Below are 1,153,433 nucleotides of genomic sequence, written 5' to 3' on the forward strand. Positions count from 1 at the left end.
AGGACTGCTACGTCAGTCAGCTTCGGTGTCAGGGGTGCTTGCACCTTCTGTACCGTCTGCTGCAGCGGTGTCTAGCCCTTCTCCTGTGGTGAGGTCCCCAACAGCGGTGCCGCCTGCCCAGGCTCAGCCCCAGCGCACTTGTTATCGTCAACAGCGTGCGACTAAGGCCCATGCTGCTCCCCAGCAAAAGCAGGGGACGGGCTTTTGACTGGCTCCAGTTAAGCATAGCCTCAGTAAAAGTGTTCGTACCGGACAACTTACCAGTTGGAGGGAGGTTAATATTTTTTCACCAAAGTTGGCCTCTTATAACCTCTGACTGATGGGTTCTTCAAATAGTCCAGTTAGGATACACCCTCAATCTGGAATCCAAACCTCCAAATTGCCCACTGGGAGCTCATTCGTACAGTTCACAGCACAAACAGGTACTTGCAGATGAACTCTCCACCCTTCTAAAGGCCCAAGCGGTTGAACCCGTTCCACCAGGGGAAGAAGGGCTGGGATTCTATTCCAGGTACTTCCTTGTACAGAAAAAGTCAGGGGGGATGCATCCCATCCTAGACCTAAGGGCCCTGAACAAATTCCTTGTCCAAGAAAAGTTCAGGATGGTTTCCCTGGGCACCCTTCTTTCCATGATTCAAGAGAATGATTGGCTATGCTCTCTGGACTTAAAGGATGCTTGCACACACATCTCGATACTTCCTGCTCACAGGAAGTATCTTCAGTTTCGGCTGGGAGCTCAGCACTTTCAGTACTGTGTATTGCTTTTTGTTCTGGTGTCTGCGCCGAGTGTTTACAAAGTGTCCACCGGTAGTCGCAGCGTCACTACGCAGAGTGTATGTGTTCTCTTCTCTCGACGATTGGCTGGTGAAGAGCACCTTGGAGGCAGGCACTCTACAGTCCATGCGAATGACTATTCAGTTTCTAGAGCTATTGGGCTTCGTGATCAATTACTCCAAGTCCCATCTCACCCCAGTACAAAAGTTGGAATTCATTGGAGCTCTGTTGAACACAAGGACAGCTTGAGCTTATCTTCCCGAGGCAATGGCAGACAACCTCCTGTCCCTGGTGTCCATGGTTTGAGCGTCTCAACAGATCACGGCTCGGCAGATGTTGAGACTTCTGGGGCACATGCCCTTCACAGTTCATGTAACTCCCATGGCACATCTACACATGTGATCAGCTCAGTGGACCCTAGCTTCCCAGTGGTTTCAAGCTACGGGGGATCTAGAGGATGTAATCCAACTGCCCACTGACTTTCGGAATTCCCTTCAGTGGTGGACGATTCGATCCAATTTGACCTTGGGACGTCCATTCCAAATTCCTCAGCCACAAAAAGTGCTGACGACTGATGCATCCCTCGGGTGGGGAGCTCATGTAGATGGGCTTCACACTCAAGGAGCCTGGTCCGTTCAGGGAAAAGGTCTTCAGATCTCCTGGAATTGTGAGCGATCTGGAACGCTCTAAAGGCTTTCAGAGATCGGCTGTCCAACCAAATCATTTTGATGCAAAAAATCAGGTTGCCATGTATTATACCAACAAGCAGGGGGGCACCGGATCTCGCCCTCTTTGTCAGGAAGCCGTCCAGATGTGGCTTTGGGCTCGCCGTCACGGCATGTTTCTCCAAGCCACTTATCTAGCAGGCGTAAACAACAGTCTGGCCGACAGGCCGAGCAGGATAATGCAACCTCATGAGTGATCACTGAACATGGGTGTCGCCCGCAAGATCTTCCGAGCGTGGGGCACCCCCTCGGTGGATCTTTTTGCCACTCAGATCAATCATAAGGTCCTTCAGTTTTGTTCCAGGCTTCAGGCCCACGACAGACTAGCGTCAGATGCCTTTCTCCTGCATTGGGGAACAGGCCTTCTGTATGCCTATCCTCCCATACCTCTAGTAGAAAAGACTTTGCTGAAACTCAAGCAAGACCGGGGAATAATGATTCTCATTGCTCCCTTCTGGCCATGCCAGATTTGGTTCCCTCTTCTTCTGGAGTTGTCCTCCGAGGAACCGTGGAGATTGGAGTGTTTTCCGACCCACATCACCCAGAATGAGGGGTCGCTTCTACATCCCAACCTCCAGTGTCTGGCTCTCACGGCCTGGATGTTGAGAGCTTAGAATTCGCCTCCTTAGGTCTTTCAGAGGGTGTTTCCTGAGTCTTGCTTGCTTCCAGGAAAGATTCCACTAAAAAGTGTTACTCTTTCAAATGAGGAGGTTTGCCGTCTGGTGTGACAGCAAGGCCGTAGATCCTCTATTCTTGTCCTACACAGACCCTGCTTGAATACCTTCTACGCTTATCAGAGTCTGGTCTCAAGACCAACTCCGTAAGGGTTCACTTTAGTGCGATTAGTGCTTATCATCGCCTTGTAGAGGGTAAGCCTATCTCTGGACAGCCTTTAATTGTTTGCTTCATTTTTGTCAAAGCCCCTGGTCAAACTTCCACCAGTGTCATGGGATCTCAACGTCATTCTCACCCAGCTGATGAAAGCTCCTTTTTGAGCCACTGAATTCCTGCCATCTGAAGTACTTGACCTGGAAGGTCATTTTCTTGATGGCTGTTACTTCAGCTCGTAGGGTCAGTGAGCTTCAGGCCTTAGTAGTGCATGCACCTTATATGAAGTTTCATCACAACAGAGTAGTTCTCCGCACACCCTACGTTCCTGCCAAAGGTAGTGTCGGAGTTCCCATCTGAACCAGTCAATTGTCTTGCCAACATTCTTTCCCTGTCCTCATACCCACCCGGGTGAAAGCAGTTTGCATACCTTGGACTGCAAGAGAGCATTGGCCTTTTACGTGGAGCAGATGAAGCCCTTCAGACAGTCTGCCCAGTTTGTTTCTTTCGACCCCAACAGGAGGGGAGTCGCCATCGGAAAACGCACAATCTCCAATTGGCTAGCAGATTGCATTTCCTTCTCTTATGCCCAAGCTGAGCTGACTCTAGAGGGCCATGTCACGGCTCATAATGTTAGAGCCATGGCTGCGTCAGTGGCTCACTTAAAGTCAGCCTCCATTGAAGAGATTTGCAAGGCTGCAACATGGTCTTCGGTCCACACATTCACATCTCAATACTGCCTTCAGCAGGAAAACCAACGCGACAGTCAGTTTGGGCAGTCAGTGCTGCAGAATCTGTTCGGGGTTTAGAATCCAACTCCACCCCCCTAGACCCATTTTTGTTCTGTTCCAGGCTGCACTCTCAGTTAGTTGTTTATGGTTTCAGGTCAACCTATGTTATGTCCTCGCCGTTGCGAGGCCCAATTGACCAGTGTTCATTGTTTTGAGTGAGCCTGGTTGCTAGGGATACCCCACATATGAGAACAAGCAGCCTGCTTGTCCTCGGAGAAAATGAAGATACTTACCTGTAGCAGGTATTCTCCGAGGACAGCAGGCTGATTGTTTTCACAAACTCGCCCACCTCCCCTTTGGAGTTGCTGTTACTTTGTTTCTATGCTTTTTGATTTAACTGAAGAGGCACACTCACGCGATGGGTGGGAAGTCGTCTGCGCATGTGCGGTGCGCGCTGATCGCGCGCCAGAAGACTCTGGCAAAACTTTTCCTTTTTGCGTGCAAAAATATTTGCTGCTTCCTGGGCCGACGTGTACGTCAACCCCCATGTGAGAACAATCAGCCTGCTGTCCTCGGAGAATACCTGCTACAGGTAAGTATCTTCGCTTTTCCTGCAGGCCATTTTTCTACCTAGATCAGTGATAGCAAATTTCAGTCCTCCAAGTGTCACATACAGGTCTGCAAAGAAACAGAGATTTGACCAAAAACCTGCTTTATTTGTATTGTCTGTCCTGAAAACCAGACCTTGTTCGCTGTTGGCCATCAATGAACTAGATGGGAGACTGAAGCAGGCTTTACTATTCGGCTGTGATCCCATTTCTATATATGCAAGGTGAAGCAGCTGAGCATGTGTAACTTGCAACAGTGGGACGTGCTCAGTTTCAGTGGTATTTTAGAAAGGATCTGCTAATGTAGAGCTCTTTCTAAAATATATGCAGGAGTGCACGCACATTTGCCAGTATGTGCAATAGGAGCAGCCATTTTACAAATACATATGTTGAAAAAAATGAATGGCATGGACCCAGCTCTCATGTGGAGGTATTGGCACTTACACATGAAGTGGTGAGTTTGCAACTTCCATGTGTAGTTGCCTTATTTTACAAACCTAAATGTGCAAGTGCCGCCAATTAAGTAGTAAAGCTGAAATTTTTATGTGGTTTCATTTCAAAGATGAACAAAAACTTACTGTCCAGGACCTATATGAGTATTTGGCTAGATCCTGGCCACCCCACCCCCCTCCCAAGATTCTGATCTCCCTCCCATCTCTCTGAACATCACAAGAGCCTCTTCTGATTCCCCCTCCCACCCCGAAATATCAGAAAAACCCGTTCCAATCTCCCCTCCCTTCTTCACTCTACACATCATAAAAGCCCCTTTTGAGTTCCATTCCTCCCCCAGGAACTTTTGTGGTCTACCTGCCCACTCCCTGGTGCTCGTGGGGGAGGGCAGGTGCGATGCCCTCTTGCTCCTGCTCATCACAGCTGCATCTTCAAAATAGCTGCCATGGCCTCTAGCGGCAACCTCGCAGTACTTCTGTAGTTCATAACTAAACTTACTGAGGTCTGGGACTCTTATTTTGCAGGCTGAAATTTCTACTACACTACCTATCTATTCGTACTTCTTAAATAACAAGCAGATCTTGGTACCGTTCTGGATTGGGTCTCTTGAAGCACCAGGTCCAATGCATTGAGAGAACCTGGAGAAAGCAACGGACCCCTGAATCTCTTTTAAGATATAAAACTTCATATAGACAAGATCACCAGGAAATCATGCATTCCCAAAAATCCTATTATACTGTTATGATGAACAATTCTATTAATAGACCTAAAAGACTCTCTTCGTTCCTCTCAGATTAGACCCTGAGCTCAGGACCTTGCCAGAGTCTTCACAACTAAGATAGTAACTTTTCAACAGGCATTACCATCCATACAGGCTGCCCCACTAGCCATCACTTCAATAAGTCTCTCCTTACAGGATCTCACTTTCAGAATTACTGACTTATCTCACTCTCAGTCTCTCATCGTTGGTCCTCTTTCAATCTAGCTACTACTATTCCTTTTACAGGGCTAGTAGCATCCACTCGGACTACTACTTGCCCACTAGAACCAATTCTCTCATCCTGGTTTAAAATTGTTCAACATGGACTATCTCGCTGGCAAACTTATTATCAACACTAGCCTTTCACATGGAGAGGTTCTTACATGATGGAAGCATGGATTAGTACCCTGATGGCGAACCTATGACACGTGTGTCAGTACTGACATGCGTAGCCATTTTCGGTGACACGCGGCCGCATACAGAGAAGCAGCGGCGTTCCCCGGGGCGGATCGCCGATGCGCCCCCCCCCCCCAGGTGCAGCGCGACCTCCCCCCCTGGCGAAATCCCCCCCCCCCCCCGGTGCATGTTTACCTGCTGGGGGGGTGCCGTGTGCGCTCCTATTGGCTCCCTCTGAGTCCTCTGCTTGTTCCCTCCCTGCTGCTCCCTCTGCCCCGGCTCCTGCACGGCCGTTAGGGGATCTTTGACCTCACTTCCGGCCGGCGGAGCAGAGAGCAGCGGAATGCCGTGGGGGACGCATCTCTGGGGGCCCTGTGATCGCCATTACCACATAACCACAGCAACCATCATCCAATCTACTGTTCTGGGGTGTCGTGGATTTCTAATTGACCATCATTACTGAGATAGGTGAGGGGGAGGCTGGGAGAAGCGAGGGCATGTGCTATGGGTGCCGTTTCCCGCCATTAGAAATAGCGGCAACCATCTTAATTTACATAAGGTGGTCAGTTAGGCTAGTTAACCCCTAATTGCCTGCAGGGCTAACAGGCTATCTATAATTCTATCTTCTGTCACTGCCCCCCTGATGGAGAACCCAAAAAATAAAAAAACAAGGTTAAGTAAAGGAAGTGGTAGTAGCAGTAGCCAACCCTTTCAAGAGACATGGACCGAGATGTATGGCATTATAGAAAAAAATGGCAGATCATTTTGCGTTCTATGTACTGAAACGGTAGTAAGCAGAACGTGGAATATAAATAGACATTTTGAAACTAATCATTCCCAGCTCTTGAAAAAAAGTGAGAATGAAAGGAAGGAATACATTTCCAGGCAGCTACACTTTTATAAGAGCCAATCTAAGTCCATCCTTAAATTTGTAAAAGGTTCTACAAATTTAACATCTGCAAGTTTGAGCATTGCTCACTCCATAGCTCAGCATGGAAAAGCACTCAGTGAGGGAGAATTTATTAAAGAAACTCTCCTAAGATGTGCACCAGTTCTATTTCACGATATGCAGAATAAAGATGCAATTATTAAGAGAATATCTGAGTTACCAGGAAATTTGGAGTGCCACTTTTAGCACCCTGAAAAATATAGCAGTGTCTTTACTCACAATTTTTCCCTCTACGTACTTTTGTGAAACCTTATTCTCAGCGTTAAATAATATCAAAACCAACAAAAGAAACAGATTGACAGATGAAGTTAGTAGCGCTTGCTTGGGCTTGAAGTGTACAAAATACCAACCTTCAATTGAAGATTTAGCCAATGAAATTCAGCAACAAAAAAGTCACTAATAGGCAGGTTAGTTAAAGAATTCTCCCTCCCCCTCACTTATCTTAGTTCACGGCACCCCACACAAGTTAAATAATATCAAGACCAACAAAAGAAACCAACTGACAGATGAACAAAGAAGTCACTAAGCAGGTAAGTTAAATAATTAGTTTTTGGTTTATTAAATACAGTTATATATTACAATTATACATTTTTGTTATTTAAACTATAAATATCGTGAAATTATGTTTTTTTTTTCTCGAAGTGACACACCACCCGAGTTATGCTCGGTGTTTTGGCGAATTTTGACACACCAAGCTCAAAAGGTTGCCCATCACTGCATTAGTACATCCTATACTTAAGAAAAATAATACTGATCCCTTAGAAGTCACTAACTAATTGCCACCCTATATCCAACCTTTGCTATATTTTTAAACTACTAGTTAAAAAAAAGTAGTGTTCCAACAATGCCTACAATATGTAGAGACAACCCATGTTTTAAAACAAATAGGAGGAAATATTTTTTCACTCAAAGAATAGCTAAGCTCTTCTGGAATTCGCTGCCGGAGGATGTGGTAACAGTGGTCATTGTATCTGGGTTTAAAAAAAGGTTTGGGCAAGTTCCTGGAGGAAAAGTCCACAGTCTGTCATTGAGATGGACATGGGGGGAAGTCACTGCTTGCCCCGGGATTAGTAGCATGGAATGTTGCTACTACTTGGGTTTCTGCCAACTACTTGTGACCTGGATTGGCCACTGTTGGAAGCAAGATACTGGGCTAAATGGTCTGACCCATTATGGCTATTCTTATGTCTGTTGTCAATTTGGGTTTTGCCCGGGTCATAGCACAGAAACTCTAATAGCAACTTTCTTGAGTGATTTACACTCAGCACATGACAATGAGAAAATAGCACTAGTAATATCTTTCAGTCTAACAGCTACATTTGATTTGGTGGACCTCTAAAAACTACTGTCACACCTTAGTGACATTGCCATCACAGGTATAGTATATCAGTAGCTCTCATTTCCACAGGAAGAGTTTTTTGTTTCTTTTAAATTTGTTTAGGACCTTGATAGACAACCATTCATTTGCAAGGGTAACTAACAAAGTATAAATGTAACACCCACCTGTAATACTTCAGGCTTACAGTGAGTAGCCAAATTGAATGTCTCTTTTTCTGAATATTGTGAGCCACACCAAAAGTGAATCTTAAAGTTAGAAACATCTCTGTTGCTCTGTTTTATCTAATGCTAACTGTACTATCAAAGTTGAAGATATTACTGTATCCTCCCTGCTAATTTTTATGTAGGGGCCAATTTAGGTCTAAAAGGGCTGAAGGAAGACTGACAAATCTTCTCATGTAGGGCCATGACACTGACAATACGTGTCAACATCCATCCCCACCAGAACACCTGGCCTCGGGCACACATGCAGAACACAGATAGCAGATATCCTGCATTTGAAGAGAGGCTAAGTGACCATAACCTAAAAGTAGGCAAAAATTAAACTGAAATCCTAAAATTCCAAATTCTGCATACAGTGCAACACCAGAGAAACAGGAAGAGATGCATTTTCTCCTTATAGAGCAAAATATAAAGACAGCAGGTATTCTGAAAACGGACATATTTCAATTCCTAAACTGAAAATAAAATCATTTTTCCTATCTTTGGTGATTTTATTTTTCTAATCATCTTGTTCCCAGTCTCTGGTTCTTCTTCCCACTCTGACTGTGCTCCAAATGCTTCCAAAACTTCTTATTTATTTATTGCATTTGTATCCCACATTTTCCCACCTCTTTGCTGGCTCAATGTGGCTTACAATATATCATGAATAGTGGAATAGATTAGAAAATAGTCATTTAGTGTTACAGAAGGGATCTTGGTAGCATTATAGTGATAAAACATGATAGTTATATAACAAGCAGATATTATAAGACAATTCTGAATGTATGTGGAGGAGCTGTGTGTATTTACATAGTAACATAGTAACATAGTAGATGACGGCAGAAAAAGACCTGCACGGTCCATCTAGTCTGCCCACGATAAACTCATGTGTATACCTTACCTTGATTTGTACCTGTCTTTTTCAGGGCACAGACCATATAAGTCTGTGCAGCAGTATTTCCCGCCTCCCAACCACCAGTCCCGCCTCCCATCACCGGCTCCGGCACAGACCCCCTATAAGTCTGCCCTCCCCCATCCTAGCCTCTCAACCGCCAACCCCTCTTCCCCCCGCCACCCAATTTCAGCTAAGCTTCTGTGATCCATTCCTTCTGCACAGGATTTCCTTTATGCCTGTCCCACGCATGCTTGAATTCCGTTACCGTTTTCATCTCCACCACTCCCGCGGGAGGGCATTCCAAGCGTTCACCACCCTCTCCGTGAAGAAATACTTCCTGACATCTTTCCTGAGTCTGCCCCCCTTCAATCTCATTTCATGTCCTCTCGTACTACCGCCTTCCCCTCTCCGGAAAAGATTCGTTTGCGAATTAATACCTTTCAAATATTTGAACGTCTGTATCATATCACCCCTGTTCCTCCTTTCCTCCAGAGTATACATGTTCAGGTCAGCAAGTCTCTCTTCATACGTCTTGGAATGCAACTCCCATACCATCCTCGTAGCTTTTCTTTGTACCGCTTCCATTTTTTTAACATCCTTCGCAAGGTATGGCCTCCAAAACTGAACACAATACTCCAGGTGGGGCCTCACCAACGTCTTATACAGGGGCATTAAAACCTCCTTTTTTCTGCTGGTCACACCTCTCTCTATACAGCCTAGCAACCTTCTCGCTACGGCCACCGCCTTGTTGCACTGTTTCATAGGCTTTAGGTCCTCAGATACTATCACCCCAAGATCCCTCTCCCCGTCCGTGACTATCAGGCTCTCCCCACCTAACACATACGCCTCCCTTGGATTTCTACTCCCTAAGTGCATCACTTTGCATTTCTTCGCATTGAATTTTAATTGCCAAACGTTAGACCATTGTTCCAGCTTCTTCAGATCTTTTTTCATGTTTTCCACTCCCTCCGGGGTGTCCACTCTGTTGCAAATCTTGGTGTCATCCGCAAAAAGGCAAACTTTACCTTGTAACCCTTCGGCAATGTCACTCACAAATATATTGAACAGAATGGGCCCCAGCACCGATCCCTGAGGCACTCCACTACTCACCTTTCCCTCCTCCGAGCGAACTCCATTCACTACCACCCTCTGGCGTCTGCCCGTCAACCAGTTCCTAATCCAGTTCACCACTTCGGGTCCTATCTTCAGCCCTTCTAGTTTATTCAAGAGCCTCCTGTGGGGAACCGTGTCAAAAGCCTTGCTGAAATCTAAGTAGATGACGTCCATAGCACGTCCTTGATTTAATTCTCCCGTCACCCAGTCAAAGAATTCAATGAGATTCGTTTGGCACGACTTCCCTTTGGTGAAACCATGTTGTCTCGGATCTTGCAACTTATTGGCTTCCAGGAAATTCACTATCCTTTCCTTCAGCATGGCTTCCATTACTTTTCCAATAACCGAAGTGAGGCTTACTGGCCTGTAGTTTCCAGCTTCTTCCCTATCCCCACTTTTGTGAAGAGGGACCACCTCCGCCATTCTCCAATCCTTCGGAACCTCTCCCGTCTCCAAGGATTTATTAAACAAATCTTTAAGAGGACCCGCCAGAACCTCTCTGAGCTCCCTCAGTATTCTGGGGTGGATCCCGTCCGGCCCCATGGCTTTGTCCACCTTTAGCTTTCCAAGTTGTTCATATACACTCTCTTCCGTGAACGGTGCTCTATCCACTTCGTTTTCAGGTGTACTTTTGCCAGTCCCTCTCGGTCCTTCCCCAGGATTTTCTTCAGTAAAAACAGAACAAAAGTATCTATTTAGCAAATTGGCTTTTTCTTCATCATTTTCTACATAGCGTTTTGCTGTATCTTTTAGTCTCACAATCCCCTTTTTAGTCTTTCTCCTTTCACTAATATACCTGAAGAAGTTTTTGTCTCCCCTCCGTACATTTCTAGCCATTTGTTCTTCCGCTTGCGCCTTCGCCAGACGTACCTCTCTCTTGGCTTCTTTCAGTTTCATCCGGTATTCCTCCCCGTGTTCCTCTACTTGAGATTTTTTGTATTTCTGGAACGCTAACTCTTTAGCCTTTATTTTCTCAGCCACTTGCTTTGAGAACCATATCGGTTTCCTTTTTCTCTTGCTTTTATTTACCCTCCTTACATAAAGGTCTGTGGCCCTGTTTATTACTTCTTTTAGCCTGGACCACTGTCCTTCCACTTCTCTTATGTCCTCCCAGCCCATCAGCTCCTTCCTCAGGTATTCTTCCATTTTGTTAAAGTCAGCTCGCTTGAAATCCAGGACTTTGAGTTTGGAGTGGCCGCCATCCACATGAGCTGTTACATCAAAACAAACCGTTTGATGGTCACTGTTTCCCAGGTGTGCAGCCACTCGGACATTTGACACACTATCCCCATTCGTGAGCACCAGATCCAACGTGGCTCCCTCCCTCGTGGGTTCATTCACCATTTGTCTGAGCAGAGCACTTTGGAAAGCATCCACAATCTCTCTACTTCTTTCCGATTTTGCAGACGGAACCTTCCAATCTACATCCGGCAGATTAAAATCTCCCAACAGCAGCACCTCTCTTTTCTTCCCCAACTTTTGAATATCAGCGATCAGATCTTTATCTAGTTCTTCCAATTGTGTCGGGGGTCTATAGACAACACCCACGTGGACCAGGTTCTATCCTCTCTTTTTAAGGTGATCCATATTGCTTCTTCCTTTCCCCACTTCCCTGTCATTTCAGTTGCTGCGATATCATCTCTCACATACAGAGCTACTCCTCCACCTTTACGTCCCTCTCTATCCTTCCTAAAAAGATTATAGCCTGGTATGTTTACATCCCATTCATGGGAACAATGGAGCCATGTCTCTGTGACTGCAACTATGTCCAAGTCAGTCTCCAACATCAGGGCTTGAAGGTCATGAATTTTTATTGCTTAGACTGTGAGCATTTGTGGTCATTGCTTTCCAACTACATTTCCTAGTATGTGTTTTGGGTTTAGTGATTTGTGAGTGTCTTTTGTCTTTGGGTACCTTCTCCTCTTTTTGTTCCCTCTTCTTTGCTTTTTCTTTTTTTTCTGCTCAATTTTAGTTTCAGGAACATCACAGTGCTGTAGTGGAGCAAAAGAATTTTGTAGTGGCAACACTTGTGCGGGTGGATGCTTCTGTGTCACATGACGAATTCTGCCTGAGCCTACTGTGAGCCTCTGTTCCTTTGTGGTTTTATTCTCTGAGGCAGTGGTGAGAAGTTATGATTCTGCACAGTCCTATAAGTTGCTTTAATTGCATCTAATTCTTGCATTACTTTATATAGCTCTTGTTTTAAAGTAGATAGCTGAAGGCAGATAGGACAAGCTTTAAGTTTCCAGATGATTGGCCTTGAAACCAAAGCAGCACAATTATTGCAGAGAATAAAAGTCATCCTGATTGGTTGAAATGGGTATGAACAGGTGTACTATGTTGGAGTATCTGCCTGCAAGACTGCCTGTGTATGACTGTGGAGTAAAGTTAATAAGGTTTGGTTGTCTATAAATGAGTGGACAACCCTGGGGTGGGTGGGATTATAAGTCCCAATGGGTCAGCTTAAGTGCTGCTATCAAGGGAATTCTCTAGTTGAATGGACCAAAATGGTAGTGTCTGATCCAGCACTTTACAATTTATTATACTTTTTAAAACTGCCCTAAGATATTAATAACTTTCCTTTTAAATAAATCTAGATATTGCCAATAATTATAGCAGTGTCAGCTATGTAAAAATGCCCCTCCCCTCTATCAGAGTTTGGCAGGAACAGAAAGAAAGAAAATAAGACAAAGAGAGGTTTCCCAGTGCTAATTAAATTGATTAAGCAACAAGCCTTAAAAATTTTAGACAATATCAGGTAGGTTTCTCACCTAATGCCAGTCAATTTGAGAAGAGTATGGGATTTAGGAAGTCAGAATAAACCTGTCCTTTTTGTAGGAGCTTGGTTCAGTCCCAAGCACCTAATGCCAGTCAATTTGAGAAGAGTATGGGATTTAGGAGTCAGAATAAACCTGTCCTTTTTGTAGGAGCTTGGTTCAGTCCCAGCACCTAATGCCAGTCAATTTGAGAAGAGTATGGGATTTAGGAGTCAGAATAAACCTGTCCTTTTTGTAGGAGCTTGGTTCAGTCCCAGCACCTAATGCCAGTCAATTTGAGAAGAGTATGGGATTTAGGAGTCAGAATAAACCTGTCCTTTTTGTAGGAGCTTGGTTCAGTCCCAGCACCTAATGCCAGTCAATTTGAGAAGAGTATGGGATTTCTCCTTTTTCACTTCTTGACCTACATCCAACTTTGCCGCTGATTTCATTCAGCTTTTTTTCCTTTTTACTACCGCCTCAAATCTATTGAGTTTGCCATCTCTTTTCTTCCCCTCCACCTGTGTGTAGCATCTTTTCCTTTCTTCTCTTTCCCTCTTCTCCATCCAAGCGTATCTTCTTCCTCTCTCTTCCTTCCCCTCTCCTCTATTCATATGTATTTTCTCCCTTTTCCCTTCCCCTCCATCCACATACAGCATTTCTTCTCTCCCTTTCTCTTCCCTTCTCATCCACTCTATCCATGTACAGCATTTCCTCCCTCCCTGTTTTCTTCTCCTCCCTTACATTTATGTGCAGTCCCTCCTCCCTCTTTAGCTCAATCCATGTGCAGTCCCTCCTCCTCTTCACCTCTATGTGCAGCATTTCCTCCCTCTTTTTTTCCTCTATGTGCAGTATCTCCCTTCTTTCTTCCCTTCCCCTCCTCTCCATCCATGCGCAGTACCTCCTCCTCTTCACCTAAATCTATGTGCAGTATCTCTTCCCTTCTACTTCATCCAGTGCAGGATTTCCCCCTTTCTTCCCTTCCCTCCATTCATGTTCAGCATCTTACCACTATCTTTCTTCCATCCCCTATTTCTATGTCTCCCCTCTCCCCCCCAGTCCAGAATTGCTCACTTTCTCGCTTCCTCTGCAGGTCTGGAATCTCCTCTCCCTTCCTCTGTTGACATCCAACCTCTTGTGTGACTTCACTGGCAGCGATTAAGCCAGGCTAGCTGTCCATCCTTGGGGACCATCCTTCTGCTGCATCCTACCTACACAGCAACAGGAAGTTCTGGCAGAAGAAAGGCCCCTGAGGTTGGCTGGACAGCCTGGTTTAATTGCTCTTGGTAAAGATACATAAGTGGTTGGATGCCTGTCTGAGGGGGCGGGTGAAGGGAGGTTGGGAGAGATGCTGGATCCAGAGGAGAGAAGAAAAGGAAGGGAAGCGAGAGAGAGGCTTAGCATAAATAATAAGAATTGCCAGCGTCAAAATAGCCAAACAAACCCAAAACAGAAAGCCCGACCGAACCCATAATTTTTGGTTTCTGCTGAAATGGAATCTGTGACCAAAATGGCTACTCATTTTTGGTAGAAACCAAAATCATAAATGAAAATTCCCCCATCACACTCCACCAGAAAAGCCCATCCCCCGGCAGTGGTGGTCTCCCTGTCTGTGCTGGTTCCAACCACAAAATGGTTGCCGGGACCTTCTGCGACAGTCTCTGCACCCATTTCCATTGGAGCAGTGGCATGGGGAAGGAACAAATTAGGGTTTGTTCCTACCCCTGAAGAGACCACTCAATCACCAGGGCTTCCTAAAGTAGGCCCAGGGAGGGCCTACTGGTATCAGTGTCTTATTACTAGGGCTGCATTTTAATTGCAGAGTTAACTGCGATTAAAATGCAGCTCTGGTAATAAGACTTTCTCTCACAATACTGATAAACACTGAACGTATTGGGAGAGAGTGTTGGACATTAATAGATAAAAAAAAAAAAAGCATTTATGTAGTTGACACCCATTGGCTTTTGAATATCAGGCCCTTGGTTTTTAGTATCTGGATATTAAGGTCATTTATCTTATACTGATTCAGTTTTTCTTAATTTAGATGTTTGTTCATAGATATTTTATATTTGTTTATTGATTATGTTATATGCTGTATTAATCAAGTTTCTTGAAAAGGTGGATTATACAAAAGAAATAAAATGCATTATTTTATGCTTCTTTATTAGTAGCAGTCACAGTAGCTTAATCAGTGATAAGTCAAGGACTCATAAGTACATAAGTACATAAGTAGTGCCATACTGGGAAAGACCAAAGGTCCATCTAGCCCAGCATCCTGTCACCGACAGTGGCCAATCCAGGTCAAGGGCACCTGGCACGCTCCCCAAACGTAAAAACATTCCAGACAAGTTATACCTAAAAATGCGGAATTTTTCCAAGTCCATTTAATAGCGGTCTATGGACTTGTCCTTTAGGAATCTATCTAACCCCTTTTTAAACTCCGTCAAGCTAACCGCCCGTACCACGTTCTCCGGCAACGAATTCCAGAGTCTAATTACACGTTGGGTGAAGAAAAATTTTCTCCGATTCGTTTTAAATTTACCACACTGTAGCTTCAACTCATGCCCTCTAGTCCTAGTATTTTTGGATAGCGTGAACAGTCGCTTCACATCCACCCGATCCATTCCACTCATTATTTTATACACTTCTATCATATCTCCCCTCAGCCGTCTCTTCTCCAAGCTAAAAAGCCCTAGCCTTCTCAGCCTCTCTTCATAGGAAAGTCGTCCCATCCCCACTATCATTTTCGTCGCCCTTCGCTGTACCTTTTCCAATTCTACTATATCTTTTTGAGATACGGAGACCAGTACTGAACACAATACTCCAGGTGCGGTCGCACCATGGAGCGATACAACGGCATTATAACATCCGCACACCTGGACTCCATACCCTTCCTAATAACACCCAACATTCTATTCGCTTTCCTAGCCGCAGCAGCACACTGAGCAGAAGGTTTCAGCGTATCATCGACGACGACACCCAGATCCCTTTCTTGATCCGTAACTCCTAACGCGGAACCTTGCAAGACGTAGCTATAATTCGGGTTCCTCTTACGCATCACTTTGCACTTGTCAACATTGAACTTCATCTGCCACTTGCACGCCCAATCTCCCAGTCTTGCAAGGTCCTCCTGTAATCGTTCACATTCCTCCTGCGACTTGACGACCCTGAATAATTTTGTGTCATCGGCGAATTTAATTACCTCACTAGTTATTCCCATCTCTAGGTCATTTATAAATACATTAAAAAGCAACGGACCCAGCACAGACCCCTGCGGGACCCCACTAACTACCCTCCTCCACTGAGAATACTGGCCACGCAATCCTACTCTCTGCTTCCTATCTTTCAAGGAAAGAGAAAGGGGATGGGATGATATATTGCCTTTCTGTGGTTACAATTAATGCTGTTTACATATTATATAAAAGAACTTATTTTGTACCTGGGGCAATGGAGGGTTAAGTGATGGATGCAAAACTCTTCTACATTACTATACAAAATTATGGGCCTCTATTATCAAGCCTTGCGGCAATGCTAAGGGAGCCCATTCAAAGTGAATGGGCTTTGTTGGCATGACCACACCGGAAGTTGCTAGCGTGGCTTGATAAGAGACCCTTAGTTTGATAACTGACTCATGAAACATATTTCATGGAGGTGTTATGTACAGCTGACTGCATGCTCATTCTTTAAAGGCTTGTACTAAGATACAGGTAGGCAACAGAGGGATGTATGAATGTCAATATATCCCTGGTGGGCTGCAACATTACATAATGTCAGAATCAGAAATGCACAGAGCTCTATAGAACTTCTGTGATAACAATTTTACTTATTTATTTATTTAACTAAACGTGATGAAACAAACTGCTCAGTGGTTATTCTGAAAATAAAGTAGTTACAATTGCCAAAACTCTGGTTAATGATGTTTTCTGTTTATACTTCCCAAGGTCTCACAAGATGCATAAAATTCAATATTAGGTCATATGTTGCCCATCCCTGTAGGCTTTTTCCAGCACTGGCTAAGGCAGTAGGATCTTGTTAGGTGTACACGCTCTTTTTTCAAAACTGGAAACAGACGATGAGGATTTGCTGGAAGTGTAGGTTTTGGCAGTTTCTTTTCCTAGTGTTTGAGCAGTGGGGCTGGTGTTCCTTCCTCAGCTGACATATTATTAAGTTTGATGGCATCAATTAGCTAGGCAACCTATAATATGTATTCAAGCAGTACAGCACTGAAGACATGTTCCTCATATATGCTCTACTAATAATTTTTGTGATCACTGTCACATGTTTCCCTTTGGCAAATAAGAACGTGAAAATATAAGCATTGCCATATTGGGACAGACGGAAGGTCCATCAAGCCCAAATGATGGCTTAAAGGCTTTTCTTTTAGAAAATTATCCAAACTTTTTTTTTCCAAATTTTATTTGTAAATTTTCAAAAACTTACAACACCACATGAAAATGAAAAGCGTTAAGCAACCATGATATAGAGTGTGGTTGAGGGAACATAATAAACAAACATATGAGCTAACAAAACAGAATAAATAGTTCAGCAATCTAAGTGCTGTAGATCGATTATACAATTCAGTTGTTGAAGTGGTAAACAATTGTTGAGGTATGTGAAAATTAGGGAACAGTGGATATAATGTTAGAGAAAAAAAAACATTATATCCAGGCAGCCTCACATTTTCAGTGCTGAGGAGAGATGGTTATTATTATTAGGATTTATTTACTGCCTTTTTGAATGGTTGTCCAGAAGAGACCATGATGTGCAGAAAGGCTAAGAAGCCCCTCTAAAAAGTTTCTTTTGGGAAACTATTCAAACCTATTTTAAACTCTGTTAAGCTGCTTTTACCACATTCTCTGGCAATGAATTCCAGAGTTTAATTACATGTTGAGTGAAGAAATATTTTCCTAGTTTGTTTAAAATTTACTACTTAGTAGCTTCGTTGCGTGCCCCCTAATCCTAGTATTTTTGGAAACAGTAAACAAGAGGTTCACCTCTATCCATTCACTCCACTTAGTATTTTACAGACCTCTATCATATCTCCCCTCAGCTGTCTCTTCTCTGAGGAGCCCTAGTCGCTTTAGCCTTTCCTCATAAGGAGGTCATTCCATCCCCTTTATCTTTTTTGAGATGCGGGAACAAGAACTGCACACAGTATTTGAGCTGCAGTTGCACCACTGAGTGATACAAAGACATTATAACATTCTCATTTTTGTTTTCCATTCCTTTCCTAATAATTCCTAAATAGTGGCTGATTCCACCCACTTAGGGCTATGGATTATGGAATCTGAGGCCTGTCTAAACATTTTAATAAATGAAGCTAGCTTGTAAATGTCAGACAGGACAGGCACTGGTGTGGTGCTACACTCACTCCTTCATGCCACTGTGTGTGGCATACTACTGAATACACTTATTCTTTTACACTACATAGCATAAAGCATCAGGATAGATTGTCAAAAGACACAGCCACTGAACAACAGAACACATCTGCATCTTAATGACTATGTAGTAGGAGCAACTTTATTTAATGTACATATTCAGCCAAATATACACTTTTAAAAATAAACTTTCATAAAGAAACGAGAGCAAATGGACTATACTAGCTTCAGACACTGAGTGTTAAAGCTATCACCTTCTTTGACAGCAACTGCCTCTAGCAGAGCCTGTTTCTTCTGCATACTGCGAGAGGATTCCAGCTCATACATGGTGGTCAGATTGAAAAGGACACTTTCATGGAGGTAGTGCTTGGGGTCCTGCTGAACTAGTCCTTCTAACTGTCGCAGGGAATCCTTGAGTTTGCCCAGGTAAAGCAGGCAAACAGCAGCATTGTTATTAGCCTAGAAGAAAGCAAGCAATTGTGTATTAAAGCAAAGCACCTACCAACACAATGCTGAAATATAACAGTTCATTCTCTGATCTACAGAATTCTTTAAAACTTAAAAACAATTTGAACACTGTTCCCTCTAAGTTGAGCAGGAGTCTTCCACTTACAGAACTGCCAGTGGGTGGTGCTGTTTCACTATCACCTTTTCAATAGTGAGGGCCAGGCAAGCTCTGCTGGACTCCAGGAAACCTGCCCGTCTCTAGTCACTGAAAACATAATATTGAAACACCACCACCCACTGGTAACAATGCAGTTTGAGGACTCCTGCTCAGCTAATAGGAAACAGTGCGTTTGAAATGTTGAAACTTAAATGAAGTAACTAAGAATTCAGGGGTCCTTTTACTAAGGTGCGCTGAAATATGGCCTGTGCTAGTGTAGGCGCGTGTTTTGGATGTTCACAAATCCATTTTCAGCGCGGCTGTAAAAAGGCCTTTTGGGGGGGGGGGGGGCAAAAATGGACGTGCAAGAAATTGAAAATTGGCACGCGTTCATTTTGGGCCTGAGACCTTACCGCCATCCATTCACTTAGTGGTAAGGTCTCATGTGTTAACTGGGCGATGATCGTCAGTATTTGTACAATGTCGATTACAACCCGGTTAGTGCCGCATGCTGCAAAAAATAAAATCTATTTTGTAAAAAATGAAATTACCCCCCAGGCCATGTGGTAGCCAGGCAGTAGTTCCAAACTGGCGCGCATTGGGCATGCGGAGGTGCCTATGCGGTTTAGTAATAGGGCCCCTCATTGTCCACAGCACAGCACTCCCTTGCTATGTTTTCTGTCTAATAAGTCTTTTTGGAGAAACCTTCAAACTTAAGTTTTGAGCCTCATCTCTTTTCTCTTCCATCCTCTCTTGTACAGGCCATGCACCGCAGCACACCTGGCAGGTATTAAAGGCACCTCAAGTGTTGCTCTTTCAAAGGAATAAATATAGAGTAAGGCACAGTGGGTCATAGTTACTGGGTTTTCTATGCACTAATACAGTCATAAGTACATAAGTAATGCCATACTGGGAAAAGACCAAGGGTCCATCGAGCCCAGCATCCTGTCCACGACAGCGGCCAATCCAGGCCAAGGGCACCTGGCAAGCTTCCCAACCCTGTGTTATTAATAGCTAGCTAGGTCCCACCGTTTAAAATGGGACTTGCAGTAAAATAATGCATGTTAATCAGTAATGTACCTTAGTAACTATGACACAGTACCTTGCAATTTGACCCGGACTACATTTTCCTGTCAAAGCACATCTTCACAATGTTTTCGATACAGTGTACCAGAAAGGTAAAGAGAGCAGAGTGCTCACATAATACAATGAAGAACATTCTAACACTTGGGTATGGAGATTTCTCAGTGAACAGATTTGACAGTTCAGTTTGGAACTAAATATTAAGATTTCATGGTGTGTTTCGGGAAGAGCACCTATTTCTGAGGGTGCATCCAGCACAGTGGAAGTTGGAAAGCACTGAATGGATGTTGCTGAAATTTGCCACAGGAAACTGGAAGGAGAAGTTGTCACTGAATTGTAATCAGTGCAAAATTATAATAACCTGAAAACTTTTACTGTCGATACCCGTTGCTGGCCTTCACGTGGGCTGTGGAAAGGAAACGAACCTTTATGCTTGTAGCGTGCACTTTCTAATTTGTTTGTTTTAATCCGATGGTTCCCAAACTGTGTGTTGGGACCCCAAATGGTATCATATCATCGATAGAGTTACAGGGCTGCACCCCTTCTCTCTGGACTTGCCCTGGCAGTCAGCATGTGAACTGTGAGTCAGTGACTGTTCACAGACTCTGCCCTCTTCTCCCATGTGGGCTTCCTGTTAGACTGGATAATTCCTGCAGAGTACTGGGATCTGTGAACACACTCTGCTGATTGCTCTATTGCTGCCATCCTGCGTTGGATAAACGGGAAAGAAGAGGTGGTCAAGAGAAGGAAGAAGAGTGAAATTCGGCTACTGGTCTCATCATCATGTAGAGTTACATGAATTTTGAAGTATTAAAATGGATAAAGATTTTGGGCAGCACTGTTTTAATCTATCCTTCCTAGGGGAATGTCTTGCACCCATGGGAGCCAACTCTTCAAAATTATTGGGGGTGCTAAGACCAGTGGAAATAACCCCTCCCTGGACATATACAAGGAATTTTCTCAATATTGGGGGTGCTGAAGCACCCACAGCACCGGCTCCTATGCTTGCACCGGTACGATTTGTAAGTACATCAAGGTACTGCTGTGCTGTTCCTTATGACTATCGCATGCATGCAGGCATCGTGAGACACAGTCCAAATATCAGAAAAAGCATACTCAGGAAAGACTAAAAAGAAGATAAATAGGAAAGTGGCAAGCAACCCACACATTTTAAAACAGAATTTACTATGGAGTCAATCAGCATTCTTTTAAAACACATACTATGTAGAACAGGAGTCTTACCACAGCATTAGTTGGGTCCAGCATAAGAATTTCTGTGTAGAATTTGTGAGCCTCTGCAAAGTTGTTCTGTCCAAGACAGAGAAATGCCCTGGAACATAAATGCATTATTCACTATATTGTTACACATGTATTTATAAATGGTGCATTTAAACTCCTGATTCTAAATCACTTCAAGCAGATTACAAATACAATTCATAGATATAAATAAATAAATATGGAGTCTTGGAACAACATATCCAAGCAACTGTACTCAGCTGAGGGATCCTGGACTCATAATAGAAGTTTTTATTCTATGGCAACCTGCAATAAGATGACTATGGCATACATGGACTTTTATGGTCAATATGGAAGGGTGTAAAGTATTATCAAGCTTTTGAAAAGGAGTTAATACCACTTTTGCATAGAGTGCACTAGAGATTCTTTCAGAAACATACCAAGCCCCTAAGGATTCTTCACGTATGGGTAATTACAGGCCAATCTCCTTAATAAATGTGGATAGTAAGATTTATGCTAAAGTACTGGTCATTAGATTGTCAAGAGTAATGAATGTGTTGATTCATCAGGATCAGAATGGTTTCATGAAGGGAAGGTCGACTTCAGATAACTGAACTCTTAGATATTGTGTCATCTCATTTCTATGTCAGGTCATACTGCTCAACCTTTAGTCGCGGTGTCCTTGAATGCTGAGAAGGCGTTTGACAGGGTTGAATGGAACTATTTGTTTAAGGTTAAGGAATGCTTTGGTTTTGGGTTACTGTTTGTATCAAGAGTTGGCTTGTTATGTTCGCAGCTGAAGGCAAGTGTATATGTCAATGGGTTGCTGTCAGAGGCCTTCTCTGTATCTGTGGGTATGCTGCAAGGCTGCCCCCTTTCACCTCTTTTATTTATTTTGTTTATGGAACCTTTAGTGTTAGTCAACAGACAATCAGCGGGTGTAGAAGGATACTGTTTGTTAGGGCTGGAATTTAAATTATCGTTATATGCTGATGATTTGTTGGTATATCTTATGGTTGCATTTATCCCCTCCTTGTTAACAATTATAGATCAGTTTGGCAAATTTTGGGGTTATAGGCTGAATTGGGATAAAACAGTGTTTCCCTTTATTAATCTTGGTTTCTAAAAATTGATATTGTGCAGTATCCATTCTGATGGAAACCATTTTATCTTAAATATCTAGGAATCTGGCATGGAAACACCTTGGAGGATACTGTTGACAAAAATATTAGTTTTGATGACATCACTGAAAAGATTGGTGGAAGCATGGTCACTATTGTATCTGTCCTTGTGAGGTAGAATGGAGACTATCAAGATGGTGTTAATGCCAAAAATTAATTATATTTTAAGTATGTTACCGTTACTTTTTCCGGCAACTTTCTGTATGACTTTGGAAAGTATTATTTCTAAATTTCTCTGGCTAAATCATCTTCAAAGGGATTGCATTGTGGAAATTGCAGTAAGTTAGGGAATTGGGGGGGGGGGGGGTTCTGTTTACCAAATTTTGAACATTATCATTATGCCTACAAGCTGCAGCAGGGTAGCTACTGGTTTCTAGTGCACTGCTTGCAGAATAAACCAATTTGGCTAGTTGTAGAGGAGTCTACGGTATCACCCACTCACTTATCCTATCTGGCGGGGATGAACACCTGTTCCAAAGGAAAGCGATTCCCTGTTATGATGGCTACTATGGCTGCTTTCCAGAGGCTTGAGGAGCTGTGGCGGGAAAATACTGATGGGAATAATATGTTATTTGGAATAATCCAAGGACACAAATAGCAGGTAAGCCAGTTCATTGGCCAGTTTGGCAGAGACAGCAGATATGGCTCTTGGGGCAGCTGTTAAATGATGGGAATTTAAAAACATTTCAAATGCTGCAGGAGGAGTTTGGTATCCCTTTTCAGGAACCTGCTCATTTACATGGCTCCCTTGCGGAACAGCGCTCCCGTACACCATTTTGACAACCATTCAAGAGTGCTGTTCTACAAGGAAGCCACGTAAATGAGCAGGTTACTAAAGGACGAGATTTTTCTTTGAAACAGGGCTCTGTCAGACCAGTTGGCATCTCTTGTAAAGGAAACTTGGGAAGACACTTCAAGATAAGTGCACCCTAGCTGATTACGTTCTGGCTCCCATAATTAATAAACTGTGAATTGGAGGGTTGCTTGCATTTTGTAGGAGGACTGAGCTATGTTTATAGCTTTCAGTAATTGTGTTATTGTGTGTGTTTGAAAAAAAAAAAAAAAACTATAATTTTTCCATATAATTTAATTGAGTGTCCCCTTTTCGAAAGATTGAAAAATCGATTCACTTTTACCTGTTCTACACCATTCAGGATTTTATAGACCCCAATCATATCCTCCTTCAGCCGTCTCTTTTCCAAGCTGAAAAGCCCTAACCTCTATAGCCTTTCTTCATATGGGAGGAGTTCCATCCCCTTTATCATTTTGGTCAGTCTTCTTTGAACCTTTTCTAATTCCGTTATATCTTTTTTGAGATATGGGACCAGAATTGAACGCAATACTCTTGAAGTGATACGGAGGCATTATAATATTCTTGGTCTTATTTTGCATCCCTTTCCTAATAATTTCTAGCATCATTTGCTTTTTCGGTTGCCGCTGCACACTGGGCAGAAGATTTCAGTGTATTGTCTATAGCCCTTGGAGAGAGAGTTTGAGTACATTTGCTCCATGCAGCGATAGAAGGGGGAAGGCGGGAGAGAATGCGAGATGTGAGGGGACTGAGCAATGAGCATGAGCATGAGCATGAAAAATGAAAGAGGAGCTCTTGTGTGGACATTAGGGAGCATTCAAAGTTTTCAACTGTCTGCTTTTCATTCACCTTCTTCCCAGCATTAATACTGGGACACAGGGATCATGTCTGGGAGATGCAGAGAGCAGCCATCTGACTGATTTTGGGTGGGCCTATAGTAAAAATGGGTGAGCATGAAATGTCCTCTCTGCTGTCTTCTTTCTACCCCTCCCCTGTCTCTCCCAGTGCTCCCCACTCAAATTAAAAAAATATATAAATACCTCGGGGATTCTCAAGCCTCGCCAGCTGAAGAGCTCCCCTGAAGGCAACCACAACAATGCTGCCCAGTTTTTAGGCACATGTGCAGGTGCTATTATTGCTACTGCCTGCTGAGCTGGACAGTATTGTTCTGAGCACCTTCTGATAGGTCTTCAGCTGGCAGAGCTTGGGAATCTCCAATAGCTACTATACAGGTGAATTACTGCTGGGTGGCCCTGAGCCCAAAGTTGGTGGGCCCCTGCCCACCCATGGCATGTAACTGGCAGAGAGTGCATGACCAGAATGCCACCGCCATCCTGCTGCAATAGCTCCTCCTTCCCTTTTTTCTTCTTCCATCCTATGCTACCACTGTCCCTCCCCCCAGAGGGACAGAACTGGCCCCATTTCCCTTCATGAATCTCTCTGCTGCTGCCCACTAGAAATCCTATCCTCTGGCATGAAAAACTAGACCACATTTTCATGGACTCTGGGACTCACAACCATATTACTCCTAACTGATTATAGCCCTGTCAGATCAAAAGAGTTACTGTATCTGCCTCCCATGTCAAGAAATGAAATGTGCACTGGGGTTGATGTTAAAACAGAGGAAAATATATTGATTGGTGGTTCAAAATTATTAAGAATTTTCATGAACTGGTGGGTTGCTCTGGGTACTGGTCATATCTCAAAAACTCAGATTTGATGGTTATACAGAGAGCTAGGCCTGAACACATGGAAATGCTTTTATGAAGGACTAGGCTACATTGAAGTAAGTTGCTTGCTTTTTTACTTCTTGTCTTTAGAATAATAGGGTGAATTTATATACACTTTCCATTTTATATTTCAGTTTCCTCAAGGTAAACATTTCAAGCCACTGAAAGGCTTTATTTACCACATTACCTGTATTGTTGCTGTGACAATATTCTTTCTAGTTAGCCTGGGTTTGAACTCACTTCTGCTACTGTAAATGGCTGTTTAAGTACTTCTGAGACCTTACTCTATGAATGTGACACATGCTTATAAGCATGTGGTAACAAAATATATAGCATTTGCTTCTATAATGATGAAAACTGTAATAAGGGAGCTTTTGAAATATTATGAGACACACACAACCGGTAATCTGTGATCCTTTTTGTCCCTGGGCCTAATGGATCAGTTTCCAAATCTTCTGATTATTCATTCAAGGATAAAATTTCTCAAATAACTATGGGCTCCTTCTACAATGCGGGCGCTACCGATTAGCGTGCGCTGAATGGGAAGCCCATGGGAACTGAATGGGCTTCTTCACATTCAGAATGCTGCTAATTGATAGAGCCATTTGGTAAAAGGAGCCATATGTCTCTTTGTGTATTTCCTGAATGACAAGCAATCACTTTACAGATGATATGCTCCTGTTCATATGCTGCTCTCATGGTTAGTTTCCTCGTCCTTTGTATCTTTTAGTTGGTATGATTGCTTTTATTTTAATGGCATTCCTTTCCTTATTTCTTATGATATTGTAGATGTAAACTGCATTGACCTGCCAGCCAGATGTGGTATATCAAATGTCCATAATAAACATGTACCTCAACATGGAAGGCATTCCACAATGTTGGAGCAACTTAAAAGCTTGTTGAAAGTGATGAAATTAAGTTGTGTTTTTTTTTTTTTTTAAGAAAATGTTGATAACAACAGGATAAAATTTAAGGTGAAAGTTCTTAAACCAAACCTCAGAAAAAGTTTCACTGAGATCCAAAGTGACATACCTGTTCATTAAAACTGTAATTTTATGCTGGTGCCCATCAAGATTCTGTGTTACCTTCTCCACATCTTGAAAATATTTCTCAGCAGTTTTTATGTCTCCAATCTAGATGACAAATTCAAAAGCAGATAAATATGGCTTTGTTCTAAACGAATGCTGGATTTGTTCAACAAACACACATTGGATATCAAATACTCTTCTAAGATACCCGTGAAATCCAGCTGAACAACAGAAGTCAACGTGTTGGTTAATGAACCTCAGTAGTAAGGTTCTGTGCCGTTGTACACTTTTGCACAGTGTCTTACACACTCAGATCGTCACTGGTTCAGTAGCTGCCTCCTTCCTATATAGTTTTTTAATTGTTCAATAAACGTTTTTAGAAATAAATTTAGTAGACTGCCTTATACTGTTCTATGTTACTTAATACTCACCTTCAGGATTTAACACTTAATCTAGTTGGCTTAGGGGCACTCTTCTCCAACACAGCACGTGTTTCGCTGGAATGCTTTTTTAAGGATCGACCACATTTGGCAAATGTCGTCAGGATGAGTGGCAGCTGATATTAGGGGCCATCCTTGAAAAAGCATTCCAGCGAAACACGTGCCATGTCGGAGAAGTGTGCCCCTAAGCTGACTAGATCAAGTGTTATATCCATTAGTTTGAAAGGCCAAAATCTTTGGAGGTCATTCAGGCACGTTGGGAGGGGGAATTGGGATTGACAATGATTGGCTGGGATTTAATGTTAAATATATGGAGTATCCCCTCTCTTATTGCCTATGCCTGGTTTTGGGAATGCTCTTCTAGAGTCTTGCTTAGGTATATGGTACACAAACGCAAATGTACAAAGCAGGTCAACTCACCACATCCACCTGCCTGAAATGCTTCAGAGAACGGAATACTTTTGCGCTTTCCCTGTGGCACTGTATTAAGGTGCAATTCTGGTCGCAACTGAAGCAATATATTGAGCTCTCATTAGGTATTTCTGGTATAGGCTCTGTGGATCAACTCTTATTAGACAAGTGAGGGGCCTTTCGTGGCCAGAGGAAATACTATTATTGAGGAAAATGGCCTTAGTGACAAGGAACTGTATTATGCAACACTGGTTGTCATAGGAAGCTCCAACCTACTGGCACTGGAGGAAAGGCTTTTCATCTTTTGGCTCAATGGGAGGAATGGGATGCCCATGGGTCCCCCAAAAAGAAGCAATTGTATTTACAGGTTTGAGAAATTTTTTTGCTAACCTTGCATCCAAATATTCTGATAATAAATACCCTGTAAATCTTAATATTGGGAGGGGTAGATTCTAGGGGGTGGTTTGGGTTTAGGGGCAGGTTAGGCAGTTGACTGTAGATTGTGAGGACGCACATGTCCTCTGCAAAGTTACATTTATTTGTCTCAGGCATCTCATATTCCTTTTTTGTTAGAGCCATTTTTTTAGGGGGGGGGGGGGGGGAACTAAGAAACCAAGCTCCTCCTCCTCAAACGCACTGTGTCTGTAACTGTGGGTTGGGGGAAGTAAGGGGCTGCAGGGTGTTTAGGGGGGGAATGTGGGTGGAATCATTGTTACATATGGCATGTTTATATTGAAGTCCCTGAGTCTGTTTATTGCTACTTATCATAGCTATAATACTTTACTATAGCTTGATTGAAGGGTTGGGGGGGGGGGGAAGGGAAAGGGCTAGAAATTTATAGTTTAAACTCATGGAACTACACATGTTTCTGCTTGAACTGCTGTATTTTTTATTCATTTGCTCAATAAAAAATTGTCTAAACTAAAAAATATCTACATCTGATTTTATAAAAGCAGAATTTGAAGGGTCATTTTCATATGCCATATGGGACAGTTTGCCATGGTCTCTTATCAATATGATCATTTTAAACTGAAAAAGGAATCTGGCAATACTCAAATGTTCAGTCCATTAGCCTTTGCCACCACAGTGAAAAACATCAATCCCTAGGCAGTTTAGTCTGATGTGTTTTGCCCTTTCAGGCATAAAAGCCACAGTTTAATTTCTTTGTTTTTCATGTTCACTCTTGTGAATGACACATTCAAAATATTCATTTAATTTGCAGGAGGAATGTGTTTTGGATAAATCGATGAAACCTGAAATCTAATAACACTAAAAATCCAGTGAGTCTGAAGAGACAAACAAATGCGAAGCGACCACCTCTGCAGTTACTTTTACGGGAACAATGCAGGCTTGGTTGGATACTTCATCAAACATTCTACAACATCTGATTTTTAATTTTGGACCATGTTCACGCATCTGAAAAACTGTCTGCATATAAATAACAGTTTGTTGTTTATATGGCTGCTGTTTTAAATGTCTATCTGCAAAAGCTTGCAGTGTTTTCAGTGTGTGAATCTTTTCTTGATCTCTGCTGCTGCTTTGGTCTGATTTTTGATGACTCAAGCATGATCTGACTACATGAGATGCTCTGTTGGAAGAGGTCCTATGGCGAACACCTGCGTCCTATGGTTAGCAGAGAAACAAAGGCATCCCTGCAGAAAGTTAAAAAATTCTGTTGCAAACTTGTGTATTAGATTATGTTGATTTGTTTTGGATAATATAAATACAGAGGGTAAGTTTCAGCAGCTGTGGTCACCATATTAATTTAAATGCCCGCAGTGGCATTTAAATTAGTACATATATTCAGCAGCACTGATGATTACCACTGCCAAATATTTACAGGGCAATTCTATAACTGGATGTGTGCAGTTATGCATGCCTTGCATGCGTAAGTGGCACCTTAACTGGCATGCGTGTACTACATGCTATAAGGTAGTGCATAAGTGGTATAGCACATAACTGAAAGGAGGGCGTATACATGCGTGTGTCAAGTGCTGCATGCACCTTATAGTATATTATCAGTTACATAGTAACATAGTAAATGACGGCAGATAAAGACCTGTACGGTCCATCCAGTCTGCCCAACAAGATAAACTCATTTTACATGGTATGTGATACTTTATATGTATACCCGAGTTTGATTTGTCCTTGCCTTTCTCAGGGCACAGACCGTAGAAGTCTGTCCAGAACTGTTCTTGTACTAAGTTCTGAAGCTAACATCGAAGCCCCTTAAAATTTACATTCCAGCCCATCCCTATCTATTCAGTCATGATCAAGGTGTAGACCGTAGAAGTCTGCCCAGCTCCCGTTTTGTTTCCAATTATTGGCGTCGCCACCCAATCTCCGCTAAGATTCCTTTGTGTTTATCCCACGCATGTTGAATTCCATTACCGTTTTCATCTCCACCACCTCCTGTGGGAGGGCATGCCACATATCCACCACCCTCTCCGTGAAAAAATACTTCCTGACATTAGTCCTGAGTCTTCCCCCCTTCAACCTCAATTCATGTCCTCTAGTTCTACCGCCTTCCCGTCTCCGGAAAAGGTTTGTTTGCGGATTAACATTTTTCAAATATTTGAACGTCTGTATCATATCAACCCTGTTTCTCCTTTCCTCCAAGGTATACATGTTCAGGTCAGCAAGTCTCTCCTCGTACGGTTTGCAACTTTATAGTCTAATCAATTCACATGCATCTTTGCTTACACAGATGACCTAGCATTGGTAGCACATGCAGAGACTCCACCCAGACAGCTGCCCTTGCTACACTGTCAATTAACTTTGATTAAATCTGAAAAGGACTAGTCAGCCTCTTCCAACTGTGAAACGAAGTGAACAACTGGAATGGTGCACTGCTGAGTCACTGAAAAATCCAGTACACCTCATAGTGCCGTCAGACATCCTACTTTCTTTCAAGATCTACAAAGAAAATAGGTAGCAAGGTAAGCACTCAAATCACCCTTTGTAAGCTTGCTAACTTAGGCCCCAGTGCTCAGAAGCAAATGCAGGCGCTAGAAGCCATCAGCATTGGACTAGTGCCCACATTTGCTCCCAAAAACATGCTTAGGAGGCCCCTACCGCAGCGATCAACAAGCACGGCAAACGATACTGCCACTAGCATTAAAAATATTTAAATTAGGTCATCAGGCATTTCCCGCGATGCTCGGAGAACAGTGCCCTTAAGAAGGGTGCCCCTAACGCAGAAAACCTAATGCCAGTTCAGACCACCAGGCCCTCGCGTCTTTGGAATCTGGGGTCCACTGGGCCACCAAGTTTGACAAGTCAGGGCTTTTCTCTGAATAGCACGCTCTTGAGCGCATGCCCAGGTACAACTCTCCCACATAACTCGAAACAGCTCCCTAATGCTCAGTGCTGACATTGTGCCTAAATTTGTGGCAGTGCTGTTTGGTTGTATTTTTCCAGCGCTGCACTGAACAATGCCTGAGTTTTGAGCATCTGCCTATTAAAATGGGAAATGTACTCTACTATGATCAGGTTATGTTTGCGCTTTATTAACCTAGTGTTAATTATGCTTGCCTCATGCAAACACACTAGTCATATGACAAGAGAGACTGGGAGCTGAATGTTGTGAGTTGTCTTGATCTAACTAGTTTCAACAGCTTGCAATAGTAAAACACACTCTAAATCAGATGACAACGGGGTCACATGCTGCCAAGCTAAGCAGCAGATGTTGATAGAGTGTGCGCCCGTGCCCTTTGGGTTTAAACTCCCCTCCGAGACCACAAAATAGCTCTAACGGGGAACTATTTCTGCCCTAAGTTTGTATCTTTGCTGCCTTTTCTCGGGTCCTCATGCCATATAAACCCCCTCGGAAAGTGGGAGATAGAAGCCGTCAAGTGGGACCCAAGATGGCAAAGGAGGCCTCGACAGGCCTACCCCTCAGTCAGTTCAGCGTGGGCAACAGAGATGGCTATGGAAGTAAGAGCCCTGCTATAAAGCTCTTTTGACCAGAAATTACAAAAGATAGTGGACAAGCTGCAATCTGTTGATACAAGGCTGGAATCATTACAGAAGAACTTTATCAGCAATGTCTGTCTAACACTGAAGTATGCCCATTGCATGGCAAACTTTGGCGTGCCAACATATACCAGACATTAAGTGGTCACACCTAACCTTTGGTGCACCTTAGTGGCTTTATAAGGCACACCCACATGACGTTATAGAATTAGCACTCAGTGTGCACCATTGTAGGTCCAATATTCAAAAAACACTGAGCTCCTAAAATTATGCTCATAAGTTAGGCAACTAAATTTGTGCTCTATTTTCAGCTGAAAATTATACATTTAGGCCTGCCATTCATTTGCCTAGATTTATGAGCCTTGTGTTGAAAATCAATGATAAACTCTTAACTTTTTCTCCTGCTCTAAATTTCTCCCTGTTGTTGCTCACTTTTTATGCTCCTAAATTTAGGAGGTCAGTGAACATTTTCAGTGTAAATCTGAGCACTCGGACCTAGTAAATTTTCAAAGTGGCTAATTTGAGAGTTAAGCTCATAAAGTTAGGATCATAGTTTAGGATTGTTATTCAGCACGTCTAAAGTGGCTGGATAGCTTATCTGTAGAGTGGCTGAACATCATTGCTACATGGATGATTTTGTTGCTTCACCCCTCTTCCAACCATGCTCTGTTTATGTTTACACCTATGTGATACTGTGGGTGGTGGACGACTGCATGGCCTCATAGAATACTGGCACATACATATTTGCAAGTAAAACAAAAATGTTTTATTTGTGCAATCAAATATATATAAAAGTCTGTTGCTTCACAGGCTCAAAGTTCTGGCAAACAAAAGGCCTTGTGCAGTCACTAGAAAAAGTCTTAACAGCGCTGGCTTCTGTCCAGGCTCAAACACCGTGGCAGCAGTTCAGATCAGTCATGTACTGACATAGCCTAGGGTCTCTTCTGGACACACACAGAATCAGTTTCTCCAAAATATAAGTCAAAGGTACTTCTTACATTGGCAATCCTCCTCAATTCTAGAGGCTCAGGTAATAAGGGTTCTTACTTGGGGCCGTTCTTCCTTCTCTGGGACTCCCCTCAGGTACTGCTGTCCCATATCCCTTGGAGGCAGTGGTGTACCAAGGGTATAGTGGTGGGGCGGTCCACCCTGGGTGCATGCTGCAAGGGGGTGCAGGGAGCAGCTGTCGGCTCCGCTGGTTCCCTGCTCCCTTTGACATTACTTCCTGTTCCGTGGCAGGGAACCGGTGGAGCTGACAGTTGTGCGACTGCTCTCGGCACCTCCTGGAGGTAAGAACGATGCGCTTAGGGGGTGGGGCGAGGTGATGCTGGGAGGATGTTATAATTCATGGGGAGCTGTGATTCATTGGGGGTGATGCACCGGGGGGGGGGGGGGGGGGGGGGTCGCAGCAGCGATCTGCCCCAGGTGGCAGCTGTCCTAGGACACCACTGCTTGGAGGATTCCTTACTCAGGGTCTCCCTGTTCTTTTCTGCTTTAGGACTTTAACCACCTCCTTGCCTGGGCCCTGCCCTCCCGACTCTGCTGGCTAACTCCACTTTATATTAAGGTGCTTCCATTTTAGTGAGCGAGTGTTGTTAAGGAACCCTGGCCTTATATCACCCACTCCCTCACTGCCTACCTATAAAATGTGTTATATAAGATATATGCTTATTTACAAAATAGCACAGGCATTTATGCAGTTATGTACATTTAAGCACGTGTGTGCTAGTATTCTAAGTATTTATGTGCTTAATTAGCATGTAAATGTTAGCACCCACTTTACAGAATTACCCCTTAGATGTCCCTGTTTGTGCAGGTGAGCTGCTAAAACCACCAAATATTTTATGACAATTCTGGGGCTGGCAGAGAGAGAGGCTGAAGGGATGTATCTTTTATTAGTAATGGTTGGTTTGTAGAATGAAGGCCAGATACATCCTGCATTTGGGATAAATTGATATCTAAGTGTAGGCATCTTTGAGTCCCAGTGAATATAACCAGCCCCCTTTGGTGAGACAGGGGAGGATGCAGGAGGAAGTGTTCATCTTTAACTTCTCTTTGGAAAGAAATAAGTTGAGGTCTCTGATGTTCAAAATAGGTTGTAATCCTTAGGTTTTCTTGGGAATGCCTAGAATGCAACCTCTGACTCATTTCCTATAGTGAAATAGACGCTATTGCATTTATTTGTAGGAGAAATAATACGTCATGAAGCAGGTGTGGGTTTGGAGAAACTGACAGAAATCTTAGATGGTAGTCAGATTTTACAATGCTGAGTACCCAAGAATTTCATACCTTTTGCCACTCCTGATGAAAGAATTGCATCTGTACCTCTATAGGAAGGGCAAGATGTGAATTGAGGAAAGGAAATGAGTATTTTTGGACAAGGGCTGTGCGGGCTGAACAGTGGCAGCTTGCTTTTCCATCCCTCTCTCTCTGAGGGGGTTAAAGCGAATGCTACATACCTGTAGAAGGTATTCTCCGAGGACAGCAGGCTGATTGTTCTCACTGATGGGTGACGTCCCCGGCAGCCCCCTCCAATCGGAATCTTCACTAGCAAAGTCCTTTGCTAGCCCTCGCGCGCATGCGCGGCCGTCTTCCCGCCCGAGCCGGCCAGTCCAGTATGTAGCAAGACAATACACTACAAGGGAAGACAGAACTCCAAAGGGGAGGCGGGCGGGTTTGTGAGAACAATCAGCCTGCTGTCCTCGGAGAATACCTTCTACAGGTATGTAGCATTCACTTTCTCCGAGGACAAGCAGGCTGCTTGTTCTCACTGATGGGGTATCCCTAGCCCCCAGGCTCACTCAAAACAACAACCATGGTCAATTGGGCCTCGCAACGGCGAGGACATAACTGAGATTGACCTAAAAAATTTACCAACTAACTGAGAGTGCAGCCTGGAACAGAACAAACAGGGCCCTCGGGGGGTGGAGTTGGATCCTAAAGCCCAAACAGGTTCTGAAGAACTGACTGCCCGAACCGACTGTCGCGTCGGGTATCCTGCTGCAGGCAGTAATGAGATGTGAATGTGTGGACAGATGACCACGTCGCAGCTTTGCAAATTTCTTCAATAGTGGCTGACTTCAAGTGGGCTACCGACGCAGCCATGGCTCTAACATTATGAGCCGTGACATGACCCTCAAGAGCCAGCGCCGCCTGGGCGTAAGTGAAGGAAATGCAATCTGCTAGCCAATTGGATATGGTGCGTTTCCCTACAGCCACTCCCCTCCTATTGGGATCAAAAGAAACAAACAATTGGGCGGACTGTCTGTGGGGCTGTGTCCGCTCCAGATAGAAGGCCAATGCTCTCTTGCAGTCCAATGTGTGCAGCTGACGTTCAGCAGGGCAGAAATGAGGACGGGGAAAGAATGTTGGCAAGACAATTGACTGGTTCAGATGGAACTCCGACACAACCTTTGGCAGAAACTTAGGGTGAGTGCGGAGGACTACTCTGTTATGATGAAATTTAGTGTAAGGGGCCTGGGCTACCAGGGCCTGAAGCTCACTGACTCTACGAGCTGAAGTAACTGCCACCAAGAAAATGACCTTCCAGGTCAAGTACTTCAGATGGCAGGAGTTCAGTGGCTCAAAAGGAGGTTTCATCAGCTGGGTGAGAACGACACTGAGATCCCATGACACTGTAGGAGGCTTGACAGGGGGCTTTGACAAAAGCAAACCTCTCATGAAGCGAACAACTAAAGGCTGTCCTGAGATCGGCTTACCTTCCACACGGTAATGGTATGCACTGATCGCACTAAGGTGAACCCTTACCGAGTTGGTCTTGAGACCAGACTCAGACAAGTGCAGAAGGTATTCAAGCAGGGTCTGTGTAGGACAAGAGCGAGGATCTAGGGCCTTGCTGTCACACCAGACGGCAAACCTCCTCCATTGAAAGAAGTAACTCCTCTTAGTGGAATCTTTCCTGGAAGCAAGCAAGATACGGGAGACACCCTCTGACAGACCCAAAGAGGCAAAGTCTACGCCCTCAACATCCAGGCCGTGAGAGCCAGAGACTGGAGGTTGGGATGCAGAAGCGCCCCTTCGTCCTGTGTGATGAGGGTCGGAAAACACTCCAATCTCCACGGTTCTTCGGAGGACAACTCCAGAAGAAGAGGGAACCAGATCTGACGTGGCCAAAAGGGAGCAATCAGAATCATGGTGCCTCGGTCTTGCTTGAGTTTCAACAAAGTCTTCCCCACCAGAGGTATGGGAGGATAAGCATACAGCAGACCCTCCCCCCAGTCCAGGAGGAAGGCCTCCGATGCTAGTCTGCCGTGGGCCTGAAGCCTGGAACAGAACTGAGGGACTTTGTGGTTCACTCGAGATGCGAAGAGATCTACCAAGGGGGTGCCCCACACCTGGAAGACGTTGGAAGCAAAAATACATAGTAAAAACTTTTTTAGATACATTAAAAGCAGGAAACCGGCCAAAGAGTCGGTTGGGCCGCTGGACGAAAATGGTGTTAAAGGGGCGATCAAGGAGGACAAAGCCGTAGCGGAGAAATTAAACGAATTCTTTGCTTCGGTCTTCACCGAGGAGGATTTGGGGGGGACACCGGTGCCGGAAAGAATATTTGAAGCGGGGGAGTCGGAGAAACTAAACAAATTCTCTGTAACCTTGGAGGATGTAATGGGTCAGTTCAGCAAGCTGAAGAGTAGTAAATCACCGGGACCTGATGGTATTCATCCCAGAGTATTAATAGAACTAAAAAATGAACTTGCGGAGCTACTGTTAGAAATATGCAATCTGTCCCTAAAATCGAGTGTAATACCGGAAGACTGGAGGGTAGCCAATGTTACTCCGATTTTTAAGAAGGGTTCCAGAGGAGATCCGGGAAATTATAGACCGGTGAGTCTGACGTCGGTGCCGGGCAAGATGGTGGAGGCTATTATTAAGAATAAAATTGCAGAGCATATACAAAAACATGGACTGATGAGACAAAGTCAGCACGGATTTAGTGAAGGGAAGTCTTGCCTCACCAATCTAATGCATTTTTTTGAGGGGGTAAGCAAACATGTGGACAATGGGGAGCCGGTTGATATTGTACATCTGGATTTTCAGAAGGCGTTTGACAAAGTGCCGCACGAAAGACTCCTGAAGAAATTGCAGAGTCATGGAATCGGAGGTAGGGTATTATTATGGATTAAGAACTGGTTGAAAGATAGGAAGCAGAGAGTAGGATTGCGTGGCCAGTATTCTCAGTGGAGGAGGGTAGTTAGTGGGGTCCCGCAGGGGTCTGTGCTGGGTCCGTTGCTTTTTAATGTATTTATAAATGACCTAGAGATGGGAATAACTAGTGAGGTAATTAAATTCGCCGATGACACAAAATTATTCAGGGTCGTCAAGTCGCAGGAGGAATGTGAACGATTACAGGAGGACCTTGCGAGACTGGGAGAATGGGCGTGCAAGTGGCAGATGAAGTTCAATGTTGACAAGTGCAAAGTGATGCATGTGGGTAAGAGGAACCCGAATTATAGCTACGTCTTGCAAGGTTCCGCGTTAGGAGTTACGGATCAAGAAAGGGATCTGGGTGTCGTCGTCGATGATACGCTGAAACCTTCTGCTCAGTGTGCTGCTGCGGCTAGGAAAGCGAATAGAATGTTGGGTGTTATTAAGAAGGGTATGGAGTCCAGGTGTGCGGATGTTATAATGCCGTTGTATCGCTCCATGGTGCGACCGCACCTGGAGTATTGTGTTCAGTACTGGTCTCCGTATCTCAAAAAAGATATAGTAGAATTGGAAAAGGTACAGCGAAGGGCGACGAAAATGATAGTGGGGATGGGACGACTTTCCTATGAAGAGAGGCTGAGAAGGCTAGGGCTTTTCAGCTTGGAGAAGAGACGGCTGAGGGGAGATATGATAGAAGTGTATAAAATAATGAGTGGAATGGATCGGGTGGATGTGAAGCGACTGTTCACGCTATCCAAAAATACTAGGACTAGAGGGCATGAGTTGAAGCTACAGTGTGGTAAATTTAAAACGAATCGGAGAAAATTTTTCTTCACCCAACGTGTAATTAGACTCTGGAATTCATTGCCGGAGAACGTGGTACGGGCGGTTAGCTTGACGGAGTTTAAAAAGGGATTAGATAGATTCCTAAAGGACAAGTCCATAGACCGCTATTAAATGGACTGGAAAAATTCCTCATTTTTAGGTACAACTTGTCTGGAATGTTTTTACGTTTGGGGAGCGTGCCAGGTGCCCTTGACCTGGATTGGCCACTGTCGGTGACAGGATGCTGGGCTAGATGGACCTTTGGTCTTTCCCAGTATGGCACTACTTATGTACTTATGTACTTATGATCTGTCGCACTACACGGGAATTGAGCGACCACTCGTGAGGTTGCATAATCCTGCTCAACCTGTCGGCCAGACTGTTGTTTACGCCTGCCAGATATGTGGCTTGGAGCACCATGCCGTGACGGCGAGCCCAGAGCCACATGCTGACGGCTTCCTGACACAGGGGGCGAGATCCGGTGCCCCCCTGCTTGTTGACGTAATACATGGCAACCTGGTTGTCTGTCTGAATTTGGATAATTTGGTGGGACAGCCGATCTCTGAAAGCCTTCAGACCGTTCCAGATCGCTCGCAACTCCAGAAGATTGATCTGCAGATCGCGTTCCTGGAGGGACCAGATTCCTTGGGTGTGAAGCCCATCGACATGAGCTCCCCACCCCAGGAGAGACGCATCCGTGGTCAGCACTTTTTGTGGCTGAGGAATTTGGAAAGGACGTCCCAGAGTCAAATTGGACCAGATTGTCCACCAATACAGGGATTTGAGAAAACTCATGGACAGGTGGATCACGTCTTCTAGACCCCCAGCGGCCTGGTACCACTGGGAGGCTAGGGTCCATTGAGCAGATCTCATGTGAAGGCGGGCCATGGGAGTCACATGAACTGTGGAGGCCATGTGGCCCAGCAATCTCAACATCTGCCGAGCTGTGATCTGCTGGGACACTCGCACCCGCGAGACGAGGGACAACAAGTTGTTGGCTCTCGTCTCTGGGAGGTAGGCGCAAGCCGTCCGAGAATCCAGCAGAGCTCCTATGAATTCGAGTTTCTGCATTGGGAGAAGATGGGACTTTGGATAATTTATCACAAACCCCAGTAGCTCCAGGAGGCGAATAGTCATCTGCATGGACTGCAGGGCTCCTGCCTCGGATGTGTTCTTCACCAGCCAATCGTCGAGATATGGGAACACGTGCACCCCCAGCCTGCGAAGTGCCGCTGCTACCACAGCTAGGCACTTTGTGAACACCCTGGGCGCAGAGGCGAGCCCAAAGGGTAGCACACAGTACTGGAAGTGGCGTGTGCCCAGCTGAAATCGCAGATACTGTCTGTGAGCTGGCAGTATCGGGATGTGTGTGTAGGCATCCTTCAAGTCCAGAGAGCATAGCCAATCGTTTTGCTGAATCATGGGGAGAAGGGTGCCCAGGGAAAGCATCCTGAACTTTTCTTTTACGAGATATTTGTTCAGGGCCCTTAGGTCTAGGATGGGACGCATCCCCCCTGTTTTCTTTTCCACAAGGAAGTACCTGGAATAGAATCCCAGCCCTTCTTGCCCGGATGGCACGGGCTCGACCGCATTGGCGCTGAGAAGGGCGGAGAGTTCCTCTGCAAGTACCTGCTTGTGCTGGAAGCTGTAAGACTGAGCTCCCGGTGGACAATTTGGAGGTTTTGAGGCCAAATTGAGGGTGTATCCTTGCCGGACTATTTGAAGAACCCACTGGTCGGAGGTTATGAGAGGCCACCTTTGGTGAAAAGCTTTCAACCTCCCCCCGACTGGTAGGTCGCCCGGCACTGACACTTGGATGTCGGCTATGCTCTGCTGGAGCCAGTCAAAAGCTCGCCCCTTGCTTTTGCTGGGGAGCCGAGGGGCCTTGCTGAGGCGCACGCTGCTGACGAGAGCGAGCGCGCTGGGGCTTAGCCTGGGCCGCAGGCTGTCGAGAAGGAGGATTGTACCTACGCTTACCAGAAGCATAGGGAACAGTCTTCCTTCCCCCGAAAAATTTTCTACCTGTAGAGGTAGGTGCTGAAGGCTGCCGGCAGGAGAACTTGTCGAATGCGGTGTCCCGCTGGTGGAGATGCTCTACCACCTGTTCGACCTTCTCTCCAAAAATGTTATCCGCACGGCAAGGCGAGTCCGCAATCCGCTGCTGGAGTCTATTCTCCAGGTCGGCGGCACGCAGCCAGCACGCCTTCAGCTGCCTGACCACCTCCTGAAAAGGCTTGGCCTGCTCAGGGGGAAGAGCATCAACCAAGCCCGCCAACTGCCGCACATTGTTCCGCATGTGTATGCTCGTGTAGAGCTGGTAAGACTGGATTTTGGCCACGAGCATAGAAGAATGGTAGGCCTTCCTCCCAAAGGAGTCTAAGGTTCTAGGGTCTTTGCCCGGGGGCGCCGAAGCATGCTCCCTAGAACTCTTAGCCTTCTTTAGGGCCAAATCCACAACTCCAGAGTCGTGAGGCAACTGAGTGCGCATCAGCTCTGGGTCCCCATGGATTCGGTACTGGGACTCAATTTTCTTGGGGATGTGGGGATTACTTAATGGCTTGGTCCAGTTCGCCAGCAATGTCTTTTTGAGGACATGATGCATGGGTACTGTGGACGCTTCCTTAGGTGGAGAAGGATAGTCCAGGAGCTCAAACATTTCAGCCCTGGGCTCGTCCTCCACAACCACCGGGAAGGGGATGGCCGTAGACATCTCCCGGACAAAGGAAGCGAAAGACAGACTCTCAGGAGGAGAAAGCTGCCTTTCAGGAGAGGGAGTGGGATCAGAAGGAAGACCCTCAGACTCCTCGTCAGAGAAATATCTTGGGTCTTCCTCTTCCTCCCACGAGGCCTCACCATCGGTGTCAGACACAAGTTCACGAACCTGTGTCTGCAACCTCGCCTGGCTCGACTCCGTGGAGCCCCGTCCACGATGGGTGCGTCGAGAGGTAGACTCCCTCGCCCGCATCGGCGAAGCTCCCTCCGCCGACGTAGTCGGGGAGCCTTCCTGGGAGGTGGCCGCAGTCGGCACCGCACGCGGTACCGACGTCGGGGACCTCACCCCGGGCGATGGGCCAGCCAGCGCCACGCTCGACGGTACCGGAGGCGCAAGCACCGCCGGTACCCTAGGGGTAGGGCGCAACAGCTCTCCCAGAATCTCTGGGAGAACGGCCCGGAGGCTCTCGTTCAGAGCGGCTGCAGAGAAAGGCAAAGAGGTCGATGCAGGCGTCGACGTCAGAACCTGTTCCGGGCGTGGAGGCTGTTCCTGGCTGTCCAGAGTGGAGCGCATCGACACCTCCTGAACAGAGGGTGAGCGGTCCTCTCGGTGCCGATGCCTGCTGGGTGCCGACTCCCTCGGCGACCCAGAGCTCTGGGAGGAGACCGGTGTCGATGCTTCTTCGACTTCTTCCGAAGCATGTCACCGGAGCTCCCCGGCACCGACGAGGAGGACGTAGAATCCAACCGTCGCTTCCTCGGGGCCGAGGCCGAAGGAGGTCGGTCTCGGGGGGGGCTGTACCGCAGGAGCCCTCAGGGTAGGAGGAGACCCACCCAAAGGCTCACCGCCACCAGCAGGGGAATGGACAGCCCTCACCTGCACTCCTGACGATGCACCACCGTCCGACGACATCAGCAGACGAGGTCCCGGTACCACCGACGTCGATGCAGTCGCCCGATGCCTCAGCGCCGATGCAGAGGCTCGATGCCTCGATGCACTCGATGTAGTGGCGGCCGAGGAAGATGGTCTGGACGCTGACGACGTCGATGCACGCGATGGCCCCGGTGCCGATGCCGACAAAGAGCCCGAGAACAAAATGTTCCACTGGGCTAATCTCGCTACCTGAGTCCGCCTTTGTAACAGGGAACACAGACTACAGTTCTGAGGACGGTGCTCGGCCCCCAGACACTGAAGACACGAAGAGTGCCTATCAGTGAGCGAGATTACCCGGGCGCACTGGGTGCACTTCTTGAAGCCGCTGGAAGGCTTCGATGTCATGGGCGGAAAAATCACGCTGGCGAAATCAAAAGCCGAAATGGCGAAAATGAGCACCAAAACTTTGAAGGGAGAAAAATCTCGACCGAGGCCAAAATGAGGCCTACCCCGACAACGAAAGAAAATTTACGGGGCAAAAACTTGAAAACTACGGGGAAGGGCAGAAAACCCGACAGGGTCGTCCGGAGCACTTCCGAAGCACTTTCACGAAGAAAGAAGAGAAAAAACACGTCGAAACGGACAGCGCGAGGTCGACTCTCCGGGGCACGAACGGCGCAACACGACCGTACCGAGCGCGGACGAAAGAAGACTGGCCGGCTCGAGCCGGTTTTCGGGCGGGAAGACGGCCGCGCATGCGCGGTGCGCGCGAGGGCTAGCAAAGGACTTTGCTAGTGAAGATTCCGATTGGAGGGGGCTGCCGGGGACGTCACCCATCAGTGAGAACAAGCAGCCTGCTTGTCCTCGGAGAACATAAGATATGGTGGGCCTCTTATGGTAGTCTGGAGAAGGGTACAAAAAGTCATTTTCTAAGTTGGAAACTTTTCCTATACTGAGTTGTGCTCACTCATCTACAGAAAGATGTAGATTTGAATTAATAAAGAGAGATGTTACAAAGTTATACAATGATCCTTGATCTACAGTCTCTTTAATCTTGTCACCCAAAAGCACATCTCCAGTCACCTTGCAGCAAAGACAGAAGCTTAAAATCTAGAAGAGATTTTATAATCTAGGAGAACATTATATAATGAACGAATAAGATGGGTTCCACACTCATCTTCTTTTGAAAGAATAACAGTTATCTTACATTGTCATCAAGGAGAAAGACTAAAACAAAAATTCCTATACTCTTTCAATTCTATGCATATATTGCACTATGTACAAGTGATGAAAGTCACAATTCTTGCAGATAACATGCTATCCTGGAACACTTTCTTTTCAAGACAGTTTAACAATCTGGGATCTTTTCCAGAAGATATATTGGAAACTTCTCTGCATTTTTTCCCTTTTTTTCATAGCTGACTCAGCTACCATGGAAGGATGTGAAAGCTGACAGGCTGAATGGTAACTGGAGTTCACCACATGTGAAGCTGTTGCTCATGCAATAGGCCACTTACAGAAACTGGCATTGTGGCCTCTGAAGCTTCTATGAGCTTAAGAGGGCAATTTTAGTACTGGTCATCTACATAGGAAGGTTAAGTAGGCACCTACTTTGAGGCTGTTTTATAAACACACTAGAGGCATTTATTCGTCTTTATAAAATACCAGAACAAAACCTGCTGAAATCACTGCTACAATGCAGCTGAGCACATTTACACCAGCTCAGGAACAGGTGTAAATGCACATGGCTGGACTACACACACAGGACAGAATTTAACCTATGCACATGCTCTATGATCCCAAACACACCTACATCTGGGCTGTGTTCAAGTATGTGCCAGTTTGTTATTGCACATACTTGTACTCATGGTAATTTTATAGGATGCCTTTCTACTCATGTACAATGGTGTTTTGGCACAAAAAAAAAGCCTTTACAGATTTATCTCCGAATATAGAGATTTTACCTCTTGTTGTAGAAGAAAGTGAACCTTCTGAGACATGAGCTGAACAAACTTCAGGTAAAAAATCTCCTCATAAGAAAACTTATTTTGAGGTGGAGTTAGATGAGAGTCAGAAGGAATCCCTATAGAGAAATATAGTAGCATACTAACATAGTAGATGATGGCAAATGAAGACCTGTACGGTCCATCCAGTCTGCCCAACAAGATAAACTCATAGCATAAGGTATGATGTGATATTACATATGCACACTTGATCTTGATTTGTCCTTGCCATTTTCAGGCCACAGACTTAAGAAGTCTGCCCGGCAGTGGCCTTGTCCCTAACTACTGAAGCTGTTATCAAAGCCCCACTCCAACCCATCCAAATCTATCTAGCCATGATCAGGGAACAGACCATAGAAATCTGCAGGGCACTGGATTTGCTTCCCAATAGTTGGAGTTGGCCATCTAATCACTGCTAAGTTTGTTTGGTTCCATTCTTTCCATATAGGATTCCTTTGTGTTTATCCCATGCATTTTTAAATTCCGTTACCATTTTCATCTCCATCACCTCCCGTGGGAGGGCATTCCAAGCATCTACCACCCTCTCTATGAAAAAAAGTACTTCCTGACATTATTTCTGATTTGGCTCCCCACACCCCCCCCCCCCCCAACCCAAATTCATGTCCTCTGGTTCTACCGCCTTTCCATCTCTGGAAAGGATTCATTTGTAGATTAATACCTTTCAAATATTTGAATGTCTATCATATCACCCCTGTCTCTCCTTTCCTCCAGAGCATACATCTTCAGGTCATCAAGTCTCTCCTCATACTCCTTGTGGTGCAAACCTCATACCATTTTGTCACTTTTCTCTGAACCACTCTTTAGAAAGATATAGCCTCCAAAACTAAACAAGTGGAGCCTCACCAACTACTTGTACAGGGGCATCAACATCTCCTTTCTTCTGCTGGTTGTGCCCTTCTCTATGCAGCCTAGTATCCTTCTGGCTGTGGCCACCACCTTGTCACACTGTTTTGTCACCTTGAGATCCTCAGACACCAATACCCCAAGATACTTCTCCTGAGCTGTGCTCATCAATCTTTTGTAGATCTCTTCTCATGGTTTCTACTTCCTCCGAAACCTTACTGCCAGCCATTGACCTAGCGGTAAAGACTCACGCGGTAACCGGGTGGTAATGACCTACGCGCATCAAGTGCCATTTTTATTTTTCAGACACACAAATCGTATGCATGCCAAAACTTAAATTACTGCAAGAGCCACGGGATAGTCATGCGGTAACTCCATTTTGGCGCACGTAGGGTATGCTTAGACACTTATGTAGCTTAGTAAAAGGGCCTCTTTGGCTCCTAGCTCTAACCTACATCAAATATATTAGCATGTGTTAAACATTAAAAAAACATTTTTAATTGTAGAAAATTTCAAATTTATACATATACAATAATATATTCCATATCAGGTAATCTTCAAATTGTATTGAAATAAATAGGGATGAAAAAAAAATCACAAAATCAAACAAACAAACTACACAGGAATTTTAAGTTCATTGTAAAACAGGAAAGGAGAAGGAACAACATTAAACTACAAAACATTCATGAAAAGTAATTGGAAGCCCATTACAAATGTTTATGTTTATTAGACAATATATCACCCTTTCGAAATATAGCAAGGTGGTGTAAAATCAAATCCAAAACAGCAGTCCCAATCAACCTCCCTAACTTACAGGACAGAAAACTACCCTGGTTTATTCCTCTTCTCCTCAATAAACTTCTTAATTTGGGAAGGATCAAATAAAAATATACTGAACTCTCTGAAACAGCGTATGGTGAAAATTAAACTTGTATTAGAAATTGTATATTAAAACAAATATGTACAAAAACTGAAAAACATTCAAAAGTAAGGAGAAACATTTAAATAAACTGAGAACAAACTGAAAATTTCTGCACTGTGTACATATCTACAATGCAGTGGCAGAAACACAGAGCAAAAAGTGCCCATGTTGCAAAGAAATCACAGTAACAGAGTAGATGATGGCAGATAAAGACCTGCAGGGTCCATTCAATCTGCCCAAACATATTCATACTTATTCTTGAGCTGTTCTTGCCATTTCCAAGGCACAAACTGTAGAAGTCTGCCCGGCACTGGCTTAATTTTCAACTACTGGAGTTGCAGTTGAAGCTTACTCCAGCCCAATCAGCTCTTTCTATCCAGAATCAGGACACAGACCGTAGAATTCTGTCCGGCACTAGCCTTACTTCCCAACTATTTGATTTGTCACTTAAGCACAGCTAAGTTGTTTTAATTTCATTCTCTTTCCATTTAGGAATCCTTTGTTTTTATCCCAATGCATTCTTGAATTCTGTTATCATTTTCGTCTCCACCACTACCCACGAGAGGGCATTCACCACACTCTCTGTGAAAAAGTTCTTCCTAACATTACTCCTTAGTCGATCCCTCTGTAACCTCAATTCATGTCCTCTAGTTCTACCACTTACCCGTCTCTGGAAAAGGTTTGTTTGTATAAACGTCTACCATATCACCTCTATCCATCCTTTCCTCTAGTGAATATATATTCAGGCCCTCTTCTTGTAGATCTTTTGGCGCAAACCTCATATCATTTTTTGTTGCTACCGGATGACAGGCAAAAAGCACAGCATGATGGAGTGCAGCAGGCAGGAGGTAAGTTTAGGCATCTGTGCCTTGGCCAAGGCCTCTGCCAATGTTGAAGGGTGGAGCAGGTTTTTCTTGCACTCTCATGCTTTGGTGCCCTGAGATGGTGCTTCAGTGACTCACCTGTTAAGCCTGCACTGGGTGCATTGCCCTCTAGAAGTTGTGAACAACAAGTTACTAAAACTGCTCCCTGTTTTAATCCCTCCATCTCTGTACTGTCAAAAAGGGAAAAATCAGAATCACCAAATCAGCTTCAGAACTCCTCTTATTAATCCAAGCAAGCAAGTTTGCTTCCAACAAAGACATTTGTTATAGCATGGTTTCATACTGTGAAAACTATTTTGGAGAGGATTTTGGTTTGTTTGTGAACGGACTTATACTAAAAAGGGTTTGAATAGCACATTTCATCTCATGACGACTTAATTCTTCAGTTATAAGGATTACAACCAAAGAGATATGTCCTCAATATTTTTGGATATGTTTTGACTATAACCTCTTAATTGTTTTGAATCCAAAACTTTAGGATAAAAAAAAATTAAGAATTTTGTTTCCTAGATGTAAGTGTGAAACCAATATGCCTAAATAAGCAGCAAAACACAGACTTAAACATTGTACCTTATTCCCCTGGACCTGCACTGCTTATCATTCAAAACTGGACCCATCTTTGGTTCCCCTTCTATCTTACTGTAGGACTAGTTAGCTTTATATTCGCTTCCTTATGCAACTCTATACGTACCTGAAGGAAGATCCTTCCAATGCCACTCAGCAGCTGAGGCTCCTGGTCTGGACAATATTTGATGACTATGTGATATGCATCCACAGCAAGTACAAAGTCCTACAGTGGAAGGGAGGTGAGAAATCAAACAACTGCATTATTTAAATGTATTTATCCGCACATTGTTGCTTGCTTTACTCAGAAAAATACATTTGAAAGTAAGCATAAATCAATAAATACTAAATAGAACAAGATTACATTTAAAATATACTTCACTGAAACATTTTTTTAAAATCTTCTTATTACTGCAGAGAGACAAACTCCCGAGTGTTGAGCTCAGTGGATGATCACACGTACAGTGCAAGCAGTGGTTAGTAGGATAACACATATCTCATCAGCACAGTTATACACCTAATGAGGGTTCTAGTCAGAAAAATTGGTCATGTGCTTGATTTGTAGCCATGTGGATCATTATCCCTAGGCAAATTATAATGAAAAGAGATCTCAGAGCCCTAAAACGTCAATGTTTTATGCTATAAGTACAGACAACTTCTATATGGATAAGAAGAATAATTAAAATGGTGCCCTGATGCTTACAATTTCAATTATTTCCTCTCGCTGATGTTAGCCTAACATTAAAATACACTAACAGCGAAATGAGGGGATGGGGACAAATTCATCCTTTGGCTACACGGTTTTGTATTAACTATAAGGAACCTAATAAGAACGTAAGATTCCCACCTCACAACTGGATGGACTTCTACAGAAGTGGCATCAGTGCCAAGAGTGGATTATGTTAGCAGTATACACTAGCAACGTACCCAGGATTTTTTCAAAGGGGTGTATGTCTTCTGTCCCCTGCACCCCTCCCCTGTCCATACCTTCAAATCACCTCCACTTCAGTCTTGCACGGGCAGTGGCAACAGCACTCATAGGCTTCCTGCACCTGGACTTTCTCTCACTCTGAACTGTCCCACCCTTCACAAAACAGGAAATCGCATCAGAAGAGGTGGGACGGTTCAGAATGAGAGAAAATCCCAGTACAGGTAGTCTATGAGTGGGGGTGGGGGGAGGGCAGCACACATTTGGGGGAGGGAGGAATTGTAAAGCTTTGCGGGACAAGGAAGGGAGCTGAGAGATGTGAGACAGTTTATCTGCATTCTCCCTCTTGCCCTCCACCACAGAAGGCAGGAGGGAGAATGCAGATAAACTGTCTGACAGGGGGTGCCTATGCAACACATGCACCTTGAATGGATACGCCACTGGAATACACAGCAGCAGGGGCAAAAGTTAAGAACATAAGAATAGCCATACTGGGTCAGACCAATGGTCCATCTAGCCTAGTATCCTGTTTCCAACAGAGGCCAATCCAGGTCACAAGTACCTGGTAGAAACCCACATAGTAGCAATATTCCATGATACTGATCCCAGGGCAAGCAGTGGCTTCCCTATGTCTGTCTCAATAGCAGACTATGGACTTTCTTCCAGGAACTTGTCCAAACATTTTTTAAACCCATATACATTAACTGCTGATATTACAATCTCAGGCAAAGAGTTCCAGAGCTTAACTATTCGTTGAGTGAAAAAATATTTCCTCCTATTTGTTTTGAAAGTATTCCCACGTAAGTTCATAGTAGTAGTGTCTCCTAGTCTTTGTACTTTTGGAAAGAGTAAAAAAAATCTACTCGTTCTACACCACTCAAGATTTTGTAGACCTCAATCATATCTCTCCTTAGCTGTCTCTTTTCCAAACTGAAGAGCCCTAACCTCTTTAGCCTTTCCTCATATGGGTGGAGTTCCATCACCTTTATGATTTTGGTCACTCTTCTTTGAACCTTTTCTAATTCCGCTATATATTTTTTTGAGATATGGCAACCAGAACTGAATGCAATACTCAACATGAGGTCGCACCATGGAGCAATACAGAGGCATTATATTACAAACAAAACAATATGCCATTAACTGTCAGACAATATCAAGGAAGTGCTGTTTATGCAGACTGATACTGTGTGCAACAACCTAACTATATAAGCAAATAAAAAACTGTTTTCAGGTTTCAGGATTTCATGCATCAAGAACACACAATTCAGCACTGCTGTCATCATTCAGAATGAGGTGTTGGATAACACTTAAAATTAAGGCAGTGTCCTGGTGGTGACAAACAGTTTTCGTTATACGATGATTGACCAGATAGTTCCCCAAGAGATACTCATAAATGTTAACGTTTTCTAATAGACTTCCTTCAACCTACACCTAAACTATTCCAGTTTAGGTGTAGGTTGGCAGCAACATGTCCAGTATGTTTAGACTTTCACTTCAGATTCACTTCATACCACATGAACAAACTGATTCCCCATCTAGGACTATTCAAATCACCTTAATATTGTAAATGGACAAAGGTGAGCTCCATTTAACTTATTATGGCCTTGCTAAAGGCCCTATTACTATATCTTAGTGTGTGCTAACAGACATTAGTGTACGCTAAATGCAGTGTGTCCTATTTTATGCCTATGGGCCACATGGAACTTAGCGCACACTCTGCATATCCATCCTTCTTAATTTCTGATCTGGGCATGATGCAGCATGCTTCTATTCCAACTCATTTTGCAGGCCATACTCTGATCTTGATTATCACTCCTCAGTACTCTCCTCTCAGCTTTTCTACACTCCAGTCTACACCAGTGTTGTTTTCTCTCTTTTTTCTACATTGGAAAGAAGACCTGGTACCAAAGGTCTTTGGTCTAGGCATCTTGGCAGAATAGCCCCTTTTACTTTTCCTTCTCTATGAGATTATCTTCCTTCTGATTTCCAGGATCTGTGGTTGGATGAGCAGGTGGATACCTGGAAGTCTTCATTACAGAAGGCACTTGATCATATCGCCCCACTTAACTTTTGATCAGCACTGGGCATCTGCTCATCAACCAGGAGAGCCAAGCGTCATTGGCAGAAAACTAGAGCAGAGGCCTCTAAGAGGACAACCAGATGGGCACAACAGTATTATGTGGTGCAGCTTTGCAATGCTAAAAAATAATTCTGTTCTAATCAGATTCAACAAGTATCTAATTCTGTGAAATAACTCTTTAGAGTTTTTAATAAACTTGCCACCTCTTCCTCCCAAGTTAATCCCAATGTTCATCTACCATTAGATGCCTTAGCCAACTATTTTTCTACTAACCTTGTATCACTTCAAGCATGTTTTCCGCCACTCATTTTGCCACCTTTTCCTTCATCATCTCCCCAAATTCTGTCAGTCACCTGGGCTTCCTTTAATGTCTCTTCCTTAGAATCTTTCTCTAAAATAATGGTGCACTTGCATAACACATACTGTTCTTTGGACCTAATCTCTTCAAAATGTCTCAAACTACCATCTTGAGGCTTCATGTCTATACTCTTTTCTTACTAGCAGTTTTGCCTCAGGCATGTTGCAGGCATCACTGAAAACAGATCTTAAGCCAATTTTGAAGAAGCCAGATCTAGACCCCTCACAAGCCAAGAATTATCGACCAGTCTCAAATCTACCTTTCCTTTTGAAAAATTATGGAGTCAGTAATCCTTGATCAACTCCTAACCTAGAGCAAATCCATCAAATGCACTGCACCCATGTAAGTCAGGATTTAGGGCTGGTTTCAGTACAGAAACAGTGATAACCGCCTTACAAAGTGAACTTCATAGCAATCTGGAGTGATGTAAAATTGCCCTGTTAGTTTCACTAGATCTATCTGTGGCTTTTGATCTACTCAATCACGAACTTCTATTACACAGTCTATCCACTTGGTATTTCTGGGACTGTTTTGGAATGGTTCACTTTTTTTCTTGGTCAAAGTTCTTTTCAGATAGTTTAAACATCGTCTTCCTCAACTCTTCTTCCACTAACTTGTGTTATTCCTCAGGGATTGGTGCTCTTCAATTTATTTGTCAGTCCTTTGGCTTTACTTAGTCAGTCTCTGGGGATCAGCTCTTACTCACATGCCAATGATTTTCTTCTAGTTTATTATACTGATCTGAATTCCATAGATTTACAACCTCTTCAAAACGGTCTGCATTTAGTAGTACGTTGGCTGAAAGACCATCGGTGAGTTTTGAATCCTGAAAAGACAGTGGTCTGCTAGCTCTCCAGTTCACTATCACTCCTTTCTTATTTGATAGATATATTGCTCCTGTCCCCTCTTTTAGGTATCTTTGTGCCATTTTAGATTCATCACTGTCCTTTGCCCCTCACATCTCTCAAATTGTCAAAACAGGATTTTTCTTCTTATGCAGATTAAGGTCAATCCAAAATCTATAGGATTTTGATGCACTTTGTTCCCTGTTCTTTGCCTTTCTTCATTCCAGGCATGACTATTGTAATATTATATATGCAAGGATTGCCAAATACAATCTTAAAAGGCCGCAGACATTGTAGAACACTGCAGCCCGCATACTGTGTCGGGCTAATTGCTATGATCGTGCTTCACCGGCTACCTATCAGTTCTAGGATCAAATCCAAAATTCTTACTTTAACCCACAAGGTTCTCTATAGAGGTTCTCCTGCCTACTTTGCTTCACTAGTGATCCCATGCACCCCTTCTTGTATGCTTCATTCATTGAAAAATAATAGATTAGTTCTTCCACGCCCCTCTAAAGCTCGATGAAAAACTATAAGGTCTAGTGCCTTCTTCTGCAACTCACCTCACCTCACTATGGAACTCACTACCACAGAACCTTCGGCTTGAAACTTCCTATGAATCTTTCCGCGCTCTACTGAAGACTCATCTATTTCAGCAAGCATTTTATACAAAGTTCTGGAATGATCCTGTAGAGGGAAGTAAGGGTTTAGGTTTAGTTAGGAAGGTTGCTGCTTATGTTTGGGTTGTCTTTGTCTCTATGTCTGATTTTATTTGTTCTCTATTTTCGTTGACTCTGTATGCTTGCTTATCTGATGTAGTTGTTCTTATGACTAAGTTTTAGTGTCTGAGTGATAATGGTAGCATTTGCTGTCCTATCTTCAAATTGCGTTCCTTTCTGTCTTTTTAATTTTTATGTTTTATTGCTTTTATTCTAAACTGCTTTGCTTTGTTCGCAACAAAAGCAGTATAGCAAATTTAATAAATGATAAACAATAGTTCTTTGAACCAGAGGTAATCTGGATTTGTAATAACAAAGGGTGTGAAAACTTATGCAGTCAAGACTCTGGTTTCTTATTCTTATTTTTTAAATATTTCCAAAATTGTTCTTTCACATACAAAATGAAACACCTTTAACAAACTAAGGGGGTTGTTTATTAAAGCTTACCTCGAGTTATCTGAAGCAGGGCCCATTTTATTCCTATGGGCCCTGTTGCAGATAACTCGAGCTAAGCTTTAGTAAACAACCCCCTAAATTGTAATTTTTAGACAGTGGAATGTGAAAAATTATGATGATTTTTTATAAGGCACTATATGTGCATGCAGGTCTACAAGATCTGTGTTTCATGAAACAAGAGTCGAAAAAAGACAAGCCTGGACATTTATGCATATATCTACTCTATGCATTATCATTATCTGATGTATTATGTATAAGCATACTGTAGTACTTATATATAAGGATAATTTATCCTATGCTACATCTCAAAGCTTCTGACTACCTAGACATTTCTGCTGTTTTGGTTTATGTACATTGTTGTGCCCCTCATTGGGTGAATTCTCTTTCAAAAAGGTCAGCAATAAATCAAAATAAATACATAAATATTAATGATACAGAGGGCAAAGTTTCCTGCCAGGGGTCAAAATTAGAAACATATATGTACATATTCCTTAGCTTAGGCCTAGATCTGCTTTCCACAAATACCTGCTAAGCAACTGAGTTACAGTTGTATAAAATATGTGTTGAGTTAATTAAGTTTTGTTTAATACAATAAATGTGTAGACTGTGCACAGGGTAAAGGGAAGAGCCTGTAAAAGTAAATGTGGGGAGAATACTGACGGGAGAGAAATGAAGACAGGAAACAGAAAAGAGTGGTGAGGAAAATCAAAGCCTTGGGTGTTCAGTTGCAGACATCAGACAACTCTCATTTCTATATGGTACGAGTTTAATGAAAGAATGCACTACTTATCTAGCACATTAATCAAATATACTGTTCTCAATTTAACTCTACTGGACAATACCTCAGAGAAGAAGCAAATCTAGCATCCAAAAAGGCATCTCTCATTTTGTAGCAGGAAAATATTTGGTAATGCAAATATTTTTGGATGACTAGAAAGTAACATTAAGCACAAAAAGTCAGAAACAGGTAATATACTCTGCTAGGTGGTCCTGGCTCCACTTTATACTACTGCATGCCATAATCAGTTACGCTGCCTCCATACACACGTAAAAAAATGTCTTTGTAAAAAAGTAAAATCCCCTCCCAAAATTCTGGTTACATGTTACAAAATAAAAAAAAATGAGGTGCCCTTTTACTAAGCAGCACTTAAAAGTGGCCTGCGCTATTTTTATCGTGTGGGTTTCCCATGTGCTGAGGCCCCTTTTAGCGTGGCAGTACAATGGCCGCAATCTGTATCTGCCTCTTAATGGTGAATAGTGCGTTGCCATCAGTGTGTGAACCTTTACTGCCACCTATTTACTAAATGGTAAGGGCTCCTGAACTAACCCCATCCTAATTGGGCAGTGTGCAATGATTTACCTGCACTACCCGATTAGCACAGGGCATGATACTCTCCACCTCTAAACATGCCCCTGCACTAAAAAATATTTTTATTTTTTAGTGCGGGACTGACATGCTCTGATCTCAGAGCTACCTTGAGACGCTTGAGTACATCTCACGGTAGTGCTTTTCTAGCGTGCGGTAAGCACACTTTAGTGCTTACAACCTCTTTGTAAAAAGACCCCTGAATTTGCAGTTCATAAGAAGAAAACCTTTCTTTTTTTAAGTACTGACACTGCACAAATTTCAGACAGAACACACTAGGAAACCAGTTTTTAAAATCATCTTTATTGAGAAACCACTCATAAAAAAGAGCAGAAGAAACATCTATATAAATAAAATCCCCCCTCAGACGTTCTGAAGCTCACTCCATCTGTCCTGAACTCCTGTCCTCCTGGTAGGCTAGGCTATTCGGACTACTCACCCTCAATCTCAGCCACGCACATCTGGGCCATAGGCCATGCCCCATCTGCACATAAAAAGCACCCTCAACGTTCTAAAGCACACTCTGAGGCTTCAACAGTTCGTATGTTCGAAGCTCTGTAACCATTTTTAAGCACACTACATCTCTGCCCCGCCCTGACCTATCAGAGAAGGGAGGAGTGTCACAGCTGCACCGCTCTGACCTATCAAAGGGAACTGAAACAGGAAAAGGGAGGAGCGTCACACCGAATGACGGACCTATCAGAGGGAAGTCAAATAGAAGAAGGGAGGAGCGTCAGAGACCAAGGGGACAGCCGTATCTACGTCTCATAGGTTTCCTTGCTTTCTTTTCAGTGTATTGCAGCTGCAGCCACTTAGGTAAGTCTAGCAAGCCTGTCAGCTACTGAATACAGAAAGCAAAAGATAGCATGTGGGAACTTGCTCCATTTTGTTCTCTGGAATGCAGTGATTATTATACAAATGGTCTTGCTTTCATTATTTTGGTAGAGGCTGCCTTCATGACTGTCCACAGTCCCCCCAGTCCTGACACCTGACAGGGGGGACAGGGAACGACACTCACTGTCTCACATATGCACTCGCAAACACTCATTCTCACAGACACACTCACACCCACTCTCTGTCACACACACACACACTTGCACATTCTCACTCTCACACAGTCACTCTCACAGACACTCACTCAAACATACACACTCCGTGCAAAACCTTGCTAGCACCCGTTTCATTTCAGCCAGAAACGGGCCTTTTTTACTAGTTTTACAATAAAGAACCCTAAACCCCCTAGGAAACCAGTTAAAATGAGACTTGTTGTAATATACTTGATGTTCACTAGATGGCAGCAGACTGCTCTGATTCTGTTCAGCAGAAACCTACCGCATGTATCTGAACAGGAGTGTGATAATTTGGAATTATAAGAGAAATTAAACCAAAAAATGTTAGATGAACTACATTTAGAAAATATTTTAATGTTTGGATTAAGTTATCAATTGACTAGCCATTTACAGTATTTTCTAATAAATGTTCTTGTATAAACATTAATAAAAGGACTAAGGCAGAAATATATGCCAACTCCTTATTTTTCTTGTAATTAAAGAAAATTATTCATCAAAGACTCACACAGAACCGCATATTTAGACAAACAATCAATGTTATATATTAACTTGCATAAGGAAGAAGTTATTACAAATTCACAGGGCTGAAGATTCTCTAGACAGTCAAGAGTTTTCATATCAAGGTACAATGTGTGCTCTTTTTTTCAAACAGATACAATTGCAGTGAGGATCCAAAGTCTTCTTGAAACACTTATTCATTATAATTTGGATTTGGTAAGCTAATATATTAGGTCTACCAGTTAAGACATAGCTGCTGTAAGAAAACTGAGCCATGTAATTTGCCTTACCAGACAGACAAACTATATAATGAATCTAGGCAGATCACAAAGGAGAAAATAAAATTGAAGGGGGGGGGGGGGGGGGGTGGATAGAAAAAAAAGAGAAAAGTCATAGAATAAAAACTCACTCACACCAGTGGCGTAGCCAGACCTGAGATTTTGGGTGGGCAAAGAGCTAATATGGGTGGGCACGCACTGTCTATAAAAGTATGAGTAGTGGCTCTTGGGATCCTACAAAATAATGCCTTAGAATTCACTTGATGATGGATTTCTAAGTAGTCTGCCCAACAGCTGCCCTGCATCAGTATAACCACATACATACTTAATGGAAAAATTTATATTTTTAAATATAATTACATTATCCCACAATCTCTCCATGTTAAGGTCCTCACCTGGTTCCAGGCCTGCGCGGCTGATTCACCGGCGAGGTGCGGTCCGGCTGAGATAGCCGGCTATGTTGGATGTGGTTTCTCCAGGATGGGTCTGTTTCTGTTTCTGGCAGCCGTCATCTTGGGTGGATCAAAGACAGCAGCCATCTTGGCTAGCTCAGGAAGGGGCTGCCAACTTGGAGTACGAGGTCAGGATGTAGGCACCTCTGCTGATGGGGGCAGCCATCTTGAATCAGCTGCACATGCTTGAGCCTAATTCCTCCACTACTTAAGGCCCTGCCTTCAGTCCTTCGTTGCTTCGGCCTCAATTGTGTTTGAGGCCCACGCCGGTGCTCCTTGCTTTCAGTTCCAGTGTTCCAGACCTCAGCTTGTTTCCCGGACCTCGCTTGTTTTGCTGCCTGCCTTGACCTTGGACTGTTTTTGACTACTCTTTGCCCTACGGATTTACCTGGCTTTTGGACTGTGTCTGTTTGCCTGCCTGTCTGGTCAGTGGTTGTGCAACCCCGCCTGTTCCAGAAGTCCTGGTGGCTGCCCGAACCTGGGGGCTCAACTCCCAGAGAATTGGCGGTCGCTCCCCAGGTGAAGCTAGGGGTTGTCTGGCTGCCTGACCGAGTGCGGTGTTACTCCTTCCTAGCCGTGCTCAGTCGGGGCACAAGGGCTCACATTTCTCCAGTCATAACACTCCATTGCAAAATACTGTACACAAACTTGTGTAAAAACACACTCATATCCTTCCTAAACCATAACAGCACTAATTCCAAGGACAGGATAAGCTACAACCTTATGCTTGATAGGCAGAACTGTAATTACACTAGGCTCTAAAACACCAATACACTACCTTGTGAAAAAAAAAAGCAAAACAAAAAGGGCTGCAAATACTACACGCTAGCAGAATACTGCACCTTGATCACACATGAAAAACACATGACACAACAGACATGACACAAGGAACTAGAAATAAAAAAATATGAAGGCAAAATACTGAACTAGGGCATGGCATGAGAGTAGGACAAGGGAGGAGCATGGGCAGGGCAGGTGTCAGGTTTTTCTTTGGCAACTCTACCCAAGGAGAGGGCACACCAACTGCATTAACCTTATTAGGGAAAGAGCTACCTCTCATTCAGCCATGCATGCATCAAAGTGTCTCTTGGAAGAGTAACATTACAAAACATTTGCAATGCGGTACCTTTGCTGCTCTGTCTGCTGTGCTTATATAATGTGAAACGTCGAGGGGTACTGCTTGCTTTCAACATCACAGACAGGAATTTTTTCAACCTTGTCTTCAGCTCTGGGGTCCAAGAATCCTGAAAGAGCTCTTTAAAAGAGGGATGCACTGTAGGGTTGGGAACAAATGGCAAAGCAAAAAAGGGAAGAAATTCTGTGGTCTGGCTCAGAGCTGCTCCACTGGTCTCCAGATAGGTTTTAAAAGTGAGAGATTCGGTCATCAAAATCTGCTTTGTCCAGCTTTCCTACCGAGTGCTTCCAAGGGAAAACTGCAAAATGGATGTTGAGATAAAACGCCAACTTTTGGGCAACTGACTCATTATCTCGGACCCCCAGAGAAGCGTGTTCTTCCCATAGCTCAAAGAACACTTTCCGGTCTCCGGTTTCTAAAGCCATGAGCAGATCCTTCTGGACCATCAATGTTTTGGAGTCTCTTAGGGAAGTTCCAGTTGTTTTGGGTAATGGTTTGCCTTTTAGTTTGCATTCCTTTGCAAAACATTTTAGTGTTTTTTTCAAATTCTGCAAAGCTCAAATACTCTGTCAGCAAACCGAGCAGCTCCGCCTCGCAGGCCAGGAGGTCACCCATGATGTGGGGACCGAGGGGGAGGAGGGACCCAGCACCAGCCCCGCCTCCAACGTACAGCTTGTTACTCTTTCTGGTTGCTTAGCAACCGCTTGTAACGAACACAACAGAAAGGCTCCGCTTCGACACCTCCCGCTCTGGCTCGTTTTGACACGCGCACAGTGTTACCGGGCCACAGCTCAGCCACCGCCTCAGCCGCTCGGCGAGACACGGACATGAGAAGAGGAATGGAGCACCGGTGCAAGGCAGGCGGACAGCAAAGAAAGATGGATACCGTGCCCCACACGGGAAACTGAAGCAGTTGTAGCGGCGGGCGGGCGTAAAGGCAGCAAGCAGCCAGACTCGACTCCATCGTTCGCTTCCTGCCCTCTCTCTGCGCCCCGCCTTCCTCTGATGTCATTTCCTTTTGGGCGGGTGGGATGCTGAGAGGGCAGGAAGTGAACGACGGAGTCGAGCCTGGCTGCTTGCTGCTTTTACGTCCGCCCGCTCACTGCTGCGGGCAAGAAGATTAAGTCGTCAGGTCGCAAAAGAGTGGGTGGGCCTGGGCCGAGAGGCCCACCCGTAGCTACGCCCCTGACTCACACTCAAACGTTTGAGAAAGGTGAGGAGTACTAGTTAACTTTTGGAATGTCCAGAGACGACTGTTATCTGGAGGAATGCAACAGACCAATGAGCAGCAGAAGAATATAGTGAAAGAAGTATGGTATATTATCATTCAGCTGATCTCACCCTTGTGAGTTCTATCTTAGGGAGTCTTTTACAAAAGCGTAGCTTGAGTTACCTGTAGCAGGGCTCATTTTATTCCTATGGGCCCTGGTGCAGATAACTCGAGCTATGCTTTAGTAAAAGACCCCTTTAGTCATTTTGGGTTGAAATTATTCTTTTTAGCCAAGCAGTTTCCTCCTCCTCCTTTGGGCTTCCATCTTAATAGGAGCCCATACTGGACTATGCCTCTATGAGCCTTCATTGGTAACTAACTGATGTTTTCCTCCATTTCTGAAAACTTCAAGGAGTATTTTCAAAGCACTTAGGCTTACAAAGTTACATGGAGGGGCATTTTAGAAAGGGAAGGCCAAGTTGCGATTTGGACTTCCTTTCAAAATGGCCTGATCCAGGGGCATGGAAACCCGTATTTTCGAAACAAGATGGACGTCCATCTTTCGTTTCGAAAATACTATCAGAGACGTCCAAATCCTTACATTTGGTCATCCCTAGATTTGGATGTCTAGACATGGACGTTTCTGACTTTCGGAGATTTTCGAAACCAAAGACATCCATGTCAGAAACGTCCAAATGCAAGCCCTTTGGTCATGGGAGAAGCTAGCATTTGTAATGCACTGGTCCCCCTGACATGCCAGGACACCAACTGGGCACTGCAGTGGACTTCATAAATTGCTCCCAGGTACACAGCTCCCTTACCTTGTGCTGAGCCCCGCAAACCCCCCCCCCCCCCCCCAGAACCCACTACTGTACACCACTACCATAGCCCTTACGGGTGAAGGGGGGCACCTAGGTTTGTGGTGGGTTTTGGAGGGCTCGCTGTTTCCTCCACAAACATAACAGGTAGGGGGGTATGGGCCTGGGTCTGCCTGTCTGAAGTGCACTGCAGTACCCACTAAAACTGCTCCAGGAACCTACATACTGCTGTCATGGACCTGAGTATGACATCTGAGGCTGGCATGACATATTTTTAAAGATGTTTTTGAGGGTGGGAGGGGGTTAGTGACCACTGGGGGAGTAACGGGAGGTCCTCCCCGATTCCCTCTGGTTGTCATCTGGTCATTTTGGGCACTTTTTTGTGCCTTAGTCGTAAGAAAAACACGACCAGGTAAAAACGTCCAAGTGTTTGTCAAGGACTTCCTTGTCTTTTTCGATTATGGGTGAAGGACGTCCAAGTGTTAGGCACACCCAAGTCCCGCCTTCGCTACGCCTCCGATACGCCCCCTTGAACTTTGGACGTCTTTGCGACGGACTGCAGTTGAAGATGTTCTAAATCGAGTTTCGATTATACCGATTTGGACGTTTCTGTGAAAAGGACATCTATCTTCTGATTTATGTCGGAAGATGGACGTGCTTCTCTTTCGAAAATAAGCTCCATAGTAACCTATGGAACTTATCTAACGCTCCAATGCCCAGAAGCAAACATGGGTGCTAGAGGCCATTAGCATTGAACTAGTGCCCGCGTTTGCTGGTCCACAATGCTCAGAGCCGGCAAGCGCATGAAGCAACAAGCTCGTTGGTTCTGAATGCAAACAGCATGCAAATGCATACTAAACAGCTAATTTCTTATTCCACTGCTGTGGGCAACATACCAAATAAGTGTGCTCATCCCGTGCTCCGAGCTGGCATTAGGGTTGTGCAGAGCAGGGGAGGAAGAGGGAAGACCTCTGTCAGAGCCTTGGTGGTCCAGTGGACTCCCAGACCCCCCAAACATGTAAGGGCCTGGAGGTCCTCCTCTCCCATGGCCCAGTCATTACAGTAACAGTCTTTGGAAAGAGCTAAAGACACTGCAGCTCCCCACTATATGTGGGGCTGGTGTGCGATGGCTGAGACTCCCTTTCTCGAGGGATTATAAATGCTTCCAGTGTTGCCTTCTCTGCTCTATACAGCCTGAACAACAGAAGCCAAAACCTTCCGCATGCAGCACACAGCACTGTTGCTGAGCCAGCTCCCCATACAATTCTCTAAGGAATTTTCCCTCAGCATGAACTAGTTGATTAAGGGTGCTTTTTTCATATTGCATGCATAAATGGAAAGTCTATGGACACTTGTCACCCACAAACTCTAGACCGACTTTGAAAACTGCTGAATGAACAAATACCTGGAGAAACTAGCATCTCCATTTTCTTTAGGTACTGCTTCTGAATAAAATAATATGTGCACTTTTGAAAATACACAAGTATGCATGTGGTTTAAATCCCTTCCATCCCTGGGAACATCTCTGCTAAAAGTGGATAGAAAAAAGCACATTGTGTAACTAAGGGCACACTCTACCTGTATAAAGCAGGTCTGACAAGTCTCCCGTATTCAGCAGGAGATTCCAGCTTTTGCAAGCCATCTCCAGAACTCTCTCTAGGGAGCAAAGAAATTCTGCTGAATAGCCTCCCCCTTCCATAGGCAGCAGGAGATCTTTACTAAGACATCATCTCCTGCCACTGTGTACCAGTCTTGTGATAAGAACTGCAAATCTCACAGCTCTTATTGTAGAACTGGTTCTGTGGCAGTAGTAGGATATGACCTTTTATTATGGCATTGCCTGCTAACGAAGGGGGAGGTAGCTAGTTGGTAATGTGGCTGAGGTCTGTCAGGGGGCGGAGCCAGGTAGAGGGGGTAGGTCTGGGGCATGGCTGGGCAGAGAAGGGTGGAGCTTTGGAGCTTGACTTGAATCTCTCTCTTAAAGATTGGGCACCCTTGGCAGCTCTGATAAGGAGGGGAGGGAATTTCAAATAGCCCATATCCATGGGTAAAATACTTATGCTGTCAAGAACAGTTTTGAAAATAGCTTTTCCTTTGAGACTTCTATCTCTAGGTGACATGGTTTATATAAATGCAGTTCAGTAACAATAATAAAGCTGGTATCATTGCTTTTTCTCTGCTTTGGAAGCTGTCAAGCAAATTAATAGCCACATCCCCCCACCCCCCAAAGAAGACTGTATGCATAATTTTGAAATAATATAATTGTAAAGCACTAGAGTCCTGTAAAAAAAAAAAAGCCATGCAACCATTCAGAATACTGCTAATAGAACAGTCTACACTTGCAAAGTCCTATGAATGCATTCTACTCATTTGGAGTTTCCTGTAGAAAACACAGAGGTTATGGGAACTGTATTCCAACTTTGGACTGGTAGAAGTGATGATGCAACTTTCTGTCCACATAATTGCTTTGCTCTGTTGATGTATAAATAATAAAATGCCACAACTGATATTTGTTCTTTTAATCACATCACTATCATCAGCTAATGCTTCAATAAATGGGCCTCAGAAAGCAATGATGCTGGAAGAACCCTAGATACATGCTTTAAGGGGGCTGGATATCAGCACAGACACAAGCCAAAACCTAGCTAAGCAGACAAGGTTTAATTCTTTTGGTTGTTTATGTGCATGTTTATTCATAAGTTTGCTATACCGCTCTTTGCTTAGCCATCAGAGCGGTTTACAATGACGTTACAAACAATATAAAAGAGAGGACAGAAAGGGAAGGAGCAAAACTGAGACAAACATTATGAGCAGAGTCAGCAAAGCCAAAAGGCCAATGAAAAGTAATATGACTTTAGGCCAGCCTAAAATCTATAGTGAAAGCTTTCTAGGTGGGGATAATGGCATATGAATTCCAGTATAGTGAGGCAGGATCACAAGTAGTTGTGATAAGTGAGGTGGGATCACAAGTAGTTGTGATAAGTAGTTTATCCTTTTAAGATTGCAACATATATGAAGACAAGAGAATTCATTATACATGTTGGTTTCAGCGTCTTTTTAATGGTTAGAGTATCACGGCTACATTTTCATCCAGCGACCTGGTTTGCCACTACCCCCAAAGAAGGCTCCACGGAACTGAAACACCCTGCTCCTCTTACAGTGGGCGTCGGGAGCTTTTACTTTTTCAGCACTACGCTGGTTCGATGCCAGATCGATGTCAGCTAAGTACAAGGGTTGATGTTTGTTGTCTGCTGTTCTTCTTTCATTGTTGAACACATTTTGAAAATGGTGCAAAAATTAAAAATGTAATATATATAAAATAAAGGTTTTGACAGCTTAAGAGGCAAATGATTAATCTACACTTAGTGCTGCAGATCTGAAATAGCTGGAGGTTATAGGAGATCACATAGCCGGTTTACTTTGGTGTATGATGCCTCAATGCTGCACTCATTTTACTGACTTGACACACTATACATAATTGTTGCCTATTATTTGTTTTTTTCACCATTGATGCTCATTAATAACACTCCCTTTTGCTGTTCTAATTACTGTCACACTGACAGATCCTCACCAAATACAGAACATGAGATCACAAATGAAAAATAAAACTATTTGGACAAAAATTGAACTGGGAACCCCAAAGAGTTAAACTTAGCATGTACTGCAACACTAGAGAGATGCATTTCCTTTCTACTGAACACAATACAAACACATTTGCTATGCAGATTTCCCAAAGCCAATTTTGATTTTTTTTCTACCTTTGTGGTCTGGACATTGCATTTTTTCATCATTTTATTTATTTAGATTTTGCTCACACCTTTTTCAGTAGTAGCTCAAGGTGAGTTATATTCAGGTACTATGGATATTTCTCTGTCCCAGGAGGGCTCATAATCAAAGTTTGTATCTCAGACAATGGAGGGTTAAGTGACTTGCCCAAGATCACAACGAGCAGCAGTGGGATTTGAACCGGCCACCACCGGATTACAAGACCAGTGCTCTAACCACTAGGCCACTCCTCATGTTGGTTGCAGTTTCTCTTCTGCTTTCCTGTCTGTCGTCTTCTAATTCTCTTTCAAGAGGCTGCTGTCCATCTGTCTTTTTTACCTTCACTACACCTGCTTCTAACATAGCATCTATAGACCCCCGACACAGGTGGCATTAGCCAAAACACGGACTATGTCGGGTCTAATCAATAAAGTCAACCTGAGATTCCATTTACTTGAAGGTTCCTTGTGCTTTTTTGCTAATTGCTTCTGCCTTTACGCTTTCGATTCCCTGTGCTTCTTCATTTTTAAACAATGACCATGCCTGATTTAAAGTCCTAACCTTTGAAGCTGATCCTTTTCGCTTCTTTTTAACCATTTTCCTCATTTTATCATAGTTGCCCTTACAAAATGCTGCTACAGTAGATTTCCTTTGTGGCTTCACTCCAGATATTAGCTCACACTTCATCATATTATGATCACTGTTTCCCAGCGAATCCAATACTGTTACCTTTCATACTACGCCCTGCATTCCACTAAGGACTAGATCTAAAATGGCTCCCCCTCTACACGGTTCCTAGACCAGTTGCTCCAAGAAGCAGTCATTTATTAAGTCTAGGAATTTTACCTCCCTAGCATTCCCCAATGTAACAATTATGCAATCAATATTGGGGTAACTGAAATCACTCATTATTATATTGTTGCCCAATTTGCCAGCTTTCCTAATTTCTGTAAACATTTCTTTATCCTCCTACCCTTCACACAAGGAATTTCTATCCAAAATGATTCCACACTGTTATCTGTTTCATGTAGAATGTTTATTTTGTTTGACTTAATTCCCTCTTTAACATATAGCGCAACCCCCACTGCAATTTAATCCACTCTATCACTGCAATATGATTTGTACCCTGTTAACACTTCTGCACCCTGTCTATCCTTGCTTGACTACTCCCTACCTTTCCAGCTGTATGTTGCTGATGTATAAGGTGTTGCTTCCTGTCTCTTACCACAATTGCTTCCTTTGGGATTGAAACCTTCAGGCTATTCTTCCCACGCCTGGACCCTGTGGCCAGAGGTGTTCCTCTCTGCCTTCAGTCTTTAGTGTCTGTTGCCTTTGCTATCAAAATTACTGACTTTATTGTACTTTGCCATTCCTTGTTTATCCACATTTCTCATTCTGTTCTACAACTTCTCCATCTTACTCTCACTCAACCTTTGACATCAACCCGCCTTCATTCACTTGAAGCAACCATTTGTCAGCCCCATGTTACCCTATACCATTCCAATGCTATTACTTCGGCTCAGATTCTTCCTGCTTTACTTTCTGCCTTGTACCCGATGGCTGAATATGATGGGACACAAGACTGCTCTACACATGTACAGACTGAGACCAAAGCTGAATCTGATTTGTCACCTGTATCTTTGAGCAATCCTGACTGGTTACTTTTTGTGGATGGGTCCTCTTATCGGACAACTGAGGGAACTTTGGTTTGTGGGTATGCTGTTTGTACTTCTGATTCTATGATTGAAGCTGGTTCGCTACCCTTTGCCAGTGCTCAGCTGGATGAAGTGTTTGCTCTTACATGTGCTTTGGAACTCTCCCAATATTTAACAGTGAACATTTATACAGATAGTGCATATGCTTTGGGATTTTGGCAAAATCTGGTTCTAGTGGGAATTTCTCACCTCTGCAAATAAACCTACTGAACATTCTGCCTACATTCACCGCCTGCTTCAGGCTGTCTTACTGCCTGCTGCTGTTGCTCTATTGAAAGTCAAAAGACATACCGTATCACATTCTATTGAGGCCCTTGGAAATGCCTATGCAGATGCCACAGCTAAGGATACTGCTTTAGGCCCTCATGTCGCCCCGATTTTGCAATTATTATTCGCTGTACCTGCTCTGTCTCCACAATATCTCAGTTTGCAAAATTTAGTTGACTTTTACTCTCAAGCTTCTCTGCAGAACCAGCTTACCTGGGGTGCACGGGGGGAGGGGGGGGGCAATCCAAACCTCTGATGGACTGTGGAAATCTGGTGATCATTTCATCTGCCTTTCACCTTTGCTCTACTCTATAGTTCTTTATTTGCATCAATTGACTCATGCATCTGTACCTATTATGTATACTATTTTCAACTCATCCAAATTTTGACTCCACTGCAGAAGCTGCAGACCTGGCATGCCACCACTGTTGGACTGCGGGTTGCGGAGGTCGCACTTTGAAACCAGCTCCCAGATGTTTGCCACAACCAAGGAGTTCATTCCTCCATCTTCAATTGGACTATACAGAACTCCCAACTGCCAAAGGGGGGGATGCAGTATCTCTTGGGTGTCACTTGTCCATTCTCTGGATGGGTGGAGGCATACCCATCCACTTCAATGACTGCTGTTGCAACCATTAAAATTTTGGTGTCCAAATTCATTCCGATTTGAGGCATGCCCTTGGTTCTATCCTCTGACCAGGGTTCAGTTTTTGTCCCATATGTTTGGGAAGGCCTGGCATTGACTTTTGAGTTCAAAAGGCAGCTGCACGCTCCTTATAATCCTCAACGCTCTGGTCAAGTTGAGAGGGTGAACCACACGCTTAAGAGCACTTCGAGAGCCTTAACTTCTGATTGGGCCTCTGATTGCTAACTGCACTGCCCTCTGACTTTATGCCAATTTGCATTTCACCTCAAAAAAGTAAGGAAGACCTTACTCCATATGAAATTATTACTGGATATTCAATGACTGAGCCTTTATATATGGTGCCACCAGATCCCTAATTACTGTGCAGCAATATCTTAACCTATTGTAAACATTTACATTCAGTATTGTCTTCTGTTCATTAATTTCAGGCTCCAGAAAGCACTGTACAGACAGTGAATGGTACATCATACCCACAACTGCAACCAGGAGATTGGGTCTACATTAAGAACCATCAGCCTGCTAAGGCACTCTCCCTGACGTTCACGAGAACCTATCAAGTGCTGCTCATTGGATACTCTGTGTGTAAGCTTCAAGAACCATCATTCTGGCTTAACCTTACCCATAACTATTCTGCATCCCCAGGGGGTCACACAGTTGCATTTGACCGCAATCATGGGGTCACAAGCACAAAAAGACTGGGAAGAACTGTACTGAATGAGAGTGGCCAGTGGGCCAAGAAATACATTAAACAAGGTGGGCAAGAAGACAGATCCTTGAGGATACCATAGCTCAGGGTCTTCATCCCTAAATGCTCTGATTTGCTGTATACAGTGAATGACCTAGAGAGAGATTAAAGAATTAACTATTTAAGAACTGTGCTTCATAAGAACATTAAGACTAGCCATACTGGGTAAGACCAGTGGTCCATCTAGCCCAGTATCCTGTTTTCTAAACAGTAGCCAAGCCAGGTCACAAGTACCTGGCAAAAATCCAAATTGTGGCAACACTCCATACTACAAATCCCAGGGAAAGCAGTTGCTTCCCATGTCTGTCTCAATTGCAGACTATGGACTTTTCCTCCAGGAATTTGTCCAAACTTTTTTTAAACCCAGATATGCAAACCGCTGTTACCACCTCCTCCGGCAAAGAGTTCTAGAGCTTAATTATTCGTTGAGTGAAAAAATATTTCCTCCTATTTGTTTTAAAAGCATTTCCATGTAACTTCCTTGAGTGTCCCCTAGTCTTTGTACTTTTGGAACGAGTAAAAAATCGATTTACTTCTACACGTTCTACACCACTCAGGATTTTGTAGACCTCAATCATATCTCCTTTCATCCGTGAAGCCTAATGTCCCTTTTTAAAAGGGCCTCTAACTGAACAAGGGCTTGAGGGCAACAACCATTAATTATTTTGAAAACCCAACATACCACCTTAAATTCAATGCAAGCATCTACTGGCAGCCAATGCAAGTCCCTTAATAGCGGGGTCACATGGTCAAATTTTACAGCCAAAAATCATTCTCGCAGCTGTATTCTGCCAGAGTTTAATCCTATTTCTTAGCTTGTGAGCTGTACCTGCATACAAAACATTAGAATTTTCCACCTGGGACAATAATATAGCTTGACCTAACAGTGGAAAGCACTCTGTTAGGTGTGCAGAGCTTTTGTTGTATACAGATAATAAAAAAATTGAATTTGAACCTCCTTTTCTAACATTTTAGATGTAATGGACATCCTCTTGAAGGTTAGGGCTGACAGTGTATCCAAGGGTGGGTGCAAAACAATTTGATGGTGTATGTGGCAAAAAACTGTTCAAGCTTCTTAAAATCTTTCCCTGCGCATACAGATCAGTAAAAGGTCCCCTGATGGCTAGCTATAAAATTGGAGTAAACTCTCTAGGCAGGCACACCAAAATCACTCTGAGAAAATGAATAAGGGAGTCTGGTATGTAGTATAATTTTAGAAAACTTCAATTCATTGGGTCCTCTCTCTAAGTGCACAAATATATACAGTAACAGGGCAATGAAAATAATGAGAGTCAGTCCATGAAAACAAAATAAGGTAACTGAAAACAAAGTATCAGAACTGTTCAAAGTATTTATAGTCCTCAATCTCCTGTGAGTGAACTCTCCTCTAATTTCCTGTGAGGTGGACTCTCCTCTAGTCTCCTGCATCGCCTATGATCCTTTGCAGCAGATGGGTGCTGTACCTTCTCTGATTTTTTTTTTTTATAAGTGCCTCAGTACTTCTAGCAGCCTGATCTCCTCTTTCTATTTATACCTTTATGTAATAGTCTTTAGGGCATCAAATGTACCCTGGTATCCTCTCTCATGCTCCTGTCAGTGCAGTGTTTCAAGGCTCCATATTTATTTATTAGGATTTATTTGCCATGTTTTTGAAGGAATTCACTCAAGGCAGTATACAGTAAGAATAAATCAAACATGAGTAACAGACAATTACAGCAGTAAAAATATTCAAATAATACAAAGTACAGCATAGTATACTACTTACAATATCAACACAATATGTAATAGAACATTTTAATTGACAGTGTGGGGTATAAGCAAATCTAGTGATTCTCGCGCAGCAAATGAAAGGAAGCCCACAGGAACTGAATGGGCTTCCTCTCATTTGCCACACTGACAATCAGTAGCGCGGCTTTGTAAAAGAGGCCCCATAGATAGGTAAGAGAGTAAGAGGAGATAGAAAATAAGGTGACTAATTTAAAGAAAGTTGCACATATATTCCCTTTCTTTCCTCTCTATGATTTATGGCTCTTTGTTTCAAGTGTTTTCTCCTTATGACTACGCACGTCAGGATTTTACCCAGGGCTTGGGTTCTACCTCTCTATCCTGTAAGTGTCCATCACTCACCAAATCCATCACTCTTCGGCTTCAATCCTTTCCTTGCCAGGATTGTAGGCTAGCAGTAGCTTCAATCTATTTTGATTCTTGGAGGACAGGATCAGATCTCCCTGTTGATTTATTCTTCCTTTTCTGTATGGCACACTGTGAGCCCCATGGGGACAGCAGTGGACCAGACTGCAAACTCCTGATTCTTTCTTGTCTTACATAGGAACCAAGCCTTTCTTTCTCTAAGAAGTACATAAGTGTTGCCATACTGGGACAGACCGAAGGTCCATCAAGCCCAGAATCCTGTTTCCAACAGTAGCCAATTCATACCAAAAGTACTTGGCAAGATCCCAAAACAGTACCATACATTTTATGCTGCTAATCCTAGAAATAAGCAGTGGATTTTCCCCAAGTCCATCTTAATAATAGCTTATGGACTTTTCTTTTAGGAAGCTATCCAAACCTTTTTTAAATCCCCCTAAGCTAACTGCTTTTACCACATTCTCTGACAAAAAATTCCAGAGTTTAATTACACGTTGAGTGAAGAAATATTTTCTCCAATTTGTTTTAAATTTACTACTTTGTAGCTTCATTGCATGCCCCTAGTCCTAGTATTTTTGGAAAGAGTAAACAAGCAATTCATGTCTACCTGTTCCACTCCATTCATTATTTTATAGATCTCTATCATATCTCCTCTCCATACAGAAGAGCCCTAGCTGCTTCAGGTTTTTCTCATAGGGAAGTTGTCCTATCCCTTTATCATTTTCATTGCCCTTCATTGCCCTTCTCTGTACCTTTTCTAATTCCACTATATCTTTTTTGAGATGCGGTGACCAGAATTGCACACTATATTTGAGGTGTGGTCACACCATGGAGTGATACAAAGACATTATAACGTCCTCATTATTGCTTTCCAATCCTTTCTTAATAATACCTAACATTCTATTTGCTTTGTTAGCCACTGCCACACATTGAGCAGGGGGTTTCAATGTATCAACGATGACACCTAGATCCCTTTTCCTAGTTGGTGACTCCTAATGTGGAATCTTGTGTTATGTAACAATAGTTTGGGTTCCTCTTTCCCACATGCATCTCTTTGCACTTGCAATTTAACAACTTTGAATAATTGTGTCGTCAGCAAATCTAATTATCTGACTAGTTACTTCCATCTCTAGATCATTTATAAATGTAAAAAGCAGCGGTCCCAGCACAGACTCCTGGGGAACCCCACTATTGAAAATACTGACCATTTAACCCTACTCTCTGTTTTCTATCTTTTAACTAGTTTTAAATCCACAATAGAACACTACCTCCTATCCCATGACTCTTCAATTTCTTTCACGAGGTACTTTGTCAAATTCCTTTTGAAAATCTAGATACACAATATCAACCGGCTCACCTATGTTTGTTCAAGCCTCAGAGGACAGCTGTGGACCAGGCTGGCAACCTCTGGGCTCCTTCCTTCTACTCCTTAGCCTCTTGAGTAAGAAGCCAAGAATCATATGGGTCTCTGTGAGGGGGAACCCACCTGGTTTGCAGTTCTACATTTCTTCTCTACTGGACTCCCTCCAGGAATGATAGACCCCTTCTGAGGAAAAAGGACAAGGCTCCTCCCTAAACTCTGGGTTTTATACTTACCTCCAAAATGCTAAGAATCTAATGTCATTGGACTATTTCCCCAGAATAGAGCACCCTCTTTTTAGTTTTGTCAGGTGCAACTCTGGAGCAGGGACCCAAAATGTTCCTCCTGTCACTGCACAGGAAGGCATATTGTGGAGTTCTGTTACATTGATATAGACTGGGAATTGACTGAGTCTAAGGGGTCAAAAGAGCTGCTTATCAAACAGGATGTATGACTGCATTTTGCCAAGATAACCAGTTGTTAAACTCCAATTAATAAGAGTAAGGATTGAAGACCCTAGCAACAGAGTTGGGTTTTGATGAGAAAAGAAGGCATATGGTCAAGGGAAGAGGTAGAAGAAGACATGCCCCTTGATATTCAGCTAGTGTTGAACCTGGATATTCAATGTTGGGCCATATCCAGTCACCAGAATTAAACATCTACTTTTTTAAAGCCTGCTAGTGCATGCCTAGTCATACCTAGTTACTTCGATATTCAGAGCTAACCTGCAATTTGTTAGCGCATAAAGATAGGACAGCATTTCATGTGCTAACACTGGCGGGATAGCTCTGAATATCAAGAGCTAACCAGACTCCACCCCTGAAATGCCCCAGACATAGCCAGCTTGTACTTTGGCGCTAACTAGTCATTCTCAGCAAAGATAACCAATTAACTGCTGCTGAAAATCACCGGATAGCTGCCGATAAACAAGTTAACCGGTTGGCAGCCATTCTTGGATGGTTAACTTACTTTGAATATCGGCCGTATAGACATTAAGATCTTAGGGGCTAATGCAGAAAAACATATGTAGAGCTGGCTCAGTGCACCACTGTTAAAGCAAAATTACTGACCCCAAAATACTGTGGCTTGTTGTAAGCAACAAGAATGCAAACTAGTGGTGCAAATCTGCAGCTCATTGCAAAATATCACCCTTCCTGTCAGTTCCTGAGCAGTGATTGATTCAGACACTAACAGGAAGAATGACACTTAAGAAAACAAGTCATTAGTGGTCTGCATTGGCCCTTATCTCTCATTCCTCCTGGCCCAACTTCCCTTTCCTCCTACTTAAACAAACGCTTCCCTGATGTACCTGGTATTTAGTGGTACATCTCCCACACTCCCCTGACCTGACATAAAATTATTCCCTGGTGTCTAATGGCCCCCTTCCCCTCGACCCCTCCAGACCCCCTACCTGAAAAAGGTAGGAGTGATGCCTAGTCACTCCTGCTTTGGCATCGCCATTTTTGAAAAAGGCAGTGCCCGGTCCCACATGGTGCATCCTGGAATGTACCAGGTGGGTCAGTCTGACACATCAGGGATTTTTTTCCCTTATTTGGTAGTTACATGGAGATTACCAAATAAGGAAAATATTGCTTTAAATGACAGACTGATCCCACCCAGTGCATCCCAGGAGGCATTCAGTGGGGACTGGGTGCCGCCATTTTCAAAGATGGTGGCACAGAACAGGAGCGAGTGGGCATCACTTCTGTCTCTTTCTGGTGGGAGGTCTGGGAGAGCTTAGGGAAGGAGTCGAGGGGTAGGAGGTGCCGCTAGACATTAGGCAGTTTAATTTCTGGTAGGGCAGGGGATCATTTTGGAGAGAAGTGAGATAGGGCTGATTCAGACTGTGAGGGCTCTGTACACCACCTCAAACCTGGCAGTAGGTTTCTGGCATTGTGCCCCCATGGCAGACATCATCACATAGCCCTGCATTGCTGTGGGCTAACGAATAGGCTCTTTATCAAACATTTTAATATGTTGTGCGCTGTCTACAACTGGAATAAACTTCAGTACTGGAACCCTTTGTACATACAGTGGCCATTAACGAGTAGGTTAACTGCTTGTTAATCGTGTGTTCCAGCTCACAGTAGCTTTCCGCATTGGCCCCCCTTAGTAACATAGTAACTGACGGCAGAAAAAGACCTGCACAGTCCATCCAGTCTGCCCAACAAGATAAACTCATATGTGCTACTTTTTGTGTATACCTTGATTTGTACCTTAGTAAGAGAGAAGGAAGATATCTCCTTAAAATAACACCAGTGGAGTGGAGAGAGGCGAGGTTATAAGCCTAAGAACACGATTACTTGGCCACACAAAATTATATCATCATTAGAACGCACAACTATAAGCTAAAACAATATGAAGGATAAAAATAGGGCTTCTGCTTTTGTGTATATAACTTATAAATATTGATTTTATCAATATGTTAGATATTTTTAAATTTTATGTAGCCAAACTAATTCACTGTCTTTGGGTTTATCTCCCTCCCAGAATCTCAGTCATCTCTCATTCATCCTGTTCTCTTATGTCCAGCTCTGATTCTGGTGGAGAATAGCTAGCAGCTGGAAGGGGAAGCAGGAGGAGGTCAGTCAGCTGGAGATAAGAATTTGTGGGACTGAGAAGCCTTCAGAGCAGAAAATGACTAAAGACAGAGGCAGGCAGTGATTTTCTAATGTTCATCTGATAAACATGGCTTTTAATTTTCCCCCCCAATTGGGGTATTTTAATCAATGTTTATAAGATAAAATCTGAAAGCAGAAATCCCAGATACACACTGCACAGGTGTAAAAAATACCTGAAATAATTTTAATATAGGTAAGTTTCATTATACATCTGAAAGATATTATTGTACATTAAGACCACAACAAAGTCATTGTTAATGTAAATAATGACCAAGGAAGCAAAAGCTTCTATAGAGCTGGTAAGATTTCCAGCGTTGCTTTTGCCCCGCTAGTCGAGTATATACGGTAACTCTGCAGCTTGCTGCCACCCACGTACCTTCATCATTAGCAGACAGTTTGCCATGGAGTACATCACCCGGCCCAGACGTGACCTCCACAGCTGAACAGAGGCTGCAAAAATAAGAGCAGCTTGTAAATGTGCACAGATAAATTAGAGGTTCTTTCTAGCCATCAATTACTGGTCCTATGAATTCTGATTTAAAAGATCCCCCTTGTTAACACCACTGGGTTTCAGCCTAGAATTTTTAATATTCTGCTGTGCTATAAGACAAACACGACACGGCTTCTCTGAAAGGGGCCAGGAATAGAACGGATGCAGCCGTGCAAAACCAACTGCCACTGCTCGATTTTTCTGTTCAGAGACGCTGCTAAATATATATAAAAAAATCCCCAAACATCTATTTTTCTAAAATAAGAACACTTAAAGCAAGTCAACCGTATGAAGGTAATGTTGGAGTTGTGACTTCAGTGGCAGAACACTGCGTGTCAGAGCTGTCTGGTCTGGATGTGAGCTTGCCTCTGGCTCGGTGAGACTCACTGCAGAGAAATCTGTCAAGCCTGCACACTGCGCTCCCCCCACCACAAATTTATTGTTCTAGGGCTTGCAAGCTTTAAAGGCACTTTCATTAGATTTCTTCCAGCTATGGCTTGTAAATGGACTTCTAGTATTCCAAGGGAAAGGTTCAGGAAAGATTAATTTTCTCAATAGTGTTAACGGCAACATGCTAATAAAAATTTATGGAGGAAATGTATTTTTTCGGTGCAATCGAAGGTGAGGGAAGGAATATGGCAAGGCCAAGATATTAAAAAAAAAACCCCATCTTCTATTTAGTTAATTTCTTTGACCTGGATACAATGTTTTGATAATTCTGTAAAGAGAAAACATTGGGGGAATCGCAAGTCTTGGTGCTTTAGGCTTTAAAGACAGGGTGTCAATGATCAAAAAAGTAGAAGATTTTTTTTTTAAATTTTATTTTAGTTACATTTGTACCCTGCGCTTTCCCACTCATGGCAGGCTCAATGCGGCTTACATATACAGGTACTTATTTGTACCTGGGGCAATGGAGGGTTAAGTGACTTGCCCAGAGTCACAAGGAGCTGTGCCTGAAGTGGGAATGGAACTCAGTTCCTCAGGACCAGAGTCCACCACCCTAACCACTAGGCCACTCCTCCACTCTGATAGCTCTGGAAGAGAGGGCTAACTGCATAGCTGTGACAGACTTGACTACCCTGTATGGGAGTGAATGTGTGTGAGTGTCTGAACGGAGCCCATTGCCTTTCTAGCTGCTATAGGAGGCTGTTGCATATAATAAAAGGGGGTTAAGGTACTATTATTATTATTATTATTTGTGACATTTATATCCCACATTATCCCAAACAAGTTTGAGTTCAATGTTGCTTACAATAAACAGTATAGGATACATAACATTTTGCTGCACTTTGTTGAAGAGGAATCTTTTCTGGTGAGAAGTTGGGAATTTAGTATGACACTGGTGAATCTGCAAGGAATCTGTTGCCATTTATGTACCCCACCAATTAAAAAGCTAATGATATTTAGTCAGTATAGTAGGAGAAAGTAGTACCACTCAATGTAGTGTAGATGGAACAAAGACTGTGAACTTACAGACTCCAATTTGACTCCCCTAGTCACCAATTACTATATAACCTTTTTTGTAAGCCACTTAACCATTCTGTACTTAAACTTGTTTAGTAAACTGTAACCATATGATGTGAATTATCCTGTACTGTACTGTGTACACTGATGGAAATGCATGTGCAAAGGTTCTGATGAACCCTTCACCAAGGAACTGTGTTCCTCCACCAGAAGATATATTGAGATTGGAAAGAGTAATGAGTGGATTAAGCTATTTGCTACGGTTTCCCCATAAAAGTGTCATCAGTGGTACAATCCTGTATTTAATATCTTGACCCAAAAAAGATTCTAGAAGGAGTAGAAGTCAGAATGGAATATGGAGAGGAAAGCAGTCAGTGCCTTGTCTCTGAATTCACAGCTTATGTGTGGTGCCACACAGTCCACCTCTGTAGTGACACAGTTAGCTACATGCTGTGCTGTCTGTTCCTAAATTACAGCTGGTGTGAAGTACATAAGTACATAAGTAGTGCCATACTGGGAAAGACCAAAGGTCCATCTAGCCCAGCATCCTGTCACCGACAGTGGCCAATCCAGGTCAAGGGCACCTGGCACGCTCCCCAAACGTAAAAACATTCCAGACAAGTTATACCTAAAAATGCGGAATTTTTCCAAGTCCATTTAATAGCGGTCTATGGACTTGTCCTTTAGGAATCTATCTAACCCCTTTTTAAACTCCGTCAAGTTAACCGCCCGTACCACGTTCTCCGGCAACGAATTCCAGAGTCTAATTACCGTTGGGTGAAGAAAAATTTTCTCCGATTCGTTTTAAATTTACCACACTGTAGCTTCAACTCATGCCCTCTAGTCCTAGTATTTTTGGATAGCGTGAACAGTCGCTTCACATCCACCCGATCCATTCCACTCATTATTTTATACACTTCTATCATATCTCCCCTCAGCCGTCTCTTCTCCAAGCTGAAAAGCCCTAGCCTTCTCAGCCTCTCTTCATAGGAAAGTCGTCCCATCCCCACTATCATTTTCGTCGCCCTTCGCTGTACCTTTTCCAATTCTACTATATCTTTTTTGAGATACGGAGACCAGTACTGAACACAATACTCCAGGTGCGGTCGCACCATGGAGCGATACAACGGCATTATAACATCTGCACACCTGGACTCCATACCCTTCCTAATAACACCCAACATTCTATTCGCTTTCCTAGCCGCAGCAGCACACTGAGCAGAAGGTTTCAGCGTATCATCGACGACGACACCCAGATCCCTTTCTTGATCCGTAACTCCTAACGCGGAACCTTGCAAGACGTAGCTATAATTCGGGTTCCTCTTACCCACATGCATCACTTTGCACTTGTCAACATTGAACTTCATCTGCCACTTGCACGCCCATTCTCCCAGTCTCGCAAGGTCCTCCTGTAATCGTTCACATTCCTCCTGCGACTTGACGACCCTGAATAATTTTGTGTCATCAGCGAATTTAATTACCTCACTAGTTATTCCCATCTCTAGGTCATTTATAAATACATTAAAAAGCAACGGACCCAGCACAGACCCCTGCGGGACCCCACTAACTACCCTCCTCCACTGAGAATACTGGCCACGCAATCCTACTCTCTGCTTCCTATCTTTCAACCAGTTCTTAATCCATAATAATACCCTACCTCCGATTCCATGACTCTGCAATTTCTTCAGGAGTCTTTCGTGCGGCACTTTGTCAAACGCCTTCTGAAAATCCAGATATACAATATCAACCGGCTCCCCATTGTCCACATGTTTGCTTACCCCCTCAAAAAAATGCATTAGATTGGTGAGGCAAGACTTCCCTTCACTAAATCCGTGCTGACTTTGTCTCATCAGTCCATGTTTTTGTATATGCTCTGCAATTTTATTCTTAATAATAGCCTCCACCATCTTGCCCGGCACCGACGTCAGACTCTCCATGCTGCGAAAATACATTTCTGGGATGTTTCTCCATGCTGGGAAAGTAAAGACATCTGGGACTGTCTTCAAAGGAAGAGAATCCTGGTTTAAAGTTCCAGTGTGAACAGTGTGTGGTTGAAGTACTGTCTGATATGGAGTAGGGGGAAAGGTGACCAGTAAGCTTAGCTGATATATCAACATCTCATCTGGCTATCATGCTGAAGGAAAGAAAAAGGAGAGAGTTGTCCCCATCTGGTGTCTTGTCTGAAGAATTTCAGGGAGGTGAGAGAGAAGGAAAAATTATGTTTCTTACCTGATAATTTTCTTTCCTTTAGTCCCAACAGATCAATCCAGAGATGAGTGGGGTTATGTCCACATACCAGCAGGTGGAGATAGAGAGATCGCCAGAGCTCTGCCATAAAGGATACTGTGCAGTAGCCTCACTTACAGTATGTTCGATACCAAAGCAGTACGGAGCCCATGAGCCCATAGAGAAAACTCCTGCCTCTAACACCAAGAAGGGAAGAACCAGTGGCAATTGTGGTCAGTCAACCATGGTCTTTCCCCGGCATCATCCGTCCACTGAAAACAACTCCTGCAATCAAACTCAAACTCCAGACTTCAAGAAGATGACACACAGATCCAACACCATGCCGCAAAGTAATCCAAGGGTGGGCCTCTGGACTGATATGTTGGGACTAAAGGAAAGAAAATTTTCAGGTAAGAAACATAATATTTTTCCTTCCATTATGTCCCACAGATCAATCTAGTGGGACATACCAAAGCAGTCCACAATTAGGGTGGGACGTGGTAATCTCTGAATATAGGTATGCTGCCCCAAAGGCCTCGACTTCCTGACCAACAGTAGGCAAACATGGATGTTGCAGCAAAGGAAGAGCCACCAGTCAACTCAGAGCAGTCCATGGAGACCGCAGAAGCAAATAGCAGCCCAGGGAGGGAAGGAGCAACAAAACATCCCTGACATCTTTTGTTATCTATTTGATTCAATGTCTGTGTGATAAATTATATGTTGGACAAACATCACACTCTTTCAAAATAAGGATAATAGAACATAAAAGTACTATTGTTACACATAAGGACACTCCTTTGGAAAATCATTGTAGAGAATTGAATCTTGATTTTTTTCTCATTAAAATGTATGGTTATAGATTGAGTAGCTCCACATAAGTGTGGAGGAGACAGAAGAAAACATCATCTTATGAAGTTGGAACAACGGTGGATATTTAGATTGAAATCATTGGAACCTACAGGGTTAAATGGGAAAACAGAGTGGTTCCATTTCTTTTGACACAAGAGGAATCCGTATGTATTGGTCCATCTTCCTTTGCTATGATTGGATAGTTCCGTGATGGTGTTAAGCAGCGAATAATGTGTTGCTGAATATTGCAGTAAGTGTTGATATCTACTTTAATATATGTTTTTGCTGCATCATATTTTGTCTGTTAAAGGTGCCTGCAGCTGGAATGACTCTGCTGTTCCCGCAGTTTGTCGAACCACTGGCAATCATCAGAGGCAGAGGGATAATCAGAAAATGGTGCTACAGGCATGTGGAAATAAGTTAAGTGGTTTTGGATAAGAAATAATTAAAAAAAAGTTTAAAATATTAGTTACACTACAAAAGGACACAAGGGAGGTTTTTTAAGCCTATGATTGCAACAAAACCAATATATTTGAAAATAATTCCTGGCTTTCTGAGGCTTTTTCCTCCCTGTGATTTTAAAAGCACAGTAGATATCTTTCAGCCATTAAATGTATGTGAGGATTGTTACAGGAGATATAAAGTGAATAGGATCTTACTTCCTTCTATTTTTTGGTAGTGTAAGCTAAGACAAGGAGAAAGCCATGCAAAGAATGAAGAAACCCTATAAACAGGGGAAGTAGCTCAATCCCACAGAGAACAGGGTCACAAAAGAGCGGAGCTCAAGGACAGAAGACCACCAGAAAGCAGAGCCTGACTGGAGGAACCATCAGTAGCTGGCTGAACCCTACAGTGTCCCAAACAGGAAAGCAGACACGAGAAGCTGCCTCATGCTTGGGCACCCATGCAGGACCTTGGCCTACCCCAGAGAGGCAGGCAGGGCCAAGATCCAGAGAATAGCTATATTGCAAGGCAAGGGGATGTGTCCAGCTGTAGCCGTGGAAAACAAGAAAGTGGCCCACAAAGGAATCCAGGAACAAGAGAGAAACAGAGAGAAGTCCCATGGTGATCTCCCGCCTGGTCCAATAGAGAGTGATCGGAATAACAACCACTGATGGAGCAGAGCTACCCAGGTGGAACAGTAATCCGATCAACGAACCAAGATGTAACCAAGAGGAATTGTAATGAGCATAGGATGAATCCCAGGCCTTGACCCGCTACTAGGATTAGAGAAAGAGTCCCATGATGGACAAGATCCCCGCTGCCCAGACCACATAAGAGGAATTGAAGATCCTCCATAGGATCAGAGCAAGGCTCGATGAGTAAAAATCAGAGTCTGGATGCCAAGGACTAAGTCAGAACCAGGCTAGGTGCAACAGCCAAGGCCTGCACTAAGCGAACCAGAAGGGCCAGGACCAATGACCTGCACGGTCGGCCCAGGGTAGCAAACATCAGATAGAGCCGGAGGCAGCGGAGCCAGGCAAGGCTCAATGGCTGACCACAGAACTAGGCCAAGCCTGATGGCTGGAACTGGAACTACGCCAGGCTGGATGTCTGGAGCCGTGGCTAGACAAGTCCCAATGGCCAAAGCCGGAGCTAGGCAAGGCTCCACGGTCAGCGGCTGGAACTAGACAAGGCTCTCCTGCCGGAGCCACAACTAGGCAAGGCTCCACGGCTGAAACGAGCTAGGCAAGGCTGGATGGGCGAATTCAGAGCTAGACAAGGCTCAACAGCCGGGGCCAGAGCTAGGCCAGACTCGACAGATGGAGTCTGAGCCAGGCAAGGCTCGACAGCTGGAGCTGAGGGAAAGCAAGGCTTGACAACCAGAGCCGGAGGTGGAGTGAGGCCAGGCTCGATGGTAGGAGCCAGGGCTAGGCAAGGCAACACAGCCAGAGTCTGAGTCTGGTAAGGCTCACTGGTCAGAGCCGGCAGCAGGTGAGGCTTGACAGCTGGAGCTGGGCAAGGCTCGTTGGCCTGAGCTGGAGCCAGAGCGAGATCAGGCACGACAGCCCAAGCCGGTGCTAGGCAAGGGCCGATGGCCAGAGCTGGAGCTAGGCAGAGCCAGACAACTGAAGTCAGAGCAAAGCTCGATGTTCAGGGGTCGACAGCCAAAGCCTGACTCAGGTGAGGGTTGACAGCCATAGCCTGACTCAGGTGAGGCCCAACAGCCAGAGCTGGAGCGAGGCTAGGCTGGATGACCAACCTCGGAGCTGGGGTGAGTTGTGACAGCTGGAACTGAAGTTAAATAAGGGTCAACAGTAGCGCTGCATCTAAACTAGCCGCTACGGAACAAGCCAGAACAAAGTTAAGTCTGACGGCTAGGGCTAGAGCCAGACCAGTTCAACTGAAATTAAACAAGGGTCAACAGTAGTGCCGCATCTAGGCTAGGTGCTACAGAAGAAGCCAGAGCAAAGTTAAGTCTAATGGCTAGGGCTAGAGCCAGGCTGGTTCAATGACCAGAGCTGGAACCAGGCTCGATGGCCAGCCAGAGGAAGGCCTGGCTTGCTGAGCCAAAGGGAGGCCACACTGGATGGTTGAAGCCAGACCAGATGTGACAGCCAGAGCTGGAGCAAGAGTAAGCCCGACTGGCAGAATGGGGGCCAGGCACTATGACCAGAGGCTGAGCAAAATCAGGCAGAATGGTCAGAAATGAAGCTAGGAATGAAGACCAAAACAGGAGGCAGGCCAGGGGAAATGGTCAGAGGTGGGGCTCTGCTCGGTGCGATGGCTAGACAGCTAAGACTCCCCGATTGCCAGAGCCAAGGCTGACGGCCGAAGGCACACACTGTCTGCTTTAAAATCCCCTAGTAGCCCCATGTGAGAAGGACTTCAGAAAACGGGTGAAGTTGAAAACCACTATATGGACTGACGCCGCAGACAACCCCCACCGTGAGGGATCTTGGGTAGAACCTCTACGGCTGTCCAAGTGGAGATAAGGCTAAGAGTTGCAGAAGCCACCAGAACAGCAGAGAGACAAGGGCCAGGCAACCAAGGCATGAATAGCAGAAGAAAAAGGAACCTCCAAAGGTGACAGGAAACTGGGAACCCCATAGGAGCCAAAGAGGACTGCCTAATTGACAGAGCAAATTGTCAAGCTCTGTAGCAGACAGGTCCAGTCGAGAACTGATATAGTTGCAAAGGAGAAGGATACAGCAGAGAAGTTCCCTACGGGACAGAGGAATTGAAGATCATCCATAGGCAAGAAGGGACCAAAACCTCTGTAGGAGGAGGAGTGAACCGACATGTAACCGAGAACCCTATAGGTTACAGATACCTATAGATGACAGAGAGAATGAAGAGCTGCACCAAGAACACCAGTTAAGAGCCACAAAAATCAAGGTCCACAAAGGTGACAGACTGATCTGGGACTCTGCACACCAACCCCTCAGACAGGCAAAAAAAAAAAAAAAAAACAGAGCGGCAAACTCCCAGCACAGAGACGACAGGCCTGAACCCCACTGGCAGAGAAGATAGGCACAGAGTTAAATACAGCCAAAAAGGACAGAGATGCTCCATATGACAAGGAACATCTGACAAAGCTTGCAACCTAATCAAGGAGGTCATGCCTCTGCAGGGAGCTGTGCGCTATCCACATCCAAAATTGCGGCAGTGCGACTATTTATGCGCCAAGTGGCTGACCCAAAACCACCCCAGAATGTGATAACACCTCCACAGTAGGACCGCAAGGAAGAAAGCTTACAAAGAGCTATCAAAAAATGCCCAATGCGCAAAGCGAGAAGTCTAGCCAAATGAAGAAGCCATAACCCTGAAATATAGGCCAGACCGGAAGTGTCCAAAATATTAGATTTTTTTTTTTTAAACAAGTGCAGACAGAAAGGATACCCTCCAAAAAGGTGCTGAAAATAGGGAATCGCCGATAGCCCAACTGTTTAACACATCAATCCAAAAAGCATATCACGAAGCTGCATGCGAAGAAGGCTGAAAGGCAGAGCAGGCAGAAAGACACCCACATCATTCCCTTGTGAGTTACCAAGGGCAGCATGCTGAATAGGTCTGGCAGCAACACCCCTGCAATGCAGAGGAGACTCACGCTCCGAGACGGATGCCATACCCAGATGGCAGACATGCACACACGACTGGCGCAAAGCCCACCACAAACCAACCTCCTTCGAAGTTCCTGCTGACTAACGTGGGAAGGCCCTCCGGGCAGAAGAAAACCCAAGGATGCCAGAAACCAGGCAGGGAGAGGCCAGACAGCGCGGGTACAAGCACATAACAGCATGAAGTCATAGACGCAGCCCAAACTGGCCAGCACTAACCGGCACCAAGGTGCTTGCAGAGAGAGGAAGAGCTAGTAGAAATACACGCCAGCTAGACCAGCATACAAACCTCCACTGTACAGCAACAGCCAAAATGACTGAAATACAGGCAAGTACTGATCGAGTCAGAAGCATAGCAGAGGCAGATTCACTGAAGAAATGGTGCAAATGTTATTTTATCAATCAATCAATTAATTAATTTCAAAGAGGCAGGAGGTACAATTGCCATGTGTCAGCCGAAGATCACAGGCCCACAAGAAGACCACAGAAGTGGGTAAGGGGAGGGGAGGGACCTGGCCCCACCAGGAGCAATAGTATGCTGGAGCTGGCTTGAACTGGCTCATAAGAGCCAGTTGTTAAATTTTGCTGAATTTTGTGAACTGGTTGTTGATGGAGCCAGGCAGCCAGCACACAAACATCTGGGCTTATTTTCTCCTCCCCCGGCCCCCATCTGCCCCTGAGTCCAGCATACCTCAGCTTCCTACCTCATCATATCTTCCCTCAGATCTATCCCCCCTCATCGCTGTCTGTCAAATTTTACTCTTCCAGCACCGCTAGTGGTAACATGCTGCCTGGCCAACCCGGAGCCTTTTCTCTGCCAGATCCCGCCCACACGTAAGCAGGAAGTTGCATCAGCAGGGCAGGAAACAGCAGAGAAAAGGCTCCGGGTTGGCCAGGCAGCATGTTACCGCTAGAGCTGCTGGAAGAGTAAGATTTGAAGGATGACCGGTGAGGGAATGGATATCTGAGAAGCTGAGAGAGGTACAGACTCTCGGGGGAGTGGGAGGTAATGCTGTGTTTGGTTGAGAACAGGAGATAGCATGAAGTAAAAAAAAAAAAAAAAGTCAAAGCTAATTAGGTTAGTCTGTTTCCCCTTCTCGCATAGCTGTCTTCGCCATAAACTCAAAACAAAAGCAAGCAAACCAATGAGCTGCTGCATCCGCCTTGTCGTTTTTTATTGTTGGTAGCATTTTAATTTAGTCTCACTTATATTTTCAAACATGCCAGCTTGTGCAGCATACAGATGTACACAGATGTCAGAGGAAGTAAAATAACGGAATAACTTTTCATAGATAGAGTAGTAATCTAATATAATAAAACGCACCGTGAACGTTCTAATGAGGACAACGTTCTGTGAAGCCATCTGACGTCACTGAAGCTGTAGGGTTCGTGGATTCGTGGTGTGAAGCCTCCCTTCAAGCCAGCCAGCCAGCCGTCTCTGCCCCGCCCTCGCGACAAAACAAACAAATCCGGAAGCGAAACGTCAGGGAAGGAGGCGGCGCTCCCGACGTCTAGCCTTCCCTTCGCTGTGTTCCGCCTTCAAAATAAGGCGGAACACAGCGAAGGGAAAGCTACACGTCGGGAGCGCCGCCTCCTTCCCTGACGCTTCGCTGCCGGAAACGCCACGGAGGTAAATTGAAAAAGAAGAAAAAAAAAAACCAAAACGATGCATGGATGCGAAGGGGGGGAGGAGAAGAGGGCGGGCCAGGCTGGGACATGGGATAGAGAGGAGCATGGATGCGAGGGGGGGGGGGTCATGGAAGGGAGAGAGGGGACTTGCTGGAAAAGGATGAATGGAGGCGGCAGGGGACAGAGGAGCATGGATGGGCATGGATTGGGAGGGCAGGGCTCAGGGAGAGAGGGGAATTGCTGGAAAGGGATGAATGGAGGGGGCAGGGGACAGAGGAGCATGGATGGGCATGGATTGGAAGGGCAGGACTCAGGGAGAGGGGAATTGCTGGATAGGGATGAATGGAGGGGACAGATGGGCATGGATGGATATGGATTGCAGGGCAGGCCTCAGGGAGAGAGGGGAATTGCTGGATAGGGATGAATGGAGGGGCCAGGTGACAAAGGAGCATGGATGGGCATGGATTGGAAGGGCAGGACTCAGGGAGAGGGGAATTGCTGGATAGGGATGAATGGAGGGGACAGATGGGCATGGATGGATATGGATTGCAGGGCAGGCCTCAGGCAGAGAGGGGAATTACTGGAAAGGGATGAATGGAGGGGGCAGGGGACAGAGGAGCATGGATGGGCATGGATTGGAAGGGCAGGACTCAGGGAGAGGGGAATTGCTGGATAGGGATGAATAGAGGAGACAGATGGGCATGGATGGATATGGATTGCAGGGCAGGCCTCAGGGAGAGAGGGCAATTGCTGGATAGGGATGAATGGAGGGGCCAGGTGACAAAGGAGCATGGATGGGCATGGATTGGAAGGGCAGGACTCAGGGAGAGGGGAAATGCTGGATAGGGATGAATGGAGGGAACAGATGGGCATGGATGGATATGGATTGCAGGGCAGGCCTCAGGCAGAGAGGGAAAATGCTGGTTAGGGATGAATGGAGGGGGCAGGTGACAGAGAAACATGGATGGCCATGGATTGGGAGGGCAGGGCTCAGGGAGAGAGGGGAATTGCTGGAAAGGGATGAATGGAGGGGGCAGGGGACAGAGGAGCATGGATGGGCATTGATTGGGAGGGCAGGGCTCAGGGAGAGAGGGGAATTGCTGGAAAAGGATGAATGGAGGGGCCAGGGGACAGATGGCCATGGATTGGGAGGGCAGGCTCACACTCTCTCTCTGATATACAATGTCTTTCTGACTCTCACTCTCACACACTCTGTCTCACACTGTATCACATTCACTCTCTATGTGCCACACAGTCACTCACACACTCGCTTGGTCTCATACACTCACTCAAACAGAGAATCTGTGTCTCACACACACTCTCTCTCTCTCCCACACACACACACTCTCTCTCACACTGTGTCTCACATACACACTTGCACACACTCTCATTCTCACACACACACTCTCTCACAAACACACTCACACCCAGACTCACTCACTCTCTCTCACACACACTCACACTTTCACTCTGACTCTCAAACAGTCACTCTCACATACACTCTCCCAAACATACACACTCCGAGGAAAACCTTGCTAGCGCCCGTTTCATTTGTGTCAGAAACGGGCCTTTTTTACTAGTTTGTTATAAATCGTACTTAGTGTGTCATTTGAGGGGAGCTGGTTATAGGCCCACCCTAGCATGTGTTGCATTTGTGCAGATATTTTTTTCTCCTGGTAAAGGGCCACTAAAACAGATATCATGTTATAAGAATCAGGTGCTCAACATTCAGAGTTTCTATTTATTTATTTACCCGCTTGTTTACTAAAGGTTAATGGGCCCTGCTGCAGATAACTCGAGCTAAGCTTTAGTAAACAACCCCCTTAGTTACTTATTTATGACATTTATATCCCACATTAAATATGAATTAGGTTGAAACCTGGCAGCATTAAAAAAAAAAATTTCCTGCGCCTATATCAAAAGAGAAAGATGGTTTGTGGGAACTTGCTTCTTTTGTTTTGTTGGAATACAGTGGCATATTATTATAGAAAAGCACTTAATATTGTTTATTGCTACTATTTAAAAGAGAAACAATGAATAATGAGGACAGAGCTACCTTCATGCAGAAGTCCAGAGAAAGTTTAAATGTGTTGTTTATGGCTTTACTTGTTTTGTACTTGTTTTGTACTGCTTTTGGTCCTACTGTTCTGTACATCTGTTGTGTTATTTTATTGAGTGAAAATAGTTGGGTGGGCTTATAGGAAGGAAGGGGAGTACGGGAGGGGAAGGGTTCTTGGGGTTGCATGGCCACATGGAATTTACAGTAAAGAATATTGTATATTTTAATATTTTTTGTAAATTGGTTACTACACTGTACCTTTGTACCAATAAAATGTATAATAGTTATGTACATATATATCACTTTTTTTTAGGGGGGATGAGCCTGTTATTAAACATTTACCAGCACACCACTGATCAGGTGTACCCCAACAGACAGGAAGTGGCTGTATGTGTGTGTGAGAGACAGAAACTGTGGTTGGATGTGTGTATAGGAAAAGAGAGATAATTCAGTAGACAATCTTAAGAAATAAGGTTGTGTACCTATTTTGTGTGGATATGGGAAACCATGTATGTTTGGCGTGGGTGCACCAAGGTTATTTTAAAGTAAGGCTTTAGTTGTGTGTTTGAGGTAGGCTGAATAATTTAATATCTGTAAAACTAAGCATTAAAATAAATAAATTTAGGGCGAGATTAAAACAATACACATAAAGGGACAAATAGAATTAAAACAAGGAGGAAAGTTTCTGCAGCAGAATGGAAAGGAGCATGAATATAATGATTTGAAAAGCTATATAATTTTAGTTTTTAAATGACAATGCCATTCATGTATACTGGAGAATAAGTTTTTGTAGTGTGTCAGATATATCACTGACTGTCCAGCTTCTTTTCGAAAGAGAAAAACGCCTATAGTGTGACCTAAATCAGGGAGATAGACGTTTGTCTCGCAAAGGCGCCCAAATCGGTATAATCGAAAGCCGATTTTGGGCATTTCCAACTGCACTCCATCGCGGAAACGAATAAAGTTGACGGGGCGTGTCGGAGGCGTGGTGGAGGCGGAACTGGGGCGTGGTTATCAGCCGAGGAGAGATGGGCATCTTTAGCTGATAATCGAAAAAAAAAAGGCGTTTTTACCGCTATTTTGGGTCACTTTTTTTGGGACCCTTCTTTTTCACGAACAAGTCCCAAAAAAGTGCTCCAACTGCCCAGATGACCACTGGAGGGAATCGGGGATGACCTCCCCGGACTCCCCCAGTGGTTACTAACCCCCTCCCACCAAAAAACCCCCACTTTAAAAACTTTTTTTCCAGCCTCTATGCCAGCCTCAAATGCCGTACCACCTCCATGACAGCAGAATGTGTTTGATCCTCTCACAGCCTTTCCCTGGATCAGATGTGTCTCTCGGGTGCACTACAGGGTCACATCAGCACTGCATTGTGGTGGGTGTAGGGTATTGGGCTCTGTGATTTCATTAGCTTGTGTTACAGTCTCACGATGTTGGTAGTTGGTAGGCTCTTCTCCCATGGTGCTTTTCCCCCTGCCTACTGGGTCAGAGTGTGCCCTGTTGTGTTTCCTGCTGTAGTCCATGCGGTAGTGGCCATTTTTGTAAGCCAGTTTTAGTTCCCTTTCCTGTGTTAGCCAAGTTACAGAACTTAGTTCTTCCCTTGAATGTGGCTGAAAGAGGGCATTGTACAGCATTCTGCCAGCTCTGACCTACTGCTCATCTCAGTACCAGGGAGACTCGTTGCCAGTGGGGCACAACCTCTGATCTGCAGTTAACTGTGAGTAAACGCAGTTATTCCAATAAAGGACGTTTTCGGAGAGATTAGTCTTCAGGTGTCAACTGGCGTACCAATGTTATATAGCAGCAACCAGTCCTAGAGGCCTGCATGTATGCAGGTCCCTGGAGCACTTTTAGTGGGTACCGCAGTGCACTTCAGCCAGGTGGCCCCAGGCCCACCCCCCCACCTGTAACACTTGTGCTGGTAAATGGGGGGCCTCCAAAACCCACTGTACCCACATGTAGGTGCCCCCTTCACCCCTAAGAACTATGGTAGTGTTGTACATTTGTGGGTTTTGGGGGAGGGGGGCTGGGTGCTCAGCACCCGTGGTAAGGGAGCTATGCATGTGGGAGCTTTTTCTGAAGTCCACCGCACTGACCTAGGGTGCCCAGTTGGTGTCCTGGCATATCAGGGGGGCCAGTGTACTACGAATCGTGGCCCCTCCTATGACCAAATGGCTCGGATTAGGACGTTTTTGAGCTGGGCGTTTTTAGTTTCCATTATCGCTAAAAAAAACAAACGCCCAGCTCAAAAACGTCCATTTTTTCGAAAATACGGTTCGGCCCCCCCCTTCACGGACCTGTTCTCGGAGATAAACGCCCATGGAGATAGGCGTTTCCGTTCGATTATGCCCCTCTTTGTGGCCCAGGACTTAGCTGGGGCTCTTGAAAATTTGCCCTGGGGCAGGTAAAAGCTGGCTATTACAGCTTGTAAACACAAAAGCAACACTTCCCATGACTATCTGTATCAAGAAAATATGAATTGTCACGACTACCAACACTCACAACGCAATTTTCTCAAGCTAGTTTTCTAAATATATTCCCTGCTCTTGCAAAACACTGAAGCCACAAATTCAATGATAAAAGAATCTAGGGATTCCAAATAGGATGGTATGACTTTCATCTAAAGACATAACATTTCCATTTTTTGTAATTATTTAAAATCATTTGTCTCAGGGGCACTTTTTCCAGATGGGTTAGTTTTGTGCATACAATGACAGGAATGAACCTCCCTCCTAAACCAGGGCAGGTGGTGTATGATCTCAGTCTCTCAATTTTGCTAATCGCTCACTGTAAAACTTGTACCAAAGACAGCTTCCCTCTGGAGTCTATAATATGTAACATATATAGGCAAGTTGTTTGCTATAAGAATGTTGTTGCATTGTTGCTGTTCTGTAAATGACGGTCTCCTACAGCAGAATGGACTCTGATCAGGGATTCCCTATTGTTTATAGCTGAGATGTTATATGCTGTAAAACCTTGAGGTTGCACATTTTAATAAAAGAGAGAAAGAAAGAAGGAAGGGTCCTGTGTCGACCACTTGCACAACTCAGAAGGCAAAAATGGAACAGCATGATATAAAAAGCATGAAATCTTCCCTGAAAAAATTAATTTAAAATAACCTCTTTTTTTATTTTTTTTTGTGTGTGATGCTTGTTTGTTGTCAGCTGGTAAAATCACCCCTGTCAACTGTAACTTGCTTTATTCCTGAACATAAAAAACCCCCCATAAAAACAGATATTTGCTACTGTTAGTGTGGTTCACTGATAGCATCGCCTAGTTCTCTGTTTTTAGAGCCAGATCATATTTTATGTTCTTGCAACAGAAAAATAGAGCAGAGGCTTTACTTTTGACTCTAAAGTGCAAGCCACTTTACCATAGAAAAGGAATTCAGAAAATCAAATATCCTGCCTTACCAATTCAAAGCACTGCCTAAAGCAGTTTAAAATGTACAGCTCATAAATACAGTTCATAAATATAATTCATAATACAATATAAATCAAAAACTGCTAATACACTATAAAACTATATAACTTTGGCATCCCACTCACCTCCATTTCTTTCATCACAGCAAAAATGTTACCTTGCAAAAATATTTATAGCCTTACACATTTTTCACATTCTGTTGTCTAAAAAACATAATGCATTAAAATAACTGTTTTACCTATCTACACTATACACTACACTTTTAATGTGAAAATAGATTTAGATAATGCAATTATATAACACTAGTAAAAGAGGCCCATTTCAGAGCAAATGAAACGGGCGCTAGCAAGGTGTTCGTCGCCAACACCCCTCCCTCCCTGGCCAACCCCTTCGTTATTCTTCCATTGCTCCGCCCCCAACGTCATGACGTTTGACGCGAGGGTGGGGTCCGGAGCGATTTCCCCCCCCCCCCCGCCTCCCTGCCTCCCTCCCTGCCAACCCCTTCGTTGTTCTGCCATTGCTCCGCCCTCGAGGGCGGGGCCCGGAGCGATTTTGGTGGCTTCACCACCACGAACCTTCGAACCTTTTTGAAGGAAGTCAGGGCTTGGCTTCACTGACGTCAGTGTCCTCAGAACGTTGAGGGTGAGTTTTATTATAGTAGATAATAGATTATGAGCCTACTAGGGACAAAGAAAGTACCTGTATATAATAAATGTAAACTGCTTTGGTTGTACTACAGAAAGGCAGTTTATCAAATCCATGACCCCATATACGTAAATAAGAATAAGACACTAAAAAGTCTTGATTGCATAAGTTTTCCCAACTTTTGTAATAACAAGCACAGATTACTCACTTTCCAAAAAACTGCCTTAACAAGCCCATCACTAGTTAAATAGAGCTCACTTGTACCCAATCATGGTACAAGAGCTGATTCAAATACTACTGGATGAAGAGCTGTTTCTACATATGGAGTGAATCTGAAGTAAAAATCTAAACATGCTGAACATGGAGATACTATAAAAACTCGGGGATAAAAATGCTTAAAGGTACAGACTGGAGGATGGTTGTAAGAACATTTCAATGTGGTTGAATATCCCTCAGGATCACTGTAAAGTGGAAACAATTCATTACCACCAAGACATCGCCTCCAAGGTCAGTAGCTTTGGGTTAAGAAAACCGATAAGGAAAGTCACAGTGAGGCCTAAGATACATGTTTCAACTATTTTTATTATAAAATAAATGCATAACAAAGACAAATTTGTAGGTACAATTGCAACCTGTGCAACCCAGGAGAAGTTCAACAAGTCATGTATCTCCAGAATATATGCCCATAACAATCCACTCTCCCATAAACGTAACTAGAGCGCCCTCTCCTGAGTGGAGCCCTACTTGATTTTAACAACCCAAGATAAACCCCCATCCTAAGAGTTCCCCCCCCCCCCCCCCCGAAAAAAAGCAGCAACCCAATGCCTACCCCTGTCTAAATCCCTGCCCCCTAAAACACTAAACCCGCTACATACAGATTCTACTACTGTCCCCAACCGGACCATTACCATTAAGTTCTTAAGGCTCTCCTATATTAATGGGAGCTAAACTAAAACGCAAATAAAATATCATCATCCAATCCCAACCCCCCCTCACCCACCTAACCCCCTCCCTACTCAAGGGGTGTACCCTCTTTATAATCAAACTGTCCAGAATGCTCACAGTCCATTGAGAACTAGACTCCTGCCCCGTTGAGATAGTGTGTCCAAATAGGTACCCCAAATTTTCAAAAAACAGGATTTGCATTTGTAGGAACCCCTGGACTCTTTTGCCTCCCAGGACATCAGCTGGTGCACAAGGTTACGCCAATGCCAATATTCAAGTGTGTTCTCTGAGGCCCAAGACCGCAATACACATTTCCTTGCCAGCAGACACAATTTGCGAAACAATAGGGTGCCCTCTGTCGATGACTCCCTAAAAGACCCTGGGTCATCAAGCACCATTTGAATTGGGGTCCCTACAATTCTCCGTGAGAACAAGAAGAATAGGTGTCCACCACTTGTCACCAGAAACGTCGAAATACCCCGCAGGACCAAAAAGCATGAAAAAAAAGTATTATCTAACAATTTGCACTTTGGACAAAGAGGAGAACCGGTGCCCCCGGCCTTAAACAATTGAACCTAAGCAAAATAAGCTCTGTGTATTACTTGAAAAGCACACTCTCGATAGCCAGCACCGGGATGCCCTTGATGTGCGCCAATATATCCCAAGAAGCCAAATTCACCCCAAATCTCGTTCCCACCTAGCTCTGATCTGTTCTAAACCCTCAAACCTCCAATAGTGCCACAACGTTTTGTGGATGCCTGATACAGTGGGAGAGCTATCTGAAAGATCCTCAAAAAACGATCTAATTTTTGCTCCTAATTTGAGACGCAAGGCTTCCCCATCTAATGATCTAAGGTAATGTTGTAGCTGGCAGGAGTGGCCTAGTGGTTAGGGTGGTGGACTTTGGTCCTGGGGAACTGAGGAACTGAGTTCGATTCCCACTTCAGGCACAGGCAGCTCCTTGTGACTCTGGGCAAGTCACTGAACCCTCCATTGCCCCATGTAAGCTGCATTGAGCCTGCCATGAGTGGGAAAGCGCGAGATACAAATGTAACAAAAAAAAAAACAGGTCTCCCCATTGTGTAGCTTCTGGGTTCCTCAACTGGTCCAATGGGCGTAGCCCTCCATCTGCCCCCAACACCGCTTCTAAGAAGTCCACCCCCAGTTCCTCCCACTGTACAAAAGCTGGATTATCTAAACCTGGCAAAAAGACCGGATTGCCCCAAATAGTCAAAAGCTCTGTAACCTTTGGGTTTCCACCCAGACAAATTCCCAGTAACTGCCAGGCCTCTCTCAAAGGACCCAAGAGAGCACTACATTTCAAGTGACTGGGAATTAGGGATCTGTCTACCTGCAATAGAGAAATTAGCTTGAATGGTGCAAAAACTACCTCCAAAGCCAGGGGCGTGTAATGGCTTGAGGAAAATAACCAGTCTCGGACATGTCTTAGAAGGCAAGTGAGATTATAAAGTTTCAAATTGGGTAGACCCAGCCCCCCTTGAGCCCATCCCCCCAGTAAAAATTGACGTCTCACCTTTGCTTTTTTCTTCGCCCAACAGAAACTGGTGACCAATTGATAAAATCGTCTAATGTCTTTTCTCAACAGCAGCAAAGGCAGGGTCTGCATCAGGTATAACCATCTAGGGAGTATCACCATTCTGATCAGACATATACTCCCAATCAATGGTACTGGCAGTGCCTGCCATTTCTCCAGTTGCTGTTCAGTCTGGGCCAACATTTGTTTAATATTAAGATGATACAAATCTCCCACCTTTGGTGGGATTGTAAGCTCTTTGAGCAGGGACTGTCTTTTTGTGTATGGTTTACAGCGCTGCGTATGCCTTGTAGCACTATAGAAATGATAAGTACTAGTAGTAGTAGAAGAACTGCCAAGTACCTAAATGAGTGTTCCGCCCATTGGAGGGGAAACCTCCCCTGCCAAGAGAGACCAATCTCCAGTGGGGAGGCCAAAGCTTCAGATTTATCTAGGTTCAAACGAAAACCAGCAAAATCACCAAACTCCGCAAAAAAATCTAACAAAGCTTGCAATGAATCTCTAGGGTCCGTAAGCATTACCAGGAGATCATCAGCAAATGCAGATCATTTAAAACTGTCCCTCCCTATCCTAACTCCATGTATTGCAGGATTCGAGCAAATATCCCTTATCAAAGGGTCAAGATACAGGACAAATAGTAATGGCGATAAAGGGCATCCCTGACGAGTCCCATGGCTGATCTCAAATTCATCTGATGCCTGACCGTTTACCATAACCCTAGCTTGTGGAGAAGTATACAGAGTCCTGACTGCCACTATAAACCAACCCTCAAAGCCATAGGCCTTCAGGGCAGCAAACAAGAAATCCCACTGAACGCGATCAAAAGCTTTCTCGGCATCAAAACTAACAATTAAAGAAGGCTCCCAAGATTTACCCACACGTTCCAAAGAAGACAGCATATGCCTAAGATTTTTTGCTATGGTACAACCTTGAACAAATCCCAACTGTGCGTCATGAGTGAGTTTTGGCAACATCCGGCCCATTCTATTAGCCAGGATTTTTGCAAAACGTTTTACTTCAGTATTCAAAAGGGGAATGGGTCTATATGACTCTGGTAAAGTTGAATCACGGTTTGGTTTTGGGAGCATAATAATCTGGGCTAGGTTCAGCTGGCCTGGAAGCGCACACGCCTCAACCCAAGCATTGAACACCTGCGTTAGAGATGGAACAATAGCCTCTCCCAAGATCTTGTAGAATTCGGCTCGGAAGCCATCCGGCCCCGGGGCCTTGCCTAGTTGACTGCGACCTATCGCCCAACTAATTTCGTCAGGGCTGATAGGAGCATTCAAAACATCCCGTTCTGCTTGAATCAGCCTTGGAATCTCCAGTCCATCCAGGTATAGATTACCCGGAAGACCGTCTGACTCCCCAGCTCTATATAAATTTTGATAAAAGGTCTTAAAAGTATCCCGGATTCCCACATCAGTAAGAAGCATTTTCCCAGAGCGATCTCTTATGGAGACAATAATTCTAGATGCCTGCTTCTGCGCTATCAGCCTAGCTAACAACTTGCCCCCTTTGTTGCCGTATTTATATAATTGATATTTATAATAGGTCTGTGATTTAACTGCTCTCTCATGTAGTAAGGAATTAAGGGCAGCCTGTACCGATAGTAGCTCCTGTTTCGTGTGGGCACTCGGTTGTTCACCGAACCGCCTTCTAAGAAGACCCACTTGTTTCTCCAGTTTCAGTATTTCCCTGTCCCTAGCTTTCTGAAAGTGGCTGGAGTAGCTTATAATCTCTCCTCTCAACACCGCTTTCGCTGCCTCCCAAAAGAGAATGGCGTCTGGCGTTGTCCCCTCATTAAAATGCTTAATTTCTGTCCAACGTGCTATTAAACTTTCCCAAAATTTCTCATCACGGTAAAGAAAGCCAAGAAAGGACCACGACCTAGATGTCTCCCTCGAACCCCCCGGGTGCCAAAGCAAGCAAACCACGGCATAATCTGAGATTACATAGGGGCCAATCTGAGCGTCCCCTATTTCCGCAAAAAGTGAACGAGAAACCAGCAGATAGTCTATTCGGGATTGAGTGCCGGTCGCCCTCGACAGATGTATGTAATCTCTGTTTCCCGGGTGTAAAACACGCCACACATCTAGAAGGTCCAAAAAGGAGCAAAACTTCGGTAGGCCTCTTGCTGACCAGGGCTTTGTCGTGGGAGGCAGGTGAGATTTATCGAGCTGCGGGTCCCTATTAAAGCCCCCCCCCCCCAATTAGGAGTACAGAAGTCTCCCCCACCAAAGTTTCTACTCGTCGCTTATAAAAATTGTTGTCCAGTTGATTGGGTGCGTAGATACTACCCAATAGAGCTCCTTCCTAGCTATTATGGCCTTACAAAAAATATAACTGCCCTCGGGATCTTTGACAATGTTGCTTAATTGAGTTGCCAAACCCTTCCTGATAAGGATGGCCACACCCCCTTTCTTACTCACTGCAGGAGCGGCCACATACTCCCTCACCCAGCATTTCACTAATTTGTCATGTTCTACGTCAGAAAGATGTGTTTCTTGCAGAAAAGCTATGTCCGCATGAATGCGCTGTAAGTATTGCAAAATCTTTGATCGCTTTATGGGAGAATGAATACCTCCCACATTCCAAGTAACTATCTTGACCATATTAAGGGACATGATGGCGCCTAATCTGCCAAATGAAACATCTATCAAAGGAAAGAGGCCCTCCCAGCCCGCAGCCTCCCCAACATGCACCCAGCTCCCCCAAATAGAACACACAAAGGCATCGTCAGCGTTTCATGGGGCCTCTTAATAGTACTGTGATTCGCACCCCCTTGAGTACCACCCCCTACTAACATTTCCTCTCGGATCCCTTCCCTCCCTCCCCTAACTGTGCCCTCTTACCCCCCCCTAATTCTAGACGACAGTTCCCCAAGGAACAGGTCACACTCAATGCTCTCCTCACATCCCTTTAACAACAAACAGTTACAGATCCAAAATTATGAACCCTTGAAATTGCCTACCCTTACAAACCCACTCAGTCTCCTCCGGCATATTCGCAAAACCCCCTAAACCAGACACACCAGCCATATGTTCATTCATGTCTCTCAGGTAAATAAATAATTATATATAAGGGGAACCCCCCCCCTCTTATAGCCGCATTCTCTCCCCTATCACCCTCCTTTCCATTGCCACAAGCACAATCCAACAAGACAGGCACAAAGTACCCCCTTTCATTAATGAAGTTGCCCCTTAGTCATACACACCCAGCTCCTGTAACCCTACCAACCCTACAATCCTCCAGCCCTGCTCCCTCCAAATGACTTAACAGAGTTTGATTGTCAGAGGGCATACCACTCCCACTCATTAAAGTGACAGTCCGTGGTGCAGTAGTGTGGCAGTCTCTATTTACCTACCAAACAAAAAGCACGTCCAAATCTGTATGCAGGCCACTTGAATAGATTGTTTTGCCACTGACCCAAATGGGGTGGGAAATCCCAGACTCTAGTTTGTTCATGCTCTCAAAGCCACTCCTGACCTCGTTTATGGCACATTCATTCATAACCCAATGCACTCACACCATATAGCAAAAAAAAACAAAAAAAAAACCCCCACAACCTTTTCCTTTCACACCTGCCTGGGTTGAGTTACATTACAACCCTCAAACTCTGCTCTGTAAAGCAGCATATCCAACACTGTTTGTATATCCATAGGTAAAATTAATCCACAGCTCCTCTCAAATCATTCGGCCTCGTGCTCTCCATGGGGACTCGTAGAGCTCAGCTGATTCATAAACGCCTGTGCTTCTTCTACTGATGTATAGGTACTTGTAGTAGCCTGGTAAGTAATTCTCAGTTTAGCCGGATAAAAGAGCGCAAACTTGATCTTGCGGGACACCAGTTGTGAACAAATGGGTGAGAAGCTCCGTCGCTGTGCCGCCACCACCGCCGAGTAATCCTGAAAGCAAAGGATTTTTTGGTTTGCATATCTCAGTTCCTTTCCTGCCTTGACGGCCTGAAGAATTGCTGTCTTGTGATTAAAGTTTAGCAGGCGGCAAATCACCACTCATGGTCTGACGGAGCCGGGCTGTGTAAGTCCCACTCGGTGCACCCTTTCTATCTGCAGTGAACCCAGCGAGGCTGGGAGCGCCAGTTCTTTCTTAAGCCAGGGCTCCAAAAAAGTTCTCAGGTCTCTGTCTCCCAACTCCTCCGGTAAGCCCACAAATCACAAGTTGTTGCGCCTGGATCTATTCTCCAGGTCCTCGAGTTTCTCAGTGTATGAGTCCAGCAGTTTTTGTAATTTAGCTTGCCCCTACTCCACAGTAGTAACTCGGTCTTCCAAGTCCCCTGTGCGCTGCTGAAAACCCGCCAAGTGTTGACTTAATTGTTCTACATTGTTTTGGAGTCGCTCCAACTTGGAATCCAAGGACTTAATTTTTTGCCCAAGATCACCTCCATTGCACTAGTCACACGGTTACAATCTCCGCTGTCCATGCTGATCCCACCGAAGAATTCGCGGGGCTAGCTGGAGCCGCCATCTGGTCTTCGAGCAGCCAACTCTTTTATTTTCTCACAGATTTTGCTGCCATTCTTCTCTGTTGGCCTCTCAATTACAGGTCTCAAGCTGTGCCATTAGTTCGCCGGTATTGAACCAGGGTAAATTGTCAATTTTGGAAGGGTTTTCACACGGAATTTGTAAAGAGGTGGCGGAAGCAGAGCAGTTAGCGACCACTCCCGTTCACAGCGTCATGTGACCCACAAGCCTAAGAATTACAGATATCCTTGGCTGAGACTAGGGAAAATGTTCATCATTTAACAATTTCAAGGTCACTCTACAAATTAGTCTGTATGAGACAGGAAAGGAAGGGATGATATATGCCACACATTGTTACAAATACATTTAAGGGACACTGCACACATGTGAGAGAAGATTTTGTAGTCTGATGAAATCAAAGTGGATTTTTTTGGTCTCAATGCTATGTGATATGTGTGCCATAAAACAAACACAGTGCATAACCCTGCTAACACCATCTCTATAGTGGTGGCAGTATTATGTTGGGGGGATACTGCAGCAGGGCAGGGAGACTTGTGAAGATTAAGGGAAAGATGGATGGGGCAAAGAACAGACAGATCCTGGAGGAAAACCTATTTCAGTCTGCCACTGGTCTGGGACTGGAAAGAAGGTTCATCTTTCAGCAGGACAATGATCCTAAGCACAAAATAAAAGTAACAATGGAATGGCTATGCAAGAAGAAAGTGAATGATTCAAATGGCCCAGTTAAAGCCCAGACTAATAAAATAGAAAATCTGTGGCAAGCCTTGAAGACGACAGTCCACAAATGATCCCTAGTCAACTTGAAAGAGCTTGAGTTATTCTGTCTAGGTAAAATCTGTACCAACTAGCTGTGCAAATCTGGTAGATATTTCTCCTAAATGGGTTATAGCAACAGGACAGGAAACGTTAGGGCTCTTCAGCTTGGAGAAAAGGCGGCTGAGGGGTGATATGATAGAAGTCTACAAAATAATGAGTGGAGTAGAGTGGACAGGTGTGAAGCGTTTGTTTACACTTTCAAACAATAATAGAACCAGGGGACACAAGATGAAGCTAGAATATGGTAGATTTAAAACAAATAGGAGAAAGTTTTTCTTTACTCAGCGTGTAGTTGGACTCTGAAGTCGTTGCCTGAGAATGTGGTGGCAGCGGCTGGCCTTACGGAGTTTAAGGGGGGTTTGGACAGATTCCCGAAGGAAAAGTCCATTGAACATTATTCATTTTTTTTTTTTTTGGGGGGGGGGGGGGTTGCCAGGTTCTTGAAGCCTGGATTGGCCGCTGTCAGAGACAGGATGCTGGGCTTGATGGACCCTTGGTCTTTTCCCAGTATGGCGGTGCTTATGTGCTAACCACTACCCTTGGTAAAATTAAAGGAGAAGTTCTCATGGCGTTGTCAGATTCAGTCCTTGCTGTCCCTGCCATTAATGCAGCCACAGTCGAGTTCCCATCCAGAAATTCCATCAGAGGTGGGGTGTAGAGTGTTCATGCAGTCTGAAGGAAACCTTGCCCTCAGACAGCTCTGGCTCTCCACTGCCAAGAGGTAGCGGGAGTACTACCTGTGCTTTTCCCGGGAAGCTTCTGTGCATATTAGGTTGACTGTGGCCTGAGATCCAACTGTTGAAGTAACAGTTGAGGGGTAGGTGCACACCTTACTACTTTGCTTTGGAGCTAAAGGAAATAATATTAGGTATACATTTTTGATTGAGGATACAAAAATGCAAGCAGCTCAGAGATCAGCTGTCATCTTGACTCCCCTCCCCCCCCCCCCCCCCCCCCCCCCCCCCCAGGGGCTCACCTTCTGTTCTATTTTCTAAAAGAAGTTCTTTTGGTTCCAAAAGCTATGTTTAATGCTCGGTCCAGTCAAAAAAGAATTCTGCCTCTAGAGCAACTGTATTAATTATCTCCTCCTGAAGTTGAACATGAAGCTGAGGAGAAGAAGGGTTGTTCAAAATGGTTGCTGATCTCTCAGTGTCTGTGAGAGAAGTGCAGTTCTGAGGAGAAGCAGAGCTTCACACAGATTCCAAATTAAATACAGTCTGTAGACAAAAGGTGGCTCCTTGCCAAACCAGTATTACAAACAGAATTATTTCCTGAGCTGCCATGTTATTAAGCACATTGACTGGACATGCGTCAACGGCCCTCACACCTTGAGCATCGTTTCACTTGCTCTGATGCCATCTGTATGGTGTGAGTAAAACCGCCTTGGTGAACCTGAACTTTCCATGCCCAATGCCCTTGTTTGGAGACACTTACAAGCAGCACGCCAGTGAAATATAGAATGTATGTTTGCTGCCTACCCCAAAGCTCTCTGAAGTGCAATACTGAAGTAAGGAAACTGTACTCTAAATCTCCCCTTTGAGACTGCCACAATAGAACTTCTTCTTCTTCTTTTTAATGGCAGAGAGAACAAAAGAGGGAAGAGGGAAGGGGGAAGGAAAAAGAAGAAAGGCAAAGTCTGAATCCAAAGACTCAGAATGAGGAAAGAAATCCAGACTCATCTGGGTATTCCTCTTCCTCAATTTCTTCTTTCATCCCCTTCTGCACTGGAACCAGTTCTTCAACTAGTCTAGCCCCAGAACAGGCTTGAAGCACTGCACTGAGTGTCTGTCAAAAATACTGATGAACTGTGCCTGTCTCCCATCTGTTTCTGGACTTGTCTGATAGAGATATGGAAAAGGGGCTTCCAACAAACATTAAGTAAAGAGATATGAAGACTCATACAATCAAGAAGAATTGGCAAAAACTGCACCATCTATTGTGCAAAGTTGGTAAACATGCATCCTAAATGACCTATGACTGTTATTGCTGAAAATGGGCTTCCATCAAGTAGTGTGTCAAGGGGTGTGAAGACATATGCAATCAAGATGTCTTGGTTTCTTTTTCTTAATTACCTTGGGAATATTTCTATAATTGTTCTTTCATGCTGAAAGCGTTGAGTGTGTTTTGTAGACCAGTAAAACCAAATCCTATTTTACTGCATTATGAACTGTAGTTTTTATACAACAGAAAATTAAAAATATACAAGTGGGTGAAGACTTTTACAAGGCACTGTATATAAAACAAGCCAATAATATACAAAGATAAAGCAAAGATACTTACCAGTAGCCAGTATTCTCTGAGGACAGCAGGATTTATATTCTCACAATTGGGTAATGCGATCCCATGTTGCTTGGTCCGGACCTTCTAACAAGCTTTAATAGACCTTTTGTGGAGTGTGAAGCAAGCTCCACCATGTATGCGCGAGTGCCTTCCCACCCGCCGCAACAGCATGGTTACCACAGTTAAATACTACAGCATAAAAAGTAAGAATAGGAGACAACTCCAAGGGGAAGTGGGAAGGTTTGTGAGAACATAAGTTCTGCTATCCTCGGAGAATACCTGCTATAGGTAAGTATCTTCGCTTTCTCTAAGGACAAGCAGACCATAATTCTCACAACTGGGGTATCTCTAGCATCCAAGCTCACTGAAAACAACAAACACTGGTCAACTGAGCCTCGCAACGGTGAGGACAGAACTCAGATTAACCTGAAACTATATACAAACTGAGTGAGAGTGCAGACAGGAACTCAATAAAATGGACCTAAGGGGGTGCAGTTGGATTTTAGACCAACAGATTATGCAACACTGTCTACCTGAACTGACTGTCGCATCGGGTATCCTGCTCAAGGTAGTAATGAGATGTGAATGTGTGGACTGAAGGTCACATCGCAGCCTTGCAAATTTCTTCAAAGGAAGCTGACCGTAAGTGGGCTACAGACGCAGCCATGGCTCTGACACTGTGAGCCTTGACATGACCCGTTAGGGTCAGCTCAGCCAGGGCATAGGTGAAGGAAATGCAATCTGCCAACTAATTAGAGATTGTGCATTTCCCGATGGCAACCCCCATCCTGTTGGGATCAAAAGAAACAACAAGTTGGGCGGACTGTCTGGGGGGGGGGGGGGCTACTGCACTCCATGTAATAGGCCAATGCTCACTTGCAGTCCAAAGTGTGCAAGACGCTCTCACCAGGATGGGCATGAGGTCAGGGAAAGAATGTTGGCAAGACAATCGACTGGTTCAGATGGAACTCCGACACGATCTTTGGCAGGAACTTAGGGTATGTGCGGAGGACTACTCTGTTGTGATGAACCTTAGCATAAGGTGCATCCACTACTAAGGCCGGAAGCTACGTAAGTACATAAGTACATAAGCACTGCCACACTGGGAACAGACCAAAGGTTCATCAAGCCCAGCACTCTGTCTCCGACAGCGGCCAATCCAGGCCCCAAGAACCTGGCAAAACCCCAAAATTTAATAACGATCAATGGACTTTTCCTTCAGGAATCTGTCCAGACCCCCTTTAAACTCAGCAAGGCCAGCTGCCGTCACTACTTTCTCCGGCAATGAGTTCCAGAGTTTAACCACGCGCTGAGTAAAGAAAAACTTTCTCCAATTTGTTTTAAACCTACCACATTCTAATTTCATCTTGTGTCCCCTGGTTCTATTATTGTTAGAAAGTGTAAACAAATGCTTCACATCTGTCCACTCTACCCCACTCATTATTTTGTACACCTCTATCATATCACCCCTCAGCCGGCTTTTCTCCAGGCTAAATGGTCCTAGCCTTCTTAACCTCTCCTCATAAGGTAGTCGTCCCATCCCTTTTATCATTTTCGTTGCCCTTCTCTGCACCTTCTCCAATTCCTTTATATCTTTTTTGAGATGAGGCGACCAGAACTGAACACAATACTCCAGGTGCGGTCGCACCATGGAGCGATATAACGGCATTATAACATCCTCATGCTTGTTTTCCATCCCTTTTCTAATAATACTCAACATTCTGTTCGCCTTCTTAGCCACCGCAGCACATTGAGCAGAAGACTTCAACGTCCTATCCACGATGACTCCCAGATCCCTTTCTCGGTCCGTAACTCCTAAAGCGGAACCTTGCATGACATAGCCGTAATTCGGGTTCCTCCTTCCCACGTGCATCACTTTGCACTTGTCAACGTTGAAATTCATCTGCCATTTGGACACCCAATCCCCCAGTCTCACGAGGTCCTCTTGTAATCTTTCACATTCCTCCCGCGACGAGACGACCCTGGATAACTTTGTGTCATCTGCGAATTTAATTACCTCACTAGTTACTCCCATCCCACCGTCGTCCAGCTCACTGACTGTACAGGCTGAAGTAACAGCCACCAAGAAAATGACCTTCCAGGTCAAGTATTTCAGATGGCAGGAATCCAGTGGCTCAAAAGGAGCTTTCATCAGCTTGGAGAGAACAACATTGAGTTCCCATGACACAGGTGGAGGTTGGACAGGGGGCTTTGACAAAAGCAACCCTCTCATGAAGCAAACCAGAGGATGCCAAGAGATGAGCTTACCCTCTACACGGTGATGATAAGCATTAATTGCACTAAGGTGAACCCTTAAGGAGTTGGTTTTAAGACCAGACACGGATAGGTGTAGAAGGTAGTCAAGCAGGGTCTGTGTAGGACAAGAAATAGGATCTAGAGCCTTGCCCTCACACCAGATGGCAAACCTCCTCCATTTAAAAGAGTAACACCTCTTAGTGGAATCTTTCCTGGAAGCCAACAAGACCCGAGAGACACCCTCCCAAAGACCCAAGGAAGCAAATTCTAGGCTCTCAACATGCAAGTTGTGAAGGCCAGAGACTGAAGGTTGGGATTCAGAAGAGATCCCTCGTTCTGCGTGACGAGGGTCGGAAAACACTCCAATCTCCATGGTTCTTTAGAGGATAACTCTAGAAAAGAGGGAACCAGATCTGCCAAGGCCAGTAAGGCATGATCAGGATCATGGTCCTGTGGGCTTGCTTTAGTTTCAGCAAAGTCTTTTCCACGAGGGGAATGGGAGGATATGCATGCAGAAGTACTGTCCCCCAATGAAGGAGAAAGGCAACCAACACTAGCCTGTCATGGGCCTGAAGCCTGGAACAGAACTGAGGGACTTTAAGATTCATGTGAGTGGCAAAGAGATCTACTGAGGTGGTGCCCCACACTCGGAAGATCTCTCAGGCAACGCCTATGTAGAGAGACCACTCGTACGGTTGCATAACCCTGCTCAGTCTGTTGGCCAGGCAGTTGTTTTTGCCAAACTCTCTACTCAACCGGAAGAAAAAACATATAGACTACCCAAGTCCTCAAATATAAATATTCCACCAAAAAATACTTGGGAAAAATTAAACTAAATAACCATTCATACATATAATCGTTAATATAATTATTTAAATTTTAGATTATGCTCAGTCCATATCCATTACACCCATAGCGTTCCCAGGGAAAGCATGTAGTAGTGTTTAGATGGAACCATCATAGCACATCCTATGTTCCACCTCCTCAAAATGTATGCGCACACACCTACTGTTACTTGTAATGCAACTTGCAGTTAATGATGTTTCAAATTTTTAAGACAGATCTCATTAAATCAACTATATATTCAAACCATATAACAGTTAGTTCTTATTATACCCCACAACAAGTAACTGCAGTTATAATATGAATCATAATTTTAAGTAACACTCACTTATAAATCACATACAGCTTATAGTTACCACTAAATTCTACACATACCACAGATGCATACTCAAAAAACCTGAATATGTAAAAACGAAAAACAAAAAAATAACTTCCCTGAGGAACCCAGTGTGCTCGTGCAGGTGATTTAAAATTTCATCAAAGGTTCATTCGTGCTCTTCAACACCATCTCACTTCTCCCTTTAACTCAAGCTGAGTTTCGAGTATCTTCCTCAGAAAGGGAACTACAAACATAAATTTACATTAATAATCTAAACATTATTTTCACCCTATACTAGAATATAATTAAATATTTATACAACTTCAGTTTCAAAACTTAAATTCAATTACTCACATAAATCCAATTCATTGTTACCATCAATGTCAGGTACTATCCCTGAGCAGGTAGTGTCTGGAACCCTCCTTACTCTCCAAACCAAACAGCTGCCCAACACCTTACTCTGTTCAAATACCTAAGGGGAACCTCCCCATTGGTTCCCATGCAGCCAATAAGATTGAGAGAGGGAAAGGGACTCACAATAGCTGGAAACACCCAAAATTATTTAAAGGGGCCATTACTCTCAGGGAATTCTGGCCCCACATTTCATAACCATTCAACCTCTCTATTTAAACCCCGGGGGTAAACAGTGTCCCACATATAAATAAACCGTTGTTCCTTCCTAATCAAAATGTCACTCAGATTTCCTCCCCTCTGTAATTTAATTTGAAGGATCACTGTATATTTCAAATCTTCAATCTGATGATGAAACTCACTCCAATGCTCACTCAGAGGAGCTTCCCTTTTACAGGTACGGATGTTACTAATGTGTTCCCCAATGCGTATTTGAATCTTCCTCTTCGTGTGCCCTATATAACAAAGTCCACATGGACACCATATACAATACACAACTCCAGCCGAATTACAATCAGTCCTGCTATGCATGTAAAAATTTCGATGATTATTATTGGGTACACTAATTTTGTTACCCTCATAAACATGCTGACAGTAAATGCAGGATCCACATTTAAAATGTCCCGGTTGTTTATGCCATTCCGGACACCGACCAGATAACATCTCTCCCAAATTACGCCCTCTCTTATACGCAAAACAGGGGCGATCTACCAAGGGTGCATGTACTTGAAGAACATGCCAATGTTTACATATTAACTGTCGGATCAGGCTGGACATATTTGAAAAAGGAAGTACACAAACCAGAGGATATGGATTGTCTTGATCCTTAGATTGCAATAGCCACTGACGTTCCGCATTGGAAGCCCTTTTATAAGCCTTCTGGATAACCTTGTCGGGATATCCACGCTGATAAAAGCGCTGGCACATAGCTGCTGCTTGTATTTTGTAATCTTTCTTATCCGTGCAGATGCGTTTTAATCGCAAAAGCTGACCGGAAGGAATATTATCCCGTAAGTGTCTGGGATGAAAACTTGAGTAGTGGAGCACCATATTGCTATCAGTCTCTTTCCTGTAAATTGAAGTACATAATTTTCCTTCCTGTAACATAATACTCACGTCAAGAAAACTGATAACAGAAGAATGCCAAGTAGCTGTAAATCTCATATGTGCATTCGCACTATTGAGAAACGACACAAATCGCTGGAAATCTTCCTCAGTTCCATCCCAGATGATGAGGATGTCGTCAATATAACGCTTCCATACCAAAACCTTACCTATCATAGGGGCAGTATATACATATTCATTTTCAAAGTTAGTCATATAAAGGCAAGCAATAGACGGAGCGACTGTAGCGCCCATAGCCACTCCCTTGATCTGATGGTAATATGTATCTTCAAAACAAAAATAGTTATTTTTGACGACAAGCTCACTCATATGGTTCAGTAACCGAATTTTCTCATATGAAAGATGCAATGGTGATAAATATTTACCTATAATCCCCAACGCGTCAGACTGAGGAATGTTCGTATACAGAGCCACTACATCTAAGGTGGCTAAAAGTACTGATTTGGTAGTAGGGATGCTGATCTGATCAAGAATTTCCAGCAAATGAGCCGTATCCCTTACATAAGATCGTGCTTCTTCTACATATGGTTTAATATAGTGATCCACATACTCAGAAAGTGGCTCCAACACTGAGCCACAACCGGACACAATCGGTCGACCAGGCGGGGCAATCAGCGACTTATGAATCTTCGGGAGGAAATAAATATGAGGGGCACGGAGGTACTCCCGATATAGAAATTTAAATTCCCTGTGGGTGATAGTACCAGCTGCACTGGCCTCCGTAAGCATTGACAAAACTTCCTTTTTAATCTGAAGGGTAGAATCAGCAGGCAACACTTGATAATGAGCTATATTTGACAACTGAGCTAGTGCTTCCTGGAGATACTGAGATTTATCCTGAGGAAGATACTCTAAACTCAGCTTGAGTTAAAGGGAGAAGTGAGATGGTGTTGAAGAGCACGAATGAACCTTTGATGAAATTTTAAATCACCTGCACGAGCACACTGGGTTCCTCAGGGAAGTTATTTTTTTGTTTTTCGTTTTTACATATTCAGGTTTTTTGAGTATGCATCTGTGGTATGTGTAGAATTTAGTGGTAACTATAAGCTGTATGTGATTTACTTAAAATTATGATTCATATTATAACTGCAGTTACTTGTTTTGGGGTATAATAAGAACTAACTGTTATATGGTTTGAATGTATAGTTGATTTAATGAGATCTGTCTTAAAAATTTGAAACATCATTAACTGCAAGTTGCATTACAAGTAACAGTAGGTGTGTGCGCATACATTTTGAGGAGGTGGAACATAGGATGTGCTATGATGGTTCCATCTAAACACTACTACATGCTTTCCCTGGGAACGCTATGGGTGTAATGGATATGGACTGAGCATAATCTAAAATTTAAATAATTATATTAACGATTATATGTATGAATGGTTATTTAGTTTAATTTTTCCCAAGTATTTTTTGGTGGAATAGTTGTTTTTGCCAGCCAGATAAGTGGCTTGAAGTATATGCCATGCCGGAGAGCCCAATGCCACATCCGGATGGCCTCCTGACACATAAGGCATAATCTGGTGCCAACCTTTCTGAATGAGCACAATTTGACAAGATAGCCAATCTCTGAAAGCTTTTAGAGTGTTTCAGATCACCCAAAGCTCCAGGAAATTGATCTGAAGATCCGTTTCCTGGGCGGACCAAGCACCTTGAGTGTGAAGCCCATCTACATAAGTTCCCCAAACCAGAAGAGATATATCCGAAATTTGGAATTGGAGTCCAAGAGTCAAACTGGATTGAATGGTCCACAACAACAGAGAGTGTGAGAGCTCCGGGGACACTCTGGTGACATCTTCCAGACCTCCTGTGGCTTGGCACCACTGAGAGTCCAGGGTCCATTGGGCTGATCTCAAGTGAAGGCATGTCATGGGTGTCACATAAACTGTGGATGCCATGTGGCCCAACAACCTCAACATCCGCCAAGCCACGACCTGCCGAGAGGATTGAACCTGAGAAGCCAATGTGACTTGAGTGTCTGCTCTCAGCCCCAGGAGAAAGGCTTGAACCTTCTGCATATTGAACAGGGCTCCAATGAATTCCAATTGCTGGACAGGGTGAAGATGGAACGGGGTAGTTTAAAAAGAACCCTATTAGTCCTCTGCATGGACTCTTGAGCACCATCCTCCGACCTGCTCTTCACCAGCCAATCGTTAAGATAAGTGTACACATGAACTCGCAGTCCACATAGTGATGCTGTAACTACCTCTAGACATTTGGTAAAATACCCTGGGAACTGAAGCAAGGCCAAAGGGCAACATGCAGTACTGGAAGAGATGTGTTCCCAGACGAAATCGCAAAAACTTCCGGTGGGCTGAAGTATCGGAATGTGTGTATATACATCCTTTAAGTCCAGAGAGCATAGCCAATTGTTTTCCTGAATCATGGGAAGAAGGGTGCCCAGGGAAACCATTCTGAACCTTTCTTTGAGCAGTAATTTGTTCAGGGTCCTTAGGTCTAGGATGGGACGCATCTCACCCGTCTTCTTCTGCACAAGAAGTAGCTGGAATAGAATCTCTGCTCTTCTTCCCCTGGTGGAACAGGCTCGACCGCATAGGCCTTCAGAAGGGCTGAGAGTTCTTCTGCAAGTACCTGCTTGTGCTGAGAGCTGAAGTAATGAGCTCTCTGTGGGCAATTTGGATGTTTCTGATGCCAATTTAGGGTGTATCCGAGACGGACTATTTGGAGAACCCACCGGTTGGAGGTGATAAGGGACCATCTCTCGTGAAAAAACTTCAGCCTCCCCCTGACTGGCAAGTCGTCCGGAATGGACACTATGATAGCAGCTATGCTTTGCTGGAGCCAGTCAAAAACTCATCCCCTGCTTTGGCTGGGAAGCAGCAGGAAACTTAGGTGCACGCTGTTGACAGAAACAAGCACGCTAGGGCTGAGCCTAAGCAGGCTGGTGAGAGGAGGTGGCATACCTATGTCTCTAAGAGTAGTAGGCACCCCTTCTCAACTTGCCAAAAGACCTACTAGATGAGGAGGCAGATGCAGAAGGAGCCCGGTAGGAGAGAGAAGAGGAGATGGTATCAGTATGCTTTTTGATTTGGTCAGTGACCTCCTCAACTTTCTCTCTAAAAAGGTTATCCCCATGGCACGGAGTATCCACACACCTCTGCTGAACTGATGGCTCCAAGTCAGAAACACGCAGCCATGAGAGTCTGTACATTGCTATACTCTGGGCAGAGATCCTGTCACATCAAAAGTGTTGTATGCACCCCTGGCCAAGAACTTACGACATGCCTCTACTGCTTGGCCAACTAGTGCAGTGACTTGGCCTGCTCTGATGAGAGAGGGTCAGCCAAGTCCAGCATCTTGCACACTGAGACCCTCAAGTAGATGCTTATGAAGAGCTGGTATGACTGAATGTGTGACACAAGCATAGAGGCCTGGACATCTTCCTCCCAAAAGAGTCCAAGGTCCTAGTTTCTTTGACTGGGGGTGCCAAAGCTTATTCTTTAGAACTCCTGGCTCTTTTGAGGGCAGATTCCACCACCATGGAATGATGAGGCAACTGGGGCTTATCAAATCCAGGTGTGCAATGGATCCGGTACTAGTGTCGATCTTCTTAGGAAGTACCAGGACCAACCGAGGGGACTCCCAATTCTGAACAAGAACTTCCTGGAGTACCTCGTGGAAAGGGAGACTCACAGCGTCTCTAGGAGGAGACTCATAGTCCAGGACCTTAAACATCTTGGCCCTGGGCTTGTTCTCCACCCCTAAAGGAAATGGAATGTCAGCTGCCATTTACTTCACAAAAGAGGGAAAAGAAAAACTCTCTGGAGGGGATTTTCTTCTTTCAAATGGAGGGGAAGGTTCAGAGGGGATGCCATAGGACTAATCCTCTGAAAAGTACAATGGATCCTCCTCCAACTCCCATAAGAACTCCTCGTCAGTGTCAGTCAAAACCGCCTCATGGAAGGGCTGAGACTGAGGTTGCCTCAACTTAAGAGGAAGCATGTCCTCAAGAATGGCATCAAGGAGTCTGTTTCCACCTCGACTCCAGTGAAGCTTCCTCCACCGACGTCAAGGGAGTGCAAATTGGGTAGCAGTCAACACCGGGGCTGTAAGTGACACAGGCATTGGAGGACGCAACACAGGCTGAGGGCCAAGCGGGGTATCAACGGGAGGCAGGGTAGGCACAAGCACCCCTGATGCCAATACACACTGTTGCAAGAGGCCATCTAGCAGACTGGGGAGCAAGATCTGAATGCACTCACCAAGGGCTGATACCAGGAAAAGCTGGGGTACCGGCTCAGAGAGAGGCTGCGGAACTGGCGGGGTCGAGACGGGAGCTGGGTCCCAGTTACTCGGAGACCAATGCATCGGTACTTTCTGAATGGAGAGGGAGCATTTGTCCTGGAACCAATGCTTCTCGGGTGCCAAATCCCTCGATGTCCTGGAGCTCCCAGCACCGTGTGTCCAGGACATGCTGATGCTTCCTGGTCTTCACCTGAAGCTTGTCATTGAGGCTCTTTGGTGCCAACAACGTCAATGCTGTTCTGTCCCGAGGGCTCTGCACAGCAGTCAGACCCATTCGATGCACCACTGCTCCCAGTGTCTACAGGTCTAGGAGCAGCCATGCGTACCAACGCTCCTGATGTCGGTGCAGTACTTGACGTCAATGCTGAGGAACTGGATCTGGCTCCAAAAATCCTCTCACATCGAGCCTCTCTGGTGATCTGGGTCTGCTTCTTCATACAAAGACAGAGGACACAGCAGGGCTATGGTCAGGCCCTAAACACTCAAGACACTAAGAATGGCAATCATTGACAGAGATGGTCCGATTGCACTGGGTACAGTGCTTGAATTCATTGGGAATTTGAGTGTACATAGACTGAAAAATCTCCACAGCCAAATCAAACGAAGCAATGGTGTTAGAAAAAAGGGGCAAGGTACCAGAGAAAAAAGAACAGGAAAACCCGGCCGAAGTCAAGGCCTAGAAGCAGCCTAATGATGCAGAAAATAAAGGAAACTTAAAATTGTGAAAAAAGGAAACTTAAAATTGGGAAAAATTAAAACTAAAACAATAAGGGATGAAGGAAAAAGGAAACCAAACACGGGTGCACAAAACTCACTTCGAAAAAACGCAGAAAGGCACAAAAAAGCTCTTTTCGGACCATGCCATGAAGAGCAGCCACAAAATGCAGCTACTCCCCACCATGGTAAAAAAAGAACTGCAGTTTTTATGTGAACCAACCAGAGGAGGCTTTAGTGCATATCTGCAGGGAGATTAGAATATTTGGTGGGGTGTCCGGCTTTAAAGTCAACTATGACAAGTTCGAGTTTCTGGGAATAACGGCGCCCACAGCGGATTTCGAGGGAGTGCTACAAAATTTCTCTTTTAAAAGAACGAGGGTCAGTTTCAGATATCTGGGTATACAACTTCCCTGGGTCCTGGATCAGCTCTATGGGTTAAATTATGAACCACTGTTTAGAGAACTTAGGAAAGATATGAGCAGATGGAAACATGGTCTGTTATCCTGGTGGGGCAGAATCGCAGTGGTAAAGATGAATCTGGTCCCTCGGCTGTTGTTTCTCTTTCAAACACTGCCGGTGGGTGTTCCAGTGGGGGCGCTGAAGAAAATACAAACAGACATATCACAATTTGCCTGGGGGGGAAGAAGGGCTAGGTTGTCGAAACGAATCATGTGGGACGGAGTAGAAGAAGGAGGGAGGGGGCTGCCGAATATCACTTGGTACTACCAAGCAGCACAATTAAAGCAGGTGGCAGAATGGAGGAAGGGACAGTGGTCACAGGTGGCAGTCCTAGAACAAAATCTTGAACCACAATGTAATTTAGAGAGGGGCTATGGGGGTCTAGTTTAATGTCTACCCCTAAATGAGGGAATGCCAGTCCTTTCATAGTTCACTTAGAGAAATTATGGGATACACTGAAACGTAAATTTAAGAGGGGGGTGAAAACTTCTACTCTAGCACATATAATACACGAAGTTGAATTCCCTGCGGGACAAGAGGGAAGAACCTTCCGGGAGTGGCATAGAAAAGGTTTGCAGAAATTCAGAGATTTTCTGTCTGATGGGAAACTGAGAGAATTTGGGAAGCTGCAGAGGAAGTATGACCTCCCTGAGACGGATTATTATGCATACATACAAATTAAGCACTACATGGGCAGACAGGGGTGGATACAGACAGATCCAAGAGAATGTGAAAAGCTGGAAAATATTTGGGAAACTTTAGAGGGCGGGAGAAGGGGCATCTCCAAACTCTACCGGTATCTTAGAGGAGAAACACTGACTAAGTTGCCATACATGAAAGCATGGGAATGGGACTTACAGATTGAAATGAGTGTGGGAGAATGGGAACGGATGTGTTTGGAAGTGAAAAAAGCCTCTGTGTGTGTATTAATAAAGGAAAATGCTTATAAAGTTTTAAGTAGGTGGTACTACATGCCAGACAGAGTGAAGCGTATGTACCCAAGCGCACCTGACCGGTGCTGGAGATGTGAAGAAGAAATAGGAACTTTTATGCATGTGTGGTGGGCTTGTTCTACCATCCAATCTTTTTGGGTGGAAGTTGCTGCACAATTGACATTGATTTTAGACACTCAGTTTCTGCCGGAACCAAAGTGGTGTCTGCTGGGATGGGGAAATAAAAGAGGCCAGAAATGGCAGAGGCGGCTCAAGAGACTATGTCTGGCAGCAGCTTAGTTGGAAATAGCAGCCCACTGGAAGCAACGAGTAGGGCCCACTATCTTGGATTGGAAACTGAGACTTAGGGTCATACTGGACTTGGAGAAATTGACAGATCGGAGAACTGGCAGATATAGACCTGATGCGAAAGAATGGACAAATTTAGAGTGGATATGGAATATAGCTAATGATACACCGAGAGAACAGCCATGAATGGGAAAGAAGAGGGAGGGAAGGGGGCGGGGAGGGAGGAGGGGAGATAAAGGAGTTGGGAAAACAATAATACAATGTTGGATAAGTGTTATAGAGGAGTTTGAGATGTTTATGAGAGCTTGCGGTCTTGAAGCTGCTACTAACTGTATTGTACAAATTTTGTTTTTTTGATGTGTTGAATAAAAATCTTAAAATTGAAAAAAAAAAAGAACTGCAGTAACAGTGCTCTCGTGGTGGGTGGGAAGGCATGCATGCATGCGAAGTGGAGCGTGCCTCACATGCCACAAAAGCTCTGTTAAAGTTTGTTAGATGCTCCGGACAGGGCAACGCGGGATCGCGCTACCCAATTGTGAGAATTATGGCCAGCTTGTCATCAGAGAACATGAATCACATCTCTACTGATCCTCCCAAATAACAGTGGGCCCCTATCACACAAGAAAACAATCCCCAAAACAGATAGCAATATTGTTTTTGAAAATTAACTTGATAATCAAACATTCCAAACTATACAAACAGATATTGTTTATTCCAGTAGTTCCCAACTCTGTCCTGGAGGCACATCTTAAGGATTGTCTCAATGAATATGCATGAGCTAGATTTGGATACACTGGGTCTTCAATGCATGCACACCTATATCATGCATATTCATTACAGATTAAACGCTAACTGATTAATTAAATATGTCTCCAGGACCACTAGTTTATTCAAACAGCTCAAGTGAAATAACATGCATCACCATTCACTGGCTATATCTCTTGAGAAATTTATTAAAGCTATGCTGAACGTATTTTGTTATTTACGGATGTATAATCTGAACAACTCTGCAGCCTTTTAATCAATGAGTTTTGCTCAGAACTCATCAATTCTACAAGAATCAATAACTTCTCTGGATGATGTCAAGGTTGGGTGAGTGTTTTGATTGATATGAATGTCTTGCTTAAGTTTTTGCATGAAATGTAGTTTGCAGTACCAGAATAATTGTAAGGGAATGTCAGCTCAATGGATTTTGTTATTAAACTAGCAAAAAATTCAAACAGTTCAATGAATACAGTAGTCTCTTAACCAGATATGTAACCCACATCAAAAAAGAAAAGTGACAGATATTAAAAAACAAAAAAACAGTTGGAGTATCTGCACATTGTGATAAATTCTATTGAGTGATGTATGAATTATCTTAAGCAATATTTCTAAACCGTATTCTGGCATACTTCAGTGCTTTAACCCAACCACTCTTAGCTTCTCTAATTATTGCAGAGCTAGTCAATGAAATGAATGTCAATTTGGCTCTCTTATTCATTTAAGGGTTTATGTTAATGCACTGAACTAATCTTCATGGCTTAATAAGTTTTACAAAGAGAGCAGCTAAAGCCTAATGCCACATAACACAAAGTTACTGGGATATCTGGAGCTAGATGTATTAAAAAGAAATCCATCTTAAAGGACAGTCCTCTGTGCTGCTCTGCAAGAAAATCTAGATTTGATTCCCAGACCAAATATATGTTCCTTGGACCATCATCAGCTGTGGAGACAATGGAAGCAGCATACACAGCCATCAGTTTAGAGCCCCAGTCATTGCTAAAGGCTGACAACTACTGCCTGGCACAAGAGGAATTAGCCTAGGTTCCAGATAGAATGGTAGTCCATGATTCTCAGTCACAGGACTGCTCTTGCAATTACTAAGCTATAAAAAATAGGAAGAATAAAACAAGGTTCAAGTAAACAGCCTCATGTCATTATAGCCCCAGCTGGGATAGGCTTTGCATGAGCTTGAAGTCTGAATGGCACAATCTCTGGGCAAAAAACCCATCCCAAAACTCAAACTCACTGCATGTATCCAAACATTCAAACAGGGTAACACTTTTACGACCTTGAGAGACTATGTGTTGATTCTACAACAGTTGCCTGTCTGTAATCATGGGCCTACAAATGCAGATAGAAATTATGCTTGAACATATACCTATGGGGAAATGTAGCAGAACCCACATTCCTAATATCTGAATTAAATACAAAGCCTATATATAGAGAAGTGTTTTTTATATTTATGTTATCTTGGTTTTTATGTTTTAAGGACATTTGAAAAATAAATCCAAAAAGTAAATACTTAGGACTTTAAGGGCCCTGTTTACTAACCCGTGCTGTAGGCGTGCTAGCGTTTTTAGAATGAGCTAACACTAGAGACACTCATATATTCCTGTGGGTGTCTAGCGTTAGCGTGCGTTAAAAACGCTAGCACACTTTAGTAATCAGGGCCCTAAGACATATGAACATATGACTACAAATCTGGGCATTTGGTATTTACTATGGGGTTTGCACTACAAGACGTACGAGGAGAGACTTGATGACCTGAAGATGTATACTCTGGAGGAAAAGAGAGACAGGGGTGATATGATATAGGCATGCAAATATTTGAAAGGTATTAATCTACAAATTGTACAAATCGTTTCCAGAGATGGGAAGGCGGTAGAACTAGAGGACATGAATTTAGGTTGCAGGGGGCCAACTCAGAAATAATGTCAGGAAGTACTTTTTCACAGAGAGGGTGGTAGGTGCCTGGAATGCTCTCCCACAGGTGGTAGTGAAAATGGTAATGGAATTTTAAAATGAATGGGGTAAACACAAAGGCATCCTTTATGGGAAAGAATGGAACCAAACAAAATTAGCATGGATTAGATGGCAACTACAGTAATTGGGAAGCAAAGTCAGTGCTGGGCAGACTTCTATGGTCTGTGCCCTGATCATGGCTGGACAGATTTAGACGGGCTGGAGTGAGGATTCGATGACAGCTTCAGTGGTTGAGGAACAAGGCCAGTGCCAGGCAGACTTCTATGTCTGTGGCCTGAAAATGGCAAGGACAAATCAAGATCAAGTTTGCATATGTCGTATTCCATCATACCTTATGCTACGAGTTTATCTTGTTGGGAAGACTGGATGGAGTGTACAGGTCTTTATCTGCCATCATCTACTATGTTACTATGTTGCCTGTACTGTAGAAATATAAAGATTTTACCTTATATTTAACACAGATTATTTGCAATGTAGATAGTACTACCATTCTGGGTCTTTTTTGGCTTAAACATGTTTTGAGTGAAAGTGTGGACTATGGCAATATAAAAGTCAAACCTTTACTTCAGAGTACTGCCTGCCCATATGATACGAGGTCTGCTTTAACAGTTTGGGACAATCCAGGAAAACCTTTGTCATACTTGTGCAGATGGTAAAAATATGCAACCTGTAATGATTAAGAACACTAAAAGGGAAGAAGGAGAAGGAACATAAAAACACTTACCCTGCCGGTTACTCTGTGTAATATTAATCATGCTCCCATCTTCTGCTAAACCTTTCTCCAAATGATCCAGTATCTGTGTTAATTTTTAATTTTAAACATGAAGTTTAGCTTTGTATTAAAATTAGAAAACCATTTTTATTCAGTGTAAACCTTTCATATATATCAAAGTCAATATAAAACAAATGATTCAGACAGGATCGTTTCGCACGGATACATTCCAAAATCACCAATTACTATCCAGGCTGAGATCAATCATCATATAAATGCAGGGCTCCTTAGCAGCCGACTGCAGAGCTCAGGTTTATTGTACCCATAAAGCAGACAGACAGCACACAGTGGGGACATATACATTTTCTTCCAGTGAAATATCAAACATGAGCCACAGGAGAATAATTATTAGTTCTAGCAAAAATGTCATGATGATTCCAGAAGAGAACTAGAAGGGTCAGACTCCTTTTTTCATGCACGAGCCAAATTTACTGCAACTGTGACTCAAGCTATACCTTTTTTTCATCCTGGAAAGAAAACTAATTTTGCAGTTTCTGATTTTCTAAAATGTGCCATTTTGTTGCTTCTCTTAAGTTAGTAACTGAACTTATCGATTTTAATTAGCAGAAAGTGTTGACTTAGTTAAACATAAGAATGTATGGTATACTTGGAAATTATGCACAAAGTCTCCTTTCCATCTTAAAGCCATTTCTCTGTGCTCCAAAAATGAAGTGAAGATACTTACTAGTAGCAGGTATTCTCTGAGGAGAGCAGGCTTCTTATTCTCACAAGTGGGTAGATGCCGATCCGTGTCACCCAGTCCGGCATTTATGCCATAGAAAAAACTAGAGCTTTGAAGAGCACAAACCACGCTGCACCATGCATGCACGAGTGCCTTCCCACCCGCCAACGAGAATGCAACTCCCTCAGTTTAATACTAAAGCAAAAAAACAAAAAAAAAAAAACCAAATAAAAATATGCATGGAGACAACTCCAAGGGGAGGTGGGCGGGATTGTAAGAATAAGAAGCCTGCTGTCCTCAGAGAATACCTGCAACAGATAAATATCTTCGCTTTCTCCGAAGACAAGCAGGCTTGCATATGCTCACAAATGGGGAATCCCTAGCATCTAGGCTCACCCAAAACAACAAACATTGGTCAACTGGGCCTCGCAACGGCGAGGTCATAACACAGATTAACCTGAAACTATATACAATCTGAGTGAGAGTGCAGCCTGGAACAGAAGAAAACAGGCCTAGTAGGGTAGAGTTGGATTCTAGACCCCATAAAGATTCTGCAACACTGACTGCCCAAACCAACTGTCACATTGGGTATCCTGCTCAATGCAGTAGTGAGATGTGAATGTGTGGACTGAACACCATGTCGTAGCCTTGCAAATCTCTTCAATGGAGGTTGACTTCAAGTGGGCTACCGACGCAGCCATGGATCTAACATTATGAGCCGTGACGTGATCCTCCAAGGTCAGCCCATCCTGGTCATAAGTAAAGGAAATGCAATCTGCCAGCCAAGTGGATATGGTGCATTTTCTGATAGCGACCCCTATCCTCATCCTGTTGGGATCAAAAGAAACAAAAAGCTGGGCGGACTGTCTGTAGGGCTTTGTCCGCTCCATGTAAAAGGCCAATGTTCTCTTGCAGTCCAAGGTTGCAAACTGCTTTCGCCAGGATGGGCATCAGGTTGGGGAAAGAATGTTGGCAAGACAATCGACTGGTTCAGATGGAACTCCAACACCACCTTTGGCAGGAACTTAGGATACGTGCGGAGGACCACTCTGTTGTGAGGAAACTTTGTATAAGGTGCATCCACTACTAAAGCCTGAAGCTCACTGACCCTACGAGCTGAAGTAACAGCCACCAAGAAAATGACCTTCCAGGTCAAGTACTTCAGATGGCAGGAATTCAGTGGCTCAAAAGGAGCTTTAATCAGCTGGGTGAGAACGACGTTGAGAACCCATGACATCGGTGGAGGTTTGGCGGGGGTCTTTGACAAAAGAAAACCTCTCATAAAGTGAACAACTAAAGGCTGTCCAGAGATAGGCTTACCTTCTACACGTTGATAAGCGCTAATTGCACTAAGGTGAACTCTTAATGAGTTGGTCTTCAGACCAGACTCTGATTAGTATAGAAGGTATTCAAGCAGGGTCTGTGTAGGGCAAGTAAGGGGATCTATGGCCTTGTTCTCACACCAGACGGCGAACCTCCTCCATTTAAAAGAGTAGCATCTCTTAGTGGAATCTTTCCTGGAAGCAAGCAAGACCCGGGAGACACCCTCTGAAAGATCCAAGGAAGCAAATTCTAGGCTCTCAACATCCAAGCTGTGAAAGCCAGAGACTGGAGGTTGGGATGAAGAAGTGACCCCTTGTTCTGCCTGATGAAGGCTGGAAAACACTCCCAATCTCCATGGTTCTTTGGAGGACAATTCCAGAAGAAGAGGGAACCAAATCTGACATAGCCAAAATGACACAATCTCTATCATGGTTCCACGGTCTTGCTTGAGTTTCAACAAAGTCTTTCCTACTAGAGGTATTGGAGGATACACATACAGAAGGCCTGTCCTCCAATCAAGAAGGAAGGCATCTGATGCTAGCCTGCTGTGGGCCTGAAGCCTGGAACAGAACTGAAGAACCTTGTGGTTGATCTGATTAGCAAAAAGATCCACTGAGGGGGTGCCCCACGCTCAGAAGATCTTGCGGGCTATGCCCATATGAAGAGACCAACTCATGTGGTTGCATTATGCTTCTCAGCCTGTCAGCCAGGTCATTGTTTATGCCTGCCGGATAAGTGGCTTGGAGAAACATGCCATACTGGCAAGCCCAATGCCACATCTGGATGGCTGAAAGCCTTTAGAGCGTTCCAGATCACTCGAAGCTCCAGGAGATTGATCTGAAGATTCATTTCCTTGAAGGACCAAGCAGCCTGAATGTGAAGCCCATTTACATGAGCTCCCCATCCCAGGAGAGATGCATCTGTTGTGATGAGATTAATACACAGGTCCCCATTAGGAGGAACCCCCCCCCCCCAAGACTACAGAACCCAGAAGCCCTGTTGAGACAAAGTGAACCCAAAGACCAGGAGTGGCATCCTAGCAAAGGGAATGGGAAAAGGAGCTCAGAAAAAGCAGTATGTGATTCCTCCTGGGTGTGGTAAGCAGAGGGAGGAATTCCTAAGGGCTCTCGAGGAACAGCAAGTTCAGAAAGAAGGTTCTGGATGTGCAGAACCTATGGAGTATTTGGAGAAGGAGGAGGCCCTACCTATGGAATTCGCAGAGGATCCAGCTGTAATGGATTGGGAAATGACAGAACAAGAGAACTCCAGCTAGTAAAGGCAGCATGGAGAGGACACAGGTGAATATATACTGTGTAAGAGGGAGGTGAGCTGTCAGCCCTTGTTATAGAAGGGCTACAGATATATATATCTATGTGAACTGGAGAAGTGAAAGAAATTGATTGTTATTATTACTGCTGAATTGATGAGCTTAAAAAGATAAACTGATTGAACTATGGAAGGAACTTACCAAAATAATCTCTTTGCCTTGATCATAAAGATGAAAGGGTGAAAAACTGGGCAAGGGCCCAAAAGATTATTACTACGGATTGCTGGCCCGTGGGCACATAAACTGTGGTGAAGAAGTGCTCCCTAAAATTATTAGTTGTGAACTTTCCTCTTGGGGAAAGCCTAGAAGCCAGACCCCAGGAAGGGAGATTAACTCCTGGGGAAGCTGCTACTGGACCTTTTGGGATTTTTGAACTGAACTGAGTGTTTGGCGAGGATATAGGTATTCAGAGGAGGACCAGCTGCCGCTCCTGGCAATAACAGCAGAGGCCTCAAGGGATTACACCGTCATCAGCACTTTTTGCGGTTGAGGAATTTGGAATGGAAGTCCCAGCGTCAAACTGGACCGAATCGTCCACCACTGAAGAGAGCGTACAAGCTCCGGGGACACTTGGATGACATCTTCTAGACCCCTCCCCCCCACCCGTGGCTTGATACCATTGAGAAGCCAGGGTTCATTGAGCTGATCTCATGTGCAGGTGTGCCATGGGTGTAATGTACACTGTGGAAGCCATATGGCCCAACAATCTCAACATCTGCCGAGCTGTGACCTGCTGCAATACCTAAACCTTGAATGCTAGAGACTCAATGAAGTGTTTTGCATGTTTATTCTGCTTTCTCAATAAAAATATTTAAAGTGAAAAAAAAAGATTGTCCACCCGCATCTCCAGGAGGTAGGCTTGAACAGTCCTGTAAGCTCTGTCGAGCAGGGACTGTCTCTTCATGTTCACGTGTACAGCGCTGGGTACGTCTAGTAGCACTATAGAAATGATGAGTACTAGTAGTAGTATCAAGCAGGGCTCCCATGAACTCCAACTGTTGAACAGGGTGGAGATGGGATTTGGGGTACTTTATAATGAACCCTAGTAGTTCCAGCACTCGAATTGTCATCCACATGGACACCGTCCTCTGATTTGCTCTTCACCATCCAATTATCGAGATACGAGAACACATGGACTCCCAGTCTGCATAGCAACACTGCAACTACCGCTAGACACTTGGTAAAGACTCTGGGAGCTGACACAAGGCCAAAAGGCAACATGTGGTACTGATAGTGATGTGTTCCCAGCCGAAATTGAGGATATTTCCAGTACGCTGGAAATATCAGGATTCAATATATGCATCCTTCAAGTCCAGAGAGCATAGCCAATTGTTTTCCTGAATTATGGGGAGAAGGGTGCCCAGGAAAATCATCCTGAACTTTTCTCGGACTAGGAATTTGTTCAGGGTCCTTAGGTCTAGGATGGGATGCACCCCCCTGTCTTTTTCTGCACAAGGAAGTACCTAGAATAGAATCCCTGCCATTCTTCCCTTGGTGGAATGGATTCGACCGCATGGGCCTTAAGAAGGGTGAATTCCTCTGCAAGCACCTGCTTGTCCTGAGAGCTTAAAGAACGAGCTCTCGGTGGGCAATTTGGAGGTCTGGAAATCAAATTGAGGGCATATCCAAGCAGGATTATTTGAAGAAACCACCAGTCGGAGGTTATGAGAGGCCACCTTTGGTGAAAAAACTTTAACCTCCCTCCAACCGGTAAATCTTCTGGGACAGACACTTTGACTGCAGTTATGCTCTGCTGGAGCCAGTCAAAAGCTCATCCCTTGCTTTTGTTGGGGAGCAGCAGGGGCCTTAGGCGCACGCTGTTGATGTGAACAAGCATCCTGGTGCTGAGACTGAGCAGGCTGGCAGGCCGCAGGAGTGTACCTACGCCTACAGTAGTAGTAGGGAGCACTCCCTGACTTACTAAAAAACTTCCTAGATGAGAATGCAGTTGCAGAAGATGCCCGGCGGGAGAGAAGAGATATGGTATCCATATGCTTCTTGATTTGGTCAGTGACCTTCCCAACCTTCTCTCCAAAAAGGTTATCCCCCGGAAAGGGGAATCCGCCAACCTCTGCTGAACATAATGTTCCAGGTCAGAAAAACACAGCCATGAGAGTCTATGCATTGCTATATCTTGGGCAGAGATCCTGGATGCCACGTCAAAAGTGTCGTAAGTGCCCCTGGCCAAGAACTTGCGACACGCTTTCTGCTGCTTGACCAACTGGTGAAAAGGCTTGGCACACTGGCCAAGTCCGACAGCTGCCTCACCGAGTTCCGCAAGTGCATGCTTGTGAAGACCTGGTATGACTGGATACTGGAGATAAGCATAGAGGTCTGATACATCTTCCTCCCAAAAGAATCCAGGGTTCTTTCTCTGCCTGGGGGAGCCAAGGCATAGTCCCTAATACTTCTGGCTCTTTTGAAAGCAGAGTCCACCACCATGGAATCATGAGATAAACTGAGACCTTACAAATCCAGGTTCACCGTGAATCCGATAGTGGGTGTCAATCTTCTTGGGGACCACAGGGACAGACAGAGGGGATGCCCAGTTCTGTACAAGGACTGCCTTGAGTATCTCATGAAGAGGAGCCATCACAGCCTCCTTAGGACGGGAGGTATTGTCGAGGACCTCAAGCATTTTGGCCCTGGGCTCATCCTCCACTCCTACAGGGAATGGAATGGCATCAACCATTTCCCTCACAAAGGATGTAAAAGAGAAGCTCTCGGGTGGAGACAGTCTCCTCTCAGGTAGAGGGGAGGGCTCAGAAGGGATCCCATAAGACTCATCAGAAAAAAAAGTACCTGGGATCCTGTTCGGATTCCCATGAGCACTCCTCCTTGGTGTCAGATAAAACCTCCCTAAAGGATGTCCGAGACTGAGCCTGCCTCGATGCCGAGGACCCATGTCCTTGAGAGTGGCGTCGAGAGACCAGTTCCCTTCTTGACTCTGGCAAAGCTTCCTCCACCTACGTTGAGGGGGTGCTAGCCTGGGTGGCAGTCGACACTAGGGCCGCAAGTGGCGCCGGCGTCAGAGGCCGCACCACAGGCTGAGGACCAGGCAGGGCCACAGTGGCAGGTATGGCAGGTGCAAGAACCCCTGATACTGATGCACATTGCTGCATGAGGCCATCCAAAAGCTCAGGGAGTAAGGCCCAGAAGCGTTCATCGAGGGCCGACATTTGGAAAGACTGTGGAGTCGGCTGAGGCACAGGTTGCAGAATCACTGGGGCCGATGCGGGAGCAGGATTTCAGCTGCTTGGAGACACGTGCATCGGAACCTCCTGGATGGAGGGAGAGTGGTCTTCCCGGCACTGACACTTCTCGGGTGCCAAATCCCTCGGCACCCCGGAGCTCCTGGCATCATGGATTGAGGGAGACCGGTGACGGTGCTTCGTGGCCTTCGCTAAATGCACATCACCCATGCTCCTCAGTGCTGACGAGGACGATGTCGAATTCTCCCGTCTCCTCGGGGTCGGGTCAGACGATGGACGGTCCCATAGGGCCTGCATAGCAGGAGGCCTCGAGACAGGTGGAGACCCACTCAACGCCTCACTGCTCCCAATGTCACTGCTCGACATTGATGCCGAAGCCTCCGACCTCAAAGCTGATGCCGAGAAATCAGACCTGGCTCCAAAAATCTTCTTCATTCGAAGGCAGAGGACGCAGTTGGCAGGGCTATGGCACTGGAGACACCAAGAATCGGTGCCCTTCCCTGAGATGGTCCGGTTGCACCAGTTAAAACGCTTGAAGCCACTGGTAGTCTTCGTGGACATAGAAGGAAAAACGTCACCTGCCAAATCAAATAACGTGATGCTGCCTGAAAAAAAGGGCAAAGGCACAAAAGGAAGAAACCCGACCGGGGCAGACCTAACAATGGCCTGAGCCAAAAAAGAAAGTCAGAGACTTAAAGTGAGGTGAAAAACCAAGAAAAGGCCAAAGGCACTCAAAAATAAGAAGAAATCACTCTAAACTGGGCGTGTAAGGAGACACCACTAAAAGCAGCTGCTCCTCATGCAGAAAAAGCGAAACTGAGGGAGTTGCATTTGTGCAGTGGGCAGGAAGGCACTCGTGCATGCGCGGTGGAGCGCGGTTCACGCTCTTCAATGCTCTAGCTTTTTCTATGGCATGAATGACGGACTGAGCGACGCGGATCTGCGTCTACCCACTTGCGAGAATAAGTAAGCCTGCTTGTCCTCGGAGAAAATGTTTCTGCACATGTACCAAACTATTTTAATATTTGGGTTGTATGTGCAATACAGTAATTTCTGGCTATGAAGTTTTTGTGATGCTGTGCTATTAGACTGGCTTAAAAGAGAAATTTTTAAGTATTATTCTCAAAATATGTTTATGATTTTTGCATAGTCTCTATTTCAAGATCTATTGTAAAAAGTAATACAAACTACCAGTTAAGTCACAGTGGTAGAGCCAAAGTCCAGTTTTCTGCATCTTTTATTTTGTTAACTACATTAACAGAATCAGCAAAAGGCATCTATTTTCCTAGAATAATTGTTCTCTAAGGATAGGATAATTACACAGTGACAGTGATAGGTCACAATCTTTCATAGGCTGAGTTAGTTACAGGAGCACAGCTCAAGACTTGTAATGTTATGCTCTCATGCCACCAGGTGGCATTACAACCATCACAGAACAATGGGCTCAGCTCTTCCTTTAAATTTAATTAGAGGTAGAATAGGGCTGTGACTCCACAACCAGTCAGGTTTGCAGGAAATCCACAATGAATATACAGTGGGGGAAATAAGTATTTGATCCCTTGCTGATTTTGTAAGTTTGCCCACTGACAAAGACATGAGCAGCCCATAATTGAAGGGTAGGTTATTGGTAACAGTGAGAGATAGCACATCACAAATTAAATCCGGAAAATCACATTGTGGAAAGTATATGAATTTATTTGCATTCTGCAGAGGGAAATAAGTATTTAATCCCTCTGGCAAACAAGACCTAATACTTGGTGGCAAAACCCTTGTTGGCAAGCACAGCGGTCAGACGTCTTCTGTAGTTGATGATGAGGTTTGCACACATGTCAGGAGGAATTTTGGTCCACTCCTCTTTGCAGATCATCTCTAAATCATTAAGAGTTCTGGGCTGTCGCTTGGCAACTCGCAGCTTCAGCTCCCTCCATAAGTTTTCAATGGGATTAAGGTCTGGTGACTGGCTAGGCCACTCCATGACCCTAATGTGCTTCTTCCTGAGCCACTCCTTTGTTGCCTTGGCTGTATGTTTTGGGTCATTGTCGTGCTGGAAGACCCAGCCACGACCCATTTTTAAGGCCCTGGCAGAGGGAAGGAGGTTGTCACTCAGAATTGTACGGTACATGGCCCCATCCATTCTCCCATTGATGCGGTGAAGTAGTCCTGTGCCCTTAGCAGAGAAACACCCCCAAAACATAACATTTCCACCTCCATGCTTGACAGTGGGGACGGTGTTCTTTGGGTCATAGGCAGCATTTCTCTTCCTCCAAACACGGCGAGTTGAGTTCATGCCAAAGAGCTCAATTTTTGTCTCATCTGACCACAGCACCTTCTCCCAATCACTCTCGGCATCATCCAGGTGTTCACTGGCAAACTTCAGACGGGCCGTCACATGTGCCTTCCGGAGCAGGGGGACCTTGCGGGCACTGCAGGATTGCAATCCGTTATGTCGTAATGTGTTACCAATGGTTTTCGTGGTGACAGTGGTCCCAGCTGCCTTGAGATCATTGACAAGTTCCCCCTTGTAGTTGTAGGCTGATTTCTAACCTTCCTCATGATCAAGGATACCCCACGAGGTGAGATTTTGCGTGGAGCCCCAGATCTTTGTCGATTGACAGTCATTTTGTACTTCTTCCATTTTCTTACTATGGCACCAACAGTTGTCTCCTTCTCGCCCAGCGTCTTACTGATGGTTTTGTAGCCCATTCCAGCCTTGTGCAGGTGTATGATCTTGTCCCTGACATCCTTAGACAGCTCCTTGCTCTTGGCCATTTTGTAGAGGTTAGAGTCTGACTGATTCACTGAGTCTGTGGACAGGTGTCTTTCATACAGGTGACCATTGCCGACAGCTGTCTGTCATGCAGGTAACGAGTTGATTTGGAGCATCTACCTGGTCTGTAGGGGCCAGATCTCTTACTGGTTGGTGGGGGATCAAATACTTATTTCCCTCTGCAGAATGCAAATAAATTCATATACTTTCCACAATGTGATTTTCCGGATTTAATTTGTGATGTGCTATCTCTCACTGTTACCAATAACCTACCCTTCAATTATGGGCTGCTCATGTCTTTGTCAGTGGGCAAACTTACAAAATCAGCAAGGGATCAAATACTTATTTCCCCCACTGTACATAAAACAAATTTGCATATGTGTGTTTAGTTCATGCAAATTCATGGTGAATATCTTGCAAACCTAGCTGGGTGTGGAGTCCCCAAAACAGGGCTTGGAAATCCTAAGGTAAAAAGCAGAAAAAGGAAAACTTCCAAAAAAAGAAGGGTGCATTATGTGCTTCTAATGAGAGATAGATAGAAAGCGATGGCAGATAAAGGCCATATGGCTCATCCAGTCTGTCCATCCATATCATCCACTATCTCTTCCTCCTCCAGTTAAACATGTAATTACCATTTTTCTAATGATAAAAATCCTCAAGAGCCACATTGATAGGATTAAGGTGCAAAAGTAGACTGTGGTTGAAGCAGCAGGATAAGAACCAGGGAAACCAGGGTTTAAATTAATCTTCTCCTACTGAAGACCTTGGGCAAGTTACTTCACTCTCCATGGGAGAGAAAAGGGTATCATGTGCTTGAGTCACCTCTGTCAAAGTGGGATGCAGTGTACCACAGCTGCCATTGCTGATAGGAGTGTGCCAGTGGTACTTGCTAGTTTGGGGTTATGTGTATGTGTGTGGGGTGGGGGGGGGGGGGGGGGAAGGGGCGGTCTGTGCAAAGCTGAAGATTTTCCTAGGATGCCCAGTTCTCTTGAACCCATCCTGCTCATTTGTGACCTGGCTATTGTCCTCAGTGGCCTGGGACAACTATGAACCTAGGGGTCTATTTAATAAGCTGTGTTATAGCAATAATATGTTACTTAACAAATGAAGCAGCTTAACATAGGAAATATTAATACAATGCACATTAAATAATGATGACCTGCAAAGCACACAAATGCATGCAAATCAACTCACTATTATGCAAAATGAATAATAACAGTTGCATTAAATGAAACAAGCTACCATCGGTGGTATCCACCAGCTGACATGTGAGCTAATGCCCCCAAGGAGTGAAGTTAAAGGGACTGGTCATAAAAGAACTTGCTTCCCCATCCCCCTGCTCCTTTAGAAATGATGCCTTATTCCTAATCCTTCACAAATTTATTTATTTATTTGGATTTATTTATCACCTTTTTGAAGGAATTCATTCAAGACGGTGATTAGCTGGTGAGCAAATAATCCCCTTATTACTACAACTCATTTCTATAGTGCTACCAAATGTACAAAGTATTGCACACAAACCATAAGAGACAATCCCTGCTCGACAGAGTTTACATTCTATCCAACACAGACAAACAGGACAAATAAGAGATTAGGGAATTTCATTTATTATGGGAATGATTGAAACAACCCACGGATTCTATATATGGTGCCTAAATTTGGGTGTAGATCAAAGATGCACATGCAAATAAATTGTTTGAAGAGCCATTAATTAGTAATTCATTGATGTCAATCGATTATTTCAGTTAATTGGCAATAATTGGGATTTGCGTGTGCCTCGTCTGCCCCTAAATCCCCTAGCGTGCAACTCAAAAGGAGGCATAGCCAGGGGAGGGGCATGGGTATTCCAAAAAGTTGTGTGTGGTTTTATACAACAGCGCCATTTCTGCCCAAATGTCATGAGTTGGGCGCTGGCATTTACATCAAATTTCAGCTGGCTTAAATGCCAGAGCCCTATTCTAGAAAGGGCGTTCAACCCAGAGCATCTTTTATATAACAGCTCTTAATGCTGATTTTTTCCAGCACCGGTTTTTGTGTGCCATTTAGAGAATTCCCCCACAATATTGGTAATAAGCTTTCTTAGCTTCCATCTTGCATGAAAACATACCATAGGAAATATATGCAGTGTTGCTGCCATCAGGCGAAGAAGAATTCTCAACATGACTAATACTTGCTGAGTCTGACCTTCTACTACTTTTAATCACTTCTACAGCACTGTACACAAAAACAAGACAGTCCCTGCTTCATGGCACTTACAATTTGTTCAAGACAAACAGGACAAATAAGAGATTTAGAAGGTATCATTTATTATTGGAATGGCTAAAAACATTGGTATAAATAGAACAACTAGATGTCAAAGCTTTAAAAGCAGCATCGAAAAGCTAGGCTTTACACTGGATTTGAATAAGGTCAAAGAGGGTGTCTGAAACACCTATTCAGGAGGGTTACTGCAGGCATACAGTGCAACAATGCAGAAAGAATGAAGTCTCTGGAGTTGGCAGTGGGAAGGGAGGACAAGGACAAGCATGACTCACCTGCAATTTTTCCTCTAAGGGAGCGGCCTGGTGTTGGCAAAATTTTTTTCATGTAACAAGTTTTAAAAATCAACAATTTTTGAGCACTAGTATTAGTAATGTATTTCTGTATATAGCACAAAATTTTTTTTTTGTGAGGAGCCATGCAAAATCTGTGAGTGATGCTCCTAAAATGCATGAGCAATTGCTCATGCGCTCTGCTTAGAGGGAACATTGCTCACCGGATGAGTGGAGTCAGGAGTGTAGGGAAAGATAAGAGAAAAGAGATACAGTGGATCTGCGGAATGAATGCAATTGTACTTGAGTTAAGAGAAGTCTGAACTGGACGCAGAAGGGAATAAGGAGTGAATGAAGTGACTTAAGACGAGGGGTTATGTGAGTATAGCAGCACTTGTGGAAGATAAGTCATGCAGCAGAATTTTGAACAGATTGAAGGGGGGAGAGATGAGTTCAGTGGGAGACCCGTGAGAAGCAGGTTCCAACAGTCTAAGTGGGAAGTGATAAGAGTGTGGATATGTGTTCAAAAAGGAAATTATGAATTTTGGTAATTTTCAAAGAGAATAAAATGTTTTACCAATATATGTGAAGAAACAAAGAGAAGAGTCAAAGCAAAGCAGCCTCAGAGGACGAATCATGTGTATGCGAGTAAGATACTGTGTGCATGCACGTGAGTAGATGAGCTTCCATTTCCACGTTCACTTATTTGTACATGAAAATGTGTGCATGGATATGCCTGCCCGCATATCATATGCATTGTGTTGTATACACTCATTCTGCTGCTGAACTAGCTTGCTACACACTCTGTAACTTAAATCAGTTCCTTATCTCTTGCAACTTGTCTTGAGTTTAGCTAACCATCTTATTATCCCAACTGACTCTGTACCACGCACCTTGTTCCCATCATATATCAGCTATATGGTAATTTGTATTGTAGAAAATATTTGCATCATATCTATGTTAGTTGAATGTTGTAATGCATGCTTATTAGGTGTACCTTTAGTATTATGCTAACATTGTATTTTATCTCTGGTATTTGAATTCCAGTGCTGTTAAATGTGTATACTCTTGATACAATTTTTCAGTAGTTCTATTATTAGATTTCAATGCACTGTTTTCAAGTTTGCCTCATTTATTTATGTTTTACACTTTGGTTATTTTACTGTTGTTATGCTGTTAACAAAACTGTAAGTTTTATGTTGAACTGTACCTACTGTACATCGCCATGGGTGAATCTCTTCATAAATATGACTAATAAATTCTAATAAATAAATCCATGGAAACACAAAAACTGGGAAAGGGGAGGTGGATTTAGGGATAAATATAAGAAGCTTGACTTAGCTATGTTAAGTTTCTGATGGCAATGGGACATCCAGCCAACAATGCCTGAAAAGCAAGTTGAGATTTGGGACTGGATTCCTGGTGAAATTTCTGGAGTACAAGGGTTGATCTGGGAGTTTTTAGCATAAAGAAGGCACTCAAATGGTTACCCCTCTCCTTATGTTTCTTAGTCCTTCCCTCAGCTGCTTTTTATAATTGTAAACCACGTGGGGGGGCATAATCGAACGGGGTGCCCAAGTTTTCCTGAGGGCGTCCTCGCAAGATGTCCCCACAAAAGGGCGGGGAAACCCCTATTATCGAAACAAGATGGGCGTCCATCTTTCGTTTCGATAATACAGTCGGGGATGCCCAAATCTCAACATTTAGGTTGACCTTAGAGATGGTCGACATAAATGTTGAGATGGTCGACCCCGGTTTTCGGCGATAATGGAAACCGAGGACGTCCATCTCAAAAACAACCAAATCCAAGGCATTTGGTTGTGGGAGGAGCCAGCATTCGTAGTGCACTGGTCCCCCTGACATGCCAGGACACCAACTGGGCACCCTAGGGGGCACTGCAGTGGACTAACTGATGCACTAACTGAACGGAAAAAGCCCTACCCTTACCGATCCCTTAGCGATTCGGAAAGGAATGGGTATGCATGAAGGAAATCACATGCAAATGAGCTGCTCACTGTTAGCTCATTTGCACACGATTTCCTTCCTAAAGAGGGGAAGCCAGTGCAGAGCAGCCAAGCATTATGCGTGGCTGCTCTGCGCATGCCAAAGACTGCTTCATACATGCAAACAAGCTGCATGTATAATAGCCGTCTACAACCTTAAATAAATTGCCATCTACAACCTTAGAAAAATACAAGTCCAGGTGAAAACGTCCAAGTGCTCGTCAGGGACGTCTTTTTTTTTTTTTTAGAGTATGGGTGAAGGACGTCCTTCGCTATGCCTCCGTCCCTGCGATGGCAGTTGAGGATGTCCAAAATGTGGATGTTTCTGTGAGAAGGACATCCATGCCTGGATGTTTCTGTGAGAAGGACGTCCATGCCTGCTATGCCTCTGACACCCACCCTTATTTATTTGGATTACAAGTAGCAGCAGTGGGATTTGAACTGGCCATCTCTGGATTGCAAGACCAGTGCTCTAACCACTAGACCACTCCTCCACTCCACTCCCTTGAAATTTGTCCGTCCCTGTGGGGGGGGGGCAGTTCAGGACGTCCAAAATGTTTGAAAGAAGGACGTCCATGCCTTCGCTATGCCTCCGCTGACACACACATACCTCCCCTCCCAGGGACCTGCATACTGCTGCGATGCACCTGAGTATGACATTTCAAGCTGGCAAAAAAAGTTTTTAAAGTTATTTTTTTCAGGGTGGGAGGGGGTTAGTCACCACTGGGGGAGTCAGGGGAGGTCATCCCCGATTCCCTCCTGTGGTCATCTGGTCAGTTTGTGCACCTTTTTGAGGCTTGGTCATAAGAAAAAATGGACCAAGTAAAGTCGCCCAAGTGCTCGTCAGGGACGCCCTTCTTTTTTCCATTATCGCTCGAGGATGCCCATCTGTTAGGCATGCCCTAGTCCCGCCTTTGCTACGCCTCCGACACGCCCCCAGGAACTTTGGTCATCCCCGCGACGCGAAGCAGTTGGGGACGTCCAAAATCGGCTTTCCATTATGCTGATTTGGGCAACCCTGAGAGAAGGACGTCCATCTCCCGATTTGTGTCGAAAGATGGGCGCCCTTCTCTTTCAAAAATAAGCCTGATAGCCGTCTCCATGGACAACTTGCAGTATAGCAAGCAATGAGAATAATAATAAAATATCTTGCGTATAAAGCACGTATCTGAAGTGCTATGTGCCTGGAATACAGCTTTTTGCTTGAGTCCTGTCTGGCAGAGTCTGTATGAATTCTAGTTGAGGTGATGGACAGAGACAGGACTTGGCATAATTAATCATGAATCCTATTGATTTCAGCATCTGTGTAGTGCTCTGCATTGATCTGTCAGCTCTTGCTTGAGAGGTGTCTTTGACCAACCTAACATTTAGACAGGAAAACATGCACCCGCTGTCTTTGTAGATCTGCTGCAATAACCACTGAGCGAAAAGTAAAGACTTGCTGTGCTGACACTAAGCCTAAAAGCAAAACAAGATACCAGTAGTTCATGTATCTATAATAAATATCAGATAAATCAAAGTTACGGCAGAATATCTCCATAGGGGTGTAGGCCTAGGGACCACAGCCAATTCCCTTGATTTAGGTAGGGAAGAATTAATTTGCTTAAAAAATAAAGAAGCCTACAGACATTTGAGCCCAGCAAAGAGAGTGAGACAACGTGCACTGAGTACTTATTAAGAAATCTATTTCTTGCATTAGTAAAATTTAAAAATCAGGTTCCCTCAATCATATCCCTTTTCTTACAATCCACTTTTAATAAATTCCTTACCCCTTTCATGTACTCAATCACACTAGGTATATAGACACAATCATACTCATACAAATGTATATAATACATCAGTGCCTATGATAGGTAGACATATCCATGCACACATTTGATGCACAAATAAGTGAACATGGAGATGGAAGCTAGCTAATCTACTGATGTGCATGCACACAGAATCTTACAAACATACACATAAGCATAGCCTCAATTTTTACTCTGGACAGGAGGAGTGCTTAGAACCAAACCAATACAATTCTGAGACTGGATCTTGACATTGGTAACTGCAGAATGAAAGGAGAAATGTTTGGTCATTTCTAAACAGTAATAATTTAGCAGAGCTTGCAGGTTCTTTACACACAGCTCCTAAAACGACACCACATGGTAAGTAAGAGGTTTTTGAATAAAATCCCTGTTCAGGATTTGCCAAGGCAGTGGAACAGCAGAAACCTTCTCTTTCCTTTTCTCCCCCTTTTAAAACAAATATTTTTTACCTCATAGCCTTTCACTGTTCTTGTACTAAGTTCAGTTGCTTCTTCCCATCCACTTTTGAAACTCCTTATAGAGAATTTCTACCTATCCCTGTCCCAATAAACAAGCCATGTGTCTTTCTTACCCTTTTCCCACAGTGCTATCTATACACATCACAAACAGTTTAGACCTGATCATGGGATGGATGGCTCCTGAATGCAGGTCAAGAAATGCTTTAGGCTGATTCAATAAAATGTAGGGATGTGTGCATGGGAAAAATTGTTGGTTTATTCTGGTCTTTCCCCCCAATTTTTGGAATTTGTTTTTTTTTTCCAGTTAATTTTACACATTCATTTTCATAAACAATGTTTAACATCTGTCAAAATTTTTTAACATGCTCTAACATAGGGCCTTGTTTGATAAGCCGCGTTATAGGCACGTTAATGTTTTTAACGCACGTTAACCATGTGCATGCCTACACTATCCCTAACGCTAATTGCAGGCGTGTTAAAAACACTAATACGCCTTAATAAACAGGGCCCTTAGAGGCCCTTTTACAAAGCTGCAGTACGAACCGCAGCAAAAAATGGTACACTGCAGGGTGCACTGAGGCTTCCTGCAGTAATTTAGTCATATATGCACGCTATCCATGTGCTAAAAAATAAAATTTATTTTTTTTGCTGCAGGGGGTATGTCTGGGGCGAAGAGTGGATGTGTTCTGCGCTAATTGGTTACTGCAGCTACACTGCCATGTGCTAACCAGTTAGTGTGTGCTTAGCACTGAGCCCTTACTGCCTACATAATGGCCATGCACAAAATTAGCACGACTATTAATACAAAAAATAGGAAATTCAGCCATTTTACTCCAGCAGTAAAAACGCCCTTAGCGTGTGGGAAAGACCCGCAAAGGCCACTTTTTACCACTGTTTGATAAATGGCCCCTTAATGCATTTTAATTCATAGGATAATTTGCTTTAAATCGATTTTGAGTGAACTACATTTGTTATGGTTCGCTACTGAACTGAGACCGCACTAATGAATGGTTTATGGTTTACTGAACTTAATATACCACACTACAAACAACACAACAGAGCAGTTCACAATCCAAATACATCATCACAAACACATGTGGCAGTCTCTTGTACAGCCTTCCTTTCTAAACATTAGGGCTACTTTCCCTTCTCTTCTCTTACACACAGGGAAAACCATTCCCTCTCCTCTTCTCACACATTAGGGTGATGGGTCCCCATATAGACCAAATAGGTTCCAATCCAAGTCACCTATTCCAGCTGTTTAAAGTCACTTCTACTCATTTCTCCCTATCAGATTGACTATCATGTTTAACCTATTTTGCTTAGTCTGATTTTTGAAAGGAAGATGATATACTACTACTACTACTTAGCATTACTTGGTAATACCCTAATAAATTATATCCTAGTAAAACTCAGGTAGAGAAACTAAGTAGAAGATACAACACTATTTACTTCTCCATTTCAACATTAAATTAGCTCTTATCCTCATCAGTGCCACACCATTTTTGCTACTGCTAGCTTCAATGAACAGTAAGGAAACTCTGGCTATGCTGAAGGTGCTTTAGCAAATACAGCTAGTGCTATATATATATATATACAAGCCGTTGAGCCCGTAAAAACGGGCTGATATTGGGGTTTTCCTTCCCCCTCCCCGCGAGGTCGCCACCGCTACCGTACCCCCCCCCCCCCCGAGTTGCCGCCATCCCTCCACCCGGCCCGGGCCCTCTCTTCGTTATTCAACTTACAGCAGCGGCAAAACAGCAGCAAGCAGCAGCTCCCGTTGGCCTTCCTTCCCTGCCTGTGCCTCGCCCTCGTGTGACGTCACGTCGGCGAGGGCGGGGCACAGTCACGGAAGGAAGGCCGACGGGAGCTGAAGCTGAGCTGCTTGCTGCTGTTTCGGCGCTGCTGTAAGTTGAATAACGAAGAGAGAGCCCGGGCCGGGTGAAGGGGGGGTGGTGGCGACTCCGGGGGTGGGGGGGAGCGGTAGCGACGTCAGCGGTTCCCTCCCTCCCCTTCAGCGCAGTTTCCCTCTCTGTCCCGCCCCCTTCCCCCGTCATCACGTCTTGACGCGGGGGCGGGACAGAGAGGGAAGTCTCTACTGCGCATTTGCAGGTGAGTCGGTCACTTGCCATTTATAGGTTTGATATATATATATATATATCCCCGGTGCAAGAAGAACTCTTAAATCAGGGTGAGCATGTACAGTGTTCAAATTAAAGACAAGAGGTTTGCAGGGGGTGAGCAAGTGAGACTGAGGAATGATAAAAATAATAGTACTGATCGTTTAAAATCTAGAAATGTTCTGGCTGGTTGAAAGTTTGTGCTGAGCATGTACAATGAGAGGAGCGCATGCCTGCAGGGAAGGAGGCATGACAATTAGCTGGAGACAGCTAAAAGCCATTTCATTGGCTGATGGCTCAAGTAGTAGGTTCAAAGAGAAAGTTTAGCTGAGAAGGTGTGGAAAGAGTGTTATGATTGGGGTCAGAACCCCTCTCAAACTTACCTCTTTCCTGGGGATCAGCTTCTTAGCTGGCTTCTGTTTCTTTTCTCTGTCCTTTCTGAGCTGGCTCTTTCTCTCTGTGCTGGCAGCTTCCAGCAGCATGGCTCTAATTGTTTCACTATACTGTACCTGTGTGTGTGTTGCTTGAGTTGCTCTACCTCTCTTTGGGTGTACTGGCTTCAAGTGCTTCACAGTGTTGCATTGGTGTGGGTTGAGCCTCTCTGGGTCAGTGTGCTTTTGCCTAGGTCTAGGGAGTGTGACATCATCAGGGAGGGCCTTGATAAGGAAGTGGTGTTGTTTCCTTCAGGGCCTTTGCAACAGTGGTGTTTGCTTTAGGTAGGGTGGGGCAGTGTGCACTTCTGACTTTGTGTCTAGTATCCCTGCTTGCTTTTGCTAAGGGCCAGGTTAGTGTTAGTGCAGTGTGCACTGGTAACTGTGTGTTTAGCTTTCCTGCTTTTCCCTTATGGTTCCCCTGCTTTTCCCTCTTGGTTTTGGAAGCATTGCTATGTGTAGGGCTTTGGAAGCTCTGTTGCTGATAGAAGTACTTCAGGGTTTGGTGTTGTAAGGAACACTGCAGAGTTTGCTGTTAGAAGTACTTCTGGTGTTTGTGCTATTAGGAGCATTGCAATCTTTGCTGTTGGTGTTTGGTGATTTAGAATCACTTTTGACTTATGTGTTAGCTTCCCTGCTTTTTCCTTGTGGCTCCCCTGTCTTCCCTTTTAGTGCTAGGAGCTCTTCTGGTTGCTTGCCAGAGTAGTGCTTAGGAAGCACCTTGTTAGTTTTGTATCTAGCTTGTATCTAGTGCTTAGGTAGCTAGTGTATCTAGCTTGTATCTAGTGCTTAGGTAGCTTGTTAGTTTTCTGTTTAGCTTGTTAGTGTAGAGCTCTGCTTGTAGCTTGGTGCTTAGTAGCACCTGTGTTAGCTTTGTGTTTAGTTCCCTGCTCTGTTAGTTTAGGGCTTAGGAAGTCCCTTTCTTGAGCAGGGCTTAGGAGCTCCTGTTTAGTATAGGGCTTAGGAAGTCCTTTTGTCAATTTACTGTTAGGAACACTCCTGCTGGTTTAGGGCTTGGGGGCACGTAAATCAGTTTAGGTTTAGGAGCACTTCTGTTTCCAGTCCTGGTCCCTGTGTCATCCGGTATCCAGTAAGTCCTGCTGGCTACTCGAACTCAGGAGCTCAACTCTTGGGGGACTTAGTAGCTAAGTGCAGGTGAAGCTGTGTGGACCAGTCCGGTGTGCTCAAGTCCAGTGTTCCAGTCCTGTGTCCTCCAGTCCGGGGGATTCCAGTCCATGTGTTCCGGCTCGCTGGGCAGTGCCTGCAGTCCCTGCCGGTGCCGGTGTGCTTGCCCAGCGTTGGTTGGTGGGTTTTGCCTGCTGCTGTCGCTCCTCATCAGCAGCCCAAGGGCTCACGTTTGCTCCAGAGCCCGGCCCCGCGGGCTCTGAACCTGAGAACCTGACAAAGAGTTAGTGTGTGAAATTCTGATTTTCTTTTATTAAAAAAAAAAAAAGCAAACTGGAGTGTGTGTATGTGCACTGAGAAATACTGATTCCTGAATAAAACATTCTCTTTGGAAAAGCAGGGTGAGTGATTTGTAAAAATACATTTTGCTTTAGTGATCTTACCAAAGCTCAGAGTGAGAGACGTTATGTGGAGGTCAGAAAATTCTATTACTATACTTTGACATGTGAAGCGCCTTTAATGTAGTAGACCACGCAACCCTAAAGACTTTACTTGGCAACATGGGAATCAGTGGTGCAGTGGCACATTGGTTTAATGGATTCTTAAGCACTAGATCATACCTAGTAAAAATGTCCAACCAATTCTCAACCTCCTGGATTTCTGATTGTGGGGGTCTACAAGGCTCCCCAATATCACCGAGATACTATTTAATATTATAATGGCACCACTTGGCAGGAAAATGGAAAAAAAAGGGGGATTTAATCCATACATATATATGCCGATGATGTTACCATATATATATACCTTTCAAAAACAATATCACAGATATATCGGACAAGGTTAAAATAGGACTGGACCTCAGGGAAAACTGGGCCAGAACTTTCAAATTCAAACTAAACAGAGACAAAACCAAATTCCTAGTTCTATCTAGTGAAAATAATCCCATTCATGACCAAACCTTCACAATCGGCCAAAAAACATACCCAATTGAATCACAATTAAAAATACTAGGAATCATCCTTGACAAATACTTATCTCTTGAAGCTCAAGTCTCAGCAGTCATAGCAAAGAGCTTCAAAACACTATAGAAACTGAGAAGGATCAGAGACTACTTTCCTAGACATTCTTTCCATCTAATAGTAGAATCGATGATACTATCCCAACTAGATTATTGCAATGCAGCATATATAGGATGTACAGAAAACATAGTAAAATCATTAGAGACCATACAAAACACGGCAGCAAGACTGATATTCAAAAATTCAAAATACAAAAGAGCTACCCCGCTGATTGTAGTGCTATACTGGCTCCCAGTCAAGTACATAAGCATCGCCATGCTGGGATAGACCAAGAGTCCATCGAGCCCAGCACCCTGTCACCGATAGCGGCCAAAAGAACAAGCAATTTGTCCCGCCCATCCTAGAAATACTGCATTATTCCCTCATCCATTCAATAACATTCTATGGCTTTTTCCTCCAGGAAGCCGTCCAACCCTTTTTTGAAGTCCGCTAAGTTTTAACCGCCTTAACCACTTTTTCCGGCAGCGAATTCCAGAGTTTAACTACGCATTGAGTGAAGAAAAATTTCCTCCGATTCATTTTAAATTTACCACACTGCAGCTTCATCACATGCCCCCTTGTCCTAGTATTTTTGGAAAGTGTAAACAGACGCTCCACATCGACCCGTTCCATTCCACTCATTGTCTTATAGACCTCTATCATATCTCCCCTCAGCCGTCTTTTCTCCAAGCTGAAGAGCCCCATTTGTTTTCAAAGGGAAAGTATGTGTATACTTTCCCATTGGAAATTATCCCATGAAAAGTATGTACATACATATTTACACCTGCTCTTTGGCACATACACTTTTTCTGTTTTATTTCACACACATACTTGTGCATTTTCTAAGGTACCTGACCTGCATAAGTCTAGACCTTGCCCCCAGAATCCTCCACTCAGGTTCAGTAAACTTCTGCATACACTACAGAGCTGCATGGGAATAGGGATTGCAGGAATCCCCACGGAACCCACAGGATTCCCCCAGGTATGGAAGAAGTTGCCACGGGATTCCTGCAGGGATGAAAGAAGTTGTCATGGGTTACCCATAGGAGTGTAGTCAAAATCTCTGGTGACTCCAGAATGAGTCCCAGCCTCTTCAGCCTATCCTGATAGGGAAGTCGTCCCATCCCCTGTATCATCTTTGTCGCCCTTCTCTGCACCTTTTCCAATTCCGCTATGTCTTTTTTGAGGTGCGGCGACCAGAATTAAACACAATACTCAAGGTGCAGTCGCACCATGGAGAGATACAATGGCAGAATAATATCCTTATTTTTGTTTTCAATCCCTTTCCTAATGATACCCAACATTCTATTTGCTTTCCTAGCCACAGCAGCACATTGAGCAGAAGTTTTCAATGTATCATCAATGATGACATCCGTGACTCCCAACGCTGAACCTTGCATGACGTAGTTATAGTTTGGGTTCCTCTTTCTCACATGCATCACTTTGCACTTGTTCACATTAAACGTAATCTGCCATTTAGACGCCCAGTCTCCCAGTCTCGTAAGGTCCTCTTGTAGTTTTTCACAATCTTCCCGCGATTTGACTACTTTGAATAACTTTGTGTCATCAGCAAATTTGATTACCTCACTAGTTACCCCCATCTCTAGGTCATTTATGAATATGTTAGAAAGCAGCGGTCCCAGCACTGATCCCTGAGGGACCCCGCTAACTACCCTTCTCCATTGTGAATATTGACCTTTTAATCCTACTCTCTGTTTCCTATCTTTCAACCAGTTTTTAATCCACAGTAAGACACTACCTCCGATCCCATGTCCCTCTAATTTCCTCTGTAGTTTTTCATGAGGGACCTTATCAAACACCTTCTGAAAATCTAGATATACAATATCAACTGGCTCACCTTTGTCCACATGTTTGCTTACCCCTTCAAAGAAATGCAGCAGATTAGTGAGGCAAGACTTCCCTTCACTAAATCCATAAGCACATAAGTAATGCCATACTGGGAAAAGACCAAGGGTCCATCGAGCCCAGCATCCTGTCCACGACAGCGGCCAATCCAGGCCAAGGGCACCTGGCAAGCTTCCCAAACGTACAAACATTCTATACATGTTATTCCTGGAATTTTGGAGTTTTCCAAGTCCGTTTAGTAGCGGTTTATGGACTTGTCCTTTAGGAAACCGTCTAACCCCTTTTTAAACTCTGCTAAGCTAACCGCCTTCACCACTTTCTCCGGCAACGAATTCCAGAGTTTAATTACACGTTGGGTGAAGAAAACTTTTCTCCGATTTGTTTTAAATTTACTACACTGTAGTTTCATCGCATGCCCCCTAGTCCTAGTATTTTTGGAAAGCGTGAACAGACGCTTCACATCCACCTGTTCCACTCCACTCATTATTTTATATACCTCTATCATGTCTCCCCTCAGCCGTCTCTTCTCCAAGCTGTATAGCCCTAGCCTCCTTAGTCTTTCTTCATAGGGAAGTCGTCCCATCCCCACTATCATTTTAGTCGCCCTTCGCTGCACCTTTTCCAATTCTACTATATCTTTCTTGAGATGCGGCGACCAGAATTGAACACAATACTCAAGGTTCGGTCGCACCATGGAGCGATACAACGGCATTATAACATCCTCACACCTGTTTTCCATACCTTTCCTGATAATACCCAACATTCTATTCGCTTTCTTAGCCGCAGCAGCACACTGAGCAGAAGGTTTCAGTGTGTTATCGACGACGACACCCAGATCCCTTTCTTGGTCCGTAACTCCTAACGTGGAACCTTGCATGACGTAGCTATAATTCGGGTTCTTTTTTCCCACATGCATCACCTTGCACTTGCTCACATTAAACATCATCTGCCATTTAGCCGCCCAGTCTCCCAGTCTCGTAAGGTCCTCTTGTAATTTTTCACAATCCTGTCGCGAGTTCACGACTTTGAATAACTTTGTGTCATCAGCAAATTTAATTACCTCGCTAGTTACTCCCATCTCTAAATCATTTAAAAATATATTAAAAAGCAGCGGTCCTAGCACGGACCCCTGAGGAACCCCACTAACTACCCTTCTCCATTGTGAATACTGCCCATTTAACCCCACTCTCTGTTTCTTATCCTTCAACCAGTTTTTAATCCACAATAGGACATTTCCTCCTATCCCATGACCCTCCAATTTCCTCTGTAGCCTTTCATGAGGTACCTTGTCAAACGCCTTTTGAAAATCCAGATACACAATATCAACCGACTCCCCTTTGTCCACATGTTTGTTCACTCCTTCAAAGAATTGAAGTAAATTGGTCAGGCAAGATTTCCCCACACAAAAGCCATGCTGACTTGGTCTCAGTAATCCATGTCCTCGGATGTGCTCTGTAATTTTGTTTTTGATAATAGCCTCTACCATTTTCCCCGGCACCGACGTCAGACTCACCGGTCTATAATTTCCCGGATCTCCCCTGGAGCCTTTTTTAAAAATGGGCGTTACATTGGCCACCCTCCAATCTTCCGGTACCATGCTCGATTTTAAGGATAAGTTGCATATCACTAGCAGTAGCTCCGCAAGCTCGTTTTTCAGTTCTATCAGTACTCTAGGATGAATACCATCCGGTCCAGGAGATTTGCTACTCTTCAGTTTGCCGAACTGCCCCATTATGTCCTCCAGGTTTACCGTGAAGTCAGTAAGTTTCTCCGACTCGTCCGCTTGAAATACCATTTCCGACACCGGTATCCCACCCAAATCTTCCTCGGTGAAGACCGAAGCAAAGAATTCATTCAGTCTCTCCGCTACGTCTTTGTCTTCCTTGATCGCCCCTTTTACCCCTCGGTCATCCAGCGGCCCAACCGATTCTTTTGCCGGCTTCCTGCTTTTAATATACCGAAAAACTTTTTTACTATGTTTTTTTGCCTCTAATGCTATCTTTTTTTCATACTCCCTCTTGACCTTCTTAATCTGCACCTTGCATTTGCTTTGACACTCCTTATGCTGTTTCTTGTTATTTTCAGACGGTTCCTTCTTCCATTTTCTGAAGGCGTTTCTTTTAGCCCTAATAGCTTCCTTCACCTCACTTTTCAACCAGGCCGGGTGTCTTTTGGACTTCCGTCTTTCTTTTCTAATTCGCGGAATATGTATGGCCTGGGCCTCCAGGATGGTATTTTTGAACAGCATCCACGCCTGTTGTACAGTTTTTACTCTCTCAGTTGCCCCCCTAAGTTTTTTTTTTACCGTTCGTCTCATTTTATCATAGTCTCCTTTTTTAAAGTTAAACGCTAACGTATTTGACTTTCTGTGTACAGTTACTTCAAGGTTGATGTCAAAACTGATCATATTATGGTCACTGTTATCAAGCGGCCCCAGTACCATAACGTCCCTCACCAGATCATGCGCTTCACTAAGGACCAAGTCTAGAAATTTTCCTTCTCTCGTCGGCTCCTGCACCAGTTGCTCCATAAAGCTGTCCTTGATTTCATCAAGGAATTGTATCTCTGTAGCGTGTCCCGATGTTGACTTTGTCCCATTAGTCCATTCTTTTGAATGTGCTCTGTAATTTTGTTCTTGATAATAATCTCTACCATTTTGCCCGGCACCGATGTCAGACTCACTGGTCTATAATTTCCCGGGTCTCCTCTGGAACCTTTTTAAAATATCGGCGTTACATTGGCAACCCTCCAATCTTCCGGTATCACGCTCGATTTTAAGGATAAATTACAAATCAATAACAGTAGCTCTACCAGCTCATTTTTTAGTTCTATCAGTACCCTAGGGTGAATACCATCCGGTCCAGGAGATTTGCTACTCTTCAGTTTGCAGAACTGCTCCATTACGTCTTCCAGATTTACAGATATTTCAATAAGTTTTTCCGACTCTTCAACTTCAAATACCCTGTCCGGCACCGGTATCCCACCCAAATCTTCCTCGGTGAAGACCGAAGCAAAGAACTCATTTAGTTTTTCTGCTATTTCTTTGTCTTCTTTGATCGCCCCTTTTACACCCTGGTCATCCAGCGGGCCAAACGATTCTTTTGCTGGTTTCCTGCTTTTAATGTATCTAAAAAAACTTTTACTATCATTTTTCGCCTCTAACGCTATCTTTCTTTCAAAATCCCTCTTTGCCTTTCTTATCAGCGCTTTGCATCTGACTTGACATTCCTTATGCCGCTTCTTATTTTCCTCATTCGGTTCCTTCTTCTATTTTCTGAAGGATTCCTTTTTAGTTCCAATAGCCTCCTTTACCTCATTCTTTAACCACGCCGGCTATCGTTTGGTTTTCCGTCCTCCTTTTCTGATACGTGGAATATGTTTGGCCTGGGCCTCCAGGATGGTGTTTTTGAACAGCATCCACGCCTGTTGCAGGTTTCTTACCCTCTCAGTCGCTCCTCTAAGGACAGACTGTTTTTCAAAACTAGTACTACTATGTTGAAAATACTATTCGAAATGTCCCCTGACTACATGCTAGACTTGATCGAACTATTATCTAGAAATGCAAGTCCAGAAACTAAAAGTTACTTATTACGCCATCTACCAAACTGTAGAAACATAACATACAAATACATTTATACTGCAGGATTCAGTTATCTGGGCTCTAAATGGTGGAACTCAATCCCCAATGCCATAAGAAGCGTTACCAAATATCTTCAGGTCAGAAAAGTTCTAAAAATCTACTTTTCAAGAATTTTTGTGGCTAACCAACTATGATACAAACGCTACATACTTATAATTGTAAATGTAAAGAAATACTATAACTTCTCCTAATTCATAACTGTAAGCCACATTGTACCAAAACGTGTTTTTGGATAATTGTGGGATACAAGAATGAATAAATAAACTAACATAAATAAATGATAGAAGAATCCTACTGTTTAATGATTGTTCTGTGCGAGTGGCCTCCTAGTGGAAAATGTTGGCGCCTTATTGCTCAGAGTTGCACCAAAAAGGGATTCAGTTTGCCCTAGTGTTTCCCACTTGACTCTCGGTGTGACATGCTGATAAATCTCTGACTTTACAAACTGCAGAGAAGGCTAAAGTATATGTTGACAAGCTGAATGTCCCGGGCTAGCACAGTTGCACAGGGCATGTTCCCCAGGGAACGGAGTGTGAGAATGTTATCAGGTGCCTGGATGGGGAGCTTACCAAGTCTGGTTTGGATGTTGTGCGTCTGGTATTGAGAGACCACGAGTTTGGCTGCATCAAGGCACTGAATGGAACTAGCCTGGGTAGTTTCACTATTTCCTTTCGGATGTTACTGCGGCATGGACCAGTTGGAGAGGATCTGAATATCTGCCTGGATAGATGCTAAGACCTTCTTGGAACTACTTGGAGGAGATCTGGAGCTCTACTATGGCAAAATTCTAGTGTGGTCCTCAGTAATTTAGGGCACCTGTTATAAAATTATCCTCCAAGTTTGGGGAAATAAGAGGGGCTTTCAGGAACTTTGGACATCCTAAGGAATAAACCCAAAATCAGAACATACAAAGGAATTCTTAACTGCTTTCCTTGGTTAAACTAGGCAAAGAGGGGTCAATTTGGCAATAGTATTAATTTAAAGCAATGGCATTTTGAAAACAGGGATCATCCAAGTTTTTACGGCATTCTTGAGTACCACCTGTCAATAATAGTACATTTGTTTTGGGGTATTTGGAAAAATGTTGGGGGTCCTGTTTTTTTTCTCCAAACATTTTATATAGTCGGTAATGCTGAATGGTAAAATTATGTATAATCATACCTGATAATTTTCTTTCCATTAATCATAGCTGATCAATCCATAGACTGGTGGGTTGTGTCCATCTACCAGCAGGTGGAGATAGAGAGCAAACTTTTGCCTCCCTATATGTGGTCATGTGCTGCCGGAAACTCCTCAGTATGTCGATATCAAAGCTCCATCCGCAGGACTCAGCACTTAGAGAATTACACCCACGAAGGGACACTCTGCCCAGCTCACCACCGCCGAAACGGGGGAGGGGAATTAACCCAGCTCATCCCCACACAAGTGGGGGAGGGGAATCCGTCCAGCTCATCCCCGCGGAGCGGGGGAGGGACACCACACCCGCCGATGCGGGGGGATCTGGCTTATCCTGCAACCGCAACCGCGGGAGGAGCTGACTGACCCTAACACCGCCGAAGCGGGAGGGGTACAAAACTGCCCTACAGCCGCACGAAGCGGGAGGGAGTGCCGGCAGAATTTTAAGTCTCAATCCAGTCCCGTAAAACGGAGGGGAGAGGAATGCAGCAGCTCACTGTAACACAAACTCGTCTTAACTCTTGAAGAATCCAAGTGAAAAAACTTGAACACGAAGTCTTTCTGAAGTAACTGAAGACTGAACTTGAACCTGAAATGCAACCAGAATAAAAACAGTACAGATATCTGGGAGGGGCTATGGATTGATCAGCTATGATTAATGGAAAGAAAATTATCAGGTATGATTATACATAATTTTACCTTCCATATCATCAAGCTGATCAATCCATAGACTGGTGGGATGTACCGAAGCAGTACTCACCCAGGGCGGGACATAGAAATCCCTGACCGCAACACTGAAGCTCCAACCGGGCCTCCGCCCGAGCAGCCACAGTCAAGCGGTAATGCTTGGAGAATGTATGGGCCGAAGCCCAAGTTGCCGCCTTGCATATCTCTTCCAAGGAGACGGAACCGGCCTCTGCCATCGAGGCCGCCTGAGCTCTTGTGGAGTGAGCCTTCAACTGGATAGGCGGCACCTTCCCCGCGGCCACATAAGCCGCTGCAATGGCTTCCTTGACCCATCTTGCCACTGTAGGCTTAGCAGCCTGCAGACCCCTACGAGGACCTGCATACAGGACAAACAGATGATCCGATTTCCGGAAATCATTGGTCACTTCCAAGTATCTGATGATGACTCGTCTCACATCCAGATATTTAAGAGCAGAGTACTCCTCTGGGTAGTCCTCCCTACGAAAGGAAGGGAGACAGAGCTGCTGATTCACATGGAAGCGAGAAACAATCTTGGGCAGAAAGGAAGGCACTGTGCGAATAGTCACTCCTGCCTCAGTGAACTGCAGAAAAGGCTCTCGACATGAGAGCGCCTGGAGCTCGGAAACTCTTCTGGCTGAAGTGATAGCCACCAAAAAGACTGCTTTCAACGTCAGGTCTTTCGGAGATGCCCTTGACAAGGGTTCAAACGGCGGCTTCTGCAATGCTCTTAGCACCAGGTTGAGATTCCACGCAGGCACCACTGAGTGCAGAGGAGGGCGCAGGTGATTAACTCCCTTGAGAAAGCGCACCACATCTGGCTGCGAAGCCAGGGAAGCACCCTTCAGGCGGCCCCTGAAGCAAGCCAGAGCCGCTACCTGGACTTTAAGGGAACTGAGCGACAGGCCTTTGTCCAGACCTTCTTGCAGGAACGCCAACACTGAAGAAATTGGAGCAGTGAAAGGAGAAAGTGAGCCTGCTTCACACCACGCTGCAAAGATACGCCAAACCCTGGCGTAAGCAGTAGAAGTAGAGCGCTTCCTCGCTCTCAGCATAGTGGCGATGACCTTGTCTGAGAAGCCCTTCTTCCTCAGACGCTGCCGCTCAATAGCCAGGCCGTAAGACCAAAGGGGGAGGGATCCTCCATCACCACGGGACCCTGATGTAACAGGCCCTGCTCCACTGGCAGCCGCAGAGGATCGTCGACTGAGAGCCTGATCAAGTCCGCATACCAGGGACGTCTGGGCCAATCCGGACCCATTAGGATTACCCTGCCGGGATGCTTTGCCACCCGGTCTAGCACCCTGCCCAACATGGGCCAGGGCGGGAACACATAGAGAAGCTCTTGTGTCGGCCACTGTTGGAGAAGAGCATCTACTCCCAGGGATCGAGGGTCCCGTCCTCTGCTGAAAAAGCGCGGCACTTGGCAATTGGCCGATGACGCCATCAGATCTAGGCTCGGCTGGCCCCAGCGCTTCGTGATGTCCAAGAACGCCTGAGCAGATAGCTGCCACTCTCCGGGCTCCAAGGTATGGCGACTGAGAAAGTCCGCCTTGACATTCATGACTCCGGCAATGTGGGCCGCTGACAGCTGTTCCAGGTTCGCTTCTGCCCACTGGCATAGACTCATAGCCTCCTTGGCTAGAGGGGCGCTCTTGGTACCTCCCTGGCGGTTGACATAGGCCACAGCCGTGGCATTGTCCGACAGGACCCGTACAGGCTTCAACACCAGTACCGGGATGAACTCCAAAAGCGCCAACCGAATGGCTCTGAGTTCCAGGAGGTTGATAGACCACTTTGCCTCTGCAGGAGACCAGAGCCCCTGCGCTGTCCTTCCCAAACAGTGGGCTCCCCAGCCCGACAAAGAGGCGTCCGTCGTGACGACAATCCACTCTGGGGTCACCAGAGGCATTCCCGCAGACAACTTGTCTGTCTGCATCCACCAGCTCAGCGCCTTGCGCACTGCTGGATCCAAGGGAAGGCGCACAGCATAATCCTCCGACATCGGAGTCCAGCGCTGCAGCAGAGAGTGTTGAAGTGGTCTCATATGAGCCCTGGCCCAGGGCACTACTTCCATCGTGGCCGCCATAGAGCCCAACAGCTGCACATAGTCCCAAGCCCGAAGAGGAGAGGCTACTAGGAACTGGTCCACCTGAGCCTGAAGTTTGACAATCCGATTGTCTGGCAGGAACACTCTGCCCACTTGGGTGTCGAATCGAACTCCCAGATACTCCAGGGACTGAGTCGGGCACAGCTGGCTCTTCTCCCAGTTGATGATCCATCCCAGGGAGCTCAAAAGAGCAACTACCCGGTCCACAGCTTTGCCGCACTCTGCATAAGAGGGGGCTCGGATCAACCAGTCGTCCAGATAAGGATGGACTTGTACTCCTTCCTTTCGCAGGAAGGCCGCTATGACCACCATTACTTTGGAAAAGGTCCGCGGAGCAGTAGCCAACCCGAAAGGGAGGGCTCTGAACTGGAAGTGTCGGCCCAGGACTGCAAAACGCAGAAAGCGTTGATGAGGAGGCCAGATGGGAATATGCAAGTATGCTTCCTTGATGTCCAAGGATGCCAGGTACTCCCCTGCCTTCACTGCCGCTATAACAGAGCGGAGAGTCTCCATGCGAAAGTGCCGCACTTTCAAGGCCCGATTGACCCCTTTGAGGTCGAGGATAGGCCGGACAGAACCTCCTTTCTTTGGTACCACAAAGTAAATGGAGTAACGCCCCTTGCCAAGCTGACTTTCTGGCACCGGAACGACCGCACCCAGGCGGATCAGATTGTCCAAAGTCTGCTGCACTGCCACAGCTTTGACCGGAGACTTGCAGGGAGAGAGTACAAACCCGTCTCTTAAGGGTCGGCAGAACTCTAGCTTGTAGCCGTCTCTGATGACTTCCAGCACCCAAGCGTCTGAAGTTATTGTGGTCCACTCGCTCAGAAACGAGGACAGCCGTCCTCCAATCTGCACTGGGGCGTGGACCAAGACCCCGTCATTGGGTACGAGACCCTGGGGGAGGACCGGAGGGAGCACCTCCGGGACGGCGGTCTCTGCGAAAGGAATGCTGCTTGGGGGAGAAATTCCTCTTAAAGGAAGAGGGGGCAGAAGAACCCGACCTGCCCGGGCGGTACCGACGGGCTTCCTGAAACCGTCCTCTGGAGGTACCGGGACGAGCACTAGCCCGAGCCCTGACCTCTGGTAACTTCTTGCCCTTAGACGTGCCGAGATCGGTCACGATTTTGTCCAGCTCGACCCCAAAGAGCAGCTTGCCATTAAAAGGCAATCTAGCCAGGCGGGATTTAGAGGCGTGGTCAGCAGACCAATGTTTCAGCCAAAGCCACCGCCGCGCAGAGACTGTCTGAGCCATGCCTTTAGCTGAGGCTCTCAAGACATCATACAGCAAGTCTGCCAAATAGGCTAAGCCCGATTCCAGGGCCGGCCAATCAGCCCTCAAGGAATGATCCGAGGGGGAAGCCCGCTGCACCATAGTCAGGCACGCCCTGGCCACATAGGAGCCGCAAACTGAGGCCTGCAAACTTAAAGCAGCCGCCTCAAAGGACGACCTTAAGGCCGCCTCCAATCTTCTGTCTTGGGCGTCCTTTAGGGCCGTGCCACCTTCCACCGGCAACGCCGTTTTCTTAGTCACCGCAGTGATTAAAGAATCCACGGTAGGCCACAGATAGGCCTCACGCTCACTCACAGCCAAAGGATAGAGGCGGGACATAGCCCTAGCCACTTTAAGGCTCGCTTCTGGGGCATCCCATTGAGCCGAAATTAAGGTGTGCATGGCATCATGCACGTGGAAGGTTCTAGGCGGGCGCTTCGTCCCCAGCATAATGGCAGAGCCAACAGGGGCTGAGGGAGAGACGTCCTCCGGAGAGGAAATCTTCAAAGTGTCCATGGCCTGTAACAACAGGTTGGGCAAATCCTCTGGGCTAAAAAGCCGCGCTGCAGAGGGGTCATCCGCTCCAACCGAGCGGGGATCCGTCTCCTCCAAGGAATCCGCAAAGGACCGTTGGGAGACCTCAGACACGCTGCCCTCATCTACATCGGAGGAGACAAATTCCTCCAAGGCCTGGGAATCAACCCGAGGGCGTTTGCCTCTGGGAACCTCAACCTCTTTACCAGAAGAGGGAGCAGGGGCAGCGTTGTGCATGAGGAAGGCCTGATGCAGCAGCAAAACAAACTCGGGGGAGAAACCCCCCAGACTGTGCACTTCCGCAGCCTGGGCAACAGCCCTAGACGCACTCTCAACCGGCGCTCGAAATAGCGGGGGAGAGACATGCTGCGCATCCAAAATGGCGTCCGGCGCGAAACTCCGCGAAGGAGCCGCGCGGAAAGAACGGCTCTTAACATTAGCCGGTTTTGTGCCGTCGCCCAAATTAAGGGCGTTCATGGCATTAATGTCTCCAACCTCAAGGGCGGCCCCCGAAGAAGCCGTCCGAGCCGCGTGGCCGGCCAAGATGGCGGAGGCGAGGAGCGGGGGATGGGCGTTTATGGCGGGAAAAAACGCCACGCCGGAGGAAGAACCGGGACATTCATCGGTCACTAAATTGTCACCCATCAAGGGCGAATCAGGCTGTAAAACCCCCGCATCCCCTCTAGAAGCGCTCCAGCGATCCGGGGAGCGACCCTTTGCGCCCTCGCCCTCCGACGCCATATGCCACGAGGAGAAGAATCGGGGAACCCCCTGCCCGCTATAAAAAGGTAAAATTACCTGCTTGCCGCTCCGAGCTGTAACGAACTGGTGTCCCAGTGAGTAGCTGCAATGAACGTTTAAATAAACGTCAAAATAAACGCCTTTAAAGACGTTAAAAATTTTTTTTTTTTTTTTTTTTTTTAAACGGAGCCAGCGGGAGGGGGGAGAAAAGGAGGGACCTGGCACCACCAGGTTTGCACTTGCTCAAAAGAGCCCTCAACCCCAGGCCTCAACAAAACCTAAGGATTAGGCTTGGAGGCCTAGCCAGAGCTGCTGCTGTGTGTGACCACCACCTGCTGAGATAGAGAACATACTGGGGAGTTTCCGGCAGCACATGACCACATATAGGGAGGCAAAAGTTTGCTCTCTATCTCCACCTGCTGGTAGATGGACACAACCCACCAGTCTATGGATTGATCAGCTTGATGATATGGAAATATGTATTATCCCCCAGATTTTATATAGGTCACACAAATTTGGGCATGCTAAGAAACTGTTTGTTTGCTGAATTGATGTTTGTTTGGTTTTTTTTTACAGACTGTTGTAAGCCACATTGAGCCTGCCTGTGGGTGGGAAATTGTGGGATATAAATGCTATAAATAAATAAATTCATTAATGAGCCATTAATAATCAACAATTAGTGTGAATTGGCACTTATTTGGAGTTACACGTGGATCTGCCCTGTGCCCTATTCTATAACATGCACACCTAAAGTTTATGGTACTCAACAAAAAAGGGAGTGTCCAGGGGAGGGGCATGGGCATGTTAGGGGTGTTCCTGGAATTTAGGTGTGATATTATAGAATAATGTCATTTATGCACCCAACCACCAATAGTTGCAAGCCAGCATTTACACCAGGTAAAGCCCGGAGTGCTATTTACAGAATACTAGTTTAGCACGGATCTTCCCAGTGCTTAAGTTTGGGCTCCATTTACTGAATTCCCTCCTACATGTTCACTGTCCCAGCACTGTATCTGCGCAGCTCCATTTTAGTCAGGTCGTGGAAGCAGGATTTAAGACGTGCAGGTCAACGCGTCTCAAGTTTCACCAATTTTTTAGATTAGAATTTGGTGACACAGAACCTCTTCTAAAACACAGGAGAAATGGATGATTATGCACCAGATGTGTGCAGCATAAATATCAATTTCAGAAAAATAAATGTATAAAAAAATGATGAGTTGAAAGCCGATACATAACCAGTTATGCTATGCAATAACAACATAACTGGTTATGTGCAGCAAATAACCTGTTATCTTTGAAACTATGGAAACATAACTGGTTATTATCCTGATGCTGTCACAGTGATTGTTTACTTTTGGCAGTGGGGGTGGGGGGGGGGGCTATTCTCTAAATCCCTTCAGTACAGTACAGCTCAATAGCAAGTGTAACTCCCAAAGTCCATCATTTAGGACAGATGTTTAGTCCCCTTCTGAAATGGGGAATACATGTCTATGAACTTCCCATGCCCCTGTCCAAGACACACCCAGGCCACACACCCTCACCATTTGCACTCCCTTGGAATTGTTATGTGCATAGCCTGGCTTTGTAAAATGAAAAACATAGAAGTTTATGCAAGATATGCCAGTATACGCAGGAAATCCAATAGTTTAACTTTCAAAAAGGAGACAATGATTAAATGAGAAGAACGGTGAAAAACAAAACCTTAGAGGAGAAGCTGCGAGGGTGAAAACTTTACATCAGGAGTGGATGCTGTTCAAAAATACCATCCTGAAAGCCCAGGCAAAATATATTCCATGTATTAAAAAAGGAGAACAGAAGACTAAATGACAGCCAGCATGGTTAAAAAGTGAGGTGAAGGAAGCTATTAGAGCAAAAAGAAAATCTTTCAGAAAATGGAAGAAGGAACTGACTGAAAATAATAAGAAACAGCATAAGGAATGTCAAGTCAAATGCAAAGCGCTGATAAGGAAGGCAAAGAGGAACTTTGAAAAAAAGATTGTGTTGGAGGCAAAAACACATAGAAAATTATTTTTTAGGTATATTAAAAGCAGGAAGCCGGCAAAAGAATCGGTTGAAACGCTAGATGACCGAGGGGTAAAAGGGGCAATCAGGGAAAACAAAGCCATAGCGGAGAGATTAAATGAATTCTTTCCTTCAGTCTTCACCGAGGAAGATTTAGGCGAGATACCGGTGCCAGAAATGGTATTCAAAGCTGACAAATTGGAGAAACTGAATGAAATCTCTATAAACCTGGAGGATTTAATGGGGCAATTTGACAAATTAAAGAGTGTCAAATCTCCTGGACTGGATGGTATTCATCACAGAGTACTGATAGAATTGAAAAATCAACTTGATGAACTATTGTTAGTAATACGCTGATCTTTAAAAAAGGTTCCAGAGGAGATCCGGGAAATTATAGACTGGTGAGACTATTATAAAGAACAAAATTGCAGAGCATATTCAAAAGCATGGATTAATAAAAGAAAGCCAACATAGATTTAGTGAAGGGATATCTTACCTCACCAATCTATTATATTTCTTTGAAGGGGTGAACAAACATGTGGATAATGGTCAGCCGGTTGATATTGGGTATCTGGATTTTCAAAAGGTGTTTGACAAAGTACTTCATAAAAGACTCCAGAGGAAATTGGAGAGTCATGGGATAGAAGGCAATGTCCTGTTGTGGATTAAAAACTGATTATAAGAAAACAGAGAGTAGGGTTAAATGGTCAGTATTCTCAATGGAGAAGGGTAGTTAGTGGGGTTCCCCAGGGCTCTGTACTGGGACCGCTGCTTTATAACATATTTATAAATGGCCTAGAGATGGGAGAAACTAGTGAGGTAATTAAATTTGCTGATGATACAAAGTTATTCAACGTTATTAAATTGTAAGAGGATTGTGAAAAATTACAAGAGGACCTTAAGAGACTGGGTGTCTAAATGGCAGATGACGTTTAATGTGATCAAGTACGAAGTGATGCATGTGGGAAAAAGGAACCCGAATTATAGCTATGTAATGCAAGGTTCCACGTTAGGAGTCACCGACCAAGAAAGGGATCTAGGTGTCGTCATTGATGATACGTTGAAATCTTCTGCTTAGTGTGCTGCGGCGGCTAAGAAAGGAAATAGAATGTTAGGTATTATTAGGAAAGGAATGGAAAACAAAAGTGAGGACGTTATAATGCCTTTGTATCACTCCATGGTGCGACCACACCTCGAATACTGTGTTCAATTCTGGTCACCGCATCTCAAAAAAAAAGGTACAGAGAAGGGTGGCAAAAATGATAAAGGGGATAGAACGACTTTCCTATGAGGAAAGGCTAAAGCGGCTAGGGCTCTTCAGCTTTGAGAAAAGATGGCTGATGGGAGATATGATAGAGGTCTATAAAGTAATAAATGTAATAGAATGGGTAGATGTGACGCATCTGTTTACTTTTTCGAAAAATACTAGGGGTCATGCAATGAAGCAACAAAGTAGTAAATTTAAAAGGAATTGGAGAAACATTTTCATCACTCAACGAGTCATAAACTCTGGAATTTGTTGTCAGAGAGTGTGGTAAAGGCGGTTAGCTTAGCGGGTAAAGGTTTAGATGGCTTCCTAAAGGAAAAGTCCAAAGACCATTATTAAAATGGACTCGGGGAAAATCCACTGCTTATTTCTGGGATAAGCAGCATAAAATATTCTGTATTTCTTGGGGATCTTGCCAGGTATTTGTGACCTGGATTGGCCACTGTTGGAAAAAGGATGCTGGGCTTGATGGACCTTTGGTCTGTCCTAGTATGTCAATAATTATGTACTTATAATAATTTATGTGCCAGTTTATGCATGAATTAAATGAAAGGGGCTTGTGAAATGAGGGCCTTAGTTTGGGCCTGCTAATTAGGAGGCCTAAACTAACAGTATAATTTATCCAGACAGAAGCTGAACATAGCTGCTATGGAAAGAAAAATCAGAAAGCCTACTCCTGCTTTACCCTAAACTTGGCCCCTTAATGTAAGAAATGTATTGGGTCATTCAGATGGGTCTTTGGCCTGATACTATCGATATAAAGGGCAATTCTATACCTGGATGTCTGCATTTATGCGCTGTGTAAGTGTATTTTTATGTGTGCTAATTAGCTGGAAAACAAATAAGGATGTGTAAGTGGCATAGCAAGTAAAGGTAAGGGGTGTTAACGTGCATGGAGCACAGGAGGGTAAATGTGCAGTGCTGCCACTTACATGCACATCTTACAGAATACTGTAAGTTATGCATGCTCTTTGACATTTAGGTGCCCACAGTTAGGCCAAATCTATGGATGGTGTAAGTGCAGACGCCTAGATTTTAGGCAGATATGCCAGTATTCTAAAATGGAATCTGGCTGCCCAAATGCTGTTATAGAACAGCCTCACATTGCAGTGGCCATAATCTATGGATAAGCAATTTAGACCCTCGAATTACCTAAACTATTTGTTTTTGCTAGTGCTGCTGCTTTAAAAGCCTTTAAACTTATAAAATGATACAGTAGATAATAAAAACAAAAATGAAGTATCCAGATTGTCCAACAGGCGCTTAGGCTTGTAACTGTTGCTTTCTGCAGGTAATCCAATGTTTTGTTCCCATTCTGTTATCGTTAAGGTAACATATACCCTATGCTATGAAAATGTTTTATTATATATTATGTTAACACTGTAAATAGCATACTATGCCATACTTTATATTGTTATTTGAATATTTTGTACTGCTGTAATTGTCTATTGCTTATGTTTAACTTATTCTTGCTATACACCACCTTGAGTGAATTCCTTCAAAAAGGCAGTAAATAAATCCTAATAAATAAATAAGTAAATAAAGGATCTTTTGTGTTTATCCCACATCTCGTTTAATTTCATCACCAGTTTCTGTTTCCACCATCTCCTCCAGGCATCTACCACCCTTTCTGTGGAAAAAAAAATTCTAATATTTCATTGAAATCTACATCTTTATGGTTTCATATTATGTCCCCTTTGGAAATAGTTTGTTTCTTGAGCAATAATACCCTTCCAGTTTTTAAAACATCTGCATCTTATCTCTCCTGACCCTCTTTTCCTGTAGAGCAGTGTTTCCCAAGTCCAGTGCTGGAGTACACCTTACCAGTCAGGTTTTCAGGATATCCACAATAAATACGCATGAACTTGATTTGCATACACTGCCTCCGTTATATGCAAATCTCTTTCATGCACATTCATTGTGGATATCCTGAAAACCTGACTGGCAAGGGGGTACTCCAGGACCGGACTTGGGAAACATCGCTCTAGGGTATACATATATATGTAGGCCTTAGAGTCTCATCTCATACTTATTTTGGTGCAGAACCAGTACCATTTTGGTTTCTTGTCTCTGGACCACCTTTAACCTCTTTATATTCATGATGAACTATTACTCCAAGGCCTCACTAATGAATGGTAAAGGGGTATTAACATATCCTTTTTCCTGTTTGTCATGATTTTCTCTCTTGCCATCAACCTTATCATACATTTTTGCCACCTTGAGATCTTCAGACACAATAACCTCTGGCTCTCACTTCCGATCTGACATATAAGCCACTTCTCACATCTAGCTTACAGCTCCTTTGGATTTCTTTTTTTTTTTTTAATTAACTTCAATTGTACAACTAAAGAAGAAATAAGCAAAGTTCACATTATTGGGGAGACAGAGAACTATTAAGAACTCCAAAAACTTGTATCTGACCTGTATTTCTATCTAGGCTCATTAATCCCACCCTTTTCTCTTTAACAAACAACTTTCCAATTGAGAAAGATCAAAAAACAGATGTGAAGGAGTATTTTCAAAGCACTTAGGGGTCCTTTTACTAAGGTGCACTGAAAAATGGCCTGCAGTAGTTTAGATGCGTGTTTTGGGTGCGAGCAGATTTTTTAGCGCACCTACAAAAAATGCAGAAAACGGACGTGCAGCAAAATGAAAATTACCGCACGTGCACTTTGGGTCTGAGACCTTACCACAAGCCATTGACGGTAACTGGACAGTAATGGTCTACGCACAAAGCTGCCACGTATCAGAAAATAAAAAATATTTTTCAGATTTGCGTAGCGGACACGCACCAAAATTGAAATTACCACAAGGGCCACGCGGTAACCGGATAGTGACTCCAATTTGGTGTGTGTTGGGTGCATGTAGGCTTAGTAAAAGGGCCCCTAAGACTTACAAAATTCTATAGTAACCTATGGAACTTTATAAGTCTAAGTGCTTTGAAAATGAGCCCTATTGAGAGTTATTATAAGTAATTAAACATCTACATAGTAATATAAGTAATTAAACATCTACATAATTAAACATGGTTACATAGCACCTAGTGACTCATACCTTGAGGGGCAATTTGTGTACAACTGTGTTGTTAGAGAAAAAAAAAACAGAACTTCACTTTACCTTAGGAGCTGTGAGCTACGCTGGGCATTTTCAGAATTGGTTTGATTTGTAACTGAGGTTACCTATGTTCTAAATCTTTCTGATAAAACTGTTGACTCTATTATATTTCATTTAATAAAGAAAAAAAACCTGTCCTTTCACTTGTTGTCCTCTCTAAACCTTTCTATCCTATTGCCTGTAACTTACAATTGTTGCTGCATTGTGATTTCATAATTTTATGCTGGTAGTTTCTTATTTGAACTGTGTTGAACTTCTGTGCCAGTGATGTCACATTTTCATGCTGCAATTGTCTTAAAGGTGCTCTCTAGAACTGTGTTTTGTACCTGTGCCAAGTAACTTAATCCAATTAACTTGGCTACACCAAATTTGGTGCTCTGGTTCTGGTGTCTGTCTTAAAGTTGTGTTTATTAGAATTGGGTTTTGAATCTCCAGTGCCAGAGACCTAATTTAAATCAAGTTGGTTACACTAGCACCTAGTGACTCATACCTTGGGAGGCGGGGCAATTTGTGTACAACTGTGTAGTTAGAGAAAAAAAAACCCCAGAACTTCACTTTACCTTGGGAGCTGTGAGCTACGCTGGGCATTTTCAGAATTGGTTTACTGCTCGGAGACTCCATTATCAGAGGCATTAACTTAGGAACACAGTTCAAGGGTTCCAACCTAGTGAAATGCCTTCCAGGATCTCCAGCTACCAGATGTACCGACCAAATTCTGAAAGTGATCCGAGAAGAGATTGAGGCTTCGAATATTGATGCTGTAATTCACCTGGGGACAAATGACCTGGCCAACAATAGCAAACTTACAGAACAGAGAGCATTCCAGAAGCTTGAGGAGGGACTGAAATCTTTGGTTTGGACTGTGGCTTTTTCTGAAGTAATTCCCACATGGTGGAAGGGAGAAGAAAGACTACGCAAAACAGTGGCGTTCAATAAGTGGCTTGAGTCTTGGTGTAAAGAAGAAGGTTTTAGTCACATAGGGGCATGGGGTAATACGTGGAAAAATAACAGGCTGTACTGTAATGTGACAGGAAAAAGGATCCTTGGGGAGAAATTGAGACAGTATGTTTCTAGACATTTAAACTAGAAGGTGGGGGTGACAAAAGGAAACAATGGAATTCGGAAAGTCACCCCCAGAATAAACTTGATGGCAGAGGGGAAAAGTCATCTAAATACAGAAAACCACCTAAACTCTCCATGCAGATGGAAAGCAATGAGCACAAATGCTCGTAGTCTAGGTAAAAAGGTTCAAGACTTGCAAGCCCTGATGTTTGAAGAAAACTTGGATATTGTTGCTATTACAGAGATGTGGTTCAATGATTCCCATGAATGGGATGTGACTATACTGGGCTATAATCTTTTCAAAAAGGATAGAGAGGGCCAAAGCAGTGGAGGAGTGGAGCTGTATGTGAGAGACAATATCAGAGTGGCTGAAATGCGGAACACCTGGGGAAAGGAAGAAGCTTTATGGATCATCCTGGACAGAGAAGATGGAACCTGTATCCACACGTGGGTTATCTACAGACCTCTAGCACAAATAGAGAAGCTAGACAAGGATCTGATAGAGCATAGCATATTCAAAAGATTGGTATGAAAGGGGAGGTGCTACTATTGGGAGATTTCAACTTGTCTGATGTGGATTGGAACGTCCTGTCTGCGGAATAGGAAAGAAGTAGGGAGATTGTGGATGCCTGTCAAAGTGACTTGCTCAGACAAATGGTGACGGAACCCACGAGGGAAGGGTCGATGCTGGATCAGGTGCTCACGAATGGAGGAAGTGTTTCTAATATCTGGGTGGGTGCCCACCTATGTAATAGTGATCATCACACAATATGGTTTGATATAAGATGTAATTTTTAATGTAAATCGTTCTGTTTTGTAATTGCAATAAGAAACGGTATATAAAAGGAATAAATGATAAATGATGATAAGGGCGAAGGCGGAGTGTGGACGCACAAAACTAAAAATACTGGATTTCAGACATACTGATTTTGATAAAATGGGGGAATACCTGATAAAGGAGCTGTTGAAGTAGGAAGGCTTAGGAGAAGTGGAACATCAGTGGTCAAAGCTGAAGGCTGCTATAAATATGGCGACTGATCTTTATGCGAGGAAAGTAAACAAAACCAAGAGAAAACAGGAAGCCTATATGGTTCTCCAACCAAGTAGCTGAAAAAATAAGAGCAAAAGAAGCTTTGTTCAAGAAATACAAAAGAACGCAATGAGAGGATCACGGAAAAGATTATCGGATTAAACTCAAACAAGCGAAGAGGGAAATACGGCTAGCGAAAGAGCGAGCGGAAGAAAAAATGGTTAAAGATGTAAAGAGAGGTGACGAGACCTTTTTCAGATATATTGGAGAAAGGAGAAAAGATAGGAATGGAATTGCGAGACTGAAAGATAATGACAATGGTTATGTGGAAAGTGAGGAGGATAAAGCGTGTGTGCTAAACAATTACTTCTCTTTGGTGTTCACGGAGGAAAATCCTGGTTAAGGACTGTGGTTGGGAATGGAGTGGATACTGCGCTGTTTATGGAAGAAAGAATTTATAAACAGCTGGAGAATCTGAAAGTGGAAAAAGCTATGGGTCCGGATGGGATACATCCCACGATACTGAGGAAGCTCAGGGAGGTCCTGGCGGGACCTCTTAAAGATTTATTTAATAGATCTTTAGAGATGGAAGAGGTTCTGCGAGATTGGAGATGAGCGGATGTGGTCCCTCTTCACAAAAGTGGAGACAGGGAAGAAGTGGGAAACTACAGACCGGTAAGTCTCACATCGGTGGTAGAAAAAATAATGGAGTCGCTGCTGAAAGAAAGGATAGTTAACTTTCTAGAAGACAACGGGTTACAGGACCTGAGGCAACATGGCTTTACCAAAGGAAAATCCTGTCAAATGAATTTCATTGACTTCTTTGACTGGGTGACAAAAAAAATGGATGCAGGTCGTGAGCTAGATGTAATCTACTTGAATTTCAGCAAAGCCTTTGATACGGTCCCCCACAGAAGACTCGTGAATAAGCTGAAAGAGGTGAACTTAGGACCAGAAGTGGTGAACTGGATAGAAAACTGGTTGACCGACAGGTGGCAGAGGGTGGTGGTAAATGGAATCCGCTCGGAGCAAAGGATGGTGAGCGGTGGGGTTCCTCAGGGGTCAGTGCTGGGGCCCATTTTGTTTAATATATCTGTGAGAGATATTGTTGAAGGGTTGGAAGGAAAGGTTGCCTTTTTGCGGATGACACGAAGATAGTCAATAGAGTGGATACCCTGGAGGGAATAGAAACGAGGAGAAGGGATCTCTGAAAGTTAGAAGTGCAGAGTGATGCATTTGGGGTGTAGAAACCCAAAGGAGAGATACCGAATAGGAGGGGAGAGATTAGTAAGCTCAACTCAGGACAGAGACCTTGGGGTGTTGGTGTCTGAGGATCTAAAGGTGAAGAAACAATGCGACAAGGCGACGGCCGTGGCTAGAAGGATGCTAGGCTGCATAGAGAGGGGTATAACCAGCAGAAGAAAGGAGGTGTTGACGCCCCTCTACAAGTTGTTGGTGAGGCCCCACTTGGAGTATTGTGTTCAGTTTTGGAGGCCTTATCTGGCTAAAGATGTAAAAAGACTGGAAGCGGTGCAAAGAAAAGCTACGAAAATGGTATGGGATTTGCGTTGCAAACCGCACGGGGAGACACTTGCCGACCTGAACATGTGTACCTTGGAGGAAAGGAGAAACAGGGGTGACATGATATAGACGTTCAAATATTTGAAAGGTATTAATCCGCATATGAACCTTTTCCGGAGACGGGAAGGTGGTAGAACTACAGGATATGAATTGAGGTTGAAGGGGGGGCAGACTCAGGAGTAATGTCAGGAAGTATTTTTTCAAGGAGAAGGTGGTGGATACCTGGAATGCCCTCCTGCAGGAGGCGGTGGAGATGAAAACGGAAATGGAATTCAAACATGCATGGGATAAACACAAAGGAATCCTGTTTAGAAGAAATGGATCTATGGAATCTTAGCGAACATTGGGTGGTGACGTTGGTATTTGGAGAATAAAACCGGTGCAGGGCGGACTTCTACGGTCTGTGCCCTGAGAAAGGCAGGGACAAATCAAACTCGGATATACATATAAAGTATTACATACCATGTAAAATCAGTTTATCTTGTTGGGCAGACTGGATGGACCGTTCAGGTCTTTATCTGCCGATCTGCCGTCATTTATTATGTTACTATGTTTCAAGGAAAATTAAGAAAGAACAACGTTCCTAATGCTTAAGTATGAGACTCTGAATCAAGAAACTGTTTTCTCATCAACTGAGTGGCTCCAGCCACGTCGGGGAAAATTTGGATATTCTGTCCATACAGAGTAATTAGCTGAAGGATGATATCAGATATAATGTTAAGTTTACTGAATGGCTGATACTGACCGTGGGTGTTTATTTGTACATAGAAGGTCTTAGGACTTTTCTTGTATTTTCTTTTATAAGGGCTGTGATGTGGTGATGGGCTTGCCTCCTCCTATTGCCACCCTGAATACTTTGTCCAGAGATACCAAAAACCTGTTGGCCTTCTTATCCCCACCTCAAATGACAGATCATCCATCCCTATCAGGTCATGAGGAGAACCAGCACCACAGCTCCTTGCAACCCTCCCATACCCTCACAATGAATACAAGCTCAATAAATAAAATAAAATACAGTACAGTCTCAATTATCCAACGTAAATGGGATCGAGCCATTGTTGGATAAGTGAAAATTTGGATAATACAGCAAACAATAGTAACCCCTTCAAAAATCCACGAAAAACATACTTTATGCATAACAAACAAGCGTTGGGTATCTGTATTTAAAGTACAATATTGTTTATTAACACGAACCAGCAGCGTGTGAAGCCGGAAAACAGAAAGAGAAGCACACTTCTTAACAGCAATACAATTAAGTCAATAGGGGGGGGGGGGGGGGTGTCTGTTGCATATGCCGGATGGTTGGATTAGTGAAGATTGGACAATTGAGACTATACTGTAAATAAATGTCTAAACAAAGCAGGAAGGGTGCTGTAATTCTGAATATCTGCCCTAGGAACAGAAAATCTGGTCCTAGCTTCGAAAACCCATATTTTAGAAGATGCTTGTAAATCTTAACCTCAGCTTCTCCTGATTACAGCCTTGTTGGTTTAAACCATTTTTTTTTAGCAGATGACATTCCCAAAGTCTTTTTCTCCTGTATGTTGTATTGAATAGACTGTAAGGGCCTGTCTTTGATATATAATGACACAGTCCAATAGAGAAATCCGACTAGCAATAAGATCAAAGAGGAAGATAGCAAGGAAAAAATATAAAATAGGAAAGACTGAAGGATTTAGCTAGTTCTACTGCTTTAAATCCATCTCCTTTGCATTTTGCTGCAGTCTGTTTATGGCAAATACTTTACTGCTTTATTTAATGCTTGAAGTTTGAGCCCAGATGTAATAATCATCCCTGTATATGAAGGTTACAGAATTCCATCAGTGATGGCAACAAGATAAGCTCTGAAATGAAAATAATGCAGACAGGAAGCGTGCTGGCATTCTTTATTATAGCACCACTACACACAAGACTAAATCCACCAAACTGTCATGTCTTTTCATGGAAGTATGACATCATATCATTAAAAGCATGCCCTGCTGAAGAATTCCAATGGACTTGTTGCACTAAAAAAATAAACACACAAGCCAGTCCCCACCCCCACCTCTGTTAATAGCAATAACTGCCTTCATTTTCAAGCACCACAGGCAGATAATTACCTCAACTTGTGTTCTGTGCTTTCATCTTGGGCTCAGCACAGAGCAATTATCTGCCAGTATAGCATTCAAACTAGAAATCTATTGTCAAAAGCCCCCAGTGTCAGGAGTAGCTTAAGGCTGTATTCTAGTATTTCAGAGCCTATAAAATTCCGCAGCACAATTTTTAGTGCTCTGTGGCACAGTTGTCAATGTGTGCGCTGGTAGTAACTCTATGACTGTTCACTTCAGCACAAGATCAGTTTTTTATTAGCAACACATGGCCCAGTAAATAGGCACACAGTGCTGGTTCTGTCTAGTACTGGTAAAGACTGCTGCCTCCACATAAACTGATAGTAGTCTGCTTAACAAGTACAGGGTGAAAAAGCAGAGTACCTGAGCACGAATGGTGCCATCTGGAACCAACTGTCATGGTCTCAGGCTCTAACCAAACAGTCACGGACCCTGGAACAACGTGAGCCCTTGGCCTACTGTCGTTGAGTGGCAGCAGGAGGCAAACCCCCCCCAACCAGGACTGGACTAACAAGAATGGAGCTGAAGCTGTAGGCAGGCAGTGCTGGAACAGACAGGACTGGAACCACAGGACTGGAGCTGAAGCTTTAGGCAGGCAATGCTGGAACAGACAAGACTGGAACAACAGGACTGGAGCAACAGGACTGGAGCTGAAGCTGTAGGCAGGCAATGCTGGAACAGACAGGACTGGAGCTGAAGCTGTAAATAGGCAATGCTGGAACAGAAAAGCCTGGAACAACAGGACTGGAGCTGAAGCTGAAGGCAGAGGGGACTAGAGCAAGCAAGGCAGACTAGGCAGAACACAAAGCTGACCCACACAGACAAACAACAGAACTAAAGCTTAAGGCTGACCCTAGCACACAAACAAACAGAGAAGAACAGAAGCAGAAGTGCACACAGGCACCCTAAACAAGAAATCAAGACAGAAGTGCCCATGGGCACACAGACTATGAACAAGGCAGAAGTGCTTCACTGCACACGGACTAACCACTTCCTTATAAAGGCCCTCACTAATGATGTCACAACTAAAGGACAGAGGCAGGAAACACACTGAACATCAAAGTAAGGCCTGAAACACACAGGAAGTGGAAACACTACAGGACAGAGGCAGGAAACACACAGGAAGTGGAAACACTACAGGAAAGAAACAACAAGGTGAAAGAACAGACAGGAGCCAGCTCAGAAGCTGACCTTTGGGAAATAAGGTGAGTCAAAGAGGGGTCACGACCACAGTTGTGACATCAATATCACAAGGACAGAGCAGCAGAGGGGCAGAAGTAGCTATAGCAGCGGGATATATAATATTGGTTGCAATGACAAAGCATTGTATAGAAAAAAGGCCTCAGCCTGACAGGATGTGAGACAAGACCAAAGGAAAAGACCAAAGGTCCATCGAGCCCAGCATCCTGTCCACGACAGCGGCCAATCCAGGCCAAGGGCACCTGGCGAGCTTCCCAAACGTACAAACATTCTATACATGTTATTCCTGGAATTGTGGATTTTTCCCAAGTCCATTTAGTAGTGGTTTATGGACTTGTCCTTTAGGAAACCGTCTAGCCCCTTTTTAAACTCTGCTAAGCTAACTGCCTTCACCACGTTCTCCGGCAACGAATTCCAGAGTTTAATTATGCGTTGGGTGAAGAAAAAGTTTCTCCGAATTGTTTTAAATTTACTACACTGTAGTTTCATCACATGCCCCCTAGTCCTAGTATTTTTGGAAAGCGTGAACAGATGCTTCACATCCACCTGTTCCACTCCACCCAATATTTTATATACCTCTATCATGTCTCCCCTCAGCCGTCTCTTCTCCAAGCTGAAAATTCCTAGCCTCCTTAGTCTTTCTTCATAGGGAAGTCGTCCCAACCCCGTTATCATTTTAGTCGCCCTTCGCTGCACCTTTTCCAATTCTACTATATCTTTCTTGAGATGTGGCGACCAGAATTGAACACAATACTCAAGGTGCGGTCGCACCATGGAGCGATACAACGACATTATAACATCCTCACACCTGTTTTCCATACCTTTCCTAATGATACCCAACATTCTATTCGCTTTCCTAGCTGCAGCAGCACACTGAGCAGAAGGTTTCAGTGTGTTATCGACGACGACACCCAGATCCCTTCTTGGTCCGTAACTCCTAACGTGGAACCTTGCATGACGTAGCTATAATTCAGGTTCTTTTTTCCCACATGCATCACCTTGCACTTGCTCACATTAAACGTCATCTGCCATTTAGCCGCCCAGTCTCCCAGTCTCGTAAGGTCCTCTTGTAATTTTTCACAATCCTGTCGCGAGTTCACGACTTTGAATAACTTTGTGTCATCAGCAAATTTAATTACCTCGCTAGTTACTCCCATCTCTAAATCATTTATAAATATATTAAAAAGCAGCGGTCCTAGCACAGACCCCTGAGGAACCCCAGTAACTACCCTTCTCCATTGTGAATACTGCCCATTTAACCCCACTCTCTGTTTCCTATCCTTCAACCAGTTTTTAATCCACAATAGGACATTCCCTCCTATCCCATGACCCTCCAATTTCCTCTGTAGCCTTTCAGGAGGTACCTTGTCAAACGCCTTTTGAAAATCCAGATACACAATATCTGTTGTCCTGTCTGTCCTAATTAGATTGTAAGCTCTGTCGAGCAGGGACTGTCTCTTCATGTTCAAGTGTACAGCGCAGCGTACGTCTAGTAGCACTATAGAAATGATAAGTAGTAGTAGTAGTAGTCGTAGTAACAGTGCACATAAATTATGGGAAAGCCCATGATCCTCCCATGGCCGTGCCCCCTTTTTGGACCTGCGTGTAACTGTGCCTAAATTTACATGCATACATTTAAATTAAATCCAATCTAGCACCAATAATTAATTTTTAAGCCATTTATCAGCGCTACTTGACTTTCAATTAAATTGCATTAGGCACATGTGCAATTTGTAGCAACTTTTATAAAATTTGGGAGATAATGTTTTATTTCATTTTTATATTATGTACTCCATTGTCATGCTGCTTCCTTGACCACTGTGGCGATCAATAGATTTTCATGTTCCAACTCTCTTTACTGAGTATTGGGGGATAATGTTTTATTTCATTTTTATATTATGTACTCCATTGTCATGCTGCTTTCTTGACAACTGTGGCGATCAATAGATTTTCATGTTCCAACTATCTTTACTGAGTATTTCAATATCATATACAACACTGTCCTGTTCAGCTAAATCACTGCACCATTCAAATCCTTGCCTCTGTACCCTTATACCAGATAATATCATTAATATTAAAAGCTGTTGAGACAGGATTTACTTTAAAAAAATGGTAAAAGTTCCTTACACACTATAAGAACACACATGTGAAAAGACTAACTGGTGTCTGCCTCAGGGCTTTTCCTCTAGGGATGGGTTCTTTATAACATTTCCAATAAAATGTTCTATGAAATTTAAAGCACACTGGTATGCCTTCTGAGATCCATTTCACCTAGTAGACTTTATTCACAGTCAAACAGTAACAAACAAGACCTAAATAGGTGCTTGGCAGGGGGCTCATCAGTGCTTCAGACAACTGTGACTGATTAAATGGAGGCTTATAGTTGAAGGCCTTCCTTTTTTGATATAGCCTTTTCTGTTTTCTTTATTGGCTAAATTCATATCCCTTATGGTAGACTTTAGGATGAATTTCAGATTATGTTTTTATTCAAGTCAATATTGATATGGCGGTGCTCTGAATTTCCTTAAAAGCTGGCCTCGGCCAATGAAATTAGATCCAAATGTTCAATGCTGGGCTTAATCCGGGCATGGTACTGAACATCCGGGTAATGACTGGCCACTGGAACTTATCTGGGTACTGGTGACATTTCATAAGAACCAACTTTTCAAAATGATTGGGGGTGCTAAACCCAATAGAAATTGCCCTTCCTTGGACACGCTCAAAGAGTTTTCTCAATATTGGGGGTGCTCAAGCACCCACAGAGCTGGCTCCTATGTATTTAGACCAGTACCTGGATGAATGCCCAGATAAAATTAGGGCAGTCTTTTTTGCTATCCTAACTTTGTTCGGGCACTTCTCTGATTAGCAGGCTGAGTATCTTGCTAACTGGGTAAATCTTAGCATCACCCTAAGTCTACCCCTGGACTTCCCTCTCCACTAACCAGATAGTACTGCAGTGGTCACACCGGATTTTCAGTGGGGCTATACAGTTATGTGCCATTGAAAATCTTGAGATTTATTTATTTTATTGTATTTGTATCCCACATTTTCCCACCTATTTGCAGGCTTAATGTGGCTTACAGAGTTTGTTATGACATTGTCATTCCATGGTTAGTTCACTGCAACTTAACCTGGCAGCAGCCTCTTCTGGCCGATTAAATCATTCTGAATATCTACTCCATTTTTTTCCCTTATGTCTGATATATGATCATTTTCATTTTAAATTTAGATGGATTTTGTGTTGATATATGAATTGACAAAACTTAATATCCAATTGAAAAAAAAAAAGAATAACTGATGAAAGAAGATAAACATCTGTAATAAGAAGCAGGTTAGAATCTTTAAGAAAATCCTGTTTTCCAGTGAGCCATTTACGTCATTCAAAAGTACAAGAAAAAAACTCAAGAAGCCTTGACTGGAAAAATAACAGTAAAGGGAAACTATTTCAAGATATTTGTTGAAGATAGTAAGGGCAAGGAGGAGTATGAAAGGGTGCATTCCTGGACTATTTAATCAGTAGAATCTCTCCCTTATTGACATTCACGTTGTTAGATTGAATACCGTTTCTGCTATAGAGGTATTTTACCTTTGTGCAGATTGTCTTCATGTTGTGTAGCCTGTCAAGGGACTCCTGAGGATTTCCAACATACTGTGGAAGTTCAGCATGCAAAACCCGCATGGAAAATGGAACCATGGAACCTAGAATCAAAATAAATCTTCATTAAATATATTTATACCAGGTTTGTCCATACAATTGCCTGTAACGTAAGAGACAAAAATGCAAGATTGTAGTTAATGAAAGTCTAAAAAACATGAACCAATTTAGGGCCCTGTTTACTAAGCCGTGCTATAGACGTGCTAGCGTTTTTAATGCACACTAATGCTAGAGACACCCATAGGAATATATGGGTGTCTCTAGCGTTTAGCGTGTGCTAATTTTAGCACGGGTTAAAAACACTAGCACACCTTAGTAAACAGGGCCCTTAGTCTTTTAAAGGACTAGTTATATTAAAATATCCTATTTTTGCCTAATCTCAAATATTTCATCTTATGTTTGTTCCTGAGATGTGGACTAAATGATTTGCTTTTTCTATGTGTGGTGAATTTTCATGAGGCATTATCTTTTCTTAATCATTTTTTGGTATGCTAATTCTGTTAATAAGTTTAAAAAATAAATAACGAGGTGGAGAAAAATAGGGGTCCTTTTACTAAGGTGTGCTGAAAAATGGCCTGCAATAGTGTAGGCATGTGTTTTGGGAGCGCGCAGATCCATTTTTCAGTGTACCTGCAAAAAATGCCTTTTTTAAATTTTTGGCGTCGGTGGTTCAGGCTTTAGATTCGTATCTTCAACAGCTGTCTGAGCAAATAGCAGGAATATTGCAACTTACCTGGGAGTTAGCTCGGAGAACGGGTGAGCTGGAATGCAGAGTATTTGATTTAGAGGACGGAGCACAGACTCATGGCGCAGAGCTCACACGGCTGATGGAGCTGATCAATGCCCAAAATTAGGACCTGGAGAACCGCGCATGCAGAGAAAATTTGCAGTTTGTGGGAGTGCCGGAGTTGGTTTCGGAGAAGGCTCTGCGCCAGGTTACTAATTTCTTTCAATTTGGCATTTTCTCTTGCCAATTGAAAGAAACTTTCTCTTCTGTACACTAGTCCAATCAAAACTAAACTTAAAACTTTAGCTAAAGTGTAAACAAACAGAGTACTGCACATATGCTGGGACATATAAAACAACTGACACTTTATATTTGAACCACTAAGAAACTGTCTTCAAAGAAAAACTGCAGAAAATTAGTCATGCAAGCAGTGCATTCTAATGATAATGAGCTGCTGTAAAATATCCAGTAGTTTCTAATGATTACTCCTTACAATTTAGAGGCTTGTAGATTGGACAGCAAATCTTCCTAGTCCTGGGGGGGAGGGGGGAGGGGGGAACATAATGCATATTGTGATAGAATATATCAAAGCCTGTGCAAGGGTATTAGGCGCCTTAGGCAAACCATCAGCCTTGTGCTCCCCTTCCTCTCAATTAACTTTAGGACCCCTCCCCCCCAAGAATAATGATCACCCCATACCACCCTTCCCAAAATAATCTGGGTAAATGGGCTATTTGAAAACTGCCTATCCTCCTTGCTTATAAAAATACCTCCTGTTTCTTTCATTTTGTGTGACTGTCAAGTATTATTTTATTTCTATTGCTGCCCCCCCCCCCCCACAAAAAAAAATCTGCTGCTCTAGGTGACTGTCTACTTTTACTTAATGCTTACTCTGGTCCTGAAATATATGTTCCGTCAACAACTGGAGATATGAAGAAGCAGTTAAACCCCAGAGTAAGGTCCAGGAAGGATCAGTTACACCCCAGAAAGATGCCTAAGCTGAAAAATAAGGCTAAAACTATGTTTCCCAGAGGTCCCAGGGAAGACTGGGAATCTCTTAGGACAAGGTAGGCAGGAAATGAAGCATTAAGAGGAGACAAAGAAAATAGAAGATGGTGACAGAAAAATGAGAGGAATTGGGAGCAAGCCCAACAGATTACTTTATGGAGACAGAATTAGCATTTATATAGGTCTGGTAAAGTCACAGAAGCAGCCAGGTCTTAGCCACCAGATTCTAGGATATATAGTCCATGCTGGACTAGACTAAAGAGAGCAGAATGCTGGATGTTTTCCTATTAAATCCTGCAATAGTCAGGGCCACCTTGGGGGCGGGGGGAGGGCAAAATCACCCAGGCCTCCAAGGGGGGGCCCTGCGCCGGGGTCTCTCTTTCTTTCCTGCTCCTGACGGGATCCGGGTGACCGTGTCCTGACAGGAGCAGGAGAGAGAAAACTCCGGTGCTGGGCCCCACTTGGAGGTTGGTCTTTGGGCCAAGGCCTCTGGTTGGCTGGTGCATGCGCAATGTGAGAGAAAAAGCAGCTGCAGGGGCAGGCCATGTGGCAGAGTGAAGAGGAGCAACGCTGGAGGAAGACATCTTCTGTTGGCAAGGTCTTGGGATCCCCACCAGCCAAGGTAGTTGAAGTTGTGGCGGGCAGCAGCGATCCTGGGGGAAGGTCAACAGCAGCGATCCTGGGGGGCCTCGGCCCGGCTCAGTCTCTCAGCGGCCCTGGCAATAGCCTTTTGGTTATAACAGTAAGCCAAGACCTAGGGTTCAAATCATATTGGTGGTATTTGTGTACCTTGAATAAGATAGTAATTGGCAGATAAAGATCAAAATGGCCCATCTAGTTTGCCTAGGAAGGTGCTAAATGAGCAAATGATGTTTGGTGCAGGTATGTCTTTGTTTGGCGTTGCAAATGCAGTTCTGTGCTGGTTATTTACCCCCCCCCCCCCCCCCCCAATCCCTTTATTTAGAGTTCTTACTGCAACTCTATGCAGGTTACCCTTCATGCCTTCTCAGAAGCACAAAAAGTCCTTTCATTGCTGTTTTTGAGCTGATATGTCCAATGCTCAGTTTCCATCTTCTAGACCTTCTTGAATTCCATTACCATTTTTGTCTCAAAAATCACCATCTCAGGACAGCATTCCACACATCTGTCAACCTTTCCATGAAAAAATATTTCTTGCTGTTACTTATGAGCCTACTTATCTGGAACTTCATATCATGTCCTCTAGTCCTAAAACATACTCCCTTTCAAAAGGGTTTATTTCTTGCAATTTAAATAACTTTCATATATCTAAATACCTGTATCATATTTCCCCCATCTCATCTCTCCTCTAGGGTGTACATGTTTAGGCCCTAAGCTCCTGGATCTCGGGGGTAGAACAGCTGAATTGTGAGAAAAAAATATATATACATGAATAAAAACACCAAAATCTTTATACAGATACCAAATTTCTTATACGACAGGCTTGTCTGGAGTTCTAGACAAAAAAGAAGACAAACAGGCTCATTTTCGAAAGAGAAGGACGCCCATCTTTCGACACAAATCGGAAGATGGGAGTCCTTCTCACAGGGTCACCGAAATTGGTATAATCGAAACCCGATTTTGGGCGTCCCCAACTGCTTTCCGTCGCAGGGATGACCAAAGTTCACGGGGGCGTGTCGGAGGCGTAGCAAAGGCGGGACTTGGGCGTGCCTAACACATGGACATTCTCGACCCATAATGGAAAAAAAAGGGCATCCCTGATGAGCACTTGGACGACTTTACCTGGAACAGTTTATGAGCATAAGAGGACCAGATCTATGGAGACATTCTTCAATGGGATTTCATGGACACATTGTTCAACCTGAAGCTCAAGGAAGTAAATTTTCTGTAGTATTGCCACAACGACCAGTTTATCTTCAAAGGGGATGATGACATTTTTGTGCACAGAATGTTTTAGATTTTCTGGACTTTAGAAAAGATGATCCTTCTTTGAGAAATCCTCTCCTCAAATAACCCAACGCTAGCTCTGAGCTGGCAATAGGTTTCCAGTGTTAGGGCAGTGTTTTTTTGTGTGCTGTTTCTCTGAGCATGGGAGGGAATAGCTAATGACCTCATCTGCATTTATCTGACTACATTTTAATACTATTTGCAGCCATTTTTGGCACGTACATTGGTGCCCTCTGAACATCTTGCACACCCTAATGCTGGCACTAATCGGCTCTAGTGCTGGCGTTGGGTTTTTAGCATCGGTCAATCAGATAGTAAACAAATACTCCAAGTCCCAATTAATCAAAACTTAACAGCAAATAACCCACACAGGTAAAACTAATAGTAGCAGCTTCCATGGAACTCCTGTGGAAGCCTTTATGCACAGTATCTCAAAGCATGCTCTCTGTTCACAATGATCACTGGAAATGTAGAAATCTGTTGATCTAGAATCACGAGAATAAAACAGCACATTTTAATTTTATACTCTGTATAATGCTAAAGCTTTCTGGGTACAGATGCTCAAAGAAACTACAGACTAATCAATTGTTTTTGTGTCCAAGAGTACACGCTAATAAAAAAACAGAAATAAAAGAGAATCCAACATATAGAGATTCTGTTCTACAATGCCCTATCGCATCCTATAATATTTTCTAAGTCAGAACTATGTCTTTCAATACCACATAATTTACACGTGGTAAGGTGATAATTTCCTCATGAAACTAATAAATGTGTAAAAAAGTATGTTTTTTTAAATAAGGAAGAACGACGAAAGTACAAAAGAGATGACAGCAAGTGTGAGCTGGGAAAGAAGGAGAATGAGGAGAAGGGAAGAAAAAAAGGAAAGTGGCTGAGGAGCATCAGAGTTGTTTCAAGAAAGGAAGAAAGCAGAGCAGCTTACCTGTAACAGGGTTCTGTGCAGACAATAGGAAAGATTAGCCACACTTGTGAGGTGACATAATCTGATCTTGCCAACACAGTCCTTGCTCTTTCAGAGCTCATTTAGACCAAAATAATGTATTCTAAACTTGTGGAAATTCCCAAAGGTCCCCAGTCTCATTCAAAACTCAAGAATCAACTCCCCAGGGTAGAGGAAAAGATTGGGTGAACTGATTTATCCTGTCTGCAGAGAACCTTTGCTATAGGTAAGTAACTATATTTTCTCCATCAATAAGCAGGATAAAATCAGCCACAGTCATGGGAACTTCCATAGCTGAAGACTGCACTTTTCTAGTCTGAAGATTCTAAGCATAGGATGATCCCGGAGGAAGCAGTGGTGAGTCACTGTCCTTGTGGGACATGGTGTCTAGGTTAACATGTGCAATGACAACCAGGTGATTGCTTTGCAGATCTCCTCCATTAAAAATTACTAGAGGGTTGACCAACCAGGTGGAAAGGGTGCATTTAGACACTGTTAAGCCAGTCTGTTTGGCTCAAAGAATAAAAACTGTTGTGTAGCCTTCCAGTATGGGCGAGTCCTTTCCAAGAAGTCAGGGTCTGTTTACAACAAAGAGTCTGGGTTCAAAACTGTAGCCTACTGTTGGTTGATGAGTGAAAGGAACTCTTTCAGTCACCAAAGTAATACTGCAGTCAGCTCAGAGGCCATACAGTCTGATCTTACCCCATTTTAATTTCAGAAAAGTATGTTATATCAGCAGGGCCTGTGGTACTATGTACAGATTTGAAATCCAATTAAGGTTGAAAACATCCTACTCTAGATTCCATAATGTCAATCTCTTAAAATAGAAAAGAGGCACTCAATGATGTCCTCTGTCATATAAATTTAGAGTGCCACAATGAGTGAAGATGCTCTCTGTCACCTTCTTGTTTAGAAACCAATCATGATGTTCCAAACACATGGCTGAACTAGTTTGCAATTCCATTTTGAATGCCTGGAAGATTCATGACTTTTAGGATGTATGTGATGGCCCACTCCCAGCTCCTCAGCATCTCTTTACACAGATGTAAGACTCAGTCCCCACCCTATTTATTCAAACAGAACATGGCTAGTTGATTGTCTGTCTATGCCCAAGAAGGCATACCACACTGCCCTCAAGTCCAAAAGATTTATTTGGTATGGACTCACTCTCCTGGGCCACTTCTCTTGTGTGCACAAAGAAAGAACATGTGCTATCTTTATAACAAAGAATCTGTAGCAAGGACCAGTTGGTGGTGTAGCTGATGCATGCCGAAACCACAAGAGCTGAGTGGGACCTCCACCACTGGGGCCAGGATCTGTGTTATTTTGCAGGATCTGGCCCGTTTGAAAATTAAAAAAGATCAGGACTAGTGGTCTCCACATAAACAAAAACTCATCTGCTTTAAACACTGGAGGGCCAGGATCTGTAACTGCAATTTATAGTGATATAAATTTTATTAACTGATGCCATTGTAATTTTGGTCTCCAAGGATACATGCACAAATGCAAGCAGGCAAAGAGGCGAAAATGGATAGTCACCCCAGAATGTATGGATTCTATCAAAGGGAATATTAGAGCCTTCATTTTAAATACCCAGAACTTACTTGACTTTGGTCAAATCTTCACACAGTGCATGAAATTTGGCAAGTTGTGATCTGTTCCCAGGCAGCAGTAGGCACTAGAGAATGACTGTCCCTATCCCAGCGAGCTTTGTCTCCATCCTGACCCTGCAAGATAGGTCCCCATCCCTGCCCCGTCACCGCGAGCTCTGTCCCTGTCCCCATCCCCGCCCCATTCCCACGAGCTCTGACCCCCATCTGCACAAGCCTCAAACAGTTAGTTAGCAGAATGCCAGAGATATAGAAAGCGATGCATTTACTCATGTACTGTGCAAAATATAAAGATGGCACATGCCAGGGATAGTGTTAGGGAAGTGCGACTAGAGCAACTGCCCTTAACCCCTGACCAGAGAGAGCCCAAGCCTGATGAAAGGTGAAGAAAGTGTAGCCTGTTAGTGGGTTTTGGGGTCCCCTCCCAAATTTCTGCCCTGGGCCCCAGCCATATCTAACACTAGCTCTAGCAAGATGTACTTTTCAAATCCGACATACTCTAATCACAAAATCAAAAATAAATTTTGTTGTCTGGTCATTGTATTTTTAAAATCATGTTGGTCTCAGTCTCTGGTTTTTGCGTCTGTCTTCTCTTAATTCACTCACAGTTTCTCCTGTCCATTTGACTTTTTTTCTCTCTCCATGTTCACCATCTATCTTCCATTTCTGTGTCCCTATCATCTTCCTTTTCTGTCCCCATACTTCCCTTTCCATTATCTCCCCTATGCTCATATCCCCATATCCATCATCACCTATCTCCCTATCCTCTCCCCCTGTGTTGAACATCATCTCCCTTCTGTGTCTGTCGGGCATTGCCCCTCTGTGTTCATAAACCATCCCTCCATCCCTACACTGCATCTCCACTTTGTGTCCCCTCCCATGCACATCATTTCACTTCTGTTTCTGTTATCTCCCTGTATCCTGCTTCTCCCCTCTCTTCCTCTTCCACACCAATGTGTCTCTCTTTTCCCACACCCATTCCATCATCTGGTTCACTTGCCTGCCCCTCTTTCCCTTTCTCCTTCCTGCTGTGGATTCAGCATTTGACTCCCTCTTCCTTGTTCCTCTTGGTCTGGCATCTCTTTCCCTTCCCTGTAGCTCCTCTTCTCTCAGGGTTCAGCCAGCACCTTTCCCTCCAGCCCCCCTCCTCTGAACTATAACACAACCGACATTCCTAGACCTTCCCACTCTGGGCACTTTCAATAGTCCAATTGTGCCATGTCCTTTTCTAAAACATATTCCCACTGGCAGGAAAACTATAGAAAAAAAAACACATTTTCACAATTACTTAAGCTATGCTTTATATACTCTATATAGTTAAGAGTTATTTTAAGATAGTATTAAACTAAAGCTTTAATGTCATGCATGCAAGAATATATTCAAAATCAAGAATAAAAAATGTTTCTCTTTATATGACCTATCAGATACAATCAACATAGTGAACATTTCTGACTTTTTAATGTAATTTGGTAGTACAATCAGTACATGCAGATGGTCTCTGTCCTGAATGAAATATTAGTTGTGTGCAAAACATAAAAAGGTGTCTCTTCTGAATTCCCTATCAAAGCATACTAAACACATGAGAATTGTCTCACTGTCAACTTTTTAGTACATTAAATATATGAATATTGTAACTTTTTCAACACTCTCTCTTTATTTTTTCATCAACACCCATCAGAGTCAGATGTCACTGCTGCCCTCTTGTCGCTACCAGCCTGGAGACCTGGTCTACGTAAAGAATTTTACCCATAAGAACTGGAAGTCTCCTGGGTATACTGGAGCACACACTATAAAAGTGGTTATTCTCACTGCTGTTCAAGTAGAAGATTTTCAGACCTTCTTGCATCAGGCAGACATTTGGACAGCTCCTTATCTCTTCTGTTATCTGCTGAACAGTCAGACTGTGTACCCTCACTATTCTGTTCTTGGGACTTTTTATGATTATTGCAGTTTTGTTGATTGGACTTGGATGTTAGTTTTGATACTTGTTATCTCATTTTTTAAAAATAACAAACCCCCTTTTATTTTCTGTGGCCTACTGTCATAGACATGTTCCTGATGTTTTGTATCTTATTTCAACTGATAGATTTTGGATGTCTATTGGCTCTTGATCTTCTTGCTTTGATTTTGGGTTAACAAAATGTTTTGGGTTTTTTTTTTAGGTTTTAGTACTTTTACTGATTTTCAATGCAAATGCAGTCAGGAAGCAACAACAATGTAACAGTAAACAATTCTACAAAAAGGGTGAAAAATCAAAAGGAGAGAGAGAAAAAAAAAAGGAAGGTACATAGCAAAGGTGCACTTCGTTAATGGTACATTTCGTTAATGGTATTTAGCACAACATGTCACATTAGGAATCTTTAAAGTAAGATAGAAGTGGAAACCATTTCTCCTCATGCAGAGCAAACTTAAGTGATTCTTTTGCAAGATATGTTTCATATTTATAGGATTGAAACAATAAGTTCCACCATTCTTGATAAGTGACCTGGTCCAAAGATTTCCAATGCAAATAAATTACCTTCAAACCAATGAGAGCATAGTATTAACAATTGCACATTCACCAGATTTTAGGTTATTCTGAAAGCATTGGTCTTTGAGTAACACATATTTATAAGTTATTGAACCTGGGAGGTGGAAAACATCTACCCATAATGACCAGATATCTTTCCAGTATTTTTGAATACATGCACAATCAAATATGAGGTGCCTAATATTGTCTTGTTGAGATTGGCATGACCAGCAAAGGTTGGAGTTGGAGGGGTCAATCATATGCAATTTAAGAGGCGTTCACAAAGCCCTATGCATGAAGAAGAACATGGATTGCAATGTTGACGAAGATTTGGAACATTTAAATAAGGAACTCCAGGTCCACACCCATATATTATCTGGAATAGACTCTTGAATATCTTCTTCCCAACATTTACGCAGACCTGTGCACTTAGTGAGAGGCTTTCTCAAAATGAATTTGTAAATGTGAGAGGCAACATGACCCATCAGGGATTTGTGGCATTTGCTGAATTTGAAAATTACTTTTTTTTTAGCATGGAACTAAGCTGCAACCACTGATAAAACTGAGAATCTAATAATGAGAATTCCACTTTCATATCTGAGAAGGGTTTCCACGTTTGGCTTTTGAAATCAATAAAATCTTTAAGGGCCCATATTCCTATGCGCTGTCATTGAGCCCAAGAAACCTGCTTTTTATCAATTTTAAACCTGGGGTTGTTCCAAATGGGCGCGAGCGACGTTGCAGACCAAGAAATACCTAAAGACTTGTCAAAGGAAGTCAACAGCCTATGGGTAACACTAATAATCGGGTTGGAGGCAAAGTTATTAGGAAGACGCATGTCAATTAGATATGAGTGCGATAAAGGGCCAAGAATGGAATGTTCAAAAACTAGCCATCTGGGCAAAGAGATTGCGTTGGAAGGAGCAATCCATTCGATGCCTTGACGCAGGATGAAAGCTTTATGATATAGCAGAAGATCAGGGAATTTGACACTACCCTGCAATTTAGGCAGTTTTAATTTACATAAAGAGATTCTGGGTACCTTGAAGTTCCATAGGAAATTGGACAGCAATTTTTCAAGCCGCCTATAGAAGGAGCTTGGAAAGAGAAGAGGGATCATACTCAGAACATATGTGATCTTAGGCTCTAACATCATTTTAATAGTATCCAGCCTTTCCCACTATAGGATTCCCCGAGCTTTGTCCTTTTTGGCAGCTGATACTAGATGTGCAGATCCATACCATAACTATACCTCTAACAACACCTCTAGCTACTGGTACCATATGCGTAAGAGATAAGATTTAAAATGTAAAAAGAGTGAATCCAGGGGTAAGCACCCCTGAAGATTTAGCCTGTACAGCCTTCCACTGATTATCCTTCACAGGGATTTGGGAAGAGGGGCTAAACAATAGAAAACTTGCTAGGGGTCAGATTATTTTAAGGTTTCTTAAAGTGGGTACAGTAAAATCTTCTAGACAACTGGCGTCATCTTTATCCTATATAGCTACCTCTATTTGGAATTCTCTTCCTTTTTCAATTTGTGTATTGAGAGATAATTTAAGTTTTCGGAAACAGTTAAAAACATATTTCTTTGGTAACTGTAATTCCTGAATCATGTTTTCAGTCTCTTTATTCTCTGTAATCCAAATGGAACTACACAGGCTCTTGCAGACTATTAGACTGATGTGTATGTATATGTATATATCCAATCATTCCAATCTCAGCAGTTTATAAAGCTCATTCTTCCACTGAGTAAACTACGGTGAATCCTCTGTACTTCAATTTAACAAGATCATCTTCCTCCTTCTCAGAAAAAAGGCCGTTTTCAGCAAAAGGCATCACTCTTTTCTTAAATCCAGTATATGTCCAGTTTAACCAAACAGCGTTATAAGGAATGTGGCTAACTAGAATATCACCTAAATAATCTATTATTGTTCTCCAGAAGCCTTGAACCAGCCTGTATCCACAAAAGGTATGCCCCATGTTGGCTGTATCTTCCTTATACTTCAAACAGGCATCATGCTCCGCCACATGCACCATATAAGCTTGTTTGGGAGAGATAAACATTCTTAACAGAAATTTATACTGTTGTTCCTATACCACAGCTGATCTATTTCAGGTCTTTCATTAGTTTTAAAATTGTCACCACCCCCGCCCCCAACTCTGCTCCCACATTGCAAATCCCATCCATTTTCCTGCTATAGGATCACTATTCCAGGCTGGGACGGTACTTTGAACTATCTTTTGATAAAAGGACATCTTCTTTCACTTAACAGAAGGAGGCCCTCCTGCAAAGCGTCCCACTTCTCAGTTACATTACCTTGCCCCAATGAATTTACATAATGGCAGACTTGCATATATGTATACCACTCTTTTTTGTCCAATCTCCTTTCTATGCACAGAACTGCAAAAGGTTTCATTTATCAGATTTACCCCCCCCTCCCAATAAAGTATATGCTCTTCTCTGATACTGTTCACATATATGCATTATTTGTGCATGGGCACACTATCGGGAAAGAGTGTGCACTATTAACAACATTAACCCCCCCCCCCCCCACACACACACACACACACACAATTTTCCTGAATTTCAGAAGATGAATTTGATCTACTTTTTAAATCTTTTTAGCCCCATGATGTGAGCTCCTTAGAATCAACATAGCTTTCTATTAGATGGCTCGTATAGTTTGTGTTTCAGAGGCTGCCTAGAAGGTGGAAGCATCAATTATTGTAATCAAGCTCAAATCCCCCTGAAGCAGAGTGTTGCTCAAAACATAGACAGTATTGGGGCATGGAGTGGATCATGGAACACAATAATTTCATCAAGTATACTTGGAAATCACTATGGAATCAAGGGTAGCACTTGTGCAAAGATTAAGACGAGGACTTTTTAAAAATTATTATTCATTGCATTAGAGATATGATATTACAAAATGAAAAAGTGAAAGTTAGTAGAACATTATAATTGTGCAGAGTCTTTTGGAGATTATTTGTATTACTTGAATTATTGGGACCAAGTGAGGTTTTATAATAACTGTAGGAAAGATTGCTTGGCAGCTGAAGTTTGCTACTGGATTAAAGTTGTTCTATAGCTTAGCAGCACAGATACCTTGCTAGACACAATTAGAACACAGAGAAGAGTCTGCTAGACAGTGAAAATAGTACTAAAGGCTAATGGGAATACCTGCCAACTCTTGAGTACTATAATGTTCCTGCTGTATACAACATCTTACACAAAAGAATACAGGGATCTTAAATGAGAAATACAAAACACAGGCAAGCAAATTCAAATGCAAATCTCAGTAAGAATCAAATTAAAATGCACGTAGACACAAAATGATTTCCAAAGAGATATTAATTTAAAATAAGTGGACAGGCGTCCATCACATACTGCTAGCTTAGCTGCTTCTGAAGGATCACAGGAATATATAATCATTGGTCCCATAAACTACTTCATTTTTTTTTAAATATCGAAGCTTCATATAAATACAGATTGTTTTCTTCTCAGGGGAATGTTTTCTTAAAATCATTCTGTGATTAAAGGAGTGACATAAAGCAGGCTTTCATACAGAAACACTCTCACTTTGAAAAAAAATTTTTTTAATTATTTGAAGAGAGAACACCTCTTCGTCTTTTATTCTTATTAATACTAACACACAGCAAAGCAAGAAGGAGAGCTTAAGTGCGCTTAAACACTTCAGACACTGAGAATATTCATCTACTCTACATGAAGGCTGTGGAATACATTTCAATGCCTTTCTTATTTCTTTTAATGCATATTTTGTCTTACTTTTCATTTGCATCTATGAAATAAATACTGTATTATGGAGGCCCCGTAACTTTCAAAACAAGAGCTGTCAACGTTGTCATATTGGGCAAGAAAGAGGGCAGTTTAATACTCAGTATTCATGTATAAAATCTGATCTTTATGGCTAAGCTTGCTAGTCACTCAAAAAAATGGAAGATGTGTTAAAATACAGTAACAAAACTGCAGATGGGTTCTGTTTGTGTAGATTTGGCAGCCAAAGTGCAATCAAGTCTGCCTACCGTCTCATAATTTGGCAAACAACAAATTCTTTAATAGCCCATAGCAACTCTGGGTAGATCATAATGCTGTTTAGTGCCAACACAAATATTTAGAGCAATTACATTAATGTTTTTAAGGTTCACAGTGCTGCTTAAACCATGTATAAAGCCCTGATCAAACTTTTGAAGATGGATCCCTTTTTTTATGTTTTCCACATTAACCCCCACCCCCACATAGGTAAAAGAGAACTTTTATACTATATTACTGTTATAAGATTTATTTTAACACACTGCCTGTTACATAGCTGAATGATCAGTGATTACTGTCAACGAACACAATCTTTCTAGTCTTTTGCTTTTCTTTGTCTCCTCCTTACACTCAAATCACACATGCTACTTCTGTCCCACTGTCCCCTCTCCTAGACACATATATTTTCTTCCTCTTCTCTTTCTTTCCCCTTACCAATACTCAACACTCTTAGATACATAAGTACATAAAGTATTGCCACACTGGGACAGACCAAAGGTCCATCAAGCCCAGCATCCTGCTTCCAACAGTGGCCAATCCAGGTCACAAATACTTGGCAAGATCCCAGAAAACTCAATACATTTTATGCTGCTTATCCCACAAATAATCAAAAAATATAGCAAAAAATGGCAACCCTCCACTACTTGTAATTTGAACCATACACAACAAATTGTCAGTGGAGCAGCTCACACTTATTTATGCTTTAATGAGGGGATGCCTCATACTGTCACACAGGCACTTCTTTTTTGTGCTTCCTTAAAGCCTCAGCTTTAGTGACTCAGTTATAATCATCGACTGCCACCAACCACCGATAGTGCTATCGGTGGTTGGGTGCAGTCGATGATTATAACTGAGTCACTAAAGCTGAGGCTTTAAGGAAGCACAAAAAAGAAGTGCCTGTGTGACAGTATGAGACATCCCCTCATTAAAGCATCAATAAGTGTGAGCTGCTCCACTGATAGTTTGTTGTGTATATCCCACAAATAAGCAGTGGATTTTCCCCAAGTCAATTTAATAATGGTCTGTGGACTTTTCCTTTAGGAAGCTGGCCAGACCCTTTTTAAACCTCGCTAAGCTAACCGGCTCTACCACATTCTCTGGCAATTAATTCCAGAGTTTAATTACACGTCGAGTGAAGAAAACTTTTCTCTGATTCATTTTAAATTTACTACTTTGTAGCTTCATCACATGACCCCTAGTCCTAGTATTTTTGGAAAGAGTAAACAAACGATTCACGTCTACCCATTCCACTTCACTCATTATTTTATAGACCTCTATCATATCTCCCCTCAGTCGTCTCTTCTCCAAGGTGAAGAGCCCTATACGCTTCAGCCTTTCCTCATAGGGAAGTCGTCCCATCCCCTTTATCATTTTCGTCACCCTTCACTGTACCTTTTCTAATGCCACTATATCTTTTTTGAGATGTGGCGACCAGAATTGAACACAATATTTGAGGTGCGGTGGCACCATGGACCGATATAAAGGCATTATAACATCCTCATTTTTGTTTTCCATTCCTTTCCTAATAATACCTAACATTCTATTTGCTTTTTTAGCCGTTGCAGCATACTGAGCAGAGGATTTCAACGTATCATCAACAAGGATGCCGAGATCTCTTTCTTGGTCGGTGATTCCTAACGTGGAACCTTGCATTACGTAGCTATAGTTCGGGTTCCTCTTTCCCACATGCATCATTTTGCACTTGCTGACAATAAACGTCATCTGCCATTTAGACTCCCAGTCTCGTAAGGCCCTCGTAATTTTTCCACAATCCTCTCGCAATTTAACCACTTTGAATAACTTTGTGTCGTCAGCAAATGTAATTACCTCACTAGTTACTCCCATCTCTAGATCATTTATAAATATGTTAAAAAGCAGCGGTCCCAGGTCAGCGAACCCCTCTATCTACCCTTCTCCATTGAGAACACTAACCATTTAACCCTACCCTCTGTTTTCTATCTTTTAACCAGTTTTTTTTTATTTATTTGAATAAACTTTATTAATTTTCAAAATTTACAAGATATACTTATAAATTGGCAACATAGCAGCAAAAATGTTTCCCTGGTTTACTACTCACAACAAAATAAAATTATTTGAAAACAAGAATAGTATTAAGCAATCCCAGGAAAAAAGAAGAGAAAAAAATGTGAATCTTAATTTGCTTTCTTAGACCACTATACTTATGGGGGAGGAGAATACAATTATAGGAGATATAACTAAGAAATTCTAAAAAGATATTTAAATTAGTAAGTGGCCTGACTCATAAACCCCCTACATAATTCACTTTCTGATTCTTTCTATACTCTACTTGGGTAGTTTTTTACTATTTATAAACAATTTCAACTGGTCTGGTTCAAAAAAAACATACTTATTCCCTAAATATTTAATAAAGCATTTGCAAGGGTAAGTTAACAAAAAAGTAGCCCCCATTGCTTTAACCTCTTCTCTATATACAAGGAAAGCTCTCCTACGATCCTGGGTAGTTCTAATAACATCCGGAAAAATCCATTTTGACCGTGAAAGAGCTTCTGTGTATTCTTGAAATAAAGTCTTTGCAATGCTTTCAAATCTTGCTCAAAGACAAAAGATACCAATAATGTCTTTCGAGTTATAATTTCTGAGATGGATTCTTCTAGAAAAGCAGATAAATCCTGAAGATTTATTTCTGAAGCTTGGTCTTTTTCAGCTGAATTCACTTTAGAGGATTTATCAGGTAAATAGTAGATTTTATTAATAGGTGGAATTGCTGAAGGAGGATAAGCCAATACTTCTACTAAATATTTCTTCAGGAAATCCATTGGAGTTATTCCAATTGAGAAAGGGAAATTCAAAAGCCTCAGATTTAATCTTCTATTGTAATTTTCCAGAAGTTCCAATTTTAAGGAAACATTCATTTTATCTTTTATCAAAGTATCTGTCACAGTTTTTAACGATAGTATTTCAGACTTTTGATTAGATAATTCAGTCTTAGCAGTTTCAAGGGCTAATGTTAAGGAATCAAACTTATTTACCAGCAAAGTTGTGTCCTGTGAGGTTTTTGTGACCGCCGATGTTAATTGCTGAATAGCTGCCCAAATAGTGTGTAGAGTCACTGCTTGGGGAACCGTTGGTTCTATGGTCACACCATCTGTGTCCTGGGGTAGAGCGCCTCCGTCTGAGGCTCTTTGGTTACCTACTTCCGGTCCCATCGATACCTCTTCGCTCATTCGGAGGACTGCAGGGCAAAGCGGTGGATTCAGATCTGGCGGGGACAGTGATGTTTCTATCCCAATTGGAGACGCCGCTCCTCCGGTGAATTCAACAGCGGGATCCCTCTCACCAGTACTTGCGGGGGTGCTCGTAGCAAACCGCAGAAGCGTTTGCTGGCCCGGAGGGAGTGTTTGGGCCGACGGTGGTATGCCCTTCACTGCCCCTTCCTCTTTGGGTGCGGCATATTGAAGCAAAGGTAAGTAAAAGCTGGGTCTCAGCTTATGCTTCCGCGGAGCCACCGGCACGAGCCATCATCTTGACACCTCCTCCCTGTTTTAACCAGTTTTTAATCCACAATAGGACACTACCTCCTATCCCATGACTCTCCAAGTCTTTCATGAGGTACTTTGTCAAACGCCTTTTGAAAATCCAGATACACAATCAGGCTTATTTTCGAAAGAGAAGGACACCCATCTTTTGACACAAATCGGGAGATGGGCGTCCTTCTCTGAGGGTCGCCCAAATTGGCATAATTGAAAGCCAATTTTGGGCGTCCCTGCTTCCCATCAGGGGACGACCAAAGTTCCCGGGGGCTTGTCGGAGGTGTAGCGAAGGCGGGACTGGGGCGTGCCTAACAGATGGGCATCCTCAAGCAATAATGGAAAAAAGAAGGGCGTCCCTGACGAACACTTGGCTGACTTTACTTGGTCCTTTTTTTTTTTACAACCAAGCCACCAAAATGTGCCCTAAATGACCAGATGACCTCCCCTGACTCCCCCAGTGGTCACTAACCACCTCCCACCCCGAAAAAAAAGAACTTAAAAAAAATCTTTTGTCTTTTTTTTTTTTTTTTAAGAGTATGGGTGAAGGAGGTCCTTCGCTATGCCTCCATCCCTGCGATGGCAGTTGAGGACGTCCAAAATGTGGATGTTTCTGTGAGAAGGACATCCATGCCTTTGCTATGCCTCTAATACCCCCTTTAGTTATTTATTTGGATTTTGGATCATAAGTAGCAGCAGTGGGATTTGAACCGGCCACCTCTGGATTGCAAGACCAGTGCTCTAACCACTAGGCCACTCCTCTGCACTCCCTTGAAATTTGGCCATCCCTGTGGGGGGGGGGGGGGAAAGTATGTGTGTGTCAGCAGAGGCATAACCAAGGCGTGGACGTTCTTCTTTCAAACATTTTGGACGTCCTCAACTGCCCCCCCCCCACCACAGGGATGGCCACATTTCAAGGGAGTGGAGTGGAGGAGTGGCCTAGTGGTTAGAGCACTGGTCTTGCAATCCAGAGGTGGCCAGAGCACTGGTCTTGCAATCCAGAGGTGGCCAGTTCAAATCCCACTGCTGCTACCTGTGATCCAAAATCCAAATAAATAAAGGGGGTATCAGAGTCATAGCAGGCATGGACGTCCCTCTCACAAACATCCACATTTTGGACGTCCCTCAACTACCATCGCAGGGACAGAGGCATAGCGAAGGACGTCTTCAATTGCCATCGCAGGGATGGAGGCATATCGAAGGACGTCCTCAACTGCCGTTGCAGGGATTGAGGCACAGAAATATCCAGTGTACCTGAATGTAATTCAACTTGAGCTACTACTGAAAAAAGTGTGAGCAAAATCTAAATAAATAAATAGCGAAGGACGTCCTTCACCCATACTCTAAAAAAAAAAAAAAGACAAAAGTTTTTAAAGTTGTTTTTTTCGGGGTGGGAGGTGGTTAGTGACCACTGCATGCCTTTTTCTGTTCAGTTAGTGCATCAGTTAGTCCACTGCAGTGCCCCCTAGGGTGCCCGGTTGGTGTCCTGGCATGTCAGCAGGATCAGTGCACTACGAATGCTGGCTCCTCCCACGACCAAATGACTTGGATTTGGTCGTTTTTGAGATGGGCATCCTCGGTTTCCATTATCGCCGAAAACTGGGGACGACCATCTCTAAGGTCAACCTAAATGTTGAGATTTGGGCGTCCCCGACCGTATTATCGAAACGAAAGATGGACACCCATCTTGTTTTGATAATAGGGGTTTCTCCGCCCCTTTGTGGGGATGTCCTTCAAGGACGCCCTCAGGAAAACGTGGGCGCCCAGTTCGATTATGCCCCTCCACATCAGCCGGCTCACCATTTTCTACCCTTCTCCACTGAGAATACTGACAATTTAACCCTACTCTCTCTTTTCTATCCTTTAACCAGTTTTTAATCCACAATAGGACACTACATCCTATCCCATGATTCCAAATTCTTCTGGAGCCTTTCATGAGGTACTTTGTCAAACGCCTTTTGAAAACCCAGATACACAATATCAACCGGCTCACCTTTATCCACATGTTTGTTCACCCCTTCAAAGAAATGTAATAGATTGGTGAGGCAAGATTTCCCTTCACTAAATCCATGCTGGATTTGACTCATTAATCCATGCTTTTGAATATGCTATGTAATTTTGTTCTCTATAACAGTCTCTACCATTTTGCCCGGCACCAACATCAGGCTCACTAGTCTATAATTTCCTGGATCCCTTCTGGAACCTTTTTTAAATATTGGCGTTACATGGGCTACCCTCCAAATCTTCCAGTACAACGCTCTCTTAATTCTTGACCTCCACTGCCTCATACTATCTTGCTCTCTCATCTGTGTGATTCTACCCTCACTCATGGGCAGATGATCAAAAGCCCTGCGCTGTTCCAAACAGCACTCTAAAAATAGCGCTGGAAGGGAGGTAAAATTCCTAGATATAATAAATGACTGCTTCTTGGAGCAACTGGTCCAGGAACCAACAAGAGAGGGAACTATTTTAGATCTAGTCCTTAGTGGAATGCAGGGCATGATATGTAACAGTGTTGGATCCTCTGGGAAACAGTGATCATAACATGATTAAATCTGAACTGATAACCTGGAGTGAAGTCACTAATGAAATCTTCTATAGCAGCATTTAATTTTCGAAAGGGCGGACTATGACAAAATAAGGAAAATGGTTATAAAGAAGCTAAAGGGGTCCACTGCAAAGGTTAGGACTTTCAATCAGGCAAGGATGTTGTTTAAAAATACCATTGTGGAAGCCCAGACCAGATGTATTGCATGTTTGATTCCTTCGCATCAAAAGTAAAATTATTGTTAAGCCAGAAAATACTAAGACTATTATTACAATTTGACATACCTGGGGCTCTTAATACAATCATTCTTTGTTAGATAGGCTATTAGAACTGGGTATTTCTGGAAAAGTATGAGTGGATTAAGGGGTTTCTTCAATGCAGGGAAAACTGTGTAAAAAAGAACAATGCTTTTTCTGGCTGTTGGAGCTCAGTTTACGGAGTTCCACAGGGTTCACCACTGTTGTCAATTTTGTTTAAATATTTTTATGAGCACACTGGGATCATTCTCTGTTGGAATCTTCTAAATATTACTTATTTTCTTATGCAGATGATATTTTTATTTTAGTTCCATTATATTTGAACACTGAGGTCTCCAAAACTTTGATTTTGGAATGTATTGAGGAAGTTCAGGCTTGGGCAACTAGTAAATTATTGAAACTAAATACTGAAAAAAACTAGTTTATTATATTTCAGTAATTCCCTGTTAGAGGTTCCCAAATACTTAAGTTTAAAATCTGGTGAACAAATTGATTATGTGACATCAGCTAAAGTATTAGAGGTCATTTTGGACAAGCAATTAACAATAGAAAATCAGATTAATAACCTTAGTAAAAAAAAGGGTTTTTTTACATTCCGCCAATTAAGATCTGTAAGATCTTTTTTTTCACACAGAGCATTTCTGACGGTTAGTTCAAGCTATATTATTGTCCCAGGTGGACTACTGTAATGCTTTTAATGTGGGTACTTTTCACAAGATTAGAATAGGATCCAGCTCTGGCAAAACATAGCTGTGAGAATAATTTTTGGTTGTAAAAAATTTGACCATGTGACCCCGCTATTAAGGGACTTGCATTGGCTGCCAAAAGATGCTTGCAAGGAATTTAAGATGGCACATTGGGTTTTCAAAATAATTAATGGTTGCTGCCCTCAGGCCCCTGTCCAGTTAATTGCTTTTCCTACTGTTCTTTCTGCCTCTCGCTTTGGATCATTAATAAGATTGGGTAGTCCATCTGTAAGCCATTTTTGATATAAACACATTCATTAAAGTTCTTTTAACTTACAGTCTAGCAAGATCTGGAATTCTATTCCAGTTCAGAAACAGACACAATTCCTAATTATACGATGTTTACGAAAGAATTGAAAACCTACTTACTTAGCAAAAATATGGAAAGTTTGTGGTACCTGCTTGATGCCATATCGGCTGTTGTTTTATCTGGATGCAACCCTCTTTGACACCAGGTTGATTTAGGTGGGATATAAAAACAGGAATAGAACAGAGTATTAACAAAGGTGGAAGGAAGAGCAAATGACAGCCAGCATGGTTAAAATGTGAAGTGAAAGAGGTCATTATAACCAAAAGAGCATCCTTCAAAGAATGGAAAAAGATTCCGAAAATGTCCAAAATATGAATAGAAAAGAAAGTCATTAAAAAAAAGTCTATCTTTTATAGAAATGCTAAGTAGTAGTAGTAGTATTTCAAAAATGCTGTTTTGAACAAGGTTTTGTGATCTGGATGTTTTGTTTTTTTGGTCCATTTTCGAAAACAAAACAACAAAAAACGTCCAGGTGCAAAATGCACAAAATCAAGCCACTGGAATGTAGGAGGAGCCAACATTTTTGGTCCCCCAGATATCCCAGGAAAGTAATAGGGCACCCTAGGGTGTACTGCAGTGGACTTCATAACATGCTCCCAGGTGCACATCTCACCATTGCTCCCTTATCTTGTCTGCTGAGCCCCCCAAACACACTACTACTACAAATAATTTCTATAGCGCTACCAGTCATACACAGCGCTTCACAATTGAACATGAAGAAAAGACAGTCCCTGCTCAAAAGAGTTTACAATCTAAATCAGGACAGACAGACCCCAACTTACTGGTGAAGGGGGCACCTATATGTGGGTACAGTGGGTTTCTGGTGAGTTTTAGAGGGCTCACAGTTTCCTCCACAAGTGTAACAGGTAGGGGGAGGTAAGGGCCTGGGTCCACCTGTCCACAGTGCACTGCACCCACTAGACTACTCCAGGGACCTGCATACTGTTCTAATGGACCTGAGTATAACATCTGAGGCTGGCAAGTAATATTCTAAATCATATTTGGGGGGGGGGGGGTGGAGGGGATTAGTGACCACTGGGGGAGTAAGGAGAGGTCATCCCTGATTCTCTCCGGGGTCATCTGGTTATTTAGGGCACCTTTTTGTGCCTTATTCGTTATAAAAACAGGTCTAGTTCAAAACATTTGTTTTAGTCCTGGACAGTTTTGTTTTGTTCCATTATGGCTGAAAAATGTCCAAGTGTTAGGAATGCCTATATCCTGCCCTTAACATGCCCCTGACACCCCCTTATGACTTGAATGCACTTCTGATGTCTCACACACCCTGAAAATTCTCGGAGTTACCATTGATCGAAATCTCACACTTGAAAAACATGTGAAGAATACAACCAAGAAGATGTTCCATTCGATGTGGAAACTTAAAAGAGTAAGACCTTTCTTCCCAAGGACCATCTTTTGCAATCTGGTACAGTCTATGGTGCTAAGTCACCTAGATTATTGCAATGCACTCTACGCTGGTTGTAAAGAACAAATTATTAAGAAACTTCAAACAGCTCAGAACACTGCAGCCAGACTTATATTTGGAAAAACAAAATACGAAAGTGCAAAACCCTTAAGAGAAAAACTACACTGGCTTCCAATTAAAGAACATATCGCATTCAAGATATGCACTCCTGTTCACAAAATCATTCACGGAGAAGCCCCAACCTAAATGCTCGACCTGGTCGACTTGCCACCCAGGAACACCAAAAGATCATCCCGCACATTCCTTAATATTCACTTCCCTAGCTGTAAAGGTCTAAAATACAAACTGACACATGCGTCCAGCTTTCCCTACATATATACACAGCTGTGGAACGCATTACCGTTTAACCTAAAAACAACTTACGAACTAATTAATTTTCGTAAATCTCTGAAGACCTATTTCTTCAACAAGGCATACCACAACGGTCAAGAAATGTAAAAGCAACACATCATCACTTTACCTTAAATGCTGAAATGTTTCTTCTATATCTGTTTAATTAATTCTATTATGTCATCCATGATCTTTATGAAATACCAATTGTCATCTTCTACTCTGGAATGGTGAAAGCCATAACAGAGAATTGTAAGCCACATTGAGCCTGCAAATAGGTGGAAAAATGTGGGATACAAATGCAATAAATAAATAAATAAATAGAAAAATGTAAAAAAAATTGGTCTTCAAAATACCAATTTGGAGGTTTTTGTGAGAAAAAACATCCAAATGCAGATTTATGCCACTTTTTGGGCATTCTTCTCTTTTGAAAATGAGCTCCATAGTGGAATTAGAAAAGGTTCAAAGAAAAGCAAACAAAATGATAAAAGGGATGGAACTCCTCTCATAGGAGTAAAGGCTAAAGAGGTGAGGGTTCTTCAGCTTGGAAAAGAGACAGCTGAGGGGGGATATGATTGAGGCTAATAAAATCCTGAGTGGTGTAGAACGGGTAAAAGTTCATCGATTTTTCACTGTTTCAAACAGTATAGAGACTGGGGCACACTCAATTAAATTACATGGAAATACTTTAAAAAGTAATAGGAGGAAACAGTTTTTCATTCAAAGAATAGTTAAGCTCTGGAACTCACTGCCAGAGGATGTGGTAACAGCAGTTATTGTATCTAGGTTTAAAAAAATTCTGGACAAGTTCCTGGAGGAAAAGTTCATAGTCTGTTATTGAGATGGGCATGGGGGAAGCCACTGTGGTAGCATGGGATGTTGCTACTAATTGGATTTCTGCCAGGTAGTTTTGACTTGGACTGGCCACTGTTGGAAGCAGATTACTGGGCTAGATGGACCATTGGTCTGACCTAGTATGGCTATTCTTATGTTCTAATGACAGCAGCCGCTTGAAGGAGAATTAGCAGAAGACAGACAAGAAAGTGAAAAAGAGAAACTAGAACCAACATGACAGAAAAGTAAAATGTACAGACATCAAAGGTAAAAAAGGTTGAGAAGAGCAGTTTGGAGGATTGTGGACAGAGCTGGGGAGAGATGGGTGTGATTTTTGAATTGCTGTTATGTGTATACAAAAATTCACAAGTTTTTACAGTGCAAGATAAAAAACAATTGGTGTCTCACTTTTTGCCATGTGATATCAGGAAATTTGCACTCTGTGCACATGAACAGGTTTAGCTGGAGACTGAAAATACTTCAAATAACATTCAATACCGAAAAATCCAGAGACTCATAGTAGCTTTGATAGTGATCAGTGCAGCAGCAAGAGTATGTTTAGGAGGAAAAAGAGAACTGAAACATGCAATTTACATAGGAGAAAGTCTAATTTAATGGTAAATGATACTAGAGAAACAGGTGTTTTTTGTTGGGTCATCTGGGGTTACAAGAAATGTTGCAGGAGTAATCAAAAGATTCACTTTTACTTCTACCCACAAGCAGCTTTTACAAGGACTCAAGAAAATTTCTTAGGATGTAGGAACCTGACTTGTAACGACTGAAATTTTTATTCATTTATAAATTGCAGATTCATAAAGTGCTCAAGATGATGCAGTTAACAGAAAAGCAAGATATCAGAGTTGCACATTTTCCAAAGCTGACGTGGTCCAATTGATAAATTTAAAAATATATTTTTTCTACCTTTGTAGTCTGAGCATTTTATTTTTCCATTTGATTTGGTCTATTTTTCTTTGTTTTTCCTGCCTTTCCAGGGTCTCCTGTCTATCTGACATTTCCTCTCTCTCCATGTCTGCCATCCATCTTCTCTTTGTGTCACCTATCTGTCCTGTCCAGCATCTCTCCTCTTTGTCCCTGTTTCCCACCATGTTCAACATCTGCCCTCTTAGTGTTCCTATCCTTCTCCCTGTGATCAACAATGCCCCTCTGTGTTCCTATCCCAACCCTTTTCCAGCATTGCCCTGTGTCCCTGTCTCTATTCGTACTCCATGCCCAGCACATCTTGTCTGTGACCTGTCCCTTCCCTCTCTTCCATTCCTCCCAACCCTTGGTCCAGCATTCTCCCTCTCTCTGCCCTGCCCCCCTCATGCTCTGGCATAACCCTCTCACTTTGTCTGTGGGTCCAGTGTCTCTCCTCCTCTGTTCTACCTCCCAACCCCTGATTCAGTCTCAGTCTCTTCCCTCCACCATTCTGGTCTCTCTCTCTTCCCTCTTGGGCTCCCCTTCCTGGCAGGTCCAAACCATCTCTGTGTCTCTCTAGCTCACCCCCTCCACAGTCCAGCACATCTCCCTCCAGCATCCTCATGCCAGGGTCCAGCCCCTTCTCCATCTCAACCCAGCCCTCCCCACTCCATGGTCCAGTACCTCTCCATCTCCCTCCAGCACCCCCACCCGAGGTCCAGCACCTCTCCATATCCTTCCAGCACCCCCATCTCAAGGTCCAGCACTTCTACCTCCAGCTCCCCATCCCAGGGTCCAGCACATCTCCATCTTCCTCTAATCCCCACAATCACCTCAGGGTCCCACACTTCTCCCTCCAGCACCCTCCACCTGAGGGTCCAGCACATCTCCATATCCCTCTAACTCCCCCACCCCAGGGGTCAGCACATCTCCATAACCCTCCAACCCCCCACCTCAGGGTCCAGCACATATCCATATCCCTCCAGGCCCTCCCAGTCTCGCGCATCTCCCTCTCTCTCCAGTCTCCCCTGATGGGTCCAGCATAGCTTTCTCACTTTGCTTACCTCCAGCATCTCTCTCACCCCTCCTCTCCCCTCAAAGCTTACCTCTATCCTCAGCATCAGCAGTGGTGGCCATCAAGACACGCTGCTTTGGCCAGCGTCAGAGCCTTCCCTCTGCTGGGTCCCACCCGTGAGGAAGCAGAGAAGATAGGCTCTGACGTCAGCCAGAGCAGCATGTCTTGATGGCTGCTGTTGCTGGGAATCAAGGCAAGTTTTTTTTTTTGGGGGGGGAGCAGGGGGGGTCAGAGAGAGCTGCTGGATTCAGGAAGCTGAAGGTAGGGAGATGGACAGCTGGACCCGGTGGGGTGGGGAGAGAAGAAATGCAGGCTGGGATAAAAACCTAGGCACCAGCCAGGTCTGAGTTTTTTAGGCACCATGGCGACCTGGCACCTGGGGTTTTTTTAGCCCTGCTTTCATGCTCGATGATGTGCAATGAATATTTATGAAATGTATTATCTGACAAGACATCATTATGACATTTAGGGCTCCTTTTACAAAGCCGCACTAGCTATTCTGGTGCAGTAAATATGATGAAGTCCATGCAATTCCTATGGGCTTTGTTGCATTTGCCGTGTGGCTCTGTAAAAGGAGCCCTTAATACATGATACTTTTTAATTAAAAATAACTTTTGGTCTTTTGGTAATTATGTCTGCTGTGTGACAGGAGAAAGTATCTGCAATATTATAAGTCTACAGCTAATTATTTAGCATTATTAAAAATCATGCTAGTTCTAAATCATTTTCCTTTTTTCTTGTTTGGCATGCTGTACCATGGGACTCTGTAGATGGGGGCTTCTTTCTAAATACTAAATGAATAAAAAAAACAAACAAAATTTGATTTAAACATTGCAGTTGCTGGCAAATACATTTTATTTATGAAAATGTATATACTGCAATATCTGAAAAATTCAAAGTGAGTTATGTAAAAAAAAAAACAAACATAAGGTCAATAAAATCAATACACAAAAATATTAAAAACACAAAAAATACCAACACAGACACAAGCAAGATTGCAATACTTTACAAATCATAAGACATCTGCTGTCTGTAAGTAAAAACCCACCAACCAGATAAAAGCTTACCTGAAAAGAAAAATAATAGAAAGTTTTCAGTTTCTTTCTAAAAAGTTAAATCCAAAGGTAATTTGTTCCATAAGGTAGGAGAAAGAACTAAAAAATGTCTACCAGGCTATCGGTATTCATTTAGACATTAAATTGTGCTCATTTATAATGCACCTGATGCTGAAAGGTGATACAACAAATATAGGGCCCTTTAATTTAAGGGCATTAAGCCCTTAAAGCACAGTTAGCACGTGCAAGCAGGTTACCACAGAAACACATTAAAGCATTTTGCAGTATTTTTCCTGTTTTGTGTACTAACTCACATGTTACTGATTTTAAAAAAATATTTTGGGGAGGGGACGCATCATGGCAGACGAGTGGGCATGGAAGCATTAAACAACTAAAGTGTTAGAATTAGCTAATGCTAACTGGTTAACAGGGTTAACAAGGGAGCACTTAATGCCTCCTAAGTAGGAGGTGGCAAGTACTCCCGTTTTAACTTTCTGCAGGAAACATTAGCATACAACCTGCATACAACAAAAATGAAAAATCCCTAAAAAGATGCAGCGTTAAATCTGGGCTTAGCACGCAGTAAAATCCTATGTTACCATGTGTTAAGCCCAGATTTTACCACACTTTAGTAAAAGCACCCCGTAATAAACTAAACTAACTAGCACAAAACCCATCCATGAAAAAACTGTATCTACTTTCATAGCTCTGTATTTCATATAGGCTTCCTGAAATACAGAGTTATTAGTTTTTAAGAGCTGGCATTCTGATTCTCCTTGAAGCACACATACTACACTATTCACAAACAAAATACACATGAAAAAAAAATTCAAAATAAAGTAATAGACAACAGAAGATAAGGAACAAATGGGACCATCTATTCCTCAAGATGTCTTCCACTATTGATACTCAGCACTTTGAGTAGGGAAGCATATCAATTTTCATACTTAAACCAACATAAGCTCCCACTCCTAACAACAGCCTCTATATCTGCCCCCACGTTATTTAAATTCTATTAGAATACTGGCCTTTATCAACTTCTCAGATGGGATATCTTGTCATCTCTTTTTTTGTGTTTTACAAGTCTCATATTTAATCCACCACCCAAGCCCCCTCTCCCATGTCTTACCACCAAGCATTGTAATATCATAAACTACCATACATGCTGGTTACAAAAACAGCCCTGAAGAAGAGGAGCAATAGCCATGCTGGTTAATTAAACAGTGCTGGAACAGGAGGAGCAGGGGTCAGCATACACCATGAGTTAGCAAGAGAGAATGTAAGCATTGCCATACTGAGACAGACTGAAGGTCCATCATGCCCAATACCCTGTTTCCAACAGTGATCAATCCAGGTCACAAGTACCTGGCAAGATCCCAGAACAGTAAAGAACAGCAGCAACAGCAAGATCGGAGGTGGGAAGGGGGGGGGGGAGAAAAACATGTGGATGAATGGGAGGAGAGAGGGGTCAAGAAATGTATTTAACATATAGGAAGCATAATCTCCTAATTGTACCATTTACTGGATGGTTGGTGTAGTATAAAATCTCAGAGCCCCCCCCCCCCCCCCACACACACAAATACAGGTGAATCGTTTAGCCAGTCCACATTAGCAAGATAGCCAACCAGTCCCTGGCATCAAAAAAGTACAGAAACACTAATCCAGCTGCCACTTTTGCATGTTTCTTGCTTCTGAAGTACTTAGAAAGGGTTTGTTTCTAAAAATTATTTTTTGCCTCTATTACAAGCTTTTCCTCAAATTCTCTTGATGACCCAATTAGTATTTCACATCTACTTTGCCAGTGCTAATGGACTTTTCTATTCTTCTCATTTGAAACTGATTTCCATTTCTTTAAAAAATGCCTTTTTGGCATCAATAGCCCTTTTTTTTAACTAGTCCATCTATCCATGTTGGCTGTTTAGTCTTCTTTCAACCTTTCTTGATGTGTGGAATATATTTTATATAGCTTTCCAAGATGGTATTTTTAAACAATCTCCATGCCTATTAACAAACTGTTAATATGGAAACCATACTACTTTATTCAATATGGAATTAAGTTGTTTTCACATTCTGAGTGGCATGAATCTATGGTTTTCAGAAACTGTGCTAGTGCCATTCTTGATACACCCTAAGTATATGTATGAGTGCTGTCATACAGGATCTCTGCATTCCCTGGTATAAAAGATAAACAGCTTTGGCTCACCCAACATACATGTTCTCCTTGTTTTTACTAAATGTTTAGTTTTTATGCTTGTTAATAAACAATACTAGTATGGCTTCTATTTTCACTTAGACGAGGTGTGAGGGAGTGAGTATTACAGTGGAAGGTGTCCCTAGGAACACTCCCTCTTCTCCCTCATAGCAGGCAGCACTAAGTGGGTGCAGTTTAGCTGCCTGAAAGCAGGTGGCGCTAAACTGCCAAAGGAGGTTCTGAGTCAGAAGGGTGGGGATCAGAGGGAAGGAAGGTTAAATGCACTGAGTCAGTGAGAGAGAGAGAGAGAGAGAGAGAGAGAGAGAGGGAGGGAGGGAGGGAGGCCCTGAGGCAAGAGATCTTCTGGAGGAAGGCTGTGAGAGAAGGAATCCTTCCAAGGAGTTGGCTGGGCTAGAGTAGGGTTACCATTTTTTTGTCCTTAAAAAAAGAGGACACTTGCCCCGCCCATGCCCCACCCCATTTCACACCCTCTCCCCACCCCTTTCCACACCTCGCCCCGCGTCACATTTTCCCCTCCCCCTGGTCACCCCCTCACCTCCCTCCGGCCCTGTCACCACCTCTCCCCTTACTCACGATCTTCCCTGGTGGTCTAGTGACTTGGGGGCAGGAAAGAGCCCCCTCTTTCCTGCCCGGTGCGCTGCTCTGCATCCTGTATGCTGCCTGTGACGGTCTCTGCGAGATTCAAAATGGCTGCCGAGAATTGAAGCGGCCTCGCAAGACTTCAATTCTCGGCAGCCATTTTGAATCTCGCCGAGACCATCACAGGCAGCATACAGGATGCAGAGCAGCGCGCCGGGCAGGAAAGAGGGGGCTCTTTCCTGCCCCCAAGTCACTAGACCATCAGGGAAGATCGTAAGGGAAGGGGAGGGGAGGTCCGCTGCCCGCACGTCAGCCCGCCCATTTGTCCAGAAATCCGGACAAATGGGCAGGCTGGCCAAAACCCGTCCGGACATGTCCTCAAAAAGAGGACATGTCCGGGTAAATCCGGACGTATGGTAACCCTAGGCTAGAGTACCTGGGGGAGGCTCAGGGAAGCAGAGTGGCTCTTAAGCTAATATCTCCAGAGTATATAAGGGAAAGACAATCAAGGCAGTAAGTTCTGCAATTACCTTGAAGACTCAGATGTTGTGTGTTCAAGCTGAAGGCAAGCCTGTGTTGGACTGTGTTTGGAATAGTAACATTGTATTTTGGGTTTGACAAGAACACTGATAGCACTGCATTAAGTTGTGATGCAACAGGCTTTTTATGTTACAATGTAGTAATAAAGAATTCTTCTGTTTACTCTTACCCCTTTGTTTGTCAGTGTCTGTGAAATCTTGTAGCCAACTGTCAGTCACACTTACATATGTTAGCAGTGGTGGAACTTTTTGTGTCTCTGCAAGAAAAGACAACCAATGGATCTCCAGGCTGGGGGCCTCAGTATAGTTGGGGTGGGTGGAAGGTTTTGTACAAAAGGCTAAAAAGAGTAGCTCTGCCTGAGAGAGCCAGGGGAAATATGAGTTAATAAGTGCTGGATAAGCAGGATTTATTTTCTCTGTGGATTTCTGGAAAAGTGTTGCAGTGGTGTAGTGCAGCAAGTGAACTCTGGCCTGGAATACACAGGAACACTGGACAGGAGCAGCCAGGAAATACAGCAGAGTGTGTTTGGGGCCGTTGTACAAGCCACACCTAGCCAGGAGAGTTGGCAAGGTGGAAGAAAAGAGGAAAAAGGGGGTTTAAAAGTGTGAAAGCAAGTACCTTGGAAGCTGTTCCCTGTTAAAAACACAGAGTGAGAGAAAGTGTGTTGTGGCTTCAGACTGAGCTGCAGTCTGTACCTGAGTAATCAGCAGAAGCTGGTCAGAAGCAGAGAAAGCTTCTGTACAAAAGTTAAAATGGAGTTGCTGCTGACACTAGAACAGCCAGGGAAGCTGGTTCAGACTCCAGGAGTGGAGCTGGAACTGAAGCTGCTACTGAGAAGCTTGCTCTAGGAAACTACAGAGCAAAGAATTATAAAGTTAAAAGCTGTGCACAGTGAAAAGTATTAAAGGCTGAACTGCTGCGGCAATTCAGGAACTTGGTTTGGAGTGGAAGTTACAGCCAGAGCTGGAGCTAGGTGTCTTGAATACATAACAGACCTAAGGAAGTAAAAGATTCCAAGCTGTGGGCTGAAGAGAGATGCTGCTGCATTGTAAGCTGCAACTGGAGCAGTTGGAAATCCTGGAGTGGAGTAGTTGTTGTAACCCACTGGTGGGGGACCAGTGACTGTGTTTTGAGGATTGAAGAAGTAAAACTCCAGGATGGGCAATTGGGACCAGGAGTGGCAGGAAACCTGGTTAGCCCTGCAGTAGTGCCCTGTAAACTCAAAATTACCGGCCCTGGGAGTGGGGTACAGTTGAGAAATAGGAAAAGACCAAAAGAGGGCCATGGAGCAGTCACAAGGGGTGACTGGCAGAGAGCCTAAAGGGGTAGCTAAAAAAAGCCCCAGGAGGAAGGAAGATAATGGAGTCTCCAAGAGGGAGCAAGTTAAGTGACCTGCCAGAAGTCAAAGAGATTCAGGAAGTGAAAGCGATGCCTGGGCAAAGGAGAGAGTTACAACCTCAACACTTGAGAAGCGGCTGAGAGAGGCCAGGAGAGAGGAAGGAAAGGCGACTGAAAGAGGTACAGATTGCCAGCCCTGCCTTAACAGTGCTGTGAGTTAGATTGATAGAGAGTGCTAGATGTGATGTATTTAGATTTTATCAAAGCTTTTGACATGGTTCCACATAGATGACTAATAAATTGAGTGCCCTCAGTATGGGCCCATAAGTGATAACTGGGTTGGGAACTAGTTGAGTGGAAGGCAACAGACAGTAGTGGTAAATGGAGGGCATTCTGAGGAAAAGAACGTTACCAGTAATGTCCTACAAGGTTTGGTTCTTTTTAACATTTTTGTTATGAACGTCTTAAAAGTGACTTCATGGCTCTGGGAGAGAAAGTGAAGCAGACAGGTGGTATTCACTTCAATCCTCCCTGTTAAGGCTAAAGGCCAAGCCAGAGAAGCTTGCATCCTGGAGATGAATACATGGCTGCGCAGATGGTATTGTTGAGAGTGTTTTGGCTTTCTGGACCTTGAAATGTTTTTCCAAGGGCTGCTGAGAAGAGATGGAGTCTATCTGTAAAAGAAGTGAAGAAGTGTTTTCAGCAACAGACTGGCTAACCTATTGAAGAGGGCTTTAAACTAGAATCGTTGGGGCTGGGTGATCAAAGCCCCCAGATAAGTATAGGGGACAGTCTGATAGGTACGGACGGGGAGAGGGATCTTGGGGTGATAGTATCTGAGGATTTGAAGGCGACGAAACAGTGTGACAAGGTGGTGGCCGTAGCGAGAAGGTTGTTAGGCTGTATAGACAGAGGTGTCACCAGCAGAAGAAAGGGGGTGCTGATGCCCCTGTATAAGACGTTGGTGAGGCCCCACCTAGAGTATTGTGTTCAGTTTTGGAGGCCGTATCTTGCTAAGGATGTAAAAAGAATTGAAGCGTATATGAGGAGAGACTTGCTGAACTAAACATGTATACTCTGGAGGAAAGGAGAAACAGGGGTGAGATGATACAGATGTTCAAATATTTGAAAGGTATTAATCTGCAAACAAACCTTTTCTGGAGATGCGAAGGCGGTAGAATGAGAGGACATGAAATAATATTGAAGGGGGGCAGACTCAAGAAAAATGTCAGGAAGTATTTTTTCACAGAGAGAGTGGTGGATGCTTGGAATGCCCTCCCGCGGGAGGTGGTGGAAATGAAAATGGTAACGGAATTCAAACATGCGTGGGATAAACATAAAGGAATCCTGTGCAGAAGGAATGGATCCTCAGGAGTTTAGTCGAGATCGGGTGGCAGAGCCGGAGGTGGGAGGCGGGGATAGTGCTGGGCAGACTTATACGGTCTGTGCCAGAACCGGTGGTGGGAGGCGGGGTTGGTGGTTGGGAGGCGGGGATAGTGCTGGGCAGACTTATACGGTCTGTGCCAGAGCCAGTGTTGGGAGGTGGGGATAGTGCTGGGCAGACTTATACGGTCTGTGCCAGAGCCGGTGGTGGGAGGCGAGGCTGGTGGTTGGGAGGCGGGGATAGTGCTGGGCAGACTTATACGGTCTGTGCCCTGAAGAGGACAGGTACAAATCAAAGTAGAATATACACAAAAAGTAGCACATATGAGTTTATCTTGTTGGGCAGACTGGATGGACCGTGCAGGTCTTTTTCTGCCGTCATCTACTATGTTACTATGTATATAATCCCTCAAGTAAGTGAAGTATTAAACACCACTACACAAATGGGAAATAGGGGGCAACATTTGGAAAGCAGTATATACTAATGCTCATAATATAGGAAATAAGGTTTTGGATCTAGAGGGTGTGATGGATTTAGTGGTAGTCATGGAGACATGGTTCACAGAGAACCATGACTGGAATATAGTTATACTGGGGTACCTAGCAATATCATTTGTGCCAACATGGATGAGCAGCATCAGAAAATAGTCATTAGGCTTGATGAGTCTCGGAAAGCTTTCTGTAACTTTTTGATGTGAACCATGATTATGGATGTTTAGTTTTATTTATGTTTAGTTTTTTATGTTTTGTTGTTTGAATATTTGACAATTTTTTTTGCATATTCTCAGGTACTTTAAAACTTAAAAATTCATTGGAAGTTGGTGAATGTCTTAAGTCATGAGTCCCCTTGACACAGGCCTTGCAAATACTGAAACACTGGCATTGAGGTTAGACTTTGATTTTCTTCTGAGGATATTTGCATTCAAATAAGTGCACTAAATTATGTATTAAATGATTGAGGTAAATGATTATACTTTCCACTGGCTTGACATCTTTGATGCATACAAGTGGTGTTTTAGTATGATACACTTTTTCACATCATACAATACAGTTTAATATTGAAAAGTATCATACAATACAGTTTAATATTGAAAAGTTTGAATTGTTTGTGCCTTTCTCCACATTAATTTTGAGACATATTTATAGCTCTTGGCTCTGCAATCACATTTTTCAATCACAAACCAGCTGTTGACATAGAAGATTTGCAAAAGCCTGCAAGACAAATTTAGAACAAAGCAGGTTCACACAATTTATTGTGTAAATACAGAGTAAGCTAGATAAGCCTGTACTCTACCTTACAGACTTCTGCATTTATTGTTCAGAGAATAAATTTTTCTACATCTGTATTTACAGCTCTTCCATCAAAATAGCTGACAGTCTTGAAGGGAATTAAGACAACTACCTGCTTTTGCCATTCCTATGAACATCTCTTATTTTATTAGTTTTAAAAACTGTTTTTGTAGCTTCCTAATTTCCTTATCATTCCTTTTTAACTTCTATCTGATCAGCTCTAGACAAAGGAATTTTGGTTCACAGATCTTTGAGTCCCTTATACCCTGATGCGTCTTTCCTAGTATATTATGCAGCTTGGATTACACCATTAATGAAATTCAAATTGGGGCCCTTTTACTAAAGTGCATTAAGCTGATAATGAGTGAATTAACATACAATAACTGTTACCGCACATATATGTCATTCTCAGGTGGTTTTGCAGTTAGCACCTGTTAATTCTTGCATTAAGTGCATTTGGTGTTAGGGGGCATGAATTAGATGGGGCATGGGCAGTGATGGCATACTACAATTAATGTTTAATAGAAGGCTTGATATACCGCCTTTCTTAAAAGAAAATCAAAGTGGTTTATAATTCACAGCATATCATAGAAGGAATGGAACTACAATTCATGGATAGAAAACAGAAATCCAGACACACAGAGCAGGAGAGAGAAGCAACCATTCTGCAAAGAGGTCAGAACCCAGCCAGACAGGCTATGGACAAACAAGGAAGGCAAGAGGAAACAGATGGGTCTTCAGGGCTGATCTAAACTTAAGGCAGGGTTGCAGATCGCGAACATGTGAAGGTTAATTGATTCCAGAGGGAGGGAGCGGCAGAAAAAAGATGACTGTCACGTGGACTCAAGACGGGAACAGTAAAGAGGTGGGATAGAAAGCTGATTAGAAAAGGGTTATCTAAGGGGTTGTGAAGGGGTAATAGGAGAAATGACTAAAGCAAGGTTGGCCGGGGAACCTTGGTAGAGAACTTTATAGGCCATAGTCAAAATCTTATGTTGCACTTGAAATTTAATAGGTAGCCAATGAAAACTGGTGAGTAAAGGGGTAACCCTGTCAAAATGATGAGAATGGGCGAGTAGTATGACAGCTGTATTTAGAACTGTTTGCAGGTGTTTAAGGGATAAGAGGGGGAGACCTGAGAAGAAAATGTTGCAGTAATCGAGAAGAGAGGCTACGAACACATAAAGCAGAGTGGGGCCGGAGGAGTCATCAAGGTAATATTTTAGTGAGCAGATCAATCAGAGGGAGTAGAAACAGGACTTATCAATCAAGGAGATATGGAAGGTGAACGATAATTGTGAATCCAGAGTGATGCCAAGATATCTCATGTAATCAGCCAAAGGTATCGGTGAGTTCCTCAGTACAGGGAGGACTGTTGGGGGAGTACTGTGACAAGAAACCCAGATGGAAGTAGTCTTAGATGGGTTAAGAATTAATTTGTGAGAAGAGAGCAGGAATTAATTCCACTGAGGCAATGTAAGGGGGAGAGATCAAGGGAAGCAGGATTCTGAGGAACAATACGAGGAATGTCATCAGCATACATGTAAAATCTGATCGCATAGGACTGGATGAGGGCGGCAATTAGACTAAGATAAAGGTTGAACAGGAGTGAGGAAAGTATCGATCCCTCAGGGACCCCAGAAGAGAGAGGCTGATGAAGGCAGGGCTACCTGAAAAGTACAGCCAGAATAAAGGAAGTGAGCACTGTTCCAGAAAGATCAAGAGTGGAGAGTCAGTGAAGCAGAAGAGAATGATTGGCAAGATAAAAGGTGGCTGTAAGATCAAGAAATATAAGCAGGGCAGTATCATCTAACAGAATGAAGGACATTAAGAAGAGAGGCCATAATGGTTTCTGTAGAGTGATCAGAATGAAATCCTGACTGAAACGTGTGCAGAAGATAGGAGGATTCAAAATATTGTGTTAGTTGAGAGACCAATTTTCCTGCCATTTTAGCAACAAACGGTAGGTTGGAAACAAGAGTGGCGGGGTCCAGAGAGGGTTTTTTCAGAATAAGTCTAATAGCCATTTTCCAGGGAGCAGGAACCTCGCTGGAGTGGGGTACTCTCTGTGAGCTGACACTTGCACCATTAGCACTGGTTCATTTAGAGGCCAATTCTCAAAACTGTGTGCTTAAGTTCACAATGCAACACCACCACCAAAAAACAGCTCAGGGATGCTCGAAGGAATTTATTTGTTACATTTGTATCCCACATTTTCTCACCTATTTGCAGGCTCAATGTGGCTTACATAGTGCCGGAGATGCGTTTGCAGACTCCGGTGTTAACAAATATAGAGTGATGTTGAGCTACAAAAAAGTTCATGTGGTACAGCCACATAAGGTCATCGTGCAGCGGAATGTTTTGTCCATTCCGTATTTTAGTTTTGTTTTGTTGCAGGGATCATGCATTTATGTTGGGTTTATGAGTCTTTCAAAACCTGTTTGCAGTTAAAATTTTGAAAGGCTCATATTTAGTGCAGAACAGGCACTGATGTGTACTTTCAATTTTGGTCAGACACATGCTTGTTTCTCACTTTCAGCACTTAAAACCTGCACAGGCTTCTTTTCGCTTGTAAAAGAGGCCAAAACTCCCAGTTTAATGTCACAAATTGACACAAAATCTTCTGAAAACCTTTAATGCTATTCCTGAGCTGGCAGTAAGTTTCCGGCATTAAAGGCCATCATTTGTTCCTGTGCATTGGGAAGGAGTACTAACTGACCTCATTTGCACCTATTTAAATGCACTTCAATACAATCAGCCTGCTGTCCTCAGAGAACACCTGCTACAGGTATGTATCATTCGCTTTCTCAGAGGACAAGCAGGCTGCTTGTTCTCACGACTGGGGTATCCCTAGCTCTCAGGCTCACTCAAAACAAGAACCCAGGTCAATTGAACCTCGCAATGGCGAGGGCATAACAGAAATTGACCTACGAAGAACAACTAACTGAGAGTGCAGCCTGAACAGAATAAAATCGGGTCCTGGAGGGTGGAGTTGGATTCAAACCCCAAACAGATTCTGCAGCACCGACTGCCCGAACCGACTGTCGCGTCGGGTATCCTGCTGGAGGCAGTAATGTGATGTGAATGAGTGGACCGAAGACCACGTCGCAGCCTTGCAAATCTCTTCAATAGTGGCTGACTTCAAGTGGGCCACCGACGCCGCCATGGCTCTAACACTATGAGCCAGTCCAGCCTGGGTGTAAGTGAAGGAAATGCAATCTGCTAGCCAATTGGAGATGGTGCGTTTCCCAACAGCGACCCCCTTCCTATTGGGGTCGAAAGAAATAAACAATTGGGCGGACTGTCTGTGGGGCTGTATCCACTCCAGATAGAAGGCCAACGCTCGCTTGCAGTCCAATGTGTGCAACTGATGTTCAGCAGGGCGGGTATGCGGTCTGGGAAAGAATGTTGGCAAGACGATTGACTGGTTAAGATGGAACTCCGACACCACCTTTGGCAGGAACTTAGGGTGAGTGCGGAGGACTACTCTGTTATGATAAAATTTAGTATACGGAGCAAAGGCTACCAGGGCTTGAAGCTCACTGACTCTACGAGCTGAAGTAACTGCCACCAAGAAAATGACCATCCAGGTCAAGTACTTCAGATGGCATGAATTCAGTGGCTCAAAAGGAAGTTTCATCAGCTGGGTGAGGACGACGTTGAGATCCCATGACACCGCAGGAGGCTTGACGGGGCTTTGACAAAAGCAAACCTCTCATGAATCGAACGACTAAAGGCTCTCCAGAGATGGCTTTACCCTCTACACGATAATGGTAAGCACTAATTGCACTAAGGTGATTCCTTACTGAGTTGGTCTTGAGACCTGACTCTGATAAGTGCAGAAGGTATTCAAGCAGGTTTTGTGCAGGACAAGAACGAGGTTCTAGGGCCTTGCTCTCACACCAAATGACAAACCTCCTCCACTTGAAAAAGTAACTCTTTTTAGTGGAATCCTTTCTAGAGGCAAGACACGGGACACTCCCTCAGACAGACCCAACGAAGCAAAATCTACGTCCTCAACATCCAGGCCGTGAGAGCCAGAGACTGAAGGTTGGGGTGCAGAAGCGCTCCGTCGTTCTGCGAAATGAGAGTTGGAAAACACTCCAATCTCCACGGTTCTTCGGAGGACAACTCCAGAAGAAGAGGGAACCAGATCTGACAGGGCCAAAAAGGCGCTATCAGAATCATGGTGCCGCGGTCTTGTTTGAGCTTTAGTAAGGTCTTCCCCACCAAAGGTATGGGAGGATATGCATACAGGAGGCCGTTCCCCCAATGGAAGAGAAAAGCATCCGACGCCAGTCTGCCGTGTGCCTGAAGTCTGGAACAGAACTAAGGCAGCTTGTGATTGGTCTGGGAAGCGAAAAGGTCCACCGAGGGGGTGCCCCACTCTTGGAAGATCTTGCGTACCACTCTGGAATGGAGCAACCACTCGTGCGGTTGCATGAATCTGCTCAGCCTGTCGGCTAGACTGTTGTTTACGCCTGCCAGGTATGTGGCTTGGAGAAGCATGCCAAACTGGCTTGCCCAACGCCACATCCTGATGACTTCCTGACACAAAGGGCGAGATCCGGTGTCCCCCTGCTTGTTGATGTAATACATTGCAACCTGATTGTCTGTCCGAATTTGGATAATTTGGTAGGACAGCCGATCCCTGAAGGCCTTCAGTGCGTTCCAGACCGCTCGGAACTCCAGGAGGTTGATCTGAAGATCTTGTTCTTGGGGGGACCACACCCCCTGGGTGTGGAACCCATCGACATGAGCTCCCCACCCCAGGCGAAATGCATCCGTCGTCAGCACTTTTGTGGGCTGGGGAATTTGGAATGGGCGTCCCAGGATCAAATTGGTCCGAATTGTCCACCAGCGCAGCGAATTGCGGCAACTGATGGACAGGCGGATGACATCTTCTAGATTCCCGGTGGCTTGGCACCACTGGGAAGCTAGGGTCCATTGAGCCGATCTCATGTGAAGACGAGCCATGGGAGTCGCATGGACTGTAGAGGCCATATGGCCCAGGAGTCTCAACATCTGCTGAGCTGTGATCTGCTGAGATGCTCTGGTCTGGGAAGCAAGGGACAGAAGATTCTGAGCTCTTGCCTCGGGAAGATAGGCCTGAGCCGTCTGTGAATTCAGCAGAGCTCCTATGAATTCCAGAGATTGGACTGGCTGGAGATGGGACTTCGGGTAATTTATCACAAACCCCAGCAGCTCAGGAAGTTGAATAGTGCACTGCATGGACCGAAGAGCTCCTGCCTCTGAGGTGCTCTTCACCAGCCAATCGTCGATACGGGAACACGTGCACCCCCAGCTTGCGTAGGTACGCCGCAACCACCACGAGACACTTCGTGAACACCCGTGGTGCAGAGGCGAGCCCAAAGGGCAGCACACAATACTGAAAGTGACGTGTCCCCAAACGGAATCGGAGATAATGTCTGTGGGCTGGCAGTATCGGGATGTGAGTATAAGCATCCTTTAAATCCAGGGAACATAGCCAATCGTCTTTCTGAATCATGGGTAGAAGGGTGCCTAAGGAAAGCATCCTGAACTTTTCCCGCATCAGATACTTGTTCAGGCCTCTCAGGTCTAGGATGGGGCACATCCCCCCTGTTTTCTTCTCCACAGGGAAGTACCTGGAATAGAATCCCTGCCCTTCCTGCCCGGGTGGCACGGGCTCGACCGCATTGGCGCTGAGAAGGGCGGAGAGTTCCTCTGCAAGTACCTGCTTGTGATGGGAGCTGAAGGATTGAGCTCCCGGTGGACAATTTGGTGGGGTGGAGACCAAATTCAGGGTGTATCCCTGGTTGGAGGTTATGAGAGGCCACCTTTGGTGAAAAACTTTCAACCTCCCCCCGACCGGCAGGCCGTCCGGCACGGCTACTTTGATGGTGGCTATGTTCCCATGGATCCAGTCAAAAGCTCGTCCCCTGCTTTTGCTGTGGAGGTGCAGGGGGCTGCTTAGGCGCACGCTGTTGACGGGAACGAGCGCGCTGGGACTGTCCCTGTGCCTGAGGAGGCCTTTGGGCCGGCTGGGTGTACCTACGCTTGCTGTAGGCGTAGGGTGCAGCCTGCCGGGCCCGGGAAAAATGTCCACCTGCGGAGGTGGATGCTGAAGGCGCCCGGTGGGAGAGCTTGTCAAGAGCGGTTTCCCGCTGGTGTAGTTGGTCCACCAACTGCTCGACCTTCTCACCAAAAATGTTATCCCCCCGGCAAGGGACATCTGCCAGCCGCTGCTAGGTGTGGTAGTCCAGGTCAGAGGCACGCAGCCAGGAGAGTCTGCACATCACTATACCTTGGGCCGCAGCTCTGGATGCCACATCACAGGTGTCATAGATACCCCTGGACAGGAATTTTCTGCACGCCTTCAGCTGCCTGACCACCTCCTGAAATGGCCTGGACTGCTCCTGGGGGAGCTTGTCAACCATGTCCGCCAGTTGCCGCACATTGTTCCGCACGTGGATGCTCGTGTAGAGCTGGTATGATTGTATTCTGGTCACGAGCATGGAAGATTTGTAGGCCTTCTTCCCAAACGAGTCCAGAGTGCGAGACTCCCGCCCAGGGGGCGCCGAGGCGATATCCCTCGAACTCCGTGCTCTCTTGAGAGCAGAGTCCACGACCGCCAAGTCAGGAGGCAATTGAGGCCGCATCAACTCTGGGTCTGAGTGGATTCTGTATTGGGACTCCGCTTTCTTGGGAATGGTGGGATTAAATAATGGCCTCAACCAGTTCCGAAGCAGTGTCTCTTTAAGGACATTGTGCAACGGTACCGTGGAAGACTCTCTAGGTGGTGATGGATAGTCGAGGACTTCGAGCATCTCCGCCCTCGGCTCATCCACAGTAACCAGTGGGAAGGGAATGCTGATAGACATATCCCGGACAAAAGAGGCAAAGGAGAGGCTCTCAGGAGGCGAGAGCTTCCTCTCCGGTGAAGGAGTGGGGTCGGAGGGAAGGCTCACAGACTCCTCTGAGGAGAAATATCTGGGGCCCTCCTCCTTCCCCCACGAGGCCTCCTCCTCGGTGTGGGACATGAGCTCTCTCAGCTCAGACCGCAACCGGGCCCGTCTCGACTGCGAGGAACAACGTCCTCAATGATGGCGTCAAGAGGTGTACTCCCACGCCGGCGGGAACGAAGCTCCCTCCATCGACGGGGATTCCACCTGAGTGGCCGTCGACACCGGTGCCGCAAGCGGCGTCGGCGTCGGAGGCCGCATCACCGGGCCAGAGCCCACCAGCGCCTCCATCAATGACACCGAGGGCGCAAGCAACCCCGGTGCCGGCAGGGCCTGGCGCATCAGCCCTTCCAGAATCCCCGGAAGTATGGCTCGGAGGCACTCGTCTAGGCCCGCTGTCGGGAAAGGCAGAGGGCCCGGTGTGGGCGTCGGTGCTGGAAGCTGCCCGGGTCCAGGAGACGGTACCGAGGTACCCGACGACCTGCGCATTGACATCTCTTCGACCGAGGGGGAGCGCTCCTCCCGGCACTGCCGCTTCCTGGGGGTCGAGTCTTCTCTCGATGTCACGGAGCTGCCAGTCCCACGTGCCGTGGGCGACCGATGACGATGCTTTTTGGCAGCTTTCTTCAGATGACTGTCATCGGCGCTCCGCGGAAGAGACGAGGAGGAGGTGGAGTCCCCACGGCCTCGAAGTATCGGATCCGACAGGGTTCGGTCCCGATGGCCCTGGGCAGCGAGAGTGGCCGGGGCAGACTGCCCACGCGGTCGCTCACCACCACCGTCGCTGGCAGGTCGTTGGGCCAAGGGAACCTGTGCTCCTGGGGTCGATGCCATAGTCGGCGCTGACGCCGTCGACATCGGTACCGAAGACCCAGCCGTCAACACCGATGCCGTCGAGGTCGACGTCGAAGGGTCGGCGCAAGTTCCAAAAAGACAGTCCCGAAGAACTTGCCTCGCCACCTGTGTCCGCTTCCATAAGCCGAGGCACAAGGTGCACGTCTTGGAATTATGCTCCGGCCCTAGGCACTGGAGACACCGAGCGTGAGTATCGGTCTGCGAGATCTGCCGGCCGCACCGACCACACTTTTTGAATCCGCTCGGAACCTTCGAGGACATCGACGGAAAAATCGCGTCAGCGAAATCAAAATCGTCGATGGTGGCGGTGAAAAGCACACCAGAAGAAAAAGAAACGACCGCGCGACCACAAAGCCGCGACGAGGCGACCCCGCGACTAAAGAACGGCGAGGGAACTTCTTTTTTTTTAAATGAAAAAAGCGCAAACGCGCACAACAAAAGAACACGCGGACTAGCCCGCAAATCGGTTTTCCGGGGCTGACTAGAACAGGACCGAAAGCGCGTCTCTCTAAAGCGTGGAAAGGAAAAAAACTGAGCGGGAACGGTCACGCACGGGTGGGAAGATGGCCGCGCATGCGCGGTGGGCGTGCCCTGCGTGTGGGACCTCCCGCGAGATTTTTACTCCGGTTTGAGGGGCTGCCGTGGACGTCAACCCAGTCATGAGAACAAGCAGCCTGCTTGTCCTCGGAGAATACAGAGCATATACATAAGCATGAATTACTGAGACAAAGCTAACATGGATTTAGTCAAGGGAAATCTTGTCTCACCAATCTACTACATTTCTTTGAAGGGGAGAATAAACATGTGGATAAAGGTGAGAAGGTCAATATTGTGTATCTGGATTTTCAAAAGCTATTTGACAAACCACCTCATGAATCACTCCTGAGGAAAGTCATGAGATAGGAGGTAGTGTCCTATTGTGGATTAAGAACTGGTTAAAAGATAGAAAACAGAGAGTAGGGTTAAATGGTCAGTATTCTCAATGGAGAAGAGTAGATAGGGGTCTGTGCTGGGATCGTTGCTTTGTAACATATTTATAAATGATCTAGAGATGGGAATAACTAGTGAGGTAATTAAATTTGCTGATAACACAACGTTATGCAAAGTTGTTAAATTGCAAGAGGATTGTGAAAAATTATGAGGACCTTATGAGACTGGGCAACCTAATGGCAGATGATGTTTAATTTGAGCATGTGCAAAGTGATGCATGTGGGAAAGAGGGATGCAAACCATAGCTATGTAATGCAAGGTTCCACATTAGGAGTCACCAACCAGGAAAAGGATCAAGGTGTCATCATTGATATGTTAAAATCCTCTTCTGAGTGTGCATTGGTGGCTAAGAAAGCAAAAGGAATGTTAAGGAACTTTTAGGAAAGGAATGAAAAACAAAAATGAGAATGTTATAATGCCTTTGTACTGCTCCACGATGCGACCACACCTTGAAGACTGTGTGCAATTCTGGTTTCATCATCTCAAAAAAGATATAGTGGGATTAGAAAAGGTACAGAGAAGGGCAATGAAAATGATAAAGGGGATGGGACAACTTCCCTATGAGGAAAGGCTTAAACAGCTAGGGCTCTTCAGCTTGGAGAAGAGACGGCCGAGGGAAGATATGATAAAGGTCTATAAAATGCTGGTCCTTGAAAATTTGGGGCGCCTTATAAATGCGCAATCCACGAGGGATCTGCTCAAGCTTACAATACTCGACTAACGCAGAGCTGTGCACAGATAAGTGACCACTTTAAGCCTGTCATAGAGTGATGTTAAGTTGGTGTAATGTGTGTGTGAGAGTGATTAAACAATAAGCACAAAGAAACACAGCAGAAAAATGTAAAAAAAGATAAAAATATAAAATTAAATTGCAACACGAGTAGGAAGGAAGGGGGTTTTGTCTATGATTAAAATCGTCATGTAAAGGGTTTCACCTCTTTGGTGAGTGTAATAACACAAGAGATCCCGGTGACTATATAAGACTTTCCCCTTAAAACATCTATACTTCTTCCCTTGGTACTCTGATCTCATCTCATGGTTTTCAGTATCATCTTTATGCTGATGACTCCCAGATCTACCTCTCCACACCAGAAATCTCAGCCGAAATCCAGGCCAAAGTATCAGCCTGCCTGTCTGACATTGCTGCCTGGATGTCTCAGCGCCATCTGAAACTAAACATGACCAAGGCTGAGCTTCTCATCTTTTCCCCTAAATCAACCTCTCCTCCTCCCCCATTCTCTATTTCTGTGGATAACACTCTCATCCTTCCTGTCTCATCAGCTCGTAACCTTGGGGTCATCTTCTACTCCTCCCTCTCCTTCTCTGCACATATTCAGCAGACTGCTAAAACCTGTCGTTTCTTTCTCTATAATATCAGCAAAATTCGCCCTTTCCTTTCTGAGCACACTACCAGAAACCTCATCCACACTCTTATCACCTCTCGCTTAGACTATTGCAACTTGCTTCTCACAGGCCTCCCACTTAGCCATCTCTCTCCTCTTCAATCAGTTCAAAATTCTGCTGCACGACTAATATTCCGCCAGTGTCGTTATGCTCATATTAGCCTCTCCTCAAGTCACTTCACTGGCTTCCTATCCGTTTCCGCATACAGTTCAAACTCCTCTTATTTACCTATAAGTGCATTCACTCTGCAGTTCCTTAGTACCTCTCCACTCTCATCTCTCCCTACATTCCTCCCCGGGAACTCCGTTCACTGGGTAAATCTCTCTTATCTGCTCCCTTCTCCTCCACTGCTAACTCCAGACTCCGTTCCTTTTATCTTGCTGCACCATATGCTTGGAATAGACTTCCTGAGCCAGTACGTCAAGCTCCATCTCTGGCCGTCTTCAAATCTAAGCTAAAAGCCCACCTTTTTGATGCTGCTTTTAACTCCTAACCTTTATTCACTTGTTCAGAACCTTATTTTATCATCCTCACTTTAATTAATTTATTTATTATCTCATTTGTACCCCACAGTTTCCCAACAGTGTCAGGCTCAATATGGCTTACTATGCACCACAGATCCAGACGCCAATGCAGTAAAATGAAGCTAATACAGCAGAAAACCTACAAAGAGATACTGGGGAAGAGTAGGAATGGATAGAAGGAGAAGGGAAACTGTGAGGGAAGCGGGAAGGGGGATGTGTCCAAATGTCTCTAGATCGATGCGCTTCCAGCAGTGGAGACACATGAAGAGGCCCATGGGATAAGCACTTCCAAATAACATGGTCTTCGGAGATTTCCTGAAAGTTAGATGATCTGTGATGGTTTTATGGTCCTCGGCAAAGAATTCCAAAGCTGAGTGCTAATGAAAGAGAAGGAGGTAGCATACGTGGACTTGTACTTGATGCCGTTGCAGTTGGGAAAATGAAGGGTAAGATATGAACGGGAGAGTCTGAATGTATTCTGAAGCGGCAGGATGATGAGATCTCTCATATAGCCAGGTACTTCACCATATAGGATTTTGTGAACTAGAGAGCAGAGTTTAAAGGTGATACGCTCTTTGACAGGAAGCCAGTGTAGTTTCTTTCGGAGGGGCGTGGCACTCTCAAACTTGGTCTCTCTTGTTTGTCCTGTTTGTCTGTCCTAATTAGATTGTAAACTCTGTCAAGCAGGGACTGTCTCTTCATGTTCAAGTGTACAGCGCTGCGTACGTCTAGTAGCATTTTAGAAATGATAAGTAATAGTAGTAGTTTACTCCAGAAATAATCATCTACTACTCTGTATTGTATAGGTTTCAGTCTGAAGTAGATTAGTGTTGCAATTGTTAGTTTACAGGATGGCACTTACCATATTGATGTTCTTCACTGCATTGGTCCCAAAAAGGACTACATTTTATGATTAATGATATTGCTATGTTTTGTCACAATCAGTCATGATCTCAGTCAATCATTATCATGGAAATCTGAGCTGAATTTCTATGAGATGTCAACATATAAAGGTATTGATAGGGAAAAGATCAATCCAGTTTATTACACGGAGGCTCCAAGAACAGCGTTAAAGAAGCAGACTTTTTTGTGTACCTCTATATATTACTAAAGAACAAATGTATTTAGAAACTTTTGTGCTATAATTAATGGTCTACTGCCAATACCACTCAGACTACATAGAAAACAGCACTATGGTCATGACATTTGAGGTTATGTCCTTGCCTGCTCAATTTATAATTTCTATTATTTGTCATACTGTCTAATGTTTTACACTGCATCGTTGGTTATGTTTCATTACAATTTTAAGTAATTTGTTTTAAATCACTGGCATTTACTCCATGACAAGGATAAAACCACAGTGTAATATATTTTTATGATGAATAAATCCATAAATAAAACTGACATCAACCAAAATTCTGTCTCTTGACTTGGTGTATGTTTGTGTGTGGGAAAAGAGGAACAGTCTAGGATGCTATAAGAGGGAGACAGTGAATTTGGGGCTATGCTACAGTATTAACATCACCATTATTATCATATTCATATTCTAATCAGCCAAATGGCCACCTCTTTGACAAGCTTCAATGAGATGAAAGGAATGGTAGATTTCATAGGAGTACATAAAATCTCCCAAGGTGTTTGTTAGACTGAGGTCAAATTTCCAAAATGTATTTTGCTCAGAATGCATTTCAGTGTATCTGTCACATACTTACTCCGCAGGACACCTTCCTTGCACAGGAAGTGAGCTTTGGCTTCATCCTGCCTTTTATGCTGTTCTTAGCCATGCCCTGATGATGCACTTTGGCCCAATTGGTCCTCTGAGAATGCAACTTATCTAACTGGTTCCCTGTACTTATTTTAACATGGGAACTCCCACTCTATTTTGCTCATGCACAAGTCTCTTGTGCGAGTTCCTATGTGCCTTACTTCCTTGGCTGTTCTGTTGCTGACCTTGTCTTGTCTTTCAACTCTGATCTTATTCCACCTGCTCTGATCTGTGCCTGTTTTCTGACCATTTTCCTGCCTGCCAATTTGGGATTGGTTTTTTTTCTGTCGATACTGTCCTGGCAAGTTTGACCATGTTCTGGAGCAATTCTTTTGTATGTCTCCAAAAAGCAAATGAACAGCTGGGATGTGATATATGACCAGAAAGTTGTGGGAGGACTTGTGAATGTGGGGACACATTTTAAACTTGCAGCAGGTACAAAAGTGTGTTGTAATGGCCCTGTATTCATGCCACTGAGAAAGCTAACCCTTCAATAAAGTATTTTTTTATTAAATTTGCACCCTGTTTTTCAGTTGCAAAAAAACTCTTCAGTATCTGTGCACTCAAAATACCTTTTCTGGACTTTAAAATCTTTAAAGCACAAAAAGCACAATGCAGTTACAGTATTTATTTATTTATTGCATTTGAATCCCACAATTTTCTCACCTCTTTGCAGGCTCAATGTGGCTTACAATGTATCATGAAAAATGGAAATACATGAAAAATAAATATTTAGTATTACAGACAGATTTTGGGTGACATGATTATGATAGGACAAGATATTAGTCTAACAAGCAGATTAACTAGTCTTTCTGGATATATGTGGAGAGGTTCACTTTTGTTGGTCTTTGTGGTATGCCTTGTTAAAGAGATAGGTCTTTAGTAGTTTGCGGAAGTTAGTGAGATCATAGTTCGTTTTTAAATTGCGCAGCAACGCATTCCAGAATTGTGTGCTCAGGTAGGAGAAGGTTGACGCATGCATTAGTTTGTATTTTAGACCTTTGCAGTTGGGGAAGTGAAGGTTGAGGAATGTGCGGGATAATTTTTTGGCATTCCTTGGTGGTAGGTCTATCAGGTCTGACATGTAGGCTGGTGCATCTCCATGAATTATTTTGTGAACTAGGGAGCATATCTTGAACGTGATGCGTTCTTTGATTGGGAGCCAGTGTAGCTTTTCTCGTAGAGGTTGAGCACTTTCATATTTTGTTTTACCGAATATAAGTCTAGCTGCCGTGTTCTGGGCTGTTTGGAGTTTCTTGATTATTTGTTCTTTGCAGGCAGCGTATAGTGCGTTGCAATAGTCTAGATGGCTGAGTACCATTGATTGCACCAGGTTTCGGAAGACGGACCTTGGGAAGAAAGGTCTTACTCTTTTCAATTTCCACATTCAGTGGAACATTTTCTTGGTTGTGTTTTTCGTATGGTTCTCAAGTGTTAGGTGTCGGTCAATGGTGACTCCAAGGATTTTCAAGGTGTCTGAGATTGGAAGATTCAGTTTAGGTATGTTTATGGTGGTAAATTTGTTCGTGTTGTGCTGAGAAGTGACTATTAGGCATTGGGTTTTTTCTGCATTGAGTTTCAGCTGAAATGCATCCGCCCATGAGTGCATGATTTGTAGACTTTGGTTGATTTCATTGGAGATTTCCTTTAGATCTTGGATGAATGGGATGTAGATCGTTACGTCATCTGCGTATATGTATGGGTTGAGATTTTGGTTTGCTAATACTTTGGCCAAGGGTGTCATCATTAAGTTGAATAGAGTCGGTGAGAGGGGGGATCCCTGTGGGACTCCGCATTCAGGTATCCATGTGGCTGATGTGGTCGATTTGGATGTCACTTGGTATGATCTTGTGGTTAGGAACCCCTTGAACCATTTGAGAACGTTGCCTCCGATTCCGAAGTACTCAAGGATATGTAATAATATTCCATGGTCAACCATGTCGAATGCGCTAGACATGTCGAATTGTAGAAGTAGTACGTTCTTGCCATTTGCGATCATTTGTTTGAATTTGGTCATGAGAGTGACTAGTACTGTTTCTGTGCTGTGGTTTGAATGAAATCCTGACTGGGAGTCGTGTAATATTGAGAATTTGTGTAAGTATTGTGTGAGTTGTTTAGTCACCATTCCTTCTGTTGTTTTGATTATTAAGGGAATGGATGCTACTGGTCTGTAGTTGGTTATTTCACTAACACTTTTCTTCGCATCTTTGGGTATGGGGGTAAGTAGAATGTTTCCTTTCTCTTTCGGGAAGAGTCTGTTTTGTAGCATATAGTTCAAGTGATTTGTTAGGTCCGTTATAAATTGTTGAGGGGCATATGTCATAAGGTTATTTGGGCATGTGTCTAGTTTGCAGTGGGATTTGGCAAATCTTTTGAGCATTTGGAAGATGTTTTCCTCCGATATTATCTCGAAGTTGGTCCAGGTTCTATCTGCTGGGTATATGCTAGGGTCTGGGTCTAGGTGGTCAAGGAGTTCGGCGTAGTCAATGGTACTGACAGGTATTTTTTTTCGCAATTGAACAATTTTCTCGTTGAAGTATTTCGCGAGGTTGTCTGCTTCTGGTTTGTCTTCATTATTGGTAGTGACTGGTGTGGTATTTAGTAGTTTGTTCACGAGTTGAAGAGTTTGTGCGTGTCTTTGAAGTTTGTTCCAATTTCAGTTTTGTAGTATAGTCTTTTAGTTTGTCTTATGGTATATTTGTATTTTCTTTGAAGTTGTTTCCAGGCGTTGAGTGTGGGTTCGTCCCTCTTTTTATACCATGCACGTTCTAATCTTCTAACTTGTGTTTTGAGTTTTTTTAGGGTGGGATTCAGACTCCTGTTACAAAGCAAATTCCTAGCGTACCTCCCACCATGCAAAACCATAGGTTTAAGTGGTGCACATGCTGCACAATAAGGCAAAAGGTGCACATAAGGCGAAAGCAAACCTGACACCTCTCTAAAGTCTTCTTTTACAAAGCCGCGCTAGCAATTCCTGTGTGGCAAATGAGAGGAAACCCATTGAATTCCTATGGGCTTCCTCTCATCTGCCATGCGGGAACTGCTAGTGTGGTTTTGTATAGGAGGCCCTAAACAAATGCCTTCATATTTTCTAACACTACATGTTAGGATGTTACATGTATTAGGATGTACACAGGGCAAATATTTTTGGTTCATTTTTGGTCTGGGCTTTTCCCTTGGTTTTCAGACTTTTTTCTGTTTGATTCATTATATTCATTTTAATAATAAAAAATATATAACGTGTGTTTGAAAATTTTAATGTGCACTAATCAACAACATATGATAATTTACAGGTTAATGCATACTAAATAGATTTAGCATGCAGTAAAGTTTGTAATGAATGATAACAAGCTGGATACACACCACCAAAAGCAACCTAACATGCCATGCTATTAGCAAATTAGATGTACTAGAAATAATTGTCCCATTCCAGCAGAAGCCTCTCCTTTTGTTTTACTGTTAATAACGTTATTTATTCACTTCCAAAACAGCTTTTTAATAAAGACATTTATAATACCAGGGCAGACCCAAGAAGGCAGTGGTTTAGAGGTGCCCATTTTGGCTCTCAACTCTGTATTCTGTTAAAACGTTACCTCTCTGTAATGGTTATGGTTCAACAATTTTATTGATGACTCAATACAAGTTATCTTAACGAACATTACCCGTTTAAGTCACATAACTCAGTACAAGTGGTAACTTTACAACATTATTGAAAAGGATCCGTCATCTGTTACCTGTATTCTACCTCATATCCCCACCCTAAAAGCCTCCCCAAAAAAAGCCCCCCCCCCAAAAAAAACCACAACAAAGGGGGGAGAAACCAAATAAAATATCCAAATCTAAATCCTAGGACAAGGTGAGTGCGGTCGATACCTGCATCCACGCCAAAAGCTATCGATACATAATGACAGTGGGGTAGTCCAGCAGTTCACCAAGTCGACTAATAACAGGAATTTCCTCTTAAGGGGAATTCAATATCAAACCCATAGCCCTATGTGAAAGGGACCTAACGTACACCTCCCATACTGCTAAAAAGGCCTTCCAGCGCTTAGGAGAACCTCTAGCATGCCTCTTTTCTAGCAGCATCATATCATGTAATCGATTTCTCCAAGCCCAAAAGGAAGGAGCTATCTCCCCCACCCAAACACTCATAATGACCTGTTTACCCACAGCTTCCGTCTTATGCAACAATAATACCTGTGCGCAATTATGTATCCTAAAAATTTCATATTTGTCAAGCAGCCACCCCTTCGTGGAAAATGGCAACACCCTATCTAATAATTTTTCCATATACCTTGAAATTTCTCTCCAGAAATGTTCAGCTTTCGGACAGTCCCAAAAAGCATGAAAAAAAGAGTTAGTATCCTGTCTACACTTTTGACATTCAGGGGATTCTATGCCCCCCCCCCCCCTAAACTTCTGTTCCTGCGTAAAATAAGCCCTATGTAAAGTGTGAAACTGACACTCCCAGATCTCCACACTCACCGAGATTTCCGGAATTCACTTAATCAACTTATGAAAATCGAGAGAGATCGCAGAAGACCCTAAGAGGGGCATAATCGAAAGGGACGCCTACGTTTTGCTGAGGACGTCCTCGCAAATCGTCCATCTTTCATTTTGATAATACGGTCGGGGAAGCCCAAATCCTGAAATTTAGGTCATCCTTAGAGATGGTCATCCCTAGACTTGGTTGTTTCTGATTTTCGGCGATAATGGAAACCAAGGACGCCCATCTCAGAAACGACCAAATGCAAACCTTTTGGTCATGGGAGGAGCCAGCATTCGTAGTGCACTGGTCCCCCTCACATGCCAGGACACCAACCGGGCACCCTAGGGGGCACTGAAGTGGACTTCATAAACTGCTCCCAGGAACATAGCTCCCTTACCTTGTGTGCTGAGCCCCCCAAAACCCACTACCCACCACTGTACAACACCACCATAGCCCTTACGGGTGAAGGGGGGCACCTAGATATGGGTACAGTGGATTTGTGGTGGGTTTTGGAGGGCTCACATTTACCACCACAAGTGTAACAGGTAGGGGGAGGGATGGGGGCCTGGGTCCGCCTGCCTGAAGCGCACTGCACTCACTAAAACTGCTCTAGGGACCTGCATACTGCTGCAATGGACCTGAGTATGACATTTGAGGCTGGCACAAAAGATTTTTAAAGATGTTTTTTGAGGGTGGGAACAGATTAGTGACCACTGGGGGAGTAAGGGGAGGTCATCCCCAATTCCCTCCGGTGGTCATCTGGTCAGTTTGAGGACCTTTTCGTGGCTTGGTCGCAAGAAAAAATGGACTAAGTAAAGTCGCCCAAGTGCTCGTCAGGGACTTCCTCCACGACCATCTGATGGGGTGCAGCCTGTGTAACACAAAAAAAGAATCCAAGTGCAGACTGCCTGTTTCCCTGGTCCTACACTTACACAACTTCTTGGAACTCGTACCAGAAATTCCACAAGAACAAGCCTTTCTACCACTTTACTGGAACTGCGGCTTCTTAGTTTACTGGATCCTCCCTCGCCTCCTCCCTAGGTACCCTTTACCTGGGTAGGCGAGCAATATGCCTTTGTCAGCGTTGGCCTCCTTGACGGGCTTCAGGAATCTCCAGGACACCACCACCTCACTCCAGCTGCTCGTCTGGCCTGGTCTGGAACTCCTCCAACATGCCTCTTGGACTCAACAGATCCCACTTCCTCACACACTGGAGATTCTCTCTGGATTCCGACGACTTTTCCACTCTGTTGAGGCTTTGCTATAAGTTCTTTGGTTCTCCCTGAACCGGACTGTAGCCAGTTGGCATTTCAGCACACTTCCCTGGGAATACTATTGCCACCTGGGTCCAAAAGGACCTGTCTCTGCCCCTCCCTTGGTTTCAGCTTTCAGATGGCAGTATTCAACTGGCCAAGGGAAGCAGGGATCCTCTGATATCCTTGCCTTCAGGTGGTTATTCAACAATACAGGGTGCCACTTGTAATCCCCAGGGGGTACTCATGTGCTGAGGGCCCTCTTGTGGCTCCTATCCAGCCTCACATGCCCTCAGCCAGGGCTCACTAGTGCTTGGCTTCTGAGAAGAGCTCAAAGACAAGGCTCCTCTATGGCACCCTGTAAATTCGGGTTCAATATTTGGACATCCCCTTTAACTCAGGGTGACTCCCTCATTTACCACCAGTTCGTGGACATGCCACTCTGCTGTATCCTCTAGTAACAGGTCACTTTTCCGGTACCCCTGATGGGCCCCCTGTCACCTTTCTTGGGAATATAACCCCGGTTTCTCAGCTTTCATCAATATGCAAATTCACTCTATACCAGATGCAAATCCACTTTATCAGCATCCTGCTCCAGTCTTTCCAGCATATCATTCAACTTCCAGTAATACACAGTTCCATTACTACCAAAAGGCATACCAGGTAAGTACCTTCTTGGTTTTTAGAGGGATTCTTCTCTCTCCACTTCCAGGGGATCTCCTCCAGCAGGATTCAGGCTTTCCAGGTCCCCATCTCCTCTCTCTCTCTCTCCCTTCTCTTCTTGGAGGGTGCTCTTTATAGGGTGGCTAATTATCCTCCCCACCTCTTTAGGCCCCTCCCCCTAGTTCCAGAAAGGTCCAGGCCCAGAACTTTCTCCAACTTTCCCTCACCTACTCTGACAGCTCCCCCTGGTGGCCTCTTCAGGGAAGGGCAGGTCATATACCATGAGCACCCCCTAGCTGTCCCTTCAGGTCATTACTTGGAACTACCCCTTTGGCTCCCTCTAGGGACCAGATCATGGCATTTTCCAGACTTTTCTAGGACAGCACCCTCTGGCGGCCTCCCCAGGGTAGGGCAGTCCTGTGTTTTTTGGGTCTTCCTCCCGGTGAGTATAGAGAGATCAATTGTATACTGCATGATCTGAACAAAACATCTTATATAACTTAAAGCAAAAGAGCATGCACAAGATACTAGGGTCAATTACAGGACAGCATATGGTCTAAGAGTCACCTGATCAGTTTACATAGTGTAAGCCAGAGGGCAATGGTTAGTAGTCTAGACTACTACCACTACAACTGGTTAAACTCAAAATTTATGATGCCAACTGTGCAATTCATAACTTTTGAATACCTAGGCCTTTGCAACTCCCAGGGGTCCTTTTATGAAGCTCTGGCAAAAGGGGACCTGTGCTGGCATGTGTTTTTGACGCGCGTCGAGGCCTCCTTTTACAGCAGTGGGTAAAACGCAGGTTTTCTTTTTTTTTTTTTAACAGAAATGGAGGTACGACAAGTGAAGCACTTGCCGCGTGCCCATTTTGGGTGGGAGCCCATTGAGGTGGTGGTAAGGGCTCCTGCGCTATTCTAGTGGTAACAGGCCAGTAATTGGGTATACACTGGCGCTAGAAAAATAAAAATATTTTTGTAGCAACGGAAATGGCACGCTCTGGGGGTGGGAACTACCACTGGGCTGCTGCTGTAGCCCAGTGGTACTTCCATTTTAGCAAGCGGTAAGCCCGTTTTGGGCTTACCGCTGCTTTATAAAACGTCTCTCCAGAGTTTCAAAGATAACAAGCAGAAATTAACACATTCTAAACAGCTTATGTTCTGTGTCTTTCCATTGCTTCACATTCAGTTTCCTGCACAAGCATTTCTTACCCATTTACCATTCTCAGGTCCTCATATAATAAGTTGCGCTCTCCTTTAACACAGCGGTTACTTTTAATTTTCTTATGCTAACCTTATTCCAGATGCAATAAGAGTTTAAGGTGCGTAAAGGCCTACGCTCATCCAGCATGTGCCAAATTGGCATTATCGCCCGGCTACTGAGTGCCCTGGGTGGTAGTTCTGAATTTGGCACATGCTGAAAACATGCATTAGAAAATATTTTTAAAAATATTTTCTACCACGTGGTGCTTACCTGGCGATAAACAGCAGTGGGTGCATGCTGTATGCCTACCGCCCGAGTAGCGCATGAGACCATACCGTTAAGTCAATGGGTGGCAGTAAGGTCTCAGGTCGAAAATGGTTTTTATTTTGCCAGACATCCATTATCCGGCCTCTTAAAAAAGGGCCCTTTTCCAGGATGCAGTAAAAACTGGCCCAGCTCACATCTAACACACACGTTTGCACTGCCATAGGCCACTTTTTGCCACGGCTTACTAAAAGGGCCCCTTGATGTGGAAAAATCTACAGTAAAAGCATTGCACTAAAAGGGTAGTGATGCTGGTGTAATCTTGCTGAATCATGAATTGCTCCTAGAGTAAAAAGAATTGTGCCAAATTTCGATGCAGTGTTTTTTTAGTTGCCCTTATTGAGGAGCGATGTCTTATTTGGCAGACTGACCCTCACCAGTGTAACAGGATGCTTCGCTATGGCTCAGGTACTGCCATTTTCAAGATGGCAGCAGGATGAAGGTGAAACTGTTGGTTGCCTCCCCAGGACCTGGTAAGTTTTACAGGTTCGGAGGAAAGTATGTATGGATGAGACCTCTAGCTGCAGTGTAAAGGGGTGGCTATATATATATATATACACACACACACACACATCAGCATGATGCCATAAACATCTCTTCAAATAGAACCAAAATATATAAGAGCTCTGTTTACATACACAGTATGAAAAACTGGTAGACTCCATGAAAAGAAGCAAAGTAAGCAGCTCACCTTTCCGACCTGGGTACACATGGAGGTAATACTCATAGTAGAGATCAGGTTGATCTAGGTTCCTAAATGGTTCAAATTCCATTTCAGCATTTTGGAAAAGATCCAGTTTTACCAGCAGTGCTAGCCTCACAAACCAGAGCTGAAACAAAACAGGAAAACAACAGATTCAGTATTAATCTTTTCCGTTAAACTGAGATTAAAATAGTAAATGAGAGAAAATAAAGCCCAATTGTCCTATCGATGATCATTTAAATTCCCATATTTAAGTCAATATCAGCTCCTCTCTCGTTGTATTTTGCCCACCCTCTTACCCCTATTTCCACCACTGCCTTCTATACTTGTCCCAAGGAATGCTCAAAGATAACTACGGTCGCTTCATGCAGGTTACACAGCCTTCTTAGAAGCTTGACGCCTGCACTGCAGGCCAGCATCAGTTATTCTACATGTGATCTTCTTTCTGTTTGTTTTTATGGTAGAATGCATTTTGTTTTTGTTCTAGGGTTTACATTTTAGCTTTGTTTCGAGTATGTTTTTGATGAGGTTTTATGGCTACCTAGGAGCAAGTTGAGTATAGTGATTGAGACCCCCTCAATGGAAATCTACGATATAGCTGACTAAATCCTCTCACAGAAACTCTCCTCCCCAACAAGCTGAGGATCCCCCCCCCCCTTTCCCCACTCAGCACCAAACCATGCAAATTCCCCATACAATTCTGACATACTAACAGTTGTCTTACCCATTCTCTCACCATATAATAAATGTATTGAATCATACTGCCATTCTTTGGAATACGTAACAAAGAAACCGAAGTTTAATTTTATGGTTGAATTTTATAAAAATAAATTTCCCAGATTTTGTAACCCCACATCTCGGGTCAAGACTTCTTTCGTGTAAGCATGAAGTCTTGCTCTCCACCACTGCAAAGGAAGCATGGTGAAACCAAAGACTTTCGGAGAAAGAAGGTAGATCTAAGAGTCAGATTTATCAAGCCTTATTGCCAAGGAAACAGGAATGAGTCTAAAAAAACACAGATAAATTAGGCCCTGTGCATTTGAACAGCATTTTCATATTGACAGTTTTTACCTTTCCATATCATTTCAACAACTGTTTAGGTTATATGAAAAATTTGCATACTGAAGTGCATACTTTTGTACAACTGGCGAGTTACACAAAACACCATTAAAATGATTTTAACTCTCCCTTTTTCTTAAGATTTCATCACAGCATTTATAATACACTGAGACCTCATGTACACCTACTTGCAAAGAATCAGTTGTGTGACTGGTAGGTTGCCCGCTCTTGCCACAGCCTTGACCATGGGAAGTCAGAAGACGTCCGCTCAGATCAACTGCCGCCCTCCAGTTTTTGCTGCTCTGTGGAGGAAAAAAGTGGACAAGGTAATAAACCAAGCCCAATTGCTTATTCTGCTTGAAGCAGCTACTTCTAGTCATTAGTAATAATGACAAGGTCAGTAAAGCTGGCCAGTGAAAACAGGAATGTCATTTGTCAAAGCTGCGTGTGCAATTAGGCAGTCAGTGAAGTCACGCATGAGATACAGTTCAGAATTACAAAATCAGTTCTAACAAAAATACACAACTTCAACAGAAATTCCAAGGGTTTTCTTGTTTAAATATGCATCACATTTTTTTCTATTCTATGAAATATTCATTAACGTTTACTTAGTTTTAGGAAAAAGCTGTGTTTATAATATTGTTCCCCTATTACATGAACATTTATGTAATGCCAGCCCCTTCCATGGGCCATAACATAGAGAGTTTCTTATGAGCTGGCGCACACTGCGCACCTTCTGCTGGCTAGAGACTGAGTTAAGTGAGTAGTTAACAGTGAACAGTCTCTGAGATGAACTGCAGCATTCCACATTGTGAGAAGACTGAAGGAGATAGAAAGATATAAAAGTGAAAGCGCATTAATGAACTGCTTATTAAAGAAACCTTCATCATGTGAACAATACAATCAATAAAGTCAGGATTCATAGTGATAATAAGTAAATTAGAAAGAGAGCTGGAAGGGTCAACATGTTCACCCCCGTCATCATTAAGCAGAATTCTTTGTAGCTAAAATATCCCAAATTATACATCTAATCTGCTCTGTGAAACTTCCAATAATAGAGATACCATCACACCATCACCTCCATATATAGCTTGTTCTAGTACTTAAGTAAAAAAGGTCTCAACAACTAATAATAATATCAACAGCAACTTGGATTTAGTGCAATCTTTCATACAAAGAGGTTCACAACACATTTAATACTTTCATAACAAACACACCAGATCAGCATTCTGATTGCTTAACAGCTCTCTCTATGTGTGATCCACTATCTGGCATATGTCTGAATCAAGGGGATAGCCACCAGTGGGCCTGGGTGAGTCCTGCCCCTCCATTTTGGAATCAGCAGCAGCAAAGACAAATGAAAGAAAAACTGGAGGCGAAGTCAGTATCCACAGTGCTTTGGGCACACCCACTTAGGGCTCATGCCCGTTTCGAACAGAAAGGAAACGGGCGCTAGCAAGGTTCCAGGGCCCCCTCCCCCCTCCTGTTCCCCCCCTCCCCATCACCCCACCTTCCTCCCCCTTCCTCCCTCCCCACCCCTCCTCCCTCCTCCTCCCCCCTCCCGACCTTCCTCCTCTGACCCCCCTCCTCCTTTCCTTCTCCTCCCCTTCCCCTACTCCCTCTGCCTCATCTCAGGACCCACCACCCCCTCCCTCTCGTCTCTGGACCCCCCTCCCCCCCTCTCTCATCTCAGGACCCCCACCCCCTCCCCGCTCTCTCTCTCTCTCGTCTCAGGACCCCCCCTCTCCTCCGATTTAACATTTTTGTGAATTAAAAAAAAAAAACTAACAAAAGTGACCAAAAAATCTTTTCCATTTCTGGTCAGTACCATGATCTAGGCAATTTTTGTGACAGATGGAATAAAAATAACAAATCAACTCAAAGTTAACTGCACTTTTCAAATGGATTTCAAATATTTGTTTACACTTTAAGAACAAATTGTGCTTTTCATTTTTTTCCTGTTAGAATATCTTGTAACAAAAAGAAGGCACTGTGAAAATCATTAATAGTGAAAATATTATAAATTCCAGAGGCCTAGAAACTTCATCCCTCTCGAAGAGAAGGCAATTTCTACATTAACATATATCTTGGGATAAGATGTTCATTAAGGTTCAACTGGAAATATATTCAATAAGAAAAGCATAGAAAAATGCAGTACCCTAAAATCTTAACTTCTGGCTCAGTACCACTAGACACACATTTACATTATAACAGTACACAATGGCATGTCTAGGTACTCAACATTCATAAGACATAGCTAATAGTAAGCGCATGATTTTTTTTTCCAAACAAAGACTCAAAGGGAGTCATTAACTGTACATGTGACACCATTAAAGTGATTAAAATGTCCTCCTCCACTAGCTATGACATTCTTTTCCATCATAAATTACAATGGTAGAATAATTTTGACACTGCTTAAGAAAATGTATTTAGTAACCCTTTGTTGGGTGCACACAGTGAATACAAATATTAATATACAATTAAAGAATTAAAGCATAGAGCAAACAGATAACAGAATTAAATACTTTTTATGTACTTTTAAATTATGTTTTAATTCAGGGGTGCAGAACTTGGGGCTTTGATAGCTGTAGGCAGGTCTGGTTTTCTGCATGAACGTTCATGAGCTATATCTGCACAATTGCAGCCCCATTTTAGATAGAACACAGAAAATGGAACTGAAGCTTTACCAAATAGATAGGCTTTCAAATAGTTCCTAAATTGAAGTAGTGTATTTCATAAAAGAAGACCAGCAATACACAAAATTGATGATCAATCATCATTCCGCCTAATTTGATGAAATATGTGTATATCTAACAACAATTTCTCGCAGATATCAATGAGCGTGATGGTTGGTAAATATGCAATGAGGTAGTACTAACAAAGGAACCTTATTATTCAGAGCCTTGAAAATAAGCGCCAAGATCTTAAACTGAATTCTCCATTTAACAAGAAACCAGTATAAACTCTGTAACACTGGAGAGATGTGTTTGGATTAGGACAGTCCTGATAAAATTCATGCTGTTGCATTCTAAGCTACCTGCAATGCTTGGAGTACATGAGGAGGAACACCTAGATACAAAGCAGTATAGTAGTCAAAATTATGTAAAATAAGAGACTGGATTACTATTCTAAAATTGTCAAGAGTAAGTAAATCTCAAAGTGTTATATATAAGATCTTTTCAGTAGTACTCTATAATTGTGTTTGGAATGAAAGTGAAGAATCAATCATGACCCTTAAATATTATACCTCCTTTCGTGACCCCAAATACTATACCTCTTTAATAGTGGAAAGATCTATAAATGTTTCAAATCTATCAGAGAGAGAAAAGAGGGATTATCACATCCTGACAAAACAAAATTAGCAATTTTTCTACATTCAGTCTAAGGGCCCTATTTACTAAGCTGCGCTAGAGGTGCATTAATGTTTTTAGTGCTCGCTAACTGTGTAGATGCTGATAATATTCCTATGGACAGTTAGCGCGCACTACTTTGTAAAACGTGCTAAAAACGCTAGAGCACCTTAGTAAGCAGGGCCCTACGTTTTTATTATTTATTAATTTATTGCATTTGTATCCCACCTTTTCCCACCTATTTGTAGGCTCAAAGTCGCTTTCAGAGTGTGGTTATGACATAATCATTTCGTGTTAACAGGTACATTTCTTATAGTTTGAATGTTGGTAAGAGAAGATAAGCATAGTCGTTTCATTATGACAATTACAATTCTTGCTGTTTAAAGATTGGGTAAGGGAGGATAGCCAGGGAAGTGTTAGGTAAGTTAGAGGTGAGCTGTGGTAATTGTGTGATTTGTTGAAGTAGTTTGTAGGCTATGTATTTTCCTTGTAGGCCTTTTGGAAGAGATGAGTTTTCAGAGATTTGCAGAAGTTAGTTTATTGGTTGTCACCCACGATTTAATGGCCTATAAACAGACCTGCAAAATATCCAAAGCCTCTGCTGGCTTTCCATTAATAGGAACAAAAATTGCAAATCATCAGCCTACAATCTATATTGACCCCTGAACCAGAAAGAAGCTTGCAGACTGGTATCACACATATGTTAAACAGCACAAGGGAAAGTGCAGAACCTTGTGGAACCCCTGAATTAAGCTCCTTCCAATTTGAGAACTTATTTCTCTTTTGAGCTTGAAACATTTGATGAGATAAAAATGATGAAAACAAGTCAAAGGTCTTCCCTGCAATACTTACTGCTTTCAACCAATCTAGTAATAATGAATGATGGACAAAAACTGCAATGTCGTCTCACAAGACCATTAGAAACCCTGTACCGTGATCAAATCTGGTTCTTATGCAGTATCACAAACTGAGATTGATAATGTTTCAAGTTGAAAGTTTCAGCTGAAAGCCAAATGGATGATCATTCAAAATCATGTGTTCTTCCAGAAAGTCTTGTAATTAGTGCAAAACCAATTTCTCAAATATTTTAGTCATGAATAGAAGAGATGATATTGGATGATAATTTTCTTGAACAGTCAATTTAGATTTCCCATTCTTGAGAAGCAGTTTAACTACTGCATATTTGAATTTATCAGGCTACATTCCCTCAGTAAAAGATCTATTTACCAAATTGGCCACCACAGATGCAAGGCCCTCTCATAAAAACTTAATTGTCACAGGTGAACATACATCTAGTGCATCAGAAGATGATTTTAAATCTTTGATAACCTCTGAAACCTGCTGTATTGATACAGGAAGAAAATCTATCCAACTGGCCTATTTGAGATAAAGAGAGACCCATTACTTCAAAGGAGCCTACAATTAAAGAAACCTTATTGTAAAAGGCATCAATAAACTGTTGACAAGATAATAATACATTCTGAGAAGTAGATCTAGGAGCAAAAACATCGTTAGAAAGTATTTTCACAACTGAAAATAATCCCCTAGAATTAGAACCATTCTTTTGAATCACATTATTAAAATATTCATTTTCAGCTATCCTAGTCGCTTCCTGATAAGGAGACAACTGATAAGCTTCCAAGGAATTAAAATCAGGATAATTGCACCAAACGCATTTCTTCCTCTGTAACAGGTTTCAAATTTATTAACAACTTTCTATCCCAACTAAAGGAGCAAGCTATCTAGGCAGTGTACAGTTTAAAAATATAGGAGAGAGGAGAATAAAAAGAAGAAACAACATATGTAACTTACATGAAACAAAAGGAATCTGGGTAGAACTACAATATTAATAGAAAAGGAGGTGAAGGAGGAAAAAACAAGAGGCTGTTTTCCTATTCCCTGTCTAAGGGGGGAAAAAAGCTCAGTAAATTGGGCCACTAGTAGAAATATACAGCCAGCTTCCAGCCCCTCCCCCCTCCCCAATCTATTGCCACCTGGTCTCACTCTCTCTTCTTTACCCTGTTGTCACCCAGTCTCATGCTTGTGCTATCCTGCTCAAATGCTGTCATCATCCTGTCTCAGTCTCACTCTCTCTCCCTCATCCTGTTGTCATCTAGTTTGTGTCCTCTTTTAAAATCAGCCACTCCCAGTGAGCGCCTCCCCAGCTAGCCTTCTCCACCCAAGAAACCAGTCAGCCACAATACATAACCCAGCAAGCTAGTCAGACCCTCTGCCTGTCCTTCATCCTCTACAAACAACTTAGCCACCCCCATCTAACCCAGCCTCAGCCTCTCCATCATTTAAGCCTGCCAACCTCCCCTGCTTCCCAGCCTCACCCCTTGCCCCTATAAGTCACTCAGCCCCCTGAAACCTTACACCTGCAGACCACTGCCATCCCCAGCTAGCAAGTCAGTCCCCCTGCTACTCAGACTCTCCCCTCACCCCCGCAAGCCAGTCAGCTCCCCAGCCCCTACACCCTGCAAACAAGGTCAACAACCCCTTCCCCTCAGCCCCTACTCCCCCCAAGCTAGTTAGCTTTCCCTTTCCCCACCTGAACATCTGTGGGCACTGCAGAAGCATGGACCTTTTCCTCCATTTTGCAGCTACTGCTGGAATCATTGCTGGGCAGGAGCATCTAACTCCCTACACATTTTGTATGAGTCTGAGCTGCAGGGTGCACAAACTCTCAAGCTCGTCTCATGAGATTTAACAACCTAAGACCAACACCATTTGGAGTACTGTGTACAGTTCTGGAGACCGCACCATCACAAAGACATAAACATGATAGAGTTGGTCCTGAAGGTGACTGCTAAAATAGTCAGTGGTCTTAGGAAGAAAGGCAGGAGAGGGGAGATATGATGAAGACTTTTAAATATTTGTGGCAAAAATGCACAGGGGGCCTCTTTCAATCAGAGCTGCATTAAGGCACAGGCAAACTAAGTACGTGCTTAGGGCCTAAAAGTTTAAGTGGGCCCTTTCAGATGGGCTCAGAATTCAGGTTAGGATTGACAAGTCACTGGATTTTTTCAGGCTTCCACAGATTTATATAGTGTCTCAAAGCCAGAAGGATTGCTAAAGGGTCTGGTTAGTTTTCAGATTTTAGCCCTCTATAGCTCTCCAATTCTGCCCCCTTCTAGTTTAATAGTTTAAAATATCTTGACATACCACTTTTCTTAACCAAAGTGGTTTACAATAAAAAATTATAATTATATACAGTAAAGAATGTCATTTAAAATAGGAAAGAGCACATTCAACAAGACCAATCACAACCATACACCCTTCTCCTCCCCCCAAAGCCTCAATTATCAGACGTAAACGGAACCAACCCGTTGTCAGATAAGTGAAAAGTTGGATAATACGTAAAACAATGGTAACTCCTCAAACAATACATAAACGAAGGCCATAAAAGTAGGGTCCGGGGTCACAATGGTTCTGTTTTGCTGTAAAAGCAGTGTCCAGGGTCTGAAATAAATTGTCTCAGATGCAAAACAGAAAGAGAAACAATGGCATCATCGGGGATGGGGGGGGGGGGGGGGGTGTCTGTTGGACATGCCGGATGATCGGATTAGTGAAGGTCAGGTAATCGAGTCTGTACTCCACTTTACATGATAGTTGGTACAGCTGGTTGGGGGTGGGGAGGGAAGCAGTTTCTGACTGAGTACATGTAACACAAGCAGCTGAGCACCAGGACAGAGAGAATGTGCATATGCATGTCTAGAGAGTGACACAGTACGTGCATGTGTGTGTGAAGAGCAAGAGAATGCATGTGTGTTATAAGTGAAAGTGCATGGTTATTAATGATTTCCCAAGAAAAAAAATGTGCTGGCTCCAATGGGTTCTGTGTTGATCTTTATATCAAAAAAACAATCCCACTGAGTTTATACTTTTTTCATTGTGTAACTATTTCTTGTCACCTGCAGCACACACGGGCAACCCTGCTTATATTGATGTTATGTTATAATAATACATAAAAAAGACAAAAACAGTACTCAACCTCTTTAATTATCAGAGACATTAACATTCTACTCAAAGTGCATCAGTTAAGGCTTGATAAGATTATTCCTTATTTAGTGAAATCTAGATGAGTTGGGTTTGTTAAAGGCAGATCATCTGTCAACAACATTAGAAGACATTTAATCTGGTGATTTGGCAGAGAAAGAAAAGGTGTCTAGGCTAGTTATATCTGTAGATGTAGGTTGTAAGCCACTGACAGGCTTGACTGGTACTTTCAAACACTTAAAAGGCTTGTCCTTTCTGAGGGCCCGATGCACTAAACTTAATGAGCCAGCAACGTGGTTTTTAAACTGGTAGCCAGTTTAGCGTGCAAGTAGTAAACCGGGACATGCACAAAAGGGTTCTCCGAGCCATTTTCCTGTCACGGTAGCAGCTAACGAAAACGGAATGCAAATGAGCTAATCTAATATAATAATTTGCTCCTCCAACATTCCAATGTGTCTCACTGGGATCGTAACCACCTGCTAACATCACTCCTCCAACGTTCCAATGTGTGTCACTGGGATTGTAACCACCTGCTGACGTCACTCCTCCAACGTTCTCCGTCCCCCCTCCCTCCCAGTTCCATGGGACCATGGAACTGGGAGGGAGGGATGGAGGGACAGAGGGAGGGGGGACCCTGGAAATAAGAGGGAGGGGGACACAGGAACTCGGAGGGGGGAGGGGGGCCTGGAACTCGGAGGGAGGTGGAGGGGGGCAGGGGAGAGATGCTGCACATGGATGGATGGAGGGGGCAGGGAATAGAGGACGTTGCCTGCATATGGATGAATGCAGGGGACTGAGGGGACCCTGAAACTCGGAGGGAGGCAGGGAGGGGGTCAACCCTGGAACTCGGAGGCAGGGAGGGAGGGAGGGGTCAACCCTGGAACTTGGACGGAGGGAGGAGGGAGGGGACGATGACCCTGGAACTCGGAGGGAAGGAGGGGCGACCCTGGAACTCAGAGGGCGGGAGGGAGGGGGGACCCTGGAACTGGGAGGAAGGGAGGGGCCTGGCACACACTCTCATGCTCACACACACACTCTCTCTCTCTCAGACACACTCGCACCCAGTCTCACTCTCTCTCTGTCACAAACACACACTCGCACATTCACTCTCCCTCTCTCACACATTCACTCTCACACACACTCTCTCAAACATACACACTCCAAGGAAAACCTTGCTAGCACCCCTTTCATTTGTGCCAGAAACGGGCCTTTTTTACTAGTTACTATTATAATGTGATGCACTATCGTTTCCGACCCCATGCACCATAGAAAACCTAACAGGAGGTCTGCACCTCTCATTGGGACTGCTGTGAGTGGGACCCATGCAGAGGAGGATGCCCATCGCATAAATCGGAAGAAAAAAAAACGTCCAAGTGCTAGTCAGGGACATCCTTTCAAGTGCTAACACTTGGACGTCCTTCACGCAAAAAAAAAAAGGACGTCCCTGACAAACACTTGGGCGTTTTTTTTCTTCAGATTCTCCCCGGCGGTGGTCATTTCGGGCACGTAAGAAAAACACGTCCAAAAAGAACGCCCATCACAAAATCTGAAGAAAAAAATGTCCACGCGCTCGTCAGGGACGCCTTTTTTTTTTTTTTGAGTGACGGGTATGAAGCCATCTTTGGCATGCGCACAGCAGCCAGCATAACGATTGGCTGCTCCGCACATGCTCGGCTGGCCGACTGGCTCCTCCTTAGGAAGGAAATCGTGTGCAAATGAGCTAACAGCAAGCAGCTCATTTGCATGCAATTTGTTTCATGCATGCCCGTTTTTTACCGATTCGCTAAGGGATCGGTAAGGGAAGAGCTGTTTCTGTGGAGTTAGTGCATCTGGCTGTAAATGTTTTAAAGATTGGATAAACTCTCTACATGGCAATCTAAGAGCCCATGTCTTTATTAATGGATCCTTATCTCTCCCTCTCCTTTTTTAAATACCAAGAGGCAGACGAAAATGTTCTTCACTCCCTTGTAAGTTACTCACACTCTGGGGGCTGATGCAGAAAGCATGTGTTAGAGACCTGAGCTGACAGCTGAGTGTATTGCTTCAAATGCAAATTTAACGCCCAATTTTTGCTTACCAATGCAGTAAGCTATCATATGCAAATTTGATGTACACAGAATCCTGTGGTAATCAGCGAGAGAACACCAGTGGGCCGATGCACAAAACCAAATGCTGGTGCTAGAGGTGATTGGCGCCAGTGTTATGTGCGCAGAATGCTCAACGGCTGTAAAACAGTAAACAATGAGCATGCCAAAGATTAGCGCAAATTGCATTCAAATGTAATCAAATGGATGTTAATGAGGTCTTTTTTGTGTTCCTTCCTAATGCTCAGAAAACAGCGCTGCAATATGCAGAGGGCTTTGACAACTTCTGACGCCAAAAATTAATACCAAACGCAATTCTGGGTAACCAACAAAAATCGGTTTCAAATTTCAAAATTAGCAAACTATAACAGAAACCCTTATTAGAACTTTAAAGTATTAGAAATATTCTCATTTACTCATGTTGTATAAATAATTGCTTTTTGTAAAAAGCTCAATAAAATTATATAAATATTTATTTGTTGTGCTCAGTTTTTTGGGTGTATTGCTGTGGACTAAAAGTCCAAGCTTTGTAGGGACACCACATTTACATCATAGCACATCCTACCTCCATCCTGATCACAGTATTTAATTAATAGACAATATCCAAAAACTGATGTTAAAAAACTAATGTTCAAAAAAAAGGAATATTGTAAAACAGCTACTTAGCTTAGGTAGAGATTGTGCAGAACCAAAGATACGCTGTTCTCTAGACTTAATGTTATTAACAATTGATAAATTGCAAAAAGAGCTGCTGAAACAACAACAAGATGTACATGATAAGCTTGAAGCTATGAAGGCTATTGGTAGCCCTAATTATGATTCACAGCTCCAGGTACATCAGAATAACATGGAAAAATATAAGCTTGAGATACGGGGGCAAAAAATTGCGAAATTCAAACGTGATGAAAGTGATTACACTAAAGGTTATGTATATCCATGGATGGATGTCAATAAAAGGTCTAAAAGATTTCGCAAAATGAAGCGTGTTGGTTTTGTAAACACTTCAAGTGATTCTTCAGGTGAAGAATCTATTAGTGGAAATATGAGGTCTATGACTCATGCACCAACAACAACTGCGATAACTGTACCACCATCTACAGAACCTTTTTTTACCTCAGGAATCTGCCAGCCAGCTCGATGTGCAACAAGTTCTCAGCAAGCCAGGCAGGGGTCGGCGACAACTGCGGGGGACAAGACAGTAGTTTTCAATATATCGAATAAGACTTTAACAGCATCTCAGATGAGTGTCCTGGAGCTTGGTTTATCTTTTGTTCCTACTTCATGGTATGATAGCTTCAACAATCGAAAACAACTTTATAGATTTTTCCGTAAACTGAAACTAAAAGCATATTTTGGTCAACAAGAAAAGACTGATGCCCAGGAAGAATTTCAAACTTTTATGTCAACTCATCGTTTACCTTCCTCCTGGTTGCCTCCAGGGCCACCTGATGTACTGCTGGAAGCTTTCCAACGGTTAGTTTTATGGGATCTTGATAGTATGGAGAGTAAATTGAACTATGTACCCCCTAATTTAACGACATCACAAAGAGAAGCAATTAAAAGTCTGAAATCAGACACTAGCATTATGATAATGCGGGCCGATAAAGGAGGAGGGGTAGTTGTTCAAAATACCACTGACTATCATGCTGAAGCACTCCGACAGTTGTCGGATACAAAGTTTTACCAGCGATTAGATCATGATCCAGGACCGGCATTTCAACAGCTAGTAAATGATATGCTATTGCAGTCTGCTCGAGCTGGAACTTTAACAAATAAAGAACATCGATATTTATTTAAACAGCATCCTCGTGAGGATCACGTGATGTGCTGAGGAGAGCGGAGGCAGGAAAGCTCACCTCTTAGGCCGAATCCCCCATCCCGCCGACAAAATAGCAGCCCAGCACTCCTTCGAGCCAACATTCGCTGAGGTAGGGGTCGCGCAAGTGAATGGACCCTTTTATTACGCGATTGGAATCAAAAATGCCTCCGAAATCGACAAAAAAAGAAGCGGAGAGGCCCCGCGCCGCAGACTCCAAAATGGCGATGAGCCCGCAGCCTGAGGCGCCAACCTCGATGTTCTCTCCGCCACAGCTGCAACAAATTACCGACGCAGTTAAGCAAGCCCTGGAACCGCAATTACAACAGCTCTCTGGGCAAATGAAAGCGGTGGAAAGCTTGCTGGCTGACACGACCCGACGAACCGGAGAATTAGAACAGAGAGTATCATCTGCTGAGGATGAACAGGCGGGCATGACAACGGAGCTTGAAGATCTAAGACAAACGGTGAAAAAACAATCGCAACAACTTGATGATCTAGAAAATAGATCGAGAAGGGGAAACCTTCGAATTATAGGAATACCAGAAACAGTTTCAGATCGTTCCCTGCCCTCTGTATTAGAAAAATGGCTCCAAACGGAATTTGCCCTGTCTGATAGTATTGGCGCGCTTTGCCTTGAACGAGCGCACCGCGTGGGCCGCAAGATAGACAGTAACCAGAGACCTAGAATGGTAATGATAAAAATACATAACTTTATCCACAAAGCAGAAATCCTTAGAGGAGCACGAGAGAAACGCAATACACTGGCTTTTGAGGGGTCGCCAATTAAAATCTTTCAAGATTACTCTCCTGCGTTGCAAGAGCGACGGCGAGCTTATGGACCTGTTTGCCAAACACTGGTGGATGCTAATCAAAAATTTATGTTAATATACCCTGCCACACTGCGAATCAATTTCCAAGGTACATGGCGAACATTCTTAACCCCGAAAGATGCGCAGGACTGGCTGGCAGCGAATCTTAATGTCAAAGAAAGTAAGATTTCCTTTACATGAAACATGGCGCCAGGCAGATCTGGAGAATGCAACTGTAAAACAAGAAAGCGATCCTGAAAATAAGGAGGTACTGGGCAAGACTGGAACATTCAAAGTAAGGGGGGGGGGAGGGAAAGCCTCACATTATTGATCCCCATATTTTTCACATTAGATAGGAGGAAGGGTAAATAGTGATGCAAGGGAAAGGGAATGGGAAGAGACAAGGGGGGTGGGTAAGGGAGGGTATAAAGGCAAGAGATAGATACTGGAGAACCAAGCAAATCAACCAGGAGGGTAGACCACAAACAAAGTCCAAATTGAGTAAGCTTTATAGGAAGTCATACATTACAGAACAAGGTGTATTTGCAACCCTGGGTGGGGCTGGGCACCCGGGGACGGTTATAGGTAGACAGAAACAGCAAATGAACACATATAGAATAACCCCACATTAAGACCACAAGATTTGCCTCATGGAACGTGGGGGGGATCTCTACACCAGTAAAGCGGGCAAAAATACTTATGTGCTTAAAGAGACACAAAGTAGATATAGGATGCCTGCAGGAGACAAAACTCACCATGGAGGAACACAATAAATTAAAGAGACAATGGGTGGGCGAGGTCCATGCAGCATCCTCGGGGGATCGTAAAGGGGGGGTAGCAGTAGTGATCCGTAAAGGGATTGCCTCAAGATCAGAACTAATAAGAGCAGACCCAAACGGACGCTATGTCTTGGTTCGTCTTTGGATCCATCAGAGGGAGCTCCTGATTCTAGGGGTGTATGGCCCCAATGTATATGATGCAAAGTTCTATACCAGCCTTGTGCAACTTTGTCTCCCATATAAATCCACACAGCTGCTGGTGATGGGAGATTTCAACTTAGTGGTGGATCCTAAAGCAGATTGTTCGAACCCCAGGGCGGCTTCCAGGGGGGGACCTAGGGCCCATGCGCTCTCATTTTTTCAACGGTCTCTAGGCCTAATAGACACATGGCGCTGCTTACACCCTGAGGAGCATGATTACACCCACTTATCAAGAGCACACGGGACTTATTCCAGACTAGACTACATATTTATCTCCCAACCGGCGTTTTCCTGGGTGCTAGCATCGGAGATAGGCCCAGAAGAGGTCTCGGACCACTCCCTAGTGTGGGTTGACATTGAAGTGCCATTATTTTACCAGCAGACACGTAACTGGCGTTTCCCAAATTACCTAGCAAAGAACAGTGAATTCCAAGACTTTCTTAAAAAAAAATGGTCAGATTACCTTTATAACAATAGTGGCCACATAGATCAACCAGAACTACTCTGGAGTGCAGCTAAGGCTGTCCTTCGAGGCGAGATCATTGCCTTTGTTCATGCCAAAAATAAGAAGCAATCCATAGCAATAACACGATTAGAGCAGAGTCTACGGAAAGCTAAGTCCCAATTTATTAAACGCCCGACCGAAGAGACTAAAGAACAATTGCGAGCAATTCAAGTAACACTGAATGCTTTATTACAGGAGAGGGGACAGAGATTTTTAGCGACTCAGCGATGTAAATTTCAAAGATTTGGGAATAGGCCAGGAACACTACTATCACACCTAGTCAATGCATGGGGACCCCGCAAGCCAATAGTGACACTCAGAGATTCGACAGGGAAGGTATATAATAAAAGTGACAAAATAGCTGAGCTTCTCTCAAAATTTTTTGCCAACCTGTACAGCTCACCTGTCGAACCAGAAGTAGGGCAGATAAACCAGTTTTTAGATAAGGCTGGGCTACCTAAATTATCAGAAAAAGAAAAACTCGAAATGGAGGCACCCCTGGAGGCAAAAGAGATTCAGGAAGTCATCAAGTCAATGCCTACAGGGTCGGCTCCAGGTCCAGATGGATATTCTGGGGAGTTTTACAGGCTATTGCCCAGCTCCTTCTACCCAGTGATACATGCATTTTATGAGCAAGTAATAGAAGCAGGCCACTTCCCACAACACGCAAACTTAGCTTTAATATCTTTAATTTTGAAACCCGGGAAGTCAGATGACCTGGCCGACTCCTATAGACCCATATCACTTATCAATGTGGACTTAAAAATCCTAGCCAAGATTCTTGCCAACCGGTTATCAGGGATACTACCCAGGGTGGTGGGAGAGGAGCAGGTGGGATTCGTCAAAACCAGACAGGCAACTAAGAATGTACGTAGGCTCTTACTGGCAATGGCAGCGGGACAGCTGACAGAGACACCAACTGCTTTATACTCACTAGATGCCGAAAAAGCATTTGATAAAGTGAACTGGACATATCTGTTCGCCGTCCTGCGGTACATGGGCATTGGGGGATGGTTCTACAATGCAATCGTAGCACTATATACAGACCCGTCAGCTGCAGTAATAGTAAATGGGATTAGAGACAAGCCTTTCGAGATAGCGAGGGGTACAAGACAGGGCTGCCCACTGTCCCCAGCATTGTTTATCCTGTCATTAGAGCCCCTGCTGAGAGCTTTGAAGAAATCAGAAGAAGTCTCAGGAGTGCAGGTGGGGAATAAAATTATCAAAACCTTAGCGTTTGCAGATGACTTGATGATTGTGACAACTCATCCTTCAGCCTCGCTAGACCAGATTATACAGAAAACTGAGGAATATGGCCGAATCTCAGGGTTTACTTTGAACAAAAAAAAATCACTGGCCATGGAGGCATATCCAGACAAAGGAGGCCCGGACCGGGAGGACTGCCCTCTGACCAAAGTAAAAGGGAAAATTAGATATCTGGGCACCAACATAACACAAGATCTGGGCAGACTATACCAAGAGAATGTTGAGCCCCTGCTGGAGACCACACGTCTAAAACTAAGAATGTGGGAATCATATCCTCTGTCGCTGTTGGGGCGCATCACTGTCTATAATATGATGATCGCGCCCAAGTGGATATATGTTTTCCAGACTCTCCCTCTGTTTCTGAAAACAGAAGATGAAAAACAGTTAAATAAGCTCATTCAGAGATTTCTATGGAGAGGACGAAAAGCAAGACTGCCGATACAATTATTGCACACCCCGCGAGAATATGGAGGCTTGGGCCTATTGAATATGCGTTATCTCACCATTGCCAGTGGCATGCGACATATCACAGATTGGTATAGGAATACCACAGAATTTTCAGACACACCCTTAGAAACTTCACTAACTCAAGGAGTCCATTTTAGCTGCTGGCTACATATGGGAATGGGCCAACAGCCTAGGCTCCTCCAACAATCATACCTACTTCCAACAGCCAGATCAGTATGGAGATGGGTATGTAAAAAGCACAACTTCTCGTGGAGAGTGACCCCATATCTATCTATTTGTGAAAACCCGCAGTTCCAGCCCGGAATCATGCATGATGGGTTCCGTATATGGAGGCGAAGCGGTCTGGCATATATTCATCAAGTGGTAACAGAAGAGGGGCAAATGAGAACTTTTGAAGAACTACAGACACAATTTACCCTCAAACCAAGGGATCGTTTTCACTACTGGCAGTTGACTCATTATGTAAAAAGTTTGCCCTGGGAGTGCCTCACAGAGGATGTGCAGGAGGAACTTTCATCGGCATACTCCCTGCAGTCCCAGGGCAGAGTGTCATTGTCCATGAATCATCGTCATCTAAAAGACAGGACAGAAGAACCGGACTACCAGTTGCTGACTGAACAGTGGAACACGGACCTAGGCACGATCTTGCCACCAAATATAATACAGGAGTATATCAACAAGGTCCAAAAAGCTTCCAAAATGGTTCAATACAGCGAAATGGAATACAAATTTGTAATGAGGGCATATATCCCTCCAAGGAGAGCCTTCCACATGGGAATATCCCCGGATGGTGCATGCCCTAAGTGTGGGGCGCACGGGGCGACACTTGGACACATGTTTTGGTCATGCCCCAGCATCCAAAAATTTTGGACAATACTTACCCAGTCGATCTCACAGATGTGGGGTGCTACCTGTAAGAAGGGACCACAGATGTTATTTGGAAAACCCATGATGGTGCACCCGATTCCGACAGGGTTTAAGGGATTTACTCATAGAGCCATAATGATTGCAAAAAAAGTTATACTTACTGAATGGATTACAAATAAAACTCCAACCTTGCAGCAGTGGCGTGGTTTGATGATAGACTACATGAAGTTTGAAAAGAAATTGGCAGACTATAAAAGTGAAAGAAGATTTACAGAAAAGGACTTCCATCGGATTTGGACTGCCTTCTGGCAAACTATCCCCTTAGGGGGAAGAGGCCGGATCCTGAATTTGTAGCAGAACTGCTTGGACAATCCAGTACAAACTGACCGGCTAAGGACATAAGAGCATAAGGGAGGGTGGACGTGGGAGGGAAGGGGGGGAGGGGGGGAGATAGGAAACAAGGTGCCTACGGGAAATATTACAGGAATATCAATAAGGACATTTGGAAAAGGTTTTAGGTCATGATAGATTAGAAGTTGATGTTAGTAAAATTGAGAGATAGTTGAAGTTATAAATAACCTGTTTATGTTAGACATGAAAATTGTTTAGAGCCTTTTCTGAATATGATATGGAATTTTCCGTGCAAATCAATAAACAAATTTAAACATAAACAGCATCCTCGTACACCTGTTATATACTTCTTGCTGAAAATTCATAAGGCACTACGACAACCTCCGGGCCGCCCTATAGTTTCTGGGTGTGGGTCCCTTAATGAGCCTCTCTCCCAGTATCTGGACTATTATTTACAACCTAGGGTACTTCAAACCCCGTCTTATCTTAAAGATTCAGCTCATTTGTTACAAATTTTGCAAAATATTGAACCGATTGAAACTCCTGCTATACTGGTATCATTAGATGTTGTATCACTTTACACTAGCATTCCACACACTGATGCTTGTAACCTTGTGAGTTTTCACCTTGAGCAACTTGAAATATCTTTGGAGAAAATGACTCTTTTAAATCAAATGACGGAGATCATCATCAAGAAGAACTATTTTCAATTTGGAGACCAATTTTTTCTTCAAACACATGGCATTGCGATGGGTGCTACTGTTGCACCTACTATCGCATGCCTTTACATGTCAGATTTTGAGCAGAAATTTCTATATCCATCAAGATTTATCTCCAACATCATATTATGGAAGCGTTTTATTGATGATGTGATTCTCATTTGGACTGGTGATCAGGGTGAGCTCCACTGTTTTTTGTCCTAATTAAATTCAGTAGATACCCTAGAACGCATATTGGGGGCCTTTTAGGCCCCCATGCTTACATTTTTGCTATTATCTGCAAAATTACTTTAGTTAGAATTTTGAAACTCAAGGTATTCCTCAAGTATGTCATTGTTGATAATATCCAGTTGTTCATATAATTTTTTTTCATAGGCATTATGGTGTAACAATGCTTGTTTGGTGAAAACTACATCTGTACGAATTGGGGGCCTTTTAGGCCCCCGCTGTTTTTATCATGTTCTCAGAAGTGTTTGTGTCTCAAGTTACTTTATTTGTACTCAGTAATGCTGGTGGAGGGGCCAGGGTGTGGATAATAACATGTGAGGATGTCATGTGATTTTTGGAGGGAGTGATAAGGCCATGACATCACCTCAGGTCCTCTGAACACTGAGGACAGTATACACTGTGAGCTAATTGCTGAAGGACCTGTGATAAGATAAGCTGTTGAGAGGAAATCTGTTTCATTTTCTAACATCTAGTCAGCAATGGCACAGTCTTCCTCCAAGTGTCTGACTGACCAAGAGATTGAAGCGATTATGTTTCAAAGCGATGATGAAAGTGAACTATCTTTGTCTGATGAAGAATATCTGCCACCAGCTAATCAAACATCCTCATCCAGTGATTCTTCTGATGATGAAGAAGTGAATCTAGTGGATCCTCAAGAAGTGATAAGTAGAACATCCAAAACGAATGTTTTTTGGGACAGTAATCCTACATTAGTCGGACGTACTCCAATACACAATATTGTGAGACAGGCTCAAGGAGCTGTGGGAAGTCCCAGTTACTTTACCCCTAAAGATGTATTCTGTACTTATTTTTCTGACAATATTGCAGAAGAGGTCCTATTATGTTCAAACCTAGAAGGAAGATGTATCGCTTCAGCAAAAAATAAGTCCTGGAAAAATATCTCAAAAGAGGAACTTTATGCATATATTGGACTTTTCCTGCTGGCAGGGAGTCAAAAATCGTATGATGTCCCAATACGAGAATTATTTCTGGACCCACTTTCTGATCCACACTATAAGGCGACAATGTCAGTGGGCAGATATGAGGAAATTAGAAGGATCATTCGCTTTGATGATAAGCGAACTCGTGCAGCGAGGTTTGAAACAGACAAATTAGCCCCTATCAGTTATATCTGGAACATATTTATCAAAAATTGCACAAAACTTTACAATCCTAGTACTAATGTTACTGTAGATGAGCAACTTGTACCGTTCAGAGGACGCTGCAAATTCATACAATACATGCCCAGCAAGCCAGCCAAGTACGGTATAAAAATCTTCTGGATGTGTGATTCTGCAAATTATTATGGCATAAATGGCGTAATCTACTGTGGCAAAGAGGTTGGTGCACCAGTACAGAAGGATCTGGGGTCTGAAATAGTCAAAACTCTTGCTGTTCCAATATTCAATTCAGGTAGAAACATCACCATGGACAATTATTTCACCAATGTTGAACTAGGCAATTTTCTGCTTGCAAAAGCTATTACACTTGTTGGTACTATAAAGCAAAACAGACGAGAAATTCCAGCAGCACTCAAACACAATCATCAGCGAGCACTTTATGAGAGTGTCTTTGGATTCAATAACAAAGCGACTTTGGTATCTTACAAGGCAAAGAAGGAGAAATCTGTAATTTTACTCAGTACCATGCATCACGATTGCAGTGTTGACAGCAATAACCAAAAATTGAAACCAGAAATCATCCTGCATTACAATGCAACAAAAGGAGGTGTAGATAAAATGTATGAGATGGTGGGAGAATATTCGTGTAAGAGGCAAACAAAACGATGGCCTGTAGTACTATTTTCAAATATGCTTGATGTAGCAGCCCTAAATTCATTCATTATTTATACAGAAACTCATCCTGAATTTCATGCACAGAGGAAGGACAGGAGACGCTTATTCTTGAAGGACCTTTGTCATGAACTTGTAATACCTCACATGATAGAGCGAAGCGACTTGAAATGCTTGCCAAAGAAAACTAAAGAAGCAATGAAACGGTGTGGCGTACAGTTTCAGATTACTCCAGAGCCAGGAGAAAGAAAACGAAAGCGTTGTTTCATGTGTCCAAGAAACATAGAGAGGAAAACTGAGCGATATTGTTCCACTTGTAAGGAAACTGTTTGCAAAGAACACTCTTCTGAAAAAATAACATGTCAGAATTGTTTGGAAGACTAATATAATAGAAAAGAAAGTTAGAATAAAAATGTAGCTGCAGCTAATTTGCTATAGATTTCTATGCATTTTTGTGTGTTTTCATGTCTTTGCGTGAAATTTGGGAAAAAAAAAGATTTTTTGGTGTTTTCTGTGAAAAATTATAATTAAAATGTTGTCCACTATTCATATTTTATTGAGCAATTTTGAAATAAACTTGTGAAAGTTATTTAAGTGTGTTTTTCTACATTATGTGCATGGGGGCCTAAAAGGCCCCCATGACGTTAATATGTATATTTTTAACGTCATGCGTTCTAGGGTTAAATTTGAGTCATCTATTGGAGAGCAATCGATCAATTTTCTTGATATGACCATCCAGCTACAGGAAGGGAGATTCATTACAGAAATATATTGAAAAATAATTGATTCCAATACGCTACTACATTATCGAAGCTTTCATCCAGTAGCCTCTAAAAATGGAATCCCAGTGGGCCAATTTCTACGTGTAAAGAAATTATCAACATCGAAGGAGTGCTTTAGGAGTTCGCCTGTGGACTTCTATAAGAGGTTTAGAGCTCGAGCATACCCCAATAAGGTCATTAAAAGAGCTTTTAAGAGAGCAATGAGTGCTGACCGTCACTGGTTAGTAAATCCGCCACCTAAACCACGGTGTACAGATGAAAGATTGGTATGCGTGCTGCCTTAATCTCACCAAACGAATGTAATTAAGAACATTATTAATAAACATTGGTCTATGTTGACCACTCTTGGATTTGATCAAGCACCAACATTTGCCTATATGCGTGATCACAATTTAGGTGAGATACTGGCATCTGTTAATCCAGGACTGTGGACTGCTACTGCATCTGAAATAAAAGGTCATAAAAGCTGTGGCAGATGTGTTTACTGCCAGCATGCTTGGCAAACTATGAGAGTTACTAATCCCTGGATGAATAAACCTTTTTTCTTGAATAAGTCTACGGATTGCAATTCTTCACAAATAGTTTATGGTATAGTGTGCCCATGCACTAAATGGTACATAGGGCACACCAGCAGACAGATTAAACAGAGGATTGGTGAACATCTGAGTAATCTAAGAAATAGCAAACATGAAGCTCCGCTTGTGGATCACTGGATACAAGCACATCATGACATCAAAGATTTAAAATTTGTTGTGCTTTTACAGATTGTTTTACCTTTAGGTGGAGACGTCTCTCGTTTGCTTCTCCAGAAAGAACAGGAGTTCATTTTTCGATGGCGAACAGTGGCCCCTAGTGGCCTGAACAGGGAAATTGAATGGCAAGCTCTCATCTAATCTTTTCCCGCAGTTTGAAAGCAGCTGATGCCTGACTTATATTCTGCGCATGTGTGGGCGTTCTGAAGTAGGTTTGTGAACCGGACAGGGTGTTGTTCCTCCCTGGTTTTGTGAGTGAAGAATTGGATTTATGTTGAATATGAGTATATTTTGTAATTTGAATTTTTTATGGCTGTTTTACTTTCACTTTTAGATACGAGGTGAAGTGCTGTTTTTTATACAATCTCTAACCTGTGTTTCAGATCAGTTCCCCTGAAGACGCCACTAGTCTGGCGAAACATGGCCCATGTAGGGAACTAAAACTTATGAACAGTGATTCTTTTGATCTTATGTCTTGCACGGAGTGATTTTTGAAAAAAGTATTGCAGTGGACAAGAATTTACAGGAAGAAGATCTTTGGTTCTGCACAATCTCTACCTAAGCTAAGTAGCTGTTTTACAATATTCCTTTTTTTTTTGAACATTAGTTTTTTAACATCAGTTTTTGGATATTGTCTATTAATTAAATACTGTGATCAGGATGGAGGTAGGATGTGCTATGATGTAAATGTGGTGTCCCTGCAAAGCTTGGACTTTTAGTCCACAGCAATACACCAAAAAAACTGAGCACAACAAATACATATTTATATAATTTTATTGAGCTTTTTACAAAAAGCAATTATTTATACAACATGAGTAAATGAGAATATTTCTAATACTTTAAAGTTCTAATAAGGGTTTCTGTTATAGTTTGCCAAAAATTAATGCCAGGTCCAGGCCAGCGTTAGGGTTCAGGAGAGGAAGTTGTCAAACTTTTACCATTAACAGCTGCAGATCTGTCTTGTTTTACAAATTGAAAAATAAAAGGTTTGAGCGCGAAGCCGGAAATAAAAGAATATTCAATCCTTTCGCTTGGCATGTATGTCAGCACACGATTTTGAAAAGCACATTTGATGAGTGTTGCTTGTATTGCTTTAAATAATAATGATTTAAAAAGCTGAATAAAGCATTTTTCTGTGAAAAGGCAAGCGGACAAATAAGCCTCCTTCGGCCCCCCCCCTCCCCCGTGCTTAATAGTCATGTCCATATTCTCTACCATACCAGAAGGAATACGCCGGATGGAAAAATCCCAGTAGAAAAGTGTCTCTTTCTTTGTTCAGGGCATCTTCTTGGCATGTTTTCAAAAGTTTGTTGAGCGCGTTTTCTCAGCGAAATGCCTGCAGACTGAGGTTTCCCATTGATGCTTGCATATTTGTCTGCCATTGGTGCAGCAACACAGCCCATAGGATAGGGCTGAACAGAGGGAGAACAGAGGAACCCTAGGTTTTGAGGCCCCTTAACAGACCTCGACAGTGTGTATATCACACAAGGGTGTCTTTGGAGGGGATTCACGATGAGGTGGTAGAAAACTACCTTTTGAACAGGACTGCTATTTTGGCCCTGTATGAAAATATCTGATGTGATATTGATTCTCCCACAGTGTGATCACATGCCGTCCCAAGACTTGCTGGATTGACCCTGTAGCTAGGAACTGCAGGATGCACAGTAATTATACAAGATTTGTAAAATTACTGTGCATCCTGCAGTTCCTAGCTACAGGGTCAATCCAGCAAGTTGTATGAGGCTGCTGTGCTATGGTGCAATCCACATTTTCAAGACACTTGATGCAGGTTTTGCATGCCCTGACAAAGCATTTACAGGAATATATCCATTTCTTGGAGCTGAAGCTGAATGGCAGGAGTTAAAGGTGCAAATTTTCAGGGTTGCAGGTTTTCCAAATATGTTGGTGCAACAGATTGCACCCAAGTACCATTCACCCCACCAATGGATAGAGAAGCAGCATACTGCAACAGGATGCTGTCATACTCTATGAACGTTCCAGTTGTGTGCAAAGCAAACACGAGGCTCCTGGATGTTATTGCAAAGTTCCTGGGGAGCTGCTATGACTCCTACATATTTTCCCACTCTGTGATAGGTCACAATTTTGCCACTGGTAAGCTGGCTCTTGGGTGAGTAATACTTATAACATAAAGAAATGGAACAAAAAAACCAAACTTTTTTTTTTGAAAAATATTATGCCAACCTTTTACTCTTTGCAGCTATGTGTTCCTTCATCTGGTCTTATAGGGCCAATGTTCAATGATCTGCACTCGAAGGAAAGTCCAAGACTTAAAAAGAAAACCCTGGAGGTCCACTGCCCTGGCCGGCGCCCTTCCCTCCCTCCAGCTGGCTAGGGTTTTTTTTTTTGTTTTGTGTGTGTGTGTGTGTGTGGGGGGGGGGGGTGTTGAGGGGGTCAGGGACCAGTGACCAGGACCATTGGGGTATCAGGGCTTTTTTTTTTTGGGGGGGGGGGGGGAAGGGAGAGGCTGCAGAACCTGCATGGGTCAGAATGGTTTGGGCTACTGGGTGTGCTTGGAAGTTGATATTCCATATTGATGTTGTTATGGAAGTTACATGTTTTTCTCTTTAGAAGGCTGTGTGGCGGGGTATGGCTACACAAGTCGTTGACTGTTCACTGGGGGGGTGGGGGGTGCTTTTACAGTACCAAACATTCATATTCATGTTTTATTCTGTTTGGTGGGAGAAGCTTGAGGAACACTATAATGTTTTGCGCATCAAATCTAGGATGCAATAAAGCATACCTTGGTGTACTGAAGAGCAGATTCTGCTGTCTACATACTTCAGGAGCGGTGTTGCAGTATTGCCCACAGAAAGTGTGCAAATGGTTGTGGCATGTTGCATAACATAGCCCTGACACATGGGCTGGAGATCCCCATTAACCCTGATGAGCAAGCAGAGATGGATTTTCACCCAGTAGCTGCCAATGGGACAAATGCTATCAGGGGAAATGGGATCAAGTTATAGAACAATACTTCTCATGTAAGACAGAGCCATGTTGAGGTTTATACAGCCATTGTACATGTATTTGTTTTGGGGTTGTTAGGTACTAGATCTGTTTGGGAGAAGGGAGAAGCAGAAGCCAATCAAAAAAGGTCCAGCAGTTGAACTCCCATCCAGGAGTAGTTGTCAAATTTTTCCTGAGGTATTTTTGTGCCTGACCTAGGTATATCCCAGATTTGCGAATCTTTTGCAGGTCCATGGGAAGAGTATTTTAGACCTGAGAGAAGACATAATTTTGAGATCTCATGTGTACTTTTCTTCACTGGCTTCCGATCAGATACCGCATACAGTTCAAGCTTCTCCTACTAACCTACAAATGCACTTGATCTGCAGCCCCTCCTTACCTCTCTACCCTCATCTCCCCTTACGTCCCTACCCGTAACCTCTGCTCTCAAGACAAATCCCTCCTTTCAGTACTCTTCTCCACCACCGCCAACTCTAGGCTCCGCCCTTTCTGCCTCGCCTCACCCCATGCTTGGAACAAACTCCCTGAGCCCATACGCCAGACCCCCTCCCTACCCATCTTCAAATCATTGCTCAAAGCCCACCTCTTCAATGTCGCCTTCGGCACCTAATCACAACACCTCTACTCAGGAAATCTATACTACCCCAACTTGACATTTCGTCCTTTAGATTGTAAGTTCTTCTGAGCAGGGACCGTCCTTATTTGTTAATTTGTACAGCGCTGCGTAACCCTAGTAGCGCTCTAGAAATGTTAAGTAGTAGTAAGTAGTAGTAGTACTTTTCTGTTACTGTAAGGTTCTGTAAAGGGTTGGTTGGGCAGGGGTTGGGTGGATTATTTCATTACTGCCTGTGTTACCTACACAGTTTTTAAGTCTTCATGCAGAATACATTCACGTGTTATTACATTCAGTTGCAGTTTTGATGCTCATCATTGTCCCTGTTTTCAACTAACAATTGAAATAAAATATTTCTTTTTGTTTGAAGAAATCTCTTTTATGGATTATAGCCTGGGGGACCAAAAAAGTAGTTTCATAACCATTCTTTTAATTTTTTTGTAATGCTATACCAACCATATAAAACCAAACGCACACAAAACAAATCACACAGCAAAAAACTATGCACCACTCCCCTCTCTCCGCTCCGTCCTGCCTTTCAGTCTCGCAAAGCATCACAGCAAGTCCAGGAGGGGTGGGGTGGGGTGATTTAGGGTGGGAGAAGAGGGGGAGGAAGAGGTTTGTTGGCCCCAAACATTAGAGAGCTGGCATAGCTGGAGTGCTGTGCTGGGCAATACGCTCTACTGCCCTTTGAGGCGCTCCAGAGTGCCACAGATACAGGTGAGCATATTGCCCACCAACTCCCTAATCTCCATTATCTCCCTCAGGATGCCAGTTTTAATGCTGCTGTTCTTGCCCTGAGGTGCAGTTGTGGATGGAACTGCAGCAACAAGGGTGCTCCTCGGAGGTACATGCGTTGCCATCCTGAGGAAGTGTTTTGGAGATGAAGACCACCCCATCCTGTTCCTCCTCCTCTTCTGTGATGAGTGCCTCATCATATATTTTTTTCCCTACGGTGCAGGTGGATGAGAGGGTTTGGAGGAATGGAAAGCTGGGGCGGGAGGGATGCAGACAAGAAGTCTGGGATGTATGAAAAGGGGAGGGTGGAACAGCTCTGAGGAGGCCTGCACAGGATGCCAGTTGGTGGAGCAGAGGTCCGGGGGTGTTGTGGCTCCCTAAGGCTGTTCAGGGGGTGCAGTGGGTGCATCTCTGATGATGATGGTTCTGAAAAAAGGGATTTGTGTTACAGTGACAAGCTTGCAGCACATGGGTGATGCAAAGGTTGCCCACCAAAGAAAAGAGGCCCTTGTATTCCAGCCAGAAATATAACACTCACCTGTTGATATCTCGAGGTCCCTTTTCACTGCCTCTAGAAACCAAGCTTCATGCTTCATCGGGTTCCTCGCTTTTTTCATCAAGTCCTTGTTCTGGAAGAGAACAGTTCTGCTGCTGGTTGGGGCATGTGCCTCATGGATGAGGAGATGCCTCCTCTCTTAAGAAACCTTGACAAACCCTAGTAAAATGCAGAGCTCCCAAATGTCTGCTTCCACATTTTCTTCTTAAATACAGGTGTACCCCATTTACTGAAATTTTTTTTTTTTTTTTGCACACAGGTATCCCAACTTTTCCGCCACTCCTCGATCCAACACTGGGTCTCTCCCTAAGCATTCTAGCTTGTTCCCTTCAGTTGCCCTCCCCCACCAGCCCCCCCCCCCCCCCCAACTGAGCTAATGTGCTATGATTTTCTTTTTTTCTTGTTTGAAGAGAACATGGACACTTCCTCCACAGAGGGAGAGGAGGGTCCTTCACCTGCCGAAGCTGTTCCTCCTGTGTGCCATCACACTGTCCCTGCAAATATCCCTGGTGAGTACTGTGAGGCTCAAGTCTACATCGGGCCGAGGGCAGTTGGGGATATGGGGCGTTCCACGGAAGGAGATGTGTGTGTATATATACAGATTGGGGTTTTTTGGGAGTATGACAGCTATAGTTCCATTTGCCAACTGTTTTTATAATGAGGCATTTTCTTCTTTCCTTCTTTGAAGAGAGCATGGACACATCCTCCTCCAAGAGCGAGCATTCACCCGGTGTCCATGCTAGCCCTATTTATATCCCTGATGAGTATTGTGAAAGACAAGTCCTTATTTGGCTAAGGGACAGGAAGGTACGTGGGATGCTGGAGATATATGTACAGGTTGTGGTTTCTGGTTTGGTTTTACAGTTCTCCATTTTTATTGTGCTATTTCAGATACACCTTCGGAAGACGAGGAGGGATTTCTCCCCCCCCCCCCCCAACCCCCGTTCCTGACTCTCTGAAGCCCAGCAGACATTTCTTGAGAGGGTGAGGGTCATCATTATGCCACGGCTTGGCCTAACCCCTCGTGAGTATTGCATTGCGCTAAGCATGGGTTACCATATGTGGCTGTTTTGGAAAGGGCAGGTAACAAGTCCCTAATATCTGCTCCGATTCTTTTCAGGCACACAGGAAGAGGATGACGCTACTGCTGCTGGGCCCCCGCCCCCTTGTCCTCCAGCCCCTGGGGCCACTTCATCCCCTCCCCCCCAAAACCATCATACCCTCCTCCTCCTCATCCCCACGTTCACCTTTCCTTTGGCCCCACCGAAGGTCCATCAAGTCCAGCATCCTGTTTCCAACAGTGGCCAATCCAGGTCACAAGTACCTGGCAAGATTCCAAAGAATTACAATACATTTTATGCTGCTTATTCTAGAAATGAGCCGTGGATTTTCCCCAAGTCCTATTCAATAATGGTCTATGGACTTCTTCAGGAAGCCATCCAAACTTTTTTTAAACCCTGCTAAGCTAACGGCTTTTAATACATTCTCTGGCAACAAATTCCAGAGTTTAATTACACATTGAGTGAAGAAATATTTTCTCCAATTCATTTTAAATTTACTGCTTTGTAGCTTCATTGAGTGCCCCCTAGTCCTAGCACTTTTGGAAAGAGTAAACAAGCGATTCACCTCTACCTGTTCAATGCAGATCACTCTATAATGAAACTGGCCATTTTCAGGAAATACACCATTTAGTCGCATACACCTATACATTTTCTATCTTAAACTAACAGATATATAAACCACCATCTTAATCAGAAGAATTCAAGACATATTTCCTGAATAATTAGGTTTTAACTTGTTTTTGAAAAGATAAATAACTTGTAGCAGAAAGTAGAGAAGATTGAACCACATTATTAAGACGAGCAGCTTGAAATGAAAAAATATCTAATAACTTTAGTCTTTTTAAAGTCTTAAAAAAGGGTAGCTAAATAAAGTCATGGTTCTAGTATTCCTAGATTTTTGTGAAAAATAAATTGATCAATAAAATATTGTGTGTGTGTGTGTGTGTGGGGGGGGGGGGGGGGGTGCTGTTGAGCCACTGATGAGAGCAGACGCTAAGAGACTCCCTTTCCTGTATTTCTTACAAGATAATCGTTTTAATATACTTAAATTGTATTTTTTTGTTCTTAATTGCCTTCATTTAACTCATAAACACAATACCTCTCTCTAAATCAACAAAATCAGACTCTTCCTTGAATGTCTTGCAATCGGGATCAAAAAGAACCAAGACTGACCCGTTGATGCCAGAAAAGGCTACTCAGTCGAAACTTCCGAACTCAGCTACCGAAATCTTGATGGAAGAAATTTGGGCTTTGAAAGATCTCACTACCAAATATTATCAAACCATGTTTGATCTAAAATCGGAATTACAGGTTCTCACTGCTTCTTTATCAGCGTTTCAGGACAGAATCGAAAAACTGGAGACACGTGCTGATGAATCTGCACTCAACATGGTGCAGTTGCAAGAAAAAAAGGACAAAAAAGCAACACTGGGCCTTCAAAAAGAGATAAGTGCCGTCCTTTATTTGAGAAAGACCCGACATGGGCTGTGTTTCGGCGCACAAACGCCTGCCTCAGGGGTCAGAGTGTATCTTCACAATCTGTATGAATATAGCTAGTCAGACAGTCTAGAAAAGTAGACTGTGAAGATACACTCTGACCCCTGAGGCAGGTGTTTGTGCGCCGAAACACGGCCCGTGTCGGGTCTTTCTCACAATAAAGGACGGCACTTATCTCTTTCTTGAAGGCCCAGTGTTGCTTTTTTGTCTTTGTTGTATGCTGTATTACCCTCTCTTTTGTGACTGCAGTTAAGGGAAAGACAGACCTTCGCATTCGAAAGCTAGAACTTGAACTTGAAGACCTGTCTAATAGAAATCAGAGAAATAATATCAGAATTATTGGGCTGAAAGAGGGTACAGAAGGATCAGACATGATTCAATTTCTGGCAACTTGGCTTCCTAATGTTCTTCAACTATATCTAGACTCGCTTCTACAATTTGAAAGGGCACACAGATCCCCATCGCACCTCAGGCCAGGATCACAGCAGCCCCATCCGATCAGAGCAAAACTACTCCGTTTCCCTAAAGCTCTGCAGGTCTTAACCGCAGCCAGAAATTCTAATAATCTCAAATTTGACGACAAAAGATTTCTCATTGTTCCGGACTTGGCAAAAACAACAGCCAGAAAAAGAAAAGCCTTCCTGGAAATGAGGGCCCGTCTCAAATCTCTTGGAGCCAGGTATGGCCTTCAATACCTGGTCAGAATGGCAGTGACTATACATAATTCAACAAAGTTCTATGATTCCCCGGACCAACTTCAGCTTTTTCTAGACCATCTCCAATCTACAGGAATGGACACGTAATTTGTCTCTTTTTCTTTCCTTTTTTTAACAGTCACATGCACTCTGTAGTATGTCTGATAGTATTTCTATTACACCGAGTCACACTTTTATCATACTAACTTGGTAAGGTTTACGATTACATTTAAATTACCTTAATATGTATACCTAAAGTGCATTTTCTCCTGTAATATGCTCGTGTTTTTCATAGTTTCTTAAATCGAGTTTTTCTCTTTTGCTGATGTTCAGTAACGTGTTTTATTGAAGAGTTTCTTTACATGCTGTATAATAACTAATCTCTCCAATTTCTTCTATTAAAGTCTCATATTTCTATTATGCAGATTTACCTGCTTTATCAGATATTTCATCGATTCCTCCTGTTTCAATTTTATTTCCTGACTTTCTCATCTTATGTTGTTGCCTATTATGCTTTAGGTGTTTTAAATATATATTTTTCATGCTTACATGTGGCAAACTGTATAATTTGAGACTATCGCTATTTTTCCATTGGCAAATAATTCTATACTTTTTTTCTACGTATAATACAGGGAATTCTTTAAGTGTCAACTCATCCCTACTCTCAGTCTCATTCACTCACTTTTCATTCTACTGGTGGAACTATTCCCATTATTATGGCTGGAGACTAATATACCCTTGGATTATCTCCTTGATAGACACTCAGAAAACAAGTTGTCTCCCTCCAAATCCTCCATCACTTTACACTCATATATGGAACAATTGCACCTTATAGACCCATGGAGAATATGTAATCCTACTTCTAAAGAATTTACTTTCTACTCAGCCCCGAATAATAGTTTTTCCAGGCTAGACTACTTTTTGATCTCCAACTCATTAGTGGAATCTATCAAATCTTCCTCCATTTCTCCTATAGTAGTTTCAGATCATGCCCCAGTCTCTTTAATATTAAATTGGACAGCAATGGCTCCTAGAAAATCACCAATTTGGAGGCTACCTACGAGTCTATTGGGAGATGAGGAAGTTCTTGTGAAAATTAGATCTTTTATTGAGCAATTCTTTCAGATTAACACCCCCTCTTCTACTAATCCTATTTTGGTGTGGGAAGCATTTAAAGCCGTATTAACAGGTGAAATAATCTCCTCGGCATCTTACAAGGCTAAGCAAGAAAAAATTCAGATTTCTGAACTTGAATCACAAATTAAAGATACAGAATCTGAGTACATAAGATTAGGTCATGCCTCCTTACTCAATTCTCTGTATAACTTAAAATACAAATTGAATAAATTACTTAGTCTTAAAGCTGGACAACAAATTTTTGATATCCATTCTAAATATTATGCTGAAAAAGATAAGAGTAGTACCTTATTGGCAAACTATCTCAAAAGAAAAAGACTCAAAGTTCAAATCTCTGCTATCAAATTACCCAATCAAGCTATTGCTACGTCTAACTCTGAGGTTTCCAAAGCCTTTCATAACTTCTACTCTAATCTTTATCAATATTAATCAATGAACACTCAAAGCAAGGCATTTGAATTCCTATCTACCCTTAAAGGTCCCAAATGGTCTCATACTCATAGGCGGTCGGTGGCCCAACTGTTTGGGGAGGCTAAAGGGGGCGGGGTTAGGGGGTGGGGCAGGGGTGGAGCTTAAATCCATAATTGTCTGATCACACACAGAAAAAAAATAAATAAAAATAAATGTCACAATGAATACCTTTTATTAAATTTAGATATTAGTTATGTATCATATGTCAAAGAATAAAGTGGTTGCTCAAAGCATATACTAACCACAATCGCTCAACTCCAAAACACTATGCACAACTTTGTGCAAAAACACACTCTGAACCTTACTGTACCATAAATATTACACTGGGCAGAACCTAATACACCAATATACCACCCATATGGAAAATGCAGACTGTCAACAATATTGAAACAAGGGATCATAATATCACAATTCTCATGTAGAGCCACAAAACATCCTAATTCATGTTTAATGTGGGATAAAATGTCATAAATAAGTAAATAAACTTTTAATGTTGAACACCTAATTCTCAAAGTGGACATATTCCAAACAGTATAATGAAAATAAAATGATCTTTTCTACCTTTGTTGTCTGGTGACTTTGTTTTTCTGATTGTGCTGGCCCAGTATCCGATTCTACTGCTATCTGTCCTCTTAACTCCGTTTCCAGGGCTTCCTTTCCATTTATTTGTTTACTTTCCGCCTTTCTTCTTCATTTCTTGTCCTACATCCGTAAGTAAAAGCTGGGTCCTCCGCAAACTTGACTGTCCAGTGGATCCAGATTTTGCCTATTTTTTTCATCCATGTGCAGTTTTTCTACTATCTTCCTTTTCCGTCATCTCATCTCCTTCCTCACTCCTCCCTCCCCCTCCATGTCCAGCAGCCCTCTTCTCCCCTCCCCTCCATCCACCCATGTCCAGCAACTCTCCTCTCCCCTGCCCTCTCCTCTCCCCTTCAACCACCATGTGCAGCAACCCTCCTCTCCTCTCCCCTCCATCCACCCATGTCCAGCAACCCTCCTCTCCCTTGCCCTCTCCTCTCCCCTTCATCCACCATGTGCAGCAACCCTCCTCTCCCCTGCCCTCTCCTCTCCCCTTCATCCACCATGTGCAGCAACCCTCCTCTCCCCTTCCCTCCATCCACCTATGTCCAGCAACCCTCCTCTCCCCTGCCCTCTCCTCTCCCCTTCTTCCACCATGTGTAGCAACCCTCCTCTCCCCTTCCTTCCATCCACCCATGTCCAGCAACCCTCCTCTCCCCTTCCTTCCCTCCATCCACCCATGTGCAGCAACCCTCCTCTCCCCTTCCCTCCATCACCCATGTCCAGCAACCCTCCTCTCCCCTTCCTTCCCTCCATCCACCCATGTGCAGCAACCCTCCTCTCCCCTTCCCTCCATCCACCCATGTCCAGCAACCCTCCTCCCCTGCCCTCTCCTCTCCCCTTCTTCCACCATGTCCAGCAACCCTCCTTTCCCCTTCCCTCCATCCACCCATGTCCAGCAACCCTCCTCTCCCCTTCCTTCCCTCCATCCACCCATGTGCAGCAACCCTCCTCTCCCCTTCCCTCCATCACCCATGTCCAGCAACCCTCCTCTCCCCTTCCTTCCCTCCATCCACCCATGTGCAGCAACCCTCCTCTCCCCTTCCCTCCATCCACCCATGTCCAGCAACCCTCCTCCCCTGCCCTCTCCTCTCCCCTTCTTCCACCATGTGCAGCAACCCTCCTCTCCTCTCCCGTCTGCCCTCGTTTCCTTCCTGCCCCCCCCCGCCATACCTTTAAATATTATATTTTTGCTGGAGTCGCGGGCAGCGCCGGTATTGAAGGCATCAGCAGGCTCATCGCGGTTCCAGCAGCCTTCTCTCGCAAGGCGGATGATGGCTCCGCCCTCTTCTGACGTATTTCCTGTTTCTACGAGGGCGGAGCCATCATCCGCCTTGCGAGGGAAGGCTGCTGGAACCGCGATGAGCCTGCTGATGCCTTCAATGCCGGCGCTGCCCGCGACTCCAGCAAAAGTATAATATTTAAAGGTACGGAGGGGGGGGGCGGGGCAGTGGCGGGCTGGGGAGGCTTAGCCTCCCCAAGCCTCTTATACGGGGCGCCTATGCTCATACTGATATAGAATCACTTAAGAAACAAATTTCAGAACAAGAATTTTATACAATTAAAGAATCCCCCCAAAAAACACACACCCTGATGGTATTCCAATAGAATTCTATACAATTTTCAAATTGGAACTCTCACATATAATTCTCACATTATTTAATGCTCTAACTCCAGATAATGCCTCTGGTTGTCTTTTCTCTGAAGCAATTATTACTGTTATACCAAAACCAAATAAAGATACCATGCTAGTTTCTAATTATCGTCCTATCTCCCTACTAAATGTTGATTACAAAATATTTGCTAAAATTCTTGCCAATAGAATTAAACAAATTATCTCAAAAGTTATAAGTCTCAATCAAGTTGAATTTGTGCCAGGTAGACTTATTAGTGATAACACATGCCTCTTTCTTCATATTTCTCATTTGGCAAATTACTACTACTACTACTATTTAGCATTTCTATAGCGTTACAAGGCGTACGCAGCGCTGCACAAACATAGAAGAAAGACAGTCCGTGCTCAAAGAGCTTACAATCTAATAGACAAAAAATAAATAAAGTAAGCAAATCAAATCAATTAATGTGAACGGGAAGGAAGAGAGGAGGGTAGGTGGAGGCAAGTGGTTACAAGTGGTTACGAGTCAAAAGCAATGTTAAAGAGGTGGGCTTTCGGTCTAGATTTAAAGGTGGCCAAGGATGGGGCAAGACGTAGGGGCTCAGGAAGTTTATTCCAGGCGTAGGGTGCAGCGAGACAGAAGGCGCGAAGTCTGGAGTTGGCAGTACTGGAGAAGGGAACAGATAAGAAGGATTTATCCATGGAGCGGAGTGCACGGGAAAGGGTGCAGGGAAGGACAAGTGATGAACCCTTAGTTGCTCTAGCTCTCGATGCAGAAAAAGCTTTTGACTGGGTAGAATCCTGTTCCTTGCTTTAGAATGGTTTGGTTGTCCCTCGGAATTTATAACTAAAATCAAAATTTTATACACTAATCCCATAGCTAGAAATACGTACAAATACGTACAAATAATTCATTAGCAAAAAACATCTCTCTTAAACAAGGAACTAGACAAAGCTGTCCACTCTCTCCATATCTTTTTAATATAGCGTTCGAGCCTCTCTTGCTGGTACTAAAGGATTGCTGTAATATAAAAGGTGTTACTTATAAGGGTCTTGAAATTAAGTACTCAGCTTATGCTGATGATGTTCTTCTATATCTTTCTAATCCTTATGACTCAATCCCTGCACTCTTCAAAACTATCAATACATTCTCTCATTTATCAGGATACAAAGTTAATCAACAAAAGACTGAGCTTCTCCCATTAAACTCATATGCTCTCTCACACATTGCAAGCTCATTTGGATTAGTTTGGGCTAAACCTAAGCTCAGATATCTAGGAATAGATTTATATACCTCTTTGGCAGACACCATTCATTATAATACAGAAGCAATATTAAAGTTCCTCAAACAGCTTTTACACTCTTGGCACCCTCTCTCTCTATCTTGGTGGTCTAGAAACAATTAAGATGATGGTATCTCCTAAGATTAACTACATTCTTAGTATGCTTCCCCTGACCTTTCCTTCTTCTTTTTTTCACAGCTAGATAAGTTGTTAAATGTTTTTTATGGAAAAATAAAACTCCCAAAATTGCTATTAGAAAATTAAAAGGTACAAAGGACACTGGGGGTGTTTTATTCCCAGACTTCACTAGTTATCACAAATCCTTTATATCTCAGCAGGGTTGTAATTGGATCTTTCAAAAAGATGATTATAAACCAATTTGGTTACTATTTGAAGAAGCTATGGTGCATCCATTCACACTTCCAATGTTATTATCATCTTCTTCTTTTCCTTCTCAGAATATAGATCCTATACTCTCAGTCACTGTGAAATCACTTCTTGAGCTAGATACATTTCTTACTGTGCCTGTTTCGAAATCTTTATATATGTCATTGTGGTACAATCCATATGTACGAACTAACAAACTTCCCTTTTTTTTGGAAAGAATGGATTGACAAGGGAATAAGGACTTTTTTTATGTACTTCATGCTAAGTCCTTTTGACCATTGTCCTTCTCTGTTAAACTGTACAGCGCTGCGTAACCCTAGTAGCGCACTAGAAATGTTAAGTAGTAGTAGTAGTAGTATTTACTGATTTTAAGGAAAATTTTTCCTTACCTTCTTCTGCATATTTCAAGTGGTTACAGATAACTCAAAGTATTGCTGCTTCTCCATCATTTTCTCTGCTGTCTACACTACAGCCTTCATTATTTGACACTGCACAATCTTTAATCGCTGAAGGTCATACTGCATCACGGATCTACAAGATATTGATAAAATATTCCTTCAATTTCAATACAGTTCTTCAAGCCAACTGGCAAACGGATATAGATCAATCTCTTACTGATGTTCAATGGTCCTTTTTCTGGTCAAAAGTTTTGAGGCCGTTGTCTGTGGCATAAATTCTTCAGTCTATGTACTTTCTATATCATAGGGTCAACTGGACTCCTCGTAAATTAGCAAGAGCTTGTCTAATCTCTTCAGACAAATGCTGGCACTGACATCAAAAGACAGGAACTCTTCTTCATATGTTATATGAATGCGATTTTATACTCAAATTCTGGCAATCAATTTGGCCCACAATTCAGAAAATTCTCCAAATGGACTATACTTTATCACCAACAAATGTAATTTTCAAATCGTGTGTGCAGCAAGTAAATTTGTCGACCTCTCAAGCAAAGCTGATGAATATTTTACTCACTATTGCTCAAAAGCATATTCTGCTCAACTGGAAATCTGTTCATTTGCTCAACCTTCACTTCTGGTGGAATTCAGTTCTACAATATCCAAAGAATGGAATTTACATTAGCAGAAATGCAGTGTACAGTTTTCTCCAAAAAGAAGATATGGGAACCACTTGAACATTATCTACAATCTCTTTAATCGACTTATTGTCCACTTGTTTTTTGATTGAAAATTATTGCATCCAATGCTATCGATTTGATTTTGCATACTAACAGTATTACTCTTTTTCCCTTTCCTTTCTTCTTGTTCCACTGTTCTATTGTTATTACTGAAAATTATTCAATAAAATATTTGGAAAAAAATAGTGTGGCTAATCCGTAAAGAACCTTATAGATGAGGCAAAACAAAACAAAAACGTAAACATAACTCTGGCATACACTGAAAGCCATTTTTCTAAAATATAATAAAATACTATTGTATCTCTTCAATGAGTATATCAGACAGAGCGCAGTATTCTGGATGGGTGCAACTTTTTCAATATTGCTTAGAAGACCCCAAATAAATAACGTTACACTAGTCTAACAAAATTAATAATGAACTATAAGATGAAAGTACTCTTGCTCCCCCTCCAAAGGGACACCACCTTGTAAGTGGTGGAGGGGCTTCCGTGTTTCAATGACTCAGAGGGCTATGCTGTAGGGTTACCCATATCAGACAGGCCTCTGAGGAGAAACCAGACAAAGAGTGTCCCAACCTGGAGGATCCAAGATGGCGTTGAGTTTTACACCAGAATGCCTGAAGAAGAGGGCGCGCTCCCCAGAGAATGGGGAAGAGAAAAGGCAAAGCCGTGGTGCTGTCCTCCTCGAACACGGCTGGGGTTCCCACCACTTCTCAGTCTATTTTGGAGAGGTTCTGGGTCATAACGTCGGGGATATTGGTTCTTGCTTCGGGGAACAGCAAGGCTTTATTGCCGAATCTCAGTGGAGGGAGTGACTTTGAGTCCCCCTGTTGGCACGACCCCTCCAAGATTCAGAAATAGTATTGCTTCGCTATGGAGGTCAATAATGGAAACGCCCGAAGTGGGTTAGGATTTTCATGTGACCCGAGGAGGTCCTGGCGCAGCATCGACTCGGATAATAAACCAACTGGGGGATTGGAGAGTGAGTTCTTCCCCCCCCCCCCCCCCCCCCCCGAAGATATCTGGAGCGGTTTCTGTGGAGAAATTGGACTTGGTGAAGCCAATAATGTCATAATGGACGTACTATAGGAACTCCAGAAGAATGTGAATAAATCTCGTCTTCAGATGTTTAAAATTTTTCACTATGTGAGTTAAAGAATTTATATTAATACTTATCTAACAAAGTGGAAGTCCAAGATATAAAAATAGAGACTTTGATTACGGAAATTGCTTCTCTATGAAATCAGATAATTTGGTAATGAAGAATAGTTATCTTTCTTGTAAAAATTGGAATTTCTGGAGAACCAATTAAGGGAAAATAACTTGAGAAGGATACATTTACCTATAATATCCTATATATCAGCTACTGAATTCTTGAAGAAATATTCCTCTGATACTTTGCTAATTCCTTCTGATAGCCACCTTTTGGTGACTAAAATTATATTTCCTTTAAAATCTTCTTTATCAGAGAAAAGAGATGTAAGTTTAACTGACATTTTGGAAAATTCAGAAGTTATATATAGAGTTATATTATTAGTGACTTTCGTCTTTGATTTAGATAGGAACAATGTTTTGAAATTGTATTTCCAAAACATGGTTGATAGTCTTTTTGTTTCAAAGATGCATATATTTCCTTACCCATCAAGGGAATTGCAGACTGGGAGGTGTGAAGTCTTGGCTTTTAAGCCAGGAATCATTGCCCTAGGTGGGACCTTCCTAGCGCGATTCCCTTGTAAGTGTTTTATTTCCTTATTACTTATTTGTTTGAACCTAAGAAATTATAAGAGTTTGTGGAAACAGATGAAGAATCCTCTGCAGCAACTTCCTTCAGTTACCACTGTACCGGCTGCAATAACCGATTAACCTTCCTCCCTCAGAAAATGTGAAGTGTAAGATTAACCATTTTGAGTTTTTCTTATTTTCGTTAAGATTGTTTTCCTGATCTTGGATCTTCCAATTGTGGACAATTATGTAAATATATATTGTTTTTTTTTAAACTGTTTATTGGCATGACATTAGATATATAATAGTACAGAGACCATAAACTTATTACAGAACTTGAGCAGACACATTTCTGTTATGAAAGAACTGCCAATCTTACATTTTAAATTCCCCCCCCCCCCGTATCCCCTTTACTCCCAAACCGCCCTTCCCCCCTCCCTCAACAATTCAAGATTCTACTTTTTGCGGTAGGAGTGAGTGTATCCCAGAATGGCGACCAAATTTTACAAAACTGGTCTCCCCTGGAGGAAGCCAAGTCAACGATCCCCTTCTTTTCTAATGAACAACATTGCATCATCACCCAACGCCAGTGTAGGGCACAAGGGGCCTCCCGGTTGAGCCATCTCTGCAGGATGGTTCTTTTCCCCATTAGCACTGCTCTCTTCAGAAAGGCTTGTAGGCCCGCCGGTTTGTGCCCCTGCACCAAGAAAACATCAAATAATTGCCCAGGGGTTGGTTTCCAATGCACCTTCCACATAACCGATACTTGCCGGCCCAGTGCCAACCAAAAAGCCGACACTTCTTGGCAATGCCAAAACATATGGCCCAGGGAGGCCCCCTCACCCGCACACTTTGGACAATCATCTGTCTCTCTCAGGGATGCTCTAAAGGCCCTGTGGGGCGAAATGTGTAGTCGGAGGATGAATTTATAGTTCATCTTCCACCAGGCTGAATTCTCAGTCACTTTGTGGATGGACTTTAAACAGTTCATAACTTGTTGTGGTTCCACTCGCCATTTCAACTCCTGGCTCCATAGGGCGCAAATTGAAGTAGTATCCAACGATTCTAAAGAGATGTAAATATATATTGTTGAGAGAAAATGTTTTCCTTTTTATATTAATTTCTGTATTTCCTTACATTTATGTGATAAATGTGAATGTAATTAAGTAAAATGATAAATAAATATAAATAAATAAAAAGAAAGTACTCTTGCTCAAAGTATTTGCGTACCCTCCAGAGATTGTACATAATAAAAAATATCTTTTGAATGAGGGTATTTATTTGAGGTCCAAAAGATAACCTAGTATCCAATAACACCCCCAACACTCTAATAGTGGATGAAAATTGATTGATCCTTACACTGTTTTCCTCTTCACCTGCAGAGTGGCTAATCAAAAGAAATTTTGCTTTATCTGAATTCAATTTAAGTTTATGCTTTTTCATCCATGAAAAAGTACTAAGAATGCTATGAAATAAAATTGAATGAGATGAAACTTAAGTAATTGGAACTAACACTGTTATGTCATCTTGAAGCATAACAGTTAAGGATGGATTAGTTTCAGAAGAACTTAGTCCCCTGAAGAAGCCTTATATAGAGTGAAATGGAGAGCCCTGTTGGGCAATTTGCAAGCTAAGTGTCTTCATTTATACTCTAGTACAAACATGTTGTGAAAATTAAAAAGAAATGAAAAAATTATTAAGTTTACTTAAAAAAAGTGGAGGTTTTTTAACCCATGATAATATCGGAGTCTATGATGTGCCGGCACAAAGAAATTACTCTTGCTGCTGTGCAAAGACTTTTGGGGTCTTTTTCATCCATTAATAACAAAAAAACTCTAAAAAGTTCTAAAATTTGGACAGTGTGAATGAATGAAAAATTATGAAATTTTGTTTTCAGTTTTAAAGGTTGTCTATTCTAAGAAAAAGTTTTTGCTGAATTAGTGTCGACTTTTGTTTGAACACTGCATAACAGTACATGCACCATCTTACAGAATGAGGGGATTAGTGACTTCTTAGGACTGCAATTACTTAGGTGAAAACAATTTCACAGTTAAACAAATACACTTGCATGTCTAACCTCTCAGCTTGTCTTTCATGTTAGGTCTACTTTCAACAACCATGGGCTCCTCTAAGCAGATGTCTGACCATTTGAAAAAAAAAAGAAAGATAATTTACTCCTACAGAGTGGGGGAAAGCTATGAAAAATCTCTAAATGCTTCCAACTAGCACTTTCAATTTCAGAAACATTGTTAAGAAATGGAAGTTACAAGGAGTTGTCAACATCAAAGGTGAAGATCTAGAAGACCAAGAAAAATTTCAGACAAAACTGACTGAACATTTAACAGATCTGTAAAACCAAACCCACAGATCACTGCTAACAACTTGATGAATTTTTTAGCTGACAATGGAGCAGATGTCCATGATGCAGTACTGCTTATACAACAATGATGCGCACCACAAAACTGTAAGAAAGAAACCTTTTCTACCAACCAATCACAAAAAAAACATTTTTCTAAAGCAAAAGAAAACCCTTACAGGTTTGAAACTTTTGTTTCCTTTTTGAATCAAACTGCTTTGGACCCAGGAAGCAAAAATTGTACTGCTTGGCTTCAATCACTCAGGATACATTTTAAGAAAAAATTCTGAATCATTTGAAGCAAAGAACATCATGCCAACCGTTAAGCATGGGGGAGAATCTATTATGCTCAGGGGCTGTATGTCAACCAGTGGCACAGGAAGTTTTGTGCAGGTGAAAGAAAGAATGATTTAGTTAGTTACTGTAATGTCCTACAGTCAAGGAAGAAAACTGTTTAACTTTGTACCATATCAATGCTGTGTCAGCTTCTGCTCCCTTAGAGGGTCATTTACTGATAGCATGTGGTATTGTAGTTAATGTGCATGATTTGTACCAGTCCATATTATGCAGTGGGCACTGCAGCAAATAATGTGCATTAACATGTTAGCCCTCACTAACTGACCCGTCTAGGGATTAATTGGAACATAGAATTCAATCAGGGGTGCCTAAGCATTTGCACACAATTGTACATGGCCAAATTAATGAGTACCTTGGGCAGAAAAAAATTTTATTAAAATCTGAATATTCTCCCCCACCTACTTCATCTATTTCAAATCATTCTTTATCACATTTCAGACTAGTTGTTCTTTGGACATTCGTAGCAGCATAGCTACCTTTACATAGAGACAGAGAAAATGACAGCAGATAAAGACCATAAGGCCTATCCAACCTACACATCCACACCAACTACTGTACTAAGTTGTACACTCCCTCTCACCAAGATATCCTTTCTCTCTGCCGGAGTGGACTGAGAGTGGTCTGGGTCCCCGGGCACTGAGGATGGTATGGGCCCCATGCCCGGCCACTGCCCAACACCCCCCTACCGCCGTGCTGCTGCTGCCCCCCCTACCGCCCCCACTACCATGTTATTTCCTGCCTGTTACGCTGCAGCTATTCCCCCACCTGTTGATGCCGCCATGTTTTCAAAATGGCAGCCAAGACGTCCCACGGTAGTTTCACAGGTCTTGACAGTCTCGTGAGACTTACGCAGGGAGTCTCGGCCGTCATTTTTAAAATACGGCAGTGCTGGGAAGGGGGAATAGCAGCAGCACAACGAGCAGGAAAGAACATGCCCCCCCCCCCCCCCCCCCCGCAGAGGCCACTAGATCACCAGCGGCGTGCTTTTAAAGGTAGGCCAAGAGAGGGCTGTAGTGTGCGGTGGGCATCTGGGAAGAGCCTCTGGGCCCTCGGGCACTGCCCAATTGCCTGAATGGTCAGTCCACCCCTGTTCTGTGCTTATCTCATGCTTTCTTAATTCAGATACAGTCCTCGTCTGCATCACCTCCACCCCCTTTCCGCAAAACAAAGTTATTTAACTGTAGTAGGTTTTCTTTGAGGACAGAAGGATATAAATCCTCATAACATAGGTGACATTATCTGATGGAGCCCACTGCAGAAGCTTTACCCCAGTATGGATAGACAAAACTTTTGATCTGGTTCAACCAAGCATGCAAGCCATTTCTCACCTGCTGCAGTTGTATGAGACCTTGACAGACCATTTACTAGCTTATGAAGACAATTCCTTGGAAAGGTGGGAGAGGATGTGTAAGGATTCATATCCTCCTGAACATGGAAAACACCTTTTATAGGTAACTTTGTTTTCTCTGGGACAAGCACAATACTGAAATCCTCACATGGGACTCCCTAGCTACAGGGTACCTTTAACAATAAAGGGAAACATACAAGCAACAATGCTGCAACAGAAAGATATCCATATTGTTTTTTGTGGCAAAAGGCCCTTTGATATTTTTTTTAAGACTGCTTGGAAATGAAAATTAATGAGCACTAAGGAAGATGAGGACAAATCCTTCCTCTTCTTCGGATGACTGATCCCGATGGCCTCTACCAGCACTCAGTGTTAGGGGTGATCGAGACATTCTTAATATCAAAGAAGATTCAGCCTCCGGTGCAGCACCAGGACCCAAGCTGACGAATGTTTCTGATGTTAATATCAATGGACCGGATTTGTCTGCACTGAAAATTCTTTTGAGCTGCTTCTCTCAGCCATGAATCCCTCTCTTTGAAATCTCTGAACACACTATACAATGAAAGGGATCATGATCAGGCACAGGCACTGCAGGCACCAAATATGTGTATCTGTGATGACACAATGCTAATCCAGTTCCACTAGGAGCACCTTTTGAAGCTGCAGGTGGCCTTCTTTTGGGACATGTCATCTGGAAAAACAGCTGCAGTGAAATCAAACAACTCGATGATGGAAAAAGTAAGCAGAATGGGAGCTTGAGATCTAAACAGCCAACATCAAGCCAATGTAAAAAAAAATAAAGGAAATTTGAAACAGACTACAAAACCTGATTTGGAGAGCTATTGGAAAGCGTACCAAACAGTGAGAGAAACGTACACAACGTTTATCCAAAAATCAATAAAGTTCAGGAAAAACAGAAAGCGTAGGGCTGGCATGCCTGCATGGTTGAACTGGCTCAAAAGATCTATCAGTACTGGAGTAAAGTTCCTGTGCTGGGCTCCACTGGATGACATTGTCTATGTTGTGAGGATTTAAGTATCTTGCTTGTCCTTAGAGAAAGAAATCTTTCCTTGTATTACGCCTATCTTTTTCCCCTTCATCTCCAATTTGTTTTAAATACTCTACTTAGAAACTTCATGGCAGGTCCTAAGTCTTTGTACTTTTTGAAATAATACAACAACAGATTTACGTTTACCTATTTAACACTACTTAATATATTAATAAACTTGAAAAAATCATATCTCCCCTCAGCTGACTCTTCTCCAATCTAAAATGCCCTCCCTATTTCCTCATATGGAAGTTGTTCTATCCTCTTTAAAAGTTTGGTCACCCTTCTCGATACCTTTCCTAATTTGAGATGTATCAATTAAAATTGCACACAATACTCAAGGTGTGATCACACCATGGAGTGATATAGAGATATTTTAATATTGCTTTATTCTATACTTCTTTACTAATGGTCCCCAATATTCTGTTTGCTTTTACAGTTGCCAATTAAGTAGAAGATTTCAACATATTGCCCCCGATGACACCTAGATCCTTCTCCTGAGTGGTGATACGTAATGTAGATAGTTTGGATTATTATTCCCTATGTGCATCCTTTTGCACTTGTCCACATGAAGGGAGGGTACTTATTAAGGTATATTACGGCCATCACCTGTATATGCCCCTTAACACATGTTAAAAGGCAATAATGTGCATTATATTACCATAATATACGCTAATTTAAGGTACTGCAGGAGACACAGCAAAGATGCAAAGCATACAAAGGCACACACAACTTTATTATTATATATATCGAATAGCAAAACTTGTGGTGAATAGCACAAACTGATTTATTCCAGGAAAAAAAAAGCTGTTTTTATTTTTCCTCGCCGAGAGAATCAGGTTGCTTCTTAAAATGGTTGATGCAGGAAAACAGAAGCTGCCCTCTCCTCCTTCCAAAGCCTCTACAACATATAACTCCCTTCTGATGCCTCCTCTTTGGCCAAAAGTCACCCATCCTCCTATAGGCCCCCATGGCCTACCATGTGAAATTCCTTGGGGTCTAGTGAAGTTGGGGCAGAAGTAATTCATCCACTTGCTTCTGCTGGTGCTGAGTTCAAAATGGTATTGGTGTCCCCTAGGGGTAGCCTCACTATGGCAGCTTGACCCATAGTGGTAGTGTCATCAGACTACCACTAGGAGTCATTGACACCATTTTGAACCTGGCCCCGACCAGGAAAAGGAACAACTTAGGATCACTCCTGCTCCAAACCAACTGGATTCCAGGGAATTTCATAAAGTTTTTTTTGGAGGGGGGTCTACAGGAGAGTGGGAGGGGGCTATTGGCCAAGGAAGGACATCAGAGATTGGGGGGGAGGGGGTAAACTAATGCCCAACTGCTTTAAGATGTGGCCAGGGAGTATCAGGCAATGGCTGAGTGCTCCTCTGAAGAGCACAGCTTGCAAGGTTGATTACAAGCTGCGATATTCATATACTGTGAGACTGACTAACCTGTGGTACTGAGATACCACAGGTTAGTCATTCCTACAGGAAGTTAAGTTGCAGTAAAAGCTCAAACTTTAATGCACCTTAATAACATTCATAAGTACGTAAGTACATAAGTATTGCCATACTGGGATAGACCGAAGGTCTATCAAGCCCAGCATCCTGTTTCCAACAGTGGCCAATCCAGGTCACAAGTACCTGCAAGATCCCAAAACAGTACAATACATTTTATGCTGTTTATCCTAGAATAAGTAGTGGATTTTCCCCAAGTCCATCTTAATAATGGTCTATGGACTTTTACTTTAGGAAGTCGTCCAAACCTTTTTTAAACCCCGCTAAGCTGCTTTTACTACATTCTCTGGAAACAAATTCCACAGTTTAATTACACATTGAGTGAAGAAATATTTTCTCCAATTTGTTTTAAATTTACTACTTTGCAGCTTCATTGCATGCCTCCTAGTCCTAGCATTTTTGGAATGAGTAAATAAGCAATTCACGTCTACCCATTCCACTCCACTCATTATTTTATAGACCTCTATCATATCTCCCATCAGCCATCTTTTCTCCAAGCTGAAGAACCCTAGCCACTTTAGCCTTTCCTCATAGGGAAATCCCATCCCCTTCATCATTTCCGTCGCCCTTCTCTGTACCTTTTCTAATTACACTATATCTTGTTTGAGATGTGGTGACCAGAATTGAACACAATATTAGAGGTGCAGTTGCACCATGGAGTGATACAAAGGCATTATAACGTCCTTATTTTTGTTTTCCATTCCTTTCCTAATAATACCTAACATTCTATTTGCTTTCTTAGCCGCCGCCACACACTGAGCAAAAGATCCCTTTCTTGATCGGTGACTCCGAATGTGGAACCTTGCATTACGCAGCTATAATTTGAGTTCCTCTTTCCCACATACATCACTTTGCACTTGCTCACATTAAATGTCATCTGCCATTTAGATGCCCAGTCTCCCAGTCTTGTAAGGTCCTCTTGTAATTTTTCACAATCCTCTTGCGATTTAATTTTTTCAAACAATTTTTATTATACTTTACAAGTTATACAAGGTTCACTTGCAAGTTGTAACATAGAGAAATAAAGTAAAATAGGAAAATTTAAGTACATCAAAAAGTATATATCTCTTATTTAGAACCAATATAATAAGAAAATATATAAGGGGGGGTGTGTACAAAAGGTAAGGAGAACCTAAGAAGCAAAATAGGATATATATCCAGTAACTGGCCTGACCGAGTTCTCTCTATTTTTCATAGTCCAAATTCTCTCAAACCTTGGGTCCACTGGGTGCTCTTTTTAATTCTAAGAATGATTTAAAGTTGTTCTAGTTCCCAAAAAACATATTTATAATCCAGATATCTTATTATACATTTACAAGGAAATGATAGTGAAAATTTAGCTCCTATCGAATTCGTTTCTTCTCTAAGAGCTAGAAACTTCCGCCTTCTATCCTGTGTAGGTTTTGTAACGTCTGGATAAATCCAAATTCTGTGTCCACAGAAAGTTTTTGTAGAATTCTTAAAGTACAACTTTAGCACAGAATTTAAGTCCTGTTCGAATACGAAGGAGACCATTAATGTACGTCTTAAAGTTACTTCACTTAACAATTCTTCTAACAAAGCAGAAATGTCATTTAGATCTTGTTCAGTTTGTTGGTTTTGTATCTCATTCCCGAGGACCCCTTGCTCTTCTCGATTTTGATTAGATAAAGGTAGATAGTAAATTTTGTTTAAAGGGGGAATAGCTTCTTGAGGAAAATGTAAAATCTCCAACAAATATTTTTTAAAGAGATCCGTCGAGTTAATGCCCATGGCCATCGTGAAATTTAAAATCCTTAAATTTAAACGATTGTAATTCTCAATTTGTTCCAATTTGTGACGCATCATAGTCACATCAGTTATAATAGTATTAGTAGAGGAATTTAAAGTTTTTACCTCTAATTGTAGTTGTGTAACTTGATGTGTTGTTTCTTTTTCTATTTCTTCAATTGATGTCATCAAGGTATCAACTTTATTGACCAGATGAGTCATTTCTTGAGCAGTAGTAGTGACTACTGTAGTTAGACGTTGCAGGGCTCCCTAAATGGACTACAAGGTAATCACCACGGGAGTATTCATTGCTTCCATTTTCTTCCCCTCCGCGTCTAGGTTAGAGGCACTGCCAGCAAAAGCTTGGACAACATCGACTTCCGACGCTGCTGTGCTTCCTGCCTCACCTTTAGGAAATGCGGGGCGTAGTGGAGGATTAGGATCTGGAGGTGACAATGATATTTTGTTCCTCAAGAGGGCCGATTCTCCTTTCTCGGCTCCATCAGTGGGGGTCTCCACTCCGATAAGAGAACAAGCTGTTGCATAGCGGTCTAGCGTCTGCTGGACCGGGGACGAAGTCCTGTCCGATGGCAGTCGGGCTTTCACCGTCCCTTTTCTTTTTGTGTGTGGCATTATTGAAGAAACAAGTAAAGGAAACGCTAGCAGACAATCTCTGATTGTTAGCAAACATGCACAGCCGCCATCTTGACATGCCCTCCCTGAACATTGTGAGTCTTAAACCAAAATTAAAATAAACTATGATGATAAAGAGATAAGATTCAGAAAATGGATTCCCAGAGATAAATGCCATCAGTGCAGAAATCTCAGAGGACGGGAGCCAGCATGCCTTGAGCTTGAGCAGATGTTCAAGGCCCTGCACTGGAATTTGTTGCCAGAGAATATGGTAACAGTTAGCTTAGCAGGGTTTTAAAAAGGTTTGGATAATATCCTAAAAGAAAAGTCCAAAACCCATTATTAAGATGGACTTGGGAAAAATCCACTTCTTATTTGTAGGATAAGCAGCTTAAGATCTGTTTTATTCTAATGAGATCTTGATTAGACCTTGATTGATCACTGTTGGAAACAGGATACTGGGCTTGATGGACCTTTGGTGTGTCCCAATATAACAACTCTTATGTTCTTATTAACATATTAACACTTATGTTCTTATATTCTTATTAATGAGAACTGCAAGCAAAATCCCAGTAACCACTAACGGTATAGGGTGGAGGAAAAAATGCTAGTTACCATGGGGAGCGGGGATGTGGAGTAAGAAATGCTGGTAACTGCAAGGAGGGATGTGTTTGGAGGAAGAAATACCCTTCATCGGGGGAAGAGGGAAGTTAACCTACACATATTCACGTTAACAGTTTTCCCCCTGGCTTGGTCTAAATGGGGGGGGGGGGGCGAGCAGTGAAATGCTAACATAAATTGGGCAATTCAGTAATGGGTGATTTCAGATGTTATAATTTGGAATTTGTTATAAGAGTTTCATAAACATTAAATTATTGTAATCTGGGGAGCTGAAACACACCACACAACCCTACTAGTTTATACAAACAAGTAGCCTTATCAAGACTGGACTGATATTTCTATACATGATAAAACAAGCATCTGTTCCAACAATTTATATGGTGGAAATTTTGACCAATGATTAGAACTGTAAATGCAACATTGTTAAAAATGAGAGCCTTATTGTGAAGATTGGATGAAGTTATTTTTTTCCACCTGTATTTTGATGTATGTACTGTACATGTATAATTTGGGAGGCTGGAAACTTGTTAGGTAAGCGCATTTCAGCAGATTGGTTTTTTCTTTGCAGTGATTTCAATTACCCCACTGTTGCCTGGGTAAATGTCACATCTGGACATGCTAGGGATGTAAAATTTCTAGTTAAAATAAATGAATACTCCTAGGACATGCTCAGTATCTGTGGTATTTCTAAAAAGAATCTGTCAAAGAATATCCTTTTCTAAAATACCTGCAGAAGTGCGTGTGTATTTTGCCAGCATGTGCAGTGGGAGCCGCCATTTTACAAACATACATGCTGAACAAATAAACGGCATGGACACAGCAGCTTCCACATGTGTCACCACTCCCCATGTAGCTGCCCCGTTTTATAAGCCTACATACAGTGGTGTGCTGGAGCAGGCTCTCACAGGCTCGCAAGAGCCGGTTGTTAAGTTTTTAAGAATTTTGGGAGCCGGTCGTTAAAGTAGGGCCCTCCATGGCTATTTTAACAACTGGCTCCCAAAATGTGGGCTTGGGCCCCCTGTTGAATTCTCTTTTACTTTGCTGGTGGGGATGCTGAGCCCTGCCAGCCAAGTAAATAGACTGCTGCTGCTCCCCACTCCTTGTTTCCAGCTCTGAGCAGCAGGCTGGGACTTCTCCAGCATGTGTGAGAAGTTTCAGCATGCTGCTCAGAGCAAGACGTTGGGAGTGGTGGCAGTCCATTTACTGGCTGCCAGCAAAGGTATGCCCAGTGTGCCCCCACGAAGGGAGGGAGGAGAGAGAGGCAAGTGTTGCTCCCCCCACCCCCACACCTGGCCCTTCCAACTGCAGAGCTGGCTACGTCCAGAGAAAGAGCCTATTGTTAAAAATTTACCAGCACACCCCATATATAAGTGCCACCAATTAAGTAATGAGGCCTTATTTTGGGGGAGAAGATAAACTACATGGGGTTAAGGAGAATGATTAAAAACAAAGCACTCTTTAAAAATCTATGTGTGCCTTTGAGCTGGTGGAAATTCTAACATGGATATTCTTCCCCCATATATGTGTATTTCCTTTGTCAAATGGAAAATACACATGTGAATTTTAGCCACACCCAAAGTGTTTTGAAATCTATGTGGTCTGCATCTCATTGTGTAAATAGCAGCTAGTATACATATATATGTGTATGTGATATATGTGTAAATGATACTCTATCCACTTCCACATGCATATGTTTCTAAAATAATGGCCAAAATGATTCAGAGTTGTTAAATCACAAGCAGATTGTGAGAAATTGTGGGATGATCTTGTGAGTGGCAGATGGAGAAGCCAAATTGTAGAGAAAAATTAGGGAGTCTTGTAAGGTCCTCTTGTAATTTTTCACAATCCTCTTTCAATTTAACAACTTTGAAAAACTTTGTGTTGTCAGCAAATTTAATTACTTCACTACTTACTCCCATCTCTAGATCATTTATAAATATGTTAAAAAGCAGCGATCCCAGTACAGATCCCTGGGGAACCACACTATCTACTATTCTCAATGGAGAAGGGTGTATAGTGGGGTTCCCCAGGGGTCTGTACTGGGGCCGCTGCTTTTTAATATATTTATAAATAACCTAGAGATGGGAGTAACTAGTGAGATAATTAAATTTGCTGACGACCCAAAGTTACAAAAGACTCACAATGTTCATACTTTTGCATTTTGCCCCCCTACCTGTGGAACTATTTGCTCATATATTTGTGTGCTGAATATTTGTTCTCTCGATCAAGCCTAGAGTCAAGTCCTGGCTGTTTGAGCAAATCCTTTCCAGAGTAGGGTCAGTTAAGCCTGTCCTGTCTCCTGCCTCCCTTACTTCACCCTGGGTTCAGTTTTGCACATTATTGAGCTCATTTTCGAAAGAGATCGCCGGCCATCTTCCGACACAAATCTCCTGATCCCGTCCAAATCGGTATAATCGAAAGCCGATTTTGGCCGGCCCCAACTGCTTTTCGTCACGGAGCCAGCCAACTTTCAAGGCATGGTACAGAAGGTGGGACGGGGGCGGGGCGTGGTTACGAGATAGCCGGCTTCACCCCATAATGGAAAAAAGATGGCCGGCTCAGACGAGCATTTCGCCGGCGGCACTTGGTCCATTTATTTTTAGGTCCAAGTCACAAAAAAGTGCCCCAATTGACCAGATGACCACTGGACGGAATCAGGGATCACCTCCCCTTACTCCCCCAGTGGTCACCAACCCCCTCCCACCCAAAAAAAATTTAAAAAAAAATTTGCCAGCCTGAAATGTCATACCCAGCTCCCTGACAGCAGTATGCAGGTCCCTGGAGCAGTATTTAGTGGGTGCAGTGCACTTCAGGCAGGTGGACCCAGGCCCATCCCTCCCTACCTGTTACACTTGTGGTGGTTAATGTTGAGCCCTCCAAAAAACCCCAAAACCCACTGTATCCACATGAAGGTGCCCCCCTTCACCCCTTAGGGCTATGGTAATGGTGTAGAGTTGTGGTGAGTGGGTATTGGGGGGATTTGGGGGGCTCAGTACCCAAGGTAAGGGAGCTATGCACCTGGGAGCTATTTAAAATTTTTTTTAATTTTTAGAAGTGCCCCCTAGGGTGCCCAGTTGGTGTCCTGGTATGTGAGGGGGGCCAGTGCACTACAAATGCTGGCTCCTCCCACTACCAAAATGCCTTGCATTTCGCCGGGTTTGAGATGGCCGGGCCCGGTTTCCATTATGGCTGACAACCGAAGCTGGCCATCTCTAAACCCGGCGATCTCAACATTTGACCTAAATGTTGAGATTTAGCCGGCCCCAACCATATTTTGAAAATACGGTTGGCTCCGCCCCTTTGCGGAGCCGGCCCCGAAGATGGCCAGCCATCTATTTGGCCAGAGCCATTCGATTATGCCCCTCCACGTCTCAGGTAATTTGATGTTGTGCCTCCCCCTTTTTGATGGTTGTTGGCCATCTTTCTCCAGTTTTCAGATGATGCTGCTGTTATTTTTTACATATTGAGTTTGATCTCTGTTGACCCCGGCTTTACTAGAACTATGTAAACCATTTTGATGAGATTTTTATTGGAAATGGCGGTATCTCAAATGCTGTTATATATTATGTCCTGCTGTTTTTCCTTATTTGATATTAGTTTGTGCTATTGTTTCTAGAAATCTTAAGTTTTTCTATAAGGCTTTCTGAACATTTGGCACAAAACAAACCCTGAAACATTTTTCTTTAAAATTACTGATGATTTTGTTACTTCTCTCTGATCACAAAAGGTCACACATAACAGAAGACTTGACCAATTACTGATTATACATGCTAAGAACCCATCCATATTTTCTGATGGGCCCTGCTTTCATTTCTATCCTACATACAAAATACCATCTTATAAATATAATTACAGTTATTATAGATTTGTCTGCTCGATGCCTTCTTACAGCATGTACTGTTGGAGGGAAAAACAATGCCCCCCTCTTTCCTTCTTGTCTTCATTATTATATCAAGTCCTCAGATTACAACAAATCTGACAATCTAGCATCAAGGAATGATTTGTAATCATCATCAAGGCTGGTGAAAATATGATTCAGACAATTAGAGATCCATATGAAACCTTTGCTATGTAAAACAATGCCACATCTGCCATAGCACTTGCAAAACTAGCTCTATAAAGAACAAATCTATGCCATTCTAAATAACACATGCCATGTACTGAGAAAACATGCATTCTGCTACAATCAACATCCTCTCTTTTCCAAAAATAAAAATTCTACTTGACTGGATACCAAACAGAAAGAAAGAAAAAAAAATGTCAACATAGTTCTAGCAATGTCCTACAAGAACAAATTAGGGGTGCTGATACATCTGACAGTCTATTATATTGGATAAATATTTAACATAAATGTGTACGGTTATCAAAGTGTTACATACCTTAAGAGTCAATTCACCTAAATTCTTTTTGACTTTCTATGAGTAGAGGAGGGGAAGGAAAAGGTAGTAGACAATATGAAGAAATATACAAAGTGCAACTGTTGTTAAGGCAGACATCTGGATATATAAATATACTATAAAACAGCCTGAAAAACGAAGATATTCAGAATGTACAGGAGCAGGAGTCACAGATGTACCCATTAACAACACATACACTCCTATTTATTTACAGCAGCATTTACTGAGTGTTTTGGAATTTTGTGGTTTAGCAGTTTTCACCTGTTGAGTTTCCTGCTTAGTCAACCTGTATCCAGTCACCTCAAGTAATGCCTCAAAGGATCATTTGTAGCGTAACAGTGAAGCTAGGCCCAAGCTGAATCCCTTTGGATGCAGAACTAAAGTAATCAAAAATCTTTGTTAATGATGCTTCTAAAAAGAGAAGTCCTGTATAAAGGTACATTTTGTTGTATTCCAGAACAATATCCTCGAACCCAACGCTAACTCTATCTCCAAAATACTATAGTCACCTAAATTGAGTTTGGCTAGTTCCATTTTAAATCAATAACAAAAGAGATGCAATCTGCAGTTTTCTCCAAAACAGTCGCAGCAGCTCCCATACATACATACAGACAGACAGTGGTTAGTCTTCTCCACAACTAAGTCCTACCACTTCTAAATCATCCTTGCTCCAACATGGTTCCTGCTGTTTTTATAGCAAAGTTCCTTTAACACTCAGAACATAATATAGTCCCAACAGTACTGCATGTTTACACTTTTGCAGCACTTACAACAGCACCACAGATAGATATTTGCTACCAACCTCTGTGAAGAAACAGTAGGGCCCTTTTACTAAGACTCGTAGGCGTACATGCGTACAACGCAAGTCAAATTAGAACTACCGCCTGGCTACCGTGTGCCCTGGGTGGTAATTCTAATTTTGATGCGTGTCCAAAACGTACAGCAGGAAATAATAAACACCTAAATACTTAAATGCATCAGCACAGGCAATTGGAACACCAGAAATAGGAGAGCTGGAGGGGTGAGAAAGACAATGATTTTACCTGGGTTTAAATTAAGATGATGCGTTGTGAGCCAATCAGCAACTGCATCAAGGCATAACAGGAAAGTAACAGAATATCATCTGCATAATAATATGTGAAAACATGGTCTTCGATGAGGTTCACTAGGGGGCTAAAGTAAATATTAAAAAGGAGGGGGAACACCACAGGGCAGATTACAGGACTGAGAGATGGAAAATGGTAGTAAAATGGAAAGCAACTGGAATACCACATAAGGAACCAACAAACCACTCATCCTCTAATGGGACAAGACTTCTCCAACAAAATATAAGCCATCTACCACAAGCATTTCACTACTCTAAAGAAGAAAGATGGAAAACTATTCAGCCTCCTAAGAGCCACATTAGGCCAAACTGCAAATACCCTGAACTGCACCAACATTATTCATTTATCCAACCACAAACTCAATCAAGCAAAGGCAGCTGTTCTTGCATGAGGACTCTCCTTCTGTCCCATCAAGTCTACACAAACAATTCAATTCTGCGATGACCAAGAAGCCAACTTCCACCGCCTCTGATTCAAGGAATACCTCTATATGAACCATCACACCAACACACAACCAACACCCTCTTAGCCATGCATGGAAGAAGATGCTGACAAACCACTGCCATTTATCCAAAACTCCCAAAACAGAAAATTTCCATGGATACCCCTAGTTGGTTGGAATGCTGGACTTGATTTTGTATATAGAATGCTTTTGATGCCATGTCCAATCTGAGATAATTAACCAACAGCATCACTTGCCCCATAACCTCCGTGCGCTTGGAACAGGAAGCCATCCACAGACTCAGAAGCAATCCTGATGTCATTATCAAATAAGATGACAAAGGAGGAGCCATGGTAATCAAGAACAAATTGAAATACATAAGAGACAACTCTCCAACACAATATTGTACAAGCCCCTGCTTTCAGACCCCACTGAAAAGAGAAGGAACTAAGGGGAAAGGAGGCGGGCTAGAAATGGAATTGTGAGACTGAAAGCTAATGAGGACCAATATGTGGAGCCTGAGGAAAAGGAGGACATACTAAACAAATACTTCTGTGTCTATCGAGCAGGGACTGTCTGTCTGTGTCAGGTGTTCAGCGCTGCGTGCGTCTGGTAGCGCTATACAAATGTTAATAATAATAATGGAAGAAAATCCTAGAGAAGGACTTCTGTCAGCTGACAAAGACATATATGAGAGTGCAGTAGATATGACACAGTTGTGTTTACGAACTGGAAAAACTGAAAGTAGAAATGTCATAGGCTAGATGAGACACACAAAAGGATACTGAAGGAGATCAAGGAGGGTTTGGTGGGTCCTCTTAAAGATTTGTATAATAGATCCTTGAAGACATGGGATTGGGGATATGCAGATATTGTTCTTCTCCATAAAAATGGATACAGAGAAGTGTGAAACTACAGGCTGGTAAGCCTCACTTTGGTGGTTGGAAATATAATGGAGGCTCCGCTGAAGGAAAGGACAGTAAACTTCCTGGAATCCAATGAGTTAAAAGATCTGAGACAATATGGCTTTACCAAAGGAAAATCCTGTAAAATGCCGCGATGCCAATGCAGGTGCAGGTTGTTCATCGAGTATTTAAGCCACTGCTATGCTCAATGCAGAACCAAAATGTTTTTCTTCCTGTACTCTGTGGGCTTTAAGGGTCCTTGCATGCATGCATGCATAGGCAGAGATTATACTGTATGTCCCGGTGCTCTGGACCTAAGCATTGAAAACAGCAATTATGGTGGTATGTGCCTGAAATAGTCCTATTGCATTGAGTACACTTCTTAAAGCCATTTGGCACATTCATTGACATGAAGGGGAAAATGGCCAATGTTAGGTCAAAAGGCTCTGTGGCCCAGGAGCTCAAGTAGTCATGTACCTGAAAATAGTCGATGCTTCCTGGGTAGGGCTCAGAGGCGCCACAAGGCCGAAAACTGAAACTGAAAATAATTTTGGGAAAAAAAATATATATATATATAAATTGAATACTGAAAACAAAAGAATATGATAGAATAATGTCCCAAAAAAAGGGAAGACACCAAAAAGGCAAAGTTTTCAATGCTGAGGAGACATCAAAAAGTCAGCCTCTCTGCTCTGTTGAAAATGATAGACTGCTGGTCTCACGCTCAAGCGTCGGGTAGGAAGGCATCTGTGCGTGCATAGTAGGGGCACTGCCTCAAAGATTTAAAGTGACCGTGCACTTGGCAGTATCAGCACCAGGCTCCATGGATAACAATACCCACATGTGAGAATAGTGCCTGCTTGTCCTCGGAGGAAATCTGGGAACCATAGGTGAGCTGAGCAGGGTGAATAATAGGGGTGAGGGGAAGGAATATGGAAACTGGGGGAAGTGGGCTCCAGTAGAAGATGAGGGGAATGCCAGTAGGGGGGAATCTTAACTGTTTGAATGTTGAAAAGAGTTATTATTTTACAGAGGCAAAAATATTTGAAATAAAGAATAATTAAAAAAAAATAGAATTTAATAAAGGAACTGACTGAATGCTACTGTCAACAGCCTTTTTGTGAACAGACAAACTTTCAAGTCCCAGCCAATACTAATGCACCTTCATAACCTTCCGATGGAAAATTCTTCATTCCTAAACTACTAGCTTTCTTACTCTAATTATTCTCACAGTTATAGAAAACATTTTGATATCAATACTTTATTAGGCTGCATATAAAATAACTTGTAAATCATATCACAAGTACAGAAGCAGTGTCTATCTGACAACAAACAGATTAGCTAGCAAAGAGTCCTGGTCAGATTGACTGAGGACATGACTGGGGTGGGGCTTGAAGAATCTCAACATGCCCTTTCCAAGATAACTGAACATTGCAGCAAATATAATGGGAATATGATTTTAAGTGTTCCTCTAGTGATTAAAGTACCCATAAAAATGAGAATTTTAAGGTATGGCTACTCAGTGATTTCAGACTTAAACTCTATTACTTAAAGTTCATTTTTATGCATTTACCTCAGAGAGAACAAAGAATTTCTTTGCTATCTCAAATATAATTAAACAACACGACAACCATTTCCTGGTGAGGTCAAATGATTGATAACATTGGCTACAGATACGGCTAGGGCTCCGAGCTGCATTTTTATGATCCAGTAAGTGAGGGGGTAATATTCAGCCTGCGGCATTATGCACTTTGTAAGCTGCTCACAGCTGTGGGCTGAACTAACCTCAAATATTCAATGACAAAGCACATGCGGTTTCTGGCACTGAATATCCAGGTACACGCGCTGACCTGGTAGTTAACCGGGCACGGAAAGCCTTTTTGCTGTCCTAATTTTATGCGCTTACTCAGATGTCAGCAGACTGTATATTGCCGTCAAGGTCCTTATTCTATAAAGGTTATGCTCCTAAAATTTATGCCCCTAAATTTATGTTTCTAAAATTTATGCTCCTAATTTATGAGCATAATTTATACTACTAAATTTATGCTCCTAAATTAGGAGCATACATTTTAGAAGCATAATCTTAATAAGGACCCCAACTGGCTAAGTTGTGGCTTTGTCCAAACTCCACCTCTGGACTGCCTCCAACCTAACTAGTTAGGGAATAGCCAATTAGAAGTGCCACTCAGCGGTACTACCGGGCAGTCAGTTGGCTCAGTAGGGGGCAGACCAAAGGTCCATTAAGTCTAGCATCCTGTTCCCTACACTGGCCAATCCATGTCACAAGTACCTGGCATGATCCCTAGAACCAGATGAATATGGTGGAATCATGGACCTGAACTAGCGAATCAAGCAGTTGGCCATCTACTTGCAATCATAATTTATCAGGTCTACCCAGCTCACGAGTTCTATCAGTTCAGGTACTGTTCTATAATTATTTTTCATTCTTTAACCTTAAGTTTTCTCTGCTTCTACAGTCTGACTAAGCAAAATACTGTAACAAGTGTTTAAGTACTATATTAGGAGACTGAAAACAAGAAAGAAGCCAAATCTCAAAGCTAAGACTGTCATTCATGTCATGGTGCTCTCTTTCCACCTACTCGATATAGCTTCCTAATCAAAATTTTTAATTATCTCAGGGTAAAAGGTTCTGATCTCAAAATACAAATCTTGCCTAATATATTTCCTAGCACAATAAGGTATTCAAAAAAAGTACAACTAAATCTGTGAAAAGAATAAAATTATGCAGAATTATTGTATGCACATTCCAGAGATAGTACCATATACTACTGTTAGGTGGGCAGCCTAATCACTTTAATTCAAGGAAGGAGAATCTCGTGTTTGCTCTGTGTTACTTATGGACAATTTTGACAACTCTGTAATGAATAAATTTCAGTCAAGATCGATAAACAACTGTTACCTTTATAGGCTTGCAGAATTGGTCCTACAGACTATAGAAATTACAGATTTTTACACCCTTTAAAATTTCTGGATGTTGAAGGCAGCTGCCATAAAACAAACTATTGAGCCTCCATGCTTGAATATTCACCATTAAACAGTTCTAATATCATAATATTGTAATCTTGGTTCGGTCAGGTATTAAATGTTATGTTTCAGTGCACAGACCATCTGGATCTCCAGTCAACAAAGCAGGCAATTGTATTCTATTAGTGGTTCTGCTTTGGCTGATAGGATAGTGATCTCAGAACTGCTGACTGGCAGGATTTAGAGCAAAGTGGATGTTTCCCCTAAATATCACAGAGGATGTGTTGATAATGTCTGCCTGCATATGCACTGTAGAGAATGGAAGAAGGGCACAGTGCAGTCAGAAATAACATTGCTGCTGGAAGAGTCTGTCTTATATTAGGCTAATGAGCAGCTTATCTAGACAAGCTTTGCGACTTATTATATCCAGTTTTTCACAAAGGAGGCTGAAAATGGAGAAGTGTTTCCACTAAGTAGCTGACATTCAGAAATAGCCATTCAAGGTTTTCTACTGAAGTAAAGAGGTAATTTGGCCAACGTACACACCAGAAACACCTTATATCCCAATTGTGTTGATTACACAGCAACATCTTCAGGAATAGCTTGCTGTCCATCTTGGATTGGATTGGATTTATTCGTGTTATATACTGCCTTATACCTTAGTGCAGTGTTTCCCAAACTGTGTGCCGCGGCACCCTGGTGCACCGCAGCGACCTCTCTGGGGTGCCGTGGCAAATCGGGGCCGGCGCAACCCAGTAAGCATGGTAGAGGGGCACCACAAGCCATGCTTACTGCCGTCACAGTTCCAGCCCCAGCTGCTCGCCCTCAGCTCCCCCACAGCCCTCTTTTCGTTCCTGCCACCCTGCATTTTTAAAATCTATTATTTTACTTCAAAATCAAAGCGGCGGCAACAGCAAAAGAAACAGGCTCGTCTCGGGCCTTCCTTCCCTCTCAGTGTCCTGCTTTCCTCTGACGTACTTTTCTGTTTCCGCGAGGGCGGGACACTGAGGGAAGGGAAGGATCGAGGTGAGCCTGTTTCTTTTGCTGCTGCTGCTGTCGCTTTGATTTTGAAGTAAAATAAAAGATTTAAAAAATGCAAGGTGGCAGGAATAAAAGGGGGATGTTGCGGGAGAAGAGGGCGGGCAGGTGGGGCTTGGGTTTGAACTGGAACTCAGGGGCTGAAAAGGCTGGAGCGAGTCACTGGACATGGATGGGATGGGAGGATGGGGTAAAGGAGAATCGCTGGACATGGATGGGAAAGGAGGGCAGGGGAGAGAGGAGAAATCACTGGACATGGATGAGAGGGGAGGATAGGGGTAAAGGAGAATCGCTGGACACGGGAGGGGAGGGGAGAAATTGCTAGACATGAAGGGGAGCGCACGGGAGAGAGGAGAATTGCTGGACGTAGATGGATGGACTATAGCATGCCTACAGTGCAGCTTAGTAAACAGGGCCCTATGATTCAAACAACAAGAACCCTAAGTATGAATAGCCAGCATTGCACTATGCCCTAGAACACCAATACACTTACTACTGGTCAAACAGAACAAGTGGAAGTGTTACAGATCTCTATACAAACTATGTAAACAGAATACCGCACCTTGGTCACAGCCAAAACATTGCTACATAGGAGCCAGCTCTGTAGATCCAGTGGATGCTAAGTATCCCCAGTTTTGAGGATGCTTCTTCATTTTGTCCAGGGAGAGGCTATTTGTATTGTGTCTGGCACCTCCAATCTTTTTGAAATGCTGGCTGTTCTGCACAGATAGACCCTCACCAAATCCAGAGTACAAATCAGAAATAGAAATATGAAAACAAAAATTGCTAGTAACTCCAAGAAGTCGAACTTGGCATGTACCACAACACTGGAGAAAGAAAAACAAATCCATTCACTCTCGTTTTTAATACAATACAAAGACATCCACAATGCACATTTCCCATAACCAGTGGCGTACCAAGGGGGGGCGGTGGGGGCGGTCCGCCCCGGGTGCATGCCGTTGGGGGGGTGCCGCGCGCCGTCAGCTTCGTTTGTTTCCATGCTCCCTCTGCCCCGGAACAGGAAGTAACCTGTTCAGGGGCAGAGGGAGCATGGAAATGAACGAAGCTGCCCGGCGTGCACCCGGGGGAGGGGGGTTCTTTCGCCAGGGTGGGGGGGTCACGCTGCACCGGGGGGGGCGCTGCACCCGGGGGGCAGGGCGCATCGGCGATCCGCCCTGGGTGTCAGCCCCCACTAGGAACGCCACTGCCCAAAACTAACATATTCCAGTTCATAAATTCAGAATAAAAACAGTTATTTCTACCTTTGTTGTCTGGGCATTTTATTTTTCTAATCATGTTGGTCCCAATGAGTTTCTCTCTTCCACTTTCCTGTCTTTTATTCCCTCACATCTGTCTCTAACATATTGATCTTTTCCTGTTTTCTCTTTCTTCCTGTTCTTTTCTGACTTTGTGCACTCAAATTTCAACCTCTTTCTCACCCTCTAGTTCTCCACCTCCTTCTTTTTACTTTCACCTACTTATCAACTTTCCACCTCCATTTCTCAGTCTCTAGCTCTCCCATCCTAATCTTCTTGACAGCCCCCGTGGCATCTCCCACACAGTTCCATTATGGTCGGCATCGCCCCTTCCTCCACTTTTGTAGCTCAGCATCTCTTCTCTCTTTATCCTTCTCTCCACTGCCCAGTATCTGGTCTCCCTCTCTCCACCCCACACCCGCCCTTATAGCCTAACATCTTCACTTTCTCTCCACTCCCTACGCTTCTAGCAAATACCTTCCTTCTCTCCCCCCCCCCCCCCATTTGTAGTCTAGCATTTCCCTTTCCCTCCCTTTCCAATAGTTCAGCTTCTCCCCTTTCACCCCTATAATTGGCATCCTCCTCTCTATCCCTTTCTACTCCCCCCCCCAGTCAGAATATCCCCCTCCCATTCTTCTCTTTCCCACCAAGTTCTGCAACTCCTCACTCTTTCTCACTTCATATCTAAAATCCTACTGTCTCTTCCCTTCCCTTGTCTCCCATTTCCCCTCTACTTTCTGTTCACCATTTGTTCTTCTCTTCCCTACATGGCTCAACATTTCTCCTTCTCCCTCCCCAATGGTCCAGCATTTCTCCTTCTTTCTCTCCCCCCTTTCCACGGATCCAGTATTTCTCCTTCCCTCTCCTTCTCCCACCCTTAAATGGACCAGCATTTCTCTTTCCCCCTTCCCCAAATGGTCCAGCATTTCTATTTCTCTCCCCCCCTCCCCCCCCCCCACCGGTAGATCAACATTTCTCCTTTACCCCCCTCCATGGACCAGTGTTTATTTTTTTCACCCCTTCTCCCCCCATGGACCAGCATTTTTTTTTCTTCCCCCCCCTTCTCCTCCTCCACGGACCAGCATTTTTCTTCATTCCATGAGCTAGCATTTTTTTCTCCTCCCCCCTCCCTCTGTGGAACAGAATTTTTTCTCCTCTCTATGGTCTAGCATTTCCCCTCCCCTCTCCTCCATGGACCAGTATTTTTTCTTCCTCCCCCCCCCCCCCCCCCCAGCCAGCAATCTGTCATCTCTTGTTGCCTCTCGGTCCTACCCTGTTACCTTTTAAAAAAGATCTTTGCTGCTGGAGGCAGCTGGCAGAGAGCAGCGATTCAGACGCACTGTTCACGCTCACCACAGAGCTTTTTCTCTGATACTTCCCGCCTCTGCAGAAACAGGAAGTGAGTCAGAGAGAAGACCTTGAGATTGGTGCAAACAGCTTGTCTGAATTTCTGTTCACTGCCAGCTGCCTCCAGCAACGAAGATCACTTTTTAAAAGGTATAACTGGGGTTTAAGAGGCAAGGAAAGATGCCACGTTGCCGGCTGGGGAGGGGACAGGAAGGAGAAAAGTTGGACAGGGAGAATGGGGTGGTGACGCCACTTCCAGCTACAAAAAGTGCCGGAACATCGTTTCACCACATTCTGGCACAAATTAAGCTCTGCTTCTAACTAAAAATATTGGGCCCTATATTAAAAGTGATTTAAGTAATCAGGAGAGGGTCCTGACCACTTAATGTGCTCCTAGCTGCCCAGTCACCCATATTCAGAAGCATTTAACTGGGCTGTGCCGCCGAATATCGGCCATTAAAAAAATGAGCAGGTCGGGCAGTACAGGGGACAGCATTAGGGAGGAGCCAGCAATTATTCAGGTGCAGGCATTATTTAATTATTAATGATATTTATAGCCCACATTTTCCCAAACAAGCTTGAGTTCTATGTGGCTTACAATGTACAGTAAATCCAATTACATAGCATACCTGGATTGCTGAAACATTTCTTATGATATTTACAAGACAATTTCCCTCTATTTTCTTATTACAGAGGAAAAGGCTTCAGACACTCAGCATCGTGGTAGGCTAAGTATGCGGAGAAATTGCAGCCGCTAAACGAGTCAGTGAGCCTATAAATTTAAAGAATTGGCTCACTGAGTGTCTGAAGCCTTTTCCTCTGTAATAAGAAAATAGAGGGAAATTGTCTTGCTTCTTGATGATATTTTGGTAAAGAAAGGGTGAGCAAGCTCCATATCAAGCATTAATTGTGATATTTATAGCAATCCAGGTATGTTATGTAATTGGAAAAGTAAGAGAGGAAAAGATGCTCTGTGATATTTGAAATAGTAGAAGAGAGTACCTGGTTAGGAATTCAAAAATACAATGTGGTAAATGTATATAAAAACTATATAGAATTAACATTTGAGTCAGAAGCGCAGCCAGACTCGGTATTTTGGATGGGCCCAGAGGTAAACTGAATAGGCTCTTCCACACGCACATGCCTCCCTCACACCACACCAAACCACACCACAAACATCTTCCCGGAGATATGTTTTAAGAACACAGATTTTTTTTCTTTACCTACCACACATCTCCTCCCTCTCCTCTGCGGTGTCCCAGTATCTGCTCTCCTGTCTCTGAATTCCGTCCCTCCCTGGTGTACTATACAGGTGTCCTTGGCGCCTGCAGCAATTTATTCTTGCTGCTTGCACCGGCCCCCACAGGCTTCTGCTGCGTCCCACCCTCGCTGACATCATTGCCTGTATCCTGTCTGATGGAACACAGCAGATGGAAACCTGTAGGTCCGGCGCAAGCAGAGAGAATAAATCGCTGTAGGCGCCGAGGACGCCAGTACCAGCACCGGAGAGGGAAGGGGTTCAGAGACAGGAGCACAGATTCCGGGACACCACAGAGGAGAGTGGGAAAGAGAGCAGTGTGGCGCTGTTGCTGGGCAGGCTTGAGACAAGAATGGGTGGGCCTGTGCCCACCCAGGCCCATCCGTAGTTACGCCACTGATTTGAGTACATATCAAAAGGAGGTTATACATGTATCAGGAAGGTCAGGATTGTTTAAACACCACTGAGACAATCAAACATTGGGTGGATTATTCTTTGTGAGGAAATGCTTGAAAAGGAATGATGCTAGGATCTTTCGGATTCTGGTGTACTCTTGTGTGCTTCTTATTTTGGAAAGTAGAGTTCTACCATTTGGTCCCTAAGTATGCGAAGTCAGCAGAATAAACTGATTTGATCCCACTGCAGGCACAGGCAGCTCCTTGTGACTCTGGGCAAGTCACTTAACCTTCCATTGCCCCTGGCGCGAAGTCTGGAGTTGGCAGTAGTGGAGAAGGGAACAGATAAGAAGGATTTATCCATGGAGCGGAGTGCACAGGAAGGGGTGTAGGGAAGGACGAGTGTGGAGAGATACTGGGGAGCAGCAGAGTGAGTACATTTATAGGTTAGTAGAAGAAGTTTGAATAGGATGCGAAAACGGATAGGGAGCCAGTGAAGCGACTTGAGGAGAGGGGTAGTATGAGTAAAGCGACCCTGGTGGAAGATAAGACGGGCAGCAGAGTTTTGAACCGATTGGAGAGGGAAGAGGTGACTAAGTGGGAGGCCAGCAAGAAGCAGATTGCAGTAGTCTAAACGAGAGGTGACAAGGGTGTGGATGAGGGTTTTGGTAGAGTGCTCGGAAAGAAAGGGGCGGATTTTACGGATGTTGTAAAGAAAGAAACGACAGGTCTTGGCGATCTGCTGGATATGAGCAGAGAAGGAGAGAGAAGAGTCAAAGATAACCCCAAGGGTATAATATGTTGTGCTTTATGTATCCTTATCTCCTTAGAAGATATTGTTTGTTGGAGATTGACAGTTTGCATGTTTATTCCACAGAGTGCTGTAACGCCTTTATACTCCTGTTGCTCTTGTGGAAAGATTGTCAGTGTGGAGTGTCTGACCCTTATTTGTTGTTATTCTGTCAATAAAGACCTTCTTTAAATTAAAAAAAAAGAAAATCACTGTTACCTGTTTCTTATTTATGGAGTGGAGGAGTAGCCTAGTGGTTAGTGCAGTGGACTTTGATCCCACTGCAGACACAGGCAGCTCCTTGTGACTCTGGGCAAGTCACTTAACCCTCCATTGCCCCTGGTACAAAATAAGTACCTGACTATATGTAAACCGCTTTATTTTTTATTTTTTTCGTACATTTCTACCCCTTGCTTTCCCACTCATAGCAGATTCAATGCGGCTTACATATTATATACAGGTACTTATTTGTACCTGGGGCAATGGAGGGTTAAGTGACTTGCCCAGAGTCACAAGGAGCTGCCTGTGCCTGCTGTGGGAATCGAACCCAGTTCCCCAGGACCAAAGTCCACCACTCTAACCACTAGGCCACTAGTTGCAAAAAAAACCTCAGAAAAGCGGTATATCAAGTCCCATTTGCCTTTCCCTTCCCCTTATTTAGTCCAAAATTCTCACCTTGGCACATAAAGCTTTTTATTCTGGTGTACCATTCCGTGTTTCCACGCTTCTTACTCCTTATACCCATACTTGCTCTCTTCGCTCCCAGAGAACTTTCTTATGATTCTGCCAATGGACAGTGCTCACCTCGACTCAACTAGGTGCTCAGTCTATTTTCTTGCACCTCACCTTTAGAATTCTCTTCTGGTATTTATCCACAAAGAATCACCATATAGTCCAAATCTCATCTTAAAACTTATTTTTTCAGGCTGGTCTTTGATCTTGACCATGTTGCAGTCGCCATTGGTTGTGACTGGTGGAGGAATACGTTTCAAGTGTCATCTTTATTTGATATACTGCCCCAGTGTAACCTTCATAGAGGTTTACAAGTTTAACATAAACAAGGAAAGTCAGAGAAAAAAAACATATGTTTGATTTACAATCTTTCAGACAGAAGTAAATGTAGTGTATATGATATATGCTTCCTGCTTCAGACCTGCACTAACAACCATCCTCTCAGCCTTTAACAGGTTGTATTAATCTCCAAACGTGTTTGAAAACAGGAAAGTCTTAAACTTCTTTTAAAAGGTCTGGAAACTGGGTTCTAGTCTTAAATGGGAGGGCAATGAGTTCCAAAGGGATGCATTTCAAGCTTATTGATATGTTGTTGTTGTTGTCTTCTTTTTTACTGGCTCTATCTTTCCATGTACTTTCCTGTTTAGGTTTTTCTTTTCTTTTTTTTTTTTTACTGATGTTGCAAACAGCCTAGTTGCATCTGCAGAAATGTGGTATATCACATATAAGCTAAGCTTCAGCAATGCTTGCCAATCTGTCCTTCTTGACTAACTCCTCTATCATTTGACTGTGTGGGCTGTTCCAGAGGTTAAAGACAATTCAATGCTGAGCAGCCCTAAGCTTTGGAATCACCCACGTGTGTCTAACTCAATCCTGTTTTCAAAGAGAAAAAATGTTGCTGCTTATTGTAACAGATGTTTTCCATAGACACCAGGATTAGAAGACACAAAACCCTTCCCACCTCCCTGAGAGTTGTTTCATGGTTTTGAGGTTTGAACTAACTGAGGAGCGGAGGAGACCGCTGTATGTGAAAAAGACAGCGCATGCTCAGATCTTTACTCTAGAGACCTGAGCTTTGGGAGAGTAGTCTGCAATATGGGAACATTTACGTCAGAGTTTCCCAAACCTGTTTGAATATGCACGAGAAATTTGAGCACATTGGAAACTCAGTCTATGCAAATGCATTTATTGTGGATATCCTGCAAATCTGTTTAGCTGTGGGGTCCCCAGGATAGGTTTGGAAAGACTGAACTATATTACCAAGCAAACAAAACTACAAATTGAAATCTGCTATGCTGCACAGTGGTGAAGGATGACTAGGCCCAGAAGATACAGCATGTTTTCCTCACCATGAACCTTAATACTCACTCACAAGATCTGTTCAAAGTGCAGAAACATTTAAATTAACTAATTAAAATGTTATATTCCCATTTCCCACAGTTGAAGATACCCTCTCTATTGTTTTCCTGCTTTCAGGTGCTCAAGCATGGAAGTTAACAGGTATAGCCCATTGATTTTATAATATGGAACTTTTAAAAGTGTACAAAATAACCTACTTCCATGGAGTTTCTTCTAGAATTTAGACAAGCACATTTAGGAATAATTAAACATATAGACTGTATAAAAAATCTGTTGCTTCTTACTATTAATTGTTTTAATCCCACCAAAGACTGCTCTACGGAGTTGGTAGTTAGCACTTGTCTTTTCAGGGCAGCCTGCTCACCCAGGAAACGAAGCATCAGGTCTCTCACCGGATCTCCCTTTCAAAACAAAGAAAAAAAAAACTCCATCTGTGACACTGTAAGTAAGCAAGATATGTACACAATAAAAACTCTTCTTTCCACTTAAAAACTATGTACCGACCTACATTCTAAATGTGCAGTAGTTCTAAAAGATATATATGCTTTCTTCATTTATCACTATCTAACTACACTGTGCATTTAGCATTCTGGCACATGAAATGGTATAGCTTTTAATAGTATTACAAACACTATTCATTCTTAGACATCCATACTATAAAGGGGAAGGGTCACACTATAGTGGAATCCCACTATATTACTCAGATTTCAAACAAAACAATTCATGGTTATTGCAGGGCAAAAAACCATAACTTGTTTCTGCCACAGCGTATTCAAATGCAGGAGTCTGCTCCCAATGTTAAAGGGGTCCACATGAAAAACATAACCGAAAGCTGCATTATTGGTATGAATTAATGGTGAATGATGAGGGCAAAAGGTTTTAATACACATAACCATATATTTATTCATGTAAAAACATGCTTAAAAATTACCCACTTCTTAACTATGGGTAAAATTACACATGTAAATTTACTCACATGAAAAAAAGGGTAGAGTTAGGTCTGAACAATGAAAGGTCAGAGAGATTTTGTTTTCAATCTATGTATGCACTTTCAAGGGAGCACTTTGTGCCTGTTTCCATGCAGGTGGAACTAGGTGGGTACAAACATATCTGCCCTATATATGTCAGCTGCATTTTCAAAGGGAAATCATAAGGGACTGCAAGATCTGTGGGGGTATGCACAGTAACCTCAATAAGTGCACCGTGAACAGGAATGAAAATACATTTAGATATCTATATACAAATTCCGTTAAGTTGAAAGTAATAAAATTATAGAGTTAGAATGCATGACACTTAAGGAATTTACACACACACATTGTTCAACATGTAGACACATTTGGAGTTCAGATGGTCCCTAAAATGGACTAATTTGAATAAAAATCAGGATTTCTCCCAACTTATAGGGAAGAAGCCTTATATCGATGTTCATTCAAATCAGGTGAGACATTTTATGGCTGAAAAATCTGTACAATAAGACACAGAGACAAACCCGCAGCCCCACAAACTCAAAGCGCCAGGTCACCATCAGGCTCATTTTCGAAAGAGAAGGATGCCCATCTTTTGACACAAATCGGAAGATGGGCGTCCTTCTCACAGGGTCGCCCAAATCGGCATAATCGAAAGCCGATTTTGAACATCCCCAACTGCTTTCCATCGCGGGGACAACCAAGTTCACAGGGGCATATCGGAGGCGTAGCGAAGGCGGGACTTGGGCATGCCTAATACATGGGCGTCCTCGACCCATAATGGAAAAAAAAGGACGTCCCTGACGAGCACTTGGATGACTTTACCTGGTCCTGTTTTTCTTACGACTAAGCCACAAAAAGGTGCCCGAACTGACCAGATGACCACCGGAATCAAGGATCAGCTCCCCTTACTCCCCCAGTGGTCACTAACCTCCTCCCACCCCCAAAAAATATCTTTAAAAATATTTTGTGCCAGCCTCTATGCCAGCCTCAGCTCCATCACAGCAGTATGCAAGTCCCTGGAGCAGTTTTAGTAGGTGCAGTGCACTTCAGGCAGGTGGACCCAGTCCCATACCCCCCCCCCCCCACCTGTTACACTTGTGGTAGTAAATGTGAGCCCTCCAAAACCCACCACAAACCCACTGTACCCATATCTAGTGCCCCCCATTCACCCATAAGGGCTATGGTAGTGGTGGTGGTGGGGGGGGGGGGGGGGTTGGGTGGCTCAGCACACAAGGTAAGAGAGCTATATACCTGGGAGCATTTATGAAGTCCACTGCAGTGCCCCCTAGGGTGCCCGGTTGGTGTCCTGGCATGTCAGGGGGACCAGTGCACTACAAATGATGGCTCCTCCCACGACCAAAGGGCTTGCATTTGGTCGTTTCTGAGATGGGTGTCCTTGGTTTCCATTATTGCTGAAAATCAGAAATTACCATCTCTAAGGATGACCTAAATGTCAAGATTTGGGCGTCCCTGACCGTATTATCGAAAAGAAAGATGGACATCCATCTTGTTTCGATAATACGGTTATCCCCGCATCTCCATCGGGACGTTTTGCGACCTGGTGCTGAAGGCTCAGGTAGTTCAGGATCCTTTGGAGCCCTGTTAAGTCCTGCACCCTTCTTACCTTTCTTTATGGGTCTTTGAAATATTGACGCAAAAAGTTATGCATAGTGAAAATAGAACAGTAACAACTTAAACACCATGGCTCTCGAAGGAGGGTGCAGCATGCAGAAAGTAAATAAACTGACACAGGCACAAGACACTGAGTCCTAATAAAAACAACATCCATAGTAGAGAAATCTGAACAATGAAATATAACTCTGCTGGGTCGCACACTATATAGGACAATCAAGGAAGTGTAAATACAATCTGGTACAACCCATAATACTGCACTTTTCCCCCAGTAAAACATCAAAGAACATTTGTCAATGTATATTATAGGACCCCATTCTTCTCCCCTCCACTTCCCACCACCCCATGCTGCAAAGGAAAACTAATTCCAAAGTCTGTTGCGAGCTGCTGGCTGTAGAGTGGACCAGAAATGCTCCCATATCCTTTGAAAATGTTCACTTTATCCAAGCGCTCTACTGAGAGAAGAGAAATCATACGAGTTCTCCAGATCACCCAAGTAGGTGTCACCGGTTCACACCAATGCAACAAGATTACTTTTTTCCCTATTAGCACCATACTGTGAAGGCAGCTGAGCATGCCATGGGGTATGTGCCGGGACAGCTGCGGAGCAAAAAAAATTAAAGTAGCCTCTAAGGGGACTCTCTGCTTATACTGGTCCAATATTTGCTGCAGTATCTGCCCCATGAACAACTGAATCCTGGGGCATGTCCAAAACATGTGCCTAAGGGTCACTGGTCCATGCTGGCACTTAAGGGAAATATCCATGACTGTTAAAGATGCACTATATGCTCTATGTAGAGAAATGTGTAGATGTAAGACAAACTTGTATTGAAGTTCCCATATCATCACATTGCATATGCCTCTTTAGACACTGTGTAAGCAGTCTTTCACTTGTGTAGCTGTAATGACAACCCCCAAATCATCCGACCACCGGGTTGTCACGTGGGCAAAATCAATTTCCTCCATACTGTATTGCAAATATTTATGGTGATAAGCCAGTGGAAGCTTACTTTGAGAGTTCAGAGTTAACACTTCATTAAGTGTGTCCTGAACATCCTCACATGAATGTTTACAAGGCAATCCACAGACATAGTGATTTAAGAGGGTATAAGCAAGGCGGTCCATCTCTGACAGCTGTAACCTGCCCTGCAACTCGGCAAAAGGTTTCAATTTCCCATCTACAGTCAGAAGCTCTTTATGGGTCTAATTAATGCTAGTTTTATGTTTTATATTTATTGTTATTACTTTTTATATATTTGAATGCTAGATGTAAACTCAGCCTCCCTATCTTGGCCTCCCACAGTTATGTGTGCCTTAAACCTGTGTTTGTAATTTATTTTAACTTAGTTTTTATTTTTCATATTTTAACTCTTACATAATGTAAAGTTTTTGTATAGGCGATATATCAGAGAAGATGAACCATGAACTATGAAATCCACCTGCAAGTTCTGCTGTATGGGTTGCAGACAGCACCACTAGGAGGTTCTCTGACCAGCTGCATAACAAGGTTATCTCCAGTACCACCTGTATACTCTTGGTTCCCCCTCTGCTTGTTGACATAAGCCACCTTTGTGGCATTGTCTAATATGATATGTGATATCGTCTCTTCCACTATCAAAAGAAACCTCTGCAGTGCAAAGTGAACCATTGTGGCCTCCAGTCTGCTGAATGACAAGGATGTCTACTACAGCATCCAACATCTGTCTGCATTATCTGTCCATGACAATGCAACTTTCAACCAGACAGGCTGCCATTCATTGGGACCACTACCTAGTATGTGTGTGTGTGGTGGAGGGGGGGGGGGGGGGGGGAGGTGAGAAAGGCTCAATTCCTCTCTGGCATCCACCACCATTCCAGTTCCCTTCCAACAGAGGGCTGCAGCAGAAAGCAAAGATGACAGCAGTGAGTTCTGAAGAGGCCTTATATTCACTATCACTCAGGAAACTTGCTCCAAGATCACTGCCATGGCATCTAAAAACTCTAGGTACTCCTAAGCTCTTTGTGCCCCCTGGGACCAGAACCTTTGAAGTTACTCCTGTGATCTGTCTACTGAATGGTGGCAAGAAGTGAAGCTGTTTTAGTGATGGTAACAATGGTCTTTAGCCCTTGAAACAGTTTTTTTTTTTAAACAAAACTTGCAGCAAAGTCAGGCACAAGCAATCTCTAAACTACATCAGTCACAAGCTAAGTGATGTGGAGGCGTATTTTCAAAGCACTCAGACTTACAAAGTTACATAGAGGCTCATTTTCAAAGTACTTTGACTTACAAAGTTATGTAGTAACCTATGGAACTTTGTAAGCCTGAGTGCTTTGAAAATAAGTCCCATTGTGATTTACACTGCACTAACTTGTTGATATTTTTCTGGTTTTGAAGAAAATTTGGGACACTTAACGTTGATATATTTTTTGCAATACACATTGGACATACTACATGGTGTCAGGTTCTCAGGTTCAGAGCCCGCGGGGCCGGGCTCTGGAGCAAACATGAGCCCTTGGGCTGCTGACGCGGAGCGACAGCAGCAGGCAAAACCCACCAACCAACGCTGGGAAAGCACACCGGCACCGGCAGGGACTGCAGGCACTGCCCAGCGAGCCAGAAAACATAGATTGGAATCCCCCGGACTGGAGGATACAAGACTGGAACACTGGACTGGAATCCCCTGGACTGGAGGACACAGGACTGGAACACACTGGACTGGTCCGTACAGCTTCACCTGCACTTAGCCACTGCCCCCCAAGGGTTGAGCCCCTGGGTTCGAGTGGCCGGCAGGACTTACTGGATGACACAGGGACCAGGACTAGAACAAGCTGGAAACAGCAGTACTCCTAAATCCTAAACTGACATAAGTGCTCCCAAGCCCTAACCAACAGAAGAACTCCAAACAGAAACCAACAAAAGTGTTCCTAACAATAAACCAACAAAAGGACTTCCTAATCCCTATACTAACAGAAGTGCTACCAATAGCACCACTAGGAAAAGCAGGGGAGCCACAGGGAAAGAGCAGGGAACCTAAACACATAAACTAGCACAGGTGCTCCTAAGCACCAAGCACAACAACCCTAAACTAACTACGGTGCTCCTAAGCACCAAACTACCAGCAGAGCTCCTAGCACTAAAAGGGAAGACAGGGGAGTCAAAAGGGAAAAAAACAGGGAAGCTAAACACAGAAGACAGCAGTGCTTCCAAAGCACTAAACACAACAGAGCTTCCAAAGCCCCAAACACAGAAGTGCTTCTAAAGCACCAAACACAGAAGTGCTACTAAAGCACCAATCACATAAGTGCTTCCAAAGCACCAAAAGGAAAAGCAGGGGAGCCACAAGGGAAAAGCAGGGAAGTTAACACAGATCAAAAGTGCACACTGCACTACGGACTTGTCCACTCCTTTTTAAACACAGAATCACTAACCGCTTTTATCACATCCTCCAGCTGTGTCCCCCATCTCAGTCAAAGCAGGCCCAGGGTCTGGGGTCAGTGACAGCAGCGATGGAAGTGCTGCCATGGGTATGGGCTCATATGTATCCGTCATAGGAATCTCTTCTCAACCGCTGTTCTCCATTGTTACAAGTACCACCTTCATCTTTCTTGGAAGCTGGTTGCCAGATGAAGTATTCAGAGGTGGTTGTCGCCCAGGAATTTGACCGTCGGAGCTCCTTTTCCGATAACACAATGGGAGGTGGTGGCAATAGACACCAGCAAATCAGGTTGAGGAGCTCATTACAAGGGGTGATATGATACAGACGTTCAAATATTTGAAAGGTATTAATCCGCAAACGAATCTTTTCCGGAGATGGGAAGGCGGTAGAACGAGAGGACATGGAAATGAGATTGAAGGGGGGCAGACTCAGGAAAGATGTCAGGAAGTATTTTTTTACAGAGAGGGTGGTGGACGCTTGGAATGCCCTCCCGCGGGAGGTGGTGGGGATGAAAACGGTAACGGAATTCAAACATGCGTGGGATATGCATAAAGGAATCCTGTGCAGAAGGAATGGATCCTCAGAAGCTTAGCTGAAATTGGGTGGCGGAGCAGGTGGGGGGAAGAGGGGTTGGTGGTTGGGAGGCTAGGATAGTTGGGGGCAGACTTATACGGTCTGTACCAGAGCCGGTGATGGGAGGCGGGACTGGTGGTTGGGAGGCAGGAAATACTGCTGGGCAGACTTATACGGTCTGGGCCATGAAAAAGACAGGTACAAATTCAAGGTAAGGTATACACATATGAGTTTATCTTGGGCAGACTGGATGGACCATGCAGGTCTTTTTCTGCCGTCATCTACTATGTTACTAACCTGGACCTAAAGCAAACGACTAAGCAAACGTTGCAAAGGCCCTGAAGGGAAGAACACCACTTCCTTATCAAGGCCCTGACTGATGATGTCACCACTACCAGACACAGGCAGGCAGCATACTGAAACAGAGCTAGAGCTAACTCAGGCTTAACCCCCACAGCTGCAGTATAGCAGAGCAATTAGAGCCATGCTGGAAGCAACCAGAACACAGAGGCAGCTAGCTCAGGTAACACACACAGCTGCAGTATAGTAAAGCAATTAGACTCATGCTGGGAGCAGCCAGCCCATAGACAGAGAGCCAGCTCTAGCAACACAGAAAGAAGAAACAGAAGCCAGCACAGAAGCTGACCTCCAGAATGAGGTAAGTCTGGGAGAGGCCGCAGCCACAATTGTAACACATGGGAGGTATACTGTCTATGACTGAATATGCAGCTTTAATTGCCTAAGCAAACCAGTACTGCACCCACGTGGCATTATGTGAATTGACTGCCATTAACTGTGACTTTGCCTCCCCACTTTAATTATATACTTATTTTTTCAGGCATTATTTAGTAGGACATTTTGTTAATTATATTGTATCTGAGGGTCCCAATTTTGGGGTTTGTTTTATTTAAATTGAAAAAAAACAAACAAACATAAATAAAATAAGGAATTAAAAAAAAATCCTATCCAGCAGATCCAAGAATTATAGCAGAAGCAATTCAATAAAGAGTCTTTGTCAGATTTTCCACTAAAAACAAAACAATAAGCAGAGTCTGCCTCTCTGTTTCTCCTGAAGTCTTTCTTCTTTTCAGACAACAAGGTGTTACCTCTTCACATGTTAGCTACAACTGACTCAAAAAGAAATGCTATCAACAGAATTCAGAGAGTTTCCTTATTTTCCCCCCATTCCCCTTATAACTTTTCTCAATGAGGAAGTACTGAGAGCAGATAAAGCCCCTGTGTGTAAGTGAACAGTGCTTTACTAGGAACTTTGTTGACTTAAAGTTTGGAAATGAAGAGAGATTGTGGATTTATTGATATATTCTATGCTTTAATTTAATTACAAAACAAAATTATTTATTAGCTTGTTCAATGGGTAGGGTTAAATGGCCATTTTTCTCAGTACAGGAGGGTAAATAGTAGAGTGCCACAGGGATCAGTACATTCACCCATTTGAGATCCAAGGTGGGCCGAAGAAAGCCTCCCTTCTTTGGGATGACAAAATAAATTGAATAACGCCGCAGGCCCTGTTCCTCCACCGGAACAGGCTCTACCTCCTCTAGCTCAAGGAGATGCTGTAGAATAAGGGTGACAGCCTATCAGACTAGCTCTACGCCTCAGGAGGACACCAATAAGGCATCAGGGATGATGTGGGCAACCAGACTCCAGAGATCTAAGGTGATGCAGGCCCACTCATGTAGGACAACCTACCTCTTACTGGAACCACTGAGGGATCTGGTACGCCCTCATTGGGCAGACCTGGCAGCTCTGGCCCTGCCAGAGAAATCTGAGTTACCGGATCTTTTGGGGACATGAAATGAACCCTCAAAAGTCTGTCCCATATCCTTGGACCAGCCCCTAGGCACTGTGAACTGCTGAGACCTTTTCACCTTAGCTCTAGAAGCCAGAAAGGCCAAATCTCCTCCATATCCTTCTCTAACGTTTCCAGGTCCTGCTGCTCCACATGCTTCTCATGGAGCTCCCTGAAGGATGAGTCCCCTTGCATGGGGACAATAGTCTTCTTTGTGACTAATATGTCAGCTTTGTGGTACAACCAGTACCTTTCCAACTCCTCAGAGTCAAATGTATACAAGGCAGTCCAGGGCTCTAGCCCTCCTGAGAACCCCATCCAGGGACTCCCACTCTGCCAACATCATGAAGGGAGAGGGCCTAGTGGAGAAGGAAATGCTTCAGGGCCCTGCCAATCTCTCCAATAGAGGAATTTCTTTAGAGGGTTGAAACACAAGAGCCCTGGGGAGCCCAAGTGCCTCCATAACCACATCAATAAAACAAGAGAATTCTTCCCGCTCCTCTTCGTCCTCTCTCAGATTATATTCAGACTATCTCTCTGTGCTTGTGGTTACATTCAAGCACAATGTTTACAGTCCTGAGTGTGATCAGGACATAAGAGGCACTTTGGGGAGGTCCTTTTTCTAAGCTGTGGTTACAAGTGGCCTTAGTACACCCTTACACAAGTTATTCCTGCACGCTGAGGCCATTTTTATTGTGGCCGTAAAACACCCCAACCTCCTATTTATTTCATTAATGGCCCTACACTATATAGAAAGCTACAAATCACCCATTATTTTCAAGATATAACATATTCTACAGACTCAACCATAATGAAGCGTAAGACAAGATGGACTCCACCTTGACCACTGGATCCCATCATTTCCACATTTCACAAATGCATTCTCAAAGAGATCTAAAAAATAGAAACAAGTTCTAAACAAAAAGATTTTCACAATCTCACCCAAGAAGAATTCAATGAGCTTCAAATACTTTCCAGAAATACAAACTTGGTGATCAAACCTGCAGATAAGGGAGGTGGCAATGTAGTTATGGACAGATTTGAATACATCGCAAAAGTTAAAAGACAAATTACAGATGAGAACTATTACATATGTTTAAGAGAAGATTCCACAGCCAAATTACAAGAAGAAATAAAAGAAATTACATAGTAACATGGTAGATGACAGCAGAGAAAGACCTGTACGGTCCATCCAGTCTGTCCAACAAGATAAACTCATATGTGCTACTTTATGTGTATACCTGACTTTGATTTGTATCTGCCATTTTCAGGGCACAGACCATAGAAGTCTGCCCAGCACTAGCCCCGCCTCCCAGCACTGTGCTGTTAGCTCCTCACACATTATTACCATGATAGAAGATTTTGATGAGGATCTAGAAAATATCATATTAGTGACACTCAATATAGATGACCTATACACTAATATACCCCAATTAGAAAGTCTAGCCATAATAGAGGACACACTAAAAGACAGAAAGATCTTGCGTCGGATTCCCAATTTTCAGATCATCGCATTTGCCACTTATGCTTTAACACAAAACTTCTTTGAGTTTCAAAAAACGTTCTACCAACAAATACGTGGTACTGCAATGGGATCATCTATAGCCCCAGATGTGGCGAATCTATATGTTGCACATTTTGAGGAGAAATTCCTAAAAGACCATCCATACAAATCTGAAATAGTATTTTACAAGAGGTACATTGACGACATTTTTATTTTATGGAAATGGGATGAGAATAGACTCCTAGAATTTTTTGAACGGTTCATCAGATTAGACCCAAATTTACACTTCAAAATACAATATGACAAGCTTCAAATTTCATATCTAGATATACTTATTATTAAAACAGAGATGGCAGGAAAGAGCCAGGTATGTAATCTGCCCTGGTGGGGGTCTCAAGCAAACACTCCCATTAGAATCTGCTGGGTACTTTCAAATTACTTTCATCAGTCACTTTTGGAAACAGGATGCTGGTTTAATTCAGCATGGCACTGCTCATGTTCTAGGACAGTAGAAGGTATGCAGTGGTATGCCCAAGTCTATTGATATTAATGAAGGCAAAAGTTAGAAGGCTGGGTTTAAGTTTTATTTAAAAGTAAGGCAAAATGGGGAGGTAGTGGAGCAAGATGGCCACTGCTGACTTCGAGCTGTGAAAGCTAAGTTGACTGTTTACCTGCTGAACTTATTTTCTCTGGTTCTCTATATGAGGAAGAAAAGGCAGGCAGTAGTTGGACCATCATGTCGGTCACAACTACAGTCCTAAAGTTGGATCCAATGGATCTTTATGTTCAGTGACCACCACCATCTGAGAGCGTCTCTGTGGCCACGCTGCTGGGAGTCAAGGCCTGCTGAACAGGCATCTTCCTTGTCGTCTGAGATATCTTTGAGTCCAGGTGAAGGGCAAGATCCTCCTCCTAACCCAGCTGCCAGGAGAACTAGCCTCATTGGGGGCTTGACGCTACCGATGGCCTGGAATAGAAGCCGTGACAGTAGGAGTGTAGGAAGGTGAGGGTCCCTCTGTTGAGCAGTGCACCTCGAATGCTTCTGGATCAATGGGAGAACGAGCTGACTTGAGTGTAGAACTCAGAACTTTTACCTTCTCTCTCCTGTGACCATGGTGATATCTCCAGAATCCATCTAGTCAGCAACAGAAGAACTGAGTAAGACGTGGAGGAGCATAATCGAACGGAAACGCCTATCTCCATGGGCATTTAACTCCGAGAACGGGTCCGTGAAGGGGCGGGCCAAACCGAATTTTTGAAAAAATGGAAGTTTTTGAGCTGGGCGTTTGTTTTTTTTTAGCGATAATGGAAACTAAATACGCCCAGCTCAAAAACGTCCTAATCTGAGCCATTTGGTCGTGGGAGGGGCCAGAATTCGTAGTACACTCGCCCCCCTGATATGCCAGGACACCAACTGGGCACCCTAGGTCAGTGCGGTGGACTTCAGAAAAAGCTCCCACATGCATAGCTCCCTTACCACGGGTGCTGAGCTCCCAACCCCCCTCCCCCAAAACCCACTACCCACAAATGTACAACACTACCATAGCTCTTAGGGGTGAATGGGGGCACCTATATGTGGGTACAGTGGGTTGTGGAGGCCTCCCATTTACCAGCACAAGTGTTACAGGTGGGGGGGGGGATGGGCCTGGGGCCACCTGGCTGAAGTGCACTGCGGTACCCACTAAAAGTGCTCCAGGGACCTGCATACACGCAGGCCTCTAGGACTGGTTGCTGCTATATGACATTGGCACACCAGTTGACACCTGAAGACTAATCTCTCCGAAAACGTCCTTTATTGTAATAACCGCCTTTACTCACAGTTAACTGCAGATCAGAGGTTGTGCCCCACTGGCAACGAGTCTCCCTGGTAGTAAGATTAGCAGTAGGTCCGAGCTAGCAGAATGCTGTACAATGCCCTCTTTCAGCCACATTCAAGGGAAGAACTAAGTTGTCTAACGTGGCTAACACAGGAAAGGGAACTAAAACTGGCTTACAAAAATGGCCACTATCGCATGGACTACAACAGGAAACACAACAGGGCACACTCTGACCCAGTGGGCAGGGGGAAAAGCACCATGGGAGAAGAGCCTACCAACTACCAACATCGTGAGACTGTAACACAAGCTAATGAAATCACGGAGCCCAATACCCTACGCCCACCACAATGCAATGCTGATGTGACCCTGTACTGCACCCGAGAGCCACATCTGACCCAGGGAAAGGCTGTGAGAGGATCGAACACATTCTGCTGTCATGGAGGTGGGTACGGCATTTGAGGCTGGCATACAGGCTGGAAAAAAAGTTTTTAAAGTGGGGGGTTTTTGGTGGGAGGGGGTTAGTGACCACTGGGGGAGTCCGGGGAGGTCATCCCCGATTCCCTCCAGTGGTCATCTGGGCAGTTGGAGCACTTTTTTGGGACTTGTTCGTGAAAAAAATGTCCAAAAAAAGTGACCCAAAATCGCGGTAAAAACGCCTTTTTTTTTTTTTCGATTATCAGCTAAAGACGCCCATCTCTCCTCGGCTGATAATCACGCCCCAGTTCCGCCTCCACCACGCCTCCGACACGCCCCTGTCAACTTTATTCGTTTCCGTGACGGAGTGCAGTTGGAAACGCCCAAAATCGGCTTTTGATTATACCGATTTGGGCGCCTTTGCGAGACAAACGTCTATCTCCCGATTTAGGTCACACTATAGGTGTTTTTCTCTTTCGAAAATAAGCTGGATTATCTGGTTAGCTTTCCTTTTTCACGAACAGACTGCTGTTCTAACAAAGAGACTAGATTCTCAAGAATCAGAGCTCAAAGCTCTTAAAAACTTGTATTGATACATTGGAATCTTCAGTTGAATCTGCTTCTCAACATAGACCTGCCTTAATGAAAGATACTAATTTGTTACATAACAAAATAGAGTCTGTAAAATAATTCTAAGAAAAGATATCTTCATTTCATTAATTTTCCCAAGGTCAAAACAGATCAGCTAAAGAAATGTACAGAAAATTTATGTTGGAGATACTAAAACTCCCAGAAGCATCTACTGCACCTGTGTTGAAGGTTTACTATCTTCCTATCAAATCTAAATTGCCTCTATAAACTGAAGCAATGGATTCTCTGGAACCAATTTCTCTAGATCAAGCCACTGGTCTCACTCAGTGGCGTAGGAAGGGGGGAGGGGCAGTCCGCCCCGGGTGCACGTGCTCGAGGGGTGCCGGCCCCGCTGGTTCCCTGCTCCCTCTGCCCCGGAACAGGTTACTTCCTGTTCCGGTGAAGAGAGAGAAGGGAATCAGCGGGGCCAACGCAGCTCCGAGTGACGTGCACTCGGGGCGGATCGGCCCTCCCACAGGTAAGAATGCGGTCCGGGGGGGGGGGGGGGTTCGCTCCAGAGGGGGGGTGCGCAGCTGCGGCCCGCCCCGGGTGTCATTAGCCCTCGCTACGGCACTGGTCTCACTACATTTGTTGAAACATTTATTGAGAAACAAGCAGATCCAGCATCTATGATTGTGTCTTTGGTCTCTGATCTTAACAGGGATAAAATAATGAGACTGTGTTTTTCAACATAGAGACTTTCTTTTTTGTGGATTGAAAATCCAGATATTTCCAGATGTTGCTTGTTTAACACAAAAAAAGAGGCAACAGTTTATTCTACTGTGATAGAGAGTAATCCAGATAGAAGCAATGTTTTTGTTGAAATACCCTTGGAAATGCATGATAAAGGGGGAAATGGGACTTGATATACCACCTTTCTGTGGTTTTTGCAACTACATTCGAAGTGGTTTACATAGAGGGGCATAACTGAACGAAAACGCCTATCTCCATGGGCGTTTATCTCCGAGAACGGGTCCGTGAAGGGGTGGACCGAACCGTATTTTGGGAAAAAATAGACGCCCATGTTTTATTCAACAATGTGTGAGCTGGGCGTTTTTGTTTTTCAGCGATAATGGAAAATGAAAGCGCCCAGCTCAAAAACGAATAAATCCAAGACATTTATTCGTGGGAGGGGCCAGGATTCGTAGTGCACTGGTCCCCCTCACATGCCAGGACATCAACCGGGCACCATAGGGGGCACTTTTACAAAACCAAAAAAAAAGGGTAAAAGAGCTCTCAGGTGCATAGCACCCTTCCCTTGTGTGTTGAGCCCCCCAAATCCCCCTCAAAACCCACTGCCCACAAGTCTACACCATTACTATAGCCCTAAGGGGTGAAGGGGGGCACCTACATGTGGGTACAGTGGGTTTGGGGGGGTTGGACGACTAATAAGCATTAAGCAGCACAATTGTAACAGGTAGGGGGGATGGGCCTGGGTCCACCTGCCTGAAGTCCACTGCACCCCCTAACAACTCCTCCAGTGACCTGCATACTGCTGCCAGGGAGCTGGGTATGACATTTGAGGGTGAAAATAAAAAGTTGTGAAACATCATTTTTTTGTGGTGGGAGGGGGTTAGTGACCACTGGGGGAGTCAGGGGAGGTCATCCCCGATTCCCTCCAGTGGTCATCTGGTCATTTATGGCACTTTTTGGGGCCTTATTCGTGAAAAAACAGGGTCCAGGAAAAGTGTCCTAAATTCTAGCTAAAAACGCATACTTTTTTCCCATTATCGGTGAAATGCGCCCATCTTTGTTCGGCAGATAACCACGCCCCAGTTCCGCCTTCGCCACACCTCTGACACGCCCCCATCAACTTTGTCCGCATCCGCGACGGAGTGCAGTTGAAAACGTCCAAAAATCGGCTTTCGATTATACCGCTTTATTCGTTTTTGTGAGATAAACGTCCATCTCCCGATTTAGGTCGGAACTTGGGCGTTTTTCTCGTTCGATTATAAGCAGGATAGTATCTTCAGGTACTTATTTGTAGCAGGGGCAATGGAGGGTTAAGTGACTTGCCCAGAGTCAAAAGGAGCTACAGTGGGAATTGAACTCAGTTCCCCAGGAGGATCAAAGTCCACTGCACAAACTACTAGGCTGCTACTCCTCCGAGTCCTCTCAGCCTTCTTTCTGTTTGATGTTTCCACTGGAAGCCTCTATTCCATGTTAACGTAATGTTATAGCTCTGTATCCATGAGTGTCCCTGCCCTGTGTACAACAGCAGACAGGTTATAGTTAATATTTTTTTCCTTATTAACCTATAGCTTATTGGCTTAATGTAAAAGCTCTACCCCCCTCATTCTGATTTGTGAACTTTAAGAAGTCTGGTGAATTTAACTCGGTTCCCTTTTTTAGGCTAATCTTGCCTTCTTTTTTTTTTTTTTTTTTTAATTGTAGGTACTCATTCTCATTTTTTCTATGTGAAATTTCATAAATAATGTTTAAAAACAATAGAACAAAACAAATGACAAGCTTGTAAATCATTTTCCCTTGTTTTCTAAGCCACGCAGCAATGCCAACACAGCCTATTCAAAATGAATGGGCTGTGTCAACATTAGTGCGCAGCATAGTAAACCAGAGGGGGGGGAGGGGGGGTTCAGCTTGTAAACATTTGAAATAAGTCATCTTTTGCCCAAGGATTTCATCTCCTGCAAATTCTGAATGAGAAAAATAACACACAGGAAAAATTGTCAAACACTTGTACATATCTAATGTGCAACTGTTGCTCGGTTCTTAAGTTTAGCTCTTTTAAACAGCACTGTATATGGGGCCTACTGCTAAGCCCTAAATGTGATGATTGACAACTGGGCGGAGTATCTTTATTGCCACGGCTTGTTTGTCAAATTGTCCTCCCTGAAGTTATTCTGACTGTGTGCGCTGCATCCATATTCTGTATGCATCAGGAGGATGCCCACATGTTGCTTCTGGTAAAACACCTCAAGTGCCCAATTTACTGAGACTGATAGACGTATGAAAAGAAATAACATCAAAGAACTTCAAATCCAGAAAAAAATATGGTTTTATGGGTGCACTGGTCACTGGACAATTTGCCATCAAAAATTCCAAGGTTGAGAGATATTAATATCCCACTAATGTCATTAAAAGTTTTAGGTGTTGTGTTATATTGATACCACATTTCTAGGGTTGTTGAAAAGGTACTTCTCAAATTGCATCATTTGCGGTAGATTAGATCAAGATTATCTAAGGAACATTTTAAAGTGCAAGTAAAGCATTTGTTCAATCATAGACGCATTATTATAATGTTTTATATTTGGGATCTCTTCTTAGGCAACCCATGCAACTGCAATTCCTGCAAAATAAGGCTGTGAAATTGATTTTCAGGTGTTCAGTAAGATATAGAGCGAACCCTCTATTATTTCAGCTACATTGGTTACCAGGTCAAACAAGAATGATTTTTAAGTTGCTTTGTTTTGGTTTCAAGACTTTGCATGGTGCAGATGATTGATTTTTATCATTGTAGTACAAGCCTGCAATCTAATGATGGTATTTGATTGGCTTTCCCCTCTGTTACTAATTAGAGATATAAACGAACGTTGGAAAGGCTATTTAATTTTAATGCAGCAAGGGAATGGAATGCTTTACCTATGAGAAATGAATCTAATTACTTGAGGTTTAGAGGTCTTTTGAAAAACACATCTTAAATTCTTTCCTAGTGAACAGGATAGGGCTGGGATTGGGGGTACGTGAGTTGAGACTGTATGTTCTAATTGTGCTTTAAGAGGAGTTATCTGGCTTATGTGATCTTATAAATTCTTCTATTCTATTATGCTATTGAAATTGATTAATGTTTTATATCACTGTGATCTGTTCTAACCCTATCAGTAACAGTGGCATATAAACGCTGGCATTAAATTACAGCAAACACTTTTCTACAGATCATACTAAAATCACCACTCATGATTTCTATACCACTTCATTGCTAACAAGTTACTTACATATTTTGAGGCTGATGTTCAGACTGTGGGAATTAGCCCAGCTAACTTCCACAGTCATCGCTAAACCTGGATATTAAATGCCAGGCCGTTCCGGTGACCGGCACTGAATATCTGGTTTATTTTGTCCGGTTAGAAGATAACCGGTTATGTTGCTATTCAGACTTAGACGATTATCTTCTAACTGGCCAAAGATATCCCACATATTAATACAGACAATAAAGTGGGGCTGAAAGCAGCGGATAGCTGGTTATGTCGGCCAATATAACCGGCTATCTGCTAGCTGCTAACCGGTGATATTCAGTGGGAGATAGCCAGATATCCCCATTGAATATTGCTGGATAGTGGTTATGGGGCATTTAAAGAAATGGCCAGGAGCCGATCTTGGCTAATTAAATGTTTTTGAACATCAGGGGGTTTATATTTATGCTTACAACACATAAATATAAAATAAAATCCAAATAAAATAACAAGCTAAAAACAAAATCCCAAAAAATAACTGAGCCATCCCCTCCTCCTTAATGACACACCACAGTTACCATGCAATCTTTCCTCCCAAGCCTACCCACTACCACAAATTTCAGAAAGTTCACCAGCTCACCCAGCTTTTGCTGTAACCTCAGTCATAATTAGAATAACCAAGTCCTCAAAATTTTAATCAAAGCTAGGGATTTCAACCCCCCAAAAAAACATTGGTGTAGATATTTAAAAGGATTTAGCTGATTAAATCTCACTGGTTGCCTCTACTGTTCATATTCAGTGGTATGTAACTATATTGTGCCACCAAATATCAGCACAGACCGCCGTTGCACTATCCTGTTAATGCTGGGCCAGGGTTCAGGGGAGGTGTTGAGGCAGGGCCAGGACTTACCCGGTTAGTGGTAATTTTCAGTCTGCTATCTGGGTAAGAGCCCAGGATAAAATTAGGACAGAGAAACGGCTACCATAACGTTATCTGGCCAGTTATCTGGGCACTGGTCTGAATATCAGCAAAGTCCCTGATAACATCTGGTGGCTGGCCAGACCCGGATATTCACTGCCAGTGCCTGGAATAGGCCCAAAACTGAATAATTAGGCAATTCAGCCTGTGGTAGTCAGCATCTTTAAATTTAGTGAAAGTTCACAACTTAACACTTGTTTTACAAATGTGAGCAATAATTTAGTAGTTTTTCCTTCAAATACCTGGATCTTAAAGGTCCTTAAATGCCATTAAGACTTTATAAATGTTTCTAGTGGTAACCAATGGAGTTCACACAACGCTGTTTAAATTTCGTAAGTAATCTGTCTGTATCGTTTGAAGTCTCCTAATTTTTGTCTTGGATAAGCTCAGCAGTATGGCAGTAATAATTGTAATAATCTAACCCGGAAGTAACAATGGTGTTTATAATCATTGCAATATTATTCTGGTGATTAAATACGATCACCTTTGGCAAAGTTGGTATAAGTGCCAAAAACATTTTTAAAAGATCTCTGAAATACAGAACTCAAAAGATAAACCAGAATCAAAGATGATATATAAATTCCACTCCTGCTTTCAAACAGAAGTTTCCATATTCTGTTGGTCAACAAACACACTCTATTCCAGTTTATCTGCGTTGCCTTTTAGGCTGCATTCCCTAATACTCTCCAGAGAATAGGTTTCAGCTGAAGATCTGTTTGTCTGAACTTGCAGTGCCCAATTTATATGTTATCTGAAAATGGCACCTCAATGCAGTAAACAACATGGTTTACTCTAATAAACTTCTTAGGATAAGTGCATAGAGCTTTTATGTATTTTTAATTTAAAAGTTTATTTACTGGAAAACAAAGCTCTGGTTGTACTCAGTCATGAGCCAAAATATATGTCAAGGTGTTGCGGTTACAATAAGCTCTCTATTTGCTCATTCCTCAACACTTCATTCAGTTCAAGCTTGGGGTGCTCTCTGACCACTGACACATTCAGGGCACAACATGGGAAAGAAAATATTGAAAACCAAATGCTTTAAGGCAGAATGCTCTTCAGGAACCTTTCTTTCCCAACTAATACAAACAATTTTCATGAGCTAAGCACAAGGTTGCATCAAGAAGCTGCAAAACCTCTCTCATGCCATTGATTTTGGGGACTTGAAAGGATGGGCATGATTAGTTCCAAAGAGACTGACTGTTCAATAAGGGTGCTTTATTTAAAGTTCTGTGCTTGACTCTTCTTACATACTGCTGAATTGACTGAGGTTTAATTTATTTTGGCTCCTATTGTGACTGGTGCCCAGTAAAGACTGTGGGCCCCTTTCACCAAGCTGCGGCTAAAGGGGGCCTGAACTGGCATTGGCATGTGTTTTTGACGCATGCCGAGGCCCCCTTTTACCACAGCTGGTAAACTGGTAGCCTTTCTTGTCTGCAAAAAATGGCCGTGCAGCAAGTAAAGCACTTGCCATGTGGCTATTTCAGGAGGGAGGGAGCCCTTAGTACCACCCACTGAGGTAGTGGTAAGGGCTCCTGTGCTAATCTGGCAGTAACTGAGTAGTGCACAGCACTTCCCGATTATCACCGGGTACATCCCGGAGCTACAAAAATATATTTTTGTAGCGCCGGATATGACAGCATGCTGGGAGTGGGAAGTACCACCAGGCTGCTGTGGTAGCCATGCGATACTTTTTGTTTAGCGAGCTGTAAGCCCGCATTGGGCTTACTGCCGTTTGTAAAAGGGTCCCTGTGTCTTTAAGGGAGGGGCTGCTTCATGAAGAGTTGAAACTTTCTGAGAAGTACACACTTTATGATTTGAAGTACTGCAAGCCTGAAAGTTAAGCTTTTCTGAATTTATATATTTTCAGATTTTTTGGTTTGCTTTGAGTCATAGATTCTAAGGAAAAATCAGTTCTTACCTGATAATTTTATTTCCTTTAGTCCCAAGAGATTAATCCAGAGACTTACAGGTTATACCCATCTATCAGCAGGTGGAGATAAGGGAACAAAGTGCTCTGCCATAAGAATCCAGTGCTTTCTCTTCAGTATTCATGATAACAAATAAGTAAGGCAAACAGGATGAGAGAGAAAATCTCCTGCCTCGAACCAGAACCACTCTAATACAACAAACTTTGGAGCTGAAAGAAGCAACAAATAACACAGAGTGTGTGGGCTCATCCTGGCACGCAACTGACCTACAGTGCAAAAGCAATATATCCAATGCTAGCAAAAACATGTCACCTACTCTTCTGAACATCTTTTTTTATCAGCATCTGTGAATAATCAAAATTCGAGTCTACAGATAGACAAACATAGGGAGGGCCTCTGGATTGATCTCTTGGAACTAAAGGAAAAAAATGATCAGGTAAGAACTATTTTTTTCCTTCCACTATATCTCAGAGATCAATACAGAGACTTGCAAGATGTAAGAAAACAGTCCTCAAGTAGCGATCCCTGCTGCTGGGACTGAGGCACACCGAAGGCCACATCACCCCTAGCCAAGACATCCAAATGGTAATGTTTCAGAAATATGTGCGCTGAAGACCAAATTGCAGACCTGTAAATCTCATCAATAGTAATGGCCTGCAGCTCTGCAAAGGAAGTAGACCTGGTGGAATGCACCTTGATGCCCAAAGGCAGGGACTTTCCTGTCAAAAGGTATGATGAGGAAATGGCCTCCTTAAGCCACCTAGCAATGGTCACTTTTGAAGTTTGCTCACTGTTTTTGCGACTGGAAAAAAGGAAAAAAAAGATGGTCTGAATGCCTGAAGTCATTGGTGACCTCCAGGTATTTTATCAAAATCCTACAGGCATCCAAATAGCGAAAAGAGCAATCCTCTATTGGTGTTGAGCTTGTGAGCTCTTGTGCCCAGCGAAGCACAGATGCGACACACTTGGACCCGAGCTCCGCAAGGCGGCTGGACAATTCTGAACCTTCACCTGGAACGACCCCTTCCCCCGGGGGTTAAGCCCCCAGGACCCAGGGCCGACAGGACTTCCAAACACCAGCCGGAAGTAGTGGCACGCCCAGTGCCCGGTCAGAAGTAAGGCAGAGGTCGAGGCTACAGCAAACAAAGCGATGGTCAGGATTCAGGCAAAGGTCAAGGCAGGCAGCAAGCAAAGAGAAGGTCAGGATTCAGGCAATGGTCAAGGCAGGCAGCAAGCAAAGAGAAGGTCAGGATTCAGGCAATGGTCAAATTCGCTAAGACACCAGAAAACAGGAAACACCACGAACTCCACCGAAGTTGGAGCCGAAGCAAAATGATGGCACTGTTCTGCTCTTAAGTAGGCCTCCCATCAGAGGATCACTGCCCCAGCTGCTAGGTGAAGAATCTCATTGGGCACGCCCATAAGGAAGCTTCTCAAGATGGCTGCCTCCCAGGAACAGATACAGATGCACCTCCCAAGATGGCTGCTTCTCAGATGAGCCACTCAAGATGGCTGCCTCTCAGATGAACCTCCCAAGATGGCTGCCCCTCAGGAACTGATACAGCTGAACCTCTCAAGATGGCCACCGCCAGGAGTAACAAGGTAGGAGTGTAACAATTGGATAGTCCTCCCTGCTGAAAGCAGGAAGCGTAATCGGCTGATTCAAATGGAAGGCAGGCAGTGGCCTGATTAAGACACCCACCTCAGAAAGACAAGACACTTACACACACAAGGCTCTCAGGATGCCGTTGTCAGCGGAGGAAGTGCTGCAGGAGTATTGGTGCGAGAAGCAGCCACCTAAACAGCCTTTTTTTGGGGGGTGGGGTGGGGGCTTCTTAAAGAGGCAGGAGCTTTTTTTTGAATGAATGGCTGCTAAACCCTTTAAGCAAAAGACAGCAATGGGGGGTGGGGGGGATAGGGAGAGATCTAGCACCATCAGGTGTATCCTAGCCACACAGGCAGAAAGCAGGCTATACCCCCAACTCAACTGAGCCTGAGGGACAGGCCAGGAGAAAGCACCAGACAGAGAGCTGCATAGGTTACTGCCCATCCATCTGCTGAGATAGAGAGAATACTAAAGGGGAAGGCAACTACACAGGATTCTTATGGAAGAGCACTTTGTTCTCCCTATCTCCACATGCTGGTAGATGGGTATAACTCGCAAGTCTCTGGATTGATCTCTGGGATGTAATGGAAACTGTTCTCTTACCTGTGTGTCCCTCTCATTCTTCCTTCCTAGAATGTTTGATAATCCTGCCTCCATCTATCCTACATAGGAGAAAAAAAAAGCAGCTTTGTTTCCTCTCATAGTAGCAAGCTACTATGCTAGTAATCTGCTATATTTCTGTCATGCTGACTTTAATTTCAACTTGCAGGATGCAGATTGGAGAGCTCCATCTGCAGAATCAGAAAGAAGTAGAAAGAGAGTGGATGCCTTTCAAAGAGCTCTCCTCAGGCAAATGTTGACGGAACCCACCAGAGAAAAGGCATACTCACAAATGGGGAAAATGTGTTTAATGTCTGGGTGTCCCTCCTCCAAGTAGCAGTGATCATTACACCATATGGTTTGATATAGGAGCTAAAGGGGAATGTAGACACACAAAATTCAAATGTCTGGATTTCAAACATGTCGATTTTAATAAAATGAAGGAATACCTGAGGAAAGAGCTAGCAGAATGGGAGGATAGTGGAGATATGGAAAGTCAGTGGTGTAAGCTGAAAGGAGCAATACAAATGGCAACAGAGCTTAATGTAAGGAAAGTAAACAAAAGCAAAAGGTAAAGGAAATCCATATGGTTCACCAAACAAGTGTCTGAAGGTATAAAAAGGCAAGAAAAAGGTGGCATTTATGAAGTACAGAAGAACACGGAAAGAAGAACATAGAGATGAATACTGCACAAAACACAAAGAAGTGAAGAGAGAAATACAGCTGACAAAAGTGCAGGCAGAAGAAAAAAATGGCTAGAGACATTGAGTTGACAAGAATTTTTTCAGGTGTACTAGGGAAAGCTAGAAAAAGAATTGCGAGTCTGAAAGCTGCTAAGAACCGATATGTGGAGAGCAATGAGGAAAAGGTGGACAAACCAAACAAATACTTCTAATCTGTGTTCACGGAAGGATCTCTGTTGGCTGACAAAGATATATATGGGAAGAAAGTGTTTATGAACAACTAGAAAAATTAAAAGTGGCCAAAGCTATGGGGCTGGATGAGATGCATCTGAGGATACTGAAGGGGCACAAAGAGGATCTGGTGAGCCCTTTTAAAGATTTATATAAGAGATCCTTGGAGATAGGGGAGGTTCCATGTGATTGGAGAAGGGCAGATGTGGTCCACCTCCACAAAATTAGCGACAGAGAAGAAGCAGGAAACTACAGGTTGGTAAGTCGTACTTCAGTTGAGGGAAAACTTATGGAGGAATGATAGTACAATTTCTGGAATGCAATGGCTTAAAAGACCTGAGGCAACATGATTTTACAAAAGGAAAATAGTTTCAAACAAATCTGATTTCTTTGACTGGGTGACCAGAGAACTAGATCAAAGACACACGCTAGATGTAGTTTATTTGAACTTCAGCAAAGTGTTTGACACTGTTCCTCATAGGAGGCTTGTGAACAAATAGAACGGGCTGAAGTTAGGACCCAAAGTGGTGAACTGTATTAGAAACTGGTTGACTGACAGATGTCAGAGGGTGGTGGTGAATGGAATTCACTCAGAGGAAAGAAAGGTGAGTAGCTGAGTGCCCCAAGTGTCGGTATTAGGGTTGATTCTATTCAACATATTTTTGAGTGACATTGCCAAAGGGTTAGAAGGAAAATTTGTCATTTTTAGATGACATAAAGATTTGCAAACAGAGTGGACAACATTATAAGTGATCTAAAAATATTAGAAGAACTGTCTAATGTTTGGCAGTTAAAATTGAACGCAAAAAAGTGTACAGTGATGCATATGGGGTGTAGAAACCCAGAAGAATCATATTTGCTAGAGGATGAGAGGCTGATAAGCACAAACTGAAAAAGGGACCTTGGAGTGAAAGTGTTGGAGGATCTTAAGGCAACAAAACAATATGACAAGGCAGCTGTAGCCAAGAAGGATGCTAGGCTGAATAGAGAGAGGCATATCCAGTGAAGAAAGGAGGTGTTAATGCCTTTGTACAAGTCACTGGTGAGGTCCAATTTGGAGTATTGCGTTCAATTTTGGAGGCCGTACCTCGCTAAGGGTATCAAAAAACTTCAGGCAGTTCAAAGGAAGGTGACAAAAGTGAAATGGGGCTTGTGCCAAAAGATATATGAGAAGAAGACCTCAAAATGTATAAAGAAAAGGAAGGTGAGGGGATATGATACAGATGCTTAAATATATGCAACCTAATCTTTTTCAGAGACAGGGAATTCAGGTTGAAATGCCAGGAAATACTTTTCACAGAAAGAGTGATGGAATAAAAGAAAGCATGGGATAAACACATAGCGGAACACTATATAGAAAAATGATGGAATTCAATTAAAGCAAAACTTAATGACCTCGTAACTGGAGTGAGCTTTAATGGTAGCTTCAGAGGTTGGGAACTAAGACCAATGCCTGGCAGTCTTCTAAGGTCTGGGTCTCCATAAATGGAAAAACAGATCATGATCAATACTGTAGTTTGGAAGTAGGACTGGTGCCGGGCAGACTTCTATGGTCTGTGCCCCAAAACTGGCAGGGAGAGACAGAGATTAAGTATACCAGTGTCTAATCATGTGCTGAGTGCCAGGTTAAACTCTGGCCACCTTATTGGGCAGACTGGATGGACTGTGCAGGTCTTTATCTGCTGACATTTTCTATGTTAGGGGCCCTTTTACTATGCCGCATAAGCATCTATGCGTACCCAACGTGCTCTAAAATGGAGACACTGCACGGCTACTGTGTGTCTCTTGCAGTAAAGCGAATGCTACATACCTGTAGAAGGTATTCTCCGAGGACAGCAGGCTGATTGTTCTCACTGATGGGTGACGTCCCCGGCAGCCCCTCCAATCGGAATCTTCACTAGCAAAGGCCTTTGCTAGTCCTCGCGCGCCGATGCGCACCGCGCGCCCGTCTTCCCGCCCAAAAACGGCTTGTGCCGGCCAGTCTCATATGTAGCAAAAACCAAGACAAGGGAAAACACAACTCCAAAGGGGAGGCGGGCGGGTTTGTGAGAACAATCAGCCTGCTGTCCTCGGAGAATACCTTCTACAGGTATGTAGCATTCGCTTTCTCCGAGGACAAGCAGGCTGCTTGTTCTCACTGATGGGGTATCCCTAGCCCCCAGGTTCACTCAAAACAACAACCATGGTCAATTGGGCCTCGCAACGGCGAGGACATAACTGAGATTGACCTAAAAAATTTACCAACTAACTGAGAGTGTAGCCTGGAACAGAACAAACAGGGCCCTCGGGGGGTGGAGTTGGATCCTAAAGCCCAAACAGGTTCTGAAGAACTGACTGCCCGAACCGACTGTCGCGTCGGGTATCCTGCTGCAGGCAGTAATGAGATGTGAATGTGTGGACAGATGACCACGTCGCAGCTTTGCAAATTTCTTCAATAGAGGCTGACTTCAAGTGGGCTACCGACGCTGCCATGGCTCTAACATTATGAGCCGTGACATGACCCTCAAGAGTCAGCCCAGCCTGGGCGTAAGTGAAGGAAATGCAATCTGCTAGCCAATTGGATATGGTGCGTTTCCCCACAGCCACTCCCCTCCTATTGGGATCAAAAGAAACAAACAATTGGGCGGACTGTCTGTTGGGCTGTGTCCGCTCCAGGTAGAAGGCCAATGCTCTCTTGCAGTCCAATGTGTGCAGCTGACGTTCAGCAGGGCAGGAATGAGGACGGGGAAAGAATGTTGGCAAGACAATTGACTGGTTCAGATGGAACTCCGACACGACCTTTGGCAAGAACTTAGGGTGAGTGCGGAGGACTACTCTGTTATGATGAAATTTGGTGTAAGGGGCCTGGGCTACCAGGGCCTGAAGCTCACTGACTCTATGAGCTGAAGTAACTGCCACCAAGAAAATGACCTTCCAGGTCAAGTACTTCAGATGGCAGGAATCCAGTGGCTCAAAAGGAGGTTTCATCAGCTGGGAGAGAACGACATTGAGATCCCATGACACTGTAGGAGGCTTGACAGGGGGCTTTGACAAAAGCAAACCTCTCATGAAGCGAACAACTAAAGGCTGTCCTGAGATCGGCTTACCTTCCACACGGTAATGGTATGCACTGATTGCACTAAGGTGAACCCTTACAGAGTTGGTCTTGAGACCAGACTCAGACAAGTGCAGAAGGTATTCAAGCAGGGTCTGTGTAGGACAAAAGCGAGGATCTAGGGCCTTGCTGTCACACCAGAAGGCAAACCTCCTCCACAGAAAGAAGTAACTCCTCTTGGTGGAATCTTTCCTGGAAGCAAGCAAGATACGGGAGACACCCTCTGACAGACCCAAAGAAGCAAAATCTACGCTCTCAACATCCAGGCCGTGAGAGCCAGGGACCGGAGGTTGGGATGCAGAAGCGCCCCTTCGTCCTGCGTGATGAGGGTCGGAAAACACTCCAATCTCCACGGTTCTTCGGAGGACAACTCCAGAAGAAGAGGGAACCAGATCTGACGCGGCCAAAAAGGAGCAATCAGAATCATGGTGCCTCGGTCTTGCTTGAGTTTCAACAAAGTCTTCCCCACCAGAGGTATGGGAGGATAAGCATACAGCAGACCCTCCCCCCAGTCCAGGAGGAAGGCATCCGATGCCAGTCTGCCGTGGGCCTGAAGCCTGGAACAGAACTGAGGGACTTTGTGGTTGGCTCGAGATGCGAAGAGGTCTACCAAGGGGGTGCCCCACACCTGGAAGATCTGTCGCACTACACGGGAATTGAGCGACCACTCGTGAGGTTGCATAATCCTGCTCAACCTGTCGGCCAGACTGTTGTTTACGCCTGCCAGATATGTGGCTTGGAGCACCATGCCGTGACGGCGAGCCCAGAGCCACATGCTGACGGCTTCCTGACACAGGGGGCGAGATCCGGTGCCCCCCTGCTTGTTGACGTAATACATGGCAACCTGGTTGTCTGTCTGAATTTGGATAATTTGGTGGGACAGCCAATCTCTGAAAGCCTTCAGAGCGTTCCAGATCGCTCGTAACTCCAGAAAATTGATCTGTAGATCGCGTTCCTGGAGGGACCAGCTTCCTTGGGTGTGAAGCCCATCGACATGAGCTCCCCACCCCAGGAGAGACGCATCCGTGGTCAGCACTTTTTGTGGCTGAGGAATTTGGAAAGGACGTCCCAGAGTCAGATTGGACCAAATCGTCCACCAATACAGGGATTCGAGAAAACTCGTGGACAGGTGGATCACGTCTTCTAGATCCCCAGCAGCCTGAAACCACTGGGAAGCTAGGGTCCATTGAGCAGATCTCATGTGAAGGCGGGCCACGGGAGTCACATGAACTGTGGAGGCCATGTGGCCCAGCAATCTCAACATCTGCCGAGCTGTGATCTGCTGGGACGCTCGCACCCGCGAGACGAGGGACAACAAGTTGTTGGCTCTCGCCTCTGGGAGATAAGCGCGAGCCGTCCGAGAATCCAGCAGAGCTCCTATGAATTCGAGTCTCTGCGCCGGGAGAAGATGGGACTTTGGGTAATTTATCACAAACTCCAGTAGCTCCAGGAGGCGAATAGTCATCTGCATGGACTGCAGGGCTCCTGCCTCGGATGTGTTCTTCACCAGCCAATCGTCGAGGTATGGGAACACGTGCACCCCCAGCCTGCGAAGTGCCGCTGCTACTACAGCCAAGCACTTTGTGAACACCCTGGGCGCAGAGGCGAGCCCAAAGGGTAGCACACAGTACTGGAAGTGACGTGTGCCCAGTTGAAATCGCAGATACTGTCTGTGAGCTGGCAGTATCGGGATGTGTGTGTAGGCATCCTTCAAGTCCAGAGAGCATAGCCAATCGTTTTCCTGAATCATGGGAAGGAGGGTGCCCAGGGAAAGCATCCTGAACTTTTCTTTGACCAGATATTTGTTCAGGGCCCTTAGGTCTAGGATGGGATGCATCCCCCCTGTTTTCTTTTCCACAAGGAAGTACCTGGAATAGAATCCCAGCCCTTCTTGCCCGGATGGCACGGGCTCGACTGCATTGGCGCTGAGAAGGGCGGAGAGTTCCTCTGCAAGTACCCGCTTGTGCTGGAAGCTGTAAGACTGAACTCCCGGTGGACAATTTGGAGGTTTGGAGGCCAAATTGAGGGTGTATCCTTGCCGGACTATTTGGAGAACCCACTGATCGGAGGTCATGAGAGGCCACCTTTGGTGAAAAGCTTTCAACCTCCCTCCGACTGGCAGGTCGCCCGGCACTGACACTTGGATGTCGGCTATGCTCTGCTGGAGCCAGTCAAAAGCTCGTCCCTTGCTTTTGCTGGGGAGCCGAGGGGCCTTGCTGAGGCGCACGCTGCTGACGAGAGCGAGCGCGCTGGGGCTTAGCCTGGGCCGCAGGCTGTCGAGAAGGAGGATTGTACCTACGCTTGCCAGAAGAGTAGGGAACAGTCTTCCTTCCCCCGAAAAATCTTCTACCTGTAGAGGTAGAGGCTGAAGGCTGCCGGCGGGAGAACTTGTCGAATGCGGTGTCCCGCTGGTGGAGCTGCTCTACCACCTGTTCGACTTTCTCTCCAAAAATGTTATCCGCACGGCAAGGCGAGTCCGCAATCCGCTGCTGGATTCTATTCTCCAGGTCGGAGGCATGCAGCCATGAGAGCCTGCGCATCACCACACCTTGAGCAGCGGCCCTGGACACAACATCAAAGGTGTCATACACCCCTCTGGCCAGGAATTTTCTGCACGCCTTCAGCTGCCTGACCACCTCCTGAAATGGCTTGGCTTGCTCAGGGGGGAGCGCATCAACCAAGCCCGCCAACTGCCGCACATTGTTCCGCATGTGTATGCTCGTGTAGAGCTGGTAAGACTGAATTTTGGCCACGAGCATAGAAGAATGGTAGGCCTTCCTCCCAAAGGAGTCTAAGGTTCTAGAGTCCTTGCCCGGGGGCGCCGAAGCATGCTCCCTAGAACTCTTAGCCTTCTTTAGGGCCAGATCCACAACTCCAGAATCATGAGGCAACTGAGTGCGCATCAGATCTGGGTCCCCATGGATCCGGTACTGGGACTCGATCTTCTTGGGGATGTGGGGATTAGTTAAAGGCTTGGTCCAGTTCGCAAGCTATGTCTTCTTAAGGACATGGTGCAAGGGAACAGTGGACGCTTCCTTAGGTGGAGAAGGATAGTCCAGGAGCTCAAACATTTCAGCCCTGGGCTCGTCCTCCACAACCACCGGGAAGGGGATGGCCGTAGACATCTCCCGGACAAAGGAAGCAAAAGACAGACTCTCAGGAGGGGAAAGCTGTCTTTCAGGAGAGGGAGTGGGATCGGAAGGAAGACCCTCAGACTCCTCGTCAGAGAAATATCTGGGGCCTTCTTCCTCTTCCCACGAGGCCTCACCCTCGGTGTCAGACACAAGTTCACGGACCTGTGTCTGCAACCGTGCCCGACTCAACTCCGTGGAGCCACGTCCACGATGGGGGCGTCGAGAGGTAGACTCCCTCGCCCGCATCGGCGAAGCTCCCTCCGCCGACATAGTCGGGGAGCCTTCCTGGGAGGCGACGGCAGCCGGTACCGCACGCGGCACCGACGCCGGGGACCTCACCTCGGGCGATGGGCCAGCCGGCGCCACGCTCGACGGTACCGGTGGCGCAAGCACCGCCGGTACCGGAGGGGTAGGGCGCAGCAGCTCTCCCAGAATCTCTGGGAGAACGGCCCGGAGGCTCTCGTTCAGAGCGGCTGCAGAGAAAGGCATGGAGGTCGATGCAGGCGTCGACGTCAGAACCTGTTCCGGGCGTGGAGGCTGTTCCGGGCTGTCCAGAGTGGAACGCATCGACACCTCCTGAACAGAGGGTGAGCGGTCCTCTCGGCGCCGATGCCTACGGGGTGCCGACTCCTTCGGCGACCCAGAGCTCTCGGTACCGACATGGGAAGGGGACCGGTGACGATGCTTCTTCGACTTCTTGGGACGAAGCATGTCACCGGAGCTTCCCGGTACCGACGAGGAGGACGTAGAATCCAGCCGTCGCTTCCTCGGGGCCGAGACCGAAGAAGGTCGGTCTCGGGGGGGCTGTACCGCAGGAGCCCTCAGGGTAGGGGGAGACCCACCCGAAGGCTCACCGCCACCAGCAGGGGAATGGACAGCCCTCACCTGCACTCCAGACGAAGCACCACCGTCCGACGACATCAGCAGACGAGGTCCCGGTACCACCGACGTCGATGCAGCTGTCCGATGTCTCGGCGCCGATGCAGAGGGCCGATGCCTTGATGCACTCGATGTACTGGCCGCCGAGGTTGAAGGTCTGGACGCTGAAGACGTCGATGCACTCGATACCCCCGGTGCCGATGCCGACGAAGAGCCCGAGAACAAAATGTTCCACTGGGCTAACCTCGCTACCTGAGTCCGCCTTTGCAAAAGGGAACACAGACTACAGGCCTGAGGGCGGTGCCCAGCCCCCAGACACTGAAGACACGACGCGTGCCTGTCACTGAGCGAGATTACCCAGGTGCACTGGGTGCACTTCTTGAAGCCGCTGGAAGGCTTCGATGTCATGGGCGGAAAAATCACGCCGGCGAAATCGAAAGACGAAATGGCGAAATTTGGCACAGAAAAAAGGGAAAATTTCGACCGGGGCCTAAGTAAGGCCTATCCCGACGACGAAAGAAAACTTAACGGGGCGAAAAACTCGAAGTAGAGGAAAGGAAAAACCAAAAATGGTTAATCCAAATAATTTCTGGAATTTCTCACAGAAAGTTGTCAAAAACGACGCGCGAGGCCGACTTTTCGGGGCACGAACGGTAAAACACAACCGTACCGAGCGCGGAGAAAAGAAGACTGGCCGGCACAAGCCGGTTTCGGGCGGGAAGACGGCCGCGCATGCGCGGTGCGCATCGGCGCGCGAGGACTAGCAAAGGCCTTTGCTAGTGAAGATTCCGATTGGAGGGGCTGCCGGGGACATCACCCATCAGTGAGAACAAGCAGCCTGCTTGTCCTCGGAGAATTTCATTTTTGACACACATCCGATACATGCGACTGAAAAATCATTTTTATTTTCTGTCGTGTTTATCGGTTGCACGCCAAGTGGCATTTGGTGCGCGTAGGTCATTACTTCCCGGTTACCGCGCGAGACTTTACCACTAGGTCAATGGCTGGTGGTAAGGATGAGACCCAAAAATGGATGCACAGCAATTTTCATTTTGCCACACGTCCATATTCGGCAAAATTGTTTTAAAAAGGCTTTTACAGGTGCGATGAAAAATGTTTTTGCACGCGCCCAAAACACGCGCCTATACTACTGCAGGCCATTTTTCAGCGCACCATAGTAAAAGGAACTCTTAGCTAAGACATCAGATTAGTCTGACCCACACTCACCATTCCATCATACTTTTGTTGCTTTTACCATTAGGGATGATTCATAGCAAATTCAAGCAATTCTAACATGCAAAGAGAAACAAGTAGTCAAATTCAGCCCTAACACTTGATAGCCACCTATGCTGTTGTCTGGCAAGTTGCTCTGCACAGCTATCATATTACTTGCATTTTACTTTGAGTTCATTCCTCCTTTGTGAATACAATGATTCTTTGCATTTCCTTTGGCTAGAAAAGGAGTCTCTCCTGGATGCATCAAGTCAGTGGGAGAGGAGGGGCATTTTCAAAACAACGTCCAAGTCAGAACTGAGATGTCCTGCTCATAACGTTCCAAAAAAAACGTCCATCTCACAGCCATTTTCGAACAGGAAAAACATCAGGGTTTCCTGGCTGAAAATACGTGAGAACGTCCAAAAAGAACAGCGATTTTCCAAAACAAAATGTCCAAATTTTGAATGCAAAAAAACAGGGACAATGACGTCTGGCAGCATTTGTACAAAAATGGTCGCATAGACATCCCTGCAGTGCAGAGGGGTAGCCTAGTGGTCAGTGCAGTGGACGTTAATCCAGGGCACACAGGTTCATATTCCACTGCAACTTTTATTTGAAATAGTGAGCCCTCCAGAGACAGGGAACTACCTACTGTACCTGAATGTGAACTACCTCAAAAGCCCAAAGGGCTTAAAAACCTTTTGGTCTGGATGTATTCCTACAACTGGAACATTCTATAAACCATCTCCTAAATTATCACAAATCGTTCCTTAAAGAACGTACAGTGGAAGTTTTCATCTTAAAGACTCTTCACTGCTCTCATTGCGCTTCGATCTACAACAAGACATTTCAATTAAATAAAAGAAACTATAGCCTAGCCACTCAACAAGTATGGGAAAAGGATTTGAACACCCACATACCAGAGGAATTATGGAACTCATTTTGTATCCATGGCCCTAGAGTCTCTATGTTCACATCAATCAAACAATCCATATATTTCATTTATCATCGTTCACTTTGGACTCCCAGGAAAGCAAGGGCCAGTGGTCAATCTCTGTCGGATCAATGTTGGTCATGTGCCAAAGCAATTGATACACTTTTACATATGTTGTTTGAATGTAGCAATCTCCAAATTTTTTGGTCCATGGTTTGGAGTAAAATATCTGATATCCTTCATTTGTCAACTACTATCTCCTTGAAACTTATTATATGGAAATCAATTATCCTACCTGAAATATCTGATGAATTGGACACATTTCTATCTGATTTTCTAATATCTGTCGCCCTTAAACTCATTGCTAATCATTGGAAGGATAATTTACCTCCTTATTTCCACATGTGGTGGAATTGGGTTATATTAAGGGCCATATTCGAACGGGGCCGGCCATCTCTAAGGGCGGCCACCACTAATGACGGCCCCGTAAACCGGAGTACCCGACCATATTATCAAAACAAGATGGCCGGCCATCTTTCGTTTCGATAATACGGTCGGGGCCGGCCAAATCTCAACATTTGGGCCGCCCTTAGAGATCGCCGGTGTTAGAGATGGCCGCCATTGGTTTTTGCCGATAATGGAAACTAATGGCAGCCATCTCAAACCTGGCCAAATGCAAGCCCTTTGGTCGTGGGAGGAGCCAGCATTTGTAGTGCACTGGTCCCCCTCACATGCCAGGACACCAACCGGGCAACCTAGGGGGCACTGCAGTGGACTTCAGAAATTGCTCCCAGGTGCATAGCTCCCTTACCTTGGGTGCTGAGCCCCCCAAAACGCCCCCAAAACCCACTACCCACAACTGTACACCACCACCTTAGCCCTTAGGGATGAAGGGGGGCCCCTACATGTGGGTACAGTGGGTTTGGGGGGGGGGGGTTGGAGGGCTCACATTTACCACCACAAGTGTAACAGGTAGGGGGAGGTGGGCCTGGGTCCGCCTACCTGAAGTGGACTGCACCCACTAAAAACTGCTCCAGGGACCTGCATAGTGCTGTGATGCTGGGTATGACATTTGAGGCTAGTATAGAGCCTGGCAAAAAAATGTTTTTTATTTTTATTTTTTTGGGTGAGAGGGGGTTAGTGACCACTGGGGGAGTAAGGGGAGGTCATCCCCCATTCCCTCCGGTGGTCATCTGGTCAGTTGGGGCACCTTTTTGAGGCTTGGTCATGAACAAAAAGGGACCAAGTAAAGTCGGCCAAATGCTCGTCAGGGCCGGCTTTCTTTTTTCCATTATCGGCCGAAGCCGGCTATCTCTTAACCATGCCCAGTCCCGCCTTCGGTACACTGCCGACACACCCCCTTGAACTTTCGCCAGCTCCGCGACGGAAAGCAATTGAAGCCGGCCAAAATCGGCTTTCGATTATACCGATTTGGCCGGCTTTAGAAGTCCGGCCATCTCCCGATTTGTGTCAGAAGATGGCTGGCCTTCTCGTTCGAAAATAAGCAGGATTGTATAAGAAATATTAAACTAATTTAAGTTGTACTTTCCAGAAATCTCGTAAACTGTTAAAATGGAAAACTTTATATTAATCATTTATCTAGTATATAAATCACAAAGGTCTGTCACTTTGTCATCTGAGAATATTTATACTTTGATCCTGGATATTCACTCATTGCACACATGATCTTTCTGTAGCACTTGTAGCACTTGTTGTACTGTTCTTGTTAATAATATACATTTGTGACTTGTTTATACCTGAATGTAACTATATATTTCTGTATTTTCAATTATACTCAATAAAATATTTTTTTTTAAAAAGGGCTTGCAGGTGTCTAATACTTAGGTAGAGTAGGTATACCTCTGTTTCTGGAGTGCTCACAATTTAAAGGAAAAAAAGAAAAAGAGAGCTGAAGTGGGAATTGAACCTAGGTCTTCATAATTATAAAGGTACGTGGAAATTACCCTTGTTTTACAGTCATAGCACATAGCACATAAGCACTGCCATACTGGGAAAAGACCAAGGGTCCCTCAAGCCCAGCCTCCTGTCTCCGACAGCGGCCAATCCAGGCTTCAAGAACCCGGCAACTCCCTCCCCCCCCCAAAAAAAAAAATCATAATGTTCAATGGACTTTTCCCTCAGGAATCTGTCCAAACCCCCTTTAAATTCCGTAAGGCCAGCTGCTGTCACTACATTCTCCGGCAATGAGTTCCAGAGTCTAACTACACGCTGAGTATAGAAAAACTTTCTCCTATTTGCTTTAAATCTACCATATTCTAGCTTTATCTTGTGTCCCCTGGTTTTGTTGTTGTTTGAAAGTGTAAACAAACGCTTCACATCTGTCCACTCTACTCCGCTCATTATCTTGTAGACTTCTATCATATCACCCCTCAGCCGCCTTTTCTCCAAGCTGAAGAGCCCTAATCTTCTCAGCCTTTCCTCATAGGGAAGTTGTTCCATTCCCTTTATCATTTTCGTCGCCCTTCTCTGCACCTTTTCTAATTCCTTTATATCTTTTTTGAGATGCAGCGACCAGAATTGGACATAATACTCGAGGTGTGGTCGCACCATGGAGCGATACAATGGCATTATAACATCTTCGTGTTTGTTTTCCATCCCTTTCCTAATAATACTCAACATACTGTGCGCTTTCTTAGCCACAGCAGCACTGCACTGACTCTGAGCTACTGTTCAGACCAGCTTCCTGATTTGTTCAGATTGACGTAATACCTGATGCTGTCATAGGTCCCGGTTTTCCTTTCCAGTTTCACTTTCAGGAGCCAGGGTGGGGAACGGCAACCACTGCAAGATTCATAAGGGGTCATGCCTCAATCCCTTAAAGGGTCAGCTGCTCAATCAGAGCACTTTTTATACCCTAGATATGACTGTAACAAGTGTAATTTAGGACACCTTTTTTTTTTTTTTTATTTGGATGTTTTTTCCCATTCGATTATCGCTGTTGGACGTTTAATTTTGGATCCTCCCTATTCCCATCCAAAAGACGCCCACAACATGCCCCCTTGCTATTTGGATGAACTGCAGTTTAGGAAACCTATGGAACTTTGGAAGGCTAAGTGCTTTGAAAATATGCCTCATAATGTGCTAATCTGCAATCCTTTATACAGATAATGGTACATAAGTATTGCCATACTGGGACAGACCAAAGGTCCATCAAGCCCAGCATCCTTTTTCCAACAGTGGCCAATCCAGGTCACAAATACTTGGCAAGATCCCAAAAAAGTAAAAAACATTTTATGCTGCTTATTCCAGAAATAAGCAGTGGTGTTTCCTCAAGTTCATTTTAATAATGGTCTATGGACTTTTCCTTTAGGAAGCCGTCCAAACCTTTTTTTAAACCCCGCTAAGCTAGCCAGGTCATGCATGACCCATAATGAAGATGTACCTTCAATAATTCCGTAAGAAACCTACTGGCTACTGTTTAACTTGACTTGCACATCACAGCAGTCCCATATAATATGCTGGAACTCTACTCTTTCCCCAACTACATGTGGAGTTGATCTGTGTTCTGGTAAACATTTGATGAAGCTCTCCTGAGCACTGCAGCTGAAGAGGAGCCGTAAGAAACAAAATACTCAGGAGTTTACCATATATCCTTGATCTTTATCAAAACTTTATATACCATCATACAAACAATACTGCTCAAAGAAGTATACAAAAGCATATTCATAAAAAGAAACAAAAACATAAAACATACTCCTCTCATAACACAATCTACGATACTGTTACCATAAGAATGATTGCACAGGAAATAACCAAATTTTCAACAATCTTCTAAATGTCTTAAACAATTCACAGCACAAGAAATTTAAAAATGGCTAAAAACCTAGTTAACATCAGTCTTCAATCTCAATTCCTTGAGTACATTGTTCCACCAGATTGATGCTACGACAGAAAACATTCTTGTTCAATACCTCTCCCCTTTTACTGCAACAAAAGGGACTTTGAGTAAATGCTCTTGGTTTGATCCAAACTGATATCTTAGGGAGTATCTACACAATCTATATCTTAAATAATTTGGAGCGTCATTCTTAAAACGTTAAATGTTAGATACAAGATTTTAAACTTCACTCTAGACAATACTGGAAGCCAATGGAGTTCAATTAGTAATAGTGCTGCACTGTCTTTTCCTGATGTACCCGATAAAAAAAAAACAGGCAACTGAATTCTGAAATAACTAAAGTTCCTAATCCACTTTTTGGGCAAACACAACAGCAGTGCATTACAGTAGTCCAGAGCAGACAACACAAAAGACACCACCACCGTTTTCAAAGCTTGAAAGGACAAGTAATGTCTCAATCCCCACATCTATTTAAGCTTTCCATATGCTGCTGCTACATCTTGCTCTTGTGATTGAAAAATCAAAGAAGGGGGCTATCATAACTCCCAAATCTCCAACACTCTTTTGTTTTGAAGTGATCACAGTATTATCCACCTTCAAAATTCATGGTTATATCTGATGTTCCCTTCCTACTAATTCTTAAGAGTTTTGTTTTATTCCCCTAGCAACATTCAGCAGGTTATCAGATACATGTGTATATCATCCGCAGAAATATACCTCTCGCAACCCAATTTCCTGATGACACTTCCCAATAGCTAAAAAAAGATATTAAACAACAAAAGAGGAGAGGGCTGAACTTTGAGGAATCCCTATGCCACAAACTTTTGGTGCTGATAGGTTTCCATCATTTCCACCCTCACTGTATGTCCTTCCAAAAAAAAAAAAAAGAATGCAATCCAGCCTGACACAAACCTTCCCCTCTTCCTTGTGATACAACCTTGAATGGTCAACTAAATCAAAGGCTGTGAAAAGGTCTAACAATAACAGTAGAACCTAAGCATCTCTTGACAAATGACCAAAGATGGAATCCTCAACAGCTACCAGTACGTTTTCTGTATGGGATCCCCTTCTAAAACCCAACTGTGCAAGATCCAAAAAAGTTATAATTTGACTCTCAACAATTTTATCCATAAGTTTAGATATCCAAGGCTGTTTGGCCACGGGCCTATAATTTGCAAGGTCTCTCAGGTCTTTCTCCTTTTCTTTCAATAATGGCCTAATAATTACCATTTCCACTCAACAGGTAGCACCCCTCCCAATAAAGAGGAATTGACCATAGAAGTCAATAAATCCAGGCCACCTTCACCCAGTCCCCTAACCACAGCTAAGGGATAGTCATATATAAAAAATGGATCTGGCTTAATTTTACACAGTATCAAATGTATTTGAGATGAGAAGACTGTAATAAAATTGAAAAACAAATATGTAGTTGATCTAAAAGATCCAGCATGGAAAAAAGAAGTAGATCTCAAAAAAAAAAGGTCGAAGATGTGCAAAATATTCAATTTATTCACCACAAAAAAAATAAATACATAGATAATTATAAGCCCAACACGGCCATGTTTTGCCCTCTCAAAGAACTGCGTCAGGGGCTTCAAACAGAACCCAGTGGTGCTGACAGAATGCTTCACCTACTGGTTTTAAACTACTCTCTCCTCAGAAGCAGCAGCAGCAATGGTGTTGGGCTTTTAATTATCTATGTATTTATTTTTTTTAGAGGTGAATAAATTGAACATTTTGTACATTTTGCACATCTTGGAGTTATTTTGAGATCTACTGCTTCTTTTTTCTGTAATAAAATTAAGCAACTGTTCCTGCTCAGGCCTCAAAAACTCCTCTACCACATTTGATGGCAATAATTGAATGTTCTTTCTCAAACTCTCTATTTTCTGAAGAAAATAACCTCAAAACTAAATCACTTGAATGTTTAATCCCAGGTACTGAAGATCTTTTATTTGCTCCATACAACTTATTCATTACACTAAACAGTTCTTTTGTAGGATTTTTAACTGATAAAATCGTTTCCAAAACGTAAGCACTTTTTTCTCTTCCATAATACTCTTTAATTACCTTCATTTAAACACCATACCATTCTCTCCGAATACCCACCTCCTCTCCTTTTCTCCAACATATCTCCAATTTCCTTTTCCTTTTTTTAAGTTTCAGTGCCTCTTTGGAAGGTCTATATCCTTGTCTACTATCATTGATCCTACATGCCTTCATTCATACAACCCATAAACATATCCGTCCAAAAGTCTATCCTAGTCCTTTGATTTCCTATTATAATAGCCCATGATAAACTAGGAGACCACCATATCCCCCGGGAACAAGAGTGACAGTAGAGAGACACAAATTTCTTAGTCCATTAGGTACTATCTTACTAGTATATGATTTGATCTTCTTAATATAAAGAACCAAAAGAATTTTTAACAGGTGTGCAATAGGGGAAGGTTCAACATTCACAAGCAACACTTCCATTTTGTGAACATTTAAGATTCCAGAGGGTTGCACTAATGTATGAAACATCATCTATTCTCTAATGTAATTTTTAATCTACACAACAATTTATTTTAGCAACATAATGAGGATAACCAGATCTATGAAATATCCAGCACCTAAAAAGTTTGCAAGGGATTCTATTAAAGCCACTTAATGAGAAATTTGGATTTACTTACCATCATGTAAGCTGCTTCCTGATTATTAATAGAATGTTATTAGCAGTTTCTTAGTATTAATCAAAACTCTCCTATGAGGACTACTAGTATTAACAACAAAAGATGTGCCATAATGGGTCAAAGTTCATCAAGCCCAGCATCCTGTCTCCTTCTAAACTGTCACTGTATACTTCAATTTCTTTTCTTATCTCTCCCTACATTCTTCCTTGTGAACTCTGTTCATCTGGAAAATTGCTCTTGGTAAGCCGCCTAGGCTTATAGATGGGTGGAATATAAGAAATTTATAAATAAATAATTACTACCTTTCCTAATTTGCCACCTCTTTTCTCCACTCTTAACTTGTTACACTGTTTGCCTGGAACAGACTTAGTATGTCATGTTCTCTCTCTAGCCATCCTTTACATTTTAACCACTTCTCTATAATAACATTCTCCTACAACCTCTTGCTTGCCATGTATATTTGTCTTGACTAGACTGTAACCTTTCAGGATCAGGAACTATGTCATACGTGTCTGTATGGTGCAGTTTAGAAATAAACAGATGTAAAAGTAGTACACTTGGTTCCCCCCCCCCCCCCCACACCCAAAAAATAAGAGTGCTAATTTCCAGATTCTGCATTTGAAACATACATTTAATTATAGATCAAAAGTCCTACCTGTATGTTGTCAAATTTTAATCCTGGCATGGTGAGATTATCCTTGTCTATAAAGATAGTATTGTATTGCTGTGTGGCCACAGAAATTAAAATAGCTTGAGTTTCCTCAGAAGGAAGCCATGCATCCTGTCTTCGGTCTAGTTCACTCATGTTCAGAGCTGTGGCAAAGGGATCATCATTTCCAGCAAAAACAGTCTGTATCTCAGAAAATGGCTTTGGAGACTGAGGTATCTCGAGAGTTGCTGCAGAATTTCTGACAATACATGACTCTCTATTCCCCACAAAAAACTTGGGGCTTGTGCAATCCTGAGAGCTATCTATTGCCTGATTAGAAACGGTGACATTTTTTTCCAGAACAGTAGCTCCAGCATTTGGATTACTCACAGAAATAAAGTTGGATGAGGTTGTAAATGAATCAAAAAAATCAGACGCTGGGGAATGTGTGCTTCCATTATCAGCAAAAAATTTGCTTAGGCTGGGACTTGGTTGAACAACTTGTGGAGGAGGTTTTCCTGGAGTCTGAATTCCACTTCCAAAACTGGGAGACTTAACCATTTGGGGTTCAAATCCACCGTGAAGCAACAGTGGTGATTGAGAACTAACCTGGTTAAAGATGGTACATACTGGGATGGGCTCATCCTTTGGGGATGGCTTGCTATCAAAAGGTTCTGATGCTTGTTCAGCTTTACTTTTGGTTATATCTTCTGCTGGTTTATCAGCAGCTGCTTCATTTTCCACTTTTTGCTCATCAATAGATGGTTCTGATTTCTCCTCTTCCTTCAAAGGCAGCTTTTCGGAAGCTGAGTGGGGATCATCTTCTGGTGTATTTTCCAGGTCACTTCTATTGTTATTTAGAATATTACTCTCCTTTTCATCAGTCACTTGTTCACACCTGTAATCCTCTCTGGCGTCCATTTCCTCTACAATATCTTGCAGGCACCCTAGCTCACCTACATCGTCTTCACTGTTATTGGGAGAATCTGAAATTAAGACACTTTCCATCATCTGTTCATTAAGCTTATATAGAAAGTTATTTGAATCTTCTGAGATGGTCACATTTTCTTCTGACTCCAATGCATCTCCATCAAGGTCTATGGTTTCCTCTTGAAAAATAAATTCTTCTTTTTCTACCTTAGCTTCATCTTGGAATGTGCACACTGTCATCAAGGTCATTATTTCACCTGTATCTTCTGCTGAAGCCTTCCTTTCATCCTGCTCAGTGATGACTTCAGTGGTCTCCATTATTCCTTAAAAACAGACACAAAGATTGTCAGTTTCATGTTGGATCACAGCATTAATTCTAAACAAATGGACATTTACTGTTTTTGGGTTTTTTTTATAAAATTAAAACTGGGTATCATGGCCATTAGACAGGGCAGGCAAGACAAATGGCCCATCTAGAATTCCAAACTGGAGTGGAGGAGTACCATGCTGTTGTGTTCCTAGTTGTCACTGTTACTAAAGTGGTGGCAGAGCAGAGGTAAGCTCCTGTGTGATTCAGATGTAGATTTAATTATCTTTTCTTTTAATAAAGCTTATTACCATGAAACTTAGTGACTGACCTGTATATCTTACTTAATGGTTGCTGCTGTGTGAACTATGTAATTTGCTACTGGTTGCTATGTGTCTGGCCTACTGGTTGTGAAGCACAGCAATATCCATTGGCCTGGGACAATTAAAGTAAAGTGTAAAACCTGAGGAGGTTTGATGAACAGGAGACAGCGTGGCATCACAAAGCTGAAGCCGGTCCACCTAAGGTGGTTTTCATTCTCCCCAATGCAGCTGCCACCATCTTGGTACACCAAAAACAAGGTAATTGATAGAGCAACAAGCTCCAACTACTGGCTTCAGCCAGTATGCTCTTGTCTCCTCCTGTTCATCAAACCTCCTTGGTAAAAACATCTAATATTCCCCACCCAGTCACTTAGGGTGCAATTACGTGTGTTAATGTTTAGAATACTAGCATATACAGTGGTGGAAATAAGTATTTGATCCCTTGCTGATTTTGTAAGTTTGCCCACTGACAAAGACATGAGCAGCCCATAATTGAAGGGTAGGTTATTGGTAACAGTGAGAGATAGCACATCACAAATTAAATCCGGAAAATCACATTGTGGAAAGTATATGAATTTATTTGCATTCTGCAGAGGGAAATAAGTATTTAATCCCTCTGGCAAACAAGACCTAATACTTGGTGGCAAAACCCTTGTTGGCAAGCACAGCGGTCAGACGTCTTCTGTAGTTGATGATGAGGTTTGCACACATGTCAGGAGGAATTTTGGTCCACTCCTCTTTGCAGATCATCTCTAAATCATTAAGAGTTCTGGGCTGTCGCTTGGCAACTCGCAGTTTCAGCTCCCTCCATAAGTTTCAATGGGATTAAGGTCTGGTGACTGGCTAGGCCACTCCATGACCCTAATGTGCTTCTTCCTGAGCCACTCCTTTGTTGCCTTGGCTGTATGTTTTGGGTCATTGTCGTGCTGGAAGACCCAGCCACGACCCATTTTTAAGGCCCTGGCGGAGGGAAGGAGGTTGTCACTCAGAATTGTACGGTACATGGCCCCATCCATTCTCCCATTGATGCGGTGAAGTAGTCCTGTGCCCTTAGCAGAGAAACACCCCCAAAACATAACATTTCCACCTCCATGCTTGACAGTGGGGACGGTGTTCTTTGGGTCATAGGCAGCATTTCTCTTCCTCCAAACACGGCGAGTTGAGTTCATGCCAAAGAGCTCAATTTTTGTCTCATCTGACCACAGCACCTTCTCCCAATCACTCTCGGCATCATCCAGGTGTTCACTGGCAAACTTCAGACGGGCCGTCACATGTGCCTTCCGGAGCAGGGGGACCTTGCGGGCACTGCAGGATTGCAATCCGTTATGTCGTAATGTGTTACCAATGGTTTTCGTGGTGACAGTGGTCCCAGCTGCCTTGAGATCATTGACAAGTTCCCCCCTTGTAGTTGTAGGCTGATTTCTAACCTTCCTCATGATCAAGGATACCCCACGAGGTGAGATTTTGCGTGGAGCCCCAGATCTTTGTCGATTGACAGTCATTTTATACTTCTTCCATTTTCTTACTATGGCACCAACAGTTGTCTCCTTCTCGCCCAGCGTCTTACTGATGGTTTTGTAGCCCATTCCAGCCTTGTGCAGGTGTATGATCTTGTCCCTGACATCCTTAGACAGCTCCTTGCTCTTGGCCATTTTGTAGAGGTTAGAGTCTGACTGATTCACTGAGTCTGTGGACAGGTGTCTTTCATACAGGTGACCATTGCCGACAGCTGTCTGTCATGCAGGTAACGAGTTGATTTGGAGCATCTACCTGGTCTGTAGGGGCCAGATCTCTTACTGGTTGGTGGGGGATCAAATACTTATTTCCCTCTGCAGAATGCAAATAAATTCATATACTTTCCACAATGTGATTTTCCGGATTTAATTTGTGATGTGCTATCTCTCACTGTTACCAATAACCTACCCTTCAATTATGGGCTGCTCATGTCTTTGTCAGTGGGCAAACTTACAAAATCAGCAAGGGATCAAATACTTATTTCCACCACTGTATGTATGTATGCCAGCATGCTACTTAAGTGCTCTTTTGCAAATACCACTTAATTTACACAGCAAGAATTTTTAAGGGGGACATACACTGGAGTGGAGTATAAGTGGGGCTCCCACTTATGTGTGTAACTTACAGAACACTGTTAGTAAAGTAGGTACCTGCTGAACTTAGGTACTTGCACTTACACCTGCTCTATGGCTGGCATTAACTGCTCACAATTAAATGTTAGGCATGTTAATACCTGGTTATGTTGATAATATAAACAGTAAAAGTAGGTACCTACATTCCTTTATACAATAGGCTCCTATTGCACACCCTCTGAAAGCCTAATTCTAAGTGCCCTGTTACAGAATTGCTCCCTTAGTCCCCAATGTCTTCAATCCCAAATTCCCCACTCTCCTACTCTGCCCAATTGACACCAAAGCCCTGATTCTCTAACCACTTCCCAATACCCAGTCAATCTCAGAATCTGTGTTGTTCTGCTCTCCCACTCAAACAGGGCTGGTATTAGACGTTCAGAGGCCCAGGGCAGAAACCAGTGAGGGGGCCCAAAAGCTGGCCTTCAGCCTATGCCTCCTTTAGCTTGAGGGAGGTTTGGGGTCCAGGGCAATTGCCCTGTTTGCCACCCCATAATGCCGGCCCTGAACTCAATCTGAGTCCTCACCTAATGGTGAGTCCCTGCTCCCCACATCCCTGTGTACCTAGTATTCACCTTCCTGTCTTCTCCAGTATTCTACTACTACTTATCATTTCTATAGCACTACTAGATGTACATAGCACTGTACACTGGACATGAAGAGACAGTCCATGCTCGACAGAGCTTACAATCTAATTAGGACAGGCAAACAGGACAAATAAGGGATAAGTGAATTAATAAGATGGGAATGATAAAACATGTGTACTGAAAACATGTGTATTGAACAAGTGAGTAAGTGTTAGGAATTAAAAGCAGCATCAAAAAGATGGGCATTTAACCTAGATTTGAAGACGGCCAGAGATGGAGATCGACGTACTGGCTCAGGAAGTCTATTCCAGGCATATGGTGCAGCAAGATAAAAGGAAAGGAGTCTGGAGTTAGCAGTGGAGGAGAAGGGTGCAGATAAGAAAGATTTACCCAGTGAATGGAGGTCCTGGGGAGGAGTATAGGAAGAGAAAAGAGTGGAGAGGTACTGAGGAGCTGCAGAGTGAATGCACTTGTAATTCAACAAAAGGCGTTTGAACTGTATGCGGAAACGGATAGAAAGCCAATGAAGTGACTTGAGGAGAGAACTAATGAGCATAGTGACACTGGAGGAATATAAATCATGCAGCAGAATTTTGAACAGATTGAAGGGAAGAGAGATGGTTTAGTGGGAGACCTGTGAGAAGCAAGTTGCAGTAGTCTAAGTGAGAGGTGAAAAGAGCGTGGATGAGGGTTCTGATAGTGTGCTCTGAAAGGAAAGGATGAATTTTGGTGATACTATAGAGAAAGAAACGACAGGTTTTAGCAGTCTGTTGGATATGTGCAGAGATGGGGAGAGAGAGAGGAGTCAAGATGATCCAAAGGTTACGAGCTGATGAGACAGGGAGGATGAGAGTGTTATCCACATAGATAGAGAATGGGGGAAGGGAAGAGGTTAGTTTAGGGGGAAAGATAAGAAGCTCAGTCTTGGTCATGTTTAGTTTCAAATGGCAGTGAGACATTCAGGCAGCAATGTCAGACAGGCTGGCTGATACTTTGGCCTGGATTCCTGCTGAAATTTTTGGTGTGGAGAGGTAGACTTGGGACACAGCAGACAAAAGTAGAGGCTGACCAAAGATGAATCCACCACTGGAGATATTATCCAACAGTCTTTTATTGATGCAAATAAAAAAAGATCTGGGAGTCATCAGTGTAAAGGTGATATTGAAAACCATGGGATGAGATCAGAGTACCAAGGGAAGAAGTATAGATGGAGAAAAGAAGAGGTCCCAGGATAGATCTCTGAGGTATACCAACTGATAGTGGGATAGAAGTGGAGGAGGATCCACCAAAGTATACACTAAAAGTATGAATGGAGAGATAAGAAGAAAACCAGGAAAGAACAGAGCCCTGAAATCCAAATGAGGACAGTGTATCAAGGAGTAGGCGGTGAAACAATCTCAAAAGCAGCAGATAGATCGAGAAGGATGAGGATAGAATAGAGAGACCTATGGATCTGGCCAGGAACAGATCATTGGAAACTTCAGAAAATGCTGTTTCAGTTGAAAGAAAAGGGCAAAAGCCAGATTGAAGTGGATCAAGAATAGCTTGAGATGAAAGAAAGTCAAGACAATGGCGGTGAACAACCGTTCAAGTATCTTGGATAGGAAAGGGAGGAGGGAGATGTGGCGATAGTTGGAAGGACAGGTAGGGTCCAATTAAGGTTTTTGAGGAGTGGTGTGACTATGCCATGTTGAAGGCATCTGGAACAGCCGCAGTGGAAAGTAAAAGATTGAGGATATGACATACAAGGGATAACAGTAGGAGAGATAGTACTAAATAGATGGGTGGGAATAGGATCAGAGGAACAGATAGTTAGTTTTGAGGAGGAAAGAAAATGATTTCAGAAAAGGAAGAAAAGAAGGCATGGGTTGAAGAAGGGTTGAGAGAATGGACTAAAGGAAGGAGAGGTGGAGGTGACTTAGTTGAGAATTCAAGTTTAATCTTGTGGACCTTATCATGAAAGTACTCAGCTAGAGTCTGGGGAGAAAGTGAAGGGGGAGTTGGAGGTAAAGGCACTTTGAGGAGAGAGTTCAGTGTGGCAAAGAGACGTTGAGGGTTTGAGCCAAGAGAATTTGTCAACTGGATGTAGTAGTTCTGTTTGGCAAGTGAAAGAGCAGACTGGAAGGAGGTCAGAAAGAATTTGAAATATATGAAGTCAGTATGGGAACGGGATTTCAGCCAAAGGCATTCGGCAGAGTGGGCACAGGAACATAGGTAGCAGATTCTAGAGGTCAGCCTCAGTGAGCTGTGTGTGTGTCCAATTATGGCCCTGGCACCGAGACCCTGAAGAAGCAGCGAAATGCTGGCCACCGTCGGCTCAGGGCTGGATGTGAAAGACTACACAGCTTAACACTTGAACGGGCAACAAGGTCCATTGAACGGGCAACAAGGTCCATTGTGTGCACCACCTCTAAAGATAAGTGCGAATGTTTATATCAAGTGCTTTTGAATAGTGTTCTACCTATACTAAGACTAAGAAAGAAAAAACATAGAGGTTGCGGTATAATCTTCACCCATACCTTATCACTATAAGAAGTGGAGGTTTATGGTACTACATAAGGTTTTTTGGCCGATGATGAAGAGAAGATCATATAGATCTGTTTCAGCTCTGTCAGATTATTAAATATCTCGGAGCTCTTTGAGGCCTTTTTCCTTTCTGCACTGTAGTGCACGCTTTTTGTGCACTCTTTGTTAGCCAGTGCAGCATTTATATACTTTTGTCATTTTTTGAGTACGTGGATTTTTTTTAGTTATTTGCTAGGTTGCTAGTATCTCCACACCACATTTGATTTTTAGTTGGTTGAGATTGAACAGGACTGGGGTGGGGGAGGATGTTTAAGTATGAAAGTTATCAGATGATGGTCAGAGAGGGGAAGAGCTGAGGCACAGAAACTGGAGAGTAAGCAGTTTGAGAAGGTAAGATTAAGGCAGTGGCCATTCTGGTGTGCGGGGGCAGTGAAGCACAGTTGAAGATTGAAAGAGGATGTTAAAGTGACAAACTAAGAAGCATAAGAGTCAGAGGAATCATTAGCATAAATATTAAAATCCCCAAGAGGGAAGGAGATGAAAGTTCAACAAAGAAGGAGAGCCAGGCATCAAAGTCAGTGAGAAAGGAAGAAAGGAACATCAGAGGGTCGATAAACGACTGCTGCTCGGAGAGGCAGAGGAGCAAATAGGCGGATGGAGTGGACTTTGAAAGAAGAAAAGCAGTGAGACTGAGGTGGAAGAGGTTGAAATCTACAGGAGGGTGAGAGTAATAGCCCAACACCACCTCCACGGCCAACCAGGCAAGCAGTATGGGAGAAAAGGTAACCTCCATGACACAGGGCCGCAGTTGAAGCAGAGTCTTCAGGGCAAAGCCAAGTCTCAGTTAAGGTAAGCAGATAGAGAGTATGAGAGATAAAAAAGGCGTGGAAAGTTTGTTGCAGACAGAGCACATGAGAAAGGCAGGGAAGAAGAGGGGAGGAGAGAAACAGAAATTAGATTGGAGACATCACGGTGTGACCTGCACAAATAGGATGAAAGCTGATGTGGAAGACTAGGATTGGGAAAAATATCCCCAGTGGAGAGCAGGAGAAGGAGCAAGAGAATAGGAGAGGCATGATGACAGCGACAAAGGCAAGATGGACTTAGATAGAATGGAGATGGTTGAATGGAAAGAAGGAAATGCTGAAGGTTGAGAGTTGGGAAGAAGGGAGAAGACAAAAGAGATGATGAGATGATGAAAGCAGAAGGTGGGCAGTTTGCTCCTGCAGTATACAGTGGCTTCAGATAACAAGATTAGGTAGGGACAGTACCAAGAAGAGAAAGTGTACTGCAGTCATAAGAAGTAACTGGGAGAAAATATAAAGTGTATAGAGAAAATGATCCGGCACCTGGAGTGAAGGAGCAGATCGGAGTGTACCTGGGACTGTGAGGATATGCAGATGGGCTGCAAGTCCTCCACAGCACCTGAAAGGCAGGTGGTAGGAGCGCTGGGCACCTGGAGCAAAGGCTCTGAGTGAAGTGGATCGGAGTGGACCGTGGAGTCACCTCGGAGAAGGCTGTGAGGATATGCAGATGGGCTGCAAGTCCTCCACAGTACCTGGAAGGCAGATGGGAGCACTGGGCACCTCCCAGTCAAGAAAAGGCTTACCAGGGGTTAGGTCGAAACCAGCATTCCTCCCCATGAGGGTCACCAATATTCTCCCCTCTTCCCCAGCTGTAAAAGACTAAAGTACAAGCAGATACACGATACTACATTCTCATACTTGGACACGAAATTGTGGAATGCACTGCCTACAGACCTGAGAACAATCAACGAAACAACTATTTTTCGCAGATCTCTAAAGACATATCTCTTCAACAAGGCATAGAATGAGAACTAACGGCCACACAAATCCGCCTGACAACCCACTCAGCCAAGATAACTCACCTACTATAATTACCACTCAGCCAAGATAACTCACCTACTATAACTACCTAATCACTATAACTACGTAATCACCCCTTTCTTCTTCCTCCTACCCTTACCTAACCTCGACACAATATTAAATGTATCTGTCACCCTGCAATGACTTTGCTAACAAAATATGTAAGCCACATTGAACCCGCAATGACTATGTTAACAAAACTATGTAAGCCACATTGAGCCTGCAAATAGGTGGGATAATGTGGGATACAAATGCAATAAATAATAATAATAATAATAATTATCTTCCCTCCCTGATGTTCCTCTCCCTCTCCCAATATGTCTCTGCTTCTTTCCTGATCATCTCTTTCTCTTGTCTCTGCCCTTTCTGCAGTATCCTCCTCTCCTCTCCTGCTTCTCCTTCTGCCCTCTTCCGTTAAAGAAGTTTTAAGCTGAGACCTTGTTTTAACAGTATGGCATCAATTTTTCAGTAACTCAGGCAAGTTGCCTCTCCTTCCTGCCTACCTGAAGGTGCCTCCCTCGGGCTTAACTTACAATCCCTGGTGGTCTAGGGGTGTAGTCATGGCAGGAGTGATCCCCAGTCGCTCCTGCCCATGCTGGCTCTGCTCTCAGATTGGCTGTCATTTTGAAAGTACAGCTGACATGGGAAAGAGAAACTGGGGAACACCTGCCCTAAATATACCACTAGACCAGCAGGGATTGTAAGGTAGTCTTGGGGGGGGGCACTACTCTTTGCATTCTTTTTGTGGCGTAATACAATTGCAAGTAATGCAGTTATGATTGTGCATATAGTTTATATGGTAAGTTACCATATGTCCGGTTTTACCCGGACATGTCCTCTTTTTGAGGACACTGAGGGGCATCTGGGCAACTTTTGCCAGCCTGCTCATTTGTCCAGGTTTGCAGGCTGGTGGGTGGACGGGCAGGCGAGCCTCAGGGTGTCCTATCCTCCCCTCCTTTACCTTATTACCGTGCCCCTGGTGGTCTAGTGGCCTCTTTGGGAAAGGAAAGAGCCCCCTCTTTCCTGCCAGGTGCGGTTGCAGACCTGTCTTGCTCCTGGTACTGCTTCAAAATGGTTACCAAGAGTTTAAGCAGTGGTCTCGCAAGACCTTCGCAGAATTCTTGCAAGGTCACTGCTTGAACTCTTGGCAGCCATTTTGAAGTGGCACCAGGAGCAAGACAGGTCTGCAGACACACCGAATAGGCCACTAGACCACCAGGGCACCATAATAAAGTACAGGAGGGGAGGGGATGTGAATGGAGTCATGTGGGTGGAGGGAGGCTGGAAAAAAGATTGGGGAGGCTGGAGGGGATATACATGGGGGCAGAGTGAGGAAATCTGGCTTTCTTGGGGAGGGATCAAGGTGACGGGACAGGGCGGGAGTGTGTCAAGTGGCAGCGTGTGGTATTTTGTGTCCTCTTTTTTCTGACAACAAATAAGGTAACCCTAGGTAAACAGAGTGTTCTAAATACATTTATTTATTTATGCATTCTTGTATCCCACTATTATCCAAAAACAAGTTTCGATTCAAAGTGGCTTACAATTTACATTTTGGGCTACTCCAGCTGTAAAGACCTAAGCCCGGTGCCAGGCAGCCTTAGATCTATGTCTATACAGGGTAATCTGGTTTAGGATAAGCTGAAAAGGGCTTCAAAGGCAACTTCAGCAGCTGGAACCAAGGACAGTGTTGGGCAGACTTTTATGGTCTGGGTCCCGCAAATGAAAAGATGGATTTGGATAGGCTGAAGTGGGCTTTGATGGCAACTCCAGTAGGTGGAACATAAGAATAGAGCTGGGCGGACTTCTACGGTCTATGAGCCAGATGCACTAAAGTCGTCGTTAGAGCCGTTCCCTACCAAATTCCATAACAAATCGGTAGGGACCGGCTATGCATCAAGGAAAGGGAATGCAAATGAGCTACTCGTTGTAGCTCACTTGCATTCTCTATTCCATCGTAAAACAGAGCAGCAAAGCATTACACTGGCTGGTCTGCGCATGCCAAATACGCAAAGACGCCGCGCCACTCACCCCCTGCTGCAATAATAAAAACAAAAGTGCAGTTGAGGCCGGCCATCGAAAAAAAGCCATCCGTTTTCGCCATCATTCCACACCCCACCCGCCACAATAATAAAAACAAAAGTGCAGTTGAGGCCGGCCATCAAAAAAAGCCATCCGTTTTTGCCGTCATTCACCTCCACAATAATAAAAAACGTCTTTTTTGGTCGTGCTTCCACTCAGCTGAGAGACCTGGAAGTCTCTGAGCCAATGACTTTTTATAGCGGTTTTTCATCAGTTTTCAATCCCGCGCAGCCCCAACGAGAGGTACAGACTTCTTGTTAGAGTTTCCAGCGTTAAGGCAATTGAAAAAGCTTAGTGCATCTCATTACAATAGGGTTTCTACACAATTTGCTCATCTGCATTCTGTTTTCGTTAGCTGCTACTGTTGTCGTAAAATGGCTTTTAGTGCATGCCAGGGTTTACAACTTGATCGTTAATGGCTCGTTATTGGCTCATTAGGTTTAGTGCATCTGGCCCTCAGTCCCAGAAAGGTCAAAGAAAAACTTGTGATAAAGTGTATAATATCACACTCATTGTTGATTGGATCATTAATTGATAATGAGTGTGACTGCTGGGCAGACTGGATGGACCGTTCAGGTCTTTATCTGCCATCACTTACTATGTTACTATGTTATGTTACTCAATGCAATGCCGCATCTAAGGAACCTGAAACTCCCTTTGTGAAAACAGAAAAGTTTTCAGATTTGTCCTAAACGATACATAATGCCGGCAGCATCGCAGAAGTAGAGGTAAATAATTCCATATAGTAACCATTTGATTCTGAAGTGATAAACAGAAATGTTTAACTGATTTTAACTTGTTAAATGGAAACCACAAAAAAAATTGATTCTGAGCGCTAGCTCTATGTAATAGTGCCACTAGGTCTGTCATATCAGAAGCAGCATCATCAGATAAAACCGTAATTTTTCAGAGCATAAAGTCCTCTCATTCAGTAACATCAATGGACTTTATTCTCGCTTGTGCATTAGGCTGGTATAATGTCCTGTGACAAGGCAGTAGCTCAGGCTTGTCACAAGAGTGGGAAAAAGCCCTACTACAGGTCCCAGAAGGCACTGGGGCACCAGATCAAAACCTGGAGTGGAGCTACCTTAATGGAACAGAGTTGTTAGGGCAACATGAATCCCTCGGAATCTGTTAAGGAAGTCTCAGCACTAAGCAGGAGGGGAGCCATAAGGAAACAGCAAACAAGCTCTTACCTGGAAAGAATAACAAAGAGTGGGAAGTTCTGGGGTTGTGTATCTGTTGCCCAGGGCAGACACAAGCCATCCTATTCTCTCCACAGGAAGGGAGAGAAGCTAATCTCCAGGCCTATCAGAGGATCCTCAGAGAAATCCTTTGTGAAGGATTCCTTCTTGGGACAGTAGCAAGGAAGTACTCAGGTAATAGGAGAAAGCTGTATGTCTGTGATCAGTGGGGGAGGGGCGGATAGGTTTCCTGAACTCCACACAGTAGCTAGAGCCCAGGGAATGGGGCTAGGTCTTCTGGGAATTGTAGTCCGGCCCTATATCCTATAGAAAGAGGGCTGTCATCTCCTGGGGGAGGAAACGGGCGGAGTTCTAGAAGCTATAGAAATGATTTGCAGTAGTAGAAGCACCTGGCAGTCCTCAGCTCTAAAAAAGGGTTTTCATACCAACAGCAAAGAGAGAAGGAAGGGAGGAGGGAACTCTCTAAGAGCTAGCCAGCTGGGAGAAAGTGAGCGGGCTACCTAACCCAGGGCAGTGAGGACCCCAAAGTACAAGCTGGACCAGAATCAAATATTTCCTAAAGGCAGGTGGGAAGCGAGGAATGTGGCTAAGCCCAGCGTGATAGTAAATGTAAGGAAAGACCCAGCCTGAAACAGAGAGGCCTGAATGGGACCACCATGAATATATCGTTCAAGGGGGTTTTCCCTGAAATATGTTGAAGCCATGGGGGGGGCTGTTAACCTTTTGTTTATTGGACTGTGCTTTGTGGTTTTGATTTGTGTTGTTGCTGGAAAGTATGGAAATATTTTGGGGTCAAATAAAAGAGAAAACCTGTACTGGATCCGTTTGAGGCTTTGACTTGGAGTTATAGAAATTACTAAATTCGGAGTATGGACAGCCATCCGGTGGTCTGAGAAGCACTGAGCCCAGGGTCTTGTCACAGTCCACAGTTTAGACCAGTGTCTGGTCTTTGTTACCCTATTTTAGTAAGAATCTATATCATGCTTGTCCTTAATCAGTTTTATAAGTAAATACAAAATGAGATACATCTCAATGCTACTTGCTCTTGTTACTTGTGCACAGTTTGGGTAAGCATAAAAAGCTGATATGATTTTTTTTTAACATGTTCTCACAAAGTTCCTGTCTCAGAGGATATTTAACTACATCTGCATTGACTTGGGAACCTAAATGTGCCAGACTTACAGAGAAGTCTTCTTAAATTCTTTGTTAAAATGGATCTCTCTTGGGACTTGAGGGTAATAATCTCCTGTGGGTTTAGCAGAGGGCTGATGATTGTAAGCTCTGACAACCCCCAGTGGACCTCACTGGTTCACAATTCACATTCGCACAACCAATCTTTAGTTTTCAGTTTCTGAAAGGTTGTCAGTCCATGAGCGCGCGACATTTACCAAAATGCCATTTTTGGGGTCTAATAAAATCCAAACACATTTATAAGAATGACTAAAAAATTCAAATACTGTATAGTTTTTTATGCTAATTCTGATGAAATACATTTTAACATTATGGATGCAAAATCCAGTCAAACAAGTTGACTCAAAGTGTGCATCAAAATTGGTCACGACTCATCGGAACATATTTGGACCAATATTCAGACCGCAACAACTTCCATGCAAAGATATGGACTTGAAATTTTGAACAAGCATTATGCTTGTGCTGGACATAATACTGCCAGATTTGCAACTAACCAGCATCTATAACCACCCTGCAGGATCTCTTCAAAGTTGGCACTGTCAGTGCAAATGGTAAAATGTACCAAAGTTCAAAGCCAATTATTTAAAAAAAGTCTGCCTGAATCAGCTTGTGAACAGTATCATCTGAAAGAGAAAATTGTGCTCTACAACACTGCTATGTTTTTGTTTTGCAATGCCACCATTAAGTAGCCATTTACTCAGGTCAAAGTATGTTATATTTAGTACGCTTGATTGCACTAATTTTTCATTTCTAGGAAATTGAGTCTTTATAGTCGCTTAAAAGTATTGATATAATTATTTATTCATTCGTATTGTCCAATGGCTCAGCCGGACCTATTTGTCACCCTTTTGCCTTAAAATACTTTAACAGCATCACCTTTACTCATACGAACATTACCATCTGCAGAAGATAAGAAGAGAGTGTAAGAAAGCTAGAACAGCTTTAGATGCTTCTTAAATAGGTACAATAGAAGATGTTTCTGTCCCGAGAAACATCATTCTGCAGGCAGAGATTAAGAGCTGACCTAACTGTAATCCTACAGCACTGAAAACAGATACAGAACAGAATCTCACCTTCGCTCTGCCACTGCCAAGCACACGCTCTTTACCACCGATGCTGCCGGGAGGAGTCCGCAATGCGCCTGCGCAAACTCTGTCAGTGAAACCCGGAAGTGTGATGTACGGAAGCCTGGAAGTGTCGCAGAAGCTCCATTGGACGGCTGTGTGTGGTGCGCGAAGATTTAGGTAGCAGGGCAGCAGTGAGTGGGCTAAGAATGGAGGATGAGGCTCCAGTTATTTACGGGCTAGAGTTCCAGGTTCGTGTTTTTAGGATCTAAACCCTTATGTAGACCACGTTTACTTTTCTGTAACTAGGGAAGGGGGTGCTGGGTTGTTGTGGCAGCTGCTGCGACTTCTGGAAATAATCACTTATTGTTTAGTTGAGCGTTTTGTGTTGCTACTAAGCATCACGTATTCTGTCATATTTAATAGTCTAAAAACAACAAAGAGTCCAATTCTGTTGTTTTTCTGATATTTAATAGTCTGAAATGTTTGCATTGCAGCTCTTTTAAGGGTAATAGGCATACATTAGATATTTCCTTAGAAGATTATTCCTCCTTTTTTTTTTAATCTGAAGAGTACACCTTTTTGCAGACATTAGTATTTATTAGGGTTTATTTACTGCCTTCTTGAAGGAATTCACTCAAGGCGTGTACAGTAATGATTTGCATGAAGATAAACTTTTCCACCAACTCCTCTGTAACATGAAACTGATGAACCAAATTGGACCAAGGATTGATACTCAAGGCATTCTGTTGATAGTTTTTCCATTTTTATTCACTGTTTATGTTGAAGTCTTCACTGACTCTTTCGTGCTTTAGTGTGAACAGAGACAGAGGAACATCTTTGGTTTGTTTGGTCCCTTCAGTCAATATCTCCTGCTCCACCCCAAACTCTTAGTTGTTGAACCTGGGTTGGTGGAGTCATGGCCCTTCTGCCATTGAGTGTGAATTCCATTTATCATTACATTTTGATACCAAACAGACTTACCAAGTCTCCCGCTTTCACAGGTCATATCCAAGAATTTCTGCTTAGCAGTCTCATTCTCCATGGCAATAGGCAATGTGTTAATAAGATCATCTCTTGCTGCCATGGTGCCAGTCTCATAAGAGCTTCAAAATCTCTCAGCTGTTAACTGCAAACCTGGTCTGCTGTAGCAAGAAATGACATTTTATTATGGCATCTCCTGGTTCTGGATGGCCATGGAACTGAGGTGTGCCACCAGGACCCTGGACAGAATGGGAGGGGCTGGGATGTGTCTTAAAATCTTCCTCTCAAAAATCAGGCTCCCTTGGCAACTCTGAGTTAGTGAGGCTAATCTGTTAAAGTACATTCTTCTTCACACCCAAATTATGATTACAGGTTATTCAAATTTCAGCTGCTGAAGTTGTTTGCCTTACAGCAAAAGAGTCTGTGTTGCAAAAATTCCACTGGTTATCAGTGGAATTTCATATGAGACTTAAGATTTTGACTGTACATCTAATACCCTGTGTGGTTTAGGGCCAGAAAAGTTGGTGAAGAGTCGGCCCATTGTGTTTTAGGAAGGATGTTGCAGCCCTGTTATCTTGTAATGACAATGTTAACAAAATTTATGTAAGCCACGTTGAGCCTGCAAATAGGTGGGAAAATGTGGGATACAAATGCAATAAATAAATAAATAGTAATATAGTAAATAATAGCAGATAAAGACCAGCATGACTCATTTAGTTTGGCCAGTAAGGTGGTTAGGATTATATCTGCTGCTTTGTACAGGTTACTCTATTCTGTTGGGGGGGGGTGTTTTGTGTGTGTGTTTGTGAAAGTCTTTGCATTGCGTTGATTGGAAATGCTCACTCCTTGCTCAATAGGGATCCTCTTTGTTTAACCCATGCCTTTTTGTCTGACCTAGAATGTAAACTGCACTGAACCATGGAAAGGGGATATTATAGGTATAAAAGAATCGATTTGATTTAAATTTCATCACTTTCATTGTTCTTACCAACTTGTTAGGAAGGCATTCTAAGCATTCACCAACCTTTATGTGAAACACAAAATTCTTGGTGTTGCTTTTAAACTTTCCTTCTTTCAACTTTATTTCATTTCCTCTGGTTCTACAGTTTTTTCCTGTTTTTGGAAAAGGTTTGATTGTTCATTAATACCTTTCAAGTATTCATATCTCCCAGATGCCCCCCCTCCTCTAGGGCATACATACTCATATTTCTGCGCAGGCCTCGTACCATACTAGATTGTATTATTAGCTGCATTTCACTTGCTGTCACTTGCTTCTGTTTCAGCTTAACAGTAATACTGAGCTCTACCCTTCTATTCTGTTCTTGGTATTCGCTAAGATTTGCCTTTAGTAGTAGTTGTTCATAGGTTTTTAAATGTCTGTGGTTGGTGCCTACACCCTTTAAAGTATAAGCTATTAGACCATCAGTTTCTGTACCCTTTTTGCTTCTCTCTTTCTATGGGGTGGTAACCCTTTCTTTTCACCAAAGGTTGTTCTTACTTTTTAATTCATTCTCTATTGGCTATAGCCTTGGACTGCAGGTATGTGAATTGCTTTGCTACATCCCACAAGTTCTGGACTGATCTGTGGAATATTGAGGAAGGAAAATTTATGTCTTACCTGATTAACCTTTTTCCTTTAGTCAGTCCAGAAACTCGCCCTTGAACTTTCTTATGGTTTGTTGCTGGTAAATTCCCTGTACCCAGTTAAGAATATAAGACTAGCCATATGAGTCACACCAATGGTCCATCTAGCCCAGTATCCTGTTTCCAACAGTGGCCAATCCAGGTCACAAGTACCTGGCAGAAACCCAAATAGTAGCAATCCTAGGAAAACCAGTGGCTTCCCCATGTCTGTCTGAATAGCAGACTATGGACTTTTCTTCCAGGAACTTATCCAAACCTCTTTTTTTTAAACCCAGATACGCTAGCCACTGTTACTGCATCTTCTGGCAAAGAGTTCCAGAGCTTAACGATTAGTTTAGTGAAAAAATATTCCCTCCTATTTGTTTTAAAAGTATTTCCATGTAACTTCATCGAGTGTCCCCTTTGTACTTTTTGAAAGAGTAAAAATCAATTCACTTTATTTATTTATTGCATTTGTATCCCACATTATCCCACCTATTTGCGGGCTCAGTGTGGCTTACAATACATTGTGAATGATGGAAATACAGTTTGTTACAGTGCGATTATAGGTTACATTGTGAAGAGTTATGGAAGACAAAGTCAAGTCAAAACATCTTTGGGGCATAGAAACTCTGGAATGTGACATTGGGGAAATGATAGGATGATCGAATAATAGCAAGAGAGCGTTAGGGTATGACAACTTTATCTGTGGGTAGATTTTAAGTGTGGAGAGAATACAGGGGAAGAGAATTCAGAAGAGAGTGTATTGATGCATTCCTATTAATGTGTATGGAGTTCATGTGTTTTGATCCTTGCAGTAAGTTTTTTTTCAAAGAGATAAGTCTTCAATCGTGTGCGGAAGTCGGTTAATTCGTAGATCGTTTTCAGGTTGCGTGGTAGTATATTCCAGAATTGTGTGCTCATATAGGAGAAGGTTGATGCATGTAGTACTTTGTACTTTATGCCTTTGCACTTAGGGAAGTGGAGATTGAGGAAAGTTCGGGATGATCTTGTGGCAGGTCTATTAAGTCTGACATGTATGCAGGGGATTCACCTTGAATGATTTTGTGAACTAACGTGCATACTTTAAAGGTGATATGTTCCTTGAGTGGGAGCCAGTGTAATTTCTCACGTAAGGGTGTTGCACATTCGTATTTTGGTTTTCCGAAGATGAGTCTGGCTGCTGTATTCTGGGCTGTTTGAAGTTTTCTTATTATTTGTTCTTTGCAGCCTGCGTATAGTGAGTTGCAGTAGTCCAGATGACTGAGTACGAGTGATTGCACTAGGTTGCGGAAGACAGATCTTGGAAAGAATGGTTTTATTCTTTTCAGTTTCCACATGGAGTAGAACATCTTTTTTTGTTATACTGTTCGCGTGAGTCTCAAGTGTTAGGTGGTGGTCGATGGTGACTCCAAGGATTTTTAAATTTTCTGATATTGGCAGATTTAGTTTAGGTGTGTTGATAGCGGTAAATTTATTCGTGTTGTATTGGGAGGTAAGTATGAGGCATTGAGTTTTTTCTGCGTTCAGTTTCAGTCGGAATTCATCTGCCCAGGTGTTCATGATGTGTAGACTTTGGTTGATTTTGTTGGAGATTTCATTATTGTCTTGTTTAAACGGAATATATATCGTGACATCATCGGCATATATGTAAGGGTTAAGGTTATGAATTGATAGAAGTTTTGCCAAGGGAGTCATCAGTAGGTTGAAAATTGTTGGCGAGAGGGGGGATCCCTGCGGTACTCCGCACGCAGGTGTCCATGCGGCTGACGTAATTGAATTTGATGTGACTTGATATGAGCGTAAGGTTAGGAACCCCTTGAACCAGTTTAGGACATTGCCTCCGATGCCAAAATATTCAAGTATATGTAATAGGATTCCGTGGTCAACCATATCAAAGGCACTTGACATGTCGAATTGTAAGAGGAGTGTATTGGTGCCGGTTGCGATCATTTGCTTAAATTTGGTCATTAGGGTAGTTAATACTCTTTCTGTGCTGTGATTAGACCAGAATCCTGATTGGGCATCATGCAGTATTGAGAACTTGTCGAGATAGTTTGTGAGTTGTTTGGTTACCATTCCTTCTGTTATTTTGGTTATTAGTGGTATAGATGCAACTGGTCTGTAGTTAATTATTTCGTTTGCGTTTTTCTTTGTGTCTTTGGGTATTGAGGTGAGTAAAAGTTTTCCTTTTTCCTTTGGGAAAAGTCCGTTTTGTAGCATGAAATTCAGGTGGTTCGTTAGGTCTACTATGAATTGTTGAGGAGCTGATTTCATGAGGTTGTTTGGGCAGACGTCTAGTTTGCATTGGGATTTGGCGAATCTTTTGAGCGTTTTAGAGATGAGGTCTTCTGACAGTAATTCGAATTCGGTCCAGATCCTGTCTGCTGGGTATATTCCGTCTTCTGGGTCTAGACAATTTAGGAGTGTGGCGTATTCAATAGGGCTGGTGGGTATTTTAAGTCGTAATTGTATAATTTTCTCCTTGAAGTATTTCGCGAGGTCGTCGACCCCTGGTGTATCTTTGTTGTTGTTTGTAACTGGTGTGGTGTCTAGCAGTTTATTTACAAAGTAGAAGACTTTGTGTGTGTCTTTTTAGTTTGGTCTTGTTTTGTAGTGTAGTCTTTTAGTCTGTTTTATGGTGTATTTGTATTTCCTCCGGAGTGATTTCCAGGCATTCAATGTGTGTTCATCTTTCTTTTTGTTCCATGCGCGTTCTAGCTTTCTGACTTGCGTTTTGAGTTCTTTCAGCTCTTCGGTGAACCATGGATTTGATTTTTTCCTATGTGATGTTCTGGTTTGGATTGGGGCAATTGTGTCTAATGTTGTCTTACATATGTCATCCCATTCTTGGAGGAATTGTATGGTGTCTGTATTTGTTGGCCATTCATTTTGGTAGACCTGTTGCCAGAATGTTGTGGGGTCTATTTTTCCTCTCGTGGTGTATGTTGTTCGTTCATGTTTGTTGACTGCGTTTCTGTGTATTTTTCGCCAGAGGAGGGAGACATATGCTTTTATGTAATTAGGAGAGTAGAGTCTGAGTCGAATTTGTGTGTAATGATGTCTAGTGTGTGTTCCTTTACGTGTGTTGGTTGAGTATTAGGTGTGTGAAAACCCCAGAGTTTTAAGAATTCTTTGCATTCTTGTGTGCCTGTTGAGGTGTCGTCTTCGAGGTGTAGATTGATATCTCTTATTATGAGAATGTTTGATGCAGAGACACATGTGTTCGAGATGAAGTCCATGAGTTGCGTTTGGGAGTCTTTCCATTTTCCTGATGGTCTGTAGAATAAGATTGCGCTGAGGTGTCCTTGTAGGTTCGGATGAGTGATTCTTGTCGAGGCGATTTCGAGTTGTGGTGAGGTGGATTCGCCAGTGGTTGTGATGGTGAACTCGGATTTGTAAATTATGGCTATTCCGCCGCCTCTTTTTCCCTTTCTTGTCCAATGGGAAATTTTGTATTCTGGTGGGCATATCTCTATGATGGCAGGGTCAGTTGGGCTGTGGAACCATGTTTCCGTGATGAATAGAAGGTCTAGTTTCTCTGTTGTGATCCAGTCTAGTATGTCTACAGAGTTGCTTAGTGCTGATCTTGCGTTGATATATCCTATGCGGAATGAGCGGTATGGTTCTGTTCGGAGATTAGATGTGTTTATTTTTATTAGTTGTCTGCCTCCTCGGCGGTTGAGTTTGTCATTGTTGTTTTTTTTCCTCTTTCTGTTGGTGGTGTTCGAATGTGGGGGGGGGGGGGGGTTCCTTTTGGTTGGTTATTGTGTTTTTGGTCTGGTGAATTGTTAATAGGTTTACATAGAGCTGGTGAATTGTGGTTGGGTTGGTGTTGATGTTGGGGTGGTCCATGCGTGGTAGATTATGGGAATGAGGTAGATTATTATCAATAGCTTGTTGGTGTTCATGTTTATAATGTAATGCACTTGGAAACAGTTATCAGGCATTAAAAGCAATACATTTAGAAACAATTGTAAGCAGGTGCTGAAAGCAATGCAGTTGAGACATATAGGTTAGACAAATTCTTGGGTTACTTAATACAGTGATTGTAGCAAACATAGTAGTCATACAGTCAGAGTGTAACAATCATTTCTAGGGCATAGCGTTCAGCAGCAATTAAAAGCAGTGTATCTAATAGGCTGTTAGAATGCATTTGGGACCTCTATGTTTAGCAGATCATTAAAGGCAGGCAATGGAAGGCATTAGGAGGTAGAACATCTGCAAGGCTTTTAACTGTGTTTAGGATTAGCAGATGTGTGCCGTTATATAAAGAGAGCAGTTCAAACGGACGCAGGTATCATATTGTCCTGTTAAGCATGAGCATAGCAAATAGTTTGTTTTCAAGGATATGCATGAATGTAAGCATTTACAGTGTTGTGTTTGGAAGCATATCAGAAGGAAGTAAACGGCTCATAGCATGAGCATATCAGGATTAGGTAGTAACTTAAAGTTGTAATTAAGTATGAGTAGAGCCTAGATAAGCAGATAGCTTACTGTTTCAGAAAGCACGAGTGGTGTAGAGTCTTTTATTCCGGTCGTGGTAGTCTTTCAAGCGAGTTCCCGCTCTGTAGTTCTTTGTCTTTCCTCCTTTCAATGAGGCTGGGTTAATGAGGCGCGCGGCTGCTGTAGGGTTTTCAGGGGGAGAGTTCTCTCTCACCATCGTTAGTCCAGGTGGCTGAGCGGCGAGGAGTCACTGCAGGAGAGAGAGAGAAGCTTACTGCCAGTTTGTACTCCAAGGAAGAGAGCACGATTAGTCTAGAGACAATTTGGGAAGCTATCTCGGTGCTCCTGGTTAGCCTGGGAATCCTGTAGTCCGGTGACCCGGTGTTTATTCGGATGCGCAGCGTCTCACTCCTCCTCTTGGATCACGCAGTCAGTGTTTCCCTTATTTCAGGCTTCCTGGGTGCAGCGAGGCCTTGGCAGTCCCTCCGGTGTGCTGAGTTCGAACTGTGGGAGCACGACCTCGTGGCGGTCCCTGCCAGGCCCTTCGTCAGCGTAGTCAATCGGCCTCGGTCTCGGCGCGGCTGATCATCCGCTTGGTCGGGTAGTCCAACAGCTGCGATCAGCTTCGGGATCGTTTCAGGATTGCGCAGTCGGTCAGCCGTGACACGACTGGATTTCCATCCGGTCGTGAATGGGTCCAGGCCACGGGTGGGTAGATATCCGCGATCGGCTTCAGGTCATTCACCCGTGTGCGAATTCTGCGAGGCAGTCGTGGTCCAGTATTCCACTGGACAGTTGTGGGCCAGATGCTTAAGACAAGATTCAATTTACATAGACATCACATGAACAATACTGGTGCCAGTAGGGCTCCCACGCCTGTTGGTCAGCATTTTACAGGACCAGGACATTGTACCAGTGACTTCACAGTGAGAATCCTGAAAGGTAACTTTAAAACCATACAAGAACGTAAGACCTTTGAAGTCAGAATGATTGAATATTTTAACACCCAACAGAAAGGACTTAACAAGGATCTGGGGTTCCTAGCCCATTATAAACCATAAAGCTGTATGTCTCTGTTGATCACTCCACCCCTCACCTATCCACACCCATCCTGTTAGAATATCAATGATATGCTTTGATGTCCCCATGCATACCTCCCACCCTGTCAGACTGTCATAGTAATGCTTGAATGTTTTCACTTATATACACTGTCAGCTAGCACATTTGCTTATTTCCGATCTGACGAAGAAGGGCAACCTTCGAAAGCTAATCAAGAAACGTATTAAGTTATGTCCAATAAAAAAGGTATCCTCTTATTTTCTTTTCCATGTTTTATTTTGTTTGATTTCTATTGATAGCCACAGCTTCAGAAGTCCAATGAGCTCTTTATCTGCAATTGATTTTTGTAATCCTTCTAAATGGAGGTTGTTTCTCCGGGGTCTGTTCTCAAGATCCTCCACTTTATCTTCCAGCGTCGCTTCCCACTTAAGCAACTGAGTCTGCGAGTCTTCCACCGTAGATACCTGGTCTTTCACAGCTCCCATCCGGGCCTGAAAGCCCACACAGTCCTTTGATAATTCCTCCAGTTGTGTTTGTATCCATTCTGACTCGGAGACTATTGGGCTTAATCGCCTCTCCAGCATCTCTTCTGACGCTGAGGTCATCTCCGCTATTACCTCCACAACCCAAGCTGAGGACACAGTCTGTCCTGCTAGACTAGCGGGTGCTGCCACAGTGCCATATCAAAGCTCGGGGTCAAATCAAGAGTTGTTCAGGTCTACCACTCTTCAGAATCCTAGGCAGGAAGTGAGAGACGCATGCTGCTCCAAAATTGGGGTTTTTAAAACGGGGTGGGCGGAGGAGCGCTTCTTAGCAGCCTCCCTTGGTCATGGCATTACGTGATCCCCTTCTCTATCTGCTTTTTTAAAAGTTAGTGCCAGCATCCTGGTACCATCCTGATTAAGGTGGCGTCCATCCTTTCAGAACAGGCTCCCCCTTCCCCAGAATGTTGTCCAGTTCCTAACAAATCTAAATCCCTCATCCTCGCACCATCGTCTCAACCATGCATTGAGACTTTGGAGCTCTGCCTGCCTCTTAGGTCCTGCTTGTGGAATAGGGAGTATTTCTAAAAATGTTACCCTGGAGGATCTGGATTTCAGCTTTCTACCTATGCCTAAATTTGGCTTCCAGAACCTCCCTCCCACATTTTCCTGTGTCATTGGTACCCACATGTACCAAGACAGCTGGCTCTTCCCCAGCACTATCTAAAATCCTATCTAGGTGATGTGTGAAGTCCGCCACCATCACAGCAGGCAGGTAGTTGACCAGGAGATCCTCATGTCCACCAGCCACCCAGCTTATCTATATGCCTAATGATTGAATCGACAACTATATCAGCTGTCCTAACCCTTCCCTCTTAGTCAGAGGTTCTTGGAAACATATCCTCGATGCAAGATGATATTGCATCCCATGGTGGTCAGGAACTGACTACAGGAGTAATTCGTACTTCATCAGGGTGAAGATCTCCTTTTAGGAGACCTCCCTCCTCCAAGGTAGCACAGGGGCTGCAAGACTGGAGGTGGGACTTCTCTATAAGGTCCCTCTAGGTCTCTTCTTAGTAGTTTTCTGTCTCCATCAGCTCCTCCAAGTTTGCTACTCTAGCCTCAAGAGAATAGAGTCTTTCAGTGAGAGCTAGGAGCTCTTTGCATCGGGTGTGCAATATAACCTCTCGCCAACTGGAAGATAATCATACATGTGATGCTCAGTGCAAAAGACTGCATAGCACCCTTCTCACTGCTGGATGCTGTCTGCATCTTAGTATTATTGAGTTGTTTAATAATTTAAAACTTGTTAAGGTACTAGGGATGTTAGACTAATATAAAAGAGCCTTTAGGTTATATTGTATTGTTTGATTTATTTAGTAATTCCTTCTCAGAAAGTAATGAAATTTTAATTAAAACTTTGTAAGAGGACTCCTCTCTTGTTATCCTAATTAGAGTAACTAAGCTGTGTAAGGTTCTACGTGCACCAAAATGGAGTTACCACCCAGCTACTGCGTGGCTCTTGCAGTAATTTCATTTTTGCCACGCGGCCAAAAAATAATTTTTTTTTTATGTGCGCCAACTGGCATTTGGCACACATAGGTCATTACCACCTGGTTGCCGTGTGAGTCAGTGGCTGGCGGTAAGGTGGCAGACCCAAAATGGATGCATGGCAATTTTGATTGTGCGGCACGTCCATTTTTGGCAAAAAATTTTAAAACGGGCTTTTTTTTACAGGCGCACCCAAAACCCACACCTACACTACTGCAAGCCATTTTTCAGCACACCTTAGTAAAAGGACCCCTAAATGAAGAATTGTGCTAGGGGTGGGCAGTCGTTGGGAATGAAGACTAAACTAGGCCCTGCTGTGCCTTCCAGAGGTTATTTGTTGATGCTGTAGGCCAGTGATGGCGAACCTATGGCCCGTGTGCCAGAGAGGGCATGCAGAGCCCTCTCTGGCACGCGCGCCGTCGCCAGGGCCGCCAAGAGGGGGGTGCAGGGGGAACAAAATTCCCCGGGCCTCCAAGGGGGGGCCTGGCACCGCAGTCCCCTCCACCCAGTGGTGTGCTGGAGCCGGCTCACACTGGCTCACAAGAGCCGGTTGTTCTTGAGGGCGAGCCGGCTCTCCTCCCTCCCTCCCCCGAGCTACAGGGTCCCTCCGAGTACCTGAAGGCATTCTTCGGGGCAGGCAGAAAAGATCCCCAGTCTTGCCTGCCCGCTGCCTGCGCTGACCCTCCCCCGCTGCCAGATTGCTCTTTAAAAATGGCCGTCAAGGCTTCCAGCGGCGGCCTCACGAGACTTCTGCTGAAGTATTGGAGCCCGCCCTTGTAAGTCTCGGCGGCCATTTTGAAGAGTGATGAAGTAGCGCCGCGGGAGAGTCAGCGCTGGCAGCGGGTAGGCAAGACTGGGGATCTTTCCTGCCTGCCCTGAAGAATCCACTGGACAACCTGGGTGGCTGTAGGGGGGCAGGGGAGCGAGGAGAATCGCTGGGTATGGGTGGCTGGAGGGGGGGCAGGGGACAGGAGAATCGCTGGGTATGGGTGGCTGGAGGGGGGCAGGGGAGAGGGGAATCACTGGACATGGTGGATGGAGGGGAGGGCAGGGGGGAGAGGAGGGTTGCTGGACATGGGTGGATGAGTAGTAGTAGTAGTAGTAGTAGTAGTAGTAAATGCTGGACATGGATGGAGGTGGAGGTAAGAGTGAGGAAGGGGATGAGATGAGGGAAAAGGAAGAGAGGAGAAAAACTGCACATGGATGAAGAAAATAGGCAGAAGCTGGATCCACTGGACAGTCAAGTCTGCGGAGGACCCATCTTTTACTTATGGATGTAGGGAAAGAAATGAAGAAGAAAGGAGGAAAGTAAAGAAATAAATGGAAAGGAAGCCCTGGAAACAGAGTTAAGAGGACAGATAGCAGCAGAATCAGATACTGAGCCAGCATGATCAGAAAAACAAACCAGACAACAAAGGTAGAAAAATCATTTTATTTTCATTATAGTGTTTGGAATATGTCCACTTTGAGAAGCAGGTGCTCACCATTAAAAGTTTATATTTACTTATTTATGGCATTTTATCCCACATTAAACATGAATTAGATTGGAACCTGGGATCATTTAATTTGCAACAGCAAAAATCACATTAATTATTCAAAAGCATGCCAAACGCTTTTAAAGTTCTGTTATACATGTTAAATTGCCCTATTGGCACTTTGCGATAAATAATTAGATTTTGGGTTGCTGTTTGGGCACTCGGTCTCTGAAAGGTTCGCCATCACTGCTGTAGGCTGTGGCAGAATGGGGAAAAGGGTGCTGCAAACTAAAATTAAAACTGAGGTTTCCTGTGACTATCAGCTCTGTTCTGTTCTATACTAATGCTATGGTAAACTCTACTGCCTTTGCTAAATAAGTAGAGTAACTTAAAAATAAAGACACAGATAACCTCTCTAACTCTTAAGTCTGCCTTTCCCAAGTTTAAAAGCAATTTCTCAGCAAATAACTTACCAATGAAGTTCTGTTCTGCTGTGGAAGTCCTCATAGCACCTGTTCTGGACCAGTTCATTCTGTTTCTTCTATTAACTCAACCTTCACTTGAGAAACTGAGTTTCACAGCTGTACGTTGGCTCCTTTTTTCATGGAACTCTTTCTCTAGAATTCAGTACCCGCCGATTCAGTTGTTGAGTTGCATATTGTTTGGATACATTAGTTCTGGCTTTACTTACAGAATATCTACATGGTATGATAATCTTTCTTATCTTGAGTGATTGACTCTTTGTCTTCTATAGTCTGTCCTGTCTTGGTTGGGCACTGAGAGCAGTTGAGGTCAATAGTACCTTCTTGTTTGAGTCATGCATACTTATAGAAAATGCGCTAACCTATGTTTGATCTCTATTGCTTTATCAGTTGAAATACTGAGTGTTTTATGACTGCACAATACTCTTAAGGAGCAAATCTACTTCTTTCTCTGTTTCTAACAAGTTCTGGACTGATCCTTTGGGTCTAAAGGAAAGAAAATTATCAGGGAAGACAAAAATTTTCCTTTTGATGTAACTTTGGATAAAACTTACCATACTGTATGGAAACCAGTTTGAGGGAGTAGATCACAAAAAATAGCATCACTATTTAATGTTTTAACCAGCTGCTTGGTTTGAACCTCCCCCTTTACAAAAACAAAAAAAACTCATTTTAAAAGCTCTACTTTGCATCTTTTTAAGGTCGATGTATGCAATGCTGAATGTAGTACATGAATTAATTATTTTTGAGTTTGTGAAAGGTGTGGGTATAAGTGTTTGGAAGTATTAATTGCACTCTAGAACTCGGTGTGTCTCCTGCTTTTCAGTGAATGGTTCCTTTGGTTTTTTTTCCTTTGGCTTCTTGTTTTGGCTTAAAGAAAAGTATATTCTCCATAAATGTTTACCTAGGACAGGAAAATTAAAAACAGAAACTACAGAAAGGACATATGTTAATAAGCAAGTCTCTCTGAAAATTGTCCTCTCTGCTCCTCTCTACCCTTGTTATCCAAATTACTATTGTGTTATTTATAGACTTGGCTATTTGAGTTTCAGGTCTGAAATTGATAAAATTACACCCTAGGCATTACTGTGGCAATCTCATAGATAAGACTGCAGCCACTAACTAAATTACTGTGATAGTCTGTTTTTCTAATCCTCCAAATATAACAGCTAGCAAGAAACAGAATGCTCTCTAGGCTCAGTTAACTAATAGTGTATCTGTACATCATGTAATTTCTGGCAGCCGCCTTGGAAATCAACAATATTATTTCTTAATATATCAACTTGTGTGTTCCTTGGCTCTTCTTACTTTTTCATATCTTATTCCTAGTTCTCTTTTCTTTTATTTTTTCTTGAATGTGTGTGTGGGGTTGTGGGGAGGTATGCAACATATTGTTTTCACTACTCCTGTTGTGTCCCTACAGTGTGTAGATGTGTATTGCATCTTTCTTAAAAGTTCCAAGAGAAGAGGACATTTCTCTGGCAGTTATTTCCTGTTCCTTGGCTGCTGGAGAGGTAGCACATCCAGCGACCTCAATTAAGTGTTAATTAAGGTGTGGGGAAGTAGAATACTTAGATTGCTGAGTCAGCTTCAAAAAGCCTGTTTAAAAAAGGCCCCTTAGATTCAAAATTATATAAAGAGGAAATTTCGGTCCCACTGAACTTTCTTTCTGAGAAGTTCCGAGAGAAGAGGACATTTCTCTGGTAAGTGAACACTATTTTGCTTTGTGCTTTGGGAACTTAAAGATTGGGGTTGAAAAGAGGAATTGTAGGTTAGTGATAGGCTAAATATAAAAAGCAAATTTTATCAACTAATCTCCATAGTCTTTTCCACTTAGTTTTAAGTTTCAACAATTTTTTATTGATGATATAACAGACTGAACATTTCGCAATCTTAAACATGTAGATTATATATTCCAACTAGATACAAGTTAATGCTTTATCATCAATTATTTTGTATTATACCCTCCTCTCTCCCACTGGTCCTTGATTAATAAATATTCTTGCATGTTGAGGGCTGTGTCTTGAATTGTTTAATCAGCAAAGTCCACATTTTCAGTCCATGCTTGTAAATCCTCGCATTCAAGAGCTAGGAGATAGAGCCTGTTTTCTTATAGCTCTCCCCCTTTACTCCCCTCGGCAATGGATATTACTATTGTCCTTTACAATATCCGATCGTTGAATATATTTTCCCCAATTCACAGCCCAACAACAGTTCCCATACACCAACCCGTAACATAGCTTAGTAAACGAATTCTGTACCATTAACAGTTGGAATCATCCTCGTAAATAAGCATCTAAAAGGGCTAATACTAATCGAACCCCTTCCCATCCCCCCACCCCCCCCCACCTATCCACGATACTGACCCATTATCCAATTATCCTCTCATACCCTTCTACCCGAGAACCATCCAATTTTATAGTTGGGAGCCTCAAATTCTTCTAGTTGGAGCCAGCTATTGAAGGAGAACTAGTCAAAGCAGTGAGTTTGTTAAGAACATAGCTTCTTGCTTTAGGAGATATCACCTGAAGGTATCTCCTCCAGGTCAGGTAAAAATTATTTTGGGTTTTAAAGTTAAGCAAGGAGTCTTGGAGTTCCATCAAAAGCAAAGCATGAAAACGATTTCGCCATTGCCAATAAGAGGGACCGTGATCTAAGATCCAGTTCACTAAGATACATTTCATACCCACCAAGAAAGCCTTATGGACGAGTGCACTCTGGTGATTCGTGTTTCCCTCAATCGGGGGAAGACAACCCAGCAAAATACATTGAGGTAACATTCGGACCCGATGTCCCCCGATACTACCCATAAACCTAGTTATCCTGACCCAAAACGCTCTAATAGCCCCGCACTTCCAAAAGGCGTGGAAAAAGTCATTTTGGGACCCTCCACATCGCCTGCAAGCTGCCGACTCTAAATATCCCATGTGATATAGTCTAGATTGGGAGGTGTAAGCACGGTAAGTAACTCTGATCTGACATTCCCGCAGCTCTACACTTCGTGTCCATTTCAAAACTCCCCTCAACCCCTTCAGTAGGTCCCGAGACGAAATTGGTGCTTGTATATCTCCCGCCCATCTGGTTGCCAACAAGCCCAGGTCTCTTTGCGGTCTGGTCATAATCAGTCTCTTATATAACATGGAGATGGAAACAGGATCTCCCGACGGCATCTCTAACAGGGCATCCAATTTGGTGGTCAAATCAACACCCAATGCCCTGCGCGTAAGAGAAGTCACATAGTGTCGTATCTGTTCATATGCGAAACGGTTACCCCAGTCTAATGAATTTAACCCAAGGTCTTCCATGGACTTCATCTCGCCATTTGGTCCCAACACATGGTGCAGGAACAGTATCCCCCCCTCACCCCAGGACCTCACCACTTGGTTATCCATGCCCGGATGAAATGCCTCATTGCCCTGCAGGGGGAGCAAGCTACTACATCTGCAGTCGAAAGACCAGATCTTCGCCAAATCTTTCCATACTCTTCTTAAGGGCTCTATCAAGACACTAGACCGTATGTATGTGGACAGATCTTTCCGCAGTGCCTGCAGTACATAAAAAATATGTAGGGGACCACACAGCTCCACTTCCATAGCCAGGGGAGTGAAACTCTCCGTCTGCTGATACCAGTCCCCCAAGTGACGCAAGAGACAAGCCATATTATAAAGTTTAATATCTGGGACTCCAAATCCTCCCTCCCCGCTTTTCCCTTTGAGAAATTCAAACTTGACCTGAGGCCTTTTCCTAGCCCAAAAGAATCTGGAAAGCATATTTTGAAGTGCTCTTAAGTCCCGTTGTTTGAGGTAAAGTGGGATCGTCTGCATGCAATAAAGCCACTTGGGAAACAACACCATATTAAACAGAGCAATCCGCCCCATCAACGACAACGGCAATCCATCCCATCTCTCCAATATTTCCCTGGTACTCTTCAGCAGCTGCGCTATATTATATTCGCCTAGTTGTCTAGGATCCTTAGTAAGTAATATTCCCAAATATTTAAACGCCTCAGCCTGCCTCCTAAAGGGGCAATGTAAGCTCTCCCATTGGTGATCCCTCATAAATAGAGACATTACCTCTGTTTTATCTAGATTAAGACTAAACCCAGAAAAATCTCTGAACTCGGCAAATATTTCCATGAGAGCTGGCAAGGACACCTGTGGATTTTCGATTATCACCAATAGGTCATCCGCAAACGCAGAAATCTTAAAGGATTCCTCCCCTATCTGTACCCCCTTCACCTCCTCCATTCCTTTAATATCCCTAATCAGGGGGTCTATCACCATTACAAAAAGGAGGGGTGAAAGAGGACAGCCCTGTCTAGTTCCCCGAGATATTTCAAATGGTTCTGACATCTGGTCATTAACTAGAACTTCAGCAGTATTATCTTGGTATAGGGCTTTTATTGCTGCATGGAAAAATCCCATCACCCCATAGGCCCTCAATATAGCGAACATAAAATCCCAGTTGACATGGTCAAAAGCCTTTTCGGCGTCAAAACTTATTATTAAAGCTGGGGTTGAATATCGGTGCAATGTCTCCAAAGCCCCCAAGATTTTTCTCATATTTCGTATCACTGTTCTCCCCCGCACAAAACCCACTTGTGATTCCTCTACTATGCTTGGGAGAATTCTTCCTAATCTGTTTGCCAAGATCTTGGCAAACAGTTTGGTCTCAAACGGCAGAAGGGAAATAGGTCTGTACGAACCAGCTTGTAGAGGATCTTTACCTGCTTTTAACAGCACCACGATTTGTGCCTTTCGCAAGGACTCGGGCAGAATTCCTGTCTGTACGTATCGGTTAAACACTTCCGTTAGGCAAGGCACAACCTCTTGGCTGAGAAGTTTGTAAAATTCAGCCGTAAGTCCGTCCCCTCCCGGTGATTTATGCAATGGGCTGTTTCGTATACCCCAGCTTACCTCCTCTTCCGAAATGTCTGCATTAAGACTTTCTTGCTGCTGGTCAGTAATTTGGGGCAACTGTTGACCCTCTATATACCCTTCCGCCTGCAAACCCTGTTCCTCAGGGACTGAGTACAGTTGTTCATAAAATTGTTTAAAGACTTCATTCACCTCTGCAGAAGTGTGATGAAGCCCTCCCTCTGTATCTTTTATTTGAGATATAAATCGCGAGCCCCCTATTTGTTTCACTAAGCGGCCCAACATTTTCCCCTGCTTATTGGCATATTTATATAACTGGAAGCGATAGAATTGATTTGATTTTTGTGCCTTGGCATGTATTAATTGGTTCAGGGAAGCCCGAGCCTCCAACAGTTGTGTCTTGTGTAAGCTGGAAGGCATGGCCCCAAACCTCTGTCTAGCATGTCTTACTGTTTTCTCCATACGGAGGATCTCTGCGTCCCTAGACCTTCTCTTATGTACATGATATGATATAATGGAGCCTCTCAGTACCGCCTTGGCTGCTTCCCAAAACAGCACCGGGTCGCTCAGATATGTGTCCTCATTAAATTCAGTATATTCCTTCCATTGGGCCTGTATGTAGGGCAAAAATTGTCTATCATAGTAAAGTTCCCTGGGGAAGCGCCATCCAGGTCTCCGACTCCCCCCTCCCCCAAGGGACAGGAGCACCCACACCATGGCATGATCTGACACCTGGGTCGCTCCTATCTCCGCCTGAAGCAATGAGCTAACTTCACTAGCTGATATCAGAATATAATCAATACGCGATAGTGTACCATGCGCCCTAGAAAGGTGAGTGTAATCCCTCTCCCCCGGGTGGAACAAACGCCACGTGTCCACCAAATCCATTGAAGAACACAGCCTCGGGATCCCCCTTGAAAGGTCTATAGGCCCCACCCTCGAGGTACCTGTGCTATCAATCAGAGGATCAACAACTGAGTTGAAGTCACCACACATAATAATGGGCATGTGATCAAAAGAGTGCACCCGCCTCATCAACTCTCGGTAAAATCGCTTGTCATATTGATTCGGTGCATATACATTTACCAAAAGTACATTCCGATTGTGCACCCGTACTTCTGCCATAACAAATCTACCCTTAGGGTCCACAACCACCTTTTTCTTTACTAATGTAAGCCCTTTACGGAACAAAATAATCACCCCCGCTTTCCTGTTTGGGGAGGGGCTGTCCACATAATCTCCCACCCACCACCTACATAGTTTTTTGTGTTCCTTGGCAGTTAGATGCGTTTCCTGCAGCATGGCTATATGGACCCGTTTCCTATTTAAGGTCTGTAATATCTTACTGCGTTTTACCGGAGATGTCACTCCCCCAACATTCCAAGAAACCACTTTAACCATGGTCATTGAGCATTACTCCAATTAGGCTGATACCACTTATATCAAGGGAAAGGTGACCCAGCCTCCACCTCTCCCTTCTTTCCTCCTCATCTTCCCGTGTTCTCCCATTCCTACTTCTGAGTTCTAGGTCTAAAGCACTTTGGTATATCATCCCCCCTCCCCCCACCCTCGCCCACCCTCTCTTTCCCTTCCCCTCCAATCCCCTTCTTCTCCAAAGCTCTTTCTCTACCCTCCCTCCCCCCCTCCCAACCCCCTCCCCCATCCCTGAGTTCACCTTTGAACTCGTCACGTAAAGGTGCTTGATCCCCTTTGCATGATCCTTTAACCCCTTTCCGGGGATCCCCTATCCTGCCACTCTCGCCGAGTAATCTTGGAAGCACAGGACACGTTGACCATCATGCTTAAGTTCCGCTCCTGTACGCAGGGCCTGTAAAATAGCTTGTTTATGCCCATAATTAAGAAGCTTCATAATCACCGCCCTTGGTCGGTTCTGGCCTTGATTTTTCGGTCCCAATCGGTGTGCGCGTTCAATTCGCATAGGTCCTGACTGATTATTCATTTTCAACACCGTTGGGATCCAGGACTCAAGGAAGCTGCCCAGCTCCGATTCTTTAATCTGTTCTGATAGCCCAATCAATCGCAAATTGTTGCGTCTAGATCTGTTCTCCAAGTCGTCAATTTTATTTTCCAGGTCTGTTATTTTTTTTTGTAAGGCTTCAGTAGGTTGTGCGGTGTTCACCATGCGGTCTTCGATATCGCTGACCCTTTGTTGAACATGATCTAAGTCCAGGTGAAATCCATCTAGGCGTTCATGAGCCGAGTCTGCTCTGTCAAAGATCGCCTGTAGTTTTTTATCCAATGCCGCCTCCACAGCCGCCGTTACTTCTGCTGTAATTTCGGCAGTCCACACTGAGCAGACGCTCGTGTTCGGCGACTGCGGAGCGGGCGCCATCTTGGGCTCCGCTACTTTGTTTTTGTCCTTTTTTTGGAGTTTCGCCGCCATCTCCCAGTTGCGATTCGTTTCCACTCGACAACTCTTTTCGCTCCAACCAGCACTTCAATCCAGGTACTCCCTAAGAGTTTAGGATCCCGGGGAGGTCAGATAATTGACAAAGTTAAGGGGAAAACGCAGGAGCTCCGCTCAGACGCGACTTCCCTCCTGCATAGCACCACGTGACCTCTTTTCCACTTAGTTTTAAAAACTTTGTACCACAGCATTAAAAGATAGAATCTAGCAGGCACTGCAGGATCTAGGTTAGTCTTCCTGCCCACCCCTAGGACAACTCTTCATTTATAGTCAGTTATTGTAATTACAGTAACAAGCAAGGAGTGCTCTTACAGAGTTTTAAATACATTTCATTACCATCTAAGAAGGAAACACTAAATAAATCATACAATATACCATATAAACTGAAAGACACTTTTATATTAGGCTAATATCCTTAATACTATAGCAGGTTTTAAGTTATTGAAAAAACTCAAAAACACTAAGGTGGAGTCAGCAGTCCAGCAGCGAAAGGGGTGCTATCCAGTCTTTTGCATTGAGTGTCACATATATCATTATCTCCCAGTTGGTGAGATGTCATATGTGTGTGCCCGATGCAAAGAGCTCCTAGCTCTCAGAGAACATGTCCGTTCTCTTGAGGCTAGATTAGCAGACTTGATGGAGCTGAGGGAGACAGAGAAGTACATAGAGGAGATGTACAGGGATGTTGTAGAGAAGTCCCACCTCCAGTCTGGTAGCCCCTGTGCTACCTTGGAGGAGGGAGGTCTCCTAGAAGGAGAGCATCACTCTAGTGAAGTAGGAAGTACTCCTGTAGCCAGGACCTGCCCACCAGAGGATATACTATCCTCTTGCACCGAGGATATGTCTCCAAGTGCTGCCCAGGAGGGAAAGGTTAGGACACCTGTTGTAGTTGGTGATTCCGATCATTAGGCATATAGATAGCTAGGTGGCTGGTGGACGTGAGGATCGCCTGCTGACTTGCCTGCTTGGTGCGAAGGTGGCGGACCTCACGCGTCACCTAGATAGGATTTTAGATAGTGCTGGGGAGGATCCAGCTGTCTTGGTACATGTGGGTACTCATGACATAGGAAAATGTGGGAGAGAGGTTCTGGAAGCCAAATTTAGGCTCTTAGGTAGAAAGCTCAAATCCAGATCCTCTAGGGTAGCATTTTCTGAATTGCTACCGGTTCCACGCGCAGGGACCAAGAGACAGGCAGAGCTCCGGAGTCTCAATGCGTGGAAGACACAATGGTGCAGGGAGGAGGGTTTTAGATTTGTTAGGAACTGGGCAACATTCTGGGAAAGGGGGAGCCTATTCCAAAAGGATGGACTCCGCCTTAACCAGGGTGGGACCAGGCTGCTGGCATCGGCATTTAAAAAGGAGATGCAGCAGCTTTTAAACTAGAAACTGGGGGAAGGCCAACAGTTGCTCAAAAGCGCATGGTTCGGGATAAGGTATCTTTCAAAGATATCACCAAAACAGGGAAGATAGGGTATCCTGATAGTGAGGTTGCAAAAGAGACCGTAGTAGATCAGGTGTCCTTAAATAAAAATAAAAATCAGACAAAAGATTGCAAATTAATACTGTAACGTACTAAGCATGATATAAATAGGAACAACAAACATACTTTGAAATGTCTATATGTGAATGCCAGGAGCCTAAGAAATAAGATGGGAGAATATATTGCACTAAATAAAAAATTAGATATAATAGGCATCTCTGAGACCTGGTGGAAGGAGGATAACCAGTGGGACACTGTCATACTAGGGTACAAATTATATCGTAGTGATAGAGTGGATCAAATTGGTAGAGGGGTAGCTTTGTGTATTAACGAGAGCCTTGAATCAAATAGATTGAAAATTCTGCAGGAAACAGAACACTTCTTGGAATCACTGTGGATTGAAATTCCACGTGTAAAGGGGAAAAGGATAGTGATAGAAGTGTACTACCGTCTGCCTCGCCAGGATAAACAGACGGATGCAGAAATGTTAAAGGAAATTAGGGACGCAAACAAACTGGGAAACACAATAATAATGGGTGATTTCAATTACCCCGATATTGACTGGGTAAATGTAACATCGGGATACGCTAGGGAGGTAAAATTCCTTGATGAAATCAAAGACAGCTTTATGGAGCAGCTGGTACAGGAGCCGACGAGAGAAGGAACAATTCTAGACCTAGTCCTTAGTGGAGCGCATGATCTGATGTGGGAGGTAATGGTGCTGGGGCTGCTTGATAACAGTTATCATAATATGATGGATTTGATATTAGCTTTGAAGTAAGTATACATAGGAAATCAAATACGTTAGTGTTTAATTTTAAAAAAGGTGACTATGATAAAATGAGAAGAACAGTGAAAAAAAAACTTAAGAGGCGTGGCTGCGAGGTTCAAAAATTTACATCAGGCGTGGATGCTGTTCAAGAATACCATCCTGAAAGCCCAGGCCAAATATATTCCGCATATTAAAAAAGGAGGATGGAAGACCAAATGACAGCGGGCATGGTTAAAAAGTGAGGTGAAGGAAGCTATTAGAGTTAAAAGAAAATCCTTCAGAAAATGGAAGAAGGAACCGACTGAAAATAATAAGAAACAGCATATGGAATGTCAAGTCAAATGCAATGCGCTGATAAGGAAGGCTAAGAGGGACTTCGAATAAAAGATTGCATTGGAGGCAGAAACACACAGTAAAAATTTTTTTAGGTATATTAAAGGCAGGAACCTAGCAAAAGAATCGGTTGGACCGCTAGATGACCGAGGAGTAAAAGGGGCTTCAGAGAAGACAAATCCGTAGCGGAGAGATTAAATGAATTATTTGCTTCGGTCTTCACCGAGGAAGATTTGGGTGGGATACTGGTGCCAGATATGGTATTCGAAGCTGACGAGTCGGAGAAACTTAATGAATTCTCTATAAACCTGGAGGATGTAATGGGACAGTTCTACAAACTGAAGAGTAGCAAATCTCCTGGACCGGATGGTATTCATCCCAGAGTACTGATAAAACTGAAAAATGAGCTTGCGGAACTATTGTTAGTAATATGTAATTTATCCTTAAAATCGAGTGTGGTACCGGAAGATTGGAGGGTGGCCAATGTAACGCCGATTTTTTTAGAAAGGTTCCAGAGGAGATCCAGGAAATTACAGACCGGTGAGTCTGACATCAGTGCCGGGCAAAATGGTAGAGACTATTATTAAGAACAAAATTACAGAGCATATTCATGTAGAAGGGGGGATTAATAAAATAAATAAAATGCTGGGTGTCCCCTGTAAAAGAGCCATCCTGGGTCTGCGAGGGCTGCCCAGGGGTCTGCTGGCACTTTGGGGGGGGGGGGGGGGGGGTTTACATGCAAATGATGTGAAATGGTGCCTGTTTATGGTTTAAAAAATGTAAAACATGGATTGGATTCAGGAAAATGTGGCCTGGATGATGGTATAATTCTTATTAAAGAGTAATGTAATTTATAGTGTATTTTGTATGGAAATCCATTTTCTCCATACACTTTAATGGGAAAATCTGATTTTAAAATGGAGTTTGTGAAAAGTTTACAATCTGTAATAGTTGTTTCACCTGCCACCAGCTAGCGTCTGATTGGTGCTGCTAGGTCAGATGGCCTAGCTGCAGTCCTGTTGCTAGGGGGAGGCAGATCTGGATACTATCAGAGGAACTGAAGACACAGGAGAAGATAGACCTGTGTGTGTGTAAGAGTTGATTTATACAGGAGAGAGAGCTTAAATAAAGAGTTGTCTGATACAAGGTGAGAGGAACTGTTGACACAGAAGAGACAGGACCGGTATGAGAGGTGCTCTGTCTGTGTGCTTGGAAAATTGAGTGTGGATGAGGAGGAAAACCTCAATAGAATATAATTTGACTGAATCAGAACACCTGGTGATACAGAGAGAGTGGAATTCAGTAAAGCTGAGAGACTGTAGGTAAAGGGAAGATATACCTGCATGAATAGTGCCCTGCCCGTATATGTATCAGAAATTTGTGTGATTAGACAAGCTGATAACCACAGCACAAGCTGAGGGAGTGCATATGTGTTAATTTGCTAAGTGGTTATACAGAAAGGCTTGCCTAGGTTGAAATAGGCTATAAGCTGTATAATAGCCTGCTGGTAACAAGTGAAGGTGGCTAGTGACAGCGAGTGTGCAGGAAAACTGTTGTGTTTCTGCTGATCTGTCTCACAGCAGAGTTGTGGCCACAGTGCATTTGACTGACACTTTGAGTGTAATGCATATGTGTTTATGGGTGGTTGTACTGAGGGGTCTGCCTGAGTTTGGAGGGGCTACAAATTGTGTAGAAGCCTGTTGGTGAAAGATGAGTGTGCAAATCTGGTGTGTTCCCACTGACCTGCCACGAAGCAGGGTTGTGATCACCTTGCACCGGTCTGCAGTGAGAATTGGTGCTGATTAAAAAATTGAAACAGGACTGTTGTCCTTAGCTGAACTGCTGTGTATGAGGGCAGTGAGGTATGAAATGTGTGACTGGTTACAAGGTGTGTCAATATAAGCAGAAGAGCGTTCCTCATTAGGCAGGGAAAAGTAATAAGGCAGGTCCTGCAATAGGGAACATTAATTATCTATTGATTTACTCTAGATAGGTTGGCCATAGTTTTGATAACAAAAATCTCTATAAAAATTCCCACAGGATAGGGAGATAGGGTTTCAATTTCTTTTGGTTAACCAGAGTACAGGTACAGAGGCTGTTGGGCAACGCAGGAGGACCATCGCAGGAGCGACACATGCACCAACTACCACTAAAGACAAAAGTTACCATCATACAAGAAAGTTCAACTGAAGCAGCTAAGTACAAAATTAACACCTCCACCGTTTCAGAGACTTTACACTTACACGTAAATACTTACCTGGAGGTTTATGCTGAGATTCAGTTATATTGCAAAGTGAAGGAAGTGGACATCTGTAAGAAAGCAATTGACACAGAGAATCAATTTTCTTGTTAAAATTTCATAGTTAAAGTAAATTCTGAGTAACAGAGAAAGTAATTATTTGTACTACTTATCTGATTTGTGGTGTTGAGAATTTCAGAGGAAAGTTTATTGAATGAAAGTTGATACATTTTCTGAAAAGTTGAAAAGAAACATCTTGTGCAATAAATTATTATAATTTAAAAGTTAGTGTGCAATATTGTCATCATTAAAATTTTGTAACATCTAGGGAAATTCGCTTAACATCTTGAATTGCACACTGTATAATATAAAAAATACAGAATTTCCCCACCTTTCTTTGTACCTTCCCTAAGTGGTGAGAGTTTAGCGTGGGACCCTACACCATGATTTTACCATCGTACCACCCTCTTTAAAAACCTCACCCATAGGGGATCTACATTCAAAAGCATGGATTAATGAGCCAAAGTCAACGTGGATTTAGTGAAGGGAAATCTTGCCTCACCAATCTACTACATTTCTTTGAAGGGGTGAACAAACATGTGGATAAAGGTGAACCAGTTGATATTGTGTATCTGGATTTTCAGAAGGCGATTGACAAAGTACCTTATGAAAGACTCCAGAGGCAATTGGATAGTCATGGGATAAATGGTCAGTATTCTCAATGGAGAAGGGTAGATAGTGGGGTTCCCCTGGGGGTCTGTGCTGGGACTGCTGCTTTTTAACATACTACTACTACTACTTAACATTTCTAGAGTGCTACTAGGGTTACGCAGCGCTGTACAAATTAACAAAGAAGGACAGTCCCTGCTCGAAGGAGCTTACAATCTAAAGGACGAAATGTCAAGTTGGGGCAGTCAAGATTTCCTGAATAGAGGTGTAGTGGTTAGGTGCCGAAGGCGACATTGAAGAGGTGGGCTTTGAGCAAGGATTTGAAGAGGGGCAGGGAGGGGGCCTGGCATATGGGCTCAGGGAGTTTATTCCAAGCATGGGGTGAGGCGAGGCATAAAGGGCGGAGCCTGGAGTTGGCGGTAGTGGAGAAGGGTACTGAGGAGGGATTTGTCTTGAGAGCGGAGGTAGGAGGAGGGTAGGAACGTAAGGGGAGATGAGGGTAGAGAGGTAAGGAGGGGCTGCAGATCGTTTGCATTTGTAGGTTAGTAGGAGAAGCTTGAACTGTATGCGGTATCTGATCAGAAGCCAGTGAAGTGACTTGAGGAGAGGGGTGATATGAGTATATCAGTCCAGGCGGAAGATAAGACATACAGCCAAGTTCTGAACGGACTGAAGGGGGGATAGATGGCTAAGTGGGAGGCCAGTGAGGAGTAGGTTGCAGTAGTCAAGGCGAGAGGTAATGAGATGGGAATAACTAGTGAGGTAATTAAATTTGCTGATGACACAAAGTTATTCAAAATCTTTAAATCGCAATAGGATTGTGAAAAATTACAAGAGGACCTTGGGAGATTGGGTGTCTAAATGGCAGATGACGTTAAATGTGAGCAAGTGCAAAGTGATGCATGTGGGAAGAGGAACCCGAATTATAGCTACGTCATGCAAGGTTCCACGTTAGGAGTCACGGACTAAGAAAGGGATTTAGGTGTCGTCGTTGATGATACATTGGAACCTTCTGCTCAGTGTGCTGCTGCGGCTAAGAAAGCAAATAGAACGTTAGGTATTATTAGGAAAGGAATGGAAAACAAAAATGAGGCTGTTATAATGCCTTTGTATCGCTCCATGGTCTGACCGCACCTCGAATATTGTGTTCAATTCTGGTCGCCGCATCTCAAAGAAGATATAGTGGAATTAGAAAACGTACAGAGAAGGGTGAGGAAAATGATAAAGGGGGATGGGCCGCCTTCCTTATGAGGAAAGGCTAAAGCGACTAGGGCTCTTCAGCTTGAAAAAAAGGCGGCTGAGGAGAGACTTAATAGAGGTCTATAAAATAATGAGAGGAGTTGAACGAGTAGATGTGAAGCGTCTGTTTACGCTTTCCAAAAATACTAGGACTAGGGGGCATGTGATGAAGCTACAATGTAGTAAATTTTTAAATGAGTCGGAGAAAATGTTTCTTCACTCAACATGTAATTAAACTCTGGAATTTGTTGCCAGAGAATGTGGTAAAGGCGGTTAGCTTAGCGGAGTTTTAAAAAGATTTGGACGGCTTCCTAAAGGAAAAGTCCATAGACCATTATTAAATGGACTTGGGGGAAAATCCACTATTTCTGGTATAAGCAGTATAAAATATTTTGTACTTCTTTGGGATCTTGCCAGGTATTTGTGACCTGGATCAGCCTCTGTTGGAAACAGGATGCTGGGCTTGATGGACCTTTGGTCTTTCCCAGTATGGCAATACTTATGTACTTATGTATATTTGTAGTTCTAGTGTGTAAACCGCAGTTAATTCCTGATAGTTACAATTCTGAATTTCATAGGTCACTCTCTCTTGCATATTTATTTACTAGCTCTACCCGGCCACGCGTTGCTGTGGCTCAGTCTGGTTAAATGGAAAAGAAAGAAAAGGGGAAGCGCATGTTTCTAATATGTTTAATTTCACAATGCTTGTGGGTATACAATATTTTTTTGTTGTTCCATTGTGTGTGCAGAGATAGAGATTGTCTGGTTTGCCGACTGTAGAACATGCAACATATAATTGTCCATGTGAGAAGCAATCCGTGTGTAGATGTAAACGGGTGAATTGTAAAGATTGGCCCTGAGCTTTGTTGATGGTGATTGCAAACGCCAATCGAATTAGGAATTGTAATCTGTTAAATTGAAATGGCATATCTGTTGGAATCATAGGAATGCGAGGAATGAGGACATCTTGACCTTTGAAAGGTCCTGTCAAGATTGTTGCTTGTACGATATTGCTCATTAATTTTTTTTTACTGCAAGCCGCGTGCGGTTGCAAAGCTTTGGCTGGTTGATATTTCTCAACATGATAATCGGCACGCCGATTTTTAATTGCAGTACGTGCGGTGGCAACCCTGGTAGATTGAGTGAATTGAAAAGTTCTGTTGGATAATTACATAAGTACATAAGTACATAAGTAGTGCCATACTGGGAAAGACCAAAGGTCCATCTAGCCCAGCATCCTGTCACCGACAGTGGCCAATCCAGGTCAAGGGCACCTGGCACGCTCCCCAAACGTAAAAACATTCCAGACAAGTTATACCTAAAAATGAGGAATTTTTCCAGTCCATTTAATAGCGGTCTATGGACTTGTCCTTTAGGAATCTATCTAACCCCTTTTTAAACTCCGTCAAGCTAACCGCCCGTACCACGTTCTCCGGCAATGAATTCCAGAGTCTAATTACACGTTGGGTGAAGAAAAATTTTCTCCGATTCGTTTTAAATTTACCACACTGTAGCTTCAACTCATGCCCTCTAGTCCTAGTATTTTTGGATAGCGTGAACAGTCGCTTCACATCCACCCGATCCATTCCACTCATTATTTTATACACTTCTATCATATCTCCCCTCAGCCGTCTCTTCTCCAAGCTGAAAAGCCCTAGCCTTCTCAGCCTCTCTTCATAGGAAAGTCGTCCCATCCCCACTATCATTTTCGTCGCCCTTCGCTGTACCTTTTCCAATTCTACTATATCTTTTTTGTAGATTAACCGCTTCATCTGCTTCCAGAACAGTGTCGACGGACTTGTATGTGAGTGGCTCGCTTTGAATGTTAGACTGAATAATATTGTTCAGTTCGTAGAAGTCTTTGTTCTTGGCCGCAAGAATAGCTCGTTCACTCAGCGAATCGTGATTCTTATAATTGGTTTGAATATTGGGGAAATAATTTTTCAACCAATTGTTCTTTTGAGGTCACTAAATTGCTGAAGTTATGAGGCAATGAAATTCGTCCTTAGGTCAGATCAACCGGCACCTTTCCGTTCCCAATTTTCAGCAATTGATGTGAGAATATCCGAGCGGATTGATCGTTTTGCAGCTGGACACACATATTTGTAGTTAAGTTTAACGTCTTTACGTGTTCCCACAAAGTAGAGTATTTTAGGCAAGCATTTATTTTGTCCGCTGGTGTCGATCGAGGAACTACAGGTAATGTTTGCAAGCAATATTAATGTGTTCCCAAATGGTCTGATGTTTCCATGCAAATCTTGCAATGATCGGTCAAGAGCCTCGAGCGATTTTTTTTTTTCGCTGTGCTGTTTCCTCAGCACGTATTTGATCCATTCTTTGTCTGTTTCGCTCGTTCGCTGATGCCCATTCTTCCTCAGTTTGATTTGCAATTGTAGGTATATAAAAACACGCGCGTATTGCAATGCCACTTTGTGTCAAAATTTGAAAGCAATCACGAGTATGACAGCTGTGACATCTATATAATAGTAGGTATATAAAAACATGCGTGTAATTTCAAAGCAATCAGTGAAGAACTTTCAGAGATTTAAGCCACTCTCAGCCTGTCGCGTTGATTCTGTTGAGAACGCTGCAGAACGCGATCGCCATGCTCGCAACCGTGCATCGTCAAGTGTGGCTGCACGTCGCTCTGCTGCTTCCTCGGCACGTATTTGAGCCATTCTTTTTCTGTTTCGCTCGTTCGCTGATGGCCGTTCTTCCTCAGTTTGATTTGCAATTACTCATTGCACTGCTTCCGCTCCGCGAGTATGACAGCTGTGACATCTATATAATAGTAGGTATATAAAACATGCGCGTATTCGAATGCAATGTTGTGTCCAAATTTGAAAGCAATCAGTGAAGAACTTTCGGAGATTTAAGATTTTGAACAAACGAACATTTACATTTTTATTTATATAGATTTGTAACATTTGTATCCCACATTTCCCCACCCATTAGCAGGCTCAATGTGGCTTACATAATACCGTCAAGGCGAATGCCAAGTCCAGTAGATATTAAATACAGTTTAAAATAAGGGTCCGGTAAGGTTATGGTATATAAGTACAACAAGGGTCAAGGAACTAAGGAATATACAATGTCCGTTATGATGTGAAGTTTTGATGCATTACGAAGTTAAGGCATTTAAGCTGGATCAGTAGAGTAGGCCTTGCAAAACAGGTTTTTAATGATCGCCTGAAGTTTAGATGGTCATGGATCATTTTCACGCTTTTTGATAGTGCATTCCACATTTGTGTACCTAAGTAGGAGAAATTGGATGCATAGGTTGATTTGTATCTGAGTCCAATGCAGCTTGGATAGTGGAGGTTCAGATAGGAACCTGCTTCTGGTCGGAAGATCTATCAAGTCAACCATGTATCCCGGGGTTTCACCATAGATAATCCTGTGTACCAAAGAGCAAATTTTGAAGGTAATACGTTCCTTGATTGGGAGCCAGTGCAGTTTTGATCGGAGAGGTTTAGCGCTATCGAAACGTATTTTACCGAATATCAGCCTGGCTGCTGGGTTTTGGGCTGTCTGGAGCTTCTTCAAAAGCTGTAATTTACATCCCGTAAATAATCCATTGCAGTAATCTGCGTGGCTCAGAACCATTGATTTTATCAAGTTACAGAATATTTCCCTTGGGAAGTAAGGTCTTAGACGTTTTAGTTTCCACATAGAATGAAACATCTTCTTTATAATGGAATTAACTTTGATCTCAATAGTTACACCTAAGATTTTGAGGCTATCAGAAATAGGAAGAGAATAAACAGGAGTGTTCAGGGTTGAGGGTTTATAATTATTTTATGGGGATGAGAGGATTAAGACAATGTGTTTTTTTGGTGTTTAATTTCAATTGGAATGAATTTGCCCATGAATCCATGATGTTTAGACAGCGCATGATTTCATTGGAGATTTCAGAAAGGTCATATCTGAAAGGGATATATAACATCATCTGCGTAAATGAACGGATGACGGCTTTGAAGTGTATTGGTGATATGATACCTTCCTTTCTTCCTCTCTGGAAGAGACCTTCTTGGGTCTCCCTCAGTCTCTTTTCACATGGCCTTTTTCTCATTGGCCTTTTTCTCCTTTTCCTGTACCCTTTTTGTCTTTTGGGTATACCTGGTTACCCCCCCCCCCCCCCCCCCCCCAGTTCCTTTCATGTGGAATGAAAAAGCCTCATGTGTACTTGTCTCAGTCCTGCAAACAAGGTTTGCTTCTTGTTCCTCTCCTCCCACCCCCTACCATTGCATTGTCTTTTCTGTGCTTATTTAACATTTACCACTGTTCAGTAGTTAACTCAACAGCCCTTTTGGTATGAGTATGTTGAACTGGAGCAATTCAGACAGGTTTATCCTGCCTGGGCAAAACTCCTCTGGTTCAACTACAATTTTATACAGAAGTACCTGTTCATTTTTTGTATTAAGGAACAGAATAATGAAGTGGTTTAAATTTACTGATGAATACTGTATTGGAGGATGGTGAGAACAGTATAACCCCATTTTCAACATTGTTTCCCTTAAGATCAGGCTCTACAATCTTTTACACAGCCTTGAGGTGGGTAAGACAACACATTTTTAGATAATGAGAACATTTTATACCATCCATCACCTTCTGGAGCAAGTATCCACTTTGTCAACAGTTCATTCCTCAATAAATTGGTTAATCTACAAAGCACCACTATTCTGGAGTTGCAAAGACAGCAAAATGGCTAACATAGTTATTCCTCTGTGTGTTTTATTAAGAGTTAATTTCCTTCTTTTATTTTTAGTTATTTGGGAATTTAAGTAACCATTTATTAGATATGGACTGTTTGTTATATTTCAGGACCACTGTCACATTTAGTAGTCCATAAAAAAAATATAAGGATAATTTATAACTGTTCTTTTTAAAGAGAGGCTATGCAAGCATCCTATTTATTGATTGATATTTGTATCCCATATTATCCAAATTCTAATATTTTGGTTCAATGTGACTTACAGTAATAATAATTCATACAATTCAGAGAGAAGCATCAAAAATTGTGAAACATTGTTGGTAGGCATAATTTCAATGACCCATTTTCTCCTTACTTAAGGAGAAAATGGGTCATTGAAATTATGACAATTGCTTTAAACAGTTAATATAGGAACTTATTGAAAAGGACAGTCTTCAGAAATATATCTGGAAAAACTCCTATTACCCCAAATTTCTTTTAATCAGAAAAATCTGGACTTGGTTTCAGCAGTGCTCTACCTACACAATTTATATTTTCTATAAAGTATATGTAAAAATGCCAATCTACCAGCAGGTGCAGATAGAGAGCACTGAACTTTGTCTTATAGGACAGTATACTGCTTGGTTAGTCAGTATGGAGCCCTTCTACAAAGCAGTGGTAAGCTGGAACTACCACCAGCAGTAGTTCCATCCTGCAGCACGTGGCATTTCCGCAGGGTGTTACCGGCTCCCTCCCATATGGCCACGTGGTACGTGCAATCATACCTCATGGCCATTTCTCTTTTCAGCCTTTTTACCCGCTCTGGTAAAAAGGGTCTCGGCATGTACCCAAAAACAGATGTCACCGTTAGCGCAGGGCCCCTTTTACTACCTTAGTAAAAGGGCCCCCATTTCTCTATCTCTAGCAGGCTGTGGACAGTCTGTCGCAAGCTTCTGATTTCATCAGTGTTGTGACTCTTGTTCTTGGTTTCTTGGGACAGTTGAATCTGGGGGTGCTTAGGCTAAGTGTTGCCGGCTTTATGGGGTACACCCAGTGGTGCCAAGTCCTGCCCCCCACCTCTATCCAACCTCTTTCTCCTTTCTCCTACCTCCTTCCTCACAGAGTTTTAAAAAATGAAGAAAAAGGAGTACAGCAGCTTTGCCTGCTTATGTGGCTACTTGGATGTTGAATGGGGTTGACTCTGCTGCTACTTGTATACCCTGGGCCAGAGTGGTGAGTTAGAACTTGTTCCTGGAGATTTGGTGAGTGTTCCTTTACATTTTTTGCCCTATGATCTTGGGCAAGTCACTTAACCCTGCATTGCCTCAGGTACAAACTTAGATTGTGAGCCCTCCTGGGACAGAGAAATATCCAGTGTACCTGAATGAAACTCACCTTGAGCTACAACTGAAAAAGGTGTGAGCAAAATCTAAATAATAATATTCAGGCTCACTTGCAGTTTCACTTTTTCCTTTTAATGGCTGCAGAGCCTTGTCAGCGCTGCTCTCGCATTGCCCCTCTTTATTTCTTTTATCTCAATACTCAAATGAATTGTAAGCTCTTTGAGGAAGGGACTTACTTTAAATGAATTTGAATAATGATGTAAGAGTCCTTAACTATCTATCATTTGGAAAACTAAGAAAAAATCCAAAGATTATTGGTATTTTATCCAGTTTCTAAGTCTAATTCACTTTGGATGCTCTAGATGGATTTCTAGGGTTGTTTTATTTAACGTTGAGTAATGTAGGTAATTGTAGCAACCAATCAAGTATGATAACAAGGTTCCCATTTCCACATTAGCTTCCAGGACTGCCCTTAGCTTTTGGGAGCCTGTAACTTCAAAGGTTAAAAATGACAATAAAATAAAGCAGAATTCAGTCAAAAAATCATTCAGACACAGGTTCAAGGCATGTAAAAATATTTTCCTTGTCATCAAGCAGATGAAGCCATTACGTATGGGTTGTGTCCATCAACCAGCAGGGGGAGATAGAGAATACTGAAGAGGCAGTGGAGCTGGCTGGCCATGGGGCACTGTGAAAAGTTGAGTGCTCTCTATCTCCCCAAGCAGGGTGGCTACACCTTCTTCGAGCTCCATCAAAAATCTGCCTGGGGGTGGCTCCTGGCTTGCCAGTTGTTAGCCGGGGTGTTAGAGGCTATAGCAGCTTCACTTTCAAGGCACATAGGTTAGCCCTTTCCCTGCCTTACCCATGCCCCCGTGGATGTGGACATATTAGCTTGCTTTTCCCTGTCCTTTCCCCTCAGTGGATGCAGGCACATTGGTTCGCCTTTCCCACTCATCTGAGCCTCCGGAATTCTTATTACCTCTGCTTTCCTCACAGCGTTAAAAAAAGAAAAAAAAATGGAACAGAGGTTTTCCTTTGATTCTTCTATGGGACCGGAGCTGTGATACTCGGTCCGGTGAGGTAAGAGTGTTTTCTAACTCCTCCGGGTGGGCCCGCGATCGGGGCGTTTTTGGCGCGAAACTGGCATTTTGAATTTTCCCGCCATTTTCGGTGATGGCTGCAGAGGCCTTCCTCCAAGGGCCAGGCGGTCCCCTCCTTTTATAGACCTCGCTTCCGTGAAGCTCGAAGGTACCGCCCGGGGCGTTCTGCTGGGTTCACTTCTCATGCCCGTTTTTCAGCAGAGGAACTGCTTTCACTCGGACAAGTGTTCCGCAGCCACCGGCTCTAGGCCTGGAGTTCAGGGGCGATCCTCTCAATGATGGTGCGCCGGCCCCCTCCTCGCTTCCTGTCATCGGAGGACATCTTTCCCTCTTTGCGGAGGGGTGGGCCAATATTTCCTCAGATCAGTGGGTTCTGGACCTGATCAGAGATGGCTACAGAATAGAATTCAACGCCCCAGTAAGAGACGTGTTTGTGGAGTCCCGATGCGGTTCTGCCGCCAAACGGGCGGCTGTAGAGGAGACTTTGCAAGGTCTGATTCAGTTAGGGGCTGTGCCCCCGGTACCTCCCGCCGAACACGGCTATGGCCGATACTCCATCTACTTTGTGGTGCCGTGAAAAGGTGGGTCTTTTCGCCCTATTCTGGACTTAAAAGAATTAAACAAGTCCCTGAGAGCGCGGCATTTCCACATGGAAACCCTGCGCTCCGTCATTGCTGCGGTACAGCCAGGAGAGTTTCTCACGTCTCTAGACCTGAAAGAAGCTTACTTGCACATACCAATTTGGCCCCCGCACCAGAAGTTTCTGAAGTTTGCGGTGTTGGGAAAACATTTCCAGTTCTGGGCCTCGCCACAGCTCCCCAAAGCTTTTTGAAGGTAATGGTGGTAGTAGCTGCTTTTTCTCAGGCGAGGGGGTATCAGGGTTCACCCGTACCTAGACGACTGGCTCATCAGAGCAGACACTGTAACAGAGAGCTATCAAGCTACAGCCAGAGTGGTCTCAGTACTTCAATCTCTAGGCTGGGTCGTCAATATGGCCAAAAGTCACCTGACCACCTCGCAATCTCTAGAATATTTGGGGGCCAGGTTCGACACAGACTCGGGCTATGTATACCTACCCGAGCTAAGGCGGTGCAAGCTTCAGAATCAGGTCCGTCTGCTCCTGAGGATGCCCTGCCTGCGAGCTTGGGACATTGTCCAGCTGCTGGGATCGATGACAGCCACATTGGAAGTGGTGCCCTGGGCGAGAGCGCACCTGAGACCTCTACAGTATTCCCTACCTAAAGATGGTCTCCGGTTTCTCAGGATTATCAATGCAGACTTTCTTGGCTCCCTGCGGCCCGACTCAGCATGGAGTGGTGGCTCTCAGACAGCATGCTGCGGCGAGGAATGCCGCTGGCGCTCCCCGATTGGTGTCTAGTAGTGACAGATGCCAGCCTGAAGGGCTGGGGCGCACATTGCAAGGGGAAGCATGCCCAGGGTCTATGGACACCCGAGGAGTCTGAATGGTCCATCAACCGCCTGGAGTTGAAAGCGGTGTTTCAGGCGCTTCTGGCCTTTCAAGTAACCCTGGAAGGATTGGCTGTCAGAGGGATGTTGGACAACACGACAGCAGTGGCCTACATAAGTCGACAAGGCGGCACTCAGTGCAGAGCACTGGCTGTGCAGGCCGAACAGATTTGCCACTGGGCCGAGCTGCATCTTCAGTTTCTGTCGGCAGCTCACTTTGCAGGGCAGAGCAACGTGCAAGCCGATTATCTAAGCAGGCATCAGATCGATCCAGCAGAATGGGAACTAGCAGACGAAGTATTCCTGCAGATATGTGCCAAATGGGGCAAGCCCGTGATGGATCTTATGGCGACAAGTTCAAATGCCAAAGTCCCGTGCTTCTTCAGCAGACTGAGAGATCCTCGCTCGGCAGGGTTGGATGCCTTGACTCAGCCCTGGCCTCCGGGCCTACTATATGTGTTCCCTCCATGGCCCTTGATAGGGCGCGTGCTCCTGCGGATTCGGCTGCACCCAGGAGAAGTGGTCCTCATCGCCACGAATTGGCCCAGGAGGCCTTGGTATGCGGATCTCCGACAGATGCTAGTGGAGGCTCCCCTTCCTTTACCTCTGGTACCGAACCTGTTGTCACAGGGCCCGGTAGCTATGGAGGACGCCTGCCGCTTTGGTCTTATGGCATGGCGATTGAGAGGGCGCAATTGAGGGACAAAGGCTATTCAAACACAGTCATTTCCACTCTCCTGCAGGCCCGCAAGCGTTCCACTTCCGTGGCTTATGCCAGGATTTGGCACCAGTTTGAGTCCTGGTGTGCTTCAAAAGCGATCACACCCATGCGGGCTCCTGTCTCGCCGATTTTGGACTTTTTGCAGGATGGTGTACAAATAGGCTTGGCCTATAATTCCCTGCGGGTGCAAGTAGCAGCGTTGGCCTCCCTTCGTGGTAAGGTTGAAGGCGTATCTTTAGCTGCTCATCCAGATGTGGCACGGTTTCTTAGTGGGGTGCTTCGGCTCCGGCCTTCCGTGCGAGCACCCTGTCCAGCTTGGAACCTGGGCCTAATTTTGAAGGCCCTGCAGGCTTCTCCTTTTGAGCCGCTTTGGCGAGCATCGGAGAAAGATTTGACACTAAAGGCCGGTTTTCTTGTGGCCATTACTTCGGCGAGACGGGTGTCAGAGCTCCAGGCGCTGTCCTGTAGAGACCCATTTCTGCAATTCTCAGAGTCCGGGGTCACGGTTCGGACCGTGCCTTCCTTCATGCCTAAGGTGGTTTCAGCGTTTCACCTAAACCAGCCTATTTTCTTGCCCTCCTTTGATAAGGAGGAGTTTCCAGAATCTTTTGGGCAGTTGCACCTGTTGGATGTGCGCAGGACTGTGCTGCAGTATCTGCGAGTTACTATCTCTTTCAGGATCTATGATCATCTGTTTGTTTTGCTATCATGTCCTCGCAGAGGGTCTCCAGCGTCTAAAGCCACTATTGCCCGCTGGCTCAAAGAAACTATCTTTTCAGCTTATCTGCTTGCCGGCCGGTCTCCGCCTGTAGCCTTTATGGCGTATTCTACCAGAGCGATTTCTTCCTCTTGGGCTGAAACTGGAGCACTCTCACGTCAAGAGATATGCAGTGCAGCAACATGTGCCGGGGCTGGTGGTTGGGTGGCGGGGATAGTGCTGGGCAGACTTATACGGTCTGTGCCAGAGCCGGTGGTGGGAGGAAGGGATAGTGCTGGGCAGACTTATACGGTCTGTGCCAGAGCTGGTGGTGGGAGGCGGGATTGGTGGTTGGGAGGCTGGGATAGGGCTGGACGGACTTATACGGTCTGTGCCCTGAAGAGGACAGTACAAATAAAAAAAGTAGCACATATGAATTTATCTTCTTGGGCAGACTGGATGGACCGTGCAGATCTTTTTCTGCCGTCATCTACTATGTCACTTTCGGGCTCATTTTCAAAGCACTTAGCCTCCCAAAGTTCCATAGGTTTCTATGGAACTTTGGAAGGCTAAGTGCTTTGAAAATATGCCTGTATGAGAGTTTTTGCCAGCAACCAGAATTGGTAAGCTTTAGGATCAGATACCTGTTCTTTTTTTCCAGGAGATGACGACAGCTACGATGGAAGTAGTGCCCTGGGCCAGAGAGCACATGAGACTTGCAGCACTTCTTTCACACTGGTCTCAGCAGAAGCAGGACTTTGGAGGCGAGACTTCCTCTTCGGGGAAGGGGGGAGGCGAGGCGCAATCTGCAGTGTTAACTCTACAGTACCAATTTGGAGAAAGGAATGACTTTGGACCTGCCGGATTGGGTAGTGGTCACGGGGGATGTCAGTCTGGGGGGGGGGGGGCCCACTCTCTCGTTCCGATGGCGTAGGGACACTAGTCAATGGTGGAGGCTCAATGGTCAATCGGCTGGAAACTCAGGTGATTCATCTGGCTCTGGAGCACTTGAGGCCACTTTCCAACAATTCAACAGCGGTGGCTTATGTCAGTTGGCAGGGCAGCACGAAAAGTCAACCCATGGTGGAAGAAGCAGCGTTGCTGGTACGGTGGGCGGAGACTCATCTTTCAGATATCTTGGTGGCGCGTGCAGTAGGAGTGGACAACCTGCAAGTGGATTTTCTGAGTAGATGCACTTTGGATCCTGGAGAATGATCCCTAGTCATGTCGGTCTTCGAACTCATAGTTCGTATGTGGGGCAGACCGGACATGATTCTGATGGCAGCATCCAGCAGTGTGCAGCTGCCTCAGTTCTTCAGTCGTCGGAAGGATCCTTGGTCTGAGAGAACTGATATGCTTATCTTTCTGTGGCCAGTCCAGGTTCAGAAGCAGTGTTGCTGGTACAGTGGACAGAGACCTATCTTCGAGATCTCTCAGCAGCACATGTGGTAGACATTGACAGCCTGCGAGTGGATTTTCTGAGCAGACACACTTTGGATCCTGGAGAATGATCCCTAGTCATGTTGGCCTTCAAACTCATAGTTCGGGTGTGGGGCAGACTGGACGTGGATCTGATGGCAACATCAGCAATGCACAGGTGCCTCAGTTCTTCAGTCGTCGGAAGAATCCTTGGTTTGAGGGATTTGCGTTTTTTCTTTCTGTGACCAGTCCAGGTTCTTCTTTATGAGTATCTGCCGTGGCCACTGGTCAGTTGGGTCATTCAGTGCAAAGAGCAGCATTCTGGGCCGGGCCAGGTGACTCCAGATTGGCAGCAGAAGCTGTGGTACTGAGAATTGATGCATCTAGCGCTCTGAGGTCATGTGTGTTTCCAGGAGATGACCGACTTGATCTGTCAGGGTCCAATTGCAATGCCAGACCCAGCCCTGTTCTCGCTTACAGCCTGGCTCTTGAGAGGACAAGGCTAAGGAAGAGAGGCTGTTCCGCCAAGGTTATTTCCACCATGTTGCATTTGAAGAAGATGTTGACCTCCTTAGCTTATGTCAGGATATGACATATTTTTGATGACTGGTGCCAGGACAGGGCTTATTAACCTCTGCATGCTTCAATTGCGAAGACTTTGGAATTCTTGCAGGATGGTTTGGACAGGGGTTTGGCGTTGTCCTCCTTGAAAGTGCAGGTTGCGGCCTTGGCCTGTTGCCATGATAGTATTCAGGGTAACTCCTTGGCTGTTTCTTTGGATGTGGTTTGCTTCCTTCATGAAGTTAAGCTTATTCGTCCGTCTTGTCATCCCTTTGTGCATTCTTGGGACTTGAACCTCTTATTGGAGTCCTTGGTTGGAAGGAGTAGCCTACTGGTTAGTGCAGTGGACTGAAATCCTGAGGAGCTGGGTTCAATTCCCGCTGCAGCTCCTTATGACCCTGGGCAAGTCACTTAACCCTCCATTGCCCCAGGTACAAAATCTTAGATTGTGAGCCCACTAGGGACATAGAAAGTGCCTGCATATAATATGTACAGTGTTGCGTACGTCTAGTAGCGATTTCGGAGTTGCTGGCCTTTTGTAAGGAACTCTTCTTGTTTTTTCCTGGGAAAAGGTTACCTTGAAGGCAGTTCCCCCCTTTTTGCCCAAGGTGGTTTTGGATTTTCATGTAAATAAGGTCTTCCTTAATGTTTCTAGGGGATAAGGCAGAAGATGAGGATCAATGTTGCTCGCTTTGGCTGGTTGCGAGGAGAGTGTTGCGGCATTACTTGAGGACTGAGGAGTTTCTTCTCACGGGTCAGTGGTTCATCCTCCACAGTGGTCCCAAGAAGGGGGCGGCAGCTTCCAAGGTGACTATAGCCAGGTGGCTGAAGATGGCCATTGTGTCTGCTTATCTTCTGAAGGGTTGTCCCGTTCTGTTTGGTGCTCAAGGCGCATTGCACTCGGTGGCTACCTCCTGGGCTGAGAGCATTTGGATTCCACCACAGGATATTTGCAGAGCAGTGGTGTGTTTTTTGCTGTATTGCTTCATGAAGCATTACAGGATTGATGTGTAGGTGAGAAAGGATTCTGGTTTTGGAGCAGCAGTCTTTGACTTCCAATCTCTGGAGGTCCCACCCATAGATGATACTGCTTTGGTACTTTCCAAGCATCTTGACCGGTCTGAAGGGTTGCTGAGGAAGGAGACATTAGACCTTATTTGCTAATTTTCCTTCTTTTAATCCCTCCAGATCAGTCAGGGGCCCTCCCTTTGTTCTTGCATGAAGATGGATGTTTTCTTGCAATGGTACGGGGTGGGAGGAGGGGAGCAGAGTTGGTTGGTGGTTATCCTTGGCCTAGGTCTCTGTTTATGTTTTGGAGTTCTGAGTTTCTGTGGTTATTTTCATATATAAAGAATAGTAACAGAGTAATGCAAGATATAAGTAAGAAGACAGATGTGTGCCTGTCTGTTGAAACACGACGTTAATTTCTTGTATGCCGGTGTACAGCTATGGAGTGGGGTTTCCTTTTCCTCTGCTTTGTTATCGCGATACAGACTGGCTGGGTTCTGCACAAGGTTGATATTCAGTGCTCAAAGTCAGGTGTTCTCAGTCTCCCTGTGCTGGCAGGAGTGCATAACCCAAGCGTCTTGACTGGTCTGGAGAGTTTAAAGGAAAACAAAATGAGCAGGTAAGGTCTAATGTCTAATTTCTCCTTCTCCTTTCTACCCAGATCCTCTAAACACTCTGCAGAGGGCCGGGAGCTTGTATTTCTGCTGCTGTCACCCTGCCTATTCTTGGTTGGTTCTGGCCACCAGCACCATGTGAGTTACATCAGAGAGCAACTACTTCCTGTTTTGCAAGAAAAAAAAGACAAACTCCTGTTGCTGTACAGATAAAAGAAGGGGTCAGCTGGACCTGTGTGCCCCCCCCCCCTGCCCCTATTCCAATGTTTGAGTGGTAGTATGGGGTAGAGGGCACAAGCTTGGTGATGAGCTAAATTTATGTCCAGGCAGGATAAACACTATCTTGGACCTTAGGCAAACACTTTGAGCCCTGATCATAATACACACATTTTAAAACACCCACAAATGGGGTCCCATATTGTTCTGATTACATAGTAAAAACAGCAGTGGAGAAATGCAGCAGGTAAGATGTACTGCTTGCTGTCTCCCAGGGCTGCCAAGAGGGGGGGCAGGGGGGACAAAATTCCCCGGGCCCGGCACCGGGGTCAGGCTGCCGGCGCTGCAGTCCCCGGTCTCACCTGCCTGCCTCCTCGGCTCCGGGCCCCCTGCATTCAAAGTGGCAGTCGCAGATCGCCTCTCTTCTGGCCTTCCCTCCCTCTGTCCCGCCCTCGCGGAAACCAGAAGTTACATCAGATAAGGGTGGGACACAGGGAGGGAAGGCCAGAAGAGAGGCGATCTGCGACTGCATGCAGGGGGCCCAGAGCCTTGGAGGCAGGCAGGTGAGAGCGGCGGGGGGAGCGGCAGGGGGTGGCAGCGGCGAGAGAGGCGGGGTGGCCTTGCCCCGGGCCCGGCCTAGTCTCTTGGGGGCCCTGCTGTTTCCATCTGACCAGTGAAGGACAATGCACAGTGATCTAGTGAGCTCCAGCACCACCACCCCCAACACACACACACACACACTGCAATACACACACCTTCTTTTCTTCCTTCCAGCTTCTGATTTACTACGGCAAAAATGTACTTGGGAGCTAGTGAATTCTATGGATGGGCTCCTTCTAAACATTTAGGCCCTAGGCACATACCTTGTTTACCTATGTTTTAATCCTTACCTGATTATGTTCAGTAATGAGTTAGTCTCTGAAAAGTCCTTTTATGTTTTGAAGTGATTTATTTTAATTTTGATTGTCTTTTATGTTCTTGTTTAGTTTGAATGTTCTTTTTGTGGCATCGACCAGTATTGAAGTGATCTGATCTTGAAAAATATTCCTTTACCAGAGATCTAGCCTTGCTGTACTTTCTGATGCATTTTCTTGTGTCTGTGTAGGTTTATCTTTTTCATTATGGCCTTTTTCACCAATGAAGCATCCCTCTTCATGAAGGGACCTACAAAAGTCTTCAGAAAATTTAATTGCTTCTGTAGAGAAACCAGCTTTTAAGAGTCATTGGACAGAATAAATACGCTCAGATTTAGAGTATAAGGCTTCTCCGGTATTCAGTCACTTTGTTCAGATATGCATTGCTTGGATGTTGATGCTATCTATATATGCTGGTAAAGGATCTGATTGGTTAATTAGATCTTTCCTTGTATGTTGAATTACACCTCAGTGGCATCACAGGAAAACACACCCAAATATAAATTTAAATTGAGCCTGAAGAATCTGATTGAGGAGCAAGGACCCCTTAACCAAACACTGCATTACAATCAACTGAACTGGAGGGAGGTGGGGGGAATAGACGCATTCTCTTGTCTTTCTCCTTTTTCATCCCAAATGTGAACATGAATAATTGAAAAGTAATATTCATAGGCTCACACTGAATGCATTCCAATAGCTCAATATCTATTGCTAATTCCATTAGATCCTTCTGAATATTTAAAAAGTTTGAAATGTGGTATGAAATACAGCTTGTTTGTTTTAAATCTTATTTATAGTGTATTTATTGGTTTGTTTCTCTCCATTCCCCCCCTCCCCATAAATTATGACTGGTGGTTCACCTGTAGTCAGATTTACATGTCACTTTTTATTTTTATTCACTGTGCACAGTCTGCCTAATACTATGAACATATTTGTCCTCCTGCCTTTTCCCTGTACCTAAAGTTAGATGGAAACCAAAATGAGTAGATTCAATGGAAAAATGCCAAAATGAGTAGATTCAATGGAAAAATACCAAAAATATATCAGTGCATATCACAAATAGATAGCTTGGTAATCTTTATGTGTGCAACAAACACACTGGTTACAGATTCATAGCTTCTTAACAATCTACCCAGTATTTTATGGCCAATAGAAGTTTACTTTATGGAAATTATTAATGTACAGTAAAGACCAATTGTTTCAACATAAAAACAAGCCTTAACATCAGGAAACTGAAAAATATTCTGCCTCCTACCTACTCCTACAGGTGGTTGTGCTTTGAGCATAAGCTGTCTAATTTGCACTACTTAGTGAAAATAAATTAAGCACATTCTGGAGATCTTGGAAGAATCCCTCTCCCCATCTCATCTCATCTAACTCCAACCCTGTTGTAGCAACAGATATGACAGCTGTGGAGGAGTAGCCTAATGGTTAGTGTAGTGGTCTGAGAATCAGGGGAACTGGGTTTAGTTTCCACTGCAGCTCCTTGTGACCCTGGACAAGTCACTTAACCCTCCATTGCTCCAGGTAGAAAACTTTGATTGTGAGCCCATTAGGGACAGATAAAGTACCTGCCTATATTATATGTAAACTGCTTTGGTTGTACCACAGGAAGGCAGTGTATCAAATCCATGAACCTTTACCTTTTTTTTACTCTTGAATATTTTTTCTTTATAGAGGCATTTCCTTTTTGTAACGGAGTTTTCTTGTAGATTTTTTGGCACATATTTACAATGTTTCCATAGCGTCCCGCACATCAATCCAGATACTTGTGGGTTGTGTCCCTCTACCAGTAGGTGGAGATAGAGAAAACTACAGAAGCTTGGTATATGTGATCACATGCAGCTGCCAGAACCTCAGTGTTCTCTCTATCTAGCAGGTGGAAGGTCACAACAGTGCAGCTCTGAAATGACTGGCTCCTTTCCTGTCCTCCTGGAGTAGATGCAGCCTGGTTGGGGTTGAGGCGTTGATTTGGGTACACCTGTTGGTGCCGGGCCTCTCCCCTTCTTCTCCCCGTCATTTCCACTCTTGCCTGGAGGCTTCTGAGGGGTGCTTGCCTTTCATTTCTAATGCTAATTCCTCTCCTGTCTTTAAAAAAAAGGACCTATTTTTTTTTTTCTTTTACTCTGTTTACTTCTTTGGTTCGTGTTTCCAAGTCTAATCCCTCCAACTCAGTGGGACGCTGCTCCCGGTATGGGAACCTGCAAGTGGCATCAGGGGTATGTGATTTTTTTTGTGCATAGGGCTCCGCGCAGGCTGCACCGATCGAAACAGATGAGCGGTCTGGTCTTGAAGCGGCGGCAGCGCCAGAGCTTTTTTTGGTCGGAAAGTCCGGCTCCTCAGGGACACGCGCCTCAGCGGCTGCTGTTTTTTTTTCTCTCAGCCCCCCCATGTTTCTCAGCCAGTGGCCTCCGATTCGCAGAATCCTGTTAACCTGCTGGATTCGGTACCCTCTGACACTGGGGGAGATTTGCAGGTACCTCGGTGATGCCGTCTATTATGTCTGGTACAAAGAGGCCACCTAAGACTTTTCTCATTCATGAGGCTATGAAAATCCTCATTTCAGCGTAATGGGATTCTCCAGATTCCAGCCTTAAGGTAGCTCATGCTATGGCACGGCTATATCAGCTTCCATCAGATGACCTAGCGAATTTGCGTCTACCTACGGTAAATTCCTTGATAACAGCAGTTACTAAAAAGCCCACACTTCCGATGGAAGGGGGTTCAGCACTTAAGGACCCTCAAGATAGAAAATTGGAATCTTCACTTAAAATGACTTTTGAGGTTGCTGCTTTGTGTCTTCAAGCATTGGTCTGTGGCTCTTATGCTGCCCGCTCTTATCTTTCTTGGGTTCAAAAGGCGTCTTTTCCTGAGGATCATCTCAGTTCTTTGCCGGTGTTAGAGTCTGACCTAGCCTTTTTAGCAGATCTCCTCTATGACCTTCTTAGAGCCTCGGCCAAACAGCTTTCTTTGGATAACAGTGGGATACAAGAATGTAAAAATAAAAGAAAGAGAGAGAAATCTACTGTAGTAGCATTTCATTTTTGAAAGGATGATGATGACAAAATAAGGAAAATGGTTAAAAAGTAACTTAAAAGGTTGGCCACAAAGTTTAAGACTTTAAATCAGCTGTGGATGTTGTTTAAAAATACCATCGTGGAAGCCTAGACCAGAGTATTCCATGTATTAACAAAGGTGGAAAGAAGAGCAAACAGCAGCCAGCATGGTTAAAAGGTAAAGTAAAAGATGCTATTAGAGCCAAAAGAGCAGTCTTCAAAGAATGGAAAAAGGATCAGATTGAAGAAAATAAGAAGCAACATAAGCAGTGTCAAGCTAAAAGAGGACATGAAGAAAAACTTGCAGTGGAGACAAACTCATAGTAACACCTTTTTTTCAGGTACATCAGAAGCAGAAAGCCTTTAAGGGAATCCATGGGACTGTTAGATCATAAAGTATCAAAAGGGGCACTCAGGGAGGACAAGGCCATAGCAGAGGTTGAATGAATTCTTTGCTTCAGTCTTTACATAAGAAGATGTAAGAGGTCTACCTGTACCGGAAACGGTTTTCAAGGATGACGATGCAAAGGAACTGAAAGAAATCTCTGTAAACCTGGAAGAAGTACTCAGCCAAACTGACACGTTAAAGAGTGATAAATCACTGGAACCAGATGGCATACACCCCAGGTGTACTGAAAGAACTCAAACATGAAATTGGGGATATGTTGTTAGTGATCTATAAGCTGTCATTAAAACCATCCGTAATACTTGAAGATTGGAGGGTGACCAATGTAACACTGATTTTTTTTAAAGGGTTCCAGGGATGATCCTGTAAATTACAGACCAGTAAACCTGACTTCAGTGCCGGGGAAAATAATGGAAACTGTAAAGAATAAAATTACGGAACACATAGACAAACATGGATTAATGGGACAGAGTCAGCGTGGGTTCAGCAAAGGGATGTCTTGCCTCACCAATTTACTTCATTTCTTTGAAAGTGTAAATAAACGTGGCTAACAGTGAACTGGTTGATGTATCACTAAATTTTCAGAAAGCTTTTGACAAAATTTCTCATGAGAGACTCCTGAGAAAATTAAAAAGTCATTGGATAGGAGGCAATGTCCTATTGTGGATTAGGAATTGGTTACTGAATAGAAAACACAGGATAGGGTTAAATGGCTATATTTCTCAATGGAGGAGGGTGAATAGTGGAGTGCCGCAGGGATCTGTACTGTGTTCATTTCTAGTGGCCGTATCTCAAAAAAAGATATAGCAGAATTAGAAAAGAAGTGCAAACAAAATGATAAAGGGGATGGAACTCCTCCCCATGAGGAAAGGCTAAAGAGGTTAAGGCTCAAGAGATTAAGGCTCTTCAGCTTGGAAAGAGACGGCTGATGGGGGATGTGATTGAGGTCTATAAAATCCTGAACGATGTAGAACAGGTAGAACTGAATCGATTTTTTTCAAGTACAAAGTCGAGAGGCCACTCCATGAAATTACACGGAAATACTCTTAAAACAAATAGATGGAAAGTTTTTCACCTAAAGAATAGTTAAGCTCGGGAACTCACTAGCAGAGTATGTAGTAACAGCGATTAGCATATCTGGGTTTAAAAAAAAGGTTTGGACAAGTTCCTGGAGGAAATGCCCATATTCTGTTATTGAGATGGAGATGGGAAGCCAGTTCTTGCCCCAGGATTGATAGCATGGAATGTTGCTACTAATTGGGCTTCTGCCAGGTACTTGTAACCTGGATTGGCCACTGTTGGAAGCAGGATACTGGGCTAGATGGACTATTGGTCTGACCCAGTATAGCTGTTCTCGTGTTCTTCTTTAATGGGCCAACAGCTCTTTGTGGGTCATATAAATGATTTCTTCCTATCTGGGAGAGAAATTTAAAAGCATTTTTCTTTCATAAGATAGAATTTTATGTATGGAAATGCTTTTTATAAATTTCTTGGCAGTTAGACTATTGCAACTTGCTTCTCACAGGTCTCCCACTAAGCCATCTCTCTCCCCTTCAGTCTGTTCAAACTTCTGCTGCACGATTTATATTCTGCCAGTGTTGCTATGCTTATATAACCCTCTCCTCAAGTCACTTCATTGGCTTCTTATTCATTTCCGCATACAGTTCAAATTCCTCTTATTGTCTTATAAGTACATTCACTGTTCAGCAAATCAGTACCTCTTCACTCTTATCTCTCCCTACACTCCTCCCCGGGAGCTCTGTTCATTAGGCAAATCTCTCTTAATCTGTACCCTTCTCCTCCACTGCTAACGCCAGACTCTGTTCCTTTTACCTTGCTGCACCATATGCCTGGAATAGGCTTCCTGAACCAGTATGTTGAGCTCCATCTCTTGCCGTCTTCTAATCTAGGCTAGAAACCCACCTTTTTGATGCTGCTTTAAACTCCCCTATTCACTTGTTCAATACCCATATCTGCTTTATCGTTCCCACCTTAGTAATTCCCTTATCCCTTATTTGTCCTGTTTGCCCTGATTCGATTGTAAGCTGTGTTGAGCAGGGACTGTCTCTTCATGTTCAAGTGTACAGCGCTGTTTATGTCTAGTAGCACTATAGAAATAATAAGTAGTAGTATTAGTTATGTTTATTATAGTTTGATAAATTGCTTTTTTTAAACTTAAAGCGATGTACAAAAAGTATAAAAACTAGAAATGAAAAGGAACTCCAGGAATAATAGTAAAGAGACCATTCATACCGGAAGGTAATTAGCCAATGCTACTGCATATCCATCAGGCACAACACATTATGGAATGAGTTTGTTTTCAATATATTTATTTCTTGGGATTTATTAACCGCCTTTTGAAAAAGGCGGTATACGGCAGACACAGTTTAACATAAAACATACAATTTTGTTAACAGCATAACAATAGTAAAATGAACAAGTATAAACATAAATACAATAGATGAGGTGAACTTGAAAACAGCAAATTGAAACCTAATAACAGGACTACCATGAAACAGGGGCAAAATATATACACATTTCACAGCCCTGAAATTCAAACAACAGAGAGATAATTGTGAACTGAAGGCCAATATATTAAAATCCAAACAAGCAAATATAAACATTCCATCAACTAAGGACCAAGACTGTAATCCTGAGTCAGGAGCAGAATGTGCAATCAGAAGCGTAGCCAGGTTTTGATGTCAGGGAGAGCAGGCTTTTTATAAAATAGGCATCAGTGTGAAGCTGAAGGGCTGAACTGCATAGATGCCATTTTATTCAAAATACGTTTGGGAGAGCAGCGGCTACCCTTGCACCCTACTTAGCTGCGCCTCTCTGTGCAACGACTCAGCTAACATCTATCGAATGATGCAAGACAACCTTGAGAAAGGGGAATTGCACCATATTGCAGGGTATCTGGGGCTGACATTTCAGGTTTCTACATGATTGTCAAGTTTTGACAACAATTATCCCCAGCCGGTGCCCATGCACAGTGTTATCATGACTTGAAGGACATAATTGAAACCATATGTGAGGCTGTGCAGGGACTCTGCCAGGGGAGTTTCATCTCCTGCGACTAGGCCTATACTCTTCATATCATCATCAAGAGAGGAGAAGAATGCACCACCATCTGCAGGTTGTATATTTTAAGTTCTGTGATCACATTTGCATCTTGTCACTTCATAGCATGTCCTTAGTCTTTGTAATCTTTCAGATACATAGAAGGATCAGACAGGGACTCCCTTTATATTGTTTTACTTGTCCTCAGCATAGAATCACTGGCACAACTGATGAGATATTTGCCCTGTTTACTACTGATTTCTATTTCCATGGTGTTTCTCTCTAAATTTCATTCTAAGCAAGTGCTGTAACCCTAAACAATCTGCCCACACGCCCTCCTACTTAATTTATTTTCAAATTTGTTTATTGGTTTGCACAAAACTAATCACATCGTATACATTAACCCAGGATCCACTCAATATGGAACCTCTGTAATTGGAATGAGTTTGTTTAAAAAAAAAAAAAAAGGTTTTCAAAGCCACCTTATATATGGATAAAAGCATGCATGTAAAACTTTTGTGGGAACTAAATAGTGTGCATGTATTTCCCTTTGAAAATTGGTCTAAACTTCTGTACATACTTGCACAGTTTAAACCTGCTAAAATACATTTATCTTTTTTTTTTTGTCTATGGGAAGATGCTTTTCTGTGTATATGTGAGTAAACTTGTTTTTACCTGCTAATTTTCTTTCCGTCAGTCCCTCCAGACCTGTCCAGATGTTTGGTTTTGTGCTGTGCTGGCAACGGGTGTAAACTAGGAGCACTGATCTGTGATCTCATCCCTTAAGAGTCCTTTGGAATCTCCTATCTTGTCAGTATTTTTTCATAATAAAGCAGAAGAACAAAGGCAATTAAAAGAAAAAACACCATTAGAAACTAATGAACCACTCAACAACGAACCACTACTGAAAGATAAAGCCCTCCAGAATAATGATCCAATGGGAATAACGAACTAGCCAAAGTCAAAATCTTTTTGCTAACTGGTGCTGAGAGCCATGCATGGGTTCTGGGCTGGTCTTCAGGGGCTTGAGTAAAGAAAGTTAGCAGATAAGAACTATTTTACCCCCCTTATCATCCCACCAGACTGTTCCAGATGCTTGGGATATAGCAAAACAGTACTTAGTAAAGGCGGGACAGAGAAATCCATGCCCCACGGGTTGCATCTAGAGAATGACATGGGGGACAAAGTTTGTCCACATCCTGTCCCCTCGAGCACTACAGATACCAAACTCATAAGCCTCGAATAGTTAGGATTTTATATTTAAGTAATTGTATTAAAGTAAAAAAAAATATATATTCTGTACAACTGTTATTTTATGAGATCTCAAAAAAGAACAAGGAACAACAAAATCCCTGTTTTCTCCCCCCCCCCCCCCCCCCCCTTCACAAGTATACCGTACACTATCAGGAAAACTGAGCAAGCCAAATTACTTCAGAATGCTACATAAAAAACTTAATGCTAACAGAATATCTTGGTCACACACATAGAACACAAATTCCAAATACACAAAGCTGTCCAAAAATAATAAACGTAAATTAAACCATTAAGTGACCTCTCTAGAAAAATAGAATGTCAAGAAGATCAGAAACCATATAAGGTTGAGATATTGTCCCAGCCTCCAACATCCCAACCAAAGCAATTCCACCCCGCCCTATCATTCTGAACCACCTTCCCTGCCCCAACCCATAAGTACTATAAGACACAACAAGAAAACAGCAATATAATACCAATTACCCATACCCTCCCCCACTAAAGCACCTTTCTGCGATCCCCAATCCCCTAAATTCCTCCCACCCCACCAGCTAGAGTCCTTAGAAGGACAGCTCCTATAGATGCCATGCTGCACTCCCGCCTGACACCATCATGGAGATAACACTTAGAAAAGATTTGTAGGGCAGCAATGAGGAGTATACCTATTGAGCAGCAATAGACTGATATTACATTGTCCTGCCAGAACACCTGCTGTTAAGGGACGTAGTGAAACCAAAAAGCATCATCAAAAGGAAAGCGACTCACCCTCCAATCTGACATCGAACAGCATGCTCTGTATAGCGGGAATTGCACGCTGTCTTGGAGTGCTAAAACGCCCCAGCAGAGATTAGTACACCTGGCAAACTGGTAGGATCCAAGGCACTGGAGTAGGTAGTAACAGCACAATCTGTATAGTCCAAAGATGTTTAAAGGAACCAAAAATAATAAATATGACTAAATATACTGCTCAGAGTACAGAGAATTGCAGTCCCCAGTAAACCCCACACAAGACAGTGAGATACCACGGGTGAATTCCAACCAGAACCGATGTTCCCAGTTAGTAGAATAATGTTTTCCAATTTAGGAGTGTAAGCAGCTTAGGTCCTTGGATCCCTAGTGTCAAACTGTACCTCTTTTGCTATAAAAGCTTGTTCAGTATTGCAGCCATACTTACCTCCGTTGATACAATATTCTGTTCATTAGTCTTACAGTAAAGAAACTTTCTTTGAAGGTGGTAAGTAACGTGGTGCAGTAGGCATTCAAAAGACTGTCTTTACTGCAGATGCTCTTTATTTTATTAACATGTGATCTTGAGTCCCAGTATCATAGATTTTAAGAGTATTTTGTTTTTTCATTTTGTGTTCTCTTTTTTTTTTTTCTTCTAGGCACGTGCTCTAACACCCCAGACAGCAGAAACAGATGCAATCAGATTTTTGGTTGGGACACAGTCTCTAAAATATGATAATCAGGTGAATAATAAAAATGATAATATGTTCCATAATTGTTCATCAGTATTATCTATTGCCAGATTAAAGAATGAAACAGATAATAAAATATTTAGATGCAGTTTTGGTTAAGAGAACGTTTAGCTTTTATTAAGAGTGCAGAATTGCTGTCAAGCGTAATTATTGCTGATCATTAAGGGTTCTTTTACTAAGCTGTATTAAGCATTAATATGCGCCTAACACAGCTGAATTGGAGTATTAAATGTCCTGTGGTAACTGAAATGTGGACACGTTAACCACATGCTAAAAAAATATTTCTATTTTTGTTTTGAGGGGGCTTGTCATGGTGGAGAGTGGGCGTTCCTGTGCTAACTAGCTAGCACATCTACATTGCCATGTGCTAACTGGTTAACTTGGGGATATCACGCAAGTCCTTACCACCTATAAAACCGGGTGGTGGTAAGGGCTTACTCGGTAATTTCTAAAAATAGTTGCCCACTAATGGCAACATTTTCAAATGGCCATTAATACAAAAAATAGAAAATTGGCCATACAGCTGTAGTAGAGATGGCCTTAACGCGTGGGAAAGATTTGCGCAAGGCACACGAAGGCCACGTTTTTGCTACAGCTTAGTAATAAGACCTCTTAGTGCTCTCTTCCAACATTTATATTCAGTTTTGACCCCAGAGTACCTATAAGTTATGTGGTTCTGGTTTTCCATTCAGCCTCAAAGCCTAATGTCAGTGCTGCTATGCTTGAACCACTACTTTAAAGAGAGAGAACCATGCAGCCCCAGTTTTTGTTTAAAAAAAAAAAAGCAGACCAGTACCAAAGATGAGATAAAAAGGTCGAACTTTGGAGTCCTGTTACTAAGCTGTGGCAAGAATTGGCCTTAGCACACCCTTAAGCAGGTTTTTCCTGCAAACTAAGGGCCCCTGTTATAAAGGTGTGCTAAGACACCCATTATATTCCTATTGGCATCTTAGCGTTTAGTGTATATGAATTTTTTGCACGCGCTAGCGCACCTTTGTAAAAACAAAACCCCTAAGTCTATTTTTACAGTGGCCGTAAAAATGTCTTTTTTTTTTTTTCTTTCTATTGGCACATATAATTATTATAGGCAATTCCATGTGTGACAAGGCGGTGGCCGTAGCTAGAAGATTGTTAGGCTGTATAGAGAGAGGTGTGACCAGCAGAAGAAAAGAGGTTTTAATAGCCCTGTATAAGACGGTGGGGCCCTACCTGGAGTATTGTGTTCAGTTTTGGAGGCTGTATCTTGTGAAGGATGTTAAAAAAAATGGAAGCGGTGCAAAGAAAAGCTACGAGAATGGTATGGGATTTGCGTTACAAGACGTATGAGGAGAGACTTGTTGACCTGAACATGTATACCCTGGAGGAAAGGAGAAACAGGGGTGATATGATACAGACGTTCAAATATTTGAAAGGTATTAATCTGCAAATGAACCTTTTCCGGAGCGAGAAGGCGGTAGAACTAGAGGACATGAAATGAGATTGAAGGGGGGCAGACTCAAGAAAAATGTCAGGAAGTATTTTTTCATGGAGAGAGTGGTGGATGCTTGGAATGCCCTCCTGCGGGAGGTGGTGGAGAGGAAAATGGTAACGGAATTCAAACGTGTGGGATAAACATAAAGGAATCCTCCTCAGAAGGAAGGGATCCCCAGAAGCTTAGCCGGTGGTGGGAGGCAGGGCTGGTGGTTGGGAGGTGGGGATAGTGCTGGGCAGACTTATACTGTCTGTGCCAGAGCCGGTGGTGGGAGGCGGGGCGGGTGATTGGGAGGCGGGGATAGTGCTGGGCAGACTTATACGGTCTGTGCCCTGAAAAAGACAGGTATAAATCAAGGTAAGGTATACACAAAAAATGGCACATGTGAGTTTATCTTGTTGGGCAGACTGGGTGGACCGTGCAGGTCTTTTTCTGCTGTCATCTACTATGTTACTATGTATGTCAGGATTCTCATATACTATTAAATCTAGGGGCTTCAAAGCCAAGGTAAATAATATGAATGAAAGAGAACACCCTTGCTTGGTACCATGTTGAATCTGAAACGATTTGGACAAACAGCTATTTGCCATTATGATTGCAGAAGGGAAAGCATAAAGGAGATTTTATATTAATACATTAAATGAGTCTATAGTTTTCAACTCTAGGATGATCCCTTCCATGTATGGGTAATATTACCATTCTAGGAAGGTCCATAACTCTGTGTTGCATAGCTTTATGCAAAAGTAACAATTTAGGGACCAGTATTTCTGTGAATGCCATATAAACTTCTATAGCAAAACCATCATTACCTGGGGCCTTACCTTTTGGAAGAGCTCAGTCTGTTCAACTTCTACCAGTGACAAATCACGTTCCAGATGTTTTGCTCTTGAGACCCTACAGTATGTTGTCACATGCTCAACAAATGCCTTAAAAGATTCCCAGAGAAGTTTATTTCAGAACTGTACAATTTACTATATAGTTAATTGTTAAATTGGTCAACTATATCAGAATCACCTGTGAGAACTTGCCCCTGCACAGTCATAATGTAAGAAATCCAAAATCTGTTCTTTTTGGATCTTAAATACTTAGACAGTATATGGACTGAACAATTATTCTCTGCATAATATAGCCACTTCTCCATGTGAAAGGAAACTGAAGATTCCTGAATCAGTATAGTGTTATAATTGTTTTTTAAAGATTTGTAACTTATGAAGGGTGTCTGGTAATTTTAATTTCATGTTCCATTGCTGCCAATTTGTTTTTGCGTTCTGTAATAATAATCCATTTTCGTATTGCTTTATAAACATCTCTATAAAAACCAAAACACAGATCAACTTCACTGAAATGAATTGTAGATACTCATCAAAACCCAACTAGTGAAGAGTGACTTTACAAGGAGGAAAAAAGATCTCATACAACTGTGACAATTAATTGAACAAAATGCTCTGTTTAGCGATTCTTCTGCACACAGTTTAACATAGTGCTGTCCCAGCCAGCTGGGGTGTAACCACGCTTCACATGAACTGCACAGCACCACAAAGATAAGTTATTTTTTCTTAAGGTTAAGTGCGTTTTGATTAGCACCATTCATAAATGACTGTGGGGAAGTGCATATGATGTGCCTTAATGATGCAAGATAGGAAGATTTTATAATGCAAGATAAACAACAACAACAAAAATTTTTAGAGGTTTTTTTGATCCATGATTACTTTTTGTACTGTGTGCAGAAGAATTGCTAAACAGAGCGTTTTGTTCAATTAATTGCCACAGTTATATGAGATCTTTTTTCCTCCTTGTAAAGTCACTCTTCACTGGTTGGGATTTGATGAGTATTTATAAACATCTCACCAGATATGCACAGTGTATTCTTGTATGGGGTTGGTCCAAAAGTATGCAGCAGAAGTCTGTATGTGATAAGTGTACAAAAGGAATCATCCTTTACTTTATTTCTTATTAGTTGCCAATATTCCCATATAAAGTTCATTGCCACTTGCATCAAGAAATGAGGTACATTTTTTGAGGGGAGGAGGAGGAGGTGACAGAGTGAAGTTTACAACAGATTACGATAGATCATAAGAATCATGTGACAGTTTGCGTGTTGGTCCATATTAGTTGTTATGTTGTTTGTGAGACATGTCTTTCAAATAGCTAGGTTTTCAGCATTTTGCAGAAGGTTCTGTAGTGGGGCAAAGTCCTTATCTGAATTGGTAGGTCGTTCCAGCGTTTTGCGGGTAGGTAAGGTAGAGTTGAACTGTGTAGTGATTTGAATCTGATGCTCATGTACATTTCCCTGAAGTAAACATGCATTCAGCCTCCACTGAGAAGGGGAATTGTGGGATTGGGTATTGGGTAATATTACAGAATATGCCCAGTGTTCAAATTGCCAACCCATGAATTTCAGTAGATTGTAATTGGGGCAGTAGTATGTTGGATATTAAGAAGGGCATTTTCAACATGACATGTAAATCCAATTTTGAACATTCTGCTGAAAAAGTCCAAAAATCAAATGGTGAACATAGCGATTTTCGAACCAGAAAAATGTGTCTCTTTTTGTTTCGAAAATGGCCATTTCCTAGACGTTTGTGCTTAGTGTGTTTTTCTTTTGTGAGCATTAGTGAAAAAAAAAAGCCCAAGGGATGGTATATTTTATGGTGGGCCCTCCAAAACCCACCAGAAACCTGTTGTACCCAACTGTACAACACTACAATAGCCCTTATATCTGCAGGTTTGGATTTTATTGGAAGGCTAATTGTTTATCCCTCCTTTTATTTGCTGTTCCATTCTATTGGGGGCCACAATTAAAAAGAATTTTCGTGCACATCTGGATAAGTTGCCTGTACGTGTTACAACTTAACTCCAGAAGGAAGCTTTCTTTGACATGATGCAACTACTATAGTGAGTGTTTAGCAGTAAATTTGAGAGACTGAGATCATACTGTTCATATACCTTGACTTAGGAATGAGGTTCATTACTGCCATGGTATGTGCAAAGCTAACATATTTGGAGACATTGCCCCTGTGTACACATTACATACAAATGTACACATGTACTTTATAATTTATAGTTTATTAGAGACTTGATATACCGCCAGTGCAACAGAGTTGGTCGAGGCGGTTTACAAAATATAGTTCAAAAATAAAGGGAAAGGATCGCCAAATTAATAAGAAAGGATCATTCACTTGAATGAAGGAAGAGGAGACAAAAAAAAGGGAAACAGAGTTCTTGGTCCAGCCGTCATAGGTCCTGGCCCTTTAGGACTGTGTGTGTGTGTGTGTGTGTGTGTGTGTGTGTGTGTGTGTGGAGGGGGGGGGGGGGGGGGAAGAGGACTGATAGCCCAAAGGCTAATTGGAAAAAATTAGTTTTCAAGAGCTGCTTAAATTTAGGGAAGTAAGCCTCAGTTTGGATTGAAAATGGAAGTAGAGAATGACATGGGGACAAACTCTGTCCCTATCCCCACCCTGTGTAACTGAGCTTTTTCCCTGCCCTGTCACCGTAAGATTTGGCCCTATCCCTCCCTGCAAGCTCTGACCCCCATCTGCACAAGCCTCAAACAGTTATATAGTACAACACTAGAGATACAGAAAAAGATGCATTTACTCCAATACTATACTGTGCAAAATATAAAGATGGCACATGCCAGGGATGATGTTAGGGGAATGTGACTAGGGCAACTGCCCTCGGCCCCTGACCAGAGAGATCCCCAAGCTTGACGAATGCTGAAGAAAGTGCAGCCTGGTAGTGGGCTTTGGAGTCCCCTCTGCTCTGGGCCCTTGTCATGTCTAACATTAGCTCTGGGAAGATGTACATTTCAAATCTGACATACTCTAATCACTCCCGGAGGGAGTGAAAAAAGTGAAAAAAGATCTGCAGAAGCTAGAAGAATGGTCTAATGTTTGGCAATTAAAATTCAATGCAAAGTGATGCACTTAGGGAGTAGAAATCCACGGGAGACGTATGTGTTAGACGGTGAGAGTCTCATATGTACAGACAGGGAGAGGGATCTTGGGGTGATAGTATCTGAGGATCTGAAGGTGACGAAACAGTGTGACAAGGTGGTGGCTGTAGCCAGAAGGTTGCTAGGCTGTATAGGCAGAGGTGTGACCAGCAGAAGAAAGGAGGTGTTGATGCCCCTGTACAAGTCGTTGGTGAGGCCCCACCTGGAGAATTGTGTTCAGTTTTGGAGGCCGTATCTTGCTAAGGATGTAAAAGAAATTGAAGCGGTGCAAAGAAAAGCTACAAAAATGGTATGGGATTTGTGTTACAAAACGTATGAGGAGAGACTTGCTGATCTGAACATGTATACCCTGGAGAAAAGGAGAAACGGGGATGACATGATACAGACGTTCAAATATTTGAAAGGTAGTAATCTACAAACGAACCCGTTCCGGAGACGGGAAGGCAGTAGAACTAGAGGACATGAAATGAGGTTGAAGGGGGGCAGACTCAAGAAAAATCTCAGGATGTATTTTTTTTTTCACGGAGAGAGTCGTGGTTACTTGGCATGCCCTCCCGCGGGAGGTGGTGGAGATGAAAACGGTAACGGAATTCAAAAATGCGTGGGATAAACGTAAAGGAATCCTGTTCAGAAGGAATGGATCCTCAGAAGCTTAGCGGAGATTGGGTGGCAGCAGCGGTGGTTGGGAGGTGGGGCTAGTGGTGGGCAGACTTCTACGGTCTGTGCCCTGAAAATGGTAGATACAAATCAAGGTCAGGTATACATATAAAGTAGCGCATATGAGTTTATCTTGTTGGGTAGACTGGATGGACCGTACAGGTCTTTTTCTTCTGTCACCTACTATGTTACTATGTTTTTCTACCTTTTGTTTTCTGGTCATTTGTGTTTTTAAAATCATGCTGATCTCAGGCTCTGGTTTCTGCTTCCCTATGTCTTCTCTTAACTCACTCACTAGATTCTCCTGTCCATTTGGCATCTCTTCTTTCTCCATGTCCACCATCCATCTTCTTTTTCTGTCTCCTTATATTCCCCCATGTTCAGCATCTCCCTTCCGTGTCCCTGTATTTCCCTGTCCAATATCTCCCCTGTGCTCATATCCTTGCATCCATCATCACCTCTCTATCTCCCTATCCTCTCCTCCTGTGTTGAACAACATCTTTCTGTGTCTGGTATTGCCCCTCTGAGTCCATATATCATCCCCACACAGTGTGTTCCTGTCCCTGTGTCCTCCTCCCATGCACATCATTTCTCCTCTGTTTCTCTTACTTTCCTGTGTCCAGGTTCTCCCATCTCTTCCTCACCAGTGTGTCTCTCTCCTTTCCAACCCAACCCTGCTTCTTTCCCTCTCTTTCCCCACCCATTCCAGCATCTGACTCACCTGTCCGACCTCTTTCACTTTCTCCTTCTCGCTGTGGGTTCAGTATTTGACTCCCTCTTCCTTCGTCCCCTTGGTCCAGCATCTTTCCCTTCCCTTCAGCACCCCTTACTCCTTCTATGGGTCCAGCAGCACCTCTCTCTCCTTTCCTTCCAGCACTCCCTCCTCCTCCAATGGGTCCATCCAGCACCTCTCTCCTTTCCCTGTAGCCCCCACCTCTTCCCATGGGTCCAGGAAGCCTCTCTCTTCTTCCCTCTCATGGGTCAAGCCAGCACTTTTCTCTCTGCCTGTCCTCCCCCTGCCTCCCCCCTGGTGTCACTCAAGGAGGATTTGGTTACACTTACACCTTCCTGCAGCGATTCACACAGGCCGGCTTCATGGCCTTCTGATAAGTCCCACCCTCTCCACTGCAACTTTTGTAGCTAACAAGGAAGTTGCAGTAGAGAGGGTGGGACTTGGCAGGAGGAAGGCCACGGAGCTGACCTGTGTGAATCGCTGCCTGCTACAGGAAAGTGTGACACCAAAACCTCCTTGAGTGACACCTGCAGGGAAGAGAGGATTTTTGTTTTAATCGCAGGAACATGACTTTTTACCATTCCCACTGAGTCTTCTATGTTTGTGCAGCGCTGCGTATGCCTTGTAGCGCTATAGAAATGCTAAGTAGTAGTAGTAGTGGTAAAAAGTTTTGTTCCCACATCTGTAGTAACTTTTTTTTGTTTTTTTTGAGTGTTGCCATTACCATGAATTTACCAGTGGAAGTTCCAGAATTTTGATGCCATGAAGATAAAGGCTGTGGAACATGTGGATTCAGTGGGCCACATGGGGAGATGTGAGAGACAGATGGTTTGCATCTATATATCGAAGATAACCATTGGAAGTATAGGGAATGATTAAGGAGGAAAGATAGGAAGGTGGTGAGCTTTATGAGCAAGCCAGAGTTTTAAATATGAGTCTGTAGTGGACGGGAAGCCAATGAAGCCTTATGAACAAAGGGGAATCGTGATTAAATTGGTGAGCTTTGTATAAAAGTTTGTCTGCTGAATTCTGGAGGGTCTGTAGTCTGCATGCTAGGAACTTGGGAGTGCCACAATAGATAGCATTACAATTATCTAAACGTGATGTTAAGAAGGCGTGAATCAACGTATGAAGGGAGGTAGAATCAATGTAGCTCCAAATGGATCCAAGTTGTCGGAGAGTTAGAAATGTATTTTAGGGGGGGACAGAGAGAGGATCCTGCTACACATTTAATAAAATACCATTGCATTTCTTGATGACCGGAAGCATATCTGCCTGACATATATAAAATTACTCTCATATTGCTGTTTTCTCGTTGTGTCATATGCAACTTTTAATTTGCAAAACAAGAATGTGTTCTATAAAGAGAATATAATCTGTGAACAGTATAAACAAAATATTTTTTCTCCTTTTTTTTTTTTTTTTTGTAGATTCACATAATAGATTTTGACGATGAGAATAATATTATAAATAAAAACGTTCTCCTTCACCATGTGGGTGAAATTTGGCAGATAAATGCAAGCCCAGCAGACAAGGGAGTATTTGCCACTTGCTACAGTCAGAGTAAGTAGATAATTACTTCTTACAATCTAATGCTGCTTTGACATAGCCTCAGTAAATTGAAGTTTGTGCTACTGCAGCCTATTTATTTATTAGGATTTATTTACCATCTTTTTGAAGGAATTCACTCAAGGCAGTGTACAGTAAGAACAGATCAAACTTGAACAATAAGCAATTAACAGCTGTAAAAATATTCAACTAACAATACGAAGTATGCCATGGTATACTACTTGCATTGTCAACACAATATGTAATAGGACATTATAATTGGTAGTGGATGGTATGGCAAAGTTGTAACATATAGGTGGGTAAGAAAGTAGGAAGAGTTAGAAAGTAAGGTGACTGATTTGAAGAAAGTTGCACATGAGGTCAGAGAGATTGTTAAATATTATCTCAACTAGGGTAGGCGTGGATAAACATGTCCCGCTGCAGTATGTGCAGCCCGAGTCAATCCTTGTGTGTGTGAGTGAGACTAGCATGTTAGTTACTTCTTCCATTAAAGTCCTGGTTGAACAGCCAAGCTTCTGCTTTCTGAAGTAGAGATAGTCTTGTGTTAAGTGGAGCCTTTCAGGCAATGCATTCCAGAGGGTGGGGGCTACTCCGGAGAAAGCTCGCTTTCGGGTATCACATCATGTAATGTCTTTTGGAGAGAGTGTGGTTAGTGAAAGTCCTTGGGAGGACCTTAGTGTCCTTGGCGGTGTGTGGAGGATCATCCTGTTCTTCAGATACTTAGGGCCATTTCCTTTTAGGGCCTTGAAGATCAGACATAAGAGTTTTAAATTTAGCCCTGTATTGTACTGGTAGCCAATGAAGTTTTTCCAAAAATGGTGTGATGTCGCTTGCAACCTTCTATGAGTCTTGCTGCTGGATTCTGAATCAGCTGGAGCTGGTGCAGGCCCTTTGTAGTCAGACCATTGTATAGTGCATTGCAGTAATCCAGTCTTGATGTTACCGTGGTATACTCAACTGGGATAAGATTTACCTTCTCGATGTAAGGAGAGAGGCAGCTTAGCTGTCACAAATAGTAGAAGCAGCTCTTGAAGGTTGCTTGGATTTAGGGAATCAGAGTAAGTGTTGAATCTAACTGTGTTTCAAGGTTCCTGACCTGTAATTTAAGGGGGAGTTCATACTTCTCAAAAGGGATTTTGATGTCAGGTAGGTATCCACTTGTTATCCACTTGTGTTAGGGACCCAGAGAAGCTTGGTTTTACTTGGGTTCAGGCAACGTTTTACTACTACTACTACTACTACTTATCATTTCTATAGCACTACTAGATGTACACAGTGCTGTACACTTGAGCATGAAGAGACAGTCCCTGCTCGACAGAGCTTACAATCTAATTAGGACAGACAGGACAAATAAGAGATAAGGGAATTACTAAGGTGGGGATGATAAAATAAGGGTACTGAACAATTGAGTAAGGGTTAGGAGTTAAAAGCAGCATCAAAAGTTTTGTTGTGTTTAGCCCATTCTTGAGTTGATGTTAGACAGATAATCAGTAGTTGTAGAACTGAGTGTCCATTGATCAAATCAGCTCAGCTAATGGCTTGAGGTAGATATTGAACAGATAGATGACTGTATCGATCCTTGTGGTACCCCGCAGGTCAGTGTCCATGATGGTGGTGAGTTGCTGCCAGACATTGTGGATTATTGCCTGTGTGATAGGATCTGAACCAGGCAAGTACAGTTCCATTGATACCTGTTTCTGTCAGTTGTGCTAGCAAGATATCATGATCCACAGTGTCAAAAGCTGCTGAGAAATCTAGCAATAGTAATATCGAGGCGAATCCCTTGTCTGTTTCTTTGAAGATCATCTAGCAGGGATACGAGGACTATTTCTGTTCCATAACCGAGTCTGAATCCAGAATGACATGGATCTAGCCAGTTACTCTTTTCTAGCCATTCATTAAGTTAAACACAGACTCTTTTTGTTCTAAGAGTTTCCCTAGAAACGGGATGTTGGATACTGGCCTGTAACTTTCAAGTTTGTCCTGATCAAGATAGTTTTTCTTTGGCAGAGGGCGAACCACTGCCCTTTTTAATGCTGTTGGTAGTTGCCCATTAGAAAGAGAGGTGTTCACAATTTTTGTGGCGCCTTCTATAAGGTCCATACTTGCCTGCTGCACTGTCTTTGATGGGCAGGGATCGAGGGAGCAGGTAGTTGGTCTAAGGTCTCTTAGGATTTTGTCAAGGCTCCCCTCTGTCATTAGGTTAAAAGTGTTCTATCTGTCTCTGTTAGGAGGGGGCAAGTTTGTGCACCCCTGGTTGACTGGGTGGGATTGCCTGTAAATCCTGGTGGAGACTTTTAATTTTGTTGGCAAAGTATGCAGCAAAATCATTGCAGTTTAGACTAGGCAGGCAGGTTCTGTTGTAGGGGTTGCAGTAGGCTGTTTACTATACTGAACAGTTGCTTGGTTGAATTGGCAGCCTGTACAATGCATTGAGAGAAATACCGTTTTTTTGATTGCTGTTAAGGCTTGGTGGTACTATGCCATGTGCTTCCTGCAGTTTAGCTTGTCTTCATCCAGGTGAGATTTGTGCCATCTCCTTTCCAGTTTTCGTTCTTCGCATTTAAGGATCCGAAGTTCTGGAGAAAACCAAGGTGAGCGTTTGTGAGTGGGGCATAAGACCTCTTTTAGTGGTGCTGTTTTCTCTAAGGTCTTGGCTAAGTGTGTATTCCAGATGTCAACTTGTTCTGACACTGTTGTGTTTTCATCTGCATGTGGATAGTCCAAGGCCTCTAGGAAATTCTCAGCGTTCAGCTTTTTTTTTGTCTCTGATCTCCTTCCAGACTGTGGGAGGTGCATTTGTTTCAGATGGTCACTTAGGGAGAATTTAATTAGAAAATGGTCTGACCATGATAGGGGTGTTATTTCAATACTGTTATCCCGGAATTCTTGTAGAATACCAGATCTAGTATGTGACCCTTTTCGTGTGTTTTTAGAATTGATCACCTGTGTAAATCCTAGTGCTGTCATTGTGTCTAAGAAGGCAGCTGTGGTGGTATCTGGGGTTTTGATGTGTAGATTGAAGTCTCCCATGATCACCAGCCTAGGGTTAATTCAGGGTCATTTGAGCAATCAGGTCTAGGAGTTCTTGCACAAATAATGTGTTGTTACGAGGTGCTCTGTATATACCATGAGCAGCCAGATTGGTTTCTCCTCTTCAAGTTGGATTAAAAGAAATTCAGATCCATGTAGCTGATGGATGAATATTCTGCGCAGTTTGATTGTATCCCGAAACAAGACTGCTACCCCTCCACCCTGTCTTCCTAGTCTTGGTTGATGTTGGATGTTGAAACCTGTTGGGCATAGTTCAACCAGTGGTAAACCCCCACTTTCATCTAGCCAGGTTTCACTTATTCCTAGGTTGTCAAGATGCTGATCTAGCATTCACCAGTCCTATAGTTCCCAAGGGTGGTCTGGGGGTGCTGTGGGTAGCTTTGGTGTGGCAATGAGGTGAACTTTTAAGTACTGTTATGTAGGTGTTTGACCTCTTGCACTTTAGCCTTCTCTTTGGTTGGTGGGGATTATGGTTTCCTCTCCCACACACCACTGGGATGATTGCATGATACATTTTTTTGTGTCAGATGCTAGTTAGGCAAAATTTCACTAGGTGGTGCTGCAATCCACTTTTTGGAGTGCACCCTGTAGATCAGCAATCTTCCTAGCTGGCAAATGCAGGGTTAAGGCTTTAATAGCTAAAAGAACAGACCTTTTTAAAGTTGTAAATTCAGACCAGGCCTGTGAGATCAGACTTCCATCAAATAGAGAAACAAATGGCTGCACTTAGCACTTCTATGTGAAATTCTTGGAGACGGTGCATAAGTTTCCTTTAGTTTTAAGGAATCTAAAAGATTCAGAATTATAGAAGTAGATTATATAGTTAAAATAAGTTTTTAACTCACAGATTGCAGGTAGGAACTTTAGAGTTTCTGGTTCTGTTATCCTTGGATGGTCCAATTGATGCAGGTTGCTGTCAACTTTTTCTTTTTTGTCCCAGAGGAAGGATAGATGTAAGAAAGGATCCAGCTCCAATCACAGAGCATGAGGAGGGTTATTTAGGGGCGATAAAATTTACTTTCTCCAGCCAAAAATAAATGGAAGAAGTTCAGAGTAAAATTGAGGACTGGTGCCTCAACACAAACTGAGCAGAAGTCAGTAAAAGTTTGGGTTGTAAATAAGCAGAAAATGTAGTTATTTAATCTAAATTGCAGAGAACATCATGTATTCCTGGCTGCAGCAATGCTGTCCCGTTTGTGGCCGTGCCACCCTTCAGACTTACCCTGTTTCTGGGAGTCAGTGTCTGTGCTGGCTTCTGCTTGTCTCTGTGTCTGTGTTTGTCTTAGGTTCTCTCTGGCTCTGTGTGCTGATTGCCCTACTGAACCTCACCTGTGTGGGCTTTGCCTCTTCCAAGATGGCTGCCGCCTCTTCGTCTCTGCCAGTATCCAAGATGGCTCCCGCTGTTACTTTCTATGGGATGCCTGCTCTGAGTGTCAAGCCTCTGTTTGGTTGCAAGGTGATTGCTGCACCTGTGGCTCTGGTGTTGATGGGCTTTATTAGTCACCTGAAGACTAGAGCCTTTGCCTTTGTATCTAATTCCATCTCATCTAAAGGTCCTGGTGTATAGAGTGCTCTGTACCCGGTGTCAGTGTTTGCTCTGTGTGAGTTTCTATGTTTGTTTGACTAGCTAGCTTAGGCACTGTGTAGCTTAGCCTGTGCATAACTTTGCTAGTGTTTTATGTTTGTTCAGACTAGTTAGCTTAGGCACCGTGTGGCTTGTTGCCTGTGCATAGCTTTACTAGTTCTATGTGTTTTCCAAGGTATGACTAGTTAGCTAAGGCACCGTCTGGCTTGTTGCCTGTGCATAGCTTTACTAGTGCTCTATGTTTGTTTCCAAGGTATGACTAGTTAGCTTAGGCACCGCCTGGCTTGTTGCCTGTGCATAGCTTTACTAGTTCTATGTGTTTGTTTCCAAGGTATGACTAGTTAGCTAGGCTCCGTCTGGCTTGTTGCCTGTGCATAGCTGTACTAGTGTTCCATGTTTGTTCCTTGTGTCAGCTAGCCGTCCTGCTAAGCTATTTCCAAGACCATGTTTGTTCCTCGTGTCAGCTAGCCGTCCTGCTAAGCTGTTTCCAAGACCATGTTTGTTCCTCGTGTCAGCTAGCCGTCCTGCTAGCCATTTCCATGTCTGTGTTTGTTTCTAGTGTTAGACTAGCCGCCCTTGCTAGCCACTATTCCAAGATTGTGTTTGTTCCTAGAGTGAGCCTAGCCGCCCTTGCTAGCCACTATTCCAAGACTGTGTTTGTTCTTAGTGTAGACTAGCCAGCTTAGGCCCCGCTGGCGTGTAGCCTGTGTCAAGCCGTGCTAGTCTTCTGTGTTTGGGTCCAGGGCATGACTTGTTAGCTGGGGCACAGCTTAGTTGTTAGCTGGTGTATAGCCTTCCAAGCCTCTTGAGTCTGCTCTGTGTATGTTCTTGTGTATGACTGGGTTGCCCGGGTACAGCGTCTCTATGCGCCTGGGTCCAGCTTACTTATCATTGTGTTGATTCCTGCTGACTACCAGAACCCGGATAGTTCCTGATTGTCTGCCTTGCCTTCGCCTAGGTGCCAGGGGGCACTCCTGGATCTTCATTCCTGCTGTTCCTGTAAGTCCTACCGGCTGCAAGAACCTGAGGGCTCAACCCGAGGGGGAAGGCAGTCAAGTGTAGGTGAAGCCTAGGTCCAGGGTGTTCCAGTTCCGTGGGTTCCGCTCCAGTGTGTTCCAGTCCAGCGGGTTTCACTCCTGTATGTTCCAGTCCAGTGGGGCCACTCCAGTGTGTCCAGTCCAGTGGGCCCCACTCCAGTGCGCACCAGTCCGGTGCGTTCCAGTTCCGAGTGTTCCGGTGTACAACTCCAGTCCGGAGTTCCGGTTCAGTCTTTCCTGCCTTCTACCTGGAAGGTGATTTTGCCTTAAGGACTCACAAACCCCGCGCTCCCGGGGAAGAAGCCTGAAGGTATGCCAAGGTCCTCGAGAGCGCGGCGAGCGCGTGAGGCGCGACAGAATACAAAGGCCATGAGTTCGGCGAGATCATCAGTCCAGGTGGGGTTCATGCCCATAAGTTCGTGCCCTACGGACCATCCCAGGGGAACTGCCAAAAAATCTTTTTTTTCTGATTCCGAGGACAGTCTAGTTTCTATTTTGGATCCCAAGACAAGCCTGGAGAAATACCGAGAGATACTTCTGACGAATCCAGCCTTTATGGCTACTCCTGAAGCAGCAGCGGAGAAGGAGCGGATTTACCGAAGTCTGTGCCATTATGACCCAGTTTTTGGCCTCTATGACCCAGTTTCTGATATGAATTCGGCCATCACGCTCAGTGAGTACCGCCGCCAACTTCGGGAGGACCCTGATCTATGGGATACTCTGGAGTCTGAGCTTGAAAGAAGCCGGGACTGTTCTCCGCCCGAGTTTTTTCGCCCACCTCAGCCGAGTAGCCGGCCATACTATGGTGGGGCAAGTCGTCATCGGGATCATAGTCCACAGATGCTGAGTCCAGTTCGAAGAGGGGCTCCAGTGAAGCCTCTAGTCAAGCCACTGCGGTCGGGCCGAGGGAAGCGTCAGACCAAGCCCCAGACCTCAGTTCAAGGAGCGCGGCCTCCTAGGCGCTTGAGTCCAGTCCAGGGGAGGCTTCATACTGAACCCCCTATTCCAGTCCAAGTAACGAGGGGGCTTAAGTCTCCGAGACCAGTTCGAGGAAGGCCTTCAATGGAGCCCCAGATTCTTATGCAAGTAGCGCTCCAGGTCGAGCCTCCAGTCCTCATGCAAGTGGCACGCCCTTTGAAGTTTCCGAGTCCAGTCCGAGGGAAGCTGTCGATGGAGCCGCAGATTCCTGTGCAAGTGGCACTTCGGGTCGAGCCTCCAGTCCTCCTTCAAATGGCACGCCCTTTGAAGTCTCCGAGTCCAGTCCGAGGGAAGCCTTCGATGGAGCCTCAGATTCCTGTGCAAGTGGCGCTTCGGGTCAAGTCTCCGGTTCTTGTTCAAGTGACCCGTCCAGTCAAGCCACTGAGTCCAGTTCGAGGAGCGCTCCAGATCGAGCCGCCGATCCCTGTCCTAAGGGTGTGTTCGGCCAAGCCTCAGTTAAAGTTCCGTCCCTGCCAGGAGGCAGAGGGCGTCTCGAGTTGCAAGTCCAGTCAAGATGCTGAGTCTGGATCGAGTTGCCAGTCCAGTCAAGATGCTGAGCCTGGATCGAGTTGCAAGTCCAGTCAAGATGCTGAGCCTGGATCGAGTTGCAAGTCCAGTCAAGATGCTGAGTCTGGATCGAGTTGCAAGTCCAGTCAAGATGCTGAGCCTGGACCGAGTTGCAAGTCCAGTCAAGATGCGGAGTCTGGACCGAGTTGCAAGTCCAGTCAAGATGCTGAGCCTGGACCGAGTTGCAAGTCCAGTCAAGATGCTGAGCCTGGATCGAGTTGCAAGTCCAGTCAAGATGCTGAGTCTGGATCGAGTTGCCAGTCCAGTCAAGATGCTGAGCCTGGACCGAGTTGCAAGTCCAGTCAAGATGCTGAGCCTGGATCGAGTTGCAAGTCCAGTCAAGATGCTGAGCCTGGATCGAGTTGCAAGTCCAGTCAAGATGCTGAGTCTGGATCGAGTTGCAAGTCCAGTCAAGATGCTGAGCCTGGATTGAGTTGCAAGTCCAGTCAAGATGCTGAATCTGCACCGAGTGCAGAGGTCAGCCACGATATTGAGTCTGCTATTGAGGAAGAGATGATGTTCCCAGAGGACTGTGATAGACCTTGTGTTGATTCAGCCTGGGAGAAGATCTCCGAAGCTATAGCTGAGAGAGGGTGTGTTCAACGGCTTGGAGCCCGGAGAAACCCATTTTCTGCATTTCAGCCTGCTAGCATGCTCTGGGGATACCAGGGCCGTCTCCTCTTGAACCCTGCTCGGCAGAGGCCGCCCGAAGCTAAGGTTAGAGAGACGTCCCGGTCCGGCCAGAGAGGGGCGTCCAGCCCTGCAGCTGAATCTCTTCCAAGTTCCAGTTCTAACCATGATGCTAAGCCTGTTCCGAGTTCTAGTTCCAGCCAGGAGGCTGAGTCCATGTCTAGTTCCAAGTCCGACCAAGATGTTGAGGTCGTCCTAAGTTCCAGTGTCCGTCAGGAGGCTGACTTTCTGTTGAGTTCCCGTTCCAGTCAAGCCCCTGAATCCAGTTCCAGTCAAGGGGTTGAGGCCAACCCGGGTGCTAGTTCCAGATCCATTTCTGTTCAGACTTCTAGCTCCTGCCAAGATGGGAATGCCACCTGGAGCCTCAGCCCAGCTTCTAATGTCAGCTGGAGTAGTGACTCCAGCCCTGTTCCTGTCATTTCATGGACTTGCCAAGAGGTTCAGGACATTGGGGGTTCCCTCAGGAGAGGGTTACTTTTGAATTGTGTTCCTCTTGATGTCTCCATGTTCCTGAGGTTGCCCCATGGTGACTCAAAGGAGCTTCCTGGTCACAAGTGCTACTTTTGTCTGCCAGTTTTGATCATCCTTGTGACTTCCAGCCCAGTGATCTATGTCTGGCTTTTGAGACCTATCAGGAAGTTTCATCATAGTTACCCCTGGATACCCGACCGTCTCCGGGAGACCGAGAGGGGGGTCTTGAGGAAGGGATACTGTCCCGTTTGTGGCCGTGCCACCCTTCAGACTTACCCTGTTTCTGGGAGTCAGTGTCTGTGCTGGCTTCTGCTTGTCTCTGTGTCTGTGTTTGTCTTAGGTTCTCTCTGGCTCTGTGTGCTGATTGCCCTACTGAACCTCACCTGTGTGGGCTTTGCCTCTTCCAAGATGGCTGCCGCCTCTTCGTCTCTGCCAGTATCCAAGATGGCTCCCGCTGTTACTTTCTATGGGATGCCTGCTCTGAGTGTCAAGCCTCTGTTTGGTTGCAAGGTGATTGCTGCACCTGTGGCTCTGGTGTTGATGGGCTTTATTAGTCACCTGAAGACTAGAGCCTTTGCCTTTGTATCTAATTCCATCTCATCTAAAGGTCCTGGTGTATAGAGTGCTCTGTACCCGGTGTCAGTGTTTGCTCTGTGTGAGTTTCTATGTTTGTTTGACTAGCTAGCTTAGGCACTGTGTAGCTTAGCCTGTGCATAACTTTGCTAGTGTTTTATGTTTGTTCAGACTAGTTAGCTTAGGCACCGTGTGGCTTGTTGCCTGTGCATAGCTTTACTAGTTCTATGTGTTTTCCAAGGTATGACTAGTTAGCTAAGGCACCGTCTGGCTTGTTGCCTGTGCATAGCTTTACTAGTGCTCTATGTTTGTTTCCAAGGTATGACTAGTTAGCTTAGGCACCGCCTGGCTTGTTGCCTGTGCATAGCTTTACTAGTTCTATGTGTTTGTTTCCAAGGTATGACTAGTTAGCTAGGCTCCGTCTGGCTTGTTGCCTGTGCATAGCTGTACTAGTGTTCCATGTTTGTTCCTTGTGTCAGCTAGCCGTCCTGCTAAGCTATTTCCAAGACCATGTTTGTTCCTCGTGTCAGCTAGCCGTCCTGCTAAGCTGTTTCCAAGACCATGTTTGTTCCTCGTGTCAGCTAGCCGTCCTGCTAGCCATTTCCATGTCTGTGTTTGTTTCTAGTGTTAGACTAGCCGCCCTTGCTAGCCACTATTCCAAGATTGTGTTTGTTCCTAGAGTGAGCCTAGCCGCCCTTGCTAGCCACTATTCCAAGACTGTGTTTGTTCTTAGTGTAGACTAGCCAGCTTAGGCCCCGCTGGCGTGTAGCCTGTGTCAAGCCGTGCTAGTCTTCTGTGTTTGGGTCCAGGGCATGACTTGTTAGCTGGGGCACAGCTTAGTTGTTAGCTGGTGTATAGCCTTCCAAGCCTCTTGAGTCTGCTCTGTGTATGTTCTTGTGTATGACTGGGTTGCCCGGGTACAGCGTCTCTATGCGCCTGGGTCCAGCTTACTTATCATTGTGTTGATTCCTGCTGACTACCAGAACCCGGATAGTTCCTGATTGTCTGCCTTGCCTTCGCCTAGGTGCCAGGGGGCACTCCTGGATCTTCATTCCTGCTGTTCCTGTAAGTCCTACCGGCTGCAAGAACCTGAGGGCTCAACCCGAGGGGGAAGGCAGTCAAGTGTAGGTGAAGCCTAGGTCCAGGGTGTTCCAGTTCCGTGGGTTCCGCTCCAGTGTGTTCCAGTCCAGCGGGTTTCACTCCTGTATGTTCCAGTCCAGTGGGGCCACTCCAGTGTGTCCAGTCCAGTGGGCCCCACTCCAGTGCGCACCAGTCCGGTGCGTTCCAGTTCCGAGTGTTCCGGTGTACAACTCCAGTCCGGAGTTCCGGTTCAGTCTTTCCTGCCTTCTACCTGGAAGGTGATTTTGCCTTAAGGACTCACAAACCCCGCGCTCCCGGGGAAGAAGCCTGAAGGTATGCCAAGGTCCTCGAGAGCGCGGCGAGCGCGTGAGGCGCGACAAATGCAAAGATATTGAGCTGAAAATCAAGTCTGCTATGTTTTAATTGGTACGGTGGTATAGGAAACAACACTTCCACTCTTCTAAAATCCCTTGAACTGGGAGGGAGGGGGCCTGGAACTCAAAGGGAGGTGGAGGAGGGGGTCAGGGAAGGGGGAGGGGGAAAGGGAGGGGGGACTGTACCACCTGTAAAAAAAAAAAAAAAAATTTCAGCACCCCCAATCATACAGCACGTATAATTTGTAGGGCCCGGAGGGATGACAGAGTAACACCTTTACTACATCAACTGCATTGGCTTCCGGTTGAAGCAAGAGTTAAGTTTAAAGCCTTAGTTTTGACCCATAAGGCTTTTTATACACTAAATCCTGACTATCTGTCAAATCTAACTATTCCTTACACTGCCACACGAACCCTTAGATCCCTGACAGACAACACGCTAGGACTAGATGGGAATCTACACGGAATTCGGCTTTTTTCTATTTGTCTCCCTCTCTTTGGAATGGCCTTCCAAAAGAGATCAGACTTGAGAAATCTTACTTTCATTTTCGGAAACTTTTGAAAACCTTCTACTTTATCAATTATGTAGAACAGAATTTAGAATAATGGAAGAAAGGTTATAAATGGGCATCTGTAATATATATTAAATCAAAACTGTATTGTTTGTCTGTGTAGATTATATTATGTATTTAATTTTGTATTTGCGGTGTTCTCCTGTATACTAAATCATGAGTTATACTGTTTTTCATCTTATGTAGCTAGTTTGTGGGTTTGCTGTGCTTTCCTGTAATGACTGGAGTTCTAATGTTTGTCCAACCTGTACATATTGTATTGCTTCTTTTTTATAAATTGTAAACCGTTCTGTCTTGCAGTAGCAATAAGATACGGTATATAAATTGACGTAAATAAATAAAATAAATAAATATGGCCCTGAACATGCAATTTAAACCAGCCAGGAGCCATATTTGACTGGTTAGATCGTTTTGAAAATGAACAAGCACATCTCTAATTTACATTGGTAAATATCATAGTACATAAGAACATAAGATTAGCTTTAATATCCAGTCAGGCATCAGTTGGTCACATGTCCAGAATCCCAATGGGACCTATTTTGCCCCCAAAAACAGGTTTCATTGGTGGTTTACTGTTGACATGATCAGACTACAGTATTGCTTAATTCATCCAAGTCTGGCTTTACTGTGCTGGTCAATCTATTACTTTTTTTCTCTGAGCAGTCTCTGTATTGTATTATTGAATCTAATGCAAAGAGACTGCTGTTCAGAGAACAAATGTAATAAATCCTTAGAATTAGCACAGTAAAGCTAGTCTTGGCTGATCATATCAATGGCAAACCCCTAATGAAGCCTGTTTTTTTTTTTTTTTTTTTTTGGGGGGGGGCAAAATGGGTCCCATTGGGATTATATTTGGACATGTGACCAGTTGATCTCTGAATGGATATTAAGAGTGTACAGAAGTTTTATACTGGAAAATAATGAATACTTTTTTTTTAAGTTTGTACTTATTTAATTTTATGAAACATTACACAAACCACAATACAAGCTTACAAATCCAGCAATCCAACTAGGATTTGGTAATTAAACATTGCAATCTGTAGTACATCAGGAAAAAAAAAACTCCCAGAAACCTCCCCCTACCCCTTCCTCGTCCCCCACCCCCGATCATATTCATCATGAAATGAAACACTTTATTCCCAATAAAGCCCCAAGTAAGAGGAATTAAAAGAAAAGAAGGTATAGGATATCAAGCCCTCATTTCAACCACATTAAGCCTACATGCTACCCATTTCAAGGAGACGGAGTCTGGTGCCAATCAAGAAAAGGTTCCAATAACGCTGGAAAGTTGTCACATATCCTGTCTTCTGTGCAGTAAGTTTACTTAGGTAATAAGCATCTCACATTGCCTGCCTAATCTGTAACCCCATCAGAAATAATGCAGCTTTCCAACATTTTGCAACCTTTATTGCCAAACATGGAATAATATCTGGGATCAAAGTCGGAGGTGGAATCTGCAGTAGGAAGAGTGCAGGATCTGCTACAATAAGGGTAGAGAACATAACTGAGAACACTCCAGCCCACATAGGCCAGAGGGATTTGATAGAAGGACACTTCCACCATCTATGAAAAAAATGGCTTCTCTCCCCCTCATCCCCTCCAGCACCCCTTCGCCGTGTTTGGACAGAAATGGACTATCATTGCAGGTGCTCTGTACCAGTGGTATAGCAACTTAGCTCCATTCTCCTGAAGGTTACCAGAGACAGTGTTGCAAGATAAGTTGACATACGCCCTCACCCACTCCTGTGGAGTCATTGCTCTTCCAATATCTTTCTCCCACTGACTAATGTATCCGCTGATGCTGTGGGAGTTGTAGGAGATCATACAAGGACAAGATCATTTTTGGCTGACGAAGGTCTTTGGCTATGAACTCCTCAAAAGGGGTCACCTGGCTTGTAATCCCTCCCGATAACGTTCGCTACCCAACAAGTGTCTAAGTTGTAAATACACAAAAAAAAATCATGCCCATCTACTTGGAAAGTATGTTGCAACTCTGAGAACGCTTTCAAGAGCCCCCCCCCCCCCCCCCCCCCCAAGGATATGATTCAGAGATATCACACCCCTCTGCTCCCACCGATATAGCACTCAGCCCAGCCCTCAAGAAGAGGAGCTAAAACAGCAAGAAGGGCACATCATGGAATACATCCCCCCCCCCCCCCCCCCCGAAGGAGGATGCAAAACCAACGAACCCAGAGAGCCAAAGAGCTGTGGATAATAGGGTTCATGATACACCATCTATTGGGTACTTCCAGGGGTCCGAAAGTGTTGCTGGCACAAATTCACTCCCAACATGGCCTTCTCAATGTGCACCAAAGGCATAGGTGCTTGCATTCCCCAGGCCATTAAGGAATGAAGTTGAGTCACCTAATAGTAGTGCCTCAGATCTGTAACTCCCAAGCCTCCATCCTTCCGTCTTCTCATTAATACACATTTGGAAACCCGCAGCAGTCTCTTCCTCCAAATATATTGAAACTAGCCGTTAAGCCCGTTAAAACGGGCGAGATTTGTGTTTTGCAAAATGTAATAATTCTCACCTCCATCCATCCATGTCCAGCAAACCTCCTCTCTCCCCTGCCCTCCCCCCATGTCCAGTAGCTCTCCTCTATCCCCTGGCCTCCCCCCGTCCACCAACCCTGCTCTCTCCCCTGCCCTCCCCCCGTGTCCAGCAACCCTCCTCTCTCCCCTCCCCTCCATCGATCCATGTCCAGCAACTCTGCTCTCTCCCCTCCCTCGATCCATGTCCAGCAACTCTGCTCTCTCCCCTGCCCTACCCCCCATGTCCACCGACCCTCCTCTCTCCCCTGCCCTCCCCCCATATCCAGCAACCCTCCTCTTTCCTTTGGCCTCCCCCCTGCCCTCCCCCCATGTCCAGCTACCCTCCTTGCCGCCGGACCCCCTGCGCTGACATGAGAGCGCCTCTCACCGCTGTCATGTCAGTGCAGGGGGCCCGATATGGAGGGGGCGGGAGCGGCGGCGATGTCGGGGATGGGGGGGTGGAAGTTGGTGCGCCGGTGATGTTGCTTCGTCTCCAGGCTCCAGCGGCAGCGTCCATTTCCCTCTCTGTTCCGCCCTCTGACGTCATCACGTCTTGACGCGAGGGCGGGACAGAGAGGGAAGTCTCTACTGCGCATTTGCGGGTGAGTCGGTCACTTGTCATTTATATGTTTGATAGTTTACGTTGCAAATTACCCAACACCTGCTGTGGTACAGGCACCGGGAGAGTCTGACACAAGTACAGAAAGTGGGGCAACAACATCATTTTACAAATAGCCACACATCCCATCCAAGTATGGGTTAGAGCATGCCACCTATCTAAAGCTAAAGAAAGCTCCAGAAGGACCCCCTTGTAGCTGTATCTATATAGATCATTATAATCTGGACAGATATTAACTCCTAGGTACCTAATAAACTGCTTTGCCCAACCAAAAGGCAGAGAGGAACCTGCGAGCCTCCAGGTTAATATTTAAAATCTCAGATTTATTGGCATTCATCTTGAAGCCAGAAAACATACCATAATTGTGCAGAGTCTATTATAAGAGGCAAGGATATCTCAGGCTCTGTAACTGAGAGTAGACTGTCATCCATGAAGAGAGAGAGATCTTATATTCATCTAACCCTATCCTCAGCCCATGAATAGTTGGTGTTTGACGTATGTGTGCAGCTAGGGGTTCCACCCTCAGGAAAAACAAAAGAGGAGATAGTGGGCATCCCTGCAGTGCTCCACATCCCATGTTAAAAGCCTCAGAATATCCCCCATTAGCCCGAACAAAGGCCATAGTCAATGCGTATAGAGCCGAGATCCAAGACTGAAAATGCTGGCCAAACCCCATGGTCCCTAACACAGCATGTATAAAGGGCCATTCCACCCTATCAAACACTTTTTCAGCATCGATAGCCAATATGACCATAGGGATCCCTTCACTTTTTGCAAACCAGTTGAGCTGAATATTATTTATTTTATTTATTTATTTATTTTATTTTATTTTTTTATTTATTTAGATTTTGCTCACACCTTTTTTCAGTGCCACTAGTTCCCAAAAGTTTTTGTAAAATTTGGCTTTGAGGCCATCCAAACACAGAGACTTGCCTGGCTTCAGAGCTCCAGTGGCAAGTTCTAACTCCTCAACCCTAATTTCCTGATCTAAATTCTCCCACTAGTCATCTGTTGAACACAGTAAGGCCACCTCAGCCAAATAATTTTGTATACTAGAAACCGTAGCCTTATTTTCAGAAGTGTATAGATCAGAGTAAAAACTCACAAAACAGCCCTCAAATCTTCAGGCGTGGATTATTCTCTCCCATTTGCCTCATGGAGAGATACAACCTGTGCGTGAGCCTACTGCCTCTTCAATTGGGACACCAACAAACTTCTCCCTCAGTTCCCCTCCTTGAAATAGACTTGCCTTGCCCTATGCATATTAAATACAACTTCATCCGCCCATAGAGCTCGCAAGGACTTCCGAAGCTCAGTAATCTGGCACTTCAAATTAGGTGTCGGGGCATGGGTACATTTGTATTCCAGCCGGGGCAGGTGTTGCCTGAGATCTCTGGCTTGACTCTCCCTCTCTCTCCTCAATTTACTAGCCTACATTATAAGGCGGCCTTGTACATAAGCTTTCAAACTATCCCAAATGGTGCCCAAAGTAATCTCCGGATCAGAATTGTCTTTATGAAACAGAGATATTTTCTTGTGAAGGTCCTGCACTACACATTCCTCATCCGATCTGCCCAAGGGCCCTTATTTTGTACCCAGATCGGCACATGATCCGACCACACCACTGTGTCTATCTCCACCCTTTCCACACATGACATACAACTCTTGTCTAGAAAAAAATAATCTATAAGGGAAAATGACACATGTGAGGCAGAGTGATAGGTAAACCATGAACTTGGCGCCATGCATCTACTAGCCCAATAAATGAAACAAGGCTTTCCTGTCATTCTGCTTATAAACCAGTTGTGCAGTAGAATCCAGCCAGGGAAGAAGTGTCACATTAAAATCACCACCCTTAACCCACCACTCTGCAGACCATTGTAGTAGGAACCTCTCAAGCTCCATCCTCATTCTTCTTGATCTTTCCGCTGCTTTTGACACTGTCGATCACAGCATACTTCTCAATACCCTGTCCTCACTTGGATTCCAGGGCTCTGTCCTTTCCTGGTTCTCTTCCTACCTCTCCTTCCGCACCTTTAGTGTTCACTCTGGTGGATCCTCTTCTACTTCTATCCCTCTGCCTGTCTGCGTACATCAGGGTTCTGTTCTTGGTCCGCTCCTCTTTTCTATCTACACTTCTTCCCTTGGTTCATTAATCTCATCCCATGGCTTTTCCTACCATCTCTATGCTGATGACTCCCAAATCTACCTTTCTACCCCTGATATCTCACCTTGCATCCAAACCAAAGCTTCAGCGTGCTTGTCTGACATTGCTGTCTGGATGTCTCAACGCCACCTGAAATTAAATATGACCAAAACCGAGCTTCTCATTTCCCACCCCCCCCCCAACCCACCTCCCCACTCCCTCAGTTTTCTATTTCTGTTGATGGCTCTCTCATTCTCCCTGTCTCCTCAGCTCGAAACCTTGGGGTTAACTTTGACTCTTCTCTCTCCTTCTCTGCTCATATCCAGCAGATCGCCAAGACCTGTCATTTCTTTCTTTACAACATCCGTAAAATCCGCCCCTTTCTTTCTGAGCACTCTACCAAAATCCTCATCCACACCCTTGTCACCTCTCGTTTAGACTACTGCAATCTGCTTCTTGCTGGCCTCCCACTTAGTCACCTCTCCCCTCTCCAGTCGGTTCAAAACTCTGCTGCCCGTCTCGTCTTCCGCCAGGGTCGCTTTACTCATACTACCCCTCTCCTCAAGTTGCTTCACTGGCTCCCTATCCGTTTTCGCATCCTGTTGAAACTTCTTCTACTAACCTATAAATGTACTCACTCTGCTGCTCCCCAGTATCTCTCCACACTCGTCCATCCCTACACCCCTTCCCATGCACTCCGTTCCCTGGATAAATCCTTCTTATCTGTTCCCTTCTCTGCTACTGCCAACTCCAGACTTCGCTCCTTCTGTCTTACTGCGCCCTACACCTGGAATAGACTTCCTGAGCCCCTACGTCTTGCCCCATCCTTGACCATCTTTAAATCTAGATTGAAAGCCCACCTCTTTAACATTGCTTTTGACTCGTAACCACTTGTATCCACTCGCCTCCACCTACCCTCCTCTCCTCTTTCCTCTACACATTAATTGATTTGTTTGCTTGATTTTTTGTCTACTAGATTGTAAGCTGTTTGAGCAGGGACTGTCTTTCTTCTATGTTTGTGCAGCGCTGCGTACACTTTGTAGCGCTATAGAAATGCTAAATAGTAGTAGTAGTACTCTAAATAAAAGGGCCTTTGATTTTCATTAGGAGCATATATAAGTACATAAGCACTGCCACGCTGGGAAAAGACCAAGGGTTCATCAAGCCCAGCACTTCGTCTCCGACAGAGGCCAATCCAGGCCCCAAGAACCTGGCAAAATCCCATAATTTAATAACGATCAATGGACTTTTCCTTCAGGAATCTGTCCAGACCCCCTTTAAACTCAGCAAGGCCAGCTGCCGTCACTACCTTCTCCGGCAATGAGTTCCAGAGTCTAACCACACGCTGAGTAAAGAAAAACTTTCTCCAATTTGTTTTAAACCTACCACATTCTAATTTCATCTTGTGTCCCCTAGTTCTATTATTGTTAGAAAGTGTAAACAAATGCTTCACATCTGTCCGCTCTACCCCACTCAAACTTTTGTAGACCTCTATCATATCACCCCTCAGCCGCCTTTTCTCCAGGCTAAAGAGTCCTAGCCTTCTTAGCCTCTCCTCATAAGGTAGTCGTCCCATCCCTTTTGGCATTTTCATGCCCCTGGAGTTCAATTTGAACAGCCAGATAATGACCTTGGGGGGGGGGGGGAGGGGTCATTTACAACATGTTTTACTTTCGAGTGCAGGGAGCTAGAAATCAGAATGCCCACTCCTTGCTTTTTTTGCTGAAGGATTAGATGGAATAAATTGCAGCGGATACCCCCTATGTTGCATAAGTGGTTGGTAATGCTTCAGTAAATGTGTCTCTTGCAAAGAACAAATCTAGGCTGATAATCTAGATAGCTCCTTAAACAGACATTGTCTCTTTTATACGGTGAATTAAGCCCCTTGATATTTAGGGAAACTACCTTAAAATCACCCATAGTCCCTTTGGACTTTCATAAAGAAGAGCTGTTTCTATCTGATACAGACCCCACCTCCCCCCTTTCCCCTACACCATCCTCCTCCCACATTTAGTAAACCTCTAAAAGAAGAATAGTCACAGTATCTATGGGAACTTATAAAACCATCCCCCTCCCACCCCTCCTTAGCTGAAACCCAGCCCACCTGTCCACCCCATTAACCTCTTCCCCCTCTACCCAATCCCACTCGCCACCCCTGTTACCCCTCCCTCCAGGTATTCCACAAATTTTTATTGAGAAGAGGAAGCGAGGACACCCCGCTCCCCCTCCACCAAAACAATTTTAGTGATAAAAAAAGAAACAGCCCTCCTATGACATACTCACATACCCCCTTCACAGCCAGCATATCCATCTTGCTTCCACTCACTCATTCACATCAATTGCGCATGTATTCGAGAGTTCAATCATATCAGTTAACAAGCAGTTTACATATCTAGCATATCCAGCATATCCCACTCCCTTACAAAGCTATGAACCCACCTCTTAACTATCATAATTAGGTAAATATCAATATAATAACTGTTAAGCTGAAAGTCTTTAGCACAAAAAGGTCCAAACTGCTTATTAAGTATAAACCACCTCATACACATGCAATACTGAGTTGAGCGTGAGGGAGTTCCTGGAAGACTAGTTGCTGAAATCTTGCACTGCAATCGCCGTGCTGAAATCTTGCACTGCAATCGCCGGATGTTGCTACTGGATACCCGCTGCTACTTGTGTCTAGCTGGTATCTTTTTAACATCTCGCACCGCCAGAGCCTCCCCCAGAGCCGGTTCATCATGAGGGTAGAGTTTCAGTGTAGAGAGCTGCACGGGAACGGGTTTCACGGGAATCCCGCGGAACCCGCGGGATTCCAGCAGGGACGGAGGCGGTTCCTGCGGGATTCCCATGGGGATGGAAGCAGCTCTGCGGGGTTCCCGCGGGGATGGAGGCAGTTCTTGCGGGGTTCCCGCGGTGATGGAAGCAGTTCAGCGGTCTTCTCGTAGACGTGTAAGCTGCACCTGCACCAGCCTCTCATCTACCGAATACCAATTTCTTTGAGTGCTGTCTTCTCCTCCTCTTCTTCCTTGCTTTAACAGCACAAATGTGGAAAGTCTTCCATTAAGGAGGTGGTAGAGTCACAAATGATGACGGAATTCAAAAAGGCATGGGATGAACACAGGGGATCTCTAATTAGAAAATGGAAGTTATATAAAACCTAACCTTAAATGGCTGCATGTGTGTGGATGTGTCAAGTGACGCTTAGATGGCGACTCTGGCTGTGATGAACTAGGGCTGATACCTGGCAGACTTGTATGGTCTGTGTCTTATGCATGGCAATCTGGTTTAGGATGGGCTGGAAAGGGCTTAGACAGCAACTTCAGTGGTTGGAACATGAGGACAGTGCTGGACAGACTTTTACGGTCTGTGTCCCACAAATGAGAAGACGAATAGACTGGAGTGGGCTTCAACGGCAACTCCAATAGTTGGAACATAAGGATAGGGCCAGATAGTCTTCTGTGGTCTTTGTTCCAGAAACACGAAAGAAAGACCATAATCAAGTATATAATATCACACTCGTTGATTTAATGATGGATTGATCATGAGTGTGATTATTGGCAGAGTGGATGGACCATTCAGGTCTATTTGCTGTCACTTACTATGTTACTATTAATCCTCTTTGCTACCAGGCTGGTACACAGGCATGAGACTCAGATGTCACCTGACCTACTGGCGCGTGCATGTGGCGACCTCTCAGCACACAGTGCAAGTGAATCGGAGACAAGTCTTACATGTGCGCACCAGAGTGTTCCAACTTCCGTTCCTTCCTTGCCTACAGTGCTGTGGCTCAAATCCAGAGAGAGACTGAGGGAGCTGACTGGAATTTTCTTTTATGTACCGTTAAATTCTTACGGGGATGGGTGGGGATGGGTTAAATTCTTGCGAGGACGGTTTGGGATGGGTTAAAATTTTGCGAGGCTGGGTGGGGACGGGTAAGATTCCAGCGGGGACGGGTAAGATTCCAGCAGGGACAGGCGGGGGTGGGTAAGATTTCTGTCCCCGTGCAACTCTCTATTTCAGTGCCTCTTCCTTGGAGCAGATTCGATGTAACTGGCTCTCCCAAGTAAATATCAAGGCAAAAGGAAACTGCCACTGACACCTCACTCCCTCCGCTCGCAGTTTTTCTGTAAGGAAGAGGAATTCCCCTATCCGACGCAATGTGTTAGCTGCCACATCCTGATAAAGGCTCAATGTAAATGTATCGCACACAAATGATTCTTTCAAGCAGCTCTCATCACCATTTCCTTCAGCTTAAAAGTTTGAAAGCAAGCCACAATGTCTCTGGCCGTATTCTCTCTAGCCATTTCTAGGGCTCAATTTGCGTGCACTAGTTCAATCTGTGATGGCGGGACCTTATCACCTTCCTCAGAGAGCAGGGAGCTTGCTATATGTTGCACTATCGCCTCGCAGTCAAGGTACTTCGGGGGTTCTGGCAGGCCTCTGATTCTTATATTGCAACACCTTAACCTGTTTTCCAGGTCTTCATTCTTAAGTGTCAGTTCATTGTTTGCTGCTACTAAGTCCTGAACTCACTTATCCAGGTTCGTAAGGCCTCTGTATGTTCCTCCAAACACTGTTCAGATTCACCCAGCTGTCTGCCCAGGTCGCCAATATCTCTCTGCAGGTCCGACCCCAACACGGCCAGATCGGTGTTCACTGCTTTGATATCTGCTTTGACTGCCTGCATCCACTCTGATATCTCCCATTGAGTCATGCTCCTCCTGGACCAGACCCATTTCTTTCCACTGGAGGAAGGATGGGACAATGCTGCCCATTATCTGGGCCTCCACCATCTTAGTTGTCTCAGCACGCAGGGACTGCACAGCTGCTGAGTAAGAAAAACGAGTTAAGTTAAAGCCCTGCGCCTTCAAATCCATTGAAAAAATATTCTCTCTTGAAGCTTATAAACCTTCCGCTGCTCGGGGATGTGGTAGGTCATAGAATGGCTGCGATGCATTAATGACTAATGGTAGGGAAAGAGGAGCCGCAAACTTAAGCCACCATCTTGGGTAGTGACATCACTTCCTCCAATGAATACTTTTTATATACAAGAAGAACATTTTTGGAATAAATAAAAAATGTTAAATATATGTGCAGTCTGTTGTTTGAACTCATCAGTAAGATTTTTTTTAAGCCCTGAAGGTTTTGTAGATTGAATTTTTGGGCTTTTGTGCTATTAGCATTTATTGGGTTTGATTAACATAAGAATAGCCATACTGGGTCAGACCAATGGTCCATCTGTCCCAGTTTCCTGTTTCCAACAGTGGCCAATCCAGGTCACATGTACCTGGCAGAAACCCAAATAGTAATCCATGCTACCAATCCCAAGTCAAGCAGCAACTTCCCTATGTCTGTCTCAATAGCAGACTATGGACTTTTCCTCCCGGAACTTGTCCAAATCTTTTTTAAACGCAGATATTCTAACTGCTGGTACTAGTACCCAGATTAATCCTGGATATTTTTTTTTTATTATTTATTATTTATTAAGTTTTTAACTTTATAACAAGAATTCACTTGTTACTGAAATACAGCATGATTCAAAAAGATATTAGAAATTTAAACTGAAAACAAAAATAAAGAAATACAATTGCATCAATTACATCAGCTTAATCCAACAAATGACATTAATGCTTTCTTAGACCACATTAAGTGGGGAGGCGGTAAGAAGTAGAGAAGTTAAACTTAAATAATAGAAATAATAAATGACAAAGGGCGTATTATTTCCACAAATATCTTATATTCATTTCAGCTGCTTCAACTCAAGAAATGATTTTAAATGTTCTGGTGAATAAAAAGTATATTTAACCTGGCCCAATTTAACAATACATTTACATGGAAATGCTAAGAAGAAAGTCCCTCCTATATCTAATGTTTGTGATTTCAATGCCAGGAAGGCTTTCCTTCTATGTTGGGTTGATTTCGTTACATCAGGGAAAATCTGAACCTTAACTCCACCGAAACAAGCTTTTAAATTTTTAAAGTATAATCTCATTATATTGTTTAGGTCTTGTTCAAATATGAATGATACAACCAAAGTAGATCTTTCAGAGTTTTCATCTAATGTTTGTTCCAGAATTGCTGAGATATTTTTTAAATCCAAATTGACATCTCGGGGGCCTTGTCTTTCCCCCCCCCCCTCACCTTTGGGATTAGGAATATAAAATATCTTATTTATAGGCGGAATTGCGTCAAGTGGTATCTTCAGAACTTCATGTAAGTAGCGTTTAAACATGTCGTAGGAATTAATCCCTGGAAGGTTAGGGAAATTTAGCAATCGTAAATTTAATCTTCGATTGAAGTTTTCTATCTGCTCAACCCTCTTCCGGATGTCAAGATTGTCTTTAACAACAGATGTTTTAAATTCTTGAAAAGAGTCAACATTCATTTGAATCTTTTCAGCAATTTCTTCGTTAATTACGTCCACTTTAGCATTTAATTCTTGAAATTTAATATTAAAGGCTCTGACCTCTCCCGATGTCTGCTGTAGAGTATTATCCATTTCATTCAGTTTCTTCCAAATCATCTCAAGGTTAATTCCCGGTTCTTTCTTAGAGACCTCTGTCTCTACTCCAGGCGTCTTCCGCGGCGCTACCTGACCCTCACTGGGAGCAACAGTCAAAACACTTCCGGTAGACTGGTGCAATCCACCCAGGCACGACGCCGGGCACGGGGGGTTCAGCGTTGATGGAGGTGAAAGAGAAACTTCCTCTCCCAGCAGGGTCTCCGCTTCTCTCGGCTGCCCCGCAATGGGATCCGCTTCTCCTGTAGTGTGAGAAATTGGCGCGAAGAAGCGCTCAAGGCCCGAATGAAGCGGCGAGGATGTCGAGGTAGGTGGGGGAACTAACCTCGCAGTCCCCTTTCGTTTAGTATGCGGCATCTGAGTTAGGTAATAAAAAATCTCCAAACGGACCTCCGAGCTGCCTATCAGCGCTACCAGCTACGCCGCCATCTTGGTTCCGCCAATCCTGGATATTTAAAGAATGTTTTTGCCACACTACAGTGGGAAGAAAATAACCACCTTAAGGATATCTGTTACTTATTCTCTAAAGCAAGCTATTGTGTATTGGATTCAACAAACTTATGGAAAGAAGTAGGGGTTTGATTCTGTATAGATTATTCTCGAGGAAACAATAAAGTTAATGATTAGATCACCAAGCCTGTGATCTCTCAAATCAAATAGAATGTAATTTTATAACAGGGCACCCACCATAAGTAGGCACTTACAGAGATGCTATTTTATAAAGTCAAGTTTAAGCGCCTACTTTATAATATATTAGCATATGTGGCAGAGAACATACCCTGAATGTAGGCACAGTCACTTACACCTGCTTGGTAATTGTCATAAATGAAGGTACATTTTTATTCATACACATGTGTAGGTTAAGGTATTTTATAATCTGTGCAAGTATATGTTAACTTCACCTGCATTTCACTCATGCTCCACCCTTCTGCATGCCCGTCAGCAGAGTTTGTGCCATCATACCATGATATGTACTTTTTGACAACTGTTATTTTATAAGAGGCAGTTTATATGGGACCAGATACGCATGATTATGACTTTTTAAAAATTTTACTCCAGCCTGTCTTACCAAGTTTGTGATCTCTGGAGGCACAATTATACAGTTTACAGACTGAAAATAAAACCATTAGAGAGGTCTTAGTGGGAGCGCTGTGTCTCAGTATGTAGAGTGGCTTTTAGTCTTCATTAATCTATAAGACGGAGCCTTAAATATAGCCCCTGACCTATTGTGACCTATTTATAAAGGCTTTCTGAAAAAGGTTACATGAACTTCAGAAATGGTATATCGATTGTTAATTTGTATAGCATTTTTCTCTCCAACTTGGAGCAGCCTAAAATACATAAAATAATTGTTAATTTATCTTGATATACTGTGGTTCTCATTTTCCGAAAGAGAAAAATGTCTAAAAAGTGGCATTAAGCAGCATTTGGACTTTTTCTTATAAAAAGGTCTAAATCGGTATTTTCAAAACTTATTTTTCAGACTTTTTTCTATGCTGCTCATCCTCAGTACGCCCACATCTCAAGGGGGCATGTTAAGGGCGGGATTTGGGTGTTCCTAAGACTTGGACATTTTTCAGCCATAATAGAACAAAACAAACTGTCCAGGACTAAAACTAAGACATTCTGAGCTAGACCTGTTTTTATAACGAATAAGGCACAAAAAGGAGCCCTAAATGACCACTAGAGGGAATTAGGTACGACCTCCCCTTACTCCCCCAGTGCTCACTAACCCCCTCCCACCCCTCAAATATATGATTAAAAACATTACTTACCGCATCAGATATTATACTCTGGTCCATTAGAGCAGCATGCAGGTCCCTGGAGTAGTCTAGTGGAGGGTCCAGTGCACTGCAAACAGGTGGACCCAGGCCCATATCTCCCCCTACCTGTTACACTTGTGGTGGAAGCTGTGAACCCTCCAAAACTCACCAGAAACCCTCAGTACCCACATATAGGTTCCCCTTCACCCATAAGAGCTATTGTAGTGGTGTACAGTTGGGGGTAGTGGGTTTTGGGTGGCTCAGCAGACAAGATAAGCGAACAACGGTGAGATGTGTACCTGGGAGCATTTTTTTGAAGTCCACTGCAGTGCATCCTAGGGTGCTCCATTGTTATGTTATGTCTGGGGGACCAATCTACTAAAAATGTTGGCCCCCTCCTACATCTCAATGGCTTTATTTTCTACGTTTTTCACTTGGATGTTTTGTTTTGTTTTTTCAAAAATGACTTAAAAAAAAAAAGTACAAAACAAAAAACCTTGTTCGAAATGGTATTTTTTCCTTTTTTTCGAAAATGACCTTCTTTCCTGTTCAGATTTTGGACGTTTTGTGCAAAACTTCCAAAGTCAGACTTAGATTTCATATCAAAAATACCCCTCCGTATGTCAGTTGACATCTATGTGGTTTATAGAGTTGGAAAAGTAAAATAGAAACCAAAGCAAAGTTACAATAAAAACAGCATATTTTATCTTAGAAAATAAAAGCCAAGGAGGAGAGAGATAATATAATGGTTAAATCCATTTTATAAATACAACTAGTAAAAAAGGCCCGTTTCTGAAACGGGCGCTAGCAAGGTTTTCCTCTGAGTGTGTATGTTTGAGAGAATGTATGTGAGAGTGACTGTGTATGAGAGAGAGAGAGAGAGTGAATGTTCGAGAGTGTGTGTGTGTCTGGGTGCGAGTGTGTCTGTGAGAGAGAGAGAGAGTGTGTTTCACACAGATACAGTGTGTGCGAGAGAGAGAGAGTGTGTGTGTGAGACACAGACTTTCTGTGAGACTGAGTGTATGAGACCAAGAGAGTGTGTGAGTGACTGTGTGACACATAGAGAGTGAATGTGATACAGTGTGAGAGACAGTGTGTGAGAGAGAGAAAGACCTTGTGAGAGAGTGTGTGTGTGACAGAGATACCTCCCCCCCCCCCCCCCCCCCCCCTCTGGTGTCAGGCCCCCCCCTCCCTCCCTCTCTGGTGTCTGAGCGTTACTGTGCAGGACGTTGAGCTCTGGCTGTGCTTCAAGGAACTGACCAATCCTATTTAATGGAGTGCACCTCCAACATTCTGAAGCCGAGAAACCTCGTGTGGTTGGTCACTTCTGCTTGTGACAAACCCGGAAGTACGTGATGTCAATTCAGGAGATGGATACAGAGAGCAGGAATGCCTCAACCATGCAGTCAGCTTCAGAATGTTGGAGGTGCGTTTTATTATATAGGATATTTCCCCTATTACAAAATAGCCCTAATAAAATCCACCCCAGTTTCCCTTCCTTTCCTATCCCAACTCCCATCACTCGCAGAGAGATTGAGAACATGGCTAATCTGCCCCTCCCCATTACCCTTTTTCATAAAATGGTAGGGGAACAGTGGTAATGTTCATGGCTGCAGGAGAGGGAGCAAAGCTACATTTCCAGCCTTGTAGCAACAGCAGTGGCAATGGTATACTATAGTCTCCTCAGCAGACATATATGGCTGTTCAGGAAACCAGAGGCTTGCTGTTCATATTAGCTGGCTATATGTAGTGCTTTCTGTGCCTGTGTTTTCTAAATTATGGTAACTGATGTTTTGGTGAGCCCTGGGGGTGGGGTGGGGTCTACAATCCACAGTACTAAAGCATTTTTTCCTCTGGAAAAAAACATTTGCAATCTTGCATATTATTTATGTATTTGAGGTATTTGGATGTATCTTAACATATTCTCCTGCCTTCTGAGGTATACTTATGGTATGTTTTAAAATCTCCTAGCATTTAGTGAAGACTGTGCACCTTTTTAAAAGCCTTTATCTGAATCATTTGTGCTCTATTTTCTTACCAAAGTAAAACCTCCAAAATGGCACACCATATTCTAAGTGAAATTGTACCAACAACTAATACAGAACCATCATCTTTTTTTTTTTTTTTTTTGTTATGCCTTTGTTCATCTCACTATCCCTCTTGCTCTGGCCATTGCATTAGACAGTGCCTTGTTTCCTTAAGTTGTTGAACATGATCACCCCTAAGATCTCTTCCTAGGTAATGCTCATCTGTAATGTATTGCATACTGTTTCCTTGGATTTCTGTGCTCTAAATGCATGATTCTGCACTATTTTGCATTGCATTTTAATTACCAAAGACTTAAATGCTCTTTAAGCATTCCTAGATTCCATCTCATTCTATTTTTGCTTCAAAGGTGCTTAGTCTGTTGCAGATGTTAGTGTCATATGGAAAAGACAAACTTTTCCTTTTGGCTGAACAGAATCATTTCAGACAAATATTGAACAGAACCAGCCTAAGGACAGATCTTTGAGGCATGCTACTAATGGCTCCTTTGTTCAGATAGAATGCCATTTATTGCTTTCTTATATTGTAGATTGCTCAACCAGTATATAATCCAGTCCACCAATTTGTAAGGCAGCAAGGTTATTGAAGTGTAGGCAAGTATTGTGCTTCTTACTGTAGGGCTAATACAATTATCTTACCTCAGGTAGAGGGCAGGCAATTAGGGGACGTACACTCTACAGGAAAGGAAAAATATGAAAAGGTAGCACTCTGGTATTTAGATAAGGTGTAACAAAACTTCCCTCTAACTATAGACCCAAATCCTACAGCCTATAAATATATTGATAAAGACTGACACAAGGCTCAGATATTATTTTTTAAAAATGGAAGGCAATTTATTATTGGCAGTAAGAAAAATAATGTAAATCAGAGACAATGTATAAATACTAGAACACTTAGACTGATGGTTAGAGCAATGAGGACATATGTACCTATCAGGACAAGGTAAAGAGAACGCACACTATATACCCTAAGTCCTACAGTAAGGACTACAAACTTTTCCCAGCACTATGACAAAAGACAGTTTACAACCTGACCGATGATGAAGGGTTCTCTCTCTCTCTCTCTCTCGCGGACACCAGAGGTAGACACCAAAGGTAGAGGTCAGGCAGGGAGCTGTTGAGTGCTACCTCTCTCTGGATGGAGATAACAGGATGTGCAGACAGGAATCAGCAGGCAAGGTTGTTTAGTGCTTTTCTTTCTCTCTCTGGATGGTGATGACAGGAGATGGAGATTGGTGCATGCAGACAGGTAGGCCGTGTTTAACAAGCTCAGGATGTCTTCATGGTATGGCAGGCTCGGATCTGGCTGTCCTCTGTTCCCCTATCAGCAGTCCTTTGGAAACTGGTCCAGATAATAGCCAGATAACCTTTTGTCTGTACAGAGGCTTCTTTTACTAACAAACCAGGGAAGTGATGACATCCCAGTTGAGGAGCAGCAGTAATGGCAAATGTAGTCCAGGTGTCTTTAAGTAAAGAGCAGACAAAGTTGAAAGATTACAAATATTTCCTGTCATCTGCTAAGCAGGTTTTTTTTTTTTAATTACATTTGTACCCCACGCTTTCCCACTCATGGCAGGCTCAATGCGGCTTACATGGGGCAATGGAGGGTTAAGTGACTTGCCCAGAGTCACAAGGAGCTGCCTGTGCCTGAAGTGGGAATCGAACTCAGTTCCCCAGGACCAAAGTCCACCACCCTAACCACTAGGCCACTCCTACAAACAAAAAACATACTTTGAAATGTTTATGTACCAATCCTAAAAGTATAAGAAATAATAAGATGGGAGATAAGTGTAGCATTGGGAGAAATTGAACAGATTAGCTGAATGAATTTAGCCCTACCATCCCCATATTAGTTTTGTGTCTGTTTTTTTGACTGGCACCCTTTTTCTGTTTTGAGTTGAGCAAGCTGCCTACAAATTTCTGCAGCATTTTATTCTAGCGTTCTACAGTCCTAGAAATCCTAGGCAGCCCTTTTGCTCTGCAGCTTAGACCTTCTGACACCAGATCTTTCCAGAGATTTGAGGAAGTCTCTAGAAGCGGCATGGATGCAAGGGAGAAGTTGGATCTCTAACGGGTAGTCACTAGTGGCAGAAGTGAATTCCTCCCAAAGTAATTTAAACTCCTTGATTGCTGCCATAATTGTCTTTGGTTCTCTCCTGCTTTGGACCATACATCTCAAGAGGGAGAACCCCATGATTTTTCCTGCCATGTCTGAAGCAGCAACTAGCCTATCATACCTCAACTGTTGTCAACTAAGGAGGTCTTTTACTAAAGCTTAGCTCGAGTTATCTGCAGCATGGCCCATTTTATTCCTATGGGCCCTGCTGCCGATAACTAGAGCTAAGCTTTAGTACAAGAACCCCTAAGGCACTTGTCATGGCAAGGGTTCACAATGAGATTTAGGGACCTGTTTACTAAGGCGCGTTAGCGTTTTTAACGTGCCTACTATTAGCATGCGTGCTAACCATGTAGACGCCTATAGGGACATTGTAGGCGCATGCATGTTTAACAAGTGTACATGATTAACACGCGGTAAAAACGCTAATGCACCTATAACCTGGCTTAGTAAACAGGGCCCTTAGAGACAAGTATCAGAACATGTGTTGATGACTTGTTTTTAAGTACTGGTTGTCTAAACTTGGTTGTTGAGAACCTTGACAAATTCTAGTTTTCAAGATAGCTGCAACATTGCCTCAGGTACAAACTTAGATTGTGAGCCCTCCTGGGACAGAGAAATATCCAGTGTACCTGAATGTAACTCAGCTAGAGCTACTACTGAAAAAGGTGTGAGCAAAATCTAAATAAATAAAATAAATAAATAAGCAGATTAACCTAATTTTTTAATGAAGTGCATGCAGATATAGTACTTGATTAGTGATTGTAATTATTCTAAAATTCAAACCCGGTTCTGTGTCCCAAAAGCCAGCTTTGAGCAAACTCATCTATGCGGGATTTTATGTGTTAAATAATATTTTAGAGATGTGTATAACTAGTATGCTTTAAACAATTTGAATGCATTAAATCATGCACTAAATCAAATTAATGCATGCTAACATATTTTTATTAAAATGTGCAAACAAAAAAAATCCAAAAATCTGGAAACAAAAAGATGAAACTGAAAATGAACCAATAATTTTTGCCATGTGCACATCCCTATTATATTTGATTATCACTAGTCCAATCCAAAGTAAATCATAAGAAATCATAAAAATACATTAAAACACAATTCAAACAGAAAATTAAAAATATAAATTCTAAAATACAAGTAGTACTATATCATATTTAAAATGTACATCTGTGTAAATTCAAGCCTGTTTTTAAGTATCGGGTATTATTAATTTATTAGGATTTTGAAGGAAGTCACTCAAGGCAAGAATAAATCAAACATGAGCAATAGAAAATTACAGCAGTAAAAATATTCAAATAATACAAATATGGCATAGAATGTCATCACAATACATAATAGAACATTTTAATTGACAATGTAGGGCATAAGCAAAGATGGAACATATAGATAGTTAAGAGAGTAACAGGAGTTAGAAAATAAGTGACTAATTTAAAGAAAGTTGCACATGAGGTCAGAGAGATGGTTAACATATAGATAGGTAATATATATATAGGCTCATTTTCATTTCCCCTCCCCCTTTTACAAGAGTGTGCTAGTGGCTGCTGGTGCGATAATGCTCACACAGGCCACTCAAAGTGAATGGGCTGTGTCGGCATTAATGCGTGGCTTTGTAAAAGGAGGGGGTTAGACTTACGTGGAGGGGCATAATCGAACGCGAACGCCCATCTCCATGGGTGTCTATGTCCGAGAACGGGTACGTGAAGAGGCGGGACAGACCGTATTTTCGGAAAAAATGGGCGTCCATCTTTTTTTCGATAATACGGTTTGTGCCGGGCAAATGCATCGGATTTGTGCGGATTTGAGCTGGGCAGTTTCGTTTTCCAGCGATAATGGAACCTGAAGGCGCCCAGCTCAAAAACGAACAAATCCAAGGCATTGGGTCATGGGAGGGGCCAGGATTCATAGTGCATGGGTCCCCCTCACACCAACCAGGCACCCTAGGGGGCACTTGTAAAAAGTTAAAAAAAATTTAAATACCTCCCAAGTCCATAGCTCCCTTCCTTTGGGTGCTGAGCCCCTCAAATCCCCCCAAAACCCACTGCCCACAACTCTACGCCATTACCATAGCCCTTATGGCTGAAAGGGGGCACCTACATGTGGGTACAGTGGGTTTTGGGGGCGGTTGGGAGGGCTTCCATTTACCACCACAAGTGTAATAGGTAGGGGGGGATGGGCCTGGGTCCGCCTGCCTGAAGTCCACTGCACCCACTAACAACTGCTCCAGGGACCTGCATACTGCTGTGATGGAGCTGGGTTTGGCATTTGAGGCTGGCATACAGGCTGGAAAACAAAGTTGTTAAAGTTGGGGGTTTTTTGGTGGGAGGGGGTTAGTGACCACTGAGGGAGTCAGGGGTGGTCATCCCCGATTCCGTCCGGTGGTCATCTGGTCATTTAGGGCACTTTTTTGGGACTTGTTCATGAAAAAAAAGGGTCCAAAAAAGTGACCTAACTTCGCGCTAAAAATGCCTTTCTTTTTTCGATTATCGGCTGAAGGCGCCCATCTCTCCTCGGCCGATAAACGCACCCCAGTCCCACCTTCACCACGCCTCCGACACGCCCCCGTCAACTTTGTTTGTTGTCGTGACGGAGTGCAGTTGAAGGCGCCCAAAATCAGCTTTCGATTATACCGATTTGGGCGCCTTTGCAAGATGGGCACCTATCTCCCAATTTGGGTCGAAATCTGGGCGCCCATCACTTTTGAAAATAAGGCGGATAGTAACCTATGGAACTAGTGCTTTGAAAATACACCTCATAGGTTTTGTAGTTCATAATAGGGATCAGTACACTAGATCTTGTTGAGCTGAACCAAATAAATGTTGGTGATTATCATTAAAATTTACACATATACATTTAATTTCTGTAAACATTTTTTTCTTTAAAATACCTGAATCAGTGATTGCTTGTCCATATAGACTCCTGTCTTTTTTGGTCTCTTTAAAAAAAATTAATTTAATTTTTTATAAATAAAGTAATTTGACGATAGACTAGAATTTGGAAAAAAAAACCAATTTAACGAACATTCATCCAATTCATTATATCAAGGATTGACAGGCAGTATGGAAAAGGTTGCAACTCATTCAAAATAGCAGCTTGACTGATAACTGGTGAGAAGGATTTTGATTGTGTTACACCCATACTTGTGGAGGAATAGCTTAATGGTAAGTGCGATGGGCTAAGAACCAGGGGAATAGGGTTCAAATCCCACTGCATTTCCTTGTGACCCTGGGCAAATCACTTAACTCTGCATTGCCCCAGGTGCAAAACTGAGATTCTGAGCCCACAAGGGACAGAGAAATTACCTGCAGAATTTCAAATGCATTAACCTGACCCTTACTTGCTGAATTGCATTGGCTACCAGTTGTTACAAATATTTACTCCGGGGAGAATTTTGCACAAAATTTTGGAAGAGTCTGCAAAAATCTGCACTGTTTATTTGTAGTGTTTTTATACAGAATTTCCCCATCCTAAGGCCCAAAATGTCCTCCAAATTTCCCTCTTCAAGCTCCAGCCTCTCCCACCCTCCCCAATGGCATATCACATTTCTCAGCCTACCCTTCATTGTACTCCTGGAGCTGGCTGTTCCCCTCACATACAGAGATTGTGTGGCAGGAGGAGGAAGTGAATCACTGCATATCTGGTCACTTCCTCCTTCTCTGCCAGCATACACTCAACTTCTTATGTGAACCGCAGAACCCCCTTGTTAACATAAACAGTCTGGTCTAAGCTGGCAGAGGAGTAGGAAGTCACCCGATGTGCAGCGGTTCATTTTCTCCTCTTCCTGCTGTACAATCTCTGCAGGGGAGGGGGGAGAGAGACCTGATGCCGGCACTGAGCAGTAATTCTGCAGGATGGGGGAATTCTGTGCTGCACAGTTGTGCAGAATTCCCCCAGGAGTACACATTTCATTTTCAATACTGTCTGGTTCATTAGGCATTATCCCCTGGATTCTATATATGGCGCCTAGATTCCGCGTGGAGATATGCACGTACCTTAATTGGCAGAACAAGGTAATCAGCTTTTTTAATGGCACTTAACAAGCAATAACGATAATTGGCAATAATTACAATTTATGTGCAGAAATTAAGCATGTTCTATAAAGAACTTGCACCTAAACTGCAAAGCATGCAGTTCAAAATAAACGTGCAGAGCTGAAAGGGATGTGTTTATTGCATTTCGTGGTCATTCCAAAATTTCTGCACGTAATTACAGAATATGGGTCAGTGTGCCTAAATCTATGTTCAGGAATTTACTGGTGTAAATGAACACACATAGATTTAAGTGCTGTGGATCAACTAAGTGTATTCTAAATACTGTGCCTACATTGTATAGAATACGCTTAGTTCTACACGGATTTGTATAGGTGCAATATATAGAATCTAGCCCTGTGTGTGGATGTTCCTTTTTGTCAAGCAAATTGACAGAGTATATTCCCTTTTGTTCACTGCATTCTTCTCAGCAATCTTTGCTTCAGTTGCCTCCTATAAGCAAGCTCCAACTGTCATCAGCCAGAAGCAGGGCATTGTTATACTGGCCCATTTTTATGGAATATCCTCCCTCCTGACCAGTACTGCTTAAGTATTTTTTTTTTTTAGGAAAACATTAAAAACTTGGCTTTTCATGCAGAATTTTAATTGAGATTATTCAAGAAAATGTGCTGTTTTGAAGCTTTTATTAAACATAATTTTATTTAATATTCATTATTGTTTTATTATATTACTTTGTGAACTGCTATAATGCATTAGTTGTGCAAAGCAGTATATAATTCAGTTTTATGGTTAGTATAATTAAAACCATATTAAGAATTTCTGTTAAATTTTCTTTTGTGATTTCAAGTATTTAAAATAATTTACACTCTCCTACTTAAGATATTAAGGCTAAAAGTGTTGTGGCCAGCCTCAAACTGGGTTTGTATTCCACAGTCCCACCCCTAAGGAACACGATTAGTTTTCAGGGCTTTAGGAAGGCTCTCTGGGAACATCTTGCCTGATTAGGGAGCTGAATGTTCTGTGCTCTTTTTTTCTCCAGTGTGTCTGACTATTAGATAATCCTTCATATATTTATATTTGTGTTTTGGGGCAGTTTTCTGTTGGAGTTTCAGTTGTCATTGCTTCCTACTCCCTTTTTTTTTGGTTAGTGTAACATCTTAGTGTTCCCAGAAATTCCAATGTTCAGAGGCCAGACAGTTGGATGAACCTGGCAAAGATCTTGAGTTCCAGAAACTTATTCTGTGATGTTGACATGTCAAAGCATTAACAGGTGTTGGATTTTTAAAATAGTGTTCAAATATGTGCTTTGTCTGTTACGAAAAAGTAAAGATTATGTTTCTAGACTTTGGATTGGATTTGTGGAATAGTTAAAGCCTGACCTGAAACACTGAATAATATAACTGAAGCCTAATTTGTACTGATGAATAGTGAGATTCTGCCTGTGTCTAGTTTATTGGTAAATAACCCCTTGCTTGAAAAGCTACTTCCGAGTGTGGTGTATTACAGGAGGGCCCCCAGCCTGACAGATGAAAACCTAGACCTTCTTATTTATGGTTTAAATGCAGATCACGTTCTTCTTTGGAATGACATATGGCAACCCCTGGGGTCCTGAAAGCAGATTTCAGTGGTAGTTTTACCTGCATTGTGGTCTGGGTACACAAAGCATTTAGTTTCTCCTAATCTATTTTTATGGGAAAGTGAATCAGACCCCTAAGAGATTACATGATTTTTTATTTTTATAACAATGGTTTTTATGTAAATACTAGTAAAAAAAAAAAAAAAAAGCCCATTTCTGATAGAAATGAAACGGGCGCTAGCAAGGTTTTCCTCACAGTTGCAGCTTGGCCTCCTGCCTCACTCCCTGTCATGTGAATTCCAGGCCCCCCTCCCTGTCCTCGGAGTTCCATGCTCCCCTGTCCTCGGAGTTCCAGCTCTCCCTCCCTCGATCTCTGTCTTTGGAGTTCCACACCCCCACGTGTCTGTCCCTCTCTGTCCTTGGAGTTCCAGGCCCCTTCCCCTCCAAGTTCCATGGCCCCTACCTCCCTCCCTCCCTCCCTGTCTTCCGCGTTCCAGGACCCCCTCCCGTTCCAGTGCCAGGACCCCCTCTCTCCCTCTCCCTCCTCCCCTGCCCTCTGTTCTATGCACCCCCTGTCATCTGAGTTCCACACCCCTGCGCCTCCCTCCCTCTCTGTGCCCTCCGAGTGGAAGCAGAGCCGAACAGGCAGGATAATGTAGGCTGTCGCCGAAAAGGGGAGGGGAGGCTCTCAGCCGAGCATAGCACAGCTCTGGCGCTTAACTGCGGCGCCCCTGGGGTTGTCCCCTCCATTGGATCTTAGTGCTACAATAAAACTACAATTCCCTACATGCAGTATTTCAGTGTCGAGCGTGCCACGTCCCTGTGTCTCCTGGCGAGGTGTTAAGGTTAGGGGGGTTAGATGGTTTCCCAGGCAACACGGTGACGTCACTGGAAGGCTTCAGACATTACGAACCGGGCTTCAACTTCCTGGCAGTCAGCTTCAGAACGTTGGATTGCAAATTATTATAGTAGATTTTGTTTAGGACAATTGCATGTGTGTGTAACAGAAGCTCTGGAAGGTGTATGTCTTTATAGTTGCTCTGTGTGGATTGAGGAATGGGAATAAGTAAAGACAGGTTCTGTATGTGGCTTTCTTTGGAAAGAGGTATATGTATTTGGTGGGGTGTGGCTGGGTGGTGGTATGTGTGGGGGGTGAATGTGCAGTGGGGGGTGCACAGGTGAGATATTTATAGTGTGTATGGCAGGGAGAGGGAGATGGGTTGGGGGATGTGGCTGAGCAGGATAGCGATAGGTGTGGCATGTGTAAGGGGTACAGTTGTATGGGCGGCACACTCTGTTAAGGCTAAATTGGAGAGAGGTATTTTTAATTGGAATATAGATTTTTTTTAATTGAACAATTTTTTTTCTAATATTGAGACACAGTCCTAGATTTTTTTTTTTTTTTTTTACTTTCAACAGTTTTTTATTGATGTTTCAACAATTTCAATACAACCTTTAACTCCAACATGCAGCACATTACAAAATACACCAGAAATACAGTGGTATAACATTTATCGTCATCAATATTTTAATGTTATTATCCCCCCCCCCTTCCCAAACCCACTCCTCTGTACTCCCCAGCCTAACCTCCTTTTGCCTAAGGTAGCCCACAGAAATGTAAACATAATACCCGCGCTACCTCTCATTGTATTCAATTCTAGAAATCAGTCCTAGAATTTTATTTGGCATCTCTCGTCTAGTGGAAAAATACCAGAGGCATGTTTGTATACATTTTTGGAACAGAGAGAAGCACATAATTTCTGAGAATTGATAAAATTGTTATGCAGACCCCTTTTGTACATTAACTACACCCAGAAATGAGAAATAGATAGGACTCGCACATGATCAAGAACCATATGTGCGGTGAAAAGAAAAACGTTTTAGGCGCCAGTGGTTGCCAGTGTTTCTTAGAATGGATTCTATGGTGCTTGTGATTTGATATTTAAAGTGCCAAACATCTTGGAGCATTTCCTGTGTACTCTAGCCTTAGTACGTTCCTTCTTGGTGTTGTGGTGTCAAATTGGCGTCTACTACAAAATAAGTTGTGGGTTTTTTTTGTTTTTTTACTTATGCCTTTTCAGTAGTAGCTCATGGTGAGTTGCATTCAGGTTCAGTAGGCATTTCTCTGTCCTCAGAGTGCTTAAAATCTAACAGCTAAAGTTACTAACATGCAGTAACAGTTTATTGTTGAAGCTCTGGACTGCTGTCCTTTTCTTGTTGTTAACCCTCTTAGAAGTGGGCTACAAGAGTCCATCATTATCATCATCATCATAATGTGTTTAATAGCAACAGTGTATGCCACTACAATAGTGCACGTTAGTAATTGTTACAGTGCTTAAGGTAGTGGAGGGTGACTTGCCTGAGGTCACAAAATGTGTGAGGCAGGATTTCAACTCTGGCTTCCATGATTCTTAATCCAATACTCAAACCACTAGGTTACTCCACCACTAATTTCCTGATATATCGCTCTAGGACATTTTCCCCTATGAAATCAAAAGGGAGTCATGCATATTGTATTTCTGGAGACTTTATAAGGCCTGGCTCTTTATACATGTTTTTGGGTGAAAAGGGTATGGTTGATGCTATATAATTGGATTTTTAATTTTATCTGTGATATAACTGCACTGCTAGATGTTTGTCTATTGGCCTAGATTTTGTAAGGCACTTTGTTAGTTTGATGAAACAGATTATTTATAAAACAAATTGGTGGTGACTGGGTATTGTCGAGTGTATCTACATGGACTTAAGAGGTTGGATGTTAGGTCAACTGCTTTTTTTTGTTTTTAGTTTTGGAAGCTGTTTAAAACTATAACAGAGCTCGGTGGTAAGACATGTTGAGACTGAGTGTGAATTTAAGTATGGGAACTTGTATGCACACTTTACCACAATGTTTTGTTATTGTTCTGGTTATCTGCAAAGAGTGACCGTTAGCAGCCCTGGTCAGCAGTGGTGTGATTGCTTCTAGCTTCCAAAAAAGCATTAGGGTTGCCTGCATGAAGGGACTGCTATAAACAAATGGAACTGCTAGCCAATTTAAGTGACCATGGTTAAACTGCAAGGATAAATAAGTATGGAGAGGCTGGATATTTTGGACAACAGCCTCTAAATTTCAATGGCTGTGTGAATTATTGCGGATTATTGCTATATGGAAGGGGGCTTGGGTATTGACTTTAGTATGGCTCACAAAACTCATAGGGCTCCTTTTACTATGTATGGTATGTTATCGATTAGTGCTTGCTAAATTCTAAGAAACCCATAGTGATGAAGTGGGCTGCATGGCACTTAGCGTACACTAATTTGTTAGCCTGTGCTAAATCTGTTAGCACATCTTAGTAAAAGGAGCCTATAGAAAGCTAACACTTGAGGTAGTATTCAGGTAGAGGTGGTGGAAGGAGGCCAACAATGTGGCAGATTTTAGACTGCTTGGGTAAAATGTGGAGAGCAATGGTGGGAGAAGGACCGAGGGAACAGGTGAAAGGCATAGGGGTGAGCTACCCGCTGTTGATTTGCCTATGAGAATATGTATGCCCATCTCCCTGGCCTGGTATGAAACTGGATGAAGATTCTTAACTGGGTAGACTGGATGGAGCAATCAGTCTTTATCTGCTGGCATTTGCTACATTACATAATTAAAACAAAGTACAGAAGATGTAGCAAAACCTGCCCAGTGTTGTGCAGTGCATATCTGCTTTCTCTATGGATCAAATGAAATTGCTTTTTGGATTGTTGGTCTCTTTTAATTCCATGTTTCTGAAAATGCAATCCTTTTTCACAATGTTTTTATATTACCTTATTAAAATCATTAGATTTAGCCATGGGACCAATGTTTTGACTTTCTTATATGAGGTATACTACCTCAAATCACTTTAATTCTCTAGATAGGCTGAATGATTTGTATTTGGCCATGTGGATTTCAAAAAGTAAGATAAAAATCAGAGAGAGAAATTCATAAGTGCATTTGATTGTAAATATAATGAATCGTAAATGTAAAAACATTTGGATCTGGAGGTACTGGAAATTTTGTAGAGGCAATGTGTTTGCATGTTCATGCAGGGAGGAAAAGTAAGAGACAAGTACCACTCAAACAGCGGCTCTGTGGATTCCAGCATTTAAAAAAAGAGCCATATTTAATTTTCCAGACTTTTTGCCTTTGTGAATTATGTGCCTGGGAATCTATTTATTAGGATTTATTTACCACCTTTTTGAAGAAATGCACCCAAAGCAAGTGTATAAATAGAATAACCTGGACATAGGCAATAAGCAATTTACAGCAGTAATAAAATAAAAATTCAAATAACAGTATTACACTATAAAATGACATGTTACTTGCAATGTTTAACTCAATAGATATTAAAACACAGGGAGTAAGTGGAGGTGAAACATATAGACAAAATAGAGTAGCAGGAGTTTAGATGGAGTCATAAAAAGTGCATGTACAATAAACAAGTCCTGCTGTAGTTAAATGCTGCTAATGTTAGTCTTGGTATGTGTGTCTGTTTAGTTAGTTGCTTTGTTCATCAAAAGCTTTGGAGAAGATCAGGCTTTCACTTGATTCCTGAAGTAGAGATAAGTCTTGCTTTAGTCACAGCCTTTGTGGGAGTGTGTTTCAAAGTGTGGGGACTACTCTGGATTAGGATTGTTGGTGGATGTTATTTTCTTTGGAGAGAGTGTAGGTAGGGATACTCTTTGGGAGGACCTTAGTGACCTTGGAGGTGCATAGAGGGTAGATCCTGTTCTTCAAGTACTCTGCCTATTACCTGCCTTGAAGATCAAACACAGAATTTTAAATTTAGCCCTCTATGGTACTGGTAGCCAGTGAAGTTTTGTGGCATTCTTAATCAACTGGAGCTGGTGCAAGACTTCTATAGTCAAACAAAATGTAATGTAGTGTGCATTACAGTAATCCAGCCTTGATTATGTTATAGCATGAACCACAGTGACAAGACTTGCCTTCTCAATGTATGGTAAGAGACAGCATAGTTGTCGCTGATGATAGCGGCAGCCCCTGAAGGTTGCTTAGATGTGGGGTTCAACATAAGTGTTGAGTCCAGCTGTACACCAAGATTCCTAACCTGTGTGTTCAAGGGGATTTAGATGTCAGGTATGTGACCACTTGCGTTAGAAAGCCACAGGAGCTCAAGTCTTACCTCACTTTTACTTGGTCTGAGGGAGTATACAGAATACTGCCCCTCACTTTTAAGGATAGTCCCTCAGCCTGAGTCACCTTAAACCCATTAGTCCCGCCCATGGAAGGAAGTGAGACTGGAGAGGTGGAGTCGAAGGTACAGGAAAGAGGAAGTATAAAAGGTAGGGCCAGACTGGAGTTAAGGAGGCCCAGAGAAGGAAGAGTTGAAGCCCCACCATATGCCTCTACAACTGATGTCTAGCAGCAGTGACTTGGCTGAGGTAAGCCACTTTTGATTTGAGACTTGTAAGCCTTGCCCTGAGGTCTGGCTAGACCCAGACCTGGAACTCAGAGAGAGAGAGAAAGAGAAGAGCTAACAGGCTGTGTTTGGGCCCTGTCAGCCACAGGTCCTGGTTAAGACTGTATTCGTTAAACCAAAGAGACTTTTCACCATGTGTTCTTGGTTCTGTGACATAAAAGGCCTCGGTCTTTCTGTTAATAAAGCACTTTTCAGTTTTACGCATATATCCAGCTGTGTTATTATGCAGGCCCACCCTCAATCGTCGCTTGCAGTATCACATGTGTTGGCAGTTGTGGGATCTGGAGTTTATCCTGCCCGAGGAAGCTGGATCCTTGACCTCTGGGGCTCTGGGCTTATCAATGATACTACACTGAGTCATTGGGCAAAAGGAATTAGCCCTGTCCTAGTTAGGGGGGGAGGGAAGGAACGTATAGTTAGCACTGGACAGGCAGGTTTTATTTCTGTTTTCCTCACGCCTTGTGTGTTTCTGGATGAGGTTACTCTAGGCCTATGAAACAGTGGATGAGGCAGCACCCTAAATTGACCCCAGACAGTGCTTTAGAAGCAGCTGAAGATGTCTGCCAAGTCCAACCAGAGGGATTAGAAACCACCCTCCAGCCCAGGGTCTCCAAGGAAGGGGTTGGAGTGATGGGAGTCCTCATTCCCACAAACATACCGTGCACCTTTATCCCGATCGTGGGATCTATACTCCACCTGTTTCAGATGTGGGGAAAGAGGCCATATAGCTAGGGACTGTCAAGATCTAGCTGAAGATGTCATGGATGTGACTTTGGTAGCCGCACACAACTGTAATTTTGTGGAAGCTTCCATCCAGGAAGCGGGAATTGCATTCTGCAAGTTGAGCTGGATGGACATTTCTAGCAAGCACTAGTGGGCTTTGGTAGCATCAAGCCCATTGTTTGGAGAGAGATACTCAACCATCTGCAGTTGGATTATGAGTGGACTGTGACCCTGGCATGCGTACATGGCGACCAGAGGCAGTACCCAACAGCTCAAGTATCCATTAAATACAGGACATGCTCAGGTAGAAGTAGCAGTCTTGCCTTGGCTCCTTACCCAGTAAATTTGGGCCGAGATTTCCCAAATTTCTGTTCCATCCAGGCCCAGCTGATTGCTGGCCCAAAGAAAGAGAGATATCTTTTCCTAAGATCTTCCCGCTGAAGGGCCCTGGCTTATATACCAAAAACTCAAAGTTGCCTAAACCTGAATACCAGTGACGGTTAGAGAAACTGCATTGCTTTCTGAATCTAGGAGCTGCAGTGGATGGATATTTGGTGCTGGGGGAAGAAGGAGGTCTGGACACCCCAGACCCTTGAGACAGCCTACCCAAATAGAGTAGCGAGGGAGCTACAGGGAATTTTAAAAGGGCACAGTCAGAAGATGAGTCCCTTAGAGCAGCACAAGCTAGGGTTGTTAGGATAGATGGGAATCCCATGGGCAACCAGGACCCCTAACATTAACAATGTAACTTGTATTCTGCTAATACCTCACGGTTCAAAGCAGATCCCAGTATACAAGAAGCTGGACATTTCCAGGAACTACAAGCAATAATCAACAAGATTTACATACACTTTTCAGAAGTCTTAGCTAAACTAATCCATATTAGTTATTAAATTGCAAAACAGATTTCTGGAATAAATGAGTTTTTATATATTTCCGAAATTGAAAATAACTTGAAGTAGTGAGTAAAAAAAAGTCTGAATATCTTTACTAAGATGAGCTGCTTGTAAAGAAGCAAGACTAATAATCTGAGTCTTTTCATAATTTTTAGAGAAGGGAAAGTAAATAGGGCTGTTGATCTGGTAGCCCTAGATTTTTGAGAGAGAACAAAATGACTTAAAAAAATAATACAATGGGGCTAACCTATAAATCACTTGATAAATAAGACAGTAGCATTTAAATTGGACTCTAGAATAGAATGGTAACCAATGACTCTTTATAAAATATTGAGACACTGTCAAACTTTTTGAAGGCATATGTAGTGTGGAGGGCAGTACTCTAGATGGTCTATAACTGCTTTAATAATTGTTTTGAGGATCCCAGGTAGATAACATTACAATAATCTACAATACTCAAGATCAGGGATTGCACTATCAAACAAAGTGATTATACATAGTGAAGAAAGCTCCCTGTGTCAGTGTATTTACATGGGATTAAACGGATAGTTTAGAATCTAGCAGAATACCTAACACTTGTATAGATGGAGAGAACTGATGCAGAGTACCCTATAAGGCAGCACGCCTGTATTTTCTAATAAAGAATGACTTGTTGTATAGGGTGGCCAAGGGAGCCCTGGAGGGGGAAGAGGTAAAGTATTTGTAGGTTCCTCAACCCTATTGTAGGCAGGTCATACAGTTAGCCCACAGTCACCTGTTAGGTCACCTGGGGGAGGAGAAGACCCGGGAGTGGATTTTGGCCCGTTTTTTCTGGCCAGGTGTATTCAAGCAAGCTGAGCTCTTTTGTCAGTCCTGCACAACCTGCCCCTCTCACTACCCAGAGTTCATTGCCCTGCATAATATGTAAATTACCACAGTGGCGATTGCTGTGTGGAAAGTTTTCTTCCAAATGGGGATCCCTGCTAAAGTATTGACTGACCAAGGCACCACCTTTATATCCAGAGTTATGAAACAAGTGTGTGCCCTGTTAAAAGTGAAGACCTTTCGGACATCTGTTTATCATCTGCAGACAGATAATCTAGTGGAATGTTTCAACAAGACACTCAAATGCTGAAGACGTTTGTGGCTGAACATGGGAAAAACTGGGATTCTCTACTCCTGTATGTAACATAACATAGTAAATGACGGCAGATAAAGACCTGAACACCCAGTATGCCCAACAAGATAAACTAATTTTACATGGTATTTGTTACTTTATATGTATACCCGAGTTTGATTTGTCCCTGCCTTTCTCAGGGCACAGACCATAAAAGTGTGCCCAGCACTGTTCCTGTACTAAATGTTCTGAAGCTAACGTCGAAGCCCCTTAAAATTTATACTCCAGCCCAGCCATATCCATTCAGCCACAATCAGGGCGCAGACTGTAGAGGTCCGCCCAGCATTAGTTTTACTCTTCAATTACTGGCGTCGCCACCCAATCTCCACTAAGATTCCATAGATCCATTCCTTCTAAACGGGATTCCTTTGTGTTTATCCCACCTATGTTTGAATTCCATTACCGTTTTCATCTCCACTACCTCCCGCGGGAGGGCATTCTACATATCTACTACCCTTTCTGTGAAAAAATACTTCCTGACATTACTCCTGATTCTGCCCCCCTTCAACCTCATGTCCTCTAGTTCTACCGCCTTTCCATCTCCGGAAAAGGTTTGTTTGCGGATCAATACCTTTCAGATATTTGAACATCAATATCATGTCACCCCTGTTTCTCCTTTCCTCCAAGGTATACATGGTCAGGTCGGCAAGTCTCTCCTTGTACGGTTTGCAAAGCAAATCCCATACCATTTTTGTAGCTTTTATTTGCATTGCTTCCAGTCTTTTTACATCTTTAGCAAGATACGGCCTCCAAAACTGAACACAATACTCCAAGTGGGCCTCACCAACGACTTGTAGAGGGGTATCAACACCTCCTTTCTTCTGCTGGTTATACCCCCCTGTTTGCAATTCAGGAGGTCCCCAGAGTTTGACAGGATTCTCTCCATTTGAACTGTTTATATTGGTGGAGATCTAGAGGAATCCTGGGTGTGGTTCAGGAAGCTTGGGAAGAGGAATCCAGCCCTGGAAGGAACTTGGCCAAATATGTGCTCATCATGCAGGAGAGGCTGAAGAAAGCCAGTCAGGCAGCCATGCTCTGCTTGGAAAAGGCTCAAGCAGGTCAAGCCTGAACTTACAATCAGAAAGCAGTATAGAGAACCTTCCAGCTAGGAGATAGTCTTAGTTACCTTACCCTCCTCAGAGAGTAAACTTATGCAAGTGGCAAGGTTCGTATGAAGTTGTAGAAAAGACGGGATCTGTTAATTATAAGGTGGCCCAACTGGACAAGAGGGACAAAGCAAAGTGGGTCCCCATGACTGCAGCACTGGTCCAAAGAGACGACTTTGGGCCAGAGGTCCCAACACAATCCGGATCCTCACAGGTTCCATTTGAAGACCAGCTGTCTCTCTTACAGAAGGCCGACCTAGTGCAGTTGGCACGTCAGGACCTCATGGATCGCTTACTGAAACAGCATGGAGACTATGCAGCTGCATACCTAGAAGATATTGTCATCTACAGCAGTATTTCCCAAGTCCAGTCCATAGTCTATCCAGTGCTGCTTCTACCTGGATGAGATGGGTCCTCCAATCCTTACTGTAGATCAGTTTTTCCCAAAGTTCAGTCCTGGAGTACCCCTTGCCAGTCAGGTTTTCAGGATATGCACAATGAATATGCATGAACTTGATTTTCATACTCTGCCTCCATTATATGCAAATCTTTTTCTTATAGTAGTACTATAGTATAGATATGCTATAGTAGTACTAGATAATGAATTTCTATGGAAACAGTCTGTCCTACATCAACATAAACCCCCGCACATACTTATGAAATATTGGAAACACTGACATTTTTAAATATAGTCACATTATCCCATAACTTAAACTTTGTCATTATAGTAGACTTGAGTTTGGTCAGCCTCTCAATATATCACAGTATCCTGCAAAATAATTACTGCTGTAGCACATATCCCTCTACTTTGCTATATAACAAATATAAAATGCCTTACAAAACTGTATTAATAAAATAAGGAAATATCTTTGAAATTGTCTTTTCTCTTCCTCTGGTTCTACTGCTTACTCTCCTTTTTGAGGCTGACATTCACCAGTTCATGTCCCTGGAGTTCCTGTGTTCTTTCTATCCCCTTTTGTTTCTATCTTCATTCTTGCCAAGATCTTTTAGATGTGTTTTTTTGAAGTAGGTTAGCAAAGAACTTTTATTTGCCATGAGGGGTAGATTAAGGAACACCGTCAGGAAATTCTGCCTTTTTGGGAACACTGTCAGGAAATTCTGCCTTTTGGGAACACTGTCAGGAACTTTGTGTCCTTTAGAAGCTAAAATCATAATGAACTTCCATAAGATTTGTGATAAACACAAAATATCCTTACCTCCTTAAAAATGGGTAGTGGAAGCATAATATAATGACACAATGGGAAGGAGTGGCATGCACAAAGCAGAAGTTTTGAACCTGTCAGCGCTTCCTCTGCCCAGTGCTCACCAAAGATAATGGCAGCACCTCAATAATAGCAACACAAAAACTATTCAATGTCACATACTTCATGAAGTAACAGTAAATCCTGTAAAGATGCTTCACAGAGCCCATATAGCAAACTTAACAGCACCAATTATGAACACACAAATATCAATAACTGTACCTTTATAAAGGCAGTAGTAAAAATACAGAGCAATATGCTTTCTATTGGAAAAGCCATACAAGTCAGACTGTTATGGATCCCCACACAGACTCTATAGTAGCAGAATCTCTCACCTTGGACACAGGCAGAACACAGATCAACCTTCTCCAAGTACAGAATAAGGAACCAAAAATTAGAACAGGAAACACTGAGAAATCATATTCTCTATAAGCAGAACAACACCAGAGAAATAAAAATAAAAAGGCATTATTTACTGTAGGGAGCAAAATGCAAGATTACTTTCTACCCCAAAATAAAACCCATGAATAAATTAATTATCTGGATACCCATGAAATGTTAAAACTTTGTGAGACACTGTCTCCAACCAAAGTGTTTAAATATATTCCGCAAAGATGTGCCATGTGAGTTAAGCGGGTTTTTGCTGAATAGTGGACACAGCATACTGAGTGTATACTGTAAGCCCACAGGGGTGCTCTCAGGTGTGCAGTGGCCCTCTAGTGGCTCCTGCCTGTACCTGGCCAGTCCTTTGCTTCAGGGAACAACCTCGAAACACGACTTCTCTGGGACTCTGGTGACTCGGGCCTCTATGTTTGGGCCTTCCGTTTCCCTCAGGGTGACCTCTTCATTAACCTTCAGCCCTGGCCCGGCCTCCCCGCTGTATCTCCTGGTAACCGACCCACCTTACCAGTTCTTCCGGTGGGCCCCCTGGTCCCTCTCTTCTGGAAGATAGCGCGGATCCCTTTTGCTCACAGAAATATGCAAATTAAGCTGATCATATGTAAATTCAGTTTATTGGAACTAGGCTACAGTCTTGAGGGAACCTGGCTTTCCCACTATTAATCTGTTACTGCGATTCACCCCCTGAGACCATTTACTGGGGACATCTGGGTCTCAGGGTATAACAGCCTCCTCCCCTGGATAGGACCTTCTTTATTCACCTTAACCTTACGGTCCTATCCTCCACCCCACGGCTGTTTGTTCTTTTAAACCCTTCACAGTTCCAACATCGGTACTGGAGACCCACAGTCCTGGACACACAGTCATGCCCCTTGAACACCCAGTTCTTTCCCAGTACTGAGGACACACAGTCCCACCCCAATACTTCAGGGACTTCTTACCCCAGGATTTTCAGCCTGCTTTCCTTCTCGGACACACAGTCCTTCCTCCTCAGCCCCGGGATACACAGTTCAGGCTTCCGGTCTCCAGGCTCCCATCTCCTCTCCCTCGGGCAAAACTCCCTCCTTTGCTGAGAGTAAGCTATTTATGAGGTGTCCAATAAACCTCCCCACCTCTTGATACCTCGCCCCTCTGGTTCCAGAAAGATCCGGCCTAGAAGTCTCTTCTCACTCCCCCAGCTATCTCTCTGGAGCTCCCTCTACTGGCCCATACATGCCAATACTCATCTAGATCCCCGGAGCTCCCTCTAGTGACCAGAATGGGCATTTTCAGGTTTTCAATGGGAGAGCACCCTCTGGCGGCCTCCTCATGTAAGGGCAGACACTGTGGTTTATCACAATACGCATCTATAAACTAATATTCCAAATATTTACACCAATAACAAAAATAAAACACCTCTTGCCCAACCAGGTCCATCAGTATGAATCCTAGTAAGGGGAAGGGTGGGGGAACAGAATGGTGCCAATCAATGTTACCCCCTCCTTTTCCTTAGCACCAGCACCAGTGAAACATGAATGTAGGGACATAGATAAAATCCAGATACCCCAGATCCATTACAACCAGTCTATCAGGCTAATTTTCAAAAGAGATGGACGTCCATCTTCCAACCTAAATTGGAACATGGACGTCCATCTCCCAGAGACGTTCAAATCGGTATAATCGAAACCCGGTTTTGGACATCTCCAACTGAAGTCCGTCGCAAGGATGTCCAAATTTCAAGGGGGCGTGTTGGAGGCGTGGTGAATGCGGGACTTGGGTGTGCCTAACACTTGGACGTCTTTGAGCCATAATTGAAAAAAGCAGGGACGTCCTAAAGTAAAACTTGGACGTTTTCTCCCGGACATGGTTTTTTTTACGAATAAGGCACAAAAATATTCTTGGGTATCAATTGTGATAACAGAAGACTCATTTATAGGTTAATAGGGGGGGAGGGGGGTCTTTTGATCAAGATGTGATATTGGTTATATTATACAGCTGAGACCAAAGGGTAACAAATGAAAACACACAAGACAATGGTGGCTGATGATATTATACTTTATTATGTGAAGGATGTTATTCTTTTTCTTTTGTCAACAATTTTACAATAGTATGTCAGCTTATTGGAGGGGAAAAAGGGGGGGGGGGAAATTATTACAAAAATATTGTTGATGTTATACTTAGTTGACTGTGATGTATATGTACTAATTTTGGTGTTTGTATAACGGTCTGCCATTATGATAATACAATAAAAAAGTTGAAACATAAGGCACAAAAAGGTGCCCCGAAAAGCAGGGTCATCCTAAAGTAAAACTTGGATGTTTTCACCCGGACATGTTTTTTTTACACAAATAAGGCACAAAAAGGTGCCCGAAATGACCAGATTACCCCCGGAGGGAATCAGGGATGATCTCCCGGTACTCCCCCAGTGGTCACTAACCCCCTCCCACCCTCATACTTAGGTCCATAACAGCGCATGCAGGTCCCTGGAGCAGTTTTAGTGGGTGAAGCCCATACCCCCCTACCTGCTACGTTTGTGGAGGAATCAACGAGCCCTTCAAAACCCACCAGGAACCCTCTGTACCCACATATAGGTGCCCCCCTTCACCCGTAAGGGCTATGGTAGTGGTGTACATTTGGGGGTAGTGGGGTTTTTTTTTGGGGGGGGAGGGGGTTGGTGGCTCAGCACACACGGTAAGGGAGCTATGTACCTGGGAGCAATTTATGAAGTTCACTGCAGTGCCCCCTAGGGTGCCCAGTTGGTGTCCTGGCATGTCAGGGGGACCAGTCCACTACAAATGTTGGCTTCTCCCACGTCCAAGTGGTTTGTATTTGGATGTTTTAGACATGGACGTCTTTGGTTTCGAAAATCGCCGAAAGTCAAAGATTTCCATGTCTAAGAACGTCCAAATCCAAGGATGTACTTGGTATTTTCGAAATGAAAGATAGACGGCCATCTTTTTTCGAAAATGCAGTTTTCCCCGCCCCTGGATTTGGACTTTTTACAAAGACGTCCAAATCCCAACTTGGTCGTTACTTTTGAAAATGCCCCTCCAAATCACCTTAAATCAGGCTTCAATAAAAAAAATCAGGCTTTTACCCAGTCAAACCACAACCCTGGATCCTCTACTGCCTCAGCAAGGCCTGTTATGTCTTGGCTTATCCTGCCCAAGAATCTTGGCATTTTTTTTTCTTCACATTTAAAGGTGGATCTGAAAGTCTGCTAAGAATCAACCTACCTGGGGATGCTCAGAGGCAGGCTGAAGCAGGATCTGGAGACCTCCAGATCCAACTTTTATGTGAGGAAAGCAAAATGCTTACGTTCCTAAGAAGGAAAAGCTAGCGCAAAGTAGGCATGGCAGCAGAGGTTACAGAGACACGGCTGAGCGGAGAACTGGGAAAAAAGCCAGATCCTCTGGATTTAAGGTGTTATACTGGATCAGGCGGATCCAGATCATCTGGCTTTTACCCAGTACCTAAATATAGCACCCCAGAGCAGGCACACACATTCAGTAAAAACACAAAAAAGGTAAACAGGAAGATACAGAAATTATCCCATAGCCCAGCATATCACCTATCCTTCCATACCCCCAATCCCCTCATATAAAGCCCAGCTCCTCCTCTGCCCTTGCATAACCCCTCCTTACCCCTCACGGTAAGGAGGAGTAGCCTAATGGTTGGTGCACTGGGCTGAGAACCTGGAGAACCAGGTTCAATTTCCACTACAGCGCCTTGCGACTCTGGGCAAGTCACTTAACCCTCCATTGCCTCAGGTACACAATAAATACCTGTAAATGTAAACTGCTTTGATTGTAACCACAGAAAGGCAGTATATCCCATCCCCTTGTCCTTTCATATAAAGCCCACCATAACACCTGCCCTTTCATACCCCACAACCCCCTCATATAAAGCCTAGAATCTCTTTCTTTTCATATCCACCCACCTTACCTTCATAGCCCAGCATCTCTCTTGCCCTTCTCTGTACCCCACCTTCTCATAGTCTAGCATCTCCCCTGCCCTTCTTTTCTCCCCCACCCCCAAAAACCATGCATAAGATCTTAAAATTTTATTTTGTCACCTGGGCAGTAGGCACTGGGCACTGGCAGTAGTGAAGATGAGGGGCGAGTTGAATGCTACAGCAGCAGCTCTTCCCTTCAGCAGCTCTGCTCTCTCTCCCGCAGCAGCATCACAGGCTTTGTCTCGAACAGCAGTTCACTCTCCCTCAGTCAGCAGCAGCTTTGCGGGCTTTTCAGCAGGCAGTACTGACTTCTGATGTTCCCGATGACGCTGAGCCTACCCCTGTGGCCCAGATGTGCTGGCTTTTCTCTTAAGCAGCTCAGCTCACTCTCCTGCAGCGGCAACACAGGCTCTGCTCTCTCTCCTACAGGCTTTTCAGCAGGCAGCACCAACTTCTAATGATGCTGAGCCTGCCCCTGCAGCCCAGATGTGCTGCCTGCTGGCACCACGTGACTCAACGTGGTGACGGTAAAGCAGGAGCCTTTGTGTCTGGGCTGTAGGGGCAGGTGCCAGCATCATTGGGAGCAATCAGAGGCACATGGCGATTCGGCAGACAGAACGCAGGCACAGAAAACAGCTGCTGCATCGGTCAATCAGAGGCTCACCCGAAGATTTCAGCTCCTTCAGCAAACTGCTGTAGACAAAGGTTGGTGTCTAAAAATCAGGCATCTCTTTGGCTACCAGCGTAGCAGGGGCCTGTGAGAGGGATGGGGTTCCTGGGCCCCCGAGGATCCCCGTAGCTAAGCCACTGGGTGACAGTCAGCAAAACGCTGCTCGCCGTCAGCAGAATATTGGGCCCACAGTATTCAGCAATCATGTAGACCCAAGAAGCCTACCTTCCACCATAAAATAGACAGATTTTCCATCCTGCATTACTGCCTGACTAACAAATAAGGAAAAATTTTCCTTATGTGGCAAAATGGTCCCTCCCAGGATGCGTTGTGTGAGGCTAGGCACCATCATTTTCAAAGATAGTGCCACCGAGACAGAAGCAAATAGGCATCTGTCCGACCTCTTTCAGGTGTAGGGCTTTAGCACCAGAACTTTTTAAAGTTGGTAGGAGGTAGGGAGGGAAGTTGATCATGCCAGATACCTGCCAGATGTGCTGCTAGATACCACGGGTACTTTTTTTTTTTGTGGGAGGGAGGAGAGTGTCAGATCTGGTCGGGTCTAGAGAGGTCAACTAGGATGGGGGAATCGGGGTACTGATTTTGGAAAGCCAGGCTGGGGGCGGACTATTGATCTTTCTACCCCAATGCTCACTTTAAAATCCTCTCTGAAATTATGGCTGAATAGCTAATAGCTTCTTTAGCATTTATTTACATTAGCTATGTACTGGTGTTTTAACATGAGGTTTTGCTTCAGCACAAAACCTTTCTTTGTGTTGGGTGACTCTTAAATTGATTGTTAGCGCACAGTTAGCGAGAGATTATCACCTGCCATATCTTTTTGCATCTGCCCCTGCTATTCTAAATATCAACTTGCTCTGACACTGTAATTGCCTTTTCATCCACATAGGGATATTCTAAGGCCTCTATGAAATTCACTGTAGTCAGATGTTTCTTGTCTTTGATTTCCTTCCAAACTGTGAAGGAACCAATTGTTTCATATGGTCACTTAGAGAAATTTGATTATAAAGTGGTCTGTCCATGATAGAGATTGACACTGCAATCCCAGTGTTCAGTGTCAACCCCTTTTCAAATCACCTAATGTTGTATATGACCCTTTTCTTGGGTTTCTAGGCATTTGGAAGTAGAAGAACTACTAGTGACTAATGGAATGGAGAGCACCACTAGTAGTACTGTAATAGCTGAGATTAATTGGCAAACCAACAACTAGATCAAATTACATCAAATATTTACATGTGTTTAAATCTGGAAGGATAAAAGGTCCAGTATCAAGAGTATATTGTCAACATTTATATCAAATAAAATGTATTTTAATTATAGTAAATAAACTTTTTGAAAACCAGTCATATATGTCATTTTTGATTTTCACTTTTCAAAGATGAGCTGAAAAGATTCCCATCATCCAAGAAAGATTCCAAGGTGATGGGTTGTCAAATGTCTGACTGGTTCCTCAGAGAGAAATGATGTGTGCTTAGTGAAGCACAGACGGGTAAGGAAGATGTTCCTCAGCTCAGTGTATACTGATGGGAATAGAAGAGACATGGAGCAAAAGTTTTTTTTGCAGATTTGAAGGTTCAGTGGAAGTCCATTCTTTTATTCCTTTCCGCAAACTCATAAAATATTGTCTAATGGTCCTGAGTTTAAGTAAAGGAATACTAGTTGAATGTTGTGAAAGGTGTTCCTAATGTATGTAAAAGAAATACAGCAAAAATGTATTTTTCCTAATAACTTCTTGTTCATTTTAGGTGCATTTTGTATTAGGCAGTTCCACGTCTTATTGCCCATACTTAAAATTATTATACAAATGAAAATAGCGCTATGAGGTATATGCAGCACTTTACAGACATACTGTAGATGATCCCTGCTTCTTGGAGCTTAAAATTAATAAAACGGAGAAGCAACACCGACAAACATATATGGAGTTGAAGGTAGAGTTAGAACACTGGGCCTTGCTGCAAAGAGGGAGGTCTTCTGAGATTTGATTATTTGGTAGGAACCAAATACTCTGTGAAGTTAACTGAAGGGAACAACTACCCTACCCAGTTAGCTGAATCAACAGGCAAGTCTTTAAAAAAAAAAAAATCTAACTATGCATATATGCCCACTGTTAAAGCTATAAACACTTAAATAAGTCTATAAGCCTAGATCTTTTATATAATTCTAGATATAAACATCCCTAAAGACCTGTCATACAGAAAAAAGAGAGGAAAGGCTGTAGCAGAATAACGTAAAATTATGCCCTATTCTTTGTTGTAACTCCAATTTGAGTTTCAAAGAATGTAGTAACAAATTGCTGACGATAAAAATAAAGAGGCCTGATTTTCAGCTAGTATGGCCACATATTCAGTAGCACTTACCATTTAAGGAGCCACATTGAATATACATATCGGCGGTGACTGCACATGTGACCATCCATTTAATTTAGGCCTGTTGTTTGGCAGTTGAAAATGAAATGCATAACGTATCTGTTTAGTGGCTGAATATCCTCAGTAATTGGATGTTTTCTTGCTCTGACCCCTCCTCTCCCCAAATCGGCCTCTTATTATCCATATAAACATCCCTCTTTTATCTGGAGAAGGGCTGAAAGCACCTGAATAAACAAGTTAAGCATTTATTGCTTGCTAATAAATGTATAACTCACTTGGAATACTGGGCACTAAATAGCCTGGGGTATGACAACTTTTCTCTCATTTTGGTTTGGTTGGTCTCTTAGATCAAATAGTTTTTGCTGCTATGTTGCTTCTTATTTTGTTTTCCTTGTCTAAATATGGTTTGGTGTTTGTTGCATGCCTCACTGAAGGTTTTCCTTTCAGCTCCTGGCAACACAATTGAAGTGTTCCTGTGAGGGTTGATTTGATTTGCTCTGGTTGATGGAAGGAGTAGCATTGTTAGTAGTTTTCTGCTCTCCCAGTTTTGTGACAGAGCACTGAATTTACACTTGTGAGTTGCAGTGGGCTGAGGAAGAATATGCCTTTCTTATTTTAATGTATACTACTAACAATTAAAGTCAAGACAAGGTAGATTTAAAAAAACTGCAACACAGATATGCAAAAAAAGACTTAGACCATAGTCAGGTTTCTTTTAGCCCCAAACAATAGTCAGTATCTGAGTTAATTTTTCCTAAGGTGTCATACCACCTCTTGATGTACTATCCAGATCCTGTAGTTCAGGGATGATAAAGAGTTAGACCTTGAGCTGGAGTAGAGAAAAGAGTGAGAAATCAAAACTGAGTAAAAAGGGTAATAAACAAACATAGACAGATCGTAGGTATATAGAATGCAACCAGACAAGCAGTCAGTGGCCTGCTGAAGGACAAAGGATGTTTGTGACAGACAAGGTCAATATTGCCAGGGGCCCAAATGAATCTTTGCTGCAATATTCATAAGAGGAGCTGAATGTCATATCCCGCAGACTGGGATAAATTATTTAGCTGGGATAGTGGAAATGCCAAAAGGACTGTAGATCATGCCAGAGCAGGTTAGTTTAGGAATTATTACATTGTAAAGCAGACCAAGCTCCAAATCCGCATGAAATATAACCTAGAATACCTATTGATATAGTAGGGGGCATAGAAAATCATAGAAAATGACTAGGAGATTTTTGTTTATTTATCTTTACCTTAACAAAGTTCTCTCTCCCCCCTCCCACCCCCCACCCCTTATCAACTTGAACCAAGAAGCCAATATGTACAACCTTCAGGCTTTTTACAGATTTTTTTTTTCAGAACACACAGTATTGCTGAGGCAAAGTACTGCTTTTTGCCTTTTTGGCTGTGACTAGAACATAGCTTACTTCATGATCCCTTCTCTTGACTGATCAGTTCATAGGCAGCTATGCTTTTTGTTACTTCTAATAGAAAGGATGTAGGTGAAGCTTAAGCAGCCGTCAGAGTCCATAATACCCATCAGACAACAGCAGATGTTTTGTACTAGGGTGCAGATAGGGAAATGAAAGCAAACTAAAGACATGTTAATGTAGTTTTTGATATTTATGGATCTGAGGGACTCCAGTAAATATATTGTAACATAGGAACAGTGACGGCAGATAAAGACCTGAACAGTCCATCCAGTCTACCTGTCATGCTCATTATTAATTCGTGATTAAATCAACAATGAATGTAATGCAAAATACTTGTTCATGGTCTTTTCTTGGCATCTCTGGGACATAGACCATAGACGTTCGCCCGTCCCTGTCCTTACGTTCCAACTACTGCAGTTGCTGTTGAAGTGCTCCAGCCTATCCGTCTTGTCATTTGTGGGACACAGACCGTAAAGGTCTGCCCGGCACTGTCATCAGGTTCCATCCACTGAAGTTGCTGTCAATACTCTTTCCAGCCCATCCGAAACCGGATTGCCATATACTTTTTTATTTTACTTTATTTCTTATTAGTCCCAAGCATTCCCATTCTGAGTTTGTGTGACTTACATCAAGAAATCAAGTATATTGTTACGTTTTAGGCTCGAGACATTTTAAGAGAAAAAGGCATTTTAAGCTGGAAGTATTTCAAGAAAAAAATGACATTGGGTGCTGTACTCATTGTTCCTCGTTCCCTAACACGTGCTTTTTGAATAGATAAGTCTTCAACTGTTTACGGAAGATTCCGTACTCTGATATTGATCTTATGGTCGCTGGTATGTAGTTCCAGCATTTTGCCGATAGGTAGGATAAATTTGTGTTCTGTCTTAAATCTGACACCTTTTATTGATGGAAATTCCAGGTCCTGAAGATTTCCTTTCAGTCTTCTTCTCTTTTCAGGTAGTATTATCTAATGGTTTAAGCATTCTGGTATTTTGCCATGTAAAAATGAGTGTATCATGGTGCAGAGTTTAAAAATCCCTCTTTCTTCAAATGGTAGCTGGTGTAGTGTGATGTACAAAGGAGTTACTCTCTTGTATTTTGATTTAGAGAATATTAGTCTAGCTGCAACATTATGTACTATCTGCATCTTTTTTCAAATTGATGTTGCACAGTCTACATATAATACATTGCAATAATCGAGCTGTGCAAGAATGAGATTGCACTGTCTAAAATTGTCGCAGTTGAAACAATGACGTATTCTCCTAAGTTTTTTTGAGTACGCTTAAGGCTTTTTTTAACCACTTTGCTGACATTGTCAAAGGTTAGGTATCTGTCGATCATTATCCCTAGTATTTTCAGTTGTTTTTCTGTTTTCAGTGTAGTTGTACGTTTGACACATCCTGTGATTACTACAATCTTTGTTTTGTCGCAATTCAGATTCAGACATGAACAAACATGTGGGTAAAGGTGAGCCGGTCGATATTGTGTATCTGGATTTTCAAAAGGCGTTTGACAAAGTACCTCATGAAAGGCTCCAGAGGAAATTGGAGAGTCATGGGATAGAAGGTAGTGTCCTATTATGGATTAAAAACTGGTTGAAAGAAAACAGAGTAGGGTTAGATGTTCAGTATTCTCAATGGAGAAGGGTAGATAGTGGGTAGTCATCGTAATTTCACAGAATTCTCCTTTTGCTTCTTTCCATTTCCCTGGAGGACAGTAGCATACAGTACATTGTAAGTTACCTAGTAATGAAGCATCTCTGATCTTGCATGATAATAATTCTAAGTAGGGTGACTGATAACTCTCCTCTATCAGAATGTTAAAAATAACCTTTTATACGTGCCAAACAGGACACAGACCGCAGAAGTCTGTCCTTGTTCATCACAGCCAGAGTCGCCATCAAAGCATCACTTGACACATCAACACACTTGCAGCCATTTATGTTTAGGGTTTTTTTTTGTACCATTCATTTTCTAATTGGAGATCCTCTGTGTTTATCCCATGCCATTTTGAATTCCATCACCATTTTTGTCTCTATTACCTCCCTCAGGAGGGCATTCCAGGTTTCGACCACCCTCTCTGTGAAAAAGAATTTCCTGACATTACGCCTAAGTCTACCACCCTGCAACCTCAATTCATATCCTTTAGTTTTACTGTTTCCCCTTCTCTGGAAAAGATTTGTTTCTATATTAATACCTTTCAAGTATTTAAACGTCTGTATCATATCTCCCTGTCCCTTCTTTCCTCTAGGGTTTACATATTCAGGTCTTCCCGTCTCTTCTTATACATCTTTTTGTGCAAATCCCATACCATTTTTGTCACCTTCCTCTGGACTGTTTCTAGTTTTTTTACATCCTCAGCAAGGTACTGCCTCCAAAACTGAACACAATATTCCAGATGGGGCCTCACCATCAACTTATACAGGGGCGTCAACACGTCCTTTCTTTTTCTTGTTACGACTCTCTTGATGCAACCTACCATCCTTCTGACAACAGCTAAAGAATGATAAACTGTAGTAATGGGAGCACTGTGGCTCTTCACTGCTCCCTTCCAAAACATGGAACTCCCTCTCCCTTAAACCCTCCCACCCCCTGCCTCAGTGATGGTATCCACATGAATCCATTCCTCCTTTGGTCAGATCATACTGATCATGCGATCGGTCTGTAAAGCGCTCCAGTTCTTTCAAAGCAGCAAGGCAAAAAATCCAGTTATTCAAAGTTGGCCCACATACTTGTTTTCACTTAATCACAATCTCACATTTAGCTACAGCCAGACATAAATGTTTAAGATGCACTTTCTATCAGAGGCCCCTCTTATTACTGAGTTCCAAAAGACAAGCCTTGAGTTCATAGGCAACGTGATAAGCCATACAGACTACTACAATGGAATCTATGCGGGATGTAAAGAACAATTCGCAAAGAAACTTCAGATAGCCCAGAACACAGCAGCCAGGCTGATATTCGGTAAAACACGATTCGAAAGTGCCAAATCCCTCTGAGAAAAACTGCACTGGCTCCCAATCAAAGAAGGTATCACCTTCGAAATCTGCACCCTAGTTCACAAGATTATCTACGGTGTAGTCCCAGGATACATGACGGACCTCATAGACCTACCAACCAGGAACAAAACTGGATCATCATGAACATATTTAAACCTTCATTACCCAAACTGCAAAGAACTCAAGTACAAAGCTACCTATGCATCCAACTTCTCCTATATTAGCACACAACTATGGAACGCACTGTCAAAAGATGTGAAAACAATCTAAACTTCAGGAAATCACTAAAAACCTACCTGTTCAATAAGGCGTACCATACCAACCCAACATAAATGCCTCAATTCTGCAACACAGCAAAACCATAGATTGTATTGGACACTATGAGGCATATTTTCAAAGCACTTTGGGAGGCTAAGTTCCATAGGTTTCTATGGAACTTTGGGAGGCTCAGTGCTTTGAAAATGAGCCCGTATATAACCTCCCCTATCTTTGATCCCTAATGTGCCTGTATCATACCTACCCTATCTGACCTTAACATCACATTGTATTTGTTCCCCTACCGGACTTGGCGATCGCCTTTACGGTACTATGTAAGCCACATTGAGCCTGCAAATAGGTGGGGAAATGTGGGGTACAAATGTAATAAATAAAAATACCTATCCCTTTTTTAATACAACAAACCACCAAAGACCAATACTGCTGTATTTTCCCACACAAACTGGGCAGGCGGCACCTTGGCACTCTTTTCACCCCATACATCACGTTCCACAATATCAACACATGACAAATCACCCAAAAAGAGGAGTGGATTTATTATGGCCGCAGCATTGTACTACTTACAAATGTTAAACGCATTTTACAGTATTGTGCTGAAAAATGATAAAAGGATTTCTCCGAGAACAAGCAGGCTGCTTGTTCTCCCTGATGGGTGACGTCCACAGCAGCCCCAGGATCGGAAGATCTTCCTAGCAACAGAAGTTTGCTAGCTCTCGCGAGATCCGCATGCATTCCGCATGCGTGACCGTCTTCCCGCCCGCTACAGCGTGCTCCTCAGTCTCTCTTTTTCTGCGGTCAGAACGGACGTGTATCGCTCGTTCGCGGCCCCAGAGAGGCCCCCGTCACATTCTTCGCTGCAGTTTAGCGCCTTTTCGGCTTGTTCTTCGTTACTCCTCTCGTGTGTTTAAAAAAAAAAAAAAAAGAGCTTGTTGTGTTCCGGTACTTCTCGAAGTGTTTTCCAGGTAAGTTTCCTTTCTTTTCTGTGTGCGGCCTGTTCCGCCGCCCGTCTGGGTCTTTTTCCCTCTTTTTTTGGTGCCTTTTTTCGGCATCATCGCGTTTGACCTCGCCGTCACGATTTTTCCGCCCATGTCCTCGAAGCCTGCCAGCGGCTTCAAGAAGTGCACACGGTGCCACCAGACAATCTCGCTAACTGATAGACATGTATCGTGTCTTCAGTGTCTCGGGGCTGGTCATCGCCCGGACGCCTGTACGTTGTGCCTCCAGCTTAAAAAGAGGACCCAGGCGGCAAGATTGGCTCAGTGGAACGTTCTGTTCGGAGCCTCGTCCGGTCTTTCGATGACATCGGAGCCAGCGGTACCGAGGTCATCGCCGGCCCCGAGGAGACGTCTGGATTCGACGTCGTCCTCTTCGGTACTGATGCTGTGCTTCGCGCGAAGGTGAAGAAGCACCGTCATCGGTCACCTTCCCACCACGGTACCGATAGCTCCGGGACACCGAGGGATTCAGTACCCGTGAAGCGTCGACGCCGGGAGGACCGCTCACCCTCCGTACAAGAGGTGTCGATGCGCTCTGCTCCGGACAGCCCGGTACTGCCTCCATGCCCCAGACAGGTCCTCAGCTTGTCGCCTGTACCGGCCCCACTGTCTTCCTCGACAGCCACTCTGGACGAGCGCCTCGAGGCCATCCTTCCAGGTATTCTGGAAATGCTGCTGCGTTCTTCTGCTCCGTTACCACCGGTGCCTGCGCTGGTGGTACCGTCGAGTCATGCAGCAGTTAGCTCTCTACCCATGGTGCGGACTGCGACACCGGTACCGCTTGTGGTATCGGCGCCTGCTGTCACCCAAGAGGACTCCCCGCCGACGTCGCTGGAGGAAGCTTCGTCGCCGCCGGCGCAGGAGTCTTCTTCTCGACACCGTCGTAGGGGACTGGGTTCCTCGGCATCGAGATGGGCTTGGCTTCGGACTAAAGTTCATGAACTTGTGTCCGATACCGATGGTGAGGGCTCATGGGAGGCGGAGGAGGACACCAGGTATTTCTCTGACGAGGAGTCCTGTGGTCTCCCTTCCGATCCCACCCCTTTGCCAGAGAGAAAGCTTTCTCCCCTTGAGAGTCTGTCTATCTCTTCCTTTGTCTGGGAAATGTCTACGGCCATTCCCTTTCCAGTGGTTACTGAGGATGAGCCCAGGGCTGAGATGTTCGAGGTCCTGGACTATCCTTCACCACCTAAGGAGTCGTCCACCGTTCCCATTCATAATGTCCTGAAGCAGACATTGATGGCAAACTGGGCGAAACCGATGAGTAACCCCCACATTCTCAAAAAGATTGAGTCCCAGTATCGAGTCCATGGGGACCTGGAGTTGATGAGGATCCAGTTGCCTCATGACTCTGGAGTTGTGGACTCGGCTCTCAAGAAAGCCAAGAGTAGTAGAGATTACGTCTCGGCGCCCCTGGGTTGTGAATCTAAGACTCTTGACTCTTTTGGGAGGAAGGCCTACCATTCTGCTATGCTCGTGACCAAGATTCAATCCTACCAGCTCTACACGAGCATACACATGCGGAACAATGTGCGGCAACTGGCGGACTTGGTCGATAAACTCCCATCAGAACAGGCCAAGCCTTTTCAGGGGGTGATCAGGCAGCTGAAGGCGTGTAGGAAATTCCTGTCCAGGGGTGCCTACGACACTTTTGATGTAGCGTCCAGGGCCGATGCGTAGACTCTCATGGCTGCATGCCTCTGACCTGGAGCATAGAGTCCAGCAGCGGATTGAGGATTCTCCTTGCCGGGGGGATAACATTTTTGGCAAGCGCATCAAACAGGTGCTAGGACAGCTCCACCAGCGGGACACCGCATTCGACAAGCTCTCCCACCGGACGCCTTCAGCATCTACCTCTTCAGGTAGACGTTTTTATGGGGGGAGGAGGAATGTTCCCTATGCTTCTAATAGGCATAGGTACAATCCACCTTCCCGCCGGCCTGCTCAGGCTAAGCCCCAGCACGCTCATTCACGTCAACAGCGTGCGCCGCAACAGGCCCCTGCAGCTCCCCAGCAAAAGCAAGGGACGGGCTTTTGACTGGCTCCAGGCGAGCATAGCCAAGATAAAAGTGTCTGAGCCAGACGACTTGCCAATCGGAGGGAGGTTAAAGTTTTTTCACCAAAGGTGGCCTCTCATAACCTCCGACCTGTGGGTTCTCCAAATAGTCCGGCTAGGATACGCCCTCAATTTGATATCAAAACCTCCAAATTGTCCTCCGGGAGCTCAGCTTCCAGCACAAGCAGGTACTTGCAGAGGAACTCTCCACCCTTCTCAGCGCCAGTGCGGTCAAGCCCGTGCCACCGGGGCAAGAAGGGCTGGGATTCTATTCCAGGTACTTCCTTGTGGAAAAGAAAACAGGGGGGATGTGTCCCATCCTAGATCTAATGGCCCTGAACAAATATCTGGTTCGAGAAAAGTTCAGGATGCTTTCCCTGGGCACCCTTCTTCCCATGATTCAGAAAAACGATTGGCTATGCTCTCTGGACTTAAAGGATGCTTATACTCACATCCTGATACTGCCAGCTTACAGACAGTATCTTCGATTCTGTCTGAGAACACAGCATTTTCAGTACTGTGTGCTACCCTTTGGTCTCGCCTCTGCACCCAGGGTGTTCACGAAATGCCTGGCTGTAGTGGCAGCGTCTCTACGCAGACTGGGAGTACATGTGTTCCCTTATCTCTACGATTGGCTGGTAAAGAACACCTCGGAGTCAGGAGCTCTACAGTCCATGCAGGTGACTATTCAACTCCTGGAGCTACTGGGGTTTGTGATAAATTATCCAAAGTCCCAACTTCTTCCAGTTCAAAGACTAGAATTCATAGGAGCTCTGCTGGACTCCCAGACGGCTCATGCCTACCTCTCCGAGGCCAGGATGGATAATCTTTTGTCCCTGGTCTCCTGGGTACGAGCGTCTCAGCGGATCACAGCTCAGCAGATGTTGAGATTGCTCAGCCACATGGCCTCCACAGTCCACGTGACTCCCATGGCCCATCTTCACATGAGATCTGCTCAATGGACTCTAGCTTCCCAGTGGTATCAAGCTGCAGGGGAACTAGAAGACGTGATCCAGCTGTCCACAGTTTTTCTCAGATCCCTACATTGGTGGACGATTCGCTCCAATTTGGCCTTGGGACGTCCCTTTCAAATTCCTCAGCCGCAAAAAGTGCTGACTACGGATGCGTCTCTCCTGGGGTGGGGAGCTCATGTCAATGGGCTTCACACCCAAGGGAGTTGGTCCCTCCAGGAGACAGGTTTTCAGATCAATCTCCTGCAGTTACGAGCGATCTGGAACACACTAAAGGCTTTCAGAGATCGGCTATCCAACCAAATTATCCAAATTCAGACAGACAATCAGGTTGCCATGTATTACATCAACAAGCAGGGGGGCACCGGTTCTCGCCCCCTGTGTCAGGAAGCCATCGGGATGTGGCTTTGGGCTCACCGTCATGGCATGTTTCTCCAAGCCACGTACCTGGCAGGCGTAAACAACAGTCTGGCCGACAGGTTGAGCAGGATAATGCAACCTCACGAGTTGTCTCTCAATTCGAGAGTAGTTCGCAAGATCTTTCAAGCGTGGGGCACCCCCTTGGTAGATCTTTTTGCCACTCAGACCAATCACAAGGTCCCTCAGTTCTGTTCCAGACTTCAGGCCCATGGCAGACTAGCGTTGGATGCTTTTCTCCTGCATTGGAGGAAGGGCCTCCTGTACGTGTATCCTCCCATACCCTTGGTAGGGAAGACTTTGCTGAAACTGAAGCAGGACCGTGGAGCCATGATTCTGATTGCTGCATTCTGGCCGCGACAGATCTGGTTCCCTAATCTTCTGGAGTTGTCCTTCGAAGAACCGTGGAGATTGGAGTGTTTTCCAACCCTCATAACTCAGAACGAGGGGGCACTTCTGCATCCCAACCTCCAGTCCCTGGCTCTCACGGCCTGGATGTTTAGAGCATAGACTTTGCCTCCTTGGGTCTTTCTGAGGGTGTCTCCAGAGTCTTGCTTGCTTCCAGGAAAGATTCCACGAAGAGGCGTTATGCTTCCAAGTGGAAGAGGTTTGCCGTGTGACAGCCAGGCCCTAGATCCTCGTTCTTGTCTTGTACAGACCCTGCTTGAATACTTTCTGCACTTGTCTGAGGCTGGTCTTAAGACCAACTCTGTAAGAGTTCATCTTAGAGCAATTAGTGCTTTTCATTACCGTGTAGAGGGTAAGCCTATCTCGGGACAGCCTTTAGTTGTTCTATTCATGAGAGTTTTGCTTTTGTCAAAGCCTCCTGTCAAACCTCCCACTGTGTCATGGGATCTCAATGTCGTTCTCACCCAGCTGATGAAACCTCCTTTTGAGCTGCTGAATTCTTGCCATCTGAAGTACTTGACCTGGAAGGTCATTTTCTTGGTGGCAGTCACTTCAGCTCGTAGAGTCAGTGAGCTTCAAGCCTTAGTAGCTCATGCTCCTTAAACCAAATTTCATCATAACAGAGTAATCCTCCGCATTCACCCAAAGTTCTTGCCAAAGGTGGTGTCGGAGTTCCATCTTAACCAGTCAGTTGTCTTGCCAACATTCTTTCCCAGGCCTCATACCCGCCCTGCTGAACGTCAGTTGCACACATTGGACTGCAAGCGAGCATTGACCTTCTATCTGGAGCGGACACAGCCCCACAGACAGTCCGCCCAGTTGGTTGTTTCTTTCGACCCTAATAGAAGGGGAGTGGCTGTCGGGAAACGCACCATCTCAAATTGGCTAGCAGATTGCATCTCCTTCACTTACGCCCAAGCTGGGCTGACTCTTGAGGGCCATGTCACGGCTCATAGTGTTCGAGCCATGGCAGCGTCAGTGACCCACTTGAAGTCAGCCACTATTGAAGAGATTTGTAAGGCTGCGACGTGGTCATCTGTCCACACATTCACATCTCATTACTGCCTACAGCAGAATACCCGACGCGACAGTCGGTTCGGGCAGTCGGTGCTGCAGAATCTGTTCAGGGTTTAGAATCCAACTCCACCCCTCTAGGCCCATTTTTATTCTGTTCCAGGCTGCACTCTCAGTTGGTTCTGGTTATAGGTCAATCTCAGTTATGTCCTGGCCGTTGCGAGGCCCAATTGACCATGTTTGTTGTTTTGAGTGAGCCTGGGGGCTAGGGATACCCCATCAGTGAGAACAAGCAGCCTGCTTGTCCTCGGAGAAAGTGAGGTTACTAACGTGTAGCAGGTATTCTCCGAGGACAGCAGGCTGATTGTTCTCACAATCCTGCCCTCCTCCCCTTTGGAGTTGTGTCTTCCCTTGTCTTTGTTTTGTACTGGACTGAAGAGCACGCTGTAGCGGGCGGGAAGACGGTCACGCATGCGTGATGCATGCGGATCTCGCGAGAGCTAGCAAACTTCTGTTGCTAGGAAGATCTTCCGATCCTGGGGCTGCCATGGACGTCACCCATCAGTGAGAATAATCAGCCTGCTGTCCTCGGAGAATACCTGCTACAGGTTAGTAACCTCGCTTTATTTCTGTTTGTGGAAATTACATTAACCTGTACAATATAATATTTAAAGACGTGCTCAGAACATAAGGACTACAAAGAAAGTTTATTTGAAATACAGGTAATGCAATGATTTATAAGGCAGGTTTTAGGGATTTTACACAAGGAAAATGTGCCACAAAATAAATATTGTTGGAAAGTCTGAATTATTAATTAGGCTGGATTAATAGTAACTCACTTTGATTGAGGCTCAGATGAATCTTTCTGCTGCTGGCTGGAGTGGTGAAGGAGCTCTTTTCTCTGTAGTTGGATGGTCTTTGATTGAGGTTCAGGTGAATTCTTTCTGTTGCTGGTTGGAGTGGTGAAGGAGGCCCTTGCTGGAAAAGAAGTCCTTTTTGGCAGATTTGTTGAGAATGGAACCTGGCTTGTCCCAGAGAGATTCAGTGAAGGTCTAGAGAGATGTAGATCATCCAGCAGGCAGGGTCCAGGGAATATAGATGAGAGGGGGGCAGACTGAGTTCCTGGTTTTATAATTTCTTGTTGGACCAATAGGCTGAAGTCAGGTGGGGTGTATTGATCTGATGAAAACTCAGGGATAGCTGAAACTAGTTCTTTCTGGTTTTGCAGATGGAGCAGGGTAGCTGGTCACATGTTTAAACTATACACACCCAGTGATACTTGACAAGATTAGGTGGGTCATTTTCTGGGAGTTTCAGGTAGACGGGCTGTCTTTGTTAACTCCAGCCTCTGTGATGCTGTCAATATACAGATCTGTTCTTTGGAGAATGGTGGTGATTACTTTCATTATCTTCCTAGTTGTCTGAATAGTCCTTTTGTTTCAGGCTATATTGGTTTTCAGGGGGAGGGTAGAGCCTGGTTTGTCTTCTGAGCAAGTAACATTCAAACATCTCTGCCAAACATTTTTATATATATACTAGTAAAAGAAGCCCATTTCAGAGCAAATGAAACGGGCCCTAGCAAGGTTTTCGTCGCCAACACCCTCCTCCTCCCTCACTGGCCAACCCCTTGGTGGTTCTGCCATAGCTCCGCCCCCAACGTCATGACATTCGACGCGAGGGCGGGGCCCAGAGCGATTTGTCACCCCCCCCTGCCTCCATCCCTGCCAACCCCTTCGTTGTTCTGCCATTGCTCCGCCCTTGAGGGCGGGGCCTGGAGCGATTTCCCCCCCCCCGCCTCCCTGCCTGCCAACCCCTTCGTTGTTCTGCCATTGCTCCGCCCTCGAGGGCGGGGCCCAGAGCGATTTCCCACCCACCCCGCCTCCCTGCCTGCCAACCCCTTTGTTATTCTGCCATTGCTCCGCCCTCAAGGGCGGGGCCTGGAGCGATTTTGGTGGCTTCACCACCACGAACCTTCGAACCTTTTTGAAGGAAGTCAGGGCTTGGCTTCACTGACGTCAGTGTCCTCAGAACGTTGAGGGTGAGTTTTATTATAGTAGATGATTTCAGCAAAATCAATATAACTCTGAAATTCATCTTATCATGCTACAGTACAATTATATACATGAATTTGCAGTTTGCATATGAGGACATAAGGGTTGAAAGTATGACAGCATTGTTGAAAGTACGAATACAGCTGGTACATGTAACAAATGCAGGTTCTACCCTGTGAAGATGACTTTGCAGTTGAAGCTGTGGAGACCAGATGCTTTGATTACTTGATGAAGAACAATGAAGTTTGTCAAACTGTTTATCATCAAACTCTGTAGAATACAGTGACGATCCTAGGTCAGCTGCCACCCGGGGCGAATCGCCGCTGCGTCCCCCCCCCCCCACTGGGTGCATTCTTAGCTGCTGGGAGCAGCCGCATGGCTGTCGGCTCCGCTGGCTCCCTGCTCCCTCTGCCCCAGAACAGGAAGTAACCTGTTCCAGGGCAGAGGGAGCAGCGAACCAGCGGAGCCGCACGGCTGCTCTTTGTACTCCTCCAGCAGCGTGCACCCGAGGCGGACCCCCCACCGGGTGCATTCTTAGCTGCTGGGAGCAGCCACACGGCTGTCGGCTCCGTTGGCTCCCTGCTCCTTCTGCCCCAGAACAGAAAGTAACCTGTTCCGGGGCAGAGGGAGCAGGGAACCAGCGGAGCCGACAGCCGCACGGCTGCTCTCTGTACCCCTCCAGCAGCGTGCACCCGGGGCGGACCGCCCCCACCTCCCCACCCTCGGTACGCCACTGGTAGAATATTTAGGAACAGCACTCGCAAACATGCTGAGAGCAACGCTCACATCAAATGGAAGCGGTTGGCAGAAGAACCTAGTTAACAGACCAATGGTAAATTAGAATTTAGTGGGATCTGCATGCAATTGCACAGACAATAGGTTAGTATCTAGCATACTCTTTATGACACAACCATTTTATAGGTTAATATCTAGCATACTCTTCATGACACAGCTGTTTTTCTATGACGAAATCAGCCCCAGCATGGCATGCACACACATGAATAGATGTGCAGGAATTGTATTTTATGCATAATATTTTGAGATATCAGTAGTTGTGTGCGGGATGTATGTATGTTTTCCCAGCTGTTCCGGCTTACAATCTTAACAGTTGGTGCTTTTACCTACGAGGAGTAAGGCATTAAATTTACCATGTGTGTATTTCTTTTGATGGTCACAGAACTGAAAGCATATTTTGCAAATACCCTGACTGATAACCTGCTGTTCTGAGGTGAATGAAGTGACAGCTTCAATGTGCATTCCTTTAATGCATACACTGAACTGAAATGAAAACCGTTTATGCAAATGAAAACTGATGTGCTGATTTCTTCAATGAATATACAGAACTGAAAACAGGTTTGTGTAAGTACCGTGGTGGTGAACACCATCCTGATATAAATGTATCAACTCCTCAAACAATTAGGTTCCTCAAGCCCTTTTGGTTCATAGCCTGATATCCTGAGGTAAAATGCAATAGTCAACTTCAACGTGCATTCCTTCAATGAGTAAGAAGAACTGAAAGTAGTTTGGGCAAATGAAACTTGATTGTCATATCTGGAGGGTGAGCCCTTGGACCATAGGGAAAGTCCGGCTGTGGTAGATGAGTCACTGCCTAGCACGGCAAACGGAAGAGATGTGCCGGACTGGAAGCTGGATGTCTCAGGAACAGGACCTCTCAGGAACAGTGTCTCGTGAACCGAGCCTCTCTGGAACAGCATCTCAAGAGCCGAGCCTCTCCGGAACAGCGTCTTGCGAACCGAGCCTCTCCAGAACAGCATCTTGTGAACCAAGCCTCTCCAGAACAGGATTTCTCAGAAATAGTATCTCAGGAACATCTAGGTCAGGGGCTGCAGCATTTCCAAGCTTGCCTTAGGTTCAGGAGCCGTTGCATCTCAGGGATCAAGAGACTAGACTGACGATGCAAATGCCTGGAGACGTCAGGCTGTTGCCTCCTTAGTAGTTCCCGCTAGCATCCCAGTAGGTGGACACATGAGCGCACGTGCATGCACTCTGAGAGTGGTGCCATCCATGTGGGGGTGCCTGGATGCCACAGAAGAGAAGTCACGGTAAGACCGTAACACTGATGGTCCTGATTTAAATGCAATAAATGACATCCGTGTGTAGTTCTACATTGAATACACAAAACTGACAACTGGTTTGCGGAAATACCCTGACAGAGAAATCCATACTGATGTGACTCTAATAAATAACTTCTGCAAAATTAGGCTTCTCAAGCCCTCTTGCTTCTTAGCCTGATGTCCTGAGGTAAATGCAGTAAAGTCTTCCATGTGTGTTCCTTCAATGAAAATACTTAACTGAAAGCAGTTTTTGTGCAGAACTGAAAGCCATTTTGTGCAAATGAAACCTGATGTAAATGCAAGAAACCAAATTGCAATGTGCTGTTCTTCAGTGAGCACACAGAATTGAAAACTGGTTTATGGAAATACTGTGATGGAAAAATTTGTCCTGATGAGAATGTAATAAACCACTTCTGCCAACAATTAGGTTTCTCAAGCCCTTTGCTTCCAAGCCTGCTATAACCTTATGTAGTTACCTGTCCGTTGGAGGGCCTCTACTGGAGGACTGTTTTCTTCTTGTGTGTGACTCATGAAGAGTCTGAATAGTAGGAAATATGCTAGTCACGCAGATATGATTGGGATTTCATAAGTCTTGTCCACCTGCCATAAGGCATTAATAGCTCCAGTACTGACCTATGCTAGTAACGCAAACATAATCAGGATTGCATAGGCCTTGACTGTCAGCCCAAAGGCATTAGGGAGAGGGGTTAGGATTAGATATAGCACCTTTATGTAATTACAGTCAAAGAGGTTTACCTATTAGATGGACTCGGATGTACCATGCAGGTCTGCCGATATGTACTATGTTAATAATGTCACTATGGTGCCCAGGGCAATGGAGGGTAAGTGACTTGCCCACTTTAATTGCTCCATTACTGAATGGGAGGCTCATTAAAGGGCAGTGGTTAGTGTGCTCCATCATGTCTAAGTGGCAAGCAGAACATTCATGCACAGCTGGTTGTGTAAGTTGCTAGATATAACTTTGCATTCCCTACGTGAAATCTCACTTTTAAGTGGCTTTCTGCATCCTGCTGTTTGTCATACCAATACTTCTGTTAGATCGGCTGACTGTGCAGTAATATGTGCATATACCTTTCTTGCCACGTGCTGTTGCTGAAGCTGTGTAAACACCCTACTTAAACATTGCAGGCTGGATAATAACCTCCTGAAGCATTCTGTAAAATTCTTGCATCTAACACCCTGTTGTCTATCCAAAGCTAGGAATGGGTGAAAATTCAGACTGTGCCATACTTCATGCTGTTAGAAGCTGATACCATACTTTGCGGCTCTCCATAGCTGTAAATCTTATCTTGGATAAGAGAAGGCTGAAGGGGGGAGGGGATATGAGAGAGCTCTACAGAATCTGGATGGATAGGTTAATGAACTAGAAGTCATGAACCCCATAAACAGTTCATCCAGGAAAAAGAGGAGAAAAACAATTCTATACTCAAAACATATTTAAGCGCTGACCTGTTGCTGTAGGATGTGATACCAACTGTCACTAAATTCAGGTCCAAAAGGTTTGGACTAATTCCTTGGTGTAAAAACCACAAACTGTGTTGTAGAAGGCCACCACCTACCACTGAGAGCAAGCATCCTAGCATCTAGGTACTTGTTTGGGACTGTGCCTGACTGGGTCTGTCCAGGCTCCTGTCTTTGTATTGCCCAACTTCATTTTATTGCTCGCTGTACATTTTGTAGTTGCTGCACTTCGTGTAGCTGCGCAGGCTTTTCATCCACTGGCAGACTTCGGCCGGAGACATTCCTGCAATACAGCTGCTCGAGACAAAAACGTGAAAAGCCGCACATTCGGTATTTATTATCTTAGCCCGCATGTTCGAACAAAGCCCCTTCAAGGAACCTGCTTCGTTAACTCAGTATCTATAGGATATTTCTTTTTCATTATAATCCCACAATGATCTGTGCCTACCAGTTTTCCATAGCTGCCTCCTTTAATATAAGCCATGCATTTTATTCTTAGTATTCATTGTTTATGCTTTCTTTTTAATATAATATCATTATATCACTGCTGTTGTTACCATAAAACAAAACTGTACAGTGCCATTTCTTCTCTCTTTTATCGTTGCCATTCATGTCCCTCCTCACTGAATGTTTAACCAGACTGACTGCCAACTTCAAGATGGCCGCTGATAAGAAAACAGGCCTATTGAAAGTGATAGCACAAACTCACCCCTACTAAAGATGGCCCCTAATGCAGCCCACAATGAAATGTATAACGTCAGTCATCATCTTCCCAATTCAAAAATGGCCACTGAGCAGTAACCATCCTACTGGAAGTGATGTCACAAACTTGCCCATAGTAAAGATGGCCACCAGTGCAGCCCACACAATGAAAGCTGGAAAGGAGGTGGCCATTTGCCCTGTTCAAAGATAGCTGCAACAACTCTTATGTAACAACAAGCCCTGCTAGGAAACTTTCCAACTTAAACCCGGAGAGAATTCCCTCAGCCACCCCGAGCTGCTAACATCAATCAAAAAGGGCTTCATTGTCAGGTGGAGTTCAGACCTGCAGCTCATGTGTAACTTTAATGCCTGTGTGCATGCCATGTGGCAGAAGGGGCAGCATTAAATTTTTTTAAAAACATGTTTATAGCATAACAACATGTAAAGTTGCCAGCCCTCACTTGATGACTGAATCACAATCCTGCTAGTGAAAAGAAAAAACTCTCAGAATTCAAATTCTGAGCACTCGATCCTGCTGGGGAAGCTCTCTCTTCCCCCTACACCCCTCCTCACAGTGAAAAACCTTTGAGGGCCCAATGCACAAAGCCTACCGGGCCACCAACCTGCTTTTTAGACCGGTTCCAGCTGGTTTAGCTAGCACGTTATTCAGCGGGAGATGCACAAAGGGGCTCTTTCGGCTTTTAACCGTGTGGGACACAGACAATGGGAATCCTATGCTAATCTATTTAAATGAGGTGTTAAACATTCAAATGTGCATTCCAAGCGATACACAGAAACAGCCCCTACCTTTTACTGTGAAATTGTTAAAGGAGGGCAGGAGCAGTCGTTACGTGACTGGCAGAGCAGTCAGCTTTGTATTTTCAGATGAGGAAAACGTGATTGGTTAGTTATAATGGAAGTGTCGATGTCTTGCAGGTCCCCGTTCAGATTTTCCCATCTCACCACAGTGAAAAAATCAATAATTTAAAAAGTCCGAGGGTGCAGTCTGCCTTAGAACCCTGTCCCTTCTCCCAAAAGAGCCATTCCTCTTCCCCAGAGAGGCACAATTTGGGACTGGTAGAGCCTAGGATATTCCCCCTTCACCTCCCCACTGGGCCTATTGCAAGCGGCTTGTCGCATGGGTGCTGCTATGCAAGGGAGGCAGCAGTGGACAATAGGGGAGACAGCTGTGGTGGCAAACGGCAATCAAAAAAAAAAGTTTCAAAACAAAAAATGCTACACTCAGCTTTCATATACGCAGCTTGTATGAGTGCATGAAAGCCATGTGTAGCACATGCTGAATGAGCATGCAAAGAGCAGCCACAGGATTGACTGCCTTGTGCATGCACAGCTTAGCAACTGCCTTGCCCCCTACCAAGTTGCTCGCTGTTTTTGTGAGCAGCTCATTTGTATCCTAGTTTTGTTTTGGTTTTCTTTTTTTTTTAGCATCGCCTGCTATTTCCACCTCAGTTTTTACTGAGGTGAAAATAGTGTGCAGTGCTTTATGGGGACTTCTGTGCATCTGCTTCTGAGTTCCAAACTCTGAGCAACCCGATCCTGCTAGGGAAACTCTCTTCTCCCTCCTCCCCTCCCCACACCCATGCCTTTATGCACAGTGCTGTAGAAGGGCTTTTTCTCTTGAATCCTGCAACTTCAAGGAGCTTGCAGATGTACTCCAATCCCAGATAATGAAATTCCTCTATCCTGGACCCTGCAAAAACGCACATGGAGTAAAACACAACTGAGGAGGCTCAGGGCCGGTGCTAGGATCAGTTTGCTGGGGGGAGCAGGGTTGCCAGGTGGAAAATTTTTTTCCCACCCAAACCAGCCTAAATCCAGCCCAAAACCCGCCCAAACTCAAACCCCGCCCCTGACACCCCCACCCCCGCGTCATCGGCCCCGCCCCCACCGTCATCGGCCCCGCCTCCCCGTCATCGGCCCCGCCCAGAACGTCACTAACCCCGCCCAAAACGTCACTAACCCCGCCCCCCGCGGCCGAAAAAAACGTCTAAAAAACCGCACAAAAGACAAAAAAGAAGCCCAAAAAACCGCAACCCGCCGCGGACAAAAATTTCCTGCGGCGGGTCGCGGAAAACCGCCCAATTGGGCGGTAAAACCGCCCACCTGGCAACACTGAGGGGGAGCTACAATCAGTTTGCACCCCCCCCCCCCACGATCCAGCATCTCCTTTCTCTTTTCTTACTCGCCCCTTCTCCCACCCCTCCCCCTTTTTCAGCCCAGTGCCTTAAAAGGTGAAGAACAATTTATTTTTTTTTTACTCAGCAGCCTTTTAATTTATTTGAAAGCATCCCATATGTAGATATAAATATCATGAAATAAAATTGAATATCACTAAAACTGCTTAAAAAATTATTGTAGCTGGTGGAAACAGCACTAATAAAGGCTATATTTTGTGCTCCTTTTTCTACACTCTTCTATACAATACAGTATGGCTAAATTTCAGTGAGGATATTCTGTTTATTGATGGGTTCATCTTAACTGTTGCTGTAATCTGCCTTGGGAAGCTTGGTGTTATGAAGATTGGAAGTAAAATTACATTCTCCTTTCATTGTGGCACATGGAATCACATCATCACATCATCTCTTTGGACAAATGGATTGTTCTGTTTTGATCATGTTTCAGGGACAAGTGGTTTTCATAGGTCAAAATAAATAAAAATATTTTATTTCATGCAGATCTCTGATTTCCTTAAACATAACTAAATGGGCTATAAGCGGTTTGTCTTATACTGTGCAAAAACCTGCCGCCCTCCCCGCCACAGTTGCCGCCGCCATCCCCCTCCCGTGGACCACAACCCCCACATATTGCACAGTCCTACCTTGAAGGGCCCATCTGCCCTGGTGGTGTAGTGGTCTCTGCGGGGGCAGGATAGAATCCCACTCTTTCCTGCCTGCTGCTGCTATTCCGTCTCGTTTGCTGTTCTGCGCCGTGAGACGTCCAGTGTCAGCCTTGCAAGACTGCCGCCGGAAGCCTCACAGCCGTTTTAAAAACATGGCGCTGCCCGCGGTGTAGAAGAACAAACAAGAAATGGATTAGCGGCAGCGGGCAGGAAAGAGTGGGTTTCTTTCCTTCAGCCGCAGAGGCCACTACACCACCAGGGCAGGCCCTGGCCTTCAAGGTAGGTCTTGGGAGGGTTGTAGTATGCCGCGGCAGTGGCCACTGGAGCGCAGCACAACGGGTTTGCATGGCAGTTTCTGGCGCCCACCTGCCATGCATACCGTGCTTACCGCGTTCTGCCAGCCCTGAGGAGGCTGCTTCTGCAGGTAAGAAAAAGGGAAGGGGTAGGAGCAAAAATATAGAGCAGAGAAAAGGCATCCTGGAGAATGTGAGCCATTGAAGCAGTTGTCAAAAATGGTGATTGCACCTTTACAAACACCTCTCTTCATGCTCCTAGTCTCCATCCACCTTAACACTGCCTCTTAGCCTTCCCCCCATTCCTAACTATAGCTACCCCTCCCCCTTTATCCGTAACTACCTCCCATTTTCTTTATCCGTGCTCTAACCTGCTTATATCTTCTTCTCTTAAAGCTCTTGTCAGGATTTCCTACCCTTTTGTCATTTTTCTTTATCTTCCTTTTCCTTTTAGCTTTCTAAAATGTATTTTTCTCTGTCCAGATTTAATTCTTACTATCCAGTGTTCAGTTTCCCTCGTTTTCTGTCTCTGCCTACAGCTTTCCATCTCTTTCCCTCACCCTAGTTCACCTGTTCCACATTCTCTCATTCCCCAGCATCTGATTAATACTATCCTCTTTGTCCCTCCCTCAGTCCAGCATCTGCCTTCTTTATTTCCCCCTTCCATCAAGCGTCTGCCCCCTTCCATCCAGAGTCTGTTTTCCTGCCCCCTCTTTCTCTCCCCCTCTATCCAGTGTATGTCTTCTCTTTCCTCCTTTCATTGGTATCTCTCTCCTCTCTTTGTCTCCTTCGACACCCCTGCCATTGCTGCTTCTTCACCAGACCAGTAGCGGCAATGGCAAAACAAGATAAAACCATCACGGGGCTGCACTCTGCATAAATGTGGTTGCTGGTTCTGCCCTGGAACTAAAATTAGCATTGGAGAGCGTGGCCCTAGCAGCTATGTGTATACAGAGTGCGAGCCCACAATGGCTTTGCATTGTTTTGCTGCTAGTGTGGACCATTGGAAAGTGCTAGAGTGTATTTCTTCATCAGTCATCTTTTTTTTTTTTTTTTTAATGAGTCGTGATGATCCTAGTTACCCTTGTCATGGTCCATATATACCTCAAAGGCTCTCTTATCTCTTCCAGCACGGGACCACTACTGGGCTGCTTTTAGTGGGCTTTCAGTGAGGCTCATTTCCAACCCCCTCCCACTGTGGGCACAGCTGATTTCCCCCGCTTACTTCCTTAAACACAGTTTAATGCACTTGTTCACATATCACAGTTCCTTATTGCAAAATACAGATTATTTCTCACTATCTTTCTTCTGACATGGTGTCAGACCTGTGAGTTCATGTACCAAGTAGAGCGCTGCCGAGCCTGGACTCTGACCAGGTTCTGCTTGGCGGCCGGACAACCCCGGGTTTCACCTGCGCTGACCGTCATTCCCCAGAGATTGAGCCCCTAGGTGTGGGCGGGCTGCAGGGTTTACGAGATGGAGCAGGAAGCGGGGTGATGAACGTGATGGCCAGACAGGCAGCAGGCAAGAGAGAGTGATCCAGGTACAGGCAAGGTCAGGAGGCAGGCAGCAGACACGAGAGTAATCCAGGTACAGGCAAGGTCAGGAGGCAGGCAGCAGACACGAGAGTAATCCAGGTACAGGCAGAGTCAGTAGGCAGGCAGCAGACACGAGAGTAATCCAGGTACAGGCAGAGTCAGTAGGCAGGCAGCAGACACAAGAGTAATCCAGGTACAGGCAGAATCAGTAACGAAGAACAAAGTAGTGGAGAAGCACACTACTGAGCAAATAACACCTACCAAAGTAGAAGCCGAAGCAAGGAGTCTAGGGAGAGCTCAGCTGATAAAGTGCTGGAGTCTGACATCAGCAGGGAGAAGGGGCATAGCCATAGGACAAGAGCAGGGGAAGGAGGAACTGGAAGCAAATAAGAGAGAAGCAAAGGAAGCCAGGCAGAGGAAGAGCAGACCCAGGTGGGTGGAAGCAAAGCAATCAAGGAGCCTGCAGCCAGAGAAGAACCACACACACATGGCTCAGGGCTGTGCCAATCAAGTGTGCGTGTCGACGGGACCCTGCGCAGCCCGGCAAAGTCTAGGTCTGGGGAAATTGTTTCATCTCGAGCTTCTGTCTCTTTTTGCTAGGGTTCCTTCCTTTCTTCTGGGAGGCTTGAGTGAGCACTGACTGGGCCATGTGGAGTGCCTGGCTCCTCCTCTCTCCAGGTGCTTGCCTCCTGCCTATCTGGATTCCTCCTCCCCTAGAGGTTACCAATCCCTGCTTAACTTTTAAAACTCCCAGTGCTTTCTCTTTTAATCTTCCGTGCCCTTCTCTATAGAGAGAAACCTCTTCCCTTTGCTTTCTTTCACATCCCCATCTGCTTTCCTGGTAGGAGGTCATTGGGCTCTGCAGTACTCCAGCGAACCTGCCTGTCCCTAGTGATTGAAAATACAATATTGAAGCACCACCCCTTACTGGCAGCAATGCAGCTGGAGGATTTCTATCAGGTTAGAGGGAACAGTGCTCTCAGCATGCTCTGAAGCCCCCATGTACTGCTGCAGACTAAGGAAAAACCCCCACCCAATCCAGGGGATTCCGCTGCAGGTTTCTCTTCCCACCCTGAGCTCTAATCCCTCCTGAAGCTCCGTATGTTAATCTGGTGGGAAGAGGGCAGTGGTGATGCCAGGACAATACCTTAATCACCACACTTATTACATTAAAATAGAAAAATATATAGTCACGTCAGGGAATAAAGTGACATAGAATATACTCTTTAAAATCGTCTAATGTTCCAATAGAAATTACTATTCAGTACGTTATCTCATTTTTATCTTCAAGTCCACCTAACAGTTTTTAATCCTCTTATTTTTCATCAGTTGATTTGGTTTATCTTCTACTGCAGTGGGTCCATGAACAAGTTCACCATGGCCTATGGCTGCATCAGGGATGTTTTTTTCTCCAAGTTTTACATTATCGCTGCCACCATCATTAGCCCCTAGTGCGTAAGCCAGAGGTGAGCACCTTTTTGTTATGGGTGGTGTGGCCAGTATGTATTCTTCTTTATCTTTTCTACTATACTTACATAGCAGTGTCACTTTACTGCGATTTAATATAGGTCTTATACAACAAGGTCACCACGTGAAGGTACTTGGCAAGACTTGGGGAGAAAGCATGTTCCCTCCCCACAGAGAAACACAGCAACCCGCCAGTTCATCTACTGAATTACTTTGTTTTCATCCCCTTTGACCCAGACTACACCTTTGTGGTAAGTTATGTATTAGCCCTCTAATTTTATAAACTTCAGCTCACAATTTTATGCTTAGTGTATAAAGTTGCATACGCAAATTATAGAATACTTGATTTAATAATTAGCTATCCATAGGCGTTAACTAATTACTAGCTGTAATAGGTGTTATTTGGTGCTAATTAGCAGTCACTTACACACAATATGTAGTGCATAATTGCAGTGGGGTGTGGACCTGGGAGCTTCATGGGCAGGTCAGGGGCATGTCTAGCATTTACACACGCATTGCAGAATACTAGCATTTACACCAGCCATTGAGCTAGCATAAGTTCTCATGCTTAAAGTTAAGACAGGAAAATGCAGACTTGCGTTAGTATTCTATAATGGCAGTTGCGTGCACAATTACCGATACAGAGTTTGCACTTAGTATATTCCAGTGCCTAGGTTTAGGTGGTCTATAGAGAATTACCCCCTATGAGGGCTTCTATCTTATAAAAGCAGTATAGGCACTTATGGGCTTTCATAAAATAAGGACCCAGCACCAGCCCCAGTAGCTCCAAAGATGGGGTCAATATGTGTATATAGTCTAATTTATAAAATGTGTATATATCACAATGCTGCTTACACACTATACGTTTATATATATCTGAACAATCTTGTCAGTGTGAGTACTTGTACATGCTTATTCAGCTGCACAATATTTGTACACAGAAAGCCAATGACAAATGTAAATACCTTCACAGCTCTTATTTCCATCCTTTGCATACAAAAAGTCATCTTATGCTTCCAACTGCACAGTATGACCATATTTTTTTCTAAATCAAAAGACCAGGATAAATATTTCAGAGTTCTACTTGAATCTTTCAACCAAAAGGGCTATGGCCACAAAATAATACCCTCCCGCCCCTCAAAAAAAAGCTGCATCTTCACACAGAACATCATGAGAAAATCTACTACAGTACAAAAAGATGAGAAACACGGAGCAGGTATTACCATGCTAACACAGGGCCCAGAGCCAGATAGCCTAAGAAAAATAAAAGATCTACAGCCACTACTACTAAAGTGTCAGTTCCTGAGAGAAATATTCTTTGCTCCCCCAGTTCTAGCCTGGAAATCTGAAACCATAAGATGGGTCAGAACAAAGGTCCATCATCCCAGCATCCTGTGTCCTGGTCAATTGAGGTCACAAGTATTTGTATTAACCTGTTTTTTTTTTTAAGTATTTATCAAGATATTTTACATAAGCCAAGGTCCCACCAATATTACGGTGATCAATCATTGATCATCGCTCACCAGTACTCTACCATATGTATTTCTTATCAAACGGTGTCAAATTCCAACCTATAATTTTTACAGTTTGTCCCCCAAAACTCGATCCTCCTTAGTGCGGTTATAAATTCCAAATCCCTCCCCCCCCCCCCCCCCAAGTGGTCAGGATAAACCTACTGGTTAATTAAATCAAATGCTGTAGACAAATCTAATTGCACCAAAAAACCTTTATCCTTTTATCCAGATATCCCCGGAGAGGAGATGCCAGTGCCAAAAGTACCGTCTCTGTGCTGAATAATGAATGAAAACCCGACTGAAAAGGATCTAACAACTCAAAATGATCTAAATATTCCTGCAGTTGTGAAGTCACTATACCTTCCATCAGCTTCGGCAACGTAGGAATATTTGTTAGTGGTCAGTAATTACTACAAGCCATAGGATCTAGTTTATCCCCCTTAAGTAATGGTCTAAGGGTAATGACTCCCATGTCCTCTGAATAATCACCATTTTGCAAAATAAAATTCACCATACCTACAAGCCAGAGGTACAGCTCATTTGGCAAAGCTAGGGGTTACAGAGGATGGGCAGACTGGATGGGTCATATGGCCTTTATCTGCCATCATGCTTCTATGTTTCTGTCTTAAAAGATTTGCCGCACAAGGATCTAACACACAATACCCTTTGGCAAAATGCTTCACTGTACTATGTATGCACTCTATATCCACCAGTCTAAAAGATAACCACAGGCAATCCACTGGGATATCGTTCAAGACTCCTTCAGCTTTCAAATGATCCACAGGAGGCATAGTTTCACCTGTGGTATCATATCTCCTTCCCTGTTTCAAATTAAACAGAAAAATCCCCAGGTCCCAGTGCAAGTCCACCCTCACTACATGCTTGATCCTAAAGGGATCATTTTCCAAAATGTCTCTATCTAATAGCAATTCAATCTATTAAGATCCTTGTCCCCTCTCTCACTATACATTATACAGGACTTACCTATTACCCCGGAAACACATGTTTCAACTCTGCTGACATCAGATACCAATAGTATAACACCTTGTAATTATTTTCCTTTGTATGAACAGCTAACAAGGATTCCAAGAGAGCCTCTCCGTCTGTTGCCACTGCGAATCCTCATAAACTACCCTGAGTTATTTCTCATTCCCTTCTATGTTGGCTAGCCTCCTCAGAGGAGCCCATTAGTTACTTACATGCTACTGATACCGGGTGCTTGGTAGACTCAGTATATTTACATAACTCCACCCAGTGAGAATCTTCTTCCTAAACTTTATATCTAATATGCTTTTGCAAAGCAACTATGTTATCTGCATTTAAGCAAGACGACACATCCCAGGGAGATCAATTTGCTCATCAAAACCAACGACACCATTCTTCATTATGAACTGCCTTCAGAATCTCATGCCCCTCTCCCCCCATGCTTGGAACACTCCCCGCTGCATTTATCTATGAAGAATCAAGTTGTCTAGTATAGGTATCAGCCCTGAAATATGTCCCAATAAGCCCCAGCGATATCTAGCTTAGATGTCCATCATATAGTTCACATAGAGTTATGCTCGTCTCCCTTAAACCCTATATGTTCTTGGTATCCACATTAGCAACACCACCAAACCTCACCTACCAGAGAGGGGAAAGCAGTAGATCTAGAGGACATGAATTAAGGTTACAGAGTGGTCTACTTAGAAGTAACCCCTGTAAGTACTTTTTCACAAAAGGTGGTAGATGCCCGGATTGCCTACCCAGAGGAGGTGGTGGAGTGAAAAACAGTGATGGAATTCAAAAATTTGTGGGATAAATACAAAGGACCCCTTTATGGAAAGAAGATGCTTAGATGGTAACTCCAGTAGTTGAGAAGTAAGGCCAGTGTTGAGCAGAGTTTTACGATCTGTGTTCGAAATATGACAGAACAGCTGGTTCCTGCAACCTTTTCTTTCTGTCAGACACCTGTTGCAACTGTTATTCATTGCAACCCAGCTGGTTTCAGCATTTTCTAAGCCTCTGCTGCGTTTCTCACCAGTATCTGCTTGCTCAACAGGGGAAAGCTAAACTTATATAGAAATAGCCATCTATATTGGATGTGCTGTTTGTTGAGAATTTCAATAATGGGCTTAAACTCCTGCAGTTTGGCCAGAGTGAATGCCAAAACATCCTTGAAAATCTGTATGTGGTGACCTTGAGATTGAATATCCCTATCTTGTATTGCTTTCTGGAGTACCCTATCTCTGTCAGCAATGCTGAGGAATCATATTGCTATGTTTCTAGGCCTACTTCCAGGAGGTTTTCCCAGAATCCTCGTTAGCATACTTCATTAGGACTGCAGCACTGCTGTATTTTCTTGTTGTAGAATCATCTGAAACACCACCTGCACTGTGATGTCTACTGATTCTGCCTTACTGTTCTCCATATTATCCACTTTGTAGATCAAGTCATCCTTCTCCTATTCCAGCTTGCTTAGTTTAGTTTGGATCCCTGTCAATAGCTCATCATGTTCTTCTGTCTTAACTTCTGCTTCTTCTGTGCAATTTCCAAGGTCCTGAATTTCACTGTGCACATCTTCAGTTTTACTAGTAATATCCTCCTTTTATTCTTATGACACCATTCTTTAACTCTGCCAGGCATTTAAAAATACATACATGTCCCATTGCATTCATTAGCCTCTGTACAAAACAGAATCTGTTTTTCTGAGTTTCCCACATGCTCAAGAGTGTGTGTGGTTCTGCACCGATCTTGGTTCCCCTTTAACTTTCATTTGTCATACCTTACTCACCATACTGCCAATTATCTGCACTACTTCTAGGACTCACTGGTGATTTGTTCCTGCTGCTGGATAGGTGTTTGTCGAGCATCATAGTTAACATGCTGGAGGATCTTACAGATTTAGCTGGCATCAAAGCTGCTGACGTCACTTCCTCTCCCTCCCTTTTCTAAACCCTTTTAAAACTCAGCTGTACCAAGTGCTTTGACTAGATCTTGCAACAAATTTAATTTCAAATGTGCTACCTATTGCTTTCATATTATCCCCTCCTTTTTACTACTATCTGAAAGGGTGACTGTTCCAGGGGCGTAGCCAGACACCCAATTTTGGGTGGGCCTAGGCCCAAGATGGGTGGGCAGAAGAACTCCACCTTGTCACACAAGTGATTTAGTCTCTCCCTCTCTCGCCTGTATACCATATGCTCTCTGAAACATCCCCCCCCCCCCCCCACACATATCTTTTAAACAGCAGATTTTCACCGGCAGCGAGCAGCATCTAATACACACTGCTCATGTTGGCCCCACAGCATATATATCAGTTGCTGCTCGCTGCAGGCAAAGATCTGCTATTTACAAGGTATGCAGGAGGGACAGTTTTGGGGAGTTTTCAGCTGGTGGGGCTTGGGAATCCCTGCCAGCCACATCATAGATGTGCTGCTACTGGGTGGGCCTGGGCCCACCCTTGGCTACACCACTGGAATGTTCCCTATTTTATCCATTCCAATCCATCATGATAGAGACATATCACCTCTGTCATCTTTTTCTCCAAGATTGTTTCCAATTATTCCTATTTGTCTAGAAATATTCTCCAAGATAATACGCAAGAGGGGGAGAGCCTTATATATTGACTTCATCTGATTTTTTTTTTTCCAATTTGACAAATTTTTTGGAAGCATCACACAATATATATCAGTTTAAGCTACCCTTCTGGTGCCATTCACCTATGGATATGATGGGAGTGGAGGAGTAGCCTAATGGTTAGTGCAATGGGCTGAGAACCTGGGGAACTGGTTCAATTCCCACTGCAGCTCCTTATATGACCCTGGGCAAGTCATTTAACCCTTTATTGCCCCAGGTACCAACTTAGATTGTGAGCCCTCTAGGGACAGAAAAAGTATCTGCACATGATATATGTAAACATCTTTGGGTGAACTCACAATAAGGTGGTAAATCAAATCCATGACCCCCTTTCGTTAAAAAAAAAATGATAAAATGGCTGTGCTGAAAGTTTATTTCAAAAAGAAAGATTTCTTGTTTTATGGCAATAAGGTTCAGATTTATCCCAATGTGGGATGCACCGCACAATTAAAGTTGTATGCACTTGTAGATGGGGCTACCTTCTTTTTGAAGTTCCCCTGTAAGTGCCCAATTAAGTTTTCACATTCTAATTATGGTTTTTATACACACACACACAGTGCACTCCATTTAAGTGCACGTCGGATAAGAGCATGCTCTGTTTAACTGCATGCCGTACTTCGGTCCCATTTTTGGCACCATCAATTTCTATGGAGACAAACTTCGTTTTTGCGCACCACTGATAAGTAAGTGCAAGATTCACTGATACGCATGGTTCAAGACCGCTCCTCTGCAGGAAAGACTTCGCATAAGCGCGCGCATGGAATATGGAAGCCGATTGGTGTGTGACAACCAATGAGATTTCAAATTTACTGCCTCTTTAACTGCCACAGGCAGAATAAGCGAAAGAATGTTGTTAGGGTGTACACCGGGGTTGTCGTTGCAGCGGAACTGTAAGACTTTAACACTGGCTGAACGAATAGAAGTTCTTAAAAAATTAGAAAACAAAGAAAGTCAAGCATCTATTGCTAAAGAATATGGAGTGAATCCCAGTCAAATTTCACGTGTCTTGAAGCAGAAAGACCAGCTTCTGGAAGACTGGCAAAACAATACAAATCCACAACGGAAACGAAAACGGGCAGGAAAAGCTGAGGAGGTCGAAGATGCTCTTCGGTGGTTTTCTCGAGTCAGGAGCAGTTTCCTGTCAGTGATCCACTGCTTATGGAGAAAGCTAACCAGGTAGCAGAAAGTCTTGGACTGACTGAATTCAAAGACACTGTTGGATGGTTGGAAAGATGGAAGGAGAGGAACAGCATAATATTCAAGAAACAGCATGATGAAAAACAAGACGCTGATGACTTTGGTGCTGAAAATTGGGTTGTTTCAGTTCTTCCTACCATCTTGAACGAGTTTGCACCTTGTGACATTTTAATGCTGACGAAAATGGTCTCTACTGGCGAGCAATTCCTGATGGAACACTTGCATTCAAACATGCTGAAACTACTGGAGGTAAAACATCGAAGGACCGACTGACAATCCTCCTTTGCTGCAATATGGATGGGAGTGACAAGTTGGAACCACTCGTCATTGGAAAGAGCAAACAGCCCCATTGCTTCAAGAAAGTTAAGCGACTTCCTGTGTCATACGAGGCTAACGCAAATTCATGGATGACTGGGGAAATTTAGAAGCAGTGGCTAAAGAAGTTAGACACTAGAATGCGGGCACAAAATCGTCAGATTTTGCTGCTTTGTGATAATTGTGCTGCACACAGGGACGATGTCAGGCTGTCTAACGCCAAGGTGGTCTTCCTGCCACCAAACACTACCTCTCTGATCCAACCTATGGATCAGGTCATAATAGCCAATTTCAAACAACAGGGCACAGACCGTATAAGTCTGTCCAGCACTATCCACGCCTCCCAACCACCAGCCCCGCCTCCCACCACTGGCTCTGGCACAGACCGTATAAGTCTGCCCAGCACTATTCTCGCCTCCCACCACCAGCTGGCTCTGCCACCCAATCTCGGCTAAGCTCCTTAGGATCCATTCCTTCTGAATAGGATTCCTTTATGTTTATCCCACGCGTGTTTGAATTCTGTTACCATTTTCATTTCCACCACCTCCCGCGGGAGGGCATTCCAAGTATCCACTACTCTCTCCGTGAAAAAATATGTGTACTGTACGTATAATAATAAACATTACTGTACAAGCTTCTTTGGGTCACAGCGGTTAAGTGCACGCTCTGGTTAACTGCATGCATTTCTTTGGTCCCAGACCCTTGCACTTAAGTGGATTGCACTGTGTGTGTGTGTATATATATGTGTATAATAATTTTTTTTTGTTACTGTTTTTCTGACCTCATTTTATAGTCCTATGTAAACACACTTTGGTGAAGGGAAAAAGTGGAGTGAATAGTTGTATTCCATTGGAGATGTTTGTCCAGGGCAACATAGACAAAACTTCACAAGTCACATGCCTTGGAATCGCTTTACTTCCTATAGAGACTCAAAGCCAGATCACCCCCCCCCCTCCCTGTTTCCCCTTCTTTCCTTCTTTGTCCCCAGATCACCCCCTCCCTGTTTCCCCTTCTTTCCTTTTTTTGTCCTTTACAATTTCTGTATTGTACTGTCCTTTCCCATATATTCTAGCCATGTATATATAAAGAGAGAGAGAGATTGAGATTTTAGTATTTTCTTCCTCAATGGCCCATATTATGTTCTTCTTACTTTCCTTCATTCACCATTGCCTTTTCCTCTGCACACTGCAGAATTTTCAGATCATGCATAAACTACTTGATTGTCACATGTTCCAGATGGGAGCTAGAGGGTGTAGGACAAGATGGCATAGTTAGTCCTTGTCCCTGAGCCCAATTTGATGTGGTCTGCTTCTGCTGTCTGGCTCACTTTATAGTGAATTCTCTCCCTGCCACTATGTCAGAACAGGTTTAGAGCTGTGGGTACAGAAGGAAGCTGTGCTCAACCAGCAGCATTCCATTGATCACATCACTGGTAGTGTGCCACAGAAGGCAGACCTGCTCAACACAGAGGACTAGCCATGCCTGCCAGCTGTTTTCAGATGGAAAGAGTAGGGGGTCCTTGGTACAGGAACAGGGCTGCAGGCCCTCAGCACCTGAGACAGAGCAGTCTGACACATGCCAGATAAGCTCTGCCGCGTGGGCTGCTCATCATGCAGCTGCCAGCTGTCCCAGGCTGGTCGCCAAGGTCGCAAGAGGGAAACCTTTTTTCATTGCGACTTGGCATCTTGCACTCAGCAGCCCTTACATATCTATATGTAATATAATATCATTCCCTAACACTTTACTAGTGGGTTTTTAGTTGTCCAGTTTCAGATAATTCCCACAGCAGAGTGACAACCATCGCCAAAATCCCATCATCTTTGATCTGTAGAGAGAGCTTCCATAGTAGGTATGCAGAGTAGGTCAGATTGTAATCATGGATGCATTTCTGTCTCTTCAACTGTTCATGTTTAGCTTTTGTCCGTTCCTCATTAATATCCAGAAACTTAAACCTAAAGCAGTGGGAGAGCAGGATGTAGTCTGTGAGTTGTACTCTCAAAGGACATTTCCATGGAAAGTGAGCATATAACATTTATCATTCTTGCCTGGAATAGGTATAAAATGCAAATTGTCTAATTTGTGCCAGGTGGAACAGTGAATTTTAATATTTGATTTTAAATTTTAAAAGTTTATATAGTTTGGGGAGAAGGTTAGTCCATTAGTCCATTTTATAGTCTCTCTAGCAATTTGGTATCTGAATGATATCTAGCATAGCCTTGGTTATGCATATGATATTTTTTTGAATCGTAATAGGGTAGGTTAACTTGAGGATTCAAGATATCCTTTCCGTGAGGACACGTCAGGAATTCAGCATGGTGCATTTTAAATGAATGCCTGCTGCCCTAAAATTGAGCAGTGGCATATTCATTTCGCTTTCTTCATTTCATTCAGGCAGAAGGATGTTCTGTTCATTAGTTAGTTAAAATGATAAGCCCTTCTATTTATCAAGCTGAAGAGAAGGATGTTTTTAAAGCTAGCTGCTTGTTCCTGTCATACAGAGAGCATTAATGGGCACCAGCTGTGCTGTAGCTATAGCAGCTATGCTGTTTCAGCTCTGCACAGCGAGAGGCACCATGGCAATGGTGCAGAAGAGCCTCCTGCGCCAATTCAGGAAATACACACTTCGCTTGGTGTTCCCTGGGCAACCGAAGAACTGCAGCCGGCTGGCTCTGCACCACCTGAGCTGATCAAAGAGCAGCGCCTGTCAGACGCTGAAGCTCACGACTCCACAAGCTCCTGCCTGTAGATCTGCGGGCAATGATGTAGGAAGCATTTTCAGTGGGGCTTCAAGGTTAAACATAGAGGGGAATGCATAACTGAAAACAAAAAGACAAGCTGCTTGTAATGGTTCATACAGAGATGTATAGATCATGTGGTCTGTAAATCATGCAGAAAAGATAGAAGACTTTGCTGCAGTAACAAAGCCTATAGACTTCTTGTTTGTTAGTATTTGTTTTTATTTCAAACATTTAGAAGCTCTGGGGATCCATACAGTTCCTTTTTAAAAAAAACAAAAAGGAAAATTACTGGTACCAGTTTTAAGGTATGTTGTAGGAATGATAATTTCCCTATAACATCTAAATGCTCATTCATAAAGAAAAGTATGTTTAGGGAATGCTCTGACCATTGTGTCGTAAGATCCTGACTGTGTTGGAATATATACACTAGACCAGGCTGCTGAGGCAATCTGAGGTTTATTCAGCAAGTGGCGCTCCATGAACAAAAAGCGGATGATTGAACAGCTGCAAATTATAATGCTGGCTGACAAGTCCCCATATAGCTATAATCTAAATCCAGTCTAGTCGTTCTGCATTGCTTATTACAATATCCACTGGCAAATTCTTTCATTATTCATGTTTTGTCCCCCTTGAATTATCAGATATCCTTGTACTGACCTGCCAATTCCTAGCAAACTTGCCCTTTATTTCTCTGCTTCGGGCTTGATTGATGTTCATTGTAAACAGAATCTACCTGTAAACTGTCACATCAGCATCTTTACAAGCAACTTAAGGATGCAAAATGTTTAGAGCCAAATATTATCTGTGTGCCAAGTTCTGCTTAAATTCACAGCTTTTTTGACTGTTTTTCTTCATTATTTAAGAAGATGACCTTTATGGATTGTGTTCCATTCTACAGTGTTCTGTGTTTTTGTGCACTGAATAGGAAAGCCCCTTTTAGACAGCTCTGGACATTTAGAACTAATTACCTTTGTAGATGGTTTTAGTATGAAATACTTGCTTTCAGACTTTAGTCTCTTCACATGTACAATGATATCTAAATAAACAATATTTGTGTAAAATGTATTATCCATTGGTTAGTGTGTGTGTCTTGGGGAAAAGTATGAAAAGATTTCATTTTCTTAATTAGAGTAATTTTTAGGGTAACTTAGGGTTACATATACAAATGAGATTGGCAAGCAGTACTGCAGCAAGTAAATGAAAAGTATTGCAATGTATCCATGGAAGTTTCATACTAGAAAAGGAATGAAGTAAAAGACCTTAAGGAAAATACAATTTTCATAAGAATTAAATAGTTTTCTAGCAGCGAACATTGTTTTACAAAATGGGAAATTGGGTTAAATGTATGCTAATTAGAAATCCTACACAGTGCTGATGGCTGCCTAGAGATTTGCACCTTTATCGGTGTTCTGCACCCTGGTGAGCACGGCTTATTGAACAGCTTAAATATTTTACACAGCAGATGTAAATTGCTTATAGGTTTGTGTGATTGTTGGTGCACTGTATATAGAATGTGTCCTACATCCAGTGATCTGTTGACATTATTCTCTGTTGATTAGCTTCAGACAGTAAAGTCATGACATGTGCGGCAGTATGGAAGATGCCGAAGGAATTGGAATCAGGCAGTCATGAATCCCCTGATGATTCATCGAGCAACCCTCAAACCCTGGAGCTACTCTGTCACCTTGACAACGCAGCCCATGGCAATATGGCCTGGTAGGACTCTGCATATATTATATTCTGAGCACAAGCTGGAAAGGTAGACTTGTGCTCCTCATTTGTGCAGATTTATTTTCTATGAACTAAATTTCATATATAGAAACTATTGAAAAACAAAAGTTTAAAAAATGGTTTTGGACCTAGATGTTTTATAGATTTAAAAATATATATTTAAGTCTGCCACATGCATGGTATAATAGTCTTCCTTTCTGTTGTGCACTGGTTTTATTCTTTTATGTAACTTCTTTGTTGCCTACATATAGGTACTACACTTAAGAGAATATACTACTCTATATAAAGAATTTAAGTTAAATATTGTGCTTTAAACTTTCCTTTCCCCCATCATTCAGAACTGTAATATATAAATCTAAGAAGTTTGAATCTACGTTTTGCTTGTGTAATTTATTTATTTTTGCTATTAACCAAGAGGAAATTTATAACTAGGGATGACACACTGCTATGTGGTATCAGCAATGATTTCTTCTCCTTTCTTTTTTAATTTAATTATGCATGTGGAGAAATGCAGAGAAAATTCATCTGTTTTTATATTTACATGACTGCAAAATTATCATGAAGGTATCCTCCCACATTCTTATACTTATCTGCATTCCCTCTAGCTTTCCTGAGAATTGCACTCATTCCTAATGCTCTTCATTTACTCTTTGATAAATAGATCCAGATGTTTGTGTCTCCCTAGCTGAATAACAGCTACCATATTATAGGTTATGGTCACAAGTACACTGATTCCTCAGGGACATCACTACATTGACATTTGAAAAGAGATGCTTGTCCAGTAAAAGTTATCATAAATTACAAAGAATGTAGCCTGCCCCCCCCCCCCCCCCAAAAAAAAAAAAAAAAAAATTTGGTTTGAATAATGTATTAATTTGTATGCAACATACTTCAGCAGTATAGTCTGAAGTATCAAAAGAGCATATATATTTCAGAGAGTTAGAATGGAGAATACAAAAATAAAACTGATTCCAGGATACAGGCAATATGACAGAATTGCAGTAACAGAAAGGCCCTAAGAAATAACCAGTAATAGGTTGATAAGGACACCTGGAAGTAATTTTATAACAGGGCATATAGGTTAATGGGTCAGGAAGGTGCCTATTTTGGCCTCTTTTATGAAGACATACGGGCATCTATTTGTCTTTATAAAATACTAGTACAAGTCCTGCAGAAATCATGCCTAGATTGAAGGAATGGACATTTACACATGCTGGGGATCAGATGTAAATGTTAGTGATTATTTGTGAAATATGCATGTAAATCATGACTGTCCCTGAGCATGCCTACTGTACAAGTACTTGACCTAATTTTATAAGAGCCCATTTATACACTAATATGATTTCTAAAATAACCTCTTTAAGTCTATAGGAAGAACAAGGACTGTCAGTCCTGGATCTTGGGAGAGGAGTAGCCTAATGGTTAGTTCACTGGACTTAGATCCTAGGGAATTGGGTTTAAGTTCACACTGCAGCTCCTTGTGACCCTGGACGAGTCACTTAACCCTCCATTGCCCCAGATACAAAAACTTAGATTGCGAGCTCACTAGGGACAGAGAAAGTACCTGTATATAGGACTAGATTCTATATATGGCGTACTTTATAGAATAAGCCCAAGTTTCCACATGGATTATAGAATACGCCGAGTGCCCATTCACGTGACTAAATTTAGTCCCAGGTAGTTGCGCCAAGTAAAACTTGGTATAAATCCCAGCGCCTTAATTAGGCGCAGGCTGGGTGTATTCTAAAATAATGCGCATAGATTTGAGAAACACCCATGACCTGCCCATTCCCTGCCCATGTCCTCGCCCTCTTTTCAATGATGCAACTTAGAATTTACACACTTCACGTTACAGAATATGCTTAGTTGTGCGTGTAAATTCTTATCAGCCTATATCTTTAATATATTTTGAGGCCAAGTTATTTGCTAAACTGCTGGCTAATCGCCTAGCGAGGATTCTTCCATATTTAGTGGAGGAGTCCCAAGTGGGCTTTGTATGGGGTAGGTCGGCATCTAAAAACTTGCGAAAGATCCTGGTCTCATTGGAACTAGCCCAACAACGTAACACTCCCTCTCTTCTCGTTAGTTTTGATGCAGAGAAAGCTTTCGACTGGGTCTATTGGTCCTTTTTGTTTAAGGTGTTACAGGCTTATATTTCTGTTTTTTTTCTAGATGTGGTGCGGGCCCTCTATTCAAATCCTTTAGCGACCATATGGGTTAATGGGGTCTCTTCCATGTCATTTGGGATTTATCGGAGTATACATCAGGGCTGCCCTTTTTCCCCTTTTCTTTTTGTGTAAGCACTCGATCCATTTATTTGAGAATTAGTTGCTCATCTTGAAATCTGAGGTGTGTCCTTTGGGAAACAGACCTTCAAAATTTCTGCTTTTGCAGATGATTTATTAGTCCATCTTACTGATCCTCAGCCTTCATTAGAGGCGTTACTTGCTCTTTTTCAGGAATAAGGAGATTTTTCTGGCTTTCGCCTTAACCATCAAAAATCGTTGGCTTTCATGTCTTCAGACAATATAATCAGGGCATGGGTGGGCGAGTTCCCCTTGTGTTGGGTGACACATTCGTTTCAATACCTTGGGATTTGTCTTTCTATGCGTTCAACACAGTTTTATGGTCTCAGGTCTCAGTGTTGCCAGACCCTACACTCTGGCTCATTTGTCCAACTGGAAAACATTGCCTTTAGGGCTTCATGGAGAACTCATTTATATAAGATGGTTAAATTTCCCTAATGGTTATATGTGCTTCAGATGCTCCCCCTTAGGCTGCGTAGGAAGGACCTCTAGACTTTGCAAAGAGGGTTATCCCCATTTTGTTGGGGGGGGGGGCTTGGTCTTGCTTGATGGCCTTGGGCTTCTGGATTTATATTGATAATCAGGCTTGTTTGGCAAGACATCTGGGAGACTGGTTGCTGAATACGGAAGATTTTATCCCTCATAGGTTGGAAAGGGCATATTTTTCCCCATGGCACCTTCTTTTTTTTTTTATTGCAAGTACCTTCTAAGGATTTACCTCACAAGTCAAGAGACAGTATTTGATTGCACATTGAACTTTACAAGCTAAGTACTTTTTATTTTGCTGTGGATTAGAGAATTTAAGTTAATTTCCATTACTTGGCACTTTGGCACAGATTTTTTGGTCCAATACAAATACAGATTTAAAATAGTGCCATATCTTAATTGCAAAAAAAAAAAAGGAAAAGAAAAAAAGATAATTAAAATTCACGGAATGAGTAGCCCCATGATAGAAATCAAACACCAACAAAATTTGCAATAATTGTTTTATCTTGGTGTTTAGACCAAAGAAACACTTTGGTTTCTGAAGGCTCTCTTCCATTTAGTAGAAATTCATATCTTTAAAAGCACAACTGGTTTGAGTAATATTGGGCTATTGCCAATTCACATTTTGTATTAGATTACCAGAAACCGGTCAATAGCCTCTACTGTAGCAAATCACTTTTGTAAAATCTAGGTATCAGAAGGTTAGATTATGTGTTACATCCTGACGGATCAATGATGTTATTGAAGGAATTATGGGATGGACAGCTTACTCATCTAGTTGACTGTTTTGCTCATCAGCAGCTTTGCCACTATGTCTCTACTCTAGATAGGGCTGCCTGGCGGCGGGCCACTGGGATTGGGTATATTCATTTTTCACACTGGATCATAGGGATCGAGTTTGTCTCCTCCCTACACCAGACATCACTTGCCGTCACCCCTTCTATTCAATATCAACCATCAATATCAACCAGTTGTGGCCCACTAGACAGAGGGGGTACATAGATCACCAGATTCTCTAGATCTGGCAGTTCTGGTGGCTCGCATCCCACGTCTCTTATGGGTGACTGATTTACAGGAGTGTCAGTTCAAAATACTATATCAAGCTTATATTTCTCAAACTCAACTGTTTCACATGGGTGACATCGATACTCCACTTTGCTAAAAAAGTTTGTCCCATCACAACTCTTTTTTTCATGCCTTTTGGGACTGTTCAGTGATTTGCCACTTTTGGTTACAGTTGGTCCATTATTTAGAAGGAGTGCTGAACTTGGCCATTCCACTCTCTGTTCTGGTTTCTTACTAGATAAATATGAGGCATTTCCCTTTCAGAGGGAAGGGGGTCGCAGTTTTCTTCACAAGGCAGCTCTCTTGGGTAAGCAGTCTATTCTCAGGGTGTGGACTACACCAGATTCCCCATCTTATTGGGGTTGGTGGAGTTTGTTACATCAACATTTGTTATCGGAGCGTAGAGGGGTTGGGACATCTTTCTGGAGTAAAAAGAGCTTCTTGAATATCTGGGAACCATATATTTTTTCGTTCTCCCCTAAAGTTCATAGTTTTATCCTGAATACTTTATAGGGATCACAGTTGGGTCTGTCTGCGGGAGTTGAGAGGTTTTATTTTTTTGGTCCCTCCATAGTTAAGGGGTACATGGTTTGGTTTTTCATAGGTTTTGTACGAGTTATCTTGAACTTGCTGTTGCCCTGGGTGGTTATCAGAGTCCAGCCCCCCACAGGGTTGTAATGGGGATTCTAAGAAGGGTTTGGGAGGGGAGAAGGGATTTGTATATTTTGACAAGTTGTGCTCTTGAATCGGTGGAGGGTTTTGAGGGTTTATATTTGTGGTTATTTACCAGGAATTTCCTGAGCTAAGAGGGTATGTGGGGTTGAGAGGGAGAGGTGGAGATTAATGTGGTTCATATATGGTTTACGGTGGGCGGTGAGATATGTTCTCTTATAGACAAACTCACAGACTCAGCTTTATGGTTTCACTGTGATTTTTATTCTAGATTGTCATGGGACAGCAGTAATGTTTGTTAGGCATGTATTGTGTTAGCCTAACTCATAATTATATTTTGAAAGATAAGGGTTAGGGAGTAGAGGGGGAATTCCAATTGCTTAAACAAATTGGTTCAACAATCGCACACAAATGGGAAACTCTGTAAACATCATATACTACTATATTTATAATTATCAAGTCGCTCATCTTCATGGGCCTTTGTTAGTATTCTATTATACCATGATTTCAACCTATACATAGATAGGGTTTGGGATGGGACTGTGTGTGGACCAGATTAGGGGTTGAACTTGTTTGAAAATTGAAGTGAGACGTATTATTTGACTGTCTATTGAATTCTTCAATAAAAAAAGATTTAACATAAATTGATGATTCTGCCTTCCCTTTTTCATTAATTGATGGGATGTGGTAAATTTGCACAAGTGTGCTAAACTTCATGTTTAACAGCGAGTAAAGAGAATTGCTTAAAAATAGATTTTCCTCTCCTTATTCTTGCTGTTAGTGACAATTACTGAAATTGTCATTGCTGGGAGGGAAGTACTGCATGTTTGACAAGGAGCACTTTTGAGCCTCTTAACAGCTAATATTAGATTATATACATCTCTAAGCCAGTTAATCCCTCTCTGATGTCTGTATGGAGGAATTTTAAAGAATTTTCAAGTCCAATAATAATTTGTTGAGTACTAAGTGCCAAAAATCTAGCTAAGACTTTTTAATGCCTTTCATCCTTCACATGTTCTTTCCTGTTGGTCAGCTTCATGACTTAAATGCTATTGTCAAGACAGCTGTTTAATATAAAATTTCTGATATTAACTTTTAAATTAAAATAATTAGCACAAATTTGAGATCGGAATACTTAAAATAAGCAGATATTTCATCATGAGGTCATTTTATAAACCTTTTTCCCATGAATAAAGCATGAAAGAAATGGGTCTTATAAATTTGAGCAGCTGAATATGTGCATACAAGCATGCTGACAAGATGGTGTGTATGTATCCAGGGGAGTGGGATGGAGCGTAGGAAAAGCTGGGGTGGAGTTGAGATATATGCATGTGTGGGGGATACTGGTGACACCCTAAGTTGTACAGACAGGAATATGCAAATAACAGCACTACGTCTAGAGAACAAGCACACCTACAGAAGGATAGAAACAGAATGGCGGTTCAGAGGGCAGATACAAAATTGGTAAACATTCTCGGTCATAAAACATATAGGGACAGGCTTAGCAACCTCAACATGTATACGTTGGAAAAGAAGTGGGAGAGAGGCGATATGATTGAGACATTTAAATGCCTCAGTGACATTAATATACAGGAGGTGAGCCTTTTTCAAATGAAGGAAATCTCTGGAATGAAGGGACATACGATGAAGTTAAGAGGAAATAGGCTTAGGAGGAATCTATGAAAATGCTCTTTCATGGAAAGGGTGGTGGATGCGTGAAATGGCCTTCTGGTGGAGGTCATGGAGACGAGGACAGTGTTGGAATTTAAGAAAGCGTGGGACAGGCATGTGGGATCCCTTAGGAAAGGAAGAGCTAGTGGTTACTGAGGATGGGCAGACTGGATGGGCCTTTTGGCCCTTGTCTGCTGACATGTTTCTATGTTTCTACCTGATCATTGGTCCCAAGCACTCAAACCCCCTTATCCTATATAATAAAACTCACCCTCAACGTTCTGAGGACACTGACGTTAGTGTCACTTCCTGCGGGCACTTCCTTCGGGTTCGAAGGGTTCGTGGTGATGAAGCCACCGAAATCACTGTGTCTGGGCCCCGCCCTCGCGTCAAACGTGATGATGTCGAGGGCGGAGCAATGGCGTCAAAGATCGAGGGCGGAGCAATGGCGTCAGTGGATGAAGGTGGCGTGCGTTGACGAGGTGCGGAGCAATGGCGGTAAGTGGCTTCACAATGCCGAAGGGGTGGGTAGGGAGGGGGGGTTCGGTAGGAAAACCTTGCTAGCACCCGTTTCATTTGCTCCAGAAACGGGCATGTTTTACTAGTATATTGATTAAAGATATGGTCCCTCAGAATCACAGGGGTAACTGATTTCTCCGAGGACAAGCAAACTGAGTTGTTCTCACAACTGGGTCAATGACATTTGCAATAGCAAAAAGAAAAACTTTGTTAGAGCCTTATGGCACGCGTGCAGCATGCACTGCTCATGCACGGACTGGCTTCCCGCCGAGCAAGCGCATACCTAAATTTCTTTTTTTCCGCAATGAGGAGCAGCAGGTTAATTCTGTGCTCTTTGTTCAGTGCCCGGGAAAAGAGCCTACTCTTTTATTTGACTTTTAGTCATTTGTTTTCTCTCATTTATTTTCTTCATTTAAAAAAAAAAAGTTTCCTTTATTTTCCAAGTTAATTTTTTCTTTTGTATAAGTTTCCTTTCTTTTTCAACGGTGGTCGGTTTCTACCCTTTTTGTGTCCTTTTTACTTTGGCACAATCGAGTCCTTTGATTTTGCCAGTGCGGTTTTTCCTTCCATGTCATCGAAGACATCCAGCGGCTTCAAACGGTGTAACCAGACCATCTGAGGTACAGATACCCATTCTTGGTGTATCCAGTGCCTTGGGCCCGACCATAGCCCAGCTCATTGTGCCCTTTGTCTTTGTATGAAGAAAAGGACCCAACTTGCTCGAGAAGCCCAAAGAGAGAAATTTTTACTCGGTCCGGTCCTTCGACATCGGCATTGCAACCAAAGTCTTCGGAATCAGCGTCAACATCAAGGGAAGCATCGATGTCGAGAGCAAGAGGTACGCATGGCTGCTGAGAGGACTCCACATGCTGGGAGCAGTGAGGCATCGAGTGTGTCTCCATCTAACTCGAGGCCTCCTCCTGTACAGGACCCGACCCCGAGGAGACGTGAGGATTTGACATCATCCTCGTCGGCACCAAGGAGCCTCAGTGACGGGCATCGAGCGAAGGGTAAGAAGCACCTTCACTGTTCTCCATCGACACACGGTGCCGGTAGTTCTGGGGCGTTGAATTATTCGGAACCCGAGAAGCGTTTGTGCTGGATGGGAAAGCTCCCTCTCCATACATGAGGTGCCGATGCATTGGTCTCTTAGCAGTCCGGTTCCTGCTCCTGAGCCTCAACCAATTCTGCCACTGACAACCGGCCCCCCCAGCCTTCTCCGATGGGGGCTCTCGATGAGCGCATCTGGGCCTTCCAGAGCTTCAGGAAGGACTGCTGCGCCAGTCTGCTTTGGCGTCGGGGGGTGCTTGCGCCTGCCGTGCCGTCTTCTGCAGTTGCGTCTGGCCCATCACCTGTAGTGAGGTCCACGGCCTCAGTGATGCTTGTGGCTCCGGTGTCGGCTGCCACCCAGGTCGACTCCCCATCAACGTCAGTGGAGGAAGCTTCACTGCAGTCCATGCTGGCGTCAGCACCTTGACGTCGCCATCGAGGACGTAGGTCCTCGGCGTCAAGGCAGGCTCAGTCTCGGAGCTCCCTTAGGGGGAAGTGCTTTCTGATACTGAGGAGGAGCGCTCGTGGGAGTTAGAGGAAGAGCCCAGGTACTTTTCCTCCGATGAGTCTTTTGGGATTCCCTCTGAACCTTCCCCTCCACCTGAAAAGAGACTGTCTCCTCCCGAGAGCCTCTCCTTCTCATCGGTTGTACGGGAAATGTCTGAGGCCGTTCCATTCCCTATGGAAGTGGAGGATGAGCCCATGGCTGAGATGCTCGAGGTCCTGGACTACACCTCTCCACCTAAGGGAGGCAGTAACTGCTCCTTTGCATAAGGTACTGAAGGAAGTCCTTATGTGAAACTGGTCATTCCCTCTGTCTGGTCCCGTGATCCCTAAGAAGATTGATTCCCAGTATCGGATCCATGGTGAACCTAGGTTGATGAGGTCTCAGTTACCCCACTACTCCACGGTGGTGGTGGACTCCACCCTCAAGAGAGCCAAGAGTACTAGAGACTATGCCTCAGCACCCCCAGGCACAGAAGCTAGGACCTTGGATTCTACTACTACTACTATTTAGCATTTCTATAGCGCTACAAGGCATACGCAGCGCTTTGGGGAGGAAGACGTTTCAGACCGCTATGCTCGCTGCCGGTATCCAATCTTACCAGCTCTTCATGAGCATTCACTTGTGGAACTCGGTGAGGCAGCTGTCTACCTTGATTGATATTCTCCCTCCAGAACAGGCTGAGCCTTTTCGCCAGGTGGTCAGGCAGCAGAAGGCATTAAATTCCTGGCCAGGGATGCTTACGACACTTTTGATGTGGCTTCCAGAATCTCTGCTCAAGGTGTAGTGATGCACAGACTCTCATGGCTGCGTGTCTCTCACCTAGACCATTCGGTCCAGCAGAGGATGGCGGATGTACCTTGCTGGGGGGATAATCTTTTCGGAGAGAAGGTGGAAGACCTGGTAGACCAGATCAAGAAGCACAATGATGCTATGGCTTCTCTCACCCGCCAGGCGCCTTCTGCTACAGCCTCCTTAACTAGGAGGTTTTTTTTTGGGGGGGGGGGGGGGCGTGGAGAGCTCCCTATTCCTATGCTAGGCTTAGGTACACTCCAGTGTCCCGACAGCCTATTCAGGTTCAGCCCCAGCGTGCTTGTTCTTATCAACAGTGTGCGCCTAAGGCCCCTGCTGCTCCCCAGCACAAGCAAGGGATGGGCTTTTGATTGGCTCTGTACCGGACAACTTGCCGGTTGGAGGGAGGTTAATGTTTTTTCACCAAAGGTGGCCTCTCGTAATCTCCGTCAGGTGGGTTCTTCAAATAGTCTGGTTAGGATACACACACAGTCTAGAATCCAGATCTCCAGAATGCTCATTCATACAACTCCCAGCACAGGCAGAGGAACTCTCCGTCCTTCTGCAGGCTCATGCGGTCGAACCCGTTCCACCAGGGGAGGAAGGGCTGGGATTCTATTCCAGGTACTTCCTTGTACAAAAGAAGACGGGGATGAGTCCCATCCTAGACCTAAGGACCCTGAACAAATTCTTGATACGGGAAAAGTTCAGGATGGTTTCCATGGGCACCCTTCTTCCCATGATTCAGAAGAACGATTGGCTATACTCTCTGGACTTAAAGGATGCTTACACACACATTCCAATACTCCCAGCTCACAGGAAGTATCTTTGATTTCGGCTGGGAATGCAGCACTTTCAGTACTGCGTACAGCCATGTGGCCTGGCGTCTGCTCCCAGAGTATTCACAAAATGCCTAGCAGTAGTCGCAGCGTCGCTATGCAGACTGGGAGTGCATGTGTTCCCTTATCTCGACGACTGGCTGGTGAAGAGTACCTCGGAGGACGGTGCTCAGGAATCCATGCGGATGACTATTCAGGTGTTGGAACTACTAGGGTTCATAATAAATTACACCAAGTCCCACCTCTCTCCTGTTGAGAAATTGGATTTCATTGGAGCATTGCTAGACATGAAGACAGCTCGAGCTTATCTCCCTGAGGCACAAGTAGACAACTTTCTGCCCTTGGTGTCCGCTGTTTGAGCATCTCAGCAAATCACAGCTCATCAGATGTTGAGACTCTTGGGGCACATGGCCTCCACGGTTCATGTAATACCCATGGCACGTCTACATATGAGATCCACTCAGTGGACCTTAGCTTCCCAGTGGTATCAAGCTGTGGAGAATCTAGAAGATGTCATCCAATTGTCCACCAACTTCCAGTACTCTCTTTGGTGGTGGACCATTTAAACCAATTTTATCATGGGACGTCCATTCCAAACTCCTCAGCCGCAGAAATTGCTAATGACAGATGCATCTCTCCTGGGGTGGGGAGCTCATGTAGATGGGCTTCTCACTCAAGGAGCTTGGTCCATCCAGGAAACTGGTCTTCAGATCAACCTTCTGGAGCTTCGAGCGATCTGGAACATTCTAAAGGCTTTCAGAGATCGGCCGTCCAAACAAATTATCTTGATTCAAACAATCAGGTTGCAATGTACTAGGTCAACAAAGAAGGGAGGCACCGGATCTCGCCCACTGTGTCAGGAAGACATCCAGATGTGGCTTTGGGCACGCCGTCAAGGCATGTTTCTCCAAGCCACTTATCTGGCGGGCGTAAACATTCTGGTCAACAGGCTGAGCAGGGTAATGCAACCTCACGAGTGGTCTCTAAACATGCGCATATCCCCGCAAGATCTACCGAGCGTGGGGCACCCCCTCAGTGGATCTTTTTGCTACTCAAATCAACCACAAAATACCTCAGTTCTGTTCTAGGCTTTGGGCCCATGACAGACTAGCATTGGAAGCCTTTATCCTATATTGGGGAAGAGGCTTTCTGCATGCATATCCTCCCATACCTCTAGTAGGGAAGACTTTGCTGAAACTCAAGCAAAACCGCTGAACTATGATCTTGATTGTGCCTTTTTGGCCATGTCAGATTTGGTTCCCTCTTCTTCTAAAGTTGTCCTCCGAGAAACTGTGGCGATTGGAGTATTTTCCAACCCTCATCACTCAGAACGAGGGGTCGCTTCTACATCCCAACCTCCAGTCTCTGGCTCTCACGTCCTGGATGTTGGGAACTTAGAATTCGCCTCCTTGGGTCTTTTAGAGGGTGTCTCCTGGGCAGGGGCGTAGCTAGGTGGGACCACGGGAGCCTGGGCCCCTGCAAATTTCATACAGGCCCCTAGTTTTGCTGGTGGGGGGTCGCCAACCCCCACCAGCCGAAGCCTTCTTCAGTGCCGGTCTCCGGTGTGCCGCATTCCGTGCCCTGTGCTCTTTCTTCCTCCTGACGTCCTGCAAGTTTCTTTAAGTGAAACTGAGTGGCGAGGAGGTGAAAGGGAGTGACGAGGAGGTGAGGGGAAGCGACAAGACGGTGGGGCGGCAGACTAAAATGTGCCCCCCCACCTCGGGCTGTGGCCTCCTCCCACCGCGAGGTCTGGCCATGCCCCTGCTCCTAGGTCTTGATTGCTTCTAGGAAAGATTCCACGAAGAGGTGTTACTCTTTTAAATTGAGGAGGTTTGCCGTCTGGTGTGACAGCAAGGCCTTAGATCCTTTTTCTTGTCCTACTCAGACCCTGCTTGAATACCTTGTACACTTGCAGAGTCTGGTCTCAAGACAAACTCCGTAAGGGTTCATCTCAGTGCAATTAGTGCTTATCATCGACATGTAGAGAGTAAGCCTATCTCTGGACAGCCTTTAGTTCTCTTCATGAGAGGTTTGCTTTTGTCAAAGCCCCCTGTCAAACCTCCTCCAGTGTCATGGGATCTCAACATCGTTCTCACCCAGCTGATGAAAGCTCCTTTTGAACCACTGAATTCCTGCCATCTGAAGTACTTGACCTGGAAGGTCATTTTCTTGGTGGCTTTTACTTCAGCTCGTAGGGTCAGTGAGCTTCAGGCCCTAGTAGTGGATGCACCTTATACTAAGTTTCATCACATCAGAGTAGTTCTCCGCACGCACCCTAAGTTCCTTCCGAAGGTGATGTCGGAGTTCCATCCGCACCAGTCAATTGTCTGGCCAACATTTTTCCTTGTCCCTCTTGCCCACCCTGGCGAAAGCAGCTTGCACACCTTGGACTGCAAGAGAGCATTGGCCTTTTACGTGGAGTCGACGAATCCCTTCTGACTGTCCGCCCAGTTTGTGGCTTTTGATCCCAACAGGAGGGGAGTTGCCATCGGAAAACGCACAATGTCCAATTGGCTAAGAGATTGCATATCTTTCACTTATGCCCAAGCTGGGCTGAATCTGGAGGGCCATGTCACGGCTCATAATGTCAGTCATGGCTGCGTTGGTGGTTCACTTAGCCTCCATTGAAGAGATTTGCAAAGCTGCAACGTGGTCTTCAGTCCACACATTCTCTTCACATCACTGCCTTGAGCAGGATACCTGACGTGACAATCGGTTTGGGCAATCGGTGCTGCAGAATCTGTTTGGGGTTTAGATTCCAACTCCACCCACCTAGGCCCGTTTTGTTCTGTTCCAGGCTGCACTCTCTGCTAGTTGTATATAGTTTGAGGTTAATCTATGTTATGTCCTCGCCGTTGCAAGGCCCAATTAACCTCTGTTTATTGTTTTGCGTGAGCCTGGATGCTAGGGATACCCCAGTTGTGAGTACAACTAGCCTGCTTGTCCTCGGAGAAAGCAAAGTTACTTACCTGTAACAGGTATTCTCCAAGGACAGCAGGCTGATTATTGTCACAATCCCGCCCACCTCCCCTTGGAGTTGTTTATTTGTTTATGCTTCTGGACTTAACTGAAGTGCGTGCTCTGGCAAAGTTTTTCTATTGCAAATGCCAGTTTCCGGGCTAACACAGATGACGACCCAGTTGTGAGAATAATCAGCCTGCTGTCCTCGGAGTATACCTGCTACAGGTAAGTAACTTCACTTTATTTTGTAGAGAAATAAAAACAAGCAGTACTGAAATATAGAAACAGTTCAAGTTCTACTGAACACTAAAGTCTAATACAGGTAAGCACAGACAAACTCAGTATTGGTACAACACACACACTTCATTTCCCAGACTGGTACCAAATAATTCATTCTGATGTGAATATAATGACAGTATGACCTGTAGATGGCAGTGCAGTCTTCTCCTTTAGTAGCAGGTGGAGGAATAGCAGGCCTGTTCACCTGAGATGGAACTTCAAGCTGGTACTTTGAGGTGATCCCTCTTCTCTGGCTGACTGGCTGATCCCTGTATGACCTTATATGCTGGGTTTTTTCAGTCATAGTGGAGATTGGGTGGCGATGCCAGTAATTGGGAAGCAAAACGGGAGCTGGGCAGACTTCTACGGTCTATGCCTTGATCGTGACTGAATAGATAGGGATGGGCTGGAGTGTAAATTTTAAGGGGCTTCGATGTTAGCTTCAGAACTTAGTAGAAGAACAGTGCTGGGCAGACTTCTACGGTCTGTGCCCTGAGAAAGGCAAGGACAAATCAAACTTGGGTATATATATAAAGTATCTTGTTGGGCAGACTAGATGGACCGTACAGGTCTTTATCTGTCGTCATTTACTATGTTATTATGTATTCTTCATATCATAACATGATATATGATAATTGGCTTCTTACTGTCAACTATTTCCCATAACCAACCACATAGATGTTGTCCACATCATCTTAAGATATACCAAAAATAGGGTACAAGACTCCAATTGATCTGGAACAGCATAAACAATAGCCTTCTCCAAGATCTCCTTCACTTTTCCAGTTTGGTTCATAGACGAGTCAGAGAACATACTGTTCTACCAGGGTCACAGTCACTACCTTGATCTGATGCAAGGCAGGGTATCCGTTTCTATCACAGAGAATTCATGTGACATCACAGGCCTGTACCACAAGCTTGGTCAGTTCAAGATTTGTGATACACATGTTGAATTAGTCTATACCCCTTATACCTATATTTTAATAAAATACACAAGTGCATTCATAGAATAATACATGTATACGTTTACACCTTTGGAGCAGCTATACATTTGTGTGAAATCATTTACTTACTATTAGGGATTGTTTTGGGTGCCTATTCTATAAAGTTGAAGTTTATTTATTTTATTTATTTGTTGCATTTGTATCCCACATTTTCCCACCTATTTGCAGGCTCAATGTGGTTTACATATATCGTTATTGGTAGATAATAGAGTGGAGGATAACAATTAGTGTTACATAGAGTACATGGATGACATAATAGAAATTTATCAATTGGATAAACAAGAAATTAATTAAGCAGATATAAGAGAGAAACAGTTCTGATTATAGGCAAAGTGGAGGTGTGTTACATTTGCACTTGCTGATCATTGTGGTATGCCTTGTTGAAGAGGTGGGTCTTCAGCGCTTTATGAAAATTAGTTACTTCATAGATAGTCTTTAAGTTGAGCGGCAATGCGTTCCATAACTGTTCCATAGTTCTTTTTAAAACTTATTTATTTAATTTAATTTTATATACCACTTATCAAATTTGTTAGAAAGGTATCTATGTTGCCTTTATAAAATAGCAATCAAATGTTTCCAAGAACAACACAAGTAATGCTAGCAGACCTTCATTTTTAAAAAAAGAAATAGGAGGAGGGGGGAGTAACAGTCAATAAAATTTGTTGAATGTAGCTTCACCATAAACTTAAATCATCTGTCCCAAAATATTTCAGATTTTATTTTAGTCTCTATTCATCTGTGTGTATGTATATGTCTATTGATAAAATGGAGAACTTATCTTTTAATCATTTCAGCCTCTTCCCTGTTCTAACTATGTCATTAATAACTAAAACATTCCTGCTCTCTGTATCCATCTCCTGAATTGACATGTACTTCCGGGTTCGTCACAAGCAGAAGTGACCAACCACACGAGATTTCTTGGCTTCAGAATGTTGGAGGTGCATTCTATTAAATAGGATTGGTCAGTTCCTTGAAGCACAGCCAGAGCTCAGCATCCTGCACAATAACGCTCAGACACCAGAGAGAGAGAGTGGGCGCCTGACACCAGAGAGAGGGGGAGGGGGGGCTGACACCAGAGAGGGGGTTAGGGAGGTGTCTCTGTCGCACACACACTCTCTCTCTCACAATGTCTTTCTCTCTCTCACTCTCACACACTGTCTCTCACACACTCTATGTCTCATACTGTATCACATTCACTCTCTATGTGTCACACAGTCACTCACACACTCTTGGTCTCATACACTCAAGTCTCACAGAGAGTCTGTGTCTCACACACACTCTCTCTCGCACACACTGTATCTGTGTGAAACACACTCTCACACTGTGTCTCACATACGCACTTGCACACACTCTCATTCTCACACACACACTCTCTCTCTCTCTCTCTCACAGACACCCTCGCACCCAGACTCACTCTCTCTCTCTCTCTCTCACACACACACTCACACATTCACTGTCTCTCTCACACACAGTCACTCTCACATACACTCTCTCAAACATACACACTCCGAGGAAAACCTTGCTAGCGCTCATTTCATTTCAGGGGCGTATCTGCGTGGGGCCTCAGGGGCCTGGGCCCCCGCAGATTTCGCCCTGGACCCCCCTACCGCTGCCAACCCTCCCCCTCCGTTGCTCGCCTACCTTCGCTGGCGGGGGACCCCAACCCCCGCCAGCCGAGGTCCGCGTCCTCCTGCCGCTGCCGGCTGCCTTTGGTGCTTTCATTTGTCCATTGAAGCTGGCGCCGATGAAAGTTTCTTTTGAGTCTGACGTCGCTGCACGTTGTACGTGCAGGACGTCAGACTCAGAAACATTTTCTGTCTGAGTCTGACGTCCTGCACGTACAACGTGCAGCGACGTCAGAGTCAAAAGAAACTTTAGTTGGCGCCAGCTTCAATGGACAAATGAAAGCACCAAAGGCAGCCGGCAGCGGCAGGAGGACGCGGACCTCGGCTGGCGGGGGTTGGGGTCCCCCGCCAGCGAAGGTAAGCGAGCAACGGAGGGGGAGGGTTGGCAATGGTAGCGGCTGGGGGGAGGGGGATCGGCAATGGCGGCGGCGGCGGCGGCGGCGGGGGGGGGGGCTATAATGTGCCCCCTCACTCTGGCCCTGGCCCCCCCTACCGCCGCAGTTCAGATACGCCCCTGTTTCATTTGTGTCAGAAACGGGCCTTTTTTAAAAGTTTCATATAAATGTCCTTTTATCAAATCCCCCCCCCCCCCCCCACATACACACATGTATGTAATTGTAAGAGCACAACTGACACAGCTAAAATCCACAATCATATAAGAAACACTGTAAGGATAATTTGTACTTGATATGATTGCATTTAGTTTTGCTAAGAAAAGATGAACTCCTGCTTTTACACTTTGGATAGGAAAGGAACAAGATTTCATCTGATGTTGTTTCTTCCCATCCTATCCTGTCTGTATCTGTCTCTTCTCCCCTACTGATATTAATCTCACATTCTAGGGGAATACACTACTGTTCTTTCTCTCTCTCTCTCTCTCTCTCTCTCTCTCTCTCTCTCTCTCTCTCTCTCTCTCTCTCTCTCTCTCCCCCCTACTTAAAATTCCATTGCTGCTGTCTTTTTCTTGCTGTGCTTATTCTCTGTAACACTAGCTTCAACTCTCTTCTGCTAGCAACATCATGCTGTTTTTGCTGTACTGCAGTGACTACTGTATTTCAGGCATTGCAAAGGCAAATACTTTTGTACCACTAGATCTAAAGCATTTTGCAGGCCACTAGACCATCATATTTTTTCCAAATCTGGAGAAACTTTAGTATGCTGTTTAATTTAGGACCTTACAATTTTGCTTCCAGTTCCTATAACATCATAATAAGAGTCAACACGAATATTCTTATTGAAAACATTAGTTTTACTTTTATAAGGAATGGCAACCTATGGGGCAAATGTAATACAAAGAAGTTTAAGATAGCTTTTTGGGTTTTTTTGCATTCATTGACAAAATGTAGGAGAGCTCGGAGGTGATTGACAATGAGAGAAATATCCTTCTTTCTTTCAGTGCCAGAGCTTTGGGCTAAACAGCAAAGACAAAAAGAGACTTTGACCAGATCTTGAAATCATAGATTAAAGAAATTTTGGATGTGCTAGCCTGTCCTGAGGATGCCAAATGATCTATAGAGAAGCATATCAGCAAGCCAATAAAAACAGATGTACCCTTGCTATAAAGCTGGCAGGAAACAAGCCATCTCACTGCTATATGATTACTTAGAATGAATTTTAAAAGTATAAACCTGTGAAGGTGGACAGAAATTTCTAGAAAAGTAATTTATACATTGTATTTATATATTCCTGAATCTGGTTTGCTTGTACAGTGTTTTTTAAAGGTGTAATAGTATTTATTCAGGATCAAAGCACCCAACATCTAGCAATGGAAAAACAAGCCTAAACAAAGACTTCAAGCAGTTACATAATAATAAGCTACGAAAATCAGTTAATTTGGTAATGGACAGCCATGCTTCTTGTAAAAATTGGAATTTCTGGAGAACCAATTAAGGAAAAATAACTTGAGAATGATAAATTTTCCTATAATATCCTATATATCAGCTACTGAACTGTTGAAGAAATATTTCTGTGATATTTTGCAAATACCTTCTGATATCCACCCTCTGGTGTCTAAAGTGATTTATATTTCCCTTAAAATTTTCTTTATCAGAGAAAAGAGATGTGAACTTAATTGACATTTTGGAAAAATCAGAAATTACAGATAGAGTTATATTATTAATGACTTTCGCCTTTGATTTAGATAGGAACAATGTTTTGAAATTGTATTTCCGACACATGGCTGATAGTTTTTTGGGTTCAAAGATGAACATATTTCCTGACATATCAAGGGAATTGCAGACTAGGAGGTGTGAATTCTTGACTTTTAAGCCAGAAATCATTGCCCTAAGTGGGACCCTCCTAGTGCGATTCCCTTGTAAGTGTTTTATTTCCTTATTACTTATTTGTTGAACCTAAGAAATTACAAGAGTTTGTGGAGTTGAAAGAACAGATGAAGAACCCTCTGCAGCAACTTCCTTTAGTTACCACTCTACCGGCTGCAATTACCGATTAATCTTCCTCCCTCAGAAAATGTGAATTGTAAGATTAACCATTTTGAGTTCTTCTTATTTTCTTTGAGATTGTTTTCCTGATCTTGGATCTCCCAATTGTGGACAATTATATACTATATATTGATGAGAGAAAATGTTTTCTTTTTCCTTTATATTAATTTCTGTTTTTCCTTACATTTATGTGTTAAATGTGAATGTAATTAAGTAAAATGATAAATAAAATAAAAAAAATAAGCTAGCAAAAGAGAATAACATATGATCCCATTTTATGAAAAACCTCCCATTACCGCCTTTCCCCACAATAACCGATAACCTCAATAATCCACCTCACAACCCACTCAGTTATGAAAGCCCACCTTCTAAAACTACCCTAACCACTCCCTCCTTCTTCTCTCTTCCCTACTTAATCTCTGCACAATACTAACTGTATCCGATATCCTGGAATGACAATGTTAACAAAACTATGTAAGCCACATTGAGCCTGCAAATAGGTGGGAAAATGTGGGATACAAATGCAATAAATAAAAAAAACCCTACTTTCCAGTTCGAATTTTACCAGTTTAATTCGAGATCACCCCCTTTACCCCAACCCTACCCTAACCCATCAATTAAAAAATACAACTGAGATGACCCGGTGTCTGCATTCTTATGACACCAGGCCATCTTTGAAAGGATATCAAGTATTATTCCTGATCCTCCCTCCCCTACCTAAGTAGGGAACCCTAGTGTAACAGTACCAATTTAGGAAACACTCTGAAACCCATTCAATACAGCACTTCTTGCTTTATGGGAGATAGTTTGCAAGTAACAATTCCAGATAGACATGAAAGCCCTTCTTCCTTTTGGGGAATTCCTAGCAGCCCGTGCTTCCCATACCATTAAGGCATGACATCTGTTTTTCCAGTACTAGAAAGATGGAAGCTCCTCTTGCATCCAGTGCTTAAGTATGCACTTCTTCACCAATCCATAATCTTTACTGAGTAGTAAGCGTGAATTTTTATCCGCGTTCCCATATGCCTCCTATTTATTCAATAAAACTCCCTTCCGAGAAAAGACTAGATCATGACTGAAAAGAGTACCCAAATAGCGATGAAGTGACCTCCAAAATACTTGAATGCCACCACATCGCCAAAAAGCATGAAAAAAGGTATTGTCTCCCGCTGACATTTGGGACATTGACAAACCGGCACCCGTCCCACTCTGGCAGCCTGATATTGTGATATATATGCCTTGTGGAATACTCGATATTGACTCTCCTGAAGGTTCAGCATTACCAACCTGCTTTGGAATAGCTTTAATCAATTTTTTAAAAATCTACCCCTTTCAGTTCATACCCAAATTCTGTACTCCAAGCCTCCTTAAGAGGACCATACTCCTGAGGAGGGAGAAGAGAAACCAAAGCTCTGTGTAAACCTGAAATAGAAACCTGGCCAAACACATCCCCCTGTAAAAAATCTTGAACTTTCTGACCCATCCTCATATGCACAGCTGATCTAATCTAGAGTAATAGTGATGTAGCTGCCTATAAGCAAAATAATCTGTGTGAGTTAGGGACAGTCACTGCTATAATTCCAAAAAAGAGTAGAAAGGACCTTCCTTGTTCAGAAAATGCTCAATCAAAACAATACCTATATTCGACTATTTCTTAAACAGTCCGGGCTCCATTCCTGGTTGAAACTCAGCATTACCCCTACATGATAATAAATCATTCAGATTCTGATTCCAGCAGTTCAAAAGAACCCGCCAAATGCCTCTCAGTGGCTGCAGCAATATACTCCTGCTGCAAGAGCAAGGCAAATTTTTTGTCTGGGCATGCAAAGATAATTCAAGTGCCAAGGTGTAAACAATTTCCTTTCCCATTGTGTAGGAGTAAACTACTCAGTATCAAACAGCCAATCCCTAAGGTGCCACAGAAGACAAGCCTGGTTATACCGCCTAAGGCAAGGGAAGCCTAAACCTCCCTTGGCCAGGAATCATAAAGGTAGTCTACACGCATTTTCGATTTACTTCCCCCCCCCCCCCCCCCCCCAAAAAAAAAAAAAAAATATTCTACATTGCCTGTTTAACAGCTATAAATCCTTCCACAAAAGACACAATGGTAGAACTTGTAAAAACATAAAGGCAGCAAGGAAAAATAATCATTTTGATCTTCTCCATTAAAGAAGGTAAATGACTCCATTTTTCAAAATGAAGCTTAGTGTCTTTTAACAACCTATTGGCATTCAATCGATATAATCTCGAGGTCTCCGTAGACAATAACACCCCCCAAATAACAAAAAGACTCACCGGCCCATTTCAATGGAAAGTGACCCTGCCAACCCACACCTTAAGTCCCTCCTCTCTGCAACGCTTCTGATTTTTCGAGATTTAACTTAAAGCATGAAAAAGCCCTCAATTCAGTCATTCATTCTAACAGAGCTCCTATTGAGACGTGGGGATTAATCACATGAGCTAACAAATCATCAGCAAATGTGCCATTTTAAAGGTATCTGTGCCTAATTGAATACCTTGTATGTCTGGATTCCTCTGAATGTCACGGAGGAGGGGATCCAAAGTAATGACAAATAAAAGAGGTGATAATGGGCAACCCTGTCTGGTACCATGATATATGGAAAAGGGAGAGGAAAGCAGTCTGCTCACCCACACTTGAGCTGGAGGAAGAAAATACAGAGCACTAATCACTTCCTGAAAAAACCCCACATATTCCATTAGCATCCAATACCCCAAATAAAAAGTCCCACACCACCCTGTCAAAGGCCTTCTCAGCATCAAAACTGGTCAGCATTGAGGGAATACCCTGACCAACTGCCAACTCTAGAGTAGCAAGAATCTTTCTCACATTCTTGGTAATGTTGCGGCCTTGCACGAAACCCACTTGAGAATCCTCAATCTTATCGGGAACTATACGAGATAGTCGGTTCGCAAAAACTTTTGCAAATAGTTTGGCTTTATAATTGAGCTATGAGATCGCTTTATACGACTCCAGTTTCTGTGGCTCTCGACCTGGTTTTGGCAAAACGACTGTCTGAGTAGCCGTAAGGATTCATGCAGCTGTCCCTCTCCTACTATAGAATTAAAAATAGCAGTCAGCGGGTGTACAACCTCCTCCCACAACATCTTATAGAATTCTCCTCTATAACCATCAGCTCCAGGAGTCTTACTGAGGGGTCCCCTCTGTATAGCCCAAGATACCTCCTCCACCACAATAGGAGCATTTAGTATAGCCAAACTGGCTGGATCTAATCGCAGTAGATCCAAACCAGATAGATACCTAGAGCTTTCCAACAGAGGAGGATCGGGGACAAGTACAGTTGGGCATAGTAATCTCTTACACGATTAATTTGAGTATCCTTATTTTCCAAAACCCCGTTGGAAGAATACAGAGCATCAATCTTAAACGGACCCTGATGGGGATGAGCCAAACAGGCTAGCAATCTACCACTCTTATTTGCATGTTTGTATAGTTGATATTTATAATAAATGTGCACATTTTGAGCATTGTGATGAATTGATTCATTTAGGGTATGTAGCAACTCAAAAAGCTGAGTTGTAACCTGTACATTATGGTGATTCCTATCAGTACCGTAGCGAGGGCTAATGGCACCCGGGGCAGGTCGCCACTGCGCACCCCCCCCCCCCCCGGGGTGCAGCACGGTGCAAACCCCCCCCCCCCGTACTGCATTCTTACCTGCAGGAGGGCCGATCCGCCCCGAGTGCACGTCACTCGGAGCTGCGTCGGCCCCGCTGGTTCCCTGCTCTCTTTGCCCCGGAACAGGAAGTAACCTGTTCCAGGGCAGAGAGAGCAGGGAACCAGCGGGGCCGGCACCCCCCGAGTGCTTGCACCCGGGGCGGACCGCCCCCCCCCCCCCCTTCCTACGCCACTGATTCCCATAAAGACGTCTCAGACATGTAACCTCGCATTCCAACTGGAGCAGCTCCCTATCTCTGCCCTTCTTTTGATGACTAACATAGGCCATAATCTCTCCCCTGAGCACTGCTTTGGCAGTATCCCAATATAAGATAGGTGTATCCACATGAGCAACATTCGCTTCTTTAAATAGCTGGTATTGCTGTGAGATAAAAGTCTAGAAATCTCCCATCCCCATATAGACGAACAGGGAACTTGCACTGATAAAGTCGTGGGGATACCCCAGGGAACTCCAAACTTGTGGATACCATAGCATGATCCGATATTTTAATGGGTCCAGTCTCCGCTGCCTGTATTATTGTAAACAGACAGCGAGAAATGAAAATGTAATCAATCTTGGACATGGTGGCATGTGCCCGAGATAAGTGAGTATAGTCCCTTTCTATTGGGTGCAAGGTGTACCAGACATCTTCCAAATCCAGGATCTCACTCAGCATCGGAAGACCCTGGGACTCCTGATAAGATCCACTCACTGTCCCGTGCGATCTAGCTAACCTCGGATATTCCACCTCATTAAAATCCCCTACTACCAAAATAGGTACCCCGTCAAAGCTCTGAAGATGGTGAAGAATCTGCTTGTAGAAGCCCTTCCTGTAATTATTTGGTTTGTACACGTTACAAAGGAGCAGTGGTTGGAGTTCAATAGTTAAATGAACCATCAAAAATTGTCCAGCAGCATCATGAATAATTTTATGAGTAGTGAGCGAGATCCCTTTCCAAATTAATACAATGACACCCGCCTTTTTGGACCGCGCTGGAGATTCAAAATAAGAACCAACCCACCAGCGACAAAGCTTTTGATGCTCCTTAGCATCTAGATGCATTTCCTGGAGGACGACAATGGACACCTTCTGTTGGTTTAATGCTTTAAGTATTTTCTGTTGCTTAAATGGTGATGAAATATTGCTCACATTCCAGGTCACTATTTTGAAGGGCATTACATGATAGCATTAAACAAATAATATAAAAAGTTGATAGCCACTCTAACAGAGCAGTAAGGGTATCCCAGCCAGTACTCCACCACCCCAACCATGCTTCCGTCCATTGCAAATACTCGCATGTAACAGAGCAGGATTCCCTGCCTACTTCCATCCTCCCCACCCATCCCTCCCCTTCCTCCCTCCCCTTCCCTACCCCCTCCCTCATCCCCTCCCTTCTCCTAAAGGGCACCATAAGGTGCATGACTTCCGAACCCCCAACTGCAGACTGTGCCTTGTAAATCGAAAATGAAGAAGTATATAGGCTCCCAACCTCCCCCCAAGTAAAACATCTCAGACAGCAGAAACTCAGTTCATGAAATGAAAAAAAAAAGTGCCCCTTTACCTAGCAAAATGTAGTTTTACCCACATAAACAGATACAGAATTCTTCAAAACTAAAAAAAAATACAAGCATGGAAGTAACACAGAGTATACTCCCCCTATCCTCAGAACCACAACCAAAGCAGTCTCAGGCACAGTACTGAAAGTCTCAAGAGTCATTTGGATGAGCTTAGCCTATCTCGTTCCAGCTGATCCACAATGGCTTGGGCCTCTGCATCTGTATCATAATAGTGGAAAGTTCCATTACGGTGGATCCGCAGTTTGTTTATTTATTTATTTATTTGTTGCATTTGTACCTCACATTTTCCCACCTCTTTGCAGGCTCAATGTGGCTTACGTAGTACCGTGAGGTGTTAGCCACCTCCGGTAATGAAACAAATACAGAGTGATGTTGTTACAGAACGTTAGAGAATCAAGAGAAGAGTGATATATTGTTCATTGCAGGTTATGGCTTCGTTGTGTTGCTAAGTTCAGTTACTTAAGTTGGATCAGTAGTGAATGCCTTTTCGAACAGATCGGTCTTTAGTGATGTCCGGAAATTGAGGTGATCCTGCATTGTCTTTATGGCTTTCAGTAATGCGTTCCATAGTTGTGTGCTTATATAGGAGAAGCTGGATCCGTAAATTGATTTGTACTTGAGTCCCTTGCAGCTAGGGTAGTGAAGATTTAGGTATGTTCTTGATGTTCTAATTGTGTTTCTGGTTGGTAGGTCTATGAGATCAGCCATGTAACTCGGGGTATAGCCATAGTTTAGCTGGATATAACAAACTAAAGCATACTTGCAATTAACGTAAGCGGCCACAAAGCGTAGAAAATTGTTTATACTGGAGAGAGACTTTAGTAGAATAGTCCTGAAAACACAAGATCTTACGGCCTTCATAATCCAAGGTTTTACCATTTGGAGAGCAGTTAATATCTCCATCTTATGATGATAATGAAGCAGTCTAAAAATGACTACCCTGGGACACTCCATGAATGATCTTTTGAAATTATCTTCACCATAAACGTTAGTGGGAATTATTATACCATGTTGAAAAGAAATGTCAGAAAATCTACAAAAAAGAATAGTTGATACTCATCTCTGTGAATAGGGTTACAAGATCATTTTGTAAACCCACTGTCAGGTAGTCTAGAAATGGAAGAAGTTGAAGACTAAGGGCTTCTTTTATAAAGCTACGCTAGAGATTCCTGCACAGTAAATGAGAGGAAGCCCATTCAGTTCCTATGGGCTTCTTCTCATTTGCCGCACGGGAATCACTAGCGCCGCTTTGTAAAAGAAGCCCTTAGTGACAGTACCCAGGAGTGGCCATCCTTCTATGATCATCCCAAGAGGAAACCGGAAAATCATCCATGAAATTATGAAAAACCCCAGCCTAAGATCTAAAGCTATGTAGGCCTCACTATGGCTGATGTTAAGGTTCATGCATTAAACATCTGGAAAAAACTGAATGGGAATAGTATTTATGGGAGCAAGTACATTGTTATCCTCCTCAGGTTCACTAAAGAGGAACTGGATGATCCAAATGACTTCTGGAATAATATTCTCTGAATATTTGAGGAAATTTTTAACTTTTAAATCACAATAACAAATGTTTATTTTAAGTCACAATAACCATTTTTTTTCTACTGGGCAAAAAGTTAAGAACTTCTTTCCTACTGTCAAGCATAATGGTGGAGTTGTCATGGAGGGGGCTGCTTTACTTCATCAGGACCTGGATAGCTTGTTATCACTGATGAATCCATGAATTCTACTTTGTTTCAGAAAAATCTAAAGGAGAATATCAGGCCATCTGTCAGTGAGCTAAATCTAAGCTTAAAGTGGGTAATTCAGCAAGACAAGCTCTAAATACAGAATGGCTGAAGAAGAAAAGATTCTATGTGGCTTACTGCCACAAAAAAAACGTTTTGGTGTTTGCTTGTTTCAGCATCTCTGGTTCTGTTTTTTCCTTTGTCTGTTGGAGGCAGCCTGTAGCTAGGGCATCTCATGTGTGAGGATTCAACTATCCTGCTTGTCCTCAGAGAAAACAGTTACTTGCAAGACAGCAGGATAGGAATCTTCACATACCCTCCTTCCTCCCCAAGGAGTATTGGATTGAGGAGATACTATGCAGAATCATCAGATGGGAAGTGACATGCAGGCATGATGAGACATTCTCAAAAGTTCTGGAAAAGAGCTAGAGAAAAGTTTCTGTGTGAGCTTCATTGGATTACATCTATGGTGTGAGGATTCCTATCCTGCTGTCTGCGGAGAACACTTGCTTACAGGTAAGTAACAGTGTAATTCATTCCATGCTATCTTCTCAAATACCTTTCTTTTTATTCATTAACACTATTCCTCTCCAAATCATGTTCTACAATACATAAATACTTTGAAAAAGAAAATATTTATATGGCAACATCTGTCCTTTGATTCTCACAATCATTTTTTTCATGCTATCTGTATTACCAGGCTTGATTTCACTGTGTTTATTGAAAGGCATGAATTTTTATGTGTCTGGGTTCAGATCTCCATTTTGGAATTTATCAAGAAACAGAAGTGGAAATGATATACATCAGCAGAAAGATCTCCTTTTGCTGTTTAAACTTGCACACCCTGTTTTTTCAAATACATAAATGATAGTGAAACAGGCTAGTAAATCAGAAGACAAAAGGCCAAATTTGGTTCCAAACAAGGCAACTTTATTGCTAGCAAGTGAACAGTACCGAGTAGTCTCAGGACACTGTGTGTCGCAAATCACCTGACACTCACATTTATACTTCCCTACTGGGCCTGCGCACTAGGCCCCTTACACGTCACATTTGGCATGCGCAGTAAACAGTTGTAGTTCATACAGTGCATAATTGTAGTTCTCAGTACGTACACACGTCATAATACTGAAAAGATACTGGCAAGAGAAACGAAACTTAGCAGCTTATTCTACATACACACAATGCTCCTTTCTAGCACAGGAGATAAGACTCGTCGGCTCAGAGATGCAGGGCGGGGGTGTTAGCACCCTCCAAGGCCACCTATTCATGGGGCATCTACGTGCAAGCTGATCTCGTATACGCCTTGCTACTACAGTTACAGTTACAAGCTATATGTCTAATAGCCCTGCATTCTGTCTTACATTAGTAAACAATAAAACTGAGTAAGGCACAATGGTCCAGTGCAGTGATAAAGTATGGCTAAAAGCCAAAAGCAGAGGTAGAATACATAAGTATAAGTCCATCAATAGGCACAAAACATGAGGTTGTTCTGGTAGGCAATAGTATTCGGGTAGTATCCGGTGTTCCACTCCTACAATTCCCCCCTTTTGATACTAGACAGTCATTCTGATGGAGAGTATCATTTCCAGAACCCTAAAACAGAAAGGAGAGACAAGAAGTATTAGCAAGGAGGTCACAAGGAGCCCTAAGCCTTTGTGCAGCCGCTGGTTACTTCGCCGGGGTTGAGACGGAGGGCCCCTAGTGGAATCCCCCCCCCTTTGTAGCCGGTCTTATGCTGGCACAAGGGTATTGGCTCATAAACTGATTCGGGAGGACAGAAGTCCGCGTCAGCCACAAGGTTCTTCTTCGTCAGCCTGGGGAATGGGGGAATACACCTGGAGAGCCATAAGTTGGGCAGCAGCCCGGCGGTCAGCGATACTTTCCATGGTGGAGCGGAGACACCTGAAAACTAAGGGAAGAGACAAAGGAATTAGTAAGCAGGACAGCAGAAATAGGCCACCCATGACCAGGAGGCCTTGCAGGCTCCCGGAAGTTGGCAACCAGCTGGTAAGGGAGGAAGTCCAATCCCAAGCGCTGTTCCAGGTTTGGACGGGGACGTGGGCTAATTTGACCATACGGTCAGTTATCTCGCTGATGACTTGGCTTTGGTCATCAATCTGTAAGCAGCAATTACTGAGGTTAAACTTGCCACACACCCCGCCTTCCTGGGCTAAGAGGTAGTCGAGAGCCAAGCGATTTTGGTAAACTGCGGTAATGAGCTTAGTGTTCTGTCGGGCTAAAATGTTGAGGGCAAGTGCCGAATCGTTGGTAAGGATCTCGAGCACTGCCTGCAAGCGGATAATGCGATTCAGCATGTAGATAGGAGTACGGTACCCGTATGTGCCATCATCAGCCCAGGTGGCCGGTCCATAGTAATGAATGATACGTTCTGGCGGCCACTCGTTGTCTTTCCAGTCTCCAATTTGGACTTTAGGTTTGGTGCTTAGAAGAGACCGTTTGCGTCTGGCAATGCTATCAGGCCCCTTTTCCACGTACAGGGGGATGCCTAACGTCTCGCCGACTCGCAGGGGCAGAAGGAAGAAACTAGGTCGGACGGTGCCTAAGAGACAGGTACCGTACCAGCGGGCCGGGAGCTGTTCATAGGCCCTGCGCCCGCAATTATAGTAGTAGCCCTCCGGGGCTACCCATTTAAGGGAGGCATTCCCTCCGTGTGTCCACGTTGCGTTCAAGGTGGGTTCAGTCCAGATGGGCTCCGGGGCGGGCAGGCGGTCCGTCTGCCACCAGGTATGTCGACTGCCGTTAAACTGAAGGACCCCCGTGCAAGCGGAATCTCCCACGGGTACAGAATAACGCTTTGATGGCGCTCGACTAGCGCAGAGGGTACCGATGATATTGGTTCTCAGGGCCCATTCGTACGGCTTCGGGCGCTGGGGAAAGGTAATGTTAGTAGTGTTGAGCGCATCCCATGTTTGCTGTCGGACCTCCTTCGCTTCCCAAGGCCATTGCTCACCCATGTCCGTGCCTCCACAGACGAAACAGTTGGTAATTCCCAGGGAGAAGGTGATGTTTTCGGCCAGGTTGAGGAACATATTCCGCGCTTCTGTGGAGATGGGGAACTTAGTCGCTGCCTCTTCAGCGCGAGCGATTTCATCGAATACCTCTTGGTACCCAACGACAGTAGTCTGGTAGTGCGTGGGAGGCTTTGTTTCAAGGCTTTGGTATATGGTAATATACGTCAACGGATCCATCCCTCCGCCGTCAATGCCAAGGCCCCACGTTCCTCTCCAGGGCATGTCGTGGCCTCGGATGGGCCAGTCCAGGGACACATAGTTACCGGAACCTCGACGAAATTCGCCCAGGCCGGTGCATCCGGCATATCCTCCTCCCGTATAAGCGCATACTCGTTCCCAGCCCGAGGCTCGAGTGTCGCCGGCACAGGGGAGCCAAACCCAAGGGGAGCAGCATCTCATATCTGGACTGAAGGGGCAGACATACTTGTGGTCGTTCACATATGCCTGACGCCAACTTTGGCTTCCACACTTACGGGACCAAGGGTGTTTGTCCATGGCGGCGCAAACGTCGAAGGTGAGTGTAGCCACAGTTGGGATACCGCCAGCAAGGATGCGAGTGGAATTTACGTAATACAGAATGCCATCACCTTCAACTCCCGGGGGCCCGGCCACATACGCAGGGAGTCCTACACTGAGGGTGACATTGTAGTATCTTGGCTTGGTGGGACTATGGCAGACAGTGAGGTTGCCTTGGAGACATCTGTGGAACTGTTGGAGGCCATCCGGGGTGACGATGGCGCACGCCGGAAGGAGCTTGCAATTACCTTCCGGGGGCTGCGTCTGGTGGATGAGGGTGGTAACTAGGTGATATCCTCCCTCTATACGATGGCGCACCAGGCGCAAGCATTCAGTGCAATTCTGGCTCAGGGTGGTAGGATAGCTCGGGACTGAGCAAAGGAGGAGGAGTAGGCTCAGCATTATATATATGGTGGGAGGTATCCGAGCCTTTGCAGCAAGAAGACAATGAGGCCCACGATGAAGGCTGCAATGAACACAGAGCCAAAGACGCAGTGGGTCCAAAAGCTGAGCTCCTGTTGCGAGGCAGGCATGAATCTGTCGGTTCACGTCTTTCTTAGGGTCAGCCGTAGTGGAGCGTCAGGATGTTGATGCGCAGTCCAACGCTTCGGGGCGCTGCTAGTAGGAGCAGCAGGCTTCAATCGGGTCCAATGTATCCACACTGGGTTTCCTGCAATTTTAACAGCGGTTGGGGTCGTTAGGAGAACAAGGGAGGGCCCTTTCCATTTGGGTTTCAGACAGAGTCATCCCACTCTTTCACCCACACCTCCTCTCCTACCCTGAACCGGTGTATAGGACTGGTAAAAACCAGGGGAGCTACTCTCTCAGTGTATTGCTGGATGTTCTGCACTACCTCGTGTAAGGCTTTCATCTGTCTCACTAAGGAATTCTCGCCCTGTATCTGCAGGGAGTCGGGGAAAGAGGGTAGTGGTGGTGGCCTAGCGTACATCATCTCGTAAGGGGTAAGGCCGGTAGCCTTGGGGGTACACCTGAGATGTAGCAAGGCCAGTGGAAGCAGGTCGGGCCATTTGGCTTTGGCTTCTTGACATAGCTTGGCTAGCTGGTTCTTCAAGGATCGGTTAGCTCTCTCCACTATTCCACTGCTCTGGGGTCTCCAGGCACAATGCAACTTCCAATCGAGGCCCAGTCTTGTACTGAGCTGTTGAGTTACTTCACTGGCAAAGGCTGGCCCGTTGTCGGAGTTTATCTGCTTGGGGAGACCGTATCTGGGTAGGATATGATGAATCAGTAGGGAGGTGACTTCTTTAGCCATTTCCGTTCTAGTGGGCTGGGCTTCAATCCATCCGGTGTACGTACACACTGCGACTAGGATGGCTTTGTAGCCCCGGGCCGGGGGCATATGCGTGAAGTCAATCTGGCAAACGTGAAAAGGGCTAGTGCCCCGGAGCACGTGTCCTGGCGCAGGACTGGGTCCTGTTCGGGGGTTATTCCGGGCACAAGTTACACATTGACTGGAAGCGTTTTTGGTCCACAGAGACAGTTTGTTGATGTAGTAGGTCTTCTCAAGTAGGCGCCCCAGAGCGTCCCTGCCCAGGTGGGTGCGATCATGAGCCTCTTTGGTCACTGCCCAGGCCAGGGCTTCGGGTATCCATATGCGCCCGTCCTGTAGTATCCACCATCCATTGCGTGACTCCAGGCCCTCTTGTCGGGCCCACTCCGTTTCTTGGGGGGTGTAGATAGGGGTCTCTGCGGGGAGCTGGACGACGAGTACGGGGTCAGAAGGATGAGATGAGTAAGGGAGCTGACTTGCCCTTTTTGCGGCATCATCCGCCCGTTGGTTACCACGGGCGATAGGGTCCGTCCGGCCGGTGTGGGCCCTACAATGCATCACAGCTACTTTCTTTGGCTTCCAGACTGACTCGAGTAGTTGGCAAATCTCGGTGGCATTTGCGAGTCCTTTTCCCTCAGCTGTCAGAAATCCCCTCTCCTTGTACAGGGCTCCATGCACCTGGAGGGTGAGGAAGGCGTATTTGGAGTCGGTGTAGATATTAACAACTTTTCCTTCAGCCCACAGGAGGGCTTTGGTGAGGGCGATCAGCTCCGCCTTCTGGGCTGACGTTCCGGGCGGCAGGGCCATAGCCTCGATCACGTGATCCTCAGATACAACAGCATAGCCAGCTCTTCGACTTCCCTCTATTACTTGGCTGCTTCCATTGGTGAACAGGGTAATGCCCCCTTGCCAGGGTTGGTCCTTGAGGTCAGGTCTGCTAGAATGCACAGTGGCCATTACCTCCTCACAGTCGTGGAATGGTGGTTCAGGGGCCGGAAGGAGAGTGGCGGGATTGAGGTTAGTTGTGTCCAGGATCCGCACCTCCGGATTTTCGCACAGGAGGGCTTGGTATTTAACCAATCGGGAGTTGGTCATCCATCTGGGTCCGTGACTCTCGAGTAGGCCGCGGATGGCGTGGGGTGTGGTCACAAAGAGTGTCTGGCCAAACGTGAGTTTATTGGCCTCGTGTATCAACAGGCCGCCGCAATGCTTCGGAGGCAGCCCGGCCATCCTCGTGCCACGTTGTCCATGCCCTTGGAGAGGTATGCTACAGGGCGTTGCCAGGTGCCGACCAGTTGGGTGAGGACTCCAAGTGCCAATCCCTTCTTTTCGTCGATGAACAAGTGGAACGGCTTAGTCACATCTGGCAGTCCGAGCGCTGGTGGGGCCACAAGGGCCTCCTTGAGGTCCTGAAGGGCTTTCAGTTCGTGTTTCTCCCACTGGAGATTTTGGCCCTCGAGTTCAGGTCCTTTCAGTTTGGCGTACAGGTCTTGGGTCAGGACAGCGAAGTTGATGACCCAGAGCCGGCAGTATCCAGCGGCTCCGAGGAGTGCCCGCAATTCCTTCTTATTCGCAGGGGTGGGTTGGTTGCGGATGGCCTGGGTTCGGGGGGTACCGAGCCTTCGGGTTCCTTCTCGGAGGCGAAACCCCAGATACTCGACTTCGATCTCGCATATCTGGGCCTTTTTGCGACTGGCCCGGTACCCCTGGGCTTCCAGGGTTTTCAAGAGGTAAAGGGTAGCTTCTGCACAGTCCGTGTACGTTTCACGGGCCACTAATAAGTCATCCACGTATTGGACGACCGGCCCGTATTCGTCCTGGTACGTTTTCAGGTCCTGGGCAAGTTGGTCACCAAAGAGGGTGGGTGAATTCTTGAACCCCTGGGGGAGCCGGGTCCATGTGAGTTGCTGTTTATTTCCCGTCTGTAAGTCTTCCCACGTGAAGGCAAACAACTTCTGGCTGTCGGCAGCAAGGGGGATGGAGAAGAAGGCGTCCTTCAGATCAATGACACTATACCACTTGCTGTGGGCTGGCACTTGGGCTAGAATGGAGTAAGGGTTCGGTACGAGGGCAACTATGTCGGCTACCTGGTTGTTGACTTTCCTCAGGTCCTGGACGGGTCTGTATTCTGATGTGCCTGGCTTCTTAACGGGCAGTAATGGGGTGTTCCACGCGGATCTGATCGGTTTAAGGACCCCCTGTTGAAGAAGTTCGTGTAAGTGAATTTGCATACTATGCCGGGCCGCATAAGGGATATGGTATTGTCCTTGGTTGACGACTTGGGCATTTGGTTTGAGTTCAATCCATATGGGGATAGCATTTACGGCCAGTCCGCCTGAGTTCACTTCTGCCCATACATTAGGCACTTCATCCATTAGGGCCCGCCTCTGCTGGGCAAAAGGGGTGTTCTGGTCATACCGACAGTTGCCGGCCCCTACAGTTGGGAGGGCGTGTAGCCTCCATTCTTCTCTCACTGGGCAGACAAGTGTTACTGGCCGATCTTCAAAGCTAGCTTCCACCTCCCCCGTGGTCTTGAACTTCAAGGTGGCCTGGAGCTTACAGAGTAGGTCTCGACCAATCAAGGGGACTGGGCATCCGGGGATGTGTATGAACTGATGAGACACCATCGTCCCTCCGATCTGAACTTGGCGTTCCTTGAGGAGGGGCGCCGCAAGGGACTTCCCGGAGGCCCCCACAATTGGTATGGTTTCTTTTGTGGCCGGGGCTATGGCAGTGGTGATTACAGATCGTTGGGCCCCCGTGTCTAGTAAAGCTCTCATTAACTGCGTCCCCACCCGAATTTCCACCAGAGGGTCAGTGGGGACTCTGCCCTCCCGGTCTCTTCATGCGGTACTGTCCCGGGTAGCGTCAACAGCCATCTGCCATTCCCTTTGGTCATCCCATCCTCGACCTCCTCGGCCTCGGCCCCGGCCTCGTCTGGGGCCCCCTGTGCGGTCGTTAGTCCCCTCCTCTCTCGGGCGGTCCCATGGTTCCTCCTCTCTCGGGCGGTCCCGTATCTCCTCTGGGCAGTCAGCCCACCAGTGCCCTTCTTGCCGACAATTTGCACACTGGTTACGTCCTATGGGGGACCGTGTTCCTCTTGTCCTTTTGCCCCTCCCCTTTGGTCTAGACCTCAGGCGCTCTTCCAGTACCGTGGCCAACACATCCGCCTTCTCCCGCATCCGTCTGGTCGATTCCTTCCGGGCCTCTGTCTTCTCTTCTTGGTCGCGATATCCGAATACGCGATCAGCTATAGCTTTTAGTTGGCTGATGCTCATCCCTTCAAACCCCTCCGTTCTCTGCAGCTTTCTTCGTATATCTGGTGCTGACTGACTAACAAAACTCATAACCACGGTTGGGAGGTTCTTGGGATCTTCAGGGTTTATTGGACTGTGCCTTCTGAATGCCTCCATAAGTCGTTCAAGGAAGTCCCCCGGGCTCTCGTCCTTCAGTTGGACTACACTATGGATTTTCCCCATATTGGTAACCTTCTGCTTCCCCTTCTTCAAGGCTGCCAGGTACGCCTGCTGATACCGGCGGATAAAGGCCTGGCCTTCAACGGTCCGGTAATCCCACGCAGGGGCAGCGAGGGGCGCCTCCGTTTCTATTAGATTCTGTAAGTTAGCATGAGTCGGGTTTGCATCCCGAACAGCTTGCTCCATATTCTGTTGTAAGAGACGGCGTTCTTCCGTGGTCAGAATATGGGCGCTTAATTGTCTAAGGTCTCCCCACGTAGGATTATAGCTGTATATAATGCCTTCCACTAATTCTACCAACTGCTCGGGCTTCTGGTCGTAAGATGGCCCATGCAATTTCCAATTGTACAAGTCGGCACTGGAGAAGGGAACGTGGCTATAAACTGTTGATTCAATGGGCTGACCCCCTTCTTCTGTCGGGTTTGGGGTAAAAGTGGTAGATAGTCGGACTGGGTATATATTGATGGGCCCCCCTTTACGGCCGGGAGGGATGGCCTTCTGTGGACTTAATTGGGGAAACCGGGTAATGTTCTTCACCCCCCGTGTACTCTTCCGGGTAGTCGCGTGGCCCGTTGGTTCAGGTGAGGCTGGTCGAGGAATCTCTTCGGCCTCCGACTCTGACCCGGAGGCTCCGGCGTTATCCGGGCCCTCTGCTAGGCCCGCGAAGCCGGGGTACATAGGGGCATATGGCGGTGGCGCAATATCGTCTTCGTATGCTTCCGTCGTAGCAAGTATCGGGGCCTTTGGGGGCTTCTTTTCGGGCAAACCCTGAACTTTCCCTCGGGTTTCCTTCGGGGTTTTCATTCTAGAAAGTGTGTTGGTAGTACTGGGCGTGGTTTCTGCCTTAACAATGGTAGCAGGGGGCGTGGTCTCAGTGGCCTCTACGCTAGGGGCGGTCGGCCGTATAGGGGCGGTCCCTGCGGCCTTCTGAACGGCAGCGGTTGCCGGGCTTTGGAGAGCGAAGGCATAGGTCGGCAGGGCTTTAAGTTTAGTTTTCCGGCCCTTCCTCTGCTTCACCACCATAAGGGCGGCTTTCTCTACCTTCCGTTGGGCCCAAGCCGGCGGATCCCGGACCACATCCAACCAAGCTTGGATGTATGGAATGTCCTCGGGGCAGCCTGGGTTCCCTTCAACTATGACAATATTCATGACCGCCGCCACCTTTTCATACTCAAATGACCCTCCCGGGGGCCATTCAGCAATCCCTAGCCCTGGCCACATAAATTGACATCGCTGTATCATCCCGGCCCTGATACATTTATCTTGATCGAACACTTCGCTAAAGTGTTTCGTCATTAAATCTAACGGTGTGGACCCACCCCCGCCCATCCTAACCTGAGTGCCAAAGGACAGGTGACGGACAAAGGGGGAAAGGGGTGGTGGAGGAGTAAGGGGTCTCGTTCCACCAGACACAAAAGGTTCAACACTCGGCCTGACCAGATCGCGGTCGCCCGGCCTGGAACTGCAAGCCCATTCACACACTTTCATACGCCACAAGAAACCCTCCCGTTCGCCGCTCGGTTTCGTCGTCGGAGCCTAGTGAGTTTCGGGACCTAGTCTTATACCAATAGTCCGTATTAGTCACTGGCTAAAAGAGGGTGATCACGCCTCTTCTTCGGTCCTTACTGGGCCGGTCACTACGTAGAGTATACTCGCCTGTCCGCCGGGGTCGCAGGCCGTGCCGTCGTACGCTTCTCTCTGAAATAGAAAAAGGTGCCTTGCCGGAACCACACAGCCCCCTCTACAGTCGGGCGGAGTTGATCGGCCCTCCTCCGGGAGATGGACGCTGAAATCAGCGGTGGCCACTCACCACCTTCTCGGAAGGGGATCGATGACCCGATCCGACCGCAGTGGGGGAGGGGAAGAATATAATCCGATTTCCCTTTTGATAACACTCCTGGCTGGCTCGCCAATGAAACAGGCTAGTAAATCAGAAGACAAAAGGCCAAATTTGGTTCCAAACAAGGCAACTTTATTGCTAGCAAGTGAACAGTACCGAGTAGTCTCAGGACACTGTGTGTCGCAAATCACCTGACACTCACATTTATACTTCCCTACTGGGCCTGCGCACTAGGCCCCTTACACGTCACATTTGGCATGCGCAGTAAACAGTTGTAGTTCATACAGTGCATAATTGTAGTTCTCAGTACGTACACACGTCATAATACTGAAAAGATACTGGCAAGAGAAACGAAACTTAGCAGCTTATTCTACATACACACAATGCTCCTTTCTAGCACAGGAGATAAGACTCGTCGGCTCAGAGATGCAGGGCGGGGGTGTTAGCACCCTCCAAGGCCACCTATTCATGGGGCATCTACGTGCAAGCTGATCTCGTATACGCCTTGCTACTACAGTTACAGTTACAAGCTATATGTCTAATAGCCCTGCATTCTGTCTTACATTAGTAAACAATAAAACTGAGTAAGGCACAATGGTCCAGTGCAGTGATAAAGTATGGCTAAAAGCCAAAAGCAGAGGTAGAATACATAAGTATAAGTCCATCAATAGGCACAAAACATGAGGTTGTTCTGGTAGGCAATAGTATTCGGGTAGTATCCGGTGTTCCACTCCTACAATAGCACTGCTGATGAAGGCTGTTCTGGATATTTCTGTAATGTTTTACATGTCTATATGTTGTAACACTTGGGGCACAGGGAGGAATATAACTTTTTTTATATTTTGGAGTTCACCGGGGGCACTTTTCTTGTTGCATTTGGTTTGTTTTCTATGAATTTTATTTGACAAGAGCAAACTGAAAAAATGTATATGGAGATGTATATATGTGTGTTTACAAAATTGAATAGTGTTGCATTTTATATTTTCCATTTTGAAGAAATTTTTGGGATGTCTACCTCATGTTTTTTTTCCACAGGTTTGGCTCAATTGGAATTCTATTGTATCATTGACCTTTTTGTTGTGGCACTTACGTTTCCGGTTTAATGCTTGTTTTGAACTCTTTTAAGAACATAAGCATATCCGTACTAGGTCAGACCAACGGTCCATCTAGCCTAGTATCCTGTTTACAACAGTGGCCAGTCCAGGTCACGAGTACCTGGCAGAAAGTTAGTCATATTGATTGACAATAGTGGAGTTTTTTTTGGCAAAATGATGGTGTGCCATGCCTGAGCCTTATAGACAGTGAAATTCCGGCTGGCTGGGTGGCGATACTGAAGCCTTTTTTTCTCCACTTTAAAACGAATAGAAGTTAATAAGAACTAACTGCTATTACAGGATAGAGTGTGTCCTGGATCCATTGAACACACAGCAGGTGTGAAGCTGTGTGATTTGAGTTTCAGTTTGACAAGAACATAGCAGCTTGAGTGGGTTAATTGTAACTAGTATACCATGCCATGCTTTGTATTGTTTTTGAATATTTTTACTACTGTAATTGTCTATTGCTCATGTTTGATCTATTCTTACTGTACACCGCCTTCAGTGAATTCCTTCAAAAAAGGCGGTAAATAAATCCTAATAAATAAATAAATTTTGGATGCCCAGTCTTCCTATTTCCTAAGGTCTTCCTGCAATATTTCACAGCCCACGTGTGTTTTAACAACCTTGAATAGTTTTGTGTCATTTGCAAATTTGATCACCTCACTCATCGTTCTGATTTCCATATTTATATATAAATAGCACCAGTCCCAGTACAGATCCCTGTGGCACTCCACTGTACACCCTCCTCTGTTGAGAGGAAATCACCATTTAGCCCTACCTTCTGTTTTCTGTCCTATAACCAATTCCTAATCCACACCAGAACTTTGCCTCCTATCCCTTGACTGTTTAATTTTCTCAGGAGTCTCTCATGAGGAACTTTATCAAAAGCTTTCTGAAAATCTAGATACACTACATCAATCGCATCACCTTTATCTACATGTTTATTCACGCCTTCAAAGAAATGAAGCAAATTGGTGAGGCAAGACTTCCCTTGGCTGAACCCATTCTTACTCTTTCCCATTAAACCATGTTTGTATACGTGTTCTGTAATTTTATTCTTTATAATTCCACTATTTTGCCCGGCACCGATGTCAGGCTTACCGGTCTATAATTTCCCGGATCACCTCTAGAACCCTTTTTAAAAATCGGCATCACATTGGCCACCCTCCAGACTTCAGGTGCTAAGGACAATTTTAACAACAGATTACATATTACTAATAAGATCAGCAATGTCACTTGGTCCATCTAGCCCAGTATTCTGCTTCCAACAGTGTCCAATCCAGGTCACAAGTACCTGCAGAATCCAAAAGAGAAGCAAAATTCCATGCTACCAATCCCAGGCATAACTAGTGGTCTTCATCATGTCTAACATAAAGAACATATGTTTCAGCATTAAAAATTAAGCTGAAAGTCATGAGACTGAATTGCAGAAAATTACTACTACTTTGAATTTCAAGTTGGAATCTTCTGTTTGGGGAAACTCAGGTGGATGGCGATAAAAATGTTTTGATGGACTTGACTGCAATTGGTGGTAATGTTGAAATTATAGAAAATGCTATTAGGAACTTGAATATAAGGATGCTGAATTTTCCAAAGTCTGCTAAAATTTCAGCTAAGGAGATGTTGGAAATACTGCCAACTACACAAGATAATATTCCCCCTATTGTACGATCATATTATTTTGCAGAAAAGAAGTGGGCTCCTCAACAAGTAGGAGCTTTTATGGTGGACTTTTTGGCGTCATCTGATTTCTTGGAAGCATCAGATTTGGAGAGGACTACTCCAGCAATGATGCTAGTTTTGCTTTTTCCTCAGAGTGGCTGCTCCATTGGTTTTTCAAGAATAAGGTTAAGCTTTTTCTGAATTATGAATTGCTTATATTTCCATATGTCAAAAATGATGTAAACATTTTTTGTTTGGGTTTTTTTTTTTTGCGTCGTCCTGGAGTGCTACAGGTGGTGGGATCTTTTTTTCTAAAATCTCAATGTAAATATTTGGTAAATTTTCAGTCTACGAAATGTTTTCTTTGAGCCCTCTTATAACAGCGTTCTTGGCTTCAAAGTGATCATAGTTCCTTTAGTTTGTGACTCTCTTATAGGGATTCTATACAGGTAGGCTTACCGGTGGTCATCTTTTCTTTTTCTTTTGAGTTCCTTTTTATTCCCATTTCATAGTTGGATTCAGCATTTCTGGAGAGCTTGTACTGTCTCACGGTATGTTGTCTTATTTCTACTTTATTCATTTCTTTAGTTGTTTTACCTATCTGGAGACAGTTTTTTTGTACAAGTGTTTTGCTTGATTGTAATTGTGAAATCTAATAAATGAAATAAAAATACCCTTGAGTGGTATGGAAAAACAAGAATAGCACTCAGTAGAGAAGCTGGATGCAGAAGTTGATTCAAAATGTTATATGGCTGCAGTTTTATTAGAAATAACAAAAACAGCTATGTACCAGAGGTTCTTAATGTGAATAAACTATTCAAGCCCACGTGCTCTTTAATAGGAGATATGAAAGTTTGTAATATCGACAATAAAGGAGAAATTTTTCTCAAGATATCCATCCTGCCCTTTTTCATTGGCCAGTTGGCCTGCCATGAGGGGGGGGGGGGGGGGGGGGGATGAAAATGACTGCCTCTACAAGCATGACCATAACACTGGTTATAAATCTGCTAGATTATAGGAGCACAACTGCAGACCCAGCCCTGGCTATTTTCTGGTAATTCACAATCCAGGTAGTTTTATCCTTTCCTCTCAAGTAGATTCCAACCCCCCCCCCCCCCCCCCCCCCCCCACACACACACACTATTAAGGCTTGGGTAACCTTCACAGTCTGTAACAAATAATACATAAAATTAGCATAGCCAGTTCCATGGTTTGATGATACAGCAAAAAGAAAATAACTTTAAAAAAATAAGATTTACTAGACTACATATTGGTAGACCGCACGATTTTCTCCCAGGTGGTAAAAGCAGACATGGGCCCAGAAGAAATATCGGACCATGCCTTTGTGTGGGTGGATATAGACTCATATACAGACAAGGCTGGGGGTAGAGGATGGAGGTTCCCAACTTATCTATACGCAGATCCACAGTTTGCAAAGTACTTTGCAGGCAGATGGGAAGAGTACACACGGCATAACATCTTACATGCACAAACGCAACCTATTTTATTTTGGGCGGCCTCAAAGGCAGCCCTTAGAGGGGATATTATTGCCTACAGTAGCACGTACAATAAACGCAGACTAACGGGAATCTTGACGCTGGAAAGCAAACTGAAAAAAGCACAGAAAGCACACGCACAAAAGCCGTCAAAAGACACCCTGGATGCATTGAAGTCAGCACAAATAGCACTCAATTTATTACTACATGAGAAGGAAAATAGGTCCGCGCTGTTCTATAAGTATAGATTGCACAAATTCGGCAATAGAACAGGACGTTTACTGGCAAATATAATCAAAAACCAGGGAGGCCCTAGAACAGTGACTACCTTAAGAGATCATGCAGGCAAACTGACCAATGATCACAAGCAGATTGCCCAAATTTTCACAGAATACTTTGCCACACTATATAAAGACCAAGGAAATGCTCAAAGGGAGGGCCTCACTGATTACCTTCAGAGAGCTGGACTTCCGAAACTACAAAACCAACAGATAGCAGATTTAAATGCACCCTTGACTCTAAAAGAACTGCAAACAGCAATTAAGACACAAAAACTTCGATCGGCCCCAGGTCCCAATGGACTCTCTGGGGAATACTATAAATTGTTGCCCCCTGGAGCCCTCACGCACCTGTTAAGCTATTTCGAAGAGGTTATTTAAGAAAGTTGCTTCCCGGCATTTGCCAACTCAGCTTTAATAACATTAATCCCAAAAGCAGGGAAGTCACCAGAAAGACCTGGGTCTTACCGACCAATATCGCTATTAAATGTTGAAACAAAATTGTTGGCAAAAATCATGGCAAACCGCCTGGCTGGTGTGCATGCCTGACCTGGTCGGTCCTGAACAGGTTGGATTTATTAGAAACCGGAGAGCGGCCCACAATTTGAGGAAACTATTACTAGCGATGGCGACATGCAAAGTTAGAGATATCCCAGCTTGGATAATAAGTCTAGATGCCGAAAAGGCGTTTGATCATGTAAACTGGGGTTACCTGTTCCAGGTTCTAATGACGGTGGGCATAACGGGGTGGTTTACCAAAGCACTAAAAACATTATACACAGATCCCTATACAGAAGGGCACCAGACAAGGGTGCCCACTTTCCCCATTGTTGTTCGTGTTGGCGGTGGAACCACTATTACGACATTTAATGCAAGATAAAGAAATACAGGGAATTGAGGTAGTGGGCCATCGGCAGAAAGTGTTTGCATATGCAGATGACCTTTTATTATTTCTGACCTTCCCCAGGGACTCTCTGAAAGTGGTGTTGGATAGGATAGAGGGGTTTGGGAGATACTCAGGGTTCAGACTAAACTACACCAAATCGTACGTTCTCCCAGTCCATGCAGAGGCAGTGGGAACCTGGGAGGGCCCACAACGCTTAATGTGGACCCAGAGGCCGGTCACATACTTGGGAATAAAGCTACCAGCGGATCTGGGAATTCTTTATAAAGAGAACGTTAAGAGGTTATTAAAAGATACAGAAGAGAGGTTGGTCATGTGGAGATCACTGCCTATTTCACTTTTAGGACGGATTGCCCTCTATAACATGAGCATTATACCCAAATAGCTATACGTGTTCCAAACCATTCCACTTTACCTAAAGAGAAAAGATGAACAGACTTTAAACAAAATGCTACAGAAATTCCTTTGGCAGGGGAAAAGGGCACGTCTACCCATGTCTACCTTAACAACTCCAGTGGAATACGGAGGACTAGGATTACTGAGCGTACAACACATGACTGTCGCTTGTGGAATGCGCCACATTAACGATTGGTTCCGTGGAACAGAAGAGTTTTCTAACACGAGTTTGAAATTACAAACAGTACCAGAGACTCACTTCACAGCCTCTCTGCATGTAGGGGACGGCCCTATACCAGAAATCTTAAAATATTCATGGATAATGCCGTCAGCCAAGGCCACATGGAACTGGATATGTCGGTTAAATAGATTCTTATCTAGAGTGACACCATTCAGGTCCTTTTGTGGAAATAGCAGTTTTACACCCGGGAACATGTATGCGGTCTTCCACAGATGGAAAAATAAAGGAGTGACATACTTTCTGCAGGTGCTCAATCGTGAGGGCAAGATGAAATCGTTTTCCGAGCTACAGAAGGAGTTTGGATTGACCACAAACGACGAATTTCATTATAGACAGCTCAAGCATTATGTGGATGCCTTACCGTGGGAATGGTTGGCAGAGGACGTCCAGGAAGAACTGGCGTCAGCATTCTCCATGGAGGCGCAACAAAAAGTCCCACTTACTTATCACCACCGTCATATTCGAGATATCGCAGCAGAGTTGGATTATATAGGACTGGCTGAACAATGGAATAAAGAACTGCCGATTAGGATACAGGCCTCACAATTGCAAGCGCATATTCTTTCTATCAGACAGTTAACCAAAGCAGCGAGTCACTGGGAATTACAATATAAATTTGCGCTCTGGCTTTATATAGCCCCTCGAAGTGCTTTTCATATGGGAGTATCCCCGTGGGGCTCATGCCCGAAATGTGGAGCAGAAGGAGTGATGCTTGGACACATGGTTCTGGAGCTGTCGGAATGTGGAGAAATTTTGGAGAGATATCACAACTTATGTTTCGCAGATATGGAATACAACTTGGACATGTGAAGTGGGTTTATTATTTGGCCAGCCGAGGCTGAGTGCACCTAGCCCCAGAGGGCTCAAAGAGTTCGTACTCAAAGCTGCCATCATAGCCAAACACGTTATCCTGACTGAATGGATTACAGCCAAACCGCCCGCGGGACGGCAATGGAGAATCAAGATGTTGCACTTGATGAGACTAGAGCGCCAAGGGAATCGCAATCTAGAATCGGACACAGGGAAGAAATTCCAACAATGCTGGGTTCCCTTTTGGTCGACACTCACCCCAGCAGCCCGGAGTTATCTTTTGAACTTGTAAAGACAGTTTGTGAGATAAGATTCAACAAGATGATTAGTTAAGACTATAACTGTTGCTGATGTGAAAGACTAGAAGGAAGGTAGTTCAACCCAAAAGGGGGGTGGAGGGGGGGGGGGAAGGGGGGAAAAAGGGAGGAGGGAGGGAGGGAGGGTGGGAGGTAGGAAGGAAAAGAAAAAGCAATATTGTTGGATTATTGTTAACACGATAGAAACAGGAACAGTGACTGAGAAATGTTTGTGCACAATGTTGTTCTGGCTTATAGCTACGAAATGGAGTGCCTGAATGTAGTTGTTTTGAGTTGTTTGCCTTTCAATAAAAAAGATTGAAATATAAAAAATAAGATTTATTAAAAGATTTACTAAACAATCTTTACTAAGTAGAAACCCACTAGAGATAGAGGGTGAGTGGGGCACCGCAGCAAAACTAATATTTGTAGTCCAAAGGCACTTCCTGCCTTTCTTAAAGGCACTAGCAATGTAACCTGTTACAGGCAATGCAATCTGATATAGCAATATTCAACATATAGATATAAAAAATAAACAACCTGCCTCCATGAATATGGGGGCAGAACAATTTTTGATATGAAAAATTCCAAAAATATAGGATAGACAAACATTGAATTATTTTTGTATTTGTTACATAAAGATAATTTTTTTTTTGTTTTGACAACTCTGTTTTTTTGTGAATGCATCACAATATCCCAAGTCTTTTAAAAACTTGAGGAAAAAAAGTTTTCCTAAAATCAAGTAACTAACTGAAAGTGGAGGAGTTACCTAGTGGTTAGTGCAGCGGACTTTGATCCTGGGGAACTGGGTTCGATTCCCACTACAGCCCCTTGTGACTCTGGGCAAGTCACTTAATCCTCCATTGCCCCAGGTACAAATAAGTACCTGTATATACTATGTAAACCGCTTTGAATGTAGTTGCAAAAACCACAGAAAGGCGGTATATCAAGTCCCATTTCCCTTCCCTGTCATCAAGGATAATAGTATAGCAGGATTTAAAAACATTTGGGCAAGGTTTTGAAGAACAGGTCTGTTAATAGTAGTCTGGTGGTCATGGTGATCTCCATTTTTTACTTCTGGGACAGGTTAAACAGGGAATGAATTGCCCCATTAGGATCTGCTGCATTCTTACAAGTGACACAGACTGGCCACAGTTGTAGATAGAATGCCAGTGATCCAGTATGACACTTTTTATCTTCTTGTGAGAATGCTGAGTGGATTTTTAAAAATAGTAATAAACAGGTGATGAAGTGTTTTTTAATTTCCAAAGGCAGTTAGTTAAGAGATTTATGTGTATGTTTAACTTTGCTTTTTCTTTCCATTTTGTCCTATGAAATTGAATCACGTAATATCTTAGAACTTATTTAAATGGCAGGGTGGTAATAAAATTGTGGGTAAGCTTTTAGTTTCTTGGCCTTATGTTACACTGAGTATGCTCCCATGTACTTCCTCCACTTCTTTCCGGATATTGTTTGTACCAGAATATCATGATTTTGCATGTCCCTAAAGGGATAATGAGGCTACTAATGCATTATGCAGTGCAGACAAGGGGGCCGACCTAAAAAGTTTATAAAGGTTTACTTACCTTCTCCGACTAGCAAAGAGCTTTCTGGCAGCCTCTTCGAAGTATAGGTTACACATTTTTATTCACCTGACACCTTTTAGATGGATAATTTAAGTTCTGAGCAGAGGCAAATGGAGTTCAACCTATTTTCCAACCTATTTATCATCACAGATCACCTTTTGCAGTTTGTCATTGGTGTGGCACATAAATTATTCTAAAATTATTCTAAAATTCTTCCTATGTTTTGATATAACCACAGCACTCTGTGTTTTTGCTATTTTCAGAGCACTTTTTTTTTCAGTTTTTCTTTTTTCACTTGATGTTCTCCACAGGTGATATTACAGTGCTGATGCACAGCTCTTTTCCTCCCTGTACACCAACTCATTCAGATTTGTCCTTTCTCTTCTTTTTATTGTTCTTGCCTGGGAGAAGATGTAAAAGGAGCTGAGACAGTTGGTGCACAGTGGCAGCAGCATGTCCCCTGGGGTGTGAGACATGTTGAAATGTATTCTGATTTCTAAAGGTAGAAACTATCCCCAGCAGGCATAAGCAAGCAGATGACCCATTATTTTGACTTCACTGCAGTTCTGCTTTTTGAGAACAGATATTACAGACAAGCCATTTTTCATCCTTCGCATTCCCAAGGAATTGCTCTGATATTCATGGTATCCATCTGGCCTAACGAAAAGGCATTCAGGCTTGTTAGCATTTTTGCTGCATGGATGTTTAATGTATCTTCTGCAGCAGTATAACTACAGAGGACTGTGGATTCAAGAGGCAGAATAATTACTTCAGAATCTAGTAGTGTCACAATAACTTTTTAAATATTTATAGAAAAATGTACCACAAAGCTGTTTTCTTCCCAGTCATTTTACTTCAGATTGCCTGCTTATTACTCTGAAATACGGGTTTACATCCTCTTAAAGAGGAATATGAACAGTATAAAAAAAAAAGTGAATGAATATCATGTGACAGCATGGAAAGTCTTGAAGCACTACTGTAGTGTGTAGGGGATGCATAGTGGAGTGGTGATGAGATATGGGTACTGATAAGGAGTGGAGAGTGGATAAGAGTACATGGAGATGGTGGTGTGAGTGCATATATGTGTGTTAGTAGAGATGTAGAGAGTTTATGGGGAAGGGAGAGGGGGTCCTAAGAAATTTTCGATTGCAATTCCTCCCTCCCTCCCCCCTCTCCAAAATGAGATTGCTAAACATGAGAAAAGTCTGGACATTTCTATTAAATAGTTTCAAATGTGGCTTTTCTTCTTGAAATGTATTACAGGCACATTTTTGTTTATAATGTATTTGGGCTACTAATTAGTCACCTGAAAAATGTTCTGTACTTTTTACATTTCTCAGAGATGGGTTTGAATTATTCCTTGTATAATAAATATTAGAATTTCATATGAGGTATCAATGCATATTTTAACAAAAAATGTAAGTAGCATAAGGGACTGCTACAAACGGAAGCAAATGTATTAAAAATGTCGAATAGATCATTCTGCTAGAAGTTAAACAAAATCAAGATTCTCATTTTCATATATTTGTGAGTAGATACTAGTTTTTTTTTAAAGCTTTGATGTATGAATTGCCAACACTACGAATGGGAAAAAAAAACTTGACATAGTCTCATGGCTCAGCAGTAGTACTGAACACCACACTACAGGAGATTCTAGTTCAAGTCATCTGTCCAGTGAGTTGAGCTCTTGGAGCACTGCAGAGGTGATGTCCTTGATCTCCAGGGAGGGGAGAAGGTGAGTGCCATTGATCCAGTAATTTTGTTGGAGCAAGGACAGCACTGAAAGTGATTTTTGGATGTATTTATTCTCTTGGCTAGTTAAGGATCCTGTGTTACCTAGGCAAGTTAATGTAGACCTGCATGGTCCATCCAGTGTGCCCAACAAGGTGGCCAGAGTTAAATCGGGCACTCTGCACAGGTTCCACTTCTTCATGATTAAACGCTGGTATATTTAATCTTTGTCTCTCCCTGCCAATTTTGGGGCACAGACCGTAGAAGTCTGCCTCATACCAATCCTACTTCCCAACTACTGGAGTTGCGGTTGAAGCCTACTCCATCCTTGATCTTCATCTGCTTTTGCCTTTTATGGAACCTAGACTGTAGAAGTTTGTCTGGCATTGGTCTTACTTCCCAACCTCTAAAGCTGCCGTTAAAGCTCACTCCAGTTATGAGGTACATAAGTGTTGCTGTACTGGGACAGACCAAAGGTCCATCAAGCCCAGAATCCTGTTTCCAACAGTGGCCAATCCAGATTACAAGTACCTGGCAAGATCCTAAAACAGTACAATACATTTTATGCTGCTTATCCTAGAAATAAGCAGTGGATTTTCCGCAAGTCCATCTTAATAATGGCTTATGGACTTTTCTTTTAGGGGTCCTTTTACTAAGGGGCACTGAAAAATGGCCTGCAGTAGTGTAGACATGTGTTTTGGGTGCACACAGAATTATTGTTCAGCGCACCTACAAAAAATTACTTTTTTTTTTTTGCCGAACACGGACGTGCAGCAAATGAAAATTTCCACGTGTCCATTTTGAGTCTGAGACCTTACCACAAGCCATTGACCAAGCAGTAAAGTCTCACGCGGCAACCGGGCAGTAATGGTCTACACACGTCAAATTACACTTGACGTCCGTAGCTGCCGCATGTCAGAAAATAAAAAATATTTTTCAGATGCACATAGCGGACGCGCGCCAAAATTGAAATTACCACAAGGGCCTCACGGTAACCGAGCAGTAACTCCAATTTGGCGTGTGTTTGGCGCGCATAGGCGCCTATGCAGCTTAGTAAAAGGGCCCCTTAGGAAGCAATCCGAACCTTTTTAAAACTCTGCTGTGCTAACTACTTTTACCACATTCTCTGGCAATGAATTCCAGAGTTTAATTACATATTGATTGAAGAAATATTTTCTCCAATTTGTTTTAAATTTACTACTTTGTAGCTTCATTATGTGCCCCCTAGTCCTAGTATTTTTGGAAAGAGTAAACAGACGCTTCACATCTACCCATTCCACTCCACTCATTATTTTATAGACCTCTGTCATATCTCCCCTCAGTTATCTCTTCTCCAAGCTGAAGAGCCCTAGCCACTTTAGCCTTTCCTGATAGGGAAGTCATCCCATTCCTTTTTCATTTTCATCACCCTTCTCTGTACCTCTTCTAATTCCACTATATCTTTTTTTGGATGTGGTGACCAGAATTGCATACAGTATTCGAGGTGCAGTCGCACCATGGAGTGATACAAAGGCATTATAATGTCCTCATTCTTGTTTTCCATTACTTTCTTAATAATACCTAACATTCTATTTGCTTTCTTAGGCACCACCACACACTTAGCAGAGGGTTTCAACGTATCATCAACGATGACACCTAGAGCCTTTTCCTGGTCGGTGACTCCTAATGTGGAATCTTGCATCACGTAACTATAGTTCGGGTTCCTCTTTCCCACATGCATCACTTTGCACTTGCTCACATTAAACGTCATCTGCTATTTGGATGCCCAGTCTCTTATGGTCTTCTTGTAATTTTTCACAATCCTCTTGCGATTTAACAACTTCGAATAAGTTTGTGTCATCAACAAATTTACCTCACTAGTTACTCCCATCTCTAGATCATTTATAAATATGTTAAAAAGCAGTGGCCCCAGCACAGACCCCTGGGGATTGCCACTATCTACCCTTCTCCATGGAGAGTACTGACCGTTTAAGATTTGCTTTAATTGGATTCTATCTTTTTTTCTATATAGTATTCCTCTGTGTTTATCCCACGCATTCTTGAATTCCATCTTCACAGCCTCCCATGGGAGGGCATTCCAGGCATCCACCTCCCTTACTGTGAAACAATGTTTCCTGACGTTGCTCCTAAGTCTGTCATCCTCCAACCTCAACTCATGACCTCTAGTTCTACCACTTCCTCATCTCTGAAAAAGATTAGTTTGCATTTTAATACCTTTTAAGTATTAATATGCAAGTAATGCATGACAGCTGTGAAAGAATTGGATGTGTTTGAATAGATTAGTGTTAAATTTAGTAAAACTGAATTGATGTTTGTTGGGAAGGATGACAATTAACTTCACTGCCAGACAGTGAGGTCGGGTGAGTCTGTGTTGCCAGTAAAAGACTTTGCGTGTGTTGGGGGTAATTTATTGCCTATGCAGAATCAAGTGTTGCATATAGTTAAGTCTTCATTTTTTTCAGCTTCATTTAATAGGCAATTTGAAACCGATGTTGTTGACGTGTGATTTTTTAGGTCAGTTGTACAGACCTTCTTATCTTGCATCAAACACAACACAGTCACTATATTTCGCTCTAGGTGTCTTCAGGGATTTAACTGCCACATACAAAATAATATTAAAGGAGAATTGTATAAAGGAGGTTGCATAAATGGAAGCGCCATTGGTAGAGCATTGGGTTACAGTTAAACATGATATAAATGATTTTAGATTTGCGGTATTAATCCAGTTTGATGTTCACAATAGGGACAACATTATGCAGAAAATGTTCTATAAAGAACATAGATTAATTTTTGAATGGGGTATAGTGAGTCCTTCAAGTTTAAATCAGGAAGTTGAGTGGCTGGAGATTCGCACATGACGTACTCAACCTATTTAAATAGATTCATTGTGGATTTAGTGCACATGCTCCGGCGTGGTTGTGAGCAGAGCATCATTGTTCCCAGAACTGGTTTGTGGTCTGCTTCGTTTATGGAGTCGATAAAGAGTTTTGAATTATAAAAGGTACGTTAATATTTGATAAATGTGTAAGGGACTGGATATAGAAAAAGTTTAGCAGTTCTCCTTTAATATTATTTTTATGTGGTAGTTAAACCCCTGAAGATGCCTAGAGTGAAACATGGTGACTGTACTGGGTTTGACGCAAGTTAAGAAGGACACGAAAGAAATAATAAAGGAGATAGGAATGGGGAGAAGAACAGCGTGCATGAAGGCATTGTGATATTAAGAAAGAGACTTTTTTTTCTCTACAAGTGAAGGACATGGTAGTTACTGAATGTGAAATATGTTGAAAAGACTGATGTTGAAAATGTTAGTTCAATATCCCAAGGTCCAAGACGGTTGAAAGCTATTTAAAGATATAGGATTTGGATTGGGATGTTTGTGAAAGCATATTAACAGTAGAGTATGTGCTAGATTTTGTATGTGAAGTCATTCTGATGCTTAATGTTATAGGAAGGAAATACAGCAGGTTTTCTATGTAGGTAATGTTACTTCCGGCAGAGAAGACTAGAATAATATATTTTTAATTGAATGAATGGGTGAGAGAGAGAAGAGAGTGCATGTTGAGTGTATTATCATGTGATAAGGTGAACTGGAGTTACATTTTGATATATTTTAGCCTATGTTTTCTAATAAGGGTAATAAAGAATATTTAAATTTACATAGTAGTTACTTTGTATTGGGAAAATAAATATACACAAGAGATTTTTATGCCCTGCATTAATTGTTTGCAAATATCTCATGTCTATTCATTGGCGCTATCCTGAGAACCAGGAAGGTTTGTAATTGTGAAGGATTGCAGATTGACAACCGTGTTATGGCAATATCTATAAAAATGTAGAGGAGCAAAATTTTACTTATAAATATTTTTACTACAGTGTATTATTGCACAGTCAGGAAGATGGTATTTTAGTTTCTCCGAGGACAAGTGGGCTGCTTATTCTCACACGTGTGTCGACGTCCACGTTGGCCCAGGAACCGGCATTTTGCCTTTGCAAAACCAAAAAATTTTGCTAGTCTTCTGGCACACGCGCACCTCAGTTTTCGTTTTTCTGCGACGAGGTGTGGCAGGTTCCTCCTGTGCTCCTCGTTAAGGCCCGGGAAAGAGTCTCTTATTTTTTAGTATTTTGGCATCTGTATGGTTACATTTGTTTAAAAAAAAGTTTCAATACCTTTTAGTTTACACTTAGTCCTTTAATTTCGCAGAGATTTTTCCTTCCATGTCATCAAGGACACCCAGCGGCTTCAAACGTTGCACTTGGTGCAACCGGACCATCTCAGATACCGATACCCATTCCTGGTGTATTTATTTATTACATTTGTACCCCGCACTTTCCCACACAATGCAGGCTCAATGCGGCTTACATAGTAAGTATCCAGTGTCTTGGGCCCAACCACAGCCCAGCTGCTTGTAATCTGTATCATCGTATAAAGAAACTGACCCAAGTAGCTCGAGAAGCCCAACGAGAGAAACTTTTTGGGGACTCGGTCCGGTCCTTCGACGTCAGCATCGACTTTGTTACCAAGGTTGGAGGTATCGACGTCAGGAGCAGAGGTAATGACTGCTGAGAGACCAAGTCGCACTGGGAGCAGTGAGGCATCGAGTGGGTCTCCACCTGCCTCGAGGCCCCCTGGGACCGACCATCATTGGACCCAACCCCGAGGAGACGTGAGGATTCCACATCGTCCTCGTCAGTACCGAGGAGTCTCGGTGATGGGCATCGAGCGAAGGCGAAGAAGCACCGTCATCGATCTCCAACACACGGTGTCGGGAGCTCAGGGGTGTCAAGTGGTTTGGCACCGAAGAAGCGTTGGCGCCGAGAGGATCACTCCCCCTCCATACAGGAGGTGCCGATGCGCCGGTCTCTTAGCAGCTCGGTACCTGTACCTGAGCCTCAGCAGATTTTGCCACCTGCTAAACCACCAACCCTGCAGCCTTCTCCGATGGGGGCTCTCGACGAGCGTATCCGGGCCCTGCTTCCAGAGCTTCTGGAACGACTGCTGCACCAGTCTGCTTGCGCCTTCTGTGCCGTCTGCTGCAGTGGCGTCTGGCCCTTCACCTGTGGTGCGGTCCCCATCCTCGGTGCCACTTGCAACCCAGGTCAACTCCCCTTCGATGTCAGTGGAGGAAGCTTTGCCGCAGTCCATGTGGGCGTCGGCCTCTCAACATCGCCATCGAGGATGTCGATCCTCGGCGTCGAGGCAGGCTCAGTCTCGGAGTTCCCTTTAGAGAGGTATTATCCGATACTGAAGAGGAGCATTCATGGGAGTCAGAGGGAGATCCCAGATACTTTCCTTCCGATTGAGTCGTATGGGATTCCCTCTGAACCTTCCCCTCCACCTGAAAGGAGACTGTCTCCTCCTGAGAGTCTTTCCTTTACATCTTTTGTCCGGGAAATGGCTGAGGCTATTCCACTCCCTATGGAGGTGGAGGATGAGCCTAGTGCTGAGATGTTCGAGGTCCTGGACTATTCTTCTCCACCTAAGGAGGCTGTGACGGCTCCTCTACTTAAGGTACTGAAGGAAGTCCTTAAGCAGAACTGGCCTTTCCCTCTGTCTGGTCCCGTGATTCCGAAGAAAGCTGATTCCCAGTATCGGATCCACAGTGAACCTGGGTTGATGAAGTCTCAGTTACCCCACAATTCCATGGTGGTGGGCGCCGCCCTCAAAAGAGCCAAGAGTACTAGAGACTATGCCTCAGCGCCCCCAGGCAGAAAAGCTAGGACCTGGGATTCTTTTGGGAGGAAGACGTATTGCCAGGGGACAACCTTTTTGGTGAAAACGTAGAGGACCTGGTTGACCAGATCAAGAAGCATACTGATGCTATGGATTCTCTCCCATCGGGCGCCTTCAGCTACAGCCTCCTCATCTAGGAGGTTTTTGGGGGGGAAGAGGAGTGCTCCCTATGCTAGGCGTAGGTACACTTCGGCTTCTCGACAACCTACTCAGGCTCAGCCCCAGCGCACTCGTTCTTGTCAACAGCATGTGCCTAAGGCCCCTGCTGCTCCCCAGCAAAAGCAAGGGACGAGCTTTTGACTGGCTCCAGTTAAGCATAGCCACAGTAAAAGTGTCCGTACCAGATGACTTTTCGGGTGGAGGGAGGTTAATGTTTTTTCACCAAAGGTGGCCTCTAGTAACCTCCGACCGGTGGGTTCTTCAAAGAATCCAGTTAGGATACACCCTAAATCTGAAATCCAAACCTCAAAATTGCCCACCAGGAGCTCATTCTTACAGCTCCCAGCACAAGCAGGTACTTGCAGAGAAACTCTCTGCCCTTCTAAAGGTCCATGCGGTCGAACCCGTTCCACCAGGAGAAGAAGGGCTGGGATTCTATTCCAGGTACTTCCTTGTGCAAAAGAAAACAGATGGGATGCGTCCTATCCTAGCCCTAAGGGTCCTCAACAAATTCCTAGTCCGAGAAAAGTTCAGGATGGTTTCCCTGGGCACCCTTCTTCCCATGATTCAGGAGAATGATTAGCTATGCTCACTTGACTTAAAGGATGCTTACACACACATCTCGATACTCCCAGCTCACAGGAAGTATCTTCGGTTTTGGCTGGGAACACAGCACTTTCAGTACCGTGCACTGCCTTTTGGCCTGGCGTCTGCGCCTTAAGTGTTTATAAAGTGTCTAGCAGTAGTCGCAGCGTCGCTACACAGACTGGGAGTGCATGTGTTTCCTTATCTCGACGATTGGCTAGTGAAGAGCACTTCGGAGGAGTGCGCTCTGGAGTGCATGCAAATGACTATTCAGGTGCTAGAACTACTAAGGTTCTTAATAAACTACTCCAAGTACCATCTCACTCCTGTCCAAAAATTGGAGTTGGAGCACTGCTGGACATGAAGACGGCTTGAGCTTATCTTGACGATACAATGGCAGACAACCTCTTGTCCCTGGTGTCCACAGTTTGAGTGTCTCAACAGATTACAGCTCGGCAGATGTTGAGACTTTTGGGGCACATGGCCTCTACATGTAATACCCATGGCACGTCTTCATATGAGATCTTTTTTACAGATTAACTGGCTGTGCTGCAGCTCTGTCTGTACATTTTAGACTTAGCAGCTCTGTCTCTGAATCTCCCCCACAAATTCAAACTTAGTGGGTGTGACCTGATTCTCTGTTAGAGGGGCAGCCTTCTATACCAGTTTTTCTTGAGAAATCCACCTTTTTTACAGATTAACTGGCTGTGCTGCAGCTCTGTCTGTACATTTTAGACTTAGCAGCTCTGTCTCTGAATCTCCCCCACAAATTCAAACTTAGTGGGTGTGACCTGATTCTCTGTTAGAGGGGCAGCCTTCTATACCAGTTTTTCTTGAGAAATCCACCTTTTTTACAGATTAACTGGCTGTGCTGCAGCTCTGTCTGTACATTTTAGACTTAGCAGCTCTGTCTCTGAATCTCCCCCACAAATTCAAACTTAGTGGGTGTGACCTGATTCTCTGTTAGAGGGGCAGCCTTCTATACCAGTTTTTCTTGAGAAATCCACCTTTTTTACAGATTAACTGGCTGTGCTGCAGCTCTGTCTGTACATTTTAGACTTAGCAGCTCTGTCTCTGAATCTCCCCCACAAATTCAAACTTAGTGGGTGTGACCTGATTCTCTGTTAGAGGGGCAGCCTTCTATACCAGTTTTTCTTGAGAAATCCACCTTTTTTACAGATTAACTGGCTGTGCTGCAGCTCTGTCTGTACATTTTAGACTTAGCAGCTCTGTCTCTGAATCTCCCCCACAAATTCAAACTTAGTGGGTGTGACCTGATTCTCTGTTAGAGGGGCAGCCTTCTATACCAGTTTTTCTTGAGAAATCCACCTTTTTTACAGATTAACTGGCTGTGCTGCAGCTCTGTCTGTACATTTTAGACTTAGCAGCTCTGTCTCTGAATCTCCCCCACAAATTCAAACTTAGTGGGTGTGACCTGATTCTCTGTTAGAGGGGCAGCCTTCTATACCAGTTTTTCTTGAGAAATCCACCTTTTTTACAGATTAACTGGCTGTGCTGCAGCTCTGTCTGTACATTTAGACTTAGCAGCTCTGTCTCTGAATCTCCCCCACAAATTCAAACTTAGTGGGTGTGACCTGATTCTCTGTTAGAGGGGCAGCCTTCTATACCAGTTTTTCTTGAGAAATCCACCTTTTTTACAGATTAACTGGCTGTGCTGCAGCTCTGTCTGTACATTTTAGACTTAGCAGCTCTGTCTCTGAATCTCCCCCACAAATTCAAACTTAGTGGGTGTGACCTGATTCTCTGTTAGAGGGGCAGCCTTCTATACCAGTTTTTCTTGAGAAATCCACCTTTTTACAGATTAACTGGCTGTGCTGCAGCTCTGTCTGTACATTTTAGACTTAGCAGCTCTGTCTCTGAATCTCCCCCACAAATTCAAACTTAGTGGGTGTGACCTGATTCTCTGTTAGAGGGGCAGCCTTCTATACCAGTTTTTCTTGAGAAATCCACCTTTTTTACAGATTAACTGGCTGTGCTGCAGCTCTGTCTGTACATTTTAGACTTAGCAGCTCTGTCTCTGAATCTCCCCCACAAATTCAAACTTAGTGGGTGTGACCTGATTCTCTGTTAGAGGGGCAGCCTTCTATACCAGTTTTTCTTGAGAAATCCACCTTTTTTACAGATTAACTGGCTGTGCTGCAGCTCTGTCTGTACATTTTAGACTTAGATCCCTCCCACCCACCCCTCTACCCACCCACCCCTAGGGTGATAGTTCTTATATACCCTCCCAAGCAACCTAATCTGCCTGCAGATAACTGCTCTGTCTCTGTGTTCAGGCTCTTCACCTCCTTTCCTCCCACATTTTTCAAACATAGTGGGTGTGACTTGTTCTTACTGGGCAGTGCCTACCTGCCTGCTGCCTACCATTCCAGTTTTAAGCCTCTAATCCAGCTCTGCCGTTCTATCTATCGCTTAACACCTCAGTCACTACATATATACCCGTAACACCTCAGTTACTACTTATGGCCCCTTTACACATTCTCTTCCTTGCCCTGTCCCTTCCTAATCTTTTTCCCCTCCCCCTACCACTGTCTACCACTGGAACTCACTGCCCACCCATGTCCTCTCCCATCTTGCTCACTACTGCAATACCCTACTCACCCCCGTCCCTCACCATCTCTCCTGTCCCCCTCCTCCTTCCTAGCTCTCAACCTTCAACACTTCCTTCCTGCCATTAACCCATCCCCATTCCTCCTAAGCGCATCCCGTCTTCGTCGCCTTCGTCGCCCTACCTCCCCCACCCTCCTCCGCACTCTCTTGCTCCTCCTCCTGCTATCCGCAGGAGACATCAATCCCAATCCAGGTCCCCCACACCTGTCCTCGTCCTATCCATGCAAACGTTTCCGGGATGTCTCCAGTCTCATATCTATTCCCCTCCTCCCCCCCTCTTCCCTCCCCTTCTCATGTGCACTGTGGAATGCCCACTCGGTCTGCAACAAACTTCCCTTCACCCACGATCTCTTCATCTCTCATTCCCTTCACCTGCTTGCCCTAACTGAAACCTGGCTCTCCCCTGACGACTCTGCCTCAGTTGCGGCTCTATGCCATGGAGGCTATCTCTTCTCCCATACTCCCCGCCTAGTTGGCCGTGGAGGAGGCGTCGGGTTACTACTCTCGCCCTCCTGTAGCTTCCAACCCCTCCTCCTACCACAGTCTCACTGCTTCTCATCCTTTGAAGTCCACTCCATCCGTCTATTCTACCCGTTGCCACTCAGAGTGGCAGTCATTTACCGCCCCCCTGATAAATCCCTCCCTTCCTTCCTCACCGACTTTGATGCCTGGCTTTCTGTTTTATTGAACCCTCATCTCCATCCCTCATTCTCGGAGACTTCAACATACACGTTGATGACCTGTCCAACTCTCACGCTTCTCAGTTCCTCACTCTAACATCCTCCTTCAACCTCCAGCTATGTTCCACCACCCCTACTCACCGTGATGGCCATTGCCTTGACCTCGTCCTCTCCTCTTCCGGCTCACCCTCCAATTTCCACACCTCAGCTCTTCCTGTCTCTGATCATCACCTGATCACCTTCACACTTCTTCACCCTCCCCCTCAGCCCCGCCCAACATTAACCACTACTTCCAGGAATCTCCAGATTATTGACCCTCCCACCTTATCATCTAGTATTTCTAATCTCCTCCCCTCCATCATGTCCTCCAAGTCTGTTGACGAGGCTGTCTCCGCTTACAATGCCACTCTCTCCTCTGCTCTGGACACCCTTGCACCATCCACCTCCCGTCCCACAAGGCGTACTAATCCCCAGCCCTGGCTGACCCCTTGCATCCGTTACCTTCGCTCCTGCGCCCGATCTGCTGAACGCCTCTGGAGGAAATCTCGCACCCATTCAGATTTCCTTCACTACAAATTCATGCTATCCTCCTTCCAGTCCTCACTATTCCTTGCCAAACAGGACTATTACACCCAATTGACTAATTCTCTCAGCTCTAACCCTCGTCGTCTCTTCGCCACCCTTAACTCCCTCCTCAAAGTGCCCTCCGCTCCCACCCCCCCGTCACTCTCTCCTCAATCACTGGCTGACTACTTCCGCGACAAGGTGCAAAAGATCAACCTTGAGTTCACTACCAAGCCACCTCCTCCTCTTCACCCTTCAACCCTCTCCCTCAACCAACCAACCCAGACCTCCTTCTCCTCCTTTCCTGATATCTCCAAGGAGGAAACCGCCCGCCTTCTTTCCTCCTCAAAATGCACCACTTGTTCCTCTGATCCCATCCCCACCAACTTACTTAACACCATCTCTCCTACTATCACCCCCTCCATCTGTCATATCCTCAACCTCTCTCTCTCCACTGCAACTGTCCCCAACACCTTCAAGCATGCTGTAGTCACGCCACTCCTCAAAAAACCATCACTAGACCCTACCTGTCCCTCCAACTACCGCCCCATCTCCCTCCTACCCTTCCTCTCCAATACACTTGAGCGCGCAGTCCACAGCCGCTGCCTTGATTTTCACTCCTCTCATGCCATCCTTGATCCGCTTCAATCCGGTTTTCGCCCTCTTCACTCAACAGAAACAGCACTTTCTAAAGTCTGTAATGACCTGTTCCTTGCCAAATCCAGAGGCCACTACTCCATCCTCATCCTCCTGGATCTATCCGCCGCTTTTGACACTGTCAATCATGACTTACTTCTTGCCACACTGTCCTCATTTGGGTTCCAGGGCTCTGTCCTCTCCTGGTTCTCCTCCTATCTCTCCCACCGCACCTTCAAAGTTCACTCTCATGGATCTTCCTCCACCCCCATCCCCTTATCTGTTGGTGTTCCCCAGGGATCGGTCCTTGGACCCCTTCTCTTCTCAATCTACACCTCTTCCCTGGGCTCCCTGATCTCATCTCATTGTTTCCAGTATCATCTCTATGCTGATGACACCCAACTGTATCTCTCCACACCAGACATCACCGCGGAGACCCAGGCAAAGGTATCGGCCTGCTTATCCGACATTGCTGCCTGGATGTCCAACCGCCACCTGAAACTGAACATGTCCAAGACCGAGCTTATCGTCTTTCCACCAAAACCCACTTCTCCTCTTCCTCCACTTTCTATCTCAGTTGATAACACCCTCATCCTCCCCGTCTCATCTGCCCGCAACCTCGGAGTCATCTTTGACTCCTCTCTCTCCTTCTCTGCGCATATCCAGCAGATAGCCAAGACCTGTCGCTTCTTCCTCTTTAACATCAGCAAAATTCGCCCTTTCCTCTCTGAACACACCACCCGAACTCTCGTCCACGCTCTCATTACCTCTCGCCTGGACTACTGCAACTTACTCCTCACCGGCCTCCCACTTAGCCATCTATCCCCCCTTCAGTCTGTTCAGAACTCTGCTGCACGTCTCATATTCCGCCAGAACCGATATACTCATATCACCCCTCTCCTCAGGTCACTTCACTGGCTTCCGATCAGGTACCGCATTCAATTCAAGCTTCTCCTTCTTACCTACAAATGCACTCAGTCTGCTGCCCCTCACTACCTCTCTACCCTCATCTCCCCTTACGTTCCCGCCCGTAACCTCCGTTCACAGGATAAATCCCTCCTCTCAGTACCCTTCTCCACCATCGCCAACTCCAGGCTCCGCTCATTCTGCCTCGCCTCACCCTATGCTTGGAACAACCTTCCTGAACCCTTACGCCAAGCCCCCTCCCTGCCCGTCTTCAAGTCTTTGCTTAAAGCCCACCTCTTCAATGCTGCGTTCGGCACCTAACCCTTACCGTTCAGTGAATCCAGAATGCCCCAATTTGACTGCCCCTATCGGACCGACCGTTCACTTGTCTATTAGATTGTAAGCTCTTTGAGCAGGGACTGTCTATCTTTGTTAAATTGTACAGCGCTGCGTAACCCTAGTAGCGCTCTAGAAATGTTAAGTAGTAGTAGTAGTAGATCAGCTCAATGGACCCTAGCTTCCCAGTGGTATCAAGCTGCAGGGAATCTGGAGGATGTGATCCAACTGCCCACCAATTTTCAAAATTCTCTTCAGTGGTGGCGATCTGATCCAATTTGACCATGGGACATCCATTCCAAATTCCTCAGCCACAAAAAGTGCTGACGACGGATGCATCCCTCCTGGGGTGGGAAGCTCATGTAGATGGGCTTCACACTCAGGGAGCCTGGTCATTTCAGGGAAATTATCTTCAGATCAACCTCCTGGAATTGAGTGATCTGGAATGCTCTGAAGGCTTTCAGAGATCGGCTGTACAACCAAATTATCTTGATTCAAACAGGCAATCAGGTTGCGATGTACTACACCAACAAGCAGGGGGGCACCGGGTCTCGCCCACTGTATCAGGAAGCCGTCCAGATGTGGCTTTGGGCACACCGTCACGGCATGTTTCTCCAAGCCACTTATCTGGCAGGCGTATAACAGTCTGGCCAACAGGCTGAGCAGGGTAATGCAACCTCATGAGTGGTCGCTAAATATGGGCGTCGCCCGCAAGATCTTATGAGCATGGGGCACCTCCACTGTGGATCTTTTTGCCACTCAGATCAATCACAAGGTCCCTCAGTTCTGTTCCAGACTTCAGGCCCATGTCAGACTTGCATCAGATGCCTTTCTCCTACATTTGGGAACAGGCTTTCTGTATGTGTATCCTCCCATACCTCTAGTAACTCAAGCAAGACCGCAGTACCATGATCCTCATTGCACCCTACTGGCCATGTCAGATTTGGTTCCCTCTTCTTTTGGAGTTGTCCTCCGAAGAACCTTGGAGATTGGAGTATTTTCCAACACTCAGAATGAGGGGTCACTTCTACATCCCAACTTCCAGTCTCTGGCTCTCATGGCCTGGATGTTGAGACCTTAGAATTCACTTCCTTGGGTCTTTAAGAGGGTGTCTCCTAGAGAGTTGCACGGGGACAGAAATCCAACCCGTCCCCACTGGAATCCAACCCGTCCCCATTCATCCCCGCAGGGAATCTAACCCATCCCTGCCCGTCCCCACGGGGAATCTTACCCATCCCCGCCCGTCCCCGCAAGAATTTAACCTGTCCTCACCCACAAGAATTTAATGGTACAGTCTCTGGGTTTGAGCCACAGCACTGCAGGCAAGGAAGGAACAGACGTTGGAACACTCTGGTGCGCACATATAAGACTTCTCTGATTCACTGGCACTGTGTGCTAAGAGATCACTACATGCATGCGCCAGTAGGTCAGGTGACATCTGATGCTCATGCTTATGTCAGAGCTGAGGTCTGCGCATCAGCCTGGAAGCAGAGAGGATTAATAGTAATAGTAAATGACAGCAGAGTTATGATTCTGCCGGTTTGGCTGAGGGGGAGGGGGGACGTCTCTTCTGATTGGCTGCCAGGGGTTGTGCTGACGTCAGGGGATAGTACTTTAGCCTGCAGCTGAAGAGTTTCTCTGCTTTTGCGTTACTTATCTGGTGGTAACAGGAAAGCCTGATAGGTTTCTCTCAGAACGTGCTCTAGGTTCTGACAGGGATCTGTGTTGATTTAGAGTATTCTTTTCCTTCCCTCTGGGTTAGCTGCTGCTGTGTGTGTGTGTGTGCGTAGCTCTGTAATCAGGGTCAGCTGCTCGTTGGTTTAGTGGGGGCTGGGCATTGCTCAGCCTCCGGGGCTCTGGGCTGAGTGAGAGCGTTCTCCTTTGTTTGTTTGTTTTAAGGATTTCGCTTCCCAGTGTCCTGGCCTGCTGGCTCAGTGAGTTTAACCCTTTGTGTACTGTGTGTATTGTATTCCTGCCTCTGCCAGTGTGTTTGTTTGGATGGGCCCCACTCCCTCTCAGGAGGGGAAGCGCTCTCTCTGATTGTTTGTTGATTTATGGCACTCTCTCTCTGCTGGCTCTACAAGCTTAACCCTTTATGTTCTGTGTGCCTCTGTCTACAGTGGGTTTGAGGCAAAGGCTTTCTGCCTTCTTTTGTGTTTGGTTCCTCTGGCTTCTGCCTGGGGCTCCTACCCTGGTGGGGGGGGGGGGTTGCTGTGTGAGTTCCCCTGTCCTGCGCTAGTCCCCTGCGTGGGCGTGGCCCGCTCTGGTCCTTTGTTTCCCCCTCTGCCCTATTGCTGGTGTTCAGCGCGTGTCTGGCATCTTGGGGCCCTCTGGGTTCTTTCACCCCTCCCTGTGTGTGATTGGGTTCCAGTTCAGCCGTGAGGCTCGCACGAGTGGCTCTGTCTGCGTGGGTTCCGGTTCAGCCGCGAGGCCCGCCTGTATGCCTATTTCCCTTCTTCCTGAGGGACTGGGGGGAGGGGTAGCTTAGGGGGTATTGTGTAGCTGGGGTGTGCGGTGGTGGGTCGGTCTCCCCTTGGCCTGGGTCGGCGCCCTGCTGGCCTCGGCCAGGGCCCAAGGGCTCACGACCAACCCAATGGATTACAGAACGCAAAAGCCATGAGCTCGACCGATCCATCCCCCATGCAGCTGCTCCAGCAATTGCATGCTCAGCTACAACAGGTATCGGGAGTCGTGAACGCACTGTCTCAACGGGTAGACACGCTGACTGTCACGGGGGCTGCGGAGGTCCCGCCAGCAGCTACTCCGCCTAGTTCCCACGCATGTGGCCGAGGGATTCGGGTGGCTACGCCCCCGAGGTACGAGGGCGACAGTAAGACCTGCCGGGGGTTCCTCAATCAATGCCAAATTGTCTTCGAGTTGCAGGCCCGGGATTTTCCTTCGGATCGGGCGAGGGTGGCTTATATTATCTCTCCACTGGCAGGCCCCGCTCTGGCCTGGGCCTCGCCCTTATGGGAGAGGAAGGATCCCCTCCTGGATAATTTGGCAGAGTTTTTGAAACAATTTCGGCTCATCTTTGAGGAACCCGGGAAGCCCTCCTCGGCGGCGACTCAGCTGTTGAACCTACATCAGGGGCGACTCTCTCTGGGTGAGTACGCCATCCAGTTTCGGACTTTGGCCGCAGAGCTAGGTTGGGATAACCCAAGCCTGACTGCGGTATTTTGGCATGGTGTCTCGGCCAACATTAAGGACGAACTCACAGGCCGGGAGCTGCCCTCAGATCTGAATGACCTCATCCGTCTCTGTACCCAGGTGGACATCCGGTTCAGGGAGCGGGCCTGTGAACGTTGCGCTGGTCAGCAGGTTGCAGGGGCTAACTCGAGGAGCTCGCACAAGAGCCCTGCTTCCCCGTCGCTGGGTGTGCCCGATGGGTCTGAACCTATGCAGGTTGACCGGGCGGCCCAGGGGAGACAGCGGAGACGCTCTAAGGGGCTGTGCCTGCATTGTGGAGTGAAGGGGCACTTTGTCCGTGAGTGCCCGAAGAGAAAGAAGTCGGGAAACCAGCAGCCCTGATACCGGCTAGGGAGACCGGGTCAGGGCCAAAGTCCTTCTCCCCTTGGATGCAGGTTTTGGTGCCAGTTCTACTGGCGATTAAGGATACCCCTTGTTTTGAGGCGCTAGTTGACTCGGGGGCGGGAGGCAACTTTATCAGCGCGGACCTGGTGCGGGTTCATCAAATTCCTACGATGGAGTTACCTCAGCCCATCACCGTCTCAGCGGCTTGGGGACTGGTTCGGGGAGTTCTCCGCTACAGAACCGTGCCTATGACCATACGGGTAGGAGTCTTACACAAAGAAGTTATCTCCTTCTACGTCCTTCCGTCGGCCACTGAGGCCATAATCCTGGGATTACCCTGGCTTCGCCTGCATAACCCTTGCATTGATTGAACCCGGGGTGAATTGACGGCGTGGGGCCCGGGCTGCCAGAAGGTCTGTTTGGATAAGGTCTCGCCAGCTCCAGTGACGCTTCCTTTGGATCGAGCCAATGTTATGTTACCGGGGCCCTACAGATCCTTTGGAGATGTTTTTTCCAAACAGCAAGCAGAGATTCTGCCTCCTCATCGCTCCTATGACTGTGCCATAGAGCTACTACCTGGCACTGAACCTCCCCGTGGCCGCGTATACCCCCTATCCCGGCCAGAGACGGAAGCCATGTCCCAGTATATTCGAGAGAACCTAGCTCGAGGCTTCATCCGGCCCTCTAAATCACCCGCGGGGGCTGGATTCTTCTTCGTGGAGAAGAAGGATAGGGGGTTGCGCCCCTGTATTGACTACAGGGGACTCAATGCCATCACGCGGAAGGACAAATACCCCCTTCCCTTGATTTCTGAGATGTTTGACCGCCTCCAGGGGGCCCAGATCTTCTCCAAGCTCGATCTTAGGGGGGCCTACAACCTTGTGCGGATCAAGGAGGGGGATGAGTGGAAGACGGCGTTTAACACCCGCGACGGGCATTACGAATATCTGGTAATGCCCTTTGGACTTGCTAATGCTCCAGCCGTCTTCCAAGCCTTCATGAATGACATCTTCAGGGATCTCCTGTATAAGTTTGTGATGGTCTACTTGGACGATATTTTGATTTTTTCAAGGGCTGAGGAAGAGCACCAGGAGCACCTGAAGACCATATTGCAGCGGTTGAGGGAGAACCACCTCTATGTGAAATTGGAAAAATGTGAATTCCATCGCTCCGAACTGCTCTTCCTGGGGTACATCATTTCTAACCACGGGCTGCGTATGGACCCCAGTAAGCTGACAGCCATCCTGCACTGGCAGCAACCTACGGGGCGTAAGGCTCTACAGCGCTTCTTAGGTTTTGCCAACTACTATAGGCAGTTTATTTGGAATTACTCGTCCCTGACTGCCCCTCTTACTGCCTTGACTAAGAAGAACGCTGACGCTCGCAACTGGTCGCCTGAGGCGTGTCCTGAGTGCGCCCAGCATAAGGCTGACCGTCGGAGACCCCAGGGGTTGCTGATGCCTTTACCGGTACCTGAGAGACCGTGGACCCACATTGCCATGGACTTTGTTACGGATCTGCCTAACTCTGAAGGGCACACAGTTGTCTTGGTAGTGGTGGACCGGTTTTCTAAAATGGCCCACTTCATACCCATGCCTACCCTTCCTTCGGCGGTGAAGCTGGCACAGTATTTCATCAGCTCTATTTTTCGTCTCCATGGTCTGCCAGAATCTATTACCTCTGATCGAGGAGTACAGTTTGTCTCAAAGTTCTGGAGAGCCCTGAATCGGGCCCTTGAAGTAAAGCTGAACTTTTCGTCGGGATATCACCCACAATCCAATGGCCAAACAGAACGAGTGAACCAATGCTTGAAGCAGTTCCTACGGATGTATGTCAATGAGCACCACAACAACTGGAGTCAGCTGCTGCCTTGGGCAGAATTCGCTCATAACAACCGAGTGAGCTCGGCCACGGGCGCGTCGCCCTTTTACATCGTATATGGACAACACCCGCGGATACCAGCCCCCTTGAAAACCAACTTGGATGTCCCGGCAGCGGTTGATGCGGTGACCTCGCTCCAAGCAATTTGGTCATCAGTTCAGAAAGCGCTGCGAGTGACCTCCACTCGTATGAAACGCCAAGCGGATCGGTCTCGCAGAGTGGAACCGCACTTCCAGCCTGGCGACTTGGTGTGGTTGTCCACGTGTAATCTTCGTCTGAAGATTCCCTCCTCCCGCTTTGCACCTCGATTTGTGGGCCCGTATCCCATTGTGAGGCAAGTGAATCGGGTCTGTTATCAGCTAAAGTTACCACCTACATTACGGGTACATAACACCTTTCATGTGTCCTTGCTGAAGCCTGTGATTCTGAGAAAAGGGGCTTTGCCCGCGTTGCCTGCTAGTCCAGCCATCTCAGCCTCCCAGGGGGAATACGAAGTCCGGGATGTCTTGGATGCAAGGCGCTTCCGGGGACATCTCCAGTATCTCATTGCGTGGAAGGGATATGGACCGGCAGACAATTCCTGGGAGGACGCTACTCATGTCCACGCGCCAATCCTAGTCAGACGGTTCCATCGCCTTTTCCCTCACAAACCTAAACCTCGTGGATGGGGTAGGGGGGGCCCTTGAAGGGGGGGTGATGTTATGATTCTGCCGGTTTGGCTGAGGGGGAGGGGGGACGTCTCTTCTGATTGGCTGCCAGGGGTTGTGCTGACGTCAGGGGATAGTACTTTAGCCTGCAGCTGAAGAGTTTCTCTGCTTTTGCGTTACTTATCTGGTGGTAACAGGAAAGCCTGATAGGTTTCTCTCAGAACGTGCTCTAGGTTCTGACAGGGATCTGTGTTGATTTAGAGTATTCTTTTTCTTCCCTCTGGGTTAGCTGCTGCTGTGTGTGTGTGTGTGCGTAGCTCTGTAATCAGGGTCAGCTGCTCGTTGGTTTAGTGGGGGCTGGGCATTGCTCAGCCTCCGGGGCTCTGGGCTGAGTGAGAGCGTTCTCCTTTGTTTGTTTGTTTTAAGGATTTGGCTTCCCAGTGTCCTGGCCTGCTGGCTCAGTGAGTTTAACCCTTTGTGTACTGTGTGTATTGTATTCCTGCCTCTGCCAGTGTGTTTGTTTGGATGGGCCCCACTCCCTCTCGGGAGGGGAAGCGTTCTCTCTGATTGTTTGTTGATTTATGGCACTCTCTCTCTGCTGGCTCTACAAGCTTAACCCTTTATGTTCTGTGTGCCTCTGTCTACAGTGGGTTTGAGGCAAAGGCTTTCTGCCTTCTTTTGTGTTTGGTTCCTCTGGCTTCTGCCTGGGGCTCCTACCCTGGTGGGGGGGGGGGGGGTTGCTGTGTGAGTTCCCCTGTCCTGCGCTAGTCCCCTGCATGGGCGTGGCCCGCTCTGGTCCTTTGTTTCCCCCTCTGCCCTATTGCTGGTGTTCAGCGCGTGTCTGGCATCTTGGGGCCCTCTGGGTTCTTTCACCCCTCCCTGTGTGTGATTGGGTTCCAGTTCAGCCGTGAGGCTCGCACGAGTGGCTCTGTCTGCGTGGGTTCCGGTTCGGCCGCGAGGCCCGCCTGTATGCCTATTTCCCTTCTTCCTGAGGGACTGGGGGGAGGGGTAGCTTAGGGGGTATTGTGTAGCTGGGGTGTGCGGTGGTGGGTCGGTCTCCCCTTGGCCTGGGTCGGCGCCCTGCTGGCCTCGGCCAGGGCCCAAGGGCTCACGACCAACCCAACGGATTACAAGCAGATAAATACCGGATTGGTCCATCCAGTCTGCCCAATAGTCACAATCATTATCAATTCATGATTAAATCAACAATGACTGTGATATTATATATGTGATTATGGTTTTTCTGTGGCGTTTCTGGGACATAGACCATAGAAGTCTGCCTGGCCCTATCCTTATGTTCCAACTGCTGGAGTTGCCCTCAAAGCCCACTCCAGCCTATTCATCTTCTCATTTGCGGGACACAGACCGTAAAAGTCTGTCCAGAACTGTCCTCATGTTCCAGCCACTAAAGTTGCTGTCTAAACCCTTTCCAGCCCATCCAAAACCAGATTGCCATATATGAGACACAGACCGTACAGGTCTCCCGGTATCGGCCCTAGTTCATCACAGCCAGAGTCACCATGTAAGTGTCACACAACACATCCACAAACATGCAGCCATTTAAGTTTAGGTTTTTTATAACTTCCATTTTCTAAATAGAGATCCTCTGTGTTCATCCCATGCCTTTTTGAATTTCGTCACCATTTGTATCTCTACCACCTCCTTAATGGAGGCTTTCCACATCTGTGCTGTTAAAGCAAGGAGGAGGAGGAGGAGACAGCACTCAAAGAACTTGGTACTCGGTAGGTGAAAGGCTGGCGCAAGTGCAGCATACACTTCCACGGGAACCCCACAGGAACTGCTTCCGTCCCCATGGGAACCCCACAGGAACTGCTTCCGTCCCCACGGGATCCCCGCAGAACTGCTTCCGTCCCCGCGGGAATCCCGCGGGTTCCGCGGGATTCCCGCAAACCCCGTTCCCGTGCAAGTCTCGTCTCCCGAGTCTTACTTGCTTCCAGAAAAGATTCCACAAAATGGTGTTATTGTTTCAAATGGAGGAGGTTTGCCATCTAGTGTCACAGCAAGGCCCTAGATCCTCTTTCTTCTCCTACACAGACCCTGTTTGAATACCTTCTACACTTGTCAGAGTCCGGTCTCAAGACCAACTCTGTAAGGGTTCATCTCTGTGCAATTAGTGCTTATCATTGGCATGTAGACAGTAAGCCTATCTCTGGACAGCCTTTAGTTCGCTTCATGAGAGGTTTGCTTTTGTCAAAGCCCTCTGTCAAACCTCCACCAGTCTCATGAGATCTCAACGTCGTTCTCACCCAGCTGATGAAAGCTCCTTTTGAACCACTGAATTCCTGCAATCTGAAGTACTTGACCAGGAAGGTCATTTTCTTGGTGGCTGTTACTTCAGCTCATAGGGTTAGTGAGCTTCAGGTGTTAGTAGTGGATCCAATTTATACTAAGTTTAATCACAACAGAGTAGTCCTCCGCACGCACCCTAAGTTCCTGCTGAAGGTGGCGTCGGAATTCCATCTGAACCAGTCAATTGTCTTGCCAACATTTTTCCCCGTCCTCATGCCCACCCTGGCGAAAGCGGCTCGCACACATTGGCCTTTTACATGTAGTGAACCAAGCCCTTCAGACAGTCCACCCAGTTGTTTGTTTCTTTCGATCCCAAAAGGAGGGGAGTCGCCATCGGAAAACACACGAATTCCAATTGGCTAGCAGATTGCTTTTTCTTCACTTATGCCCAAGCTGGGCTAACTCTGGAGGGCCATGTCACGGCTCAAAATGTTAGAACCATGGCTGCGTCGGTGGCTCACTTAAAGTCAGCCTCCGTTGAAGAGATTGGCAAAGCTGCAACGTGGTCTTCAGTCCACACATTCACAGCTCACTACTGCCTTCAGCAGGATACCCAACTCGACAGTCGTTTTTTGCAGTCAGCAGTGGCGTTCCTAGGGGGGCTGACACCCGGGGCGGATTGCCGATGCGCCCCACCCCCCGAGTGCAGCGCGCCCCCCCCCTCTGGTGAAAGGACACCCCCCCCCCCCCGCGAAAGAACCCCCCCCCCCCGGGTGCACACCGCTGGGGGGTGCCGCGCGCTGCCTGTCCGTCGTTCGTTCCATGCTCCCTCTGCCCAGGTTACTTCCTGTTCCGGGGCAGAGCGGGAGCATGGAACAAATGAAGGACAGGCACGCCCCCCCCCCCCCGGCGTGCACCCAGGGGGGGTTCTTTCGCGGGGGGTGTCCTTTCACCGGGGGGGGTCGCGCTGCACCCGGGGGGTGGGGCGCATCGGCGATCCGCCCCGGGTGTCAGCCCCCCTAGGAACACCACTGCTGACTGCAAAAACCGACTGTCGAGTCGGGTATCCTGCTGAAGGCAGTAGTGAGCTTTGAATGTGTGGACTGAAGACCACGTTGCAGCTTTGCCAATCTCTTCAATGGAACAGGAAGTAACCTGGGCAGAGGGAGCATGGAACGAACGACGGACAGGCGCACGCGGCACCCCCAGCGGTGTGCACCCGGGGTGAACCGCATCCCCCCCCCCCCCCCCCCCCCCCCCCCAGGAACGCCACTGGCAATCAGTGCTGCAGAATCTGTTTGGGATTTAGAATCCAAATCCATCCCCTAGGCCTGTTTATTCTGTTTTAGGCTGTACTCTCAGCTAGCTGTATATTGTTTCAGGTTAACCTATGTTATGTCCTTGCCATTGTGAGGCCCAATTGACCAATGTTCATTGTTTTAAGTGAGCCTGGATGCTAGGGATACCCCATGTGTGAGAAAGCGAAGATACTTACTTGTAGCAGGTATTCTCCGAGGACAGCAGGCTGATTATTCTCACAATCCCTCCCACCTCTCCTTTGGAGTTATTTGTTATGCTTCGGAGTCTCAATTTGTGGATGAGACGATGGTGCAGGGAGCAGGGTTTTTAGATTTGTTAGGAAGTGGGCAACATTTTGGGGAAGGGGAAGCCTATTCCGAAAGGATGGGCTCCACCTTAACCAGGGTGGGACCAGGCTGCTGGCATCGGCATTTAAAAAGGAGATAGAGCAGCTTTTAAACTAGAAATGGGGGGAAAAGGGCGATAGTCACTCAAAAGCGCATGGTTCGGGATAAGGTATCTTTCAAAGATATCACCAAAACAGGGAAGATAGTGTATCTTGATAGTGAGGTTGCAAAAGAGACCATAGTAGATCAGGTGTCCTTAAATAAAAATCAGACAAAAGCTTGCAAATTAATACTGTAAAGTACTGAGCATGATGTAAATAGGAACAACAAACATAGTTTGAAATGTCTATATGCAAATGCCAGAAGCCTAAGAAATAAGATATTACACTAAATGAAAAATTAGATATAATAGGCATCGCTGAGGCCTGGTGGAAGGAGGATAACCATACCAGGGTACAAATTATATCATAGTGATAAGGTGGATCAAATTGGTAGAGGGATAGCATTGTATATTAAGGACAGCCTTGAATCAAATAGATTGAAATTTCTGCAGGAAACAAAACACTTCTTGGAATCACTATGGATTGAAATTCCATGTGTAAAGGGGAAGAGGATAGTGATAGGAGTGTACTACCATCCACTGGCCAGGATGAACAGACGATGCAGAAATGTTAAAGGAAATTAGGGACACAAACAACTGGGCAACACAATAATAATGGGTGATTTCAATTACCCCGATATTGACTGGGTAAATGTAACATCGGGGTACGCTAGGGAGGTAAAATTCCTTGATGAAATCAAGGACTGCTTTATGGAGCAGCTGGTACAGGAACCGACGAGAGAAGGAACAATTCTAGACCTAGTCCTTAGTGGAGTGCATTATCTGGTGCGGGAGGTAATGGTGCTGGGGCCGCTTGACAACAATGATCCTAATATGATCGGATTTGATATTAGCTTTGAAGTAAGTATACATAGGAAATCAAATACATTAGCGTTTAACTTTAAAAAAGGAGAATATGATAAAATGAGAAGAACGGTGAAAAAGAAACTTAGAGGAGCGGCTGCGAGGGTCAAAAATTTACACCAGGTGTGGATGCTGTTCAAAAACACCATCCTGGAACCCCCGGGCAAATATATTCCGCATATTAAAAAAGGAGGACGGAAGACCAAACGATAGCAGGCATGGTTAAAAGGTGAGGTGAAGGAAGCTATTAGAGCTAAAAGAAAATCTTTCAGAAAATGGAAGAAGGAACCAACTGAAAATAATAAGAAACAGCATAAGGAATGTCAAGTCAAGTGTAAAGCACTGATAAGGAAGGCTAAGAGGGACTTCGAAAAAAAGATTGCGTTGGAGGCCAAAACGCATAGTAAAATTTTGTTTAGGTATATTAAAAGCAGGAAGCTGGCAAAAGAATTCCTTGGACCGCTAGATGACTGAGGAGTAAAAGGGGCGATCAGGGAAGACAAAGCCATAGCAGAGAGATTAAATTAATTCTTTGCTTCGGTCTTCACCGAGAAAGATTTGGGTGGGATACTGGTGCAAGAAATGGTATTCGAAGCTGACGAGTTGGAGAAACTTAATAAATTCTCTGTAAATCTGGAGGATGTAATGGGGCAATTCTACAAACTGAAGGGTAGCAAATCTCCTGGACCGAAAAATGAACTTGCGAAGCTATTGTTAGTAATATGTAATTTATCTTTAAATTGGAGCATGGTACCGGAAGATTGGAGGGTGGCCAATGTAACGTCGATTTTTTTAAAAAGGTTCCAGAGGAGATCCGGGAAATTATAGACCGGTGAGTCTGACTTCGGTGCCAGGCAAAATGGTAGATACTATTATAAATAACAAAATTACAGAGCATATTCAAAAGCATGGATTAATAAGACAAAGTCAACATGGATTTAGTGAAGGGAAATCTTGCCTCACCAATCTACTACATTTCTTTGAAGGGGTGAACAAACGTGGATAAAGGTGAGCCGGTTGATATTGTGTATCTAGATTTTCAGAAGGCATTTGACAAAGTACCTCATGAAAGATTCCAGTGGAAATTGGAGAGTCATGGGATAGGAGGTAGTGTTCTATTGTGGATGAAAAACTGGTTAAAGGATAGAAAACAGAGAGTAGTTTAAATGGGTCAATATTCTCAATGGAGAAAGGTAGTTAGTGGGGTTCCCCAGGGGTCTGTGCTGGGACCGCTGCTTTTAACATATTTATAAATGACCTAGAGATGGGAGTAACTAGTGAGGTAATTACATTTGCTGATGAAACAAAGTTATTCAAAGTCGTTAAATCGCGGGAGGATTGTGAAAAATTACAAGAGGATGTTAACGATACTGGGAGACCGGGCTTCTAAATGGCAGATGACGTTTAATGTGAGCAAGTGCAAAGTGATGCATGTGGGAAAGTGGAACCCAAATTATAGCTACGTCATGCAAGATTCCACATTAGGAGTCACGGACTAAGAAAGGGATCTAGGTGTCGTCGTTGATGATACGTTGGAATCTTCTGCTCAGTGTGCTGCTGCGGCTAAGCAAGCAAATAGAATGTTAGGTATTATTAGGAAAGGAATGGATGTTATAATGCCTTTGTGTCGCTCCATGGTGCAACCGCACCTCAAATATTGTGTTCAATTCTGGTCGCTGCATCTCAAAAAGATACAGTGGAATTAGAAAAGGTTCAGAGAAGGGCAAACGAAAATGATAAAGGGGATGTGACGACTTCCCTATGAGGAAAGCTTAAACCGGCTAGTGCTCGTCAGCTTGAGAAAAGGCGGCTGAGGGGAGATATGATAGAGGTCTATAAAATAGTGAGTGTAGTTGAACGGGTAGATGTGAAGCGTCTGTTTACGCTTTTCAAAAATACTAGACTAGGGGGCATGCGATGAAGCTACAATGTAGTAAATTTAAAACGAATTGGAGAAAGTTTTTCTTCACAACGTGTAATTAAACTCTGGATTTCATTTGCCAGAAAATGTGGTAAAGGCGGTTAGCTTAGCAGAGTTTAAAAAAGGTTTGGACAGCTTCCTAAAGGAAAAGTCCATAGACCATTTTTATGTTTAATTTCTTTATTAATTTTTCATAATTACAAAGACATAAATCTTTGACGGATATACCAATATTACATAAGCCTACTATGTTTCAAAACACAAAGAAATCATATTTATACAAGAAAAAAATATTGGGTCTTTATAGTCCACAAAAATGGGGGATCCAAGGGTTTCAACACTGGAAGTTGAATTTTAAACAACAAAATTATAACAAGGAAATATGAGTAGGTGGTTATCCTATATCTTTAGTCCAACTAATTCTATCGGTCAGTCTTCTTGGTATCTTGCATATCCAAAAAGGCACACAACTGTTCTGGCTCATAGAATATATATCTATTTTCTTTAAAAGTAATCAAACACTTGCAGGGAAATCTCAGCTGAAAGGAAGCACTAATCAACAGAGTTCTTTGTCTCATTTCCAAAAATTTCTTCCTTCTATATTGTGTCCAGCGGGAGATATCGGGAAAGATTAGTACTTTACTTTCCAGAAATTCAGGTTTAATATTTTTGAAGTATAAACGGGAGCATCGCTTCTTTATCTTGCACAAAACACAAATGTAACAATTACAGTTGCTCGTGTTTTAATTTCTTCTGTAGTTGCTCTAAAAAACCTGACAAATCCAAGGTCTCAGAAGAAACTTCTCGTTGGTCCAATACTCCTTGTGGAGAGGTCAACTGTGACTTCTTTTAACTCCTAGGTAATATATTTTTTGTAATGGAGGAAGAGATTGTTCTGGATATTTGAATATTTCTTTCAGGAATTTATTAAACATTTCTCTAGCAGACATATAATTTGTCTGAGGAAAATTTAACATCCGGATATTTAAATTCCTCACTGAGTTCTCCAAGTTTTCAATTTTTCTATTATATAACATTCGATCTCCTACCATCTGTGATTGTTGCTCCTTTATTTTGGCCAAATCTCCTTCCAAAGTTACATGTTTAGAGGAAATAATTTCAAATTTATCTTTTATTTCTTTACTTGCGTTGTAAAGTTCAAAGAGGCAGAAATAAACACAGTACAAACCTTATGCATTGCCTCAAGCGCTGACCATATAGATTCCAGAGTTACCTCTTGGGGTTTTACCAAGGTTGTATTTTCATGGCTTGCAATGAAGTTTCCTCACCGGAGTCAGCATTCTGGCTCCCCTCCATTGATGTTTCTCTTCCCCGCCACGCTTGGTGATCTTTCCCCCACCTCTTCGATAGCAGCTGACGCCATTTCCCTCGACGGGGTCTGCCGCCCCTTCGAGTTATCGCTTTCCGCACTCGGAACTCTGACACCGTCGGGTTGTGGCGGTGGGGGAGTAGTTGGGCCTAATGGGCTGAGCGAAGTCTCGCCCTCCAAGCCAGGACTCTTCCCGGTCGCGGCTAAGGATTCGCCCGTCGGTGTGGACACCATATATGCTGCGATGGAAAGTTGACCAGCAGAGACAGGTTGTTGCCTTGGGAGGGGAAGTCCCTTTGGTTTACCTTTTCTCTTAGGCATTTCAGCAGGTAATAAGTAATTTAGTTAGTATAGAAGAGAGCATTCCATCCATGCGTCCTACCCAATCGCCATCTTGGATCCCATAGACCATTATTAAATGGACTTGGGGAAAATCCACTATTTCTGGGATAAGCAGTGTAGAATGGTTTGTACTTTTTGGGATCTTGCCAGGTATTTGTGACCAGATATTTGTGACCTGGATTGGCCACTGTTGGAAACAGGTTGCTGGACTTGATTGACCTTTGGTCTTTCTCAGTATGGCAATACTTATGTACTTGATTTAAGTGACATACGTGCTCGCGCTGCAGGCGGGAAGTCAGTCTGTGCATGCGCGCCAGAAGTCTCTAGCAAAAATTGTTTTTGCTATGGTATAATGCAGGTTCCCGGGCCGACGCAGACGTCAACCCACATGTGAGAATTATCAGCCTCCTGTTCTTGGAGAATACCTGCTACAGGTAAGTATCTTCGCTATACCTTTCTGTCTAATGTTGATACTCCTTCATAGTCTAGAGTTCAAAAAATAGACAATATTCTGATTCCTATCAAGATACTTTTACAAGGTATAAGAGTAGCAGTGCCCTTTAAGCAATAAAACAAATTCAGTTACTAGAGCTACTCAGTTGTATGGTACTAGATATTGATGTATCATTTTCATGCTTGCTGCTTACTCTAAATCTTAGTTCCTGGTAAGAGTCTGGAATGAGCATTAGATCTCTGAGGTTTGAATCAACACATATTAAGAAACTGCCAGCCGCTGCTGTGCTGTTAGCTTCCATCAACAAATCTGTTTCTCATTTTCCCTCCTCAGGTGTTGTATGTTTGGTCTCTACATAATATGAAGAAAAGAGTTCAGGGGTTTCTTATAACCAAGTGGATTTAATTCTGGTTGCTAAAACTTAGATCTCTTGCTTTGTTTGCCCTTGATTAAAAAAGGGACTTTGGTCCTGGGATAAAGGATAATTATAGACCAGTGTTGAAATTACCAGAGTTGATATTCAGCAGCAGTTATCCAGGAAAGAGTGGCTCACCAGATAAGTACTGCTCACTAGGGTCAGCCACTGATTTTCAGCAGTGTTGTCCAGATAATGCCACTGAAAATCTTTACTCACCATCCCAGTTTTACTAAGCTATTACTGGGACGGTACAAGGGTGAAGCTGGAAGTTAACTGGAGCCACATTGAGCCTGCAAATTGGTGGGAAAATATGGAATACAAATGTAACAAATAATAATAATAATACTACCACCAATATTCATCACTAGTTTCCCAGATAACTATCAGGATAAGTTAGAAAAGCTAACTAGTCAAGGTAGTTATCTGGGTACTGGTGCTGAATAATGATGGTAACTGGGTGACTTCTGATGGATGCTTTATATCTGGATATTGAGTGCCAATATCCGGGTACAGCCTGGTGCTGAATATCTGGGTATAAATTTAAAAGTTGCAGTCAGCTTTTGAATTCAATGCTGAGCACATGTTTAAATATTAGCCCGATCATTTTTAGGGAAGTTGGAGAAAGCGGACGCCGAGACAAGCATTTTATGGATTCTAGGTTTTAGATAGGTCCCACTTAGGGTTTAATACCTTAATGTCTCTGCTGAATAAATAGTGTATGTGCAGCATAGGAGAGATGAGTCTGTATTAGTTCTTTTAGATCTTACTTTGACATTTGATACAGAGTAGCAAGTTTTAAGTTAATTATAATTTGAATATACCGCCCTGGAGCCATGATAGCAGGGCTGTGAAACGTGCTCCATGACACTCTACTTTCTTTTTTCTGTGGGTAAACAGAAGGGGAAAGCTCAGGTGTTTCCATAGGAGACTTCTGTACCTGTTTCCCTTGCTACGATAGATATCTGTCTTCATGTGGGGAAGCTCAAGGATCAAGCACTGGAGTGTTGCCAGTGGAAATGGAACTGGAATCTGGTGGACCGGCAACCTCCGTTGGCTGTGATACCACCTTGAGTCCTGAGCTACGAACCCCACCCAGGCATCTGTGAGCATCATCCCCTCTGACACAAAAGGTTAAACAGGTGCTTACTGAAGCTGTTAGTGCCATGGATTGAAATCAGATCGGATTCTCTCAGTAGTGGAGCTCAGCAGCCATTAGTGAGAGGAGATGCTGCTGGAGAGGCAATCATTAACGTCCAAAAACCTTATGCTGAAAGCAGCTGGCCAGGTATGGAGAACATCCCTCTGGTTAACATTTCAGTTTTGTCTGTTGTGACCAGAACATTCACTAAACTGGGGCAAGCTATGGTTTCCTAAGTCAACATGTCAGCATAGAAAGTGCATGGCTAGTTTGGCCAAATAGGGTGCCCTTAAATTTCTCTAGATTTAATTTCAGCTTACAAGAGTGGAGCCAGTCTGCAATCTGGTCTAGTGTATGGTTAAGTGTGCTTTTTTTTTTTTATAACCATTTAAATTTTACAAGCGATAAAACAACTTGCTGGAAATACAGAGAAAGTAATTTGTAGGAATTATTTCAGTCAAGTAATTCTATTCTCTTCCTTAGACCACTAAATAGGGAGAGTACAACAAGATAAGGAGACCAATTAAACAGTAAACAGAAAAAAAAAGTGGTATTACCTGATTATCCCCAGATATTACTCTTCTAATTCATTATTCCACATTGGTCATCTGGTTGGCTTCTTCAAGGCCAATATAGTGTATAGTCAAATCATTTCATTGAAAAACATACTTATTGTCCAGTATTAGTTAGAAATAATACATAGTAACATACCAGTAGATGACAGCATAAAAAGACCTGCACGGTCCATCCAGTCTGCCCAACAAGATAAACTCGTATGTGCTAGTTTTTGGTGTATACCTTACCTTGATTTGTACCTTGTCTTTTTCAGGGTACAGACCGTATAAGTCCGCCCACTACTATCCCCGCCTCCCAACCACCAGCCCCGCCTCCCACCACCGGCTCTGGCACAGACCGTATAACGTCTCCCAGCCTAGCCCCGCCTCCCAACCACCGGCTCTGCCACCCATTCTAGGCTAAGCTCCTGAGGATCCCTTCCTTCTGAAACAGGATTCCTTTATGTTATCCCACCATGTTTGAATTCCGTTACCGTTTTCATCTCCACCACCTCCCGCGGGAGGGCATTCCAAGCATCTGATTACATTCTTTCTCTTTTAAAAACCAGAAGTTATTTAACAATACATATACTTAAGTCTCTAATCAAATTCCACTGATTAAGTAATCCCAGTTTTCACAGGCTTCACTTCTTTTAAAGTAATAATTTGAGGAAATATTTCTAAAGGAAAACTTTAGGAGTCATACCCGAACTCTGGAAAAACAATAATCTCGATATTAATAATCTATAATAATAATCATTTTATTATTCAAAAATTTCTGGTCTATTATCATAACCACTTCTTGCTCATGTAGAATCATTTGTTATATCAATTTTTTACTCTCAAAGGGTTCAGTTGAATTGTCCATGTAACTCTCTAATAAAATTATATCTGAAACAAAGTTATTTACTGCCCCCGTAGGTCCCGAAGCGCCTTCATTGCAGAGAGGAAATATACTTAAAGAAGACGAAACTTCAGAGGGCAGCTGGGCTGTTGGGCATATGAACTTCAGGGTCACCATCTTACCACTCTCCCAGTTTGAGACACTCTTTGTCTGTCTGGTTTCTCCTCAGAGGCCTGTCTGATATGGGTAACCCTTCAGCATAGCCCTCTAAGTCATTGAACACACCAAGCCCCTCCACCTCTACATGTGGGTCCCTTCGGAGGAAAAGTGTGCTAATGTCTGGGCATCATTGAAGTAGACGTGAGCGAGAATTTAAATATTGTCTGTGTACGCAAAAGGGGTTAAACTAAGAGGGTATATAACGATAAGTGGAGGGGGGGAGGAAACATTGAGGAAGAGGGGGTCAGAATTGGAGTCCTGGAAGACTCCCAAATCAAAATGTATGGTGGTAGATTGTAAATTGTGCCAGTGGACCAATTAGGATCTTTTGGTCAGGTAAGATCTAAACCAGGCCAGGGCCCTATCCTGGATGCCCATGGCACATAGTCAAGCAAGAAGGGCATGATCAATTGAGTCAAAGGCAACAGTGAGATCTAAAGGTATTAGAATAGTGGATTTGTTCTGGTCGTGACCGTTGAAGAATGAAAGAGGTAATGACCAAATGTGTGGTTTCTGTCCTGTCACTATCATGTGGTATTTAGCATTCACCCAATAGTACAAGAGTCATATTTTTTGCTGGTTTATATTTTTTCATTTCTTTTTCTGCCTTTGTTCACTTTAGGCCAGTTTAATTTTGCTGCGGCTATTTTTTGTATTTGTCCCAAACAAATATCCTCAGCAGCTTCAAAATGTGGTTCCTGGTGCAACAGGACCATATTCATTATGAATGCCCACTCATGGTGCCCGTAATACCTGGGACCCAATCATCCCTTTCATTGTATTCAGTGTTCTAAAGATGTCAAAGAGAGGGATTTGTAGTAGAAAAAGCATGGGAAAAAGCTTTTCAGCAACAGATTGATCCATTGACATCAGCATTGGCATTGGAAACATCATGTCTCCATAGGTCCAGCAGTTCCATTGGGATATTCTCCACACTCTGAAGAATATCCAGCAAATCGGTCTTGGTCAAACTTCACCCATGCTATAGACAAAATAGTTGCACAGGTAACCAGAAAACTCTCATCTGCTCATTGTCAACATCGACACGTCCCAACTATTTAATGAAATCACCACCTGACCAATTCATTGCAGATCTTACATCCCATCTAAACTACATGTTCCAACAAGGCTTATTCCCCAAGGGCAAAAGCAATATTTTACTTCACACCATTACCAAAAGACACCAAGAAGAAATCAATGATATCACCACTATCGTCCTGTGCATCCATCCCACTGACAACCAAATTGATGGAAAGTATCGTAGCCAAACAACTCACGGAGTATATCGACAAATTCTCAATACTTCATGAATCACAATCCAGTTCAGACCCCTCCATAGTACAGAAACTGTACTGGTATCTCTTGCCAAATTCAACAAGAATTGCACTAGGTAAAAACATTCTCCTACTTCATTCGACGTGTCTAGCGCATGTCGATATGGTAGACCACAATATACTACTAAGTATACTCGACAGGATAGGAATCGTAGGGAATATACTCAATGGATCAAGGGGTTCCTAACCAGAAGGGTCATATCAAGGTTGTATCTACCTGTGATTTAATAAATATCTTTATTAAATCACAGGCAATACCATAGGCAATATCACCACAAAGTTAGAAACATCAAAGTACAAATATGATGCACCTCCCCCTGAACAATTCCTTATGAAACTCCTCCCCTCAACAGAACGCACACACACCCTCCCAGGTCTCCACTCCCAAGCAAGGTAATGGCTCATACTCTGATGCTTCCCGGGTCTTGAGTAGGTTCCACAGGGTACAGCATGACATACTGTGCCATAAGTCTTGATTCAAGTGGTGTCCCGACAATACTGTCAAGGAAAACTGGAGAGACTACCACTCCACCATTTCCCTCATTAGACTATCAGGCTTATTATCGAAAGAGAAGGGGCGTCCATCTTCTGACACAAATTGGGAGATGGATGTCCTTATGCCAGGGTCGCCCAAATCGGCATAATTGAAAGCCGATTTTGGATGTCCTCAACTGCTTACTGTCGCGAGGATGACCAAATTTTATGGGGGCATGTCGGCACCATAGTGAAGGCGAGACTGGGGCGGGATTAAGAGATGGGCGTTCTCAGCCGATAATGGAAAAAAAGAAGGGTGTACCTGACGAGCACTTGGCCAACTTTACTTGGTCCATTTTTTCTTGCGACCAAGCCTCAAAAGGTACCCAAACTGACCAGATAACCACCGGAGGGAATCAGGGATGACCCTCCCTTTACTCCCCCAGCGTCACCAACCCCCTCCCACCCCTCAAAAAAAACTTTAACATTTTTTTTGCCAGCCTCTATGCCAGATTCAAATGTCTCACCCAGCTCCTGACAGCAGTATGCAGGTCCCTGGAGCAGTTTTAGTGGGTACTGCAGTGCACTTCAGGCAGCGGACCAAGCCCATCCCCCCCTACCTGGTACACCTTGTGGTGATAAATGTCAGCCCTCCAAAAACCCACCCGAAACCCACTGTACCCACATTTAGGTGCCCCCCTTCACCCCTTAGGGCTGTGGTAGTGGTGTACAGTTGTGGGGAGTGGGTTTTTTGGGGGGGAGGTTGGGGGGCTCAGCACACAAGGTAAGGGAGCTATGCACCTGGAGCAATTTGTGAAGTCCACTGCAGTGCCCTCTAGGGTGCCCGGTTGGTGTCCTGACATGTCGGGGGACCAGTGCACTACGAATTCTGGCTCCTTCCATGACCAACGGGCTTGGATTTGGTCGTTTTTGAGATGAGCGTCCTCGGTTTTCCGTTATGGCCGAAAACTGGGGACGACCATCTCTAAGGTCGACCATCTCAACATTTTGGTCGACCATCTCTAAGGTCGACCATCTCAACATTTTGGTCGACCATCTCTAAGGTCGACCTAAATGTTGAGATTTGGGCGTCCCTGACCATATTATCGAAATGAAAGATGGATGCCCATCTTCTTTCAATAATACGGGTTTCCCCACCCCTGCGCGGGGCTGTCCTGCGAGGACGCCCTCATGAAAACTTGGGCGCCCCGTTCGATTATGCCCCTCCACGCCCCACCTCAAAGCCTCATCATTGTTCCATATAAGGAGCTGGCCTATATCCCTAGCTAGTTAATACCATAAAGACAGTTTATTTAAAGAAGTAGGGAAGGTGTAAAAACATTGATCCAATTTGGTAAAACTGAAGGGAGAACCTGCATTGCGCACACAGTAGGAATAATAATCTGTCACCTGTAAAAAATGAAAAAGGTTGGTGAATTAGGAAGATTCAAGTGCGCTTGTCCTTGGCCAAAAGAGGGAAAGCGGGGGGGGCCCCCAACTCGGTTGCCCAAAATATCGGCATCCCCTCTCCCCGGAGCCACCCCCGAAAAGCACCCTGCCCCATACCAGGTGGAAAATCAGGGTTGTCCACCAGAGGCAGAAAAGGGCTCTGTCTCCTTGCCCCTCCCCCCCAAGAGTAGCCCTCCACCACCTCCACCTTGCCCAATGCTGATAAAAAACTGATTTTTACCCAAGTAGGCCCAACTTACAAATCGGGCAGGAATCCAAGACCCGAAAAAACGTTGAATGGAGCACACCAACTCTGCAAAAAGCAGTGGGGGCATAATGAGCAGATGCAGTATGCAATTAATTAATCCATTGCATTAATGAGGCAACATTGTAAAGCCTAAGATTGGGCAACTGGACTCCTCCCTGGGCTCTGGCATATGTCAATTTAGAGAAACCAATATGAGGTCAGGTAGAATGTCAAAGGAAAGAGCTGATAACACAATGATACAGCCCCTCCTATCTTCTAGCTACCCACAGGGGCAACATCTGCAACAGGTACAGCAGCTTAGGAAGGAGGACCATCTTAGTAAAACTACCCTTCCCAGGAGTTTCATGGGCCAGTCATTCAGTGCATGCACAGCAGACGTAACATCTCCAACTTGTCTAGTACATTCTTCCTATACAGCCACTCAAAATCAGTACTCAAATAAACTCCCAAATATTTACTCCCTGTGCACACCACGCAAGGGAGAAATCTCTCTTGGACGTACAAGTGCATGGGATTGTATGGGATGGGCCTCAGACTTCCTGAAATTAATTCACAGGCCCGCAAAATCATCAAACTCGTGGATGATCGGCATAAATTGTCAAGAGCTTGGCAGTTGCATTGTTGATGAGTAGTAAACCTATCATCAGCAAAGAGATTTATGTGTATTCATGATCCCCCACATGGATCCCCTCCAACCCTATCTCCTGCTGAATCCAAGCAGACAGAGGCTCCAGAGAAAGCACAAACAGAGGAGGAAAGAAGGCAACTGTTCCTCATGCCCTTTCCCAAAGAAATAGTATCCGTAAGGACATCATTAATAAGAAGTTGGGCTGTGGGGTAAGGACATCATTAATAAGAAGTTGGGCTGTGGGGTTACTATAGAGTACCGTCACCCAGTCCAAGAAGGCCCAAGAAATGTCAAACCGTTGGAGAACCCAAAACACACCACTTTGTCGAATTCTTTCTCTGCATCCATACTGGCTAAGATCACATTTCCCGGTTGCCCTGCACTCCCCCCCCCCCCCCAAAGTATTTGGCAATCTTTTAAAATGTTTGGTGACATGTATCTACCAGTAACAGAGTCCATTGGGAGTGGGAGCAACTTACCCAGTCAGGCTGCCAGGACCGCTGCCAGAATCTTAAGATCTTGGTTCAAGAGGGAAATAGGCCTAAAGGATCCTACCAGTTCCAGATCCTTTCCGAGCTTCAGTAGTACAGTGACGTAAACATGGTTCAAGGTGGAGCTCATTACCTGAGTATCCTGAATTTCGTCGCACATATGAATAAAGGGCGGAATAAGAAGATGCTGTGTTCAAACCATCTGGGCCTGTTTTAGGTGTTTAATAACCCCCTGCATCTCCTTCCCAGTAAATGGCGCATTAAGAATGTTCGATTGTTCCGCTGTAAGGCTAGGTAACTGCAAGTATTGAAGAAACTCCTCACAATCCTGACTGGAGAAGGAGCCCGAGTCATACAAAGTGGTATAAAAGTGAGTGAATTCCCTCTGAATGTCAGACAGTGTAGTGCAGTGTTTCACAAGCCCAGTCCTGGAGTACCCCTTGCCAGTCACATTTTTGGGATATCCACAATGAATATGCATGAACCTCATTTGCATACACTGCCTCCATTATATGCAAATCTCTTTCATGCATATTCATTTTGGATATCTTGAAAACCTAAATCGGTGCCTACACTGCACTACCCCTGATCCTGGTAATGTAACTTTTAGTAGACTGGGACTTCAGTAAGGAGGCCAACAATTTACCTGTCTTATTGCCCCACCTTTGTAGTCTATATTTATACAGCTTGATGTTATACAGGGCCCTCACATCCAGCAGACTCTGCAATTCCCTCTTCGTTTCAAAATATAGGACTCAATTCTGCTCCATAGGCTGAACCATAAAAAGCCTACATGAATCACTGAACCTAAATGCTATTGCTAGTATATCAAGCTCCATTTTCTTATAAAACCCCAAAGTAAAAGCAATGATTTTTCCCCGGATAACCACCTTAGCCGCCTCCCAAGAGATCCAAGGCCCCACATCTTCCACCTGGTTGTCTGCCAAGTACTCTAACCAAGCCTGTCTAAGATACACTTTGAAATCATTGTTCTGATAAAGAGCAGGGTTCATTCGCTACCATGAGGATTGGAAGAGCTCACCCCAAGTGAGGTCTACCCATACCCCGGAGCGTGATCAGAAACCTCCGCATCGCCTATCGCTGTCTGCATCACAGACCGAAACAAATCCCAAGACCAAGATGTAGTCCAAGCGTGCATAGACCTTGTGAGGGTGAGAGAAAAAGTAAAATCATGTTCCTCCATATGAAGCAGACCGCCAGACATCCAACACAGCCAAGTCCGTGATCAAGTAGTTGACTCCCTTGTGCTCATGATCTGCCATCGCCATCGAGGTGGCCTACAGTCTATCAGGGGTCACTGGTGTATGTTAAAATCTCCCCCTAAATAAGCGGCTATCAGTCACAGATGAAATCTGTCAGAAGTACATACCGCCTCACAAATGCAACACTCAACAGAACAATAAAAATTGGACAGAAAAATGCTGGGTTTCAGTTCAATCTGCATCACAGCGACTTGGAACAGTAGGAGTCCAAAAGATCAGTAAAGAACCAAAGTCTTATTACTGTGGGTCACCCGGTATAGCAGTGCAAAATGCATCCCCTTATCAAAGAGCAGCCTGCATTGCTGATCCATCTGTCTCCGCTGCTCTGACATGCTGACAGAGTGATCCTGGAACAAAAGTGATAGGCTTGCATTTGCCACTTCTTCTCCATGTATTTAAGCACATGGACCAGCACAGGTCTTGGGCGCTTCTCCCTCTCCTGGATGGCACTGACACGATGTATGCACGCCAACCGCATGGCAGGTTCTGATAATAAGAGATCCAAGTGGGAAAGGAGCCACTTTTCACTAAAGTCCTATAACTCCATTATCCTGTACCATTTCAGGGCAGGGCCAACATCCAAATATTATTACGCCTGCTCTTGTTTTCCAAGTCATCCATCAGCTTATCATTGTCGACTCTGGGACTCTACTGCAGCAATGCGAGCCTCCGTTTGATTAATTGCTGTCCTCCTGTCGGAATGCGCTCCTCCACTTGCCGAATCCTCAGTCTCTGGCGCCCAGATTCTCTTTGATGTCATCGACAGAACCTGCAATTTGGACAGCTTGGTCATCCAGGACTTTGGTAAGAGCTGTTTTGTTAACTCTCGAACTGCTTCCTCCTGTAAGTTTGACCTTAGAAATGTTGCTGCTTTGCGACGCTATCTTGGAAATTGTGGTCTGCGCTCATCTTACTGGGCTGCGGAGTTTTTCCGCCGGCATGCCGCACCAAATGGGCAGTCACACCAATAATGCCAGAGCTTGTGATCAAGGCGGCCAAAATGATCATCAAGCCCAGGGGTTTGGGAAGTCAGAAGAAAATGCAGATAACAGTGCAGGTAGATCGGAGCAGAGCCAACGGACGTCTGCTCAGGCCAGGCAGCATCACGTGATCCCCGCTATTTAACACATTTATAAATCATCTGGAAATCAGAACATCAAGTGAAGTGGTTACATTTTCAGATGATATAAAACTATTCAAGGTTATAAAAACACATGCGGACTGTGAAAAACTGCAGGAAGACCCTTAGGGCCCCTTTTACAAAGTGCCAGTAAGCCCAACGCGGGTTTACTGCTTGCTAAAAAGGAAGTACTGCTGAGCTACTGCAGCAGCCTGGCAGTATTTCCCACCCCCAGCTCACCGTCATATCCGGTGTGCATCCGGCGGTAATCAGGCAGTGCCACATGCTTCCCGATTATCACAGCATTAGTGCTGGAGCCCTACCGCCACCTCAATGGGTGGCAGTAAGGGCAGCTCCCTGAAATGGCCACGCAGCAAGTGTTTCACTTGTCACACAACCATTTCTTTAACAAAGGCCTACCTTTTACTAGCTGTGGTAAAAGGGGGCTTTGGTGCATATCAAAAGCACAAGCCGAAGCTACTGCAGGCCTCCTTTTGCCGCAGCTTGGTAAAAAGGGCCCTTAGGAAATTGGAAGACTGGACATCCAAATGGCAGATGAAATTTAATGTGGATAAGTGCAAAGTGAAGCACATTGGGAAGAACGATCCAAATCATAGTTACCTGTTGCTAGGGTCCATCTTGGGGGTCAGCAGCACCCGAGAAAAAGATCTAAGTGGTGGTGTAGACAGTACTCTGAAATCTTCTGCCCAGTGTGCAGTGTCGGCCAAAAAAGGAAACAAGATGCTAGAAATATTAGTAAAGGGATGGAAAATAAGACCGAGAATACTATAATGCCTCTGTATCACTTCATGGTTCAACCTCACCTTGAGTTTTCAGTTCTCTTAATATCTTTATGCTTTCTTTTGTTTCTGTTACTCTTGGGAAGGGAGAACATATAATTATTGTTTATTTTATTTATTTTTATTTACTATAACCGTTTCAAATTGCATTCACAAAACAGAACGGTTTACATCTTAATTTAAAAATATCATATTAAAAAACATATAAGAAAGCCATCGATTTGATAGAAAAGCACAGCAAACTAAAACAACCATTCTAAAAGATAAAACAACCACACACATGGACATTACTTAAGCGGATGATATTTTCTTGTTATTAGCATCATCCACTGAACTTGATATGATCCACTACAGATTGGGTGATATTACAGATAAAATTAGAGCACAGGCTTCTGTCAACAAGTTAAAAAGAAATACTGCTAAAACCAAAATTCTCTATCTGGGTCTCTGTATAGAGTCCTGTTCAAAAAAAAGTTTGTTTAAATCATGATGATGCCTTACCAACTGAGAATTCGCTAAAATGCATACTCCTTCATGCATACTGAAACCCTGACTGGCTAGATGCTTCTTGAGAACTGGATTAGAAACCCATATACCAGAAGAATAGATACTAATAATGACTTCCATCTCTCCATCATAATCTGAAGCTCTTTCTGCTTGGGACCAGTGGTTTTATTGGGTGTGGGTATCTTCTTGTGGGTTGGGTTTCCTTTGCTGGTTGCATCTAGTGAGTTATATTTACCAGCAATGGATTCACATAGTGAACATATAGGACAACTCCTTCCTTCCCGTGAGTGAGTCTACTCTGCCTGGGTTGGCTATGAACTTCAGGTCTCCCCTTAAAGAGAGGTCATGACCCTTTCCTTTCTTTGAGGGTCTTAAAGTCTATATTGGGTATCTCTGTCAGAGTTCATTAATTACACTTCTTCCTTCACTTTCTTTTAGATTATAGCTTGTTGGTTTCCTTAGAAACTGATTTTCATCATAAGCAGGAATAGGCGAACAATAATATATTTTCTGCTAGCACTATTTTAGTAATAATTCTTTATTAATTTCCAGTTTGTGCATATTTACTAGAGATTTAGTTGAGGCAGGATGTGGATTGTAGCTTAAAGTATAGTTCATTGTGCCACTTTCCAATGAGAGACTGTGCCATCGTCATCTACATTGATGCTTGTTAAAGAGGCAGAGTGTAAAAGCTGTATTTTTATTCAGTTGTAACCATGAAAGATTAGATGTTTTTGGTTTAATTTATTTTATCTTTAGGAGCTCTGACATGGTTTGAAGCTCATGTTTAATGTAATCACTTCTATTAGGGCGGCTTTTAAGAAATCATGCTTTCAGTAGATCACAGTAAAAAAAACATATAAAATTCAGTCCTATAAGAAGTGAATTAACTTGTACGAGAAAATAGGAAAACCATAACAATAAAATTATCATCTCTATTTCTCTGCTATGTATGTATTAGTCTTACCACCTGGCTCACTTGGGGCCCTTTTACTAAGCTGTGGTAAAAAGTGGCCTTAGCGTGTGCGTATGTATGTCATTCGTGGCATGCAAAGGCAATTTTACCATGTGGGTAAAATGGCTGATTTTTATATTTTTCAGCATTAATGTCCACATGCTAATTTTGCTATTAATATGTGACCATTAGTGCATGACCTTTACACCGCTTACAAAATAGGTGTTAAGCGCTAACCAATTAGCGTAGAACACCCTCCTCCACCCTGAACCCGCTCCCAACATATGCACATTCAAAAATGACCACAGTAACATTTGAGCAAGCCCCATGGTAAGCACTTTTTTTAATGAGGTAAGCACATGTTAGTGCTTACGGTAGCTTAATAAAAGGGCCCCTTAGCCAGTGAAAGGAAAATTCCTTCAAAGTGCTAAAATGCTGAGATTGTACTTTTAATAATTTCACTAACTCCTGTTCAATGAAAATTCAGAGATGTCCAAAATATCATTCTCAAATCAGTAGAATGTGGGCTAGTTCGATGAGCAATACTGTTTCCAAACTATCAGGCCAATATTCAGGGATCATGGTCAGTGGTTTTTTTTTAAAATAAATTGTTACCATAGCAGCCAAAAAAACAATTGTGTAGTTGGCAGTGACTAGTGCTGCTATTACTACTACTACTACTACTTGACATTTCTAAAGTGCTACGCGGGTTACGCAGCGCTGTACAATTTCAACATAGAAGGACAGTCCCTGCTCAAGGAGTTTACAATCTAAAAGACAAATGTACAGTCAGTCAAATAGGGGCGTCTAGATTTCCTGAAAGGTATAAAGGAAAGCACATTGAAGAGGTGGGCTTTGAGCAAGGATTTGAAGATGGGTAGGGAGGGGGCTTGGCGTAAGGGCTCAGGAAGTTTATTCCAAGCTATCTGGATAGCAGTGATAGTATTCAGTCCACTATCCAGATAGCTAACCAGGTAAAGTTAGGACAGCATTCAAAATTTTCAGGTGATACTGCAGCTGAAAATCATAACCCGCTGCTGATACTATAGCTGCCAGGGCAGTTAGTATTGGTTTTCAGCTGCTGTGTCAGAATAGTGCTGCTGAAAATAAGGCAGATTGCTGTGGTCAGTGGTATTTATCCAGATAGTAGGTACTGCTATCCAGATTAGTGCATTTAAATATTGGGACCCATAGTTTTACTATGTGCTGTTTGTACTTATTGGAATGCTATTCATGGCAATTTCTTGTTAACCAATGATACATTTAAGTAAAGAGTTGAAAAAAATGTACGTGGAGTTGGTCTGCATATCTGTCTTGAAGCATGGAAAAAAATTACTTCAACCTGAATATCCTATATAATAAACACACCTCCAACGTTCTGAAGCCGAAAAAGTGAAGCCTTCAAGCCTTGAAGCATTCCTGCAACATTCCTGAACTACGTGTCGTCACTTGAGGACATGGAGCCTTACAGAGCGTACGGATGCTTCAAGGCTTGAAGGCTTCACTTTCTCGGCTTCAAAACATTGGAGGTGCGTTGTATTATATAGGATGTGCACGGTGCTTTTCTGTAGCACATGGGTGGAATTTATATATGCTGATTAAAGTGGAGGAGTGGCTGAAGGGGGGCAGGGGACACAGGAGAATCACTGGGTGGCTGGAGGGTGGGGGGCAGAGGAGATAGGAGAATCACTGGTGGCTGAAGGGAGGCAGGGAACAGAGGAGACTCGCTGGGTGGCTGGAGGGGGGCAGGGGACAGAAGAGCATCAGTGGGTGGCTGGAGGGGGCAGGGAAAAAGTAGAATCGCTGGAGGGGGAGCAGGGGAGAGAGGAGAATCACTGGGTGCTGAGGGGGGACAGAGAACACCACTCGCACCCAGCAGTCTCACTCTCTTCTGTCACACACACACACTTGCACATTCACTCTCTCTCTCTCTCTCTCTCTCACACACACACAGTCAATCTCACACATACTCTCTCAAACATACACACTCCAAGGAAACCTTGCTAGCGCCCCGTTTCATTTGTGTCAGAAACGGGCCTGTTTTACTAGTCTCCAAATATTTAGCCATTTATGCAGCTTGGAAATTTCGTAACTGAAAACCAGGATGCGTATTTAAATGAGGGAAAGGCCTCTATACGCACTGTTTTCATGGGCTTTAATGTGCCAGTCTCTGTAATATATATGTCCCCTGAATGCTTACTGCTATATGTATTTTAATTTTGAAGTTATATTGAAGTTAGTTTAAAAAATCTTTTAGCACCTCCTTAGGTTTTGTTCATTTTGCCCTCTGATATTCTATTCCCTTTTCTTTAATATCACTTTTTGTTTCCTCCAACTCTTCAGCCAGTGCTTGCTTATCTATTCCTTACCATCTGGCAGTCCTGAGAGAACAGGGACCCTAAAACTCAACAAAAAATGCATGCATTTAGAACAGAAGATGATGATAGAACCTGGCAGGAAAAAATTCCATGCTGTGTTATAATACATTGCTGGAATACTTAGTCCTAACAAAAAACATTACAAGTCACGCTTGCAAAAAGGCACAGATAACATAAAGAGTAGACTTTAATGGCATCGCAAATCTGCCAGACAACTGTAACCTAGTGAAGCATACATTTGGAGCTAATGTGATTTGTCATCCAGTTAACGTTTTTAAAATTAACTGTTTTTTTTTTTTTGGTTAGTATCTTTCGGTAAGTGTGCCTTCAGATATTTTGCATATGTGTTTCATATTCTAGCAATATATGCTTTTATTATTGAAGCTATAAAATTTATTTTGTGAACTCTGTGGGCTTGATTCTCCTAAAAACTTTTGACTGTTGGAGAATGATAGTGAAAGAACCCCAAATACCAATGGTTAAAACAAACGAAATTCAGACATATTAAGCAAAAAATAGATATTTGTCTCAGGCCAAAAACTGATATTTGGCACTTAGAATAGGGGGAGCCACTGTAGATGTGGAATGGCATTTTAAAAGGACATCCAACTCAGAATATGAATGTCTACGTCGGTATGTCAAAGAAACATCGAAAAGGTCAGACAGCGGAGCCATCAGAACTTCCCTAAGAGGGTCTTTTACTAAGGCACGCTCACGTTTTGGCACGCGCTATGATTGTGGGAGCGCTAAACTTTGGCGATGCCAATGCATTCCTATGGGTTGTCTCTAACGTTTAGCGCGCCCACAATTTTAGCGCATGCTGAAAACGTGAACGTGCCTTACTAAAAGGAGGTCCTAAGTTCCTTCAGTACACTCAGATGTATGCCATCGTTTGGTCCACTTTAGTTAGCTTCTCAAAAACACCATCTGATGAAAATTGGTCAAGATCTACTACACATCCATTCCTAATAGTGTTTGTCTTCTGTGCTCCCATTCCCGGCCAATTATCTGTCGGGGGAAGGATCAGGGCATGTGTGGGGGGGGGGGGGGGGGGGAGAGGACAGGGGCTGCAAGCAATTTATTGGATGCCAGAATATAGTTTGGCTTGTATGGCAGTTCTGTGCACAAAGGTTTAGCTTTTAAACTAGGAATTGGGGGAAGGCCGACAGTTGCTGAAAAGTGCATGGTTTGGAACAAGGTATCTTCAAAAGGTATCACTAAAACAGGGAAGATAAGGCATCCCGATATCTTTATTTTATTTATTTATTGCATTTGTACCCCACATATTCCCACCTCTTTGCAGGCTCAATGTGGCTTACATTACATTATGAATAGTGGAAATCTATAAGAAAATATACATTTAGTATTGCTTAAGGATCTTGGGTAACATGATAATAGTTAAGCAGGATAGTAGAGTAACGAACTAATTTCGTGAGTCAAATTTCTTTAAGCAGTTCTGGATATTTGTGTAATAGTTCACATTTGTTGATCTTTGTGGTATGCCTTGTCAAAGAGATGGGTCTTCAGTAGTTTGTGGAAGTTGGTTAGTTCATGGATCATCTTCAAGTTGCGCAGCAGCGCTTCCAGAATTGTGAGCTCAAGTAGGAAAAGGTTGACGCATGCGTTAGTTTGTATTTTAGACCTCTGCAGTTGGGGAAGTGAAGATTGAGGAATGTGTGGGATGAATTTTTAGCATTCCTGGGTGGTAAGTCTATCAGGTCTGACATGTAGGCTGGAGCGTCTCCGTGAATGATTTTGTGAACTAGGGTACATATTTTGAACGTGATGCGTTCTTTAAGTGGGAGCCAGTGTAGTTTTTCTCGTAGGGGTTTAGCACTTTCATATTTTGTTTTTCCGAATATGAGTCTGGCAGCAGTGTTTTGGGCTGTTCGTAATTTCTTGATTATTTGCTCTTTGCAGCCAGCATAGAGAGCGTTGCAATAGTCTAGATGGCTGAGTACCATTGATTGTATCAGGTTGAGGAAGACGGTCCTTGGGAAGAAAGGTCTTACTCTTTTTAACTTCCACATTGAGTGGAACATCTTCTTGGTTGTGTTCTTCACGTGATTCTCAAGTGTTAGGTGTCGATCAATAGTAACTCCAAGAATTTTTAGGGTATCCGAAATTGGGAGATTCAGTTTTGGTGTATTGATGGTGGTGAATTTGTTCATGTTATGTTGAGAGGTGAGTATTAGGCATTGGGTTTTTTTCTGCATTGAGTTTCAGCTTAAATGCATCCGCCCATGAGTGCATGATATGTAAACTCTGGTTGATGTCATTGGAAATTTCCTTTAGATCTTGTTTAAATGGGATGTAGATCATTACGTTGTCTGCGTATATGTATGGGTTGAGGTTTTGGTTTGGTTTGATATAGTTTGGCCAATGGTATCATCATTAAGTTGAATAAGGTTGGTGAGAGGAGGGATCCCTGTGAAACTCCGCATTCAGGTATCCATGTGGCTGATGTAGTCGAGTTAGATGTAACTTGGTATGATCGTGTGGTTAGGAACCCCTTGAACCATTTGAGAACGTTGTCTCCAATTCCGAAGTACTCTAGGATATGTAGTAGTATTCCGTGATCGACCATGTCGAAGGCACTGGACATGTCAAATTGTAGGAGCAATACGTTCTTGCCAGTTGCAATCAGTTGTTTGAATTTAGTCATAAGAGTGATTAGTACTGTTTCAGTGCTGTGGTTGGACCGAAATCCTGACTGGGAGTCGTGTAGTATTGAGAATTTGTCTAAATAGTTTGTGAGTTGTTTGTCACCATGCCTTCCTTTAGTTTGGTTATTAAAGGAATGGATGCTACTGGCCCTGTAGTTGGTTAGTTCACTGGCATTTTTCTTTGGGTATTGGGGTGAGTAGAATGTTTCCTTTCTCCTTTGAGAAGAGTCCATTTTGTAGCATATAGTTCACATGATTCGTTAGGTCTGTTATAAATTGTTGAGGGGCGGATGTCATAAGGTTATTTGGGCATATGTCTAATTTGCAGTGAGATTTGGCGAATCTTTTGAGCGTTTGGGATGAGATCCTCCAATAGTACCTCGAAGTTGTTCCAGGTTCTGTCTGTTGGGTATACATCAGGGTCTGGATCTGGACAGTCAAGGAGATAAATGAAGTCAATGGCTGACAGGGATTTTAAGTCACAGATTTACGATTTTCTCATTGAAGTATCTTGCAAGATTGTCTGCTCCTGGTGTATCTTGTTGTTGGTTGTGACTGGTGTGGTATCTAGTAGTTGATTCACGAGTTGGAAGAGTTTGTGTGTCCTTGTAGTTTGGTCCAATTTTAGTTTGAATATAATCTTTTAGTTTGCCTTATGGTATATTTATATTTTCTTTGAAGTTGTTTCCAGGCGTTAAGTGTAGGGTCGTCTTTTTTTTATTCCACGCACGTTCTAATCTTCTAACTTGTGTTTTAAGTTTTTTCAATTCTTCATTGAACCATGGTATTGAGTTCTTTCTGTGTGAGGTTCTGGTTTGAATTGGGGCAATATTGTCTAATATTAATCTGCATCTATCGTCCCATTCTAGGAGAAATTGGTTTGTCTCTGCCTTTATTGTCCATCCGTTTTAGTAAATCTGTTGCCATAATGTTACCAGGCTTCTATTTTTCCTCTCGTGGTGTAGGTTTTACGTTCTATTTATTAATTGCGTCTTTCGTTCGCCATTGGAGGGAAATGTGTGCTTTATAATGGTCTGACCACGGTGTGGATGTCCTATTTTGTGCCTGTTAGTGTAAGGTTTAGATCAGGTTCGAATTTGGTGTATGATATCTAGTGTGTGTCCTTTAAGTGTGGAGTTGGTTGCGTGTTTGGTCCGTGTAGATGCCATAGTTGTAAGAATTCTTTGCATTCTTGGGGTGCTTTTTGAGGTGGTATCTTCAAAAGTGCAGGTTGATGTCTCCTATTATGATAAGGTTTGGAGGTAGAGACACAGATGTTCGAAATAAAAGTCCATAAGTGGGTTTGGGGAGTCTTGCCAGTTGCCTGGCGGTCTGTAGAGTATGACTGCGGTAAGGTGTTCCTGTACATTTGAGTGATTGATTCTTACCGATTGCGAGTTGTGGCAGAATGGTTTCAGCTGTGGTGTGACTGTGAACTCGGATTTGTATATTATGGCTATTCCGCCTCCTCTGTTTCCGTTTCTTGTCCAGGTGGGTGATTTTGTATTCTGGTGGGCATAAATCTAAGATTATGGGGTCTTTAAGATCGTGGATCCAGGTTTCAGTGATAAATAGGAGGTCAAGATTGTCTGTAGTGATCCAGTCTGTTATAATCTCTGTTTTATTTACTACTGATCTTGCGTTTACGTATCACTAAAATAGGGAAGATAAGGCATCCCGATATCAAGGTTGCAGTAAAGGCTAGAGTAGACAAGGTGCCTTTAAAGGCACAGCAAACAGATTTTAGATATTGCAAATTATCAGTGTTAGCTGCTAAGCAAGTTGTAAATAGGAATAACAAACATTCCTCCCCCGTTTACTATTTTGAATGGGCTGTGTCAGTATTGCCGTGCAGCTTAGTAAGCAGGGGGGATTGTTTGAAACGTCTGTGTGCAAATGCCAGAAGCCTAAGAAATAAGATGGAAAAGTTAGACTATATTGCACTAAATGAAAAGATAGATAAAATAGGCATTTCTGAGACCTGGTGGAAGGAAGATAACCAATGGCTTGCTGTCATACCAGGTTACAAATTATATCTCGGTGAAGGGATAGCATTATATGCTAAAGAGGACCTTGAATTGAATAGACTAAAAATTCTTGCAGGACATAAAACACATCTTGGAATCCCTATGGATTGAATTTCTATGTGTGAAGGGGAAATAGATAGTGATAGCAGTGTACTAATTCCTACCTAATCAGGATGACCACACAGATATAGAAATGTTATCAGAAATTAGGGAGGCTGACAAACTGGATAACACAATAATAATGGGCGATTTCAATTACCCCAATATTGACTGGTAAATGTAACATCAGGACATGCTAGGGAGGTAAAATTCCTTGATGAAGGAGCTGGTTCAGGAACCAACAAGAGGGGAACAATTCAAGACCTAATCCATATTGAAGTGCATGATCTGGTACAAGAGGTAATGGTGCTGGGGCCACTTGATAACAGTGATCATAACTTGATCTGAATTGATATAATCTCTGGAGTAAGTACACACAGAAAATCCAATACATTAGCATTTAATTTTCAAAAGGAGACTAAGATAAAATTAGGAGAATGGAAAAAAAAAAGAAATTTAAAGGAGCAGCTGCAAAGATCAAAATTTTACATCAGGCATGGAAGCCCAGAACAGATATATTCCATGTATTAAAAAAGGAGGAAGGAAGGCCAACCACAGCCGGCATGGTTAAAAATTGAGGTGAAGGAAGCTATTAGAGCTAAAAGAAAATCCTTCAGAATGTGGAAGAAGGATCCAACTGAAATAATAGGAATAACAAAGAGAGACTTTGAAAAGAAGGTTACATTGGAGGCAAAAATATATAGTAAAAACATTTTTAGGAGTATTAGAAGCAACAAGCTGGTAAAAGAATCGGTAAAATACCTCATGAATCACTCCTGTAGAAATTAGAAAATCATGGGATAGGAGGTAATGTCCTGTTATGGATTAAGAACTAATAAAAAGATTTTAAAAAACAGACAAGAAGACCTTACAAGACTGGGAGACTGGACATCCAAATGGCACATGGCATTTAATGTGAGCAAGTGCAGTGTGATACATGTGGGAAAGCGGTATCCAAACTCTAGGTACATGATGCAAGGTTCCACATTTGGAGTCACCGCCCAGGAAAAGGATCTAGATGCCATCGTTGATGATATGTTGAAACCCTCTACTCGTGTAGCGGCAGCTAAGAAAGCAAATAGAATATTAGGCATTCATGGTGCGACTGCACCTGGAATACTGTGTGAAATTCTGGTCACCGTATCTAAAAAAAAGATATAGCAAAATTAGAAAAAGTGCAGAAAAGGCGACGAAAATGATAAAGGGAATGGGATGACTTCCCTATGAGGAAAGACTAGGGCTCTTCAGCTTGGCGAAAAGATGGCTGAGGGGCAATATGATAGAGGTCTATAAAATACTAAGTGGAGTGGAATGGGTAGACATGAATCGCATGTTTACTTTTTGCAAAAATACTAGGACTGGGGGCATGCAATGAATTTACTAAGTAGTACATTTAAAACAAACCAGTGAATATATTTCTTCACTCAACATATAGTTAAACTCTGGAATTTGTTGCTAGAGAATGTAGTAAAAGCAGTTAGATTTTCAAGGCTTAAAAAAAGGTTAGGATAGTTTCCTAAAAGAAAAGTCCATAAGCCATAGATGGACTTGGAAAAATCCATTCTTAGTTCAAGGAGAAGCAGCATAAAATCTGTTTTGACTCTTTTGGGATCTTGCCAGGTATTTGTGACCTAGATTGGCCACTGTTGGAAACAGGATACTGGGCTTGATGGACTTTGTCTGTTCCACTGTGATAAAGTTTATGTTCTTAGTTTTAGGAGGATTTCAAACTGAACATATGTAACTGGGTAAAATTAGGTATTTTTTTTAAATGACTTTAGAGAGTGTCCATGCATTGAAATATTTCCTCTTCTCTGCTCATAGCATGGACACTCTCTAAAGTCCATTACTACAAAAAGATACTTAACTTTTACCCATTACATATATCCAATTTGAATCTCCTCTCAAAGTGACAGCTAAAACTGCCATATTCTGGTCAAAAGGGGGCTGGGTTGCATTGGAGGCGTGTTGGGGACAGAGTCAGACATGATGGGCCGATGATCAGAAGCAAATGCAGGCGCTAGAGGCTGTTAGTGCCATTTTAGCGCCTGTGTTTCCTACCGCCCCATGATCAGAGCCCCCGAGTGTGAGAAAACAATGTGCTCACTGGCTGTGAACACAACTAGCATGCAATGCATGCAAAAAGGGCTCTTAGCAGAAGTAGCATGCAAATGCATGCTAAACGTATTCCTCCCCAATGATCGGTGAGCAGTGCGCCAAACATTGGCAAGCCCACAGCATGGAGCTGGCGTTAGGTTTTGTAGACCATTGGGGAGAATGGTGTGCCTTCCAGCATGCATTTGCATGCTAGCAGGCCCCCCATTCTCCCCCAATGCAGCAGCCCGTGCCCCCCCAGCAGAGCAGGAACCCTGACCCGACCCCCATCCCCAGCGACACTGGGGCTGGAGGTCCGGTGGACCTTCAGTCCCTCCATCCCCCCCCTGACACAGGTTCAGGAGGTTGGAGATCTGGTGGGTCTCCAGCCTCCCAACCGCAAGTCAATCCCCCCCCCCCCCCCCCCCCAACCTGGTGGTCTAGCAGCCCTTATCCACCCCTACCTTCGTTGGAGGAGTGAGGTGGCCTCCCTCTTCCATCGGTGCCGCCTCAAAAATTGCAGCGCCCAGCCCTGCTCAGTGCATCCTGGGATGCGCTGGGCGGGGCTTCACTTCACACCATATAAGAGAGAAACTCCGCACTTTTACCCTATGATCAGAGATTAGTGTGCTTAAATTTGCATGCTATTGTCTCTGATCATAGGGGCAGTAAAGCCCAGTGCTATTCCAGCGCTATTTTTAGAGCGCTGTTTGGAACAGCGTGGGGCTTTCAATCATCTGCCCACCAGCCAGTTAGTATGTGGTCAATTGATACAAAAACATTGTTTTTGAAGGCAGAAGGATAAGTCTGTTTTTGAAGCCACTTTCTGTACTGCTTGCCTAATCAGGGTATAACCTATAAGAACATTACTTTTTATTTTTGCCCATTGATCTGTAGTATTTCTGGTGTCTCTTTAGTATCATCCATAAATTACAAAATAAATATGCAATAAGGTGTGTAGTGATAACGAATGGTTCTAATCATGAAGGTGTTCCTCCCATTTTAAATCATGGGTATTTGAATATGGAACTGCAAATCACTTTAGAGCTTATTACAGATGTAAGATATTAGTGAAATATCTGTTTAATATTGTACTAACATAATTATATCGTGTACATTGCCATCGTTCATCATGGGTACATCTTAAAATTAAGTGATCTTCTGAGGAGGTGAAAACCTGGGCACCAGGTTACCCTGGTGCTTTGAAATGATCCTGTGGCCTCCAGGATTTCCTGCTGCTCACTGTTCCAGTGCAGTTACCCATCAACCTGTTTCTGCTCTCCTGGACCCCAAATTATTTGTTAATGTTCTCATGTATGCTTTTCCTTCCCTGCAATTTGGCACCAGAGCACCATACACCTCCCTTTTCCATCGACCAATTCGGCTGCTGCTCTGCTCCTGAAGATCTAAAGGGCATGCACTGTCCAAATTGCAAAGTTGTAAAGAGCAGCAGAAGTGACAGATGTGTACTAGTCTAAAAAAAGGTGTTTTGTTCCATTATCCTCCTGCCAGCAATAAGGAAGGAGAACTGGGAAAAGGGAGGTGGGAGAATGAGTGCATCCAGGAGGGCAAGTGCATTAGGGGAAATGGTACTTATTTTCATCCATTATCTTTTTGGAGGTGGCTCCCAAGTCTGTATAGGTCTGCATACGATTGGATAATTAATTTTTGAAATCCAAATGTATATAACAGGTAATCAGTGACTGTATATTGAGTACCTAGATCTCTTTGGTGGTGTAAAAAAAAGATGATCGGCTTATTGTATTTAGTTGTGTTTTATTTCTTTTAAATACAGTGTTGTGTGGGAGCCAATGGGTGATGGCAAAAAACTGATTTCATTGGCTGATAATAATGTTTTACTTTGGGATCTACAAGAAAGTTCAACTAAAGCTGTGGTAAGCAAAACATTTAATTTTAATTATTATTTAGCATTTGATTACCAATTCTGTGTAGGTGCTGGATCATTTCTGCTCTTACTGAGTTGTGGCAAAATGTCTTAACAAGCATTGTTTCACATTTAAGAGGATGTGAGCTGAGTGAACATTCTGTAGGAAGAGAACATTTTGACCAATATGACAGTGTGAGAATTTTAGGGGTGCTCAATAAGTGGTACTCAGTGAGTAGATCTATTTTGAATCATGTGAGACCTGATGAGAAAATAATGGAAGGGGTTGATAACAGTTATGAAGGAAGTAAAAGATCTGGTCTGGAAGGAGGTGAAGGACTGTTGGTTGGTCAGTCTAATAATTTAAAACCAATCAGAGAAAATTTTTCTTCACTCAACATGTAATTCAGCTCTGCAATTCATTGCCAGAAAATGTGGTAAAGGCAGTTAGCTTAGCAGAGCTTAAAAAAAAGGTTTGGACGGCTTCCTAAAGGAAAAGTCCATAGACCATTATTAAATTGGACTTGGGGAAAATATTTCTGGGATAAACAGCATAAAATGTTTTGTACTTTTTTTGGGATCTTGCCAGGTATTTGTGACCTGGATTGGCCACTGTTGGAAACAGGATGCTGGGCTTGATGGACCTTTGGTCTGTCCCAGTATAATGTATTTTTTTCACAATCCTCCTGCGATTTAACAACTTTGAATAACTTTGTGTCATCAGCAAATTTAATTACCTCACTAGTTACTCCCATCTCTAGGTCATTTAGAAATATGTTAAAAAACAGCGATCCCAGCTGGGGAACCCAATTAACTACCTTTCTCCATAGAGAATACTGACCATTTAAACCTACTCTCTGTTTTCTATCTTTTAACCAGTTTTTAATCCACAATAGAACACTACCTCCTATCCCATGACTCTCCAATTTCCTCTGGAGTCTTTCATGAGGTACTTTGTCAAACACCTTCTGAAAATCCAGGTATACAATATCAACCGGCTCACCTTTATCCACATGTTTGTTCACCCCTTCAAAGAAATGTAGTAGATTGGTGAGGCAAGATTTCCCTTCACTAAATCCATGTTGACTTTGTCTCATTAATCCATGCTTTTAAATATGCTCTGTAATTTTGTTCTTAATAATAGTCTCTACCATTTTGCCCAGCACTGACGTCAGACTCATCAGTCTATAATTTCCCGGATCTCCTATGGAACCTTTTTAAAAAATCGGCGTTATATTGGCCACCCTCCAAAACGGAGGGAAAAAAGGAGGAAATATTAAAAAAAAAAACATAAAGAGAAAGGAAACCTTAAACCCCAGAGCTCTAAAAATCACATATAAAAAAAAAAACCAAACCAAGTCTCACTTGCCCACAAATCTCAAATTACACACATCCCCAAATCTTTTCCCAAGTTCTGAAAGCTTTCCGCCTAATAGCAGTTAGTTTTTCCAAATTATATACAGTATAAAGTCGAGCTTTCCACCTAAACAAAGGTGAGACTCCTGGTGTCTTCCAAGCAGCTGTTAAATGAGTTTAGCCACATGTAACAAGTGGTGTACCAACAAAGTCTGATGATTCCGAAATCCCAGGATCGCTCTATTCAACAAGAAAATTCCAGGGTCCCAGGGAACTCTCAAACTGGTTATCCACAAAATTTGCAAGTGGATGGATTTCCAAAAAGCAGCTGCTTTCGGGCAGGACCACTAAATGTGACCCATAGTGCCCTGGCTCCACATCCTCTCCAACATAATGCGGAAGTCTGAGGAAACCACCGATAGAGACAATCCAGGTAAGATATCAGCGGTAAACAATCTTGACCTTATGCTCACGAATGTTTGAGGTGATAGCTATCTTTGCCAGAGACTTTTCAATATCATCCCAATCCTCCGGTATATATGTAACACCCAATTCACATTACTGTTGAAGTCTATGTCTCTTTTCAGGGACCCAAAGATCCCTTAAATAACCATGCAGAGTAGTCACCAAAAATTTTGTAGATTTAAAATCCTGACAGGTGTCCTCCAGAAAGGTATAGGCCCCCATCAACCTAGACTTAAAACGTTTAGAGGACAATAGATGAGTCAATTGAACATAAACATAATAATGGGATTGGAGTAAATCAAAATCCCGAGGCAGAGTCTGGAAAGAGATCCAAGGCATCATCATTATAGAGTTGACCCCGTCTGGTTAATCTGTGTCTATGTGGAAGCCATAACAGATATTTCAAAAGCACCAGCCCCACCTGATCTTGTTTGATTTGTACCCACAATTTAGAAGGATTATTTTGGAACCATTCAATCACCAGACGCCCTTGAGCTGCTCGGTAATAATTCCACAGGTCTGGAACCCCCAGTCCCCCACTGGCAACATCCTGAAAAAGAACTCGAAAGGAAGGTATGGGTTTCTTATCCCCCCCAAATAAAACCATTCAAGGCACCCTGAAAAAAGAAAGAACCTGATGAGGAACCTTAACTGGTAACACTTGAAACAATTACAGCAGTCTGGTGTGAAGGGGGAGGATAAGGGTTTTGAACAGATGGAAGTGGAGGGGGGAGAAGGAAGAAGGCTCAAGAGCCGAGGGAGACAGAGCAGAGCCTTACCTTTAATCATTCCTCAGAGAGAGAGGGAGAGAAGGGAAAAGGTAGTGCCCCCTAGAAAATGGAGGTGGGAGAAGGACTACATTTCCCAGCATCCCCGGGGAAAACCCTGGTATAAGGATTATTGGCCCCAGCATTCCCCAGGAGAAGGCTCTGACAAGGCAAGGGAGGGGCACCTGGAACCTAATGAAGTAAGAGAGGAACAGCCGCCCAGAGGGGAGGAGAATGAGTCCATGGACTGGCAAGCTGCTGGAGAGCAGGAGCAGGAGGAGGAGGCAGGCTCTGAGGAACCCATGGACCTTTCTGCCTGGGCTCATGCCTTGAAAACTAAACTGAAAAACCAGGTGAACTCTTGGCGTCAGAGCTGGGCTGAAAGGGGAAAGGTCATGCGGGAGGAGGGTCAGTGAAGTAATAGAGTGACCCTGAATGGGTGGGATCTTTTCCTCTTTCCCAGTGGAGTTCAGGCTGTGTTCCTTGAAGAGACTGTATGCCTGAACTGAGTGCTAAGCAGGGTTGCCAGGTAGAAATTTTTTTTCCAGCCCAATCCAGGCCAGAAACCAGCCCAAAACCCGCCCAAACACAAACCCCGCCCCTGACACCCCCACCCCCGCGTCACCGGCCCCGCCCCCGCCGTCACCGGCCCTGCCTCCCACGTCATCGGGCCCGCCTCCCCGTCATCAGCCCCGCCTCCCCATCATCGGCCCCGCCTCCCACGTCATCGGCCCCGCCTCCCACGTCATCGGCCCCGCCCAAAACGTCACTAACCCCGCCCAAAAACGTCACTAACTCCGCCCCCCGCGGCCGAAAAAAATCAAAAAGCCGCCCAAAAAGCCGCCCGGAAGCCCTAAAAACCGCCCAAAAACCGCAACCCGCCGCGGGCAAAAATTTCCCGCGGCGGGTCGCGGAAAAACCGCCCAATTGGGCGGTAAAACCGCCCACCTGGCAACACTGGTGCTAAGGCACTAAGCACTGTGGGTTTTGAACTGTTGGGAAAACAAACCTTTTGTGTGGGGGAGGGGAAAGTAAGTTACATTGTTTTTTTTTCTTTTTGTGGCTGAGGCCCACAGACTTGTGTGTTTTGGACTGTTTGCAGAAACCCCGTGGGGTGGACCAGATACAGGGGTTCTTTTTGGGATGTGAAGTTGGACTACTGAGCAACCTATCTGTGGGAACTGTTAATTAGGCTCCAACTGATTTGTGCAGCAGCTGAGAGGGGATGTGTATTTTTTTGGTTCTGCTGTATCTGGGCCCTGAGAGCAAAACAGGAGCAAACTGTTTTGAAGGGCTGCAGGATTCCTTTTGAAAGTTACTGGACTGTGAATCCCTGGCAATAAAGGAGCTTGGTGACTTTTACCTTTTTGAGTTTATTTTCTTTGAGCCCTGCCCTGTGGACTGCAGTGGGCCGGGAGGCTGAGTGACCAGGGTGGAGGCAAGGTCCCGAAGACCCTCCGGCGGAGGGAAGGATCTTCACACTGGGGAGCACATTCATCTTAATGGTGGAATTATGATCAAACCAAGACAGGTTCTGATGTTTCCAGCGATCTAAGTCGGCTTTAATAGCCAAAAATAGCTTTGAGTAGTTAGCAGCATATAATTGAGAGTAATCAGATTTGAAACATACACCAAGATATTGCAGCCCCTCCCCAGCCCACTGAAATAGGAAAGATTGCTATAATTGTAGTAAAGTGGGGCCTTCTATAGTCAGGTTAAGGGCCTCAGTTTTACTCATGTTTACCTTAAATCCTGAGACCCGAGAATAGGCTTGCACCACAGAAATCAAATTGGGTAAAGTGGTAATGGGGGCTGTTAAGGACAACAAAACATCATCAGCAAACAAACTAATTTTATTTTCAGTATCGCCCACTAAAACCACTCGGATGTCAGGATTGGCTCGTATGGCTGATGCAAGTGGTTCCATCACCAGGGCAAATAGCAAAGAAGATAACAGACAACCCTTCCTTGTACCTCTGATGAGGGAAAACGTAGCTGAGTTTCCACCATTAATGTGAACATAAGCAACTGGTTTAGAATAAAACTCTAGGAAAAACTTGCATAAGGGTGCACTAAGGCCATTTTGTACCACAGCTTAGAAAAGCACCCTTGAATGAATAAAACACCGTTATTTATTCTAGTTTTGTACAGACAGCTTGCGATCAACTTTATGAGCTCGGGCTGGCTGAATGTCTGCATCTACCTTTATGATATCAGACTACCACTGAAGCAGTGACTTGTACAACTGAGACAGATAGTCTGAGGGATACTAGAAACAACTGAATGCTAGAGTGCAGTGAAACCATTTGTGTAATTCAAGAGAAATTCCCTTCTCTAGCTTAGAGACTTTATAAGAATAGGGTAAAGAGCACAGAGAATGAAAATTATCTTTTGTTTTTATAGAATAGGGCACAGTGTTAGTGAATTAGAATGCTGCTGCACATAGGTCCCAATGATCAGTTTCCCTGCGCTGTTCCGAACAACGCTGTAAAATTAGTGCTGGAACAGCGTGTGTAAACATCCCAATGATCCAAACTAATAACATGCAAATTTATATATGCTATTAGTTTTGATCATCAGGCTACTGCTGTGGGAGGATTGTGCCTGGGCATGCGCCTAAGGCACATTCCTCCTGCAGAAGTTGTTTGACAGGTCCAACCCCAACAGAAGTCTAGCAGCCCCCCCTATTGGTCTAACAAACCCCGAACTACCCCCCGGTACCTTGAGTTGATCGAGGAGGGAGTAGCTCTCCCTTCTCCTTCCAGCGCCGCCTCCAAAATGGCAGCACCCTGCCCAGTGCATTTCAGGTACATCTGAAGGTACAGGGGTGTTCAGGGCCACTGGACCATTGGGTGACCCCTGTTGGGGGCAGCAGGTCACATCGGGTTGGGGTTGAGGGGCACTAGACCATCAGAGCCTCTGTCCGGTGGGGGGGGGGGGGGGCTGGAGGTCCACTGCACCTCCATTCCCCCTATGTTGGTGTTCTGGAGGGGCACTAGGCCACCAGGGCAGGCCTTAGCCATTGGAGGGTGGGGGGCTGGCATAGGGTTAATGGGCTATTCCGCCCATACGGTGAGAGCGCAGTGCTCTGATCATATGGATGGAATACTGAGTGCTCTGCGGTATTCCCTGGTGCGCTCGTGTCAGACCCCTCTGATTATCCCGCGCTAGTAAATGCAGGCACTAGGCATTAGTGGCTTCTAGCACCCATATTTACCTTTGATTATCTTAGTTCCAGTGGTGTAAGAGAAGAAACAGAATAGAGTAGGGTTTTCCTTTTGTTGATTTATTAAAGGTAAAAAGTAGGAACTCAGAAGAGAATCAAAAGAAGAATAAAGCAGAAGGATCAAGGGCCTCACTTCAAACAAGGAGGAGAAACTCCTATACAAGAAAGGAGAAAAACAGATAAATGACTGCTTCATTCATTCAGAGACCACGTAAGATAAAGAGGAAAGGAAAAAGAGAGAGAGAGTGCTAGAAAAGAGAGAGACAGAGAAAAACTGGTCCTGGGGAACTGAGGAACTGAGTTCAATTCCCACTTCAGGCACAGGCAGCTCCTTGTGACTCTGGGCAAGTCACTTAACCTTCCATTGCCCCAGGTACAAATAAGTACCTGTATACAATATGTAAGCCGCATTGAGCCTGCCGTGAGTGGGAAAACGCGGGGTACAAATAGAACAAAGGAAAGGAAGGAAGAAACACCTGAACCAAGGTATCCAGGTTCTGGTATCTGTAGAACATCTACAATAATAAAAATCACCCTCAACGTTCTGAGGACACTAACGTCAGTGAAGTCAAGCTCTGACTTCCTTCACAAAGGTTCGAAGGTTCGTGGTGGTGAAGCCACCAAAATTGCTCCAGGCCCCGCCCTCGAGGGCGGAGCAATGGCATAACAACGAAGGGGTTGGCAGGGAGGGAGGCGGGGGTGGGTGGGAAATCGCTCTGGGCCCCGCCCTCGAGAACAACGAAGGGGTTGGCCAGGGAGGGAGGGGGGGTGTTGGCGAAGAAAACCTTGCTAGCGCCCATTTCATTTGCTCTGAAACGGGCTTCTTTTACTAGTGAAGAAATAAGTCTTATTTAATGCATAGTAAACTGGCAAAGTGTATAGTTAGAAATTACATATTTTTTAAAAGTAACTTTTTATATTTATCTGACAGCATGTTGAAGTTCTAAAAAGGATGAATCTCTGCATCATCTGTTTGGAACAAGTTGCTGTAGCCTGGAAAAAGAAAATTTTATTTGTGAGAACTCATCTGAGTTCATTTTTAAAAGTATATTTGTATGACATTATTTTCAATTGATTTTTATGTATTTATTTATTTACATTGGACAACCATCTAAGCACTTTTATATTAAATTTTAGTTTCCATGCATGCTTACATTTTTAACAGCTGATTTTAGTCATAAATAAACAGAGAGCAGAAAGTGTTGAGCATCTGAAGTCTTTTCCTCCTTGATAAAAATCTTTGAGAGAATTATTTGCTGCTTTATATATTTAATCATAAATAAAAGCAATTTGTAAACAGAAAAATGAGTAATAAAGTTACAAAAGCACAATTTACAGATTCTGTGCTGCCATCTTTAAAGCCTGTAGGAGATAATTGTAACAACAGGTTGCCTATATGTAAAGGCCAAGTAGGCACTATTGTTAGTCTGTTTTATAAAGCCACATAGCCATCTATGTGTCTGTATAAATTATCAAGTCTAAACCAGCAGAAATCACACCTAGATGGAAGCTGTGGACATTTGCTGCTGTTATAGAGCAGGCATAAATGATAATGCCTAAAGTGCATGCATAAATTGAGACTTTGCCCGTGGTCTACCCTTGCACATACCTACATGCAGTACAAACCTTCTGGTCATTGTGTGTTAAGTCCTTATGGGCCAGATTCTATATGGCGTCTAGAAAATCTGCATGGAAAACATTTCCACCTAAGTATATTCTATAAGCGGCACCTGTATTTAGGCACGGTAAATAGAATATGCTTAGTTGATATTCTAGAGCCTAAACCTATGTGCCTCATAAGTACATAAGTATTTCCATACTGGGACAGACCAAAGGTCCATCAAGCCCAGCATCCTGTTTCCAACAGTGGCCAATCCAGGTCACAAACACCTGGCAAGATCCCCAAAAAAGTACAAAACATTTTATACTACTTATCCCAGAAATAGTGGATTTCCCCAAGTCCAGTTTAATAATGGTCTGTGGACTTTTAGGAAGCCGTCCAAACCTTTTTAAAACTCTGCTAAGCTAACTGCCTTTACCACATTCTCTGGCAACAAATTCCAGAGTTTAATTACACGTTGAGTGAAGAAACATTTTCTCCTATTTGTTTTAAATTTACTACTTTGTAGCTTCATCACATACCCCCTAGTCCTAGTATTTTTGGAAGAGTAAACAGACGCTTCACGTCTACCCATTCCACTCCACTCATTATTTTATAGACCTCTATCATATCTCCCCTCAGCCGTCTTTTCTCCAAGCTGAAGAGCCCTAGTCACTTTAGCCTTTCCTCATAGGGAAGTCGTCCCATCACTTTATCATTGCCCTTCTCTGCACCTTTTATAATTCCACTATATCTTTTTTTGAGATGTGACAACCAGAATTGAACACAATATTCGAGGTGCAGTCGTACCATGGAGCGATACAAAGGCATTATAACGTCCTCATTTTTGTTTTTCATTCCTGTTCTCGGTACGGGTTAATGATACAACAGCACACGATGTGAGCTGTTTATACATCGTGTGCTGTTGTATACTATGTGCTGTTGTATCATTAACCCGTACCGAGAGCAGGTGCGAGGTGTATCTATATGAAAAGAAGGCTAGGAATTAGGAGTGCTGGAGTGATTGGTGAATGAGTGAGGATTAGTGGTATGTATGTATGTAAGGCACTGCAAGCTATTTAAATAAATAATATAAATGAAATATCATCACATTGGTGTAAAGTGAGTACTTGACAACTGCGAGTATTAAATTTTAACTGCCAGACCCTCGACCATTCTTCTAACGTTCGGAGATCCCTTCTCATCATTTCTACTCCCTCCAGGGTATCCACTCTATTAGCTATTTTCGTGTCATCCGCAAAAAGGCACACCTTTCCTTCCAACCCTTCAGCAGTATCTCCCACAAATATATTAAACAGAATAGGCCCCAGCACCGACCCCTGAGGAACTCCACTGCTCACCTACCTTTCCTCCGAGCGGATTCCATTTACCACCACCCTCTGCCACCTGTCGGTCAACCAGTTTCTTATCCAGTTCACCACTTTCGGTCCTAAGTTCAACCCTTTCAGCTTATTCACGAGTCTTCTGTGGGGGACCGTATCAATGGCTTTGCTGAAGTCCAAGTAGATTACATCTAGCGCACGTCCCTCATCCAGTTCTTTGGTCACCCAGTCAAAAAAGTCAATAAGATTCGTTTGGCAGGATTTTCCTTTGGTAAAGCCATGTTGCCTCGGGTCCTGTAACCTGTCGGTTTCTAGAAAGTTAACTATCCTTTCTTTCAGCAGCGTGCATTATACAGAATCCGGGGGTAGGTGTGTTAACTCCTGAGATAATTTTATAAATGCCCTGCAACGAATGATTATGATTGGTGAGCTAGAAATATTTTAAATAAATGACATGATTTTTAGGCATGAAAAATCCTTTATAAAACTACCTCTTCAGAATCTAAACTATGGCTAGTTTCCCTTGTTAATTGGTAGTTTTGTCATCTTAATACAGGTTTTTTTTTTTATCAACAATTCCTATATAGTTATCACTGGCATATGCTGTATCAGATGTTTTTTTTTTTCAGTGGTGTGTGTTGATGGCTATCATAGGCAGTGAATATTGGGGGGGGAGGGGATGGCGACGGCACTGCCCAAATATTGTGGATGCTAAGGATGAATCAGGCTCCCTCCCCCAGCAATATGATTTATTTTGCCTTTGCCCTCCAAAATAAGTAGGCAAGTATAATATATGCTTTAGTAAAGCTATTTTAACACCATCTCTCCTACTGTCACCCCCACCCCCATCTGTCATATCCTCAATCTCTCTCCCTCTCCACTGCAACTGTCCCTGACACCTTCAAGCATGCGGTAGTCACACCACTCTTCAAAAAACCATCACTTGACCCTACCTGTCCCTCCAACTACCGCCCCATTTCCCTCCTACCCTTCCTCTCCAAGATACTTGAACGCGCCGTTCACAGCCGTTGCCTTGATTTTCTCTCCTCTCATGCCATCCTCGATCCGCTTCAATCCGGCTTTCGCCCCCTACACTCGACAGAAACGGCACTATCTAAGGTCTGCAATGACCTGTTCCTTGCCAAATCCAAAGGTCACTACTCCATCCTCATCCTCCTCGACCTATCCGCCGATTTTGACACTGTCAATCACAATTTACTTCTTGCCACACTGTCCTCATTTGGGTTCCAGAGCTCTGTCCTCTCCTGGTTCTCCTCTTATCTCTCCCATCGTACCTTCAGAGTACATTCTCATGGCTCTTCCTTCACCCCCATCCTGCTCTCTGTTGGAGTTCTTCAGGGATCTGTCCTTAGACCCCTTCTTTTTTCAATCTACACCTCTTCCCTGGGCTACCTGATCTCATCTCATGGTTTCCAATATCATCTTTATGCTGATGACACACAGCTTTATCTCTCCATCCAAGACATCACTGCGGAAACCCAGGCCAAAGTATCAACCAGCTTATCCGACATTGCTGCCTGGATGTCCAACCGCCACCTGAAACTGAACATGGCCAAGACCGAGGTTATTATCTTCCCACCCAAACCCACTTCTCCTCTCCCTTCACTCTCTATCTCAGTTGATAACACCCTCATCGTCCCCGTCTCATCCACCTGCAACCTCGGAGTCATCTTCGACTCCTCCCTCTCCTTCTCTGCGCATATCCAGCAGATAACCAAGACCTGTCGCTTCTTCCTCTATAACATTAGCAAAATTTGCCCTTTCCTCTCTGAGCACACCACCCGAACTCTCATCCACTCTCTCATTACCTCTCACCTTGACTACTGCAACCTACTCCTCACTGGCTTCCCACTTTGCCATCTATCCCCCCTACAGTCCGTTCAGAACTCTGCTGCACGTCTTATCTTCCACCTGGACCGATATACTCATATCACCCCTCTCCTCAAATCACTTCACTGGCTTCTGGTCAGGTACCGCATACATTTCAAGCTTCTCCTACTAACCTACAAATGCACTTGATCTGCAGCCCCTCCTTACCTCTCTACCCTCATCTCCCCTTATGTTCCTACCCGTAACCTCCGATCTCAAGACAAATCCCTCCTTTCAGTACCCTTCTTCACCACCGCCAACTCCAGGCTCCGCCCTTTCTGCCTCGTTTCACCCCATGCTTGGAATAAAAACTCCCTGAGCCCATTCGCCAGGCCCCCTCCCTGCCCATCTTCAAATCCTTGCTCAAAGCCCACCTCTTCAATGTCACCCTCGGCACCTAACCACTATACCTGTATTCAAGAAATCTAGACTGCCCCAACTTGACATTTCGTCCTTTAGATTGTAAGCTCCTTTTGGCAGGGACTGTCCTTTTTGTTAAACTGTACAGCGCTGCGTAACCCTAGTAGCGCTCTAGAAATGTTAAGTAGTAGTAGTAGAAGTATAATAGAGGCTTTAGTAAAGCTATTTTTAGAAGGAACACTGTACATGAGATGACCAGAAGACTGTATTTGACAACATCCATAACATTTGTGAAATAAAGGAACTCTTGAAACTTGCAAAGTGATACTAATAGGATAACCTTTGGTTATCTTCCCATCACAAGATAATTTCCCTATATTCTCTTCTGTTGTCCATTCCCTTTCAGTTCCTCCATTGTTTTTCAATTTTTAAAACATTTATTTTCTTATATTTAAATTTGCCCTCCAGCTGTCATTCATGATTTCAGTTCTGACTCTGAAAGCAGTTTTTTGGTTTATAAAATTAATTTTTTTGTTGATGCATTTAGTACTGTTCTCATTAATTAAACCATTAAGTCTGTTCCTTTTGGTTAAAATGAGGATATGTTTTCTATTATATTTTCAGTGATATATAATAAAGACTTAAGTAAAATATGCTATTTTCCTCAATTATATACATTCTTGCACAGCTATCTTTTCCTCAACTTACTTTTTATAATTGACCTTTTTTTCCTTTTCTCCCCCCCCCCCCCCCCCCCCCCCCCCCCAACAAGCTCTCTAGCTCTGCAGCTTTGGAAGGAAAAGGACAGCTGAAATTTACATCAGGACGATGGAGCCCTCACCACAATTGTTCCCAAATTGCAACAGCCAATGATACAAACATTCGTGGCTGGGATATAAGAACTATGAGGTAATGGAGCAACTTACTTGTTCATACGTTATATTCATATTGTAGGTAGGATCCATCATTAGTACTCCCTGATTTTAGAAATAGCAGTTAATTAAATTAGATATATAGGGTGTAATAGAGCACCTAAACAGGAAAGTAGCATATGTTGTACCTATGTTAATGTGACAACACCTATGGATCTTTATAAAATTTCCCCATAGAAAGTGTTTGAGGCAGGTTTAATTCTGTGCATATATTTGCTGGTAAGAATAGATGCAATTGCATGTATTTTATTGATTAACTAGTAAAAGAGGCCCGTTTCAGAGGAAATGAAACGGGCGCTAGCAAGGTTTTCGTCGCCAGCACCCCCCCCCCCCCCCCCCGTCCCTGGCCAACCCCTTCGTTGTTCTGCCATTGCTCCGCCCTCGAGGGCGGGGCCCGGAGCAATTTTGGTGGCTTCACCACCACGAACTAACCTTTTTGAAGGAAGTCAGGGCTTGGCTTCACTGACGTCAGTGTCCTCAGAATGTTGAGGGTGAGTTTTATTATAGTAGATGCCTACAAATGCCAAGCCAACCAACCCCCTGCTCAGCCTATTCTCTGCCCTGTGAAATTCCTATGAATGTATCACCTAAAAATAGGCACTGTTTCTGTGCACCCACTTTATATATGCATATACCTATTGGCAATTTTATAAGAGCCTTCTTGAATGTGTACTATACTTTCCAGTTTCCTGCTAAGGAAATTTGTTAAGGAGGCTTAGGGGCCCTTTTACAAAGATGCGCTGAAAAATGGCTAGCAGTAGTGTAGACGCATGTTTTGGGTGCATGCAGAATCATTTTTCAGCACACCTGTAAAAAAATGCCTTTTTAAACATTTTGCTGAAAATGGATGTGCGTCAAAATGAAAATTGCCATGCGTCTATTTTGGGTCTGAGACCTTGCTGCTAGCCATTGACCTAGCGGTAAGGTCTCATGTGGTAACCGGGCAGTAATGGTCTACATGGTTAAAATGCTGATTACCGCCTACACGCCAGAAAATAAAAATATTTTCCGGCACGCGTAGCAGACGCACATCAAAAAATGAAATCACCACAAGGGCCACGTGGTAGCTGGGCGGTAACTCAAAATTGACGTGTGTTGGGTGCACGTAGGCGCCTACATGGCTTAGTAAATGAGCCCCAAAGTATTATCAAATACAGGTTCTATTACTTTTAGTAGCTGTTATTACTGTACCTCCCTTTTGCTAAGGTGCAACACAGTGTTACCAAGGGGGCGATGAATGTTCTATATATTACTGCTACTACTACTACTTAACATTTCTAAAGCGCTACTACCAGAGTCATTGAATTAGTAGAGATGTGTGCTACCCTTTTGGTTTCATCTTTTGATTTTTGTGGTCAAGTGTTAACAAATAGTTCAGAATGTACCTAATTCTACACTGGCTTGTCATAAAATGTTTCCGCAATTGAAAGTTGAAGTGTCAGTGAATGTGGATAGAATTAATATTGAAACATTGTGTCTTATCTTTTGATATGTGTTTTCTTTACAGTTATGTACTGTAATTTGAGATACTGAATAAACAGTTATACATAAAATATTCCGCTTACCCTGTATATAATATGTAAAATATTCCACTATTCTCCAATACCCATCCATTGTGCTCATCTGTATTCCTACGCTATATATTCATTTCACAAACTTGAAAAGCCATTTCTTAGTCTTTTTCCTGAATGTCAGATATTTGCTTTCCTGCCTTAATTCCAAGGGCATAGAGTTCCAAAGCATGCAGCCTTTACACAAAAGTCATATCCGGACCAGTAGAACCAGCTAGTTCTAATAACAGGCTGCTGAAAACATTATTGAGGACAAAGATATGTAGGCCCCTGCTTTGAAAATCAAAGACAATATTTTAAAATGGATACATTGATATATTGGAAGTCAAAGAAAAGTAATGGACATGGGAGTCATATGATGATATGTCTTCTTTTTCACCCACTGCGGCTGCTTGAGTTGATACTTTTGCGAACCACAGTATAGACCAGGGGTGAGCGACCAATGCAGACCATGAGAAGTATATACAGAAAATATCATTAACCAGAGTTTTGGCAATTTTAAATACTGTATTTTGCAAATATTTTCAGAATAACCACTCTAGCAGTTTGTTTTCATTGTTTTTAGTTAAATTTTTACTTATTTATCACAGAAGGTCTCTGGAGCTGTGTGAATTTCCGGTTCTGACATTATGTAATGTGGCCTGCTACGGATAGTACTGACATTCATTTGGCCCTCTGTATGTAAAGGTTGCCAATCTCTGGTATGGACCATTGCAATAGTCAAATGAGATGCAATCAGTGCATGAATCAAGGTAGCAAGATCTTTATGTTGGACTACATGCTGAACCTGATACAATAGTCAGACTAAAAAAAGCACCCACAGCCAGTGAAATGTACTTAGTTAATAACAGCTCCCCAATGTCCAACAACACTTCTAGAATATGAACAACCTTATTCTCCTGAAGTGCTGCTGCTTGACTACTACTAGCCAGTAATATTAACACTGTCCGGGTACTACTTACCCACAAAAATTCAGATTTTTCTGGGCTTATCTTAAGTCTATTCAAAGAAAAACATTCTGAAATGGCTGCTAACATGCATTCAAATGTTTCAAAGTCAGCCCCTGATCTTCCTCCATGATGACAAACTGAGGATTAGCCGTAGTCAGCAGACTCTTAAGAGCTCTTTTCATTAAACAGTTAGTGTGGGTTTTACTGCATGGTAGAAATTTAGTGCGGACCCACACTAACAGCTACCTTGCGTTAAAACCAGCCAGTCTAGTTAAAAAAACAAAACAAAACCCCAGAACACTAGCTGCTTAATGTGGGGGTGTGTTACAGGCGTGAAAGAGGCAGAGTCAAGGTGTTGCCAGCTGTGACGGGTAACATGTGGGTCAATACTGTATGCTAGCTGTCACGACACTACAGCCAATAGTGCAGTTGCGCTTAGTGGATGGAGATCATGCCTATCGTCCCACCAGACTACCAGGGAACCCTTGGGGTACTCTCTGAGGGTGGGGATTGAAAGGGGGAAATTTCATCTTTTTTTGACAGTGAGATAGCGCAAGTAGCATGGGTGCACTTGCTCTAACTGCAGATATATGTACCATGGTTGCCTATGTGGGAAGTATCTGCCCTGAATAGTAATTTAGGGCAAATGATGGGTACACCTCTTGCATTTCCTGCATGAGCTTTGTACTAACCACACTGTAACTGTTGCAGTTGAGGTGCAAAAAATTGCTACAGTTTAATAAAAGGGCATCTGAATACTTTTCCACCTTTCAAAATTATGGCTATACAGCCAAGTTCTGTGGTGCACAATTTAGGAAAATTATTGGATTCTGGATTATTTTTGGACGTGCATATTTCAGCTATAGTGTGAGTGGTGTTTGCTACCTTGTTGCTTTTAAGGAAATGTCAACAAGACTACAGTAATAGTTATTATTAGGGACTTCCCAAATATCAACTACACAGACTCCAGCTAACTCAGAGTATAGCAGCCTGTGGGCATGTGTACATGTAATTCTACTTCCTATGATCCTGCATTGGATACTAATTGAGCAGCATCTAAAGTTTAAGGTTCTTTGTGTTCAGGGAGCTTGTTTAAGGTCGTTTGGTGTCCAGAAACCATAATAACTTCATGAATTGCTGATACAGTATGCTCCATGCAGGATACTGGGACCTTCACAGCAGGATCTTCTGGATATTTACAGGCCTACAGATGATCCATTTAATAGGCACCAGACAGGCACCTTTTAGTTATTATGCTTCAAAACTGTGGCGCTCACTACTGGAGAAATTACAGTAGAAAGATAATTGCCTCTGGTTTAAGAAATGAGTATGTGGTCAAGTCTAGTAGAATAGATGAGTATTAAAATGGTTTGGCAGAGATCCTGGATGAGAGGTCCATTAACAATTATTGGCCATTTATACTTAGGGATGACAAAAGGATTTTCTGGCTACTACGAGAGAGGAAGGTGAGTTTGATGGACCATTGGTATGTCTTTGATTTTCAGGGGCATTTTCGAAAGAGAAGGGCGCCCATCTTTCGACACAAATCAGGAGATGTGTGTCTTCTCTCAGGGTTGCCCAAATCGGCATAATCGAAAGCCGATTTTGGGCGTCCTCAACTGCTTTCCGTCGCGGGGACAACCAAAGTTCCTGGGGGCGGGACGGGGGCGTGCTTAACAAATGGGCATCCTCGGCCAATAATGGAAAAAAGAAGGGCGTCCCTGAAGAGCATTTGGCTGACTTGATCCAATTTATTTCACGACCAAGTCTCGAAAAGGTGCCCGAACTGACCAGATGACCACCGGAGGGAATCGGGGATGACCTCCCCTTACTCCCCCAGTGGTCACCAACCCCCTCCCACCCCCACCCCCCAAAAAAATTAAAAAACATTTTTTCCAGCCTCTATGCCAGCCTCAAATGTCATACCCAGCTCCATCACAGCAGTATCCAGGTCCCTGGAGCAGTTTTTAGTGGATGCAGTGCACTTCAGGCAGGCGGACCCAGGCCCGTCCCCCCTCCCTGTTACACTTGTGGTGGTAAATGTGAGCCCTTCAAAACCCACCTGAAACCCACTGCACCCCCACATCTAGGTGCCCCCCTTCATCCTTAAGAGCTATGGTAGTGGTGTACAGTTGTGGGGAGTGGGTTTGGGGGGGCTCAGCACCCAAGGTAAGGGAGCTATGCACCTGGGAGCAATTTCTGAAGTCCACTGCAGTGCCCTCTAGGGTGCCTGGTTGGTGTACTGGCATGTCAGGGGGACCAGTGCACTACGAATGCTGGCTCCTCCCACAACCAAATGCCTTGGATTTGGTCGTTTTTGAGATGGGCGTCCTCGGTTTCCAGTATCGGCGAAAACCGAGGTCGCCCATCTCTAAGGTCGCCCATCTCTTAGGTCAACCTAAATGTTGAGATTTGGGCGTCCCCGACCGTATTATCGAAACGAAAGATGGACGCCCATCTTGTTTCGATAATACGGGATGCCCTACCCCTTCGCGGGGACGTCCTCAGAGATAGGTGCCCTTAGAGATGGTCGTCCCCATTCGATTATTCCCCCCCCCCCCCCCCTTTGTGTCTGCACTTTAGTTTTTGTAACAGTATTATAAAACATCTCATGATGGACATACCCAGTAGAAGAAAATGCAAGAGACCTGTTACATAAAATAGTTCAGTCTGAAAGTTTTAAATTGTTAACATAGTAGATACTAAGCTTTAAATAAAAGCAGGCCTTCAGCTCCATATGTGCCAAAATACAAATAGTCACGCCCTTCATTCCCAAGTTTTCCTGTTGAGCCTAAAGTCATTAAAAGCATTTTTTACCTGTTTATTCATTTTGAAAAAATAATCACTAGCAGGGGCATTTTCGAAAGAGAAGGGCACCCATCTTTTGACACAAATCGGGAGATGGGCATCCTTCTCTCTGGGTCGCCCAAATTGGCATAATTGAAAGCCGATTTTGGGCATCCCCAACTGCTTTCCATCGCGGGGACGACCAAAGTTCCCGGGGGCGTGTCGGCAACGTACCAAGGACGGGGCGTGGTTAAGAGATGGGCGTCCTCAGCCGCTAATGGAAAAAAGAAGGGCGTCCCTGAGGAGCATTTGGCTGACTTTACTTGGTCTCTTTTTCATGACCAAACCTCGAAAAGGTGCCCGAACTGACCAGATGACCACCAGAGGGAATCGGGGATGACCTCCCCTTACTCCCCCAGTGGTCACCAACACCCTCCCACCCAAAAAAAAAAAAAATTACAAAACATTTTTCCAGCCTCTATGCCAGACTCAAATGTCATACCCAGCTCCATCACAGCAGTATGCAGGTCCCTGAAGCAGCTTTTAGTGGGTGCAGCACATTTCAGGCAGGCGGACCCAGGCCCATCCTCCCCCACCTGTTACACTTGTGGTGGTAAATGTGAGCCCTCCAAAACCCACCCGAAACCCACTATACCCACATGTAGGTGCCCCCCTTTATCCCTAAAGGCTATGGTAGTGGTGTACAGTTTTGGGGAGTGGGTTTTGGGGTTGTTTCGGGGGGCTCAGCACACACGGTAAGGGAGCTATGCACCTGGGAGCAATTTGTGAAGTCCACTGCAGTGACCCCTAGAGTGCCTGGTTGGTGTCCTGGCATGTGAGGGGGACCAGTGCCTTGGATTTGGTCATTTTTGAGATGGCCGTCCTCGGTTTCCATTATCAGCGAAAACCGAGGTCACCCATCTCTAAGGTCAACCATCTCAACATTTAGGTCGACCATCTCTAAGGTCGACTTAAATGTTGAGATTTGGGCGTCCCCGACCGTATTATCGAAACGAAAGATGGACGCCTATCTTGTATTGATAATACGGGATTGCCCGCCTCTTTGCCGGGACATCCTTAGAGATGGGCGCCCGTAGAGATGGGCGTCCCCGTTCGATTATGCCCCTCCACGTTTCCTAAACTTTATATTTCCTGCTTCTCATTCTCCAATGCAAATCATGGCAAAACTGGAGCTCACATTTAAGAAGCAACTATCCACAGCTAGAATCACATTAAGAAAAAGGGAAGAAAGAGGAGGTGGAGAAGAAAAAAAAAGGGGGGAGGGCTGGAGGATACAAATCCAGTCATAGAGCATGCATAGGCCACAAAATACGTCAAACTCAGTGCTTATCTCTGTACCGAAGCAAAATAAGATACCAGTGGCAGCCATTTTTCCCTATAGGAAGCGAAGCGAGAAGATTTCTTCGCCAGATGTAATTCGAATTTGTACATTTGGAGCAACAAGTTCCACCATTCCTGATAAGTGGCCTGTTGTAAGGACTTCCAATGTGAGAAGATCACCTTCAATGCCAAAGAGACCATAGCACTAACAAGAGCCCCTTCACTAGGAGTTAGCCGACCCCCAAAGAACTGCTCCCGAAGAATCACAAATTGATAAGAGATGGAGCCAGGGAGGTGAGAAATGGCTACCAGCTACTTGCGAAGGCACACACAATCAAATATAAGATGCCTGAGAGTACCCGTTTGGGAGTGGCAAGACCAGCAGACAGACATCTGGTAATGTTGCTTGTTGTTCTGTGGTGAGCTCTTGCTTCTCTTGTATTGTATTGAAATCCAATAAAAGATATTAAACTCTCATTCTCCATTGCTATTATTTTTCTGGTCTACCTTTAATGCTTTTTTTTTCATGCTTTTTCCTGGATTATCATCTTCCTTCCCAAAGACCAGCTTTCACTTATCTGGAGAAGAGAGAATTAGATCAAATTTTTAGGCATACAGACAATCCTGTTAGCATCAGTGAGCATGCTCAGCTGTGTGGTATAAAATGTACTCAGTATTTGTATCGGTAAAAATGTGCCTCTTCAGCCACATTACTGGCTTCTCTGGTTGGCTGATGTCATTATGTGGTGATCTAGCTGTGTTTTGTCTAAGCTTTAATGGCATTCATCCCAGGAAATAAGAGATGCCAGGAGCAAAAAGAAAAAAGAAAGAACTAATTTCCCTTCTAACAAGAAGATGAAAAATCTCACAGCTGAGCTGTTCAGTATCTATTCACTATAGAGTTGGTGGGGGAAGGGCAAGTGAATGCATAGACACCATATTGGGTGATTACAGTGAGGGCTACAACTAAGATGTGAACATATAGGCAGAGATAAATTACCACATTTTTGGATGAGATGAGTACTATGAGGGCCAGCTTGCCTTCTGGCATTTTTATCATTTCCTGCACATCCACCTGTTCCGTTGTGCAATGCATTAAAAATATAGGGCTGGGTATTAATTTAAGTGTTGGCTATTCACTGCTGATCTCCACTGCCACTGCCTGTATAGCAGCCGAATATGAGCACTGTAACGAATGTTTTGGATTGCTTCCCTTGCTCTGCCCTAAATCTGCACCTCTACTATATGGAGTGGCAAAATGGTTGGACGGATTTTCAGCCCATCACTATTCATTTAGAGGCTGAAATTTTATGGGTAAGGAAGTTAAATGTTTACCAGTCTCCAGTAAACATTTAACTTCCTTTGAAAACTGACCCCATAATGCCAAAAATCTATTTTTCATTGGCTCATTTCATTCTACATTACACTGAGTTCCTGTTTCTAGCCCTTCAATCATGTAATGCGTTCCCCCGCCCTATATTTCAACTGGCATATTTCATTTATGAGTTTTCCCATACTTGTGCTCTTTAATTGGTTAATCTTAGTCTACGGGCTTTTTCTCTACTTTAACCTACCTCTAGATGTCATCCTCCTCCCACTAGGTTTTAAGACCCTGCTCTTCTCACTCTTTTATTAATATGCTTATTATTGTACAGTGTGTATGTGGTACTTTAGTGAAACATGTTAGGAGACAGTCCCTGCTCTTTGGAGCTTACATTCTAATCAAGACAGACAACAACAACAAACCCAAACAAAAAATATGAGGCTGCATGTTAAAATTGCACTTCTTCCTATACCCTTTTCCATAGTTTTCTCCAAGCTGTTTCCAACATGGTCCAATTCACTTTTGTATCTCTGTACCCTCTCTCAATGATTTTCATGCTGTTTAATGAGATCATTTGTGCTGGTGCAGTAATGGCACTCTGTCCTTTTGTATCTCACATATCTCACTTTCTAACCATATACAATGCATACATTCTTACCTATTGTAGTATGGCTTTGTGGCCCCAACTGATCATTTTCAGTGGGGTGCAAGGACTTTATCTTGATAACTTAATTTTATGCCATGCAAACTGGTAAACAGCTGTTACAGACCCTATTTTAAACTATAGCAATTTCAGATTAAAAATTAAAAATATTTTGTATTTTTAAGATTTGAATCAAAGTGGTCTTTGAATACTATGTTTTGACTCTGTAACGAAATACTGAATGAGTAATGTGATTATAACCCCTGAAGTTAAGCCATCATTTACCGTCGTCTTTTTGCATAGCTGCTGTATTTTCCTGATTGTAAGTTGATGATTGCTGAAATTTCTACAAATTAAGCTTTCATTATGTAAATAATCTGTAAGGTAATATTGCAGGTGGACCAAGCCAGAGACTTTTTTGTTGCTTCAGTTGTGATTTCGAAAAGCAAAGCAGTGATGTTGTTCACATCCGTTGCCATGCAACAGAGGCCTGTGCAAGCTTTTTTAAGATACAGTTTATCCCCTGAGCACACAGTAATTTATCACAGAACTCAGAAGATGGATTTGTGTAATAACGTCGGTTGCCTTAAAGGGGGAGATGACTTTAACTTTAGTTCTTTAACTTCTGCAAGCGTCGGGGGTGTAACAATGAATCCCCTCATTTTTACAGGCATGGGAATTCTTGTTAAAAACCTACACTATTCTTAAAATGAAAGCTAAAATACTTAGGGGTCTATTTACTAAACTGAACTAAGGTTTTGCACCTAATGTGTGTTAACAGCCACTACTAAGGTACAGTAGGTGTAAAACCTCTGTATCAACTGTCAGAGGCATTCCCAGCACTTTGGGGAAGGCAGCTGTGTAGTAAATGCAGAGCAGTGATGCTATGTCGTATTAATGGCATGACCAGTAACACAGAATGCAGTTAGCTACATCTCTAGAGGTTTAGCTAATACCACCACATTATCTGCCATGTTAGTAATTGTGTGGTAACGACCTCTACATTAACTTCAATGTGCATTCTAAACCATACTTTCCATATCATCATGCTGATCAATCCATAGACTGGTGGGTTGTGTCCATCTACCAGCAGGTGGAGATAGAGAGCAAACCTTTGCCTCCCTATATGTGGTCATGTGCTGCCGGAAACTCCTCAGTATGTTCTCTATCTCAGCAGGTGGTGGTCACACACAGCAGCAGCTCTGGCTAGGCCTCCAAGCCTAATTTTTAGGTTTTGTTGAGTGCCTGGGGTTGAGGGCTCTTCTTGAGCAAGTGCAAACCTGGTGGCGCCAGGTCCCTCCTTTTCTCCCCCCTCCCGCTGGCTCCGTTAAAAAAAAAAAAAAAAAAAGAATTTTGAACGTCCTTAAAGGCGTTTATTTCGACGTTTATTTAAACGTTTATTGCAGCTACTCACTGGGACACCAGGTCGTTACAGCTCGGAGCGGAAAGCAGGTAATTTTTACCTTTTTATAGCGGGCAGGGGGTTCCCCGATTGATCTCCACGTGGCCTATGGCGTCGGAGGGCGAGGGCGCAAAGAGTCGCTCCCCGGATCGCTTGGGCGCTTCTAGAGGGGATGCGGGGGTCTTAAAGTCTGATTCGCCCTTGTTGGGTGACAGTTTCGTGACCGATGAGTGTCCCGGTCCTTCCTCCGGTGTGGCGGTTTTTCCCGCCATAAACGCCCATCTCCCGCTGCTCGCCTCCGCCATCTTGGCCGGCCATGCGGCTCGGACGGCTTCTTCTTGGGCCGCCCTTGAGGTGGGAGACATTAATGCCATGAACGCCCTTAATTTGGGCGACGGCACAAAAGCGGCTAAAGTTAAGCGCCGTTCTTTCCGCGCGGCTCCTTCGCGGAGTGTCGCGCCGGACGCCATCTTGGATGCGCAGCATGTCTCTCCCCCGCTCTTGCGAGCGCCGGTTGAGGGTGCGTCTAGGGCTGTAGCCCAGGCTGCGGAAGTGCACAGTCTGGGGGGGTTTCTCCCTCGAGTTTGTTTTGCTGCTGCATCAGGCCTTCCTTATGCAAAACGCTGCCCCTGCTCCCTCGTGTGGTAAAGAGGTTGAGGCCCCCGGAGGTAAACGCCCTCGGGTTGATTCCCAGGCCTTGGAGGACTTTGTCTCCTCCGATGTAGATGAGGGCAGCGTATCTGAGTTCTCCCAACTGTCCTTTGCGGATTCCTTGGAGGAGACGGATCCCCGCTCGGATGGAGCGGATGACCCCTCTGCAGCGCGGCTCTTTAGCTCAGAGGATTTGCCCAACCTGTTAGTGCAGGCCATGGGCATTTTGAAGATTTCCTCTCCGGAGGACGTCTCTCCCTCAGCCCCTGTTGGCTCTGCCATTATGCTGGGGACGAAGCGCCCGCCTAGAACCTTCCACGTGCATGATGCCATGCACACCTTAATTTCGGCTCAATGGGATGTCCCGGAAGTGAGCCTTAAAGTGGCTAGGGCTATGTCCCGCCTCTATCCTTTGCCTGAAAGTGAACGTGAGGCCTATCTGTGGCCTACCGTGGATTCTTTAATCACTGCGGTGACTAAGAAAACGGCGTTGCCGGTGGAAGGTGGCACGGCCCTAAAGGACGCCCAAGACAGAAGATTGGAGGCGGCCTTAAGGTCGTCCTTTGAGGCGGCTGCTTTAAGTTTGCAGGCCTCAGTTTGCGGCTCCTATGTGGCCAGGGCGTGCCTGACTATGGTGCAGCAGGCTTCCCCCTCGGATCATTCCTTGAGGGCTGATTGGCCGGCCCTGGAATCGGGCTTAGCCTATTTGGCAGACTTGCTGTATGATGTCTTGAGGGCCTCAGCTAAAGGCATGGCTCAGACAATCTCTGCGCGGCGGTGGCTTTGGCTGAAGCATTGGTCTGCTGACCACGCCTCTAAATCCCGCCTGGCTAGATTGCCTTTTAAAGGCAAGCTGCTCTTTGGGGTCGAGCTGGACAAAATCGTGACCGATCTCGGCACGTCTAAGGGCAAGAAGTTACCAGAGGTCAGGGCTCGGGCTAGTACTCGCCCCGGTACCTCCAGAGGACGGTTTCAGGAAGCCCGTCGGTACCGCCTGGGCAGGTCGGGCTCCTCTGCCCCCTCTTCCTTCAAGAGGAACTTCTCCCCCAAGCAGCATTCCTTTCGCAGAGACCGCCGTCCCGGAGGTGCTCCCTCCGGTCCTCCCCCAGGGTCTCGTACCCAATGACGGGGCCTTGGTCCACGCCCCAGTGCAGATTGGAGGACGGCTGTCCTCGTTTCTGGGCGAGTGGACCACAATAACTTCAGACGCTTGGGTGCTGGAAGTCATCAGAGACGGCTACAAGCTAGAGTTCTGCCGACCCTTAAGAGACGGGTTTGTACTCTCTCCCTGCAAGTCTCCGGTCAAAGCTGTGGCAGTGCAGCAGACCTTGGACAACCTGATCCGCCTGGGTGCGGTCGTTCCGGTGCCAGAAAATCAGCTTGGCAAGGGGCGTTACTCCATTTACTTTGTGGTACCAAAGAAAGGAGGTTCTGTACGGCCTATCCGCGACCTCAAAGGGGTCAGTCGGGCCTTGAAAGTTCGGCACTTTCGCATGGAGACTCTCCGCTCTGTTATAGCGGCAGTGAAGGCAGGGGAGTACCTGGCATCCTTGGACATCAAGGAAGCGTACTTGCATATTCCCATCTGGCCTCCTCATCAACGCTTTCTGCGTGTTGCAGTCCTGGGCCGACACTTCCAGTTCAGAGCCCTCCCGTTCGGGTTGGCTACTGCTCCGCGGACCTTCTCCAAAGTAATGGTGGTCATCGCGGCCTTCCTGAGGAAGGAAGGAGTACAAGTCCATCCTTATCTGGACGACTGGTTGATCCGAGCCCCCTCTTATGCAGAGTGCGGCAAAGCTGTGAACCGGGTGGTTGCTCTTTTGAGCTCCCTGGGGTGGATCATCAACTGGGAGAAAAGCCAGCTGCGCCCAACTCAGTCCCTGGAGTATCTGGGAGTTCGATTCGACACCCAAGTGGGCAGAGTGTTCCTGCCAGACAATCGGATTGTCAAGCTTCAGGCTCAGGTGGACCAGTTCCTAGTAGCCTCTCGTCTTCGGGCTTGGGACTATGTGCAGCTGTTGGGCTCTATGACGGCCACGATGGAAGTAGTGCCCTGGGCCAGGGCTCATATGAGACCACTACAACACTCTCTGCTGCAGCTCTGGACTCCGATGTCGGAGGATTATGCTGTGCGCCTTCCCTTGGACCCAGCAGTGCGCAAGGCGCTGAGCTGGTGGACGCAGACAGACAAGTTGTCTGCAGGAATGCCTCTGGTGACCCCGGAGTGGATTGTCGTCACGACGGACGCCTCTTTGTCGGGCTGGGGAGCCCACTGCTTGGGAAGGACAGCGCAGGGGCTCTGGTCTCCTGCAGAGGCAAAGTGGTCTATCAACCTCCTGGAACTCAGAGCCATTCGGTTGGCGCTTTTGGAGTTCATCCCGGTACTGGCGTTGAAGCCAGTACGGGTCCTGTCGGACAATGCCACGGCTGTGGCCTATGTCAACCGCCAGGGAGGTACCAAGAGCGCCCCTCTAGCCAAGGAGGCCATGAATTTATGCCAGTGGGCGGAAGCGAACCTGGAACAGCTGTCAGCGGCCCACATTGCCGGAGTCATGAATGTCAAGGCGGACTTTCTCAGTCGCCATACCTTGGAGCCCGGAGAGTGGCAGCTATCTGCTCAGGCGTTCTTGGACATCACGAAGCGCTGGGGCCAGCCGAGCCTAGATCTGATGGCGTCATCGGCCAATTGCCAAGTGCCGCGCTTTTTCAGCAGAGGATGGGACCCTCGATCCCTGGGAGTAGATGCTCTTCTCCAACAGTGGCCGACACAAGAGCTTCTCTATTTGTTCCCGCCCTGGCCCATGTTGGGCAGGGTGCTAGACCGGGTGGCAAAGCATCCAGGCCGGATAATCCTGGTGGGTCCGGATTGGCCCAGACGTCCCTGGTATGCGGACTTGATCAGGCTCTCAGTCGACGATCCTCTGCGGCTGCCAGTGGAGCAGGGCCTGTTACATCAGGGTCCCGTGGTGATGGAGGATCCCTCCCCCTTTGGTCTTACGGCCTGGCTATTGAGCGGCAGCGTCTGAGAAAGAAGGGCTTCTCAGACAAGGTCATCGCCACTATGCTGAGAGCGAGGAAGCGCTCTACTTCTACGGCTTACGCCAGGGTTTGGCGTACCTTTGCAGCGTGGTGTGAAGCGGGCTCACTTTCTCCCTTCACTGCTCCAATTTCTTCAGTGTTGGCGTTCCTGCAAGAAGGTCTGGAGAAAGGCCTGTTGCTCAGTTCCCTTAAAGTCCAGGTAGCGGCTCTGGCTTGCTTCAGGGGCCGCCTGAAGGGTGCTTCCCTGGCTTCGCAGCCAGATGTGGTGCGCTTTCTCAAGGGAGTTAATCACCTGCGCCCTCCTCTGCACTCAGTGGTGCCTGCGTGGAATCTCAACCTGGTACTAAGAGCCTTGCAGAAGCCGCCTTTTGAACCCTTGTCGAGGGCATCTCTGAAAGACCTGACGTTGAAAGCAGTCTTTTTGGTGGCTATCACTTCAGACAGAAGAGTTTCCGAGCTCCAGGCACTTTCATGTCGAGAGCCTTTTCTGCAGTTCACTGAGGCAGGAGTGACTATTCGCACAGTGCCTTCCTTCCTGCCCAAGATTGTTTCTCGCTTCCATGTGAATCAGCAGCTCTGTCTCCCTTCCTTTCGTAGGGAGGACTACCCAGAGGAATTCTCTGCTCTCAAATATCTGGATGTGAGGCGAGTTATCATCAGATACTTGGAAGTGGCCAATGATTTCCGGAAATCGGATCATCTGTTTGTCCTGTTTGCAAGTCCTCGTAAGGGTCTGCAGGCTGCTAAGCCTACAGTGGCAAGATGGGTCAAGGAAGCCATTGCAGCGGCTTATGTGGCCGCGGGGAAGGTGCCGCCTATCCAGCTGAAGGCTCACTCCACTAGAGCTCAGGCGGCCTCGATGGCAGAGGCCGGGTCCGTCTCCTTGGCAGAGATATGCAAGGCGGCAACTTGGGCATCGGCCCATACATTCTCCAAGCATTACCGCTTGACTGTGGCTGCTCGGGCGGAGGCCCGGTTTGGAGCTTCAGTGTTGAGGTCAGGGATTTCAATGTCCCGCCCTGGGTGAGTACTGCTTCGGTACATTCCACCAGTCTATGGATTGATCAGCATGATGATATGGAAGGTAAAATTATGTATCATACCTGATAATTTTCTTTCCATTAATCATAGCTGATCAATCCATAGCCCCTCCCAGATATCTGTACTGTTTATATTCTGGTTGAATTTTAGGTTCAAGTTTAGTCTTCAGTTACTTCAGGAGGACTTCGTGTTCAAGTTTTTTCACTTGGATTCTTCAAGAGTTGAGACGAGTTTGTGTTACAGTGAGCTGCTGCATTCCTCTCCCCTCCGTTTTACGGGGCTGGATTGAGACTTAAATTCTGCCGGCACTCCCTCCCGCTTCGTGCGGCTGTAGGGCAGCTTTGTACCCCTCCCGCTTCAGCGGTGTTAGGGTCAGTCAGCTCCTGTTGCGGTTGCAGGATAAGCCAGATCCCCCCGCATCGGCAGGGTGGTGTCCCTCCCCCGCTCCGCGGGGATGAGCTGGACGGATTCCCCTCCCCCATTTGTGTGGGGATGAGCTGGGTTAATTCCCCTCCCCCGTTTCGGCGGTGGTGAGCTGGGCAGAGTGTCCCTTTGTGGGTGTAATTCTCTAAGTGCTGAGTCCTGCGGATGGAGCTTTGATATCGACATACTGAGGAGTTTCCGGCAGCACATGACCACATATAGGGAGGCAAAGGTTTGCTCTCTATCTCCACCTGCTGGTAGATGGACACAACCCACCAGTCTATGGATTGATCAGCTATGATTAATGGAAAGAAAATTATCAGGTATGATACATAATTTTACCATCCCACTTAATAGAAATTTCCATGTTACATGTTAAACGCAGCAGTTAGTGTGCACTAAAAGTGCATCAGCAGTTGAAATCAGTTCTTTGAAAATATAAAACACATTGATTTGTAATAACAAATGGGTCATCTGGAGTGCTGGACTTCAACCCTCCTGGTGATACTGAGAATGTCAGGATACCGTTATGAGCGTGAAAGAATTCTGTGTCTTCACATGCTATATATGTTCCTTTTTTAGTAATTTCATTCAGGATTATGAAGTTCCTTATGTCCATATTGAACTGACAGGCTTTTACATGATAGTTTTTCATGTCTATAATGAAACTATAAAGTATGGTTCTGACATAAACAGAAGATGGCTGGAGCCAGAGGGTAAAATTCTGCACAGAGCTAATGACTGTATTGCTTGTCATGCAGAGGACATGAATGTAGAAGTCTTTAATCCCTCTAAGAAACCACTGAATTAAAAACAAAGAGACTTCTCAGGTATGTCCAGGAACAGTGTTGGGAGGGGGAGGAGGGGGCAAACAGGGCAGCTGCCCTGGGCTTCACATTGTCTGCCATCTTTTTCTCTCCTTGCTACCCTGATCCAATGTTTCCCTCCCTTCCCTTCACCTTCCCCATCTACTTTACATAATGTTTCTGTTCACAGGGGGTTGCCAGCATGGAAGTGATTCTGATATGCAGCTTGCAGCTGCCCCAGTGCTATCCCTTTGCTGTGTTTCTCCCCCTCTGATGCAACTTCCTATGTTGCAGTACTTGCCAAGTTTAACTTCTTGGGGTTCCTAGTTCAATTTTGATCTTTATATCTCTAATTTCTGATCCCTTGTTCTATACTTGGTGAAGATCTGTCTGTGTTTTGTGTGTGAAGAGCTCATTAAAAGTTGTTTTATGTGTGGTAGCAATGGTGGGTAGGGAGATCGGAGAGAGGGGATCGGGGAGCTCCCTTCTTAATTTCTGCCCTGGGCCCTAGCATGTCCCACCATTGCACATATTCCTCTGTTACATAATAAAACAAAATGAAGGCTTCAAAAACTCCTTTTCTTCTCTGGTCTGAGTACTTGCACTGCCATGCAGGAGATTTAAATTTGCTTCTCATCCCTGACTTCCCCTCCATGAGCTGGCCAGGGCTAGCAATATGTACTAACAAGACTGAAGCCAAATAAAATTTCTTTGTAAGATGTGATCCTTTATTAAAAACCTGATGTGGCTACATTTCACCCTCAGCCTGCATCAGAGGAGACAATGATATAGAAAATCCAAATGTCAAACACAAGGTTATTTGAGTGATAGAATACAACAGTAATGTAAAACTGCTCTTAAAATATTCCTCACACAACATCAAACATATAAAAGACAAGTGACCGACTCACCCGCAAATGCGCAGTAGAGACTTCCTTCTCTGTCCCGCCCTCGCGTCAAGAGCGATCTGCTTCTGCCTGCAGCGCTTTCACACGGAGGTGAGAGGCGCTCTCATGTCAGTGCAGGGGGCCCGGCACGGAGTGGGAAGGGAGCGGCGGCGAAGAGGGTAGCTGGACATGGGGGGAGGGCAGGGGGGAGAGAGGAGGGTTGCTGGACATGTGGAGAGAGCAGGGCAGAGAGGAGGGTTGCTGGACATGGGGGGAGGGCAGGGGAGAGAACAGGGTGGGGGGTGGCCAAGGGAAAGAGGAGGGTTGCTGGATATGGGGGGAGGGCAGGGGAGACAGGAGGGCTGCTGGACATGGGGGGGAGGGCAGGGGAGAGAGCAGAGTTGGTGGACATGGATCGGGGGGGGGGGGAGGAGGTTTGCCGGACGTGGAGGTGAGAATTACAAATCTCGCCCGTTTTAACGGGCTTAACGGTTAGTTACAACATAAGTCACGTGGTTATGTTGGGTTTTTATATAAAGGATCACATCTTCCAAAGAAATTTTATTTGTGGTAATACTGTTGTTCTGGATTTTCATATTACTAAACCTCTGTGGTTTTCATCTAACAAGATTGAAGACACCTTAAAAGCTATGGGGTCAATATTCAGTGTGGTTTAAAAAGGCAGGAGAAGCTTGAAAAGGCCAGGAGCCAATATTCAACAGTACTGAATTGAACAGTTCCACTAAATATTGGCTATGACTGCAACAGCTATTCAGTTAGTGCTGGGGCAAAACCGGGAGTTAATGCAGGCAGCAGTGATATTCAGTGCTGATGACATGGCTAACCAGGCATGTAGGACCACACAAAAAGCAGTCCTAAAATTTCCCAGTTAACTATGTGGATACAACCATATCTGTATAACTTCCCCATGCTGCCGATAACTCAGATATTCAGTGCTGGGTCCTGAATATAGCCTGGCATTGATTATCTAGTTACTACTACTACTACTATTACTACTAAACATTTCTAAAGCGCTACTAGGGTTACGCAGCGCTGTACAGTTTAACAAAGAAGGACGGTCCCTGCACAAAGGAGCTTACAATCTAATGGACAACATGTGCAGTCAGCTTACAATCTAATGGATAACATGTGCAGACAGTCAAATTGGGGCAGTCCAGATTTCCTGGATAGAGGTGAAATGGTTAGGTGCCGAAGATGACATTGAAGAGATGGGCTTTGAGCAAGGATTTGAAGATGGGCAGGGAGGGGGCTTGGCGTATGGGCTCAGGAAGTTTGTTCCAAGCATAGGGAGAGGCAAGGCAGAAAGGGCGGAGCCTGGAGTTGGCGAAGGTGGAGAAGGGGACAGAGAGGAGAGATTTGTCCTGTGAGCGGAGGTTTTGTGTAGGAGCGTATGGGGAGATAAGGGTAGAGAGGTATTGAGGGGCTGCAGATTGAGTGCATTTGTAGGTTAGTAGGAGAAGTTTGAACTGTATGCGGTACCTGATCGGAAGCCAGTGAAGTGACTTGAGGAGAGGGGTGATATGAGCATATCGGTCGAGGCGGAAGATAAGACGTGCAGCAGAGTTCTGAATGGATTGAAGGGGGGATAGATGGCTAAGTGGGAGGCCAGTGAGGAGTAGGTTGCAATAGTCCAAGGCGAGAGGGTAATGAGAGAGTGGACGAGAGTTTGGGTGGTGTGCTTAGAGAGGAAAGGGCGAATTTTGCTGATGTTATAGAGAAAGAAGCGACAGGTCTTGGCTATCTGCTGGATATGCGCGGAGAAGGAGAGGGAGGAGTCGAAGATAACTCCGAGGTTGCGGGCATATGAGACGGGGAGGATGAAGGTGCCATCGACTGAGAGAGAGTGTGGAGGGAAAGGAGAGGTGGGTTTGGGTGGAAAGACAATAAGCTCTGTCTTGATCATGTTCAGTTTCAGGTGGCGGTTGGACATCTAGGCAGCAATGTCGGATAAGCAGGCCGATACTTTGGCTTGGGTTTCGGCAGTGATGTCTGGTGTGGAGAGATAAAGCTGGGTGTCGTCAGCATAGAGATGATATTGGAAACCATGAGATGAGAACAGCAAGCCCAGGGAAGAGGTGTAGATTGAAAAAAGAAGGGGTCCAAGGACAGATCCCTGAGGAACTCCAACAGAGAGCGGGATGGGAGTGGAGGAAGATCCATGAGAGTGTACTCTGAAGGTACGGTGGGAGAGATAAGAGGAGAACCAATAGAGGACAGAGCCCTGGAACCCAAATGAAGACAGTGTGGCAAGAAGTAGTTCTAATTTAGCCAGCAGCAGAAATGCTGATTGTTACCTACTGAATATTGATGCATGTCTTCCTTGGCTAATTGAAGGCTGGCTAGGCAGAAGAGTAGTTAAAATGTGTGAGTGGGCTGATTTATGTGGGCATGGATGGAAAATATTTGTAGCACTATACCTGCCATAGAGCCTATTTTTACTAGACAGGAAGCCTTAAGGAACGAGTAAAGTTGCTTGATCATTAAAAAGGAGAAAAAACTGCTTTGGCTTGACCATAATGATATTTTGATTCTGGACTCATTTTGTTGTCTCTAATGATCTTTCTCTCAGAGTTGACCATCCTAAAGTGCTCGGGGTCATCCTAAACACTAAGCTTTCCTTTGAACCACAAGTAAATTATTTGACTCAAATAGTGTTTTTAAAATTTTGTCAACTACATCATATTCAGTGTTATTTTGACAAAAAACACTTGGCTATTCTGGTCCAGGCCTTTGTATTGTGTCATTTGAACTATTACAATGTTCTGTATATGTATTTCACTGTCAAATTATGTTCCATGCTTCAAATACTACAGAACACTGCTGCCAAATTAATTCTTGGCCTTAAACAATCTGATAACTCCGTAGGCACCTCTTATAAGTGACTGGGGGAGACTTCAACCTCTGCCTACTGTTCCAGGCTGTCAGAAATTTTCCTCTTTCCCTCCCTCCTGCTCCCCGCGGTCCGACGGTGCTTTCTAACCTGCCTTAATCACTGCTGGCAGGGGCACCGCTGCCTGGATGCCTCGATCTTCCCTGTGATGTTCTGCCCACACAGAACAGGAAATTACATCAGAGGAGGAAGAACATGTTAAAGGGAATACTGAGCATCCAGGCAGCGCCTTTCAATCGCTGCAATGCCCCTGCCAGCAGTGATTAAGTTATGTTGGCAATCACCATCGGACTGCCAGGAGCAGGAGGGAGGGAGAGATACTGGAGTCGCTGAGGATGATAAAAGGGAAGAAATGCTGCTCTGCTGGAATGGGAGGGACAGAGATATGAAGAGGTGCTGGAGGGAAAGGGAAAGATATTGGGCCAGCTTGGAGGAGGGGGGAGCAAGAGAAATACTGACTGGCTGATTAAGGGAAGAAAGGGGGAAAGACCCTGAAGATGTATTTTATGTAGACCCCTGACGCAGGTGCTAGTCACCGAAACACGGCCCGTGTCGGGTCAAGGCTCATTCATTAAAGAACTTTGTTCCATTTTAAAGGCCCGTGGTGCTGTTTTTTTGTTTGTTTTCACTTATATATACTGTCATCTACCAACATTTGCTTATTTCCGATCTGACGAAGAAGGGCAACCTTTGAAAGCTAATCAAGAAATGTATTATGTCCAATAAAAAAGGTATCATCTTATTTTCTTTTCCATGTTTTATTTCTATTGATTACCTTCAATCTGCTTTAATTCAGTTGCCTAAGAGACCTGTGTATATTTTTTGAAGGTTACACTGTGTAATTTTCTTGCCACTTCTTTGGCATTTGATACATATTTATAGACTCAGGCCCCATGCCCAACCATGCCCACTTTAGCCTCCCACAACAGCTGAGCCACTGACCGCGTATGGATAGCTCTGCTACTGCTCGGACTCTTCTCCAATAGCTACCAGTTCAGCTTTGAATTTTGTTTAAATTGACCTGCATAGTCTTTAAAATGCTTGATGGCATGTCCCTGGATTATTTCTTTAGACTGATATATTTCCTTTGGTTCAATGTATAAGATCTAGAGACCCATTTCCTTTAATTTTACCATCATTTCTGAATGTTAGATATTTAAAATTTTTTGAAGACTCCTTCTGTTATCAAGCTCCTCATTTTTGGCTCTATCTTCCGTTGAAACTCTGTAACTAACTGTTCTACCTATTTTTCTTTTTGTAAGAAATTGAAGACTTATCTTTTTAAAACATTTCTGGTTTAACTGATTTACTATTTTTCTGGTGTCATTTCTTCCTTGTTACCTGCTTTGAACCACTCATAGTGAGAGTTAACAGGATATAAGAATCATATTACATTACATTACAAAAAGAAACTGCTTACTGGGTGGGGTGAAATATACAGTGGGGGAAATAAGTATTTGATCCCTTGCTGATTTTGTAAGTTTGCCCACTGACAAAGACATGAGCAGCCCATAATTGAAGGGTAGGTTATTGGTAACAGTGAGAGATAGCACATCACAAATTAAATCCGGAAAATCACATTGTGGAAAGTATATGAATTTATTTGCATTCTGCAGAGGGAAATAAGTATTTAATCCCTCTGGCAAACAAGACCTAATACTTGGTGGCAAAACCCTTGTTGGCAAGCACAGCGGTCAGACGTCTTCTGTAGTTGATGATGAGGTTTGCACACATGTCAGGAGGAATTTTGGTCCACTCCTCTTTGCAGATCATCTCTAAATCATTAAGAGTTCTGGGCTGTCGCTTGGCAACTCGCAGCTTCAGCTCCCTCCATAAGTTTTCAATGGGATTAAGGTCTGGTGACTGGCTAGGCCACTCCATGACCCTAATGTGCTTCTTCCTGAGCCACTCCTTTGTTGCCTTGGCTGTATGTTTTGGGTCATTGTCGTGCTGGAAGACCCAGCCACGACCCATTTTTAAGGCCCTGGCGGAGGGAAGGAGGTTGTCACTCAGAATTGTACGGTACATGGCCCCATCCATTCTCCCATTGATGTGGTGAAGTAGTCCTGTGCCCTTAGCAGAGAAACACCCCCAAAACATAACATTTCCACCTCCATGCTTGACAGTGGGGACGGTGTTCTTTGGGTCATAGGCAGCATTTCTCTTCCTCCAAACACGGCGAGTTGAGTTCATGCCAAAGAGCTCAATTTTTGTCTCATCTGACCACAGCACCTTCTCCCAATCACTCTCGGCATCATCCAGGTGTTCACTGGCAAACTTCAGACGGGCCGTCACATGTGCCTTCCGGAGCAGGGGGACCTTGCGGGCACTGCAGGATTGCAATCCGTTATGTCGTAATGTGTTACCAATGGTTTTCGTGGTGACAGTGGTCCCAGCTGCCTTGAGATCATTGACAAGTTCCCCCCTTGTAGTTGTAGGCTGATTTCTAACCTTCCTCATGATCAAGGATACCCCACGAGGTGAGATTTGCGTGGAGCCCCAGATCTTTGTCGATTGACAGTCATTTTGTACTTCTTCCATTTTCTTACTATGGCACCAACAGTTGTCTCCTTCTCGCCCAGCGTCTTACTGATGGTTTTGTAGCCCATTCCAGCCTTGTGTAGGTGTATGATCTTGTCCCTGACATCCTTAGACAGCTCCTTGCTCTTGGCCATTTTGTAGAGGTTAGAGTCTGACTGATTCACTGAGTCTGTGGACAGGTGTCTTTCATACAGGTGACCATTGCCGACAGCTGTCTGTCATGCAGGTAACGAGTTGATTTGGAGCATCTACCTGGTCTGTAGGGGCCAGATCTCTTACTGGTTGGTGGGGGATCAAATACTTATTTCCCTCTGCAGAATGCAAATAAATTCATATACTTTCCACAATGTGATTTTCCGGATTTAATTTGTGATGTGCTATCTCTCACTGTTACCAATAACCTACCCTTCAATTATGGGCTGCTCATGTCTTTGTCAGTGGGCAAACTTACAAAATCAGCAAGGGATCAAATACTTATTTCCCCCACTGTATATCCCCAAAAGGAAGACAGGAGATAGCACCCTTTCCTGTGCCTAACTGCAGGGCTTTGTAACAAAACAAATATATATTTATTTATGAAAACTTATTTACTGCTTTCCTGGAACCCAGCCATCCAAAGTGGTTAACAGCTAAAACATATAATAAATTCCAACAACACATATGTTTGTTTATATTTATTGGTGCGTGATATACCGCCTTTCATTGGGGAAATCAAAGTGATTCACGTTCTAAAAATAAAGGACCGTAAAAAAAAAGAAACTGCAATAAAGTAAAGCAAAAGAGAGAGAAGAAGAAGTTACCATTAAGAGGACAGAAAAAAAATCATTGATGCCCACCCAGCTTGTCTGTTCTGCTGTCAAGCCAGTGAAGGCCAAAGTAGAGATGAGTTTTCAAGAATGCTTTGAACTTCGGATCCAATAGGATAGGAAAGTGGAAGGGAATTTCAGAGAGAGAGAGAGATGGCAATGCAAAAGAAAGCAGAGTGACATATGGATACTAATCGAGAGCAGTGGATAGGAGGAATGGAGCAGGAGTAGCACAAAAAATAGGGAGGTTTAAAAGGGGGAATTACGGAAGAGAGGTAAGAAGGATTACCTTGATGTACTATAGTGGCTAGTTAGTAATGCTTAAACAGGGGGATGACGTGATCATAGTGGCAGGTTCAAGAAAGAAGCCTCATTGAAGTATTTTGGACAGATTGTAATCATTTGAAAAGTCACATGAATGCAATTTACAATGCCAAGACCCTGTTTTCTCAATCTGCTGGTATCTCCCTTCTGTCCTGAGACAGAAAAGCCCTAAGCTGCTTTCTAAACCATATCCAAATAACTTGTGTGCAAACCTAACTGAAGTTTGTTCCATCACATGGGAAAGGGGGGTAGCTGTCAAAAATTCCCTTACCTGCAAACATTTTCTGCCCATCACCAGCATGAATGGCATGTTTATTAATGCATCTTGCAATAAGTGTAATGCCTGTCCCAGGCAGTACCAACTCAACTTATCCCTCGGTAACACTGAAGCTGCAAAATCATCCAACCTTCCAAGTCCTTAGCTTAGCCACATTGACTGGCTACATGAACACCTAGGAACTGTAGTTAATTGGAAAACTTGCAGCCTGCCAGGCAGTCCCAGTCTGTCAGAAAGCCTAGCCACATGGATGCTTGTATAACTGTTATGATTTCTAATATTTCATATTAACTTCTTATCATGCATTCTGGCAGCCCCAAGGCCCAGTGCTATGAATGCTCAAACATGCTGCTGTGTTGTTATTAGTGTCGTTTCCACTTTTAATAACTAAAAGCCTCATACCGACTTATTCTATATCTTGCGCACATATTTTTGCACTTAGCATGCAAACTTGCATGTGCAGGTTATAGAATGTGCCAATTATGCACATGATTTATTGATAAATTATACCAGCTTTTGACATGGCATAAGTGGTCGCACCTAAATTTAAGCAGGGAAATGTGGACTTAAGCTAGTATTCTATAACAGCAATTACATGTGTAATTGCCGTCATAGAATTTTTTCTTAGTGCATATACTTTATGCGCCTAATTTTAGACAACTTTTACAGAATTACCTTCATAATGTAAATAGTTTTATTTCTTTCCAGACTACAGAATATTTGGTTTCCAAATCATATCTAGTATATTTTCTAGTCCTTACAAATTGTCAACATTTTTGTTTAATATTCCCAATAGTCTGCAATAGCCAATACATAGGAGGTAGAATTGAATACTAGCAGTATTTTAGACCAAGCAGTGATAACACAATGCATGATTAATTTCTCTATTTTATTTTGAAGATCAGCTGAATTTTGATAGAATAATAAGCATATAGAGTTCCTTAGAAATGGAATTTTAGGTATTTCCTGCATTGAAAAAGAATTCACTGCACTAACTTTGTGATTGACCCAGATGGATTATTTGTTCCAAAACACAGCCAATTTTCCTCATTGTATTGAAACTTGATCCCAAAGATTCAACAAAATTCTTTATGCCATTGTACAGGTGTAAATCAAAAATATATTTTCTCCTTTAATGAGAATTTTCTTAGAGTGTACTAGATTTTCATTGTTAACTGCAGTAAAAGGATTTAGAAGTCCAAAGAAGACAACTCTTTGGATAATGTATCCAATAGTGTATTGGAAAAGAGGCCATTGAAATTGGTCAATTGAAACCACTTGGTCAATTGAAACCACTTTTTAGAATGAATTGCCTGCCATTCAACCAATACTCTCAATTGAGCAACTATGTAACGCTTTCTCAGTTTTTGGTACAGGGTTTTTTTTTTTAAACTTTGAAATATATTGAGCTGTGCAGCCTTAGACGGCATGTGATTCTAAATATAATGAAATGTACTTTTATTTTCTTTTAAGATCCAGTCAGGGATCGCAATGGGCAATGTCAGAAATGAAAGATTTTAGATAAAGTTGTCATGTTTATTGCAGATATGCAGCCAAGGCAGGATTAGCCCTTTGGTGGGCCATAGGCAAACAAGTGCTTTGGAATTTGACCTCCCCCCCACCCTATGCCAGTGGGGGAGGTACTGACGTCACCACCTCGAATGGCTGCTTAATCCCTGAGCTCCTGCTACACCCTGGGATTAAAAGCCTCAATCTGCAGTCCATTGACTTTATTTTGGCTTGTTAGTACATGCACTTCCACTTATTCATAGGGCTACCATGAGTAAGAAGTGGTCTGTCTTCTCAGAAACAGGGGGGAAACCTCATACTCTGTGCAAAGGGGCCTCCCGCTACATGTCTCCTACACCGACCTAAACCTACACCAACATATCAGTGAAGCTCCTGTTAGAGTGTAACAGAGTGGACACCCAGGAAGGAGTGGAAAACATGAAAAAGGATCTGAGGAAAATAGAAGAATGGTCTAAGGTTTGGCAATTAAAATTCAATGCGAAGAAATGCAAAGTGATGCACTTAGGGAATAGAAATCCACGGGAGACGTATGTGTTAGGCGGGGAGAGTCTGATAGGTATGGGCGGGGAGAGGGATCTTGGGGTGATAGTATCTGAGGATTTGAAGGCGACGAAACAGTGTGACAAGGCGGTGGCCGTAGCTAGAAGGTTGTTAGGCTGTATAGAGAGAGGTGTGACCAGCAGAAAAAAGGGGGTGTTGATGCCCCTATATAAGTCTTTGGTGAGGCCCCACCTGGAGTATTGTGTTCAGTTTTGGAAGCCGTATCTTGTTAAGGATGTAAAAAGAATTGAAGCGGTGCAAAGAAAAGCTACGAGAATGGTATGGGATTTGCGTTACAAGACATATGAGGAGAGACTTGCTGAACTAAACATGTATACCCTGGAGGAAAGGAGAAACAGGGGTGATATGATACAGACGTTCAAATATTTGAAAGGTATTAATCCGCAAACGAACCTTTTCCGGAGATGGGAAGGCGGTAGAACGAGAGGACATGAAATGAGATTGAAGGGGGGCAGACTCAAGAAAAATGTCAGGAAGTATTTTTTCACGGCGAGAGTAGTGGATGCTTGGAATGCCCTCCCGCGGGAGGTGGTGGAAATGAAAACGGTAACGGAATTCAAACATGCGTGGGATAAGCATAAAGGAATCCTGTGCAGAAGGAATGGATCCTCAGGAGCTTAGTCAAGATCGGGAGGCGGGGCTGGTGGTTGGGAGGCGGGGATAGTGCTGGGCAGACTTATACGGTCTGTGCCCTGAAGAGCACAGATACAAATCAAAGTAGGGTATACATAAAAAGTAGCACATATGAGTTATCTTGTTGGGCAGACTGGATGGACCGTGCAGGTCTTTTTCTGCCATCATCTACTATGTTACTATGTATTTGATAAGGTCGCTCCTATATTGTCCTCTGAGCACTGGCTATCTATTTCATACCATATTCCATATTATACTACTAGTAAAAAAGGCCCGTTTCTGACAGAAATGAAACGGGCGCTAGCAAGGTTTTCCTCATTTTGCAGTTGCCTGTGAGATGCGATGCCCCCCCTCCCGGCGCCATCCCACCCACGGCGATGCATCCGGCCGCAGCCATCCGACCCACCGTGCCCATCGTACCCACCTGCGCGTTGGTTTGGCGGCGGGGGACCCGGAACCCCGCCACCACAAGTCCTGTGTGCTGACTACGGCGTCATCGTCGGCGTTGGTAGCTGTGCAGGGCGGAGTTCTGTGCGTCTGACGTCATGTACGTGCAGGACGTCAGACGCACAGAAGCCCTGCCTCCACAGGCTAGGAACGCCGAAGATGACGCCGTAGTAAGCAGACAGAGCTTGTGGTGGCGGGGTTTTGGGTCCCCCACCGGCAAAGCAACGCGAAGGTGGGTGTCTCAGGAGGGGGTTATTGCGGGGGGGTGCTGGAGGTCCTTGTGTTCAGCTGCAGCTTTGGGGGGGGGGGTCTACGAATCTGTGGGCGGGGCTTGTATTTTTTGAGGTTTGGTGCGCTGGGAGGGGGTGGTGTTTGATGTGGGAACAGCTTGAATGTTTTGAGGTTTGGTGCGCGGGGGGGGGGGGGGGTGTTGGATGTGGGAACAGTGGTCTCCGGAGTCATTTGCACTCCGGAGCTTTGGAGGTGCGTCCCCTTTCCGCGGGTGGGTTGGCAGGGGGAGGAGTAGGGAAACATACTCCTCCTCCCCCTGCGTGGGTGTGAAGCGTTTGTTTAGTAGAGTTTTTTTTCCTGCCCTCAACGTCATGACGTTTGACGCGAGGGCAGGGCAAGGGTCAGTGGGGTGGCTTCACCACCATGAATCCACGAACCGTTCTGGGAGACTGACTGACTTCAGTGACGTCAGTGTCCTCAGAACGTTGAGATTGCTTTTTATTATAGTAGATAGCTCACCAGATCTACTATTCCGGGCTACCTATTTTTCTCTTCAGCTTCCTCATACCCTATAATCCATCTTGTTTGTTGAGATCATCACTCTTGGTTATTCCATCCCACAAGGCTATATATTTCGTTTGTGCCTATGAATCTTGCTTTAGTGTTATGGCTTCCACCTTGTGAAACAGCCACTATACTGCCTGACATTTTTATATGCATAGGAGCCAGCACTGTGGGTACTTGTGCACCCCCAATATTGTGCAAGTTCCTTGATTGTGTCCAAACAGGGGTAATTTCCATTGGGTTTAGCACACCCAATCATTTTGAAAAGTTGGCTCTTATGATATGGAAACCACTTTGCTTTCTATCTGCTTTCAAATGTTCAGAGGTGCACCCCGAAGAATCCCATCTAGGATCAGGAGTAAGATTAAAATCTCCCGCCACAATGAGATAACCCTCCTTTATCTGCAAAATGATACTGATAACCTCTCAAAAAATGCCCCCTGACAGGCATTTGGGCATACATATTCACCAATGTTGCTTGTATCCCATTGATTTTACCCATCCAGATTAGCCTCTGCCCCTCCTCATCCCTCCACTCCTGATCAGTAATCACCTTAAGAGAATTGGCAAACAGGATTCCCACTCCCGATTTCTTTTTCTTTTTTCTATTAGAGGCCCATACTCTCACAGAATACATTGTACACTTATACCCAATGAGCATCTCCACAGTTTTCAACAAATGGTTTCTCCTGGACAAAGCAAAGAGCCACCCTCAACTGCTTAAGTTCTTTGAAGAGTAGCTGCCTCTTACGAGGCATGTTCAGTCCTTTTTCGTTTGAACTACAGCATTTAAGTGTCATCCCGCATGTCCATCCATAGCCCATCTGCCACCCCTCCCATAACAGACCTAGGCATCGGGAATGAATACATACATAAATGCTCCACCACCACCCCTCTCCCCCTCACCCACACTTCCTTATGACCCTCCAACTCCTACCACGACTCCACTCAACACTATCCGGCCCCTTGACTTTTGTAGCTCTTATCGCCCACCCATCCTCTAATGCCCACACACCAGGGGTGTAGCCAGACACCCAATTTTGGGTGGGCCTAGACCCAACATGGGTGGGCAGAAGAACTCTGCCCTGTCCCACAAGTGATTTGGTCTCTCCCTCTCTCACCTGCATACCATATGGTCTCTCAAATATCCCCTTCACCCGCATACCTTTTAAGTAGCAGATTTTCACCAGTAGCGAGCAGCAACTAATACACACTGCTCATGTTGGCCCCACAGCCTTCTCTCTGATGCAACTTCCTTTTACACATAGGCGGGAATATATCAGAGGGAAGGCTATAGGGCCAGTGTGAACAGTATGTATCAGTCACTGCTTGCTGCAGGTGAAAATCTGCTATTTATAAGGTATGCAGGAAGGACAATTGTTGGGAGTTTTTGGCTGATGCCTTGCCAGCCACATCACAGGTGTGCTGCTAGTGGGTGGGCTTGAGCCCAAAGTGGTGGGCCTGGGCCCACCCGGGTCCACCCTTGGCTACGCCACTGCCACACACTCAGCTTCACACTTATTTGCACTCATCTATTTTAATGAACACCATACACACCCTCACCCCCATTCATGGTAATCGGATCCCTGCTCCCTGAGCAGACCATAAGAGTCCAAAGTCTAGCAGTAATATCAGAATGGAACAATTCTACTCTCCAGATCCTCTCAGGTGCCACTGTGATCAGCTATTGCAATGGATAGGTAAGTAGGACAACCACTTGGGATGCTAAACTGGAGAGAGACATTGAGTGCATCTGTGAGTCTTTGAACATACCCTCAGAAGAGAATACCCAAAGCAACCTATACATAGAGCACCAGTTTGTCCAGTGACTGCACTGGCTGTTACCGTGGCAGTAGGGCTAAAACATGCACAGTGAAGGCATGAGAGACAGGTAACTATCATGGTTACTCTGATTAAGTAGGGGCTGTGCATGGCTATCATAGGCAAGCTAGGGTGAAATAAATGGCAAGAGGTGGAGGTCTCAGCATGTGCCACCAAACTGCAGAAGCGAATGGAGTGTTGAAAATTAATTTGCAGACTAAGGGGCCATTTTACTAAGGCGTGTACACGCGTTAATTTTGAATACCCAGTTACCGCGTGCCCCGGGCAGTAGTTTCGTTTTCTACATATGCCCACTACACACCTCATAAAATTTCTGGCGCACAGCACTAACCAGGCAGTAATCAGCATTGTACGTTCTCTGACGATTGCTTCCTGGTTAACGTGTGAGACTTTACCGCTAGGTCAATGGGTGGCAGTAAGGTCTCAGGCCCAAAATGGACGCGCGTCAATCTTTATTTTGCCGCACGTCCATTTTCGGCAATAAAAAGGTCGTTTTTGCAGGTGCACTGAAAAATGGACCTGTGGGAGTTCAATACACGCGTCTACACCAGCGCAGGCCACTTTTCAGCGCACTTGAGTAAAAGGACCCCTAAGAGACTTAAACATTCAGAGATGGAAGGAGAGGAGAGTTTTAAGCTTGTGTAATGTTTCCCTCTAGAGTCGAACATGTAGACTCTCCTCCATTGTGTTCCTTTGAATGTTGGAAGGCATATGTTTTTTACTTTGGGTTAGAAACACCTAAAATGTTGGCAACACTACCACTCATAAGTTCAATCTACTTGCCATACCACTTCAAAGAACTTAGGATAACACATTGTGTTCACAGATTTCTGGGGCTTTAAAATGTAATGCACTTGTTTGCCTGGAGCCCACCCAAGGCATAATCCAGCCCTGCGATTGCTAGTTGATTTCAGGTGTTCCAGACTGCCATCTTATGATCTTATTATTTGTCATTTATTCTTGTTGAATCAGTCAAGTACATAACTTTAAGCATTTAAACACATTCTGCTAGGTTCTGATTTCTGTTATGTCTTCACTTTTAGCAAATAATGATCCTTTGCACTTATCCGACACCCTCTTAAACCCCATTAATGTTTTAGAAAAAGGCTCTTTTGAGTGATCTAAGAAAGTAATAGCATAATTTATTGGTTTGTGAATGACTTCTATTGTTGAGCTAGGCTGGAGAGCACTTCATGTTAAGTTTCTACATTCATTAGTGCGTGTTTTCCAGCCCACTCCAGCTGGGTTTTCAGGTTTACCACAGTGAAGACACCCGAGATGGATTTGCATACACTTGGTTTTCACTGTATGCTGATCTGTTTCATTCATATTTATTTCGGTAATCATGAAAAACCCAACAGGCTAACTGTGCATTCAGGATAGGGATGGGAAACACTGCATTAGTGCAGGAGGCTGTGACCACACATCTGCCATACAGTGGTGCTAAAGTAGTTTTTAGAAAGTGCATAATCAAGAATACAGAATTAGTTTTCAGCAGCCAATTAATTTTGTTGTATTTTACAGCCAGATATATTGCATAGAAAATGCTCATGGACAGCTTGTACGAGACCTGGACTTCAATCCCAATAAGCAGTACTATCTTGCTAGTTGTGGAGATGACTGCAAGGTGAAGTTTTGGGATACCAGAAATGTCAATGAACCTGTAAAAAGTCTGGAAGAACATTCTCACTGGTAGGATGCTTTGCTTCTATTCAGTTTTGCAGATAATTGATATAGGATTTGATTTGTTATATTAATAGTATATGTTTAATCCTTATTTGAAAGGTCATTGACTTAAATATCCAGAGCAAAAGGGATTGTGACAAGAGGAAAAAAAAATACATACTAGTGAATCACACATTAATGGATAATGAGAGTACTGATGAAAAGGGGAGCAGGAACAATCATATTTTTCACAATACCATATATATTCATGTACACGTTGATCTCATGTATAAATCAAGGGCAATTTAAGACTAAAAAAGGCCAAAAACGCTGTCAAAGATCCCCTCCGGTCTGCCTTCTCTTCCTTGTCTGGGTCAACATCTCTCTCTCTCTCTCTCCACTCCACTCCATATCCTTCCCCTCACTCCCTTCTAGGTCCATCGCTTTTCTTCCTTTAGGAAGCCATCCAAACCTTTTTTTAAACCTTGCTAAGCTAACCACTTTTACTACATTCTCTGGCAATGAATTCCAGAGTTTAATTACACGTTGAGTGAAGAAATATTTTCTCTGATTTGTTTTAAATTTACTACTTTCTAGCTTCATTGTGTGCCCCCTAATCCTAACATAGACGCCAACTCCATAGGTTCTGTGAGTGCTCGAGCACCCTCAATATTTTGGGACCCGTCACCCAACCAGAACACATCGGAAGTTTCCAATTCCAACCCCAGCCCGACCTGCCCACCCTCTTCTCCCACAACAGCCCTCCTTTCTTTCCTGCCACCCAACGTTTAAACTTATTTTACCTCAAGTCGCGGCGGCAGTGAAAGCAGCAGGCTCGCCTCCAGCCTTCCCTTCCCTCTCAGTGTCCCGCCCTTGCGGAAACAGGAAATTACATCTCTCCAACCACAAGCACAATTTGAATATAAAACCTGTATGTGACATACTGATCATTCCCTTAAAGCTCTCTTCTTTCTTCCTTCCTTCCTTCCTTTCATCCTCTGTGCATTCAAATTTCACCCTCTAACTGTATTCATTTTCTGTTTTCATCTACCTACCAACCTTCAATCTGCTGTTACCATAAGTACATAAGTATTGCCAGTTCTAGGTCAGTTCCCAACTGGACAGTTCCCACCCACCAATTCCCATCTGGACAATGCCCACTGAACCAATTCCCACCACACCAGGGAGGACAGTTCCCACCCATAACCCAAAAAATTCAAAACACATAAGGGAAGTAATCTCCCTCCCTTTTCTCTTCCAGATTGTTTAGGGGGGGGGGGCAGTACCCCCTCACCTCCCCCACAACATTATCTTTTACACGTCCCTTTCCCCTTCCAGACATGCAGTTCTTGTGTGGGAGGGCAATGCCCTCCCACATCCCCTAAACAAGGTTTCAGCCTAATTCATGTTTAATCCGGGATCTAAATGTCATAAATAAATAGATAAATACAAACTGCAGTTCATGTGGGGGGGCAATGCCCCCCACACCCCCCCAAACTAGGTTTGAACCCTCAAAATGACACAATGATTACGATTTATAACAGATTACTACTCTACCTGTGCTCCCTACACCCCCCAAACTAGGTTTCAACCTAATTCACGTTTAATCGGGATCTAAATGTCATAAATAAGTAAACACACATTTTATGCTGCTTATCCTAGAAATAAGCAGTAGATTTTCCCCAAGTCTATTTTAATAATGGTATGTGGACTTTTCCTAGTTCTTCTATTTCCCATCCACCCACTCCTTCACCAGCGTCATGTTCCCTTTTATCATTTTTACTTACTTCCCATTACTACATTTCTACCCTCTGTACTCGCTACCCTCCTCTCACTCATCTCTTTGACAACCCTTCCTCTCCCACATGGTTCCACTATTTGGTATCTCCCCTCTCTCTTACACTTTACCTCCCTCCCTCCCTCCTAGTACTGCATTCTGTCTCTCTCAACCTTTGCCCCCTCCCAGTACTGCATTCTCTCTCTCTCTCTCACCCTTTGCCCCCTCCCAGTACTGCATTCTCTCTCTCTCTCTCTCTCTCTCTCTCTCTCTCTCTGCTGGCCCCACCCCACCCCACCTGCAGTCTTATTTCTCCTTTCCTGGCTATTCCCTGGTCTGCCTCATTCTTTCTCCTGTTTTTCACTGGCAGGCAGCAGTAATTCCCATGCACTGGCTCAAGGAGGTTAGATTGAGAACAGGGCAGGAGACCGTATGAACATATCTAGTCCATTGTATGGGCTGAAGCCAGTAGGCGGAGATTGCCCATACAATGAACTAGATATGCTCATACCATCACCAAAAACAATATCAAATGTTGTTCAAAACAATAGCAAACGATTATTAGAAATAACAGATGACTGCCTATGCGTGGTCCATACGTAAAAAATCAAAAGCTGTTCCAGTTGGATAGGCAGTGCCTTAAAAGGTGGAGGACAAAATGTTTTTTTTGGTTTTTTTTTTGCTTATTTGACAGGTTTTTAATTTATGTAGATATAAATATCACTAAAATAGCTTTAAAAATTATTGTAGCTGGTAGAAACAACTCTGTTTTTGTGCTCATTTTTCTACACTGGCCAGATTTCAGGGAGGATATCCTGTTTCCAGATGGGTTCATCTTAACTGTTGTTGTAATCTGCCTTGGGAAGCTTGGTTTTATAAAGATGATGGAATATGTTGAAATTAAATGGAAGTAAAATTAAACTCTCCTTTCATTTGGGGCACTTGGAATCACATCTTCATCTGTTTTATAGAATTTGACATGTTAGATACACAAATGGAGTATTCTGTTTTGAACATGTTTCAGGAGCAAGTGGTTTTATAATTCAAAATAAAAGTAAATATTTTGTTTCATGCAGATCTCTTTTGTTTAAACATAACTAAATGGGCTATAAGCCCCTAATGCAGTCCATTGGTTTTCTTATATTTTGTTCTTGTGATGACTTACACTGTGTCAAAACTGGAAATACAGTGAGATGTTTTAATCATTTTTATTAAAAGCACAACATATTGGTTGATAAGCTTCATACAGAACAAGAAAAAACAGTAAACCATCCACCACGGCACAATAAAAACTTTTCCAGAGAACATAGGATGGGGGGTCGGTCGCAGGGAAAGCTGAGATTGTGCCATGGGGGTGGGAGCAGCAGCTGAAGGTGTGCCACTGTTGTAACATACATACATACATACATAGTAAATGATGTGTGTGGACTATTAAATCTGAGGGTGTGCCATGGGGGAAGGTGGGGGGGAGAGATACAATGATAACAGGGAGGGGAGGAGAAAGAATGAAGTTGAGGTATTGTATGCAGGAGACTTTGGGGGGCAGATAGAATTATAGACCTTGTTGTGCTTTAGAGGGATAGAGAACTGCATGGAGTGAGAGAGGAAACAGAGACTGGACCCTGAGAAAGAAAAAGGCAAGAAGAGATTTCAGGCCTTATGATGGGAGAATTCTACACAAAACACTACAAGTAAACTTTGCAAAATTATGCAGAATTTTAAAATATTGTGTGCAGAATTCCCCCAGAAGTATCTTTATCTCTCTTTCTCTCTCTCTCATACCCCTTGCACTTCAGTATTTTGGTTTCCCATCCCTTCACTCCACACTCCCCTGTCCTTTACCCTGCTATCCCCTTACCTCCTCTTCCCTCTACCCTATCACCACCCACTACCTTCTCTTCCCTTCCTGTTATATATCCTCACTTCCTGGCCTGGCCTGACCCGACCCCTCATCTCTTTTGTACAAATGGATTTTTCTGTTTTGAGCATGTTTCAGGGACAAGTGGTTTTCATAAGTCAAAATAATAAAAATAAATATTTTTTTCATGCAGATCTCTCATTTGTTTAACTAAATGGACTATAAGCTTCTAATGCAGTCCATTGGTTTTCTTATATTTTGTCCTTGTGATGACTTATACTGTCCCAAAACTGGAAATACAGTGAGAGAATAATAGAATTCAGTAACATCTAAAATTTATTAACATTATAATTGTGTTCGCATTTGGGTAATAACTGAGAAAATGCTGTTGAAAACTGACTTGAAGAAGAAATAAATATATATCACAGAACTGGAAAATGTTGGCACATTTAGACTGACTCTGGACTTCTGCATGAAGGTAGCTCTGCCCTCATTATTTAATATCTTTCTTTTAAATAGTAGTAATAAACAATATTTAGTGCATTTTTAAAATATACCACTGCATTCCACAAATCAAAAGGAGCAGGTTCCCACAAACCATCTTTCTTTTTTGATCTAGGCACAGGAAAAAAAAAAGGTTTTAAATGCTCCCAGGTTTCAACTAATACATGTTAAATGTGGGATATAAATGTCATAAATAAGAAAGTAAATAAATAGATAGAAACTCTGAATGTTGAGCACCTGATTCTTATAACATGTCTGTTTTAGTGGCCCTTTTCTAGGAGAAAAAAAAATCTCTTCATGAATATAGGGTGTCTCTATAACCAGGCCTTCCAAATGACATGTTGATTACAATTTATAACAAATTACTACTCTACCTATGAAATGTTATTCCGTTATTATACTTCCTCTGTGTGCATCTGTATGCTGCACAAGCCAGCATGTTTGAAAATTAAATAAGATTAAATAAAAATGCTACTAACAATAAAGAATGACAGCATAGATGCAGCAGCTCACAGGTTTGCTTTGTTTTGTTTTGAATGCACTGTGCAGGGGAGTGGAAACAGAGATTAACCTAATTGGTTTCAACATGTTGATGTCACCTGGAGGGGAATAATCGAAGGAAATACATGGCCGGCGATGTATTTTGGCGGCACCGCAAACAGCTGGCCAGACCCGTATTTTAGAAAAAGATGGCCAGCCATCTTTCGTTTCAATAATACGGTTCCGGCCAGCCAAATGCCTTGGATTTGGCCGGGGTTTGAGATGGCCGGCGTCGTTTTTTTAGCAATAATGGAAAGTTATGTCAGCCATCTGAAACCCCAGCCAAATTCAAGACATTTGGCCGTGGGAAGAGCCAGCATTTTTAGTGCACTGGGCCCCCCCCTGACATGCCAGGACACCAACCGGGCTCCCTAGGGGTCACTGCGGTGGACTTCAGAAAAGCTCCCACATGCATAGCTCCCTTACTTTGGGAGCTGAGCTCCCCAACCCCCCCCCCCCCCCCCCAAAAAAAAAAAAAAAACCCACTACCCACAAATGTACTGCACCCACTAAAACTGCTCCAGGGACCTGCATACAGCCTCTAGGACTTATTGCTGCTGTATAACTTTGGCACACCAGTTGACACCTGAAGACAAATCTCTTTGAAAAAGTCCTTTATTTGAATAACCACGTTTACTCACAGTTAACTGCAGATCAGAGGTTGTGCCCCACTGGCAAAGAGTCCCCTGGTACTAAGATGAGCAGTAGGTCAGAGTTGGCACAATGGTGTACAATGCCCTCTTTCAGCACCATTCAAGGTAAGAACTACGTTCTCCAACGTGGGTAACACAGGAAAGGGAACTAAAAATGGCCACTACCGCATGGACTACAACAGGAAACAAAACAGGGCACACTCTGACCCAGTAAGCAGGGGGAAAGCACCAGGGGAGTAGAGCCTACCAACTACCAATACCTACACCCACGACAATGCATTGCTGATGTGATTCTGCAGTGCAAATAACAGAAAAGGTGTCACACTCACCTCAGAGCCACATCACAAGCAGGAAAAGGCTGTCGGAGGACAGAACACATTCTGCTGTCATGGAGGTGGGTACGGCATTTGAGGCTGGTATACAGGCTGGAAAAAAAGTGTTTAAAGTGGGGTTTTTTTGGTGGGAGGGGGTTAGTGACCACTGGGGGAGTACGGGAAGGTTATCTCCGCTTCCTTCCGGTGGTCATGTGGTCAGTTCGGGCACCTTTTTGAAGCTTGGACCTGAAAAAAAGGGACCAAGTAAAAGCGGCCAAATGCTCTTCATCGCTGCCTTTTTTTTCCCATTATGGGCTAAAGCCGGCCATTTCGTAACCCCGCCCATGTCCCGCCTTTACGTCACTGCCAACACGCCCCTTGACCTTTCGCCGGCTCTGCAACAGGAAAGCGGCGATGGTGTCAAAATAGCGGCTTTCGATTATACCGATTTGGCCGCCGTTGCAAGATCGCCGGCCATCTCCTGATTTGTGTCGGAAGATGGCCGGCAATCACTTTCTAAAATGAGCTGGTTGGTCTCCTGTCTATTAAACCTCCTTGTGCCAGACCATGGGAGGGGGGGGAGGGAAGGAAGTGAAACCAGCCATACCATGAGAGAGGGGGAGAGCCAGAGAATGCAGGGAAAGCGAGGGAAATACAGGAAAGGGGGGAGGAAGAGAGAGAGAAGGAAATGAAATATAGCTGGGATCTGCAAGGGAAGGAAGAAGAGAAATAGATAGTGGACCCACGAAAAGTGTGCTCAGGGCCAGAAAAGAGGAACCTTTCCTGAATTCCTGAGGAGGAAGCCGTAAGGAAGGGGGGAAGGGAGGAGAGAGGGAGACATGCTGGACAGGTGGGGAGGGATAGGGACACAAAGGGATGATGACACTTGAGGGGAGATGGGGACACAGGAGGGTGGTACTAGATAGGACAAAGATGCAGGCACAGAGAAGAGGAATAGTTAACATGGTGGGAGGATAGGAGCAGCAGAGGCATAGCTAGATGGGTCACCAGGGGAGCAGCCATTCTCCCAAATGGACTTCCAACGGTGCCAGTGCCTATTTTTCACACGATCTGTCACATTGAAAATACGCACCAGTGCTGTCAGCAGTCCGTTCTCCACTCCCCCTGTGCCCCCCACACCCTCAACCTAGCTACATTTCTGTGGTATGGTCTCATGCTGAAAATGGATGCGTGCTGGTTTTAATTTTGCCATACATCCATTTTTGGCCACAAAAAAGGCCTTTTTTTGCAGGCACGCTGAAAAATGGATCTGTGTGCATCCAAAACATGCACCTACACCAACGCAGGCCGTTTTTCAGCGCGCCTTAGTAAAAGGGCCCCTCAACCACAAGTGCTTACACCACCTCCATACTGCCCACAAAATGTACTGCATTCTCTGTTAATGAATTTTAGAGTTTAATTACACTTTGCATGAAGAAATATTTTCTCTGATTTGTTTTAAATTTACTACTTAGAAATTCAGTGCTTGCCTCCTAGTCCTGAGCCAAATCAACAAATTAAAGAGTAGTAAATCACCTGGACTGGAAGAATTCAAACATAAAATTGCTGATCTGCTGTTAGTAATCTGTAATCTGTCATTAAAATTGTCCTATGTAACGCCAATTTTTTAAAAAGTTCCAGGGGTGATTGGGAAATTACAGACCTAATAAGTCTTATTTTTTTAGAAAGAGCAAGTATAATTGACCCCACTTGAACTGATCATTCAATTTAATGGAGGAAAAGACTTATGCTCAGCTTACTGTTGTATGTTTTCAACTGTAAATGCCAAGCGAGCTTCTTCACTAGTCTTAAAAACCTCCTATTGATTTATTATTTTTTAAAGTAGTTTTTGATAAATGTTTTTTTTTAATATTTTTTAACTTTTAATCTTTCTTCTATATTGTCTATTAAAAATATGTATAAATATCTTCCCTTTCAGGAACGCTATAGCTTAAGGACACTTATCTTTAAATGGGTATGGCTCTCTTCAGTTTGCTCTACAGAGCACCTCTGTTTTATGACTGGGTTCTTCAGGAGTCAAACCAACATCCCTTAGTATAACATGTCCCACTATTCTTCCTCTGACATCAGTGCCAGGTAAAATAGCGGAATCTATTATAAAGAATACAATTAGGGAACATATAGATAAACATGATATGGGACAGAGTCAGCATGGATTCAGCCAAGGGAAGTCTTGCCTCGGCAATTTACTTTATTTCTTTGAAGGCATGAATAAACATGTCGATAAAAGTGAAATGGCTGATGTAGTAGATTTTTATAAAGCTTTTGACAAAGTTCTTCATGAGAGACTCCTGAGAAAATTAGTTTGATGAGATAGGAGGCATTGTCCTATTGGGGATTAGGAATTGGTTATTGGACAGAAAACAGAGTGTAGGTCTAAATGGTCATCTCTCTCAATGGAGGTGACTGAATACTGGAGTTCCGCATGGATCTATACTGGCATCAGTGCTATTTAACATATTTTTTAAATGATCTGAAAATTGGAACAAGAGAGGTGATTAAATTTGAAGATGACACAAAACTATTCAAAGTTGTTTGAATAGTTTTCTGTCATCTTCAAATTGTTAAAACACACGTGGACTGTGAAAAATTGCAGAAGACCTTAGGAAATTGGAAGACTGGGCATCCAAATTTAATGTGGACAAACGCAAAGTGATGCACATTAGGAAAAATAACCAAAATCATAGTTACCTGATGCTAGGGTCCACCTTGGGAGTCAGCATCAAAGAAAGAGATCTAGGTGTCATTGTAGACAAACGCACTGAAATATTCTGCCCAGTGTGCTGTGGTGGCAGCCAAAGAACCAAACACAATGCTAGGAATTATTAGGAAAGGGATGGTAAACAAGACCAAGAATACTGTGCCTCTGTATCACTCCATGGTGCAACCTCACCTTGAATATTGGGAACGAAGATACCTAGCAGCCTCAGGTTCCTTCCTCGCCACACATCCTTCCTCTCTACCTTTTTCTTTTGAAGATTTAGTTTCAGACATTCAAATTCTTAATAACACTAAAATTTACTGCATGTGTATGGATAGATGTCGCGTGCTCGAGGACCTTGGCACACTGTCAGGCTTCTTCCCCGGGAGCACTGGGTTTGTGAGTCCGTGGGCCACTACCGTAGAGCGGCAGTGGCAGGCAAGATCACCTCCAAGGTAGAGATGAGACAAAACTGGACCGGAACCCCGGACTGGAGTTCCACACAGGAATACCCGGAACTGGAATGCACCGGACGGGTGCGCACTGGAGTGGAGCCCGCTGGACTGGAACACACTGGAGGGCCCCACTGGACTGGAACACACTGGAGGGCCCCACTGGACTGGAACATACAGGAGTGAAACCCGCTGGACTGGAACACACTGGAGCGAAACCCACGGGACCGGAACCCGCTGGACTGGAACACACTGGACCTAGGCTTCACCTACGCTTGACCACCTTTCCTCGAGGGTTGAGCCCTCAGGTTCGGGCGGCCAGCAGGGCTTACAGGAAAAACCGGAACTGGAACTTGCAAGCAGGAACAGCAGGAATGAGGATCCAGGAGTGCCCCCTGGCACCTCGGCGAAGGCAAGGCAGACAGGCAGGGAATGTCCGGGTTCTGGCAGAAGGCAGGTTTAAACACAATGACTAGTAAACTGTACCCAAGCTAATAGGAAAGCTATGCCCAGGCAAACCAGTCATACACAAGAAACATACACTAAGCAACTCAGGAGACTAGTAAAGCTATACACCAGCTAACAACAAGGCTGTGCCCAAGCTAACAAGTCATACACTGGAAACAAACACAGAGCACTAGCAAAGCTATACACAGGCTAACAAACCAAGCGGTGCCTAAGCGGGCTAGTCAACACTAGGACCAAACACAGAGAACTAGCAAAGCTATACACAGGCTAACAAGCCACACGGTGCCTAAGCTGGCTAGTCTAACACTAGGAACAAACACAGAGAACTAGCAAAGCTATACACAGGCTAACAAGCCACACGGTGCCTAAGCTGGCTAGTCTAACACTAGGAACAAACACAGAGAACTAGCAAAGCTATGCACAGGCTAACAAGCCACACGGTGCCTAAGCTGGCTAGTCTAACACTAGGAACAAACACAGAGAACTAGCAAAGCTATACACAGGCTAACAAGCCACACGGTGCCTAAGCTGGCTAGTCAAACATAGAAACTCACACAGAGCAAACACTGAAACAGTGTACAGAGCACTCTATACACCAGGGCCCTTAGATAAGATGCAAAGGCAAGGGCTGTAGTCTCTAAGTGATTAATAAAGCCCTTCAACACCAGAGGCACAGCTGCAGCAATCACCTTGCATCCAAACAGAGGCTTGACACACAGAGAAGTCAGCCCATAGGAAGGAACAGCGGGAGCCATCTTAGATACTGGCGGCAGCCATCTTGGAAGAGGCATTGCCCACACAGGTGAGGTTCAGTAGGGCAATCAGCACACAGAGCCAGAGAGAAACTAAGCCAGAGACAGACACAGAGACAAGCAGAAGCCAGCACAGACACTGACTCCCAGGAACAGGGTAAGTCTGAGGGTTGTCATGGCCACAGACGTGACAGTAGACATGTAGACAGGCCTTGATAACAGTCAATCTCACTTGTGCGAATCATGCCCAAAATGACTTTGAAACTCCCTTCTAATCAGCAATCTTCTTTGGAAAGGTTTGCCATTGATAGTAATATATCTTTAGTTAATGAGTGTGTTGACATTTTTAAGATGAAGATTTGTGACATTAGGAAATCTCTGGATGAATCATCATTAAATGTGAATCTAGGCTAAGCAAGTTGAGATAAAGATAAAATAGTCTCAGTAGTGGTCAATGCAACAGTTAAGCAAAACTTATTTGGTGAAGAAATGGTGAAGGATAAGATATTAGGTGTGTATGAGGCAAATACCTCCTTTATAAGATTCACTATCTCAAAGAGAATTAGACATTATTATTTTAAAGGGAAAATTAGGTGGCTCACTATTAGATGTTGTCCCTGTAATATTAATTAAGGAAGAAAAAGGCACTTTCATAGTTCTTCCTCTTTCTCTTAGTAATATTTCCCAACAATAAAGAAAGAAATTGAATATATAAAAGGGCAAGTTGGTGTCTGAATAGGACGTGTGTGAAACAGCTCCTCACTCAACTCCCTCTTGCTGGTTTTTTTTTCCTTAAAAAATACATTTCCATGCCCAAGAGACGGGGCAAACAGAGGGCTTACCCTGCTCCCTCTGCAAGACAGGAATTGGGACCGATGGACCGTTTCACTGTTCCCAGAGTAGAATTGACTGGGCAACAACCCTTGCTGCAGGAGGGATCGATGAGAGGAGAACCGACCTACCTGCCTGAGGGAGAGACCACTCTGAGCCAGGGTTGCCAGATGGCAAAAAAATTTCCAGCCCAATTAGTGGCCAAAAGGAGCCCAACGTTAATATTCATGCGGAATCGTGAATATTCATAAAAAATTATGAATATTCATAGGAAATTATGAATATTAATGAGGAAATTATGAATATTAATGAGGAAATTATGAATATTAATGAGAAATTCGATATATTGCAAATTACATTTCTATTTGAGTAGATTTTAAAATTAATTTAAGCAAGCACTTAGCTTAAGTATCAAGATCCTGACAGGAAATGCTGAGGCAACAGGAACAGGATGGCGACTGAAGCAGCAACAGAGCACCTGAAAAAAAACAGAATCAGAGCACCTGAAAACAGAAGCAGCAATGGTGACTGAGGTAGGCCCAGGCCAGGAACAGAACACTGAGGCAGGCCCAGGAAACCAGGTACACACTGAGGCCTGCCCCAGTGTTCCTGTTCCTGGAACTGCCCCAGTGTTACTGCTCCTGCCCAGGAATAGGAACAGAAACAGGAACAGGAACACCAAGGCAGGCCCAGGGACAGGGACAGGAACATCACCATCGTCCATCACCAAGGCAGGAACAGGCACAGGAACACAAACTGAAAAAGAAACAGATTAGGATGGAACAGTTAGAAGTACACTGAATGAAACAGATGAAAATGAAACTGGCACAGACAGGAATGCTGAACTCTCCAGTCCTAGCTCCCGAGGCAGGCACAGGAACACTGAACACCAACGCAGACAGAGGCAGCCAGGCACAGGAACTCGGACTGAAAAGGAAACAGGGGGGAATAAAGGATTACTGTCTCACCCAATGCTCAGGTTACTGTGTGACACCCACCCCCTCCTAGAAGAGGACTCACCGGGCTCTTAGGGCCTTGGGACCGTATACTGCAGGAACACTGGAAACTCCGCTGCAGGCACACTTTGGGCTCTCCCACTCTGGACTCTGGAGCAGGAAAGCTGTAGAGGCTGCAAAAGAGGGAAAGAATCAAGGATGAGTGAGTGACCGCCTTTGCTTACACAGAGACCTCCATCGCCCCACTTAGGAGATTGAAGAAGAAAAGTAAGAACTCACCAGGCGATGAATCAGCCAGGTGTCACAGGAACACTACTACTACTTAACATTTCTAAAGGCGAAAGAACCCCTTCTGACTCGATGGACGCAGCCAGGCATAGGAACCCCCCCTGACTCGTTTCACACGGACAGGCAAAGGAACCCTCTCTGACTCGTTCGACGTAGCCAGGCACAGAAACCCCCTGGCTCTCTTTGACGCAGCCAGGCACAGGAACTCGGACTGAAAAGGAAACAAGAGGGAATAAAGCATGACTCTCTCACCCAATGCTCAGGTTACTGTGTGACACCCACCTCCTCCTAGAAGAGGACTCACCGGGCTCTTAGGGCCTTGGGACCGTATACTGCAGGAACACTGGAAACTCCGCTGCAGGCACACTTGGGGCTCTCCCACTCTGGACTCTGGAGCAGGAAAGCTGTAGAGGCTGCAAAAGAGGGAAAGAATCAAGGATGAGTGAGTGACCGCCTTTGCTTACACAGAGACCTCCATCGCCCCACTTAGGAGATTGAAGAAGAAAAGTAAGAACTCACCAGGCGATGAATCAGCCAGGTGTCACAGGAACACTACTACTACTTAACATTTCTAAAGGCGAAAGAACCCCTTCTGACTCGATGGACGCAGCCAGGCATAGGAACCCCCCCTGACTCGTTTCACACGGACAGGCAAAGGAACCCTCTCTGACTCGTTCGACGTAGCCAGGCACAGAAACCCCCTGGCTCTCTTTGACGCAGCCAGGCACAGGAACTCGGACTGAAAAGGAAACAAGAGGGAATAAAGCATGACTCTCTCACCCAATGCTCAGGTTACTGTGTGACACCCACCCCCTCCTAGAAGAGGACTCACCGGGCTCTTAGGGCCTTGGGACCGTATACTGCAGGAACACTGGAAACTCCGCTGCAGGCACACTTGGGGCTCTCCCACTCTGGACTCTGGAGCAGGAAAGCTGTAGAGGCTGCAAAAGAGGGAAAGAATCAAGGATGAGTGAGTGACCGCCTTTGCTTACACAGAGACCTCCATCGCCCCACTTAGGAGATTGAAGAAGAAAAGTAAGAACTCACCAGGCGATGAATCAGCCAGGTGTCACAGGAACACTACTACTACTTAACATTTCTAAAGGCGAAAGAACCCCTTCTGACTCGATGGACGCAGCCAGGCATAGGAACCCCCCCTGACTCGTTTCACACGGACAGGCAAAGGAACCCTCTCTGACTCGTTCGACGTAGCCAGGCACAGAAACCCCCTGGCTCTCTTTGACGCAGCCAGGCACAGGAACTCGGACTGAAAAGGAAACAAGAGGGAATAAAGCATGACTCTCTCACCCAATGCTCAGGTTACTGTGTGACACCCACCCCCTCCTAGAAGAGGACTCACCGGGCTCTTAGGGCCTTGGGACCGTATACTGCAGGAACACTGGAAACTCCGCTGCAGGCACACTTGGGGCTCTCCCACTCTGGACTCTGGAGCAGGAAAGCTGTAGAGGCTGCAAAAGAGGGAAAGAATCAAGGATGAGTGAGTGACCGCCTTTGCTTACACAGAGACCTCCATCGCCCCACTTAGGAGATTGAAGAAGAAAAGTAAGAACTCACCAGGCGATGAATCAGCCAGGTGTCACAGGAACACTACTACTACTTAACATTTCTAAAGGCGAAAGAACCCCTTCTGACTCGTTCGACGTAGCCAGGCACAGAAACCCCCTGGCTCTCTTTGACGCAGCCAGGCACAGGAACTCGGACTGAAAAGGAAACAAGAGGGAATAAAGCATGACTCTCTCACCCAATGCTCAGGTTACTATCTGACACCCACCCCCTCCAAGAAGAGGACTCACCGGGCTCTTACGGCCTGGAAACTCCACTGCAGGAAGGTGCACAATCGTCATCGTCGGGTATCAACATCACGTCATCCTCCTCCTCCTCCTCCTCCTCCTGGGTCTGGCTTGTACTCTCATAAATATCAGACTTGAATAAACTCAGCATCTGATCTGTAGGAACAAACTCATGGCAGCATATGCCTTTACGCCCCATGTAGCTACGAATACGCAACAAGGCTTCCAGAGTGCCTTGTCGCATCCTGTTTCTTAGTTTTGTCTTGATCAGATTCATCTGAGAAAAGGTTCTTTCCACAGCTGCATTGCTGAAAGGCAAAGCCAACATAGATAGGGCAAAATTCCCTAGCAGGAGGAAGTCATGATCTCCTGTAGCATCTGTGTGATTTGCTACAGTCACCCAAAACTGCTCGATCTCATTGTCCCTGTAGGTTGGCCATAACACTGTGCTGATCCGCAGCCACTGTTGCTCCAGATCTCCAACACTACCGTTATACAGAGGTAGAAATGACAACTTCGACAGCTGTGGTTTCAGGGCTCCAAGGACAACAGATGGAGAAAGATCTGACAGAGACTGTAGCAGCTGGACATTTGACGGTAGCCTCTTACGCATTTCCCTCAGCAGTTCAAATAGGTAATCTCTACAGCGTTCTTTAATGTGTTCTGCAGATGCGGGTTCAAGTCCAGAGTCATGCAGCGCCAACTGGAATTCGATACCAAAGTTCATCGCTGCCAGCGGTAGATGCTTAGACCTGTCTTCCAAATCATACGTGATAGTTGCGCCCCACGATGTTAATGTGATCGGTCGCACAAGTTGCAGCAGCATGGTGTGATACAATGTCATCAGGTCGTCAAGCAAACGGACAGGGCTGGCTTTATCAGACTGAAACAGCTTGTTCACTCGGTTGAGTTCCTGCAGTATGGGCCTCAAAAATATCAAGTACAGCTTGTTTTGTGGTGTGTTGTACATCTGGTACAGCTGGTCAGCGGTGTAGCTGCGTGTCTCATCCTTCGCTACCTGGAAGTGAAGCTTCAGTTCATCATATTGGTCAAGCACACGCTGAACACAAGCAGCTATGGACAGCCAGCGAGTGTCTGACAACCTCAGGATCTTTAGTGGTTCTTCACCAACATTAATGCATTGATATATCTGTTTGTATTTCTGCTGGCGAACAGTACTATGGCAGAACCAGTTATAGGTCTCAGCAACCATGAATTCAATGTTCCTTGGCAGCACCATCAGCGCATGTGATGAACTCAGCTGAATTGAATGGCAAATACACTTGATATGTACAATGTTGGGGCACACTTCACGGAACCTTGTTATTACTGAATTATTTCTGCCACACATGGTGCTACAGCCATCAGTTGCTAAGCCAATGCATTTGTCTATTTGAAGATGATTTGCTGTAAGAAAATTGGTTATGGCACTGAATATTCCTTCTGCAGTACCAGTCTCAAGGGCTAATATTCCTAGAAATGCGGTGCTAATAGACTTCAAGGAAGTACTGTAGTAGCGCACCATCACACACAGCTGCTTCTCTAGGCCAATATCTGTGCTTTCATCGATGATCAAGGAATAAGACGCGTCATTTGTGCCCAGGTCCGAAATTAATTCTTGATGGAAGGCAGGGCCAAGTACATTCTTGATCAGTGCAGAACATTTTGTGCGGTGTATAGCTATGTCTTTGCCCGAAATGGCTTTGACAACCTGGCCTAGGTGATCGATCGTTGCAATACTGGAATGGCACGCAACGTGTGCCGCCAACTTCAGCTCCGCTATCTTGGTCGATTTGTCAATAGTGGTAGGCTGGCAGCCCATATCAAATAAAGTCCTAACACTTGAAAACGGCGCTGCATTCTTCTTATGTTTGGCTGTATTGGCATGGTTAACTAAGTCAGCATGATGTGGACGTATCTCAGCTTTGCAAAAACGACAATATGCTTTTTTGTCATCTCCTGGCACACTCCTTATCCAGTCTTTTAAGAGTGCCTCTTTCTCCCAGCTCTTGCAGTACTTCTTTGTATATGTTGCCCACTTTCCCATGATGATATTATGAATCGGAACAGTCGGGAAGTAGCAAACGATCAGGACTGTCTTTTTGTCTATATGGTGTACAGCGCTGCGTATGACTTATAGCGCTATAGAAATGATAAGTAGTAGTAAAAAACAAGCTGTAGTAAAGAAATACAGATTTGTTAACCATGTGAACCACAAATATATGCAATAAAGTGCCATACATAACCCCTTCCCCTCCCCTTTTACATTAGCAATCTTATGCAGATGCATGCCTATCAAACATAAAAAAGGCGAGTGACTGACTCACTCGCAAATGCACAGTAGAGACTTCCCTCTCTGTCCCGCTCCCGCGTCAATACATGATAAGGGGGAGAGGGGGCGGGACAGAGAGGGAAACTACGCCGCCGAGGTTGCTACCGCTCCCCCCCCCCCCCACTCGGAGTCGCCACCGCCACTCCTCCACCCGGCCCAGGCTCTCTCTTCCCTTCTGAACTTACACATCCATTCGCCAAACGCAGCAACGCACATCAGCTGAGCTGCCCCTTCCTTCTCTGCCTGTGTCCCGCCCTCGCTGACGTAACGTCACAGGAGGGCGGGCCCACAGGCAGAGAAGGAAGGGTCCATGGCAGCTGAGCTGATGTGCGTTGCTGCGTTCGGCAAATGGATGTGTAAGTTCAGAAGCGAAGAGAGGGCCCGGGCCGGGTGGAGGGGTGGTGGCGGCGGCGACTCCGAGGGGGGGGGGGGAACAGTGGCCACCTCGCGGGGGGGGGGGGGGTTGAGGGGAAGGAAAACCCCCAAAACCAGCCCATTTTTACGGGCTCAACGGCTAGTATAGCAATAAGGCAGTATATGACAATCTCTCTTAATGTAATGCATCTTCATTGTGGATATTCTGAAAGCCCAACTGGTTGGGTGTGCCCAGCTCAGTGTACCCCTGTAATCCTCCTGAGTATATTTATTTTAGAAAAAGGGAACACACTTTACAAATAACACGTCAGCAAAAAGCTCTCTTAATAGCTAGTCCTTATGAGGACAGGCCCTAGAGCACCTAAATAACCTGCTATTATGAAACTTCATGTGCAGTACATCTTGCCTTTTCTTTTCCAATGTAGCATTTCATCCTCTCCCTCCGCTTCTTCCATCCATGCCCATTACCATTACCCTCCCCCTCCCTTCTATACATGTGCATTTCCCCCTCTTGGTCTCCCCCTGCCCAATATCTTGCACCTCTGCTGTCTCTCTTTGCTCCTGATGCAGGTTGAAATACTGTAATTGTCCCTAATCGTAATCTTAAGCAGCATCATTATAATTAGCATCAAACAACATATATATCCAGCAGCATAATCACCACAATATGAATATAATCAACATCTGCATCATAATCAAACCTGCAGCATTATCATATATATAATCAAACCAGCAGCAAGAACAAAAACAAGTTCAAAGCAAATGCCCCCTGTGTATTACTTGGTAGCAATAAAGTAATATTCACATTGCGAGAGGCCTGAACCAACAGCTGTTTTCCACTAAACATATGAAGGAATTTGGAAGCCCTTCCCTCATTCAATTTGAACCTGTAGAATACAGATAAAAAAAAGGGAAGTGCATTTTTACAATATACAAGCAGCCAGTGGCGTACCAAGGGGGGGGGGGGGGCAGTCCGCCCTGGATGCACACTGCTGGGGGGTGCCACGCGCCAGTCAGCTTCATTGGTTTCCATGTTCCCTTTGCCCCGGAACAGGTTACTTTCTGTTCTGGGGCAGAGGGAGCATGGAAACCAACGAAGCTGACCGGCACCCCCCGCCCCCCAGCAGCGTGCGTCTGGGGGAGGGGGGGTTCTTTCGCCGGGGTGGGGGGGGGAGACAGGGCGCATCGGCGATCCGCCCCGGGTGTCAGCCACCCTAGGAACGCCACTGCAAGCAGCACTGCAAATTGCAATCCACAAAACAAAATGAGCAAGATCCCACACATACATGCCATCTTTTATTTTGATCTAGGCACAGGAAAAAAGGTTTTAAATGCACCCAGGTTTCAACTTCATTCATGTTTAATATGTGATATAACTGTTATACGCCAATACATGAGCACATGATTCTCATAACATGCCTGTTTTAGTGTCCCTTTTATCAGGAGAAAACAAGAAAATTCACATGCTAGGCTAGGATGTCCCCCCTATTAAACCAGCCAAATCATCACGGACGTACATAAATCTGCACTACCCAAGTTGCAAAGGACTCAAATACAAAACAACCAACGCATCCACTTTTTCATACATGGGCACACAACTGTGGAACACATTACCAAAAGCCTTGAAAACTATGAATAGCCACCTAAACTTCCAGAAAACACTGAAAACCAACCTGTTTAAAAAGGCATACCTAGCCAACCCAACATAAATGCCCAAACTATGCAACACAAGAAACTAAGTACAGTATGGACATAACACAACTCTCCCGTGACATGATCCCTTACCGTACCACAACATCACTCTTTATTTGTTTACACCAGAGTCTGCAAACGCTACCCCGGAACTATGTAAGCCACATTGAGCCTACAAATAGGTGGGAAAATGTGGGATACAAATGTAATTAAAATAAATAAGTGAAAATAAATATAAAGATTTTGTTTCATGAAAAATGCAGATTTATGTCCCTAGTCATGCATCTAATCTAAAGGTTATATAATCATTTCAAGACAGCCAGTGAATGGTTTTACTTATTAGTAGAACATAACCACAGAGGCATCATAGGGCTGCAATTTCAGCTAAGAAACAGGTTATAACTTATTTTGAGTTAGTCTTCAGTGGGCCAAACTTGCTTTCATTGTGCCATCACCATCCAGCTGGATAGGCAGTGTCTTAAAAGATGGAGGATAAAGGTATATTTGTTGTACATTTTTTTTTGTCCCACATTATCTCAAGCAAACTCAGGTTCAATGAGGCTTACATTTGAAAATACAGTAAGACAGAATAACAGAATTCAGTTATTATATCATGGCAGCAAGTACATGGATATGTCAAAACATTTAACAAAAGATGAGATTATTACCACATATGCCCAGATGGTCATTTAAAAGTCTGCCCTTTAATGTGTAGAACAAATTAGTAGTACTGTAACCGATGATACCAATACTCCTCTGTGTACATCCATATGCTGCATATGCCAGCAATGCATGTTTGAAAATATAAGCTGTGGAAGAAATAAAAATGGGTGCGGGGTCCAGGAGGTCCAGCCGCCACCTTGGCGACTCGGAGAGTATGGGAGGGGGTCAGGGGGAGAGGGTGGGAGGGTCCAGCAGCAAGTTGGGAGGACTAGGGAGAGGAGGGGGTGGGTCCAGAGAGTATGGGAGGGGGTCAGGGGGAGAGGGTGGGAGGGTCCAGCAGTGAGTCGGGACTAGGGAGAGGAGGGGGTGGGTCCAGAGAGTATGGGAGGGGGTCAGGGTGGGAGGGTCCAGCAGTGAGTCGGGACTAGGGAGAGGAGGGGGTGGATCCAGAGAGTATGGGAGGGGGTCAGGAGAGAGGGGGGGGCTGGGGCGTCCAGCAGAGAGTCAGGACTAGGGAAAGGGGGGGAGTGGGTGCGGGGTCCAGGAGGATTTGCATGCAGTGGGGACTGGAGTAGCAGGAAGGTTTGCTTTGCTTGCTTGTTAAATAGTAGTAGTTGTTGCTTTGTTTTGAGTGTACTGCTGTAGCAGCATTACACACTCAGAACAAAGCAACAGTGTAGATGAACTGGTGGTGGCTTCAAATTGCTGACGTCACGTACATAACCCCGCCCTCCCTGTCGGATCCGGAAAATAAATGAGTGAATGAATATTGAACTTCCTGCTGCTGCTGGTCTGAGTCGGTCGGAGAGTAGACGACGGTCTCGGGACAAGAATTGAAGATGAAGGTATGAAGAGAGAGAGTGTAGAAGACGGACGGACAGTAGGGAGAGCCCTCTAGGAGGTCGGAGACTCACTACGGGAGGGGAAAGAGGGTGGGGGCCCACACCACACCACATGGCATCTCGGAGTACTCAGGGGGTGGGGTCTGCCTGGGGGGACTCGGAGGTGGTGGTGGGTGGGGGCAGGGCCGCCGAGAGACTGGGCCGGGTCCGGGACAGGGCCGCCCCTGGGCCCCCCCCCCCCCCCCCCCCCACTGCCGGGCCCTTGCACTATATGTAGATCCTTCAAGAGGTAGTGTGTCATGATTTAGGCTCTACACCTTTTCTGATGTTTTGGTGCCACCTCAGTAAAGCCAAAACACAATCTCTCCACTGCAAAACACTATACACAAACTTTTGCAAAAATCCACTCATAACCTTACCAAACCATAACAGCATAACAACACTAATTCCAAGGACAGGACGAACTACAACCTTGTGCGTGGAAAGGCAGCACTATAATTACACCGGTCTCTAAAACACCAGTACACAACCTAATGAAAAACAAAACAAAAAGGGCTGCAAATACTACACACTAGCAGAATACTGTACCTTGATCACACATGAAAAACACATGGCAACAGATATGACACAAGGAACTAGAAATAAAAAAATATGAAGGCAAAATACTGAACTAGAAAGTTACCTCAAGAAGTCAGACTCAGCATGCAGCAATACTAGAAAAATTTAAACTTGCATGAAAAATATCACAGATACACATTTCCAAAAGCTGACATATTCCAATTAATAAATTCTGAATAAAATACTTTTCTCTACCTTTGTTGTCTGATCATAGTTTTTCTATTCGCTTTGGTCCCATCTTCTGTTTTATGCAGTGTCCATTTGATATTTTTTCTCTCACCATCCTCCTGTGTCCTTATGCGTCCTGTCTACCATCTGTAGCCCTGTCCCTATCCTTCCTCAAGTTTCGGCATCTGTCCTGAAAGTGTTCCGACCCAGCCCTTAAATTGAGCATTTCTCCTCACTCCCTTCCCCTCCATCCATGTGCATGTACTTCCTGTCTTCCCTCCCCTCCATCCAAATCCAGCATTTCTCCTCTCTTCCTTTTCCCTCCATCTGTGTGCATCTCCTTCCTTTGTCTTTCCTTCCCTTCATCCTTGTCCAATATTTCTTGCCTTCCATGCCCTCCACTCCATCCATCCATGTTCAGCATTTCTCCTCTCTTCCCTTCCCTCCATCCATGTGCATCTCCTTCCTGACTTCCCTCTCCTCCATCCATCCATGTCCAGCAACTCCTCATTCTCCCCTGGCCTCTCCTCCATCCAACCATATCCAGTAAATTTCCTCTCTCCCCTGCCCCCTCCAATCATCCATCCATGTTCAGCAGTTCTCCTCTCCCCTCTGCCCTGCCCTCCTGTCCAGTGATCTCTTCTCTCTCCCCCTTGCCCTCTTGTCCAGCAATCTCTTCTCTCTCCCCCTTGCCCTCTTGTCCAGCGATCTCTTCTCTCTCCCCAATGCCCTCTTGTCCAGCGATCTCTTCTCTCTCCCCAATGCCCTCTTGTCCAGCGATCTCTTCTCTCTCCCCCCTAGCCTCTTGTCCAGCGATCTCTTCTCTCTCTCCAATGCCCACTTGTCCAGCGATCTCTTCTCTCTCCCCCTGCCCTCTTGTCCAGCAATCTCTTCTCTCTCCCCCCTGCCCTCTTGTCCAGCGATCTCTTCTCTCTCTCCAATGCCCACTTGTCCAGCAATCTCTTCTCTCTCCCCCCTGCCCACTTGTCCAGCGATCTCTTCTCTCTCCCCCTGCCCTCTTGTCCAGCGATCTCTTCTCTCTCCAATGCCCACTTGTCCAGCAATCTCTTATCTCTCCCCCCTGCCCTCTTGTCCAGCGATCTCTTCTCTCTCTCCAATGCCCACTTGTCCAGCGATCTCTTCTCTCTCTCCAATGCCCACTTGTCCAGCAATCTCTTCTCTCCCCCCCCCCCCCCTCCGAGATCCAAGGCCCCTCTACTACTGCTTATCATTTCTATAGGCCTACTAAACTCCCTCCCTCCCTCCGAGATCCAAGGCCCCCCTCTCCTTCCGTCCCTCCCTCCGAATTGCAAAAGCGATCTTGTTTTTACTTCGTCGGGGGTTGGCAAGAGCAGCATGCAGAAGAGAACGCAGTGAAAAGCGTGCAGACTCCCGCTTCAGCCTTCCCTCGTCTGTCTCTCAGCTTGGTCCCGCCCTCAAAGGCGGGACCAGAACTGAGAGACAGACAACGAGGGAAGGCTGAAGCCTGCACGCTTTTCACTGCGTCTGCGTGCTGCTCTCGCCGTAACCGTAACCCCCACCGAAGAAGTAAGAAGAAGATCGCTTTTGCAATTCGGAGGGAGGGATGGAGGCGGGCCCTGGGAGTCGGACAGAGTGAGGGAGGGACCTAGGAGTCGGACGGAGGAGGGGCGAGCATCCACGGACTTGACGCCGGGCCCCCCTGGAGGCCCGGGCCCGGGGACTTTTGTCCCCCCTGTCCCCCCTGGGTGGGGGTCTGGGGGATCTGAGTTCCAGCGCAACTCAGAGTAATGGGGTGAGAGCTGGCTGGGGGGGAGTTCAGGTCCTCTTCACGATTCCGGGTGGGTGAGGGCGGGGGGTCCGGATCGGGACGGCTCCGGGATCCAGGCTGGTGTGAATGATGGAGGGGAGGGCGCCAGGGTGGAATTTGGGGGATCATCGGAAAGAATCCGGACCGGAGGGAGGGCTCCAGGCTGGTGTGAGGGAGAGCGGGCAAGGCGGGGGGAATTTGGGGGATCAGATCCTTATTCCTCATTCGGAGGACAGCAGGGCAGCGGCGCCGAGGCGACTCGAGTCGGGGGGGGGAGGGGGTGTCCAGGGGGCGGCTGCGGCGGGGGTTTAAATTTCAGTAACTTGAAAAAAAGTTCTCTTACGCGATATTGTAGTTGTAGTACAGTGCTGCAGGCACTGTCTGGCAGGTTGCAGCGTTTTTTTTCTTTCTCTCAAGTCTCAACAAATCACGGACGGGACGGGCAGCGAGCGGACAAGTCACTGACAAGTCTGCTCTCACGAGTCCAGTCGGCGATGGGGGGGGGCGGCGCCTCAACTCGGCATTTAGTACAGCTGCTCAACCCGCCTCCGCGGGGCTTCTATTAGTCCATTTAGTCGGTTACCGTGGTACCGCATGTGAAACTGGCCAATCAGCGGCGCGCACGAAAACCGCCCAATCGCGCACCGCGGCCCGCGAAAACCGCCCAATAAACCGCACCCCGCATCATTCAAAAATTTCCCGCACAGTCCGCTTTAAAACCGCCCAATTGGGCGGGAAAACCGCCCACCTGGCAACACTGCTCTGAGCCCAGAGGAACGGAGTCCTCCTTCGATGCCAGCAATGCTGGCAGACCAGAGCCCTGGATTGACTAGACCCGATGAGGAGATGTCTGATCTGGGAGCAGGGGCAGACTCTGCTAGCAGAACGCCGAGTGCAGCAGTGCTGGTGGTTACTGCTGAGAATACCGAAGGAGTAGGAGTTGAATCACAGGAGAGCAAGACTGGCTCTGAGAAAGGAGCTCAGGAAGAGGTAACATTGAAATTATTTCCTAAAAAACCGGAGAAAATAACCCTAGAAAAAATTTGGGATGCTTTGGAATGTTTAGAAGATTCTTTAACCCAGAAACTATCTCCAATAGTTAAAGTTACTCAATCAAATCAAGCTAAAATAGCAGACTTGGAAAAACAGTTGGAACAATCTAAAACTTTTGAACAAACAATTATACTTGAAACAAATCAAATTAAAGAGAGTCAAATAACTTTAATAAAAGAAAATGTATACTTACAGAGGAAAATAGAAACTTTAGAAAATTTACAAAGGATGAAAACATTGAGATTTATAAATTTTCCTAAAGTTTCAGCAGTGGCTCCTTTAATAACATTCAAAAGATATCTTTCTGAAGTATTAAAAATTACTGAACAATTGTTTCCACCTGTAGCAAGGATTTATTATTTGGCTCCCTATGTTAAGAAACCAAGTGAGCGCATAATACCATCTATGGAAACCCCATTTGAGGAGCTAAATTTGAATTTATCACAAACAATTGAAGATGAACTATGTGGAGTACAACCTGCTACATTAATTATAGACTTTGTTCTACAGCCGGATCGGGACTGGATCTTGAAAACTTTCTTTAAACATAGACATGAAGTCTTTCTGAATTGCAAAGTCAAAGTATTTCCTGATATTGCTAGACAAACTCAGAAAAGACGTCAGTCTTTTTTGAAACTTCGTGATCGTGTATTGTCACAGGGGGGAATTTTCTGGCATAATTTTCCTTGCAAATGTGTTGTTAAATTTCAATCAATTAAATATGTTTTCTTTGAGAGTGATCAGTTAGCAAAATTCCTGGACTCCAGACAAGAACCAGCCGTAAACTCTCTTGTGCTTCCTCCATTAGTATCTACTCCGTGATAGGATAAGTGGGAACATGTTCTACTCATTTTTTCCTATGTTAACCAATTTTTGAATTGTGCCTTGCCTATAATTGTGGACTTTAGCAGTAATTATCATTTAATAGATTTTCTTTATAAAATATTTTCTTGTATGGTATGGTAATACTCCTTTTCTGTACAAGTGTTTCTTGTAAAATTCATTAAAATTACAAATAAATAAAAAATAAAGAAAGAAAGAAAGAAATTGGGCTGATGACAATTTTAGAGTCATAGTGAAGACTCTGTGGGAACATTTCCATAAAGAGTGCCAAGATGTAGTGCGGTAAATGCTAATTATAGAATGGCATCTAGGTGCCCAGATTCTGTTATAGAATGCTAGCTTATGTCAGGATTTACGCGTCAACATTTTGGTACACACACTTAATGCTATGTCGGTAGCATTTGTAAATATGCATACTTAAATGTAACACCTTTAGCACATAACTTACAGCATTCTCAAAGTTAGGTATGTAAATATAGGACCCACCTATGCCCCTCCCCCATGCATGCCTTCTTTCGTTTATGAGGTAAGCGAGTTGCATGCTACAGTTACAGAATACCACTTATCACCCAACTGGCACTTGCGCATGTAACTGTAATAATCTCACATGTACTAGCACAATATAAGTTTAGCATGCAAATAGCTCTTACATTTAGGTGCTAAGGTTATAGAATGAGGTGATATATAGAAAGTGGTGGGCTGAAAATCCCTGTAACCACTCCATCACTACCTATATGGCAGAGGGGCGGAGTTAGTGTGGAGAGAAGGTGGCAACTCACAACCTGTGAAGTGGTGATATTCAAATTCTATACGGATAATTTATGTGTCTAGGCCTGCTGAAAGATAGGCCTAAAATAAACAGATAGTAGCCACGGTAGTCAGCAGCACATACACATAAAATTCTGCAGCCAGCATTTAAAAAGGGCTGCATTTCAATTAAAATTTTATTTGCAATTAAAGATACGTTATTTATTTTTGTTTCCACTGCAGCGCCTTGTAACACTGGGCAGGTCACTTAACCTTCCATTATTTTGAGTCACAAGGGGCTGTAATAGGAACAAAAATAAATAACATACTTTTAATCACGCAATTAATTGCAATTACAAATTTTAATTAAAATGCAGCCCTAAAATATTAAACAATAAAAAGTAGTGAAAGGATAAGAAAAACAAACTGAAAATACAAATTAAGGGCCCTGTTTACTAAGGCGCGTTAGCGTTTTTAACACACCTACAATTATCACGTACGTTAACTGTGTAGGCATCTATAGGGATATTGTAGGCGCGTACACAGTTAACACGCATACATGGTTAATGCGCATTAAAGACGCTAACGCGCCCTTCCTTGTCATCAAGCAGATGCAGCCATTAGAGATGGGTTGTGTCCATCAACCAGCAGAGGGAGATAGAGAGCACACTTTTTTCAGTGCCTCATACCAGCTTGCTCCACTGCCTCTCTTCAGTATTCTCTATCTCCCCTTGCAGAGTGGCTGCAGCTTCTTCGAGCTCCATCTAAAACCTGCCTGGAGGTTGCTCCTGTGCTTTTCCCAGTTGTTAGCAGGGGTGTTGGAGGCTATAGCAGCTTCACTTTAAAGGCACATAGGTTCGCCCTTTCCCTGCCTTACCCATACCTCCATGGATGTGGACACATTGCTTAGCTTTCCCTGTCCTTCCCCACCAACAGTGGATGCAGACACATAGGTTCACCCTTTCCCTGCCTTTCCCACTCACCTGAGCTTCCGGAGTTCTATTTACCTCTGCTTTCCTCACAGCGTTAAGAAAAAAAAAAAAAGGAACAGAGGTTTTTCCTTGCCTTTTTCTGTGGGACCGGAGCTGTGATACTCGGTCCAGTGAGGTAAGAGTGTTTTCTGACTCCTCCGGGGTGGGCCCACGATTAGGGCGATTTGGCGTGAACCGCCATTTTGAATTTTACCGCCGTTTTTGGCGATGGCTGCGGAGACAGTAAAGCGCTGTTCCAAGTTTGGCAAGCGCAGATCAGCAGCGGGGCTCAGTAAATCGTGCTGTACAGATATTAGAGCCGGCCCGAGCATGGTGAGCGACGATTCTTCGCGCTCTGAGCTGGCAGCGGACACCATTTTGAATTTACCACTGAGATGGAGAGTCCTGAGCCCGGGGGGGGGGAGGCCTCAGAGTGAGGCTGATATGAGAGCTACTAGCCCCGGCAGAGATCCGGGTGCCCAGGGTGAGTTTTTCTCCCCTGATTTTGTCTTATTAATGCATAAAGCATACATGCTTAAAAGAGCTGTCCCACAAAGCCCTGCAGGGGCCTCTTCTAATGCCCCCCCCCCCCCCCCCGGTGGATTCTAGCCTGGATATGCCCTCTGAGGTGTTATTCCCTGATAATTGGCAGAATATGAAGGTCAGAAGGGCTCTTTCCCCTTCAGAGAGTGCTGCACCACCATTCCCCCCCCCCCCCCCCCCCCCCGTGGTTGGGCTGCAAGGATTCGGAGGACTCTGGCAGGCCTTCATGGTCTGAGGAGCCAGAGTCTGGTGCAGAAGTGACTCAGGATCTGGACGATCCCTCCGCGATGAGGAATTTCCACCGTGATGAGCTGCCAGCGCTTATTTCTGATGTCCTGCAGGCTCTCTCTATTGAGGACCCTGCCAGTGGCACAGCCTCCTCTGTGAATCCTAGGATGGCTAGTACCAAAAAGCCTGCTCGAGCCTTTCCTTTGCATGACTCCATCCAAGAGCTTATTTCGGCTCAATGGGCTGGCCCTGAGTGACCTTTGAAAGTTTCCAGGGCTGTGGGGCAATTATACCCTCTGAGTGAGGAACATATGGCTCGCTTTGCTATGCCTAAAGTGGATGCCCTAGTCACAGCTGTGACAAAGAGAACTATCCTCCCTGTTGAAGGAGGTGTTGCCCTGAAGGATATTCAAGACCGTAGACTGGAATCAGCACTTAAATGGTCATTTGAAATTGCAGGTCTCACTATTCAGGCGTCTGCATGCAGTTGTTATGCTGCTAGAGCCTGCCTGGCTTGGTTGCAACAGGCAGTGGAACAGCCCGGTGATGGAGCAGAGCCCTTTTCAGATGTGGCTCTGCGGATGGAGTCGGCCTTGTCCTTTCTTGCTGACGCCCTTTATGATATTGTCAGAGCTTCGGCTAAACACATGGCAGTAGCAGTGGCGGCTCGCCGCCTTCTTTGGCTACGGCATTGGGCGGCGGACATGGCCTCTAAGCAAAGGTTGGTGAAGTTGCCCTTTCAAGGCCTTCTCCTGTTTGGTGAGGAGTTGGAGAAAATTGTGAAGGGCCTGGGTGAGGCTAAACCCCAGCGCTTGCCTGAAGATGGGCCTCGGCCTTCCTCTAAGTGCGGCGGTCCACTCCTCTTACATACCTCGCTTCCGTGAAGCTTGAAGGTACCGCCTGGGGCGTTATGCTGGGTTCACTTCTCGTGCTCGTTTTCAGCAGAGGAACTCCTTTCGCTCGGACAAACGTTCCACAGCCACTGGCTCAAGGCCTGGAGTTCAGGGGCGACCCTCTCAATGATGGTGCGCCGGCCCTCTCCTCGAGTCCTGTCATCGGAGGACGGCTTTCCCTCTTTGCCGAGGAGTGGGCCAACATTTCCTCAGATCAGTGGGTCTTGGACCTGATCAGAGACGGTTTCAGAATAGAATTCGACGCCCCTGTAAGAGACGTGTTTGTGGAGTCCTGATGCGGTTCTGCCGCCAAACGGGCGGCGGTAGAGGAGACTTTGCAAGGTCTGATTCAGATAGGGGCCGCTACTCCATCTACTTTGTGGTGCCGCGAAAAGGAGGGTCTTTTCGCCCTATTCTGGGCTTAAAAGAATTAAACAAGTCCCTGAGAGTGCGGCATTTTCACATGGAAACCCTGCGCTCCGTCATTGCGGCGGTACAGCCAGGAGAGTTTCTCACGTCTCTGGACCTGAAAGAAGCTTACTTGCACATACCAATTTGGCCCCCGCACCAGAAGTTTCTGAGTTTTGCGGTGATGGGAAAGCATTTCCAGTTCCGGGGCTTGCCTTTTGGCCTCGCCACAGCTCCCCGCACCTTTTCGAAGGTTATGGTGGTAGTAGCTGCCTTTCTAAAGCGAGAGGGCATTCGGGTTCACCCGTACCTGGACGACTGGCTCATTCGAGCAAACTCTGCTGCAGAGAGTCAGCATGTTAACAGCCAGAGTGGTCTCAGTACTTCAATCTCTGGGCTGGGTCGTCAATTTGGCCAAAAGTCACCTGACCCCCCCTCGCAGTCTCTAGAATATTTGGGGGCCAGGTTCGACACAGCCTCGGGGTATGTGTACCTACCTGAGCAAAGGCGGTGCAAGCTTCAGAATTAGGTCAGTCTGCTCCTGAGGATGCCCCGCCCACGAGCTTGGGACATTGTCCAGCTGCTGGGATCGATGACGGCCACCATGGAACTGGTGCCCTGGGCGAGAGCGCAGCTGAGACCTCTACAGTATGCTCTACTCCAAAGATGGTCTCCAGTATCTCAGGACTATCAATGCAGACTCTCTTGGCTCCCTGCGGCCCGACTCAGTATGGAGTGGTGGCTCTCAGACAGCATGCTGCGGTGAGGAATGCCGCTGGCGCTCCCCGATTGGTGCCTAGTGGTGACAGATGCCAGCCTGAAAGGCTGGGGCGCACATTGCAAGGGGAAGCATGCCCAGGGTCTATGGACACTCGAGGAATCGGAGTAGTCCATCAACCGCCTACAGTTGAAAGCGGTGTTTCAGGCGTTTCTGGCTTTTCAAGTGATCCTGGAAGGATTGGCTGTCAGAGTGATGTCGGACAACACGACAGCAGTGGCCTACATAAATCGACAAGGCGGCACTCAGTGCATAGCTCTAGCCGCGCAGGCCGAACAAATTTGCCACTGGGCCGAGCTGCATCTACAGTTTCTGTCGGCCTCTCACATTGCAGGTCAGAGCAACGTGCAAGCTGATTATCTAAGCAGGCATCAGATCGATCCAGCGGAGTGGGAACTTGCAGTCAAAGTATTCCTGCAGATATGTGCCAAGTGAGGCAAGCCCGTGATGGATCTAATGGCGACAAGCTTTTTCAGCAGACGGAGAGATCTTCGCTCGGTGGGGTTGGATGCCTTGGCTCAACCCTGGCCTCCGGGCCTACTGTATGTGCGCCCTCCGTGGCCCTTGATAGGGTGAGTGCTCCTGCGGATTCGGCTGCATCCAGGAGAAGTGGTTCTCGTCGCCCCGGATTGGCCCAGGAGGCCTTGGTATGCGGACCTCCAACAGATGCTCGTAGAGGATCCCCTTCAGTTACCTCTGGTTCCCAACCTGTTGTCACAGGGTCCGGTGACCATGGAGGACGCCAGCTGATTTGGTCTTATGGCCTGGCGATTGAGAGGGTGCAATTGAGAGACAAAGGCTATTCCAATAAAGTAATTACCACTCTCCTGCAAGCCCGCAAGCGTTCCACTTCCGTGGCTTATGCCAGGATTTGGCGCCAGTTTGAAGTCTGGTGTGCTTCCAAAGAGATCACACCCCTGCGGGCTCCTGTCTCGCCGATTCTGGACTTTTTGCAGGATGGTGTACAAAAAGGCTTGGCCTATAATTCCCTGCGGGTGCAAGTGGCAGCGTTGGCCTCCCTGCGTGGCAAGGTTGAAGGCGTGTCTTTAGCTGCTCATCCAGATGTGGCACGGTTTCTTAGAGGGGTGCTTCAGCTCCGTCCTCCCGTGCGTGCACCTTGTCCAACTTGGAAGCCCTTCAGGGTGCTCCCTTTGAACCGCTTCGGCATGCTTCAGAGACAGATTTGACACTGAAGGCCATCTTTTTAGTGGCCATTACTTCGGCGAGACGGGTGTCAGAGCTCCAAGCGCTGTCCTGTAGAGACCCTTTTCTGCAATTTTCAGAGTCCGGGGTCACGGTTCGGACCGTGCCTTCCTTCTTGCCTAAGGTGGTTTCAGCGTTTCACCTAAACCAACCTATTTTATTGCCCTCCTTTGTCAAGGAGGAGTTTCCAGAATCTTTTGGGCAATTGCACCTGTTGGACGTGCGCAGGACTCTGCTGCAGTATCTGCGAGTTACTAACTCTTTCAGGACCTCTGATCATCTGTTTGTTTTGCTATCAGGTCCTCGCAGAGGGTCTCCAGCATCTAAAGCCACTATTGCCCGCTGCTCAAAGAATCTATCTTTTCAGCTTATTTGCTTGCCGGCCGGCCTCCGCCTGATGCCTTTAAGGCGCATTCCACTAGAGGAATTTCCTCCTCTTGGACTGAAACTGGAGCACTCTCTCTTCAAGAGATTTGTAGTGCAGCAACATGGGCTTCTAAGCTCTTTTGCCCGACATTACAGGCTGGATGTGGCTGCTAGGAGGGACGCACATTTTGGAGCGCAAGTGCTGGCGCGTGGTGTGGCTTGTTCCCACCCTATCTAGGGATTGCTTTGATACATCCCATCTGTAATGGCTGCATCTGCTTGATGACAAGGAAGGGAAAATTAGGTTCTTACCGTGATAATTTTCTTTCCTTTAGTCATAGCAGATGCAGCCATGATCCCTCCCTGTCTGATTGCTATCTGCTGTAAATCTATTTCAGGTTCTGTTCATGTTTCGTGGAGATTCCGTCCTTGGGAGAAAGTTGGAAAACAGTCTTCAGGATTCTTGTTCAATTAAAGGAGGATGACTTAATTCCCTCCAGTTTCATGTTTTGGAGGATGAGTTTATTCCCTCCAGGAGGATGAATTTATTCCCTCCAGTTATGTCTCAGTGGAGGATGAGTTTATGCCCTCCGGGAGATGTTTCATTCCCTCCATTCTGAGTTAATGCCCTTTGTTGTAGGGCCATCGTTCGCTGTGAGGAAAGCTCATGTTATTCCCATTGTGGTTTGCCATACTGCTTTGGAAGCTTCAAATACTGAAGAGAGGCAGTGGAGCAAGCTGGTATGAGGCACTGAAAAAAGTGTGCTCTCTCTCTCCCTCTGCTGGTTGATGGACACAACCCATCTGTAATGGCTGCATCTGCTCTGACTAAAGGAAAGAAAATTATCACGGTAAGAACCTAATTTTCCCACAACGCTGCTTAGTAAACAGGGCCCTAAAGAATCTAAAACAGCATGCAGAATAGCTATAAACAGCCTTACAGTTTTCAGAGCCTACTTCAGAAAAGCAAGACTAATTTAAATAAATATAGTGAGTGCTGCCACTAAATATTGACCTCTATGCTAGCATTGCTAGTTTTTCTATTTCTGCTATCAAACATTGAAGTGCTGTATGTGATAACAGAATTTGGTATTGTTATATATTATAACCCTCATGGTATTGTAATTTTCCTTCTTGTTACCTGTGTGGCTTGGTAGAATAAGAGTTGGAGAAAGTATATAAATGAGGCAGGCTTGTATCTGAAATTCAAGCATCTAATTTTGGTTTCTTGTTAGTTTGTGCTCATATCATAGCTCTTGCATGGCCAGTACATTTTCTTCACTTTTTTCATTAGAAGAGTAAAGTTGTCAGAGTGATTTTGCATGCCGCAAAGTCTTAATGATGATTATGCATGTTGTAATGAAGCTGATAATGTTTCTGCATCTCAAAGCTAACCCAGCCCAAAATGCTTTGTTATAAAATTACCATCCATATCTGCTGTTATGTGGCAGTCTGCACAGGTGCTGCTCATGTTTCGACTCCCATTTTTAAAGTTTGCTCAGCCTTCTTTAAGAGTTGTTCATTATGGCCATCTTAGCGGCCTAAATTCCTGTGGATCAGCAATGTTTCTCATTCTCAAGTGTAGCTTGGATAGGGTTAATTCATTATTTTTCTTTTTTTAGAAGCTGATCATACATCAAAATAGAAATTTGAGCTTTCCTTTTGAGAAAATGGCTTCTTTTGGCTATTTTGTATTTATGGAGAAAGAGTAGTAAATTTTGATTAAGGTGATCAGATATCTCTGTCATAAGGGAGAGGCAGAGCCAGCCCTAATTTTGCATGCGTTGAATCTATGGACTTTTTCCAGATTCACAAGAAAAAAATAGTATAAGTTCATAGATTTACAGGCTCATTTTCAAAAGAGACAAACGTCCAAAAAGTGACATAAGCCTGCATTTGGACATTTTTCTCACAAAACATCCAAATCAGTATTTTCAAAACCTATTTTTAGACGTATTTCTCTGAAGCACATCAGAAGTACGTCCAAATCTCAAGGGGGTGTGCCAGGGGTGTGTTCAGGGCGGAACTTGGGCATTCCTAGGGCTTAGACGTTTTTCAGCCATAATAGAACAAAACAAAAATGTCCAGGAGTAAAACTTAGATGTTTTGAGCTAGACCTGTTGCTCTCTCAATTGGGCATGCCAGGGGTGTGTTCAGGGTGGAACTTGGGCATTCCTAGGACTTAGACGTTTTTCAGCCATAATAGAACAAAACAAAAATGTCCAGGAGTAAAACTTAGACGTTTTGAGCTAGACCTGTTTTTACAAATAACTGCAGTGGGAATTGAACCCACTTTCCCAGGATCAAAGTCCACTGCACTAACCACTAGGCTACTCTTCCACGTGACACAAAAGGTGCCCCAAATGACCAGATGACCACTGGAGGGAATCAGGGATCACATCCCCTTACTCCTCCAGTGGTCACTATCCCCCTCCCACCCCAAAAAATGTGATTAAAATATTACTTGTCAGCCTCCATACCAGCTTCAGATGTTATACTCAGGTCAATTAGAATAGCATGCAGGTCCCTAGAGTAGTAGTGCAGTGCACTGCAGACAGGTGGACCCAGGCTTCTACCTCCCCGTACTTGTTACACTTGTGGAGGAAACTGTGAGCCCTCCAAAGCCCACTGTACCCAGATATTGGTGCTCCCTTCACCTGTAAGGGTTATGGTAGTGGTGTACAGTTGGGGGTGGTGGGTTTTGGGGGGGGGGGGGCTCAGCAGACAAGATAAGGGAGCAGTGGTGAGACGTGTACCTGGGAGCATTTTATAAAGTCCACTGCAGTGCCCCCAAAGATGCCCTGTTGCTTTCCTGGGATGTCACTTTTCCAGTATTCTACCTGATGCCAAGCTTTCTATTTTTTTTTAACAACATCTGAGCCTTGTGTCTATTGTTTATCAGTAGATTTGGGCTTTCAATTCAGATCTATAGATAAAAAGAAGGTCTCATTACATATATCTAAATACCAGAGTGCTATTTCTCCATACTTCATAGCAAGAGTGTACATTCCCTAATTATTTGGCCCAATGCAACTGAAGCTTTTACCTCCTCAGTACACCTCCTCATCCTTGTGTGGATTCGTTGATGCCATGTGAGGCTTTCTTTCAAACCAAAGCTTTTACCACACTCAGGACATGTAAATGGTTTCACTCCTGTGTGTATTCTGTGGTGCATTGTGAGATCTACCTTCTAACCAAAGCTTTTATGACACTGTATACATGCTAATGGTTTCTCTCCTGTGTGGACTTTTAACACACTTTGAGATTTACATTACAACTTTCAGCCTGCAAAGAGGTGGGAAAAGGTGGGATACAAATGCAACAAATAAATAAACCAAAGCTTTTACCACACTTAGAACATGTGAATAGTTTCACTCTATTGTGAATTTTCTTGTTTATTTTGGATGTTTTGCATTTGGATGGTTTTTGCTTGAAAATGGACCAAAAAATAAAATGTCCAAATCACAAAACGTATTTCCAAACAGCATTTTCAAAAGGAAGCAAGAGAGACTTTTTTTTTTTTGTAGAAAATGACCTTCTTTCCTGTTTTGATTTTGGACTTTTTACAAAAACGTCCAAATTCAGACTTATCATATCCAAAAATGCCCCTCGTGCACCTGACTTGCCCGAGGTCACAAGGAATTGCAGTGGGAATCAAACTCATGTTGCCAGGATCAAAGCCCGCTGCACTAACCATTAAGCCACTCCTCCTCTGTTTTAGTCGTTTTGCATTTGGACATTTTTTGTTTGAAAATAGACCAAAAAATAAAATGTCCAAATCACAAAACATTGTTCCAAACAGTATTTTCAAAAGGGAAAGATGGACGGGGGTTTTTTTTGTTAAAAATGGCCTACTTTCCTGTTCTGAATTTGGACGTTTTTGTAAAACGTCCAAATTCAGACTTAGACATCATATCGAAAATGCCCCTCTTAGTGAAGCAAAAGCAAAACTGGCTTAGCCTATGCCTAAAACAATGATTTTATCTAGTCACCTTAATTATATTTTCAAAGCATATTGAAATCTTAAATAAAAGATTCTGTGTAAATATAGATAAAATTGTCTGAAATCAGCTCTACACCCTTTTCTTAATATTCCTTAGACGTGCTGTGCACTTGTGAAATTTAATTAGAAATTGCTTGCACCAATAGAATTTAATTATGTATTACAGGGTTTGGAGTGTCAGGTACAACCATTCTCATGATCAATTGGTCCTGACTGGTAGTAGCGACAGCAGGGTCATTTTATCTAACATGGTATCTATTTCTTCTGAACCTTTTGGACACCTGATAGATGATGATGAACTGAGTGACCAAGAGGATCACCATCAAGAAGACAAGTATGTATCAGTAATCAGAGCCTGTATTTTATATTCAAACTTTTTGTTTATTAAAAAAAAATAGAACTTTATTTTTGTGACATAATGGGTGTAATTTAATAAAGGGTTTTTTTCTTGCAAAGCCTGTTTTAAACAGAAAAGGCTTTTATAAAATTGCACAGTCATTTACACTGATTGTAACTAGATTTCCTTTGTGATCTCCAGAGTGTTTCTCTCCCCTAAATTTAGATTTTTTAGTTTGTAAACTGCTTAGATTTTAGGATGGGTGTATCAGCTTTGTCACCTCAGAAATGGCTTGGGATAGTCAGTACCTGAAGAACACTTGTACTCCTAGATTGTAAGCTCTTTGAGCAGGGACTGTCTCTCTATGTCAAATGTTCAGCGCTGCGTGCATTTGGTAGTGCTATATAAATGCTATTAGTAGTAGTAGTAGTACTCCTTTGCTCAAACTTACATTTTTGGGTACAGTTTAGATTGTTATTCATGACTTGGTATTTTCTTTTAATCTTTTCAAACAAATGCAACAGAAAAATAGTTACCCAAAAGATTTAAACATTATGGGGTCAGTCCAGAGGACATCTACTAATGTGGTCAGTGATCTTTGTCATAATGTATATGGATACAAAGATTTCAGTATGTATAATTTGGAAGTTAGGCAGGAGAGGAAAGATACGATAGAGGCATTTAACTACCTCTGTAGTAAAAATGCACAGAAGGTAGGCCTCTTTCAATTGAAAGGAAGCTCTGGAATGAGGAGTCATAGGATGAAGGTGAAAGGGATAGGGGTAATCTAAGGAAAGGATAGTGGATGTGTGGAAAGGCCTTCCAACAGATGTGATAGAGATGAGGACAGTATCTGAATTCCACAATGCATGGGACAAAGTACAGAGGGAGAGGACAGGATTGTAGAGATTGGTAGTTGGTGTAGATGGGCAGACTGGACAGGCCATATAGTCTTTTATCTACTACAGTTTTCTATGGTTATGTTATTTTTTGGTTCTGTACACATTAATTGATTTGATTTGCTTACTTTGTTTTTTGTCTATTAGATTGTAAGCTCTTTGAGCAGGGACTGTCTTTCTTCTATGTTTGTGCAGCGCTGCGTACGCCTTGTAGCGCTATAGAAATGCTAAATAGTAGTAGTAGTACTATGGCAAATCAATTACACAAATCCTTTTTATTTTATATTAGCGTGATGTTGTTCACTTGAAGTCTTAAAGACAAGGAGTAAAAGCCTCAAATGTCGTGCAGTGACTCCGTTCTACATAGCTCAACTGTTTTCAATTTTACGGAGCACTCACTCTCATCATTGGCATAAAAACCTCCTTAAGTTCTTATAGTCTCTTTAATATGGATTGACAAAATTACTTTTTTAAAATTCTTTTTAAATGCTTAGTAAACAGAAACTTATCTTTGCAGTGGCACAGTCTTATTTTGTTTCCACGGCCAACAATGGCCAAAGTTTCAGGTCCTGTGGTCAGTGTGACTGTCTAGAGAGAATAGCAAGCAATGTTTCTGAATATTCAAATATCAACTCAGCTTACTGTCCACCCACTGACTACACCTCACTTCACTTCTGTAATCTACTCTTCTGCCCAATACTGATCACAAACATGGCGCTCTAACTTATACAGTGACCTCAGATGCTGGTGGCCTGGATCGGCCAATGAGTAGCTTTAAAGTGTTGACCAGTCAAAGACTTAGAAAATTCACCAATGAATGCCTTTGAAAAAATTAAAGCCCTGTTGTTCAGAAGAGGTGGATCCACTCAGTCCTAGAGTTGAACCCTCCTGGGGGCACTGTCTGCAACCGATGTATCCATTTTTGTTCTTGTTGAAGGAGCACAAGTTTTCTATTGCCCCTCTAAAGCTAAAATTAACTGTAAGGCAGCACATCTCAAAGATTCAAACTCATGGTTTTCTTTAATACAATGTGCTGCCAAAGGTGCTGTAATCTTTTTGATGTGTATATTGCTCTTATGTTCCGTCAACCTTGTGGCTAGTTTTCTTGAAGTTTGTCCAACATAGAGCTTTTTGCACAGGCATATGATGCGATAAACCACAAATTCAGATGTGCAGGACATCTTTGATCGAAGAACAAAATTCCTGCCTGACCGTGGATCTGCAAACTCCTGTTGTGACAAGCATAACGTCACACATCTGACTTGACCCACATCTCGTGTATCCAACTTCAGAGACACTCATGTGGGTTGCTGATCTTAAAGCTGCCAGATAAAGGATTTCCTTAAGGTTCCTACCTCTGCTGTAAGCCATTCTCACTCTTGACTTCTGAAAATATTGGTAATGTCTGGATAATATGCCAGTGTTTTCTAATCATGGTGGCCACTTTTGGGGCAGCAGTAGAGTGTCTCATAACACATGTTATTGTGTCCTTCTCACCCGTGTCATCTCTCTTCCTCTGTAGTAGTAAGTAGTCACGATTATTACATTTAGCCCTTCTGTAAGCTTGATGAACTATTGAATTCAGATATCCCCTATCTCTTAGTCTGTTCTTCAGATCTTTCGATTTCTCTTTTAAGTCTTTGTCTTCTGAACAAATCCTCCTGAACCGTAGAAATTGGGAGAAAGGCAAGCTGTCCTTTAATTTCTTCAGGTGGCAACTTGTATAGTCGAGAAAAGTGTTCCTATCTGTATCCTTGCAGAACACACTAGTCTCCAATAACACACTATTCTCCAATCTTCTTATCGCCTTCTTAACCATAACATCCAGGAACGAGCCTATTGCTCATGTTTGATCTATTCTTACTGTACACCACCTTGAGTGAATTCCTTTAAAAAGGCGGTAAATAAATCAGAATAAATAAATAACGAGATAGTGCTCTGACTGCATTGCATCGTGAATTTAAGTGTGGGATGACAATTGTTCAGTTAGGCGGCAAATGCTTCAAGCTCGTACTTAGTACTGCTCCAAATGCAAAAAACCAGGAAGATGGTAGCTACTGCAGTTGGGGATATTGCTTCTCCATTCTTCAGTGGTTTGTTCTGTCTATCCCACACTTACTGATCTTGAATTGTCCTTTCTTTGGGCAGGAGAAAAGTGGGGTTGGATTGAACTGGCCCCGGGTGAGGAGGGGGAGCAGGGAACTATGGATGGGAGAGATGAAGAGAGAATTTCAAGAAAATAGCAAGGAACCTGCAATTGGTAGATATGAGTGTGTGTGGGGGGGGGGTGTAGATGAGTTGGGAGAATGAGTGAGAGTGTAAAATGGGGAGTAAGAGAAATGGATGAAGTGTGGAGAAAGGTTGAAGCATAATAATATGAATGACCTGGAAGACTGGAGAAAGTATGAAAGGGATGGGAGGGGCATGAGAGAAAAGGGATCTCTGAAGGGGCTGAGTCAGGGTGGAGATGAGGTAGAGGTAGAAGAATGGCCTACATGCAAGGGATGGAGCTAGTGAGGGGATGTGAGGGTGAGTACAGAGGATGGAAATAGAGGACTGGGGAGTGGGTGAAAAATGGAGGGCGGAAAATAGAAGACTGGAGAAAGAGAGAGACAGAGGGGGTAGTGAGAGTAATAGAGAGGAGATGAGAGGGAGAAAAAGTTGGTAGGTAGATGAGAGGTGAAAAGGAGACTAAGAAGAGGGTGAAAGAGAGGGAGAATTAGGGTAAAATCAAATGGGCAAATATAAATACAGAGAAGAAAAAATGGGGAAAATATGAAAAAGATTAATGGCAGACAGATATAGAAAAGAAAAAGACAAGAGGAGAGAGAAGAAATTGCAAGACAAACCTGGAGAATAAATTAGGAGAAGATTGACACAAGGAAACTGGAAAAGAGACTGGGACCAACACAATTACAGAAATAAAATGCCCCAACAACAGAGGTAGAAAAGAAAAAATATTATTTAATACTTTTTAAGGATTGAAACATGTCTGCTTTGGGAAATGAACATATTTTCTGTTTTTGCATTTTGTAGAGTACAGGAGAAAATGTATTTGTTTCTCTTTTACCAGTATTGTCCTGCTTATAGAGTCTGGTTTTCGTGGGCAGAGGGGAGGGGGGTTTCCATTTCAGTTTTTCTCTGCAGATGTTTTGTGGTCTCCTATTTTTTATTAGGTGTTGGTCTGTCTATGTTATATATGTGCAGCTGAGGTGACGGATTCTGCTAACAAGTACTCTTTATTTAGGAATCTGAAACAGTCCGGCTTGTTCCAGTTTCCCAGTAGAGTAGGTATGTTGTTGCTCTAGGACCTAGGGTAATATTTATAGGACTGTCTTTTTATAGGTAAGTTAGGGTTGTTATGGTTTGGTAAGCTTCCTGTGTAGGTTTTGAATGTCTTTTTCAGGGTTTTGTGTTATTTTGGAAAGTGTCTGGCCCTATTTGAAAGCAGACCCTTGCCACCCAAAATAAAAACATCATGTAGAGTCACCACACAAACAAAAACCCATCTAACTTTTAATCAACATGTCTGGCAGTAGACTACTTATATCAGACTAGCCATTAAGCCCGTTAAAACGGGCGAGATTTGTGTTTTGCAAAATGTAATATTTCTCACCTCCATCCATCCATGTCCAGCAAACCTCCTCTCTGCCCTGCCCTCCCCTCCCCCCGATCCATGTTCAGCAACCCTGCTCTCTCCCCTGCCCTCCCCCGCCCCATGTCCAGCAGCCCTCCTGTATCCCCTGGCCTCTCCCTGTCCACCAACCATCCTCTCTCCCTTGCCCTCCCCCATATCCAGCAACTCTTCTCTCTCCCTTGCCCTCCCCCCATATCAAGCAACCCTTCTCTTTCCCTTGGCCTCCCCCCCCCCCCCCCCCACGTCCACCAACCCTGCTCTCTCCCATGCCCTCCCCCCATGTCCAGCAACCCTCCTCTTTCCCTTAGCCACCCCCCACCCTGCTCTCTCCCCTGCCCTCCCCCCATGTCCAGCAACCCTCCTCTCTCTCCCTCTGCCCTCCCTCCATGTCTAGCTACCCTCCTCGCCGCCGCTCCCTCCCCCCTCCATGCCTGGCCCCCTACACTGACATGAGAGCGCCACTCACCTTCGTGTGAAAGCTCTGCAGGCAGCAGCAGATTGCTCTGCTGCTGCCTGCAGTGCTTCCATACGGAGGTGAGAAGCGCTGTCATGTCAGTGCAGGGGGCCCGATACGGAGGGGGGCGCGGGAGCGGAGGCGGCGATGACGTCGGGGATGGGGGGGGTGGAGGTTGGTGCGCCAGCAATGTTCCTTCGGCTCCAGCGGCAGCATCCGTTTCCCTCTCTGTTCCGCCCTCTGACGTCATCACGTCTTGACGCGAGGGCGGGACAGAGAGGGAAGTCTCTACTGCGCATTTGCGGGTGAGTCGGTCACTTGTCATTTATATGTTTGATGTCTAAGTTGATAGCACTCCGTATGGAACAAATCATACAATTCCATAAACAATGGGATAAATATGCTACATGGAGATCCCGCTCTGGGATAGACCTTGATGCACCAAGATTGACTGTGCCACCTAGTTGATAATTTCAAGACACTGGACGATTTTCTAGCTACAGAGGGCTGACCATCTAGTGGAATAATGTTTTGGGATTGGGGGAGGGGAGGAGGAAGATGATTGGTTATATTGTAATTGATATCACTGTAATTGTTATCAGTCTGATTTCTAGCTGTCTTTGCTTGTTGATAAAGTTTAAAAACTTTCAATAAAAATATTTTTTTAAAAACATGTCTGGCAGTGGAAGGAGCATGTGTTGCTTCTGAGGTGATAATCATCATTTCAATATTTTCTTGTGTGATGTGTTGTAAGATGGATAGCTCTGTTAGGGAATATGGAATTTGTGATATAGAACTGGAGGTGCAGGGTTTATATTGAGATTCTGTCTAATCCTGTAGAGAATCCAGACTTCACTCCACACAGAAGAATTTATTGAATGATGCTATTAATTATAATGGTGGTTTTAACTGGTAGGTGAATCTAGCTGGAAGGAAAGGGTTTGTTTATGCATAAAAGTTCATGGCATCTTTTATTGCTAATTTAAAAAAGGGGTTGGGGAGGAGTATGTGATGTGGTAGGCATGATATGTGGAAATGTCGCTATGACTTGCCTCCCTCCATTCCTAACTTGCCCCCCTGTTGCCACCCCAAATATTTCTGTCTAGCGGCTCCATTGGTAGCAAGATTCTATGCTGCTGATCCCAGGGCAAGCAGTGGCTTCCCCATGTCTGTCTCAATAGCAGACTATGGACTTTTCTTCCAGGAACTTGGCCAAACCTTTTTTTAAACCATGTTATGCTAACCACTGTAACAACATGCTCTGGCACCAAGTTCCAGAGCTTAATTTGAGCTAGCTTGAAAATCCAATAGGTTACCAACCGTGGTAAGTCATTTTCTTTGTGCTGAGAATGTCATTGCTGGCAAAACACTACTGATTATAGCATAACCATGCTACATAACAAAACATTAAAGTCAAGTCTTACAACGCATCGCTCCATTCTGTTTTCTGTCTTATTTATCCAGTAGTACATTTGGTTCATGGAGCAGAAATTTTGGTAGAACCCATTTGCTTGATCTCTCAGCATTTGTTACATGCCAAGAGATGTACGGAATCTACATGATTGTAGCTGTCAATAAAAATTTAAGGGATGTGATGAATCTCGGTAATCTAAGCTTTTTCTGCATGATATCTACTGAAATCTGTGGAAATGCCTAAATAAATGAAAAATAATTAGCAGGTCAGAATTTGACAGTGTTATCCTGGATACAGAATTGTATTCCAGTGTCATCTGCAAATGCCAGATATGGTAGAAGTACTGCTTTGGATATTCCACATGCATTAAATAGATAAGTTGTATCTAGTATGACATATTAATGTTTCAGTTCTCTTTTGGATTGTCATTTGTTTTTATGTATAGAAAAATTAACAAAAAACACAATATTCTAATCTTAGAAGAAAGCATATATCCATATCATGATGCACTGCTAGTTGTCAGCTGTTGAAAGGTTTTGTTCAATGATATTCTTTATTCACCACAGTGCCAGAGGGGAAGATGCAGCAAGCATTGATCTATAAAAATACCTACTGGCTACATCGACATCTTAGTCTGTGGTCATTTAAGTGCAAATGATATATTAACCAAAGTCCTTCTTACTATTGTAACAGCATAAGTTGTAATATCAGTAGAAAATGAGTAATGTACGATATTTTTCCTGTCTGACTCTGAAATACTTCAAATGCTAAAACACATGTAAAAGAAGAAATCAGATAACTATAAAGACCAAAGTCTGAAGCAGTGGCATAGCCATGTGTGGGCAGGGGCCCACCAACTTTGGACTCAGAACCATCCAAAATTGGTGCATCCTTGCTTATGGCTGGCAGGGATTCCCAAGCCCCACCAGCTTGAGACCTCATTTTCCATCAGCCAGAACTCTTTCCAAGCAATGGCAGCTGGTGGCAATGTTCCCAAGCCCACTGCCACACTGACCCTCTACGCATACTCAATTTTCACATGCATATGCATGAAAAATGAGCACATGCAGGGGGTCAGCAGTGACAGTAGGGCTCAGAGACACTGCTGCTGGCTGCCAAGATGGCAGTTAAGTGAGTCACAAACTCTGAATTTCTGCTTTGATTTTCCTTTATTCAGGTCTATTTTGCCATTAGAAAAATACATTCTTATGCTAAAATGGCAGGGTAATCTCTTACCTGCCACGCGGGTGGTGCAAAACCCTCTAACGTGACAGGCAAAGATTACTGATTATATGCATGGAATGGCCCGGGGTGAGCCAGCAGGTCTGGATGTGAGGAAGAGCCTGTACCTTGGAAATGAAGTCTCACTTAGCCCCTCGGGTCTTCAGTTTCCCCAGCACAGCAGATGAGTGACTGAGGAGCTGCATAGGGCAATGGAAGGCATTCTGCCAGTTGTGGCAGTGCGTGGGCCTCAACTGCTTTCTCTTTCATTTGGAATTACAGCTCAGGCAGCGATGGAAGCTGAATTGCTGCCCGTAGGAACTGGTGAAAGAGACCAGGAGAGAGGTTTGAAAATTCTTGTCCCCCCTTAGTCAAACCAGCAGAGGTTATTCTCGATGCAGTCTGGTCAACTCTGGACTACCTATACAAAGTATGTTTTGGAACAGTACCATCGGTGCACCCGAATATTTCCAGGCTCCAGAAAGTGGAAGAGAGTTTTGTTTCTTGCTCAGTGATGGATGAGAAATTGGGGAACCAAGTTCAACAGGTTAAACGAAATTCAAACTGTGTTACTTCAAGATAAAATGATCCATCATTAAAAAATGGAAAATTTTGACAACTATATGAGACATTTGAATTTACCCTAAATGTTAACAGTTTCACCCAAAATCTTTTTTATAGATTCTTGAGAGAGACTTTTAAATACTGTATTTAGACTTTCAGCATTGCCTTCTTTGCATAGATTTATTATATACCAGTTACTAAGAAACAGCTTGCAACCACTGTGGAAAGCTCTATGGCAGAAGTTTCATCAGACAGTTTAAACTTAACAGAGATTCTTGAATAGATGAGGTGAAGTCCAGAAATACTTTGTAGGTAACATTTCTATTCCTCCAGGATAAAGAAGCTCTGCTTAGACTATTTTTTTGTTGTTGTTGTTTGACTGACAATAGCTTTCAAGGTGAGAAAATCTGTATTTTTCTGGATGTGGCTAGATGGCACAAGTGAGGAGAAAATATGTCTTGCTTATCATCAGCAAATTCTGGATATGGGAGCTTGATTCTAATTAAGATACTGTGCGCATATTGTGTCATCTCTTTGGATAATAACTCCTACATGTTCTATGACCTGTCCCAAACTGCAATGTTTCCTAGAAGATAGAGGGATTCCAAAGCAGACTCAAGAAAATCTGATTGGGTTAGTATTTTAAGCCTATAAAAGAACAGGGGTGGCTTAACATGTATGCAGATTAGGCTATTGCCTTGGGCAGTGGCTGCAGTCAAAATATTAGGTCCTGATGTCCACACAAGCTGAAAGAACTGTGTATTTTTATACTTTTATACAATTCTACTGGGTCATTTTAGGAGTGGTGGCGTTGAAGTGATCATAATTGTATCTTTTTTCAAAATCAGAATTTCAAGGGGGGAGCCTACAGGCCTAAATATTGAGGGAGCGCAAGGCTAAAGGTTCATCTAGAGTGGCCTGTAAAAGAAATTAATTTACAACATAAAAAAGAATTCCAAAGCACTTTGATCTGGAGTTTTACACTATAGCAAGCACACATAACTAGTGTTTCAGTTGAGATCTAAACCTTTAATATCAAGCAAGTCTACTTTGATTAATGCATTTCTTTATGCCTAGATCAGTAATATTTCAGTGTGTTCTTTCTCTGTCTCTTTTTCTCGCTATGGACAGTTTGGACCATATACATTTTGAACTGTTAGTGCAGCTAGAAATTCAACATGGTGTTTTCAGGATAAACTCAGTGATTCCACTTCTTGGGGCATCTGTTTTATGTTTTATACCCTAGTTAGTTTACAGTATACACAGTCATGAAAAGATGCTAATATGTAAAATATATATTATATGTGTGTGTATAGATATAGATATATAAATATAGATACATATAGATATAGATGTATGTATGCACACACATACATCACCAAAACAAAGTGTATGGCTGTCTGTTGTGCTAATCAGATCATTTTCAGTTGGAGGCAGCTAATGCTATAGTTTTTCATATCATCTTGAACTGTGACTTAAAGTAGATAAATTGAGAATGGCCCCCTAGGCACTATAACTGCTCACTAAATGATAGCATTTCTTAGGTTTAAGTCTAAGTTATTGTTATGGACAGAAAATATTTTTCTCACTGGGACTACTGTTGAATGCCTACACAATAATTCAACATCTTTACAGTAGATACTACAAAATTTTAAGATCAACATTTACCTTTCTATACAAATCAGTTGCAATTTTCTTTTTTACCTTTTCATGTGCTTTTGTTACAGAACCAAAGAGCCACTACAGGACAGTGTAATAGCTACCTATGAAGAACATGAAGACAGTGTGTATGCAGCTGAATGGTCATCTGCCGACCCATGGCTATTTGCTTCTTTAAGTTATGATGGGCGACTTGTTATTAATAGGGTTCCTAGAGCACTCAAATATCATATATTATTATAATTGTTGAGTCTGTTTATTTGAATTATTGCTATTGGACATGGTTGAATGTTTAACCTTTCCTGATATTTGGAGACATTTATTTTGCAAGTACAGTTGGTCTGTGAGGAAGCTGTCTACATTTTTATTCTTTGTGTAAATGTTGAGAAGTAGCTTATTGATAGGTGGTACATCTGGGGGCTTATTTTCAATGCACTTAGACGTACAGGGTTCCATAGGTTACTATGGAGCTCAATTTTAAATGAGAAAAATGTCCAAAGTGGCATAAATCTACATTTGGATGTTTTTCTCACAAAAACATCCAAATTGGTATTTTCAAAACCAATTTTTAGACGTTTTTCCATGAAATCCGTCAGAAGGCTTTTCAAATCACAAGGGGGCATGTCAGGGGCATGTTAAGGGCGGGATCTGGATGTTCCTAACACTTGGACGTTTTTCAACCATAATGGAACACAACAAAACCGTCCAGGACTAAAACTAAGACATTTTGAGCTAGATCTGTTTTTATAATGACTAAGGCACAAAAAGGTGTCCTAAATGACCAGATGACCACTGAAGGCTCCTCCTACATGCCAATTGCTTGATTTTGTGTTTTGCACTTGGATTTTTTTTTTTTTTTTTTTAAATGGACCAAAAAACAAAACATCCAAATCACACAACCTTGTTCAAAACAGTACTTTTGAAAAAAAAGATAGACGTTTTTCTTTTTTGAAAATGTCCTTCTTTCCTATTCAGATTTTGGATATTTTTTGCAAAACGTCCAAAGTCAGACTTGGATGTCATATCGAAAATGCCCCTCCACATAAGTCTAAGTGCTTTGAAAATATGCTTCCTGATATCTCACCTATTTATTTGTCTTTGTTCTGTGAGAAAATAGACAGGTAACTGGCATTCACACTATATTGCAAAAAACTGCAAGAACTTATACCCAAGAAGTGGGGAAACAGCATATTTAGTATAAAAAATCCATATTAAGAACTGTGATGAAAAATGGTATGTAGACATGCTCAAATGCAGTATTACTTTGAATATTGCCCCTCCCTCTTAGTGCAAGTAAGAATACGTACATGGTTTGGCAGTATGTGTAGCTTGGCCTATGAGAAAAGGGGGGTAGGTTTAATTCAGGGCAGAGATAATAGAAATGGTGATTTTAATTTACAAATCAATATACGTAATTTTAGGCCTTCACTTTGAATCTGTTCTCATGTAAATATAAAGTCCAAGGCTAAAAAATGTACCTGCAGTGTGTGGCTGCCAAGGAGTTTCCTTTTGAAAATTCAGCAGACCCCAAGGTTTGATTACTTCTGCCAGAATATGTGCAATAATCTTCACGAGTTATTGAGATGATATTCAAACGAAAAGAACAGTCACAATTACTATAGAAACAATTTGGCTGATATTCAGCCAGTGGCAATCAGCATTTTTATGTCCACTGTTGGCTGTATTCCCACATGTTCAGTGCCAGGCCATGTCCGGGCACTGGCATTGAATATCCAGTTATAGGTTAGCTGCTAAAACTTGTATGGTTAAGTGCCGCTATTCATCCTTGAACAGATAAGCTGAACCGCTTAAAGATAGGTCTACGATTTATGTGGCCCAATTTAAGCGGTTATCTTATGCTGTAAAGGGCTAAATGTTAGCAGTTAACTGCATAAGTGCCAACTTCGCTCCCAGAACGCCCACAAGTTAGCCAGTTTTGGCTCAGGCGCTAATTGTGAATATTCAGCACACTAACCAGTTAAGTGCCGCTGAATATCAGCAATTAGTCGAGTCTCTCCTGCCTGCTTAAATTACCTTGAATATCATCTGGAATGTATTTCAAAGCCATTGGCTATTTTTCTTATTTAATGACATTTGTTTATATATATTTCAATATTTTTTTTTGTGGGTATTTGTGTGAATAGTTATAAGTTACTTTACTTTTGCAGTATTTCCACTCAAAGCAAAACATAAAGGACACACAAATAAAACAGATAAAAAAAGAGCATAGGAAGGGTTAACCTGCATGGAGTGGCAAATGCAAACATAGGGCCCCTTTTATTAAGGTGCGCTAGCATTTTTAGCACATGCTAAAAATTAGCGTGCGCAGTAACGATAGAGACACCAATAGGAATATAAGGTGTCTCTAGTGTTAGCATGTGCTCATTTTTAGCATGCGCTAAAAACACTAACGCATCTACAGCATAGCTTAGTAAACAGGGCCCTTAATGACAAAGGAGACTTGGGGGGGGGGGGGGGGGGATGGTAACCTTCACAAACCTGCCAGCACAAGTCATATAACAAAGGAGGGGGGGAGTTAACCTCTACAGAACAGCAGGGACAACCCTGGCCATATTTCTAGGTAGACTGAATGGACCATGCAGGTCTTTATCTTCCATCATTTGTATGTTATTATGTAAATTATGTGTGTGCAGGCTGCACTAACTTTTTTTTATAGCAGTGATGAAGTATAGATTATTAGTTATTCAAAGGTGAAATTATGTCTTACCTGATAATTTTCTTTCCTTTAATGCAACAGATAAATCCAGGAACTAGTGGGTTAAGTCCGCCTACCATCAGGTGGAGATAGAGATAAACAAACTAAAGGCAGTGATGCCAGACGGCCAGCTTCTTCCTCAGTTAGTATGTCATTCGTAAGCATTTGCCAAGGCCAAAAATATGAAACCAATAACAACCAGAAACCATCCTCACTATGAAAAACATAGAACCAAATAAGAACTTCAAAATAACTGCAACTTGATCCAGAAATCGGAATCCTTTCCACGTTCCCATATCTGTCTGAACTCTGCAAAAGAGAACCCGGAAGGAAAAAATAGCCACACTGCGGGGAAAATGAAAAAACTATCGGCTGAACTAGGGAGGGATCCTGGATTCATCTGCTGCATTAAAGGAAAGAAAATTATCAGGTAAGACATCATTTTACCATCCTTGTCACTTGCAGCAGATGAATCCAGGAGCTAGTGGGATGTACCAAAGCATTCCCGCCCCAAAACTCACATCCTCCCTAGCAAACACGTCTAGCCTATAATGCATCGCAGAAGTATGACGGGACGCCCAAGTAGCCGCCTGACAAATCTCTTCCAGAGATAAGGCTGACGCCTCCGCCCAAGAAGCCGCCTGTGCCCAAGTAGAATGCGCCTTCAGGGCCACTGAAGATGCCCGCCCTTGTAGCAGATACGCCGCTCAAATGGCTTCCCTAATCCAGCGAGTAATGGAAGCCTTAGAAGCCGCCTCACCTCTTTCCGATCCCGACAAGAGCACAAAGAGATGATCCGTGCGTCGAAACTCGTTAAGAGATCTGCAAGTACCGAAACAAGGCTCTCTGCACGTCCAGAAAATGTAGTGAGGCAAACTCCCCCGAATAATCCTCTCTTCAAAAAGACGGAAGATAAACCACTTGATTGACATGGAAAGCCGAAACCACTTTAGGTAGAAATGACGGCACCGTCCGAATCGACACCCCTGCTTCAGAAAACTGCAAAAAAGGATCTCTGGAAGAAAAAGCCTGAATTTCAGAAATCCTCCTAGCCGAAGCAATGGCCACCAAAAACACTGTCTTAAGTGTTAGATCCTTCTCAGAAACGTTATTCAACGGCTCAAATGGTGGGGCCTGGAGGGCTCGCAGTACCACATTCAAATGCCATGCCGGGCACGGTTGCCGCAGAGGAAGCCGAAGAGCCACATGTAGGAAACGGACCACATCAGAGTTAGCTGCTAAAGAGGAACCGTCAAGTTTGCCCCTAAAAGAAGCTAGCGCAGCCACCTGCACTTGAAGGGAATTATATGCCAATCCCTTTTGAAGACCATCCTGAAGGAACTCCAGAATAATCGGAATGTCCTCCCGAAAAGGTGATTCAGCATGCAAAGCACACCACGCCGAGAAAGCTTTCCACACTCACGCGCACGCTGCTGAAGTAGACTGCTTCCATGCCCCCAAAAGAGTGGCAATGACTGGTCCTGAAAATCCCTTCATCCTCAGCTGCCGCCTCTCAATAGCCAGGTCATAAGACCAAAGCGGGAGGGATTTTCCATATGAACTGGCCCTTGATGCAGCAGATCGGGAGTCACCGGAAGTCGCAATGGTGGCTCTGAGAGTGCTCGAATGAGATCCGCCTATCACGGCCGGCGGGGCCAGTCTGAGGCCACTAGAATGACCGGCCCCCGATGCCGCCCTATGCAGCAAAGAACTCTCCCTATCAGAGGCCACAGAGGAAAAACATACAGAAGCTGTTGTGCAGTGCCGACAGACTCTGAACATGCGCTTCCGCCCATACTAGAAGACAAGACACTTCCACTGCCAAGGGTAGACTGCGAGTGCCCCCCTGCCGATTGATGTAGGCCACCATCATGGTGTTGTCCGAGAATACACGAACCGTCTGCCCCTGCAGAAGGTCCTGAAAACTCCACAGCGCATTCACGACTGCTCGCAACTCTAGATGATTTATCGGCCAAGTCGCTACGAGAGGGGTCCAGGATCCCTGGGCTACTCAATGAAGACAATGGGCTCCCCAGCCCGCAAGGTTGGCATTCGTCACGACTATCACCCAATTGGGAGACGCCAGAGAAACATCCTTCTGCAAATTGGTTGACTGGAGCCACCGCGCGAGACTGTCCCTGGCCCGACCAAGGAAGGCGTCGTCGATAATCCAGCGACATTGGCGACCATCTGCTCAAAAGGAAGTTCTGAAGAGGCTGTATGTGAGCCCTTGCCCATGGAATGACCTCCAAGGTTGCCGTCATGGAACCGAGGAGCTGAACATAGCCCCACACCCGGGGAGCGCGACGACTCAATAAGGTCCGTATCTGAGAAAGCAATTTGATCCTTCGCCCCTCGGGGAGAAACACCTTCCCCCACTTTGTATCGAATTGCACTCCAAGATTCTCCAGACTCTGAGTAGGAACCAGATGACTCTTGTCCATATTGACCACCCAACCTAAGGATTGCAACACCGGAATCACTCGGTTGGTGACCACTCGACTCTCCTCTGCTGTCATCGCCCAAATCAGCCAGTCGTCGAAATATGGATGCACTCGAATCCCCTCCTTCTGCAAGAACGCCACCACCACCACCATAACCTTGGAAAAAGTGCATGGGGCAGTGGCCATTCCGAAAGGAAGGGCCTGAAACTGGAAGTGCTGACCCAGAACCGCAAATCTGAGAAATCTCTGATGGGGCTGCCAAATGGGAATGTGCAGGTAAGCTTCCCTCAAATCGAGAGCTGTCAAAAACTTGCCTGGTTGAACAGCATACAATAAGAGAAACAAAAAAGAAAAAGCAACACTGGGCCTTCAAGAGTGGGACAACAGGAGTACTTATTAGCCAAAGACCCGACACGGGCCGTGTTTCGGCGCCAAAAAGGCGCCTGCCTCAGGGGTCTATTAATAAAAACATATAAATACATCAATAAAATATATCAAATAGATAGTAAAAGTATCAAAGCATAAATGATATATAAAGAATAATAATAATAATAAAATATTGATATTACAAGCAATTATATTGACTTAATAAAATGCGTAAAGTTATATTGTTCCAACCCGTGTCTGGTCTTTGGCTAATAAAGTACTCCTGTTGTCCCACTCTTGAAGGCCCAGTGTTGCTTTTTCTTTTTTGTTTCTCTTATTGTATACTGTATCACCCTCTCTGTCTGTACTGGTTGAACAGCAGCAATAACTGCCCTTAATGTCTCCATGCGGAAGTGACGAGCCCGCAAAAACTGGTTTACTTTTCTGAGATCGAGAATAGGCTGAAAAGCCTTTCCCTTCTTTGGAACCACAAAGAAGATGGAGCACCGACCTGTGCGCCTTTCGAGAGGAGGACAGGCACGATAGCCCCTATCCTTAGCAAGTCTCACAAACACTGCAAAACCGCTGTCCTCTTGGCCCGCAATACACAGTGGGACTCCAGAAAAAAAGTCTGTGACGGGAGAGAAGAATTCTACCTTGTAACCTTCTCGCACCATTGGTCTGAAGTAATTCTAGCCCACTCTGGAAGAAACAGAGAACGCCGACCACCGATCTGCTCTCCTCCCGAGTGGACCTGCGCCCCATCATTGGGAGGCCCGAGAAGGAGCCCCCTGACTAGAGGGGGGTCCAGTCGGACGCTTCTCGTTGCGAAAGGAAGAATGCTGTGCAAAATGAGGATGCTGAAAGGTTGCGTTGGACCGCCTCGGGCGATACCGTCGCGTCTCTGAAACATGACCTCGAGGCTCCCTGCCTGGAAGTAGACTTGGGTCTATCCTCCGGAAGAAGCTGAGATTTGGAATCCCCCAAATTTTAACAATCTTTTCTAGGTCATCCCCAAAAAAGCAATTTCCCTTGCAAAGGCAATTTAATGAGCCGTTGCTTAGAGGCCATATCTGCGGCCCAATGACGGAGCCACAGAAGACGCCGAGAGGAAATGGTCAAGGCCATGAGTTTGGCTGAAGCACGGACCAAATCATACAAGGCATTCGCCAAGTACGCCAGCCCAATATCCATCAGCGACATCTGAGGAGTTCCCGGCATATCAGACTCTGAAATCGAATCCATGATAGAATGTAGCCTACTGAGACATGCTCTAGCCGCATAAGAACTACAAACAGAAGCTTGAAGTGTCAAAGCGGCCACCTCAGAGGCATGTTTTAAAGAGGCCTCTAGCCGTCTGTCTTGCATATCCTTAAGTGTCACACCACCTTCCACTGGAAGAGTAGTCTTCTTAGTGACCACCGTCACCAGGGCATCCACCCTAGGTAGAGCAAACTGCTCTAAATGGTCCGCTGAAACTGGATACAGCCTGGCTATAGCCCTGGCTACTTTCAGCCCCCCATCCGGATCCGCCCACTGGGCCGAAATCAACTCTTCAATAGTTTCATGTACCGGAAAGGCCTTAGAAGGTCGTCTGGTACTAGCCATCTTGGGGTTGACCGCCTGAGAAGCCGCAACCTCAGGGTCCTCTATATTCAGGGCTTCCAGTGCCTGAGAGATAAAGGAAGACAACTTCTCCTTATGGAAAATCCTCACGGCGAAAGAGTCCTCCGGTTGGTCAGTGAGAACACCGTCCTCCACGTCCTCTACCCCCGTCTGCTCCGAGAGAGCCACCATGGAGGAAGCTGCAGGCGACCATATGCAGGATCCCTCCTCAGACCCCAAAGAAGGCCTAAGCTTTTTAAGGGAGGAGAAGTCCTCTGGGGGAAAACCCAAAATCTCTTGGTTACCCCCAGACCCCTGAGAGAATCAAAGGCCAAAGCTGTCTCAGCCGCGTGAGGGGGGGGGGGGGCAAGGCCCTTTTTAACAAAAACGCCTGATGGAGTAGCAAAATTAACTCTGGCGAAATCCCCTCCCCTGCAACGGAGGAAGTCGCAGCCATGGCACCTGCACCACCATCCACAGTGCCTGGCGCCCCCCCCCCCCCCCCCCGACTTCCCTACCAGCGGAGAAGAAGCTTTGCCCAAAACCACTACTGGAGCTGGCTCCGCAACTGGTCACAAAATGGCGTGAGAATCGCCAGGCTCCGGGCGGGAAAACACACTCTTGGGGGGGGGGCCACCGCTCCGTCGAGTCCCGCCAAATCAGCACACCCCACGCTGCAAAGGCCCACTGTTGAATGCTGTTTCCCGCATCGAGAACAGCGTTTTACTGCCTCCGCTGCCATCGCCCGTCCCCGAACAGGAACCCAGCAAGACTTACCCAGGACCAGGAAAGTGCAGGAACTGACAGCTGAGCCGGAAAAAAAACAACTCTCCGACTCTACTTCGAGGCAGGCTCAGACAAGCAGGCAAAAGAAAACAGGACTCAGACAGCAGTAACACAAACCATAATGGAACAAAACAAAACAAAACCGTCCAGGACTAAAACATAGATATTTTGAGCTAGACTTGTTTTTATTATGAATAAGGTACAAAAGGGTGCCCTAAATAGCCAGAAGACTACTGGACGGAATCAGGAGTGACCTCCCCTTATTCCCCCAGTGGTCACTAACCCCTTGCCACCCCCCCCCCCCCCAAACATGTGAGAAAAAAACATTACTTACCAACCTCTGCCAGTCTCAGATGTTATACTGAGGTCCATTAGAACAGCAGCATTCAGGTCTCTGGAGTAGTCTACTGTTGGGTGCAGTGCACTGCAGAGAGGTGGACCCAGGCTCCTACCTCCCCCAACCTGTTACACTTGTGGATGAAACTGTGAGCCCTCCAAAACTCACCAGAAACCCACTGTACCCACATATACGTGCCCCCTTCACCCGTAAGGGCTATGGTAGTGGTGTACAGTTGTGGGTAGTGAGTTTTGAGTGGGTTTTGGGCTCAGCAAACAAGGTAAGGGAGCAGTGGTCAGATGTGTACCTGGGAGCAGTTTATGAAGTCCACTGCAGTGCCCCCTAGGAAGCCCTATTGCTGTCCTGGGATGTCAGAGGGACCAGTCTACTAAAAATGCTGGCTCTTCCTACATCCCATTGGCTTGATTTTGTGCATTTTGTACTTGGGTGTTTTTGGGGGTTTTTTTTTTAATGGACCAAAAAAAAAAGTCCAAATCACAAAACGTCCATAGTATTTTTGAAAAAAAAGATAGACGTTTTTCTTTTTCGAAAATTACCTTCTTTCCTGTTCAGAATTTGGACGTTTTGTGTAAAACATCCATATTCAGATTTAGATGTCATATCGAAAATGCCCCTCTAATTGCTTTGAAAATGAGCTCCATAGTACATTACAGGACTACAGTAGATATAGCTCAAAAATAATATAATTTAAGCACCGATTAATCCAAATTCAAGAATTAGGGTAATTTCCAACTGAAAGATATGGGTTAAGTTTAATGAATAAAATAATCAAATTTTTTGTTCAAACACCTGATTCAGATTTCCTACATAATTTGGAGATGTGTAAATGCCGTTTACATGACATTTTAGACTGGTACCTGCTTTGGAATAGAATTATACATTGTCAAATTCCATCTTGGAGTAGGCTACTGTTTAGATTACTAGGCTAGCCAGCCCTACCGATCCAACGTAAATCCCCACACCCGACAACACAGCAAAACCAATGATCGTACTGGACAGCATACAACCTTTCCTCCTTCCGACCCTCATGGTGATTGAAACACACGACCTTTTAGCTACAATATAACCTTGTATCTGCTCTCTACCGGACTGGGCGAACACCTGTACGGTACTATGTAAGCCACTTTGAGCCTGCAAATAGGTGGGAAAATGTGAGGTACAAATGCAACAAATAAAATAAAAATTCAAATTTCATTTCTCTCACTGATGCTGTTTTTGAAATTGGGTGAGTCATTTTACCCTTCATTGCCTCTTTATCAACCATATCTGAATTTGTAGCTCACCTTCAATTTGTCTTAAATTTGGCAGCAACAATTACTTCACCACATATAAGAAATCTAAGGAGTATCACATTGAAGAAGTTGAAAATTTTCCATACATTTGGGGATCACCCTACTAGAAAAGAAACTTGAACAATGTGATTAGGGGGCATCAGCACTGGGGGCAGCTAACATAGCCTTATAAAATGACAACACTAAAATATTAACAAAAATGATTTCACCTAGCATGATGTGGTTGAAGAGACCAAACTGGGTTTATTAAAATATGTGTTTGATATCACTTCTTGAATTCATGAGAAAATGTTCATTTGGTGCTAAGTTTTGTGCCCATATTCAAGGTGTCTTTCTTCAAGAAGACAGGAGACAGGATAATTCCATCAACCCTGTTTATCATTTTAGTCCTTCTTGTGGAAACTGATTCATCAAATTTCTGTGTAGAAGGAGTGAAGAATGGAAACATTTTGCACAGTCTTGGTGTGACTCACTGATATCATGATGTTTGCTTCTTCCTGTTTACATTCAGTTTGTCACATCCTTACTGAATTTGAAATACACTCTGTTTTTAAGATAAATTTTGAAAACACAATGAAATTCATATCAGAGGGATAATTGGACTTGAAAATTGCAGTTCTTCTGTAAGTGTTTCAAAGATTATATTGTCAAGGGTATCAAACTAACCTGGAGGTCTTCAAACCAGCTTGGTTTTCAGGATATCCCTTATGAATAAGCATGATACATTTGCATATATTGCCTCCATTGTGTGCAAAATGTCTCATAGATATTCATTGCTTACATACAATGGATAAATAAAGTCCAATGTAGCTGTTAACAAGCTTTAATTTATAATGTCCAAACAACTATGATAACATTCAAAACACTATTATCCAATCAAAAATACTAGCTAAAATTCAATATCTCAGCATTCTAAGATATGCATATTCTACATTGAATTACATCCTATTGTTTAGGTAATCAATAGAAATAAAACAAAATAAAACATCGAAAAGAAAATAAGATGATACCTTTTTTATTGGGCATAACTTAATACATTTCTTAATTAGCTTTCGAAGGTTGCCCTTCTTCGTCATATCGGAAATAAGCAAGTGTTGGTAGATGACAGTATATATAAGTGAAACATCAAAGCATTTCAGTGACAGTCTAACAGGGTGGAGGTGGATAGGTGGGAGACCAAGAGATATGCATGGAAACATCAAAGCATTTCAGTGACAGTCTAACAGGATGGGGGGGTGGGTAGGTGAGAGGAGGGTGACAAACAGAGCAATACAACTTTATGGTCTATAATGGGCTAGAAAACCCTGTCTGGTGGGTGTCAAAATATTTAATAATGCTGACTTCAAAGGTCTTACGTTTAAAATCACAAATACCATAAAACAATTCAAACATGTATATCAAATGTAATGCACATTGTCTGAACCTGACAAATATATAAACTGCTAAATACTAAAAAAAAAAAAGTCAAACACCCAGTCCTTCATAAAACAGGATGTACTTATCTAAATGCTAAATGATGATTTCTTCCAAATCTTGAGTCAATGAAAGTACAGCAAGCTTGTCTTCATTCACAAGGACCAGGCACCGATCCAGATAAATAAATATAATGAAGTCTTGCAAAAGGTCAAGGATCATTACACCATAAGACTGCAGAACTTGTAAAGCAGGATTTGAAAACATCCAATTCTCGATTCCCAAACCCAACACAATCCGTGTTTCGCAATAATTAACGTCATCAGGGTCGGATTCCTAGATACAAATGAATAATTACAACATGCATATCCCAATGTCTCACTCCTACCTCAGTATAATACATTATAAAACACTTCTAAAAGAATCCTTAAAGATATTCATGGACAGCAGACAAAGACTCCATCCCATGCCCTCTCACCAAAGTAATGGGTCTCCAAAAGTGGCCGACACATTTGTATGGAGCCTCCAAACACCCAACAGTTCAAATAACATGTGATTCCCCACTCGTCATACATTCAGCCAATCCACTTCCTTGTTTAGACCATGGGGTATTACTGTATTTCAAATAAAAATTAAACGCTTCTCTTTCCTTGATTTCATTAGCGGTATATTCCCACCCCAACCACTTGTAAGTTGACATAGCACTACAAATCTCAGATCTTCAACTGCATGACTTTCCAGTATCCAGTGCACTACAAAGGGGGCTTCCTGCCATTTTACACGTAAATTGCTTAAGAGTTGGGCTATCCTGTATTTGATTTTATGTCTAGTCTGCCCTATGCACCACAAACCACAGGGACAACAAATACCAGAAACACACTGCATCGAATTGCAATATGTGTATCCATGTAATTTAAAAGTTCTCCCTTCAGAATGAGGAACAATGATCTTATTCACTTGCAACGTATATTGACTGATTTGTAGTGCTATGTCAACTTACAAGTGGTAGGGGTGGAAATATACCACTAATGCTATTAAGGAATGAGCACACTAATATCTAGCCCAGCTCCTATCAATCTAACTTATCAGCAATCTTTTTAAATTACAATTACTGATTTACTATTGGATCCATCAGATACGCATGCATCATCCAGTAGGCTAATTTCTTTTGAGCCTGGCATAGATAAGGGTGAGTATATAATCCTCATCAATCCATTATAGAATTTTTCATTTTTACTTTATAATTTCGTGTTCATTTTTATTTCTTCATATATAATAAATAAAGTACTTAGCTCAGCTTAGCTTCTTCTTTATTTATTTTTATTTATTGCATTTGTATCCCACATTTTCCCACCTATTTGCAGGCTCAATGTGGCTTACAGAGTCCTGTTATGGCTTTGTCATTCCAGGATGTCAGAGACAATTAGTGATGTGAAAATATTAAATCAGGGAAAGAATAGAAGATTTAGGAGGATGGTATAGAAAGTAGACGTTCATAGCTGGGTAGGTTGGCGAGGTGATTTAGTAAGGTTGTGGTTTTTCTTTGTAGGCCTTGTTGAAGAGATGTGTCTTCAGAGATTTACGAAAGTTGGTTATTTCGTCAATAGTTTTCAGGGTAGTAGGTAATGCATTCCACAACTGTGTGCTCATGTAGGAGAAGGTAGTTGAGTGCATCAGCTTGTAATTTAGTCCTTTACAGCTGGAGAAGTGTAGATTCAGACATTTGCGGGATGATCTTTTGGCATTTCTGGGAGGCAGGTCCACGAGGTTTAGCATATAGGTTGGGGTGTCTGCGTGGATGATTTTGTGAACAATTGTGCAAACTTGAACGCGATGCGTTCCTTAAGTGGGAGCCAGTTAAGTTTCTCTCTTAGGGGTTTTGCACTTTCATATTTAGTCTTTCCAAATATGAGTCTGGCGGCAGTATTTTGGGCTGTTTGGAGTTTTTTTTATATTCTGTTCTTTGCATCCAGCGTACAGTGCGTTGCAGTAGTCCAGGTGACTCAGTACCATTGACTGTACTAGGGTACGGAAGATGTATCTCGGGAAGAAAGGTTTTACATCTTTTTCGTTGTATTCTTCACGTGGGCATCGAGTGTGAGGTTACGATCAATGGTAACTCCGAGAATTTTCAGATTTTGTGAGACGGGAAGAGAACAGTATGGTGTGGTTATGGTGGTGAAGTTGTTTGTGTTATGTTGTGAGGTGAGTATCTTCTTTTTAACTTCAACATAGACCTTCAGAGTGAGGTATTTGAAAAGTCTTTAAGGAGACAGATTCATAACCGACATGAATTCATGTTCCGCCACTGGCTGTCTCAAGGTAGTCTCCGGTCTTTGTTTATTGCAGGTTTTAAAACACTTAAAAAAAACTTTCTAAAACCCGTGATGAACAAAGACTGGAGACTACTTTGAGACAGCCAGTGGTGAAACATGAATTCAGGTCGGTTATGAATGTGTCTCCTTAATGACTTTCCAAATACCTCACTCTGAAGGTCTATGTTGAAGTTAAAAAGAAGATAAAGAAGAAGCTAAGCTGAGCCAAGTACTTGGTTTATTTTATATGAGGAAAGAAATAAAAATGAACACGAAGTAAAAATGAAAACTTTTATAATGGATTGATGAGGATTACATGCTCACTCTTATCTATGCCAGGCTCAAAAGAAATTAGCCTAGTGGATGATGCATGCGTATCTGATGGATCCAATAATAAATCAGTAATTGCAATTTAAAAAGATTGCTGATAAGTTAGATTGATAGGAGCTGGGCTAGCTATTAGTGTGTTTGCATTGCCATCTCCTTTATAATTTTTTGGTGTTAGAGTAAGGAAAGAGCAGCATTTAATTTTTACTTGAAATATGGTAATACCCCATGGTCTAAACAAGGAAGTGGATTGGTTGAGTGTATGAAGGGTGGGAAGTCACATGTTATTTGAACTGTTGGATGTTCGCAGGCTCCATATGCATGCCTCAGTGTCTTTTGGAGACCCATTGCTTTCATTAGAATGCATGGGATGGAGTCTTCGACTGTCTGCTGTCCATGAATATCTTTAAGGATTGTTTTGTAAGTGTTTTATAGTGTATTATAATGAGGTGGGAGTGGGACATTGGGATATGCATGTTGTAATTGTTAGTTTATATCTAGGAATCCAACTCTGATGACTCTAATTATTGCAAAACAGAGACCGTGTTAGGTTTGAGAATCAAGAATTGGATGCTTTCAAGTCCTGCTTTACAAGTTCTGCAGTATTATGGTGTAACGAAGCTTGACATTTTGCAAGACTTCATTATATTTATGCATCTGGATCTGTTGCCTGGTTCTTGTGAATCAAGACAACTCACTGTACTTTTATTGACTCAAGATTTGGAAAGAAATCATTGTTTAGCATTGAGATAAGTACATCTTGCTTTATGAAGGACTGGGTGTTGGATTCTTTTTAATATTTAGCAGTTTGTCAGGTTCAATCAGTGTGTATTACATTTGATATATATGTTTGAATTGTTTTTTTGTGATTTTGCACAATTGGATGCAATTCAATTTAGAGTATGCATATTTTAGATTGCTGAAATATTGCATTTTTGCTAGTATTTTTGATTGGATAATACAGTTTTTTGAATATCATAGTTGTTTAGATATTATAAATAGATATTCATTAGGAATATCCTGAAACCCAACTGTGTGCAGACCTCCAGGATTGCATTCTGACGTCCCTTCTTTTAAGTATTTAGTATTGAATGTTATGACTAAGATGAAGGGCATACATGAGATTGATCAACAGAAATGTTAACATTTAAAGTGGAAGGTCTGAATAAAATTGGATTGTGTCTATAATTGAGTGGGTATGATGTCTGGAATAAAAATGAATATACTTTCACATTTATCAGTGTGAATCTTGTCTCATTGAGAATTTATTTTTATTATTTTATATTTATTGAAATTTCAACTGACAAGCAATTAGTGAATAAACATCCAACTTGACAGAAAATGAGTTAGCCAATAAAGGTCATTACAAACAGAAAAAAAGAAAATAGAAATCAACAATGCTATCTTCTTTATAGTCCCAATAAGTGTGTGGGGGGGAGGGGTAGGAAAATTAGCAAGCTTAAGAGAACTAAAATAAAAAAAGGAAACAACTTTAGCAGGCAAATTGACCTATAAGCGCAAACCACAATCACCTTTCACAGAGGAATCCCTGCCCATTACGGTACTAGCAATCATTACTGATGGGGAGAAAACTTAGCATCTAGAAACAATTTAACCTGCATAGGATCATAGAAAATATAACAAATATTTTGTAACTTAACTAAACATTTAGAAGGAAATCTGAGAAAAAATTATCCACCTAATTGAATAACTCATGTGCATAACTCCAGGATGTGCATAACTGATCTTTCCTGGGTTTCGCTGCACAAGTCAGGAAAAACCCACACTCTCTGACCCAAAAACATAGACTATACTTGAAATACATCCTAAGCCCTATCTGCTTAAAACACTAATGACACCAATAGTGAGCTCGTGTGTCCACTGTCTCAAAAAGTTCATAGATGTTCAAACTATCTGGAGAGACATCAACTGCTTCTCCAGCTGTAGCTTCCATCTGGGAGACCACAGTTTTTTTCTTTTTCTTAAAAAGTAGATGTAAAGTTTATTAATAGGAGACATTTTTCCTTTGGGATCTTCAAAACGTCAACCAGATATTTTCTAAACAATTCTCTTACAACATATCCATCTTGGGAAAATTCAGTAATATCAAATTACAGCTTCGCAGAGAGTTTTCAATTTGCTCCAGCCTACACTGAGCATTAGAGCATACATGTGTAGTCTTCACCTGGCCCTATTACCTTTCCTCCGATGTCTCCATTTTCTCCCGGTCCCAAAACTAATTGCTGCTCAATTGTGGTCACATGAGGTCTGAGTTTGTCCACAGTCTGTTCTACAAGTGCAAGTCTCCCCCCCCCCCCCCCCAAAATGGCCATACTAATTTTTAAATCCAGCATCTTGATCACCTCCCAAATTGACAAGAGAGTTACCTCTGATGAAGCTCCAGCAGGCACCATAGTGATTAAGTGCTGCAAATCCTAGGACTGAAAAATCTCCACAGGTCCCAGTTTCTGCAAGACTGGTAGCTTCCCCCTTTTCTAAGAGTCCTTGAGAAAGTGGGTCCCCTGCACAACTTCCAGTGGGGAAAATAAAATCCCCAACTCATCCCCCAACTGTAGGACCTCAGGAGAGATAAAGAAACCAACCACCACTGAAGGAGCAGGGGAACTGACCGCCAAGGGCTGCAGGGGCATTTGAATGGGTAGGCTGAGCAAAATGCTGTCCTCCAGCCATGCCGGCTCTCCCAATGCCGGCATGGCAGCGAAGATGCCTCCAGCTCTTACCTGTGCAGTAACTCTGTATCAGAACAAAGAAGGTTGACTGGAAGAGGGCAAGACTGGAATCGTTGCCCTAACTTTCCCTCTTCATTTCGGCATCACTAAAATACTTAAGGTAAGAAAAATGCAGGTAGATTTTGGAGCAGCCACAAAAGTGCTCAGTTGGCCATCTTGCTTCCGCCGAGAAATTATTTGAAGTAACTAAGAATAAAATGTCCAATATGTGTATGGTAAAGGTAGTGACTGAAAATAGCATGCAGATTGCTAATATTATATAAGCCTAAGGGAAGATACAATTTTTCTCACTCCTAAAATACGCTGTTGAGTCGTAGTATTTCATGGATTGATATGTTGGAAAAAGGTGCCATCCTTGTTCTATTGGTACAACACTGAAACAGGTTTCCTGAATGAGAAACCTGTGTACAAATTTTTGATGTTCCCTGGTTGTGTATAGCTGCTACAGCATCCATTTACCCATGCAAAAATTTAAAATATGGAAATAATTAAAGCTAATTCTATTTATGCTTGATAGCCCTTAAATATTTTTGCCTTTGATAGCTCTAAATAAATGATGACAACATGGTTGTACAGAATAGCAATGTCCAACCCTATATGAGTTGTAAATTAGGCTGTATCACCAAATTCATGTTTACCTGTACTTGAGTATTTTATATATATATATATATATATATATATATATATATATGGGATTGCTGATTGATGCTTTGGATCAAACCAATAAAGTTACACTATCAATCAAAGGGGTTTGGTGGGAGAGTTGGGTGTTTAAAGGGCAGCCCGCATCCTGTTGCATTTTGCATACTAGCGATGCTAATATGGTACAGGTTAGTCTTCCTTGCACTTGTTTTTTGACAACTGTTAATCATTTCAGTATGGTACATCTTTGTTCCCATTTTAAAAATCATTTTGACTCATTTCCTGGCTTAGTTTGTGGGTTCCCTGATTCAGAAAGTTTAATAAAACTTACTCTGCTTTCAATAAGCCATTTTCATCCCAAGGAAAAATGAGTTACTCAGGAGTCCTTTACTAAACTGCGGAAAAAAGGGCCCTGCGGGGGCTGTTTTTCCCACATGCCAGGTCCCTTTTTACCACAGTGGGTAAAAAGCCCCTCCCCCCTAAATGGCCATACAGCAAGATTACTCTTACCATGTGCCATGCAGTGTTGAGCACTTACTGCCACCCACCTGAGGTGGCAGTAAGGGTAACCTGATGTTAATTGGGCCACGCACGGGTGATGCCCAATTACCACCGGGTTAGTACCGCGCTACAAAAAAAATTATGCGGTGCACTGGAAATGGCTCGCACTCGAGCTGGAGCTACCACTGGCAGCCATGTTGTGCCGGCAGTAGTCCTGAGTTAGCGTGCAGTAAGCCCGCATTGGTCTTGCCAATGCTTTGTAAAAGGGCCCCTCAGTTCTTATGAATAATCTGACTTTTTAAGCATCTAAGGGAGGTAGTTATTAAGGTATGCAGAACTGCCAAGTTACCTATTCCAGGAGGGAGAGTTTTTGGCTGGTACTGGTTTTAAACTTACATCCCAAAGCAGTGTAGTATTTGTAGTCCATGATTTTATCCATTTAAATCAGTGCTGCAGGTTCCATAATGCAACAGGATGAGGTTGGCAGAAATCTAGGATTGGCCAAAAAGTCTCCCTCCTGGAATGAGTAACTTGGCAGCTCCGGGTATGTTACAGCCATAGTACTAGATTCCATAAATGACACTGAAAAATGTAAGCACTGAGCGCTATTCTATAAAGGATCTGTGCCCTGTATAGAATAGTGCCAAGTACATAAATGGTGCCTAACTTAAGATGCCGGGGTTGTAAATGGACTTTGATCCTGGCGAACTGTGTTCGATTCCCACTGCAGCTCCTTATGGCTCTGGGCAAGGCACTTAACCCTCCATTGCCCCAGGTACAAATAAGTACCTGTATATACTATGTAAACCGCTTTGAATGTAGTTGCAAAAACCACAGAAAGGCGGTATATCAAGTCCCATTTCCCTTTCCCAGTGCCTAAATTCAGTGCCAATGGGGATCTGTTCTGTAACAAAGCGCCTAAATTCAGAACGTCCTTGGCCATGTCCTCTTGAATTTACATGCTATAGGAATTACATGCAGAGTGTTATTGAATACAATCCATGTGTAAATCCCAATTATGGCCAACTAACACCAATAATTGGGTGTTAGCCAATTATTGGCAGTGATTGGCTCAATCAAATTGTGTGCGCAAATCGGCAATGCACTCTGATTTGCATGTGCAACTTTAGTCATCATATATTTTCCTCTTCGTGAGTGTAATGCACATTAATTTAAGGTTAATTCTGGAAAAATAACACCAGCATCAAGCTGCTTCTTACAGGGACCATTGCTTGAAATCAGGAACTACCCCCAGTGCCCCTCCATCATACCCCCTACCCTGAAGTCACCTCTAATTATCTACCCCCCCCACTTCAAAGACCCCCCAATCTCCAAAGGTCCACAGCCCATAGGCCCCTGAGGTCTAACTCACAATATCCCTAGAGGTCTAATGGGTGTCAGGGCAGTCACTTGTGCTGAAACAGGGACCAAAATAGAGCCAGCGACCCCTAGCAGTAGACTTGTGACACTATCGCCAGGAGCAAGCTGTTGTATAAGTTAATTTGTTATTGTCATAAAATGCCTAGTCACCCACCTGGGGTTACCCTGTGGCCACTTAGAGGATCTATCCACAACACAGCTCAAATCCGCCTGCACCTGCTGTTTGTGTCTACACTAGCACCCTCCTTCCACTGACTGGGTCACCACCGCCTCTGGAAGAGTCTCCTGCTCTCAAATTATGCCCAGTGATTTCTAGGTTACTGTAGCCACACTCCCAGTGGTCTCTCAGTTCCCAGAAAGCACTCGCAGACCCAACACACAAACCACCAGGATTCTTATCAGTCCAGAGAGGCAATAACTAAACATTGTTTGTTCCACTGTTCAATTTTTAAGACAATAAGTGCAATCAGCCAAACAATAACAGGTAACTGAAATATGGATCAATTATAACACTAACTACACATTTGTGTACTTTCTGAAAAGTACCTGGGAAGATCAGAATATATAGCTCTGATCATAGGGAGAAAATGTGGGAGAATTGTGCCTGAGCATGCACTTGAGCACAATCCTCCCACACTAGTTTGACAGGTCTGGCCTGTCAAAAGCCCGGCCTTGTCAGACAAGCAGATGGAGGTCCCTGGGACCTGTAGACCTCTGCCACCTGTGGTCTAGTGCCCCCCAGCCCCCACCCCCAAGACAGTGACACAGAGCTGGAGGTACGGTGGATCTCTAGACCCCCTAGCCACCCCAACCCCCATCATCCCTGTTGGTCTAGTGGAGCCCATCCTCCCTGGTGGTCTAGCAGAGCCCTCCCCTCCACTCGTACCTCTCCGATGGAGGAGGGAATGGTGCGCTCCCTCCTCATCTAACATGGCCTTCAAAAGTGGAGTGGAGGAGTGGCCTAGTGGTTAGAGCACCGGTCTTGCAATCCAGAGGTGGTAGTTTCAAATCCCACTGCTGCTCCTTGTGATCTTGGGCAAGTCACTTAACCCTCCATTGCCTCAGGTATAAACTTAGATTGTGAGCCCTCCTGGGACAGAGAAATATCCAGTGTACCTGAATGTAACTCACCTTGAGCTACTACTGAAAAAAGTGTGAGCAAAATCTAAATAAATAAATAGCTGCTCACAAGTTATGAAATGTAACTGTTTACAGGGCCTTAGCAAATAGATCTGTCTCTTCTTCCTGGCTAAGACTGGAGCAAAAGCCAGTACACGTCAAATGAAAATGAGGTCCCAGGCCAATCAGAGCCCAGAACAAGAAAATTTCAAACATATACTGCTTCTTGCTTCCTGTTTATGTGCTAAAACTACAGAAAAGGAGATTCATTTCTCTGTACCAGCTTTACAACAAAGAAACACCACCTGCTGGCCAGATAGAAGAAATACACTTCAGTACATAATTATGCAAGAAAATATCTAATACATTTTACCAGGCTTAAAACATACACATCTATGTTTACTAAGAAGCACTATGGGCGCGTTAGCATTTTAATGTGCGTAAATGGTTTACGTGTGTTAACGCTAACACATCCATAAAAAAGTATAGGCACATTAGCGTTTAATGTGCCTTAAATTTAGAGGTGCGTTAAAAATGCTAATGCACCTTAGTAAACATACCCCACAGTTTCTTCACAGTTATTGTATTTTTAAAAAATTTTTGTTCCCTTATTTTTTTAGTTTTCTGCTGTCCATGTCTTTTTGTATGAGAGGTTATAATTGTATTAGATATCTACTCCCATCAGCACTGGGTCTCTGTTTTGAGATTGTATTAATCTCTACCTACATTCGGGATAGGCTCTTTGAGGGCAATATGTAGCCTGTAGCAGTCAGAAATGTTAAAGCTGCTGACAGCCATGGGCTGAATTAGACCTGGATATTCAGTGCTGGGCCATGTGTAGACTGCAGCATTGAGTATCTGGGTTTTCATCGGACCTAGAACTTATGCAAATACCACTTAATATTCAGTGCTGGTATCCACATATCTAACCAAGCAAAGATGGGACCGCTTCATATATTGGTCCAATCTGTCCAGTTAGGTATGCAGGCACTGGCACTGAATACCACCAGTGCTCTCATATCTTTGATTCTGCCCCAGCTCCACCCTTGGTCCACCCTAGTACTAACCAGACAGTGCCATGGTGGTCGCACTGCACAGACATCCTGCTTAGCATGATTTAAGAAGGCCAGAGAGCCTCCTGCCTGCTTAATCCGTGCTAAACATTGACCCCTTTGTTGTTGTGGTGGTTTTATTTGGGGGGGGGGGGGGGGGTGGCTTTTGCTTTTTGGGATCTGAGGTGTGGAAATGGGAGTGTCATGGGCATAATGGGGACCTTCCTAAAATTAACAAACATTATTATAGAATAGCAGGGATACACGCCTAATGTAGGTGCATACATTTGCATCACGTTTCAGTTGGTGCAAATGGCCACGCTTAAAGTTAGGTTCAATTCCCGAGGGTACATACAATTCTATAAACCGTGCCTAACTTTAAGCGCAGCTTATAGAATAGCACTTTTTTCAGTGCTGATTTTTTTTGACACTATATGTACAATCTAGCTACATATTTGTAATGGAAAACAAAACGTTAATAAAGATATATTTAAAAATACTGTACTCGAAGAGAACAGTTTTATTACAGGCTGCCATGCTTATATGTGGTATATGGACCTAAGGTTATACCAGTTTTCAGAGAGAACTCATGCACATGTCTTCCTTTGAACATAGAAAGCACCCACATGGATTTACACCTGCTATTGAGTAAGTACTAATATCCTAACTTAGGTTGTCTTTTACTAAGGTGCGCTCATGTTTATAGTACGCGCTAAAATTGTGAGCGCGCTAAACATTAGAGACGCCCATAGGAGTGCATTGGCATCGCTAATGTTTCACGCACCCACAATTTTAGCGTGAGCGCGCCTTAGTAAAAGGCCCTCTTAAGGCATGTAAGCACTAACCCTTCAATTCTTTATGCACACAGGTTTGCACGCCTATTGGGAGGGCTGTTTTATAAAACCTGTGTCTGTGTGTGAAACACTTTCACCTGTGGAAATGCCTTTAAAAATTATACCCGCAACGCAGTTAAAACTGCATATGCTCAGGCACATTGTTAGTTTCAGGCCTTTGTGTGCAATACTGAAATCTTAATAAGTTGTGATATTTTTTTTTAATGGCCAAGTGTAATAATCGAAAGATATAATATATGAGCAATCAAGACCACATATGCACCTTTGTTGGAGAAGCATTTGAAGATTATCTCAACATACATTGGTCTCTAGTTTTCTCTAGGACAAATACAGCTACTTGAACTTTTTTCTTGCAGTATTAATGCTTCACTGTCTGCATGAAGATGCTCTAGTAAGGTATTCAGAAAATCTGCTCCCCAAGGCTACACAAATAATGACATGCTGTTAATTGATGAAAACTTTCACTGCCATATAGACCTTTATCTGTGTGTCAAGGATCATGGCGTAATGCTCCCACCTTCCACTCTTCCCCTTTTTGCACTGTTACTACTGTTGAATCATAGGTGAATTAAAAATGGTCTCTGTGCAAATGTGCTCAGGTGTACTCTACTGATGTATGGGTAAAGCTGAGAGAAAAATTAACTGAAAAAGAGAGCAGGCCAGAGAAAATTCTTGAAGATTTGATTAGATTAATTCAGTTTGAGGATGGGCATTTGTGATAGGGAGGGTTTAGAGGGAATTAGTTTACAAAATATCCCATCTATGACCCAATATATCATGTAAATAAGCATAACTTTAATTTCTCTTATGTACAGAGTTTAAATTTAAGTCTTAACACCGGACACAAATTGCCTTTGGAGAGGTTGACGTTCAACCCTTACAATAATTGTCACAAGCAGAGGATCCTTACCCTTCCTAATAGACAGCTTTCCCAAACCACTTTATCTCCTTTTCCACACCACACTTTTCAGACAGGAATTAACTGCCACTTCTGGTCTTGTAGCTTTTTGCCTACCAAGAGGTGGGGGAGGGGAGGCTGCTGCTTCCCTGCACAGGGAAGAGGAGAAGGAACTGTAGCTGCTTTGGAATTCAGTACAGTCGGATCCCCTGGATAATACTTTTGATGCCCACAAAGCTAAACAGAATGGAACGAGAATCTATCACAGCTTCCAGTGGTAAGGCTTTTTTTGTTGTTGTCCTTTTTATTAGAGATTTTTAAACAAATAACCCAGGAGTTTTACAACCATGTTTTGTCTTATTTCCAGCAGGATTAATTCACCTGAATTTCTGCAGTTTAGTTTTAAACCCATTATTAATTATTTTTCGGTATGCATGCCAATAGAAGTTCAGTTTTTAACTTTCACAATTTTAAGCTCTATATTAAAAAAAAACATAAGGAATAATTTCAACAAATTAGGGGGCCCTTTTTAAAGCTGCAGCAAACCGTGGCCTTAGTGTGCCCTTGCGCAGGTTTTTCCCTTGTGCTAAGGCCATTTTACCACAGCCATACAAATGGCCTTTCTAATTTTGTATTAATGGCCATGTGCTAATGTTCCCACTTAGGATACTACCACTTATAATGTGGAAGGAGAACTCAGTTAGTAGTAAGCAAATCAAAAAAACGATGACTAATGTTGTCCACAGCTCTTTGAATAATTTTGAATGAAGAAGAGTGACTTTACAGCCAAGCTAAGTGAACATTTAATATTTGAAGTTTAACTAAAGTGGGCTGTTTACAGAATAGGAGGTTTTTGTTTTGCCTGTGATGAAGAAGTCCAGCTCCTAGAATATAATTTGTGAATACAAGGGAACTTCTTGAGGCTTTTTTCTCCTTTTTATAATGTACTCCCCTTTTTGTTTGCTTACTACTAACTGAGTTCTCCCTCCACATTATAACTGCATGTGCTAATGTTGCCATTAGTGTGTGGCTATTAAAAAATTAGCACGTGTGCATTTACCAACACCCATTTTGTAGGGTTAGTTAGTGCACAGTAATTGAGCTGCGCTAACTCATTATTATTTATCATTTAATAAAATTTGCTATACCTCCTGGGTGTATGTGATCACGGTGATTTACAAATACAATAAAATAATGTAAAAAGAAAGAACTCCACAAATTTATAGGAAAGAACTATTCAGTCACTCCAGAGCCATATATTCATCCTCACCCCTCCCAAACATACAAGCAACAGAAAAAAGAACATGATTTTCACAGATACCCCACTTTCAAGCTGTCCCCTCATCTGAGGTGCACCTTACTTCTATTCCCATTTGTTTTTGTGTTCTGAGATCCTACTCCCAGCTCCTTCATCTGTGAACACAGAGAGGAAATATTTGTTAAGCTATTCTGCTATCCTTATCAACCTCTATACATTCCATACCCTTTCACCCCACCACTTAATTCTTACAATATCATTTTTGCACTTATTCCTGTCGTTAACATATGTTATTTAAAAAAGGGTCTCTTCCACCCCCACCCCCACTTCACTGTGGGGTCCTTTTACTAAGGTGCTCTGAAAATGGGCTGTGCTAGTGTAGGCGTGTGTTTTGGGTGCGTGCAGATCCATTTTTCAGTGCACCCGTAAGAAAGGCCTTTTAAAATTTTTGTCGAAAATGGATGTGCGGCAAAATAAAAATCAGCACGCGTCCATTTTGGGTCTGAGACCTTACCGCTAAGTCAGTGGGTGGCGCATGGCAATCATCTACGCGCGAAGAATAACTATTACCGCCCGGTTTCTACCATGCGCAGGAAAATAAAATTTATTTTCCGGTGCACGTAGCGAATGCTTGTAAAAAACTAAATTACTGCCTGGGCCACGTGGTAGCTGGGTGGTAACTCCAAATTGACGCGCCTACGCTGCTTAGTAAAAGGGCCCCTGTATTGGTTATTTTTTCATTCATTTGCATCTTTCCTTTCCTGACCATGTTTTCAGCTTCCTTTAGCTTCTCTAGATATTGGGGCCCTTTTACTAAGCTGTGCTAAAAAGTGGCCAGCACTATCCCCAGCACGGGTCTTTCCCGTGCGCTGAGACCACTTTTAGCACAGCAGTAAAATGGCCAATTTTCCATAATCCCCATTAATGGTCATGTGCTAATTTTCCCATTAACGTGTGGGCATTTGCGCATGAGCACTTACTGACACCTATTTTCTAGGTGGTAAGGGCTCACATGCTAATCAGCACGCAATGATATAGCTATGCTAACCAATGATCGTAGTACATGCCTACTCCCCACCCCAAGCGCTAAAAATAAAATCTGTATTTTAGCACGTAGGAAGCACTTGCTGATCCCAGAACTACCATGGGACGCCTGAGCATGCCCCGTAGTGGTGGTGGTGGTTTCTAACCTGCAGTAAACATGCAATAGTACTTACCGCAGCTTCGTAAAAGGGCTCCATTGTTTGGATTGGATTAGATTTATTGACTTAAAGACCGCTTCTTCCCACAGTGTTAAAGCAGTTTACACTGATAAATAAATAAATAAATAAATAATTACAATATGCTTCTAATACAATATTGATTAGCCTATTAAATAAAAAGAAAAGGAAAAAAAACCCAACCTATTAAAAAAGTTACAAATTATTGAAACAATGCTCAAACAGCCACATTAAGATGGACTATGAAACTCATCAGGTAAGGAGCTCCAAAGCAAAGGTCCAACATATGTAAGCTTTCTGTTCCTTGTGGTTGAGAGCTTAATAACGCCCAGGGAAGGTAGCTGAAGAAGATATCTTTGAGATGAATGAAGTGTTCATTGAGGTGCATGCTTCTTCAGGGGGTCTTGTACTAAACCGTAGCTTGAGTTACCTGCAGCAGGGCCCATTTTATTCCTATGGGCCCTGCTGCAGGTAACTCGAGCTAAGCTTTAGTAAAAGACCCCCTCAATTTGTTAAAGATAAGATGCAAATTCCAAACAAAAAGATTTGTAAACTAAACACAATATCTTGAAAGTGATGTGAGCAGCCACTGGAAGCCAATGTAATTTATGTAAAACAAGTGTGATGTTTGTCTTTCTGTGACTTTCTGTAATTTATGAATGATAACCCTTTTTTTCTTACTTTTAACTACTTTTGAAAAGCATAGTGATTTCTTTTTCCTTTTCTTTTCATTTACTTACTTCACAAAATGATTCATTGCCTTTAACATTTCTCCTTTCAATTTTGCCTTCTGGTTTTCTATTTCTCCTAGGTTGTCTCATCCAACTAACGACTTCTTGAGGTACTCCCCAATCTTGATAAAGTTAGTTTTCCCAAAGTCTAGGACCCTCATTTTTCAGTTCACCTGTGTCCAAATACTGAACCACACAATCTGATGATCATTTGACAAAATACCTTATGAAAGACTCTAGAGGAAATTGGAAAGTCATGGGATAGGAGGTAGTTCTTTATTGTGGATTAAAAACTGGTTAAAAGATAGAAAACAAAGAGTAGGGTTAAATGGTCAGTATATTCAATGGCGAAGGGTTGATAGTGGGACTCCGCAGGGGTCTGTGCTGGGACTGCTGCTTTTTAACATATTTATAAATGATCTAGATATGGGAATAACTAGTGAGGTAATTAAATTTGCTGACTATACAAAGTTATTAAATCACAAGAGGAATGTGAAGAATTGCAAGAGGATCTTACGAGATTGAGAGACTGGGTGTCCAAATGGCAGATGATGTTTAATGTGAGCAAGTGCAAAGTGATGCATGTGGGAAACAGGAACCCAAACTATAGCTACACGATGCAAGGTTCCACATTAGGAGTCTTTTTCTATACCAGCTTTAAAACACAAAACAAGAGCTATCTTTTGGCCAATTAGGAGGAATACAGTTCATTAAATAATTAATACAGTTCAGGTTTAGAAACTCACTGTTTCGTCACAATACCATTGAGTGAAGAAATGGAAGAAGAGGTTGAAGAAAGTGAAACTAGGAGAGCTGATATAGGGTTGGTATGAAGTGAGGAAGATTTTAAAGATGAAGGTGCTTTAGTCAGTAGAGATAAAGATGGTAAGTTGAAAGAAATAAAGGAGACTTTAAGTGAACTATGTAAAGAGGTGTTCTGAGTAGAAGGTGGGAGGGGCATTGATGGAGCAGTATATGCCTTGTCTAAAGTGAGAAATCTCAGAAAAACCATTTGCAAAATCATCTGCAGAGAGAAGTGACTGACTTGTAGGAGAAGAAAAGTTGATTCAGAGTATGATAAAGATGAGAAGAGAGAGTATCATATTGTAATTGCTTGGAGAGAGATTCTTAGCCCTGAGAAAGTCAACTGTATAAAAATGTGATTGACCCTGAAATGCCTGAAAATTTGAAAGTGATGGAACATTGTGCCAGCTTTCTATTTAAAAAAAATGTATAAATATATTTTATTGGCAACAAAGTATAGTCATACAATCCAAATATCACATAAAAAGATTAAAAATGTCTCACAAAAACCAGAACAATGACAAAAGCTTTTAAAATTTAAGCTCTCTTCCACCCTAGTTTTCTTTTTTTTAACCATGGCTTTTTTTAATATCCTCAGGAATCAAAGCCTTCTGAAAATCAAGATAGACACCTTTATCGACATGTTTATTCACAATTTCAAAAAATGTAGCAGATTGTTGAGGAAAGATTTCACTTTGCTAAATCCATGTTGTCTTTGTCCTATTAATCCATGCCTATGTATACGTTCAGTAATTTTGTTCTTTATAATAGTCTGTACTATCTTGCCTTGTAACAAAGTCAGGCTCACTAGTCTACAATTTCCTGGCTCATTTCTGGATCCCTTTTTAAAAATAGGTGTTACATTGGCCACCCTCCAGTCTTCGGGTACTACTCTTGATTTTAAAGATAATAACAAATTACTAATAATAGATTTGCAATTTCATTTTTTTAGTTCTATCAATGTTCTGGGATGTATACCATCCAGTCCAGGTGATTTGTTGCTCTTTAATTTGTCAAATTGTTCTATTACATCTTCCAGGTTTACTGAGATTTGTTTCAGTTCCTCCAACTCATTACCATTAAGTACCATTTCTGGCCTTTCTCCCCATATCTTCTTCAGCGAAGACTGAAGCAAAGAATTATATTTATGGGGTCTTTTACAAAGGCTTGCTAACGTTTTTAGTGTGTGCTAATGATTAGTGCACACTAAACGCTAGAGATGCCCATAGGAATATATGGGGATCTCTAATGTTTAGCGTACACTTATGTTTAGCAGACCTGGTGCTAGGGTTTCCCTCCTGCATCCTATTAGTCAGCGCCCCCTACCCATCCAGGGGTGGGGTCACTATGACTCCGCCCCCTACAGTAGCCACACCCTATAGTAGCCACATGCCTTTTACCGGCCATGACGCATATAAACAGGCATCATTGAAAACATTACACCAGTATAGGAGAAGAAAAATAACTTGGTTTTTTTTCTTTATAAATAATTTCTGTAAGCTGTTACAGCTCCAGTATACCCAAAATGACACAAACCAAATTAGCATACAGACTAGGAATTAGGATAACAGACTTGACAAACCTGAAACAATATGTTATCAAAATCTCAGAACCTATCAAACAGATCTCTATTCAGACACTTGGCCTTGCAGTCACACATGCAGAAGAGATAGCCCCTCTTCAAATTTATCCTGAAATCCTAAGAAGCTAGACTCTGCATGCAGCACAATACCAGAAAAATAGAAAGAAACACATGTCCAGCATTTCTCCTTCCCCTCCATCCATGTGTACAGTATCTCCTTTCTCTGTCTTCCCTCCCCTCCATGTCCAGAATTTCTCCTCTCTCCCCTCCATCCATGTGCATCTCCTCCAACGTCTTCTCTCCCCTCCATCCATGTGCATCTACTTCCTCTGTCTTCCCTCCCCTCCATCCATGTCCAGCATTTCTCCTCTCTCCCTTCCCCTCCATCTGTATGCATCTCCTTTCTCTGTCTTTCATTCCCTCCAACATTTCTCCTCTCTTCCCTGCCCTCCACTCCATCCATGTCCAGCATTTCTCCTCTCTCCCTTCCCCTCCATCCATGTACATCTCCTTCCTGTCTTCCCTTGCCTCCATCCATGTCCTGCATTTCTCCTGCCCTTCTCTCCATTCATCCATGTTCAACAACTCTCCTCTCTCCCCCCTGCCCTCCCCTCCATCAATCCAAGTCCAGCAACTTTTCTCTCTTCCCTGCCTTCTCCGCAATCCATATCCAGCAATTCTCCTCTCTCCCCTCCCATTCATGCCCAGCAATTTCTCCTTTCTCCCCTCCCCTCCATGTCCAGTGATTCTCCTCTGCCCTCCCCTCCATGTCCAGTGATTCTCCCCTGCCCTCCCTTCCCATCCATGTCCAGTGACTCGCCCCAGCCCCCACCTGCCCCCCTTTTAAGCCCCCAAGTTCCAGTTCAACCCCAGCCCTCACCTGCCCGCCCTCTTCTCCCACAACAGTCCTCCTTTCCTTTCTGCCGCCCTGCCTTTAAAACTTTTATTTTTACCTGAAGTTGCAGTGGCGGCAGCCAGTGAAAGCGGCAGGCTGGGTTCAGCTCGCCTGCAGCCTTCCCTTTCTGTCTGTGTCCCACTATCCTCTGACGTAATTTTCTCTTTCCGCTAGGGCGGGAAATTGAGACGGGAAGGGAAGGCTGGAGGCGAGCTGAGCCTGCCGCTTTAACTGCCGCCGCTGCGACTTCAGGTAAAATAAAAGTTTTAAAGGAAGGAAAGGAGAACTGTTGTGGGAAGCTGAGGTCGGGCAGGTGAGGATCATGAGGACCTCTCCCGGCAGCAGTAAGCATGGCTTATGGCGCCCTCCAGAGGTCAGTGCCCCGCTGCCATGTTTACTGCACTTACCAGGTTGCCCCGGCCCTGATTTTTAGCATGCGCTGAAAACTCTATTGTGCCTTTGTAAAAGGGGCCCTTAATCTCTCCGCTATGACCTTGTTCTCTCTGAGTGCCCCTTTGACTCCTCAGTCATCTAGTGGTCAAGTTGACTCCTTTACCAGCTTCTTGCTTCAAATGTACCTTTAAAATGTTGTTGTTATGTGTTTTTGCCACCCTGACAAGCTTCTTTTCAGTCTCTCTTTGCCTTCCTTATTAGCACTTTGTATTATGACTTACCATTCTTTATGCTGGTTCCTATTATTTTAAGTTGGTTCCATCTTCCATTATCTGAAGGATGTTCTTCTAGCTCTAACAGCCTCCTTCATCTCACTTTTTAACTATACTAGCTGTCATTTACTTTCTGCCTTTTTTAATACATGGATTATATCTTGAACGTAAACATGAATATAAGTATTTACAGTCATTAAAAATAAAGCAAAAACAATGCAAAAATCAAAATGTAAGCTGTGGTTCAAAGCCTTTCGACTTGAAGTTCTCCTCTGTTCTTGTGGATTCTCCCATAAGGATGATCCCTATGTAGGGAAATTCCTCCTCACTCTCCTTTAATCAGTAATAAAGTTACTGGCACCGGAGGAAACTAATATTTAAAGGTTTCAAACGAAAATATCATCTCTTGTCTGCATAGTGCTTTTAGTTTTTTTAAAACATGCCAGTCAGTTCATGAGTCATGGCAATCACTTCACCTCTATGTAAGATCAGTGAACCTCTGCGGCCCCATCAACAGTATAACAGATCAGTAATTGTGTAGGTGTGTGTCTTCATATATTCCTGTTTCCTTATTTATATGCCATTATCGTCACATCCTTACTGCTCTACTACTTCCATATTACACTCTTGTGAGAGGGCTGCTACTATCCAATGAGTTCTTTAGGCAGTCAAGGTCATTAAATGCCAAAGCAGAAATTTTATTTATGGATACAGATTGAATGTGTAGCAGGACTCTCCCTTTCCCATCTCATCCTCTCTCTCAAACACTTATACACATACCATACCCACATGGAATACTAAGTTGAAGTCCTAAATCTGATTTCATGTGCAAAAAAGACTAATAGTAATTCATTTAGCTTAAAATATTAGCCTGTACATCCACGTTACATGGAATTAGTAGTCTAATTTGTTATATCATTCAGGTAGGGTAATGTACAGTAGTAAAGCTGCAATACAGCTACAACCTGTCTGCAGAGGGAAGAGATATAAGGCCATAGGCATTAGATTAAAAAAAAAAGAAGAAAAAAAAGGATCACTGGTAAATCTTTACTGACAATCCAAATTCTTTCTCCGTTAGAGCTGACAAATGTAAAGTCCTAAATCCAAGGGCTCATCGTGTGTAAAAGCCTTGTAAATGCATTAATTTTGTTGCTGAATAGCTTTTATGATTTTTCATATTAAAAAAAAGCCTACCAAAATGTCTACATTTTACAGCATTGTTTGGAGTCTTTGGAATGTATGGTCTCTTGAGAACAGTGGGTGGATTAGTAAACAGATATCTAGAAACATGAGTGAAATGAACAGCCCTAATTCCTGCCGGTAATAGAATCTTTACTAGAGCAAACAAGGCCAATCCTCTTAATAATTAGAGGTTAATGTAGGAGAAAAGGAAGGGAAGAAGAAGCAGCCACCAGAATCCCCTTGTGTGCTACTTTGTTAGATGTAGGTTGGAAAATAGCTTTGTGGTTCTAACATTCTGGTCAGGATCTCATCCATTCACTCCTTCTCCCTAAGGCAGAGTCCTGAATCAGCTCAAAATAATCAACAACAGAACTATGCTTGTGATAAAGGTGTAACCTTGCAGTTGTAATTTAGACTGGCTATTTTTTGCCAAATGATACCCCAAATGGATAGTTGTAAATAATCGTTTTATGTTCTAACCAAATATCTGATGTAGCCTGAATCCATTTGTTAAATGCTCCAGAAAACATTCAGCAGTCTGGTAACGGGGAAAAAAATTAGCTCTGTTTAAATTTTAATCAGACAGCCTGGGACAACCACTGAGCTCCTCTTGACAATCAGAATACTAATGAATGGCACACTGTGCTAGCATACTTTTAAAGGACAGTAAGCAATAATGTGCTCATGCAAAGCTGTGGAAAGCTGTCACTGCAGCCAAGCCGCCTGGAACTCAGTGTTCTACCGTTCAGTGAATTAAAAAGCACATCTTCCTTCCTCCCCTTCAGTGCTTTGTAGGTGACATTACATATAATTATTATGCTTCTGAAAAATATTTTTATAGATGTCTGCCAACTTACCTACCTAGAAATCTCTATGTAACAGAACTGCCAATTCAAATGCATAAGATTCCATGACCTCAAATATAGCGTGGTATTAACATAGTACAGGGGTTCATACCTTCAGTCCTTGATGCCTTCAAACAGATCTGTTTTCCAGCATAGTCATAATATGTAACTTAATCCTATTCCAGTGGTGTGCGGTCAGGGCCTTCAAAGTATTCAGCCCTGCTACCATATGTGCCCCATATAAGAAGCTTGGGAAGGAGAAGAGACCTCTCATTAAGTTCAACACCTTTTTTTTGGGGGGGGGGGGGCTTTCACAATTGGGAGATAGGGTGGAGTTAGGGAGCAGGAGGGATAAGAGAAAAGGAACAGCTACAGTAAAGCACAGAGATGTGAGTGTTGGGTGGGGTTGGGTCAAGGAATGTGAGACAAAAGCAGGAGAAGAGATGGGGGAGGAATGGGTTGAGTACAGAGGGAAAAGTATGGAGTGGCTAGAGAGGAATAGAGAAGTGGATGGGGTGGGTGCAGGAAGAAAAAAAACAGGAGAATGAGGGGTAAAAGGAGGAGAAAAGAGAGGAGGAGGGGTGGTAGACAGAGTGTAGGGAGTTCAGGGCATAACAAGGAAAGGGCAAAGGGATGCTGGCAGAGATGGGAGTGTGGAATGGATCAAGAGAGGAAGAGAGGGAATATGGCAACAGGAAAGGAAGGGAAGGTAGTGGAGAGGGTAAAATGATGGGAGAAGAGAGAGAGAGAGAGAGGAGGAAAGAAGACAGGATAAGGGTGAAGGGAGGGGAGATGAGAGAGAAGGAAGCAGTTTGGTATAGTGTGCAGGGAGAAAGAGGATTGACAGGGAATACAGGTGGTGTTTTTGTGTGGGTGGGCAGTGTTTTATTGGGGTCACTGAGCCTCTCTTCTCTCTGTGGGGTGTGGATACTGTTACATTGGGGCTGCTGAGCTTCTCATTTTCACTGGAGTGGGCAGTGCTGTGTTTGGGCTGCCGATGCACTCTTGTTTTATTTGGATTGAGTGGTGCTCTGTTGAGGACACCAAGTCCCTCTTGTTGTTTGGCCCATTTACTGAATCCCCTACTGTAAATGTCACCCCATACCATTGCCCTACTTATGGACTAACTGTAAGAATTACATCTGATGGCTGTTCATTGTGGATATTCTGAAAACCAGGTCCGTTGGCAGTCCTTTTGGACTGGAGTTAAGATTGTTTGCCATAAAAGTTGGCAGATAAGGCCTGCTCTACCCAAGGAGTCTTCCAAGTCATACTGATCTTCTGCACTACCATAAACTCAATTTGACCTCTGACCTTCTCATTCCTTTGATTTAACCACTTCCCTCTTCAGTGGTGTAGCTATAGGTGGGCCTGGGTGGGCACAGGCTTACCCAATCTTGCCTCAGGCCTACCCAGTCTAGTGGCCCATGAAGCCCCCAAAAGACCTCAATGGCAGCACCTCACTCCCCTCTCTCCCTCTTCCCTGCTCGCAGCCCGGCATCCACCCATCTCTCTCTGAACTCCCCCAGCCCCTCCCCCCAGTCTACCTCAGAGCTGTCACTGGTGACGATTCCTATAGGCAATCTGCACTAGCCATGCAGGATTCCTTCTAGCACGTTCTACCCTCAATGATGTCACTTCCTGTTTCTTCACTGGTGATGACACGGTAGAGGGAAGCTTGCAGGCCAGCACAGGTTGCCTATAGGAATCACTGCCAGCGATGGCTCTGAGGTAGATTGGGGGCAGGTTCAGAGAGAGACGAGCAGATGCCGAGCTGAGGATGGGGAGGGGCAGATACCATGCTGCAGGTGGATGAGAGAGAAAGATGAAGACATATGACTAGGGGCAGAGAGGAATGGAAGGGAAGAGAGAGGGAAAGATAGATGCAGGAGTGGATGGAAAGGTTAAAAAAGCCTGTATTGTATATATGTACAGGGTGGAGGTAAGAAGGGCCCACCCAGGTTAACTCTGGGTCCACCCAAAATGGCAGGTGTGGCTGTGCCCCTGCTATAGCTATCCTTGCCTTGCCTGAATTTTGCCTTGGTTTTGGCTACTACCATGCATTCATCTCTCAGCCAGGAAGTATTTTGTCACGTGTGCTGTGAGTCTTCCTCCTTTCAACTTTCATATCACAACCCTTATCCAAGAGTTTCTTTTTCTACAGAAAAGGTCCCTTTCTTGCAGTGGCGTTCCTAGGGGGGCTGACACCCGGGGCGGATCGCCGATGCGTCCCGCCCCCCCGGGTGCAGTGCCCCCCCCCCCGGCGAAAGAACCCCCCCCCCGGTGCACGCTGCTGGGGGGGGGGAGGGGGATGCCGCGCGCCGGTCAGCCTCGTTCGTTTTCATGCTCCCTCTGCCCCGGAACAGGTTACCCCCCCAGCGGAGTGCACCCGGGGCGGACCGCCCCCCCCCACCGCCCCCCCTTGGTACGCCACTGCTTTCTTGGATTCTATTTGAATGTTCTTTTATTAGCCTGAAGTGAACACCAGACTGTTCTGTCCAAATCAACCAGTCAGCATGATAACATAGAATATTTTCCGTTCACTGTACCATAATGCATCAGGAATATTGTCTCTTTTTTTTGTGTGTGTGAACATATATCTTTGCTACTACTTATCATTTCTATAGCGCTACTAGATGTATGCAGTGCTGCACACATTTTGGACTAAATTCTATAACTATTGCCTTAAAAATCAGTGCCTTAAAACAGTGCTTAGCGCTATTCTATAAACCGGCGCTTAACGTTAGGCGCTGTTTATAGAATAGCACTTAGTGCTGGGAACTGCAACCACATTTAGATGTGACCATTTACACCAATGAAACCTTGGTGTAAATCCCCCACGCCTAAATTAGGCATGGATCCCCTTTATTCTATAACAACACGCATAAATTAAAGTAATGCCCCTGATCCACCATGAACTTCCTATGGCTGTGCCCCCTTTTTGGACCCACATGTAAATGTGTCAGGGTTGTTAATGATTTACAATATTCTGCAAGTTCAATATGTAAATGAGAACCCCTGCCTATGTCCTGCCCGTGCTCCACCCCAGTATACTCCCCCCCCCCCCTGCAAATAAATGCTAGGTAAGTTATGTGGATGTTCAGAGAATATGCTTAGGCACCCTGCTAGCATTTAGGTGATATGTGCACATATAGGCTCATCAATACATAAGTACATAAGTATTGCCATACTGGGACAGACTGAAGGTTCATCAAGCCCAGCATCCTTTTTCCTGCAGTGGCCAATCCAGGTCACAAGTACCTGGCAAGATCCCAAAACTGCTTATCCTAGAAATAAGCAGTGGATTTTCCCCAAGTCATTTTAATAATGGCTTATGGACTTTTCTTTTAGGGAGTTATCCAAACCTTTTTTAAACCCTGCTAAGCTAACTGCTTTTACTACATTTTCTAGCAACGAATTCCAGAGTTTAATTACATATTGAATGAAGAAATATTTTCTCCGATTCATTCTAAATTTACTACTTTGTAGCTTCATTGTGTGCCCCCTCATCCTCATTATTTTATAGACCTCTATCATATCTCCCCTCAGCCATCTCTTCTCCAAACTGAAGAGCCCTAGCTGCTTTCGCCTTTCCTCTTGACACCTAGGTTATACAATTGCCCTTTGTGTGTATAGGATATAAGGTTAGAAACTTTATTATCCTGCTAATTTATATAGTTAGCATCCACTTAAATTGTTTTTGAGTCAAATGACAGCAGCAAATTTTTTGGAGCTTCACCAACTTTAGCAGTAGCCTTGTTCCCATGATGCCAGCTGTCTCCATGTTTCTTTTTTTTTTTAATTGATATTTCAAAAACCAAATGAACAAGTACAATACTTGAATGAAAAGCACATATTGGAAATTACAAATTCAAAAGAAAACTTGCATCCTTAAATTCAAAGAAAATTATAATGCTATCTCACCTATAGTCCACTAATAAAGAAGAGAGATCCAAGGGAAATTCTATCTCAGAAGCATAGAACAATTATAAAGATATCAAGTTAAGAAATACAAAGGGGAGAATGTAATACCTTTGGTACATAAAAAGTACCCTGTTCAGAGACAAGAAGCTCCAACTTCTTTGCCTCAATCAAAGATTTCAACTGATCTGGGGTAAATGAAAGATATACTTTACATCAGAAATAATAACCATACATTTATACAGATAGTAAAGCAAAAATGTACCACCACGTGCCAGAAATTATTGACGGAGAAGAAAAAATTTCTTCTACGCTCTCGTATTATTGTTGCCAAGTCAGAAAATTTCCACACTTTTTGACCCAAAAGCAGTTCTTGCCTGTGATGGAAAAATAATTTCAACACATATATTAACGTGGCACAATTTGTGTTATCTGTATCAGTTCTCTCCAGAAATCATGTTGCATCCAGGCTTTCCTGAGAAATATCCTCAATAGCAGTGCGAACTACCTCAACTTGATCCCCTTTGGCTTTAGATGACTTAACTATTGAGGAAATATAATAAGCTTTTGCAACAGGAGGGGCAGCTTCTTTAGCAATCTTCAAATGTTCTAAGTATTTCCTGAACATTTGAAGTAGATGAAAAAATTGTATGTTTAGGAAAATTTTAAAAACCTTAGATTCAGGGATCTTATGTAGTTCTCAGTATTTTCCATTTTCCTATTTGTCAATTCTTTATCTTAATTAAGGTATTCTGAATCTTCTTTAAACTACTTGTTTCTTCTTCTACCCTTTGAAGCTTTGTCTAGATTCTAGACTGACATAGAGGGGCATAATCGAAAGGGACGCCCAAGTTTTTCTGAGGATGCCCTCGCAGGACATCCCCGTGAAGGGGCGGGGAAACCCGTATTATCGAAACAAGATGGACGTCCATCTTTCGTTTCAATAATACGGTCAGGGATGCCCAAATCTGGAAATTTAGGTCGACCTTAGAGATGGTCGTCCTTAGACTTGGTTGTTTCTGATTTTCGGCAATAATGGAAACCGAGGACGCCCATTTCACAAACGACCAAATCCAAGCCCTTTGGTCATGGGAGGAGCCAGCATTCTTAGTTCACTGGTCCCCCTCACATGCCAGAACACCAACTGGGCACCGTAGGGGGCACTGCAGTGGACTTCAGAAATTGCTCCCAGGTGCATAGCTGCCTTACTGTGTGTGCTGAGCCCCCTAACCCCCCCCCCAAACTCCACTACCCACAACTGTACACCACTACCATAGCCTTTATGGGTGAAGGGGGCACCTAGATGAGGGTACAGTAGGTTTCTGGTGGGTTTTGGAGGGCTCACATTTACCACCACAAGTGTAACAGGTAGGGGGGGGGTGGGCCTGGGTCCACCTGTCTGAAGTGCACTGCACCCACTAAAACTGCTCCAGGGACCTGCATACTCCTTACACTTGCTTTCTGCTCTATTAGGAATGGCTGTAATACCTGAAGCTGTTATAGAGCCTGTATCCACTGTCATTTTCACTTCTTGGGGGTGGTAGGGGCGGTGGAAGGGGGTCAGTAACCACTAGGAGATGGAGGGGTCATGCCTTCATCTTTTCATTGGTCAGCTGCTCAATCAGGGCACCTTTTTGTACCATTATCACTGAAAATGTTCTAATTTCTTGCCCGCCCTAGTCATACCCAAAACACGCCTCCAACATGCCCTCTTGCTATTTGGACAAGCTGCAGTAGAAGATGTCCAAAATCTGTCTTTCAAAAAGTACAATCTGGATGTTTTCAGCAGATGGACTTTTTTTGTCCATTTTGAGATGTTCAATTGTTTCAAAAATGAGAACCATAGACAGATATTAGAGAGTTATAAAGGTTAGATATAAATAAGGGAGACTAATTTAAGGAAAAACTCACATGAAATCAGAAAAGGTGTATGGAAATGATCTCAGCTAGGGTACGAATGGATAAGTACGTCCTGCAACAGTATTTGTAGCTGGGTTTTAGCCCTTTGTGTGACTTGCTAGATAGTTGCTCCTTCCATTAAAGTTTGAGAGAAAAGCCAAGCTTTCACCTGCTTCCTGAACTAGAGATGGAATAAAGCTTTGGTTTGTGGGTAGAACTAAAATTGGTATTTAAGTCTTTTTCCTATATGGGATGAAGATATCAAATCATGCTATAAAAGCAGAAGGTGAAGGCATATAAAATTGCAAGAGTAATTTAATAATTTCACTCTGTGCATAAGGGAATAAGTTCACACATTTCTATTAAGTAGGAAGAATGCAAAGGCCATCAAATGTACTTCTTTATCCAGTAAAATAGAGAATATATAAATAACTAAATAATTACAATTAAGAAGAAAATGTCATATTTAACAAAAAAGACCTTTATAATCTAATGTGTGAATGTTTCCATATAGCCAGATACAGTGAGCAACCTCTGAAGAACTTCAAAAAAAATGCAGATTAGGATGGCAGATTAAATATATAGCCCATCTAGCCAACTCAATTCCATTCTTGATGCATTGCCACAGACTCCTAATTGATTTTTTGGTTATTTAAGAAGAAGAAGGACATAAGTTCATAAAGGAAGCCATGCAGTATCCTGTTTCTGACAGTGACCAGTTCATTTCCAGGGATGGGCACTGGATCTCTGGACTTTTCATCCAGGAACTTGTCCAAACCTTTTTTGAATTTCTGAGTTAGTTGTCTTGACCACATCCTCCAGCAATAAATTCTAGAGATTATGAGATTGTGGAAAAAAAGAACCTTTTGGTAAAAGACCCTCTAAGTATTTTTTAAAAATATGCCTTAGTTATAGCATAATTTTATTTGTAGAATGTTCCATGTGTAGACTCAGAGGCGGGGTTGCTGTTCTGCATATAACTTCCAATAAAATAACAGGCCAACCTCATGCCTTTAAGTGATGATGTAGTTGCTACATATATGTGAAAAGTGGCCCTTTGGGTTCCTCACTTTCCTAGTATGCTGCTAATAGCCAGAGATTTGTAGTAAGAAACTCCACTAGGTTTCATAATCAGTGCAAATATTTCCCTAGTGGAATTTTCTTGTACCAAATATTTCACTCTCAGTTCACATTGCGATCCACGGTGAAGAGGAAGTAGATTAGGCAGCCTGCAGGGTTCTTTGAAATCCTTGGGTAGGACAGTCCCAAGTTTTCTTCCTGTGTGGAAAACTGAAGTAAGGGGCCCCATAATTAGGAGACCAGAGGCTAAAGGTAATACAACAGAGAGGGTCGGACTGTACTCTCACCCTAGCTAAATCCATCTACTGGGGAGACATTAAGAGTATGAAGAGTGACAAGGCCCAGTTATTCTCACCAGCTGGTCATTTTCCCAGTGCTAAGGGAATGGGTTGAGGAAGGAGACATCTACTGACTAATGCTATAATGAGACAGTAGAATAACATCCAGCCAAAGCAAAAGGGGGCTGGTGTCATTCCCCACCATCGTCGTGGATAGTGGGTCTACCAGCCCTATACCTAGTGGTCCAATGGTCTTTGTGCAAGGGCAATCCCCAGTCACATAGGATTATTTTACACTGCAAGAAGTAATCAATATTTTATTTGGATTTGCTCACACCTTTTTCAATAGTAGCTCAAGGTGGGTTACATTCAGGTGCACTGGGCATTTCCCTGTCCCAGGAGGGCTCACAATCTAAGTTTGAACCTGAGGCAATGGAGGGTTAAGCGACTTGCCAAGATCACCAGTGCTCTAAAGTTGAACAGCATTTAAATATTTAAATCTTTTCCAAAAGACCTCTATCAGCAGTCAGTGCTACAATTCTCTTTTATCTTTACCTGTCACTATAGCAGGATGCAAACTCTAACCTTAATTCTAAGCTGAAATATAGAGCACAAAATGTTTAATTTAAGATACTATTTCATTTCTACAACAGCAATATTGAAAAAAACTTACAGTGCAACTGTACTGTTCATTACTTATACTCACAAAAGAAGTTTCACTTGAAACAAATGGTACAAGTTATCAGAGTAAGTTAAAAATTAAGTTCTAATGCTATTGCTATTACACATTTCAAACAAACATTTAAGTCAGTTCAGTGTGAACCTTTCTCATTTCTTCCTCCCTTCCTTGCTGCTGTTAAGGAAAAAGGAAAGTCAGAGCAAGAATGCCGCTGAATATCACCATAGACCACTAAACTCAAAACTGGCTATTTTGTGGGCGGTCCATGGGTGGAGTCATAAGAACATAAGCATTGTCTTACTGGGACAGACCAAAAGTTCAACAAACTAGCATCCTGTTTCCAACAGTGGCCAATACAGGTTACAAGTACCTGGCAAGATACCAAAACAGTACAATACATTTTATGCTGTTTATCCTAGGAATAAGCGGTGGATTTTCCCCAAAGTCCATCTTAATAAGGGCTTATGGACTTTTCTTTTAGGGAGTTAGCCAAACCTTTTTTAAACCCTGCTAAGCTAACTGCTTTTGTCACATTCTCTGGCAATGAATTCCAGAGTTTAATTACACATTGAGTCAGCACTTACGCAGTTAAGTGGTGATATTCACCATGCAACTGCCTAAGTTTAGTGGTTAAACTGGACTGCATAAAGGTCAGTCCTATCTTTAAACAGTGTTGCTTATGTGGTTAAGTTCTGAATATTGCACTTAACCTCATACGAGATAGTCGGCCACATAAACCTGGATATTTAATGCTGGCATTGAATATCTGGGAATAATGCTGATGGTGGCTAAAATAAAATGCTCACCGCTGCTGGCTGAATATTGATCCCCAAAGAAAGATCTACACTGCACATACTTTCATAATGAGAGAGTACAAGGCAACCTTGAAATAGAAAAAATCATACTACATGAAAAACAACAACCCTAAAACCAAGGAGGCCATAGATAAAAATTCTTTCTGGGTAATATAGAAGGGACTAAATCCCAAAGTAAACCTAATTTTGTAATCTAGAATCATAAAATCTGGACTGAACACACTTTCAACACTTCTATAAAGAGATGAAACATGAGTAAATTATACAAGAGCAAAAACATACCCAAGAGAAATTAAATGCGTTTGAAAGAGCAATCAAAAACATCACAGGAAATCAAAGAATGTCTCCAGATGTTTAAGCCAAGAAAGCACATGGCCCTAATAAAACACAAAATGAAATGCTGGAGTATAAGTATTTAATTTCTAGCCCATATTCAAAGCAATTTGAGTGGGCAGGAGAGGATCCGGCACACTTAAATCACTCCTAGCCACCAAACTGCTGATATTTAGCACCACTTAACCAGGCAGTGCCACTGAATATTGACTCTGTCCATCCCCCCTCCCCCAAAATGGGCAGTTCAGGAGTAGTTCAAGTAGCAGCATTGGGGAGGATCCAGGGGGTTATGTGAGTGCCAACAATTTCCAGTTCTGGTGCCCACATAGCTAAGTGGGTGAATTAAATTCACCCGCTTAGCTATGCAAGCCCAGACACTGAATATCACCTGGAACCCATTAACAACATTTTTTTTTTTTGCTGTTTCCCTCTGACACACCCATTCCAGCCCTCAGCCTGGTAAGAGTGTATCCTGTTCAGCAGTGATCGCGCAATACCCGTATTTCATCCTTGCTAAATACTGAGCGTCTTTTTAAAGACACCAGTGGTTTATACAACCAAGTTCGTTTAGTCACAGTAGATTCGTTTCCAACACAAAGGCCCCTGAAGCAGGCATCTCGCTGAAACACGGTGCCGTGTCGGGCACTATCAATAAAAGTTTTTTCTTCTATTACTCAGTCGTCCTGTTGTTCCTGAAGGTTTCCTGCTGGTCTCACTACTCCTCTGTTTCGCTTCTCTACACGTAGTGGATCACAGTCCTCTTCTCCTGCGGTTCCCTTACCAAAAGGTTGCGGCAGCCATTTTCCTGAGGCTGCTGCAAGGGGCAGGAATGAGTGGGCCTTGCTCCTGCCCCCATAGCCCCCACTGGACCACCAGGGATCTAAAGTAGGCCTGAGGGGGCTTCCAAAACTGAGGGGAGGAAGGGGGAGGGGGTCTTCCTGTCACAGGCTGGAGGGGAGGAGGGAAGGAGGGTGCTGTTTTTTTAGGGGGGGGAGGGTTTCAGAGGGAAACAGTAAAACTTTTTTTTATGCATGTCTCAGCTGATATTCAGCTGGGACCTGCATAACTGTTTTATGCAGGCCCCAGTTGAATAGTTTCCTGGGTCTGCATAAGCTTTGGTGGCCAACACCTAGCCAATTAGGCCCAGATATTCAGTGCTGGTGCCTGAACATTGCCTGACACTGAATAACTGGGAATAAATCTGCCCACAGCTGTCAGTGTTTGAAAGGATGCTGGCTGCTGCAGGTTGAATATCTATCCCTTTGATCCTACTCTGTAGCCCTTTCACTAAAGGGGGGGGGGGGGGGTGTCACAGACTTGATATACCGCCTTTGTTTGGTACAGTCAAGACTTAATCAGAAGGATTAATTACAGAGAGAGATACCACTATCCCAAATAATTAAAGAGAAATCTTGTCTGGTGTAAGAGGCTTAGGGACACTTGGGGATAAAATGAATAATTGTTATCAAAATTTAGGCACTGGGATGATGCCTGCTGAGCCAGTTTCTAGAACAGCATTTTAAATATTAGCATAAGTTTGCAGTTTTGTACCTAATCTTAGACGCGAGTACTTACACCATGTCAAAAGCTGGTGCAAGTGCTCCCGCCAACTCTTCGAAGTAGACGTAACCTTAATATTCTATAACCTGCATGGTAATTCATAGGCATGCCCCTGACCCAGGCATATCCCCTTAGAAGTTGTGTGTGAAGGAAATTGCACACGCAGCTTCTAGAATAGATGGATAAAAATAGACAGATAGGTAAACCCTCAATGGTCCTTATGTAGCACGACTAATGGAAGGCTGCAAATGGCGCGACCACATTAAGCCCTTCCTGCAAAAGCTACACTGGCTACCAGCACCTTACAGGGCTAAACTTAAAACTCTATGATTGATTTGCAAGGCCCTCAGATAAAATGGGCCAGAGTTCTTAAAGAATACGTTAATCCTTTACACACCTTTAAGACCTCTAAGGTCCTCTCAAGGATCATCACTATCTGTACCCTCATCAAAAGAAATTGTATGATGTGATACCTGCCAGCAAGCCTTCTCAGGAGTAGCCCCCATCAGTGGCGTAGCCAGACCTGAGGTTATGGGTGGGCCCAGAGCTAAAATGGGTGGGCACGCACTGTCTATATAAGTATGAGTAGTGTCTCTTGGGACCCTACAAAATAATGCCTTAGAATTCACTTGATGATGGATTTCTAAGTAGTCTGCCCAACAGCTGCCCTGCATCAGTATAACCACATACATACTTAATGGAAAAATTGATATTTTTAAATATAATTACATTATCCCACAGTCTCTCCCCTGCAAAATGCTATACACAAACTTGTGCAAAAACACACTCATATCCTTACTAAACCATAACAGCACTAATTCCAAGGACAGGATGAGCTACAACCTTATGCTTGAAAAGGCAGAACTGTAATTACACTAGGCTCTAAAACACCAATACACTACCTCGTGAAAAAAAAAGCAAAACAAAAAGGGCTGCAAATACTACACGCTAGCAGAATACTGCACCTTGATCACACATGAAAAACACATGACACAACAGACATGACACAAGGAACTAGAAATCAAAAAATATGAAGGCAAAATACTGAACTGGAACGTTAACTCAAGAAATCAGACTCAGCATGCAGCAATACCAGAAAAATTGAAACTTACATGCAAAATATCACAGATGCACATTTCTGAAAGCTGACATATTCCAATTAATAAATTCTGAATAAAATACTTTTTTCTACCTTTGTTGTCTGATCTATTTGCTTTGGTCCCAGTGTCTTCTGTTTTATGCAGTGTCTTCTTTCCATTTGATATTTTTTCTCTCACTGTCCCTATCCTTCCTCGAGTTTCAGTATCTGCCCTCAATGTGTTCCAAACCAGCCCTTAAACTCAGCAGTGTCCCCTCCATCAATATCCAGCATTTCTCCTCACTCCCCTCCATCCATGTGCATCTACTTCCTCTGTCTTCCCTCTCCTCCATCCATGTCCAGCATTTCTCCTCTCTCCCTTCCCCTCCATCCATGTGCATCTCCTTCCTTTGTCTTTCCTTCCCTCCATCCTTGTCCAACATTTCTCCTCTCTTCCTTGCCCTCCACTCCATCCATGTCCAGCATTTCTCCTCTCTTCCTTCCCCTCCATCCATGTGCACCTCCTTCCTGACTTCTCTCCCCTCCCTCCATCCATTCGTCCAGCAACTCTCCATTCTCCCCTGCCCTCTCCTCCATCCACCCATATCCAGCAAATGTCCTCTGTCCCCTGCCCCCTCCATTCATCCATCCATGTTCAGCAATTCTCCTCTCTCCCCTGACCTCCCCTCCATCCATCCATGTCCAGCAACTCTCCATTCTCCCCTGCCCTCTCCTCCAGCCATCCATCTCCAGCAAATTTCCTCTCTCCCCTTTCCGTTCCATCCATCCATGTCCAGCAATTCTCCTCCTTCCCCTGCCCTCCGCTCCATGTCTAGCAACTCTCCATTCTCCCCTGCCCTCTCCTCCATCCATCCATCTCCAGCAAATTTCCTCTCTCCCCTTTCCCCTCCATCCATCCATGTCCAGCAATTCTCCTCCTTCCCCTGCCCTCCGCTCCATCCAGCAACTCTCCATTCTCCCCTGCCCTCTCCTCCATCCATCTCCAGCAAATTTCCTCTCTCCCCTTTCCCCTCCATCCATCCCTGTTGTCCAGCAATTCTCCTCTCTCTCCTGCCCATCCTGTTTCTGTCCATCCCCTTCCCCCTTCTATCCAGCGTCTCCCCCCCTCTCTTCCCCTTCGCAGCATCTCCCAGTCATCTGTAAATAATGACAACGTGGATGCAGCAGCTCACAGGTTTGCTTGCTGTGTTTTAAGTGAACGACAACGGCTGCGTGAGGGAGTGGAAACAGTGATTTCAAATGTCTACCTTACTTATAGTGGACAAGATAGGCTGGCTCACTTCCAATCCACTCCTGAAGTTGCAGCGACGAACGGGCGGGCAGGCGGCGGTAGTAAAAGCAACAAGGAGGCAGGTTCGACTCCGTCCTTCACTTCCCTGCCCTCTCAGCGTCCCGCCTGCCCGAAAGGAAATGACGTCAGAAGGCAGGGAAGCGGAGGACGGAGTCGAACCTGCCTCCTTGTTGCTTTTACTACCGCAGTGCTGCCTGCCCGTTCATTGCTGCAACTTCGGGTAAAAGTCGCCGATCTAGTCATCGTCATTTGGGTGGGTACATACCGCAGAGGTAATCAAGGACTGTAAATACTGTAAAAAGGTGATAGTTTTTACTATCATTTCAAGTTGGGGTCGATATTTTGCCTGCGGCGCTTTGCAGATCATTTCTGGCGTTAGGCCCAGAAATTAAGTACTGGGCCATGTCCGGGTTCCGGCATTGAATTTCCGGGTTTGCAGAGCCAGCTACATCATAGCCAGTTAAGGGGTCCTTTTACAAAGCCACGTTAAAAAGTGGCCTGCGGTAGTGTGGGCACGTCTTTTGGGATATTTTATAGCCACACACACCAAAAATAACATGTATATTCGCCCCTGGGGTCATCTTTAGCAGCCCCAATGTATTAAGGGACTTACAATATATTTTATTATTGCAACAAAAAAGCAAAATGGGCCTTGCAGTTATCTGTTGTGACTGTATATTCTCTGTTGCTATGTTTTCCTTTGGTTGTGCACTAGAAAAAAGCCCTAAAGACTCTCAGTGCCACTTGTTGATAATTAATTTGCTTAGTTATATTAAAGTCTCTGAATACATCTCAGCTGTACTATTTTATGGATAGGACGATAAGGATCTATTTTATTCCTAAAGCTTCATAACAATGGCGTAAAATGTAGAATAACGAACTGTAAATATGTTAATTACATAAATAATGCATTTATGTAATTGTCTCATTAGGGTGTACTAATGAATCGATTATTTTTAATTGTAGGTTGCTTGATTGTTACAGAAATATAATTGATTGTAATCAAGAATCAATTAAATGTTGATAGTAATTATGATTCTCAAGTTTAAATACATGACAGTATTATGGTGCAACCTGTTTTTAAAACACTGGTTCTTACACAGTTTTCAAGACATACTCAGCTGGTTAGGTTTTCAATATATTCACAATGAATGCATGAACTCTATTTCATCATACGTGATCTATACATTGTGTTGTCCTTGCAACAAGTTATATGTGGTCCATACCAAGTCAAAATGAGACTTACTGAACATAAATCGTATCAATGCTCAAGTACTTACTGCTCCTGTTCACACACTGTCATCAGTTGGGTCACAGTATTGAACCACATACTTGGTTTGATATTGATCATGTCCCAATTTCCCCTAGAGGGGGAGCAGATGTGAACAATTTTGGATTTTTGAAACAAATCTCAAGTCTCTTTGGGTTTGAATAAGAACATTGAATGGCGTTCCATATTGTAATGTAGAGTTGAAAGGAATTTTTATCATTCATATTCTTTAACATATTCTATATCTTTTTTAATAGACTTTTTATACTATTGAATGTTTTGCTGCATGTGCCATTAATGAAGTGTCTTGATCCAATGATGTCATTACGTGTTGGGCAGAGTTACATCAGCCATCGGGAGCAGAAAAATGCCAAAACCACCATTGTTAAAAGCACTGGCTTAGTGAGTTCATCTTATCTTGGCTCAGCTTGCTTAACTTTCTAGTGGTAGTGCACCCCATCCTCCGAAGCACTGCTCAGCAAAATTTGTGAAGTTGAGCTCTGAGGTTCTATATTGTTGTTGCTTTAATTGTGAGAATCGCTGAGGTCAATCGCTGTGCATCTTCTTCAGCGAAGAGTCAACTGGAAGATAAATACTTTTTGTACTGTTTTGTTAAAAGTTTTTTGAATTTGAAGAACTATTTAATTTTGTTTTTGCACATTAGAACACGGATTCACAGTTATTGACATTGTAAAATACGTTTAGGTGAAGGCTTTGTGATTACAAATTAACAAGAGTCTAAAGAGAGGCTTATAGACTTGGGCTGCATGGATTACTCAGATATACAATATGAGAGCATCTCCTATTTTCACATAATTTATATATATACTAGTAAAAAAGGCCCGTTTCTCAAAGAAATGAAACAGGCGCTAGCAAGGTTTTCTTTGGAGTGTGTATGTTTGAGAGAGTGTGTGTGAGAGTGACTGTGTGAGAGAGAGAGAGAGAGTGAATGTGCGAGTCTGTGTGTGTGTGTGACAGAGAGAGAGTGAGACTGGGTGCGAGTGTGTGAGAGAGAGTGTGTGTGAGATTGAAAGTGTGTGCCAGGGGCCCCCCTCCCTCCCAGTTCCAGGGTCGTTGTCCCCCCTCCCTCAATTCCTCCGAGTTCCAGGGTCGTCCCCCCTCTGTCCCTCTGAGTTCCAGGTTCGTCCTCCCCTCCGTTCCTCCGAGTTCCAGGTTTGTCCCCCCCTCTGTCTCTCCGAGTTCCAGGGTCGTCCCCCCCTCCCTCCCTTTGAGTTGCAGGGTCATTCCCTCCCTCCCTCTCTCTGACTTCCAGGGTCATTCCCCTCCCTCCCTCCCTCCCTCCAAGTTCCAGGGTCATCCCCCTCCCTCCCTCCGAGTTCCAGGGTCATCTCCCTCCCTCCCTCCAAGTTCCAGGGTCATCCCCCTCCCCCCTCCCTCTGAGTTCCAGGGTCGTCCCCCTCCCCCCTCCCTCTGAGTTTCATGGTCCCCCCTCCCCCTCCCTCTGAGTTTCACAGTCCTCCCTCCCTCCCTCTCTCCGAGTTTCAGGGTCCCTCCCTCCCTTTTTCCCTCCGAGTTTCAGGGTCCCTTCCTCCAAGTTTCAGGGTCCCTCCCTCCCTTCTTCCCTACCACTGCAATTTCCCCACCCCTAGCTGTCTGTTCGTCTGTCCAATTTAGATTGTAAGCTCTGTTGAGCAGGGACTGTCTTTTTCATGTTGATTTGTACAGCGCTGCGTAAGTCTAGTAGCGCTATAGAAATGTTTAATAGTAGTAGTAGTAGTAGTAGGGTCCCCCCTCCTCGCTCCTCCCTCCCTCCCAGTTCCAGGCCCCCTCCCTCCGATTTGTAAAAGTGATCTTCACTTACCAAGTCAGGGTTACGGCGGCGGCCAGCAGTGGTAAAACGCGTGCAGGCTCGGCCCTTCTCTCTTTTTCTCAGCTGTGGTCCCTCCCTCATGGGCAGCACCACAGCTGAGAGAGAGAGAAGGGCCGAGCCTGCACGCGTTTTACCGCTGCTGCTGGCCGCTGTAACCCTGACTTAGTAAGTGAAGATGACTTTTTTAAAAATTGGAGGGAGGGGGCCTGGAATTGGAAGGGAGGGAGGGAAGAATGGAGGGACGACGACACCCTCACGCATGTGACGTGCCCTACCCTCTCACTGTTCTGCCCTCGATGTCATCACGTTTTGACGCAAGGGCAGGACAGAGAGAGATGGTGACAGACTGACGAACCTTACAAACGCTTCACTTTAAGTGTGCCACGGTCAGCTTAAGAACGTTGGAGGTGCTTTTTATTATAGTAGATATGTTTTGTGGCTTAAGGATTATCACAGGATTTTGTTTCATATCTTTAGTGGTCAAATTCTAATCTTGATTTAGAGGTTATATATTTCTTGGACATATCTTGCAGCATAAAGCCAATCACAGAGAAGCTACCTTACATTGTATGACAGATGATGTCCTCATATGGCGGCAACTTCTCTTCTTTCATTCTCTTCTCAAATCTTAGTCAAGATCTGGTCTACAGGAGAAACAATCCTAGCTTCTTACTTGATGTGTTCAAAGTAAATAAGACCAAAACAAAAAATCAGATAAGAAACACAACGGTACAAGAAAATCCATATTTGTTCTCTTAGGCTTCCGAGGCTGGCATCATGTTTGTTGCAATTGTCCAGGCATTGCTGTGTCTGAGTAAGTGAAACCAACGTTTCAGCCATCGAGCTGTAGCTTTCTTCAGGGTAAGGTAAGCCACAGCAAAATGGCTGATACATCAGTTTTACTTACTCAGACATAGCAAGACCTAGACAACTATAACAATCAAAATCCATATTTGTACACTAGATAGATGTGCCACCTACAGCACCTTTACCTTCTGACCTTCCTCCCACTACAAAGTAGAGAATTTGGACAGTGCCTTTTACACAAGAAACCTCACTCTGAGTAAATGTTGTGGGTTAAGAGAGAAACCATTGAAGTAATACAAATAATTGCTCAAAAATACAGAAGCTGCATAAATTCTGTTCTGAACTAAATGTAAAGCCACCTTGTGGGCATCTCTTGGTTTGGGGCCCAACCTGACTGGAGTCCCCCTAGGGCACGCTCTGTCATTCCCTTAAGCTTCTGGCACCTGGTGCCTCCATCTGGGTAAGAAAAGGGCTTGTGGGTGGGTTTACCCTCTCCCCCTCCCCCCCAGGGCACCAAAAAAAAGAGACCTCTGTGAACAAGACTATAAACAAAATATTTGTTTTATTGAACTATATACAGGGTTCGCTATACAGATATATAAAGTCATTGAAAGATTAGCAATGTTTAAAGCATTGGTTTGAGATAATCACTGAAATGCATAAAAGACTATACAGCATATACCACACAGTTTAATACCAATACCAACACTCTTAATCAATTAATTTTTCTTATAGCCAGTACTCTCTTAAACATTTAGTTCAACACTTTGAATCCATTAGTCTTTTTGCCTAACCAGCAACTCTTGATTCCTTCCTGTCATTGTAGACTGACAGCCAGATGCACTAACTCCACAGAAAGAGCCCTTCCCTTACCGATCCCTTAGCGAATCGGTAAAAAATGGGCATGCATGAAGGAAATCGCATGCAAATGAGCTGCTCGCTGGGGAAGCCAGTCGACCAGCCGAGCATGCGCAGAGCAGCCAATCGTTATGTTGGCTTCTCTGCGCATGCCAAAGACGGCTTCATACACGTCACGCTAAAAAAAAAGGACGTCCCCGACAAGCGCTTGGATGTTTTTTTCTTCAGATTTTGTGATGGACGTCCTTTTTGGATGTGTTTTTCTTACGTGCCCGAAATGACCACCGCCGGGGAGAATCGGGGATCGGGACATGTGAGGACGTCCAAATCAAAACTATTTGGATGTCCCTTTCGATTATACCCCTCCAGGTCTCTCTCAGCCAATCACTCCCCTGGACCCCTGAGCCACAGGGTGCCCTCCCGGCACATACCTCAAGCCACCCTGGTGGTCTGGTGGATTTTTTGGGGCAGGAAAGATCCTCAGTCTTTCCTGCCCACTGCTGCTAACCCTCTTGCTGTCGCATCTTCTTTAAAATGGTGGCCTCGCAAGACTTCAGCAGAGTAAATACTATGGGGTTCTTTTACAAATGCGCATTAGCATTTTTAGCACACCTAAAAATAAGTGTGTGCTAAATGCTAGAGAAGCCCATATATTCCTATGGGCGTCTCTAATGTTTAGCGCATGCTAAATACGTTGGCATTCCTTTTAAAAGACACCCTATATTTCTTATATTGATAACTGGGCAACTAGACATTTTTTATGCCCATAGGAATATATGATCAATCTAATTCAAGAGACCTTTCAATTCTAGTGTGGGGATTTTCTCTGTATATATTTATAATAATATCCCAAACACTGTCAGATATATTGAATTCATAGTAATTTCTTCCACAGTCTAACACCAGTGTCAACTTATTAACAGCACATTAATTAGTTATTAAACGGGGATCTTCAGAATTTTTGACAGCGTACACAATCTGGGAACAACGCCCCAATGTAGTCATGGCGCTGCACACATCGTCATTGATCTACCCGTATGTTATCTCTACTATTATCCAGAGAAACACCACACAAAGTGTGGAGGTGCACTGTTCCCTTCTCTGTTCCCTCTGTTCCCATCTCTACTATTATAACAGTTTTTCAATTTTTTCAGTTTTCTATAGTTTTTATATTATTCTCCTTAATAAACATCTTCCAGGTTCATTTCAAAATTTAGCATTCAAGATGCGTTTATAGTAACACTTAACATTAAGCGGCTTCAAGCAGCAATTTTCACCCGACTCAAACCTCTGCCGTCATGGCCAGGTTTCGAAACCCTTCTTATATACATGGGCATCTCTAGCATTTAGCTCAAGCTTATTTTTAGTGGATGCTAAAAATGCTAGTGCGCTTTTGTAAAAGGACCCTTAAGTTACTTTGGTTTGGTGAAAATATCCCAAAACGTTCTGTGGTTTTGGCTTCAGGTGAAATCTTGGAAAACTGAGGGTTTTTCAAGAGCATTAGGGGTAATTTTGGATTCTACTCCTTCATTTGAGAAGCAGGTCAGTGTTTTGAGTAAAAGACTTTTCTAAAGCTCAAACAATTAAGAGCGATAAGATCTTCCTTAAGAAAATAAGATTTTAGAACCTTGGCGCAGGCCATTCTTCTTCCTCAGTTGGATTATTGCAATTTGTTATATTCACAGATCAACTGTAAACTAAAATAATCATTTGCAGTTATTAAAAAATACAGCAGCCAGATTGATTTCTGGATTGAGTTGGTTTGACAGTGTTCACCTATCTTAAAGGAGTTACATTGTGTTATATTTGTACCCTGCGCTTTCCCACTCATGGCAGGCTCAATGCGGCGGGCAACAGAGGGTTAAGTGACTTGCCCAGAGTCACAAGGAGCTGCCTGTGCCGGGAATCGAACTCAGTTCCTCAGGACCAAAGTCCACCACCCTAACTAGTAGGCCACTCCTCCACACCGCCTATCAAACAGCGCATTAGATTTAAATGATATATTTGATTTTCAAAGCACCTTTGGGGCAAATGCAGAAGGTTTGGCTGATTTGTTAGAGATTCCTTCTGGGAGAAACCTTTGTTAATATTGCACTTTATCATTAGGTTATGCTACAATGAAAAATATTAGATTGAAATCAGTTATTGAAAGATCATTTCGTTTTCAAGGAGCTCAACTTTAGAATGAACTAACTTTGAATACGAAAACACAATCTTCATATATGTTGTTTATGAAGATGTAAAAGACATATTTATATGAATATTAGGTTTGGGACTGTATTAGTGAATTTTGTATTGTAATTTTTCTCCTTATTTGTTAGGATCTCTCTTTTTGTGAACTGTTGTATACAAGACCTAGATAGAATATGATAGAATAAAATAGATGATAAGATTAGCAAATAGTAGTTCTTTTATATTATTTTGGAATCAGCACTGTCTCTGATGATTAGATCACGTTGTGATATGTGATTGTCCATGCTCTCTATATGATAGCTTGAAAAACCACAAGAATGTGTAGGAGTAAACCAGTAATTCACACTGATCTTTATGGAACAGTTTAGGTAGGGACATGCAAATAATATTTTAGTAAAGCAGTCTAGAATTACTGTTTTATAATCAATCAAAATGGTGATGGGATTGAGAGCTTCATGTGGAAAGTTGATTTTCGAAAACTTGTGATGGTAATGAAATGAGGCGATCATCTTTGACATTTGGAGAGAATATACATTCCCCTGATGCAACCCATGGTGGTGAAACAGGGAACCCCTGTCGGGATTGAAGAAAAATTCTCAAGATAAGTAACTATTAATTAAGAAGATGTTGTGTTTAAGATATCATAGCTAGTACAAGCTTTCCAAATGAAATAGACTATTCTGTATCTCAAAAAGTTTTTTGGTCATTTATAGTAACTGAGTGGAGTTTTTTTATGACTAAGTTTTGGGGGAGAGCCACCCATGGATATGAAGGTTTACCTCACAAGTGGATGAGAATCTTGTAGTGTCTGAAGTCTTTTTTCTCCACTGATAAGTGATTGATACATGTCACATGACCCTTCTAGAGATGCAGAATAGAAAAGTGGAGAATTATTGGTGAATTGTGATTATTGTCTCCACGGATTCTTTGAGTGTGGGGTAATTGAAATCACCCATTATTATACTATTGCCCAATATGCCAGCTTTCCTAATTCCTATAAACATTTCTTCATCTGTCTTTTCGTTCTGTCTTGGTGGATAGTAGCATAGCTCTACCAGTATACTCCTTCCCTTCTCTCATGGAATTTCCATCCATAAGGATTCCACGCTGCTGTTTCATATAGAATGTTTATTTTGTTTGGTTCAATTCCCTCCTTTACATATAGCACAACCCCACCTCCAATTTGATCCACTTTATCACTGTGATATAATTTGTACTCTATTAACTGGCCAAGGTCACTGCATTTATAGGACTGTATAACAGTCAGTCCTGTCTTTATGTGATGCCCTTTAGCTGGTTAAGTGCTAAATAAACTACTACTACTACTTAACATTTCTAGAGTGCTACTAGGGTTACGCAGCGCTGTACAAATTAATAACTAAGGACGGTCCCTGCTCAGAAGAGCTGGCTATGAGGGGCATAATCGAAAGGGTGGGGAAACTCATATTATCGAAACAAGACGGGCGTCCATCTTTTGTTTCAATAATACGGTCGGGGAAGCCCAAATCATGAAATTTAGGTCGACCTTAGAGATGGTCGTCCCCGATTTTTGGTGATAATGGAAACCGAGGACGCCCATCTCAGAAACGACCAAATCCAAGCCCTTTGGTCGTGGAAGGAGCCAGCATTCATAGTGCACTGGTCCCCCTGACATGCCAAGACACCAACCGGGCACCCTAGGGGCACTGCAGTGGACTTCAGAAATTGCTCCCAGGTGCATAGCTCCCTTACCTTATTTATTTATTTTTATTTATTTGTTACATTTGTATCCCACATTTTCCCACCTCTTTGCAGGCTCAGTGTGGCTTACATATTACTGTTAATGGCGTTAGCCGATTCCGGTCTGAACAAATACATGGTATGAATGATTGAATACAGTGTTATTGTTTTGGAATGAGCTACATGTATGGTAGGTAGAACTGGGGGGATCTTAGAGAGGGAGAGGGGAGGAAGAGTCAGGTAATGTTCATAACGATCTTTGGTTACATTGTGTCGCAAGTGTCCAGGTATATTACGTTGGGTCGGTGGGATATGCTCTTCTGAACAGGTCTGTCTTTAGTGCTTTCCGGAAGTTTAGATGGTCAATCGTAGTTTTTGGCAGTGCGTTCCATAGTTGTGCGCTTAAGTAGGAGAAGCTGGATGCATAGGTGGATTTGTATTTGAGGCCTTTATTGCTTGGGTAGTGGAGATTTAGGTATGATCGTGCAGATTTTGTGGTGTTTCTGGTTGGCAGGTCGATGAGGTTTGTCATGTATTCCGGTGCCTCGCCGTAAATTATTTTATGAACAGTCGTGCAGATTTTGAAATTGATACGTTCTTTGATTGGTAGCCAATGCAGTTTTTCTCGGAGTGGTTTGGCGCTGTCAAAACGTGTTTTTCCAAATATTAGCCTGGCTGCTGTGTTTTGGGTGGTCTGAAGTTTCTTTATGATTTGATCTTTGCATCCCGCATAGATTCCATTACTGTAGTCTGCATGGCTTAGTACCATTGACTGTATCAGGTTACGGAATATTTCCCTCGGAAAGAATGGCTTCACGCGTTTGAGTTTCCACATTGAGAAAAACATTTTCTTTATTGTGGATTTTCCTTGGGACTCTAGTGATAGGTTACGGTCGATTGGTACTCCGAGAATTTTCAGGCTGTCTGAGATAGGGAGGGTGTATCCTGGGGTATTGATATTTGTGGGTTTGTATGTATTGTATTGGGATGATATGATGAGACAGTGAGTTTTTTCTGTATTGAGTTTTAGTTGGAATGCATTTGCCCATGAGTTCATGATGTTTAAACTGAGCTTGATTTTGTTGGTGATTTCTGTAGGGGATGTATAATGTAACGTCATCAGCGTAGATAAATGGGTTAAGGCCTTGAGTGGATAAGGTCTTGGCTAAAGGAGTCATCATGAGGTTGAAAAGGATCGGTAATAATGGTGAGCCTTGCGGCACTCCACAGCCTGGTTTCCATGGTGACGATATGTTTGTTTTTGATTTCACTAGATATGTTCTTGTGGTTAGAAAACCCATAATCCAGTTGAGAGTGTTACCAGTAATTCCGAAGTAATCTAGAATTCTTAGCAGTATTTTATGGTTAACCATGTCATACGCACTTGACATGACAAATTGGAGGAGGAGAATGCTCTTGCCTAATGCTATTTTCTGCTTGAATTTAGTTAGGAGAGTGAGTAGTACTGTTTTGGTGCTGTGTAGGGGACAAAATCCTGATTGTGACTCATGTAATATAGCGAATTTGTGTGCTGAGCCCCCCCCCAAACCCACTCCCCACAACTGTACACCACTACCATAGCCCTTATGGGTAAAGGGGGGCACCTACATCTGGGTACAGTGGCCTTGTGGTGGGTTTTGAAGGGCTCACATTTACCACCACAAGTGTAACAGGTAGGGGGGGATGGGCCTGGGTCCGCCTGCCTGAAGGGCACTGCACCCACTAAAACTGCTCCAGGGACCTGCATACTGCTATCATGGAGCTGGGTATGATATTTGAGGCTGGCATAGAGGCTGGAAAAATATTTTTTTTTATTTTTTTTGAGGGTGGGAGGGGGTTAGTGACCACTGGGAGAGTAAGGGGAGGTCATCCCCTATTCCCTCTGGTGGTCATCTGGTCATTTAGGGCGCATTTTTGTGGCTTGGTCATAAGAAAAATGGACCAGGTAAAGTTGTCCAAGTGTTCGTCAGGGACGCCCTTTTTTTTCCATTATGGGTCAAGGACACCCATGTGTTAGGCATGCCCCAGTCCCGCCTTTGCTATGCTTCCGACATGCCCCCGGTAACTTTGGTCGTCCCTGCGATGGAAAGCAGTTGAGGACGCCCAAAATCGGCTTTCGATTATGCCGATTTGGGTGACCCTGTGAGAAGGACGCCCATCTTGCGATTTGTGTCAAAAATAAGCCTGCATGGGTTAGCTGCTCCGGAAACCTGTAAATTCAGTGTTAAAGCTTGGATAACAACTGTGACAGCAAAATGCTGAGCGCCACTGACTGAATATCGACCCCTTTGTGGCCACTTCCCTTTCCCTCTGTCCTCCAGCATCAATCTTATTTTATGTCCTTATGGTGCTGCCATTTACTGATACCACAAAATTCTTGTATCTCCTATACTCTAATTCTCTTTCTGTTAATCCTGGCAGCACCTCTTACTTGTTATCCCAATGAGGCATAATAATTAATAATGCATCCCTATGTTAAAGAAATGAACTAGTATTTTACACTTAGAGTTAAGACATCAACACACTGCATTCCAAGTAGACACAGAAACATAGAAAATGACAGCAGATAAAGACCATATGGCTATGAAATCTGCCCATCCGTATGAACTACTAAGGTTTACAATGCTTTCTTATTCCTAAGAGATCCTCTGTGCTTTTTCCATGCTTTCCTGAATATAGATACCATCTTCATCTTCACCACTGTCACTGGGAGGCTTTTCCACACATCCACCACACTTTCTGTAAAGTAGTACAGTGCACTCCATTTAAGTGCACGTCAGATAAGCGCATGCCCTGTTTAACTGCATGCTGTACTTTGGTCCCGTTTTTGGCACCATCAATTTCTATGGGGACAAACTTCGGTTTAGCGCACCACGGTTAAGTGCAAGATTCGCTTATATGCATGGTTTAAGACCGCTCTTCTGCAGGAAAGACTCCGCATAAGCGCGTGCATGGAATATGGAAGTCGATTGGCACGTGACAACCAACGAGATTTCAAATTTACTGCCCCTTTAACTGCCACAGGCAGAATAAGCAAAAGAATGCTGTTAGAGTGTACACTGGGGTCATCGTTGTTGCGGCAGAACTGTAAGACTTTAACACTGGCTGAACGAATAGAAGTTCTTAAAAAATTAGAAAACAAACAAAGTCAAAGTTTCAGAGCTTCCTTTCAATAGAAAGAGGCCCATCTTCTGTGCATTTAAGCTACAGAGGTATTTAAATGTCTCTTATCATATTTTTCCTTTCCCACCATTCTTCCATACATTTGAAACTTCCTCCAGACTTATAATTTTGGAATAGCTAGACATATCTGCATCATGCATTGTGCTTGGAAGGAGTGGACAATATTGGGGTGGTACAGAAGAGAATCAAAGTTAGCAGTTTATTTTTCTATAGGAAATGAATGCAGTTTGTGTGTGTCTTCCCCCCCCCCCCCCCCCACCACTTATACCTTTCAAATTGATGGACCTACTTCTAGCAAACATTGTGTGTCAGTAAATCATGGAATATTGCAGGCACAAGAGTGGGTAAAGCTGTGAAGCTTTGCATACAAAATAATTCATGGGGAGTAGAATCAACATTATCTTGGCTGTCACCTTTTTCTGTTTGTCCTTCCTTGTCCCAGTTACTAGTTGTTTGCCTCTGGCCCTTATTTCCATGTTGCCTCTCATCTATCTACATCTCTGAAATCTCTCTTTAACCATTTTTCTGTTTCTTACCCATTTCTCTTCCTCTGTTGAAGTCTCACCTACAGCTGTACTCCTCTAGGACCTTAAGTTTGGAGATCCAGAGAGCCATTTGAAGGATAAGCAGGCAGGGAAACTGAATTTAGGCTGCATTAGACTTTCCATCTCGCCTAGTTATACTCGCTGCACTAACTTACGGGATTAGGAATCACAGCACAGTATGGGATCTTTAGCAGCTGGAGCACCAGGTGTTACAGGACAGCAAAAACATAATTGTGTGTAGACCAGAGCATTGACTCTGGGAAAACATTTTATCAGTCCTATAAAGGTCTTACAAATTTTAGGCATGAAAATAGAACTTTTTTTTTAAACAGAACAGGTGGTCACTCCATTAATATGATTGACAATAGATTGGGCCTGTTTCCTGCCTGAGGCTTATCAAGTGGGATTGAAAAGGAGAAAGACAAAGACACATTTTAATTTACTTATTCTTATATTTACAAAGTGCTTTTGAGCAGGTATCTTTTGATCCAAAGTTGAATATGGAAAGCAGTTCTTCACTGTTCTGATTATTCTTATGTGAATTCAGAACATTGGGAACGATTCACTAGAGGCCCCAAGTCCTTAGTGTGCACAATAATCTTATTTAGAAAATAATTGTAAATTGACTTGTGCATAAGTTACACAGACTTTATAGCTGCTATTTAGTATGCACAAATCTCCTGATTTATTTTATGCATACATATGCATTTTATAAAATATGTATGTAAATGCTAATCTGTATCCTGTCCTGCCCCTCTATGCATATAAGTTTATGTGCAAATCAGACTATTAGTTAAAGAAAAAGCCTTTTTATGCACCTAAAACAAAGTTTTACCCATAGACATTTCTTTTAAAATTATATCCTTTGGGCTAGATTCTATCAATGGCACCTAAAGATTTGTGCTGAAATGATGTGTGCTAAGCTAATATTCTGTAAAGGGCACTCTGTGTAAAACAACCTTTATAGAATACTGGCTTAGCATATATTTCGTGCCTAACTTTGGGTGCGAGCATTTATGCCTGCCAAAGGCCAGGGCCGCAGAGAGGTGAGGCAGGAGGGGCAAAATTCCTCGGGCCCGGCCTTCAAGGGGGAACCCACCACTGGGCCCCAGAGTCTGTCACTCACCTGCTCGTATCGGGAACAGTGAGTATGCTCCTCTCCGACCTCTAAGGGGGGCCCGGCGCTGGGATTTGGTGGAAGCACAAGAGTGAGTGAGGAGCAGCAGTAGCGTCTGCATTCCGGGTTGGGCCCGGTGGCTGCATTCTGAGTGTGGGTATGGGTGGGGCCCCCGACAGCTGCGTCCTGAGTGGGGGGGGGGGGCAGTGGCTGCATTCCAAATGGGGAGGGGCCCGACAGTGGCGGCCCTGCCCTGGGCCCAGCTCTGTCTCTCTGTGGCCCTGCCAAAGGCTGGTATAAATGCTCATGCCCCACTGATGGTAGTTAGGCAGGTATTCTATAACATCGCGCCTAATTTCTGGAAATGCTTCTAATCTGCCCCTGCCCCTCCCATGACCACACCCCCTTGGAGTTGTGCACTATGAAATTTAGGTTTGCATGTTATAGAATAGAGCATAGGGCAGATCCACATATAACTCCTAATTACTGCCAATTAAGTCCTTGTTAACATCAGTAATTGATTGTTATTGCCTAATTAGCTAATTAATTTACACATGGATCTGCAATCCAGGCCCATAATTGCGTGCCCAACTTTGGGCAACCTATACAGAATCTGCTAGTTACTGTGCATGCAAAATAGTGGTAGTTGCTAAGAGGGCAGTGCAAAAACACAAGGCCCGATATTTAGACCACGGGAGTTAGTCCAGCTTACTCCTGCAGTCAGCACTGAGCCTGGATATTCAATGCCAGGCCATTTCTGGTGACTGACATTGAATATCCAGTTTATTTTTGGCCAGTTCAAACTTAACCTGCCAAGTTGATATTCAGCGCTGGTCGGTTAAGTTTGAACCGGTGAAAGATAGGCCTGATATTCATTCATGTTGCCAAATATGGCCACCAAACATGCGATGAAAATCGGTAGATAGCTGGTTATATCACGTGATATAACCTATCTGCTAAGTACAAATATTCAGCGGGTCATGGCTGGCTATGTCCCGCTGAAAATTTGCAGATAGCCGATTATGGGGCATTTAACTGGCTAAGTGCCAATCCTGTTGAAGATACCGTGTATGACCAAATTGCCCGACACAGGCCGTGTTTCGCCCACCTAGGGCTGCATCAGGGGCTAATTTGAAACCTTCGTAAAGGGGCAAATATGGTGCATAAAAGTCAAGAAAAAAACCAGCTAAAACGGGAATCCTGTGGTCTCTAGCATACACAAATGGACACATCATTATTGAAGCTTCAATAATGGTGTGTTCATACACGGTATCTTCAATAAAATCTTTTTGTTGTGACATTGATCTGCTGGCTTTCTTTCCCATATTGGATTTTGCAGATCGTTTGCCTTGTTGTTTTTTAAGTGCCAATCCTGGCCAGTTAAATGCTTTTGAATATTGGGGAGCTTATTCTCTAAAGGAACATAGGCACCTACTTTTCTTTACAGAATACTAGCATAACTGCTTAAATGCATGTGTAAAAGTTAGATGCCAGCCCTTAAGCCAGCCATAGAGATGATGCAAGGGCTAGCACTTAACTACCAGAGATAAGCACATAACTTATAGTATTCTATATGTTAACATGCGTAATTGTGCACACCACTTAACCTCTGTCCACATGAATGTTCCCATAGCCGTTACACACTATGTAAGGTGCTATTTTTTAAACCCCATTCATAATTGGACATGTATAAACAGCATTTAGACATGTATATTGCATAGTTGTTTACCACCTGATTCTAGACACATAGAAACATGAGGGCAGATAAGAGTGAAATAGCCCATCCAGTCTGCCCATCCACAGCAACCACTATCTCCTCCTTTCCCTATGAGATCCCATGTGTTTGTCCCATGCTTTCTAATATTTAGATATAGTTCTTGTCTCCATCACCTCCTGTTCAAATTGCGAATACGTGCACGTGGCAAAGGGGCTGGGATTAAGGCAGGGCCAAGATGAATGCTGGCATTTACAGCTACTCCTGGGAAAATCTAGGCTATATTTATTTATTAATTCATTCCAAACTTTCAATACTGCTTTCAAAGTCCCTCCTTGCCTTCCTTATCAGCGCTTTGCATTTGACTTGACATTCCTTATGCTGTTTCTTATTCTTTTCAGTTGGTTCCTTCATTTTCTGAAGGATTTACTTTTAGCTCTAATAGCTTCCTTTACCTCACTTTTTAACCATGCTGGCTGTCATTTGGTCTTCCGTCCTCCTTTATTAATACGTAGAATATATTTGGCCTGGGTTTCCAGGATGGTATTTTTGAACAGCATCCATGCCTGATGTAAATTTTTGACCCTCACAGCCGCTCCTCTTTTTTTCACCGTTCTTCTCATTTTATCATAGTCTCCTTTTTGAAAGTTAAACATAACGTATTGGATTTCCTGTGTATACTTACTCCAAAGCTAATATCAAATCTGATCATATTATGATCACTATTATCAAGCGGTCCCAGCACCATTACCTCTCACACCAGATCATGCGTTCCACTAAGGACTAGGTCTAGAATTTTTCCTTTTCTTGTCGGCTCCTGTATCAGCTGCTCCATAAAGCAGTCCTTTATTTTGTCAAGGAATTTTACCTCCCTAGCATGCCCGATGTTACATTTACCCAGTCAATATCAGGGTAATTGAAACCACCAATTATTATTGTGCTGCCCAGTTTGTTAGCCTCTTTAATTTCCTTTAAGATTTCTACATCCATCTGTTCATCCTGGCCAGGTGGACGGTAGTATATTCCTATCACTATGCTTTTCCCCTTTACACATGGAATTTCAATCCAATTCGATCCACCCTATCACTACGATATAATTTGTACCCCGGTATGACAGTGTCCCACTAGTTATCTTCAATCCACCAGGTCTCAGAGATGCCTATTATATCTAATTTTTCATTTAATGCAATATATTCTAACTCTCCCATCTTATTTCTTAGGATTCAGGCATTTGCTTATAGACATTTCAAACTATGTTTATTGTTCCTATTTACTTCATGCTCAGTACTTGACGGAATTAATTTGCAATCTTTTGTCTGATTTTTATTTTTATTTAAGGACACCTGATCTACTATGGTCTCTTTTCCAACCTCACTATCGGGATACCCTATCTTCCCTGTTTTAGTGATATCTTTGAAAGATACCTTATTCTGAATCATGCGCTTTTGAGCGACTGTCAGCCTTCCCCCACTTTCTAGTTTAAAAGCTGCTCTATCTCCTTTTTAAATGCCGATGCCATCAACCTGGTCCCACCCTAGTTAAGGTGGAGCCCATCATTTCAGAATAAGCTACCCCTTCCCTAGAATGTTGCCCAGTTCCTAACAAATCTAAACCCCTCCTCTCTACCAGAGCTCTGCCTGTCTCTTGGACCTTGTGTGTGGAACGGGTAGCACTTCAGAAAATGCTATCCTAGAGGTTCTGGATTTGAGCTTTCTACCTAAGATTCTAAATTTGGCTTCTAGAACCTCTCTCCCACATTTCCTATGTCATTTTCCTATGCTCCTCCCCAGCACTATCTAAAATCCTATCTAGGTGAAGCATGAGGTCCACCACCTTTGCACCAGGCAGGCAAGTCACCAGGCAATCCTCACGTTCACCAGCCACCCAGCTATCTATTTACCTAATGATCGAATCACCAACTACAACAGCTGTCCTAACCCTTCCCTCCTGGGCAGAACTTGGAGACATATCCTTGGTGTGAGAGGATAGTACATCCCCTGGTGGGTAGGTCCTGGCTACAGGAGTACTTCATACTTCACCAGGGTGATGCTTTCTTTCTAGGAGACCTCCCTCCTCCAAGGTAGCACAGGGGCTACCAGACTGGAGGTGAGACTTCTCTACATCATCCCTATAGGTCTCCTCTATGTACCTCTCTGTCTTCCTCAGCTCCACAAAGTCTGCTACTCTAGCCTCAAGAGAACAGACTCATTCTCTGAGAACTAGGATCTCTTTGCATTGGGCACACACATATAACCGCTCACCAACTGGGAAATAATCATACATGTGACACTCAGTGCAAAAGACTGGATAGGACCCCTCTCGCTGCTGGACTGCTGACTCCATCTTAGTATTTTTGATTTTTCAATAATTTAAAACTTACTAAAGTATTAAGGATACTAGCCTAATATAAAAATGTCTTTTAGTTTATATGGTATATTGTGTAATTTATTTAGTGTTTCCTTCTTAGATGATAATGAAATGTATTTAAAACTTTGTAAGAGCACTCCTTGCTTGTTATCTTAATTACAATAACTGACCATAAATGACAAGATCATTGGAAGATCATTGGAAGAAGGCCATCCCTTGGCCTTCTTCCAATGATCTTGTCAATTATAAATCTCATACTCCATACTGGAGAAGTGCCCTCTGCATGGAAGCAGACCATTGTCCATCCTATCCTCAAGAAACCCAAATTAGATAGTTTCTTACACATAAATTATAGACCTGTCTCGAATCTCTCCTTCATTTCATAACTTTTGGAAAAGGCCATGTTTCCTGGTTTTTCAATGCATGGAGTATTCAAACATCCTCCATCCCCATCAGTCGGGGTTCCAACCGTAACAGTGAATGGAAACACTGATCACAGGTTTACTAAGTAAGCTCCATGGCATCTTCGATAGGGGAAGGATAGCTTTGGTAATCTCATTTGACTTGACATCAACCTTTGATCACTCTCTTCTCCTAGCATGGCTATCAGATGTTGGCCTCACTGGCATTGCTTTATAATGGCTTGCATTTTTTTCTATCTGATCATTTTTTCTCTGTAAAACGTCCTTCTTCCACATCAGCACTTAAACCTTGAGTCTAAGAGGAGGGTTAACTCCCCTCCTCTTCAATTACTTTCTGAGTCCTTTCACTGCCCTTATACAATCACAAGGAATCTCAGAATACTATTGTTCTTCTGGTTACTGCTCTTCATCCTGTCTCTTCTGAGTTCTTGCATCTTCAGTCTTTTCTTGATGAAACTGTATCTTAGCTGACTTCTAATTATCTTGTTTTCAAATCTTCCAAATCTATTGACTGCTGGATTACTGGTCTGAAGGACTGACATTCTGTTGCCCTCTACCTCTCAGGCTCAATTCATTCTGGGAGTTGTTATTGATCAGGGTCTTTAAATGGTTGCAGGCTGTTTAAGAATACAGCTTGTCTGGCTTCTCTCCCAGGCCAGCTAATATGATTGTGTCAGTGGCGTTTCTAGATGGAAATATTTGGGGTGACAATAGGGTGACAAGCTAGGTATGGGGAGGGGGGGGGGGGGGAAGCCAAAGCGACATTTTTGCACATCATACCCACCAGCCACCACCACATCACACACCCCTTCCCCACCCCTTCTCTAAATTAGTAATATAAGACAGCATGAACTTATATGCATAAAGAAACCCTCTCCCTCTAGCTAGTTTCAGCTACTAGGTAAAATTGCCATTATAATTGATAGCATCATTCAATAAATTCTGTAGTGCGGTGTGAAGTCTGTATTCTCAAAAAGACTGACAGAATCTCAGTATAAACCCTGAAGATCAAGTTCTGTGTCACCAACTCCATAATACCCGACAATGGAGCTATCCCTCTTACAAGGCATCAAACAAAAATTCAGATTGTGATTATCACCTCAGGAGCAGCACATGCTCCTTCCAATGTTGGGCACTTTGATTAAATCAGTTTGTGTAGCAACTGTACAGGATGTGGAGACCACTGGTCTTGAGCATTTTTATTTTTGATGTCAAGGGCCTGCTTTTAAATAGGGCCAGGCACTTCACAATATAACATAAAAATCCTTCAAAAAGACATACAGCAAACTTACCAAACCATAACAGCCCTAACCCATCTATGAAAAGGCAGTGCTATAAATATTATACCAGACTCTAGAGCTCCAATATACCTACTACTGGAAACTAGAATAAACTGTACTGTTACAGAGTCCTACATACTACTACTATTTAGCATTTCTATAGCACTACAAGGCATACGCAGCGCTGCACAAACATAGAAGAAAGACAGTCCCTCAAGTCACAGCTGTGAAACATAGACAGAACATCATCTGATAAAGAATAAGGAATCACAAAAATCATGCAAACAAAAACTGGAATTGAGACCTCCCTCCCCTCTGCCCAATAAAGCCAGACTCTATAAGCAGGGAAATATTGGTAAAAGAGAAATAGAAATGCATTTTCTCCTGTACTCTATGAAATACAAAAATAGAAAAAAATGTACATTTCCTAAAGCAGACACATCCCAATCCTTACAAAGTATTAAATAATATTTTTTCTTCCTTTGTTGTCTGGGCATTTCATTTCTTATTGGGCTGGTCCCTGTCTTTTTTTCCATTTTCCTTGGGTTGGTTTTTTCATAAGTTCTTTTCCAGGTTTGCCTTTCTGTTTCTTCTGAATTTTAGGTAACTGAATTCAAAAATGTGTGGGATAAACACAAAGGAATTCTGTTTAGAAGGAATGGATCCAAAGAAGCATGGCGGAAATTAGGTAGCACCACTGGTAAATGGGCAACAAAGCCAGTACTGGGCAGACTTTTACGGTCTGTCTGTGCTCTGATCATGGCTGGACAGATTTATTTATTTATTGCATTTGTATCCCACATTTTCCCACCTATTTGCAGGCTCAATGTGGCTTACAGAGTTTTGTTATGTCATAGTCATTACAGGATATCAGATATGATTAGTAATATATAAAGGTTAAGTATGGAAGAGAGAAGAAGGTTGTAGGCAGGATAGTATAGAAGGTAGACATTAATAGTTGAGTGGGTTGGTGAGGTAGTTTTGTAAGGTTATGGGTTCTCTTTGTAGGCTTTATTGAAGAGATGTGTCTTCAGAGATTCAGTTTCAGAAGTTGGAGAACAAGGCCAGTGCTGGGCAGACTCCTACAGTCTGTGAACTTATCATGGTTGAAAAGATTTGGATGGGCTGGAGTGGAGCTTTTTAAGGGCTTCAACAACAACTTCAGACATTTTAGAACAAGGACAGTGCTGGGCAGACTTCTACAGTCTATGCCCTGAAAATAGCAAGGACAAATCAAGATCAGGTGTACATATGAAGTATCATATATCATATGTAATGAGTTTATCTTGTTGGGCAGACTGGACAGAGTGTACATGTCTTTGTTTGCCGTCATCTACTATGTTACTATCAGGCTCATTTTTGAAAGAGGACATCCATCTTCCGACCCAAATTGGGAGATGGTCACCCTTCTCTCGTGGGCGCCCAAATCGGTATAATCGAAAGCCGATTTTGGGCGCCCCCAACTGCAGTCCATCGCGGGGACGAACAAAGTTCCCGGGGGCGTGTTGGAAGGGTAGCGAAGGCGGGACGGAGCTTGCCGTGGCGTGCTGAAGAGACGGGCGCCCTCAGCCGATAATGGAAAAAAGAAGGGCGGCCCTAGTGAGAATTTGATCCGCTTTTTTTGGATCCTTTTTTTTAAGGTCCAAGTCCCAAAAAAGTGCCCAAACTGCCCAGATGACCACCAAAGGGAATCGGGGATGACCTCCCCTGACTCCCCCAGTGGTCACTAACCCCCTCCCACCAAAAAAACCGAACTTTAAAAACATTTTTTTGCCAGCCTCTATGCCAGCCTGAAATGTCATACCCAGTTCCATGACAGCAGTATGCAGGTCCCTGGAGCAGTTTTTAGTGGGTGCAGTGCACTTCAGGCAGGTGGACCCAGGCCCACCCCCCCCTACCTGTTCCACTTGTGCTGGTAAATGGGAGCTCGCCAACCCCCCCCCCAAAACCCACTGCACCCACATCTAGGTGCCCCCCTTCACCCATAAGTGCTATGGTAATGGTGTAGAGTTGTGGGGAATGGGTTTTGGGGGGAATGTGGGGGGCTCAGCACCCAATGTAAGGTAGCTATGCACCTGGGAGGTATTTTAATGTCTGTTAAAAATGTTTAAAAGTGCCCCCTAGGGTGCCCAGTTGGTGTCCTGGCATGTGAGGGGGATCAGTGCACTATGAATCCTGGCCCCTCCCATGACCAAAGGGCTTGGATTTGGTCGTTTTTGAGATGGCTGGCTTCGGTTTCCATTATCGCTGAAAACCGATGCTGACCATCTCAAATCCGCCCAAATCCTAGGCATTTGGCCGGCACAACTGTATTATCGAAAGAAAAGATGGCCGCCCACATTTTCGATAATACGGTCTGTCCCGCCCCTTCGCGGCCCCGTCCTCGGAGTTGGGCGGCCATGGAGATGGGCGTCCCCGTTCAATTATCCCCCTCTATGTTCTCTTGTTTTTATTTTCCTTTCCTTCTCTACCTCTGTCTGGCACTGATCTTTCTTTTTATGTTTTTTTTCCTATTCTTTGCATTTATGTCCACCCATTTGATTTTATCTTTATTCTCACTTTCTCTCACCCTCTTCTTAGTCTCCTTCTTTTCACCCCTCATCTCCTATTCCCATTTCCTTTTCATCCCCTCTCCAGTACTCCCATTGTTCCCTCTGTCTCTCTCCTTCTTCGGTTTCCTATTCCTCCGCCCTCCAGGACAGATAGGGACGCAGAGGGAATGACAGTGGACTGACTAGACCCTCTCAGCCCTCACCTACCCTCCATTGCCTCATCTCCTCACCAACCTCAGCTCCAACACTGTCTCTTCTTCCTTCCCTTGCCTCTATACAATTCTATCTTACTCGCTACCACCATCTCCTATTGCCTGTCCTTCACCATCTTTTTAACCCTATTTCCACCCTCACTCAACCCCTTCAGAGACTCCCTTTCCTCATACCCCTCCAAGTACCCCATCCTTTTTCAATACCTCTAATTCTCTCTCCAGTCTCCTGGTCATTCACATTCTATGAATAGAGGCTGAGAAGCTAGGGGCTTTTCAGCTTGGAGAAGAGACGCTGAGGGAGATATGATAGAAGTGTATAAAATAATGAGTGGAATGGATCGGGTGGATGTGAAGCGACTGTTCACGCATCCAAAAATACTAGGACTAGAGGGCATGAGTTGAAGCTACAGTGTGGTAAATTTAAAACGAATCGAGAAAATTTTTCTTCACCCAACGTGTAATTAGACTCTGGAATTCGTTGCCGGGAGACGGGTACGGGCGGTTAGTTTGACGGAGTTTAAAAAGGGGTTAGATAGATTCCTAAAGGACAAGTCCATAAGACCGCTATTAAATGGACTTGGAAAAATTCCGCATTTTTAGGTATAACTTGTCTGGAATGTTTTTACGTTTGGGGAGCGTGCCAGGTGCCCTTGACCTGGATTGGCCACTGTCGGTGACAGGATGCTGGGCTAGATGGACCTTTGTCTTTCCCATATGGCACTACTTATGTACTTATGTTTCTGCTTTCCCTCACATTTCATCCCTCTTCTCTTACCTTCTCCCCATTTCACACTCTCATTCACCCTCCTAACCAGTCAACCCCCCCCCCCACACTCATATCTACCAATTGCAAGGTCCTCACTATCCCCTCAAAATTCTCTCTCATCTCCATCCACAGTTTCCTGCTCTGTCCAAACACTCTCCTACTAAATCAAGTCTCAAAATTCTTCTGCTCTGTTCCCCTACCCCTCCCTTGTTCCATCCATCTTTTGCTCTGTTCCCCACCCCTGAGTCCTATCCATCTCTGCTCTTTCCAGGGTCTCCGTCCATTTGACATTTCTTTTTGTCTCCATGTCCACTATCATTCCTATCTGTCCTGTCTAGTATCTATATCCCTCTCACTCCCCTATGTTCATAACCTGCCCTCTTTGTACCCATCCCTCTCCCTGTGTCCAATATCACCCCTCTGTGTACTTGTCCCTCCTTTGGTCCAGCTTCTCTCCCTCTTGCAATGTACTGAAAATGTCACTTTTGAAACAAACTTTATTTAAATGTTTGACTGTAAGATTTAGTTATTTGGGATTATTGTTTGGAAATTATCATCTTCTAATAGTTTGATCAGTTTTATGGTTGGTGTAGTATTGCAAAATTTTGGTATGTGAAACTAATTTAATTATTTAATTGAAATATTTTAGTTTTATTTTTAAATTTGTAAGTATATTATATTTTTTCTCAACCAATGTAAAACTTATGTTCTAAGTGGTATAGCAAGTTAATAAATTCATTCCAATCTCTTCCCTTTCTCCTGCACCCTCCCTCCCTACCTCAGGGCCAGCATCTTTCCCCCTCCCTTTCCCCTGCTCCCCTTCCTGCAGTCCAGCAGCTGCCTCTGTCCCTTTCTCTATCTCTGGGGCCAGGTCTCTCCCATTCTTCCCTCTTCCATCTAGTCTCTCTTTTCCCTCTGCTTACACCCCCACCCCCCCCCCCACCTTGAATCTATCTTTCTCTCTCTCATCCTCCCTCCATGGCTCAAGCATCGTCCCCCCAGTCCAGCATTTCTCTCCCTCCTCCCACCCCTGTTTCCTTTCCCTGCTGTATCTCTTCGACCTCGATGTATCCTTTTCCACTCCTGCCCTAAACACACACCTGGAAATCCTCGCACGATGCAGTAGAAGAACAGGGGAGAACAATTTTCAGACAGTCTATGAGAGGAAATAAAATACTGTATTTATTTATTTGGTATTTATTTATTTTAAAAATTTATAACCTGTACCACCCACATACTGGGTGGGGTAACAACGAAATGTTCTCTATGCGTGCAAATCAATTCTTCATGTCCAAACCACAGTACTGAAACTTTACTCTTGTCTCTTTATGATCTTATTCGCATCTCTATTGATTATGCTGGTCTGTCATCTTGGTTTCTTTAGATCTGCCATCTGCCTTTGATCTTCTTGATCACACACTCTTACTCCAACGACTGCACTCCTTTAGTATCTTGAGCACCATTTTTTCCTGGTTCTCCAGTTATCTTACTGACCATTCCTAACCATTTTCCTTTCCTACCATTTTCCTTTGGCCACTCTTCCATTCTTTCCCTTCCTCTTCTCACAGGAGTCCTTCAGGATTCTATTCTGGGCCCCAGCTCTTTTCAATATCTTTCTCACCCCTTTATACTATCATACAAGAACAATCCTGTACACCATTCTGTTATGCTGACAATATTCAGATCTTCTTTAGGGCTCACAGATCCTTCTCCCTTTTACCTCCCTAGCATGCCACGATGTGGTATTTACCCAGTCAATATCAGGGTAATTGAAATCACCCATTACTATTATGTTGCCCAGTTTGTTAGTCTACATAATTTCTGATAACATTTCTACATCCGTCTGTTCATCCTGGCCAGTGGACGGTAGTACACTCCTATTACTATCCTTTTCCCCTTTACACAATGGAATTTCAATCCATAGGGATTCCAAGATGTGTTTTGTTTCCCGCAGAATTTCAATCTATTTGACTCAATGTCCTCCTTAACATACAATATTCCCCTCCTCCAATTCGATCCACTCTATCACTATGATATAATTTGTATCCTGGTATGACAGTGTCCCACTGGTTATCCTCCTTCCACCAGGTCTCAGAGATGCCTATTATATCTAATTTTTCCTTTAGTGCAATATTTCTAACTCTCCCATCTTATTTCTTAGGCTTCAGGCATTCGCATATAGAAATTTCAAACAATGTTTGTTGTTCCTATTTACATCATGCTCAGTACTTGACGGTATTAATTTGCAATCTTTTGTCTGATTTTTATTTCTATTTAAGGACACCTGATCTACTATGGTCTGTTTTTCAACCTCGCTATCGGGATACCCTATCTTCCCTGTTTTGGTGATATCTTTGAAAGATATCTTGTTCCGAACCATGCTCTTATGAATGACTGTCGGCCTTCCCCCACGTTAGTTTAAAAGCTGCTGCATCTCCTTTTTAAATGCTGATACAAGCAACCTGGTCCCCCCCCATTTAAGCTGAAGCCCATCCTTCCGGATAGGCTCCCCTTTCCCCAGAATGTTGCCCAGTTACTTTCAAATCTAAAACCCTTCTCCCTGCACCATCACCTCATCCATGCATTGAGACTTCGGATCTCTGCCTGTCTCTTGGGCCCTGTGTGTGGAACTGGTAGCACTTAAATGCTACTCTAGAGGTTCTGGATTTGAGCTTTCTACCCAAGAGCCTCAATTTGGCTTCCAGAACCTCTCCCACATTTTCTTATTTCATTGGTACCCACATATTCTAAGATAGCTGGCTCCTCCCCAGAACTATCTAAAATCCTATCTAGGTGATGCGTGAGGTCAGCCACCTTCACACCAGGTAGGCAAGTGACCAGGTGATCCTCACATCCATCAGCCACCCAGCTACTTTTTTCTGGTTCTGTAAGACTACAGAGAGAGAATTCACCTGAATGACAGAGAACTCATGGCAAGCCTGGACTTGTCAACCTTCAAGATCCAGCTGTATTTATGGACTTGGTGGCATTGATAAGTTTGAAAAATGTAATAGTGGTATCTACCGATACCAGGTGGGGAGTATTTGCCCCCATTTGCATGGATGCAGGTTGCATGTTTTTAATATTGTGACAAGCAAGCTGGACAAAACCCCCGGGAGCCAAGAAATTAGGATGTAAACCTTGTGATCACTTGGGAAACCCTCTATTACCAGGGAAGTCAAAGAACATTCAGTAATGTATGCTTACCTGCTTGTTTCTTTGTCTACGTCTAAGGACTTCCTGTAATCAGGCAAAGAAGAATGCATGGGAGAAGGGTATTGACAGGAAGCAGCATGGAGAAAGTACCTCCAGCAGCCAGCTGGGTGGAGAGCAGAGCCTTTTGGGACAGGTAGTCCAAGAGCTAGTTTCTTCCCAGCTGGAGCAGATAACTCATTAGCTGCTTGGGCAGAAGCAAGAGGGTAAAGTTGGAAGCACACACTGCAGACAGTATTTGAAGGAGAGAGATAGAGCACAGAGAGGAGCATATGCAGGCTGGAATTCCTTGGGTAGTTGATAGACCCTACAGTATGAGGAACACAGGCAGGCTGAAATTCCTTGGGTATTGGATAGACCCTAAGGCACTGAATCTACCAGGAAGGTAAAGAGGCTGGGAGAGAAAAGCCTTTGGGAAAGTTATTGCAGCCTAGAGAGAGAAGGTTTGAGCTGGGGGAACACAGGCAGGCTGAAATTCCTTGGGTATTAGATAGACCTTAAAGCACTGAATCTACTAGGAAGGTAAAGAGTCTGGGAGAGAAAATATAAAGGATTTACTGTAGCCTGAAAAGAGAACATGGAAGAAGGTTTGGGCTGGGGGAAGTAAAGCAATAGTTGGGGGAAAAAACCTCTGTATGCTGAGCTTTGTAATCAAGGGACAGTACAGTTGGGCTGAATTGGGAAAAGGGTTTGCGAGCCTAGGTGTGGCACATGTTATATTCATGAAAAGGTGGTTTAAACCTCTGTGCTGTGCAAACCATAGAGAGGGCACTGTTAGGCTGAACCTGGAAGAGAGGTTGCCCACGTGTAACCAGTATAGTGTGGAACCAGAAAAGGGCTTTGGTAGGGGTAAGTCCTCACTGAGATATTTGATGCCCTATTGTTTGTAAGAAAGAGGAATTTTACTTTGTTATTGGTGCTTTTGTATATTCTGAAAAGCCTATGAGCCAGTCCCAAGAATAGAGGCTTGAATATTCTGTTTGTTATAACCATAATAAAAAGCTTGGTTTTGGGAAATGCTAGGAATTGTGTCATTGTAGGAAAAGGCTTCCATGGGGCTAGATTGAGCTACCAGTCATACTTGTGTGCGAGACTCCATCAGAGGCCACTCACTCACCTTAACCAGCCATCAGTACTGGGACTTGCACCCTAGGGCGCCCCCTAGTGGTGACAATATGTATATGTTGGACATTGTTAATATCCGATTGCATTGCCTGTAGCAGTTTACAAAGCTTGTGCCCTTAAGAAAGGCAGGAAGTGCCATTGGACTACAAATCTTATTCTTCCTGCAGTGCTTTGTGATAGGCTGTTCCTGGGCACATGTCCCTGTTTCCTATGCCTTATGGGAATTTTCCTGTTGGCTTGCCTTTGTCCCTGTGTATGCTAGGTTGTAACTGGCCCATTTCTTTCTCCAGTGGGGTAGAGGGAATCTGCCTTCATTCATGCTTTCCCTAAGAACTGTAAGATGACATGCTGTACCTTATTGCATGTTCCCCCCTTCAAGCTACTGTAATATCACCATGTTTTTACCAGTGTAATAGTATTTATAGCACCTACTCTTTCAACTTGGTGCTGAGACCTCCCAGCTCTTCTTGTATATAGAGTGAGCTGGTAGAGAACAGACTCCCAGTTCTGCAAGGCTGAGACTGTAGCCCAGCATATCTAACTGTAAGTTGTTTACTTTTGTTTGAATTTGCATTAAAGAATATTTTGGTTCAAGAGTCCAGAGTTTTTCCACAATGATGTTCTTTATTCTAGTTTAAGCTGCAGTCTATCACAGCTAGTGAAAGGGCTGAACACCTTTTGTTATAGTTGGAATGGTGGTGGTGGGGGGAGCTGGGCTTCAATATTAACAATGGGTGGGTTGGAGGGTGGATCGAAGAACTTCATTTTTAATGACACTGAGAGTGCCAGGTGGGAGATTGGACATCTCTTTATGGGCTTCATTTAAATTGAGGTAAATGTTCATAAGCAACATAGTGGCCTGATTTGCCAGTGATATTTTAGCTTGTTAAATTCACTTAATATAATTTTCAGTCCCAGCGACTTAACTAGATTCTGACTAAAATGAAATCTAAAGATAGACTGATTAAGCAAGTAAATAGCTGTTCAGTGACTTTTGAAAAATTACCTTCTTTGATTTTATGCACAGGCTTTGGTGGATTTTTCATCACGAGTAAAAGCATTGCCTGAGCTGTGAGGTATATTCAGTATGTATCTATATATATAAGACTTATCATCTAATCAATAAGGCTTCTTACAAAAATCCTTGAAAATATGACTAAAAAGAAAGCATATTATCTAATACTGATTGAAAAAGAGAAATGTTAATTTTATGGATGTGAAAGGAAGAAGATAGGGAGAGGCATGAGTTCTGGAATGGGTCATACCATAATTACAAAGAAAAGGGGACATTCCCTGTATGTGGATCTGCAGAAAGCAAAGAGCTAATGAGACACTCACAAGGTTGATAGTGGACTTTTTGAGATGGAAATTAAGCTCTTGAGGGAAAGATTTATAGTTATTACTGTTAAGTGTCTCAATCTGAATAGATTTCTCATAGATCAGATTGTGAGAGGGCTGATTTGAAGCAGTGATTATTTTATTCTGCCCCTCTAGAATTAGACTCTAAATACAGGTTTAAAACCACCACACAGTGTCTTTACAGACATCAGTCATCTTTACTGTGGTACTCGCTAGCCCTTTATGATATCACCTGCAAACTTCCTGAGCTATAGAAATTGCTAAATACTTTGAGATATTCAGACCACTGCTTCTTTTCTCAAATCTGTGAATTATATTCAAGCCAGCTTTGTTACTGAATGAGTCCCCTGTGTAACAGCCTGGGTGGCTAGAGGTGTATAGTGTGGGGTAGGGTTGTAGGATACTGTCTTCATTCTCTGGATATCCCCAAATCATTCACACCCTTCAGGCACACTACAAATGCTACAGTCCAGACCCATCTCTGAATAAAAAAACATTTGTTGCTGTGATTTCTTCAAATTTTAGTTTTATTAAAAAACTTTCAGGCTCATTTTCGAAAGAGAAGGACGCCCATCTTTCGGCACACATCGGAAGATGGGCATCCTTCTCACCGGCCTCCCTCTTAGCCATCTCTCTCCTCTTCAATCAGTCCAAAACTCTGCTGCACGACTCATTTTCCGCCAAGTCACTATGCTCACATTAGCCCCCTCCTTAAGTCACTTCACTGGCTCCCTATCCGTTCCATATTCACTTCAAGCTCTCTTATTGACCTATAAGTGTATCACTCTGCTGCTCCCCAGTACCTCTCCACTCTCGTCTCTCCAACGCCTCCCCTCGAGTACTCCGTTCTGTAGATAATGTAACCCTATGGGTTAAATTTTAAAAGATTACCTGGCTCCTTCTAGATCTGGTGTAGAGACAGTGAGCAGCAGTGCAGTGAAACTGAGTAGTCTGTGTGCATGCGCTGAGTGTTCCGCATGCTGATGGAGCTTTCAGGTGAGTGACAAACAGCTCAGGCTGGCAGTTGGGAAGGAGCTGTATTGGTGAGAACATGTTACTAGGAAAAGACTGGAAGAAAGTTGATGCTGGAGATCATCACCTGAAAGAAAAGGCGCCCACCGTTCAAGAGAGCCAGAGAGAGAAAACAAAGAGAGCAGCTAAGTGGCTGAAACTATTTAAAAAAGTGCACATAAGAGAAAATGGTAAAGGAAACCTGAACAATAAGTGAGAGATAACTAAAAGAAGGGTAAAAAAGAGTAGAGGAAAACTTACATGTTGAGATTCTTGAAGGTCTCCGGAAATCTGAAAGACAGGAGAAAAGAAACTTGTGTTGCAAAATTGAATGTACTTAAATGATTTATGTAACTAATATTTATACTTATCTGAAAATGCTCTCAATGTTTCTAGAGACTAAACTGATTTGTGTTGCAAACCTGTAATTGAAATACATATGTTCAATTTGCAAGTTGGTAAGATTTCATTAGCATTTAAATATAATTCAATAATACAAAAAATATTTTCTTTTATTGTTAAATTCTCTGGTTGGTGTTGAGTCATTTTGGGGAAACACTGTGACATATTTGGTACCATCATTGTTATACCTTGCTCTGCTACCAGGGAGTTTACAATAAATCTCTCTTATCCGTCCCCTTCTCCTCTACTGCTAATTCTAGACTCCGTTCCTTTTGTCTTGCTGCACCTCATGCTTGGAATAAACTTCCCGAGCTTGTGCGTCTACCCTGTCTTTGGCAGTTTCAAGTCCAAACTTAAAGCCCACCTCTTTACCACTGCTTTTGATTCCTAACCACTACTCACTTACCCTGTCCTTCAACCTCACCTATTATTCCCTTACCCTTAATTGTTCTGTCTGTTTACCTGTCTTATCTAGATTGTAAGCTCTTTGAGCAGGGACTGTCTTTTTTGTGTATGGTGTACAGTGCTGCGTATGCCTTGTAGTGCTATAGAAATGATAAATAGTAGTAGTAGTAGTAATAGTAGTAGGGTCACCCAAAATGGTATAATCAAAAGCCGATTTTGGACATCCCCAACTGCTTTTCATCACAGGGATGGCCAAAGTTCTCGGGAACGTGTCGGAGGCATAGCAAAGGCGGGACTTGGACATGACTAACCCATGGACATCCTTGACCCATAATGGAAGAAAAAGGGCGTCCCTGATGAGCACTTGGACGACTTTACCTGGTCCTGTTTTTTCTTACGACCAAGGCACAAAAAAGTGCCCGAACTGACCAGATGACCACCAGAGAGAATCGGGGGTGACCTCCCCTTACTTCCCCAGTGGTCACTGACTTCCCTCCCACCCTCAAAAAAATTAAAAATATTGATTGCCAACCTCTATTCCAGCCTCAAATGTCATACTCAGGTCCATCACAGCAGTATGCAGGTCCCTGGAGCAGTTTTAGTGGGTGCATTGCACTTCAGAGCAGGCGGACCCAGGCCCATCCCTCCCTACCTGTGGTGGTAAATGTGAGCCCTCCAAAACCCACATCTAGGTGCCCCCCTTCACCCGTAAGGGCTATGGTAGTGGAGTACAGTGGTGGGTAGTGGGTAGTGGGTTTTGGGGGGCTCAGCACACAAGGTAAGGGAGCTATGTACCCAGGAGCAATTTCTGAAGTCCACCTCAGTGCCCCCTAGGGTGCTTGGTTGTGTCCTGGCTTGTCAGGGGGACCAGTGCACTATGAATGTTGGGTAACCAGGTAGCATGTGGCGCTGCCCAATTACTGCCAGGTTAATCCCTGTGAAAATATTTTTAAAATATTTGTGCTAGTGCTGGAAATGCCTCACGCTGGGGGTGGAACTACCACTGGCACCTGTGCATGGTAATCCCGCGGTGAGGTTTCTGCCGCTTAATAAAAGGGCCCCCAAGTGCACACATCTGAAAAAGATGATTTAGTCCAATGCTGTGGTGCCTCAATCATGTGCTAATGTTGCCATTAGTGTGCAGCCATTTTTTAAAAATCGCCATCTGAGCACTTATCACCACCCATTTTGTAGGTGGTAAGGGTTCATGCAGTATCCCTGTGCTAACTAGTTAGTGCACAGTAATATAGATGCACTAACTAGTTAGCACAGGAATGGTCACTCTCCACCGCTGACACACCCCCTAAGAAGAAAAGAGACATTGTTTAGTGCATGGTTAACGACTGCAAATTTCAGTTACTGCGGGATGCCTGAGCACATCCCGTGGTACTCCATTTTTAGGTGTGTTAAGCGTGCGTTAGCTTCTAATGCAGCATAGTAAGGGGACCCCTAAAATCATTTGGACACCTGTATTTTGTGTCAGCTGGAATTTTCTTAAGAGCAGAGAATCTAATCCCATATTCAATGTATTGGAATTCATTGTTATAAATTTGGATGAATTGCAATTCGCCTTGAACTATTTATGGCTAACAGAATATAAATGTCCCTATTAAATTAAATGTTATGAATGATCAGACTAAATTGGTACTATGGGCCTTATCTTCTGTCATTGTCAATACTTCTTTGCTAATATTCCGTATTACATTTTGGCATCAAGCTCACTTCTACTTTCTTACCCTTTCTACTACTAATCTCTTAATGTTTCTAGCACACTGGAGAAAAGAGACCCCCCCCCCCCCCATCAAATGTCTTAGCTGGTGAGACAAAGATTACAGTAGAGGTGTCTGTAAATGCCTAATAGAAATGAAGCACAAGGCAAAGTTGATTCAGTCTCTTTAACAGCCATCCTTCAGCAAAAAGCAACTGAGCAGAACCAAAGCCCGTTCTCACTCTCCTTGAATTAATTCTACCTGATCTCAAAGGTATTTCCTTCCTACCTGCTGGAACTTTGAAAAAATGGACTGTGGATTCCTGTGTGCAGTGAAGGAAGAGTTGCTTAGTACTGATAAAAGGTATTTGGCTTGCTAACAGGAGAAAAATGAATAGTTCCTGGTGAAAACAAGAAATCTGAATAACGAAAAGCCGAGACTACTTGTATAATAATTGAAATTAAAAGTAGGTCATTACCCATAGTTGTGAAAAGAAATGTTAATAGCCCATACTTTATCAGCTGTACATTGGGGAACTCATTGTGTGAAAGCAAATGTAAGGATGTTGTAGTTCAGTTTGACATTTATGCATAGATACTTTAGGGTAATTTTAAACGGGCACCTAAAACAAAATATGCATATATTTTAAGGATTGTACAGAATAAACCAGTGCTTAAACACAAGATATCTGCATACACTGAGGTCGATATTCAGTGCTGTGGCTTCCATATAACTTCAAGCTCTTTTTTATGTCATTAAGAAATTAACTTCTGAAGTATCCACAAGACTACATGTGGAAAGTCCGATGCTGAAAGTTTGCTGATCTCTCAGAGATAAATTTGAGATCTGTGTATGAGTGTGGTGAGGTATACAATGTTTGTGGAAGTGCCTCTCAGAGGGTTACATGGACTGCCTTCCCTTAGGTATCTGAGCCTATGGTGTAAGTCTGTAAGACTTATTGGGTACAATCCCAGCTAAAGTATTGTTTCTCGATTCGTGTTCTTTTTGCTTACTTAAATCCTCTACACTAAGGGGCCCTTTTAGAAGCGTTGGTAAAAAGTGGCCTGTGGTAGTGTAGGCACATGTATTGGGTGCGCGCCGGGCCAGTTTTTACCACATCTACAAAAATGTATTTTTAAAAATGGGACGGGAAAAGGGCCTGCGGTTAAAAATAAAACCAGCGCATGTCTAAAACCAGCCTGAGCTCCTTAACGCCACCCATTGATCTAGTGGTAAAGGCTCACGCGCTACACACTCAGTACCCGGCATTCGCCAAGTGCCGATTACTGCTGGAACCAGTGCGTTGTAGGAGGAAATAAATAATAATTCATCCACATGTTATGGGTGCATGCCAAATCTGAAATTACAACCAGGAGGGTGCGCTGGCCTGGTTGGTAGTCTCATTTGAGCGCATGCTGCATGCATGTAGAGCCTACCGCGGCTTAGTAAAAGGGCCCCTAAGACAGTTGCAGTTCCAGTATTGATGAAAATGATCAAACCCTCTGGTGTTGATATTCATCTGATAGGCCCTGTTTACTAAGGTGTGCTAGCATTTTAAGCACGTGCTAATGCTAGAGACACCCATATATGGGTGTCTAGCGTGGAGGCGCATGCTAATTTTTAGCATACAATGAAAACGCTAGCACGGCTTAGTAAACAGGGCCCTCGTAGGTAGTTTCTGTTTACTGGCTTGCATTTCCTCTGAGGAAAGTTCAATCAAGTTAAGCATATATTTGGGTGCCATTCCAAATAGTATCTTGAAGATTAGGGTGCTCGCTTTGAAAAATATTCTGCCTTGACTGGTCACTTTGAAAAATATTCTTGCCTTGACTGGTAGCCAATGTAGTGTTAAGCAGTGGGGTGCCTCTTTTTATTTCAATTTCTTGAAATCACATTACATAAACTGCCTGAACTTTACAGGACTCCATGCCTATATTGATTACCTTAAGACAACCTCCAAAGAAGTGAATCATACCATCACGTATGAGAATGGACAGATTTGACAAACTGTTGAAAATTTGCTACAAAATGTCTCTGTTTGGGAACTTTTATTTGGATATTACCTACTGCCTAATCATGTCTTTAATGTTCTTATTCACCCTATCATTATTTTAACTGTTGCACAAATTTTGTTATGCATTGTCATGATCTTCCTGTGTTTGTAAATAAGACGCATGCAGCACTTCTCCTACAAAATACCATAACATTTTAAGGTAGCTACTACTACTACTTAACATTTCTAGAGCGCTACTAGGTTACGCAGCACTGTACAAATTAACAAAGAAGGACGATCCCTGCTCAAAGGAGCTTACAATCTAAAGAACGAAATGTCAAGTTGGGGCAGTCTAGATTTCCTGAGTAGAGATGTAGTGGTTAGGTGCCGAAGGCGACATTGAAGAGGTGGGCTTTGAGCAATGATTTGAAGATGGGCAGGGAGGGGGCCAGTTTCCAATACTTTTCCAATATACTGTTTCCAATACTTTTCCCAGCTCCTGCTTTTTCCAGCATCTCCCTCTGATACAGTTTAATTTGGCCTTCTAATTTGTCGTTTTCTACTGCATTGCATCCCAGGGGTCAGCTGTAGTATATTGTTGTTTCCCACTCTCTCATACCTTCACTTATGGCATCCTGGTACCTTTAGGCCTTAACCTCTTCAGAAAAATTCCTGCATCCCTTATGCACTGTTCATTTTTTCTATGATGGGCACTGAGGTGGCATATTGGGTTTCTCCGCCCAGTAGTGACTGCCTTACCTAAGACACGAGGTTTGGACTCACTTTGTATTCTCAATCCGGGAAATGGCGATCGCCATTACGGCTAATGTAAGCCACATTGGTGGGAAAATGTGGGATACAAATGCAACAAATAAATAAATAATGGGACTTGCTTATCTCTTAGCTTGGAGATAATACTGTGCAGGACAGGGGACCTCCTGGTAAATGCAGTACAAGTACTATTGGAGGTATGTGAGGCAATAAACGTATGGCAAGCTGGGCGCTGCAATGTATAAAGCAGTGAATGCTGTATCAGGTACCCAGGTTTGTTTCCATCTTTTCCCCATTTGTAAAAAAAATAAAAACAACAAAGTGTGTATGATGTCAGCATTACTTTATATTGTGTAAGGCACTAAGAGTTAGTCTGAGGCTTCAGAGCCTACTCTGTGTCAGTCTAAGGCCTCTGGGAGAGCAGCTCTGACATTCTCTGGGAATGTCAGTACAGGATGTTTCCACACCTGTGCTTCCGAGCAATAAAACAAACCAGAATCTGCAGAAGAAATAATAGAAATAAAACCACTGTCTCCATAAACTGTGCTAGTTCACAGGAATTCACACTTTCCTTGGTGAAGCAGGAGATATAGGATCAAAGCAAACCAAATTACATAAGAGGCTAGTGTATGGGAAAAGAATTCAGTATTTAAACCCAGAGAAGGGCAAAAAGAGGCAACTCACGGACAGGGACACCCCCCATTTAGCCACATCTCTACACCCCCTCCTCCCTGCAGTCATTCCACACCCCCCTCCTGAGCCCTAACAGAGATGGACACTGATTCAAAAGGCATCAGGCAGACCCTGATACACACAGAAGCACTGCTGTATTATTTTTCTACCATATGAGCTGTAAGCTGATTGCTAGATAAAATACCTTTTGCCAAGCCACAGTCGTGTGTTGTATTATTGTGTTACCAAACCCACTGCCTCTAAGAAGTAGATCTGGGACCAAGGAAAGGAACTCAGAAGCAGACAAAGTCAAAGGCTGACATCTGACCTCTGGAGACCATAATGTACATCTGGTATAAGATTTTATTTCAGGTTTTTGAAGTATTAAATAAAACTGTATCTCTTTTATAACTGCTTCTAATTTAAACTTTATCAGCCTGCTAGGTTGCTAAGATATGCCACAATTAGCTTGTTAGAAACACCTTCTTTCCAGAAAATAAGATTGGAAGAATATCGATCATCAGTTTTTAAGGGTAATGGGTCCAAAACTATGGAATAATTTGCTGGTTAAATTGAAAACAATACAATCACTGGATTTATTTCAGAAGGAGTTGAAACTTTTTTGTATTCCAGCAGGGCAGATCAATGTGACTGGAAGGTAATAGTGTTTTTGGACAAAATCAGGTGACTAGAAGTTGTATAGAGAATCTCTCTTGTTAGGACTGATATGACAATTGTTCAGTTTTATAACAAGGCTGATGAATTATTAGTAGTTATGAGTAGGAAAAGGATGAAATGTGCATTGGTATATAATGATTTATTTGATTTGTAAGGAGTATTGTGACTGTCTGATTATGAGTGTTTTAATTTTACTCTGCCAGGGATATATAGATTCTGCAGCAGCAGCATTGCAGCTACATGACACTAGTTTGCTGTCAGTTACAGATTTTATTTGTTTCTAATAATTTTAAAAAATGTTCTCGGTATATATCAAGCTTGGTGGCTCCATTACTCTCTCATATTCCATTATGCAATGGCATTCGATGCTGACTAGAGAGTGACACGGGGATGGGGACACACGGTTAACCGTGGGACAGGGACATTGGCTGTGGGGAAGGGGACAAAGCCCACGGGAATGGGGGCGGGGACAGAGCACACGGGGATGGGGACAAACTTGTCTCTCTGTCATTCTCTAAAAGCTTGAGACTAGCCTTAAACAGGCTGTTCCAACTCAATGGAACAGCATCTATAAAATACTAGTATCAATATCTAAAAACTTAATTAGACAACTACAACTGAATTCAATGATAAACTGCAGAAGCTGCTTTTGGGTTTAAATGAAGCACTGCTAAATAGCATCATTTGTGTTTTCTCTGCCTTTAATGTGGCAACAAGAGTCTTGTCTGCTGATCAGATTTCTACCATGTTTGTGCAGCGCTGCGTACGCTTTGTAGCGCTATATAATGCTAAATAGTAGTAGTAGTAGTACCATCTGCAATGTCCTTCCATCACATGCCCAGTTGCTCAACATCTTATGGTTACTGTAACAGATTCATCCATTGTTGCTGGCATCAAGGAGCATTTCCAACACTTAATTGACTCTTATTTCCCTGTTCACCCATTGCACAGTGCTATTTCTCTTCTACACCCACATCTGGAAGACAATCCAATTATCTTCCCAGAGGAAGTAAAAATACAAGCAACCAAATCGAAATGATAGGCTTGAGTCCATTAACATCAACAACTTGGGATCATCCACAATCCACATTCCTAGAAACTGTCATATCTGGGAACAGCCCCCCTCCAAAAGAATGAAAATGGATTGTAGGCAGTTTCTGAATGACTTTTATGGAACAATGCCTCTTTTGAAAGCTGTTGTTAATGAATTGGGACAGTTATTCATGTTCGAGTGATTCAGGCAACAATGTTTTATTGTTTGGAAAAACAAGCAAAAGTGCTGGCCAAAACTGGAAAAACTTGCACTGGGGATCCTGTGCATTCTTGCTACAGGCATGTCTTCTGAGAGGACATTTTCTATTGTAAGAAGGACTGTGGAAGACAGGAGAGCTGACTGAATCCTGAGATTGTTGATGATTTATTATTTATCCACATATTAAAAAATCATAACAATGCTTCATAGGGTATATTTTTCCCTTGCTAGGGCATACAGAGCGGTTGTATTTTTCTCTCTGGGTATTTTAACAGGGTGGATTAGGGTTCCTTAGGGTAGTAGAATTCAGATATTGTTGGGGTTGGAAGGGTAGAAGGGTGGTGGTGAGGGGGTCATTTCAGTTGCTTGTTGTTATTGTTTTCTATTTTTGATTTATGAACAACAGTTGTACAGACTATTGTTCCTTTTTATACTTTAATAAAAAGGTTAAAATATAAAGTCGTAAGTGTTTGAGGCTTGTGCAGATGGGGACAGGGACAAACTTTGTCATAAGTACATAAGTATTGCCATACTGGGACAGAGCAAAGGTCCATCAAGCTCAGCATCCTGCTTCCAACAGTGGCCAATCCAGGTCACAAATACATTTTATGCTGCTTATCCCAGAAATAGTATATTTTCTCCAAGTCCAATTTGTCTATGGACTTTTCCTTTAGGAAGCCGTCCAAACCTTTTTAAAACTCTGCTAAGCTAACTGCCTTTACCACATTTTCTGGCAACGAATTTCAGAGTTTAATTACATGTTGAGTGAAGAAAAAGTTTCTCTGATTTGCTTTAAATTTACTACTTTGTAGCTTCATTGCATGCCCCCTAGTCCTAGTATTTTTGGAAAGTGTAAACAGACGGTTCACGTCTACCCGTTCAACTCCACTCATTATTTTATAGACCTCTATCATATCTCCCCTCAGCCGCCTTTTCTCCAAGCTGAAGAGCCCCATTTGCTTTAGCCTTTCCTCATAGGGAAGTCAACCCATCCCCTTTATCATTCTCGTCGCCCTTCTCTGCACCTTTTCTAATTCCACTATATCTTTTTTGAGATGCGGTGACCAGAATTGAACACAATATTCGAGGTGCGGTTGCACCATGGAGCGATACAAGGAATTATAACGTCCTCATTTTTGTTTTCCATTCTTTTCCTAATAATACCTAACATTCTATTTGCTTTCTGGCCGCCGCAGCTCACTGAGCAGAAGGTTTCAACGTATCATCAACAACAACACCTAGATCCCTTTCTTGGTCTGTGACTCCTAACATGGAACCTTGCATGATGTAGCTATAATTCGGGTTCCTCTTTCCCACATGCATCACTTTGCACTTGCTCACATTAAACGTCATCTGCCATTTAGATGCCCAGTCTCCCAGTCTCGTAAGGCCCTCTTGTAATTTTTCACAATCTTCCTGCGATTTAACTACTTTGAATAACTTTGTATCATCAGCAAATTTAATTACTTCACGTTATCCCCATCTCTAGGTCATTTATAAATATGTTAAAAAGCAGCGGTCCCAGCACAGACCCCTGGGGAACCCCAGTAACTACCCTTCTCCATTCAGAATACTGACCATTTAATCCTACTCTACTACTACTACTAGTACTACTATTTAGCATTTCTATAGCGCTACAAGGCATACGCAGCGCTGCACAAACATAGAAGAAAGACAGTCCCTGCTCAAGAGCTTACAATCTAATAGACAAAAAATAAATAAAGTAAGCAAATCAAATCAATAATGTGAACGGGAAGGAAGAGAGGAGGGTAGGTGGAGGCGAGTGGTTACAAGTGGTTACGAGTCAAAAGCAATGTTAAAGAGGTGGGCTTTCAGTCTAGATTTAAAGGTGGCCAAGGATGGGGCAAGACGTAGGGGCTCAGGAAGTTTATTCCAGGCGTAGGATGCAGCGAGACAGAAGGCTCGAAGTCTGGAGTTGGCAGTTGTTTAATCCACAATAGGACACTACCTCCTATCCCATGACTCTCCAATTTCCTCTGGAGTCTTTCTTGAGGTACTTTGTCAAACACCTTCTGAAAATCCAGATACACAATATCAACTGGCTCACCTTTATCCATATGTTTGTTCACCCCTTCAAAGAAATGTAATAGATTGGTGAGGCAAGATTTCCCTTTACTAAATCCATGTTGGCTTTATCTCATTAATCCATGCTTTTGAATATGCTCTGTAATTTTGTTCTTATAATAGTCTCTACCATTTTGCCCGGCACCAACGTCAGACTCACTGGTCTATAATTTCCCGGATCTCTCCTGGAACCTTTTTTGAAAATCGGTGTTACATTGGCCATCCTCCAATCTTCTGGTACCATGCTCAATTTTAAGGATAATTACATATTACTAACCATAGTTCCACAAGTTTATTTTTCAGTTCTATCAGTATTCTGGGATGAATACCATCCAGTCCAGGAGATTTGCTACTCTTCAATTTGTCAAAGTGCTCCATTACATCCTCTAAGTCTATAGAGATTTCATTCAGTTTCTTTGACTCGTCAGCTTTGAGTACCATTTCTGGCACCGGTATCTCTCCCAAATGTTCCTCAGTGAGGAGTAGGAGTGAAGCAAAGTATTCATTTAATCTCTCTGCTACGGCTTTGTCTTCCCCAATCGCCCCTTGTACCCCTCTAGCGGTCCAACCAATTCTTTTGCCGACTTCCTGCTTTTAATATACCTAAAATATTTTTACTATGTGTTTTTGCCTCCAACGCAATCTTTTTTTCAAAGTCTCTCTTTGCCTTCCTTATCAGCACTTTGCATTTGACTTGACATTCCTTATGCTGTTTCTTATTATTTTCAGTCAGTTCCTTCTTCCATTTTCTGAAGGATTATCTTTTAGCTCTAATAGCTTCCTTCACCTCACATTTTAACCATACCGGCAGTCGTTTAGTCTTCCATCCTCCTTTTTTAATACGTGGAATATATTTGCCCTGAGCTTCCAGGATGGTGTTTTTGAACAGCATCCACTCCTGATATAAATTGTGACCCTCGAAGCCGCTCCTCTAAGTTTTTTTTCTCATTGTTCTTCTCATAGTTAAAAGCTAACATATTGGATTTCTTGTGTATACTTACTTAAAGCTAATATCAAATTTGATCATATTATGATCACTGTTATCAAGCAGCCCCAGCACCAATACCTCCTGCACCAGATCATGCACTCCACAAAGGACTAGGTCTAGAATTTTCCTTCTCTCGTCGGCTCCTGTACCAGCTGCTCCATAAAGCAGTCCTTGATTTCATCAAGGAATTTTACCTCCCTAGCATGCCCCAATGTTACATTTACCCAGTCAATATCGGGGTAATTGAAATCACCCATTATTATTGTGTTGCTCAGTTTGTTTGCTTCCCTAATTTCCTTTAACATTTCTACATCCGTCTGTTTATCCTGGCCAGGCGGACGGTAGTACACTCCTATCACTATCCTTTTCACCTTTACACATGGAATTTCAATCCATAGGGATTCCAAGATGTGTTTTTTTTTCCTGCAGAATTTTCAATCTATTAGGTTCAAGGCTCTCCTTAACATACAATGCTATACCCCTCCACCAATTGATCCACCCTATCACTACGATATAATTATACCCCATTATGACAGTGTCCCACTGGTTATCCTCCTTCCACCAGGTCTCAGAGATGCTTATTATATCTAATTTTTCATTTAGTGCAATATATTCTAACTCTCTCATCTTATTTCTTAGGCTTCTGGCGTTCACATATAGACATTTGAAACTACGTTTGCTTTTCCTATTTGACAGTAATAATTGCAATTTTTTTCTGATTTTATTTTTATTAAAGGACACCTGATCTACTACGGTCTCTTTTGCAACCTCACTATTGGGATACCCTATCTTTCCTGTTTTGGTGATATCTTTGAATGATACCTTATCAAGAACCATGTGCTTTTGAGCGACTGCTGGCCTTCCCCCAGTTTCTAGCTTAAAAGCTGCTGCATCTCCTTTTTAAATGCCGATGCCAGCAGCCTGGTCCCACCCTGGTCAAGTGGCATTTGGCACGTGTAGGTCATTACCGCGTGAGTCTTTACCGCTAGGTCAATGGCTGGCGGTAAGGTCTCAGACCCAAAATGGACGTGCAGCAATTTTGATTTTGCCACACGTCCATTTTCATAAAAATAAAAAAAAGGCCTTTTTCACAGGTGCGCTAAAAAAATGGATTGGTGCATGCCTAAAACTTGCACCTACACTACCGCAAGCCATTTTTCAACGCGCTCTAGTAAAAGGACCCCTTGTGTTACATCTATCACTTAAAGGCTTTTGACCACTTGGATCATCCTGGTTTGTAACTGCCTCTGCTCCTTTGCCTGATTGTTCATTGTTTGTGGAAGTGCTGGTTTTCTTTTTTTCGTTTGCCCTAACAATACCCTATATATCATTTCAACTAGCCCTCCAGTCTCCAACATATCTCACTTCAAACATTATACACAGAAAATATCATCTGTGTCCCCCTGAATCTAAAATACCTCGGAAAAGCAATGACTTCACTTTTGTTTGAAAGGCATGATAATTAGTTCAAGCCTGATGTTAACAGGGTAATTCTGCATAAAAGGGCCATTACTGAAAATGTCCTCGACTGAACAAAAGCCCTCGGCACAACCTTTTTAAAAACAGTGAATGTAGCATTGTTAGGTTCGCTGTTTTTATGAGGTCTAAAATAATCTTTCAATTATTAATCAAAACTAATAAATAATGCCTAAATATTTGCTTATGCTCCAGCTAATAAAGAGAACCTGGATTCTAACATAACGGAATCCTCTCCTGGTTTGATAGGAAGGGGCAAGTATGTATATTTCTCATGAAATGAATTAAAATACACAGGCGTAGGAGAGAGTACACACAGATTCCTGCTGTGTAATGTGAAACTGTCAGACGGAGGCATTTGCATAAAGCAGGAAATACTGAATTTCAGATCCTGGCAGCATACCAAAATCAATAGCACAGGAGGTCTAAGCTTAAACCTCTAAAACAAGAGGCATCTGTGTGTGCTGGGAGAAAGTGTAGCAAGGTATTTAAAAATGCTCTTGTAAAACAGATTTCAAGTCTAAAAATAAAGGTGCTCATTTTCAAAGCACATAGACTTACAAAGTTATGTGGAGGGGCATAATCGAACGGCGCCGGCCAAATAGTTGGCCGGCCATCTTTGGGGCCAGCGCCGCAAGGGGCGGAGCCAACCGTATTTTCGAAATACGGTTGGGGCCGGCTAAATCGATCGCTGGGTGTAGAGGAGATGGCTGGCTTCGTTTTTCTGCCATAATGGAAACCGGGCCCGGCCATCTCAAACCCGGCAAAATGCAAGGCATTTGGTCGTGGGAGGAGCCAGCATTTGTAGTGCACTGGTCCCCCTCACATGCCAGGACACCAACCAAGGCACCCTAGGGGGCACTTCTATAAAAAAAAAAAAAAAAAAACAATAGCTCCCAGGTACATAGCTCCCTTACCTTGTGTGCTGAGCCCCCCCCCCCAAATCCCCCCAAAACCCACTCCCCACAACTCTACACCATTATGATAGCCCTATTGGGTGAAGGGGGGCACCTACATGTGGGTACAGTGGGTTTTGGGGGGGATTTGAAGGGCTCCCATTTACCACCACAAGTGTAACAGGTAGGGGGGGTGGGCCTGGGTCCACCTGCCTGAAGTCCACTGCACCCACAAAAAACTGCTCCAGGGACTTGCAAACTGCTGTCAGGGAGCTGGCTATGACATTTCAGGCTGGCATAGAGGCTGGCAAAAAAGTTTTTAATCTCAGTGTTCACGGTGACACTTTGCACATATTTACAGGACTAGAAAGTGAAGGTTGAGGGGGCATTATGCCCCAGACCCCATTTTAAGAGAATCAGGAAAGGCTCAGCTGGCATGCTGTTTTCTACCATAGCAGCAAGTGGTCTAGATTTGCAATTATCTGGCTCTACTACTCTAGCAGTGTGATCTGTATGAATACACAGGATAAGAAAAGCTTCACCATTATTATAGGATACTTGGAGGTTTAGAAGGAAGGATGATTTCCTTCATGATTTCTACTAGCAAGGTGCCTTATAACCTTGGTCCCAGAGAGCCCCGACATTTTGCTAATCTCTGTTACCCACTTGCCTTGTCTATACAATTTACTACTCTCTCCAGCTGACTTGTGCTTCCCTGTACTGATCATTTCTCCTTCCAAACCCTTTTCTCCACCTCCTTCTCTGTCATTCCCTTACCAAATCCCAGAGTATCTAATTGGACAAAAGCCTCCATAAATTTCGATTGTAATGTGGCAGAAGCAGGAGCAGCAGAAATAGTACTGTTAAATTCAGCATCACGACCCTGGTAACACACATAGACGTTATGATCGTCTGCTGCTCTGATCTTGCAAGATGGCGCAGGTCCACGTACTGCAAACAGCTGCAGAGACAGTCACATCCCTCATCACTTATAGATTCAGCACCCCCCCCTCTCCTTTTAAAGACACAGCTTCACCCACATAGATTGCATGCATCCTTATTAGAGATTTTCTCTGCCTGTCTCCTATAAACAGCCATATTTTCTCTTTCCATCTCCTATGCACGCACAATCAAAGCTGCTCTCTCATACATATTTAAACAAAGATATGGAATCCAAGTACTATCTCTTTCTCTCTCACACACAGATTTGATCATGTAGAATAGTATTTTAGATGCTCAAGTAGGTTCTTAAAAAATTGCCTGCGTGTATTATATGTGGGCACACAGATATATGGAAGGAAATTCTATAATGGGACACCTTAAATTAGGTGCCTAGAGAGCACCTGAAATTATGGATCCTATTCTATAAAGGAAAATAGTAGCCTACTTTCCTTTACAGAATACTAGTTTATCCAGGTAGATATACGCATATACAGTTAGACACAATTCCTTATTCCAGCCATAGAGCTCATATAAATATTCATGCATAGATGTAGGAAATATGTGCATAACTTATAGTACATGATCACCACAAAAAATGTATCTCTCTTTGTATAGATTGCAAAGTACTTAGTATAATACTATGTTCCTATGAAGTGCAAAAAGGAGATTTATGAGAAAGGGAAAAAGCATTTCTACCCACACCTCTATCCACTGTAAATCTCAAAAGGGTGAAAAAGGAATTACCATGGGTCACTTTTCTTCATAGGCATAAAAAACCCTTATCTCTTATACTCTATATTGCTAAAATCTTCACAAGAATAGCAAACTCCTGGATCCCCCCCAAAGTTTTTGAAAGTGAAAAATACTTAGCTTAAACTTCCAAATCAAGTAGCCACAAACATGCAGAATGACATTTTTAACACAGCGTGTCTTAAGTAGTACTGCATAAATTAAAAGCACATGTGCGAGTCCCACCCAGACCCCATCTATGTGTATGCCCATCTGTTAAATATGTGCTATACACCTGTTTAAAGAATAGCCTTTGGGCACATTTCTTGCTTTTATGGGCATATGTGCATAGATATGTGCATACATGCCAGTATTCTTTTTTTTTCACTAGAAATTTTATTAAGTATTTCATTAAGAGTGCAATACAAAAAGAAAAAAAATAATAAAAAATGATAATATCCTCAAAAGGGGATATAAAACAGGAGAAAAACCACAAATCAAACACACTGCACCAAATTCTTGCAATAAAGCGTGACAATAATATTTATGAAACTAGAAAAGAAAAAGAAATTGGGTGATATTGATATAGTAGTCAATGACCTATGATGATGAGGTCGTAATGAGTAAATAATCATCAGTAGGCGACCATAATTTGTTTTTATGAGGAAGTGTTCCATATTTTTCAGGAATAACAATTTCAAACATTTGATGTTGGATTACCGAGTTCCACCAAACCTTTACCCTCTTAAAGGGTCACTCTCTAACTAGGTGCTCGCAATTATGCACCCCATGTGTACATAAATACAGAGAAAAGTAGCACTTACATGTGTAAGCATCCTAAGAGCTATTCTTGAAGGGTGCACTTAAGTGCTATAAAATAAAATGCAACTTCAAGAGGGTGTACATGTGGGCAGAGCGTGGACAGGGCTTCCAGTTACATGTTTAACTTACAGAATACACATTAAATGAAATTGGTTCACATGTTACTTAACAGATACAAATCAAAAGAAAAGAAATGTCACCAAGATAGACATATGGAAGACAATTCTATGACAGGGCACCTATTCTATGAATTTTTCAGTAGTAGCTCAAGGTGAGTTATATTCAGGTACTGTGGGTATTTCTCTGTCTCTGGAGGACTCATAATCTAATTTTGTACCTGAGCCAGTGGAGGGTTAAATGACTTACCCATGATTGCAAGGAGCAACAGTGGGATTTGACCTGGCCACCTTTGGATGTCAAGACTGGTGCTCTAACCACTAGGCTACTCCTCCACTCTGCATGAAATTAGATGTCTATTTTCCTTTATAGAATACTAGCGTAGCCCGTGAACTACACACCTATAATAGAGCAGTGAACGCCTGCTCCAGCCACACAGCTTTTGTAAGTGCTTGTGTTTAAATGCCAGAGATACATGTATAATATATAATAATACTAGCCATTAAGCCCGTTTAAACGGGCGAGATTTTTGTTTGGCAAAATTCCTATGTCCCCTGCCCTCTCCCCACCCCTCCATCCATATGCATCTCCTTCCTGTCTTCCCTCTCCTCCATCCATGTCCAGCATTTCTCCTGCCCTCCCCTCCATCCATCTATGTCCATTAGCTCTCCTCTCTCCCCTGCCCTCCCCACCCATGGCCAGCAATTCTCTTTTACCCCGTGTCCTCCCCTCTCATTCTTACCCCCTGTCCTCCCCTGTCATTCACATCCAGTTATTTTCCTCTATCCCCTTCCCTCTCCTCTGTCCCCTCCCCTCCATCCATCCATCCATGTGCATCTTCCTGTCTTCCCTCACCTCCATCCATGCCCAGCATTTCTCCTTCCCTCACCTGCATCCATGTCCAGCATTTCTCCTGCCCTCCCCTCCCTCCCTCCCTCCCACCCTGAGGTTGCCGCCGCCCCTCCCCTGCCCCCCTGAGGTCGCCGCCACCGCTCCCCCCCCAGGGTCGCTGCTGGCCCTCCTCCACTCGGGCCGGGGGTTCTCCTCTCCTCTCCATTGAGCTTACAGCGCCTCACCTCTGAAACCGCAGCAAGCAGATCGCCTCCCATCGGCCTTCCTTCCCTGCCTGTGTCCCGCCCTCTTGTGACGTAACGTCGGAGAGGGCCAGACACAGGCAGGGAAGAAAGGCTGATGGGAGGCAATCTGCCTGCTGCGATTTCGGCGCTGTAAGTTCAATGGAGAGGAGTGGGCCCGGCCTTGGTGGAGGGGGGGGGGGCCGGCGGCGACCTCGGGGGGGGGGGAGCGGTAGCGACCTCGGCGGTTCCCTCCCTCCCCTTCCGTGTTCCAAGTCCACTCCTCAGCGCAGCGTTTCTTTCCCTCTCTGTTCCATCCTCTGATGTCATCACGTCTTGACGCGAGGGCGAGACAGAGAGGGAAGTCTCTACTGTGCATTTGCGGGTGAGTCGGTCACTTGCCATTTATATGTTTGATATTATATAATATTCTATAAGTTATGTGCATAAATGTGAGTCCTGCCCGCACTCCTACCGGATTCCACATACATGTATGTATATCCATCTGTCAAATATGCACTACCTATATAAGAACATAATAAGAACATAAGTGTTGCCATACTGGGACAGACTGAAGGTCCATCAAGCCCAGCATCCTGTTTCCAACAGTGGTCAATCCAGGTTACAAGTACCTGGCAAGATCCCAAAACAATACATGTTATGCTGCTTATCCTATAAATAAGCAGTGGATTTTCCCAGTCCATCTTAATAATGGCTTATGGACTTTTCTTTCAGGAAGCTATCCAAATCTTTTTTAAACCCCTATAAGCTAACAGCCTTTACCACATCCTCTGGCAATGAATTCCAGAGTTTAATTACATGTTGAGTGAAGAAATATTTTCTCTGATTTGTTTTAACTTTACTACTTTGTAGATTCATTGCGTGCCTCCTAGGCCTAGTATTTTTAGAAATAGTAAACAAGCAATTCATGTCTACCCGTTCCACTCCACTCATTATTTTATAGACCTCCATCATATCTACCCTCAGCTGACTTCTCCAAGCTGAAGTGCCCAAGCCACTTTAGCCTTTCCTCATAGGGAAGTTATCCCGTCCCCTATATCATTATCATCATCCTTCTCTGTACCTTTTCTAATTCCACTATATCTTTTTTGAGATGCGGTGATCAGAATTGCATACAGTATTTGAGGTATGGTCGCACCATGGAGTGATACAAAGGCATTATAAAGTTCTCATTTTTGTTTTCCAAACACCATATTTATAATATGATGTTTTGGGGAAATTTTGACATTTACACATGTGTTTGCAAACATATGTGCATATGTTCCATTATTCTAACCATTTACATGTGTAATTAGCACTCACTCTATAGAATTATCCCCTAGGTACTTGGATTAAGATATGTTCCTCACTGCTGTTCTGTCCTTACTCTCCAACGGGGAGAATAATTTTCAATAGCTGCTCCCCTCTATCTCTTGGGTGATCGCTCCTTCTCCATGGATCTGTGAAGATATTCCCTCCCTCACCCATCTGTGGGTTCCCTGAAGCCATGGGAACCTGTCTGATGCTTTCCCCACCGATAGGACAACCCTTCGTTGACACTGGAAAATTAACTGCATGCCCTCTATCCCAGTTCTTTGTAGCAGATCAAAGGCTGTTATGTAGTATCTTACTCACAGAGCTTCTCTATCAGTTAAGAAGATGGATGATGTAGAGGATACACCTTCACCCATGAAATGTCACTCTTCTTTACCACTACTAGAACTAGGATCACTGCTACCTACTCAAAAAATAATAATACGTTCCATTGCTATTGCCATTCACTATGTTTTTTTTAAATATATGGTACCCTCAGATTTACCCACTCTCTTTTGGCACTCAGATATACTGCTGCCTGGTGGTATAGCACTTCTTTCATCAGGTTACTCTTCTTTTTTTTAATAATTATAGAGCCACGTGTGTGCTATTAGTCTGGTATCTTTCACGATACTTTCTTAGTGATATACTGTTTAAACCAGCACCAATTGAAATCATTCACTAACTTAAAAATAGCATAGTATTCCAAGCAAACTGCACTTATCTTCATTCGTGCTGCCTCGCTGAATCAAAGGGCAGGAATATATGAAAACATCCGACCGCCTTCCCCTGGACACTCCACATCTTACTTTGGTGCCTTAACATAATCACCAGACTGGACATACAGCTGTTTAAAAGGGTTAGGCAAATGGTCATTTTTTTTCATGGTGCTCTGGTGGTAAGAGATCTGTGGTGGTTTTGTTGGCTTGTTGGTTGGTTTGTCCCCAAAATGAGTTTGTCTCATCTGTGGGTCACAACAGGCAAAGGAAGAGGCAGAGATAGCATTTATCTGCCACCCATTAAAGGAAGATACCATCCAGAGAGGGTCTACAGGTTCCAATAGAAGTATGACTTTAAGCTTATCTTCACTTTCTGCTCCTGCAATGCAGCGAATGCACTTTGTATCTTTCTAAGAATCCTAATAGGTATTTCACCTTATTTTCTCTCTTCTATTCCTAATTTTTTTCTGATGATCCCCTCTCCCAACCAGAAAGCATTTCCTCCTCTTCTAGAATCATCTTATACACTATACCTGAGTTCTTTATGGTGAATCTCCAGCTTCAGGTTTCCACAGCAGATGTTATTAAAAATCATTTTTAAAAAACTGCTGCGTGTGCTGCCAAATAACCTCATTCATGGATAGTAAGTGCCTCAGCCTTTGGCATCAGATTGTATTTAGCCCAAATATACACCTCAGAAACAGCAGCTCTTTCATGTTATTGGAATAGATTGCCGCAGTGAATTTAACCTTGACATTCTACATTAATTAGCAAGTTTATTTTGAAAACAAGTTCATACAGAGCGTTTGTGTGATTGTTTTTCAGATATGTAAAATAAGCTTGATGATGTATGGTATATGAAACTAATACAACATAGGGTAGAATCAATTTACACATACAATTAGTTATTTTTATTTTTTGATGTATTCAATCCAAACAGCATATTAAGGGTTGTTTATGTCATAGACCAAAATAACTTGGGTTGTTCATGCTGCAATCACCTTTGGTATAGGAGATGGAGCACTACTTGGAGCCATGCATCTATTACTATAACACTAATCAGATACTTACCAATGCCTACCGAGCTAAAATAGCCATAATAATTGAAACTGGCCTTGAAGGATTAAGTGTCATCCCATGCTTTTGGCTCCAGTGGAAGGGTATCCTAGGTTGTTTGGATTTTGCTATCTTAAAAATGGATCATTTGGGAGATGAGGGTGTGGGTAAAAAAGATATTTGACATAGCTCCAAAAAAGGTAAGCAGTGCGTACTAGAGAAGACACCACCACAGAAGCTATGCCATTAATGACTTTAGGTCTGCCCAGGAACCATCCCGCAAAGGGGCCTGTTTACTAAAGTTTTGCATTTACCCCCAGATTTTAAATAGCATGAAACCCAGGCCAAGGTATCGGCCTGCTTATCCGACATTGCTGCATGGATGTCCAACCGCCACCTGAAACTGAACATGGCCAAGACTGAACTTATTGTTTTCCCACCCAATCCCACTTCTCCTCTCCCTTCACTCTCTATCTCAGTTGATAACACCCTCATCGTCTGACGTCAGAGGAGGGCGGACACAGGAAGAAGAAGGAGACATCGGAGGAGACAGAAGAGCTCAAGAACAGCTGATCCATCCTTTGCAGCGCCTTCAAACATAGGTGAGAGGCGCTGCACCGGCCATTATGGTGGATGGGGGGTCCGGTGGGAGGGGGGAGCAGCGGGGATGAAATCGGGGGGGGGGGGGGGGCGGGGCACGGAGGTGGAGGAGGGCAGGAGGCGGAGCATTGCCGACTGAAGAAGAGAGAGACAGGAAGGGAGGGGGAGCCCAGCAACTGCAAAGGTTTCATTTTTAAAAGCTTTTATTTCACAAACGGAGCAGCGGGGACTTCGGGGGGGGGGGGGGGGCAAGGCCGTCCATACAGGACGCTGCTGATGAGCGCCTTTGCCCCCTCCCGATCCTTTTTTAATTTAGTTTCCTTTTTTATTTTAGGCACAGGGAAGCAGGGAGCCACTTTTCTTTTAAAACATGCCAGCAATTTGGTTTTTCATCATGCAGGGGGCAGTGGGGAGATGACAGCTCAGGTTTTAAGGACAGGTCTGAGCTGACGTTAAATTTCTGGCGGTAAGTGAATCGTTGCTATCGTCGGTATGGTTAGTGCATTCCGAATTGTCTACATTTCAATGGTAGTTTCTCATTTGCATTCCAGTTTCGTTAGCTGCTACTGTCGTCGAAAAATAGGCTTTAGTACATGGAAAGGATAGGAAATTCTTCCTTAAGGGCTCATTTAATGATGAAAAACGTTTAGTGCATCTGGGCCTTAATCCAAGAAGAAGGGTCAAGTTGAGAAGTGGTAAGATGCATGGAAGTAACAACTTTAGATAACTGAATGAGTGATGGGAGTGAAAACAATTCCCAAGTATAAACAAACACAGAAGTAGAAGTGTCAGCTGGGAGGGGAGGAGGCAGCAGGGGAACCTGAAGATGTGGGAGGCGAGGAATAGGAGTGAGGGCTCTAAGGGTAGAGACTTTACTAGTAAAATAGGAGGCAATCACATCCACTTGCAGAAAAGGATGGGGCACTGACACGTGAACCTACAGTGGTAAGCGAGGAGACAATGGTAAAAAGCAACTTTGTGTGATTATTGGACTTAGTCAATTGTTTAGAATAGCAAGATATTTTAGCAAGTTTAATTTGCAAAGAATAATGATGACTAGCAGATTTATAATTTTTAAGGGAAGCTGCATCACGCAACTTGTATCAGATGTGTTTTGCCCTATGAACCTGCCTCCTAAGGAGTAACAGGCCACTGTAATACCAAGGATTGTGAGGCGAGTGGGAAGAGGTAGACTTCTGAGTGGAAGACAAGGAAACATTAGAAAATGTGGAATTCCAGCAGGATGCAGCACACTGATGAAATATATCTAAGACATTTTTAGCAAGGAAAGAAAACAACATACAACGAGTTATCAGGTTAAAACCAAAGAAATGATGCATTACTAGACTAGCCAGATGAAAAAGCATAATTATGAATAGCTGACTGCATAAGAGACACAGTGCATAAAGCACTGTATGCTAATTGCAATATGCTGTCCATGCCCATTCTCCTCCTGCTACCCACCCATTTCCCATTTCACAACAGAGCATGCAGTTAGCATGTGCATTAGCTTGTGCTATTTGTCATGCCAGTGTGGTAATGGGTATTGCACTCATGTGCTAACAGTAGGCACTAATTCATGCACTGCTTAGCACACTTTAGTAAACAGACACCGAAGTCTTATTCACCCACAATCTGGCACTGATTTGATTTGCCTCCTGGAGCTCTCAGACCCAGGGATACATTTATTACAGCTAGGAGCAGAAATCTCTCTGGAAGGCCCTTGCTGCACAGTGTGGTTTCTTTTAGAGTCTATGGAAATCGTTCTGTGAATTGTAATTTCTTCTCTTATCATAGATAAAATGAGAATCTTAGCTTTAAACATGGTATGCCAGTCTGCTTTATTGCACAGAGTGGAAAAGAAAGCCCTTTATTTCTGCAAAAGCTCATCTGGCTGCATTCTAATGGCTGAAGCTGCTTTGATAGAGAGAAAAGACTGCAGCACTTGCCTTTTTAAAACTGATCTGTTGTGTAGGACCTACCCTTTGGATTTCCCTCTCTTTAACACTACATTTGGTACTTTCAGAAAGAAAAATTGAGGCAGCCTTGAAGACTTGGTTCTTTTCCCATGCTTTCTCTGATTGATTATTTGGATCAGTGATTCTGTCAGATGGTTGGAAAGAGAAAGAGGATGGGATTTGATATACTGCCTTTCTGTGGTTACAAAATAAAAGCGGTTTATATATTATATTCAGGTACTTGACATTTACCATATTTCTGCTATATGATTATTCTACTGTGCTGTTTTAATGTGTATGTTTCTAACGTTGTATCATGTTGTTCCTATAAGGATTCAGTTTTCCTGTCTCCAAGTTTACTTCATTGGTATTTATGCTTACATTTAGTCATTTTATTATTGTTATGCTGTTAACAAAAGTGTAAGTTTTGTGTCAGGCTATACCTGCTGTACCAAAAAACAGATAAGCAAACGATCCGCAAAATCCAACGTGGAAACAAACACAGCAGATCAGTCAATGATATGGTTCAAAACTTTATTCTAGAGTCATTGCCCATTGCAATGACTCTAAAGTTTTGAACCATATCATTGACTGATCTGCTATACCTGCTGTACACCATCTTGGGTGAATCTCTTCATAAAGATGGTTAATAAATCTCAATAAAAAATAATTATTGTGTACATGGGGCATTGGAGGGTGAAGTGACTTGCACAGAGTTACAAGGAGCTGCAGTAGGAATTGAACCCAGTTTCCATGCACTAACCATTAGTCTACTCCTTTCTTATGTGTCTTTTTTCCTCCCTTTGTTTCCAGTTTTATTATTGGTTTTAGCAGTATTATCTTTTCGATATGTTTTGTAATGTGCTATTCTAAGTCTATTGTGTCACTTAGTTATGCTTTTTTTTTTCTGGAGTTGGTCTCTGTTTTGTGTATACTGTCTTGTAGAGTTCTGTTTTCTGCCTTGTACTGATTATTTTGTAAACTACCATGATGTAGCATAGGCAGGCAGCATAAACTCGCCGTCAAAGTCTTATCAGATCCCAAGGCAACAACATTAACTTATTAATAACTGAACACCATACATTATGAATATGTTTTCTGGGTCACCTTCTCCAAAGACCGCACCTGCTATGTTCCAGCAAAATACTTAACTGGAAATTTATCTCAAGAAGTTAAACTTGGCATGCAGCAATACTAGAAAAATTCTCCTTTCCCCTGCCCTCTCCTCCATCCACCCATATCCAGCAAATTTCCTCTCTCCCCTGCCCCCATTCATCCATCCATGTCCAGCAATTCTCCTCTCTCCCCTGCCCTCCCCTCCATCTATCCATGTCCAGCTCCCCGACAGTCCTCCTCTCCGTTCCTTCCTGCCCCCCCCGCGTGTTTAACCCTTTTCTTTTCAGTGGCAGCGACAGCAGTGAAGAAGAAAGCACTGCGGGCTCACCTCCAGCATCTCCCTTCCCTACATAAGTACATAAGTACATAAGTAGTGCCATACTGGGAAAGACCAAAGGTCCATCTAGCCCAGCATCCTGTCACCGACAGTGGCCAATCCAGGTCAAGGGCACCTGGCACGCTCCCCAAACGTAACAACATTCCAGACAAGTTATACCTAAAAATGCGGAATTTTTCCAAGTCCATTTAATAGCGGTCTATGGACTTGTCCTTTAGGAATCTATCTAACCCCTTTTTAAACTCCGTCAAGCTAACCGCCCGTACCACGTTCTCCGGCAACGAATTCCAGAGTCTAATTACACGTTGGGTGAAGAAAAATTTCTCCGATTCGTTTTAAATTTACCACACTGTAGCTTCAACTCATGCCCTCTAGTCCTAGTATTTTTGGATAGCGTGAACAGTCGCTTCACATCCACCCGATCCATTCCACTCATTATTTTATACACTTCTATCATATCTCCCCTCAGCCGTCTCTTCTCCAAGCTGAAAAGCCCTAGCCTTCTCAGCCTCTCTTCATAGGAAAGTCGTCCCATCCCCACTATCATTTTCGTCGCCCTTCGCTGTACCTTTTCCAATTCTACTATATCTTTTTTGAGATACGGAGACCAGTACTGAACACAATACTCCAGGTGCGGTCGCACCATGGAGCGATACAACGGCATTATAACATCCGCACACCTGGACTCCATACCCTTCCTAATAACACCCAACATTCTATTCGCTTTCCTAGCCGCAGCAGCACACTGAGCAGAAGGTTTCAGCGTATCATCGACGACGACACCCAGATCCCTTTCTTGATCCGTAACTCCTAACGCGGAACCTTGCAAGACGTAGCTATAATTCGGGTTCCTCTTACCCACATGCATCACTTTGCACTTGTCAACATTGAACTTCATCTGCCACTTGCACGCCCATTCTCCCAGTCTCGCAAGGTCCTCCTGTAATCGTTCACATTCCTCCTGCGACTTGACGACCCTGAATAATTTTGTGTCATCGGCGAATTTAATTACCTCACTAGTTATTCCCATCTCTAGGTCATTTATAAATACATTAAAAAGCAACGGACCCAGCACAGACCCCTGCGGGACCCCACTAACTACCCTCCTCCACTGAGAATACTGGCCACGCAATCCTACTCTCTGCTTCCTATCTTTCAACCAGTTCTTAATCCATAATAATACCCTACCTCCGATTCCATGACTCTGCAATTTCTTCAGGAGTCTTTCGTGCGGCACTTTGTCAAACGCCTTCTGAAAATCCAGATATACAATATCAACCGGCTCCCCATTGTCCACATGTTTGCTTACCCCCTCAAAAAAATGCATTAGATTGGTGAGGCAAGACTTCCCTTCACTAAATCCGTGCTGACTTTGTCTCATCAGTCCATGTTTTTGTATATGCTCTGCAATTTTATTCTTAATAATAGCCTCCACCATCTTGCCCGGCACCGACGTCAGACTCACCGGTCTATAATTTCCCGGATCTCCTCTGGAACCCTTCTTAAAAATCGGAGTAACATTGGCTACCCTCCAGTCTTCCGGTACTACACTCGATTTTAGGGACAGATTGCATATTTCTAACAGTAGCTCCGCAAGTTCATTTTTTAGTTCTATTAATACTCTGGGATGAATACCATCAGGTCCCGGTGTTTACTACTCTTCAGCTTGCTGAACTGACCCATTACATCCTCCAAGGTTACAGAGAATTTGTTTAGTTTCTCCGACTCCCCCGCTTCAAATATTCTTTCCGGCACCGGTGTCCCCCCCAAATCCTCCTCGGTGAAGACCGAAGCAAAGAATTCATTTAATTTCTCCGCTACGGCTTTGTCCTCCTTGATCGCCCCTTTAACACCATTTTCGTCCAGCGGCCCAACCGACTCTTTGGCCGGTTTCCTGCTTTTAATGTATCTAAAAAAATTTTTACTATGTATTTTTGCTTCCAACGCTAATTTCTTCTCAAAGTCCTTTTTTGCCCTCCTTATCTCCGCTTTGCATTTGGCTTGGCATTCCTTATGATCTATCCTGTTACTTTCAGTTGGTTCTCTTCTCCACTTTCTGAAGGATTGTTTTTTGGCTCTAATGATTTCCTTTATCTTACTGTTTAGCCACGCCGGCTGACGTTTAGTCTTTTTTCCCTTTTTTCTAATACGTGGAATATATTTGTCCTGAACCTCCAGGATGGTGTTTTTAAACAGCATCCACGCCTGATGCAAGTTTTTTACTCTGCGAGCTGGTCCTTTCAGTCTTTTTTTCACCATTTTTCTCATTTGTCGTAATCACCTTTTCTATAGTTAACGCTAGCGTACTTGATTTCCTAGTTTCACTTCCTTCAATGCCAATATCAAAACCGATCATATTATGATCACTGTTATCAAGCGGCCCTCGTATCGTTACCCCCCTGCACTAGATCATGAGCACCACTAAGGACTAAGTCTAGTATTTTTCCTTCTCTTGTCGGCTCCTGAACTAGCTGTTCCATGAAGCTGTCCTTGATTTTATCAAGAAATCTTATGTCCCTTGCGTGTACAGATGTTACATTAACCCAGTCTATATGCGGGTAATTGAAATCCCCCATTATTATTGTGTTGCCCAGTTTGTTTGCGTCCCTGATTTCCTTTAACATTTCCGCATCCGTCTGTTCGTCCTGGCCAGGCGGACGGTAGTACACTCCTATCACTATCCTTTTCCCCTTTGCACATGGAATTTCAATCCACAGTGATTCCAAGGAGTGTTTTGTTTCCTGCAGAATTTTCAATCTATTTGATTCAAGGCTCTCGTTAATATACAATGCTACCCCTCCACCAATCCGATTCACCCTATCACTACGATATAATTTGTACCCCGGTATGACAGTGTCCCACTGGTTATCCTCCTTCCACCAGGTCTCAGAGATGCCTATTATATCTAATTTTTCATTTAGTGCAATATATTCCAACTCCCCCATCTTATTTCTTAGGCTCCTGGCATTCGCATATAGACATTTCAAACTATGTTTGTTGTTCCTAAGTACATCATGCTTAGTACTTGACAGTATTAATTGGCAATCTTTTGTCTGATTTTTATTGTTATTTAAAGATACCCGATCTACTACAATCTCTTTTGCAACCTCACTATCAGGATACTCTATCTTCCCTGTTATGGTGATATCTTTGAAAGATACCTTATCCCGAACCATGCTCTTTTGAGCGACTGTCGGCCTTCCCCTCACACAGTGTCCCGCCTTCTGCGATGATGTATTTCCTGTTTCCGCGAGGGCGGGACACTGTGTGAAGGAAGGGAGAAGCTGGAGGTGAGCCCGCAGTGCTTTCTTCTTCACTGCTGTCGCTGCCACTGAAAAGAAAAGGGTTAAATGCGTGGGGCGGAAGAGGAACGGAGAGGAGGACTGTCGGTCGGGGAGCTGAGAGCTGATGGTGGGACGGAGGGAGAGCTGCCTGTAGCATTGTGCCAGCCCTGCATTTGGGGGGGGGGGGGCAATGCCCACCTTGCCGCCCAAACTACGCCCATGCTTTAGATGCTAAATACAACATATGGAAAGGGACTAGGACTTGATATACTGCCTTTCTCTGTTTTTTTGCAACTACATTCAAAGGGGTTTACATAGTATATACAGGTACTTATTTGTACCTGGGGCAATGGAGGGTTAAGTGACTTGCCTAGAGTTACAAGGAGCTGCAGTGGGAATTAAACCCATTTCCCCAGGATCAAAGGGCACTGCATTAACTACTAGGTTACTCCTCCACTCCAGACAATTTGTAGCTTTAAAAAAATCTGATTTGTTTCATATGCATTTTGTTAAATATATCAGTCACAATGAAAATGGTGATGGTCACAAACTTTTGACCATGACTTATACTGTATATCTTTTTGAACATGAAAGCAGTTTGTATTTTTGATTATATATATATATGTACATTTAGGGCCAGATTCTATATATGGTGCTTAAAAAATCCATGTGGAAAACATTTCTGCCAAAATGTATTCTATAAGTGGTGCCTAGATTTAAGCACGGCATATAGAATATGCTTAGTCGATATCCTAGCACCTAAAACTACATGCATCCATTCACACCAATGAAAATGTGGCATAAATTTTGGAATGCCTATGAAATGCCCATTTCTCCACCCATAACCATGCCCCTTTTTGTTTGCATGCATTAAAATGTAGGCGCAGTGCGTTACAAAATAATTCTAATTATTGCCAATTAGTGCTCATCATTGCTTGTTTAGTGCTGTTAACACTGGCTTGTTATGCCAATTTAGTTACACGCATTGTTATAGAATACACTTGGAATTTGGCATGGAACGCTAGGTACGCTATATAGAATCCAGGGGATAGGGGCAGTTCTGCAAATGGGTACCTGCATTTCAGTGTCTTGATATCACATGGTGAATGTTTATTCTATAACCAGCATCTGAATGCCCAGATTCCATTATAGAATACTAGAGTACTGCCGTATAAGCATGCATTACATTTATGCTCCCTAGAAGTTAGAATAGCTCTGTGGTGTAACCTCGGTCATGTAAATGCATCAGGGAAATGCATAACTTAAAGTATTCTGTAAGCTATATAGGTAAGTGGGAGCCCCGCCCATGTCTTGCTCATGTCCACCCATGTATATGCCCCCCCTTGCATCTATGAATTGGTGCCCAAATTTGGGAGCTAAAATGCAGCACGGTTCATACCAATTCTATAACACAGTGCTTTCCAATCTTTTTGTGCCTGTGACCCCATGATTGGAGCTAAAAAAATTGTGTGACCTCCCCCCCCCCCCGATGATGTACCTATGGAGAGACCATCTAGGTTGTGATCCCAAAATCAGGTTTTGTGTCCCCATTTGGGGTCCCTACCCACAGTTTGGGAAGCTCTGCTATAACAGCATCTGGGTGCTCAGATTCCGTTATAGAATACCAGTGTAAACCAGCATTGGCATGCCATTATGTATGCATGGTCACTTATGGAAGGTCAATGGCTGTCATAAATGGGTGTGTGTAAATATGGTAAGCTACATGTGCATCTTATAGTATTCTGAAAGGTGCCAGTGGGAGACACACCCAGGGCCGCCAAGAGACTAGCCCGGGCCCGGGGCAAGGCTGCACCTCCTCCACCCCCCCACTGCTGTAACCCCCATCGCTCCCCCTGCCGCTGCCGCCGCCACCCCCTGTCACTCCCCCTGCCACTGCTGCCCCTCATTGCTCCCCCTGCCGCTGCAGTCCCTGGTCTCACCTGCCTGCCTCCACAGCTCTGGGCCCCCTGCATTCAAAGCGGCAGTCACAGATCACCTCTCTTCTGGCCTTCCCTCCCTGTGTCCCTCCCTCGTCTGTTGTAACTTCTGGTTTTGGTGAGGGCGGGACATAGGGAGGGAAGGCCCGAAGGGAGGCGATCTGTGATTGTCGCTTTGAATGCAGGGGGCCCAGAGCTGTGGAGGCAGGCAGGTGAGACCAGGGACTACAGCGCCGGCGGCCTGACCCCAGTGCTGGGCCCCCCTTGGAGGCCCGGGCCCGGGGAATTTTGTCCCCCCTGCCCCCCCCTCTCGGTGGTCCTGGACACACCTTTGTCCTACCCCAGTGCCACCTGTGTGTATGCCCCCCTCACAGATCTGCATAATGCATGACAGTATAGATGAATGGTTAGGTCAAGTGCACATCCTTTGATCACGCAACCCCCTTATTAAAACAGCATCACTGGCTTCCACTGGAATTTTATCTATTTATTTGGATTTTGCTCACACCTTTTTCAGTAGAGGCTCAAGGTGAGTTACATTCAGGTACGTGGGGTATTTCCCTGTCTCTGCAAGGCTCACAATCTAAGGGGTCCTTTTACTAAGCTGTGGGAAAAAGGCCTTGTGTTGGCGGCAAGGGCTGTTTTTCGCTCATGCCAGGGCCCTTTTTTCCACAGCTAGTACCCCCCCCCCCCCCCCCCGAAAAAAAATGGCCATGTGGTGAGATAACTTTCACCGCATGACTATGCGGCAGGGATCCCTTACCATCACCCACTGAGGTGGCGATAAGGGCTCTGGCGCTAACCTGGAAGTAACTGAGCAGCGTGCGGCGATGCCCAATTACTACCGGGTTAGCCATTTCCAGGGGTTTTCTTTTCCCCCCTGGAAATGGCGCCAGCGGCCATCCGAAAAATGCGGGTTTACCGCTGCTCTGTAGAAGGATCCCTGAGTTTGTATCTGAGGCAATACAGGATTAAGTGACTTGCCCAAGATTACAAAGATTTGCACATTCAGGTACACGGGGTATTTCCCTGTCCCTGCAAGGCTCACAATCTAAGTTTGTACCTGAGGAAATGGAGGATTAAGTGACTTGCCCAAGATCATAAGGAGCTATAGTGGATTTGAACCCAGCACCTCTGGATATCAAAACTGGTGCTCTAACTACTTGGCCATTCCTCCACTTACCACATTACTTACAAAGTCACCCTTCTGATGTTTAAGGCATTTAGATTAGGCTGTCCTGATTATCTCTCCTGCTTTACTATCTCCTGCTCTTCTGCAAGGGTTCTCCATTCCTTAAACAACCACCATGTTTTATCAAGCCTTAAATTTGCCCAGCTACGAATAACCAGACACCGTGCTTTCTTCTTCCTCTCTCCCCACATTTGGAATTCTCTGCACCTCTCCCTGTGTAGTGATCTATCTCTCAAATGTTTTAAGGCAAACCTGAAAGCTTAGCTTTTCACACAAGCCTTTGGAGATTAGAGTTGAGCAGTGGTTGTTGCCAGTTGGTAAGGTTGAGTCACCCCTGCTTTGATTATATGCTTTAATACCTTCTTCTGTGTGATTGTACCTTTCTCCTTTTTCTATGTGATAGTTTTTCTTTCCTATCATTATTTGTAGTTCTTTTTCTGTATGTTTTTTTTTAGTTAGTTTGTACACTGCTCTGCTCTGCCCAGGCAACTACTACTACTACTACTACTATTTAGCATTTCTATAGCGCTACAAGGCATACGCAGCGCTGTACAAACATAGAAGAAGACAGTCCCCTGCTCAAAGAGCTTACAATCTAATAGACAAAAAATAAATAAAGTAAGCAAATCAAATCAATTAATGTGAACGGGAAGGAAGAGAGGAGGGTAGGTGGAGGCGAGTGGTTACAAGTGGTTACGAGTCAAAAGCAATGTTAAAGAGGTGGGTTTTCAGTCTAGATTTAAATGTGGCCAAGGATGGGGCAAGACGTAGGGGCTCAGGAAGTTTATTCCAGGCGTAGGGTGCAGCGAGATAGAAGGCGCGAAGTCTGGAGTTGGCAGTAGTGGAGAAGGGAACAGATAAGAAGGATTTATCCATGGAGCGGAGTGCACGGGAAGGGGTGTAGGGAAGGACGAGTGTGGAGAGATACTGGGGAGCAGCAGAGTGAATACATTTATAGGTTAGTAGAAGAAGTTTGAACAGGATGCGAAAACGGATAGGGAGCCAGTGAAGGGTCTTGAGGAGAGGGGTAGTATGAGTAAAGCGACCCTGGCGGGGAGATGAGACGGGCAGCAGAGTTTTGAACCGACTGGAGAGGGGAGAGGTGACTAAGTGGGAGGCCAGCAAGAAGCAGATTGCAGTAGTCTAAACGAGAGGTGACAAGGGTGTGGATGAGGGTTTTGGTTAGAGTGCTCGGAAAGAAAGGGGCGGATTTTACGGATGTTGTAAAGAAAGAAACGACAGGTCTTGGCGGGTCTCGCTGGATATGAGCAGAGAAGGAGAGAGAAGAGTCCAAATGATGACCCAAGGTTCGAGCTGAGGAGACAGGGAGAATGAGAGAGCCATCAACAGAAATAGAAAACGGGGGGAGCGGGGAGGTGGGTTTGGGGGGGAAAATGAGAAGCTCGGTTTTGGTCATATTTAATTTCAGGTGGCGTGAGACATCCAGGCAGCAATGTCAGACAAGCACGCTGAAACTTTGGTTTGGATGCAAGGTGAGATATCAGGGGTAGAAAGGTAGATTTGGGAGTCCTCAGCATAGAGGTGGTAGGAAAAGCCATGGGATGAGATTAATGAACCAAGGGAAGAAGTGTAGATAGAAAAGAGGAGGGGACCAAGAACAGAACCCTGAGGTACACCGACAGGCAGAGGGATAGAAGTAGAAGAGGATCCACCAGAGGTGAACACTAAAGGTGCGGAGGGAGAGGTAGGAAGAGAACCAGGAAAGGACAGAGCCCTGGAATCCAAGTGAGGACAGGGTATCGAGAAGTATGCTGTGATCGACAGTGTCAAAAGCAGCGGAAAGATCAAGAAGAATGAGGATGGAATATTGACCTCTGGATTTAGCCAGTAATAGTTCATTGGAGACTTTAGTAAGCGCAGTTTCAGTTGAGTGGAGAGGGCGAAAACCAGATTGTAATGGGTCAAGAATAGCATGTGAGGAGAGAAAATCAAGGCAGCGGCGGTGAACAGCACGCTCAAGTAATTTGGAGAGAAAAGGAAGGAGGGAGATGGGTCGGTAATTAGAGGGACAAGTAGGGTCAAGTGAAGGCTTCTTAAGGAGAGGTGTGACCACAGCATGTTTAAAGGAAGCAGGGACAGTCGCAGTGGAAAGTGAGAGGTTGAGAATGTGACAGATAAAAGGAATAAGAGTAGGAGAGATGGTATTAAGAAGGTGGGTGGGAATGGGATCAGAGGAACAGGTGGTACATTTTGAGGAAGAAAGGAGAAGTGTAGTTTCCTCAATAGTAACTTCAGGAAAGGAGGAAAGGGAATGAGGGGAAGGAGAGAGAGGGGAACGGACTAGTGGAGGGAGAGCTGGTGAGGTAGAGAAAGCAAGGTTTATCTTTGAACCTTGTTGTGAAAGAATTCAGCAAGGGTCTGAGGAGATAATGAAGGGGGAGTTGGGGGAGGGGGCACCTTGAGGAGAGAGTTCAATGTGGTGAAGAGAAGTCGAGGATTAGAGCCAAGAGAGTTGGTCAGTTGGATATAATAATCCTGTTTGGCACGTAAAAGAGCAGATTGGAAGGATGGTCAGCATGAACTTAAAGTGTAAGAAATCAGCAAGGGCCCGAGATTTCCGCCAGAGGCGTTTCGGCGGCGAGCGGGGTACAGGACGTAGGTAGCGGATATTAGAAGTCAGCCAAGGTTGGGGTTTTGTACGCCTTATAGGGCGGGTCATCAAAGGTGCAAGAGTGTCTAAGGCAGAGGATAGAGTATTGTTGTAAGAAGAAACAGCCTCGTTGACAGACGTGGATGGTGCCACAGTAGAGAGGAGGTTTGAAACATGGGAGGATAGAGATGAAGGGTCAATGTCGTGAAGATTCCTAGATAAATTAGATAGGATAGGACGGGACTGGGAGGGAGGAGATTTAAGTGTGAAAGTTATAAGATGGTGATCAGAGAGGGGAAGATCGGAGGCAAGGAAACTAGAGGGTGAACAGTTGGAGGAGAAGATGAGATCAAGACAGTGACCATTTTGATGAGTGGGGGAGGTGGAGCATAGTGGTTAAGCAAATTCAATAAACTATAACTATGTAAATGGCAAAAACAGATCAGGATCAAGGCTGGAGTGGGATTTGACAACAACTTCAGTAGTTGAGAAGTAGAATCGGTGCCGGGCAGACTTCTATGGTCTGTGCCCCAAAATTGGCAGAGAGAGAGAGAGAGACACAGAGATATACAGGCATATTTTCAAAGCACTTTGGGAGGCTAAGTTCCATAGGTTTCTATGGAACTTTGGGAGGCTAAGTGCTTTGAAAATGAGCTTGTAAGTATACCAGTGACTATATTTATGTTTATTTACTGAATCAACAGGTCATAGCGGTTTATAATACAATCATAAATCAATTAAAACAATCAGAAAAGAACTTTCATGAAGAAGTGGAACCTGTGCAGAATGCCAGATTCAAGGCTGGCTGCCTTGTTTGGCAGACTGAACGGACTGCGGGGGTCTTTATCTGCTGACATTCAATATGTTACTCTGTTATTATTCACTTGTGCATATAACTGCTAGCATTGGAGCCGACTCTGTGGGTGCTGTGGGTGCTTGAGCACCCCCAATACTGAGAAAATTCCTTGTATGTGTCCAGGGAGTGGTCATTTCCATTGGGCTTAGCACCCCCAATAATTTTGAAAACTTTGCTCCTATGACTGCTAGTGCACAGTTATAGAACTGCTCTTTACACCACTGTTGTGCACCTTTACAAAATAGTGGGTAAGTGACCTGCCAGCAATTTCTTGGGTAATTGCACACTTACACACGTAAGTATTAGTATTCTGTACATTTAAGTGTACAAGGGGCATGTAACGCCGGGCACCCAGTTATAGAATTGCCCTTATTGGTGAGGGCAATCAACAGATGTTTGTCTGCGGGTAAAGACTGATACAGAATAATGTTTCACTCTGAGTATTTAAAATGTTCATTTGCCCTCATAATTTGGTGAAAGCTTGCAGTAATCAGCAGTATGCAGTTTTCTATTTCAGGATTATGTTAATGTCCATCACTTGCTTCCTGACATCTTTCTTGTCTGTCTGGGAAAGAGCAGGGGCTGTGGCTAAGCCTTTTAGAAATGAGTCACTAATTCTTGTAAGCCGTGTGTGTGATCTGAAAGTTCATACTGCCTGAGCATGAGAAGTGTGGGTAATTTCAGAGGAGTGAAATAAAGCCCAAGCTGAACAGGTCAATAAAGCTGATTAGAACCTGCTACTGCCACTGAATTATGGCAGAGTACTGTTATCATCCCTTTTCCTCTCAGCTTCTTTGCAAGTCACTGTTTATGCCCTCAGACAGGTCCCATGCTCTTCCTTAAGGACTCAAATGAGTTCACAGAAGCCATGACAATAAAAATATATATATTTTTATTAAGTACATCAGCTTCATTATTCTGGCCACCCAGGCTTGGTTTTAATACATTTAGTAAAGAACATTTAAAAAATTGTTTTTAGATTTTGAACAAACTTGATTCTTAAAAGATGCATGCCAAACAGGGTTGTGTCAGGTTGTTTAAATCTTTGGTTTGTTTTTGTCCCTAACATCTCCATAGCAAACAGATAATTCTCTTTTGATCACTACCTACCCTCAGTTTGTTTATTCATTCAAATAGCTCCCTGTCTGTGCTGAGTACAGAGTGGCTTACCCAGTGCTGGTATATATGGGAAAGAAGCTATCCAGCTTCTTAGGAATGCAATGGGTGGAAACCGAACTGGTTCAGCTACTCACTACAGCCATGGTGCTGTATAGTATTCCCAGGCAATGGGTTGAGTGTTAATTCAATCCTTTCCTTTGTTGGGGTAATGGAAGTCTATCTCATAGTCAGTAGGGAAATTCTTTAAAGGTTTTGTATAGGTGAACACATGTTCACTCTGACTGCTTAAAATTTGTGCCCCAGTAACAGGTAAAATGTATGTGTGCTTTTGCAACGTATTTACTTTTACCCAGAAGGAAAAGGTAACAGGTTAGTTCAGGGGAGGAAAATTATTGGCAGAGATTTCAGTTTGCAGTCTTACTGTGTGGTTTAAAGTGTATGCTTTGCACCAGCTTCACAACAAGTTCCTTATTGGCTGCAAATTTTCAAAGGGAAACTCCATGGGGGCCCTTAGGACCTAACTAGGCAGTCTTGGTTTTCTAGGTATCTGGGAATAATAATGAGATATATTTCATGCCCAGCCTCCACTCTGGCAAACATCTCATAGGCATTTCGAAACCAGACTGGCTGGGTAGGTCCTGAGGAGCTGGTTGACAATCACTGATGTATGGGTTATGGATCTCAAGAGTTATAAAATAGCTAATTGAAAATATCTTCCTTGCGATGCAGTGTCAGTAACAGACAGCACAGGCATGTGCCACTGAAGAAAATGAACTTTCAGAAGATTTACTTTTCTTCTGGAACCTTCTGGCTTAATTATAAACACAAAAGTTGTTTTGTCTGAGAAAAGCAACCTCTTCAACCTCTTTGTAACAACTCCACAGTTCACTTGTCAGTTTGGAGTGGCTGCTACAGAGACAAACAGTGGACGTGAAATTAATAGAGATAATACCCCTGGTATTCAAAGCTATTTATCTGGCCAGATACGGCCGCTGACCAGTTAAATAGCATATCAGCACCTAACCGCTAATATTCAGCAATAAATAGCTGGTTATCTCTACCTAATATTTCCAGATAGTGCCTAATGCATAACTGGCTATATCATGTGATTAATCTGTTGAAAAGTTATCTGGTTAGCACTGAATATTCCAATGAGTGCAACAGCGGTGATTATCGTCAAGAGACCCATTGCTCTCAACTCTTGACACACAATTGGCTCTTCATAGGTCCACCCATAATTTCCCTCGATAATGTATATTCATTCTTAAATACAATATTTAATCCTTTAGAATAACCAAATTAATTGGAACTAGAGGTAAGGAAAAATAAATATTAGAACTATAACAATGGACATTGTTAAAACTCTTAATTTCAAGGAACAGCGCTGGATATTTGATTTGGACACTTTAGTTCCTCGAGGTCTTAATAACCAATTAGATTGGGGATCTCTCCTTTGATGCATTTGATAGGTTTTAGGGAGATAACACTTTGATTGGTGGTAATTGTGGGCAGTACTATTTAAAGTTCAAGGATGTTGGCGCCATCTTAGATAAAAAATGTTGAGGATAGTGTCTCTGATACTAAGGTGTTTCTATTATTAACAGTATGATTGATTACTTGATATACTTCCATTGTTATAGTTCTAATATTGAGTATTTTTCCTTACCTCTAGTGGACCTGACCCTGACGCAGCTTATGCGAAACATGCTGCATGTCAGTCTGGTTTACTACTGGTCCCGTTAGTTACTAACAAACAACTACTAAAAAGCTAAATTCCAATTAATTTGGTTATTCTAAAGGATTAAATATTGTATTTAAGAATGAACATACATTATCGAGGGAAATTATGGGTGGACCTATGAAGAGCCAATGGCATGTCAAGAGTTGAGAGCAATCGGGTCTCTTGACAGATGAATCGCCACTGCTGCACTCATTGTGCTACTGAGGTCCGTTAAATAAATTAGCTAAATTAATTTCATTTGAATTTAATAACATGTTATGTATATTTATATACAATGGAAAAGATATAAGGGAAGATACTGCATAGCCTATGTAAATGGCTGGTGCTGGGTAATTGTTGAAGGAATAAGATGATATAATAGAACCCCCGCCGACTGAAATACTGACCAAATGTTTATGAAGTCCTTATAGTAGATTTAGCACTGAATATTGGCATAGATGGTTAATCTTTTAGCGGTTAAAAACCCCTTGGATAGTCAATGCTGGAAACAGCCCAGCATTGAATATTTGGGTTTAACACTGGTGGTGGACAGCAAAAGCACTGCCCACCACTGACTGAATATCGGGCCCAATGTGTATGGACTGGGCAGAAGCAATGACTGAGACCACAAGAACCAGACAATGTTCCATAGAAAAAAACAGATTGTGAAAAAAAAAGAATTACAAAACTGATGGTTCTAATTCTCGGGCAGGATTCAACATCATTCTTTGTGATTCTGTTTCTTATTTGCCCTTTAGAAGCTCTATTTGTGGTTTGGACATCTGAAATCCAGCATTTAGACATCCTAATAGCATGGATGTCCAAATCCTGATTTTGTAAAGGTAGGGTACAGATGTCTAAAACTGTAGTAAGTCTTTATGGTAAGGGGGTGTGGTCTGGGCATATTTTGGGCAGGACTAAAGAGGAGTCAAGAATATGGACATCCAACTCTGAGATGTACATTGGTATTTTGACATGATACCCAGTACATCGAAGTTACATAAAGTTGCTCCAATGGAGCAGTTCTCCATTGGAGGGATTAAGTGAAGTCACCCCCTTAATTCTCCAGTGGTTGCTGCACCCTCTCCCAAATATGAAACTGGCAAGGGATACTAGGATCTATGCCAGCTTCAGGTACTATGGATGTTCATAGCACAAAGTTTAAATTTTTTGTTTACCTTATATACCAGTTGCAATCCGAACGCCTTGAAGTGGTGTATATTCTGAAGAGTTCACAATATAAAAAAAAAAACCTCCAGGGAACATTGCATTGTGTGCAGAAGCTTGGTGGTGAGTGCAGCCATTGCTGTGGGCAGTAGCTCATCTGTTGATTTCACTGGAGGTCCTACTGTAGCTATTCAAGACCAAGCCCTACCATGGAATGCGGCTGCAGGCACGTATCTGAAGGGGCGTGACCAAAGGGGCTGGTCCCACCCCTTTAGAGTCAGTGAGGAGCCGGAAACTCTGCCTGTTTGCTTCGGTTTTGATGGGGAAACAAAAAGGAAGTCATTGAACCCCAGACCATCTAAAGTTAAACGGCCAATCATCTGCAGGCTAAGTATGTAGTCCCTATACCTGCAACTCTGAGTGCCATTTCTATCTCTTTGGTCTCACTTTCATTGGGTGATAGAACTCCACCTCCTCAGCTGGTTGAATCTAGAGCGTCTCAGTGGGGATCCTCCTGGGAAAGTCCTCTTCTGATTATGGATTTGGGATCTAATCATAATACTTTACCAGTATCTTCTGAGTTCAAATTTCTGATGCTTCATCTGTATTGGTGAAAACTGATGAAAATTTTGAATCTGACTTACTTTGAAAGGGAATGGGACTTGATACACCACCTTTCTGTGGTTTTTGCAACTACATTCAAAACTTTTACGTGTTATATACAGGTACTTATTTTGTATTTGGGGCAATGAAGGGTTAAGTGACTTGCCCAGAGTCACAAGGAGCTGCAGTGGGAATCCAACCCAGTTCCCCAGGGTCAAAGTCTGCTGCACTAACCACGAGGTTGCTTGGCATAGCATTACTTAGAATGCAGAAGTCTTTGCAGGATAATTTGGGTAAGTTTTCCAATTTTTCAACTTAAGCTTCTCAAAAATTGACTGAACAGGATAGTCACCTTAATATATTAGAACAGCATGTTTATAAATGTGACTCTCAATTTAAGGCAGTTCAGTCAGCTCTAGCCTTAATGACTAAGGATAACCTAATGCTCCATATGCAATCTGAAGTAATGGAACATTTAAATAGGACCCGGAATCTGAGATTTTTAAATTTCCCAGTAACCCATTTCTTGTTTCCTTTAGAGCTTCTAAAGATATATTTTAAAGATATTTTGCAATTAGCAGATTGTGATATTTCTAATGTGGTTAAAACTTATTATTTACTTAGAAGTATTAAGGAGACTAGAGAGGAGAGAGGGAGGGATGTCTTGAATACGCCTGACAATCTTGATTTGTCTCATTTTTTAGAGTCCTCACAGGATACTATAACTTGTGAGTTACCCTGTTAGTCTCATTGCAAAAAAAACCAGAAGTTTTTAATTATAAAGGCTTATTTTCCTAAGAGAAAGTTGTTATTTTGTTATTCCCTGATGTCCCTCGTGCTACACAGCTAAAAAGGAACTATGTTTTACAACTTAAGTCTAAAGTGAATGCGATTGGAGCTACCTTTTCCCTTAAGTTTCCACGTAAATGTTTAGTTCAACCCTACAGTAGAAATGTCAAGTAGTAGTAGTGAGGCAGATCTTTAATGGCTGTATAGATTTCCTCCAGATTTATTAGTTTGTTCAGCTGATCAACCTCCCCAGGGTTAGGTTAGGCAGGCAAAGCCCCTCCAAACAGGCCAAAATAGCAGCCTGCTCCGGAATGCATTCCGGTTTATAAAGAGTGTCACAAAAGCGAGAAAACTCCCATTGGATCTGAGCCACAGAAGTGTACCCTTTCCCTGTCTCTGCCCTAATAGAATGAATAAAATTGCAGTGAGCCTTCTTTTAAATCTTAAAAGCAAGCAAGCGGCTGGATTTATTGCCAAACTCAAAATGTTCTTGTCGTACCTTTTGCAATTTATCGGAAATCTCAGCCATCTGAACTTCATTCAGGGCCAGGCGGAGGTCATGCAAACTTTCTAAACACTGCTTATCAGTTGGATCTTGCTTATGCTGTACTTCTAGCTGTAGATCCCTTGTAGTTAGAATCTTTTTTAATTGGGAAACCTGTAAAGGAAGCAATGAACCCTGAGTAATTTGCTTGGTAATGTGGGCTGGCAAGGATACTTAAAAAAAAGTTCTAGAAATATTATTTTGTGCCTACATTTGCTATTTGTGTGTTTTCTTTATCCTTTACTTAATGTTTATTCTCCTTACTCAGTAATTATAGGCTTCTTTTACAAAGCCACACTAGCAATTCCTGCGCGGCAAATGAGAGGAAGCCCATTCAATTCCTATGGGCTTCCTCTCATTTACTGCGCGGGAATCGCTAGCGTGGCTTTATAAAAGAAGCCCTATATTAAAATCTTATAAATAAAAAAGAACCTAACCCCCCCCCCCCCCCAAAAAAAAAAGCTGCAGTGGGATCTGAATCAGGGTCCTCTGGCTCTCAGCTCACTGCTTTAACCAATAGCCTGTTCCATCATTCCACATGGCCACCTATATGGGCATTTCATTACATGGACATTCCTGTGCTGCCACAGTGATGTCCATAGCCCTTGTTTTGCCCCATTCATAGTTTGGACAGTTTAGTTTATAAAACAGATATTCATGCAGGGTGTGACCAGCCCATGGATGTCCATTTTTCATGTATCTTAAAATAGGCTGTACGTCGGCAGATCCTGTTCTAAAATACTAGCACCATCTTACATTCTTATTCTGAGTTGGACTTCCTTTCTAAAATGTTGTTCCACACATCTTCCCTCTCATTCTTTAATGAGTCACCTAAAGTTAAGTGCCAATAGTTATAGAATACTAGCACTTATGTATGTGAATGTTACAGTTCACACCTACTGAAAAAGGTGTGAACAAAATATAAATAAAAAAACTTTTATTCCAACATGCTGTAGGTGTACCATCAAAGGACTCAACACAGCCATGTTTCAACTAACGTGCCTTTCTTAGGAGCCCTTAGCATATACAGTACAATAATTGTAGCAGTCACAAAGTTGGCAAGATGAGCGGTACAGAGCAAGCAAAAGTGAGCAAACTAACTAGCAGTGTTCTGCCCATGTACAGATGGGTGGGGCATGTGCAGTCCCATATTTAAGCATGTAACTTACAGAATCCTGTAAATGATGCACTAATGTGCAGCATTTAGGTGCACGCGTTTAGGCCTGCTATTGACATGGTGTAAGTAGGCATGCCTAGATGTTGGCATGTAAATGCCATCTTAAATTAGAATTCTATAAGAGAATCTGTGCACCTAGATGCCATTATTTATTTATTTGTGCATTCTTGTTTTCCATTGTTATCCAAAAACAGGTTTCGGTTCAAAGTGGCTTACTATTTTCATTCATGTTGGAAACTGCAGTAATGGTTTACAGTTAGGAAGTAGCTTACAATTTACATTCACGTTGAAAGTCACAGTAATGGCTTACAATTTGGAAGGGGAAAGGAAATTGATAGCTTATTTAGTTAGTTATAGAATTTTTTGAAGAGGTAGGCTTTCAGTTCTTGGAACCTAGTTAACTAAATCCAGCTGTGTATATGGTTTTGTAGGTTATGCTTCTGCAGTTGAGTAGGTGAAGAAGTAGGTAGCCTCTAGTTTCTGGGCTTGTTTTTATTGGGGATAGTTCGATCATATTTACATATATTCAGGAGACATACCAAATAGTATCTTGTAAATGAGGGTGCTAGCTTTGAATATTAGTTTCGCCTTGATTGGCAGCCAGTGTAGTATTTCGAGCACTGGGGTAGCTCTTTCACATTTTGACTTCTTGAATATTAGCCTTGCTGTCATGTTTTGTACATTTTGCAGCGATTTTAGTGTGTCATCCTTGCGCCCTACGTATACTGCATTACAGTAGTCTAGTTGTGATAGTGTCATCGATTGTACTATTATCCAAAATGATTGTCAGTTTCTATAGTGTTCTGAAGCACTTTGATTTTATTGCAGATATTTGACAGTCCAGTGATAGGTGTTTACCAAGAATAATTCCCAATATTTTCAGTTGTGTTTCGATTTTATATGTTTGATGGTCGATTGTGAAATTTTGGTGAGATGTGGGGTTGTACAGGCTTGATAGAATCAGGAATTTGGTTTTGTCTCTATTTATGTTTGAGTTTGAATGTTGCTGCTCAGCAGGGCCGGTCCTAGGGTTTCTGGCGCCCTCCTACAGCCTATTAGTCAGGGGCCCCTACCTATCCAGAGGCGGGATCACTATGGCTCCACCCCTACAGTAGTCACACCCCTTTTACTAGCCATGGCATCATTGAAAATATTATACCAGTACAGAAGAAAAATAAAGTGTTTTTTTATTTTCATTATAAATAATTTCTGTAAGCTTTTACAGCTCCATTATACTCAAAATGACACAAACCAAATTAGCATACAGACCATGAATTATGAGAACTGACAGTCTTGCCAACTCTGAAAAACAATGTGTTAGCAAAATCTCTGAATCTAACAAACAGATCCCTATTCAGACACTTGGCCTTGCAGTCACACATGCAGAACAGAGATAGCCCCTCTTCAAATTCTTCAAAAATTACCTGAAATCCTAAGAAGTTAGACTCTGCATGCAGCACAATACCAGAAAAACAGAAAGAAGCTCATTGTTATACATTGCAAAATAAGATAGCAGATGTAGCAGATATAAATTCTCAAAGTGGACATATTCCAAACACTAAAATGAAAATAAAATGATTTTTTTCTACCTTTGTTGTCTGGTGACTTTGTTTTTCTGATCATGCTGGCCCAGTATCTGATTCTGCTGCTATCTGGTCTCTTAACTCCGTTTCCAGGGCTTCCTTTCCATTTATTTCTTTACTTTCTTCCTTTCTTCTTCATTTCTTGCTCTATATCCATAAGTAAAAGCTGGACCCTCCGCAGACTTGACCTAGTTTCTGCCTATTTTCTCCATCCATGTGCAGTTTTTCTCCTCTCTTCCTTTCCCCTCATCTCATCTCCTTCCTCTCTCTTCCCTTCCCTCCATCCATGTCCAGCATTTCTTCTCTCTCCCTTCCCCTCCATCCATGTGCATCTCCTTCCTCTGACTTCCCTCCCCTCCATCCATGTCCAGAATTTCTTCTCTCTCCCCTCCATCCATGTGCATCTCCTTCCTGTCTTCCCTTCCCTTCCCTCCATCCATGTCCAGGAACTCCCCTGCTCTCCATCCATCCATCTATCCATCCATATCCAGCAATTCTCCTCTCCCCGGCAGCCCCCCTCCATCCATCCATATCCAGCAATTCTCCTTTCTCTCCCCTGCCCTCCCCTCCAGCAATTTCTCCTCTCTCCCTGGGCCCTGCCCTCCCATCCATGCCCATCCTTGTCCATCGATGCTCCTCTCTTCCCTTCCCTCCTCCATCCATCCATATCCAGCAATTATCCTCCCTCCCCTCCCCTCCCCTCCATGTCCAGCAATTTCTCTTCTCTCCCTGGTCCCTGCCCTCCCATCCATGTCCATCGATCAATGCTCCTCTCTCCCCTGCCCTCCCGCTTCCATGTCCACCTGCCCATCCGCTTCTCTGGTTTAAATCTTGTGTTTAAATTTACCTCCGACGTCGCAGCAGCTGCGCAGCATCAGTGAAAGCGCTGCTGCTGACGTCTCCCAGCCTTCCCTTTGCTCGTTCATTCCCTCTCAGTGTCCTGCCCTCGCAAGGAAATGATGTCAGAAGAAGGCGGGACACTGAGGGAATGAACGAGGCGAGCGAAGGGAAAGCTAGAGACGTCGGGCAGCAGCGCTTTCACTGATGCTGCGCAGCTGCTGCGACGTCTGAGGTAAATTTAAATACAAGATTTAAATCCCCCAGGGCGGCGCAGGTACCGGAGCAGGAAACCGAAGGCAGGGCTGCTGTCGGGGTCCGGGAGCGGAGGTAAGCAGCGAGGGTAAACATGGTGTGGTGGCGCCCTGCAGAGGTTGGCGCCCTCCTGCCATGCTTACCTTGCTTACTGGGTTGGACCGGCCCTGCTGCCCAGTTTTCCATAAGGTCCAGACCTGTTTTAACTTTGTCTATCATTTCTGTGACACTGTTGATAAAAGGTATGTAAATGGTGACATCATCTGTATATATGAATGGGTTAAAGCCCATTAGTTCCAGTTTTTTGCCAAGTGGAGCCATCATTACATTGAACAGTGTTGGTGATATTGGAGAACCCTATGGTACTCCACACTCAGAGATCCAAGAGGCTGATATCTGGTTAGATATATTTTTACAATGTAGGATCTGGTTTTTAGAAGCCATTGAACCATGCTGCCACTGTACCACTGATTCCCATGTAACTGAGCAGGGCCATTAGTGTTGTGTGGTCTACTAAATCGAACACACTTGACGTATCAAATTGTAGTAGTAATATATTTTGACCTTGGCTTATTAATCTTCTGAACTTCATTATCAGGGTGGTTATGACTGTCTCAGTGCTGTGTTGTGGTCTGAAACCTGATTGGGATGTATGGAGGATTGAGAATTTTGTCAGGTATTCCTTTAGTTGTTGTGGTATCAGACCCTCCATTGTTTGGTCAGTAGTGGTATTGAGGCTACTGGTCTGTAGTTCATGAGATCAATGATCTTGTTAGTTGTGTACTTGGGGATTGGGGTGAGTATGATTGTGCGTTTATCTGTTGGGAATTGTCCATTTGACAGCATGTATGTGATGTATTTTGTGAGGCAATTGATGAACAATTCTGGTGGGTTTTTCATCACATAGATGGGGCATTTGTTTAACCGACAGTTCACATGTGTGTATTTTGTCAGTAGTGCCTTTATCGTGCTTATTTTGGGTGGTTCAAAGGAGGACCAGATTCTGTCTGTCATGATGTGGGTGTTGTTGATTTCACAGTCTTGTAAGAAGTCTTTGATGGATGCGCATGGTGTCGCAAGGATTGATCATGTTGTTGCTATTTTTTTATTCAAAATAGTGTGGAAGCTCATCTGTAGTAGGTGGTGTTTATGTCCTGGGTTTTCAGTACATTGTTCATGAATTCGAACATTTCTTTTTTTATTAATCTGTTCTGGGTTCACATATGTGTTGTAGTATTCTGCTTTGGCTTTCTTTATATTGTGTTTATATCTTCTTATGGTTTTCTTCACATATGCCTTTGTTTAATTCTGTTTTGTTTTTGGCCCATGTTCTTTCTAGTTTCCTGCATAGTAGTAAATCGTCATTAAACCAGGGTTTTGGTTGTTTGCTTTTTTTTTGTTTTCGCTTTAAGTGGTGCTTGCAAAGGTTAGGGCATTAAATCTGGCATGGATGTTATTCAAAAATATCATCTTGGAAGCCCAGACCAGATGCATTCCATCTATTTGCAAAGATGAAAAGAAGAGAAACGACAGCCAGCATGGTTAAAAGGTGAAGTAAAAGAGGCTATTACAGCCAAAAGATTGTCCTTCAAAGAATGGAAAAAGGACCCAAATGAAGAAAACATAAGCACTGGCAAGTCAGATGCAAAGCATTACTAAATAAGGCTAAAAGAGAATATGAAGAGAAACTTGCCACAGAAGCTAAAACTCACAGTAACAACATTTTCAGGTACATCAGAAGCAGAAAGTCTGCGAAGGAATCTGTGAGACCGTTAGATCACAAAGGAGCAAAAAAGGAAGGACAAAGGGAGGACAAGGCCGTAGCAGAGAAACTGAATGAATTATTTGCTTCTGTCTTTATGGAAGAAGATGCAAGAGATCTGCCTGTACCAGAAATGGTTTTTAAGGGAACCTTGAGTATTGCGTTCAGTTCTGGTTGCTGTATCTCAAAAAAGATATAGCGGAAACAGAAAAGGTTCAAAGAAGAGTGACCAAAATGATAATAGAGATGGAACTCCTCTCATATGAGGAAAGGTTAAAGAGGTTAGGGCTTTTCAGCTTTGAAATGAGATGGAAGAGGGGAGAAATGATTGAGGTCTACAAAATGCTGAGTGGTGTAGAACGAGTAGAAGTAAACTGATTTTTCACTTGCTCCAAAAGTACAAAGACTAGGGGACAGTCGAGGAAGTTACATGAAAATACTTTTAAAACAAATAGGAGGAAATATTTTTTCACTCAATGAATAGTTAAGCTCTGGAATTCTTTGCCGTAGGATGTGGTAACAATGGTTAGCATATCAGGGTTTAAAAAAGGTTTGGATAAGTTCCTGAAGGAAAAATCCATAGTTTTCATTTAAGACAGACATGGGGAAGCAACTGCTTGCCCCAGGATTGGTAGCATGGAATATTGTTACCTGGCTTGGCCACTGTTTGGATACAGGATACTGGGCTAGTTGGACCACTGGTCTTGACCCAATATGGCAACTCTTACGTTTTTATGTTCTTATGTGTTTTGGACTGTCAACCACAGCCATGGTTAAGACTTTGTTCCCTGAAGTAAAGAGGCTTTACTTTTGTTCCTGGGCCTGTGAAGTAACAGGCCTCAGACTGAAGTTTAATAAAGTACTTATTTCATGTTTACAACCTTGTCTGGCTGTGTTATTGTGAAGGCCCACCCTCAACCCTCACTCACACTGAAGTTACCTAAATACTGGAGAAGGCTTTTCTGCAGTTGGGACCTCATGTCTTAGCTGCAGGAACTACTTTCTTTTTAAGATGGCTATCTATGTTTAATAATCTTTCAGAATCTGAGTTATGTATTTTTGGATGTGTTACATTTGGAAATGTCTTGATTTTGAGCTATTTTCTGGTGTGGGGTGAGTATAAGGGTGTTCTTTATTGCTGTTTTTTTTGGGAAGTGAATTTATTTTGGAAGTATCCTTTACTCTCCATTATGTGGGCTATATTAGGATGTATTATTAATGTCTCATTCGTTTCATAGTGGGGTTTTGTTTCCTTTTGTAATTTATTACAAAATTGCTTATGTCTTGTCTATTTGTTATAATAAAAACGTTGATAAAAATTAATGAAATACTATCTTTACTCAACTCATGAAGCTATATGCACATTGTGTTACAATTTGAGAAAAATATGTTGCATCTGTACAGTTGGAACAGGTTTATTCCAGTGTAAGATTTAAGATTTTCATATTTGATCTGGATCTAACTTCTCTTAGGTAATGATTTTTTTTTTCCTGCAGGGAAGCAAGCCCAAATGGATTAAACCTTGCCTGCAGCTTGTTTTTTGCACTAAAGCCAATTATGGCTAGTTAAACATCCCTGAGGTAAACATGTGTGAGGCAGATAACACAGTTAGAATAGCAAAGATACTTCTAGAAGACATACTGGTGCATACGTAGTTAACTTACTAATGGCACATTATATGAAAAAATATAGTCAGGGTGTACCAATCAATTTTTCATTGTCTCTCAAAAAATATTTGTTCCGAGTTGCAGCTAATATTAGTTATAAAGAAGGTGCTTTCTTAAACCATTTGATTCTGGCTCCTCTGTGATTCAAATATGTCACTGAGATGAAAGAAACCTGCATAAATGTGTTCTCTGGCATGTATTTTATGATACATCCAAAATGAAAGATCACAGAAAAGAGCATTTTTTGTTCTTCTTTAGCATGCAACATAATCTGTTCTATGTTTATTTGTGTAATTTTGTATTACTTGAATACAAGCCTCAAATGTAAATGTTTTGTTCTAGTGAGAATGACAAGAGTAGTGTAAGTAGGGATACAGAGGCAGAATAACAATAGGTTTAAGGGGAGAAGCAGGGCAGGAAGAATGAAAAGTCAGGAGTAGGCAAGGAGAGTCAGAGTCTCAAACTTGCATCAGCTGGGACTAGCAACACTTGCATTCCCATGCTAAAAAGAACAGTATGTGCATTTTACTCAAATTGAGACTATTTTTGGTTTAGAAAGTTGCCAAGCTGGATGATTTGTGCCTGCCTCCAACTTCTGGTGGCTTTCTCCCAGCTCTGCATTGACTTGCTCATCTTTGGCCCTGCCCTCCACCCCACAATAATGCTGTCTCTAGATGTTGATGCTTTCCCCCTAGCCTGACACTGATGCACTTATGTTTGGCCTTGCCCACTGCCCTGCAAGAAATGTCATAGAGCTGTGGTGCTTTTTTAATCCCCCCAAATAAAACTAGTGAGAAATGGAGCTTTAGCACAATGATAACACCTCAAAATATCACTCCAATCTATATCATGTAACAGAAATCAGTTATTTTTCAATTCCAGAAGGAAAAGCCTCAGAACCCTCTTTGGCACACCAAATTCTCAGATATTGCTCCATCACTGGCATGAAACCTTTTTAATCCTCTTCATTGTTGCAGCACCAATTACTGTTATATGACCTCTGAATATGTGCTATGATTTGTTTTTGTTCTCTCTGTTTTCTTTACCTAATGCCTTCCTCCAACTCCTGGTGCCTTCCCTCTGGTTCAACACTGATGTGCTCACCTTTGCTCTCACCTGCTGCCTGTAGCAGAGTGGTTCATTTCTTATCACCTTCATGGTTGTGGTGCTGTGCTACAGTGGTGGCTACTTAAGGAGAATGAGTTGTTCCTGGTTTTCTCACTGTGCTCTGCAGTTGTTCGTGCGTTGGATTTTGATACTACTAATCCTCCTGCTAAAATGTCAGTACTGTGCGGACATTGAGCCACTGTGTCTTCATATAGGTATGTTTCTTTTTGTGGTAATCTTATTGGTTCCCCTATGACAGATATGTCTTAGTAGCTGGAGACCTGCAAGATTGCCATGCTTAATGTTAGGACCATTAGAAGTATGTGTCTATTTGTTTGTGATTTAATCTTAACTAATAGTTTGGATATTCTCTGTGTTACAGAGACATAGCTTGAGGTGGGTGAATCTTATTTGTATCAATGTTGCCCGTTATGTGTTTCCGTTATCTCTCGGTCTAGGCTGTCAAGGGTTGGTAGATGTGTGGCCATTCGTTTTTCCAAACCTCTTTCACTAACCAAGCTTGTGCATGACCAGCTGGTGTACTGAAAAGCTTGTTCAGGTTAACTCTTTCCCTGTGCTGCATCTTTTGATTTGTCACCCACCTTTGATAACCTCTATAACTCTGGATGAACTTTGTTTCTCTACCTGTGAGATCACATTGTGACTTCCTAACTTACATATTGTGAGTGACTAACATCCAAGTAACCTGTCAAGGTCTGGCAATAGAGATTTTCTAATGTATATGGTCACTCATAGCTTTGCTCACTGTCTCCACTCCTTCATAGTCTTCTGGTCACATGTTGGATCTTGTCTTATTATTTATTTTCAGCACTTGATATACTGTAAGTGATCCCTGAGGCAATTATGTAGTTTACAGTTTCTATTACAGGTATTTTACATTGTCCCTAATGGGCTCTATGTGCTCACAATCTACGTTATATGCTGTACCTGGGGCAATGGAGCTGCAGAGGGAATTGAACCCAGTTTCACAGGTCCACAACACGCTACACTAACCATTAGGCCACTTCTCCACTCCATCATCATTTTGCCTTCTCATGTTCAGGGTTGCACTGACCTACTACTACTACTACTACTACTACTAACTAGTATTTCTAAAGCGCTACTAGGGTTACGCAGCGCTGTACAATTTAAACATAGAAGGACGGTCCCTGCTCAAAGAGCTTACAATCTAAAAGACAAGAGAACAATCTAAAGACAAGTGAACAATCTAGAGGACGAGTGAACAGTTAATCTGATAGGGTGGATAGATTGGGGCATTCTATCTATCTCGAGCGGTTAGGCGCCGAAGGCAGCATTGAAGAGGTGAGTTTTAAGCAGAGATTTGAAGATGGGTAGGGAGGGGGCATGGCGTATGGGTAAAGGAAGATTGTTCCAGGCATAGGGTGAGGCATGGCAGAATGAGCGGAGCCTGAAGTTGGCAGTGGTGGAGAAGGGTACTGAGAGAAGGGCTTTGTCCTGTGAGCAGAGGTTACGGGCGGGAACATAGGGGGAGATGAGGGTGGAGAGGTAGTGAGGAGCCGCAGACTGAGTGCACTTGTAGGTAAGGAGGAGGAGCTTGAATTGTATGCGATATCTGATCGGAAGCCAATGAAGTGATTTGAGGAGAGGGGTGATATGAGTATATCAGTTTTGGCGGAATATAAGACGTGCCGCAGCGTTCTGAACTGATTGAAGGGGGGATAGATGGCTGAGTGGGAGGCCGGTGAGGAGTAAGTTGCAGTAATCAAGGCGAGAGGTAATGAGAGCGTGGACGAGAGTTCTGGTGGTGTGCTCAGAGAGGAAAGGGCAAATTTTGCTGATGTTGAAGAGGAAGAAGCGACAGGTCTTGGCAGTCTGTTGGATATGCGCAGAGAAGGAGAGGGAGGAGTCGAAGATGACTCCGAGGTTGTGGGCAGATGGGACGGGGAGGATGAGGGTGTTATCAACAGAGATAGAGAGTGGAGGAAGAGGAGAAGTGGGTTTAGGAGGAAAGACAAGGAGCTCGGTCTTGGACATGTTCAGCTTCAGGTGGTGGTTGGACATCCATGCCGCGATGTCGGATAAACAGGTCGATACCTTGGCCTGGGTCACCGCAGTGATGTCAGGTGTGGAGAGGTATAGCTGGGTGTCATCAGCATACAGATGATACTGAAAACCATGAGACGAGATCAGCGAGCCCAGGGAAGAGGTGTAGATTGAGAAGAGAAGGGGTCCAAGGACAGATCCCTGGGGAACTCCAACAGATAGTGGGATGGGAGTGGAGGAAGATCCATGGGAGTGTACCCTGAAGGTGCGGTGGGAGAGATAAGAGGAGAACCAGGAGAGGACAGGGCCTTGGAACCCAAAAGAGGATAGCGTGGCAAGAAGTAAATCATGGTTGACAGTGTCAAACGCGGCGGAAAGATCATGTCTTTCCTTAGACTTACCTTCTTCTATTAGCTTTCTGTATACCTTGCTTTGTGATGCCTCCAAGATGGAGAATAAGAAGACTACTTTCTCTAAGGTTTTGGTCTTTTTTAGTATATGTGCTGTCAAAGTGGGCACAGAAGGGATTAGATCTTTTAACATTTCAGTGTTCCAGGTTCCCTGTCAAATTCTCTTCCACTGGAATCTTAAGCCCAGCTCAAGAGTTGTTTTCTCTCAGAGGTATGAGGTTGCTTCATTCTGTAGGCACTGTTATCTCTCCAGTCATCTGCATCTATGATATTAGGTAGGAAGGGCACACAGAGCATAAATGGAAAAACTGCAGGGTATGTCTGTCTATCTACTAGCAAGGTATCAGGGAAGCTAATAGGACTTTTTATTCAAAAATTATTCAGGCTAGCTCTAATCAGCATGAGAGGTTTTTTTTTCAGATAACCAACAGCCTCTTTTGCTTTTCTACTCTTTCTGCCTCTGAACTTGTCTCTTCTTTTTCAGCTAATGACTTTACTGGATTTTTGTCTTCCTAAGTTCTGGCCCTTGTGAAAGAACTTTTTTTGAGGGGCTGAGAGCCAAATCTGTGAGTAAACTCTACCTACTCACTATGGGGCTGATGCAGCCAGCTAGCACAGGCAGAAATATGCTATTGACACACTATCTGCGTACAGTTCCTGGGCGCACAGTGCAGGCATAGGTGGTCGGTGGCCCAACTATTTGGGGAGGCTAAAGAGGGTGGGGTCATGGGTGGTGCCAGGGGTGGGGCTTACATCCATAATTATCTGACAACAAAGAAAAAAATAAAAGTAAAATAGTAACAAGTTATACCTTTTATTATATTTAGATATTAGATATATATCATATGTCAAAGAATAAAGTGGTTGCTCAAACTGTCTGAGAGCTTGATGGCTGAACAGTATAGTTGGAAGGAAAGTGCATTTCTACAGAATAGGCAGCCAGAACTTTTGGATGACACAAAAGCACCAGTGCTAAGGTCCAAGTTCCAGTGTGCAGAGATACCAAGGGTGTCCCATTCAAAATGTGATAGTAAGATTCAAGGTTAGCAAGTGAAAGTTGAGCTACTACTGTGAATGCTATGAGCTAAATCAAGTCCAAATTCTAATATTAGGCATATTGAAAAGTATTACAAAACCTTAAAAAGTCACTCAGGACCTATAAAACAAATTGACTGAAACATAAGAATAGCCATACTGAGTCAGACCAACAGATTTACATTTCAGAAACTGACACATTCCATTCACTAAATTAAAAAATGAATAAACATTTGAAACAAAATTGTATAAGGTGATACCTTTTTATTGAACTAATTTAATACATTTTTTAACTAGCTTTTTGGAATTTACTAACCTGAGGAAGGAGGTTTAGACCTCTGAAAGCAAGTCAAAAAATGTATTTAGTCCAATAAAAATTTGTCATCTTATTTTACATATTTTGTTTTATTTCTATTTATTAACCTGTAAAGTGGACTAACATGGCTACTTCATTCTACATTTAAAATAATTTTACCTTTGCTATCTGGCATCTAATTTTTCTAATTGTGCAGGTCGCAGTCTCTGGTTACTGCCTTTCTATGTTCTTTTAACTCTTTCCATATCTCCTGCCCATTTATCATTTTTCTCTCTTTGCATGTCTTCTTCACATCTTCTACTACATTCATCTCCGGCACTAATATTTTCTTTTCTGCTTTCTTCCATTTTTCTACCTCTCTGACCACTCAGCCTTATCCATGCTTCATTTTCCCTGTTTTCCATCTTTTTCCCTCACCCAGGGTGTGTTTGTGTGTCTCAACTCCTCCTCAGCCATATCAGATCTGTTTCTCCTCTTTCTCTCTCTTCCACCAAACCACCCAGGATCTTGTGTGTGTGTCTCTCTCTCCCTGCCTGCCATAATCTCCTCTCTGTTTCTCTCCCTCCATCTAACTTTCTTCACCCTCCCTGCCATGCAGCATCTCTTATCTCTCTTCCCCTGCCCCAGGCACCCAGGATCTCCTCTTTCTCTCTTTCCCACCTCACCCTACCTCACATATCATAGGGATCTCCTCTCTGTCTCTCCCCCCACCTTCCAGCATTGCTCCTCCCTCTCTCTCTTCTTCCACCATGCAGTACTGCCTGTTTTCCTTTCCATTATCCAGCTTTGCTCCTCTGTCTCTTTTCCCCACCCCCCAATATCCAGCTTTGCTCCTCTGTTTCTTCTCTCCCCCTAATATCCAGCTTTGCCCATCTGCCTCTTCTCCCCCAAAACATCTAGGTTTGCTTCTCTGTCTGCCCCCCCCCCCCCAAATATCCAGCATTGTGTTTTTGCCTCTTCCCTCCCCCTTCATCCTCTCTCTTTCCTCCCATTTCCTGCCTCCAGCTGCAGTATTATCTTCTCTCTCGTTTTTCTTCCCCCAGCCCCAAAAAGAAGAAGAAACTGTTACTTCCCTTCTATGCTGTCTTGCTGCCAGACCCGCTGTCTCTCCGATTCAGTGGCCGTTGGTAGGCAGACACTGTGTGCGGGGCCACCCTTTGCCATTAGAAAAAACAGGAAAGTCTGGGAGCTGGCGTTGTTATCTTTCAGTCTCTGGGTTTACTTATCGAGGCAAGTGTGAAGTGGGACACTGGGAGTGTGAAGGAACTGCATCTGCTGCTGTGCATTTGTGTAACTCATTCGGTGAGTGGGGTGCATGGCTGATTCAACTGCCTGCCTGCTAGCTTTTTACATCGTGTTTTCTCTGCCCTGCTGGCTACGGGAAAGGCTGTATCCGTTCTCCTTGTCACTGAATGATCCAGTCTGATGAGGTTTTCATGATTAAAGTTACCAGGTTTCTTTCTGCTTGTCCATTTTCAGCACAGTTTTGAACCCAGTTGTCTGAGTGGTTTTCAGTTTGCGAGAGAAGATCAGGGAAGTGCTGCATCGGTAGGCAGACACTGTGCGCGGGGCCATGGATCGCTGCACAGTGATGCAACATCCTGTTCGGGCGGGAACCTGCAGAGCTGTCAGCGACATGTAGCAGACCTCTATGGTCCCACGCACGGTCTGTTTATTGACAGCCACTGGGTCGGGGAGTGGAGAGTCGGGCAGAAAGGCAGCGCGGGGAGGGGAAGCTGCCGCCAGAGAATGGGAAGGTTGCATTTGGGCTGGGGAGGCTTAGCCTCCCAAGCCTCTTATACGAGGCGCCTATGAGTGCAGGCTAATCTTACGTAAAATCTTACGTTAAACAACAGCACCTAACATATTAAAATGAATGGTAATGAAGTTATTAGTTATCCCTCCCTCACTTTAAGGCATGGACAATGTAGGAACTTGTTTATTTATTCATTTATTTTAAAACATTTCTGGCCTGCACTATCCTACCATTGTAGGTGGTATTTACACTGGACTACCTTGTAATCTTATCCCATTCCTTTTGTACCTACAAGAGTATTGAGATGTTCTCAACATAATTTACTTTTTGTTACTGTGTCTTGTATTAGATTGGAATCTACCAGGCATCCACTTCCTTCTTGTCTTCCCTACTGGAGCACCTGAGAGTACAACCTATTTGGCTGCCTCCCACTGATCCCTAGGGTCCCTGACCCCTCTTCTGGAGCACACCTTTCCTCTGGTTATGACATCTAGGTTCACTATGTCCCTTAGTAATATCCCTGTCCCACCCTTCAGACGAGAACTTCCTTCCACTCTTGCATCACTAACTCTGAACTCTCCCATGTCTAGAATGTGGGGCAATTGCCTAGGGTGCCAAATATTGAAGGCACCAAGTACACAGGCCAAAAAGGAGCCTTCTTCCATTTAATATAGGGTGGTCCACCACAGTGCCAAATTCAAAGAGGCTCCATCATGAAACTCTGCTGCAAAACTCTCTCCCCTACATTCCAGCCTCCAAGGGGCCCTCCTTAAACTCCAAAGGAGGATCCCTATTTTTACCCTACAGCTCTGTCTATGGGCGCTGAAATCTGGCTCCATCCATCTTTCAAACATAAAAAACAGGGATAAAGCTTGAGAACAAGGAGGGTCTCTTTTCTAGTAGCAAAAATAGACAAAATCAGATTGAGCTGATGGGTCTTCAGAAGCTACAGAGGTTACAGCAGAACTGTACATTAATGAACTGGAAGAGAAAAGCAGTCCTCTCACAATGTTGTAGTTCCTATTGAAGTTAAACCCCTTTTTTCACTTTCTTTATGGCATTCTCTGATGTGTTGGTCTTGGCTCTTTGGCCCTTTCTTATGTATTATTAGTATTATTAATTTTCTTATTATAAATAATAAATTGTGTCTCATGCATTTAATATCAACATAAGGAGAGAAATTTCACACTTGGAAATTAAATATTCATACTCATTGGACTCCTAATTATCAATTAGAAACAAAACTCATTATGCGATATGAAAAAAAGATGCATTGGCTTATCCTGCTGAGCCACTTCTATTGAGCTGGTGCTGTGTATGTTGGACATCTTTGGTGTTGCAACATCAGTATAAACACTTATCAATGTATACTCAGTTTGGAGCTCAAGCTTTGTATAAAATGGTCTGAGCAGAGATTTAAGATGCTCTCATTAGATGTAAAGCTTGGGATAAGATGTAAAGCCTGGGATAGACTGGCAACCATAAATTGCAAATTGCAAAAAACAAACCCCAAAACAAACCAGGCAGCACACAAGCTGGAAAGAAACAAATCTGGCAGAGAATAAACTAAGAGAAGAGGAAACACAATTAGGGCACAGATGATCAAGGTATGACTTATGGGATACATCATCCGGCCTGCAGGAGGCTTCTGTCCAGCCCATGTCACCTTTGTTTTAGGTTACTATGATCTGACAGAGAATGATGTAGAAAGCGATCACAAAGCTAAAAATTGAACCTCCGATTTGTCTATTATATGACTAACTCTTTGAGTAATAGATATTACTGCTGTCACCTAAATAATGTAGTGCTCCTATTTCCTTCCACAATCATGGGCTCCTGACAATAGCGGATAACTGAGCATCATGGTTCATGATCCAAGGCATTTCTTGGAATCTCAGTCAAGGGTGAAATCCAAAGATATTCCCTCACTTTATAGTGCAATGGACGTGGAGGGGCATTTTTGATATGATGTCTATGTTCAATTTTGGGCGTTTTGCACAAAATGTCCAAAATCCGAATAGGAAAGAAAGTTATTTTCAAAAAAGAAAAAAGTCTATTTTTTTTGGGGGGGGGGGGGGGGGGGGAAATACTGTTTTTTTTGTTTTGTTTTGTTTTTGGTCCATTAAAAAACCCCCAAACAAAACCCAAATAGGTGCAAAACGTGGAGATTCATGCCACTGGGATGTCGGAGGAGCCAGCAGTTTTAGTAGAATAGTCCCCCAGACCTCTCAAGAAAGCAATGGGGCACCCTAGAGTGCACTTCATAAAAATGCTCCCAGGTACACATCTCCCCTTTGCTCCCTTATCTTGTCCCCTGAGCCCTCAAAAAGCCACCCAAAATCCACTGTTCCCCACTGTATACCACTACAATAGCCCTTATGGGTGAAGGGGGCACCTGTATGTGGGTACAGTAGGGTTTTGGTAACCTTGGGAGGGGTCACAGTTTCCACCACAAGTGTGAGGTAGAGGGAGATAGGGACCTGTGTCCCCCACAGTGTACTGTACTGACCACTACACTACTCCATGAGAAATGCATGCTGCTCTAATAGACCTGACTTTAACATCTGCAGCTGTCATGGAGGCTGGTAAGTCATATTTTTATTCATATGTTTGGGGGGTGGAAGGGGGTCAGTGATCACTTGACTGGTATTGGGGGGTTTCCCCTGATTCTATCCAGTGATCATCTGGTCATTTAGGGCACCTTTTTGTGCCTTATTTGTTCTGAAAACAGGTCTAGACCAAAATGTCTTGGTTTTAGTCCTGGACATTTTTGTTTTGTTCCATTATGGCTGTAAAACATCCATGTGTTAGGCATGCCCTAATCCTGCCTTCAAAATGCCCCTGGCATGCCCCCTTGTAATTTGAATGCACTTCTGATGGACTTCATAGAAAAATGTCTAAAAATAGGTTTTGGTACTGATTTGGACATTTTTTGTGAGCAAAACGACTGAATGCTGCCTTATGTCACTTTGTAGATGTTTTTCTGTTTCAAAAATGAGCCCCTTAGTGATTTACATGTTTTTGTATAGAGCTGTGAGTTTTGTCAGTTTCATAAACTGCATGGTTTACATTACAAAGCATTATCAACATCTCTTCAGTGTGTACAAAGCATATCAGCAGTTTGATCTCAGTATTATTAGCTAAACTGTTACAGAAATATTGCTGAAAGGTTTGCTGAATGGCCTTTTGGTTGTAGGCTTGGGCTTGACCCACTTGAGCCTTTTTCAGACAAAGCTTGGAAGCATCACCTGCTTTCTTCAGCTTCTCTTGCATAAGTACATATTCAACCATGTACTTCCCCAGACTGGGTTCCTTTTCCTATGCTTCTTAGATTACATCCAGGATTCCTCTAGGCCTTCTACCATATAGCAATTTGAATGGAGAGAACCCTGTCAAACTCTGGAGCACTTTCTGGATGGCAAACAATATATTTGGGAGTAGGGAATCCCAGTTCTTCCCATCTTCGGCCACAAATTTCCTCAGCATCTGTTTCAAAGTCTTACTGAAATGCTTAACCAGGTCGCCTGTCTGTGGATGATATACTGAGGTCCACCTTGAGTGGGGCACACACCTGCTTCATCACCCAGGACATGATAGTAGTACCTTGATCCATCAATATCTCTGCCAGTATCCCCATCTGGGAGAAAACTTCCCACAGTGCATTAACCACTTTGGTAATTTTCATATTCTGCAATGCAATGGCTTCTGGATAGTAGGTGGCATAATCCAAAAATAAGCAGAATATATTTATGGCCTCAGGTGGTATGTTCCTGAGCTGTTTTTCCTGCATCGGCAGTGGTAAGTCCTTCATCACAGTTTACTTTTCTTGCGACTATACATCTAAAGAGTGGATTCTTCATCCTTGTATTTTTATTTTTTAACATCAGGTGCTGCATCTATTATTATTTTTAGTTTTAAACAGCACAGGACAAAACCTGCACCATCTATTTTGGGTATTTGCATCACAGACTCTTTTATTTTATTATATTTATATCTTTTCTGAGCACAGAAATTATGCATTAATTTTTACAAATTAGCTTTTTTCAACATTTGTGCCCTGATACAATATATTGCATATTATATATATTTTTTCTTGAGATTTTTTTGAAATATTGGTGTATTTGTGGTAGGATGTACGCAGATTTTGTTTGATACTAAACTTCATGCATTGATGTTCCGATATATGCACATACACCCCTTTTTATATATATATATACAAAATATATTCTTTATGCCTGCTATGTTGCCATAAATAACTGAGCGTTTTCTGCTTTATCTATAGGATTACAATTTTTGCTTTCATTCTTTTTGAGCTTAATATTCGTATATCTATATATCACAAGGTCAGTTTATCTATGATACTTGACTTATATGGTTACATCATATATATCATATATTATTTACTAATTGATTTTAAGTGTGTTTTATTTATTTATTTCACTGTATTTTGAGTTTTTTCGTTATACTTCATTTTGATGTTTCTTCTGCTAATTTTTAGATATCATCCTCTTTGATTGGTAATATACAACACCTTTATTGTATGTTATATATAATCAAATATTTTTTAATATTTTAATAATTTAAGTATTATATATTTGAAAACTATATATGTATATATGTATGAGTATATGTATTTTTATGTGTATGTATATATATATATATATATATATATTCTAGCATTTCTGCAATACATTTTTTTATATAAAATTTTTTTTTATTTTAAATTTTATATGTTATTTATGTTCATCACACATTTAATGTTTTATACTTATTTTACTTTTGTTTTGCATGTTTGTTTTATTACCATTGTTTGGTTTTATTTCATACTCCTGAAGAAGGCGTCTGTAGTGCCGAAACACGGCTGTGTTGAGTCGAGTGTATATTTAAATAAAGAGATTGTTCCTAACCTACGTCACCTACTAGTGTTGTTCAAGAGCCTACTCCTCCTACTCCCCCTTTCATCATGTTCCTGAGGTCCCATGAAGTCCATTGCTATCCAAATGGGGTATCATCAAAGGGCATAGGCATGAGAGGGGCAGGTGGGATCCTTGCAGGACTACTCAGCTGGTGGGTTGAGCAAGACTGGCAAAAGAGTTCTACCTGCTTAAATACCCCAGGTCAGAAGAACCGGACTGAAATCCATTCCTGGGTCTTCTCCTCCCCAGTTGACCCCCCTAGGAGGTGACTGTGGGCTAGCTGCAAGACTTGCCTATGGTTGAGCTGGGGTACTAGTAGCTGCTCCATTTCTAACCCCCTCCAGGGTTCCCTTGGCCACCCTATACAGCAGGTCATTCTTTACCACAAAATAAGGGGGTGCTACTTTAGAGGGGTCCTGGTTGCCCACGGGTTTCCCATTTATTGCAACTACTCTAGCTCAGGTCGCTCTAAGGGACTCATCCTCTGATTGCACCATTTTGAAATTAAGAACATAAGAACACTATACTGGGTCAGACCAACAATCCATCCTGCCCAGTATCCTGCTTCCTGCAATGGCCAATCCAGGTCACAAATACCTGGCAGAAACACAATTAGTAGCACCATTCCATGCTACCAATCCCAGGGCAAGCAGTGGCTTCCCCCATGTCCATCTCAATAACAGGTTATGGACTTTCCCTCCAGGAACTTGTCCAAACCTTTTTTTAAACCCAGATACACTAACCACCTTTACCACATCCTACAGCAATGAGTTCCAGTGCTTAACTATTCTTTGAGTGGAAAAATATTTCCTCCTATTTGTTGTAAAATTATTTCTATGCAATTTCATTGAGTGTCCCTTGGTCTTTGTACTTCTTGAATGACAGAAAAACTGAATCACCTCCACCTGTTCCACTCCACTCGGGGTTTTGTAGACCTCAATCATATCCCCCCTCAGCCATCTCTTTTCCAAGCCGAAGATCCCTAACCTCTTTAGCCTTTCCTCATATGGAGCAGTTCCATCACCTCTATCATTCTGGTTGCTCTTCTTTGAACGTTTTCTAATTCCGCTATATCTTTTTTAAGATACGGCGACCAGAATTGAACATTTGAGTAGCGTGCCTGAAGGATTGGGGTTTTCTGACCTGCTCATAGTTTAGTTGTGACCGGTGGACTACCTCTTTCTGGACAAGGGTCTTGACACTACTGGAGTCTACTAGTGCTTGACATGTGTGCCTTTCTAGCTCCACTGGAAGAACACAATTTCTGGTTCACAGATGAGCAGCTTCCACAAAACTGTAGTCATGAGTAGCTACCAAATTCACATCCATAGCACCATCCTCTATATCTGGGCAGTCTCTGGCCATATTACCTTTCTTCCACATCTGAAACAGACGGGGGGAGTATCTTTCCCATGCCTGGGAAAAAGGTCCATAGTATGTTCATGGGGATGAGGGCTTCCACCACTCCAATCCCTTCCTTGGAGACCCCTGGCTAGGGGCTGGTCTCGGAAACCTCAGATTGTCTGATTGTCAGATTGTCTGGTTTGGATCACTTCTTCTCCTTGCCAGACTCTGACTCTGGCTGCGCCTGGTAGAAGGCCTCTGCTGCGTGTAATGCACTTTTGGGGGTCAGGTTGGGGAACTGCACTGCTTCATAGCCTGTGGTAATCCCTCCAGGAACTGCTCCAGGGAGATGATTCTTGCGATCTCCAGTCCCGTCTTTCTCTCTGGCTGCAGCCATCTCTAGGAGACCTCCTTGAGGTGGTAAAAGAAACTCCTCGGGTTTTCTTTGGCTTGCATGAAACCCTTCTGGAACCAATGCTTATAGGCCTCTGGGGTACAGCCTGCCCTCTCCAGGATGGCTGCTTTCACCTCCGCATAGGTAGCTGTCCCTGCGGGATTAACATCCTGGATGATTTCTGTTAGTAAGTTCTCCAAATATGCGGTCCATGACATTTCCAGCCAACCAGCAAAGCAGGTGGTCCTCTCAAAATTAGTCATGAAATAGTCTGGATCATCTTCAGGTACCATTTTCTTCAAAACAGAACCAGGAGGGGCTGCTGATAAACTGGGCGGCTGGGTGCTTATCCCTGCCTAAGAGCCCTGTTGCAGCTCCACAAGCTTTTGCAACACTTGCTGCTGCTGTTGCTGCTGCCGCTGCTCAAGATGCACCTGCATAAACTGCTGTTGTAGCTGTTGCTGCTGGCCCTCCACCAAGACCTGGAGTAACTTCTCCATGGTTTACTGTAAATGGCTTGCCCTGCACAGTATATCAATACAAAAATAAAAGCCTGTCTGTCCGACGCTAACTAAACGTCCCCCCTGATTAGCGCAGGGCTAATCCCTTTTGTCTGCTGTTCCCACGCTGTCTCTACAATTGGCCCAGAGCCCCGGAGGTCAGGATCCGGCTTCCTTCAGCAGGACAAGCAGAATCCCACTGCTGTCATCACAGGTGAGACCTCCCCAGAGGGGTTGGGCATGGCCAGAGGAAATAATACAGCTGGAGAAACGATAGAGTGAAAAATAAGTATTTTTTTTACAAGAACAGGAATTCCTGGGCCTGTTTTCTTCACAGGCCCCGAGTTGTAGTGAGGGTAACCCTCTGCAGTCCAAGAACCCAGTTATTAGTATTTATGTTCATGTACCCTCTGGCCTGTTTCTTCACAGAGCCCGAGGCAAATAGCAGTAAGCCGCCTCTGGTAGTAGTCTCAAACACAGTCCACAACTGCAGGGTTGCCATGCCCTAAACACAGCTTTTCAGTTCTTTTTTTCCAGCCAGACCTTCAGCAAACTTGCAAAGTTCAAACCTTTTAGCAGCAAGGCTTATCTCAGCCAATCACAGCTGGGGCCGATTCTGTTCAATATATTTGTGAGTGACATTGCCGAAGGGTTAGAAGGTAAAGTTTGCCTATTGGCGGATGATACTAAGATCTGTAACAGAGTGGAAAACATGAAAAAGGATCTGAGGAAGCTAGAAGAATGGTCTAAGGTTTGGCAATTAAAATTCAATGCGAAGAAATGCAAAGTGATGCACTTAAGGAATAGAAATCCATGGGAGACATATGTGTTAGGCGGGGTGAGTCTGATAGCTACGGATGGGGAGAGGGATCTTGGGGTGATAGTATCTGAGGATTTGAAGGCAACGAAACAGTGTGACAAGGCGGTGGCCGTAGCTAGAAGGTTGTTAGGCTGTATAGAGAGAGGTGTGACCAGCAGAAGAAAGGGGGTGTTGATGCCTCTGTATAAGTCGTTGGTGAGGCCCCACCTGGAGTATTGTGTTCAGTTTTGGAGGCCGTATCTTGCTAAGGATGTAAAAAGAATTGAAGCGGTGCAAAGAAAAGCTAGAGAATGGTATGGGATTTGCGTTACAAGACGTATGAGGAGAGACTTGCTGACCTGAACATGTATACTCTGGAGGAAAGGAGAAACAGGGGTGATATGATACAGATGTTCAAATATTTGAAAGGCATTAATCCGCAAATGAACCTTTTCCGCAGATGCGAAGGCGGTAGAACAAGAGGACATGAAATGAGATTGAAGGGGGGGCAGACTCAAGAAAAATGTCAGGAAGTATTTTTTCACAGAGAGAGTAGTGGATGCTTGAAATGCCCTCCCGCGGGAGGTGGTGGAGATGAAAACGGTAACGGAATTCAAACATGCGTGGGATAAACATAAAAGAATCCTGTTCAGAAGGAATGGATCCTCAGGAGCTTAGCCGAGATTGGGTGGCAAGAGCTGGTAGTGGGAGGCGGGAATAGTGCTGGGCAGACTTATACGGTCTGTGCCAGAGCCGGTGGTGGGAGGCGGGGCTGGTGGTTGGGGGATGGGGATAGTGCTGGGCAGACATATACGGTCTGTGCCCTGCCGTCATCTACTACTACTATGTTATATGTAGACAGGGCTTCACCTCTTCCTTCCCTGGGCTTCCTTAACCTCCGCCTGGCCCTTCCCTTTCAACTCCCCCCCCCCCCCCACTCACTCCATTCCGCCCTCCCCCCGGCTCATTTTCTCCCGGTGCTCTTAAGGTGGTCCTGGTTAGTTATAGAAGGATCGTTCTTAAGGTGACTCTGGCTATCAGAGCGACTTTCCTTAAGGGAGAGGGCCAATGTTCTGCAGACCCCATCACAGAGACGCATTTCCTTTCCACTTTTAATTGATATGCATCACATTTTTACATAGATATGAATATGCATATATTTGTGTCACTTGTACAAGCTTCTCACTTGCCCCCCTGTTTACTAAGCCGTGTGTTAATGCTGTCACAGCCTATTCACTTGGTAGCTTTTTCTTTGTCTTTTATGTTTAATTCTCTTCATTCTTTTTTTGAATATATTATCACAATTTTATAATATCTCTTTGTGCAGGTTTTCTAGTAAAACAGTATATGTTTGTATTGACCACTGATATTCTAATTTGGAATTTCATTTCTTGTTTCAATAAATATAAACATGTCAATAAATTTACTGTTAGTAAATTTATTGACATGTTTATATTTATTTACATGCATTTATAGCATTTTCAAAACTTTGTATGCATTGTTTTTTTGTTTTAATTACAGTGAGGGGAACATACATTGAAACTTGGATGTCACATTTTATTTTATTTTAATGGTTATTTTTATTTGCTATGTTTTGTTACTACATATCTTCTATTTTCTTAACCAGTATTTTGTTGTATTGTTTTAGACTTCTGATGCAGGCCATCTAGGCTGAAACACGATTCGTGCAGAGACTTGGTGAAGATCTAATAAAGCTTCATTTTGACACCTTTGGCAGTAGATGTCTGGTAGTGGAGGAGTGGCTGAGTGGTTAGTGCAGTGGGTTTTGATCCTGGCAACCTGGGATTGATTCCCACTGCAGCTCTTTGCCACCTTGGGCAAGTCATTTAACCCTCCATTGCCCCAGGTATAAAAACTTAAGGGTCCTTTTACTAAGCCCAACACATGTCAAAATGGAGTTACCGCTCGACTACCACGTTGCTTTTGCGGTAATTTCATTTTTGGCATGAGTCTGATATGCACGTCTGAAAAATATTTTTTATTTTTGGACGCAAGTAACAGACATGCTCCAAGTGGCATTTGGCACGCAAAGGTCATTACCACCTGTTACCTCGTAAGTCTTTACCGCTAGATCAATGGCTGGCGGTAAGGTTTCAGACCCAAAATGGACGTGCGGCAATTTTCATTTTGCCACACGTCCATTTTCGGCAAAAATAAAAAAAAGGCCTTTTTTTACAGGTACACTAAAAAATGGATCGTCGTGCGCCCAAACCCAAGCCATATTTCAGCGTACCTTTGTAAAAGGACCTCTTAATTTGTGATCCCTATAGGGACAGAAAAAGTACCTGCATATAATGTGTACAGCTGTGCTATAGAAATGATTATTAGTAGTAGCTTTTGGTCGCCTCCACTGTTTTTCTTGTTCTTTGTGCAATTTTCCATGATAGCTAATGTGCTCATTTACATGGTTTTTTGAGCTCAGTACCTATGTTTGCATCAGATTTACAAATGGAATTGTCTGCAGAAAGTAGTCAAAGAGCATGTGCTATTTTTCATAAGCATTTTAAAAATATTTCTTCAGAAGAAATAGAAATGATGTTGAATTCGAGGTCTTTGTACTGACACTTTCCCCCCATGTAAATAAAATATGAAATAGTAAAAGGGCAGGAGATGGCACAGGCTATATTCTATCTGATCAATATTCTTTAAACGCTGACCTCTGGACAGCTAAATTAGACCTGGATGTTCAGTGCCAGGCTATACCCAGAATTTGGCACTGAATATTTGGGTCATTAATAGCAGCATCTGGAAGTTAGTTAACTGGGCAAAATTAGGACTGCCTTTTGTGTGGTCCAAATTGCTTGGTTAGTTATGCAGGAACTGGCACTGACTATCGCTGGTGTCTGCATAACTCCTGGATCAACCCCAACTCCATCATTACACTACCCTATCATGAACCAGACAGTGTCATGGTGATACTCAGCGGCACTGTCCATTACCTGATGCTGAATATTGGCAACTACATAAATACATAAGTACATAAGTGTTGCTATACTGGGACAGACTGAAGGTCCTTCAAGCTTAGTATCCTGGTCAATCCAGGTCACAAGTACCTGGCAAGATTCCAAAACAGTAAATACATTTTATGCTGCTTATCCCAGAAATAAGCAGTGGATTGTGGATTTTCCCCAAGTCCATTTTAATAATGACTTATGGACTTTTCTTTTAGGAAGCTATCCAAACCTTTTTAAAACCCCGCTAAGCTAACTGCTTTTACCACATACTCTGTCAACGAATTCCAGAGTTTAATTACATGCTGAGTGAAGAAATATTTTCTCTGATTCATTTTAAATTTACTACTTTGTAGCTTCATTGCATGCCCCCTAGTCCTAGTATTTTTGGAAAGAGTAAACAAGCGATTCATGTCTACCCGTTCCACTGCACTCCGTATTTTATATACCTCTACCATATCTCCCCTCAGCTGTTTTTCTCCAAGCTGAAGAGCCCAAGCCATTTCCGTCTTCCCTCATAGGGAAGCCATCCCATCCCTTTATTATTTTCATCGCCCTTCTCTGTATCTTTTCTAATTTCACTATATCTTTTCTGAGATGCGGCGACCAGAATTGCACACAGTATTCAAGGTGCGGTCGCACAATGGATCAATACAAAGGCATTATAACATCCTCATTTTTATTTTCCATTCCTTTCCTAATGATACCTAACATTCTACTTGCTTCTTTGCTGCCGCAGCACACTGAGCAAAGGGTTTCAAAGTATCGTCAACGATGACTCCTAGATCCTTTTCCTGGTCGGTGACTCCTAACGTGGAATCTTGCATCACGTAGCTATAGTTCAGATTCCTCTTTCCACGTTCATCACTTTGCACTTGCTCAATGTGGTTTAGGTGGGCAGGAGCCTGTCCTGCTGGCTAAAACCGTGCTCAATGTCGACCCCTATATCTTTCCATTGAATGACAGGAAAGTATATAAAATGATTCTCTCATAGAATATAATGGGAACTGTGCAGCAAAAGCATCACTGTCCCAGAAAAGAGTAAATACTTGGGGTGGAGGTTTCCAAGACGTGAATAGAACCCACACTAATTTCAATTCAGCCTTTGTGTGCCAGTTTATGAGTATAACACAAGGTAGTAATGAAGTATTTATGACGACAGCCTCCTGCTTCCTCAGAATACCTTCTTTCAAACCATGATAAATATCTTTTTGTCAGACTTGAATATCTCCGAATAGACCCTTTCATGACAGTTACTATACTGGGAAATCTGAATCTTTACTGCTATTTGCCCAAGGGAGGCTGGAAACTGTGGGTGTGATTAGATCTGAGTCCACAAACGTATCATACTGATAAATGTCAGCACTTTAGGAAGAAAACAGCAGAACTATGCAGTCTGCAATCAAGTTAAGTTAACTAGACACATACAGCAGAGAAATCAGTTGGAAAAGACTAGTAAAAAAATACTTTTTATAACAGGGGCCCTTTTACTAAGCTGTGGTGAAAGGGGCCCTGCACTAGTGGCAGCAGCTGTTTGCAGCCCGCTGAGACCCTTTTCACCACAGCGGGTAAAAAGCCCCAAAAAAGAAATGGCTATGTGGTAAGATTGCACTCATCACGTGGCCTTTCGGAGATTGCATTTACCGCCACTCATTGAGGTGGTGGTAAGGGCTCCTGCGCTACCCTGGTGGTAACCGGACAGCACCATACCGCCGGGTAACCCCCCGCGTAAATATTTTTCAAATATTTCTGCTTGCACCGGAACTACCATGCGCTGGGGTGAAACTACTGCTGACACCCACGTTGGGCCAGTGGTAGTTCCGGATTGCTGATCAGCAAGCCCGCGGTGGGCTTACTGCTGCTTAGTAAAAGGGCCCCTTAGGCAGGAAAGGCAATATAATGGAGGTCGTTCTAAAACTGAGTATCTAAAGCACCCAGAAGGTACTCAGGAGGATCCTCTTCTATAAAGGAACATAAGTCCTATTTTCCTTTATAGACTGTTAGTGTAACGGCAAAGATAAATACCGATTATTTAGGTGCAAGCAGTTATGTCAGCCGTACACCATAGTGTGTATGTCTAAGTGCTAGGTTTATGTGTGCAACTTACAGTATTCTATAAGTTACACATTTGTGAGTCCCTCCACCCATGGGTACATCTACCTGTAAGCACATGCTATGTAAGATATGTGCATATTTACAGAGTAGAGCAGAAGCTTGTCACATATGAGTGTAATTGACCCGTAACTGTTGGTGCATACTTTATAGAATTCCGCAGTGTATCAACTCGGGCACTCAGCCAGTGGCGTAGCCAAGGGTGGGCCTGGGTGGGCCCAGGCCCACCCAGAACCAGCACGCCTATGATGTGGCTGGCAGGGATTCCCAAGCCCCACCAGCTGAAAACTCCCAACAGCTGTCCCTCCTGCGTACCTTGTAAACAGCAGATCTTTGCCTGCAGTGAGCAGTGACTGATACTTACTGCTCGCACCGGCCCCACACAGTGGCGTAGCCAAGGGTGGGCCTGGGTGGGCCCAGGCCCACCCAGAACCAGCACGCCTATGATGTGGCTGGCAGGGATTCCCAAGTCCCACCGGCTGAAAACTGTCCCTTCTGCATGCCTTGTAAATAGTAGATCTTCACCTGCAGCAAGCAGCGACTGATACATACCGTTCACTCCAGCCCCACAGACTTATTCCCGCCTATGCGGAAACAGGAAGTTGCATTAGTGGGAAGGCTGTGGGGCCAACATGAGCAGTGTATATTAGTTGCTGCTCGCTGCCGGTGAAAATCTGCTATTTAAAAGGTATGCGGGAGAGGGGGATGTTTGACAGACCATATGGCATGCAGGCGAGAGGAGAGACCAAATCACCTGTGGGACGGGGTGGGGTTCTTCTGCCCACCCATCTTGGGCCCAGGCCCACCCAAAATTGGATGTCTGGCTACGCCCCTGGCCTCACAGCCTTCTCTCTGATGTATTCCCGCCTATGTGGAAACAGGAAGTTGCATCAGGGAAGGATGTGGGGACCAACATGAGCAGTGTGTATTAGTTGTTTCTTGCTGCCAGTGAAAATCTTCTATTTAAAAGGTATGTGGGGGAGGGAGGATGTTTGAGAGACCATATGGCATGCAGGCGAGAGAGACCAAATCAGTTGTGGGACAGGGCAGAGTTCTTCTGCCCACCCATCTTGGGCCCAGGCCCACCCAAAATTGGGTGTCTGGCTACACCCCTGCACTCAGCACACACTCAGACATAACTTCCTGTGTTACATATTAATACACCAGAGTCTGTTTTTTCGACAGAAATTGGAGTTTGTTTACGCCACAGCCAGGAACATCTAACATTGTATTTCTAAACATAAGCCAAACAGACGGGGTAACCAGCATACATAGAAAGTATACAAACAAAAAGGAGCAACACTGGGCCTTCAAGACTGAGACAACAGGAGTATTTTATTGATAAATGACATAATACATAACATATTCCATTACTTGTCATATTCTTAACATTTTGCTCCTGCTTGGGTACACAGCTTCTATCAACCGTTGTCTTTTATTGCCTCACAGGTTGTGCTGTCCAAGCACCCTGTGTCTCCTCTCTGTGCTGTCTCTCATAGAACCCGTTGTCTTTTTGGTGTATCCCGTTGAAGGATGCACCTACAATCTTTTCAAACCCGATGTTCTGGGCCTCCTGGCCGTCCAAGCCAGGAGACAAGCTGTATCCACGTTCTTTCTCTCATAAGTCTGCTAACATGCAGGCATATATTTCTTTGCTTAAGTTTCAACTTTTTTCCAACAACTATTTTTCCCAACAATGATTTACCACATAGCTTATAACTGTTAGCTGCTAAGATGCTGTGTACCCGTCGCTGTCACTGTATAACTGTTGTAGCCTGAAGGCTAGCTGTGACAACTGCCCTGGTAATCGGGTGGGTGGGTTGGGCCAAGAAAGAAAAAGTTACGGCAATGTGCGCCCTGTTGCTGTTTGTGAGCTAAGGGGACATTCGAAACCTGCACCTAGCGGGCATGTGCGCTCTAGCGACGGACTGCATTCGGATGCAGTCCCTTTATAGCGTAAAGTTTCAACTTTGGAGGCAACAGTTCAGCCGCTACTGAATTGCTGTTGTTAAATTGTCTGCGGAAAGGTGTTCACATGGCAATGGAACCCCCTCCCCCATCTATTTTTTTTGAACGCTTACTGGAACTGGACATACCCTGCTATGCTGCAAACAGCTTTTTGAGGTAGCAGAATTGGAATCGCCAGCAAAGGAGAGTGCTCCTTTTTTCACTGCTCACGGTCCCTGGATAAGCTCCGATGGTGGTGAGTAGAGCTCAGGCGATGAACGTCGCAATATGTGGCAAGATAGAGCAAAGAAACTGGAACTGCAGTTCAGTGCTGCTCTTCCTATGCTCCCTGGTCTCAAAATGACTCTCCCTCAGTATCCTTTCTGTCTCCCGCTCCTCCTTTCTTCTTTCCTCACCTAATTCTCCTGCAGTTGTTCTTTGTTCCAACCCTCTCTTAACCCCTCCCCCTAGTCTTCCTTGGACTTCAGCCTGTTTGTGTTTGGCCTCCCCTTATTGGGTTTGCCTAGTTCTTTACATCTATGTACCTTTAAGAAACTGCCTCACAGAAGCTCCCACACAAATTTACAGCTGATTTGAGGCAGAAGTATCTTTGTGCAAGTTTGTGCTAGGTAGGAATGGACAGCAGGAAAATTTTCATATTCTTTCCCATGCAGTTTCTGGGAATTTACATTTAATTCAGGTTTTCTTGGCCATTTTGTTGTTAGGGGAGTAATATCATTAAGGGTCCACACTATTTATAAAGAGAGTGCACCCAAAGGAGGAGTAGCCTAGTGGTTAGTGCAGTGGACCTTGATCATGGGCGTAGATTGGGGGGGGGGGCAAGGGGGGGCAATGCCCCTCTAACGATGATGACGTGAGACTGGCGCCGCCGCGCCAGTAGTTAAAAAAAAAAAAAGCAGGCACGCGCTCGTCTCCGTCCGCTTCGCTGCCCTGCCCACTCTGTCTGCATCCCGCCTTCCTCTGACGTCATTTCCTTTTGGGCGGGACGCAGACAGAGAGGGCAGGGAAGTGAAGTGGACGGAGACGAGCGTGTCCGTCTACCCCCTCTCTTCCTCCCTCCCTCTGGCGCAGGCAGCAAGCATGCTTCTTTAGTTTTTCTGTGTTCCTGGCAGCGGTAGCGACGTACACGCTGCCTTCGGCTCTGCCCCGAAGCCTTCTCTTCAAGTTCCTGTTCCTGCATAGGTGGGAACAGGAACTTGAAGAGAAGGCTTCCAGGGCAGCCCGAAGGCAGCATGTACATCGCTACCGCTGCCAGGAGCACAGAAAGGTTGAAGAAGACTGCTGCCTGCGCCGGAGGGAGTGAGGAAGAGAGGGGGTAAACGGAGTCCACGATCCTGGACCTCGTGGGGGGGGGCAGCAGAGGGAAGATGGATGGAACTGGGAGGATGGGGAGCAGATGGAAGATGGATGGGACTGGGAGGGGTGGGGAGCAGAGGGAAGGAGCAAGAGATGGATGGGACTGGGAGGGGTGGGGAGCAGAGGGAAGGAGCAAGAGATGGATGGGACTGGGAGGGGTGGGGAGTAGAGGGAAGATGGACGGGACTGGGAGGGGTGGGGAGCAGATGGATGGACCAGGAGATGGATGGGATTGGGTGAGGTCAGGCACAGCAGAGGGAAGGAGCAGAAGATGGATGGGACGGAGGGATGGTGAGCAGAGGGAAGGAGCAAGAGATGGATGGGAATGGGAGGGTGGGGAGCAGAGGGAAGCCTACTGGAAAGAAGACACTGCATAAAACAGAAGACACTGGGACCAAAGTGAATAGAAAAACTAAATGATCAGACAACAAAGGTAGATAAAAGTATTTTATTCAGAATTTATTAATTGAAATATGTCAGCTTTTTGAAATGTGCATCTGTGATATTTTGCCTGTAAATTTCAATTCCTTCCTCCATATTAGCATATTCATTTGCATATGTATTTATGCAAATGATATGCTAATATGCTCCGCCCATCCTTTGCCCCCCCCCCCAAATGAAACAGTCAAACTACGCCTATGACCTTGATCCTGGGGAACTGAGCTCAATTCCCACCACAGCTCTTTGTGACTCTGGGCAAGTCACCTAACCCTCCATTACCCCTGGTACAAAATAAGTACCTGAATATATGTAATCCACTTTAAATGTAGTTGCAAAACCTCAGAAAGTATATCAAGTCCCATTTCCCCTTTCCCTTTTAGAATGAGTGCACACTCTTTCCTGAAAATGGAAGAACAAGCCTTTGCACAAAAAAGACCGGTCTTGGTCGTGTCATGGATGTAACTAACTGTAAGAAGGATCGGACCTTGTAAAAGCTAAGTAGCCGCTATATATTAACTTTACAAATGCCCATCATAAGTTAAAAATTCAACAAAATAGAAAAAAAGAATTAAATATATGTTGGGTATAGGCTGCTTTATATGTGTGGTGGTGTTGCCGATGATGAAGCAATCCAGCCCCCATGAGCTCCATATATAATAGAGCCGGGGGCTTCTTGAGGCAACATCTCCCTTAATCAATTGAGTGTATTTTTGTCAGTAAACTGAGCTGATGATATTTTCTATATATCTCCTCCTTTTTTGTATTCATAATACAATGAAACATCCAAAAAGATATAAAAATATAAAATATGAAGTATAGAAAACCATCATAAATATATATTAAAATGAATGAAATTATTACAGACCTAAAAATGTCAATAGGAGCAGTGAGTCTTAAAATTATCCCCCCTCCACACAGAGACAAACACACACACACACACACACACACACATACACACACACATACACACACACACACACACACACACACACACACACACACATCTTTTACAAAGCTGCACAGCAATGGGCTGTGTCAGTATTACGGCACTGGCAGCAACTAGAATGGGGGGGGGGGGGGAGTGAGCCAATGTGAATAAAATAATCATATGGATTTAGAGATATAAATAGGAAAAACAAATTAAAAATCTATTTGAAATATGTATAAAATATGAACAGGGAGTATGGAGAAACATTACATTGAAGTTAATGTGAATAGTCTCAAACAGAATATATAAAAATAACTGAAACTAATATAGATCATATATAAATACCGAGGACACTTAAGAACAGAAATAAAATACTCTCTCACAATGATTAAAAAGGATATTGAGATTGTCATAAAAATGAAAATATGATGTAAAAAGGGGAAAAAGGGAGGGAGGCTACAGTGTATAGAAGCGGTCTATAGCTCATAACAAAGTAATAAAAAAACTAGGAAATCTAAAGGAAGCTACCAGGAATTTCCAAAAGACAGATACAAAACGTCCAACGTACGGAGTGTATAAACAATGAGTGTATATAATACAAAAAAGTGCTTATTTGAGGTCATACCATTGTGATGAAAAAGTGCGATGTCACCTTTAGCATTGTTAATCCCTTTCCGCCAACCATTGAAACTGTCCTACAGTGCTACACATAAGGTTAGTTGCACTTTTACTATTAACTTTATGGAGTTGGGTTGGCACTGTATTTTTTATAAAGTTTTGCTCATAACACCATACTTTTTATGATACTTTTCAGGCAGGAATTTGCGCAATTAAGGGCCCTTTTACAAAGGCACACCTGCGGTAGTGTGGGTGCATGTATTGGACTTGCGCTGGACCATTTCTCCAGCGTGTCTGGGAAAAAAGGGGGTGTGGGGGGGGATGTTTCATTGTATTTGTAATGTGTTGATACCATCCCTTCTGTGTCTATTTATTCCCAGGAATGCCTGCGCATGTGTCCATAAGAATCCATGCAATGTCTTCTGAGCTCCAGCTTTTATATGTGAATACCTCTGGGCAACTTTATAAGCATCTACTTGAGCATGTAAAATACTGTTTTGTTTGCTCACTAGTTCTTTAAGGAGCTTCCTAACTTCAGGCAGCAAGAACGCGCATTAATGCTGGTATTCTAGTCATTTACATACATATGTTATCAGTTTAGTTTTTCCAAATCTTTTTATTGGTTTTACAGTTGTTTATGTTATCAGTTTTTGACTAAGTGCTATCATGCAAGAAAGTGCCAACATTCAATGGCACGTACCTTTCAGGTGGGCAGGGTGTACATTTATTTATTAACATATTAATATTTCGTGCTCTACACTAGGCGGTGGTGTAGCCAGACCCAGTATTTTGGATGGGCCCAGAGCTAACTTAGATGGGCACTTCTATGGCACGACAGTCCACAGCCCCCCCTCTGGAGATATAAAAAAAAATTATAGAATTTTTTTCATTTACCCCCCATCAACATCTCTCCTCCTCCATGGCATCCCGGCATCTAACCGCCCGTCGCTGAACTCTGTCCATCCCTGGTGTACCTTACATGTGTCCCTGGTGTCTGCAGTGATTCAATTATTGTTGCGTGCGCCGGCTCCGCAGGCTTCCATCGGCTGGGTCCCACCAGACAGGAAATGATGAATGCAAGGCAGGATCCATCCAATGGAAGCCTACACGGCCATTGCAGGCAGCAATAATGAATCACTGTAGGTGCTGGAGATGCCTGTAAGGTACCAGGGAAGGATGGGATTCAGTGACAGGCGGGCAGATGCCGGGACGCTGCGAAGGAGGAGAGAGATTGATGTGGGGTGCCACCATTGGGTGGACCTGAGCCAAGAATAGGTGGGCCTGTGCCCGCCCAGGCACACCCATAGCTACACCATTGACACTAGGTAAAGCAGGAAACAGATGGTAGGGTTAATGGCCATTTCTTTCAATGGAGGAGGGTGAATAGTGAAGTGTCACAGGGATCTGTGTTCTGCCCTCATATTCATGGAAGCAGGGTGCATTGTTATATATACAGTGCAATCCGCTTAAGTGCAAGGGTCTGGGACCAAAGAAATACATGCAGTTAACCGGAGCGTGCACTTAACCGTTGTGACACAAAGAAGCTTGACATCTGATAAACATATGTACAGTACTGTTTATTATATGTACAGAATACAGTCTCCGTTAACTGACGTTAGGCTTACTTGAAGTAATCAGCTAAAGTCCTCTGTACAATCTTGTGTCTGTGAGTTCCATAGATTACGTCTGCCAGACAGTAAAAACTGTCATAGCACTGACATCCAGTGGCCGCCAGATAGGCCCGCACAGAGTTGAGACTCTCCAGCGCTCTTGCAAAACTGACAGGAGGTTGTTGAATTTCATCAGCATGTGCCTCGCTGCTCATTTCATAATCTGTTTCATCATCAGCTGTTGCCTGCATGTAGGCACATATCTGGACATCAGTGCTGTCGTCAGCTGTTTGTAGATCGTAATCAGCAGCTACGTAGTGATGTCAATAGCCTGTTCATCTGATGCGTTTGCAACAGCTGCATCTGTTTCGTCCCTCTCCACATCCCTAACAAGCTTGCCTGCTTGTAGCAGTTCACAATGGTTGCCTGTGTAACATGATTCCAGGCTTCTTTCTGCATATGTAGGGAATCCAACAGTGATAGATTACGAGCCAGTTGAACAGCACATTTATCCTTGCCAGTCTGGTCATTCATAATGCTCATCAGACGACGTAGCACAAGAACCCGATAATGTTGTTTGAAATTGGCTATTATGCCCTGATCCATAGGTTGGATCAGAGAGGTAGTGTTTGGTGGCAGGAAGACCACCTTGATGTGCAGCACAATTATCACAAAGCAACAAAATCTGATGCTTTGTGCTCGCATTCTAGTGTCTAACTTCTTTGGCCACTGTTTCCAAATTTCCCTGACACAGGAAGTCGCTTAACATTCTTGAAGCAACGGGGCTGTTTGACTTTCCAGAGACGAGTGGTTCCAACTTCTCACTCCCATCCATGTTGCAGCAAAGGAGGATCGTTAGGTGGTCCTTCAACTTTTTACCTCCTGTAGTTTCGGCTTGTTTGAATGCAAGTGTTCCATCAGGAATCGCTCACCAGTAGAGACCGTTTTCATCAGCATTGAAAATGTCACGAAGTGCAAACTCGTTCAAGATGATAGGAAGAACTGAAACAACCCAATTTTCAGCACCAAAGTCATCAGCGTCTTGTTTCTCACCATGCTGTTTCTTGAATTTTATGTTGTTCCTCTCCTTCCATCTTTCCAACCATCCAACAGTGGCTTTGAATTCAATTAGTCCAAGACTTTCAACTAGCTGATTAGCTTTCTCCATAAGCAGTGGACCACTGACAGGAAACTGTCTGCTCCTGACTTGAGAAAACCACTGAAGAAGAGCATCTTCTACCTCATCAGCTTTTCCCGCCCATTTTCATTTCCATTGTGGATTTGTATTGTTTTGCCAGTCTTCCAGAAGCTGGTCTTTCTGCTTCAAGATACGTGAAATTTGACTGGGATTGACACCATATTCTTTAGCAATAGATGCTTGACAAGTACATAAGTAATGCCACACTGGGAAAAGACCAAGGGTCCATCGAGCCCAGCATCCTATCCACGACGGCGGCCAATCCAGGCCAAGGGCACCTGACAAGCTTCCCAAACGTACAAACATTCTATACATGTTATTCCTGGAATTGTGGATTTTTCCCAAGTCCATTTAGTAGTGGACTTGTCCTTTAGGAAACCATCTAACCCATTTTTAAACTCTGCCAAGCTAACCGCCTTCACCACGTTCTCCGGCAACGAATTCCAGAGTTTAATTACGCGTTGGGTGAAGAAATATTTTCTCCGATTTGTTTTAAATTTACTACACTGTAGTTTCGTCGCATGCCCCCTAGTCCTAGTATTTTTGGAAAACGTGAACAGACGCTTCACATCCACCTGTTCCACTCCACTCATTATTTTATATACCTCTATCATGTCTCCCCTCAGCCGTCTCTTCTCCAAGCTGAAAAGCCGTAGCCTCCTTAGTCTTTCTTCATAGAGAAGTTGTCCCATCCCCGCTATCATTTTAGTTGCCCTTCGCTGCACCTTTTCCAGTTCCACTATATCTTTCTTGAGATGCGGGAACCAGAATTGAACACAATACTCAAGGTGCGGTCGCACCATGGAGCAATATAATGGCATTATAACATCCTCACACCTGTTTTCCATACCTTTCCTAATAATTACCCAACATTCTATTCGCTTTCCGAGCCACAGCAGCACACTGAGCAGAAGGTTTCGGTGTATTATCGACGACGACACCCAGGTCCCTTTCTTGGTCCGTAACTCCTAACGTGGAACCTTGCATGACATAGCTATAATTCGTGTTCTTTTTTCCCACATGCATCACCTTGCACTCGCTCACATTAAACGTCATCTCCCATCTAGCCGCCCAGTCTCCCAGTCTCGTAAGGTCCTTCTGTAATTTTTCACAATCCTGTCGCGAGTTAACAACTTTGAATAACTTTGTTTGTTTTCTAATTTTTTAAGAACTTCTATTCCTTCAGCCAGTGTTAAAGTCTTACAGTTGAGCGACGACAACGACGACTCCAGTGTACACTCTAACAACATTCTTTTGCTTATTCTGCCCGTGGCAGTTAAAGGGGTAGTAAATTTGAAATCTCTTTGGTTGACAGGCACCAATCAGCTTCCATATTCTGTGCACAAGCTTATGCGGAGTCTTTCTTGCAGAGGAGCGGTCTTAAACCATGCATATAAGCGAATCTTACACTTATCAGTGATGCGCTAAACCGAAATTTGTCCCCATAGAAATTGATGGCGCCAAAAATGGGACCGAAGTATGGCATGCAGTTAAACAGAGCATGAGCTTATCCGACGTGCACTTACTGTAATACTCATACTAAACATAGTGCACTCCATTTATTTGTATTCAATTGCATTGTCTGTGTAATAGATTGCACTGGGTATTAAAGCAGCATTTCCCCAGTTCTGGAGTGCTCCTTGCCAGTCAGATTTTCAGAATATCCACAATGAATATGCATGAACTTGATTTGCAGGCTCTGCCTCCATTATATGAAAATCTCTTTCATGCATATTCATTGTGGATAGCCTGAAAACCTGACTGGCAAAGGGTACTCCAGGATTGGACTTGAGAAACACTGTATTAGGGCTGCTATCACTGTAGTTTGCAGTTTTCTTTGATTGACTCCTTGTGTTCTCTTCCTATTGGCTCTTAGATATGAGCTAGGGTCAGCCCTCTCTTTCTCCCCTTTGGGGCTGTGTGAGAGAGTCCCAATCTTACTAGCAGCTGTTCTAGGGGATGATCCCTCCTTATTCTACTGTGATTCTATCAAAATTCTTCACCATATTTCCAAGGCATTTATTCCCATTTGATTCCCAATATTCTCACACTGTCCCCTTTGAGCATTACAGCTTTCCCTCTCAGCTGTGCTGAAGTTCTAGCCAACTCCTTGCCTCTGAGGTGGCTGGACGTGGACTCTGTTTTGCAGAAGACAATTCTTTCCAAGCAACTGAACTGTAAATCCATTTTCTTTGTTTGCTATGATTGGTACATTAAAGAAGAGTTGGATTAAGAATTGAGAGTCTGCTGTTAAAGTTTTTGCTCAGGAATGGTTTAGCTGGCCGTTGAAGGTTTGTGACCTCACTTAGCCTAGAACAGCACAATCTGTACTGGGACCAGTGCTATTTAACATATTTATAAATGAGCTGGAATTTGGAATGACCAGTGAGGTGGTTAATTTGCAGATGACACAAAACTATTCAAGGTTGTTAAAACACATGCGGATAGTGAAAAATTGCAGGAAGACCTTAGGAAATTGGAAGACTGGGCATCCAAATGCCAGAAGAAATTTAATGTGGACAAATGCAAAGTTATGTACATTGGAAAGAATAAACAAAATCATAGATACCTGATGCTAGGATCCACCTTGGGGGGTCAGCATCTAAGAAAAAGATCTAGATGTCTTTGTAGACAATATGCTGAAATCTTCTGTCCAGTGTGCATTCAAATGGCAGATGTGTACAAATGCAAAGTGATGCAAAGAATAATCCGAATCATTAGTTACCTGATGCTAGGGTCAATCTTGGAGATCAGCACTCAAGAAAAAGATCTAGGTCTTGTAGACATTATGCTGAAATCTTCTGCTCATTGTGCAGCAGCAGCCAAAAAAGCAAACCAGATGCTAGGAATTATTAGGAAAGGAATGATAAATAAGGCCAAGAATACAATAATGCCTCTGTATCACTCCATGGTGCGACCTCACAAGTATTGCATTCAGTTCTGGTTGCTGGATCTCAAAAATGACAGCAGAATTAGGAAAGGTTCAAAGAAGAGTGACCAAAATGATAAAGGGATAAACTCCTCTCATATGAAGAAAGGCTAAATAGGTTATAGCTCTTCAGCTTGTTAAAGTAAATTTTATTAAAATTGTAAGGATAACAAAACATCCAATACAAGATAACAGTGTTTTCCAACTTCCATTCCATATGAGAAACTATATGATAATTGACAATAATACATATACTTGGAAGAAAATTGAATAATATTATGGCAGTTCAAAGGTTTGAAGTGAATTATTATACAATCTCAACAAATATGCAGATGAAACTTTAATAGCGCTTTAGAAATGTTAAGTAGTAGTTTTTTTTTTTTTAATTTGTACCCCGCACTATCCCACTCATGGCAGGCTCAATGCGGCTTACATGGGGCAATGAAGGGTTAAGTGACTTGCCCAGAGTCACAAGGAGCTGCCTGTGCCGGGAATCGAACTCAGTTCCTCAGTTCCCCAGGACCAAAGTTATATGAAAGTTATATGAAGAGTAGGTTTAAAAAAGGGAGAAGTAAATAGTAAAAAAACAATGAAGTAAATAGTATGTTATGCTCAGGTGGCTAGTTAGTTGGATTTGATTCCAAAAATTGTTGTAAAGGTGACCAATTTTATGCATATGATTAAATATGTAAAAGGCTGTGTGATATCTGTGACTCTGTAAGACATTATTCCACCAAAAATGTATATTAATTTTTTTAATGTATATTAATTTGTGAATTATCTTTCCAAGTGGATAGTACATATTTAAGGATAATTACTATCAATGTGTCAAAAAGTTTAGATTTGTGAATATCTAAAGAATGGTCACATGTCAATGAACCAAAGATAAGCTTTTTATGATTCATAGTTTTATAAAGTTGAATATGGATGAGATAACTTGCCATACCTTGTTCCAAATTAAATTCGTACAACAGCATTCAAAGATTATATGGAGTAGAGTACCTTGATGTTCAGCTTGGAAAAGAGATGGCTGAGGGAAGATATGATTGAGGTCTACAAAATCCTGAGTGGTGTAGAACGAGTAGAGGTGAATTGATTTTTTACTTCTTCAAAAAGTACAAAGATTAGGGGACAATAAAGTTACATGGAAATATTTTTAAAACATATAGGAGGAAATATTGTTGACTCAAAGAATAGTTCTGGAACTTGTTGCCAGAGGATGTGGTAGTGATGGTTAAGAGTATTTTGGTTTAAAAGAGGTTTGGACAAATTCCTGAAGGAAAAGTCCGCAGTCTGCTATTGAGACAGACCAGGGGAAGCCACTGCTTGCCCTGGCATTGGTAGCATGGAATGTTGCTATTATTTGGATTTCTGTATACCCAATGGGAACAAAGAACACTGTGATATAAATATTCAAAAAAGTGAAAAAAGAGGAAAAAGGACCCGGAGGCATCAGATATCCATCAGTGGCAAGGCTATTAGGTCTCCTATAGTGCAAAGCTATTCCAAACACTTGAGCCTACTGCATGTAATCAATCATTTTCCCCCAGGGACCAAAACCTCTGTTTTATTCATCAACTTTTTATGTAAACAGCTATTATAAATACATTTAAATTCAAATATAATAAAGAGTATTAGTGCAAAAACTCAAACTGCACAAAAAGCTTCTAAAATCACTGCACTAAGGCATTAAACACAGAGACTCACTAAAATTTCAGCAAAATTGCAGTAAGAAAATGAGAAGAAAATAAGCGACTACTTATCCTGCATTTTCAGGCTCAGCACTGGTCAAGGAGTTCTAACATCTGACGATGACGCTCATGTGAAATACAGCATTTCAATCAAAATACCTGCTTCTGGGGACTTCAAACTGTCGCTTAGACTGATAAACAAAGGAATGTTAATGTGAGAAGAAATATCAATATCACAGAAAAGACAAATAATATCAAAAAACGTACTGAAAGTTGTATCGGTGGCAAATGCCTTCCAAAATAACTGACTCAAGAGGCGGGAACGATCAAATTACTGAATTTTAAAGGATCCCACGTGCTACGTGGTGACATATGCACTCAAAAAAGACCTGAAAAATAGTATTGAAAAAAGAAAGAAAATCAAAATAAAAAATCCATCCTATAAAACAAAAAAAAAGAAGAAAAAGATATATATAACCAAATCAAATATCTGTAGTCCGATTCAAACCTTTGGGTGCAACTGTATATAGGAAATGGATCCACCAGCATTCTTTTATGCATAAGATCGCATCTACATCGCCTCCTTGTGGCGATTTCTGTACTTGTTCCAAAGCCGCAAAGCATAAATCTGCAAATGTATGTCCCATTGAAAGACAGTGATCGATTAATGGAGCAGCAAGATCTTGACATTTCAAACGGCTTTTATGCTCCAAGATCTTAGCTTTCAAAACACGCTTTGTTTTCCCTATCGTAAACTAAAGAACAAGTACACCAAAGGGCATAAATTACCCGAGAGATGCTACAATTTGTAAACGACTTCAGGATAATAGAGCGCCCATTGAAAACCAACAAATACTGCACTGTGTACATGGAAAATGTCCAATCACATCAGAAGACATCAAAGTGTTTAGAGCTGGTAAATAAGAAGGGTCCAACATATCACAGAGATTTCTACCTCTTCAGAATGCAAACAATGGAGGAATTTGTAACTTAGGATGTAATGCCAATACGTGCCATTGTTTCAAATTAAGCGACCGTACTGAACTTGCTCCAGGAGAATACAGTAATACATATGTCACTCATTCCTCGTCTTCATGAGATGATGGTAAGAGAAGATGCTCACAGGCAGCCCATCTAGCTTGCTTATATGCTCTTTTTACTATTTTTGGCGGATATCCACATTGGATGAATCTCTGAGACACGTCTTTGGCTTGTGTTTTAAATTCAGCAGTAGAGGAACAAAGCCGCTTAAGTCTTAAAAATTGCCCCACCGGGATTCTCTTACAGAGCTTCCGTGGATGTGCACTTTGAAAATGAAGGAGAGTATTCTGATCAGTGGGTTTGCGGTAAACTGTAGAGGCAAAACCAGTTGGTGTTTTAGAAACCCAGAGATCCAAAAAGGAAACATGATGTATATGAAACATGATGTACGTGAAACTGGTAAGAAAACTAAGTTTAGATCACAGCTGTTTAACCAGTCAAAAAACATTGCCAAACTTAAGGCATCCCCAGCCCATAACAAAAAAACATCATCGATGAATCACTTCCAAAACAAAATCTGTGGATGAAAAGGAGTAGCAGCACTTAACTGGCTATTCGCCGATATTCAGTGGTGGATAACCGGCTATCCTTTGGTGAATATCCCTGGATAGTGGCTAGCAGATAGCTAGTTATATCGCCCGATATAACTGGATATCCGCCAATTTTGAAAGCTGGCTGCTTGAAAATCTGGTATATCTTTTGTCAGTTTGAAGATAATTGGCTACGTCTGAATATTGACTTGCTTATCTTCAAACCAGCCAAAAATAAACCAGATATTCAATGTTGGTCATCGGAAATGGCCCCGCATTGAATATCTGGTTTTAGTGCCGACCACAGGAGTTAGCTGGTCTAACTCCTGCGGTCTGAATATCGACCTCAGTGTACTTAACATGTCTACAGTTATCATAAGGTCCAACAAAAGTGCCTAGAAGCCAGTTTATTGGAAATAGAAATAGTTAATAAAAGATACTAGCACACCGGAGCGCGTCTCTGCCATGGTTTTCTGAATTTACTCTTTTTTTTTCTTCGTGACAAGATGCCCCATACCAAACGTAAGGGGATTGTAAGAGCAGCTGCCTCGACTGTTCTGACATCTTCCCCGGTACAGCAAACTATGGAGAGATACGCTACAAAACTACCTACCCTAAGTACCGAGAGGGGCTCCGCTGTCTCGGTGGGTGAAGAATCCCTGGGAGACTTGGGGCTGGAAATTTCACTCTCCCCTCCGGATCTCAATCCCCCGCCGCTCCCCGAAGCATGCCTATCCCGACGCGATCGACCTGACCCGGAAGTGGTTGGAGGTATGACGGCGTCTCGAGGAAAGGGAGAAGCAGTGCATGAGGGAGGCCTGATTCTGAGTGAGTCAACGGCTGAGCGTTTTCCTCCGATAAAACAAATAGCGGCTGTGTCACTGGAGAGCATTTGGAGTGCTCTCCAGCGGGTAGAAACGACGGTTGCCAATTCAGCGAAAGAAATAAAAGAATTAGTAAGTACAGTCGAAAATCTTTCCCTATCATTTAATGCTGCAAAACAAGAAACATTAGAGCAAATGGGTGCTCTTAAGCAAGATGTTGTTAAGTTGAAGGATATTTCAGCCTCAATTGTAAAAGATAATTTATCTACACAACGTAGATTAGAACAATTAGAGAACTTTAACCGTAGGCTGAATTTAAGACTCTTGAATTTTCCGAAGGAACTGGGAATTAATCCTCAAGATGCCTTTAAAGCATATTTGCTGGAAGTTTTAAAATTTTCCCCGGAAACAATACCACCATTGAATAAGGTTTATTATATTCCAACAAAAAAATCACCTGAAATTTCTGCTGAAGCTATCCCAGATGAAAATCAAGAAGAACTTCTGAATGTATCTGAACTTTTAGATTTAACATTGAATGTGAATTCTGAAAGAACTACCTTAATAGCATCCTTTATTTTCCAACAAGATGTAGATGCGATAATGCGTATTTACTTTAAAAAAATGCAAACTTTGTTTAGAGGTAAAAAAGTCTGGATTTATCCTGATATTACTAAACAGACTCAGGAAAGGAGGAAACTGTTTCTACTTATGCGAACAGATGTAATATCTTTAGGTGCCTCTTTTTACCTTAATTATCCATGTAAATGTGTTATTAAGTATATGAGTTTAAAATATATTTTCTACCAGCCAGAACAGCTGAAAACATTTATAAATATGAAAAAAATTGGTCAACCGCCGATCTAGATGAGATATATGGAATAATTGGATAGGTAGCATGCTAAGCATATTACTACTTTTGAGTTTTTCCTCCTTTTGTTTTTCTAAATTAGACTAGCCCCTTGCTTTAGTGGTCTAAAGAAGAGTAAAAGATATAATTTCCTTGAATTTTTTTTGTTAATGGAGAATTTATCTCTGTATAAAATATACATGTCTGTATTTCCTGTTCAAATGTAACGGATTGTTTAATTTGATTCAAAATGAATAAATATATATAAAAAAAAAAAAAAGATACTAGCACACCTTCTGCACCTTGTTCCAGGCACATGTTAACCATTTTAAAAGGGAGATAGGACTGAATGCAAATAATTACACCACCCTCATGCCAACCTACTGTGAGCTGATATTCAACACAATAACTAGAAGGCAATATTTAACTGAGAATAATTCAGCGTCAAAGTGCCATGTTTCTGTGATACAGCAGATGTCTGATTGTTAATATCAGAAAACAACTTAGTCAAAATATGCCATTTGCTGTTAATTGAGCAAGGATTTAAGTAAAAACAATGTAAGGAAATAGAGTAATACTTAGACATTTCAAAAGAGCTAGTGATGGTATTATAATAGGGTATAAGCATCCAGTCTTCTAAGCCTATGATTGGCATTACTTAAAACCTACACTGGCCAATTAATACAGGAATGACCCCCTCATCCAAATATCCTCCCCTATCTACTTATTAACAACCAGTATTATACATTCAACAATCATGTATTCCGTATACTAACAACTAATATGAGGATAATACCTAATTGCTGATGCTCACGTAGATGTGCATGAAGGGGCAGGCCCCTTTGTCATACTCTTTTGGTACCACACCACAGGTTCCATGTTTTTTTTTTAATATGGCTGGCATTCACTTAAAATCACATCACTGCTCATTGGATAGGCTGAGCTCACTACCTCTGCAGTGCTCTGAAATGGAAGAGCAGATAAACAGCAGATAACACACAGGACCCAATAGTCAGCTGGTGGCAAACAGCATTTTGCTGACCACTGCCATCATTAAACCCGGAAATTCAGTGCTGGGCCATGTCTGGGCACCGGCATTGAATTTCCGGGTTTCTGGAGCTGGCTAATACATAGTGCAATATTCAGCAATTAATCAGCTATGGGTTACTGCTTAAAGAAAGGACTGACTTTTATGTGGTTAAACTGGATGGTTACGTGCTGAATATCGACACTTAACTGGCCAAGTACCAATGCTGCCCCCTGCACGCCCCTCCCAAAATTGTCAGCTTTTAGTTTGGTGCTAACCAATTATTTTCAGTAGCACTGACCAATTAAGTGCCACTGAAGATTAGTTCATTTGTTCATTAGTTCATTTGTTCATTTGTCTTATTACATACCTCCTTTGTTGATTCTGATACTACAGATTGTATTCTCTTGTTACTATGTAAGCCGCATTGAGCCTGCGATGAGTGGGAAAGCGCGGGGTACAAATGTAATAAATAAATAAATAAAATAAAATAAATAAATAAATAAATAGTGGTTAGCCCTGAACACGTGATTTAACTGGCCAGGAGCCATTTCTGTCTGGTTAAATTGCTTTGACTATGGAACCCCCCCCCCCCCCCCAGTTGTTAAATAGCACTTCTGCGCATTGAGCTGAAATGTTAGCAGTAGACAACAGCACAGTACTGCATCCCACCCTCAATACTTGGGGTGCTTTTAAGTTGGCTGCTAGGACCCAGCATTGGGAGGAGAGCCAGGTAAGAACACAACGGAAATGCTGAACACCTCAGGCAAAGTACAGTCTATATTCTCTTTTGTCCTAGACAGTTTTGAATTATTTTTTCCTGCTGTATAATTTTTGTTCTTTGCCACATCTCCTGAGAGGTTCCCCCCCCATGTATCTTGAATTTTTCCTTTGTCTACTCCTCTTCATCCTCATACCATGACCTCATTTTCTATAACATGCTTGTCTTTTGTATATTATTTATGTTCTTTGAAGCATTTGAATGGCTCTATTATTTCCAAATTCCCTTCATCTCCTCCTACATCCTTCAATGAGTAGTGGCACTGTTGCTTTAGTGCTCCTGGACAGCCCTGAAGTACTGGTATCTGGCAATAGCAATTTATCATCTTCCCACAGAAGCACACACCTCCTGTGAATGGCAGTACTGTTCTTCCAACCTTTCTGTTATAGTCACCATAACTCATCGCTGAAGGCAGTATTCTCTCTCCCCACACTTTTGACTCTGTATTCTCCTTTCATGGGCCAGTGACTGTTAAAAAACAGGAACACAGTATGGGCAAAGTTTGCAAGATAATCAGAGGAGGAAAAGCAAATTCTGATATGAGACTCAATAACGAAGGACATAGGGTTGACAAAGATGCATATCTGTCATTTTTCCTTTTCATCTGCACACAGCAGTTTTCAGGACACTCTGTTTCGCTTCACATATTGAATACATGATACATTTACATATATGAGACACAATCTGGATGTAGATCAGTTCTCTATCACTAAATTAGCTCATTTCCCCCCTATGCATTGTGTCTGAGCCACTTGCACTGGCCTCTCAAATGTTCATGCATGGAGTTTTTAGTTAGAGATGGCATTAATATGTATGAGACGCAGCCTGGACGCCGCCACATCTCATGTATCACTTCACCTCTTTCCTAAGCCAGACACATTAATATTTATGAGACGCAGTTTTGACGCAGTATGGCCTACTTTTTAACAGTTTTGGTGTGCTCCAGTGTTTGATCAAAATACTCGTTGTCTTGCCTAGTTGTACTTTGCCTGTCACTTGGTGCATTGGAGGTGTGTATATTTTATTTTTGGTTCTCGCTTTATTAACTGCTTTGTGAATATTGCAGACATAGCATATGTATATTGTATCGACTAATATAAGTGGGGGAACTAGTGCCTCTGATACGAGAAGAAAATGTGTTTACAGATATCCCATGTTTTTATGTTTTTACCTTGGGTTCTTGATTGATCACAGATATGGGGAGAAAAGCACAGTGAATTGCGTATCGTTAACACATGCTAATCACAGCATCCATTAATATTATAAGCACTGCTTTGTTATTCTATTTGATTTTATTTTCGTTTTTTGGAGGTACCATGCTGTTCTATGCATTTCTAGATCACACCGTTACTTCATATAGGAGTATAATATATCATATATGGCAGACTCACACAGTGATTATAGCACTTTCTATTCAAGGTTAGTTCACATTTATTGTTAGCACTGCTCATATATCTTTTTCCTTTATAAGCACCTCGTTCAGTTATAATTTTCACCTGATGTCACTTTGTGCACATGGATGCAGCTGTCGACATTTAAGTTATTTAAGTTATATCACAATGCATTACATTATTACATTTTCACTTACTTTTTATTCTTTTTTATGACAGTTTAACTTTTTTATTCTCCTGTAAGCCTGCTCCCCTTATGCATTATTGACAGATATTTATATTTTAATCTTTAGGTTCACTTTCTTCACTTAGGGACCCTTTTACTAAGCTGCATAGGCGCCTATGTGCACCCAACATACATCGATTTGGAGTTACCGCCCAGCTACCAAGTGGCCCTTGCAGTAATTTCATTTTTGACGCATGTCTGCTGGTGCATGACAGAAACTGGGCGATAATTGTCATTCTATGCATGTAGATGATTACTGCATGGTTACCACGTGAGACCTTACTGCTAAGTCAATGGCTGGCGGTAAGATCTCAGACCCAAAATGAACGTGAGCTAATTATTACTTTGCCGCATGTCCATTTTCGGCAACAATAAAAGAAGGCCTTTTTTACAGGTGCGTTGAAAAACGGATCTGCGTGTGCCCAAAACATGTGCCTACACTAGCGCAGCCCATTTTCGGCGCACCTTAGTAAAAGGGCCCCTTACACTTTTATTTACCCCCTCTCCCCCCCCCACTGCACTCACCTGTCTCATTGCTGCACTCTATCTTTTTTTCTTCTTGCCTCGCTCAAACATTTTTGAGGTCTCCTCTTCCTGTCCCTTTTCACTGTTATTTCTTTTCCATTTTTTTTCAATGATTATTCACATCCTTATTTGTTCTTACATTCACTGTGTTGTTCTGATGTTATTGACAGACCCTTGAGGAAGGTTTTATGCTGAAACATGGCCTGTGTAGGATCAAAATTGTACACGCATTTGGCATGCTGTTGGAGAATATAGAGTTCTTTTTTTTAGACTGATATCCTGGAACACTATTCTTCCACCCTTTCCTGGTTCTTTCTGTAAGCCACACCTAAGATGGTCTGGCAAAGCAAAAAGTATGAAGGAATTGTGATTTAGATATTATGGTCTACCTGGGTACAAATGACCTGGCTAATAAAAGTTCAGTAGCAGTCCATGGCTGTAGGAAGCGGGTTTGAACAGATAGCTAAAATGCATGAATACCATAGAAGTACAGCCTACATACAACAAGGGAATAAATAGCATTCTCCTCATCAAATATGTTCATGACTAAAAGGTTGATACAAGGCATAGGGTATAGAGTATATTAGGAACTGGAAATATACCTATACCTGATATAGCATGGATCTATACAGATTGATTAGTTTGCAAAATTTCAGTTCCTAAGTGGGCCAACATCATGGTTGGAGTTTGGGATGGGGCAAGGGAGGGCAGTGCCAGAACTAGAACAGTTCAGACAGAGCACTTGCTCTAACTTATGCTTCTGTAGCAGCAGCACTAAACAAAAATTCAGCAGTGGGCCAGCAATCTGCACAAGTCTTGCTGTAGCCTCAGCTCCTTTAACGGGGTTCCTAAGTAACAGGAAGCCTATGTGGGAGGATGGAGAAGGGATAGGATATTTAAGCATGCAGACCCTGTGCTGAATTTCTGTGCTTAGCAGTTGCTACTGCAGTCTGAAGACCGAGGTCCTGATTGGCCCAGGCATGAGACGTTGGGAGAGGAGAAAAGTGAGAGATGTTGGGCAGGGATGGAAAGGAGATTAAGAGGCAGAAGGAGACATGGAAGTTGAGGGGCAGAGAGGAGGAAGGGGAGATATGGAAGGGTAAGGGGAAAGAGGAGGGGAGAGATTTAAAGGGCAGGGGTGGGGAGGATGGGGGGGGGAGGGGAGAGAGAAAGACAGAGAAGGGTAGAGTCAGGTCCAGATTCAGGTATAGTAAAAGTAGGAAACTGTCTCTGGCACCAAATATTGATAAGCCAGTGTTGCCTTGCTCAAATTCAGGCCTGTGATGCACTTTTCTCCTGACACTATAAGGACTGACTTGAAAAACACTGCATTAAAGAGTCATGCATGTATATGTTTGATATTCTTTTTATTAACTTATATTTTATACAACTTCACTTGCAAAGCTTATGGCAGTGTACAACAGTAATAAAAATCCAAAACAAGATGGCCAGCCATCTTTCATTTCGATAATACGGTCGGGGACACCCAAATCTCCACATTTAGGTCGACCTTAGAGATGGTCGTCCCCGATTTTCGGCGATAATGGAAACCGAGGACACCCATCTCAGAAATCCAAGCCATTTGGTCGTGGGAGGAGCCAGCATTCGTAATGCACTGGTCCCCCTCACATGCCAGGACACCAAGCGGGCACCCTACGGGGCACTGCAGTGGACTTTAGAAAAAGCTCCCAGGTGCATAGCTCCCTTACCTTCGATGCTGAGCCCCCCAACCCCCAGTCCCCACAAATGTACACCACTACCATAGCCCTTACAGATGAAGGGGGCACCTAGATGTGGGTACAGTGGGTTTGTGGTGGGTTTTGGAGGGCTCATATTTACTACCACAAGTTTAACAGGTCGGGAGGGGATGGGCCTGGGTCCGCCTGCAGTACCCACTAAAACTCCTCCAGGGACCTGCATACTGCTGTCATGGAGCTGGGTATGATATTTAAGGCTGGCATAGAGGCTGGCAAAAAATATTTTTAAAGTTTTTTTTAGGGTGGGAGGGGGTTGGTGACCACTGGGGGAGTAAGGGGATGTCATCCCCGATTCCCTCCGGTGGTCATCTGGTCAGTTCGGGCACCTTTTTGAGGCTTGGTCGCAAGAAAAAATGGGCCAAGTAAAGTCAGCCAAGTGCTCGTCAGGGGTGCCCTTCTTTTTTCCATTATCGGCCCAGGACGCCCATTTGTTAAGCACGCCCCAGTCCCGCCTTCGCTACGCTTCCAACATGCCCCCGTGAACTTTGGTTGTCCCCACGACGGAAAGCAGTTGAGGGCACCCAAAATCGTTTTTCGATTATGCCGATTTGGGTGACCCTGGGAGAAGGATGCCCATCTCCCGATTTGTGTCTAAAGATGGGCACCCTTCTCATTTGAAAATGAGCCTAATAGTATACTACTTACAATGCCAACACAATACGTAATAAAACATTTTAATTGACAATGTAGGATTTAAGCTAAGATGGATTATATAGATAGGTAAGAGAGTAAGAAGAGTTAGACAGCAAGGTGACTAATTTAAAGAAAGTTGCGCATGAGGTCAGAGAGATGGTTAACATATGGATAATATAATTCTCAACTACAGTTTAACTGCCATGCTCAGAAAATGTAAAAATCATGTGATAGGATATATTTTTTTCTATAATATAACATAAACTAAAAATTATAAGTAAAATGCAATAATTGTATTTGTCACTTATGTCTATGTTTACTAAGGTGCGCTATGGGTGGGTTAGCATTTTTAACATGTATAAATGGTTTAAGCATGTTAAACGCTAATGGCCCCATAGTTATTTATAGGCGCATTAGTGTTTAACGTGCCTTAAATTTAAAGGTGCGTTAGAAACGCTAACACACTGTAGTAACCAGATCGTGGCTAATTTTAGAAAACTGCACACCAGTCCCACATAAGTCTAACAACTTTCTCAATCCAAAATGGGTCCAGCAATTAATTCAATTAAAGCAAAATCTTCATTTCAAACTGTTTTTAGAATTTTCTAACTCTCGAGCATATAAGAACATTTTTGAAAACATATATTGACAATTTTCATATTTTTCAAGGCAACCTCAGCGGCGCTCACTGCCAAAAATGTAAATCTGGCAATGAGGCTAGCGCCCACTTCTTCATCGGTTCACCCGATTTCTTAAATTTTAAACTCTTTTTTATTATTTTCTTATCAATTAAATTACTTATCTTTTATTTTGCAATCAGACCAAGGGATTCAACTGCCCGACATGCATGTTTTGCTCTGCACCGAGCTGTATCAAGGGCTGCCCCTATAGTCTCTCCCAGCGCCAGCTCTACTTTATTTTAACGGGTTATATTGTTGGATTTAGCTCACACCTATTGAGTGAGTTATATTCTGGCATAGATTTATGTGTCAATTTATAGAATTACCCTTTAAGCTTGAACTTCAGGTGGTGCAAGGTTAATTGAATTGCTCAAGGTTACAAAAAGAGTGGGATTTGGGCCCTGGCTTCCCTGATTCTCTAGTCACTAGGCTACTCCTAAACTTTCATTTGTTCACTAAAAATATTATTTATTTATTTATTACGTTTGTATCCCGCACTTTCCCACTCATCGCAGGCTCAATGCGGCTTACAAGAGAATACAATCTGTAGTATCTGAATCAACAAAGGAGGTATGTGATAGGACAAATGAACAAGGAGTAAATGGGATAAAAGAGGTATGAGAGTAAGGATAGGGATAGGTAAGGAAGTGGAGCGATGAAGAAGAGGTAGGGGAAGAGCATGGAGGGTAAGAAGATTGGTAGGAGGTAATTTCTGAGCTATGAAAGTAACCAGGTACCTGGCACCTAGTTGATCTACTGATAATTGCACCTTCTAAGTTTAAGACTTGAATATCTTCATTTTCATTGTTAAAAGAACATGGCATTCTTCTGTTTCTACTTAGTTTTCAATTTCCACTGTACAAAACTACTAGGGCTTATAAATCTGTGTTAACTTGATTGCCAAATGGAAGACCTCATAAATCCAAAAACTAATTTGCATGCTTTGCTCCATATTCTCAAACAACTCTTTAAGTAATTTTATTTCTCTCTAGGCTATAAGTAAACATGATGATTTGCGAGGTTAACATCTGTGGATTTTATCCATTTTAACTTGTAAGCATTCCTCCAGATCTAAGAATTAATGTACGGACATACTCCTGAATTATTAAAAGATAGGCTTTGGAGCATGAAATATGAAAGAGAAAAAAATCCAGAATAAAATTCTCTTGAGAAACAAGTAACTTATAAAGAAGAAGTAGACAGCATGATAAATGATCTACAAAAACTGGAAGTTGAAAGTTGAACGTTAAGCTTTAATGTAAAGCAATGCAGAGTGATTCATTTTGGTGCAGAAATCCAAAGGTGCATGGGCCAGGACAGGGATCTTGAGGTAGTGTCTGAGAATTTTACGGTGGCAAAACAATGTGACAACACAGTTACCAAAGCCAGAAGAATGCTAGGCTGCATAGAAAGAGAGTCATAATCAGCAGGAGGGAGGAGGCAAAAATGTCTCTGTACAAGTCATTGGTGAGGCCCCATTCTGTTCAGTTTAGGAAGCCATATTATGCTAAAGATATAGAAGGATTTGACACAGTTCAGAGGAAGGTGACCAAAATGGTAGGAGATCGAAGCCAGAAGATGTATGAGAAGAGGCTTGAAGACCTGAATATGTATACCCTTGAGAAGAGGAGAGCCAAGGGAGATATGATACAAACATTTAAATACTTGAAAAGTATTAATGAGTAAACAACTCTTTTTCAAAGACAGGGAACCTGTAGAGCTAGAGTACATGAAATGAAGCTGTAAGGAGGTATGCTTAAAAGCAAATACTTTTTCATGGTAAGGGTACTGGATGCCTGGAATGCCCTCCCATTAGAGGTGGTGAAAAAAAAAGTAACAATTCAAAGAGAGGGGGGATAAATGCAGAAGATTCCTATCTAGCAAGAAATGACAGAAAGCAGTGTAACCTGCATGGGGAGGCAGTTGCAATCTCAAAGACACAGAGGAGGTAGCCTGCATGTTCTGTACAGATCAGCAGGTACTACTCTAGCCATCTTGCTGGGTAGAATAGATGGACCGTGCTGGTCTTTATCTGCCATCTGTTACTATGGGGCTCATTTTCGAAGCACTTAGGGGTCCTTTTACAAAGCCTTGCTATCGTTTTTAGCTCGCAGTAAAAATCAGCTGGTAGTAAACACTAAGATGTCTATAGGAATATAATGGACATCTCAGCGTTTACCACCAGCTGATTTTTACCGTGAGCTAACAACGCTAGCGTGGCTTTGTGAAAGATCCCTTTAGACTTACAAAGTTACATAGGTTACATGGGGCTCATTTTCAAAAGAGAAACGCATCCAAAAAGTGTCATAAAGCACAATTTGGATGTTTTCCTTCTCAAAATGTACAAATTGGTATTTTCAAAACCTATTTTGCAGACGTTTATGTATGCAATTTGTCTGCAGTGAGTCCATTTAAATCATTTTGAATATTGACCCCTATATTTTTGCAAGTAGAGTAATGTAGTCATGGGGCTTTGGGGAAGGGTCTTCTAAAGATAGGGTGAGAAGATGTTCCCAACATACTTAAAGGTCTGGAAGTCCATTGCTGGGCGTGGGAGTGCTACACAGGGCTAGTGCTAGATATACTCGGACCCAGGGCAGAAATTAAGGAGGGGGGCCCCCATCCCCTCTCCTCCCTGTCCCTTTCCACCTGCCATTACTATGACACATAAAACAACTTTAAATGACTTCTTCAGACACAAAACACAGACAGACCTTCACCAAATATAGAACAAGGGTTCACAAGTTCGAAATAGAAACATGAAGAGCAAAATTGAACTGGGAATCCCAAGCTCTGCAGCTGGCAGCAGTGTCACCAAACTGCTGCCACTGCTGCTGCCTACATGCTCATTTTTCACATGTGGTGGGGGTGGGGGGGAGCAACAGTTGCAGTGGCAGCAACTCAGGGACATTACCGCCATTGCAGAGCTTGGAGAGTTCCGGCCACTGAACTGGATGTGCAGGTCTTCAACTGACTGGGCTGCCAGCTCAGGTATTTCTATTTTATATTCAAGCGGGGTACGCTGGGTGGAGGATGGGGAAAGAATTTGGTGCCCAGCCCTCTCTCCCCCTCCATATCAGCAGTCCAAACCTGCATGCACATATTCCAACGCTAACATTCCAGTTAATATTGTCCTTACAGGGAACCATCTCAGGTAAGAGTTCTACAACTTTTTTCCTTGACTGCTAAGAGGTTTGCTCATCAATCACCAAAGGGGATTATGGTAAAAGTGGGCCTACTAATTGTTCACTAGGTTAGAGGGAAACAATAACTTATTAGAAATTAAATTCAGACTTGTGCTGTACACATCCTGTGTCTTACGGAAATTTGGGCACAGGGTGCAGCTATAGCATACTTCCCTGCCTGGGCTCTCTTGTATTACAGTCCCATTGGTGGGCTGTAGAGAAGGTGGCCTAGCAGTGATATTTTCTCAGAGATTCATACTCTCTTCTCTCAGCAAGGTCTACCTGTCAAAATGCTTGGCTTCAAATTGGGCTCCAAAAATCCATTAAGTCTTCTGTTGCTTTAGTATCCTTCACCACTGTATGCATCAAAACTATAATTACTGGAACCATTATCAGCTCTCATTGCTTTGTTTCTAAATGCACCATTATCATTGGGGCTCTTAACATTCATTTAGAAGACCTTCAAGATAAAACTAGAAAGGATTTCCTTAATTTTATTCAGGATTTAGGTCTATCTCAAATTGTTCAATCTGCCACCCATTTAGCTGGCCATACACTTGATGCCGTAGTGGTTCCTTCTTTCTTTCTTTCACAAGTGACATCACTCTCCACTACTTCTCTACCTTGGACAGACTATTTATTAATAACTGTTCAATTTGATCCATATAGATACATCTGTAATGTGTCAGAGGAGAATTTTGCTCACAGACTGTCACTCTCAGAAGAGTACTTTTCTATGGCATCCCTTGATACACAATCTTAGTTATGGGATCAGATTCTGTCCTCAATATATGACATTCTAGTTCCCCTCTATCATGCGCTCACATGATGTGACTGCTAAACACAGAGATCCTTGGTTTAACCCATCTCTTTTACTGATGAAATGCCAGCTGAGGCATATCGAGCATATATAGAGGAAATTACGAACTGTTGCCAGTCATGATGATTTCAAGTTTTTTTTGCTTATTCCTGCAAGATTCAAGATGCTAAACATAAGTTCTAGTCTGAGAAAACTGTCAGAGCACCCCATTCAGCAAACTCTATACCATCCTCAATTCACTCACTACCTATCCTATTACTTTGGCTACTTCAGCCCAAGCTTTGATTCCATCTCTTATAGCTAAATATTTCTCTGAGAAATCCAGAAGCTGTGAGATCAAGTAGATTTGCAGTCATCTTCAAAGACTTTTCAGTCCTCTTCTAACACTCCTACACTTTCTGAGCCTTCCTTTATGGGGAAGGGGGCAAATAGTCATCTTTCAATATGCCTTCTTGCTTTGCAATTACATATATGATTTGTAGACTGCAAGATAGTTCTGATTCTTTCTCTGAAGCTGTTGGGCTAATACTTTCTACCATCCTCCAGGCCCATGGTCTTTAATTCAACAAATGTTACAAGAAACTATTACTAATTAATTTTGCCAGTACACCAGATTTGATAATAAGTGACTTAAATCTTCCATTAGAATGTAATCCTGATTCTAAAATTGGTGATTTTAAAATATTTTTGTCTTCCTGTTATTTATCTTTATTACCATCTGGCCATACTCATGAAAAGGTCATTCATTAGACCTTATTGCCATTTGTCCTTCTTATCTAATCTCTTCTCATGGGTGGTCTGCCATTCCATGGTCTGACCATTTTCAGTTATAATTTAAATTTTGTCTCAGCATGCATCAAAAGTTTTGCAGACAAACCAAATATAGCATTATTAGGAAAGATAAACAGTGATTCTGTTTGGGCTAGAGTTTCTACTCATATTAATATATGCACCACCTTAGATTCTATTACTCATTTAAAGGAGTGTAACGTGAGATCTCGTAAAGCTACTCCTTGGTTTACTGAATTCTTGAGAGAGCAGAAACAGAATTGTAGATGGTTGGAGAGTGTGGTAGATGGTTGGAGAAACACTGGCGTAAAAACTCAAATCCTTCTGCCAAGCTTGCTTGGAACAAGCTATCAGGTTCTATAATGTTGCAGAAGCCAAAAAATCAAATTACATAATAACTCACATGACACTAAAAAATTGTTCCAGCTTATTCCAACTTCACCAGCCTCTGGAATTTTGTCTCTAGACTCTCAACCATCTCTCAAGATTTAGCTGATTTTTTTTCTTTATGTTATCCCCATTATAATGAGGATTACTAAGTAATGTTAGCCTTTCCCTGGAGTCACTGAGAGGCAGGAGAGAGGTGTTCCTGGGTGGGAGTGAAGCCCAGCCCAAAGGGTGTGTTCATGGGGAAAGTTGCAGAGAGAAATGTTTATTAGGTTGGATGACAGTTGGGGTGAAGTTAAGAGTTAATAAAGGTTATGGATGGGGAGTGCACGAGGTCTTTGGTTGCCTTCACACCCACCAGGACCCGTGAGGAGAGGGGTATCCTGGAAAGGCCAGATAATCTAAGGCTGAGTCAAGTGGGAGTTATTGTCAGTCAAAAGCAGTAACTGAGAGGAGTGCTCTGGGTGGGCAAGGGGAGCCCAGCTCATGAGCAGAATATGTACATATTTGGAGATTGCTATAAGAAACTGTTTAATTAGTGGATACGACTGTACCCAATAGTCATGGATGGATAAAAAACCTCTTAAACCAAATGTTGACTGTACATGGAGTTTGGATTAACTGCCTGTTGCAGAGTTCAGTAAAGTTTGCATAAAAGATAACTTTTTGGAGTGATGAGTATTCCTTATGAGAGAGAGAGAGAGAGAGAGAGAGAGAGAGAGAGAAGAGAATACTCCCAGACTGTTTTTAGGATACTCAGGATAAAACCCAACATAATACTGCCTTCTGGATTTTTTTTCCAGCCCAAGCCTGTGCCTAAGCTCATGTGAGAAAGACTGAACTAAGTGTGCAGTATGAGTCTTGAGGGACTTTTGTGGCCTGTGTTGGTCAGGAATGAGCTGATTGATGAGACCCGGGTCACATTTACTAAGATTGAGACAATTTGTGCTGATCTTAAAAAAGATCAACCATTGACTACATTGACTAGTCAACTTCTGATTGCACCTAATTTAGAAATTAGTGAATCAAATGTGGGATACATTTCATCCTATGATCACTTCAAATAAAGTATCCTCTCTACTATTTATTTATTTTCCAGTCCTCCAGCTTCTATCATCTCATGGCTGCTTTTATTTTATAATCAACTGTTAGAATTAAGAATTTTACCACTAGAAATAGGTTATATAGCATTTACTCCTATACCTAAATCATAAGGTTCAAGTTTATCATCCTCTTCAAATTTTGACCTATTCCTCCGATTTCTGTATAGTGCGCCAAAATCGGCACAGATTCTATAACTTAATTGGCTTAATCATAACATAATTGGCTTAACAAGCTAATGAGCACTGAAAACAGCACTTAACAAGTCATAATAAGCACTAATTAGCACTGATTAGAATTTAGGTGCACAACTCATTAAGCATATTCTGTAACGATATACGCCGAACTTCTAATACGCGGAGGCAAAAATGGGTGTGATTATGGGTGGGGAAATGGGCATTTCATGGGCATACTAAAATTTAGGTGCCTAGTTATACAATATGGCTGAGTGCACCTAAACCTATGCACTGAGATTTACACCAGAGTTTCGTTGGCATAAATGGATGTGTGCAGATATCAGCACTGAAATATCAACTAAGCATATTCTATAATCGGTGCCTAAATCTAGGTGCTGATTATAGAGTACACTTAAAGGGGCATAATCGAACAGAAACGTCTATCTCCATGGGCGTTTATCTCCGAGAACGGGTCCGTGAAGGGGCGGACCGAACTGTATTTTCGCAAAAAATAGACGTCCATGTTTTATTCGACAATTTGTGAGGTGGGCGTTTTTGTTTTTCAGCGATAACGGAAAATGAAAGCGCCCAGCTCAAAAACGAATAACTCCAAGACATTTATTCGTGGGAGGGGCCAGGATTCGTAGTGCACTGGTCCCCCTCACATGCCAGGACACCAACCGGGCACCCTAGGGGCACTTCTACAAAAACAAAACAAAAGGTAAAAGAGCTCCCAGGTGCACAGCACCCTTCCCTTGTGTGTTGAGCCCCCAAATCCCCCTCAAAACCCACTGCCCACAAGTCTACACCATTACTATAGCCCTAAGGGGTGAAGGGGGGCACCTACATGTGGGTACAGTGGGTTTGGGGGGGCGGTTTGGAGGGCTCCCATTTACCAGCACAAGTGTAACAGGTGGGGGGGGGATGGGCCTGGGTCCACCTGCCTGAAGTCCACTGCACCCCCTAATAACTGCTCCAGTGACCTGCATACTGCTGCCAGGGAGGTGGGTATGACATTTGAGGGTGAAAATAAAAAGTTGTGAAACGGCATATTTTGTGGTGGGAGGGGGTTTGTGACCACTGGGGGAGTCAGGGGAGGTCATCCCCGATTCCCTCCAGTGGTCATTTGGTCATTTAGGGCACTTATTGGGGCCTTATTCGTGGAAAAACAGGGTCCAGGAAAAGTGCCCTATATTCTCGCTACAAACGCAAATTTTTTTTCCATTATCGGCGAAAGGCGCCCATCTCTGATCGGCCGATAACCACGCCCCAGTTCCGGCTTCACCACGCCTTCGACACGCCCCCATCAACTTTGTCCGCATCCGCGACGGAGTGCAGTTGAAAACATCCAAATTCGGCTTTCGATTATACCGCTTTATTCGTTTTTGTGAGATAAACGTCTATCTCCCGATTTGGGTCACAATATAGGCGTTTTTCTATTTTGATTATAAGCAGGTTAGTCAGCACTGATTTCAGTGCCAATTTTTTAGGCGCCTTATATAGAATCTCTTTCATTATGGGTATTCCACGGTTAAAAAGTGAGGTGAAGGAAGCTATTAGAGCTAAAAGAAAATCCTTCAGAAAGTGGAAGAAGGAACCGACTGAAAATAATAAGAAACAGCATAAGGAATGTCAAGTCAAATGCAAAACACTGATAAGGAAGGCAAAGAGAGACTTTGAAAAAAAGATTGCATTGGAGGCAAAAACACATAGTAAATTTTTTTTTAGGTGTATTAAAAGCAAGAAGCCGGCAAATGAATTGGTTGGACCGCTAGTTGACCGAGGGGTAAAAGGGACAATCGGGGAAGACAAAGCCATAGCAGAGAGATTAAATTAATTTTTTGCTTCGGTCTTCACCGAGGAAGATTTGGGAGAGATACCGGTGCCAGAAATGGTATTCAATGCTGACGAGTCAGAGAAATGGAATGAAATCTCTATAAGCCTAGAGGGGCAGACTGGATGGACCATGCAGGTCTTTTTCTGCCGTCATCTACTATGTTACTATGTTACTATGTAATGGAGCAATTGGACAAATTGAAGAATAGCAAATCTCCTTGACTGGATGGTGTTTATCCCAGAGTACTGATAGAATTGAAAAATGAACTGGTGGAACTATTGTTAGTAATATGTAATTTATCTTTAAAATTGAGTGTGCTACTGGACAATTGGAGGGTAGCCCATGTAACGCTGATACTTAAAAAGGTTCCAGAGGGGATCCAGGAAATTATAGATCGGTGAGCCTGATGTGGGTGCCTGGCAAAATGGTAGAGACTATTATAAAGAACAAAATTACAGAGCATATTCAAAAGCATGGATTAATCCAACAAAGCCAACACGGATTTAGTGAAGGAAAATCTTGCCTCACCAATCTATTACATTTCTTTGAAGGGGTGAACAAACATGTGGATAAAGGCAAGCTGGTTGATAATGTGTACCTGGATTTTCAAAAGGCGTTTGACAAACTACCTCATGAAAGACTCCAGAAGAAATTGGAGAGTCATGGGATAGGAGGTAGTGCCCAATTGTGGATTAAGAACTGGTTAAAGGATAGCACACAGAGAGTAGGGTTAAATGGTCAGTATTCTCAATGGAGAAGGGTAGATAGTGGGGTTCTCCAGGGGGTCTGTGCTGGGACCACTGCTTTTTAACATATTTATAAATGATCTAGAGATGGGAGTAACTAGCAAGGTAATTAAATTTCCTGATTATAAAAAGTTATTCAAAGTAGTTAAATCGCAGGAGGATTGTGAAAAATTACAAGAGGACCTGATGACACTGGGAGTCTAAATGGCATTTGACGTATAATGTGAGCAAGTGCAAAGTGATACATGTGGAAAAGAGAAACCCAAATTATAGCTAAGTCATGCAGGGTTCCACGTTAGGAGTCACCGACCAAGAAAGCGATCTCAGCTTCGTAGTTGATGATACGTTGAAACCTTCTGCTCAGTGTGCTGCGGCGGCTAAGAAAGCAAATGGAAAGTTAGGTATTATTAGGAAAGGAATGGAAATAAAAAATGAGGATGTTATAATGCCTTTGTATCGCTCCATGGTGCGACTGCACCTCGAATATTGTGTTCAGTTCTGGTTGCTGCATCTCAAAAAAGATATAGTGGAATTAGAAAAGGTGTAGAGAAGGGCGACAAAAGCAATAAAGGGAATGGGATGACTTCCCTATGAGGAAAGGCTAAAGCAGCTGGGGCACTTTAGCTTGGAGAAAAGACAGCTGAGGGGAGATATGATAGAGGTCTATAAAATAATGAGTGGAGTGGTACGGGTAGAAGTGAAACGTCTGTTTACGCTTTCCAAAAATACTAGGACTAGGGGGCATGCGATGAAGCTACAAAGTAGTAAATTTAAAATGAATTGGAGAAAATGTTTCTTCACTCAATGTGTAATTCAACTCTGGAATTCGTTGCCAGAAAATGTGGTAAAGGCTTAGCAGAGTTTTAAAAAGGTTTGGACGGCTTCCTAAAGGAAAAGTCCATAGACCATTATTAAATTGGACTTGGGGAAAATCCACTATTTCTGGGATAAGCAGCATAAAATGTTTTGTACTTTTTTGGGGATCTTGCCAGATATTTGTGACCTGGATTGGCCACTGTTGGAAACAGGATGCTGGGCTTGATGGACCTTTGGTCGGTCTTAGTATGGCAATACTTATGTACTTATGTCTATAAACCATTATTAAGATAGACCTGGGAAAAACACTGCTTATCCCTGAAGTTAAGTAGCATGGAAAGCATGGGACTCTTCCAAGTACTTGTGACCTGGACTGACCACTGTTGGAAACAGACTGACCCAGGATGGCAACTCTTATGTTATATTCTTATGATATCCTGATTAAGATGGAGCTGAACCTTTTGGAAAACTTCCCCCTTCTCCAATTATTATCTGGTCCCTAACAAACTTCCCTGTACTAGCATCTTATCTATGCATTGAGACTCCAGAGCTCTGCCTGACTCTGGGTCTTGCACAGGGAATGGGGAGTATTTTTGAGAATGCTAACCTGGAGGTTCTGATTTAATCTAAAATCCTAAATTTGGCTTCCTGAACATTCCACTTTCACCTTCCTATGCCAGCACTATAGAAAATCCTATCTAGGTAACATGACACTCACACCTTTTCATCAGGCAGTCAAGTTACCAAACAATCCTTTTGTCTTCTAGCCACCCAGCTATCTACATTTTAATGATTGAATCACCAGTAACAATGGCAGTCATAAACCTTCCATCCTGGGCAAGAGTATACCACATCTCCTTGGGGGTGGGTCTTAGCTACAGAAATATTTCCTTCCCACCAAGGTAATGCTGTACTTCCAGGTGGCCCTGTTCGTCCAAGGCTGCATAAGGGCTTCCAGTGGAGGTGGGACTGCTCTAAATATACTACTACTACTATTTAGCATTTCTATAGCGCTACAAGGCGTACGCAGCGCTGCACAAACATAGAAGAAAGACAGTCCCTGCTCAAAGAGCTTACAATCTAATAGACAAAAAATAAATAAAGTAAGCAAATCAAATCAATTAATGTGAACGGGAAGGAAGAGAGGAGAGTAGGTGGAGGTGAGTGGTTACAAGTGGTTACGAGTCAAAAGCAATGTTAAAGAGGTGGGTTTTCAGTCTAGATTTAAAGGTGGCCAAGGATGGGGCAAGACGTAGGGGCTCAGGAAGTTTATTCCAGGCGTAGGGTGCAGCGAGACAGATATCTCTTTGTCTTGCTCAGTTTCTCCAGATCTGCCACTCTAGTTTCCAGAAATGGAACTCATTCTCAGAGAGTAAGGCGCTCTTTGCACTAAGTACACATATATAACCTCTAACCAGCTGGTAGATAACATATATGTGGTACTCATGCAAAAGACCATATAGCCACCATCTCACTGCTGGACTCTGAATCTTAATTTGGTTGAGTTATTTGTTAGTTATTTAAAATTTTTTAGAGTGGGGATGCTTAAACTAATGTAAACTACTTGTAGTCTATTGGTTTATTTTATGTTTGTTCATCAATGATTTTCCAAAGGATTACAATTAATATCTTTATAAAAACTTGGTTACTCCCTTGCAGACGCAAACACCCTGTTCACTTTAGTTTTTAAAATTTTCCCTGCTAATGTTTCAAATTAGATGTTGTAAATTTGCAGGAAGTGGGTATATTGGGTGTGCCATTAGGTGTGTGCCTTCAGGTCCACTGCTGGGAAGAGTCCAGAGCTGTAGAAGCTGAAACCTGTGTGGCTTGCTGTGTCCTCTGGAGTCCTTTGGGGTGGGGTGGGGTGGAGGGATGTGGCTGAGAATAGTATGCCGATGAGCCTTCTGGTCCTTTGGTGCTGGAAAGGGTGTGGAGCTGTTGAAGATGAAGTACAAAGAACAGTGGAGATGACAAAAGATGACCAGCGGTGCTTGAACAGCCTAACATGAATCACTTCTATATGATACTTTTGGGTCTTGAATAATCTTTAATAAATAACTTCTATATGACACGACTTGGGCTGTGTTTCGGCTCAATGGCCTGCATCAGGAGTCTGAGGATATTCTAAACAATGATTATTGTTGATATGCAAGGTACAGTGGTGATGTTGTGTCATTATGCTGTGATATTAAATCTTTGACATACTTTTCTCGGGTTTTGTTGGATTTGTTCACTGAAGACCTTGCATATCAACATTATGGGCTGGTCGTTTTGTCATCTCCACTGTTCTTTGTACTTTGGTTTGGAGTGTGGAGTTTGGTTCTGGTTTTTTTTTTTTTTTCTGGCTGTGGAAGGTGAAGCATGCAGAGAGCAATTTTGGGGCAAGGAATTAAAGAACCTGTTATTCTGTTATAGCAGGAATCAAATAAAATGTAAAATTCATATCTGATAAATACAGGCACATCTTGGAAGTATAAAAACAGTACTCATACTGTTTATCATTCACCATTACATGTCTGAATATCTGTGCAGTTTTCAACTTCTGTTCTTAAACAGAACTGATGTAAACACCTATATTACAATCTGTTCTTATAGGGGTGGAAAGGTTATGTAGCATATACAGACAGCAGAACTGTTATATATCAGGCATTCTTATTATGAATATAAGAAAAGAAGCTGAACATGTTGAAATATCAGTTCATTTATCCCCTTTATCCTTTTCCTGCATTCCTCTGCTGTGCACTGTGAGGACAGAGTTCTAAATGTGCTAGCTGAAGGGGTTGTGCTTTGGAGTGCTTTCCCTAAGAGAGAAACCATTTGCAGAGAAGGTCTAAGTGACCTTGTGTATCTGAGCTAGATAATAGTTGTCCATCATTACACTATGTAATTTTTCTGTACAGAAAGTTAGAGTGGTCTTGCTGCCATTGCTTTATGAATACAAGGAAAGAAATAAAAGACCCCCCCCCACACACACTAAATGTCTGGAAAAGGATAAATCTCTCTGTTATTTTTATAGTTCAGCTACTATTGCACACTAACATTTCATCAAAAGGTAGTGGGTCCTTAATGGCTGTGGCTAAATGGAAGTGGTATATAAGTGTAATCTCCCATTATATGGGGATTACTGAGTGGTGTTGACCTTTAACTGGAGTCACTAGGATGTCCCTGAGTGGGAGGGAAGCCCAGCCCAAGGGGATTGTGTCATGCCATAAGTTGCAGGCAGAAATGGTTCTAGGTTATGATTGACAATTAAGGTGGAGTTTGAAGGTGATAAGCGTGCCTGTTTGTTGAAGCACAGGGTCTCTGGTTGCCTTCACCCCCACCAGAACCCTAGGAGGAGAGGGGGTATCCTGGAAAGGCAAAATAAACGTAGGCTGAAATAAAAAGGAGTTTCTGCCCCTAAAAGCAGCAACTGTGACGGTGAAAGAGCTCCGGGTGGGTAAGGGGAACCCTTTCTGGGAGCAGGGGTTGGAGCAGGGGAAGCCTGTTCAAGGCCTGGGTGTAGCCCTGAGAGGTACATTGCTGGAAAGAGGAAAGGGGAAAGGGGAGAAATGGGACTTGATATAACGCCTTTCTGAGGTTTTTGCAACTACACCTGGGGTTGCCTTTCTTGTCCTTCTGAGTCACAGGATTGTAACTCTTCCCGACTGTAGCTGTCTATTCCTTATTCCCATCCTGTTCTGTGAAGTAGTGGTGCAACGGGGTTCTCTGGCGGTCACCCTTCTCTGGTGATCAACCATGGGAGTCACCCCTGTGTAGCACACGCTGCAGAGGGATTACATCGGTTGTCAGCAGTTGGGCGTAGGTTATCCGCGCATCCGATTTTTTGCTTGATGTAGGTAGAAGTGGAGCTACAGTTGTCTGTTATGGGAAGTGGCAAGGAGAAGAACAAGGTCAGCTGCTCGCTTCCTCCTCCTCCCAGCTCGTTTGGGATCGCAGCTTCCGATGCCACTCCAGCAGCTGATTTCATGGGGTCCTGGGGGGGTGGAGTCTATCTTAGGTCTGACACAATTAGTCCCTGGTGCTCTTCCTAAGTTCTAGCCCAATGGATTATGGGCTTGCTGGCCTTGGTGTGTGCTTGGCCCTGCATCACCCTAGTGATTCGTCTCTGTCTGGGCTCAAAACAGGCGCATGGGATCTCTGGGGCTCAGCTCCATCCGTTCAGCTCACTCGGCACCTCACAATTCCAGTGTCTTGGCTGCATTCGGTCACCGGCTGTGTTCCAGTAGGTCCAGCGGCGGTGCTTGCCAGGCGTCTTACCTTCTCAGAGTCCCAGTTCCGATCAGCCCACTCCTCCTAAATTGTACTCCATATGAATCATGTTCATCTGTATCCATCGGCACATTCTCATTCAGCTTAATCCCTGTGAACTCCCTTCAGGTGGATCAGTCGTCCCTGAATCACTGCCTCCGCTGCCACAGTGAGCGGGCTGTGAGCTTCGCTGCTCTTGCAGCTCCTTTGGTGTCACTTTTTTGTATCTGGATGCTGTCCCAGTCACTCAGGTCAGCTCCACCATGGCTGTCCCACTGGGGGCTCCAGGAGCCAGTGTCTGCCACCACGTGTGTCAGCGATAGTGCTCTCTCTCAGCACGGTCCAGTTTCAACATCTCCACCAAGGGTTTCCAGATCCTATCTGGTCCCTCACCATCTTTCTACCCTTCTTAGGCCATCGGACAGGCTGTCAGACCATCTCTCAGGCTTCTGAAGTCAGTTGAGGTCTCACTTCGGCTTACTCACTGGAAGGTTGGTGAATCTCACTGTCTGCCTCCACATATGTTGGTGACCATGATCTCTCTCTCTATGGCTCCATATCTCTGTCTCCAACATAGACCGCCAAGGGCTTTTGGACCCAATCTGGTCCCTCACACCTTCTTGTCCTTCTGAGGCCGCCAGACAGGGTGTCGGTCCACCTCTCAGGCCTCTGAGGTCAGTCCAGGAATGTAGAGCTAACTCCGGAGCTGCTTGCTATGTTACCATGATGCGTTTCAGAGTTGCAATGGATCTGATGCTGATGCTAACTCTGCGGGTCCTGGCCCTGACACAAATGTCCTGCTTTGGAGGAGGAGGGCCAGCAGAGCTAGCAGCAGCACTTGCAAGGAAATGGTCCCACACATTTTTCGGAAGTTATCACCACTGCCAGTGCTGCTGCCAACTTCCTAAGAAAGCAGGAAGAAGGTGAGTGGGAGGGAAGGGAAAGAGAGAAAGAGCGAAAGGGGAGTAAGGGCATGCTGGATAGGGGGAGGGCAGGAGGAGAGAAGCACAGGTTGATGCTGGATGAGGGGAAGAAAAACAAAGAAAGAGAGAGAGAGAGAGAGAGAGAGAGAGAGAGAGAGAGAGAGAGAGAGAGAGTGAAAGGGCAATGCTAGATGAGAGAGGAAGAGAGAGACAGAGAGAAATGGAGTAATGCTGATTGGAGTAAGAGAGACATTCAGAAAGAGAGCCAGGGCCATGCTAGATGGGGGAGAAACAGACAGATAGGGAATAAGGCATGCCAGGGTGGGGGAATGAGACACAGAGAGGAGAAGATGCATGGCAGGGAGGAAGGATAGAAACCGGGAAAGAGGAGATGCTGCATGGTAGGCTGAGAGAGAAAAACAAAAGATACTGGATGGAAGGGGGGATAGACAGAAGAGATGTTGGATGGCAGGGGAGATAAGGAGAGAGATAGAGAGAAGATGCTGGATGGCAAAAGGAAAGAGAGAAAAGTTCAAGAAAGACAGGGGAATAAAAGGTAGTAGGGGCCTAGGTGAGGGAAAGATATGGAAAGCTGTAGGTAGACACAGTGAAAAAAGGAAGATTTAAGACTGGATAGTGAAAAGAATGAAATCTGAATCGAGAAAGAGTCAGAAAAATAGAAGAAAGTTGAAAGAAAAAGATCAGTGTCAGAGATGGATATAGCAAAGAAAGTGAAGATGACAAGAGGAGAGAGAAAAATGACAAATGAACAGGAAATCCATGGAGAGTTAAGAGAAGTCATGAAACCAGTAACCAAAGACTGGGACCTACAAGACAAGAAAAATCAAATGGCCAGAAAACACAGGTAAAAATATATATATTTAATTTAGGATAAAGTCGTATGGTAGCCACATTAGCTCATTCTAAAGATTAATAAATAAAAAATAAAACAAAACATGCAAAATACGGTGATATCTTTTTATTGGACTATTATAAGTAATTTTATTATAGTATGATAAACTGTGCTGTGGTTCTTGCTGTTTTCTTTTTGCTCCTTAGTGTTTGAGCATCTTGCATTTCCTTTGTATTTTGCAGAAAAGCAGATTAAAGTATATGCTGATGATTTTTTGAGTTAGTGTCAAAAATAGAGAGGGAATACAGAAGACCAGGGTGAGCCATGGATATGGAAGAACAACCCCAGGAAATCTGTTGATAGATTGTTTCAATAAGTGCATCATGGTAACCTACCTCTTGTAGTTATTTGAGTTAATGTTGTTGCTAGGATTTATTGTTTTACTTTGACTGCAGCTGCTCTTTGCTGCCCTCATGAAGCTGCTGCCCTAGGCAATCGCTAGTCATGCCTATTAGTTGGGATTGCCCAATCCCTCCACCCCCATTTTAAGGGTGGAAAGAGGCACCAGCTCATCCCTCACTTCAGACAGCAGATTAGCTTGAACTGCCCCTGTCCCATTATATCACCAAAATCTGAAACTGAACAGAGGAAACAATCTAAGCATGTGTCCAGCCAATATTCATAACCATTTAAGTGGCCAGAAACGGCACCTCGCAGGTTAAATGATTTCTTAGCCGGCTATCCTCCGATATTCAGTGGGGTAGAGCCAGCTGTGTCCCATTGAATATCCGCGCTTAGCGGATAACCGTTTATATCGTGCGTTATAACCAGCTATCTGCCGATTTTCAGCACATTGCCAGCTAGGATTTGGCAGCCAAATCTGACCACGTCAATAGCAGGTCTATCGTTGGCCGCTATGAACTTAGCCAGCCAGCGCTGAATGTCAACTTGGCCAGCTATGTTCTTAACAGCCAAAAATAAACTGGATATTCAATGATCACTAGAAATGGCCCAGCATTGAATATCTGGGCTCAGGACTGATCATGAGAGGCAGCCCGGCTACCTCCCGCGGTCTGAATATTGGGCCCTTATGCCTTTACAAAAAAGCAGAAAGTGAAAAGGTTAGAATTCTTGCTCACAGTTCAGTTAACCCATTGAACATAAATATACTCAAAAGCACTTACAAAAGCTCATGTGTTTAAGATTCAGTGGAGGAAAAGGGAAAAGAAAGAGACAATCTGATCTAGTCAACCATATAATCTTTTTAGATCATAGTACTGAACTGGGTCTAGTTGGCATCTCCATGCAGTGGTTTTCATCCATACAGAGTGATAGAAGATTTAGGGTGAGAAAGATGAACATTTCTCAACCCCTCACACTCTCATTGCTGAGTCCCCCAGGATATCCCTCTCCATAGTGTTATTTAACATCTTTATTTGTCCTTTATATGGCATTATCCATCAGTTAGGTCTTTCTTTTCATGTATATGCCAATAGCAAACAGCCTGTATGTCTCTTGGGAGACCACTATGAAGAGTGTACATTCTCTTGTTGCATGTTTTAATCAGGTAGAGTGGGCTGAAGTTCAATCAGGACTTCAATGGCATCTAATTGGAAGACTGTTCTTTCAGTAAATGTAGTTCACTGTAACCCAAAGCTGCAGGTTATAAATTCCACTTTTATGAGCCCTTTTACTAAGCTGTGGTAAGCATAAACTCATGCTTGCCGAAGGGTAAAAAGCACTACCACAGGGCATGCTTAGGCATCCAATGGTAGTTTTGGGATTAACACGTGCTACCCACACAATAAAATATAATTTATTTTTTAGCACTGGGGGTATGTCTAGGGGGCAGAGAGGGGGTGTGCTCTGCGCTAACTGGTTAATTTACCTACATTGCTGTGTGCTAACTGATTAGCGTGTGGTTAGTACCTGAGCCCTTACCTCACATGCTAATGGGGAAATTAGCATTTGGTTATTAATAGAAATAAAGAAAAATGGGACTATTTTACCGCCAAGCCTCAGCGCATGGGAAAGACACTCGCTGCTTAGTAAAAGGGTCCCTTAATTTACAATCTTGTGAACTGCAAAACAGGCTTTATTGGGTTTAAGTATTTTTAAGCCATTATTCATGCTTTGGTTATCGCCAACCTTGATTATGACAATGCCTTGATATTAGCCTACCAAGAAAAATGATCAAGTGTCTGATGCATTGAAATGCTTCAGTAAGGGCTATTTTTAGCAGACCTCACTCAGTCAGAGTTTCTCTTTTACAATGCAAACTTCATTGATTTCTATTCAAAGTATGATCTAAGTTTAAAATACCCTTCTTAGCATTCAGAGCTTTAAATAACTTTGACACTCGCTACTTTTTTGCAGTTTAAATAAATATGAGCCTAGTAGAACACTTATGTCTAGCTGAAAAGCTCTCCTAATCATGCCCTCACCGTGAAAATTATATCATAGCTGAATAAGGAGGCAAGCCTTCCATTTAGAGGCAAGAAATGTGTGGAATTCCATGCCTTCTAAATTGTCATGTGAAGAACTATCTTGCCGCTAGAAGGCTTTTAAAGACGTAGCTTTTCTCATTCATAAAAAATTGGTAGCCCATCCAGTGCCGTAGGGAGGGCTAATGGCACCCGGGGCGGGTTGCCGCTGCGCACCCCCCCCCGGGTGCAGCACGGCGCGACCCCCCCTCTGCGGCGCACCCCCTCCTCCGGAGCGAACCCCCCCGGACCGCATTCTTACCTGCGGGAGGGCCGATCCGCCCCGAGTGCACGTCACTCAGAGCTGCATCGGCCCCGCTGGTTCCCTGCTCTCTCTGCCCCGGTACAGGAAGTAACCTGTTCCGGGGCAGAGGGAGCAGGAAACCAGCAGGGCCGGCACCCCCCCGAGTGCGTGCACCCGGGGCGGACCGCCCCTTCCAACCCCCTTCCTACGCCACTGAGCCCATCTCTGCAGTCTTTGTTTAGGATTGTCTGGATGAACAGGTTGTGACATTGAGGTCCCTGTTTACTAAGGTGTGCTAGCATTTTTAGTGCACACTAAAAGTTAGCGTGTGCTGACACTAAAGACACCCATATGAGTGTCTCTAGCGTTAGCACACGCTAAAAACGTTAATGTGCCTACAGCACAGCTTAGTAAACAGGGCCCTGAACGTTTTGCAGATAGTGCTCTGTTGTTGATCAGTTAGGATTTGTGTGGCTGAGAGTTCACCTGAGTATATTTGGAGTTGAAAAGATTACAACTTGTTCAATTATATATATATATATATATATATATATATATATATATATATATATATATATATATATATATATATATATGTGTGTGTGTGTGTATTGACTCTCTGGGGTGTTTTACTCCAAATGAAAGTCTATACTACTACTACTACTACTATTTAACATTTCTAAAGCGCTACTAGGGTTACGCAGCGCTGTACAATTTAACGTAGAAGGACAGTCCCTGCTCAAACAGCTTCCAATCTAATGGACAAATGTACAGTAAGTCAAGTAGGGGCAGTCAAATTGGGGCAGTCTAGATTTCCTGAAAGGTATAAAGGTTAGGTGCCGAAGGCAACATTGAAGAGGTGGGCTTTGAGCAAGGATTTGAAGATGGGTAGGGAGGGGGCTTGGCATAGGGGCTCAGGAAGTTGATTCCACGCATAGGGTGAGGTGAGGCAGAATGGGCGGAGCCTGGAGTTGGCGGCGGTGGTGGAGAAGGGTACTGAGAGGAGGGATTTGTCCTGTGAGCAGAGGTTTCGGGCGGGAACGTAAGGGGAGATGAGGGTAGAGAGGTAATGAGGGGCTGCAGACTGAGTGCATTTGTAGGTGAGAAGGAGAAGCTTGAACTGTATGCGGTATCTGATCAGAAGCCAGTGAAGCGACCTGAGGAGAGGGGTGATATGAGTATATTGGTTCAGGCGGAATATAAGACGTGCAGCAGAGTTCTGAATGGATTGAAGGGGGGATAGATGGCTAAGTGGGAGGCCAGTGAGGAGTAGGTTGCAGTAGTCAAGGCGAGAGGTAATGAGAGCGTGGATGAGAGTTCGGGTGGTGTGCTCAGAGAGGAAAGGGCGAATTTTGCTGATGTTAAAGAGGAAGAAGCGACAGGTCTTGGCTATCTGCTGGATATGCGCAGAGAATGAGAGGGAGGAGTCGAAGATGACTCTGAGGTTGCGGGCAGATAAGACGGGGAGGATGAGTGTGTTATCAACTGAGATCGAGAGCGGAGGAAGAGGAGAAGTGGGTTTTGGTGGAAAGACAATAAGCTCCGTCTTGGCCATGTTTAGTTTCAGGTGGCGGTTGGACATCCATGCAGCAATGTCAGATAAGCAGGCCGATACCTTGGCTTGGGTCTCCGCGGTGATGTCTGGTGTGGAGAGATACAGCTGGGTGTCATCAGCATAAAGATGATACTGGAAACCATGAGATGAGATCAGTGAGCCCAGGGAAGAGGTGTAGATTGAAAAAAGAAGGGGTCCAAGGACAGATCCCTGGGGAACTGAGAGCGGGATGGGGGTAGAGGAAGAACCATGAGAGTGTACTCTGAAGGTGCGGTGGGAGAGATAGGAGGAGAACCAGGAGAGGACAGAGCCCTGGAACCCAAATGAGGACAGTGTGGCAAGAAGTAAATCATAATTGACAGTGTCAAAAGCGGCGGCTAGATCGAGGAGGATAAGGATGGAGTAGTGGCCTCTGGATTTGGCAAGGAACAGGTCATTACAGACTTTACAGACTTTACATCAATTGGTCCATTGTGTGGTCTTCTTTATTCAGCTGTGGTAAAAAATGACCATAGCGTGGCTTTATGCAGGTCTTTCCCACACGCTACCACAACCATAAAAATGCATTTTTTATTTTTTTTTGTATTAATGACCACGTACTATTATAATATAATGCCATTAGTGTGCAGCCATTTTTTTAAATTACCACATAAGCACTTACTGTCACCCATTTTGTAGGCAGTATAGGATCCTGCAGTTAGCGTGCAGTAACTTAGATGCACTAACTATTTAGCACTAGAAAGCCCATTCTCTGCCCATGATAGATCCTAACTCTTCCTTTCCCTCTCTAAGTTCTCCCCAATTGTCTTTGCCATACATGTATCTCACTCTACCATAATATTACCTTGATATTAATCGCAACTTATATTTGTTCATACCGAAATTGGTTAACGCCGATTACAGTACCATGTAAGCCACATTGAGCCTGCAAAAAGGTGGGAAAATGTGGGATACAAATGCAACAAATAATAATAATTTAAATATAATTTCATTGAGTGTCCCCTAGTATTTGTACTGTTTGAAACAGTGAAAAATCGATTGACTTCTGCTATTCTACACTACTCAGGATTTTATAGACCTCAATCTTATCCCCCCTCAGCCTTCTCTTTTCCTAATCTCCTCAGCCTTTCCTTATATGGGAGAAGTTCCATCCTCTTTAGCACTTTGGTCGCTCTTCTTTGAACCTTTTCTAATTCCATTATATATTTTTTGAGATATGGTGACCAGAATTGAATGCAATACTCAAGGTGAGGTCATTCCATGGAGCAATACAGAGGCATTATAATATTCTTGGTCTTATTTTGCATCTCTTTCCTAATAATTCCTAGCATTCTGTTGGCTTTTTTGGCCACCACTACACACTAGGCAGAAGATTTCAGTGTATTGTCTACACTGACACCTAGATCTTTTTCTTGAGTGCATTTTTACAACTTAGAATAGTTTTCTGGCATCTGCAAATTTAATCACTTCACTCATGGTTCCATTTTCCTGATCATACATAAATATGATAAATTATTATTATTTATTTGTTATTTGTTACATTTGTATCCCACATTTTCCCACCTTTTTGCAGGCTCAATGTGGCTTACATTTTACCGTTAACGACGTTAGCCGATTCCGGTCTGAATAAATACATGGTACGAATGAATACAAAGTGATATTGTGGTAGAATGAGGTACATGTATGGTAGATAATTGGGGGGACTTAGAGAGGGAGAGGAGAGGAGAGGAAGAGTCAGGTAATGTCCATTACGGTCTTTGGTTATATGGAGGGGCATACCCCCCGACCGCATTATCGAAACAAGATGGCCGGCCATCTTTCCTTTCGATAATACAGTCGGAGCCGGCCAAATCTCAACATTTGGGCCAATGTTAGAGATGGCCACCATCGGTTTCTGGCGATAATGGAAACTAATGGCGGTCATCTCAAACCCGTCCAAATCCAATGCATTTGGTCGTGGGAGGAGCCAGCATTTGTAGTGCACTGGTCCCCCTCACATGCCAGGACACCAACCGGCCACCCTAGGGGGCACTGCAATGGACTTCAGAAAAGCTCCCAGGTACATAGCTCCCTTACCTTGTGTGCTGAGCCCCTCAACACCCCCCCCCCAAAACCCACTACCCACAACTGTGCGCCACTGCCATAGCCCTTATGGGTGAAGGGGGGCACCTAGATGTGGGTATGGTGGGTTTGTGGTGGGTTTTGGAGGGCTCCCATTTACCACCACAAGTGTAACAGGTAGGAGGGATGGGCCTAAAAACAGCTCCAGGGACCTGCATAGTGCTGTCAGGGAACATTTGAGGCTGGCATAGAGGCTGGCACAAAAATGTTTACATTTTTTTTGGGTGGGAGGGGGTTGGTGACCACTGGGGGAGTAAGGGGAGGTCATCCCTGATTCCCTAGAGAGCTGTGTGTGTGTCCCATTTTTGGCCCGAGACCCTGAAGAAGCAGTGAAACGCTGGCCACCGTCGGCTCGGAGCGGGAAGTGAAGGACTACACAGTGCAATACCAGAATGAGCAGCATAATCCATTATGCACCACTTCTAAAAAGATAAGTGTAATAGTGTATAATGGATATCGTATAGTGATGATCTATACCTACATTATAACTAAGAAAAATATGCAAGTCGCTTTATAATCTTAGACCACAGTTATTGTAAGAAGTTTAAACTTGTGGCATTATAAGGTTTTTTGGCCTATGATGAAGAGAAGACCGTCTAGGTCTGTTTAAGCTCGGTGAAATTAAAATTGATCTTGGAGCTCTTTGAGGCCTTTTTCCTTCAAACAAAGTCATTTTTGAATAAGTGGATTTTTTGAGTATTTGTTTGATTGTTCAGTAATTCTACACCACGATTCATATATTTTTAGTGGATTCAAATTCTCAATAGTACATGAATTGCAATCAGGATTTCAGCCACTACATAGCACTGAAACAGTACTAATCACTCTCCTAGCCAAATTCAAGCAGGAAATAGCTGCAGGTAAAAGCATACTCCTCCTTCAATTCGACATGTCAAGTGCGTTCGACATGGTAAACCATAAAATACTACTAAGACTACTAGACTACTTCGGCATCGGTGGAAACATACTTAACTGGGCCAAAGGCTTCCTAATCTCTAGAACATACCAAGTGAAATCAAACTCTAACATATCATCACCATGGAAAGAAGATTGTGGAGTACCTCAAGGATCACCACTATCACCGATCATCTTCAACCTAATGATGACCCCATTAGCCAAGTCCTTATCCAACCATGGTCTCAACCCTTTCATCTACGCAGACGATGTCACAATATACATTCCGTATAAACATGATCTGCCTGAAATCTCCAATGAAATAAAGCTCAGTTTGAACATCATGGACTCATGGGCAAATGCATTCCAACTAAAACTTAACACTGAAAAAATACACTGTCTCATCCTCTCATCCCAATACAACACATACAAACCCACCAGTATGAACACCCCAGACCACACCCTTCCTATCTCAGACAGCCTGAAACTTCTCTGTGTCACAATCGACCATAACCTCACCCTAGAGTGCCAAACGAAAGCTACAGCAAAGAAGATGTTCCATTCAATGTGGAAACTCAAACGACTGAAACCATTCTTCCCGAGGGATACATTCTGCAACCTGGTACAAACTATGGTACTAAATCATGTAGATTACTGCAATGAAATCTATGCGGGATGTAAAGAACAAATCATAAAGAAACTTCAGACCGCCCAAAACACGGCAGCAAGGCTCATATTTGGAAAAACACGATTCAAAAGCGCCAAACCCCTCTGAGAAAAACTGCACTGGCTCCCTATCAAAGAATATATTGCATTCAAAATCTGCACACTGGTTCACAAAATTATCTACAGTGAAGCCCCGGGGTATATGACAGACCTCATAGACCTGCCAAATAGAAACACAACAAAATCAGCAGAAACATACCTGAATCTCCATTACCCAAACTGCAAAGGACTCAAATACAAATCAACTTATGCATCCAGCTTCTCCTATATAAGCACACAACTATGGAACGCATTACCTAAAGCCGTAAAAACAACATACGACCACCTAAACTTCCAGAAATTACTAAAAACTAATCTGTTCGAAATGGCATACCCTACTGACCCAACCTAAATACCTAAACCCTGCAACACAAGGGAAACCAAAGAGCGTATGGACAAAACATAACTCCCCCTCCCTACGATCCACTATTGTGTCTTGTACACACAAATCTTATTATACCACTACTCACTTTGGAACCGTTAGACCGGAATTGGCCATCGCCAATACGGTACTATGTAAGCCACATCAAGCCTGCAAATAGGTGGGAAAATGTGGGATACAAATGCAACAAATAAATAAAATAAATAAAAATAAAAATAATCAATTTTATAAAGGGAAAGGACACATATACATTCTCTTCTAAAATCATTGTGTGTGTGGGGGGTGGGGGGGGGGGGGGAGGGAGGGGGAGAAGGTGCTATACTTGTGCCTGCTCTGGAGCAGGTGTGAATGCATATGTGTTGCCTGCTAGGTTAAGTATGCATATGTTGCATTTTGTATGTATATACAAACCCTAACCCCACCCGACTCTACCCACAGAGTTGCCTGCTTTATACCTGTATAAAAGTAAACAGAGGATTATGTCCTGCATGTACTCTTATGCATGAAGATCGCTGGTCAATTTTACATGTAGAAACCTTTTCTAAAATTGCCATCAAAGTATGTAGAACCCTAACAAACAGTCATTGTAATCACGTTGGTTAAATGCTATCAGAAATCTGAAAACAACCAGATCTACATAAGGTACAATAATTATTTTCTATATATTTACAATTAGAGCTGAGGATTTAAATATTCATACCTGGTATGAAAAGAGATAACTTCATCACCCAGAAGCGTAGCCAGGTATTGATGTCAGCAGGAGCAGACGTTTTGTAAAATAGGCATCAGTGTGAAGCTGATCTGCATAGGCGCCATTTTATTCAAAATCTGTTTGGGGGAGCAGCTGCTTCCCTTGCACCCCCCTAGCTACGCCTCTGTCATTGCCTTGCTGAGAGGCTAATGTGACAAGCTGTGCATTAGAACAATGTTCTGAGCTTTAGTGCACAGTGTTCTAATACAAGCGTTGAAAAAATATTTTACTCCTGATGCAGTAAACTGATGGCATGCAAATTACTGCAGCTGTCAAATATGTGTGGTGACTGGAAAAACAGTATACAACACCTCAGTAATATGCCGCCATTTTCTGCATCAAGTGGAAGATTTTTTTTTCTTACTCCTGTCCTGTCAGTACGTGAGTCAATCCCTATCCATTCACAGCAGGAGAAAAAGAAGACTTCATCCAGGGCTGTCTGGTCTAGAACATCTCTGATGGGGCACCTAGCAAAGTGAGGCCCACAACTAGAGAGCCTGTGATGCTGTGGCACACCCTGTAGACCAATAACTTGCATGGTGATGAGCAGCATCCTCTTCTTCCTGCTGCCATCTTCAGGATGCACTGCTAGGGGTCAGTCTAACAAATAAGAGGGCACTTCTTTATTTGACAGAATAACTCCTAGCCAAGCAATGTACTGCTAGGAATGACATACAAATCAGTTTTTAAGATGGTGGTGCCATAAGCAGAAACAAGTGGGCATTGCTACTACTACTACTACTTATCATTTCTATAGCGCTACTAGACGTACGCAGCGCTATACACTTGATCCTACCTCCTGACTTACAGTGGGTCGGGGATATCCAGTGCCCACTAGACCTCAAGAGGATAGGATACCAGGGGCCTTCTGGGCTAAAATGGAGCTCTTATCAGAGGGTGAGGGTGTCCAGAGCTCACTTTACCTCACCCTTTCTTGCTTGCCTTCACAAGTAAAAACCATGCAAATGTTTATTTATTTATTTATTTATTTATTTATTTTTTACATTAGGAAGAATTAAGAATTTGGCCTTATTGCATGTCTACTATGCTACTCTTCATCATGGTGGTATTATTGCAAATTTTTCTGTGCCAAAATATCTTACTGTATTAGAGGTAAGATTAATGTGGGAGAACTGGGAGATACCTGCTATGCAAAGGGTTAGTACAGTTTATTGCATCAACCCCTAATTCTTTTCTACCTTTTAGAACATAAGAATAGACATAATGGGTCATACAAATGGTCCATCTAGCCTAGTATCCTGCTTACAACAGTGGCCAATCTAGGTCACAAGTACCTGGCAGAAACCCAATTAGTAGCAAAATCTCATGTTACCAATCCCAGGGCAAGCAGTGGCTTTCCCCATGTCCATCTCAATAACAGACTATGAACTTTCCTCCAGGTACTTGTCCAAACCTTTTTTAAAACCAGATACACTAACCGCTGTTACCACATCCTCCAGCAAAGAGTTCCAGAGCTTAACTATTTGTTGATTAAAAAAATATTTCCTACTATTTGTTTTAAAAGTATTTCCATGTAATTTCATTGAGTGCCCCTTAGTCTGTCTACTTTTTGAAAGAGTGAAAAACGCCATGCAGGATTTTATAGACCTCAATCATATCCCCCCTCAGCAATCTCTTTACCAAGCTGAAGAGTCCTAACCTTTTTAGCCTTTCCTCATATTGGAGGAGTTCCATCTTCTTTACCATTTTGGTTGTTCTTCTTTGAACCTTTTCTAATTTTGCTATATCTTTTTTGAGATACAGTGACCAGAACTGAACGCAATGCTCAAAGTTAGGTCACATCATGGAGCGATACAGAGGAATTATAATATTCTTTATTTTCAAATGCCTTTTCTAATAATTCCTAGCATCCCATTTGCCTTTTTGGTCACCACCGCACACTGGTCAGGATATTTGAGTGTATTGTCTACAATGACATCTAGATCTTTTTCTTGAGTGCTGACTCCTAAGGTGGACCCTAGCATCAAGATACTATGATTTGGATTATTCTTCCCAATATGCATCACTTTGCATTTGTTCACTTTGAATTTCATCTGCCATTTGGATGCCCAGTCTTCAAGTTTCCTAAGGCCTTCCTGCAATTTTTCACAGTCTACATGTGTTTTGACAACTTTGAATAGTTTTGTGTCATCTGCAAATTTAATCACCTCACTTGGCATTCCGATTTCCAGATCACTTATAAATATCTAATATAATAAAACGCACCGTGAACGTTCTAATGAGGACAACGTTCTGAAGCCATCTGACGTGAGTCCCTGGCTGTAGGGTTCGTGGCGTTCGTGGTGTGAAGCCACCCAGCCATCTCTGCCCCGCCCTCGCGTCTAAACAAACAAATCCGGACGCGAAGCGTCAGGGAAGGAGGCGGCGCTCCCGACGTCTAGCCTTCCCTTCGCTGTGTTCCGCCTTCAAAAAAAGGCGGAACACAGCGAAGGGAAAGCTAGACGTCGGGAGCGCCGCCTCCTTCCCTGACGCTTCGCTGCCGGAAACGCCACGGAGGTAAAGTTAAAAAGAATAAAAAAAACAAAAAAGGGATGCATGAATGCGAAGGGGGGGGGGAGAAGAGGGCGGGCCAGGCTGGGACATGGGAGAGAGAGGAGCATGGATGCGAGGGGGGGCCATGGAAGGGAGAGAGGGGACTTGCTGGAAAAGGATGAATGGAGGCAGCAGGGGACAGAAGAGCATGGATTGGGAGGGCAGGGCTCAGGGAAAGAGGGAAATTGCTGAAAAGGGATGAATGGAGGGGGCAAGGGACAGAGGAGCATGGATGGGCATGGATTGGGAGGGCAGGACTCAGGGAGAGAGGGAAATTGCTGGATAGGGATGAATAGAGGGGACAGATGGGCATGGATGGATATGGATTGCAGGGCAGGCCTCAGGCAGAGAGGGCAATTGCTGGATAGGGATGAATGGAGGGGCCAGGTGACAGAGGAGCATGGATGGGCATGGATTGGAAGGGCAGGACTCAGGGAGAGGGGAATTGCTGGATAGGGATGAATGGAGGGGACAGATGGGCATGGATGGATATGGATTGCAGGGCAGGCCTCAGGCAGAGAGGGGAAATGCTGGATAGGGATGAATGGAGGGGGCAGTGCCCATGGAGAGAGGGGAATTGCTGGAAATGGATGAATGGAGGGGGCAGGGGACAGAGGAGCATGGATGGGCATGGATTGGGAGGGCAGGACTCAGGGAGAGAGGGAAATTGCTGGATAGGGATGAATAGAGGGGACAGATGGGCATGGATGGATATGGATTGCAGGGCAGGCCTAAGGGAGAGAGGGCAATTGCTGGATAGGGATGAATGGAGGGGCCAGGTGACAGAGGAGCATGGATGGGCATGGATTGGAAGGGCAGGACTCAGGGAGAGGGGAATTGCTGGATAGGGATGAATGGAGGGGACAGATGGGCATGGATGGATATGGATTGCTGGGCAGGCCTCAGGCAGAGAGGGGAAATGCAGGATAGGGATGAATGGAGGGGGCAGGTGACAGAGAAACATGGATGGCCATGGATTGTGAGGGCAGGGCTCAGGGAGAGACTCACTCTCTCTCTCACACACTCACACTTTCACTCTGACTCTCAAACAGTCACTCTCACATACACTCTCCCAAACATACACACTCCGAGGAAAACCTTGCTAGCGCCCGTTTCATTTGTGTCAGAAACGGGCCTTTTTTACTAGTGTTAAATAGCACTGGTCCCAGTACAGATTCTTGTGGTACTACACAATTTACCCTTCTCCATTGAGAAAAATGGCCACGTAATCCTACCCTCTGTTTTCTCTCCAAGGTCCAATTCCTAATCCACAGAAGGATATTGCCTCCTATTCCATGGCTTTTTAATTTTCTCAGGAGTCTCTCATGAGGAATTTTGTCAAAAGCTTTCTGAAAATCTAGATATACTACAACAACCGGCTCACTTTTATGCACGTGTTTATTCACATCTTCAAAGAAATGAAGCAAATTGTTTAGTAAGACTTCCCTTTGGCAAAACCTGTACTGGCTTTGTCCCATTAAACCAAGTTTGTCTATGTGTTCTGTAATTTTATTCTTTATAATAGTTTCCACTATTTTGTCCAGCACTAAATTCAGGCTTATGGGTCTGTAATTTCCTGGATCACCCCTGGAACCATTTTTGAATATTAGTGTTACATTGGCTACCCTCCAATCTTCAGGTACCACTATGGACAATTTTTTTTTTTTACCCTGTGCTTTCCCACTCATGGCAGGATCAATGTGGCTTAGGTACTTATTTGTACCTGGGGAAATGTAGGGTTAAGTGACTTGCCCAGAGTCTGTGCCTGCAGTGGGAATCGAACCCAGTTCCCCAGGAACAAAGTCCACCACTCTAACCACTAGGCCACTCCTCCACTCCACTGAATAACAGGTTACAGATCACTAACAGCAAATCAGCAATTTCATGTTGAGTTTTTTCCATACCCTGGGTGTATACCATCTGGTCCAGGTGATTTATTACACTTTAACTTGTTGATTTGGCTCAGTACATTTTGCAGGTTCACCAAAATTTCTTTCAATTCCTCCACATCGCCACCCTTGAAAAACATTTCTGGTGCAGCTAGATCCTTTACATCTTCTTCCATAAAGATCAAAGCAAAGAATTCATTCAATCTCTCTGCTATGGCCTTATCCTCCCCGAGTGCCTGTTTAGCTCCTTTATGATCTAATGGTCCTACATATTCCCTCACAGGCTTTCTGCTTCTGATATACCTGAAAAAGTTGTTACTATGAGTTTTTGTCTCCATGGCAAGTTTTTCTTCATATTCTCTTTTAGACTTCTTTATCAATGCTTTGCATTTAGCTTGACAGTAGTTATGTTGCTTCCTTTTTGCTTCATTCAGATCCTTTTTCCATTCTTTGAAGGATGTTCTTTTGGCTCTAATAGCCTCTTTCACTTCATCTTTTAAACATGCTGGCTATTGTTTGCTCTTCTTTCCACTCTTGTTAATACGTGGATTACATCTAGTCTGGGCTTCCACAATGGTATTTTTAAACAACTTCCATGCCTGTTTTACATTCCTAACCTTTGTGGCCGAACCTTTTAGTTTCTTTTTAATCATTTTCCTCATTTTGTCATAGTTACCCTTTTCGAAAATTAAATGCTACTACAGTAGATTTCCTTAGTGACTTCACTCCAGATAGCTCAAATTTGATCATGTTACGATCACAGTTTCCAAGTGGACCCAACACGTACCTCTTGTACCATGCCTGCATTCCACTAAGGACTAAATCTAAAATAGTTTCCCCTCTTCTTGGTTCTTTGATCAGTTGCTCCAAGAAAGCAGTCATTTATTACATCTAAGAATTTTACCTCCCTAGCACTCCCTGATGTAACATTTATCCAATCAATATTTGGGTAATTGAAATCATTCTTTATTATTCTGTTACCTAATTTGCCATCTTTCCTAATTTCTGTACACATTTCTTCATCTGTCTGTTCGCTCTGTCCTGGTGAATGGTAGTACAGCCCTTCCAGTTTGCTCTTTCCCGTCACACATAGAATTTCTATCCACAAGGATTCCACACAGTTATATGTTTCATGTAGAATATGTATTTTGTTTGACTCATTTCTGTCTTTTGTAATCTGCGATTAATTCATATGGAGATATTGGAGAATGTAAGTCATGTATATTATAGTATGACACAACCCCCCCTCCAATTTGATCCACTCTATCATTGCGATATAATTTATACCCTGATAACACAGTGTCCCATTGGTTGTCCTCCTTCCACCATATCTCTGGGAAGCCTATTATATCTACCTCTTTATTTAGTGCTTTATACTCCAACTCTCCCATCTTATTTTTTAGGCTTGTAGCATTAGTATACAGACTGTGCTGGGTCCGTTGCTTTTTAATGTATTTATAAATGACCTAGAGATGGGAATAACTAGTGAGGTAATTAAATTCGCCGATGACACAAAATTATTCAGGGTCGTCAAGTCGCAGGAGGAATGTGAACGATTACAGGAGGACCTTGCGAGACTGGGAGATTGGGCGTGCAAGTGGCAGATGAAGTTCAATGTTGACAAGTGCAAAGTGATGCATGTGGGTAAGAGGAACCCGAATTATAGCTACGTCTTGCAAGGTTCCGCGTTAGGAGTTACGGATCAAGAAAGGGATCTGGGTGTCGTCGTCGATGATACGCTGAAACCTTCTGCTCAGTGTGCTGCTGCGGCTAGGAAAGCGAATAGAATGTTGGGTGTTATTAGGAAGGGTATGGAGTCCAGGTGTGCGGATGTTATAATGCCGTTGTATCGCTCCATGGTGCGACCGCACCTGGAGTATTGTGTTCAGTACTGGTCTCCGTATCTCAAAAAAGATATAGTAGAATTGGAAAAGGTACAGCGAAGGGCGACGAAAATGATAGTGGGGATGGACGACTTTCCTATGAAGAGAGGCTGAGAAGGCTAGGGCTTTTTAGCTTGGAGAAGAGACGGCTGAGGGGAGATATGATAGAAGTGTATAAAATAATGAGTGGAATGGATCGGGTGGATGTGAAGCGACTGTTCACGCTATCCAAAAATACTAGGACTAGAGGGCATGAGTTGAAGCTACAGTGTGGTAAATTTAAAACGAATCGGAGAAAATTTTTCTTCACCCAACGTGTAATTAGACTCTGGAATTCGTTGCCGGAGAACGTGGTACGGGTGGTTAGCTTGACGGAGTTTAAAAAGGGGTTAGATAGATTCCTAAAGGACAAGTCCATAGACCGCTATTAAATGGACTTGGAAAAATTCCGCATTTTTAGGTATAACTTGTCTGGAATGTTTTTACGTTTGGGGAGCGTGCCAGGTGCCCTTGACCTGGATTGGCCACTGTCGGTGACAGGATGCTGGGCTAGATGGACCTTTGGTCTTTCCCAGTATGGCACTACTTATGTACTTATGTACTTATGTAGACATTTCAAATTGTCCTTTGTCCTTGCATCTACAAGCTGCTTTGAAGTTGATGGGGATAATTTGCATCCTTTACTCTGTTCTCTCTTTAAACACTCCTGGCTTTCTTTCACTGTTACTGAAATCTCTCTATTGGGATTCTCTAAAGATCCTGTTTCAATAGTATCTACACTGAACCATGCGCTCCAGGGTGACTGTTGGCTTTCCTCCCATTTTAGTTTAAAGCTGCTCTATCTCCTTTTTAAATGTTAGTTCCAGCAGCCTGGTTCCATCCCAATCAAGGTGGAGCCCATCCTTTTGGAACAGGCTCCCCCTTTCTCAGAATGTTGCCCAGTTTTTAACAAATCTAAATCCCTCATTCCTGCACCATGGTCTCAACCACGCAATGAGACTTTGGAGCTCTGCCTGCCTCTTGGGTCCTGTATGTGGAATGGGGAGCATTTCTGAAAATGCTGCCCTGGAGGATCTGAATTTTATTTGCAGATGGAAGCCATTTTTGACCCCCAACAGATATTTACAAATTGATTATGCCAGTGGATGGTGGGCCACACAGAAAGGGTGCTTTCCCTCCCTCTGGATTTCCACTATGATTTATGTTCAGTAATAGCAGTCAGCACAGGGGTCTGTGAGTCAGTGGCGTAGCCACAGGTGGGCTTGGGTGGGCCGGGGCCCACCCACTTAGGGCTCAGGCCCATTCAACAGTAGCACATGGTAATGAAAATGCTGCTCTCCACAATACTGGCACCTTCGCATGTTCAGTTTTCAGCGCATGCCTGCTGCAGACTACCAAGGTGGAGACTGGAGAGAAGCATTTTCCCACCATCTGAGATATTTTTTTGGTGTGGGGGGTGGGGGAGAGAACATTTGGTGCCCACCCACTTCTTGCCTAGGCCCACCCAAAATCTGCTGTCTGGCTACGCCCCTGCCGTGAGTCAATGAGAGTTCACAGGAACTACCCCCACCCCCTATTAGAAATACATGTGGAATACTTGGGTCTGTGAGTGCCCAGTGAAACACAAGGTCAAGTCTGGAGGAGTAGCTTAGTGGTTAGAACACCAGACTTATAACCCTGGAAATCCAGCTCAAATCTAACTGCTGTTCCTTATTATCTTGTACAAGGCACTTAACCCTCCATTCACTCAGGTACAAGCTTAGATCATAAGCCTTTCACTGACAGAGAAATACCCAGTGTACTTGAATGTAACTCACCTTAAACAGCCACTGAAAAAGATGAGCTAAAGCCAAATAAATTCTGCTGCCTTCTTGCTTTGGATAAATGAGGGGAGGTCTGCTATTCTGCTTTCATCATCTGGATAAAAATGGGGTCATATTAGATAAAAGTCTGGGAAGCACTATATTTTTTTAAATTAAAAGTGAATGCAAAGAGCCTGGGATCTGTGCTTTTGGAGGGATTGCTTGATGTGGAATTTACAAGCAATAACACTCAAACAATTCCCACTAATCATTTGTGACTGACTTTAAATGAAGCCTAATTGCTTACATTGCTGGTACTTTTTGTCTAACAAACCTAATTGAAAGTAATTGTAAGAACCCTCAAGCAATCTTTTACACCTTGTTAGTTATTCAACTATACAGTAATTGTTCATTCTGATTTTAGATATCTAGTCCACTGTATCTTCTCCAATATTATAATGGCTGAAGGATATAAATGAAAATGCACTTCTGGGCTAACATGATATTCATCTAGTTTCCTCTCCTAAATGCAAGCAAAACAAAATGTGATTGTTAAAAGAATCTGCTTGGAATGGTATTTCTTTTGTATGTTTTCTACATAACTAATTTTGCATTCTCATAGAAAATTGCTCAGTAATCTTCAAAGAATGACCAGTTTTCTGACACAGGGACTCAACTGTGCTACAGCAGTTGTTTTTTTAAAGCACTATGAGTGGCGTAAATTGCTCAGTATAGTTTATAATGGCAGTAATCCCCTTAGAAAGGGAAATCAACTAACAAACTGGTCATTAGCTTTAGTGACAACCATTTTATCTCCAGTTATTCATATCATGTTCCCTGTTATTGGTAGTTCCACAGTTATATAGAGAGGTGTGGTAGCCGTGTTAGTCCACTCTTAAAGGTTATCAATAGAAATCAAACAAAATAAAACATGGAAAAGAAAATAAGATGATACCTTTTTTTATTGGATATAACTTAATACATTTCTTGATTAGCTTTCGAAGGTTGCCCTTCTTCTTTCCGATCTGACGAAGAAGGGCAACCTTCGAAAGCTAATCAAGAAATGTATTAAGTTATGTCCAATAAAAAAGGTATCATCTTATTTTTTTCCCATGTTTTATTTTGTTTGATTTATATTGATAATATCACAGTTATATACAAATCACTAGGGACTTCATTCACTTACATTCAAGATTAGAAATATTTCTGGGAAAAATATGTTTAGTTAATTTTTCAAATTAAAACATTTGTGTAATATAATGAAGAAGATCCAACAGGGGCTGCAAGTGCAACTACATTTTTTTCTATAATTTCTATAATTTATTCTGTAAATAAGTTAGGGGTTGATATTTAATGGAGTTTAAACAGATAGGAGAGGCTCCTGCCCTCTTAAACCTCACTCAGTGGGGTCCAGATATGGCCCTAGCATTCAGTATCCAGGTTAGAATAGTGAGCAGCTGTGGGTTGAATATCGGACAGAATATTATTGTTGTAATTCTAGTGAGATTACAGTTCATTTATGAATTAATTTGTATTGTGACTTGTATAAACTAATAAAAAAGATCTAAATATTTACTTAATTAAAACACATCTATTCTGCCAATCACTACACATTACACCAAAACATAATCAAATATTATAAACAAAAGCAAACAATACAAGAAAACATAATTGCTCAAATATCTAACAGATATTTTATGTAAAAATACAATTAGCATTCACCGGTAGCTAATCCTAAAATTATATATCTCTCTCTTTAAATGCTTGATTGAAGAAGTAACTTGTTTCCTAATATTCGTCATGTTTGGTAGAATATTCTATGTACTCAGGTCTACTATTGAGAAGGCCTGGTCACTTGTTCCTACCCTATGACCATATTATAAGAAGGAACATCCAAGTTTCCATGATCTTGTGAACTTAGCAAATAAGATAGCTGATGTCATAACAACACATTTATTTATTTATTTATTAATTAAGATTTATTTACTACCTTTTTGAAGGAATTCACTCAAGGTGGTGTACAGTAAGAATAGATCAAACATGAGCAGTAGGCAATTAGAGCAGTAAAAATATTTGAACAACACAAAGTATGGCATGGTATACTATTTGCAATCACTACATGATTCGCAACTATGGACATTTGTAATCACATAACTTGAAAACCAACATGAGCACCTTAAACCTGATTCACCTTCAACTGGCAACCAAAGGAAGTACAAAATGGGTGATATGTTCTCATATTTTTTTCCGCAGTAGAGCTATCATTTGCCATGGCTTAACAGTGGAAGCAGGAAGGCCTTGGATGATAATTTTTCAGTAATTAAATGGGAGGCTAATATCAACTAATGTACTACAGACCTGGTCACTTAGAGCCAGGGCTTTTTTTTTGAGGGGATATTTGGGGGTACTGAGTACCAGCACCTTTTCCATTGTCTGCTAAACTCGACTCATGGGTCCAAAGTTTTAATGAAAGAGCTCAGGCTCTACACACCAATTCTGCCTTGGCATAGATTCTATGACTGGTTTCAGGGGGCCTGGCTATTGTGGGGTGGGTCCCACAGTGATCATCCCACCCCTGAAGGGTGGCCTGGCATTTGAGTACCGGCACCTTTTTCACTAGAAAAAAATGCACTGCTTAGAGCTATATTGAATTTGAAGAAAGATTTCTGCAGCAACTGGGAATCCTGTGGCTTAAAAATTAAACCAGAATAAAATATTATCCACAAATATAGGACTTTAGAAGAAATTCGTAACAAATGGCTTCCAACTTCAAGGTTCTCTGGAATTTCAAAAGCAGCATCCCCTCTTATACTTGTAATTCCCTTTTAATTAGATTTACTCTAAGGCAACTATTGTGCAACCAATATGATACTACATATAGCCTCCAGAGAACACTTGATTGATGCATATTCAATAAAGAAAAGTAGGCGCCTAGTTTTCTTTATAGAAGAGTAGCTTAATCCCATAGGTATTTGCAGTGCATTTTTTCTGGCAAAAAAGGTGCCGGTACTCAAATGCTAAGCCCCCCTTCAGGGGTGGGGTGATCACTGAGGGATCCACCGCACAATAGCCAGGCCCCTTGCAACCAGTCACAGAATCTATGACAAGACAGAATTAGTGTGTTGAGCCTGAGCTCTTTCATTTAAACTTGGGGGTCCATGGATCAATTTTAGCAGACAATGGAAAAGGTGCTGGTACTCAGTACCCCCAAGTACCCCTCAAAAAAACCCCTGGGTATTTGTGTAGGCCTTTAGTATATGGCTGTGGGCCTATGTTCCATAGTATGCATGCAAATGATAGTATTCTATAAGTTACATGTATAACTTTGTGCCTCACCCATGATCTGACCAGTCTCTGTCCATGTGTGCCCACAAGCAAACTATCAGGCTCATTTTCGAAAGAGAAGGACGCCCATCTTTCGACACAGGGTCATCCAAATTGGTATAATCGAAAGCCGATTTTGGACGTCCCCAACTGCTTTCCTTCGCAGGGACGGCCAAAGTTCAAGGGGGCGTATCGGAGGCATAATGAAGGCAGGACTTGGGCGTGCCTAACACATGGACATCCTCGACCCATAATGGAAAAAAAAGGTGTCCCTGATGAGTACTTGAACGACTTTACCTGGTCCTGTTTTTCTTATGATCAAGGCACAAAAAGGTGGCGAAATGACCAGATGACCACCGGAGAGAATCGGGGATGACCTCCCCTACTCCCCCAGTGGTCACTGACCCCCTCCCACCCTCAAAAACATCTTTCAAAATATTTTTTGCCAGCCTCTATGCCAGCCTCAGATGTCATACTCAGCTCCATCACAGCAGTATGCAGGCACCTGGAGTAGTTTTAGTGGGTGTAGTGCACTTCAGGCAGGTAGACCCAGGCCCATCCCCCTCCCTACCTGTTCCATTGGTGGAGGAAACAACGAGCCCTCCAAAACCCACCAGAATCCCACTGTACCCACATCTAGGTACCCCCCTTCACCCATAAAAGCTATGGTAGTGGTGTCCAGTTGTGGGTATTAGGTTTTAGGGGGGGGGGGTCGGGGGGGGGGGCTCAACAGACAAGGTAAGGGAGCTATGTTCCTGGGAGCATTTTATGAAATCCACTGCAGTGCCCCCTAGGGTGTCCTGGCATGTGAGGGGGACCAGTGCACTACAAATGCTGGCTCCTCCCACAACCAAAGGGCTTGCATTTGGTCATTTCTGAGATGGGTGTCCTTGGTTTCCATTATCGCCAAAAATCAGAAATGACCAAGTCTAGGGACGACCATCTCTAAGGACGATCAAAATGTCAAGATTTGGGCGTTCCCGACCGTATTATCAAAACGAAAGATGAAAGTCCATCTTGTTTTGATAATACAGGTTTCCCCACCCCTCCATTGGAACGTTTTGCAAGGATGTCCTCAACAAAACTTGGGCGTCTCTTTCGATTATGGCCCTCCACGTGGCCCTTTTAATAAGGCATGCCAAAAAGTGGCCTGCGCTAGTGTAGGTGCGTGTTTTGGGTGCATGCTGGTTCACTTCCTGAGTGTGCCTGGAAAAACAGGATTTTTTTATTATGCCAGAAAATGGATATGTGGCAAAATGAAAACCAGCACACATCTATTTTCGGCCTGAGACCTCAACCCCACCCATTGACTTAGCGGTAAGGTCTCTTGCGCTAACTGGGCAGTAAGTGTCCAGCGCATGCTAACTTCAGATTACCGCCGGGTAAGCGTCCCACGGTAGAAAATAGAAAATATTTTCTACTGCATGTTTTGGGTGCATGCAAAAAATGGAATTGCCGCCTGGGGCATGCGGTAGACAAGTGGTAGTGCCAATTTGACATGCGTTGGACATGCGTAGGCGCCTATGTGCCTTAGTAAAAGGGCCCCTATGTGTTATTGGCGACATGCATGTAGTTATAGAGTAGCTTATCTGCACTTATAAGAACATAAGTGTTGCCAAAATGGGACAAGCTGAAGGTCCATCAAGCCCAGCATCATGTTTCCAACAGTGTCCAATCCAGGTCACAAGTCCCTGGCAAGATCCCAGAACAGTACAATATATTTTATGCTGCTTATCCTAGAAATAAGCAGTGGATTTCCCCCAAGTCTATCTTTTAGTTTAGTTTATTCATTTATATTCCTCCTAATTTATTTATTTAATACATTTGTATCCCGCGCTTTCCCACTAAAAGCAGGTTCAATGCGGCTTATATAGTATTAGGTTATACAGAATTTAGATAGGTAGGAAAATTAAATGTAGCATAGGAATAGCTTGGATGTGTTGGTAAATATAGGCGATATGGGGTAGTGATTGGATGGAGAAGTGGAAGAATGGATGGGTTGGTAGGGATAGGTGAGGTGGGGGGTGATGTGGGAGATGTAGTCTGGGTCAATGTCGTTGTCGTTGCTTCTTCGGTGTTCGTTAGGTAGATCGGTTTATAAGTTTAATCAGGATCTTTAGGGTAGGCTTGCTTGAATAAATGGGTTTTTAATGCTTTCCTGAAAGGTAGATGGTCATAGATTGATCGGATATGTCTAGGGAGGGCGTTCCAGAGTTGGCTGCCCAGGAAGGAGAAATTGGATCCATAATAAGTTTTGTTCTTGAGACCTTTACAGTTGGTATAGTGCAGGTTGAGGAAGTTTCGCGAGAATACAGACATGTTTCTTGCTGGGAGGTCAACTAGATTTGTCATATAGGCTGGAGAATCGCCATGTATTATCTTGTGGATTAATGTGTGGACTTTAAAGTTGATATGTTCTTTGATGGTGAGCCAGTGTAGTTTTGCATGGAGAGGAGTTGCACTCTCAAAGCATGATTTGCCAAAGATGAGTCTCGCTGCTGTATTTTAGGCAGTCTGAAGTTTTTTCAGGATGTGGGCTTTGCAGCCTATAAAAATGCTGTTACAGTAGTCAACGTGGGTAAGTACCGTGGATTGCACCAAGTTCTGGAATGTTTTCAGGGGTAGATATGGTTTTACGCGTTTCAGTATCCACATCATTGTGAACATTTTCTTCGTGGTGGTTGTGGCGTGGTTCTCGAGGGAAAGGTGGTTGTCTAGTGTCACTCCAAGGATTTTCAGGTTGTCAAAAATGGGGATTGTAGTGCCGGAGGTGGTAAGATTAGATGGGGGGGGGGGGGGGGGGGGATGCAGAGTGCTGAGAAGAGAGGATTAGGCATTGTGTTTTTTCTATTTTGTAGAATAAACATCTTTGTCTATTGATAACCTGACATCCTACTGATTTTTTAAAAAATTCTTATTGACCTTTTGCAATTGTTTTTTACCTCTCGTTTTCTGGAAGTGCTAAAAATAACTGTTTCTACAGCTACAATTTCCATATTTCTACCACTTTTGTCATCTTTTAACACAGTCACAGGCATTGATTCTTTAAAGCGTGGTCTGTCTACATCTGAAAGTATGGCATCCAAACCAGAGAGGTGCAACAGCTCATGCCACTGTTTTTTTTCCCCTGTGGCATACATAATCTGTTTCATCTGTTTAGTGCCTGAATGGTGTGTTCTCTGACCCAGAGTTGGGAGAGCATTTGAAGTTTTACAAATTCCTTTTCTGTTGGCTTAATGTACTGTGTCTTCATCTGCCACTGCAGTATGGTGACTGCGACAGTAATTTTCTCTTCTACAGTTCTCTAAGTGTGCTTTCATTTTTTTCTATCAAAGAGAAGGGTTTTACCGAGCACAATGTTGGTGCCCTGACATCTTTTATGAGCAACCAGGACAATTTTCATTACCTCTTGAAAAATAGACATGTAATGAATGAAATTGTAGTCAATGTGATTGTAAAGGTCCCTTGTTTCCAGAGACCACTTTTTGCCTTGTTTTGTCAGATCTTTTGAATAACCCTGATGGCAGCATATTGTGTTTTAACTGCAAAAACACTTCTCCACTTGCATGCCCAGAGTGTTTCACTGGGTTGCACCATCTCATTCTGTTTTAGGCCAAAAGATTTCTGCATGTTGATAAACCTTTAATGGTTGGTTGACTGAGCAGAGACAGACTAAAGCTGAACAAATATATTAAAAAAACCCACAATACTACAATTTACTCCCTAGCACTCTATGGGGATTAGGTTGGGTTTATATTCCATGCAGTAAATGTTTGTTAAATATTGGCAGTTCTCTCACATTCTCTTCTGTACCCCTGATATAATGTAAGTACCATCATAAGACTGGACAACAGTTGGCACATTCTGCGCTTACAATGAAGAGGCAGATACAGAATGTGATTCAAAAGGCTTTTTAAAAAAAATATAGAATAATTAGACATATAAGTCGTTATGTAGCTGACAAAAATTTTCAAAAGATAGTTATGTTTTATGATGTAATGTCTGTATTAGTCTATTTTATTATGTATGTTAAAATCTGTTCTCCGCTTAGGATGCCATGATAATGTGGGCTACAAATACATTTTATTATTATTATTATTATTATTATTATGCTTTCCACTTGTTGGCAAACCCTTCTTAAGGCTGTAAAAATCCCATTTGCATTTTGGGAAAATAAGCAAATGATGAAGCACAGAAATCTTTTTTTTAATCTAAAGTTTCTCTGCATGTGTAAACTGAGAGCTGCTCTGTCTTAAAAGACCTGGGTCTCATCTGCCACTGTTGCAAGGAAACTGTTTCCATTCAGTGCCTCTGTAATTTGGTTGTAAATTAAGGGATCAACATTCAAAAAGATTAGGCTCCTGGCCATTTAAATCACTTGTTAGGGGCTAACTGGGCATATTCAATGACACTTAACCAGATAATATTCCTTTTGATAATATCCCTTTAAACTCCAATGCGAAATCTGAGTGGGAGGAGCTTATTTGAAAGCATCTGACGTCAACCTAGATAAAGCGCAGCCATTTTTGAGTGTAGTTAAGCTGAAGAGAGCAGAACACGGAGCGCTTTGTAAGGAATAAGCTAAAAAGTTTTTTGAGAAGTTATATATTGTGTTCAAAAATTTTCAGCTGATGTGTGTCTGGACTTTGTCGACAGACCTTGAAGAGTCGGATACCACGGACCCTGATGAAGGTTACGAAACTGAGGCTGAAGTCGGGCTGTGGATGGTGTCAAAAGGACTGCTAAGATAAGTGCACAAGGTCCATTGATTAAATATATTTGAGTATTTTGAGCAGTAGCCATACTTGTACAACACAATAGGAGGTTTTTTGCCCATGATGATTTAAGGGACCTCCCTAATGTTGGAATACCAACGACGGAGTGTTGCCTTAAGATTTGAGGCTTTTTCCTCCAATTGAAAATCAATGTATCACATCAGTTTTGTGGATATTCTGTAGGTGTATATGACTTAACCAGATAGTACCACTGAAAATGTCTGATTAGTGACTAAGATGAAACTAGCTAATTTGTAAGCCATCTGGGGGTGGAGTTGGCACTTAGTCAATTACGTGCCAATATTCAGCACTTAGGGCCCCCTTTTACCAAGCTGCGGTAAAAGGGGACCCACGGAGGCAATGACATGTGGGTTTGCCATGTACCAAGACCCATTTTTACCACAGTGGGTAAGAGGCATTTTTTTTTAAAAGGAAATTGCCATGTAGTGAGTTAACCAGTTGCTCTGTGGCCATTTTTTTTTATTTTTTAGTTACATTTGTATCCTGTGCTTTCCCACTCATGGCAGGCTCAATGCGGCAGGCAATGGAGGGTTAAGTGACTTGCCCAGAGTCACAAGGAGCTGCCTGTGCCGGGAATGGAACTCAGTTCCTCAGTTCCCCAGGACCAAAGTCCACCACCCTAACTACTAGGCCACTCTTCCACTCCATTTCCCAGGGGAGCCCATTTCCATCTATTTAGAAGGCAGTAATGGCTCCTGTGCTAACCCACAGATAACCCTCCAAATTCTGATACACCAGAAATGGTGCATGGTGGGGGCGGGCACTATTGCTGGGCTCCTGTATTAGCCTGGCAGTAGTGCCAGATCGCCATGTGGCAAGCCTGTGGTGGGCTTGCCACACTTTAGTAAAAGGACCCCATAACTGGCTAAGGTAACGCATAAATAGGACTACATAAAACACAGTCCTGCTTCAGATTGTCAAAATCTTTATGCAGTTCACTTTAGCTGGTCAATTGCTGAATATGGCACTTAACCAGCTTCGTTTTGTCTGGCCACGTATGCCCAGATATTCAATGCCAGAGTCTGAACATAGCTCAGCTTTGTATATATGGGTATAAAGTTGGTGGCGGCCCAAAAAACACTCACCATCATCGGCTGAAAATCCCTAAATTGGCATAAATCTGTGGCTCTTTGCTTGGAAATTCTGAGCTAATGCAATTAAAAGAACCCAACTGCTTTTTTTTTAAAAAAATTGTTGTATTTTGAAAAAGAAATGACAGAATTCCCAGAAAATTATCAATTGTAATCTCTTCCTTCCTTAGGCTTTCAAAATGGTAAATCAAGTTTAAAAATAAATTTAACAATAATACAAATCTTGCTGAGGTAATTTCTGTTCCTCTGATATTTTACCTATTTTATATTTTTGATCCATTTTTTGCTTTTTTTTTCCCCACCGTGTTTCAAGCCATTGCCTCTTCACACATTCCAGAGTTGGAACTAGGGTAGGTTGATAAAAGCTATTTTCCCAAACACCATTTATAAAGAGCTCTTTCAGCGCTGTTTGCGGGGGTTGGGGGGGGGGGGGATAAGAGCACTTGTTTCCTGCTGCATGCCCTGGGTTGTCAGAATACTCTAATCCAGTGCTACACATTTCATATGAATCCTTGACATTCCATGTTTAGTCAGTTTTTCTTGTAATATTATTTAGTATTAACCTCAGCTGGGCAGAATATAACAATCCATATTCTGCATCTGCCTTCTAAAGTTGATTTCTCATAACCAGAAGGCGTTTCCAGGACTTCTGGGTTGCTGGGCTCAGATCCATAAAACGAACAACTTGTGCACCTGAAATTACAAGGGTGCTTTAGCCTTTGCAACCTGCAGAATAGCTCACACCTGCAGTTAATGTTAAATAATAGCTGGGTAGCATAAATTCTCAAATTACTTCCCTGAAGTCCTGTGTGCATGCTCAACTTCTAATGGTCATTTATAGTGAAGATCCAAAATTTCAGAGGAAACTCCTCCCATTTCCTACCTTCTGTACCTCTGGAAGTCCCAACACTTTAATATTATTTTGCCATGCCCTGTTGTTTAGTCTTCCAAGCTTCTCTCTAGGTTAATATTTTCCTCACTAGAGCCCAGCAGAAACCGAATCTGCAACCAAAATTGGCTGCTCAGTTTCAGCCAAAACTGAAGCCAGAAATGAAACTATCCCTGCCTTGGCTTCTGAACAGCACTAACTCCCTCCCTCCAAATGAACTGCAGGTTGCTCCTGTCCATGCCGGCTTCAGTCTCAAAATGATTGGACCTCCAATGGCAGTCTGCTAAGGCTACTGGAGGTCCCAGAAGCATTTTGATGCAGAAGCTGGCGTGGGCAGGAGTGAGCAGGGATCACTCCTGCCACCATTAGCTACCAATGACACAGTAGGCCCCGGAGGAGTGTTTTCACCAATGAGTGGGTCTGGGAGGAGAGATCTTTCTGGTAGGGGGAGCAGTGGGGGCTATGCAGCACAGTTTTGGTTTCAGCTGAAAATGTACCAACATTTTCATTCAAAACCAACAAGTCTGAACACGAATTTCACGCCTGTTTCAGTGTCAAAGCCAAAACTGAAACTGAAATTTGGTTATATTCCTCTGTTATCCGGTATTCAAAGGTCTTCATTCTCACAGTACTTGCATTCAGTTGACTCTTATTGTCAACAATTTTCTCCTTTAATTCCCCCATCATGGCACCATATTCTTTAAGCAGTTCTTTAATTTGGAGGATTTCTGCTACCACCATTGATAGCATTGGATCCATCTCTCTCCTGACCAGTCCTTTACTCAGCAATTGAGGCTTAATGTTTTATCTTTTCTCACCCTGCTCTGAGATGTTGTCAAAGTCTAAATGTGCTAACTTAAGGCTTGCCATAGCAAATTTGTGATATGCCACTCACTCTGAAGTATGTATTAAGAAAACAATCACCACAAGATCACATAAATATTAGCCAGCAATGCAGGGCCCTCAGCTCTAAGCTGCATTCTTGGAGCTGACCCTCCAGAAATCTATTTAGCCAGTTTTTCTGAGACTTTCTTCTATTCCCGAACACAACACTTTTTTTTCTTACTCACTTGCAGGGACACCCTTAAATAATGTGGGTGATTAATGAGGGATCTGCTTCCACAGTAGCCACCCCCCTCGCAACTGGCCACAGTGCCATTGACAGGTGGCATTGTAAATATTATACCAGACCTTGTTAAGGAAAGAGAACAAGGCAGACTGCTAGACAGAAATTGCAAATCCACAAATCCACTCACCATAGTCACATTATGCAAGATACAGATGGAGCCTTACCAACTATAGAACAATTTGCAGACACAAACAGAACTTGAAACTAGAAACCTACATGGGAATGGGGTTACAGGAATCCCATAGGAATCCCCTGGGGCTGCGGGACTACCACGGAAATGGAAGCAGTTCTGAGGGGTTCCCGTGGGGACAGGCATATGCATACAAGGTGTGTATGTTGCGTACACACTTCCTGTCAGGAAATCAGCACTCAGCAGCATGGTTTGGTGAGCCTTATTCCAGTTCTGGTGTTGGAGTCCATGCGGCATGTGGCCGATGTGTAATACACACCACCATCATCACTATCTGCTCTGCTTGCTTCTTCTCACAGTCCCACTGCTCTAGAGTCTGTGCAGCACTGGCGGTGAGAGGATTGAGATTCCAATTTTGATTTGGACTGGAGATCATTTTATGCTTCCTTATCAAAGTGCTGTTGGGGGAGTCCGTACCTGGACTTCAGGTCTTACTGTAGGTGAATGGTTCCCCTCAGGAAAATGATTGGCACAATGACCAGTGCCTCAGGTATAATCTCTAGATTTAATATATGCTGGGTATGTGTAGTAAATGAATAGGCAATGAAAATAACCACACTCCTCCCCACCCCCCCCACACAAAAAGAAACCTTTATGAAAGGATCTGGCTGCTCTGTGGCATTCATGATTTTCCTTCCATTTAATGTACTCTGTCGTGGAGTTGTCAGTATAACAAGCAGGCATTTTCCTCTATTAAGGCTATTTATAACACATTGCCTGCTTGTAGGGATAGCTATTAAAAGGCAGCTATTTTGCTGGATAGTTGTTTTGTTGCCTGGATTTGATGATTTAAAAATGTGCTTTTCGGGAGAACTTTTTGACTTGAAAGGGATCAATCACCTCGTTTGCATGCACTGCCAGCTTTAGTGTTTGTGAGAGCATAGAAGTGGAGGAACACTAAGGCTGTGATCCTCTAACATGTCTAAAAAAATCTAGCATAATCTTACTTCTTCCCTCCCCACCTCTAACATTTAACTCTGCCCTGTGAATATTAATGCTTTTGTAAACACATTTTGTGGTTGTTTTATTGTCATCCTATAGATTTCATTTGGTCTGTGTTCAAAAAAAATGTTAACAGTAGTAAAGTAATGCATACTTGACCTGGTTTACTACTCAGCCTTGTACAGGAGTTTGCTGGTGAGTGCTAAAGCAGGTACTTCCAGGAAGAGGACCAGGAAGAAAGCTGGTCAACAATAACACCCACAATACTACCCTCTATCACTGATTAAATTGTACCTATCCCATCTGCTGTAATGCAGCTTTACAACACGGGGCCTCTCTCCCTGTTGGCAGATAGGCATACAGCCTACATAGGGTTACCATATGGCTCCAGAAAAAGGAGGACACATTGATCTAGTCTAGGTTTTCCTTCCATTGATAGTCTGCTGTTTAGAGCCCAGGGGAGGGGGTGTTGTGTTCAAAGCAGCAAAATCTAAGAGACTGGTGATATCTTTATAGACTACTAAGGCTATCAGAGCTTACTGACTAACCAATCTCACTACCTCAGGGCTTTTGTTTAAAAATACCCTTCTGAAAAATATCATACAATACAGAACCCTATGTCAGAAATTATCCTATTTTATTTATATATATATTTATCAAATGATAAATATATATTCTCTCTGCATCCCCTTGTGGAACATTGGAAAGAGAAGAATCATAGTTTGAATGATTTGCGACTTTTAGTATTACAGCATGCAAGATTACCGCAGGGTGAGGGTATGTGTCGCAATTTGCAGAGAAACGAACAGCGTCTTATATATCAGTGGGCCACTTTATAAAGAAGTTGAATGGGCCACTTTGATATGACATTTCTATGTAAAAATTTTTTAAATCCTTTCAGCCGATTACATTTTAGAGACTAGTTGACGTTATGAGCAGGACATATGGCTATATATAAGCCGGCATTTGTTGTCTATTAGAAGAAGACATTCTGGACTGTAAATCTCAGCAGCAGTCAGACCAGAATAAGAAATAAAGTATAGGAGAGATTATTATTATTGTTAGGAGAGATTATTAAGTAATAAAGTATTATGATAAAATGTTTTGAGATTAAGCTCAGATATAGGTTTTATTTTTGTATAAAAAATTATATATATATAATAGGATAATTTCTGACAAGATTCTGTGTATTGTACGAGCTTATTTACTGACAGCTGGGAAATATCCTTTATTAGAGCACCATTAAATTCTTGCGGGGACGGGTTAGATTCCAGTGGGGACAGTTAGTGTCAGACTCTTGAAGAAAATCTGGACTCGTGAGCCTTTGGGCCACTGCCAAGGAGCGGCAGCGGCAGCGGCAGGAGAACCACCCAAACAAGAGACAAGGCAGAACTCAGATGGACTGGTAGAAACAGGACTGGAACCGCCAGACTGGAGCTGCAGCCGAGGCAAAGCTGGCTGGAACATGAAGGGCAGGAACAGCTAGACTTCACCTGCGCTTGACCGCCGTTCTCCAGGGGTTGAGCCCCTGAGTGCTGGTGGCCGGCAGGACTATGGGACAGAAGGGAAAACCAGAACTGCAGGGTCCAGCAGGAGGCCAGCAAACAGTCAAATAGCCCAGGAAACAAGCAGGAACAAAGGCAGGCAGTAACAGTAGAATACTCCAGAAAACAAGCAGGGTCAAAGGCAGGTAGCAACAGTAGAATACTCCAGGAACCAGGCAGGGTCAAATGCAGGCAGCAATAGTAGAATACTCCAGAAAACAAGCAGGGTCAAAGGCAGGCAGCAACAGTAGAATACTCCAGAAAACAAGCAGGGTCAAAGACAGGATAAGAAGTAACAGGGTAGCACTGCAACAACACTCACTGACGAGAAGCTCATCAGATGATCTCTGCTGCAAAGGCAAACCAGAAAGTTCCCAGGTACTTGATAAAGGCAGTCCCTGCTGAGGTCACGAATAAGGGTGAGGCTTGATTGCAGGAACAGCAGAGCACGGCTTGGCAAGAACAGGATCCAGGAACGGATTTGGCTTGACTGGAATGGGATTCAGGATTTTCACCCAGTCTTCAGGATTTTCAAGCAGGCTTGGCTTGGCTGGAGGAACCCCAAAGCAAGTCCGGCATGGAATATAGTCACAATTGTGACAGTTAGATTTCTGCAACTCTGTAGTTGAAACCCCAAGAAGATCAACTCTACCTGCAGTACAATACCTGAGAAGTAGAAATAGAAATGAATTTTTTCTGTACTGTGTAAAATACAATGATATCAGACATGTTGAATATTCGATTCCCAAAGTTGGCATATTCAAATTACTAAACCAAAACTATGTTGTTTTTTTTTTCTACCTTTGTTGTTTGGATAGCACAGCTTGTTTAGCCTGTTTCTCCCCCATTTTACAAGGAGAGAGCTATTATGTGCTGGTTGCAGGATGCATTCTCCCATGGGCATTCAGGGATTGGCCAGGGACAAGTTCTTCTTTATTTGAACAGGAGTGTGTGTGTGTGTGTGTGTGTTGGGGGGGGGGGGGACTCTTTATGTGTGCATTTAACGTGTGCAAAGCCTGTGCTCATTCATTAATCCTTAGGGATCATGGATGAAGTTCAGCAGGCAATAGAAAAAATTCTGGGATTCAGTACCACTGAGTACCCCCTGAAAAAAGCTCTGCCCGCACACATTTTTTGATGAATGAGTCATCAGCATAGGCCATTTCTGAATGAAAGTTACAGCAGGAGAAGCAGAATGCAACATCTTGCTGAATGGTATATTCAACCCAAGAGAATTGTGTATAATGGGAAACTAAAAATGAACAATTGTATTTTCTAAACATTCTCATTGGAAAACCAGGCAGATGTGGTTGACTTGGTCCATTGCTTTTCTATCCAAGGTCTGAAGCTGCAGATTGGCTTCTCACATTAACCTTACTTGTACTCACTGCATCCAAAGATTCAAAACCATCTGGTGGCACTGATAAAGTATGATTGACCACTGATGCCAGCAGGGCCTGTTCTGAAGTTGCTGTTAATTCCTGCTGGGAGTTAGGCACTAGTAGTTAGTTGAATAGTTTGTTTTCACAAAAAGCTTTTGAATGTCTGTTTTAGCTTTTGTTAAGGAAGACATATCAAACTTGACTCTGCAGTACCTTCACTAAAACTTCTCTAACAATAGGTTCAGAATAGATATAGCAGTTTCCACATATCTTTCCCTTCAAAACTATGATAAATTTTGTGCCACCTCATTAATGACAGTATAAACTCCCTCCAAAAGGTCACAAAAGCCCTTATTTTAGAACATATATAAGTGGATATGGTGGTATTTACACTTGTAGATGGCACGCACATGGAAATGGCAAGTTTGGAAATTATGTGATCTATATGTGGATGCAGCAGTGACACACATTTGGATGTCTGCAAATGAGGTGTATTGGAGTATGGTGAGGGTGATGCTGCACAATACACATCCCTGATGTATCTCACAAAGTCATAGGACGTGCAGGGTGGCAACTTTGAATGTCACTATTTGTATCTGCTATAAATAAACGCACAAATACAGACCAGCCTAGTCATTTGGGACCTGATGCTTGCAGTGCTGGTGACTGGGGATTCAATTGTAGTTGATTTGCTTAATTATTTGTATTATCCCCATAGTTGTTTTGCTGCCTCCCTTTAACTATCTGTCTATATTCCTGTATACCAGTTCATCTGCTCCACCCAGTTCTGAAACCCATTTCTCATTTCCCATTCCCCCCTCCCCACCATCCATCCCTGCTCCTGCTGTCTGTTCCTCTCCTACACTTTTAATTTTGTGTTTGTATCTCTTTCTGAGCCTGCATGTCTGACTGTGTGTCTGTGTGTATGTAAAAACATGTGATTGTAACCATGTGTGTGGGTGATATTATGTGTAGATAAGTGTGTTGTACTGTTGGAAGGTTACATAGGGTGTGAGGGCTCTGTAGATCTCCATAAGCAAGCTCATCAGCTGATTTGTATAATCACTAATGCATCAGAGCCAAATAGGATAAAGGGGGTCCAGGAGGAGGCACCCTTATCAGAAGGTGTCACGAAACGCTTAGCCACCTACTTGGGGTTACCCTGCAGCCAATTAGAGGGTCTATCCCCAGCATAGCTCAGATCTGCCTGCACCTGCTGCCCATGCTCTAAAAAAGGTTTGGATAAATTCCTAAAAGAAAAGTCTATAAGCTATAATTAAGATGGACTTGGGGAAAATCCACTGCTTATTTCTAGAATACAAAAAAACAAAACTAATGGCTAAACCTTGTCCAACAATAATTTGTAGAAATACACAACAATAACTAGACAAAGTAAATGTATTGCAATAAAAAATCTAACGACTGAAGAGGTTATCTCATAACATCCAGAGTGTCCATGTATGCCAACTGCTGTTATGGCTCACAGGTCTGTATATATTTGTAATCATTGAACACCTCCAGCCAGCCAGTAGTACCAAATAATGCTCATATAAATAAGCTTAAGTGCCTCTTTGTTATTCACTGATTTTTCATTGATTGAATGAAAGCATAAATATCTAGGCACAGGAATATCAATGTGTACTACTGTTCAAAAAATTCAAAAATTAAACATTATTGCAATAAATAAGCAAATAATGTACAAAATTCACTTAACTTGAGAGCTCCAAGCGCTATCTAGTATCTTCTACGGCTGGAGCTCATCGGGTTTCACCTTGACATTGTGAAACCTCATTGGCAACTCCGATAATGTTGTAAGCCCGACAGGACCCTGTTTCGCGGTCTCTTGCTTTGTCAAGGGCATAAATTTTGCAACAATGACTAATGTCGGTATATCGCCAACATTAGTCATTGTTGCAAAATTTATGCCCTTGACAAAGCAAGAGACCGCGAAACAGGGTCCTGTCGGGCTTACAACATTATCGGAGTTGCCAATGAGGTTTCACAATGTCAAGGTGAAACCGATGAGCTCCAGCCGTAGAAGATACTAGATAGCGCTTGGAGCTCTCAAGTTAAGTGAATTTTGTACATTATTTGCTTATTTATTGCAATAATGTTTAATTTTTGAATTTTTTGAACAGTAGTACACATTGATATTCCTGTGCCTAGATATTTATGCTTTCATTCAATCAATGAAAAATCAGTGAATAACAAAGAGGCACTTAAGCTTATTTATATGAGCATTATTTGGTACTACTGGCTGGCTGGAGGTGTTCAATGATTACAAATATATACAGACCTGTGAGCCATAACAGCAGTTGGCATACATGGACACTCTGGATGTTATGAGATAACCTCTTCAGTCGTTAGATTTTTTATTGCAATACATTTACTTTGTCTAGTTATTGTTGTGTATTTCTAGAATAAGCAGCATTAAATATATTGTACTGTTTTGGGATCTTGCCAGGTACTTGTACTTGATGGATCTTTGGTCTGTCCCAGGTTGGTAACGCTTATGTTCTTATGACTATAATATAGAATGATTAGCTAGCCTGAAAAATAAACCAAAGTTATCAGTTTTTGTTTAGAGTGAGAAAAAAGTTTTTAAAGTAGAGGTATATTCTGCCACCACAGAAGTGTAACCTGGGTCCCACCAACCAGCTCAGTTCTCTTGACCCAGGCCACAAACCAAATTTTTAATCTTGGTAACTCTACCTCACTCTCCACTCACAATCAGGTTACCTTCCACATTAGGTTGGGCGCAGGCTAGGGCCAGATAAAGATCCAGAAGTCTGTAGGATATTAAGCTGGGCTCTTGGATGTCAGTCTCCTGAACAGTCACTCTTCACTCTCTCCTATTCTCTCACAAAGAATGTTCTTTTATACAAACTTACTAAACTCTGCAATGGCAGTAAACCCAAATTTTGAACTTCTTTATGTATGTCAGAATATGGTTTAAGAAGTTTTGATCTAATCCAGCCAAGACTATCAGATATAGTCTTATCCAATGCTTAATGTTACTTTAGACAATCCAGAATTATGTACAAATATACACCTTCTCCAGTCCTGCTACCCGGGAGCCCACTCTACCATGTTCTTAAACAAACCATGGGTTACATGTGCATGAAATATTGTTGTGTACTCATGAAGGCTTAGAACATTACCCTTATTTGACCAAAGACCAAACTCATTTTCCTCCCAAATCTACTTCTCTTCCTCCTTTATCAATTTTTATGGAGAGAAGAGTTTTCCATTCTTCTTAGTTTGTAACTCTGGGACTATTGTCTATTCTCCTCTCTTCTTCTCTACCTATATCCTAACATGTGTTTATATTTCTTTGTAACATCGCCCAAATCCATCACTTCTGGGTATACTATCAAGACTATTACTGCCTGCTTAGACTATTGCAACCTGTTCCTCTCAGTAAGCCATCTCTGTCCACTACATACCTTGTGTTTTTTCCATCACCAACTCCCTACTCCAAGTATGCCATCTCTCTCCATTAGATATCTTGTGTTCCATTGCCAGTTCCCTACTTCATTCTTTCTACTTAGCTGTACGTATGAATCCAGTCTAAAACCTCACATTTTTTCTTTTTTTTCTTTATTTTTATATTTAATTTTACATTATTCATCAAGCATTTCAACTTAAGCAGAAAAGGTACTTCATCAAGAAAAAACAAAAACAAGTACATCCATCAAAATTACAATTTACCAGATTTAAGTACTCTCAAGTCCTCTATTTTATGATCCAAGAGTTACACAAGTGGAATATTTAAGAAAATATAGTAAGAATTATTAAACCTGTCTAAATAAAGAGTTCCTAATTCAATCATAGCTCTATTTATGTTAATATTATCCTCAAGATCTTCTGGCAACAAGAAATTCTGTAAAAAACATACTTCACTGGATTCATAAAAGGATTCATAAAAAACATACTTCACTGACTGGTAACAGATTACACACTTGCAAGGATAACGTTGGTAAAAGGTAGCACCCAGCTGAAGGACACCTGGTTTTAGAAGTAAAAATTGTCTATGTCTTCTTTGTGTTTCCTTAGAAACATCAGGAAATATGCGTATTTTTAATCCCATAAATTCTTTGTCTTTATTTTTAAAGAATTGTTTCATAATCCACATTTTGTCCGGAGGAAAAGCAACTGTTACCAGCAGAATCGCTGGAGAAACTAATTCAACTGTTGGGGCCTCTAGTATTGCGGAGGCATCCAGCAGTTGATCCGAAGAATTTCCAGGCACCTTAGTTGGTAAATAATAAGCCTGAATTATAGGAGGAAGAGAATCCTCCGGCATCCTCAGGGACACTTTGAAATATTTTTTCAACAGTTCCCTAGGAGCAATCGTGATTGTCCTAGGGAAATTTAAGAATCTCAAGTTATTGGCCCTCTGGGAGTTCTCCAGAAATTCAATCTTCCTTCTCATATTAATACAGTCTTTAGTTAAAGTTGTTTGTGTCTCTTGTATTTTTTCTATGTGTTCCAGTTGGTTTTTTATATTTTTTGATATATCTTTCCTTTCATTTTCGGCGGTTACAACTGTTTCTTCTAGTTTCTTTACTCGGGATTCTAATACTTGAACTTGAGGACATAAAACTTTTCCTAAATTAACTATCAAAAGCCATAAATTTTCCAGGGTCATTTCTGTAGGTTAACTTCTAAAAACGCAAGAGTGTTCAAAGTTTGTTGCTCTTCAGCAGAAGTACGTACAGATTGCATTCCTGTTGAACTCAGAGGAACTCCCGCAGACAAAGATGTAGACTCCTGGGCTAAAAAAGGGCTTTTATTCTCCGGCGAGTTTATTATGTTTCCCGTGGCTCCATTGCTGAAACACTTCCTGGTTGCAGAGGAGATGCCGCCGCTGCCGGAGGAAGAACGCCCAGGGGCTTCAGGGGACAAGCACGTAGGTCGGGGCTTAGAGAGATGTCATGCACTAGCGACGTCTCGGAGCTTCCACCTATTCCAGGCGTCGCAAGCATGCCATTCTCCAACCTCTGTCGAACTCCGGATCTCCGCAGAAAGGTATCTAATGTACCCGAAGGCAGAGTAGTAGGTCAGCTTGGGGGAGCAGCGGCTGCCGATTTCCCTCTGCGTTTCGGCATAATGAGGAAACCAGACAAGCAGCTCAAGGCTGATCAAGGAGCGCGGAGATCAGCGTCAGGTTCTTTCTGCCATCTTGGATCCTCACATTTTTTTTCTTCATTTGCATCTTAACTGCTGATTGACATGATCATGACTTTATTGGTTTTAATCATTTTCTTAATAAATAAAATCCCCCAAAATCTCTTTCATTCTCTTCACTAGGTTATATGTAAATTTTTGACCTTTGCAGCTGTTCATCTAAGTTTTTTTTTTCATGGATCTTATCATGTTATCATGGTCTCCTTTTTGAAAGTTAAATGCTAATGTATTGGATTTCCTATGTGTATTTATTCCAAAGTCGATATCAAATCTGATCATATTATGATCACTATTATCAAGCAGCCCCAGCACCATTACCTCCCGCACCAGATCATGTACTCCACTAAGGACTAGGTCTAGAATTTTTCCTCCTCCTGTTGGCTCCTGTATAACATAGTAACATAGTAACATAACATAGTAACATAGTAGATGACGGCAGAAAAAGACCTGCATGGTCCATCTAGTCTGCCCAAGATAAACTCATATCTTGAATTTGTACCTGTCTTTTTCAGGGCACAGACCGTATAAGTCTGCCCAGCAGTATTTCCCGCCTCCCAACCACCAGTCCTGTCTCCCATCACCGGCTCTGGTACAGACCGTATAAGTCTGCCCTCCCCTATCCTAGCCTCCCAACCACCAACCCCTCTTCCCCCCACCTGCTCCGCCATCCAATTTCAGCTAAGCTTCTGAGGATCCATTCCTGCTGCACAGGATTCCTTTATGCATATCCCACGCATGTTTGAATTCCGTTACCGTTTTCATCTCCACCACCTCCCGCGGGAGGGCATTCCAAGCATCCACCACCCTCTCCGTGAAAAAATACTTCCTGACATCTTTTTTGAGTCTGCTCCATAAAGCAGTCCTTGCTTTTGTCAAGGAATTTTATCTCCTTAGCATGCCCTGATGTTACATTTACCCAGTCAATATCAAGGTAATTGAAATCGCCCATTATTATTGTGTTCCCCAGTTTGTTAAGTCTCCCTAATTTCTGACAACATTTCTGCATCCATCTGTTCATCCTGGTCAGGTGGACAGTAATACACTCCTATCACTATCCTTTTCCCCTTTACACATGGAATTTCAATCCACAGGGATTCCAAGATGTGTTTTGTTTCCTGCAGAATTTTTAATTTTATTTAATTTATTTATTTTAATTGTTACATTTATATCCCATATTTTCCACCTATTTGTAGGCTCAATGTGGCTTACATAGTACCAGAGAGGCGCTACTGACTCCGGTGTAAACAAATACAAAGTGATGTTGTGGTAAGATAAAGTTCATGTGGCACAGCCACACCAGGGAACTGTACAACGGAAGAGTTGTGCTATGTCCATCACGTTCTTTAGTTTTGTTGTGTTGCATTTATGTTGGATCGGTAGGGTATGCCTTTTTAAACAGGTTAGTTTTTAGTGTTTTCCGGAAGTTTAGGTGGTTGATCGTAGTTTTCAAGGCTTTTGGTAATGTGTTCCACAGTTTTGTGCTTATGTAGGAAAAACTGGACACGTAAGTTGATTTGTATTTGAGTCCTTGGCAGCTTGGGTAGTGCAGATTTAGGTACGTTCGTGTTGATTCGGATGTGTTTCTAGCTGGTAGGTCGATCAAGTCTGTCATGTATCCTGGAGCTTCACTGTAATTTTGTGAACCAGAGTGCAGATTTTGAAAACAATGCATTCTTTGATTGGGAGCCAGTGCAGTTTTTTCCGAAGGCGTTTTGCACTTTCAAATCTTGTTTTTCCGAAGATAAGCCTAGCTGCCGTGTTTTGAGCGGTCTGAAGTTTCTTTACGGTTTGTTCTTTGCATCCCGCATAAATTCCATTGCAGTAGTCTACATGGCTTAGTACCATTGATTGCATCAGGTTGCGAAATGTTCCCCATTGGGAAAAATTGTTTCACGCGTTTGAGTTTCCACATTGAGTGGAACATTTTCTTTGTTGTGTATGTCACTTGGCTCTCTAGTGTTAAGTTGTGGTCCATTGTAACACTGAGGATTTTCAGGCTATCTGAGATAGGGAGGGTGTAATCAGGGGTGTTGATAATTATGGGGTTATCCGCGCTATGTAGGGATGATTGGATGAGACAGTGTGTTTTTTCTTTGTTTAGTTTTAGTTGAAATGCATTTGCCCAAGAGTCCATGATGTTCAAGCTGATCTTGATTTCGTTGGTGATTTCTGTCAATTTAGATTTGTAAGGAATGAATATTGTGACATTGTCTGCATAGATGAAAGGGTTAAGGCCTTGGTTGGATAAGGACTTGGCTAGTGGGGTCATCGTTAGGTTGAAGAGGATCGGTGATAGTGGTGATCCTTGTGGTATTCCGCAGTCTGCTTTCCACGGTGATGATATGTTTGAGTTTGATTTTACTTGATATGCTCTTGTGGTTAGGAAACCCTTGATCCAGCTAAATATGTTTCCACCAATTCTGAACTTATCTAGTAATCTTATAAATATATTATGGTTTATCATGTCGAATGCACTAGACATGCCGAATTGGAGGAGGAGGAGGATGTTTTTGTCTATTGCTATTTCCTGCTTGAATTTGGCTAGGAGAATGAGTAGTACTGTTTCTGTGCTGTGGAGGTGACGAAAACCTGACTGTGATTTGTGTAATATTGAAAATTTGTTTATATAATCTGTAAGTTGTTTGGCTACCATGCTTTTCATCAATGTGACTGACAACAGAATGGATGCTACTGGACGGTAGTTAGTGATTTCATTTGGGGTTTTTTTGGTGTCTTTTGGTATCGGAGTGAGTAGGATAATGCCATTTTCCTTAGGGAAGAGACCTTGCTGAAGCATGTAGTTTAGGTGGGATGTGAGGTCTGCTATGAAGTGGTCAGGGGCGGATTTCATTAGGTAGTTGGGACAGGTATCTAGTATACAGTGAGTGTTGGAGAACCTGCTGATCACCTGTGCAACTGCATAGATGGTAAGGAGGGTGAATTTTAACCAGGTTCGGTCAGCCGGGTATTCTCCAGTGGTTGGGTCCAACTCATTAAGAAAGATTTCGATGTCAGTGTTGTCCTGAGGTAGCGTGTTGCATAGGTTTGCAATTTTTTCATTGAAATACTTAGCAAGTTTGTCTGCAGATGGGATGTCTGTATTCGATGTGGAGGGGCATAATCGAACGTCACAGGCCAACTAGATTGCCGGCGATCTATGTTGGCGGCAGCGCTACAGCTGGCCAGAACCGTATTATCGAAAAAGATGGCCGGCCATCTTTTTTTTTCATAATACGGTTTAGCCCGGCCAAATGCCATGGAGTTTGCCGGGTTTGAGATGGCCGGGTTTGTTTTTCAGCGATAATGGAAAGTTATGTCGGCCATCTCAAACCCCGGCCAAATTCAAGGCATTTGGCAGTGGGAGGAGCCTGCATTTTTAGTGCACTGGCCCCCCTGACATGCCAGGACACCAACCAGCCACCCTAGGGGTCACTGTGGTGGACTTCAGAAAAGCTCCCACGTGCATAGCTCCCTTACTTTGGGAGCTGAGCCCCCCAAACCCCACCCCCCCAAACCCACTACCCACAAATGTACTGCACCCACTAAAATAGCTCCAGGGACCTGCATACAGCCTCTAGGACTTATTGCTGCTGTATAACTTTGGCACACCAGTTCACACCTGAAGACTAATCTCTCTGAAAAAGTCCTTTCTTGAAATAACCACGCTTACTCACAGTTAACTGCAGATCAGAGGTTGTACCCCACTGGCAAAGAGTCCCCTGGTACTAAGATGAGCAGTAGGTCAGAGCTGGCACAATGGTGTACAATGCCCTCTTTCAGCACCATTCAAGGTAAGAACTACGTTCTCTAACGTGGGTAACACAGGAAAGGGAACTAAAACTGGCTTACAAAAATGGCCACTACCGCATGGACTACAATAGGAAACAAAACAGGGCACACTCTGACCCAGTTAGCAGGGGGGAAAAGCACCATGGGAGTAGAGCCCAGTACCCTACACCCACCACAATGCATTGCTAATGTGACTCTGCAGGGCACCTAACAGAAAAGGTGTCACACTCACCCGAGAGCCACATTGCAACCAGAGAAAGGCTGTTGGAGGATACAACACATTCTGCTGTCATGGAGGGGGTACGGCATTTGAGGCTGGCATACAGTCTGGCAAAAAAGGTTTTTAGTTTTATTTTTTTAGTTTGGAAGAGGATTGGTGACCACTGGGGGAGTATGGGGAGGTCATACCCCATTCCCTCCAGTGGTCATCTGGTCAGTTGGGGCATCTTTTTGAGGCTTGGTCGTGAAAATAAAAGGACCAAGTTAAGCCGGTGAAATACTGCTTAACGCCGCTTTTTTTTCCATTATCGGCAAAAGCCGGCCATCTGGTAGCTACGCCCATGCCCACCCATGTCCCGCCTTTGCTAATCTACCGATACGCCCCCTTGAACTTTCACCGGCGAAGCGACGGGAATGCGGCGATGCTGTCAAAAATGCCGCTTTTGATTATACCGATTTCGCCGCTTTTAAGAAATCGCCGGCCATCTCCCGATTTGTGTCGGAAGATGGCCGGCGATCACTTTCAATTATAAGCTGGATAGTGATCAAGTTGGTGTCTAGGAGTTTGATCACGAGTTGGTATAATTTCTTTGTGTCTTTGTAATTTGTCCCTATTTTAGTTTTATGGTATGATCTTTTGGTCTGTCTTATTGCGTATTTGTATTTTCCTTGTGATTGTTTCAGTGCAGTTTTTCTAGCAAAAAATGTGCCGATACTCAAATGCTAGGCCACCCTTCAGGGATGGGGTGATCTCTGAGGGATCACCCCACAATAGCCAGGCCCCCTGCAACTAGTCACAGAATCTATGACAAGGCAGAATTGGTGTGTAGAGCCTGAGATCTTTCATTAAAACTTGGGGTCCATGGGTCAATTTTAGCAGACAATGGAAAAGGTGCTGGTACTCAGTACCCCCAGGTACCCCCTCAAAAAAAGTCTTGGATTGTTTCCATGTGTTGAGTGTGTGTTCGTCTTTTGTTTTTCTCCATGCTCGTTCGATTTTCCTGGATTATGTTTTTAGCTTTTTCAGTTCATCATTGAACCATGGTATCGAGTTATGCTTACGTGAAGTTCTTGTTCGTAAGGGTGCTGTTTCATCTAGTATGCATTTGCATCTTTTATCCCATTCCACGAGGTAATATATGGAGTCTGTTTGTGCTGTCCATTTATTGTTGTATATCTGTTGCCAGAATGTTTTTGTGTCTACTTGACCACTTGTGCTGTAGGAGGTGTGTTCTTGTATTTGGTGTAGTCCCTTCTTCCGCCAGTGTAGGGATAAATTTAATTTGTAGTGATCATTCCAGGGTGTTTCTGTCCATTTAATATATGTTATTATTAGGTTCTGGTCTGTTGAAAGTTTGTGTGAGATAAGATCAAGTGTGTGCCCTTTGATGTGGGTTGCTTGCATTTGTGGCCATTTGAGATCCCATAGGTGGAGGAATTCCTTACATTCTCGTGCATTGATTGAGTTTGGGTCTTCTAAGTGAAGGTTGATGTCTCCTAATACTAGTACATTGGAGTTGGTTACACATGTGTTTGAAATAAAGTCCATGAAGTTAGTCTGGCCTTTGTTCCAATTACCTGGAGGTCTGTAAAACAAGACACAATTCAAATGATCGCATAGGGTTTTGTTGTGGATTCTGATTGAGGCAATTTCAAGTTGTGGTGTCATGGACTTGGGAGTGGTTTCGGTGGTAAAGTGGGATCGATAGATTAGTGCTATGCCTCCGCCTCTCTTTTCCTTTCTGGTCCAGTGTGTGATTTTGTATCCTGGAGGGCACAGGTCTAGGATTATGGGGTCTTTTTGGTTGTGGATCCAGGTTTCATTGATGAAGAGTAGGTCAAGGTCTTTTGCCATGATCCAGTCTGTTAGTATTGCTGTTTTGATTACTGCAGATCTGGCATTGATGTAGCCCACTTGGATTGTTTGGAATTGGTCTTCTGTGTCTGGTGTTGTGTGGACTTTTATTAGTCATCATTTCTTTGTTGAGGTGAGTTTTTTGGACCCTTCTTTGCATTCTGTAGTGGTTGTCTGCATGTTGGTGTTCTTCCTTTGTTTAATGTTGTTGTCAGTTTGATGTGGTGTGGTGTATCTGATCAATCTTTGATGATTGTATAGTATGCGTATAATGTTACCTTCTGCAAGAGGGGTGGTTAGTGTTAAGTGGATCAGTGTTAAGCAGATTATTAGGAGCAGTTTGAAGGTATTCATTTTGATTTCTTTTCGCTGTGGGCTACTAATAAGACTGAGTTTTGATGACTGGATGCGTGATAAGACTTTTTTCTTTGGTGTGGGGTCTGTTGTTCTGGTCTTGTGTGTTATTTTAGGCTTAGTCTTTGGTTGATATCATAGGGTTATATATGTGTGTGTGCATGAGGTTAGTGCATGACATGGTTTTTGTTTGTGTATGACTGTTTGAGATCTTGTCTGCCTGCACTATTTCTCAATATGTTCTCCTTGGGTTAAGTAATGTGTGGCTGTGTGTTACCTTTTGGTTGGGCTCTTTTGGGCCACTTTCGTTGCGTGCCTCATCAGTTGATGAATTTGATCTACGGTTCGAAATTCCCTTAGATCCTGCTGTTGAATTTCTTGCCAGCTGTTCTGACCAGTCGCTTTTGTTTGTTTGTTTTCATGATTAGGTGAGGAGTCTGCTCTTGTATGAGGGGAGGCTAGAGGTGTAGAGACTACTTGGTATGAAAGCTGTGCTGGGACTTGCTTGCAGTTACTTCCCTCTCTTCACTGACTTAACAAGAGGGTCTGTCTTTCAAGCTGTTGATATCAGAACTGGATCAGGTTTCAGTGATAAGATAATAAGCAGAGAAGATGGGAGGGGGAGAGTAGCTCTGAGTCAGGATCCTCCCTTAATCAGTTTCTTAGCAACTAATTGCTTCCCATCCTCCTTGCCTAGAGGGTCTTCAGGGCTCAGATTTCTGGCTTTGGCTGGAGGAAGAAGGGAGGGGAACTTCAGAGCACCTTGATTCAAGGTCCTCCTTAACATACAATGCTACCCCTGCATCAATTCAATCCACACTATTACTATGATATAATTTGTATCCTGGTATGACAGTGTCCCACTGGTTATCCTTTTTCCACCAGGTCTCAGAGATGCCTATTATATCTAATTTTTCATTTAGTGCAATATATTCTAACTCTCCCATCTTATTTCTTAGGCTTCTGACATTTGCATATAGACATTTCAAACTATGGGCCCTGTTCACTAAGCTGTGTTATAGGTGCGTTAACATTTTTAATGCATGTTAACCATGTACACGCATTAACCATATATGCACCTACAATATCCCTATAGGCGCCTACACTATTAGCGGGTGAACTAATTGTAGGAGCGTTAAAAATGATAACGCGCCTTAGTAAACAGGGTCCTATGTTTGTTGTTTCTATTTACATCTTACTCAGCAGTTGACAGTGTTAATTTGCAATCTTTGGTCTGCTTTTTATTTAAAGACACCATTTAATTTCAGTATATTCCATCTTTATAACACCAGGCTTCTCAAGGCAGATTACAACAGCAGTTAAGATGAACCCATCAAGAAACAGGATAGCCTCACTGAAATCTCACCATCTGTATTGTATAGAACAGTGTAGAAAAATGAGCACAAAATACAGAGGTTATAACTGCTGTGTCTACCAACTATAATAATTCTTTAAGCTATTTTAGCAATATTCAATGTTTATTTTATGATATTTATATCTAGATATTGGAAGCTTTCAAATAAGCTAAAAAGCTGTCAAGTTAAAAAAAAAATATGTTGTCCTCCACCTCTTAAGGCACTGCCTATCCAAATGGAACAGCTTTAGTTTCTTTACGGATGGACCATGCATTTCAACTGATGTAAATCTTCATGCTCAAAGTTGGACCCGGATCCCAACACAATGTGCTATTCTATAAATGGGACTAATCCCGGACTGCTCATTATAGAATACTGTTCAGTGCTGATATATTTTGACGATTAATTTTAAGTACCATCGTGTAAAAAATCATTTGTTCTTTTTTTTTTTTTTTTTTAACCAATAAGAGATGTTTTCATATACTAGGGGCTGGTGCAATATTGCAAAACTGCCATTTTATATACTGCATGGCTGGTGTCAAAGGCACCACTGTAGGGGTGGAGCCATGGATAGTCACCCCACCCCCTAAGGTTGGCCCTATATGAGTACTGGCACCTTTTTTTTCTTGCAAAAGAATAGCAGTAGGAAGAACTATTTTATTTTACATGAAATGTGCTCTAACTTTGGGCATCTTTTACCAAACTGCACTAGCAATTTCTGCACAGCAATGCACACCGGGATCACTAGCAAAGCTTGGTTAAAGAGGTCCTTTTTCCTTATATGCAAGGCATTTTATTAAGTGTATTACAGTGATACAGTTCCGTATTGGAGACTCTTCTATAACCTGCTAGAGGTAGCAAACAGAAAAAGCTTTTACGATGTTATAGCCTGATTCATGTTGGAAGTTTTTACATCGCTTTCATGTAATGCAAACTTGTGGGTCAGGGATTTTCAGTAGGCTTGATGATTCAGTATGAAATGAGCCCACGGACATAGAAAGTTTTCTACAATCAGTTTTGGCAGTAAGCAAATGAAGTGTGGGCTGGGGGAGGAAAGCTAATTTACTTTAGCTGTTCCACCTTCATGGGTGAGTGAAAGCTTGTTTCCCATCCCAGAATGTTTTTAATCTACTAAAGTTCTTAAAGGGAAGGCCTAAGGATTAAATATTGATTTCATATCAAAATGAAATCCCTCTCACAGTCACTGGGTTCTTTTTTTTTTAAAGATTTAAAATATGTGCACATACAGTATTTATGTTTAAATAATGTTAACATCAGAAGTCCTGCTTATTTGCAGTTGGTAAAATAATTTCAAAATAGCCATGATGTCTGAGGGGCCCTTTTACAGAGCGGTGGTAAGCTCAATGCAGGATTACTGCTCACTTTTCTGGGACTACCGCTGGCCCAACGTGGCCGGCGGCGGTAGTTCTGACCTGAGCGCTCGTCATTTCCGGGGAGCCCTTATCGCCACCTCAGTGGATAGCAGTAAGGGCTCCCTGCCGCATGGCCATGTTGTAAGAGTTGTCTTACCACATGGCCACGTGTGTCTGGGGCTTTTTTATCCGCTGCACTAAAAAAGGCCCGGGCACATGGGAAGAAAAGTTCCCCGTCACTAGCACAGGGCCCCTTTTCCCGTTGTTTGCTAAAAGCACCCCTTAATGAGCCAAGCTATGAATGCATCTAGCCCCTAATCTTTTCATGCACAATTTAATACTTAGTGTACAAAGCTGAATGCGCAAGTTATAGAATAGTTCCGATTGTGCATGTAACTTAATTGTTAAATTAGCTGCTTATTGGCATTAACCAATTATTGGCTGTAATTGGTGTTAATTGCTGGCAGTCACCTCTGTAGCTTCCCTTAGTTGGCATTCTACAAGTTTGGCTTGCAAAATCCATAGAGCACAACTGCAAAGGAGTGTGGACTTGGGAAGGGCAAGGGAGGGCCAGGGTCTCGTCGAGCTCTAATGCGTGCAGGTTGCAGAATACTATCAGCTACATGTTAGGTGCGAGCATTTAAACAAGTCATTGAGCTAGCATAAATGCTCATGCCTAAAGTTAGGTGCCACTGGTGATGTACGCTAGTATTCTATAATGACAATTACATAATTGCCAATATAGAATTTACGCTTAGCAAGCATACCCTGGTTCCTAACTTTAGGTGACCTGTAGAGCATTACCCCACTAGTGTATAGTACTGTACGCTGCCTTGGGTGAATTCCTTCAAAAAGACGGTATATAAATCCTAATAAATAAATAAATACTATTACCATATTAGTTTTGGAGAAAATGGAGGACCTTATTGATTGTACATTAACCAATTAATGTGTGGTAATGTGTTAACTGATTGGTGTGTCAAAATCTATCTCTGGCCCTATTCAAATCTAGGTTAGAAGCAAACCTTTTTGAGGCTGCTTTTGACTCTTATCCCCCTAGTCACCTGTTCAGTAAGTTTGTTTGAATTATTCCCATAACAAATACCGCCCTAATCCCTTATTTGTCCTGTATGTTTTGTAAACTCTGCTGAGCAGGGACTGTCTCTTATGTTTTGTGTACAGTGCTGCATACATCTAGTAGTGCTATAGAAATGATAAATAGTTGGAGTGATAGTAGTTATGTATGTTAATGTGCATTCATTATGGTTAAGTGCATAAGGGGGCCTCTCTACTAAACTGAGATAGGACATGGGCTTACTGCATCTTAACTGTGTGCAAAGCCCATTTCTAACATGGCAGTATTTTAGGCACTTTTCAGTTTATTTTTGTTTTCAGGTTGTATGTTATTTAGGAGGGCACTAAGGGGCCCTTTTACTAAGCAGCGGTAAAAAGTGTCCTGTGGTAGTGTAGGCGCATGTATTGGGCATGCGCCGGGCCAGTTTTTACCGCATCTACAAAAAAGGGCTTTTTTTAATAGGACGGGAAAAGGGCCTGCAGTAAAAATGAAACCTGCATGCGCCTAAAACCGGCCTGAGCTCTTAACGCCACAACAATTGATCTATCAGTAAAGGCTCATGCGCTACATGTGCAGTGATCGGTCAATGAGCGCCAAGTGCAGATTACAGCCGGAACTGGCACGCATAGGAGGAAATAAATAAATAAAAAATTAATTTGTCCATGCGTTATGGACATGCGCTGGTCTGGCGGTAGTCTCATTTGGGTATGCACTGCATGTGTGTAATGCCTACCTTGGCTTAGTTAAAGGGCATTATGGGCGCATGCCAAATCTGAAATTACCTCCAGGAGGGCATGCTGACCTTGCGGTAGTGTCATTTGGGTGCACGCAGCACGTGCATACAGCCTACCATGGTCTAGTAAAAGGGCCCCTAAATAATTCATCCACAGATTATGGGCGTGCACCAAATCTGAAATTACTGTCACGGTAAATACAAAAAGGAGTGGGAATATAAACCAGGCTTATCCAAAAAACTAGAACCAGACAAAAAATAGAATTTAAAAATCAAACAAACAATATTTATTAATATTTTCTTAAAAAGGACTCATTAATAGTTTTATTAATAGTTTTATTAATGAATCCTTTTTAAGAAAATATACTGTACATAAATATTGTTTGTTTGATTTTTAAATTCTATTTTTTGTCTGGTTCTGTTTTTTTGGATAAGCCTGGTTTATATCCCCACTACTTTTTGTATTTATTCTTTACCCTGTGGGATCTACTGAGTTCTCCACGTACGTGGATTCTCTTTAGATTACTGTCAGGGTGGCATGCTGGCCTGGCGGTAGTCTCATTTGGGTATGCACTGCGCACGCATAGAACCTACCATGGCTTAGTAAAAGGGCTCCTAAGTGCTCCTGAGTTAAATCCATGTTATCCAGTTAGTGCACACTAATCAGAGCACTCTAATTGGATAACGCTTCCATGCCCATTCACTGCTAATGCCATGCCCCTCCTCAAAAATGTTTTAAAAAAAAGGAACACATTTAACGTGAAGTATGAGGAAAACTATTGCAAAACGCATTAAGGGGCCCTTTTACTAAGCTGCGATAAGGCTAACATGCGGATAGCGCGAGCTAAATCAATTCCACCGCCGGGTAGCATGGGTGCCCTGTGGTAGTTTTAAAGTTAGTGTGCGCTGTTTCCCATGGTAGAAAATAATTTTCTATTTTCTACCGCAGGGGCGTTCCCTGCGGTAATCGTCAGCTTGGCCACATTGCCGCACACTGTCTGACTTCCACAGGAGTAGAGTGTAAGCCATTACTGAAAACTAAATAGGTGGCGTTAAGGGCTCTTGCCATAAATAGCCATGCACTACTTTTAATATTAGTGCACGGCCATTTATCGCCCCATTAAATAAAGGCCCTTTTATCTGCCATGGTAAAAAATGGCCCAGCATGCGCTAATTTCATGCTTCCAAACTAGTACAGGCCACTTTTTACCGTATCTTAAGTGTGCGTAAGCACTTAACCCGGTTAAGTAAAAGGGCCATGTTATTTGTACATAGGTTCCAAAATGAGAATATTAAGACTTGCATTATTTACAAAATTCATTATATTGTACTAATGTGTGTTAACTGCTTAATGCATGCTGGCAAATGAGGTCCTGGATAATTTAAAGTTTTGGATGTTTTTTTTTAATGGAACAATGTAAGAATTAGCTAAAGATATTGCTGCAAAAAAGCCTTCAAGACCACAGAGGTTTCAAGTAAGACAGCACACAAGTGAACCCCTTCTGAGACATAGATGCAGTTTGCCTAGACTCAGCCATGTCACATAGACAGCCGTTCTAGCAACGAGTGGCACTGAGAAAATAATTACTTCTCTTTCAAACAGTGTGCTTGCTAATTGAGAGCTGGGGCAATGGTTGAAGGAAAGGAGAAGGGAGAGATCTAGGGCAGATAAACATTAGCCTCACTTCAGAGCTCTGAATGACCTATTTGGGTGAAAAACAGATACAGGAAGGATAACAAAAGGGGAAATACAAACAATTTAACAAGGGCAAGTACAAGTGCTTTTATGACATAAATGGAAATAAGGGATCAATTGAAGATAGATTAGACAGTTGGAAAAGGTTAAAACATAACAACAGAAATGTGACGTAAGGAGAGACAGGAATCAAAAGTCATGCTAAGGTTATTGGAAGCCTGGGATGGGAAGAATAGAGTGAGGTAATGAAAAAGGAGGAGAAATATAAAAGAAAAATTGTTATACTCATGTTTAGTATAAAATAAATGATGAATCAATTGGACAAAGAAGAAAGATATTGAGAAAACTAGAAGATGATAAAAAAAGTCAGGGCAAGAAATGGAAGAAGGATGTCATAAGGAGAGGGGTAGCTGTGAAATCTTAATGAGTTGGACCCAACCACTGGAGAATACCCGGCTGACTGAACCTGGTTAAAATTTGCCTTCCTTACCATCGATGCAGTTGCACGACGATCAGCAGGTTCTCCAACACTCACTGTAAACTAGATACCTGTCCCAACTACCTAATGAAATCTGCCCCTGACCTCTTCATAACAGACCTCACATCCCACCTAAACTACATGCTTCAGCAAGGTCTCCTCCCTAAGGAAAATGGCAATATCTTACTCACTCCGATATCAAAAGATACCAAGAAAAAAAACAAATGAAATCACCAACTACCGTTCAGTAGCATCCATTCCGTTGTCAGTCAAACTGATGGAAACCATGCTAGCCAAACAACTTACAGATTATATAAACAAATTCTCAATATTACACGAATCACAGTCAGGTTTTCGCCCCCTCCACAGCACAGAAACAGTACTACTCACTCTCCTAGTCAAATTCAAGCAGGAAATAACAATAGGCAAAAACATCCTCCTCCTCCAATTCGGCATGTCTAGTGCATTCGACATGGTAAACCATAATATATTAATAAGATTACTAAATAAGTTCGGGATTGGTGGAAACATACTTAGATGGATCAAGGGTTTCCTAACCACAAGAACATATCAAGTAAAATCAAACTCAAACATATCATCACCGTGGAAAGCAGACTGCAGAGTACCTTAAGGAGCACCGCTATCACCGATCCTCTTCAACCTAATGATGGCCCCACTAGCCAAGTCCTTATCCAACCAAGACCTTAACCCTTTCATCTATGCAGACGATGTCACAATATTCATTCCTTGCAAAGCTAAACTGACAGAAATCACCAACGAAATCAAGATCAGCTTGACCATCATGGACTCTTGGGTAAATGCATTTCAACTAAAACTAAAGAAAGAAAAAACACACTGTCTCATCCTCTCATCCCTACACAGCACGGATAACCTCACAATTACCAACACCCCAGATTACACCCTCCCTATCTCAGACAGCCTGAAAATCCTCAGCGTTACAATGGACCGCAACTTAACACTAGAGAGCCAAGTGACATCCACAACAAAGAAAATGTTCCATTCAATGTGGAAATTCAAACGCGTGAAACAATTCTTCCCGAGGGGACCATTTCGCAACGTGATGCAATCAATGGTACTAAGCCATGTAGACTACTGCAATGGAATTTATGCGGGATGCAAAGAACAAACCTTAAAGAAACTTCAGACCGCTCAAAACACGGCAGCTAGGCTTATCTTTGGAAAAACGAGATTTGAAAGTGCAAAACCCCTTCGCAAAAAACTACACTGGCTCCCAATCAAAGAACGCATTGCTTTCAAAATCTGCACTCTTGTTCACAAAATTATCTACAGTGAAGCTCTGGAATACATGACAGACTTGACTGACCTACCAACTAGAAACACATCCGAATCAACACGAACGTACCTAAATCTGCTCTACCCAAGCTACAAAGGACTGAAATACAAATCAACTTACGCATCCAGTTTTTCCTACATAAGCACACGACTGTGGAACGCATTACCAAAAGCCTTGAAAACTACAAACGACCACCTAAACTTCTGGAAAACACTAAAAACTAACCTGTTTAAAAAGGCATACCCTACCGAGCCAACATAAATGCCTGATCTCTGCAACACAACAAAACTAAAGAACGTAATGGACCTAACACAACTTTTCCATTGTACGATTCCCTAGTATGGCTGCGCCACATGAACTTTATCTTACCACATCACTTTGTATTTGTTTACACCGGAGTCAGTAACGCCTCTCCGGTACTATGTAAGCCACATTGAGCCTACAAATATGTGGGAAAATGTGGGATATAAATGTAACAAATAAATAAATAAATAATACTACAAATAATGCCATTGAGAGGATATGTGTATAAAAAGAATGGGTGCACAGAATGAAGAGCACAGAAGTGGCTTCTAGTATGCCCCATTGCTCTCCTGGGAGACCAGTTTACTAAAAATGCTGGCTCCTCCTATATCCCAATAGCAGGAGACTATACATTTTGCACTTATTAGGGTTTTTTTTTTTCAAAAAGGGACCAAAAAACAAAATTTCCAAAGCATATAACCTTGTTTGAAACAGTACATTTTTCTTTTTCGAAAATGACCTTCTTTCCTATTTGGATTTTGGATGTTTTTTGCAAAACGTCAAAAGCTGGACTTAGACATCATATAAAAAATGCCCCTCTATGTATTGTTATTTGAATATTTTTACTGCTGTAATTGTCTATTGCTTATGTTTGAGTTATTCCTCCTTATACCATCTTCAGTGAATTCCTTCAAAATGGTGGTAAATAAATCCAAAGAAATAAAGAAATATAGGTACAAAGACGCCTATGTTGCTTTTATAAAATAGGTTTAAAATAGATGCCTGTTTGGATGTCTCACATATGCGTTCTTTTAAAAATCAAGCCTTAAGTAACCAGTATGAGAGTCCTGGGGCACTCCAGTTGAAGGGATAGTTTTACAAGTGCTTGAACTCATAACAAATGAACATCTACGCTTCAGAAAGCTGCTGAAAACATACCTCTTTAAACAAGCCTATCCAAATGACCCAACCTAATTCAAGATCTAAATCCACACCTCTAACATTAAACATGCCTCAATCCTCCCCCCCACCTCTCTTCATCTTGTCCTTCTCTATACAATTGTATTATCTTTGTGATACTTTTTACTCATACATTGTATTACCTCTATAATACTTGTACCCATACAATATGTTATCTTTATGACACTTTGTACCCATACATTGTAAGCCGCACTGAACCTGCTATCGAGCGGGAAAGAGCGGGGTATAAATGCTATAAATAAATAAATAAAATAAAATGTATGCAGGCATACATTTGCCTGTTTGGTCTTTGGTGATTTTTCAAAATGAAAGTATGGGTATTTTTCCCACTTTCAAAATGACCCCAGAGAATGTATGCACTTACACCTACTCTTGGGCATACAAACATTTTCTGGGTTACTTTACATACATATGACACTTTCCAAAAACATTCATTTCAATGCAAACTCCTCCCTTGTCCTCTCCCAGGTAACACCTCTGGTTAGTCCAAAAGGTTATGATTGTACAGGCTTATGGGAATACCAGGTGTGCAATTTTATAAAAGATTGTTTTCACATTCTTGAAAACTGCTCTCTGTGAGCATTAGTAAGAAGAATAACATGCATCCCCAAGATATCTAGAGCTCAGAATGAGGTTGGAAATAGTTCCTCAAAGGAATATATCTGGAGTTTCAGAAGTCACTTGATAAAATACACATGAAAGACTCCTACTAAATTAAAGCATCAATGAGATAGGAATCAGTTCTCTATTGTGGTTTGGAATTGGCTAAAAGAAGACAGAAAGAAGGATTAAATGATCAGTTTTCTCAGTGTATAAAGGTAAATAGTAGAGTACTCCAGGGACATAAATTGAGACCAGTGCTTTTTATCATATTTATAAATGATATGAACATAAGAACATAAGTGTTGCCATACTGAAGGTCCATCAAGCCCAGTATCCTATTTCCAGCAGTGGCTAATCCAGGTTACAAGTATCTGGCAAGATCCCAAAACAGTAAAATAGATTGTATGCTGTTTATCCTAGAAATAAGCAGTGGATTTTATCTTAATAATAGATTTTATGCTGTTTATCCTAGAAATAAGCTGTGGATTTTATCTTAATATTGACTTATGGACTTTTCTTTTAGAAAGTAATCCAAACCTTTTTAAAACCCTGCTAAGTTAACTGCTTTTAATTAATAAACCAGCTTTCTCAGAGTTCAATAGACAGGGGTAATAAACATCAACAATACATTTTTTTTAATTACATTTGTACCCTGTGCTTTCCCACTCATGGCAGGCTCAATGTGGCAGGCAATGGAGGGTTAAGTGACTTGCCCAGAGTCACAAGGAGCTGCCTGTGCCGGGAATTGAACTCAGTTCCTCAGAACCAAAGTCCACCACCCTAACCACTAGGCCACTCCTCCACTCCATAGTAACCTGTCTCAAAACATTCATGCTGCATAGATAGGGTACATTTCTTGATAATAAATTGTAGTCACAGACCTCAGTGGCGACTTGTTTCACAAGGGCAAACACTCTTAACTCACCTTGCTTCCTCACTGGTCTGTATAGACTTTTATTACTTTTAATTTTTTAATATTAGAAAACTTTATATAAATTTAAAAATGTTTTATAAATGTTTGCATTTTATCATAAGAAGCCCTTTGTGCTATATCTTCAGTTCAGGTACCTAAGAAATGCTAGGGCATCTTGAGAAAATATGATAACTTTTTGAAACTAATGTAGCTGTTGTGAATAATATGTGGTTGATTTGCACACCTTTAAAGACGCTTACAGTCACCATGAGCAACCATGATATTACCAATCAAATACCACTGCCAAGTAGCATATGTTGTGTGTCTGTAATTAACATAGGATGGTTTTGCTATTTTGTCTTGACCATGACCCTGTCCAAACTAAGGTAGAAATAATACTTGATGTTTTTCAGGGCCACACAATTAACTTTATCCAAGAATTGCACCACCTCTTGGACTATAAGGATTTTCATACCCTGGAGGTATCTGTTAGCCAGGAGGATGGTCAAGTTGTCGATTATCATTATGATGCAGATGATCATGATCTTTTGGGAAAAGGTTTACTGACCACCTTTGTGATTCCTTTCTTTACCAGCTTTTGGACCCTTTTGTTTGTGATAGGAGCACATCAGAAACATCAAATTTGTAAACTATTTTGTGGCATTCAGCCACCACATATTACTCTACCATCTCAGCATTCCTATGCAGTGTATCATATGGAATCACAGTTGTGTGGGATTCAAGTCTAAATTGTTTATCTGGGGGCAGTTTAGTTGGGGGCAGTTTCTCCATATGGGTTAGTTTTGTGCATACTATGACAGGAATGAACCTCATTCTTAAGCCTGGGTACATGGAGTATGATTTCAGTCTCTCAAAACTACTGCTAACACTTGACGTAGTACTTGCATTGTGCCAGGGAGCTTCTTTCTGGAATTCATATGATGTAACATGTATAGGCAACTTATCCGAGTACACGTGGAAGTTCTTTTTGATCAAACTTGTGGCACCCAAAATGATGGGAAATATTTCTATATTTTTCTGCTACATTTTCTTGGTCTCGGACTGCATTTCTTGGTACGTGAGGATCTTCCCTCTTTCCATGGGATTCACCGAGTAATTGCTTGGGACGGATACCTCTATAATCAATGTCATTCCGGCTATGTGGTTATATTTGTTTGGCTTTATAATAGCTCCATGGCTACACTAAGCTTTAAGGAAGCAACTGCTGAAGGAGTTTTATCCTGATTTTCCTAGCATTGTGGAAAATTTCAACCATTTAATTCTGCCTTACTTTATTTTAACAGGTCTTGAATCTGAGCATTTGCAACTAAGGATTCACAGTCTGATGTTTAATGTTCAGTACTAATCCTGTTTTGTTTTTATTCAGGATGGGATCACAGCAAGAATACAAGTATGTTTATCTAGAGTAATTGTTTCCTTTTCAGCAGAGATGACTGTATAAGTGGCCTTGTGAATGCATAATATTCTGAGTTCAAATCCTAATTTAGGTTACCAGATAACATGTCATTGCCGTGAGGGGGAAGTGTTTAATATACTAATGTCCTAACACCCTCTAGCTGTGGTCTGAAAGGTGATCTCAGGATATTTTAGACTAACAAGATGATTCTAATTATGATTTGATATCTGTGCTAGTTTGTCTTGTTAATATGTTTATATGACCCTTCGAGGATCTGCTTTTGCTTTTACTGTTAATTTCCCATTTTTCCTTTTTCATTCTAGACAGAACTACATAATGTTTTTGGTTTCTTTCCATGCTTGTTTTTTTATTTTTTTTATTTTAGTTTGTCTGAGCTGTCCAACCTATGTTCTAGGCAGATTTATAACTCTGTTTTTGTGTTACCAGATCAATGACACATCACAGAATTCATTTTTGCCTCTTTGGGCATTTTTATTTTTTTACTATGTGTGAATGGTTACCAGTTACTTGTTTATGCTATAGCTAAGAAATGAAATCATGGTTCAGTTTTCAAACTTTAAAGCGCTATTCAATTTCAATTTCAAAATCCAGTTTCCAGATTTGAATTCATTTATAACAATGAAGATTGAGATTTATGGCTATATGAAAGTTTTAGCTGTTACTGCTATATGTATGCAAATATATACCTGCCTATCCATACAAGATATGGTGCAGGACATACTAAATTTCCTTTCTGCATTTATTTTACATACCTAACACAGATAGGTTCAAGGTTAATTTATTTGACAAACTGCTTAAGGTCAACCATTAAAGTGGGATACATAAAAACTAAAAAGGTAGTATAACCAATATAAACAGAAAAGGAACACAGATACAGCTTAAGTAGACATACCTATCTGGCACACCTGTCTTTCTTAGGTACCTCAAACGGGCCCTCTTTGTTTACATTTCCTGACATTTCTTTTTTTTATTTATTTATTTATTTATTTATAATTTTGCATTTAATACACAAGCACAAACTTGCATAAGTAACATAAGAACAAGATCAATTAAGGCATAACTATAGGAAATAAAGGCAATTAAATTCTCTTCTTAGACCACTAAATAACGGGGGAGGATCCAGAAAGTTGAGAAGAACACATTATCATAATAATTCAAAAAAAAGAAAAAGGCCTGGACGTAAGCCACGGTATATTATACATTTCTCTCAAAACTTCCACCTAGGGATCACTGGGCAATTTTCTTTAAATCAACAAAACTCTTAAGCTGTTCCGGGTCATAAAAGGTATACTTAATACCTTTATATTTTATCAAACATTTACAAGGATAAGATAATAGGAAAGTAGCACCTAGTAACTTAGTCTCTTCCCTCAGTGCTAGAAATTTCCTACGCTTATCTTGAGTCGTTCTTGTTACATCTGGATATATCCAGACACGGGCACCCAAAAATTCTTTTAAGGCATTTCTAAAGTACAGTTTGAAAATAGAATTAACATCTCTTTCAAAAACAAAGGATACCAACAGAGTGGAACGTGTTTGGACTTCCGTCAAAGTCTGTTCCAAGAATAAAGTCAAATCTTGCAATCCAGTAGGTTGTACAACTTGTTTCTCTAATTTTCTCTTTTGCTCCTCTGTTTGCGGTATTGGGAGATAATATAACTTGTTAATCGGAGGAATCATATCAGAGGAGAAATTGAGAATTTCGATCAAGTATTTTTTAAAGAGTTCAAGAGCACTCAATTCTTGGATCTTTGGAAAATTTATTATTCTCAAGTTAAGTCGTCTATTGAAATTTTCTAACTGATCTAATTTGTTATGCAAGATAATTTTGTCCTTAATCAAACTCTCCGTTGTATTTTTTAAAGTATTAATGTCTCGTTGAAAATCATTCCTTTGAGAGTTTACCTCTTGATGTACTTTCTCTATTGATTCATTGAGGGAGTCGACTTTAGCCACCAGAGAAGTAGTTTCTGAAGCAGTTTTAAGAATAGTTCTGTTCAAGTGCTGCAACATTGCCCAGATACTACCCAGGGTCACCTCTGCGGGAGTCAAAAGCTCCTGATGTAATTCCTCTGCAGCCATTCCGGGAGAGGCGCCATCCAAAGAGTAATTCTCGGCGCCACCTTCGGACGTTGTTGAAAACTCCGCCTCAACCCTGGACTCCGCAGGGCACAGAGGGGGATTAAGATCAGGCGAGGAAAGGGTGGTATCGTGCCCCAAGGGAATCGTTGCTCCTCCAATCGTTCCCGTAGCAAGGCTCCTCTGCTCCTTTTCCCGCGGCGTACTTGTAGTGAAGCCCTCGAGAGTCAACTGGACTAACCGGGCAGGCTCCGTTGTGGACGGCAAGTGTTTGACCACCCCCTTTCGCTTGGTATGTGGCATTTTAAAACGTAAATAGTAAAGAAGAAATGTTTAAATGTTTGAATATATCAAACAAAAGGAAATCCAGAGAGCCTCGAAGAGCTCCAGCAAGCCACGTCCGCCATCTTGGCTCCTCCCCGGCCCAGCATTTCCTGACATTTCTAAGATTTTTTTTCATTCACTGTTAGGTCACATATATGCTAGTCACTGCCTGGATGCCAGAAAGTGTCACTGTGCTTTTACACCACACACCTCTATCTGGTACAAGTTACCTTGCATATCATGCTGCATGTATACTCCTGTGGAGGAGTGGTTAGTACACCTATCTTGAAATCCCGAGGTGGCCAGTTCAAATCCCACTGCTGCTCCTTGTGATCTTCGGTGAGTCACTTACCCTTCTATTGCCTCAGGTACAAACTTAGATTAGGAGCCCTCCTAGGACAGAAAAATATCCAATGTAACTCACCTTGAGCTACTACTGAAAAAGGTGTGAGCAAAATCTAAATAAACATATTGGTACCACCACGTCTATACTATGATTATTATCTCTTTTGATACTAGTGTAACCTGAACAATATTTTATACATTCCAAATGTGCTACATTTTCTTCTATGTTTTTGTGCTGCTTCTCTGCTGTTATCAAACATCCCTACATTAAGTCAAGAGGGTGGCAGTTGCTCAATGAAGGCGCGGAGCTCCCCAGCTGACGTGAAAACCATGGTGCAATTGTTATGGATCAGCCGCACCTTAGCCGGATGCTAAAATGCAAACTTGACTCCTCTGAAACAGCTGTGTATAAAATGGCGCGAGGACTCTCCGTTGTTCGGAAACCTTAAGGGAATAATCCTGGAATAGCAGCAACTTAGAACCCTTGTAATCTAGAGAACGCACTCATTTAAACAGCTCCAAAATCCGTGCTTTTATGGCATAGTTTAAATAGCGAGGAATGACACGGTGCGGCCTAGCACCATCTTCTACTCCAAATTTGGTGTCCTCTTTCCACGTGCACTGGGCCCACGTTCTCGGGTAAGCCAACCACCTCAGGTATCCATCTCTCCGCTATCTCCCTTAAGTCTGCCTCTTTAAGGGATTCTGACAAACCAATGATTCGAATATTATTGCGTCTCCCTCGGTTCTCCTGATCCTCAACTCTCTCCGCTAGCTGCTTCTGCTGTTCCTCCAATGCCAACACGTGGTCCTTCAGCGCTTGGACTCGGTCCTTCTGGGCAGAGATGCGCTCCTCCGCCTGCTTCATACGCACCGCATGTCCCGCAACCGAATCCTTCAGTTCACCCAGGGCAGCTTCTCATCCAGTAAGCTAGACATATGGCACACAGATATACTGATAGTGTCTTTGGGAGTATGAGCCGCTGGAGATTCACGCTGCTGGGCTGCTATCTTGTGCATGCTGCTCACAGCTTGCTCTTTTTCCAAATGTGTCAACCTTGTCGGCATACCAACACTTCCAGCACTCCGACTTCCCACAGACCAAGTCGCCTGCGTTACAGCATCACTGTCCATCTCTAATCGCTTCAGAGGGTTGCATTAAAGGGAGTTATTCCGATTGGGGGAGTGGAGCTGAGCTTCCAGGCGTCCGTTCATGGTGCTGCCATCACGTGACCCCCCCTATAGTGCGCCTTTGCAAACACAGGCGTAAACTGTACATCAACCCACAGTCTGCTCAAATAACACTGCTTTAAGTTGCTTACAAAACAACAAATAATTAGTTATTGAATGAACGGCTACTGGAAGCAAATTCCACATTGAAGCAGCCTGATGGGAAATAGAAGCAGAAAACTGCCTAAAATACTTGACAGAAATTGTAAAGAAACCTGCCTTCTCAACAACTGTTTACCTAATAATGGAAAAAAGCCCTATCAGATAAAAGGGTACATTTCCCTGCAAAGACTGGAAAATTAATGTACATAATTTAAAATGTGATCGAGCAATTATTGGCAAACAATGAAACATAATAATAAGGTATAACAGATTCTTCCCTTCTTAAAAAAAAACTCTGCCAGGTTTTGTACTGTTTGTAACCTCTTTGTTATTAATTTTGTATAGCCTATATATATATATATATATGTGATGCTATAATAATCCATCTTTGAAAGTACCAATGACTGAACTATTAATCGAATAGAATGCAATTCAAGAAATGTTCTTACTGATCTTAATTTTCTCAATAGTACAAAGGAATGTTTTTATCACCTTATTTACCTGATTCATCATAGTTGGTTGGCTATCCACCTCTATTCCTAAGACTGGAGTTGAGAAATCAAATTTAAACTGCAAGTTTCCCATAATAATATTCTCTTTTCCCTCTATAATTCCAGATGGGTCCAACCATTAAAATTTATTTTTTTTGTCCTGATGGGAACTATTTAAAAAAAATCTACAGTATAAGTTTATATCTCCTAACATTTATTTGGATTTTGCCCACACCTTTTTCAGTAGTAGCTCAAGGTGAGTCACATTCAGGTACACTGGATATTTCTCTGTCCCAGAAGGACTCACAATCTAAGTGTGTACCAGAGGCAATGGAGAGTTAAGTGACTTGCCCAAGATTACAAGGAGCAGCAGTGGGATTTGAACTCATACTACCCCATACTACCCCTCTCCTCAAGACCCTTCACTGGCTCCCTATCCATTTTCGCATCCTGTTCAAACTTCTTCTACTAACCTATAAATTTATTCACTCTGCTGCTCCCCAGTATCTCTCCACACTCATCCTTCTCTACACCTCTTCCCGTGCACTCTGCTCCATGGATAAATCCTTCTTATCTGTTCCCTTCTCCACTACTGCCAACTCCAGACTTTGCGCCTTCTGTCTCGCTGCACCCTACGTCTGGAATAAACTTCCTGAGCCCCTACGTCTTGCCCCATCCTTGGCCACCTTTAAATCTAGACTGAAAGCCCACCTCTTTAACATTGCTTTTGACTCGTAACCACTTGTAACCACTCGCCTCCACCTACCCTCCTCTCTTCCTTCCCGTTCACATTAATTGATTTGATTTGCTTACTTTATTTATTTTTTTGTCTATTAGATTGTAAGCTCTTTGAGCAGGGACTCTTTCTTCTATATTTGTGCAGCGCTGCGTATGCCTTGTAGCGCTATAGAAATGCTAAATAGTAGTAGTAGTAGTAGTGAACTGGCCATCTCTGGACTTCAAGACCAGTGCTCTAACCACTAGGCCACTCCTTCATTCCATTAATGCCACTAACATTAACACTGAATCATAGTTTGTTTGTTTATTTATTTATTGTATTTGTACCCCACATTTTCCCACCTTTTTGCAGGCTCAATATGGCTTACAGAGTGTAGATATGATAACGTCATTACATGATTTAAAAGGAGTCGATCATAAGCAGAGGTGAAAGAGGATTTAGATGGAAGGTGTTAGGTAGGTCGTGTGAGGGGTATTTTTGGTGTGTTTGGGTGGTTTAAGGAATGATTTGTTTCATTGAGGGTGACTTTTGTAAGCTTTGTTGAAGAGATGTGTTTTCAAAGCTTTGCAAAAGCTGGTTAGATTGGTCATGGTTTTCAGGGCCATGGGTAGTGCGTTCCAAGACTGTGTGCTTTTGTACCCAAAGGTAGTAGCATAAGCCTGTTTATATTTCATTCCTTTACAGCTGGGGAAGTTCAGATTGAGGAATTTGCGGGCCGATCTTTTGGCATTTCTGGGCGGTAAGTCCACTAGGTTTAACATATAGAGTGGGGCATCTGCGTGAATGATTTTGTGTACAGTCGTGCAGATCTTGAACTCAATTCGTTCCTTGAGCGGGAGCCAGTGCAGTTTCTCTCTTAGGGGTTTCGCACTTTCGTATTTAGGTGTTCCAAAAATGAGTCTGGCTTCGGTGTTCTGGGCTGTTTGGAGTTTTTTGATGGTCTGTTCTTTACAGCCTGCGTACAGAGCGTTACAGTAGTCCAAGTGGCTTATTACTAATGACTGTACTAGGGTGCGGAAGATATTTCTTGGGAAAAATGTTCTCCACATTTCTAGATATAAAATCTATAAAATTATCTCTTGAAGGTAACCATTTTCTAGAGGGACAGTATACCTAGATACAACAGTTACCCCATTGCTGATGCAATTGCATTGGTTGCCATTATAAGCGCAAGTTATTTTCAAACATTGTTGTTTGGTATGTTTGATAATGCATGGTGAAGCACCTGCTTACATGTCTGTTAAAAAAGATTGTCTTCTAGGAATATTTCCCTTGAATCCAGATGTTTTTTAATTTTACAATTTCTGGATCCCAAAAAGGTGGTTTACAAAAAGGCTTTTTCTAGTACATTTACATATTTGGCAGCTACACACTGGAATGATTTACCAACTGATATTAGAAGACAATCTAATCAGATGATTTTTTTGAAGATTGTTGAAAATGTTTTTATTTACAAAATGTTTAAGGAGTTAGGTTGTCATAATGCAAATGCAGTTAAACATATAATTCATGAAGTTGTTTCAGTTTTTTTTCTCTTTTTGTGAGCCACCCAGAACATTCAAGGTATGTGTGGGATACAAGTGTCATGTAATGTAATTTTTAATTGTACTTGTTAAAGGATATATAATTGGAATTGACATTTTGAAATGGTTACATTTTAAATGTAAGGGATGGACAATATTCATTTGGGATATCATTGCATATACATGCTCAACCTATAATAGTGGGTAAATTACAAATGTCTCCATTCTAGCTGTTAGCTGTAACCCAAATATAGGATACCCAGGGGACATGAAGTAATATTAAATACTATTTGAGATTTGTTGGAAGTTGTGGTATTAAGATACACCACTTCCCCATATAATGATCCAATCTGCCCAGTGGGGAAAAAAAAGAGATAGGAGCTGGCGTATGACAGTATATTATAAGAATTGAACAGGTACACTTCTCCTTTGACTGCTGTACTAGATGTGATTGCATTGATAGGATAAATTTAAACACATGGGGGAAATGGTATGCAGTAATTGATTTGGCTATTTGTATAGATGAAGTGTGTTTGCCTGCCCAAATGTTATGATTCAGGGAATGAGTGAAGGAGAAGTTCATATGGAATTAGGAAAACTGATTGAAATAATGAAGAAACATGGTTGGGAAATTAACCCTGATACGATAAAAGGACTAGCTCAGACAGTGAAATTATAGAAATAAATTGGAATGCTGGGGTGCAAGAAATCACTCCAAAAGAAAAAAGAAGATTTTAGATTTCTCAATTCCTGTCACCAAAAAGGAAGAACAGAAATGTATTGGTCAGTTTGGGTTCTGGAGAATTCATACCTCATTTGAGCCAGATTCTGAGTTCTTTATATGTAGTAACTAGGAAAAATATAAATTTAATTGAACAGAGAAACATACTCAGGCTTTTGAGACTGCTAAGCAGGCTGTACAGATGGCCTTGGATTTATGACCTATGGAGTCTGGTCTTGTGAAATTATGTGCATACTTATGTTAATTGGAATTTAAAGGATGATGAGTGCCCTAAGGATTTTGTACCCGAAAACTGTCTCCTACTGGGGAACAGTATGCCCCATTTCAAAGCAGCTATTGACCCTCACACATGGCCCTGGATTCTATATAGTGTGCCTACAGATCCGCAGCAAAATCAGTGTGGATTCTATAACAATGCGCACAATGTAACAAGCTTAAAAAGCTAATAAGCTCTGATAACAGCACTTAACAAGCAATAATGTGCACTAATTGGCTCAGATTAGAATTTAGGCACACAAGTTGCTAAGCATATTCTGTAATAATGTGCACTGAACGTCTAACATGTGCAGACAAAAAGGGGCATGGTTATAGGCGAGGAAATGAGAGTTTCATGGGTATTCTGAAATGCACCTAATGATAAAATATGGCTGTAAATCTATGTGCTGGGATTTATACCACATTTTCATTGGTATAAATGGATGCGCATAGAGTTAGGCACTGAAATATCAACTAAGCATATTCTATAATCGGTGCCTAACTCAGCGCCATCTGAAACTAAACATGACCAAGACTGAGCAGGGACTGTCTTTTGTGTATGATGTACAGCACTGCGTATGCCTTGTAGCGCTATAGAAATGATAATTAGTAGTAGTAGTAGCTTCTTATCTTTTCCCCTAAACCAACCTCTCCTCCTCCCCCATTTTCTATTTCTGTGGATAACACTCTCATTCTTCCTGTCTCATCAGCTCGTAACCTTGGGGTCATCTTCGACTCCTCCCTCTCCTTCTCTGCACATATTCAGCAGACTGCTAAAACCTGTCGTTTCTTTCTCTATAATATCACCAAAATTCACCCTTTCCTTTCTGAGCATACTACCAGAACCCTCATCCACACTCTTATCACCTCTCGCTTAGACTATTGCAACTTGCTTCTCACAGGTCTCCCACTTAGCCATCTCTCCCCTCTTCAATCTGTTCAAAATTCTGCTGCACGACTAATATTCCACCAGTGTCATTATGCTCATATTAGCCATCTCCTCAAGTCGCTTCACTGGCTTCCTATCCATTTCCACATACAGTTCAAACTCCTCTTATTGACCTATAAGTGCATTCACTTTGCAGCTCCTCAGTACCTCTCCACTCTCATCTCTCCCTACATTCCTCCCCAGGAACTCCGTTCACTGAGTAAATCTCTCTTATCTGCACCCTTCTCCTCCACTGCTAACTCCAGACTCCGTTCCTTTTATCTTGCTGCACCATATGCCTGGAATAGACTTCCTGAGCTAGTACGTCAAGCTCCAACTCTGGCCATCTTCAAATCTAAGCTAAAAGCCCACCTTTTTGATGCTGCTTTTAACTCCTAATCCTTATTCACTTGTTCAGAACACTTATTTTATCATCCTCACTTTAATATTCCCTTATCTCTTGTTTGTCCTGTTTGTCTGTCCTAATTACATTGTAAGCTCTGTCGAGCAGGGACTGTCTGTTCATGTTCAGATGTACAGCGCTGCGTATGTCTAGTAGCACTATAGAAATGATAAGTAGTAGTAGTAACTCTAGACACCAATTACAGAATATGCTTAGTCGGCACTGATTTCAGCACCAGTTTTTTTTAGGCGCCATATATAGAATCTCCCCCTTGATGTATAAATGAAAGTAGTATATTCAAGTGCGAGCCAAACAGGGACCAGTGGAGTGGTCTCATTGTATGACCAAGTAATTGAATTGGGTGTCCTAAATACAGGGCTTAATCCTGAATCCCTACATGTGAAGAACTCTCCCCTGAGGATAAGAAACATGCCTGGTTCACTGATGGCTCAGCTATATACATATGGGAAAAGCCCTGCTGGAAAGCAGTATCATGTTACCCCAGTACCATTCAATTTTTAAGTACCACTGGTGAGGGCCAATGCAGCTAATATGTAAAATGGTAAGCTGTTTTCCAGGTCCTAAACACGAGGGGCAGGAGCAATGTCATATTTACACAGACTACTGAGTGGTAGCAAATGGTTTAGTCATTTGGATGCCCACATGGCATAAAAAAATATGTTTGGAAAATTTATGGCAGAATTGTATGGGGAAAAGAGTTATGGGAACAAATTTGGGATATGACATCCAGAATGAGGACTATCTTTCATTTTGTAGAATTCCTTTTCAGACCAATTTTGAAGCTCCAAATTTGTAAATAAATATGGACAGAGCCAAAAGGATTGTTATATTGCAATGCTGGAAAATTGATCCAGATGCTAAATTACTGTTGTGAGTAACAAAATTAGCCAGAGGTGTTTATTTACATAGGGCCAAATTCTCTATATGGGGCCTAAAAATTCAGCTCCATAAAACTATGTGCTTAGCACTATTCTATAAACTACGCCTAAAGTTAGACATACTTTATAGAATATGTGCATGTGCCATTTAGACCTCCTAAAACCAGGCCTAAATACCTGTGCCTAACTGAGGTGCAGAACCAGTGTATTCCAGAACAGTGCGCATAGTTTTTAGGAAAGCCCACAGCCTGCCAATTCCATGCCCATGGTCACACCCCTTTTCAGCTATGTGAATTAGAATTTACACACACTGCATTATAGAATACGCCTATAAGGTTGTGTGCATAAATTGTAATTAAAGCCAATTAGTGCCGCTAATTGGTTAAGTACCAATTTTCAGCACTGATTGGCTTGTTAATCAATTAAGTTGTGCATGCAATTTGGTCACATGGCTAAATTAGTGCACACATCTTAAGGCGCTATATATAGAATTTGGGGATTAGCCTAGTATCAATTGGACTATGCTAGGGAGAACATGAAACTATTCCTACTGGGATTGGAATTAGTATGCCTCCTGGAACATATGGGCATATTTCCCCATGATCAATTGGCAGTCCAGGGAACTAATGTACTTGGTTGTATAATAGATGTGGATTATCAAGGGGAAATTAAAAGTATTCTGATCAATTTGGGGAAAGCACATGTGGATATAGGAAAAGGGGACAGAGTTGCTCAATTAATTGTCCAGAATATTATGAAACCCCAGATGGAGGAAAGTTACAGCACCATAAGTTATCTGATTGAGGTGACTATGGACTGGGTTCAACTGGCATGACTGATGGAGCAAAGATTTGGATCACAAATCCTGATAATCAAAATCCATCAACAGCTGATATACTTGCAGCTGGAGCACATAATATAGTCCTGGTGATTCAACCAGGAGAGGATAAGTGAATATGTAGAAATAAGAACAGGTGTTATTTAAGGGAATGATGTGTGCCTTTTTATGATTTTAGGCATTACTCTGCCTTGTTGTTTTAAGTATAATTGTTGGACACCCTCTGGCTGTTTACCAATCCCATATGCTGTATGTGAAGATTGCAGTACATTCCATATGGGTTTGGAGAAGTGAAACTCAACTGAGGCAGCAAGATGATATATATATATTTTTTGCACAACTAACTAGTCATATATTGTGGCTAATCTTATGTGCAGCCGCTATAACTAAACTTTAAGATAAGGCTGTATACAGATATGCAATAACAGAGAGTACGATTAGAGTTAATGACTCACAATTGCCATGTATGGCAGATATTATTCCACAAACGGATGCCCAATTTAACTTGGATATCCATTCAAAAACAGAATATTGAATATACTGCATTTTACTGTAAAGGTTCCTTTGCCTTATACGCAGTAAGGCAACCTGAATTGCTATGCAAATTTGTTGTAATGCCTATGCTTTTTGGTTCCCAACTATGGCATCCTGAAATCATAGGTACTCATGTATCTTTAAGCAATTATGCCTATCTTTTGCAAGATTGTATCTCTATTGACCAAGGGAAGGTGTGTCCTCCTCAATCTCCTTAGTATGAACCTTGTCTTTTACAACACAGTCCTAACCTATATTGATGGAAATTTTTGCCAAATATTAATTATTCATTCTTAATTGAGATAGATAATCCTGTAGTATGTGTTGTTTCTATTTTTCCTATTACTCCCAATTCCTTATATGTTTTTAGTAATAAGATTCTTTCTGCATGCAGATATATCTATACACACATTTCTTCACCACCTTTAAACATACAACTAGATTCTCTGTTTAGAATTATGAATAATACTGTGCATTTCACTGCTTATTTAGCTGAGATGAATTGGACATTATTGGAACATGAAGTTAGCAGTGTATAAACATGTTTCTTTTGCTTGGACAACGGGAAAAGATACCACTCATAATTGGTGGGATATCTTTACCAGTTATTCTCCTCAAGTGAAAACCTTCCTTAATTCGATACCCTGTAATAGTAATTCTTATTATTATCATTGGTTTAACTGTTTGGAATTGTTGTTTTTCTTATTTCCTCTATAAATGCACTGTTTCTGTTTGTTTAACCAGTTATGTGACAGTAGAACCATAGTGTATAGCCATAGTGCAATGGCCAAGGGGTGGAATGTAGGGGTAATAGTTTATATTATTGTCCATTGTCCTTTAGCTTACACTATGTAAACAGGACAGTTGACTCTTAGAACATCTTTTGTCCTATAAATAACTCCAGTAGCTTGCGCATGCTCTATATCTACATATTTGTTATATACATTGAAGCTCAATGTATTGTATATTTTGTCTTATATAATCAGACTTTGCCAGATATTAAGTTATGTAAATACTATACAATGCCACTTTTATTATGTCATCCATGTTCTATATGTAATACCGATTGAATGTTTTTCTCTTTTTACCTGATTGTTTATTATGTCATCCATGTTTTCTATATAATACCAATTGTATCTGTACTCTGGAATGGCTTAAGCCATGATGGAAAATTGTAAGCCACATTGAGCTTGCAAATAGGTGGGAAAATGTGGGTTAGAAATGCAACAAACAAACAAATAAATAAATAAATAAATAAATAATCTTATGACACGCTTTCTTACAACCTCAACTAAAAGGTAGTATGATTCAATGGAGAACAAACAAAACATTTGATGATTTAGGGTGTACCCGGGCGGTAGATAATCAAGTTTGTAGACGAGTCCCTGTATATGAACCATGTCTGTTGCAGCATACTATTAATATATGCACTTGGAAGGCTATATTTAGTCAATTACACTGAAGTAATACAAACTGCTATACAAACTGTTTGTATAGTATCTTTGCAATTCATGCAAATTAACGATGTAACTTATGCACCTCCTCTTAGTCAATGCTTCCATAATATATCTTTGCTAATTTTTGGTAAGCAAATGTACAATATTAACCATCAAAAACAACAACAGATTTACCAGTACCAGGAATTGACTCACATGTCTTTTCCATTAATTGATTTGACCACATTGAAATGGATCCTTAATGTTACTATGATGCTGCAATATCTGGACACTGTTAACTTATCTATACTGTAGCATGAGATGAATACCTTGATCATGTCTGAACAACTAAAAGCAATAGGAGAATCATCCAGGAGGCTCACTGAACATCATTGGTACGAAATCATCTCTGGATGGTCCCCCTCTACTACTGCTGTTTTAAATACTTTATTTCATCCTATGCTAATTGTAATTGTGATATTAATCTTTCAAACAGTATAGAATTGTATTCTCATATATTGTATCTTTAAGCATACTGCTCGGTCTATCTGGTCAGTTTTAATGTGTAGTCTCCCCACTGATCCATGGGTGGAGTGTGATGGGCCTAAAGTTAGGGTAAGTGTGGAATCTGCACTTTAACTGTCCTTTCATGCAAGATTTATGATGCAAGCTTGAGTGGCCTGCAAAAAGAGCTTGAGCAGTCTGTGAGAAAGTGGATGTACTACTTGTTTAACTGGATTTATGGTTAAAAACAGAAACTGTATGTGCAAGAAGGAACAAACAGGAGATGAGTCACTTGTTTGTTACAGAATATAAAAGTGAGGGAAAGACCCCTACCCAGCTGAAGCCCTCTGCTGATAGCGTGATTCAGGTATCCCAAATTTTCCTCAGGTTTCACTGAAGAGGGGCTATCCCAGCTGATGGACACTGAGATGATACTGGTAAGTTTGATGATGTATTTCTAAGCTGCTAAAAATGTCTTCCTTTAGTATCTTTGTTTGTGTAAATGTGTTTTCTTGCTTTTACTCATTGGGATCCAAAGGACCTAGTACAGAAACACAAAAGAAAAAAACCGAAACATAATTTGGGAGGTACAATCAGTATAAATCTGACCCCCCCCCCCCAAACATTAACATATATTTGTTAAATAAAAAGCCTTCAGCTGCTTTCTGAATTTTAAAAACTCCCTAAGAGCATGAACTGAACCAGGGAGAGAATTCCAAATTGAGGTTGCTTGATAGGACAGTGATGAGTTCAAATATCGGATACTTTTAACCAGTTTAACTGAAGGAAACATTAAAACAACATGTCCTCTGATTAACTGTCTATCTAGCATACTAGGCAGAAGATTTCAGTGTATTATCTACAATGACACCTATATCTTTTTCTTGGGTGCTGACTCCCAAGGTGGACCCTAGCATCAGGTAACTATGATTTGGATTGTTCTTCCCAATGTACATCACTTCACATTTGTCCACATTAAATTTCATCTGCCATTTGGATGCCAATTCTTCCAATTTCCTAAGGTCTTCCTGTGATTTTGCACAGTCCACATGTGTTTTAACAACCTTGAATTGTCATCTGCAATTTAATCACCTCACTTGTCATTCTGATTTCCAGATCATTTATAAATATGTAAAATAGAACTAGTCCCAGTACAGATCCCTGTGGCACTCCACTATTCACCCTCCTCCATTGAGAGAAATGGCCAATTAATCCTACCCTCTGTTTTCTGTCCAGTATTAAATATGAAATAATTGGACATAACTTGATCCAAGACTGGTCACTGAGGCAATCCAATGAGGACTTGTTGTTTCTCTGTTGCAAATCACATATCCATTTTCCTACTTTAGGAAATACCTTTAGGCTGTTGAATACATGTATGAATCTTATGTGTGGAATAGTGTCAAAGCCTGAATAAAATCTAGGTATACCACATACATTTCTATACCTGACCCAATCACTCAGATTTGTTTGACATGACTTCCTTCAAAACCATGCTTCCTTGCAACCTCTCATGTGTTGAGCAGTCTAAGGAGTTTTGAAGCAGCTCTTCTTTGCCTATTCCAAAGAAGTTTTTGAAAAATATAAGAAAGACTAGATGCTATACACCCTACTTCTATATATGGCGCTGAAAATTGTGTGTGCAAATTTGGGTATGAACGCAATTTGCTTGTGCAGTTTAATTGACAAATGAGCCAATGAGTGCCAATAATTGGACACTAATAATCAAGCATCAGTGCTAATTGGCATTAATTTAAATTTACACATACATCTTTAGGTGCTGGGATCTGCATGTAAATTTATGTGCAGATCGGAAAAGGCGGTACGGCCATGAGAGCATCATGGGCAGATCAGGTGCATTCCTTGAATTTACACAGAGTGTTACAGAATAAGGGAGATCCGTGCCTAATTTAGGCAGGCGAATTTACATCAAGTTTCAGTTGATGTTAATCCTCTTGCCTAAAACTGGAGTGTGGATCCTGCTGCTAAGTGCTATAAAAGTGCCTAACTTTGAATGCCATTTATAGAATAGCACTTAGTGCTCATTTTTTTGGCACACAAATTTGGGTGCCATTTATAGGAATTGGTACATAATACATATTGTACCTTTTTAAGAAATTGACTCATATTGTAATTTACTCTAACAGATCAGGAAAAAACCTATTCCAATAATAATAATAATAATAATAATAATAATAATGATGATGATGATGAAATACCAGAAATCTGAATCTACCTTTTTCAAGTTCTCTTACAAGTGAGAAATGACAGAATATAATTGAGTTAGTGTTAGCTTTTGAGAATTAAAATGAATTTGTCATTAGAATATCATATCAAATTGCATCTCATATTAATGACTTGAAATTGATTTTTTTATGATCTGGATTGTGTTAATGTCTTCTTGAATGCTGAGCTGGCACATTTGGAAAACTCTGGGGAACCCTCATGGTAAAGTGTAAAAGACAATTTAGATGAAGATTCATTTCTCAGCGCTATCCCTACTCTGAGATGATTTTATTGGATGAAGAAAATCAGTTGTATTGCAAAATTAAAGAAAAGGTATTGGTTCTGGAACAAAATAGGTTCTGATACTGAGTATGAAGCTAACATAACAATAATTTAAAGATGCTGTACTCAAAATAGAGTAAAAATCTACCTAACCTGTCCAATTTGTTGGTGCCATGCCATAGAGTCCAGTTATATCTGGATTTTTCTTCACTTCTTTGGAAGTAGTAATTTTCTTTGGGTCTCTTTACTAAAGTGTGCTATGATTTTGTAATTATCGCACATTAAAAGGCAGGGGACAGGCCCTGCATCTGCTCTGTATTTACCACACAGGAAAGATAGTTAACATATGGCCACCACATTACATTCCTAGGCTGATAGCATGGGCTGTGCTATCAGCCCAGGGATGTAATGTGGTACATGTGCATTAACTTTCAAAAGTACAGCTATATGTGACCCGTTTCCTGGTCCCCCCCCCCCCCCCCCCCAGTTGGCTCTTCCTCTCAATCTCCTCAACCAGCTCACCAGAATCCCTCCACCCCTTGATCACATAGTCTGAATCCACCATGATTAGCTAGTCTAATACACCAGTGAAGCCCCTCCCATCTGTCCCCAATTCAACTTTCCCCCCACCCTCAGATCTCCCTGGAATCCCCATCCACCTCCAGGATGTACCTGGTGTAAGACCTGGAGGTCCAGTGGCAAAGAGAAGGAGCTGTTCCCCTTTTCTCCTGCTCTGTCAGGCTCCAGGTTCAAAATGGCATCATTGAACCCTAGTGGTAGTCTCATGGTACTACCACTAGGTGTTAGTGTTACCATTTTGAATCCAGAGCTGGATGGAGTGGGAGTAGAGAAAACTGCTTCCACTCCTTGCCACTGTACCACCAGGGAAGCTACAGAGGTGGATGGAGAAAAATTGGGTTGAGGCCTGACAGGAGAAGCTGTACTTATTGGGAGGGGCTTGGATTGTGGATTGAGCTATGCAAATAGAATGGAGATTTGGATTATGTGATCAGGGATGGGGGATTAGATTATGTAGTCAGAGGGTAGAGGATTCAGGTGAGCTGATCAAGAGGATGGGAGAATCAGATTTTGTGATCAGCGTAAGCCAATCAGGGAGTAGGGGAATCTGACCATGTCATTGGGGGGTGGGGGGTGGGTTGGGGGGATTATAGTAGCATGAGGTGGCGGTAATTGGAGTCATGCTATTGATAGTTGCAGTACCGACCCACTCACTAGCTGTCATAGCCAGCCCTCCTCTGACCCAGCCATATCACACTCAGTTCCTGTCCATTCCTGTGTTAAGCAGCTAGTGTCGTTGTTTTTTTTTTTTTTGCAACAGCGACTATTTTAATAGCACAGTAGATGCTAGCACTGTCTACCAGGGTTAAAACCACACTATGCTTTCCTGAAGTCCGTTCCATTTGTTTTTGAGAGTATTATCGTAATATAGTAAATAGGGCAGATAAAGGCCTGCATGGTCCATCCAGTCTGTCCAATAGTCACATTGATTATCAATTGATGATTAAACCAACAATCCAACAATATTACTAACTACATTTTACTTGCTAAATTCAACTTTAAGATGCTTCCCCTCCCCCACTGAGATGCACACACACAACACTCACACTCACAGCATATGACATGAATATGGTATAAAATATGTATACTTGAACCTGATCTGTTTTTGTCTTTTTTGGGAGATAGACTGTGGAAGTCTGTCCTGCACTGGCCTTACTTCCAAACTACTGGAGTTGCTATTGAAGCCCACTGTAGCCCATTCTGAGCTGTCTTGCCATATATGGGACACAGAACATAGAAGTCTGCCCGGTACTGGGCGTATCTCACCACCACTGGAGTTGCCGCCCAAGCACCACTTCTGCCCATGATAACATGTCAACAAGTGGTGACTTCCTTTTATGATGGAAAAGAAATGCACCAAAGGTGATGTCAGATGCTGTGACTCAGGCCTGCCCTCATGCAGAGGGAAATAGGTAATACCAATTCTTGTAGGAATCCACCATCGATAGGTAAGCCTGTACAGTTCTCACTTGTCCCAATCAACACTTTATTTTTAATATCTTAACTGTTTTTAAAGTTTTGTTGTTAATTGTATCCTCATTTGTTCATTCTATTCTGTCTTTGTTTCTATATATTGTTTTAATGACCTATGTTTTTAATAATATTGTAAACCACTGAGATGGCACGCCGTTCAGTGGTATATCAAATCTGAATAAATGTGAAACGAGCATACATTGAGAAAGTTAATAGCAGAAGGACATCTTTTAACTCCACCAAAGAAGAGATTTCAAAATGCAGAGTAAAGGAAATAGTCAAAGCAAGTCATTTTAGAACACTTGTTCAACTTTTACGCATGTAAATAATAGTGTTTACATGTACAAAGACCCTATGCATGTAAATAAGCTATTTCAGGAAGCTGCTATTTACATATGTAGATCTGCAGCATGCACAGTTTCCAAGGGAGCATGCTATGGGTATGTTTTGGCATGCTGGAAAAGCAAGGCTTTTTTTTGTCCAGAAGGTATTCACTGGTAATGCGTATTGACATCTTTTACATTGTCTGCTAAACTTGGCCCATGATTCCCAATAATTAATGAAAGAACCCAGATTCTGTTTACCCAAATGCACACAGAGACAGCAAAGTACTGTCTTTGGCCAATCCCCACAGGTCCACAAAACAATGTGAAGGTGCATGTTGCAGCCAGCACATAATAGCTCTGCTCTCCACAGGAAAAAGAAATGAGCTTTGGTTACGTGATTTGAATATTCTTCAGCATCTCTGACATATTTGTGTTCTGGATAATACATGAAGAAAAGTATTTCTGTTTCTTCAGAGTTGTACTGCAAGCAGAGGCTAACTTCCTGGGGTTTCCAGTTTAGTTTTTGTCAGCACAGTTATGTTTTTAATATATGGTTACTTACATATTCTGTAGTTGGGAAGGCTCCATTCATATCTGCATATATAGTTTCAGTGTAGCAGTCCGGTTTGGTCTCTTTCCCCAACAAACAGTGTGTTCTAAGGACTGGTGTAATATTTGCAATGCTTCCTTTTCATAGACTTTGTAGATGGTTGCAAGAGATGGGAGTGGGTTTCTTAGTGGCAACCCCATCCCTTAATGATGCTATGCATGTAGGTACCGACACTTTCTTTTGCCAGAAAAAAAGCACCTCGGAAAAATATGCATGATTTTCTGATTTTACAACAGAAATGCATGCATACCTATAGAAATCTAGATGCCAGCAATTACAGCTGCTCCAGGGTTGGTGTAAATATCAGCCAACTGCTTGTTTAGACTTGGGGTTCACAAGAGTGATTGAAGAAATAAATATGCTTACCTCTCAAGTTTTTACTGCCAGCTCAAAAATCCAAAAAGAGCTTTTCTCAGATCCTTAATTGGCCTTAAGGTCCAGTTTTGTAAAATCTGGCACTTACATTCATAGGTTGTAAAACTGGCACAGAAGAGGAGAATATGAAGGCAGATAAAGACCATATGGTTTATCCAGTCTGCCCATCTATGCCATCTACTATTCTTTCTTCTTTAGAGATCCTATGTACTTGTACCAAGTTTTCTTTGAATTCAGATAGTCCACGTCTCTTTCATCTCCACCGGGAGGCCATTCCATGAATTCACCACCCTTTCCAGAAGAAGTATTTCCTAAAGTTACTTCTGAGTCTATCCCTTTTCATTTTTATCCTAGGCCCCCTTGATCCACAGCTTCCATTCAATTGAGAGAGACATCACCTTTAGTGCATTTTTGTCACAGACATATTTAAATGTCTCTATCGTATCTTCCAAAGTATGCATGCATGCAATTACAAGTTCAAAACTCTAACCCCCCCTATTTACTAAAGCTTAGCTCGAGTTATCTGCAGCAGGACTCATTTTATTCCTGCTGCAGATAACTCGAGCTAAGCTTTAGTAAACAACCCTCTAAGTGATGCTATTCTTTTTTTAATGTATTATTTAGTAAGGGGGTCTTTTACAAAGGCACACTAAGTTTTAGTGTGCATCAAACACTAGAGACACCCATATATTCCTATATGTGTCTCTAGCGTTTAGCGCGTGCTTATTTTTAACATGCGCTAAAAACACTAGTGTGCCTTTGTAAAAGGACCCCTAAAATGGCAGTTCCCACTGGACATGCTGCCAGCTGTAGTGTCCATATACATATTTTACAAAAGCTCTGCATTTACTATTTACTAAGCCTATTGAGAAATGTACTGGAAATTGTGAATAATTCATTTCCTAGCTGGATACCATATGCAAAAGTGGGCTTTAAATTTAAGAATCAAACTTCAGCTTCCTAGGGTATTGATGATTTTTATCAATATTATTCTAATTTAAGAGACTTAAGTTTACAGGGCAGTGATTTTATTTATAATTCACTTCTAGCTTGGAGTTGATGAAGCATGCAATCAGTGGTAATAAATAAATAAATAAATATCGAATCATTTCAATAGCTCCCATCTGAGTGACACGTTAATTTAATTTAATTAAGCTCATCAGTATTTGGTAGGATTAGTAGAATAAACTACCTCTAAACTGCAGCAAAGTGATAAAGGGCCCTAATGTCAGCTACAAACTGGGGATACGTCTGTCACCATGGTAATGGTAATAGCGGAGAAAGTTTAATTTGTTATGTGGAATTCAGTGTGGGATATTCTACTTTTAAATACCTGTTGGAAGGAGACAGCAAGAGCAAAGCCTTTAGGATGGCTATAAAAGAGACCTTCCTGCTGTGAATTTATAGTGAGCTGTTGTTGTGATGACAATCTATGTATTTTTCAGTTGTGATTTTCCAATAGAAGCCTGAAGTCTTATGTTCATGCTTTGTTTGAGAAAGGGTTCTTGGGATGACAACTAGAGCTGGTAACCATTCGGGAAAATTCTAGGGGGAATCAAGGTGTTTTTCTTTCTTTCTATGTGTTTTTTTTTAATTCAGGTAACTTGGGACTAGTTCTGGGCAAGACTTCTACGGTCTGTGTCCTGAAAATGGCAGATACAAATCAAGGTAAGGTATACACAAGAAGTAGTACATATGAGTTTATCTTGTTGGGCAGACTAGATGGACCGTGCAGGTCTTTTTCTGCCATCATCTACTATGTTACTATGTTCTTGTTATGAGATCCCTGAAAAGTTGTACATTCTCTCCCACATTTTATAAATGAAGCCCAAAGTTAGGTGAACAATTGGGTGTGCAGTTATAGAATAGAGCGCAAAAGAATGGAGGAAAACTAAAATCTTCCACAAGCAGTCAACAGACAAACCAAGAAACAAAAGCAGAAGTCACCAAGGTACAAATATTGAAGATGCAAACCTTCTTCACAGGTCCTTTAAAACATTTAGGGCCCTGTTTACTAAGCCGCGCTGCAGACGCACAAACTTTTTAATGCATGCTAAAAATTAGCGTGGGCTAATGATAGAAACACCCATAGGAATATAATGGGTATCTCGTCTCTATCATTAGCACGTGCTAAGTTTTAGCATGTTCAAAAAAGTTAGCGTGCCTACAGCACGGCTTAGTAAACAGGGCCCTTATTTTCTTATATTTATGTTTTAAAGGACCCATGAAGGATGCTTGTGCACCAAAACATGGCCCGTGTTGGGTCTAATTCCTTTAGTTGGATTGAGGTCAACCAATTATGGATAAATAAACTTGATGGACTTCATTATTATTAACCTATTGACCTTATTTACCATCTTGAACATTTGCACCTTGTTGACTTCCAATTTGTTTCTTGGTTTGCCAGTTATAGAATTGGCACTAAATTGGCAAATAATTGGTGATGAATACTAATAATTGGTATTAATAAAAACTAATTGGTTCTAGTTTGCCATAACACACTCACAGACATGCCCCTTTTCCAGAAACAGTGTTCTTCACTCCTCTCATGTGCTAATGCAAAGGGGACATTAATATGGTAAGGGGTATGGACCGTGGTGAGGGGCAATCTGAACTATTCTTTCATGCACTTTATATAATGTTGCATTTACATGCCCAACTGCGCATTTAGGCACTACCATTTCCGCCAGCCATACTATAGACATGGCTAAGAGTGGTCACACTACAGCTTTTGCACATAACTGCCAGACTTACGCTAATATTCTTATAACAGACTTTGATGTGCAATCTGCATTTATAGAACACTAGCTGAGTGCTTAGTTTTTTGCAACTAACTTTTGGCGACCCTAATATATAATTTACCCCTCTGTGTAATAGTTGCAGATTAACTGACACACTAATTTTGTGACCTTATAGGAGTAATTTCTGTTGAATGAACTAACATTTATGGGGCAAAAGTGTGCATAAATGATCAGCATACCAGAAGTGGCATAGCCATGGGTGCAGAGAGGCTTGGAGGAGAGAGCTGGGTCTACCCATTTTGGACTCAGATTCCCCCCTCTCTAAACTGTGGAGGCCCTCCTCTGGTGCCCAGATATTCCCTTATGCTCATAGTCAGTAGCACCTTCCATGGGCTGTTACCACACTGCCCGTCTTCCCTTGTGCATGCTCGGTTTTCATATATGCACAAAAATAAGCATGCATGAGGGGAGGGGACTGGCACAGTGGCAGCCCATGGAAAGTGCCATTGACTGCAAACGTAGGGGAGCTTCTGGCCACCAAAGGAGGACTTCTTTAGTTGGCAGGGCTTGAAGATCTTCACCAGCTCAGGTATTTACAATTTGACATGGAGAGCAGGGCAGGGATAGAGAGCAAGGGGTGGGCCAACATTTATACCCACCCACTTTGCGCTCAGGCTCCTCCCCCCAAATTAAAAATCTGGCTATGCCACTGCAACATATATACATACATAAATGCTAGAAATCTGGCTATTCGCTATTCTTTAATTATGCATAGATCTTCAATAGTGCATGTAGATGAGTGTTCACATGGGTGCAATCTGGGCAGAGTAATAGTGGGACACCCACAGGTAGAATACTATAAGTTGCTTACGTATCTCTGGAATCTTTGGCTGACAAGTGCTTGTGCCTAACTGCCTATGAGTGTATTTACCCAGTTAGGCTGGTATTCTATAAAAGTAAGTAGGCACCTACTTTCCATTATAGAAGAGGCTCCATTTAGATGTCTCTTTATTGAACTGCCCTCCACAAGCTATCTAGAGGTACCCAATGATGCCCCTGACTTTAGAAATCTGAAGGGCTATTATTCAACCTGTGGCAGTCGGCAGTTTTTAAGCTGCTGATAGCCACAGGCAAATTTAACCTCAAATATTTAATGCCATGCCATGTCAAGGCACCAGCACTGAATATTTGGATATGATTTGGACATCCTTGTTTTTGGTCCATTTTCAAACAAAAAATGTCCAAATGCAAAACGTCCAGAACAGAGGAGGAGTGGCTTAATGGTTAGTGCAGTGGGCTTTGATCCTAGCAATAGAGGTGCAAGTCCACCTGGTGCTCCTTGAGACTTTGGGCAAGTCAAATACAGAAAGGGCAGTTTTGGATATGACATCTAAGTCTGAATTTGGAGTTTTTTTGTAAAACGTCCAAAATCAGAACAGGAAAGGTCATTTTCTACAAAAAAAAGTCTCTCTTTTCCTTTTGAAAGTGCTGTTTGGAAAAATGTTTTGTGATTTGGGGGAGTAAGGGGAGGTGATCCCCAAGTCCCTCCAGTGGTTATCTGGTAGTTTGGGGCACTTCTTGTATGGAGTAGAGGATTAGCCTAGTGGTTAGTGCAGCAGACCTTGACCCTGGGGAAGTGGGCTCAATTCCCACAGCAGCTATTTGTTATAAAAACAGGTCTAGCTCAAAACATCTAAGTTTTAGTCTTGGACGTCTCGCTGAAAGATGTTCATGTCTTAGGAATGCCCAAGTCCCGCCTTGAACATACCCCTGGCACGCCCCCCTTTGAGATTTGGATGTCCTTCTGATAGACTGCAGTTGGAGACATCAAAAATCGGATTTTGATTATACCGATTTGTACGTCCCTGGGAGATGGACGTCCATGTTCCGATTTATGTTGAAAGATGAACGTCCATCTCTTTCGAAAATGAGCCTGTTAGTGTCTGAGCAATTTTGTGTGGCACCCCCCTGGTCACACAGGTCTCCACCCCCCACCACATAGGTATATACCCCCCCACTCAGCCACACATCATGTCCAATGTTTCTCCATCTTTCCCCCATGCACCATCTCCCCTCCTCCAACTCATGCCCTCATGTAATCCATATAATCCATTTTTTACCTTACTCCTGTGGAAAGGAGGATGAAGAAGAGCCTGAAGCTGAGCACAGGAGGGAGGCAACATAATGTCCCGCAGCCCCGGCCTCCCTCCCTGAGAGCTGAGTAGTGAGCAGCCAGAGTCCCGGGGCAGGAACAGGCCTCCAAACATCCAGGCCGCCGGCATTGGCAGCAATGTGTAAGCGCTGCCTTCAGCCTGCCCCAGAAGCCTTCTTTGTACATCCACTTCCTGTTCCCACGTACGTGGGACACTGTAGAAAGAAGGCTTCAGGGACAGGTTAAAGGCAACACTTACATTGCTGCCTGCAGCGAGTGAGTGAGTGAGTGGTTGGGCAGGGTTGTCGGGGGGGGGGGGGGGGGTGGAGAGAGGAAGGTGAACATACCGCACCAATCATTGTTCTGGTGCTCGGCGTGTGAACTCCCATCTGCCCGTGGCACCTCTGTGAGTTTGTCGCAGCACACTGGGGTGCCTCGGCACACAGTTTGGGAAATGCTTAGTACCCTTCTCAAATGCCTATGAATTTGCCATGCCCCTGCTCCACCCAAAATACATCCTCTTCCAATGTGCACACACTTGCGTTTCAGATGTGCATATCCAGGCTTTATAAAATGGGGAGATAGATGTTTATGCAAGATAAACCTTTGTGTCAGTTTGTGCACATCTCAAATGTGAATAGGACTTGTAAAATGAAGGCCTTATTCTCTTTGCTATAACCTTGTCCTCCTTGAGTGCCCCTTTTACTCCTCAATCATTTAAAGGTCCAATTGGCTTCTTGCTTTGAATGCACCTAAAATAGTTTTTATCATGTGTTTTTGCCTCTGAGGCAAACTTATTTTCAAAGTCCAGCTATGCCTTTTTTATCAGCATCTCGCCTGTGACTTGCCATTCCTTATGCTGCTATGCAATATCTTTATTTTGGATCCTTCTTCCATTTTCTGAAGGATGTTCTTTTAGTTCTAATAGCCTCCTTCACCTCACGTTTTAACCATGCTGCAGTCATCTGTCTTCCCTTCTGCCTCTTTTTAATACATGGAATATATTTGGCCTGGGCTTTCAATGGCATTTAACCAAACAGAGTTGCTGAATATTAGCTCTGACTGCCAATGCACTGTCCAGGCAGTACTGGAGCAGTCTGAAGGAAGAGTCAGGAAAGAGGTGGCAGTGATGTAAACACCAGCTGTATTCAGTTTTGGTGCACAAAAGGCAGTCCTGTCTTCAACTGCTTATCTATAGCTCTATCTATTAAGTATGATAGGCATCTCTGGCTGCATTTTGTCCTGGTTTAAAGGATTCTTGCAAAGAAGATCATATAAAGTGAAATGGGAGATGATTATTCTATTCCATGACAGATGAAATGTGAGGTACCTCAGGGATCCCCACTTTCTCCAGTTCGTTTTAACATCATTATGACCACTTTTAATAAAAGATTGTTAGATATGGGACTATCCTTTTATATCTACACAGATGATATCACTGTAATGCTTTCCTTCGATTCCCCTTAAAAAAAAATTATGCCCTTTGTCCAAGAGTGCTTTGATACTGTTACATAGTAACATAGTGAATGATGGCAGATAAAGACCTGTACGGTCCATCCAGTCTGCCCAACAAGATAAACTCATTTTACATGGTATGGCAGATACAAATCAAGGTAAGGTTTACACAAAAAGTAGCACATATGAGTTTATTTTGTTGGGTAGACTGGATGGACCGTGCAGGTCTTTTTCTGCCATCATCTACTATGTTACTATCCAGCTTATAATCGAACGAGAAAAACGCCCAAGTTCCGACCTAAATCGGGAGATGGGCGTTTATCTCACAAAAACGATTAAAGCGGTATAATCGAAAGCCGATTTTGGACGTTTTCAACTGCACTCCGTCGCGGATGCGGACAAAGTTGATGGGGGCGTGTCAGAGGTGTGGCGAAGGCGGAACTGGGGCGTGGTTATCTGCCGAACAGAGATGGGCGCATTTCACAGATAATGGGACAAAAGTATGCGTTTTTAGCTAGAATTTAGGGCACTTTTCCTGGACCCTGTTTTTTCACGAATAAGGCCCCAAAAAGTGCCCTAAATGACCAGATGACCACTGGAGGGAATCGGGGATGACCTCCCCTGACTCCCCCAGTGGTCATAAACCCCCTCCCACCACAAAAAATGATGTTTCACAACTTTTTATTTTGACCCTCAAATGTCATACCCACCTCCCTGGCAGCAGTATGCAGGTCCCTGGAGCAGTTGTTAGGGGGTGCAGTGGACTTCAGGCAGGTGGACCCAGGCCCATCCCCCCCCTACCTGTTACAATTGTGCTGCTTAATGCTTAGTCGTCCAACCCCCCCCCGAACCCACTGTACCCACATGTAGGTGCCCCCCTTCACTCCTTAGGGCTATAGTAATGGTGTAGACTTGTGGGCAGTGGGTTTTGAGGGGGATTTGGGGGGCTCTACACACAAGGGAAGGGTGCTATGCACCTGGGAGCTCTTTTACCTTTTGTTCTGTTTTTGTAAAAGTGCCCCCTAGGGTGCCTGGTTGGTGTCCTGGCATGTTAGGGGGACCAGTGCACTACGACTCCTGGCCCCTCCCACGAACAAATGCCTTGGATTTATTCGTTTTTGAGCTGGGCGATTTCATTGTCCATTATCGCTGAAAAGCAAAAACGCCCAGCTCACAACTTGGCGAATAAAACATGGACGTCTAATTGTTTCGAAAATACGCTTGGGTCCGCCCCTTCACGGACCCGTTCTCGGAGATAAACGCCCATGGAGATAGGCGTTTCTGTTCGATTATGCCCCTCTATATGTTACTATGTGATACTTTATATGTATACCTGAGTTTGATTTGTCCTTGCCTTTCTCAGGGCATAGACCATAGAAGTCTGCTCAGCACTGTTCTTGTACTAAGTTCTGAAGCTAACATGAAAGCCCCTTAAATTTACACTCAAGCCCATCCCTTATCTATTCAGTCACAATCAGGGCGTAGACCGTAGAAGTCTGCCCAGCTCTCGTTTTGTTTCCAATTACCGGCATTGCCACCCAATCTCTACTAAGATTCCACAGAACCATTCCTTCTAAACAGGATTCCTTTGTGTTTATCCCACGCATATTTGAATTCCATTACCATTTTCATCTCCACCACCTCCCGCGGGAGGGCATTCCACATATCCACCACCCTCTCTGAGAAAAAAAAATTCCTGACATTAGTCCTGAGTCTGCCCCCCTTCAACCACCTTCTTGTCTCCAGAAAAGGTTTGTTTGCGGATTAATACCTTTCAAATATTTGAACATCTGTATCATATCACCCCTGTTTCTCCTTTCCTCTAAGGTATACATGTTCAGGTCAGGAAGTCTCTCCTCATACGTTTTGCAATGCAAATCCCATACCATTTCCATAGCTTTTCTTTGCACCGCTTCCAGTCTTTTTACATCTTTAGCAAGGTCTGGCCTCCAAAACTGAAAACAGTACTCCAAGTGGGGCCTCACCAACGACTTGTAGAGGGGCATCAACACCTCCTTTCTTCTGCTGGTTATGCCCCTCTCTATGCAGCCTAGCATCCTTCTGGCCATGGCCGTCGCCTTGTCGCATTGTTTCTTCAGCTTCAGATCCTCTGACACCAACACCCCAAGGTCTCTCTCCTGAGTTGAGCTTACTAATCTCTCCCCTCCTATCCAGTATCTCTCTTTTGGGTTTCCGCACCCTAAGTGCATCACTCTACACTTTTTGGCATTAAATTTTAACTGATGAACTGTTACAGAAACCATGAATTATTTTAACAAATTAACATCGAAAAAATAGTAAACATAGAAATAATAAAAATGAAAATAAAAAATTTTCCTTATATAATATTAATGTGTGCTCAGTTTTTTGGGTGTATTACAATGACCCAAAGATTTGAGCTTGGGTGGGGTGTGGACGGATCTACTGGTCTTCACAAAATTGTTGATTAATGTTCCAATGGCAGAGATGGTATAAATCCACGGTCACTGTAATACTTTTAAATCTGAATCTGTGCAAAGATAAATGTTCAAAGTTCCCAGTTCCCTACATGGGCCATATTTTCTACCATTATATTGTTTTGCTGCTGAACGCTACAATTAGGTTGAAGGAAGGGTGTGCAATGATGTTAGTAAGGTATTTATATACATCTCAAATCTTTGGGTCATTGTAATACACCAAAAAAGCTGAGCACACATTAATATTGTATAAGGAAAATTTTTTATTTTCATTTTTATTATTTTTATGTTTACTATTTTTTTCGATGTTAATTTGTTAAAATAATTAGTGGTTTCTGTAACAGTTCATCAATTGTGATATTAGAAACCGACCTTTATAGGACACCCAGAAATTTGGTTAGTTTATTAAATTTTAACTGCCAGACCCTCGACCATTCTTCTATCGTTCGGAGATCCCTTCTCATCGTTTCTATTGGGCATCAAATATTCATTTAAAGCTAAATGTGGAAAAGACCAAATTCATCTGGTTTGGTCCACCTGTGTTATTAGTTCCATCTGATAAGATTAAAATTAATGGCATAGAATTTGACATTGCTCTTTCTCAATGTATATTGAGGGTAATACTAGACTCCAAATGGACCTTCCAAGACCATATAAAGTAAGTTGCTCATGGTGTCTTTTACAAACTGAAATTATTGAAACATGTAAAAAACTATTTTTCTTTTGACCACCTGAAACATTTTACCCAAGCTTTGACGTTAACCTCTCTAGATTACTGTTTTTACTTGGGATGTACTGAGACTTATTTCTCCTGTTTGCAGGTCATTCTGTACAATGTGTATGGCAAGGTTTAGAAAAGGTTTGGATAGGGTTCTTAATTCATAAACTACTGTTAAGATGGATATGGGAAAATCTACTGCTTATTCCTAGATTAAGCAGCATGAATCTATTTTACTCTTTTTGAGATTGCCAGTTACTTGTGACCTGAATTGGCCACTGTTCTGGGCTTGATACTGAGCTTGATGGATCTCTGGTCTGTCCCAGTATAGAGATGCTTATATACTTATGAGAGGCAGGCTGAAAGATGGATAAAGGAGGAACGGAGGGAAAGAAGGACAGAGAAGCAGGAAGGAAGGCTGGTTCTGAGGTACCCAATGCAAAGTTAACTGAAAACTAGGATGATGAGCGATTTTAATGGGTTTTTTAAAAAATAAATAGAGAAGATCAAGGTGACTGGACCATGAAAGGGAATTCCAGAGGACGGGTGCAAGGTAAAAACAAACAAACAAAAAAAAAGGTAGAATCTCTGTGATGTACGGGGAAACCTGGGAAAAAGGTTTGTGGGTCTGTATGAGGATTTTAAATTTGAATTGTACTGTAATTGGTAGCCAGTGTTCTTTTCTGAGTAGTGGAGTAACATGATCATAATAATAGGGATTGTGAAGTAGGCTGATTACAGTTGATTGGATAAGCTAAAGATGCTTAATAAATAAGATAAAAAGACCATTATAGAATGCTTTATAATAGTCCAATCATGAGATAACCAGTGAAAGTACCAGAATTTGGAGTGAACCTATTTGGGACTTAAAAGATAATTTAAGATCAGGAGCACCCCTAATACGTGGGTGGATCCTGGAATACCATAGTACCCTTGATACAAATGGGATGAGGAATGAAGGAGCAAGGGTTGCGGAATCAAATAGTTTCGTACTTGGTAGAACTAAGAAATTGCAGTGATTTTGAACTCAATTGACAACAGCTGGAAGGCAGATCTAAAGCAGGTCTGTTCTGAGGGAGGAAGAAGGGAGTGTGAAGAGAATCTGGATATCATCTGCATACAGACAGGAACTGCAACCGAAGGACTGAATCAGCAAACGCAGTGAGGACAAAAACATATTGAAAAGTGTGAGAGCTAGAATCGAGTCCTGTGGAACCACACAAGAGATGGGATATATGGGTGAAAAAGAGGTGCCAGCTTGTATCTGTACTACAATTAATCTAATTCTAACGTTAAACTACAATTAATGTAATGTTCATATTAGAGTTATTCATTTGTTGATATTAATCTCTAATTGCTATGATGTCACAAATATGTGTATTAATAAAAAAAGTGTTTACATTTATTGAACAAAGTCATAAAAAATTTACGAACCACAAAAATACAGCAGGAAAAAACAAAACATGAAAAAATAATTTATAAAAAAAACTATATAGTCAATATCACTACTTAAATCATCAGGCAACTAAGTATTCAATTCAAAAATGAATCTTTGTTCTTCCTGTAGTAATTTCCTTTCTAGATCGACTCCTCTCCATGAAGTGTGAATCATCCTAATTACCAGAAATTTCAACTCAATGAAGCTATAGTTGAAGGATAGACAGTGACTCACTGAAGAAGCTGTAAGATTCTCTCTTTGCGAATTACTTTTATGTTCCAACATTCTAATATGGATCTGTCTCATGGTTTTACCCACATACAGTAACTTATAAAGATACATGATATTATAAACTACATTCTGTGAGCTACAATTTGACAGATGATTAATAATATATTGTTTACCTGTAGTAGGATGCATAAACAGTGGCAGACTGACAATGATCTGGGCCCCTGGGCAGTGAGGATGATCTGGGCCCACTGGCCACTGCTCCCCACGTAGCGGAGTTTAAAAAAGGTTTGGAAGGCTTCCTAAAGGAAAAGTCCATAGACCATTATTAAATGGACTTGGGGAAAATCCACTATTTCTGGGATAAGCAGTATAAAATGTTTTGAACTTTTTTGGGATCTTGCCAAGTATTTTGGAAAGTCAAAAAATGAAAGTGCAAAACCCCTAAGAGAGAAGCTCCATTGGCTCCCAGTTAAGGAGCGTTCTGTGTTCAAAGTTTGGTCCATAAAATCATTCATGGAAATGCTCCGGCATACATGTCAGACCTTATTGATTTACCTCCCAGGAATGCTAAAAAATCAGCACATACATTCTTGGGACTCCACTTTCCTAGCTGTAAAGGTTTAAAATACAAACTAGTTCATGCATCCTGCTTTTCTTACATTGGCACGCAACCGTGGAATACACTACCACTTAACGTTAAAAATATTCATGACCTTATCAACTTTCAAAAATCACTAAAGACCTACCTTTTTAACAAGACTTACCATAATAATCAATAACAGGAACTCCAACACATCATTACTTACTAGAGAATCTGTCTGTTTTTTGATTTATCGAATTGTTTAATCAGTCTGTTTTCTGATTTATTGAATTGATTATATCCATTATGTTACACTTGTTCTTTATGTAACCAATGGTTTTATCTACTCTTGATTGACGATTGTTAGGATGTATTATTGTAAGCCACATTGAGTCTGCAAATAGGTGGGAAAATGTGGGATACAAATGCAACAAACAAACAAACAAACAAACAAACAAATAAATAAATGTATGTGTATATGTATGAGCACTTTCCATGCTCTGCATACGTGTATGCCCGACTGTCAACTATACACTATAGGGTCCTTTTACCAAGCTGCAATAAAAAGGGCCCTGCTTTAGTGGTGGGGGCCATTTTTGCCACACAATACAGCCCTTTTCACCACAGCAGGTAACAAAGGCTGAAAATAGCCATGGCCATGCAGTAAGATTGCTCTTACTGCATGGCCATGCAAGGGGGAGCAGTTACCACTATCCATAGAAGTGGCGGTAAGGGCTGCCCCGTTAACCCAGTGGTAACCAGGTAACGTGCAGTGCTGCCCAATAACTGCTGGATTAGATCTGCGCTAAAAAAAAATACAGCCCTATTTTCCCCAGTGCGGGAAATGGCGCATACTGGGGCTGGAACTACTGCCGGTGCCCGCATTGGGCTGGCATTAGCTCCAGATTAGCGTGTAGTAAGCCGTGTTGGGCTTACCACCACTTTGTAAAAGAGGCCCTATGTAATATATGAGTGCATTTGTAGAATAGCACTTCGACACAATTTCGGCATTTATGCACGCGTTTGCACACATAGGGGTCCTTTTACTAAGGTGTGCTGAAAAATGGCTTGCAGTAGTGTAGGCGTGGGTTTTGGGCTTGCGCTGATCCATTATTTAACACACCTGTAAAAAAGGCCTTTTTAAATTTTTGCCAAAAATGGACGTGTGGAAAAATCAAAATTGCTGCGTGTCCATTTTGGGTCTGTGACTTTACCGCCAGCCATTGACCTAGTAGTAAAGACTTGCACGGTAACCGGGCGGTAATGACCTATGCACGTGAAATGCCACTTGAAGCGTGTCTGATATGCTCGTCCAAAAATAAAATTTATTTTTCGGATGCACGTGTTGGACGCACACCAAAAATGAAATTACCGCAAGAACCACACAGTGACCGGGCAGTAACTCCATTTTGGCGCATGTTGGGCGTGTGTAGACGCTTATGTGGCTTAGTAAAAGGGCCCCATAGCATTTAGCAAGGATCCCGTGTCTATCTTTTGGATGCTGGATTTATGCATGCTGAAACCTGATACTGGTGCCCAACTTAAGCGCACTTAGGTGCTATTCAGTAATTGCATGCACAACTTTCTGGAATGACCCTGGCCACACCCCTTTTTCAGATATGCGCTATGAAAGTTAGGCACTGAACCTTATAGAATAGCAAACAGCCAGATGCTAGCGCAAATCATGATTGATGCCAATTAACTGCAATAATTGGTTGTTATCATCCAATTTCTTGCTAGATAAGGGCTCAATAATCAATTAAAGTTGCATGCGTAACTCTTGTGCATGCTCAAATTTCAGCAACTTTGGATCCATATATAGAATCTGGGGTACAGTGTATATGTTATTGTTTAAATCATTTACACATGCAACTGCCATATAAGCATAATATGCTGTAAATGGGAAAAAGGAGCAGAGAAAAACCATCTGCAATTTTTGAAAGGGATTCTAGAAGAGATCCGATGGCAGACACAATATCAGGCTCATTTTCAAAAGAGAAGAACGTCCATCTTTCGACATAAATCGGAAGATGGATGTCCATCTCCCAGAGATGTCCAAATCAGTATAATCAAAACCCGATTTTGGACGTCTCCAACTGCAATCCGTCGCAAGGATGTCCAAATTTCAAGGGGGCGTGTTGAAGGCGTAGCGAAGGCGGGACTTGGGCATGCCTAACACTTGGACATCTTTGACCCATAATCAAAAATAGCAAGGACAACCCTGACAAACACTTGGACGTTTTTCACCCGGACGTGATTTTTTTACGAATAAGGCACAAAAAGGTACCCGAAATGACCAGATGACCACTGGACGGAATTGGGGATGACCTCCCGTTACTCCCCCAGTGGTCGCTAACCCCCTCCCACCCTCAAAAAACATCTTTATATATATGCCATGCCAGCCTCAGGGTCCATGACAGTGCATGAAGGTCCCAGGAGCAGTTTTAGTGGGTACTGCAGTGCACTTCAGACAGGCGGACCCAGGCCCATACCCCCCTACCAGTTACATTTGTGGAGGAAATAGTGAGCCCTCCAAAACCCACTGTACCCACATCTAGATGCCCCCCTTCACCCGTAAGGGCTATGGTAGTGGTGTACAGTTGTGGGTAATGGGTTTTGGGGGGGCTCAGCACACAAGGTAAGGGAGCTATGTTCCTGGGAGCATTTTATGAAGTCCACTGCAGTGCCCCCTAGGGTGCCCAGTTGGTGTCCTGGCATGTCAGTGGGACCAGTTCACTGCAAATGTTAGCTCCCCCCATGTCCAAATGGCTTGAATTTGGACGTTTTTGACATGGACGTCTTTGGTTTCAAAAATCACTGAAAATCAAAGACGTCCATGTCTAGGGATGTCCAAATCTAGGGACGTCAAAATTTAAGGACGTCTTTGGATTTGGATGTGTCTGACAGTATTTTCAAAACAAAAGATGGACGTCCATCTTGTTTCGAAAATACGGTTTTCCCCATCCCTGGATTTTGACGTTTTGCAAAGACGTCCAAATCGCAACTTGGACGTTTCTTTCGAAAATGCCCCTCCACGGTAGTTTATTAGGGACTTGTGTATTTGATTAACCAATATAGTAACATAGTAAATAGTAGATGATGGCAGAAAAAGACCTGCACGGTCCATCCAGTCTGCCCAACAAGATAACTCATATTTGCTACTTTTTGTGTATACCCTACTTTGATTTGTACCTGTGCTCTTCAGGGCACAGACCGTATAAGTCTGCCCAGCACTATCCCCGCCTCCCAAACACCAGCCCCGCCTCCCAACCACCGGCTCTGGCACAGACCGTACAAGTCTGCCCAGCACTATCCCTGCCTCCCAACCACCAGCCCCGCCTCCCGATCTTGACTAAGCTCCTGAGGATCCATTCCTTCGGCACAGGATTCCTTTATGCTTATCCCATGCATGTTTGAATTCCGTTACCATTTTCATTTCCACCACCTCCCGCGGGAGGGCATTCCAAGCATCCACTACTCTCTCCGTGAAAAAATACTTCCTGACATTTTTCTTGAGTCTGCCCCCCTTCAATCTCATTTCATGTCCTCTCGTTCTACCATCTTCCCATCTCCGGAAAAGGTTCGTTTGCGGATTAATACCTTTCAAATATTTGAACGTCTGTATCATATCACCCCTGTTTCTCCTTTCCTCCAGAGTATACATGTTTAGTTCAGCAAGTCTCTCCTCATACCATTCTCGTAGCTTTTCTTTGCACCGCTTCAATTCTTTTTACATCCTTAACAAGATACGGCCTCCAAAACTGAACACAATACTCCAGGTGGGGCCTCACCAACGACTTATACAGGGGCATCAACACCCCCTTTCTTCTGCTGGTTCACACCTCTCGCTATACAGCCTAACAACCTTCTAGCTATGGCTACCGCCTTGTCACACTGTTTCGTCACCTTCAAATCCTCAGATACTATCACCCCAAGATCCCTCTCTCCGCCCGTACCTATCAGACTCTCCCCGCCTAACACATACGTCTCCCGTGGATTTCTATTCCCTAAGTGCATCACTTTGCATTTCTTGCCATTGAATTTTAATTGCCAAACCTTAGACCATTCTTCTAGCTTCCTCAGATCCTTTTTCATGTTTTCCACTCCCTCCCGGGTGTCCACTCTGTTACAGATCTTAGTATGATCCGCAAATAGGCAAACTTTACCTTCTAACCCTTCGGCAATGTCACTCACAAATATATTGAACAGAATCGGCCCTAGCAGCGATCCCTGAGGCACTCTACTACTCACCTTTCCCTCCTCCGAGCGAATTCCATTCACCACCACCCTCTGGCGTCTGTCCGTCAACCAATTCCTAATCCAGTTCACCACTTCAGGTCCTATCTTCAGCCCATCCAGTATTTAAGAGCCTCCTGTCGGGAACTGTGTCAAAAGCTTTGCTGAAATCTAAGTAGATTATGTCCATAGCTCGTCCCTGATTCAATTCTCCTGTCACCCAATCAAAGAACTCAATGAGATTCGTATATATATATAGTGGTTTCTAATGGATTTTTAATATTTTGTATATATTAGTCATCATATTTTGTAATCATAAGTTCATTACACTTATCTACATGTCATTACTTTTGTCTTTTATTTATGTACATAATTACTAATCTTTCAGGTAGCCTGCAAGTAAAACATGGCCATGCCAGCTTTTTAATGACTGGATGATACTTATTTATTAAAGTTTTTATTGCTACTTCTCACTCTTCTTGGTGTATTGAACTTTGTGTGGGGTTTTGTTACCTCTCTTTGGACCTACTTAAAACAAAACCCAGACAAAATGTATTTGTTTAAAGTCTCTTGTCTATTTTTCTAAAACCTCATAGACATTTACCCCCCAATATTCAAAACCAGTTAACCGGCCAGGAACAGCACCTTGTCTGTTAAATGGTACTTAGCTGGCTAAGCACTAATGTTCAGCGCAAGATTGCGTGCTATCTCGGTTGAATATTAGCACTTGCCCCTGGATTCTATATACTGTGCCTAGAGATCTGTGCCGAAATCCAAGTGGATTCTTTAACAGCGTTCATAACTTAATTGGCTTAACCAGTGCTTTTTTTGTAGGAAAAAAGATACCGGTACTCATTATGGGCGGGGTCACCATCTGTGGCCCTGCCCCTATGGTAGCCGCACCCACAGTAGCCACACCCCTTATACCAGCTGTGGTGCATATAAGCAGTATCATTGAAAATACTATACCAGTATAGGAGAAAAAAGTAACGTGATTTTTTTTTCATTATAAATAATTTCTATAAGCTGTTACAGCTCTAGTATACCCAGTACAAAATAAGACAGCAGATGTAAATTCTCAGATTGGACATATTCCAAACACTAAAATGAAAATAAAATTATTTTTTCTACCTTTGCTGTCTGGTGACTTTGTTTTCTGATCATGTGGTTCCAATCTCTGATTCTGCTGGTCTCTATCTGTTCCCTTAACTCTGTTTCCAGGGCTTCCTTTCCATTAATTTCTTTACTTTCCTCTTTTCTTCCTCATTTCTTGCCCTACATCCATAGGTAAAAGCTGGGTCCTCTGCAGACTTGACTGGAGGAGGTATTGAGTGGATCCAGCTTTTGCCTATTTTATTCATCCATGTGCAGTTTTTTCCCTCTTTTCCCTTTCCCTCATCTTGTCAGTATGCATCTCCTTCCTCTTTCCTTCCACCTCCAGCATTTTCCTCTCCCCACCATTCACGTCCAGCATTTTTCCTCTCCCGTTCCATCCATGTTCAGCATTTCTCCTCTCTCCTCCCCTCCATCCATGTTCATCTCACTTCCCCTCTCTTCCTTCCCCTCCCTCCATGTCCAGTATTTCAACTCTCTTTCCTCCCCTCCATCCATGTCCAGAATTTCTCCTCTCTCTCCCCTAAATCCATGTGCATCTCCTCCTCTGTCTTCCTTCTCCTCCATCCATGTCCAGCATTTCTCCTCTCCCCCTCCACTCCATCCATGTGCATCTACTTCCTCTGTCTTCCCTCCTCTCCATCCTTAGCCAGTATTTCTCCTCTCTCTCCCTTCCCCTCCAACCGTGTGCATCTCCTTCCTCTGTTTTTCCTTCCCTCCAACATTTCTCCTCTCTTCCCTGCCTTCCACTCCATCCATGTCCAGCATTTTTCCTCTCTCCCCTCCATCCATGTGCATCTCCTTCCTGTCTTCCCTCCACTCCATCCATGGTCAGCATTTTCCCTCTCTCCCCTCTATCCATGTGCATCTCTTTTCTGTCTTCCCTTTCCTCCATCCATATCCAGCATTTCTCCTGACCTTCCCTCCATCCATCCATATCCAGAAACTCTGCTCTCTCCCCTGCCCTCCCTTCCCATCCATGTCCAGATTCTCCTCTGCCCTCCCCTCCCATCTGTGTCCAGCGATTCTCCTTTGCTCCTATCCTCCCCTCCCAACCATGTCCAGTGATTCTCCTCTGCCCTCTCCTCCCATCTATATCCAGCGATTTCTCCTCTCTCCCCTGCCCTCTCCTGCCATCCATGTCCAGCGATTCTCCTCTGCCCTCCCCTCCATGTACAGCGATTCTCATTTGCCCCCTATCTTCCCCGCCATGTCCAGTAACTCGCCCCAGCCTCCACCTGTCCCCTTTTAAGCCCCCATCAAGTTCTAGTACCCCAGCCCCACTTGCCCGCCCTTAGCTCCCCAACAGCCCTGCTTTCTGTTCCTGCCAACCCGCAACGTGCTTAAATCTTTTATTTATTTATTTATTTGTACCTGAAGTCGCAGCGCCGGTTCTAGTGAAAGCACCAGACTCGCCTCCTCCAGCCTTCCCTTCATTCCCTCAGTGCCCTGCCCTTGCGGAAATAGGAAACTACGTCAGAGGAAGGCGGGACACTGAGAAGGAATGAAGGGAAGGCTGGATGAGGCGAGCCTGGTGCTTTCACTAACGCCGGTGCTTCAACTTCAGGTAAAAAAAATAAAGATATAAATGCATCACGGGGCGGCAGGAACAGAAAGCAGGCCCTTACTTTTTAACATCTGTAGCTGTTTAAGCTTTGAGATATACACTTTCTCAGTAAGCATATATTCATAGCTCTGCTCACCCACAAGCAGAGGTAGTATCTGCTTAGAAGCCTCTCCGCACTGCCATCTTATTCATTTATCTAGCCTGATATCCAAAGCCACTTATCCAGTTAGCAACAACTGCTATCCTGATAAGTACCACTGACCGAGACCCTCCTTTGATTTTTCAACAACATTATCTGGATAATGCTGCTGAAAATCATTACCAACCTCTCCAACACTATCCAGCTAGAGCTGCTATGATCTGTGGGCTCAGTTGGAGTGGTCCCCAGAGTTATCCAGTTAAAAGCAATATTCATTCAGTTTCAGATTCACTTTATTTGATATATCGCCAATATAATGAAAATCTAACTGGTTAGCAGCATAAAAGAGGGGCATTAAATAAAATAATAAGACATTCACCAAGCAACTACCCACAAGCATAAGAGTAATACAGACACAATAGGAAAACTAATAGAAAGAGTACAATTCTAAAAAAAGTAGGGAAACAAGAGAAAAGGAAGACCGAAGGGTGGGAAAAGAGACTGGCCTTTTGAAACCAGTGGCATAGCCATGGGGGCCTTGAGGTTCGGTTTTGGTTTAGGGCCCCCCAATGTCTGCTAGTTTGGCTGGCAGGGGTCCCTAAGCCTTCCAACAGAAGATTTCCTGTGGCCATATTTGCTGCCGCGCTGCTTTCTCCCTCTCCCACGCTCATTTTTAGTGTAATTGAACATGCGCGAGCTTCACGCATGTCTATTTTCACTAAAAACAAGCATGAGCTCTAGGGCAGGAAAGCAGCAGTGGCGAATATCGCCACAGGAAAGCTTCTGCTGGAAGGGCTTGGGGATCCCAGGTATGTGGGGTTATGGCGGGGGTCAAGAGCTAAGGGGAGGTGGGGCAAAATATGCCCCCCTTCACACTTTGGGCTCATGCTGCCTCCCAAATTGAGGTCTAGCTATGTCTCTGTCAAGGATTCTAGCCTGAGTTGCCCTTGATAAAGGATCGAGCACAGAGAATTAGCATTCACTGGGAGAAGGAAAGGCAAGAGAAAAATAATAAGCTTTAAGTTGAGCTTTACATTGCTATTCAAGTAAAGCTTTAAGTTGAGCTTTACATTACTATTCAAGTAAAGGACAGCAAAACGCCTATCCTAACTGTATTTAGATAATAGACTGAATATAACCAGTGTTGAATATCCAGATTTATTTCAGTTGCAGTACATGGCATTGAAAAAAATGTTGGCTGCTTTGGCCGAATATTGACCTCATCATTTTTAGTGATATGGTTCCTAAGCTCAAACTATTCTGTTATATGATTACTCTCTTCATCCCTAAACATTAAGGATAATCTTAGGTTAAACACAAGCAATGGGAAAGGATGATTAATTAGAATTCGTAATACCAGTATTTACCTTCAATTCCTGAAGAAACTGACAGCCAGAGAGTTTAATCAGGTATGCAAGTTAAATATAGCAGAGTTCGTAATTAAGGCTTCAGCTAGTCAGTCAGTCCTGGAAAAGGTTAATTCTAGAGTACAGATTTCTTCTGGAATGTGACGGCATGCAGGCAGATATCTACATTACATGGAAGGCACAGCCACACAACCAGCTTGAAACTTGACAGCATGGGTCAGAACATACCCTGCAAGGGGCAAATCAAAGTAGCTAGTATGGGAAACTCTATGTTACTGGCTACATTTTAATTTTCTTACAATAACAAATGTTTTTTCACCCATCATGAATACTCATGCTTCTTTTTCAATAAATATCAGAGTTTAAAATAGGTTTGGGCAAATTCCCCCCCCCCCAAAAAAAAGTCTATAAACCATTATTAAGGTGAATTTGGGAAAATCTACTGATTATTCCTAGGATAACATAGTAACATAGTAGATGACGACAGAAAAGGACCTGCATGGTCCATCCAGTTTGCCCAACAAGATAACTCATATGTGCTACTTTTTGTGTATACCCTACTTTGATTTGTACATGTGCTCTTCAGGGCACAGACCGTATAAATCTGCCCAGCACTATCCACGCCTCCCAACCACCAGCCCCGCCTCCCAACTACCGGCTCTGGCACAGACCTTATAAGTCTGCCCAGCACTATCCCTGCCTCACAACCACCAGTCCCGCCTCCCACCACCGGCTCTGGCACAGACCGTATAAGTCTGCCCAGCACTATCCCCGCCTCCCAACCACCAGCCCTGCCTCCTGATCTCGACTAAGCTCCTGAGGATCCATTCCTTCTGCACAGGATTCCTTTATAAGTAGCATGAAATCTATTTAACTCTTTTGGGATTGCCAGTACTTGTGACATGAATAAGATATTCTTAAAGCTATCTTTATAGCAAACTTGGGGCCCTGTTTATTAAGCCATAGGAATATGGGTGTCTTTAGCGTTAGCATGTGCTACTTTTTAGTGTGTGCAATGCTAGCCAGTGGCGATCCTTGGTCGGCTGCCACCCAGGGCAGATCGCCGCTGCGCACCCCTCCACCAGGTGCAGCGGCGTCCACCCCCCCTGGGTGCAGCACGACACCCCCTCAGCACATCGATACCCCCCGGTGCATTCTTACCTGCTGGGAGCAGCCGCGTGGCTGCTTTCTGCACCCCTCCAGCGGCGTGCACCTGGGACGGACCGCCCCCACCGCCCCGCCGTCGGTACGCCACTGATGCTAGCACACCTTAGTAAACAGGGCCCTTGGAGAAACAGCACATGAAAAGGAGATTGTTGTATAGATATTTACATAAATTACCTTTTTAGTATACAGATGCAATACTTTTGTTTCATGAGAGTTTATTATACCAAAATTTATTTTGTGCATCATGAAATGCTTTGGTTAGGACACTTTATGGGCCTTTCATGCATCTCTGGTGCTCAAATATTGTCCTTCATTTTTGTTTTACCTCTTCTGTGAGCCCCACCTCATAGTACTAGTGGGCTTTTGGTTTATTGTGAAAATGGGGTTGAATGTAGGTAATATGCGAAAAACTTCAGTCTGAGGAAAAAGGTCATGAGATAGGAGGCACTGGCAGTGTCTAATGTGGTTAAAATATATAAAATATATACATTTAGAAAAATGATCTCCCCAATATTCAGCATTATTTAACTGGCCAGAAATGGCTCCTGGCCAGTTAAATAGCGATTAACTGGCTATTTGCAAATATTCAGCGAGAGATAGTCAGTTATCTCCCGCTGAATATTCCCGGTCAGCGCTCAGCAGATAACCAGTTATACCACACAATATAACTGGCTATCTGCTAATATTCAGCGCATTGTCGGCTAAGGGCTTCTTTTACAAATCTGTGCTAGTGATTCCTGCACGGCAAATGAGAGGAAGCCCATAGGAATTGAATGGGCTTCTTCTCATTTGCTGCACCGAGAATCTGTAGCGTGACTTTGTAAATGAAGCCCTAAGTTTGAGGCCAAATCGAGCTGCCAAAATAGCAGGTCTATCTTTGACCTGTTTAAACTTAACTGGCCAGCACTGAATATTGGCTTGGCCAGTTGAGTTTAAACCAGCCAAAAATAAACCGGATATACAATGTTGGTCACTGAAAACAACCTGGCCTCACTGCCAACCGTGGGAGCTAGCCAGGGTGACTCCAGCAGTCTGAATATCATCCCCTTTGTCTGTAGTAGTTTCACAAATAAACTTTCAGGAACAAAGCAGGGGAACATTGAGGTAAACAATTGCTGTATGTAATAAAATTAACGAAATTAAAGTGAAAATAAAGTTAAAAAAATAAAGAAAAAAGTAACCACATTTAAATGGTCATCATTGTCAATGGAGAAGGGTGAATAGTGTGTTTTCCAGGAATCTGTACTGGCAACGTAGCTTTTTCACATATTTATAACTGATCTGGAAACAGGAATAATGAGTGAGGTGATTAAATTTTCTGATGATGCAAAGTTATTCAAAGTTGTTAAATCACAAGAGGATTGTGAGAAATTGTAAGAGGACCTTATAAGACTGGAAAACTGGGCATCTAACTGACAAATTCAGTGTGAGCAAATGGGAAGTGATCCACCTAGGGAAGAGCAACCCAAACTATAGCTACATGGTGCAAGATTCCAAATAAAAGAGTCACCACACAGGAAAAGGATCTAGGTGTCATCAGTGATGATACACTAAACCTTTTGCTCAGTGTGTGCTGGCAAGCAAGAAAGTAAATAACATGTTAGGAGCTGTTAGAAAACGACAGAAAAATAAACAGAGAATATTATTATTATTTGTTACATTTGTATCCCACATTTTCTCACCTTTTGCAGACTCAATGTGGCTTACATATAACCGTTACCGGCTTAGCCGATTCCGGTCTGAACAAATACATAGTATGAATGAATACAAAGTGATATTGTGGTAGAATGAGGTACATGTATGTTAGATACAATTGGGGGGAACTTAGGGAGGGAAAGGGGGAAGAAGGGTCAGGTAATGTCCGTTACGGTCTTTGGTTACATTGTGCCGCAAGTTTATGTTGGGTCGGTGGGGTATGCTCTTCTGAACAGGTCTGTCTTTAGTGCTTTCCGAAAATTTAGGTGGTCGATCGTGGTTTTTACTGCTTTTGGTAGTGCGTTCCATAGTGGTGCGCTTAGGTAGGAAAAGCTGGATGCATAGGTGGATTTGTATTTGAGTCTTTTGCTGCTTGGATAGTGGAGGTTTAGGTATGATCGTGCAGATTTTGTGATGTTTCTGGTTGGCAGGTTGATAAGGTCTGTCATGTATCCCGGTGCCTCACCGTAGATAATTTAATATTAATTATAATACCTAATATTAATTTAATATTAATTTAATATTAATTATAATTTAATATTAATTATAATAATAATTTAATAATAATTATACCTTTGTATCATTCTATGGTACAACCACACCTTACATATTTTCCCCCCAATTCCATTTAAGACGCTTGGAATTGCACACGTAAATTTGGGTGCAACCTGAATGTGTACATGCAATTTAATTGAATAACAAGCCAATTAGCTCTGATAATTTGGTGCTAATTGGCATTAATTAAAATGTACACTTGCACTTTTAGTCCCAGGGATCCATGTGTAAATTGCATGCTTGGCTCCACAAAGGGGTCGTGGCCATGGGACGGTCATGGTCAGATCAGGGGTGTTCCTAAAATGTATGCCTGCTTTTATAGAATAAGGGAGATCTGTGCCTAATTAAGGCGCAAGGATTTACATCAGGGTTTGCTTGGTGTAAATCATCATGTCTAAAGTTAGGTACCAATCCCAGCACTACGCACTATTCTATGAAAGCACCTAGCTTTAAGCACCACTTATAGAACAACGCTTAGTGTGTTTTACTTCAGTGCTTTTTTCTATGCAATTTATAGAATTTGGTCCATTGAGTGCAATTACTGCTGGGTTAGTGCCACACTGGAAAATAATTATTTTCCCTAGCGTGGCAAATGGTGCACATCAGGAATGGAACAACCGCTGGCACCCGCATTGGTTAGTGTGGTTTCTGCTTGTACACTGTACTGGGATAAATATGACAAAATATGACAAAAAGATGTTCATTTACTTTTTTGGATCTGATAAACCAATAATCAAGCTCTTTATTGAAAATGTACAACCATATACCTACAGCATAATAGAGTGCTATCGAAATACATGACTCAATAAGAGAAAAGCACAGAAAATATGAAGGTTAAAACATAATTGAAAATTCAGCTATGTCATTGCTTGAAATTCATTAATACCACATGATTTCAAAAGCATACCTTCTAGTGTATAAAGTAGTTGGGGATAGGGGGGGGGAGAAAATCTTTATTGAAGTAGATAGCCTGGATATAATAAGGTGTCAAAATAAGGTACTTGAGGTGACAAACAATGGCACCAAACTATCTTTAATTTCATGAAGGTCCTGGCCATCATTCTCTTAGTTTTAGCAATAGAATCTGGATTGAATACCATAATATATTTTCTTCTTCACTGTTTCATCTTTTGACAGACTCTCCTTGTGAAGCATTTACACTATAACAGACAAAATCAAGTCTAAAGTCCCCTCCCCCCCAAAAGATAAAATATTAGCTATACCATTAAGCATTTGAATTGCAAAACAAGCGTTATCCACAGAACAAAGGGGGTAACTGTGAATCTCCGTCATATCATAATTTTATACAAGTTGCAGTTAACAATATTGAATCCCAAAAGAATAATGTTTCTATGAGAAACCCAGAAATGTTGCGACCAGGCCATGTATAATTTAGGCTGTTTTCAAATCCTATATAATAAAACGCACCTCCAACATTCTGAAGCTGACTGCATGGCTGAAGCATTCCTGCTCTCTGTATTCATCTCCTGAATTGACATTACGTACTTCCGGGTTCGTCACAAGCAGAAGTGACCAACCACATGAGGTTTCTCAGCTTCAGAATGTTGGAGGTGCATTCTATTAAATAGGATTGGTCAGTTCCTTGAAGCACAGCCAGAGCTCAGTGTCCTGCACAGTAACGCTCAGACACCAGAGAGAGAGGGGGGGCTGACACCAGAGAGGGGGGGAGGTATCTCTGTCACACACACACTCTCTCTCACACACACTCTCTCTCTCTCTCACAGTCAATGTCTTTCTCTCTCACTCTCACACACTGTTTCTCACACACTCTATGCCTCACACTGCATCACATTCACTCTCTATGTGTCACACAGTCACTCACACACTCTCGGTCTCATACACTCAGTCTCACAGAGAATCTGTCTCTCTCTATCGCACGCACTGTATCTGTGTGAAACACACTCTCTCTCTCTCACACTGTGTCTCACACACACACATTCTCTCTCTCACAGACACACTCGCACCCAGACTCACTCACTCTCACACACACACACACTCGCACATTCACTCTCTCTCTCACACACAGTCACTCTCACATACACTCTCTCAAACATACACACTCCCAGGAAAACCTTGCTAGTGCCCGTTTCATTTGTGTCAGAAATGGGCCTTTTTTACTAGTTATACATAAATTCAATGGTGCTGTCTGTATAGGCAGCACCCCTGAATATACAGGTTCAAGTGGAATATCCAAAGTAGACATTTCACCTATATCTGCATTTTGTGTGGTCTAACTTGTTATATAATATATAAATCTCTCTCTCTCTCTCTCTCTATATATATATATACAGTATATGGGTATAGCTATCAATGTGGGTTACTGTTAAAAGACAGGTTATTTTATCACAAATTGTGCTATTGTTTATTGAAACTTTTAATACAAAATATTTGAATTTTAAAAGCTGTAGTAAGATCCTGTGCAATGAGACTGTGCTAAAATAGTGCAATTTATGGTAAAATAACCCATCTTAATGGTAGCCCATATTGATACCTTTCCTCCTTAGTGGTTGAATATTTTTACTTATGCATGCATATGTAACCCAAGTCTCGCCACCACTAGCTCAGTTCCTGGGGCTTGGACACCCCACAGACCCGAGTCACAAACTATTTGTCATTTTTCTCTTTCTTTTGTATGCTCTTCCCACTCACTCATTCAGTCACTTCTATTACCATTTGAGCATGGATGTGGGTTAAGGGCTGGAATAGAGATCCAGAACATGATGGGGTATCAAGCTGGGGTTTTCCCAATAGTATTTTGCCAGTCCGGAGAACCACACAGTACACCAAGGATTTTGTCTTCATGCAGAACTCAGCTTTACTGAACTCTTCTGTAACAGGCAGGTGAACAATTTTAAAATTCCATTTGTACAGTCAATACTTCATTCCAGAAATTCTCCTGTCCGTTTGAGACTGTGTATTTCAACCTCAATCTTTTACCCATCATTTCATTTAGCAAGCCCAATGTATTTACATGTTTACAACTCTGCTTGTCCTTTTACCCATCCCTTTGGGCCAGCTATAACCCAAGGCTGCTCCTGAAATTCCTACTACTACTATTACTACTACTACTACATTTAGCATATTCTATAGCACTACAAGGCGTACGCAGCGCTGCACAAACATAGAAGAAAGACAGTCCTGCTCAAAGAGCTTACAATCTAATAGACAAAAAATAAAGTAAGCAAATCAAATCAATTAATGTGTACAGGAAGGAGGAAAGGAGGGTAGTTGGAGACGAGTGGTTACAAGTGGTTACGAGTCAAAAGCAATGTTAAAAAGGTGGGCTTTCAGTCTAGATTTAAAGGTGGCCAAGGATGGGGTAAGGACGTAGAGGCTCAGGAAGTTTATTCCATTTGTAGGGTGCAGCGAGAGAGAAGGCGCAAAGTCTGGGGTTGGCAGTAGTGGAGAAGGGAACAGATAAGAAGGATTATCCATGGAGCGGAGTGCACGGGAAGGGGTGTAGGGAAGGACGAGTGTGGAGAGATACTGGGGAGCAGCAGAGTGAGTACATTTATAGGTTAGTAGAAGAAGTTTGAACAGGATATGAAAACGGATAGGGAGCCAGTGAAGCGACTTGAGGAGAGGGGTAGTATGAGTAAAGCGACCCTGGCGGAAGACGAGACGGGCAGCAGAGTTTTGAACCGATTGTAGAGGGGAGAGGTGTCTAAGTGGGAGGCCAGCAAGAAGCAGATTGCAGTAGTCTAAATGAGAGGTGACAAGGGTGGGGATGAGGGTTTTGGTAGAGTGCTCGGAAAGAAAGGGGCAGATTTTACGGATGTTGTAAAGAAAGAAACGACAGTTCTTGGCGATCTGCTGGATATGAGCAGAGAAGGAGAGAGAAGAGTCAAAGATGACCCCAAGGTTTCGAGCTGAGGAGACAGGGAGAATGAGAGAGCCATCAACAGAAATAGAAAACGGGGGGAGTGGGGAGGTGGGTTTGGGGGGAAAAAATGAGAAGCTCGGTTTTGGGTCATGTTTAATTTCAGGTGGCGTTGAGACATCCAGACAGCAATGTCAGACAAGCACGCTGAAACTTTGGTTTGGATGCAAGGTGAGATATCAGGGGTAGAAAGGTAGATTTGGGAGTCATCAGCATAGAGACGGTAGGAAAAGCCATGGGATGAGATTAATGAACCAAGGGAAGAAGTGTAGATAGAAAAGAGGAGGGGACCAAGAACAGAATCCTGAGGTACGCCGACAGGCAGAGGGATAGAAGTAGAAGAGGATCCACCAGAGTGAACACTGAAGGTGCGGAGGGAGAGGTAGGAAGAGAACCAGGAAAGGACAGAGCCCTGGAATCCAAGTGAGGACAGGGTATCGAGGAGTATGCTGTGATCGAGTGTCAAGAGCAGCGGAAAGATCAAGAAGAATGAGGATGGAATAGAGACCTCTGGATTTAGCCAGTAATAGGTCATTGGAGATTTTGGTAAGCGCAGTTTCGGTTGAGTGGAGAGGGGCGAAAACCAGATTGTAGTGGGTCAAGATAGCATGTGAGGACAGAAAAATCAAGGCAGCAGCGGTGGACAGCACGCTCAAGTAATTTGGAGAGAAAGGGAAGGAGGGAGATTGGTCGGTAATTAGAGGGTCAAGTAGGGTCGAGTGAAGGCTTCTTAAGGAGAGGTGTGACCATAGCATGTTTAAAGGCAGCAGGGACAGTCGCAGTGGAAAGTGAGAGGTTGAGAATGTGACAGATAAAAGGAATAAGAGCAGGAGAGATGGCATTAAGAAGGTGTGTGGGAATGGGATCAGAGGAACAGGTGTACATTTGAGGAAGAAAGGAGAAGTGTAGTTTCCTCAATAGTAACTTCAGGAAAGGAGAAAAGGGAATGAGGGGAAGGAGAGAGAGGGGAACGGACTAGTGGAGGGGAGAGATGGGGAGGTAGAGAATGCAAGGTTTATCTTTTGAACCTTGTCGTGAAAGAATTCAGCAAGGTCTGAGGAGATAATGAATGGAGATTGGGGGAGGGGGGCACCTTGAGGAGAGAGTTCAATGTGGTGAAGAGAAGTCGAGGTTAGAGCCAAGAGAGTTGGTCATTGATATAATAATCCTGTTTGGCGCGTAAAAGAGCAGATTGGAAGGAGGTCAGCATGAACTTAAAGTGTAAGAAATCAGCAAAGGGCCCGAGATTTCCGCCAGAGGCGTTCGGCGGAGCGGGTTCCTGATTACAATACAACCTTTTAGGCACAGACCTTCTTGGCTGCCCTCCTTCCTGTTTATTCTGATGTTCCAGGATACCCCCTCTCCTGCTAGGGTCCTAGCGGGGGGTGAAGGCAACCAAAGACCATGTGCTTAAACAAACAAGGACTTTTATTACCTACAAACTCCACCTCCCTTGTCAATCATATAACAAACCCACTTTCTTTCTGCAGTTTATTTCACACACATTCCCCTTGGTCTGGGCTTCCCTCCCACCCAGGGACATCCCACATGCTCCCCCCAGTACTTCATATTACATATATTATACATGTAACTGGCACTGCTATTTGAATATCCTAAGTCCCAACTCCTTTTTGACCATATAATTCTAGGTAGATAACATTCATCTACATAATTATATTTTCAGTTACCCCAAATTTAAAAAGTCACATAAATGCCTATATTTACCTGATAACATATTTTGATTTTACTGCCATCTCTAGAATTGATTGGTGTTCCAAGCTGGTAAGTATATGGTTATATGTCCCCCTGAGTCTTTACAGTTTTTAAAGTTCAAATATCTGTATTAACAGTTTCAATAGACAAACCATCTTCAACAAGAACATAGGCATCAGAAACAGTGACAATGGATAGAAATCATTAGTGGAGTACAAAATTATCTAATGTGGCCCAATAGATTTTTACATGCCTGAAGGCTACTTTGAACAATAGCCTTTCATATTTATGGTATAGACAAATGGCATTCCACCATTGCTGCATTGTTATAGGTGAGGTGTCCTTCCAATGAACAATAAGTTTCAGAGCAATCATGATTTATAGAATCAGTCTCCTATCATCTTTAGAGACAGGAAAAGTTAGCTCCATTGATCTCAGTATCACAATCCTATAAATTAAGGTTTCTGAAAGCCCAGAAATATTGGTAATTGATGTCCAAATATTTTTCCAAATCATCCAAAAGCTGCATTCAAATATAACATAAATGGTATCTGTCTGAGTCGTGCATGTCCAACACCTGCTACCAGCATCCACCATACACTTTGCAACTGAAGTCCAACAGCCATCGCAAAGTAAGAAATATGATGTTGGTACTATTATACAGATGTCTCTAACTAGTAACTGCATAGCATCAAGCCAGCATGAGGAACGATTCTTATCTTATTGGCAGAGGTAACAATAATTGTTTTTCAATCAACAGCCATTTTGGTTGGAACCCAGGGCCCCACTCTCTCAACCATTGCCTCCCACCCTTGCCATAAAAGAAAGGTCATATGATATTACCATAAATCAAGGTAATTGATCACCATCCATAACTTATATAATTTTACTGTTTGAGCACAATATGGGCAGGCTTCCCCTTCCATAAGAATTTTCTTAACAACCCTTCTAAGGATTTATAAAAGCAAGAAGATACTTATCTGGTTTTCTCAATGTTTTACTTTTAGTCAAAGTTTTACTATTAGATCTGACACATTTATTTTTGAATCTTCATCACAGATTTTGGGGGTGGAAATGGACAGTCGTCTGTCTTTAAAAACCCCCAACTAAAATCTCTGGTGAAGAATTCTTTCTACATTCTCAACAAGCTTAGGGAGTCTTCTATAAAGGCGTGGTAGCGTTTTTAGTGCACACTAAGTGCTAGAGATGAAAGGGAAGGGAAAGGGGAGTTGATATACCATCTTTCTGTGGTTTTTGCATCAACATTCAAAGTGGTTTACATAGTATAGACAGGTACTTACTTGTACCTGGGGCAATGGTGAGTTAAGTGACTTGCCCAGAGTCACAAGGAACTGCAGTGGGAATCAAATCCAGTTCCTTAGGACCAAAGTCTGCTGCACTAACCCCTAGGCTACCCCTCCACTCTCTAGCATTTAGCGCATACTTATTTTTACCGTGTGCCAAAAACGCTACCATTTAGTAAAAGGCCCTATTACAGCTATTCATAAATATTTTGCATCTGCTATGTTTAGACTGTTAGTCCAGAATTTAATTTTATCAAGAATAGTCTATTGTAATATCATTTATGCAGGCTGCTCTAAAACAGATACAAATCATACAAAATATGACAGTTTGACTGATTTATTCAGCCCATAAAAATTATTCTGTTACTCCATTCTACTTGGACTTACACTGGCTCTCAGTAGAGGCCAGAATTCAATTTAAGACGTGTGCCATAATTTTAAAAATCTTGTATGGTAATGCCCCTCTGTATATGAGTGAGCTGGTAGCTCCTTTTCATAGAGGTGACTTTCATAATACACGTAATCAATTGTCATTGTGTTTTCCTTCAACAAAGAGAAAAATATCTATTAATATGTTTAATTCTTCTTTCTCATATCAACCAATGTTGACCTGGAATAATTTTCTTTGGTTTTGTTTATAATATGTAGCTCCTGGAATTTCTGTATATCCAGTTCTTTGTAATATACGCAGAACTTTTAAGGTAGTCAAGGAACATAAGCTCGGTGTAGCATAACATATAGAGATTCCATGGCAAAATCGTCATCTGAATCACTTCCAGTCTGCCCCACCAAGATAAGCAAAGAAGCGACCAATTATGAGTATGCTCTTGAGCCAAATCTTTCATCCTCTTCATAGTACTAGATGTGGAGGGGCATTTTCAATACAATATCTAAATCTGATTTTGGATGTTTTGCAAAAAAACTTCCAAATATTCAGTAGCGAACATGGCCATTTTCAAATCAGCAAAAATCTACATTTTTATTTTGAAAATGACCATGTGCTAGATATTTTTGTGCTTAATGCATCTATCTTTTAGGACCAATTTTGAAAAAAAAAATATAAGTACATAAGTATTGCCATACTGGACAGACCAAAGGTCCATCAAGCCCAGCATCCTGTTTCCAACAGTAGCCAATCCAGGTCACAAATACCTGGCAAGATCCCCAAAAAAGTAGAAAACATTTTATGCTGCTTATCCTAGAAATAAACAGTGGATTTTTCCTAAGTCCATTTTAATAATGGTCTATGGACTTTTCTTTTAGGAAGCCGTCCAAACCTTTTTTAAACGCCACTAAGCTAACCGCCTTTACCACATTCTCTGGCAACAAATTCCAGAGTTTGATTACACGTTGAGTGAAGAAAAAATTTTCTCTGATTCATTTTAAATGTACTACTTTGTAGCTTCATTGCATGCCCCCTAGTCCTAGTATTTTTGGAAAGAGTAAACAGACAGTTCACATCTACCCATTCCATTCCACTCATTATTTTATAGACCTCTACCATATCTTCCCTCAGCTGTCTTTTTTCCAAGCTGAGCAGCCCTAGCCACTTCAGCCTTTCCTCATAGGGAAGTTGTCCCATCCCCTTTATCATTTTGTCGCCCTTCTCTGTATTTTTTCTAATTCCATCATATCTTTTTCGAGATGCGGTGACCAGAATTGAACACAATATTCGAGGTGCAGTTGCACCATGGACCGATACAAAGGCATTATAACATCCTCATTTTTGTTTTCCATTTCTTTCCTAATAATACCTAACATTCTATTTGCTTTCTTAGCCGCTGCAGCGAATTGAGCAGAAGGTTTCAACGTATCATCAACGACAACACCTAGATCCCTTTCTTGGTCAGTCACTCCTAACGTGGAACCTTGCATTATATAGCTATAATTCGGGTTTCTCTTTCCCACATGCATCATTTTGCACTTGCTCACATTAAACGTCATCTGCCATTTAGACGCCCAGTCTCGTAAGGTGCTCTTGTAATTTTTCGCAATCCTCTCGCGATTTAACAACTTTGAATAATTTTGTGTTGTCAGCAAATTTAATTACCTCACTAGTTATTCCCATCTCTAGATCACTTATAAATATGTTAAAAAGTAGTAGTCCCAGCAATCTGGGAACCCCACTATCTACCCATATCCATTGAGAATACTGACCATTTAACCCTACTCTCTGGTTTCTATCTTTTAACCAGTTTTTAATCCACAATAGAACACTACCTCCTATCCCATGACTCTCCAATTTCTTTGGAGTCTTTCATGAGGTATTATATCAAACGCCTTTTGAAAATCCAGATACACAATATCAACCTGCCCGCCTTTAGCCACATGTTTGTTCTCTCCTTCAAAGAAATGTAATAGATTGGTGATGCAAGATTTCCCTTCACTAAATCCATATTGGCTTTGTCTCATTAATCCATCCATTTGAATATGCTCTGTAATTTTGTTCTTTATAATAGTCTCTATCATTTTGCTCGGCACCAACGTCAGGCTCACCAATCTATAATTTCCCAAATCACCTTTCAAACGTTTTTTAAAATATCGGCGTTACATGGGTTACCCTCCAATCTTCCAGTACCACACTTGATGAGGAATGAACTGGGCCCCTCTCTGCCTTCTAGAGACTATCCTGCTTATAATCGAAAGAGAAAAACGCCTATATTGCAACCCAAATCGGGAGATGGGCGTCTTTCTCCCGTGGGCGCCCAAATCGGTATAATCAAAAGTCGATTTTGGGCATTTCCAACTGCAATCCGTTGTGGAAATGGGTAAAGTTGACGAGGGCGTGTTGGAGGCGTGGTGAGGGCGGAACTGGGGCGTGGTTATCAGCCAAGGAGAGATGAGAGATGGGCGTCTTTAGCTGATAATCGAAAAAAAAGGCGTTTTTACCGCGATTTTGGGTCACTTTTTGTGGACCCTTTTTTTCACAAACAAGTCCCAAAAATGTGCCCCAACTGACCAGGTGACCACTGGAGGGAATCGGGGATGACCTCCCCGGACTCCCCCAGTGGTCACTAACGCCCTCCCACCAAAAAAAAACCCACTTAAAAAACTTTTTTTCCAGCCTCTATGCCAGCCTCAAATGCTGTGCCCACCTCCATGACAACAGAATGTGTTCTATCCTATGACAGCCTTTCCCTGGTTCTGATGTGGCTCTCGGGTGAGTGTGACACCTTTTCTGTTATGCGCACTGCAGATTCACATCAGCAATGCATTGTGGTGGGTGTAGGGTATTGGGCTCCGTGATTCCAGTAGCTTGTGGCAAATGCTCACAATGTTGGTAGTTGGTAGGCTCTACTCCCATGGTGCTTTTCCCCCTGCTTACTGGGTCAGAGTGTGCCCTGTTTTGTTTCTGGTAGTCCATGAGGTAGTGGCCATTTTTGTAAGCCAGTTTTAGATCCCTTTCACATGTTAGCCACGTTACAGAACTTAGTTCTTACCTTGAATGTGACTGAAAGAGGGCATTGTACACCATTCTGCCAGCTCTGACCTACTGCTCATCTCAGTACCAGCGAGACTCGTTGCCAGTGGGGCATATCAGGTGGCAGGTGTTTCTCTAGTGCCCATCCACCGAACCTGTTGGCCCACCCAAAAATTGCCTTCTGGCTGCGCCACTGCTTCAGGAGTTTGGCAGCTTCTCTGCTCTCATAGAAAACAGGTCAGTTTTTTTTTTAAAGTTATCCCTGATTATGGGCATATCTGCATCTTGGAGCAGGCAACTTAAAATGTAAATATTAGAGGGAGGAGCTTCTAAAGCAAACATTTTTGTCTGGATAACTCTCAAAGTCACTTGGACAAATCTTTTGAATTTTAGCATTTTACTTATAAGTTTCATTAGTTAAAAGCATGTACCTTGGACCTTGTGTCTTTCTAATGTAAGGCTAGATTATGAAGGTATTTTTCTGGGGCCATATGTAAAATATGTAAGCAAAGAGAAGTTGGCACATGCATAGTAAAGTGAGGTTTGGCTTAGTATTTTATTCTGTAATAGTTACTGTATATTAATTGTGGTCTATAGTTGTGTGTATCAGTTAAAAAAATAATTAAAAGCTGAGACAATTTTCTGGGCTTTAGAGAGGGGTAATGTTTGGCCTACAATCACTGCAGGATAAGAAATGGGTGGCATAAGTGCTAGCAGGATAGAACTACACCCTCAAGTTTATGGCTACATGTCACTTCTAATGACTTCTTTCTTAGATGTCTTCTGTGCATGAGCTGAATGGCCTGCAGGGGGCCTATAAACTAGCTGTCTCTGAAACTGCTGAGAAGCAGTTTACATGTGACCTGAATAACAGCACTTCAGCTTGAGACTGGCTGCTTTACATGCAGTGAGCGTAAGCAAGAAGCACATTGCAGCCCTGCTGATACGGCTGCTGCATAGCACTCATTGCTTCAACACATTTTGACGCAGCACCTCTGTAATTTGTCTCGACGTGATATCATCTTTTGTCTCGGCAAACTGACCCTTTTATCTAGCTTGGTTCTGCTTCCTTTAGTTCTTGAAATCTCTTGCTGGCACTGAGAACGGACAATAGCACGGAAAAGGGAAAATGTTTTAAAATTGCAGCTGGTGATATCATTAAAATAATTGATTTCAAATCCACATGTTTCTCTTTTTCCACGTAAATACTTTCTCTTAGGGAGAAGGAAAGGGTGCTGTCTACAGCACATTAAGCTGATTTGTATCTAGTGTGGAGAAACCTCATGAAATAAAACATAAGGTATAAATCTAACAGTTTTTGAACTGTCATTATATATTTAACCCCATATTCTTTTTATTTCTTGTATTCATTAGCTGTTCTTTTGACCTGATTCTGAAGGCTCCTCAGATCTCTTTAAAAAAACATTCTGGGCCCAATATTCAGCTGACAGTGATCAGAGTTTTGCTGACGGCCACCTGTGTTAAACCTGGAAATTCAATTCTAGGCACTGAATTTCTAGATTTCTAGAGCCAGCACTTAGGGGTCCTTTTACTAAGGTGTGCTGAAAAATGGCCTGCAGTATTATAGGTGTGTGTTTTGACCGCGTACAAAATCATTTTTCAGCACACCTGTAAAAATGCCTTTTTAAAATTTTGGCTGAAAATGGATGTGCGGCAAAATGAAAATTGGTGCACATTCATTTTGGGTCTGACTTGGGTCTGAGCCATTGACTTAGCGGTAAGGTCTCACGCGTTAACCAGGCTGTAAGGGTCTACGTGCATCAAATGCCTTTTATCGCCCGGTAGCGCCACGTGCCAGAAAATTTTCTGGCTCACGTAGGGGAATTGTGGCATGTTGGGTGCACTTAGGCCCTAATGCGGCTTAGTAAAAGGACCCCTTAACCGGATATGGTTTATCGCATAAAGATAGGACTGATTTTTATGCAGTCTTATTTATGCAGTTAATCTGGCTGGCTAACTACTGAATATTGGCACTTAACCGGCCAAGTGCTGACCCTGCCCCCGGAATGCCTCCAAAATAGCTGGTTTTCAGTTTGGTTTAACCCAGTGGCGTAGCAAGAGCGGCTATCACCCTGGGCAGTTCGCCACTGCGCACCCCCCTGGGTGCAGCACGACACCCCCCTCAGTGCATCAACACCCCCCCTGGGTGCAGCACGACACCACCCCCTCCGCGCATCGATACCCCCCCCCCCCGGTGCGCACTTACCTGCTGGGAGCTGCGTTGGTTCCGCTGGTTCCCTGCTCTCTCTGCCCCAGAACAGGAAATAACCTGTTCCGGGGCAGAGGGAGCAGGGAACCAGTGGAGCCGACACCCCCCCAGCGGCATGCACTCGGGGCGGACCGCCCCTCCCGCCCCCTCTTCCTACGCCACTGTTTTAACCGGTTAACTTCAGCCGTGCTAACCGGTTAAATGCCATGGAAAATTAGCAGTTAGCTCTGAACAGGCAATTTAACCAGCCAGTAGTTGTTTCTGGCTGGTTAAATCACTTTGAATATTGACCCCTTTGTTTGTCCCCTCTGTGGTACCTCATATTTCAGTGAACATACCATAAAGACCCATAATATTTTGATCTCTGGAGAGATACTAAGCATTGTATTCAGAATATATGAGAATAGTAACTTTTACATGATATGATTTTGGGATCACAGTCAATAAGTTTCCTCAGCGGATCACAAAACAGTAGAAAAGTTATTCCATTCCATTCTCAGCTTTGATATGCCGCAAATTTCCCATAGGAATCAAAGCAGTTTACAATAAAAATACAAGTACAATTTTAAATTCCATTAGATCAAAATACTTATCAAATAAAAAAGTTTTCAAGGATTTGCTGAAATGGAAATGACCTACTATATATTATTGACCGCTGGAAGATTTAGTTTCTTATATCTAGAGGGCCGACATGATGAAAAGTAAGACACTAACTATCCTGTTTACTAAGCTGCACTAGTGTTTTTAGCGCTGCTAATGCTAGAGTCACCCTTATGTTCCTATGGGTGACAGCGTTTAGCATGAGCTAATCATTAGCATATGCTAAAAACGTTAATGCGCCCTTAGCTCTGCTTAATAAACAGGGCCTAAAAATGTGTGATCCAATGGGCAACAACCATAGACAATCATATAAATCATACAAACAACCTTAAAATTTACTCTGGCCCTAACAGGCAACCAAGCATGAACTTTTTGCAGTCAAAAATTAATCTGGCTGCACAATTTTGTAAAAAAAGTTTAATCTCACCTGATTTAATGCTAGCATATAGAGAACTACAATAATCTATTTGTGGCAAAATAATTGCAAACAAACTGGAGCAAATGAATGATGATCCCATCAGAGGCAAAAAGGGCAATCATATAACTGTGCATCAGCATTCAGGTACCACATGCAGATGTGAATGGCACCTTAATTGCCACTTACCCATGCACTTGCCCTAATCTATAAGAGTGCGCATAAGTGGCAGTGCACACATCTATAAGGGGGGGGGGCATACACATGGGTAGAACTTCGGTAGGACATGAGAATGTCTCCCACTGATGCAAACACATTATGGAATAAGATGCATGCGTAGCTTGCCGCATTAACATGCATCCATTTACGCCAAAAGGCAGTTGCAATGTGGATTTTAGTAACTTTACCATTGGTTCAAGCAGTTGATATTGTTATACGGTCAGGTTTGACTGATACCGTTCAACCTTTGATGTTTCTATATACGTGGTGTCCTATTTTACAGTTCAGTTTGTGTAATATATTACAGAGAACTCCTGATGAAGGCCTAGAGCTGAAACATGGCCTGTGCTAGGTCCATCTATACTGCACAAGTATTTCAATTTGGGCCTGTATTTTACACATTGTAATTTTTAATAAAAATCCTTTGTCCTGAAACAGATTCTTTCTGGTCACTCCCACTCCCTTTGTTTTTTTTTTTGTTTTTTTCATTTACACCAACCGTTGACCTGCCATAAGTGGATATGCCTACATTTTGGCATACCAATGCTGGTTTATGCTAGTATTCTATAACTGAATCTGGATACCCAGATGCTGTTAAAAAGAAGCTTTGTTCACAATGATTCTATAATGCCCAAATGTGGACACCAATTTTTAGATTTGCCACCAAACTTTTTTTTTTTTATTATGCACAAAATTAAACTATGGAATCCATTGGCAGAGAATGTGGTCAAGTCAACTAAAATAATGGGGTTCAAAAGAAGTTTGGCAAGGTTCCTGGAAGAATAAGAACATAAGAATAGGCATACTGGGTCAGACCCATGATCCATCTAGTCCAGTCTCCTGCTTCCAACAGTGGCTAAGCCAGGTCACAAGTACCTGGCAGAAACCCAAATTAGTAGCAACATTCCACGCTTCCAATCCCGGGGCAAGCAGTGGCTTCCCCCATGTCCATCTCAATAACAGACTATGGGCCTTTCCTTCAGGAACTTGTCCAAACCTTTTTTAAACTCAGATACACTAACCACTGTTACTACATCTCCAGCAATGAGTTCCAGAGCTTAACTATTCTTTGAGTGAAAAAATATTTCCTCCTATTTGTTTTAAAGGTATTTCCACAAAATTTCATTGAATATCCCCTGATCTTTGTACTTTTTGAAAGATTGAAAAATCGATTCACTTTCTTTTTAACAGTAGTGGAATTCTGTTTTTAATCATCTGCCAAAGTATCATTGATGCTAGTGATATCAAACATAGGGGCCTATTAACTAAAATGCATGAAATAAGACATTAACATCCAGTTTTAGTACCAGCTTTCTCTCTAGATTTTATGTCTGACTTGTTAAAGGCTATTAAGCCTTTAATAAATCTGGAGTTAAAACTAGAAATAATGTTGGAAATGCTAATGCTGATGGCAATGCAAGGTTTTATAAGAGCTGTGATCTCGGCATCTCTACCCAGAAGCCTAGTAGCCCTCTCCCATCTACTCTGACACAGTAAAAGAATCCTCCTTATCTGGTCCTCTCCCTTTACCTCCCCAGACATTATCACCCAAATTCTATGCTCAAAATTGTGTGTGCAAATTTGTGCACACGCCCAATTTGTGCACGCAATTTAATTGAGTAATGAGCCAATTAGTGCCAATAATCGGGTGCTAACAATCAATTATTGGCACTAATTGGCAACAATTTGAATTTATGTATGCATCTTAGGCACTATTCTATAAAGTTGCACTCAACTGAAAAGGGGGGTGTCCATTGGAGGGGCATGGGCAGGTCAGTGATGTTCACTAAAGATGTGTGCAGTAAGAGAATATGGGAGATCTGCACCTAATTTAGGAGCAAGGATTTACAGCTGGTTTAAATCATTGCACCCAGAATTGGGTTCAGATCCCAGCACTAAGCATTATTCTATAAATGGCCCTCAACTCAGAGTAGAAACTCCACTTAACAAATGCTCTCTTTAATTAGTATAAACAATGGACTACAGGATTGTGGTCAAATTCTTAAGGAACTTGAAGTTATACATTTAAATGTCTAGTAGCGCTATAGAAATGGTAAGTAGTAGTAGTAGTAGTAGTCGTCTTTGGGATTCTGGAATCTTGCTACTTTTTGGGATTCCGCATGGAATCTTGCTACTCTTTGGGATTCTGGAATCTTGCTACTCTTTGTCCTTATCCCTTATTTGTCCTGTTTGTCCTGATTAGATTGTAAGCTCTGTCGAGCAGGGACTGTCTCTTCATGTTCAAGTGTACAGCGCTGCGTACGCCTAGTAGCGCTATAGAAATGATAAGTAGTAGTAAACAAATGGAGTCTCACGAGTCTACGGTGCCTACATAGATGGCTAAACCCCTTAACAAACTCATCATCATCAGCTCCTCTAACCCAACCAAAACCAACCACAGTGTTAAAAACTCCCTACTGGAGACAAAACACTGTAGCAAAAAAAATGGAGGGTGTATAAATCATAGAACTTCACAAAAATTCTACAGAAATGAAGTCATAGGTTATAACCTTGTATGTACCCAAAAACAGACTCAAAAAATTATTTTTAAATATCACTTATAGTATAAGGAACAGTTAATGGTGTCCAGATATTAAGAAAATAATCACTTAGCTTCTCTCATCGGGGAAACAGTTTTTTACCATTCAACACCGGGGAGCCATTGACTTCAACTGTCTACTTTTTTAGCTCTATTTGTGAATTGTGAGTGCTCAACTCAGAGTGCCATTTATAGAATAGTGCTCAGTGCTCATTTGGGTGACATTTACTGAATCTAGTCCAATGGGTCAAAGGGATGCTCCGATCAGGGCCCAGTGCTCCTTGATCATGAATTGAGGGTGGAGGGGGTGTTAAGGTGAGACAAATTGGGTCTCAAGGGGAATCTCTTATTGTCTCTGGGGGATGAAGGAGATTGGACTGCTGCGGTGGTGGTGGTAGGGAGTTCTCGGACAGAGTGGATTAGAAATTGTAGGGTCTATCGGGTTTTGCATTAAGTGGAATTTACTGTACCAAAAACCTAAGTAGGCATCAGGAAGTACAGTTAAATGTTGTAATGGTTAATAGTTTGATTTACTGACCTTCACTAGAACAGCAAAGTGGTTTACATAATAGTAGTAGGCAGGATAGTAATAGGACAAAGACAAAATGTGGACTGCAGAAGAAGAAAATTTACAGTACAAAAATTATGGCAGAGTCAAGACAGGCAGGCTAACATAAATTGCACAGCTTAATGCAATTTGCATTAACCCTTTGGAATAGTAATGAACTGGTTTGCATACATTTGCATTCAATGCAGTTTATTATCGTTTTTACAGAATGGTTTTGTTCACTAATGGACATAACCAATGCACGTGTTACTATTAACACATGTTCATAGGTTTTATTTTTAAATATTCTTTTTTATTGAATTTTCTGGCAAATGCAATGTGAAAAATAATTATAACTGCTTAAATGTTTCCATCTATCATTTGATGGAGTTAATGTCACAATAAATAAAAGAAACTTAACTAAAATAAACAATGAAGCAGAAGAAAGAGAAGAGGTGCAAGATCACTCTGTCAGCATCTTGCTAGATGAGTCTTCCTTCCAACATCTTCAGAAAGAATGATTGGACAGTTGTTTAAATGTGGGCAAACTGTCAAAACGTGATGACGTCAAGGGCGGCGGACCTATCAGAGGCGCAAGGGCGGGGCCGAGAGAGATGGTTACAGATTCATGAATCTGACGAACCTTACGAACCCTTCACTTCAGTGAAGCCACGGAGTCAGCTTCAGAACGTTGGAGGTGCTTTTTATTATAGTAGAGATGTATTCATAAGAGGGTGTGTTTGGTATTTCTAGCCACCACGTTGTGACTTGTAGAATGAAGTATAAGTCTACTACTTATGTAAACCGTTTGATTTGTGCTTAATAAGATTGGTATAACAAGTGCTAATAAATGATAAACGATAATCCTGTTAGTTTTCACTAAGGCTAATAATTGGCATTTTGTTAGATGTCAACATAAATGTTTAGGGGGATGACTTTATAAATCAGGCGCTAACATTTATTCACCATTTCTATGTTAAGGATTTAGAATATTAGCATATACATTCATGCCTACATGCTGCATATGCATCCAAGGGCTATTCTATAACTATGCACTTGTCTCTGATAGCAAGTAGTTTGAAGGTGGACGGAGCACAAGCGAGGCACAAAGGTACACACTTGCAGAATGCTATAAATTATTTGCATATCTCTGAAACAAAGGCAGACATACTTATGCCAACTCTATGGCTGGTGTAAATGCTCACACCTAGGTGCCTACTTTCCTTTATAAAATATGCACCAGTCAGATACCCACTGGGTGCCTATATAGAGGCACATTGTTATAGAACTAGCACTTAGAGGGTAACTTTATAACAAGCTGCCTAGTTTCAGGCTTGAAAAAGGCACATAAACGCTGGCATTTTAGTCATTTATATGCAAGAGTGGCCTCATACTAACTAGCATGAAGATATGTGCATAGGTGTCATTGCAAGAACTTTTACTGATGGTGGATTTGGGGTGAAGCATGGGCCAAGTCTTTGCACACATAGATTATAAAATTTCCTTAATTTACATATTTATATGTGGCAAATACACTCTAGGATTTACATCAGCCGTCAAGCTGGTATACATTATTGGTGCCTACATGTACCGTGTTCTTTCATACCTATACTTGCATTTTATAAAGTGAAGTAGGTGAAACATATAAGTTAGGGAATTATTCTTCCAAAGTGCTTCTCCCTGTTCTCTACTCTCCCAACCTCAAAAACTGCCCCACCACCCAAATCTACCTCCTTCAACAGCCTTACCCCTCCCAAACATTCCTACCCACCTCAACTGCCCCCTCCACCTACAAACTGCCCTACCACCCTGCAAACTGTACAGGCCCTATAAACTACCCCCTACAACTACCCCCCCCCCAAAGAAAATTACCCCATCACCCCACATACTGCTTCAAACATAGTAGATGTTGGCAGATAAAGACCTGTACGGTTCATCCACTCTGCCCAACAAGATAAACTCGTAGTATAATATGTAGTATGATGTGATCTTGATTTGTTCTTGTCATTTTTAGGGCACAGACCTTAGAAGTCTGCCCCAGCACTGGCCTTGTTCTCCAGTTACTGAAGCTGAATCTGCTCAGCCACAATCAGGGCACAGACCATAGAAGTCTGCCTGGCACTGGCTTTACTTACCATTTACTGGTATTATCATCAAATTACCGCTAAGCATTTTGGTTCCATGCCTTTTAGACAGGATTGAATGAATAAAGTTATCCATATAAAAAAAAGGACTTACAGTATGCACAGACTGAATTGGTTCTTTGAATATCAAAACTAAAATATCTTGGTTGGGCATCTGTTTGAATATGTAGAAAAAAAAAGGTATAAAGGCAAACTGTATGTGGTATCATTTTGTTGGACTAACTCAGCACATCTGTGACTAGCATCCAAGAGTTATTTTCCTTTCATGAGGTCAATGAAGCAACAGAGAAGTGAAATGGGGTCTAAGCAATACAGAATCAACAACAAATGTTGTTGCCTGCATGTGCTAGGAAATTAAGTAGGTTTAATGTACAATTTCAGCTGTTCTGTTTAAACCCAGTATAAGTAAACCATTTCTTCTTGCCTTTATGAGAGATGAATACTAGTAAAAAGAAAGGGGTATCCTCACAGCATCCACAAAACAGTCAAACAAAAACATCGCTGGTGTTGTTAGATGATTACTAGTCACAGATGTATTAAGGTAGACCAGTAAAAATGTACCACCTAAAACTTGTTTGTTGACCATAATTTCTTGATAGGAATGATATATAATTTGACAGAAGAGGCGGAGGCATTGAAACATAGAAAGAGAAAGATGATGGCATATAAGAACCATAAGGCCTATTCAGTCTGCCAATCCATATCAGCTACTAAGCTCTACAATTCTTTCCACTTCTTCAAAGATCCTCTGTGCTTTGTACCATGTTTTCTTGAATTTGGATACTATCCTCATCTCCACCACCTCCACTGGGAGGCTGTTAAATACAGCTACCACCTTTTCCATTTAAAAAAAGAAAAAAAGAAAAAATATATATATGTATTAGTCTTTAAATTACTCCTGAGTTTGTCCCATTTCACTTTCATCCTTTGACCCCTCATTCCAAAGTTTTCTTTCAATTGAAAGAGGCCAACAACCTGTGCATTTACACCATGTAGAAATATCCCTATAATATCATACCTCTCCCACCACTCTTCCAAAGCAGACATATTGAGATTTTTAAACCTGTCCCAGTGGTGGGTGTGGTTTTGGAAGTGGAGCAGTTTGCTGAGTGGCAGGACAATTGCAGAGGTAGTTTTTCAAGATGAGGCAGCTTTTGAAGTAGTGGAGAAGTTTGGGGTAATTTTTAGGGGTGGGGCAGTTTGCAGGATGGTGGAGAATTTGTGGTGGGTAGATTTTAGGAGTTGAATGGATAAAGTCTGATTTAGTTCAATAAAATTATACATACAGGGGGTCTTTTAAATAGTCACACTGGCATTTTTAGCACGCTTTAAAAATAGGTGAGTGCTAAACGCTAAAGACACCCATAGAAATACTTTGGCGTCTTTAGCGTTTAGCGAGTTCCTATTTTAGCATGTGCTAAAAACGCCAGCGCTCCTTAGGAAAAGACCTCCACAGTTTGCCTTTATACCTTTTTTTTTCCTACATATTCAACCAGATGCCCAACCAAGGTATTTTAGGTCTGATATTCAAAGAACTTACGCATACTGTAAGTCCTTTTTTATATGAATAATTTTATCCATTCAATACACTATGGTGAATTAGATACATTTTAGCAGTATTTGAGCAGGCTAGCTTAGGGATGGGCTGGGGCTAACCAGAAAGTTATCTAGGGGATCAACAAAATTCATATTTGCTCCTGTTCCTCTTTCTCCCTGCAAACCTCCTTAAACACTGTCTCTCTCCTCGCCTGTCCAGACTTTTTAAAATTAGAGTTATTTAAAGCCTAAAATATTTGAATGATAAACATTCATAGAATACTCCAGGTAGAACTCTGCAATCATCTCAGGCTAGGCTTTTGACTTTTCCTTCCAAAAAAGGATATAAAGCAGTGTGTCCCAATCCTCCCCTGGAAGCATATCTTTCTAGTCAGATTTTCAGGACTTCCACAATAATATGCACAAGAGAAATTTGCATGTTATGATAGCAGTGCATACAAATTTATTTTATTCATATTCATTGCTATTGAGCCACCAGATGAGCATTGATTTTGTCTTAGTAAAAAAGACTTGATTAGGGACCCTTTCACTGAAGTGTACTAAACAGGGCAAGGTTGGGCAATCTTGGTCCTCGAGGGTAGCAACCCAGTTGGGTTTTCAGGATTTCCCCAATGAATATGCATGAAATCTATTGCATATAGGAAATGCAGTGCATGCAAATAGATCTCATACATTTTCAATGCACAGAATATAATCACAGCTGCACATAATTCCAAATCTTTATTATTTTCAAATGTCTTCATTGGGGAAATGTTGAAAACCTGACTGGGTTGCGGTTCTGGAGGACCAAGGTTGCCCACCTCTGCGTTAGGGAGTGAATTAGTATACATTGTTAGTGCATGAGAGTAGTAACAGTTACCATGCTGATGTGACATTGGATGTTTTTCTGCCATAATGGAACAAAACAATAACATTCAAGTCTATAAGATGGACATTTTGATCTAGACCTGCTTTATTTAAGCCACAAAAAAGTGCCCTAAATGACCAGATGTCCACTGCAGGAATAAAGGAATGATGCCCTCTTGCTCCTTCAGTGGTCATTGACCCTCTCCCACCTCACAAATATGTAAATGAAACAGTACATACCAGCCTCTATGACAGCTTCAGATGTTATAGCCAGCCCTATTAGAAAAGCAAGCAGGTTTGTGGAATAACCTAGTGGTGGGTGCAGTGCACTATAAAGAATGTGACCCAGACCCATAATCCACTCTAAGTGCTATGCTTGTGGTGGAAAGTGTCATCCCTGCCAATAAAACCCTCAAACCTACTGTACCCACATATAGGTGACACCTGCAGCCATAAGGGCTATTGTAGTGGTGTATAGTTGGAGACAGTAGGTTTTTCATAGATTTTGAAGGGCTCACCATACATTATAAGGGGATAATGGTGAGATGTGTACCCAGGACCTTTATGTGAAATCCACTGCAGTGCCCCGTAGGGTGCCCCACTGCTCTGCTGGGATGCCTGTGTGGCCAGTACTAGGAAAGCTGGTTTCCTCTTATGTTCCAATAGCTTGATTTTGCTCATTTTTCACTTGGACATTTTTTTTTTTTAGAAAATGGTCTGAAAAGGTATTAAGCAGAACAACAACATCTAGGAAATGGTCATTAAAAAAAAGATAGATGTTTTTCTGGTTTGAAAATGGTCATTTTCACTACTTGATTTTTGGACATTTTCTTCAAAATGTCTAAAGTTGGATTTAGATGTCATATCGAACATGCTCCTCCATGTGTCCAATTTTTGTCTTTCAGACCCTAAAGAATTTGAACATTCACTAGTTGGTATTTTGCTATACTATGTTCTCTGAAATGTGTCTCAGTGTCTCTTTCCTTTGCTCCTTTCTCAGATGTACATGGTCATATATCTGTGGGAAACTTTGGTTTCTCTTGAATTTTCATTCTTCTCTTTGTTTGAACGGTGGAACCCAGAACTTCACGTCTTCTTCTGGATTTTCTGGAACCATGACCTTCTATTCTAAGCTTTAACAAACCAAAAAGAGAGTCTACCTTCCTGATTTAATTTTTCTTCTGTGAATGAGGATACTGTTTGTGCTTGTTAACTTTTGAAAGAAAACCAGTTATAGAGGAACCCTAACTTAGACACCTCTTTTCACTGTGCCCCTGAACTAGGAAGGGCACTAATTCTTCTCTGATCACTCTTTCTCACTACAGCATCACACACACAAGTGCTTCCACATATATCTAACACCCAGGCCTTGTAGGTCAGGCACACAGAAATGGGTCAACACCCAGACCTTGTAGGCCAGCCTAGTAAAATAACTGTACTGTGAGAATTAACTTTAAATAAATTCATTCTTCATTAAACAATCCACTCAAACATGAAAATGGTGCTTCTGCTACCTTATTCAGTCACACTCTTTCACACAGAATATCACAAGACATAAAATATAATTTTATCTAAAATCAGTTTCCTGCAATAGAGCCTCTAGTATGTTTCCCCAACCCTGGGATTTAAAAAATATTGTTGTCATGATTAATTGACAGCTAAACTTTACAAATTTCTCTTTTTCTCTTCCCTACACCCCTTCCCGTGCACTCCGCTCCATGGATAAATCCTTCTTATCTGTTCCCTTCTCCACTACTGCCAACTCCAGACTTCGCGCCTTCTGTCTCGCTGCACCCTATGCCTGGAATAAACTTCCTGAGCCCGTACGTCTTGCCACTTCCTTGGCCACCTTTAAATCTAGACTGAAAGCCCACCTCTTTAACATTGCTTTTGACTCGTAACCACTTGTAACCACTCGCTTCCACCTACCCTCCTCTCTTCCTTCCCGTTCACATTAATTGATTTGATTTGCTTACTTTATTTTTTGTCTATTAGATTGTAAGCTCTTTGAGCAGGGACTGTCTTTCTTCTATGTTTGTGCAGCGCTGTGTATGCCTTGTAGCGCTATAGAAATGCTAAATAGTAGTAGTAGTAGTAGTTTTTCTCACTCAGTTTTCTCTCATACATCCAACCTCCCCGGCATCCTCAGCCCTTTTGACAACAGCCAGTAGCAACCATTGCTAAGGGAGACAAAGACTCTGTTGTCACCAGGTGACCACCCTTAGCCAATCAAACCATGGCACACAGATTTTTCCAAAAGCATGGAACCTAACTGTAAGTCCACAATCCCCATTTTGGTCCCATAAAATATAATGGGAAAATATAACTTTTAATAGAATTACCATGAAGAGTGCCATAAAAGTTACTCAAAATGTCATGTAGCACTTAGTCCTATCAAACCACATGTACCATATTTTTTCTCAAATGTTTTACTCCACATTTAAAGTCGTTCACACATTTTTGTCGCAAATTACCCCCAAACCCTCATGAATCTGCAGATGACCACTCAAACAAAATTATCATCAACCCACCCATGCCCCGAGTGATACCTGCTAGAAAAACCCTATTTTAAAGCCCCAAAATAGCCCAAACCTTCTCTTTTGACCACAAAAATAATTTTTGATGAAAACTACTAGGCACTAGCCCACATCAAGAGGTTCTCAGAACCCATAACAAAAAAAGGATTCACCAAAAATTAACCCTTAACCCCCCCAGCCCATTGGCACCAAAACTGCATTTTAAAAATAAACCAAATAAATTCTTGGGCCACCAGACCCCTTACCTTGCTGCCCAAAGGGTCCAAAGTCAACCACCACCACCAGTCGAGGTCCCAGTAGTCCCTCTATGGCAGCAGAAAAAGCCATGATTCACTGCAGAGCTGAAGGTGGCAGTCCTAAAAATTGAGGCCCCGACTTCACTTTTGGTCTACTTGCGGCTCTGGAGCATTATTGCCCCTGCACAAAAAGATGCACATGCTCCAGAGCCCCAAACCAGGCCTCAGACAGCCATTTCTTGAGTGTGCCTGGCCTGGAATGAACAGTCCCCAGCTGGGCAGAGTCAGAGAAGATTGTGGATGATGTGATCTCTGCCCTGGAAGCCCCCAGACCACAAATGGAGCCAAAATGGACCACTCAACTGACCACCAATGTCACGCCTGGCCCATAAAATAGCCCAGAAAGCCCCTGGAGCCAGTTAAAAACAAATTTATAAATATTTATCTACTAGTTACATTAATATCAGGATAATGAGTTAGACTTCATATGTGTTAAAGAGAACCAGCATGAAGAATAATGCAAATTACATAGATACAAACAAAACACTAGGTACCCTTTAGCTAACCAAAATTGATGATATTATTATACAGTATATATTGAATAGATAGAAAAAAATACCAAGACAATATGGGGCCCTTTTACAGCAGCTTAGCATGCAGTAATGAACCGAAGCGTCCACTGAGTGCTGCGTGGCCCATAGGTATAAAATAGGATGCCTAGCATTTAGCGTACTCTAAGCTTTAGTAAAAGGGCTCCTTTATTTCCTAATACAAATCATGACATCAGCTCTTTACGAAGGTGAAAATTATGTTTGAATTGATGCAGGGCCAGAAGTACTAAACACTTTTTTACATTAACACAAAAGCGGGAGATCCTCATTAGTTAACCAGGCTCATGGTATCTCTATTTAAATTGATACAATATTTAATTCCATTTATTTAAAAAAATAGATATATATACTGTCTTCCTCAAAGATAAGTTTGACCTAAAGCAGGTCACATCAGAATATTACAATAATCAATAGTTACAAATACATAAAATGCCATAATACATGAAAATACAATCTTAAAATTCATAAATATATACAAATATAGGGACCATTTTATTAAGATGTATTAGGCTCTAGCGCGCATCTAACACAGCAAAAGTGGACTACCATGGCACATGCTAAAGTGTCTCATGGTAGTTTTTGACTATGGAGACACTAACTGCGCGCTAAATAATTTTTACCACACATTAACTGGTTAACACTAGAGAATGACACGGGGATGGGGAACCACAGTAACTGCGGAGATGGGAATGGGGACAGAGCTCGCGGGGTGGGGACAAGGACAGATCCCATGGGGAACAGGGTTGGGATCAGGGACAGATCCCAATGGGATGGGGCGGGGATGGGGCAGAACCCATAGGGACGGGGACAAACTTTGTCCCCATGTCATTTTCTAGTTGGAAGAGTAGAGGGTAGTGGTGGGAAGGAGCGTTATTATAGCTGCTCATTGTTATTAGTGTTTTCTATTTGTAATTTATACACAACAGTTGCACAACATATTGTTCCTTTTTATACATTAATAGAAAGACTTAAATATAAAATCATAAGTGTTCAAGGCTTTTGTAGATAAGGACAGAGCCCACGGGGACAGGGCAGGGATGGGGATGGGGACAGAACCTGTGGGGATGGAGACAGGGCATGTAGGGATGGGGCGGGGATGGGGACAAACTTTGTCCCTGTGTCATTCTCTAGTTAGCACACAAATATGCTTACAAAATAGGTGTCGGTAAGTGCTGCCAGGGTAATTTTTAAAAAATGGCCATGAACTAATGGCAATATTAGCACATGGCCGTTAATGGAAAAATTAGAACATCAGGGTTTTTACGGTCATGTTAAAAATGGCCTACAATGTGGGTAAGCCCTGTGTAAGGACATGCAAAGACTTATTCATACTGCAGCTTAGAAAACGGACCCTATATTTAGAAATCTAGAAACAATTTCACTAGGGAAGAATAAAGGTATAATGTATCCCACCCCTCAATATGTTCAAAAGCCCCAAGCCTCCAATCCCACCCAAGGAGCCTCCCAAAAGAAAGAAGCACATCAGAGAATTGCTTCCAAGAATGAGCAAGATAGCAGTGTCTGGCTTATTTCTCAATCTAGAAGCAGACAATGACTGTGGATCTGTCATTTGACAAAGAAATAATGAGAAAGCAGGAGCTCTGGGCGTAGAGAGAGTAAAATTGTAATACAACCTCTTATTGAAATTAGTAGGAAAATATGTGAGCAAGATGTTGGAAAATGAGGAGAATTTAAACTCCTATACTACATTGTTTACGTGTAATTTTGCTAATGCTGGTGCAAACAGGGCTAGTAATAGAAGCCCTTCTTTTTTTCTATTGTTATCCTTGCCATTTGTTCGCTTCGGCCGTTTGTTCGGTCATTCTGTGACAGATGAAGGAGTCATTGTTCTCATTGCCAGATGCTAAATAGAGGTAACAATATATATTAGCTGTATTATCAGGCTGTCTGCCAAGGAAGTAGCCACCTATAGCATCATATGCAAGGCCACTCACTGTATTTACACTGTATTTACTTCTTTATTAGTACACGGCACTACTAAAAATACTTCTTAGAGGATATGAGGAGATGGGTCTTTCTAATTGTTCTGGCCATTCCCAATGTAGATGGTTTCAAGTATGGGAGATTAAAATAGAGCACCTATGAACCCTCAAGAAAGAGATCAAAACCTGAACTTGAAAAATGCATTTAAGAGAAACTAAATCTGCTGGAAGGTTTAATCAAATGTTACTCACCATTTAAATCTCCTTTTATAGGAAATCATGGCTACTGGGCATTTTTTCTAAAGGTAATAGACATCTTCCACATTTAAGTGCAGCTATGCTATTGGCAGTCAGGATAGTTACTGTGCTATATCTGTTATTCTCTGAGGACAAGCAGGCCAATAATTCTCACAATTGGGTAACCCGGCGCCAGTTTGCCTGGTCCAGAGCTTATGAAAAGCTTAACAGAGCTTTGAGGAGCGTGAGACATGCTCCACTGTGCATGTGCGAGTCCCTTTCTGTTGGATTATTTGTAGTAAATAATTAGCAGATTTTAGTACACACAGCTTCAGCTTTAGAAATGTTAATTTCTTTCTTCATCTCTCTCTCATTCACCCCTGAATAATTCACTGCTGAGTCACTTTAAAGTTGAAGTAACAAAACATCTGTTTACTCACAGTTTGTAGTTAGATTATAATCAGACAGGCTTATATATACATATTACTATACATTTGTATTATCAGTTCCTTCCATGTGCTTAGATGGTAATGGATGCTCACACCACCATAGATCCTCTCAGGTTAGGAGAGATCATGAGCTCCATGTGCTCCATGTGCTGCATGTGCTGCATCTAACTGTGTCTAACCCCCACAGGAAGTTACATAGCTGTGTGACCTCTCTAAGTAATTCACATCAGAGGTCACAGAGTAATCACAGAGAAATAATAGGTGACAGGCAATGCATGTAAAATACAATTACATTCCAACAAACCCCTTCTCATGCATAACTGTCATGCAATTATTTATTCATACAAAGTCCAAGCTTTATACGCAGATTCACAAAATGTTCTCTGGGTAACGGTTTGGTCATGATGTCAGCTGTCATCTCACTGGTGTGACAATAGTGTAGACTGATGACCCCTTCTTTCACCAACTCTCGCACGTTGTGGTATTTCGTTGCGATGTGCTTGGTGCGTGACTGAACCTTGTCATTCTGTGACAGTCGGATGCAGCTCTGATTATCTTCCATTATCTGGATTGGTCTCTTTTCAGCTATTCCGAAATCCAGCAAAAGTTTTTCAATCCACATCAGTTCTCTGCACGCTTCCGATACGGCCACATATTCAGCTTCTGTAGAAGACAAACTCACAATACTTTGTTTATGACTGGCCCATGAAATGTGTACATTTCCATACATAAACACATATCCACTTGTGGATTTATAATCAGAATGATCCCCTGCCCAATCTGAATCACAGTAACATATTAGTTTTGGATTACTATTGGCTGAAATCTTTAATTTACAATCAATGGTACCCTTTAAATACCTTACCATCCTTTTAACTGCAGTCCAATCTGATTTGGTAGGTGAGCTGACCCTTCTGCTCAAAATTCCTACTGCATTTGCTATATCAGCCCTGTATGTGGTAGCTAGATATAAAAGCTTACCTATGGCTGATCTATATTGGATGTTATCTGGTAAAGGTTCTCTTACTGTTTCATCCTTCAGAAAATCAGTGATCATGGGAGTGCTTACAACTTGGGCATCTTGCATACCTAAACTTTCAATAAGCTCATTTATTTTCTGCTTCTGGCTTAGAAGATAAGAACCATCATTTTGTTTCTCAATTTCTATACCAAGATAGTATGACACATTACCAAGTTCTTTTATCTCAACATTGAGGTTTAAATATTTTACAATGTCCTTGTACTCTTGCTCACTTTCGCTTGCAATGAGCAGATCATCAACAAAAGCTAAAATGTATGCATATTGTCCATTTGTGCACCTAGTGTACAAACATTTATCTGCTTCACCTTGCTTAAATCCTAAATTTGTCAATATTTCATGCAATTTATCATTCCAACATTTTGCACTTTGCTTTAATCCATAAAGACCTTTGTTTAATTTACACACTAGCTGTCTTTGTTTTGTATTTATGAAACCTGTTGGTTGTTCCATGTACAAGTCTTCAGTTATATCTCCGTGAAGAAATGCTGTTTTCACATCAATGTGGTTGACTTGCATGCCTTTTGAGACTGCAATGCTCAGAAGTGTTCTTATTGTCGTGTGTTTCACTACAGGTGCAAACACTTCATCAAAATCTTCTCCATATTTTTGAAGATATCCCTTTGCGACTAATCTTGCTTTATACCTTTCCACTTTTCCTTGTGCATTCCTTTTTAACTTGAATACCCATTTGCATCCTATAGCTTTCTTGCCAGGAGGTAATTTTGTAAGAATCCAAGTATTATTTTTATCCAATGCATCAATTTCTTCTTGTGCAGCTTTACGCCATTCAGCAGCTTCTTCTGCTGGCATTTTCTCAATCTCATCCCATGTTAAGGGCTCTTGAGCTTCTGCTGACTTTGTTAGGTAAGACAGTCTTGGGGGTGGAACACCTTTGTTTTCCCTGGATGAGCGTCTGACAACAGGTTGGTCTGACCTTTCCGCATCCTCTAAATCTGAGAGTCCTTCTCCAATTGATTCCCCTTCTCCAACTGTACTGTCTTCTTCAATGATCCTTTCTGTGTCTGTTTCCTCTGCCTGTTCCTCGTTAGATACAGATGAGTTGCTTTCAGACATCTGCCTTGGTATGGCATTTATATACACTGGCATGTCTATTATGGTTCTAGTTTCATATTCTGGATGATAAGGCTCATCTGGGATAATCCAGCCTTTATCAACCCTTTTGTTTTCATCAAAATATGTAACATGTCTTATGCCAACAATGCCAGTTCTCAGATTCAAAATTCTATATCCTTTGTGTCCTGGAGCATAGCCAACTAAAATGCCCCTTTCTGTTGTGGAATCCAGCTTATGCCTTCTTTGCTTTGGTACATGAGCATATGCTGTACTTCCAAATGTTCTTATGTGTGACAGGTTTGGCTTCCTACCATGCCATGTCTCATGTGGTGTGCGCTCAGCGCCTTTAGTTGGCATTCTGTTTTGTAGGTACACTGCTGTGAGAATGGCTTCCCCCCATAGTCTTTTAGGGAGATTGCTATCTGACAGCATACATCTGGTCATTTCCACAAGTGACCTAAATTTTCTCTCTGCAACAGAATTTTGTTCTGGTGTATAAGCTACTGTTGTGATATGCTGAATGCCTTCTTGTTCTAGAAATGTGCGCATGCTTTGTGAAGTGAACTCACCACCATTGTCGGTCTGAAGAACCTTTGGTTTTCTTTCAAATTTATTGCTCACCATGGCTACGTATTTCTTCAGCATGTCTGTGACTTGACTTTTTTCTTTCAGCAAATAGGCCACACAGTATCTAGAGAAATCATCCAAGAATATTAGCACAAATCTGTTATTTCCCAATGATGGGATATTAAACGGTCCACATAAGTCACTGTGTATTAAGTCCAGTACTTTATTACTCCTATTTCCTGTGTATGCAGGAAATGAGGGTCTCACACCCTTTTGAGTAACACAGTCTATGCATTTCTCCATTTTACCAGCATCTGCACTTATCTGAATGCCGGTGGCCAGTTGCTTACTGTAAAGATCCTGGATCACCTTAGAATCACGATGTCCCAGGCGGCGATGCCAGATTTCCAGACTACATTTACCATCATTCTTCCTTACTTGCGCCATATGTGAGGCTTCACCTGAAATGCTCAGTTTATAAACATCATTATGCATAAAAGCTTCAGCATACACTTCATCATTTTTAGAGATTGTGCACTTACTGTTTTCAAAATGAATCGCAAATCCCTTCTTATCTAATGTAGATACACTAAGCATATTGCAAACTGCTTGGGGAATATACAAGACATCACTTACAGGAATTTCTTTAACTTCATTAGACACTTTGCATTTTAAGAATCCAATACCTTTTGCTTGGATCTTAGCAGTCCCTGCGTTTGCAGTTTTAAGAATACCTTCCTCTGGACACATTTCCTGAAAGAAATCTTTACAATTGGTTAAATGGCATGTGCTCCCCGAATCCAAAATCCAAGTACTTTCATTTGAATTATTATTTACCATAGTCAAAGATTTTTCTGCCATTAGAAAGCCCTTGTGTTTATCTTTGTCCTTCATACATTTCCTGGTTTGAAAATTCTTTAGTTCCATTGGCTTAGGTGAGCTAGAGGGAGTGTTTTGTGTTTCCTTACACCATTTAGATACATGTCCCTCCTTTCCACATAAGTAGCAAATCAGCTTGCCCTTGGGTGGAGTTTTCCCATAGCTCCGCCTTCCTCTGTTCTTTGCCAAGAAATTTGTTTCATTTCTCTCTGACTTGCTTTGAGAACACATCTCCTCAGAATCATTTATTATGCATTCCTGCCTTAGTTTTGATGTTGCCTGTTCAAAAGATTGCCCTTCAATGGCCTCATTTACAGACCTAAAAACATCAAACTTCTTTGATAGTGAGGTAAAAAGAAATGCTCTTTTCAATGCATCACACATGGGAATTCCAGAAAGTTCTAACTTTTGAAATGAAGACATAAGATGCATAATGTGATCATTACATTTACTTTTATCCCTTAATTTGGTTTCATTCAACTCTGCCAACCAAATTGGTTGCTGCTTTGCATATGTAGTTGCATACATAGTTCTCAGTTTATATAAAATGTCCTTTGGTGTATCTTTTCCCTCCACTAATATGGCTTGTTTCTCTGAGAGAGCTTCCAAAAGCATGCACTTCACATAATAGTTTGCATTGTCCCATTCAGCCATATTTTCAGCTGTTCTGTCTTGGTCTAAGCATATATTTAATCTTTTTGCTCGAAGGAGACATATGAATCTTAGTTCCCACTTCTGATAATTAAACTCAGTTAATTTAGGCACCTTGAGAGAATAGAAAAATGGTGAATTTCTTCCCTCAGCCATTTTCTTAGCCTTCTGTCTGCTGTGTGGGGGGGGGGAGAGAGAGACAGACTGAATCTTTCCTTTAAGACTTAAGAGAAAAATGTGGCCTTTTTTTCTGCCTGGTAATATTTCTCTTCTTTTTCAATTCCTGGCCCTGGGCCCATAACCCTTTTGTTGGATTATTTGTAGTAAATAATTAGCAGATTTTAGTACACACAGCTTCAGCTTTAGAAATGTTAATTTCTTTCTTCATCTCTCTCTCATTCACCCCTGAATAATTCACTGCTGAGTCACTTTAAAGTTGAAGTAACAAAACATCTGTTTACTCACAGTTTGTAGTTAGATTATAATCAGACAGGCTTATATATACATATTACTATACATTTGTATTATCAGTTCCTTCCATGTGCTTAGATGGTAATGGATGCTCACACCACCATAGATCCTCTCAGGTTAGGAGAGATCATGAGCTCCATGTGCTCCATGTGCTGCATGTGCTGCATCTAACTGTGTCTAACCCCCACAGGAAGTTACATAGCTGTGTGACCTCTCTAAGTAATTCACATCAGAGGTCACAGAGTAATCACAGAGAAATAATAGGTGACAGGCAATGCATGTAAAATACAATTACATTCCAACACTTTCTGCCTACCATGAGGGCACAGTTACTGCAGTTGTTTTTCTACCACAGTGAGGAGAAGACTGTGTCTGTGGCTTTTCTTCATGCTGCTTCGCTTCATTTTTCAGTGTGCCTGTTTTCACGCTCAGCCCCTTTTCTTCCTGTACTCTTGGTTACTTTTTCCCCGTTTTAAGTTTTTAAAATTTTTTTTCATGTCTTAGGCTGTGTTTAGGCCTTGACTTCGGCCAGGTTTTTCCCTTGCTTTTTCTGGCGCCTTGCCCCTTTTTTTCAGGCATCATCACATCTTTTGATTTGGCTGTGAAAGTTTTTCTGTCCATGTCCACTAAAGTTCCCAGTGGCTTCAAGCGCTGTACACAGTGCAATCAGACCATCTCTGGTAAGGACACACATTCTTGATGTCTTCAGTGTTTAGGGCACGACCATAGCCCTGCTAACTGTACCCTGTGTCTTTGAATGAAGACGAGGACTCAGTTGTACAGAGAGGCTCAGTGCAAGAAGAGTTTTGGAGCCAGTCTGAGTCCTCAGTGTTGGCATCTTTATGGAGTCGGCGGTGTCGACATTGACATTGATGACTGCACCGGCATCGGAAGTATCAGTCCACATTGCTGCTTCGAGAGCCATGGACACTGGGAGCAGTAGTGCGTTGAGTAGGTCTCCACCTCTCTTGAGGCCTACTGCTGGGCAGGGACTCCGGAATCGGCCAGCGTCGGACCCGACCCCGAGCTGACATGAGGATTCAATGTCCTTGTCAGAACCAAGGAGTCTCAATGCTGAGCTTAGGATGAAGGCCAAGAAGCATCGTCATCGATCGTCCTTGACGCATGATGCCGGGAGCTTCAGGATGTCGAGGGATTTGGCACCTGAGAAGCATCAGTGCCAGGAGGATAGCTCGTCCTCTGTCCAGGAGGTGCTTATGCGTCGGTCCCCTACCAGCTAGGACCCGACTCCTGTCTTGGCCCCATCGGTTCTGCAGCCTGTCTTTGACCCCCCCCCCCCAGTCTTTCCTGGTGGTGATCCTCAATGAGCGTATCTGGGCCTTGCTTCCTGAGCTGCTGGATGGCCTCTTGCAATGGTGTGCATCGGCATCGGGGGTGCTTGCACCTACCTTGCTGCCCATTGTGGCTCCACTTGGCCCTCATCCTGTGGTGTGGCCTCCAACACAGGTGCCACGTGCGGCTCCTGTGTCGAGGCAGGAGCTGACTCCTCAACATCCCTCTCAAGGACGTGGCTCCTCTATGTCAAAGCAGGCTTGGTCTCATCCTTCTCTTGGGGAGTTGCTGTTTGACATCGATGAGGAATACTCATGAGAGTCAGAGGAGGATCCAAGGTACTTTTGGGAGGATGAGTCCTATTGCATTTCCTCTGAGCTCTCCCCTCTGCTTGAAAGGAGAAAGTCTCCTCTGGAGAGCCTTTCATTCCCCTCTTTTGTAAAGGAAATGGCTGAGGCTATTTCATCAAAATAAATTTTTGGATATCCAGTAGATATTAACTTGGTGCTTAAATGAGCATTCTTAACAAAAGACAAAAAGATTTTTTTACACTTTTTCACTTATCAGCTCACACCTCTGTTTTTCCCATGAACCTCAGTGATGTTGATCGCCAACCGTTTCAAAGTTTTAGCGATCTATAAACATCAACCTCTTCACTGGTTCATCTATCAATATCAATTTCTATGATTTTCATTCAATTTTAGATTTTTACAAACTTATCTTTTAAGCAATCTTTAATCTTGCCGGACCAGGGGTTCACTGCCCAACATGCATGTTTCGCCCTATACTGGGCTGTCTTAAGGACATCTCCTGAAACATATAAAAACAATCGATCAAAGTTAGCCAGACATAAGTATTAAACCTATATCTAGAGAACTTAATTTTAAATTAACTTACCCCATAGTCTTTTTAGCATCAGCTTAGCAAAAGTAATTTATCAGCCAAGATGGCGCTAGCGTTATTTTTCCTCTATTAAGTACCTCCCACTCAATGACGTATACAGTGACATTTACAATGATGTTTACAAAACATCCCGCCCCCTCACGGCACTCCTCCAATAGTATTAATTCTTTTCTCCTGTCAGAGGATCAAATGAGCGACGCCCACTCAATCTCGGCATTTAAACCCTTTGGTATAATCGTTTGCAACAAAAAGATATTAAATTGTTCCCTAAAATTTAGCAGTTTCTTTAAAGACCCACCCTCCTCCCGATTCTCTAAACATTCTACAATCCTCCATCTAATATCTTCAAATCTATGCTGCTTTTAAACCCAATGGCTCACCAAAGGAGTTTGCATATTCTGTGTTTGAATTCTAGACTTATGCTCATTCAAACGTATCTTAATAGAACGAGCTGGTGAAGAGCACGTTGGAGGATGGTGCTCAGGAGTCCATTCAGAGGACTAGTCAGGTGCTTGAGCTACTATTTAAAGTACCCCAAGTCCCATTTTTTACCCTACTCAGCAATTGGAATTCATTGGAGCCCTGCTCAATACACAGAAGGTTCGAGCCTTTCTCCCAGAGCTGAGAGCAGACACTCTAGTTGCACTGGTTTCTCAGGTTTGAGCCTCTCAGCATATCACAGCTCAGCAGATGTTGAGGTTGTTGGACTACATGACCTCCACAGTATACATAACACCCATGACACACCTTCACATGAGGTCATCCCAATGGACCCTAGCTTCTCAGTGGTTTCAATCCACAGGAAGTCTGGAAGATGTCATCCAAGTGTCCCCAGAGTTTGTTCATTCTCTTCTATGGTGGACCATTCAAACCAATTTGACTCTGGGACTTCCATTCCAAATTCCTCAGCCGCAAAAGGTGCTGATGATGGATACATATCTTCTGGGTTGGGGAGCTCATGTGGATGAGCTTCACACTTAAGGAGATTGCTCTGTCCAGGAAACGGATCATCTGAACAATTTTCTGGAGATTCAGGCAATCTGGAATGCTCTACAGACTTTCAGAGGTCATCTTTCTCACCAAATTGTGCTCATTCAAACATATTATACCAACAAGCAGGGAGGGGGGCACCAGATCATGTCCTCTGTGTCAGCAGGCCATCTGGATGTGGCGCTGGGCTCGCCTGCATGGCATGTTCTTTTGAGCCACTTATCTGGTGGGCAAAAAAACAGTCTGGCCAACAGGCTTAGCAGGGTTATGCAACTGCAAGAGTGGTCCCTCAACATGGACATTGCCCACTAGATCTTCTGAGCATACGGCACTCACATGAATCAGAAAGTCCCTCAGTTTTGTTCCAGGCTTCAGGCCCCTGACAGACTAGCATCAAATGTCTTCCTTCTTCATTTGGGAGACAGGTCTTCTGTATGCTTATCCTCCTATTCCTCTTGAGGGGAAGATTTTACTGAAACTCAAGCAAGACCATTGGACCATGATCTTGATTGGGCCTTACTGGTCTTGGTATATCTGGTTCCCTCTTCTTCTGGAGTTATCCTCCAAAGAACCGTGGAGATTGGAGTGTTTTCTGACCCTCATCAGGCAGATCAAGGGATCTCTTCTGCATCCCAACCTTCAGTCTCTGGCCCTCACAGCCTGGATGTTGAGAGCCTAGAATTTGCTTCCTTGGGTCTTTTGGAGGGTGTCTCTCAGGTCTTGCTGGCTTCCAGGAAAGATTCCACTAAGAGGTGTTACTCTTTTAAATAGAGGAAGTTTGCCATCTGGTGTGAGGGCAGGGCCCTAGATCCCTTTTCTTGCTGTACACAGACCCTGCTTGAATACCTTCTACACCTTTCCGAGTCTGGCCTTACGACCAACTCCATAAGGGTTCACCTCAGTGTTATTAGTGCTGATGATCAATGTGTAAAGGGTTAGGCCGTCTCTGGACAACCTCTAGTTGTTCACTTCATGCAAGGTTTGCTTTTGTCAAATCCCCCTGTCAAATCTCTGCTGTGTCATGGGAACTCAATGTTTTTCTCACCCATCTGATGAAAGCTCCTTTCGAGCCACTGAATTCCTACCATCTGAAGTACTTGACCTGGAAGGTCATTTTCTTAGTGGCTGTTACTTCAGCTCATAGGCTCAGTGAGCTTCAGCTTATAGTAGTGAATGTATCTTATACTAAGTTTCATCACAACAGAGTAGTCCTCTGCACGCACCCTAAGTTCCTACCAAAGGTTTTGTCAGAGTTCTACCAGAACCAGTTGATTGTCTTGCCAACATTTTTTCCCCAACCTCTTGCCCATCCTAGCAAGAGCACCTTGCACACCTTAGACTGCAAGCGAGCATTGGCCTAATACACGGAGCGGACTAGACTCTACAGATAGTCCACCCGACTTTTTGTTTCTATTGATCCCAACAGGGAAATGCATCTTCTCTAATTGGCTGACAGACTGCATTTTCTTCACTTATGCCCAGGCTGGGCTGACCCTGGAAGGTCATGTCAAGGCTCACAATGTCAGAGCCATGGCTGCAATGGTAGCCCACTTGCAGTCAGCCTCCATTGAAGAAATTTGCAAGGCTGCGATGTGGTCTTCAGTTCACATATTCACATCTCATTACTGCCTTGAGCAGAATACCCGATGCGACCGAAGTTTCAGGCAGACAGTGTTGCAGTGTCTGGGGTCTAGAATCCAACCTCACTCACCTAGGCCCATTTTCTTCTGTTCCAGGCTCTACTCTCACTCAGTTTGTGAGACTATAACGCCTACTGTCCTCGGAGAATACCTGCTACAAGTTAGCATCTTCGCTTTACTGGTCACTCCTGCTTCCTTCTCTAACTGTGGGATTTTTACCATACAGTAGCTATTAGCAAGGGCTCTCACAATAATCATTTAAGTGCTTAATGAACTTTAGTAAACATGCTCCTATCTTTGTCAGGATCTTCTATAAGACAATTTTTCTCTAGTAAGCCTAAATTCCTCAGCAGTAGCCACCGGATTCAGTACAGCCAATGTTCTCCCAACTTCCTTACAGAATAAAAATACAATTAGAATCAGAGAAAATGGCTGGGGGGGGGGGGGGGGTAAACATTAGGTTGCTATTAATTATTATTCTTTATTACAGTATATCATTATGATTGTACTGGCAGATAGTCCTGTACTTCTACAAAAAATGAAACATGTCTGCATAGGAAAGATACATTTTGTAAGACAACATAAGAACATAAGCTGAATGCATTTCATTGGTTGCCATGCAGTCTCGTATAATTTTTAAGGTGTTGTGTCTGGTTTTCAAGTTTCTAGATGGCACCTTTTCTGAAGGCGAACCTCAGTTAGTGAGGGGCAGTGGTGTACTAAGGGGGGGCAGGGGGTGTGGTCCGCCCTGGGTGCACGCTGCTGGGGGGGGGGGGGTGCCGCGCGCCTGTCCGCTACGTTCGTTCTGTGCTCCCTCTGACCCGGAACAGGTTACTTCCTGTTCCGGGACAGAGGGAGCATGGAAACGAACGAAGCGGACAGGCGCGCGGCACCCTCCCCCCCAGCGGCGTGCACCCGGGGGTTCTTTCACCAGGGGGTGTCCTTTCAATGGGGGGGGTTGCGCTGCACTGGGGGGGGGCGCTGCACCCGGGGGGGCGGGACACATCGGCGATCCGCCCCGGGTGTCAGCTCCCCTAGGAATGCCACTGGTGAGAGGCCCTTTTACTAAGCCACATGTGTCTACATGCGTCAAAATGGAGTTACCACATGGCTACTGCGTGGCTCTTGTGGTAATTTCATTTTTGGCGCACATCCGATAAGCGCGTCTGAAATGTTTTTCATATTTTCGGACGTGCGTTTTGGATGCATGCGAAGTAGCACTTGACACGTGTAGGTCATTACTGCCCAGTTGCCATGTGAGTCTTTACTGCTAGGTCAATGGCTGGTGGTAAGGTCTCAGACCCAAAATGGACGCGCTGCAATTTTGATATTGCCACACGTCCACTTTCAGCAAAAATTAAACAAGCCCTTTTTTTTCAGGTGCACTGAAAAATGGATCGGCCTGCACCCAAAACCCCCGCCTTCACTGCTGCAAGTCATTTTTCAGCACGCCTTAGTAAAAGGACCCCCATTTGCTAAATTCTAGGACCACTTTTAGGGGATGTAACTACCTTTTGTTAGCTTATCTATCGACTAAAGGTATACGTTACAAAGCAGTATTTTCTCGCTTTCTTTTTCTTTACAGCTGTTCATCATTGGAATAATCTTCAACCGGAGTTACAACTGATAAAAAGTTATTTTTTTATTTTGTAAGGTTTTAAAAACGTATCTATACATTAGGTCAAGTGGGATATAATTTTGTTTTAAATTTTCTGTAAATTCTGTAATGTCTGTACTTAGTTTACTTACTTTAATTTGCTGTTGCCTTGAATCTTATTTTTTAAGAGAGCTGGTGTGGAATAATTTCTTGATAGCATAACATAATGCAGGTGAAAGTGGGAAGTGGACCAAGAACTTCAGAGACTGGGACAGTTGAATCAGAAACAGATAATGTTTTATTAATGACTTGACACAGATCTGTGTTTCGGCCACAGACCTGCCTCAGGAGTCTCAGCCAGGTCACAATAGTGGAACAGGAGCTTCAGCAGCTTCCAGTGGGGATTCAAGTCTTCATAACATAACAAAACATAACATAAACATATTGCCATGCTGGAACAGACCAAAGGTCCATCAAGCCCAGTATACTGTTTCCAACAGTGGTCAATCCAGGTGACAAGTACCTGTCAAGATTCCGGAACAGTAAAATAGACTTTATGATGCTCCTAGAAATAAGCAGTAGATTTTCACAAATTCATCTTAATAATGGTTTATGGACTTTTCTTTTAGGACAGTAGCTAAACATTTTTTAAACCCTGCTAAGCAAACTGCTTTTATCACTTTCTCTGGCAATGCATTCCAGAGTTTAACTACACATTGGTAATAGAGGAGTTGCTCAGGTGAATTCCCAAGGGTGGGAACTGCCCTTTCTCCAGCAGGTACATATATGTATTTGTAGCCATTGTGGGTAGGAGTAGGGAAGGATGAGAATTTCATTTTTAAAATCCTTACACACGTTTTCTTATGTGCATTTTGCATCGATGGTAAAGCCAACGCCAAGACTAAAGTTTTTTTTTAACCCATTATGTTTTTCAGATAGAATTTTCAAAGTGAAACTCAACATCATGATATGACAGATGAAAAGTGAACCAGAGGTGGTGTTTCTCTGAAGATGTTTGCATTTAAGTGTTTGCCACATTGAGGGGGTCTTTTAAGGTACGCTAGCGTCTTTAGTGAGTGCTAAATGCTAGAGATGCCCATAGAAATATATAGACGTCTCTAACATTTAGCATGTGCCTATTTTTAGCATGTGCTAAAAATGCTAGCCTGCCTTTGTAAAAGGACCCCTGACTGAGATATGCCAATAAAAATCACTGGCTTCTAATCCCTCTGCTTCTGTCTATTGGAGAAGGAATGTAAGGGGAGAGAAACAGGGGTTTCATTAGTTTCAGTTTGTTTTATGAACATATATGTTTATCTGCATTCGTTAGTTTATTTATGCATGCAAGTTGATTTTATGGACCTATCAATCAATATATCTGCATAAACAACACATTTATGCACATAATAAAAGTAAATAAAACAAGTAACAGAAATTAAGAAAGAAATAAAACAAAGCAAAAATATGTTTGGGGGAGAAACTATTTTTTGGCTTATTTTCTCTGTTCATTTTAAATCCACCTCTCCCCTCCTGTTTCCTGCAAGACTGAAGAGGAAATGTTGGATTAGGGAGCAGAATGGATCTTTGCTGCATTATTTGCTCCAGACTTTACCTCATTTCATCCCCTCTTGTTACCTGCAGGCTTTTCTTTTGGTGTGTGTGTGTGTTGGGGTGGGGGTGGGGGCTAGACTAGGCGGCACAGGTTTCTAATTTTTTTTTGTGTTCATTCCTAGGGAGGAGGGGGGGAGTGATGGATTTGATCCTGGAGGAGGGGTGAGAGTGCTGGGTTAAGACTTGAGGATAGAGATGACAGTGAAGGGAAAAAATATATATAGAGAAAATCTGTCTGTAGATACAGGGTTAGTGACAACTCAAAAATTCCCAGGTATAGCTTAGGGAACAGACTAGAGAAAGAGTTTGCTCTCTAAGTCTACATATAAATATCATGAAGGAAATTCCATAACAGAGTGTCTGGTAGGAGCCTAAACGGGTATACAGTGGTGGAAATAAGTATTTGATCCCTTGCTGATTTTGTAAGTTTGCCCACTGACAAAGACATGAGCAGCCCATAATTGAAGGGTAGGTTATTGGTAACAGTGAGAGATAGCACATCACAAATTAAATCCGGAAAATCACATTGTGGAAAGTATATGAATTTATTTGCATTCTGCAGAGGGAAATAAGTATTTGATCCCCCACCAACCAGTAAGAGATCTGGCCCCTACAGACCAGGTAGATGCTCCAAATCAACTCGTTACCTGCATGACAGACAGCTGTCGGCAATGGTCACCTGTATGAAAGACACCTGTCCACAGACTCAGTGAATCAGTCAGACTCTAACCTCTACAAAATGGCCAAGAGCAAGGAGCTGTCTAAGGATGTCAGGGACAAGATCATACACCTGCACAAGGCTGGAATGGGCTACAAAACCATCAGTAAGACGCTGGGCGAGAAGGAGACAACTGTTGGTGCCATAGTAAGAAAATGGAAGAAGTACAAAATGACTGTCAATCGACAAAGATCTGGGGTTCCACGCAAAATCTCACCTCGTGGGGTATCCTTGATCATGAGGAAGGTTAGAAATCAGCCTACAACTACAAGGGGGGAACTTGTCAATGATCTCAAGGCAGCTGGGACCACTGTCACCACGAAAACCATTGGTAACACATTACGACATAACGGATTGCAATCCTGCAGTGCCCGCAAGGTCCCCCTGCTCCGGAAGGCACATGTGACGGCCCGTCTGAAGTTTGCCAGTGAACACCTGGATGATGCCGAGAGTGATTGGGAGAAGGTGCTGTGGTCAGATGAGACAAAAATTGAGCTCTTTGGCATGAACTCAACTCGCCGTGTTTGGAGGAAGAGAAATGCTGCCTATGACCCAAAGAACACCGTCCCCACTGTCAAGCATGAAGGTGGAAATGTTATGTTTTGGGGGTGTTTCTCTGCTAAGGGCACAGGACTACTTCACCGCATCAATGGGAGAATGGATGGGGCCATGTACCGTACAATTCTGAGTGACAACCTCCTTCCCTCCGCCAGGGCCTTAAAAATGGGTCGTGGCTGGGTCTTCCAGCACGACAATGACCCAAAACATACAGCCAAGGCAACAAAGGAGTGGCTCAGGAAGAAGCACATTAGGGTCATGGAGTGGCCTAGCCAGTCACCAGACCTTAATCCCATTGAAAACTTATGGAGGGAGCTGAAGCTGCGAGTTGCCAAGCGACAGCCCAGAACTCTTAATGATTTAGAGATGATCTGCAAAGAGGAGTGGACCAAAATTCCTCCTGACATGTGTGCAAACCTCATCATCAACTACAGAAGACGTCTGACCGCTGTGCTTGCCAACAAGGGTTTTGCCACCAAGTATTAGGTCTTGTTTGCCAGAGGGATTAAATACTTATTTCCCTCTGCAGAATGCAAATAAATTCATATACTTTCCACAATGTGATTTTCCGGATTTAATTTGTGATGTGCTATCTCTCACTGTTACCAATAACCTACCCTTCAATTATGGGCTGCTCATGTCTTTGTCAGTGGGCAAACTTACAAAATCAGCAAGGGATCAAATACTTATTTCCACCACTGTATATGAGTTTAACATTTAGGCATTTACACCATCCATAGAGTTGGTATGTTAATATCTAAGTACTACAGATACCCTTGTAGTTTACAATATTCTATGAATTACAAGTATAAGCATGAGCCCTACCCAAGCTCCACACATGCATATACTCCCCTTGCAATTATGTACTATAGTGGCAATTCTGTAAATTGATGCCTCCTTTTTGGTGCCCAGATGTAGCACAGGCAGTGCCAATTCTATAATGGCATCAAGGTGCCCTATACCATCATAGAATGCTATCATAAACCCATGTTAGTGTGTCAAAAAGAAGGCACACCCACTTATGCCAAGTCAATGGCAGACATAGGAGGGTGCACCTAAATCTCTCATTCAACATGCACATTTAATAGTATTCTATAAGATACATATGTTGATGGGTGATACTCCCATCCATGCTTCTCCCACATGTAATGCCCCCTTTTCAATTGTGTGCTATGCCACTTACATGTGAGCTTATAGAATAACACTTTGGGCAAGCATGTGTGTAAGTGGCACCCATTCTGCATTTATGCAAATCAGACTTGCCTAAATACAGCACACCTTATATAGAATTGCTCTCTATTTAACTTTTACGAGTATTTACACAGAATAGTACTTAGGCAGAATTTTAGCAGTCATGCAAATATGTGGTGTTAAGTGCATCCGGGCTATTGGTAGTAGTGACAGAATGAGGTAATGTACCACACACTAACTCCCAGTTCTATAAAAGGCACCATAATTTGCATGCCCAAATTTATGGGTGATTCTGAGATGTGCACAACTGAATTGGGTAATGAGCCGATTAAGAAGGGCGATGAAAATGATAAAGGGGATGGGATGACTTCTCTATGAGAAAAGGCTGAAGCATCTAGGGCTCTTCAGCTTGGAGAAAAGACAGCTGAGGGGAGATATGATAGAGGTCTATAAAATAATGAGTGGAGTGGAACAGGTAGATGTAAATCATTTATTTACTCTTTCCAAAAATAGTAGGACTAGGGGCATGCAATGAAGTTACAAAGTAGTAAATTTAATACGAATCAGAGAAAATATTTCTTCACTCAATGTGTAATTAAATTCTGGAATTTGTTGCCAGAGAATGTGGTAAATGCAGTTAGCCTAGCGGGGTTTAAAAAAGGTCTGGATGGCTTCCTAAAGGAAAAGTCCATAGACCATTATTAAATTGACTTGGAGAAGATCCACTGCTTATTTCTGGGATAAGCAGCATAAAATGTATTGAACTTTTTAGGGATCTTGCCAGGTATTTGTCACCTGGATTGGCCACTGTGGGAAACAGGATACTGGGCTTGGTGGACCTTTGGTCTGTCCCACTGTGGCAATACTTATGTAACAGCAATAATTGGCTGCTGGCAATCAATTAGTGGTGTTAATTGGCACTAATTTGGTGTTGTGCATGCAACTGCCTATGCATGATTCTGTAAAGATCTGTGCCTAAATTTTCTAGCTCACAACCCAAAAGAGGGTATAACCATATCTGTTGTCCGGTGTATTCTGAAAAGCTGCACGTGGAATTACAGAATACTGCCTAAGTGCACCTAACTTGGGTGCCAGCATTTACAAGTTTCAGCATGTGTAAGTCTGGCGCCCAAAAGTTAGGCGTGGGATCCATGCTAAATTATATTCTACAGGGTGAGACAAAAAAAGTAACTCCCTAGAGGTTTTTGCTGTTTTCTCTGCAACCACTTGGAATTTCAACGTGAAATGTTACAGCTTTATTTATTGTTACTCTCTAATTTTATGTGCTGAGTGGAATGAGATTATCTTTAAACACAACAAAGTTGCAGACTTTTAAGTGTGACCACCCAATGATATTTGTGCGTTCAAAAATGTTCACACTGTGAAACTATACCAGCTTACCGTTAATGATGTCACAGTGACATAGACTTTTGTTTGGGGGGTAATGTTGAAGCCTATTACAAGTTCCACCCAAACCAGCAAACAATTGCTGAATTCATGGAAGTGCTGCAGATGATCTGGGACAGCCTGCCACAGGGACCAATCGACAAAGCTGTAAAAAACTTCCCAAAGCGACCAATGGCATGTGTTAAAGCTGGGAGCTCTTCCTAGCCACTTAAATAGTTTTGAATATGGTGGTGGTGGTGGTGGTGGTGGTGGTGGGGGGGGGGGGGGGATATCTTTATTATTGGGATAGATTCATCTCAGGATTTTCAAGAATTTATGAATTGACTAAATATATATAATCCTCATTTGGATTTGGATTTTAGATTCATGACTCACATTTTTCAAATTCATGCTCAGGATGAGTTACATATTTAGGAACATGTGTTATCTAGTTACAATTCACTGTCCATGCAAGCTGAAGCTTTAAACATTATTTCTTTTCTGGATATTTCCATCTCACTCATGCCTGGGGATATTTATACACTCGTCTTTCGAAAATAACTATTGAAAAGTCAACTATGCACATGAGCCCATAACATTATGAAAATCCTCCCTGGATCTCCACTTTCTTATTCTGGTTATGAACTTACTTGATTATTTGTAGGTAGTTGAAAATCTAATAGTGCAAATGCAGAGAACTTACACAGAGGGCAATTTGAAAATTGCCTGTGTTGCTGCAATGTGTGCAGGTATTTTCACTCTGATAATAGAGTATCCACAGATATTTGCATTTGCCTTTTGGGGGATAATATGCACTAATTATATTATTGCATGGAGGTATATGCTGTATACGTTTTTTCTTACAGCTATTTTTCCACATTTGATGGTCCATCACTTTTGTATTATAATTTGTGATTTATTTTAGGCTTTTTGCTTGATATTGTCATTTTAAAAAGGTTCCCTTTTATAATATTAAACTCCCTCATGCAGATACTTGTCTATAGATAATACTGCATGTAGAATTGAAAATGTAATCTCTGTAGGGGAAGTTATCCACCTGGGCCACAATTAAGACATGTTTATTTTACTATTAACTGTAGTTATTAGTAACTAGGTCTCATTGCATAAAATAGGACCTGTACTAAAATAGCACAAGTTAGTGGTAAAACCTTAGGAGGGAAGTTATTGATGTGGGCTACTGTTGGGACGTTAATGACGTGTGCTACTATTAAGTTGGATTATGTTGGCATATGTTGGGTTATTTTAATACAGGATCCCATTTTATACATTGAGACCCATCTTAATGGTAGTCCATGTTGATACTACTCCCTTGCATGCTAATTTCTTTCCTTGATCTAAATATAACACTAGGAGCACTTCCTCATAATGAAGATGAATCTTTTACTTTGGTGTCTGAAAATTATCCTGTTCATTCCTTATTTAGGGGTCCTTTCACCAAGCTGTGGTGCCGACGAGAGAAGGAAAAATTCTAGACTTGGTCCTTAGTGGAGCGCATGATCTGGTGAGGGATGTTATGGTACTGGGGCCGCTTGATAACAGTGATCATAATATGATCAGTTTTAATATCAACCTTGAAGTAACTATACACAGGAAGTCAAATACATTAGCATTTAACTTTAAAAAAGGAGACTATGATAAAATGAGAAGAACGGTGGAAAAAAAACTTAGGGGGACAACTGAGAGGGTAAAAACTGTGCAACAGGTATGGACTCTGTTCAAAAATACCATCCTGGAGGCCCAGGCCAAACATATTCCACTAATTAGAAAAGAAAGACGGAACTCCAAAAGACAGCCGGCCTGGTTAAAAAGTGAGGTGAAGGAAGCTATTAGGGCTAAAAGAAATGCCTTCAGAAAATGGAAGAAGGAACCGTCTGAAAATAACAAGAATCAGCATAAGGAGTGTCAAAGCAAATGCAAGGCGTAGATAAAGAAGGCCAAGAGGGATTACGAAAAAAAGATAGCATTAGAGGCAAAAAAAAAATATAGTAAAAATTTTTTTCGGTATATTAAAAGCAGGAAGTCAGCAAAAGAATCGGTTGGACTGCTAGATGACCGAGGGGTAAAAGGGGCGATCAAGGAAGACAAAGACGTAGCGAAGAGATTGAATGAATTCTTTGCTTCGGTCTTCACCGAGGAAGATTTGGGTGGGATACCGGTGTCGGAATTGATATTTCAAGCGGACGAGTCGGAGAAACTTACTAACTTCACGGTAAACCTGGAGGACGTAATAGGGCAGTTCAGCAAACTGAAGAGTAGCAAATCTCCTGGACCGGATGGTATTCATCCTAGAGTACTGATAGAACTGAAAAATGAGCTTGCGGAGCTACTGCTAGTGATATGCAATTTATCCTTAAAATGGAGCGTGGTACCGGAAGATTGGAGAGTGGCCAATGTAACGCCCATTTTAAAAAAAGGTTCCAGGGGAAATCCTGGAAATTATAGACCGGTGAGTCTGACATCGGTGCCGGGGAAAATGGTAGAGGATATTATTAAAAACAAAATTACAGAGCACATCCAAGGACATGGATTACTGAGACCGAGTCAGCATGGCTTTTGTGTGGGGAAATCTTGCCTGACCAATTTACTTCAATTCTTTGAAGGAGTAAACAAACATGTGGACAAAGGGGAGCCGGTTGATATTGTGTATCTGGATTTTCAAAAGGCGTTTGACAAGGTACCTCATGAAAGGCTACCGAGGAAATTGGAGGGTCATGGGATGGGAGGAAACGTCCTATTGTGGATTAAAAACTGGTTGAAGGATAGGAAACAGAGAGTGGGGGTTAAATGGGCAGTATTCACAATGGAGAAGGGTAGTTAGTGGGGTTCCTCAGGGGTCTGTGCTAGGACCGCTGCTTATTAATATATTTATAAACTAGTAAAACATGCCCGTTTCTGGAGCAAATGAAATGGGCGCTAGCAAGGTTTTCCTCCCGAACCCCCCCTCCCTACCCACCCCTTCGGCGTTGTGAAGCCACTGACCGCCATTGCTCCGCACCTCGTCAACGCATGCCACCTTCATCTCCTGAGTTGTGAAGCCACTGACGCCATTGCTCCGCCCTCGCTCTGTGACGCCATTGCTCCGCCCTCGATGTCATCACGTTTGACGTGAGGGCAGGGCCCAGAGACAGTGATTTCGGTGGCTTCACCACCACGAACCCTTCGAACCTGAAGGAAGTGCCCGAAGGAAGTGACACTGACGTCAGTGTCCTCAGAACGTTGAGGGTGAGTTTTATTATATAGGATGATTTAGAGATGGGAGTAACTAGTGAGGTAATTAAATTTGCTGATGACACAAAGTTATTCAAAGTCGTTAACTCGCGACAGGATTGTGAAAAATTACAGAAGGACCTTACGAGACTGGGAGACTGGGCAGCTAGATGGCAGATGACGTTTAATGTGAGCAAGTGCAAAGTGATGCATGTGGGAAAAAAGAACCCGAATTATAGCTACGTCATGCAAGGTTCCAAGTTTGGAGTTACGGACCAAGAAAGGGATCTGGGTGTCGTCGTCGATAATACACTGAACCCTTCTGCTCTGTGTGCTGCTGCGGCTTGGAAAGCAAATAGAATGTTGGGTATTATTAGGAAAGGTATGGAAAACAGGTGTGAGGATGTTATAATGCCGTTATATCGCTCCATGGTGAGACCGCACCTTGAGTATTGTGTTCAATTCTGGTCGCCGCATCTCAAGAAAGATATAGTGGAATTGGAAATGGTGCAGTGAAGTGCGACTAAAATGATAGCGGGGATGGGACGACTTCCCTATGAAGAAAGACTAAGGAGGCTAGGGCTTTTCAGCTTGGAGAAGAGACGGCTGAGGGGAGACATGATAGAGGTATATAAAATAATGAGTGGAGTGGAACAGGTGGATGTGAAGCGTCTGTTCACGTTTTCCAAAAATACTAGGACTAGGGGGCATGCGACGAAATTACAGTGTAGTAAATTTAAAACAAATCGGAGAAAATATTTCTTCACCCAACGCGTAATTAAACTCTGGAATTCGTTGCCGGAGAACGTGGTGAAGGCGGTTAGCTTGGCAGAGTTTAAAAATGGGTTAGATGGTTTCCTAAAGGACAAGTCCACTACTAAATGGACTTGGGAAAAATCCACAATTCCATGAATAACATGTATAGAATGTTTGTACGTTTGGGAAGCTTGCCAGGTGCCCTTGGCCTGGATTGTCCGCTGTCGTGGACAGGATGCTGGGCTCGATGGACCCTTGGTCTTTTCCCAGTGTGGCATTACTTTTGTACTTATGTACTTAAGGACCCCTTGTGGTGGCATCAGTACGTGGGTTTGCCGCACGCCAAGGCCCCCTTTTACTGTTCTTAAAAAAGAAGGAAATGGCCATGTGGTAAGTTAAGCGCTTGCCGTGTGGCCATTTCCTAGGGGAGCCCTTACCATCTCCTATTTAGGAGGTGGTAAGGACTCCCATACTAGCCCAGCAGTAACTGGGCAGTGCACAGAATTGCCTGATTCCCACTGGGTAAGCCCTCAGTGCTAAAAAATATATATATATATTTTTTTTATGAGCACCGGAAATAGCACGTGGCACATACCAAAACTACTGCCGGGTTTCTGCAATAGTTCAACCATAGGGCCGATTTGTAGTGTGCCATTGTTGCAGTAGCCCTACTGTGGCTTTGTAAAAGGGCCCCTTAATGCACTAAAGTCCCAATTAAACTTTGGAGTATTTACATCAATATGTTCATGTTAGTGTTCCTTTAAATCTGGATGGAAAGAATTGTATTTTAGGGTAACTAGAATTCTTCAGCTTCTGGTGTCCTTCTGGCTGTGTACATCTAGTAGCGCTATAGAAATAAGTAGTAGTAGTAGTTTTCCTGAGAATCAATATTACTCAACACAGACTTCTTCACCATTCTTGTTCTAGGCTTTCTGATACTCTAGCAGCTGCATTGAGCAGGAGATATTTGTAGTTCATTTTTAAAACTACAGCTCACAGCTTCTTTGTTTAAAAATATGACAAAGGAACATATGAAATCGTTGTCTGATGACATGTCATGTGCACAAGCCTATAATAAACAGGTGACAGTTGACTATGTAGTGATATTTTCAATTCTAGACATAGTTTTTATTTGTCATAAAAATTACACTGTAATATTGACATAAAAGCAAAACAATTTTGTATGCCTTTTTTTGTGAAAATGAGGAGAGCCATACATTTTTCATACCGAGAAGTTACAAATGACTGATCAAAATGTAACAGATGTGTAAGAAGTAGATGGCAGGTGGGGTATAATGAAAGCAGGCCACTTTGAACAGTCAATGGCTCTCTAAGTGTTCTTTATATTGCTCTGGCAGAGGTGTGCGTTGTTCCACTTCAAAACATCTGCTCTCTTACAAGTGTACCCTGGGTGCCCATTCACAATGCACTGAGGATTAGTTGGGTTTCATGCAGAAACACTAGGACAAATAAGTAGCCCAGGTGAAGCATCCATCTGTGATCTATGGTAATCTGGATAACAGAAGAGGCCTTTCCTTCCTAATGAAGCATGAGTATCCTCATTTGCAAAAGGGTGAAGCAGGAAAAGGTCTAGTTCCATTATGCAAAATATACATTTTTTTGTTCAGAGCATTCTGAATGGTTTAACCTGGCACAGTAGGATAGGCTGACATGCAAAGCTGCTATCTTGTATCAGAAGTTTCCCCTTTTCAATGTTTTGAACATTTCTAATATCTAGACTGTTTTATAGGTATTTGAGAAAAGGATCAATTTACTGTTTACAGTGTTTCTACTATATTATGTGATGAACGAGGGTTGAGTAGCCCTTTATGATTGAGCCCCGGAGCATTGGGCTCGAACGAAGGAATTGGCTTTGCATTCCCATCAGGGATATCTACCTTAGCTTTGGGAACTACGGGGTCTCCAGCCCACTCGATAAACATTTTACACTAAGTACTCAAAAACACAGCCAATATGTTCATGTACTGGAATGAGAACACCTGATTCTGGTGCCTTCCTCAGCACTAATGGTGGACTCACTCATTTGGTACTAGCATTTCTGGTGTTTTCTAACTTGAGCGTGAACCAAGGGATTGGCTTTGCATTCCCATCAGGGATATCTACTCATGTTGCAGGCTCTGTGGCTTTGGTAATGTATGGCTCTCCTCATTTTCACAAAAAAAGGCATACAAAATTGTATGGTAATAGGAGCACTGATGGCTCAGGTTATGTTCAAACCACTTTCTTTTGATGATATAAAACCTTTTGTTTCAAGATATATCACTGTAGGAAATTTGGCAGGTGTTTTTTTTTTTTTTTTAACTGAGAGTATTGAAAGGTTCGGTTGCCCAGTTTTGTGATTTTTCAACTCAGGTGGTGGATACGTTTACTATGTCTCAGATGGATATTTGCCTGACTCTTGAGACTCAGATGACTACTTGCAAACCACTGGGGTGTTGGGTGTACAAGACAGTTTCCCCCTGCATAATAAGTTAAAAGCCCTTGAAAATCTGATCAGAGCTAAGAATTTACAAATGTTACAATTTCCTACTCAGGCAATATTTTAAGGAGGTGTTAGCCATTCCGAATTCAGAGTCAGTTTTGGTATCTAAATGTTATTACCTTTCTCAAAATGTAGCCTTGGAGACTCAGCAGGAAGATGGCGTTGATGTTCTCTCCACTCCCAGGAGCTTTGATTTGTCAGGCTTTTTAGAAACATTTAAGGGAAATACTGAATCCCATGTCACTCTCCTGGTTGTGTTTCTCTCTGAGACTGACAAATTGCTTATAATTAAAAAAAATGTACTTTAAGAAAAAGGAATTCCTCTTCTGTGGGAAGATAATGACACTTCCTGATATTGCTCAAACTATGCAAATGTGTAGGCATGCATTTCTTCAAAAGAAGGTTACGTTTTAACAATAGGTGATACTCTTTTCTTAAATTCCTGTGTGTTTGCTAACATACCAGGGAAATAAGTAAATTTACTTTGACCCTTTCCACTTTGAGAGTTTTCTGATGGTGAAAGAAGTATGATAACTTTATAGGGGGCATAGATTTGGGTCCTTGAATGTGATAACCAGCTATTTATAGGAGCACATAGTGGTAGTTCCTTAGGGGTCTTTTACAAAGTGGCTTACCCAGTGGCGTAGGAAGGGGGGTGGGGCGGTCCGCCCCGGGTGCACACCGCTGTGGGGGGTGTCGGCTACGCTGGTTTCCTGCTCCCTTTGCCCTGGAACAGGTTACTTCCTGTTCCGGGGCAGAGAGAGCAGGGAACCAGCAGAGCCAACACAGCTCCCAGCGACGTGCACTTGGGGGCGGATCGGCCCTCTCGCCCGCCCCTCGCTTCCTAATTCAACTAAGAATGCGCTCGGGAGGGGGGGGAAGGTGCGCTCTGGAGGGGGGGAGGGTGCGCACCAAGGGGGGGCACCGTGCTACACCCGGGGGGGTGCGCAGCGGCGACTTGCCCCGGGTGTCAGCCGCCCTCGCTACGGCACTGGGCTTACCACATGCTAAATCTGAACTATCGCCAGCCCAACATGGCCGCCAGCAGTAGTTCTGGGTCAAGCACGTGCCATTTCTGGTGCTCTGGAAATTTTTTATTTTTTTCTAGCACGGCGGTAACCCGGCAGTAATCAGGCATCGTCATGCACTGCCTGGTTACCATGGGAACCCTCAATGGGTGATGGTAAGTGCTCCCTGCCACATGGCCACACAGTAAGAGTTATCATATGGCATGGCCATTTTTGGAGAGGCATTTTACTGGCTGCGGTAAAAATGGCCCCACCACTACACAGGGCCTTTTTTGTGCAGCTTAGTAAATGGATCCCTTAGTTTCCTCTTTATTTCCTATTTGTGTTTCTCTTCTCTCCCCATTGGTGTGTTCTGGTGGCTAATGTTTCTATGATGGATGTATTTCTTTTTCTTTTTGTTGTTTCTCTCTTTTACTGGTTTATTATATTAACATACATTGTTTTAATGTAAATGATATTATATGTTACTTGTATACCACCAACTCCCACCTGAGGATAGTTCAAAGCAGTTAACAAAGTTAAAGCATTACTGGAAGAGAATTATTCATAAAATTTCTTGAATAGAAATGTCTTTAGTTCTTCTAAAAGAATTATAAAAAGTAATAGCATGTAACATAGCAGGTAATGAAAGCCAAAATGGTACAGCTTGAAAACTAAATGAATTCTCTAATATTTTCTTAAATGTAATCCCCACAAATGATGGAAATAAATGGAGAAATGGATCTCTAGACATAAGAGACCTTCTTAGAAAAGGGAAAACAACCAAATTTAACAAATAAACTGAGGACAATCCATTAAGCATTTTAAACATAAAACAGGCAAGCTTAAAATAAATTCGGGCCTGTATAGGAAGCCAGTGTAAAAAAAATCTAAGTCAGGTCACTCTATCAAACTTTTCCATATGAAAAATAAATTTACGGCTGCATTCTGAAGAATCTGAAGCTTGGTGTGTAATTTAAATATAATAGGAGTATACAAACTATTTCAGTAGTCTAAGGGATCTGTTTAATACGCCACGCTGTAGACACACTAGCGTTTTTAGCACACTCTAAATATTAGTGTGCGTTAATATTAGAGACATCCATGTATTCCTATGGGTGTCTCTAGCATTAGCACACGCTAAAAATGCTAGTGCACCTTAGTAATCAGGGCCCTAAGGGCTCCTTTTACTAAGTGGGGGTAAGACCAACTTGGGCTTACTGCTTGTTATACAGGAAGTACCGCCGAGCAGCAGCCCAGCGGTACTTCCCGCCCCTAGCATGCTGTCATTTCCGACGCTATAAAAAATGTATTTATTTTTGTTGTGCCGGAGTGTACCTGCTGGTAATCAGGCAGTGCTGCGTGCTGCCCGGTTACTGCCAAGTTAGTGTGGGACCCCTTACCGCCACCTCAATGGGTGGCAGTAAGGGCTTCCCCCGAAATGGCTGCAAAACAAGTGCTTTACTTGCCGCATGGCCATTACTTGTAGGAAAGCAAGAATTCCCTTTTACCAGCTGCGGTAAAGGGGCCTTGGTGCACATATAAAACACATGCCGATGCCAGCACCAGCCCCTTTTTGCCACGGCTTAATAAAAGGTATGTTAAGTAAGTTAATGTCAATGCTTGGACCAAAAACAAAGTGTTTAAAAAAAAAAAATCAAAACAAGGACATACATTACACAGCTGTTGACGTTTAAAAAATTCAGTTAACTCAAATTTAAAATTAAAGTTAACTCAAGTTTAGGATCATAAAATATGACTGGCAACAGGGGTAGACTTAGCATGGGGGAAAAAGGAGCACTGATTATTAGAACTATGCACATAAATCTAGGCAAATGAATAGTAGCCTTGAATTTATAAAGTGAAGTTACTCACCTGTGGCAGATGTTCTGTGAGGACAGTAGGCCCAATGTTCTCACATGTGGGTGACGTCATATGACAGAGCACAGTGTGGATGCTGCTTAGTGCATATAGCTTTAAGAAAGTTCTGGCAGCATTTCACTGTGCATGGCAGAACTTTAAGAATGACCATGCACTGCGAAGAAAACCTGTAATTGCATGAACTGCAACCTGGGGTTTGGCAACTGCAGGAAAACTGGTGTGAGCAGTACAATTATTTCTTGGCTTCTGGGTAGTAAAAAGTAGAAAGGTATTTTAAGAGCAAATCAATGAAAAACAGCCAAAAATGGTTTGGAGGGGCATAATCGAACGAAAACGTCTATTTCCATGGGCGTTTATCTCCGAGAACGGGTCCGTGAAGGGGCGGACCGAACCGTATTTTGGGAAAAAATAGACGTCCATGTTTTATTCGACAATTTGTGAACTGGGCGTTTTTGTTTTTCTGGGTAGTAAAAAGTAGAAAGGTATTTTAAGAACAAATCAATGAAAAACAGCCAAAAATGGTTTGGTGATCTAAAAAAAAAAATTGTGGTTAGCCAACTTTAGAAGACAAGCACCAAACCACTAAGCTAGTGAGTTTGCAATAAGTATAAACTTTCAACTTGAGTGTATTTATAACTGTATATAAATGATAAAATGCCATCTTTCAAACTGTATATCTATGGATAAAAGCAAAAAATTGAAATATCCCAAAGGTGTGCTCTGAAGAGTAGTGTCTAGTGTCTTTCTTTAAAATTTCAGGCTTTAATCTCTTTCCAGCAACTATTTATGTTCAGGTCAACTTTTTTCGATTTTGAAACCTTAATAATTAAGCAACTTCTGAGCTTTGGGAATTATGATTTATCTTTTCAGAAGCTCTCATCCAAGGCTACATCTAAAAAATAATTTGATGCTCTAGCTTTAGTGTGATTTTTTTTGTGTACAGTATTTTATTGCAGTTTACAATAAGCTGATGGACTTTAAAGAAAATTTCTTGTAGATGGCATCTGAGTTTTGTGATGTTCTATTGTTTAAAAAGACCCCATGTTTGTTCATCCAGCAATTATGGCTCAAGGAGGGGAGCCACGCAGTTTGTAGGGTCCAAGTATATACTCGGTTCTACTATTCATGTCTTTCCTAGATTGCCACCCAAAACACAAATCCATCACGATCTTACCAAATTAACAGCTGAAGCTTTTGAATCTAACCTTCAGCTGTCTTATCTTGCCTTTACTAAGGTTTCTTTATCTAACCAAGTCCTGCATTAGGATTCTGCCATGAAACACACCTTTGATCATGTAGCCCCTCCAATCCCACAAGTTTTAATCATGCTTCTAGGCACTCTTGGTATTTACCTAATGGAAGAAGTTGTGAGAGATATGCCTGTACCAGAAATGGTTTTCAAGGGTGATGATGCAGAGGAACTCAAAGAAATCTCAGTGAACCTGGAAGATGTACTGAGCCAAATTGACAAATTAAAGAGTAGTAAATCACCTGGACCAGATGGCACACACCGAAGGGTACTCAAAGAACTCAAGCATGGAATTACTGATCTGCTGTTAGTAATATGTAACCTATCATTAAAACTGTCCATAATACCTGAAGATTGGAGGGTGGCCAATGTGTCGCCGATTTTTAAAAAGGGTTCTAGGGTGATCTGGGAAACTATAGACTGGTGAGCCTGAGCCTGGGCAAAATAGTTGAAACTATTATAAAGAATAAAATTACAGAACACATAGACAAACATGGTTTAATGAGACAGAATCAGCATGGATTCAGCCGAAGGAAGTCTTGCCTCACCAATTTGCTTCATTTCTTTGAAGGCATGAATAAACATGTGGATAAAGGTGAGCCAGTTGATGTAGTTCATCTAGATTTTCAGAAAGCTTTTGACAAAGATCCTCATGAGAGACTTCTAAAAAAATTAAAGAGTCATTGGATAGGAGGCAAGGTTCTGGAGTGGATTAGGAATTGGTTATTGGACAGAAAACAGAGGGTAGGGTTAAATTGTCATTTCTCGCGATGGAGGAAAGTGAACAGTGGATTGCCACAGGGATCTGTACTGGGACTGGGGCTCTTTAACCTATTTATAAATGATATGGAAATCGGAATGACGAGTGAGGTGATTAAATTTGCAGATGATGCAAAATTATTGAAGGTTGTTAAAACATGTGCGGACTGTGAAATATTGCAGGAAGACATTAGGAAATTGGAAGACTGGGCATCCAACTGGCAGATGAAATTTAATGTGGACAAATACAAGGTGATGTACATTGGAAAGAATAATCCGAATCAAAGTTACCTGATGCTAGGGTCCACCTTGGGGGTCAGCACTCAAGAAAAAGATCCAAGTGTCATAGTTAATACATTGATATCTTCTGTTCATTGTGTAGTGGCAGCAAAAAAAGCAAACAGGATGCTAGGAATTATTAGGAAAGGGCTGGTGAATAAGACTGAAAATACTATAATGCCTTTGTATCGCTCTATGATGCATCCGCACCTTGAGTATTGCATTTAGTTCTGGTCACTGTATCTCAAAAGAGATACAGCAGAATTAGAAAAGGTTCAAAGAATATTGACAAAAATGATAAAGGGGATGGAACTCCTCTCATATAAGGAAAGGCTAAAGAGGTTAAGGCACTTCCTTGGAAAGAGATGGATGAGGGGAGAAATGATTGAAGTCTACAAAATCCTGAGTGGTGTAGAACGAGTAGAAGTAAATCGATTTTTTACTTGTTCGAAAAGTACAGAGACTAGGGGACACTCAAGGAAGTTATATGAGAATACTTTTAAAACAAATAGGAGAAAATATTTTTTCAATAAATAGTTAAGATCTAGAACTCTTTGCTGGAGGATGTGGTAACAGCAGTTAGTGCACTTGGGTTTAAAAAAGGTTTGGAGAAATTCCTGGAGGAAAAGTCCATAATCTGCTATTGGGACAGATATGGGAAGCAACTGCTTGCCCTGGGATTTATAATATGGAATGTTGCCACTATTTGGGTTTCTGCCAGGTACTTGCGACTTGGTTTGGCCACTGTTTGAAATGCAGGATACTGGGCTAGATGAACCACTCGTCTGACCCAGTATGGCTACTCTTATGTAAGTCTTCTCAAATTACAACTTTGCCATACCGAAAGGCTCTGGAGACGTTTCTGTAGACCTACCACTTTTAATGCTTATAAGGACACCGCACATGGATACAAAACATCAAGGCCGTAGCAAGCTATAACTGGGCCCCGTGTAACTTTCCCACCATGGCACTTCCCCATCCTTTCTTGTGCTGCCCCACCCTCCTCCACTGTGATAAGACTTTCAATTGTGAGTTTTGTACTTTATTCAAATAGTATTTCCAAGTGTATTTATGTGAACTGTCTATGCCCTTCCTATTCAAATTTTAAAAAAATGTATCACCTTATTTTCTTTTATTTTGCTTTTTTTTTTTTTTTTTTTACCTTATATACATTCAAGTTTTGTTCTCTAATGTTTTTGAAAGAGAAAACAATCAATTTGTGTTTACCTGTTCTACTCCATTCAGGATTTTGTAGACCCCCTCATCTATTAGAGCTGTTAGCTCTTTCCTCATATGAGGGAAGTTCCAACCCATGTAATCATTTTGATCATCCTTCTCTGTACCATTTCTAATTGCACTATTATCTCTTTTGAGATGCAGTGACATGGATTGCACACAATTGGAGCGATACAATTGGATTTGCACACCCTAGAGTGATACAGAGGCAATATGAAATTCTTTAATTTATTGTCTACTGTTTTCCTAAAAATTTGTAATTTTCCATTTGTTTTTTGGCTGCTGCCACACATTTACTTATTTACTTTAAAAATTTCTATACCACCTATAATAGGTGGTTTACAAAAAAACATTCACATTATTCATATCACAGAACATAAAACAAAACAGACCATAATAACAATTCAGTCTTCAAAATTAAAAAAAACGCCATGACAAACAATTTTGTCTTCAACAATTTCCTAAACTATGTTACAGTACTACGTTGCCGAAGCTGACCTGGCAGCGCATTCCAAAGCATTATCCCCGCAGGAATAAAGGCAGTAGCATATGTTTCTGCATACCAAAATTGAGTTACTCACATCAGTAGAAAGTCTCATAGCAGCCTCTGACTGCAATTCATATCTTGGATGGTAAACAGTCAACATATGTTTCAGATAGAATGGAACAACTGCAAACAAAGCCTGATGTATAACTGTCAAAACTTTAAATTGGATCCTTTGAAAACCAGGCAGCCAATGTAGTTTTTTAAAGCATCGGTGTTACATGGGAAAACTTTGCCACCTCCATTATTTTTCTCTCTGCCGCATTTTGAATCTCTTTCAATGCCCTGACACTCAAAGATGACATACCAATGTACAGGGCATCGCAGTAGTCCAAACGCACCAGAACCATACTTTGAACAATACATCAGAAATCATAAACAGAAAGCATAGGTTTCAATCGATACAATATATACAAATGTTTAAGTGCTACCTGAACTACATTCACAACCTGTTGTCAATTTACATACAGTCCATGATGACAGATTTGGTGGGCCAAAGGGTCCTTTATGCTGACATCCACTCTTTCCCCCAAATTCTATATATGGTGTCTTAAGTTGTGCACACTGATTTGGCCACACAGACAAACTCCTTACCACCCAAAATAAAAAATATACAGGAATATACTAGATTCCGCAAAATCCTCAAATCGTTCCTATTCAAAAAAACCCTCACAAAGAACAACCATATCTCAAACAATTAATTATTACCTTAATTGGTTATTACTCTATTTACCGTTAACTTTCTCTTTGCTTCATGTACAATTTCTCATTCATAATATTTGTCTATATGTTAAACATCCATAGCTATCCCCAGGGCCGGTCTTAGCAAGTGCAGGGCCCTATGCAGACCAATTTGAGGGGGCCCCGCCCACCCTAGCTCCACCCCCACCCTAGCTCCAGAGCGGCCACCCCTCCCTCCGAGCTCCAAGGCCCCCAGCTCCAGGGCTTGTCGATCCTGCACAGTCAATGCCAACTGAAAACCATGTCTTTTTCACAAACACAGATACACCCTAATCCAGTATAGAATAAGTAGTAATATTTAAACTTTCTATTTAGACAAAAAATAAACTGAACCCCCAAGATGCCAGACTCTGTATACAATACAACACCACAGAAACAGAAAATGTCCCCTAGTGCTGTGCAAAATATAAAGACAACAGATGTAAATTTGAAAAAAAACTAACAAATACCAATCACCACTTTACAAATTAACAAATAGAAATAAAACAAATATAGAAAATAAAATAATACCATTTTATTGGACTAATACATTTAGCTTTCAGAGGCCAAAACCTCCGTCCTCAGGTCAATACAGTATAGAGCTGTTATGGTATCCTATCCTGACCTGAGGAAGGGGGCTTTGTTCTCCGAAAGTTTGTCAAAATGTATTAAAATTAGTCCAATAAAAAGATTACCTTATTTACATGTTCTATTATAAACATTTATTAACACAGCTACAATACTATATCCTAAAGCAAAAAAATAAAAATATATATTTTATTTACAGTTTGTCATCTCTGGTTTCTGCTTTCCTCATCTTCTTTTCACTGTCTTCCTTCCATCTAGCATCTGTCTTCGCTCTCTCTCTGCCATCCAGTGTCTGCCCTCTCTGCTGTCCCCTCCATCCAATGTCTGCCCTCTCTCCCTGCCCCTTTCGTGCACATCTGCCCTCTATCTCTGCCCCTTCCATTCACTGTCTGCCCTTTCTCTCTGCCCCTTCAATCCACCATTTGCCCTCCCTCTCCCATCCATCCGGGTCTGCCCTCCCTCTCGCTCCCCCTTCCATCCAGGATCTGCCCCTCTCTCTGCCCCTTTTTTTCATCCCCCAGTTCCAGCCCCACTATCCCACCAGTCCCCCGTTTCAGCCCCAGCCCTTTTCTCCCACCAGTCCCGAGCTTCAGCCCCCAGCCACTCCTCCCTGTCCCCTTTTCAGCCCCCAGTTTCAACCCCAGTCCCCAGCCCTTTTCGCTCACCAGTCCCAAGCTTCAGCCCCAGCCACTTCTCCCTATCTCCTGTTCAGCCCCCAGTACCCACAGTTTCAGCCCCTGCCCCTTTTCAGCCTCCAGTCCCAGTACTAGCCCCCTTATCCCACCTACCCTCCTTTTCAGCCCCCAGTTCCAGCCCCCTTCATCCACATGCCTTGTATTAGAGCCCCCTTTTCAGCCCCAGAACCATTCTCCCACCTGACCCACGCATGCCCTATTTTCCCACCATCCCCATGCATGGCCCCCATTTCCCATATGGCCCCTTCTCAAACCCCAGTTCCAGCCCCCTTCTCCCATCTGAGAACCCCCATCCCACACCTTTCTCCCATCAGAGTCCCCCTTACCCCCTCCCCCCATCTGAGAACCCCCACCCTGCAACCTTCTCCCATCTGAGTCCCCCTTACCCCCTCCCCCCCAACTGAGAACCCCCATCCCACACCCTTCTCCCATCTGAGTCCCCCTTACCCCCTTCCCCCAACTGAGAATCCCCATCCCACACCCTTCTCCCATCTGAGTCCCACCCCCCCGACCCGACCCACCTACCAACTCCTGCTGCACCCACTAACTTTAAAAAAAAAATTGAGAATCGCTGAGTAGCAGGCAGCGCCTCGCGTCTGCCCTGCTAGTAAAAATCTCCTGCACGTCGTCGGGCCGGCCTTCCCGCATTAAGTCCCGCCCTCCTCTGAGGTAATAGGCTCTTCCCGCATTAAGTCCCACCCTCCTCTGAGGTAATAGCCTATTACCTCAGAGGAGGGCGGGACTTAATGCGGGAAGAGCCTATTACCTCAGAGGAGGGTGGGACTTAATGCGGGAAGGCCGGCCCGACGACGTGCAGGAGATTTTTACTAGCAAGGCAGACGCGAGGCGCTGCCTACTACTCGGCGCTTCTCAAATTTTTTATGGAACAGCGATCGATCGTCAGGGAGGGGGGGGAGCGGCGGGCAGGGCGACCCCAGGCGTGCCGCGCGGGGCCCCCTTGAGCGCGGGGCCCTATGCGGCCGCCTCGGTCGCCTCGCCCTAAGACCGGCCCTGGCTATCCCATTATGTTTATGATACTGTATTGTAAAATTGGATTCTTACAACAAATTACTTTCTTATGCATTATTCTTTGTTATGTATCCTATACTGTTTATTGTAAGCCACATTGAACTCAAACTTGTTTGGGATAATGTGGGATATAAATGTCACAAATAAAATCCTATATAATAAAGCTCACCTCCAATGTTCTGAGGCTGCCTGGTGGCTTCCGGTGGTGGTGTCCTTCATGGAGTAGATCGTGACGTCAGGGAGAGGGGAGGAGCCACGAGTGTCCAATGTGGAGGTGGAGTAGGGAAACGTCAGGGAGAGGGAGGAGCCGCAAGTGTCCAATGTGGAGGGGGGAGGAGTAGGGAAACACACGGAGCATGTTTCCCTACTCCTCCCCCTACCCCTGCCCAGGAATCCAAGATGGCGATCCACATTGACCCTCCGGCGCACACTAAATGCCCTCTAGACTGCCACCCTCACGGAGCGGACCTGGAGACTCGCATGCTGCTTGACATTTGGGGGAAGCGGACGTGCAGTCGGCGCTGGACGGCAACTTCCGCAACAGCCATATGTACCGTGATGTGGCCTGCCGTCTGGCCGACCTGGGCTTCGATCGCATGCCACAGCAGTGCCGAATCCGCATCAAGGGCCTGAAGCGCCAGTATTTCCAGGCGCACGACGGCCTGAAGAACAATGGCCACGTGTGCAAGATCTGAAACTACTACGACGAGATGGACCGTATCCTAAGCTGGTGCCCGGTTCCGGCTGCTGCTGAGCAGCCTGATGAGAGCCTGCTGGAGGATGACGACGAGGAAGGGAACGGTAGTGGAGGAGTTGCTGCAGGCCGTGTGGAATCTTCCCAGGAAAACTTCACTGACAATTCGGGCGACTGCTCTTCTTACGCCGAGCATGCCATTAAAGTGGAGTGCCCACCCTTCGCAATCACGGTGCCACCAGGTTTTAAACAGCTTGCTGCTCCAACCACTGTATCTTCACCCTTACAACGTGAATGGGGGGAGGGAGGGAGGACGGGACCCTGGAACTGGGAGGGGAGGCGAGGGGAGGCCCTGGCACACACTCCAATTCTCATACACACACACACACACACTCTTGCACCCAGTCTCACTCTCTCTGTCACACACATTTACTCTCTCTTTATCACACACTCACTCTCACACACACTCTGATAATTGGTACCTAACAACCAATTGGTTTTAATTACAATTTACACGCACAGCTTTCTAGGCATATTCTATAACGCAGCATGTGTAAATTCTAATGTACACAGTCAAAAAGGGGGTGTGGCCATGGGCGTTGAATGGGTAGGTTGTGGGCATTTCAAAAAACTATGCGCTCTATTATGGAATACACCTAATCTGCACCTAACAGATGCAAGTATTTAGGCTGGTTTTAGGTGGCCTAAATGGGTGCATCTAAATTTTAGTTGCAAGAACAGCATGTGAGCATATTCTATAAACAATGCCTAACTTTAGGTATAGCTTGGTTTTACTTTGCTGATTTTTAAGGCGCTATATATAGAATTTTCTCCTATGTGAGTAACAGAGTTGTAGAATTTGCTACATTTAAAATTAGTCATTGAATGGAGCAGTGAAAATACAAGTGTAGCATTCTCAAAATTTCAGACTGCAAGTCAGTATTTCATTCCTTTTTGTTACGAATATTCATGTAAATGTGTTTTTTTTTTTTTTGGTTTCTCTGAGGTACAAAGCTGTCATTTGTTAACAAAAGATAAAAGTCTGGAATATTCTTTTTACTTTATACAAATGGGGAACAGGGAAGGACAAAGTGGACTTCTTATTTACATCATTTTGAGCATAAGTGGGAAACAAAGATTGACAGCAATGAAGCAGCAGTTTAGTGATCCCTAGATCATAATGGTTGGCTTCAGCAATGTGCTCTATTTGACTCAAATTGTTTAAATTTTTCCCATGCAATCTGTTCTAAAACATGAAAACCAGCTTTAAATCTTTCAAGCCTGAAGGGTAAGTAATAAAATAGTCTGACTTGCAGAAGCGCCGAGAGACACACTTTATTCTCCATATCAAGTATTAGTTTTGAGCATTCACAAAAAGAGAGACTGGGCTATGCGGAATGCTGGCGGTGCTACTTTTTCTTAATTAGTATTACTTTAGCTCAGTGGTTCCCAAACCTGGTCCTAGAGGCACCCCAGGCACTAGGTTTTCAGTATATCCACAATGAATATTCATGAGATAGATCTGCATGCAGTGGAGGCTGTGCATGCTAATCTCTCTCATGAACATTCATTGGGGGTATCCTGAAAACCTGAAAGGCAAGGGTGCCTCCAGGACCAGGTTTGGGAACCATTGCTTCAGTTTTAAGAATCTCTCTTTGTTACCTTTCTGACCTCACCTCGGGTGAGACACCACTGTGTTGTGAGCTTTAGGATCACAACACAGTGGTGTCTCACCTGAGGTGAGGTCAGAAAGGTAACAAAGATGTTAGTTCAAAACTAATAAAAGATTTTTTATATGCTGTTGGCATATTAGATAGCTAATTTGATTACTGAAATGAATTCATGAGTGTGAGGATGATCTTTAGCAATGTTCAAAGAGTGGAGGAGTAGCCTAGTGGTTAGTGCAGTGGACATTGATCCTGAGGAACTAAGTTCAATTCCTACTGCAGCTCCTTGTCTCTGCACTGATATGGTGTGAGGTGTATTTTCAAAGCACTTATAGTTTGAGGGGCATTTTTAATATGACATCTAACTCCAACTTTGTACATTTTGCTAAAAACGTCCAAAATTCAAGTGGGGAATACAGCTATTTTCAAAACAGAAAAACGTCTATCTTTTTTTTTTTTTTCAAAAATGGTTGTTTGCTAGATGTTTTTGTGTTCTGTGCGTTTATCTTTTTGGTCCATTTTTGAAAAAAAAAAATGTCCAAGTGAAAAATGCACAAAATCAAGCCATTGGGATGTAGGAGCCAGCATTCTTAGTAGACTGGCCACACAAACATCTCAGCAGAGCAGTGAGGCACCCTAGGGGGCACTGCATAGGACTTTAAATAAATGCTCCCAGGTACACATCTAACTGCTGCTCCCTTAGCTTGTCTGCTGAGTCCCCCCCAAACCCACTACCCCTAACTGTACACCACTACAAATGCTCTTATGGGTGAAGGGTGCACTTATATGTGGGTACAGTGGGTTTCTACTGAGTTTTGGAGGGCTCACAGTTTCCACCACAAGTGTAACAAGTAGGGAGACGTATGGCCTGGGTTCACCTGTCTGCAGTGCACTGCACTCACCACTAGATTACTCTAGGGACCTGTATACTGCTCTAATAGACCTGAGTATTATATTTGAGGGGTGGAAGGAGGTCAGTTACCACTGGGGGAGTAAGGCAATGTCATTCCTGATTCTCTACAGTGGTCTTCTGGTCGTTTAGAGCACCTTTTTGTGCCTTATTTGTTATAAAAACAATTCTAGCTCAAATCATCTTAGTTTTATTCCTGGGCTGTTTTGTTTTGTTCCATTATGGCTGAAAAATGGTCAAGTGTTAGGAATGCCAAGATCCTGCCTGTAAACATGCCCCTGACACTCCCCCTTGTGATTTGAATGCACTTCTGACAGACTTCATAGAAAAAAGTCTAAAAATTGGTTTTGAAAATACCAATGTGGATGTTTTTCTGAGAAAAATGTCCAAATGCAGATTTCTGCCACTTTTTGGATGTTTTTCTCTTTTGAAAATGAGCCTCATAGTAACCTATGGAACTTTGTAAGTCTAAATTCTTGAAAATATGCCTCATGTATATTAATGTCCACAGTATGGCAAATAAGGTTCTAGATCCAGAGACTGTGACATTTGCAAACAATAGAACTGCATGTATATGACTCCGTCATATACATATTCATTAGGGATATCCTGACACATGAACTGGTTGTGGCCCTGGGAGACTGAACTTATGAATCTCTGCTCTACAGCAGTGGAAGTAATGCAACACAATATAGCTTTGGAATTAAAAAAATTAGAACTGTTGATGTTCTATAAATCTAGGTACTTTCATTTATGTGATGAGAATACTTCTGTCCATACTTTGTCAAAATGGGGATTATAAGAGGTAACAGTGTGAGTTTTATGCCTGACTCTATATGCAGAGAACTGTAGCAATGGAAGATGACAGACCTGCAAAGAGTAACATCACCCAGTACATACATGAGCCGTGTGTGATGGTTCAACAGCCGAGAAGCACTAAATATTAGATAGCCCACCCAGAGTTTGCAATGTCTCACTGGTATGGGATCTTATTTGTTTTACTTCTTTAGGATGTATTTTGTATTTATTTGCATTATTATCATGTCTGCCCAAAAGTTATGCTAAAGGTGAAAAGAGATGTCCAATTTGGGATGTTCACAATTTGCAGTGTAGTTTAGAAAGGTTTACAGAAACTTGCTCCTAAAACAAAGGAGACATAACTCTTCAGTTCACTTCAAGAAAGAAATTTTATGCATGAAAGAATCAAGACCAATACTGATTTCCTTCTTATTTTCAGGCATCTCGCCATACCCAAAAAGAGTTTAAGAAAAAATGTCCTCTTAGAATTGGAAAAAAATGATCTTATCACTGAGTTCATATTTACATTTCTCACTCAAAATAGCCCGATGAAGTGAGTCAAAATTGTTTTTGTCTATCAGAGCATCTGTATCTCTTAACTGCAACCATAGACCAGCCCAAGTCCTATATTTTTCATGATCTAATTTTATGAGACATTTCATTTACTAGGTCCAAGCATTCTTCTAGCTGTATATGTTACTCCACTCCCTCATACCAGAAAGTGAGCACTTCTGAAAAACCCCAGAGATAGCAGACAGATTCATCTCTTAAAATGTCCTTCAAAATTTTGAAGCTCTTTCATTTTCCAAGGGCATTTGTGATAGATCGTGATATATTACTTTTCATCATACTGTAATACAGAAGATACCTCTTCCTCTTACATTGTTTTGAACAAATCTCTCCTCTGCAAAGGATTGGGAGAAGGCTGCAGTGGTACATCACTACCTTTTGTTTCCTGATTTATGATTGTCTCTGCTTCACCTTCTTCATATCTAGGGCTTCTATTCTTATGTGTTTATTTTCCAACTAATTAGGAGATTTTGAGGGAACAACAAATCAGTCCCTCTATTTCTCCCTTTTATTGACATAATTTACTTATAATACATTTATTTTGATTCATTATGGTTAATTCATCATCCAGCTTATTTTCGAAGGAGAAGAGCGCCCATCTTCCGACACAAATCAGGAAATGTGCGTCCTTCTCCTAATGGCGGCCAAATCGGCATAATTGAAAGCCGATTTTGGCTGCCCTCAACTGCAGTCCGTCGCAGGAGTGGCCAAAGTTTAAGGGGGCGTGTCGGAGGCATAGCGAAGGCGGGACTGGGGCATGCTTAAGACATGGCCGCTCTTGGCCGATAATGGAAAAAAGAAGGGTGGCCCTGATGAGCATTTGGCCGGTTTTACTTGGTCCATTTATTTTCAGGACCAAGCCTCAAAAAGGTGCCCAAACTGACCAGATGACCACCGGAGGGAATCAGGGATGACCTCCCCGTACTCCCCCAGTGGTCACCAACCCCCTCCCACCCTAAAAGAAAAAAATTAAAAAACTGTTTTTGCCAGCCTCAAATGTCATACCCAGCTCCATGACAGCAGTATACAGGTCCCTGGAGCAGTTTTAGTGGGTGCAGAGCACTTCAGGTAGGCGGAGCCAGGCCCCCTCCCCTACCTGTTACACTTGTGGTGGTAAATGTGAGCCCTCCAAAACCCACCTGAAACCCATTGTACCCACATGTAGGTGCCCCCTTTCACCCATAAGGGCTATGGTAGTAGTGTAGAGTTGTGGGGAGTGCGTTTTGGGGGGGGGATTTGGGGGGCTCAGCACCCAAGGGAAGGGAGCTATGTACCTGAGAGCAATTTTATGAAGACCACTGCAGTGCCCCCTAGGGTGCCCGGTTGGTGTCCTGGCATGTGAGGGGGGCCAGTGCACTATGAATGCTGGCCTGTCCCACGACCAAATGCCTTGGATTTAGGCGTTTTTGAGATGGCCACTCTCAGTTTCCATTATTGGCGAAAACTGAGTTCGGCCATCTCTAATGTCGACCTAAATGTTGGGATTTGGGCGGCCTGGACCGTATTATCAAAACGAAAGATGGGCGCCCATCTTTTTCAATAATACGGTCGGTTCTGCCCCTTCCCTAGTTCGCCCTTAGAGATGGCCGCCCATGTTCGATTATGCCCCCATGTCACCTAATGAGTAAACATACATAGCACAAATAGGTTTAAGAACATAAGATGTGCCATACAGAGTCAAATCAAAGAGGTAGGGTGCACAGGGTAACATGGGTGGATAGAAGGGGATTGCACAATGCACTGGAGTCACTGTAGGGGTTATAGGGAGAGGGAATCCTATTTACTGTATGCACTTTTAGTTAAAATATAAGTACTGGAAATGCCTGTGTATAATTTCATTTCTTGCTGTCAGGCCCAGCTGCGGTGGATGAGATAGCTTGTTCTGTGTAGATGGTTCAGTATCCTCTCAGTGTCCTGGTCTAGCACCTCTGCATTTTCTAGAAGGACTTTTTCTGTGCCTTTGTGCCAGATTGTGTTGCATGCACTTTGATCTATAGAGTAGTTCATCCTCTGAGCAGTTCAGGCAGAGGAAGCAGCTTTTTCACCAGGCCAAATATCCTTTTGATGATGGTCTTGGTTTGCTGGTGTAGGGTGCCACAATGAGGGTCATGAGCTACCTCCTTTGGGGGTGTCCCCTGTCACCTGTATGGGGCGGAAAGCAACAGATATCAGTCATATGTGACACAGACTGTGAGCTGTGATGATTAGTAAATGCTAGAATGTCTCTGCATATGTCGATACAGTTATAGAGGGCACACAGGCTTCATTCTGTATGCATGCAGAAGTGTGAGTGTGGGTAAGTGCAAGGCTTACTAATCAGCCAGTTGCTGGTGAACTGGCTGCTCTTAAACCTCTCATTGATCTCTGCTGAGCAGTGTGAGACAAGGCTATGTAATCTGAGATGTATATGAGAAAGGCCATGAGGACCTGGGTGATTACGTGAGATATCTGACTGGCTCAGGCCTGCATTGACAGCTAGTACAGACTTGAAACTGCCAGTCAAAAAAAAAAAAAGGCTAGCACAGAAATGAATCTACACAGCTTCGCTTCTCCATGTGTGTAGTGTTCTGGAGGACAGGCTCTAGCTCTTGACAGAATCAGAACTTTCTCAGGTATTGGCCATCTGTGAGGTCTTGGAATTAGGTCTTGGGCCTATGTATCCTCATGTCCTCCCTGTGTTTCGTATGCAGTAGAACCTGCACAGCCCAATAGTTCAGCTGTGACATGATACCTGCCTACCACCACCACCAGCACAATTATCTCACCAGAAGCACTCCGACCCATACATGGTACCAGCACTTTGTCAGTGCACACTGACATACACTGTGACGGAGAACCAGGGAAGCATGCAATGACAGCCACAACACAGAGACAAAGACAACGAGTGGAGCTGGGACTATCAGGAAACGGTGCACAGCCAGACAGACACAAACTGGAATAAGGTGGGCTCATAGATGTGTGCTGAGAGGTGCTTAAGTGGGTTTGGAGAGGTGGCAGGGGAGAGGTGTGCACAAGGGATTTGCAGAAATATATTCAAGACTTTATAGAGAGGGGTAGCAAGCAATGCAGAGCAGTAAAAGTTTGGAAATGACAGACCTGGGTGGACAGAGACAGCAATCAAACCGATACCTCACTTTCAGCTCTTCTCCCGTTTCCAGCAATGCAAGCAGTTCCAAAAGAAAAGTGGAGTTGATATTTGGATGTGGCTTACAGCATGTGTAAATGTTGGTACCACAATCTCCTGAGCTGTATGTCAAGATGTTATACTTAATTGCTCTGCTCCTAGACATTTATGCCGCTGCACTACCCATGCCATGCCTCCTAATATATTTCCTTCTTGATGACATTGTTATCTGGACATTCCTGGCAGATTCATGTTGAAATTAGAGCTCTCCTAAAATGGTGATTTGAACATGGATGCGATAGAAATGTGGATATACTGGCATACCCATGTTCTTATCATAAATAGCGTTTCTAAAATGACCGCCAAATTCTTTTGTGTGTGACCTCCTGTGAAAAATGCTCCTATTCTAAGGCAGCGAGAAGGCAGGTTTTCAGGGAGGTTAATTCAGCAACAAGGGCTGGGAGTGACAGCCTGGTGGGTGGACGTGGGTGAAGCCAGTCCATTTGGGCAGGACCAGCACTTAATAAAAGGAATGGTTGTGAGAAGAACGTGGTCTTTGGTTGCCCACCCTCGCTGAAGTCCTAGATGCAAGAGGGAGGAGTTCTGTAATATCCAGTGGCTGAAACCCCTGCCACTAGGCAGAGGGAGACTGCAGGGAGTCCCTGACTTGAGAACAAGAAAGAGTGTAGTTTGATATGTCACAAGATTTTTTTTTTTACTATGTTTGCAGCTTCTGCTTGGATGTCAATAAAAAGATCTTTTTTTTTTTTTAAGAATAATATAGCAAGGATAAGACATTGGAGTTGGTTTTGCATGAGCACGTTGCTAGTTGCCCCATAGGGTGAATATTGTGAGGGACTTTCCTATTCATGGGACATTGCTTGACTTGCAGTTTATTTCTATATATCTTTCTTAAATGAGAAATGTGGGCATCAGTTCCATAGATCTTTTGCACAATTTGGACAATTTTTCTTTGGAGTTTTCATCTTTCAGATTTGCAGGAAAATAAACCCTTCTGCAAAAAAAGTGTTATTTCTAATATGTTCATGCAAAAAAACCAGCTTGGGGCTCTTTACCTTCTTAGGTCCATACTTTTGCCCAAAACATTAATTTGGCTCTTATTTAGACTGGATCATTATTCAAATTTTCTAAGCTGAAATAAAATTTGTGATAAAGATATGGCAGAATTGCTTAACAAATATTTCTGTTCTGTGTTCACAGCTGAAGAGCCATGAGCAGGACTGCAGAAGAGAAACACAAATAGAAATGGAGGTATAGTAGACCCTGAAAGATTTTCAGAAGACTGCTCGTGAGGAGCTAGGAGCTGGATGATATACATCTGAGGGTACTGAAGGACTATTTATCACTTCTACAGTGCTATCAGAAATATGCAGAGCTGTACAGCTGTACAATAAACATGTCCCTCCTTGATAGATCTTATAACCTGTTTAAGACAGAGAAACAGGACAAATAAAGGATTAGAGAATTACTTTTTGTGGGAATGATTAAAACAAACATGTGTACTGAGCAGATGAATAACAGTTAGTAGTTAAAAAGCAGCTTCAAAAAGTTGGGCTTTTAGCCTAGATTTGAAGATGACCAGAGATGGAGTTTGATGTACTGGCTCAGGAAATCTGTTCCAGGCATATGATGGAGCAAGATAAAAGGAACAGAGTTGGAGTTGACAGTGGAGGAGATTGGTACAGTTAAGAAAGACTTACCTGATGAATGGAGTTCCCAAGGAGGGGTGTAGGGAGAAATAAGAATGAAGAGATACTAAGGAGTTGCAGAATACACTTAAGAGACAGTAAGAAGGGATTGAACTGGGTGCACAAATAGATAGGGAACCAAAGAAGTGACTTGAAGAGAGGTGCTAATGTGAGTGTAATGACACTGGCAGAATATAGTCGTGCAGCAGAATTTTGAACAGATTGAAGAGCAGAGAGATGGATTAGTGGGAGATCTGTGAGAAGCAAGTTGCAGTAATCTAAGCACATGGTGATAAGAGTTTGGATAAGAGTTTTGGTAGTGTGATAGGAAAGGAAGGGACAATTTTTGGTGATGTCATAGAGAAAGAAATTACAGGTTTTAGCAGTCTGTTGGATATGTGCAGAGAGAGAGAGAGAGAGAGAGAGAGAGAGAGAGAGAGAGAGAGAGAGAGAGAGAGAGAAGTCAAAGATAATGAGACATGGAGGATGAGAGTATTTGACTAATTTCCATGAAAGAGTGACCAGAGATTTGAATCAAGGGAGAGCACTAGATATGGTGATTTAGATTTTGGCAAAACCTTTGACATGGATCTGCATAGATGACTAATAAATAAAGTGTCCTTAGTATGGGCCCTAAAGTGACTGACTGGGTTAGGAACTGGTTGAATGGCAAATGACAAAGGGTAGTGGTAAATGAAGCTCACTCTAAGGAATGGGATGTTGCCAGTGGTATGCCATGAGGTTCGGTTCTTGGGCTGGTTCTTTTTAACATTTTTATAAGTGATATTGCTAAAGGGCTGTCCTGGTAAAATTTGCCTTTTTGTGGATAATATCAAAATCTGCAATAGGACAGACACTACAGATGGTGTGGATAACATAAGGAAGGACCTAGCAAATCTTGAAGAATGGGCCAGAATTTGGCAGCAAAGATTTAATGCTAAAAACATGCAGGGTCATGCGTTTGGGCTGCAAAGACCTGAGGGAACAGTACAATTTAGGGAGTGAAGAAAATTTGTGCACAAAAAAGGAGTGGGACTTGGGTGTGACTGTATGTGATGATCTTAAGGTGGCCAAACAGGTAGAAAAGTCAATGACAAAACATTAGAAGGATGCTTGAGTGCATAGGGAGAGGAATGGCCAGTAAGAAAAAGGCGGTGATGATGGCCCTGTATAAGACTCTGGTGAGACCTCATTTAAAATAGTATGTACAATTCAGGAGACCACACCTTCAAAAGCATATAAACAGGATGGAGTCAACCCAAAGGGCAGCTACTAAAATGGTCAGTGGTCTTCATCATAAAACATATGGGAACAGACTTAAAGATCTCAATATGTACACTTTGGGAGAAAGGTGGGAGAGGGGAGGTAATGATAGAGAAGTTTAAATACCTATGTGGCATAAATGCATAGGAGGCGAGTCTATTTCAATTGAAAGAAAACTCTGAAATGAGGGGGTCATAGGATGAAGATGAGCGAGGACAGATGCAGAAGTAACCTGAGGAAATACTTCTTCATTGAAAAGATGGTGAATTTGTGGAATGGCCTGCTAGTGGAAGTGGTAGAGATGAAAACTGTACCCGAATTCAAGAAAACGTGGGACAAGTACATAGGATCTCTAAGGGAGAGGAAGGGATTGTAGATGACATGGATGGGCAGACTGGATAGGCCATATGGAGGGGCATAATCGAACGCGAATGCCCATCTCCATGGGCGTCTATGTCCGAGAATGGGTACATGAAGGGGCGGGACAGACTGTATTTTCGAAAAAAATGGGCGTCCATCTTTTTTTTCGATAATACGGTTTGTGCCGGGCAAATGCATCGGATTTGTGCGGATTTGAGCTGGGCGGTTTTGTTTTCCAGTGATAATGGAAACTGAAGGCGCCCAGCTCAAAAACGAACAAATCCAAGGCATTGGGTCGTGGGAGGGGCCAGGATTCGTAGTGCACTGGTCTCCCTCACATGCCAGGACACCAACCGGACACCCTAGGGGGCACTTGTAAAAAGTTAAAAAAAAAAAATTTAATACCTCCCAAGTCTATAGCTCCCACCCCTTGGATGCTGAGCCCCTCAAATCCCCCCCCAAAACCCACTGCCCACAACTCTACACCATTACCATAGCCTTTATGGCTGAAGGGGGCACCTACATGTGGGTATAGTGGGTTTTGGGGGCGGTTTGGAGGGCTCCCATTTACCAGCACAAGTGTAACAGGTAGGGAGGGATGGGCCTGGGTCCACCTGCCTGAAGTGCACTGCATCCATTAACAACTGCTCCAGGGACCTGCATACTGCTGTGATGGAGCTGGGTATGGCATTTGAGGGTGGCATACAGGCTGGAAAAAAAGTTCTTAAAGTTTGTTATTTTATGGTGGGAGGGGGTTAGTGACTACTGGGGAAGTCAGGGGTGATCATCCCCGATTCCCTCCGGTGGTCATGTGGTCATTTAGGGTACTTTTTCGTTAAAAAAAGGGTCCAAAAATGACCCAAATTCACGGTAAAAACGCCTTTCTTTTTTCGATTATCGGCCAAGGGCACCCATCTCTCCTCGGCCGATAACCACGCCCCAGTCCTGCCTTCACCACGCCTCTGACACGCCCCCGTCAACTTTGCCCGTTTCCGCGACAGATTGCAGTTGAAGACACCCAAAATCAGCTTTTGATTATACCGATTTGGGCGCCCACGGGAGAAAGGCGGCCCATCTCCCGATTTGGGTCGAAATCTAGGCACCCATCACTTTCAAAAATAAGGCGGATGGTCTTTATCTGCCTTTATTTTTCTCTGTTTCTAATGTAGTTAAGTGTGCAATTCTATTATATATAATTTATAGATTGATGCTCTATCATTCAAATATCTAGAATCCATTCTGAATAGTTACTTTACTTTGAATTAGCCAAAATTTTGCCGCTTTAAAATTAAATCTCACTGTAAAAATATATTTTTTTATGCATTGAGGAGCCTATGAACTAATAATTTTTTCCAAAGATATGTATGTTAATTGTAACAACATCCTTCAGGACATAGCTAGGTGGTATCTTTTTAATGTATATGTGTCTTCATAAAAATATCATTTCCTGGATATCTTGGATTTTTGGTTCTGTTTGGCCTACATACAGTCGCAGATGACACAAGGGTATGCTTTTAATGAAATAAAGCTGCACTTGCTTTCTTCAGAGAGATAGCTGAGAGATTCCTCTGTAGACTTGGAATTTGTTGTACACTGAATGATAGGGACTACGAATTGAATGCTGTCGTTTAAGCAGTGAGAATGGACAAGGTAACCATGTCAGAAAATGACATTTCTTTTGCTAGTCTTGCAAAAGATGCCTGCAGTAATGTGACTGCAGCTGACATCAAACAATCCAAGTTGCTGATGGCTACAGCAGATTGAAATTCAGCCAATTCCTTGTGTTCACTATAATGGCTTTCAATGCTAATTCTCAGGGAGCGAGACATGAAATATATTCAGACTACAGACAATCAGATACTTATAATTATCTGAGGTGCCTGTGATGAAAACATCTGTCATTTGCTTCTGTATCTATGGACTTCAGTTACTGTATGAGGTCAAAGAAGCACTAGGAAAATGAGACTGCTGATCCTGTATTTTCTGTGATATGTATAATTTCCTGGCATACTGTGCTAGTACAAGAAAGCATAAGATGCATTAATACTTTTATCTTATTTATGAACCAAGTGGGTCAGCTGAATTATTGTATAAGAGATTAATGGCCCTGTTTACCAAGCCATGCTGTAGGCGTGCTAATATTTTTAGCATGCACTAACGCTAGAGACACCCATAGGAATACATGGGTGTTTCTAGCATTAGTGCACACTAATTTTTAGCGCATGCTAAAACCGCTAGCACGCCTTAGTAAACAGGGTCCTAAGGTTGCCCACAAACTCAACTTACCTCTTTCATTATTTTAATTCAAGGGTAGACAACCTTTATACACAGAGAGCTGTATGAATATCAGTGCTATCTCTAGTGGGCTGCAACATTATGTAATGTTGGGACCGGAAATGCACATAGCTCAATAGACCTTCTGTGATAAATAAGTAAAAATGTAACTAAAAATAATGGAAACAAACTGCTCAAGCGGCTATTCTGAAAATATTTGTGAAATACAATATTTTAAATCACCACAAGTCTGGTTAATGATGCTTTCTGTGTATACTTCCCATGGTATTGGAGGCTGCATATCATTCAATGACAGGCTGCAATTGGTCTGTGGGCTGCAGGATGCCCACCCTTGTTCTAGTAGACGGGGAGGAATACATTTAAATGCTGTACTGAACTCTATGGAATTAGAACTCAAAAAACCTAAGAATTAAATGTGGGAATCCATAAAACCTAAATAATTTAGGGGGGGGGGGGGTATGTTATCAACGTGGATACCGTTAAGATGGGTTATTTTAGCACAGGTCCTATTTTATGCAATGAGACCTTGGAGCTTATTTTCAAAGCATATGGATGTCTCAAAATACCCAAATGGACGTCCATGTGCTTGAAACATCTAAATCCCGATTTTGCAAAGGCAAAAAAGGGATGTCCAACACTGCAATATATCCAAATAGCAAGAAGGCATATTCTAGGCATGTTTTGTAAAACAAACAAAAAAGTGGGCACAAAACCAGGAGTCCCAGAGACTGGATCACAGTAAAGCTAAAACCAAATTTTATTAATTAGTATATTTGACTCGACACAACCGTTGTGTTTCGGCCAAAGGGCCTGCATCAGGAGTCTAAATACTAAGGTAGACAGCTAATGATGATCCAGAATAAGAAATACTGGCGAATAGTGTATAAATGGTCTTAAAAAAGACCTTTGTATTGAATTGTGGAACGGATCACTTGCGTGAAGAGTTCAGCATGTTTTGGGCAGGATTAAGGATGACCCCAAATTAGGACAGCAGAAAAGAAAAACAGACCTACGTGGTGAAAAAACCCCCCAAAATTTATTCAGTGCAGATACATAAAAACAGCATACAGATGTTCTCTTACTGACCTACATGACCATGTTTCACCCTCTCAAGGGCTGCGTCAGGGGCTTAACATAAAACCAGCAGGAGTAGTCCAATGTTTTCCCTGTCTGGTTAGTGCAGTGCAGCGCAAACAATAAAGTTCACAAGCAGTGAGCTATCTTTTCCAAGCAGCTGCAGCCTTACACATAGTAATTTGCATTTGTGAGCAGCCTGTGTGTCAAGCTGCAGTTGCTTTCCTTTTAGGTGACCTCTATCCTCCAAGGTAGCACAGGAGCTGTCAGACTGGAGGTTGAACTTTTCTACTATGTCCCTGTAGGTCTCCTCTATATACCCTTTTTTTTAAATCACACTCCAAAGGATTCATTCAATACTTTTTTATATCCTGCTTGCGTCCAGTCTTACCCCCCCCCCCCCACATCTTCCATTCCTATTTCCACATCCATCCTCATTTTCCCCTTCTTCAAATTCCCCCTCCTCACTATTCCCATATCCTCCCTCAAACAACATCATTGCATCCCATAATTTAATACCATCTACACCTTTTAGTCACACACTCCCTCAGTTGATATCTATCCACTAAGCTCCATCAGAATAAGTTCTTGCATAGTTCTGTCTCATCAAATTGCTTTTTTTCCTTTTGCCATGCATTTCATCATTCATTTGTTTATGTCTATCTGAAGCAGGGACTTCAACATATTCTACTACTGCACATTCCTTTAGTGTATCCACAGCCTCTTTTAGCAACCTTTCGTGATTCCACTAATTGTGAAGGGCATCCCATGGGGGAACAGCCACCTGTTTTTGAATTTGTTTTGCTGCAATTTGCTTGTGATAATTTTAAAGTGTCTAGGTTTCTGAAGTGTTCCCGGGGACAACTCCACATATATAACAACTTAGCGACCCTGCTAAGAAATTATTCAGTGCCTTCATCTTCAGAGCAATCTACTCTTTGTTGCATAATGATGCTCACAAATTACAATGTCTCTGGTACCCTAACTCTTTCCTATCCCCTCTTCTTCATCTGCTTCCGCACAACACAGCATTCTGTCTGCCTTCCTTCCTCTTTTGAGGCGGACAAGTTGGTGAGAACAATGAAGCCCTCTTCCTCCATCTCTGATCCACTTTATGCTGGCTTATTAAAACAGATTCTTAGCTCATTTCTGTCTTATCTGCATTCTGTGATTACCTCTGATCTTATGCTTCATTCAAATGAAGGAAGCAGGCTATAATCTTTCCTCATTTGAAATATCCTAAATATTCTAAAGCAGTTCTGGCCTCTATCTCAAATTTCCATCCATCTTCAACCTTTCCTTTGTTGCTAAGGCATCTGTGAAAATTGTAGCCTTCCACTCATTAGCTTTCTTGAGTAACCCAATGCTTCCACCCACAACATACTGGTTTTCGTTTCCACCACTCTATTGAGTGTACCCTGTTTGCGTTATGGATTATATTAAAGTAAATCTTGACAATGATAGGGAGGAGCTCCTTCTCTCTTTAGACTTCTCTGCTGCCTAGTGAACTATATCATGCTAATTCAATGATTTGCTAAGCCAGGTATTTCTGGTACAGTACTCATTTAGATTCAGTCCTGTCTTCAGGGTAGATCATTCTGTGTGTGCTGGTCTCAGACTATTTCTGCTCTGTAAAACCAATCCCATGGATGTTCCCAAGGGTTCAGATTTTGGTCCTATGTTATTTAACATTTGTCTTGTCCCCTAGCTTTATTGATTCAATTATCTGGCATTACCTTTCTTTATGTACACAGGTGACATTCAAATTCTTACTGCTCTGGTTATGTATTTCCCTGAACATATCTCTGGTATATTCACTAATTTGGATAAATCTTTTGAAAGTTTGACTGGGAATGAATTAAAATTCGGAAAGACAAATGCTGTCATCTTTTTTTGTGCTCTTCATCTTTCCTACCATCTGCACCCTCTATTGTGGAGTGCAGCTCTGTTTTAGAGAGAGAGAGAGTTAAAATTCTTGGAATTATTCACGAAAGCTGCTAAACTTGGATTTACAGATCACAAACAATGCTAAGACATCTTTAGTTGTCCTGAAAGAATTATGCATTTTTTTTTACTAGTTAAGAGATCTCTGTGTATTCTCATTCTGGTCCTTGTCACAATCTGTCTTGATTATCACAACTCGTTATCAAGGCTTGAAATCTTATCAGTTAAGAACCTCAGACTATACAAAACACTTTAGTTAAGCTACTGTCCTGAGCTAAGAAACATGGCAAATGTAATTCCTCTTCTTATTAAAGAACAATGGCTGACTACTCCTTATAGGATCCCAATCAAGATTCCCACCATTGCTTTTTAGATTTTCTACTCTGGTCTACCTTCTTTCTTGTCCTGTCTGCTTATTCCATATGTCCGTTGCCAGATCACCTGCATAAATATGTGACTTAGATTTTTGTCCTAGTGATGTATTTTGACATTCTTCCTGATACCTGCAAAATTTAGATCCAAGCCGTGGATGACAGTTTTAGTATTTGTTTCACAAGGGATGGTTTTTCCCTCACATTTTTGTGAGATTAAATTAGAGGGACCCTCATTTGAAGTAAACAACTAACAACACAAGCAATTTTTTGATCCAGATAAAAGGACCCGTTTATATGTAGATAAGTACAGTTTACATTCATTGTTATTGTAGTTATAATGTAATGTTGGCCTATTAAGAATTAAATGTATCTCCACTAAAGACTCCAGAACTTATAAACAATCTTTTATTTTATTAACAATAAATATATCAGTCACTCATACACAATTACATATATTCATCATTACATATATTGTATAACATGGTTTCACTTGAATATCCTTACGTTACTGCCATCCATATATTTATACACAACAATGTGTGGTTATCAGTGATTCTCTCAAGACCAGTACATCAAGTCATGAAAACAAATTTAATCTGATGCCAAGTACTCAATCATTACTTCCATAATATACGTGGGTTCTAAAAAAAACCCGCGTGATCTATTGTTCATTGTTCCATTAAAGCATCGATCAAAACAAATGTATGTAGGGTTGGACTGTGCTGCCAACCACAGTGATGTTATTTGTTGAGAGTAAATATCGCTGAACAAAGAACCCTATAGAATATTGGTTGTCTATTAAGAATTAACTCATATTTCAACAGTATTGATATATTTTCATGAGAAGGGCTTCCTTGGATGATTTATGTGGGGCTTATTTGTGCTATGATGACTCCAAAGTAAGATCAATCTCATATGAGGTGATTCACTGGTCTGAGCACATTTCGCATGACATATTTATATATACAGTATATATATATATATATATATATATATATATATATATATATATATACACAGTGCAATCCGCTTAAGTGCAAGAGTCCGGGACCAAAGAAATTCATTAGGTTAACTGGAGCGTGCACTTAACCGTTGTGACCCAATGAAGCTTGACATCTGATAAACAGATGTACAGTACTGTTTATTATACATACAGTATACAGTTTCCGTTAACTGACATTATACAGTCTCTGTTAACTGATGTTAGGCTTACTTGAAGTAATCAGTGATAGTCCTCTGTACACTATTGTGTCTGTGAGTTCCATAGACTACGTCTGCCAGACGGTAAAAACTGTCATAGCACTGACATCCAGTGGCCTCCAGAGAGGCCCACATGGTGTTGAGACTCTCCAAAAGTGACAGGAGGTTGTTGAATTTCTTCAGCATGTACCTCGCTGCTCATTTCATCATCTGTTTCATCATCAGCCGTTGTTGCCTGCGTGTAGGCGCTTGTCTTGACGTCAGTGCTGTCGTCAGCTGTTTGTAGATCGTAATCAACAGCTACGTAGTGATGAAACTCCTCTTTAGTAACACCGGCTAGGATGTCAATAGCCTGTTCATCTGACACGTTTGCAACAGCTGCATCTGTTTCATCCCTTTCCACATCCTTAACAAAGCTTGCCCGCTTGTAGCAGTTCACAATGGTTGCCTGTGTAACATGATTCCAGGCTTCTTTCTGCATATGTAGGGAATCCAACAGTGATAGATTATGAGTCAGTTCAACAGCATGTTTATTCTTGCCAGTCTGCTCATCCATAATGCTCATCAGATGACGTAGCACAAGAGCCCGATAATATTTTTTGAAATTGGCTATTATGCCCTGATCCATAGGTTGGATCAGAGAGGTAGTGTTTGGTGGCAGGAAGACCACCTTGACGTTAGACAGCCTGACATCATCACTGTGTGCAGCACAATTATCACAAAGCAACAAAATCTGATGCTTTTGTGCCCGCATTCTAGTGTTTAACTTCTTTAGCCAATGCTTCCAAATTTCCCCAGTCATCCATGAATTTGCGTTAGCCTCAAATGACACAGGAAGTCGCTTAACATTCTTGAAGCAACAGGGCTGTTTGCTCTTTCCAATGACGAGTGGTTCCAACTTCTTACTCCCATCCATATTGCAGCAAAGGAGGATTGTCAGTTGGTCCTTTGACGTTTTACTTCCTGTTGTTTTGGCTTGTTTGAATGCAAGTGTTCCATCAGGAATCGCTTGCCAGTAGAGATACAAACTCGTTCAAGATGGTAGAAAGAACTGAAACAATCCAACTTTCAGCACCAAAGTCATCAGCGTCTTATTTTTCACCATGTTGTTTCTTGAATTTTATGTTGTTCCTCTCCTTCCATCTTTCCAACCATCCAACAGTGGCTTTGAATTCAGTCAGTCCAAGACTTTCAGGTAGCTGATTAGCTTTCTCCATAAGCAGTGGACCACTGACAGGAAGCTGTCTGCTCCTGACTTGAGAAAACCACAGAAGAAGAGCATCTTTTACATCCTCAGCTTTCCCCCCCCCCCCCCCCATTTACATTTCCTGTGTGGATTTGTATTGTTTTGCCAGTCTTCCAGAAGCTGATCTTTCTGCTTCAAGATACATGAAATTTGACTGGGATTGACACCATATTCTTTAGCAATAGATGCTTGACTTTGTTTGTTTTCTAGTTTTTTAAGAAATTCTATTTGTTCAGCCAGTGTTAAAGTCTTACAGTTGCACGATGACGACGACAACTCCAGTGCACACTCTAATAACAACTGTACATAAGTACATAAGTACATAAGTAGTGCCATACTGGGAAAGACCAAAGGTCCATCTAGCCCAGCATCCTGTCACCGACAGTGGCCAATCCAGGTCAAGGGCACCTGGCACGCTCCCCAAACGTAAAAACATTCCAGACAAGTTATACCTAAAAATGCGGAATTTTTCCAAGTCCATTTAATAGCGGTCTATGGACTTGTCCTTTAGGAATCTATCTAACCCCTTTTTAAACTCCGTCAAGCTAACCGCCCGTACCACGTTCTCCGGCAACGAATTCCAGAGTCTAATTACACGTTGGGTGAAGAAAAATTTTCTCCGATTCGTTTTAAATTTACCACACTGTAGCTTCAACTCATGCCCTCTAGTCCTAGTATTTTTGGATAGCGTGAACAGTCGCTTCACATCCACCCGATCCATTCCACTCATTATTTTATACACTTCTATCATATCTCCCCTCAGCCGTCTCTTCTCCAAGCTGAAAAGCCCTAGCCCTAGCCTTCTTTCACTTATTCTGCCTGTGGCAGTTAACCAACGAGATTTTAAATTTACTGCCCCTTTGTCACGTGCCAGTCGGCTTCCATATTCCGTGTGTGCACTTATGCAGAGTCTTTCCTGCAGAGGAGTGGTCTTAAACCATGCATATAAGCGAATCTTGCACTTATCAGTGGTGCGCTAAACTGAAGTTTGTCTGCATAGAAATTGATGGCGCCAAAAACGGGACCAAAGTACGGCATGCAGTTAAACAGAGCATGCGCTTATCCGACGTGCACTTAAATGGAGTGCACTGCATATATATATATATATATATATATATATATATATATATATATATATATATATAATTCCATATGTTCGTCAATGATCTCTCCACTCATCTATAATTAATTTTTTCCCACAATGAACTCTGTTTTGATTGTACTAGAGCTCCTGCTTCAGAGCTTTTCACCTTCCTTTTGGAACAATCTTACCGTGGATTTAAGACTTCAAATGTCATTTAAGAAGTTTAAATCTTTCTTGAAAGGTTATTATTTTAGTCAGGCCTTTTTGCAGCAGTAACCTGTTATCTACTTTGGGACTGGCTGACAACCTTACCCAAGTTCACAGTGTGCTTTTTCATGACTTAAGTTCTTTTTCTCTTCCTTCTTTCCTTTTGGGTTATAGTTGTATATGCTAGATCTATTGTAATTGAGTTTTGTAGTACACAATCAATTTTGTCAGAAAAAGAGCAGTGCACTGGTGTATTCATATGAACATGAGAATAGCCATACTGGGTAAGACCAATAGTTCATCTAGCCCAGTATCCTGCTTCCACTCTCACCACCTGGCAGAACCATCCCTCCATCCCCACATGAGCCATGGTCCGAAATGGGAAAGGCCATCCAGTTCCTGCTGGGCAGATCACATAGCCAGCAACAATTTGCGGACATTAGTGACAGACTGATGATTTTTAATATAAGCCTTGCTCCCTGAGAGCCAACCACACCCTATTTTTACCCTAATCCTAGTAGTCGATGGCCTTTACCTCAGGTGTGACTTTCTCCCAGAGAACGGTCTCACAGAAATAGTGGAAATTAAGGAAGAAGTAGGGGTAGGGAAATATGGAAAGCTTAGGGAAGGAATGAGGTAAATTGTACTTTTCCATACTTCAGATAAATACTTAAGTAAAACTCAATAACATAGAATTGTAATTAAATATTTCTTTATCTTTCTTTCTAGAATCCCTAAACTGGCCAGTGTACAAACTAATTATACAGCAGGAGCAATGTCAGATAATTATTTTTACATTTAAACTTTCCCTTAATGAAAACCTAAAACTAACAATTATGTACTTATGCAAACGAACTGATATTTTGTGTCATTCTTTATTTCAACGGGTGCTTCAGGATTCCAGAACCCCCTTTTAGGTAGGTAAAACTCAGTTTTTGTTCTCCCTTTTTATCTGTGTCTTTTGTCTGTCAATCTGTCTGAATTTCAACTTTGTCTCACCACTCTTTCTTGGCTTTTCTTCTGCCTTTACCTTTCTTTCGCTGGAGCTCAGTGATTCCATCTTCTCCTTTAATTGCTACTCCCTGGCCTTACCAACCCCAAAAATGGAAAACATTAACTAACTTGGGAAAACTTGTAAAGCTATAAGCTCCCTGGAATTTCCCCTAACTATCTAGTTAAAAAAAAAAAAGGAAGAATTGCAGTCCCTGTTAACACCCTCGCTCAGAATTGTTTACATTACACAACAGAACTTTCATGCTTCAGGAACCCTATTTTCAAGTTTTAGTGTTTTAGCAAAAGACTGCTTAAACTTAAAAACCACAACTCATTTTTTTCAACCAATAAATTATTTCCATCACCAACTAGTGTTTCAGTTTAATCTCAGAACCTTGGCAGCCATAGTTCTTTTCCAGCTACTGACAACTGCTACACTTTGCTGTGCTGCCTTTCTAAAATTCTAATGGGTCTTCATCAGAGCCAAAATTAAAAACCTCAGCAGGAGCCACAGGAACACTGTTCTTTCAGTGAATTAATAATCTTCCTTTCTGTTTACATAACTTAAGGAAATATGGGTTACCAGGGGTGACTACATCTGACTTAGCCAGTACTATATACCTGTGTTAGGCACGCCCAAGTCCTGCCTTCGCTATGCCTCCTATACGTCCCCTTGAGCTTTGGCCACCCCTGTGACGGAAAGCAGTTGGGGACGTCCAAAATCGGCATTCGATTATACTGATTTGGATGACCCTGTGAGAAGGACGCCCATCTTCCGATTTATGTTGAAAGATGGGCGTCCTTCTCTTTTGAAAATGAGCCATTGGTGTCCTAGAATGTGTGTGTGGTATTACCTCTCCTGTAAAGTGGGCTAAAATCTTGCAGGCATTAAGCAGTCACAAGGCTGACATTTGGGCTCATTATTCGAAAGAGAAGGACGCCCATCTTTCGACACAAATGGGAAGATGGGCATCCTTCTCACAGGGTTGTCCAAATCGGTATAATCAAAAGCCAATTTTGGATGTCCCCAACTGCTTTCCGTCGCAGGGACAGCCAAAGTTCAAGGGGGCGTATCGGAGGTGTAGTGAAGGCGGGACTTGGGTGTGCCTAACACTAGGACATCCTCAACCTATAATGGAAAAAAAAGGGCATCCCTGATGAGCACTTGGACGACTTTACCTGGTCGTGTTTTTCTTACGACCAAAGCACAAAAAGGTGGCCAAAATGACCAGATGACCACTGGAAAGAATCGGGGATGACCTGCCCTTACTCCCCCAGTGGTCACTAACCCTCTCCCACCCTCAAAAAATATCTTTCAAAATATTTTTTGCCAGCCTCAGATGTCATACTCAGCTCCATCACAGCAGTATGCAGGTCCCTGGAGCAGTTTTAGTGGGTGCAGTGCACTTCAGGCAGGCAGACCCAGGCTCATCCCCCTCCCTACCTGTTACATTTGTGGGAGAAACAGTGAACCCTCCAAAACCCACCAGAAACCCACTGTACCCACATCTAGGTGTCCCCTTCACCCGTAAGGGCTATGGTAGTGGTGTACAATTGTGGGGAGTGGGTTTTGGAGGGGGTTTGGGGGCTTAGCATCGAAGGTAAGGGAGCTTTGTTCCTGGGAGCATTTTATAAAGTCCACTGCAGTGCCCCTAGGGTGCCTGGTTGGTGTCCTGGCATGTCAGGGGGACCAGTGCAGTACAAATGCTGGCTCCTCCCATGACTAAAGGGCTTGCATTTGGTCGTTTCTGAGATGGGTGTCCTTGGTTTCCATTATCGCCAAAAATCAGAAATGACCAAGTCTAAGGACGACCGTCTCTAAGGATAACCTAAATTTCAAGATTTGGGCGTCCCCAACTGTATTATCGAAACAAAAGATGGACGTCCATCTTGTTTCGATAATGTGGGTTTCCCCACCCCTCCATCGGGACGTTTTGCGAGGACGTCCTCAACAAAACTTGGGCATCCCTTTCAATTATGCCCCTCCACGTGTTATGCTTAGTGTTACCCATAAGGATACTGAACAATAGAACATATCATACCATATAGAATAAAGAATACTCTGGTGTGCCCAGCCCCCACCCCAGAGCCAAGACTAAGCTGAAATGCCCCCACACCTGCAAATAACAGATAAAATCTGTCCATCCAATTACATATAGAATACAAGATAACCAAATGAATAGCCAAATGAATAACCCCATGCAGTGCATTCCCATATACTCAAAAGATCCTTCCCTCCCCCCTTGAACTTCCAACCCCCGCTGCATAATAGCCTTCCATATGTGCCCCAGCATGGGAAGTGCTTTGGGAGCATAGAAGACCACTAACAATGCTAGGAGGTCCCCTGCTGGTACCAATAATGCTTGAAACATAGACAATACAGGTATCTGCAGTCTACCAAAAAGAGTCTCCTTAGAAGCTGTAAGCAACCCAGCCAAAAAAATAGGTGTTACATGTTCGCTCTCTCTTATGACCAGAAAGTGCTAAATACTCATGAAGTGCGGACAAGTCTAAAATCAGGTAGCTGTGCTCATAGGAGCCAACTTTTCAAAATGATTGGGGGTGCTGAATTTTTTTTTAACAGGTGGTGCATTCCCCCTCCCTCCCCTCCAAGTTCCAGGCCCCCCCTCTCCTCCGAGTGCCAGTCCCAACCTCAGCCTGACCTCTTCTCCCACAACAGTCCTCGGTCGTTCCGTCCTCGCCTTCCTGCATGCCGCCCAGAATTTTAAAACTCATCTTACCTTGGGGTCCCGGCGGCAGCAGTGAAAGGCGAGCAGGCTCGGTGCTTCAGCCTTCCCTTCTCTCTCAGCTCAGGTCACGCCCTTGTGGAAACAGAAAATGAGAGCGGGACCAGAGCTGAGAGAGAAGGGAAGGCTGAAGAGCCGAGCCTGCTCGCCTTTCAATGCCGCCACCGGGACCCAAGGTAAGATGAGTTTTAAAATTCTGGGCAGCACACAGGAAGGTGAGGACGGACCGGCGGAGAACTGAGGGAGAATAGGGCGGGCACTGGGCAGGTAGGCTGGCTGAGAAGGAAACTTCCGACTTCCGGCGGGTGCAGAGCCGGTCCTAGGGTTTCTGGCGTCCTCCTGCAGCCTATTAGTCGGCACCCCTACACATCCAGGGGTGGGATCACTATGGCTCCGCCCCTACAGTAGTCACACTCCTTTTACCAGCCATGGCATCATTGAAAATATTACACCAGTATAGAAGAAAAATAACTTGTTTTTTTTTTGTTTTCATTATAAATAATTTCTGTAAGCTGTTACAGCTCCATTATACTCTAAATGACACAAACCAAATTAGCATATAGACCATGAATTATGAGAACAGACAGTCTTGCCAACTCTGAAAAACAATGTGTTAGCAAAATCTCAGAATCTAACAAACAGATCCCTATTCAGACACTTGGCCTTGCAGTCACACATGCAGAACAGAGATAGCCCTTCTTCAAATTCTTCAAAAATTAACCTGAAATCCTAAGAAGTTAGACCCTGCATGCAGCACAATACCAGACAAACAGAAAGAAACACATTGCTATACATTGCAAAATAAGACAACAGATGTAGCAGATGTAAATTCTCAAAGTGGACATATTCCAAACACTAAAATGAAAATAAAATGATTTTTTTTCTACCTTTGTTGTCTAGTGACTTTGTTTTTCTGATCATGCTGGCCCAGTATCTGATTCTGCTGCTATCTGTCCTCTTAACTCCATTTCCTGGGCTTCCTTTCCATTTATTTCTTTACTTTCCTCCTTTCTTCTTCATTTCTTGCTCTATATCCATAAGTAAAAGCTGGGTCCTCCGCAGACTTGACTGTCCAGTGGATCCAGCTTCTGCCTATTTTCTCCATCCATGTGCAGTTTTTCTCCTTTCTTCCTTTTCCCTCATCTCATCTCCTTCCTCTATCTTCCCTCCCCTCCATCCATGTCCAGCATTTCTTCTCTCTCCCCTCTATCCATGTGCATCTCGTTCCTGTCTTCCCTTCCCTCCCCTCCATCCATGTCCAACAATTCTCTCCCTGCCCTCCCTTCCACCCGCCCATGTCCAGCAACCCTCCTCTCTCCACTGCCCTCCCCTCCATCCATGTCCAGCAACTCTCTGCTCCCCTCCATCTACCTATGTTCAGCAACTCTCCTCTCCCATGCCCTATATCCACCCATGTCCAGCAACTCCGCTGCCCTCCATCCAGTAATTCTCCTCTCTTCCCTGCTGCCCCCCTCCATCCATCCATATCAAGCAATTCTTCTTCCTCCCCTGCCCTCCCATCCATGTACATCGATGCTCCTCTCTCTCCCCTGCCCCCTCCATCAATCCATATCCAGCAATTCTCCTCTCTCCCCTGCCCTCTTCTCCATGTCCAGCAATTTCTCCACTCTCCTTGGGCCCTGCCCTCCCATGATCCATGTCCATGCACCTCCCTCCCCACCTCCATCCATCCATATCAAGCAATTCTCCTTCCTCCCTGCCCCTCCATGTCCAGCAATTTCTCCTCTCCCTGGGCCCTGCCCTCCCATGATCCATGTCCATCGATGCTCCTCTCTCCCCACCTCCATCCATCCATATCAAGCCATTTCCCTCCTCTCTCCCAGGGCCCTGCCCTCCCATGATCTATCGATGCTCCTCTCTCCCCACCTCCATGCTCCATCCATCCATATCAAGCCATTTCCCTCCTCTCTCCCTGGGCCCTGCCCTCCCATGATCCATCGATGCTCCTCTCTCCCCACCTCCATGCTCCATCCATCCATATCAAGCCATTTCCCTCCTCTCTCCCTGGGCCCTGCCCTCCCATGATCCATCGATGCTCCTCTCTCCCCACCCCCATGCTCCATCCATCCATATCAAGTCATTTCCCTCCTCTCTCCCAGGGCCCTGCCCTCCCATGATCCATTGATGCTCCTCTCTCCCCACCTCCATGCTCCATCCATCCATATCAAGCCATTTCCCTCCTCTCTCCCAGAGCCCTGCCCTCCCATGATCCATCGATGCTCCTCTCTCCCCACCTCCATGCTCCATCCATCCATATCAAGCCATTTCCCTCCTCTCTCCCTGGGCCCTGCCTTCCCCTCCATCGATCAATGCTAGTTTTCTCTCACCTACCCTACCCTCCCGCTCCCATATTCACCTGCCCGCCCTCTTCTATTTAAATTTACCTCCGTCACAGCATCAGTGAAAGCACTGGCCGATCGCTAGCAGCCTTCCCTTCACTTCGCTCAACAGTGTCCCGCCTTCTTCAGCGTCAGTGAAAGCGCTGGCCGCTAGCAGCCTTCCCTTCGCTTCGCTCGGCAGTGTCCCGCCTTCTTCTGACATCATTTCCGTGAGGGCGGGACACTGTCGAGCGAAGCAAAGGGAAGGCTGCTAGCGGCCAGCGCTTTCACTGACGCTGAAGAAGGCGGGACACTGTTGAGCGAAGTGTAGGGAAGGCTGCTAGCGATCGGCCAGTGCTTTCACTGATGCTGTGACGGAGGTAAATTTAAATAGACGCTCAGCTGCAGTCTGCGACGTCGGAGGGGTAAGCGGTGGGGGTGCCCTTCAGAGGTTGGTGCCCCCCCCGCCCCTGCCAGTGCCTGAGTGGCTGAAAATATTGGGGGTGCTTGAGCACCCACAGCACCCACGGAGTCGGCGCCTATGGCTGTGCTGGACAGAGTGTTAGAAAAAGTCCTGTGCAGTTGAAAAGGATTCAAAGGTCTTCCAGCTCCCCTCCGAGTGAATTTTAAGCACTGCCAGATCCAAAAACATGAACAGTAGTTTAGGTTTATGCAAGATATTGCAGAGAGGAGAGAAGCGCAGTCAGCGTTCTAAAAGCGCAGGAGAATAATCCTGAAATAAAAGTATTAGATTACTGTCATATTGAACAGATTCCTTATTGCATCTATACTGCTGGAATAATTCCACTTTATGGGCATAATTAAGGATTTATTTTATTTATTTATTTATTTGTTACATTTGTATCCCACATTTTTCCACCTATTTGCAGGCTTAATGTGGCTTACATAGTACCGTATCGGCGTTCGCCAATTCCGGTATGAACAAATATAGGTGATATTGTGGTAGAATAAGGGTCATATGTGACAGAGAGGGGCATAATCGAACGGCACCGGCCATCTATATGGGCGACCATCTATATGGCCGGCACCGCAAACAGCGGTCCCGAACTGTATTATCGAAAAAGATGGCCAGCCGTCTTTCATTTCGATAATATGGTTCGGGCCGGCCAAATGTCAGAGATGGCTGGGTTTGAGATGGCCAGCATCGTTTTTCGCCAATAATGGAAACCAAGCCGGCCATCTCAAACCCGGCCAAATCCAAGGCATTTGGTCGTGGGAGGGGCCAGCATTTATAGTGCACTGGTCCCCCTGACATGCCAGGACACCAACTGGGCACCCTAGGGGGCACTGCAGTGGACTTCAAAAATTGCTCCCAGGTGCATACCTCCCTTACCTTGGGTGCTGAGCCCCCCAAATCCCTCCCAAAACCCACTCCCCACAACTGTACACCACTACCATAGCCCTTAGGGGTGAAGGGGGCACCTAGATGTGGGTACAGTGGATTTTGTGGGGGGGGGGGGGGGTTGGAGGGCTCAACACTTACCACCACAAGTGTAACAGGTGGGGGTGGGGGGGTGGACCTGGGTCCACCTGCCTGAAGTGCACTGCACCCACTAAAAACTGCTCCAGGGACCTGCACACTGCTGTCATGGAGCTGGGTATGCATAGAGGCTGGCAAAAAAATGATTTTTAATTTTTTTTGGGGGGTGGGAGGGGGGTTGGTGACCACTGGGGGAGTAAGGGGAGGTAATCCCCGATTGCTTCCGGTGGTCATCTGCTCAGTTGGGGCACTTTTTTGAGACTTGGTCCTAAAAATAAATGGACCAAGTGAAGCCGGCGAAATGCTCCTCAGAACAGGCCTTCTTTTTTCCAATATCGGCCAAAGCCGGCCATCTTGTAACCACGCCCCCACCCCGCCTTCCATACCCTGCCGAAACACCCCCTTGAACTTTGGTCGGCCCTGTGACGGAAAGCAGTTGAAGCTGGCGAAAATCGCCTTTAGAATATACCGATTTCGCCGGCTTCAGGAGATGGCCGGCCATCTCCCGATCTGTGTCGGAAGATGGTCGACCTTCTTGTTCGAAAATAAGCTGGAGACTCGTTAGGGGATCTTATGGAGGAGGAGTTATGTCCATTCCGAGCTTTGGTTTCATTGTATTGCAGGTATTCAGACTTTTATGTTGGGTCGGTGGGGTATGCCTTTTTGAATAGGTTTGTTTTTAGTGATTTCCGGAAATTTAGGTGGTCATATGCTGTTTTTATGATTTTTGGCAGTGCGTTCCATAGTTGTGCGCTTAAATAGGAAAAGCTGGATGCATAGGTTGATTTGTATTTGAGTCCTTTGCAAGTTGGCTAGTGGAGATTTAGGTATGTTCGTGCTGATCTTGTTGTGTTTCTGGCTGGCAGGTCTATGAGGTCTGTTATGTATCCCGGGGCTTCGCCATAAATAATTTTATGAACAAGGGTGCAGATTTTGAAAGCAATATGTTCTTTGATTGGGAGCCAGTGTAGTTTTTCTCGGAGGGGTTTGGCGCTTTCAAACCGCGTTTTTCCAAATATAAGCCTGGCTGCTGTGTTTTGAGCGGTCTGAAGTTTCTTTATGATTTGTGCTTTGCAACCCGCATAGATTCCAGTGCAGTAGTCTGCATAGCTCCTTGCTATTACCCCTCTGGGCCGTGTGGAATCTTCACGCTTGCGGCCCAGTCTATGAGTGTGCTCCAGACTGGACTGGCCCTTGAGATAAGATAATGGCAGCTGTTCCAAAAGCCACTGTTCCAAACGGGTAAAAACTGGCCACGAATCGACTCTGGCAGACCGACGAACTGCACATTATTTTGTTGAGCACGGTTCTCCATGTCATCAAGTTTAAGAGACTGCTTTTTAAGCTGCTGTTGGAGGTGTTCCACCTGGGCATGCATGGCCGTGCATCATCCTCATCCCTAGACACCTGTTGCTCCACCTCTCCAGTCCACTGAGCCAGATCTGACAGCCGGTTTTTGAAAGGTCTGCAATTGACTCGAAGGTTTGCTGAGTTGGGGCTCCAAGGCCTGAGACACCGCCGCTGTAAGTTGTTCAAATTGTACCGCTGAGAATTGTCTGTCCACAGGCCCTGGGCTCTCTGCCATTTTAGTTTCACCACCGCGGTTCTTCTTTTTCTTTTTTTTATTTGATTTCGAAGCCATAGAAAGGCAAGCTTCGGTGATGTATTTGACCATCCACTGGTCCCACCACAGTAGAAGCTAACAGCCCCAAAACTGAATGACAAACACCTTAAAAATAAGTAGCTGTTGGGATGTGATGCTTTGAGCAGCTGCCCCGCTCAAAGCATCACATGGTCCTCCTCCAGCACGACTTTATAAAATTATCCTGCACGTGTTTAATTCATGTGTTAAAGCCTAGTGGTTAGGGTGGTGGACTTTGGTCCTGGGGAACTGAGGAACTGAGTTCAATTCCCACTTCAGGCACAGGCAGCTCCTTGTGACTCTGGGCATGAGTGGGAAAGTGCGGGGTTCAAATGTAACTAAAATAAAAAAAATTACACGTCAGTTGTATTTTAAGGCATGCTTAATGCATGTTAAAACTTATGCTAAGCACCTAGGTGATCATTTTTACTTATTCCGTTAATGCATGTGACTTACCATGGGGCACATTATATAAAAATAGGCCCTATACCAAATAACGTATGTTAACGACAGTAGCATACATTAACTGTTAGTAAATGAATAATTGACTCCTCTAAGATTGCATAGTAAAGAGGCCCCAACATGAACAATAAAACTGCATTAATTCACATCTTTTAAATATTTCTAAGTAGTGGAAATTAAAACAGTTGAAAAAAAAAAAAACACAATACAGCACTTACAAATGAATCTCAATTTCCAAAATTTTGGAGGAGAGTTCTTTTGGTTTTCAGCTGCCATTTTGTCTAATTATGCACACTTTCTCTGGCTACAGATAATAATGGGAAAATCTTCTTAATAAAGAACAAACAGCAAGGTACCTCGAGAGAAAAGTATGTCTTTTGTTGTCAGAGACAGCACGTCATTTTTTTTGCCTCCTTTATTGTTTACTCTAAAGATGGTGAAGGAGGAACTCAACGTGCAGGTACAGACATGATAATTTACATGTCAGTTAGGTAGTAGGTAAAAAAAGAAAGACTCAGTGATAATTGTCATATTGAGGATTTTAAAGAATCACGATGTTGGAAGTCTATTTTATCCTAATTTTCCTCTCTTCTGTGGTTTGCTCCTAGCTCCTGTAACTGGATGATCTGTGTTTCCACTGTAGGCAGCACAGGATCTGTTGTGGATTATCTCAGTTCCACATGGTTTAGGGTTCAACATCTAATTCTCTCAACACACTCAACAAAGTCATTCATTACTTTCAGAATGGTACAGACAGACTTCATAGCAAATTAATTGTGGTTTGTAACAGCTCAAAGCAGTCATCTCACTATATATTCATTGGTAAACATTTAACAACAATATAAGTAGAATAAGTAAATGACTTTCGTTTCACAGACAGGACAGTACACTTCACGGTGTACACTATTTTCAGGGTCCTAATCTTTGTAATTCCAGAACATTATTCTCTTTGATTTTGCACTGTGTATTTCGTACTGCCCTTTCTTCAAGTTCTGCTTCTGATTAAGCCCTCTAATTTCCCTGTCTGTTCTGGGCACAATCTCTCTTATGCATACATTTTCTTTCGCTCTAGCAAGCTTCAGTCTCCCTGTTCAGATATTACCCCTTTTCCTATCTATTTGCTCTGGAAATCCATTTTAACCTTTTTCAGTCTCTAGCACACTGTCCTCTCCTCTGATTGTTCTTTTAGTCAATGATTCTCAAACTGTGGTCTCAGAAAGCCCTGGAAAGAAACTAGATAAGAAGTAGCTCTGTGCCATTCTTCAAAAGCAGAAGGGGCAGCACTATATCACTGAAAAATGGAGGAGAAGAGAGTAGAGGAGAACTATATTCAAATTCAAATAGAAATAGTGTCACTGCACTGATGATCAGAGCAAGATCAGGAGGTGGTGATGCAATCTATGTCATAGAATAGCAAAGCTATTGTTTATTGATCAATGCAGAAACAAGTCTTGTGAAGACCCTGAAGACCCTTTACACTATATAGATACTGTAGGTGAATGAGATGAGAAGCAGCTATATGTGAAAGATATAAAAATGTGTGGAGGAGGGTTGAGGGAAAAGAAGTTAAATGAAAAATCCAGGTGAGTGAGGAAGAAAATGTGTTTAGCTGTGGAACATTTATTTATGCATTTAATTGTAGAACATTCAGAGGGTAACGTGTGTCAGGTGTAGGGTTACCATATTTATGGAGACAAAAAAGGGGACACAAAAAATAAAATGCCACCCTACTCTCGTCGCACAGTCACCTTGATCCCCCAAGAAAGCCAGATTCTGTAAGCAGTGAAAATACTGGTAAAAGTAACAGAAATGCATTTTTTCTGTAATCTAAATACAAAATTAGAAAAGATGTATATTTCCAAAACAGCAAACATCCATGAACATCATGTCCCCCTTTCCTTTCCCTCCTGTCCACGAGCAGCTTGCCCCCTTCTCTCTCTCTCTCCTATCCATGAGCAGCTTGGCCCTTTTCCCCCTCCTATTCACAAGCAGCTTGCCCCCCTCTCTCCCTCCCATCCATGAGAAGCTTGTCCCCTTTTCTCCCTCCTCTCCCTTTCAGGGCCTATTTTACAGCCTTGGTAGTATAGTAGCCTCTTTGGGGCAGGAAAGAACCCCACTCTTTCCTGCCCACTGACACCGCTTCTCGAAAATGGCTGCTGAGACTTTACGATCACAAAAAAAAAAACAAGTGGAAAACTATCACTCTTAAATGGAAAACTGAAAAAATGAAGAGAAGTATCCAAACCAAGCAAAAGTGGTGAAAATCATGTAGGGCCATGCAAACAAAACTACCCAACAGAACTTTCTAAGGCAAATCCAGTTTGGAGGCATCATAAAGCAATTAGGTAGGCTATTGGGTTCATTTTTGAAAGAGAAGAACACCCACCTTTCGACATAAATCGGATGGCTTGCATTTGGTCATTTCTGAGATGGACGTCCTTGGTTTCCATTATCGCTGAAAATCAGAAACGCTAGCACACCTTAGTAAACACGGCCCTATCGCTGTTAACCAACTAAGTTGCTGCTCTGCTCTAACTCCACCCCTGGCCCACCCCTAACCTAGCTAGTTAGGGGATGACTGATTAGAGGTGATATTCAGCATCACTAACCATTTAAGTGGCACTGGATATTAGCAGCCAGCTTGCTCAGTGGGGTTTAACTGGGCGGGAGCCTCTTCTGCTTGGTTAAACCCTTTTGAATATCGATCCCTCAATGTTCTGTAAGACATAAAAGTGATAGGATTTAAAATATGTACCTGTACTCACCTGTATATAGGTGCTAAGAATAAGGTAAGCTGAAGGAATCAGGGTGAGGATTTTAAGAAAGCATGTAGTGCGTACCTGTATTGAAAGCATTCTAGACTGCCTCATCACTGCAAGGATGAAACAGCTGCATCACATGTTAAAATTTTGTTGGAAAAGAGAGCAAAACCCTCCAGTCCTGCTAATCTCAAGATGAACAATATCCCACATTTTCCAAATTTGCTGATGAGCGCATGAGATGTGGCACTGCTTGCATTGCACTATTGCCATCACTGATGAGTGTCTAATGGGCCAGTGAAAATGAAAGATGACAGGAAAATGAGTTTGATGCCTTGGCAGGAAAAAGTTGCAAATCACTGCCCTAATTCATAGCTGTTAACCTGTCTCATTCTTTTTATCAGACCTCCCTCTCTTACTGTGTATAACATCATTATCTTTTCTGCTTCTAGGTCATTATTTGTTTGTGAGTCTCCTAACACTTATTCAGAAAAGATACATATAGAAATGTAAGTCATGATGAAAGAAAATTGCTTTACCTTTGCTTTCTTCATTTTTGTTACTCTCTCTCTCCCCCTTCCCCCCCGCCCGCCCATCTATTTGTCTACTTTAAGCATATATTACTTTTTTCTGTAAATAAGTACAGTGCAATCCACTTAAGTGCAAGGGTCTGGGACCAAAGAAATACATGCAGTTAGCTGGAGCGTGCACTTAACCATTGTGACCCAAAGAAGCTTTACATCTGATAAACATATGTACAGTACTGTTTATTATATGTACAGTATACAGTCTCCATTAACTGATGTTATACAGTCTCCGTTAACTGACATTAGGCTTACTTGAAGTAATCAGTCATAGTCCTCTGTACACTCTTGTGTCTGTGAGTTCCATAGACTACATCTGCCAGACGTTAAAAACTGTCATAGCACTGACATCCAGTGGCCTCCAGATAGGCCCGAACGGTGTTGAGACTCTCCAGCGCTCTTGCAAAAGTGACAGGAGGTTGTGGAATTTCATCAGCATGTGCCTCGCTGCTCATTTCATCATCTGTTTCATCATCAACCGTTACCTGTGTGTAGGCACATATCTGGACATCAGTGCTGTCGTCAGCTGTTTGTAGATCGTAATCAACAGCTATGTAGTGATGAAACTTCTCTTCAGTAACACCGGTTGGGATGTCAATAGCCTGTTCATCTGATGCGTTTGCGACAGCTGCATCTGTTTTGTCCCTCTCCACATCCTTAACAAAGTATGCCCTCTTGTAGCAGTTCACAATGGTTGCCTGTGTAGCATGATTCCAGGCTTCTTTCTGCATATGTAGGGAATCCAACAGCGATAGATTACGAGCTACTTCAACAGCACGTTTATCCTTGCCAGTCTGGTCATCTATAACGCTCATCAGACGATGTAGCACAAGAGCCCGATAATGTTGTTTGAAATTGGCTATTATGCCCTGATCCATAGGTTGGATCAGAGAGGTAGTGTTTGGTGGCAGGAAGACCACCTTGACGTTAGACAGCCTGACATCATCACTGTATGCAGCACAATTATCACAAAGCAACAAAATCTGATGCTTTTGTGCCCACATTCTAGTGTCTAACTTCTTTAGCCACTGCTTCCAAATTTCCCCAGTCATCCATGAATTTGCATTAGCCTCGTATGACACAGGAAGTCACTTAACATTCTTGAAGCAACGGGGCTGTTTGCTCTTTCCAGTGACGAGTGGTTCCAACTTCTCACTCCCATCCATATTGCAGCAAAGGAGGATTGTCAATCGGTCATTCGACGTTTTACCTTTTGCAGTTTCGGCTTGTTTGAATGCAAGTGTTCCATCAGGAATCACTCGCCAGTAGAGACCATTTTCATCAGCATCAGTGGTGCGCTAAACCAAAGTTTGTCCCCATAGAAATTGATGGCGCCATAAACAGGACCGAAGTATGGCATGCAGTTAAACAGAGCATGCGCTTAGCCGACGTGCACTTAGATGGAGTGCACACTGTGTTACCTATATTTTTCATGGATTTACTCCTTTACTTCTTCCTATTATGACCTGTTTTAGAACTCATTGCCATTAGAAAACACCAGACACTTCTGCATTATTTACAACTTTGAGCTACTGTAATGTCTTTTATCATATCTCCCATCTCTATCCTGTACTCCAAAGGGTACTTACTAGGGATACACATTCATTAGCATGCATTCAGTTTGGTGGTACATCTTAAACAATGTAATGGGTGTAAAATCAATTTAAAATTCATTAACCTACAAATTATGTTTTATATTTTATTAAATTTGATATACTGTCCTTCCTGAGGACATAAAGCGGTATGATTGTAAGTGAAACAAGGAAATAAGGCCACATGAACTGAAAATTGTTGACCTGTGCAAATCCTGAATCTTATTTTATAGGGCTTCTGGATCAGACTCTGCACCATTTTGGAAATCCTCTCCTGGAATAGCTCAAATATTTATTACAATAACTGTATGGAATTAATGAAAGTTGTGGCGATCACTAGGATTCTGTGAATTCTATTACTTTGTATATTGACTACCCACTTGTGCTCCTGTTTTAATTGTTATTGTAATTATCTGAATTGATTTGTTTAGTTTCTAGTTTCATTATTTCTGTCAACTTAATTTAAGGTAAACTTATTTTTATTGAATTTGTTGATTTGTTTGTTTGATTGTACTGCTGTGTTTTTAGATTTTGTAAATGCTGCCTAAATCCCTAATATTGGGTATACATCTCAACTTATATTAAATATGTTGATATCATGTTCAATAAACGGTTGCTAGAACTAGTGGGTATTCCAGATACCAGTGATTTGTATATAACTATATATCTTCTTATTTCTTCTGGTTATATCTCCCCCTATGCATCCCAGCAATCGACAGGCTCTTCATACCACCTAGTTATACTGTTTGACAATCTAGATAATATCAAGTATGATTATACCCAGATTCTTAGGGGTCCTTTTACAAAGGCACGCTGAAAAATGGCTTGCGGTAGTGTAGGCCCGGGTCTTGGGCATGCGCCGATCCATTTTTCAGCATGCCTGTAAAAAAGGCCTTTTTAAAATTTTTGCTGAAAATGGACATGTGGCAAAATGAAAATTGCCATACACCCATTTTGGGTCTGAGATCTTACCGCCAGCCATTGACCTAGCGGTAAAGAATGACGTGGTAACTGGGCGGTAATGACCTACGTGTGCCAAATGCCACTTGGCATGTGTCCATTCCACGAGTCTGAAAATAGAAAATATTTTTCAGACGCACGTAGCGGACATGTGCCAAAAATGAGATTACCGCAAGATCCACGTGGTAGCCATGCGGTAACTCCAGTTTGGCATGCATTGGGCGTGTGTAGACGCTTACGTGGCTTAGTAAAAGGGCCCCTTAATGAGGTTTGTGCTATTACAATGCAACAATATACTATAATAGCATAGAGGTTGTCAGAAATGACTATTTTGTGATCAATACAGGACTGCCTAATTTTCTCTGTCTGCTGAAACTCCATTATCTTCATTCTACCGCTGCCTTTTATTTCTGTCAAGGATATGACTGAATTGTCCATTGTTTCATTTAATATTCTACTAGGAAGAATATTGTATTAGTTTAAGGTAGCATTTCTTTAAGTTCATATATTTTATTTGAGTTTATATAAAATATATAACAACAAACAGATATATAGAAAAAGCACTTGTCATGAGATATAACAGATATCAAGCAAAACACAGCAAACAAAAAACCTGCAATGCCACTGTGTCCCTGCAAATAAAGGCTCTATAGATTTACATAACAAATCATGAAAACCAATGGACTCCTTTCACAAAGCGGCACTACCGATTAGCGGCACACTGAATGCAGAGAAACCCACCCAATTCCTGTGGGTTTCTTTCCATTCAGTGCACGCTAATCAGAAAGTTGGTATATCATCAAGTGTGGAATAAACGTAAGCATAATTAGTAGCACAGCTTTGTAAAAGGAGCCCAAAGTATGCTGTTTGCCAACCAAAATAGAGTCATACCTATAAATCATACAAATGTTATTCTACCAGTAACTATAGTCTAACAAGCTGAAATTCATCCAGATAGAAATAAATAAATAATCAGCAACAGAAAATAATATGTCAAGTAAATGAAGGTGGACTGAAAGTAGGGTATCCATGCATAAATCAGATTTCAGTACAATCTTGGGACAGGATTGGGCTAGTTAGACAGGAATGGGCTAGTTCTTCTGAAGATGTCTCCATATGGTGACCCATTACTCTTGCAAACAGGGGCAATGGAAAAACATGTGGGCTAAGGTGCCCTTCTCTAGTTTACAGGACCAGCACAACTAATTCATCTTAATAGCCACCCCATTTAATTTGAATGGGGTCCAAACCGCCCTATGCATAATCTGAAAGTTCAATAGGAGATCACTGCCAGAGGCACAGGCCCTCCCAGTTTTGGACCAAAAATGCTCTCATTCGGCCTCCTATAATGTACATTGTAATTCATACTCCCAGAGCATTCAAATGCTTGATAAGAGAGTAATAAGTCATAGAATTTAAATACCATATGCCCACCCACCATGTACCTCTACAGACTGCTATTAAATTAGGTTATAGAGTAGTCATGGAGGGGTATTTTTGTAAGTCTGACTTTGGACGTTTTGCAAAAAAATTCCAAAATCTGAATAGGAAAGAAGGTCATTTTCAAAAAAAGAACATCTATCTTTTTTTTTTTTTCCAAAAATACTGTTTTGAACAAGGTTTTGTGATTTGGACATTTTGTTTTTGGTTCATTTTCGAAAAAGAAGCTTCCAAGTGCAAAACGCACAAAATCAAGCCATTGGAATGTAGGAGGAGCCAGCATTTTTAGTAGACTGATCCCCCTGACATCCCAGGAAAGCAACAGGGCACCCTAGGGGGCACTGCAGTGGACTTCATAAAATTCTCCCAAGTACACATCTCACCATTGCTCCCTTATCTTGTCTGTTGAGCCCCCCCCCAACGCCCCCCCCAAACCTACTATGCCCAATTATACACCACAACCATAGCCCTTACAGGTGAAGGGGCAGCTATATGTGGGTACAGTGGGTTTCTGGTGACTTTTGGAGGGCTCACAGTTTCCTCCACAAGTGTAACAGGTAGAGGTAGGTATGGACCTGGGTCCACCTGTCTACAGTGCACTTCATCTACCACTAGACTACTCCAGGGACATGAATGCTGATCTAATGGACCTTAGTATAACATCTGAGGTTGGAAAGTAATGTTTTAAATCACATTTGTTGGGGGTGGGAGGGTTTTAGTGACCACTTAGGGAAGAAGGAGAGGTCATCCCTATTCTCTCTAGTGGTCATCTGGTCATTTAGGGCACCTTTTTGTCTTATTCATTATAAAAACAGGTCTAGCTCAAAACGTCTTAATTTTAGTCGTGGACGGTTTGTTTTGTTCCATTATGGCTGAAAAACGTCCAAGTGTGGAATGCCCAGATCCTGCCCTTAATATGCCCCTGCCATGCCCCCTTGTGGTTTGAATGCACTTCTGACGGCTTCATAGAAAAACATCTAAAAATTGGTTTTGAAAATACTATTTTGGACGTTTTTGTGAGAAGACATGCCACTTTTTGGATGTTTTTCTCTTTTGAAAATGAGCTCCACAGTCAGCATGGATTCAGCCATGAGAAGTCTTGCCTCACCAATTTCTTTTATTTCTTTGAAGGCGTGAATAAACACGATGATAACGGTGAGCCGGTAGATGTAGTATATCTAGATTTTAAGAAAGCTTTTGAAAAAGTTCCTCATGAGAGACTTCTGAGAAAATTAAAAAGTTATGGGCAAGGAGGCAATGTTCTGTTGTGGATTAGGAATTGGTTATTGGACACAACACAGAGGGTAGGGTTAAATTACCATGTTTCTTATTGGAGTAGGGTGAATAGTAGAATGCTGCAGGAATCTGTATTGGGACCGGTGATATTTAACATATTTATAAATGATATGAAAATTGGAATGACAAGTGTGGTAATTAAATTTGCAGATGACACAAAACTATTTAAGGTTTTTAAAGAACATGCGGACTGTGAAAAATTGCAGGAAGACTGGGCATCCAATTGGCAGATGAAATTTAATGTAGACAAATGCAAAGTGATGCACATTGGGAAGAATAATCCAAATCATAGTTACCTATATACTACAGTCCACCTTGGGGATCAGCACTCAAGAACAATTTCTAGGTGTTGTTGTTATAGACAATATGCTGAAATCTTCTGCCAAGTATGTGGTGGTGGTGGCGGCCAAAAAGCAAACAGGATGCTAGAAATGATTAGGAGAGGGATGATAAATAAGACCAAGAGTACTATAATGCCTCGGTATCACTCAATGCTGCAACCTCACCTTGAGTACTACGTTCAGTTCTGGTCGCCGTGTCTCAAAAAAACATATAGCGAAATTAGAAAAAGTTCAAAGAAGAGCATCCAAAATGATAAAGGGGATGGAACTCCTCTCATATGAGAAAAGACTAAAGAGATTAGGGCTCTTCATATTGGAAAAGAGAGAGCTGAGGGGAGATATGATTGAGGTTTACAAAATTCTGAGTGGTGTAGAAGAAGTAGAAGTGAATCAATTTTTTACTGTTTCAAAAAGTACAAAGACTAAGGGACATTCAATGAAGGTTCATGGAAATATTTTTAAAACAAATATTAAAACAAAAGAGATATTTTTTCACTTAATCAATAGTTAAGCTCTGGAACTCATTGCCAGAGGATGTAGTAACAGCGGATAGTGTATCTGGGTTTAAAAAACATTTGGACAAGCTCCTGGAGGAAAAGTCCATAGTCTGCTATTGAAACAAACATGGGGAAACCACTGCTTGCCCTGGGATTGGTAGCATGCAGGGGTGTGCTGGTAAATTTTTAACAACGGGCTCTCTCTCCGGGCATAGCCGGCCCTGAAATTTTTTTTTTTTGGGGGGAATACATGCCTCTCTCTCCCCTCCCTTGTGCGGGCACGCTAGGCATACCTTTGCCGAGCCCTACCAGCCAATAAATGGACTGCCACCATTCTCTGCTGCTTGTTTCTGGCTCTGAGCAGCATGATGGAACCTTCTTGCGCTTGCATGAAAAGTCCCAGCCTGATGCTCAGAGTCAGAAACAAGGAGCAGGGGGCAGCAGCAGTCTATTTACTTGGCTGGTGGGGCCAGCATCACTGCCAGCAAAGTAAAAGAGAATTCAGGAGGGGGCCCAAGCCCAAGTTTTGGGAGTCAGTTGTTAAAGTAGCCATGGGGAGGCCTACTTTAACAACCAGCTCCCAAAATTATTAAAAACTTAACAAACGGCTCTTGTGAGCCCGTGAGAGCCCGCTCCAGCACACCACTGGTAGCATGGAATGTTGATACTATTTGGGTTTCTGCCAGGTACTTGTGACCCGGATTAGCCACTGTTGGAAACAGGATACTGGGCTTGATTGACCATTGATCTGTCCCAGTATGGCTATTCTTATGTTCTTATTTTCTAAACTGTACTGCAGGAAACTCAGCCCTATCTTCATCCACTTTTGCTTAAGCAGTAAAGTGTTGAATATTGCACTTGAATTCATAAGAGATAGCCAGCCATATAAACCAGATGTTCAATGCTAGTGCTTGTACATAGCCTGACATTGAATATCCAGACATAACGCCGGTGGCGGGCAAAATAAAATGCTGACCGTTGCTTGCTAAATATTTACCCCTTTCTTTTATGGCTATCAATGCTTTGATGACTGAATGCATTAGGGAAGTATTTTATCAGTCAGCCTTACTTAGGACTAATATCTTTTACCTGCTACCATAAACTCCTCTGTGCACACACATACACACAAATTGGCAGACAGGCAATCACAGAACACAGGAAGAAGGACTGATAATGTATAGGTAGGTTAGGACATACAATAAGACTTGGGAGGGGGGTGCAGATGGACCGGAAAACAAATGTACAGGGTGATCCCACTAATGGGGCTATGGGGCTTGGGAGGAGGGGGAGGGGTGATGTCACCTTCAGGGGATAGGTGTGGCTAAGGGGGTATCTCGGAGTGGGAGACACGTCGAGCAAAAAGGAGGAGTGGGAGACAGGTACCAGGGGGTGCACACACAAAGGCTTCCACCAATGAAACCAGAGGCTTCCTCTTTATTCTTCTCTCCAGCTGCACAATGAGTATTATAAGACAGGTTGGGGCAGCATTTGTTCGATTTTATATCTGATCTAAAAATGGACATTCCAATTTCTGGTGATGGAAGTTAAAGAGCTACACATTATTGCGTTTGGGTGTACAAAATGTGACCTCTCCCACGCCATGAGCCTGGTACACCTCTTCTGTGGACATTTATATTTTGACATCCATCCAACCTGGTCTTTCCCTGCATTTTTTTCTCAAATTGGTGCCTTGGATATTCCTTGGACATGGATGGTGATATGATGCCTTTTAGATATCCATATCATAAATATGGCTTGCAAAATAAGCAGCATATTCTTTCTGTCTGTCTATCTATCTATCTATCTATCTATCTATATTAGGGCTGCAAGTTAATCACATTTCTCTGAGATTAATGCATTAATAGTTAATCATGATTAAAAAAAATTAATCATATTATAGCATACTACACAACTACAGAAAGCCACCGTGAAAGGTCACGGCAGCCATTTTTGTTTGAAAGCTGAAAAAAGGCATGAGCGAGTGACCTTTGCTCCCGCTCCCTTCACCACAACTGGACAACCAAGGAAAAGAGGTAGGCCAGGGGGTTGTTGGGGGGACATTTCAGGTGGGAGGGGGAAAGAGGTTCATATTCTCGTGGGCTGTGGGGAGGGTGAATGGGAGGAGGTGGCTATTTCAGGGGTGCTCTGAGGGCTCTAGACAACTCTTCTATAGTTATGCAGGTCCCAGCTGACATTTAGCCAGAACCCACATAAGTTTTGTGGCCAGCCCCACTGAAACTAGCTCTGGATACTCAGTGCCAGTGCCTGCATGTGGCCTAGCACTGAATATCTGGGCCTAGTTTAGCCGTCCACAGTCAGTGTTTGAAAAAACGCTGACTGCCGCCAGCTGAATATCTACCTATATACTTTTAACCATCCTTATGAAGAGATTCACCCAAGGTGGTGTACAATAGGAACAGCTTGATACAAACAACTTATATTGTGTTGCTACAATTACTTAAGAAATTAGGTTGTTACGCTTTGCTGCTTAGTTGTTATAAAACTGGCCTGCACTGTGATATTAAGAGTACTGAGCTGTCGGCAAGTATTGATCTATGCTGCTGTACCAGGATATGTCTACATAGAAATTTGAATGCTTACCCTGAAGTCATAGGACATGGAAGAACTATGATGTGCAAGGTTAATTCTGTATCACTTTGTCATGTCCCCTACCTCAATGCAAGCAGCATCCTCGGGCTGCGCGGGGTCCCGTCGACATGCACACTTGACTGGCACTGCCTGAGCCATGTGTGTAGTCCTCTCTGGGTTTGTTTAGAGAGCGGTGGTTGCAGGTTAATTGCTTTGCTTCCATGCACCTGTGTCTGCTCGTCCTCTGCCTGCTTCTCTCCTATTGGTCTTCCAGTTCCTCCTTCCCCTGCTTTTGTCCTATGGCTGTGCCCCTTCTCCCTGCTGATGTCAGACACCAGCACTTTATCAGCTGAGCTGTCCCTGGACTCCATGCTTTGGCTTCTACTTTGATAGGTGTTTCTAACTCTGTAGTCTGCTTCTTATCTACTGGTCCCTCGTTGCTGACTTTGCCTGTACCTGGTTTACCCTTCTGCCTGCCGCCTGCCTACTGACTTTCGCCTGTACCTGGATTACTCTCTTGCCTGCTGCCTGCCTACTGACTTTCACCTGCATCTGGATTACTCTCTTGCCTTCCGCCTGCCTACTGCCTACTGCCTACTGACTTTCGCCTGTACCTGGATTACTCTCTTGCCTGCCACCTGCCTACTGATTGCCACTTGTACCTTGATTACTCTCTTGACCTGCTGCCTGCCTGGCTGATACAATCATCACCCCGCTTCCAGCTCCATCCTGTAAATCCTGCAGGCCACCCGCACCTAGGGGCTCAACCTCTGGGGAATGGCGGTCAGCGCAGGTGAAACCCGGGGTTATCCAGCCGCTATGCAGAACCTGGTCCGAGTACCAGGCTCAGCAGCGCTCTACTTGGTACAAGAACTCACAAGTCTGACACACTTAAGGTTGCAATAAGTTAGCAAATATGCCCACCCAGGGCCAGTCCAACCCAGTAAGTAGGGTAAGCACTGCAGGGGGTGCCTGCCTTCAAGGGCACTGCATGCGCCTCCCTCCCGCAGCCTGCCCAGCTGTTCGACGGTGGGTGCAAACCAATGAGGCCATGGGGGGTGTCCTCTGCTCTGGCCTGCCCATGCCCAGTGTGTTCCTGCTTCCCGTAATGCTGCACATGGCAGCGCGCGCTTTAAACCTCCGTGGCACTACTCTTGTCTCTTTCCAGCCTGGCCAGCGGCTCCACTCTCGACATAACGACGACACCTCCTCCCCCTGCGGCACCCTGCGTGCGTGACAATGCGACTTGCGGTTGTGGCCGGGCCTTGAAGCGTCTCACGTCTCTGAGTCCTCCGGCCGGCTCGCTCCTCCGTCCCAGGCACTGAGGTTCCCAGCTGACTGCCTGACTCACTGCCCTAAGCTTCCGCCCCTGTCCTGGCCTTTCCTGCACTGGCTAGTGCACTCCTCCTCCACCACCACGCCACCAGTCGGGACTCGACAGAGCAGAAGAGAAGAAGAATCTTCAAGTTCTTTAAGCCAGGTAATGGCCTCGCGGCACGGATCTATTATTTATTTATTTCTGCTGCTGCTGCCTTTTAAGGCACTGAGCTGAAAAAGGGGACAGGGTGGGAGAAGAAGGATGGAGAAGAGAGAAAGAAGATGCTAGACGGGAGGGGGGCGCCAACTAAGTTTCTCTGGGTCCCTAACACAAGTGGATACATACCTGACATCAAAATCTCTTTTGGGAAGTACGAACTCCCACTCAAATCATAAGTCAGGAACCTTGAAATACAGTTAGAGTCATCACTTACTCTGATTCCCCAAATCCAGGCTACCTTCAAGAGCTACTTCTACTATTTTCGACAGCCTCTCTCCTTACATCGAGAAGGTAAATCTTATCCCAGTTGTGCAGGACATGATAACATCAAGACTGCATTACTGCAATGCACTATACAACGGTCTGACTACAAAGGGCCTGCACCAGCTCCAATTGATTCAGAATGCTGCAGAGACCCTAGGACCGGCCCTGTGCTGCAGTAAGACTCATAGAAGGTTGCAAGCAACGTGACCACATCACACCATTTTTGCAAAAACTTCATTGACTACCAGTACAATACAAGGCTAAATTTAAAACTCTATCATCAAGGCTCTTAAAGGAAATGGCCCTGAGTATCTGAAGAATAGGATGATCCTCTACACACCGCCAAGGACACTAAGGTCCTCTCAAGGACTATCACTAACCACACCCTCTCCAAAAAACATTACACGATGTGATACCTGCAAGCGAGCCTTCTGCGGAGTAGCCCCCACACTCTGGAATGCACTGCCTGAAAGGCTCCGCTTAACACAAGACTATCTCTACTTCAGTAAGCAGGTGAAAGCTTGACTCTTCAACCAGGCCTTTAATAGAAGAAGTAATTTGTTAGTCTCACTCACACAAGGAGTGACATGGGCTGTTCATACTGCAGCAGGACATGTTTATCCACTCCTACCCTAGCTGAGATAACATTTAACCATCTCTCTGACCTCATGTGCACCTTTTTTAAAATTAAACATCTTACTTTCTAACTCTTCTTACTCTCTTACTTATCTATATGTTCCATCTTCACTGTCAATTAAAATATTCTTTTACGTATTGTGTTGACATTGTAAGTAGTATACTATGCCATACTTTGTATTGTTATTTGAATATTTTTACTGCTGTAATTGCCTATTGCTCATGTTTGATTTATTCCTACTGTATACCGCCTTGAATGAATTCCTTCAAAAAGGCGGTAAATAAATCCTAATAAAATAAATAAATAAATATTTACTGGGATTTATTAGTCACCTTTATGAAGAGATTCACTGAAGGTGGTATACAGCAGTATTACAGGAATATGATAAATGTCAGCAGAATATAAATTATATACCATAATATGCAGTATGGTAGAACAGTCATGCAACACAGATATGATATTCTTGAAGTCAGTATAATTCAATATAGCAACTTAATACACAAACCAGATGGGTAGAACAAATGGATTCAGATAAATAAGCAGGTGACTAGATTGAAGGGGAATTACACATACAGCTAAAAAAAAGTATGTGGCATTGGTTTCAGTTACAGGGTATATTGCAAGCTAATCCAGATGTGGAGTGAGCGGATAGTCAGTTGCTACAGGTATTAAAGGTTTGGGAGAAGAATCAATCTTTTACAAGCTTTCTGAATAGAGATAGTCATGAACTAGGCATAGCCCCTCTGTGAGTAGGTGAGCCAGTGAGAAAGCTCATCGACAGGTGTCACATCATATGATTAAGAGGCTTGTTTGCGGGTGTCAAACTGCATAATTTTCCTTTGAGGCCTCAGAGGTGTGGAGAGGGTTACAAATGTAACATCATGACAATTCCACAGCCATTTATGCAATCTGAATTCTCCATGCTGTGCACAGTTCATTCAAACTTACTGTCTCCATTGCTGTCCTATGTAGTCTCGCCAGCCAGTAGGAATAGGCTGCCTGCATTTAGTGATTTTCTCTAGACCCTTATCACTCAGCAGATAGCTTGGAGCTAGTTCTGTGACATTTCTGTAAACTTCTTGTTTCCTGCATCTGTCAGGAAATCACATGTTCTGGCACTAGAAGCTTCCAGAGAGTAAGCTCCTTTGAGCAGGGACTGTCCTTCTATGTTAAATTGTACAGCGCTGCGTAACCCTAGTAGCGCTTTAGAAATGTCAAGTAGTAGTAAGTAGTAGTAATAGGGAGAGAATTAAGAGGATAGGGGAGAAGCCTCTGTAAGTTTGTGGAAAAGTAGGAGGGTTTGTGGTAAAATGGGGAAGGACCTGGTAGCAGCACTAGCCTCCCCTTTAAGTGTTATTAACATTCTGATGTCCCGCCAAATTTGTCTTGGGGTCCATCTCCCATCTTTGACCCATGATAATATAGGGTGATCCTTCCTAGCCAGCCTGATGCAGTAATGTGAATTTAGAATCAGCCTGCTATATTTCTCTGAGTTGGCACTTCATAGGCACTTGCTAAAGGACCAAAGATTCACCAAGGGACAATTATCAGCCCCGAAACCTGGTTGCTGGCTTATTTTAGTGGGGAGGTATGGGGAACCTTTCCACTTCTGTTTAGTCCTGGGAAAGCAGAGAGGATTTATTCAGAGCAGCTGCTATGTCATCCAGGAATCCTGCAACCTTCAACAATAGGGAAAGGGAAATGGGACTTGATATATCACCTTTCTGAGGTTTTTGCAACTACATTCAAAGCAGTTTACATATATTCAGGTACTTATTTTGTACCAGGGACAATGGAGGGTTACGTGATTTGCCCAGAGTTACAAGGAGTTGCAGTGGGAATCAAACTCAATTCCCCAGGATCAAAATCCACTGCACTAACCACTAGGCTACTCCTCCATAGGAGAGAGGAGTCAAGAACTGTCTAACATCTGATAGCATCATCACTTCAGAACCACTGTGTCTATCTTCTAGATACTAGGGAGCATGTAAATGTTTACCATCTGATTAAATTTTGATACCAGTTAGCATCTACTTACCAGTAACAGAACATGTATTGAACTGTGCAATGCCATGCCCTTCACCTATACAGTGAGTGGGATTGCATAAGAGAATAAGGAGAACCTCTATGTTTGTGTATGAGTGGAGAAGAGGAGAAAAGCTATTGTATATAGTTGGCCATCTGTTTGAAATAGTTGAAGCTGTACCCTCATCAACTGAAGGTTCTGGTTTCAGCAAAAGAACTAGTGTGGCCTCCATTATTTTATGAAATATGAAGTCTGATGAAGAGCTTCCTAGGGAATCCAAGTCCTGGCTCTGGTCCCAACCAAACAATAATAGTGTGCACACCCTCTTGTCCATCTATTCTGGATATAGACTAGGAAGCAACTTAGACCACCTTAGAGCGGGGGTTACAGATAAGTACGTAAATATTGCCATACTGGGACAGACCAAAGATCAGATCCCAAGAGAATAAAATAGGTTTCCTTCAGTTTATCATAGGAGTAAGCAGTAGATGTTCTCCACACTCACCTTTAAAAGGGTTTATAGACCTTTCTTCCAGGAACTTGCTCAAACCTTTTTTTAAGCTTGCCATACTAACTGCTTTTAGCACATTCTCTGGCAATGAATGCCAGAGCTTAATTATACGTTGAGTGAAGAAATGATTTCTCTAATTTGTTCTAACTATCCTTCATTACATGCCTCTAGCCCTTGTACATTTCATAGTCCTCTATCATATCTCCCTCTCAGCTGTCTCTTCTCAAAGCTGAAGAGCCATAACCTTTTTAGCCTCTCCTTATAGAGAGTCGGTCCATTGCCTTTGACATTTTGCTTGCCCTTCTCTGTACCTTTTCTAATTTAGCTATATATTTTTTGAGATGTGGTGACCAGAATTATATACAATATTCAAGGTGCAGTCACACCATGGAATGAATCAAAGGCATTATAATAGTCTTTTATTCTTCTTTCCTAATGATTCCTAACAGACTTGGCCACTGTTGCACACTGAATACAGGATTTCAAACTATAAACAATGACGCCTAGATCCTTTTCCTGCAACATTAGGATTCATACAGGTGCCATTATGTAGCTATAGTTTAGGTTATGTTTACGATCTAGGTTTATTAATACTTAATATACCGTCAATCACAAACAGGTCTAGCGGTTTGCAAACAATACAACATGAAATTAACAGAAACGAATTCCATTATTAGGCAAGACAGACCTATCCACTCATACTAAGAATCTATCATACCACATCATATCCCCCCAGCCCTGCTATCTAAACAGTAACCTACTGTCTCCATCTGTCTTTCATTGCTAGATGAAAAACTCAACTTGAATCATCTACCCCAAAAGCTTGTGTAAAATAGTACGTTTTTAACAAAACTTTAAATTCAAATAATGAATTTTCATTCCTGATAACTGCTGGTAAGTGATTCCATAGATATGGTATTAGCCAAAAAAATACACTGTTCCTAGTGACTGCCCTATGGGTGGTAGCTAATGGTGGTACTTTCATTTGATGATCATTTTCCAAACGCAAACTTCTTGTAGACACATGTGCATCTTTGCATTTGCTTACATTAAATTTCATCTGCCAATTAGATATCCAGTCTCCCAGGCTTGTATGGTCCTCTTGTAATTTCTCACAATCCTCTTATTATTTAGGCACCCTTTTACAAAACCACGCTAGTGGCTACTGGTGCGGTAATGCTGACACAGCCCATTCAAAGTGAATGGGCTGTGTTAGCATTGTAGCGTGGTGTTATAAAAAGGGGTAGGGGGTTAATGACTTTGAATAACTGTTTCAACAGCAAATTTGTTTACTTCACTCATTATTTCTGTTACCATATCATTTACAAATATTTTAAAAAGCAGTGGTTCGACCATGGATCCCACTATTTACCCTTCTCCACTCAGAATATTGACTGGTTAACTGTATTTTTTTTTCTTCTACCTTTTAACTAGTACTTAAATGGGACATTGCCTTCTACCCCATGACTTTTTATTGTCCTCACAAGTATTTTATGAGGTACTTTGTCAAATGTTTTCTGAAAATGTAAAGGCCTCTATTGAAAATTTAAAATAAAACAGAACAACTGAAATACACACAGATCAAATTAACAGTACAGTATCACTGTACTTAGACAGACAAATATAAGTACATAAGTACATAAATATTGCCATACTGGGACAGACCGAAGGTCCATCAAGCCCAGTATCCTGTTTCCAACAGTGGCCAATCTAGGTTACAAATACCTGGCAAGCTCCTAAAACAGTATCCTAGAAATAAGCATTGGATGTTCCCCAAGTCCATTTTAATAATGGTCTATGGACTGTTCCTTTAGGAAGCCATCCAAACCTTGTTTAAACCCCGCTAACTGCTTTTATTACATTCTCTGGCAACAAATTCCAGAGTTTAATTATACGTTGAGTGAAGAAATATTTTCTCTGATTTATTTTGAATTTACTACTTTGTAGCTTCATTGCGTGCCCCCTAGTCCTAGTATTTTTGGAAAGAGTAAACAAGCGATTCACGTTTACCCGTTCCACTCCACTCATTATTTTATAGACCTCTATCATATCTTTCCTCAGCGATCTTTTCTCTAAGCTGAAGAGCCCTAGCCGCTTTAGCCTTTACTCACAGGGAAGTTGTTCGATCCCCTTTATCATTTTCGTCGCCCTTCTCTGTTCCTTTTCTAATTGCACCATAATGTTTTAAGATGCAGTGACCAAAATTGAACACAGTATTCGAGGTGCGGTCACACCATGGAGTGATACAAAGGAATTATAATGTCCTCATTTTTGTTTTCCATTCCTTTCCTAATAATACCTTACATTCTATTTGCTTTCTTAGCCACTGCTGCATACTGAGCAGAGGGTTTCAACGTATCATCAACAATGTCACCTAGATCCCTTTTCTGGTCAGTGACTTCTAACGTGGAACCTTGCATTACGTAGCTGTAATTCACACTGACCCCCAAACTCCCACCCCCCTCTTAACTTACACTTCTATATCCTTGACTCCATGATGTCCCAACTTCAAACACTAAACCAATTAACAGGAGAAACGCTAAGCATACTTTCATTAAGAAGACCCACTATTACGCAAAAGTGGTGCCCATACCTTTTCCTATTTTCCCAGTCATTCTCCACACTCTTCAGTCAGTTGTTTCATCTCACAGATATGCCATACATTCACTGTCCATTTTACAATAGAGAACATTTGCACATTTTTTCACAAAGTGGCCAAAGTTAGGCATGCAGTGGCCAAGGAAGGAATAAGAAAATGCTGCTGCAGCAGCAATGTGTAATTTGGTGTAAGTTTCCCAAACAAATAAACAGTTGGATCTCAGGGGAGCCTCAAGCTAAGCCAATGTTGCAGCCTGGTCTGATCAGTCTTCCATAAGTACATACATAAGTACATAAGTATTGCCATACTGGGACAGACCAAAAGTTCATCAAGCCCAGCATCCTGTTTTCAACAGTGGCCAATCCAGGTCACAAATACCTGGCAAGATCTCAAAAAGTACAAAACATTTTATGCTGCTTATCCCAGAAATATTTTCCCCAAATCTAATTTAATAATGATCTATGGACTTTTCCTTTAGGAAGCCGTCCAAACCTTTTTTTAAACTGTGCCAAGCTAACCACCTTTACCACATTTTCTGGCAATGAATTCCAGAGTTGAATTACACGTTGAGTGAAGAAACATTTTCTCCAATTTGTTTTAAATGTACTACTTTGTAGCTTCATCGTTTACCCGTTCCACTCCACTCATTATTTTATAGACCTCTATCATATCTCTCCTCAGCCGTCTTTTCTCCAAGCTGAAGAGCCCCAGCCACTTTAGCCCCATTTGTAAAAACGTCCATCTCTGAGAACGGGTCCGTGAAGGGGCGGGCCGAACTGTATTTTCGAAAAAAATGGACGTCTATCTTTTTTTTCGAAAATACATTGGATTAGGGCGTTTTTTGAGCTGGGCGTTTTTGTTTTTTAGCGATAATCGAAACCGAAGCGTCCTAGCTCAAAAACGACCAAATCCAAGGCATTTGGTGGTGGGAGGGGCCAGCAATCGTAGTGCACTGGTCCCCCTGAGATGCCTCTATGCCAGCCTCAAATATTATACCTAGCTCCATGACAGTAGTATGCAGGTCCCCAGAGCAATTTTACTTTAGTTGGTGCTGCGCGGGACCCATGCAGAGAGGAAAAATCGGAAGAAAAAAAAAACAAGCAAGTCAGGGACGTCCAAATTAAAAGATAGTAAAAAGGGGAATTGAACCAGCAACCTTTTGATTACAAGGTCAGTACTCTAGCCAGTGCACCACTGATTAGACATCCTTCCCTTTCCATTAAGTCTCTCCAAGTTTCTGTCAGCCAATCACAGCTCATTTAGCTGACATCTGTGTCAGCTAAACAGCGGTGATTGGCTGACAGAAACTTGGAGGGACTTAATGGAAAGGGAAGGACATCTGAGCACCTGAATAATGTGGCTCACTGGCTAGAGCACTGAGCTTGTAATCAGAAGGTTGCTGGTTTAATTCCCCTGTTTACTATCCTGGTAATTTAGACGTCCCTGACTGCACTTGCTTGTTTTTTTTTTTTTCTTCCGATTTTTCCTCTCTGCATGGGTCCCGCACAGCACTAACTAAACTAAAATTACTTCGGGGACTTGCATACTGCTGTCATGGAGCTGGGGATGACATTTGAGGCTGGCTTACAAGTTGGAAAAAAAGTGTTTAACATTCGGTTTTTTTTGGTGGGAGGGGGTTAGTGACCACTGGGGGAGTCAGAGGAGGTCATCCCCGGTTCCCTCCGGTGGTCATCTGGTCATTTAGGGCACTTTTTTGGGACCTGTTCGTGAAAAAAACGGGTCCAACAAAAGTGACCTAAATTCTCTCTGAAAACGCCTTTCTTTTTTCCATTATCGGCCGAGCACGCACATCTCTGCTCAGCCGATAACCACGCCTCAGTCCCGCCTTCACCACGCCTCCGACACGCCCCCGTCAACTTTATGCATTCCCGCGATGGAGTGCAGTTGGAAACGCCCAAAATCGACTTTCGATTATACCGATTTGGGCACCCACAAAAGAAAGACGTCCATCTCCCGATTTAGGTAGGAATTTGGGCATTTTTCTCTTTCGAAAATAAGCCTCTATGCATCCTAACCAGGTTCAGATACCACCAATAAAATACTTTAAAACTATTTTCCTGCAAATTATCCTCTCTAGACACCCTGGGAAGAGAAGCCTTCATATCCTCCCACTCTTGGTCTTCATAATGGCTACCTAATTTGCTTTCCCACTTCTGCTTATGGATCATTGACAGTCTGCTTTACTCTAAACAAACCACATCTGAGCCAACAGTACATGTATACAATACAAAACTATATGTGTGACACCCAAATTTTAAAAAGGGGGGAAAAGAGACCTTGAATACATTAAGCCAAATTCAATACCTTTTTTTTAAGTGTTATGTGGATAGATCTCCCCTGTAATAGCATCTTCTTTACATTTCATCAACCCTCGAGGTCACTACAATCTACTAGATCTGGTGTGTTGGATGTACCTACCTTTTGGTTGGTTATTTGGAGGAAATTCCATCTTCTATATAAGAGGTCCTAAGTTGTGGAATGCACTTCTTGAAGGAATCTGCTTACTACGTGATATGAAAAATGTTAAACATTTTTTATTTCAGGAAACTTTTGAGATAAAAGTGCTCTAAGTTTGGAAGGTTTTGCTGTGGTAATTTAGAGAAAAATCAATGCTTGATCTGTGGGCATATGGTCAAATGAATCATGATGATAATATTGTACTGTGGGAACTGTCTTATTTGTTGCTGAATTTTATTGTTGTCTATGATTTTAATTATTATGTATGTTACATTGTGCTCCACCTAGGATTTGCAAGATAGTGTGGAATATAAATATTGAACTAAATAAATAAATAAGTAAATACTTACATAATACTGTAGACATGACCATTTAGAGATATCTCAGCTAGTCCAGTATCAGTTATCTTTCAGAGGTCATTAAAAACTCCCAGAAAGTTTTTAAATTGTTTATATCATTATTTTTTGAGGTGGACACATTTGCTTGAGAAAAATATAACATAAAAGTATAACTTTATAGGGCATTAACTCATCTTTAAAAAACTTTAAATAAACCATATGCACTAATTTCAAAATTAGCTTAAACCCAATGGGGCCATTATTTCACCATGTGATCATAAGGCTTCTTTTGGGGTGAAACTTCAGCTCCTTGCTTTTGTTGGCTTACTGTGTCAAACCTGCAATTTTCTGGGTAAAGAAAAATAAGATTTAGTGTCCCAGTCCGTATCATTTAATAATCTTATTCATTCAAAAACAACTCACTGTTCTCAAATATTGGCACAACACTCATTGCAGCTGTTCAATATTTTTTATTTATTTATACATTTATATCCCACTTTTTTTCCACAGGTATGCAGACTCAAAGTGGCTTACAATGTACTGATAAGGCTAAAGCCAGACCAGTTGTTTTACAATTACATGAATTAGGATAGAAGGAACAGTGTAAGAAGAAATAGGGAAAGGATAAGAGAGACCAAAAAAAGGGCTATGGACATTATATTAGGAAGGACTGTAGGTATTATGTGGAAAGTCTGAAATGGGCATTCGGAGATAGGCTGATCATTGTTAGATTCCAGATGCTGAGATGGTTCAGAGTTGCTTGTACAACTGTCAGCAAGGCAATCCATGATGGGGAGCAGGTGTAATACCCATCCAGACCAGGAGAAATAAGCATGTCTCGATAAGAACCATTGAAGGCAGGTAGAGATGAGAAGTAGCTGGACTGGCCGTGTCGAAACAGCATGCGGCAAGTGGTGTTGAAATCTGCTTCATAACTATCCACACCAGCTCCCTAAATGATTGATGCAGCGACCAGGAGATGAGGTTCAAAAGGCCCAACGGCTCTGCTGTGATGGACAATGGTTGATGAACGGGCAGGAGCAATAAGAGGCAGGCTGAGTACCAGGAGGCACAGACAAAGTGCAGAAGAAGCAGGAAGCGGCCCGGAGTGATGTAAAGGGAACCAGAGGTGAATGGCAACAGCTAGAGGTTGTCAATCCTGGGAGAGAGAGCAGGGACAGTAGTTGCCTGGAACAAATGCAGACGCTCATAGCATGAATGGGTCAGGCCGCAGTTGGTCATCAGCAACGAGTCGATCTGACTAGACAGACAACAGCCCAACCGGTTCATCACGGCACCCTGGACCAAGACAGGCACAGGTCCAGCAATGAGGGGCTGAACCACGGCCAAACGCCAGCGGATCACCCGAGGGCCCCCGAAGCCAACGACTCCTGTTCCGCTACGTGGGCACCGACAATGCGATCAGGCTGTCAGCTGGCCCACCGATACACCGGTGATGAGCAATGTCGGCCGGCACTCCCCTTTGTTTTTTCAGACCGAAACAGATGATAATGAAAAATCAGTTCTCTGCAGCTACAAAGGAAGTCGTTGCAAACAAATTTGGGCCAATATACAGCCAAACAATGGATTAGCTCCGAGATGGCATCAGGAGCTAACGGTTCTTGAGCCCATGAATCGGCAGCCACTTTACAGAAAATGACTTCCGATTCATTTCAAAATATTGACTTTAGTCCACAAAACAGTTTATCATGATGCTCCTTCACCAATTGCTACTTCACTTTGGATTTATCACCCTGCTTGGTCAATTAGATCAGCTGATAAGCTCCTACTTGAAGTCCTGTCATTTCGCCATACTAGGTTTGATTTATGGAGCAGCTGGTACAGGAGCTGATGAGAGAAGGAAAAATTCTAGACCTAGTCCTTAGTGGAGTGCATGATCTGGTGCGGGAGGTAATGGTGCTGGGGCTGCTTGATAACAGTGATCATAATATGATCGGATTTGATATTAGCTTTGAAGTAAGTATACATAGGAAATCAAATAAGTTAGCATTTAACTTTAAAAAAGGAGACTATGATAAAATGAGAAGAACGGTGAAAAAAAACTTAGAGGAGTGGCTGCGAAGGTCAAAAATTTACATCAGGCATCTGCCAAAGAAAAGATGCTGCTGCTGCCATTTTATAAAACAACTAACTCTCCTCAGCAATCCTAAAGTCACTCTACCAATCTAGTGAAATCAATGTTATAGATATTGTTTTCCATAAAAAAATACTCTACTCCAAAGGGGGGAGGAGCAAGATGGCGTCCTAGCTGTGCTCACGGAAGCTCTCGAATTGTCTGCGGGTAATTTTCAAGACTTTTTCCTCGATTCCTACTATGCCCCATACTAAAAGAAAGGGGACGACAAAAGTGCAACCGCCAATTGCACTAACGTCGTCCCCTAACCAGCAGACGTTAGACCGCTTCGTGAGAAGCTTACCGCTCGATACCGGTTTGGCGATTCCCGCGTTGGCCGACAACGAAGGAGCGACGTTGGCCAGGGGCCTAGATGTTACCCTATCGCCGCCGACGCTGAATCTGCCTCCTTGTCCCGCAGGAGCCAGAGTGGAGTTAGGGGATCAAGCGGGAACTGATGTGGTCGATGACTTGTCCCTATCTGGCGGTTTCTCCCCTGGAACAGTGGTTGAGAATACACTGGAGCTGGAAATGCCCCAGGAGGTGAAAATGGAAGCTATTTGGAAGGCGCTTCAGAGACTGACTATTGAGGTGGCTAAATCTACACGAGAAGTTTCCACGATCGCAAGTAAGTTGACTTTAATGTCAGAATCTCATGAGGAAGTTAAAAGAGAATCCGCTACTCAATTTGCCACAGTAAAAGAACAAATAAAAATGGTTGTCAACTGTTGATTTTCTTGTGAAGGATAAACTTTTTACTGCTCGTAAAATAGAGCAGATAGAAAATTACAACCGACGCCTCACGCTTAGAATGTTGAATTTTCCTATTTCACCAGCTTTGACTCCCCGTGACTTTTTAAAAAAATATTTGCAGGAGATTTTGAAGTTTTCTCCAGCGGATATTCCACCTTGTAATAAGATCTATTACTTACCTAAAGTGCAAAAGCAAGGAGAAGTACCTCAACCCCCTGCAATAGATATTCAGAACTTAACAGCACTACTGGAAGACTCAATGATAGAAATAACTTCAAGAGGGACCCTTATAATATCTATGGTTTTTGAACAAGATTTGAATATGATTATGAAAATGTACTTTAAACATTCGTCAGCCCTGTTTTGTGGGCAGAAAATATGGGTCTACCCTGACGTTACTAAGATAACGCAGCAGAGGCGAAAGCAATTTCTTGCATTGAGAGATGAAGTGAAAGCGCTGGGTGCAATATTTACCTTGGCATATCCATGCAAATGTATAATTCGTATGTCTGGCATTAAATATGTCTTTTTTGAGCCATCTCAGTTAAAGGTTTTTCTGGACGCTAAAAATCCATCCAGCTGAATAGGAAGAACGATTGATATCAGCAAGTAAGAATTAAGAGAAAGTAAAATCAGGACTATGCCAATTTGTGCTAATTTTTTTCCCCTTCTCTTTTAGAGTAATAATTGTCCTTAAATTTGTTTGGACTCTCCCCCCTTATCTTATGGTGGTCTAAGGAAGAGAGATAAGATAAATAAGTTTGACATGTATGTTTAAATGGAATATTTCTTTTTTTTTTTCTTTTTCCTCAATAACTCTCTGTATTGCCTTACAAACTTGATTTGTTTGTATTATAATTAAAATCAATAAATATAAAATTAAAAAAAAAATACTCTACTCCAAGGCATTATTTAAAACTTTGGGGTTCCAATTATCTTAATCTGAAAATCTGTGTCACTTTTTCACACAATCACTCCCTCTCCAACTGACTGGTTCAACATCCAAAACAAAACATCACAGGTCTTCAAACATATGGGTGGCTGCTGCACAATGTGTGACCAATGGTTCTTCTTTTTTAAATCCTTTTGATGTTAGCCAACATTAGGCAGGCAGTGACCAAACAAGAAATAAGAAAACACTGTTGCAGCAGCATATAATTTGTGTTCAGACAGCCTTCTGTAAAATACTTAAGAAACTGGAAAACTTCGGAGATGGACATGGGAGATGCCACTGTTTGCCCTGGAATTGGTAGCATGGAATGTTGGTACTAATTGGGTTTCTGCCAGGTACTTGCGACCTGGATTGGCCATTGTTGGATGCAGGATACTAGGCTAGATGGACCACTGGTCTCACCCAGTATGGCTGTTCTTATGTTCTTTTCTGACTGAGCTGTGCTATGTGAAATCTGCCTTCAAATGTGGCAAAGATCAAACTTTTGAGGGGGGCATTTCATACTGCATTTCCAACTGCCCCTACCCTCCCTGTCACATCTAAATCTTGTCAGACGTTTAGGGGCTGTGCATTGCTTATTTTGTTCAAGGCAAAGGTTCCATTTATCATCTGAAGCCCTAATAGCAAAGCAGTCAATCAATTAAGGAGAAAGAGTGCATAGATAGGAAAAAAAAGTCTTTTGTTACATTTTTATAGATGATATTCTTTAATGACAGCAGTTTATTATGCTTTGAACATTTCCAAGGCCTAACAATTGTGATTATAGATAGGAAAGAAAAGATGTTCTCTGTGTGATACCATGCTGCTCATTTTCCCTTTTATTCCCATTGGAGAAAGGAATTTAAGTTTTAAAGAGCATAGTTAAATTTGACTGAATAAACACTGAAGTGTGGTCAACTATTTTTAAATTCTTACCCCTAGATTTTACTGATATCATACCTTGACCATGCTCTGTATATGCTGCTCATTTTAACATATTGCAGACAGCAGGACAGTGACTTTACATGTCCAAAAGGAGTAACAGGATCGTATGTATGATACATTTACATGTTGGAAGTGGGGGGGGGGGGGGGGGGGGGGGGCAGGATTAAAACCACAATAAAGATGGAGCCAGTTTGCAAGCGGTGTTATTCCATTAACCCAGGAGCATCAGGCCACCAACCACAGCTCGATGCTCCTGGGCCATCACTTAAAGGGGCCATTGGTGCTGTCAAGCATTCAATTCTCACTCTACCCCTCCCCCCCAAGATCGACATCCCCACCCCCAATCCAGGCTTTCACCCCTCAAGACACCCACTTCCTGACCCCTCTGGGCCTTTCAGCACAAGTTCCTGATGGTCCAATGATCCTGGGACAGGAGCGAACCCAAATCTCTCCTGCCCTTGCCAGTGCCATCATCCAAAATGGCACTGGTGACCCCTAGTGGTAGTCTCATGGTACTACTGCTAGAGGGGGTCAGGTTTCGATAAAAGGATGGGAGCTGGGCTGAGCATTTGGGGATAGGAATGTTGATGGGGGATTGGGATGAGCAACTGGTACTTATCAGCACCAATAACCTTTTTAAGTGATAGCCCAGGAGCATCAGGCCATAGGTTTGCAACCGAGCCTACAACTAGTGGGATAATGTGGGGTATAAATGTATTAAATAAATAAATAAATAAATAAATAAATAAATAAATAAATAATATTCCTAGGTGGTAAAATAACCACAGCTGTGGTTATTTTACTGGCTATACCACAGTTTACAGTGTGTAACTGGTGTACACTAAAAGCCACAGTATAGTATTTATATAATAACGAGCTTCTTTATTTGTATTTTTTGCAACTCATTACTATATACCTCGTGGTGACTTAAATATAATTGTGTTAGGGCAAGGCAACCTGCATTAGCACCCTTTAAGTCACATTAAGAGCAAATAGCTTCCCCCTTAATGATTGTTTGTTGTAACAAGTAACCAAATTATTATATATTCATTTTGCTAATATATGTGCAATAATATGCAGTTATTCAATAAGACTCATGAATACTGAGACATTTTATAAAGAGAAGGCTGTTTCATTCTATGTAATGTTGTACTTCTGAGCATCACACGCAGAGGGCTGAAGTGAGTTTATGTACTGTGATTCAAAGACAAAATAATTATAATCTGCTGCAGTTTAGGTCTATTTTGAGAACAATCAGTAATCCCTGCAAGGCACAGGTCTTCTTTTGTGTCAAATTCCCCAGAGGCATCACCAGTAGTTTATGTGTTGGCAGCTAAGATTTAATGGTACAGTTTAGGGAGTGAAGAACATTTGTGCATGAAAGAGGAGCAGCATTTGGGTGTGATCATATGTGATGATCTCAAGGTGTCCAAACAGGTAGGAAAGGCAATGGCAAAAGCTAGAAGGATGCTTGGGTGCAAAAGGAGAGCAATGGAAACACCAGAAGAGGAACAAATAGACTTTATTTATAAACAAATAGATAAATAGACTTTATTTATTATACTAAGATGTGTGTTTTGCTCTTCTTTGGACTACTAAGGGAGAGGAATGGCAAGTAGGAAAAAGGAGGTGATGATGTCCCAGTATAAGACTCTTATTTAGAATATTGTGTATAATTCTGGAGATCACACCTTCAAAAAGATATAAGTAGGATGGTGTCTGTCCAGAGGGCAGCCACTAAGATGGAGTCAGTCCAGAGGGCAGCTACTAAAATGGTCAGGGTTCTCCAGTGGTTTTTATTGTGATGAGAGGAGATATTTCAGAATTTTTGCTTTTATTAAGTTCACGGTTTGTGAGACTGTAGTAATTTAACCTATTGTTGTTGTGAGTTTATGTGTGGTATCTGTCTCTCTTTCTCTCTGAATGTTTTTGAGTGAATGTGCTTTCCTATTAACCAATGGTGTTTTTTCCCTGTTTTAATTTTTAATTTTATGGTATTGTAAACCATTTTGATTTGGCTTCAATAAAAAATGGTATAGTAAACCCAATAAATGATAAAGTGTATTGGGACAGACTTAAAGATTGTAGAATATGGGCACAGCCATGAGCCTTAAGATCAAGGCCTAAAAGAGTAAAAAGGTTAACTAGCCTGAGCGACCTAGAAACTTATGAGATGCTGAAAACACCTTTGTTCTGGGAAAAGAGAAGTACCAAAAGGGTAAAGGCATTTCAGAGAAAAGAGAAGTCATAAAAACCTCATAAACAGGATAACGTGGTTCAACAACTTTAGGGGAATAACATAAGGGAAATAGATCCTGGGAAAAAGAGAACTGTATGGACCTCTGTGGAAAGTACCCAGTAAAAGTGGAAAGTACCTTGCAGAAGTAAATGAATTGCTAGCTTGTCAATTTTAGTATATAAGTAGCTTGATCAGAGCATTACTTAGGAGAGACAGTTTCAGATAGTACTTATGTATAGCAGAGCTGTTCTCCCAGGAGAAACAGGGCGGCAAACACTTTTGTGTAGTAGTTCTGTTCTCCAATGAGAAAATCCTTGATTGTATCTGTATTTGGTATGTAATAAAAATTGCTTTTCTCAAACGTGGCCTTCCTAGTCTTTTATCACCTCAAATTGTGGGTGGCTGGTACATAGTAATTTTGGGTGGTAATAAAAAGACTAGCATAATTAAAAACAAGATTTCAACATGTATACTTTGGAAGAAAGGTGCTAGAGGGCAGATATGATAGAAGCATTGAAATACCTACACGGCATAAATGCACAATAGGTGAGTCTCTTTCTATTGAAAGGAAGCCCTGGAATGAGGGGGCATAGAATGAAGGTGAAAGGGGATAGACTTGGAAGTAACCTGAAGAAATAATTTTTCACAGAAAGGATGCTGAATTTGTGGCGTTGCCTCCCAGTGGAACTTGTGGAGACAAAAACAACATCTGAATTCAAGAAAGCTTGAGGCAAGTACATAGGATCTCTAATGGAGTGATAGGGAGAGTAGATGGCATGGATGGACAGATTGGTTAGGCCATATGGTCTTTATCTGCCTACATTTTTCTTTGTTTCTGTATTACATGTCATCCCCTGGCTCCTTGGGGGTGATCAAGGGGCTGAGTATAATCTTATGCTATTATTGAAACCAATGGACCATATCACAATATATAATGCTCAGAAAGAACAGTCCTAGTTGTTACATGTATAACAGTGAATTTCAGTTTTTTCCCCCTTGAATTATCTGACTCACTACCATGTGGTCTCATATAGCTCTATCCAATAGAAAGTATGCAGTTAATCACGGCTTATAATTTCTGATCCTACATTTTGTCCACTTGTCCAACCATACTGAGCCCAGAAGTCTGGTCAGGCTTCTAGTTTGGGTTGGTTCAGATATCTGGATATAGATTTTGTCATCCTCCCTCCCTGCCTGCTGTATTTATCTTATGGAGTTCTTGACAGTTACTGTAAGAATATGACCCCTCCTTACCACCACCCAAGGAGGGATTTGGGGGGAACAGAAGAAATCTCTAGCTAAAGTGATTTTGGAAGGCAAAATAATTTTATGGCTGAGATAAACTATTTGAGAGAGAAAGAGAGCATTATAACTGACATATTCTGCTCTGGCAGCAGCAGTGGCATCTCTAAACAAAAATATTTGGGGTGGCAACAGGGGGGCAAGCTAGGTATATGGAGGGGGGCAAGTCAAAGCAACATTTCCATACATAACCTCCCTGCCACTTTTAAATTAATAATCTTCTATACGTAAAAAAAAACCCTTACCCCTCTAGCTTGTTTAAACTACCCAGTAAAACTATCATTATATAATTGATAGCATCATTCAACAAATTCTTCTATGTGGGTGTGAAGTTTGGATTCTCTACAGGATTGGTCAGAATCTCAATATAAACTTTAAGCTCCAGTTCTGTATCACAAACTCATATTCCCCTACAATGAGGCTTCCGTCTTGCAACTGGCCACACAAAAAATATTCAAATTGTGACAATCAACTCAGGAACAGCACACACTCCTTCCACTGCCAGATACTTTGTTTGAAGTACATGGGTTTTTATATGTATGGTGATTCTACCACAGTACTTCTCAACCCAGTCCTTGTGGCACACCCATCCAGTGGGATTTTCAGGATATGTACAATGAAGATGCATGAGATAAGTCTGTATAGTGTGAAATTGGAAAGAAAGAGTTAAAATTTGTCTTTAAAATAAATGCTAGAAATGGTCTTAAGTGAGCTATTGGCAAAATGCTGGCTTAGCTGACCTAGGGGAAGGCCAATGAGTACAAATAGAGAGGTTTATTACAGACCTTTTATCTGTATTGACAAAGAAAGGTCATATGATGAAAGGTTAAAAGAAGGTCTGAACTGACCAGAATTTGTGATAGGTGTCTTCTTTTAGAAAGATAAAGCATATTCTGTAGAAAAACAAGTTATAAATGTTAGTCTATTATTAAAGGTAGTTTACAAATGCTATGTAATAGGTTTTCCATTGACCTATGTCCTTATATTTTAGACTTTTAGCATACTTGTTTAGTTTAAGTTCAGCCTTCTAAAAAGTATGTTTTACTGATGCTATAGAATTCTGTATAGATGGATCAATTACCTCATATGTGTTTAAGGGTATAAATGTAAGCACTACTGACATACTCCAGGAAGACGTAAAAGGAGAGAGAACTGTCTCTCACAGTTTTCCCTCCTTATTGCAATAAGATATATTATGTAGCTCAAATAAAGAGACCAATTTTACTGATCCTATGTGGGACAATGTATTTTATTTTATTTTCTATAAATTTATGTATCTACTACAATACCAAGGAGGTATTGTATAAACATTTCTCTCATGATCTCTCTCATGCATCTTCATTGTGGATATCCCAAAAACCCAACTGGCTGGGTTTTCTGGATATCCACACTGCTCTACCCGAAGTGGAGACCCCACTAGTTCTGAGCATTTTTAGCTTTCAAACAGGACAGCAACTTTGAAAAATAATACAAATCCCTGCAAAAAGGCATTCAAAACCTATATGGAAAACTTACCAAATCATAATAGCTCTAACCCACCTATGAAAGCAGGCCATAGAGCACCAAAATAACCTGCTACTGGGAAGCTGGAACAAGATGGACTGTTACATAATCCTACATAGACACCATATGCCAGCAGACACCACATGCCAGCAGAATCCTTCACCTCAGTTGCAGATGTAGAACATAATTCTCATCTGATACAAAATAGGGAACCGCAAAAAAAAACATGCAGACTAAAACTGAAAGCAGAGATACCAGGCTGCATATCGTGCAACACCAGAGAAATAGAAAGAAATACATGTCCTCTTGCATAGTGCAAAATAAAGCAGACAGATGTAAACTCTCAACACCTACATAATTCAGTCACTAAACTGAAAATAAAATCATTTTTCCTACTTTTGTTGTCTGGCGATTGTATTATTCTAATTATCTTGTTCTCAATCTCTGGTTCTGCTTTCTTCTGTCTGTGCTCTTAACTATATTTCCAGGGTCTCCTTTCCATTTATTTTATCACCTCCTTTCTTCTTCACTTCCTGCCTTATGTCTGTTTGGCACTGAACTTTCACATTCAGCTTTCTTCAATTTTTCTGCCTCCTTCTCAAATCTATCTAGCTTTCCTTTTTCCTTTCCCTTCATGTGCAGTCTGTCTCCACTCTTCCCTTCAAATGTTACAAATGCAGGCAAGGGTAATATCCCATATTGTTCCAACCAAATACTGATCACATGAACTGCTATGGTCAAGAGAATTACAGTGCAATCCGCTTAAGTTCAAGGGTCTGGGACCAAAGAAATACATGCAGTTAACCGGAGCATGCACTTAACCGTTGTGACCCAAAAAAGAAGCTTGACATCTGATAAACATATGTACAGTACTGTTTATTATACATACAGTATACAGTCCCCATTAACTGACGTTATACAGTCTCCGTTAACTGATGTTAGGCTTACTTGAAGTAATCATAGTCCTCTGTACACTCTTGTGTCTGTGAGTTCCATAAACTACATCTGCCAGATGGTAAAAACTGTCATAGCACTGACATCCAGTGGCCTCCAGATAGGCACACACGGTGTTGAATTTCGTCAGCATGTGCCTCGCTGTTCATTTCATCATCATCTGTTTCATCATCAGCCGTTGCCTGCGTGTAGGTGCATATCTAGACATCAGTGCTGTTGTCAGCTGTTTGTAGATCGTAATCAACAGCTACGTAGTGATGAAACTCTTCTTCAGTAACACCGGCTGGGATGTCAATAACCTGTTCATCTGATGCGTTTGCAACAGCTGCATCTGTTTCGTCCATCTCCACATCTCTAACACAGCTTGCCCGCTTGTAGCAGTTCACAGTGGTTGCCTGTGTAATATGATTCCAGGCTTCTTTCTGCATATGTAGGGAATTCAACGATGATAGATTACGAGCCAGTTCAACAGTACGTTTATCCTTGGCAGTCTGGTCATCCATAACGCTCATCAGACGATGTAGCACAAGAGCCCGATAATGTTTTTTGAAATTGGCTATTATGCCCTGATCCATAGGTTGGATCAGAGAGGTAGTGTTTGGTGGCAGGAAGACCACCTTGACGTTAGACAGCCTGACATCATCACTGTGTGCAGCACAATTATCACAAAGCAACAAAATCTGACGCATTTGTGCCCACATTCTAGTGTCTAACTTTAGCCACTGCTTCCAAATTTCCCCAGTCATCCATGAATTTGCGTTAGCCTCGTCTGACATAGGAAGTCGCTTAACCTTCTTGAAGTAACGGGGCTGTTTGCTCTTTGCAATGACGAGTGGTTCCATCTTCTCACTCCCATCCAGTAGAGACCGTTTTCGTCAGCATTGAAAATGTCATGAGGTGCAAACTCGTTCAAAATGGTAGGAAGAACTGAAACAACCCAATTCTCAGCACCAAAGTCATCAGTGTCTTGTTTTTCACCATGCTGTTTCTTGAATTTTTTGTTTTTTCTCTCCTTCCATCTTTCCAACCATCCAACAGTGGCTTTGAATTCAGTTAGTCCAAGACTTTCAGCTAGCTGATTAGCTTTCTCCATAAGCAGTGGACCACTGACAAGAAACTGTCTGCTCCTAACTTGAGAAAACCACTGAAGAACAGCATCTTCTACCGCCTCAGCTTTTCCTGCCCGTTTTAGTTTCCGGTGTGGATTTGTATTGTTTTGTCACTCTTCCAGAAGCCGGTCTTTCTGCTTCAAGATATGTGAAATTTGACTGGGATTGACACCATATCCTTTAGTAATAGATGCTTGACTTTGTTTGTTTTCTAATTTTTAAAGAAATTCTATTCGTTCAGCCAGTGCTAAAGTCTTACAGTTGCATGACGACGACTCCTCCAGTGTACACTCTAACAACATTCTTTCGCTTTCTCTGCCTGTGGCAGTTAACCAATGAGATTTCAAATTTACCGCCCCTTTGTCATGCACCAATCAGCTTCCATATTCTGTGCGTGCGCTTATGTGGAGTCTTTCCTGCAGAGGAGCGGTCTTAAACCATGCATATAAGCGAATCTTGCACTTAGCAGTGGTGCGCTAAACCAAAGTTTGTCCCCATAGAAATTGATGGCGCCAAAATTGGGACTGAAGTATGGCATGCAGTTAAGCAGAGCATGCGCTTGTGAAAAATTGATATAATAAATTAAGTTCTACACAAGCTAGAAGTGGTTATGATCCTGAAAATGATAATGGACCAGAAACTTTGAATGATAAGGTGGATGTTATTGTGGATGATTAATGTCGAGATTATTGTTTTTCCCAGAGTTCCAGGTATGACTCCTAAAGTTTTCCTCAGAAATATTTTCTTAATTATTACTTCGAAAGGAGTGAAGCTTGTGAAAACTGGGATTGCTTTAATCAGTGGGATTTGAATTAGAGACTTAACCCCTCACACAACCTTACCTAACACCTTCTAACTAATTATTCTTTTACCTCCAGCCTATTACCGAATGTATCTAAGATTATGTAATGATGATATCATATTAACACCCTGTAAGCCACATTGAGCCTGCAAAAAGGTGGGATAATGTGGGGTACAAATGCAATAAATAAATAAATAAATAAATATTTATTGTTATATAAATAGTAGTAGTAGTAGTAAATAATTTCTGGATTTTAAAAGAGAGAGAATGTAATCAGATGTATTATTTCTAACTAAAATTTGGACAATAAGTATGTTCTCAATGAAATGAATTGACTATACACCGTATTTGGTCTTGAAGAAGCCAACCAGATGATCAATGTGGAATAATGAATTAGATGAGTAATATCTGGGGATAATCAGGTTAATACCATGTTTCCTTTTTTCTGTTTACTGTTTAATTGATCTCCTTGTCTTATCTCACTCTCCCTATTTTTCTTCACTTTGTGGTCTAAGAAAGAGAAAGATTGTATATAATCCATATATCTAGTTGGGATTGTTTTCTTCTTATCTTGTATTAATGTGCAGTCATCTCTGTATTACTGTTTGCAAGTGACCCTTGTAAAATGAAAAATTATAAATAAATGATTAAAAAAACAAAAACAAAAAACAGAGCATGCGCTTATCCGACATGCACTTAAATGGAGTGCACTGCATTCCTATCCACAGAATAACTTTTGCCTGATGTAGCTTTAAAAGAAAACTTTGAAAAAGATTCTTTCAAAAACATGTAGTATTATGAAAGTTAATTACACGATTGTTTATTTGTAATTCCTAGAGTGTTGGTTATCCAGTGTAATCCACTTAGAACCATGAAGGCATTTGGGAAATAGAAGTTTGGTGTAACATAACATAACACCCGTTTACTAATCCCCTATTCTAATCAGAGATCCCTTCAGTTATCCTTTCAAAATTTGCTAGTGGTACCATCTTTTCAGGAAATTATGCATAAACATACCAGGAAAGCGAATTTTTTCTGTTCAAGGACCAGAACATTGGAATAAACTGCCACAGTTCCTTCATCATCAGACTTCACTCCAAGCATTTAAATCAGAACTTAAGACTTCATTTGAGATTAAGCATGATTGACTGCACAATATTTCTTTTTTTAAAGCACTCCCCTCCTTTTCTTCCCTTCCTCCTATCCTATCAATATTGTAGTTCTGCCTCTGTCCCGTTCTAGTCATGTCCTGTTTTTTTTTTCTTACTTACATTGTTTTATTTCACTCTATCTCTTCCTTTAAAATACCTATCTAGTCTTTAAACCATCTAGACATACATTTGATGGGCGGGATAGCAAAGACTAAATAAACTTTAAACTTTTATTCACAATTAGGCCAATATTAAAAGGATTCTATAAGGCTAGTGAAGACTGCTAAATGTATGTCCCCTATCAACGAGGACGTAATGGAGCAGTTCAGCAAACTGAAGAGAAGCAAATCTCTTGGACCGGATGGTATTCATCCTAGAGTACTGATAGAACTGAAAAATGAGCTTGCGGAGCTACTGCTAGTGATATGCAATTTATCCTTAAAATCGAGCGTGGTACTGGAAGATTGGAGGGTGGCCAATGCAACACCTATTTTTAAAAAAGGTTCCAGGGGAGATCCGGGAAATTATAGACCGGTGAGTCTGACGTCGGTGCCGGGGAAAATGGTAGAGGCTATTATTAAAAACAAAATTACAGAGCACATCCAAGGACATGGATTACTGAGACCGAGTCAGCACAGCTTTTGTGTGGGGAAATCTTGCCTGACCAATTTACTTCAATTCTTTGAAGGAGTAAACAAACATGTGGACAAAGGGGAGCCGGTTGATATTGTGTATCTGGATTTTCAAAAGGCGTTTGACAAGGTACCTCATGAAAGGCTACAGAGGAAATTGGAGGGTCATGGGATAGGAGGAAGAGTCCTACTGTGGATTAAAACTGGTTGAAAGATAGGAAACAGAGAGTGGAGTTAAATGGGCAGTATTCACAATGGAGAAAGGTAGTTAGTGGGGTTCCTCAGGGGTCTGTGCTAGGACCGCTGCTTTTTAATATATTTATAAATGATTTAGAGATGGGAGTAACTAGCGAGGTAATTAAATTTGCTGATGACACAAAGTTATTCAAAGTCGTTAACTCACAACAGGATTATGAAAAATTACAGAAGGACCTTACAAGACTGGGAGACTGGGCGGCTAGATGGCAGATGACGTTTAATGTGAGCAAGTGCAAGGTGATGCATGTGGGAAAAAAGAACCCGAATTATAGCTATGTCATGCAAGGTTCCACGTTAGGAGTTACGGGCCAAGAAAGGGATCTGGGTGTCGTCGTCGATAATACACTGAAACCTTCTGCTCAGTGTGCTGCTGCGGCTCGGAAAGCGAATAGAATGTTGGCTATTATTAGGAAAGGTATGGAAAACAGGTGTGAGGATGTTATAATGCCGTTATATCGCTCCACGGTGCGACCACACCTTGAGTATTGTGTTCAATTCTGGTCGCCGCATCTCAAGAAAGATATAGTAGAATTGGAAAAGGTGCAGAGAAGGGCGACGAAAATGATAGCGGGGATGGGACGACTTCCCTATGAAGAAAGACTAAGGAGGCTAGGGCTTTTCAGCTTGGCGAAGAGATGGCTGAGGGGAGACATGATAGAGGTATATAAAATAATGAGTGGAGTGGAACAGGTGGATGTGAAGTGTCTGTTTACGCTTTCCAAAAATACTAGGAGTAGGGGGCATGCGATGAAACTACAGTGTAGTAAATTTAAAACAAATCGGAGAAAATGTTTCTTCACCCAACGCCTAATTAAACTCTGGAATTCGTTGCCGGAGAACGTGGTGAAGGCGGTTAGCTTGGCAGAGTTTAAAAAGGGGTTAGATGGTTTCCTGAAGGACAAGTCCACTACTAAATGGACTTGGGAAAAATCCACAATTCCGGGAATAACATGTATAGAATGTTTGTACGTTTGGGAAGCTTGCCAGGTGCCCTTGGCCTGGATTGGCCACTGTCGTGGATAGGATGCTGGGCTCGATGGACCTTTGGTGTTTTCCCAGTGTGGCATTACTTATGTACTTATGAATATTCAGTGGCACTCTATGTATACCTATAATGCTACTGAAACTTTCCTCTCTACGTGCCCTGGCATTCCAGATAGTGCTGGGGTGAAGCACTGGTGTTCTGCCTAGTTATATAGATAGCAGGGATTTTGAGCTGCTATCTGGATAGTTAATCGATTCTAAGTCAGGCCACATATAAATCCTTTCCTAACTTAAATCACTTAGCTATACATGTGCTGTGCCATTTTAGAAAAGTCATGGATGTCGGCATATAGATGCTTTAGACAAAATATCTAGAGCCTGTGACATATTTTACAAATGAGGGGCTAAACGAAGAAGCTGAATGTAAAATCAACATATCTCTGCCCCCTGACCAAAGCATCCTAAAGGTATTCAAAAAGTATAGCACATCAATGATAATGTCTCAGAATGTGATAATATAAATGTCCAAAAGAAAAAAAACAACAACATATACTTAAGGGTGCCCATAAATCTGAAAACAACCCACATAAGCTTACACCATCATGCCCTGCCCTCATAGGACAAGTGAATAGCATCCACAAGGTCCCCGCTACTTACCTGTTGTCAATTTAGTGCCTGCAAGGGAAAACATCTAGCACCGCCTGTAGTGACAGTACAAATCATATAGTGCATGCAAAACATTTAGCACTGCCTGATACATTTTGCACCATCTTGGGGTGCAAAATATATGTTTATTTAATTGTATTTTGTTCACATTTTTTCCTGTAGTAGCTCAAGGTGAGTATATTAAATATTTCCCTGTTGGACTCACAGTCTAATTTTTTTACCTGAGGCAATGGAGGATTAAGTAAATTGTACCAAAATCACAAGAAGCAGCAGCAGCAGAATTTGAATCAGGTATCTCTGGATGTCAAATCCTGTGCTCTAACCACTAAGCTACTCCTCTGACCGAGGTGTAAAATATATTGCCCATGTATTTTGCAGCACTGAACACTTTCCAGTGCACTAATCACAAGGAACAGCAATGGAATTTGACCCAGTTTCCCTGGTTATGAAGCTCAGTGCTGTAACACTAAGCTACTCCTCTGACGCTGTGTTTTTTTTCCACAGCAGTCAGAGCAGTAACTTAGTGGTTAGAGTACCAGGCTTATCATCCGGCCAGAGGAGTAGCTTAGTATTTAGAGAAGACTTGTCCAACCTACGGCATGTGGGCCAGAACCTGGCCAACCAAGTGCCTTTGCTTGGCTCACAGAAGCTTGGCAATTTTTTTTTGGGGGGGGGGGGGGGCACAGATTCTTACCGTGGAATCTCTGCTTCCCCACTGTGACTCATTCATCTGTGAGCTTGAGCCACAAAGCATCAGAAATTTGGGTTGATCTGGCAGTTTCAAGTCTTGTGAGCCTTAAAACAGTGAGACTAATCCAAACTTCTGGTGCTGCACAAGTCAAGCTCGCAGATAGATGAGTTGTGGTGGGGAAGCAGTGATCCTGTGGCAAGAATCTGCAGCTGAAGACACGTGAGGGGAAAGAAACCGGGTGTAGGCAGAGGAGAGAGAGAGAGAGAGAGAGAGAGAGAGAGAGAGAGAGAGAGAGAGAGAGTAGGTGAAAGCTGGGAGGGAGCATGGGAGAGAGGGAGAAAGACTAGGTGAAGGTTGGTGGGGGAATGCATGAGACTAAGTGAAGGCTGGGGGTTACATGAGAGAAGTAAAAGCTTGGAGAGGGCAAGAAAGAGACAGAGCAAGTGTGTCATGGCCCTCTGAATATTATGAAACTTATGAAACTTTAAGTGTGCCCTCTGATTAAAAAAAAATATATATATATGGACATGTCTGGTTTAGAGCAACTAGCTTGACATGCAAGGATAGCTAGTTAAGATCGCACTGTTGCTTCTTGTGATCAGAGCAGTGCAAAATGTTTAGCACTGTAAAACACCAGGCATAAAACTCATTCAGATGAGTAGCATAATGGTTAAAACAGTGTGCTTAATATCCAGCGGTGCCTGGTTCAAATCACCATCAGACCAGTAAGAAAATATTTAGCAGCCAGCTTTTTTATTTAAACCTTTAAAAATCAGCACTGCACAGAAATGGAACGAGGTATATAAACCATTAGCAAAAACAATATAAAGGGCATGAAATCACAAAAAGCAATTGAAATAAAATTGATGCTGTACTAGCCAAATCTTCTATAAACAACTCTGGCTCTTGTTTCAATACTGAGCCATAGAAGTTGAAGGCTTTGTAAAATGGCAGACATAGACATTTAGGGTCCTGTTTACAAAAGTCCGTTAGCGTTTTTAGCACTCACTGTGTAGATGCCCTTAATATTCCTATGGGTGCCTACATAGTTAGCATACACTAATTTTTAACAAGTGCTAAAAATGTTAGGGTGCCTTCATAAACAGGGCACTTAGAGTTGCCAGTGATTTCAGAAACTTGGACATACCAAATAGCAACATCGAGGCAGATAACAGGATTATATAATAAGACTACAAATCCCTTGAATCCTGTAGTTCCCTATATTAGGCTCTTTCAGAGCACATGTCCTGCTTCCTGTGTCTTATGGGACTCTTTCTATTGGCTTGCCTTGTTCTTTGTGCAGGCTGGGCAAGTTGCTCCCCCCCCTTCTCTCTAGAAAATTAGTCTGCAGCATATCTCCCCTGTGAACTGAAACTGCATATGCTATATTTCTGTTGCATGATCCCTTAAAGCTTCAGTAACTTTATCAAGATTTCACCAATATAACGTATAAATAGCATTACTACTCAGCATGTTGCTGAATTCCTCTCAGATTTTCTTATTTATTTATTTATTTATTAAACAGTAATCAGAATTTTTATGAGAGACTGATCCCGGAATCTAGGAATCAGTTGCTATGTTTTAACAGTTATACCAGCCAAGCTTTTTTTGGAATTTTATATCAGCTGGTGCCCCACTGCCCCTGATGCAGCCATTTTATACTGGCGAAACATGGCCATGCCAGGCATTTTATGTTAAATTTCTGGGAACTTTTAATCTATTAATAAAAACTGTGTTTTTTACAAGGTCTGCCTTGTTGTTTTATCTTCCATATTGGATTTGGCGGACCACCTGCCTTGCTGCTTTTTGACCAAAATAAAGTATAAATAGTATTACTACTCAGTGTGCTGCTGAATGCTTCCCAGCTTCTCTTATTTATTTACTTATTAAACAGTTTATATACCTATTACAAATTCTAGGTGGTTTACAGTCTATTACATACATAATTAAAATAGGGACCGAAGATCTTGTGCAGAAAGTGGACTGCTGGACACAGGTCACCAGATCCTCCAAAATCAACCCCCCAACTCCATCTTCTGTAGAACTGAAGAATGGGTTCACAGCCCTGGAGGCTGAGGAAATGAAAACATCTCAGAAAGAGGAGGAAACAATAATCAAAAATCCCAAAGACACCAGATCGGTGGCCAATAAGAAGTGAAGGGTAGTGGTGGTTGGTGATTCTTTTCTGTGGGGTACTGAGGTGCCCATCTGCCGACCAGACATGATGACCAGGAAAGGTGTGCTGTCTGTCTGGTGCCAAGATTCAAGATGTAGCAGAAAGATTGCCTAGACTCATCAAGACTACTGACCACTAACCTTTGCTGCTCATCCATGATGGCACAAATGATACTGCTAGGTATCCTACTGAACACATCAAACGTGACTGCATGGCTCTGGGCCAGAAGGTGAAGCACCTAGGTGCTCAGGCAGTATTCTCATCCTTCCTGTTGAAGGTAAAGGCTGAATGAGGGAAACTCAGATCCTGGAGCTATATGTGTGGTTACGTGGTGTCAGGCCTCTCAAGGGGAAGCAGGATTTGTGAGCCCTTGGGCCACTGCCATAGAGCGACAGTGGCAGGCAAAACCCCCAACCAGTACTGGGCAACACACCAACACGGCAGGGAACTGCAGACATAGATAAGCAGGCAGGGATACAGGACTAGAACAGACTTCACCTACACTTGACCACCATTCCCCAGGGGTTGAGCCCCCAGGTGCAGGTGGCCGGCAGGACTTACAGGATCCAGGAACACACACAGGGGAAAGGACTCAAGAGCAAGCTTGACTAACAGGGCCAGGAATCAGGACACAGAACTGGGGAACCTCCCCAGGTAACAGGACTCAGCAATAAGCTTGCACAAACAAGGACTGGAGGTAAAGGCAGAGGGAAACAAGAACACAAAATAGACCGACAAGGCTAAACCCAAAGCTGGGCTACAACTACCACCTAATACCAGAACACAACAGAAGGCTGAACACCAGGCAGCCACCAACACACAGGGAAATAAAACAGAAAGCCCACAAACAGACAGAACACTGAGGCAGAAGACAGAAGCCCACAAACCAACACACTGAGGCAGTAGGCAAAAGCCCACAAACAGACACACTAAAGCAGAAGGCAAAAGCCCACAAACAGACACACTAAAGTAGGAGGCAAAAGCCCACAAACAGACACACTAAAGCAGAAGGCAAAAGCCCACAAACAGACACACTAAAGTAGGAGGCAAAAGCCCACAGACAAAACACAGAAGCAGAAGGCAAACGCCCACAGACAGAACACAGAAACAGAAGGCACAAGCCCACAGACAGAACACAGAAGCAGAAGGCAAAAGCCCACAGAAAGAACACTAAAGCCAAAGGCAAAAGCCCACAAACAGAACACAGAAGCAGAAGTGCAGAAGCACACCAACTGACCTATAGCGATGCAAAAGCAAACTTAGAAAGTTCCCAGGTGGTAATAAAGGCACTACAGGTGAGGTCACCAGCAGGGTGGGGCTTAGCAACTAATATCCATAGGCAACTAATTTCAGAGTGTGGGTGCCAGGAAACTGAAGGCAGAACTACATGTTAACTCCAGTCTCACCTTAGATGGTTGGGGAGGGGGAGGGTAGCCAGAAAATTGGTTTGGGAAGCTCTTTGAAAATCACCAGGACAATAGAGAATCAAAGAAGAATTGTTAGGAAAGACTGTGTAGAAGCATCAATGGGCCAACATCAGAATTTTTAATTTTAAATTCTACTGTTAACAGGAAACCAATATTGTTAACAAATAAGTGGAATGCATAATCAGTACGTTTTGGATAATATAAAGTTCTCACCACTCTGTTTTGAAGTAATTGTACACATATAAATAACAGATTTTGCACAACTGAACATCCAAGGTGAAGTAGTCAACCCCCCCCCCCCCAAATATTTTCCATTTTCAGGTGGTTTTAAATTTATGTAATTATTTATTGGGTTTTATTAACCACCTTTATGAAGAGATTCACCTAAGGTGGTGTATAGCAGGTACCGCTTGACATAAACAATAGTAAAATGAACAACTATTTATATGAATATAAATTGAGGTAAACTTGAAGATTATAAATTGAATCATAGTAATAGGACTAACATGAAGCAGTATTAGAAATATAACATTTAACTACATTGTAAAACAAATATATAACAGAAATATGAACATGTAATTGGAATATGAATGATATCATAATAGGCAGCATGTAAAAACATCCATATATGATATTTATTTATTTATTGTTCACTTATATCCCACATTTTCCCACTCATGCAGGCACAATGTGGCTTACAAACATTAAATAAAATACAGAATAGGAAAACTTACAAGAATATAAAAGGAGTATGCAGGGGGAGAAGCATCTAACAGTGTGAACTAGCAGAGTAGGAGCCAGGGAGGGTGCATCAAGCAGCGGTATAAAGTGAGGAGTAGGTCTTGGCAAAGAAGTAGGTCTTCAACATATGTATGATGTCACCACAATACAAATGAAGAACCTTAGTAGGCACACATTAGAACTTTCAAATAACATAGATATGATGTCATAAAGGTAAACACAACTGCTCCCTCAATCATTGTTCTAACCCCAGGCCCAAATAAATAGATAGCCAACAATTATATGTACCCGGGAGCAGGTATAAATGTCAACAGAGAATTTTTTAGAGGTGTACATATATTTTTCAATAAAACAGGGTATTCATGGACACTTTTCAGGTCCACCAAAATATCACATCCTTTAAAACTGTGTGTATAATGGGTATAGATGTGGAAGTAGCATCTTTTCTAAAATCACTACTTAACACAAATATCATACAAGTAAATTGAATTTTTACACGTTAAAGTAGTGCCTTCATGAAATGACCTCCCATGTCATGCTATTCTGTTGCATTGCTTATGCCACTTGACCAGCTAGAGTTTTTTTTTGACAGGCCTAGCCTGACATGTGTAGATGGATAAGGATTTCTGCACTTGGAGAGGTTTGATATCATTGCCTATGGGGATCCTCACTGTTCTCTGACTTATTCAATGTTTTCTTAATTTCTTTTGGGTGATATATCAAAACCATGACCCCTCACTCAACCCTGTGTATGGGTTCTCCAGTTATGCTAGGTTTTAAAAAAAAGATGGAAAGAATTTTTTAAAACCTAGCATAACTGGAGAACCCATACACAGGGTTGAGTGAGGGGACAGATGCTCATGGGGCAAAGCTCCTTGGAGCCAGAAAAAATGACTAATATTCTGACATAGGCCAGCAGAAGATGAGAACCCAAGAAAGGGAAGAGATGAGAATAAAGTAAAAAAGAACTAGGAATCAGAGTAAATGAAGGCAGAGAGGGGCATGGACAGACTAGGGATGGGTGGTGCAAATATATTTGCCTGCTCCGGAAGCTCAACTGCCAAGTTATGGCTCTGATAGCTGGACAATTTAGACCTTGACTGCCTTAGTGCAGTTTAACAAGCTTACCTTAACTTGGAATAAAACTTTGGTACTTTTGATCAGTCTTGTCTTGCAGTTGAAGATGGTACTCATAAAAAGTCTGAGAATAGGTGGGATCACTGTTTTTCTCCCTTGAATCAAGGTATATAGGGATGGAATTAGTGGAAAGTTATATCTAAGAACACAGGTTTGGGTTATTGCACAGGCAGTGTTTTTTAAAGTTAAAGAGGGTGCACAGGCTAAAACCTTTTCTGCATCTCCATGTCTTCAAGACAGTGTTGCAAGTGATGGTTCAATCATAGGACCCACTTTTTCAAATTCTAGTGGGGTTGCTAAACTCAGCACATGGTGTTGCTCCCTGGACACAACAAAGGGGTTTGATCCACCTATATCTGGGCCGGGTTATATTGACTATGGTATGATTGGGAATTTATAACATAGTAAAATGATGTCATAATGTGATAAAATGGACTTTTAGTCTGTCCAACTGAGATTTATGCCCTTTAGATAGATGTACATACTGTATGATTTACCAATAACAATTCAACACCAATTCAACCCTCCCCATCCCTTTCTCAACTCTTCATATCCTCCTCAGGATATCCAAATTTTGGGGTCCTTTTACTAATTAAATGTCTCTGTTACTGCACCTAAATGCAAAAAGTAATGTGCAATAATTGCAAATTTAATGTGGCATTTATTAGAGGTTATGTCCAGCATTTCTTTTGTAGGTCATGTGTTAAAGTACCCATTAACATGCAGTAGTGCAGATGCACTTAGCATCGTCTATTTAGGAAGTGTTAAGTGGACCTGCACTAACTGCATAATTGTTGGTTAATATGTGGTCATTGCCATGCACTAACTGCAATGTACTCTCTACACCCATTCTCCGCCTATGCCCTGCCTAATTAAGCCCCTAATACCAAATATCCTTAACATTGCAAATGAGCATGTGCTAATTGTAAAAATAATGCAAAAGCAATTATTACATTTGTGTGTTAGCAGTTCATACATTAAGGGCTAGATGCAGTAAATGATGCTCAAAAATCAGCTCTGAACAGTATTCTATAAAGGGCACTCTGGGATGGGCACTCTTTATAGAACAGCACAAAGTGTCACAAACTTTGTGTGTGAGCATTTATACCAACTAAAACCAGGGGAAAATCCTGGCACACAAGTTGGTCACAGATCCCCTGAATTCTATAATACTGCATGCATTTTAATGAAACACCCCTGACTCGCCTATATCCCTCCCATAGTTATGCCTCCTTTTCAGATTTGTATGGAAACACTTAGGTGCTAGTCTATAACAGGGTGGATAAGTGCAATTCTGGGCAGATCTGCCGTTTTGGGGCTGTTTCGGTACTTTGATTCCATTATAATGCTTTTCTGCACCATTTTGGGTAGGACTAGGGAGGGCCTGAAATCTGGACATCCAACAGATATTACTGAAGGGGAAAAATGTCTATGTCTAGAAAGGACATCCTTATTTAGACCTGTTTCAGGAAGATCCAGGTTACAGAAAGGTGCTCTGATTGAGTAGCTGTCCATTGGAGGGATTAAGGCACAACATCTCCTTAATTCCCTAGTGGTTGCTGTCCTCATCCCTCTCAGCTGAAAGTGAAATCAGAAGGGGATACCATGCTCTATGACAGCTTCAGGTATTATGGGCATTCTTAAAAGAGCAGGAAGCAGGTCTGACGAGTAGCCTAGTGGTTAGTTCAGTGGACTGTAAATCGAGGGACCAAGGTTGAAATCCCACGCCAACTCTTTCTTTTAAAGTGTGAGCCCTCCAGGAACGCTTATTGTACCTAAATATGTAAACACCTGTAAGCCTAAAGGCTATTGAAGTGGTGTACATTCAGGTACAGCAGTTATTTTTCTGTTCCCAAATAGTACTCTCTCCATATTTAATTTATCATCTTCAACTGACCTCACAAGGACTGCTACAAATATGAGGCTTACTACAGCCCCTCATGATCCTCTCCCCTCAGTTTTAGTTAAGAAATTCCTGCCTACAGTCCTCCCTTTCATTCAGTCCATCATCAATTTAACTCTTATGTCAGGACAAGTTCCACTTGAATGGAAATCTGCTACCATGCTTCCAAAGATTAAAGATTTAACCCTTCCTATCAGTCTATTGCCAACCTTCCATTCTCAGTGAAGATCAGAGAGACTATTGTTCATTTGCAACTTACTAACTTTATCTCCAAAACTAATAGAAACATAGAAACATGTCAGCAGATAAGGGTCAAAGAGCCCATCCAGTCTGCCGTTCCTCAGAAACCACTAACTACTCCCTTTCCTAAGGGATCCCACATGCATGTCCCATGCTTCCTTACATTCTGACACAGTCTTTGTTTCCACTACCTTCAATGGGAGGCCATTCCACGCACCCACCATCCTTTTCGTGAAGGAATATTTTCTTAGATTGCTCCTAAGCATATTTCCTCTCAACTTCTTCCTATGCCCTTATTCCAGGGTTTTCTTTCATTTGAAAAAGACTCACCTCCTGTACACTGATGACACCGAGGTATTTAAATGTCTCTATCATATCCCCTCTCTCCCACCTCTCTTCCAGCGTATAAGTGTTGAGGTTCTTAAGCCTGTCCCCATATGTTTTATGACGGAGACCGCTTACCAATTTTGTAGCCGCCCTCTGGACCGACTCCATCCTATTTATATCTTTTCGTAGGTGAGGTCTCCAGAATTGCATGCAGCACTCTAAATGGGGCCTCACCACATACATACAGGGGCACTAACACCTCTTTTTTCCTGCTGGCCATCCCTCTCCTTATGCACCCAAGCATCCTTCTGGCTTTGACCGTCACCGTTTCTACCTGTTTGGCTACTTTAAAGTAATCAGACACAATCAACCCAAAGTCCTGCTCTTCTTTCATACACAGAAGCATTTCACCCCTGATATGGTACCATGCCCTTGGATTCTTGTAACCCAAGTGCATGACCTTGCATTTCTTAGCATTACATTTTGGTTGTCAATTATCAGACCATTCTCCCAAGTTTTGCCAGACCTTTCCTCGTGTCATCCACATCCTCTGGGGTGTCCACCTTATTAAAGAGTATGGTATCATTCAGAAAAAGACAAACCTTACCAGACAGTCCTTCTGTAATATCACTCATAGGATGTTAAAAAGAGCCAGCCCAACAACCAATCCCTGTGGTACACCACTGATAACATCCATATCCTCAGAGCAAGCTCCCTTTACCACTACCCTCTGTTTCCTCCCATTTAACCAGTTTCTAACCCAGTCAATCACTTTAGCTCCCATACCTATGGCACTCAGTTTATTGATCAGTCACCTGTGCAGAACCGTGTCAAAGGCTTTACTAAAATCCAAGTACATCACATTTAGCGCCCCTCCCACGTCTAACTGTTTAGTCACCCAGTCAAAGAACTTCCTCTGGTGAAGACATGCTGCCTTGGGTCCTGCAGGCCATTCAAATTGATCCTCCATTTTAGTAGCGTTTCCATTAGTTTACGCACCACCAAGGTCAGACTGGCAGGTCTGTAATTCCCAACCTCCTCCTTATTTCCACTCTTGTGCAGGGGGACCATATTCACCTTTCTCCAGTCTTCCAGGACCATTCCAGACTCTAGGGAAGCATTGAAGAGGTCAGACAGCGGAGCCGCCAAGACATCTCCTCGTTCCCTGTGTACCCTCAGATGTATCCCATCAGGCCTCATCGCTTTGTCTACTTTTAGTTTAGTTAGCTCCTCATGAACACAGTCTTCTGAGAATTGGTCCAGGTCTACCATACTTCCATCCCTATTAGCGTTTGTTTTCTGTAGTCCTACCCCTGGCCTTTCATCTGTGAAGAGAAGTAATTGTTAAGCAGTTCAGCTTTATCCTTATCAGATTCTATTCCTCCCCCTCAGCTTTGGGCCTCACAATGCTATTATGGCACTTCCTCTTGTCACTTACATATATGAAAAACATCATGTCCCCCAATTTTACCATAATGTCCTCCATCCAAACCAAATAGGATTTCAAGCCCATTCCAGTACAGAAAGTGCACAGATAGAAATTACTACAATTATCTGGATAAATCAAAACCTGTACTTTTAATATCTCTCGACCTTTCAGCAGCTTTTGAACTAATTGACTACCTGACTATCCTTAACTGTTTAAGTGACATTGGCATGACTAACACTGCACTCAACTGGTTCTCATCATACTTGCCAGACAGGCAATATGTATTCTATTCTAATGACACTTCGTCTAAAGCATACACACTTGCCCCTGGAGTACCTCAAGGTTTGATACTTTCCCCTCACTGTTTAACATCTTCCTTGCCCCTCTCCTTACTATAGCCCAATCTCTTTGATCTCACTATTGTATAATTATACTACAGCAAGAGGCCCTCACTGGATGCCCACCGGAAGGGTGGAAGGCCAGATTTTAGGACTCAGGCTGTAAAAATACCAGCTAGGTTTAAAAATCTATGACTGGCTGAGCAAGGACTTGCTTTTCCTGCAAGTTAATATGTGTTCTAGCTTAAGACCTATCCACTGGAATAGTGGTGGGCCAAGCTACATAGCTTTAAACAGCTGAAAAGCACTGAGTAGGCCTGATAACAAGATGATGGCCTTATAGCAGAGAGCCTGCAAGAGCAAGGACTGCTTGGTGAGTTCTAATGAAACCTGGTGCAACTTCCAAATTGAGTGTAACACATATGATGTAGAAATTATGGATGAAAATGGAAATTTTGGTTTGTAAGATGGAGAATGTTTTTAATAAGTTGGCACCCAGATCACAAGATGATATGAACCTGATATATCCAAATTTAGATATCTTCATAACAAGAGTTGTTTTGTTCTTGTTTGGATGTTTGGATACCAGTATCTAAGGAAATGTTTACAAAAAGGGAAATGTCTCAATCTCTTAAAATAGCTAGAACAGGAAAGGAGATGGTACAGATGGTACAGATGGACACCTGGCCGGAAAGCAAAGTATGATTCATAGATTGAGCAAGATTAGAAAAAAGTCCCTCTCAATAGACTTGTATGGGGACCAAATGGTATATAAGGACTGGTCACCCAAGCATATTTCGGAGGTTTTCCCCAACGCATCTAGGACGCAGAGCTCCAGTCAGCTGAATCCAGAATTTGTCTGATGAATGTATCTGATTAAAGTCTGATTTGGTAAGAATAAAAAGACTATTTCTTTAACTACACTGTTTCTGTCCTTGCTTCAATTTATTCTCTATTTTCTATCTGTTTTGCAAACGAACACACACACACACAAGTAAGATTTCTCACTGAACATAAATAGCCAAAGATTCATTTAAATCCAAAGAGACAGAAAGCTGTGGTCATGGGAATAAGGTGTGAACTCCGCCTTCTGATGCCTTCCCAGAACAGACCCCCATGGGTAACCCTGGAGGGGTCTAAAAGGGGGGGCATTAAAACACTATGTTTGTATACACAGATGACACCCAGATCCTCTGCCCACTGAACTCCTCTAACCCGCTAGAAATTTCCACCATCAGCTCTAAATTCAGACATATTACATCTTGGCTTCAAGACAATAAACTTGTTTTGAATCTGAACAAATCTAAGGCTCTTCTGTTCACCAACCTATTCTCCCCTATTACCGAGGTACAAGCTACGTGCCTCCTTGAGGTTATTTTAAATACTAAGCTTATCCTACAAAATTAGATATCCCAGGTTGTACAATGTTCTTTTCACAAACTTTGCTTGATTAAACCTATCCGATCTTTGCTACATATTCTGATACACTCTATAGTGATTAGCCAGTTGGATTATTGCAATTACTTATACATGGGCCTCTGGATCAAAGACTGTCATAGGCTATAGGCAATCAATATTTTTTAATATGTCCACATGACACCTTATCTTAAAAGTGCTCACTGGCTACCAATTTCACACCGAGTCATCTATAAGATACTACTGCTAGTATTCAAGACTTGCATCCTAGAAGAAACTATCTTTCATGCTATATTGTTTCTTATTTCCCCTCACAGGCTCTCAGATCAGTGCATCAGAACTGTCTCAACATACCACAGGGAAATCATTAATGAGAACAGTAGGCACTCCATATTCTTGGTACAGGGTCCTTAACTTTGGAACTCCCTACCACAACATTTGCAACAGCATTCATCTCTGGCCCAATTTAAGGCCCATCAAAACTTTCTTATTTCAAAATGCTCATGCTTAAACTATACTCTTTTATATACTTGCTGGTGACCGGGCAGGGCCAGTTGCTGAGCTTTAGAATACAAGAATTCTAGCCTTCTGTGACCCCGCCCAATCCTATCAAAAATTGTAGTTACACCCTCTTCCCTATCGTGCTTTGTGAAGTTTTGATTGCCTTGTCTTCCCAGATTTTAGACTGTAAGTCACCCAGATGGTATATACTGTTGGCGGCATAGAAAATTTTAATAAAACTTGAAACTTGACTGTTAAAGGTACTGTTAATGCCTGTAATCTATAGGTTGCCAGGACAACTCATGATGGTTCCACCACTGTCAATGGCAGCCCAAAGCATTCCTTCAGGGTGACCAGATGTGTTAGCACGTTTAAACAGATGCTGCTGCACTCTGTATCCACAAGATGTCACACTTATGCTGTCAGTGTCAGAATATTTTTAAAGGTCATGCTTCTCATTTAATGCCACTGTACATCTGGGTCATTTCAGTCACACAGAGTTCACTGGCTAACTTTTTAAATGTTAAAACAGAGAATCATATACTTGTAATACTAGATACATGTTAATGGACTCTTTTTGCAACTTCAAACATGCACATGCTCCTTTTGTCATATATCCATTACATCTTGTATTCAGTGACTACTTTTGGCACACATATTATGTTACACACCCATCGATATTATAGAAACTGTTCACAGCCACAGCAAATTCTCTACACCCGTAATGCTATTACTAGTTTTCCTACTATCCAGAACTTAGTAGTATCTTCATTATTTTTCTTCATTATTTTAAACACAGCAATGTTTGAAACAAAAATGTATCATCTAACTTAAATTTTAAAGGATATTATAAATTCTTTAAGAGTAGAAATATGTTCTCTCAAGGTGTTTTTTTTTAGTAACTTATTTGACAACTTGGGGTGCAGTAGGATCTAACAGAGGTCTATGGGCCTACCAGGTTCTTTAGGCTGGCATAAGCATGACAGGATTGGATGGGATGTTAAAGGTAGGAAAATAGATATAGCCATAATGGGTCAGGCCGATGGTCCATCTAGCCCAGTATCCTTCTTCCAATAGTGGCCAATCTAGATCACAAGTACCTAGCAGAATTATTATTTATTGCATTTGTACCCCACATTATCCCAAATAACAGCAAGATTCCATGCTACCACAATCTCAGGTAACATAGAATCCCCATTTCTTTCTCAATAGCAGACTATGGACTTTTCCTCCATAAACCTGTCCAAACCTTATTTTTTTTAACCCTCTGGATGCACTGAGACTGCCACATGCAGTGTAGGCAAGTTCAGCATTGGGGATACAGTGAGGAGAACAAGCATGGCATAGCTGGCACAGAGGTGATCAGTAGCATGTGATAATCATCTCTAGGGTTCTATCTTGATAATCTGTATTATAGTTTTTAAAATCTTTGAATTGCAAGCATGGGAGAGCATATCCTAGTATCAACCACTGACAGAGGGTGCTGTCATATTCCTTTATTAAATATAAAGCTATACTTGAAATGATGACTTGTAAATGGAGTTCAGTTCTGCTTTACTCTGCTTGTCATATGCTTCAGTTCAGTCTTCAGTTCCAAGCAAGCAGGAGTACAGGCTGACCAAAAGACAAATCCAACACTGGAGATGGTGTGCAGTACTACATTTATCGTAGCTGGTACAGAAGGACCCAACACAGTCTGTGTTTTGGCGCAATAAAACGCCTACTTCAGGGGTCTGATAATAATTCCTCAGAATACACTATGTACTTCAAAACAGAAAACGATACCTGCTCAAAGGACTGTAGTGCAACCAAGGCAGCCAAAAGGCATGCTCTCAAAAAGGTGGTAAACGATGCTATCCCCGATTGGGTCTGCTCATGTTCAGTATCTTTTTCTGTTTTCAAGTACATAGTCCTGCTTATTTTCAAAAGAGAAAAACGCCTATAGTGCAACCTAAATCAGGAGATAGACGTTTATTTTGCAAAGGCGCCCAAATCGGTATAATTGAAAGCCAATTTTGGGCGTTTCCAACTACACTCCATCGCGGAAACAAATAAAGTTGACAGGGGCGTGTCGGAGGCTTGGTGGAGGCGGAACTTGGGCGTGGTTATCAGCCAAGGAGAGATGGGCGTCTTTAGCTGATAATCGAAAAAAAGGCGTTTTTACTGCGATTCTGGGTCACTTTTTTTGGACCCTTTTTTTTCACGAACAAGTCCCCAAAAAGTGCCCCAACTGCCCAGATGACCACTGGAGGGAATCAGGGATGACCTCCCCGGACTCCCCCAGTGGTCACTAACCCCCTCCCACCAAAAAAAATGCATGCTTACCACAGGTTATAAAAACACTACTATGGGGCACACTCAGGCATCCCAAAGTAGTTTTTGCCAGCACGCGCTTCCCACGCACTAAAAAATACTTTCTATTTTTTAGCACTGGGGGCATGTTTGGGGGCAGAGAGTGGGTGTGTTCTGCGCTAATCGGTTAGCACAGCTACATTGCCGTGCACCAATCGATTAACACGGGAGCCCTTACCACCTAGAAAATAGGTATCAGTAAGTGCTCCTGTGGTATTGGCCACCGCTAATGGGGAAAATTAGTGCATGGCCATTAGTAGAGGAAATAGAAAAGTGGCCTCAGCGCACAGGAAAGCTCCACGCTACTGATACTGCAGGCCACTTTTTAGTGCAGCTTAATAAAAAAAGGGCCCCTAAAAGAATAAAAACTTTTAATTAATTATTATGAGATACCTTATTGAGACAAAAATGTCATTCTTTAAAGTAATGCTTTAAACTTAAAATATGGCACTCTCCTCCCTATAGATGTGAAAACATTGAACCAAATAACTTTTTAAATAGCTCCAACCCAGAACTTTGATTTTTTGGAAAAATTAGTTGTATGAATATTTTAAACTCATGAAACACTTTGTAATACTCCTGGGACTAACCAGCTGAAGGACAAATTTCAGAGGAATTTGCTGATGTAACTCCATAGTAACCTGGGTGAATTCCCTGGACTTAAAATTGCTTTCTCTCAGCAGCCACAAACCAAGTACAGACTCTGTCTTAACTGCTGAGAAAAGGCATGGAAAAAGGGAGCTATATCTCTATCTATCTATCTATCTATCTATCTATCTATCTATCTATCAAGTACAACATCTTCAGGTGTTGGCAGTGAATTTCCCATAGTGAGTCTTCCTTTCAAAATTAGTTTGCAAGTCTACAAGTCTGAAGTACACAAATTTGCAAGTTATCCCAGAAGTTACAGAATTGTTCCCATTATCTTCAACTACCAGCTTTGAATTTCACAGTTCCATTTTAAAGCACTTTCTCTTGTGTTTCTCATCTAGAGATTCTGTTTAGAATCTATTTTTAACTTCGAGTTCTGTAACCTTTTCCTTAAAGAAAGCATTAGCACCTAAGGCTAAAATTATTGTCCAAAACTACATGTCAAAGTCGTTAACATGACCTTTGTGAATAAGTGTCAGTGATCTAACAGAGCCTCTAACAGTTGAAGAAAGTCTGTGATGTTCAAAAATAACATGAGCTGTAAAAAACCAGCAATAGCTAATAGAAAACTGATCTACAAATAGAAAATGATAAGGATATACCAGGCTCATTAACCTCATTTCTATGATCTTTATTCCAGGTACAATTATCAGAAGACAGTAATAACTCCTCCGATTTAACACTCAGGTCAGACAAGATGACAATTCAAGTGTTTCATAAAGGAGACTTGAGATGGCCTGATGGGCTTCAGCAACAACATTATTTAATTCAAAGATTCAATTATTATGCAAATTTTCAATTTATTGGCTGCTAGTGAGGCAAAGAACAGAACCAGTGACCAGGAAGATCAAATATAGTAGTATGAAAATAGGCTCAGAACTATTGAATGAATGTAAGTAACAATTACCAAACTGGGTGATCAGGAAAATAGGGCATAGTTTATGAATACATGCAAACTGGCCCTGCCAGAAGACATGGCAGGGAACACACTGGAAATATTTTTGTTGAACCATTTTTTCATTGACTATGAGCCAAATATAAATAAGTGTTATAGAATAAAGGTGGACATCCTATATTCTGATCTCTAAAGTAACCAATCCCATCAAGATTATTGAAATAGCCAGGTTAAAAATGAACCATACAATATGATGGAGCACAGCATTTATCCAAATTTTAGCATGTAGGTTGAAAAGCAACGGGGCAATTCTGATATGAGGTGAAATTACAAGTTCTTACACTCTCTAATAAAGCGATGTTTAAAAACAGGCTCAGCAATCTATGCTGCAATGAGAATATAATCCCTGGGTTTAGTGGAGGAATAGTCTAGTGGTTAGAAAAGCAGTTTGTGAACCAGGAAAGCCAAGTTTCAAATCCCAACTACCCAACCGATACACTTTAAAAAAAACTATTTATGAAATGACAAAGTCAAAATACAAAACAGCAATAATCCACCAACCTCCTGTCTCCCCTTCCACCCTCCCCACCCCAACAACTCTCACCTGTGGCCCCACCCCCTCCAAGTGTACTTCCAACTGTAGAAAATGACTTCACATATCTTGGAATTGAGTCGACTTATGAGTTCTCAAGGTAGTTAAGAGGTAGCAGCCACAAATAATGATAAATCTGTCCTTGACCATCTGCAAAGAAGGGACTGTAGAGGTATGCCAGTGTGATGCAAGTTCCTTCTGGGTAGCAGTAAAAAGTAAAAGCATGAGTTTGTCCATAGTTCCCATTAACCTTGCCACCTTCCCATTCAACAGCGCCATTTCAGCTGTACATTCGAATGGCAGCTCCATTAATTGTTGACCATAGTGAAAAACCTGCTGCCACAAAGTATGAATCCTGGGACTCATCCACCACATATGAAAGTCGGAGCCACTTTGACCACAACCTTCCAACAGAGACCATCACACTTTTTCACTATGACCTGCATCTTTGCAGGAAAGTAATACCAGCACATCTACACCTTAAGACTATTCTCAATAACTTATGTTGAATAAGACAGTTTATAAGAACACAAAGAAAATTCCCTCACTCATCCTTCCCCCATTCTCTACCCAGATCCCATTCCTAGACTTGTTGATAGCCTGCCTTCCAACCTCACACCCTGTATCTCATAAAAGATATAATGGAATTAGAAAATGTTCAAAGAAGAGCAAACAAAATGGTAAAGGGGATGGAATTCCTCTCATATGAGGAAAGGCTAAAGAGGTTAGGACTCTTCAGCTTGGAAAAGAGATGGATGAGGTGAGATATAAGTGAGGTATACAAAATCCTGAGTGGTGTAGAATGAGTAGAAGTGAATCAATGTTTTTCTTGTTCCAACAGTACAAAGACTAGGGGACACTCAAGGAAGTTACATGGAAATACTTTTAAATCAAATAGGAGGAAATATTTTTTAGCTGAATGAATAGTTAAGCTCTGGAACTCTTTGCTGGAGGATGGAGTAAGAGCAGTTAATATATCTGGGTTTAACAAAGGTTTGGACAAGTTCTTGGAGGAAAAATTCAAAAGTCTGCTATTGAGACAGACATGGGAAGCCACTACTTGCTCTGGGATTGGTAGCATAGAATGCTGCTACTTTTTGAGTTTCTGCCAGGTACTTGTGTTCTGGACTGGCCTCTGTTGGAAACAAGATATTGAGTAGATAGACCATCGATCTGACCCAGTATGGCTATTCTTATATTCTTATATTTTAACATAAGTATAGCTATACTGGGTCAGACCAATGGTCCATCTAGCCCAGCACCTGGCTTCTAGCAGTGGCCAATCCAGGTCACAAGTACTTAGTAGAAACCCAATTAGTAGCATCATTCCATGCTAGCAAACCTAGGGCAAGCAGTTGCTTCCCTAAAGTCCATCTCAATAACAGATTATGGACTTTTCCATAGTCTGCTACCACATCATCCGGCAATGAGTTCCACAGCTTAACTATTCTTTGAGTGTAAAAATATTTCCTCCTATTTGTTTTAAAAGTACTTGCATGTAATTTCATTAAGTGTCCCCTGGTCTTTGTACCTTTTGAAAGAGTGAAACATCGATTCACTTTTACCCATTGTACACCGATCAGGTTGCTTGACTCTAATCTGGGGAGAATACAAAATTCATGGAATAATTGGAAACCACGGGGTCTTTTACTAAAGATTAGCTCGAGATATCTGCAGCAAGGCCTATTTTATTCCTATGAGCCTTGCTGCACATAACTCGAGCTAATCTGTAGTAACAGACTCCCTAAGTGTGGTGAACCTTTGCACCTACCATGCATTAGATGCAGAAATTAACATGTGGTAAATACAAAGCTTCTGCAATAATTGAAGGACATTCTCAGCATATTGCTATAAATTACCATACAGAAAATCTCTTTAGTGGCATATCTAAGCCTCTCCAAGCAGATATGTGCGTTTATCAATGGTCCAGAATACAACAGCTAAAATTAGGTAGAACCACACCATTTTTGGTTGAGCTCCATTGACCCCCAGTAAGCTAATGGACTTCAATTAAGTAGATGTGAAGTGTGGAGAGACCATCTGGCCTTTATAAAATCTCCAAGACTACAGTGCACAGCTGCAGGCTTGTGCCTGAATGGTATGCCCAAGGTGGAATAACCTTTTTGAGCTCCTTCAGATCCCCGGACTTGGTAAACCTCAGGGAATTTTTATTTATTCTTGCTATTAGTGTGTTTTTCACACTTGATGACTGGGTGTGGGAAAATAGATAAAAATAAGGTCTATGTGGCTGCATCTTCCAGTATAACTGGCAATGATAGGCATTGAGTTTAGGGGAAATTTGACTGTTGAAGACCAGGTTTTGAGATTACCATATTCAGAAGCTTCTATCAGCACTGCTAGCAGACTTGCTCCTTCACTGCCAGTGCCTTCATTTACCCAATATCTGTACAGAGCAGAGGAGTAGGTCTATCGTACCTTGAGATTAGAATATTGTAGCTGTCTCAGACCTCCTTTTACTAAGCGGCAGTAAGCCAAATGTGGGCTTACCGCTCGCTATACAGGAAGAACCGCTGGGCTACTGCAGAAACCCGGCAGTATTTCCCACATCTAGCATGCCGTCATTTCCACTGCTACAAAAATGTATTTATTTCTGTAGCACCAGAGTGTACCCGGAAGTAATCGGGCAGTGCCACATGCTGGCCGGTTACCACCGGGTTACCGTGGGAGCCCTTACCACCAGCTCAGTGGATGGTGGTAAGGGCTCTTCCTGAAATGGCCATGCGGCAAGTGCTTTACTTGTTGCATGGCCATTTCCTGCAGGAAGGCGAGACTTCCCTTGTATCAGCTGAGGTAAAAGGGGGCCTTGGCACATATGTAAAACACACGCCGATGCCAGCACCAGCCCCCTTTTGCCACAGCTTGGTAAAAGTGGTACTCAATGTCTTTACAAAATAAGTACAAAATAAGTACCTGAATATATGTAAACCGCTTTGAGTGTAGTTGCAAAAACCTCAGAAAGGCGGTATATCAAGTCCCATTTCCCCTTTACCAATGGATTATAATTCAAGAGAGGATGTTAAAGCTGTTCCTATTTTATTGATTTGGTGCCCTGTGTGCTGAGGTAGATCTTACTCAAGAAATAACCTTGGGGCCCTTTTACTAAGCCACGTAGGCGCCTACACACACCCAATGTGTGCCAAATTGGAGTTACCACCCGGTTACCTCGTGGCCCTTGTGGTAATTTCAATTTTGGCGCTCATCTGCTACTCCCGTCTGAAAAATATTTTTTATTTTCTGATATGTGGCAGCTATGTGCGTCAATTGGCATTTGACGCGCGTAGACCATTACTGCCTGGTTACTGCATGAGACCTTACTGCTAGGTCAATGGCTTGTGGTAAGGTCTCAGACCCGAAATGGACGTGCAGCAATTTTCATTATGCCGCACATCCATTTTCGGCAAAAAAAGGCATTTTTTGTAGGTGTGCTAAATAATAATTCTGTGCGTGCCCAAAACACGCATCTACACTACCACAGGCCATTTTTCAGCGCACCTTGTTAAAAGGACCCCCTTTTAAGACATATGGCAAGTAGTCTCCTACACTGAGGAACTGTGACAGGACATGTACCTCAGGTATGTGAATATTCTGATCAAGTGGTTGAGAAATTTACTTTGTTAGACAAATGCTCCAGAGAAATAATCAGGTTAAGATGGTGGAGTCTCAGGTTGCTAATTTACAGGTAACAGGTACTTCTGGAATATATGATAGTTTATCACTTCATAAAAAAAATGAAGCCCTTGAGAATCAAACTAGAGCTAAAAAATTACATATTTTACCATTTCCCATTATTTATCTTCTATCTCCTGGAATTTTGCTCAGGAAGTATTTTAAAAGAGGGTCTAGCTTGAGCCAACTCACTGTCAATTTTTATTACTAATTGTTATCTTCTTAGAATTGTGGTATCTGAGAGTCAGGAGAAGGATTACCTTAATGTTATCTCCTCACCTTGAAAGTTTTGATCTTTCCTGCTTTAAGAATCTTCTCAGGATAACATTATTTGGACCAGACTCCTACTATTCTCAGAGAATGGTAAATTTTAGTACTGAAAAAGTGGACAATAATTGATGATTTTTCCAGATTTCGCCTTGTAGAAGTACTAGAGTGAAGCAATCACCATAATTAAAGTCATTAGTAGAATGGCTATGCCTAGGAAATGACGTGCTCCCAATATCAGCCCTGGAGGATAAGGTAAACCTCTAAACCAAAGTGCTCAGGTAAAATATATATTACAATTATTATAGAAAAATAATAATTGGTGCATTTAGCAAGCAGGCCTACAAGTTAATACTTTTGGATAGCAAATATATACCAATTGGATATGTATTTCCATTAATTCCCAATAATTCATGAGATATTAGTTCTTATACAATGTACCAGTGAAAGTAAAGGTTTGGCAGACCACACACCAGGTTAGCGTAACATATGCTTACACAAAACAAAGAAGCAGAAATCTATCTCTCCCCAAACCATAGGAATGTGCCTTTCTCACCTCTATGTGCAAGCTGAGCCCTCTGGGAATACTATGCCCCTGCAGGTTAGATTCGATCTTTCTCCTCAGCTCCAGCTGACTTCAAGACAGTAGCTGAATGGCTTCACAGTTGAGCTGGATGCATTCTCCACTTTGCTAAGAATGTCAGTTCCTCTGTGTACACTCTTGGCAGCACCTTGTAATCACTTCCACAAGGTTATCTCTATTATTGCAAACAGTTATTAGAGAAAGGCTATGATCTTAAGCTTTTTTAGATGTTATACAAAATCCCATGAGGAGTGAATACCACCAGGTCTTTTGGTATTCTCATACAGGACCAAAATCTGGGCTAATCCAGTTCTCCATTTTGCTATGTGGGTCACCAGTTGTCCAATCAAGAATAGGTATACATATGCCCAACATGATGTAAGACCTTGGATAATGAGGAACCTGAACCATCCAGCTGGTAAATGGCCTAGTGGTTAGAGTTGTGGACTTTGATCCTGGGGAACTGAGGAACTGAGTTCAATTCCCAGCACAGGCAGCTCCTTGTGACTCTGGGTAAGTCACTTAACCCTCCATTGCCTGCCACATTGAGCCTGCCATGAGTGGGAAAGCGCGGTGTACAAATGTAACAAAAATAAATATCAGACTGGTACAGGATGGCTTGCTATAAAGGTAATTAACCACAAATACCTCATCTCTGTATCTTCTCTGTGAACATCTCTCCTCCAAACCTCTCATAGGCAGGACAAGATGAAGATTAGAAATAGTCTGTTCACACAAACAACATGACCTTGGGTCATAATATCTTTGCTCAGAAAATGTTTCATGGCCCAAGTTAGGCTTAAGGCCCACAAAGATGACACAGGCAGCTTTCCTGCAACCCATTTCACATAGCTGCAGAGGGAGGGTTTTCTTCAAATGAAGGCTAGGATTATTATATTTGGTGTAATGTTTTATTTTTTTTCTGAAGTTTCCCTATAAGTGTTTGCTAGCTTATGAGGGTAGTAAGATACTCTGCTAATGACAATAAATAATACAGTAATGCTTTCACATTAGCTTAGATCAAAGATTTAATAGTAGAGAAATCACTAAAGAAAAAGAGCTGAGGGGTAGTTAAAAGCTGCACTTTCAGAATGAATAAGATGTTATGGTGAAGTGCCTTCCAAAAGCGTTTGATAAATATACAGAACCAAAACAAATGCCCCAAAGAAGCCCCCAGCCCTCTCACCACATGTTAAACAAGAATTTATTTGCATAATGCCCATCATCAGAGTTCTATAAGGAGCTATATAAGCTCTGACCCTTCTCATCTTATGAAATTTTTGAAAGAGGGAGGCATGACCAATATTCTAGGTTAGGGTTTTGGTTGGGTTGTTTTTCTGGTAATTAGTGGAACTGGTTATTCCATAGATTTCCTAATTAATTCTTTTATTAGTCTTTACTTCCTTCAATAATGTAGACTGAGAGATTTGATGTTTTCTTATTGTATCATTTATTTATAAATTTTATGCCCTTGAATCTTTTTCCTTATTTTACAATGAAATATACACTTCAATTAAAAAAAATAATTAAGGGACCCTTTTAATAAGCTGTGGTAAACACTAACTAAGCATTGTTTGCAAAGCTTACTTGGTTGTAGTTTTTGTGGTTTTGCTTTTCTTTACATTTTTTCTTAATCACCTAGTCTAGGCATGTTCCTTTCTTTTTGCGTCCCCTTCCATTTAACTCAGATGTCAACAATATTATAAAGAGGAGTTTGAGCTAAACAGTGCAATTTTCTGCAAGGTAGCAGCCCGAGGTAAGAAGACAGGAGAGAATATACTGTTTTAAAATAATAAATCTCTTTTATCTATCACCAAGTAATTACCGTCCAGAAGAATACATAATAAACTTAAGTTACATTTTCAGCAAAGAGTTTTTATATTTCATTTTATATGGACTGTTTTATGCCTTGATGGATATTTTGTAAGCGCAGGTTAATAATATACCCTCAAATATTCCTTGTACTCCCTGTTATTCTAATAAATATACATATTCAAGTTATTTTAATAATTTTAATAAACCAAATATACAAAAACCCTATGACACATGTAACATTTATAGCCCCGCAGTGCTCCCAGCCTTGCTGGAAAATCTTCCCCCCTACCGGTCAGGTATACATCACTTCTCCACAACTACAATACATGCCCAACTACTCATACATCGATGTTAGATTTTCAAAAACATTTTCATCTACTTATTCCAAATGTCTACTACCCACAGTTGTAAATGACTACCCTTAATAATTAAGGGTTGTCCGCGTGGTAATCAGTATACTGCTAGATATAACACTAGTCCTGCGCCAGCCGGCTTCAACTGTTCATAATCCTCCTCGAAATCAAGGAGCTTTAAATATTGTTTATCCAGGAGAAGATATAGGCAGATAGGACATCCAAAAATGTGATCTTCAATGTTTTTTAAGACCGTTGGTAATGGCGGGATCCAGCTGCTGCGAGCAAACTGCAGCGCATTCTCAATCCAGCATATTCTCACTGTCGGTTCTCAATGCGAGACCGCATTTCGCATTTCGCATTTCGCATGCCGCAGGAAGTAACCTGTTCTGGGGCAGAGGGAGCATGGAAACCAACGACGCTGACCGGCGCGCGGCACCCCCCCCAGCGGCGTGCACCCGGGGGGGGGGTTCGCTGGGGTGGGGGGTGTCTCTTCGCTGGCGGGGGGGGGGCCCGGGTGTCAGCGCCCCTCGGAACGCCACTGTCTGGTATTCTTTCAGAGAACAGCTGCAGACAGCAATGATTATTTCCCTTGTCCTTAATGCTGATTTTGAATTTGTTGATCCGTCACTCCTTCTGAGTCATCTGTTGGCGACTGACATTCTGTCAGGTACTTGCAACCTGAATTGGCCACCGATAGAAACTGGATGCTGGGCTACATGGACCATTGGTCTGACTGAGTATAGCTATTCTTATGTTCTTATGGCATACATTATACTGTCATGCTTGGTTCTCTTCCTATATATAAATTTATTTCATTTATTGCCCACCTATTAACTACATGGGGAACAACTGAACACTCACAATGTTAAAGTACATAAAACAGAATATTAAAAACATCCAAAACAATAATATATCACAAATCATACAAATATAAAAATAAAAGTGAAAACAAAAACCAATACAATATTCACCACCCCCCCCCTTTTCTAAATTTCAATAGAAGCAACATCATTAAAAAAAAGTCTCATTAAATTATGCAGCTTGGTAGATGAGTTCAGCGATATAGTTACAAAACTGGAGCGTATTCAACTAGGATGAATAGTGTTGAAAAATTAATAAATGATGTTAAAAATTTGGTTGCTCAACAGATGGGAGAGATACAGAGGGGCATTTTCAATATGACATCCAAATGACGAAAAAATGTTTATTGGAAAACATACAAAAAACTAAGTCCATAATGGAAGAGGTAAATAAACTTTTTCCGATTTTCAAAAATACACTAAACAACATTTAAATAAAAAGATGCACTACAAACATCACAGACAATTTGAGATAAATGTCTCTGCCAATCAGAAATACACTATGCAAAATGTGCAATGGTGGTAGTGGTCCCAGTGTTGAGAAACTGTCTGGCACAACAGTAGGATGCTCCCTCTGTGTGCAAAACGTGGATATATATACACTCTGCATGAGGAAGAACGTTACTTATTGTGGACAGCAATGTCAACGTGCAGGGAGCCAAATTTCATAGTGGAGGAGTCTGAGCCCCTGGTACTCCTGTGTCTTGGGCAAAGGAGAGAGATATTTAAGCAACATTACCACTTGGCACCCCACAATATTTTCATGAGGGCATGGGGATCCATCAGGAGCAGCCTAGAAAGGTGAGTGTGAAGCAGTTCCCCCTCAGGATCACATCACCACTCATGTGCAAACACCATACATAGGCAGGGTCACATACAGTGAGTTTTTTTTCCCTGCAATCAATTATATAGATTTTTCATAAGAAAGAACAACAAAACATTGATAAAATCAGAATGTCCAGAATATCCAATGACAATTAATTATGGGGACCCCTCCATTAACCATTAAATGTTGAAATGAGGGGCTGCATATATCTGGACCCCCTAACCCCCCCTACAGTCTCATCATATTGCTCGAGGACTTGTATTGAAAAGATGTAACATATTATTTTAACATGAGTGACTTCTCTAATTGTGTGGACAATCAGACGCTGCTGTGTCAATGAGTGGAGGGAACGAGTAGGGAAGTAGTGGGATGGCAAGCAGGCAAGAAAGGCAGGATCTCCAGTAAGTCTAATTTTAAATACCGGGAGTAAAACTTTGTAAATAATCAGAAACTCTCCTCATTAGTAAGCACTAAATCCAGAATGACTCCATCTCGAATGGGTTCCATTATCAACTGCTAGATGTAAAGAATCCAGGATCTCCCTGCTTCTTCCTTCCCCTCAGCCTATGGGAAGAGTCTCTGTGCTTTTGAACACTGGTCCTTTTACCTGTGGTTAGGCTGGAAAATAATCAAAGCTACCATTTTCATGGATAAAATATTCTTATTTCTATCCAGTGGACTTGCATATACCCTGTGCTTTCTCTGTCTCTCTTATTTTTTTATTTACTGTTTGGTATGTTGCAAAAGATTTCTAGGGATTCACTAGGTTTTGACAGAATGCCTAGAGGATTATTTATTTTTATAAAAAAAAACAAATTTTATATGAAATTGAAGTAACCAAAAAAAGAAAATGCTACAGATATTGATCAGTTCTGGTTTTAGTGTATAATATCCTTGACTAGGGATGACCATTTATTGCCCAGATTACAAACTACACTGTTCACAAGAAAAAGCTCAGAAAAACACTGCAAGAATTTACAGATGGTAAGTGAAATGATTGGATTTACTTTCCAAAATGTAGTATTTGCCAGGACAAGAAAATGCACTACAGATTGTGATGCCCATTTGTTACTTTAAGAAAGCCAAGAAAGCTCAAAATACATACACTTTTGATACAGAAGTGATTTTAATAGCAATTATCCTTGCAATCTTTGTTATTTTTCCAGTTATAGATTATCTGTTGCAATGCATCTGAAGTTGACCCTAGAATGAACAAACTAAACCCCATTTTCAGAAGGGTCATATATAAGCCCGGATGTGTATCTGATTTGTTGCAAACATCTATCTGTATATGATACCAATATAAAGAAAGCAAGTGATAAGCATAAAAAAGAGCTATTGAATCAGGATAAATATTTGGCATATTATGATCATGAAGAATTCCAAATTTGGTTCTTGATAATCTAAATTTACAAGAGACATTCAGATTTGCCTATATTCAGCTCATAAGAACATAAGAATAGCTATACTAGGTCAGACCAATGGTCCAATTAGCCCAGTATCCTCTTTCCAACAGTGGCCAATCCAGGTCACAAATACCTAGCTGAAGCCCAAATAGTAGCAGCATATCAATCCCAGGGCAAGCAGTGACTTTTCCCATGTTTGTCTCAATAGCAGACTGAATGGTGTAAACATTACAATGGCCTAGTGGTTAGAGCACTGGTCTTGCAATCCAGAGATGGCTGGTTCAAATCCTGCTGCTGCTCCTTGTGATCATTGCCTCAGGTACAAATTTAGATTGTGAGCCCTCCTGCAACAGAGAAATAACCAGTGTACCTGAATGTAACTCACCTTGAGCTACTACTGAAAAAGGTGTGAGCAAAATCTAAATAAATAAAAAATTAAATGAACATTTCCTCTGGTAATGCATCTCCATCCCGTCTCCAGGACAGTGTTGTCTGGTGGGACAACATACTGAAGAAAATAGGGTAGGATAAAGGCATGGTATGGAGAAGCTGGGTCACTAATACCAGAAGTACAAATGAATTATACCCACTTGCAACTCTTCTGCCCACTTGCTGCAGCTTTCATTATATGGAGCTCCCACTGTTTTCTTTGCTCTACTAATGAGTTACATGAAGTGGAGATAAGAAGTCCAGCTATAAAAGATACAAAGTTAATAAGTATTGCCATACTGGGACAGACCAAGAGGGGCATTTTCAAAAGAAACATCTAAGTCAGAATTTGGATGTTTTACAAAGACCTCCAAATTCAGAGGCGGGGAGAAGGTCATTTTCAAAATAAGATGGACGTCCATCTTTCGTTTTGAAAATACCAAGGAAGTACTTGGATTTGGACATCCTTGGATTTGGACATCCTTAGATTTGGACAGCTTTGATTTTCAGTGATTTTTGAAACCAAAGAAGACCAAGTCTAAAACGTCCAAATGCAAGCCATTTGGATGTGGGAAGAGCCAGCATTTGTAGTACACTGGTCTCCCTGACATGCCAGAACAGCAATCGGGCACCCTAGGAGGCATTGCAGTGGACTTCATAAAATGCCCCCAGGTACATAGCTCTCTTACCTTTTGTGCTGAGCCCCCCAACCTCCCCCAAAACCTACTACCCCCAACTGTACACCACTACAATAACCCTTATGGGTGAAAGCGGCACCTATATGTGGGTACAGAGGGTTTCTGGTGGGTTTTGGAGGGCTCGCTGTTTCCTCCACAAGTGTAACAGTTAGTGGGGTATGGGCCTGGGTCCACCTGTCTGAAGTGCACTGCATCCACTAAAACTGCTCCAGGGACCTGCATGTGCTGTCATAGATCTGAGTATGACATCTGAGGCTGGTAATCAATATTTTTAATGATGTTTTTTGAGGGTTGGAGGGGGTTAGTGACCACTGGGGGAGTAAGGGGAGGTAATCCCCGATTCCCTCCAGTGGTCATCTGGTCAGTTTGGGCACCTTTTTGTGCCTTATTTGTAATAAAAACAGGTCTGGGTGAAAACGTCCAAGTTTTAGTCTTGGACGTCTCTGCTTTTTTCCATTATGGCTCGAAGACGTACAAGTCTTAGGAATGCTCAAGTCTCGCCTTCACCACGCCTCCCTCAGATTTGGACGTCCTTGCGACGGACTTCCCCTAGAGATGTCCAAAATTGGGTTTTGATTATACCGATTTGGACATCTCTGAGAGATGGACGTCCAAGTGCTGATTTATGTTGGAAGATGGGTGTCCATCTCTTTCGAAAATGAGCCTGCAAAGGTCCATCAAGCCCAGCATCCTGTTTCCAACAGTGGCCAATTCAGGTCACAAGTACCTGGCAAGATCCCAGTACAGTACAATACATTTTATGCTGCTCATTCTAGAAATAAGTAGTGAACTTTCCCCAAGTTCATTTCAATAATGACTTATGGACTTTGCTTTAGGAAGCCATCCAAACCTATTTTAAACCCTGCTAAGCTAATCACTTTTACTACATTCTCTGGCAATGAATTCCAGAGTTTAATTACATGTTGAGTGAAGAAATATTTTCTCTGATTTGTTTTACATTTACTACTTTATAGCTTCATTGCATGCCCCCTAGTCCTAGTATTTTTGGAAAGAGTAAACAAGCGAATCATGTCTACCCGTTCCACTCAACTCATTATTTTATAGACCTCTATCATATCTCCCCTCAGCCATCTTTTCTCCAAGCTGAAGAGCCCTAGCCACTCTAGCCTTACCTCATAGGGAAGTCATTCCATCCCATTTATCATTTTTGTCACCCTTCGCTGTACCTTTTCTAATTCCACTATATCTTTTTTGTGACGTGACCAGAATTGAACACAATATTCGAGGTGTAGTCACACCATGGACAGATACAAAGGCATTATAATGTCCACATTTTTGTTTTCCATTCCTTTCCTTAATCCCAAATCTGAATAACAAATGAAACCATTTTTGAAAAAAGCAAAATGTTTATCTTTATTTCTTTCAAAAATACAGTTTGTAACAAGGTTTTGTGCTCCGTGCATTTATCTTTTTAGGTCATGTTCAACCCCCTCACCCCCCCCCCCCCCGCACAAGTGAAAAATGTAGAAAATCAAGATATTTAAACATAGAAAATCAAGATATTGGAATATAGGAGGGGCCAGCATTTTTAGCAAACTGGTCTTTCAGATATTCCTTATCCTGTCTGCTCAGCCCTCTCAAACCCACCCAAAACCTACTAGCCCCAAATGTACACCACTATAATAGCGCTTATGGGTGATGGGGCACCTATATGTGGGTACAGTGGATTTTTGGTGAGTTTTAGAGGGCTCACAGTTTGAGGGAGGTATGGGTCTTGGTCCACCTGTGTACAGTGCACTGTATCCACCACTGTATTATTCCAGGGACCTGCATGCTGCTCTAATGGACCTGGCTATAACATCTGAGGCTGTCATAGAGGCTGAGCAGTATTATTTTTATTCATATTTTTTGAGGGGTGGGAGGGGGCCAATGAACACTGGGGGAGTAAAGGTAGTGGTCATCCCTGAATCCCTCCATTGGTCATCTGGTCATTTAGGGCACCTTTTTTTTCTTATTTGTTAGAAAAACAGGTCTAGACCAAAATGTTGAAGTTTTTACCTGAGGCATATTGATTTTGTTCTATTAAGGCTATATAACATCCAAGTGTTAGGCACGCCCTAAGCCTACAGTAATACTGCCTTCAAAATGCCCCCAACACACCCCCTTGTGGTTTGGATGCACTGCAGACAACATGCATAGCTAGACATCTGCAAAACAGGTTTCAAAAATATCAATTTGGACATTTTGAGAAGAAATCCATATGGTTCTTTATGACACTTTTTTGATGTTTTTCTCTTTCGAAAATGAGTCCCTGGGTGATCTAGATGCCATTCTATAAGAAAGGTAGCTTCAAAGTGTCATAGTGCCTAACTGCAAGGGGAGTGTACACATGGGATGAGCATGGGCGTGCCATTGGTGTATCTCCCAGTTACACACATAGTTTATAGAATACTATATATTACATGTGTCACTTGGTATACCAACTTATGCCTGCCATTGACATGGGATAGGAGGGCACACCTAAACATTTGTGCACAAATGCCAGTTTACATTGGTATTCTATAATGGGATGGTGGCACCATGATTCAGTTTATAGAATTGGTGCTAATGACATTGGGGGTACAGTGCTGAACTGCGAGTGGCATAGTTTATAGAATAATATAAATTTTAGACTGAGGTGCTAATTCATAGAATTGCCCTGTTAGTCTTTTAAAGATGGCTGCAGTGCCAGCTTTATGTTTGTATTAAATGGCTTGCATACTAGGTCTTTTCATGTGTTAAGGTAAGGGAGAAAGAGTTTTAATCTTTTTGGTGTGCTTCTGAGCTTGTTGACAGTATTTTGTTTTATGTTGGGCTTGAATTATGGTGGCTAAATTGAAGAGAGTTTATATTACAGTTGAATAAGATATGAGGAACTGGTCTAAGTTACAGGGTGTGCAGCAAGCTAGTCTAGGTGCAGAATGAGTGGATAGACAATTGTCACATTCATTAAAAGCTTCAGAGAAGAGCAAGGCTTTCACCTGTTATTCAAATATTTCACTGGCGTAATTGCATATTACTTATGTCTGGGTCATACTTTTTATATAACACATCATGTGAATTTCTTCTAAAATCTGGTAAACACATTCAAATTAAAATTGGCTGCAAGTGCTAAATTTTGTGGTTTTTCTAGAAACAGATTTACATATATCTATAACAGATATTGATTAACATTAACTTTATGCAATGAATGAATGATATGCTTACTTCAGCAATTTAGAAAACTGGTAAATTAGCAATAAATAAATAAATAAATAAATACTTTTATTTCATTTGTAGGTTGCCTTAGGAAAAGTACTAACAGAGATTGGTATCTGTTTTTATGCAAGTACTTTTTGAAAATAATTCATGTACATTTGAAAATGCAGTCTATGAACACTTCTTCTCCCCCACCTTCAAACATACCCTAGGAATGCCTACTCATCTAATAAAGTTTGTGAGTGTTTTAATCATTGCATGTATGCCTAGATAGATAAGGCATAGACAATTTCAAAACAGTTAATTTATTGGACTAAATACCTTATGAAAATTGTCCTCAATAGGATAATATCACTAGAAATTTTCAGAAGTTCTACAAGTTTAAAAGTACAGCAACCACTGTACCATATAACTTGAGTGAAGAGCACACTGACCTTGAAAATCTGGCCACCAGCTGCACTAAATGCTTCCTTTCTTCCACTCTACCCTGCAGGCAGAATCAACAGCTCTGTGCTTTTACAGTACCTACAAAATTACCTTTACTAATAAAGATGAAAAACGTAAGAGCAGTAAAAATACAATATATGGTAAATTTAATTTAGGCAAAAAACAAAACAAATGACCCCCACCCCAACACAATTTTCTCTTGCAAGATTGTAAAACAAGGCAAATCTGCTAAACAGAAAATAGTTTTGTGGAAAGATTCTCACTTTTAGAAGTGGGATTTCTAACATATGATGTGGCAATTTCTAGGGCAAATATATCCTCACTGCATAGCAAAGGGGTTACAGCTGAACTAGGTACATTCTCTGTAATAGAAAGAAAACTTGGATTACTCATTTCTGGTTGACTCTGTTTCCCTCATGAGCGAGGTTTTGGATTTCATGTCTCCTGAGTCATCTGACTCACTCAAGAGTAAAGCTAAAATGATGCCACAAACTGAATGTGGTTCAAATTTCATTTTTATTACAACCTCTGGTGGATTATCTATTGTAGATGTGAACAAAAAGGTAATAATGTTCAGGAGTCAGCCAACCTAAACCCTATATTAAAGGGCTTTGTTAAGAGGTGGAACTTGAAAATTACTGTAGAATACTCTAGGGCTCTATTTTCAGTAGAATTTTGCCAAGGGCACAGGATATTGTAAGAGAAAATAAGACTCCAAATACTTATTTTCTTTGAGCAAGGCATGTCTATTACCCTTCATTAGAACACCTTAGTCTCAAAGCAAAAATATGCATGCCCACCCATGTACAAAAACTGTAAACATTTGGAAATTATCTTGAATTTTCAACTTTGAAATCTAATATAGCATCAGTAGCTAAAGACACTTTCTAAAAACTCCAGCAAATCATAAATTAAAATATCTCATTACCAGGCAAGATTTCCATATGGTAGTCCAGACCATAGTAGTAATGGACCCCAATACGAAATTCTTTTTTAAAGGGAAGTTGGAAAAACTATTATGATCCTGCAAGTGACTCAAAATGGATGCAATTGCTATATTGTTAACAGGCTATGATATGTGAAAATACAATTCACCCTATATGGAGCATTTATATTGACTCCCAATAACCTACAGGATAAAGTTATTGGTGTTGACCTTAATCTGTAAGGCTCAAGAAGAAAAGGCTCTAGAATACTTTCAGGAATTATTTCATAACTGTGTGTCATCTAGAGCCCTACATTACGAAAGCCAATCTGATACCAAAGTATCCAGTTGAGGACACAAGATTGATAAGACTTGGACCAGCGCTTTTGAATTCATTGGCCCCACGTTGTGGAATAACTTAGGAAATGAAAATGAAGACATAATATGAGGATTTGTAAATTTGGTTATTTCAGCAGGCATTTAAATAAAGTAATATGCAAATGTCCCATCACCATGAATACTGATGTCACACCCTAAAACTACCTCCTCCTCCCACAAGAAGTCCAATACCCCAAATTTACCTCCTACAACTACTCCTTCAATCTGTCCTACTCCAAAAAGCTACCCCCAACTGCTTTGCCCCCTATTTTGAATTTGGTTCATGCCTTTTTTTCAGCTGTAGTTCAAGGCAAGTTACAATCAGGTGGGTATTGATGTCCAGAAGGTGGAAGGATGGATAATATGTCTGGACTTTTTTTCTGAGTTTTAAAACCTCTATTTGTAGCTGTTTCTCCCCTTTGAGAGTGAGCCTACCCTGCCTGCCTCCATTGTAACTAGCAGCAGAGAGTGTAGGTAGGATTCAGTGAATAGGAAAACAGTGAGAGGTGAAGGACTGGATGGCAGCTCTAGTCACAGGAAAAGAAATGATCTGGAGGAAGTTTCTGTATGTGGTAGGTGTAGAAGAGAAATTAATGCTCTCCAATAAAACATCCCAATACATTTCTATGGGATAAGCAGTTCCAACAGCTACAGTATATATGCATTGATTTACATTACATTAAGTAATTGCTCCTTTCAAACTGCTTTCCTCTCATCTTTGGTTACAGACACACAGAAAGCACATGCATGCATATAAGAATGCATATACATACCAACACAAACATGTACACACAAACACCAACTTTGCCTCGCCCCCACCCAACACACAGATGCATATGTTCACATGCAGATTGGTTAGAAAGAATTCCATGAACCATATTTTCCCCACTTCTTGTTGTATGTTTTATTGATTGCAGTTTGAAATATGTATTAATCACTAAATTGGGATGTGGTTTGTAGTGTGTACAAACTAATGTTATATATGTTTAACATACTCTATGAAGAGTTTAGATAATTTGGGTTGGAAGTATATGAAGCCAGTGAAATAGATATGAGAATTAGGGTGATGAACCCAGAATTCTACAGAATTCATCATCATCATTCAAATAATAAAAGAACCCATCTCAAACCAAGATCATTATAAGAATTATACTGGCCTTGATTCTGACATATTTATTTATTTATTAATTAGGACTTCTTTACCGCCTTTTTGAAGGAATTTACTCAAGGTGGTGTACAGTAAGAATACATCAACCATGAGCAATAGGCAATTACAGCAGTAAAAAGATTCAAATAACAATACAAAGTATAGAATAGTATGCTACTTACAATATCAACGCAATATGTAATAGAACATTTTAATTGACAGTGAAGGGTATAAGTAAAGATGGAACAAATAGATAGACATTAAAGGTCTGGTTGAAGAACCAAGCTTTCACCTGCTTCCTGAAGTAGAGATAGCCTTGTGTTAAGTGGAGCCTTTCAGGCAGTGCATTTCAGAATGTGGGGGCTCCGTCGGAGAAGGCTCGCTTGCGGGTATCATATCGTGTAATATCTTTTGGAGAGGGTGTGGTTAGTTATATTGAGAGGACTTTAGTATCCTTGGCGATGTGTAGAGGATCATCCTATTCTTCAGGTACTCAGGGCCATTTCCTTTATTTTATTATTTTTTATTTGTTGCATTTGTATCTCACATTTTCCCACCTATTTGCAGGCTCAATGTGGCTTACATAGTACCGTGATGGCGATCGCCAATTCCGGTGTGAAAAATACAGAGTGGTATTGCGTTAGAGTTCATGAGTGACAGAGTAAATTAGGAAAACAGGGAGGAAGAGTTAAGTTTTGTCCAGTTCTGGTATAGATTTCGTTGTGTTGCAGGGTTCAGGTGTTTAAGTTGGATCATTATGGTATGCCTTTTTGAACAAATTGGTTTTTCATGATTTCCGGAAGTTTGTTAGGTCATGCATTGTTTTCATGATGTTTGGTATTGCATTCCATAATTGTGTGCTTATGTAGGAGAAGCTAGATGCATAGGTTGATTTATATTTTAGTCCTTTACAGCTTGGGTAGTGGAGATTTAGGTATGTGTGTGATGACCTTTTTTGTGTTTCTGGTTGGTAAGTCTATGAGGTCTGTCATAGGCGCCCCATATAAGAGGCTTGGGGAGGCTAAGCCTCCCCAGCCCAACCGTGACCTTCCCCTGCTGCCCCCACAAGTGCAGGGCTCCTTCCCTCCCTCTCTCAGCTCCCCGACCGGCAGCCCTCCTCCTCCTCTCCGTTCCTCCCCACTGCTGATTCCTTTGTTGTCGAGCAATGTCATTTAGAGTACTATCCACCTTATAATTGAAAGAGAAAAACACCTAGATTTCGTCCCAAATCGGGAGATAGACGTTTATCTCACAAAAACGAATAAATCGGTATAATGGAAAGCCGATTTTGGACGTTTTCAACTGCACTCCATCGCGGAAGCGTACAAAGTTGATGGGGCATGTCGGAGGCGTGGCGAAGGTGGAACTGGGGCGTGGTTATCGGCCGAGGAGAGATGGGTGCCTTTCGCCGATAATGGAAAAAAAGTATGCGTTTGTAGCTAGAATTTAGGGCACTTTTCCTGGACCCTGTTTTTTCACGAATAAGGCCCCAAAAAGTGCCCTAAATGACCAGATTACCACCAGAGGGAATCGGGGATGACCTCCCCTGACTCCCCCAGTGGTCACTAACCCCCTCCCACCACAAAAAATGATGTTTCACAACTTTTTATTTTCACCCTCAAATGTCATACCCACCTCCCTGGCAGCAGTATGCAGATCCCTGGAGCAGTTGTTAGGGGGTGCAGTGGACTTCAGGCAGGTGGACCCAGGCCCATCCCCCCCTACCTGTTACAATTGTGCTGCTGAATGCTTAGTCGTCCAACCCCCCCCCCAAAGTCACTGTACCCACATGTAGGTGCCCCCCTTCATCCCTTAGGGCTATAGTAATGGTGTAGACTTGTGGGCAGTGGGTTTTGAGGGGGATTTGGGGGGCTCAACACACAAAGGAAGGGTGCTATGCACCTGGGAGCTCTTTTACCTTTTTTTTTGTTTTTGTAAAAGTGCCCCCTAGGGTGCCCGGTTGGTGTCCTGGCATGTGAGGGGGACCAGTGCACTATGACTCCTGGCCCCTCCCACGAACAAATGCCTTGGATTTATTTGTTTTTGAGCTGGGCGCTTTCATTTTCCATTATCACTGAAAAACAAAAACGCCCAGCTCACAAATTGTCGAATAAAACATGGATGTCTATTTTTTTTCGAAAATACGGTTCGGTCCGCCCCTTCACGGATCCGTTCTCGGAGATAAACGCCCATGGAGATAGACGTTTTCGTTTAATTATGCCCCTCCACGTATTATTCTGGAGACTGAATCTTCAAAAGGATATAAATTAGATATAGGCAGTCTAGATCATAAACATTAAAAATGACCAATGGTGTTTGTCATATAGCATATGGGACAAATGCATAGTATGGAAGAAAGGAAAGAATATGATAGAGACAGGAACAATACCATGGTATTCACTAAACTGAATACACGGTAACTAAAGTTTGAAGTTTAGTGAATACCAAGGAAACTAAAGGGCTTTAAAACCATGTGTGAAAGTGTATTTTAATGCACTTTGGTAAATCGATTCTTTAGGGTTTAGATTTTCAGGGTAAAGACTACAGTATTATAATATTCCAGTTTCCCTGTTATGATAATAAACTATTTTCCTCCACTCAAATAACAATGAACAACAATTTGGGTTAGGAAGGAGATCTAATGCTAACTGCTTTTCAAAATTATAATTATCATGAAGACATACTTAAAGACAGAATTTGTCATTCATGCACCTTGCATAATGATAAACATTTTCCAGTTGAAAACTAGGCTGGTACCTTGCAGTATCTTGTTTCTGCTGTGACCTTTCATAACCACATCCATGTTCTCTTTTACCCCCTCTGAGAAAACCCTAACAACATCCTAATCATCATGAAGAGCAATTAACTGTCTTCAACCAGCTGTGCTGCTGAAGCCATTGGGGAGCAGAATAAAATTTGTTCTTTAGTGCAGATTTGCTTACCCAGGCACAGCGAGCAAGTTCTTAAATGTGAAAATGGATGCTTGCATCAAGTTAGAAATGGGTACTGGATTAAAACATATCCTTCCTGCTTCACTAAGGCAAAATAAAGGTACACAGTACTGATCAGGCTAGTAATTTAACTGATTTTCAAAAATGGGTTGGATACATTTCTAGACAATTGGTCCATTAGCTCCTGTGTAGCTAGATAGCCTTAGGTGTCTCTATCTCCTGCTTAATAGGGGGAGGGGCAGCAACCTGAAATGGGTTTTCAGGGCGAAGTTTCCTAATGGGTTAATTTTGTTCATACCATGACAGTAAAAAACCTCACTCCTAAGCCGAGGTATGTGGTGTATGATATCAGTCTCTCAAATATACTGTAAATGCTTGCCATAGTAGTTGCCAAAGAGAGCTTCCTTCTGGAGTTCCCCAGATGTGATATATGTATAGGCAATTAGTCTTGGTGTGTTGGAAAGCTGCTTTTAATCAATCTTGTGGCACCCAGCACTTTGGGAAATATTTCCGTTTCTACTACAATTATTTTTGGTTTCTGACTTTTTTGCTTTTTTTTGTTTTGTTACATGAGGATCTTTTTTCTGTACATTAGATGCATAGAATAAACAGCACTGATACTTACTGGTATAATCCTCATATTTTTCTCCTTTATTACTATGTCCAGTATTCTTACATTACTACTACTACTACTACTATTTAGCATTTCTATAGCGCTACAAGGCATACGCAGCGCTGTACAAACATAGAAGAAAGACAGTCCCTGCTCAAAGAGCTTACAATCTAATAGACAAAAAATAAATAAAGTAAGCAAATCAAATCAATTAATGTGAACGGGAAGGAAGAGAGGAGGGTAGGTGGAGGCGAGTGGTTACAAGTGGTTACGAGTCAAAAGCAATGTTAAAGAGGTGGGTTTTCAGTCTAGATTTAAAGGTGGCCAAGGATGGGGCAAGACGTAGGGGCTCAGGAAGTTTATTCCAGGCGTAGGGTGCAGCGAGACAGAAGGCGCGAAGTCTGGAGTTGGCAGTAGTGGAGAAGGGAACAGATAAGAAGGATTTATCCATGGAGCGGAGTGCACGGGAAGGGGTGTAGGGAAGGACGAGTGTGGAGAGATACTGGGGAGCAGCAGAGTGAGTACATTTATAGGTTAGTAGAAGAAGTTTGAACAGGATGCGAAAACGGATAGGGAGCCAGTGAAGGGTCTTGAGGAGAGGGGTAGTATGAGTAAAGCGACCTTGGCGGAAGATGAGACGGGCAGCAGAGTTTTGAACTGACTGGAGAGGGGAGAGGTGACTAAGTGGGAGGCCAGCAAGAAGCAGATTGCAGTAGTCTAAACGAGAGGTGACAAGGGTGTGGATGAGGGTTTTGGTAGAGTGCTTCATATCAGTTGTAATGGGAATACCCCAGGTGACCACAATCTCTTCATGCTCCATAATTCTCTTAGTCATTATCCCTATGAGTTCCAGGGACAGCAATGTTGACAACATTTCCAATGGATGAGACATTCCACCATATTGTCTATTTCTCTATAGACATTTTCTCCCATCAGAACTTTGTAGCCAGCTATAACATGAGTGTTTTCAGGTTCTCCTTACAGAATTTACATATGTTTGTATGCTTACTATGAACTATCTCTTTGTAATCAATTGTCCTGGGCTGGAGCTATCCATCTTTCATTCTTCATTTCACCTCTCCTTTATTATCATCATTATCCACAATTCACAAATAGTGTGTCACAGCCAATGTTGGCCAGTTCCCTTCATTGTTATTTTATCTCTACTCAAAGGCTTAAACATCATAAAGGTAGCACCTGATAATATATGAGGTACCCAACAGTCCTGGTGACTTGCCTGCCTGGTGCGAAGGTGGCAGACCTCATGCTTCACCTAGATAGGATTTTAGATAGTGCTGTGGAGGAGTCGGCTGTCTTGGTACATGTGGGTACCAATGACATAGGAAAATGTGGGAGAGAGGTTTTGGAAGCCAAATTTAGGCCCTTAGGTAGAAAGCTCAAATCCAGATCCTCTAGGGTAGCATTCTCTTAACAATGTAAGATATGTTTTTTTAAACCGTCCTAGTTACAATTTTTCTTGGATGGGAAAGGAACTAAGCCTGAATGATTCTGATATCTTTGATTTCTATATGCAGGGATGAATATTATTTATAAGTGCTAGCTCTCACACATTTCTTGTAGCAATATGGTTTATGTAATTATTCTATTTTTACTTGATTGCGTCCGCTACTGAAGGACCGCGTTTGCTCACCAGAGTATTTTTTGTCCTTTATTGTGAAGGGGATCACACGGCGTTGCAGTTCATTGATCTTCTTAACTGTATTGTCTTCACAATACCGCCGCATGTTGTTTGCGGTATCTTGCGACCCCTGAGGCAGGCGCTGTGCGCCGAAACATGGACCGTGTCGGATCCATTCAAAATCAGCTTCAATCGATATAACAAATGCAAATGCTGAAGAGAAAATTGAATCACATTCACAATTAAGATCTGCATTGTAAGCTGAGCAAGCAAAGCCATCCCCAACAATTTTATTTCCTTTTTCACAGGTCACGTATCATCTATCACTCTCCCCACAGTCATTGTTTTCTTTTAGATTCAATGCAAATTTATTCAAAGTCATCCAGTTACCTATTTCCCTCATATATTCTGTTATTTGATTAGAAAGTTCAACTTCCCAAGATGTTACTGAAAAAAAAACCTGAACATATTCTGCTTATAATCAATAGTACACTCCCAGAAACTCAAACACCCTACAGCAAGAAACCATATAAATATTAAATAGGAGTGCAGACAATGCAGACCCTTGTGGAACCCATCTCTGTATCAGGATAGTCTGTGATTCCTTTCCCCCACTTTGAACATACATAGCACACCCAGTCAATTAAGAAGCAAAACAATCATACACCTTACCACCTATACCCAGCTACTTTAACGTATTTAACATGCAGAAGATTACCACAGAGTGGAGGAACATAGAACACTATCCAGCTTATTTTTGAAAGAGAAAGACGCCCATATTTCAACCCAAATCGGGAGATGGGCGTCTTTCTCCCGTGGGCGCCCAAATCGGTATAATCGAAAGCCGATTTTGGGCATCTTCAGCTGCAATTTGTCGCGGAAATTGGGAAAGTTGATGGGGGCGTGTCAGAGGCATGGTGAAGGCGGGACTGGGGTGTGTTTATCGGCCGAGGAGAGATGGGCGCCCTTGGCCGATAATCGAAAAAAGAAAGGCATTTTTAGTGCAAATTTGGGTCACTTTTATGGACCCTTTTTTTCACGAACAAGACCCAAAAAAGTGTCCTAAATGACCAGATGACCACCGGAGGGAATCGGGGATGATCACCCCTGACTCCCCCAGTGGTCACTAACCCCCTCCCACCAAAAAAACCCCAACTTTAACAAACTTTTTTTTCCAGCCTACATGCCACCCTCAAATGCCATACCCAGCTCCATCACAGCAGTATGCAGGTCCCTGGAGCAGTTGTTAGTGGGTGCAGTGGACGTCAGCCAGGTGGACCCAGGTCCATACCCCCCTACCTGTTACACTTGTGGTGGTAAATGGGAGCTCTCCAAACCACCCCCAAAACCCACTGTACCCACATCTAGGTGCCCCCCTTCACCCATAAGTGCTAAGATAATGGTATAGAGTTGTGGGGAGTGGGTTTGGGGGGGATTTGGGGGGCTCAGCACCCAAGGGAAGGGAGCTATGGACTTGGGAGGTATTTTACTTTTTTTTTTTTAATTGTTACAAGTACCCCTAGGGTGCCCGAATGGTGTCCTGGTATGTGAGGGGGACTAGTGCACTACGAATCCTGGCCCCTCCCACGACCATGAAACCACCCAGCTCAAATCCGCACATATCCAATGCATTTGCCCGGCACAAACCGTATTATCGAAAAAAAGATGGACGCCCATTTGTTTCGAAAATAGGTCTGTCCCGCCCCTTCATGTACCCATTCTCGGACATAGATGCCCATGGAGATGGGCGTTCGCGTTCAATTATGCCCCTCCATGAAAGGTAGATGCTGAAAGGGCGGAGTAGTGTGGTCAACAGGACACTTCCAGAAGAAACCAAGTGGACGATGGAGATATATAAGACAAGTTTATTGCATAAAAGTATTCAAAAGTATTGAAAGGACTCAACACGACACCTTGTTTCAGTTAATGTGCCTGGATCAGGAGTCTCAATGAATCATAGATGGTACCTTGTGATTCTAGGCATCAATAAGGTGAAAACAGTCTTTAAAAAGACTCTTGAAAAGGATGAATCCAGATTCTATAAATCATACTGGCAAACAGTGAAAAAAAATGGCCTGTACGAGTCCTTTCAATATGTTTGAGTACGTTTATGTAATAAACTTATGTTTACATATCTCCATCGTCCACTTGTTTCCTTCTGGAAGTGGCCTGTTAGCTTATATAACAGCATATCTACAGAATACAAGGCAGAACAAACATCCAGAGAGATCAAACAGAAGCACTAGTTTCTATCCATTTCCCTTCTCAACACATCTACTGTGGATATCAACTAAAGTCTCCACTCCATGAGCTTATAGATTTCTTGGCTATTGACACTGGTGTCATTGGGGATATAATATAGTTCTTATCAATGTCTGGTATGTTATGTTTTAGGTGTCAGTAAGTCTGGATTTGAAGTCCTATAAAATTTTGCTTGGTTATTTTCAATAACTTTATCTATAACGTAATGCTTCTGGTAGTTCTTATTGAATGGAAATACTTTTTTTTTTTTTTGCATAAAAACCAATGTAATAATTTGTCCACTCAAACATGCTGCTTTTGTGGCGAGTCTGAGTAATTTTGATAGTATATGATCAATCATTTCATTTTGTCTTTGCACAATTGGGACTATCATTTCTGGTGTTTTCTATTTGTGCCTTGATGATACTAGTGTGTAATGTTTATTCTTTGACAGCAAAACTCAATCCTTCCGTTTTCCTTTTTTTAATATATCATTATTATTTTCCTGCTTAGCTTCCATTTCTGCAAATAGTCCTTCCTTTTGAATTTTGATCAGTAGCTTTTCAGTGCTTCTTTTCACATAATTGTTGAAGCCTCATTTTTCTTCTTACACACTTTGTTTTACCTGCAAAAGTCCTAACATTGGTGTTTGCACCCAACCTGGAGCCCAATTAATATACAGACTTAACATCCCCAATAAATAAATACAACTCATAAAATATGGGAAAACAAATAACTAACCACCTCTTTCGAACCATTTCTCAACACACCTATTCCCAGTGCGGCCTTTCCTCCCACCTCCAATAGCTAGTCAATGACAAATTAGTCTTGTCTGATACAGCCATAGCATAAGGATAAATTAACCACTCAGGAAAGACTGATGATGCAGAGCCTTACTTCCATGTGTGGTGATGTCACACACAAGCACATACCATTCAATTATGCCTTAATTTTTATATCCCCTTTTCATCAGGCTGCATCCAGGTCCCAACAACTCCTTCGTTCCACCCAAATAGGAAATCTGTAACCTTCCTCCCAGCAAAAGACCAATTAACCCCTGCCTGAAAAACCTATCAAGGAATAGAAAAAAAAAGAGGGGGGAGTTATTCACCAGACCTTTACTATGCTAGTTCTACCTTACCTCATTCCCCTCCCTCAAAACAAAGCCAATCAAAACCCAATTTCTAAGACTCCCATCCCATAACTCCTCCTCCAATAACTCCTCCAATCCTATCTTTATTATTATTATTAGTATTTGTATAGTGCTACCAGACACACGCAGCGCTGTACACCTGATACGAAGAGACAGTCCCTGCTCAAAAGAGCTTACAATCTAAATAATACAGACAGACAAGACAGTTACGGGTGAGGGAAGTAATGGGTGAGAAGGAAGGAAGGGACAAGGGGAGGGCAATTGAGTAGTGGCTAGGAGCTAAAAAGCAGCAGTGAAAAGGTGGGTTTTCAGCATAGATTTGAAAACAGGTAGAGATGGAGCTAGACGTATAGGTCCAGGAAGTCTACCCAATCTTCTTACCCAATCTCTAACCTCCATTCCACTTCCACTCCAAACTTCCTATCCTGCCTGACCTGCCATCATACCTTAACCCAACATAGACCCCCTCTCCCATTCCTCCCTCAACCTACCCCTATCTTCCAGCATTTTAACCCTTAATTGCCCAGATTAGCTCAGCCAAAGTTATGAACCTCCAGCTTGGGGCTGAGGGCACCCTCATCCACCTATTTTTTCTTGGAAGGTGTGTCTATCAGTGTCAATGAAATGGTACAGGGCATTATTCAGTAATCAACTTTCTGGTTTGCTATTTGAGCTTATCAAGATCTATTTGATAATTTCTGTAATATATTGAATCACTGGCATTACTGGGACATATTGAATCACTGGTATTACTGGGAATCATTTATATTTATTAAAACTCTTGCTATACCACTTAGCAACACAATAGGTCAAAGCAGTTACTTCACAACTTAATAATTACATATAGGAAAATGAGCCCAAAATTTAAATAGAAAAGTCTCACATTCGTATAACAAAGAATAATAATAAGTAAGTAAACAAATATGTATTAGTCCCCCTCCTCCTCTTTTAACAGTTCAATCCTGCTAATCTGGAAGCTTAAAGGTCAACCTAAATTTCTTTAAGGACACTTCATGTTATAAGAGAGTGGGCAACTTATTCCAGAGGGCTGGAGCTAGCCAAAAATAAGTACATAAGTACATAAGTACATAAGTACATAAGTAGTGCCATACTGGGAAAGACCAAAGGTCCATCTAGCCCAGCATCCTGTCACCGACAGTGGCCAATCCAGGTCAAGGGCACCTGGCACGCTCCCCAAACGTAAAAACATTCCAGACAAGTTATACCTAAAAATGCGGAATTTTTCCAAGTCCATTTAATAGCGGTCTATGGACTTGTCCTTTAGGAATCTATCTAACCCCTTTTTAAACTCCGTCAAGCTAACCGCCCGTACCATGTTCTCCGGCAACGAATTCCAGAGTCTAATTACACGTTGGGTGAAGAAAAATTTTCTCCGATTCGTTTTAAATTTACCACACTGTAGCTTCAACTCATGCCCTCTAGTCCTAGTATTTTTGGATAGCGTGAACAGTCGCTTCACATCCACCCGATCCATTCCACTCATTATTTTATACACTTCTATCATATCTCCCCTCAGCCGTCTCTTCTCCAAGCTGAAAAGCCCTAGCCTTCTCAGCCTCTCTTCGTAGGAAAGTCGTCCCATCCCCACTATCATTTTTGTCGCCCTTCGCTGTACCTTTTCCAATTCTACTACAGTGGGGGAAATAAGTATTTGATCCCTTGCTGATTTTGTAAGTTTGCCCACTGACAAAGACATGAGCAGCCCATAATTGAAGGGTAGGTTATTGGTAACAGTGAGAGATAGCACATCACAAATTAAATCCGGAAAATCACATTGTGGAAAGTATATGAATTTATTTGCATTCTGCAGAGGGAAATAAGTATTTGATCCCCCACCAACCAGTAAGAGATCTGGCCCCTACAGACCAGGTAGATGCTCCAAATCAACTCGTTACCTGCATGACAGACAGCTGTTGGCAATGGTCACCTGTATGAAAGACACCTGTCCACAGACTCAGTGAATCAGTCAGACTCTAACCTCTACAAAATGGCCAAGAGCAAGGAGCTGTCTAAGGATGTCAGGGACAAGATCATACACCTGCACAAGGCTGGAATGGGCTACAAAACCATCAGTAAGACGCTGGGCGAGAAGGAGACAACTGTTGGTGCCATAGTAAGAAAATGGAAGAAGTACAAAATGACTGTCAATCGACAAAGATCTGGGGCTCCACGCAAAATCTCACCTCGTGGGGTATCCTTGATCATGAGGAAGGTTAGAAATCAGCCTACAACTACAAGGGGGGAACTTGTCAATGATCTCAAGGCAGCTGGGACCACTGTCACCACGAAAACCATTGGTAACACATTACGACATAACGGATTGCAATCCTGCAGTGCCCGCAAGGTCCCCCTGCTCCGGAAGGCACATGTGACGGCCCGTCTGAAGTTTGCCAGTGAACACCTGGATGATGCCGAGAGTGATTGGGAGAAGGTGCTGTGGTCAGATGAGACAAAAATTGAGCTCTTTGGCATGAACTCAACTCGCCGTGTTTGGAGGAAGAGAAAGGCTGCCTATGACCCAAAGAACACCGTCCCCACTGTCAAGCATGGAGGTGGAAATGTTATGTTTTGGGGGTGTTTCTCTGCTAAGGGCACAGGACTACTTCACCGCATCAATGGGAGAATGGATGGGGCCATGTACCGTACAATTCTGAGTGACAACCTCCTTCCCTCCGCCAGGGCCTTAAAAATGGGTCGTGGCTGGGTCTTCCAGCACGACAATGACCCAAAACATACAGCCAAGGCAACAAAGGAGTGGCTCAGGAAGAAGCACATTAGGGTCATGGAGTGGCCTAGCCAGTCACCAGACCTTAATCCCATTGAAAACTTATGGAGGGAGCTGAAGCTGCGAGTTGCCAAGCGACAGCCCAGAACTCTTAATGATTTAGAGATGATCTGCAAAGAGGAGTGGACCAAAATTCCTCCTGACATGTGTGCAAACCTCATCATCAACTACAGAAGACGTCTGACCGCTGTGCTTGCCAACAAGGGTTTTGCCACCAAGTATTAGGTCTTGTTTGCCAGAGGGATTAAATACTTATTTCCCTCTGCAGAATGCAAATAAATTCATATACTTTCCACAATGTGATTTTCCGGATTTAATTTGTGATGTGCTATCTCTCACTGTTACCAATAACCTACCCTTCAATTATGGGCTGCTCATGTCTTTGTCAGTGGGCAAACTTACAAAATCAGCAAGGGATCAAATACTTATTTCCCCCACTGTATATCTTTTTTGAGATACGGAGACCAGTACTGAACACAATACTCCAGGTGCGGTCGCACCATGGAGCGATACAACGGCATTATAACATCCGCACACCTGGACTCCATACCCTTCCTAATAACACCCAACATTCTATTCGCTTTCCTAGCCGCAGCAGCACACTGAGCAGAAGGTTTCAGCGTATCATCGACGACGACACCCAGATCCCTTTCTTGATCCATAACTCCTAACGCGGAACCTTGCAAGACGTAGCTATAATTCGGGTTCCTCTTACCCACATGCATCACTTTGCACTTGTCAACATTGAACTTCATCTGCCACTTGCACGCCCATTCTCCCAGTCTCGCAAGGTCCTCCTGTAATCGTTCACATTCCTCCTGCGACTTGACGACCCTGAATAATTTTGTGTCATCGGCGAATTTAATTACCTCACTAGTTATTCCCATCTCTAGGTCATTTATAAATACATTAAAAAGCAACGGACCCAGCACAGACCCCTGCGGGACCCCACTAACTACCCTCCTCCACTGAGAATACTGGCCACGCAATCCTACTCTCTGCTTCCTATCTTTCAACCAGTTCTTAATCCATAATAATACCCTGTCTTGTGTTGTGGCCAATCGTGCTTTAGAAACATGAGGAATCACCATTCTATTGTCTTCCAATGACCTAAGAGATCTACAATGGACACAGGGGACTGCTAATGAGACCAAATAAGATAGAAAATTTTCATACAATACTTTATGGGCCAAAATGAATATTTTGAATTCGATATGATATTTTATTGATAACCAATTATCTTATAAACAATGGGATTATATGACCTCTGTATTGGGCTCTGCCCAAAAGACATACAGCTGCATTTTGCGACATTTGAAGTCTTTTTAAATTGGATGTTAGAAGGACATCATAGACCAGGTTACCATAATCTAACCTAGAAATCAATAAAGCATGAATGAGGGTATGAAAAGAATCATCATCCAAACAACCCGTGGTGACTCAAATCTGTTGCAAAATCAAACATCCTTTTTTTTTTATTGCAGCAGAAACCTCTTTAGAAAATGTCAATTAAAAATCTATAAATACTCTTAAGTAAAAGAATCTACTAGTTTAATCAATAGGCCCAATAGAGTCAGTCTGATATCAGGATGATAAGTCCAGCCCGTAATACAACAGGCAGAAGTCTTAGAAACATTCAATGGCAGCCAATGTTTTGTAAAACATATGGATACTTTATCTAAGCAATTCTGTAATGGTACAAGATTAGATTCTGAGAAAGAGATCTTTGACACTAATTGATAGCTCTGATTCTATTAACACCATTTAGACCTGACTTTTAGATTTTCCTGAATCACTTGCAATATTCTTTACTTATTTTCTTTATTAGATTTGGTTGTGAAAATATATGACATTTCCAGGATGCCCAAATTATTTATATACTTCTTCAGATGCTAGACCCTTGATGGTTGATGCGTTTACAAGTTGAATGCAATCTTGGTATTTAGGGGCCCTTTTACAAAGGCATGGTAGGCTCTATGTGTATGCAGTGCAGCCAAAATGAGACTACCGCCAGGCTAGCATGCCCCCTGGTGGTACATGCCCATACCGCCGGCACAAATTATTTTTTATTTCCTACCATGTGCTACATTTATGGTATTAATTGGCAGTTGGCATGCGCTGACCAGTCACCGCACATGTATTGCATGAGCCCTTACCACTAGATCAATGGGTGATGTTAAGGTTTCAGGCCATAAATAGGCACCCACTGGTTTCAATTTTACCGCAGGCCCTTTTCTCAGTCCATTGAAAAAAAGTCCTTTTTTTCAGACGCAGTACAATCTGGCCAGGCACCAAGAAAATACACCCACACTAGTGCAGGCCACTTTTTGCTGTGGCTTAGTAAAAGGACCCCTTAGTGATTTCACCTTCTTTATTTCAATAATTATAAATTTATAAAGTTCAAATTGTATGCCAATATCATCTATAAGGGAGTCTTTTACCAAAGGGTAGAACAAGTTATCTTCCACAGGACCCATTTTATTCCAATGGGCCCTGCTGCAGATAACTTGCATTAATCTTTAGTATTTTATGGTAATGTAGAATATAATTATAGGTTGTCCTTATGAGAAAGGTAGGGGGAGTTGAGTTTGTTTGTTTTTTTAGATCTTGTTTTGACAATTGATAACCAGGCTATAATTTCTAGAATGTTATATTCTAGGTGTCAGTCAGCCTGGATTTGAAATCCCATAAATATTTTGCTTGGTTATTTTCAATAACTTTATCTATAACTTTATGCTTCTGGTAGTTCTTATTGACTGAAAATCCTTTTTTTTTGCATAAAAAACAATGAAATAATTTTCCCACCCAAAAATGCTGCTTTTGTGGTCAGTCTGAGGGGCCCTTTTACTAAGCCACATGGGTGCCTACGTGTGCCCACTGCACATCAATTTTGAGTTACAGCCCGGCTACCGCGTGGCCCTTGCAGTAATTTCATTTTTGATGTGCATCCACTATGTATGCTGGAAAATAATTTTTATTTTCTGGCACGTGGCAGAAACTGAGCGGTAATTGTCATTCTACATGCATAGACAATTACCGCACAGTTAACTTGTGAGACCTTACCACTAAGTCAATGGCTGGCAGTAAGGTCTCACCCAAAATAGACACGCACCAATTTTAATTTTGTCGCACGTCCATTTTCAGCAAAAAATTTAAAAAGGCCTTTTTTACAGGTGCGCTTAAAAATGGATCTGCGTGCACTCAAAACACGTGCCTACACTAGCGCAGCCCATTTTTTGGTGCACCTTAGTAAAATATACTTGATCATATACTAAGATGCAACAAAATTACTCACGGGCCCCTGAGTAATTTTTCTGCATCTTAGTATATGATCAACCATTTTATCTTTTTCCTTTGCACAACTGGCACTCATTACTGGTGTTGTCTATTTTTGCCTTGATGACACTTGTGTGTAATGTTTGTTCTTGGACAACAAAACCCAATCCTTCTGTTTTCGTTTTTAATGTATCATTTTTATTTTCCTGTTTAGCTTTCATTTCTGCAAATAGATCAGCTCAGTGTACATTCTGACTAGTTAAATATATGAACCAGATCCATGCAACCCTTCACTCCCAGGTGTACTCCAGTTCTTGATTTTTTTCGCTGTTTCTGAACCATTTTTTTCTGTTAGCATTAAATTGTCCATATTTTTTTCCCATTTAGATCATGATCTTTAGAGTAAACCTATCGTGCCCTCGTTATGTTATATGGGGTGATCCTGAAGTCCTGTTCAGAAATACAAATTTCTTCATTGTTGCATTTAGAAACATTTTCTTCATTTTTATGATACTCAGGACCCTGTTTACTAAGGTGCACTAATGTTTTTAGCATGTAATAAAATTTAGCACACGCTAACGCTAGAGACGCACGCTAAAAATGCTAGTGTGCTTATAGCATGGCTTAGTAAACAGGGCCATTAGAATCAATATTTCTGTAGAATAAGTTTTTTTTTTGTCTTGAATTGCAAGTTTTGTTTGTACCATTTCACACGATCATCATAAGGGTTGATATTCAGCACAATTTAACTGGACAGAAACAGTTCCTGGCCAGTTAAGTCACCTGTTTGAGGCTAAACACTAATTTAACAGGTCAGTGCAGATGAAAATAACCTGTTAGCACCGAACTGAAAACATCTATTTTGGGGGCATTCCGGGAGCAGAGTCTGCACTTGGCCACTTAGGTGCCAATATTCAGCACTTAACTGGCCAGGTTAGCCACATATAAAGGACTGCATATTGTACTTAACTGGCAATGTATTAGCCTGCTCTTAAACCTGGAAATTCAATGCTGATACTCGAACATGGCCCAGCATTGAATTTCGGGGTTTATTGCCGGCGGTGGTCAGCAAAATGTTGATTGTTGCTTGTTAATTTTTTCTGCTAATGCTACAGTCCTTTCTCTAAATTCGTACCAAACTTCAGTCATGGTGCTATTTTTTCAGGTCTGATTTCTCATTTTTTAGTTTTCTGTGAGGTTTTTCAAACTGCTTTGATCTGCCCAAGTTTTCTTGGTTTTCAGTTCCAAACAAATTTTCCATTTCGGTCTGCTTTTCTTGGCTTGCTTCCTTTCTTCAATTTTATATTCAAGGTACTTAGGGGCATTTTTACTATACTGTGGTAAGCACTAATGTGTGCATACCACAGGTTAAAAACCTGAGCATGCCCTGTGGTCTTTTTGGCATCTGCGCGTGCTTTCCACACGCTAAAAAAATAAATGTTATTTTTTAGCACTGGGGCATTTTTTGGGGTGGAGAATAGTCATGCCCAACATTAATTGGTTAAGACAGCTACATCACCACCTGGTAACTGATTAGCATGTCTTACCGCCTAGAAAATAGATGTAGTTAAAGGTCTCACACGCTAATGGCTATGCTTTAATGGCAAATTAGCGCGTGACCATTATTGCAAAAATGGAAAATGCAGCCATTTTACAGCCATGGTAAAAGTGGCCTCAGCATGTGGGAAACCCATATACTAGTCATAACACAGGCCACTTTTTAATGCAGCTTAATAAAAGGTCCCGTTAGTGAAAATATAAGCAGCACAATACATTAGCTTGTTTGTATTACCAAAGGTTGATGTTAAAATGGTCTCCAGTGTCTTGTTCGTGTTGTAAATGATCTCAAACAAGGTTCTCATGTTTGTTTGCCTTAACACTGATAGTCACAAACTTGATGCCAATTCAGATAATTTTCCTTCAACTTTGAGGCCCTTTTCTAAGCTGTGTTAGGGACTAACACGTGCCTAACACTGCTTAAAATAGTCAACCATGGGATGCACTCAGGTGTCCTACAGTAACTGCCAAATTGGCATGTGTTAACTATGCAATAAACCATTTTTATTTTTTTGGAAGGGGGCATATCAGGGGCAGAGACTGATAAGTGCTCACATGGTAATTTTTGTTTAAATGCAAAACATAAATGAATGACCATTAATTCAAAAACTAGAACATCAGCTATTTTGGACTAGATTCTATATATCACGCCTAAAAAATCAGCGCCGAAATAAAATTCACCTAACCATATTCTATGAAGTACACCTTAATTTAAGCATATTTTTTAGATTAAGCCAAAATTTCCACGTGGTATATAGAATACGGTGAGCACCAGTCCACACAACTAAATTTATTCACGGGCAGTTACGCCAAGTAAAACTTGGGCATGGTCCAGGTGCATTCTATAACAATGAGCATAGATTTTAGAAATGCCCATGACCCATCCATTCCATGCCTGTGGCCATGCCTACTTTCAACTATGCAACTTAGAATTTACATGCAGCACGTTATAGAATAAGCCTAGACAGTTCTGTGTGTAAATTCTAATTAATGCCAATTAGTGTCAATAATTGCTTATCAATTGGCAATTATCAGTGCTGATTGGCTTGTTATCTAATTAAGTTGCATGTGTAAATACAGAATACAACTGTATTTGCACACACAACGTTAGTCATGTTATATAGAATCTGGGGGTTTATGGCTACAGTAAACATGGCCCAAGCATGCTGGAAAAAAATCAGCACAAGGGTGCTTTTCACCACAGCTTAGTAAAAGAACCCCTTTGTCAACCAATTCTTTATGCTTTCATTCAACTGAAGTTGCTTGTTTTCACAAATTGCTGCATTTTCATGCTTATACAAATGAGCACACAAAGAAAAGAATATTCAGCCACAAAGAAAATACCAGTAAAAAAAAAGTAGAGGGATATCTGGCTAATGATGACCAGGACACTTTTATTTCATAGAAAATTAATTCTTTGTTCAGGGATGGTTGAATCTGGGTTATTTTCTTTCTAAATCTTGAATAGCATCTCAACAGTTGCCCAAATTGTTTGTTTTTGCTTGTCTTTGCATTGCAGTTCTTTGCCCTGGTTACCTAGCAAAGGAAACCAAGCCCTTTAGTCCATTATCACCTGATGCCCAGGAATCATAGCAGATTGTTGACTGGGCAATGGCCAATCCAGTATGGAATATTCTTTTTGAGTTATCACCATTGTAAATCGGTTGTGGGGTGCAATTGCTTTGGATCCTCATTTGAGACCTTTCTGGCATGTGTGACCCTTTCATGACATAGACCCCACTAACAAAGCTCTCAATATCATCGGACCACACAACCTCACCATCAGCAAGGTGACATCTGATGGTGGGTTATAATAATAATATTATTATTATTATTATTAATGGACCCATTAAGCTGACAAATAAGTAGGCTGGAGCTCATAATAACAGCTTATCCTGGACCTGACTGACTTAAAATCTGACTGGCTGAGGGTCTCCCAGGACAAGTTTAGGAACCACTGTATACAGTTTAATGCTCACATCACAAAATTATGTAGAATTTGCTTTGACTATAGCTAAACATAGAGAGGAAAGGTGATCTGCAGGCAAATATCCATATGGCTCTGCTAATAAATCCCAATCCTGACCTTCATTACTTCACTCCTACAGTTATCTTCAGAGACTGACAATTAGCCAGTTTAGTGATAAAGACAAATGTGCATTTGACTAAGCTGTGACCCTTAAACCCATTACATTTGGGACATTGTGTGCCAGACACTAAAAAGTGTGACTAAGTCTACACAGTGGAGCACATTTCCTTACAGTTTATGTCTAGGGACAAAGTGTTGTTGAGTAATTTTTGTATTGTAAATGCTGTTTAGGCATAGAACAGATGCTTTTTACTTCACTTTGTGACACCTTTGGCACCATCAGCTGAGATTTAAACTCGGGTCTGCAGAGGTGAAAAGCTAATGCACTAACCCAGTCCACCAGCTAAAGTCAAATCTATTTAAGAATTTATACTTCTCTTATATTTTTTGTCGTTCTAATAATGCATTTAAAGCAGACGTGTCACCTCATAAAATTCTGCCGTCAGTATCTTCAGCTTCAGATTTGCTTTGTGAATTCTAGTGATAACTGCAAATACTCCAGGCACAGCTTAGAAGACCAGGCTCCTGCCTGGCTAAACACTGCTGAGTAGGACCTCCACCAATATTCAGAGGCATTTAGTCAGGCACTGTGCAGTTAGTGCTAGGGCAGTCCATGGGTGAAGCTTAGACAGAGCCAACATTGAATAAGAACTTGGTTGCCCTAACCATGTACTGATCTGAATATTGGCTGGCACGTGGTTAGCTTCTGGGTGATAACTATAACCCCGATGTTCAATGCTTCTCAGACATTGCCAGGTATTGAATATCCGGGCTTAGTTCAGCCCACAGCTGTATTCAGCTTAAAACCACAGGGTGAATATTGACCCCTATGAATTTACGTAAACTGGTGAGCAGCTGTGCTGGTGCTAATCAGAATTCAATGGCACTGCTAAACAAGTACATGAAGGGGGTACACACTAAAATTCAAGCTAAAGATGTTTTATTATATATACTGACATGTTGAAAAGAACACTTACCCCCAGATTCTGTATAAGTTGCCCAGATTTGGGATCTGTGCATAAACTATCAATTAATTATTAAGAACATAATTACCATACTGGGTCAGACAATGGTCCATCTAGCCCAGTATTCTGTTTCTAACAGTGGCTAATCCAGGTCACAAGTACTTACTTGGCAGAAACTCAAATAGTAGCTCATAACATTGCTATTCTTATGTTCTTATGTTCACTGCGCTCTATGACAAATCATATGTCTTAGATGACATTTCCCCTGACCATATGATTTTGCTGTGGAAGCAGAAGGAAGGCATGGTGATGATGAAAACATATCTACTAATGAGTCTGATCCCAGTATTCCATCTCATCCATGCTTTAAGAGCTATCTGGTAGGACTGAAGGAATATTATGTTTATTTATATAAATACATGATGTTTCATTGTATGTTTTTTTATATGTGTGCCCTTTATATATGTATTAATGTGGTTTTTATCATTAATATATTTATGTTTGTTCATTTATAGATGCAGGCCTTTATGGCTGAAACACGACTCGTGTTGGGTCACTTTTATTAATTTGAAAGTAGAGGAGTGTGGTAGCCGTGTTAGTCCACTCTTAAGGTTATCAATAGAAATCAAACAAAATAAAACATGGAAAAGAAAATAAGATGATACCTTTTTTATTGGACATAACTTAATACATTTCTTGATTAGCTTTCGAAGGTTCCTCAGATCTGAGGAAGAAGGGCAACCTTCGAAAGCTAATCAAGAAATGTATTAAGTTATGTCCAATAAAAAAGGTATCATCTTATTTTCTTTTCCATGTTTTATTTTGTTTGATTTCTATTGATAACATTAATTTGAAATAAAGACCTTGTTTAGGAAACACCTTCTGTGAGAGGACTTTTTTTGGATCCACTGTTTGTTTGGGTTGGCTTTCGTTTCTCCTGTGGAGAGATCACCCTCTGTTGGTATTGGCTTCAATGGTATCATTGAACCAGCGGATGAGAATCTTAGGTACTGAGAATGTCTGTCATTCATTTAGGTGCTCTCTGGACTGGCAAGAATAGGACTTTAAGGTACTATTTAGCAGTGTCCTAATATTGCTACTTTGATCTGGTAGAATAAGGAGGCAGCTCTATAATGGGGTTGGCTCTTTTTAGGCATCTCAATGTTGCACCGGGAGCACCTGTTATATTACAGCATCTGTGCACCCCAATTCCTACTACTACTACTAATCATTTCTATAGCGCTACTAGGTATACACAACGCTGTACAAATTATATGCAGGTAATTTCTCTGTCCCTAGAGGGCTCACAATCTAAGTTTTGTACCTGGGACAATGGAGGGTTAAGGGGTCCTTTTACTAATGTGTGCCGAAAAGTGGCTGCGCTGGTTTAGACACGTGTATTGGACGCTGGCAGGTCTATTTTTTAGTGCACCTGCAAAAAAGGCCTTTTCTTTTTAGATGAAAATGGACCTGCGGCAAAATAAAAATTGGTGCATGTCCATTTTGGGCCTGAGATATTACTGCCACCCATTGACCTAGCGGTAAAGTCTCATGCGTTAACAGGGTGGTAATCGTCAGTGCACATACAATGCTGATTACTGCCCAGTTAGCCCTGCATGCCAGAAATTTTCTGGGGTTTGTAGTGGGCGTACGTAGAAAATAAAATTATCACCCAGGCCATGCGGTAGTTCAAAATTGACGTGCGTGCTTTAGTAAAAGGGCCCCTAAGTGACTTGTCCAAGGTCACAAGTGAGAATTGAACCCCTCTCTCCATGATCAAAGCCCACTGCTCTGACCCTTAGGCTACTCCTCCATGATAGAGTATTAGATAAACATGCATTAGTATGCCTAAATTTAGGCACTGCTTGAGAGCTTTATTCTTTGTGCTACACTGCACTACCCAGACAGGGAAAGCATTGGGCTGTTCTTGCTAGTTTCAAGTTAAGCCCCTGATGTAGCCCTTGAGAGGGCAAAACATGGCCATGTTGGGCGGTTAGAGGAAAGTTATATGCTGATTTTAAGTATCTGCATGGGGAAAAACATGTTTTATTTTACCACATGGGTCTACTTTCCTGCTGTGTGCTTTTTGGGATCTAAATTGAAAACATAGCTATGTCACTACCATGCTCCCTTGCAACCATTAATTTTATTTATTTATTTATTGGGATTTATTTACCACCTTTTTGAAGGAATTCACTCAAGGCGGTGTAACATAGCACTGATGCACTATCTTATAGAGTAGTGCAAGGTGCACTTTTACACATAAGTGGTGCTTTTCTGTTATAGAATTGCCTTTCACATCTTTATGATCTATCAAGCCTTTGTAGCATTTAGAAAGTGGAGCATTAATTCTTCAGATTATAATAATGGTATCCTTTGTCTTCCAAGAAGACAGTGTTCTGCATTTATAGATATCAGAGCTGCTCATTATATGGCAAACATGGTTTTCCCTGTTGGATACATGTTCACACATTAAAACAACATTCTCTAAGGGTTCTTTTTTACTTTCTAAATGGTTATAGGCATTTCAGTGTCACATTGCTGCTTTTTCTCCCATTATTTCATGGGCACATCTGAGTAAGTGTTGGAGAGAGTATCTGGCTGATATTCAAAGCAATTGAGCTGGCCATTGACTGGTTAAATCACTTGGTTGGGGCTAGCTACTCATTTTCAGCAGCACTTAACTGGATAAGTGCCGTACAAATTTGCGGTTACCGCCTAACTCAAAACCGGCAATGTTGGGGAATTCCGGGGTGGAATCAATACTTAGCCACTTAAGTGCTGATATTCAGCCCTTAAATAACCAGGTTTAGTGCATATATGGGACCACATAAAAGTCTGTCCTATTTTTTTTCGCTAATCCATGGTCGCTTAAGTGCTGAATATTGACTTAAGTGGCTTTGAGACTCATTTTCAAAGCACATAGACTTACTATGGAGCTCTTTCTCGAAAGAGAAAAACATCCAAAAGTATTATAAAGCACCATTTGGATGTTTTTCTTCTCAAAATGTCTAAAGCAGTATTTTGCAGACAGTTATCTATGTAATTTGCCTGCAGTGCGTCCAAATCACAAAGGAGCATATCGGGGGCATTTCAAAGGTGGGATTAGGGTGTAAAACACTTGGATGTTTTACAGCCATAATGGAACAAAACAAAAACTTCCAGTACTTAAACTAAGAAGTTTTGGTCAAGACCTGTTTTCAGAATGAATAAGGCTCAAAAAGGAACAAATAGGGCACAAATGACCAGATGACCACTGGAAGGAATCAGGAGTGACCCCTCCCCAAATAACCCCCAGTGGTCACTGACTCCCTCCCACTCCCCAAAGATATGAATAAAAATATGACTTATTAGCCTTTATTTGAACAGCATGCAGGTCCCTGGAGAAGTGTAGTGGTAGGTAAAGTGCACTATGGCGTGGGGGACCCAGGTCTCTATCTCCCTCTACCTGTCACACTTGTCGTGGAAACTGTGACCCCTCCCAAAGTCACCAAGACCTTACTGTACCCACATACAGGTGTCCCTTTCACCCATAAGGGCTATTGTAGTGGAGGACAGTGGGTTTTGGTGGGTTTTGGAGGACTCAGGGGACAAGATAAGGGAGAAAAGGTGAAATGTGCACCTTTCATGAAGTGCCCTCTAGGGCACCCCACTGCTCTCCTGGTAAGTCTAGGGGACCAGTCTACTAAAAATGTTGGCTCCTCCTACGTCCCAATGGCATGAATCTCTACGTTTTGCACTTATTCTTTTTTTTTTCTGAAAATGGACCAAAAAACAAAACATCCAAAGCACAATACCTTCTAAATGAGAAACTGAAAACCAAAGAGCAACATGCTTACATTGTTATATCAGATTCAAAGGTTGACATCTTTAATCTCTGCTACTTGCACAATAAACTCTGTGGATATTTTAGAGTATAGGGGTAAAATACTTCTGTGCATGAAAGCAGAGCAGGACAAGGGATCATCATATCTGATAATATATTAAAGTGGTCAAACAAGCAGATAAGGCAACAGCAAATGCCAGAAGGATGTTTGTGTGTTTATAAGGAAAGGAATGGCTAGCAGGAAAAAAAAAAGGTTATAGTACCTCTGTATAAGACTCTGATGAGAATCTGTTTAGGTATTGCATTCAATTCTGGTCACCGTATCTCAAAAAACATATAGGGTAATTAGAAAAGATTAATAGAAGAGTGACCAAAATGATAAAGAAGTTAGGGCTCTTCATCTTGGAAAAGATACGGTGCTAAGGGGAGATGTGATTGAGATCTATAAAATCCTGAGTGGTGCAGATTGAGTAGAAATGATTCCATTTTTTACTCTTTCAAAAAGTACAAAGATAGGGGGACACTACTTTTAAAACAAATCAGAGGAAATATTTTTTCACTCAATGAATTGTTAAGCTCTGGAACTCATTGCTGGAGGATGTGGTAACAGTGGTTGGCGTATCGGGTTTAAACAAGGTTTGGACAAGTTCCTGGAGGAAACGTCCATAGTCTGCTATTGAGTTAGACATGGGGAAGCCACTGCTTGCCCTGGGATTGGTAGCATGGAATGCTGCTACTATTTGGGTTTCTGCCAGATACTTGAGATCTGGATGGGCCTCTTTTGGAAACAGGATACTGGGCTAGATGGACCATTGGGCTGACCCAGTATGACCATTCTTATGTTCTTATGGGATACTGTATACAATTCTGGAGACTGCCAGTCCAAAATGATATAAACCAGATAGAACTGGTCCAGACTGTGGCTAATAAAATGGGTAATGGTCTTTTTTTATTATTTTATAAAAGTCATCTGTGAGCAGATGCAAAAATCTAAATACGTATACTTTGGAAGAAAGGCTGAATGGGGAGATATAATAGAGACAGTTACTTACCTACAATATGTAAATTCACAAGAATTGAGCCTCATTCAATTGAAAGGAACCTCTGGGAAAGGTTGATAGGATGAAGGTGAAAGGGACTATATTCAGAACTAATCTATGAAATTATTTCTTTACAGAAAGGTGATGGATGTGGGGAGCAGCCTCTTAGTGAAAGTAGTAGAGACGGGTTAAGTTCCTGGATTAAAGAAAGCATGGGTTAAGCACAGAGCATCTCTGAGGGTAAGAAAGGAATTGTAGAGCTTGGTAGTTGGAATGGATGGGCAGAATGGATAGACCATGAGGCTTATTTTCGAAAGAGAAAAACTCCCAAATTCCGACCTAAATCGGGAGATGGACGTCTTTCTCTTGTGGGTGCCCAAATCGGTATAATCGAAAGCCAATTTTGGGCGTTTCCAACTGCACTCCATCGCGGGAACGCATAAAGTTGACGGGGGCGTGTCGGAGGCGTGGTGAAGGCGGGACTGAGGCGTGGTTATCGGCTGAGCAGAGATGTGCGTGCTCAGCCGATAATGGAAAAAAGAAGGGCGCTTTCAGAGAGAATTTAGGTCACTTTTGTTGGACCCGTTTTTTTCACGAACAGGTCCCAGAAAAGTGCCCTAAATGACCAGATGACCACCGGAGGGAACCGGGGATGACCTCCCCTGACTCCCCCAGTGGTCACTAACCCCCTCCCACCAAAAAAAAAACATAATGTTAAACACTTTTTCCCAACTTGTAAGCCAGCCTCAAATGTCATCCTCAGCTCCATGACAGCAGTATGCAGGTCCCCGAAGTAATTTTAGTTTAGTTAGTGCTGTGCGGGACCCATGCAGAGAGGAAAAATCGGAAGAAAAAAAAAAAACAAGCAAGTGCAGTCATGGACGTCTAAATTACCAGGATAGTAAAAACCAGCAGCCTTCTGATTACAAGCTCAGTGCTCTAGCCAGTGAACCACATTATTCAGGTGCTTAGATGTCCTTCCCTTTCCATTAAGTCCCTTCAAGTTTCTGTCAGCTAATCACCGCTGTTTAGCTGACACAGATGTCAGCTAAATGAGCTGTGATTGGCTGACAGAAACTTGGAGGGACTTAATGGAACAGGAAGGACGTCTAATCAGTGGTGCACTGGCTAGAGCACTGAGCTTGTAATCAAAAGGTTGCTGGTTCAATTCCCCCTTTTACTATCTTTTAATTTGGACGTCCCTGACTGCACTTGCTTGCTTGTTTTTTTTTTTCTTCCGATTTTTCCTCTCTGCATGGGTCCCGCGCAGCACCAACTAAAGTAAAATTGCTCTGGGGACCTGCATACTACTGTCATAGAGCTAGGTATGATATTTGAGGCTGGCATAGAGGCATCTCAGGGGGACCAGTGCACTACGAATGCTGGCCCCTCCCACGACCAAATGCCTTGGATTTGGTCGTTTTTGAGCTGGGACGCTTCAGTTTCGATTATCGCTAAAAAACAAAAACGCCCAGCTCAAAAAACGCCCTAATCCAATGTATTTTCGAAAAAAAAGATGGACGTCCATTTTTTTCGAAAATACAGTTCGGCCCACCCCTTCACGGACCCGTTCTCGGAGATGGACATTTTTACAAATGGGCGTTTGCGTTCGATTATGCCCCTCCATATGATCTTTACCTATCGTCAATTTTCTATGGTTGTTATGTTTCTATGTTAAATTATGGGGCCTACTATATATACTGGACATTTTTTCCACTTAGATAAAACAGAAACATAAAACTCTTTAGAACATCATGTCATATAAACAGGAAAATTGCATCAGTCTAAATTCACATTCTATCTCCATCTCAAGGAAGGTTGTGTGCTTGAATCTTTACAATAGAAATGAACCCCTTCTTTGTCCATATCTGTCCAAATCATTTCAGCTTAATCTATTATGAAGGCCAAAATAATTTTCAGAAAACTTTGCAGGTATTAGAAATGTATTGGTATTCAGTCATAACCTTAGGGAACTGAATTGGTTTTGGTTATATAGCTCTGGTTTTGAAATTATAGGATGAGTCAACATGCCAACACATATCACAACACTGAATATTAATCAGTAAGAAAAAACACATTTCCATTTTCCTCTGGCACTAGCTGATTTCAATAGGTCTGGTAAGCATTGCCAACCATCTGTGAAATATTGGCTTTGAAATGGCTCCTGTAGGTATTGGGCTTTTATTATGTATTATTTCGATATTTGATATTTATTTACATGACTGTATAGATAGTTAACATCTAGAGAGAACAATATAGTTAAGGTTACTGCTCCTGCTTGTAAAGATACGTTACTTCAAGTAATGATCACTTGTTTTCACGACATTTTAAGGAACATTGTACCTGATAAGATTCAAAGAGGGTAGGTTAAAGTGTAAAACAAGGAGGGCAATATTTTGGCAGTAACCATTTCCAAAATGTTGCTGAATTTTCCCCACTTAAGTACATAAATTGCACAGACTAGTTTTGAGTTATAGTGTGAAGTCACTTTTAATTGAATTGAAAGGAAGAGGTGATGGAGTTAATATAGAAAAGGGAAATGTATTTGTGTCAGGGTACAACAGCGTTAACAAGTTAGACAGTGAATTGTAGACCACTTGTTTTCGACTCCAGTGTATGCAGCTCTATCTCTTGCATAGTAATTGTAGATATGTTAAAAACCTAACTGGCTGGGTATGTTCCAAGGACTGATTTGAGAACCATTGCCTTAGACTAGTGTGCAATAATGACTTCACTGAAATCTATATAAATAAAAATGTAAATGTTTGTTTGTTCAAAATCTTAAATCTCCAAAAGTTCTTCACCGATTGCTTTCAAATTTGGACACAACGTTGCATTCGAATACGCGCATGTTTTTATATACTTACTATTATATAGATGTCACAGCTGTCGTACTCGCGGACCGGAAGTAGTGCGACAAGTAATTGCAAATCAAACTGAGGAAGAACGGCCAACACCAAAGAAGCGAAACAGACAAAGAATGGCTCAAATACCTGCCGAGGAAGCAGCAGAGTGACGTGCAGCCAGACTTGACGATGCATGGTTGCGAGCATGGTGATCGCATTCTGCAGCTTCAGATCTGCTTCGTTCTCAACAGAATCAACGCGACAGGCTGAGAGTGGCTTAAATCTCTGAAAGTTCTTCACTGATTGCTTTGAAATTACGCACATGTTTTTATATACCTACTATTATATAGATGTCACAGCTGTCGTTCTCGCAGAGCGCAAGCAGTGCGACGAGTAATTGCAAATCAAACTGAGGAAGAACGACCATCAGCGAACGAGCGAAACACACAAAGAATGGCTCAAATATGTGCTGAGGAAGCAGCAGAGCGACGTGCAGCCAGACTTGACAATGCACAGTTGCGAGCACAGCGATCGCGTTCTGCAGCTTCAGATCTGCTTCATTCTCAACAGAATCAACGTGACAGGCTGAGAGTGGCTTAAATCTCCAAAAGTTCTTCACCGATTGCTTTGAAATTTTGACATAACGTTGCATTCGAATACGTGCGTGTTTTTATATACCTACAATTGCAAATCAAACTGAGGAAGAACAGGCATCAGCGAACGAGCAAAACAGACAAAGAATGGCTCAAATACGTGCCGAGGAAACAGCACAGTGAAAAACATTGCTCGAGGCTCTTGATCGATCATTGCAAGATTTGCGTGGAAAGATCAGACCATTTGGGAACACATTAATATTGCTTGCAGGAGATTTCAGGCAAACATTACCTGTAGTTCCTCGATCGACACCAGCAGACAAAATAAATGCTTGTCTAAAATAATCTACTTTGTGGCAACACGTAAAGACGTTAAACTTAACTACAAATATGCGTGTCCAACCTAAAAACGATCAATCAGCTCAGATATTCTCACATCAATTGCTGAAAATTGGGAACGGAAAGGTGCCAGTTGATCTGACCTCAGGACGAATTTCATTGCCTCATAACTTCTGCAATTTAGTGACCTCAAAAGAACAATTGGTTGAAAAAATATTTCCCAATATTCAAACCAATTATAAGAATCACGATTCGCTGAGTGAACGAGCTATTCTTGCGGCCAAGAACAAAGACGTCTACGAACTGAACAATATTATTCAGTCTAACATTCAAAGCGAGCCACTCACATACAAGTCCGTCAACACTGTTCTGGAAGCAGATGAAGCGCTTAATTATCCAACAGACTTTTTCAATTCACTCGATCTGCCAGGGATGCCACCGCACGTACTGCAATTGAAAATCGGCGTGCCAATTATCATGTTGCGAAATATCAAACAGCCAAAGCTTTGCAACCGCACGCGGCTTGCAATAAAAAAATGAATGAGCAATGTCGTACAAGCAACAATCTTTCAAAGGTGAACATGTCCTCATTCCTCGCATTCCTATGATTCCAACAGATATGCCATTTCAATTTAACAGATTGCAATTCCCAATTCGATTGGCATTTGCAATCACTATCAACAAAGCTCAGGCCAATCTTTAGAATTCACCCGTTTACATCTACACACGCATTGCTTCTCACATGGACAATTATATGTTGCATGTTCTACAGTCGGCAAACCAGACAATCTCTATCTCTGCACACACAATGGAACAATAAAAAATATTGTATACCCACAAGCATTGTGAAATTAAACATATTAGAAACATGCACTTCCTCTTTTCTTTCTTTTCCATTTAACTAGACTGAGCCACAGCAACGCGTGGCCGGGTAGAGCTAGTATATAATAAATTCATTGATAGTTCTTTTATCTGTCAATAAACTATCAGTCATTCCTCATAGATAATACTGTTAAACGTAAGAATTTTAAATCATGTGAAATAGTGAGTGCTTCTGTAAAGTAAATGATTTAGGAGTGAACCACATAATCAAGGAGTTTCCTGAACCACATACCAAAGTTTTGATGGGATACCATGGAGCCTAGAAGGCTGTATTAGTGTCGTTATTGCGCATGTTGATAACCCCCCCCCACACACACACACACCCCTCACAAATGACAGATTACATTCAGGGGCATAGTTATCAATGCAGAATACCATTATTCATTAATCAATTCTGGATGTGATCATTAAGGGTGGGAGTACACAGTTGAAGCAAATTTTGGTATCAAAACATTAAAACTTTTGAAACAGAATTTCATAGTTGTACATGCATATTTGATGGATTTTTAATGACATGATCATTTGAGACTGAATAAAAATGTAAGTTCAGTGGGCAAAAGAGAAAATGATTAAGATTAATGAGTATCATATTATTAGTTTTGAGTAAATAATTTAGAGGCAGATTTTCTAAAGTGAGTTAGAAATCTTAGAACAAATGCAGAACCACTAATCTCTATTGCAGGGGTTCTCAACCTAGTCCACAGGACACATCTAGCCTGTCAGGTTTTCAGGATACCCACAATGAATATCTATGAGATAGATTTGCATGCCCTACCTCCATGGTATCCCTCTATCGGATAGGAGGTGTGTGTGTGTGGGGGGGGGGGGGGGGGGGGGTGCCCATGATCCTTATTGCCCGGGGACCCAGATCCCTGTCAGTCCACCTTTGCCCTGTTGTCTATAGAAAACATTGCTTATTATTAGGCAGGTTTATTTCTCACTTGATATGCATTATAGCTTTGAAATTTGTTGCCAAAATGCAAGTATAGCTTGGATTAGACACGTTTCTGAAGGGAAAAATGTCCATAAATTGTTATTAGTCTTGTAGGTTTGGGAAGCCACTGCTTACCTCTGGGTATGAGAAATAAAGCATGGATCTACTTCTTGAGATCCTGCAGGAACCTGTGACTTGAATTGGTCACAATCAAACAGAGGATGCTGGGCTGATAGATTTTTGGGCTGACCCAATATGATTTATTTTGTGTTATTGAAGAAGGGGGTGAGGGTTGTGATGCTACATATTTCATTTTCAAACAGTTAATATTCAGCAATAAACCTAGGTATGTCCTGAGGACTGGGTTGAGAACCCATGCAATAGAGATTAGTGGTTCTGCATTTGTCATAAGATTTCTAAGTCACTTTAGACAAACATCTAATGTAGAAATATAAAACTCATTAAATCATGCTAGCGGTGCATCTGGAGTATACATTTGAAATGATTTGCATGTTGTTTTGCTTTCTAAGGGTTTTTTTTTTACTAAGGCATACTAATGGATTTAGAGTGTGCTAATGATTAGAGTGTGCTAAATTCAATGCAAACCATGATATTCCTATCTCTGCACGGCATTTAGCGCATCTTAGTAAAAGGACCCCGAAATGCTGCTGAGATTCTGGGGCAGTTGTTCTTATGAGTAAATGTAAATATGCTCTGCATCTACAAAAATCTAACCTCTGCCCAGCAACAGATGCAAAGCATGGCTAGGAACTTTCTGCATGAAAATCACCATACAAAATAGAATATATATACTGCTATACTATACTATATATATTTTTTTCAAGTTTTGTATTATTCCACAATGAGGGGCATAATTGAAAGGGGCACCCAAGTTTTCCTGAGGACGTCCTCAAAGGACATCCCAGCGAAGGGGTGGGGAAACCCGTATTATCGAAACAAGATGGGCGTCTATCTTTCGTTTCGATAATACGATCTGGACTCCCAAATCGTGAAATTTAGGTCGACCTTAGAGATGGTTGTCCCCAATTTTCGGCCAAAATGGAAACCAAGGATGCCCATCTCAGAAACGACCAAATCCATGCCATTTGGTCATGGGAGGAGCCAACATTCATAGTGCACTGGTCTCCCTGACATGCCAAGACACCCTAGGGGGCACTGCAGTGAACTTCACAAATTGCTCCCAGGTGCATAGCTCCCTTACCTTGGGTGTTGAGCCCCCCAACCCTCCCCAAAACCCAGTACCCACAACTGTACAACAGTACCGTAGCCCTAAGGTGTGAAGGGGGAACCTACATGTGGGTACAGTGGGTTTATGGTGGGTTTTGAAGGGCTCACATTTACCACCACAAGTGTAACAGGTAGGGGGGGATGGGCCAGGTTCCGCCTGCCTGAAGTGCACTGCACCCACTACAACTGCTCCAGGGACCTGCATAGTGCTGTGATGGAGCTGGGTATGACATTTGAAGCTGGCATAGAGGCTGTAAAAATATTTTAAAAGGGTTTTTTTAGGGTGGGAGGGGGTTGGTGACCACTGGGGGAGTAAGGGGAGGTCATTCCCGATTCCCTCCGGTGGTCATCTGGTCAGTTCGGGCACCTTTTTGAGGCTTGGTCGTAAAAAAAAATGGACCAAGTAAAGTCGCCCAAGTGCTCATCAGGGATGCCCTTCTTTTTTCCATTATCGGTCGAGGATGCCCATGTGTTAGGCACACCCCAGTCCCACTTTCGCTATGCTTCCAACATGCCCCCGTGAACTTTGGCCATCCCCGCGACAGAAAGCAGTGAGGACGCCCAAAATCGGTTTTTGATTATGCCGATTTGGGTGACCCTGTGAGAAGGATGCCCAGCTCCCAATTTCCTAAAACATCAATACACCTACTACAAGTAAAACAGAACAAGTGGTACAGCTACAGATCTCTATACAGAAACTGCATGAAAATAGAATACCATATCTCAGTCACACGAACAGCACTCATCCAGTATTGCTGACCACTTATCATGAATTAAAGCAAAAGTGTGATTGTATCTAATATACAAAACATAGACGGAGCATCATCAAATTCAGAACAAGTGATCAGAAATCAGAAATGAAAATATTAAAACAAAAATTGAACTGGGAACCCCCATGTTGCCAAACATGTATAGCAACACTGTAGAAATGAAAACATAAATACATATTTCCTCTTATACTAAACAGACATGAGGGAGACATGAAAATCTCATATACAGATTTTATTTTGGAATGACACCTTGTAGACTCGACATGGGGCAGTGTTTCGGCGCTACTCACACCTGCCTCAGGAGTCTGGTTAATTAAGGATGTTGAGCCACTGTGTATGGTGAATAAAGACAACAGTCTGAGATGCATCTTAGTTTAATACATAGCTGTTAAACTAAGCTGCACTTCGGATTGTTTCTTTCAAAAGCACTCTGTCTTTTTAAAGACTATTTCTCTCTCAACCCCTCTCCTGCCTGTGCTCCAGTATCTTTCCTGTTTCCAAACCTGCCCTTGCAGAAGCAGCAAGTTAACTCAGAAGGGGGCAGGGCCATGGCAGAGAGGAGGTTCTATCATCAGTGGCAGGCAGATAGCAGGGCCCTCTTTGGAGACATGGATGTTTTCAGGTAGATGGGATTGGGGGGGGGGGGGGGGGGGGTTGGAGACAAGGGAAATGTTGGAGCATGGGTGAGTGAAGAGGTGAGAGAGAGGGAGTACTGCCAAGGGGGGGAGGGAGAGAGGACAGAATGATATCTGACATATGGGGGAGGGGCGGTACTCAGTGGCGTAGCTACGTGGGGCCTGAGGGGGCCGGGGCCCCCGCAGATTCACCCCAGGACCCCCCTCCCGGCGAACCCGCCCTCGCCGCCGCCTACCTTTACTTTTGCTGGCGGGGGATCCCACTCCCCGCCAGCCGACGTCTTCTCAGTCCTTCCTGCACTTCAATTTGTTTGCTGACGTCCTGCACGTATAATTACGTGCAGGACGTCAGACTCAGAGAACAGTTCTGTTCTCTGAGTCTGACGTCCTGCACGTACAACGTGCAGGACGTCAGCAAACAAATTGAAGAGCGAGAGCGGGAAGCGCCTAAGAAGAAGACGTCGGCTGGCGGGGAGTGGGATCCCCCGCCAGCAAAAGTAAAGGTAGGCTGCAGCGGCGGCGGGTTCGCGGCGGGAGGGGGGGCGGCAATGTCGGCGGTGGGGGGGGGGGGGGGCGGCGCCGGGGGGAGGGCTAAAATGTGCCCCCTCCCCCCGGGCTCGGACCCCTCTCCCACGGAAGGCTGGCTACACCCCTGGCAGTACTAGGCCTCTTACTTCTCTGGGCCCTTCAGCACTGCCCCTATGATTAAAGATAATAGATACGCAAATTTATGCATGCTATTATCTCAGAACATAGGAAACTCCCTATATGGTGTGAAGCCCCACCCAGCACATCCCAGGATGCATTGGGCAGAGTTGGGTACTGCCATTTTTGAGGTGGCACCGATGAAAGAGGAGGGAGGCCACCTCCCTCCTCCAACAAAGAAAGGGGGTGGGGAAGAGGGCCACTAGCCACCAGGTGGGGGTTGTTGATCTGCAGCCCACTGGACCACCAGGGCTCTGTTTGAATGGATGCTGGGGGGGGGGATAGGGGGGCTGGAGACCCAATGGATCTCCAGCCCCTCTGAACTTCAATCGGGGGGTCAGAGGGATTGGAGGTCTACCGGACCTCCAGTCCCCGTGTCACTGGGGGGGGGGGTAGTCGAGTCGGGGTTCCTGTTCCTGTGGGGGGGGGGGCTGCTGCATTGGGGGGCCTGCTAGCATGCAAATGTATGCTGGACAGGGCTCACTATTCCTCCCCAATGGTCTGCAAATCCTAACGCCAGCTCCAAGCTGGCATATGGTTTGCCACAGACAGCATGCTCGCTGATCATTGAGGAGGAATACATTTAGCATGCATTTGCATGCTACTTGTGCTAAGAGCCCTGTTTTGCATGCATTTGCATGCTAGTTGCATTCAGATTCCATGAGTGTGTTGTTTCATGCACTCAGGGGCTCTTATCATGGGGCAGTAGCAAACGCAGGCACTAGTATGTTGCTAACAACCTCTAGTGCCTACATTTGCTTCTGATCATTGGCCCATTAATTCCATAGTTGAAAATGTAATGCTGCTCTAGAGGAAGTAGGAGGAAATATTTTTTTTCACTCAAAGAACAGTTAAATTCTGGAACTCGCTGCCGGAGGATGTGATATTTGGACAAGTTCCTGGAGGAAAAGTCCATAGTCTGTTATTGAGATGGACATTGGGGAAGCCACTGTTTGCCCTGAGATTGGTAGCATGTAATGTTGCTCCTGAGTGAGTTTCTGCTAGGCACTTGTGACCTGGCTTGGCCACTGTTGGAAGCAGGATACTGGGCTAGATGGACCATTGGTCTGACCCAGTATGGCTATTCTTATGTTCTTATGATTAATCCTGCTGTCGCTGGAAACACTTGCTACTAGTAAACAAATTTGCTTTTTTTCTGTCAAGAAGCAGGATATAGTCAGGCACATGAGTGGGTGACTCCCAGGTTTATGGCTGCTCAGTTTTATGGGTTCTAAGACCAACTGCTCTATAAAGCAGTCATTTATTGTATCTATAAACTTTACCCTCCCTAGTGTGTTCAGATGAAACATTATCTCAATCAATACCAGAGTAATTGCAATCTCTCATTATTACTGTGCTGACAATTTTGTTAGCTTTCTTAATCTATTTAGCATTTCAAAGCCTGTCTCCTCACCCTAGCCAGACAGATGGTAATATACCCTCCCTACTGCTAGAGTCTTCTCCATCACATATGGAATTTATCCATATGGACAGCACAATGCATCCTGTTTGACTTTATGTCATCCTTAATACCACACTCCTTCACCAGTGTAATTTACCTATAATTTTGATATAATTTAAACTCTGTCACTTCATTTCATTGGCTATACTGCATAAATTATAAACTATTAACATAGCAGCCTTTTTACTAAGCTGCGCTTGTAAACGGATTTAGCGCATCCTAACACTAGACTTTCCCTCACACTAAGGGCTCCTTTTACTAAGCGGCAGTAAGCCCAATACGGGCTTACCGTTCGCTATACAGGAAGTACCACCGGGCTACTGCAGCAGCCCAGCAGTACTTCCCACCCCTAGTGCGCCGTCATTTCCGGTGCTATAAAAATGTATTTATTTTTGCAGCACTGGAGTGTACCCGGAGATTACCGCTGGGTTAACGCAGGAGCCTTTACCACCACCTCAATGGGTGGTGGTAAGGGCTCTCCCTTGAAATGGCCGCACAGCAAGTGCTTTACTTGCCGCCTGGCCATTTCCTGTCGGAAAGTGAGACTTCCCATTTACCAGCTGCATTAAAAGGGGGCCTTGGCGGGCATGTAAAACACGCATCGACGCCAGTGCCATCCCCCTTTTGCTGTAGCTTGATAAAAGGGCCCCTAAGCCTGTTTGTAGCATGGCTGTAAATTTGGCTATTTTCTATTATTTCACTTTCTGGCTGTGGGTAATGTTAGCATTAGTGTGAGGCCACTTAAAAAAAAATTAATGCAGGAGCCCTTATCACTTTTTTTTGGCCGAACATGGACATGCGACAAAATAAAAATTGGTGCGCATCCATTTTGGGCCTGAGACCTTACCACCCATTGACTTAGCGGTCAAGTTTCACACATTAACCAGGCAGTAATCATCAGAGCGCGTATACTGCTGATTACCGCCCGGTTAGTGCCACGTTGTAGAAAGTAAAAAATATTTTCTGCTGTGCCTATCGGATGCACGTAAAAAATGGAATTACCGTGGTAGTTCCATATTGATGCGCATTGGATGTGCACAGGTGCCTATGCGCCTTAGTAAAAGGTTACCAGAAAAAGGAGAACACATTGATCCAGTCCAGGTATTGCATCCATTCAAAGCAATGGAAGTAAAAACCAGGCTGGATCAATCTGTCCTCCTTTTTCTGGAGTCATATGGTAACCCTAGTAAAAGGGCCCGGAGATCTAGGAAAAATCTCAGACTGTTCTTTATTTAAATGTGACTGGGCTACTTCAACTTTTAGCATAATGGAGTGGAGTGGAGGAGTAGCCTAGTGGTTAGTGCAGCAGACCTTGATCCCAGGGAACTGGGTTCAATTCCCACTGCTGTCCCTTGTGATTGTGGGTAAGTCACTTAACCCTCCATTACCCCAGGTACAAAATAAGTACCTGTATATATGTAAACCACTTTGAATGTAGTTGCAAAATGCCACAGAAAGGCAGTATATCAAGTCCCTTTCCCTCTCTTTTGGGATATGGTAACTTCATTATTTTGCCAGTATCATTTGAAGATACCTTAATATCTGGGAGTGTACGGATCAGAAGAGCTTACTTTGGGGGGGGGGGGGGGGGGAGAGTCACTGTATCAAGGATACTGTGCAGATGGTGCTGATCAGGATGAGGGGTCCAGTCTGAGGGAGTGGTGCTGATTGGGGCAAGAGTTCTGACCTCATGGGATCTTGATAGAGGGAGGTATTACTGTCCTGTGGGGATCAGACTGGGAGTGCTTGTCTGTGGAGATGATGTTGGGGGGAGTTTGGCCTGTGCCACTAAAGCAGCAGCATATTTTTGTTTCTTTGCACTGGTGACCCAGTGCTGTCTGCTAAGATATGGAAGGTGGGCCCATGCATTAATGGAGGTAATTCTGTATAGTATGCTGTAAGTCAAGCACAAAAATGATAATGGTAGTGGTGTGGTAACGGGGTAAAATGGCAGTTATGCACTTAAGTGCTTATCGGCAATATTCTATAACTGGACGCCTAAGTGTATTTGGATGTAACTGCAAAGGGGGTGTTCCCACAGGAAGGGCAAGGGTAGAACCTAAACACTCCCACTAGTTAGTGAACGCTGTATAGAATACTTGAGGAAGTTACATGGAAATACTTTTAAAACAATAGGAGGAAATATTTTTTCACTCAACGAATAGTTAAGCTCTGGAACTCTTTGCCGGAGGATGTGGTAACAGTGGTTAGCATATCTGGGTTTATAAAAAGGTTTGGACAAATTTCTGGAGGAAAAGTCCATAGTCTGCTATTGAGACAAACATGGGAAGCAACTGCTTGCCCTGGGATTTGTACATAAGTACATAAGTACATAAGTAGTGCCATACTGGGAAAGACCAAAGGTCCATCTAGCCCAGCATCCTGTCACTGACAGTGGCCAATCCAGGTCAAGGGCACCTGGCACGCTCCCCAAACGTAAAAACATTCCAGACAAGTTATACCTAAAAATGAGGAATTTTTCCAGTCCATTTAATAGCGGTCTATGGACTTGTCCTTTAGGAATCTATCTAACCCCTTTTTAAACTCCGTCAAGCTAACCGCCCGTACCACGTTCTCCGGCAATGAATTCCAGAGTCTAATTACACGTTGGGTGAAGAAAAATTTTCTCCGATTCGTTTTAAATTTACCACACTGTAGCTTCAACTCATGCCCTCTAGTCCTAGTATTTTTGGATAGCGTGAACAGTCGCTTCACATCCACCCGATCCATTCCACTCATTATTTTATACACTTCTATCATATCTCCCCTCAGCCGTCTCTTCTCCAAGCTGAAAAGCCCTAGCCTTCTCAGCCTCTCTTCATAGGAAAGTCGTCCCATCCCCACTATCATTTTCGTCGCCCTTCGCTGTACCTTTTCCAATTCTACTATATCTTTTTGAGATACGGAGACCAGTACTGAACACAATACTCCAGGTGCGGTCGCACCATGGAGCGATACAACGGCATTATAACATCCGCACACCTGGACTCCATACCCTTCTTAATAACACCCAACATTCTATTCGCTTTCCTAGCCGCAGCAGCACACTGAGCAGAAGGTTTCAGCGTATCATCGACGACGACACCCAGATCCCTTTCTTGATCCGTAACTCCTAACGCGGAACCTTGCAAGACGTAGCTATAATTCGGGTTCCTCTTACCCACATGCATCACTTTGCACTTGTCAACATTGAACTTCATCTGCCACTTGCACGCCCATTCTCCCAGTCTCGCAAGGTCCTCCTGTAATCGTTCACATTCCTCCTGCGACTTGACGACCCTGAATAATTTTGTGTCATCGGCGAATTTAATTACCTCACTAGTTATTCCCATCTCTAGGTCATTTATAAATACATTAAAAAGCAACGGACCCAGCACAGACCCCTGCGGGACCCCACTAACTACCCTCCTCCACTGAGAATACTGGCCACGCAATCCTACTCTCTGCTTCCTATCTTTCAACCAGTTCTTAATCCATAATAATACCCTACCTCCGATTCCATGACTCTGCAATTTCTTCAGGAGTCTTTCGTGCGGCACTTTGTCAAACGCCTTCTGAAAATCCAGATATACAATATCAACCGGCTCCCCATTGTCCACATGTTTGCTTACCCCCTCAAAAAAATGTAATATGGAGTGTTGCCACAATTTGGGTTTCTGCCAGGCACTTGTGACCTGGCTTGGCCACTGTTTGAAAAACAGGATACTGGCTAGATGGACCATTGGTGTGACCCAGTATGGCTACTCTTATGTACTTATGCATTTACATGCGCAACTGCTGCATTTAGGCGTGACCATTTACACCAGCCATAGATATGGCATAAGTAGTCACACCTAAAGTTAGTCCTGTTACTTTGTACTTATTCTTGCATTCTATAGCAGATTTGGTGATAAGCTATCTAATAAATGGATTAATTCATGTAGAGACCCCGAGGGCTCCCCCTTATTCCCCATTCTTTTCTACATTTACATGCATTCTTTGGGTTATCTTCTGGATCAACATCTTTAGTTGTGCAGATGACATAACAGTGTTAGTTCTATTGATACTTCGGTTGCTCAATATAAATTAAAACTCAGTGCAGAAAAAAACTAAATGTATACTTATTAGCAACACGCTAATAGAAGAGGAACATGAGGTGACAATAAATCAGATAACATACACTTTTTCTTCTACCAGCAGAATTTTGGGAGGTTTTCTTGATTCTAGATTAACATTGCAAATGCAGATTAATACCTTAACTCAGAGGGCCTTTTTCAATAACCAAAATCTTTGACGAGTGCGGAAATATTTTGAACAGGAACACTTCCGTCTATTAGTGCAATCTCTTGTTCAAAACCTTCTAGATTACTGTAGCATCATTTATTTGGGTTGTTCTAAGCAAGTATTCAAAAAGCTCCAACCTATATAAAATACTGCTTTATGGCTAATCTATTCTCTAAGGCCCCGATATTTAGACTAGGAGAGATAGCCGGGCTGTCTCCCGCAGTCCGGGCTAAACCCAGATATTCAATGCCAATCCGCTTCCAGTGACCGGCAATGGATATCCAGTTTAACTTTGGCTGGTCTGATTTTAACTGGCCACCTGATATTCAGCGCTGGCCGCTTAAAGTGAGACCGGCCAAAGTTATTCTAGCTATTCTGGCTGCAAAATTTGGCTGGTTGGGTTTTAAAAATCGGGGGATAGCCGGTTATATTGCACGATATAACCGGCTATCTTTAAGTCGCTATCTGGTGATATTCAGCGTTAGATAGCTGGCTATCTACTGTCACGTCTGTGGCCGTGACCCCTCTCCGACTCACCGTATTTCCTGTGGTCAGCTTCTGAGCTGGCTTCTGTCTGTTCTTTGTGAGTTAGTTCTGTCTCTGTCTCAGTGTGCTGGCTGCATTAGATTGTCTGTGTGCTGTCACCCATTCCAGATTTCAGCCCAGTCCGGTCTGGATCTTCCAGGCTGCCAGACTTGCTTGCTTGGATTGAACCTACACAGCACCCGTAGTTTCCTGGTGATGGTTGCAGCTGAGCTCCAGGTGCTGCTGGGCTTATTAGCCATTCTGAAACACTCTGCTGGGCCTTTGCATTGCGTCTAAGGCTCTGGTATGTTGGTGCTTTTGCACTTCAGCCTGAGATTGTTTCCTTGATCTAGTTATTGCCTGAAGTTCTTGCCTGTTCTAGTTAGTCTGTGTTTAGGTTAGGGTATTGCTTTACTGTATTGCTTGTTTCCCAGTCTTGTGTCTTGTTTGTATGTCTTTGTCTAGTTCTGGGTTTATCTGTGTTTGTTCCCTGTTTCAGTGGCTGCTTGCAGCTTTCAGTCCAGTCTCCTGTCTAGCTGTGTTTGTTCCCTGTTTCAGTGGCTGCTTGCAGCTTTCAGTCTTGTCCTTTAGCCTATCCTTTCCCTGCCTTGCTATCCCTGTGCAGCCTAGCTGTTATCCAGTCCTGCCCTGACCAGTAAGTCCTGCCAGCCACCTGAAGCCTTGAGCTCAACTCTTGGTGGAAAGTGGCCAAGTGCAGGTGAAGCCTAACTGTTTGTCAGAGATCTGCCCTGTCTCTAGCATGGGGTGGTTTTGCCTGCCACTGCCGCTCCTTGGCAGTGGCCCAAGGGCTCACAACCCAGTTTCTAGCTTTGAAAACGTGACATCTGGCACTGAATACCACTGGATAGCAGCTTACATACTGTTTTAATGGCCTTTTTGTTTTAAATATCGGACGGTGAATAAATATGATAGTTTATCATCTTATTATATTAAAAAACTCATTGGTTTCCAGTATATGTTAGAGTTCTTTTCAAATTTCCATGTCTAGCTTTTGGCACTGTACCATTATATTTATTCAATCATTATTTCTTTCAGATGTCTACTAAATCTATAAAGAATCATAAGTTGTTTGCCTATCCTCCTTCGAAAAACAAAGATAGATTTAAACTTGTTGATAATCTTCTCTCATTTCAAACAGCACGACTAGTTAAGACATTTTTAGGTCTCTTATTTTCTGCAGTAGACTAAGAGTCAGATGCACTAAAGCTAACGAGCCAGCAATGTGGTTTTTAAACTAGTTCTAGCCGGTTTAGCGAGCAAGGAGTAAAATGTGGCATGCACAAAAGGGCTCTCTCCTATCATGGTAGTAGCTAATGTGATAAACACAGTGGTTGCCCTACCCTGAGGAGACCGCTAGGGGACGCTCTCCTACAAGAAATCGAGAAAATGCCCTGTTCTGGTTCCTAGGGGGAGCTCCAAATGGGACATCAGAGTAATGACCCGAAGGGACCAGTAGAGAGAGCTCCAGCCATGGACTGTACATGGGGACCAGGGAGTATGTAGTAGAGATTGCCTGTTAAGAGAAGGGCACCCAGAAGGCTCTGGACTCTTCCAGAACTGGGAAGAGAAGCCCAGAAAGAGTGTGGTGGGCTATTAGCAGCCCTATATAAACCATATCTCTCTGAAGAGAAGAAAGGAGGACAGATGGGGGCCTAGGACCAGTTACTTGAATCCAGTGAAGCTAGAAGCCTAGTAGAGAAGATGCCTTGGAAGCAGGGGGAGAAGGATCCCTCAAAGACCAAGAAGGTACTTACTGGATTAAGGACATAGAATGGATGGAACTGTGTACTAGTGTTATGGACAATTTCTACTGAGAATTAACTAACAGCCGTGGGGTGGAGGATAGGACGATAAAGTTGTGGAGAGTGAAGAGTGTCCTATCCAGGGGTGGAGGCTGTTAGACACTGAGACCCAGGTTCCCCACAGTAGATGGGCTCAGTGAGAGAACTTGTGCTAGATGACTAACGGCTGGAAAGAAGTGGGTTCCACAAGACTACAGTATAGTCTAATAAATTGAATTTGCATCTTGATTGTCTCATTTGCATATATGTGAAGGCTGGAGAATCCTAGTTGAAGTTCCAGGAGAGTGCGAGGGGTCACGGCCCATGGATCAGAGGGGTGACCGGGGCACACTGGACTGGACAGAAAAGGATTTCCAGCTGAAGGAAGGCATGCCCGAGCCCTCACCCTGAGTAAGGCAGGAGCCCCAGATATAGAGGTGGGTGCTTGTAAGTGATTGGGAGAAGACCAGCCGGAGTTCTGCTCAGGAGCCTGGGGCTAGTGAGGCTTGGTAGAGAGTAGGCAGGGCATGTGTCTGTACAGACTGTCCTGAAGCCAAGTGCCAGGGAGCCTCAAGAGGGCTTAGTTCAAGAATACTCTGGAAGAAGGGGAAGCTAAAGGAAACCCCTTTGTTTGGAACTGCCGGATGTTGATTGGAAGGTTCTGTCTGCCAAATCAGAAAGAAGTAGAGAGATCTTGGATGCTTTCCAAAGTGCTCTGCTCAGACAGATGGTGACGGAACCCACAAGGGAGAGAGCGATGCTGGATCTGGTACTCACAAATGGGGATAGTGTGTCAAATGTCCGAGTGGGTGCACACCTGGGAAGCAGTGACCATCAAACGGTTTGGTTTGATATAATGGCTGAAGTGGAGGGCGGCCACTCTAAACTCAAAGTCCTGGGTTTCAAGCGTGCTGACTTTAGTAAAATGGGGGAATACCTGAGGAAGGAGATGATGGGCTGGGAGGACGTACATGAAGTGGAAGGGCAGTGGTCCAGGCTGAAAGAAGTAATAAATAGGGCCACAGACCTTTATGTAAGGAGAGTAAATAAAAGCAAGAGAAAAAGGAAACCGATATGGTTCTCCAAGCAAGTGGCTGAGAAAATAAAGGCTAAAGAGTTAGCGTTCCAGAAATATAGAAAATCTCAAGAAGAGGAACACGGGGAGGAATACTGGATGAAACTGAAAGAAGCCAAGAGAGAGGTACGTCTGGCGAAGGCGCAAGCGGAAGAACAAATGGCTATAAATGTAAGGAGGGGCGACAAAAATTTATTCAGGTATATTAGTGAAAGAAGAATAACTAAAAAGGGAATTGTGAGACTAAAAGATACAGCGAACCGCTATGTAGATAATGATGAAGAAAAAGCCAATTTGCTAAATAGATACTTTTGTTCTGTTTTCACTGAAGAAAATCCTGGAGAAGGACCGCGAGGGACTGGCAAAAGTACACCTGAGAATGGAATGGATATAGCACCGTTCATGGAAGAGAGTGTGTATCAACAACTTGGAAAGCTAAAGGTGGACAAAGCCATGGGACCGTACGGGATCCACCCCAGAATATTGAGGGAGCTCAGAGAGGTTCTGGCGGGTCCTCTTAAAGATTTGTTTAATAAATCCTTGGAGACGGGAGAGGTTCCAAGGGACTGGAGAATGGCAGAGGTGGTCCCTCTTTACAAAAGTGGTGATAGGGAAGAAGCTGGAAACTACAGGCCGGTAAGCCTCACTTCGGTTATTGGAAAAGTAATGGAAGCCATGCTGAAGGAAAGGATAGTGAATTTCCTAGAAGCCAACAAGTTGCAAGATCCGAGACAACATGGTTTTACCAGAGGGAAATCGTGCCAAACGAATCTCATTGAATTCTTTGATTGGGTAACTGGAGAATTGAATCATCGACGTGCTATAGACATAATCTACTTAGATTTTAGCAAAGCTTTTGACACGGTTCTCCACAGGAGGCTCTTAAATAAACTAGATGGGCTGAAGATAGGTCCCGAAGTGGTGAACTGGATTAGGAACTGGTTGACGGACAGACGACAGAGGGTGGTGGTAAATGGAGTTCGCTCGGAGGAAGGAAAGGTGAGTAGTGGAGTGCCTCAGGGATCGGTGCTGGGGCCGATTCTGTTCAATATATTTGTGAGTGACATTGCCGAAGGGTTAGAAGGTAAAGTTTGCCTATTTGCGGATGATACTAAGATCTGCAACAGAGTGGACACCCGGGAGGGAATGGAAAGCATGAAAAGGGATCTGAGGAAGCTAGAAGAATGGTCTAAGGTTTGGCAATTAAAATTCAATGCGAAGAAATGCAAAGTGATGCATTTAGGGAGTAGAAACCCATGAGAGACTTTTGTGTTAGGCGGTGAGAGTCTGATAGGTACTGAAGGGGAGAGGGATCTTGGGGTGATAGTATCCGAGGATCTGAAGGCGACGAAACAGTGTGACAAGGCGGTGGCCTTAGCGAGAAGGTTGCTAGGCTGTATAGAGAGAGGTGTGATCAGCAGAAGAAAGGAAGTATTGATGCCCCTGTACAAGTCGTTGGTGAGGCCCCACCTGGAGTATTGTGTTCAATTTTGGAGGCCGTACCTTGCGAAGGATGTTAAAAAAATGGAAGCGGTGCAAAGAAAAGCTACGAGAATGGTATGGGATTTGCGTTCCAAGACGTATGAGCAAAGACTTGCTGACCTGAACATGTATACCCTGGAGGAAAGGAGGAACAGGGGTGATATGATACAGACATTCAAATACTTGAAAGGTATTAATCCGCAAAAAAATCTTTTCCGGAGATGGGAAGGCGGTAGAATGAGAGGACATGAAATGAGATTGAAGGGGGGCAGACTCAAAAAAGATATCAGGAAATATTTTTTCACGGAGAGGGTGGTGGATGCTTGGAATGCCCTCCCGCGGGAGGTGGTGGAGATGAAAACGGTAACGGAATTCAAACATGCGTGGGATATGCATAAAGGAATCCTGTGCAGTAGGAATGGATCCTCAGAAGCTTAGCTGAATTTGGGTGGCGGAGCAGGTGGGGGAAGAGAGGTTGGTGGTTGGGAGGTGAGGATAGTGGAGGGCAGACTTATACGGTCTGTGCCAGAGCCGGTGATGGGAGGCGGGACTGGTGGTTGGGAGCTAGGAAATACTGCTGGGCAGACTTGTACGGTCTGTGGCCTGAAAAAGGCATGTACAAATCAAGGTAAGGTATACACATATGAGTTTATCTTGTTGGGCAGACTGGATGGACCATGCAGGTCTTTTTCTGCCGTCATCTACTATGTTACTATGTTACTATGTTTGCTTCTGTGCTGTGCGTGTTGGAGTTACCCTGAGGATTTTGGTTGGAACTGTCAGTGGCTGAGCAGTTGCCTGGCCAATTGCAATACATAGCTTGGCTTGGGGGGGCCAAGGGAACTCCAAAGAGACTGACAAGTGAGACCCCGGCCAGCAGAGAGCTGCATTTCAGAATCACCCAGTGGCTGGGAGCTTCACACTAACAAAAACAGAATGTAAAGTTATTATAATGAGCTAATTACTACACAAATGTGCTAGAAAGGCAATGCACACCCATTTCCCGACTGGATGCTCAGAAGCAAACCCTACCTTCGGCACTGAAATCTTAACGTGAGGTCTGGAGCTCTCATTAATGCCTAAATTCAGCAAAGTGCCCATGAACGAGAAGCAAACCGGCAGCCACCATGACCCTCCTCCGTCTGGTGTTTCTGTGACTCTCCTCCGTCTGATTTCTGGTGTTTCTTATCTCCCAAAGTCAGATGTGGAGGGTTGCAGAACTGT

General features: G+C 43.1%; 2 protein-coding genes and 1 long non-coding RNA gene across 4 annotated transcripts; 2 read left to right on the plus strand and 1 right to left on the minus strand.

The window, feature by feature from the left end:
- Window positions 1-17,726: 17,726 nt before the first annotated feature.
- Window positions 17,727-336,448, minus strand: TRAPPC12 (trafficking protein particle complex 12). Of its 2 annotated transcripts, XM_030198920.1 has the most exons (12): window positions 336,382-336,435; window positions 322,137-323,382; window positions 283,271-283,387; window positions 218,294-218,407; window positions 217,035-217,173; window positions 162,662-162,774; window positions 112,754-112,826; window positions 71,072-71,145; window positions 45,343-45,441; window positions 25,580-25,680; window positions 20,832-20,919; window positions 17,727-18,361 (listed from the first exon to the last, which is right to left on the minus strand). In XM_030198920.1, the coding sequence occupies exons 2-12, from the start codon at window positions 323,376-323,378 to the stop codon at window positions 18,119-18,121; spliced, it is 2,403 nt and encodes an 800-aa protein (XP_030054780.1). In that variant the 5' UTR covers window positions 323,379-323,382; window positions 336,382-336,435; the 3' UTR covers window positions 17,727-18,118. The 2 variants fall into 2 exon arrangements, with proteins under 2 accessions (XP_030054780.1, XP_030054781.1); XM_030198921.1 differs by lacking the exons at window positions 71,072-71,145; window positions 112,754-112,826 and having other exon boundaries at window positions 322,137-323,383; window positions 336,382-336,448.
- On the plus strand, window positions 92,185-99,785 carry LOC115467173. Its single transcript, XR_003941654.1, has 3 exons — window positions 92,185-92,195; window positions 95,175-95,177; window positions 99,696-99,785. It is a non-coding gene; the product is annotated as an uncharacterized LOC115467173 (long non-coding RNA).
- Window positions 336,449-336,520: 72 nt separating the features above from the next.
- EIPR1 (EARP complex and GARP complex interacting protein 1) lies at window positions 336,521-666,264 on the plus strand. Its single transcript, XM_030198922.1, has 9 exons — window positions 336,521-336,623; window positions 386,424-386,507; window positions 394,763-394,895; window positions 481,151-481,307; window positions 577,937-578,036; window positions 589,806-589,942; window positions 621,022-621,189; window positions 655,770-655,937; window positions 665,857-666,264. Exons 1-9 carry the CDS (start codon window positions 336,582-336,584, stop codon window positions 666,029-666,031), a joined length of 1,164 nt encoding a protein of 387 aa, XP_030054782.1. The 5' UTR covers window positions 336,521-336,581; the 3' UTR covers window positions 666,032-666,264.
- Window positions 666,265-1,153,433: the final 487,169 nt, after the last annotated feature.

The sequence above is a fragment of the Microcaecilia unicolor genome, chromosome 3 (genome assembly GCF_901765095.1).
Source record: "Microcaecilia unicolor chromosome 3, aMicUni1.1, whole genome shotgun sequence".
NCBI classification, from domain to species: domain Eukaryota; kingdom Metazoa; phylum Chordata; class Amphibia; order Gymnophiona; family Siphonopidae; genus Microcaecilia; species Microcaecilia unicolor.

What these genes read in the sequence shown, in the direction of transcription:
- TRAPPC12 (XM_030198920.1), bottom strand. Translation starts at nt 323,378, where the DNA reads ATGGAGACCACTGAAGTCATCACTGAGCAGGATGAAAGGAAGGCTTCA. An exon ending in TGTGTACCCAGGTCGGAAAG is followed by an intron (nt 162,775 to 217,034) that starts GTGAGCTGCTTA and finishes TTTTGATTCTAG; the next exon opens with GTTCCATGGTTCCATTTTCC. An exon ending in ACTGTCTGCTAATGATGAAG is followed by an intron (nt 45,442 to 71,071) that starts GTACGTGGGTGG and finishes CTTCCACTGTAG; the next exon opens with GACTTTGTACTTGCTGTGGA.
- EIPR1 (XM_030198922.1), top strand. Translation starts at nt 336,582, where the DNA reads ATGGAGGATGAGGCTCCAGTTATTTACGGGCTAGAGTTCCAG. An exon ending in TTTACGGGCTAGAGTTCCAG is followed by an intron (nt 336,624 to 386,423) that starts GTTCGTGTTTTT and finishes TTTTTCTTCTAG; the next exon opens with GCACGTGCTCTAACACCCCA. An exon ending in CTGGAAGAACATTCTCACTG is followed by an intron (nt 621,190 to 655,769) that starts GTAGGATGCTTT and finishes TATGTATTACAG; the next exon opens with GGTTTGGAGTGTCAGGTACA.